The 1,153,433-nt window shown below is 35.1% G+C and overlaps 22 protein-coding genes and 1 non-coding gene across 31 annotated transcripts; 12 read left to right on the forward strand and 11 right to left on the reverse strand.

The window, feature by feature from the left end:
- Nucleotides 1-91,413: 91,413 nt before the first annotated feature.
- On the reverse strand, nt 91,414-123,312 carry LOC120629921. 2 transcript variants are annotated; one of them, XM_039899004.1, is made up of 11 exons: nt 123,173-123,312; nt 117,153-117,214; nt 98,108-98,195; nt 97,250-97,357; nt 95,594-95,736; nt 94,891-95,067; nt 94,122-94,409; nt 93,603-93,699; nt 92,554-92,678; nt 92,126-92,197; nt 91,414-91,599 (listed from the first exon to the last, which is right to left on the reverse strand). In XM_039899004.1, the coding sequence occupies exons 2-11, from the start codon at nt 117,207-117,209 to the stop codon at nt 91,477-91,479; spliced, it is 1,278 nt and encodes a 425-aa protein (XP_039754938.1). In that variant the 5' UTR covers nt 117,210-117,214; nt 123,173-123,312; the 3' UTR covers nt 91,414-91,476. The 2 variants fall into 2 exon arrangements, 1 of the variants encoding a protein (XP_039754938.1); XR_005659007.1 differs by lacking the exon at nt 91,414-91,599 and having other exon boundaries at nt 92,318-92,678.
- Nucleotides 123,313-236,064: 112,752 nt separating this feature from the next.
- LOC120629970 (juvenile hormone-binding protein-like) lies at nt 236,065-243,674 on the forward strand. Its single transcript, XM_039899066.1, has 5 exons — nt 236,065-236,240; nt 238,173-238,401; nt 242,196-242,320; nt 242,689-242,841; nt 243,210-243,674. Exons 1-5 carry the CDS (start codon nt 236,180-236,182, stop codon nt 243,365-243,367), a joined length of 726 nt encoding a protein of 241 aa, XP_039755000.1. The 5' UTR covers nt 236,065-236,179; the 3' UTR covers nt 243,368-243,674.
- Nucleotides 243,675-255,061: 11,387 nt separating this feature from the next.
- On the forward strand, nt 255,062-279,408 carry LOC120629980. Its single transcript, XM_039899091.1, has 5 exons — nt 255,062-255,164; nt 265,020-265,251; nt 268,569-268,693; nt 277,854-277,985; nt 279,218-279,408. Exons 1-5 carry the CDS (start codon nt 255,062-255,064, stop codon nt 279,406-279,408), a joined length of 783 nt encoding a protein of 260 aa, XP_039755025.1.
- Nucleotides 279,409-280,534: 1,126 nt separating this feature from the next.
- On the reverse strand, nt 280,535-281,774 carry LOC120630094 (replication factor C subunit 3). Its single transcript, XM_039899240.1, has one exon. It carries the CDS (start codon nt 281,711-281,713, stop codon nt 280,655-280,657), a length of 1,059 nt encoding a protein of 352 aa, XP_039755174.1. The 5' UTR covers nt 281,714-281,774; the 3' UTR covers nt 280,535-280,654.
- A 1,132-nt stretch (nt 281,775-282,906) lies between these two features.
- LOC120629786 (beta-secretase 1-like) lies at nt 282,907-294,683 on the forward strand. Its single transcript, XM_039898828.1, has 9 exons — nt 282,907-283,198; nt 283,992-284,111; nt 284,706-284,858; nt 285,402-285,576; nt 286,015-286,277; nt 287,209-287,283; nt 288,126-288,233; nt 291,563-291,697; nt 292,304-294,683. The coding sequence occupies exons 1-9, from the start codon at nt 283,067-283,069 to the stop codon at nt 292,613-292,615; spliced, it is 1,473 nt and encodes a 490-aa protein (XP_039754762.1). The 5' UTR covers nt 282,907-283,066; the 3' UTR covers nt 292,616-294,683.
- A 10,858-nt stretch (nt 294,684-305,541) lies between these two features.
- LOC120629745 (organic cation transporter protein-like) lies at nt 305,542-324,677 on the forward strand. Of its 4 annotated transcripts, none has more exons than XM_039898764.1 (5): nt 305,542-305,662; nt 320,418-320,796; nt 321,482-321,889; nt 322,686-322,926; nt 323,633-324,677. In XM_039898764.1, coding segments are annotated over exons 1-5 (1,458 nt in total). In that variant the 5' UTR covers nt 305,542-305,661; the 3' UTR covers nt 324,062-324,677. The 4 variants fall into 4 exon arrangements, with proteins under 4 accessions (XP_039754698.1, XP_039754696.1, XP_039754699.1 ...); XM_039898762.1 differs by lacking the exon at nt 305,542-305,662 and adding an exon at nt 314,872-314,980; XM_039898765.1 differs by lacking the exon at nt 305,542-305,662 and adding an exon at nt 315,667-316,030.
- Nucleotides 324,678-328,794: 4,117 nt separating this feature from the next.
- LOC120629930 (organic cation transporter protein-like) lies at nt 328,795-331,786 on the forward strand. Its single transcript, XM_039899018.1, has 3 exons — nt 328,795-329,141; nt 330,051-330,458; nt 331,040-331,786. The coding sequence occupies exons 1-3, from the start codon at nt 328,795-328,797 to the stop codon at nt 331,725-331,727; spliced, it is 1,443 nt and encodes a 480-aa protein (XP_039754952.1). The 3' UTR covers nt 331,728-331,786.
- A 536-nt stretch (nt 331,787-332,322) lies between these two features.
- LOC120630038 (solute carrier family 22 member 3-like) lies at nt 332,323-335,801 on the forward strand. 2 transcript variants are annotated; one of them, XM_039899162.1, is made up of 4 exons: nt 332,323-332,663; nt 333,933-334,291; nt 334,500-334,907; nt 334,986-335,801. In XM_039899162.1, the coding sequence occupies exons 2-4, from the start codon at nt 333,942-333,944 to the stop codon at nt 335,680-335,682; spliced, it is 1,455 nt and encodes a 484-aa protein (XP_039755096.1). In that variant the 5' UTR covers nt 332,323-332,663; nt 333,933-333,941; the 3' UTR covers nt 335,683-335,801. The 2 variants fall into 2 exon arrangements, with proteins under 2 accessions (XP_039755096.1, XP_039755097.1); XM_039899163.1 differs by having other exon boundaries at nt 332,323-332,526.
- Nucleotides 335,801-344,389, reverse strand: LOC120630039 (lysocardiolipin acyltransferase 1-like). 3 transcript variants are annotated; one of them, XM_039899164.1, is made up of 7 exons: nt 344,321-344,389; nt 343,853-343,959; nt 343,480-343,774; nt 341,910-342,106; nt 339,418-339,596; nt 336,529-336,632; nt 335,801-336,335 (listed from the first exon to the last, which is right to left on the reverse strand). In XM_039899164.1, the coding sequence occupies exons 1-7, from the start codon at nt 344,370-344,372 to the stop codon at nt 336,076-336,078; spliced, it is 1,194 nt and encodes a 397-aa protein (XP_039755098.1). In that variant the 5' UTR covers nt 344,373-344,389; the 3' UTR covers nt 335,801-336,075. The 3 variants fall into 3 exon arrangements, with proteins under 3 accessions (XP_039755098.1, XP_039755099.1, XP_039755101.1); XM_039899165.1 differs by having other exon boundaries at nt 344,287-344,347; XM_039899167.1 differs by lacking the exon at nt 344,321-344,389 and adding an exon at nt 344,040-344,128.
- Nucleotides 344,390-345,574: 1,185 nt separating this feature from the next.
- LOC120629950 (organic cation transporter protein-like) lies at nt 345,575-347,576 on the reverse strand. Its single transcript, XM_039899043.1, has 3 exons — nt 347,223-347,576; nt 346,746-347,153; nt 345,575-346,349 (listed from the first exon to the last, which is right to left on the reverse strand). The coding sequence occupies exons 1-3, from the start codon at nt 347,543-347,545 to the stop codon at nt 345,587-345,589; spliced, it is 1,494 nt and encodes a 497-aa protein (XP_039754977.1). The 5' UTR covers nt 347,546-347,576; the 3' UTR covers nt 345,575-345,586.
- A 4,106-nt stretch (nt 347,577-351,682) lies between these two features.
- LOC120629971 (organic cation transporter-like protein) lies at nt 351,683-356,219 on the reverse strand. Its single transcript, XM_039899067.1, has 4 exons — nt 355,988-356,219; nt 354,271-354,628; nt 352,930-353,337; nt 351,683-352,793 (listed from the first exon to the last, which is right to left on the reverse strand). Exons 1-4 carry the CDS (start codon nt 356,016-356,018, stop codon nt 352,085-352,087), a joined length of 1,506 nt encoding a protein of 501 aa, XP_039755001.1. The 5' UTR covers nt 356,019-356,219; the 3' UTR covers nt 351,683-352,084.
- An 8,025-nt stretch (nt 356,220-364,244) lies between these two features.
- Nucleotides 364,245-369,901, reverse strand: LOC120629905 (polycomb protein Scm). The gene is made up of 5 exons (XM_039898983.1): nt 368,665-369,901; nt 367,888-368,182; nt 367,193-367,411; nt 365,170-365,394; nt 364,245-364,558 (listed from the first exon to the last, which is right to left on the reverse strand). The coding sequence occupies exons 1-5, from the start codon at nt 369,714-369,716 to the stop codon at nt 364,424-364,426; spliced, it is 1,926 nt and encodes a 641-aa protein (XP_039754917.1). The 5' UTR covers nt 369,717-369,901; the 3' UTR covers nt 364,245-364,423.
- Nucleotides 369,902-371,203: 1,302 nt separating this feature from the next.
- LOC120630090 (aminoacyl tRNA synthase complex-interacting multifunctional protein 1) lies at nt 371,204-373,001 on the forward strand. The gene is made up of 3 exons (XM_039899233.1): nt 371,204-371,437; nt 371,798-372,307; nt 372,661-373,001. Exons 1-3 carry the CDS (start codon nt 371,333-371,335, stop codon nt 372,946-372,948), a joined length of 903 nt encoding a protein of 300 aa, XP_039755167.1. The 5' UTR covers nt 371,204-371,332; the 3' UTR covers nt 372,949-373,001.
- An 8,942-nt stretch (nt 373,002-381,943) lies between these two features.
- On the reverse strand, nt 381,944-397,294 carry LOC120630048 (ribosomal protein S6 kinase 2 beta). Its single transcript, XM_039899176.1, has 14 exons — nt 397,151-397,294; nt 396,386-396,670; nt 396,065-396,250; nt 395,704-395,985; nt 395,187-395,341; nt 395,014-395,101; nt 393,687-393,817; nt 388,463-388,615; nt 387,833-387,970; nt 386,829-387,035; nt 385,292-385,491; nt 384,218-384,315; nt 382,949-383,179; nt 381,944-382,390 (listed from the first exon to the last, which is right to left on the reverse strand). The coding sequence occupies exons 1-14, from the start codon at nt 397,202-397,204 to the stop codon at nt 382,280-382,282; spliced, it is 2,319 nt and encodes a 772-aa protein (XP_039755110.1). The 5' UTR covers nt 397,205-397,294; the 3' UTR covers nt 381,944-382,279.
- Nucleotides 397,295-397,490: 196 nt separating this feature from the next.
- On the forward strand, nt 397,491-403,151 carry LOC120630147 (organic cation transporter protein-like). The gene is made up of 9 exons (XM_039899297.1): nt 397,491-397,582; nt 398,353-398,585; nt 399,216-399,395; nt 399,644-399,874; nt 400,053-400,272; nt 400,583-400,718; nt 401,057-401,333; nt 402,019-402,287; nt 403,103-403,151. The coding sequence occupies exons 1-9, from the start codon at nt 397,504-397,506 to the stop codon at nt 403,149-403,151; spliced, it is 1,674 nt and encodes a 557-aa protein (XP_039755231.1). The 5' UTR covers nt 397,491-397,503.
- Nucleotides 403,152-403,328: 177 nt separating this feature from the next.
- On the reverse strand, nt 403,329-405,731 carry LOC120629931 (CAAX prenyl protease 1 homolog). The gene is made up of 2 exons (XM_039899019.1): nt 405,529-405,731; nt 403,329-405,127 (listed from the first exon to the last, which is right to left on the reverse strand). The coding sequence occupies exons 1-2, from the start codon at nt 405,616-405,618 to the stop codon at nt 403,889-403,891; spliced, it is 1,329 nt and encodes a 442-aa protein (XP_039754953.1). The 5' UTR covers nt 405,619-405,731; the 3' UTR covers nt 403,329-403,888.
- Nucleotides 405,732-407,647: 1,916 nt separating this feature from the next.
- On the forward strand, nt 407,648-409,143 carry LOC120629775 (partner of bursicon). Its single transcript, XM_039898811.1, has 3 exons — nt 407,648-407,765; nt 408,567-408,691; nt 408,973-409,143. Exons 1-3 carry the CDS (start codon nt 407,648-407,650, stop codon nt 409,141-409,143), a joined length of 414 nt encoding a protein of 137 aa, XP_039754745.1.
- A 4,927-nt stretch (nt 409,144-414,070) lies between these two features.
- LOC120629774 (bursicon) lies at nt 414,071-415,442 on the forward strand. The gene is made up of 4 exons (XM_039898810.1): nt 414,071-414,176; nt 414,499-414,608; nt 415,026-415,151; nt 415,308-415,442. The coding sequence occupies exons 1-4, from the start codon at nt 414,071-414,073 to the stop codon at nt 415,440-415,442; spliced, it is 477 nt and encodes a 158-aa protein (XP_039754744.1).
- Nucleotides 415,443-416,787: 1,345 nt separating this feature from the next.
- Nucleotides 416,788-881,061, forward strand: LOC120629772 (lysine-specific histone demethylase 1A). 2 transcript variants are annotated; one of them, XM_039898808.1, is made up of 16 exons: nt 416,788-416,887; nt 416,967-417,187; nt 417,951-418,140; nt 418,446-418,608; nt 418,932-419,060; nt 419,660-419,802; nt 420,772-420,921; nt 421,771-421,829; nt 422,240-422,464; nt 423,375-423,523; nt 864,984-865,136; nt 870,618-870,730; nt 872,465-872,588; nt 874,599-874,782; nt 878,072-878,199; nt 879,039-881,061. In XM_039898808.1, the coding sequence occupies exons 1-16, from the start codon at nt 416,864-416,866 to the stop codon at nt 879,191-879,193; spliced, it is 2,310 nt and encodes a 769-aa protein (XP_039754742.1). In that variant the 5' UTR covers nt 416,788-416,863; the 3' UTR covers nt 879,194-881,061. The 2 variants fall into 2 exon arrangements, with proteins under 2 accessions (XP_039754742.1, XP_039754743.1); XM_039898809.1 differs by having other exon boundaries at nt 418,455-418,608.
- On the reverse strand, nt 613,328-617,479 carry LOC120629771 (toll-like receptor Tollo). The gene has a single exon (XM_039898807.1). The coding sequence runs from the start codon at nt 617,477-617,479 to the stop codon at nt 613,643-613,645; it is 3,837 nt and encodes a 1,278-aa protein (XP_039754741.1). The 3' UTR covers nt 613,328-613,642.
- Nucleotides 719,019-719,091, forward strand: Trnak-cuu. Its single transcript has one exon. It is a non-coding gene; the product is annotated as a tRNA-Lys (tRNA).
- A 152,994-nt stretch (nt 881,062-1,034,055) lies between the features above and the next one.
- Nucleotides 1,034,056-1,036,589, reverse strand: LOC120629859. Its single transcript, XM_039898931.1, has 2 exons — nt 1,036,218-1,036,589; nt 1,034,056-1,036,115 (listed from the first exon to the last, which is right to left on the reverse strand). The coding sequence occupies exons 1-2, from the start codon at nt 1,036,267-1,036,269 to the stop codon at nt 1,034,164-1,034,166; spliced, it is 2,004 nt and encodes a 667-aa protein (XP_039754865.1). The 5' UTR covers nt 1,036,270-1,036,589; the 3' UTR covers nt 1,034,056-1,034,163.
- A 62,961-nt stretch (nt 1,036,590-1,099,550) lies between these two features.
- On the reverse strand, nt 1,099,551-1,100,129 carry LOC120630148. Its single transcript, XM_039899298.1, has one exon. The coding sequence runs from the start codon at nt 1,100,127-1,100,129 to the stop codon at nt 1,099,551-1,099,553; it is 579 nt and encodes a 192-aa protein (XP_039755232.1).
- Nucleotides 1,100,130-1,153,433: the final 53,304 nt, after the last annotated feature.

Here is a 1,153,433-nt window from a genome sequence, read left to right on the forward strand (position 1 = left end):
TGAGTTTATTGTTAAGGCCGTGGGTTAGATTCCAACTAGAAAGTGTTTGATGTGTGATGAACATGGATGTTTTTCAGTGTCAAGGTGTTTATCTGAATATTATAAGTATTTATGTGTATTATATTCAAACAAATATTCATTAGCTATCTTAGTGCCCATAAAACAAGCTTCGCTCACTTTGGGGCTAGATGGCGATGTGTGTATTGTCGTATTTATTTACTATCGGAGACGTAGGTTGGTAACATAGTGAACGCGGATAATGAATACGGGTGATATCACGGGCAGACATAGTTAGAAAATGAAAATATAAGTAATTGATCTAAAATATGTCATTGAAAATATTTTTAGTCCTAGGTACAAATAACGAACTAAGTAAAGTTTAATAACTATAAATTGTATAATCTCTTGATCTAAAGCCAATTTAACTTCGGTGCAGAACTGCAGTTTTCAACGACGGACTGTGAAAATATTCAATGAGATATTCGGCTATAAAATTGAGGATTTAATAGGACATGAAGCGGTAATTTTAAAATGAGTTCAACACTTTCGGATTGTTCGCACAAAATAAAAAATAAATGTGATCATAATTTTTTTAAGGCTCAAAATCAACTCTTATGTTAAAATAAGTTAATAAAACAAATAATACAAAAAAAAATATCGATAATTTATTATAAAAATTAGCGCTTTCAGAAAAATACTTGTTCTTTGATGAAATTATGTAATAAGTTTAATTATGATTTTATTAATCTAAGTATTCTGTTTTACACTGCCTTATCATCTGTGTGGTGAATCTCAAATAATTAATTTCAGGGTAGATAAATAATTAACAGACATTTGACGTCTTAAGTATCTTTTTATGTATATATTTTGGTAAAATATCTAAACATTAGGAAAATGTACACAAAGAGAAAGTCAAGAAATATTATTTTTAGCTTACTCCACGTTTGGGTCGTGTATCTGAGTCCACGATAGCACCTATTTCATAGAAACCTGGCATGTATTCAAAGCGAATAATCTATTGCGAAGGGTCACGTGTAAATTTGTGCGATCCGACAAGGGTAATTTTATTTATGCCAGAAATTTATGATCCGTGAGCCGGCACCGTCAATTAAGTTCAATAATTATCGTCAATGTTTACGATTCCGACATCGTTGATATTTCGAAAAACGCAATTTTCCCACAACATTTAGTATAATTATGAAATTTTTTTACATTTATTATTATCATTGTTGCATCGCAATCATAAGAAACCTTGGATTAAAATAAATAACTTTGGTTCTACGATTAGGTTGTTGGATTATAGGTAGACATTATAAATTAAGGTATAATGATTTGTCTTCTTTTTAAATTAATGTAATTAAAAACATTAAAACTATGAAGCCAACGACGGTGAAAAAGCGTTTCGTTGATACGGCTTTTTGTTTTCCTTTCTTCAATTCATCTTTTTATTTTATTTTCAGAACTGTGTTTTTATGATAACATATCATAATATTCAATTCTGATTGTAAACAGAAAACTATGATTTTTTGTTAATTGTAGCGTATTTTAAGAATATTATAGGCCTATATATTATATACATCAATGGTACTAAAATAAACTCAAAGAGTATTTCTACCAGTATGAGTAACAGTTCTCTAATAAAAGAGACTCAAAGTAAATTAACAGATTTTGTCTCTTTAATTGCAGGAAAACATAAAGTTTATTCAATTGAGTCGTGATCACCCACCCAAATTTTATTTACTTAGATATTGGCTTCTATTAAGAATCCTGTGATTTTGACTCTTGAATACATTATTTAAAAAATCAAACAGGTACAATATGCACATAATGTATTCAAAATAATGATAAACGGCAATAAAATAAACTTGAATGCCGTAACAAAGCCCTGCAGTGGCAAAATATTTAGCAGTGCAATTTGCAGACTAACAACTACATTGCGTTAATACCTAGAATTACGTTGTACGCGCGACAAGCGAAATACAGCCTGCCTCGACGTTCTAGTTTCACTATTCGGGAAAACTCGACCGTAAACATTTATCCTGCAGATACAGCCTGGTTCAGATTTGTGAGCAAATCAGACCGCGAAGTGCACGTATTCAGAAAGGTTCTCGCATAAGTAGACTCTTATATCATTGGAATCAGGTACGCGTCAGATAAATCCCTTTCTTGGAATAATTATAATTATGTTGTTAGGTATAACTTAAATATCCACAAACATTAGTTTAAGTTAAGATGAATAATTTGTCATAGTCCCCTATAGAACCTATGTTGAAATATGTAAATAGAAAAAATGGTCTTCTTTCTAAGCAGAAGTTTATTGCATCTAGCACATAAAAACTCCCGGACCACTTCCAACGATCTTAGTACCATTAAATACAGTTTAAGTGTACTGTAAATTAGAAGTTGACAGGTTTTGTCACGATACAGTACAAATAAATACAGTTCGAAAAAAAAACGAATAAAATATAGCAACCTAAGAAAACAAAATATTAAACGAGTACGAGAACGTATACTGCCAAACAGATACTGAAGTTTTGCCAAAATGAATTCTAAGAGTTTAAATAAATATTTTTATTTTCAATTTAACGAAGCCATTATTACAGGGAAACATTTGTATTCATCAAATACAACAAGTTTAATCTCAGTGCCTACATTTTATAGCCGTCACAAAATGCCGGATGAATAAGCGTATTTCAGATTTTCAGGTCATAAAAAAATAAAGCGGCAGAAGCGAAGAAAGGGGGCAAGAGACAGCCCATTCATCATAGCCTTGTTAATCTGACCGTACAGTCGAATGTCGCTTAACACCCTAAGGGAGACGTCGGATCTAGCAAAAGTAAATATCAGCGCTATTTTTTGGGCGCATTTATTGCAGCTGCTTATAACTATATAACGTCCATAGTTTTTGCATAATAACAAAAGAGGGCTAACGTAATATTTTCAATAGAGGTTTCCAACAAAAACTATTGTTTTTATTCTCTCTCGTAAAAACGGCTAACGTGTGACGCAGTATTTGTATCCGCTTTGACGAATATGGAGGTTTTAAAGTCACATACAATTGGCATTTTTCATTCAGAGTCAGACTGTACGAAGTTTACACAGCTTCATGAGAAAATAAAAACTCCTTCTTCCTTCCTTCCTAACTTCCTTACAGAAAATCGAATTGCGGGAAAATGACTATCGGTTGAGCCTAGGTTTTGTAAATGGATGGCGTATGTTTTTAAACTGCATGTATTGTAACATTTAGTTGTTTCAGCAATTAAAGTTATTGCGTTATCATGGAGCAATAATGGTGCAGATCTATTCAGAAGTCGAGGACTCTTCTCTCAGAAATATACCATCATTGTTCGAAGTTGTTCATCATAGTTATATTATACGTGCTACATTTTCTTATACCTACGTGAAAGCTCTCTCTACAGTTTCCCGAGACGTATAACTTGAGTACCTCTAAGGTGAGAGTGAAACGCCACACGCAAACGCGGGCTTAGACCTCATCATTGTGTTTTAATAGGTACGATTTCCGTCAAGCTGTGGCCTATCATCGTTAATAGAAAAATAAAATCTGTTCTATGGCAGAGCCGGCATTAATTCGTTATTTGATCTGAGTTCAGCCAACGCGCTTCTCAAAAATTGAGAATTTCCCCGACACCGAATAGTATTTTGCAATAAAGTAGACAAAATAAATAAAAATAACTAATTCTATCCCCCGATTGTATCCCCTGACAAGGGATGAAATTAACGTGTCCACCTGTCAAAGCGTGGCAACAGCGAATAGGAGAAGCTTACACCCGTTTATAATTTATTTTTCACATACTTGTATATTATTTGAATATTATACCCACCTGTGCACCAATGCTCGGAAAGTTGATAATGTCGTGGGAGAATACATTCCCCGGGGAGAAAAATGCCACCTGCCCATGTCATAGCAAATAATTAGCTAGCGGGAAGTCAAGCATAATGCACGAATCAACGGTAAGGCACGGATTTAGGCACAATTATCACAGGCGATCTAACTTTCTGTAGTCGTATTTAGAAAATGTTGTCAAGCAAGGCAGCAAGCGAAGAACTTGTTGTTAATTCTTTTGTGTGTAATAAACTAGCTATCCCTGCAGGGCTAGCATGGGCGGGGGACACTTCTCCACGGGGAAAGGATATAACGTTTATCCCCTCACGCATTTATATCCACCCCCCGAGCATGGGCACACGGGTGGACAATATATCCACGGTGGATATAATAGGGGAAAGACGAACCCCCGGTAAATGTCACAAATTAATTATTCTAATCTGTGCTCATGGTTTTGACAAATAAATTTTTCGTTTTCTGTTTTGTTTTAGTTGTCTAAGTTTTTTATTGTTTTTTTTATCTATAAATGTTCCTCGTCTGCGGCTGTTTGTTTATATTATTTATTCTGGATTTTTCAAAGTGGTATAAAACCTACCTTTCGAGAAAATAAAATGAGTGCTAAAAAGTAAGTCTTCTATTATAAAATGTTTGAAAAAGTGACTACCTATTGAGTTAGAAGCGTACCTAATGAATGAATGTTTTACAGTGAAAGTAAACAGAGACGTTAATCATCAGGATCCAATCCTGTTTACATATCAAATTATTGATCTTGTACTATTTTAATTAAAGTTGTGCTTGCCTTTTTCTATGGCCCATTAGTTGACAAATTTGTGTTTATTCAGATCAAGAAGTAATAAAATACAATTGCAAATGTTGGTAGATTTCATGCCAACCCACAACCACCTTGCCACTGGGGAATTCACAGGAACTCTTAGGAGCCAAAAGGGCAGACTCCCAGTGGCAAATCTTAGTCATTACTGAAGGAGCATGGGCCAGACGGGACGGTCAATCAGTGGAAACAGTTAAGTCAATTTTGCGGTAAAGTAAGCAAGTGCAAAAAATTTAAATTATTTATTAGTGTTGTTGGCATCAAACAAGTCTTGCATAATTTTTCTTTTATTTGCAGACGTGGCAGGACATTAAAAAAGCTGCAACAGCACGGGGACGCAGCACCACAGGCAACATATACATAGTATACATGTTGCTGTAAAGTCAACCAAGTGAAGAATTTATTTATTTTCCAGAGTAGGTATAGATGGAAGAATGCAGGATGCTCATTTATCACACAAAAATAAATTAAAAAGGATGAAAAGGTTAATTTAGAAATTTTATTAATTAAAATATGTATTTATAAATCTTTCTCTTTTTTGTCGAGCAACTGTTAACAATCTTGTTTGATCCATATTTGATGTCTGATATCGTTCTTCGCTCGTATTTACAAAATTTACTGTCATTTGCTCCATTAGAGTTCTGAAATATACAAATTATATTATGCTCAATACTGTTGACCCAAATTAGTAGGGCAAATTGTATGTGAAAATGCAGGATCAATGATTTATAAGGAACCATTATTATAAGATATAATTTTATAATATTACCAAACATTAATGTGCCCAATAATAATAAGTTATGGGAACTTAAATATTATTTAAAGCATATATTTACAATACACGCCTATAATGATGCATAATATTATAAAGTGTTATGCAGGCATATATAAGTGGAGATGCTTTTACGGGACTGTAAAGAAGCACCCAGTCAATCCCCAAGCTGCGAAATGTGTCTTTGAGGTACCTATTGGCCCTTTCCACACAGTTTCTTACTTGGCAGTGCCAGTTTGTGTACTTCTCTGCAGAACTATTTGGTGCAGCTTCTAAATCCGGAGTCATCATCCAAGGCTCTAGAGCATAGCCTGAGTCCCCAATAAAATTCTACTTTGTTATTTAAACATGTAAATTAATTCCTACTTGTTTTGCTTTTTCAGATTTTCTCCAAGATTTTAATAAAATGTTGAATAGAAATATATGCACAATCCTACATTGTAATTTGGACGTGATGATTAACCCATGCCCATGTTAAATAATTTATCAGACATTTTTTTTTGTATTTTCTTATATTTCATTACTAAATACAGTATCTACTGCCAAGTTTTTGTACTAATTCCTCAAATAAACAATTTTATTATAATGAGACATTGTTTTTTGTATATTCATATAAATAATTTACCAGACTAGTCGTATACAACATATGCAGCAGAATCCTAGGCATGTAATTTCTAGGTAATTATGAGGAGTATAATATAATGATATAGGTAGGTGTGTAACTTTTTTTGATTTGCATTGTTTCCCTTTTATACTAGTAAATGGCAACAATAAGTAAAGTTTTGAAAGTTTGCACATTTTATTTAAAACATACATAAGATGTAGTACTGTCCGATTCTACTTTCATACAGCTGTATCTTTTCATATTTTACTTTAGAGTTAATAAATATGAATTGGTCATGGACACACACCACAATCTGTAAAACATATTTTAAAATTATTAACTTACTTGATTGTTTAAGTTTTTGATAAACTCTAGATCTAAATAATTTGTCTTTACCAGTTGAACATCTATCGTGGATCTCCAGAGTCTGTTCCCGGGAATAATATCTACTTTGGCATTAGTCTAAAATGAAATGAAAAATAATTAAAGTACCTAGCATTGAATATCTTTGCTATGTACTTATACTGAAGTACTAAGTACTGACTAATAATTTTATTATTAAAGTAAGTATATCTATATTTGATGAGGGGATGTCTGCCATTGCCAGACGGGTGATCAGTCCTATGTAAGGACCATTCCACCCTATTCCCCATGTTTGAGACACAGGTTTTACTGGTGTCCCGGCAGGGTCCCCCCTGAAACCTACCAGTCTCTGTGGTGAACCTAACAATATCCCCTAAGGTGAGGTTTGCTAGGTCTTCTTCACTTATTCTATCCTTACCTTGTAGTTCCCATCTTACCAACACGTACAAGGGGCACTCGGCTATAAAGTGAAAACTAGTTATCACATCACTGCACTTTGAACAGGATGGGATTTATATTTACTAATGAGAATTATTAGGAAGTAAGTACCTATATATACTCACATACTGACAATAGCTCCAGTAATTTGGGTCAGTTATTTGCTGACTGTTGTTTGAGCAACAGCCATGGTCTTGACCTGTCCCCGCTGATAACTACCGTCCGCTAATAGCCTTAAAGATGTGAGAACCTAGACAAAAAGTGATTAGCCATGCTTTTTTTTAAACCTACGTTCATATATAGATGATGTCTTTGCACAAGGGATTTTAGGTACTTAATAACAACTTACTTTTATGTGCACTGGTAGTCCATCGACAGCATTTAGTGGTTAGTGCCTCTTTAAGGTCCTCGCACGAGTACAGCACACAATTTTTACCCATCCGAAACAAGTGTTGGAACTCTGCATCGGGAAATTCGAACGGATTACTGGCGTCACGTATAGATCGCCGGTGTAATTTTCGTTCAGATTTCTCCATTTCACTTGAATAATAAGAGCCCCAGAAAGCACGAGACATGTTTTTTTCGACTTTAATTCGTTAACAGAATTTTAAACCCACGTCTAAGGACGGGGATAAAATTGTCTCTTTCAAATGTCAAAAAAGGATAGTCTTTCCCCTTTCATTTCTTCCCATGCTATGGGCGGGGGATATATATCCACGAGAAATGTCAAACGGGGATAAATTTATCCTCTCCCCTGTTGCCGTGCTCTGGCAAGGGGAAAAGATAATTATATCCCTTGATAGAGGATATAATCGGGGGATATAATTTATATCTCCTGCCCGTGCTAGCCCTGCTGTAATAAATAACTATCTGAACCCTTACAAATTTAGATATTCAGATCACAGAAAGTTTTAACCTCTTTTTGTGACGGCAGAACAGAATACAGCTGTCACCACCCTTCATCTTCCCGCGGATGTCGTACGAAGTGCCTAAGGGAATATAACGGAGAGCGGGCAGCAGCGTACTCTGTGCTACTACTACAATATACTGCGATCACCAATCCGCCTGGTGATTATGGGCAAATCCTCCAGTTGGGAGAGGCCTTTAGTCCAGCAGTGGACTGTAATAGGCTGTTGATGATGATGATGATCTGATAATAAAACTTGTTGTGCCCGCGGCTGCGCCCGCGTAAATCTCAATACGTAGCCATACCGTTTATTCTTGAAACTACTCTGTTTAAAGTGTTCTTTGTCCGTATCCAGAATGCAAACTATCTTTGTACTAAATTACGTTAAGATTGACTCGGCAGTTTAACATTTGATAATAGTAAACGTAGTATACGAGTACTACAAAACTTAATTAAATATCGCGTAGCAAACTTTAAATTACTTGGGATAAACAGTATCTTTGGCAAGCATACCGTATGCAAAGTGTTGATGTTGGAGGGAAACTGTTTTGTTTACTTATATTTTGGCCAGGTATGCTTGCCAAAAAGTATACCCCTCCGAGAAAAATATGTATGTAAAAAGTGTTTATGTAGTAGGGAAACTGCTTACATATGTTTTGGCCCAGGCATACTTGCTAAATCCTACATCCGCCTCCGGGATGCGAGCTATCTTTATGCCATAATTCACAAAGATTGGTACAGCGATTGAGCCGAACATAGATATATAATATTAGTATCGTTATGGATGCATACATAATATCATAGTAAGATATACTTAGTCAATATTATAAATTTAAACTCTAATGTTAATGTAAAAATGCAAGATATGAAGTACGAATAAATTGGCTTTGTAACTAGTAAAACAACGAAAAAATCATAATTATCAACCAACGAGTACTGATGGGAGCAGGCCACCTGTCTCACAGGAAAGAGGGTTTTATAGATCAGCCCCACCACAATATTTTGCATATGTGAATCATAACTTTGGCAACGGCACTTTTTGGCAACTTACGGCCCATCTTGTTTATAAAAAACAATTGAAATTCAAACATTAAGTTGAAAGTAAAATAATCATGAATGGTAATGTTATCTTTTGTGTTTAAATCAAATTTAGTCACGAATTCATACAGTTTTGTTTTTAATTCAAATTAACAATATCATTAAAACGTTATATCTAATTTAACTTATTTTAGGAACAAGAGTGATTTATGAAACGATTGTCAATACTCGCAATTTTATAGCGCTCGCAATTTGCAAAGGTAACTAACAACCCTTACTGACATTATTTCATGGGTAGACGTTTCAAGTTGTTTAGAACTATTCGTACCAGTCTGGAACGTTGAAGCCTACACTTCAAAAACCGCGTCAACGTTTGAAATCTACATTAATGATGCCACGCTCAATGTGTGCAGTTCGCGTTTTTTTGTTTACGCCTTTAAAAAGACTGAGGTTGATGAACTGTAACATAAAGACCCGACATGTTTAAAAAAAATCTTGCGTTAATGTCTATTTCACCGCTAAAGATAAAAACATTATGATTGAAGGGTACACACATAAATTCATTTTGAAATTCAATTTTAAGATAAGAACCATGTTTAAAAATAACTCTTACCAAAGTAACCCCACGAAAGTTGTAGGAATAATCTTTATACTTTTCCCGATAACTAAAAACTAGTTTAACCGTAGAATAATTATTGAAACAATATTATTTAGCTTAACTCTAGTGAAATCATAAGCACAATCGGGTTTAATGTCATAAATAGATTAAAAATTTGTTTCAGCCGTAGCAGTTTCAACTTCAGAAGATTATGGTTTAATATAATCTGAACTTTGTAAACAACTTCAGTTTTCAGAATACTTTTAAGAGTAAATAGAATATTTTTCCTTATTAGGTCAACGTTAATTATAATTTTCTGAATATAAGTTACATATTCATCTTTTGAAAACTGTGATTTTAATTAATATTCACAATAAAAGATTCAGGTAACGCAGAAAAAACACTCCAAAATTTTAGTTTTACCCAAACAAGCACTCATACTGCCTCTGACTTCTCGGTAAATAAATAATTAGTAATATTACATTATACATCTTCTGAATAAATTTTCTTCCATTCTTTTATACTTTATTACAGAACGTAATATTATAGTCTTTTCACATAAATATTAATCAAGTGACATTCATGGCTGCCAAAATAAAAGTCGACTATTCTTTATACTTAAATGTGTCTGTGAAAGTTTATACCCATGCGATGTTAATACAGTGATTTTTTTAGTTTGGAACATCGTAAGCCCCTTTAATCTTTCTGATCTACAGTAACTTTAAGTCATATAAAAAATAATAATTGGAGTTTACTACACCATGGGGCACCGAAGAGATGTTAGCTTCCTTTATGTGTTCTATCGACTCTATAATAGAGAGTGTTCTGAAGAGTTGTTTACATTGATACCTCCTTCCCTGTTCTCTGACCGCACCCACGCCGTAGAAATAAATTCCACCCTCATCATCTGGATGTCTGGTATTCTTCTACTATTCGAAATACCACCAATAATCTCACATCTGATGTGTTTACTCCAAAATACAATCTAGGGTTATTCAAGGGGCGGATAAACAAATTCCATAAAAGCCGGCAACGCATCGGTGGCTCCTCTGGTGCTGCATATGTTTAACGGCGGCGGTGATCACTCAACATCAGGTGAGCCACTTGCTCGTTTGCCCGCTATTAATATATAAAAAAAACTATACGACAAAAATTAAAATAATGATTTCTGTATTTATAATTTTTTCCGCTGAATGAAATTGATTGAATTGATACCGCCGCTGTTATTCGATATAGGATGCTTCTTATTTTTTTTTACCAATGAATAGAAGACCATTGGCAGATATACCGTATATCATAAACGCAGTTATATTTTCTATTTGAAAGGTCAAGTTGCAAATAGCATTTGCGCGTAACTTCACTGGATTATGTAAGTACATTTTTATATATTTAGTAAGAATTACCTACGTCCAAAAGTGACACCAATTTAAATCATTTAGCTTATTTTAGGGCTTAAAAGTCTGTTGAGTTTTTGGTACTAGAACGAAATGTTGAATTATTGGCACGGTATGATCTGTTTTTTAATTTACGTGAAGACCAAGTATTGAGGTCATTAAGTAAACACGCATATATATTGGCTTTGCAAGTTAAAACCAGCAATAAACTACCGGAATGAGAGGATATAAAATATGAACCTTATAATCCAGTTTTGACAATGGTAGTAAGGGAGCGGGCTTATGAGAAAATAGTATTCGTGTGTAACCAAACTAATCATAAAAGTATACGAATAACAGGCATCTAATAAAAATATCTAATGTATTTTTGATAGTTCTTTTAGTATACGGATATCTGTTCCGAACATCTAATTTCTACACATTCCTTCTTGGCCCACTGCCAGTCGCTCAGTTTGTGATCAAAAGCATTTAAAATCTGAAATTTTTCATATATTGATAGCTTTTTAACTGATGAGCTACTAGTGGTTCGCCTTTGACTGCGACCTCGCTTTATAAGTATAGATGTCCAAAATAATCTGCTTTTAGAAACCTCATTTTAATAATTCCGTTGGTAGACCGATATACAATTTTTCTTTTTAGAAATTATAGTTCTGAGATATTAAAACGTGGTTCTTCATCTGGTGACAGAAAGTGGTTCTTATATTTGTGCAAAGGATCAGTCTGTCTGTTTAGCATGAAGATGCCACCAAGCACCATATTATGCAGAGATGATATAGGTTTTAAGTTATATTTTAAGTTTGTTTTATTATAAAATTTTCAATAAATAAAATAACTATGGTTTGATGAATATTACTTGCTGTTAAAGTGAATGCAGGTAATGACTATAATTATGCAGAAATTACAGATTATGATTTAGTCATAATGCCATAAGCCGTTTTTCAGATCGACTTCGGGATAAAATAACTTATTTTCATCACACTCGCTCGTAATGAGGAACTTATTACATCGGTATAAGGCTATTATGAGCCTTATACCGACGTATCATGTTTTATTTATGACGTTCCGATTAATTTAAGTTTGCACCTCAATGCAAGTATAGGTATGTATGAAGATAGTTATTTTCAATTGAACAGATTATTTTTCTAACCAACCAAAGAGATTTTATACGGCTTTACATTGTACCCGTGAATAATTATTTTGATACAAAAATAGTCTCACGACAAGTGTCCTTTATTTAGGTAAAGAAAATGGTTTGATCTTAACATGCAACAAGCAAAAAACGATTGAAGGAAAACAATGTTTATTTTTGGAGATTAGGTAACTTAATATGGACTCATAAATTATTATGAGTCAGTAAGTAGATGTATAGACGAATGTAATAATTCTAAAAATGATTGATTGTCAAAAATTTTAATGTCCAGTTTAACTTGGAAAGCAGAGCAATAGTAGATTAAACTCCGCCAGGAATAATTATCGAGGCACGGATCGGCCTACGTAACTTTCATGCAGTGGAAAACAGCAAAATGTTCATTACATCATTAACGTATTTTTTTAAAGTGTGATGGAAATCGTTGTATAAATCGCGTATGGTACATTGCTTATTACACTCTCGGCTATCTTATCGCTGATACCGCCTCGACTGTAAAATCAAATCTACGAAACTCGTTGTATAATATATCTACTATTAAAACATAAAATTTCATAGATAAAGAAACAATTATCGAAGTTAGTACATTAAATAAAAATATTTTTATGCTGAGCTTAAAAACGATACTGACACAGTGGTTCTGTAAAGTCGAATGATATTATTTGATTCTTCTCAGAAATTCGACCTTTAATAATGCGCAATCATGTTTGAGTATCTCCATTGCGAACAGCTGCTGGTAAGAACTTATTTCTGTTAATAACATTTGATCCTGTCCACCTTCATAAGCGGGTGTGCTTAAATGAAATAGGTTAACAGTAGTTTTTTCACATTGATCATTATTTTAATCATTCTTAGCCTATTAATATCCTACAGCCGAGCCAAGGCCTTCTGTTACATAGGAGAAAAATATTAAGAATTTTGACCCACCACGCATAACCAGTGCAGGTTGGCGGGTTTTTAACAATTATTATCACGTTTAATTAGCGTGCTTCTGAGGCTTTACTGAATAGTTTTAGCCCGACCAGGGAATTTAACACATGACCTTGATATCCGTGTCCCTAGTGTTACTCATCACGGAAACATACTTAATTTGGAGGAAAGTTAATCTGTTATTATATAATATATACGAATTGTAAAATTCGAATGTTTGCTCTTCTATACAAAATGGCGTATTTTCGCTAACCTGAAAGTGACCTTAGTTTACATGAAAAATTACCTAAAGCTATAGACAGAGTGTTCCATGGACGCAACGTAAAGCGGTAATGCTACCGCAGTCGAATTCGTTATTTACTAAACCAACAATTGATAGTGCAGAGAAATATGGAAACCTGTTGTGGCAAAAGCTGCCGTGTTTCTCAGCGAGGCGCACGGGTTCGGGGGGCAGCTATCCCTGGGATAAGCTTAACGTGAGTCGCAAAAGGGAGGTCGGACGGTGTGTTCTTAGGTTACAAAGGCTGAATATGTGCTGAGGGTGGTAACAAAGAAAATTTTAGTGGCTAAATATTTCGCACTGCTGGATCCCTACCTCCGAGAACTTACCACGAAATTGACTACTAAATTTTTCACTCGGTGATATAAATTTGAAAATATTTATCACATAAACTTACATAGTACTAGTGCACATAAATACTATATTATATCCATATTATTAACAATGGAATAGTCATATTCACAAGATATTTTATGAAGCCGTCTAGACAGAGGAATCTGGCGGTAAGTGCGGAGCGAGGAAAGGACCCATGCTGACCTAAATATCCTCTTAACTGGCCCGAATATGTGGGCATTTGCCAAGGGATCAAAGGACTCGTTCCTACTGTATCTCTTCTTTATACTGTGTTATGAATTAAATAATTAACTGTGCCAGTCTCAGCGACATAAATGGATATTTTGAAATTAATATTTCATCCAATTTCCAATTTTTATTTAACTAGCCGTCCCACGCGACTTTTTCCACCTACCCCATCTGATAAGTTTCCCAAATAAACTTTCTTCCGCTATTCTACACAATATACCCTGATCCATCGCATCAACTAGCCCGCCAGCACCATTACTGCATTTTTATAGCTTATTGTAGTCCTAGCTTTCTATTAAGTTCCCGTCCCATTAAAATAATAAAGATTAAAAAAGACATTAGTATAGGCTAGATGTATTCCGCGGTTGCTTTAAAACTTTCTCAATAAACGGGCCATGTAAATAAAGCAAGGCTTTTGTTTGGATAATAATGTAGACAGTTCGCTTTATTACAAGTATAAAACAAGCTCTATCAATAACTTTCCTAGATTATATCCTTTTCCCGTAAAAAATATCCCAGCCAGTAAATCTCAACCAAAAGAAAACTAGTAAGAAAAACTAGGATAAGATACACACAGATCGATCTCGAACTCAATAAATTACAGTAGTAAGTTAACAGGGTCAGGAACTATTGGCATTGGCCCAACGTCTTGACATATTCTGGTGCTGCCTTTATAACAGTGCTTGTGAGCTTTTTATCACGTGAAACCTTGTTTTTTTTCTACGCGTGTTTAATACATAAATTTGGTCTGATGTAAAAAAGGCACATAACTTCAATCAGCTGGAGCTTTGTGCCTTCCCTTTGGAAGGACTGAATTTAAACCCCGGCACAAAAACCCCCCCCCCCCCTGGTAAAGCCAAATTCCTTCCCACTAAATTAGGCTATCACTGCTTCTATATATCACACTTTCACATTATAATAACCACATAAAATTTCGCTTTATGACCTTAAATGTAAATACAGAAATGTTGTGGCTGTGTCACTGCGTATTTTTATAAAAAAATAATGTAAAAACATGATGAATACTGTAATACACAATCTCCAATGTCAATGTCAAGATCTGCAGTATTTTTTGTTTTAGATCAGTAGTATATTTTGCAGTTTATTTTATTAAATCGCAATAATGAATAAGGTAGGTACATACCTTGTTACTATAACGTTTCCGAAAAGTTCTTTTATAAAACGTCTGTAATACATAGCATTGACTCTATATATTTTAGTTGATCAGTCCATCGCCAGAAGAATGAACTGATCAAGTCAAATGCAATGTGGGCGGCCCATTGCATGAGAATACCAGTCTGTCTGTTAGTAGGGAGAAGAAGCGAAAGCTCGTGAGGCAAAAATCATCTGCTGCAAAAAGCGACACTTAAAGACCAACGCCAACTCAGAGAAAAGTGTAACGACCCAACAGATAATCTTAAATCTACGAACGAAGAAGAACCCGCTTTAAATCGAAAGGTGCAGTTATTTCACCAAGTAAAACATTTCCTATAACACATGACGTCAAACAGGCGGTTAATCTTAAAAAAATATCTAAACCTAAAAACAACAAATGTCTTCGAGTTTTAAGAAGATATTATATTATCTCGACCCCCATATAACTAAAGGTTAAGGACAAGAGATACAGGAAGAGTATTTTATGTTTTTACTATTGGACCAGGACCATCGTGCAGCCCGGTAAAGCAGTCCACCTACCGGGTCTCATTGTGATTTCAAACCAACCAGAAACCCATTGAAATATACACACAAAATTACATCAAAATCGGTCCAGCTGTTTAGTAGGAGTTTTGTGAGCAGAAGAGACGTGCAGAATATTATATATATTACTTTAATTTTTAGTATTTTTCTCACGTTTGAGCCTTCCCTAGACTTACGAGTATTTCAAAGTTAGCCAAATTAATCCAGCCGTTCTCGAGCCTTAGTCACACTAAAAAACAGCAATTCACTTTTATATCATTTCAACCTGTACGGAAATTAAAACACCTCGAATTGTACAGTTCAGTGATTTACAAGTTGTTGTTTTCTCAAGTCGTTGCGGTTGTCCGCACGTGATGGATAGCTTGAAGCTGGTGATGTAAGTGGTTTTGTTGGTGGTTTCGGTTACAGTAAAGTGCTTTCAAACAATGTAAGTACATAAATAACTATGGTATAATCTACCTTAAACACTGTCTACCTTAGTACTGTAACTAAGGTACTGAAAAGCGGTTAAGCTTTAAGGTACTCGTAGGCGTTATAAATCTACATATTGCTGAAATATCCACAATATGCCGATTCATTTAGGGTTATAGTGAGTCTGTTATAGATTTGGATAATCTTTTAACTCTGGCACCGCAATCCTAGCAATTTGTTATTTGCTACCAAAATATTATTGTAGAATATGTTGCAATCATAAAAAAAAAACAAATGCGCTATCAAACCAATAAATAATATTGTAGTATAAGCAAAAACTCTTATTTTAATAAAAGTATGCTTAGCAACCTGTTTCATAAATGGTTTTATGCATGCGTTTTATTCCAACCTGCATTTCCATTGTGGTCTCTTTACATTCACTGGAATTTTATTATTTGTTTTGAGCTTGGCAATCTCACCTGATCGAGATTTATGAAATCAAATTTATTCGCTGAATATGAGCATACATAGTCATGCAGCCAGTCTTATTACATTTTTAATAAGTGTACAAATACTAGTGATTTTTTTTGCTGAAAATGCTTGATTCTTATGTTAAGTGATTATGCAGCTTTAGGTGGAGCGTTCTTGTCTAGAAGATGCCAAATCATTCTTGTTTTGAAGGAAATCATGTAGTAGGTAATAGGGAAAATAGAAGATGGAAGAGCATTCCAAATCATAATCGAAGATGCAAAGCGTTTCGTACGCGTCCATGATATATCAACTAGGTAAAACAGGTTTTGAGCACACTCTCCGAAATATACCATATAGAATAGCGAAAGGCAAGCAACCTTGCGACGATGCTGCAAACTCTGAAGTTTTTATTGGCTAGGTCACCGATAAGTCTTCTAGCAGCGATTCACCAAATACAAGGCATCAAGGAACTTGGCAGAGCTATCACATAAATTGGAAACAGTACTCCAAGCACGATCGATCGAGCTAGGTATAAGGTGAGAAGCTGTTCAGGTGTGAAGTGCCACTTTACCTTACTGAGGATGCCAGGTTTCTTGCCATCTGTTTTTCCCTTATATTCCATTTACTGTCCGAAGTAAAGATTGGACGTTATACACTTCGGAAAGCCGGAGTCAGGGGGAATGGACTCCATTTGGCAGTGAATAAACACGCTCTCGTTTTGATAGCATTGAATTAACTAAACTATTAAAATGCTTTTTGGGTGGAAATTTATGACTTTGAAGACAAGCCAGTTAGAAGAAAAGCCAAGATTATTCCTACTATTAAAGCTAGTTACAAATTTAAGCATAATGAAATTTGCATGAGACATGAAGAGCTTTCATTATATCTTCGACTCTCTTTTGTTTGACGATAATGGACAATTTACAGAATAAAGTTATCACCACCACCTGTTGCCGTGGGTATCATACCAGGTGACTAAGGGAAAACAAAGAAAACGAGCATTGGTGTCCTCTTTCTTGCTAGCAATCTATTGATATCTTCAAACCGTCTGTCCAGCGTGTTGATTATGGGCAAATGCTACCCTTTGGAGAGGCCTTTAGACCAGCAGTGGACTCTATAGGCTATTATTGATAGTGACGATAAAAGGACAATGAGCTAGCTGATAAGAACTTTCAAGAGTTAATATTATTCCTATTTAAGCTATAAACATATGCAAAATTAAATTTGCATAAGATATGAAGATCCTTCTCAATCTAATTTAAAATTCACATTAAATCAAGAGGCTTACCCGTTTTATTTTGGGTTAGAGATAATTATCTCGTAGGAGGATCTTGCAAGATGTATTTTCTTAGCCAGAGGACCACTTGTATTGTGCAAGGTGTATTAATGACCACGCCACAATAAATGGCGACTTTAATAGCACTTTAATGTCCTTCTAGAAACTTTATTTAAAAAAACTGTTACATTTTTAGTACCTCCTTTACCGCTTGAAACTTTCACTTGAACATTCGGAGCTTACCAACAGTTATGAATTATCTACGTAAATTTTCCGCCAAGTTGAGAACACATTTTCTTGTTTTAAAGGCTAAAAGTATTTCTGCAACTTCCACTAAAAATATGCTAATACCCAAAAAACTGGCAGGTAAAAACGAAGAGCTCCTCGTACTCTTCTTGCATATAGTATAAATGCCAGCGTTATTTTATTATGAAGTGTTTTAAGTAGAGTAGGAGTTAATAATAATGATCTGAAATCAAAATATAAATGCAAAGAACCATTGAGGCTAAACTATGTCATATCCAGTGTCTTATATCATTACTAACAAGTAACATTTAGTTGTAATAATTTACAACCATTATGCAGTGCGACATAGGCTTAGTGCTAATTAAAAACTGTTAAAGCTGTCCACAGGATTCAACGAATAGCTAGCAGAAATGGTGCTTCTGTAAACGGAATACGTTAGCGTTTTTCATGCTTCAAAGTTGCATGCAAAAGAGCATTTGATGATTTATTTGATATTTCGTATTTCAGCTGTGTACATATTTTTTTTTTCTAAACTACTTGTCAGCGAGCTTATGCCATTATTTGGTAAAACAGGAAGTTTTAAATACGTACGGATATTAGTGTAAACCAACGTCATATCCAAATTCACGTTACCTCGAAGTTAAGATTGCCATGTAAATAGTGGCGTGCATACAGGGTATGCACAGCGTATGCAGATGATAAAAACTGAAGAAAATTGCCAGTAAGAGTTATAAAAAACTCAAGGATAGGCATTGTAAGAGTTATAAAAAGCCTACCATTAAGTATTCATAAATCGCACTAGAGATTTTCTTCATTTTATATCATCTGCATACCCTGTGCATACCTTCTCTGCACGCCACTGCATGTAAACGTAGTCTCAGCCACTAATAACGTGGCGTTGTGTTTATCGTTTACGCTTAAATTATAGTTCTTGATTATAAAGTTTTATTATATTGACTAGCTTACTTACCATTTTGTACTTTCACTGCTTTATTTTATTTTAATTACATTAAGTACATAAAAAAACCGTGATAGGTCGGGGCTTCGGCTCCATTTCGAGGGGACCGAGTTCGATCCCCAGCACGCACCTTTAACTCTTCAGAGTTATGGGCATTTTTAGTTTAAGCAATTCAATTACTTGCTGTAACCGTCAAGGAAAACATCGTGAGGAAACTGGCATGCCTGAGAGTTCCCTATAAAGTTTTCAAAGGGTGAGAAGACGTCCAATCCTTCTTTGGTCGGCTTGGTGGACTACGGCCTAAAGCATTCTTATTCTGAGAGAATACTCGTGCCCTGGAGTGGCCCGGTGATGATTTGGTAATAATGATAACGAATCAAATCCCAATAGGTAAAATAAAGTCCCTAACCTATACAAAACTTCTACATGTAAAAACAAAAAAACCTCATTTAAAGTTTATTTAGCCAATTTTTCTTTGGACGCGTTTAGCACTTTACGGGTGAAGGAACATCTTGGTACTCACGTCATCGCCACCAAAGGCTTGCCATGAGCTATATGTAGTAGTATAGGTACTTTGTATATCTGTGTACATTTTGGGTGAACAAAAAGCGTGAAACTCGCGTCATCATGATGGCACAAGCACTGTGTAAACTGTAAATATGTGTATATAAATGCATATGTTTAGTTTCAATTCTATTAGCTGTCTCCGAAGGCTGCTCCGCTATTTTTTTTCTTGTTGCCTCCATATTTAATCCATATTTTTAAATTTATATTGCTAATTTATAATTCTTAAACTGACGGCGTTCGAGCGCGGAAAAGTTTAAATTAAAGAAGCACTTTCTATACATTTATACAGCAGGAGACTAAAATGCAAGATAAATACTGCGATATTTTAAGTATTACTTCAGTAAAACCGTATAGTACGTAAGCGCTGAGAGCAAAAATCAATACGGATTTGTGTGAATTTAAAAACCTGTTGTTTCGCTGCAACTTTGCAATTAATTTGAATGCACGCCCTTAAGTAAAAACAAAACAATAAATCCGTCACAGTTCATATAACAGTCACAAGTAAAACAAAAATGAAAGTTCAAATATTTTTCCTTCGTTGATAATAATAATTTTAGTAGAACTGAATACTACAATAGGATTTCACCATTTTCTAAGGAACAAGACGACTCGTGTCTGCGGACGACTGCTTGTGGAATTCACTTCTCACGCTCCCAATTTATATTCGTTTTGTACAAGGAGTATATTTCATAGACTGCTTTAAATTTATTATCTCCTGGTTGGCAAAGCTTAAGAGTTCTAAATCTTATAGTTATTTACAAACTTTATCATCATTTAACACGTCTGGTTCCCCCTTTTCCTTGGCGCGGGCGCAACGGTGAGCGCTGCGAATTTAAGTAGGAGGTCCCAGGTTCGACAACGGCAGGGGAAATTTTGAATTTTCTTTGGTCTGGTCTGGTGGGAGGCCGTTGCTTGTTACCACCCTAGCAGAGGCGTGCATAGAGGGTATGCAAAGGGTATCTAGATGATATAAAATCAAGAAAATCTCCAGTACGAGTTATATAAAACTTAAGGATAGACTTTCTAAGAGTTATTAAAAGCCTACCCTTAAATATTTATAACTCGTACTGGAGGTTTTCTTCATTTTATATCATCTGCATACCCTGTGCATACCCTCTATGCACGCCACTGCACCCTACCGACAAAGACGTGTCGCTGAGCAATGTATTGTTCTGGTGCGATGTCGCGTAGGAACCGATTGATATGATACCAAAATCCCTAACAGGTTAGCCCGCTACCATCTTAGACTGCATCATCACTTACTACCAGGTGAGATTGCAGTCGAGGGCTAACTTGAATTGGAATTAAAAAAATACATATTAACAATGCGTTCAAAATGTACAAAAATATTTAAAATGTTTATACAGGACTGACTGACGGGACTAAGGAGGACTTGTTCATTGTTCAGACAAGTCATTGAATTTATGGACTTTTCACTATTTAATTATCTAGATAAAACCGAATCAGCGGTTATTCAATACGAAACTTAAAATGTTTGTTATTTTTTTTTATTATTATTAGTAAACAATTGAAAAAATTAAAGTCCGAGCCGAAAAATGTCACCATATTAAAATAGACTTTCTATTAAATATTCACTAAAATTGTAATATCTGGCTAAGATACAAGTGAATGCACATTACAATTTAAACCAGACTATTTAAAACAGACCAACTGATATTCTGTATCTGATAGCTACTGTTTCCAAGACACCGATCTTGCAAAATTACAAACCATAAGTAGTAGTCGGGCTCACGACATCGACTCTTAAAAACTAATCATTGAACAATACGATTAGTGGCTCAAAAGCTGGCTGTAAAATAGGTTTAGATTTAGCGTATTACTATATAAAGTTTAAACTGTAGTGTTTAGGATTCATTTATCTAAATATAAAAAATATTTTTGTGTTGGATTGTCCATTTATCGAGGAAGGACGGTATGACCAATACGAGCATCAATGAAAAATGTTGCCAACACGAGGTAAATTATTACTTTTGAGAGCGTTAACGGTTAAAGTCACGGCAAAACTGATATATGATGGAATTTTTTCTCTCTGAAGTTCTAAAAAAACTCTGTGACAGCCAATGCCTATGTATCAGGGCTTGTGGGGTCGCGGGGACCGCTAGTTATATATTAAAATAACCATATAGTCCAAAAACCAAACAATTACGGATATGCGCTAAATAATTGTCTACACAAATAAAAGTCTTTTAGAAGAATATTTTCTTTCCTCAGTTTTATAATGTGTTATTTTTTTATACTAATTTAAGATATCCATATATTGTTGTTTGTGATGCTTTTAATTGGTTTTTCCAGTTTTATTTAATTTAAGATTTTTAGAACGATTTATATCTTATTACAATACGAGTATGTTTAAAATACTAAATAAATCAATCTCTTAGACGGATAGATAGTTATGATTACCTTAGTTTTATACTCACTACAATAGTTAGGTACATCTAATCACGACAGTAAATATAGCTCCAGCATTCTATAATCTACGACAGTTTCAGTCAAGCGACTGACTACAATAAGCTCTGTAGGGTAACTTATACACTACTGGTAAGCGTACAAACAAAAGTTTGAATTAGAAGTTTACTTTGCACGCAACGATAGAGAATACCAACCCTCAAAATTTTCTAAGTATTTCGGCATACCAGTAGCTAACGAAATTATAACAAACCTATATATTAACCTATATTTTAAAAATTCGTCTCAACTAAAATGATCTTACAAATTATACATTAAGTATGTTATGTATCATTATACATTAAAGGTGCTCCTATATCTACTAAATGCGATTAATATTAATGTAAAAATTAAATTCACGTACAAAGCTATTCATAATTTGCTGTTCTCGTATATGTAGAAAGCAATGTTGCAGAAGCGAGTTTGAAGTAAAGTATTTCAAGTACAATCACGTACCCGTTTGATGTTAAACGCTATCGTTGGTGGTTTTCTTTAGCTCTATATCTGTAAGCAACATTTTATCCAACTTCGTATCAAATAACATTCAGTATCTGTAAGGAAGATTTTACCGAGCGCTGTATCGAACAACTTTCAGTCTTTGCCATAATTTAGTTACTTACAAACAATTTTAAGCATCTTCTTTCTAGGTTGTTCGTTACATCCCTTATTTTTAAATAAAATATTAATAATAATAAAATAGTACGCTTTTTTTGTTTGTTTATTTGAAGTCTTTATTGCAATATTAATATAATATTTGTATATATTAATATTGCAATATTATATATATTATAACTTTATTTTATACAAATTAAACATAAATGCAGAAGAAACTTATAAAATAAAATAGAGCGTGCAAAGGCAGTCTTATCACTAAAGCGATCTCTTCCAGACATCCTTTGACGTTAAGAAAAAAAAAAATAAGTTTAAAAAATATATATGTATATATATACAAAATAATTATAATAAACTACTTCTTTGATGATGATGATGATGTTCGTTTTTTTTGAAAGTCTAAGCCAGAAGAGTTTTTCTGTTTACCCAAAGATTTTCTATAGCTGAATTAACTTAATAAACGCTTCCTGTTGGAAATTATGAAATTGGTTTCTACTGTCAGATAGCAGAGATCTTGATAGTAAAAAAACACACAAATAGAGTTTTGTTCCTTTTCGGTGCTATAGAAACTCCAAGGTGAAGATAAAATACTGTCCGTTTTTGTATATAGTCATATAGAATTTCGAGAAGACATTCTGTAGAAGCATCTAAATGACAGAAGTTTAACACTTAACTTTAAACAATTACTTGAATATTTATTCCTTTCAAATGAACTACGTAAAGATTTATTGGTATAATTTGTCAGCATTGCGGGGGTGTTACAAATTTAAATGCGTAGTTGATTCGTTTTACTGATAAATGATGTCATTTAGGTCCAAGTTGAAATATCTTTGTAAATCATTTAACAGTCTATAACCCTGGCATGTTACGTAAGAGGGATCTTTAATGCAAAGAAGTACTAAGTGGAGAAAGCTGGCTGACTAAGAAAATATTATCATAAAGTATGCAAAAACTTTAGAGGCTTTAATAATAAAACTTTTTTTATAACTGTTTATCCACACATCCACATATACTTATACATGGTAAAAAGCAGCCATTCATGTGGATAGATAGTAGCCTTATTTAGGGGACCAAAAAAAAAAGTCATTATCATAGTGTTTAGAATATTTAATTTATTTTCAAAAGAAATAAATGAAAGCGACAAAAGGCATAAATGCATGCTTAATGAATTATCATTAAAAGATTTTTCGAGAGGGATTCGTATAACTTTTGATGCTAAAGTTATTTGGCTTTACGACTGAGTCGGCAAACTTAATATCTCCGTAGCGAGAGATCAAGATTGGCTAGATTAAGTTCACTGAAGTAGTTTAATATGTACATCGTACATAGTAAATATAATGAGTATTGAAGCCTTGAACTGGCTTCTGTTGGTGCGAATTATTGAACTACAGTCTCACTGCTAGTATATATTTAAATGCCCGTTGGTCTAGAGTTTGTTTTGTTGGTCACGGTCCTGAGTGCGACTACCAGATCGGGCTAGTCATTATTAGGTATTGAGTTTTTCTGACTGGAATGATTACTAGTCCAGAAATAGAAATGTGGCGCTGTCCACGTATCCTCCTTGCCTCAAAGGGCACGTTTAACCTTAGTGAACCGGTTCCGGTTATTATAACTAACATATGTCACTAATCGTTAAATTCACCGGAGCATAGTGGTGGAAAAAAAACTGTAATATCTTCTGACCTTTGAGACTGAAGTCCCAGAAAGTAGATATGGATTGGTTGATTATGGACATTAAATGTTTTGGTTTTAATAAATACGCGCATAAATAGTGATCTCTTCTTACCAGCCAACTACAGGGCACGGGTTTCCTCTCAGAATGACAGGGTTTAGGCCGTAATCTACCGCGCTGGCCAAGTGCGGATTGATAGACTGCACGCGCTCTTGAGAACGTTATGCAGAACTCTGAGGCATGCAGGTTTCCTGACGATGAACTCCTTTGTGGGGTTGAGTATACGCTTTTGCAACATGATTCCTAAGATAATTCTTGACCTACCAATACATACATTTAAAAATGAGTAAAAACACATCTAATACAGCGAGGTTACTATACATTTGGTGAATTCCTTAATGACAAGGTAGATTGGAAGCAGCCAGCCTCGCTCTCATCTCCCGCAAGATAGAAAAAGGAAAGCCGCTTATCTTCTTTACTTTTCGGAAAAGCGTTGTACAGTCCACCAAAACATTGTAACATCAGCGTAACATGAAACTTATTTTTGAACGGACTGTTTTACAAAGACTTTATCTATCCCCTTATCTTGTTGATAATGTTTTAAAACTCCAATTCATCCACACTTCTAAAGCAAGCGCTCTTGGCAAAAGGTTTGTTTAATATAAATGTAATAAAAATAGTAATGAATTCAAGACTTACAACGAGCAACATAAGGTCAACTTTACTTTGAATTTAGTGTTTCGATAATCGAAAACAACTCCTTGATTGCGAGCGTGCGAATCTTAAACTTTTTTTTTCTGATTATGTGTATGATGCATGACCTCAAATCTCGATCCATTCTGAGACGGAAGCGCACTTACTTAAGAGGGGTATGACAACTATAATATTCCTAATTAACTTCATTCAAATCGCACAAGGCATTGCACCGAAAACTAGGCGGTACGAATCTTATATTTTCTATTTCTATTTCTTACCGGAAGGAAACTTGGCATAGTAACTTTTATCATAGCCTTTTAACCTATGAAGTTCATGCGGGAAATAATTTTAATATCACCATTTAAATAAACAAGTAGTAAATAAACCTGTATAATAAATCACAGTGCATCCACGAGGCAATCTGTTCGCGACTGTCAAACTTTGCAGCAGTTTAAATTTTGAAACTAAAGTCGTTAATCATGATTTAAATACCTACATAAAATATACACGTTGTTGAATAGTCTCAAACAATAATTTTTGTCCAAGTCAAAAATAATTAATTTAACAATGATCCTATGCCGTTCTTAAAAGAATGCATAGAAAAATGAGGCGATTACGAATAGGCTACCAAAGCATTGTCAGGCCAATTTTAAAACGGCGCTGCCAAACTGCTACGACCACGGTAAGCTCTAACATCTTCTATTGTTAAGCCATCAATAAAAAGAAGAAAAAGAACATTTAACTGGCTGTCCCTATACAAATGTCAGCTTAACTTGTGCCCCCATTTGAAGCGCTAAATGTTTGACGAGTGTGTCTGGAACTTATATTGAAGGAGTTTTATTTGTTCACATTGTAGTACTTTGGACAATCGTTTTGCAGCTTCACGACCTCCAGCGCTAAAATATTCAATCAATTAAGAGACAAATACAAAGTGACAACAGATTGTCCCACGATAGTATTAGAGTTGGCCATTTAAGTCATTGCTACGGCACTCAACACTTGTACTATTTTGAAGGCCGATTCGTGTAGTGGGCAGCGACCCTGCTTTCTAAGTTATGAATGTTTTTTATTGTCCGGGTGTTTATTATGTATATTATATGTATTTATGTATATTATTCATAACAATATTCATCATTCATCTTAGAACTCTTAACACAAGCTACTTTGGGAGTAGATGGCGATTCGTGACTTGTCGTAGTATACTCGTATTTACTTATTTACGTTTATGCGAGTCTTGTGTATTGTTTTGTGTTTGTGCAAGCACAAATAATAAGTATAAAAATAAATACGTAAGTCCGCGCATTTAGTACAACTGAATTATCAGTTGATGTCCGACCAACCGAACAATTTTATGTTCCGTGTTGATACCCATGAATGTGCCAATTTGTCAAGCCCAATTTCAAATGGTACAAAAGTTTGTAGCATACATCTATTTTTCATTTGTCAAAAATACGCATAATGAAACAAAGGGCAGTAATTGAAAGACTTTATATTTTATTCACTCGATATTGCAACTTTGATTGATTATTGATCATGCATATATACTTATTACACACACACACATATATGTATATATATATATATAAGACAAACCAAGAATCTGGTCCTCCTGATGACATGTGTAAAACCACTGCCTATGAACAGAGCAATATTTGCAGGGCATGCAAGGAACACATCCTACAAACCTAATGTAATAACGCTAGCAACAACGCATATTTGACCGTATTACAGGAATGTTGCTTGGCGCTCAAAAAAAAGGGAAAGCGTCAGCATTTTCCCCGGACGAGCTCTGCAACAGGACGCTCGACAACTAATAACGTTGAATAGTTTTTATTCATTTCGAAATTTACTAAATGACCTACGCACTCGTTGAACGGAACCTTTATATAGTTTCTCGCGAAAAGCTTCGACCGACATCTTAAGAAGCTTGTATGTTTGATCAAAGGGTCGTATACAGAAGGCAGTAGTCCTAGAAAGGGCGCGTAATGTAAGGAGGTTCGTCACTCTGGAGCCCTGGCCACTTGCTTGTGAATTAAAAACGCAAGCGGAGAAGTGGATGTTTTTTTTTATAAATTTTTAATAGTTTTGTATGAAAAAAATTAAAAGCAATAAATGTTAGAAGAATAAAATTATATGATGACAACTTACGACTCTTTAATAATCCTTACTAATACTATAAATGCTAAGGTTTTTTTGGTTATTTGTCCTTCCTTAACTCCCTAACCCTAGAGTTAGTCAAATAGACGTGATTTTTGACACAGAGTAAGATGAAAGGAGAGTTGGAGAGTAACATAGGCTTTTTATCCCAGGGAAACTAACAATTCCCACGGGATTTTTAAAGAAACCGTAATAACCCCAGACGAAGTACGCGGGCAATAGCTAGTAAATTATAATTGGAAGTACTCTGCAACCGACTACCTTAACAAACTTTGCAGCGGCGTAAATTCAAAACTAAAGTCGTTCATCACATAAATAGTTTAGTAAATGCATTCTGATGAATATTAACTGCATGCTAAGTAAGTAGGTAGCATTAAGGTTTACATTCTTTACTTGTTACATGTGTACTTAAATTAAGCTAAGTATAACTAAAAGTTCTCACTACATTCCCAATAATAAATTAAAAACTTTATTAAAGTTATCTTTTCTTTTCGGAAATCTACTCCTTATAGGATTAAGTGAGGTTTATAAGATTATTATTATCAGACTCTTAGTTAGGGATAAAGATTCAGATGGTAAGTTATTCTAGGTTGTCGATATGAAAAAATTTCTTTAAAATCTATATAGATTTTAGGGGTGATTAAAGAATTTCTAGTGTTTATTGTTCGACAATTTAGGCCAAAGTTTTTTGAGTAGGTACTATAATATTTCTTTTCTGGCAATAATTCGCAAAAGGTACATAGTACTTAACCAAAGATATTTAATTGCATATTTTTTTTATGTTTATAGACGAGCGCTTGACTGCAATCACACCTGATGGTAAGCGATGATGCAGGTGGAGTACGCTTGCCTAGAAGATGCCTATTCACTCTTGATTTGAAGGTACTCATATTTTATGCACTAGGGAAAATGGAAGTTGGAAGGGCATTCCAGATCCAATCGGTGCGGATCAGAAACGAAGATGAAAAGCGCTTCGTATGCGTCCGCAGTATATCGACCACGTAGGGATGCAGATCCTTACGATGTCTCGCGGTTGGCGAGATCAAATAGTTCTTGAGCACACTCTCCGAAATATATCCTATAGAATACCGAAAGGCAGGCAACCGTGCGACGATGTTCCAAACTCTGAAGATTTTTATGGGCTAGGTCACCGATGAGCCTTCTACCACGGCGATCTACCGAATCCAAGGCATCAAGCTGATACTTGGCAGAGCCATCCGATAAATGGGAACAGTACTCCATGCACGATGCATTTGTTTAACCCTATGAGGTTGCGCGTGAAGCAGTCGATCCAGTTATAATTAACAGAGTTTTTATGATTGTTTTAAAAACCTCGGGGCGTGGTGGATATCCGCTGTAATACCTCTTTAGAGAGAGGACATTTAAATTCCGGGAATCTTGCTTGTAAGGCGAATCAATCCGACCGAAGCCGAGCTCAAGGCAGGCTAGTGGATGACATGCGATGATATTAAAGCTTGCAATAAAACACCTCCCCAACTGTACTAGGAAACAAGTTTACAATGTACGGAACGTTTGCACAGTAACTACATCTCAATTCGCGAATACAGTGGAGTATAGTGTGTTACTAAAGTAATTTGGATCTACGAGTAAGTGCATTGGTTATTCGGGTGTGAAGCGCTTTAATGTTAACCAAGTGCAATGAAAATAAACCCGTTTTGTGTTTGACTATCCAGTCTAGCTACACAAACATTGTTTGTTTGAGTTTCAGCGAAACATTTTCTGTGACAAAATAATAATGTTGACCTTTTAACCAGCCACATAAACATACCCATTGTTAGATTTTCTGAGTTCTACTTCTCGACTCTACAATGTGTATGGATAATAACTCTGAGGGAAATTCGGGTCTTAAAAACTCACTGCAAGTTCAGGTTTCTTACCTGATTTATTTTGAGATCTTTTTATGAAAAGGTTAAATTATTTTTGATGGTCATCATCATCATTTAACCAAATTTAACGTTTTGCACAAATTTTCATACTCTACGACTAATTGTCCCGCTTATGTCCTAATATCAAATGTTTTATTGCACTTTCTAATGCGAGGTTATCACTGCATTACCCTAGGATCAGTCCTTCGAGCTATTTACCCCACCCATCGTAATTGGACTACCTACCTACAATAATCATCATTTTACCCAGGTAAATGTTTTCAGGGGTTACCACATTCTTCAATTGTTCCGCTTATGCGCATCGACTCTTTGCAACTCGCTTGATTACATTTGTTCACCGATTGGAAAGTCTACTAATGCTGCATTGCTTTTTCTACTTTGAGGTCACCACTCCAACACGGCTATATGACAAAATGTTTAGCATCTCCCACAGATTTATCAACTCATAGGCGCACGAGTGGAAATAATATCCAAATAAAATACGGGGCCTAAACGGGGGAAAATTATCCCTATTCCCTTTTGCCGTGCTTTGGCAAGTGGACAATTAAATTTTATCACTTCTCAAGGGATATAATCAGGGGATATAATTTTTGTCTCCTGCATGGCCGTGCAACACCTTGGGATTCAAACGCCCATAGCAATTTTAGCTCGCTGTTACTTACTCGTAACTCGTTGAGCTTATACTAGATGTGAAATGTAAAAATGTCCTTTCAAATAGTACGTGCATTCAACGTTATATCTAACAGGTTTACTCGTACGGTAAGTTAAACTATGTAGGTAAACTGGAGCGTGTATTGTGTGGACCTGCACATGTTTACAACGTAGATACACGCTACGTCTGTTAATATTTATTGTACAAACAAATTAATATTTACTGAATTTTAATAAATGTAATATTTAGTTTTGAGTACTTTACCTACAATTACATGTAAGTGTGAATTAATTTTACTTAGAGTGTGAATACACATAAACCATAAAACGCTATTTTTTTTATAATTTTGGCACTTGTCATTCTGTTTTGCTATATCTTACTGTACAAGTCAAAATTCACAGAATTAATAAAACTCATACGTATTTGTCCTTAGTTCAATTTTATTATATTTTTTTGGTCTGTCAACTAGAAACGGGAAAATTTAATTTATTTTACCCTATTATACAAATACATAGCCTTTTAAATTTTTATTCGATCACGAGTAGACCCCGAGTTGCCCACTCAGCATACACTTCTAACCACTGAAAGCTCCCTCCCATTGACCACCCACACATTGACAACGCATTGCATACTCATTGACAGTGATCCGTAAGTTTGACTTTATTAATTTTTCTGCAAGTTAGCCCTTTACTGCAATCTCAACTGGTGCTAAGTAATGATAAAGGCTAAGATAGTAACGGACTACCCTGTTAGGGGATAATCTCAGTTAAATTAAACTCAGACACCTCGGTTTCTACGCAAAATCGTACCGGAACGATAAATCGCTTGGCCGCACGTCTTTACCCGTAGCGTGATAACTAGCCACGATCGAAGCCTCCTACGAGACCAAACCAGGAAAAAATCCAGAAATTGTAACGTTACCCTGCCGGACATCGAACTCGAGACCTCTGCTTATCAATGTCCTCAAAGTGTTGAACCAGCGTTGAAACTTGATAATAAGTAGCCTTATCTTTTTGCATAGTTTATCTAAGCAGATAATGCTGTTGAATGAACCGTAACCTACTGTTCGACTTGCTTTATCTAGAATAATATATATATTTATTTACCGAAATCCAGTCTTTTAATAATCTATTCTTGTAATTCTAGATAGGAGTCGACATTTTGTATTTCAACAACTGTAGAACAATGTTAATTTGTATGAAATAGAACCGCAAGCTGTGTGCTTATCTAAAATAGGTACTCAAAGCGCGTATAAAGCGCGGCTGTAACAAGAAACGGTCAAAGTTTAACAGTTAAAGTCGCGTTAACTGAGGGCATCCGAGTTATGACGTCATAAAAAGGGTTTCCTTTTGTTACTCCCTAAAATCTTGTAGAGTTGAAGGGGTACGAATAGCTTCATTTTGTTTGATTAAAACTACATTTAAACTTTTAAAAATAAGAAAATAAGATATAGTACTAACATCAAATATATTTTAAATAAGTGAAATAGTGTGAGAAATGGATAGCGAAAATAGTTCGCGTTCGCTTGTTATGCAACTATGTGAAAACGCCGATTGCTCAGGAATCTGTAACGATGGTATCAAAAATCATAAGCATAGAACTGGATGTAGAGAGGCATGCGTGCCAACTTCGAGTATTAATGGAGATGGTAATGAATTGGGACACGTCATGTGATAATGCAGATTATTCGGGAATGATTTTTTTTTCAAATGCTGCTCTAGGCTAAACGTAGCTGAATGCTAGCTAAAGCTATGCGTCGCATATCATAATATGCGACGCAAAGCTTCCTCACTCATGAGTGAAGAAGCTTCTGCGAGAGCAATACTGATCCAGAATAAAGAAGAAGAAGAAAAGTAAGCAGGTCTATGCTCAGCCAAAGTACATTAAATAGGTTTATATTTATAAGTGTTGTAATGTTAGTGTACCTAATTAATAAAGGATTTTTATGTTCCTAACCTGACCTATCTTAAACCTTTTTTATTACGAACTAAACTATAACGTATTGTAATACGCTACCATTATACAAAACTTTCGTCGCTATCGCCTGAAGCTGAGTAAGCGTTCGTTATAAGTTTCATTGAAAGTACTCGCTTGTTTTGCGCTGCATTTGCGTTTCCTATGTTATATCAAATTATATTATAGAATAAGGAAGTAATATGGAATCCGTGATTTTATCGAAGTCTAGGTGATCTCCTTGTTTTCCTTTGATATGAGGATCCAATAAATAATTCTACGACGGTACCTGGATTGAATTCTATTTACTCGTAATATTTATACAACTTCTATACCACAGATAGGACAGATATTCGCTTACAAGTAGCACACCTTTGATAATGTTGAAAACAGCTTTATACCTTACCTTATTATTGTGAGTCGGATGTAAATTGAACCTTAACAACGCTTTAATGTATAATATTTTTCGTTGCGTAGTTAACACACAAAACACGATGATCTGAGTGAGTGTTATGTAAGTAAGATATAACACTATTGTGAAGCCCCTATTGGGCCGATTTTAATAATTTGGGGTCGTTGGCTTCCTCTTATCGACCCAAAAGTTTGGTATCACATGAAAGATCCTTGAATTAGTGTAAATTTCAAAAGCACAAAATTAATTTTACTTTCGTCTGTGGTGAATCTTGAAATGCGTTTTTTTTGTGAGTTCGGATGTTACACTTTATTATCGCTCCTATTGCTTTAATTTTAATAAATGCGGTGTTAAATACTTTTCAGTTTTCCGAGTGCCTAAGAGTACGGGTTGGCACGCTTACAAATTTAAGATCCTTATTATGCCATCAGAATTTTAAACTGTTTATAGTTCTCTAGTTTTTACGTAGTTCAGATTCCTGTTAAAATGTTATGCTTTCGTAGTTTCAGCTTGTAAAACTCTTTCTTAATGTCAAAATTTGTTTTACGTAAGTTTTTGCACCACTAGTTTATATATATATATATATATATATATATATAAATCAACATCCCTAAGCTGTAGCTGTCTAATTCAAAGAAAAGTACTAACTAATTTTCGTAGTTATATCGCAGACGATCTGTCATGATCCATCATAGACGATCTATGAGATCGAGCCAACCTGAGAAGTGTTTTAGGCCTTTTAGTCGGGGCAACCGGGAAATAGTAGGTGTATTACTTACTATTTCCCGTTTGCCTGGGTGTTTCACAGTGACTTACTTTTAGTAGATCAACTCACTCATTTACTGCAAGAACGTTATATCACAAAACCAATTTCTTTTTTCCGAAAACGTGTCCAATGGTTACAAATGGGTGTGTTATCGTTGGTAATGAAAATAAAGTCTTCGAGTTTATTTCTCATTTGATATAATTTTAATAAAGCCAGAAGTGAACTGTATTTTAGACATATTGTTCAATGAAATGCGTTTTGATAAGAAGTAAGTTTAAAAATCATATTTTTTTTTACTTTTAGTAAATAAAATGTTGTTGCAGCAAATGAGCGAAATATATTTGCATTGGGAAATTCTATTCGTATTTTTTATACATTAAACATTTCTAGTACGTGTATACCCACATGTTCCCACAGTGTTGCTCCATGATTTGCCGACAGTAAAATAATGAGCGTGTACAACCCAGTGTGCTCTATGTTGTGGTTTTTCACTGTTGTGTTATTTATAACGAAACAGTCTTTCTTTTTGCCCTAAGGTGAGTTCGAGACAGTTAATTTAGTTGACGGCCGACTGGCGCAGTAGGCTATGACCCTGCTTTCTGAATCCATGGCCGTGGGTTCGATTCCCACAGCTGGAAGATGTTTGTGTGATGAACATGAATGTTTTTCAGTTTCTGGGTGTTTATCTGTATATTAAAAGTATTTATATATATTATTCATTAAAATATTCAACAGTACCCATAACACAAGCTACGCTTACTTTGGGGCTAGATGGCGATGTGTGTATTATCGTAGTATATTTATTCATATTTATTTATTTATATAGTTGCACGTTTAATAGCTCAATTAAATATAAAATATGTCTAACTATCTCGTTGTATCTGACTAGATACAACGAGGTTACGAGTTACCTCGTTGTATGTAGAGAGACTTCTCTACATACAACGAGGTAGTGGATCTCGAGTTCCTAGGTTCGATTTTCAGGCCAAGAATTGTCAGAAATAGTGATACTAGTCTGGTGAGAGGGGAGGAGTAAGCGACGACGAAATAACTTTCTATTTAATGTCTACACCTAAGTAAGTGATAGATGAAGATATTTGTATTTAGTGTTAAATTATCACTTGAGCCCGGAAATATAGATGTTGGCCACCTCAACATTAATGTCGATTTTCAAGTAACATTATCTACAGAATCCCACAAATGGTAGACGCAAATTAATTAAAAAGTTACTTAATATTTCCAGTAATAAAAAAGGGTAATAAAATGTTAAAATATACTTCAATGGAACTCATTGTACAAGGTATTTAAGAAGATTTCTTCTTTGGACAGATCAGTAAGCGTCTCTCAAATTGCTCCCCAAGGGGATGCCCGTGACTTGGACAAAAGGCTTTAATCTGGAGCGCGGCAAATTTTTAAACGCCCCCAGCAAATACTTTCTTTGTGCGGGTCAACAAAGATTAACCGTGGTTGTGTTGAGCTGAGAAATTGAATATTTTGTTAAAATATAAATGGCCGAATGGCAAAAACAAATAAATAATGTTTTACCATTTACAGATATTAGCTTCGCTTCGCTTATCCTATCTGATTCGATTTCCGGCTAAGGTAAATCTATTATTAATAATGTAAATACATAGTCAAAGACAAAGATATTTTTATTCAAGTAGGCCCGGCCCATAGGTGGCACTTTTGATGCGTACATAAGAATTACACGGTAGTGATATGATGGCGATAACCACATTCGTAAACTTTAAACTAAAGCTACGAGGGTTCCAAACGTAAGAAGAAGCCCTCAACAAACTTAGACGGGTGTTTTTTTTGTTATCACCATCTCACAATGTCATTTAAAATTATTAGAAGAGCATCCTGGTTACAGAAATAATTTACACGCAAGCTTTTTTATCGATTACGTAGTCCTTTATACTATAATAGGACTTTTCTATAAGCTTTACACTCATCATCATATCAACGGTCCACTACAAAGCACGGATCTTTCCGCTTCGAGAAAAGTTTAGGCCTTAGACCACAATATGCGCCAGCCAGTGTACATTTTTTAGACTGCACACGCGTTACAGAACATTATGGAGAACTCGTAAGGCATACAGGCTTTCAAACGACGTTTTTGTTCACCGTTAAAGCCTCCGTCCGTCTCCGTCCGTCTTACATAACTTAGAAATATTAGAGGTTCGAAACCGGCCCGATAATGTCATAAAAAACGAGGTAAAATTGTCTAAAAGCCTTCTTCTTACCCTGCATTTGCTGTCTCACAAGATCTCAGTATAGCGCTAAATAATGCCCTTGAGTAAATGATAATGACTGAGATAAGCTGAAGAAATTTGCTACATTTACAGAAAATTTATAAATTTTGTTAAATATTTTATATAGTACTCATCTGTAATGATAGTTTAATAATTTGGGGAATTTCTAGATAACTACTTTTTATTAACCGCTACTGACCTTCCGTGACTGTAAAATGGCAATTTTGATGAATCTTCACGTTTCCCAAATGAAAAAAAGAATAAGTACTTTTACAAGAAATTGAAAGGCAGGAAAAGGCATTAAATAAAAAATATAGATTCACAAATGTAGAAAATTACAATAAGCAAGTGACTATTTTACTTTTATTTATTATGAAATGTTTGTGATGCGCTAGTAAAATGTATACAAAAACTAAAAGTTCAGCACTTTTAAATGTAGTACCATCTTTGTCGGCAATTGTACTAGGTACCTACTTTAACCTAATAATACCTGATAAACATTCTATAGATGCAAACGAGGCAAAGCATCAGGATATATTTTTAACAAGTTAAAGATCTTAAATTGTATGTATGAATTACGTTGTCTAGGGTTTAAACACTTTAATTTCCATCATAAAAATAATTATTAAGAATTTATGAATGTTAGGATAAATCAAATTATTACTTTCTTCAATTTCTTAGAATACACATTACACAGTTCTCAGTAGTACAATTCTCGAAGGGTCTCGACCCAAGATAAGTAATTAAATACGAAACTTTTATCAAACATCTAACTTGGAAGTCGTATAAGTCTGTATTACGCATTTATAAATATAGGATACGTTTGTTTAATTTGGGTTTATTTTATACACTCAATGTTATTATTCGTTCAATATACCGAATTTACTTTAATTTGTATCTTACTTCAGAAATTCTTAATGTATACCTTGCTAAACGTCTGCACTTTATATTATTACTGCAAAATAATGTATTTCTATTTGTACCAATTTATGGTTAAGCACAGAATATAAATTGCTAATATTAATGATAGTATTCATCTTGACATAACTTTAAACATGACATGCTTTACCCGTGAGACAATATCTAAACGGACTTTTAACGAAGTTATCACCATCCCCTTACAATTTTGTTAACATATAATATATGATAATAATAAATAAATTTTGAATTTGAATTTGAATTTAGTTGCAAAATCCATGCAGACATGAATTCGGCTATTGCTCAAGCTAAAATCTTGATATAAATCTAGACTAAAGTAATAGTCGTTTTAACTTAACTATTCTATAATAATATTAGTAGTGCAACATTTACATGTTCCACCCAAATTTGTATTGTAACACACAAGAGAGCGAACGCCAGGCAAAGTTTAAAGCTGGCCAGCGCTTCCTCAAAGTTGTCACAAGGCAAATTAACATCAAAATGCAAATCATTTAAGAAATAACGCTTTAATAGCATCAAGATATCAAAATTGCAAGGAAACAAAGCTTGCATAAACCAAAAGAGATTGCATGAGATAACATCGTGAACTTTAATTCTTGCTAAGTGGCATGAATTAATGACTACGCTTGAATGCTTCTAGCGTGAGGCTATTGTTTGGTACTTGTTTTAAATAGGTTTAGTTGTGATTCATCATAGTGTTTGATTTTTTATTGATTCCATATTTTATAAACACTGAGTAAATAAGTTGTAACTTTAACCAGCTGCTGTCCGCGTTCTTCATCCGCGTTTGTCACGGTTTTTTTCAATTCCCATGCGAACCTTTTATTTTATGGGGATAAAAAGTAGCCAATGTTGCTCTCCGTCCTTTAAAACAACTCGATGCTAAAAATCAACTTGATTGGTGGCTTAGGGCATGAATGAAAGACAAACAAGCAAATACACTTTCACATTAATAATATTAGTAAAGAATTAAGGATTAATATTGGGAAGTTATAAAACAAAGTCTAAAGGTTTTGTCATTGTTACGGTAATCTCTCACGGAAATTGTGATTCACAATTGTGTCTCGCAAGTGATTTTGGGTACCAGATCTGGTTCTGGATTTCTAAGGAGGGTTGACAGTCAGGTCACCAAAAATATGCCAAAAAGAATAATTTTGTTTTCAAGTTTCAAGAAGACATTCATGTTGTGCCTCAAACTCAACCCAAAATAACATGGGATTAGGGCAAGAAGAAAAGACGACCTAGACTGAAAATATTCGATGTAATGGAAGAGTACCTACGACATGAAGAAAGAATATTGAATGAGTCGGGTACCTATTCAATATTCTTAAGAAAATTTAAAACCTTAGCCGTTGTACATATTTTGTTGAAGAATTTTAGTGTACCATTTGTTTAACAATTTGAATTCGTCAATTAATTCCTACGTAACTGTTTTAACCTTTCTGTTTTTTTTTAGTATGTTTGCAAAAAGGTTCATTATATACCTACTCTGAAATTGGTACATACAGAAAGTCAAATTGATATTAATAAAATTTAATAAATGAGAAAGTTGAATCGAATTATAAATATGAATTCTGAACAAATGAGAAAGTTGAATCGAATTATAAATATGAATTCTGAACAAATGAGAAAGTTGAATTGAATTATAAATATGAAAAAGTTTCGAAGACTGATCTAAAAATGTATCCTTATTCCATCTATAGAATAGTCTGCCTGCTCGTTTCATCCCATATTTTTAGCGCTTGTTTTATGGGGAAGTGAAAAATAGGTAAGTATACAAAAGCGGGAAACATATTGCCCTTCTCATACTTCTTATGTATAATAAATGAGAAGATTTTTACCATAGTTTGATTGATTATGTAATAAAACGTCTGTATTACATTTCAGCCAAATTGCACAGTAAAACCAACTTATCTCGCAGTTTACCACTCGGTTTGCCCTGACCCTAATCCAGGCGAACCACTCTCTGAGTCTCTGAGAAGGACATGATCCCGAATGTTATATTAATTTACTCAGCTGCATATTTACATTAATCAGTATTACTTAGCGAAAGCTAAGACCTGAGGTTACTTACCATCGGGTAAAGCAGTAACATATTAAAATTACATTGTAAGTGTCCTAAGTATAAAACTTATAACGCAGAAATAAAAAAGTTAAGTAGTACATTAAGTAATGGTAGCAAATGCCATGTATCTAATAACATATTTTATAATGTATACAGAGCTTGTATGGAGTCAGAGGAAGCACCAATACACGTAATGATCGAACACGAACAACGCAAATCATACCTTGGCTCCCCAGCATCACTGAAGCACTAGGCGACTTTGCAGCTTGCTACGCATCTGGCGAGAGCTCGGCTGGCTAGAATGACCCAGCGCGGAGCCGCATCAGAGGCTATACCTACAACGGATTCTTCCGGCCATCTATGCAAGGAGTCAAAAGTAAAATTCTTAAAAGAATTTTTTTTTATTAGTATTATAATCATTAAAAATGTCCTTTATTTTGTGTACAATAACTGCCTATTCCAGTGAGCTTATAAATACAACAAAAACACATAGAACACAGTGGCGTTCCTAGGGTTTTGAAGATGGGCAAGCTCTAAAAAAATATATTAAAGTGTGTCCGACGTACGACTTTCAGACACATTAACGGAGTTCTCTGTTGCTAACATCGGGAGTTACATCGATAATAACCGAAACAAATGATGTCAAATTAATTTAAAATCGACGCGAGACTTAATTACATCAGCTACGGAATGAGTAATATCATTTTGAATTTTATTAGATAAATAACTCGGCTCGGATTTGCCGCTTAGTTGATTTTGCATATGTTTTCTAAAATAAGATCCTATTTTGAAAGTAAAATTACAAGTTCTACGAAATTTCCTTTATTTAATGAACTATTGGACTCGTCATGACCTCTAAAAGGTAGTTCTTGCTATGCCAAATGACAAACAATATCAAATAATCTTTTAAAAACACTACGATTATGGTCAACACGCGAATTATGATTGGAAATTTCAATTGAAAATTGGTGGGATTTAGAAGTATCTATGCGCTGTTTGCCGAAAATAAAAAAATAAATAACAGCACTCAAATGTTTATGTGTAAATTTTTATAGCACCTGTAAACTTAAAGGTATTTCAATCTTTGTAACCAGCCGCGTTCCAAACGTTCTTTTCATTAGAAAAAAATATGCAATACCGACAATATAATTTACAACCCAACGAGTATTGTTTAACGATCTATTAAATTGCCTCTAACGATTTTTATTTACTTATTTATTTATTATTTATGTACCATAAATTGTGATTGTGAACACAAAAATTTGTTACAAATTTTTACTAGTTTTAAAAAGTTTCGGTGATGTTATTAGCTGTTTTTTTCTAAAAAAGTTAAATAATTTACCTTTTGTTCACCACTTAACGTTTGCGCACACCTGAGCCCGCCACAAGAAACAATTTCCACACAATTTGAACTCATTGTTAATAAAATTTACTTTAATTAATAATGGAAAAAAAACAATGAAATGCACTTTTTCGAACTCAAGCAAACACTAATAAACTTCAAACTATGAATCACAACACTCTATCGGAGAAGTGTGAAGTTTTTCAAATTTGACATCCTGACGAACTTCAACCCGTAATGTTGCTTTTTATGTCCATATAAATTATTAAATAATTTAGATTGTCTCTGCTAAAAACACTAACATTTCTATAGGTGAAAGCAGTAAAAAATAAGCCCCATGCAAGCCAACGAGAGTGAGTGAGACAAAGCGAGAGGTCTTCGTGCGCGACCTTGATATTTTGTCATTCCATCGCCGCCACTCGGAAGTTTGCTGCGTTCGGAAATTTCTGTACCGCTGCGTTCGGAAATCGCGCATTGTAATACACTATTGAGTCAAAGTTCATACTTTTTTATTTCCTCATTACTATCAAGTATGAATTATTATAGGAGATTTATTGTAAAGCAAGCCGGGCTTTTCGGCTTGTATGGTAGTACCGCCACTGATAGCACATAACCAAATGCGAGTTCTAAAGATGTAGCTTTGAAACAGACCACTACGCCAAAGTTAACTAACTACGTATTAAATCAATGTCCTATTCGAAATGTTAAAAATCCTGATGATACTACTTATATTTGAATTTAATTATATTAATTATAATTAAATTTAAAATTGCAACTGTGAGCTGCTTCTTAACAAACCCCATTATTATTAATTGGACCCTCGGGACAGTTTACTTCAGTTTTAAATACAGAATAAATAAGAAGCTATTTGTATTTTAATAAATTATAGGTGAGTGTTAAATACAACGAGGGCACAAAATACCCATATTATAATTAAACTAGTGGTTGCGTGCGATTTCGTCCGCGTTAATATTTCCATTCAAGCTTTTATCTCTCGTTCTACCCTTGAGGGTTGTTTAAAAAAACACTTCGACTTATTATTTTAAACTATGCAGATTTTATTAGCTGAACTTCAAAATAAATAGAACTTTCTATCTACCAACCCCCATTTTACCACTTAAGGTATTTAGAAGAACTCTTTCTTAGTGGATAGATATAAGTCCTTCTAATTGCGAAATGAAAAGCAGCTAATGCTACTCCTGTGTTATCCTCTACCTGCTTATAAAAGTCCTGCAAAATTGGGCTAGGTGCTACAGACAGACCAATATTACAAATATAGTTTTTGATAAAAATAGCGTATTTATATACTTTCATAACCATATGCTAAAAAGTTTAAATTAGGAGAAAAGACGTCCATAATTTTGGTAAAACAAAATATACAAATAAATAAAAGTATATTTTCTATTCTACATAAATGTGTAATTATAAACCGGAAGAAAAGGCTTATTTTGCAACAACAACAACTTTATTTAATGGTAAATATCAGTTAACACGAAACAAAGTTTCATACAAAAGGTGTCATGTCCCCGATACCCGTATAAGTGTCATTATAACTTATACACAATTTCACCGTCGTAAATATTGTAAACAAAGTTTATATAAAAAACAAATTTATATTAATAAAAAATGAAATTGTTGCGTTGCCAAAATGTATTTATTTTTTGAATGCTATTATTGTCTTCCTAAATCTACGATATGACTGGCTGACTGACTGGTCAATAAATAAAAACTCGTGTAATGTACCTAAGTATTTACGTAAACATACGTCAGTAGATAGTTATACCTCTTTGCCGACACTCACAACTTTTTTCTTGTATGCAAATAAAAATCGAATTTAAGTTTGAATTTCATTTAAACAGTTGGCGAACGTCAAATAATGCTAATAAAACTTTAAGTAACTATCAGTTATCATTTATAAAATTAATATAACTAAATCCAGTAAAATAATCATAATTCAAATAATTCTCATTGGAGACAAACTTAATACCGTGAAACATTTTTTCAAAGAGTTTCTATCGTAATAAATCACTTTCCTCTGATTCTCATGACGCTCCAAAAGAACTATAGCTTCAAAATCTACAAAAGCTTTGTACTAGTCGTTATTACAAAGAACAATTTCTCTACCGCTAGAGATCTAAATGGACGATGAGACTAAGCGCTAAGAAAAAGAACTCCAAGAGTTACCTCATTTAAAGTGGGAAAGTCCCGCGACTGTAGTTAGCGCAGCGAAGGCATTAAGCATAATTACTGCCAGTAAACCACTCGTTTGTAAGTTTCCTTGTATTCAATTTGGCGTCATTATTTAAATTTTTCCACTTGCTTGACTTTGTTTAGTAGATAGTTTACGGTATATTCAGACTGTAAGTAAGGCAAGTGTTAGTGTAAGGACTTCAATGTGTTTTACTTAAGCCGCACGATAATTTTCTCAATTCCTTCACTTACAATATTCAAAAAGTAATAACTACATTTGAAAATGGAACTCTTTGATTGTAAGATACAGTATGTTACATATATGTGTCAATTGCTTTTACCCTGTAGAATAATCTAAAAAAATAATTTTCTCATCACAATGGATTAAATCGTAAAAACTGAAATTTCATGAAGCATTCATTACTACGAATACATGAGTTACTACTTTTTCTCATTCATTCCAGAATCTTTCAGCGCACCCCACGTGCCTACAACGGTGGCACTTTAACAGACAGTTTAATACCAGCCCATTCTATTTCTTCGTATACCGTTGTTTACTAGGTCAGTCACAGGTTTGGCACAAAAACGCTGCAGTGTGTTTAGCAAAAACTTTATATTAAGAAAAAACCACTTCACCCACGTATTTTCTAGCTAGTGTGCGATTTCCAAAATATTATCAGTAAATTGCGTTGTAGAAGAAGTAAGTTTCACAATATCCTGTAGCGATATTGTTGCCTTAAGAATCTTAATTAAGAATCTCAAGAGGGAGAAATTTAGTGGGCTTTACTTAAGCTTTCATAAATCTTTTCAGTGTTATCTATATAATACATTTAAAAAAATAAAACTTAAATATAGAAGAAGATAATAGTATACATAAAGATACTATATTTTTTTATTTTAATAACTTCAAGTACACAGAACTTAATAATAAATTCTGAATAACTTGACACTCAGTCAGAATCAGTCAGTAGAGTTACCCGCTGTCTGTTTTCCGGCCAAATGTTCAATGATAAGTGCAGGCTATCGGTCACGATTACTTCCCTTAACGTGGGCTTTAACGATGTTATAACTAGCACATAAGAAGAACCGTTAAAGCCCACCAACCCTTATTGAAATAGCTCTCTCAATTTAAGCCCGTTTTTGTTTAAAAATTGATATGTGTCTTTTTGAAAAAATTACAGTATCTGCCTAGAGCTAGCAATTTGGCTCTCTCTACTCTCCACTCACTCCCTCGATCGTGGTTATTTTTGCTGACATGTTATGATAATATCTTAAAGCACGCCAACTCAATTTGGACCACTGTAGATGGTCTCTAAGCTTTTATTTCTTCTGTCGACTAGTTGAAGGACCATAATAAGTTAATTTTTTCTGATTAATGTGAACACAGATAACGGGTGGGTTTTAAGAAACCGACAACCAGAACAAAAAGAATCAATGACAAAAGAAATAATAACTTTAATATATTCTAAATATGAATTTAAAAAATGTATCCTAAGCTCAAACTGTAAAAGTGTGCGTTTTTAACTTTAAACAAATTTAAGTGGAAGTGTACCGTGATTGAAGCAGGAAATAATTTTATTCTTAAGTGTTTATTCAATCTATGTTAACTACATCTAATATAAATTATATATTACTATATTATATTCATTGGTATTAATTATCTCCGAGTCAGATCATTAAAATGCAGGTATGTAATTTAATGTAATTTAGTATTTTGTGCTTTTTTACATGTTTTAACATCATAGAATACAGATTCTGAAACTCTTCAGTTTTTGCTTAATAATAGTTTTATAGATTAGATTATGATTTGGCGCATATACAACCAAAATAACTCAAACTCAAGATGACGATTGAAGTCTTTAAGTGTGGACATACCTTAAAATTGGGATAAGAAATTATCAAGTTTTGTGTAACAAAACATAAAACGGAAATTATGAATAATAAAAACTTAAAATAATTTTCAAACGACATAACAATATTTTTTTCCGAAGCACACATTATATTAAATGGTTGGTCGAAAACGCTAAATTTATATTTTACTTTTAACCAATACCGCCTTTTCGAAGTGAGGTAGGATAAAAATGTCCGTAACGGAGCTTGTTACGGGGTACGGAATTTATAACATTTCCAGACGGTGAGGCAAAATATAAAAGGATTCCAGAGACCAATCTGCGAGGCGAAAGGGCTTGATAAAATATGATTCTCGAATGAGCAACATTTCTATTGAGCCAATTTTGTAAGCGTTCATAAAGTCAACCGATATAAACAAAACCTTGTTATTTACTTTACGTACCTACCCTTTAAAACAAAGACATTTAATAATTTAATATTTTAATATCGGGTATCATTTTAGCTTGTCATGTAGATATAACTGGCGGATAGTCAATGTTTGTTTAAAAAAAGGCCTGCCAATCTTTTAATGATTTAAACTTCTAACAGAATAGCGATATAACAAGCAAATTAAACTATAAGGTAATACCCCGCATTGATGTTAATTGACCTTTAAAATTTAGTTTATCTTAAAAAAATTATAAGATTTAGTAAAGTCTTCACATTTTTAACAACGGGCCACACATTATATAGGTCTCCTCTGTACGTAACCTTAAACTTAACAACTCGTTTACTTTCATTAACTTTGTAGTATTAAATTCGATTATTTTAAATTTAAATTTTCGCTTTTTTGTGAAACAAAACATTTTTGCTCTGAAATTAAACGCCGGTGATCAAAGTTGTGCTAACGCCTATAAGAGTTCTTGTAAGTAAATCTCTAAAATATACAGTTATAGAGGTTTCGTGAAATCTCTTTCCGACAAATCAGCAATCAATAAACAGTTACTTAATACATAAAAAAGGAGCATTGTGTAACTTTACTTTCTTAAAGTAAATCTATTATTTAACAAAACAATATGAGTTATTTTTATTAAATATCTATAACGCTATACTAACGATAATTACGATCAAAGTTCATCTGCTTGAGACAGATGAGACATGAGATCTATTAAAGTAGTTTTGATAACACAACTCCATGAACTGCACTATAACTCGACCGCTAACTCTTGTTAGTGGTTATCTGGTTATTCCCAGATCTTAGAACTGAAGTACATGTACTTATTGTAAATTCTCTTTGAATGATTCATTTATTTTTACTCGTTATTTATGTGACTTTTATATATTTTACATGTTATAAGGTTTTGTCTGGAACACCTGTCTATGTCTGCATCGTATAAAACGAATGCGTAAACGCCTAAAGCACGCGACGAATTTTGATGCGGTTTTCACCAACATTTAGATAATTCTTAATGGATAGTTTACAAATAAACATATGTATTTTACAATAACTATATGTATTTTTATTAGTAGAAAAATGTTGTTACAGGGTCGCCGTAAAAAAAAAAAAATACTTTGCTTATTGCACAGGAGACTTTTAGTTCTGCTATAACCCTAAAGAAAACCCCGCGATTGCATATCCCTATATGTTACGGTTGATTCTAGGTTTTTTGTTTCTTTCATTTCGAACATATGTAAGGTTTAGTCTGCCACGTCTATTTTCGTCTATTTCTACATTGTGTGTCTGTCTGTTTATGCAGTTTTTACGATCGTTTTAATAAAAGAATTTCACAAATTGTTTATAAATAAATTCTCAGAATATAAATTAACAAAAATTAAGTATCCTGGCTAAGTACAAAAAAAAATAAAGAGAAAAAAAATGTAACATTTAGCAACCAAGTTACAGAAAAATAAATTAACATGGCTTAAGTAGGCTAAACTTAAAAAGTTCTATATTTTCAGAACTTTTTGCTGCTGCAGGAGAAAACCCAAGATATTTGGCCCGACGCTGAAATCGAACCCACATACCTTGTAAATAGTTTTCGATCACGTTAAGCACTCGACCAACGAGGTAGTCATCTTTATGTTTTAATATTAGCTACTGGCATAAAAGAGCACCAGTTACAGCTAAGCCTACTTTTGCAGATTGTAAAAATAGATAGTTTCGGGACTGCAGTACATAAATAGTGATATAAATAGTCGGATCCCGCCCCTTGGCAGTTTAATAGTCTGTCGAATCGCTCTGAGTTACTATAGCTATCAATGGTAGGTATAGAAAAGATTTAGTGTTCTTACATGGAGCTTCCAAACTTTTGCATTGAAACTTTATTTTTATTTACTTAGTATATTATATACCTAATGCCGTATTTCAAGAACTGATTTAATAGTGAAGGCTTCTTTATGTACCAATTTCTAGCTGTTTACGCAACTTCGTAACACTTGTGTTATTATTCTGAAATCTATGCATCTATCTTCTATTTTTATAATAAAACTGTAACGGGTCGAATTCTGTACAGTGAAAATATAGATACTGATCTTGGGTTCAGTATCGGTTATAAAGTGCCTTTTTAATCATGTCTGTCTGTCTGTATCTGGCCAGCGCATCACGCTGAAACTGCTGAATTAATTCAAATGAAGTTGAAGTTCAGATTTTAGTTCATACTGCGAGGTAAGACATAGGATACTTTTTATCCCGAAATTCAGTTCAGATCCTTTGGGAGAGTGGGCGAAACTGTTTGACTATTTAACACCATAACTCCATCAAATGTTGACTTATTTAAATAACACTTTTTCTCCTGGATAGGTTATTCTATTAATTTAGTTAAGCTCAATCAAATCTCGCATAGATTGTTTTGATTTCGATCATAAATATGACTGGAGATAGAGGACAGAACCCCTCAGCGGACAGCAGCAAACCCCTAATTTAAGGCTTAACGATACAGTGTTGCCACATGTATTAAGGACTCAGTGCTAGGAGTCTACGACCAAATATAAAATGTTGAAAATTTTCTTGGTTTATCTTTAGCATACGGATTAACTAACAAGGCTTTTTCGATTCTTCTTTTAACGATTACTATTGTTTGTTAGTAATAGGAGCTGAGACTGGAATACCCAATTATTTCTCAGACTTCCACCGACGGGCACCCATCTTTTTACTGACCTAGGTCAACGTTGCTTACTCAGCGCTATCGAGCTATATGTAGTGCTGCTATTAAGATGGTAGCGAGCTAACTTGTCATGGGAATAGACTTTATATCCCATCCATACTACTATTCGGTTTCTACACGGTATCATTTCATAAAGCTAAAGTGCTTGAGGAACGAATTTAGAATAAATAGAAATTATTAATTTCCGAATTGCCCCCTCCGGGATCGAACCCAGGACCTCCACTCAAAGACAGCCACGCCCACCACTACACCAGAAAGGTCGTCATAGGTGAAAAAAAAGATATACAAGACCAGTAGAGAAGTTCTACGGAATACAAAAATGTGTGCACTTTTACATTTGCCGTATAAATAAAGTAGAGTTTAAGAATTCAGACCGCGTGAGACCTTCTCAAAGAAGCTAACGTGCTCTCCGTGAAAATTGTCGCTTGCCGAGAAAAATTGCTTTCGGTATCAAGACATGTTCACATTTTCCGGATATTTAACTTCTTATTTCATCCCATGTTTTGATCACCTACAAGGTTTACGATGTAGTTATGTCATCTTAAATTCGAAGCTTTATCACTAAATATAATGTTACATTTGATACTCGGTGTAATCTGATAACGGTCCATATAAAGTGACAGATTCATACATAAAAAAGGACTGCTTTTGGCGCAGAAATGAAAATAACTGATTGAAGTAGACTGCATCATCATTTACTTAGTCATTTTATACTAATGTTACGGATTCGCAAATAAAAACAATATTGGTACAACAAAATATTTTAATACTGTAAAAAAAAAGGCTTTGGCTAGCTTGACGTACCAAACCATAATGGGGGCATTATTGGCATGGCGGTGAGGTACGACAACGTGGTGGCTTGGCTTTGACAAATTGTCTATTTATAATCTGTGATCGGTGCAGAGGCTGACGTCTTATCCGTTACACTAATTTAAAAAAAATATAATAATTCACGCGGGTGTGTATGGCATCGGGATCTTGTATTTAAATATTTAGGTTGATTAATTTTATATATTGAAAAGGAAAGTCTGTTTGTTTGTTACCTATGTTTGTTTCAATGGGTGCAACAACCTTAATGCGATCTGGTGCAGTGATATCTGACATTTATCTCGAATAACTCCCGGGGACCGGACCCTGTTTAAATACTAAACTTTATTGCCTATAACTACGGCTTAACAGCTATACCGATCTTGACGGCTAAGTTTGTTCTTGACACCTTTAAAAAACGAAGTTATTGCCTTCATCACACTCCTATGTATATATTTTTATGTAATATACACATTAAAAGTACCATCTCTGTGCTTATTTGAATAAAGACATATTTGACTTCATTTGACGGAATTTTAAATAGAGAATACGCCCTGATTATGAACGCCGGAACTTAGTAAAAAACGAAAGAAACGCTGACGAAGTCGCGGGCAATAGCTAGTGAATTATACGAAAGCCTGTAATAGAGCTGTCGCAAGCATTCTGAACTCTCATTTGTAAGCACTGCCAAATGTGTCAGGGTGCAATTACATGTCGTATTGTATTCTAACAAACGAAATACTTCTAATCACGATGGAAGTGCAATTGCGCATCATACAGATGCAGATTGGAAATTTCAATGAGTACGCAATCTCAAAAATTGGTATGCTAAGTTTATCATTAACTAACCAAGTTCTTTTTATTTTTTTATTCCAGTACAAGTTAGCAATTGACTGTAATCTCACCTGGTGGTAAGGGATGATGCTGTCTAAGAAGGCTAACTTGTTAGTGTGTATGGTAGTCATATCCCTAATCGGTTACTTCGCAACATCGCACCGGAACACGAAATCGCTTATTAGCCACGGCCAAAGCCCCCAGAGACCAGAGAACATTCAGAAATTATAAATGCCCGAATTGCCCCTGCTGGGAACTAAACCGGGACCTCCTACTTATATTCACAGCTCTCAGCCAGGGGGTCGTCAAAGTAACAATGTAAATTTGAAATAACATTTATCAATCATAAAAAGCTAATAGGGAATAACGGCGGTGCGTAAACAGTATCAATTCAACCAATCAATTACGGTCATTTCATGCAGCAGAAAAAATATCCCATTCTTATCAGCTGCCTCAAAGTAACTAAATGCAGAACGCTTGGTAGAATATATGTTTTCATTTTTTATTCCATGTGTCATAATCATCATCAGCATAATTTCAACCACTTGACGTCAACGTGTATAAATGTATATATAATATATACATATATATAATATATATAATATATACATATATATAATATATATAATATATACATATATATAATATATATATTTATATAATATATACATTTATACACGTGGACGTCAGTCATTGGAAAATACTTGCATTGTCAGCAAAATGTTATTTGAATAAACTTTAGAAACAGTAAGTAACATACGAACCTAAGCTAACAAAGGGTGAAAATAGGATTGCTCCAGGGGACGCTCATTGCACAGTTCGAGCAGCAGTTGGCAGTTGACCGCTCCAGTTTCATAACTCGAATAAATATAGCGCACATATTAATGTCACGTGTACATTAAACCCGAATTTCGAATAACTTATATATATATATATATAACCAGTGACCCGCCCAGGCTTCGCACGGAGTGTAGTTACTTAAATGTTATTTTTCGGCGAATATGTAGCATAATATTCTTTTTTCAACTTCCAAAAAAAACTAAATAAGACTATATATATTATCAATCCTAATTAGGTTTTTTGTATGAACCATCAACGATTATGCAAAACCGTATAAAAAGCGGCTAAAACTTAAATGGAAAGCTATTTTTATACTATGTAGAGATGATGTTTTACACGTTTAAACAGAGTTCCCGATGACTTAACTATCTAGGGAAAAATGTTAGTAAAATAATCATTGCGGGGTCGGAAGGCTCAATAAAATACTCAATAAATAATATAGTATTTGCAAACAAATAAAAATAAAAGATTGAATAATTTAATCATGAAGATCTTATTCTATTAGGACCACCTGGCAGAATGAGATCTTCATGATTAAATTATTAGCCTACTTCCGTATTCCGGTAAAACTAACATTTTACTTCATTATTAAAACAGTATCTGTAAAACATAGATACTAATTTAACGAGCCAAAACTCCGGTCAAAGCTACCAATAGCGTTAATTTTTTGACCATTCTTTCTACCAAGGTTCAATATGAAATATTACATCATGTAATCTTTTACTAAGCATGTCTGTCTACGCGTATATCCTCCATTCCTATGTTTCTATCACGGGCTGTATTTCAGGAAACTTCAGACTTGAAATTACCACAGAGTTCTTATTTATTTCCGTTTATTCTATTGCCGAAAGTCCAACATGCAGTTATCTATAAGGCTTAGTGTATATCCATACAGGTATACATAACAAATTTTGTTATTAATAAGTCCATACTTTAATCACAGTTAATTGAGTCATGGTCATGATTAATTAATAAACTTTGCACTCACTTGCACGTAACTTTCTTACTCTTCGTAGTATACTTATACTTCGTGAAACTAAACTTTCCAGGTTACAAGAACTCCCGTTTCTGTAGTTTAAATGTTTATTTCTCAAGAGAACGCTCATCAGCAGCTCTAGCGTATAAAACTTGACCAATGTTATAAATTGAAAAATCGTATGTGCGAGTTATTTTTGTTACACTTTCCGATGAGAATATTTATATTTGAAGTGAAACTTCTTTATCGGGGTTGGAAAAAAATTTAGTGTAACATTTTTCAGTTACGCGTAACTTCATCGATAGATTTTTCTGTTCTTCTGTTGTGTATGGCTCAATGCCAAATGGAAAATAGGATGAATATTTTGATTGTTGCACTTTATATATCTCCAAATCAGAAGTTGGACGATATTATTAATTTTTTTTCTTCTTCTTCCCTCTTCGTGCCTCTTTACTCGGTTGCAATAATGATAAAAAACCGATCTGCATCAGAAAAATCTTTGAAGCTAGTTGAATTTTTGAAAGATTATTTGAATTTTATTAAAATATAAATATAATTATGAACTAATAAGCTACTATTAGTAGTACCTACTATAACATAACTTACAATCAGGTGAGATCGCAGCACCGAAGCGCCGAACTTAAAAAAAATAAAAATAAAAAACATTACTAATATTTATCGTAACTTCTATTAAAGGTTTTGCTCAAAAGTAAACACGTACAACTACACGGTTATCATCCTTCTAAAAACAATAAAACTCGGTTAACGATAAAACACAGCTTCTAAAGTCGGTAAGCATCCAGTATATATGTTGCTAATTTGTTTAGAGAGGCCAGAATAGTCATTTCGTCTGCTGAATTATCAAACCTGGTATGTCCTTGACAGCATTATTACGACGAACTACTTAAAAATGATTTTTCGAGTTTCGAGGTTGACTAACAAAATGGCGGTTTAAAAAAAATCACTAGGTATTTCTTCTTTAAATAGTCACAAATTTCATAATGTAGGTACCTAATAAATTGGCTTTTTTTAGACAGTGCTTATTTAAGAATTCTTAAATATCGTTTTAATGAAGTTTTCTAGTTTAGCCTTTACCACATCAAGCTGTCGCACACATTGACGAAAACGGCAAGTCATGTTACCGGCGATGTTGCACTTTGTAATTTAAGGGGATAGCTTTGCTTAGGAAATAGTGCGATAGGACCTGAGGTCTAGTCGAAAACTGAGTCGAGTTTAATTATTATTCATCATACAAGCTACGGCTTTATGCAGGAAACTACTCAAGTTTAGAAATTGAGCCTTATTTAATAATAATACCCTGTATTTTAGTGGTCAAACTTGCTGCTCTAAACCTATTTAGTTATTTAACAAGCTTTGTGTAAAGGAATAATATTATAATGATGCTCAGAGGGTTTATTTTGGATGGCTTTCTCATTTGCCAAACAGTTACTACACTACCTTTTTAAACAGAAGGTAATTCCAACAACAAAAACATTCCCAAGGGGGAGCTTAGGCTAGCTGTCCGTCAGTCTTCAATATTTAAGAAGACATGTTGAGATGAGCCCACGTAACGTGGGATTCGGCGAAGAGAAATTCACTATTAAAAAAAAAACCCTACTAAAACTAATTGGTAATGAAAAGGGTGCTTATTGAATAGTCCTTAAAACTCGCAACAATGTAGTGGCCTGACGTGATTTTGTTGATATAAAATAGTTAACGAGACAGAGTGTGACATAGGTTAATTTTAATCCCGGATAAATATATTAGATCTAAAGCACTATTCGATTATAGTCTTTTCACGCGTATCATCAACCACATTATCCTGAGCTTATTAACCTGTTGAGCATACACGTCCTCCAGCATAGGAGAATGTTTTATAGCAGACTTCCAGCACGCTGCATTAATCCATCAATGGCCTATAGCAGTTCACTGCTTGCCTCCTAACGGGAGGGTTTGCCCATAATCTTCATGCCGGGCAGACGGGATGATAATTGCAGTGGATGGTTGTAGTAGAACAAAGGACGTTGCTGCCTTGTCTCCGTTATATTCCCTCAGTCTGTTCAGTCGCCTCTTAAGACACCCGCGGGAAAAGGAAGGATGGTGACAACTATATTTTGGTCTACTGTCACCGCACGGCCCCATACCCAACAATCTGTACCCAAACTTGGAAGTCCAGCCCAGTACGAGACCAACGAGGCATTTCTTCAATGCTAATATGCTTTCTCGATCATAAAATTTGATGGAAAATAGGTACAGTACCATATGCAGATACAATTAAAAGTGGGTGAAGGCGCAGACATTTCTATCGCCCTTCCATTTCATATATTATAGTATGAATAATACAAGACAACTAAACAATGCAACTTCTACGAAACAAAACTATTTGAAACACGACCTTACCCAAGCAAGTAGTAAAAATTGAATCTCTCGGGGGAACGTTCCAGGCACTTGACCGCCTCGTACAGTTTCATAACTCGAATAAAACCTCAAGAGAAACGCGTCGAGCATCGTGAGCCTTTTTGTCCGGTATTTTCCGAACATACTGACACTTTTTGAAATATTGGCTTGGCTGATATTACTTTTTTCGAAAAGTTTGCTATCCGGATAAACTTTTTGGTCATAGTCAGTGGTACCGGATACTGTAAATAATGACGGAAGTCACACTAGGTATAGGCCATTGTCAAACCACATTGGTCTAATGCAGAGGTGTAGACTTTACATGCCTTTGAGAATATAATAGAGAACTTACTCAGCGAGTTCAGGTCAAGTAATAATAGACATAAAACTCGGACTTTTGGACGACGAGGTACTAAAATCAACTCAATCAAGTCTCAATCTCGGAAATATACCATTCTCTGGTTGACGAACCTACCCTACCTACTAAAGACATGCTTCAATAAAGCTTTGTATTTTTTATGGCACCCACATTTTTGAATTATATAATAACGATAAAAATTATATAATGATTATTTTGTATTTTGCCAAAATGAACCAAAAACAAATTATTGCGGTACAATATATTTTTAGTCACGTGCTGAGTAGGTATCCGTGTTCATGAATTTGTGGTGCACGATTTATAAAATAACGAACGTGCTTTAATTTTGCTTTCGATTAAAATTAAAATAACATTATTATTATAAATATATTTTACTTCAATTGTGTTAAAGTTGATAGAAAATAAAACGTAGAGCTTTTGTATAACTTTTGCCTGGTATATCGCTATATGCCCTTAAAATATTCCATTATAATTGATGTTAAAGGTACCTATATATTATTAACAGTTAGTGTCCTGAAACTGAGAAGTTGGCGCTTTACATCCCGTTATAATAGGAGAGGAAGCACTCATATCAATCATAGCACTGACCCACAACGCTACCCCAGTGCGGGTTGATGGGTCAACGTGCTCTTCGTTGCTACGCGGGTGCATATTTATACCTCAAATTTTTCCTAATTGGTAAAGGAACAGAGATTTTTTAACAGAATAATCCAAAACCCAACAATTATTCATGGTCCGATCCGGGATAAAACCGACGGCCTCGTTTTGGTTAAACTCCAAATCAACCAGGCAGTAACGAGTTGTCGCCATTATCATGTGATAATACTAGCTGCAAATGTGCTTCGGAGCAGGATGGAGGTTCCAAGCTACAGAATGAAGAACATACAAAACGCAAACGAACGTACACGACCAATATTGAAGCATCAAAAACCACTCCACTTTAGAAGGGTTTTTCGAACAGGTGGTTATTCATTTCATTCCATTTAGCAGTTGGCAGTAATTATTTTACCTCTAATGCTCCAAACGTTTACCATAAAATGGGGAAAATGGAAAAAAAATTGTGAATTAGCTACATTCCGCGGGTGTATATTAAGTTGTGCGCGGGGCGTTTTCACTGTTCATAATGCACTGAATGCAATAATGGCTGAATGACAGTTCTTTTTGTTCTTAATTCTGTGGTATAAGCTTAAATTCCCTCCCTGCTATGAATAAAAGGAATGTCCTTATTTTAGAACTTTATTGCAGAAGAACAAGATATATGTCATAATTCCTAATCATTTCAATACATCCTACACACAACAAAATTTTAGAGAAACATAAATCAAATAAAAAAATAAATGCCTTCTGGTATTTTAGCGGTGATTCGTATTTCTTTAGCCTATGAACTTTAGAGACCTAATTTATAGATAGGAAAGAAAACATAAATCCTTCGCTAGACACGTACATCCAATGCCCCCATAAAGCAAACAAAATAACTTGTCAACAACGGGTGCGGGGAATGGCACAGTTTGCAACTAATATTTTATTTCTGTTGTTCATTTTTCTCATCAGAGCTATAAAGGCGTTTACTTTGTTTATTTTTGCAATGCGTCACGTGTCTACTTTATATATTAATAAGAAATAATAATAAAAAAGAACAATCTTTACTAAGGAATCTCAGTACGAACAAATCTTGAGAATCCTGACTCATAAACTAAGAAAGCCCGTATCTTATGGGTGAGTTCCTTTCCAAACATTGACTAAATGTTACTTTTTATTATTAGGAAAAACTTTCAGTTTATATTTATTTTGCAGCTTGCCCTTATGTGCATATAATACAACGTGTAAATCAAAACCGGTATAATACTTCAGAGGCTTTAGAGGTACATTAGTTCCTGACTCCGAGACGAAACGCTGTGAAAACGAAATGCTAATATTTTTTGAGTAAACCATTGCTATAGTTTTTTCTAAAAGAAATAAGATACAGCCCTAACGCCACATGTAAAAGTAAAATCAAGTGATTCCTGTCACTTTATTAGGTGCGCGTCGCTTTATCTACAATAGGGTTGTCATAAGTAAACACTGAGAGTGTTTTGAATTAGTTTGTATGGAAAAATAAGTACGCTTCGTTTGATTAAATTTTTTTACAGGGTGACCTTATAAAATATCCTAACTTACTCGTATATCGTGGCGCAGCTAGGAGTTAGTGTTCGACTTTCGTCTATATTTTACCAACGTTTGCTTTCTTATTTCGGGCACATAATGCGGCGGGGGAATGATAGCCTAGAAAAAATTATAGTTACGGGCAACACCGAAGGCAAAAGACCTAGAGGCCGGTCCCCAACAAGATGGGCAGACCAGCTGAAAAAATCAAATTCAGACCGATTCTAACAAATCGCGAAAATGGCCTCCAACAGAAGTCGATGGAGACAGTTTACCAACGCGAAGTTGAGATCTCACCAGGACCACGATCTTCAGTGATGAAGGAACGACCATAGAGAGAGAGAGAGAGATGCACCCTTCAACAGTATTTCATAATTCCGTTACACGTTGTATTATATTTTATGGTAGCTCACGAAAAGTTTTTCATTATTATAGATGCTATAACCCCCCCATAGACTTTAAGCCCCTTTTCCAACTATAGCCTCGTAAACAGTGAAGTGCACAGGGTGTTCTGCCAGGGAAGGCATTAAGCTGATGGCATATGATATAAAATGGAAAAATACGAGTTATGAAAATCCGTAGGAAATTTTTATGCATGAATAATTGCACACCACTGATTATGTAACATTTATGTGCGTATAAAATGCACGTTGGTCTAGTCGTTAGCATATTTGATTATAGAACACGAGGGCATTTTGTAAAGAGCAACTTTTATCTGTTTCGCCAAACGATTAAGCGTTCCTGTACGATGTAGAAACCGTTTAGGGTTTAATATAACTGCTATAATTCTAACGGGTTAGCACGCTTCCATCTTATCGCTACCACCAGATAATATAGCAATCAAGAGCTAACTTCTAGTAAAATAAATAAATTATCGGTTCGATTCTCAGGCCAAGAAGTACTAGGTTTTATTGTTTTAACCCCCGACGCCAAACGACGGTGTGATATAAGTTTAACGTGTCTGTGTGTGCACGGTTAGTGTGTGCGTGTTTGTCTGTAGCATCGTATATCCCAAACGGATGAACTGATTTTGATTTTGTTTTTAATTTTTAAAAGGTGAATTAGTCCGGAGTGTTCTTAGGTGTCCGGATTGAACATATCAATACAAATCGGTCCAAGATGGCGGCCACCACAAAATGGTGGCTTGCATATTTTTTTACAACTCTCTCAATATGGTCATCAAATAAAAGGCTGGACTATTAAAAAACTATAAACTATGGTAAGTTTCAAATCCAAGATGGCCGCCACCGCAAAATGGCGTGTTATATTTTTTTCACAATTCCCTCAATATGGGAATCAAATAAAACGGTAAATGCATAATAAAGAAATTTTAACAATAGTTTGACGGTTCTTTTAAATTTTAAATTTAAATATTCTTTATCTTTTGAGATCTGTTATTAAGACATCATCACCAAGGTGAGATTACAGCCAAGGTCTAACTCATAGTTGAATAAAATAAAAAAACTAAGAAACTTTATTAGTCAAATGAACACACCATCTGTACACAAGAGTATAGTCGTTTTCCTTACTGTTACAAATTTCACTACAGTTTTCAGTAACCTTTTCAATTTCAGTACAATTTGTATCGAACTTATGCTGTAGACTGGTCACTTTAGCTTTTACTGGCGCTTACATTGGATGCCATTACTTTGTTAAAGTAAAACGTCCTTTCAAAGTATAGTCACTTTGCCTAAGTGCACCCAACTGAAACTGCACGTAGGTAAGTGGGAAGGTTCAACAAATCTTTATATATAAAACTGTTGCTCTCGATCTGAGTCCGCGATTACTACGGTTTTTTAACGGTCTTTAACCTATATTACTCTTACGTATTTTAAACAAACTCTATGCCTAAATATTAAAAAAATAAAATAAATATACTACGACAATACTACGTTATGGGTATACTAAGATAACTGATGAATATTTTTATGAATAATAAACATAAATACTTATTATATAAATATAAATATTATACATAAAAGCACCCAGACACTGAAAAACATGCATGTTAATCACACAAAAGTTTTCCAGTTGTGGGAATCGAATCCGCGGCGTTGGACACAGACAGCAGGGTCGCTGGCCACTGCGCCAATCGGCTGCCAAAAAATATCTTATCGACTCAAACCGAAAGGTGAACCTTTTAAACGGCTTGACCGATTTTGATGAGTATACCTTTTTATTTTACGCAGTATTCTTTCATTTTTAATTTCCACGTGACCGTTTTTCACGAAACACTTTTAGCCAAACATAAAATTGAAGGTTTGCTCGGAAAATCAGCAAAAAGTGGGAAATCTTATTTGTAGTGGGACAGGATAATATTTCCCGGCTTGTTTTTAACCCACTTCTGAGTCAGTTTTTTTTTCTATCTCACCTGGTGGTAAGTGATGATGCAGTCTGAGATGGTAGCGGACTAACTTGTTAGGGAGTATGATAGTCATAGCCCTAATCGGTTTCTACGCGACATCGCACCGGAACACTAAATTGCTTAGCGGCACGTCTTTCAGAAAAATTCAGAAAATATAAATTCCCAAATTGCACCTAATAGGAATCGAACCCGGGACCCCTGTTTAAATTCACAGCGCTCACCGTTGCGCCAGGGAGGAGGTCAGTTTCTTCGCGACATCGTACCAGAACGCTAAACCGCTTGGTGGCACGTCTTTGTCGGTAAGGTGTTAACCAGATAAGGCCGAAGCATCCTACCAGGCCATAATTATTATGATATTTATGTATTGCTTCCCATGAGGTTCTGGATACTACGGGTATGTGTGTTCTGTATACCTATGTTTATTTAAAATACACTGCAAAAGCGCCCTGGAAATGATGTTTCTGCTTTGAATAACAGCAGATATTTTTGTACTCTGCAAATAAATGGAGCTTGAAATAAACTACGGTAAATGCAACTTTGCGAACAAGAATTTAAGGTAGTTATTTCCTTAAACTTTATTGACTAAACGACAAATTGCACGCATATGCTTGAGATGGAATTTAGAATACAAATTGGAAGCAAAAGCCAATGCTTCGAATCAGGGACAAGTATTTTACCCTTATTTCTATCCTGAATATAATATTATATCAGTATATCGATAAGGCATATATAAGTACTTAGTAGTATATTGAATAACATACTCAAACAAACTCAGTCAACATATTATTATAACTATGTAAGAGACTAGCTTTTGCCCGCGGCTTCGTTCACGTTAAGTAAAATTATTGATTTGGTATATTATAACTACAAAGGTGTCTTGCTGCTAATAGAAAAATATGAACGTAAATACTTAAAAAAACAGAAACTTTTCGATACATTTTTTACCCCCATTTGTTGTTTTTAGGGCTGGAATTTTTAAAATTTGTGAAACACGTATTTCATTAGTTTTAATCGAAAACCTACAATCAAAGTTTTATATGTAAGTTCCTTGGAAGGTCACTTCTGTGGGATGCAACTTGTGTTGATACCCTAGCTGCATCACACATCCAGGCCACCTCGTCAATGGTAGGTGCGGCTGCTACCAGTGCCGAGCAGGCCAAGAGGCGTAAATATGAAAACCTGGATAGCAGCTTCATTTTTGTGCCTTTTGGAGTACAGACTTTGGGACCGTGGGGTCCGGAGGCAAGAGCCCTTTTCAAAGAATTATCGAAAAGGGTTATCGAGTCTACCGTTGATCCTAGAGCGGGCAGTTACCTTGGCCAACGAATTAGTTTGGCCATCCAAAGGGGCAATGCTGCCAGCATCTTAGGAACTGTGCCCCGCTGCGGTGGTTTCGAGGACGTTTCAGATTTTATTTAGTTTTAAATAGTTTATTTTAGGTTATATTTATAAAACAATTATTTTAAAGAATAAACATGAAATTTGAAATTTATTATGCTTAATAAATAATTTTACATTTAGGTATGTCATCAATATTAAAACGACACTTACTTGGAAAATAAATTCATAAATGTAGGATTTTATACAAACTTTCATCCCCCCATTTAATCCAACTTAAGTTAACTTAACTTAACTTTTTTTAACTTAATTTTCTTAAATTTAATTTACAAAAGGATTTTTGAAAATAAGCATGCCTAATAGCACTCTTGAAACATCAAGTCAAGTATGCCTAATAGCACTCTTGAAACATCAAGTCTGTCTGTTTGTAGTGACTATACCACCGGTTCGGAAGGCGGATTCTATCGAGAAGAAAACGGTTAGAAACTCAGCAGTTGCTCTTTTCCTACATGGTTATTTACATTTTACATTTTAACATTCATTTTTCTGTCTTGTGGGAAATGAAAGCGGAGCCGGATGCTTCCAAGAAACCTTGTTTTTATATATATAATAGATAAAAAAAAGTATAATGACTACAATGCGTATTATATCCTGAGGGTTTGATAGTTATCGCTATGACAGTGCGTAAGATAGCGGCATAAAAAAGTGGTCTATAAATTACCGGTATAAATCATGGCTATCAGATAGTTTGGAGTGTGAAGCTAGTTAGAGGGTATTAGTGGTGCCACAAATCCGACCCAGACGTCCGAACGTAGTAATTTACTTTTGTAACGAATCTAAATTGCTATCATTAGCCTTAGTGCATAAAAATGAATGAAAACATGTGTTTTATTTTTTATGTTTCTATTGTAGTGTTCCCCGGGCGTCTCACAAAGCCAACAAAAGGGACATATATTATTTATTATTTATTTTAATTCAATTAGTACGGTTAACACCAACTACACTAATTAAATACATAGCAGATTAAATTATGCAGATTAAAACGAGAACAAAAAAGAAAAATATAAACAAGAACATAATTATAATAATTGAAATAACTTTACAATAGTTTTAACTACTTACGCAATCATGTTAAGCCAAAAACATGGGGCTATTACATTTCTCACAGTACTGTAGGCAATGGTTAACAACGGTGTTCGAAGGATCCGCACATATCTCACAGTGAGGTGACTCCGACATGCCGTGGTGGTTTCCAGTTTGGGTAAGACCTTTAGAGGGGGGAGTCCCACACAGCCTCCGTCCTGACCAAGGGTAGCAATTAAGCTTCTCCAACACGCCAAAAAAAACGGTTCCCTTGTAGTAGTTGAGCTTCGTAACAAAGCTCGTTCGGGGAAGTACCTACTACCGTTGGTTATTTCTGCCTCAAAGCAGCATTGCTGTGTTCCTTTTACAATCTTAAGGTCGTCGTTTCCGGTATAATTAAAGGCACCTGCGATTTAACACCTATGCCTCTGATTGATGTACACCAGGCGGTACTTTGTAGGACGAGTCCCTCAGATACCCTGCGAAGTGTTGCTCTGTTCATAGGCAATGGATTTCCACTAATTTTCAAGTGGGTCACCTGCTTCGTCAGTTAGGTAATACTAAAAAAAAACTTATAGTTTCAAAATTTTGGATTCTCATTCATTAATATTTTTCAGGTCAAATTACATGACATACATACATATCGTACTTACAGTACGTGTTGAATTGCTTACCTTCTATTTTTTTAATCGGTCAAAATTAACAAAGCGTTAATAGAAGAAATTGCAACCAAAACCTACTTTTCAAACTCGCGCTAGGTTTTAGCCAAGGTTTTTTTTATTTTTTCACTACAAATTAGCATTTGACTTCTAGCTCACTTGGTGGTAAGATAGATGGTATGACAGTTATATGAAACCCATAACCCTAATCGGTTTCTACGCGACATCGTACCGGAACGCTAAATCGCTTTGCGGCACGTCTTCGTCGATAGAGTGGTGACGGGCCACGGCCGAAGCCTTCCACCACCCCACCGCCAGACCAGACCTGAGAAAATTTTGAAATTATATTTCCATATTCCCCAGCCAGGAATCGAACCCTGGACCTCTAATCAAATCACCACAGCGCTCACCGCTGCGCCAGGGATATAGTCAATCTTTTATCTATTTTATCCGTATTTTCTTTCATTGATTACCTATATCTTTTATCTGTGAATAATTGTTAATAAAAAAATATAATCTGATGCTAACAAGTAATTATTGAGACTTGTTACGTAGGCATACCCGCGGGATAGCTATAGTGTGCCTGCTAGCTTTGAATCGTGTTGCGATACCATTTTTACTACGCTTCCTTTGGTAATTAATTGTACGACCTAGGCTAGGAAGCTCGTGCCACAAATCGGCCGAGCATAGTTAATAAGTTTAGTTTTAAAATTATAATAACTAATAATGTAACTCAGACTAATAAACTTATATTAGTCTAAACATTTTTTTTATTCTGCACACTGCTGTGTCCCTAAATATCAGTGACTACAAGACAACAACAAAATTTAATTTAAAAATATTAGAGCTTCATTATAGTTAAAAGATTCATAAAATGCCCATTCTATTATCTAAGTTTCTCAAATTCTTATCTAAGACGCTGCACGACCTTTGTCAGAATGATAGGGGCAGTATCAGATCGTGCTTTGAATCAATTTAATTCAGTGATATAACCTGTTAGAAGCAGATTGTATAATCAGTGATAAATTAATTATTTAAAATATATGAAGTTTAATGCATATAAACCTAGTATATATATACATATAAATATATACTAGATATATATATGTTTATTTATATGCACCTCCTACCTCTCTTCTTGAGCTGTATTTTACGCCTTTGGTTGTTGCCTGAAAGAGATCACTATGTAGCGATAAGGCCGCGAAATTGTATACTTTTCGTTAAATTTTTAGTAAAAATATTTTTATATGTTTATGTTGTGTACAATAAAAGTGTATTAATTCAATGGGTTATTATCATATTGGAAAAAAACAGTCGTTTCTTCGCGGAATTCGATGATATATTATGAAAATTAAGCTTCATTTGCTATACTTCGCGAGAAGCACGAGAATCTGGTGGTTTTTAAAATTTCGTCATTCCTTATACTCCACACCAAACAGATCGTCGGCAATGTACCCTCTACGCACGTTTCGCTCCGAAACCACCACCGGAGCATCCTCAGGAGATGTTAACTTTACAACGAATAATTGTTAAGTCTTAACAATAAATAGCAAATTAAGCTTAATATTCATAATAGGTTATTTTACTCACCATCATCAACGTCGCTTAAACCGATTAACGACTGCTGCTGGACATAGGTCGTTTGTAAGGAGTTCCAAAATCCACGCTGCTGGGCCGCTTGTTTCCAGGGACTTCCAGCAACTCGCCTGATGTCGTCTCTAAACCTCTTTGGGGGCCGACCAATGCCGCGTTTACTGGTGCGGGGCGTACATTCTTGCAACCCCAACGTCCATCGGTTCTCCGAGCTATATGCCGCGCCCATTGCCACTTCAGCTTCACAACTCGATGAGCTATTTTGGTAACAGTATCCCCATTTCTTTGTGTGGCTTATTACAGGTAATTAAACGTGTTCTACGTTCAATCATTAATTTTTTTTTTTCACGTTACGAACGTGGACCTCATGAGAACAAAAAAAGGCTCATAATCCAAGATATTCGACACACGTGTTTTATTTAACATTAGCAGTGTGGTAATGTTTAATAAAACACGCTGTTTTATTCATGATGCCCCGATTACGTTAAGTTGAAGATGGACCATTTTTAATTGAAACGGGTAATACAGATTAATTTTTAATACCTAATTTTGTGTGGTGGAAGGCTTCGGCGAAAGATAGATAGATCCTATCGACAAAGAAGTGACTCTCGCTTGGTGTCACTTCTTTGTCAGGTTATTTAGTGTTACGGTACGATTTCGGCCAGAAATCATTAGGAGTATGGTTTAACATGAAGCGCCATGTAACAGGTTCGATAGCAGTCCAGAGCCAATTTGTTGTTCACGGAACTTATCAAGTTTTCCTTAATAAACACAAATAAAACTAAAATTAAACGAACAAATTGACTACGAATTAAAAATAATAATAATACCAAATGTGAATGAAAATTCTAGACCCAACCACCCTAAAAATATAAAGAAGAATGGACCCTTTTACCCATGGTCTAAGTGATTTCAGTTTTTTTACAATAATGATTGACGGAGCAAGCCGATAGTTCACCTGATGGTGGAAAGCCATGTATTATAAATAGAGCAACACTTCAAAGGTCATGCAAAGAACACGACACAGAGGCCTGTGTACATCAATGTGTTAAGCCTGTAATTGCACAGCCATCCACGCCTTTCAGACGGAAACACAACATGGAAGAAATGCTGCGTAGCAGCAGAAATAAACAGCAGGTACTTCGTCAAAATATATGTATGTGCAAAAGCGGCCTTCAAACAATAAGTTTGTTTTCTCTCTCTCTGGTCGTTCCTTCATCACTGAAAATCGTCCTGGTAAGATCTTAACTTCGCGTTGGTAAACTGTCTCCATAGGCTTCTGTTTGATTCCATTTTGGCGATAAGATAGAAGCGGCTTGTTTAAATACCAAAAAAACTCATTTAAATAAACAATTAATCTACCTAATCTATTTTAGATAAGCAGTTTTAAATTTTAATAAAAATACATTCTATAGAAAATACATTAAATATCACAACAATGATGTCTGGAAAGTTCTTAATTGGGCTTCTTTATTCGTAAATAGCGCTAATAAAAGATCTGAATATTTCCAAGATTAGTAGACATAATTTTTGACTTTTGATTTAAACCCGCATCTTATCTTATAGCAGATATTGCCCTGATGCTTTTCTCAGACAAGCTCATTTTGTTTTGCGCAGCACAGAGCGGGGAAATGGATGACCCCCATTACTGTTATTTGGGGGTATTTTTCATTTGATACAACGGCGTACGTGTCTATTTATACCTACGAGTTAGTAAGTGATGGGTTTATATCTTTTTCTGTTGGAGAATCATGATTCTGGGAAGGGTGATTATATATTGACCTGTAGAGAAATAATAATGACTAGATTTAGTTTATGCAGATGGTTTGCATTTAAACGGCACACCAACTGCAAAATTTGCTTGCAATTTGAATGCCGTTGTTGACACACCTAACTAACATCGATACATTACATTAAAAAAAAACTGGAGTTACCGACATAGCTCGACGAGCCGCGAAGCTGAAGTGGCAATGGGCGGGGCACATAACTCGGAGAACCGATGGACATAGCGGTCCCAAGACGTTAAAATGCAAAACCCGAAACTGTAAACGCAGCTTTGGTCAACCCCCCATCAGGTGGCCCGACAACATCAAACAACGCCCTACAAAAGACCTATGTCCGGCAGTGGACGTCAAACAGCTGAAGTGGAGATGATGAAGGTGACATAAAATAATTGTACATGCTAGTAAGCTGATGGCGATAACTACATTTATAAACTACTTCGTATACTGCCAAACCACTAAGCTCTACTTACAGTCGGATTACACACGACAAGAATTCCAGTAGCTAACACGTTCAAAGCGTATTGAAAGTTAAGCTTTCGTTAGATTTCGCATGTTCTTAAGTACTTTTATAACACGGATGTTCCTTTAATCTGCTCAATGTCATGACCGGCCCTGATCGTGCATGGTCCTGACCCGGTGTAACATGAATCAGCCTTTATATCAATTATATATTTTTATGGTCTCCTTCAAAAGTTACGCTCACTTCTACCTAATAATACCTTTTCTGTTAATCCACACAAAGGAAGCATTACAGGGCAATGTTTAAAAATTTTTCGTTTTCCAGATTAAAGTCCTTTGTCTTGTGACAAAGGAAACAAGATGCTCTTGACTTGTCGTGGCAGAGAGCTATTTGGGAGACGTTTACCGAACTGTCCAATGTGGAAATATTTTTGAATATTTAGCAAGGCCTTAGATATTATACTCTCTTACCCTCTTTTGGTATATTAATGGATACTAAACGTATTAATAAAATTTGTTGCTCGTGGTCGCCACAATACATTGACTCACTTAGTCTTTTAGTAATCCTTATTCAGTAATTAGTATACCTTTAATAATCATTCATATTCGCTCGTTTAAATACAAGTTACAACCCTATTAATATGTTTTAGTCCGTAAAAGATTACATGTTTGGTTATTTTGTTGTAAAATACTATATAATGTTGATTATTAAACATGTTTTGTTTTGTTGATAGAGTTTGTTTATCATTTGTTCATACTATTTCAAAATAGCATGTCTATTTTATTTACAGCCTATTTATAGCCTATACTAGTTAAACATTGCTGATAATTCTGGGGGACTCAGATACCCCACATGGTGTACGATGTATCTTTTATGGTCCACGAAATGCTAGAATGTTAACCATTTACCAGAATTTGCAGTAGTTTTAGACAAAAGGCTTTAACATATCTACAGTTTCACGAAAAATAACATTTCAAGTAAGATCTAAAAATATGTATGAAAAATAATGTCGAGCGAGAAACACTTGACCTTATTGGTCGGTCTGAGTTTCTTCAAGTAGCATTTAAGCTTCAGTGCTTTTGTAAGAAAATTTTGTTGATACTCGGAAATTTTATTTGGAAGCATTAGCGTGCATATTGTGTGTGCAATATGAAAGGCATTTTATTGTTTTGCTATTTCTTTTAACTTGTTCGATTCTCTGCTATGGCGAAACATTGTTAGATATTGGGTGTCAAGGAAAGTCATTGCCAAGCCAGTTTTAATATTATTAACTGATGGACCAGGTAGGTAGCCCACATTATGGTAAGTGGAAAACAACCGCCTAAAAACGGAGCAAAATGTGGCAGGCCATGAAAGGAACAGGCCCTAAAAATTGCCGCCCCGTTTTCGTCAACCTGAGGCGTAGGTGTATAGCCTTATATATTCCAGTCTGCCAGCTGTGACGGGCAACACTGGCAACTGGCAAACTGGAATACTGCAATAATGAGTGGCGGCAGAAATAAGCATGGCCATATAAATAAATAGGTGGAACTTTTTTGTCGCTTTTCAGTGGGTAGGCTTGCAATTATATCTGAGTTATAATATTTTATACCAATATCAATTGCTCCTTATCTTTTACAAAATATTGCTTTTCAAGAAGCTAGGCGTTAATTATGGCACCATCAGCTCCTTTATTGTGATGTGCATAGATTACTTTTTACCATAATCGTAGCGTAAATCGTGCAATACTTTATTATTGAACAGTTCCGGTGGCTTTCACTTGTCCAAATGGTGTTTTCCGAAAAAAAATTTTCAAGTGACATTAAAAAATACTCAAGTCGCTATAAGTGTATCTATCATATTTGAAAAGTTCACTCGATTTTTTCAGGGCTCTTTCATTAGATCTTCACCAAGTTATAATGGGACCACTTATGAGATATGGCATACCAAACAAGAAAAAAATCATCAAAATCGGTTTATATGTCGTTCCTCCTCCTTTTTTTAGGTCGGTTGAAAATAGGTTTTGTTCATCGCTGATTGTCAAAGACAATGTAAATAAATGCGGGTGCTTTAATTGTTGTCTTTTTTATGTGATAATATATGTTTCGCAGTAGGTAAATGTGGAAAGCGTACCTATGCCATAGAAAAATAAAAACTAACTCTATAATAATAAACACAAACTTATCGATAGTCGGTAACTTAAAATACAAGTTTCTTTGCCAGGTTTTAAGGAATACGAATCTTTTTTCCCTTTTGTTGCTTATGATTTCTTATAAGCAAAACTTAAATAAGACACCCCCGGAGAAAGAATAAAAATCTTGTTTGCAGGCTCTCGTGTTTCTTTATTTTCTTTTTAACTGCATCTCGCAGACATCTCTAAATTTATTATTCTGACCTTAAAATATTTTAAGACGTGGAAATTCAGTATTCGTAAAGCTTGCTGCGTTCATGCAACAGACAATTGTACGCTTCATAAAACTCCTCTAGAAAACTATTTTCATTTTCTGTTCTCGTACAATCACAATTGTATTAAAAATCAAAATGTTATTTGTATACATATGAAACGTGAATAATTTTTTAAGTTGTATGTATTATATATCTTGGTTTATCAAGAACTTATTAATAATTATGGGAGGGATATTGTTTTAGACTATCTTCTCTTTCTTGCCTCAGTAAAAACCTTAGGATGCACGGGTTTCCTATCAGAATAATAAAAATAATTTATTAACTTTGAACAAGAGCGTGATAACTGCATTAGTAAAAAATGTGTTTTGAATGAGAATGAGAAGGGTTCAGGCCGTAGTCCACCACGTACCATTACGGCAAGTTTTGTTATAATAATGAGTGTAACGTAATAAATGTCTATTTAATTTTATAAATTAATATTGTTGGAATTTGCGCGCGGGCAATCTTCCGAAATGTCGCGAAACTGGCATCCCGGCGCGAGGAGAGCGGTGCGCGGGGACCAACCGCGCTCGCGTCTTTCTCACTTCGCACGGCACGGCAGACGCCCAGAATTTCTACCAGAGACTGGACGCCGCGCGGCCGCTGTGCGGCCGCCGTATTTTTTTTTTCCTTACGACTCTCACCTGATTGCTGCTTTTGCCTTTGACCTTAAGGCTACTTACCCTCGAGCTATCTAAACCCCGTGTATCGGGTAAGTGTTGAACGTTTCCTTAAAATTTAGACGTTAGAATATCTTTTAATCAGGTACATTACGCATGCGAGTCGGCCATTACGCTCATTACCTTTGTTCTTTGTTCTCGCACATTGACCCATGCATCGATCATATTTTGGCTTAATCCTTGCATATTCTTTGTTAAAATTTCATCTGCAGCTTAATTCCTATTTTTTTCTTTATAATTAACTTTCCTATTTCGATAAATTCCCAGATTTTCATACTATAGTAGTTCTCTGTATTTTGCTAATAACCTCACGTACCTTTTGCTATTTGCTATCTTTTATTTAATATTAGTCTTAATGTCTTTTGTTTTATTTTAATGCTTCTCACTCTCTCATAATGTAAACTCCGTCTGATTGTGAACAACGCATCCGCCATCTTGTGCAGTGCTTACCGCTTAGCTGAGCCGCGTGTTTGCAATCAGACGAGTTGAAGCGGAATTATTTTTCACACGCTGGACGAAAATTCCAGGGTCCAAGTGACACTCTGTTGTTGTCGACGTCACCTCCGACGCCGATCACCAGCGTTGCATCGCCAACGTGCCGGCTCCTGGTGCAGCTGAAGACCACCTCGTGTCTCCGCCTGTTCTTCTGGGCCACGCAAGCAACGGCTACAAGCTAGGGCAGTACTCGCCCACTGCAGAATTTGGAAGCGAATTAATTGACGGACCGCTGACTTTTTTACCCTAAATAAAATCTGTGATGACGTGTTCCATCTTTTAATAGACCTGGCTAGAACATGCATGAGTGATCTACACTATTCGTAAAGATAAATAAATTTATTATTCTTTTCTCGCTTTATCTCGTACCAATTTGCTTTTTGATGTTGAACAGGACAGATGCGTTTCACAACCGAGCGCCTGCAGGGTGTGTTTAACTGTTTTACCTATTATACCTACTATACATTACACGTGCTTCTACGGTGAAGGAAAACACCGTGAGATAACCTACATGCCTGAAGGGTTCTCCATAATGTTCTCAAAGGTGTGCTGAGCCTACGGCCTTAACCCTTTCTCATTGTGGGAGGAGACCCGTGCCCTGCAGTGGGTCGGTAATGGGTGGATATGATGATAATGCTGATGATAGTGTAATAAGTTACGTAGATTTGTTATACTATCGTAGATAATTATCTAAAGCAAATTTAAATATAGATAGAATATAGATATAGAAAATATTTATTAGAAAAACTCAGTACAATAAGTCTTTGGAATCCTGACCCCCAAAACTAGGAAATCCCGTATCTTAGGGGCCAGTGTAATGAAATTTTACCTAAACAATGTAAGCTCACAAAAATTGTAGCGTAAAAGACCAAATGTACTTGTTTTCATTGGAATCGGATAAAATAAAGGCAGAGTGCACTCGAACAACCGATGCACTTTCACAGAATTACTACAAATACGTGAGAACTCTTACATTTTGTACAATGTAAGCCTTCTGTTTATTTTGTCTTTCCTGTAGAATTAACAAACAAAGGAAGAAACAAAGGCAATCGTAATTTATCGTGAGGTGGTGCGATCCTTTCATTTTGCGTCTTTCTTGATGTAGAACCAAGAAAGACGCATTTCCAATACAGGGAGCTATTATCTTTGAATCCGGAGACAAGGTGTAATTACTAGGTTTGCGAATATAACTTAGTGTAAGTTCTATTCGCAAAGTGTGTAGTATTTCCAATCTTATACTACGATGTGAAAACCTACATCCTAATGGATTTGATGCCTTAGATAGTTGATGCTAGATTAATGAAGGCTCGGGTAAAAGGAAAAATATCTCTCCTATATTAGGAGAGATCACATTCGTATTGCCACAGACATAATAAAAGCAGTTACACTAACAACAGGAGTTCTTGTTGAATGTAACTGCAAGAAGTAAAGAGATGTCGCGAATCAGAAGTGCGATCAAGAACTGTTGACCACTGACTGATGCTTCGTACATTTAGTTCATTCACTCAAATAGGTAACTCTCTTACGCGTTACTCGCGAAAGAAGCCAATAGTTTATACTGTAAAGAAGGCTACTTGAAAAGATTTGGCAGGTATTCTACATGCGCAGTGTACATTGGTCGTCGCCATTATTTGAGTGGATGAACTTGTACCTAGATTCTCTCAGTGAGTTATTTTTTTTAAATTCCTTATTTTGCACTCCTGAGTGCAAAATAAGGAATTGTGTACGTTCAATAAAGTGGAGATATTAGAAATAGAGGTGATGGAACTCGACGGAGAATAGCAAAATATTTGCAATGAATACAATAAAAACAGTATAATTTATAAAATAGATTAAAATCTGTTTTCTTTATATACATTTAATAACATTTATCAGAAGCTTTAATAGTTAAGGTTGTCCTATGAAATAACGTTACAACCTTGTAAACGTTAATCTGCCATTTTACATTGAAAACCAAACTCGATGCTACTTTTCACTTTACCTCAAATTCATTAATAAGTAGGTACCTACAAAGTTATAATAATAAGCTTTATTTCAGGCATCTAGGCTCATAGTTTTATTGGTTAGTTCAAAGATAATTAAAGAGTTTTAAGAGAATTAGTTCTGTTGCGGCGCGTCGGCGTATCATGCCGGAGTAACGCCAAGGGCGTGGAGTGACGAGGCGCGAAATAAGGCAGGTATAAGCACCCTGCCTTATGTTCTGAGACAGAGTTGGAGCTCTGTCTCTTGCGCTGGTCGGCGCCCGTCTGCTACGCACACCGGTCGTGTTCTTCTATCGTGTTCCCGGTAGTCGTAGCCCGTGGTGGGGGTAGCGACACCGTTCTTAAGGTTTCAGGATGTTATTCGCAATAAAAGACGACATGTTTCTTGATTCAATGCTCCGGGACGACTGACTGGCATTCGGTTTTTCATTTTTCGGAAGGACACTTGCCGATAACCACCTGAGGGGTTGCTACGGCGTCACCGGGGTAGTGGGGCGAGCGCGAAAGCTCGCCATGAGAAGAGCCCCAGGGCTCGACGACATCGGGGGGGAAGTGGGAGACGTCGACCCGAGGGTGCCTCCTGCGAGGACTCGGACCTCGGCTCGGTCCGACGTTAATCTGACTGTTGGTGGACTTTTGGACTAATCATTGTTTAGTCCGATCGCCCCCGTGACCGTGGTAAGGATCCACTTACCACGGTCACGGGGGCGTTTCTTGATTCAATGCTCCGGGACGACTGACTGGCATTCGGCCAGAGTAGCCTAGTTATGTCAAATTCTCGGTCCAGAACTCTGGGTGAGCTATCGAGCGTGAAAGTACTCGACCGCCAATGGAGACTCTTTATTTAATAATATTTCTTACACTATCTAACCGTATTACTAAATAATTGTCTAGTTAACATCTAAATAAAATCTATTCTACCTAAATATCTTAAATGTTAACTGCTTATAATAACTATTCAACTACTTTTACTTCTTATATTAATTATTATACTCTAAGGCAAAAGCTAGTCGCCGACAAGTTCTATATAACTAAAAGATAATTAAAGAAGTGAATAATTAGTATTTAAATCAACGAATCAGTGCCGTATATTATAAGTTAATTTGAGATCAGTAATTAACCAAATACATAAAATGATAACCATTTTATTTCACCCATAGGTTTGCTTTTAAAAAATGTTGTGTAAATGTTTTCTATTTATAAGTAAAGGATTGTTCTAGGTCGCCTATAAAATGTTACGAATATTATATACTATTTCTAGTCATGCTCTTTTTTTAATTTTGGACCTACTGTGTTTAATCTCAAAGGAATTTCAGAGATCAGATTGCGGCTTTGTGTAAAAGTTGGCATGCTGCCAAAAATGGTTTGGAAAATTCATTGGTTAAGAAAAATAAAAAGGCGCTATATCACGAAAGCGTTCCTATTACATATTTTTCACAGTTCTCATTTATATCTTGCGCACTTGAATTTAAAAATATAGAAAAAAATCATAAAGTTACAATAATGTAGCCAAATTTTATACGCTTAGTTGTCCTTGTTTTTCGGTATTGTGTACTTTTGTGCGGTTTGATTTTGTGATTCAATAATGAATCTCAGCTATACGAATTATTGAAATATATCTATGATTTGCTAATTTCTAAAGACCATAGAACTGTTATGACAATAGAGCTGAAGACAGCGAAAGAGAAGAAAATTTATAAATCTTTAGTAAAAAATTGCAACAAACACTAAAAGAATAACCCGATACAGCTAGGAAGACTTACTAGTTATGAAAGAAATCGTAAAAAAGAGAATGCTAGAACTTTTGTACAAGTATATATACCTTTTACGCGCCGCTGTATTTACTGGCAGCAATTCGACACGCTATTAAACTTGTATGGGGATGGAAGCTGGATGTTTGTATCACGATTTATGTGCTGCGGCCTCGAAAATGTCTGTTTTCGCGATCTGGCACGTACAGATCGTTGGCCGTGCTCACATTTATCAACACTAATTTCTGACCAGAGACTATACAACGATAATAGGATATAAAGGAATATTTTATTACATAAGGAACTTTGAGTGTTTTCATCATCATTTCAACAGATGAACCTCCATTTATGGTCTTCTCCAAAAAGAAAGCTACCGGCAAATTTCAAATTTCCCTTAGAGCAGTTCAGTAGTTTAAATGGTAAATGACTACAAACAGACAGAAAGACACACTTTGGCGTTTATAGTATATTGGTTTATTTCGAAATATTATTTATAAGTGAAGTTTCAAAGAATCCCTTTATTCCGAATGCTGCTGTCCTGATTCGACCACCTTATGTCATCGCTATCTTTTCTAGCCGGTTGTCTGGTGTAAAACTTGTCGTCTGTTGTATGTGCCCACTGACTTTTCCTGACATCCCATTCATTAATAATTAATAACCTAAATGCGGATTTTAGTTTTACTCCTTTAGGGGAAGATTTGTATAAAATATACTTATAAACTGCTGTATATCTTTAAAAGAAATATATATTATATGCCTATATTCTAAATTTCAGGTTTATATATAAAAAAATAGCGTAAAATTTCATTCCACCACCCTCAAGGGGGCATTTTCCATACTACTTTATTTATATTTTTATTATTTACAGCTAATAACCTTAATGCTGATTTCCACGTATCTAACTTTAAAAACATAGGACTTTGACCAACCCCTTTCAAATTTAAACTTTGTAGGCTTTGTAGTTCGTGAGATTTCGTGATGAAACAGTCGGTGACCACTCGTTTTTATCTAGATAGATAGATATTTTATGGGTATTCAATTCCCAGGTCATGCGGCACAATACCGTGCAATTTGGAGCAGCTCCATGCGATTCGTTTGTAGGCTTTTGTCCGCCCAATGTAGGGTTCAACAAAGCTGCGTTTTCCTTCGCAGGCCGACCGACATTCCAACGCATTGGGCGTCTATTAATTCTCCGAGCTATATTTATATGTATAATCAATACCAATTTGAAAATTTAGCTAAACGTAGCTGATTTCACATTCGATCACTTAAACATATACAACACAACAACAACAACAACACAACAACAACAGCTTAGTTTTGTCCACTAATCGCTAACAAAATCGTTTCTTATAAGAAATTTTAACATAATAATAGTATAATCTTACGATCGTATCGTTATCGTATTAAGTCGATATACGTAAAATACCTAAATGAGAATGCAAACAAGAGACAAGAGCAACAACTCGAATTCAAAATCTTACGCGGAAGGATGAATACAAAATGGACAGTAATTGAATACCTAATAATAAATATAATCAGAGGTATGTACTTAATTAAAATACAATAACAATAAGGTACATTCAATGATGATAATTGGAGCCTAAAATTCAATTATTCTATTATGAACGCGTTCCCTTGAGTGTATTAAACCTCGGCAAGCACTCTGAGAAAATTGAGCGCTACGCAAACATAACCTTTCCTCAATTTAAATAATCCGTGCATATTCCGACGGCTGAGCTATCGACTTTATAGATAATGTGACGTTTGCCACGTATACCTAATTTAGATTATTGGATTTGAAACTTCTGAAGAGGATAACATGAAAGTTTAAAAAAAGAAAACAAATTATAAAAACCAATAGCCACTGAGCCGTAGAAGAAAACTTGCTCAGAATATGTGAAATCAGATGAGGAAATATATTACAGAAAAATAATATTTACAGAACATTTTGATTACTCAACGTCTTCTAAACAGAAGTTACAATGGGTGGCACCTAGCTCTAAAGACCGATGTTACGACCGATATTACCGCTATGTAAACGACCCAACTCCGAAAAACAGTGACGTGATAATGTTAAGCAAAATAAAATGGCATGCAAAATAATTGCTCAGTTTTCATAAGTGCAGTAAAATAGTGAATTGTGAACGGAATTAAAATCTAAGTGTTAATTAATAATATAAATGATATAGTTAATTACTTCTTTTGAATTACTACTAGTTAAATATCATCAATTTAACATGGCGATAACGTGTAGTCGAAGGTGTTTACACTTACGACAAGTTATGAAAACTTAACAATTATTCATTGTAAAGTCTACATCTCCTGAGGATGCTCCGGATTCGGAGCGAAACGTGCGTAGAGGGTACATTGCCGAGGATCTGTTTGGTGTGGAGTATACAGATTGAAGAAATTATAAATTACACCATACAGATTGCTGTTCGCGGAGTATAGCAAATTAAGCTTAATTTTCATAATATATTATGGATTTCCGCAAAGTTACGCCTGCTTTTATCCAATACTTCAGACAAATTTGATTGACCACCGTTAGCAATAAACTATTTATATACTTAACACCGACACGCACGTACGTTATGTACTTCACAAAAATAATTACAAATTTCAAAGAAAATTATGTTCTTATAATTCTACTAATTAATCGTTATAATTCGTTAAACGTGGCGCCATTTAAAGTAATAAATCTGTCTGTATGACACATAACCTTACGAACGCACGTACACTTGGGGTTTGTATGACTGAGTGTAATATAATGAGTGCAATCATTCAGGCGCGTGTAAGCATAATACCTTCGAGTACTTTACCCGTGTAATGGTCGTGGTCATGAGAGTGAATGCGAAAACTTGTGATATCCATTTGTATACAACAGGATTAATAAATTGCAAGATCTCAACGGTCGGAATTGAGTTCTTCGTAATATAGGCATAGAGTTTTCTCGTTTACTAATTCACCTTTATAGTTAAATATATTTTATTTACTACACATAATGAAAAGTCTCAGGGAGACTGAATTAAATCCCCTTTATTAATAAAAAGCATATGAAAGAGCCTCTAATAATCTAATTATAATAATTTAAAATGACATTGTGAGATGGTGATAACAAAAAAAAAACACCTGGCTAAGTTTGTTGTGGGCTATTTCTTAGACCAGGACGCGTTTGGAACCCTCGTAGCTTTAGTTTTAAGTTTACGAATGTCGTTATCGCCATCATCTCACTACCGTGTAATTCTTATGTACGCATCAAAAGTGCCACCAACAATAAAGATATTTTTGACTTTGACTTTGAAGTTTTATGTGCGTTTTTAATTTACGTAAGTGATTAAATATACTTACTACTATATATGCTTACTTTTCTTAGTTCTGTGCGTTTTAAGCAATTAAATACAGGTGATATTTAACAGTGAAGGTGAACATCATTTGAAAATTTGCATGCAAGAAAATTTTGGAAATTTTCTCGAAGGCATGCCAATCCGCACTGGCCATCGTGGTAGAACTAAGGGCTAAACCGGGCCAGTAAAGGGTCGATAATGATGACATTTAATGAAAAAATAACCTCAGAGACAAAAATAAAAAACAACAAAATATAATGTAGTTATCCAACTTACGAAACTTATACAATTCAAGTCTGGGAAACGTCATTTTGATGTTGAAAAATATATTCAGTGCTAAGCCAACTGCCAATATAGCACGTAGTTTTTTCGCCTTCTCGCCGCATGCTACGACCGCCGTTTTGGATTTATAACAAGTAAGATATATTCTCTGCTATTACTTTATATAAGCTTTATTTGTTGCTACTATAAAAATAAATGCAATTTAAACAAACATCAGCAAAACGTTGTTCTTCAGTTTCCTATAATAACAAACAGAATATCGTTGATAATAAATAAATAAATATTAAATAATAATAAATATACAACGACAATCACACATCGCCATCTAGCCCGAAAGTAAACGTAGCTTGCGTTTTGGGTACTAAGATGACTGATGAATATTTTTATGAATAAAATACATAAATACTTATAATATACATAAAAACTGGGTGTTTATAACACTGAAAACATTTATGCTCATCACACAAACATTTTCCAGTAGTGGGAATCGAACCCACGGCCTTGAGCTCAGAAAGCCTGTTTGCTACAAACTGCGCCAATCGGCCGTCAAGTTGACCAATGTGGCCTCAAACTAAACTACAGTTAATCTTTTCTTACTTTCCCGTTTTATGAATTAACTGATTATCATTATGTCCCTTATGTACCCATCCAATCAGTTCCTACGAAAATTTTATCATCAGCGTTTCTGATATGAGCAGCCAAGGTATAAAATGCTTTTCAACCGTCTGTGTTTCTGATACGTTAAAGGTAGTTTGGATATTTACAAGGTAAGTGAGAATCTAAACCCCAGTACCAGGAAGTTCCTGCTTAACCATCTGCGCAGGTTAATTACACTTGAATAACCCTATGAGCCAGGGAAAATCACCTCTTCTATTACAAAGCAGTGCTGTATCTAGCTGTAGGATATTAATATCACCATCATCATATAAACCCATTACCGGCCCACTAAAAGGCACGGGTTTCCACCCACAATGAGAAGGGGTTAAGGTACGAGTAGTTCTCTAAGCTGGCCTAGTATGGATTAGTGGACTCCACACAACTTTGAGAACATTATGGAGAACTATCAGGCATGCAGGTTTCCTCACGATGTTTTCCTTCACCGTTGAAACAAGTGATATTTAATTTGCTTAAAACGCACGTAACTTAGAAAAGTTAGAGGTGTGTGCTGGAATTCGAATTCACCCTCTCTAAAATTAAGTCGAAGTCCTACCCACTGGACTACCACTCCTTCGGATATTAATAATCTGAGAATAATGTTGTAACAGACCCTTAATTTATTAGGATAGGCATATTTAATATAGCCTAGGATAGTATAGGATTTCTGTATAAAAAAACAAAAACAACAAACTATCCATTTAAAGTTGACTCAACCACATATGAAATACTCCCAAGCTACGTTTCACTCTATTTGAAACAGCAAACCTTGTATACATTGCCCTGACAAACAGAAGTCACATCTTATTTGATTTTACATTATGCCAGTTGCCACCGCATTTTGTCGGCAGGTATATTCACTTGGTGTATGGAAAGCTTTCCTCCAGAGAATATTCTGTATATTGGCGCACTTCCATATCAATAAAGGCAATTTATATTGGTATTTCAAACGTAGTTGCTAGTGGGAGATCAATCGGTTATGTACTTACATTTGTAAACTATTTTTAAAGTGTTTTCCTGAAGCTAGTTCGGCTGCTTCCTCGTGGAACTACTACGTTGGAATAAACAGTATGTTGGAAAGTACAGTTCTTCGTAAAGTGACGTCGTTTTTTGATAAAAAAATGAGAACTCCAACTAGTTAATATAATAAATGAGAAGGTATACGCTACTTTTGTTTTATACTTTGATTCAAATAATTACTATGGGCAGTTATTTCTAAATTACAGACAAAAATACTTCGATTCAATTTATTTGTACCGATTTTCTTATTATAAATACGTACCCTAATTGCAAACAATTTAGGGTTTTTATGTATGGAACAGTTTAGGTTTATTGTAGAATATGATAATGAACACGAAGTAATAGCCCAGTGGGTAGGACATCGACTTCTCTTTCGGGGGGGCGAGTTCGAATCACGCACCTATAAGTTATGTGCATTTTAAGAAAAATCCTATTATAATATTAAGGATTACTTAAACGATAAAAACTTGGGTGTGAATTGCTCTTGATTCATAGCTTAATATGAATTTACTGTGTGTACGGGAGCTATGGCGATACGCTCGACCGTAACAATAGGAAGATCTTCCTCCGAGCGGATGATCGTGCTCGGGGACCGAGGTCCGAATATTCATTTTTGGAAGTTGTATATATAGGCATTCTTCGTGAATACTTCGCTAGGATGCAGGATTTTTTGTGGCGCCATCTAGTTTTGTAAAGTGGAGACCGCTACACTATGAGATGGTGATAACAAAAAAAAATTGTCGGCTAAGTTTGTTGTGGGCTCTTCTTAGACCAGGGCGCGTTTGGAACCTTCGTAGCTTTAGGTTAAGGTTGGCGAACGAAGTTATCACCATCCCCTCACTATTATGTAAACATATATGTATCATAAGTGCCTGTGATGACTACCTGGCCTACATGAAAAGAAAATTTGAATTTGAATTTAAGGAATTAAAATATCACTTGCTTCAACGGTGAAGGAAAACATCGTGAAGAAACCTGCATACCTGAGAGTTCTCCATAACGTTCTCAAAGGCGTGTGAAGTCCACCAATCCACTTGGGCCTTCTCATTATGTGGTCCGGTAAAGAATGTCAAAATTCTTGAAGCTCATACTAAAATTACATAAAAACTAAGAAATGTAATAGAGAATTTATATTACTTTGTTCAACTTGGCACACAATGTGTCCTTTAAGTTTAAATAGCTGTTTACTTGTTTACTATTGTAATGCTATTTGTTTGCTAAGAAGCTTTGGCCAACTACAAATTTCAACGGGTAAAGCCAATCCAATGTATACATAAAGCTTAGGGTCGATTGGACACTTCGGTGGAAGAACTAACTGCACAATGTTCACATCGCTTATATAAATAAACAAACATTCTTGATACAATATAATACTTGTAGCTTAAATATCAAGTTAGAAGAAGTTACTTGAATTTTCGTCGAAGATTGTCCGACTAGTTAGGTTTCTCTACATAGTATAAAACAAAGTCACTTTCCGCGTCAGTCTGTTTATCCGCTAACTCCTCATCTAAGCAACTAACTTTAATGCAGCATCCACTATCATTTACTTCACATTTATATAAACATAAAAAATAATATATTGCAGCTTTAATAACTTAGTAAACCTACCAGCTAAAAAGGGTGAAATATTTTTTTTATTAAAAAGAACCGATTTCTTAAATCAACTAAAAAGCAAGAAATAAATATTTACTGCAACATTTTTAAGTCTGTGCCAAGCAAAATGTAAAAAAATATTAGGTACTTTCCTTACTACATTTTACTTAGCACAGACCAAAAAATTATGCAGATAATTTTATTTCTTGCTGTTTACAAAGTCGGTTCTTTTTTGTAAAACATTTTTTTCCAAATAAATTTCCTTAGCTATTCCAATGTGATGAGAGTTTCCGATGGAATACTGGAATATATAACTAGAAGCGAAAAACTATTGCAACCATATTTGCCGCATTCGTGGTTATTACGCATATATTGCCTTGAATTATTGCCGCCATTACATTACAGTAATTCAGGCCCAAGCAAATTTTGCATTAATTGTTTCATGTGTAACGTAACGGACAGATTTATTACCGTTCAAGCGTGACGAATGATTCCGTTTTATGAGTACGAAGAGATAAGAGTTCAAACACTATTAGATCAACATCTATAATCTATATACAGTACAGTATTACAAAATATACTTCAGTATTTTTGAAGTTATACTTCTTTTGGCGCGATGGAGAAAAATGATGAGAGTGAATTTTTACGATGCGCGCGCACACCGACACCCGAATTCTACATCGTAAAGTTAGTTCGTAAGTGAATAAATAAAAATTTATTACGTTAATAAAACCTTTTTTATGTAAATAAATCTTTTTAATTAATTTTAATATTTATCGTTAATCACTACTGCATTTTAGTTATTTTTTTCCATACGCCAAAGAAGTATAACTTCTAACGCGAGTACATAAGTACACACACTCTTTTTTTTATCACACTGCAAGTTAACCCTTGTCTGCAAACTCACCTGGTGGTATGTGATGATGGAGTCTAACATGGTAGCGTGCTTACCTGTTAGGGAGTATGGCAGTTATATCGCACCGACCGCTCGGTTTCTACGCGACATCATACTGTAACGCGGTATGTCTTTGTCGATAGGGTGGTAACTAGCCACGGTGAAAGCCTCCCACCAAACTACACGAGAGAATATTCAGAAATATATATTCGTTACGACGAGAGAATAATCGTTAATGATTGAGGAGTTCTTCCGACACTTAACCCTCAGCTCCTTTATTGTGACGTGTTTAAATTTCTCACCTATCCTTGGTCTTCATCACCAGTTTGACGTGACTAACTTTATCTGATTACTTTCAGTAAAAACTATGGCAGTTGTTTGCTTAGGTTTTCGGTTTCACAGATAAGTCTCAGAGACATTACATAATGTACCTCTAAAGCTTGCGAAGTGTTATTTCGGTTTTCATTTACACGTTGTATATCGGTATTCGAATTAACGTGAATTATGTTGTCAACCACGATAGCGGAAATAATAGAAGATCAAACTCTAGTCATTTTCGAATTAGAAGCGTGGTTTTGTTACGGTACGGTCGGTAGCAACTTTTCAACTCATTTCGGCTGGGGCCAATGAGCATTCGTGTACAACCGTAGGCTCGGGAAGCGAGCTCTGCCATTGGCTAGACCAGATTGCGAATGAGAAAGATATTATACGAATAGAGTGAAATTAATTTGAATGATTGATAAAATTTGAATATATACGCGGAGCATACAGAATTACTAGTATAAATACTAATAATACAATAACAGTATATATACAAATTATACTATCTATAATACTAATATTTGAATTTAATAATTACTAGTATTACTAGTAGTCTACCTAGAACTACATAGTAGTCTGTCAAACCATTTTTGTCCCCTTTTTTCGAAGTCATCGAAAAAGGTATCGTCGATAATTTAAGCTGGATCATAAAATTTCCATTCTAAATTCATTGCCGTTTTATTTCAAGGCTCAAGTTACATTAAAAATACTCAAATCGCTATAGAAGAGTTCCCTCCATTTTATCCAGAATGCCTCCATAAGATCTTCACCAAATTAAAATGGGACCACCAGGTCAAAAGAAAAAAGGATAATCAAAATCGGTATATAATTGGCGGAGTAATCGCGTGACAAATGTACAAAAAAAAAAAGAATACAGTCGAATTGAGAACCTCCACCTTTGTTTTTAAGTCGGTTGAAAATGGGAACCTTCAGCCAGTCAGTCAGTCTTTGTTTTTCTCCCTATTCGTCTTTATTTTCCTAACTGTGTAAAAATGTAGAAATAAAGAGTTTAAATTGAAAAAATAAAACCTTACTAAAACATTTTGTTTGCTCTCGTGTTTAGCATTATAACATTAAAAATACCTATACCCAGATGTACTGTATGACCAGATGACTCAGATTGACAGATTAATAAATTAGTTTATACTTAAGTGTTAAATTTAGTGGTCTTACGTTACCGATTCTGCAATATAGGAGCGCCCAACATATAAAGAGTATTACCTCGATTAATTTCTGAAAAGTTTCGGAAATAGTTGGGGGGGGGGGGGGGGTAATGCTTTCAGTAATCTATATATCTCTGCTAACGGACTCTGGCAAGTTAATGAACCGCATTCATAGAAGCGAAGAGCAACATTTGAATCTTAACATTCATGACATTACCTTCGGAAGCGGGATGTTATGTACTCGTATTTGCAGATACATTAGAACGGGGGGTTATTTTTTTTGTTTTTGTTAATATGGCGAAATACTCACACTTTTAACTATTCTATTAATCACGTTTCTACTATTAGATTCACTAGTATTTAATAATTCATTGAAAGAAATATCATAATAGGCACTAAAGAGATAAATCAACTATTTCTGTTCGCTTTCAGAAAAAAAACAGGGGCTAAGGAATGCATCTCTTGATCAATTTGTTTAATGTACTGTTTTTGGAAATCGCTTTATCGCTTAGCAAAAAGTCGAAGGGAAAGTGGAATGATCGTGGGAACAAAGGCACATGTTTCAGGGAGATTAAAACTGCTTATCTCGGATTACACGTTTTCACTTTTGCAAATATAAAAATGAAAGTATATGTACCTACTTAATATACGTCACCTTTGAATCGAGTTTTTTAAATATTTTATTAACAAATGGGTATTATACTTTTACAATATATAAAGTTACTGTTTTTAAATAAAATGAAGTCAACTTTACTATGAATATACTTTATTTCATAGAGATAAACCTGTCGGTCGCTTAATCGATCGATTGCACGTAGGTATTTAAAAGTTTATCAAACTCTATAATACGACAAAGTTTAACAAATGCGGATAGCATGTTCAAACTAAAGATCACGAGGCTTCGAAAAAGGATCATTTTTAAAAAAATTGGTATTGGATTTATCTGTTAAATATTCTCAGCCCCAGACAAATAGTCATTGCTTAGCGTCAGTCGAAAGTATTAATTCGCAAGGAACTTGTGACATACCTAAGCACTGTAAAGCACTGTCACTCGTCTAGACTTAAATAATCAGGCTTTGCTTAGCACAAACATAGTTCAAGTCAAAGTACACTTTTCCTTCAATTTTTGGATGCGTTTACAACATACTAAATTGCTAAACAACCTAAATAAACAGAAATTAATGTATTTCTTTGTTCATTTTAATTTTTAATGAATATTATTGAATCTCATGTTAAAATAATAACACTTATAGACATTGTTTTTTAAAAAATAATGTCGTTCAAAATTTTAACATTATATTAAAATGAAACGCTATCTATGATTTCGACTGGCGACTTCGAAATTTTACGTGTGTTAATGTTATTGAAGCTTTTTGTGCTGTCCGATCAATGAATGTGTGATTCTGACGTTGTCTGAGTTGACAATTATATAGGAAAGCAACCTGCAACGTGCCGCCCTGTGTCTACAAACCTGAGGCGTTGGTATTAACCCTCATGTACCTGTAATTACACTGGCATCCTCACCCTTCAGATCGGAACACAGCATTGTAAAGATGCTGCTAAGCGGCAGAAACAAACATGGCGGTAGTACTCCCCCGGACGAGCTACTCTACTACTACTAGAATTATTTATCTTTATATTATAAGTACCTATTTATGTATATTATTCATAAACTAATCATCAGCTATCATACTACCCATAACACAAGCTACGCTTACTTTGGGGCTGGATACCGATGTGTGTATTGTCGTTATTTATATTATATTATTTTTTATCATCTGTGTGGTTTTAGGAACTGTGCCTCGCTTCGGTGGTTTCGAGGACGTTTTAGATTTTATTTAGTTTTAAATAGTTTATTTTAGGTTATATTTATAAAACAATTATTTTATAATATTATATATATTATATTTATCTGGGCCTCAGTGTCAGATGGAGTTAGGAAATAATGAGCAACTATATAAATTAGAGGAAAGAGAAGACTTACTGAAACAGAGTTTATTTATCGTTTGTAAAAGACATTCATTTCTCAAAATTTCGAAAACGTAGGTCAGTCGTTCTTGGGAAAAATGAAATATGCATTCCTTAAGAATGTGAAAGAACTGGGTGGAAAGATAATGGATGTGGGAAGGTTTGCAGTTGCAATGCGGTGTAGAAGAGCAAATTTTCTCATTTTAACTAGGAAAAACTCTTAAAACTTTCAAGACAACTCTGCACAGCGTAGTTTTACTAGAACGGTAAGCTTTGAGAAAGAAATAGAAATTCCCTGAAGCATTTTTTACTTTTATTTTTTTATTAATTGTGCATAAATATAATAAAGGCGTTTTAATAAAGACAGAGTGTCTTTGATGTTAAGATGCCAGTTAAATTGCTTTATACCTCAGATTGATACAATTTCTGATTTTCTTTGACATAATTAAAATAAAATAAGTATGCGCGAAATGCAGTTTTTACAACTTCGTCATTGATTTAATATACTACTATCGTTACTTTGTTATTACCTGACTTGAAAAACTGAGAACGCTTCAAATTCGGTTATATTTTTTTTTTAATACTAGGTATAAAGCATGATTTACGCTAGCTCGTGGTGGGACCGAGCGGAGTATTGTTCGATGTCAGCAGGGCTAGCATGGGCGGGGGACATTTTCTCCACGGGGAAAGGATATAACGTTTATCCCCTCACGCATTTATATCCACCCCCCGAGCATGGGCACACGGGTGGACAATATATCCACGGTGGATATAATAGGGGAAAGACGAATCCCCGGTAAATGTCACAAATTAATTATTCTAATCTGTGCTCATGGTTTTGACAAATAAATTTTTCGTTTTCTGTTTTGTTTTAGTTGTCTAAGTTTTTTATTGTTTTTTTTATCTATAAATGTTCCTCGTCTGCGGTTGTTTGTTTATATTATTTATTCTGGATTTTTCAAAGTGGTATAAAACCTACCTTTCGAGAAAATAAAATGAGTGCTAAAAAGTAAGTCTTCTATTATAAAATGTTTGAAAAAGTGACTACCTATTTATTTAGAAGCGTACCTAATGATAGATGTTTTACAGTGAAAGTAAACAGACATTAATCATCAAGATCCAATCCTGTTTACATATCAAATTATTGATCTTGTACTATTTTATTTAAAGTTGTGCTTGCCTTTTTCTATGGCCCATTAGTTGACAAATTTGTGTTTATTCAGATCAAGAAGTAATAAAATACAATTGCAAATGTTGGTAGATTACATGCCAACCCACAACCACCTTGCCACTGGGGAATTCACAGGAACTCTTAGGAGCCAAAAGGGCAGACTCCCAGTGGCAAATCTTAGTCATTACTGAAGGAGCATGGGCCAGACGGGACGGTCAATCAGTGGAAACAGTTAAGTCAATTTTGCGGTAAAGTAAGCAAGTGCAAAAAATTTAAATTATTTATTAGTTTTGTTGGCATCAAACAAGTCTTGCATAATTTTTCTTTTATTTGCAGACGTGGCAGGACATTAAAAAAGCTGCAACAGCACGGGGACGCAGCACCACAGGCAACATATACATAGTATACATGTTGCTGTAAAGTCTGGTTGAGTGAAGAATTTATTTATTTTCCAGAGTAGGTATAGATGGAAGAATGCAGGATGCTCATTTATCGCACAAAAATAAATTAAAAAGGATGAAAAGGTTAATTTAGAAATTTTATTAATTAAAATATGTATTTATAAATCTTTCTCTTTTTTGTCGAGCAACTGTTAACAATCTTGTTTGATCCATATTTGATGTCTGATGTCGTTCTTCGCTCGTATTTACAAAATTTACTGTCATTTGCTCCATTAGAGTTCTGAAATATACAAATTATATTATGCTCAATACTGTTGACCCAAATTAGTAGGGCAAATTGTATGTGAAAATGCAGGATCAATGATTTATAAGGAACCATTATTATAAGATATAATTTTATAATATTACCAAACATTAATGTGCCCAATAATAATAAGTTATGGGAACTTAAATATTATTTAAAGTATATATTTACAATACACGCCTATAATGATGCATAATATTATAAAGTGTTATGCAGGCATATATAAGTGGAGATGCTTTTTCGGGACTGTAATGAAGCACCCAGTCAATCCCCAAGCTGCGAAATGTGTCTTTGAGGTACCTATTGGCCCTTTCCACACAGTTTCTTACTTGGCAGTGCCAGTTTGTGTACTTCTCTGCAGAACTATTTGGTGCAGCTTCTAAATCCGGAGTCATCATCCAAGGCTCTAGAGCATAGCCTGAGTCCCCAATAAAATTCTACTTTGTTATTTAAACATGTAAATTAATTCCTACTTGTTTTGCTTTTTCAGATTTTCTCCAAGATTTTAATAAAATGTTGAATAGAAATATATGCACAATCCTACATTGTAATTTGGACGTGATGATTAACCCATGCCCATGTTAAATAATTTATCAGACATTTTTTTTTGTATTTTCTTATATTTCATTACTAAATACAGTATCTACTGCCAAGTTTTTGTACTAATTCCTCAAATAAACAATTTTATTATAATGAGACATTGTTTTTTGTATATTCATATAAATAATTTACCAGACTAGTCGTATACAACATATGCAGCAGAATCCTAGGCATGTAATTTCTAGGTAATTATGAGGAGTATAATATAATGATATAGGTAGGTGTGTAACTTTTTTTGATTTGCATTGTTTCCCTTTTATACTAGTAAATGGCAACAATAAGTAAAGTTTTGAAAGTTTGCACATTTTATTTAAAACATACATAAGATGTAGTACTGTCCAATTCTACTTTCATACAGCTGTATCTTTTCATATTTTACTTTAGAGTTAATAAATATGAATTGGTCATGGACACACACCACAATCTGTAAAACATATTTTAAAATTATTAACTTACTTGATTGTTTAAGTTTTTGATAAACTCTAGATCTAAATAATTTGTCTTTACCAGTTGAACATCTATCGTGGATCTCCAGAGTCTGTTCCCGGGAATAATATCTACTTTGGTCTAAAATGAAATGAAAAATAATTAAAGTACCTAGCATTGAATATCTTTGCTATGTACTTATACTGAAGTACTAAGTACTGACTAATAATTTTATTATTAAAGTAAGTATATCTATATTTGATGAGGGGATGTCTGCCATTGCCAGACGGGTGATCAGTCCTATGTAAGGACCATTCCACCCTATTCCCCATGTTTGAGACACAGGTTTTACTGGTGTCCCGGCAGGGTCCCCCCTGTAACCTACCAGTCTCTGTGGTGAACCTAACAATATCCCCTAAGGTGAGGTTTGCTAGGTCTTCTTCACTTATTCTATCCTTACCTTGTAGTTCCCATCTTACCAACACGTACAAGGGGCACTCGGCTATAAAGTGAAAACTAGTTATCACATCACTGCACTTTGAACAGGATGGGATTTATATTTACTAATGAGAATTATTAGGAAGTAAGTACCTATATATACTCACATACTGACAATAGCTCCAGTAATTTGGGTCAGTTATTTGCTGACTGTTGTTTGAGCAACAGCCATGGTCTTGACCTGTCCCCGCTGATAACTACCGTCCGCTAATAGCCTTAAAGATGTGAGAACCTAGACAAAAAGTGATTAGCCATGCTTTTTTTTAAACCTACGTTCATATATAGATGATGTCTTTGCACAAGGTGATTTTAGGTACTTAATAACAACTTACTTTTATGTGCACTGGTAGTCCATCGACAGCATTTAGTGGTTTTAGTGCCTCATTAAGCTCCTCGCACAAGTACAGCACACAATTTTTACCCATCCGAAACAAGTGTTGGAACTCTGCATCGGGAAATTCGAACGGATTACTGGCGTCACGTAAAGATCGCCGGTGTAATTTTTGTTCAGATTTCTCCATTTCACTTGAATAATAAGAGCCCCAGAAAGCACGAGACATGTTTTTTTCGACTTTAATTCGTTAACAGAATTTTAAACCCACGTCTAAGGACGGGGATAAAATTGTCGCTTTCAAATGTCAAAAAAGGATAGTCTTTCCCCTTTCATTTCTTCCCATGCTATGGGCGGGGGATATATATCCACGAGAAATGTCAAACGGGGATAAATTTATCCTCTCCCCTGTTGCCGTGCTCTGGCAAGGGGAAAAGATAATTATGTCCCTTGATAGAGGATATAATCGGGGGATATAATTTATATCTCCTGCCCGTGCTAGCCCTGCTGGACGAGACACTGATCACCGCTATCTACAGTCTTCTTTTTACAAAATCATTATTGACTGGTTGATATTGAGCAACCACTATCTCATGATTTAGAAGAAGATAGACAAGTAAGAGCTAAGAGTGTTATTTTATTTTTTAATCATATTAGTTTAACTTAATTTAACTTAGCTATTTAAAATAAATAAGATCATACACGGGCATGTAAACTTAATCAAGTTAGAACAAAGTTTGCATTATGGTCGAACTTTGGGGAACTTTTAACAACTTTGATTGGGGAGAAATTAACTGCCCCAAAGGGCGAACCGATCTTTCATATTCGGCAATTTTCAAAAGGTAAATCAACTTCCATAAATTAAACTTATGAACTTGATATATAGTTTCCTTATCATCATCATCATCACATCAACTCATTTCCGGCCCACTACAAGGCATTACCTACACTGAGGAGGGGTGAAGGCCGTAGTCCACCACGGTGGCCCAGTGCGGATTGGTGGACTCCACACACCTTAGAGAACACAATATAGAACTAAGGCATGCAGGTTTCGTCGCGATGTTTTTCTTCACCGTTGAACCGAGTAATATTTTAATTACTTAATACGCTCATAATCGAGGTGCGAACTGGGATTCGAACTCAGCATTGTAAGAGTTATAAAAAGCCTACCCATAATTATTTATAACTCGTACTGGAGGTTTTCTTCATTTTATATGATCTGCATACCCTGTGCGTACCCTCTATGCGCGCCACTGTAGGCACCTACTAATTCTTTGGACGAGCTGTCACTTATAGCTTTAACGTTTACCACTAAATAATATAAGATAGTAAGATATCAGCCATGCCACACTCGATAACTGGACTCCACATTAAACTGGCTCGTAACGTTAGAGTTAATTGCCCCACACTGAAGTTGTTCCAAGTTCCCTTAGTTGGCTATCAGCAAACTTTGGTTACGCCGCGCTTAGCTTACATATCCGTAGGTAACTATTTTAATTGACATCAAACTTCTTTGGCGCTATCTTGTATCCATATAGCAAAATGAGATGAGAAGCTAATTTTTAACAAAATTAACTAATGGATTTAAGATCATCCAGGCGCAGCGGTGAGTGCTGTGTGATTTTAAGTAGAAGGAATTAATAATATCTGAATTTTCCCAGGTCAGACTCTCTAGTCTGACCTGGGAAAATTCAGATATTATTATATATCAGATAATTGGGAGTGGTGGTGGACTTCAGCCCTAGATAGTTTTTTTTTTTTTAATAGCTCCATTTTCCTGGAGCGCCGGTTTCCTCTGATGTGGTTGTCGGAGACCTTTTGTATCCATTTAACTTTCTATATTTTTATTTATTTATTTATGTATTATTATTAATAATTAATAAATTTATTTATTTATTTGTTACAAATTTTGGAGTAGAAGTAGAAAGAGATAGGACACTGCAATGTTACACATGTAATTCTTTATATTCTTATAATACAAATTTTATATTGCGTCTTTTACTACTGTGTACTATTTCATTCTATTGCTATTCGGGCTACTTTACTTACAGTTATTTAGGCAGGGGTCCCTTGCAGAAGCATTATTAAGGTTTTGAGTTACCACCGAACCGACAATCACGTGCCGCCGAGCGATTTAGTGTTCCTATATGATGTCGCGTAGAATCCAAGTAGGGGTATGGGTTTAAAATAACTGCCATACCCCTAACCGGTTAGCCCACTAGTTACCATTTTACACTGCATCATCACTAGCCAGCAGGCGAGATCACATTCAGGCATACTAGGCTTGAAGTGGAATAAAAAAAAAATAAGGTAATATTTCACATGTGGACTAATATCTAAATAATATACCTACGTGTAACCATTGAATTAAAAACAAACATAATCCTTATTCAGCCATTATTGTACGCATTGCACTGTGTCGGAATAATAATAATAAAATAATAAATATACTACGACAATACACACATCGCCATCTAGCCCCAAATTAAGCGTAGCTTGTGTTACGGGTACTAAGATGACTGATTAAAATTTCATGAATAATATAAATAAATACTTAGAATATTCATATAAACACTGAAAAATAATTATGATGAGTATAATTGTTATTTTCCCATTTTCCCATTATATGGTGAACGCTTAGAACATTAGAGGTAAAATAATTATTGTTAACTGCTAAATGGTGTGATGTGACTAACCGTTTTTTCGAGAAACCAATCTAAAGTGGAGTGGTTTTTGATGCTTCATTATTAGTCGTGTACACGGTTTCTGTATGTTCTAAATTCTACGGGATCGGGGATAAACTTGTCCCTATTGTATGTTGTCCTGCTATGGCAGGGGAAAACGTTAATTTTATACCTTGTCAGGGGATATAATTTTTGCTTTCTACCTACTCTAACCGTTCTGGGCCCAGACACATAGAGCTTGGTGCCATTTTCCAATGGGAAAATTCGTAAAAAGTTCGGTAGGCTAGCTTTTTAATTTTTGTATTGATTACGTATTTGTAAACTGTTTCTATTGGATAGATTAGAAGTGTTATAAATTAATTTTACTAAATTGGCTAGACAGATAAGTAATACAATTTGGTAAGGTATCTTAAGGTCTTGCTAAGCTGCATAATCACAATGCATATCGCTCGAGCGATAGTTGCATGAGAAACTTTTCGATCGCTAAAGAAATTAGCTTTTCGTGTTGCTTGACTAACCAAGTGGTTGCGTGCCTTTACGTTATTAGTTGATAAATGGAAAACCTATGGGCAGAGCTTAGCAAAAATATAATCCATAATTAATATTATCCACGTTTCTGATACGTGCCGCTAAGATGTGGAACGCCCTCCCGGCAACTGTGTTCCTACCACGTATAATTTAAGTACCTTCAAGGCTAGAGTGAATAGGCTTTTTCTAGGCAAGCGTGCTCCAACCTAGACCTCATCATTGCTTTCTAACGGGCATGATTGTCGTCAAGCGCTGGCCTATAGTTAAAAAAAGAAAAAAAAAATTGTATTAAAATGACTTCTGTTCCAGGTTAAGTATACCTGGTTCTTAAGAGCTTCGCTAAGCAGCAAATCTGAACAGAAAATCCAATCCAAGGCCTATCCGCACAAAGTTTAGGGACGTAGTACGTAAAGTTGTACATAACGGACACTTCTATTGCGAAAGTTAGCCAGTTTAGCATATCGTTTGCATAAACAAGTACAACTTACTATAGGCTCTTTTATGATATCTATAGTAATAGTTACTTGCTTAATGTTTGCTTTAATGTTTTTTTTTTGAGAAGAATGCGTTTCCATTAATTTTGGGTGATCTGCTTTTCAAATCCTCTGAATCTCTTATCCTCATCTTAATTTGCCCGAACTCCATAGGTCCTACATCCTGCTAAAAATAAAACTATCCACCTTTCAACACCAACATTAAAACCTTCAGGTTTGGATGATGGCGTTGAAAAGTGATGGTTGGACTAATTACAACGAATAGGAGTTTTGTTTATTTATATATTGAACTTTTAACTTTGCCTAAAGGAAACACGAGGCAATGAATACATTTGTCGTGGCACTCATATAAAAAATATTTACTTTTGGATATCTGTCTTGTCTTTGTGCATTCTTGTTTACGGATGCCGGATCTTTCCCTTTATTAAGACATTGCGCCTTACCAAATTTCATGATTGTAGGTCATATTCTAGGATGTAGGATACGATACAAACGGGTTTTTGGATTTATTCCTTTTCCTTAGAAGTTTACTTTTTCATAGCTCCTAGGTAGGTATAGCAGACCTATTTGATATTTATTTCAACTCGACTATTCGTTTTAATAGATGTAAAGTATGATGTGAAAAGTCCTCTAAGACTTCGACCAATCAAGTTATTATTAACTTTTTGGAATCTACAACATTTCAAAGCAACTTTCACTCGAGTTTTATTTTTTCTTACGGGGGCATACACGATTAATCTAAGACAAGATGTTTTAGATAATATTATAATCGATTTCGCACACTTTTAGAAGAATAGGTATGTTCGCCATTTGTTGTGTGACAAAAGTTTATAGATAGTAAACTTCCCGAAACTTTTGGTAACTTTGATTGGGGTGCAAAATTAATTTTCCCCTGGGACAACCCAATTTCATTTTGAAAGCAATTATCAAGCAGTTTAGAAACATTTGTGTTTACCACAATACCTCGCTAGCTAAATTATCATACATAGCATTGGTTGAACAATTTCGGGGATGAATTCACAAATGGTAAAATGCTTACCTATTTAAGTTCCTCTAATGAAAAGAAAGATTGCAATCTTAAATATAGTATTACCATTGACTCTTACATAATAGGCAACAAAATTAAAAACCTTCATTTAATGTAACATTCTGTCATAAATTATATCGATAGACCATCCTCCAGGGACTTCTTACCAATACTAAACCAATTTAATGTCACATACTTGTTTTGTAGCTATAATTTTCTCATTAAGTTTGATGTTATATCATGGGAATTCATAAAAAGAAAATATATTGTTATAAAAAAACTGTTTATTTGTACAAACCCAGGTACGTAAAAGAGGTATACAAATATATACTTATAGTTATATAATATATTATTGTTCTGTAACAGACTCTACAGGCGTTTCTTCTTTAACTATAACTACATGCTTGTTAGCTCGTCTTCTCGCAGGACCCAGTCTGACTCTTGAATGCTCGACGGTTCCGTCATCAGATACCTAAACATAAAAATGACAACCTACATTATTAAATATTTTTATCACAGTTTTTCAGTTTCCCTGTAGAGAGATATATCTTGATAATGGCAACATATTAATAATAACCATTTTAAAATTTTAAACAAAGTACATTAGACAACTGCATAGCTCAGTGTTCGGTTGTTCTGAACGCGACGCGGAGAGACGTCGGTCTTCGTTATTCTCACTAGCCATACCGTGAGTTAAATTATTTTTTGCCTTGGATTTAAAGGACGTATACTTTTTCATGTAAACATAACATGCCAATACTACAAAACAAATATAATTATGAATTTTAACCCTTTATATGTCCGGTATAAAGTGTCTTTCGGGATGAGAGCAAAATTTCATAAACATCGATACTGCGGTTGAGCAGATAACAAACAAACAAACAAATTGTTTCTCTCGGAAATATAATAATATGTAAGTACCTATAGATGTATATCAAATGTATGGCAATACGATTAAGAACGAAAGGTACACAAGTATTTTTTTTTGATGATATTACCTGAACAGATTTTCTTGCCGGCACATTGTTTTCTAAAAATGTATTAACAGCACTCAACGTGTTAATTGGTATCTAAAAAGAAAAAAAAGATGTTACCTTACTTTTCGGTTATTAAAACAGTATTTGATTCGGTGTCGTATGACCGATTTAGAGTAAAAATATTTCGATTTCCAAATATTTATGTTTACTTACGTGTTTTGGACACTAACCAAACCATAGCACTTTTCTTATCTAGACTTATATCAAACACAAATAACTGCAAAATATTAATTAGGAGACACTAAAAATTACATCTGAAAAAAATATTAATAAGCAAAAATCACACAAACACAAGAACCTTATGCTATTTTTTTTTTTAATAAAGAAAATGTGTTAGTAGTTTAGACGAATAAATAATAAGAAGCATCAACTGGTAGTGATAAACTTACAGCTAAAATGTCATCAATGAATTTTGAAGCGCTCGGTGTTTCTACCGATATGTGCGCTGATGAAGACGAAGATGAAGGTAATGATGATGATGATGGTTCATGCTTTGATGATATGGAGTCAGTTTCTGAAAAACATCATAGATCGTGTTACATGAATGATTAATTGTCTATCAATTTATTGAAAAAATTTCAACAGTTTCTGATATTACATTTGCTACAACTTATAGTTTGGCGCGTATCATTCGCTAAGAATATATGAAAATAGGTTATATGAAATAGTTTAATATGAAAATCCATCCCTTATAGTGTATAAAGGATTTGATAGATATATGAATTATGAATGTTTGTATTTGGACATAAAAAATAATATAATAAATTGCAAATAAAAAATATTTCTTTAAGATTTTTTGACAATTAGTGACCTTAAAAGAAGTACATTCTAACATTCCTAAACGAGACATTCAATAATACATTACAAAAATGCGCCTAAGTGGGTGTTTTAAATTCTATGCATATCCTTTTATTTTTGAAAGTTTTCATTCGTATTTTGGTTCTAACATTTTAATTATAAATTGATTTTAAAATTGGCATCATTTAGCAATAATACTCTTCAAGGTAATGTTATCACACAATAATCCACCGAGCCAAGCGTAAAGAAGTCTGGTAACATGTTTGGGACAGCCTGTCAATCCATCATAAAAATATTTATATCTTTTTTCTTAATAAAAGCGTCAGCTAAAGTTACAATAAAATAATATTGTCTCAGCTATAATTATGAGTATTTACAATACTTAATCATAAGTAAAAGTAAAGATTCGTAATAAGTAAATACCAATTATATATTACTAAAGCAATGAAAAAAATGTTGTTTGTTTCATTTATTAAAACCCCACCACTCCTTTATTCAGTTCAAAAAAATTCAGACACCAAAGCGACGACTTTTTGATCATGGTTTTTCAAAATCTATTTTCCTTTAACATATAAATAAATTACTCTTACATTACAGTAAATATTTGCATAATATGCTCAAAAGTTCTAATAGTAACCACCTGCTTGCACTTGTGCAGATTTTTGTACGGCCACGTGTGTATTTGCGGCCGTATTCCCAAGGAAGTTACCCACTGCTTTCAGTGTAGAAATGGGAATCTATAACAATAATGAAGGTTTTTCAAAAGGTCACATGTTAAATTATTTCTAAATATTAATGTTCAGCTATTGTTGCGTTGCTGACGCTGCTGCCTCTAGTTCTGGTTCTGGCTTTCTGCAATGGTCTAGTCTTTAGCATTTTTAATCACGAAGTCCTGGATTCAATTTCCGGGCCAGTCTAAAAGTTAATAGGTATTGGATTTTCTGTCAAAAATGTATCAGTAGCCCATCCTTGTCATCCCTTAGAAAGTACATAAATGTATAGCCGGTCTCGATTATTATTACGGATGTATTGATGTGATTTTGTCATTAAAGCAGCGTAGTGGGTTTATATACCCCTATCCCCCAGAAGAAATGAGACCTCTATCAACTGTCTGCGACCTGTTAAATTGCAAAGAATAATCATGATAATGAACACTCACGTTAAAAATGTCAGCGAAAAATGAGGGGTTTTTCTGAATTGTAACTTCTTTAGTATAAGTTGTGGCAATTCCACCATTAGCACTTCCTTGTGCTGCTACATCGGCATGAGCAGATGCGTCAACGTCAACATCAATCCTTTTTTGGATTTGTGGAGGTCCAACAATATCACCTTGTCCTCCTATATAACCACCGAGAAATGCTGTTTTACGGTGATGGTGTTTACGTGGTTTGTAATGTGTGTGAATAATTTCTTTTTCGACTACTTGAGTTTGAGGTACGCTGTAAACCTGTAATTTTGATGTTATCTATTAATGTTTTCAATATATGGAATGTCAGTATATACAAAGATGTTAGCACATATTTTAATATTCCACTTTGAAGTAGGTAGGAATGTTTTTTGGAATTTGATATAGAGTGCATACGTAGTAAATACGTATCATAGGTAGTTTGTGATTTATCATCGTAATTAATCATTGAAACACATTTGAAAAAACCGATAGATCATTGTCTTGCAAGAATCGGTACCTGAAAGAGTTATTTACTATTTTATGTTGCAAATACGAGTAGGTGGCTGCCTGCAAGCCCTTGGTGCTTTTATATGAAAACTTCAAAACAAACCTGGGAAAAAATGTAACTATGTTGGGGTTTTTGCCATGGTGGCTGATAGCTTGCTCCGAATGCTGTGTTAAATAAATAATTAAAAACGACTTGTAAATTAAGTTCTCCTTGTTTGAGTAGGTCAACGTTTGGCCTCCATAAATTACTCACTTCTTTCACGACGACTGGTTGTACAGATTCATGTATAACTCTCTTTTCTATTTCAACAGCTGGCTGTACTTCATTGACTGAGTCGATATTTATCTCAGTGTGTAATTTTTTATGTACTGGCGTGACTTTTTTCGAGAAGGATAATCCTGATGAGCCCTCTAAGGAAGTTGCACCTTCCTGAAATGTAGCATAAATAGGTCACAAAAGATTTTTTATATTTTACCTTAACCAAATACGCTGCAAACATTCTGAACACAAGCACCACACATGTGAAAATGTAAATAAGTGAAAACTAGAAGCATAATTATTCTAATGCATTCTGAAGTATTAACATGCTTTGCGTAATATACCATAAAATATATATACTTTGCCACACAAAACATTATATATGCATGCAAGTTGCACATATTGAAAATTTCCTTTACCTTTGTCAGTGGATTTTATAATCGGGGGTTAAATTCTGTTGATATATAGAGACAATTAATAATAATGGATTAAGTATCTTATAATCTTTATTGGTAAGGAAAACAGTACTTCATTAGTAACTAACTACTTGTAACACTAAGTATGTCATAGCTTAAATAAAGATGTTTCATAGTTTCTTTTGTTCAGCACGTAACGCTTTCTCCTGTGCCTTTAGTTCCTTTTTCTTTTGCTTCTCTTCTTTCCATTTTATTCTCATTCCACTAAAATTGTTACCTACCATTCCAGTTGCGGCATAATTATTTCCTGCTTGAGCCGATGCATATCCTTGTCCTGCAGCTGAATTATCACCATTCACTCCTCCAGCAAGACCTGCCTGTGCTTGAATACCATTGCCTGCAGTTGCTCCAGCAAATAATCCACCTGTGAAATTTAAAAGCACAAATCATTATATTATAATGTAGGTTGTAGCATATTTTATACTAGCTGTGATAACGATGGCTCGCAATGTAATGCTACATTGTCTAACACCCTATGGCTTAGGTCTTTTCAAACGAGTTGTCAGTTCCAGACATACAAATAACCAGCTTTAAAATATACAAAGCCCGGAAAGTAAAGATAGTAATGCAACTCCGTAATAGACTAAGTGCAAGAATAATATACCCAGGGGAACTTCAATCATAGATCATTTAAAAACTGCGAATAAACCACCAATGGCAGATGATCCTGAGCACCTATAAATTACAGTTTTACCTGATTTATTGTAGTTTCACTTCAAATTTTGAGAAGATTTGTTGTTCTGGGTAAGCAACGTGGATTTGACAGAGAATAAGGCATACGTCGGTCTCATATCCTACCAATAATTAATAGTAATCTCAAACTGAGAATTAAAATATATATTCTTTGTTGACTTTGATAAAGAAGATGAACTACTTTTTTAAGGTTTGCTGTTGTGGAAGCGGTAACACTCTCGGTTTTGCACGTTTGTATTGTCTTGACTGAGAGGTTTGCTGCTTTTGGCTGAGATCCTCCATCATAAGACCAGATCGTTCCGAAAATTAGATAACAACACAACTGATAATACAATGAAAAGATAATTGTTAAAAATGGTCTAGAATTTATAGAGTTTTGGTGCTCGACAAAAACGATTATGTCCTCTTAGATATTACATAAGATGTATCGCGCGACTGCCGCGATCAATACTTATAAAAAAAAATTCACTCTCATTACTTTTCTCCATCGCGTCAAAAAAAGTATAACTTCTAAAATTATAGGCAATAATCTTCTACTTATCTAACATCTTTCTTCTTATAGCAATTCTTGTGTATGTATATATATATATATATAATAAATAAAAGAATTGCTCGTATTTATATATACAGTAATTGGAATCTCGGAATCGGCTCCAACGATTTTGGTATACAGGGGGTTTCGGGAGCGATCGATCTAGATAGGATTCATTTTTAGAAAATGTCATTTTATTCGTGTTTTGTCGATAATCAACTTAAACATAAACTCACTTTTTTTATTGAAAGAAAAGTAACAAAAAGGTGGCGTTTGGGTAGTCCCAATTTAAACTGAAAAATATGACTCTTCCTGACTTGATGATGTAGTAAGTATATCTGAATTGTTGGAATTGTTGTTTCTTTAAAGTTCTATAAAACAGTCCGCGACAACATACGACTATTTTGATAAGCCGACTCATTCGCGGACGAAGTCGCGCGGGTCCGCTAGTAATTTTAATAAAAGACTAAGTTTGAACTGTTGTCACTTTTACTTGTAAAGTTTAACTATGTCCAGTGTGTATATTAAAATAGTAATGATTATATTTCTATCAATGTTGTGTATTGTCGTAGTATATTTATTTATTTAATGTTGTTTTAAAGTTAAGCTAAGTTCATTCATTGGGTATTGTCTATTTCTTTAATGATATTACCTGTTGATCCTCCATTTTGTCCTGCGACTGCACCTCCAAGGCCGGCTATTGCTGATTGACCATGAGGGGTACCGGCTTCAGCATACAAACCTCCTGCAGTATTTCCGCCTGTTAAAATGCAATTTGAGTCAATATATTTTGTCAACATATTTTAGCACAAACAAACTACTAAGATGGTACGTTATAATTTTTATCTAGTTTTTAATTAATCCAGATCATGTTAATGAATGTAGATGAAACATAATAGCTTGCATTGGCAGCTTAGTTAGTCATAGCAGATATTTTGCATAAATAATGCAATCATGCAAGGTAAGAATCATTCTACATTTAATGTACTTAAGAGCCTTGTAATATAGTTTCACTCATTAACTCCAACTTAACTATCTCTTTGTTGTTCAAATACAGACAATGAGATATCTAAAATTGGCCGGTTTTAGAATTTTCAGTCAAGTACCAGCACGGCTAGCATAGGCAGGACACAATTATCTCCCCGGGGAAAGTATAAAAATGCATCTTCTCCCACAGCTTTATCTACTTTCAGAGCACTGGCGAACAAGTGGAAATAATATCCAAATAATAAATGTGTAATAATAAACGGGGGAAAACTTCTCATATTCCATGTTCCCGACACGTTAATTAGATCTCTTGTCGGGGTATATAACCGTGGGATATAATTTTTGTCTCCTGAGTTAAAATAAAATAATGGTGTATATATATAGGCAGCCCATGCTTGGAGTCCGTTTACTATTATTATTAAGATTTTGGTATAATGATCGTGAAAAGATCGCCTATATGAGTGAGGCTGTGCTTAAAAGAATGTGTGCTGTATGCAAAAGAATGAGGATGATGATGACTTACCAAATAGTCCACCAAACCCAACGCCCGCGTGGTAGCCGCCAAAGTTGACTCCAATTTTCCCATCTTTGAACGTAATAAATTGGGGCGCCTGTAAACACATTATAAATTTAGTCAAACTATCGAGGGCGACAGTTGAGCGCTTAAATCCACGGACAATGAAGCAATAACGGCATTTCGCTTCATTGCTCGAGTATTCCCTTATAATATAGTGCTATAGTATAGAGCTATATTTTCGTATTTCTTTGCTTTATTCAGTATTGGTCAGATTCTGGACTCGTCGATTTATTATATATATTATAAGTTATGACGATAAGGGAAATACCACCCAAAATGAAGGCAGGCTGTTAACACAAAAGTGTTGCACTTTAAAAAAAGGCGGCGAATGAAACTCGTCGCTAAGCGCAGAGATAAATGTTTGAATTTTTAATGACTAGTGTACTAAACTTTAATTATTTTGAATATTGCTCAGAGGGATGTCGACGTTCGATGGTAAAAAAATTGCGGTGTATGTAAGTTTCCATCAATAGGTATAATTACTATGATACTCTATCGAAATTGTAAGCCCTTTTCAACCAGTCTTGTTTAATATAACAACATGCATTACAACATAACAACATTTATTTTATATCGTCAGTATAAAATAAAGTAAGTAAGTACCTACTTTAGGTACAGAATGTATGATTTCAAGTAGGTTTATATACCAGCTAACAAAAAAACGCACTTTGTACGCACTTAATATTATGTATGTACATTTTTATGCGATACCTACTCATCAAATAGCATAATAATTATAATTTAATGTTGGGATTTTCCGAGCGGTGAATAAATTTAATCGTACGTTTTACTGTCAAGTCATAATGGTGATATATGTTATAAATAATGCATTTTTTTATATTATACAGAGTTTTTTTCTTAGATAGGTTTGGATGCTTATGTGTTCCTAGGAGTTTCTATAAACAGATCTTCCTATTTTAAACGTTTTGGGCTGCTGTATTATGTTATCACAGTGAATTCTATTATTATTTGTTTGAGGGCCGATTAGCGCAGTGGGCAGCGACCCTGCTTTCTGAGTCCAATGCTGTGGTTTCGATTCCCGCAAATGGAAAATGTTTGTGTGATGACGTTTTGTCAGTGGCTGGGTATTTATATGTACTTATTTAAACATTCATTCAAGTCATCTTAGTACCCAAAACTCAAGCTACGCTTGCTTTGGGGCTAGATGGTATATTTAGTATTTATTTATTCTCTTATTTAATAAATAACTTTACACAGGAATTTATTTCATAAATCGTAACTTATTATTAGCTGGTATGTTATCTAACTATCTATTCATGAATGTGGTACATACCATAGATGTAGTTATTTGTTTTAATTTATCGTGATCACAGTTCAGCTAGACAGTTCGACAATTTAAGAAAACTGTATACGTCTTAAAAAATATTATATTTTATGATTTTAATCGTGGTTTTGTAATGAAATAACTAACTGTAGATTCTTTTTAATAACACTTAATTCAAAGAAGATTAATCTTTTTTTTAGTTAGCTACTTATGCCCAATTGGAGCGAGGGCTATAATATAACCTTTAACCTTTATAACCTATAACCATTTGCTTGTATTATTTTAAGACTTCTATTGTATCTTCAATAAAATTGTTTCTTTATAATAATAATTAATTGATTAATAAAAGTCAATATTATCAATCTGCGCAAGAGTCAATATTAAGATGTCTCATTAAAATAATGATTTTATAAATAAAGGTACATTTATTTAGTAGCGTCTTGCTGCTGAACTCGCTAGTAAAATAAATTCCGTGCTGTTTATTGGGAACATTTAAGCAGGAACTATGTTTGATTTGAAACATAATAGGTACTATATAGACTGTTTGTTAGGAAATTATGGGTATAAAATCACGCTATGGCCTTTTCGAAAGGATGAAACCACTTGCATTTTTAAAATAGTAGGGCCTTACAAATTAACGTGGAATAACGTCGGCATAGTTATTCAGTATTTTATCACACTTCAACTGAGCAGGTGACAATTATATCCCCCGGAAAAGAACAAAAATTGATCGTCTCCCACAGTTTTATCAACTTTCAGAGCACTGGCACACAAGTGGAAATAATATCCAAATAATATAGTTGTAATAATAAACGGGGGTAAACTTCTCCTATTCCATGTTCCCGTGCTTTATCCGGGGAACACGTTAATTATATCCCTTGTAAGGGGGTATAATCGGGGGATATAATTTTTATCTCCTATCTGTGCTGAATATCTCATCATGATCGATGATGTTATCATATATCAAATAACCGGCCCACTACAGGGCACGGGTCTCCTCCTATAACAAAGGAGGTTTTAGGGCGTAGTCCCTCACGCTGACGTACGGATTGGTGGACTTCACACACCTTCCCTCACGATGTTTTTCTTCACTGTGGAAGCAGGTGATATTTTAATTGCTTAAAAAGCACTTAGAATAGTTAGAGGTGCGTTCCGGGGTTCGAACTCCGCCACCCCGAAAGAGAAGTCCTAACCTAAAGGCTAGGCTATCCCTGCCACGTTATCCCACGTTACTAGTAAGGCCCAAAGTAACGGGTAACCAGTACACAACACTACACTAATGTGAAACCGGCTTTTGGCGCGTACACTGCCTCGGGTAATTTGGGCGTAAAACGTCTATCTGTGATGAATGAGACCCTCGTTATAACGCATCGCATGAACTGCCCGACATATGCCAGCTCTAGCGTGTTGCCTCCGAGCCGACGGAGGTTGCAACACCGCGCAAAACGCATTTAGGTGGAGCATAATTATTGCAATTGTATTGAGCTGAAATTATAAATAGGTGCTAGTTACGTGAATAACTAAATTACCTTTTTTTATTCTACTACCAGTTTACCGTTGACTGCAATATCCTGGTGGAAAGCCACGATGCAGCTTATCTTAATCTTAATAAGCTAATAAAGCTTAATCTTACCCGTTTGGGGTATGGCAAGTAGGTATTTTAAACGCACCCTTAATCTTTTTTTACGCGACATCGTACCGGAACACTTACACATGATACGTCTTTGACGGTAGGGTGGTAACTATCTATCCTCCCACCAGAGAAAACCTAACCATTAAGTGATTTCCAACATACAGGGAATCCTAGTGTCAAAATCACTGTTTACTTTTATATCACTATTTGAAACATTTTGTTTTGAACAAGATTGTTACAGTGCAAATGGTATGTAGAGTTTGCTTATAACGAAGATCGACACCAGCCAGTGTACCATCAGGAATTACAAAGCCCATTCAAAATTTTACTTAAAGCATACTCGTATAGTACAATACTCAGTAACCATGAATAATTGCGACGTGCGTATTGCATGTTTCATTACAAACAACTTTCTAAACCGCAATGGGGCACGAAATCGCGACCTTTACCAACGTGGTAAGTATTCGCAACCCTACGATCGATTAAATGAGTCATGACCATCATAATCAATGGACTTCTACTTCTTCTTCTTAAAATCTTTTGACCATATTGGCATAGGCTACCTACAACATCTTCCTCTTCTCGCGACATTGAGCTGTTTGTATCCTACCGGCTACCTTCTTCACGACGAATTTTCAGCGCACTTATGGGCTTTTTTGAGAATGTTTTTCTCTCCATGGCTTCCATTCGAGAAGATGTTTGCACCAAAACCTCTCTTTTCGGGCTATATGTCCGGCCCTCTTCAATTGATATCTGCACCTTTCCACCAGTTTCACCTACCAGTGTAACTTCCACCGGTATTCTCTCGTAGAGTACTGAGTATATTACTTTTTTCATCATCATCATCATTTCAACCAATTGCCGTTCACAGCTGGATATAGGTCTTTTGTAGGAAGTTCCACAATCCACGGTCCTGGGCCTCTTGTCTCCAGCGGCTCCCAGCGACTCGCCTGATGTCATCCGTCTACCTCGTCGGTGAGCTATGTCGGTAACTCTAGTTCTTCTACGGATCTCCTCATCTCTAATTTGATCACGTAGAGATACTCTTAGCTTAGCTCTCTCCCTCGCCCGCTGAGTGACTCTGAGCCTTACTTTCTTAGGTTGATATTTTAAGGTCTTGTACTGCCTGTATCAAGCACGACTGGGAGATAGAGTTGAACAATGCTTTTTATTTGTATTTAATATATAGTAAGAACTTCTTACAGTTTATAGCGGAAGCCAGAACCCGTTTATATTACAAGCTACTAGCTGTTATCAGCGTTGGGTTAAACCCGGGCAAGTAGCCTCTGTTACCCATGTTACTCTCCGTACTTTCAACTAACTGTATCCCAAGGTATGAGGTAACGGCAATCCAATAAACAAACACACTTTCGCAATTATAATATTGTTATTGATTATAATTTGCCGTGTTACTCCAGTAACTAACGTTGAATAATGAATCAATATTCTATTGCCTAAGAAATATAACCCTGTGTTTCACAAGTTACAGATGTAGTTTAGTTTTAGTGCCATACGATCATAAATTACACCACAATCACAATATGCAATGGGATATCCTATAGCCGGTTATGTTTGTACATCAGAACTAATTTCGTTGTATGACCCCACATTGTACAATTTACAATAGGAAACAGCGCAATACAACATTTCGCGAACAATTTAAATTATCATCGTTATAATACTGTTTAGTGCAGCCAAAAATATATTATTTCTACTTCTACTTTTATAAACATATTCATTGAAGATAATTGTATTAATTTTATTTATTTACATCAATATAACGGAACCTGGCAAAGTTTATAGTGGGCTTCTGTTTAAACCAGTAGGGCAATTACACGCGACCCGAGAGGCCCGATTTACAAAACGGATACCTATCGTTGATAGCAATATATTTTTTTTAATAATATATTATTTTAATGTAAGCTATTTATGATTATTAAACTATATCCGAACATATTTTTTAAAATCACGTATGCAAGCTACATTATTGACGCTATGAATGTCTTAAGCGCAGTTTAACAACTTAAACAGCTACAATTCACACTCATTAATAGGTAAGGTTTAATATAACGGCGTAGGGTATGTTAAAGGCTTGCGTTGTAGAGAGAGGAAGTAATTATTTTGAAAAATGCGCCTATTTTGACATGACTTCAACTCCTTACCTAAGTTTTACTTACTTGTTAGAACAAAGTAAGTGTTACTTTGAACTTGTATGTTATACATTAGCAAAACCACTTTTGTATCTATAAGCAAGTACAAAAAACATGTAGTTTGTTGTTTTTACCGAATTTAAATGTTTTTATTAAAGAAATAAATCTGGGAGGATGCTCTGTGGCACAGTGGCACATTGGGCTTATAAGTTATAGTTCGGGCCATATGCCCAGCACTCTTCAATTAAAGATGTCTCGTTACATCTTCACCTTTGCTTTGATCTTGAAGCCATTTTCTTCACTTATGGTCCTTCAGTGTAACTCCCACCAGTTTTCTCTCGAAGACTACTGGGCATATTACTTATATAGCGTGATATTTGCGGTCTTGTACTGCATGTGTCAAGCGAGACTGGGACATATAGTTGAACAATGCTTTTTATAGTATTTAATATGTAAGAACTTTTTGCAGTTTATAGCGGAAGCCAGAACCCGTTTAGATTACATGTATGTTATACATTAGCAAAACCACCCTTGAATCTTTAACCAAGTACAAAAATAAAACACGTATTTTGTTGTTTTATGCTTAAGCTGGGAGGATGCTCTGTGGCATAGTGGCCTTATAAGTTATAGTTTTAGGTTTCAGGCTGCAGACCGAAGTATCCATCCCAACTAATACTATAATTAATTCGAATTTGTATTAGTTTGTTTGTTACGCCTCTAAAACTCAACCGATCATCATGAAATTTTGTATATAAGTTGTCAGATGTACAAAGATGCACTTAAAATAAGTATCATTATTATTAAACAACCTGATGAAGTAATAGACTTCATCGATTGAGTCAGGTTTGGTTCGATGAGAAGCTTCAATCGATTTTTCTTTTCGGTTTTCTTTTTGGTTTGCGGTTTTCATGAAGATTTTGTCAATCAAATCAGGTGATATAATAATAATAATAAAATAAAATAATAATAATAATAATATAACAAATAATAGATTTTTCTTTACATTAAGATGCCATGTTATTTGGAGCCATCTAAGAACTAAGCCATCTACTATACATTTATTTTTATTATATTTATTATCAACTGGCACTATCTTCATTAAATCGAAAGTTTGGAACTATACGAAATATAGAAGCCTGCATTATTAAAGATATAAAATCCTAGTATATTTAACATTCACACTCTGGTGTAATTCACATCTGTGCAATTCAGCAACAAACCGTTATTATGAGATTTCGTAACTAATGTACATTTTTGTCATGGTCAAAGCCATGCGCTTGCGTTAGATACTTTATTTAGTCAAAGATAACACGAATAGCAAGATAAATTCCTGGCTTAGGATAACTACTGAATTCGATTACCTCTCCTTACTGTAAAACCCTAATGAAATCACGAAAAACGTCACTATGATATACGCGCAATATAATGAAACAATTATTTTTGAAGAAGTTTTAAACAATAAATTATCAAGAAAGCTGTGCGGCTTTGCTTTACTCTGCTTTTACTTACCAAATCAAACTATGTACGTGTATGTAAAACATTCCATTCTAAAAGCACTTCAAATGGTTTTTTTCGTCCTATCGAATATTCTTACTATAAGACTAACCGGGCAGTTTCTAACTTCTAGACTAAAGAGTAAATTTTAATAGTAGCAGTATTTATAGTCAAATAAATATGTGACTAAGAAGGAATTATTTTCACCATCTTTTATATGTACTCTATATTTTATAATAGTGACCAGTACCTAGAGCACAGTACATTATGATACTAGTGTGCAGTGCTATACTGGTTACTTTAAGAGTGCGATAAGAATCGAAAATATGAAAAACTAAATTTTTCAACACACCTATAACGAAAAAACAAATCTTGCAGCTAGGTACTTTCTCAGAAAATCAATAGACATTTTCTGGACTAGACTGGGCTTTTCTTTTGTATGAAAATTTCGTAAGCTGCTTGTTTATTTTTTCTAGATGTTTGTGACAACGCGTGATGCGGTAATGTACAATGAAAAAAACGGGCGCTAAATATGTTGGGTTATGAGCCTTAAAACGATGCAATAAGAGCCACGTTACGAGCAATTGTGATAAAATCATTTTGTTACGTAGCTACCTACTAAACTATTGTAGTATAATCATTTATCATAGATGTTTCCGTAACCTAAGTAACAATTACATCTTGTAATTATATCTTGCCACAACACTTCTGTAATGGAGTTATATTATTGACGCAAAAGATTACTGTCATATTCATCTTCACCTGTAGATTATATATATATATGTAATATGTATATAAAGATGTTTTTGTAAATACGATTACGGCATAGAGATTACGGCAATAGTATTACGAAGTACTACCTAATGGAAGTCGTCCCATACAGACCTAGATTATTTCCCTGCTACCTAAAAAGTCCCGTAAAATCGGTTTAGACGTTCCAAAGCTAATCTCAAACAGACTAGTCAGGACGAATATATATTTCCGATAAAACAAGCTGTGCTATTCTACGATGTGATTTATCTATCTAGCTAAGTACATTCGACTCCAATCAGCTGTGCTGCGTGATTCAGTAACTACTCAGATGGTGAACTCTGATGATCGCGAACATTTACATTTATAATCTTAACATTCTATCAAAGTGATTTGAATTCAAAATGTAGATACTTATAAAATAAGTAAGTATTTACACTGTCTGTACTTCCAAACTAGTTTTTTTCTCGTTAATTGAGCTGGTTCGAAGTTAATCGGCCACATATTGAGGAATAACGACACGATTTAGCGTTATTGGTGAATAATGAGGACGCGACGGTTGGAAAAATGGAACCTTATGGTAAAGTCGATGCAGTCTAAGGCCTGACTTCACTGCTCGGGCGGAAGGTAAGTAAAATAAAACCAGGTCTTGCTATATGTTCAAAAGTTTAAACTACGGCCTTAACCCAGATTAACGTAAAAATTTAGTTTACCTTACATAATCACGTTTAGTTTTAATGGTAAAGTCAAGCTTAAGAAACAAGCGTGCTATTCTGGAAGGGGCGTCTTAGTTTAATAAAACGCAAAACTTGGTCGGTTTTACTCGGTACCTGTACGGCTGTATAGGGATGTATACGTAGGTACCTCGTGAGACCAGATCAAACCTATGCCAATTTAGTAATTACTAAGTCTTGGTTAGACCCAGCTAAAAATTTAACCCACGATCTCATACTTATTAAACCACATCTTTATTTCAGAAAGACTGTTAAAGCATCAAGATTACGGGCAAGAGTTTTCAAATACGAAATATCAGGAATTTACTTAATACACGTATTATGATCTATGTGTTAGGTACACTAATATTATAATTATATTAGTGTAGGTAATTATGTACAGTCTTCTGCAAACAAAACCCTGGAGGAGATATGTTATGTATATAACGCCGCTACCCTTTAAATTCCAGAAAAAAAAATCCCCAAGGAAAATGGAGAAGATTGCTTTAGCAATAAAACCGCCTTTGCATACCAATGTTTGTTACCATTTGTGTGAATATTTAGCTGTGTTTGCGTTATTTGCAATCAAATTTTGTGCAAATATATCAATCTATCTATCTATAAATGCGAAAGCCTAAACGATCTTGACAATAGAGACGGGTAAGATAGGTACTGTTTATCACGGAAATTTGGGAATACCCTACACGCAATCTATCTTTCATGTCAATCGATGGATGACCAGCGATAATATTATTATGCTTCTCTGGGCAAACGCAAAATTTCTTATTCGTTTTATAATCTAGTATTTTCAAGAAGAATAATGTAGAACAGAAAAGGCAAAACATTTACGAGGAAATACGTTTACACTATGAAAATATTGCAGAAAACACATTAAACAGTAAAGTTAAAAGCTTCCATAAAAGCCTCTCTATTTTCCAACGTAGGGATTTTAATCCTTTTTACTCACTCCATTTATTCAGTCCATCTTCAGGCATAACATTTAACGGTTCTGGGGCATTCGATATAATCTCTGCAACAATGATGGCACAGACTCTTTGCTATAGTTCCTTCTGTTAGTTTTACGTGTAGCTCACATACCAACTATTTGAATAAATAAACTATGACAATATACACATCATCTAGCCCCAAAGTCAGCGTAGCTTGTGTTATGGGGGCTAAGATGACTGATGAATAATTTTATGAATAGTATACATAAATACTTATAATACACAAATTAACACTCACACAGAAAAACATTCATGTTCATCACAAATATTGCGCGCCAATCGGTCATCAAATTTAGTTCGACTAAAACGGTGTACAAACGATGACACTTTTTGTATGCTGACACAGGACACTGTCACCAGAAATTGCGATTTCTGTGGCTGGTAACACAGGTAAGTTTGACTAAGAATGATAATATGCAGAACAGCTAATCTGCTCAAATAGTTTGCAATACACCAAACACGCTACACTTGAAACTATTGTAATGGGTTGATATGATGCTGATGACACTACCGTACCAAAATATCAAACTCTACCTAGACCTAATTCCTTACTTTTTAAAGTTATTACGTAACGCTATAACAATTATTCAAAATTAAAATACAGCATTGTTCCATTTGTCTTTATAGTCAGACCAACGTCATAGACACGCGATCTTGCAATCAAACACAAGATATCCTTTTGTTAATGTTAAAGTAATTTTCTCTTTCATTTTGTAATTAAAGTTATATAACTTAAAAGTTATATACGATACTGGCTTGTTGGGTTACTGATTAGCTTTTGTTTCAACACATCACAAGATTTTCAGGACTGGCCAGTTTTTTTTGGATTTTCCAGTCAAGATATTATTAACACTAGAACATTTAAAGTCCACCATTTCGCATCTGTCCAGCGTGGTGTGTCCACGCATGAATTCCTCTCTTCTTAGATAGATGTCAACGCTGAACGCTGATAAAAATGATCATCATACGCAGCCTATTAACGTCCTACTGCTGAACACAGGCCGCCTCTCATAGGAGCGACGGTTTTCGGGCATAGACCCACTAAGGTGCTCCGATGCAGGTTGGTCGGCTATATAACGATGATAATGAATTCTAATTTGAAATTAATTTCAAGTAGGACTAATATAGGTAGTTTTGAAACGCTATGTATGCTTTTATTAAACTCTATCACCGGTTTGGAAGGTAGATTTAACGGGGCAGAAGCCAGCTAGAAACTTAGGAGTTGGTCTTTTCCAACGTCAGCTTCTTTACATTTATTATTATGTTTTGCGAGAGATGAAAGCGGAGGGGTGTGCTTTTTAGCAACCTTGTCATGCTGATATTCATCAATTGTAAAGTACCCTCGCTTTAATAAATGTGTTTGGACACAATATTTAACTTACACATTGGTAGGTCTAAAATTACCTTAATAATACATTGTACTCAATCCCACAAACGACTTCTGTGCCTTTCACGATATGCAGTTGTCACTAGTTTGTGACCATTTCTAGTCAGGCGTTAGTTTTTAACCACTTTTGTATTATATATTTTAATAACAATGATTTGACTTACAAATAATAAGTTTATGATTCTGCGAAACAAAGTATATAAATGAAGATAATTCGAGTTTGTTTGCCGGATCAGCCTAAAAAATATTGTCTAAAGAATTTGGCTTCCAAACATAATAATTATGGACATTTTCCTTCTTTGGGCTAATGATGTCGCAAGCGTGTAATTGAGTTTATTTTATAATTAAGTGCCTCGTTTATTTAGTGGCTAAAATGTTTGACTTATAATTATATATTTTTGTATTAGATAAGCTCTTTGTAACAAAGGTGGTCCGGCCACCACTATTATTTTTATATCCTACTACATACTACAAGTGTTTGTTGTTTTATTTTTGTTTTTCTGAACTTGATGTAGAGTACAAAAAAGAGTGTGGTCACCACAAAGCAACATTGATTTGTTCCGGTCTGAAGGGCGTTGTTGCCTTACTTACGAACAAAATTTTTCGACCCGCCTATGCCCAGCACTAATAACTTTTACTAACTCAATTTGTATAGTGTAGGAAATTCTCACGCCTTTTCGCAGTACGTTTTCATTCCGTATTTCCTGCCAGCATTGCCGAACAGTGTTTTAGAGTGTCCCCTGTGATGACAGGGCTCGACAGGGTCGACACAAAGTGGCCAAGCGCTTAAAAATATTTAAATACGTAGCTCGCGTTTTAATACTAGTGTTTTCGTATACCTACCGGGGAAAACATACTTTATGTCATCGAGCTAACAAGTATCATCTAATCTGTTTACAGAATTCGAGTTATCTTGTCGTAAATTTTGTCAATATGTTTTAATCCCTTAAGATCAGATTCCAGATACTTTCTAAGACTGAGAAGTGGCCTTAACCGCTATTCTTTGCCTGTCCACGAAGCGAGCTATATATGTGGCTAATTTCGTGAAGATTTTTGCAGTGCTTGAGCCTAAGACAGGTAGTCGGTAAAAAAACCGACATATTTTCTTATTTATAATATACATAAATATGTATTCACTTAAATTATTCGCAGGCACTGCCTAAGCCAATACTATTATCGTCAACCAACTAAAATAAACTACTTGTAATTCTCATAATTGACCGAATATTCGAACTCGATTTTCAACTGCTAAGCGGGTCTCTATTTTATTAGAAGAAGAAACCAACAGAAGTTGTTGCCTTTACAAAACTCCATTTGAATAAATACGCAACTTCATATTTTGAATTTCCGTTATTAACAACCGAAATATTGCATAATATCCGATATTTGAACCATTGTTTCCAAGATCATTTTAATATATGGTAAACTAAAATGATTACTAATTCTGAATTTTCTCCCACCAGTCCGAACATGGCTACGTTTGCTTGTTACTACCCTATCGACAAAAACATGCCGCTAAGCAATTTAGCGTTCCGGTACGATGCCGCGTAAATACTAAATATATATATTGCCATACTCTCTTATGGATTAGCCCGCTACCATATTTGACTGCATAATCACTTATCATCAGGCAAGATTGCAGTGAAGGGCGATTTTCTAGAGGAATAAAAAAAAATAACGGCAACAAGACACACGTTAACACGTTATAAAATCATAAAAGAAAAATCTACCCAGTGGGTAATTGTTATCATTACAATACTGATACAATCAAACAAACGGGCATGCGAGGGTCGTTATTCGCGCGATCGCAGCAACACCTGGCTTTTATTTCCCAGTTATATCTACGCCAGTGTCGATATTTTCATTTGCAACGACGCCATTTTTAATTTTTCCAGCCATAACAATTTTTTTGCTGCTTTTTAATGTTTCCGTACCAAAAGGAGAAAACGGGACTCTTAAAACTGAGACTGTCCATCCGTCTATCTGTCTGTTGTTAAAATTTTCACAGACTATGTATTTCTGTTGCTGCTATAACAATGAATACTAAATAACAGAATAAAACCAATATAAAAAAGGGCTCGCATACAACAATCATGATTTTTTGGCGTTTTTATAGATAAAAGTACGGAATGCTTTGTGCGCGAGTCCAACACGCACTTGGCCGGTTTTTTATGGATCTACGAAACAAACCGACTTTTTTGTTACACGATAATTTGTTCTCACACCTATGTATTATTTCACTTATGGAAAATTATCACATTTTTACGTGTCAGTTAGCGTAATCTTGTCATATAAGTTAATACAAAATAGCAGGATAGTAACATATTAGATGCAATAGTGTCCGCTTTAAACAAAGTACCAAATAAGGTAATACAGCAGGTATACAAGAGCCTACCTATTTCCTATTGATCACGTAAAAACAAACAAAAACTCTGCATAAATAAATAAGGTTAAAAAGGTTAAAAAGGTATTCGATGGATTGATTATAAAAAGTTTTACAGTACGTTTTATTTCTAAAAAAAAATGTACGTCTTTAAATCACTATGTATGTTTCCACGAAAACTGATCTTGTTTGCGAGAACCAGCGTTTGATATATATTTTTATTGTATCCCACTACGAGTTAATCCTGGACTGCAATATATGATTGGGTATGGCATACCCAATCGGTTTCTTCTTAATCGCTTGACGGCACGTCTTTGTCGGTAGGGTGGTAACTAGCCACGATCGAAGCTTCCTCGCTAGCGCTCCTAGTTCGCAATCGAGGAGTCGATTTCCAATATTTCACCATTGTCTTTTTGTATATTGTATTATTAAAGTGAAATGGGCCCAATGTTAGTTTCGTGTAATCCCTGCAATCGTGGACTTCTGATTTTTGTTTTACAAATGATCTGTCAAAAGCCAAAGCTACAGAATTGTAGGCAAATTTAAGCTTTAACATAATGAAAATAAGATCCATTTTACTCCGATGTTCACTCATGAAAAGGTCTTCTCGGTTGCGAGCGAAAACATCTTGTACTATGGTAGACCAGAAATAAATCAGAAATTATCAATTTAAATTTGGCATGTGGCCTCCTACATATTACATCGCTTACTGCTGCGACAAAAGGGTCGTCAAAAATACATCTGATGGTAAGTTATGATATAGCCAAATATCGAGCGTGCTTGACTTCTAAAATTTAAATTAAGGTACCCACGTATATAGGTACGGTATATAGGTAGCAAGTAAGAGGGGAAACGTAGGCCAGTGCCATTTCAGATCAATTGATATCAGACTGAGCAATAACTTAATTCGTTGCGTAGAGTTAGTTATTTATAAAACGTCAAACTACTCAATAAATAATGATATGCGATCCACTTATATAAATGGAACTGTGTCTTCATTAGTTGATATTAATATTCTATTTCGAACACTGAGGGGGAAAGATAAATTCAGAATGAGTCTTAAATAATCAAACACTTGTAGGTTGGGGACAATACCTATATAATATAAGTTAGTTTGAGATAATGGAATTTTAATGATATTATTTTGTAATACGAGTAGGAACATAATTTTTTTTTTAAATCTTAGAATTTTAACGCATTGGTTATTATATTTTTCAATTATATATTTTTCATTCCTCACAGTTTTTTTTACATGCTTTACTTTTTTGAGAAAGCAGTACGATACATTTTTTTTAGTAAAAAGTATAAATTTAATGTACTTTCAAGTATACATATATTTATTCTGATTCTAAAATAGTAACATAACATATATATAATTATTGAAACCAATCTTTAATCAATCAATGGTTTTTGGTTTGGTTATTCCTTTGAACTCATGTATAAGAAATCAAAGAGTTTTATTTACAAATTTTCTAAATAATCCATATTACTCCCAAGAACTACCCATCACCAATTTAAAACCGTTGGTAAAGAAATTAGAAGTCCCCAATTTACGTAACTATTTTGTCCCTTGGTTTTCATAATGAAATATTAACCTTACCGTCCTTTATCTGTAGGAGTAAGATTACCCCATCATAAATGATATACCACACACCCTGAAATATATTGAAAATATTTACAACCATACCTATATATATAGAGCAATAGAAATTATTTGGTCTAGGCCAAAGTACTTACACGAAATCAGCAAAATACGTTTAATAAAACCGGATATTCTTTATACCTAAATAAGAACTCCCTACATTCCATTGTTATAAGTAAAATATTGTCACCATAAAAGCATATAAATTATGTTCGTAAATAGTATATTGTAATGTATAGAGATTCTAGTTTGTACGCAAATAACTTATTCATGTACGTCATTTACAATTTGGACAGCAAATAGTAGTGAACAAACAGAGTTAGCAAAGTACTTGTTTAGTTGGACACCAAAGCGATTTCATTAATTTATAATATTTGAGTACGTTACCAAAAAATTTTATAGTTAATAAGTTTTTGCCTTATCTGTGATCTTACATGAGGATGAGACTTGATCTGAGATGTCTCAGTCTAAGACGGTAGTTTTTTCGAAGACATTTTCCGACACCGGGAAAGGATAAAAAGTTTATCTTCTACCAAAGCTTTATCCACTGTCTGAGTATGAGCGCACAGGTGGAAATAATATCCGTAATAATACATCGAACTAAATCCGGATAAATTATTGGCTGGAATGAGTGTGGCATCGATTTTAAAGCGGCATCTTACTGTAATGCTAAATCATTTTTCGGTATGGCTTTAATGGTAGGATGGCAAATAACGACCAAAGCCTGCCACAAACCACATAGATATAACAAATATAATGGAAATTTCATAATATTAAATCGACCCAAACAGAAATAGAACTCGGAATCCGGCCCTTAAGCCGCAGCAAATACCATAGCAAACCGCAACTCAAAAGGTCCATAACGTGTATCGTATGCATACCTATACATTTTGTTCGCTTGTGTTGTTTCTGAGAGCGTAGAGGTAAATAAGCTTACACTAATGTACTACTTTTTTTTTAAAATAGCATCAAACAATGAAACTTAACAAAATATTCCTCTACATTAAAACTTTGTTCACATAATCGTGGAATATTTTTATAAAAAGACCGTAAAAACAGAATTTTTGTCTTACAAAAAACTATTTAATCAATATACCAACCAAACACCTAATGGTGGAAGGCGTAAATAATAAAATAATTGCAATAATAAATTATGTTTTGCACGTACTCCCACATGTTTGTTTCATTTATATTCGAATATAAAACGTGATTTGAATATTTACGTATAATTAAATCAGACTCGTTTTAAACATAGCGTTACAATATTGAACCTATAGTAATTTTTTCCCTGGTGTGTGTGTGTGGTATGTGTTATATGAAATGTTGATAAAAATACTTAAGGTACGAAATATGTTTGTTTGGTGATTTTATGTAAATACGTATTAATAATAAGTATCTGTTTATCTTATTTAAAATTAATTTTGTAACATTATCTTATGTTACAATAACCGGAAGGTGGGCATTGTTGATACTAACTGGGTATTGTCAGCATTGCGAACCTTCAGTATGCAAAAAACGATCAATAGCAGATTGTGCCTGATTTATTATGGGCATTGTCAACATTGTTAAACCAGTGGTAAAACATATGGAATAGTTTTATTTATTCAGCGTATTTGCTTTACTTACGTTGTATTTTAAATAGTACTAAATTAACGTATGAATATTTTAAATTAAATTCTATTTATAAGCTTATAACGGGCTACATGTTTTGCACATTATATTTACCATATTTTGATAGGCCATATACGGAACGGCATCTAAAAAAAATGTTTATCATTAATTGACTGATTAGTTATTGATTGTTAAGAATAGTAAACCTTGAGAAGAAAAGTGAATGCGATTACAACAGTTAGACCAGTCGAACATAACTAATAAGAAAGGCTGGGCAATGTTAATAATAACCTATATTTGTATTATAAATCCATGAAGCATGTTATGTACACACTTATCTTAGGAAATCATAGGTTTGATTAATATTATTTTAAAATCTTTAGTTTAAATAAGTATATTCGATTGAAAGGAAATTTTAGGCATAAAGCGGAAAGCGTGTGAAGGATACTGCATTTTAACGATCTCTAACAAACAAGTTTTGATGCAATTAATTCTCTGTTGAATTTTTTGTGCCGTTCAGCTCCATGCAAAAACAATATAGCTAGTTGAATAAAAATAGTAAATATTACTTATTTAGCATGTACGTAGGTAGGCAAGGCCTAAAAAATTCAATTTATCATTTCAATGTTTTAATATATTCTAGAATAAGTTTTAATTATCAGTTTGTGAGTGGCATTATTAATCTAAATATATGCAATGGGACGCGGTATTTCTTTAATGCTTCAAATATATTATTTTATATAGTTTACAGCAATGTAAGATCCAATTTTCGGTATAGAGCCATATCTTATCTTAAACGTGGAGATGTGGATCCCAACATAACCGTATATTACTTGAACAATCTAGTTAAAGCGATATTTCCTTGAACTGATGCTATTTCTCTATTAAAGCATAATATTTGCAAAATCCCAAAGAGTAGACAGCTGTACCGCAACATTAATTTCTAGTGTGGAAAATGGAAATAATTAAACCAAAGCTCTTAGGTAAATTTGTGCTGCTTCTTAATTAAATGTAAACCTCTCAGGTTGTCATACGCTGTATTAATGAAAGATAATTAACTAAGATAATAATTTGAATTCGATAGTATTTTTTAAAGGGGTCGTTAAAGATAAACGTAATGGTTATAATTTATTAGATGTAGGTATTCCTTAAATTTTTCAATCTTACACCGAATTCACAAATAATTCAATTAAATCATTGATAAATGATATTTACACGTAATTATTTTACTCAAGTGTAATTACTTCTCACGTTTATAGTAATAGAACACAATGCCTTAAACCTATTGAACGTTTACCAACTATGGATAACGAAATATACTTGAATATGGTATTTCGCAAGGTAGTTTTTTAGATCCCTTATAGTTCATTTGATATGTAAGTGATCTCCTAGGCATGATTTTTATCTATAACAGAGTTTTTTTTGGTAAGAAATTAAATGGATAAAAATATATAACGAATTAAAATGTCTGAAATCGTTAAAACTGTGCAAACGCCAAAAATCCAAACTTTTTGCACAGCAACTTAGTTATAGATGCAATTAGGCCTAGGGATTCTCTCTCTAGATACCTGCACGTTGTCATACACTGTTTCATATTAGGTACACATAGAACTGCCATTTTGATGTTTAACGTAAAATGCGAAGAAGAACAGCGAGACCGTCTGCGAAATCCCTATGATACAAAAATACCTTTTCCATTTGATGATTAATAGAGTGCAAGATGCAAGCATAAAAATTAAGTTACTGTACCACATTCTGCCAATAAGAGCTTTCATATATTCTACATAAAAGTTCATTTATGCCTTTGTGTGTTCGAGTGAACTCGAAAATTCATTACTTCTCAACTTTGTTTCAAGCCTTCGATATTCGTTATAGCCAACTATTTTTTTTTTATTCATAATATTTAATTTATACGTAAAATACCATACTTGTAAATGTAATATAACGTGGGAATAGCTATGCAGTTTTTTGTCACACTATAACTGAGAGCAGATTTCAAACGTCAGAGCGTAATAAAATACGTAATTAATATTTTAACCCTATTCTACTTTCATTTGCAAGGCTTTTTATTGCTAAATTATATTATTCATGGATTTCATCATCATCATCATCAATCATGACTTCAAACGATTGACGTCCACTGATGGGCATAGGTATTTTGCAGGGAGTTCCCAAATACTGGGCCGCTTGTTTCCAGTGGCTCCCATCCACTCAGTTGATGTCGTCTTTCCGCCTCGTTGGGGGCGACCAACGCTGCGTTTTCTGGTGCGGGGTCGCCCTTCCAGTATCTCGGGATTCCAACGTCCATTAATTCTCCTAGTAATGTACCCCACCCATTACTACTTCAGGTTCGCAACTCGCTGAGCTACGTCAGTAACTCTTGTTCTTCCGAGGATCTCCTCATTTCTGATTTGATCACGTTGATATACTCCTAGCATAGCTCTCTCCACTTCCCGATGAGCGACTCTTAGTCTTCTTATGAGGCCCATAGTACAACGTTTCACAGGTATAAGTCATTACTGGCAACACGCACTGTTCGAAATCTTTGGTCTTCAGGCACTCCATGCATGTGGGTGCTACATACATAACTTAGCTTTTAAAAATACGGCAGAACTTTAGTTTCGCACTAACTACGCCGAACCACATTGCCTTTTGATAATTAATCAAACGGTATTGTTGTGTAAATGTTTCATACGGTTCATATTTAACTAAATCGCGAAGAAACCTCCTTATTACCTTAATGCTCAGACACTGTATAATAGACAATGATTAATTAGTTAAATAAATTGAGCATGATATACTACATAAAAAAATGTAAACGTAATTTCCCTCAGCGAGATACAATACTACGTAAAACACATTGTAAATCTATTTTGATATTCGCAAAACATTTACCAGGCTTTTGTGAAATAAAGCAAAAATGAAAATGTACTTACCGACTGTGTTTGCGAAATTAATACCGCCAGTAATATAACCGAAGTTGATGTTTTCATCTCGACTGGAACAAAAAATGAAATGATACATTTAGATATTTTATTTTATTTTTTGACTAAGTGATAGGTTATCACAGAGGACGCTTATTTTAAACACGTGTTTTTCTTAACTTTATTTCATATCTATATTTCTATGTATCTTTATTCTATGTACCTTTATTCTATGAATCTTTGAATGCGACTTTCAGCCACTTCAATCCGCTGAAATAAGTTGATATTTAAGGCTTCTTTTTATATTTATTCTTTAAAATAATTATTTTATAAATATAACCTAAAATAAACTATTTAAAACTAAATAAAATCTAAAACGTCCTCGAAACCACCGAAGCGAGGCACAGTTCTTAAGATGCTGGCAGCATTGCCCCTTAGGATGGCCAAACTAATTCGTTGGCCAAGGTAACTGCCCGCTCTAGGATTACCGGTAGACTCGATAACCCTTTTCGATAAACATAATAAAACAAAATTTAATAACTTTATTTCCCTATTTCAACGAGGATTTTCAGCGTCAATACAAAGCAAATGATAACCATGACATAAATGGTAAATATAATTCCAATTAGAAAACACAAAATAATAATTACACACTAACATTAATATTTACAAAAATATAAGCCGTCTTACTGTTCACTTATGGGCATGGTATCCAAAATGCTGGCGCTATTGCCCCTTTGAATTGGTAGACTAGCCGTTAGGTTAAATAAGCGCCAGCTCTTGGGTCACCAGACGTCAAGACTAAATATAGTAAATTATTATGTTAAATATTTCGATAACGAGATAATTCATACAAAGGAAAGTCCATTAATCACGTAAAACTTGAAAAGAGAAAAATCACAAGTGGTTAAAGGTTTAATACAGCACTCGCAATATTTCGTCTCAAAAAAATCCTCACGTGATGTACGCAAGAACGAATAACCTATTAAGCTTTGTATAATAAGGTGTCTCCATACATTTTGAAAGTAATCTAGAATCAAGTTATAGATTTACTTTACGTTAAGTTACATTTTACGTTATTATTAAGTTATTAATTATATTATAATAACATAGCATCAGTCTAGTATTGTAAAAAATACGGCTATGACAAACGGACCAAAAGTACCATAAGGGTTTCATAATTTGCCATTTTGGTACGAAACCATATTTGCACAGATTAAAGTCGAGATAAATATCATCAAGTATTAAATTCAAGATTAATATGTAATGACCATATTTTTCATTTTAACAATGTTATTATTTAATTTATAATTATATGTATTCAAATGATTTTAATGATCACTTTTTGCGTTTGCAAAACACATAAGTACCTAATATGACGTTTAATAAAACACGTATTTCAATAATGACGCTTAATAAAACTCGTTAAACAAGTTTAATAACATCATTTCAATTTGAAGTAATAATAAATGAATCATACCTATAGTACATTGCACATTTAATGTAATATTAAATTAAATTAAAGCGAGCCGTGTTATGTCAGTAGGTATGTGTACTATATATATACCTCACGTAATCTATGAAATACTTTCCATGAATGGACCAATCCAATATTTGTTACAGATTCTATGTAAATCCTATCAATATGATTGGGGAATTTAAAATATTCTTTCCAGAAAAAAAAAGAGTTAAGAGTTGGTTCTTTTCTAAGGAAGAAAACCTTGAACTGTACTACGGTAGGATGAAAAAATTCTCTCCATGGAACTTTCCTTAAATGTTGCCATTTGGATAAGCCATACTAAACATTGTTCTTAACGGAAGTTGGTATTTTTTAATAAAAATTAGCCCTTGACTGCAATCTCAACTGGTGGTGGCCATTTTCTTCCTAATTAGACACTCTTTTCAATCGACTTTAAATTTGGTAACCTCCTAATGACTCTGCAATAATATGGCAACCTTGACCGGATGCTGCAACCAGAGCAATATGCGTATTACCAAACACTCCAACAATGATGTAAGTTGTTGATGTGTTTGTGTACCGCAGATCATGAATAGGCTTTCTGGGGAAACCGTGGCAGTTTGTTTTTGACATAGGTTTCTTAGAGAACCATACATGTTATTTATAGTTTTTGCCCTCCGCTTAGCTCAAATGGTACACCGATCTTGAATATAGAACAGTTTGTGACAGTTTGTGATCAAAGACACCCAACAATGTTGGGTGTCTTTGATCTGTTGTAGTCTATGTTACTCTCCGTCCGTTCAACTAACTCTTTGCCAAAAATCAAGTACATTCGTTACTTAGTTTGGGCGTAAAGCATGGACAAACAAACAAACACATTTTGACATAATATTAGTTAGGATTGTTATCTTTGAACCTTTGAGCTTCGATACTTTTCGGTGTCGCTCTTTTTCACTATTAAATTTTAACTTTTTAAATTAGTCGGTAAACGTTTATAGAGAACATCTTAAGTGTAATGACGTAAGGTGCAAAAGTGAAAGTTAGACACCTTACGACACCTAACACGTAGGCATTTCAAATAAAGTTTCCTTTAAGAGGCTTCTGAGAAACGCGTCAAGCAAGTTTTTTTTTCTCCTTTTAGTTAGCCCTTGACTTGAGTCTAAGATGGTAGCGGGCTTACCGGCTAGAGTATAGAAGTTATATTAAGCAGATAGCCCTATCTGCTTCTATGTGGTAGCGTACCGGAACGCTACATCGCTTGGTGGCATGTTTATGTCGGTAGGGTGGTAACTAGCCACAGCCAAAGCTTCACACTGGAATTTGAAACGATTCTAGGTTATGATATTTCCATCTCCTAATATCTGTTGGCCTCTTCGTCCTCTTCGGCCGCGGCTAGATCCAACCGTACAGTGAAAAAACGTATCAACCAACACGGTTGTGCCATCTTGATTTAGCTTTCCGATATCTTCAATCTTGCAGATCGGATGAAGTATGTATCATAACTACCGAAAATAAAAAACGTGTGTGTTACTTATGTACACGCGTTAGAAGTTATACTTCTTTGGGGAAACAAGAAGAAAATTTTGTTATAACGCGTTACCTAGTTAAATATCGCAAAAAACATATTTCTACATAATTAAGGAAATGAACATAATTAAATTTGGAATACTAATAGACTAATTTTGACTCATTACAACGAAGTTTCGCTCGAAATTTGAGATTTTTGTACACTTAAATCACCGCAGACTCTAACAATTGAAAGTGTACACTGTCAAAGTTATAGCTAACTACAGGGTGTCGGTTTTTTGTGACGTTGTATGCGCGCATCGTAAAAATTTACTGTCATGATTTTTTCCTAGTGCGCCAAAAGAATTATGACTTCAAAAATATTCGTTTGGTATATAAGTTATTAGCGAAGAACATAGTTTAGTTTAGTTAGCAAAACAAACTTCCAACATTACATTTAAAACGAGTTAAGTTGGTTTTTTTTATATTCGGTTGTTATTTATTTTTTGTTTATATTGTTAAAATGGTTATGAAATATGTAGTTAAATCGTAATCACACATTCGTTATAACTTGAACACGGTACACGTAATTAATAGGTGACCATTAATTTTGTAACCGGTTGAAAAAATACATGTTGAAAAATATTATTTTAGCTACGAAAATAAAGTGTAATTATGATCCTCAAAAATCGCGTCGATTTATGTTCACAAATTGCTTTGTTGATTGCATGCTATAGCTACATCAGTTATTTACCGACGAGTATTTATGACTGCAAACAATTATAATCTCATCATTACGTTGAGATTTAATCTCGCAAGGAGGAACTGAGCTCTATATAACTCTCTATAAAAGTCAGCGGAAAAATTGGCTACCAAGAGTAAGTAGTACCTACTTATCGTTTTAAGTAATTCGGACTTCATAACACTTTCATAAGATCCAATTTTATTTTGAAGGTTGACTCGATGATATTGTGACTGAAACGATTGCACTATAGCTTGCACAGTTCGCGGAAGCTTCGATATAATTACTACTTCGCAATAAATTATTCAACGCTTATTTTTCCATCTGACTTATAAGATTAAAAGTGCGAATGTGTTAGTTGTTTTGCCCTTGCTTGACGCAGCAACGGATTAATTAAATTAATTTCACACAGCTGAAAATACATAATATCAAAGCAATGCAAAAACAAATGGTCCGTCCTTCACGCGGATTAACGTGTGCAAAAATCATAGAAAGTCATAATATACGTTAATTTTTTCCAGTTCAACAAATCAACTCGGACAAAATCTAGAAGGTTTTTAAAATGTTAATATTTTTATCTTTATTGTAACGCAGTTTACCACTGGTATTATTAGATATAATGAATTAAGTTTAGCACTGAACATTTGGTTGGGGGAATGACTCTGATGACACGAACTACCCGGAGAACTATTGAAGTCTGAAGGCAAACCGCCATGCGAAAGTTTACCACACTGATTCCACCCTTTAGCTTTGGGTAACTCCATTGTCCAACTTATAGTCTGACAACGTACAGTTGCGACTAGTAATGGATTGTCCTTTGATCTTAGTACCTCGGTACGCCCTGCTGCGATACGCTTGTATGACAACATGCGTTGAACATACTCCAATTTGGATTATATTCAAGTCCGCAGGGCATTCCACATCCCGTTGCGGAATCAATGGCGGACAATGATATTGTACTTGTCGCAAAGGTCGCGTCTCTTTTCTTTGTAAATATTTACATTCCACTTATGAAATTTGAAGTATTTAGTGTGTATGTAGTGATTAAAATTACTAAAAACTTAAATACGAATACCGATGATAAATAATTAGTTTAAAGTGACGGTAAGAAGCTGGTATATAAAGGAAACCCGGCTAAATTTGTGGGTTTTTTCTTAGACTAGGGTTCGTTAGAAACCCGGTAGCTTGAGTTTAAGTTAACTTAGTTACCACTTCACATTATAATGAGAAACATATGTAAGTATGCATCAAGAACTGATCGGAATATACATGTTTGAATAAAGAAGTACGAATTTGATTTGGATTTGATTAAAACCTAAAATAGTAAAGAGTTGCTATAATGCTTCCACACTTCATATAATGGTTGTAAAGTAGATAATATTGATTGAATATTTTTTTCGTATTTTGGCTAGGAAAAAACAAAAAATATATATTTTAATGAATACATTTGAAGGGTGTAGATATTAGTATAAATATAACTAATGTTAATTTAGAGCACTTTGCAGAAATATTAATTTTTGCCGCACCGACTTCATTGTTCTGTGTTTATCTGATGCCCATTGTGAGTCTGCTTCGGTAGCTGACTAGAATTCAAAATTAATCTATTGTTTTGCTAGATAGCCTTACAAAGCCTTTAACAATAGCAAGTGGGTACTTTTAATTGCTCGGATCAAAGGACTACGAGATTTGAATTACGTGTTTTAGAAGGAAAATCCACGATTGTCTTGAGTTAAAATAAAGTCTATTTCTTAATAATCTTTATTATAGCTATTAGTTATGACAAAGTTTCATACTATATGAAGTTTTGTTACATCGTAAAGAATAATAAATCGTTTTATGTAAGGATGGACAAAATAAATTTAAACTTATTTGTTATTATATGTATAGTTAGAGAATATAGTTCCAGTATTATTTGTTTTATTTTTTTGCTTCTCTTTCTTTGTTAAAGAGACAAGAAACTGAAGTCTAAAAAGTAAAGTGTATATCCTTACGACTTAACAATGAATCGTTGGTATAATCCGTTTGCTAATTAGAACAAAATTTAATATGGAGTTGAACATCAGTAAGCTTTTGGAAAGAACCAATAACCAAAAAATATTGTAAACACTACATTTAATTTAACATAATTTTAAACTACGATATATGGTACGATGATATGATGGCATAGTGCTTTCTAAAGGTACCATTTTTTAATAAAGCTTTAATTAAAGCGTTTAAAAATATTAAAAAAGTTTGGGTACGAATCGCTTTAACTAGATAAATTAAAATCATAAGTAGCACAGTGATATGCTGATAACAACAAGAAAAACCAACTAAGTTACCTACCTGATAAGTTATTAAAGCACTTGAATCAAATTTAACACATATATCGCGTCAGATAAAAGTATCAAAGTAATCACAGTCTGGTGTTATGTAAATAGCTCGCAATGCAACGCCGCGTGCGCAAGCGAAGGCTATGCGATACAAACTACGGTCATAGACACTGCCATTCTCCTGCTATATGACCAATCTCACCAGCACCGGCGAACGAAGCCTCATTCACACCGAACATAATAAAAGATTCGTTGATACTTGTTTATTGTTTTAAAGTTTATATATGAAATACGTTTGGAGATCTGCCTCTGATCTGATCAGGAAGTCCTGAATTTTTAAACTTTCGTTGATCTGTTCCGATCGGAGTTTTCGGGCGTTGCTAGTTACCAAGAAGACGTGCCGTGAAGCAACTAAGCCGGCTTTAATATTACTGCCATACCCATTAGTAAGCCCCGTAACATAAAATATAAGTAAGACTGTGCTTTATAAAAATAAAACATCATATGAGATTGCAGTCAAGAGAATTTATTTCTCTGTAGCATATTTATTTTATAAAGCCATTTGAGTTTCCATGCCTCGTAGAATACGTTAAGCTGTCGTCGGTTATTATTACTAACATGTGATAACAGTAATTGTCAAAGCTCGCAAATCCACATTGGAGCATCGTAAAGGGTCAAAGCTCTAATCCCTCTCTAGAGGTCTATCCTACAAATAGGACGGGCTTCTACTCTAAACTTATTAATATTGCATAACGAATAATAATGTGCAATAAAAGAAATACTAAAAGATGTAAACTACACACCATTTTATTGGAAATTATACAAAAAACTAAGTAGTATATAGAATTTCCAGTCTTTAAAAAGGAACGTCTCAGTATGAACATCAAAAATGCCGAACAAAAGCAAATAAATAAATTTTAATTATTCACGTAATCTTGTAAATACTATAATTATTCAACTATATAAATTGAACCTTCAATTCACAAAGTACTGTAGACTGTCTGACAGAAGATGGTATGCCCCACATCCATAATATAAAGATAAATCGATAGTATTGAATATATAAACAGCCTCTTATGCGGACTTTCGGGAAAATTAGTTTTTTTACACATAACAATTTGTAAAATTTATAAAAATTTAAATAATATAGTACAAGAACGATTTAAATACAATGGGAGATAAATATGCGTATTTCATTTACACGCATTATTGCTTGTGAGCAGTATGTTTCCAAAAGAGTAGGATTGGGGACGCGTTATAACGAGAATCCCATTTTTATCAATTTTACGCCCCACTATTGGGCATAGACCTCCTCTCTCATAGAAGGGAATAAACATTGTCCCACTACGCTGCTTCTATACTGCGAGTTTAACGATACTTATCTCATCATTTTATTGCCCAAAAATGGGAACTACGGTTTAATTTTCTCTCCAAGTTACGGATACCACTTATCACGTTCATAAAAACATTTCAAAATTTAAGAAAAAATGTGACTGGAATCATTTAAACATTAGATGTAAGAATAAACTTACAGTGCAATATACTTGGTTACATATAATTCATAATTCGTTTAAAGGAAATTGCATACAATTCTACATTAAAGTAGCCACTGACATCTTGGAGATGTGTCTTAAAAAGTTCAAAGTTTAAGTAAGCTTATAGAAAAGTCCTATTATAGTAACTACGTAATCGATAAAAAAGCTTGGGTGTGAATTATTGCTCTAACCAGGTTGCTCTTCTAATAATTTTAAATGTTAATGTGAGATGGTGATAACAAAAAAAAAACCCGCTAAGTTTTTTGTGGCCTTCTTCTTTGACCAGGACGCGTTTGGAACTCTCGTAGCATTAGTTTTAAGTTTACGAACGAACATAAATTTTGCACAGAAGAATCTGCAGGTAACTGAAAGTTAGTTGATCATAAATATCCCTCATTTAAATTCATCATCATCATCAATAGCCCAAAAGAGTCCACTGCTCGCCGAAAGGCCTTTCCCAACGGGTGTTTGCCCATAATCACCACGCTGGGCAGACGGGTTTTTGATCGCAGAAGATGATAGTAGAAGCACAGAGAATTCTGCTTTATATTCCCTTAGTCGTCTCGTACGACACCCGAGAGGAGAGTTATTAAAATTAGTTATAGGTATTTTGAGTATTATAATTTATGTGCATCTTCTTGTTAGTTATTTTACTAAAACACGCTAGTTCTCTGAAATAATTAAAATAGAGTCTAAAATAAAACTTCTCATTGCAAAATAAGGAAAATTTTAATTGCAATCGTTTATATCCACACGGATATCCTTACACGTTTCCATTAATTTTATTCGAACCTTGATATAAGCTTTAGCATTTTTATAGTAGGTATTACTTAAAAGAAAATAGAGTAAAGTAAGCACAGTTTTACATTACACAGCATAATTATAAAGCAGTCAATATATGTATCAGTATACCATAGAGTTCGGTCACCGGTACTCGCCTTAACTTTTCGGAGCTATGTGCGTTTTAACCGATTACATATTCCTTGACTGCAATCACACCTGATGGTAAGTGATGATGCAGCCTAAGATGAAGCGCGCTTGCCTAGAAGATGCCTGTTCACTCTTGATTTGAAGGTACCCAGATTATAGGTATCAGGGAAGACGGAAGATGGGAGGGCATTCCAGGCCTTTGCGGTGCGGATCAGAAAGGAAGAAGCAAAACGCTTCGTACGTGTTGATGGTATTTCAACCACTATTATTCAATCTAAGTTATGAATCAATTACTGGAGGTATAACCTTGACTAGTCTGGTGAGAACCAGGACTGTAGTTGTACTTAATCTGAAAAGGAACGCAGTAGCGCAGTAAAAGAAAAGAAGTAGTAGATTATAGAAAAGAAATGTTTTGTGGTAACCAAGCTTTTTGTGACAAAGCTCGGCCGTGGAAGTACTTTCTACGACAACGGTTAATTTTGCTCCCAAACAACATTGCTGTGTTCCGGTCTGAAGGAGTGGTTGACTTAAACGAGAATTATGAGCAATACAGCTACGAGTTAATGATGAACGAACGCTTCCGAATGACAATCGAAAGATAATCAAACCTGAGAACCTTTTAGCTAGGTCGATTATTAAAACGCTGCTGAGTCAGTTAAGGCAGTCGTTAAGACACTTTGGGTAACCCATGTACTAAAATGCTAATACTGTCGAAGTAATGTGAAAAACCCAAAGCTTGTTTTTGAATACTTAAATACCTGAATGGTTGAATAAAAAAAAGATACAAGCAAACAAACGTCAATACCGTAAGTAGGTACATACTCGACTTCTTGTTTATTTCGCGACACTGTAGGTATAAAAACTTAAAAAAATATATCAAATTCACTGTAGGTCGACATCTACTTAACTTGCTTAACGCTTGTCCTTCCTAGGATAAAATATTCCGTGTACAGAAAGTAGATCATACAAATGTGTTGAGTTATATTTAGTATGAACCATATTCACACTTACTCCATTAAAATACGGATGGTTTTCGAAGACCATGTTTTGTCTTACTTCTTTTGTACCCACTGTACATTTTATGTAGGTGCTATATATATAACAACACGTACTGGTTCTTATATTATTTCCTTTATTTAAATGATTCATTTATAAAGTATATTTTCTGGTTTTTACCACATCGATTAAACTTTCCACACCTAAGTGTTTGGTATAGTTGATTGAACTAGAAGTGTAGAAGTTGGTCTCTGATTAACCATAGTCAAACAATGATTTAGTTTAGACATTTGTGTGCAAGAATGGCACCAATAGACAGAGTTCAGTTAGATAAGTTATCAGATAAAGAAGCACTAATGGCTAAACTTTAAAAAAAAATAGCCATTGGTGCTTCAAAATTTAGCCATTTTCCGGTTAGAAGGGCGTTTTTGCCTTCATTTCTTTTTTTTTTAAATATATTAAGACAATACACACATCGCCATCTAGCCCCAAAGTAAGCGTAGCTTGTGTTATGGGTACTGAGACAGCTGATGAATATTTTTTTATGAATATAATACACATAAATACTTATAATATACAGATAAACACCACGAGATTGAAAAACATTCATGTTCATCACACAAACACTCTCCAATTGTGGGAATCGAACCCACGGCCTTGGACTCAGAAAGCAGGGTCGCTGCCCACTGCGCCACTCGGCCGTCAATTACAGGCACATGAGGCTTTAAACGTACGCCTCAGGTTGATGGAGGGCTGCACCTTGTAGGACGTGTTCCTTACATGCTCTCCGAAGTGTTGCTCTGTTTATAGGCTTACTATAAGGTGTATTAGCTACCGTTATACTAATAACTTATAATCATACTACAACTACTATTTTCTACCAACGGTCTGGTATCTACTGATAATTTCTTAAGAGAAAAACTTAAATCCTAAAAGTTCATCATATCAACCCATTACTGGCCCACTACAGGTCACGCGTCTTCTCCTGCTATCAGAATGGGTTAAGGCCATAGTCCAACACCCAAGTCGGTTTGCTGGCCCCAACCCATCTTTGAAAACATTATGGAGAACTCTCAGGCATGTAGGTTTCCTCACGATGTTTTCCTTCACCGTTTAAGCAAGTATTTTAATTGCTAAAAACGCATATAACTTGGAAAAGTTAGAGGTGCGTGCTGGGATTCGAACTCGCAAGAAGTTAAAGTCCTACCCACTTGGCTAAGTCGTGCCCACTGCGCTTTGAGTATTCTAATAAACCCCTGAAGAACTTTGAGTATCGGTTTTCCACCCGCCTGCAGGAGTTCTGCTGTTATTCCGTAGTCACCTGGCTCCGTACGGTTCTTAAGCTGTTTCAAAGCCGCACTTATCCCGCAAAGGCTGACGTCTGGAATAGCTTCGGTATAGTACGCACATAGCTATACTCTAAGTTCCGGCCTGGTGAAAGGACGTGTTTCTAAGCGCGAACTTTTGGCTTGACGGTATATTCTATCAACGCTTTGAGGAAGCGAGACCAAAAATCCCTTCTGAGGGTTTGTGTTTATGTAAAGCATCTTATGGTTGTTATTTATACAGTAGAATTGTTATCTTTTTTTAATTGTCTACCTATTTTATGTCTTTGTTATATGGGTCTAGCTGCCTGAATAGAAAAAAATAATGAATGAATGAATGAATACACTTTTATTGTACACCACATAAACATAACAAATTAACAGTAAAAATTTAACAAAAGGTACACAATTTGGCGGCCTTATCGCTACATTGCGATCTCTTCCAGGCAACCAAAGGCGCTAAAAACAGCTCAAGAAGAGAGGTAGGTGGTGCATTTAACTGTACTGTGTTGCAAATAAACATGCATAAACCTACATATACAAATAATATAAAATAGTGTCGGTTCAATTTGGCTTTAGGATCTTTGGCCAACTTCTCCATAGTACAAACAGTAACCGGAAATTAAAACAAAGACATCTTGATCTAGTAGTTACATGATAAGTACTAGATCAACAAGGTAGTTCCTTCGTTTGGAATAATTAATTATGTTAATATAAAGGAGTTAATACCTACCCAGCTAACAACACATAGCTTTACGATGAATAACTTGGCTCTGGATTGTTCTTCGATATCGCACACCGTACGAAGAACTTTCCAAATAAGCCTTTCTATTATATGCTAATAGCAAATGGCTTACGAGAACTTTGACAAATGGCAGTTTATATTTAACTATTTCTAGCTAGTGTGCGAACAATGCTAGTAATAAGTAAATACGAAGCTCTCCAAGTCGACAACACTCAAAGACCTCACTTCAAAATTCAATCTGATGAAATTAAATCTCTTGATGTATGAAATCGTGAATAAGTTCACTTAAGTCGACCTCACTGGTGCAGTAGTGAGCTATGGCTGTTGATCTATGAGAGGTTGGGCTCTGGTTCAATCAGGGCGATTTGAGCATTTATAATTTCTAAATTTTCTCTGGTCTAACGTGGCTAGTTCCCACCCAACAGATAAAGACGTGCCGACAAGCGAATTACCATTTTTTCCACTTTGCAATCTTATCTTATTACAAGGAATGATGCACTCTAAGATGGAATTGGGCATATATTTTAGGGGTATGGCAACTATATTAAACCTTTACCACTAATCAGTTTCTAAGCGAAATCTTACTGGAATGCTAAATCAGTTAGCATGTCTTGTAGGTCAGTTGGGAATTTCAAATTTCTGAATATCTCTGGTCTTGTCAGGTGGAAGACTTCGGCTGTGGCAAGTTACAACCAGACAAAGACCGTACCGCTCGGGTATAATGCTACGTAGAAACGGATTATGGGTTGCATATAATGCCCCCTGACAGGTTAACCCGATACCATTTTAGACTGCATTGACACTTACAAACAGTTATGATCAGTTTAAGGCTCACTTTTAGTGGTATTAAAAAAGTTGGATTTAATAAGAAATCATAATATCTTGTTGTGCTAGCTTACCTGTTACGCACAGAATCAGCCAAACTGTTAGCATTTCTGATCTAATTCGCAAGGACTTCATTAAAATATTTGAGGCTATTTTCAAAGTAACTATTAAAAGGTTTATGTTTTGTATTACGAGAAATGGAGTAGTAACTAAAATAAAACATTTTCAATCAATCAATTACTTAGACATTTTGTTCGGACCTATTTGTGTCGCAAGTGTGTTGGCGGACTGCCCACAGATAACGTTGGTAATTTTTCAGTATCCTTGCCCTTTAAAGTTCGTTGCTTCATACACTTTGCTTAGGATATATAATGTAGGTAGACAATCTGCAGACATAAAAAAAACAAGAAGTATACTATATTACATAGTCTTGTTTGTTGTACACACAGTCTGTTACTCCTATATGCAATTAGTTTATGTTTTTGTCTACGCTAAAAAAAAACCAGAATATGGCCCCGTCCAACTTTTTAAACGGCAACGAGTAATCGAGTTATAACTAGAATAAAACTTAATTAAATCGCATTTTACCTACCTAATTTCTATGAATCCTAATTAATTAAGACATTTTTATTCGGACCTATTTGCGCAGTATTGACGGCCGATTGGCAGCGACCCTGCTTTCTGAGTCCAAGTTCGTGGGTTCGATTCCTACAACTGGAAAATGCTTGTGTGATGAACATATATGTTTTTGTGTGTCTGGGTATTTATATATATTAAAAGTATTTATGTGTATTATTCGTTAAAATATTGATCAGTTGTAGTACTCATAACACAAGCTTACTTTGGGGCTAGATGGCGATCTTTGTACTGTCGTAGTATATTTATTTATTTATTTATTGCTAAGGGTACATAATCATGAAAAACAGCCAGCAGACATACAAAAAGAGCAAGAAAATACCTACATGTAGTCTTGGTTGTTTACAAACCGTCTTAACCTCCTATAGGCTTGCACTTTTCATGTCTGTGACTCCACTCATAAATCCAGCATATGTGCGATGTTTTACCAATATCTTTACCCAGCATAGAATAGGTTTACAGTTCAGTATCATCGTTACTAGGTTTAGTAGGTATTAGGCCACCACGCTGGCAAAATCGGATTGGAAGACTACACACTTTTGAGAACTTTATGAAGAATTTCCAGTCATGTAGATTGTCTCACGATGTTTTACTTTACCGCAAATGATATAGAATTATCATTGTTCATTATTGGTCCGTAAAATGATATGTCTATATGTTCGCCATTTCTGTACAAATTGATTGACTACAACATTAATACAGGGTTGTTAAGCACAAAGCTCATTCTAATAGCGTTGCCGTAGTCTTTCAAACGATATCAGTTCTTATCAAAGACACTTGCAAAGTTTTCCTTTCGAAGTTTGATCACTTCAAAGGGATTGATTACATTTACAAGTAACGTATATCTATAACAGTAATTACTACGGTGCCTAACATACCTACTTCTGAAACTCATCCAAAACCGACGCAAAAACAACGAGGTGCTATAAGTTTTCACGTGTCTGTTTGTATCATCGTATGGAATATACGATGATACAAACAGACACGTGAAAGGATAAATCGATTTTTATTTCGTTTTTTTTTTGTTGAAAGGGTTAATTAACAATTAGTCAGGAGTGTTCTTAGCTATGCGTGAAGAAAATCAGTCCAAGATGGCCACGCCCACAATTCGGCAATGTGGCCGTAACCGAATTACGAAATACTGTCGAAGGGTGCATTAGTATATTTAATAGGGAATCACCCTGTATAAATAATAAATCAAAAGAAGCACATTTATTTATTTATTTTTCCATACAAACGAATTCGAAACATACATTCCTTTTCTGATTAAAAAGTATCTTATGTTCGTGTCCAGGATGCGCTAAATTGCATCAAGATCGATGCAGTATTTGAGCAGAGAGTAAAAACCAACATACACAGTTTCGCATTTATAATATATGGAGGGAACATCATCCGCAGTCTTTTAACGTTTTTGAGCACAGACCCACCACGTGGCGCTCCGATGTGGGCTCTTGGGCTTTATTCAAATTAAAATTTTAATTTTCATATTTACGCCAAGAGGCGTAAATATGAAAACCTGGATAGCAGCTTCATTTTTGTGCCTTTTGGAGTAGAGACTTTGGGACCGTGGGGTCCGGAGGCAAGAGCCCTTTTCAAAGAATTATCGAAAAGGGTTATCGAGTCTACCGGTGATCCTAGAGCGGGCAGTTACCTTGGCCAACGAATTAGTTTGGCCATCCAGAGGGGCAATGCTGCCAGCATCTTAGGAACTGTGCCTCGCTGCGGTGGTTTCGAGGACGTTTTAGATTTTATTTAGTTTTTAAATAGTTTATTTTAGGTTATAGTTATGTATTAATAAAAATTATATTTTATACAAAAAAAAAATAAAAAAAAAAGAAATTCTAAATTAACTTATTTCAAGTAGGCCTAGTTTATAAGCACTATTGAAACGTCTAGTCCGTCTGTTTGTAGAGACTCTTCCGCTGGTTCGGAAGGCAGATTCTACCAAGAAGAGCCGGCAAGAAACTCAGTAGATTGTTCCTTATTAACATAAATTATACAGTTACAATATTAAGAATTTTGTGACAAATATGAACGGAGAGTCCTGCTTCCAAGCCACCTTGTGACAATATTCGTTCTTTAACGACGTGATGATAACTAGGACTGACGGTTTATCCTGCTCTCCGATGTAAAAGGGTTGACACCACCAAGTTCCTAACTCCGATCTGGTACTGAAAATGAAAGAAAGAAAGAAAAACTTTATTTGGATATACACACACTAGAATTAAAATACAACTTAATAGTCTACACAACAATTATAGGAACGGTGTGATCCCAAAATGATCTTTACTCAGCATGTTTGCAGTGCCTGTTAAGACACAGCGCTGATCTTTCGTGAAGCCAGACGTGACGTTTGGACGGTAGGCACTGTCAGAGCGACGCTTAAAAACTATGGGTACAATAATACAATTTAAAAGTATTATATAATTAAAAATAAGAAGTGTAATAATAAATAAAAAATAATATAAAAGATTTGTATACATATATAATATTTTGTTACGATCGAACCGATAAAAAAAAAATAAAAAATTAATAATAATAAAAAATAAAAATAATAAACACACTTTCAATTCATTTTCAGCATTTGAACAAGGGTGCCTAAGCACCCTTGTTCAAATGCTGAAAATGAACACAATACCTTGCAATTTTTGGCCCGACCCGGTATTCGAACGTCGTTAAACACGTCACCAAACCAATGAGGCAGTCATATATGTATATGTAGGGATAAGACTAAATAAATATTATAATGAAAGTGCCCCTTCCGGGACAAGAAGCTCACGGTGAAGCGTAAATAAACCATAAAAGCGATCCGGTAAAAGTAAGGGTTTTCTCTTGTTATAAATTAATATTTAAAAAACCTACGGTCTTTTATCGCAAATTATTATTTTTCGGATATAATGGGCCCGGTTTGTTACGCTTAATATCAATGACGTCTACAAACGAGATTTCATCAAAGAACCGAGCAGGGTTTTCCGTTTTCGGATCATTGAATTTGATCTCTTTGATATAATATTTTTATTTTATTACGGCTGAACATGGTTGTTGGTAAAGCCAGGCAGATCAGATTTATTCTTATTTGTTTTTTTTTTCACTAACATAGTCACATTAACAATTTTAAAATAGTATTTTTATAAAACTTGAATGAGTGTTGCAATTGATTGGTAGCTCTTGTTTTACTATATCATAAATAGACAGCTGGTTGGCGCAGTGGCAACTGACCCTGCTTTTTGCGTTCAAGACCGTGGGTTCGTTTCCCACAACTGAAAAAAAAAATTGTGTGATGAATATTAATGTTTTTCAGTGTCTGGGTGTTTATCTATATATTATAAGTATTTATGTGTTTTATATTCATAAAAATATTCATCAGATGTCTTATCACCCACACTAGCTACGCTGACTTTGGGGCTAGATGGCGATTTGTGTATTGTCGTAGTATATATATTTATTTATTTTACTTTGTAACAACATTAACTCTAAATCCTTTCCCCTCTAACAGTTATCATCTTACGATTTAAACTTAATAAGATCTTACTCATACTTAATTACTTTAATAGTAACCAAATTTTTTTTTATATAGATTTTTTTCCTTTTTTTTCTATTGCAATATTCTTTTATTTATTTTATGCCTGTCTTTTTGGTAATTCGAAAAGCTTTGCCGGGAGGATTATGACACTGAAAATGAGTATATGTTGTGTAAGCAAAATTGGATGTCTTTCCATTAACCGCTAAGGTATGTCGAGCATTGGGCACACGCGAACATACCACGTATAGCTGCTCATATGTGTACCTGTATACCTGTAAACCACCCTTGGGAGTTTCATGTGATGTTTGATATGTCTGAATTTCTTACCAGGATATTCATACAGCAGGAAAATTGCATAAAACGAGAAAAATCTTCCTCCTATACGAGTTATTTATAAATTTCAGGGAAGCCAGTGCTTTTGTGCATGTATGAAGTGCACGCCACTGCTTACTCTTCGTCTTTTCAACTATCTCTATGCCAAAATTTGGTCAATTAGTGGTTTAGCAACCCCAGCGAACTGCACGACACCTAAGAACGCCATCTAATAAACGTTATCCAAATTAGCAATTCCTTGATAGAACTACCGATTTAGATATGTTATGCTTCTATTTGCATTTTCCTTATGTTAATTTTTCCTAAGCCACCATGTTAATGTAAACAAAACAAAACAAGATCAACAACACAACTTCTAGCATAACAACTTGGTGCGAGAAAGACGCACGGCATTCGATTTGTGGTACATTTAATATAAACATACCTAAAATAATGGCATATGAATACCTTAATGAAAACGTTGCATCTATAATAGTGCTACTCGAATTTGAGAGCCGGTGACCGCAAGTTAAATCAACCGACCTCTAAAATAATATTCTACGCTACCTGAGCGTCTGCATGGGATGGAATCAAACCCTCAACCCCGTTGTTTAGCTTAAACATAAATTCTAGTTGCAGTCGTTAGCTTTTCCAGGGAAATTAGTTCCAGTACTTACACACAAGAGTAATATCGTTTTTTTATCTACATATATAGATAAAAATAAAAATATTTATATATATATAAATATATATACATATATAAAAGAAGTTTCCAAAACTTAGATATAATATGGTAACTTCGCAGCCAATTCACTGGGAATGTTTTTTTTTGCGTTAGAGATACCTACATGATTTATGTACGGAAACTTTAGTTTTGCAGAACAATTAACATCAATCTATGGATAATAAAAAAATACACAAAACTGCTTATTACTTTTCTAAATTACTAAAATATTTCTATGTTATGATTACTTTACAAAATTTAAGTACTTTACCCTATTTTACCTAGTACTAACTAATATTTAACCACTGGAGTAAATTAATTCTTTGATGAGGGTCGAAATTCTCGCTTCATAATATCCGCTTGCATAATATCAAAATTATAGGGGCACGCGGAATTACAGTGATTTTAGTATTGCATAATTGTATAAGAAACGATAATAAACAGACATTTTTACATCTTATCTTCGAACCCACATGTATTTTGGACTTTAATTATTAATGAATAATCATGGTGTTAATATTCTTAGGATTTTATAGAACAGGAATAGGTATTAACTTAATTTGCAGGAAATATGCATCTGTTATTTATTTTAATTCTACTGGAGCCGATGCAATGAATTAAATTTTATGATTTTCTGCCTACGCGTGTATTTATTTATTTATGAGTATAAATAAATAAATATTTTATTTGCATACTACAAATTGAAGAAACAAAAGAAGAATAGAAAAAAACACAAAAGCAGATTGCAAAAGGCGGCCTTATCGCTTAGTAGCGATCTCTGCCAAGCAACCTTAATATTCGGAAAATATGGATCATGTAGTAACGTAAACCTAGATATAAATCAAAATACTTTTACCAATATAATTTAAATTATTCGAATTCAAAACCTCTCTATTCATGCAAGCCTATGGCAGGGTTTATGAAGCGTACATACTTATATGTTTCTATTATTGTGAAGTGATATTACTGACCTAGTTTTTCACGCATTTCATAAGATTTATATACATATCTGTAAAGCCAACTTATGGCCGTTTTCACTAAACCTAGGATTCGCGATAATCGCATGCCTAATGATTTAAGCAATGACAATATAAAAGCTCTCGTCGTTAGTGCAATCGGGCATTATTCTCACATAAGCCCTAAGGAACTTATGTGTCCAACATGAATATGATTAGAGTAATGGTTAGCAGATTTGACTATGGAAACTAGTTCCTAGAATCAATTCCGACCCTACACAATGTCCTAGGTGAAGATAATGACCATTATTTATGTAATCGTTAAGACTTTAAGGTTCCAAATATTGTTTTGCGTTTCCTGCAGGTTGATTACTAATAAATATTTTAAAATGAATGTTTTCAAGCTTAGTTCAAAACTTGAAATGTTATAAAATTGTATTTTGTTGACGTTATTTAATCTCTTCTGATTTTAGAAAAAACTAATTAGTGAACTATCAAGGATTAAGGAAAATGAATTTGAATAGCTCTTAGACTCATGGATATCCTAGACTTTTTAATAATTAGGTAACAGAAAAAATAAAATATTTGTGTAATTTTTGTTTATGTATTCGTATATAGTTATTTGAATGTAGGTTTATAATAATTTTACACCACCTATTGGTTCTCGCTCTAGTGGTCCTAATCCTAAGGTTGCCTGGCAGAGATCGCTTCTAAGCGATTAGGCGGCCTTTTGTATTCTACTCCAGTCTTTGTGTTTGTCTCTATTCGTCCTTTATTTTCCTGTGTGTACAAATAAAGAGTTTAAATAAAATAGCAATTAATATTAAAATATTAATATATATTTAATGTTTATAATAAGTTTTTCTTCGAAGTTTACCAAAAACTGACTTGGGGCAGTCCAAGTCAGTTTTTGGATAAATACATACCTATATATAAAATAAAATACGACAGTGCAACCACGCCATCTAGCCCCAAAGTAAGAGTTGTGTTATTGGTACTAAGATTACTGATGAAGATTTTATGAGTAAGGTACATAAATACTTATGATAGACAGATAAACACCCAGACAATAAAAAACATTCTTGTTCTTCACACAAACTTTTTCAGTTGTGGTAATCAAACCCCCGGCCTTGCACTCGGAAAGCAGGGCCCACTGCGCCAATCAGCCGTCGAATTGTATGGCCACAGAGATGTGTCAAAGTTTATGGATTTTTTTATCTTATGCAAGTTGGTAAGCCCGTAAAATAACTTGTCTGTCAATATTATCACCTAGTACCTACTCATTTGTACTTATTACTACGATTAAGGAAAACATTCTGAGACTTCTCAAAGGAAGGAGTGTGAAGTCTACTAATCAGCACTTGGACAAATTGGTGAACAGGGCCTAAAGCCTCAACTCATTCCGAAACATCTCGTCAAGGGTCTCTCTCCATATGCTTAGTGAAGTGTTATTGATAATGATAAAATAAGGATGCATATTAAAATAATTCTTTAGTGGGGGGGTTAAATTCTATATTACCCATGCTCGCAGCAGTGTACTATAAATTATTAAGGGTAATGGTTTCTGCTAAAGGCAAATATTCGTAAAATAATTAACGTTCAATTATTGTTTTTTTTTTATGTGTAGACTTACTACAAACCTGAAAATTAGGAAATGGTAAATCCATGTACTAATTTTCAGGTTTTAAAGTATATACATCAGTTAAGAAAATGTTTTATTTAAAGGGACCCCTTTGAATTACAGGAATTGTAAGTCAAGAGACACCAAGATTGGCATTTAGGTAACTAATCTATACTTAATTATTATTAAATAAATATATAAATAAATATATAACGCAATACACACATCGCCATCTAGCCCCAAAGTAAGCGTAGCTTGTGTTATGGGTACTAAGGTGACTGATAAATATTTTTATGAATAACATACATAAATACTTATAATATACATATAAACACCCAGACACTGAAAAACATTCATGTTCATCACACAAACATTTTCCAGTAGTGGGAATCGAACCCACGGCCTTAGACTCAGAAAGCAGGGTCGCTGCCCTCTGCGCCAATCGGCCGTCAAACAGAATTACATTAACAGTATGACATTATCACAGTCGTTTAATTCGACAAATTTAGTTTGCCTGTCGTGGGTCTTCGCAACGAAGTTTCTGAATAAAGCTGACTGTTACTCGGTAATGCACAAAGCTTATACAGCAACTCTGTATACCTCAAAGCTGTGCCAATCTGGAGTTCAATGTTTCCACGTAGATATATCGTTGGTATGTGCTTAGAGATAAGTGGTTGTTAATGATCTAATAACGTTTCTTAAGTAAAGGCCTGATTAGAAGCTCAACATAACATTATTTTTAACTAGCTTTTTAACTACTTTGCGTCCGCGTTAATTTGGGTCAAATAAAAAGTAGTCATAGTTACTCTCCGTCGTTTTGACTAACTCTATGCTAAAACTCAAAGATTAGTTGCTTAATTGAAGTGTGAAAGAAGGACAAACAGACACACTTTCGGATTTATAATATTAGTAGGGAAAATAACTCATTATCAAAACTAATGGTATGATGATATTGTTATGTAATTTTTTAAATTAAATTCAACTTCTTAGATAGCACTTACTTACATATTCTTCATATCCTTTAGTTTTCCCAAATATTTTAATTGAATGTTTAATACAAATGAGTTAAACTCCACCTTGACTGTTGCAAGCAGAAAGTTTGAATATTCAGCGGTTAGCCGTGTAACAAACAGTTTCACATTTATAATAATCCGAATATAATTTATAACATGTGAATTATGCTAAGTTCCACATCGCAGTTGAGGCAGCTAGGCTATTTGAAATTCAGTTCGTCTCCCCGATTAGTGTTCAAGTTAGAAGTGAGTAGACAAGCTGTAATTTAATTCAGGTGAATCGTTACATTACATTACATACAACTTTACCTGCGCTATGTACTCCATGTAGATACTTTTTAAAATAAATGCATCTAGAACTTTAAATTATTTAAATAATTTTCAAATAATCTTAGAGCCAACGCACAGAATTAAGAACATACAGAAACCATGTACACGACTAATATTGAAGCATTAAAACCCACTCAACTTTAGAGTTATTTCTGGAACAGTTAGTCACTTCATACCATTTAGCACTGCCTCGTTGGTATAGCGGTTAGCATGTTTAACTACGGATCACGAGGTCCTGTTTTCGAATCCCGGGTCGGGCCAAAAATAAATAAAATAAATTGACCACGACAATACACACATCGCCATCTAGCCGCAAAGTAAGCGTAACTTGTGTTATGGGTATAGCTGATGAATTTTGTATACTTATAATACACAGATATACACACAGACACTGAAAAACATTGATGTTCATCACATAAGCATTTTCTAGGTGTGGGAATCGAACCCACGGCCTTGGAATCAAAAAGCAGGTTCGCTGCCCACTACGCCAAACGACAGACAAAAATGTTAAGGTATTGTGTTTATTCTGTAAAAGAATGATCACTACCTGCTTGGAGTTAGGAAATTGGCGGTGTGAGCCCCTATGCTCCGGAGAGCATATTAAGCCGTCGGTCACATCAACCCGCATTGGAGTAGCGTGGGTCTACGCTCTACAATGGGTGGTTTTTTCATTCCACTACAAGTTAGCTAATTCTTATTCTTGTATTATTGTTGAAAGTAGCGGGCTAACCTGTTAGGGAGTATGGTTGTCATACTCCTAATTGGTTTGTACGCGACATTGTACTGGAACACTAAATCGCTTAGCGGCACGTCTTTGTTGGTGATGATGTGATGATACGCTGTGGATAATGATGGTGAAATAGTCGTAGTAAACGAGTTGTATGCATTTAAATACAGCGGACCCTCGGCAGTCAGATAAACGTTTTGCAGGGCAGTGTCGAACTATCGAACTTGTCGGATTATAGAGTACTGCCTAAGACCCCTATAGTCCGGTTTTTTTTATAAAGGAGTCTCTTGTAATTTGACGAATTGCAATCCAATGATAAGATTCTATATGTTATAACATGTTCAATCATGCGTTATCTCAAAAAATATTCAATAATAGACATGTCGGATACAGAGGTCACCGGATGAGACAGTTGCCGGATTACCGGGGCTCCACTGTATAAATAAATACGACCTTCACAACAGTGAGTGCTAGGTGTTATATGTGCAAGGTCTAGGGTTCGATCCCTGACATGTGCCGCCAAGCGATAAAGCGTTACGGTACGATGCCACCTAACCGATTGGGATTCTATACCCGAAAAAAGTTAGCCCGCTACCATCTTAGACTGCATCATAACTTTCCACGGGAGAGATTGCAGTTAAGGGCTAACTTGTAGTGAAATACAAAAATAAAAAACTATATCTCTTACTCTATAATATAAAGTAACATTCCAACACACCTCTAACAATATAATATACGCAAAACAACTGTACTCACATTTAGAATGCTTTGTCGAATAAAGCCCACTTCCCATACGCGTATCTCATCTAAATGTCAAATGTCGTACCCATATCACGAATCCTGAGCTCCAGATGACGATCTTCATTTACGCGGCTTTATCACAATCTCAGAATACCTTATCTTGCCTTTGTATCAAGACAATACAGAACGTTTCCACTTTATAGTCACAGAGAGGGTTGAAAGAATTGTATTGGATCGAATAAATGAAAAGCTGGATTTTCATTAGCTTACGTGTATTGTGTTGAGGTCATCGGTTATACATTTTATATGCCAGAATACAATTGTCCACATCCCAGCTCTCCTCGCGGGTGTCGTACGAGGCGAGTAAGGGAATATAACGAAGATCGGGCAGCAGCATCCTTCGTGCTACTACTACTACTTCAATCTACTGCGATCATAAACCCATGGTGATTATGGGCAATCCACCCGTTGGTAAATACAAACCAATAAAATCATGTATATATACGTAAATATTATAAATGTCAATTTAAGTTTGCTACGCTACGCTTTCACGCGAAAACTACTAAACCGATCCTCATGAAACTTTGTACACATATTCTTGGAAGTGTTAGAAGTAATATAGTACACTTTTTATCCCAATATTAAGCTCGGTTCCTTTGGGAGAGGGGATGAGTGTTTGACGATTTTACACCATAACTCCGACAAATAATAACCGATTTAAATAATTATTTTTGTATTATAGATGTTATAATATATGTTTTATTTCGCCTTAACTGTGGTTGGAGGTAGAGGACAGAACTCCTCAGCGGACTGCAGCAAACCCCTAATAAAAGGCTTAGCGATACTAAATACTTTAATTTTTTTTAGATCTACAGCAAAATATAATGCCACATCAAAAAACATAATCAAACGCAGACGAAGTCGCGGGCAACAGCTAGTATACATATAATCGTGAGGAAATATCTAACATACTTAGTAGTCGTAGTCCAACATAGTTATTCCAATAGCAGCTTTAAGAGCTGGATGGCAGATGAAACCGCAGGCAGTGATAAACTAAGTATACCGCTAACAAAACAGGTTACACGTTTCTGAAAGCCAAAACGTTATGCAGGGCATAGCATATACATACAAATCCTAAATGCGTACAAATTAAAAAAAGTAATGTCCATATCTGGTGAATTCTTATTGCAATCATTTTGAATTTTTTTGTCAAAAAATCTTGTGTGTACTTATGTACACGAGTTAGAAGTTATACTATGGCGTAACAAGATAGATGATACATTTTGCCTTATTCTACATTTCTAGAAAAAAACGACACTAACAATAGATATTTCATACATTGAAGTTTGTTATAACGCACTATCTAGGTTAATAAAGTTTATTTAAATATCACAAAAATAATAGTCAATAGTTGTTCCCTTCTGTTTCATCTGCGTGCGCTAAAGATCATAAAGTAATGTTATATTGGCCATCTCTTAAAGCTGCTATTGGAATAACGATGATAGTTAGTTATATTTTCTCACGATTTTTGTAAGGTAATAATTAGAACTTCATGTTGTAGGTACTTCTTTTGTATGTAAAAAAAATGCTCTTTATTATGTTAATGTACTTTAACATCCACTACAGCACCTTTTGTTTGTAATAATCTTTACAATCCATAAGCTTAAAGCTTGCCCTTATAATATGATTTCACTCTTTCCTGAACTACCCATCTGAACTGACGGAAACTTCATTTCGCCTTTGAAATTATTATGAGCAAATGAAGCTATTGGAGTTGTAAACCCAAGATATTGAATATGGTTTCATTTTTATTATATTGCCATTGTTGTCCTGATTTTATAAGAAAACCGATAAATGTTATATACTACATAGCCAGCTTTAGCAGCAGTGTTGTCTACTTGTATTCTATCCCAGCTTCCCTGCTTATATTATATCTAAATGTGAAAGTTAATTTAAGGGGGACCAACCAAGTAGGCAATTATTTTATAATACAAAAATAGTAAAAATATTAGATATCGTTAGATACTTACTGTGCTCTGCGGTTCCTCCTAAGAGAACAGTGCTGTGATAAAAGTGAACTCATTTCGTACCAATTTTCTTATAATAACAAAATATTGTATGGTATTGGTGCTGGCGTGACACGCGGCCGTGATACAAACAGATAGAAGTGAAAAACATAGTATCGATTTATTTATTGTTATATTATTGAGTTGCCTCCAAAGAAAATTAACAATTTATCTTCAATATACAGCATTTAACCTATGACGGAAAATAGCGATTAATGTGACAGTTTATTTGTTGTCGAAACTTTGATTCCACTTGTATGGTCATCATTTGACTTGTAAATGAAAAAGTTTTAGTTTTATCTTTGATTTTTTCCATGTTTTACATTAAATTAAAGTTAACCATAATACTTTATTAATAAATATAATTAAATTTTTTATTTAATTTAATGTAAAACTATTAATGAATACTAATTTAGTGATTTTAGTATATATAATTAACACTTTAACTAAATGTAAAACGTAGATAAACTCAAATATAAAACTAAAACTTTTGCATTTACAAGCCAAATGATGGCCATTCGAGTGGAATCAAAGTTTCAACAACAAATAAACTATCATATTATTCTCTATTATCCGTGTGGTCGCGAAATACGCGCTTTGAACATCAAATAATAGGAATTCAACTTGCGCATTCAAATGGAGCAAATCGAATCAGTTGGAATCAAATATACGCAGATTGAATTCGTTCACAGCGTTATTGTTTAGATTTTTTTTTGTTTCTCTTGATTGTTTGTACTTTTATATCGGCACATACAAATTGTAAAAATAGGCAAAGTTTCAATACTTTAACTATACAAAAATAAATAAAATTTCGGCTACCAAGATGATGATGTCAGTTCCGTTTTTCTCGTTTATACACGAATTTTAATAGATGATTGACAAGGGTAGTCGAAAGTCTCAACGAGTAATAAACTATGAATTCAAGTTGTGAGCAATCAAATGGAGCAACAAATCGAATCAATGGGAATCAAATTTACGCTATTTCAATTTTATCGTTACGTTATTCTTTAGAGTTTTGTTTTTCGCCAACAGATTTTTTGTATTTCCAAGAGATTACGAAAAGTATTAAAATACTTAAAGTTTAACCTTTAAACATAGTTATAGGTAAACTGACGATTATTTGGGCCTCATCTTTAAAGCAGCGTTGCAGTATTCCTTAAAGCAACGTACTTTTTTAATTATTGTGAGGTTTTTCTTCTCTTAAAAAAGTTCAAAATAAAGTTAGTAGAAGTAAAGATAATGTTATCAGAATCAAAGTGTTAACAACAAACAAACTTTCATAGGATACGTTATTTTCAAAGAGATGTGCAGTCTAGTTTAAAAAAACCGCTTTGAACATCAAATATGAATTTAAATTGTTTGCATTCAAATGAAGTAGGAAATCGAATCAGTGGGAAATAAAAATACGCAGATTAAATTCGTCCACAGCGTTATTGATAATTCTTTGTTTTGTTGTACTAACTAATAATTGTTTGTTGTCGTATATATTCACTATTCTGAGTGCTTCTAAAAAATTTTTGGTATATATATGCACTCTACGTCCTGAAATTGACAATGAAATGTTATCTAAGTAACCGAAAAAGAACTCCTTGTGGATAGAAAATTGTGTGCCTCAAAATAAAGTTAATCGTCTTTCAAATTTCACGACATTAATTTGTTTTAATGTGTAACAGATTACATTCGAAAAAGTTGTAACAAAAAAAAATTATACACTAAGCCATGAATAAATAATTTAGCGATTTTAATATAAGAGCAACTCCTAACTTTGTTAAGTATATAATATGCTTTAAGAAAATTACAACTATTAATTAGGTGTAACATTCCTGACCACGTTATACATTTATACGTTTTAATCCACAAAAAGACTAAATATATAAAACGAAATATAAACATATATGTACGAATACACATTAGTTTAAAGCGGAATTCTGAAGCGACTAGGAACACATTTTACAAAATTCAATTTCTGATAGGTAAGCATACACTCTCCTACAAAGTGAATCTTCTATATTATTTATTTCGTAGCATATTTTGTAGTAATATTGAGGCATTTGGGAAAAGCTTTGCACAGGAATCGAGTATACATATTCTGAAATCGATTAAGGTACATGTGGACTGGACTTCACACTAGGTAGTTTTAAATTAAAAAAAAATTTCGGCGGGTAGTTGCTATGTATTCTTTAAACACAGCACTTCGAAGTTCCTCTATAATTGACGCTACGTACGTTTAAACTCAATACGAGAGGATAATCAAGAGATGTTAACTTAACAACGGAACAAACAAGCAAAGTGATGTGAAATATTAAAATACCTATGAAGAAACGCTATAGATTTAAAAATTATTAAAAGAATTAAAAATATGTTGATATAAATAAACTAACTAAAAGCACATCGTATGTCACCAAAGTTTAATTGTAACCGTAAATATAAATTTTTGAACACAGATTATTGTAAAATCATTGATTTAAAATTATTTGTGACATGTACATAGATTTTTGTAATTTCATTGATATAATGAGTTGCTAGTATTTGTAAGCTCACTGTTTTATAACACATGTTCGTAATACGAATACAAAATGACAAATTATTCAAACGTGTAAAAAGATTTGGTTTCAATAATTCATACAATCAAAGGTATATGATTTCATTCCTATATACCTTCAATTAGAGATCTAACTAATTAAAACGACACAAAATTTTTTGTGACGTTTGTGTAATGCCGAGAGTTTCCGGGTTCGATAATAACAGGGACAATTTATAAGTAAATAATTCACGAATTTTCTCCGGTTGGTCCGGTAAAAGGCTCTCAGGCCGTGGCTAATTACCATCCTATCGAAAAAGACGTACCGCCCAGCGATTTGCGTTCCAGTACGATGTCGCGTAGAAACTCTTATCTCATAACTGCTTTATCCGTTATAGGTTTGGCCGTTATTATTAAGACTGCATCATCACTAACCTAACTAATCCTAACCTAACTAACCTGTAGTGAAAAAAAAGTGCCTACTAAAGGTACTTTTAGGCAAAAATTGGTAATTTATACTACCGGGCAGACATCGCGTCGTGGAGATCTATTTCTTGTTAGACGGTGGATGTACATCGACGTGACACGAAATGCGCTTAATTTGTACCTGATGAGTGTCCTGAGAGACCCTTGTCAGTCGCTTCATAATCATATTTCCCCATTTTCCTTAGCGTTGTACTTATTTTTATCACATAATCAGCCTTATTGCAGGACAACACAGGCATTTTATCGTGTCAAACTAAAATATAAAAAGATATACCTACTTACTACACGGTCTCTGTATTCGAGACTAGGTGTTGCCCTCGCCGGCATTTGTTTATATTTTTTAAGAATATTTTTATTATTTAATTTATTATTTCTTGTAAAGAAAAATCAGGGTAACATTTAATAATAACTTTTTCCATTAATTTTTATTTAGGTGAAGTTATTAAATTGTTTTAACTTCTACACGAAATGTCTGATTCGAATAAATTAAAAAATATTTTACTGCTATATAAATACCCTTGATACTAAAACTTTTCTTTTTAATAGGAATTAGTACTGCGAAACTTATATAATTATCTGTATATTATAAGTATTTATGTATTTTATTCATAAATATATTCACCAGTCTTTTTAGTACCCATAACACATGCTACGCTTACTTTGGGGCTGGATAGCGATGTGTGTATTGTCGCAGTATAAAAATAACTTTTTATTACTGTGATTATGTATACTTTTATTAAACGTTTACTGAGTAAAACTTCCACACTGATGTGCATATTTAACGAATAAATCTATAGCGTTCGAAATAACGGTAGCTCTCAGAAAAGCCTGGTATATCTCGAACAGAATATCTCATCAAATATTAAATCTGCCCTCACAACCTCTTCTTTGTAAACACGAAAAGAGTCCTGTTAAAATATTTGCAAGAACCGTATTAAATTATTCCCATTTTTGTTAATAGTGCTTTCACTTGATGTTAAAGTTGATATAATTAATACTAAAGGTAAGAAGCGGTGATAGCCCAGTGGGTAGGACTTCGACTTCACTTTCGGAGGGCGAGTTCGAATCCCAACACGTACCTCTAATTTTTTTTAAGTTTTGTGTGTTATTCACAGACATACCTCATTCCTTTATAAAACAAATTTATGATAATTTACCTTTCATCATAATATTTCATCATTACCGGCCCGCTACAAAGCACAGGTATCCTCCCACTTTGAAAAGGGCCGTAGACCACCACGCTGGCCCAGTGCGGATTGGTGGACTCCACATGCCTTCAAGAATATTATAGAGATCTTACAGGCATTCAGGTTTCCTCACGATGTTTTCCTTCATCATTGAAGCAAGGGATATTTGAATTGCTTGAAACGAACATTACTTAGAAAAGATAGAAAGGCATGCTGGGATTCGAACACGGCATTCCGAAAGTGAAACAGAAGCCCTTGTCGCTAGGCTATCGTCGCTTCTGTTATACAGTGAACGTAAATGTATTTAATAATCGTGAGTTTATTATTATATCTTAATAAAATTATATCTGAATAAATTTTAATATTGTTTGCCTAGAAATCTAAAATTTAATTTATTCCAATGAATAAAGCTAACGTTACAAATAATCTAAAATACTAATAAAGAGTTTAATAAAAACGCATATTTAACATTTTTATTAATAAGGGAAAAAAATGTTTAGACGGGTAGCGCTGGTGAGAATTTCGTTTAAAGTATTCGACGATATGAAAGTCTTGAGCGGAATAAACATTTTACGAAAATATCATCTAAAGGAGCTTCTTCGAAAAATTTGCACAGAAATGAGGTAAGGGCTCAGAGCTGATTCAAGAAGATGTTTACGGTGAAAACACTGCGGCAGTAAAAATTTGAGGCACTACTCACAATATTTGACAGCTTGAAAATAAGGAAAAGTTTACTCAGAAACTGACATCATATTTTTATATCTGCGAACTATAATAAAACTTTTAAAGCATTTCCTCACTATGGATATGTTATTTATGATGGGTCAAAGAGTTGTCTCATTTAGTGTTGAAAATGTTTGAAGATTAATCCATTAATGAGAGTTGAAAATAAATAAATGGATGTTTAGCCTTTAATAAGTGTAGAAATTGAATAAAGGTTGACTGGAACATAACTATCGCTACGGCCGCCTTTTGTATTCTACTTCTATTTTTATGTTTCTTTTTTTTTCTTGTATAATTAATTCTTAATGTGGTGTACAAATAAAGTATATATATAATAATAATAACTAGGACAAAATAACATTATCGGCCCTCTGATAATTAATAATTAGGAGACCCATTTACGGCCCACTACAGTGCACGGGTTTCAGAATGAGAAGGGTTTTGGCCTTAGTCCATCACGTTGGTTAAGTCGCTGTGCGCTTTGAGGTTAAATAATCAGAAAGATATACTCGTAATACCTATTTCGTATCATCCTATTTCTTAATTTTTGACGACCTCCTTGGCGTAGTGTCAAATGCTGTGACCTTATAAGTGGAAAGTCCCGGGTTCAAACACAGGAGAAATTTGTGAATTTAGAATTTCATGGCTTGTTACCACCCTACGACTTTGAGGTTCCGCCAAGCGATTTACCGTATGGGTTATGACCGCCATACTCGTTACAGGTTAGCCCGCTACCATCGTAAGCTGCATCATCACTCACGTTAGTTCGCAGTCAAGGGCTAATTAGTAAAGAAATAAAAAATAGATACACACTGAACATACCTACTCCATAGAGTTTCTCCCAACGGGACGTTCTGCCCACCACTGGCTGGGCAGACGGTTTTGTGATCGCAGTCGATAGTAAGTAGTAGTAACACAAAGGATGCTGTCGTCACTAGAATATCATTGAGCACAATACATCGACAGAAATTTAAAAGTTTCTGTCGATATAGGTATTGTGTCAATATTCTTTCCGGTATTTCTAATAAATGAATCTGCTGGTGATATAAATCGATATTAATATCGTATTCTTATTAAACACTTTTCGTATTTTTCGTAATAAAATCACATCATGATATTTTCTTACAATGTAGAATCACCGAATAACCAATCAGATGAACAAAAGACCCGATAAACCTTATTCCGGAAGTGTATGAGATAGGATCAAAGCTCAATTCAAGCGATTTTGTTCAGCGACAAATCAAATTAGATTCCTTCTGAAGCCGACCATCTGAATGCGTTTTGTGAAATAATAGGCTCGCTTCTCAGAGACATGTGCTTACAAACGACTACGTGGAAATTGACTTCATTTCCGTTTTCCTTGCGCAGTCGTTCAACTTTGAAATCATAAACGTAGCAATATTGAAGTAAAAATAACTACCTACGAGTACGTCTATTTTCAAAATAAATTTGAACATGTGTCCCGAAACATGTTCAAATTTATTTTGAACATGTGTCGGAACACATGTTCAAATTTATATTTTTTACAACTGTATCGTAGGTATGTCTATGTATATCCGGCTCCAAAGAATATACCTAGATACCATTATGGGATTATATTGCAAAAACCGTGCTGTGTGGTAACGGCAGTTAAGAATAAAGTTATCCCTCTTCCTGGGATGTCGTACGAGGCGACTAAAGGAATATAACGCAGAACGGACAGCAGCGTCCTCTGTTCTATTACTACCATGTAACTTATTACACTTATAATGTTAAGGATTACTGAAACGATAAAAAAGCTTGGGTGTGAATTGCTCTAACTTCATAGCTTAATATTAATTAACTGTGAGATGGTGATAACAAAAAAATTACCCGGCTAAGTTTGTTATGGGCTCTTCTTAGACCAGTGCGCGTTTGGAACCCTCGTAGCTTTAGGTTCAAGTTGGCGAACGAAGTAATCACCATCCCCTTACAATTATGTAAACATATATGTATGAACGCTTCATAAGTGCCTGTGATAGGCCTACATGAATAAAGAAATTTTGAATTTAAATTTGAATTACCCGGCTTAGTTCGTTATGGGCTATTTGAATTTGTAATTCACTGCGATCACCAACCGGTCTGCCCAGTCACGTGATTAAGATTTTGGCAAAGCCTCTCGTTGGGAGTGGCCTTTGTAGTACAGTGGACTATTGATGATGGTTGTAAAAATAATCCTTATTTTCTTATAACTCTTCTTAGCTCTGTATTCCGAGCGTTGATTTCTCCATTGCTAAGTTACTAAACTTTGGAGCTGAAGATTATAACTGACAACACATGCAAACTTCAATGAATTTATTAAAGTACATTTTTATCGTAGGTATGTATGTAAAAGAAAATGTTGTCCGAATAAACAATTCTTTTTAATTATTTCACCGCTTCTGTTATCTATTTAATTCTCAAGGCTGCTTAATTATGAATTTTTGGTACGCGACAGCAAAATAAATTGTAATGCGAAGAACACTCCAGTGTACAAGAGAGTCCTAAAATCTCGTTGCAGTGGACAAAACTCTTTAAAACTTGTTTTTATCTTTTTGCATTTGGACAACGTAATTAACAACTTTTAAGAGTGTACTTTGCAATTTTAACCAAGAATTCTTTGCTTGTTCCTCTTTTAACGTGAAACCATTTTTAACCCTCTTAGCAAAAACGTCGAAGTGTTATGAGTTTGACGTGTCTGTTGTTTGTGTACCGTCCTATGTGTATGTGTGTGTGTTGGTGCGTGTGTGGCTGCCTCTGGCATCGTGGCGCCCGAAAAGGTGATCAGATTTTAATTTTCTTCCTTTTTTTTTAAAGATAAATCAGTCAGGAGTGTGTTAGCTATGCTTGATTATCGGTTCAAGATGGCCGCCGCCACAAAAGACGTAGGAAATATTTTTTCACAACTCCATTATAAGGGTATCAAATGAAACGGCTTGAATAATAGAATACTAAACACTATGACACATTTCAAATCCAAGATGGCAGCTGCCATCTGCTATATGGCAAATTTCTTTTTTTTAAAACATACCGTTTAATTGAAAATCTTCTTTTTTTTTTTAATATAAACGCTAATGATTTATTTTAATAAAACATAATTAACTATGTTGATTTTATACTTCAGTGTGACCCTATTAGAAAAGTTATGTTTCTGTACATTGTAGCGTCGCAAATTTCAACAGCAACATCGCTAAATGCCTAAGAAGATGCGATGTTGGAACCGATGTACCATTAACATTATTTTCCTAAGAGAATCACCCTGCTGGACTGAAAATACCTAATTAGCAACAGCTTCGCATTTGTTCAAAGAAACAATGGCAAAGTTAATATTTGTATTCTGTAAACTCCACTAAATATTAAGTTAGTTGGACAATGGGGGAATATTTACTGACTGCTTTAGAATAAACTATTTCTGCAAACAAACTAACTAACTGTTCCATTGAAAAAGTAAACTCACTGCATTTAAGACAGATATTTTATAATCATGATCTTATCATATATAACCCTATTACAATTTTTTTCTTTCTTTGGCTGACTACATTTTAAGATCCTACGAATTTCAAATTGTAATTTAGGCAACATCTGTCATTAAATACGATCAACGATGTTTCAAAGTTGATGAATAGTTAAACCTCTCTTGTACCAAATAGATCTTACAATTTTTTCTTATATTGCTTGAGTAGATTTCAGGATGGATGGAGGATGGATGGTAGGACAAAATTACAGTTTAAAAACCTTTTTTCCATGAATAGACAAATATTCACAAAAGATACTATAAACCCACAATTTCATATGATTTTTTTCTAGTAAAGGAACTATGTTGCAAATGACGTTCGGTAATGGCTGTCTACCCAAGTAGATACTAAATCTTCTAAATAGATTATTGGGAAAAAAAACTCGAATCTATGATCGTTGATGATGTTACCTTGCGTCGAATAGCGCCATTTCTAAATCAAACCTCCTAACTTAAATAACTAAAAAATCGGGAACAAGATTTATTGCTATTTTTCATCAATTTGAAAGTGCTGCCATCTCTGGAAAAGCGGTAAGAAATACCGATGTCGAAACAAACCATGTTGTGGATTAACACATAAGTTACTTTTTATCTCAAAAAAATATTGAAGTCCTACGGGAAAACAGAAATTCCACGCGGATGGAAACTAGCAATCTTTTTTACTATATACCTAGGGTAACCATTTTTATTTCCGCCACCATACTAGCTATTGATAACTCCATAGTAGGTATATCAAAAAAAACAAAAACATTTGAAGTTGAATTATAATAAGAATAAGTAAGAATAAGTAAGAATCTATCAAAGTGGATAAAGTTTACATTCCGCCTTACATTTATAACCGACCTGCGCATCTCAATAACTGGCAAAACAAGCGTCATTTTTTATTTTTATATTGGATAAATTTTATAATAATTTTATAGATATAGCTATTTACGTATAACATTTTTAGTAGAATAAATTACAAATTGTCATCTATCCTGCAGAAGCAATCATATTGACTAGTAACCCTGCGAAATAGATATTCTGTTTAAACTAAGCATTACAACTAGGGTTCCATTATTAGATACTTTACCCTAGGTATATACTGATTCATTTTACTCTTTAAAAATATATAGAGTATGAAACTCATATTTTTAAAAGCAATTTGAAAATTCGTTTTGAAAATCAAAAAGCTTTTCACGTGCGCTTCATTCACTTATAAAAACAGGGGCAGGTGCTGGCACGTTTATTTAATATTTCCCTTCATATCGAAGGTTTCCGCTGGCCTTTTGATTTTAATATCAACGTATTTCAGGTGAATTGAAAAGTTGAGCCACTTATTAAAACGGATGTAATAAATCCCGGAATTATTTAATTGATTGAATTTTAAGTAGTCGATTTTATGTTGCCCGCTTCTGTTTTTTTATTTTAGCACTATTTCTGCTTTTGCGTTTCAAATTCAAATTCTTTTTTCAAATAAGCCTCATATATTCGCTTTTATGTTGGAAGATGCCCGCGGCTTTCTGTTTTTGCAGTATTCCTGTTTTAAACTTTTATATTTATTGAAATAGGCCTTAAATATTTGAATTTATGTTAGCAGTCGCTCGAGATTTTCTATTTCAAAGAATAATTTTAAAAAAAACTTGTGTGTACATAAAATTGGCCTAGATTACTATCACCATCTCTTAAAGTTTTATCGAAATCGGTTCAGCTGGTCAGACAATTTACTAGATCAGTCCGAGACAAACAACTATAATATATTGAAACGTGTGTTTCGAGTAAACTGTTGTTCAGATATGTAAGTTGTTGTTGATAAGTTATAAGTGCATTCGTTCCACTCAAACTTTAATTTTACGACCTTTCTCTCACTCATATGGATCGCAGCGCGATGTTATTATTTATAGCTTTACTTCAATTTTTTCTTCTCCGACAAAATTTCGTATACCTTTGCACATAAAACAAACAGCAAATCATAAAGTTTAATACGACTAGTTTTGGAGGATAAATTTTCCCATTTAAATCATCCGCCGGTTTAAGGCTTACCCTAGTCGTGATCCTCTGTAACTCTAAATCCATTCTAAGCATACACGATAAAACATGCAAAGCTTGTCCGAGATTGACCAGTTTTTCAAAATCTCACGTGAAAAGTTCATTTCGGTAACGTATATATACTGTGTGGCTAAGTATCTCTACTCGATACTTTGTCAAAATCGTTTTAACTGTTAAATCAATATCTATACTTATAATAAAACCGTAACTGGAAGATTTCTGTACATTTGATATATTTTGAAATCGATACTAAAAACAGTTTTTTTTTTAATTATTAATCCTTATCCAAATAAATAGTTTTATAAATATTAATTTGGATTATATTCCTGCAAAATACTTTTTAAATTAAAACTATCATAAGTTGTATTCAAATTAAACCTATCCTTAGTTGCGACGGTTATAGAAACGGAAAAAGCAAGAAAAGTGCAGCGGGCCGCCCGGCCGCGAATAACATAGTTTGGAAATTAAACTGGAACTGGCGCTGCAAGTCGTTTCTAGGTTTTTTTAAGATATTAAAACCTCTGATAACCGATTCGATGCAGACGAAGTTGCGCGGGTCAGCTAGCCATATACGAGTATATTGGACAGCGTTTTTGAACCTACAATATCGTTACCGAGATAATAAGCCGTATTGAGCGTTATCTCTGTGCCTTTTATCAGGAATGGTGAAGTTGCTGAGCCGAAAGTAGCAAGCAAAAAATAACAGACACTCTAACGGCAATCTTTATAGTATTAGTATCGATAATCCCACGCCGTAGTAAACAACTGCGCTTGCGGAAATGAGCTTCCGCTTAAGGAATAAATATCTCAGTAGGACTACGAACGTATCCTGGCAAGCACAGGGCAAATTCTCAGTGGAAATACGGTAGCTACCTATAATTGAAACGAAGGAACAGAATTTACAGACTTTAAATACCTCTGCAATTATTTTTTTATTAAAGTTTTTTAACTGAGACATAGATTCTGTATGTTCTTAATTCTGTTTGTGTTTAGAAGATGCTCTTTAATGGGTCCAATAAAAATTGTGTCATTTAAATTCCTTCAATATAATAGGCGACTTCTTAGAACATATGATGTCAGAACTGAGAGCAAAAACCAAATAAAATATTATCGTATGTACCCGTTGAACTATATTTTTTAGTTTTTTTTTTTTGGGTCTTGAAGATGTCTTTTTATTAAAATATTTGGTTTTTGGTTTCAGTGCAGACATCATATTGCTCTAAAAAGTTTTGGAACCAGACAGTAAAATTGTTCTTAAAAGTCGCATATTATATTGAAGGTTTTTAAATAATTGACGATATTTTAATGTGACCCATTAGAGAACATCCTCTAAACAAATAATTAAGAACATACAGAATCCCTGTGCACGACATAATTTAAAGCGTCAAAAACATAAAACAACTCCATTTTAGTAGTGTTTCTCGAACAGGCAATTAGTCACTTAATTATTTTAGCAGTTGGCAGTAATTATTTTACCTCTAGTGTTCTAAAGATTTACCATAAAATTAGGAAAATGGGAAAGTTTATGAGCTAGCAACATGAGTCGGGTGTCAAGTGAGACGTGCTCGGGGCGTCTTCTCTAGTCTTGGACACAATGCACTGCATGCAATAATGGCTGAATTAGGATTCCGTATGTTCTTAGTTCTGTGCTTCTACTATATTATAATTTTAATTGAACTTATTAAATAGCATCTTCTAACTTATAAAAGCATTTTTGTACCGGCCAAGAAACTGCAAACGGAGAAATCGGTGTGCACTCAAAAAACTGTCATATTGGCTTCAAGCAGAGTTCTGTTCACATGTGCTGGTCATGGGGCCCGTAACGCGATCAGCACAGCGTCTATTAACTGACAAATGTATGGAAACATGCAGCAGAAAAGTGACAACTGCCGGTTACCCATACATTCATATAAAACGCGAAAAAATTATCGCGTCGCAATTTGCCCCGTAGCCAGCAAGTTAAAAGCTCATCACAATATTATAAATACGGCTAAAGTATAAATCATATTTTGAAAATTATTAGATTATTCAGTTTTGGCTTTGATAAAATTATGTTAAGCGTAGTTACCTACCTAGATATTTTTCTGGGTTCTCCATTTTAATACGCCATGAATAATTTGGGGTTCGTTGGCTGTAAACAAGAAATATGATTGAATACATTTTTAGTCAGAATATTGTCGTACATCGAATAACTCCTCGAATACTAATAAAGCAAGATTTACATTGTTTTTTTTAGTATAAAATATTATCATCAACAGCCTATTGATGTTCCAATGCTGAACACATACCTCCTATCACAAATGAGAGAGGGATTTCTAGCAAAAAGAAAGGAATTTCTTTCGACGACCAACTTGGCGCAGTATTGAACGCTGTGATCTCATTAGTGGAAGTCCTGGATTCCTGGCACCGAAAAAAATGAATTTTAACGGAAAATGAATTTTCACGGGTCTGGTCTAATTCCGCTGTAACTAGTTTTCACCCTACCGACAAAGACCTGCCACCAAGCGACTTAGCGTTCTAGTACGATGCTTCGTATGCTGCGTAGGAACCGATTAGGAGTAATAATATAATTCATAGTAATAAAAAAACATACTCCTAACAGTTCTGTAGTTCGTAGAAATCGTAGACTGGATGATACAGTAAGTATTACTTACTATCAAGGGCTAACTTATAGTGAAATAAAAAAAAAACCCTTCATTGGAGCAGCATTGCCACCGTTTGATTTAGTCGACATGCATTGCAGCAGCAAACGATAAATTAACACACGTGTTACCTTTGCCTAGTTTACATTGAGATTTTTTGGGCAGATAAACCCTACGTAACAAATTCTTCAGAATCTCCAACATTCGACTATAACAGAGGTACTCACATATTTACTTTTAATTAATTACCTATTTAAGTATGTGGGTGTCGGCACAATAAAAGGATTCCTTGCATTTCATCCACCGCTACAACGCAAAATTATTCCATTTCATGGTTATAATCCACCCATTACGTAATGGCCGCCTACAGGCATCAATAAATAAATATAAATAGCTCAATAACAGGAAAGAAAATACTTTTTAGCTTCCATCGTACCCATTTATTTTTCGTCTGCAATTTGAGTTATAATTAATAAATGAAGCCCCGTTATTAATAACATGTCTTATATAATTGACTTCCTTCAATAATACTTTCCCAAGTCAATTATTCTTAATTATCAAACTCCTACGTCTTGAACTCCTACAGAATCAGCGATCCAAGAAGCGTATACTAAAATAACTCCATATAAAGGAGCAAATTAAAGGGGAGTGACTTGACTATATAGCATTGCGATATTATACTTTTGCTATAAGTAATTTATTTTGGATAATTGTCTTGAGCATGGGCTTGGATTTTGCCGATTATTGCAAGAAGGATATGTTCTCAAGTGCTATGTCTGGTCTATTCTTTTATATGGATGCGAGGAAGGAAAGTTGTAGATGGTTGCCAGCGTTTGAGATGTGGTCAATACGAAAAATGTTTGAAATATCATGGAGACAATTCATCTCAAACGCTCAAGTATTACGAAGGGCCAAATGCCAACGGGAACTAATAACAACTGTCATATAAACGAAGGTTGCGTTTTTTGGTCACCTACAGAGAGGATCCCTTTTCGAGTTTCCAAGGTTGATCTTTGAAGGGAAAATTACCGGGAAAAGAGCACCTGGGAGACCGAGGAAGGAGTGGTTCGTTTTAACATTTTGCAGATTTTATTTCAACTCTTCTAAATTGTGTGCGTTTTAAGAAATCATTAATGACTTGCTTCAACGTTGAAGGAAAACATCGTGAGGGAACCTGCATGCCTGACAGTTCTCGATAATGTTCTCAAAGGTGTGTGGAGCCCGCCAATCCGCACTGAGCCAGCGTGGTGGTCTACACCCTTAACCCCTTCTCATTGTGGGAGGAGACCAGAGCCATGCAGTGGGCCAGTAATGGGTTGATATGACGAAACTTTGCTGCAAGAGGCTCACGTGCCTTAAGAGCCACAATATCTCGCTACGATCGACTATGTCCGAACCGAACAGAAAAAATATTATTCTATTGCCTGAGAACAAAGAAATGAGACGGTTAAAAAATTTAATATCGTTTTATTATATAACTCATTTTGTGTATATATCGTTTCACTTTCACTTTCCATTAACTGTATTGATTTCAGATTATTTACAAACTTCGGAATTAAGTTAGAGAGGGAATTAATTGTATATTTATTGTAATACGGTGGGGATAATAAACAAAAACCAATGTAAATATGTAAAAAAATAAGCTCTTTTGTAATATAATTTTGTCTATATACTGCGTTGGAGCAACGTAGAGAGTCTGAACTCTAAATCACTCTCTGTTACAAGAACAAAGGCCGGAGCTCAGCTGTAGGTATGTGGGTAATAGGTTTATGAAATAGTAAACTTCAGAGAGAAACTAACTGACGAAGTCGCTCAAAAGGATTCCAGCTTCTAAAGTGATAGCATAGAACCCTAAAAATGTTGCGATGGCTGCGTTGCGTCTACGTGCAATCAACTTTAAACAGGTAACTTCAGTAGTCTAAATCACAACAATCTATCACAAGAAGATGTAAAGAACATTTATCTGCAACATCGTTAATCTTACATGGCGTTTAATTCCAGCCACGTCGAGTTTTTTCCATAGCACTATACGACTGACGAAAACCAACGAGGTCGCATGTTAAGATTTATTAGAACAAAACTGCTCTTTAATGAAAAACTGGCTAAGCAAGAGTTGGCTTTGCCCACTAGGTGTGGAGCAATTCAATATTTTATTCACCTCACTACGCATGATACGAACTGATAGTATTTATCAGCCGATTCAAACTATTAAAGAAGAGAGTTAATACGTGTGGTGGCATGTCTGGATGGCCTTCGCCAGGTGGAGGTACTGGCCTTATAGCTGAACCTCCTTATCAAATCTAAATATTTAGGCAAGGGGCCTAAAGGTTAATACGTCGATGTCAAAGTTTCGTTACTACAAGAACGATTGTATAACAAAAAAGTAATGAACAGTGAATATATTTTTCACCTAATCCCCATTTGAATGTAGTGAAAAAACCAAGCCACATATTTTGACTAAGGTGTTTGTGGAGTTAGAACTTGTAGAGTTAGGGCAGGTTTAATTAAAAGCTTGACTCTACATGAGATCTGATAACTTTTCGTCTGTGCGAGTTATACATAAATATATTAAATATACAATGAATAGCTAGCGGTCTATCTATTCTCTTTTTATCCAATCGACGGCCGCAGTGGGCAGCGACCCTGTTTTCTGAGTCCAAGACCGTGGGTTCGATTCCCACATCTGGAAAATGTTTGTGTAATGAGCAGTAATAAGTGTTTTTCAGTGTCTGGGTGTTTATATGTATTTTCTAAGTATTTATGTATATATATGTACTTTATATACCTGGGTTCCAATATTAGTGCCACTGGTTCTTGTGAAACTGAAGTTCGAAGGCGAATCGGATTGGCCAAAAGCGCAATGTCACAGCTACATAGGACTTGGAAAGACAGGAATATCTCAATCAAGACAAAAGTGCGTCTGGTCCGCGCACTTATTTTTCCTATATTTACGTATGCAGCTGAGACATGGACCATTAAAGCAGCTGATAGACAACGTATTGACGCTTTTGAGATGTGGTGCTGGAGGAGAATGTTGCGAATCCCGTGGACGGCACGCAGGACCAACGCATCGATTTTGAGACAGCTTAAAATTACAAGAAGGCTATCAACCACCTGTCTTAAGAGGATTCTCGAGTACTTCGGTCACATTGCCAGAAGAGATGGAGACAATCTTGAAAAGATAGTGGTCACTGGCAAAGTGGAAGGAAAGAGACCTCGAGGACGTAGCCCGATTCGTTGGTCGGATCAAATCCGCACTGTTCTCGACACCAAAGTGCATACGGCTTTAAACGTTGCTCAAAGCCGAGTCAAATGGCACAAAATCGTCCAAAAAGTTGTTAGTGGAAGGGGTCACGACCCTCAGCAATGAGGAACACGACGTAGAGAGAGAGATGTATATATAATTCATAAAAATATTCATCAGTCATCTTAGTTCCCATAACACAAGCTACGCTTACTTTGGGGCTAGATGGCGATGTGTGTATTGTCGTAGTATATTTATTATTATTTATAATCTTTCTCTATTCTCATCTAAATTTCAAATTGATACGGTGAAGGGTTTACACTCTTTACCGCCCTAAGCCTCAGGCTTGAGTGCATTATATTACCTACAACATGACAATTACCGAAGCATAAAATATTTAAAAACAAAAATAACCTATGACTATAATATTAGACAATAATATTAGCCAATAAAATAACATTTCACTTATATGCATGCTACCTAAAACCTGTCAGCGTTTTTTTGAATTATTTCTTGTTATCATCAGTACCACCCTAGGCTCGGGCCTTAGGGCATCTAAGCCACTGAATTCCTGAAAATGCACTTTCAGTGTTTGCCATTTTATCAGTTTTTCCGAGAAACATTTCTAATTTTTCTGTCGATAAAATGCTTTTGACATTTAACAAACATTTAAACTATTCAAAAATAGCAAAATCGGCGCGTCCAGCATTTAGAAAGTAAAGTATTTTATTTAATAAAACTGTTTCATTTAATTTTCGTAAAACTCTCTTAAAATATGACTTCGTTTACAGTGCTATCTTTAGAAGCAATAAGTCTTTTATGAGAGTTGTTTATAGCGTATAAATGAAGCTGTAAACCTTTATTATATTTTGTTAAATGTGAGAAGGTACAGAATTCCCAAAAATTGTACAATACTTGAACTCTTTTAAATAACACAAAATAACTAAACATATACGGAGGTAATGCTGAAAAGTTTTTAATTGGTTTGTTAATTTGTACTCTATCACTGTAATTAATAATCGCATTAAAAAAATCTTTTATTGCATTTGATAGCCCAATTTGCAAACATTTTTATAGGCTAGGCTACGCAACTTTATAAAGTTTATGAAATAATTTGTATGAACTCTGTCTATTTACAAGTTAAACATCGATAGCAACAATCGCCAATCAAAATGGTAAAACATCTGTTAAAGGATTTTTCGAAATTCCATCCCAGGAGGGTTAAAATTGGATATGTAAGAACGCTTTTATCTCTGAAACTATAAGTAAAATTTATAAAATCTCTTTTTGTATTTGATAGCCTAGTTCTTGAAGAAGGTTTTTAAAGAACAGACATATAATACAATTTGTATGGGAAACTCATCGAAATTTATACGCGGGCGAAGTCGCAGGGAACCACTACCAGTATATAAAATGGCACCTTACTATTTTAGTCGAGGTCTACTCCCATGTAGTTTTGTAAATGAGATTTAAACTTCAGCACCCGCTAATTCAAGCATATAAGGCAAAATGTACATTAAAACGCACATTGCGGGACATGATAAATAAAAAAATTCCGGAAAAACATAATATTTGTTCCGTACACGGCAAATTGACACAAAAGTATTAGAAGTGATTTTCCCTGTTACGTGTCAACTTTGTGCGTTATTTTTTTTACAGTCCTCGACTTAATTAAACCAATGCAGTGGTTTTTCTGTAACATATTTTCAAAGCTCTCTTTATTTCATGTATGCCGTTTGGAAGAGGTAGTTATACATATTCATGTTACCTTTTGGGACGGGTCGAGAAACGATGTGTCAGATAATGTAAACAAGTTTAACCAAAACGTTTTATGTTTAAAATAATTATATTTATCAAGTGGGCAATGACCTGGAAAAAAAACCATACTGCGTAGTTTTATCTTTAGGTATTTGCATATATTAATTTTTAAACCACGCGGCAACTCACGGAGATCAACGAATGGGTATAGTTTTGTTTTTACACGGTAATTATTTTAGGAAATGGTTTAAAAACTTGATAAGAAATATACTATCTTTATGTGTATTCTATCTAGAGTTTTATCCTAAGGTGATTTTGGACCTGCCAATGCACAAGTTTAAAAAATTTGTTAAAACACATTTATTACAGCGAGGTTACTATACAATTGATGAATTTTTTAATGACAAGGTTGCTTGGAAGCATCTGGCTCCGCTTTCAGCTCTCACAAGATAGAAAAATGAATGTTAAAATGTAAATTGTTGATGTTGGAAAAGAGCAACTGCTGAGTTTCTTGCCGGCTTCTTCTCGGTACAATCTGCCTTCCGAACTGGTGCTAGAATCACTACAAACAGACAGACTTGACGTTTCAAAAGTGCATATATTAGGCCTACTTGAAATAAATGAATTTTGAATTTTGAATTTGAATTTATCCCTACCTAAGTTCCTTTTAGGTTTATAGCAAACTAGCAAACTAGCGACCGCGACTTCATCCACGTTTGATTTGGTTTTTAAAGCAGGGATGCTTCAAAAACCAAATCAAACGTGAAAGGAACACTTTTTAATTGCTATTGTGACTATAATTATGATAGTTGAATATATTTTTCCTTGACTTTTTTTAGGTTACAATAAGTAATTTAATTATGTAGTAGATTGTACGACCTAGTCTATTAAACTCTTAAAATCTCTTAAACTTATGATGATGATGATTATGTATTGATTACATTGAAAAAAGCTATAACTGTGCTAAATCGTTGCTTAACAGATCTTTTTAAAAAACTTTAGCGTAACTTCAAACCCTAACAATACTAAAATTATCTTGAATAAACTGTAACGTAACGCAACAATTATGGCCTGCATTTAAAAATTACGTTGCGAAATTTTTATAAAAGTTAAAAGGTAGCGAAGTAAATAATAATATAACAAAGCCGACATTCACTGCATACATTTAACTTAAGTGGAGGACGTAAAAAAAATTTACATGTAATTTTTTTTACGTCCGTAATTTTTTTGCAATGGTGGCTTGAAACGGTTAGCTGGCCTCTTTCATTTATGCCGGTCGAAAGAGGTAGTACAGGCAGGTTCAGTAATATAATATGATGTTAAAAGTGCCTATCCTTTTGGGTCGGGTTTGTGTAAAATAATATTAACACGTTCCGAATGCTTGTTAAATCGGTTTTTATTTTTTGTCAAGTCATCTTGCACTTTTTAAATGACCATCCAATTTTTAAACAGGAAAGGTTTATATTTTGTTAGACCAGGATGAAAATAGCTTATCTATATTTCCTTATCTACATTCTCCGTTATTTATGGAATAAGCAGATGGATGGATGGATGGTATGGTAAGTGTAAAGCCATCGCCTTAAACTAGAAAATCACTTCACTGGGCACGAAACACACGAACGAACACGTCCTGCCACGTGCCGCTCTGTGTCTTATCAACCTAACTCGTAGGTTTGAAGACTCATGTTTCTGTAATATCACACCGGAAATCGCGTCTTTCAGACCGGAAAAAAGCATTGCAACAACGCTTAGCGGCAGAAATAAGCATGGTGGTAGTACCTCCCCAGGCGAGATCTGTCGCAAAAAGCTCTACTACTGTTACTTTCTACTATTTTACTACATTTTTCTAGACAAAAGCCTTAATTGGTGTACAAGCTCTAATAAGGTAGACTTAAGGCGGCTTAGGGTGGTGGATAATAACTCCTTAACTAAACATTAGCTCCGTGGTTTGGATTTGTTTCAATAAAAAAGCTTAACTCCATAATATGTAATAAAACCGGCAACCACGTCTGTCAGACCTACTTTGTTCTTTGATTATTGGTATATATTTTATTTCACTTAACAATGGTGTAGAACCTAAAATTAAGTCATAGTTGTCCAATAAAGATTTACAGTATTAGGTTCAGCAATTTGCATTAGGGATCGTTGGATGTGTCTTTATAAACTATTAGATAGTGGACACAGGGTCTATTAAAAGCATTTTTTTTAAGTTTTAAACATAATAATATTTCTATTATAATAATATTTTTATCAGGAGGGCCCACCGCCCAACGACTGCGAAATCATCTGAAATTGTATAGAAATAGGAAATTTCAATATAAAATTTTGGAATATTACATAACGATAAATTTGGTAACACCTTTAATATGCAAAAATGACAACTTCCTTTAATAAGGACCCCCATTCACAGGCCGATAAATTTGGCATGTATGTACGAGTACGGCACTAACCGTGTAATTAGTTACGGTCTATCTAGAATTGTGAGGTATCTTAAGGTCCAGGCCAATGCCCGTCAATTTTGGCTTACAGATTTTACAACCTTTTTCATAATTTTCTTTCATGCAATTGGACATTCAGTTTTGTAGCGAACCCTCTGAAAGGCGCATGCTATATCAGCATCATCCGATATTTGGTACCACCCATTGACATCGTCGATATAAACTCTCAAAACTTATGCATACTTAGTTTAAATACATTATAAGTGTAACAACTATTAAAATTTCAAAACATTGAAGCCGATTTTTCCGGAAGTTGTGAATACATCTTTGACGAGTATAACGGTTTCGTTAGATTAATCCTGGTTCGGATGCAGTTGTCTGCTGGGTTCGGAAGCGTATAGTGAATGTCGCATTTAAATACAAAACATGAAAAATTTCGCTCGAAGCAAACGTTATAAAAGTTTTACGAGTGATTTCCCTTGTTACGTGCCAAAGTTATTTGTTGCGCAAAATTTTTCAGTGTCCTCGACATAATTGAATGAATGCAGTGGTTTGTTAGCGTAAATTCTTTAACGGGCCCTTTGTTATTTCATTTATGTAGGGTAAAACAGGCTGGGACATGAATAGCTATTTATGCGATCGTTTTGAGTAGGGTCGACGGTACGAAGTGTTGAATTAAAGATATTCTAGGCTTACCTTTTACATATGACACAAGATAGCTTATCATAACAAGTGCAGGTTTATAACGATAGAGTTACAGACTTTAAAACTATCATCAAGTAATTTTTTGGCAATAGATTGCTTAATTAATTTGACGGCCGGTTGGCGCAGTGGGCAGCGACCCTGCTTTCTGAGTCCAAGGCCGTGGGTTCGATTCCCACAACTGGAAAATGCTTGTGTGATGAACATGAATGTTTTTCAGTGTCTGGGTGTTTATCTGTATATTATAAGTATTTATGTGTATTATATTCATAAAAATATTAATCAGCTATCCTAGTACACATAACACAAGCTACGCTTACTTTTGGCTAGATGGCGGTGTGTGTATTGTCGTAGTATATTTATTTATTATTATTAATTTAATAAGTTATGTAATACTGCATTCAAGCCTCTATTAGATAATTGTATATATGCCCCGATTCCGAAAACTATGATATTATGTTTTCATGTTTATGACCATACCCATTTACTAGATAATCCAATCAGCTTTTATGGTCAGTATAAGCCATGTGTCTAAGTATATCAGGGGAAAGAGTGGACACATTTCATTTTATATCCTATGATAATTGTGTCCATTCCATTCGTTTTAGACGAAAAATGGTTGAAAATTGGCTAGTGACAATTCGTTATGTTATGTTAAAAATTGTATTATAGACTTTACTACAATTCTTAAAATAAAAAAATAAAAAAATACTTCGTTTGCTATTTTCGTAAATATCGGATAAGTACCAAATAGTTGGTAGGTATCAATGATCGTCGTCAATATTCAGATTATTTACTTATATTTCACATGCCAACATAACGAAATAAATAATTTTGTTTTGTGTTAAAGTTATAAAGGTAAACGTGGGGATTAAGCATTTATGGTTGTAAAGAGATCTTTTGCCCCTGAGGCGCAATTAGTTAAAATATTTAAAATGTAAGAAATATACGCGATGTGACCACTAAAAGTTCAGGGGAAATCAAGCGAGTCACGCCACAATTTATCACGTCGAGTTTATTCAATAAATCTACCCGTGTACGCTACATTACGCCGCAAAATGCAACATTATGTGAGTGGTTTAATATTTTAAGGATAATTGAAGGTTAAGTTGTATGGCTCGTATTTCTGTAACTACCCGATTTTTATAAAACTTGCTGTTGCTTGTGTCCTCATCTGAGTTTATTTCGGTTTTATTAAGAATCTTGAATTTTTCCTAGCTATAAATTATCCTATGTCAGTTTCCAGGATGCTTTGACCAATTTTGTCAAAATGAGTGCCAAAAGGAACAATACTTAACAAACAACCAACACACTTCGCACTTGTAATAGTATTTTAGATTATGGATTTAATAAAAAGGATTCTCAATCCAACATTTGTTTATGTCCAGCTTTCACTATTTTACCTAAACCGATTTATGTCAAGATACTTGCGTATTCCTATTGCGTGATTCTTTTTAATTCAGTAGGAAAATATTAAAATTTCGTTAACGTTAAATCTTGCTCGTATAAGTAATTCAAAGTTGAATGATCGTTTAATTGTGATACAGCAATAAAATCATATTCAGACATTTCTGAAACAGATCAGACAGACCAGACCAGAGAAAAGTTAGAAATTATAAAATTCCTAAATTGCCCCTGATAGGATCGAACCAGGGACCTCCTACTTATATTCACAGCGCTCACCGTTGCGCCGGGGAAGTCGTCGAGAAATATTCATAATTAGCAAGATTATAAATATCAATTAGTCAGCAGTTCAACCAAACCCGACTGACTAGTTTCGTATTCAATAATTCTGCTAATTAGGTATGCTCGTTATGCTGGGCACATAGATTTCCAGTTTCATTGAGTTATATATACTTGTATTGGTACGAGTATATCTAAATAGTAACTGATAGTCTTTATTGAAAACACTTGGCAGAGTTTCAAGTTGCCACGTTGTCGAATGGAATTGCTGCATCGAATGTCACTTGGACGTGTTATTATGTTGTAGATGGTTGCAGCCATTGCTTTTTTATTTTCGCGCCCAGAATTAATTTAGCCCGTGCAGGATTATTGTTACTTAAAATAAAAAACTATTTACATAAGAGATTCTTTTATAACATCTAGTAATATTTCGTATTTTTCCTAAATTCCAATAATTATTTAAACTAGCGGGGTGCCTATGACCTATATTTTACCACATAAACTTGCATCTCGTAATCTGAACCTTATTTTAAAAACTAGGTATTGATAATGTCCTAATAATTTAGGATATTAGAATCTGCTGAAAACGTGTGTTTCTTAATCTAAATCTTATTTCAAAAAACTCTTGATTCTACTGTCCTAATGATTTGGGTCATCGGAATCTGCTGAGAACTTGTATCTCTTAATCTAGACCTTATTTCAAAAAACTCTTGATTCTATTGTCTTAATGATTTTGGACATTAGAAACTGCTGAAAACTTGTATCTCTTAATCTAACCCTTATTTTAAAAACTCTTGATTCTAAAGTAAAAATTAATGATTTAGGGCATTAGAATCTGCTGAAAATGAAGGTTGCATGAGATTGCTATGACTCTCATACAATCTTCCAAACCCCGTTTTAAACATTTAAACATTTAAGATACTAATTATTTGCGGATTCAATTACCGTAGTGCAGCAGCAGTGTCACTTTTACTAACTAGATTGTATTAAATTATGGTTGGAGCCATACAATCACAGAAGAAAAGAGAGAAAATATTAAACAATTATGTATGTCGGTAGGTACTTACATACTGAAACGAACATGAAGTTTTGATTGATGGGCAAAGTTGCAGGATTAATTTATACTATTCTGGTAATGAAAGCCTACAAACAAGAAATGAGAACGACTCGGTTGGGTTACGTACAATCCTTAAGAGCCCCACGCACATGTGGCGTAGGGAAAAAGCAAGTTGGAAAAATACTAAAGGATTATGCATAGGGTGTATAATCTTCGCATGATTACAGCGCCGTACACGCCCAAAAATTATCGCCAACAATCCAAAAAAGGAGTTTTATACACAGTTTAAAATTTGTGTCCAAAGAGCGATGATATAGATTTATACGTGTATTTGTAACGATACAAATGATACATCGACACGTGAATTTGTTAATGTTTGCTAGGGTTATCTGCCACTGAATCTCTTTTAAAAGGAACATTCGTCGTATGCTCGTTTCCTGAGCGCAAAAAATGCACAATTTGTGTCTCTAATAATTTAAATATGGATCAATACATACATAAATTTAATATTCTATCCATGTCATAGCAGAAGTGATCGAAACTGATTTATCTATTCGGGGCGGATGTGAGGAGATCGAACAAATTCACTTCGAGAAAGATTAACGTGTCATGCATACGAAAGCTTCTATTTAGCGTACGTTCCTTCCTTAAATATTATGTTTACTTTTTTACTTTGACTCTGAAAGTCAGTCCATTACCTACTTTTACAAATATTTAGAAAAATACTTGATAAAGAAGTCTCTTTCTGTTGCAACTTGCAATTGATTAAGTCTAAGATGGTATCATGCTTACCTCTAAGGGGTATATGGCAGTTATTTTAAACCCATACCTAGCCCTTATCAGTACCTACCACATACCTACCAAAGTCTATCTTAGACTATTTCTACACGGAAAACACTGGCCGTATCAACGAGCCTTTTCAGTCGGGCATATAGATAGCGCTGAAGCGGTGATAGCCTAGTGGGTAAGGCTTCGGCTTTCCTTTAAGTGGAGACAGAAGTCGAGCCCCGACACGCATTACGCACCACTGACATTTCGGAGTTATGTTCGTATAATTTAAGCAATTTAAATATCGGTGAAGGAAATATCGCGAGGAAACCTACATGCCTGAGAGTTCTCTCCATAATGTTGTCAACGGCGTGTGAAGTCTATCAATACGCACTTGGCTAGCGTGGTAGACTACGGCCTGAAGCCTTCTCACTCTGAGAGGAGACCCGTGCCCTGTAGTGGGCTGGTAATGGGTTAGTGATGATGATGATGATGAGGATATAGATAGCGGTGTGCTCTATGCTACATTATACTGAGAAATAAGAGTAGAACAAAAAATTAGGTGCGACTGAAGTCCCGTGTCTAGTTTATAACATTAAATAACTAAATTGTAATCTTCAATCAGGGTTAAATAATGGATGAATTATTAAGACGATACAACTAAAAGCCTCATTATGTGGATTATTGTCATAAACAATTTATAAATAGACGGCGCACACACCATTGTATGTATTTTGTGGCCCAAAGTAAAGTTTAAAATTCTGTGCTACAAACAGCAGGCCTAAAATATTTTAAATGGGAAAACATTTGTATTACCATGATAAGCACACGGCCTAACAATCTGCTTACCACCTTACCTAAAATTGGAGATGAAGGTCGCTGCCCTTCAATTATTATCTCTCTGTTTCACGTAAATTCAATAGACAATAATTATGACACATAACTTTTTTATTGATTTATGTGCAGTATAAAATTGAGCATTTTCCCTTTCGTATCCGTTTATTGTGCAAAGCACATGTAGATAGGGGCACCAACTTTCACCTGCTTGAAGCTGATTTTTACGCTCAGTTTTCCAGGTTGTCTATCCCTTAAAAGCCGGGAACACATTGGCAATAATTACTCTCGTTCTGTTGTTCATTAATGAGAGTAATCACTAAACACCAGGTAAACCGCTGATATCTTGACAGTAGCGTATAGCCTCGACACTGGTCGGAATGCAACCGAGTATAATTCCGAGAGTTACCAATTTTAGAAAACCAATGTTCGCATACAGTAACGCATCTATTCTTATGAAGACATCTGAGCAACTACAAAATCGTTTATCATGAGCGCAAACGGCGTCGTACTCAATGATGTGGCGAAATGTATTGTGGAGGATCACTCGTACGTGCTAAGATAACTACACTACTAATAGTGATCAAGTGCGTGGTACACGCATAAGGCAGGGTTCCGCGGTTTCTCAATAAAAGGTTCCACAAATTTTACTTTTTATTATCATAAGTTGTCTTTGCCACACCCACAATCTTTTCTCGCTCGTCTGAGGTTACGCTTTTTGCCGTGTTTGGTTGTGCAATAAAGAGGGAAAAAAATCGGCAATCAAAATGACTTTCGCAGCTGTAGAACTTGCTCAAACCCTGTAGCGTCGTTAGTATTCGATTATTTTGTAGTAGTATTTGTGGCGTTTGCGTTGAGACTTTGAGACCTCTGTTACTGGATAATAAACATTTTCTTGATATAGTGACAAAAAAACTGCGTCTATAACCATCGTAATTTTGCGTGAGCTGTAATTCTTTACGTCACAAATGGTGGTTATTATGAAAATTACTATGAAAATTAAGCTTAATTTACTAAAAGCAGGAGAATCTGTATTATGTAATATATCATTTCTTCAATCCTTATACTCCACACCAAACAGATCTTCGGCAATGTTACCTCAATGTGTGGAGTATGAGGATTGAAGAAATTATAAATTACAACATACGAATTCTCCTGCTTTTCGCAGAGTATTACAAATTAAGCTTAATTTTCATAATATATCATGGATTTCCGCTAAGTAACGCCGCTTCTATCCAATATGGTGGTTATTAATTGGCTACAGCTCGAATGTTATTTTAGCCATTTCCTAGTGTAATCGTTCCTAAAAAAGTGCTATAAAGGCAGGCATATGTATCTATCTATCAGTCTTTTGGTCATTAGGAAGCTGTGCAGGATAGCACATATGATCTCTTGAACGTCGACATACTACGTGAAGCGTTCAAATATCGTTTACACTGAAGCGTATTACTTCTTTACGGAATGGTGCACTGGGAGCCCATTTGAGCCTTCTTGGCTAATTTTAAACCAAAACAACCAACCCTAAAAATCAGCCAACACAATACACTCATACTTTGAGGTAAAAAATGTATATATATATATATATATATATATAAATCTTATATCTTTAAACGAGCAATTCTTGTATATATATAATTGGAATCTCGGAATCGGCAACAACGATTTTCATGAATTTTTTTAGTATATGGGTTTCGGGGGCGATAAATCGATCTAGTTAGGATTCATTTTTAGAAAATGTCATTTTATTTGTGTTTTCCGGTAATAACCGATTTGGTGCAATGAAGTTCCACGGGTCAGCTAGTATATATATATATATTTATATATATATATATATATATATATATTATAAAGACTTCTTAACTTTATAAACAAAGAAATGTTATGTATGTCCACTGAGTAGATATCGGGCTAAGAACCTTGCGCTTGTAGTGCTAAGTAATCTTTCCAGCACAACAGGATTCTAGAATAAATCTATTGTCCATGCTATGAGCATATATATATTCCCATTTCAGCATCGCAACTGAAAGATGAAGTATATTTATTTCGACTTTTTATTGTTATTACGTCGCATTTCCAATTGTAATATTTTTAGGATTTCTATGATATTTTTAACCACTTTTATTTTAGTAGTAAGTAGTAGAACATTTGGCATAATGGTAACGGAATTATACTGACGTAGTTGCATAGTTGTTTGTCATTATGAGAAATCATGTAAATTAGCAGACTAGGAGCCCTGGTAAGCCATGTTGATTAAACTGGTTAAAGCCCCCGATCTCATTTCAGATTTGATCACGTAAGACGTAAGTACTTCTACGGGACGCTCTCCATCACCCACTGAGTAACTAAGTATACTTATCAGGCCCATAGGCACGAATCACGTAGATTTTAAAGTACCCCTCAATTTATTATCCCTGTGAAGAAAGTTTTTGCAATCTAAGAAGATGAATGAAGGAAGGAGCAAGTTCTAAATACCTAAATTTGAACCCTAATGTACTCAATTTAAAGATAGTATCAATAATGTATCATACGACTACAAGTTATTGTTCCCATTTTGACGAGGGTCCGATAACTTAGTAAAGCCCACAAATGTCAAGCTATCAAACTGAAACAACGGTATTATATAACATTCCTGCGGTAATAAATCTGGCCACAGCTATCCTCACTTGCCACTTATTTATGTGAGAATCTAGGTACACAATAGGGTGACAACATAACTCTGTAAACACGAGACTGATGGGTTAATTCATAGATAAGATTTTACCTTACCAATAAACCTATGAAGTGTCTGGGGATACTACCATACCTTAAAGCAGTATTATTTTAATATAATATTGTTGATGCTTTTGTTTCAGAATTATAATCTTTATTTTAGGGACGTAGGTATGCCATAAGAACTATGTATTGTTTACCCACTCAAATAAATTTTTCTTAAGACTTCAGAATTGTAGCTCTTATTTATAAATACCATAACATACAATATTATTTTATCACGTTAGCTAAGTTTATCTATTTGTCGTTTAAATTAAATAAGTGAGTAAGGTAAGTAGGTACCTAGTGTAAGAGTGGCAACCCTAATTGATCTGGTTTAGGGTGATATCCAAACTGATTTCATAATATCACTGTAATGTTACTATATTTACAGATATTTACAGACATTTCAGAGTAAAGTAATAAAATATGAAGCCAAAATATAAACTGAATTTCAGCTGGTAAACCAAATTTTGTTTTGCTGTATAATTTGATAGCAACCGTTGTATCAATTTGTAACTTATTTTTAAGGTTTCTTTTATTAATATTAGTTATGAGGGTAGAAGAGCAATTGATCCTTGAAGTCGGAAGTTGAATAAATCAAGATATATAAGATATTGGAGAACTAAAAATATAGAGTTATTTTTTTATATGTACTTGTACACTTACTTATGATGAATATCTATCTCGCTGACATGGTTTCTCAGAAGAAATCACGTCCATACCCATCTTCCGCAACATAGAAAAATGATAGTAAAATATTGATGTTGGAAAAGAGAAACTGCTGAGTTTCCTTCCGGCTTCTTCTCAGTGGAGTTTGCCTTCTGAACCTGTCTGTCTGTTTTTAGTGACCCCATCGGTCACTAAAAACAGACAGACTTGACTCAAATCTGCTTGAAATAAATGAATTATGAATTTTGAATTTTTCTTACTATTAATTAAACAAAAATAAAAAAAATTACTTCAATAATTTGTTCAGCCTTTTTTTTTACTCGCAACTGCGATGCTAATAGTCATATTAAACAGGTAGGTATGGTAAATTACTTACTACACTCTCTGCTTCTTTATCGCGCTCGCTAACAGCTCGCATCAACTTAACTTAAGATCAACTTAGAATGCAATGTAGCCGTACTTGTTAGACCACCCTGATCACGTACTAAAAATTAGTTTACGTCTTATTCTCAGACAAATAGAATAAACACTATTTCGGAGGAGTTTTGTTAAAAACACTGCGACATGATGATTTTCCATATTAGATAGGTACAATCGCATTTATAACAAAAAGTTTCTTGAATCCTGTTGGCAATAATTTTCTTACTTATTTTCATTTTCTAGACAAGGAAAATCCTGAAATAAATCACAAATACCGTTATCATATAAAGAGTTTGAACTAAAATTGCTTTTCAAAACTTATTTCGATGCCAACAGATAATATAACGCAACACTGGTTGAAAAGATAGATGCATAGTTAGTGCATGGAGTTAAAATTCAAAATATACTGTTAACGTACTCAACTGTTTTATAACCTAATTGGACAACACTTTATGCATGCGTTTCTATACTTTTTAATATTTAACTAAAACTTTACGTTAAATTGATATAGGGATGCATGAATATCATATTATGTTTATTTTACATTTGATAATTATTTTGTTTTGTAAATAAAGTAGAGTAATAAGTAGTATTGGCATAAATAATTATGAATTTAGAATTTCATTTTGATTTCTCGCCGAAAATGTTGTATACTAAAAATTTTATCTATTAATAAACGTCCGTTTTCTTCATTTTACCTTGTATTGTTGATAAATGGTTATTTTTTAAAAATTGTACATATATTTTTTGACAATAAAAACGTATCTAATTAATAAATCTATAGATTAGCGATATATTGTATATTGAAAATAGTTGGACTGAACAATGTTTCTTAGCCAAAAATCTCACTTAATTATTTTTCCTAATTAGCATTTCTTATTTAATGTAACGTGGGCCACGTTTAAAGATATTTAAATAATTTGTTTACTAAGATATCATCTGGTGCTGGTAATATTTGGAAAACTCATTCCAACAAAACAGCCTATCAAACTGTAGGCTGGTATTGCTATACCCGCTTACAAAATAGCAGCATTATTTGGTCTCCGAGCACAAAATTATTTTCAAAGGTGTTATAAAGGACAGTAATCGGAGTTAGAGACATGTACTAAACAATAATAGCCTTATTCAATTGAATTTATAATTTGACTTTAGCAATAACCATTTTGGGTAATGTGTTCGAAAATTAGTGTCTCCATTTTGTATTTCAATTACTTATTCGCATTAACTTTTATACTGAGAGGTAAACGATCTGGTTGGGTTTATAAACAAACAATATCAATGGTTTTAAATATTTTATATGAAAATATACTGATAAAACACTACTATAGCCCTGCCCCTGCCTGAATTTTTTTTATTCGCGATTATAGTTGCAAATTATGTTAAATAACTGTGGGTATATTATTGCATGTCGGCGATGCGTGAGACGTGTGCGAGTGTGTGTGTGTATTCGTGTGTCTGTATGCGTATGTGTATATGTGTGTTTGAATACGTGTGTGTGTGTGTTTCTAACGTCAACATCTACTGGAAATAGTATCGCAACTAAGCATACACAAAATATATTCCGGAATATCGATTTGATTTTGCTTTTAAAATTAATGAAATAATTAATAATGCCGTAAAGATTTTTTCGTTTGTTGCTGATTACAACTCTGATGTTCATTGAATAATAGTGAAGTTTTACATTTTGCTTCGTACTCGGATGTCTTTGCATTCATGGAATAGATTAAAGGCTTCTATACTTTCGCTGCGTTTTATCAAATTTAATTCGACATCTCAATTTCTTCAGTTTTCCTTCCAATATTTACCTACTATTCACTGCAGCGTTAAATGTCATATTTTAGTTGGTGAAATACTCGTCATTATATTTGTATATTGTGTTATGTGAGTTCCAGCAACTGTACTAAACACACAAGTCAACTGTACGATGTGTGCAAATAAACATCATTTGACCTCGCACTTTAATTTAGTTGTGAAATTCACCAGCACCGGATAGTACTAATTAAATAGGGAACATTAAGACGATGGGTTTTGTGGGAAAAATTTGTTACACTATTGTTTACTGATATACTCTTCGAGTCGAGTTCGAGTTGTTATTGAAAATACGCAGTGACAAGCAGTGCCTGGATAGGTACTAGAACAAAAATCAAACCGTTTGCGATCTTTAATCCTAGAAGCAGAATCATTTTGTCTATGGTTTCGGTTCCTTTCTTTTAATTGGATGAATTAATATACTTCTAGTTAAATTTTACTCAACTAATAAGAATTAACCGATTTATTCAACTTAAAATTCACTTTTTCGCACCGACAGCAGTGAAATTCTCTGGTGATGTCGTTATTACATAAGAAATTGACGGATCAACGGCCAACTACCCGACAGGTCCTTAGAGTCCTGATTGCGGTAATTTTCACAGCAATATCTAATTGTAGTGAGCTAATATACAAGCGTTTACAACCGACTTTGGCTTCTCAATAAATAAGGATTCCTTGTTTTATGTATGCATTTTTACCAAGGGTTTAAAACACATACGAGCAATTTGAACTTTTAAAACTCCATTATCAGTTTTACAAAAGTTATTTTTCATCAAATAAGACTTACAGGATGTTTCTAGAACTTTCTTTGAAGTTTTCAAAACTTATAGGAGCCAATTCCTCTTTTAAAGTTTACGGTATGAGAATGCTGCATTGGCTTCATAAAATATAATTTCGTTTTCTTCAAAGAAAATCTAAACAGATTTTCTTCTAGTTTTATTTTGAAAGTAAGTAAAGATTTCTGAACGTTTTGAAGTTCTAATAAAAAAACCAAGATCGAAAAGGTAGGTTAACAATTTAATATTGTATTTTCTTAACAAACTAATGTATTATGTCACCGATTGGTATAGTTTGCAGCTACCCTGCTTTTTGCGTCCAAGGCCGTGGGTTCGACTCCCACTAATGGAAATTGTTTGTATCATGAGCATGAATGTTTTTCAGTGTCTGAGTGTTAATCTGTATATTCTTAGTATTTATATACCTATATTATTCATAAAAATATCCATCTTAGCGCCCACAAGCTCTCAACACAAGCTATGCTTACTTTGACGCTAGATGGCGATGTATTGTCGTAGTATATTTATTTTGTTAAGATTAGAGCCTGCACTCACTCAGCTTTAATAAAATAGACTCATTTTGTGATAGTGATCACGCTATTTTTATCTCAAGGTAAGTTTTAAGGATTCCTACAAGTTCCTTTTTACTTCATCACTATACAACAGTTGACAATACACCTAATTTACTACTATTGTTGCTAGACTTGATTTATAATCTTAACATGACTTCCCTGAAGTTTGTATCTAACATAGATGTACAAGTATGTTATTGTTCAATGTAATACAGCTCGAAGTGTAAACAATAGTTACATAAAGCCACCGACCATAATATTAATTCACAGCTGTAACATGTACGAAGTAATTATTATGGAAGATGAATTTTACAATTGAAAACACAGGTTATTTTTGATAACTGTATTGTTATATGTCACATTTGCTCAATCTTCGATTTAAACTTTTTTCTTATTTATCCACTAAAACGCTTTTGACAACCTAGCATGTTCTCCTTTCAGCCTATCTATTCTAGCAATTGAATAATCGTAAGTCTACAGACAATAAAGGATTTTAGTACCACTTTGTCTACTTATATGGCTGTTGATGCTCCGGGCTTAAGCTATTTTTATACAGAATGGATTTCCCTCGGGATGGGATTTGAAAGTTTATATCGATTTTGAAACATAACCTTGTCATGTTTTTTTTAATTGGAATAATTGTACTATTAGTTTAGTCCATTATATCATTGGAGATAGAGGACAGAACTCCGTAGCAGACAGCGGTACTTACTTATTTAAGACTTTACCTTACTTAATATTATATACACATACGCCCACCATTTGATGTTAGTGATGGAAGCTAAAACCGACGTACGCAAAATTCACTTTCAATACCCATGCCTTTACTTACTTCAATAAGCGTTGCTTACCCAACATAATAGATATTGTTTTTGTTACATCTCATCCCTCGATTATTGGCAGTCAATTAAATTTAAATATGAACGATTAAAAGTATAAATAATAGGTGAAATGAAACCATAGAAGGTTAGTAGTTTTTAATCGCGAATAATCGTGTCGGAGTTATTTGCGACTAACTAATACTTATTGCGATAGTTTGTCTATTTTTTTGCTACGTGTTTATGCCATTTTTCATCAAAATCGAAAAAACCTGGCACAGACAGAAAAAACTTTGATGAAAAATGGCACAAACAGATAGTAAACAAATAGACAAACTATCGCAATAAGTATTGCTTTCATCTTGGAAGATATTTTGTAATATACTAGTAGTAATTTGTATCCCGAAAAAATGCTATTCCGCATAATTAAAAAAAGTACCTTTATACAGCTTAGCAGCAAAAACGATGTTGACAAAATGTTTAGAATATATCGATCTATCGAAGATTACTAGACTAGGCTTCAGGAGTGAACTTAAATGACTCATGTAGTAAATCCGCAAGATACTCCAAATACAACGGGCGGATAGATGTATGTAAGTTTGGTGAGAATATAGAGAAGGGATCCGGAGCTCGCCTCATCATAATATAAATGGCAAGGAATGAATCTACTTGCATTTTATGGTACCAAATTTTGTAAATAGGCGGAATTTATACCGAGTATGTTACTGATTATGTAATACTGAATTTGACGTACTGGGGTATTTATTGTTGTTCATTATTCTCACATATACAAAACAAAATCAGACACAATTATCAGCAAGCAGGGCTTCCAAACTGCCGTAGAAAGTACAGAGGTGCGCAGCGAGCCGTACTTCAAAGAAGTATTTTTCAATAGTCTTTGTGCAGCGATGTCAAATTTCAAATTCAACTTTAAATTCAATTTTTTTTATTCATGTAGGTCTAATACAGGCACTAATGAAGCGTTCACATATATAATATGTTTACATAATTAAAAGGGGATGGTGATAACTTCGATCGCCAACTTAAACCTTTAACCTACGATAAACGCTGGGCCAAGAAGAGCCCGCAACAAACTTAGCCGGGTAAATTTCGGCGGCTTGACCCCACAGTTTGAAAAATTGTGTGGAGATACCCAAGCTTAGCCATCTCATTGTTAGGATAGTTTTAGTTTTCTTAAATTTATGTTAATGTTTATTGTTTATTATTTTCATAACGAGGTTGTTTTACTTTTTGCACATATCTGCCTACATTACAAGTACCTAGCTAGATTAGGGCTCGGGCGCCGTGACAAATTTTTTAACTTGTAACTCGCTGGCTTTATAAGGTTGAGAACCGCTGATCTAAAGAGAGGCAGGATTTGAATTTCGCGGAGGTAATTAATTCAAATCAAATAATTGAGTTCACCTTAATAATTTTATTTTAATTATATTGACAAATGGACTCCGTATTTAAATAAGTCCTGAATGATTTGATAAAATCTTTTGGCTATTGAATTTTTAATCGTGAATATTTTATTTCACCGCTCTTACCTATATTATAAATTTAGAGAGAAAAAATGTAACCATAAAACCCACATCGATATCTGATCTTTGTATTTCAGATGGGTGCTCCCGATTGCAACAACTAGATGGATTGAAACGATTGGATTTGCTGACCTTAATTTGCTAGCTGCGTTCTGACAAATGCCTATCTATTGCTTTGTTGGCACTTATAATCGTCTGTGAAATCCGCTTAGTGATAGTTTAAGGATTTTCCAATGTGAATGGTAATGGTAATCTATATTGGATTTAAATTTTTACAACTCTCAAAAACTTTACAAGTTTAGACTGTACATTTCATATAAGGTGCACTGCATTTGAACTGCATATTACAGTTTAAATACTTCAAACGTCAATTTTAACAATTTCGATTTATTTATTAAGCAGTTTAACTTTTTCTTTGATTCAATGATAACACATTATATTGTCTCTTCTACCAGTTTCTTGAATTCTTGTTTCTGATGTTTCTATATATACAATAACAATGAACCAAAAGGCAATAGAAAAGGTGAAACCAGGAGGTTCGTAGTTTTTAATTGTAAAAAACCGTCCCGGGTTTATTGGCGACTAACAAATACTTATTGTAAAGAGAGTTTGTCTATTTGTTTGCTATCTATGTTTGACTCAACCTTCACTGATTTTAAACAGAGGTAGCTTGCATCTTAAAGACGGACATAGTATAATGTCTTTCGTGGAAAACTCTATTCCTATTTTTTCCTGTTTTGTTAGTAGACATCCCAGGCGACTTGTGATAATAATAGGAACTAAAGAAAGAAGAAGAAGAATTATTACTGTATTGCACACAAACATCAAAGTATACATAAAATAAATTAGTAGACAAATAAAGGAACACAAAAATAGTAACCATGCAAAGGCAGCCTTATTGCTGCAAGCAATATCTGACAGTAAGAAACAGCTGCAAAAGAGCGGGATAGTGCAAATTTGTACACTTTTATTCGAAAATATATAGAAATTCCCATAAATATAATTGCCATACATATAATTTTTAATAAAAATATATTTTTAAAAAAGATTAGAAACTAACTGTTTGACATGCTCTCCTAAGGTTTGGCAGCACCAATTGTGTAACACTGGCCACGCATTGGTTTGAAAGACAAATACAATACCTAATAATTAATGACCTGCCCTTGGAATCGAAGCCAGGACCTCGTGATCCGTAATTGAACTTGCTACTACTAGACTAACGAGTTTCAAGTATTAGTGGATTATATATCTGATATTAGGATTTAATCAGAATATACGTATTGCTGAACATATTTGGTATTAGTTATATTTATTCGAAATGTGTTAAGCTGTACAAAACGGCACAGCGCTTAGATTATAATTGTCCTAAATACACAGCTGGCTTTGTGGGAGATACGGGCTCAAACGTTATTTGTACTGCATCTGGAATGCACAAAGACTTTGCCGGAATGAAGACGACTGCACTTCTAGTGACAAAGCACTTCTGTAGGACATTTGCTGTTTACTACTTCTGAGATATCGAGCTAGGAAATAAACTGTAATCGCAGGAAGTAAATATGTAGAGAGTCTACTCTCTACATATCTACTTTTGAAGTGAAACTTCTAATGAGACTTCCAAAAAGGTTGTGTTAAACGTTGAACGTTACCATTGATGGATATTTATATTATTATCTGACTGATTGTCATATTCTGATTGTTTAATTCAATGCAGCTGTCGCCAACGTCCATACCATGTTGAAACACGGATCTCGTCCGATCACCGAAGTAACATCGGGCAAAGTCAGTACGAGGATGGGTAACCGCCTGGGTACACGGCGGGATGTTGGCTTTTTAAATTAATAACAAAAATTAAAGTCAACTTGGTGAATATTTTGGTGAATATTTTATGGTGAATATTTTGCCAGCAATTCTTGGCAAAAGCTTTAAAGCAGACAGAGTATGAGATTTTCTACTTATCACGTGAAAGTAAATTAGCTTACTACAAAAGGTACTTAAAGTAAGAAAACTATTAAAAGTAAAATCTAACACTATATATTAGGCACTCTGGTGGATTTTGCATTATTACATTTTTATCCAACGTACCAATGTTGATTTTGGTCTTCTATTTTAATGTAATTGATGTCAACGTCCATACAATGTCGAATACACCGGTTCTCGTCCGATCACCGAATTCAAACAACATCGGGCGCGGTCAGTTCTTGGAAGGGTGGGTGGGTTAAATTATTTTTATTAATTAATAAACAAAAATTAATAAAAATATTAAAATAAATAAAAATTATGACATAAAGAAGTTTCACTTCTTCTTCTTTGTGTACACTTATACACACACAAGCTTAATTAAGCTTAATTTTCATAACATACACACACACACACACTTTTGTTTCCTTCTCCTTCCTGAAATATTTTGCTTTAGAATAACATTTACCTATTGACTTTCAAGGCCTTAGCATAACGTTGTAATAGATACGAAGTGATTTTTCACGCACTGTGTGTGACAAAACATTAGGTACATTACTTACTATACCGACGTTATGTTACCGTTAATAAGGCCCAGATATAGATTTCACATACCTCATAATTACATGTAGAAAACGCAAATGAGTTCAATGTATTCTCTCGTTTTATAGACTTGGGTTGTATTTTCATGTAGAGTATACAAATGTTGACATTATTTATACAGCAACCGTTAATAGGAAATTGTATGATACAGAGTTTGTATTAATACGGATGAGATAAGTACATAAATTGTTTGAATTGTATTGCAGTTGATCTTTTTTTATGAGAAGTAATATAACATTTTGTTCGATTAATCAAACAGAAGCGTGCGATTGTTTTTGAATAGTTTATACTAAAAAGTTATTAAGTCAGATTTTTTTTAAACACTATAATTTGTTATTTTCGTCTGTTATTTTGTTTTAATTTCTTATTATCACGTATCATAGCAAGACTTTCGATTTAGACTGAAAAAAACTCGTCTATCTAAAGAAATCGTAAGGTTTATTTCGAAAACTTTTGATGTTTGTTTTTAGGAACAAAACTTTATCTTTCTGGAGATAAGAGTATCTCAGTTAACTTAAGTACTAGGCCAAATTACATCTTATTAAAGAAGATCGCCTTAAAATGCCGTTACGACCAGACTGAGCTCAATGCTTAGAAACTAGGTTTCAAGAAAAGAAAATAATTTTCTTAAAGTTAAGTCCTCCTTCGAATGGACCGTTTTACGCCGTTACGTACCGAACAACATTTCATTTATTAACTAATAATATAATACATTATCTTAGTTTTCAGTAGGACTCTTAGGTACCACCTACGTACCTACTATATTATATTTGAAAATAGAAATATTCGGAATCATCATCATACTAACTAATAGACGGCCTTCTGCTGAACAAACTTTAATTTCCAAATTCCACGGCCTTGTGCCGTTTGTGCCAATAGTCTAATCGCACTCTGCTTATTTCGTCTAACTTCGTAGTGGTGGGTACTAAAGCTACGTCAAAACCTGCACCCTGCACGCCAAGTTGCTCGGCTCTCTAACAAGCAAAGGCAGGAGACGAAAAATTATGTCCCCCGATTATATACCCTGACAGGGGATATAATTAACGTTTCCACCCGCTAAAGCACGGGAGCAGGGAATACGAGAAGTTATATATGAAGGATATTATTTCCACTTGTGCGCCAGTGCTCTTAGAGTTGATAAAGCTGTGGGGAAAAGATACATTTATATCCTTTCCCCTGGAAGATAATTGTCTCCTGCCCATACTAGCCTTGCAGCTACCCTTCTCGAGGAAATGCTGTCTGCTCATATCTGCTCTCTCCATCGCTAGCTGCGTAATCCTGAGCTTACTTATCAGGTCCATAGATAGTTATATTGGCTGCAGTTATCACATTGCAATACGAACGTTAAGAAGACTCTGTTCAAAAACTCAAAAGTTTCCCTAATGACTATCCAAGTTGGATTCTGCGGGTTACCAATTTAACTGGGCCCACTTAATCCTACCTGAGGTATATGTACTACTACTGAACTGAGTAGGAACGACTAGGTACTGACTTATTTTCACTCTTTCGTAAATATTGATTGTATGTTGAAGTATTTAAATTTTATAGTTATGAAAATATTAGTTTATTTTTATATTTATGATATTTTTGTCTAAATTAGTATGTAGGTATTCGCAGTTTTTATTTTGAAATTGTACCGCTGTCTGGTCTCCTCTTACTTTTTCTAATTCTAAGGTTGCCTGTTAGAGATCGCTATCAAGCGATAAGGCTGCCTTTTGTACTTCTTTTTATGTTTCTTTTTTGTATATATTAATGGTGGTGTGTAAATAAAGAGTAAAAACAATTGTAATATACTCGTCTACAATAACGAGTTTAATCTAAGATCTCTGCTAAGGTCAATGATTATTGTATTAGTGTCGTCCAGATTCCGCTTAAATAATATATTTGAAGTAGATAATTAAACATATTTGTTACATAGCCAGTCATCCATAGGAATTATTTTCAAAACCATACCAAAATATAATATTGTTTTACATATGTTATGGATATCAAACTATTCATCCAAACAAATCGTCCTAAACAAACAATATTATGTTTTAATATCAAACTAACGAAATATCAATATGAGTTGAGTGTCAATTATAACTTTAGTGAAACTTGTATTCAATAGTAGACAAGCAATTAAAATATTTAAGCACTTCTCACACATACGTGGGTCAAAACGTAGCTCGAATTTCGATTTATGATAAATTGTATCCGGCAGCTGAAATTATGCGTCGCTGACCTCTGTCATCCATGCTAATATTATAAATGCGAAAGTGTGTTTGCTTGTCTATACTTTACACCCTAACTGAGCAACCAATCGACTTGAGTTTTGGCAAAGAGTTAGTTGAGAGTACGGAGAGTAACATAGGCTAAAGGCTTTACCTCAGGGAACAAATGTATTTATATGAAACCGTAACTAGATTTGTATAAACCCGTAGAAAACGCGGACGAAGCACGCGGGCAACCGCTGTGGTCCTATAAGCAAAAACCAAATAGTTAACTTAACCTAGTTACAGCGCATTAAGAATTTAAATGAATAATGGGTTAAACAGATGATGAAAAAATATTAAGTTCTCATTTTATTAACCATGCGCAATATTATAAAAAAATTTGTGTTGTTAATATTGTTTTTAACATTAATTGGTAGGGCAAATAAACAAAAATATTATTTTCACTTCAAAGGTACCTACGTCGTTTTCGTAATACATACCTACCTGTGATTAAAGCATTCTGTCAACGGCCGAACCGGTATAGAACATGCGCCACAATATCGCACAAGACCACTGTGCGATATCTACGATGCCCGAAGTCAGGGCATCGTAGATATCAAGTCTTGCAACGCGGCAAGGTTAGTTTAATGTTATTTATTTAGAGCAAACGGAAGCAGAAAAAGAAAAAAATTCAATCTGTATTCGTTCGGAGGGGCTTTCTAGATTTCTCAAATATCAATGTTAATCAATGCTTTGATATTTGGGAACTCAAGAAAGCTAAATTTCCGTAAGTTTTTATTATGCTATTGACGTCGGTATAACTTTTGCTGAGGTTGGCAACATTGAAATGGTAAGTTATCATGGTACAGTAATGTGTCTAGAAACTTATGTCTATCTGTCACTAGCATTCGAGTAATTGTAGTCATAAAACTGTTATAGTCGTAAAAATTTAATAGGCCCGTTTTGACATTTGTGCAAGACCATAGAATGTAAACTTGGAACAAAACTGAAAGAAACAATAAAATAAAAATCAATTACATACAGTGTTTTAAAAAAATACGTAAATTTTTTTGGGACATTAAATAATATGAAAGAATATATCGCGAGTATTCTTTTTGCGCTTACTTTATAGTAGCATCCAAATTATAATTGTTGCGAAACGTTTTGAAAACAGTTACGTTCTGTCTTTTTTTTTTTTATTCTAGAGTTGTAACCATTTTTTTTACTGAATATCGAAATTAAATATCGCGTAGTAATCTTTACTGCAAAGAGTGAACTTAGTTCTCAAAGACGCAAATAAAATTTTGAATTGACGTGGGTTCTAAATAATGAGTCTGAGTTGATGTATCTGACCAAGCAGCACATGACCGCGCGCACTGCGCAGTTTTTCGTTCCCCATCTTGTAAAGTTAACTGTCCGCTCGTTTAAGTTTGATATATACTGTTTACTATTACGTTAACTTTGGCTCTTTTACTTTGGACATTGATTTAAACATAGTGATTTGACTCGATTTTTGTGTTTGTTGTTATATAGTACGAACTCTGTTTCAACATGTTGAAAAGTGGACGTATAATCAACAGCCAGGCGCGCGAATTGGTTGTGAAGTTAAAGGAATACTTTGAACGAACGAACACTTTACAATACATAATCATATCAATCAAGTACTGATACAAACTTGAATTGATTTATCGTGACTATCGAGTACCGAGTCTAATGGTTAAATAACTAGTTACGTCGCGATGACAAATGTCAAAACGGGCCTATTACTTTTTTACGACTATAGTTGTAATATAAATTTTGCAGTAATCAAACCGATGGTACAATGGTTATCAACTAAGTATGCCAATTTTAATGCCGTAATTTTGAAAAGCATAGGACTTTCGTAGTCTTTTATCACTGTTTCACATCTTTATATAAATCTGAAAAAAAAAAGTAGGTTACTCCCGTTACAATGCTCTACCTGTCAATAAAACTCAAACAATCCATCGAAATCGGCACAGCCGTCGTCGACATTAGCGGGACTAGTAATATAAAAATATACTTATATGAAATTTTTAGACGTGCCCGATAGATAGTGCTTGAAATAATTTCGCATGCATTTAGTAAAAAGCCATTTGTATATTTTTTATGTGTTTATTTGTAACCTCTAAAAAAATAAAGTTTTCTTATTAAGTATTAACATTTGAAAAGCTGTCTAGCTAGACTCAGTCTGTCACATTTGAGTTAGAATAATGCTCACATATACCGCAAATACTAAGCTGAAGATTAGCCTTCGAATCATATAATCGAAATTCGTTTAATATCAATTAGCCACAGATTCGGTTTTCATTCCGCAAAACGAATGAATGTGCAATTTATATCTGATCACGGTTTTAATTCGCGTAATTTATCCATGCTGGACGCAACCGCACTGACTGGGATACGGTGTTGGCAGTTTTACAAATTGAAACTCGTTAAGCACCGAACAGGCCGCTTACATCACATGCATCCTATTGTACCAACAGACGAATAAAGATTCTATGTAATGCAATGGACAGTTTAAATAGACATAACCATCAACCCATGACAGTCCTCCGTAGTACACCATATCATATTCTTATTGTCTTGCTGTATGTGGCGATTGTATAGTTACACGAGGCCATCAGCGTTATTTTTTAATGCAAAGGATCCAGAAAAACATTGTGAAAGAGAGTTTGTTAGTTCGTCATTAATTAATGCACCAATTTAAGCATTTATAACACTAGCCGCACGCACAACCAAGTATTATATAGTGTTGATAATATTCCGCCTAATAATTATTATTATGTACTTCATTAGCACAGTGTAATCAATAATCACATCATACGTAATATCTCATGCTAAATGACCCGAAGATTATTCGGCAATTGGAATCGAATTAACGCTGCGTCATGGATAATCTACACCTACAAATAAAATGAGTTGGTACATGGCGCAATGATGGATGAAGCCTTAATTGATATGACAACACCAAATGTCCTTTAATTTCTGCAGACGCACTCAGAGTAAATTATGTAAAGACAGTTACGCTTCACGAAAATATTTGGTATTTTGTACCCTACCTAAAGAGTGCCAACGGTGCCATTAGTATTAGTATAAATGATTTGTAATCATTCAGACTCTGCTGTCCGTCTGCCCGTCCGACTGTCTGTGTCTAAGCAGGCTTTACCTCATGAGCCGTCTCAAGATTGAAATTGTTAGAAAATCCAAAAGTGCAAGCCTCTTAATCTCATTCATTACAATAAAATTGAGATTATTAGTAAATAATAATTAAACAATATCTAATTATACCGTGAAAAGTAATTATAATATAAAGCTTCTATTACTCAAAATACTGAAGCCAAAAAAAAAACCAACTCGATAAGTGAAGTATTTCGCTCGTTGTCGTGACCACTACTACTTTTTAAACAATTTTTTAATTAGTTTAAATAATAAAAAGATTTAGTGATTTCCACGACACAGGGAACCCTAGTGTGGAAATCACAGACTTTATCTGTATTCTTTGGATTACTTTTTATATGTTTGTTTGAAATAAATAAGAGATTTAAAAATATCATGAGTGTTAAAAATAGTTTTTTCTCAACATTTGTCTATTTATATTCAATTATAAAAGCAATAAAGAATAAAAAAGAGAGAATGTGTTAGAGAATCACTCGGTGTGCGTAAACGGGCCGTAATACCCACATCGACGCATCGCTTATGACGCGTGCAAAAGGTTGTAAAAATTGACACTTGTTTAAGTATTTTACCGTACAGTTGATCACTGGCGAAAATGCTTAGTGTAAATATAAATATTCATTTTGAAATCGTACTTGGTACATTTAATAAGGTATCATAGGTGAGGCCGAAATGGCAGGTCATGGTATGGTATATTTAGTTGTTTACATGTAAATTACCGCTTGATATAATTCATCAAAACGGCAAAAGGCAATAGTTTTTAATAAAATTGACTTTTAAACAAATAAGTTCCTATAAATGCATTCTAAATTAAAGAGAGGTCCCCGTACGAGAAACGTGTTTTTTTTGTTATTTCTTGCTCGATCTTAACTATGTTAATTGTATATAAATAAACAACGTGTAACGGAATTACGAAATACTTTTGAAGGGTGCATGAGTATATTTCATAAGGAATAACGCTGTAAACTTTTAAATCAAAAGAACCATATTTATTTTTCCATACAAACTAATTCAAAACATACAAGTGCTTACTTACGACAACCCTATTGAAGATAAAAGACCGACACGTGCGTAGTACCTACGCTACACGACGCGTACCTACTAAAGCTACAAGAGTCACTCGATTTTACTTTTGCATGTGATGTTAGGAGTATATCAGATTTATTTCAGTAAAAACTACGGTATTGATTTACTCAAAAACTATGAGCGTTTCAGTTTCACAGATAAGTCTCAGGGTCAGTAAATAATGTATCTCTAAAGCCTCTGAAGTATATGCTTACATAGAGACATATCTAGTTTGTTACTTTGGTATGAGACCCTTCGCGTGCAAGTACAACTCGAACTTAGTTTAATATTTTAATGCGGTATTTTATTATTCTACCCACTTTTGCTGTTTTGACGGTTTTGTCTATTTTGACGGTTACGTTAGGATTTAATTTAGATTTTTGGTTTAACCTAATCAGAGGTAAAAAATGTTCGATTTTAATCATATTCCTAGAGAAGGTGGTGCAGTAATCTATTTGTTCTAACTTCAGCCGATGTTAATACACAAAGATCCAATAGCAAGATCTTTTAACAAGTGTCCCAATACTAAATTGTCTGTGACAAGCATACTCATTTCTAAATAAATAAATGCAATCCAGTTAAAATAAGGAATATTAGATAGAAGCAGGCGTTACATTGCGGAAATCGGAAACCAGGAGAATCTGTACGGTGTAATTTATAATTTCTTCAATCCTTATACTCCGCATCAAACAGATCTTCGGTACCCTATACGCACGTTTCGCTCCGAAACCGCAAGCAAGCATCCTCAGGGGCTGTTGAGTTTACAATGAATAATTGTTAAGTAAAAATCTGTCTTAACAATTATTCATTGTTAACTCCGGACTGTGGATTGTGATTGTGGATCCGATCTCGGGCCCCCCGAAAGTCAGATTACCCACTACCACTAGGCTATAACCGTTTCCCCTAAGCTGTCACCGTCCCAATAGCATTATCGGGCAGATCAGTAATAGGTATTAGTAATAACTAATAAAAAAATTAAAAAAATTAAATTCGGTGGGAAGCTTTGGCCTTCGTCTTGGTCGGTAGCCAAACCACCCTACTAACTAAGACGTGTAGCCAAAAGATTTATGTGCGTCTCGATACAAGTTTACCTAAGGTGTTTAAAAGGGGTGTAAGTTTATTTGACTTCCATACTCCTAACAAATAAATTAAATGAAAAAGAAGAGAAATGAATTAAAAAAGGGCAGCAGGTATTCTTTCGATGAATGAAAGTGACAGTTATTCTTTTTAATTAGAGAAAAAGAAATTTAAAAATATAGGCGGCATTTTGCGGCTCGGGAGTATTTTACGGTAAAAGCTACTGCTATCATTCGATTACAGCGAGTACGTCCGGAAAATTCGACTACAAATTACATTATCATGAAACAGGGGAAATCTCTCGTAAAAACTGCTCTGGATATCAGCAACTTATGCATAAATGGAAATTATACTTGCAATTTTAAACGGTAAATTTATTATTTGTACCACATTATCAGAAGTATAACGTAATATTCATAGTTAGTGTTCCATTGAAAGAGCTCTTGCGGTCGACATGTATATGAAACAATATAGTTCATGAATTGTTACTACAGTAATAGCACATAACTGGTTAAAGCCACTGCGAAAATCAGACAAAAATGGTTTCTACCAATGACCCAAAACGTTAATGTGATAATTATTAAAAATAACCAGCTATTAATCACATAGTCTTTTTGATTTAAGTAGACCACGTATAATTTCAGCAATAAAGTTTTTATGAATAATATGTCCTCACGTAGCACAATGCAAAATTAATAATAGTATTTTGTAATACAACTAGTTTGGTAGAACGATTCAATGAACCATTCTACCAAATAAAACGCGTTTAATATGGCGAATTGCGATGTAAAAATACGCACGTTACACAAGTTCTCAGGATTTATATTACAGGATATGGAATTTTTCCACTGTATGAAAGTTACCTAGACGAAAATATTAACAATAATATTAATTACAGAAAATGGCGCGATGCGTTTTTTCCTCGCGCGAAAGGAAACGCAACACGTATACAGCCTGTTAGATTAAAAATATAATAAAGGTACTATTTTCGTATCTAAAACAAGTTTAAAACATAGCTAGATGAATTGTGAATAATTTTATTTGTCTAATTAAATTTGTCCTAATGGGAGACCAGCCATGCGGGAGTTGGGTATATGAAATAGTGGCGATAACGGTTCGGAGATGGCTAGCCACAGATATGAATAGACACCAGTGGAACGCCTTGGAGGAGACTTTACCGTATACGCGAATAGGCGTTTTCACAAGTATTACCATTTAAAGTTATAATCTTCTTCTTTGTAGTAACACTCTAGCCAGAGTGGTCTTGGTCATCACGGTGGGACATTGTTTCTGGCAGTTGTTACTCGCCTCACAACCATTTGTCACTTCTCCCTATTTGCAGATAGTCTGGTACATGCAAGGGACCTCCGATTGAAGATCTGATCGGTCCATTGCCCTGCACAACAAGGCGTTCTATGCAGTTGTTGTCTCTCCGGGAGACGTGTCCGAAGAATCTCAATATGCGCGAGTTCTCGGATGATGGAAATATTGGTGGAAATAAATTCATTCCATGAGACTCCAAGCATACGTCTTCAACACCACATCTCTAAAGAATCAATTTTCCTCTTCTCGACCCCTCGTAAAGTCCACGTCTCCGCGGCGTATAAAAATATGGGTAAAACAAGTGTACTTACACAAGCCGGATCTTAATGGCCTTAGTTATGTTACGGTTCCTCCATATTTTCTTCAGCTATAATATAAGTATGTAACAATTTTATCTCATATCATAATTATTTTAAAGATTCTCATTAGTATTAGTATTAATGTTTAATATAAAAGTTAGATATTATTTATTTTTTTATCATATTAATTGAGAAAGTACCAAATATTTGTTTAATAATACAGTAGATCCTAGATCCTTAATCCCAGAGACTGTACTGTGGTTATATTATCGCACAATCTGTATAAAAAAATACTATCATATCCTATTGTACCCCCCCAAAAAAATGGGTTTATCCTTTCCTTTCCTTTTTTATCGACAGTTAACCGGGAATTTTAATCACAAATGACCGGGGGTCTTTGCCCAACAGGAGCAATTTGCGAATTTATATTTATTATTAGACCGCGTAGAACCATACCCTTAACAGATAAGCCCAATACCACCTCACTACATCATTATTTACCACCAAGCGGTGATTGTATTCAAGATCTAAATTGTGTTGTGTTTTAGAGTGAGAAAAAACTAGTTTATTAATACCTTAACATGATATATCTAGCAGTGGCGTGCATGGAGGGTATGCACAGGGTATACAGATGAAATAAAATGAAGAAAATCTCAAGTACGAGTCATAAAAAACTTAAGAACTGTAAGATTTATAAAAAGACTACCTTTATGTATTTATTGATCGTACTGGACATTTTCTTCATTTTATATTATCTGCATACCCTGTGCATACCCCCAATGCACGCCACTGATATCTAGGGCTTGTCCTCAAAACACTGACCTTTATATTCCCAACCAATTTGTTCACATGTTTGTTACACGTAAATAACGAATCCAAGTAAGCTATTCAGAAGCTTCGTGTCCAATATGCTGTATTTGGAAACGGACCCTGCGGTTGCAGTGGCTAGGCTTTATGGTTACCGTAGTCCAGAACATCGTGCGCACATTACAGTTTGGTGCCTACTGAGTCGTTAACGGTAGTCAGGTACTGAGCCCCAAGTCTGCTATTACATTGTGTGTCAGTGGTCGATCAATGACATCGTAGTATTAGAACTAGTTTACTTACTATATACCATCAAACTATTTTCTGTATTTGTTTTCTTCGCCATTGGTTGCCTGGAAGAAATCGCTATGAAGCGATAAGGCCGCCAAATTGTACACGTTGTTTTGTTATACTTTTCTTTTTGCCGTGACAATGTCTTATAATTCGATGGAGCCGGCTGCATGCACGAAAATTTCCGCGTTCGACATCTGTCTCTCTCCTACTTGAGTGAGCGATGCGTCCGCGCGGACAGCTTCTATACAATAATACATTTACATGTTTTCGGCAAGGATGAAGTGCAGTGAAAAGTGAATGTGGTGTCAATTGTTTATAGCAACGATAATATCTATCAAACAAATAAAATTAAAATTTTCTTTTGATAAATGCAACCATTCCATCGGTATTTTCTTACGGCGTTGTCACGTTCAACTATCGTCAGTAAGCCGACATTACAGACAACCAATTTTTTTTTATGTACTTTTTGTGGTGTGCAATAAAAGTATATTTATTCAGTCATTTATTATTAAAATTGTACTGGTTTAATAGTCGTAACAATTAAATGAGTACCTATATGCAATAATTAGCCTAGTGGTCATTGCGTTGGCCTTCCTTGGGGGGACCTAACTGTATCCCTGGCACATCTAACATTTCGAACTAATGTGCGTTTTTAATTTAAGCAATTAAATATCACTTGTTTTAACGGTAAATGAAATCGTGAGAATCGCTGAGAGTTCTTCGATTTTGTTCTCAAAGGCGTGTGAAGTCTAACAATCGGCACTTTGGTTCCCGTGGTTGACTACATCCTAAACCCATCTCATTCTGAGAGAAAACCGCGCTCTGTAGTGGGCCGGTTTCGATGATTTAGTTGAAGAAGTTAGTTTGTAATCAGTAGTTCATGTTTTTTTATAAAAAAAGAATGGTGAAAAACTTACGGTAACCGAGCAAAAAGAACGACTGTAGAGTAGAGAAGATTTTAATAAGCACCAACGATATAGGCTAGGCTATAGGAAATGTTGTTTAATCGTAATAAGCATTTTTTATTAGTCAGTAGTCTATAATTTCATTCAGCGACTACTGAGCCACAATAATTATATAAGCATACTTGGGATCTTATATGATAGCCGTTATTAAGTTCAGAGTTTTTTTAAATATAACTTCACTAAACTTGCTTCATCATCCTCAGCCTGTAAATTACCTACCTACCTAATAAGAGATTATAAACTTAGAAAATAAACTTAGAGTTTGTGGGCTATTGGTAAGTCTAACTTATGATAACGACTAAGGCACCTGGAGGTATATTTATGTAGTCTGAGTGTCAATACAAGACTGAAGTGTATAGAAAATTCATCCGTATTTATATAAAAAGTATCAGAATACAAATACCTAAATGGTATCATAATCCTACTATTTTTATTATTTCTTGAAATCTATTGAATTATTTTGTAGATAAGCATTACCTATGACCAAATTCGCTAAAATGCTAAAGAACAAAAGTTTAATTATTTACCTTTACAATTTAGTTAACACTTCATAGTAACATTTGCGTGCTTTCTAGTTACGAGAATTGCATGCATTTTACTATCAAAGTAAAAATTCGTTTTTTTTTTAAAACAGAAAACCTAATGAAACTTGGACAAACCTTAAGCCAAAGCTGGTTAATAATCAAATTCATGATCACCGATTCAAACAGTCCATATAACATTAATTAATTAATATTTTATTAAATTGTTAATCGAGTGATAACGATATCAATTCATTCATTAAAATTAATTTTCGTTAATTAGTAAAGTCATATCTGAAAAGAATTATACTAAGACTCTACCAATTAGTATAATATATACCAATTTATTTCTTTTATCGCGCATAACATAACTTTGATGTATAAAACAAATTAAGTTATCCCAAGAGAATATATGATTTACCTTAAGGCTGGCATGACTTACCTAATCTAATTCGGACATTTGCTTCAGAAGTTTTATAGTGTATACGCATATATGAGTTATTAGGTAATTTATATGAAAGTACATTACGTACTTTAATTATTTTATTCCGTACCTACCTGTATGTATAATAATAAATAAGGTCACTCCTGATCTTTTTTATCCGTCCGTCAAAGCCGGTTTTCTTCGAATCTACTTCAATTAACTAAACATATAGTAAAGATTTTTTTGTTTCGCTAACAAGTAAGCTTGAATGCCGCCTCATCTGACATCGATCGGAAAAGACATCGAAAGAGACTTGATGTTTCAAAAGTGCTTATAAAGAAGGCATACATGAAATAAATATTAATAATTTTGAATTTTGATTTTTATTTAAATTTTTATGCCGGTCTAAGATGGTAGGTTATATATATATATATGAATATTTTATTTTATGTTTTTATTTGTGTATATTTTGTTTATGTATCCGTATGTAGTTATTTGAATGTAGGTTTATAATAATTTTACACCACTTTTTGTTCTCGCTCTTGTTGTCTCCTAATCCTAAGGTGGCCTGGCAGAGATCGCTTTTAAGCGATAAGGCCGCCTTTTGTATTCTACTCCAGTTTTTTGTGTTTCTCTCTATTCGTCCTTTATTTTCCTAACTGTGTAGTGGTGTACAAATAAAGAGTTTAAATAAATAAATAAAATAAATAGGTGGCTAACCAACTATGATATGTAAATTATATTAAACTCATGCCCCCAAGACGTTTCTACGTTATATCTCACAAGCACGGCTAACATGGACAGGGGACACGCTGGGGACAAGCTTAAAAATTTATCTTCTCCCACAGCTTTATCAACTCTCAGAGCACTGGCGTACAAGTGGAAATATATAAGAAATAGGTAATTAAATATTATAATGTTAAGATTATTTTAAAAAAGAAAGCTACACTATCGCATTAGGTTTAACTATTCTGTAATGATAGTGTTAGAATAAGAATATAAATAAATATATATGTAATAATAAACGGGTAAACTTCCCCTATTCCATGTTCCCGTGCTTTGGCAGGTGGACACGTTAATTATATGCCTTGTCAGGGGATATAATCGGGGGATATAATTTTTGTCTCCTGTCTGTGCTAGCCCTGCAGAACTCTAAATGTAAGGCGTAAATAAATGATGAATTGAACAGGAAAATCTGTGTGCAATTTATTATTTATTTATTTATTTATAATTTCTTCAATCGTTATACTCAACACCAAACAGATCTTCCGCAATGTACTCGAACGCTTCCTACACCATGGCATCGTCAGGAGATGTTGTCTTTACAAAGATTTTTATGTCATTTATTTTTGTTTTTATTATACATGCATATTTTAAACGATACTCTCAGTAGATATATCTTATATTATCGACATAATCATTTGAAAAACGATACCAAAAACAGCCTTTCAAATCAAACGGAAATCAAATAAATAATCCACGAGAGTCTGACTAGCATCTACCTATTTTTATACATCTTTGGGTATGCTTACCTACCTCAAAAGCTCTAAGCAACCATGCTACTTTATTATGTACAAGTATCCTACATACAAACAACCTTATTAGTCTTCCGTGAAATATTTGAGAAGCTTTGGAGCAGTTTATGGCGGGCCATTATCGTAACAAATAACATAAGTTTTTGTATGGAATATGAAAATATACTGTATTATGACCTCGCTGGGTAGAAGCTTCTAAGGTATTCCTGGTTATAACTACTTGATTGAAAACAGAGTGACTTGGTTCAATTGTTGTTTATTACTCTCTCACTTGAGAAAAAGTAAAAAACTAAGTTTCTCTACGACAACGACAATATGATACGACAATTATCACGCATCATGCTATTTAGCCCCAAAGTAAACATAAATTGTGTTATGGGTACTTAGATGACTGATGAATATTTTAGTATAATTTACAGATAAACCTCAGATTCAGTGTCTGTTCCTCATACATACATTTTCCAGTTCTGGGAATCGAACTCACAGCCTTGGACTCAGAAAGCAGGGTCGCTGCTCACTTCACCAATCGGCCGTCTCGGTCTGATGGAGTGCGTGATACGTAATTAAATAGCACTTGCTTCAACGGTGAAGGAAACTATATCTTATAAGAAAACTGCATGCTTGGAAGTACTGCAAAATGAAAATTAAATTTTCAAGAGCGACTGGTGAAGTCTACCAAACCGCACTAGGCCAGCTTGGTGAACTATAACCTAAACTTTTTCTATTATAAGAAGAGACCCGTGGGCCATTAATGGTCTGATAGTTTCATATGACACATAAAAATCTTATTAGAATATAATGTTAACAATCTAATGTTTGTTTTAGTATATTAGTAAATTAAACAATCTAATCAAAATGTGCCAGCGTGGTGGACTACGGCCTTAACCCCTTCTCATTGTGGAAGGAGACCCGTGCCCTGTAGTGAGCCATTGCCCGGTAATGGGTTGATATGATAAAATAATAAATAATAAATATTCTACGACAATACACACATCACCATGTAGTTCCAAAGTAAGCGTAGCTTGTGTTATGGATACTAAGATAAGGGATTTTTATTTTTATGATAAACGTTTATATAGATAAAAACCCAGACACTGAAAATCTTTATGTTCTTCACGCTAACATTTTCCAGTTGTGGGAATCGAACCCACGGCCCTGGAATCAGAAAGCAGGGTCGCTGACCACTGCGCCAATCGGCCGTCAAATAATATCGGTGATGATGATGATGACGAAACAATCTAATTTTTAATTTAGTATATTTTAATAAGATTTATGCTAAATAACCTAAACTGACACCTCCTTATTAATAAATGCGGCGTACCGTCAGAATCTCACGTACAGTTTTGTTGTAGTTTTGTCTTAGTTTTTGTCATACTTTAAGGTGTAGTTAACCTTTCAAACTACAAAACGCGACAAAAACTTTTCAAATATACACCAAGTTTATTAAAAAGGGGGAAAGAGTATTGGTTAGTTATTATTTTATCTGACTGACACACCAAGCGTCACCGTACTGTAACACGTTCATTAAAATTCATTTAAACTTATATTAAAAATTGAGAAAGTGTGTCTGATTTTTTATTCATTATTTACATATATTGATTAGCTGCATATAATAATGAATTTGCACAAAATGTATGTCTGAATAAAATACTTTTCGTCGTAGAAAAGCACCCGAAACGTCTCCTTGGTTAAAAAAATTTACATTTGTAAACTTTATGAAATTTAAAAACGTTCCAAAGTAGTAGTCTACTGAAGTGCCTATGTAAGTTGGTTATTTAAAAAAAATATATATAAACGTATTGCTTACTCGCTATAAATAAAAATCAATAAAGTAAATATGAAGTAAAATAATAAACAAAGACAAGAATGGAGTTTCGTCAACATATATTTCAAAGTATAAGCGTGTAAACACAAAAGTGAGTCGAGATTGGTGGTTTAAGCGTAAGAGTGCGTTATGCCGTTTTCCATGACGGCATACGGGTTGAGTCTCACAAAGCAATCGCATGCCAAGCCGCGCGCACTTGTTATTCCACTATCAACAATAAGATTAATTCACAACATTTTTTTAAAGATTAATTCACAGCTGCAGCACCAGAGAAGCCACCAATGTGTTGCCGGCTTTTAACGAATTTAAATATCTGCCCCTTAAATAACCCCAAATTGTATTTTTTAGAAAACACATCAGATGGGAGATAGTTCAACAATAAGCACATGAGCATTTAGTTGGTATTTCAAATGGTACACGAATACCAGGCATCCAGAATCCACCATTTAATTTTTATACAAAAAAAAATATACGAAACTTAGTCGTAAGTAACATAAGCTTTAAATACTTATCGGAACCAAACCGTAAGGAAACGCCTAAGACAACTCGAATTAGATACGAGTAGGTATACAAATTTCAACCACACATATATACGATCGCACTTCAAGTTCGGGGTCCTGGTTCAATTAAAACTGCCAAACCTTGTTTGAATACATTACGTATTGTAACAAACGCGCTTCCCAAATCGCAATTGTTGACATACGGCCTTATCTTTTAGTTAATTCTACGCTGTGATTCTAGATATCCGAAATGAAATCCCGCTCGGTATTTCCCATGTTATTATAAAAGTTCGATGATTCGGAAAGTTTTAATATTCCCGTTTTGCCTATGCAGTCTTTTGGAACTAAGCTCTGAATAATCGATTTTTTGGATGAAATTATCCACGCATTTTTGAATCGGACATCCTTCCGCGCTTATATTATTGTAAAATAGGGTTTGGGGGTTAAATTATTGTTAAAAGTAAACACAACACACAGACATAATTTATTACATTTATTTATTTAGTACTAGCTGTTGCCCGCGACTTCGTCTGCGTTTGATTTTCTTTTTTGATGTGGCAATAAATTTAGTTATAGATCTAAAAAAAATTAAAATGTTCAGTATCGCTAAGCCTTAAATGAGGGGTTTGCTGCTGTCCGCTGAGGAGTTCTGTCCTCTATCTCCAACCACAGTTTGAGCAAAATTAAACACATATTGTAACCTCTATAGTACAAAAATAATCATTTAAATCGGTTATAATTTGTCGGAGTTATGGTGTAAAATCGTCAAACACTCATCCCCTCTCCCAAAGGAACCGAGCTTAACGTCGGGATAAAATCCTATATTACTTCTAACACTTCCAAGAATATGTCTACAAAGTTTGATGAGGATCGGTGAGGTAGTTTTTGCATGAAAGCGTAACAAACAAACTTACATTGACATTTATTATATTAGTAGGGATAGGGATATGGATGGATAATGTGCTCTAACGAGGCGGCAAAGAAATGTAATACCAAATATTTATAGCATAGTAGAGCGATGAAATCATAATTACAAATATACCTTAAATAGTCTAACTAAGGTATAATCCGTCGGTGTCAAATTAACACCTGAAGTGTGTATGATCGTTATAACGACATTAATTAATCAAATGTTATATAATGCAAGTATCGTAATTTGTTAAAAAAAAAAAAAAAAATTTAAATCTGTTTATTATAAATAAAAAATACATGGTTGTTTAGATCTCAATTACATTACGCTAATCTTCATTATGGAAGATTTTTGCGCTTGAGAGGGTTGCACAAATATATATTGATTAGTATATATTAGTTAATGTATAATGTAAAGAAAAAAAAAAACAAAAGAAACATTTCTATAGTGATAATTAATGGAATAAAACTTAAATGCTACTGTTTACATCAGCTGTCAAAGTCTTGGATTAGAACGAATTACGGTGATTGGTTTACGTAAGATTGATATTTCCATTGGTTTTGCGCTTTTTGCCCTAATAAAATTATTATTAATAAATGTTATTCTATGCAATTGCTATTATAATCATAAACATAATAGGTGCTAAAGGACTTTATTTTTGAATAACCGAACTTAGAAGTTCATGTACATTTTCTTGTACATTCTATTATTTATAATATATATATACATTATATATACAGATTAATACAGATTATGCAACATCTAAGCTCATAACATGACTTCACCTAAAAAGTAGCCTGCTACTAATCAAAATCGGTACAGCTACAAAGCACGCTTAAGGGTTTTTAAAGGCCTAGGAAAAAGTTTAGGCCTTATAAAAAAAGATACGGCCATTCAACAGATTTTAAAAACACGTGAATCGTTTTATAACGTAAAAAAAACATTATCTTCTCTTGGTGACAAGGTTTTTCAGAAATGGCAATTATTCCAAAAATACAGATAGTCAGACTTATTTATTAGTATAAAATATTAAATTGCGTATACGATACTTAATAAATCAAACCCTCGATTCGGAATTCGTTAAGAAATATACCTTCGATTTTATTTCAAATACCCATAAACATTGGCATATCCCATATAATAAATAAACAACACTGCGATGCATTTTTATTTAACCTTATAAATCCCTAAGCTTTAAAACACCGCCTCGTAACTTGTATATCAGAGTAGTAATTAAGATAATGTGGAGCTGGAATGGTAACAAGAATAAATAGCCGGAACGCTGTAAATAGTGCTCTTTACGGACCTGCCCTCAGCTTGTAAACTATTTATGTACCTGTTCTTTTTTTAGCTCTATTAAAATATTATTACTTTAATATTAAAGATTCTTAGAGTCACAACCAAATATTTCAAAAACTACTAATTATCTTCACTCGAAAATTTGGAATTGTATAAAAAAAGTCTTAGATAACGACTGACTACTAAAAATATCATTTCATTCAATTTCCTTCGAGACATTTCAGACATAGTTAATTAAAGCTTATATAGGTTTTAATAATTGAAAAAAGTACTTCTTTGAGTAGCGCAGCTTTTTAGAAATGACCAATAATAAATATTACTTTAGTAATACTTACAAGATAAAAGGGAGATAGTATATTTAACGGGGTTGAATGGTTTATTAAATAAATATAATCATAGCATGGTTAATCATAGTCAAATCATGCGCGATTTTATCTCGAACTAACTATTTTGTTACTATGTACAAGTACAAATATAGCATATAAATAGCACTGCAGCGTATCAAGAAATCATCGTGGGTAATAAATAGCTAAATAATTTGTCTGTAAGTTTATCCGATAGAAGCTTGGGTACTTCTTACTCTCAAAAGAACTATTATTATAAAGTATAATAATAATAAAGCCTTTATTCAGACACAGTTTTTTTTACAATTTACACTAATATTAACGAATATTAACTTAGTCTGTTTGCACAACGTTGGCAAAGGCCTCCATTCTTTTCTGTTTAAAGCTTTCCTAGTCCATGTTTGTCAAAACATGTCAAAATAACTTTAGTATAAACTAAAAAATGAAAATTACTTTTTCCACGAAGGCGATATTTTTGGCCATTCTTATACAGCATAATATTTATTGTGGTTACAAAGAACAAACAAGCAAACGCAATTAAAGGAAGTATGTAAAAGTACGTATTTTGGCAAGCTCGGCATAATTGCTTGCTTTTTGCTATCGGGCCTGGCCATATCCGGAAACAGTAGCTCGACATTTATAAAGGACTGACCAACAATTGCGACAATTATAGTACCCTGTACTCAATACCGTTCAATTATACTTTCTGAATGCTTCTCTCGGCAAAGACTGAACGGTCTACGGTTGCGAATGATATATTTCACTTGCTCACAGACTACAAAATCCGTCCGTATGAAATTCCGAACTGCGATAGCTATCGAGACTTGAATTTGAAACTTTGCCAAGCGAAATCAATGACGACTATTAGTTCTTGACATCGCATAAACTTTCCTATACACTGAATAATCAATATCCCCTTGAAACTTAGCGTAATTAGTATAGTGATTCAGCAAAATAACAATCAATGAACTCTTGGTGATTGTTATTTCTTGCTAATGTAATGTCTCAAGGACTCACATTACATCAAGGCTTCAAAAGTTCTCTAAGTACAGACGGACACAGTTAATTTAGCCCTCAATACCAATAGGTAATTTCCATGACGACCCAATTTTCAAAACCTTGATAAGAAATAAAATCCATTGAAGGAGAAATTCTCGTCTTCACATCCAATAATGAATGTAACGGCCTTAATTCGTACCTATGGAACTCATCTAGCCATACAAAGGTAATTATTATAACATTGGATTAGCGAAGCAATTTATTCAAATGTTAAAATATTATTGTTTTACTTAATTACGCTTTTGTCAGTGTAATCTTATCAACCGATGGATGACCACTGCTGGACTGGTATTTGAATTGGGTTCCAAAGTCTACGGTATTGTGTTGTTAGCATCCAGCGACTCACTGCGACTTGTCGTCTGTCCACCTAGTTAGGGATCCACCAACACTGCGGGGACCCCACTGTTCATCAGTTCTCCGAGCTATAAGCTCCGCCCATTGCCAGCTTAACTTCCCCATTGGTACCTCTGATTTTCCTACGAATCTCCTAATTTCTGGTTTCATTCTATGTTGGTAACACCGAGCACAGTTCCCTCTATCGCCCGCTGAAATACTCTGAGCCTTTTTATATGTCTCTACACAGTGTCAACACTACGATATGTATCAAGAAAATGCGTCATAGAAGTCCTATATTACGTTTTGTGACTTACCCTTTTAGTCTCCTAAGAGCTGAATTTCAAACAATGAATTTCTTAGTGGGTCATAAAACTAAACTGCTTTCTCTCTTTCATATTTAAAGCTATAACTAAGCGTTAAAGCTTAAACTATGAAGGACTACAGTCATGTCAGTTTAACTCTATGGATTAAGATTTGATTAGAGATATTTTATTTCTACGTTGCCTTAGCTTATTATACTTTACGCCCTGAAGACTGTGCATTTTTTTTATTTTCTTTTTAATTGAAGTATTAATGAGAGTTCTACGGGCCAGGATTTCATCGCCAGTGCCTGCGATCAATCCCTTTAGGAATGTTTTGGTGGTAACAATTAGTCACCGTACCCGCACTTTGGTAGGGACACGCCACTTGGATAAATGTAAACCATATTTTTTTTTGTTAGATTATTAACTACTTATGTAGTAAAAAACCGATCGAAGCTAAGATCAATGAAATCTGATATCTAAAATATATCGCTGACGTTAAGTACGATTTTATTACACATTTCAAAACCCTGTTTAGCTAACCCCTTACGAGATGAAATTAAAAAATCCTTTTTCCAAAAAGGATTTTTAGTAGCTGTACTATATACCTTTCAGCACAATCAAACCGTTCCGTGGATCATACTGTGCGTTGGTATGTCAGTTTTCATTTTAGCCTTTTCATTTTATGTAATACAGTCTTCAAGTTCCTATTATTAAATGTATTGGTGTCATTTTGCGTATGAGAATCATAGTGGTAGTTGAATGGGTAACTAGAAATTTTAAGCAAACTGAGTCCAGGAATCTACTAGAATCTATCATATTAAATATGACATCTATTATATTTATTATTATTATCTACTATTTATCTATCATCTATGTTAAATGTATTGAAAAAGGACTAACATAATTCTTCTGTTTTATGTCATAGAGTAATTTTAGTCAAATTCAATACAGTAACATTCGTAAATAGCATACCACATTCTTATGCAAGCTGCATAACAATGTCGTATTTGGAACTTCCTATAAAAGTTCTATTATAGTTATATGAAGTGATGATGACGATGATGAAAGAAAAATTCTCAACACATGTAAGAGCTTACTCTTAGAAAGGTACGTTACATACAGATATTACGTTCTTCCAATAACTGTATGTACGCGCTGTTAAATGCTAGTAGTTTTGTGAATAAATTGCGTAACATAATCCAATATTTCTTTATGTTCAGCAGCAGAAAATTCATTCAAGAGAGGTCGTCGCTTTTGAAAGCTTTTGATCCACGCTACTATCGTGTTATTAAACGGGGAGGAAGCATCTTTTATTAAATTTGCATACTTATAGCCTTAGCATGACCTTTATTTTTAAAGTATATTGATCATAGAAAGAAACTAAAAGTTAACTGATTTATCATCACTGAGCTGATTAGAGGTGATCGGAAGTCACGACTAAAAGTAGCTGAAGGGCCTGACAGGCATGCACGTTTCCTCACGTTTTTCTTTGACCGTTAAAATAAGGAAGTCAGAGGTGCGTGCCGGGAGTCGAACTCGGTTCCCCGCAAGGAAGGCTGAACTTTTAACCACCAAGCAATGACAGCTTAGTAAATATAATTGGTTAGATAATACAATACCACGTTTGTAAGCGCAATTAAAAAGCCAGGAAGGAAAATGAGTCATGGATAAAAATTAAACATTTATTATCTACAGTGTAACTAAACTTCTACTGTTTATTAATGAGATTTTCATAATACGGTTCGTTATTTCAATACGTTATAAAAACCTTTAAGTCATTACTGCTAACGAGGTTAGTACACGGTATAATGAAATTAAATCGGCGAAAACGTTTATCCCGCGAATAAATTACAAAGACTTATCAGTAAACGGGAATATTAAAAGTTTCCGATTGAAAAAACCTTTTATAGTGACATTGGAATATTGAGCAGGTTTCCAATCCGAAAATATTGAATATTCACTGGAAAATTAATTTAAAGAATCGGTAAGTCTTCCGTAATATTTATAACAATGAATGACTAGTACCTGCCTATTGGGGGAATATCATTTTATATTTTATTTTTAACTAGCGGTTGCCTGTTACTTCGTTCGCGTACAATTTCGAATTAATTCTATTTTTTTAATCCCAATTAGAACTGTCATCTCGTATTCTTTACCTTTTTAGTGGAATTGTAATTTACAATTACCATTAAACCAATAGCAGATTGCAATAACTTAAAATTATTCATACAAATATTCAACTCGTTATATTATATTATCCACTACTTAAGAAAATGAAAGCAATTTTCTCTTATTATTCCAATCTTTTACTCAACCACCTCTTTTAAAGATATTATAATCAATTGCTTAATGAACTACAACTAGAACCGAAGCATTAAAACTTCGTGTTTTGAGTAACTTACAGCTTCACCAATATTTATATTTTGTACTATCAACAGATATATCATGAAGGTGCTGTTACATTGACGCGCACGCATTATCGGACACTTCCGCAAGCTGGGTTGATAGTTATAATCGATAAGTTCGCTCAGTTGTGTGAAAGCTCTTCAGAGATATAGCCTCATAATATTCGTTAATATTCATTCCACAATTGTGATAACAAATAATGAAATTGAAGGGACCATTTCATGAAAAAAAATTAAATAAATTCTTATAACTTTTAAATCCAAGATATTTATTTTAGATAATTAAAGGCTGATAAAGCATCTATGCGCTCATATTTTCCAATGTTTATTTTTGGAAAATCAATGATGGTGATGAAACCCGTCCAACTAATTAAGCAACGAAAGCAATTTCTATGAAGAATGTATAAATCATATGAAAAGCTGTTCCTAAACTGCGGCCTTTAGCGACGACCCTATGTTACATAATTTGATCTTAGGAAGAAATTGTATATTTTTGCAAACCCCGCATTAATTCGGACGTGTTTTTTTATCTGTGATCGGCCTTGTAGCTATCTTTCAGTGCTAGTCATATCTCAGATTAAAAAAAAAAAAAAGGAAATCTGTAAAAAAAAATAACTTGGTATACACAGAGCATTTTCCGAAAATAAAATTAAAAACATGCACACAAAGCTGTTTTATCAGCCTATTATCTTGGACAGTTAAACTATTTAATTCTTTTTATGTCACTCCTTTCCTTAAATTTCATTATTTTTTATAAAAAAAAGTTCATTATGTTTGAAATAAACACCCCAGATGTTTTAATAGCAGATTGCAATAACTTAAAATTATTCATACAAATATTCAACTCGTTATATTATATTATCCACTACTTAAGAAAATGAAAGCAATTTTCTCTTATTATTCCAATCTTTTACTCAACCACCTCTTTTAAAGATATTATAATCAATTGCTTAATGAACTACAACTAGAACCGAAGCATTAAAACTTCGTGTTTTGAGTAACTTACAGCTTCACCAATATTTATATTTTGTACTATCAACAGATATATCATGAAGGTGCTGTTACATTGACGCGCACGCATTATCGGACACTTCCGCAAGCTGGGTTGATAGTTATAATCGATAAGTTCGCTCAGTTGTGTGAAAGCTCTTCAGAGATATAGCCTCATAATATTCGTTAATATTCATTCCACAATTGTGATAACAAATAATGAAATTGAAGGGACCATTTCATGAAAAAAAATTAAATAAATTCTTATAACTTTTAAATCCAAGATATTTATTTTAGATAATTAAAGGCTGATAAAGCATCTATGCGCTCATATTTTCCAATGTTTATTTTTGGAAAATCAATGATGGTGATGAAACCCGTCCAACTAATTAAGCAACGAAAGCAATTTCTATGAAGAATGTATAAATCATATGAAAAGCTGTTCCTAAACTGCGGCCTTTAGCGACGACCCTATGTTACATAATTTGATCTTAGGAAGAAATTGTATATTTTTGCAAACCCCGCATTAATTCGGACGTGTTTTTTTATCTGTGATCGGCCTTGTAGCTATCTTTCAGTGCTAGTCATATCTCAGATTAAAAAAAAAAAAAAGGAAATCTGTAAAAAAAAATAACTTGGTATACACAGAGCATTTTCCGAAAATAAAATTAAAAACATGCACACAAAGCTGTTTTATCAGCCTATTATCTTGGACAGTTAAACTATTTAATTCTTTTTATGTCACTCCTTTCCTTAAATTTCATTATTTTTTATAAAAAAAAGTTCATTATGTTTGAAATAAACACCTGGGGTTTCACTCTTGCATTCAAAATGCATCATTTGAACGATCAATACTGTAAACAGCGAAGGATTTTTTTTCTTATACTTTGAAACACTGTGCGCCGTCTATAAAATATGGGGCGCAGCTAAAATACAGTGTAACCGCAATAGTGGACAGGCACCTTTATACAACAACTTCATCAGCACACGCGCACATCTCAACTTTAAGCTTAATGCCTACCGGTTTATAGCCGATGGATTTCCACTTACTATCAGGTGGATCATTTGCTTCGTCCGAAAATTATTGTTATCCAAAAAAAGAGGACATGACCTTTCGACCAACTCTCAATTTTTTTTTATTGTTCCAACCAACTTTCCTTAAATATAATGGTTTCATACATTATTTTAACTCAATGAGCCTATCACTGGTACCTAAAAATTTATATAAACACACTAGCTGTTGCCCGCGACTTCGTCTGCGTTTGATTTTGTTTTTAAAGTATTCAGTATCGCTAAGCCTTAAATGAGTATAGTTGTATATACATATAACATGTGACTGTCAATTAATTATAGACAAATAATTTGCAATAAAATAAAATTGTGACTTTACTTAAAGATCTAAGCTATCCTATCTCTTAAGTGGGACCAGACTGCTTACGGTGTGCCAATTTAATTTAAAATCGGTTCAGTAGTTTAGGAGTCCATCGCGGACAAACATCGTGACAGGAGATTTATATATATTAAGATTTCTCATCACACTTTTATAAAGCTCTGTTCTGATAATTTTCAACGTTTTTGGGGTTGTATTACTCGTAGAATCTTCTGCCTCCACGCATTATCTAATATTTGAGAATAAGAGTGGAAATTTCTTATGCCCTTGGGAGCCCTTCTTACGTTGCGTAGGAGCGATAACTGAGAATAACGGGTAGCTGGCTGGCTGGCTGGTAGATACTGAGAATTAAGAATCAAAAATGAAAGGATTTAGGCCAGTGTTAAAGGTTAAAGAGATTCTATGCGTTTAAAAGTTACTATTATTCAACATAACAAAACATTAAGTAACATCATCAAAAAGGATGTTCTTCTGAATGTCAATAAACAAAAGAGATAACTTGACGCGATTCCTCGAGAAAAAGTTTTTAAATCTACCAGCTTACAGTGTTGCTAGTAAGTATTACAAAATTGGGATTTCCTTACAGTATGTTTTTGTATTTTTGTAGAGCGCAGGATATAACTCTGATTTTTATTCGCAGCGAACTGTAATGGTATTACTCCACAACCCCAAAACATACGTGTGAAAGACAATTTCTAAGCTGTACCTACATTTTCGCAAACAATAATCGTGAAGCAACTCGGGTTATGTAGGAAGATTCTATGTATGGTAAAATGGCAACGGGAAAAAAGATTTTGTTTACTTACCATTTTCGAATCGTACTTACATATAACGACAGGGAGAGGCTATATCTACCCAAATAACAAGACGAGTTTAAATTCGGAATCCCTAATATTATAAATGTCAATGTAAGTTTGTTTGTTACGCTTTCACGCAAAAACCACTTAACCGATCCTCATGAAACTTTGTACACATATTCTTTGAAGTGTAAGAAGTAATATAGGATGCTTTTTATCCCGAAATTAAGCTCAGTTCTTTTGGTAGAGGGGTAGAAGGTGTTTGGCGATTTTACACCATAACGCCGTAAAATGATAACCGTTTTAGATTATTACTTTTGTAGAGGTTTAGAGGTTATAATGTCTGTTTAATTTTGCCCAAATTTCGTGTAGATCTGATGAATATGACTGGATATAGAGGACACAACTCCTTAGCGGACTACAGCCAACCCGTCATTTAAGGCTTAGCTAAATACATAAAGTGCGTAGAATTACACTCAAATCGAATGACACATGTTTTTGGAAAAACAAAAACAAACGCAGACAATGTGGCGGGCAACAGCTAGTACTAAAATATGTTTCAAGTCATTTATTAATTGGTGAATTTCTTAAAGACAAGGTTGCTTAGAAACATTCGGCTCCGCTTTCTTCTCTCCCAAGAAAGAAAAACTAATGTTAAATTGCAAATTGTTAATGTTGGAAAGAGAAACTCCTGAGATTCTTGCCGGCTTCTTCTCGGTAGATTCTGCCTTTCGAACCGATGGTAGAGTAGAGACAGACGTGACGTAATAGTGCTCATAAAGTAAGTCAAGTTGACTTACTACAAATATATATATTTTTTTAATTTTTATTGCTCGCAACACTCTTAAATTAGTCCATGAGTTGACTTTAATTTTTAAACCATAATATTCTTTTATGCAAGAGTATTTCCTGATCACTGAGGTGCAACGAAGCAATGCCAGATTTAACAAGATTTAACAAGATTCCGAGATGAGAGGGTCTTCCCTCAACCGTTCATATAATCTACTAACAGATCGGATGAGTGTCTACGTCTTCTTAAACGTAGACACTAATCCGTTCTGTCGCAGGAGAGTCTGGTGTAGAGGCTAAGGATATTCGGGCGATGAAGACGGAAAATCGGTCGGATATAAGTCGAAGAACTTGTGGTTATCAAAGAGATTCTGCTTGGGACCGTTGGGTTTTAGTCGGTAAAAGTCCGACATGCCCACTACGCTTGCCGAGAATCCGGAGGTATTCATAAGGATTTATTTCCTGAAGAAAAACAAGAATTGTCATGACATGAGGTAACTTTGTAAAATTAATGTACCTCATCTGATTGGCGAGCTGCTTAACCGTAACATATAAAAGTTGTAGAAACTTTACACACTGTTTTATTTTCTTGCGATACTTTATAGTTTCTGCTGGGATTCCTTCATAATGTTACATTGTTGATCTTTCTTAATGTAATATTATGAAGAAAGTTCTATCCGTGATCTCTACAAAGTTGAAAACAGATTCGCTTACCGCGTCAGTCAGTCTTTTCGTATCCTTAACAACGCCACGGATTTTGATACGGTTGTCACCATCGTTGAAATAATGTTTCATATACGATCTATATTTATATTTATATAGACTGTTTATTTCTTAGTTTTTATATACTCATTGGTTCTATATTTTCTGGCATTCAAAGTGCAAAATTTTCATAAACATACCTTTCACTAAAAAGTAATAAAAGGATTGGTATTTCTTGCCTTTACTTTCAGCTTGAGTTATAGGTTCGCCTACAAAATCTTACTATTATTAACAGGCAATGGCTCCAAGTCATAAAAATCTCACGTAAACCAAATTTATTTGTATTTGTATAGATTTACTTACCTACTAATTGCATTATAAACAGACCTAGAATATGATCCCAATTTTTTACCGGAACCAGAAATTTATTGGTTGAAAAAATAACAAAAGATTACGTGCAGTAAAGTATTGTCATAATAAATCGACCTAAAAAAGACCTAGGTACCATATCGACTTCCGTTAAAGTCATTCCAGACGAGACGGTATCGAGGACCGTACGCTTAAAGGCTTCCTCTTAAATATGCGGGTCAGGAATCGGGTTAGAGGCTGATAACTACATGGAGTTTATTCCTAAGAATATCCCAAGCAAGTAGGTGCTTACGACTTACCTGTTCCATTTATTTCCTTCAGTTTACTTTTCTATTTGTGTTTGTTTTAAATACTATTAAGTATATAAGTACGAGTATCTAATAAGTATTAATAACCTTTATTAGAAAAAAACTAATGGGAGTTTAAAAACCGTTCCTCATCAATCAGTTCCTCATCATCGACAACATCTTATTATATATTGGCAAAGAAGGCTCTCTTATAAGAGAAGCGGGTTTTTTTTTTTATTTTTATTCCATTACAAGCTAGCCCTTGACTGCAATCTCACCTGGTAGTACGCGATGATGCAGTCTAAGATGGTAGCGGATTAACCTGTCAGGCAGTATGGCAGTCATACCCCTAATCGCAAAGTGTTCTCTGAAATATACCTATAAATAAAAATTTGTTTATACTAAATATGACGAAATAAAAATTCAGAGGGCAAAATAATTTTATAGTGTTGTCGGGGCCAGAAATAAATTGCTAGACGAGTAGATTTCAGTAAAACGAGTCGCTGAAAAAAATTACAGAATGAAAAAAAATATAAAAATTAAATTGTTCGTAAAATTACCCATTGCCAATTTGGCTTCTGCTCTTAAATTTCGCAGATTACCATACAATTTTGCAGATTACAATAAATATCCGCGTTCCTGTTCTCAATGGAACTATTTTTTTTAAACTGTTGGTTTTCCGGCCAATCCCGTTTATTTTGTTTGTCTGCCTTCATTCAGACAAAGATCTGAAAAGATTTTCACATAACAGTGGTGACGCTCTTTATGTTGGAGATTTAAACTAAACGACAATAACCACTGACGTCTATTTTTAATTATTCATTATCATTGGTATGGTGAATAAATTGGTTCTTAAAACAAAGTGTTGAAAGCCTTTCAACACTTTGTTTTAAGAACCAATTTATTCACGCCATTTTGTTCAGTTCTTCAGTTCTCCATTATTACTAATCGCGCGTACTTCTCCATTGTTATTAAAGGGGCTATTAATAATAGAGAAATTAATAAATTATTACTTTCTCCATTACTAAAAGCGCCACATCTGGAAAAGATTTCAGCTGATATGGAGCCAAAGACCCAGTCCATGATAATAGAGGTCTGTGACATTAATGGATTTTGTTAGTAATTTTTTGGTGACATGGATGCTTGAGAAAAACCATTAATGGGTACACGAGAATCGTGCTATTTTATTTCTTCTTTTCTAAAGAGAATGGCTTTATACGTCTACAAAGCAATAATATTTTGCCAATATTACGTTGAAGGAAACTACACTGCTGGAGCGTTATTATCTGGTGAACTTCTATAGCCTTTGTTAGCGAACGATCTGAGTTGGTATTTTACAACAAAACGAATATAAAAACCTGCATAACAAGGTACTGTAACGGACTCTGTTCCAACAGTCCTTAGTTCCTTATTTAAACTAGATGGCGCCACTCGCTCTTTGTCTCGCGCTATCGTTGTGTGCAACTCAAACTATATAGTGTGGAGTCAATATATCCATTTATATTATAATTATATTTATGTAACCCAATGTGACTGTGTACGTTTAATCGGAACTATCACCATTTATTGGTTGCTAACTCTGACAGTTTTTTTGTACAGGCAATAAGTGCTACTGAATAAATTATCAATAATTGTAACTGTAAAATAGTGTATGTTGTGGCAGGCGGACCCCCTTGTCGTGAACGGACCGTTAATAGAGATAAACAAGTACTAATATACTGTGTTATTACCCCTGGATTACGTGTTTCCTTTGACACTTGCTGTATTCCGCCTACCCACGACTACAGTGCTTATTAATTTACATATAGCAAGTTACCTGGACTCTATATTATACAAAACTAGCGACCCGCCCCGGTTTCGCACTGCAATGTACCTATATACCAATTTAATCGATCTCGTAAAGATCGGCTTTGCAATGCAAGCGAACAAAATATGTTTGTCTAGACATACATTGAATTTCTTTACTATAATATGCATGTTTACTGCTAACCTTCCATATTAATCACTCTATCTATTTCTGAAAACTGCATTAAAAGCGTACAAATAGCGAGAGTGATATTGTTTTATACTCTGTAAAGAAGAAAGTGTGCAAGGAGGGAGACTGGATTGGAAATTGTTGTTAGAAATAGGTAGTCAAACGTTGATATTAGGTATTCGACATTCACTTCATTTTATTCCATTTATTTGTCAAGTTTATTGCAATGCCTACCTTCAGTCATACGGGTATTATTTCTTTGTAAAATTGAACACGTCTCAAATGTTCGTAACACGCTCAGAGCTATCCGTAAGGCTCACGCCCAAACGCTATTGTCCGTACGTGGCCGTGATGCATAGTAGCTGTAAACTCATAACGATTTGGTGTTGAATCGATATACCAACGGTAGCATAACTATTTTTATAGTATATTGCTCTGATGCACTATTTGATCTGAATAAATAAATAAATATATAAATATACTACAGTTTACACATGTCCATCCAGCCCTAAAGTAAGCGTATTTTGTGTTATGAGTACTACGATGACTGATAAATATTTTTACAAATAATACACACAAATAGACACTCAGCCACTGAAAAACATTCATTGGTGTACATCGCACAAATATTTTTCAGTTGTGGAAATCGAAACCACAGCGTTGACTCAGAAAGTTGGGTCGCCTGTCGGCGTTCAAAATCCGAAATCCAAAAAAAAATACTTTTTTTACACTAATAATTGACGGACTCAGCATATAGTCAGTGCGTGCACAGGATTTTTGACCAGGGTATGCATAAAGGAGGAAAATGGCATAAAATGGAAAAATCCTTCCCCTTTATGAGTAATACAAAATTTTTAGGGTATGCAGTGCTTTTGTGCATGTATGAAGTGCACGCCACTGCATATAGTCCAACTGATGACAGGAGGAAAACCATCGCCTAACAACAGAGCAACACTTCACAGTGCATAAAAGGTACGTACGTACTGCAAAATGCCGCCCTGTGGCCATCGATTTGAGGCGTAGTCGTTAAGCCACATGTGCCTGTAATTACACGGGCAACCACGCCCTGAAGAACGGAACTCATCAATGCAACATTGCTGCTTAGTGGCAGAATAATTGGAATCTCGGAATCGGCTCCAACGATTTTCATGAAATTTAGTATACAGTGGGTTTCGGGGGTGATAAATCGATTTAGCTAGGATTCATTTTTAAAAAATGACATTTTATTTGTGTTTTCCGGTAATAACCGATTTGGTGCAGACGAAGTTGCACGGGTCAGCTCATTAAAGGCCACTAACCAGCATTGGAACATCGATATTGGTTTATACTTTAAAACTCTCTCTCCCATGAAAAAAGAGGCCCCCCAATAGGCTAATTACGATCATAAATATGTTATTTTGTTGTTATATTACATATAGTTTGCATTAAAACCCTACAGGGAGACCTAATCAAATAGACTAATATACCAATTATTCTACTTGCGTTAAATCTAAATGAGCTATGTGAGTTTGCTCTGAGAAAAACTGCAAGATTTATCTCGTTTAATACAGAAAAGACTTTATACTAGAAGCAACAGAGCGTAAAAATTAAATGTACTTAGTACCCGACTCTTGCATGAAAATCTCTTTACAAAATCGCTTTAGATACGCCGCTGAAGATAGAGAATACAGCATTGAGAGATCCGGTATAAACTAGCTTCGACCTGCGTTTATACCCGCAGTGAATTACAATAAAAACAGGTACTACAGGTAATTGCAATAAAAATATTACGTGTGGTACAGACTGATTCACAGTACAGACAACTTTGATATTTTTCCTGGACTAAAAGAAGCCTATATTACTGTCCGAACTCATATGCGGGATTGATTCATCGCTTAGATCGAAGGAAGACAAACACAAAAACATATTTTCGAAATTATAATATTACAGGACTGTACAATAAAGTTACTCACTTAAATTTAAAATTATTTGATTTAGGTTTATAGAGTTTATCTCAATTGTAATAATAAATTCGATTGACTTAAAAATTAAAAAAAACTTAGAAAACTTTTTTTTTTTAAATGCAACTAGTTTAATGTATAGGGCCCCATTTACGGGCGATCCATTCACGAAACGCCACGATCTATTGCTTCAGAGCTGTTACGTACACGAGCAATCGGTCGCTTCGATGAATTGCTATGCGTCGTTTGCAACGGGGCATCGTAGAAAAATCGTTTTATTTCAGGAATTCAGACGATATATATATCGACTATCTACGCCTTAAGATATGTCGACGAAATGCACGTTTTTGCATGACTTACAAGCGTTTACTTCCGGTTACACATGTCAGATTGCATACATAGATGGAAGAATAGAATAATGTAATTTTTTATTGCTGTGAACATTTTAGGTGTTGTACATGTGATGTGTCGCTTCTGTAATCGCTTGCAACGGGTTTCCCCGTGACTGGAGACTTTAAAAATACGAATACTGGACAAAAAAAACCCTACGTTTGGTACGTTGGGGGTTTTTTTGAATGAAACCAAATTGAATGTAAAACATCTTCGATACAGATGCATAGTAATAAAAATTCTAGCAGCATTACACCTTACAATGGCCAAACTAATTCTCGGCCCAACTTTCTTTGGTAACAGACTAGCTCCCCGGTAGACCGATAACACTTTCTGAAATTTATAAATTTAGCATCATCAGCCTTAATTAAAAATTATTTCATCTAAATTTTATCTATACTTATAATAAAAACTGTAACTGGAAGATTTTTTATACATTTAATATATTTTCAAAATTTTGATCGGGAGATGCTTTATAATCGATACTGAGTTCAACTTTTTTTTTGAAAGTGTATACTATTAAGCATGTATTGTCTAATTTTAATGAAGATCTGATAAATATTGTCGGAAACAAAGGACATAACTCTTCACAGCTCGTCGCAAGGCATATAGGACAACGATCGAATGCATGCGTACCATCCTGAAATAGCTCATAGGCTTCTTTTTATCCCGGAAAAGCAAACAGCTCCTACAGGATATCATTTTTCCCGCATTAGTCTTTCAAAATCCGCGCAACGGAGTTTTTGATTGACGTGGTTTTCTTTAGATAGGCATAGTTGAAATATTATCAAGCTTTTGAGTTTTTTGGTTGAACGCTGTGTCGGTCTCAGAAAATGATGTTACGATTTCGATTTTTTTTTTTGGAATGGTAGTATCAATTAAGGCTATATAACATCACGCTACGACCATCATTAATGAGAAATGTTGCAAAAAATATCCTTTTTGAAAGATTCCGATGCGTGCGATGCGTGAACGGTAAACGTTACGCACAAACGACGGCAATATGTAGTAAGTATATCGAAATTGTTTCTTTCAAGTTCTACAAAACAGTCCGCGACAACATACGACTCCTTTTTAAGTTGACTCATTGGCGGACGAAGTCGCGCGGGTCCGCTAGTTTACATTACCTATATAAAAGATTAGAAAAGAAATGAAATAAGCGTAGTTAGTATCGTTACTCTTCATTATTCTTACATAGATACACAGTTCTTATGCCGTGTTGTATGCTCTTGTGGATATGTCGGATATGTCGGAGAAAGTAGTCGGAACAGAGTTGATTGTTTATTGATTTACGCGAGATATTGGTTGTTAACAACAATTGTTAACAATTATTTTGTTAAATCTTAATTTAATTTAATTTATTACATTATAATATAAAGTTTAAATGTCATACATTCATTTAAAGTTACTACATTGAGTTAAAATTATAATCCAATCAGTGTTGAGGGTAGGCCTAGAGCGGGGTCGATCTTAAGTGTCGTTTGGATGGCTTTGGTTTGTGCAACATGCATTTTTAAATCGAGGTGGATAATTGCGGGTTCTTTATTAATTTTTATAATAGTGGAGTGTGGTTGGTTTCTCGAACCCGCTGCTCTGTATAGTAGTTCAATATTGAAACTGCAGAATGTAATTGTATGAATCGGTGTAGGTACATTGTTTAGTGCTTGGATTTAACCCCCAATGAAGACCATTAGAACCGTGAACGATAGCGGTAATTTGAGCAAGAATCGCTTTTCTCCGACATATATATGTATAAAAAATGATATTAATATATTCTTTGCTTAATCTAATTTAGATAATGATAATTGAGCTATGTGATGCAAACGGTTATTATGATTAGTTTGGATAATCGCGCAAAATAATTTCGCTACAAAATTAATAGACACCGATTTAATTCACAGTGTTTCCACTCATTAGAAATACATTAATATAAATCAGACCGAGGCAAAACTATTTTAAAATCAATTTATTGGTTATGGACTAATAATTTGATAGGAAACAGCCTTCCAATATTCCATTAGCTATAGAAGTTTTCGTTAATCTGCTGTGAAAATTATTGCTAGGGCACTTTCCGAGAGTAACATATTTTTCCATATGAAATAGGAATATCCGCAGAAATTTAATATTTAGTTGTGGTCCGGTGGTGTAATTATTTCTTGAAACTATTCAACTAATCAAAAAACAGTAGCTGCACAAATAATAAAAATGCTTATCAATTTAGAAAAGTATTTGGCACATTGCAAGTTATACTTATCAAAAGTTTAAGTATAATTTTGTTATGTGGGTACATAATACCCACGTTACAAAATTACTGTACAACATATCCTATTGTTCGACCTTATTAATACGCTATTATGCAATGCCTTGATACTACTTATTTATACTTACTTTCACTGTTTATAACAGATACTCCTTATAGATATTCATAATTACATTTCTCCAATAAAGTAAGCCCCTTTTTACAGCATTGTCTTGTGTAAAGTGTACAAAGAAAATAGTTTGAAAAGTAAGGATATTACTTTGAGCTAGAGTGGCAAGTTAGATTGAAATTGTTTTCAATTTTGCCCTTCAACAATCGCATTAACGAACTGCTGTTAGACATTCTGAAACTAATATCGAACAGTCTAAAGTCAACAATGTAAGGCGTCCAAACTACTGCCCAGTTAGAACGGCTAGCTTAAAGGGTTACCAAACGTCATGTTTGTTTCAGGATTAGGTCATTCTGACCAAGTTTATTTTATGTAATTATGTTAAAACCCCGTTTTATTTGAAGTTCGATTTCTATAGTTATAATATACTAGAGCATAACCCGTGACTTCGTCCGAGTTGTTTTTGTTTTCAAAGCATCCAGAAGGAACATTTTATTTAAGAGTATTGTGGCAGTGGCAGCAAAAAATAGTTGATCGCGCTGGGTAGGCAATGTTAACTGGAGTCAGTAAATGGATACTATTTTGAAGGAGAATTTACTGTAAAAAATAGCATTCGTTAAATTAAGAGACAACATCGTAGAAATGAATTTGTGTAAATTTAGATTTGCATGTCATAGATTTTGACTAAAAATGTATAACTACAATGTTTTATGCAAACAAAAGAATTGAATTGAATCTTTTATAGAGGAGCATGTCAGTAGATAAATGGAGTTACAATCTCTATAGTATTTCAGATAATCGACGCGAGCAACCCATCGGAAGTGGTAGAATCGTTGCACGTGAGCGACAAGCATATAATAAATAAAATAAATATACTAAGACAATACACACATCGCCACCTAGCCCCAAAGTAAGCGTAGCTTGTGTTATGGGTACTAAGATGACTGATGAATATTTTTAGGAATTATATATAAATAAATACTTAGAAAATACATATAAACACCCAGACACTGAAAAACACTTATGCTCATCACACAAACATTTTCCAGTTGTGGGAATCGAACCCACGGCCTTGGACTCAGAAAGCAGGGTCGCTGCCCACTGCGCCAGCCAGCCGTCAGTAAATGGATACTATTAATGTTTATCGCGTCGGTGCCGGGCGCTGATGGACGATGACGAGGACCTCCAAGTTGATTCATATAATGCTACGTTGGAAATTTTATTTCAATCAACTTGGAACTAAAATACGTATTTGGTAAAAAACCTTCAATTTAGGTGTATTTCTTAAGATACTTTAAAATTCGATTGTTGTAAAAATAATTGGATATAATGTTTAAAAATAACTTTTTCAATTAACGGTTCTCTAAAAAATAACGGTTTCGTTTAGGGTGTAGTCTTTAAATTTTATTTAAATTGTTTTTAAAGTCGTGATAACTTCTAAATTAATTGTCTGATTAGAATGAACTAATAAATATTTTACTGCTGCTTTAATAACCTTGATTATAAAATTATTTATTTAAATAAGAACTAATAGTGCGTACTAATGTAACCGACTTTTGTGTCTACTGGCGATCTAATAAAATTTTAGAACTCAAGAGCTGTTATTACGACTTAACTATGATATAGTTAGTTCTTTTTTTAGGTAATAAACTACTAATAAGTACTTTAATCGTGTAGTACATAATTTAATGTACAATCAAGAGTTTCCTCAGCACACACCACGTAATGAATTTTAAAGGCAAAATACTTATATAATACTTTGGGTTACATTCTTTTGCTCAATTTTCTTTGGCAATTTTCTTAATGCTCTCCAATTTTTTTTATATATAAATTTATAGCCTTTGTTTCTTCGTAATAGTTTATCATTATTTTAGCGACGGAAAGACTATAATCCGTCCAGTAATTTCAGAGTTTATTCGATACAAACAAACGTACAAACAACAAAAATAAAATCTTTCCTCATTATAATAGTATAAATAAATTGAATAATAAAAAACCCAGACTTTTAATAAAAATATATGTACATTATTCTACCACTTAGTCAGCCTTTTCATCTCTCATAATTTTTCCTTAACGCGCCAAAAGAAGTATAACTTCAAAATCTAAACCTGCTCATCCTTTCGGTAGCTACGATGCCACAAACAGACAAACACACTCAGACGCACACACACACACACACAACCATACACACACGCGCACACACCCTCGTCTCGTTTTTGCGTTGGGGGTTAAAACTTAATATCCCTAGAAAAGATCGCTTTTTTGCGAGATTTTCGTCTTTTTTATATGCTAAATTAAATTTATATAATAAAAAATGTTGTCAAACAATAATGAATGAATGAAATTCATTCATTCATTCATTATTGTTATAAATTCTGCAATTTATGGAAACCCTAGCTCAGTGACATTAATTGGATTGACGTGCCATATGTTATAACACAATGTACTCGTAATACTAAGTAAGTATATGCACTAAGTTCGAAAGATGCAATAATGGAAGCTAAATAGTTACATATAACATATTGATGTAATACTAGGTATTGGTTATATCAGAAATATATGCAATAACGCAAACTTCAAACCAATTATAATTTGATCCTTGATATTGTAGGTGTTTTCATGTAACAATCACTTTGTTTAAAAGAAATATAAAATTTATAAAGAACACTTTTATTAATTCGCATTCTTCTAGGCCCCGTTACAAGTATCAAACCACACTCAAATAAAACGACCACTACGCATCACCATGGTCATACAAAAACTCGATTTGTCTTACAACCGTCGTTGTGTAGTTTATCCATTAAAGTGTGTGAAATCTAAAATCACAAATTAGCTAAGTCCCATATATATATATTATTCACGATAAAAAATCTTTTCTATTTAAAAAAATAACCGGATAAAACAATCAGCCATTACATCACATTTCTTTCCGTTTGAATGCCTACCATAGAGTTGTTATTTGAACTGACTATAAACGACAGTACCATTGCATTAATTTGACGACTGACTGACGGAGTGGGCAGCGACCCTGCTCTCTGAATCCAAGGTTGCGGGTTGGTTCCCACAACTGGTAAATGTTTGTGTGATGAACATCAATGTTTTTCAGTGTCTGGGTTATGTCTGGGTATATTATAAGTATTTTTGTATATTATTCATAAAAATATTCATCAGTCATCTTAGTACCCATAACACAAGCTACGCTTACTTTGGGGTTAGATGGCGATGTATGTATTATTGTCGTAGCATAAATTCCTAATATCTTTGCTGTTAATCCAGCTAGTTTCTCAGACATTAGAAGTTGTAAGGCTATCGCTGCTTCAATACAACAATAACTAATTAACTCTATATAGGCTAAGGTAAACCAAGGGTGATTTATAAGATTGTCTGTACTCTCTATGCTATATTGTATTAAGTAAGGAAAAGCAAACTTCTAGGCCTAGATTCACACAAAAGGGGATTTAGATATTTTTCATAATTCCGCTCTGTGTTTTAAGCGCAAATTTAAAAAACTGTTTATCTGTATATTGTTATCCACTTTTATTTTTTATTTTATTTTTAATTTATAGTAGTATTTTTTAAATTTATTTCTTAAGTATTATAGAAGAACGTCTAAGTTTCGTGCATGCAGAGTTAGCCTGTAAGTGGGGTATACAATGTATAATTTATAGTATAACCTGTTTTTTAAACATTTAAGGCATTGTATATAACGTTGGCTTCCTATTAAATAAATAAATAAAATAAATAAATTCTATCTAACCTAAGGTAATAGCACAGAGTAGGGATGTAAAATAGAGTACTTACTTACCTACTAACGTGAATTACAATAAATTAATGCCAACTCGTGTTCCTATGTAAACTCAATACGCAGCAAGACACACTTGAGAATTCCTGCAAATTAGACAGGGTTATCCCTTGGGTGAATTAATTTTGCGCCCTAATCAAATTGGGCAGTTTCCGCAAAGTTTGTATTTGAGCGCTTAATTTTAATTCTTTTAACTGACTTAACAGCAAAGAAGTTCAGCTCGACACATACAAAATGAAAATAGTCTGTTTTAACGAAGATCTGATAATAATTTCGGAGATAAAGGACATAACTCTTCACAGATAACTCTTCAGCACGATCAACGATCGAATGCATGCGTACCATCCTGGAAAAGCTCATAGGCTTATTTTTATCCCGGAAAAGCAAACAGCTCCTATAGGATAGCATCGCTATTTCTTCGTATTTATCTTTCAAAATTCGCGCAACGGATTTTTAGATTGACGTGGTTTTTTAGATAACTCTGCCTATAGTTGAAATATTTTTTTGGATTGGTATTATCAATTAAGGCTGTACACGCTACGACAAAAAATATCCTTTTTGAGAGATTCCGATGCGTGCGATGCGTGAACGGTAAACGTTACGCCAAACGACGGAAGTATGTCGGAATTGTTTCTTCAAAGTTCTATAAAACAGTCCGTGACAACATACGACATTCGCGGACGAAGTCGCGCGGGTCCGCTAGTCTTATTCTAAATCTCTGATTGATTAAAAACCTCTTCTTAGTTATATATTATATTAAAAGCCATGAGGGATTACTTTTTTTATAAAGTATGTATATTGTGTTCTTTGCATGGTCTGCGAATTATAGCTCTCTTTATGGAAGATTAATTGCCCGTTAATATCTGTAATATATGTTTTATGTCTAAATATATATATAAACATAAAATATATTCGACAAAAAAAATATAAGCAACTCTTGGCCATTTTTTTTATTGAATCACTTGAATGGTATTTTGGTGAAGCTAAATAAACTGTGACTATATATATTTATATTTTCAATCTATTTCTTCCAACAGCAGAATAACAATTTCGAAATCCACTCAAAGGCAAATTTTGGGGATGAGCCCAATAACTCGATGATTTCAATTAATAGCGAGAAGCTCGAAAGCTTTAATAAGCCCGTAAATATTTTAGAATATTTGAACTAAAATTTAACCTATCAAAGATGGAAGTAATCTATAAATAAAATATTCAAATGAAGTTGGGCTGAAGTAATTAAACTCTTCATTAAAAATAACGGAACCAATATTTTTTTAAATCAAATTCGGGAAATTTTGTTCAATATTCTTGAAAAGGAATATTGTATCTAAACATTTAATTAAAGATAGTGATTAGAAAATTCTACTTCTGATCTTAAGGTACAATATTAATAATCCGTTACCGAAGCCTACCAATAGACCATTCCAAAAAAAGGAGAATCGATACCTTCCATCAATGGATCGAACCTGGTACCTTCAATTTGTAAGATAACAACTGCTCATCCCTACTTAGCGGCTTAAGCACTAAAAGCGTTTGTTCTTCGAGAGAAAAAGCATTGGCTGAGGGATTGTTACAATTTTTTCTTGTAGACATATATTTTATCAGATACATTATTCTGTACTAGCTGCTGCCCGCGACTTCGTCGGCGTTTGATTTTGTTTTTGATGTGGCATAAAATTTAGTTGTAGATCAAAATTAAAAATTAAAGTATTCAGTTTCACTTAGAATTAAATGAGGGGTTTGCTGCTGTCCGCTGAGGAGTTCGCTTTATCTCCAACCACAGTTTGGGCAAAATTAAACACATATTATAACCTCTTTAGTAAATAATTATTTAAATCGGTTATAATTTGTCGGAGTTATGGTGTAAAATCGTCAAACACTCATCCCCACTCCCAAAGGAACCGAGCTTAATGTCGGGATAAAAAGTATCTTATATTACTTCTAACACTTCCAAGAATATGTGTACGAAGTTTCATGAGGATCGGATAAGTAGTTTTTGCGTGAAAGCGTAACAAATAAACTTACATTGACATTTATAATATTAGTAGGGATGTATAAAACATGTACCAAGGAACAAGAAAATAGATATGTCTATTTTAATATGGGAGGCGAACACTATTAGTATACTGCATTCATTGATTCAATTTTAATGAAATCTAAATATGTTACTAGCTACAGAGTTGTAGATATATATTTTTAGACAGTAACCACCTTTCCTCATAAATACTTATACTACTCATAGATACTTTCTCGTTTGTTGTCCTTATCAAATCCAATTGCTTCAGACTTGATCACCATGTGGGTATAATAATTAATTTCCAATCATAGGGGTCGGTTTAATCATCTTGAGCCTTGATTAATACCCACTTGCTTCTGACGTGTTAAAACCATGTACGAGTACTTAGAGCTTCACGATGTTTAGACAGCTTTGGTCAAATAACAACCTATTACTTTCGTAGGTTGAACACAAGTCAATGTTGTTTGCTAATTCGTAGTATTAAACAATTGAGTTAAATTAAACTACTGTGTTCTGACTTGATCAGTTGCTTGCAAGCTCGTGAGCGCACGTTATCATTTGTTTGGAGTCTTTCTTCTTCTTCTTTTTCCTGGTTCCTGGGCCTGTCTCCGTACTTGGTTATCCGGAACCGTCCGTTCATAGCTCAACATTAATTAGACTGTGGATGGTTTGTTATAACAAAAAAACCTGGCTAAGTTTATTGTGGGCTCTTCTTAGTCTAGGGCGCGTTTGGAATCCTCCTAGCTTTAGTTTTAAGTTAACGGATGCAGTCATCACCATCACTAACATTACTGTAACATGTGACATGTATGAACGCTTCATAAGTGCTAGTAATATGGTCTACATGAATAAAACATTTTTGAATTTGAATTTGACAAGCTCACTCCAAAAGCTAAGCAGTCCGCGCAGGTCACCGAGTGCTTAAGGGGGTGATTCTGACTCCAAGGTTGTGTTTCTGCCAATTCATCGAAGCGTTACGTGTTTCATCCGTCCACTATATCCATGCACGTTATACACAGTAGACTGGAGTTTATAGCTATAATAGAAAGGTTGTTTAATGAACAGTGCCCTTTCATTATATCCACGATAGTCCTTACTTTAACCTAGTTTAGTTGTAGTAATTTGGTTGTTAGTCATGTGCTGAGGTCTCGTATGGCCTCATTCGTGTGTTTACATTCATTTGAATTAATCCATAGCTCTGAGTGAGTGGATTGCGATTGTTTATACCGCCATGTTTTGTATTCACTGAAGAGTGTGGGTATGAGCATTTCATACGACGGCTGCGTCATTACCTGTGTTTCCGTTGGGCGTTATCCCACCTTTAGGTTACTTTGTTTGATTTTGACAGGGTTTGTCTTTATGACAGTTAGCTTGAGCTCGTCTGTTTGGCTTATGCTTTCAGTACTGCTGAGCTATAGTGATTAAATTTTTTATGGCACACACACAATATTGGGTTGAAAAAACTATTTCGGTTTTTTATCACAAAAAATGTTATAATAATAGTTATAGACCTCCAACCTGTTTAAAGCAGCGTGAAAAGTCTAAATCTCTCTCTGCAATGACTCCTTAAAAAACATTTTATGCCACCCTAAATAGTTTTTATTTTTTTTTTGCTTCTGAGTCACTTTCCTTTGTGTTGTAGACTTGTACTTTGTTTGATATAATAATTGATATATATATTTATTTTTAATTTGTTAACTGCTCTGCTCTTGTGTACAACCTAACCCTTAAGTCTGTGTTTTTTTTTTCTTTCCTTGATTGGGTTGCCTGGCAGAGATCGCTGCGCTCAGTAGAGTTAAACGGCTGTAGATGATAATAAAATTAATATTCAATCAAATATAACATAGCAATACAAAACTTGGACCGATATACCAATAGATAGTCCTACTGTCAGGTTAAAGAAAAGCAAACACTGGTGTTAAACATCATTTTACCTAGGTGTGGTAAAGAGGTAATTATTTATTTATTTTATTTAAGTAAACGTTTATGTCTCCGGTTGCGTAGATAGACAGTCGGTCACTTAAATTGTTTCTGTAGTCACAAAGAGTAGCGTACATGTAGAAGTAAATTTTTATTCCGCAAACAAGCCCAAGTATGTACTATGTATGCACCTATAGCTGTGTCCGTTGCGGTGGAAAGCCACGTCTAGCCTACATGAGCCTACAGCTTACTAGCGTAATTACGGGGCTCCTAGGCTGCCATAAATGTGTATTTGACAAGCCGCCAAAGTAATAGTGGCATTCCTTCCAGATAACAATGTTAGAGGCTTGGGTTTTAGAGCTGGTATTTTTACACGTATTCTTGTTTCATAATTATCAACATATTAACCTACACTTTTTAGAGGGCACGGGTCTCCCCTCAGAATGATAAAGGGTAATTAAACCCTAGTCTGCTAAGCTGGCCAAATGCGGATTGGTGTTTGATTGGATCACAAACCTATGAAAACATTATGGCAATTTCCCTCACGATGTTTTCCTTCATCGTTAAGTCAAAAAGATATTTTAATTGTTTAAATTAAAAATGCACATAGCACTGATAAGTTAGAGGTGCGTTCCGGAAATCGAACTCGAAGGCCGACGCTCTAAACACTAGACTATAAAAACTTTATGTTTACTCCACGCCTTCCCTTCTTCTCTTTCCACCCGACTTGATTCTCTGCTGAATCGTCAATCTCAAAGCCGGTTTGTTTAAGTGTAACAAAGTCACATAGTACCCAATATAGTTCTTACAGTTTTATTTTGTTTTAAGTTTAGTTCTGTAACTCTAATACATTCTCTGACAGTCCTCGGAATTTTTTTTCTTATTCTATTCTATTATTTATAATTTAGTATCACGTAGCGTAGCGCGAAATCACTATATCCGTACATAAATGCCTAACCCCAGGCTTATCAAAAAATTTCGTTGCCTTAAGACTACAGGAAAATATAGAATAATAGATATACACATAAACACGTTTTAGAAATTAAACAACTTCAATTTAGAAAGATATTGACTTAAATCATTTTTTTTTCATTCAGAAAGGTTTCATAGCCAATTAGGTTACGTACGTCTTAACTTTACCTAACCTGCATGTTTTTGGCAGTGTTTGCACCAATATCTAAATTACTTGACCGTTATATGCGTTACACAGTATATTGGTAACCAGCCTAAGCTAATACTTGTCAGTGTATACTCACAGATGAGATATGTATATGATTACTCTCGGCCTCTACTTTTTGGTACCATGCAACAAAGGATATTAGATTTTACTTTTATTTTTTATTTTATTATACTTTTATATGAAATAACCAGTCTGAAATCTGATATATATGTCTACTAACACTAACTAGAATTCTAAAACAGAAATCGTGTATTTGTAATACTTATATAGTCAAACTGTTTCTTATTGCTACGCCCTGACAGGGCATGATGACTATATTAAGGCATGGATGCAAGTAAATAAATAAAGAGATATAATGCATATAACTTAAGAAAACGTACCGCGATATAAATACTTCTTAGTTTAGTTAGAATAACAAATTAAATTATAATTATAACAAAAAACGCATATTATATATATACTGCATTACAGATAAGTAATACATCTATACAATAGTAAAGCTAATAAGTTTTTTTTTATGAATGTGCTTATTTCTGGAGAAAAATAAAAACGCCTAGCGAATCCAAAGAGCATAGGCGGGCGGGCGTATAACAGCGGATGATTTTTTTATGGGAAATATTCGATCATCAGAAGTTACAAGTAAAACCCCAATACGCCTTCTTAACCGAAAATGTCGGCTATGAAAACAAGTTTAAGCTCATAGAGTGAGGCACGACTACACATTCTAACAGGCACTTAGCTTTAATGAGATGTGTTAATTTCTAACTTGCTACTATGTGTTCTGCGGTGAGTGAAGGCGTCAGGGGAGGCCACTTATTAGTATTCTAACCTCAAATTGCAGTGTAACAACTAAACACTGAGGGCCTTATTAATAAAGTTGGCATAACGTCTGAATAGTTATCACAACGTCGGCATAGGTATGAAGTGTTTTTTCGCGTTCTTACATTTCCAAGATGATGTCAGTTTAAGTGTAAACAAACACTGCAAAAGTATTCCGAGTATATCACGCTTATATTTTTAACCCACTTTTTTAGTTATTTAGATTATGGTTAGCTCTTGACTGCAATTTAACCTCTGTACGTCGTTATAAGAAGGAGATGCGTAAATATGTTTCACAGCGACAAAAAAAAGTTAATTCGTAGTTTTTTAATAAGGTATCTGGTTTCTGGTTTTCGTTATACGTAGTTTTATATGGCACTTCTCGTCCGAGGAAGAACTACTGATTTGCTTTTTTCTGCCGCAAAGCAGCATTGTTGCCGTTCTTTTCCTTGAATGCCCTGCGTAGGGTTGCTCTGGTTACAGGCGAATGTCTTCTAGTTACCATCTGCTTGGTCCGTCCATATCACCCCAGGGAACTTGCCGTTAAACAATCACCTGCTCTAGACTGTAAATTGTTATAATAGTTACAAAAGTTAAGTCATAATAGTTATAAGCAATATAAATCATTACATTCGACATTACTTAATGTTACTAAAATTTCACATAACCTCCTTTTACAAATACATACCTAAATAATTTTAATCTAACATTTGTTGAATTCCGTCGAAAGCGTGTTGGGTGTAAAGACTTAATCTCTCTCTTCTATGAGAATATTATAAGGAACAAGATACTTAGGAATTTCCACAAAAGAGTGTTTGTGTGAGTTAAATATAATTTATAATATATATTGCATTGCTTAACTCTTTGTTGCCTTATTAAATAAAAAAATATTAAAACGGAAATCTAATTTGTAATTTTTGATGCGAATTGTTATTGTAACTTTCAAAAGCAATTTATGTAATTGCCGATCCTGTCAACTCAACCGAAGAGAAAATTCACATATACATTTCACAATATTCACCGCCAATAATTTTCGAATGAGCAATCGACAACCGACGCGACGCTCCTATTTTGCTTAATTTAAATACTTTAATTTAACAGATTTCTATTTTTAAACGTGCAAGCAAAACTTAATTTCATTTCACTTGCATAAAGTGTTAGAAAAACATCGTGAGTAAACACTCATGGAGAGTCATTCTCTGTATGAAGGTTGTGGTCCATAGCACCAACTAACGCCTCTACTTACTTAAAATTATTTTAAGCCCCTTTAACTAACAACTGCCATTTTGCTTAACAGCAGCACCACATATTAGTCGATAGCGCTGGGTAAGCAACGTTGGCCCAATGCATGGGTGCCCAAATTTCGAAGTTTGAAGGAGAATTTGGTAGAAAAGTTATCATTAAAAGAAGAATCTTTATCGCAGTGTTAGATGATACGCATGCTGAAGGTTAACCAAGAAAATTTCTCATTTCTAATTTTAGGTTAACCTAGAAATATTTCTAATTTTCTATAATGTAATTCAATATTCTTAAGCCTTGAGGGAGGGGTTTGTTTCTGTCCGCTGAGGAGTTCTGTCCTCTATCCCCAATCATATGAATGAGATCAACTTGAAATTAGGGCAAACTTTAACTGATACATAACCAATACAAAAAAAAATTACAGACAGACAAAAATCATTTTTTTAATGTACAAATAGATTTATTGAGTTCTTTTTATGTTATCTTATTTACAGTAGTAAACATTGAATAATTCGATGGATTACCATTCCCATCTAAAAAAAGCCACCATATATAATAAGATCAAAATAACGTCCTTTAGCTGGAAGGTTGTTTTCTAATTTTCATGAAGGCGAAGTTAAATCCAGACAGAGCGAGGCAATTCTCAAATAATTATTAATAATGACATTCGTAAAAGAAAATGTGTTCTTCGCGACCATTTAATATTTGTTACTCGGAACATAACAATTTGAAAGAATGAGCCTTGGAAATTGGAATTTCTCATATTTCGTTCCCATCCCCTCACGAATGTGGCAGGAGGGTCGCTCGTCAACCTACTATGAATATTATGTAACATTAAACTTACTCGTACTTTAAAAGTGTATGTATTTTCAGCTTGTAAAATAACGGAATACCAGATAAATATGGATTATTAATGCGTTATTTCTCCAACTCAATCTAACCAATTTTTTTTATAGTTATAATTGACGGACCATGCTTATGGCGCACCTGATGGTAAGTGGAAAACCATTTAGCGTAGCTACGTACAAGCTACGCTTACTTTGGGGATAGATGGCGATGTGTGTATTGTCCTAGTATATTTATTACTTGCCGTTGGATCCAAGCGGCTCAGAATCGTGGAACTTGGAACTCCCTACAAAAGACCTATGTGCAGCAGTGGACGTCTATCGGTTGATGTGATGATGATGATTTATTACTTTATTTCTTTATTCAAATAGATGGCACTTTCGATGCGTACGTAACATGTAAAATATGACATAGGAGTGAGTTGATGGCGATAAATAAATTCATCAACTTAAAACTAAAGCTACGAGGGTTCCAAACGCGCCCTGGTCTAAGAAGAAGCCCACAACAAACTTAACCGGTTGTTATTTTCTTTTTTTGTTATCACCATCTCACATTGTAATTTAAAAACTATTAAAAAAGCAACCTGGTTAGAGCAATAATTTACACCCAAGCATTTTTTATCGTTGAGTAGTCCTTAATACTATAATAGGACATTTCTATAAGTTTACGTTTAATACAAACTTTGAACTTTTTCAGAGACATCTCCAATATATCAACTGGGAATTTATTGTAAAATTGTATACAATTTCCTTTATATGAATTACTTATTTTATGTAGTCTAGTATATTGCACTGCATGATGGTAGTACTTCACCGGATGAATCCTGTCACAAAACGCTCTTCTACTACTAAAATTATTTATTTAATTACTACGAGAAAAGTCCTCTGCGAACGATTAAGCGCTCAAGAAAACCAGCAAAATTTCAAATCAAGCCTCCATATTTAAAATTGATCGAATAAAACCTTTTGCGTCTTGCATGTTATCCGACTAAATAAAATAGTATTACGCTTCTGAAGGACCAATGTATAAAAAACAGACATTTCTTTTCGGTAGTTTTAAACCACGTCGTGCGTGTCGTGTGTCAGTGTTCGTCGTGTGTGTCTTTCGCCCGATGCTTGATTTATTGATGGTCTGTCAAATGTATGTCTTAAAACGTAAGTTGTGTGAACCTCCCTGTTTTTTTATGCCCCGTTGGCTGATGCTTTGTTGCAAGTTTATTGCAATTTGTCCAATCGAAATTTGCCCTTAGCCTTCAATAAGACAACAGTTTCTAAATTAATGTCAAGTTAAATGTCTGTTAAACATTTCAGTAAGCTGTGAATGTATCTTTATTGGCAATTAACGTTAATGGTTCAACAAACTGTAACAGATGCATCAGGGATCATTTCAACTACGTTTATAAACAAATGACTAGGTATACTGTACCCAAAGGGTAAGTTACTGCGATGTTTTGCTTTAATGATAATCTCGATCTGATGAAGAATAATGAAGGCCACTTGGCGCAACCCTGCTTTTTGAGTCCAAGGCCGTGGGTTCGATTCCCACAACTGGAAAATGTTTGTGTGGTGACACTGAATGGTTTTCAGAATGTACTTTTCATTAAAAAAAAATATTCGTCAGTCATGTAAGTTCCCATAACACAAGCTATGCTTACTTTAGGGCTAGGTGGCTGTGTGTATATTGTCGTAGTATATTATATATATATATATATATATATATATATACACATATATATATATATACTACGACAATATTTTTTTTTTAATGAAAGCAATCACATAGCACGAGATAATAGTGTAAAAACAATCAGGCACAAAACAGCTTCCCATAGGGATTTCGCCCACAGTAGTCAATGTCCGGAGATTAATGCGCGGGAGATATTTCAGTGCACAAGTTTTTGCAAATATACAGGAGCACTCTGTATACCTTAGTCTCATTATCTTATCATCTTAGTTCAATGCAACGGAAATTTAAACGCGGTCGGAAAAAACTGACCTTAAGATCGACACTTAATTTCCAAACTCCATGCTTACACTCGGAAAATTTCTTGATGGAAAAATATAAATACTTATTCATTGGCCGATGGAGTTCGGACCCAAGACTTCGTGATCTGCGCTCGAACATGCTCATGCGATATGGTAGAGCTAAAGATAAATTCAAATAAGCTATTAGGCACTCTTTAATTGACGAAGCGAATCTGTAGCTTTGATGGATTTGTATTTATAGTCTTTCCGTTTAAATGTCAGGTCATTTGTAACTAAATCTATAACAAAGAAATTAAGAAACGTAATAACAACTCTAACTACCTACATCAATGTGCAAAACCTTTATCTTTATCTTAAATTATTTATTAAGCGTTTATCTTAAATAATTTATATAAACATCTAATTGATATTATTTATCTTAAAGAACAAAGAAGTTGAGCACGTTCAAAGAAGAGGTGGTTGTATTGTGTGAAAGAAGATATGCTTTGTAAGAGGAGTGGATAGTAGTACGATACAGATTTAGATTCACCATATTCATGAACAAGCAAAGATAACGAAATTCTAGGGGTTTCTTTTTCGACCATGAAACCTTAAGAAAGGCATATTCGCTGGCTGCATATTCGCTAGACGGAACCAGTCAGTCAATAATTTGGTTCCATCTAATAATATTAACGAAAGATAACAATCCATCTTATCATATTACAGATAGTATCGTCATAGATTACAAAAAACCTTTGAATAACAAAGGTTTTGTGAAATCCATGACGAAACAACATTCCTGAGTTGGGTGGGTAATAATTAATTGGTTGATTTGTATAATAACGTCTTTTTTGTAATTTCCTATACGCCTCAGAGCATTTACTTATTACTTCGGTCTGATTTGCAAAGTATTTCCACTTTACATTTATCAATCCGTAGCAATTAGACAAGTAGTAGAATCACTAATAATATCCGAATCGTGCGTTTTTCGTGACCTCGGAATATTATACTCTGAATAAAACAGACTCATTTCTCTAGTGGTTGGCATCTTGAGATCCTGAATAAAATTTTTCTTAAACCTCTTGTCTGGAATTTCACCTGTTGGTAACTGATGAAGTCTAAGAGTAGTACCTATATACTGAGTTGTATATACCTAACCATACTATAGGTTTCCAAGCGGCATAAAGGATTCTGGGCACTTTTTTTGAGGTTCTGAATGACCTTCTCACACCCCTGTAGCTAAAGAGCAGATTGAAGTTGAAGGCTACAATTTGTGATCCCAGCCTGCGCTCGTTTAATAGTCTCCTACTGTCTGTGCCTGCCTAAACAAGTTGTTTTATGTCGGATACCTTCATAGCAACTCGGCTATTGAATGAGTTGCCGGAACCAACCAAGAGAGCTCTTTCCAGACCCTCGTTTAAAAGACAGCTCTAGCAGAATCTTCTTAAAAAGTGTGTGACATCCCTGCGATGTGTTTACATCGCATGTCACTGACACATAGCTCGGAGAACCGATGGACTTTGGGATCGCGAGGTGCTGGAATGGCGGCCCCGCACTGGTAAGCGCAGCGTTGGTCGACCGCCAACGAGGTGGCTATACGACATCAAGCACGTCGCGGGGAGCCGCTGGACACAAGCGGAACAATACCGTGGAATTTGTAACTCCCTTCAAAAGACGGTTGTCCAAAAGTCCAGCAGTGGACGTCTATCGGTTGATATGATCATGATGATGTTTATTTATATATGTATTTTTATCTTTACTTAATATATAACTATATATAGCATGAAATACTTTATAATTTCACAAGTATTGTTTTTGTCACACCCACACTGCTTTTTTTCGCACTTATCGCACGTTGGCTGGTAGAAAATGCTTTAGTAAGGTGAAAACCACCGACTATAAAAAGAGCAACACTTCACAGGGCATCCAAGGAGCACGTTCTGCAAAGTGCCGCGCAACTGGAACACAGCTTTGAAACAATGCTGCTTAGCGGCAAAAAGAAGCATGGCTATAGTACCTACTACCATGGCGAGCTCTGTCACAAAAAAGCTTTGTTTTAAATTTACTTACATATATATAAGTGAACTAACCGGAAAACATGGGGTATTATGAAGAATATTCAACTAAAACAGTTAGTTGAAAAAATCATATAACACGATTTAATAAAAAGTCGCTCGCGCAAAATATTAAATCTAAAGCAATGATCTTTGATCACTTTGAAGTATTCATAATAATTATTCCTAGCTTTCAGTTCTAAAACAGATATCGTAATGAAACTATTCCGTTCACTGTCTTATTCATTTATTCAAAACGTCGAGGCGTTGCTGTGACAGCAAATGTTAATGTATTTATAGTTGGTAATAATTTTAATATTTAATGTTGATATTCCATTCATAGAGGTCCGTTACCAGATTGGTTCCTGAACAGTTGGAACCCTCGTAGCTTTAGTTTTAAGTCTTAAAAGTTTCATCTATTGCCTTCGTCTGAATAAAGAAATAATTGGTTTATCTGTTGACTATGAATCCTTCAAAGTTTATAATAGCAATAAAGTATTCACGAAATCTGCCGGCGCCAAAACGTCAGGATCAACGGAAGTATCACTTGGTACGAAAATTTAAAAGATACCTACTGCATTAGTAAATAATTATTTATCGATAATTTATTTTGTTTGGTTATTATAAAGTTCGTTAGAGCTGACCACGTTGTTGGAGCGTTTGTGCTTTAATCTGTTGATACACCTAATATGTGCATGGTCACGAAATTCCCTAATAAAATAAACTATAGTACCTCACACTTTCCATAACAATATGCTACGGTTTAGGCTAACACTTTTGTAAGCTACTTATGCTTAGTGCACACGAATATTATAAATGCATAATGTATGTGGACCTCCTCATAGCACGAAGCGATTGTTACTACTTATTGCTTTACTTTCTTGTCGTAGCAAAGTAAGGCAATGGACTGCTGGACTTCTGGACTTAAATTGCCTTTATTTAATTAATTTTACATTTGAAGATAATATGAGTAATCATATTACAAGTAGGCTCAAGAAATGTCCTTGAAGTAGCACACAGACGATATCTATGTATCTGGCATACAAAAGAAAAACGGAATAATAAAAAACTTCAAACATCATAGGTCGCTATACCCTATTAACTATTGGAGTATTTTTATAGTAACTTGTACATTTTCGTTTAAACAAGGTCAGTATTTAATGTTTCTTGAATAAAAAACCAATTGTATCTGCAACATATCGGTTTAAGGGACTCATTCAAATCAAAGACAATTACAAAGCGACGTAGGTACTTTTAATACCACGACCAAGTTTTTAATACCCGTTAAAGCGAAAAAGACTGACTTTTCAAGAATTTCACTTTAAAGAGTAAAAATTTGAAAATAAATCACATTAATAGCAAACATCTAACATCCTAGTGCTTTTCATAGTCAAGTAAAACGTTATCAAGCCATATAACGACGTTTGAACGTCGTTATATGGCAGCCTTTTATATATTCAGGTCACAACCTCGCAAAGCAGGCTAGATGCTCTTAACTGAATCTATTACCGAAAACATCCTTATTGAAGGATCTGAATTTGATTTACCTCGGCAATATCTTTGCCTTAGATAAATTAATTAAGTCTTAAAGTACCTACCTAACTAGAGTTACCGATTTACTGAGTGAGTTATTTCATAGCTTTAATGGAACTTATATCATTATATCAATCATCATTATCTCAATTATATCCCGTTAGGTGCAGTCCTCCTCTCGCATACATAAATTATATATAAATTAAAAATATAATAACCCCCGACGTACAATATACTGAAGTACATAATTCTACTAGTCAAGCACTTTCATTCGATACCCATAATGAGGAAGTTGTGAAAAATATGTAATCCGCCTATTGTGGTGGCGGCCATCTAATTCACCTTTCAGGCAAAAAAAAACATAGAAATCGGTTAATATGATGCCAGAGACAGACAAATACACACACACACAAACACACACACACACACACACACACGTAAAGATATTTCAAACTTAGCACCCCGTCATTTTAGCGTCGGGGGTTAAAAAGAGGGAATAAGATTTTATTTATATTAATGGATTTTAGTAGAGTAAAAAACTTCGACTTGGAGTCTCGAGTGTGGAGTCCAACAATGTCCAAACCTTCACCAGCGTGGTTGACTACGGCCTTAACCCCTTCTCATTGTGGAAGGAGACCCGTGGCCCGTGGTAGTGGGTCGGTAATGGGTTGATATGATGATGATGTTTGCTTTATGAGACAGAGCTCGTCCGGGGAAGAACTGCCGCCTTGTTTATTTCTACCGCAAAGCAGCATTGTTGCAATGCTGTGTTCCAGTCTGAAAAGGTGGATGTCGGTCTCATTCCCTGAATGCCCTGCTTAGTGTTGCCCTGTTTATTGCCCTGCCCTGTCATTTATAACTATAACAAAAGATAGAAGAGCACTGACCCACCACGCTACTCCAATGCAGTTTGGTGAGTTAACTATTTAATTCTAAATATCAAGACATCTCTGGTTTAATAAGACGGCCGACTGGCGCAGTGGGCAGCGAACCTGCTTTCTGAGTCGTGGCCGTGGGTTCGATTCCCACAACTGGAAAATGTTTGTGTGATGCATATGAATGTTTTTCAGTGTCTGGGTGTTTATCTGTATATTATAAGTATTTATGTGTATTATTCATATAATTATTCATCAGTCATCTTAGTACTCATAACACAAGCTATGCTTACTTTGGGGCTAGGTGGCGATGTGTGTAATGTTGTAGTATATTTATTATTATTTATTATTTATTATTTTAATGGAAAGACTATTTTATATCTATATTATTTAGTACCCATCATTAGGGATAAGCTTCGCATTTAGTTGAAATGCAGATAATTTAACTAGGACATGTTAGATGACATGGCGCATCAAGCCCACGCTAAGTGCATTAGTTAACGCGTAAGCGTATTCAACTATGGCTTTTCAAGTCCTGGGTTCAATTCTCAGGTTGGGCGAAGAGTTGTTTTTTATTACGTTTTTCTGTTTAAAATTCGCAGCACAAGCATAAAGTAAGGAAATTTTCAGTGTCTACCCCTGTATATTATCACCGTTAAAGCCCACCAACACACAATGGAGCATCGTGGTGGTTCTAAAACTCTCTCCCCGCGGCCCAGTGGGTATGTTTTTTTTCGGAAAAACAAAATTATATCTACATAAAATATGATGTCAACCTATTGCTCTGTGGCTGTATAAAATGCAAACTAACATACCTATTTTTGCAGTTATAACATAAGATAATAGCACGATAACAGTGAAATGAAATGTGAAAATAATGATTTATTAAAGATACCTAGAAAAAGATATGAGAATCGTTTATTGCAGAACATTGAGTCGTAAAAATTTTATTTCTTTCTAAAATTGATCACGTCTCAAATGTCCATTACACTTTAACAGCCAGCCAGTATAACATAATATCTAGCCAAAAGCCGCTTTCTGCACACGTGGATATAATGTCAAGTAAATAGAAATTTATTTTTTATTTTTATAATTGAGGGACCAAGAAGATGTAGGCTGGTTTAGTGGAAAACCACATCCTGGAGACAGAACAACACTTGCAAAGAACACGTCCTGCAACGTGCTACTTTGTGTCCATAAGTTTGAGCCGCATGTGCCTTTAACTACGCCGGTAACCACGTCCTTCAAACCGGAACACAGCATTGCAAAAATGCAGAATATGTATGGCGTTAGTATATCTCCGGACGAGCAAAAAGTCCTTCAACAACTGGCATGCCGCATGTGAAGCCTACCAATCCACACTTGGCCAGCGTGGTGCACTACGGCCTTAACCGTTCTCATTCTGAGACCCGTGCCCTACTGAGTCAGTTTCCCGCCCCATTGCAACTTTAGCTTCGCAACTCCTGTTGCTATGTCGGCTCTCCTACAGTATATAGATCTCCTCATTTCTGCATAGCTCTCTTCATCGCTGAGTGATTTAGAGCTTTAGCAACTATGTTTCATAGTCATAAGTATCTAATCACTGTGAATCTTTTAAAGACTTTGGTCATAAGGCAATGAGGGATTTTAGACGCATAGATAGCTCTTACGCTACTCATCCGAGTTGGATAAGACATTTTATTCAAATTAGAGCTACCTAACTGGATCGTTAGTCGTGATATACTCGTACATCGTCTACAGTTTCGAGTACTGAGCTCACAAGGATTACTGGGTGGAGCGGAACATGGGCTTTAGATATGAACTCTAATCTTGATCGTGATCATATTATATAGGTATTATTTTAATTATTATAATCCTAATGTTTAATCCTAGCTGTTGTACGTTCTTATTAAGATTGTTTCAGTTTCTGTTTTTCAAAAGTTTTAGTTTGCTACGTAATATAAGAATACCGAATATTCAGTTCCTGGATAATAAATAGGTATATTTAAAAAATGCAATTTTCTCGGTTGACCGCTTTGTACAACATTATCTGAACAAGTGAAGTCAAAAGTTATCAACACAGCGCAGTGGCCGCAGATACGGACCAAATCATTCAATTGTCTTAATGATTTAATTTTTTGATGACTTCCTTTTGCAATTCTTTAAGACAACATATACAGTTACAGTTAAATAACTTTAAAATAGATATTGTTTGACTAAACTATACCTTGTCACTCAATAAAATTCACCGTTCCACCCAGAACTGCGATTGATTAAAAAACCGGTCAAGTGCGAGTGAGATTCCTGCACTGAGTATTCCGTATCTCTGTAGGAAATTAGATTTATATATAAATCGATTATAACACACATAGCTTTGACTATGAATTTTGATCTGCTTACCTACACATTATGTATTTAAGTGAGGAAATGACATCAAACTCTTCTAAAATAAACTCAATGGAAGGCTCAAAATTCTGAATCTCTGGAAAAATTGCCAAGGTTCGAAAAGCTAAACATAGAATAAATATAAAGGCACCATACGCAACATTTCCTAGAAATTAGGTTATACATTATTGTTATTTAATTTAGGTGCATGAAAAAATATTGCTCAAAAAATATATTAATAAAAAAAATTTTTTTTTGGCGCATGCATACAGCCATATATTCCAATCTTTTAATATAACCGTAATAAATACGGAGTACGAAAAAAATATAAATATAATTAACTAATTTTAACGTACTCGTATTACCAAGAATCAAGTACTCGACATGACCGGATTCCATTTCAGAACGTTGCAACCTAAAATGCGTGCTTACTACGGAGCTTTTGCAATTTTTAGTTGGCTCTGTACAATTAGACATTACCAAAATAATCAGTATTCGCTTGATATAGTATTTTTTATTTCATCTCAAAATTTTGATAAATAACTAGGAAAACCTTAATGCAAATTTGCGCTACAGGGAAATTTGTCTTATTTATTTGCAGACAAAATGTTGCTTGATCGTGTACAGCGGATAGTCATTCAGTACAATAATTGTCAAAATTAACATATATATTTTTCCCCTGTGAAGAACGTCATAGATTTAATGAAAGTACCTTTGTGTTGTTTTATTTTCATCTCATTTATAAATACTAAGCATCTTAAGCTAAGGTCATTAGGAATAATACTAATTAATTATATGTAATAAAGCCATTATCAAAATCATTTACTCCCATAGCCACAAATACGTACCCACCTTAATGATTTAATAAATCTTACGAATGTTTGTCCCTCTTATTTTAATTATATATTCTAATAGGTAATAATCTAATTATTAACAATATATCCAAGTTGTTTTTACTTAATCTTATCAAAATCGTTTACTTCCATAGCTACAAATATACCTACCTAATGATTAAAATACCGCTTACTAATGTTTGTCCCTCTTATTTACCGAGTCCCGTGCTAGTGATTCACTGATAATTTCTGACCTGTGTATCAGAGTAATTTTCTTTAGAGCGATATTTGCACTGGCATAATCTTCACGTATATAAAATTGTCGTGGCCGGAGAGTTATAGTTTTAGTTTGGCCTTAGATGTCTGAGACGACTGTTTGATTGGCTACAATATGGTTCGCTTGAGTGCTTTTTTATTACTTTTTTATTCTGCAAGTGTTCTTACTGATGGAGGCGAGTATATATTTTTTTTATATTTACTACTGGTTGTTGCCAGTTTTGTCTGCGTTTTTCGGCCGAGTTTAGTATTTTATGCTTATCTCCGGGATACAAACGATGTATATACAAAATTTCGTCAATATCTGTTTAGCTGGTAAGCCGTACATGGATAACACGATTAACCATGTTATTTTTTTAATCCTGCAAATTGTTTCCTGCTTGCCGTTCTGGAATAAATAATAATATACAACAAGTTATCTTTACGCCAAATCTCATCAAAATTGTTGTATCTATCTCGCAGAAGATAGTTTTGGAGTTGAGGAAATATTTGACTTATTTTTTGAACTATTTAAGATCAATACTTCAATTATCGCTACTGTAGTGATTCGCACGTGGTTTTTATGGATAACTAGAGTATATAATTTACAAAGTTTTTTTGCATTCGTTTGCCCAATTCTTGAGGAAGACTATAATAAATCACTCTATGACCCTAAGGAGTTGTGAAAAGGCGGGTGTGCAACAATGTAGGATCTTGAATTAAAGTTGTAATAGCTAGTATGTGCCTACTATAGTACTACTACTGTTATGAAGATCATATAAACAAAATGTATTCATCATTCTCAGATAACCAATTAAAACTACCTATACTAGAACTTTGTAAAGTGTGGAAAGTATGCTATTATAATTTGGTATAACGGTATTCTAAGTAATCGACTAGAAATCAAGATATCTTAGGAAAAATATCCTGGTCAGGTCTGCCAAAAATTGACAAATATTGGGGTTTTCTGTCCAAAATCTCTTAATATCCGCCCGGACGCCTCTTATTATTTTAATAGTTAAATGCACCAAAAAATGGAGTTAATGATAAAGAATCTACGTGCTATAATAAAAAAGTAAAGTTGCATGTATATACAGAGCTTTCCCTCTATTTATTCTCACTTGTCTTATCACGTTAATAGTTTTTCATTATTGGTGTACAATATAAATCAGAAAAAAAAACAATTGCGTTTTAATAGAAGAACAATTATTGCACAAGTGCATCAAACAACTAGTGACCTCAGCGAGCAAATATTCAAAATTATTAAACAATACAATGTTAGGTATGTGACTTACGAGAAAAATTGTTTGGAATGTTTTAATGATCACAATATTGATTTCATACAATAAGAATAATTCACAATAATAGGTAATTATGACTGCCATATTAAATGCGATATTCATAGTTTTAATAAAAAATGTCATAACAAAACATTTTTTGTACCTTGTAAAGTAGATCTTTTTAAACAAAGTTATACAATTAGTTACAGGATAGGTACACTACAATTTACTATTTTGACCTTAAAAATCTATCAATAGCTCCAAATTGCCGAATTAAGGAAAACATTCATAGAGGTTCCACGTAGGTAACTCCAATTATGGCCAAATTCTCTAGTGTTCCATCGAATTATGGTATGAAATAGACAAAAACTTCGATACTCTTTCCCGGAGGAACCCTATTGTTATCGGGACTATAACATCCTAATGTATATCCAGAGTGTCAGCTATAAGTTTACTAAATTCTATATACGTACTGGAATCGTCGCAACTATATTTTAAGTACTAAACTTAGTAAGATTTTTTTATATATAAATATACTACGACAATACACACATAGCCATCTAATCCCAAAGGAAGCGTAGTTTGGGTTATGGTACTTAGATAACTGATAAATAATTTTATATATATATTATATTATAGATAAACACTCGGACACTGAAAAACATACGTGTTCATCACGCAAACATCGTGCAGTTGTGGGAATCGAACCCACGGCCTTAGACTCAGAAAGCAGGGTCGCTGCCCACTGCGCCAATCGACCGTCAAATTTATTATAGCCAATATATAATATATATATTTATTAAAGCCAATTATAAAAATAAGGAATTAAATTATATCACAAACTTGCAGGTTCACTACTCACACCATGCAAAGTGGATGATACAGAGTGCCTAAGTAAAACAACTCAGCAATTTCTGGAGAAGACATGCCAAGGTATACCGGAATATGACATAAAACCAATTGATCCGCTGTTCATTCCTGACTTGGATATCGTAGTTGGTGACGATTTAGAAACAAAATTACACTACAAGAACCTAACAATAACCGGACTGAAGAACCAGCAGTTCTCGGATATGAAGTAAGTTTAAGACAATAAATAAAGAAATAAAATAAATATACTATGAAAATACACACATCGCCATCTAGTCCCAAAGTAAGCGTAGCTTGTGTTATGGGCACTAAGATGTACGACGTTTCTGAGTCGATGCACGGCCATCGACTCAGAAACGTCGACTCTGGTGCGGTGGGCACCAATCGACCGTCAATGTCAATGTCCTAAACTTTTTTTTTTGTTTTATTCCACCACAAGTTAGCCCCTGAATGCAATGTGATGCCGTATAAGATGGTAGCGGGCTAACCTGTTAGGGAATAAGATGGTCATTCCCCTAATCGGCTTCTACGCGACATCGCAACGGAACACTAAATCGCTTAGCGGCACGTCTTTGTCTGTAGGGTGGTAACCAGCCACGGCCATATCCTCCCACCAGGCCAGAACAGAGAAAATAAGGAAATAATAAAATCCTAAATTGATCCTGCCGGGAATCGAACCCGGGACCTCCTAATTAAATTCACAGCGCTTACCGTTGCGTCAGGGAGGTCGTCGAAACTAATTATATGTACCGGAATAAATTCATGTAGGCTTGTGATGAACACTTCCATGACCTGGTATGACCATTTCCAGGTATGTCCAGGCGTTCATAATTTACGTGAGTTTTTTAAAGGAGGAAGGGGGTCGAGTCAAACGTTGGAGAGGATCTCGGCAAATATCACGCAATTTTTTTTCTGATTTAAACAAAAAAAAATTATACTATTTTGGTCCATTTAATCTAGATTGTACATGCTTAAGATTTAATTTTAAATGCAATAGTAATACGATTAAGATAATTCACTAATTCGTTAGAAAGAAAATAATTTCATTTATACTTCGACGTTATACATTTAGTGAAAGTAAAACAACCATATTTGTTTTATACATTATGTTTTTTTTTTCTTTTTACAATAACAATCCCACGCGTTTAAGTAAGAAACCCACATTTTAAAAATCTCACGTGAGATTGGGGGATGGGGTTGAAAAAAATTTCACGACATCTCACCAGGGGGAGGGAGGGAGACACAGAAAATTTAAAAAAATACATCACGTAATTTATGGACGCTTCCTTTCCTGATGTAATGAAACCTTTCATTGGAATTGCCGTTATATTTTTATACTGTTTAATAGACGGTTGAAGTCAGGTAAATATTATTTTTAACAAAGGTACACCCCAGGTTTGTAAAAAATAATGCCGTGCCGCGTCGCGCGATCATGCTCATGACTAAACTTCGCCCCTAAACTAAACTTCGAAAGTCATAATTAATCTTCTAAGAAAATTCGTGTAAGTCGTCTATTAAAAAGTAAAAATCAACTTTACCCAAGATATTTTAAAACCTAAAACGCTGGAGCACGTCCAGTCTCTTCTAAAGATCGGAAGTCTCACGATGTAATTATAATAAAATGTTTTGTATACGTACGTGCCTCGTCCGTACCTCGTACCTACTTAGTTCGACGCGCGCCCGCTATTGCTTGCTATCAGTCATCCTTAAACCAGGAATTACTAATTTTATAAATGAAACATTAAAGGCTACGTCCGACGAAAAATGTACGATTCCTATTAGTTAGATCTGAAACGCGATTCAAATGGTTGAATGCACGTTGCAAAGATTTGATTAAAATTCGGTAGTGAGGTCTTGAACTAAAACATGATACCGAAAAACTTTCTAATACTATTAATGTGAAAGTGTGGTTGTTGGTTTATCTTGCTTTTGCATTTAAAATAACAAGTAGTGTGGGAGTACAGGGTGTCCTGCAGATACACGCGTTCACAGTAGATGCGGGCAGAAAAAGCTGAAGGGCAAGTTACAAATTTAAGTTGTTAATCCCTTCTTCCCTTCTAATCTAATCTTCTAATATTATAAATGTGAATGTAAGTTTGTTTGTTACGCTTTAACGCGAAAACTACTCAACCGATCTTCATGAAACTTTTTATACATATTCTTGGAGGTATTAGAATTAATATAGTATACTTTTCTTTGTAAAAAAAAAAAAACAAGTAAGATAAAAAAGTGTATGTGAAAAAATCTAAAAATCTCATATATGACTATAGGTGTACTGCCTCCCAAAATTACGCGGGCGAAGCCGCAGTGCACATCTAATAAGGTTATTTTTTCTCCCTCTGAATAAAATGTCGCTAGATATAGTCATCATCATCATCTTTAATCAATTACCGGATCACTACAAGCACGGGTCTTCTCTCAGAATAAGAAGGCTTTAAACCGTAGTCTACCACGCTGGCCAAGTGCGGATTGGGAGACTTCACACGCCGCGCCGTTGGGAACATTATGGAGAACTCTCAGGCATGCAGGTTTCCTCGCGATGTTTTCCTTCACCCTTTTAAGCAAGTGATATTTAAATTGCTTAAATTAAAAATCTATATTTCTTCGAAAAGTTAGTCGTGCGTGCCGGGGCTTCAATTCGGTCTTCACGAAAGGAAGCCAAAGCTTTATCCTCCAAAATAAAACACCTGTTTCCAGCAGTCCTTTCAGTTGAAATGATGTCGATGCTGATACATTTTGAAGTAAGTAGATCCTGTACATTCAACATTATACCTACTTATGTAATCTCTAGCGTATTGCAGAACAATTTATACCACAATTGTTGTATTAATGAATGTAAATTTCTTTGTTGAAATCAATAAACATCAATTTATGTGTGAAGCAAAAACTAATAGACAATCACACATAATAATTTTAAATTGAACGTACCTACTTGTTAAAGAAATCGCACAAGTCTCAGGCTGATTTCTATAAAACACAGTTGTACTTTGCTCAGTACAAGTTAATGATAATTTTTTTTTTTTTGACAAATGACTAAAAAACAACAAATAATTGGTGCCAAGTAAAATGTAGAAAGTTTCGTATTCCTTTTTATGAAGAAGCAAGGAAAATACCAGTAGTTTTCTAAAATTCTAAAAAAAAATCTAAAATCATTTATTTAAAGTAGGCCTAACTTGTAAACACTTATAAAACTTCAAGTATGTCTGTTTGTAGTGACTCTACCACCGGTTCGGAAAGCAGATTCTACCGAAGAGCCGGCAAGAAACTCAGTAGTTGCTCTTTTCCAACTTGCGGGAGATGAGAGCGAAGCTGGCTGCTTCCAATCTAACTTGTCTTCTACTGTATAAATTATTAATTAATTTAATTTAAAATTATTTATTTCACGCTTTTTAGTGGGTGTGTTAGCGATCATATCTAAGTTATAATATCCAAATGTCGAGTGCTCATAACTTTCTACAAAATATTCTCCCGGCACTTCACCATCAGCTCCTTTATTGTGACGAGTATAAATTGCTTACCTCCTATATACCATAATCGAAACGCAACTTATTATTGTGTAGTTCCGGTGGCCATCCGTTATTTTGAACATCAGTAGCTCAAATTTCTTAAAAAAATACTCAAATCGCTATAGGTGCCTTTAGCAGAACTTGACCTGATGAAAATAGGGGAATAAACCGATGGGAAGTAAACCGTCTCAAGCAATTAAATAATTCTTCAAATCGATTTTCAATGACAGAGTTCTGAGCTAACAAACAAAAAAAGTACAAGCGAATAGGGGACCTCCTCCTTCTTTGTAAATCGTTAAAATGGAGACAGGTTAATGTCACACTTGTCTTCGTTTTAACCAGTAACATATATAATCAACGGTTTTGACTGTTTGCCTAGTCAAAAAACACTCTTAGATATAAGCTTAAGACTTTAACAAATACTTTCTTTTTCATTATGTACATACTCATTTACATATTTGAAATTTATATAAACTGATACTAAAATTTTTGACAGGATGGACACTGAGGCTAAATCGGTTGTGTTGCAAACGAGAGCAGATCTTAATATAATCGGAACCGTTATAGTAGAGCTGAGCAAAATACACAAGTCAATCACAGGGTCCTATACTCTCAAGGGAAGTAAGTACCACCGTGAACACAAAGAGTATTATGAAAATATTAAATATGATAATTAAACTATTGTATTGATTAAGAACAATAAGCGGCAACATAATACCGTATGTATTTAACTCGTTAATTAAGAACCACAATGTCAACCGCGATTTCCAACTCACATGTATGCGATTAGTCTTTTGTCGAGTGCAAGGAATCCGAATTTCTCAGAGCTAATGCTATTAAGTTTAATTTTAATCTCTCAGAAACAAGAGTTTGCTTTTAGCGTATCGTATATCGTAGTTTTTTCTTTTGACCTAAAAAAACCTTTGGTTTTATTCACAATACCTATGAAAAGTTTAAAAATATAAACATCTTTATTTTTGTTCTTTAAGCTGCATTGGGGACGTCTCGTTATGGCTATGGTTTTAGGACTGATGATAAAGGAATTGAACATTATGAAGTTGGCCCAGAAACAATTTCCTGTCAAACTGTCAATGAGCCAGAGGTAACACTTGGACCAGAGTTAAGAGAAGCAATAGAACAAGGTAATTAATTCATTGTACAAAAGTAGGAATAAGATACTTTTTACTTAATATCAATATGGAAATATCATTTTAAAAAGTTCAACCAAAGATAAAACTGAGTTGATGGCAACTGTAGGAAATTTAAATTCTTCAAATGCTGCTTGCCTTTGTTAGTTAAAGTTCTGAAAGAGGGACAGTCTTTACCTAGGTGGAATAGGGAGACCATTAAACTTTCTAGTCTTTTGCTCTGGTGCAACACAGACTTGTTGAATACTTTTCGCCTTAAACTTTGGCTTTTATTTTACTATTTTAAACTAAATGCAAAAAGATCTAACCAGGCACTTCTTTTTATGATAATTTATTTAAATGTAAATTTATTTCTCTTACAGATGATAGCCTAAAGGAAAAGAAAGAAAATTTCAAAAAAAAAGAGCTACAAAAGTTAGTTTTCTGCAAGATGGTTGAGAAAGCCTACGTGACAGTCGTCCATAATATCAGAGCCGCCGCAAAAATTTTGCCAAAAAGTGCATTCTTGGATGGAGTTTAATTATTAACTTCTTATATGATTATGACCCACAGCCCCAAAAAAAACTTATTTCTAAGTGTCACACGAATGTATAACCAAAAATAAATTTAAGATGAGGTATATATCTACGTTTAAATAGCCCTGATATTTTATATTATATCGTGTATATTTATCTTTACAATCCCTTGATTGTTAAAGACCGAATAAGATGTAAGCCATTTTTATATGTTTTCCGTCACAACATGACGATTTACGAACCTGCTGCTGCTGCTGAAGGGATGGAGAGTTTGTTATATTTAAATGGCAATAATAAAAATTCACATTTTCATCAACTCTTTAACTACTGAATACAAACAGCAAATTTAGGTAAGAATGCATATGTTATGTAAATTAAACTCATAATGTGCTGGTGTAAGAAATAAGGTTGCATGGAATAAACTATGGACCATTAAGATTAGAATTCTGATATCACTATGCTCAAAATTAGTCCATTAGACTGAAGTAGGTACATCATTACAAACGTGTAATGCAGGACTTCGAAGATATGTACACCATTGCAGGTTGGATTTGTTTGAGTCAAATTGAAATTCCTTATTCTCTTACCAGTAAAAAAAGGCAATGGTCATTAAAGATAAAATTTAAGCCAGTTCAGCATATTTTCTTCGTTTAGAAATAACTTTTGATGGCCGATTAGCGCAGTGGGTTAACGACCCAACTTTCTGAGTCAAAGGCTGTGTGTTCGTTGTTCCCACAACTGGAAGATGATTGTGTGAAAAACATGAATGTTCTCAGCAGTTGCGTGCATAGAAGGTATGCACAGGGTATGCATATGATATAAAATGAAGAAAATCTCCAGTAAGAGTTATAAAAACCACCCCGAGAACCAGTGGCGTGCATAGAGGGTTCTATGCACGCCACTGGTTCTCAGGGTGTCTATATGTATATTATTCATAAAAAATTTCATCAGTCATCTTAATACCCATAACACAAGCTACGCCTATTTTGGGGCTAGATGGCTATGTGTGTATTGACGTTGTATATTTATTTTTATGTCAAGGGAACTGCAGGATGGATGGCGCAACCCTGGGTATGCAACAATGAACAACTAAAACTTCATATAAATTATGTTATGCCAATTAGGACACAAATACATTTTACAGCACGTAAATACCCATTTCATCACAATAAAAAATCGCAGCGTATTGGTCTTATGGCCGCTTGTCAATTAGGATTTAAAAGTTAACACACGCGAGGTAAGAGTATCTTAATATATTGCTTTCATACGTCATAATCATCATTTTCAACCTATTACCGGTCCACTATAGGGCAAGGTCTTGTATGAGAATGAGAAGAGACCAGATATAGAGCGTAGGCTACCACGCTGGCCAGGCGCGGATTGCTGGACTTCACACGCCTTTAAAAACATTACGGAAAAGTCTCACAGGTCTCGCAGACTGCAAGTTCCCGTACGATGTTTTCCTTCACCGTTGAAGGATATTCTTAATTTCTTAAAGCGCTCATAACTCTTTTGGAAAGTCGCAGGTGCTTACCGGGATCGAACTCGGTCCCCTCGAAAGAGAAGCCATACCCACTAGGCTGCTTGCGTACCTTTCAACCAAAGTTTAATATTTTACTTAAAACTAAGTTTATCTTTAAATAAAACTTAATCCTGACACAGCCGGAACAAATAATTTAAGTACCTTATTTTGGTCCCGTCCTTGTTGAATTTGAATAAAAAATTATGCAAACGGTTCAAATTTAAGGTAAACATTGTGTACAGGAATGTGGTTAGTAATGCATGCAAATAAGGGCCGTTTTTGTGCGATAACGGCTTTAAAGAATTTTTTATTTTCGGCCGGCACTCATATGTATATTTTACGGGGCGTATACTTGTACCCATTGTTTTTCGAGTATCCTGTTGGGGTCTACCTTAAATAAATTTACATTCTTGAATTTGCTGTACCCTCACCATTTACCTCTAAGACAGCTAACATAACTTTGAAGTAATATAATGTTGTAACAAATTAATTCCCCTCAGAAGGTATAGCGGACTCCAATAACATTCCAGTCAAGCTATCTAATCCAGCGCTTTATTGCTACTGGAGTACATTCCAAGTCAGTGTAAAAAAGTAACTTTTCTGCTACATTAGGATAATGTTAACTGGTATCTATATTAAAAATATGAAGCCAAAGTGATGAGGTTGTTTTTGAAATATATTTCATCGAAATGGTCTTCATGAAGAAGATCTGAATTAAAGTTTCACGTTTGAATGTACTTTTTATCTGTAAGTAATAGACTTACGGGTTAATTCAAAATTATTTTATAGGATAGGTAGAAGGAATTTACGTCATCATAACTACGTGTTTCATCATACACAAAAACATCGGGATGAAATAAACAGTGTTTTGTTTTCCGTCAACATTTATTTTACCGCTTTCAACTTGTATATGAAAAACATCCGTTGATTAATTAAGAAATAAAATAAGCGTCTTGCATTGTGATATTATTAAAATAATCAACGATTGTTGCTTCCAGGATAATAACAATTACAATAACTATTTTTTAACTATAATACAATGATTTTACAGCAAAATACCTTATGAAAAACGAAACAAGTAAAAGATACCTATAATATATGTACCTCTAATTATGAAATAATATAAAATAGTTCAGTTTTAATTGTAATTTAATTTTTTCTAATTTTAATTATTAATTTCTGATTTTAGGTAATTAATTATTGTTTTATTTATTTATATTTTAAACCTGACTATCTTTTAAAGTCATTTTATTTTAATCTCTTATGTATATGGGTCCTCGACCTGTTTTTTTTCTTTTTTTTATAATATTACAGAAGTGCGTCAATTTAAACTACAAAAAAGAGTAGCGTCATTTTTGTCAATACGTCCTTTTACAGATTTCGAAGGAACGATTCTTAACTAATGCATTCGAGTTTAATAAATTTACGTAACTTGTTATTTATCATGAAATATGTACCTAGGACTTGCATACATCAGATAGCAACAAATAACTAAAGATGAACTTCCTCCAAGCCTTAAATATTTCACATATAAGCTGATTAGCTTAAGTGAATCTTTCGGAAAAGGAATCTCTCCTCATTCAATCTTGTCACGTCAGGATGGTATCAGGCACATATATTTAAACCGCACGAAATTCAAAATATAAGTCACGATACCTACTGCAAACGGCAGTAATTAATCTGTCCAGATATCGAATAGCCGGTTTTTCTGTCAGGTCCGTTATTTATTATGTCCAGGAAATATGGTTATTACTCTCGGCAAGACTAATAACGTTAATCTTGCAGAGTATTTCATGAAATTTCATTTTTGGCAGCGCCGTTCACCACGTGAATAGCTTTTGAGCGATTACGGAAATAATTGCGGCCAATATTTTGACACCTAATTTTCATTGGATGCGGAGTTTGTTCTTTGGAATATTCGCAATAAGGTTAGGCTCCCATAAATTCGGCCGTTGAAAGAACGTGTTCCTGATGTCCGTCAGCAAGTCATATAAAACAATTGTAAATAGTTGACATAATCTTATGACAGTGCAGATAGAATTTAAAAAATTGTTTTCCTATAAATTTCACATACAAATTAGCGCAATTTAATAAATGTAAACGGCTGAATTCACGTTCTGTAAACGGCTGAATTTTTTACAGTCCCAATTTAAAAATACAACAGGCTTAAAATTAGTAAGTTGGAGAACGTTTTAAGCCTCCATCTTTTGCAACCCTAAAACGCTTTACACCTATCAAAACTCAGCAAAACTACTTATTTTTTGAAAGATATACTTCGTTTGCAGTGGTGAGCGCTGTGGTTTTCTTATAAATTGAAGGTCACCAGTTCGAACCCTGGCAGAGGCTAATGATTTCTGAATTTTATATTGGCAAGTTTCATTCGTTGCTAGCCCAGCGCCCTACCAACAAAGACGTGCCACCGATGTGATCTCCCCTAGAGAGGTATTAGGGGTTTAATAAAACTACCATGCTTCGATCTTGGGATACACTAACCACAAGGTGAGATCACAGTCAAGGACAAACTTGTAGTGGAGTACAAAAAACAATATGCTAAGTGGATCTTTCTGGAAGAGACCTTTGACCAGCATTAGAGACTGAATATCCTCTGGTTGAGCCCACATTGACGAATTCAGCTAATTTTATTGAAATAAAAAAACATTATATGACGACCCTGCTTTATGACTCCAAGAGGTTCGATTCCCATTACTGGAAAATGTTAACATGAATGTTTTTTCAGTGTCTGGATGCTCATCTGTATATTTTAATTATTTATGTATATTATTAATAACAATATTCATCAGTCATCTTAGTGCCCATAACACAAGCTACGCTTACTTAGGGGCTAGAAAGCGGTGTGTATTGTTGTAGTAAGTATACAAATATATAAACTTACTACGACAAGTCAATTAAAAGCTGGTGTTAACAAGTAGGCAGCTAACTAATGACTCCTTAAATTACTAAGGAAAAATCACTTTAAGTGCAATAAATTACACAATTAGTCATAAATCAGATGCAAGGTTATTTCGCAATCTTATTTTTATGTGATGATTTAGTTTGAAGGTTAAAAGCTCGTTCGGGTCGCACAAATTATTGCATTATGAAAAATCATCGATGATCGCTTACTTTTTAAAACTTGGTAGGCATGCGTTTGACCTCGATCTCACTCAATAAACGATGATAGTAAATATATCATGTTCCGAGGTCAAACACTAATTGATGGTACTCTAGGCGTGACTTTAAGAATCATTGGCTCTACCTTAATAGTAGAAAGGCTTTTTTCACAGATTTCGTCCGGGGATGTATCTACTACCACCATACTTTTTTCTGCCGCGAAGAAGCATTGTTGCAATGCTGTGTTCCGGTTTAAAGGGCTTGGACACCGGTGTAATTACAGGCAGAAGGGAATAGCACCTACGCCTCAGGTTGATGAACACAGGGCGGAGTGATGATCTGTTTATAGGCCATGGTTTTCCACTTACCATTAGGCGGGCCATATGCTTGATACGTCCGTCCGTTATATAACTATAACATAAAATAAAAAATCCTCCAAGCGATTATTTCTGCATCCGCAGCAAAAAAAACCTGAATTATTCGATCCTCAGGGTTTCCTATAATTCATTAGTTTGTCTTACTCTCCAGTCCATAAAAATATCAGAAACACTTGATGTCATAGGTCCGAATAGATAACGTTGCGGCTTGTCGGATGTGCGGCAACCATAAAAGTCTTAAGTGAAAGAACGTATTTCAACAAAATATCAAGGCCTTTAATCACGTTAAAGTTATTCCCATATTCAACAACAAAATTGATGCGCAAAATTATTATTATTAAAATGTTGTAACATAGTACGATTAAGGTTAGGAACGAAGAAGATTAAGTTATTAAACCGTTGCATAACATATTTCTATAAGAAAAAATATTGGATAGAAGCAGGCGTTACTTTGCGGAGTTCCATGATATATTATCGTCATACAGAGTACATTGCTGAAGATCTGTTTGGGATGGGGTATGATAAAGATTCAAGAAATTATAAATTTCACCATACCATCTCCTGCTTATTTCTTATAATATGAAAAATATTATTTATATCAAGCTCCTTTGGATTATTGTAAAGTTTTAACTCTCTTACTTAGATAAAGGACATATCCTTCCGTCCGTCATATCTAGTCGATGGAACTTTAATCAAATCCTAGATGTTACGGCAGTATCCTATAATTCGGAGATAATAATCTTATTACTTATATATTCTTTGTCCGAAAGATCAACCTATCTCACTCCTGAAGCCAAATTTTGATAGTTTTATTCGGATAGTCCATTCATTCCGCAATAATTTCTAAGTGCTAACCTTGCTCCCTATTGAAATATCAAGTTGTGAAAATGATATTTCACAGAATGAAAATGAGAGCACGAAAACGGGCGCAGTTCGGGCGTTTTTGCATCCGCTACTATATGCATGAGTGAGTTAATATAACACCCAGTATCGGTATCTATGACGGCATGAATTATTTATGACATTCAATAATATTAATACTGTGTACCTTTTGTAATAAAGTTATATTGGTATCGTTAGATTTTAATTAAAAATAATTCTGGAAATATAAATCTCAAATTCCGATCAATCACCTCCATAATTTCGGATCATGCCCACCACGTTTTTTCCTTTTTATATTCAAAAAGGTGGAGGATATTATTTTGACGAGAACTTATTTCGGCGACATAAGTTCTCGTCAAAATAATATCCTCTTTATATCAGTGAATTTTACACTGGTTTGGTTTTCTTTTTAACTGAGTTTCTTTTCTCTAACTTCGGAGGACCTCCGCTCGCAATCCATACATTAATTTACTAAACAGTATACTTTTAACTATTTTAGTAGCCTTTTCGTCATGAAAATTTTAAATGATCCCACACACACCACTACCTAAGAGGAGCAAAGAATATATGTTAAAAATAATTATGTTTAGAGGCTAAAAATCAAATAAAGTATCTTAAATGAAAATATTAAGTCATTAATAACTGTATGAGGCTTGAATGACTGACTGAGGGACAACCTACAGCCCAAGCAGCTGAACGTAGAAGAATTAATAGATAGAATATTTTTTGAGCGCTTTAGAGGAATTGAAACGATTTTTTTTTCGAAAGCTACCGAAGCAGAAGAAAGTTTGTATAGAGTCTGCAACTTTTCGAGTTATATCGATTTAACTTGATATCTGGACAATTTTTTTGAAAATATTATTTTTGAAAATACCAACCCAAAATGATTTGACTTGGCACTTAGCTATTAATCGACGGTCGATTGGCGCAGTTTGCAGCGATCCTGCTTTCTGATCCCAAGGCCGTGGGTTCGATTCCCACAACTGGAAAATGTTCGTGTGATGAGCATGAATGTTTTTCAGTGTCTGGGTGTTTATATGTATATTCTAAGTAAGTATTTATGTATTTTATTTATAAAAAATATTCAACAGCCATCTTAGTACCCATAACACAAGCTACGATGTGTGTATTGTCGTAATATATTTATTTATTATTATCAATATAACACCCACAGTATTTAAATTAATAATCGCTTATGAGTTACAATTAAACCAATTTAAGGTAAAACGCAGTTTACCGGGTCAGCTAGTTTATAATATAGAGCAGATACCACAAACATAATTAAAACGTAGAACATTCTCGTAATGTTCAGGAAGACTCAATTCGTCTATCGTCTGCATACTATCGATGATGAGTATGCAGGCTTTGCCTCATGCTCTAAACGGACGTTGGCTAAGCACCTCAATCGTACAAAAGCGCGATGTTGTATTGAGTTTATTGCATACACCTCGATGGGTTAATGGCTGCAACATGCCATTGGATTTTTAAGGCCACCCATGCAAAACCGCATCGGGTCGACTTGTTAGAGTACAATAAAAGGACTCTTAGCATACTTCAAGATAACGATGTAATTGTAGAAAATTAATTTCTGTAAAGTATTTTAATTACATTAAAGACACATTATTTCCTTGCAACATCATAGACATCCTATTTGCCTGTGCCCTTGGTATTTCAAGTATCCGTAGGCGGTAAAGATCGTTTAGGTGTCATCATACACCTACCTAATGCTTTATTACATCCATATTTCATTTATTTAAAAGAAACCAGCAAATATATAGCATTGAACATTTTTATTCTAATAATGATTACAATATGTAAACGAGCATGTGAATCATGTATATGGACCCTGAGTAACAGCGTGGTATGAGACCTACTCGCACGCAGAATTCTATCAAAGTCACTTTCTCAGTCATAATTTGACGCAAAAGGTTTCTACTGGAACGGCCTAACTAGCCACGGCCGATGCCTGCCACCGGACCACACCAGAGAAAATTCAGATATTATGATTTTCTTTATAACCCCCCCAGGGGGTCAAACCAAGAACTCCACTAGACATTTAGAGGTTACGTTCACTGTTATAGAGGATCAAATGGCAAATGCAAAATTAGTACTGATCCATGACGTGAGTACATGAGGCTTTATGCACTGAAGTGAAGGCAAAGCATTTTTCAGTTCTCATAGTCGTTCAAACGTTGGAAGTGCCTGCTGAACGTACTCGTAGTTCGAACGAACTTCTAAAAATTCTGAAGTTTTGAAACGTCTAGTCAGTCTTTAGTGAGAAGAGCCGGCGAGAAACAACAGATTGATCTTTTCAACATAATTTTATAGTCTACAATCTTTAGAATTTTACTACCTGGTGAGGGATGAGAGCGGAGCTGTCTGCTTGCAAGCAGCCTGGTTGCAACTTATGTTAATTTCGAGTAAGTAGGTTGTTTATATCCACAGTTCGTTTATAAAAAGCAATGATTTCTTTTACAAATACTATGTTGTTCTAAATATATTGTGAAGCTACAGTTGTGCTCGAAATTGTAGACGAGTAAATATACCTAGTACACCCGATCCAGTAAGGTAGGTCCAATTTCATGAAAGAGGTCAACCACCGAATCCAACTCGGATGGGCAGCATTCGGGAAACTTCGGGACATATTTTCGTCGAAAATCCCTCAGTGCCTGAAGACCAAAGTCTTCGAATAGTGCGTGCTGGCAACAGATGACATACGGATCTGAGACGCGGTCGCCAACTATGGGCCTCATATGCAGGCTCAGAGTAACTAAGCGAGAGCGAGCGAGTGAAAAGAGCTATGTTAGGAGTATATCTACGTGATCAAATCAGAAATAAGGAGATCCGTAGAAGTACTAGAGTTACCGACATAGTTCAACGAAGTGTCAATGAACGGGGCACATAGCTCAGAGAACCGATGGACATTGGGGTGCCAAGGTATTGCAGTCGACCCCCAACCAGGTGGACAGAGGGCATCACACGAGTCGCGGGGAGCCGCTGGATACAAGCGGTCCAGCTATATTATATATATATACTTATTAAGTATATATATATATAATATAGCTGGACCGCTAGCATCATCGTCAAATAAACCGATTAACGACCATTGCTGGACATAGGTCTTTTGATTCTGGGGATATGTTGTAATATAAGTATATATATATACATTTTTAGAGTTTTTGACGACTTGTGCAACGTGAGCACTGGTTTGAAGTGGAAGGTGTTAATAGGCTGTGGATGATGATTATAATTATGACTGTTAAAAAACATGACAAGAATAAAATTATGTTCGTTACATATTTTGAGAATGTTTTTTAAGTACGTACATAGCTTTGAACTTGGGCAGTGCTTTCCAATTCAACTATCTTTTCTGGCGCAACCACAGCCGTGTCCTTAACAATTTCAACATATTTTTTTACGAAAAGGAAATGAGTGTTCCATCTGTTGCATAGAAAATGGCAATATTTTTTATGCAACAGATGGAACACTTATTTCCTTTCCGTACTATTAAAAATATGTTGTATTATATACTATTTAAAAAGTAATATTTAAATAATTTATTATATACTATTTACTATTTAAATTTATTTACTATTTATTTTCTGCTCTTAGTCCCAGTATTTTGCCGGTTTCTTTTTCTTCACAGAGACAGTGGGACGACATTATTTGCAAAAAAAACTTTTGACACACTTTTAGACCAAATGCCATCTAAAAGAGACCGTGCTCGTCTTCTCGCTCTCTCTGCTAAGGAGGCTACTGGCTACATGCTCTCCCTTCAGCTAACCTGGGCACTATGTTAGACCACACCACTCTATCGGTGGTGATTGGTCTTAGGCTTGGCGCCTCTATAATTCAGCCTCATCGATGCCACTGCGGTGACAGCGTTGACACCTACGGTCACCATGGACTCTCCTGTTCAAGAAGCGCTGGTCGCTTCTCTCGCCATAGCACCATCAACGACATCATCCGACGTTCTCTAGCTACCGCTCACGTACCAGCTGTATTAGAACCTATTGGTTTGGCGCGGAGCGATGGCAAGAGACCTGATGGTATGACGCTCATACCTTGGAGGCTTGGAAGGTCACTTCTGTGGGATGCAACTTGTGTTGATACCCTAGCTGCATCACACATCCAGGCCACTTCGTCAATGGTAGGTGCGGCTGCTTCCAGTGCCGAGCAGGCTAAGAGGCGTAAATATGAAAACCTGGATAGCAGCTTCATTTTTGTGCCTTTTGGAGTAGAGACTTTGGGACCGTGGGGTCCGGAGGCAAGAGCCCTTTTCAAAGAATTATCGAAAAGGGTTATCGAGTCTACCGGTGATCCTAGAGCGGGCAGTTACCTTGGCCAACGAATTAGTTTGGCCATCCAAAGGGGCAATGCTGCCAGCATCTTAGGAACTGTGCCTCGCTGCGGTGGTTTCGAGGACGTTTTAGATTTTATTTAGTTTTTAAATAGTTTATTTTAGGTTATAGTTATGTATTAATAAAAATTATATTTTAGAGTTAAAAGAAATTTTCCTAATTATTTAAAAAGTATTTTTTTTTTTATATTTCACTACAAGTTAGCCAATCAATCAGGAATCAGGAATTCAATCTCACCTTCTAATGGACTAACCTTTTAGGGATATGGTAGTTACATAAAACCCATATCTAATTGATTTTTCCGCGGATTCTTACCAGCCATGGCCGAACCCTCCCACCGGACCAGACCAGAGAAAATAAATTCTGAAATTTGGAATCGAAACCAAATCTGACCCAGATTTGGTCTTCCCCCTGAAAACCAGAACGCTCAATGCTGCGCTATCGACTTCTTCAAAAAATATTAAACAAGTAGAGATAAAATAGAACAAATAAATAAATGGGAAAATGTGGATTTTTAATGTTTAATCGTTTCTCTCTCTATCTTGTCGCGTGATCCATTCATTTTAGAATCGAAGTGACCTATTTTGTAACTCTTCCGATAACTCTATTATCATTAAAGCTGATATTAGTGAATCGTGCAACACGCCCATACCTGAATTACAATTACTACGCTGATTAACTTGATCCGGTTTTCAGGGTTCGTGCGTAAATATCTACTGATATTAATTTGTTCACATCTTACACCTGTAACGCAGATAAGGTATGCAAGAGATCCCCAACAGAGGCCCTAGTGTAAAGTATGAAGTGAACAAACGTAACTCCAGAGTTACGTTTAACAGTAATTTGTATAGTAATGCCAAATCATCCACATAAAAAAACATTTTTACCTACACCAAATTAGTACGATTGTTTGCGCTCAAAATAGTATTCTTGATACAATATTGTAACAAAAAGGCAAACATAGCGCTATTACCAATTATATGACTCTTACGTTTCGATCATTATAATTCCTTTCTCCCGCGTAGCCGTGAACTGTGTATGATTTTGTATCGAAATAGGCAAGTAGGTATACCTGTTTATTAAGTACTGAGATTCTTAACCGGACGATATTGTACACTGGAGACTGGATTAATTTATAGAGAAAAAGCTTATCAAATTCTTTCTTAACTGTCTTATAATGATAACAATAATTTCTTATACAAAAAAATAAAAAGATATTTTTATTATCTAAATATTTGTTTTTCTTTGTAAAAAAAAGGTTATTTTTTTATTAGGACAAGTAAGAAGAATGTCTGATAAGTAAAACATCTCAGTTGCAACACAGTGCGGAACCCCGTACTTATAGTTCTGTCGAGTCTTTTTTTTTAACAAAAATAAAAGGTCAGTGTGTATAAAAGTGGTGCGAACAACCGGTGTTTTTTCTTGGTTCTTATTAGTATCGGCAAGATGTTACTCAATTGCATACGACTTTTTGTTTGTGTATTTTGTGTGAGTTATTACACAAAGTGTTGTGTCGGTCAGTTTATTAATTTTAGTAATTATGACACGAGTAAGTACATTTTATCTAATATAAAATATTTTTTTTTAATTTAAACATCAGCCCTTACATTTATTTCATTCAATTTTATTGTAGTTTTTAATAAATCTAATTTAAATAAATATAGATAATTTGTAATAATTACTGTTGTCTAAAATATTATTTTATTAAAAATTTATTTTACAATTCTTTCAATTTAAAAACATAGAAAATTTACTATATTACTCTAAATCTGTGTAATTATCTGGATCTGTTAATGCTTAAATTATAAAGTGTAATTTACTGTACATTAATTTAAATATTTAATTTTTAACGAACATAATATACATTCCATTCGTAATTATTTTTATTGGGTAGGTATAAACTTCCATCAATAGAAACAGTGTAAATTAATAACCTTTTTTCATTTATTTTGTGATTTCAGCAAATATGTTTAGGCTTTTTCTAAAAAGGCGTAAGTTTTATATTATATCTGAGTGTGTTTTGTGATGATAGTTGGTTTAATAGAATAAAACTTTTTACCTCGCTGTTATTATTTACTCTAATATAAATTTCATATCGCTTTGTTACCTTAATAAAACTAACTCTGTTTTTGTAGAGTAATTCACTTATAAAAAGCTGTGTTTGAAGCTTATTTTCAAAAGAAACTTTTCGCAGTCATTATTTCTAGGAAACCTTCGAATAATTTATTGAATCAACACTCACTATTAAAAGTTACTAACTAACCTATTTAACTTACATACACAATGATACAAAATACTAATTATATTATCAGATATAATTAATTAATTTAGTATGAAAATGATTAGGTATTATTTCCTAATCATTACTGGTAAAGCCTTATCAATTAATGTCGATCTACGCGGATCTAGAATTTAACTTTTTAAGATTCATTATGAAGTTAAGCACCTTAGTATATTGTATAGTACTTACTATAAGAATCAAGTAACACCATTAGATATATTTTCCTTTAGAATCAAAGTTATTTAGTTCATTTTAAGTATACGACAGAGTAAGAGTAAAGATTTATCCTGGCTCATTAAAATAATTTTATAATTGACCAATTATTTGTTCAAATTTATTTATTTCTAAATGTAACAAACATTTAAAAAAATATTGAATTTAGGTAAGTTGACTCCCATTTTTCATAAAAGGGAAAATATGTTTCATAATTAATCTAGACCACTCATATACGTAGGTACCGGTAGGAAAATTCGGCGCGATTCAGAATTTCACGAAGCGAGCTTTGTTCATTTTTCAGGTGTTATACAGAGTTCCTAGTTTTACTAGCTATGTTAGATAGGCCTACTATACAAAATACCATTTGGACTATAAGATAAATAAGTATTGCCCTCGCCAAGTCAAATCTAATTATACTTCCTATTGCCAAAGTTGAAAGTAAGAGCAAAAATGTTATCATTGACTCGTACATTCTTAGGGTTCTACCACACTTTCAATTAAAAGAGCCGGAAAACGAATGATATCTGAAATTCAAAATTTTTAAACATGCAATAATTATTTAATGAAACATTTTACTGTCTTCGGTGATTAATGCGTCCGTCTAAAATCTTGTACGATTCGAAACATTTAAAAAAAAATTCAAGAGTATACCTCTCTTGAATTTTTTTCATATGTTTCGAATCGTAAAATGTTTAGCGTGTGGTGACATCATAAATTCAGAACACAGTTGTCACCACCCCTACTCTTCCCGCAACTTTTATTCGAGGCGACTACGGGAATTTATAGGAGAACGAGCCGCAGCGTCTTCTATGCTACTGCCATATTTTGCGATCACCTACCATTGGGAGAAGCATTAGACTGTGATAGGCTGTTGATTGATTTCCAAGTGAATGGCTATTAAATTAATCATTTTCTTTATAATAGAGGGATAGTTAAAAAAGAGGGAAAGAAAAGCCATTGTTTAATATCATCGGTAAAAAGAGGTAAATGGCTGCATCAATCTCTTATTGATTAATAAGAGGGTGAATAAGAGGGCATGGAAAGCTGAATTTAAGAAAAAATAGATAGAAATTATCATTATACAAATAATACCAAAATAGATAATTCCAGCAAGTCAAACTATTTTCAGCCCCCAGATATAAAATTTGACTTAACTGGGTGGAATTAAATTCTGACTATTTTCGTTCCGAATGTGTGTGATGGAACCCTTACATGAATGCACTATTTATTGCGTACAAACAACGATCGTTTGCATAAATAAAAGGTTATGGCCATAGAGCATCAGTTAGAACACTTATTTCAAAATGGCGCAGAAATGAAGAATTTGGTTATGAAATTTTTTTATTGTTTTGTCTAAAAACTCTTTCTCTACGAGTAACTTAAACCTATTACTGTTCACCTCGAGTTAATCTTGGCGTTGTTATATTTCATGTGTTTTAAAAATAAACCAAAGGAACATAAATATATTTTTTATTAACTGTATTCAAAGCCAAACTTTTTTATTTTTATAGGCTAATTTACAAATACTTAAGAACTATAATTAACTTGTTATAGTAAAAAACTTTGAATGTCGGCTATTTGAAAAGAATTTTAGTTCTAGTATTTATTTATAACAATTATAACAATTTTATTTGATACCTATTGTTGCAATGAATTAGAATAATGAGCATCCCCTGCCAAATTAAAAAAATCAGAAAACGGTCAAGAACTAGAAGAAAACAAAATATAGGTGCTTTATTGATTTTTTCTTTTTCTAGTTGTGGTACTTAGATACTTGTATAAACAGAATTTTAAAACAACACACAGTAGTGAGTGTGTGTGTACTTATTTTAGAAATGGTTTAAAACAGTAAAATATGTGATTTATACAATTAAATGCGGGTAAGTGCGTCTCGCCTATTGTTTTATATGTATATTAAACTACTAGATATTACCTTAAAAAGTTAATGTATATTTACCGTAATAAACTTACTGTATGTACAGTAATTACTTTGCATATTCTTAAAATTATTCGCACTCATTCATAAGATTCGCCGGTTCACCTTTTTTTCGAAATTGAACCTACCTAACTGGGTCATGTGATAAATATAAAACTCGTCGACAATTTAGCGTGCAGAGATCTCAACGATTACTGAGTGGAGCGGAACATAAGCGTTAGACAATATAATCTTCGTCTTACTCATGCGTATTCGTAGGGTCACCTGACAAACTCTTCATTGAGTTGAGATCATTAAACATTAAAAAACGTCTTCCAGAATTCAGAGTCTCTCCGATCTTAGATGACCTTAACAGATGAAATATATTAATATCTAGGATTTAACCAACCTAGCGAAGCGGTTATAGTGCATTCCGCAGAAGCTCTACTTCCCTTTTGGGGGGCCGAGTTCGAATCCACCTCTGACTTTTGTAAGTTAAGTGCGTTTCAAGTAATTTAAATATCACTTGCTTCAACCGAAAACTGCATGCCTGAGAGTTCTACATAATGTTCTCAAAGGTGTGTGGAGTCCACCATTACGCACGAGGCCAGCGTGGTGGACTATGGCCTTAACCCCTTCTATTTGGGAGGAGAACCGTGCTCTGTAGTTGGCCGGTAATAGTTTGATGATGATGATGAAACAACCTAAATATTTAGAATTATTTAAAAAATAATGCATAAGTTAACATCTATCTATGGTATCTACTCTTTTACAAATTTCGTACTAGTAAATATCCAAAGTGCCGCTTATCCTTTTGCCGCTGTACCCAAGCGGTACAAGACTAGCCTGTGGTATTTGGAACTCCCTACAAAAGTTCTGTGTTCTGCTATGGACGTCCAATCAGTGGCGTGCACTTGGTTTCTTACCAGGGTATGCATACAGAGGGAAAATTGCATAAAACAGCAAAAATACGAGTTATATATAAATTTTAGGGTATGCAGTGCTTTCGCGCATGTATGAACTGCACGCCACTGCGTCCAATGGTTGAAATGATAATGGCGATGAAATATTCAAAATACCGGTATATTTAAAAAAGCCGTAAATACTCCGATATTTGTAATGACTACGTTTTTGCGGCGCTTGCTTTTAAGACTCTGGGCCCATGGTTTTCGGACACGAAAAATTTTATTAACATCGTGTCCCAAAAATTGGTGACCCAATAGCTGGCGCTTATTTAGCCCAACGGCTAAGTCTAGCAATTCAAAGGGGCAATAGCGCCAGCATTTTGGGTACCATGCCCATAAGTGAACAGTTAGACGGCTTATATTTATTGTAAATATTAATTTAAGTTTGTAATTATTATTTCTCTACAAAAATATATTTTTTGTTTTTTTATTAATTAGAATGAATTAGGCAACACGGAGTAAATACCGGTTAAATAAAATTTACTTTAATTATCACTAAACACATGTCCGTATGCATTATATGCATGTCCAATTTCTTAACAATTGATTAAATTTTTGAAGCGTGAATGTGGAACAAACAAGCGTTTATAATAACATGGACTACCTTTAAGGTAATAAATATGAAGTAGTAGTAATAGCAGCAAATTAAATGTTACTTTAAGTGGGTACGTGACAATTTTGTATATGTTAATAGTCATTAATTTATTGCACAAAAATGAAAGGCTTTAAAAATGAACCAATCACCTAATTAAAAAAAAATATCATTTTATAGGTACACTAATTGGCAATATATTGATCACCTAAGAATTTGTTCACAATGCTAGAATTATTCTAGAATTTTATCATGCTCCAGCAGAACGTTACATGGAGTGCACTTAGCCTTCTGGAATGAAAATATTTTCCGAAGCGCTCGTACGTTATTGCCATTGAATTACGAACATTCAGAATCCTCATTCAGCCATTACTGTATGCAGTGCATTGTGTCCAAGAACGGTGAAAACGCCTCGCGCACGTCTCACTTTACACACGCGGAATGTTACTAGCTCACAAACTTTTTTCTATTTTTACAATTTATGGTGAATGCTTAGAACATTAGGGGCAAAATAATTACAGTCATCTGTTTAATGGTATATATAAAGTGACAAGCCGTTTGTTCGAGAAACAATTCTAAATTGGAGTGATTTTTGATGCTTTAATATTAGTGTTGTACACGGTTCCTGTATGATCTTAATTCTATGCCTATCCCTTTTAATAAAAAAACGGTTTTACTGAAGATAGTTTATATTTCCTTTTTTTGAAAACTTGTGTTAGGTTTTGCGAGTGTTAGGTAATCTTTCTGTTTTATTTTATTGTGAATTTTTCAGTTATCAAGAAAACTAGTCATTTTTGCTTTCTTTATCATTTTAAGTTCTTATTTCACAGGTTTTTAAACTACACACTCCTAGATTAGGTAAAGTTTAAAGTTTAGGGCTTTGCGTTAGTTGGCACGGTGAATAATTTTCAAAAATTAATATGTTGAATAATCAATAGAAGACGAATGTGAAATGAGGATGGAACGCTTTTTCTAATTTCTCGTTTTTTATAAAAGTACCTATATAATCTTCATCCTAGCAAAAGGAAAAAAAACCGGTTTTACCAGAATTTTACATTATAACACATCCATCTTATCAACGAGATTAATTTCCTTATAAACATTTGTCGTACATTGACCTGTGTGAGCAAAAAGTTCAGCATTATAATGGGCGTGGGTACGTTACGGTCAAACATCAAAATAATAATGTAGGTACATTCGTTGAGAATAGGATCAAAAGGGTAAACCTACCTACCATGTCACTCGACGCCTATGGAAAAGTTAACACGATCCTTGTCATAATTTAAGCCGCATTTAATTAAAAAATCACTGAAACTCGCTGACAATTTATTGTATCATCAACACTTTTTATACAGTAGCAAAATGTAAAGGATCTCAAACATATTTCAAAGACCATATTTCTATATTGAGCTAATATTATTCTCGAAAATTGCCTCATTGATCTTCGGAACGGAATTCATAAATTTCATATTCAGATGAGTCCACCAATCCGCACTGGGCCAGCGTGGTGGACTACGGCCTTAACTCCTTCTCATTGTAATGGGTTGATATGATGATATTCAGATGGCATATTGAATTGATTTGTGCTATTTTTTTCAACTTTTTCCTACAGGAAAAAGTAGAAAAAGTAGTAAGGATAGTACTTCTAATACAAATCTGCCATCTGGAGTTTTTGGGTTACATTTATTATCATGCAGGTACATTTTATGATATCAACAATTTTTATACCTTTATGATATCAACAATGCAGTTCGCGAGAGTAATTATATTAATATCAAAAGATTTTTGGCGAATCCAAACCCGAGAATCGAAACTAAAACCCCCTTACGATAAGTACAATAACTAGGTTTAATTTCTAGTAATAGTTTGAGTATCATTTCCATAGCTAAAGCCGTGTCGATCTTATAAAACATAGCCCTGGATATTCTAGTGATGCTGCGTAAAACATTTTCTTGACCAAGTCGATTTTTTTGGGTAAAAAAAAATTACCACGCTATTTTGTGGCTAGGTTAACAATTATCTACGTTTTAATAGCCAGACGTCAACTGCTCATAAACTTTTACAAAATATTTCTGTTTCCGAACCATCGGCGTTAATCATTGAAGAGTTCTCCCTTTACTTCACCATCAGCAGATTTATTGCAATGAGCATTAATTGCTTACGATCCATAACCGTGCAATACTTATCATCAGTTTCACTCCAATCTCTATAGTTCCCATATTTCTCCAGGATCCCTTCAACAGATCTTGACTTAATGAAAACGAATGAATTGACTGAATTGATAACCTCACCTTTTTGTAAGTCGGTTAAAAAATGACTAGCGCAAGGAGGTCTCGGTTTTTTATCACTAACCAGTTCGTGTTAGTAGTAACATGTAATAATAATTAAACGAAACTTACAGATCATTATCACGTTGTATAATAATAAAACACATCACATAATCTTATATGATCAAAAATTAAATCCGTCTGGCACTAACTTAACACCTTTATTTCATTTTTATTGATCCGTGATAGCGGCGTGGTTAGGACTTCGACCTCACTTTCGGGGGGGGGCAAGTTCAAATCCCAACACACACCTCCAACTCCAAAGATAGGTGCGCTATAATATACCTAAAATATCTATAATAAATCTTTAATCTCACTTGTGTGTCACTCACTTCAACGGTGAAGGAAAACATCGTGAAGAAACGTTTTTACCAAATACAAATATCTTAATGTAATGGTTTTAATAATTTTTAAATTTATTGTACTCGTACAATCTCATAGCAATATATAAAGCTGAAGAGTTTCTTTGTATGTTTATTTCCTGAACGCGATGATTTCAGTAAATACTGGTCCGATTTGAAAACTTCTTTCAACGTTGGATAGCCTATTTATCCAGAAAGGCTATAGGCTATCATCGCGCTAAGATCCATAGGAGCATAGCACCAATGAAGCATGATTCAAAACCGTTATTTTTTCCTTTTCGGAGCTTCCACTGCGTGCGCTTCGTAAACGTTGTTCCCCTTTAAAAGTTCTAAAAAAAGCCCACGAAAGCATTCGTCTATCTTTCAAGGTTGACTTATACTTTAACGACAAGGCTGTTTGGAAGCAGGCTACTCCGCTCTCATCTCTCACAAAACAGAAAAATTCTAAAGATCGTTAAACTTTAAAATGATGTTGGAAAAGAGCAATCTGCTGAGTTTCTTGCCAGCTCTTCTCAGTGGAATCTGCCTTCCGAAACGGTGGTAGAATCACAACAAACAGACTGACTTGACGTTTTAAAAATGCTTATTAATTAGGCCAACTTGAAATAAATGAATTTTGAATTTTATACGCGGACGAAGTCGCGACGGACCGTCAGTAGTTATACATTATAATCAATTACAAAGTAGATAAATTTCATAAGTGTTATATGTATTTCGTCGCGATTACTGCTGTGCAACAGTAAAATATTTGGTGCTGACCCCTAACCGTATGAAATCATTACTGTCTATATCATCATTCATCATGAAATCAGATAAGTATGCAAATTACTATTGTTTGGCCTCCACTTGATATTTACGCACAAGTAAAATAAAATTTACAGAAATACATGAATTTATAATCCGAGGATGAACAAATAAAACTACCTTTGGAGCACTGGCGTGCATAGAGGGTATGCACTGGGTATGCAGATCATATAAAATGAAGAAAATCTCCAGTATGAGTTATAAACGCTTAAGGGAAGGCTTTTTATAACTCTTACAATGCCTATCCTTAAGTTTTTGTAACTCGTACTGGAGATTATCTTCACTTTAAAACATCTGCATACCGTCTATGCACTACTGCTCTGGAGCAGTAGAACTATAATAATATATGGTACCGGTGAATTCAGGCCAAATTGTTCAGGCTACGTCTTCGATTACATGCAAATTTGTATTATCTCTTCTACTTTCTTTCTCTACTTCTCCTTTTAAGATTTTAACACTAACCAGAGTGTTAGTTTTTGGATTATGATCCTTTAATGCTCTTGGTTTCTTTCTCCAGGTCTATAAGGTGGATTGCATGAATACTCAGTAGGAGTTATAAGTCCATCTTGTCGGGATCGAACTGAATGACATACCTTCTACTAAACCTTTAACCACTTGTTGCTCGATGATATTTTCCCATCCTGAGATGTGGCCAAAGTTTTTAATAAACGTGTCTGGTGTCTCTTATTCCTAACAGAAGTCTTCAGGATTACACCTACAAAGCCTAGATTTTGCCTAAACTTTGCCATACGTAGATTTGACACCTTGATTTGGCTTTATTTTGAGTAATGTGAAAAATTGTAAGAATACGGTCATTCTCAGGTAGGTTGGGAGCGTCTCAATGCGCTCTGCTTTAAGATACTGAGGAAAAGTATCTGACGGACATATTTTCAGTGAGATAAATATATTAGATCCATCCATAAAATAGCGACAGTGCAGTAACGGCTTCATACGGTCACGCCACGGTCGCCGTGCTTTGCGAAAGCTATAATAGTTATTAAGTTACTTTATTACACGACACGCACGGCTTATGTGAAAAGAGCCTAAATTTTTGTCCTCCCTTAATTACGATAATATTTGTAATCTCGCAATTGCTGAGCCATTTGGGAGCAACGGAAATTTATAATGTCAAAGAAAATGTATCTAATGTCACTTGCTTTAAAGTTACTAATTCCGCACTAATATTTTAATTTCACAAACCTTCCGCTTAGAGAGCTGGCTGTGGATGTATCGAGTAATTTGAGCTTTAAAAGAAGGTAGTAAGATTTCATTTTACTGTTTCTTGACATTGTTTTGGTGCACTAATAGTAGTTAGCTGACTTAAGATCTTAATAACGTGCTTACACTTTACGTCACACTTCATCATCTTCATCATTTCAACCAATTGAAGTCCACTGCTCACTGCTGGACATATATAGGTCTTTTGTAGGGAGTTCCACAATCCACAGTCCTGGGCCGCTTGCATTCAGCTGCTCCCAGGGACTCGCCTGATGTCATCTGTCCAACTCGTTGGGGGCCGACTAACACTGCGTTTACCGGTGCGTGGTCGCCATTCCAACACCTTAGGACCCCAACGTCCATTGGTTCTCCGAGCTATGTGCCCTGCCCATGCCACTGACAATGAATAAAATCGAAACAAAGTGTCCGTCAAGAATTTGTCTCCTTTTAAGAATAATTTTGACTAAGCCAAGTCAAAATACCTACGCTTTAAAGATGTGGCCGATTGGGAGCTTACAAATCTTAAAGGTACTTATATCAGGATAATGACCCATACCGTTAGGCGTGAACGTAGTAGTTTAATTATAATAATAAATTAGAGTTTTTGCTCGACTTGGCTAGTGTATTTGCATCATTGGAAATACATACCTAGAGTAAAAAAAATAATTGCTACACACAAAAACTATACCTACTCACACAGTACAATTTTTCTCCTTCCAACCAGCTACAAGCCCGCCCTTGCCATTCCCAGCTTGCCAAGCCGACGACCTCGAATGTCTCCGACGGGGACTACGGACGTTCTTCTTCCTCATGGAATCTGGACACATGGGGATGCAGTCTGTGGATCCTATGTTACTAAACAGCCTAACGGTCGCTCTGCCTGAAGAGCAACTGTCATTTTTAATGAGGCGCATCAACGTCACCGGAGCGAAATGGACTAAACTAGCTGAACGGAAGTAAGTTCAACGTATTGTAAAACTAAACCCGACATGCAGAAGTTGCTAGCTGAAAATATTATTAAGTTTGAATAAAATATTTCGAATGCTGGGTTATAAAATTGGGATTATGATTATAAACCATGTTTTTTATATGAGAAGTAGCTTTTGCTCGCGGCATCCTTTAAAACCTTTTTTTTTGTAATTTAGTTTTTTTTTGTTTTAATTTATAAACTATAATCCTTTTAAATAGTTAAATTTAATATGTTTTGATTTCATTCATGATAAAGACCAATTAATAATATAATATAAAAAATGAGCAAATTTTTCATCAAATAATAAAATTAGTTAGCCTAGTCTATAACCTCACCTGGTGGTAAGTCATGATGCAGTCTAAAACGGTGGCGGGCTAACACGTTAGGAGTGTGGCAGTTATACTAAACGCATATCCCAAATCGGTAACTACGTGGCTTCGTACCTATCTACCTACATACCTACCTATATTTAAACACAGATGAACAATCAGTCTTTAAATATAAAGGTAAATAAATAAAAAAGCCATTTAATCCCAAGTAACATATTAAACATCGATTAACAAAAAAAAATAAAGAAATAAACAAAATAAAGAAAATCTAAACAATATACATGCATTAAAGTTAGTTGGGTTTCCATCTGCGGGTAAAGCCCTCCTTCATCTTGCCCCACTGCATTCTATATAGTGCTATATAGTGGCGAGCCTCGTCCAATATATAGATAGTGGAAACTAAATAGAAGTATGGGTTTAATGTAACTGTTATATCTAACAGTTTAGCCAGCCCGCTACTATCTTAGACTGCACGACTGCACTCACCTAGGAGAGATTGCAGTCATGAAGTAGCAAGAAAAAATGGTAAAGGTAAACTTACCTACTCCCGACACGCTTAGCTAATGACAAACTTACTATACTTTGAAGCGGTGATAGCCCGGTGGGTAGGACTTTGTCTTTACTTTTTGGGGGGCTAGGTTCGAATCCCAGGCCGAACCTATAACTTATCTAAGTTATGTGCGTTTTTAATTAAAATATCACTTGCTTCAACGGTGAAGGAAAATATCGTGAGGCAACCTTGCCTGGGAGTTCTCCATAGTGTTCTAAATGGCGTGTGAAGTCCACCAATCCGCACAGAGCCAACGTGGTGGAATACGGCCTAAACACTTCTCATAGGGCGTAGATCCGTGCCCTGTAGTGGGCCGGTAATGGATTGATATGATGACGATGAACTATATTTGTCACTACCATAATCATCGTTTTAAACCTCACAATGTCCCATTCATCCTCTCTCATACAGGACAGGGAATAAGAAAATTGACACGCCAGTCACTAAGACGCTCTTAAACGCAATGGTGCGATGAGTTCTGTCATGTTTATGTCACTGATAAACTCATCACCATCGATTAATTACCGGCCCCTTCTCAGGAAGAAAAGTATATGGGCAGGAGTCTACCACTCTGGCCAAGTAAAGATTGCTTGAGCCCTTGAGAACATTATGAAGAACTCTGAGGCATGTAGGTAGTATTTGCCTTCACCGTTAAAGCAATTGATATTTCATTTCTTAAATTAAAAACTCAAGTACCTAGGTAACTCCGAAAATTTTGCATGCCGGGGCTCGAAATCGGTCCCAAAAAGGGAAGACGAAGCCTTACCCACTATAGGCTATCACAGCAATGTCCCTTTGCTCCTAGAGGAGACAGGATATAAGAGAATTGACCTACTAGTCACAACGCCCTTATTTATTTATGCTTTTTATTTGTACAGCACTCAGAAAAACGAGAAAAAAAAATGCCCTTATGCCGATTGGTGGGCTTTAACGATTATTACTTGAACCTGAAACGTGATCTAGAGTACATCATACATACTTACCACTGGACCAACGAGGTACCTCCTTAGTATTAGGTAAACCCACACAAAATTCTCGTGGTTTTAATTAATTTGCTATACTTCAAGGCATTCTACAAATTAATTCTTTCAAATTATAATTTAAAGTTCAAGCATCAATTACCAACAGATTACCTTAAAAGTTTCAACCGAATAACATTTTGCAACGAGATACGTAGGTAAATAGAATTGCTAGGTTACATCTTTGATTAGTATGCCTACCTACTAACCTATATGATGACAGCAAATTACTTTTAATAAGTTTAGATAACCACACGATGCTATTTAAATAAAAGCTATTTTATTACTTGCCTTCTTGTTTCTACCTCTTTATTTTCTATGCAATAGATATATATGACCTCAGCAATAGGTACTTGTGATAAACGCACTGCATAACTTAGGTACGAGTATATAGTAGTAAATGCTTATGAGAATGTTAATGGAACCCACCAACGAAACAGCCCCGGAAACTTTACTTTCAAGACTATCAAAGCGTAGTCGATATCTCATTGCCAACTCGTAGCACGAAGAGCTAAGAGAGCGTTTACGTTTCCAAAACGCTTAGGAAAAATCTGAAATGCCCAACCTAGGACGACCTCCCTGGTCCGTCGATGCGTGCTGGAATCTCATTAGTTGAGGTCCCAGGTACAATACACGGGGGAATTTATAATTTTAAAATTTTTCTGGTCCGGTCTGGTGGGAGCATCGGCCGTGGCTAGTCATCCTTACCGTTATAAACATGCCGCCAAGCGATTTAGCTATCGGCACCGGTTAGAGGTATTGGTTTATTATAACTGCTATACGTCTAACAGGTTAGTCCACTATCATCTTAGACTGCATCACTGATACTGCCATCAAAGGCGGCCGATTGGCGCAGTGGGCAGCGACCCTGCGTTCTGAGTCCAATGTTCCTGGTTCGATTCCCACTACTGGAAAATGTTTGTGTGATGAGCATGAATGTTTTTCAGTGTTTGGGTGTTTAATAATATTCTAAATATTTATGTATATTATTCATAAAATATTAATCAGTCATCTCAGTCCCATAACTCAAGCTAACGCTTACTTTGGGGCTAGATGGCGATGTGTGTATTGTCGTAGTATATTTATTTATTTTAAGGGTTACCTTTTAGTAAAATAAAAAATAAAAAAACTACGATATGTGGGTGTGTGTGTTTGTGTAATGTTTATAATTATATCTTATTAATTGCAACACCTACCACTTTTCTATGTTTTTCCTTTCACGCCTTTGGTTGCCTGCAAGAAATCGCTTTGCGATAAGGCCAACAAATTGTACTCTCTTGCTCTATGTTCATATCTCTGCTACTATATTTTTCTATAGTGTACAGTAAAAGTATATTCATTAATTCATAAAAAAGAAACTTCGTACACTGGAAAAATTATTAATATGTATTTTTTTATTCTCAAGGTTCAACTTACCAGGCGGTAAGAACGGAGTCCGCTTTATAAGCAACCTGCACGTCACTGGAGAAATTACTATGATGACGGCAGCAAGAATAGATCCTTTCTTCGCGCGAATTACAATGGATATACGTAAGTTATTAATCTAATCGACCCTCGCAAAGCCTAAAGGCGTATCTTAAATCATAAGTTTGCAGTCATTCCGGCAGATCTGCTCCACTCCGCGCTTTAGGTATAGCATAAAACACAACAGCCTAATGCCGTGGGTACAAGCAGTAGCAACTACTCATCACGACACGCGTGTCTCGAAATTTCGTATTCATTCATAAATATGTCTGCTGCTCGGCTGGCGAGCAACGGATATCGTAGTTCGCTCAATGACAGCACGGCTAGCATGAGCAGGAGACAATTATCTCCCCGGGGAAAGGATAAAAATGTATCTTCTCCCACAGCCATATCAACTCTCAGAGCATTGGCGCAAAAGTGGAAATAATATCCAAATAATATTTGTGTAATAATAAACGGGGGTAAACTTCCCTATTATATTTTCCCTGCAGATGGACACGTTAATTATATCCCCTCTCAAGGGATTTAAGTCCTGCAGGTACTTAGATACACCCTCTTAATAAGTTACAAAATTTATTATTAGAAATATATGTTTTACCATATGCACTTATCTGTTACAGAATCAAAGCTGGAAAACTTATAATTGTTTTGTTAAATATTTTAACCCAAAACACTTACTTATGTGTAGCAGATATAAAACTGTGAAAAGTGTTAATGTTTACAGATTAAGGCGAGTTGCCCTGTTAATTTGCTGACTAGATCTACCAGTAGCTATTAAGTATTGCTATTAATTATTGAGTTATAGCATTGAGAATGTTGCCGCACCGTGTAATCAGATACATAAAAACTTTATTATTGTCTAAAATATTTTAATAGTAACATTATTATTGATATTGATTCTATATCATAGTGTATGTTTCAGTTTTTTAATTTTTATATGTATTACATAAAAATCTATTTTTAAAATACAGTGTTAAGAGGAAAGTATAGGCGGTATTCTCCAGTTCCTCCCTGGATAATGCCTCTAGAGCAAATTCAAAGCGTAGACATGTCGCTATCATTTCATTTTTCAGAAAACTTCAGATAATCAGACTTACTATATACTTGCTCACACATTTTTACCTCTATGTTCAGAAGACTCATTGACAAATATAAATAGCCCGAAGGAAAGAAAGAGCCACCTAGATCTCATCTTTCCTAAAATTTTCATGCCAAAAATATTTGAATCGGCTCAGTTTCGGATGTTGCGAAAATCGGTGTGAGCTAAAGCTGACCTTATCGCACACTACTCTAAGCAGCATCTCTTGTGAGCCAACCCTAAACACAGCTGTTGCCAGTTTATCCATCCATCATTTAGCTAGTTTATTGTATATATAGTCTTTTGGTGTGGTGTTTTGGTATAATTTGTCTCACACTTATGTATTCTAGGTATACACCGTTATCCACGCCGAGCCTATCAATACATAGATGCGCTTTTAGAGTACCAATCTCATTAACAGTATTAATAAAGTAAATATTACACACTGTTAAATTACAAATAACACACAGAGATATACCGGTTCTTGCTCTCTCTTTCGCTCTATGTTTTTTTTTTTTTTTTTTTTTTTATCAATAGATGACAATGGTATAGCCACTAAAAGACTTCAAAAATACCCATCCAGTTACAGACTTGAGTTTACGTTGCTTATTCAGAGCCACTGACTGATTGGCAACTAGATCACACAATCTTCATAGTTATGTGCCTAACTAACTTTTAAAATACCCATCTATCTACTTTGTACGTCTCGTCACATAAGTCTCGTGTGATTTGAGACGACGTGACTTACCCAGTTGTCTTTAATGGTTTTACTCTAGTTGATCAATATTAAAATTTAAAAAATTACATGCCTAATAGGTAGGTACTTATATATTACCCACTCTAAACTTTTAGATTTTCTATGATAATTTTAAAGCAAAGCCATCGTAACATCGTCTTAGAATAGCGGGATTACGATTTCATCTCTGCTGATCCACTAGTTCCTAAAGTCGTCACAGATTAGCATAATATTACATTTAATAATTACCGTCACTGTCTGTTATATTAACCAGACCCAAGGGCTTAACGTGCTCGAAACACAGATACAGAAACACAGTAGGTACTTAGCTTTAAGAACACAGAGTAAAATTGCTAAACTTAACACCACGAAAAGTCAAGATCATTTATTATTAATGTTACTTATCGCAAGTTTAGCTTATTCTGTTATAATAACAGAAGCGGTATTTGCAAACAAAGTCAAAGGCAAGAGTTTATTTATCCAAGTATACTGTATTGTAATTTGTAGGCACTTTTGATGCGCACATACAAAGTTTGAAATTGTTAAGAAATAGTTCCCATTTTATAACGTAAGGAAGCTAATAGAAATACCTATAAGGGTCCCAACTTCCAAACGCACCCTGAAGAGAAGGCCGGCAACCAACTTAGCATTGGGTTTTATCTTTCTTCCGGTAGCACATAGTCAAATTAAATATAGTTTAAGTTCCGGTATAAGAAATTTACACCCTCATCTGATATTTATAAATGATAAGAATTAAGTACTTAATATATTGATACGATGAGGGTATAAATTTCTTATACCGGTTCTCCCACTAAAAGCTTTGTAACATTTTTCTATAAATATAAGTTTCATAAATGTTATCTGACATTTCTGACTTCCAAGATGCGTGTCTCCTAGTTTGGAATGCATGGCCCAAATAATTTAGTAATAAGCGTAAGCACGGAGCTTTGATTAAAATAATATATATTTCAGAACCTAGGACATCCGCAGTTTGAGAACATTCCTTGATATTTACTTTGCTAACATTATGTGGATACCAAGTAGGTACTTTGGTAATTTCATCCAAACTGTCGTACGGAAATTAATGAGAACGTGTTTCTAATACCTACTAATTTAATGTACGGATATGTAGATACCTAGGTATTTACTTAGAATATGTAAGTAACAATCCGCAACTTCGTCTTTAGATATAGTAAGAAAACTCGTAGCTATCATAGGTATACCTAAAGGCTGAAACCGGTTAAAAAGTGAACGATATTTATTAAGGTGGAACCAGTTTTGTCTCAGACTGCTTTTATTTGCACGTGTACGGGTTGAAGAAACTTAGATAGATCATGGGACGCTTGCTCACACGTTTCTGCTCGCTCCTTCTTTCCTCGACGCGCTGCTGAGTACGAGATCGAACGCGAGCGTTTAATCAACTGAGTTATCGCTTACACAAGAACTACTAACGGTAGGGTACTGCTTACCCTAATAAACCTGAAACCTAATCGGTAAAATTTAGCAGTTTTAACGATAGACATTCTATCAGAAATTCCGTTAAACTTAAGAACTCTCAGCTCGCCTTTGTTGCGCTTTGTTGAGTTGGGAGTTCCTAAACTTTAACTGAGAACTAAACTTTTGATTTTATTATAAGAATTTAAATATGTATGTTCAAAATAGCTTTTCAAAGTATCCGAGATAGATTTTCTTAGCAAGAGTTATAGGCAAAGTACGTTACTATACTTACATAACGATAACGTAAAGGAACCCGCAAGGCACAACATATCATAAATCGCGTGATAGTTTCTCGTTTCATTGAAATTACATTACAAATAAATACCTACTAAAGTAACCTACCTACCCTTATAATAAGTTGTAGATATTAATTAATTCATCATCATTATTATCTGTAGTCCACTGCTCCGCACAGGCCTCGTCGTTCTTAGGAGAGACGGTTTTAGAACAAAGACCCACCACACTGCTCCAACGCGTTTTAACGACGCTTCAATGACTATTGTGGTTATTAAGTTATGATAACAAGGACCGGCGGCTTTACGTGCTCTCCGAGGCACAGGGGTTAACACCGCCAATTTCCTAACTCCGGAATGTGGCTGAATGCTTTTTAATAGAAAATACCTTATATATTTTTTCCCCGACCCGGGATTCGAACCTAGTTCCTCGTGATCTGTAGTTGAACATGCTAACCTCTAGACCAACGCGGCAGAGCAATTAATTACCTTAATTAAAACCCGTACACTTGGTTCTTGTTTTAATAAGTGTATAATTGTTTAAACGCCTAGGTAAGCCCCACTACAGCGGGCGGGGTGTGTAAAAACATAAAAACCCGAAGGACCTAAATATAGGAATCAAGCTTCAATTGAACAGGTTTGACTTGTCATTGCAATGCGATTTCCTTATGGGATGTTTTGGTGCAAGGTCGTGAAGGTAATAACATGCGTAAATACCAACTAGTTACTTTTAAAATTTCATCTTGAAAAGTTGTTTTGTAAATACCTTACAACTAGAGTAAGTAAGACGACGCGCGACCTTTTAAGCAATAATGTCTATTGTACGGGAGCTGTGGTGATACGCTCGACCTTAACAATAGGAAGATCTTCCTCCGAGCGGGTGATCGTGCTCGGGACCGAGGTCCGAACATTCATCTTTGGAAGTTGTATATATAGTCATTTCGGTTTTCGCTAGCGCGATGCGGGATTTTTGTGGCGCCATCTAGTTCGCAAATGTGGAGACCGCTTCTAATTACCGTCGCTTATTATTGATATTTTGATCTGTTTCGTAAATCTATAGGCTTATTTCTCCGCCAATCGCCATTGCTTGCCTGCAAGAGATTGCTGTGTAGTGATAAGGCCACCAAATTGTATTGTTGTGTTGTTATTCAATATATTTTTTAATTTGGTTTGGTGTGCAATAAAAGTGTAATTCATTCATCCATTGTTGTTTCCGTTTGAAGGGCGAGATTGCGAGGACCATGGTCCATGAGGCCTAAAACCTACGCTTTAGGTTCATGTATACAGGGCGGCACTAGGTAAGACGTGTTTCGTGGCATTGACATGCCCTGCGAAGTGTTGCTGTGATTATAGTCGATGGTTTTCTTTTCTACTTACCATCTGCTTGGCCTATCAATTAAAACAAACTTCCAAGTTTATATAAATAACACTAATGTCCGTGACACACACGAAAAATAACTTACTACTTCCGGAGCAGTATGGTTTCAATAAGGGTCGTAGCGCTGCGGATGCCAGCGCTAAACTTTTACAACATTGCCGTCGGTGTTTTTTGTGCTTTGTCTAAAGCATTTGATTGTATTGATCATAAAACTAAAGTCAAAGGCACATATTTCATGCGTACATTACATGTAAAATATAACATAGAAGTGAGTTGATGGCGATAACTAAATTCGTCAACTTAAAACTAAAGATACGAGGGTTCCAAGCGCGCCCTGGTCTAAGAAGAAGCCCACAACAAACTTCTCACATTGTCACTTAAAACTATTAAAGAAGCAGCATATTTATCGTTTACGTAGTCCTTGATACTATAATATGATTTTTCTATAAGCTTACGTTTAACACAAACTTTGATTTTTCTATCTCCAAGATATCAACTGGTAATTTATTGTAAAATTGTATACTTTCCTTTAAATGAATTACTTATTTTTTTGTAGTGTAGTATATTGCACTACAAGTTTATTTCTGCTTCTAATGTTCAAATTATTGCAGTCACATTTTCTCTTTAATTTAGATATATTTTTGTGAACATACTCGTAGATTAAATTTTTAAATATGTATTGGCTAAAAATTGTCATCTGTCAATGTGTGTTATCTTAACATCTCTTAATTTCTCAATGACTCTCTCGGACCCATTTTATAGATCGCACGAACAGACCTTCTTCTGCAGCACGAAAATAGTGCCAGATCAGCAGCATTCCCCATAGTAAAATTCGATATAACATAATGCCGTGAAAGTAACTAAAATGGACTAGCCTACCAGTTTCTATGTCCGTCATGTGGCGTATCTTCTTCACTGCATAGGCGGCAGAACTAAGCCTGTTCGATAAATTGTTTACATGAGGATCCCATTAAAGTTTAGCATCTAAAACTATTGTATCTAAGTGACAAACAAAAAAGTAGTGGTTACTATACGCTTGATGAATTTCGTAACGACCAGGCTGCTTGGATTCAGGCTCCGCTCTCAAGACTAGACAATTAGTCACCAGATAGAAAATTCAAAATATTGTAAACTGTAAAATGATGTTGAAAAATAGCAATCCGCTGAGTTTCTTGCCGGCTCTTCTCGGTCTGCTTTCCGAACCGGTGGTAGAGTGACTTGACGTTTCAAAGATGCTTTTAAACTTGTAATAAATGAATTTTAAATTCCTAAACCGTAAATTTTCAAGCTAAATAAGCTTTGTTTACAAGATCTAAGGTTTTTGTGGTTGTGCAAAAGTAATCAGGAAGGGTATTTTAGATAAGTATTAGAGTCAGAAACTAATTGGAAACAAGGAAGCAAAGCGCTTTGCATGGTTCTATGGGGTTTCAATAAAGTAACAATGCATATCCGAAAGTGGAAGAAGTTAAATGTATTGCAACCTGGCTTAGTTTGTTGTGGGCTCTCCTTAGACCAGGGCGCGTTTTGAACCCTCCTAGCTTTAGTTTTAAGTTAACGAATCCAGTTATCACCATCACTAACATAAGTTTAACATGTTAAATGTATGAAAGCTTCAAGTACACAAATAAAACATTTTTGATTTTTGAATTTTTATTCTAAGTACATTGAAAATTTTAAAGTTAAAAAAGAACAAGATTTGTGTAATAAATAAAAAGATAAACATTAATTTATGTAGGTCTACGTAAAAATGTCGTGTGTTTAATTGGTAATTTTATAAAATAGTTTATCTCTAATTATTTTTTATGAGGATCATTCATTTTTTCGAGGAGTCTTTGCATATATTGTGGTTTATTAGTAGAAAGAAGGAATGAGTGTAAGTATACGGGAAAGTGGAGACCGCTGCAAGTATAAAATATTTTATAATAATGTATAAGCATAATATATTTTTAATTAAAAACGCATAGGCAGGTAGCTACAATAAATAGGTACAAGAGGCTAGTTCCTAATTGATAGTTTAGCTGATTATAATAATTTAATCAAATAACCTGATCTAGCCATGTACATTTACTTCCACTTTCCTAAAAATAGCATCAGGGTTATTAGGCAGGTACCTATTTTGGCATTACACGATTTATAAAGGTCCCTATACACGGGGCAATCCATCGCTTTATTGAATTATAATATTTTCCCTATCTTTCAGGAAGAGCAGGAAAAGGATTGTACTACGAAATTCAATCTGCCATCTGAGTATTTTGGGTTAGATTGATTTGTTAATTTCGGGCGATATCTAGCTAAATCGAAGGTGATTGCAGATTCATGCAATCTGGCACGTTTCCACCTGCAAGTACATTTTCGCAAGTCGTGCAAACTCGTGAACAGTTTGTTGATATACCCCCTGTACATATCGTATATATTACAATGCAATAAAAAATCATGGAAGACGCTAGCAGTTCATAGTATCGCATTTTATGGGGAGGGAGAGGAAACTCTATAATTTCACGTTGTTTTAATGAGTCCGAAGTATGGTTGTGACACTCGTAACCCAAGTTAGCTTAGTGAGAGTTTTCCTTTGTGCATAAATTAAGGAGTTTCTTGCTGCAAACCATTCTTAGAAATGAAATAAAAAAAATATTATGATATTTACTGTGTAAGGGTCTTGATGTCCTTGAACGGGGTCCATGTTTCTGTAACACATTTTATTGGACTTATTTTTTGTAAGTGTTCCTATAAAGAAAGGAGCGGTGATAGCCTTGTAGTTTACATATCAATCCCCGGGACGAGCCTCTATCTTTTCGGAGTTATGTGCGTTTTAAATTACTTGCTTTCACGATACCTAAAGGAAAACATCGTGAGGAAACCTGCATGTCTGAGAGTTCTATACTATGATTTCAAGGCGTCTGAGTCTGCAATCCGGAACTGGCCACCAAGCAGATAGCCCACCTGATGGTATGTGGAAAACCATCGCCTATAAACAGAGACACACTTCGCAGGGCAAGCAAGGAACAAGTCTTGCAACATACCGCCCTGCGCCCATCAACCGAAGATGTAAATGTTAAAACTTGAGCCTCCTTTAACCTTGTGCCTGTACCGGCAATCACGATGCCCTTCAGACCGTCGGCAGAAAAAATGCATGCCAAAATTAAATTAATTGTTTTAAAATCTTGGGATAATATCTTTTTATCAAAAACGCATTTAAAAAATCTGAAACTTCACCTGTGAATACATGACCACTTACGCAACATTATAATCATCTATGTTGGTTTCATTTTATAATTTATTAATTTTTTTAAAGTCTTTATATTAAAAAGACGTATCAACTGGCAAGATTGCTTAAGTTTTGATAATTACCCAAATGGACAGAGTAGGTTAAGCTATGGGACTGGCTATATGAAGGTTCTCTTCAAATTAATATAATTCATTGCACCTACAACAAAAGATTAAATCCACCTGTAACCTTGGTATCCAAAAGGAAGTGCGCAATACTCATTTTACGAAGAGCATTTTATTATTATTTTTTTAAGTGGGAAGTCCCTGGTTTAAGTCCAGTTTACTCCGGTTGGTTGCACCCTGAGAGACCCTCCCTCCAAGGCTTACTTGAAAGACTTATGTGAAAGAGATAAATATATGTAGAGCTTTGATTATATACGTCGGAGTATATAATAAATGAGTAAATATACTACGACAATACACACATCGCCATCCAGCCCCAAAGTAAGCGTAGCTTGTGTTATGGGTACTAAGATAACTGATATGTTTATGAATAATATACATTAATACTTATAAAATACAGATACACAACCAGACACCAAAGAACATTCATGTTCATAACACAAAAAACATTTTCCAGTTTTGGTAAACGAACCCACGGCCTTGGACTCGGAAAGCAAGGTCGCTGCCCACTGCATCAATCGGCCGTCAAATAGTCAAAGTTTGAACCGCTAATTTGCTCCAACGCGGGTTGGCAGACGATTATTACATATTGACTATAAAGTTAATCCGCAGAAACGCGGAAGACAGCTCCAAGATACGGGAACTAGGATGGTTGAACATAGACTAATCAGATAGTCTCCAGACTCCTCAAGACCACTTGGAAGAAAAGCTGAGTTGTATTTGAGTCCTACTTGGGATTAATTGTCGGTCATAATTTGATCGTCCTGGTCGAAACAGAGGTGTTTGGGGTGACGGTGTCTAATCCTCTCAGAACACCTTAAACACCTCACAGGTCGTTAAGGCAGTGTCTTGTCAAAAAACCTCAGTCTTTTAACACGGCCTTATAATACTGAAAAACTTAACATTTGTTTCAGAGGACGTGGAAAGTAACATTACTTATTCTTGGGCCGGACAGCGAGGCTTCGACAACGAAGATTACATCTTTATAGGACCCGAGAGGGTAGCTGTTAGGAACTCACGAACGCCATTTTTCTTTGTGCAGTCAAGTAAATCATTTTATCTATTAAGTAACCTAAAATCCTGACTAATATTATAAATGCGAAAGTGTGTTGGTTTATTCGTGTGTTTGTTTGTTTGTTTGTCCTTCACGCACTATCTAAGCAACTGATCAACTTGATTTATGGCATATAGCAAGTTAAAAGGACGGAAGGCACCTGAGATTATATTATTATTATATTAGTCACGGAAAATCCATGTTTTTGCACGATTTCTGAAAAAAGGTTTTCTTATCGATGAGCTATAACTTCCAAAAAATTTGATTTATACCAGATGCTACCCGCGGTGTTACTCGCGGCAAATTAGTCTGTAAACGCACCCATTTGAAATAAAAAAAATGTATATAGTATTTACTATATACACTATCAGACTTATTTAAGTCTGTACCTACTCTTATTTACTGAAGGTAACATAATATTATCGTAAGACAGACTTGAACGTAATGTATCCAAATAGTTTGTAGGATTCCTCTGTAGTAGAAAAATCGCATCGGCTTGGCCTTTTAATGCCCCACATGAGCACAGGTCTCCTCTCGAATAACTGAGTGATTCGAACTTAGACCTCTACTATGAGATCTTCTGGCCAGACTACACTATACTAACCCACAATCAGTATAAAGGTCTTGTCATAAGCCCACCATACTTCAATGACAGTTGGCAGGCTTTAGCGATTATTATCATGAGTTTAATTGATAGTTTAACCCCAACCAAGGCCAAAATTTCTTAGTTGGATTAAAGGATTCTCCCCACGAGAGGAATTTGCCTATCATCACCACGATGGCAGACGGGTCAGTGATCGCAGTGGATTGTAGTAGTAGCACAGAGGACGCTGCTGCCCGTTCTCCGTTATACTCCCTTAGTCGTCTCGTACGACACCTGCGGGAATAGCGGCGTGGTGACGATTACATTTTCATATGCCGTCACCACAAGCCACGTAAATCATATGAATTATCATTTTTTTTGAGTTTGATAAGATAATTGAATTATTACAAAATTCCAATTATTGGCTGGTACTAACAATTTACTGTCAGAAAATTCAACACCGATTACGATTGTTAACGATTTGATTTGCCCAGCGCGGGAATCGAGTTCGGACGTTGCGATCTATAGTCGATACTGCAAAGGACTAAACCAACAAGCCGGTTCAGAATCCGAAAGTAATGACACTACATGAATAAGATCCAGTATACACAAGCCCTCTTTTAAATCTTATTCATTTTCAGATAACCAAGAAGATACCACTAGAATGGAGCAAGTTCTGAAAGCAAGGCCTACGTTCCTCGAGCACTTATCCAACGAAATAACTATAGCTTTAATGCATTCCGTGGTAGATAATTTTAGACTGTTCGCTAGTAAGGTACCAGCTAAAAACTATTATGTTTATGCTGAAAATAATAATAATATTAGTAATTAAACAGTATTAGCTTAATGGTGGAGTTTCATTTATCTTAGTTTTAGCAGTAGAGCTTTTGTGACAGAGCTTGTTTGAGGAAGTACTAACGCCATGCTTATTTCTGCCGTCAAGCAGCATTGTTGTAATGCTGTGTTCTGGTCTTAAGGGTGTGGTTGCCGGTGTAATTACAGGCATATGAGGCTTAACACCTATGCCTCAAAATATTACAGGATGTGCTCCTCGCATGCCCTGTGTAGTGTTGATCTGTTAATAGGACATAGCTTTCCACTTACCATCAGGTGGGTCATATGCTTTGTCCATCAATTATTACAAATTTTTTTTTTATAGTAAGATAAAAAAAAAAAAAAAACAATTATCAGAATTATGTAAACTTTAATATAGACCAGTTATCAATAGCTTTGGATGAGTTGAACCCGAAACCTGAAAATAGACAGTTGAACTTATTTAAATGAAGTTCTCTGGTCTAGTCTAGTGTGAGACATTTTTCTGTGCCTGTTTACCACCCTGCTTCTGATTAGGAGTATGGCTTATTACTGACACAACCCTATCAGTTACGCCTGCTACCTAATCTGAATCATCACTTACAATCAAATACCATAAGTATCAAAGAATAGCTTGTAGTGGCATAAAATAATTAATTCAGGTAAGAGAACTCTCTGGATAACATAATAGCATTATTTTTTATAAATAAAGAATTAAATCACATTGTTGCCTTAAGGGAAGAGATCATTTTTTTGAAATAAGACAACCCTTCTGTATCTTTGTGTATTTAAGTTTGTTTGTAGTCTGTTATTTACAATTTTCTGTGGTGTACAATAAAGTAACTACATACATATATATACATACATTGTTGTAGACAAAGTCAAAAGATATTTCACTAGTTTGCAATCGCTTTAAGACCAACCCCGAAAACCTACTTGACTAAATATCTAATAAATATGATATTTTGCTCTGCTCTGATTATTGCTCTTATTCATATTCAAAACACAACAATAAACCCTTAAAGCAACTGTTGTTGTTTGTTTTAACTGAAAAAATAAATAGCTATTAAAACTTCTTAAATTCAACAATAATGTCTGAACAATCTTTATTTTATGGGTTTGGCTATATTGAAAGGCAACAATTAAACTATTTGTTTGGAAAAATAACTTTAATTTTTTTAGTATAAGTATCACTGATTACCATAATTATAACAAATTTCAATTGTCTCTCAAAATGTAATAAGATTTATTAAAATTAAAACACATCACATCAGCGATTCCTCAACAAACTTTTTATATATTGCCATGAACTTTGCAACAAAAGCTTCAATATGAAATATTGGTTTGTTTCCGAGCCTCATCCTGTGTTCATACTGTGCTGCATAACTCGCCACCTGACATTTCATAACCATATCACAGTTCTGCACCAACTCCCTTAACAATCCAGCAAAAATCATATCCGGGGGAACACCATGTATAATCAATTCATAGAGCTTCTGACGTACTTCACCAAGTTTCTTTGGAGACTGTTCAGATAAAATCAATGCTGCTGTGCTCCTTATAAAAGTCTGCCAATCAGGTTCAGGGACCTTCTGATCAGAGGTAAAAGGATATTGCTGAGCTTTACATGCCTCACACATTAATAGAGCGCGGCGCAAATTTCTATCAGCGCATTTTGCAATACGCGCGCCTAATTCAGAAGGCAAACTCAAACCTTCTTTCTTACACACTGCTTGTAATACATTGGTGATTTCGGTTTCCGTAGGTGCTGGGACTCTTATTGTCAAACAACGGGACCTGATTGCGGGAATGACTCGAGATATGGAGTTGGCTATAAGTATCAGGCGACAAGTGGTTACGTACTTTTCCATAGTGCGACGAAGCGCATGCTGAGCATCTTTAGTCAAGTCGTCGACTTCATTCAATATTACAACTTTAAATTCACGTTGACCAGAGGAGTCGATTTGATGGGTCTGGGCTACATTCTTTACTAAATCCATTATAACAACACGATCGTGTATACCGACATCGGTTGGGTTAACCTCGATGTGATAATTGCTACTCACAGTCATAATTTCTATTTTCTTATTAGAGGGTGTAGTAAAATGCATTGTTTCTTGTCGTAAACGTTCCGCACCGGAGCCATATAGTTCTCTCAGCAAACACATAATCCTTGTTTTTTTACCAGCACCTGAGGGACCGTAAACAAGGAGATGGGGAAAATCACTTTGTTGCACGAGACTTTTTAACCTTGTAGCTTGGTCTTTGTGATAATCTAACTTCATTAAGTCTTTTGGCCGGTGTTTATCAACCCAAAGACTCATTTTTAAAATGTATTGTAATAGTAATCAAGCTTAACAATATTTTTAAATTTTTTTGTTATTTTTAAGTTACAATGACGTAAAAAACGCGCTTAAAACGCTGTCAGTGTCACTGTCAGTGACTTTTTATGAACTATCAATAGTCTGTAAACAAGAATTAAATTGAATACCTACTACCGGTACCGTACCGGTAGGGTACCGGTTTTGCTTTTGTGTATGAGATACGCATTTAACGCTTGGACGACGGACTCGCCGAGTTACGCGTGACGAGCCGCGGCGAGAAGTAGCTCTCCACACATTCGTGTTACACAGTACAGTTGACAAACCGTCAAACATTATACACGGTTAAAGGCTGATAAAATATAACATTAACAATTAAATTTGTGTAGTTCTCCACAGCAAAAAAATATATGTTATTCTTAACTTATTTATTCGAGAAAACTTTACTGAATCGTGTTTAGCATACCCGATTCCGAAAAAAATCGCGATACATATCGCGCGCGCGTTAAATATTATAATATACCTTAGAAGTTTCAATGAGATCCTTTTAAGCATAATTCCTACATTTATGTGTGTGCCGAAACTATAACATAAGTGGTGGTGTTCGAGAAGAGAGGACTTTGTGAAGAATATTTGGATCAACGGATGACGTACTCCTTCCGGATACCCATGAAAAATAAGGTCAAGTAAGTGCTGTCTTCCTTGTGCTCTGATTCCTTTGCATCTTTCTTTTGTACACCAATTTACCGCAAAAAATACAGTCCACTCATTCGAAATAAAAATCTTAAATAACTTAATATAACTTGGCGCATACAACTCTATTACAAGGATTTCTGTCTTATTTGTCATTTTTGTTTATCTGGCTTTAGCCAATTTGTTCAATTTTGAGCCTGAGCCATAAAATCTTGGTTGGATACTCAAATAAAGGAGTATGGCTCAAGGTGACCTTATTTATTGGTCTGTACTTTTGAGCTCGCCTGTATTTATGCTCACCTGTGACACAACCACTGGAGGCCATTACTATTAACTTACAAGGTGTATGTAATATAAAAAAAATGGTCTCAAGCATTAATTATGCGACTGAATAGGCTGTATGGTCAATAATCATTGCCTTTTGTAGGGAACAAATTAAAAAACAACAACAATACGTTGACAGCTGCCAATGTCAGAATAATTAAAGAGATTCCAGTCAATAGAAGCCTGAAGCCACTCAAAATCTTAAAAATTCGACGTTTAAATGTAATAAAGCAGTTTCGCCTCAATGTAACGAATAGACCGTTACAAGTTTATTTATTCTATTCAAATCTGAAATTGTTAGCACAGCATACTGAGGCATGTTCTAATTGAAGAACTATAATGTTTGTAACAAGATTGATTTATTTTTTTGTGCTTTTTATAACGACAACATCTTGTGATCAATTTAATCTATATGGACAAGCAGGACAGGCATATGCACTGGAAATAAATGTTGGTCATCCAGTACAAAAGGTAGGTTTTTAAACTTTACTAAATAACCTGGATGCTAACTTAAATAAAAATTACAGTTCTCTTTGAAATCATTAATTCTAGTTCATTGTATTGTTATTGATAATTAGTGTGGTTCAGAGTAATTCCAAATTATTCAGTTAGGTGTCTGCTGAGTGGGCTAATATTGAATAAAAAAATACCATTATAATCAATCATACAGACATCTGTATGCTAAAATAATTAAACTGTGTTAATTTAATGAGCTCTTTAGTAATGATCAGTGATTGGAATTAAAGCTATTTTGTGCTATTTCATAATATGAATATTCCATTCAGACAAACTAAGTTGGAATTTATATCTTTAAATGTATTTTGTAATTAATAAAATCAGATTCAAACTTTGTGCATTTTGATGCACAGAGTTCTATATTCAGTATTAGTGGGATAGACAGTTGACTGTGCCTGTGCATAGCTATACTCGCAATATATAAAGTTCAGCAACAATATAAAGTTTGAAACAGATTGAAACTAGTTAAAGCTGTATGATAAGAAAATATTTATTAATGAGATTTCTATTACCTTTGTATAAATAGGGGTAAGAAGTGAGTGACATTTGCCACAAACAGTGTACCAACGTGATGACCACAGCCACTCTGGCAAGAGTGTTAAAAAAAAGAAGTAGATTACCTATATATTATATAACAGATGTTGTGCCATGAGATGATACTCATTAGCCAATAAGATTGCTTGTTTAACTTTTTTACAATATTTCCCTCTCCCCATATGTGCTCTTAAAATCATATTCAATTTTGCAGTTAAATGTGTTGGTGGATACTGGAAGCACTACATTGGCTATAGCTTCTTATGCCAGGATAGATAGTAATAAATATTTTCACGCTGACAACTCTGCAAGTCTTTTTAACATTGGAAAAGAGGTATAGTTTCTTAAAATAATTCTTAACTTAGAACATAATGTTATTATTTTTAAAGTTTATTAAATATTAGAATAAATGACATTTACTGCATTTTTACTAATTGGTTGAAAAATTTATATGACTTGATTTTTTTCTACCAAGATGATAGAAACTAGACTTTCTGTTAATCTTTGTTAATTCGTAATTTGCTTTAGGACTCCTTTATTAACTATTACCCTTGACTTTGTGTTCCTTTATTTGTTTTTCTATGTGCTGTTCCAAACTATAATCTAACTCTGTGCCAATTTTCATCCAGATCTGTCCAGCCATTCTGGTGTCATTGAGTAACAAACTTTTGCATTTACACTAGTTGTTATTTTCTTGAAACAAAGTGTTACTTAGTTTCTTGCAAAGATACATATACATAATATATTTTTTTATACTGGATTGAGATCGTGACAACTATTGTTATCCCTTATCATTATTCTAAAATTATAGCTTACATATTCATACAGTAATTAACAATAATGGTAATTTCATATTTGTAGTAAAATTCTCTCATTTCATCTGCTAGATAGGCATGCAAGGAAAGTTATTCTTCTATTGCTTTTTTAGGTGCAGGCAAAATACTCCCAAGGAACCTGGATTGGAAACTTAGTATCAGATTTTGTGAATATTTCTACATTACCAGAAGTTCCTGAAGTAAAATGCGACATTGCACTTATAACAAAAAGTCATAAATTTTTCATGAATGGCTCAGGTTGGCAGGTATGTTTTTATGAAAGTCTTGAGACCTAAGAACAATAGGATATTAGAAGTTGTTAAAAATTTAGCATCTAATGGCCACCATGCGATTTAGAATGCTGATACAACATCTTATTGAAACTAAATAGGGATTATTAACTTATTTTAAGATAAATTACATGCCCCAACAAGGCAGCAAGCTACCTATATTACTCAGCGTCATAACTTGCCACCAAATGAGATTACAGTCAACAGCAAACTTATAGTAGGATTGAAAAGAAAACCATATCTCTGTGTAACTAAGATATTCGCATGGTCAAAAAAAAGGGATTGAAATGTCACATAAAAAGAGTAACAAGCTTGACCATCTTGTAACCTGAACACTTGGGACATATTAACAATGAGCAAATATTCCCTTTCTGCTTATATAAGAAATGTTTTTGGTGCACTTATGCAGGAAAATGTCTGCACGTTAACACTGTAGCTTTCTCAGAAAATATTGACTACACAATACACAATCAAAGTAAATGCTAGAAAAAGTATTTAATTATTATTGAAACGTTTCAGGGACTCTTGGGCTTAGCATATTTGCCGGTTGGAGCATGGGGTGAAAATGTGGTTGTTGGTTCCTGGCTTGATTCAGTGGAAAAGGCTCTTAACAAGGCCATGTCTTTCCAACTCAAATTATGTGGAGTTAGAAGCTCGACAAATGCAACACACTATGGAAAACTTGAGATGCTTGGTAAAAACCTTTTCTTCAATCTTACCTATAATATCAATGTTTTAATGTTTTGTTATTTACAGTTATTTAATTTTTCCCGCAAATTCAATCACTGCAGATTCTGCCAGATTTACTATGTATAAAAAAAGTACTGTGAACTTTTTTGCTCAAATTTCATAAGGTAAAGGTTCCCTGGTAGAGGTCGCTACTTTATCCTACTACATTCTTGAGTTATGTTTGTTATTTTTTATTTGTTTTTCTGAACTTGACGTGGTGTACAAATAAAGAGTATAAATATATTTCTTTTTTTTTTTTAGTTTTCTTCAAACTCAAGTAAATTTTTTTTTTTTGTGTAAATCAGTTTTAATATCACAGCCATTGGTGCACTGTTTGAAATTATTTTATTCTTTATCGTTGTGACTATTTGAAAACATATTTTGATAGATATTTTTGTTTTAGATGATAATACAGTATCATTAAACCATAATGTTGAATTCCGCACACCAATACTACGTAAAAGGTGGTATGAAGTTGGGGTTCTATCAATTAGAGTCATCACCAATGGAAATAAATCAATGAACATTATTGAAAGTAATTTAACAAAGGATTCTGATGATTATCTTAATGCGTATAAGGAAACTTGTGTTAAGCTAAACGAGGAAAAAAGCATTGTTGATAGTGGGACAACAAATATAAGATTGCCTGATACTTTGTTTGGAGAGGTATGCTGTTTTTAATATTGTAAAATATAGACTTTTCCAGCAAGTAAGTATGACCCATAGAGCTACCCTTCTTACGAAATTCCTTTAACTCGGTTTAGGGCCTCACAGATCCAAAATCATCAAAATGAGTTCCAGGTTCTATCTCGAATCTGGTATTTTACTGGTACAAGGGCTGTATTTATGACGGCCGATTGGCGCAGTGGGCAGCAACTCTGCTTCTTCAGGGCAAGGCCGTGGGTTCCATTCCCACAACTGGAAAATGATTGTGTGATGAGCATGAATATGAATGGGTTTTCGGTGTCTGGGTGCTTATCTGTATATTATAAGTTTTTATGTATATTATTCATGCATATTCATTCACACAAGCTATGCTTACTTTGGGGCTAGATGACGATGTGTGTACTTTCGTAGTATATTTATTTACTATTTATTTATTTATGGGCTAATCCTCGACATTTTTAGTTGTCAGAAATTACCTACCTGCCTGTACTAGGTAGCTAGATAATTTCTGACAACTAAGAAAGGTCTGCTAAATTTGAGAACGGCAGAGATTTTGTGCGAGCTAGTTGAATTAGATTTCAGAGAAACATTTCAGACATGTGTGAAATGTTTTATTCCGAATATAAGTTATGTCGGCCATCTTCCGCTATTAGCTCCTGTGTGGCTAAGTTTGTTGTGGGCTTCTTCTTAGACCAGGACGCGTTTGGAACCCTCGTAGCTTTAGTTTTAAGTTTACGTATGTGGTTATCGCCATCATCTCACTACCGTGTAATTCTTATGTACGCATCAAAAGTGCCACCTATGGGCCTACTTGAATAAAGATATTTTTGACTTTGACTTTGTGTTTATTACCTACTAAATACTTTTATAAAAATTTGTATGACATAGTTTCACTTTTGTCGCACAGGTATATATATATTTTTATTTTTAGGTTGTCGAAGAACTCAAAAATGCAGCTGCAAGCGCGTACATACTTATTTTAGATGGATTCTGGTATCGTGGTGAGGTAATATTTTTTTTTTATATTACAAAATTACATAATGAAAAGATTTTGCCGTCATAAATATGATTTTGAGATAATTGATGGGTGTAGATTAAATATAACACCGAAAAATATTTTGGAAAACGGCTTGCTTAGTTATATTTAAAAAAATCCCAAGATAATAATGTTATTGTAGTAAAGTTAAAGCAAAAGTAAGTATGTTGGATTGTAGTTCAGATATACGTGATAATTGTTTGTTTAAAGGCTCCTTTTAATTTAGGAATAAAAATCTTGTTGAGTCAAGAATCGCAGTCATAGGTTAAAGCCGATGAATTAAATAAATTGAAACGGTGATAACCCAGTGGGTAAGAGCTCGACTTCACTTTCGGGGGGCTGAGTTCGAATCCCAGCACGCACCTCCAACTTTTGTAAGTAATGTGCATTTTTAGTGATTAAAATATCACTTGCTTTAACGGTGAAGGAAAACATCGTGAGGAAACCTGCATGCCTGAGAGTTCTTCATAATGTTCTCAAAGGTGTGTTGGAGTCCACCAATCCGCACTAAACCAGCGTGGTGGACTACGGCCTTAAAACCGTCTCATTGAGGGAGGAAACCAGCAGTGTGATTACTTATCTCGCGACAGGCTTGCGAGAGGCGTAAATCTTGCAATCGCTACTGTCTAACGTCACTTTTGTTTATTTATTGTATGGAAATGTGACGTTTGACAGCAGCGATTGCAAGATTTACGTGTTGCGACACAGCCTGTCGCGAGATACGTAACCACCCTGCCGTGCCCTGTAGTGGGCCGGCAATGGGTTGATATGATGATGGTGATAACATCAAATATTTCTAAAATCTTTTTCAGTCTGCCTGCTGGCCGGAGCCACAAGAATGGTCACTGCCATCAATAGCGGTTGATCTACTCAGCGCTGATGCGGATAATCAGTATTTTACGTTAGAAATACCACCACAGGTAATCCCTAAGGTTATCTTATACCCACATACCTAACTAGCTGTAACTTCCACTTATTCACAGCGGGTCAACCCACGTGGCGCAACTAGTATAAATCTGCCCTATGGTTCTCTTAAACCTACATACCTAACTATCTGCAACTTCTACTTACTAACCGTGGGTCGACCCACGTGGCGCAACTAGTATTAATCTGCCCTATGATTCTCTTATAGCTACATACCTAACTATCTGCAACTTCTACTTACTAACCGCGGGTCAACCCACGTGGCGCAACTAGTATAAATCTGCTCTATGGTTCTCTTAAACCTACATACCTAACTATCTGCAACTTCTACTTACTAACCGTGGGTCGACCCACGTGGCGCAACTAGTATTAATCTGCCCTATGATTCTCTTATAGCTACATACCTAACTATCTGCAACTTCTACTTACTAACCGCGGGTCAACCCACGTGGCGCAACTAGTATAAATCTGCTCTATGGTTCTCTTAAACCTACATACCTAACTATCTGCAACTTCTACTTACTAACCGTGGGTCGACCCACGTGGCGCAACTAGTATAAATCTGCCCTATGATTCTCTTATAGCTACATACCTAACTATCTGCAACTTCTACTTACTAACCGCGGGTCAACCCACGTGGCGCAACTAGTATAAATCTGCTCTATGGTTCTCTTAAACCTACATACCTAACTATCTGCAACTTCTACTTACTAACCGTGGGTCGACCCACGTGGCGCAACTAGTATTAATCTGCCCTATGATTCTCTTATAGCTACATACCTAACTATCTGCAACTTCTACTTACTAACCGCGGGTCAACCCACGTGGCGCAACTAGTATAAATCTGCTCTATGGTTCTCTTAAACCTACATACCTAACTATCTGCAACTTCTACTTACTAACCGTGGGTCGACCCACGTGGCGCAACTAGTATTAATCTGCCCTATGATTCTCTTATAGCTACATACCTAACTATCTGCAACTTCTACTTACTAACCGCGGGTCAACCCACGTGGCGCAACTAGTATAAATCTGCTCTATGGTTCCCTTAAACCTACATACCTAACTATCTGCAACTTCTACTTACTAACCGTGGGTCGACCCACGTGGCGCAACTAGTATAAATCTGTACTATGGTTCTCTTATAGCTACATACCTAACTATCTGCAACTTCTACTTACTAACCGCGGGTCAACCCACGTGGCGCAACTAGTATAAATCTGCTCTATGGTTCCCTTAAACCTACATACCTAACTATCTGCAACTTCTACTTACTAACCGTGGGTCGACCCACGTGGCGCAACTAGTATAAATCTGTACTATGGTTCTCTTATAGCTACATACCTAACTATCTGCAACTTCTACTTACTAACCGCGGGTCGACCCACGTGGCGCAACTAGTATAAATCTGTACTATGGTTCTCTTATACCTACATACCTAACTATCTGCAACTTCTACTTACTAACCGTGGGTCGACCCACGTGGCGCAACTAGTATAAATCTGTACTATGGTTCTCTTATAGCTACATACCTAACTATCTGCAACTTCTAATTATTAACCGCGGGTCGACTCTCGTGGCGCAACTAGTATAAATCTGTACTATGGTTCTCTTATAGCTACATACCTAACTATCTGCAACTTCTACTTACTAACCGTGGGTCGACCCACGTGGCGCAACTAGTATAAATCTGTACTATGGTTCTCTTATAGCTACATACCTAACTATCTGCAACTTCTAATTATTAACCGCGGGTCGACTCTCGTGGCGCAACTAGTATAAATCTGTACTATGGTTCTCTTATAGCTACATACCTAACTATCTGCAACTTCTACTTACTAACCGCGGGTCGACCCACGTGGCGCAACTAGTATAAATCTGTACTATGGTTCTCTTATACCTACATACCTAACTATCTGCAACTTCTACTTACTAACCGTGGGTCGACCCACGTGGCGCAACTAGTATAAATCTGTACTATGGTTCTCTTATAGCTACATACCTAACTATCTGCAACTTCTAATTATTAACCGCGGGTCGACTCTCGTGGCGCAACTAGTATAAATCTGTACTATGGTTCTCTTATAGCTACATACCTAACTATCTGCAACTTCTACTTACTAACCGTGGGTCGACCCACGTGGCGCAACTAGTATAAATCTGTACTATGGTTCTCTTATAGCTACATACCTAACTATCTGCAACTTCTAATTATTAACCGCGGGTCGACTCACGTGGCGCAACTAGTATAAATTTGCCCTACAGTTCTCTTATACCGACATACCTAACTAGCTATAATTTCCACTTGTTCACCGCGGGTGACCCCACGTGGCGCAACTAGTATAAGTACAATTTCGAGTAAGGAACTATTGACCATTTTGTCCATTGATGGTCCATCGCACCGCAAGACACCGGGCGGGTTTAACCTAATGCACCTAATCAACAATTACTATTTGTAACATAATTTACTGGAACGCTGTGGATTTAGTTTTACTAATAAATTCCAACGGACACATTTTCTTAGTCGCCAGGGTAAAGCGAATAAATAAATATACTACGACAATACATACAGCGCCATCTAGCCCCAAAGTAAGCTTAGCTTGTGTTATGAGTACTAACATAGCTAATAAATCCCTACTTCCCTACTTAATATTAGAAATGTCAATGTAAGTTTATTTGTTACGCTTTCACCCAAAAACTACTCAACCGATCCTCATGAAACTTTGTACACATATTCTTGGAAGTGTTAGAAGTAATATAGGGTATTTACCGAGTTTTATTCGAAATTAAGTTCGGTTCCTTTGGGAGAGGGGATGAAAATGTTTGACGACTTTACACCATAACTCCGACAAATAATAACCGATTTAAATAATTATTTTTGGACTATAGAGGTTATAATATGCGTTTAATTTTGCCAAAACTTTGTGCAGATCTAAGTAGTTGGAGATAGAGGACAGAACTCCTCAGTGGACAGCAGCAAACCCCACATTGAGGGCTTAGCGATACTGAATACTTGAATGCAAATTGAATGCCACATCAAAAAAACAAAATACACAAAATGAAAAAAAAAACAATATATAAATATAATACACATAAATACATATAATATACAGATAAACACCCAGACAGTGAAAAACCTTCATGTTCATCACACAAACATTTTCAGTTTGTGGCATTCGAACCCACGGCCTTGGACTCAGAAAGCAGGGTCGCTGCCCACTGCGCCAACCGGCTGTCAAATATGATTAAAAAGTTACTGTGTAAATGTTTTTTCTGATGCGATACAATAAATAAATACTAACTCGGTGAATAAATAATCTTTTAGAACTTCATGCGAGTCGTAACAGCAAAGAACAACAGTGGTGAGGGCGGCAGCGTTTCAGAGTTCTGCTACAAACTAGGTTTCGAAGCGGGCGGAAAAGAGACTATCCTTGGTTACACCGCTATGGAAGGACTGCAGGTACTGTACATATTCTCATCGCTATCTCATCACAAGAACTAAAATAAACGTTTCTTGGGTATTTCGAAACCCTAAAAATTATATTTTAGTCCTAAAGTTGTGTAGGTCTAAAGGCACTTTTGAAACGTCAAGTCAGTCTTTTTGTAGTGACTGTACCACTGGTTTGGAAGGCGGATTCTACCGAGATGAGCCGTTGAGATTACTCTTTTTGAACATTATTTTATAATTAACAATCTTTAGAATTTTTCTATTTTGTGAGAGATGATAGCGAATCGGCCTGTTTCCAAGCAGCCTTCGTATACATAGATCATCAATCGAATACATAGTACCATTTATTTAATGTGTTTTAACACATTGTTTTTACTTATGCATTTGTAGTTCCAAAATTACTTTAGGAAAAAAAGTTTATTAAGTATTAGTTTTAAAAGTGAATGTAATTTATTTTATAACTAATTATGCACCTGTTTCACTATCCCGTTTTCCCTAACTTCATTCTACCATAAAGGGTTGTCTGAAGGAGATTACTTAAAGCGATAAGACCGACTTTATATTGTTACTTTGGATATTATTTTGTACCTTAATAAAATAATTTGTTTCTATTCGAAGGTACTATTCAATAGATCCGCCGGTTGGATAGGCTGGTACCCATCTGACTGCGGACCGAAGGCCCGTGTCACCGGCCCTTATAACTTTTCCACGTCACTATTATCGCTTTGTCAACTTACGCAACCAGTACCGGACGTTGCGGTGTCCATTAAAGCAGCGCAATGGACACTATGTGCTGTATCTATAATCGCTGCGGCTGTTTTAATATATTTACTAGCGCCCTGTGTAAAGATCATGATTCAGACACCGCTGCCAATGTCGCAGCAAATATCTTTGTCGCAAGCCGCGTTGGTCGAACAAGAAGCGACGTAATAAACTTAACAACGCCTCGATAGACCTTAGTGGCTTGGCACTGTACTGACATCATGGAGGTAAATCGACGATATTCGTAAGTGTAAAAGAAACTCATCTAACGCAAATTAACAATATTCGCATCTTTGCAAAACCCGACAGACCTAAGTGGCTCTAAGACAAGATACTAGAACCATGAAAATACATCTATATTATTCGTTGGAGCAAAAAATAGTAGATAATCTAAAGCAAAGTAAAAACTATTGTAAACAAACATGCTCATCCTTGCAAAAAGTCACACATATATTTTACGCTACGGCTTGGCACAACACATTGTTAGTGAATTGGGAAATGTATTATTAATATTAACTTGACGAAACTAAAAAAATGATTAGAGATGCCACTCTTTTAAGTGTTTTAAATAGACTGAATGAATATAAATATTTTATTTGATACTCAATATTTAATAATCCATGTATCATCTCTCACTTTAAGTTTCAGGTCCTTTGAATGCAAAGGACCGATCGAAACTGCAATGTTAACTACTAGATGTCTCTGACACTTGTTTATATTTTATGGAATGTATGCGTAATTCGATTTAAAAAATAAAATTATATAAAATCGGAAAGCAGGGCTGCGTTGGGTCTAATTGAAATAGCCACGACAACCAGATAAATGTGGGTTTAAATCCCACGAGCTATGAAATTTAAGTTTTTTTTTTTAAATAAATATTTGACACGTATGTCACCAAGATGTGAAAATTATAATGATGTTGTTCCAAAGAGAGTACCAATGTATGGGTATTCTGTTTGGAATTTTAGCTCCAGTAGTATAAATGTTGTTTCTTAAAAAAAGTCTTTAAAAGACTTGTAATGAAAATGTGTGAGAATTATAGTTACTTATAAAGACAGGTTTAAGATGTCACGAGCGCTATGGCCCTACGCCAGCCATTAATAATTAATCTTAAACTTTAAATGACAGATTTAATTTAGTATTGCTATCCTTTTTCTACCTTTTCCTGTAGATAAGGACAGCACTACCTACTAGATTCAATTTGTCATCCGAAAACTTTGCATTCTAATATTGTAATTCTGTTAACTACGGCCATTAGAGGTGAAAGATCTTGGTATCGATTACCGGATAGGTAAATTTAGGTATTATAATTTCTACATTGGCATTCATACAAAAATGATCTGACATCGGCCGATTATATTTATTTCATAGTCAGAATAATGTTAGCCATAAAAAAACGTTTTTAATGTCACAAGTATGTGTCGAATATAACTTTTTATTTTGACTTTACGTGCCAAGATGTCTCTAGTTATGGCACTATATTTTTTAATTTATTACTCGTTTCACTATAAGTGTACTAAATAAGTAATCGTTGAAATGCGCTAATGACAAGTCAAATGGACTTTGTCTTGGTCAAAGTGAGTTTTTTTTTTTGCTATTAGAATAAGCAGATGTAGGTTATAAGAAGGCGCGAACTGATAATAAAAAAACGAGTCTACATCTTTTTGACGAAAAACACGTAAGGTTTTCTATTTATTTGATAGAAGAATATTACCTATGTCATAACGTGATAAGAATCCGTGCTAAGTACCTACTTCTTGTTTTTGATAATTTATGCAATATGTCAAATAATCGATATATTGGTATTAGATAATACTATTGGTACTATTGGTTGGGACAGGTTACGAATAATAATGCATATTCTTAAGAAAAAATTTAAAAATAGTTTAAATTAGTGAAAGAAAAAAGATAAATTGACCATGTTAATGTTTAATCGAGAGAAATATTTCTTAAGATAATAAGTATTTAACGTATTTAACGAAGTTTAGCCCGCCTTGAATTGAAAAATGACGTCTCAATATCCGATAATTGCTTCTAGAAAGTAATTAAAATTTTAATTATGGGTCTGGCATACCTACTAGCTACCCTTTAATTTTTTTTTTCAATATAGTGGCTACGCAAATAATCAATAGCTGGCAAATAAGTGTAAGACCAGTATCAGGGTTTACGACATATAAGCTATATATCATTAGTAGGGTGGCGCAAAAAAAACGACTATTTTTTTTTTTGAGTCTCGGATGAAAAAATGTTAGTTTTTGATGTTTTAAGAGCCCTCTCCAAAGGACAGCTCAAAAAAAAATTTTTAAGAGGTCACTCCAAATTTTTTTTAATTTCGAAAAACGTCGAAAATAGATTTTTTTTTTTTTTTTTATTTTTTTTCTCGTTACGGTATAATTTTATAGACCAAAAAAAAATAAGTTTCTGAAAGTTTCAGTTAAAAATTTTAATTTTGAAAGGTCGCTCATAATTTTTTTTAATTTATTAGTAAATGACTTTAGATTTTTTCGAGTGACCTTTTAATATTAAAATTAAAATTCCGGCCATTTTTTTTCCTTTATTTAGTACAATAATCTATAAAAATACACCACGAGATGAACTAAAAATCAAGGATAACAAAAAAAACACAATTTTTTTCTAATTTTATCATTTTATTTACTCAACTACAACATTTTAACAGTATTTTAATGAACTTTGTAATTATTTATATATATTTATATATATATATATATATATAATATATATATATATAAATAATAAATAATATATGATATCGATCTAAATAAAGTTAAATACGGTTATAATTTAAAATTTAGTTTCAGAATTAATAACAAAGTTCATTAAAATACTGTTAAAATGTTGTAGTTGATTAAATAAAATGATAAAATTAGAAAAAAATTGTGTTTTTTTTGTTATCCTTGATTTTTTAGTTCATCTCGTGGTGTATTTTTATAGATTATTGTACTAAATAAAGGAAAAAAAATGGCCGGAATTTTAATTTTAATATTAAAAGGTCACTCGAAAAAATCTAAAGTCATTTACTAATAAATTAAAAAAAATTATGAGCGACCTTTCAAAATTAAAATTTTTAACTGAAACTTTCAGAAACTTATTTTTTTTTTGGTCTATAAAATTATACCGTAACGAGAAAAAAAATTAAAAAAAAAAAAAATCGATATTCGACGATTTTCGAAATTTAAAAAAATTTGGAGTGACCTCTTAAAAATTTTTTTTTGAGCTGTACTTTGGAGAGGGCTCTTAAAACATCAAAAACTAACATTTTTTCATCCGAGACTCAAAAAAAAAAATAGTCGTTTTTTTTGCGCCACCCTAATCATTAGGCGTATTCTCGTGCCGATACGTAGCTAAGCCTAAACTAGTCTTTCAGTTCTTATGAGCCTTTAAAGTTATTTTTCTTAATTTGGTTATCCAAAAATCATGTTGAAGAATGGCGAAACGTTTCAAACAAACGGAAAACTTATTCTTATATGAAGTACAGTTTATTTTTTTTAATATTGTATGAATGTCTTAAGCAGAGAGTACGTATGCGGTTTTAAGAAGAAAAAAAAAACTGGGATTTGTCAACCTATTAAGGAACAACAAGTAATCCTGCTTTATGCTTATAGTAAAATAGTTGATACATAAATTATCATAATGATTTTAGTTAATGCATAGTTTTAATTAATTTTATTTATTGTTCTTATGATATTTTTTGTGATTGATCTGGGCATTTGATTCGAGTTTAAGTACTTCATGAGTCATATTGAGTTAATCTTGTGAATAATTTAAACTTTTAAGATAATATTTTTCACCACAATTTTTTGTAACTTAGTTTTATCAGCACAGGTTTTTGCAGCCAATTATAGTGTTTATTAAGTCGCACAAATTTAAAAAAAATTGGCAGAATGAAATTAAATTGTTAGATATGTGCAAGTGCACGTGTGCGAAATTCTAGAACATGTTTCGTAAACACCATTAGATTTTAATATTAAGAATATAAAAGAAAAAAAGTACTATAGTATCATAATGTTGAGACCTGAAGAATTGGACTACGGTTAGAAAAAAATAGGCCAAAAAATAGTAGTAGCGAGTAGCAAAGCTAGTTTGAATTTCGAATTAGGATTATTATTAAAAATTATTAGAAATTAGTATTAGTTAAGGTACATATATTTAAAATTCAAGAACAAAAGATTCTTGAATAATAAAAACTATGTACCGAAACATAATATTTTTATTATATAGCACAGTCTGGCACTTGTAAAATAATATTTTTTCTATCAACGGGCACTATTTTTTACTATTTAAATATTAATAAGATACTATAAAATAAGGGTAGTTAAACGAATTTTCATGTGTGTTTGCGTGTGTGTTATGTATAATAAAATGCTTACACCCTTGTGCACAAACATTACTGTGAGGTCTCACAGTGCATGGCATCAATAAACTAATTCGATTTCAAAGAAGTAATGAGATATATGGAATAGAAGTGGGCTTAGCGGAAGTCATACAAAGAACATAAAACTCTGTTTATACTGAGGCCAATCCAACTTGGGATGTGGGACTATTTTAACAGCAATTTGGCTTGGCCAACTTGCTGGCTTACGTCCTAGCCACGGGACATTTACAACGTGTCTTAAGCATGGTTTACACGAAGGCAGTGGGCTTGCGTCAGTATAACAGACAAGCCAACTCTGACCCTGACCTTGTTGTTTACATGTGGCCTGCATACTTTTGACATTATCAGAAAATTAATAAGAAGGAAGAAACGTCTACTCCTGCTCGGGCGGGGGCTGCAAGCACACGGCCGGTGGTACCTAACTTGATTATTAAGACTGTTATTAGCATGTGCCGTGGCCCGGTATTAACAGTCTTTTAAGCCAAGCCAGTGACCTCCCGCTTGCCCACCGCTCCACGCCTTTCGCTGACACGTAAACGTAGACTGTATTTGACAATGGCGTGCATAGAGGGTATGCACAGGGTAAGCAGATAATGAGCAGATAAAAAACTCCAGGACGAGTTATAAAAACTTAAGGGTAGGCTTTTTAAAACTCTTACCATGCCTATCCTTAAGTTTTTTTATCTTTATTTAATATTTGATATCATCGGCTCGCTTAGTGCATACCCTGTGCATACCTCTATGCACGACACTGGTATTTGAATTCATTTTCTGTTTATTTCAAACGCCTGAACAAGACTATAAAATGCAAGAGTGACTGGCCTCGTCTAAAAAACAAGGAGCGGTCCAGCTGTGGCTTCGTATAAAGTATAAACCATGTTTTCTAATGGTCCTCAATCGAGGAAATATTAATTTTAAAGACAAAGTATTTTTTTTGTTAGCTAAAGAAAAATCACACCATTTTAAGGGTTACCTGGTAGATACTATATACCCTGTGAGACCTTATCGTAATTATTGTGTGTTATGGGTGTTGAAGTTTATCTATACAAAAAGTAATACTGATGATGTGCTATACTTATGTGATCGTTAATTCATAAATATAAAACATTTTTACCAAAATGTTCTAGTGTAGGTTTCGATGTGTGTAAGGCATTTTGCATAAATAATGTATTTTTTGAGTGAACATAGGTGAAATTTAGTGATTAGAGTAGATAGGAGGTTTTAATGAATTACGTTCGTATTTGTATTCTCAGATTTTTTTGTACTTAAAAACTAATATTATTCGCGTGAAATCAGACAATAGGGGAAAATACTTTGCTCTAAGTATTTATTTATTTATTCACTTCATTTATACACGAAAAAATAAATAAAGGGCACGAACAGGCGACCTTATGGCTTAGTAGCGATCTTTTTCTGGCAACCGAAGGATTAGGCAAGCATTTATTGAAATTAATATCTATTACATGAAAGTAGGCAATCATGTGAATGTAACTCTTACTTAGATATGATATCTGCCTGCATAGTGATTTTTTTAACATTATTTGAATGAGAAAAGATTACCGACATATAGGCTCTAAAATATTAACACAGGCACTGGTTGATTTTTTTTTTGATTGTATATGAAAAACAGAGACAACACAAAATAGTTTGTGCGCGCAACGGATTACCAACGCCCGAAATAAATATTCAATCTAATCCAAAATCTTCAGATAAGAGATTGAATTGAGCATACTATCCTTTTCGTACTCTTTAAGCTAGAGAAGCAAAAACTACTACATTCAATCTGCCATCTTGATTTTTAACTTCGACCGATAATTACAGAAAAACTAGGTACCTTTATAAAAGTGGAATACCCCAACTTTTCATAATATAGATCCGAAGGGTAGGTCTGATTTTGCGTGAATGAATTATTACTAAGTTCTTATTTATTTTGTATGCATTTTATAAAAATATCTACAGTCCACATAAGAAGCTTGCCATACTAAAATGATGTTACTAGTATTATTAAAAATAGATTTAATTAGTATCTTAAATTAATTTTGGCTGATTATTGTAATTACCTTAGTAAATGGATAAGTATAATGGCTTTTTGATATTATTTCAGTAAGATTCCAGTCTAGTGAACTAACTTCACGTTTGTTAAATGGATTCGTTCAACTGTCATGATGTAAACTAGCTATTAAATTTCAATATTTATTTCAATAACATTGTTTTAAATTTTTAAAGCACATCATGTTAACATTTTACACGTGAAATTGTGAATTGAAATTTATTTGTACTGTGAATAATGTGACCAATTAGGCAAAAGGGTTAATAAGATACAATTTTGTCGAATATCAGATGAAATCTTATATTTGCAATAAATTATTCGGTATTGCTTGTTTTGTTTTTGTTGTAATCTTATGTAATATATTGATCGTAGGACTTCTGGCGGTCATCCGCGTGCATACAGGGTATGCATTAAGCGGGAAGACGATTTAAAATGAAAAAAATCTCAGTACGAGTTATGAAAAACTTAAGCATAGGCAATGAAAGAGTTAAATAAATAAATAATAAGTTTATTTCAATTAACAGTTATACTGTAAACCGAAAATTGTACAAAATAAGGCGAACATAAGGTAATGTATATCATGAAACCCAAATTCGATAATACTGTTATAGTGCAAGACTGAGTCGCAGTAATTATCGCCCATCTCTGGAGCGAGAACCATACAATTAAATTAAATCTAGTGAGATGAATAAAAATAGAAACCTAAAAACCTTTTGAATTAAATTCAATTGAAAGCATTGAAAAACTCTGATTTTTATATATATAAATCAAAGTGAGTTGTAAAAGTTAAGTTAAACAGCTCTTAGTGCAGATTATCTGCTGTATTTTATATCATGTTCATACCATTTGCATTACCTCTATGCACGCCACTGATGGTGGTAGATATCACAGTCAGACAGCTACGATTAAGTTGTGAAAGATTGTTGAACTAAGTGACAACATTGATCAGCAATTAGCACTTTCAAGAGCAAGTGAGCTAGCAATTTTTTTTTTTTTATAGTTTTAGTTGACGGACCAAGCAGGCCCATCTGATTCTAGAACCCCATCGCCTTTTAAACAAGCAACACTTCGCAGAGCATGCAAGGAACACATCCTGCAACGTGCCGCTCTGTGTCTATCAACCCAAAGCGTTCAAACGCCTCATGTTCCAGTAATTGCACCGGCAACCACTCCCTTGTGACAAGAACATAGCATTGCAACAATGCTTCTAAGCTAAATAATAAGCATGGTGTTAGAACTTATCCGGACGAGCTCTGTCACAAAAAGCTAGTACTACTAAAAATATCCAGGCAAAAACGTAAAGTACCTATGTTACTCGATACTGATCAGGATGACAACTAACCTATAAATACTTCACGATTGACAATTCTCATATTTAGTCGGCAACGCAGCCATCATCAAATGTAGCAGTCAAAACAATTCATACGAATCTAGGTCCGCATAAATGAAGTCCGCGCACCGGATGCTATAAGGTAAAATATAAGTTTTAGTTCTAGAAATATGACTCAGTATCGAATGTTTTAAGATGTTTGGCAAGCTATTCGTACAGTACGTAAGTGCAATGTATGTTAGCCGGATTGAAGTGTACGTTTTGCTATGTAATGGCAGAATGACACTGCGTTACGAGCCGTTTAAAATGTATTTTATTCGACCCAATATGCCAAAATGTATAGGGTTTATCTATATATATATATACGGCTGCTTTGCTTATATATATATAGATAAAGATGACTGGGTGACTGAACGACTGACTGATCTTTAAACGCACAGCTCTAACCACTTGAAGGATCGGGCTAAAGTTTGCACACATATAGGTATTACAACGTAGGCATCCGCTAAAAAAGGATTTCTGAAAATTCCAACCCCAAGAGGGTAAAAGGGGGGATGAATGTTTGTATAAAATCCGTTATTCCGCCTTTCTACCCGCCTGCCTGCCCACCTCTCTGCCCGCCTGTATGCAAGCTTCCTGCCCGCCTGTCTACCCGCCTGCCTGCCCACCTGTCTGCCTGCCTGTACGCGCCTGTCTGCACGCCGGCCTGCCCGTCTGTCTACCCGCCTGCCTGCACGCTTGTCTACCCGCCTGTCTACCTGCCTGTCCACCCGCCTGTCTACCGGACTGTCTACCCGCCTGCCCGCCCACTTGTCTGCGTGTGTGTGTGTGTGTGTGTATTTGAGTGTGTGTGTTCGTGTGTGTGTGACAGTACGACAGTAATCCACCACAGAGACCATATCACGTCTTTGTATCGCAAGAGCTGCCCGCCTTGTTTACCCTCACTAACCAGCAATTCGGAGTAAAATATGTCTTGAATGACAACAGGCTGACCTTTTAGGGGCACGGCAGATATATTAAGCCCATATAAACGCCTAAACAGTCTTTACGCGGCATCGTACCTGCACGACTTTACCACATCTTTGATACGTCTTTATGTAGTAGATGCGTAATATGTATGCATCCGGTTATGTAGGCTATATATACGATAGACTTGTAGAAAGGTTTTAATAAAACAGGTATCTTAATAGTAAATACCTTTTTAAATCATGTTTCCTATTGAAGTTTTACTGTTTACATTTATTAAAAAGAAGGTACATCCATATATTTATAAATAAATAAAAGTATTTTTCTAATAAATTATTATATGGATAATAAATTCTAATAAATTATTATACTTTTAGGTACTCACTCAATTAGATTTTCGGTCTTAATAACCGATATGAAACCTTTGCCTACAATAGACACTTATGCCTGCCAATAATCGAATAAAAAAACGATAAATAAAAAGAATATGTATACAAATGTATACATATATATATATATATATATATATATATAATCTTTATATATCTATCTTTATATTTCTTGTGCGCGTGTGTATGTCACTGAACTCCTCCTAGACGGCTGGACCGATTTGAATGAATTTTTTGGTATACGTTTGGGTGGCACCCTCGATGGTTTAGATTCACAAATTAGCCGGGCAGATGGCGCTGGGGTCCGCTAGTATATATATATATATATATATATATATATATATATATATATACTCCACACACAAATACGTGCGTGGAGTTACCACGCCAAAAATAAAATTGATTGGTACTTGGTTGAAAGGACGGAGAGTAATATAGGCTTCATTACAGGAAACCAAACCATTCCCACGGTATTTGTAAAACACCGTAATAAACGCGAACGAAGGTCGCGGGCAACAGCTAGTTCGTCTATATTTCCTTTATTCTTCTAAAACACAGGTACGCGTATCAGTTTTTTGGCACATGTCAAAGTAAACAAATACGAATATATAGTACTGTCATGAATCGCAAACATCACACTTATTTGGTATATTCGGTCGGTATATCAGCACGAATTATGGACGCAGTGTGAAAAGGCATATTTGTCGTTCGCTGTTCTTTGCGAGTACGGTGTAGTCGCTTATCAAATAGCGAATAACGTAGTGTGGATCCACCATTACATACTTAGCAAAATGAAAAATTAAATCGGGCAAACTTACATTTCTCTTATCTAAAGTAGGTATCTACTAGTATGTAGCGAGAACATGATAAAACATTCTGACAGTATTCCTAAATTTCCTAAACACTAAAACTGACATTAATTGTACCTGTGTTACCAGTGTGTAGGTTTTTTCAAATACGGTGATAATGACTCGGGGTTTTACACGCAGCACATTCCTGATTCGTTTAAATCTTTAACCATTAACTAATTAGTATTATACCTAATTAAAATCAATACCCCTAGTAATTACTGATTTATGTAAGTCACGGAATGCCAATAGACACATGAGGAAAATAGCATCCATAGGTTCTATAATCTATTGCATTTATTCTGGCGTAATCGGAAGGAAATTGGGATAAACCTACTAGCAGTTGTACCACGACTTCGGTAGCATTTCAGAATTTCTGATACGGAATTTCGAATATATAGTTTTATAACCTTACGGGTAAGAGGGTAATTTATTTAAAACCATAATAATTATAACAGCAGATGTCATGTATCTGACATGTGTCACATTTTGAGTTACAAAAAGAATGAAAATAATCAGTAATGTTGATCAAAATTCAAAATTTAAAAGATTTTATAACTGATTTATTATTGATACTAAGCCTTGATATGCACTTTGAAATGTCAAGTTCATCTGTTTGTTGTGACTCCACCGGTTTGACAGGCAGATTGTCAAAGAAGAAGCCAGCAAGAAATTCGACGGTTTTTCTTTTTTCAACATTAGTATTTTTAATTACTATTGTCTTCTGAGATGTAAAATCGGAACTGAACTTAAGTATTTCAACGTGTAGGTACGCATTTTTGCTCAACCTTGTGAAGCAGGAGTGTGTAAGAACATTTTTGGTTTTCCTCATTGACCCAGGCGGAAATTCTGTGCACGAGTCTAGGAGTCGAAAATAATTTAAAAAAATATATTATTTTATTAAGATGTCAAATGATATCGCGGTCGAGGCTAGGTGGGTCTAGGTTTTTAAAATACCTTATAAATTAAAACTATACGGTATAGAAGGTGCGATGATAGCCTAGTTGTTAAATCTTTGGCTTCTCTTATGGGGGGACCGAGTTCAATCCCAGACATGCATCCTTTTCGGAATTATGTGCGTTTAAAGCAATTAAATATGACTTGCTTTCACCTAATGATGAAAACATCGTGAGGAAACATGCAAGTTATTATGCATACGATTTATTATGATTTTAAAGTTGTGTAAAGTCAACCAAACCGCACTTGGTCGACGCGGTTGATTATGTACAGCCTATTCTAACGAGAGGCGCGTGCCTTGTAGAAGGCCGGGAAAAAGTTCATAATAAATGAAAATACTACGACACTCACACACACACACACCATCTAGCCCTTAAGTAAGCGTAGGGTAGTTATGGGTATACTAAGACGACTGATGAAAGGTTTTTATGAATAATATACATGAATACTTATAATATACAGATAAACACCCAGACACTGAAAAAACATTTACGTTGATCACACAAACATTCTCCAGTTGTGGCAATCGAACCGACAGCCTTGGGACTCAGAAAGCAGGGTCTGACAAGGAATATGATTAGCTGATTAGCGTGTCCACCTGCTTAAGCACTGGAACATGGAATAGGAGAAGTTACCACGGTTTATTATTACACATATATTATTTGGATATTATTACCACTTGTATGCTCTGAGAATTGATAAAGCTGTTTGAAGATAAACTTTATCCTCTCCCCGGGGAGATAGTTGTCTCCTGCCCATGCTAGCCTTGCTGAGTTTACACGTCGTCACTGATACAATAAAATAACTCATCTAGATAAAGATTTTATGTGACCTTAGGCATTATTAGGTAATTAATACATTATTCAATAGAGACCTTTACCTAGCTCTGATGATAGCGGATTGCGAAATGTGCCTGAGTATCAAACAAGTTTAACAGCTCCTTTAAAATTGCTCTACGTTTTTCGCAAAATTCCATGTTTGTCTATTATACCGCGAGTTATTCCAAATTTGAGGTTGGCAGTTATAAAGAAACGGTCTATCGACGATTTGAAATCAGTTTAAAAACATATTTGTACGTAATACTATATAAATATATTGCGAAATTTTGGGTGTACTTTTGTTAGGTACTCAATCATTTCAGAACGACTTAACGGATGTGGATGAAATTTAGCACAGAGATAGATTTCAGGCTGGAATAGCACAAAGGCTTGTTTTTGTTTTTCACAGAACAAGATCATATGATTGTATGTGTCGCCATGTTTTTTGCATAGTATTTCAGGGGTCAGAGAATGACATACTTAGACACACTCAGTAAGATCGAAATTTCGTCGCAAACGATGACGCGGTCAACAACTAGTGTAATATATTAAGTCTATTTTATATTACCCACTGTATCTACTTGCCTATCAGAAAATAACACTTATTTGTTAAGCAACTACTTACATACATAATTAGCGCCACGCCTTTTAAAACAGGTAGGTTTTCCCCTAACTTTAGCATGTAGTTAAACTCTTTCTAAAGATCGGTAGGTACTATTAGTTATACTAAAAATCTGCTGAAAGATATTTTCCACGTTCGGTGTAGGTATGTAAGTAGAGAGTTGCGATCGGTCTTCTTCATCGAATTTTATGAAACCATACAATCTAATTACAAATAACACAGATCACGCTCAGACAAAGATAACCTATATTTATGTATTTTTGCGAAACGTCGACATAGGAAGGTGCATCTTAGTTAGAATAGTTAAGCTAATAAAGGCTAAATTAATCTAAATCTAAATCATTATCTAGTACTAACTTAATAAGTAGGTAGGTATACCAACCACCAACCCAACCAACTTCTACAAAAAAAAGTTAATAAGAACTTATTTATATAAAGCTTAAGGAAAATCCCGCTACGCACGATGCGCGACGTAAGAAAATCTACCTGTGCGCTCAATACGTACTTAATTTTATTCATTAAATTTAATCGCAAATATTAATTTACCCAGTTAATATAGCTAAAGGTTTTCTATGTTTGTGGAGGTAAGTGTAATTATTGCTTGGGTTTTTGATCGTCATGGAGCTGAACACGAGCTTTGGATAGGTTTTCCTCTGTTTCGTCATCGAGGCTTGCCGGTGCCCGATGTCCGAGAACGTATATACGGCGCTTGAACTGAAACTGTCCAATACGTGTTTGAGCGCAGCGTTGATCGCTGCGGCACTCGTAGCATTTTTCTCGCCGTTCTGTGTGACAATAATATTTTGTGTTGCTCACAAATTATCCCAGGGGATCACACAAAAGTAAGTCCAAATAATAATTGATTTTTGTAACTAAGTATAACATTAATTAACAAGTGATTCTCCCCGGATTGACACCTCGCGCTTTTAAATAAATCACTGCGTGACTCTATATGATATAGACAAGGGTTCCCAATAAAAAAATAACGTGCCATTTTATATTTGTCATTAATAAACGACGTAGGTATGTTTATTTGTATTATTGGTTGTTTAAATCATACGAAAGTCACCAGTTTTTTTAGAAAAGTAAATCTTGGGACAAATGTATTTAGAAGCAGGTACTTTGATGTTCCAAATCCTCAAGTTAGCTTTAAAAGTTGAATGCTCACTTTAGATTTGATTTCCAACGATCCATCAAAAGCTTATTAAAGTTACCCCGTTTATTGGTATGGGAACCCCCTCAGATGTTTTTTTCAATACGTATAAATAAATATTTATATTAACCAAAACACTAATAACATTAACAATTGCATATGAGTTATTATGATTCAGTTGTCAGTCCAACAGTTTCTTGATTTGTGTTTCATGCAATTTCATGTAGTATGAGGTTCTGACATACAGACATACAGGCGGGTGAAATGCAATTTCATATATTTTAAACTGTCAATAAGATCTCGTTCCGCTTGTTCAACAAGCACATGATCCCGAAGCAAAAAATGGGTTGTTATACGTTTGACATTTCCGTGCGTAGTATGCGTGTTTGTGTGTGCATGTGAAAATAATGTTTTGTGTTGCTCTCAAGATACCAGGGGATTACACAAAAGTAAGTTTGCCAAAATAATAGATTTTTGTAACTAAGTTTAAGCTTAATTAACTAGTGATTCGCCCCGAACTAAGTCCTCGTGCTGTTAGATAACACACTGCGTCTCGTGACGTGTGTATGTATGTGTATCGTTGTTTGTGGCATCGTAGCGCCCGAACGGATGAACCGGGATTAATCTTAGCTAAATGAAACGGTGATAGCGCATTGCACAGTGCATTGGGTAGAAGCTCGACTTCACTATCGGGGGGCCGAGTTTGAATCCCAGCACGCACTTCTAACTTTTCGACGATGATGATTAAACTTAGCTATGGCCAAAAGTGGCCGCCGCCCCAAAATGCCGGTTTACATAATTTTTCACAACTCCTTCAATATGGGTATCAAATTAAAGTGCTTGACTAGTAGAATAATGAACACATATAAAAAGTCGGGGGTATATTAAATTTTATATTTTGTATATTATATTATTATATCTTATATATTTTTGTATATATATAATTGAAATCTCTGAATGGGCTCAAACGATTTTCGATATCGGGGGCGTTAAATCGATCTAGCTAGGATTCATTTTTAGAAAACGTCATTTTATTCGTGTTTTCTGGTAATAACCAATTTGGTGAGACGAAGTAGCACGGGTCAGCTAGTTTTAATATATTAGAGTATCTACTATGTCCTTAGCCTAAGCTTGCGTTTTTATACATAAGCACTAAATAGAGTAGGTACATACGTAGAGGTTTTTCGTTTGTACGTAGACACCCACTATAAAACTTACCTATAGGTGATTATAACTAAACAAAAAATTCTATATAATTTACAATAATTAGTTAAAAGTAATTATGCATTATGCTGAGTATGTGCTATCTATCCAACTATAAAGATGATATTATAGGAATTATTTAAAATATTAATGACCTACTTGAAATATTTAAAAATTCTATATAATTTGCAAGAATAAGTTGTTAGTAATAATTACTTAATATTGCACTATGGTAAGTGGGCTGTTAGATAGGTACCTATCTATCTAACTATAAAGATGACATCATAGGAATTATTTAAAATACTAATTACCTACTTGAAATCCATTTTGAAGCCCTTAAAAAATCTTCGCGTTACTTGTCTTTCTCTTCTGTACATAGTATAAAACAAGGTAGCTTTCTGCGCCTGCATGTTTATCCTCTAATTCCTCGTAAAACACTCAACGGATTTTGATGCGGTTTTCGCGATCGTTTCAATAATTTTACGCAGATAGTTTATAGGCAGTACGTCATTATCATCACATCAACCCATTACCGGGCCACTACAGAGCACGGGTCTCCTCCAACAATGAGTACGGGTTAAGACCGTAGTCCACCACGCTGGCCCAGTGTAGATCGGTCGTATACCTAGCCTAATTAAGTATTTTTCTAAAAATTAAAAATTACATAAATGTACTGCGTACTTTGATTTAATATATTAATATCGCCTAGGTATGGACTCCTACGTATCAATTAAGCCACCTTACATATCCAACTTAGCAGATAATTGTCGTTTATTTTGCGGAAGTATTTCCGCAATTAGCTTCCGTACACATTGAACTGAATGTCAACATCCTTCGCAAACATTATCGAGATACATTTTGTTCTATCCTAGGTAAGTAGTTAGGTTTTTAGTACCTACAATTTATTTTTACACTTTTACAACTATTCACTAATAAAATAAAATAATCTATACACATACAAATTCCATCCTTCCAGCAATTCGGGTCATTAAACTAGATTGTCTCAAGTACCCAAGTTATACGTCAATATGTCCCTTAAAAAACCTACCTAATGTGCGTTTAATTGCATTCTCAATTTAGGTACTTCATTTAATTCAGTTCAAGGCTTATGGTGTCTACTAGATAAGAATAAAACATACACTACAACCTAAAGCCATCACGTTTATGCATACTATGTATCAGTTCCATAAATCAACTTAACTCTAAAGCTATTCGAAAAAAGGTTAACGCGCCGTCCAAAAAAAGGTAAAGTTAGTTGATCGAAGGAATTACCACAGTAGCTGAAATGCATTTTAAATAATGAATTTCGTAACCTATACTACTAGGTTATCACTGGTATTATACAACGAGTAACAAGTTACAGTATTTCATCATCAGTCACCACCTTTTTTATCTATCCAAAGTAGATACATGTATGTATGTATAAATAACGTGCATAGTAAAGTGCAAACATCGTGTCGGCTGATTAGTTAACAGGTTCGACTGAGGATCACTTTCAGTATCACCCCAGCATGGCAAGCATGTTTAGGGACCATTTCCTACACGGAGAAAGAACAAAATGTGTATCGTCTCCCACCGTTTTGTAAACTCTACGGGCATGGGCACACGGTTAGAAATAAACAAAAACTAAATTTTTCCTATTTTCTGTTGCCGTGCTTTAGCAAGTGAAATAGTAAATTGTATTCCTTGTCAGCACCTATTTATCATAGGAGCATAAAAATCGTGCCTTGCAATATTTATGTAACTTGCGTATTTTATTTCCCATTTTTGTCACTTTTTTAAGAATATCAAAGTCCGAGTCAAATTCAAAAATATCTTTATTCAAGTGGCACTTTTGATGAGTACATTACAAGAGAACTACGTATCATAAAACCAGTGGCGTGCACTTCATACATGAACAAAAGCACTAATTTTTTTTTAAAGGAGTAATTTTCCTTCTGTATGCATACCCTGGTAAGAAACTCAGTGCACGCCACTGCATATAACCTAATCGTTAAATATCTCCCTTGGACCACATTTACATGCCTTAATATTTTATAATACTGGTTGGATTAGTCCTAGAGTTGGAATCTACAGTGAGCTAATTAAAAGTATTATACTGCTCTTGTTATTGCTACAATATAATAAGTGAAAAAATATAAAAAACCTACTTAGCTGAGTTTAGTAAATACTACGACTGTGACGGAAATTAATTTTGATGACAGAATGATAAATGGCACTCGCTTATTTGCTTTGAAGCGATTTGATGTTAGGTATAATTTTCAGAAGCAGCCGTTGCTGTTTTTATGATGTGCCTTTTTTACCATAGCTTTGACCCATTACGTTGTTTATTTCTTTAAAAAACAATATTACAGATAGGTAGGTAATATGTAGGTAAGCAACTTTATCCTTATCAAATAAAAACTTCTACCTTTTTATTTGCCATTTTGCTATAGTTAGTCTACCTTTCATGGGGACTGAGTTTGATCCCATTTTGGAGCTGTGTGTTTTTTTTCTTCATGTAAGCAATTTAATGTCACTTACTTTATTGGTAATGGAAAACATCGTGAGAAAAACTGCAACAGCTCGCTATAACGTTCTTTAAAACGTGTGAAGGCTACCAATTCCCTTGGCCAGTGTGGTAGACTACGGGTTCTACTGACTAAGGGTTTATCCTACTTATTTTGAGAGGAAACCAGTTAGTTCCCTGTAGTAGTTTTTTCTTCATTTTCATTCATTTATTGTTATTAGGTACACAAAATAGGTTATAAGTTATGACTATAGTTAGATCTAAATATAAATAATAACAAGTTTTGTTCTTAGCTAAAACCCCAAAGCGTGGGTACACAACTTGGAATTAAATTAAACAAACAGTAAAAATCAAATTAAATTGAAGTTAAAACAAAAAATAAACAATAAAAAAAATAAAAAAATCCCAAGAATTAGGTGGAACAGTGGTTAATGATTTGACTTTTAAAAATATTTATCTTTTTGTTAAAAATATTAATTGTTATGGTGATGAAGACAATAGGGTTTAATTTTTTGCTAGTCATCATCATCATCATCATCATACAATATGATTGAAGAACCGTAGAGCATCATTAGCCGCATTAAAGCATCTTATCGACTAATTATTTACGAAGCACCTCTATCTAGAAGTCTCCAAGGTACGGACCCTAGGTGTGCGTGCGTATTTTACTTGGCACCGATTTAAAAATGTTGTAGAGAATATTTAGAGATTATTTTTTCTTGCTTTTTAGTTGTATAACAACGTCGGTTTTGGTGTACATAAAAAGTGTATTCATTTATTAATTCACAAACGAAGCGATTATGCAGAACAATATTGTTATCATGAAGGTGTCTGTCGGAGGCTTGACATGGTCTCGTAGATAAGTTTGATTCTTCTGCTTGAACTTTGGGACCGTATTTTCTACTCTATAGATGCAGCCATTGTACACACACACGCACACATAGATACACACACACACAAGGGAACAAACGTGCGCGCACACACACACACACACACGCGCACACACATATACATTTTATTAGCTCACTATAGTAAATAGGTATTAGTAGTTTTATATTTTATTTTATTTTAAATGCTGTTTGTTTTTATTACAACCTATCGACTGCAATAGTGCAACTTTTGGCATCGATACCATTCATGAATATCAATGGTTGACTTCAGATTGCTGTACTATCGAAGTCTCGGTAATTAACATCCGCCATTCAAAACTATAGGTAGGTAAAAGGTAAATTATCGGTAATGCGTGAATTCGCGGTGATTATTTCACATATACCTAAGTAAGATTATTTAGTAACTTCACACCTATGTATAACTATTTACTAATAATAGGATTTAAACATACTAAACGAACTTTAATAGTTCAGTAGTTTATTTTTAACCATTCGTTTAAAACATATTTAACTACCTACCTACCTACGAGAAATTTTCCCGTGTCCATTTAGGATGTTTTTGTGTCATATCGAAATAAAAATTTACCAAGAAATTATATATAATTTCTAAGTTAATAGGCAATAGTTTTTTAACGCACAAATGCAATCAATATCACTCCTTTTGCTTAAGCATAAGTAAATACCTAATATGATTGGTGATGTGAAATGATTGGTGTCAGATAATTAAAAAAGAAAACAAAAAACTTCCTAATTCGTAGTCATAACAGATGATTAAAAGACCTAAATTATTATTTACTTGAGGTTATCAATTGATTCCTCCTATCGAGAAAGTGATAAACTATTGCGTGAAATTTTCTCTTGTCCGCTTAGGGATTACGTTTCCATTTCGAAATGAAAATGACCTTGAAACAAAACATATAATTATTCCACCACCTCAAACATAATTAATCACAATTAACACCCTTTTTGCTTATGCATATATGTATATATATATATATATATATTTATATATAATTGCCATATACTAAATATATATATTTATACATATGACTTGTGTCGGATAATAACAAAAACTAAAACACAAAACTCCCTAATTCGTAGTCATAACAGATACCTAATTAAAAACAGAAATTATAACTTGAGGTTATCGATTGAACTCATCGATGATTCAGCCTCTCAAACAAGTGTTATACTTATGTATACCCAGCCTGTCAAGTAACTATTGGCAAAAATTATAACAATTTGTAACTGAGATATGTCTAGCTAGTTGTTGCCCGCGACTTACTTAAATTTTATGTGTATGCCTGTATTATTTTCTGACCCTTGAAAACCACTGTGCAATCTCTTGATCGGTGAAAAATAAAAAAAAGCCTTTAGTGGGAAATATTAGAAGACAAATAGACATAAGGGAACAGCGCAACCGTATCCGGAATAAGAAAAAGTGTATGTGCCATTTCAGTCTTTAATCTACCTTTTAGCTAAGTGTCATCCGAATCCGATCACACCAGATAATGGTTCTAAAAAACACTTAATAAAACTTTCAAGAAAAAAAACACCAAGTAGAGAGTAGAGACCAAATAATGGCGGGTAAATTGGTAGGTATCTAGTTGGCTTCTATAGGTAAGAACGGCTCTATAGATAAAATATATATCTAGATAAAATATATAGAATATGTCATACAGTAAAATCTATTCCAGAAGATATTTATAGGCACTTATGTAGGTACGTTATAAAATACTAGTATATACCAAAGTAGTTTTAATTTAATTACTTATGACTTTCGTCTTCGCCTAATAAAACGAATTAGCAAACTTACAAAATAACATAATTGAAATCCAAACTGTGTAGGTTTAGATTAATCTGAAATCTAAGTAAAATTTAAGTTCCTATTTAAATAAAGATAATTGAACGCTACGTTTTGACTTTAGATACCTAATTTTGAAATATAACTTTCAATTGCCTCTTACCTCTAACTGGTAGGTCAAAGTAGCAAACTAAGTCCTGTCAAAATCGGTTTAACCAATCAGGTGATTAGTTTGACCAAACAGACGGAAGGATCATTCCAGAAAGTTTTGATTATGCCATATTGATCATCAATATGTATCAAATAATTGAAATTCGAAACATTCATGTCGGGTCGGGTACTGGCGTCCTATCGAATAAGAGAGTGAGGGAATAGATATTGCATCTGTATTTGTGAACAAACTAGTGCAGTATATTATCTCCCGCATACCGACTTGGATAATCTTCCTGGAGATAGACCATCGTGGCCGAAATTGACCAGGGAAACTGTGTGTAAATAGTTAGTACTATCTTTGCACAAATTGTCAAGTAATATACTTTACTCATAAATTAATAAATATACTACCACAATACACACATCCCCATCTAGGTAAGCGTAGCTTGTGTTATGGTGCTAAGATGACTGATGAATATTTTTATGAATAATTTACATAAATACTTATAAAATACAGATGAACGCCCACACACTGAAAAACATTAATATTCATCACACAAACATTTTCCAGTTGTGGGAATCGAACCCACGGCCTTGGGACTCAGAAAGCAGGGTCGCTGCCCACTGCGCCAATCGGCTGTCAATAGTCAAGCAGGTCTTAATGACAAAAGCAATAATGTATACGAAATAACACCAACGCCCTACAGTTAGATAAAAGCAAGTGTATATAATTTAATAATAATACATGTACACGTTCAGTGATCCCATATCTATGGGTCAGGGGTCAGTTTCCATCGTACTGCGAAAAACTGTAATCTCTCTGGAGAGACCAAAGAGCACCGTTTAATAAGATCAGCAATTACTACTACTTAAATTTTAAGCAAAACATAGAGATAAATGTGGCCAAAAATAAATTTGCGTTTGACTTTCTTTTAATTACTAAAGCAACTCTCCTCCTCTTATAGAAGAGGGAATTAAAGCATTGCACTCACCACGCTACGCCAATACGGTTTGGCGGGCTCTAAAGATTATTACCACCATGTTAGTGATAACTGCTGGCACCAGAGTTTTGAAGTACTCTCCGAAGCACGGGGTTACCCACAGCCAATTTCTTAACTCTAGAATCTTTAATTACTTACATTTTTAAGGATTCATAGAGTTTATTTGTCTGAACGCTCTAAATTCAGGACATCAAAAAAAACTTTTCTTGCCCATACTTGAGTATGGTCCAATACTTGAAGTAGGCGAGTCGACGCGGCAGGTCGGGAGTAATGTGTAGAATGGCGGAAGAAAGTTTGTATGGGAAACTAATCAAAAGACGGAGACGCGGGAGGCTAGTTTCTTTATAAATTCCGAATTGACAGCAACCGGAAATCGAACCTAGCGCTCTCTGTATCAGAGATGTCGTCAAACATTGAACAAGAAAGCAAAAAAATTATTTTTAGACGAAACGTGTAATACGGATTGTTTTTCATTAATTTCTATTGCTTTTAGATTAATATAAATATAAATATACTACGACAATACACACATCGCCATCTAGCCCCAAAGTAAGCGTAGCTTGTGTTAAGGGTGCTAAGATGCCTGATGAATATTTTTATGAATTATATACATAAATACTTAGAAAATGCATATAAACACCCAGACACTGCAAAACATTCATGCTCATCACACAAACATTTTCCAGTTGTGGGAATCGAACCCATGGCCTTTAGCTCAGAAAGCAGGGTCGCTGCAAACTGCGCCAATCGGCCGTCAAAGATTCCGACTATGTATTGTATTTCATGCCCTTGTGCATAATAGTGTTGTAAGGTACCGAAACCAAATAATCTGAGTGTAAGGAAAATATTTCAACAGTAGGTAACACGTTTGATAAAAAATGCATTAAAACATTGTTAAAGTGCCACTTACAGAAACTGATGTTGGTTCATTTTCTGGTATGTTAGTAGGTAAACAGCGAGTATAACTCGGTCATAAAGTCTTGTTTTATGATCTTGTTGAACCATTTACTAAGTTGATATTATTTATTAACCTGTCGACCAGCTGATCATCTCATGCGAAGCAAAGCGAGCGTAAATTGTTATTATTTTAATGTTATACGTAATCATTGTACGACATCATGATATTACGTCTATTTACTAACAGTTTATTCCGTAAAACCTATTTACTAATAACAAATCATCATACGTCCGATAAGCCAAAACATAAACATGAACTTTGACGTTCTATTAACTATACTAATTAATACGTAACTACTTGGCACTAATGTGAAAACGATAGCTTTAAGGTCCCTAACAAGAAATAATAATTAATTAAGAGTTCATCCGGGGAAATACTATCGCCATGCTTATTTTTTGCGGTGTTCCGGTCTGATGGGCGTAGTACAGACACATGTTGCACACTTCACTGGTGCGCCTCAGATTGATAGACGCAGTCAACACTTTGAGGGTAAGTAAGTTGTCGAGATGTCACGTAACCACGTAAGATATCAAATTATCTCGCGATCTTAAAGATCAAGCAAAGATCGCACTTTGCTTGATCTTTAAGATCGCGAGATTATATGATATCTGACAATTTACGCCTTTCGCAAGCCTTTCTCACGTGGTCACGTGAGATATAACCCAGGCTTGACGACAACTTACGACATTACAATATGAAGGATAACTTAAACGATAAAAAAGCTTGGGTGTGAATTGCGCTAGCTTCATACCTTAATATAAATTAACTGTGAGATGGTGATGACAAAAAAAATTACCCGGCTAAGTTTATTGTGGGCTCTTCTTAGACCAGGGCGTTTGGAACCCTCGGAGCTTTAGGTTTAAGTTGGCAAACGAAGTTATCACCATCCCCTTACAATTATGTGAACATAATATATTGGTTACCCTGTCGCGGTTGTGTGCGTAAGCGTTCCCGTGACCCTGCCACCAGGCGACTTGTTGGAACACCGTGGGGTTTTTCCGGTACGATTCCGACATAACCACTGTGCCTCCCCGTAGTGCGGTGGTATCGATGAGGATTTCCGCAAAAAAAAAATGGGTGGCTTCCCTGCAGGCACTAAACGAAGCTTCACTTTAATTAAAAATGAAGTTATTTAGTTTCAGTATTGTATGTATTCACTTGTTATGTTGCAGTTACAGTAGCTTTAAGCAATCTACTTACTACAACACTAAGATCAGATAATAGCCGGTTGATTGTATAGACCCTATTGCTGCAAATTGACGGGATGGTTATTATCTCCTGGTAACTCACCGCCAATTAAAATTGCGGCTATTCCAGTATCGTGTTTACTCAATAACTAGTAGCAATAGAATAACTTATGGCTATTTTGAGACATATTTTGACGACCTCCTATGCCCAGGGTTGAGCGCTGCCTTCTTTGAAAAGAACGGTCACGGGTTCGAAAGACCCTCCTCTTTCGAATAGACCCGCCAGAGGTCAAGAAACCGATAAGAGAAACCGATAAGGGGGTTTAATATAACTGCCATACCATCGAAAAAAGTCAGTATAAATTATAAGTAACAAAAAAAATAAAAAACAAAATACAATCCACATATTGTACAGTATTTTTATCTAATCCCAAAATTTTCCTATTTAATTTTTCTATTTTCCTAAGAGGTAACTTTGTATTTTTTTTCTATCGAGAAATTTATACTTAATCGTATAAAGCGGAAAAACCTTTAGTCAAAATATGATCAAGAATAACATAGCTCGCTTAGCAGTACACAGAATTTAAAATATAATTTACTTATACTTAAAATAGTGACATAATATAAGCTACAATGAACCCCAAACCATGCACGGTTATAATACTACAATGGCAAAATAAATTTTATTTGGAATTAGCTGGGTCCTACTTTTATACCTGTAAATTAAGGTTTAGAAATTTTATGTGCGACAAAACCAATGTAATATTTACTTAGATATGTAAAGTTCAACAACAATTATGCAACTACCGGGTTGCACTTTCAACAGTATGGTTTAAAGTTACCATAGTGCGGGCACACCATTAACACGCCACTCTAAGACCGCCACGCGTGTTGAGTAAAATCAAACTAATATTTTTCTATTACGCGCACGTCTAACTTTTTTAAGTTAAGTTCGTTTTAAGTAATTAAAATATCTCTTGCTTCGACGGTAAAGGAAAACATCGTGAGGAAACCTGCATGCCTGAGAGTTCTCCATAATCTTCTCAAAAGTGTGTGGAGTCGACCAATATGCACTTGGCCAGCGTGATGGACTACGGCCTTAACTCGTTCTCACTGTGGGAGGAGTCAGGAGACCCGTGCTCTGTAGTGAGCGTAACTGGGTTTATATGACGATGATGATGATGAGAATAAAAATAAAAAATAATATAAATATATTTTATTACTTTATTTTGGGTTTTTAATTTTTATAATTTTTATAATGCTTTATTTTTCCGGTATAAAATGTATCTCATAGCTAACTCCAGGATGCAAACCATTTGTATGCAAAATTTCACTAGCATGGGCGGTCATAGGTGACAAATGCATTTTTTTAAATCCTATAGGAAACTTTTAACTTCGTCTTTTCCGGGTTAATTATTTCCTATTTTCATCTCTAGGATGAAAGCTTCAAGCTTGCCAAACAAGCTCAACATAGGAAACAAGCAAACAAACAAACTGACACACTTTTGCATTTATAATATTACTTAGTATGAATTTGTTTTATGTTGCGCAGTTATTCTTAGCGCGAATAGTGCCTGAAGTCCTATATACTCGTATGTTACTTAGAACAACGCTTATAAATTTCTTACTGAAAGGACATTAGATATGGAATATTACGAGTGAGCTTCCAGCATTAGGTATGCCATCCTCAGGTTCTATGGTCGACGGTCGACCAAATCATTGTAACCAGTCGTGGGCCGACTGTTGAGAACAACAGCATTTTATTACGCTGCTTTTGCGAACCTGTTTATTAAAAATGTGCATAAATCCATTTACATAGCACAAGTTAGTTCTACCTATAAACACGAAGCATTGTGAATACAAAATTTATTTAATCAACAATATGTCTCATATTGAAGATTGTAATCACGAACCGGAGTTTACCGCTGAACACAAATTAGGTGAGAAATTTTATTTTTATTTGATGTGCAAAATCAAAATGTTTAATTATCCAAAACTTTACCAATTGAATCACCTCCTTAAGAAACCTTCGCTGGGAACCAACATGTATACACACTGATTAGACAAACTACTACCCGAAGGTACATATATATATATATATATATAGTATATACTTTGTATATGTTTGATTTGTGAAACAACTAATTCTGTTTGGAGATCATATATGCAGCAACAATACCAATGCGATATTAATTAATGAGGCTGAGGATGCTAATAAAAACTCTATCGACGTTATTTTATTATTAACATCACAGTGACATCTTAGAAAACTCTGTAGCGGAAAATATTACTTAGGTGATACCTAGCAGGGCACTCAAATGTGACAAAAATTATATCCCCCGATTATATCCCCTGACAAGGGATATAATTAAACTGTCCACCAGCTAAATCATGTTATTACACAGCTTATAAAGCTTATTATTTCACATATTATATATTATTTGGATATTATTTTCACCTGCCGATTGGCGCAGTTTGCAGCGACCCTGCTTTCTGAGTCCAAGGCGGTGGGTTCGATTCCTACAACTGGAAATGTTTGTGTGATGAGCATGAATGTTTTTCAGTGTCTGGGTGTTTATATGTATATTCTAAGTATTTATGTATATTATTCATAAAAATATTCATCAGTCATCTTAGTACCCCTAACACAAGCTACGCTTACTTTGGGGCTAGGTGGCGATGTGTGTATTGTCGTAATATATTTATTTATTTATTATTTATTTACCTGTGCGACAGTGCTCTGGGAGTTGACAAAGTTGTGGGAGAAGATACATTTTTATTAATTCCCCGGGGACATAACTGTCACCTGCCCATGCTAACCGTGCAGGGTGGGTATAAATTGTTATCCTATCCGGCTGGTTGTTATTGTTAAAAAAAAAAAATCCTAATTTTTTGAGATTCTAACAGTAGAGTAGAGGTTCTCATATATCTGAGATATGACTGCACTAATTATTAATAAAAAAATCATGAATGCACATATTTTAACATTTTATTGACAACAATATGCTATATTGTTTTCTAAGTTTTTTGAATTAAGAATTTATGTCGATAAACTTAAGTAGCCTGAATACAAAACCTAATTCAAATCATTCGAGCCGTTTCGTACAATACATGAAATTATTGAAATATAAAATTAATACTTAGATAACGATTGCTCGTTTAAATATATTATATTAGGTAGGTTTAGGAGGAAGGACGATATGGCGATATGACGACGGAGATGGCGATGTAATATTATATATATAAACGGCTTAGTACCCGGTGGGATAAAAAGAAAAGTATGTTACTCTCCGTCCTTTCAACTAGTTCTATGCTAGAAAAGGACAAACAAACAAAACCAACTTTCGCATTTATATTCTTCGCATTCATAAGAATCTGCAAAAAAAATACCTATGAACGAAGCCTACGAGCTTTTGATTAATCCGATGAAGAATGTTTGATTCGATTTTACTTCAATAATAGACTTATAGTGACGTCAAGAGACCTAATAAAAAACACTTTGGTATCTTTGGAAACTGGAATTACCTGCATACCTAGTTTATTTCTTCTTTTCCTGATGAAATGTTTTATATTAATTTATTGATTTGCTAGTACCATTCTTTTATGCATTTAAAGAATAGATAAAAAGGCACATAGAGGTTTTAATCACAAAACCCTTATACAAAAAATGATCATAATTAAAATTTATTAAACGTAGATAATAAGGTACTTACCTACTCATTATAATACTACTTACCTACATTAAAAAATTATGATTAAAGTACGCGGAAATGGCTAAAACGTAGATACCTTAATTATAAAAACAGTCAAAACAAAAACAAGTTCAACAAAGGCGAACTGCTATGAAGTGGGCATACTTAAAAAAAAAACTAGTACCAATGGTCTACTACCATTGGTACTAGTTTTTTTTATCTCCAAACCTAGGTACCTATATTATTATTATTATTGTTACATATACGTAAAATCATACACCAGCGTAGATATGTACTTACCTATAAGACGTCTATGTTTATGTTATATCCACCAAATAGAGCTTTAAATATTTTTTACATAAACTTTGCATTGTTATTCTTACTACAGTACAACTATTAATAAAAAAATAATGAATATCGACTTAGTGTCCCATTTATAATGTTCAGCAGATGAATTTAGTTAGTAAACGTTTTCTTAAATTATAATCATTCTTGATGCTAGCTGAAAGAGACTTGTACTTCATGTAATTACAGATTTATCGTTATAAATTTCGTAAGACAGAAAAAAATATTAAGCCCCTATTTTGCTCTGTATTGTTTCTTGGTAAAGGTACAATACAAAGCAAGCAAAGTATATATAGTGTGGGCTGTAGTGAAAGCAGCGTGAAAGTGTTACTTAACGTACCTTAAATATTGTATTCTTCTCTATTACTTGGAATTAATACTTACGTTTCTGCTTTATTTAGTTTTTATTCCATGCATAAATAATTGTGTTGTTAGTTTACATGGTGGAGAAGAGGCGCTGTTGGTAAAAACATAGTTGATTATTTATTTTATCAAGGTAAAATTCGATTGGTAAAAATAATTAATCTAAAATCTGATTTAAAAAAATAAATAGAGTAAATGAATTAAAAGAAAAGGTCGGAAGTGTGATATGGTGTTCAATATAACCATCGCAAAGAAGTAATAATTGTATAAATGTATTTTATTGTATATATTGTAATTGTATGTTTTGCGATATTAACTCTACCCTTTTTTTAATTACAGTGTTGGAGACAGAAATAAAAGACAACGAAAGTCCTAAAATAGTGGACCCGCTAACGAAGGCTATAGGGGAAATCGGAAAATGGCAAATATGGATATGCTTTGTGGTATTCCTCGTTAAATTTCCAGTCGCCTGGCATCAAATGAGTATTATCTTTCTAGCGCCTCCGATGAATTTCACTTGTTCAAATAATGAAACATACGATTCCAAATGCCTAGCTAATTGCACCGAATACACATATGACCACAGCGTCTTCGGCGAAACTATTATTTCGCAGTGGAACCTCGTTTGCGATAGGCAATGGCTCAAAAATTTTACTCAAACTATTTTCATGCTTGGAATTCTAGTTGGCAATATGGTCTTCGGACACCTTTCTGACAGGTTTGTATAGGCTCCCAATAATTTAATATGGCCTGCACTTTCATCAGGTTTAACTATGGGTCCCAGCATAGTGCTATAAAGCCTTCCTTCCTCATAAAACGGACAATGTAATGCAAAAATAGTTGTTCAAATTGGACTGGGACCGCCACAGACGAACTCTCTTGCTTAACAATGTTAAGTAATATATAAAGAAAGATGTCATTACTTGATCGGGGACTTCTTAGCTAAATTGACATATCCTGGACAGTCTCACAACTTACAAGTCTAAATCATGCAGGAGATCCGGATGAGAGTACTTTAGTTAATATCACTTTAAAGGACAACGTCCCAGTTGAAGACTACATATTGCAAACATATAGAATGTATTAAAGAAACATGATTCATATGTTAATGTAATAAAATAGATTAAGAGTTTATACATTATGGTTCTTTCCGATAAAACATTAGAACCACGTGCACATTTTGTTTACATTTGAGATGATCAAGTAGTTATTGACACTTTAATTTACCAATTTCAGTTGCAATAATAATAGTAATATTTAGTAAATAATGCGTTAAATGCTTAAATTGCCAAGTAATATTAATTACCTCAGGTCACAAAAAAATGAATGACAGTTAAGAATATAATTTTTGCTAATTTTAAGTTACGACTTAAGTTTTATTTATGTTAAGATTTTTTTTTCAGGTTTGGAAGAAGACTGCCTTTCTTGGCAGCAGTTTTCCTGCAACTAATAGCAGGTGTCACAACAGCTTACTCTGTAAACTGGTACATGTTCACAGCACTTCGGTTTATACTGGCCATAGCAACAGGAGGAACTATGGTCACAAGCTTCGTCCTTACTATGGAACTGATCGGCACAAGATATAGAGATACCGTTGGAATTATTTATCAAATTCCTTTTAATATTGGACATTTAACGCTACCTCTATTTGGTTACTACTTACGGGACTGGAACATGTTACAACTAGCGATTTCACTGCCATCCATCTTGTTTCTCAGCTATTATTATCTATTACCGGAATCGCCAAGATGGCTTTTAACTGCTGGAAGAATTGATGATGCCTTGAAAATTATAAAAGTAGCAGCAAAAAGGTAAAGTTTACACGACGTAGTTATCTAATCGTGCCAATTCTGTTTTACATAAATCTCTTAACAAAACTCAATAGATATGTTTAAAAATACTGCTATTCTTTTCCGGGGAATAATCTGTATAAAAGATGAGATACTTGGAGATCTGTCAATTTATTTTAGGGTTTGTATAACAGAATCGGTATCTATCCCTCCCAGGTTCTTAATTAATTTTTATTTTTAGCTTTTATTGAAAGATTAACCATCTTTAAATGTCATCATCATCATTACATTTAAACTCTTGTTTTATTAGAGCAATCGACTTTTATATTCAATTCTCTTAGATAATGTTTATTGTAGCTTCTTATTTAAAAAAATTAACGAACTGCCTCACCTATGTTATATTACGGATCCGGGATCACGAGGTCCAGATTGTGATTTCCGAGTCAGGCCCAAATTTGTAATAACCGTAAAGAAAAACATCGTGAAGAAACTTGCATGCCTAAGAGTTCTCCATAATGTTCTTAAAGGCGTGAAGTCCGCGTTCACTGGTCCAGCATAACGTACTACGGCCTGTACCCTTCTCATTATGGGAGGACCCGTACCCTGTAGTGGGTGATATGATGATTGCTCGTGATATGGAAAAAGCCAAAAGTATTATTATTGGCGATCCCCACTACCATGCCGCGAACATGGTAATAATAATCGTTTAAAGCCCGCCAACCCGGTTACAGATGGGTAAAAATGCCCTGAACCAGAGAAGAGGCACGTGAATTATAAGAGTAAAGACAATAGACTGATAATTAATAACCAATTACAGGAACGGTCGACCAACCGAAAATATAGAGTCATCAGTGCAGAAGATGGTGGTGGAAGTAACAAGCAATCAGGAACGAGCATCTCTTCTCGCGCTATTCCGAACTCCACGACTGCGCACGCGAACTCTTGCAATTTGCTATAATTGGTTCGTTTGTGGCTTCTGCTTCTTCGGAGTTTCGCAATATATCGGCCATGTGTCTGGGAACATATTTTCAAATGTTGCTATCTCTGCAGCTATTTTGGTAAGTTAGTAGTAGTAGTTAGTAAGTTAGTTTGGTAAGTCACAATTTATTTATTTTTCGTTTTTTACCTAACTTGCACGTCATGGAATATTCGAAAATGTTAGTGTTTTCGTAGAAAGTGGTTAGGAAATTGGTTTTTAATTAAGGTATTCTGTATTTCAGTTGACACCAAATTTAGCTAGACACTGTGGAAAGTTGCCATCAAATACGCCACACCATTATTATTCATTACGTATCTAATTGTATTTGCCAACCGAGTTGTGAAATAACTCAGTTCAACAACTGTGTCAACTAAGATACAGAATGCAGTTTGGCAGTTCTCTTAGCAGAAATTAGGCAGTTTGGAGAATCTTTATGGTCTGCATAAACGAACGGCATCCCATTTTGAGTGTCACTTTCAGTTTATTTTTGTCCTATAAACTATTGAATTTATCTGATACAAGGCTTTGGGGGTAAATGACGCTATTGTCATCAGCAAATTTGCGCCTTAAATATTAAGTAATTAAAATATCACAGGCGTATGATGGACTTCGGTTAAACACTTAGCATTCAGAGACATGATCAACAAATTACTCAGAATTAGTGCATTAGTTTAGTTACCACTTTTTATTATTATATAACACATCCGTATACACATACCCATATCCGTATCACATACTTTTTGTAATATTGCACTATTTTTTAAAACAAAACTTTCTATTTTCAGGTACCAGGCACGCTCATATCAATTTACGCCAACCGGGTTTTAGGCAGGAAGATAACTCTCATAAGTTCTAACTGTGTCACCGGCCTCAGTTGTCTACTCATCACGGTCGTCCCGAGCTCTACTGCAACTCATTTGACACTCGGCTGTACTGGCTTATGGGGCATGAGCATATCATTCGCTACCGTATATTTATATGCTGGAGAGTTGTTCCCGACTGTAGTGAGAAACTCTGGTGTGGGACTCTCGTCTACTGTTGCTAGAATTGGATCTATGCTAGCACCTTTTGTTGCTACTTTGGCTCATACAAGCGCTTGGTTACCACCACTAGCTTTTGGTATCGTTCCATTGATTGGCTCCGGTCTTTGTATTCTACTACCGGATACACGTGGAAAGAAACTTCCAGACACATTAGAGGAAGGGGAAGCGTGAAACGTTCTGACCATAAGTTATTAGAAACGGAAGTATTTACCTACATTTTTTAAAGATATGTTTGTCTAACATAATTTTACATATCACTGTGTATTAATTTAAGACTCGTAGATTCTTGTTTGTAAATGTTTAATGGGAATGTAATTGAATGATCTATAACCGAAATTGTTCGATCGCATTTCTTTCTTATTTGGCTGAATCGCAAGTGAGATAAGATTTAGCCATGAATAATAAAAAAAGTCAAAACCATATATATTTGTTTAAAAATATGATCAACCAAAAACCGACCGAATCGAACTTTATCTATTGAACTATCCACTAACTCCGGGAATGGGCCAACTCTGAAAATTATCTTCAGTCACATTTAAATCTATTATCTACCTTGTTACCCATAACTGGAAACCGGCCTTCTCTCCAAAGGGAAAAAGAGTTTTTTGGCTTAGACCTACCATGCTGTTCCAATATAGCACAGTCCTTACACTGTAAAATACAGTAGGTTAGGGGCTGGAAGTAAAGGAGACGCTATTATTTCAATGCAATGTAATATCCAAATTTTAAAAGGACATTTTGAATTTTTTTATGCTAAAACGCCTAATTAAAATGACATATGCACATATTTTTAAGTTTCATTTATTTTGAAGTTGGTCTTTTCGCATCTACTACAAATTAATGAAATATTTCGTTATATTTATGCCACCTATCGAATTATATCTTATTATAAAGAGTTTTATTAAATGCCACAAAATGTTGTAAGGTCTATTTAATAGGCTGTGATAATTTAGCTGTAATTATATTTATTTACTTTAATAAAAAAATTGATTTATTTTTTTGCAAGTTTCATTATACCTGGTGAACGAGGTAAGTTCAGACCACGTTGTCTGAGATTTTCTACCTTTGTCTTCCTACCTATTTGATCACGTGAAAGTTAACTACGATTTTTTCAGAATCAAAAGAGCAAAGCCATCTAGCGATAATACTGTTTCCCAGTATTGAAAAAGATTAGAAATGTAGAGCGCGGGTATTTGGGGTAATTTTGTACGCATATGACAACATGTTACCGCTTACAAATCTAATAAAGACCAATCACCTTTAGTGTACTCAGAATCGGTCGAACACCTGTTGGTTGAGGTATTATTTGGACATCTAAAATTGCTGTTGGAAATATTCTACTCTCTCTCTCTCCATGTTGACTATTTTGAGAAGTTCGAATTCGAGGTTACTTGAACAATTTTTATGGGAGACTTTTATATCTGTCTCCTTAAGGATGACTATCGTGCTAGGAACTTTAAAAATATAGTCACAAGCGGTATTTTAACTATTTTGCCTAATTCAAAAAAAAAATCCTTAACTGCACGCTCGGCCCTCACTTGACAGTGTCCTCACCTAATTATGTTGATAACCATTGTAAACCGTAGCCTTTTCCTATCACGACTTGATGTTCACATCTCCGAAATCTAAGGCAACTGTTGTTATGCAAAGACATAGATAGACATTTTAACAATTTAATATTTATACTTGTTTTAAACATAGTAGTTTTTCAATGGTCCACTAACGGAACTCCTTTGAGAGCTGTTAAATTAAAACATCTTTCGGCGCCGTGGTAACTGCCCGCCCTGAGATAAAAGCCCTCGTGAGCAAACGCAATACTGCCAAAAGTAAGTACAACCTGCCTCCGACAGAAGACAACCACATAAAATATAAACACCTTCGCAACCGGTGTAGTAAAATTTGTCGGTATGCTCAATGAAATTTTATGCATATTTTAAATACTTGAAAGGCCAACAATTCAACAATACCTAAAGAATTCAAAAATCTCTAGATTTTTGAATTCTTTAGGTATCTGTTTCTCTGACCTAGACCTCAATATCCTTAATCGGCACTTAACGAAAACTTCTACGTTGGATAGTCAGTTGAAGCTGCGCTGTCCTTGCATTACCCACTACTTATTCCCAACTTTTCAATTCAGCGAGGTGACATTGGACGAAACATCGTCTGCTTTAAGTCCTCTTTGGCATGATTTACTAATAAATAATCACCAAAATAAAGAAGTCAGCAGAGATGCAAGAAACAACTATTCAACAAGTAATGCCAACGTTACGGGAGGTTAGGATGCTGAATGTCAGAGGTAAACTAACTGGTTATGCTTTTCGGCTACGGCATAGTACAGTTCCGTCCAGCTAACATTAGAAACACGATGTATAGATAAGAAATTATTCGGTTGTAATCAGATTCAGCTATGATTATTACGTTAAAGTAGCATAAACATATCATGATTACGTTTCTGTAGGAGAAGACATCTTTTAAGGACATAAGAGGTCAATAATAAGAACAGAAGCTAAGGAAAAATGCTTCTATGAAATCATCACATTGAAAAATCATAAGTAAGTGGCTATTCGTATTTAATGATTTGCTTAAATGGAGAGTAGTATGGCCTAAAGCGATACCGATAGCTCGATTATTTTATTTACTTAAAAAAGTTTTACTAGGAGTGTAGACAAATACGATCATACAGCATTAGATGTCCGAATTTACCTGATTTTTCTCCGTGCCTTGCAGAGCATGTTAAGGTATCGAGCCTGTTCATTATCACTATCACTGGGTAGCAAGAGTTTCAAGTATCTTAGATAAGCCCACCATTCCGCATTTGAAATGTGTAATAGGTTTAAAAGCTCTTTCTTATGAATAGGATAATATAGTTAATAGTTCCGATCCCAGCAGTGCGATAGTGATGATAATTTCCTATTGAATCCACCTATCCTCATTGGAAAAAAGCTCTCTCTTGTAAATATGACTCAATAGTGATCACAGGTACATTAGTTTTATACGTTGATAATTATTAAATCTATTAACATATCTACGTCACCGCTATTCGATAGATAATTTTTCTGATAAATATGTAGAACCGTCTGACAGAATAGAAACAAAGGCAGACAATTACTCTATTATAGAAATATAGGAGAAAAATACTTATAAAGATAAGATTAGGGCTGATAAAGATCTGAAATAAGATTTGCCCTACTGAAAAAGTGAACCTGGTTACTTGTATATAATTTTTAATTATAATTCAAGTTTTCTTTGATGAAAATTATCTAGGTACCTACTGAATATTTTTTATGGAGTCTACACATCAAATCCACCTTTGGTTTTAGTTAATTTTGAGATAAGTCGGAACCTAGCCCGCGCACATGTGATCAAAATGTCGGAAACTTCTCCGATAAAGTTCTTCAACTCTGTCAAACTATTTAGCAAACAGCAACAGTACTTTACCGCATGCCAAATAAAATTAGGGCAGCATTGTGGGTATTTGGTCTAAAACTCTCTCCAATATTGAGTAAGAGACCACCAAATTTTGCCCACTTATAATATTATATAAGTTATACCCATCGCTCCTCTTCTCGCGGCTGTAATACGAAGTGACTAAGGGAATAAAACGGAGACCGATCTGCAGCGTCACTTGTGCTACTTTCAGGTTTCAATCCACTGGGATCGCAAACCCATCTGCCCAACGGGCAAACCCTTCCAATAGGAGAGGCCATTTGTCCAGCAGCAGACTGTTTGATGTAGGCTATTGATGATGACACTGGTTGAATTGATACATTGATACATAACATTAATCTAAGATTCATACAAACTTGGCCCAAAAAGTGAAAGTGACGGCCAAGAAAAAAATGTGCTGTATTTTGTTAAAACTAGTCCTCCTAAACATTTAGTATTTTGTTACAGTTTGTAAGATATGATTATGACATAATTGCTTAGTCCACATTTCCTTATAAATAAATGGCTGATACCTACAATATTATTATTCAAAAATATATTTCTTATTCAAAAATTTCTTAATGGCTATTATTTCTCTGGCCTGTATTTTTATTTTGTTTTACAAAAAAACATTAACCCCAATAAAAGTAAACAAACATTTCATTTCGTAGAAATAATTCCGATTTTACAACACAAATAAAACCAAGGATAAAAGTCCAGTTTCGGTGTCATAAAAGGTATAAGCTGACAAGTTCTAACTAAATACAGGATTTTGTTTTGCCTGGCACTTACAGATTTTGACCAACATGAATCTTCTGTTAATAATTTCAAGTTACTTCTTTTTAATGCCATTAATGTAAATAGTTACAAACAAAAAAAGTTTAATCAAAAACTTGGATAACTCATTCACGTGCCCAAGAGATTACATAGTGTACCTCTCTATCTTAAATGCTGTCTGGGTGTTTATCTATATATCATACGTATATAGATAATATTTTACATTATTCATGAAAATAGCCGTCAGTGTCACTCATAACAAAAGCTACGCTTACTTTGGGGCTTGAGGGTGATATTTGTATTGTCATAGCAATTTATTCTACTAATCACTTCATCTCTGATTTGATCAGGTAAAGATGTCCCGAATATTATTAGCTACTCATCGCACACTGGGTCACTCTGAGCTTTCCTATGAAGCCAACAGTATTTATTGTTAAATACTCCAAATTTTGTGGAGTGAGTCTTGCGGCATTTCGGTTGAAACATTTTAAGTTTATTGTCATTGTTTTGCTATTGTATTTAGTGATTTCTACTTTGACTTCACCATCTTTCTTCTATTTCGACCCATCTGTAACTTCACCATATATGGTATTAATATTTGCAATATTATCATTTGTCATTTTAAACTTTTAAGCCATTTTTTTTTCTTTGATTTTTCTTCTTTTTGTGGTAACTACATGTTTTAATGTTACAGGTAAATGATGTCACCTGACGATGCCATAGAAGATATCATAGGCCGTTTCGGAAAGTACCAAACATGGATTTGGTTTTTAATAACAGTCGGTAGAGCCCCTACCGATTATCAACTAACTAATGTTGTGTTCGTAATACCAAGCGTCCAATATGTCTGTATGGATGAAAATGCTACTAACTTAACTAATTATTGTCCTTGTGAAAATCCAATGTATGATCAAACTTTTACTGTGAATTCTGTGACGACTACATGGAACCTGATCTGTGAAAAGAGCTATTATGCAAGTTTGGCGCAATCAATGATGCAAATTGGTATTCTGGCAGGAAGTTTATTCTACGGTCATGTATCAGACAGGTTATCATCACTAGTTATCGTATTATCTTAGGTTCTTTTTGACAGTTGGCTCTTCTTTATACAGGATTTGACAACTGCGGTTAATAGTTATATTTGACGAAAAATGCCGATGCCCCATCTGATGGTGGAAAACCATCATCTATAAACATCTATATCATCATCTATATACGTGACTTATTTGAAACATCTTAAAAATATTTCCATGTGCGACTCTATATACCCCTTTGTGTATGGAAAAAGAAATCATCGTATCGTTCCTTCTTTTTTCTACCTTGGCGTCAAAGTTAATCCTACAAGGGTTATTAGTATTGCACTCTTAAATCTCGTCCAAAATAATTTCGAATCGAAGTTTAAAAAGTTTACCATAATATTAATCAAATCAAGTCAAATCAAATATTTTATTTCAAAGTAGGTACCTACTGTACACTTTCTGAATGTCATATAAATCTGTCATTATTAATTTATATTATTACATGAATTGGTTTAACCACATATAAATTAAGTTTTAAAAACAAAACATAGTTACGATGTTACAAAAATAATATATGACCCAAGTTTATAATTATTAATATAAATTACCGTGTAAATTATACAAAAATAATAATAATTTCAATCTAGCTATTAAAACATTTTTATAAATACTCACTATGTAGGTACTTTTCCATTTAGAAATGTGTTGAAATAGCAGCCATCCAAGCGTTACTGTTACATATATAATCCTCTACGGTGAAGTAACCTTTTTGAACATAGACCCTCCTTTACTGGAGATTCAAATCATATGATTTGAATCTCCCCTCTGCTAAATTTTGAGTTCATATTAAAACTTTTTATACAATCGTACGCCATTGCCCATAAATGACTCGCTAAAATTATGTAGAGTACCTAATTTTGTGAAAACATTTCTTCTAGGTACGGTCGCCGACTTGCTTGTTCACTGGCGCTTTTCTCAGAGGTTCTTTTTGCAGGATTATCTGCTGCAGCTTTTAAATTGTGGATGTTTATTACACTACGATTTTTTATCGGCACAGCGGTTGGAGGTACCATGCTGTGCTGCTTCGTAATTCTCGTAGAGCTCAGTGGAAAATCATTTAGGCCATACATAACATCCCTTAATGAAGTATCTTATATTATTGCATATTTCACACTACCTATAATAGCATACTTTTTACGAACCTGGAGACAACTACAAATGGCGACATCGATACCATGGATATTCGTAATATTTTATTATAGATTAATACCTGAATCGCCTAGATGGCTTATAACAAGAGGTAAAACAGAGGAAGCTATCGAAGTTTTAACAAAAATTGCGCGAAGGTACGTAAAGTGAAGAAGAGCTGCATATTCGGTTTTCCTATTCAACTCAAGATTATTTTTATGAGTATTAAACACTTTAATGTGTGTATGTCAACGGATAGATCGATAAAAATGCTGTTTAAAGTAACCATTACTTTCTCAGTTGTGTTTAATGACTATCTGATGTGCCGATTGCGATTTTAGAGACTCTGGTACAAATATTACTTCCACTGGTATTTTTGACTTGAACTTAAGAACAAGAGTAATCCTGATAAAACTAAAAAAACCTTAGTCAAATGCTGAAACCATTCAAATGGTTGCTCTAGCAAGTGTCTCGTTTTTAGACCAATTGACTTCATTATGTTAGGCACTAGCATGTTTTGAGATAGACCTGTTCTTTTCAGTAGCTGTTCTGGCTATGGGCTCTTTTTTTCAAACCTTATCATTGTTTATAGCTTTGAACATAAGCATATATTGAGAGCAATTCTTAAACAGTAGCTTAAATTGAAACACTCAGACCAAAAGAAAAGTTATTAGATTCTGCAGAAGTTTATAAGAGTTTATATTTTAATTTTATCCGAATTATTTTATCTTCTTTTCAGAAACGGGCGACCAACTGATAATATACGAGATATTGTAGGAAAAATACATGCAGAAGCCATTACTCACTGTGGGCCAGAGCAAGGGTCTTATTTAAGCCTGTTTAAAACACCAAAAATAAGATTATACACATTAGTATTAGCTCTCGTATGGTTGTGCTGTGCACACACATTTTTTGGGATTAATCAGTATATTGGTCGACTGCAGGGCAACCTTTATCTAAATATAATGCTTTCGGCGGCTAGTCTGGTACCTGGACTATTTCTTATCGTAGTTGGTTGTGTGTATCTTAAAAGGAGGGTAACCATCGTTACTAGTTTTGTCTTAGCAGGAGTAGCTCTACTAGTATTCATATTAATACCAAGCAGTATGAAATATCTAGAGTTAGCATTTGCCATAATTGGACAAATAGGTGCTTATACAGCTTTTTGTCAAATATTTCTGTACTCTACTGAAATATTTCCAACTGTGATCAGAAACTCTGCGATGGGATTCACTTCAGTATTTGCTAGGTTTGGAGGGTTTATTGCACCTTTCGTTGTCAATATTGGAGTTGAATGGATATCTTTAGTGATATTCAGCTCGTTAGCTCTTATGGCTGCTTCTTTATTTTTTTTCTTACCTGAAACTAAAGACGTAGTACTCCTAAATACAATCCAACAAACGGAAAAATCAAAACCCAAGAATTGAATTTTTTTTATGAGTTTAGTAGATTTTTAGTTGAACAAGATATTATAGGATAGTATACCTGTTACAAAATATACCTCATAACATAAGAAATACCTATGTATGTAATCGGTTTATGGGTAGGAACGCAGTTGCTGTGATAAATATATGATTGCTTTTATTTGGCAGGGAATCAGCTAACTAACAGTAATTAGTGGTTTAAGTAATCTAATAATTTGATTCTATCATTTAAAAAATGCATGCGGCACTTAAATAATACGTTTCAAGAATAAAGGCCTACCAACTTGCAATATCAACTCTGTAATAACCATTGCCATTGCCGAAGATACCTGCTATCCTTTTCCTACTCTTCCCTCTAAATAGAGGACGATAGAAAAACTAAATTTAATCTGACTACTAAAGATTGGATTAGATTGATTTATATTGTCTTCGAGCGCTAAGCAACGTATTAGGTCAACGCGGTTCTTTGATATGCGTACCTAAATTTTATGTTTTTGTTTTCAGATTGATAAGTTTATCTAATATTTTATTTCTATAATCTGGTATCTACCAGAGCATAATTTCATCATAAGCAGTACCTATAAAACAGTTACAAATGTTTACATTCACTAATTGTATAGGTGATAGAACCAGTAAATACTCGTGTCCAACCTATAAAATGTGAAACTGGAAATGATAAAACGAATATAGCACCTAGGTAGGTAGGTAGGTACCTATTGTTTACAAGTGATAACAGTGTGGGTTGGTGTGGTTGGTTGAGTTTAAATTAAAATACATTGTTCTAAAAATTCTATGAACCTAGGTAAGTAAATAATTTAATTGTTACTCATTTAACCATTTGCGAAGCTCAGAACATATGTCGTGGTATAATCTTAATTAGAAAAATATAGATCTAATTTTCAGTTCGTTGCCGATTGCGTTTTTAATCCTAATTCCCTGGTACGTATCGAAATCTTGGTTTCGTTATCTCGGCTACGTTTTCTCTATAACTGGGAAAGACTAGTGTCGGTCGGCTCAAAGAGGTACCTACCTACTTAGTTAGAAATAAGCGGTGCGATGTGCATATAAAACGAAAAACTCATATTTAAATATTATAGTAAGTTTAAATATTTATACATTTATTGTGCTTATTTTGTATGTGTAATCTAGTTTTTGTATTAATATGTAAATATTCGTAAGCAGAAATAGTAGGTAAGACTTAAATTATACCGCAAAATTCAGTTTTTTCTTGTTTTCCCTGTCCTTAAGTTACATTTAAAGACATTTATTCCCATAAAAGTTACTTGACAAAGATCGCTATTGATCGTTAAGACTGTCTTTTGAATTTCTGCTTTACCTGTTACCTAACCTGTACCTAAACTTTATTTTAAAAGAGGAGAGAAAATGAAAACATTAATAAAAACCAGTTACTATATAAATTGGTTAACGAGAGGTTACTTAAGAAGTATGCAAACTTACTCACTTAGACCAACCTAATCACAAACTCAGCTTAGCAATCTTGAAGTAAATAATTGCGCCAGCGTCTTTAGTCCATATTCTTAAGTTACAATTACTTCTATAAGCCCATGACTCGAAATCCTTCGAGGATCCTTCTAAACAATGAGTAAAATAGTTGAAACGGATGATGAAACAATAAGAATCTTCGAATGCGTTTTAGTCAAGGTAAAACTCAATGAATGATAGATACCTAATATGTATTTGATTATTGGTTAACCATACATTTGAGCGAAGTTTTAATTGTGGTTTTCGACTCGGTCATATTATATATATCTATCAGTTGAAATGAGACAGATAAATTAAAAACTGTAACTCTTGTAACCAACCACTTGAAAAAAAAAAAAAATATCAGACGCAAATAATATTGAGACAATAGTGATATAGTGAAGAAATTTGGAAACTTATGTGTGTAAATCAATAAAACAAGTAGCTATTTGTTTTTTGTGAAAATTTAAAGATATCGGTTATGCTTTATTTTTTTCCAACTAGTAGGTAACTATAGGGACTACTTATTGTACATAAAATAAATAAACATTATATTTAAACTGCGATAGAATACGCATTAAATTAGTTAAAAGTTTCTTCAATATTCACCAAGTAGATGCATCTCTCTTATATTTCCCGACTGAAGCTAAAAATGTTTGACTTTAGTATAGAAAAATGAAAATAAAGCGTTTCAATCGTAATTAGATACGTTTTTTATATTTTCAGGAAAAGACAATGCCAGAAACCGAAGATGCTATAGAAACTGTTATTGGCCGTTTTGGAAGATATCAGACATGGATTTTTTTTTTAATGACAATAGGGAGATTCCCAGCTGAATATCAACTGGTTAACGTAGTTTTCATATTACCAAATTCAGAATTTGTGTGTATGGATGAAGCAGCATTTAATATTAGTAATCATTGCCCATGTAAAAATCCGCAATATGATCAAACTTTTATCGAGAGTTCGGTGACAACTAATTGGGATCTGATATGTGAAAATCGTCAACTGGCTAGTTTAGCTCAATCAATGTTACATGCTGGAATTCTTGGAGGCAGCATATTCTATGGACACGTATCTGACAGGTAGGTACGTCCCCGAGAAACTAATTCATAAATCCTCATCTAAGTTAGTAGGTATGCATCGCATATTATTAAAATAATCATTTGTAGATATTATTTTATATCTCTAAGGTAATAAATATAAAAACATTTATCTAGAATGAATACTATAAATTTTTCTCATTTGAGTATTCTATCATTTTTTTTAATCGATTAATTTTCTCATTTACAGATATGGTCGTAAAACTGCCTGTTTACTTGCACTCTTTTGCGAAGTATTATTTACTGCATTGTCAGCTGCTGTGCCTAAGTTTTGGATGTTTGTGGTATTTCGATTCTTAATCGGTACGGCTCTAGGAGGAACAATGCTCTGTTGCTACGTATTTTTGATTGAACTTAGCGGAACATCTTTTAGGCCATATATAACAGCATTAGTTGAGATATCATATATTTCGTCTTACCTCTCTCTCCCCATCATAGCTTACTTCGTGCGAGAATGGAGATATCTCCAACTGGCTACATCCCTGCCCTGGTCATTTGTCCTTTTGTATTATTACCTAGTACCAGAATCTCCTAGATGGTTAATAACTACGGGAAAAAAAGAAAAAGCCATAGAAGTTTTGACTTACATAGCGAAAAAGTAAGTTTATACCTGTACGAAGATGTTTGTTGCATTAGAAAGTAACAAATCGAAAAATAAATAAAATTTTAATTCCAGGAATAAACGGCCAATCGAAAACATAAGGGCCGTTGTTGAAAAAGTTCAAGGAGAAGCTCAAAGTAACGATCGAGAACAATTTGGATCCTACTTAGACCTGTTCAGAACACCAAAAATTAGAACGTATGCACTGCTCACAGCATATGTGTGGACCTGCTGTGCCTTTACCTTTTTTGGTATTAATCAGTATATTGGTAAACTGCAAGGCAATCTTTTTCTTAACGTAATGCTTTCGGCAGTGAGCCTCGTTCCAGGATTGTTCCTCGTTGTAATAGCTTCCTTGTACTTAAAAAGAAAAGTAGGTGTCCTAACAAGTTTTATGGTGGCTAGCGGATCGCTGTTTGTATTCATATTTATACCAAAGAATATGGATACTGTTGAATTGGTATTTGCTATTATCGGTCAACTAGGAGCTTATACAGCATTCATGCAAATTTACCTATTTACTTCTGAAATATTCCCAACTATAATAAGAAATTCAGCAATGGGATTCGTTTCTGTTTTTGCTAGATTTGGAAGTTTCACAGCGCCTTTTGTAGTCAATATAGGAATAGAGTGGGTATCTATTACAATATTTTGTGTATTGGCTTTTATTGCAGCTTCTTTATGTTATTTCTTACCAGAAACTAAAGATTCTGTTCTACTTAATACTGTTCAACAAACAGAAAAGCTAAGAAGTAGAAAGATTAACACATGAGTAATAAATTAATTATTTTGTCACAAATCCTATCAATGTTTCACATAACTTGACCCATGCTCTGCACCTAAAGTTTACTATCTGAAATTATAAAGATATTTAAAATAAAACTCGCTTATCTTTTTTTTGTTTTATAGTAGGTACAGTTTACTGTTTATTATACTAGTATTTACGTATGAACTATTGTGTAGGCAATAAAATATAACGTAATAAATACTATTAAACCACACAATTTAAGTCATGAAAAACCTGCGTACCATATGCGTCTTAATATGAATAAAGTAATTTTACGAAAACTGTCTTTTTTATCTGCTGCATTAGAAATAAGTATAAAATTGGACGAGTTTTCTATAGTATTCTATGTATCTTCAGAACAGTATCTATTAAAAAGATTCAAAAAAGCTTTTCATAAAAATTTACCTTATCCAAGATTCTATATTGAATATTATGAAAGCCGCCAAAATATTTCGTTACAAAAAGGAAAAGCAAGGTATGATAAATAACCCAAAACTTAAATAAAACACTGAATAAAATAAAGTAAAGAAATGAAATATCAATAATTGTCCAGAAAATAAACGCTAATTTTGCCATATGCAGCGATTTGGATTCATTCTTCTTAGGAGGGTTCTTCGACACGAAATCAATGAAAGTACCTGAAATCAGACATTAGCAAAGACTTGTGCACCCACCGGCTTCACGCACCAGTGGGCGCAGTGGAGTAAGAATTAACAGTAAGTAAATATACTTAAATAAATCTTTTAATTTTTTGTTTTCTAAGCAAGTTTTTAAACTTTATAACAGGAAACTAAAAGACTTAAAGTTTTTTTTAAATAATAAAATAATAACCCTCTCTGTGAAATCTCTCAAGGCTAATATTTTTCTCCTTCCATCGATCTTGAAGCCAAATTCTTAATTCATCCTCTTCACAGGGTAAATCCTCGATAGGGTGTCTGTAACAATTTATGCTTAGGTTTTCAAATTTAAACTTCGAGATATGCAATTTAATTTGCATTATGAAGATTGTCGTTACTGGTATGGCACACGAACTCGCCTGTGAATAAGAACCTCAAATATAAAACTTATGAGCCTGCGACGAAAATCCACGCAAGCTCAGTCACTTATGCGTAAATCGTGTATAAAATTACAAAAATAATCACGATTGTCTAGAGTCAATTCAAACGAAACGACAGCATGTACCGAAACATGACGCAAACGTTAACGCCCATAACGATGCCGCAGTGAGCTTTTATTAAAATTGTACTGATATTTAGTTTAAACTCAACTTTAATTAATCCGCGAAAACACGGTACGCATGAGTTGTTGCCTTTACAATGGCGATTTTTCAGTTAGCAATTGTGCGTTGTGCGTATTTTTCGATGTCGGAACTGAAAAAGATCTATTTCAGTTGAAGAAATTATAAAATTTACTGTACCGATTTGCCTGGTTCTAGCGGATTGGGCTTGTCACGAAGTTTCTTTTTCATAAAAGAAACGGCTTAAGAGAATAAAAAAATTATAAAAATTACAAAAATATTATAGAAATACAAAGCTGCTCTGATGCGGGTATAGTTATTTTGTACCTCGAATGGTACTGAGAATAAAGACGATGGAACGTGGACGGTAAGTAAGGATCCAGTATTATTACCATTATGGAGAAAGATCTAAAAATACTTTACTGCATAGGAACAAATTCAAATATGCAAAAGCAAATAAAAAATTGTAGGCATGCAAAGGCAGTCTCATTGCTGCAAGCAATCTCCTCCAGGCAACCATTGATATTTAGCCTGAGGGCCCACGATGGTCACCTCAATATTTTATAAAAGCTAAGCCCCGATACAGGTAAAAACGACCAGGGACTAAAGAGTTTGGGTTGTTGGTATTTGGGCAGAAAACAGTTAGTATAGGTATGTAAAATAGTAGGTACCTCAAATCCGTGAAAGTTAAGTTAGCAAGGGATATCTTTAGAAATCTCGTATTCCTTTGCCAGACGCTTATAACAGTTGCTACCCCCTGCTAGACACCCGGCTGCTAAACTTTAATAAATTAAATTATACTTTCCCTAATTTATATGTTACTTGGTGAAATTTAACGTCAATAGCCGGACAGTTTTAATGGTTTTGACTTGTCAGACACATTGAAAGTCCGCAAACATCATGCAAAGACAGATTGTAGTCTTTCAAATAACACTTAAATATTGCCAAGCAAAGCATTGGAAGGGAATTAATTTTAAAAGGATAAGAACGCATCAAATATCTAATTCTACAATAACAAAGTGTTTGTCTTGTTTTCGGTTTTTATTATCAACTCAAGATGTGCGTAAATTATGCACTGACATTGAAATTTTTAGTTCATGCAACTGGTTTTATCACAATTGGTAGTACTTCACAAGGCTTCAACTAATTTTTAATATTTTTAAACTTTTACTAAATGCCGATTGATGCTACAATATGGTAGAGGTACCTTGCAATAAATGAAATTGAAAAAATGATATAGTAATGAGATAAAAACTATTGTGCTGTTAGAAAAAAGCAACTGCTGATTTCTTCCCTGTTTCTTCCCTGTAGAATCTGCTTTCCAAAGTAGTGGTAGAGTCAGTAAATAACTTGTTGTGTTTATATAAAGTAGGCCTTCTTGAAATGATTGAATTTAAATTAATTTTTCAACTACTTGAGTAAATTTAAAACCACCGGCTTCATTGTACAGAAAACTGACAATAACGCTTGGCACTACAATAAACTAACACAATCTGCAAGAAATTTAATTTATTTAAAATGTCTATTTCATATAATTCATATCGAGCTTTGCGATGAAGGAAAACAACTTTTATTATTACGTAGAAATCGTCGTACACCATATCAAAGGTCAGACATCGATTATATTTATAAGAGCAGTTTAATTACCATGGTTACATTAAAAGCCTTATAATAATAGTTTGTAGTTTAGCAGAAAAGGTTCCACGTTCAAAACTTCAGCTAAAAAGATCGAAGAATAAATCAAGGAAACATATTTCCTTACGGCTTGACCAAACTTTATTATCTATATTAGTATTATAAGAAGGTAAAGTTTGTGAGATTGTAGGGGGTAGGTAATCACTCTAACTAATGGATTAAGTTTTACAATTCTCTTACGAATAGAAAACTACAATATGTGTGACTGTCATAGGCTAAAATACACCCCACCAATCGGTTTCCCTTGGTTTTCCTAATCCTAAGGTTGCCTGGAAGAGATCGCTACTAAGCGATAAGGCTTTGTCTCCTTCTTTTTAAGTTTATTTTTGTTGTCTTAATAATCAAAATAAAATTTTCCAAAAGTAACTTCTGTTCAATTACGTGCTCATGCAATTTTTATTTTTTATATTTTTATAAATAGCGGGCACACTGTGCAAGTGGTCAACTGTTATAATGATATGTGATAAACCCGCCAATGAATAAGCACACCAGAGGAGCCACCAAACAGATTTATTCCCGGGAATTTCCTAACTCCGTCACCAGTAGAATAATCACGAACATACTACTAGAACCATTAGATGAAGCCACGGGGCATAGACACATATTGAGACATAAACTAACTTTTTAATCGTGGCATAACGTTGGAACGGCTGTGCAGCATTTTGACCCATTTCAACTGACAGCATCTATCAAATGTGAAATCGTAAAACACTGTATAACTATTCCGACGTGATGCCACATTTCTTCATAACGACCAAACTGGAAAATTTCAAAGAATTAGAACGTACCGTTTGAAATGGAAATGCACGTGTTTAGGCAAATTTCCTCTCAATAAGTCCAGTTCGGTTTGAGCTGGTGTGTCGTAAGCCACTGTGACATCATAAACCGAAACCAGGCCAGCACTCCTCATACGAGAACAAAGCACCGCCCACCCAGTTGTACGCGGATGCAGCACGTATTCGTAATTCTGCAAGTAGTAAAAAGCATCTACCTAAATGGTCCACAACTATCTATTATAAGCTTCGATGTTTTATTATCAATATCCAATAACAGTTTTTGTTATTTGGTTAACCTTCGCCCATAAACAGAGCAACATTTCGCAGGGATTTCAAGGAACACGTAAAAATAAATTGCAATCCTGTATCCATCAACCTACACCGTAGTTGTATAGCCTCACTGTTCTCTAATTACACTAGTAACTATGCCCTTGAGACCGGAACACAGCACTGCTTGGCGGCAGAAATAAGTATAACGTTAGTACTTCCCGGGATGTCACAAATAGCTCTAGTACTGTCCAATGCTGGACTAAAGGCGAGAAGACAACGGAATGGTTTTCCCTTATTCATCAGCCCTTAATCAAAGCACAGGAGAGGCTACTGCTCACTCTGTGTAATATTTCCTTCGTCACCTCGTACGACACCCGTGGGCAGACTAAGGGTAGTGACCACTGTTTTCAGATCTGCCGTCAACACACCGCTTACGATCACAATTAAGATTATCATTTTACAGTTCGAAGGTTCTTATAACGGCACGGTCCTTGATGTGGTGTAAGAAAGTTTTTTAATTACAAAGTTAAACGTTCACTGGAATCGCACTTGGTCGTAAATGGTCGCTTTTGACAAAGTTAACCATCGATTGTTACTCAACAAGCTCCATGCGCACGGTATCTCTGATTCGTTGTTAATGTGGAGTATGTCTTATCTTTCAAATAGAAAGTCAATGGTGGTTATTGAGGGATATCAATCGAATGAGTTTATAGCTCAGTCTGGAGTTCCTCAAGGATCAAATTTAGGACCTCTTTTTTTCAATATTTTTATTAATAATATTACCGATATATTTTTCAACAGCGATGCGAGCCTGTTGTAGGAAAATTGTCCCCTATACCTCGTATCTCGGATTGCTATAATAAGTGTGTGATTAAGCTTAATGACTTAGACATTTTTCATGACAGTTACATTGAATTTAGAGGAAAAGTTATTGATATTTGTTCTACTAATTAACCTGACTTACATTTTAGTTTGTTAAGTTTAAGTTTAATTTTATTTATTATTTTAAAGACATCAATATTAATTACTTTAATCCGATTTAATTCATTTTTGTTTTGTTTTGTCTCCTAATAATTGATTAAGTTAAATTTTTTATTGTAATTTAGCTTTAAATATTTATACTTTTAAAGGTTTATATTAACTGACTAATAATTAATAGTGAATAATTTATAAGAATGACTTTTTTAACATTTTAATGCATGCTGTGATAACCTGTAAATAGTTGAACATTAACATGTGACTCATTGCAAAAAAAAAAGCAAGTTTTAATGTATCTGCTGTACTGTAACGTATGTACTGGTTGTCCATTATAAATAAATAAATAAATAAATGATGATGCAATCTCAGATGGTAGCGGGCTAACTAACCTGTTACCCCTAACAGGTTAGTTAGCCCTCCCGGTGGCATTGGTAGACTTCTTCCGCCTTTAAGAACTTCAACATCATCATCATTATCAACTCATTACCTGCCCAATACAGGGCACGTGTATCCTCCCAGAATCAGAAGGATTTAGAACGTAATCCATCACGCTGGATTAGTAGACACTCGCCTTTAAGGACATTCATGTCCTAGGTTTCTGTAGGTTGCCTGGTAGAAATCGCTTTTAAGCGATAAGGCCGCCTATTGTATTATTATTATTCTTATTAAATTCTTTATTGCAAACACAAAAACAAAATACAAAGAGAAAAAAAATAATAAAATACTAGGTTAGGTGTGCAAAGGCGGTCTTATCGCTAAAGCGATCTCTCCCTTTGGCGAAAGTAGTTGTGATAAGGAACGGGTTGTTGCGGAAATAAAAAAATATACCTAAATAAAAATATTGCAAACGAATCTCCACGTTATACATTCTAATACTACACATATAATATATATTGTTCATACATACAACAATAATAAACGACATACATAAAAATATTTTTAAACGTACAAAATTGTACCTTTACTTTCTTTTGATTGTGTTTGTTATTGCTTTTTGTATGGTGAACAATAAAGTGTAATTGATTCATTTGCCATTATGGAGAACTCTCAGGCATGCAACGCATATATACAACTTCGATAAGGCAGAGGTGCATGTACTCCGTCGCACCCCGAAAGAGACCTAACCACTACGCTATCATCGCTATTATATTACCCGTACTATATCGGGCAAACACGCAGCGATATGGGTAGGCACTAGGTGTTTCTTTTACTAAGCCAGTAAGGTTTTAGTTATATAAAATAAGCCGGATACTAACCGGTAATTTTTTCGAAAGTGCATATTTCTGACTCTTCCGTTTATTGTCGTCACTTAAATCCGTGCCTTCAGGAAACAACACCACGCGCTGCTGGTATCGCAGCCTTTTGTAGTAATCCACGAACTGAGACATGTTCACTTGATCCTCTTGCCAGTTCCTCTTCACGTAGAGGAAGTAGTTTAATTGCATAATCCAACCTGAAAACATGTAACATATCCTTCAGGACATTGAGAACCAAGCCAATAGGGTATTATAGAATAAATATCAAAAAACGTGTGTGTACTTATGTACACACGTTAGAAGTTATACTTCTTTGGCGTAACAAGATAAAAATCTTTTCAAAAATTTTTTGAAAAGATATCCTTTCGCCTTATTCTACGTTTGTAGAAAAAACGAAACTATAAATATAAAAAAGGTATTGTTTGAATTATTGAAAGTAGACTGTCAAACCTTTTTTAGAAGAACTAAAATGTTGACTATTGCTAACTTCATGGTGTCGGTTTATGTGACAGAGCGGTTTTAGCAGAGCGTTCGTGTTCTTCACTTTAGTGTTGTGGCATGCTTCACATGCATGCATGCAAACCGTAGTCATGACAGAGAATTTTTACTAACCAATGAAAATACTGCTTTGAAATTCCTACTACGTACTTAAGCGCACCGATATAACGTAATGTTACTTATACAAGATTACGTGAAAATTTCCAGGTTCTAGAGAAATCAGTTTGCTTAATAGCATAATCTATATAATTATATACCGAGTAGCAAGACAACTCTCGCAATAAGTAATGTATAATCACTTAAATGACTAGGTAGTCAATTATATGAACATACTCTAGGAGAAACATAAGTACTTATATGATGCTCCTTTCCTCCTAGAAATTCACGTGACAACGTACAATTTATTTACAATGTTAACATTATTTTATTATACACTACTACTCTTTTTATATACCCTGGCGATAATATACCCTGGTGTTTACTTATTCTGTATTATTATTCGATGACAACCTGCGATTTCACCGCAGCGTTATCTTTGGAACTATTCGCGTAACATAAGTTTGCCGCTTTAAAACAGATTACGAAATAACGGATATTTATTTTGGTTGATCCGGTCTTTGCCCAAACAAAATAATTCTTAACCGGTTACACACAAAGTCATATCCAAAGATAACTACAAAAAACGCAAAATCCGGTCTGCGGTTCATTTTAACGGGATAAAGCGTTTTTTTTTTATTATGAATTACTAGTCCGCGGAACAAATGTAATGAAGCAAATGACAAGTCTTGAACATTTTAGATGAGATTAGGTTGGGTCATTTTAGTATTTTAGAGGTAAACAACATATTTTCGTTAAGTTTCACAGAAGTCTAAAATTAAAAATAATTTATTAAAATTCATTTTAATTTTAGCAGAAGACTAAAATATTGTCTAGTTTACTGTATATTGTCTGATATACAGTAAACTATTTAACTTTATACTAGTATACAGATTGATTCCCAAAAAATATGGTCATTTCTAGGATCGAACCCACGATCCCTTCCGAAAAATTCCTTATAATTTGTTCAACTCACCCATTCCTGGAATAGATTTGATTTCGTCTTTTAAAACAAATTTAATCTTTGATTTCCCTCTAGCCATTACGTCTAAAATGTCTGATTTAACATCTGGAGGTTTGTCAATAAATTTCCCTTTGCAGATGCACTCAACATTTTTATATGGCTTCTGTGTTGCATGATACAAAGCGATCCAAACATAATTCCAGTCCACTCTTGTACGATGATTCATAACAATGATTGTAGTTTCATTTGGGTCCACATAATCACCATAATGATGAAGTTCCGTGTTGCAGCACCACTGGAATAAGGCCTGAAGAAACACTTATCTATTTACTGTGAATTCGTAATGAGACTGATCATGGTATAAACGTAAACGTGAATACGTTACCACTGGAAACAGCTCCCATAATGCAAAAAGTACATCTACCACTTTTCTATAGCATATGTGATTGAGAAACATTAGATACATAACGGGACAATAGAGTATATAAAAACCTGAAATATAAGATTTTAAATAAACACTTTTAATCTATGTACCTACAATAAAAACCACGAAATGTTTATCAAGCCCATACTTTCAATGTTCACTTGTATACTTGTTTACATAAATTGAATATATTTTACCAATTGGCAACAGTACAAACAAGAGTATAAACTTTCACTTTTAAACATTTCACGTACGAAAATAAACATCCAAAAGTGTTGACAAAAGTTAAACAATTAAAACAAGATTGAAATACGTAATAATTTTATATTGGACTCGTTCAATCGATGAATTATTGATAGAGTTTCTGAATAAAAAAAGTTTTACAGAAATATTACATTTTTGTTTTTAAATTAAAACAGTTCACCATACCAGCTAAGATGGTGTAATACCAGGCAGCACAAACCAGCAAGCCTACCGCCATGGTGACCGGCTTACACTGACGAGGGGTTAAAAGAAGCCATAGAAATCCCTTTAGATTAGAACCCTTATAACCTGAGATCCATTACACACGTTTACTTTACATAACAAATGAGATGTAATGAAATACCTAAAAATAACTTACACTCACACTCATTCAAAAAGCCTGATGAATCGAACTATAAAAAAAAGTACTAATGGTGATATGGCTGCATATTTTTTCTCTTTCCATAAAGCTGAAGAGTTAATATGTTTGTATGTTTGACCCTACAATACAATCTAAGGATACTAAAACCGGTTTAAACATCATTTTTGCATTTTGATAGCCAGTTTATTGATATAAAATTAGATACTTACTTACAACATATTAACTTTAAAATACTGTTTTTATTTTGTTATCTCGCACACAACGGAATTTCGATATACTGTTGAAGGGTGCATAAATATATTTTATAAGGTATCTCCATGTACAAATATTAAATCAAAAGAAGCATATTTATTTTTCCTTACAAACTAATTCAAAACATCCTCAGTGTTTACTTATGACAAGTGACAACCCTATTGAAGATAAAATACCGACACGTGCATAGAGGGTACCTGCGCTACACGACGCGTACCTAATAGTGACAGGAGTCACTTGATTTTACTTTTGCATGTGATGTTAAGGCTGTATCTGATTTCTTTCAGTAAAAACTTAGGCAATAGATTACTCAAACAGAGTTTCGGTTTTACAGATAAGTCTCAGAGGCAGTAAACAATGTTCCGCTAAAGCCTTTGAAGTATTATTTCGGGTTTTCCTTTTCCTTTCCATTATTTTGTATTAATACTTATTACTTATACATTTAGTCCACTTAAAATAAATGAACAATTTTAAATAAACACCATACTTTCAAATATATAATGCAAGACTTTAAGCAATAAGGAAAAACATAATAAAATATGATCCATATTTTAAAGTTAAAAAATATAAACATGTCTCCTGTGGTTGTACGATTCAACATTCATCCGCGGTCAGCACACATACGGAATAAATCTATATAGGTACGCGACTCATACCGTTTGAGTTTATATTCTATTGTTTAATTTATGAGAGAATTATCTCCATATCTACATTGTCTTTGATATTAAAAACTCGTTTCAGACTCAGAAATTTACATACAAATTAAATTTGTACCGTTTGTAATTAAAATAAGCATATTTACATTTAAATTGCTGAAGTTATGTTTCTCTTGTTTTTGTTTTACTTGCTGATTGTTTTTCAGCGTGGTCTGTCAACTCTTCTGTACGTCTTTGCTGAATGCTATTTATTCCCATTTCTTCATCGTCTTCTATTGTCATTGGTAATTCAACACCTTTCGTCTCGGGCAGCAGTATACACACAAGTGCAGCAATCATCGGAAATACGCCAAATGCTATAGGAGCACACCATTTTCCGTGCGGCCTCAAACCAGCTACAAATGGAGCTACCATAGAACCAAGTCGTGCCATCATTGATGATATTCCAATTGCTGAATTCCGAACTACAGTTGGAAACATCTCCGTACAGTACAAATAAATAACGATAAATGATATGAAACTACATAAGATGCCCATGCAACCCATACTAATAGAGCCTGTACCTTCAGGGATTACTGCAATTATTACAAGGCAAATACTACAAGAGATGTTAAAGATGATAACTAATATTCTCCTTCCTGTGAACTTAATGAGCGGTATAGCTAAGAAACAGCCAACCATACAAACACCACTACTGGCTACAATGTTTATGAATATATTGCCTGCCAAGTGGCTGATGTACTGGGACATCCCGTAAAAGCAATAGCTCGACACGAAAGATATAAATGACACCACCAAAATATTCTTCCTCAAATAGGGTTTACGAAATAAGTCAAATGCAGTTCCTTTCTTTTGACCCAGTCTTATTGATAGCAATTGATATGTTTCAACTTGAGGCCGAATATCATCTTTGGGGAGATTATTTCTGTAACATGAATAAAAAGTTTTGAATTATCATTGCGGCTATAAATAAACCTTATCCCTAGATTAATCAAATAATTCAGTCATTTTAAATGTTATTTTTGTTTCTTAAAATTTATAAGAGTAAATACTAAACTGAAATTTAATTCATGCAAAAAATATGTTTGTTTTATTACACTTCAAGTTAGCCCTTGACTGCAATCTAAGTTGTTGCCTACGGTTGTGGTAGCGGGCTAACCTAAAGCAGCCCTTGATCCGTTTCTTCGCGACATCGTACCGGAACGCTCAATCGCTTAGCGGCACGTCTTTGTCGGGAGGTTGGAAGCCTCCCACCATTAGATTTGGATTAATTTTTTTTATGGAAATCTATATATTATCTTACGCTCGTACCAATACTTACATTATCGCAATATGCTCCATTAATGTTATCGCCTTAAATGTTTTGTTCTTAGCTATCAACCACCTCGGCGATTCGGGCAAGAAACATATATAAATCAGCATAAACAAATTCACAACTGATACGCTTAGTAAAAATATTACATAATCTCTTATGATATATCCGAAAAGCGCCACTGACATATGACCAATAGTGAATGGGACGTGAAATATAGTTGATATTTCATCTCTGTATATAACTCCAACATATTCAATGATCAAAACGAAACCAGTCACCATAACACCTCCAACAGACACTCCCAAAATGAATCGAATTATTGTGAAACTCCAATAGTCGGGCATAAAAGCAGTTAACACACCAGTAAACATTTCTAGTAATGACGATACTAGCAATGCCTTTTTTCTACCATATCTGAAACACCTCATCTGTCTTTATTTTGATTTTACAATTTACTTCATACATATCTGAATATTCTTATACCTGTCAGAAGCAATACCGATTAACAGACTTCCAATAAGAACACCGAACTGAAAAACAGTTTGGGTGAAATCCTTAAGCCACGACTTTTTGCATATTAAATTCCATTCCGTTACAATAGTTCGAGTGAAGATTGTTGTATCATAAACAGGATGTTCGCAACACGTATAGTTGCCTGGGCAAGTGTAAACTGCAGGGGGAGCCAGGACAATGATAGCCATCTGATGTAGCCCTACTCCGAATTTACCGCCGAATATCAAAAAACAAAGCCAGAAGTGATATTTGCCAAAGTTTCCTATGAGATCATTTATGGGTACTTGTACCATATTTGTAAGTTAATATAATAAAGGTGACAAGAGAAATAAATAGTTTGTTTGATAGCTTTAGATAATGTCTGAATTTTTCTGCCGTCAATTTAATGTACCTAATCGCGATGGCTTGGATGTAGATAAATAATCAGGTGAGCTTTTATATCCTTCATCCTAAGATCATTTCTTTTTCTTTTCCCCTTTTCCTTTCTTTTTACCCCGGGGAAAGGATAAAATTATATCTTCTCCCAGAGCTTGATCTACTCTCTGTGCTTTATTTGTGCTGTTTATATACGTGTAATATGAAACGCGGATAATTTCTCCTATTTCCTGTTGCCGTACTTTGGCACGTGGACACGTTAATTTTATCCCTTGTCAAGGGATATAATCTTTGTCACCTGCGTATGCTAGTTCTCCTCTCAGAATCACTTGGTATAGGGCGGTGTTCCATTACGCTGGCCAAGTGCTGATTGGTAGACTTCATATCCCTTTGAGAACATTATGGAGGAAAAAATTACTACGCTTCGAAGATACAAAATTACGAGGATATAGGAAGAACCAGCTATATTTGGTTCCTAACAATGTTTCAACCGTCAAAGCAAGTTATATTTACTTGCTTAAAAATCACATAACTGAAAAGATAGAAAGCCGGGGATCGAACTCGGTCTCCCAGAAAGTGAGGCTGAAGTTCTAACCACTAGGGTATCACCGCTTGACCTGATGTTACCTTTTTAATATTATCAATATTCCACTTGCTTGTGTTTGTGTGCTAGCCAATTGCCTTTCATATTTTATTATATAGGTAGTTGGCGAAATGTAAATAATAAATTCCTAATGAATCAAACAGCGCAGAAAACCGCACTTTTCTCACTTACTTATCTTTCAATGATATGATAAAAAAGCAGTTTAAAGTGAGATAAATCTATCCAATCTTATTTTAATCTGAATGACAAGTAACAAATAGATACAGATTACTATAAAACTGAGTCTTTAAAAAGTAGATCAGGGTACTATTGTTATTTACTATGGGGAAATGGCATGCACCATTATGCAGGTTTCTAATACCTAAAGGGCCTCATTCACAGGCATTTTGTCGTTTGCACGCAGATCGCATCGATTCACTGCTGTAAAACTGCCGTTAACGAACATGCTGCGATCTATCACTATAGACTCGTTTGCATCGAATCGTAGCGTCACAGAAAACTCCTGCAAGTAGAATTCCCCAGTCAGCGAAATTGTGCGTAACTTACTTGCACCAGCAATATGTGCATTTTTTTAACGTACACAATAAGCAAGAATCTCTGCAAAGACCACCTTAATTGAATTAAAGAATCTCGTGCCTGTTTTGGCAAATATTTAGGTATATTTTATTGACTCCAACAATCACACGACATTGTGTTTAAGGTCAATAATCTGGCATACATAAATACCTATTCTCTTTTTCAAAGTCACTTAAGTTTTAATTGGCCTCATTCAAATCAGCCAGTAGGTATAAACTAAAGATAATTAGGTATGTTTCTACTTTCCAGTAAACGCTTTGTTTACTGGAAAGTAGACATTAAAATTACGTTTTTTGCTTGATTTGTTTAGCTTAGTATACCTAGTCATATCGCTAACTTCAAAACTAACAGTAGACAAAAATCTGAGCTTCTAGCTCAGATAAAAAAAAAGAAACAAAGATGTTGCAAGACATGAAATGTATGAGAAGTCATAATAAAATCAGGTCTCTCAAGAACGCTAACTTTTCGAATTCAAAAAACTTACGAGGAGATAATACGTATAGAAAGACTACCCACCGATATAACTCAATGAGTCGCAACCTGATAGAACCGATGGACGCTGAGGTCCTGTAAACACAGCAATTGTAGATGCTTTTAATAGTGTTTTAGTAATATACCTGTCTTATCGGTTTCACACTGTATAAGGCAATTGTTACCTATCTGATCAATACTCAATAAGCGTGGTGAGAAAATTATCTAACTAGCTTTACAGAGATAAAGAAACTCAGTTTTGAAAGATTATATACCTATGTTGTTTAATTTAGTTTGTTTTAATTGTAGCTTGTTAATTTATTGTAATTATTATACGTTGGAACTTGATATCATAGCGTCTGGTTTCTGATGAATGTACAGAGTGAATATGGCGCGATTCATGGTGGGCTCTACAGTATCTAAACCGATTTGATAATATGCTGTATTTTTTTTAAATCTTTAGTAAAAGAATTTACTAAAGAAATATTTCATTTTTTTTTTCATTAATATACTTTACTGGATGTTATTGCTGTCCCGTCAATAAGATTTCCTAGTGCAGCAGCAACAATATTTTCATCCAAGGATTTTTTTTATATTTTTTATTTAGGTATTTAAATATTATTTTGTTTTTTTGATTATTTATTTAAATAAATAAGAATCGAAGCAAGGTGCCTACTATTGCGCTGTTATTATCGATTATTACAAAATATAACAAAATAAAAAAAATACATTAATAAGGTACCTACCCTAAGTTCCTATTTTAATAGAATTAGCAGGAGTTCATAACAATTGAGAATCTAAATCATTCCTATCTACATTTATTATCTTAAATAAAAATATGCGGAATCTTATAGAAATGTAAATATATTAAAAGATAAGAATATCACAGAGATTAACTCTTAACATCAAAATATTAAATTACAGATAACAAAAAGCAAGACAAACAGGGCGTTGTTTAGACCAACTGAGGTAAATTGTTTGACGTATTTTATCTGATTCCGCGGCTGAAGGCTAAAACTTAATTAATGCGAATTAATTCTGTTAAGTATTAAAATATTTAATCATATACTGCAGTAGTAGGAGAGCTTTTTGTGACAGAGCTCTCTCGGGGAAGTACCTAATACCGCCATGCTTATTTCTGTCACCAAGCAACATTGTTGAAATTCTGTGTTCTGTTCTGAGGGGTGTGGTTGTTAATATAATAACAGGCACACTTACGCCTCAGGTTGATGAGCCCAGAGCGGCAGGTTGCTGGACGTATTCCTTGTTATCTTCAAATTTAAAACAGTTTTTAAAAATTGGTTCATTGCTAATGCCTAATACTCTTTAACTGAATTTTTTGATGAGAATATACGTGAAGACTTATTCTGCTGACTCTGCTAGTCATCACTATGAAATTTTATATTAATAAAAATAAATAAGAATCTGTTTCGTTAAAATTTATTTGTTTTAAAATGATTTTTTATTTTATTGTCTCCATTACCATTTTAATTTGCAAATTTAATGTCAGAACGTAAAATAAATGTTATAGTGTAAAATGGACTTTGGCACTTCTATGGCGTACACATTTAGGTAATTGTTTTAAAAAAAACAATTAAAGCAACCATTTAGATCAAAGGCGAAAATCCACAGCCATTTTTAATTTAAAAGCAAGTACCTATAAGTAGTTAATTAAGTTCAAACCCCCCCCCCCCCCAATTTAACGTTCGACCACTAGGCAACCCACAGTACGTTACCCGACTATTTTTCTGTACTCTTTAAAAACATTTGTTGATTTATCAGATACGACGCAGTTGCGCGAACTACTACATAACAGAATCGTGTAATATCTCATTATTTAAAATGAAGTGTGTCCAATTTGCCAGAAACGGATGTAACCAATCGCCATTTAAATTATGTTGCTCATAAAACCATATGAGCAACATCAATAAGCGCTCTGTTTATCAATGAGGAGATCCTTGCTAATCGTAGTTAATATTAAAAAAGGAAAAGGATGTTTGTTTGTCCTTCCTTTGAGACTAATTACAAATTCAATAAACTTGTTCTTTGGCAAAGGGTTAGGTAAAAGGACCGAGAGTAGGTAACTTAGTAGTTTAGGCAGGTACTTTTTATCCCAGGAAAACAAACGGCTCTCGAAGGATTTGTAAATGCCTTAACAAACGCGGACGAAGATCGCGAGCAACAGAAACAATAATATAATTTATAAAGAATAAATTAAATTAAAAAAGTATATTGATATTATAAGTATAATATGTTAGTATTCCACAAGTAAGTATAAGAATTTACATTTTAATCTCATTATTGGCCTTCGATAAAATTAAAAATTATATAAATGCGTCTTCATGGTCTAATTATAATTAATTAGACCATGAAGACGAATAGAAACTTAAATGAAACACCGTAATTACTTAATCAGAAGTGTATTTACAAAGGAAATGTTGCTTTTCTACTTAAAATAATAATTGCATTTTGAAAACCTGTCCTCAAATTAACGCAAAACAGCGGGTGTGGCGATCCCTTTTTTCCTCTAGAACGCACCTATGCCAACATTGGTTTGTGAATCAGTTGAATTTTCTCTATCCTAAAGGGGATAACTAAATCGAAAAACCACATCTGAATATAAAGTTTCCATGGTTTTAAGTAATCATTTATTAATAACAATTACTTAAAAAATAATTCATCGGTATGTAGTTATGTTATTCTGCACATTGAAAGTCCCACATTAATTATTGTGAGGCGCGTAACAGTTTCACAAAATGGAGGACAGGTTATTCTACACCCGAGTCTTACAATAATTAGGTACCTACTAGTCTTTATTATCACTTGCTTTGCTCTTTTTACCGAATTGTTCTCCTTCTTCAATAGTTGTCATGAGCTCACATCCTTTAGTTTCAGGAAGGGCAAACGTAACAAACGCTGCTATAAGCGGAAATACGGCGAATGCCACGGGGGGCATCCATTCCGCGACATCTTTCATTTCTATAACAAAAGGCGCCAACATAGAACCCACTCGGGCCATCATTGAAGAGAATCCAATAGCAGCATTCCGTACTACTGTCGGGAACAATTCAGTGCAATATAAATAGACAACCACAAAATTGATAAAACTAGCTACTTCACCTATACTAGCAAGTATAACTGATCCTACATTCCCTTCTGGAATGAACGCTAAAATAAACAAACACAAGGCACATATGAAGTTAAATATTATCAAGATGGTTTTCCTACCGATAAGTTTCATCAAGGGAATGGACATAAGTGTGCCAAGTAACGTTACACTGGCGCCAGCTGCAACATTTGTGAAAACATTTCCACTTAACTGGCCAACGTACTGTGATACACCGTAAAAACAATAGCTGCAAGTTAACCAATTAAATGACATCGCAGCGATATTTTTTCTTAGATTGGGTGTTCTAAAAAGGTCCAGAATACTGCCTTTTTTGAGTTGATTCTTTTCTACGGATTCTTGATATAACTCGACATCCCTTCGGATATTTTCTGTTGGACGATTGTTTCTGTAAAAAAAATTTTTTTATGTAATTTCGCATATATATAAATAATTGTAGTTATTACTATTTCCTTTTCTTCACCCGTCTTAAATTACAATGAACGTTAGGTTAGGGTTAGCTAAGTTTTATTATTTTTACTTACATTTTAGCTACTCGTTCTAAAACAAGAACCGCCTCGTCTGTTCTTTTGACTGCTATCAGCCAACGCGCAGTTTCGGGCACCAAAAAGAAGTAGGACAGCAGAATGATTGTCGGCAACGAAATTGCGAATTGAAACTTTGTGTAGTCTCTGAAGTAGTATCCGAAAACCGGTAGCAACATATGGCCCAAATTGAAAGGTGTTTGGTACAATGCCGAAATAATGTCTCGATACTTTGTGCCAACGAACTCCATGACGATGACGAATCCCGTAACCATTGTGCCACCAACGGACATCCCCACCAAGAAGCGAATGAACGTAAATGTCCAAAATTCGGGAACATAGGCAGCAGTTATTCCCATAGAAACTTGTATTACCACTGCAAGCAATAAAGGTTTCTTTCGTCCAAACCTAAAACAAACATTAGGATTTTAACAATAAATAAATAGAGTGCGACATTACACGCATCGTTATCTAGCCCAAAAGAAAGCGTAGCTTGTGTGATGTGTAAAAAGGTGACTGATGAATATTTGGATGAATAGTTGTCATAAAAACTTATAATATACAGATAAATACGCAGACTCTAAAAAAACATTCGTGTTTATTACACAAACATTTGCCAGTAGTGGGAATCGAACCCACAGCCTTGGACTCAGAAAACAGGATCGCTGCCCACTGCACCAGTCAGCCGTCAAAGGCGTTCTTTTAGTGGATATAAGTGAGTATTCTTTTTCGAAGATTCCATAACTCAGTCCAACCACCGCAAATAAAAAATGTTATTCAATTGACACAATATTATATATCGCATTCTCGCTTAGTCGAGGAATTTCCTTGATCATATTAAGTGGTTAACTGTTTAACTAGAGGTAGGCATCTCCCCACGTATCTTCCTAATTCCTTCCTTCTTCCGTGAGGTTGACGTAATTTTAAATAACATATTCAAAGGTTTAATCCTTCTACACCTAGCGAACGAAAGAAACTCGTTCGTTGTCCAACTAAAAAGATCTCAAAAACTAAGTATAATTATAATGTTTATAATAAATATAGTTCTATCTCTCAATAAATCTAATCTAATTCAAAATGTTCAGATCAAATCAAAAATCATAAAGTCAGTGGAGAAATTTTTATCGAGAGGATAGAAAAAGCAGCGGTAGGAAAAACACTCCTAAATACATTCTTCCATCTGCAGATCTCCGATAAGATCGATTATCACTTTTGGGCATTACTGGCCAGTTCCAAGGTTCGGATTGGCCGTTGTATAGACGTGATGTGAGGAATAAGGAAGGTGTCAAATAAAGTAATTAAATATTCATAAGATAAAGAATAGTTTTGTTATTACCTTACCTATCGGAAGCCATTCCAAAGCACACACTGCCCAGTAACGTTCCCAATTGGAACAAAGTCTGTGTAAAACTAGTCAGCCATTTCCTGTCGCATATTAAATCCCACTCCATAATTATTGTATTCGTAAATATCGAGGTATTATATTCTGGCTCTGGGCAAGGACAAGTGGCATTACTGAAGGAATTCTTACAAGTATACTCCACTTTTGGCGACAGGAATATAATGGCCATCTGATGAAATGCCACCGGGAATTTGGTTAGAAATATCAGTAAACAAAGACATAGCTGATATTTGCCGAAAGAGCCTGTTGCCTTCTGAATTAGGTCCTGCGTCGGTGCTGTTTCATTCGTTGTACCCCCTGTAAAGAAACCCATCAATAAAGATGAAAACCAATATCCAATCCAATCAAAGTCGGGCATACGAATTCTATAGAAGGTACAATAGATAAACTAATAGCATTGTGCTTCCAATGCCAATGAGTTTATCTTAAGTAAATAGCTACTTAATAATCATACAATAAATATTCAAGCCGAGATATTCCGGGAGGATAAGAGCAATTAGGAAGTTTGTTACCTGGAGGAAACTTAACTTGACTCCTATTTGTGATTTAGGAAATTCAAATAGAAATACCTGTATCGCAGACGAATAAAATGACCTGGAATAATTGGCAAATCTCCAGGTAAAGTTATGCGTTTTGTAATTTTTACATGGACATTTTATGTAACAAGTTCTGCCAAGTTACCTAAAACTTTTATAATTTATTTTGCCTGTTGCCATGCCTGTCACCGAATAACTCTCGTCCTCCGTCACGGGAAACCTAGGGACTCAAACCCTATACGTACGTAGTACCTGTTTCTGTACGCAAGTTCGACTCGAAAATCGTGTTTTTTTTTAATACGAAGAAATACTGTACCTAAGTTGAAATGTCAAAACCTTCATGAAGACTTTAGTAATATGATGTATGAATAATAATGGACAATGGATCGAGTCTTAAGAGTCAAATTGTACTTTGTCTACCTGTCAGATCCTCAAAACTTCTGAGTGGAATAAGGAATTATAAAAATTCAAACTGATAAACATTACTGAGACAATTTCGGTATCTGATGGTTTAATGTCGTAAGCAATGTTAAAAGCTACGGATCACGATATCGTGACTTCCGATTTTCCCTGGGTTCCCAGGGATTTTATCATTATATTCCCAGGTCATAATAAGTACCTATGTTAGGTATTACTTAAGGTAGGTATTAATTGCTTATTATAATTCAATCCCAAATATTTTTATAATCCCGGGTTTTCGAGATTCTCTCAGATTCGGATTTTCACACTAGACTCAAAAATCAAGTAATAAACGTCAATGTTCATAAGTTACCTACGTATTTAGACAAGAAAAGGTACCTACCTAACGAAATCTCTATAAACAAACAACTTATGTCTATAATAATTATGAATAGGCCAGTTATTAATATTAAAGGCCTAGAAAAAAAAAGAATTAAAATAGAAGATGAAATCTTCTAGTCTCTATTTACTGAGAAGGCAACGACCTTAAACATCAACAATATTGAATAAAAATTCTTATCTACAAAATGTAAATATTCGAAGTGCTTGTGTTTATTTCCCTTGGTATCTGTATTGTCAAGGTCCAAAAACACAATATTCGCAATATCGAGGCCACGAGAGCCACGCGAATACTTTCACCGCAAAAAAATGACACTCTTACCATTTTCCTCCTTGTGATTTTGCATTTCCATGATGAGTCTGTTATCACTAGAAACTGGTCAGTTATCACACGCGCTTGTGGGCTGTACTTTACATTGGAGAACAAAGAATATGCTCCCACTCCCAGTGGCATACGGCAACAGACTGGTCTTTCACGTTTAGATAGTGCGCGCGCGCCTCCAAACCGCAACCGCTCTCGTGAATCGTCAAACGTGATGTCGCAGAACGTTAAAGGGCATTTCTGATCGAATTCCAACAAGTCAACAAGCAGGCGGCTCAAGTTGGTGCGACTTATTAAAATTAATTATTTACCTGTAGTAGGCATAGAAGTAAAGGCTATCGGAAAGCCACTACTAGTAAACTTTTTCTAAAAGCCCGGTCTTCACTATTTCTTGGCTGTACCTACCTATTGCGTGTTTTTTAAGCTTCTGAAAGCTTAACCTTAAGAGGCATAGCAGCAACTTTAAAAGATTACTTAAATAATTAGCTTGGGTTTTTTTGGGAAAAGCTTTATTGCTACCTCCGACCTTTGGGCAGGACAAAGGTTATGTCGGATTCCCCCCTCTAAATGGGGTATACCTAAACTAAAAACCACCACGGCATGTCCCTCTCGTTGGCTTTGTTGGACGCTCGAGGAACCCGTTGTATACCTCGCTAACAGGGGTGCAGGACAGTTTGAACCCCCCTCAGACCGTAGAGAAGCTTGTGTAGTGACGGGTAGCTAGCCCAGTAGCTACCCGCCGCGCCGCCTCCCAAGAGAAACTGTCGAGTGGCAAATTACCGCAGTCTTCTTCCCTCAGTCTACTTAAATAATTACCTACCAAATTGACATTTATCACAAAAATACGTAAATCATTAAAAGTTACTAAGTAATATTCGTAGAGGTAGTAAACACTGCGTAAATTTAATGCACTTTTAACAGATCCTGTCTTCGTTCAATAATAGGAATATAGTTAAAAAAAAATTGTAAGGAACTTCGCGCATTGTACGGCCACGGCCATAGAAACCTTGGTCGCATAGCATGGTCAGTAGTGTGCGAAACGGCCGGTTGGACATTGCAGCCAAATGCACACTTGTGTTGTGGAACAAACCTATATTATACTTGCCACAGAATAGGTACCTAATAAAGATTCTACTTTAAACTAATTAACATATTGTTATACTATTACTAATATTTTCCTACTTCTAATTTTACTTCTAATTAAGTACGAGTACATTTATTTGAACAATATAGTCTAAACCACCAGTCAAACCATATAAACATAATAAGAGGCAATTTTGAAATAACAATAAGAGGCAGTTATTTGAAATGCCTCTTATTATTTTAATCACACATATTTTTATTTATTTATTTATACATTTTATTGCACAGCCAAAAATAAAGGTTTACAAAAGGCGGACTTAATTCAAAAGCATTTCTACCAACCAACCTAAAAATTTTAGGAAGTAAAATATATTTATATATTTTATATATAAGTATTATCTAAAATTTTAATATATTTATATATTTTACTGTCATATTTATATTTTATATACATGTAAAAAATATAAATGTAAGTATAACATAATATAGGTAGGTACTAAAAATAAATTGAAGTGGGTATTACTTGAATTCATCTTTTTGTGCAAATTTGGGTTGCCACATTTATTGGTAAGACCCCATTCTACTTATATTTACTTCATAAGTAATAACTTTGATTGTGCTTATTTAAAAATGTTACACTGGTGATAGGGCATTAACCTGGTCATATAAGATAAGAATGTGTAGGGCCAACCTATTTGTGAATTTAATAATTCATTTGCTACCTACCCACAGAATTCAGATGAGTTGCTACCATTGCTATTTTACTCTCTTGATTATTAATTCGATCCTCGATCCAATATAGATACGTAAATAAAAAATTTTTTTGAAGTAAATTCTTAGTGGGTACCTATTTTATTTTTAAGTAGGTACCTAAGACCTACGGACCTTTTAATTTTTTTTACAACCGGTACTAATTGACGGTCCAAGAAGCCTATAAACAGAGCAAAACTTCGCAGGGTATGCGAGACATGTCCTGATAAGTGCCGCAAAGGGTTTATTAACCTGAGGCTTAGGTGTTAGGCTTCAGGCAATACAGACTGATACACATTGCAACAATGCCGCGGGAGATTTAGGCATGACGGTAGTACTTGCCCGAACGACCAAAAGCTCACACTCAAACCATAACATTGTCTGTTTACTTATAATTCATAGTGGGTACCTGATGACTGCGCAGGGGCTTTTGTAATCGATGTAGAGGTCAAGTGTGATAACGTCAGGAACTTACAGTAAATAAAATGACGTCAATAAAATTCACTCATTTTATACAAATAGATCACAGAACACTGTTCTGTTAATATAGACCAGTGTTCCGTATTTCAAACCTTTTGCTTTTGGCTCTTTTACCTCATTAGAGTGCATATTGAATTCGTTTATTCCCTGTGATCCCTACGCGAAATACAATGCTGCCGAATTAAAAATGTATAAGACGTAAGAGTTGTACTTAATGTATAATTTTCTATTCTGTCGTGTGCATGCGATATTTACCACTGGAGTTGGCTTGTCACTTTAAAAGCCTTCGCATACCGTATATCTTTGTGGCACATTGTCTTATAAGCGAAGGTCCCGGGTTTGATCCCCCGAGCAATTAGAAAATGTAAGTATGAAAAAAATTTGGAAAATCCAAAAGTGCACGACTCATAATGCTCATTTAATTAACAAATATTGAAAAAAAAAAAAAAAAACAAAAACGGCAAGACTGTATATCTATATATTATATCCATGTAAAATTAACATGGATAGTGATATATCTATATCTATAGATATTATGTACATTTTATTCCACCAGGGGCGCCTGTGCATCACTTTCCTAGTACAGCTGTTTTTTATTAATTGCAATTAAACTACACTGAATTAATTAATCATTCGCATTCAGTGACCTACAATCGTCGATTAGAATTTCTTTTTTTTAAATTAACTCAAATAATGGATTTTTTCACAAGTTAAGAGTGTTTTCGGGTTTCACACATGACGGACAGGAATTTTTTTTTACCTATTTTGGTGTTTTTTTCCAATTCTATTGCAGTAAATCAATTTTTTAAAAGTATGAAATTAATCTCCATTAAATTATCTCGACTATAGTATGCAAGGCTATAATAATAAAAATAGCCGCCGAAATAAGGCGAAAAAAATTTTTCGATCGTAAAGCACTTGCTTCGCATCATGAGTCGTGCAATTAAGCTTAATTTGCTATACTCCGCACTTTAAAATGAATAATTGCTAAGAAATTTTAAAGTCAACAAGATCTCCTGATGCTCCGGTCTCGGAGCGAAACGTACGTACAGGGCGCATTACCGAAGATCCGTATGCCGTATGGAGTATAAGGATTGAAGAAATAAAAAATTACACCATAAAGATTCTCCTGCTTTACGCCGAGTATAGCAAATTAAGCTTAATTTTCATAATATATCATGGAATTCCGCAAAGTAGCGCGTGCTTCTATACAAAATGTAAGTAATTAGGTCTTCGTAAGACATTCCTCGACAGACCACATTTGACACAACCACAAGACAGCCCAATCCAGTAAATACAATGAGACCCGAACCCAGGTACGGTCACTGCCCTCCAGAACGTACCTAAGTATAAAAATGAGCTTTTAAACCAGTCGAGGAACGCTCGGGTTATTAGGAAGCCCGTATCGACTTCGTTATTCCAAGAAGATTCCATTGATCAGTTTGTTCATGTATTTGGTGGGAGGCTTTTAGCGATTAAGCGTCCCGGTACGATGTCACGTAGAAACCGATAAGCCAGCTACAGTCTTAAATTGCATCCTTACTTAGAGATATTACAATCATCTTTTGCAATAAATCAGATAATAATAGCACCCAGGTAAAAACAATAAATAAAAGGAGCTTGTCTATTATATTCGAACTTTATTCCGTCATTTATACACATCTGTTTCAATTTATCAGCTATTTACATAAAATTATAAAATTCTACCGTAATAAAATAATAGCTTTGTAATATGATAACACTTCCACAATTCCTATATGTTATCTGTGTTACAGGTAATACACGTACATATTAACATTAGCGAATTAACTGGTTAGAATGCTTATTGACTTAGTGACTTTAGCTATTTTGTAGGTGAGAATAATAACCGTTGGTCCGGGTCGTACAAACATCGTCATAGATATAAAACCAAAAGAGCAAGCAAGAAATGCAAAAAAACAAATTTTACCTGGGCAAATCTGGTAAATTTGAGAATCGCGTTCTAACCGGTTGATTCCGGCAATACACTTTTATTACCTTATCACATGTATTAACTGTACAAAAATAATATGTACTATATACAGACCCATACAATTATAATAATGTGTACTCTAAAACATCGAATACGTTATACATCAGATATATTCAATTTTTTCAATCCTGTCTTATAATATAAACAATCTATTAATGTTTTAAATTTAAAAAAAAAAAAAAAAACGTATAAAAATTAATAAGTTTTTAAGAGATTTTCTTTATGTAAATATATGTCTTTATTACTTGTAAAACATAATTTTTATTTTGTTTACATTATAAAGGCAGATAAAAAAAAATGGAATATAAATAACGTGTTTATTGCTTCATACATTTCACGATATTTGATTTCAAAGGACACAAAATTCCGAACACAAAATAAACCAAGTTCATAACTACAATATGAAAAAGCTGAGAAAAATAAACTGAACCCATACTATTTCTATAAATCGCAAACACAATGGGCTAAAGGTGCAGCCGTACTAAAAGCAGGCGTTCTTAATATGACTAAAGGCTCTTGACATTATTTAGCAGTAACCATAAGGCTTTAGATAATGAGATTAAGTCTTCTATCAGTATGAATGCAGCCTAATTAAAAGCTAATAAACGGAACTGTTTTTTTTATAAAATTAAATTATAATCCAACCGCAGTATTATTTATATTTACAGCAACAATATTAATAATGGGCAACTCGCCAAAGTTTAAAGTTATAAATGTTCTACACCTTAGTAGTTATGTCATGTATAAACTTAAAATATCACTTAGCTACTTTTTATTATAATGCAACATAATTTTATTATATTTTTATAATTTATCACGTAACAGATAACAGTGAAATATCACATTATAAAATGTTTAAACATTATTATTAACCCTTCAAATGGCAAATTACAATAAAAATAGAATGAAAAAAGGAACATCACTAAAGTTACGTTTTGACTGCTTTCGACTGCAAAAAGGATTCAGATTTTCCGTATAAATTTGTGGGGGCACCTGCCTCCATCTATATTGTAAATGGCTAAAACGATTTTTTTTTCAAACTATGGCAAGCGTACAGCAAACCAACAGCCATAGACTTAAAAGTTAAAGTCGTGTCTACTTAACGGAGCGGAGACATGCAGGGAAGGTATAGATGTAGCAGATTATTGACACATGATCAAATTTCACTATAATTTTATGACGAATATCTGTCGATAATCTGTACCCCTATTATAAAACTTGAACTCTCGCAATCGAAGTGGTTTTCGAAAATCGAAACATTGGAGCGTCACAGTAAAAATTGACCTAATATTGTAGTGATTTTAAAGTCGAATAATGCAAAAATCTTAACTTTAACCTTTTCAGTATAGAAATAATGACCTTTTTTCTTTGACGCTGCTTCTTAAATCGAAAACGACTACAATTGCGGATATTCAAATCTTTAACTAAGGTTACCAGTAAGATTAATAAGATTAAGATAAGTGTGAATAGCATCTCTGTCGCCTACCTAAGTCGCGAGTCGATTAAACGATCCTTAAAATAATACACAGAAAGGTGCTTGCACAGGGTGTTAGGCCGCGGTATACATTAGGCAGGTATAAACATTAAGAAATACCGAGTTATAAATTATATAATAATAAATAAATAATAAAAATCATTTATTCACACGATTATTACAAAGTGACAGAAAATATCATAGCTTAATACTATGTTTCGTTGGAACACTGATACCTAAACTGAGTAAAAACTCGTACTATAGATGTCAGTGCTCTCCCCATATATATTTAGGGTAGGCAGTGCTTTTGTGCTTGTAAGAACTGGACGCCACTGGACTCGCGTAGCTACGCGTAGTAAGATTATTTTCGCAAGCAATGATCTTTCTATGATACCTGACAAATCTCTTTCTATCCAGTACAGGATGTGATGTTTATGATACAACGCAACTAGTCAGGTATGACTTGAATCGACTTTATCAGCGATTAGTATTTTTTTTAATATTTTTAGTAAATGTTTCAAGATAGCGAGGTAATAAGATTAAGATTATTATAAAATACGAATCTTTGAAATTTCAGTACCAGCGTAATTAAGGGTTTTTGTAAAGATACGTGTTTTATAAATGGAACCTTTAAAATATTCGCCCAAGTGTATGTAAAAGGAATTTTTCCTAGCTCCTAATGCCCACCCTGGTCAAACACCATGTGCCTTAACTCGTTACATCAAAACTAAATAATAAAGCAATACAATTGAAACTTATTTGTTGATTCTCTTATTATAATTTACTTTTCAACTATACTTTACGAAGTTCTTCTATTAAATATGTATATTATCATTGGAGTTTTAATAATGAGGTTAGATAGAGTGTTTACTCTATCGGGACCGGTATTTAAGTACAAACTAATTATTATTGGAAGGCACTAGACCCTAATCTACAATAGAATTTCTGTACACAGTATAAAATTTTATTTTGATTGATACAAATTTCAACGCAGAAAATAACAATAATCGAAATGAAAATCAATTATTCTTAACATTTATTATTATTATTCTGTGAAATAAAATTACAAATAATAAAAATAAATGAAGTACAGTTATATTCAATGTATTACATCACACAGACGCATTTTTTTTTTACCCTGCACAGACACTGCCACAAAATTTGTTACGCTACCTTTCTCTATAGCATGTGACAAAATAAACAGACTGTCCCCAAATAAAAGACACCATTAATGGAAAATCAGTGCCAAAAATAGTACAAATCTTTGTTTCTTTTTGTAGATTTTATAGAATAAAAACGAATAAGGTCACCAAATCTAAACGCATCATCCTACATTATTATCATAATATGGCCCATTACTGGGAAACACAGAATGAGAAAATTTTATTAAGCTAATTAAAAAGTCCACCACACTAAGCAATGAAAAACTCTCAAAAATATAGGTTTCTTCACGATGTTTTCCTTCACCGTTTATTGCTTAAGACGCACATAGCTCCGAAAAGTTATAGGTGCATGCCGTGGATGGAACTCGGTCCCTCCAAATGGGTGGCCGATATCCTAACCACTAGGCCATCAGCACTGTTATCTTTGTTTCCTATATATTTACTATTTTAACTCGATGCTCCTCTGAGCAAAATCACTACAAATTATTTCCGAACCGATTAATTGGCGTTTATATTCATCAACCACTTTTTCTCCAAGGTGGACCTGGTTTTCGTTAAGTTTTGTGACCAAGTTTCTTACACCAACCATCAAATAAAATTTTAGGGGCTAAATCCCTTTTTTAATTTAGATCAAACTTTTTTTTTTATTCCATTAAAATAAGTCATTGACTGCAATCTCACCTGGTGGTAAGAGGTGATGCAGTCTAAGATGGTAACGTGGGCTAAACAGTTCATAGTATTATCCGTAGGGTGGTAATGACTTATAGTACCGAAGCATGGTCATTAACTATGGTCCTCATAAGAAAGCTTTAAGAATGCTAACTCAGTGGAGTAAGGACAGCTAACATGCTAACTCAGTGGAGGAAGGACAACTAACATGCTGACCACTAGATCAACAATACAGTTTGCCGACAAACTATTTGAATAGTAAATATTCATTGCAAAATTAATGCAATATGATTTGGTGACATAATGAATCCAATTAATTTTCGATTATGCATACGACTAGCCAATTCTTTTATAGTACATACAATACAATAAAGCAAACAATGTATAACATATATACTAATAATAATACATAATATTATGTATATGCTGCTCAATGAGTACAAACTACATTAAATGCATGTTCGCTCAATGAAAAATACTTATTTACATGACTACTTTAAATTTATCTTATATGAAGTACAAAAAAATTTACACTTAAAAACTCGAAACAGTACTATTAATTTTTGATTTGAAATGACATTCTCCGGTTACTGTCTAGCTTTTATTTATTTCTGTACCTACTGTTTCTTTGTGACCAATTTCACCAGCAATCATTTTATCGGAGATTCAAATTTTGAAATCTTAAAGTTTTCCAAAGATGAAGATAAATTATTGTGAAATGCTCTAGAAATACTTGAAGCATATGCTTAAACACTATAAAAATAGAAACTTATAGTTTCAAACCTTCAAAGTGTGCGCTAATAGAACTAGGTGCTATAATGTCGACGATTTTTTATCTTCGATACCAAATTGCAAATTTTCAGTGCAGGTCCAAGTTTCAAGCCCATGTACTTCATCATCATATCTGAATTAAGCAATAACAATGCTTTTCCATCTATTTCCTGTAAAAAGAATAATTTATTTATATAAAGAATTTATTTAAATCTCCATTCTTTGTCCGCGTATATTACGGTTTTGCACAAATCCCTTGGGATCCATTTATTTTCCTGGGATAAACAAAAGCCTATGTACTCTACTCTCCCTCTTTTAAACTAACATGGCAAAAATTAAATTTATTGGTTGCTGAGAGTTTGAAGTACACAAACAAACATAGAAACACACTTTCGCATCAATAATATTATTTAGGAATTTTGCATTAGAATAGAAATGTTTGTCTAAAATAAATATTTATTATATTACTTTTATGTATTTTGTATATAATATAGTATCTTCAAATTTTAAATATTAGTATGTAGAATTTTGTTACTATTTAAATATTGCGTATCCTTAGTAGTTATTATATAGTATATTGTACCTTTATTTGACATATATATACAAAAATTAAATCATCTTACATCCTGGGGTAGCTGGTAGAGATCTCTTATATATCTTTTCTTATACGTTCACAATCACAATTTATGGTACATAAATAATAAATCAATATGCTAGCCGTGCGGGTCGCGAATACTACAAACTGTAGTCCGAATGGGCAATGTTAGTTCAAAAAGCTCACATGTTTCCTGAAGAGATCCGCATGTGCTGCCAACGCCTGGTCGGCAGCAGCTATGAACCCGATCACGTCCTCCACCGACCAGTCTGCGGGCGCAGTGGCGGGCGACGGTGGTGGCGGCGCGCCCGTAGTAGACGACGCGGGTTCAGGCCTTTCAGGCGACACGCGCGCCATCTTGATGCCGGATGTCTCCCCACCGCCGTTCACAGTGCTACGCGATGGAGATTCCTACAATATTTAAATATATAAATAAATACATTAAGACTATACTGCTGATACATAATAATCGACAATGAATGATTTTTTATTATTATCATTGAAATCTAGCACATTAGTTTAATGTAATCAGCGCATATCCTGGCCTCCTCCAGAGGTTTCCCAGCCATCGGCTTGATAAAATATCATCAACATCATATCAACCCATTACCGGCCCAGTACCCAGTCTCCTCCCACAATGAGAAGGGGCTAAGGCCGTAGTCCACCACGCTGGCCCAGTGCAGACTGGCGGACTTAACACACCTTTGAGAACAATACGGAGAACTCTCAGGTAGGTTTCCTCACGATGTTTGTTGTAGCGAGTGATATTATATTTGTTTAAAACGCACATAACTTTTTAATACGTTAATCAAAGTCAAAGTCAAATATTTCTTTATTCAAATAGGCACATAGATGGCACTTTTGATGCGTTATTATATACAAAATGTGTATCATAAGTTAGAGGTGCGTGCTGATATCATTTAAAGTACCTTATATTGAATAACTAGTAATAATGACGACTTTCGAAGACTTCCCTAGCGCAGCTGGGAGTTTTAATCACCGGCATGGAAAGATTGCGAATTTAAAATTTCTGATTTTTTTTCTGATCTGGTCGGTTGGGAGCAGTGGCGTGCACTTCATATATGTACAAAAGCACTGCCTACCCTAAAATGTATACATAGCTCGTATAAGAGGAGGATTTTTGCCATTTTAAGAAACCTAGTGCACGCCACTGGGTGGGGGGCATCAGCCGTATCTACCACCCTACCGACATAGACGTGCCGCTAAGCGATTAAGCGTTCCGATACAATGTCGCGTAGAAGCCGATTAGGGGTTGAATATAACTGCCATACCCCTAACAGGTTTTCCTGTTACCATCTTAGACTGCATCATCACTTACCTGCAGGTGTGGTTGCAGTAAGAGCTAACATGTAAAAAAAATAATTCGTGAGCAAATGATTTAAGTATAGCATATATTTTAGTTAAGTTTTAGTAGTAGAGCTTTTTGGGTCACAGTTCATCCAGGGGATCTTATTTCTGGCACCAAGTATGGCAGTAGTACTTCCCTGGATGAGTTCTGGTTTATAAATGGTTGGTAGTCGAATATAGATTAGTAGTTAAATATGTTGCATTAGACTATCCAGTGGTGTATTGTTTTTTTTTTAATAAATAATATGGGTCTTAAGGCAATCTACTTGCAAATTAACCAACTTGTCAACACACAATTACCTCATCAACCTAGAACATTGGTATGAAATAGGTTGTAACCTGTTAAATGTGACATGTGTAAGCTTGAATAACTAACTACCATATAGTCCAAAAGTAAGCGTAGCTTGTGTTATGGGTACTAAGATAACTGATGAATATTTTTACGAATAGTATATATAAATACTTATAATATACATATAAACACCCAGATACTGATAAACATTCATGTCCATCACACAAACATTTTCCAGTTGTGGGAATCAAACCCACTGCCTTGGACTCAGAAAGCAGGGTCGCTGCCCACTCCGCCAATCGGCCGTCATAACTATAAATCATAAGGTAAATTCCCTGGTAGGGTATTTGATAAATAGCTTTGAGTTCTTAGTATCAGCACAGGGTTTTAGCAGTAGTTCTACTTTATGCCATAGAGCAGCAGGGTGGGACAATACCAGATTACCTGTGCCCAATGCGGTGGGGGAGGTGGGGTGTTATTATGCTCTTTTCAGCTTGTGTATAGCCTTTTAGCTAAAACTCTGTAAAAAAAAAGTAAAAAACAACTTACACTTTTAGGCCTCTTAACTGCAAATGCTGATGTAACACTGTTGGATGTAGACTCGCCACAAAGAGTGCAAGGCCGACCAGCAGCCTCTCCTGTGTCTATCTCTATCATTCCAACACAACAACCAATGCCAGTACACACTAATTTTAGCCAATTTTTTAATTCCTCGGTAGATAACTCCACTGGTAACTTCACAGTCACATTTTTAGTCCCTGGTAAAACCTGAAAATAATATTATGCACATTACTAACAAAACTTTTCCTTTTCCATTGCTAATTCCTCTTCTATATCAAAAAACTACAACTACTACTAACTATAATTACCTCTATTCTAATTAGAGACGTTCTGCCCAGTCGAAAAAATAAATTCTTGTGTTGCAAAAGTTAAAATAAATATCAAGTTTTTTTTAGATTGTTGTCACCATCTACTATATCATTATAGTTAACCGCCTTAACCGCCGAAGCGTATCAAAAAATTTTGAAAATAATGTTTTTTGTATGTATATATATATATAGCTTCTTTTGGAATAAATTTTATTTGTTGGTTACGCAATTCAGTTGTATGGCTCAATGCGAGGTTGCAACAGTGAGATGGCATTAATATTTCCAAAATATCAGTGTCTAGCACAATTATTCGTCTTAGTTGAAGATGAAAGGGGGAGGATATTATAAAAATTCAAACAAGAGGATAAATCTTACCTGTATACAAGTAATATTTGTATAGTTAATTGATGCACTATGTACAGCTCTAGACAACTTCTGTGAGTCCAAGTCAGAATCAAATAGCTCAATAACAAGATTCTTAAGGACACCAGATGATCCCTTTCCTGTCACCGAAGGGGGCAAATCAGGACTGCCTCCGGAACAACTGCCACGGATCCGCAAAACAACATTTGCAGCTGGGGTGACAGTACTGGTTCCATTAGTATTCCCAGTACCAGTGGAGCCACCTTCAGGTAAAGCAGGATTTGGAATTCCACTTGGCCGTTTGAACCTGAAGTTATAAAATTTGTTAGTATATATGTTTGCCATAAATAAATTTAAGAATTTTTTTTCTAGTTTATTGTCTTCCTTAGTTATAAATATAGAAACTGACTACAATTAGAGGTTTTATATATAAACTTGCAATTCAAATAAGCTAAACAAAATGCAACCAATCAGTTTATGTGCTGGATTAGAATATAAGAAAAAAAAAACACATTTTCATTACTTTTAATAGTGTAAAAAGATGTTTAAGTTCTTAATGATAAGTTACTTTCATAAAACAGCAGTTGACTTTTTAATTAGAATTTACATTATGTGTGGCATAAAATTTATTGAAATCAAAATTCTCTAGCCCTATTATTAATGTTGTTTACTCATACATATGTTAGTTGTTTGTAGTAATTTTACATTGGCCTACCATAGGAATCTATAAATTTATCTTGATTCAATGTTTTTATATTTTTTCTTAAATACTATAACTGCTTCCCTTACCTAGATGGAGCTGTAGCACTCTTTTGTCCTGGTGGTTGTAAGGGATGTCCAGCCCTTGCACACCACCCTACAGGAAATATATCCCTAGAATCATATCTACACCAATAATCAAAAGCACCTCTCCATCCATCAAAAGTGACATGTATCTGATCATTTTTCACTGCACCTACAGTAGCACAACATATGAGTTGTGGGTTCTTTTTATCAACAGCCTCTAATTTCTGACCAACAACAAATAAATTAGATTTAGGTGTGATTGGCTCCGGTTGAAAGACTTTTGATGGTGCCATTTCAGCCCCATTCAATGTCTTTAACAAAAACATAGGCCAGCTACTAGCATTCATACGAAAACCGAGTGGTGGTTGCAACATTCCATCATTTTTCTCACAGTAGCCTATAGTGTGTATGTCTCCAGCATCAACTAGTCTCCAGAAATCATTTTTATTATCGCTGCCATCCAGCCTCAACCTTAATCTAGGACCTAAAACACCTACGACTGTAGCTATGCAAGTCGAAGTAAGATTTCTGGGATCTAAAGCTTCCAATTTCATGTTGACTTTAAAATCATTGACTGGAGGTGTTGGGGCCTGTTTAAAGCAATCCTGCGGCGCTGCAACACTATTTGTTTCTTTCATATAGTCATTCCAGTCGAAAGACTGATAAATTTCATAAAAAGATCCTGTGGAATTGTTGTTAGAATGATTTTCAGAACCATTAGCTCCATTCCCGGACTGAGGAGATGTCGTTCTTTTTTCATTCTTTTTCTGATATTTATTCAAACAATACGTTGAACAAAAGTTTTTGCTACTCGGAGGAGCGTTGCCGCGAATAACATTATCACAATGCAGGCAGGCGCCTTTACTATACGCCTGTCGAAATTCCGACAAACATGTTTCAGAACAAAACTCTTTCTTTCCATTTTCCGTTGGTAAAACATATTTTAAAGGAGTTTTGCTTTCAGCGCACCAAGTACAAGTACGTTTAGGGGGTCTTCCAGGTCCACGTATTTTGCCGGGAGCATGCCCCGACGAGCCGACAGTATTGTTTGACATTGTTTCGTTGCGTAGCTTCTAAAACATTATCCTAAGCATTCCACTTACACAATTAGTTCAATCATTACATCGTATTTAAAACTCACTGCTAATTAGAACTGTAAATAATGTACGATAGCGATAAATTAGTTTCTGCACAAATATAAACAACGTCAGAAAGTATTTATGACGCCATTCCATCAGCCATGTTGGATTTAGTTTTTTTTTCTAATGAAAATAGTTGTGCTGCCAGTCCTTAATGCGGGCCACGTATAATTTTCTGAATTATTTATATTTTAAAAGTTAATTTAAAAATCTTGCTGATTGAAGATTTAAAAACCATACTATGGGGAATTTTTAATGCCGCTATAACAACAAATTAAAAAAAGTCAAAATAATTCAAATTAAAAAAGTCAAAATTGCCGCAGTGCAAAAGAAAAAAAGGATTATGCTGGTATTCAGTCCCACTAATAACAATAACAAAAATAATTAGTATGCGACTAAACAGAATTAAATTTTTTCTATAATGCAATTAAATGTTGACCAATCCGCATTAGGCCTTTCCGTGGTGGCTTTCTTATTGTGGGAGAGACCCGTGCCCTGTAGTGGGCCGGAAATGGGTTGACATGATGATAATAAATGAAACAGTTTAAAATTTTATGTTGTTAAATATGTCTCCTGTCTTGTATTGTATTTTGTTACAATAATTAAAAAAAAAAGACTTTCTATCTTGAACGAAAATACTGAACCCATGTGTTAGAATCCAACTCGCACTTGACCGGTCGCACATCTGGCTACTTTTTTAGTATGGAGGGTAGAGGTAAGGAGAGTCATCTGTGTATATGAAAAAGTGTCGTCAAAATGTATTAAATTAGGATGGCGCCACATTTGCATCAGGGTAACTCTTAAAAGAAGCGCCAAATATAAATATTGTTAGAGTAGGCTTGAAAAATAAACAAGGAAGTATGGAGATACAAGGAAGTAAGGTTATATTTACCACAATATTTTGTACAACGTAAGTTGTTGAAATTCTCTATAATTAACTACTTTAGTCGATAACATTTAATTTAATTACATTAAATTTTTTAACTCGGCATACTTCAATTCATCTACGATTGCTACATTCATACCATACCCTGTGCATCCACCAGCGCCATTGTGGAGGATTTTTGAACTGTTATTTAGCGCATACACTGGACACTTTTTCAACTTTTCTCCCATATAAGATGACTCTCCTTACCTCTACCCTCCATATTTTTTTAGCGTTGGTGCCACAGATTAATATGATACTATATAGCGTAGAGCTCGCGATTAACTGAATAAGGGCCGCATTAACTTCTAACTAAAGTTCACGCTAACCCGGTATGCAGGACTGGACAGGATGTCGTGTAGTGTAAAAGGGGTCTAAAAATCCATGACTTTCGGCGTTCGGTGCTACAGTTTCACATCACTATTTGGCAGCAATTTGACATAAATGTCATGACATTAGTCGTGATGACGTTTAGCTAAATTAAATTTTTTATAATAGGTTGAAATCTTAAAATCGATTAGCGAGGTTATTTAAAATGTGTAAACTGTAAATGAACTATTGTTTAACTTAGTAATACTTAGTAAAAAACTTGTATAGTAATACTTTCATGTCCATTCGAATTTTTGTCAGAAAAATGTCTAAAAACGTTGCTATTAAATTGGTAAATAATGCCGATAAAGCTGAAAAACGTTTATCCGAACTCAAGAGTAAGGTAAGCATAACCATATTGTCGGTCATACTTAATGCATTCCTCCAGTATGTAGGTATTTTATTAAAGTTCACACACCAAATGCAATATTTTTATTAGGTTATAGAGTAAGGTAATCAAGGTAATCAAGAGTATCATGCATATCACCAGTGATGAAAGAAGACTACTCAGTCAAAGGTCAACAGCAAATCACTCAGAAATGAATAGTAAATAGTATAATTTGTGTTATTACAAAATTTAACATAAAATTCCGTTTTTTTTTTTTTTATTTGTTAATTTTTTGATTAATCAATTTCACTAGAATTTGAATTGATAATAATTTGTAATTTCATGCATTGTAATTCATATATTTTATTAATTTAGCTAGAGCAAGTAAAGAAGTATAAAGTAGAAGAGGGAATCAAAGAGCTAATACAAGAAAATGAATTCTTAAAGAAAAAAGTTCAAGAGGCAAAGATTGAGTTGATGAAATTGGAAACACTAAACGGCAAGAAACAGTATCCATTACCTGGAAAAACAGTTGTCACAATCAGTAATGCAGATGTCTCTAAATTAGAGCAACCTAATGTAGATGTCGATCAGATTCCTGCTGTCAAAACGGAAAAAAAAGAAAAAGGTGTTGCAAAGAAACCAAAAGATAAAGCAGCTGTACCAGTGACTAATGATCTTATTGATGTTAGGAAGTTAGACCTACGGATTGGTAAAATTGTTGATATTGACAAACATCCTGATGCTGACACCCTGTATGTGGAAAAGATCGATTGTGGTGAAGATAACCCTCGGACAGTTGTATCAGGTCTTGTCAACCATGTCCCCATTGATGAAATGAAGGACAGGATTGTTATGGTGTTATGCAATTTGAAACCCGTAAAGGTAAATATATCTAAGTCTTTAAAGTCAGATTCTATAAAAATGCAATACCAGCCAGAATGATTTATTTGTAAAAATAATCCAGAAAGATAGATACTCAGCTAGATATAAAAGCTAATGTTTAGTCTATTGCAAATAACTGCAGCAGCTTACCAATATGTAATTTGACAAATTTTATTGCTGTTCTCACAAGCATGTTAAATTTGTCATATGAAATTCAAAAATAAATAATGAATAAAATTTGTAAATGTAATTAATTTTATCTACATACAATTCTCAGAGGGTAGATAAGTAGTTACTGATATTCATAATAACAGTCGAACAAAACTGATATTTGTGTTTTATCTTTTGTTTAGATGCGTGGTGTCACCTCTGAAGCTATGGTAATGTGTGCCAGTTCACCTGATAAAGTTGAAGTACTCATTCCACCGAATGGAGCTATACCTGGGGATCTAGTCACATGCGAAGGGTATCCTCGGGAGCCAGAACCCCAACTCAACCCTAAGAAGAAGATATTTGAAACTTGCGCCCCAGACCTTAAAACTAATGATGATTGTGTTGCATGCTATAAAGGAAGTGCTCTAGTAATTCTTGGGAAAGGCCCAGTTAAAGCACCCACACTTAAAGGGGTGAATGTTAAATAATTTTAAGTGAAATGTTTTTAAAATTTAGGCAGTTTTTACAATAAATTATTGAAATTTAATTTTTTTTTACTGTCTGATACTGATTGAAGAGGTAATAGCCCAGTGCCCAGAACATCGTTTTCGTGGGGCTGAGTTCAAGTTCACTCACTCATCCACCAATCCACAATCCATCCAACTTATGCGAGTTTTAAGCAATTAAAATATCACTTGCTTCAATGGTGATGAAAACATTGCGACCTGTATGCCTGAGATTCTCCTTAATGTTCTCAAAGGCGTGTGTAGTTATCAAATCCGCACTGGGCTATAATTGTGGACTACAGCCTTGACCATTGTTTATTGTAAGAGTCGACCCATGCCTTATTGTGGGCTAGTAATGGATTGAGTCATCATGACTGATAATTAGCTGGATCATTTCACACAGCAGCTAATGGTGGGATCCCCTGAGCTTACAGTGTACAAATAATCTATTATTATTTTAGTCGACCTTCCTCGCACAGTGGGGAGTGCTGCGGTTTAATAAATCTAGCTCCCGGGTTCGATTCCTGGCAGTAATTCGCAAATTTATATAATTTAAAAATTTTCTCTGGTCTGATCTGGTGGAAGAATTAGGTCGTGCCTAGGTAACTTCAGGGCTAACCTTATAGGAATGTTGTAGCCATATTCCTAATCGGTTTCAATTACGTAATACCCAAGTTGTGCCATTTAGCCCTAAAGTAAGCGTTAGCTTGCTTTGGGGACTAAGATGACTGATGAATATTTTTTTACCGAAAAACGTACATAAATACTTAAACAGATAAACACGCAGACACTGAAAAACATTCATGTTCATCACAAACATTTTCCAGTTGGGTAAATTGCCAAAGAACTGTTTGGTGTGGAGTATAAGGATTGAAGAAATTATAAATTACACCATACGGATTCTTCTGATTTTCGCGGAGTATAAGCAAATTAATATTCATTTTCATAATGTTACAATATACAGGCAAACACCTCGATCTTGGAAAACGTTCATATTCATTACACAAACATTTTCCATGTTGAACCTCTGCCCCAGGTCTTGTGGTCGAAATGTTCGACTATAGGTCACGAGTTTCTAATTTTAATTCTGAAATTGTTAAATATTGTTAGATTGAAATAAAATAATATCTTAACCCGTGAAATAAAACAACAGTTTTAAGCAATATCAACAATATATTACATTTGTAATCATTATATATTAGGTGAGCCTACATTAACAAATTACTGTTAGTAAGTTGATTTATATTTAAAAGATAGAAAAATAGACAGATGTGATAAAATTAACGTTAACATTAACACCACAATGATCCTAGCTTATAGCATTCATGAATTATATTCTGTGGTCCTGTTTAATTTTAACTTTGTGTATAAAATTATTTTCATTTGTGAATAACAATTTGATTAAATAGTGTCATAGAAAAAAACTACATTTGTGTAGGTTAACTAGTAGGAAAATATTCATCTATTTATGTAATTATTTAACAATTATTTATAAGTGTGCAGGCAAGCATCATCCAACATGGACGTATAATTTTGATCACTTATATTATAACCGTGTCATTGAGATCTACTTTCTTGATCTTAAACAGTTATAGTAAAAGTCTGAATATTGTTAGTTTCAAGGTATTTTGTTGGCCACACTAGTATGCTCATCTCAATATTTTAACACGCAATAAACCATTGCCTGTGCCCAAACTTTAATCCATATTACATTTTATATATTATGCAAAAATATCTTTGTTTCTAGTTTTAATATGAAACAACATTTCGTTTTAACAAGTTTACTATAGATATATTATATCAGAATAGTTAAGTGTCAATTATTTCTATAAGACAATACCTATTTTCCTTGGGGTCTCACAAATAAACGGAATAGTTTCACGCTCTGTCATTTAAAAGGTCTGAATGTTAGTTGAAGTGTGATGACACACTGCAACTATTCCGACGTTACGCCACGTTTTGCTTGTAAGACCATTAATGATTAAACACATGACACGGTATTTAGTGTAGTTTTTAGAAACCAGGGAGATATTATTACGCTTGTATGTTGTCGCTTATAAATCAATCATAAAAACCTTAGGATTAAAACTAAAATAAATTTAAAAATAAACATTCTATCTTTTTACTCCAGCGTCATGATATAATGAAACCAGCTCCTACCTCCTTGTATGTGATGTCAGTCATCAAAGTCATAAGATCGTAAAATAAGATCTCACCCTCGATCTGGGAACCTATTTTCGTTTGTTTGCTAGTGAGATATCCAATGTGTCCTAAAGAGCTTAATTAACGAATTATAGTAGACGGAAACTAGCTCTAGTTTTAGGTTGACGAATATGGGTAGCGCCATCATGTCACTACCATGTAAACATTTTTCATAAAATATATATCATAAGTGCCATCTATGGGCCATACTTGAAAAAAGATATTTTTGACTTTGACCTTGATTTTATATTAAGTAAGAACCTTTATATTTTTAGTTATACATAAACACTTATTAGATAACTTGAAGTATAAAGATAGGAGTTTATCTCATAGATTTTGTATGGGGCTTCACATCTAGTGCATTATTGTTAGAATGGGTTATGAAAGGGGCGGACAAACAAATCCTTCAGTTGCCGTTAACGAATTGGTGGTTCCTTTCATGCTATAAATAATCCCGAAAAAATATCTCATCATCGCCATTCTCAGGATCAACCTTAAACTGTTTTGCCGTAGAGGAACTAACACAGGTTAGATAACCAAACATCTCTTCTTAACGTGAGCTCCTAACTTTATTTCAAACAGAATAATTCTAACACCATATTTTGTTAATCTAGAGATACCAACTAAGTATCTTTAGTTGTATTTAATAGCTCCTTGTGTTCATATTGTGTGCAGATAATACACATTAATATTATTTGAGCATATATATATTAATATTCGAATTAAATACTATGTATGCATAATATAATTGATGAAGGAATATGTAACTTTTACGTTATAGTCCATTAATTAAATATGCCTTTACAGCCTATAATGACTTTGCAGCTTGGCAGAATGTAGGTGTCACGTAAAAAGAGCCGTGTTGATCGATCGGCGCAGTGAGTAATTTATACTGACTGCAATTACATGCGAATGAGTGCTAGTATATTTGATACAGTCAAATAATTAAATACTATAAAAAGCTTTATGTTAACTCCTGATTACAGACTAAACCGCTGCACGTAGAAATTTGAAAAGATGAGGCTATTTTTTTTAAGCACCCTAGGTGGTGAACAAAAAGGATTCTTTAAATTCTACTCCTGAGGGGTTAAACAGGAAAATTCAGTTTCTAGGATTCAGTAATGGTTGAAGTTATATCCATAAAAGGTTTTTGGGCTTTTGTTTGTAAAATGTTTTAAGTTTTTGAAATAACCTTCGGGTGAAAGTTCGTGCAAAAGTTTTTATTTTCGCAAAATATATCTGCGTTTTTAAAATTCCCATCTCGAAAGGGTAAAAGTTTGTAGAAAATAATATTAAGAAATTTGGTATTCTTACTTTGCTTACAGCTTCGCCTGTAGTTAGCTTTCTGACTAAAAGTATAGGAACACTAGAAGAATTTTATAGGCTCCCCAATTTTAATGGCTTTTTGCAGTCAATATAATTGACTAGAATATTGTCTTTAATATTGCCATGTGTGTGGGCGTGTAGATCACAGGATATCAGAAATTCGACTCAGAAGCTGCTGGCATCCCTTTTCTTTTTACCAATGCCCGAATCGATCGTTGAACCCTATCTTGACGAGATAGAAAGCAATGTAAAGGCGGCCATAGAAAACCTTTAATGACGGTAATGAAATAAAATGCATTCCACGTGTATTTAGGTTATAAAGTGATCCCAACTTTATAACCTAAATACACGTGGATTATATAATTATAGAATAATTATGAAGGGCAATAGGCAAGACACAATCATTTACATGTAATTTTAATAATGCGACATAAAAACAGTCAGCTCTCTTTTTATGCGACATTAATTATACACAAGTGTGTACGAAAAAAAAACAAATAAAATATTTTACAAAAATTTTGTTTGAATTTGACAATGATCAATGTAATCACAGGCTTATGATAATGTAATGACAGGCTTATCACCAGATATGTACCAACATTATTTTTAGTAGTAGAACTATTTTTTTTTTTCATAGTAAGTAATAAAATGTACCTATTTTTGATTAAGCTTCTATTTTTCAATTTCAATTCCATAGGACGCTTGTATTTTAAGTTATATATATATTAATTAATTATTTCTAGGATGTTATGAACCTACCAATATATAATATAGACTGTTGTATTAGGAAATGAAATAAAGGTACAGAAAATCATTCACTCGAAAACGTAACGCATATTGAATTTATACTAAAAATAAACATGATTCAATTCGAACAATGAGAAGTTTAAAATCGCATCTATCGCTCAATGGCCTGATGCCTCTTACTAGACCAGACCAGAGAAAATCTGAAATTATAAATTACCAAATCGCCCCTGCCCTGCCATATAATAATTAATTCCCACATGTATATAAACCAACAAACCATGCATAAATTTTAAGAATGATTTTCTTTTCCCATCTCTGTACCTTTATTTACCATTCTTTGGAACAGATTACTTGTTTAAATTATAATAATTTAAACAAGTAATCTAGCAAATTAATATATTAAGCGATTTAATTTAAGTGTGCGTCGTATTAGTAGTTATATGTATACTAATATACAATGTTTTATAAAAAAAAGAAATAAAACAACACTAAAAATAATATTATGCTACTTTGATTTAAAATAATTATCAAAGGTCCTGTCAAAATGTCCATAGGAATATACTTTATACAGTGTATATCTCAGAATAAAATACATATGTATGTTAAAAAATGTTTCTAATAATATGACAGTATTTCTGTAATTTTTTTTCCGGGTCTTAACTTGTATTTAACTAATACATATATAACACTACATATCACTCCCTACTTTATTGGAGTACATATATCGAAAGCAATGTGTTAAATACATGTTAGAGGATATCAAAAATAAGAAAGACTAGTTGAGTTGTCTTTGTAAAAGGTTTACCTGCAACGCCAGCTGTTGGCAACTTGCAGTTACTTTTATGCAACAAACAGCCGTTTCATCTTATCATTTAATTGATTACGCTAAAGCGCTAGTCGATATAATGAAGCAATAAGTGATGGGGTAGTTTTTCATATTACCGACATAAGGCCATGCATGGTTGAAGATTACCATGCGTTGTATTGTTTGTGGAATGTTACGACTGACTAAAAACCGGGGAAGAGAAAACTGTCCTGTAATATGTTTTACGTTAACATATTCGCGTTATACCATTTGCAATTAGCATTAATCAGGAATTTATTCAACAATAATGTCTTTCATGGTGGACAAAGTCCACTAGGTCTTAAACGTAATTTAACTTCTGTGTAGTTATGACAGAACCTTTAAAATATGAACATGGTTGGTAAGAATTCGTATAAGTACGACTGCCAACGTTCTACTTAAGCGCAAGCTAAACTGATATTCGAAACCGGACTACCGTTTCGTTCAATCCGGCCACGGCTTAAACAACATTATTTTTAAATTTCTTATATAATATTATGTCATCGATATATTTGGGGCCTAAAATTTATATAAATCTTTGGTTAAGTAAATATACTTTGATTAAACACAAATATATAAATGTAAAAATTTAAGATTACAAATAATAACTTGTCCCTTTTAATCATCGTTTTCCATTGTCTATGGTACTATAAAAATATTTTAAAATGATTTCTGAGAATAAGAAGCGGGATGTGATTCAAAAAATCATAAGTCATAAGTCAGCATTAATGTTGTCTATTGAAACTCAGCGCTGATCTTCCAAGTAGACAGTGCAATGACGTATAAAAGGGACATCTTAAGTTATAAAGATGGTCGTTTCACTCGTTTGCAAATGGATACTATATGTTTACGTGACTTATACGCCCGAGAGACGAAAGAAAATTTACCAACCTTGTATTAAGCCTGACCTGAAAAAATAACCTTTTCTGAGGGCGCTTTGCATGGTATAATACATTTGTCTGTTAATGTATAAAAAAATTGTTCCATTTTTATAAACACTGCTTTCCTACTCAGGCTTTACATCACAAAAAGAATTTATTGCGAAGTTTATATAATTTTCACTGAAAATCATGACTCTACAGCCTGAGTGAATTTACATAAATGTGGGATTTTAAGTACATACATTTGTACATATACGTATTCTACACATTAAAAAAAAACTGAAATGTATTCCGTGGATCGAAAAGTCACCTCGAAGTCATATAACTCTTTAGGAAGTAAGTAAAAACACACTTTGTCTCACACTTACAAATGAGTGAATTTTACCAATCTATTTTTTCCAACTTGTCTCATGTATACAACCTTTTTATTACTTTGTAGTATAACATATTTAAAAAATAGAAAACATAAAAAGGTTAAATGCAAAAACAACTTATTTCTTATTTCTTTTTATGTATTAAGTATTGTTATTAAAATTTAAGAAAATACATTAAAACTAAAAGTTCTGTAAAGATTGTTTACACTAAAAGAGAGATAAGAAAAAATAGACTAGCATAGAAAATAACAATATAAATCGCTAAGAAATATAATAAATATACATCGAATGTCAAATACAGACCACCAACCGCAATATTATAGATACATAATTATATTTCTTAAAAGTAACGATAATATAACAACTGTGACAAAAAATACACTTTAAGTATATTTAAGAGCATAATATACTTCAAGGACTTCAATTACTAAGTTGTAAATTATAGAAAAAGAAGAACAGAACGGTGGTTGTGAGTTGTGACCATTATCAATATATGCTAATTATTTACTAACACTAATTAAAGCATACAACAAAATAGACATTGTTTACTTACAATCCTAATTGTATATAAAATTACTTATGTCCAAAGAACCGCAAACAAGAGTGGATGTCGTCATCATCATCCGCAGCTTCTTAACATCCCATAGCTGGGCTTAGGCCTGCCATAGGGGAGACGGTGTCACAGGATCGCCACACTACGCTGCCCCAATGCGGGTTGTTGGTCTTTAACGATTATTATCACAAGATAGTGATAATACCTTGCACCTACACCGATACCGCCAATTACCGTACCAGTCCGGAGTTAGGAACTCCGGACTGGTACTGTAAATTCTTTAACACAAAATACCTAACATTCATTGGCCCGACCCGGGATTCCAGCCGTGATTCGATAAAGGACTGAAAATAAAGCTGTTTGTGTTAATGTCTTATTGCAGATATTTTTCTAAAGATACTAGTAGGTAGTACTTCGGTGACTTTTGTGCAGTTATAACCTTGTGGTTAGGACTTCGGCTTAACTTTCGGAGGGGGGGAGTTCGAGCGCACTAAAGGAACTTTTCTTAGTTATGTGCGTTTAAAGAAATAATATATCACTTGCTATAACGGTGAAGAAAAATGTCGTGAGAAAACCGGCATGCCTGAAAGTTCTCCATAATGTTCTCAAAGGCGTATGAATTCCGCCAATCCGCACATAGCCAGCTTGGTGTACTTCGGCCTAAGCAGTTCAGATTATAAGATAAGACCCGTGCCCCGTAGTGGGCCGATATTGGGTTGGATATGATGATAATGATATTTTTTGCATACGGTTTATATACTCTGTGACAGTTATTAGTTCAAGTTGTTAAATGCAATACTATTTGAACCTATAAGTAATCCACTCTTGTTTTCGATGGTGAAACACGCAACATATACATTGTAAGCATGTTAGGCCATTTTGATGTATGACAATAGACTAAAGGAAATATAGAAATATAGAGCACAAATAAATGATACAAATATACGCTTCTTGCAAATCTTCTTTTAAAACTTACACATCTATCTTAAACTAAAGGATAATAATTAGTTCCTTACAAAAATATAAATTATAATTTGTCGTAAGAGTTTAGGAAGTAGTATAATAAAAGTTATGACGTCCAGTCAATATTAATACTGTATAAAATGACAAGTAGGTATATAAATAACATATAAATAGATAGTTTATAAGCAAGACGTAAAGTTATTGCACAATTAAAAAATTTATTCAGTGGGACTTCAGTTTTAAAATGGCACAGATAGACTAAAAAGAGGTGGGTAAGCAACGAGTGGCTTAAAAAAAATATAGTATCTCTCTTACAATTTAAATATTTTTAGGAAGACAACTTTGCCTATATTTATACACTCGTAATTTTTTTATTTAAATATATTTTTTATTATTGACTAACTAAACCGTAAATGGAAATTGATGGAATGTGTTCAAGAACTTTTACAAATTAAATGCATTTTATTTAGTCGGGGCATCGAATTAGTATATAATGAACGCACTTCGATTACATTATAATTGATGACAAATTCAATCTCATTAAAATTCTGAATTAATCTCAGTTTAATTTAATGATACAACCAGTAAACTTATTAAATTACTCGATTACGATAGACGCTTAGTAGATTTTAAATTCCAATTTTAAAGTTGACTTGTTGCATCACTAATTTGTTAATCTAAAAGCCAATTTTTCAATCACCAATTCAATTTTACGGAGGAAAAAATTAGACCTTTTGAAACGTTTTTATAGAATTTTATAATATTTATTTCTTAAGTTATTTAATCTAAAGATTGAAAAATCAACCCTATAAGTGATGTTTAAGTAAATAAGAATAAATAATTTTGTAATACTACTTGTAGCGAAGACGGTTCCAATACACGATGTAACCAAGAACATCGATTTCGTATACCTATTCTGAACAGTTTAACTACCGAGTTCAACATAAAATTGTTATAACTTGTACAGTCAGCCACCGCTCTAAGTTTACTTATGACATAAATATTATTATTTAATTTTATAATATGATGCAATTTATTATTTATCATACTTGTTTTGTAGTAAATTTTGCAAAATAAAATGTTTACGAAATATATTTCATTTCTCTGTGCAATTTGTACTTTCATTGTAGTATATTGCTGTGTAACAATTGATATTCTCTCAAGTTCATAAAAAACTTGTTTGTGCTTTCATTTATTTTTATAATTTATATAAATTTGCAGTCAATATTTATTTAACCAATATCGATTAATTATTTCATAGAAAACATCAACAATGTCTGCAAACTGACTGTACTCATAATCCACAGACCTTATTTATCTTTTTTAAAAAAACGTAAATAGTCAAAAAAGTAACATGGGTCAGATGTAATGATCGGCAATTCAACTGCAAGGGTCTCTACAATTTGTTAGTATACCTCTCTATTTATACTTGTGTAGGCGGGAATCGGCGTTGTGGTTTGATTCTTCGCTGGGCAAGAGTCGACTGCGTCACGGGGCCCAATATGTGTGGCGTCATTGGCGCCGACGTCATGGCCTAAAAGTTAACGATGAATATGAGTTTTTAAATAATAGATGAAGAAGTAGTCTTGAGAGGTATTTTGTCCGGATAGGTCTGATAGGCGAACGAGAAGTTCTTGTCTTTCTGGGGAGGTTCATCGTTGGACGGGTGTGGCACAAAAAAAAGTGGTTCTGAATTTTTTTTAAACGGTACAAACCAAGCCAGATAAGTTTGTTACCTGGAATGTAAGGTCCAAAGCTAGCAACAATTCTTTCTGTGGAGGCTTGTCATCGGGCAGTGTTATCAAAACGCCACGAAAAGTGGGTGGAAACCATCGCGACTGATCCAAAGTTCACGCAGTTATAAGTGACTTGGGTTAAAAAGTTATGGAAATAGTTAAGAGTAGTTTGTTACCTGGAATGTAAGGTCCACAGATCACTTCAAGTCTTGCTGGGGAAACACATCGTAGAACGGGTGTAACCGGGGTGCATCCGCATATAGGGGTCGAGATTATCGCAACTAGTCCAACTTTTGCGCAATAATAAGTAACCTTTGTTTACAAAATATTACCAATAATTTAGAATAGTAAGCTACCTGGAATGTAAGGTCCACAGCTCTCCTCAAGTCTTGCTGCGGGGGCTCATCATCGGTCGGGTTCGACCGGGGCGCTGAGGAAGGTGGGTCGGGATCATCGCGACTGATCCAGGGTTCACGCAATAACTCTTGAGCCCGCGGTCGCATCGCGGGTTCGAGTTGCAACATGCGTCGTACGCACGCTCGTGCTTCTGTTGATACGTGTCGCCAGGCACCGCCTGATGTTTCCACCTGTTTGTAAACGTACACTAATAGTTCGATCCTTTCTCATATAATAAGTTATATGATGTCGTATGTTATTTGCGGTTTTGAATCCAAACAATTTATTGTTTGCGTCTTTTTTACTCTTTAACGACGCAATAACTTAAACGGTGCGACGGTCATTTTGAATGTATACAGCTTAATACCCACCATAAACATGTAAATAAAACCTTTTACTCATAAATATACGAGCGGTTTTCTCGAGTTCGTGTATCGAACCTTCTTTAAAGTCACCAGTGATATTTACATTCATAAATGACATTTAAAAAGTTTAGTTCTAGTTTGTTTTACCAAGATATTATTTTATTTAAAGACCTTTAAATGCTTTTCATTATTATGAACATAATACAGGCTACATTTTATTCCGGTTTCTTTAAAAGTATCTGCAGAATTATCAATGCGTATGCGTATTTACGCAACAAATATTGTCCTCCCTCTCTATTCACGCCTAGTGGGAACGTTGAGCTTTTGAATTATTTCAGTATTGCTGAAGCCTTAAAGACCCTCCTCACCGAATGCAGTGAAAAATGCTGTAAATTAAGTATACTAAGCCAAAAGTTGTAGCTTTATGGTTTAACTCATCTGGGTTGAAGTCAATCCAAGCAGGCAACATTACATATTCTCTTGGGATCTACTTCTCATTTACACACAAAAGTGCACTTCGCTTGTCGTATTTTTTTTTTCTTCGACAATACACACATCGCCTTCTAGCCCCAAAGTAAGCGTAGCTTGTGTTATGGATACTAAGATGTCTGATGAATATTTTTATGATTAATAAACATATATACTTATAATAAACATATAAACACCAAATATACATAGTAACCAGTTATATCAATATTCAGCAGCGAAAATCGCACATTAATAATAACTATAAGTATTAGAATAGAAAATAAACATTTTGATATAGCTACAGTTATTATAAAGAAAAATCTTCTAAAAATGACATTATTAACAAATTAATAGTAAAAATAACAAAATCTAAGGACTGGTTAGTGGTTGACCTACCTTTCCGGACTCTATTCTTGCTAAAATTGCTTCAGGCGTATCGTCTCCCGTAGACGCAAAAGGCGTTCTACCGGAGAGCATGATATACGCCAACACACCTAGAACAAAATTCCATATTGGAGTTCTGTGGTATAAAAAAAAATACGACCGAATTGAGAACATCCTCCTTTTTGAAGTCAAAAGAAAAAGATAGATCGGAAGAAGGATAGTAAAATCAATGTATGGGCAGCGCATCAAGAGCGTTGGCACGACAGAATAATAGAGCGTCATGCCATTTGACTGCATACTGGTATATTTTACTGGCAAGGGGCGTGAGGGGTGAATAGATTGTTCACATCAAAATGCAATATAATATATATTAGACGTAGGAAGGCAACACCCTAACTTAAGTTTTTCTATCTTATTATTATTTTGCAATGTTTGGTCTCAAGTACTTCGCTTGGAATGGTTAATAACAAGATAACTTGTCTACCAATCCGCATTTGGCCAGCGTGGTAGACTACGGCCTGAACCCTTCTTATTCTGAGCTCTGGAGTGGGGCGGGAATGGGTCGATGATGATGATGATGATGATGATGATGATTCGTAACTCTTCGTGTCTCTATATTTTTTTTAGCTATTATTTTTATTTATTTGATATAATACCTCGTCAATGGTAGGTGCGGCTCTTACCAGTGCCGAGCAGGCCAAGAGGCGTAAATATGAAACCTAGCAGCTTAATTTTTGTGCCTTTTGAAGTAGAGACTTTGGGACCGTGGGGTCCGGAGGCAAGAGCCCTTTTCAAAGAATTATCGAAAAGGGTTATCGAGTCTTCCGGTGATCCTAGAGCGGTTAGAGGAGTTTGGCCATCCAAATTGGCAATGCTGCCAGCATCTTAGGAACTGTACCTCGCTGCGGTGGTTTCGAGGACTTATTAGATTTTATTTAGTTTTAAATAGTCTATTTTACTGAATAAGTATTTATAGATTATCATACATAATAGAAATGATTTTTAGTTGGCAAATTAAAAATAAATTCAGATTATTTTTGATATATTTAAAACTTACTAAGCTATCACAACAAGTTTAAAACTTACCTAGGCTCCAGATATCGCAAGCGGCATCGTACCCAGCTCGCTTGAGCACCTCTGGGGCAACGAAGTTAGCGGTATAGCACGGTGTCATTAGGAGACCGTTTTCGGCCCTCAGTTGTTTCGCTAGCCCAAAGTCCACCAGCCTTACGTCGGCCGCTCGACGATCCGCTGTCGCGAATAAGATGTTCGAGGGCTTTATGTCCCTGATAAAAGAAATATAAAATATAAACTACACAATAAAGACGGTGGTAGCCCAGTGGCGAGCTCGACTTCACTTTCGGGCTTTAACCTTTAGCTTTTCTAAGTTACGAGCGTTAAGCGTTTTAAGTAATTAAAATATAACTTGCTTCAACGGTGAAGGAAAACATCGTGAGGAAACCGGCATGCCTGAGAGTACTCGATAATGTACTCAAAGGTATGTATAGTCCACCAATCCGCACCGGGCCACCGTGTACTACGGCCTTAACCCCATCTCAATGTGGGAGGTGACCCGTACCCTTTAGTGCGTCGATTATGGGTTGATATAATCATGCTGATGATATAGATTATATAACATTAAATCAACCAATTTTTGCGTAAGGTGTGTATTTTTAAAATCGTTTGTTTCATACTGTATTTAATAATACATAATTATAATAACAATCATTTATACAGGCTAAAAATGATGGATACAATAATTACATGAATGTCCTAAACTCTGCGGAAGAAATTTAAAATTAGTAAATTTAGTAAAAATATAGTCACAAGATATCGACCGTAACAAAACTAACAGTCAATTCCCAGTACATTGTGTGGCGGTGTAAATAAGTTCGGATAAGTAGCCTCGGTGCGTGATGTCCTTATATATAATAGATATATATCTTTGACTACCTCGGCTCTATTGGAGAATTATGACATGCAAGATTTCGACCTAAAGAGTAAAATTACTATACATGTAAAGATGTGAAAGGTACAGAAATAATTTGTGGGATTGAGTATACGCTTTTATAATATTATTCCTAAGGTAATTTTGGACCTACCTATGCATAAGTTTAAAGAATGTGTTTAAACACATTTATTACAGCGATGTTACGATACAATTGATGAATTTCTTAATGACATGGTTGCATAGAAGCATTCGGCTCCGCTTTTATCTCTCACAAGATAGAAAAATGAATTTTAAAATGTAAATTGTTGATATTGGAAAAGAGCAACTGCTGAGTTTCTTGCCGGCTTCTTCTCGGTAGAATCTGCCTTCCGAACCGGTGGTAGAGTCACTACTCACAGACAGACTTGACGTTTCAAAAGTGCTTCTATTAAGCCTACTTGAAATAAATGAATTTTGAATTTTTTGTATTAAAGCGCATACTACTTTTCATAGTATCGTCGCGGCCTCCCGCTCGGAAAAGTTCTACGATCGTCATTTTACGACCACCTTCCACAAAAAGGAACAGCGGGTTATCATGATCTTGTGATCGAAATGTATCTAAAATTTTATTGCAAGATATATATTCAAATTCAAACACAAAAACATTTTATTCATAATAATAATTGTCAATACCTGTGCACAACTGTGTGGCGATGTAAATAATGCACAGCGTGTAGTACATTGCGTAGTATAGGCGCGGCTTCCCGCTCGGATAAGTAGCGTCGTTGCGTAATGTACTCCAATAGTTCACCACCTCTACAAAGCTCCGTCACAGCCAGTATCCGACCACCTTCCTCGTACACGCCACGAAGGGTTATTATGTGTGGGTGTTGGCTGTACCTGATTCAAAAATTAAGGTAATTTTTAATTTGATAAGAATAGATTATTTATTTTGACCGTGACGTGCGTGCACTTCATACATGCGCAAAAGCATTGCCTACCCTATTTTTTTTATATAACTCGTATAGTATTAGGATTTTTCCATATTATGCCATCTTCCTGCTTTATGCATACCCTGGTCAAAAGCTATATGCACGCCACTGATTTTGACGGCCGATTGGCGCAGTGGGCAGCGACCCTGCTTTCTGAGTCAAGGCCGTGGGTTCGATTCCCACAACTGGAAAATGTTTGTGTGATGAGCATGAATGTTTTTCAGTGTCTGGGTGTTTATCTGTATATTATAAATATTTATGTATATTATTCATAAAAAAATATTCATCAGTCATCTTAGTACCCATAAAAACAAGCTACGCTTACTTTGGGGTTAGATGGCGATGCACGTAGTAATATAATTATTTATTTATTTATTTGATTACTACAATGTTTACATAAGCCAGACAGTAGCCAAAATAAAAACAGTTTTATAAATAAAATAATATACCATCAAAATAAAATATTTCGATATTTGACGAAAAATAGTTTTCTACCGTGACGCAACCAGAAAACTGATGACTCCCGAGAACTGGTCACAAATGCGTTGCTAACTCACATGCGTCCAGTTCGTTTTTGGTCGATAATCAATATGCAACCTTCTCTGTAAAATTATCGGCTTATTCTGCTTAAACACGTGACGTAGGCGTCACTTATGTGTCGATTAGAAATGTAACTGTTATTTTTAAATATAATATCAGTAATACCTCAATAGAATTTCGATTTCTTCCCTTGGATCGTATTGCAACTTGTCCATGATCTTAACTGCGTATTGCGTGCGCGATGTTTTGTGCTCACACAGTCGGACCACTGAAAACGATCCCGTACCTAATTCACCCATTAATCTGAAATAATAGATTCATATAACTAAAAATTTGAAAACTTGTTTTTACAGTATTAAATATAACTTCTGCAGAGTTCAAAGTTTTCATGTATCTACTTTTGGTGTACTAAACATAAAAATTTGTTAATTTTTTTATTTTTTTTATTCTACTACAAGTTAGCCCTTGACTGCAATCTCACCTGGCAGTCTAAGATTGTAGCGGGCTAACCTGTGTTAGGAGTATGATAGTCATACCCCTAATCGGTTTCTACGCGTCATCGCTAGTACAAGTACGCGGAACACTAAAACACTTAGCGGCACGTCAAGTCGGTAGGTTTACTTATGGTGAGAAATCAAGAGCTATTGATGACATTGTCAAGAAGAATCTTCTCGAGTCGGATCTCCTTTAGTTTCTAAGTGTTCCCACTGTTATAAAGTAAAATTTGTATTGCCTAGACACACGTGGAAAACGTTTGCAGTTTGCATACGATTCTACTATAATAAAAACTTTTACCTGTACTCGTCGAAGAAATTGTTTCTATTCACGAATCCCGACCAAAATTCTTCGGTTGAAGTTTTCGTTGGAGCTACATGGTTTTGATTTTGATTTGTCACGGTTTTGTTATTGTCGTCGTTCAGTAGACAAGGTGCTACGAAACTAAATCCCCTGCAAAATAAGAAATATAATAAGAATATGCTATGATAAATATTGTAATATGTTTTAAATAGTTAGATTTGGCATGTTACTGTAAAAATTCATGTTTAAATCATCATGAATTACGCAGTGTCACTTGGTGTTGAGCTTTATGCTAGACAAGCCGGGTGGTCCAATGCTACACAATACAAGAATTGTAATATATGAATGTTGTGAATGTTTAAAAATATCTATTTGCATTAACATATTGGCAGATAAAGAAACACGATCTAATTCATACTCAATTTTTTCATGTACTCGTTTAACAGCTTGAGGCTTGAGGCTTCATGCAACTTGAACCATGTTCAACTTTCAACTTATGTCAAAACCACGAAATCAGATTGGGCCTCAGTCTTTATACTTTTTTTTTTTTTTTTTTTTTATAAATAAATAAATATACTACGACAATATACACACCCCCATCTAGCCCCAAAGTAAGCGTAACTTGTGTTATGGGTACTAAGACGACTGATGAATATTTTTATGAATAATATACATAAATACTTAGAATATACAGCTAAACACCCAGACACTGAAAAACTTTTATTTTCAACACAGATTGTTTGAAAATCGTGTTGAAATTTGATTGTTGTTGTCTCTATTGTTTTAGCTACACACTCAGGAATAATTCATAGCTACAGAAATTCTTACTCTTCTTTGTGTGTGTGAGTAGAGGAGTAGTGAAAAACTTGAGCCTCGCTTGGACACCGCGTTTTTCCCTTGTATAACTAATCACTTTATATATTTAAGAAAGCTTTCAAAAATCACTATAGTTTACATTAAAGACGACTTGTAATAGTATTTACTGTTATTAATGTATTTATGATATGTTAAAGTATATATTAGTTTATTATTATTATTATTTTATTATGTAGTGTTTTATTTGTGTAATCTAGTTCAAGTATTAGTATGTATTGTGCTTATCTATCTATATATTAAAAGTATTTATGTATATTATTCATCAAAATATTCATGCGTCATCTTAGTACACATAACACAAGCTACACTTACTTAGGAATTAAGAGCTGGATGGCGACGTGTGTATTGTGATAGTATATTTATTTATTTATTTGTATAAGCTACACTTCCATAGCGTACAAAGTCAAAGTCAAAGTCAAAAATATCTTTATTCAAGTAGGCCCATAGGTGACACTTTTGATGCGTACATAAGAATTACACGGTAGTGAGATGATGGCGATAACCGCATTCGTAAACTTAAAACTAAAGCTACGAGGGTTCCAAACGCGTCCTGGTCTAAGAAGAAGCCCACAAACAACTTAGCCGGGTGATTTTTTTTTTGTTATCACCATCTCTCAATGTCATTTTAAATTATTAGAAGAGCAACCTGGTTAGAGCAATAATTTACACCCAAGCTTTTTTATCGTTTACATAGTCCTTTATTCTATAATACGACTTTTCTATAAGCTTACGTTTAATACAAACTTTGAACTTTTTAAGAGACATCTCCAAGATGTCAATTGGTAGTTTATTGTAGAATTGTATGCAATTTCCTTTAAACGAATTATGAATTTTATGTAACCTAGTATGTATATTGTACTGTAAGTTTATTCTTACTTCTAATGTTTAAATTATTGCAGTCACATTTTTTCTTAAATTTAGAAATGTTTTTTATGAACGTACATTAAATTTTCAAATATGTACTGACTATACACTGTCATTATTTTAAAATCTTTAAATTTATCTCTCAATGACTCTCTCGGACCCATTTTGTAGATAGAACGAACAGCCCTCTTCTGCAGCACGAAAATAGTGCTAATATCAGCAGCATTACCCCAAAGTAAAATTCCATATGACATAATGCTGTGAAAGTAACTAAAATATACCAGTCTAGCAGTTTCTACGTCGGTCATATGGCGTATCTTCTTTACCGCATAGGCAGCAGAACTAAGCCTGTTCGATAAATTATTTACATGAGGGCCCCTTTGTAGTTTAGAATCTAACGTTATTCCTAGAAAAACTGTCGTATCCTCCAGTTTCAGTTTCTCATTATCAAGTACATTACACAAAAAAGGTGTTCAAAGTATTGAGATAGTACTCCCCTGGACGAGCTGTCACAAAAAAGTTCAAAAGCTGTCATAAATAACTAAAAAATATATAATTTTTTTAAAGATTTGACTTTAAATGTATGACTTTCATACATTTTTAGTTGAATCTCATATATTTCTAGTTACACTCATAATTTTGTGAAATGAAAATCATTTAGGCTTCCGAAATCCGGGAAAGTAAAGTCTAATTACTTCACACGGGAAATTACGAAAAATTTGGCAACACTCCCTTATTTCTGGACCATCTAGCAGCCCTAGCACTATTTACATCATAGGTACTAGATAAAAATATTAATAATAAAAAAAAAAAAATAATATACTAGGACAATACAGACCGATTAATATTTTGTTAAGGTATTATGTCGTAAGACTACAACACGCAAACTCAAATATGAATTAATTAGGCAGTTAAATGAGACAACGTTTGAAATACTTATTCACTCATTTAAACGAAACAAATACAGTTAAACAAATTCAATATGTAACAAAACTATCGACATTAAAAATAAAACACTGCGCTTGCGCCGGAATCTACCCCACAATAAACCTTTTAATTCGCGCCCGCGCCCTCTTGACTCCGGCGCCGCCGCCGTGGCGCCGCTTACGTCATCGGAGTTGCCTACAATTTTAATTATTAATATACATAGATACCTATTATACTCGTATACACATAAACACCCAGACACTGAAAAACATTCATGTTCATCACTCAAACATTTTGCAGCTGTGGGAATCGAACCCACGGCCTAGGAGCTGGGTCGCTGCCCACTGCGCCAATAGGCCGACAAAAGTAAGGCTAGTGGAATATAAGGAAATGTCAAGTAATCTTCATTTGCGGTGATAACACATTTTTACTACACTTTTACGACCCTGTCAGTATATATTATAGTTATATATATCTCATAAACTTCTACCCCATACATCTGTGACATCAGATCCTCTTACTGATAAGAAATACTTTACACTGCAATTTTATTTTCCGTTTAGTAAATTTCAGCGACAAAGATCTCATAATGAATACATATATAATATATAATTTTTGGTTGTAATAAACTACCGGTTGATATTCTGGGCATTTCTCTAAAATAGTTCAAAGTTTGTATTAAGCGTATAGAAAAGTCCTATTATAGTTTAAAGGATTACGTCAGTGTGAACTTTTGCTCTAACCAGGTTGCTTCTTAAATATTTTCTAATGACAATGTGAGATGGTGATAACAAAAAGAACACCAAACTAAGTTTGTTGTGGGCTTCTTCTTAAACCATTTTGAACTCTTGTAGGTTTAGTTTTAAGTTTACTTATGTAGTTATCGCCATCACTACTTACTATTATGTACAAACTTTGTATAAAGAAATTATTAAAAATAATATTTCGAATATATATATGTTATATATATGTTCAGTATAATTATATATGTTATAATTTATATATATGTTGTACCACCAACCAATCACTATAGTATTGTCTTCGCCGCCTTTGGTTGCCTGGAAGAGATAATATATAGCGGTAGGGCCGCCATATTGAACCTCTTACCTTAAGTTTTTTATATTTGTATTTTGTGAATTTTCTGTGTGCGGTGTACAATAGAAGTGTACACCGCACACAGAAAATTCACAAAATTCCACACCATAGAACCGTACAATAGAAGTGTATACCTTTATTAATGAAATTCAAATTCAGAATGCATTTTTTCATGTAGGTTATCTTTATTGTATTGTATTATTGTATTGTATTGCATTTATTTCAGACAACAAAGATCCATGTGTTAGTAATTCACAATAAACTTAAAAATCCATGTTAGTTAATATAATTAATGTTACTATATACTAAAGCTGACATCCAGTGCGCTTTAAATACACGATCCTGCCTGTCAGCTAAAACCTTCAGAACAATATTGGAGGGAGTACTCCAGTTTTTATGACAGTTTTAACCAATTTTACCTTTTCATCCCAATCATCAATATACAGTTGTCACCACCTCACCTCTTCCCGCGGGTGTCGACTGAGGGAAAATTACTACTACTCGCGTCTACTGCATCACAAACCCGTAAAACCACAACATCTCCTGAGGATGCTCCGGTGTCGGTGCGTAGAGGGTACATTGCCGAAGATCTGTTTGGTGTGGAGTATAAATATTTAAGAAATTATAAATTACACCATACAGTTTCTCCTGCTGTTCGATGAAATTTTTGACGACCGATTGGCGCAGTGGGTACCCTGCTATTTGAGTCAAAGGCCGATTCGATTTCCGCAAATGGACAATGTTTGTGCATGATGCACGGAATTTTTTATGTTTCAACACAATGTTAAGATCAAATTTGTTAACCAACAATCACGCAAATAAAGATTTGAATTTGAATTTGAATTTGATGAACATAAATATTCTTAGTGTGTGTGCAAATAAAGAGTATAAATAAATATTCTCTTCACGTACAAGCAATTTTTTTTTAATATTTATATATTTTTTTTTATTTTCAATCACCGCACTATAGATGGTGTTGGTGGTGGTTGGGTGCATGTCGTCGTTCGCGCTGTTACCGATGTTACATTACAGAGTAGAAACAAATATATAACTCTTACCAGAACGTGTCGCTTATACAATGAGTTTGTAAAATTTAATGGATGTTTTTGATTATAGTTACTTAAGTTTCTTTAAAAATGTTATTAAATTTGAAATTAAAACCGCTAAATGTACTAGTTCGTTTGGCATACTTAGCATAACTTTAGCATCATGCAATTATAAAAAAAAACTTTGTTCACGCTGTGCAGCTATAAAGACTTAAATATTTTATAAGAATTTAAATATAAGTTACAATTGTAAGTTGTAGTTGCGTAGTAAATAAATATATCAATAAATAGTGTATTTATGTAAAAAATTAAATATTGAATTTTTAACAAAGTATTGAGGTTAAAAACAGTCGCAGAACTAAACTTGTTAGTTGGAATGTAAAAAAATAAGCGCCTAGAGCATTAAAACTAACCTAAATAGCTCATGAGCATTGGCAGATGCTGGCACACCAGGCGAGTCCCTCGGCGTTCGGCACGTGAACTCCGAATCGAAGTAGAACGCGTCGTCTGCGCGTGATACCGCGGGCCGGAAAGGGGGCACAACCTGTATATTTACATAATACATATTTTAGGCCAAACTATCATCAGTGGCGTGCACTTCATACACGCATGCACGAAAGCACTGCCTACCCTAAAATTTATATATAACTCAGACTTTTGCAGTTCTATGCAATTTTCTTATTGTATGCATACCCTGGTAAGAAACCCAGTGCACGCCACTGACTATCATCATCATCATATCAAACCATTACCGGGTTACTACAGGGCACGTGTCTCTTCCACGCCACGCTGGCCCAATGCGGTTTGGTGGACTCCACACACCTTTGAGTACATTATGGAGAACTGGGAGTTCTCCCCAAGAGGCTTCCCAACGATGATTTTCTTCGCCGTTAAAGCATGTGATATCAATATGCCAAATTAAGCCATTCAATTAAGCGTTGCTGTGTTCTGGTCTGAAGGGCGTGGTTGCCAGCGTAATTAGAGGCACATGAGGCTTAACACCTACGCACCAGGTTGATGGACACAGCGGAAATTTTATTGCCATTTATGCAAGGTAATGTTTTAAACTAATTGTGGGTTGGCCATTTGCATAGACCTTCAATTATAACTATAAAAAAAACAACACGCATCAACCAGGATGGGCCAGATTAAATTGGTCATAAATTCGAACATAGGTTATAAATTGCTATCATTCTATTAATTTCTCACTGCTATACTGTAGCGTCCTCTATACCATACCATAGACCCATAGAATAACATGATCGCACTAGGCCTGAGGCCTTTAGAGGCAAATTGAAACATAAATAAGTAATAAATAAATACACTGCGACAATATTCACATCACTATCTAGCCCCAAAGTAAGCATAGCTTGTGTTATGGGTACTAAGATGACTGATGAATAATTATATGAATAATATACATAAATACTTATAATTTATAGATAAACACCCAGACACTGAAAAACATTCATGTTCATCACACAAACATTGTCCAGTTGTGGGAATCGAACCCACGGCCTTGGCTCAGAAAGCAGGGTCGCTGCCCATTGCGCCAATCGGCCGTCAAACATTAAACAACGTTAATTTCCTAACTTCGACCTTTCGATGCTCGACAAAAGACCTAAACAGACCTCAAGACTTTATGATCCATAGCTAGTTACGGTAAAGCTAGCTAATTATAGACTCATGTTTACAATTGCACAAACGAGGCAAGAAGAAGATAATAAAACATCACTTCACCTCTTTTTTTAACAAAGCATCCCAATCAATGTTTGAAAAGAACTCATGGTCCTTTATATCTTCAATGCCATTTTGTCCAGCGCCCAATCTAAAATTAAATTAAACTATCAAGCAAACCATTATCACATGAGTAATAAAAAGCCTTTGAATAAATATTTATAATAAAACCATACCTGTTATGTGGATTTCGTTTAAACAATGCTCGAAGCAGTGACTGTGCTTCCTCACTCAAATTAGAAGGCATACCAAGTTTTGCTTTAAGTATTTGTGTCATAGTTTCATGTCTAGTAGAGCCATGAAATGGTAGGTTTCCAGTCAACATCTCAAACTGTAAGGATAGAAATATCAAGAACATGATGATGCGGTACAAACAAATTAATTGTAATGCTTAAGTTGCTTAAGTTCTTTGTTTGTCTTACCTTAACGCACTAAACCAAGCACCTCATTAAACCTAACCTTTTTGGCAGGGTATCTTGAACGGATGGAGAGTAACACACAAGATTTGTGAAATACTAATATCATTTAATTTATAAATTTATAGAGATAACAAATAACAATATCCAAAATATATAAATTTAATTTATCCAATTTTGACATCCAATTTTAGAAGCAAAAAGTTACAAAAAATAATTGTTAGTTACAAAAAACATTTATATCAACATATAAATCAAACAACAAAATAAAACTTACCATAAGAACACCGAAAGACCACCAATCAGCAGCCATAGTATGCCCTTTTCTGTTAACAACCTCAGGAGCCATATATTCCACAGTGCCACAGAAACTGTAAGCTTTATCGCTAGGAGGCAATTTGGATAGACCAAAGTCAGTCAGAGCAATATGCCCGTCAGCATCTAATAAAATATTCTCTGGCTTGAGATCCCTGTATATAATTCCCAATTTATGCACATGTTCTAATGCTAATGCTAACTCAGCTAAGTAAAACTTAACATCTTCTTCTGTGAACATTACCTGAAAATAAAAATGAACAAAATCATGCACACTTCAGAAAACATGTTAATAATCAAGAAATGTTGCATTAAAATATTACCTCTTTACTTAAACGTGAGAATAGGTCACCTCCACGTAAGAAATCTAATATTAAATACAGTTTGCCAGCAGTTTGAAATGCATAATGTAGTTTAACAATGAATGGATGTCCCATTTCCACTAAAATATTTCTTTCCATTTTCGTACGTTCTCTATCTCTAACTTTTAGTGTTGCTTTCTTTAAAACCTGTTAAAAAAAGAATAAAGTTTTTTCAATTATATTGTAAACCTAGAAGTAGCCTGTTCAATTAACAAATTTATAATTAATGTTCTCAATTTGATGCTAATTCCATCCACCACCTAATTAATAACAATTATATACCTTCATAGCATATAGAGTACCAGTATCTGGACCACTGACTTTTCTAACTAGGAAAACTTTGCCAAAGGATCCTTCCCCAAGGACTTTGAGCAATTCAAACTGAGAAGGGTCTGCTTTTTCATGGCCTTCTTTGACAACATCCTGTAATTCCACTTCTCTTTCATAGTTTTGCTCACTTATGGATGCGTTGGACTCAAGACTTTCTGTTGTAGATGTTTGTCGAGACTCTGCAGCATTCTCAACTACTATTGGAAGACTGTTTGTGGCCTGTGATGTAATGCCACGCTGAAAATTTATATTAAGGTATATTTACCAAAATCTATTGTAAATAAAACTTCAGTTATTGTAAAAAAAATTGTAAAGACCGAGCTTAAAAGGTGTAAGAATCATAATTTAATCTGGATGGAACATTGAATTTTTGGTATTAAGATAAAAATATTAAGTGCCATATGTTTGATTGTAACTAACCTTGATATTTGATTGATTAGACACTTCTATAAACAAAATGAAATTTGTTTTACATTTTGGTATAGTTTGTGACGACTAACTAAGGACATTATTAAATGTCATCTCATTATTATTTGATTAGAAATTAATTTTTATTAAGGGCGTAACAACAAATCCCTTATTTTGTTATACACTGAATTCATGAGTACTATTTACTGTAAGTATACTGTTTATACAAAAGCAATAAGTAAGTGACTAATCTGAATGGGGAAAATATGTAATAACATACGCAAACAATAAGAAAAAATAATAACATACTGTAACATCTCCACCCTGCATTCGCCATGGATCCGTCGCATTGGCGAGAGGCATCGTTCCTAGCTTCCAGTAATACACATTCAGCAGAAATATAAACTAATACTAATAAAAAATTCTAAGTTTAAAATAAAAATTAATGTACTCAATTCGTAATTCTTCATTCATCAATAGACCAGAGACTACAGAAATTTGGAGATAAGGGAACACAGATCAATTACTGAAATTAAAATTTCAATAAACGTCAAAGTCAAAGTCGTTCAGATTCCAGAGAGATCCAGACCAGTTGACAGTAGCCCATCTCTATTGGTTAGGATTTGCCAATCTGCCAAGAGGAATCGATTTAGATTTATAAAATGAAGATTTCAAAAAACCATTTAGATATACCGGTGTGGCAGACGTATGACAAAAATGACTCCACAAAACCTACTAAAGGTACCAACGAAATAAAAATACTTTGTCAAGTAGGTAGATGCCGTGTGGTGACGGCAGATCAGAATTCAGGTATCACCATTCTTCTTCTTGCGGGTGTCGTATGAGGCGCCTAAGGGAATACTACGGAGAACGGGCAGCAGCGACCGCGGATTGGTGGACTCCATATTCAGAACAACGGCGCCCCGAAAATGAAGTCTACACACTGGGTACTGCAATATGTATTACATCGAAGTGGTGATAGCACCACTTCGATATAAATCATTTTATTCTAAGACATTTTTGTAGAAATCGATATTTCGATTTAATCTTGTCGTTGTGTGTAATTATTGCCTGCGACTCGCTAAATTTCTGTTTAGCTAATGTTCGGATATACCAGAGTTGCGTAGTCTGGAGCAGGACCTGCAGCAGTTTGGGACAATAATATCCATAGCCTCTCCGATCGATGTGCCCTACCAAGGAACCTCAGAAGGCCTTTGGAAGTTGGAGCTCCAATTTCCATCGGCCGACGGATTTGGGCTGTCTTTAGCTTCGCCACGCCTCCAGTTTTAATTTGTATCTAATATATTTTATTATTGGTTCTTTGACAGACTGGCTCTTCTACAGATCTCTTTAATTAATTGATTTTGATTTAATCAGTATTTCTATGGTCACTGATAAGGCGTACTTTACCGTAGACGTTACCATATTATTCCAGGCCTTTGGATTAATGTCTGCATCACAGCGATTTAACTTCCTTAATGAAATATGGAATTCAACTTCATGTTTTCCAGCAATTGTAAGCAATGCAGGAGACTGCAATGTCGATGATCTAACTTTTAAAATCGTCGGAAACTTTGGAAAGTGGCAGCTTTGGTTGAGTATTTATATGGCCATGTTAAAAATGCCACTCGCTTGGTACCAGCTAAATATTATATTTATGGCCCCGCCTCAGGACTACTGGTGTGCGAAACCAGAGTCATTCAACATGTACACAGAGCAAGAGTGGCGAGATATTTGCGCTCCGGTTAGTAAAGTTATCTTGTTAAACTATACACACACCACTTGAGTTACCTACTGCTTATGTTGACTAAAAAAATTATTTCACACATAACGTAGTAGTAACAAATAACCATGCACTATCGATTCACCTAATTGTATAATCTCTGGTTATTATTTTATAACATGGTCCTTAGTTGAATGCCTGGTTTTCCTTAGTGAAGTCTCATCATGCTCAAAAGTATCTCGGCTCCAATATTTCAGATTCCCGTACTCTTCTCTTAAAATACATCGTCTTGAAAGAAATTACGTGAACGTAGGGTAGTTGATCAAGAAAGCGCGATTGGCATCGCAAGTTAATGAGATGTACCGTTAATTTAACCATGTTATAGGAGTTTGGTATCGCTACGACGAAACGGGTTGTAAGGCGAGTTTCATAAGGAAGCACCTAATTTTTTTTACAAAAATAGTCTTGGGGGCTCTACCAGTAATTAAGAACTCAAAGAAAAAAGCTTCCACACCATATTGTGATCATAGACAAGGTTCTTAAATAAAAATTTAGAATAGGGTGTACCCCCACCAGTTCCAACTTGCAACTACACCCTAACGCTTAAGCAGCAAGAGCAATAATAATTAAACTAATTGAAGTCATTTACAGAAAATTGAAGAATATCCGTGCCTGATCTTTGATCCAGATATACTAATTATCGAGCCAACAATAAACAGAGCGTTGATTCCATTGGTGATTTGTCCGGAGTTTGTGTACGACACCACTGTATTTAGTCGGACTATTATATCTGATTGGAACCTTGTTTGCTCAAAGCATTGGTACATACATGTGCGTTATGCGTTGACAATCTTTTAAATACCATCTAACATATGCGGGAGTGTTTTGGCATGCCTTTTTCGATAATCAAGAATTTAAAGCTACATGTAAAATTATATCAGAAGCGGGATAAAGGAACATATATATTTTTTTGTTTTCATTTCTGAATTCATCGTTCATTCATCAGGGGAAACTGACTAATACGAATCAGCCAACGAATCGTTACGTACTAATACTATTTTAATGTTTTTTTATTATAGCTTACACAATGCATTATGATGTGGGGTGTTCTTCTTGGTGGTATAATATTTGGAATAATAGCCGATAAGTATGGAAGAAAAACTCCCCTTATGATCGGCATAACGACACAATGCATTATGAGCTACATAACTAGTATATTACCGTCTTATGGTCTATTTTTGATTTGCTGGTTCATCTTAGCTATTGCCTCCGGTGGTATAGGTATTATATCATTCGTTTTAAGTATGGAGGTAAAAAAAACTTTTTTGTATATCTTGCACCACACCACACCTTTGACATAGCACAAAATTAAAAACTTTTAACTTTAATAAAGTTACTTTAGGACCGAAGTAAGTAGCAATCAACGATTAAATTTTGTCAAGCGTTATTTTGTCGCTTGTGTTTACTGCCTACAAATCTAAATTTTAGGTTGTGGGAGGTAAATGGCGAACATTAATACCTATCGTGTACCACGTCCCCTTCGGACTGGGCAATACAGTGATGGCAGTCTTAGCTTACTGGCTCAGAGATTGGAGGAAGTTAGAGTTTGCCTTGGCATCGGTCTCATCCTTTTATATGTTTTACTGGATATTAATAACAGAATCACCGAAATGGCTTCTGGCTACGGCACAAACCGATAAAGCTCTAGGTTATTGAACATTTGCTATTTCTCATACTTATACATATTTTATTCAATAGAAGATCTTCTTAAAAATCCCGCGAATATTATAGTGATACCCTATAGGCAACGCCTTAGATTAATATCGATGGTTACATCGATACATCTTTGATGGTTTTCTTCAGGATGCCAGTTATCTCTGTTCCACGGTGCTTCTCTATAATTTTATCAAGATCGCTGCTGCACCGATCCTGCAGCAGTTTAGCCGAACTTTATGTTAATATGAAAATAATGGAAGCATATGAGATTATGATTTTCTTCAACTTATTGATTTTTCTAGATGTATTACGTATAGCTGCAAGGCAAAATAACAGGGAAAAATTCTTTGAAGATTTAAAAGATTCATTGACGATTTGTAAAACGCAAGTACGAAACGATCCAGGATTTATGGCCTTCATGAGATCCGATAGTATGAGGTTAAAAACGTTTCTATTATCGATCAATTGGTAACTATCAAAAATTTGAGCTCAAAAACTAATTACCATAAGTTCCATAATTGCATAGCTGCATTTCTAGAACCAGTGATTTGATTTTGGTAGAACGTTGGTAGAATAAAAATCTGTAGTACACAATTCGACTCTAAAAGCAAATGAGATTAGGTCTATTTTTTACCGTATTAACAAAGTAAAAGAAGGAGGATAGTAATTAACCAATCGTGGTGTGTCCACTATTGGTTTACTAGTGTATTAGTGGAGAGTAAGGGTATACTTTGTGGTACTGTTTAATTTGAATTATAGGGATCTTACGTTTTCAGGTTCTGTACTGGATTAGGTTTCTATACCTTCTCTCAATATCTCGGACTTATCGGTGGAAACATTTTCCTAACAGTAGCAATAAGTGGAGTAATTTCAGTTACGGGGGGTTTATTTTGTTTGTTCATTGTAACTAAAGTTGGCCGGAAGACGACAGTGTGGATATTTCAAATAGTAACTGCTCTCTGTTTCGTTTTTATATTAGTTATACGGAAAGATGCTTTTACCAATGATTGGCCAAGGCTACTGTTCGCTGGGTTGGGGTTTGCGGGCTTGTCGGTAAGGATTTCCTTTTTATGTTAATTGACCAAAAAAGGGTTTAATAAATTACCGAAACACAATGCTCCATCCTTACAAACGAAACAGTTTATGTAAGAAAAGCGAGTTCACAAATAGTAAGGACTTAACACTCAGTATTGTACGATTACAAATCAAATTGGATGCATATTTATAACCGGAATTTGAAACGGACTTTGCACGCGGACACTGCAGTTTGACTGGTATCATTGTACCTACTTAGTGGCGTGCACTTTATTAAAGCACAAAAGCACTGCCCACCCAAATATTTTTGTATTACTGGTATAGGAGCCTGGAGAATTTTATCCTTGTATGCCATTTTTTTGCCTGAATTGGTAAATTAAATACTTAGACAGAATTTTAGAAAATATTATGGGCCTTTTACCAGTACTTACTAATAATATTATTTATTGAGTTATTCAGGTATAATAATTTTGATAATTGCAGCATCTATAGACCCAGTGGGGTCTATAGATGCTGCAATCCCCTAATGACCCTACTGAGTGCAGTAGGGTCATTAGGTTTTGGTAGGTAATTGTATGGCCTTATTAATAAACGTGGCATAACATCGAAATAGAAATACAGGCAATAAAGGTTTAACTATCAAGAAAAATGAAAGTTATGCTATTGATTACCTACTAATAAAAATACGCATTATTGCCAACAGGGAACGGTTCCAGCTTTGTATTTATTTTCCGGCGAGCTTTTTCCAACTATAGGCCGCAACTCAGGCGTGGCCGGGGTGACTACGTTTGCTCGCATCTCCGCCATGGTAGCTCCAGCCATCGTGAGCTTGGACGGTGTAATGCATGACCTCCCACTCGTCCTACTGGCAATAATGTCATTTGGCCAATTAGCTCTCCTAGTGCCACTTCCTGAAACAAAAGGCCAACCCCTGCCAGACACTTTAGCGCAAGCGGAACAGTTTAATAAAAGGTTATTTTTTATGTCGATTCAATTCAATTAATAGAAAAGTCTATTCCAAACATAACAGCTATTTACCAAATGAAAGTATAAACGGTGCCTAGGTACCTACATACTTAGTAGTAGTTTAGTCACAATTTTTTTTGTCCGTCTGTTTTTTCCGGCTTATCTCCAAAACGGTTGGACCGATTCTGATCTTTAAGAATTTCCCAAGCATGTTTTTATTATTTCAAATTTTAGAGGAATAGAATAGAGAAAAATTTGCTTATAGAAGAATTTGCTCGGGGAAAAAATATTTACGTAGGCTTGTTTTTATTTAGGAAAGTACCCTCTCCTAAAGGGGTGTAATGGGGCTCAAATTAACAAAGTTAGACTTTAAAATTTAGAAGGTAGGTTCCTCACACATTTTTGAAATCTTAGCAGATACCAACAACCTAAAAGGCTGGAGCAGGATGTGGTGAAGCAGGGTTTAGAAGCTATAAGTTATAGAATATTGAAGTCAGGGCATTAAAACCCGCAGTTTGCTGTAAATACCTCTAAATCCGTTAATAATAAAAAGGTTGTCGAATAAAGGATAAAACTTTGTATAAGAAAAGTGAACGTAGGTAGATATATGCCTACCTATTGCATACTGTAAGGGGGTCGCAGTAAATAAAGTCGCTGGCATTTTCACATAGTAATCATATTTAGCTTCTTACGATTTTCCTACAGGGCTGAGTGTGATGGTTCTGTAGGTATATCTAATACCATGTTAAAACAAATATTTTATTGGTTGAAGTCCATGCGTAATATTAGTGGAATCCGTATACAAAGACTTTGTGTTTCAGACAATCTAAGCCAATGAATGCCATGAATGATGATGCAAACACAAAATAATAAAGGAGATGATACAAAAGTTTTATTCATATACAAGTGATTAACAACCAAATTGCATTTAAATTTGTGTAACTTACATTAGCTATCAAATTTAAATAGTATGTTGGTACTTGGTAGCTGTAACTAAAAAAAATAAAAAATCTTTCGGTATGAAATATTATCTTTTAAATATATTTTTAAGTTGACACTTGACAATTGAAATTTTATGGTAATAATACCATAAAATTTTATTTCAACTTAATCCAGTATGTACCAAGTTTACTCTAACTGTAACTTTTCTTATAGTAATATTTATGACACATTTGTGCAAATCACAAATATGTTACCTTTAAAAATACAAAAACAATTAACCCGATTACAAAAATAGTAATTTTAGGTATGCTGGCTTAAGATACCTCACAAAAATAAGCCTTTTTGTAATAGTAAATTTCATATATAATTTTAAAAATGACACATCTGAGAAAATGGAGAGGATAAACATTGATGCAGATTGCACACAAATATCTTAACAAAACTAAATTGTAACGTATTTTTTTGAAAAGCTCTATGTTTAGAAATTTTAGTTTAGTTTAGAGAATTTGCAACAACTAATAAGTATACCAAAAACATATCCCTGTAATCAGGTTAAAAATTTTACAATCTATATGCATTAAATGCATTACGCAGTGATCACTACAAAGATATTCACTTATTGTACTGTTTAAAATAAATGCATTACACTTATGGTAAGAAAATAATTAATCTTGTTTTGTGCTGGCAATTTGAGATTTTATATTTTCAATTCTATGCAACAGTGTTGGATGAGAATGATACCAGGCAGAATAGATCTTATCATAGATAGGATAATCCAAATTGTCTTTACCCAATTTGATTAGGGCTGACCTTAGCTCCATGGCATAGTTTAGGGAAACAGCAAAGTTGTCAGCCTCAAACTCAAATTTCCTTGACAACGCTGTAGCAAAAAATGATAGCAGGGAATTATATGGAGCAAGAATCAATTGTAGGACCACTATTAGACCTATAATGACAGGTTCCTGTCCTGGTGGGAAACCCAAAGATGTGTACAGTAAAGAATATTTGAAAAGGAATCCAAATGCGGAAAAAAGAAGTAGCAGGTTTACTTCAGTGAGAGCAATTGACTTGTATATATGACTACATTTCCAATGACCTAGTTCATGAGCCAAAACTCCCAAGATTTCACTTTCAGTGCAACCAGTGGTAATATTTTTTACTTCATCATGTTTATGTAGTAAAGTGTCAAACAAAACGATTCTCTTGGCACCAAACAATCCACTGAAGTATGCATTGCTGTGTGCTGATCGTTTAGAACCTTCTACAATGTAAATTTGGGATAATGGGAAATTAAGTTTTGAAGCTAGATTCTCTATACCTTGCCGAAGTGAACCATCTGATAGGGGCTGGAATTTATCAAACAATGGTGCAATCACTGATGGGTAGATAGTTAATAGTATCAAAGTTGCTACAGTTGTAAAAAGCCACAGCCACACAACAAACATATTTCCGCCAAGCATAATAATATATATTGCAATGGAAACAATAGGTAACGTTATAACTAGACTAAGGACTAGTGACTTCACCTGATCCTTTATAAAGAATCCAACAGTTTGCTTATTAAATCCATGTTTTTCTTCAAGTACAAATGTCCCATAGATAGTAAAAGGCATATTTACAACAAAATTGAATAGCGTTACAAATGTCATAAAGATACAACTCATTATGATTTCTTGGTTTGGATTTATGTTCATAGTGGCTGCAATGTTTTCTGATTTCTGCCATGCCACAGATATCCATTTATTATAAAGTATTATAGATGTTAATGATATACCATATAATTCTCTAACTATTTTGAATTGAGACTTATCAGTACCGTAAACTTGTGCTTTTTTAAAAGATTCTTTATTCAGCATGTCCTTCAAATCTTCTGGGATAGTGTTGTTGGTCTTGTATATCTTCAACTGAAAACAAAGATTATTAAATTAAGTAATAATAAAAATTATAACTGAATTCAGTATAGTATTCAGAGTTGGTGATCATGCACTGATGTTGATTTGATATGATCAATTCAACATGGCAACAAGCTATTTTAAACCTGGAAGACCGGTATTTTTAAAACTAAATTTAAAGTAAATAATAGTGCACGCTCAACGTTACAAAACGGCGGAAAAATAGATTGTGCAGAGTCAAATATAGGCTGAATCGGAATTAGATAAATAACATAAAACATTCCGTATAAAATTAAAATAAACAGAAGTAGTAATCTTTAAGGGCAATAAATACCAAAGTGAAGCTTTCAAAAACATACAAAATGATTTTAATTTTCCACTTTATGTTTTTTGTATGATAACAAGTACAGTACCTGCCGCAAGGAAAGATACAGTTCCCATAAATATTCCAACCAAGAGAATATTAATATCAAGAATAGCAATACATTTTCGTCGAGTATCATGATTTAAAGCACTATTTACTTTTTAATAAGTAATATTTAGAGAAACTGATTGAGCTGGGCCTAAATTATCGGCTTTCGGCAAACTTTGACAACTCAATGACGTTTACAATTATTGACAAATGACGTAAATAAGCGTGGACAACTGAGATAGAAAAGTAAACCCGCCGGCTGCAAGACCATAGAGTTTATGCAAAGTTCTATCATCACGGGTTAAAATCTTTTGAAAAGCTAGACGCAAGGAGAACATTGGCATATTGTTTCTATTAAGCTATTTTTATTTTGATCATTTCATATCGTAATATTTAATATAATAACTAGCTGTTGTCTATATATATTAGAAGATTTTGATATGCTAAATTTCTACAAAATTGGTTCAGTTATTCAGCCGAACATACATTTAACGAGTTTACTTCCTTGACGTGACCAAGCGACACAGCTGAATGTAAACATACTTTGTCATTCGCATTGCCAGTCATTTTACTCCGGACAAGCCATGGCTATTTAAGCACTTGCTGTGTGTATGAGGTATACCAAACGAATGTAAACGAACTGTTTAAATACATCTCATTATAATCATCTTCATAATTCTTTTTTTTCATAGTGCGGATAAACCTAACAGATGGTTCAGACAAACCTGACAGATGGTTCACTTGATGCTAAGTGAAAACCCATCGCTTATATACAAAGCAACACTTCCTGCAAAGTGCCGCCCTGTGACTCTCAATCTAAGGCGTTGGAATCTCATCAAGTCAACCGATTGACATCCACTTTGTAGGGAGTTCCAAAATCCATGGACCTAAGCCGCTTGTTTCCAGCTCCCAGCGACTTGCTTGATGTCGTCTGACCACGTTGTTGGGGGCCGACCTACGCTGCATTAACAGTGCGGAATAATCGTTCCAGCACATGTCCTTATGGTTTTTTCTGCTGGTGATCCTTATGTAGATATACCCTTCGTCAGTATTTCGTAATTCTGTTACACGTTATATACTTCTATAAGTACTAAGTAGCTGATCCGTGCAACTTCGTTGCACCAAATCGGTTATTACCGGAAAGCTCAAATAAAATGACATTTTCTAACAATGAATCCTAGCTAGCTCGATTTATCGCCCTCGAAACCCTCTGTATACTAAACTTCATGAAAATCGTTGGAGCCGATTCCGAGATTCCAATTATATACAAGAATTGCTCGTTTAAAGATATTATAAAGAGTTAATATTTTTTTTTTTTGATTGTATCCAACTGATTTCGAAACTACTAGACAACAACATGGCTAAAATCGTGAACCGATAGCTTTTTTTAAATAATAATATGAAAAATCTTTATTTGGCGTGCGCTAGAAAACTATTGTTGAGAAATAAAAGTTATGTACCACTATTAAAATAGGTAATCATTATCACCCAAACAACCCAAACCCGGGAAAATTGACGGTTCCCGCGGGATTTGTGGAATACCGAAGTTTACGCGCACGAAGTCGCGGGCTACAGCCCATTCTTAACTACATTGACATTAAGAGTTTACCATTTCACTTTCTGATAACTATGATAAACCTAGATTAGCCAGAATTTCTAAGAGACATAACGAAAATCTGTAGCAACGTTTAACTCTAATAGGTAGTTAGGTAAAAAGTCCAAATTAACTTTTAAATGTACAATTTTTCTCATAATTTATACGTATTAAGCCTTGGTAAAACAAGGTAACTATGATAAACCTAGATTAGCCAGAATTGCTAAGAGACATAACGATAATCTGTAGCAACGTTTAACTCTAATAGGTAGTTAGGTAAAAAGTCCAAATTAACTTTTAAATGTACAATTTTTCTCATAATTTATATGTATTAAGCCTTGGTAAAACAAGACATCTTACTTTATCCCAGAACTCCTGCTGATAAACACGGCGGCGTATCACAAACATAAATAGGTATATGGAACAATACAGTAAGCCTTTTCATATAAAAGAGAGGAATATGATCAAGAACGGCAGTATTCATTGCACTGTATCGTAGTGACTATTAAAATAAATAAATAAAAAGATGGCGATACTATACAAAAGTATATGTTTCTTATTAATATTGTCAGTAATGGCAATAACAATATGTCATTCTGATGAAAATTGTGAAACTCTACCAACAGAAATACATGTAACGAAAGGTATATATCTAATCTAAACTATATATTATTATTTTTTTTAATTTTTTGTAAAATTTGGGTTGTTTCAAAGCGCCACATGAAATTGTTGACAGGAGTTATTATGATTACTTACTCCGAAATAATATGGAATGACAGACACAAATAAGTGGCGTCCAAAAAGTGGACTTACTTAATTATATCACACAAGAACGCTATTTAGAACTCTTGATTACCTATTTCTGTAAGGAAGTGTTAAGAATCTTCTGAAGAGATTCCGCTTTCAACCCCGACAGCTAAACCTGTTAACATACAATGCAAGTCGGATCTGCCATCAGTGCGTGTTCCTTGTGCGTTGGAGTACCGAGGTGCTGTAGTTAGTGGCAAGGCCATGCTCCAGCATGACCTTGCTTCTTTTGTTGAATGAGTGTATCTGTGTTCTCCAGAACTCAAAGGCCCCTTATTCATTAAAGAAGCCGTAGGAAGGTGCGACACGTCAAAAGACAAGGTTTAAAGAAATCCCTACAATAGACTTAGATCCAAGTAAATATCACTCGGTCTATATCCATCGATTGATAATAATGATGATGTTAATAAAATTCGTTCTAAGTTACGTAATTCTTATTATATCCAGTCATTCATCATCTCATGTGTTCTATTTGTTTAAGATTTCCGTCAGAGCCACGTCTCATATATCCCATTATTTCAGCGATTGATTTACACTTCATGCGCATTAAGCAGTTGTTGAGGCAGAAACAACTCACTGTTTCTTATTATCATGTTGGTGATCTTTATATGCTACAAATATTATGTTTTTTGTTACAGAGGAGTTTGATGATATGGGAAGCTTAGTAAGAGCATGTAGCGGAGAAGTAACTGTTAATAAATGTGAAGGAATATGCAACAGCCAGGTTCAACCTTCGGTTGTTACTCCGACAGGCTTTTTGAAGGTAAACCATGATTACCTGTCAACAAAAACTCTTCGAAAGGAATGAACAGAGCCCCGTATGCAGTAATCTTTTTTACAGTTGCTAACTGGTGGAAATCTCCACACCTGTCATTTTCATACTTAACGATTGTTATAAAACACAAGGCGATGTCAATTTATCAATGCGTTGTTTAGGTTGGTGACCGGTTGGCATATTGTTTAAAAACTATTGAATGAGGTTGATGGGGAATTTGTGTTTTGACGTTTTTAACGCGAAATTTTTAGTATACTTTTCTTTCACAGGAGTGCTTTTGTTGCAAAGAAAACTACTTAAGAGAACGTCTGGTCACGTTAGTCCATTGCTATGATTCGGATGGCTTGAGACTTGAAGACGAAGAAAGAGCTATTATGGAGATTCGCTTAAGAGAACCTGCTGAATGCCGATGCTACAAATGTGGAGATTACAACCGATAATAAAACAAAAGGGATTCCTACAAACGACATACGTAATATTATATGTATTAAAATGTTGCTGAATTCTGGAATTCTGTAAATAAAGACACATTACATAAAAGTTGAATTGGTCAAGGTCTTTTGGTATTTTTATAAAACTAAGAGGAAATTTAGAATAAATTGTAAAACAGAATTATTTAGTTGTATTCATTTTATGATAGCTCTATCCTGCCCAGCGAATGAATGTTTCTTTCGTTCGCTGGTGTTACCTCTTTAACCCAACATTATGTTGGTTGCTACATTTGGACACTTTATTATTAATATCTAAGTAAAAAAATCCTTTTCTGTGAGTATTAAAGAGCAAAATTTTAATTTTAAAAGAACAGAATAAACGAAAGTAAAATACAATCTTTTCAGTTTAAATACTGAGAGACGCTATTCTGACTAGGGGTAGGTATGGTTTAATATCACTGCCATACCCTTAACAGTTGAGCCTGCTACCAGCTTAAATATCAGTCATCACTTACCAGTATTAATATCGCACTCGAGGGCTAAGAATAGAATAATTGAAGTATTCAATACACTATCTACTACATTTTTTTTATTCCACTGAATACTTGTCAGTATGTGTCTGTATTTCTACTAGCATGGTTAGCATGCGCAGGAGATAATTATATCCCCGGGGAAAGGATGTAGTTTATCTTCTGCCATAGCTTTATCGACTCTCAGAGCACTGGCGCACAAGTGGAAATAATATCCATATAACATATGTGTATTAATAAACATGATCAACTTCTCCTATTCCATGTTCCAGTGATTAGCAGGTGGGCACGTTCATTATATCCCTTGTCAGGGTATATAATCGGGGAATATAATTTTTACCTCCCGCCAATGGTAGCCCTGCCTGGTGGTATGTAATTATTACTTGTAAGCGACATCAAAAAATGTTTTTTTTTTAATGGTTATTACGCAATTACTCGCCAATTATAAACCGATTTTGATGATTTGTTTTGTCATATCTCAGTTGGAATTGGGTGAGCAGAAAATGGCTAAAATAAACGTTTCCACTTTGGTTATTTACATACTAGCGGTCCCGCGCGAATTCGTCCGCGTGCAATTCAACCATGAAAGATAGACAATGACTGCCGGGGACTTTTTTTTTCGTATTTGGGAACTTAACTTAACTTTACCCGTTTAGGTTCACGGCGCATTCAGCGGTAGCTCGGAAAAGGAAAAGATTTTATAATAAATAAATATACTACGACGATACACATCGCCATCTAGCCCAGGAGTAAGCGTAGATTGTTTTATGGGTACTGAGATGACTGATGAATATTTCTATGAATAATATACATAAATACTTATAATATACGGATAAACACCCAGCCACTGAAAAACACTCATGTTCATCACATAAATACATTTCAATTGTGGAAATCGAACCCATGGCTTTGGACTCAGAAAGCAGTGTCGCTGCCCACTGCGCCAGTCGGCCATCAAATTTGGAACATTCTTCATTGGTTCTATGCTCCTATTGGTTTTAGCGTGATGATAAATAGCCTTATTCGGATTATCCGACACTGAAAGATATTTTCGAATCGGACCAGTACCTAATTCCTAAGATTTAAAGAATGAAATTCTTAAATTTGTATGATAGAGTGCAAAAAAAATATACATATACATACACAATAAATATACACTCCTTTGCAAAAAAAAAACTTTCGATTTCTTTGAGTACTTTTAGTATTGACAGTTGTGAAAGGGATTTGATGCAGCAAATAAAACAAATTTTGCTGATGTAAAAACACTTCTGTTTGGTAATTAAATCAATCTTAATTTGTTTTTTTAAGATTATTAGGAAATTACTATAACAGCTAACGCTGTTTGTGCATGAGGATTTAGAAGTTCCATGATGTAGCGTTGTGCATTTGAAGTGCCATTTTCTACGAAAGCTAACTGTGTACGAACTTTAGAAGTTATGCCAGCCAATGACAGAGACTACACCGTACGGCGTAATTTCATCAAAATCCTTTGCATACCGCTCTTCTGGTCTTCTTGGTACTTTAAATTCAAATTCAAATTCAAAATTTCTTTATTCATGTAGGTCTATCACAGGCACTTATGAAGCGTTCATGCATACCTATATGTTTACATAATTGTAAGAGGGTGGTGATAACTTCTTTCGCCAACTTAAACCTAAAAATACGGAGGGTTCCAAACGCGCCCTGGTCTAATAAGAGCCCACAACAAACTTAGCCGGGTATTTTTTTTTTGTTACCACCATCTCACAGTAAATTATTATTAAGCTATGCAGTGAAGTTAGAGCAATTTACATCCAAGCTTTATTGTCGTTTAAGTAATCCTTAACATTGTAATAGGATTTATCTGTAAGCTTATGTAGGTATTATATAAACTTTGAACTTATTGAGAGACGTCTCAAAGATTTCATTCGGTAATTTGTTACAAAATAATATACAATTGCCCTTGAATGTATTATCAATTTTATGTAGCCTAGTAAACTGCACAAGGAGTTTGACTCTCTAGGCCCATTTTATATATTGCACGAACAGCCCTCTTCTGCAGCATTAGGTACCCCATAATAAAATGCCGTAGGTCATAATGCTGTGAAAATAACTAAAATACACAAGCCTAGCAATTTCAATATTTGTCATATGACGAATCTTTTTAACCGCGTATGCTGCAGAACTAAGTCTGGTCGCTTCTAAGAGGTCGGTCTTCCAAACCTCCACTTCCACCAAAAAAAGAGATACTGGTTTGATCTGAAAATAAAACCTTGCTCTCCACGTCCGGTCCACGTCGCACAATTTTGGGGCAATCTCAATCTTAATACGGTGCCCAACTTCTAGCTGGTCTTCGAATGCGTATCGCGACTTCTAGAAGTCTCTCCTGATAGTTTATACGCTAACACTCATATTTCTAACATCTTCAAGAGAGTTTTTGATGTTATTGTTCGTAGACTTCCGATTTCATAAAGCTTAGCTAACAATACATCGATCGTCTCTGGGCTCAGTACATCAGTCTTCTCCCTAATCTCGGTGTTCTTTTCAAAGGAGCAGTAAAACGACTGACACCAAACCGTTCCGATACATAACATTGAGTGCCTTCTTAGAGAAGATTCACTATATTACCAGCGATAATTATTTTTTCTGGTAAAAAAAATTTAAACAACTTTACATCAACAAAAATTCGTCGAAATTACAGAAAAAACCCTGTTTTATTTATTTATAGCGCAATATCTAAACGTCAACTGCGAACTGCTATGTAATTTTCAACCATGAGCGAACGTGCGAATATTTAAATTTAATTAATGAAGTATTTAAATTTGCGAAAATCGCAATACCTGCTGTGATAATCCCGAGTTACGCAATCAACCCACAGGCTAAACTATTATTTCGTAGTCTGTCTATAATAATGGGACATTTGATTTGATTTTCTGCCCTTGAAGGCCAAAAGATGCTGGCGTGCAAAGTCGGGTAAACTCCTCGTGGGGCTGAGTGCTGTGGGCCCTTTTGTTTCGTCCGGGGGGAAGAGCAGCATTCGGTCAGGCTAACATTTTCTCTTAGGAGATATTATTAGCCCGTGGCTAATGATCCGAGGAGGTAGGGGGGTACCTCCTCGTGTTCCTCCGATCCCCAGCGGACGGCGCAGTGGATGGACCCAGGGGATGCATGGTCCCGGGAGGTGGATGGCCCGGACAAGAATATGACTGAAAGGGTGGGGTGGGAGGCTAGGTACTCGCTGCTGGAGTGGGGAGTTGGGGAGTGGCACGTTGTTCGTCCCATTTGTGAGGTTTGTTGCTCGTTCGGGTATGGGACTGGCGGGTAGGGGTGGGTAGTGAAAGACATACAATTGTTCGCTGCCGGAGGTGGTTTGGAGTCAGTTGACGCGGCTGTGTGTCGCATCGCTTGTAGGCTGTCTTCAACTGTGGAGGTGTGGCCCAGCAAGGAATGGCTGCGGCGGGGACGCTTTAAATACATCCTGAACCAAGGACGGAGGAAGGTTCTTTACAGTTTTCAGGTTAATACATAGCCTTATAATTGCCAAATGTCAACTGCTCCTAACCTTCTACGAAATATTGCTTTTCCCGACGCTAATGTTTGGGGAGTTCTCCCGGAACTTCCAGCCCCTTTATTGTGACTGTGAAATTGACTGTGAAATTGCTAACCTTCAATATACAATAATCGAGGAGCAACTAGTGTGTAATTCTACAATAATAAGTATTGTAATAACTTATCATTAAATAATAAGTTAATAATACTTATCATTTTAAAGTTTCGAGTTGTTTCGCCATCCTTGGTCTTCATCATTGGTTTGAAGTGACTTAACGTAACTTTTCGAAAGAAAATGCTTAATTTACATTAAAAAATACTCAAATTACTATAGGTGTGCTCGTAATATTTAAAGAGGTCCCTCAATTTTTCCAGGATACTACCAATAGATCTTCATAAAATTCAAATGGTATTACCGTTAGGGTGTGACAAATCAATGAAAAAAATAAGAATCAAAATCGGTGTATATTTTACGAAATAATCGTTAAAACAATAAGCATTCGAATTGAGAACCTCCTCCTTTTTTTAAGTCGGTTATAAAAAAAAAAATTGCCGTGGATAGTTCAGTAAGTACGACCACCTAAAATATTATGACTGCATTCTTGAACGACCAAAGACTGTTTCACTGAGATGGATCGATGAAAAATCCATTAAGACCGTCGTGTCAACACTGCTTGAACTCCATGTATTTCTTCAGGAGGTATGTTTGTTAAAATGATTTCAATGTAACACATTAAGAAGTCTAAATATTATTTATATATAAAGATCTGTTATGATCCTTTATAAGCTGAGCTTTTTCGAGAAATACTTCACATCAGTTGCATCCCTTGTCTTGAAAACAATAACCGAAGTATTATTGTATTAAGTTTTTTATAACGATGTATAGTGGAAATTTTCTTGTTTTGGGTTTAGTGTTTCTAACTGCTTGTCATCTTCACAATAAACCTGTTAATGTTAATGGTCAAGAAATACAGCTGCCTCCAGGTAATTGTGTCATTCTTATTAATGTAACGTTTTTATTGAGAATCTTCACCAAAATACTTACTGCCAAACACTTTCCGAATTCCCACATTTATGATCAATACTGTAGCCAACACGATTTTTTTCAAAAAATTTAAGGGCAGAAGCCAAATTGGCTTTGGAAAATTAGTTACCTTTAAAGTCTAAGAATTTTTTGAGAAAAGTAGGTAGGTATGCCTGGCTTAGTAAGCAGGCCTGGGCGGATATTTTGTCAAGGGCGTATTTTTCCGTCCTTGACAAAAACGTACTACCTATTTATCAGTACAAATTTCCATATTGCTTTAAGGACATGAATGCCAGATGACTCCAGTGATTCACGTTCTTCAGCATCCGGGATGTGTGCCGAAGCCGATCCCATCTTATGCTTGTATCGGAAAGTGCACTAGTTACGTACAGGTATAAAATTTAGTTAAAAATAAAGTTCATTAAATTAAGCCGCGATGTAACTATGTAGGTATATGATTGTATGATTATCGTTGCAAGATTCAGCCTAAACCTATAGAGTTCATCGGGCCGCTCGAGTATAAAGTAACCTATTTTTCTCCTTGCAAATTCCTCCAGAGATAAGTTTTGACAAACAATACTACGTTTTTTGATGGTTAAATTATCGTTTAATTATTTCCATCCATAACCGGCCCACTTCGGGGCACGGGTCTCCTCCAACAATGAGAAGGGTTTATTTTATCATCAATGTTAGCCTCAGGGCAAAGAGTTCTCTCAGACTAAGGGCAAAGGGGTTACGAACTTAGGCGTAAGGTTTCACAGTTTTATTTATAGATATACATTAGGTACCTAATTTACGTTTTGTTTAAGGTTTCGGGTAGTAAAATTTGGCAAATGGAACGGTCATGCAACTGTTGTCAAGAATCTGGAGAACGTGAAGCAACGGTGGTTCTTTTCTGCCCTAAATCTAAAAGCGAAGAAAAGAGATTTCGAAAGGTGAGTAACTGTTTTCGTTAATGAAAGGGCTACTTCAAAACACGAGTACGAACTTTTGATTAGAAAGAGAAAGGTAAATTTACTTGACACAAGATAATTGACATTTCATAAAATAAAAAGCAAGTGTAGGTATTACTAACTTTTTTCTTTTTACAGGTGTCCACTAAAGCACCGTTAGAATGCATGTGTCGGCCTTGTGGCATCATAGAAGAAAATTCAATAATCCCGCAAGAAATTGCTGGCTACGCAGATGACGAATTTCTACAAAGCCAATTCAGGAAAAGCTTTTAAATATTGGGTTAGGATAAAGTCAGCGCAAACCAAGCGTCAAACTGCGGACATGCATGGTCGTGCAAATTTCATATCTTTGCTAGAGTTGTAAATAGTGCGCAATATAGAATTTGATTTATTTTTCGTTTATTATCTGGCATACTATTTTGTTTACTAGCGGGATAATGTACTACTATGCACGTGCAGTTTGGCGTTGGAATCGTACCTTGTACGCTTTTTATAAATAAACGATGACGTAGCAGTTTTAACTGAGCTGTAAATACACACATTATTATTTTTTAAGCAATAAAGAGCCTTGACCAAAGCAAACTAATGTTATTATTTTACTTGTGTGTGCGTTTGTTTGTTTGTCCATCCTTTACGCGACGAAGAACGCGGGAAAAAGCTAGTATTATAACAGCAAGCGTATATTTGTAACTAATCTACAAAGAACTTACAAGAAAGCATATAGCTAACCGATGATTGTTGGGGTCCTAAAGTGCTGGAATGGCGACCCCGCACCGTAGAGAAAATTCATCAAGCGAGTCGCTGGAAGACAAAGGAATCATCCGGCCCAGGATCATAGATTTTAGAACTCCCTACAACAGACTTTTGTCCAGTAGTGGACGTCAACTTGATTAATTGATGTTAATGAAGCGTACTAAGCTGTACTACTTAATAATGAGGAACTGAAACTGGAGGATACGACAGTTTTTCTAGGAATAACGTTAGATTCTATACTTCAATGGGGCTATCTTAACAAGCTCACTAATATTCAGATTGTCATATGTGTGCAGTTAAAAACAATGGTTAAAGTGGGGCGGGCTGCAGGCTGCTCACACACAGTCCACATCGTTTATTATAATAGAAATAATAATTCTTTATTTGTTAACTATGACCCATGTATACTATTATATGATAGAATAATTAAAAAAGTAATAATCAAAATCTAAAAAAAAAAAATTTAACATTAGGTATTAATATTAAATATACAAAGTAATTACAAATTAGAATTTCTGCCTCCAGGCAGCCCAACATGGAGTATAATATGGAGTATGTAAACTGGAGAGTGGTATCTTTTGCGGTTACTGCTTATCCACGATCCTTTCATCAAGGATTATTCATATTACTGTCAATATTCGGCATATTTTCGATAATATTGACTGTGTGAGCAGCTTTAGGATCGCACACTCCTTAATTTCCTTCATTTTTATGGTTGGTCAGTGCAATCATTGAAGATATAAACACTTTGTAGATTGTTTTTATAATCTGCTTCTACTGTACTCTTTACTCTATGAACGGTGCATAAGGCTATAAAATCTATGAAGATTAAAAAAATTGTTTGTTTTTAAATTAGTCTCTTGTGTCACAATAGTACCTAGCAAGTTTTGCACAACTTTATATAAATCTGTGATTTAAAACTAATAATTGTTTGATAAAAAATGAGTCGACGCAAGCGAACCAAGGTACATATTCCCAAGATAATTAAAACAACTTATTTGTTTATTTATTTGTTTGTCAAGGTTATGTATATTGATCTTAAAGGTTGAAAGCCGCGAATTAGAAGAGAAATTAAAACAAGATGATTCTGAATCTGATCAATCTGAGAAAAGTAAAGTTACTCCAAGCCCCATCTCCGCCGCTGGACGTCGGGAGTCTTCGTCTAGTCGTACCACCGACACAAAAAAGGAAGATAAACCCATAATAATCGAAGAGACCAAAAGCGAAGATATCGAAGAAATTAATTATAAAGAGATGTTAAACAGGTATATTATGAACTACTAACAATATCTCTGCTAAAAAATCTATGACTTCATATATATAAAAGATAAAAATTTAGAAATTTACGAATTAACGCAGATTGGCGCAGTTTGCAGCGCTCATGCTTTCTGAGCCCCAGGATGGGTTCGATTCCCACCAATTGAAAATGTTTGTGTGATGAGCATGAGTGTTTTTCAGCTGGGTGTTTATATGTATATTCTATGTGTTTATGTATATAATTCATCAAAATATTCATCAAAATTCAAAATTCAAAATTCAAAATTCATTTATTTCAAGTAGGCCTAATATAAGCACTTTTGAAACGTCAAGTCTGTCTGTTTGTAGTGATTCTACCACCGGTTCGGAAGGCAGACATCATCAGGCATCTTAGTACCCATAACCCAAGCTACGCTTACTTTGGAGCTAGATGGCGATGTGTGTACTGTACATTTATTTATTATTATTTATTTATGAAAGTTCCAATATTTAATTTGAAATTTATAATAAATTCGATTTAAGTTGAAATTGTGAGTTAACATTTTGCTACGGGGCAAAAACTACGTCCGCCTACCAGAAATACAGGTGGACCCTGAAATCCTCTGCATCACATTCATTTGATGCCCAGGATGACAAAATAAATTATTATTTATAATGCTCACCTCCAAAAAATTAATAAAACTATATTATATGATTAAGAGTGCTTAAAATTATTATTTTGCTATTTAATCCATACTTACAAATAACACTTTACTGTTTATTGTTCTCCAGCTTGGAAGGAGCAGCATTTCAATCCAGACTGCCATTTGATAAAATGTCTTCATTAGAAGCAGAGTGTTTCACCGACTTACAAGGTCCCTCCAGCCAGGCATTTGTACAAATCAGAAACAGAATATTGAAAATTTGGTTTGAGGATCCTAAAAAACAACTTACACAAGAAGCAGTAGTACAGAAAATGGAGGTGAGAATGCATGTTGTGTATTATATTTTTGCCTTTATATATAGTTTAACAATAATGTTTGTTTAAATAGTAATTTTTGTTTACCTATGTATTCAATTAGCATTGAACTTAATTACTTGCTATAACAGTAAAGCAAAAAAATTGAACATTCCTTCGGCACTCTCAGAGTTCTCCAAAATGTACAAGTGAAGGAAATCAATCCACACAGTCTACAACCTTCTCATTCTTACAGGAAATGGGTTGATAATGATGATGAGTTAATAGATATATGCTTATTCATGCTTGTAGAAAATTATATCTTAAAGTCTTTTCAGCCACCATATAACGGAGACCCTGCCCTTATTCTGAGGATTCACGCTTTTCTTGAAAGACATGGTTTCATTAACTATGGAATATATGAACGAGTTACCCCTATACCAACTCCAGCAAAAGGAAAACAGAGACCAAAAGTTATAATTATTGGTGCAGGTTAGCATTTTTTAGTTAATTTTTTATTTGAATACTACTTTTCTATAGATACAGATGTTGATTCATTGGTCATTGGCCATGCACATTTGTTTTATTTAATAAGTAATGTCAAAAACAAATTCCGAAACATTTGGTTTTTTTTTCCACAAATAGAACAATTGATAGTATGTATAAACTGGCTATTAATTGGCAAATTCGCAAATGTTCTTGTGTGATAATTTTGCAAACTGAATGCTCCCAGTAATACCTACCATTGTGAATCTTTCATGAGGATTGAAATATCTATCACTCTATTCAACCAAACTCATTTTATTGTTTTGCAGGAGTGTCGGGGCTTGCAGCTGCAAGGCAGCTTCAGTCATTTGGTTGTGAGGTTGTTATATTGGAAGGCAGAGACAGGGTTGGCGGTAGAGTTGTTACTTATAGAAAAGGACCTTACGTGGCTGATTTAGGTAACCAAACTATTTTTATATTGCAATAAGCACATCAATCTAAATTACTAAGAATCTTACACAAGTGAGACCAAGAGCTTTGCCTTCAACTTTCAGGTAAATCTATTTTGGGGCCTAGTGGATTAATTACGATTTATTTGATACAGTTGGATGAAGTAAAATTTAATTAGGCTTTCAAACTGTTTCATACTTGTTGTACATTGGTTTTATTCATGATAATAGAATTGCAGTTACTTACGACTTTGTTCACATACAAAATTTGTATAAGTTTCCCATACAAACTTACAGCCTCTATTTTGCACAAAAAACCCCATCACATTGTATCATGTCGCCCCCTTTGCTTCCCCTACTGCTTTGTGCTGATGAATAACAAAGTACCTTTTTAGTTTTAGTTTGCAAAGATGATTTTTAAGTCCAACTGGTAGTTTAAGATATTAGCATTTACAAACAAACAAAAAACAAACTGTGTTATTAATAATATAATTATTACTAAACTCTTCAGTGGGCCGATAATGTTGATAATGACGAAACTATTCAATTTAATAGTGTATTTAACTATTTAGACACCATGTGTCTATTTAAATCCATATAATTTTTAGGTGCTATGGTAGTAACCGGCTTAGGAGGCAATCCAGTAACTACATTGTCTGTTCAGATGAATATAGAATTACACAAAATAAAGCAGAAATGCCCATTATATGAAGCAACTGGGAATCAAGTGCCTAAACATAAGGATGAAATGGTAAGTGTGAAGGGCAAAAATATTTTGCCTATTGATTATTTATCACTTGAAATCTGCGGATAAACTTGACCTTATTTTTAAAGATTTTAAAGTTAGTCAATTTCTTATTATTCCGCTTTCATCCGCACCTTACCTATTACTGAATATTTGTAAGAGTTATAAAAAGCCTACCCTTAACTATTTATATCTCGTACTGGAGATTTTCTTCTTACTCTATGCACTCCACTGCTAAGTAGTCTTCATACATATACTTAGGCCCTCTCCGATGGGGCAATATGGGTTGACAGATTTGTGTTTATTAGTCTTACCTGGATTGACTTTTCATATCATCAATAACTGCCTTGTGGTCTAGTAGTAAGCAATCACTAGGTCCTGGGTTCGATTCCTGGGTTGGTTCAAAAATTATTAGATATTTGATTCTCTGAAGTTTAGCAGTGTCTACGCCTATGTCTAGGAGAGCATGTTAAGCCGTTGGTTCAGTAGGTAGTATAGCAGGTATGGCAGCACCGTTTTTAAATTAAACATATGAATCTCCTTAATCGAACACCTAGTGGTTTAGGTGAATACGTTTCACGAACTTTTATGTGATATCTAACGACGATAGGCACCGCCTAAAGTTACGAGACCGGTTCGGCGGATCGTGAAGTTTAGGGGACTTGACAGATGAAAAAAAATATAAATTCATACGAAAAATGAAAAAGATGATAATACAAACACAAAATAACCCACCTTGTGTCATGTCCCATAGACAAGTTAGGTTATACGAGTAAAATCGATTGTTGAAAGGTAAATGTATCTAGGAATCTTCTTTGATTAGGCGTTACTTACTTAGGCATTGCCTTGTCCATCGTTAGTGTAAACGGGCATAATGTTGCTAATAATCCGTGATAATGTTTGTAATGTGTGATAAAATGACAGATTTACTCTAACGCCGATGTGCTGTCGCTTATAGAATCTGTTGGTAAACAGGTGGAACGCGAATTCAACCGTTTGTTGGACGCTACGTCTTATCTGTCCCACCAAGTGGACTTCAACTATTATAACGACACACCCGTCTCTCTCGGGCAAGCCCTAGAGTGGGTGATCAAATTGCAGCAAAAGAATGTCAAACATAAACAGGTAAATTACTGTTTATCCTTACTAATATAACTAACTAATTAAGCAACCAATAAAGTAGATTTCTCGCAGTTAGCTAAAATGATGGAGAGTAACATACTTCTCGGCTATACTCAGGATCTGTAAAAAACTGCTATAAAGCAGACGAGCCTGCTAGTTTAATAGAAACATGCGAAAATGTATCTTATGATATACAGATCACTGATTGTACTTGCTGTTATTCTTATTCTTCGGACCAGGCCGTTTTCAAAAATTATATCCCCGGACAAAAGATGCAATTAACGTGTTCACCTGCTAAAGCACGGGTACATGGAATAGGAGAAGTTTACCCCCGTTTTTTTATTATTGGATTATTTGGATATTATTTCCACTTGTGCACCAATGGTCTGAGAGTTAATAAAGCTGTGGGTTTTATTAACTGTCAGACCATTGTATCCAAAACACATTTGTATCCTTTCCCCGGGTAGAAAATTGTCTCTCACCCTTGCTAGCCGTGCTGGGCCGATTTCAAAAATTATATAATATTGCATACTCTGTCTACGCACGCCACTGCGTTGATCTAAGTTTGGAAATGCTTCCTTGGTTTGTCGACAATCGGTAACATTTGCTCAAGATTGGGATTGTACTTGCTTTTATTCGTTGAGCAATTATTTATTTTTAATTAAAAAAAGGTAATTCTTAAAAATAGTTTAAATATCCTCTTTTTTTGAAAGTTATCTGTAAAGGTAAAGGAAGTCTCATTATAATTGTTATAACCCATAGAATATTACTATTTATATTACTTTATTTTGTTACAATTAACTCTCAAAGTTAACCAATATACGTATTATAAATCAATCAAATTTTTTTTAGATTCAGCACTTGAAAGCAGTCATAACTTTACAAGAGAAATTGAAGAATAATATAAACAAGTAAGTGTTTAATATTTTTTTATAAATTAATAATTTTATTATTGCTCATTTTTTTTGGCTTTTGACAAATATTTTCAAGAAAAGTTAACTATTATTGTTGAAGCTTTAATTTTAATTTTTAAATTATAATCTGCGAAAACCGGGCAACCGGTAAAAAACTGCAAGTTTTTTGTTATAAAGTCAAGATCTTCTGAGTATGCGTTATCGGAGAATCCGTGTGTTGTGTTGCTTATAAAAAACTGTAACTTCGTAAACAGACAATGTAATAGCATAAAAGGTTTATTGTTTACAATAGTTGTCCCATGGTTCGGTGAAACGGCAGGTAATACTTGGGTTTTTAAAAAAAATCCGCAAAGTACCTAACACCCGCTTCCAGCCTCGTAATTTCTTCATCAGTCGATATTTTTTAGGATGTCAGATATAAGAGAGCTGCTGAATTCAATGAAAGCTGAAAAGGACGCTTTGCTCGCTGACAGGGAGAAGGGTAATACAGGGGGTTGTAGCATCCTGCAAGAGTTTAACTTGCGAAGACTCAACAGAGAAATGACACATCTGTGCAACGAGTACGAGTCGCTCGTTACACAGAATAGCAATATGGAGGACAAAATGGCGCATATCGAGACGAATCCGCCAAGGTAATATAGTTAATTTTACCTTAATATATATATATATATGGCATATATAGGACACAGGTTTTTCAGGATAGCCAGCTAGTGACAAAATAGCACAATAGTAGGACAAAGTGACGTAAATCCAGTCAGAATCACCATATAAAATAAATAAATATACTACAATACACACAGCGCCATCTAGCCCCAAAGTAAGCGTAGCTTGTGTTATGGGTACTAAGATGACTTAAGAATAATTTTATGAATAATACTACTTAAATTATAAAACACAGATAAACCCCCAGACACTGAAAAACATTAATGTTCATCACAGAAACATTTTCCAGTTGTGGGAATCGAACCCACGGCCTAAGACTCAGAAAGGAGGGCTGCCCACTGCGCAAATCGGTCGTCAATGATGGATATGTTACGTTTTTAAAGTGCCTATAAAATATTTCCTTAGAATGCGCCCTACGTAGTCGTTAGCTTTTCATAGATGCACAAAAGCACTGCCTATCCTAATTTTTTTATAACTTTTATAGCACGATACCTTAACAGAACCACTTAAATCCAGTCAGAATCACCAAGTAAAGATGTGCTATGATTTCAAAAATCAAGGATTCATAAAACATTTCAAAACAATGAGCAGGCATTCGTGTGCTGTTCATACATGCACAAAAGTACTACATAGCCTAATACTTTCTAACTCGTATAGTAGGAGCATTTTTATTTCTTTTCCATTCTTGATGCTTTAAGCCTAACGTAATAATGAAAAAAAAACCCTTTGCACACTATTCAAAACTTTAGTCTTTTGAACAAAAAAAGGATATAAGCTAACTTACAAGAAATCATATAAGAGCGGTTCGATAAATCGTTCTTGAAACTCCTGAACGACCTGACATAAACGTGAGAAATTTACATTCTTTGAATTCCACAGTTCGGTTTACCTATCGGTCCGAGATCGACAGATACTGGACTGGCATTTTGCAAACTTGGAGTTCGCGAACGCCACTCCACTTGGAAACTTGTCGCTGAAGCACTGGGATCAAGACGACGACTTCGAATTCACCGGCAACCATCTGACAGGTATGATGCTTTTTATTTTTTTCTTATCCCACTGAACAGAGATATACATCATGAGTGTATTATATATGTAAAGAGTAGTGTTTCAATAGAAGTAGAGCTTTTTGCGACAGTTCGTTTTTGTGCCACCAAGTAGCACTGTTGTGTTGCGGTTTAGGACGTGGTACATTTGGCTTAACACTGTTCGAAGATTCTTCTTGTGCGTGTTGCCAGTGATGACCTATGGTTCTGTAACATTGTCGTTGACTATGGGCCTCATAAGAAGGCTCAGAGTCGCTCAGCGTGCGATGGAGAGAGCTATGCTCGGAGTATCTCTACGCGATCATATCAGAAATGTGAAGATTCGTACAAGAACCAGAGTTACCGACATAGTTCAACGAGTCGCGAAGTTGAAGTGGCAATGGGCCGGGCACATAGTTCGGAGAAAAGATGGACGTTGGGGTTCCAAGGTGCTGGAATGGCAGCCCCGAACTGGTAAACGCAGCGTTGGTCCACCCCCAACGAGGTGGACAGACGACATTAAGCGCGTCGCAGGCAGGCGCTGGATCCAAGCGGCTCAGAACCGTGGAATTTGGAACTCCCTACAAAAGACCTATGTCCAGCAGTGGACGTCTATCGGTTGATGATATGATGATGAGGCTTAACAACTACGCCTCAGGTTTATGGACACAAGGCGGCCCTTTGTAGGACTGAGCCGCTTGCTTGGTCCGTCAATTAAAACTATAAAAAAAGGAGTTTTTTGCTTTGTGGAGCTCTAGAGATAAATTACGCTATTTGAACTTGGATGTTAAGAGCTGAATCGAACTACCAGTCCCGTTAGTTTTGATGGCACGTACTTTTGTAACGTTCGTTTTAAATATAAAATCTTTGTTTACCTAACTTGGAAGTTAAATAAGTGCTTTGACGACAAACGTCATGCAAGTTCCAGGCTTCAGCTTTTTTTTTTAAATTATATTTTGTAATTAAAAATAAAATTGAATAATTTAAATTAATTTTATCGACAAAACTCAAATCTACTTATTAATTTTTAATCAATATCTCTTCTTCTTCTTCTCTGCTCTAAATAATGATTTGGTGCTCTTTTCCAACCATTGTCGTAGGTTTTTGAGCCATGATATTCTTCTACAGCCAGGCCTTCTTACCTGCCTGCCACTTTATCTTGTATGTTAAGTTGAAGATGTTCATAATTTTTGGTGTTCCGATGCGAACATGACCGAAAATCTAATTTTCATGAGTACCTCTGGAAGCTTACCCAGTCTCTGCAATACAGTGCTATGTACACTCAATATACGTTTTTCTATTAAATTGCAAAATTTGCAGTTTCTTCTAACTAATTAAGTAGAGAAAATTAGAAATATAAGATGTTATATCAGCGACAATCATTCGATACATGGGATACCGTATCGAATAACAACATTCGCATGTATCGAAATTAATTAATGTTTCAAAAATATAATTTTAATCCATTAAGAATAAAATATATATTCTACTAAAACTGCTTATACGAATTTGTTTTTATTGATACAGTTCGGTTTTGAAATTTTATAATAACTAGCCCATTTAGCCTACAACCTTTTGGTAAACCAAACTAACGAAAATAGTAGAAAATTATTAAATAAATAGTAGGAATATTCATTCGGCATGATTAGTGGGCGGTATTTGCCCAAGATGACTAGCTTTTACCACTTAACTATATAAGAAACTGAGTAATCTTATCGGTTGCAAAACCATATTTAGTTTTATTGTTTGCAATGTAGCGTCGTAACTAGAAAGAAGCAGTGATAGCGCATTCGGTGCGAGCTCGACCTTACTTTCACGGGGCCGAGTTCGAATCCCAGCACGCACTTCTAACTTTTCTAAGTTATGTGAAACCTGAATGCCTGAGAGTCCTACATAATGTACACCAATCCGTACTGTGGCTGCGTGGTGGACTACGGTCTAAACCCTTCACACTGTGGGAGACCCGTGCAATGTAGTGGGCCGGTAATGGGTTGATACAATGATGAATAGGAATAAAATACATTTTTAGTTAAATGGTAATATCGCGTTACAAACGACTTTAAAATGTTGCCACTTTATATCCGTACTCGATTTTAGGGATATAAATGTAAACCTCTTTAACTAAGTGGGTTAAAGGTTGCCGCATTACGTTCATAAATCATGGACCAATCTGTGTCGACATAGCTTGATCGATCGACTAGCAAAATAAACGAGTCATCGAACGAGGTTTAGCTCTAATCGAAGTCATTCGATACGACAACAGTTGAGAAAATGATTTCAGCACATAATATACTCGTAGTAGGATTTTGACGACCTCCCTGCGCAGTGCTGAGCGTTTATAATTAGAAGGTCCCGGTTTCAATCACCGGCGCGGCGGGGCAATTTGGGAATTTATATTTTTTGTTTTTTGTTTGATCTGGTCTGGTGGGAGGCTGCCACCCTACCGACAAAGACGTTCAGCGATTCAGCGTTCCGGTACGATGTCGCGTAAAATAAACCGATTAGGATTCTGGATTTTATATAACTGCCAAACCTATAACAGATTAGCCCGCTAGCATTTTCCCATCGGTGAGATTGCATTTATGGCCTATCTTGTAGTGGAATAAAAAAAAACAACACTGACTTTCAATCCATATCCTAAGGATGCTCCTGTGTCGGGGCGAAACGTGCGTAGAGAGTACATTGCAGTAGGTACATGTTTGGTGTGGATTTTAAAGATTGGTGAGATTACAAATTATAACGTACAGATTCTCCTGCTTTTCGCGGAGTACCTATAGCAAGTTAAGCTTAATTTTTGTACTGTATCATGGAATTCCGCAACGCCTGCTTCTATCCGAACATAGCTAATCATAGACGTTAAATATTATAACACAAAGAGTCCAGTTATGTACATTTTAGGAGAATGCCCATGTTGAGGAAGTGACACAAGTAACTTAAAGCAATAATTTCAATTAGCTGCACTCCCTTGTTAGCGTTCTGCGAACATTTTCCAGCAGCGTGCAATAGATGCGCCATTGTATCACATACAAAAGTCTCCTCCGAATAGAAATGGTTGTCCTTAAAAGGTCGTCCCGCTTCCATCCCATTTGTTACCACATGAGCGTTTCCTTGCCATATACGTTAGCGCTCTTAATGCATATTTTGTCGTTTGGACTTCGGATTTATCATGACTCGCGGACAATATTAGTTAATGGAAGTTTACGTGAAACACTACAATGGAATCTCAGTGTTTGAGATTCTTTGAATATAGTTATACTTCTTTTGGCGCGTTAGGGAAATATGATGAGAGTAAATTTTTACGATGCGCGCGCACACCGTCACAAATATCCGACACCCTGAAGTTAGCTATAAGGTTTGAAAGTGTACACCTTCAGTTGTTAAAGTCTGCGGGCTCATTCCGGTGATTTAATTGTACAAAAATCTAAAATTTTTATGTTGAGTGAAATTTTGTTGTCCTATAATGAGTCTATTAGTATTTCAAATTTAATTACGTTTATTATGTCAATTTCTTTAATAATGAATTTTTTTTTTTAAATAAACTTTATTCAACTAGACAATGCGTTAAAATAAAACTTTAAATATATAAAATACCTTTTTTTCTATTGTTAGTGTCGTTTTTTCTACAAACGTAGAATACAATAACAGTTTTTTATCTTGTTACGCCAAAGAAGTATAACTTCTAACGTGTGTACATAAGTACACACACCTTATTTTGGTTTAATGGATGTAGCTTGGTGATTTTGAGAACAGGATTTACGTAATAATGAAACCTGCGAACATTGTCCATCAGTCTCTAAAATGACGTCATTGGGCATTTAGAAGTAGTAAAGCTTTTGAAAAAAGCTCATGCGGGGAAGTAATGTCGCCATGCTTATTTACGAGCAGTATAAATTTAATATAGCTGCCTTACCCTTAACAGGTTAGACCGTTACCATCTCAGTCTGCATTATTACTTACCACCAGGCGAGGTTGCAGTCATGGGCATTGTAGGAGAATAAAAAATCGGTTAAATCTTGGTCGAATGTCACGGGAAGAATATTTAAAACGAAATTTAGTTATAACCTTTTATTAATCCCGAAAAATCTTCACTAATGTAATAAACATAATTTTTTTTAAGTTTATCGTTTTGACCTCTTTCACATCGCAATTATCGCATTTATAACATAAGTAGGGAAATAGGGATACAGTACGCACGTCTAGCACACTCGGGTGAAGCCGCAGGCAATGCTAGCCCATGTATAATATCGCAATGAATAGCTATTTGGATTCCCAAACGAGTTTAAAGCTGGTGTCCCGCCCCAAGGGCTCGCTCCGTTATGAATGTGGAATTTTCGAGTTAGTGCTTACTTGTGATCCCTTACAACTTACGCCGGGTGCTTCGAGCGATGGTTCGTGTCAATAATTACTATTATTTCCCGCCGCCAGTCTCCATCTTCCACCGTCTATAAATTACCCGCGGACTTCTGTGAATTGTCATAATGACCGTTGCGGAAAAATTGGATAATGTTTTAGCTACTTTACACACATGTATAAAGTACGCGTTCTTTGTCCATCTTTATAGCGATTTAACAAATATTTACAACTGTTTGGTTTGCTGGAAAAAAAAATAGCCTATGTTACTTTCCGCTCTTTCAACTAAACGGCAAAATAAAGATTGGTTGCTTAGGAAGGGCGTTAAGTAAGGAGATACAAACAAACACACTTTCGAATTTATAATATTCGTATGGATACACACTAATTGGGCTGCCTTGGTTATTTCACTCACCAAGTTGAATTCTAAAAGAGCACTTTCTCGTTAAAATTTAAATTCCAAATTAGGCAGACTTAACTGCTATTGTTAAAATGTATCTTATTCCCGCAACATCCGTCGGTTATCCATAAAGCATAGGAGGCTCAGAGTGAATCCGTAGCGAGTATTCAGCGAGGCGATATGTATCGCGACATTCACGGGACGCCTTTGCGGGCCGGTGCGTGCGTTGTCGGCCATATTTCTCACCGTTCGCTCGCTCCGGTGCGGTGTCCGCGGCGTGGGTAGTTGAAAAATGACATCTTGATTGTTGTGCGTTATCCTACGTATGAGAATGTCGACTCGGGCAGTAAGTCGCGTGCAGGGCCATTGTCGAGCCCCGAGCCACAGACCCTACAAATTGAACGATTGTTAACCGTTCCATGAAGCCGCTATCGTGACTTGTCGTAAAATTATTATATTTACCGGGATATCGTATTTTGTTAGGGCAGTAGTTTATGCATGAAAGGCTTATTTGGTTGCATGATCGTGTCTGCACATTATGTCCGGAGCAGGATTAACTTTACGATTGAATTCAGATTGGTTTCCCTATATAAGAACAGTAGTGACGGCTGCATATAATTTTATTACCGTGGGGTTCATTATTTATCTGTATTTAAACTACTATGTAATCTTAAATGTTTATTCAATAGGTTGTTTTAGTAACTCTATATTTAATTTCTGCCCTTTCACAAGAAAATATAGGGTATTCTCTTAATATTTGCAATTTTGACTACATTTATTTGAAGCAGTTTCCAAAATAACAAACTCTTGGCTTTTTTGATGCTTACGGTGAGTTAAAGGTTTAAAAATATTTGGAATTTGGAAATGCTTCTTATAATGCTAATGTTTTAGTATTAAGCCTCACTTTACATAATAAACGTAGAGAAGGAATTGATAACATCCGTTTTAATGAATGAGAACGTTAAAAAACATAAAGTGAAAGTGATTATCGTGTAGCTATAAATTATTGACTCAACAAGGTCACGGAATCTTAGAAACAAGATTTTATTTACAGTTTCTTTGGATAACTAACGCACACAGTCACCAAAAAGAGGTGATATTTTTGCATAACAAAACTGCAATTTTATATAAATAATATGCTTCATTACTATTTACCGATGAGAAATGGCATCTAAAACAAGTCCTCGAGGTGGCGGTCGCGCTCAAATGATAGTTTTATAGGCAGGCTCACGGCTGTAACAAGTTTCTGATAAGACCATGCGTGTGTTAGGGGCACCATATCATTTAGAAATTCGTCCTTTGTTTTAGTAGGCGGTGGTGGAACTTTTGCACATCAAATACCTTGTATACCCCATTTTTTTAGACAAATAAGAGCATAATATGCAAACGAACCTTTCTTTACTTTTGAGTATAAAAATTTAAGTGTCTTTACTTTGAAGTATGTTTTAAAAATAGAAATAAAAACAATTTTTTAATTAAAAAATAATTAAATTTATCTTATTGTACTTTTATAAAAAATAACAGTTTTTTTTTTTTTTTTACCAAATGGCCATCAAAAGATTGGTTACATTACTAGACAAGTATTCACGATTTTAGATAGTATCTTCCTTCCGATTTTGTGTTCTCTTTTTAATTGGGACCGTACAGCGTGTTTGTCTAGATGCCTTGTCTATATTGTCTAAAAAAAATACTTAAGTTATACGTGGTAAGAGCAACGCAAATAAATTCTGCGCATCAGCTTATAATAATCCTAAGCCAAGTAAATTTATACGCCGTTGGTATAATTTTTCCTTACATAAATATATAAATGTGAAGTTAATACGTTGAGTATTTTTGTAACAGTAAACACCACTATTAATAAATAATTCCGTCAGCTATGCTGACTGAGCGTTAAAACTAATATTGTATTCAGCAAATAAATTACATAATGAATCCGGTAAATACAATTTATCTGGTAACCCTCACCGAGAGGCGCAATAATGTATGAGATACAGCTGAGTCTTTCCTCATTTATCACGCGTTCTATGAATAAAATATCTGAACGCTATGCCTTTAGTTAAATAATAATTTTGAAGCTGTGTGCTAGCTTCGGTAGGATTATTAAACTGAGATTCACAAATTAGCATTAAAATACTTACACTATGATATATGACTTATAAAGTCATATATCTACTAAATTTTGCTCATGACGCTTATAAAATGTAGTTTTTTTTTTAAATAGATATTTAATGAACGCAATTTTATTTCTTACCAATTTTATTTGATTAGATTTGACCAAAGCGGATACCTTACTTATTCTTATTCGTGTACTTTACGTCATTGTTGTAATCTCTGACATGTACATACTTTTTTCTTTATCTTGTCGACAACGAAGCCGTCTAGAAGCGAACGCTGTAGTTAAAATCTACTTTCAAAGCGTTCATATTCCAAATAGAACTTTTCTACGAGGGATGACTTACAATTTATTTCGGTAATTGTTTTGGAATTTACCTACCTATAAAGTTGGTTAGGAGCCATAGTGGCTTGAACACATTTCAAAATTATGCAGGAATTTAAACTAAATCCGTTAAAGCTATTATGGTTGATAATTTTAAGGTGATGGGCTGGTTAAAACACGAGGACATCAATCGCGACGGTTGCTTACGAAGGCGTCGGGGGCGTGGATGAATAAGCGATGAGACGACGAATGGCTCTATTAAAACGCTATTGTTCCCCTGTGATCGCAGAGTTGCGCAAGGAATACGCATTGTTCTCATGGCTTTCATAAGTTTTGCTATAGTTCACTGACGTCACAACTTACGACCTAAATGCTTATCGTGTTACATGTAGTTTGCATTTGCCGAAAGCTATGTCGCAAATGAAAATGCAGTGGCAAACCATATCTGGCAAATTCAGTTGAGATACCAGCGTTTCCGTTACTTGCACTTGGATTAACCGTTGTATGCTTCATTTCTTATCCACCAGTCTGTATTGAGCTACTACCTATGTTCTAGTCAGTGGCGTGCATTAGGTTTCTTACCAGGGTATGCATACACCAGGAAAATTGCATAAAACGGCACAAACTCTCCTCCTATTCAAGTTATATATCAATGTTTGGGGTATGCAGTGCTTTTGAGCATGTATGGAATGCACGCCACTGGTTCTAGTAACCTGATCTATATTTTTACTTTCAAGATAGTTTTGTTAATAGTATTTTTTTAATAATTATGTTTAGTAAAAATAATACACTAGGCTTTTGACGGCGGAGTGGCGTAGTAGGCAGCGACCCTGATTTCTGAGTCCAAAGCCGCACAACTGGAAAATGTTTGTGTGATGAAAATGAATGTTTTTCAGTGTCTGGGTGTTTATCTTTATATTATAAGTGTTTATGTATATTATTCATAAAAACATTTAACAGTCATCTTAGTACCCATAACACAAACTACGATTACTTTCGGGCTAGGTAGCGACGTGTGCATTGTCGTAGTATATTTATTTATTTATATTTATTTTAAGAAAGACATTGTGGTTTGACGGTTGGAGTAGGTATTTGAGAAACATCGTCACAAAATTTCCTCATGCTGAAGGATCATGTTGTTTTTCGAGAACCGGCATAAAAAGTATCCTAAAAACTTCACCTGGAGTATTACTTATATAGACACCAAAATGCTTTTAAATCATTTCTTTACTTTCTAAATAAACAGAAAAAAAATGATTTTGGGTTCTATATAAAAATTTTAAATTTAGTAAAGAAGCTTTCCACGACAAAAAATTTAAACAATATATTAAATGTATCTAAGAAATAATCCAGTTTCAGTTTAAATTCAAGTATTGATTTTTATCTAGCCATAAAACGACTTTCTAAATTCAAGGACTAAAATCTTCGAGTTGTCAACACGCTGTAGGCATTGCCTTTTGTGGATATCTACGAAGCGAGCTGATAAATTACTTGGATGTCTCACGATGCCTTCGGAAACTGTTGTTAGTGAAGGGAAAGACATAAAAGTAACTAGTCCATCGCGATAAATCGGGTGCAATGCTTGTGAAGATGGCGAATTTGTGGTACCGGGCTTAGTTGGAGGGGCTCAGTGGTTCTAATTGACAGGCGTTGAGAAAATTCCATGTTACACCTGCACTGACTTTCTGTATTAGAAATTGACTGTTGTCTTATATGCCGCACGCGTAATTTCACAGATTGCACAATACCCATAGACTGTAGTTCCTGAACATACAGTTTTGTGAATGTGAAAGAGTTTTTTTTTTACACAAACTAATTCAGAAATAGAAATCTTTACATTCAGCCTTCATCTATATAACATTAATGCCTTTTCCATTATTTAATTTAAAACTCCTGTTATAGGGATGCGAACTGAGCACGAATTTAATTTTAACTTAATAATCGCACTCGTTCAAATTTTGATTATTCCATGGTAGTTTATTGGGCCTCCGCTAACTTTTCGTTCATTGTTAAAGTTGTAATCCTCTTTGTGAACCCTAATTGAATTCACTGTTATGCTAATACTCTGATTTCCCATCTTATTTCGTTAATAGAGGTCTGCGGTAAACCAATTAAAGGGAGCGTTTCTGGATTAGTTAACTTTTGGTATACGGATAGTTCGTGGACTTACTATGCTAACATGGGAAACTAACCATTTTAATGATATAATTAAAGGCAATTTTCAATCGTTAGATTTTATCTATTTATCAGTTAGTTAAGGAACGGGCAAGTGCAAAAACGGTTCAAAATGTGTTATCTACAAAGTTTATATTTGTATCAAGAGTAAATTTTATTGGAATGAGTTTTAAGGAGTAATAGGATTTAAATATCATCATCATCATCATCAGTAGAAATAATGTCACACTGCTAGGCTCCTATGCAGTTGGGAAGATTGTCACCCAACTAATGGCAGGCCTAAGAAGGTGGCGTGCCGTGTAGTGCACGCCTCTCTGGAGGATTCGGCAGCGATCAGGCCATTGACGATGGGACTCGCCATGCATTGGGGGGTCAAAACCTTGGCGAGAGTGCGGTGAATACGCAAGTGAATCCCGTGCTCTCACTTATAGGTTTATCGAGGGACACATAGAGTTTTTAGTGGGTGCAAGTCCCACGTAACTACTCCGTTTCCCCCAACGGAGTGGTATTCGTCAGGCATTTTATCTGTATAAAAAAAAGGCTCCTATGCAGTTGCAAATATGCAAATTCAAAAGGATTCCGAATGTGTTAACTAACTACAAATTTGTTTTTAATTGTATCAAGAATTAGTTTTGTTAGTAGTAGTATTTTTTATATATAATAATCAGCATCACCGGTTGAGTTATTGTCCAACTGCTAGGCTCCTGTGCAAGGATAGAAATTAATATCCACGTTTCTGTGTAGTTATGCGGTTTAGACTCGACTTATGCCAGAGGAGTGTTCGCGCCGGTGCATATATCGCTTTATTGCACATTTCAGAGGCTTACTATTCCTACTTCGGACTCTAATCGTAGCGTATTGCGGTTTTATAAACGCTGTTGGGACCTGTATTACATTCCACAAACATCTTACAGCGCCGTCTTCAACATGTTGCGATAAATTGGAATTTCAATGTAGATGGCAAGTGTTGACGTTCCAAAGCAATTTCAGTTTAGTGTCGGACGTTTGCAGTTCATTTTCACATGCCCCTATTTGATCCAGTTTTTGATCAAAGCACGAGTGTTTCGATAACTTTTTGAAAGATCTTTCTATCTTATAATACATTATGAATACTATTGTTCCTATTATATATTCCTTTCATTTTCTTTCGATGCATATTTATTTGTACATATAATATAAAAAATATATACATATAAAAATGCATCATATTTTTAGTAGGAATTTGTTTCTTGTTCTTATCATCGTCATCACAGTCTTCCGCTCTAACTTAAGTAAGGTCAGCACATCAAGTATTCCTTTTCCATTCACTTCCACACTTTTTAAACGCATATCGTCTTTCCCACAGTCAATCTAATTCAAATTCAATTAAATAGTCATCAACAGATGGGACCGGTGATAGCCCAGTGGGTAGGACTTCGACTTCACTTTTGGGGGGCGAGATCGAATCCCAGCACGTTCCTTTTAGTTTTCCAAGTTATGTGCGTTTTAAGCAATTTAAATATCAAATGTTTTAACGGTGAAGGAAAAAATCGTGAAAACCTGCATGCCTGAGATGTCATTATGTTCTCAAAGGTGTGTGTAGTCCAGCAATCCGCACTGGGCTACCGTAGTGGACTACGGCCTTAACCCCTGCTCATTGTAGGTGGATACTCGTGCCCTGTAGTGGGCCGGTAATCGGTTGATATGATGATGATGAAACATCAATAGCCTATGACAGTCCACTGCTGGACCGAAGGCCTATCCGAATGGGAGGGTTTGCCCATAATCACTACGCTGGGCGGACAGGTTGATGATCGCAGTAGATGGAAGTACTAGAACAGAAGACACTGCTGCCGGTTTACTGTTATATTCTAGTAGTCGCTTCGAACGACACCCGTGGGTTAGAGGAGGGGTGGTGACATCTGTTTTCTAATCTGCCGTCACCAGACGGCATAATTAAATTATCACACTTGTTCAAATTTTGATTATTTCATGGAAGTCTATTGGGCCTCTGCCAACATCTCCGCTGGAATCTCTCAATAGGAATGATAAAAGTAAAAGTGGTAAAAGGAGTGATTTATCCACACTTTAACTTTTATCATTCCTTTTCACTCAATCAATCCATTCAGTAGGTCTTCGTTGCATGATATAGTCTATTAGTAGCTAAACACGCTTTTCGCACATTTTTCTAGGCGTCATTCCGGATCCAATGAGCTATCGCATGATATAGTCTATTAGTAGCTAAACATGCTTTTCGCACATTTTTCTAGGCGTCATTCCGGATCCAATAAGCTATCGCACATAATTTTAAGAGCAGTATCTCTATTTTGTACCATTTTCAACTTGTCGACTAATACACGCATTGGATAAAACAAGAGAAGAAAACCGAAAGGAAGCTTTTAAAACACGTATTTTTTTTGTAAAACACGAGGATTTACCCCATGCTTTCAATATCTGTAAACTTACTAAGAGGCTTCACTTTAACGGGCGCTTTATGCAACTTTCATTTGTTTTATGGCTACAAAGGCTTTGTTTTCTCCGGCTCAACAATTCATCAGCCTTTTTAATTTTATATTCGGGTACCGTTTTAATAATAAACATAATGCGCGTGGTAAAATCAAATTTATTCGTAGATTTAAACTGATAGCTTCACAATTTGCTCATGCTGAAAACGGCCAGATGTTGCCCAGAGTGCAAAATGAAACACGTTAGCGCTTCGCTTGACGCCAGCTCCCTTTTTTGTCACGCCGCCTGTGGATGCCCATTTATCAACTTTTTATAGAAACACTTGTTTTAATTTATGCTCACTAACTTCCAAGCTATCTCCAACCTCATTTGCAGCCACAGCCTCGTTGCTGTTTATGTGCAGCATATATATAAATTTCTTATTGTATGATATAGAAAAAAAATTGCAACAATAGGTAAGGTCGGTCTCATCTGAGTCCTAAATTACCCTTGCGGGAGTTCTAAGCCTGGATTTTCCACTTCTGCGCAATGGAGGTCGTCAAAACAATCTGTTGTAGTATTTGTAATTTTGGAGGTCCTCGCAAACCTTTGTAGGTAAGTGATAAAGGAAATGTAAACTTAATTAACTAGCACTGCCAAAGGCTTGGTCCGCGTGTACCTACTATTCGCGTATACTGTATCCCTAATTCCCCAATAATTAATTATTCTACTAATATGTATCCGTACTAATGTATATATACTAATGTATATGTGTAAATACAAAAGTGTTTGATTGTTTGTCTATACTTTACGTCTTAACCATGTAACACTTATTTTTGGCCTTGAGTTACTTGAAAAGTGTCGTGAAAGTACCGAATTATAAAAGAATATATAAATATAAATTTCGATATATAGACGATATATCTTAATATCGAAGAAAAAATCAAACTAACAAACCACACTATTAATAAACTTAGTAACGATAAGATCAGTAAGCAAATATTTAGGTACTTAAATTTTTTACTGATTTTGTAAAAAGGAATAATGACTTCACTTTATCTCCTGCATAGCTTTGAATAATTACAGCGATTGAATTTTGGCCAAGTATTCCAGTTAAATTAGAGTACAGTTGTAAAATTAATTAAAGAAGCATTTGCCAGTTGACAGATGAGTAATGCGTTTATTTGGCGGTTCGCTTAAAAGCTCGGCCAATGTAATTACATTTGGTGTATGTCTGTACGAATATCTGATAAGGAAACAAAAAAACTGCTAGCGGCGGAACTTTAATTAAATTCAGAATTTTTAACCCCACACACTGAAAATTATCTGATCAACCTACAGGCTAATGTATTTTACGACCAACATAAATATATATCTATATGTCAAAACTATATATTTAATTTACGTTGCCATTACATGGTTCTGTAGGCTTGGAATTTTGGACGGTGGTATTTGGAACTTCCTTCAAAATACCTATATCCAGCAGTGGACGTCCATTGGTTCAAATGATGACTGACCCATGACCGGGCACAGGGCATCCTATCAGATTTAGAGATTTATGTCGTAGTACACTACGCTGGCCCAGTGCCGATTGGTAGGGTTCACACGCAAAGGCGTGCGTACGTAATTTAGTAGGTTTAACCTGCAATGCCTAAACGTAGATGGTATTAATAATAAGGAAAAAAACATTGTCAGGCAACTTGCATGCATAGGAGTTCTTCATAGCGTTCTCAAAGTCAAAGTCGTGTGAAGTCTCCCAATCCAGACATGGACTAGGCCGAGCGCCATGGACTAGGGCCTAGCCCCTTCTTATTCGGGCAGGAGACTAGTGCCCGGTAAAGGGATTATAATGATAATTACTATTAGTAAAATAGTAAGTTTTCTTTTAAACTAAAAAACTTGTATTGGACAAGTTTAAATACATAACTAGCGTGGCTAAGACATCAATGAGTAGAGTGAAGGAATTACAGGGTCTAAGTAAAATAAATACAATGTGTAACAGAATTATGAAATAATATAGAAGGTTGCATAAGTATATTTTATGAGGAATCAAATGTAAAAATATTAAATCAAAAGAAGCATATTTATTTGTCCATACAAACGAAATGAAAGGAATGTTTTCTTGTGGCAACCCTATTGAAAATAAAAGACCGACATAGTACTTACGCTACGCGACACGTACCTTATTAAGTGCCAGGAGTCACATGGTTTTAATACTGCATGTGATGTTAGGGCTGTATCTGATTTCTTTCATTAAAAAAAATTGGCAGTTGTCTACTTAAAAACTATTAGGTTTTCGGTTTCAAAGATAAGTCTCACAGACAGACACATACATAATTTTCCTCTAAAGGTTGTGAAGTATTATTTCGGTTTCCATTTACACGTTGTATATTAAGTCGTAGGGCAAATTTAAAAAAGTAAAAAATAAATAAAACCTATTTAAGAGTTTGTTCATCTTTTTGTCTACCGCTCACTTAAACGGCTCCAAAATATAGTGGACCAGTCATGTCTTAAAACACAGGTGCCCAACTGTCCTTGTTGAATTCCAAAGTTAGTTCCCAGGAAAGTTTCAACTTGGGTCAGCCCGCAAACCGCTTGCGAAAGTACAAATTTCGCTTATATTAACTTTTGTTCCGAGTAAATTTCACTCTAGCCATGCGGCCACTGCACTTTCAAGTGGCAAAGTTTTAATCTCGTTCACTTTCTATATATACCGTAACATAGACACCATTCATTTTCCTTAGATAAAGAAATACTTACAAAATTGCCAATTTAGCTTAGTGTCTGACGTTGAAGTTTATCGGGAACATTAAAATGTTCGTCCAAATGTACGAAAACTTTACCCAGAAAAGTATAAATATCGATACACTTACGTATGCAACGTCATCTACTGTAGGCTCCTAAAAGGGAGCACTTATCCACAACGTAATTCCGGTAAAAGGTTCGTCGGCTATGCCGTCGATTTTCTTCTTAATGTTTATTTAAGTGAAAAAATTCGCCGATCATTAACTCGATTGGTGGTTAATGAAATGTGCACGATTCAGAATATTATATCGTATACGTTCACTGTCATCATCATCCTCAGGCTGATATCTTACTGCTAGATATTTGCCTTTTAGAGCGCAGGCTTTAACAATTATAATAACAAATAATTTTGTCTGGTGGGCGCCAATGATCGTGGCTAGTAAATAGTGGCTGAAATAAAGAAATCTGTTGTGTTACAAACTAACAGAATACTGAGTAGGGTATTTGTGAATTGCTGACAGTTCGAAATGTTTTATTGGTCTAAAAAAGGATAGCACATAAATATAACCCGAGTTAACTGTTCATGTAAGATTGACCGTTCATTTGCAGATTAATGTTAACAGATCTTGTTGATTGATGGATAAGCAAGGTGAAATTCTGAAGCATGTACAGACTTCCAACTTTGGGATGATTATATATTTGACCAATTTATTAATGATTGATAAAATTTACTTTTTTAAGATGTACAGTTGTAGTTACTTGTTCAAGTTTTTTAATAACCTCAAATTCTACATTTAACGACTACGTTCTCTTCTTTTATGGCAAACAAATATTATATGTATACACTATACAACATATAGCTATGTCGTTCAATAAGAAATTAAACTCGTATTTGTGATTTATAACTAACTGAAATTGCTGTTAAATTAAAATAAAAAGTTAAAGGTTTGATTAAAATTAAAAAATCTTGTGTTAATACTTTACGCAAACATTCTTAACTAAACGTTCGAGCTTATATCCGTTTTAGGCTAATTATTTCGGGTTCGATAATAATAACCTTTTTTATAGCGTTGATGGACGAATTAAAACTCGCCTTAATGCCGCTTTACAAACCGTTCTTAACGTTAGTTTGTGAATGCTTCTCATGTTTACATTAATTAAAAACTCTTGATGTTACAAGAACAATATAAGTGCAAGTAGTTCTAGTGTTCCGTATTGATAAAAAATGCAAATAATATGTAACATAATTATCATAACACATACGAGTATTATAAATGCAAAAGTGTGTTTGTTTGTTTTTACTTTACGCCCAAAGTAAGCAACCAATCGACTTGATGTTTGGTATATAGTTAGTTAGAAAAACGGAGAGTACCATAGGCTACTTTTTGATTTTATCCCAGGAAAACAAATGATTGTTACAGGATTTGTAGAAAATCGTAATAAACGCGGACGAAGAACGCAGGCAACAGCTAGTAAAATATAATATATTAGTTGCTTATTAACTGGTTCGTTGATCGAGTAGTTACTTCGGTTATCTTCGGTTGGTCGGTCGGTCTTATTATTATTATTTTACTTATTTTTGTAATTTATGTTTATCAGGTATTACTTTGTGTACACCCTAACCCTTCTTAACTTCATGTACTCAATTTGATTTGGTAGGTAGCCTGGTAGAGATCGCTTTTAAGCGATAAGGCCGCCTATTGTACCTTTTCACCTTTATTTTAATTGTGTATTTTTTTTAATGCTTGTTTTTTTTTAATTTGGTGTACAATAAAGTGTATTTCATTCATTCATTTCTAAAGCTCGATTCAAGTGTAGAAGCAAACATTTTTGCAACCTCATATTATATATGTTTATACTATGTCGTTCAATAAGAAATTAAACTCGTATTTGTGATTTATAACTAACTGAAATTGCTGTTAAATTAAAATAAAAAGTTAAAGGTTTGATTAAAATTAAAAAATCTTGTGTTAATACTTTACGCAAACATTCTTAACTAAACGTTCGAGCTTATATCCGTTTTAGGCTAATTATTTCGGGTTCGATAATAATAACCTTTTTTATAGCGTTGATGGACGAATTAAAACTCGCCTTAATGCCGCTTTACAAACCGTTCTTAACGTTAGTTTGTGAATGCTTCTCATGTTTACATTAATTAAAAACTCTTGATGTTACAAGAACAATATAAGTGCAAGTAGTTCTAGTGTTCCGTATTGATAAAAAATGCAAATAATATGTAACATAATTATCATAACACATACGAGTATTATAAATGCAAAAGTGTGTTTGTTTGTTTTTACTTTACGCCCAAAGTAAGCAACCAATCGACTTGATGTTTGGTATATAGTTAGTTAGAAAAACGGAGAGTACCATAGGCTACTTTTTGATTTTATCCCAGGAAAACAAATGATTGTTACAGGATTTGTAGAAAATCGTAATAAACGCGGACGAAGAACGCAGGCAACAGCTAGTAAAATATAATATATTAGTTGCTTATTAACTGGTTCGTTGATCGAGTAGTTACTTCGGTTATCTTCGGTTGGTCGGTCGGTCTTATTATTATTATTTTACTTATTTTTGTAATTTATGTTTATCAGGTATTACTTTGTGTACACCCTAACCCTTCTTAACTTCATGTACTCAATTTGATTTGGTAGGTAGCCTGGTAGAGATCGCTTTTAAGCGATAAGGCCGCCTATTGTACCTTTTCACCTTTATTTTAATTGTGTATTTTTTTTAATGCTTGTTTTTTTTTAATTTGGTGTACAATAAAGTGTATTTCATTCATTCATTTCTAAAGCTCGATTCAAGTGTAGAAGCAAACATTTTTGCAACCTCATATTATATATGTTTATACTATGTCGTTCAATAAGAAATTAAACTCGTATTTGTGATTTATAACTAACTGAAATTGCTGTTAAATTAAAATAAAAAGTTAAAGGTTTGATTAAAATTAAAAAATCTTGTGTTAATACTTTACGCAAACATTCTTAACTAAACGTTCGAGCTTATATCCGTTTTAGGCTAATTATTTCGGGTTCGATAATAATAACCTTTTTTATAGCGTTGATGGACGAATTAAAACTCGCCTTAATGCCGCTTTACAAACCGTTCTTAACGTTAGTTTGTGAATGCTTCTCATGTTTACATTAATTAAAAACTCTTGATGTTACAAGAACAATATAAGTGCAAGTAGTTCTAGTGTTCCGTATTGATAAAAAATGCAAATAATATGTAACATAATTATCATAACACATACGAGTATTATAAATGCAAAAGTGTGTTTGTTTGTTTTTACTTTACGCCCAAAGTAAGCAACCAATCGACTTGATGTTTGGTATATAGTTAGTTAGAAAAACGGAGAGTACCATAGGCTACTTTTTGATTTTATCCCAGGAAAACAAATGATTGTTACAGGATTTGTAGAAAATCGTAATAAACGCGGACGAAGAACGCAGGCAACAGCTAGTAAAATATAATATATTAGTTGCTTATTAACTGGTTCGTTGATCGAGTAGTTACTTCGGTTATCTTCGGTTGGTCGGTCGGTCTTATTATTATTATTTTACTTATTTTTGTAATTTATGTTTATCAGGTATTACTTTGTGTACACCCTAACCCTTCTTAACTTCATGTACTCAATTTGATTTGGTAGGTAGCCTGGTAGAGATCGCTTTTAAGCGATAAGGCCGCCTATTGTACCTTTTCACCTTTATTTTAATTGTGTATTTTTTTTAATGCTTGTTTTTTTTTAATTTGGTGTACAATAAAGTGTATTTCATTCATTCATTTCTAAAGCTCGATTCAAGTGTAGAAGCAAACATTTTTGCAACCTCATATTATATATGTTTATACCATATACATTTAAATAAAACAAATTACAAATTAAACACAAACACACACGCACACACACGCATATAAACACGCACACACACACGCATACAAACACGCGCACACCCAAAAACAAATCAAATGTACCCACCTAAGCACCCGCCTCAAAAATTTACATAATTCTCTTTTTTTTTTTTTGCATTTATTAATTTCTTTTCTTTCCTTTATATAATTTTCCCCGTAAAATTGTCAAACGTTTGTTAATAAGACCATAGATATAGGGAAGACACTGTCTCCGGTAACACAGTTTTAACTACCGCAGGAGACAGGGCTTCACACTCATGAAATGTATACGTTTATTTTGATAAAATAAAGATATTATTAAAAAAAAAAAAAAAAAAAATATGCCCGTACCCGCGTTTAGTAGTAGTAAAGCTTTTTGTGACAGAGCTCGTCTGGAAAAGTACTACCGTTATGCTTATTTCTGCCGCCAAACAGTATCGCTGTGTTCTGGTCTGAAGGGCGTAGTTGCCGCTCTAATTACAGCCACATCAGGCATAACGCCCGATGACGATAACGATAGACACGCGGCGGCAGTGCGTAGGATGTGTTCCCTTCATGTCCTGCGAATAGGTTGGTCTTACAAATATTCATATAGATTTTTAAGACAACAAGTAGTATACAATAGTAATAGTAATACTATTCTTTATTACATCAAATAAAAATAAAATACAATACAGGAAACAAAAACTTATGAACTAATATAGGGCGTAAGGGCGGCCTTATCACTGGTAGTCATCTCTTCCAGGCAACCACTAAAGCTAAAAATACAACCACATTATACAAATGGAAAAGCTGATTGCGTAAAGTATTGATGATTCACTAATTTTCTGTTATTCCGAAATAGTAAGGCGACAAAGATTCTCGAATAAAACAAAGAGTTTGCCCGTCGTTTTAGTTTCGGATTCCCAAAAAATATTTTTAAAAACGTAAAATGTACTCTGATCGTCAAGATTATTTTAATTACGCACCTCTTAAATGCAATTCCTTTAATCGTGAACTGAGTGCGGGTTCTTAAAAATATTTTGTTATTTTACTCTTAATTAAATGAGACAATTTCAAATTTGTAACATCACAGATACAATTTTAAAACATCGTGTATGCAAGTATATTCTTGTTTTAATCAACACCGAAAACATACGTTTTATATACCCACGTGCTTACAGTTATAAAAGCCAATCGGTGTTGCCATTCATCTTAAAAGTCTTAAACCAACTCTCGGTTCGTACCAGTTGCCTCACTAAAATATGTAGCAATAAAGGCGGGTCGGACAATACCCGGACATGTTAAGATTCGTTTATTGTCCCGGCTGTACGTGTTGTGGCCGCTGTCTTACAAATCGCCTTCTCGACGTAGATTTTCATAAACATTTTGGCGTACAAATCTTGCGGACTTTTGAGTTTGTCTTAATTGGCTCCCCTTCTACACAAAGCGCTATTGGTTCTATCTTCCTTTTCATAATGGTTTTGGGGACAACCTACCTAACACAGTTTTCCAATAAACGTTGTTATTAATGAAGCACAGTTTTTAATCTCGAATCCCTTTATTCCCCATTATTGGGTAAAGAAATCTAACAATAAAAGTATGTATATTATAATTCAATATCGACTATCTCTCGCCAACGGTTTTGCAACGCTTTCTTATGCATTTTATAATCTTCTTAATATGTTCTGTATACGGGAAACATGTAACATATGTACTTTATTATATATTATGCTGTCTCAAATGTTACCTTGATAAAAACCCTTAACAAGTATTTATTGTAAGTTATTTTAGCTCTAATCCAATCTCGGAAGTTTCTATCTAATTGGTACCACATTTACAAAATGAGGTAGGAAGAGAATCCTTTGCCCCGCTGATAAAAGTAGTACAGGATTGCTTAAGACATTAAGGAAGAAATACAGGTACGACGGGGGTTATATAGAACGTGTAACCCATTTGTACTTGTTTATCAGGGCGATAAGTGTCTGTATGCGGCCCGTCGTCCCTACCCGACTCCGCTCATTAGTTCGTAGGAAAGATACCGCCGTTTATAGTTCCCTCTTAATTGCTAAAGTATCCGCACTGGGCACTGATTTACTGATGTCAGCTAACTAATAAAGAGATTATACTTTTTCATTCAGTCAACTTACTTCATACAGCCGACTGGCGCAGTGGGCAGCGAACCTGCTTTCTGAGTCGTGGCCGTGGGTTCGATTCCCACAACTGGAAAATGTTTGTGTGATGAACATGAATGTTTTTCAGTGTCTGGGTGTTTATCTGTATATTATAAGTAATTCTGTGTATTATATTCATAGAAATATTCATCAGTCATCTTAGTACCCATAACACAAGCTACGCTTACTTTGGGGCTAGGTGGCGATGTGTGTAATGTCGTAGTATATTTATTTATTATTTATTTATTTATTTATACAAGTTAAAGAAAAATGAACATTAAACATTCCGAAATAAAAGGAGTATAAGCAAAAGTTTATCAGCAAGATAACTACGTTTATTGCGATGATGATATGTATCACGAATATCTAAATATAAATGTAATATAATTTCTAGAAATAAATAATAAACCGACTGCAACGTAACATGTACAAACTTATACAAAAAATAAGTTTTTTAACGTTTTTTTTTTCATAAGAACGGGAACGAAAAAGGAATCACTCTGTAAAAATAAGGAATTAAAAGAAGCATATTTATTTCATACAAACTTATTCATAACATGCTAAGTGTTTACGTATGACGACCTTATATAAGATAAAAGACCGACATAGTACTTACGCTTCGCGGCGCGTACCTAATAAAGTGGCACGAGTCACTTGATTTTAATTTTGCTAGTGATTTTGGACTGTATCTGATTTCTCAGTAAAAACTATGGCAATGGTTTACTCAAAAAAATTGGTTGCCTGTAAAGTCGGTATACGGGCGAAAGTTTTACGTGACAACGACTTTGAGTGGTAAAATAATTTTAATGTGAATATTCATTCGTATAGTAGGAAGAAGGATGAAATTTAAAACATTTATTTATACAAAGAATTATATTTAAAACATTAATTTATACAAAGAATCTCGCACTGAATTTCATATTAACAAAATTTTATTTTTACCTTTACACATACATACGTATTTATATACAAATATACATACAATAACTTGCAATACATTTGCGTACAATGAAACAGCGTTTACTACAAAGGGACGCGTGCCTTTCACTTTTTATGTCTGTCTCTCTCGCTCTTAGGCGGGCTAACCATGCCCGAGTGGAAGGGACGCGTGCCTCTCACTCGCTCTCATTGTGAGCGCATAACGTGAGCTGAGCGTAACGCAGTTTCTTGAAGTGTCACCCGGCAAACCAATTTATAAGACGTTGTCACGTCAAAACTCTAAGCGTTTCGGTTTTACAGATTACTCTTAGAGACAGTATTTAACCTAAGGAATGTAAAGTTATATTTCGGTTTTCATTTACGAGTTGTATGTTTATGGTATACCAAACAAAAAATAATTAAATGAATAAATAAATATACTACGACAAAGCACACATCGCCATCTAGTCCCAAAGTAAGCGTAGCTTGTGTTATGGTTACTAAGGTGACTGTTGAACATGTTGAATATAATATACATAAATAGTTATAATATACAGATAAACACCCAGACACTGAAAAACATTCTTGTTCTTCACACAAACATTTTTCAGTTGTGGGAATCGAACCCTCGACCCTGGACTCAAATTGAGAACTATTTTAATAGACAGTTAAAAAGTTTTTCTAAAGCTTTGTTTGTAACGTTTGTTAAAATATCCAGTTGTTCGCAACTCCATATTTCAATAACAACTAACTAATCCTAGGGTTGCCTGACTGAGACTGCTACTAAGCGATAAGGCCACCTTTTGTATTCTAGTTCCATCTTTGTTTTTCTATTCTTCTTTTATTTCCCTAACTTCGTAGTCGTGTACTATACTAACGAGTTTAAATAAAATAAATATTAAATAAATGATATCGACTTAAATTTTGAATTTAAACGAAAACAGAGTTCCAGTTTTTAACTACATTCATTTAACTGAAGTAAAAATAAGTTTTATTTCAGACACAGCTTCCACAGCGGCATGAAAATATATATTTTTTTTAATTTTAGTGAACTGGAAGTCTGAAAGGGTTTCATAAAGTCGGGTGTTGGTAAAGGAATAAGAAAACCTCACAGTAATAAGTCTTTCACAAGCAACACGGGTTTCGACTTACCCAAGCCGCTATGTACCTCCAAAGAATGGTATTATAAGGGCGCTCAACCACTGAGTGCTTTAAGCGCATTATTGCAAGATGCTTCGTAGCTCCTGGCGTGGTACGCCTCCCGAATGTACAATGTCCATTATGCTCTCAAATGTATTTTCGGAATAAGTGCTCTTGCGATGACGGAATGAAAACTGATTTTCTTAATTTATTTATCTTATTCAGATACAATTTTTAGTAAAGTATAATTAAGCATTTTATTAATATGACATTACAAGTTTTTCTAAAGATGTTGACTATTTCGGTGATTTCTTTTTAAATTGTATATATTCTCCATTATTTTTAACATTTCTGGAGTAATTCAGGTTTCCATGTTTAATGTATTGGAGGACATTCGAAATTTTCCATTCAAATTGCTTTAGTTGAGTTTAGAAGTCCTTTCTAGAATACGAGCACAAACCAGACAATTTGGTTTTATATTTTTCTATACAGATACATTAAATATGTACTTATTCCTTTTTGAATATCTAAAAACGATTATACTTACCATATTATATTAGCGGTATCAATTCTGTCTGATTTTTTATTGAACGATTGAATCCCAAGCTAGCTTTATAGTTATATTATATTAAAGTTCCAATATTCTATCCGTTCCAAACTATCATTGTTCTCGCAGCCCAATTAAATATACGGCAATCGCTCCTTTGATTGTCTACTTATTTGATTATCTCATTAAAGAAGCGACAAAAACATAATAGAGAGAGAATCGGATTAGTTATGTGAATGTCCTGGTTGACAGTTAGGAACGCCCTGCTATGCAAATCGCATTGTCTCTAATGCCTGTCCCGACCGCGCCCTGGAGTGTGGTCGACCTACGCATCACGATCTCACAATGAATATTAAACCTGTGACATTATGCCTACCGAGATTCTGATCTATATCGCTCACATTGTCTGTTACCATCTCAATTATTGCGCTTTGGATTAAGGCGCTGAGTGCTGATAAATTAAAGAATTTAAACTATTAACAGTAATCTATGTATCTTCATAACGAAAAAACATTTAGAATAAATGTTTTTTCGTTATGAAGATATATCATATTAATAATAATAGTATAAAAATAAAATACCATGTATGTCTACTTTACTTTTTTTTATTAATATACATTGATAGTTCCTCCCAGTCTAAGTAAAGAAACACTTAAATAAAAATATAAAATTTAATTTATTATGCAATTGACGACTCCTAAAATGCATCAAAAATTCCGAAACTAAAATTATCATTATCAATTTCAATTAAAAGATAAAATATGTACTGTTAATATTATGTACTGTTAGTACATATTTTATCTGTAAAAATATAAAAAAGGAAACTTTTAAAACTTAGATTTTTTTGAGACGGTTACGTTAAGCAGCGGTTATCCTAATACTAAAAATCATACATATTGTAGGCTCCTAGACAGAATTTAAAATTCTGGCAAATCCATGTATATTTGTTTCTTCTTTGCCGTGTCAGTTGGGACAGTAAAATTAATTTAGTATCTAGCAGTATCGTAGAAGGAGGATGAGGTCTCAGGAGGAAATCTATGACTTTATTTATATAGTTGTAAGACGTACCTAATGTTATGTGAGATTAATAATATGGCTTACCCGTTACTGTCGCAGTATTCCGTTCGTATAACTTTCCCTCTTGTGCAAGTGATTGACGCTCTCACGTAATAGCATCCCATCAACAAATTCAATAGAGGCTTTCGTTGTAAAAAACGATCACGCGATTGAGACGTTGCCGTTTCACGAAATGCTTGTTGCATCATGATCAATTATTATCTCATATGGCACAGCTTTCTTCTGCGGCATATTGCTTTTTAATAACTTCATTAAACTATTTTGGGATTTCTTTTGTTTTAGTTCGCATCGTAATGTTATGTAGCCATTTGCTTTTGCTAACGTTTGCTTATTTTCGCGGTATTGCTTTGGTTCATATACCTTTTAGTAGTAGTAGCTTTCCTAACGGAGCTCATTGGGGGAAGTACTAACGCCATGCTCATTTCTGCCGCCTAGCAGCATTTATCTGTTCTGACCTGAGTTGCGTGGTCCCCGGTGTAATTACAGGGACATGAAGTTTAAAATCTAAGCCTCAGGTTGACGGACACAGTTTCTTGCATGCCCTGCGAAGATGTGATCCGTTTATCGGCGATGCCATCTGCCTACTCCGTGAAGTCTTAAGAACCTCAAAAATTTTTGACTACGACATTGTCGCCGTTTGATTATATTCTCGCGGTGCTAATTAAATTTTATTTTATAGCAATGATCCTCCAATTCAGACCGTTATCTATCCGTGTCATGTATGCATTTTTATTGTTGAGCTGTTTCAGTGTGATCGCGTGCTACAAGCTTTCACATTTATAATACTATTTGCTGTTGCTCGTGTTCTTCGTCTGCGTATATTATAGTTTTTTAAAAATCCCTTAGGGATTATCTGGGGATAAAAAGTATCCTTTGTTACTCTCCGTACTTTTAACTAGCTCTTTGCCAAATATCAAGTTGATTGGTTGTGAAAAAGGAAGGACAAACCAACACACTTTCACATTATGATTTGAAAAGAAGTGAGGTTTATTATTTTCCGTCCCCCGGAAAACTTAGTTATTCAATTATTGATAAATACTCTAATATAGAAGTACAAAAATGTGTTAAGATTTTGTATCAAGCTATCCGTCCATTTTCGAGTTTTACGAATACAAACGTAAATTAGCTGAATTTTTATGTACTGTTGACGTTTACAATCTTTCATGATTTGGGATACTGTCTTATTTTGGCGTAAGAAGACAATCCATTTTCTTGCAGTAATGTGTTTTTATTTGATGATATCCCATTATGCAATACCTACACCAAAATAAATTTCCATCTTTACAACACCGTATCTCCATTAACTAACTGTCTTTTATTGGTGTGAGGGACGGGCTTGTGATAAAAACAAAAGTATGCCGCGTTTTAAATTGAGTTGTAAAACGCCTTACCCTTCTGCTGAGGGTACGATCATAAATCGGATTTCTATTGGGGTCGTAAGTGTCGCCGGCCTCTCGGGCGGACATCACGGTGACATGTATACGGTTATTAGCGGACAAACTTGTAAATTTTCTTTCAAAACTACATCCGAGATTTTTATCTCGCCTCTGAAGATAAGGGAACAGATGAACGCGTCGCGCCGGCTCATCATTCTCGCTATTATTGTCAACGCACATATTTTTATGTCCACCTATTTGCCATTTACGACTGATTTAAGGCCGTGTTAGCATAATTTAACAAGGATTGTCGATTACCTTATATACATATATGGTCGATTGAATTTTAATATGGTTTTCGTCTGTTATGTGTTACGTAATGTTTCAATACGTTTGTTTAAATGTGTTTGCCGGGAGATATTCATCTAAATAATACTATTTAAGGTAAACTTTATAAATGTTCGGTGTTCTTGTTATTGTACGAAATGTGGAACGTGACTTCGACACCGTAAAATTTTTTTCATCTGTGAAGAGGGTAGCCTTAAAAATACTTCCACTTGCTGCTGCTGTGGGTCTGTGCCGAGATTTAAGAATACAACATGTGATATAATTCTTAAAGCCACTAATCCGCAATGGAGAGGAACGTGGTGGATATGAATGACAAAATCTACATTAAAGCTGTCGAAGTTGCGGATTATAGGTGCCACCTTTGACTTACATTATAACCGCAATGACATTTTAATGTTAGTATATACCCCGCATCTTGATAATAAACAGGCCATCAAATGCAACATTTATTTTAGCACGTTGTAACAGATAACTTATAACGTGTTTATAGTATATAGAATCAAATATCATAGAAATGATTTATAACAGTAATGAAAAATCATTTCTATGACATTTGCATAGAGTTGGAACTGCTCGTTTGTGTAGTATTTTTAAAGGCCTTTCGCGAAGATTATAAATACGTTTTATTTTTCATGTATATTTTAATTATGCTTTGAAGTCATCTAGTTTTTTATAAGTATAGATTGTTTAAACACCAAAACAAGTTTTAATCATCGGCAGTTTGGTGTTACATTACGACTCGACTGTTGGTGCACTTATGTCGGTCTTCGTATTCTGAATTAAGTGGTAGAATTTCAGTTTTCGGATTCATGAGAAATAATGCATTTCGGTCACCTGACTTGACTTCCAGCTATCTCTTCACAGCACCCTCCGAATATTAATAGCCCTTATATTTCACTCACTGCGATCGGACGACGCAAGGCTGCCTTGACGCTTGGATTAATATGTAAGTTTAAACTTATCTTCACTCAACGTATAAAGTTAGTTAAGTGACGTGTGGAACTTATATTATAGTGGTGTGCTACTTGGAACGTACCATTTTGGGCGTGGCGTTAAAAGCGAATTTCGTGGGCAGTAATACCTATGTCATTAGTATCTAGTATATAATTCATTTAGGATTGTAAAACAGAAGCTGACGATTGTTTGTATATTTACTCGTATTCTTAGTCAGAGAGCGCGTGACCGTAAATTCGAAAAATATGATGTTATTTCAAAGACACATTAACATTTTAAGTTATAATTAAAATAAAGTATATTATAATTGAATCTGCAATACCAATATGCTAGCAGCTATTTAAGCTATTAATATTTACCTAATTGCTTGAGTTAGAAATGCGTGCCGGAGATTGAACTAAGTCCCTCAAAAACGGAGGACGAAGTCTTACCCACTACTTGTTATAATGGTAAAGGAAAACATTGTGGGCAAACCTGAGTGCCTGAGAGTTTTCCATAATGCTTTCGAAGGCTTGTGAAGTCTACCAATACGCATTTGGCCAGAATAGTGGAATACGGCCTAAACCTTCTCTTTCTGAGAGAAGACTGATGGTTATGAATAGAGAGACTAATGGCGAAGACTTAAGATTTTGTAATAGCTTTATAATGATGATGATGATCTCGTGGTGAATTGGTGGACGTTTTAAAGATAACAGGGTTAAAATGTGCGGGCAAGTGGTAGTTGCGTCGGTGGTCCCAGGTATCCAGGCACCTGTGGTAGCACGCGCCCGATAATGAATACGAGTTAATTAAACAACATTAGCCCGACATCGCCTGCACACGACGGCAGATTCGAACGGCGATAGCCAACGAGCCCCTTCGTTAAATACGCCGTGTATCACGAATAGATTATCCCTTTAATGCCGATTCGTGTCAACTGATATTTAGGACGTACAAGATTCTCAACGATCTAACCGTCTACAGTCTAGACGATAGCGAGGTTATTCTTTTGTACTAGATAGTTTCCGCGGCTTCTCGTGAATATAGGTTTTGTCAATCAGATCAGTTCGTCGTTTTCTAAAAGATAATTTCTGTTAGAAATAGAAATAGAAAATCTTTATTAGTAAATTTCATATAGTACTGGGTGGTTAAAAAGTGGTAAACCAACAAATAAATAATGTCCTATTCCCGTTAATAATACTAATTAGAAATACTAGGTCCGAATCCTACTCGGGACTTCGTACTTGTTGATTTGTTTCCTACAATAATGAGCTGCCTTTGTTGCTCTCGAGCTCTACATATTTAAATGAAAAAAAAACCACGCTAATCCATTGCTTCATTGTAGAGTGAAAGAAAGACAAAACCATCATACCTCAGGTCAGATGATCTGTATTTTTTCGCATTTATATTAATATTCGCTTACATACTTATATGTAAATAAATACGTGTAGCAGGGCTATTGAACGTACGACTAGTAATCTAGATTTACCTAACCTTTACCTAACCTTACTGCACTGCTGATATATTACTGCATATTATATAAATTGCAAGATTTAAAGAAAAAAAAACATTCTTTCAGCTATTCACACTTTTAAAAATACTTCTTGATCACCGTCAGGCAAAGCTTTTAATGTGCCGAAAGGTAAACGTTACTTATAACTACGAGTTTAGTACTCGTATGTATTTTTGAATTTAACTTTTTGAAATCTAACAGCTAAATCAACATACCAACCAAATTTCCACCCGCGCACAGAGGCGTTCAGAGTTTATTATCCCAAATAAATACGATGGAAAGAGTTATTACCAATTACACTTAAAAGAACCTTGACAGCGTTTGAGGGAAGCAAATCCACCAACAGCGGTATTATTTATTTTAAATACTTACAAGTGCAAAAATCTATTATCAAATCCTTATTTTTTTACGACTTCACCATTCCAGCTTCTTGGGTCCCCAACGTCCATAGGTTTTCCCAGCTATTGCCACTGCCTATTGCCACTTCAGCTTCGTGACTCGTTGAACTATGTCCGCAACTCTGGTACTTCTACGGATCACCAAATCCTTATTTGATCACGTAGAGATACTCCTTTCATAGTTCTTTCCATCGCCCGCTGTGCTACTCTTACCCTCCTATGAGACCCATAGTCAGCGACGACGGTGCGATTGTATAAAGCAAAATCATAACCCCTGCATTCTAAAATGGGTTAAGCGGATTTTGATGTAATTGAGTATGAATTTAGTATCTTAATCTTAAATCCTTTATGATAATATCACATGCTACTTTCTATCCTAAAACTATCAAAAAATATTGTAATTGGGAAAGTAAGCGAGCTTCATAACATTAGTAGGAAAGTTCAAGCGCATTTAAAATGTGATTTAAAATGTGACGAAGCCAAGTACAAGTTTAAGCAGTATAAGTAGAGTACTTCGACGAAATTGTATCAATCTTTAATGCCATAATATTACCTTCTGCAAAGTGCTCTTCTTGTATTGAAAGACATTATATATCACAATTGAACTAGACAAACAGACAAAAATTTAAAAAACGTGTTTCTGGGTTATGCTTTCTTTCGAATAATGTCGTGAGCTATTACGAAAGACAGTTTAATTATATTTATTAGTACACGTGATATAGATTCATTAACATATTTATAAGCGACACTTGTTAAAATTTTTATGACCATAGTCATGAATATCGGCCATGGCAGCTGATGTCACTTTGAAATTTACCAAGTCGTGTCTTGAGAGAAACGATGTCAAATGCAGCTTTACAAATTATCAAATTATGTGGAATATATTTTATGTTATAAGCTAAAAAATTTAAAAGATACTACGTTGTTAACAGCTGCTTAAACTTGTACTAGCCCCGTAATAACGCTTGGCTTCGTCTACATTTTAAACTCGCTTGAACTTTCCTACTACTGTTACGAAGCTCCCTTACTTTCCCAATTACAATATTTATTGATAATTTTGGAATAAAAATTAGCTTTGCTATTGAACATTATATTTTAATTAACAATAAAGAATCAGGTATATTTTGGTACCCAAACCCTATCCATATTAAATTGTAGTGGTATTATAAAAGAAGTGATAGCGTAGTAGTGAATTTTGCTGCTTTTATCACTTTAGTGGAAATAATAACCTGTGCTTCACTTTATTTAATTTTCATGACAGTCGCAAAAACTCTGAAGTCGAAACAGATATTACTTTTTTTTACATTTGGTACATTTTAAAAACATATCTTCAATATTAAATTTTCTATTCTGATTATTCTGATGTTGCAAGAAATGTTTTAACCGTAGAATAGAATTCTGTGGTTAAAACATTTCTTGCCATTCATCGGCACCTTGAACATTGTCACAATAACTAAGTAACACACCGAGTTGGTACTCAATCCCCGAATATGCTAAATAACGCGAGTGTTTTTAAACCTAGATATTTAATAAATATAATATAATATATACAAACAATCTCACTTCTGAAAGTCCCGAGGTAACCTCACAGGTGTGCGTGCGCGACCCTTGCCCGCTTCCTGATAAAGCTGCTGCGAATACTAATGCTCTTAAATAAAACTTTATCAAAGCGGTGTGCGCGCTATCTGCCCGCCACCTCCTACTCCTACAAGCCGGGCAGAAACTGCGCCTTTTAAGGGTTTTTATACACGCTTTCGGAAACAAAGCGAAACATTGTATAGAAAAAGGTGTGAGGCGTCAATTTATATTTGTAACTAAGTATGAATTTTCTCACGCACCATCAACCATTTGGTTCAACCTTTAATATACGCTGTCTAACGCCGGATTTTCTTGCGATAGAAAAACAAACAACATTAAAAATTTTTAGGGAATCCAATCTACGATCCTTTGCTAGCACCTGGACTATATTAGGATTTATTTATTTTGTAACTGAAAAAAGGGAAGGAGTTCTGAATGTTTGGGTTAACATCACAGGTGTGCGTGCGAGATCTATGCCCACGTCCTGATAAGTGTGTGTAAAACTTTATCAAAGCGGTGTGCTCGCTATCAGCCAGCGAAAATTATATACCTATTGCATATTCGATAAATCATCTGCTAGATGTGTTTTCATCGTCATTAAAGAATAAATTTTCGCCAACGAATTGGCAACCTATTTTCCTTCTTTCACACAAGTTTGTTGCTGAAAGCCGTCGCCTGAAAAAGCGATAATAGTGACAATATAACTTATTTTAAGAAAGAACAGGTCTTATATTCTTTATATTTAAACACACAAATGGTAACTATAAAAATGAACCGGTAATGTTTCTATTATACTTTTTTATGGGACTGTACCTATATCTATTTCATTATTGATCAATAATGCGAGCAACGAGTCCGTACTGATGACCTATCTGCCACAGTTGCTACTTCATAAGTGAGCCGTTGCGGGTTTGATTCCCGTCTGGGCAGTGGCGTGCCTAGGGTTTTGAATTTGAGCAAGCCCAGTTACCTAAAGGAAAAATTTAACTCGTCATGATCTCTAAGTCACCATTCTTGTTGTGCTAAATGACAAACAATATCAACAAATCTTTGAAAAACACTAAGATTAAGGTCAGCATTCGAATTATGATAAAGAAGTTTCTTTGCAATGTTTGCCAAAATTAAAAAGTAATCATAGAAATTCCAAGTGTTTCTTTGAGATCTGCTCTCTTTAATTCTTATGATGCCTGGTAATTTATGTCGTAACCAGCCGCGTTCCAACCATTCTTTACATTAGAAAAAAAATATGCAAAGCCAACCAACAGTTTTAAATTAAAAAAAATTACCTGTTGTTCGCCAATTATTTTTTGATTTTGCCACAGAAACAATTTGCACACAATTTGAGCTCATATTTAACAATATTTACTATAATTTGTAAGAAAACAAACCAGTAAAATGCACTATTCAACTCAAAAAAAACAATAATAAACTCCTAACTAGTTACTAATCAATAATAATGAATCTGTCAAGTGTCAACTAGTTGTAACGCAAATAATAACACGCGTGAAGTTGTTTCAATTCGCTCGCTGGTCATCTTCACTAACTTCAACTCGCAATCTGGCATTTGATCTCCATACTAAATTATTAAATAATCTACCCATATAAGCAAATGAGTGTGAGCGAGACAAAGCGGGACCTCCGATCGCGTACGAAGACACGCGAAGAGCGCGATAGTGATAGTTCGCCGCGGCGCCGCGCCGTTCGGCTGGTTGCTACCACAGAGTCTACCTGCCAGAGTAGCGCAGTGCTTGCAGTAAAGAGTATATACATTATTGAGCAAAAGTTAAAACATTGTATTTATATCCTCATTGCTATGAAGTTTTAATTATTTTGTTAATTTCATTTTGGAATAGTCGAGAAAAATTCAAAAGAGATATTTATTGTAACGCAAGCCCGGCTTTTCGGCTTGTATGGTAGTACCGCCACTGCGTCTGGGTTGTTGACGAACTCAGTACATTTAAGACTACGAAAATGCAAGTTTATATCGGTATATTTTTTTTACCGATTGATATGTTAATTTTTGTTGACCTTTGATTCTATTGTAGGTAGGTACTGGTCATATTTAAGTCAGAGAAAAATGTATGTAGCATGCCTTATTCCTATATTATTCTGAGTCCGGAACTTACCTTCATACTGTCCCGTATTAACTGTACGTAGATACTTTATTTCACTGTATAAAAGCACTAATGGTTTTTATTATTTCCTGCTTTTACGCTAAATCAAAAAAGGCTTGCGATGTGCCATCGCGGTGGCAATCTAGAAGTTTCCCGTGGAATCCGGCCTAATTTAGTAATAACAGCATTCGAAGTTAATGGGCGCGCCGATAGATGATACCGATAGAGCGGCGGCGAATTATTTAATTATTATTGGAACTTTGCGTCTCGTTGGTTTCCAATACGGTAAAACTCCGCCATTACACACTACTAGAAAGAAAGAAAATACATTTATTCATGTTAGGTGTAACAAACAGTACATCTTATATTAATATATGCCTTGCCTTGCCTCTTGAAATCCGAGAGGCACAGTCTATTACCATTTTTAAAAAACTTGTCAAAGATCATTTTTTGTCTGCATCTGCGGATCTTTAACTTGCCTATTCCCTTCTGTTTTATTTGTGGTTTGACAATATTGTATATATTTATTTATTATTGATATTAATTATATAGGTATATATTAATTATTATCACTATCTATATATTTTATTGTAAGTTTGTTATATGTACATATTATATTTGTATATATAGGTTTATGCATGTTTATTTGCAACACAGTACAGTTAAATGCACCACCTACCTCTCTTCTTGAGCTGTTTTTAACGCCTTTGGTTGCCTGGAAGAGATCGCTATGTAGCGATAAGGCCGCCAAATTGTATACCTTTTGTTAAATTTTTACTGTTAATTTGTTATGTTTATGTGGTGTTCATTTCATTCATTCATATAGTAACAGAACGCCTGTGTAACACCAGACAGAAAGGGTGTACAGCTCAGCATTTGGCATGCATTTTAACACGCATGCCGCTGATTTTCAGCTCAGACCAGATTGACATTTCAGCAAATTAAAGAAATAAATAAAAAATTTAATTAAATAAAGTAAAGCACAGGTTATTACTACTAAAGTGATAAAAGCAGCAAAATTCAATACTACACTATCACTTCTTTTATAATACCACTACAATTTAACATGAATAGTATATCTGTAACTGGAAGATTTCTGTACATTTAATATACTTTGAAAATTTTGACCGGGGGATGCTTTACAATCGATACTAAGTCCAAAACAGATTTTTATTTATTTTATCTGTCTGCCTGTCTGTCTGTCCGGGCATCACGTGAAAACTACTGAAGGAATTTAAATAAAATTTGGTATAGTTGTAGCTGACATTCCGGGTCAACATATAGGAGACTTTTTATCCCGATAAACAGTAAGTTTTCTCCGGGAAATGGGAGGAAAATTTTGATTACAATTTTACTTCACACCTCCGTTAAAATTGAATCGTTTGTAATAATTATTTTTTTATTTGAAAGTGTATACTATTAAGCATGTATTGACTAATTTTAATGAAGATCTGATAAATATTGTCGGAGATAAAGGACATAACTCTTCACAGATAATAGCACGTCGCAAGGCATATGGGACAACGATCGAATGCATGCGTACCATCCTAGAATAGCTCATAGGCTCCTTTTTATTCCGGAAAAGCAAACTCTCTATTTTTTCACTATTTGTCTTTCAATATCCGCGCAACGGAGTTTTAGATAGACGTGGTTGTCTTAGATGGGCATATTTGAAATATTATCAAGCATTTGACTTTGGTTGAACGCGCTAATCTCAGGAAATAGTCCACGACAACATACCACTACTTTTGAAGTTGACTCATTCGCGGACAAAGTCGCGCGGGTCCTCTAGTAAGTATATATAATATGAATACCGGATTCGTTTTTGTTAATTAAAATATAACGTTCAATATTTTAATATAAAATATAGCTACGAAAGAGTTTCACAAAAATTCACATAAAAACCCTAATCAAATGGGGTGTGGAAAAGATTAGATGAAATTTGTATGTTTATGTCGTTAAGATACTTGTAAAAGTTAGAGGTGCGTGCTGAGGATAAGCTCGGTCCCCCGAATGTGTAGCTGAGGTCGTAAACTGGTGGTTAGGACTACAGTTCGATATCCACTCAATATACTTGTACCACCTACCTAAGCACGGCAACAGGGGAATGGAGAAGTTTGACATTATAAGTAGGGAAAGTATATTATTTAAATATGATATCCACCTGACTGCTCATACTGGTAATGTGGGAAACGCATTAAATTCCTTCTACATGGAGAAAATGTTTCTCATCCATGCCAGCCGTGCAAAAGGTAAATTTTTCCCATCAAGAATGATACGCAAAGGAAGCCGTGCCTAACATCTTATACGCATGTTCTTATGTGTTACGTGCTACGCAATCTTGGATCGTGTTAACATATTCAAATTGTATCATAATTGCATATGATCTTTAACACTTCGAATAGTGATATTGTAATGATGTATTGTTTCAGGTAAGTGGGAGGCGATGTGCTTAAGCAACCGATGCGATCGATACACTTTCGTGGCGAGGTGATGCAATCCCTTGAGTTATGCGATTTATGGCATTCTAATACATTGCAAAGGAATACCTGCCTGCCCTTTCGGTTCGTTAAAGGTTATTAAAACATGATACAGTTTTGTATTACTTTTATCACAAACATTTGGGTTTACAGTTGTGATAGATGATTTTGAACGCGGTCACAATACATAAAAGTGTTAATTTATCAGACCAAAAAAATAAAGTAATAAAATAATTTCAAGGAAGGTTTCTTTTCGTTATTGACTAACAACTTTACTTTTATTATACCTATTTAACATACCTACCGTATAATTCTGTTAGAAAGTTGATAGTCTTTTTAGCAATTTATTTTTAATTATTAGGTACTAATAATCTAAATCGTCGCTTTTTTAACAATATTAACACTTGCTTTAACGGTGAAGGAAAAATATCGCGATGAACCCTATATGCCTAAGAGTTGTCTATAGTGTTCTCAAATACGTGTGAAGTCTACTAATCCGCAGTTGGCCAGCGTGGTGGACTATGACCTAAACTCTTCTCATTGTGAGAGGAGACCCGTGCGCTACAGTGGGCCGGTGATGGGTTAGTTATAGAATACAATACCGCGTAAGTCAGAGAAGCATAGTAAAGGAGGTAGAATTAACATGTCTCTTAACATTAGGTGTACACCAAAAATGATAAACCTTATAAATTATCAAAATTAAGCTTTCACTTAACAATTATTCATTGTAAAGTCAACATCTCCTGATGATGCTCCGGTTTCGGAGCGAAACGTGCGTAGAGGGTGTATTGCCGAAGATCTGTTTGGTGTGGGGTATAAGGATTGAAGAAATTATAAATTACACCACACAGATTCTCCTGCTTTTCGCGGAGTATAGCAAATTAAGCTTAATTTTGATAATATATCATGGATTTCCGCAAAGTAACGCCTGCTTCTATCCAATAAACCTTATAAATATAAATGTTGAAAATTAAAGGTTTTCTTAGGTTTATTTATTACCTATTTGATTTTTGCATATTATGGTGTTTTTGGTGTGCTCCGTTGTCATCATCATCACATCAATCCATTACCGGCCTACTACAGAGTACGGGTCAATGAGATGGGGTTAAGGCCGTAGTCTACCTCGCAGCACTGGCCCAGTGCGGTGGTGGACTACGGCTATTGGTGGACTCCATTATGTAGGATTCTCAGGCATGCAGGCAGTGGCGTGCATAGAGGGTATGCACAGGGTATGCAGATGATATAAAATTTTGAAAATCTCCAGTACGAGTTATAAAAACCTTAATAGGCATCGTAAGACCCTTAATTATTTATAACTACGTACTGGAGATTTAATTCATTTTATATCGTCTGCATACCTTCTATGCACGCCACTGCATGCAGGTTATCTCACGATGTTTTCCTTTACCGTTGAAGCAAGTGATATTTTAATTACGCAAATAACTTCGAAAAGCTGGGATTCGAACTAGTCGAAGTCTAGTGAAGTCGAGCTCCAACCAAATGCGCGCTATCACCGCTTCGGACGGTGTGTTCCGTATATTGACGTAATTTACTTGGGCGGTATAGTTAGCTGGGCGACGAAATGCGAAATTTTCAGCATGCAAATAGCACATATAACTTAGTAGCTACGTGATTAAATAAACTCCTGTGTATTATTCCAAGACATAAATCCATCCAAAATAGTAATAAGTCTTATAAAAATCTATTCAGTAATTGTATTTAATGAGATAAATTATCATATTAACAGGGAAGATTAGTGATAGTGATGGTTACGTTTACTAGTAATATAAACAGTCCGGTATGTACCTATAGCGGAGTCATTGTTTGTCGTAATCTAGAGTATCGGAGGACTCGTGTCGGAATGCTGGTTTATTTTAATATTTAATAACTCCAGGCAAGCAGATATCGTCTGCTCGGAGGCGATTCGCTGCTCGTTTTCCCCCTTATCTTAGCTGGTTTTGTGTCACGCTCCTACTCTAGATACTTTTTACTTTTCGTTGGTTTTACTGTAGAAGTTACTGTGAGGCTAACTTAAAGTCTTTTATAGTATATAACGTACGACTCTGTCTATACTTTAATATCCTTACTAATATTATAAATGCGAAAGTCTGTCTGTTTCGTCTAAACCGCTGTACCGAAACTCCGATCTATACCTTCTAGTTGTTTTACGTCAAGTTTACAATTTTTTTTTGTATTTCACTACAAGTCAGCCTTTGACTGCAATCTCGGGCTGATCTTTTAGGTCTAGATCCCTTATATATTAACCCATACCGCTAACCGGTTTCTACGCGACATTATACGCTACTTCGCTTGTCGGTAGGATGGTAACTATCCACGGCCGATGCCTCCCACCGGACCAAACCAGTGAAAATTCAGATATTATAAATTCACAAATATTCCATGCCGGGTATTGAACCCGGGACCTCCTATTAATAACCACGGCGCTCACACCTGCGTCATGGAGGTCGTCAATTCCGGCGGAAGGTAAAGGGAAAGTAGGTACGGACATAATTCATCAATAGCCTTTAACAGTGCACTGCTGGACTGTAGGCCGCTCCCAACGGGAGGCTATGCCCATAATCACCAAGCTGGGCAGACGGGTTGTTGATCGCAGGAGATAGTAGAAGTTGCACTGAGGACGCTGTTGCCCGTTCTCCATATAGATATACTACGACAATACATACATCGCTATCCAGCCCCAAAGTAAGCGTAGCTTGTGTTATGGATACTAAGATGCCTGATGAATATTTTTATGAATTATATACATAAATACTTATAATATACATATAAAAACCCAGACACTGAAAAACTTTCATGCTCATCACACAAACATTTTCCAGTAGTGGGAGTCGAACCAGCGGCCTTGGGCTCAGAAAGCAGGGTCGCTGCAAACTGCGCCAATAGGCCGTCTTTGTACGGCGACCGCGGGAAGAGGAAAGAAAGTTCAATAAAATCTCATGTTGCTTAGTTAATTTAATAAGTAATTTACAATCTTCAATCCCATTGATGACTATAGACAAATATACGGACGTTATGGAGTAAAATATGTTTAAAGGATTTGTGTTACACGGGTCGCCGATACTGCATGCAATTTGACAACCCTATAAATAATGTGAATTTACCATAAGATGCTTACATTTTCTGAAAAAAGTATAAATAACTTTTATAAAAGCAAAAGATAGTACTTAGTGCATGAACGCATTAAATAAACGTATATTTCTTAACTGCTGTGCGTTTTATTCTTAATCAAGCTACTGATCGCAGCTAGTGGCTAGTAAGCAGATCGGTTATTTGTATTTACGGCAGTTTTATCGCTCAAGATTTACATAATGTCATTTGTTACACACTAACTAGAAGGAAAATATCAAACGTTGCTACCAATTTGTAACATACTTCTTCTTGCAGCGCCCTCTGCTATCGGAGGTTGGCAACCATTAAGGCTATCTGGAGTTTGGACGCAGCTGCACGGAACAACGATCGGGTACTTTTCGCGAACCACTGGCGCAAATTTTTCTTTTGTTGGCTATTTTTCCCTGATATTATACCTGATATCATATTTATAGTTTCTCATAATATGAAAAAAAAAAATCGCAACATTCAGTGTATTTTTTCGCTTTAGGTCAATGCTATGGAACTCTTAGATATAGACCGGAATTGATCCTTCGAAACACACGCATTTAAAGGCTTGCTAAATAGCATTGAAACATTCCGTTATCGTTATTTTCAGTCTATATTTATTAACGTTGGTAATAAATACATTAACGCATCCCGTCCCAAAATGACTGAATGAATAGAAAGTTCGGCTGTGGAAAGAGTTGCCGGAGTCGATAAAAATAACACCTTCTAGACCGTCGTTGAAGATACTGGTCAAGTAGTATCTCTTAGAAAGGTTTGAGTGACACCCTTCCTCGCGGCTTAAGCACTCTTGTCTCCATTATTTCCTCTTAACATTATTTTATTTATATAATTATATGATATATTTTTTTATGTAAATATAAAATATAAAAATTTTTTGTTACTCCCTAAAATTTTTGGCCAGTTCCTCACTCGTTTTCCTCGCATGTCCGAAGGTTAGCTGGTAGAAAATGCTTAAGAATTAATACCGCCTCTTGTAAACCGTTTTGGTTGTGCAATAAATTGAAAAAATAAATAAAATAAATGACACAAGCACCCACGTCATTTCAAGGCAAGGGTTGAAAATTTGGAAGCTGTTTTATGCGACTGGAATACCGACAAAAAAGACGAACGGAGAGTAGACTAACGGGGCTACCTACTTAGATTTTTATAAATGTCTTGTGCAGCTGTTATACAATAAATATCACAGCTAAACATACACACACACAAGTGACCAGCTAAAATTAAAATTTTATAAGTGAATGAACGTGAACCTTAATTTCTTATTATTCGCGAAAACTAGGCAAATCACGTAAAATTTAAATTTATTTCAATGCTTACACACCACCCCAAACCGATCTTCCAAAATTTACCCTATGAATGTTTTATCCAATGCACAATTGATAAGTGCGCAAGTAAAATTCCTAAGTTATTTATATATTAACTGGATATTAACTGACGCTATAATTAAAAACCACATCACAACATCTACCCGTACAATTTAGAAATTTAGTTTAACGACTGAAAAGATTTGTATTGCTACGAAGTCGCCGGACACTTTATAAAATAATATTTTATAAATCCGCATACTCTTATCGTGGATTACAGCGAATAAAAATATTTTTTAATCCCCCATCGCTGCTTCCATAAATTTTGTTTTTATGTACTTTCCCTTATCTGTATAAACAGGCAGACGTGAAGCTGATAGACGTAACAGATAAAAGGCGTGCCCGGGAACTCGCCCCGGCAATTTTCCTACTTTTTGAAACAATGCCAGCTATTTATTTCGCTTCTTTTCTACACGTATGTTTGATGCGAAAGTCTGCGAGCAGCTTTAATTCACGTTCTGCTGTCAAAGGATGTAACTAGATGTGATGAAACGTGTCGAAAATCTAAACTATATTTACTATTTAGTACATTTACTAACTATAGTTTATTATTTAGTACATGGGATTATTATATCTGTTATCTATTTAAATTTTAAATTTCCGTAGTTGAGTGACGTAATATATATATATAAATACATTGCATGTGGAAGTGTATGAACAATTTCAAATGATTACTGAGATGTATCTGTTTTTAAATTCATAAAACATATATTAGCGTAGGCGCTATTGAGCCGACGATAATCAGATTTTCATGGGTTTTGATACAATGTTCTCTCGTGTCTTTTGTACGTGTATGTTTGTTTTTAATCAAAATTCTGCGTTTTGGGAACTAGATGCGTCAAATATTATATGAAATTGATTATTTGTATATATCACCGCAAGGACTACGATTATGACGGCCTGTTTTTGTATAGTTTTTTAGCCCAATATGGGGCCAACTTTGATGAAATTAAAAAAATATATATATTTTTTAAGGTATAAAAAAAGTCCGTAGGTATATCTACTAATGGTAGAAAGATACCGAACCGATACTGAACCTTTTGAATTTGCCGGCTTTTTTTTTGTTCTATATTCTCGTTATCTTTTTTACTTTGCAAGAGAATTAATTAAACGCCAAGAATTTAATACGGCGCAGGCATAACAATGTTTGATCCAATTTCCTACAGTTACGCAATCGGATTGAAAAAACTCTACGTATCCGACAAATTAAAATAATTCGGTAAACCTTTTGATTGACTGGTTTGTTTTTTACTTTATTAAATTTTCAATTGTATAATTGATCAAAATTTATATTGGTAAAGTTGTAGAGGTAGTTTAACGTTGTAACAATTAAATATGAAAGAAAAAAAACGAATCGAATTTAGAAAGTTATTTTTTATCTTAGAAAATCTTGAATTGCGTTTGTCAGTATGTCCCTTTTTGCATACTTAGATATAATGGATTTTTGTCCTGCACGTTTCCAATAAGATTGATCCAATACATTTATTATATTATATTGAAGTATCGTTGTGGGTGGATGCTCTAAAACCCTGTCCCTGTCCATACCCTGAGGAGGTATGTGCCTAGCTGTTGGAAGAGGATGATCGAATTAATCCAAAAACAAACAAAGATTTTAAGTTAATAATTAAAAATACAAATGCGAGTACTATAAATGCTAATAGCTCACGAAAACAAAGCCACGTTTAAAGCTAGTTGATTGTCTTTTAACTGCTAAAATTTCTGATTTATATTCATAAACAACTAACGTATATAAAGGGCAAGGTTAGGATCGCCCTTATTTCTATCAAAATTTAGAGGCTCGTAAAAAAACAAGAGAATTTTTCCTTTTTGTTTCATAAAAATGTGGATAAATTATATGAAAGAGTGGTGCGTGACTTGGTTTCATTGTCATGTCGCGAAGGCGTCCCTGTTATGTCCGGTAATTTCTTTATATCCTTGGGAAATATATGACGTCTTTATATTTTCAGTTCAGCCTTTTAAACATATTAATTTGTTTTGTTATCTTGCTGGCAGATAAAGGCCGGTACGGTTGGTTATCTTTTGACTGACAGACAATGTAATTATTGCCTTGCAGTATGAATTATTTCTTATGTAGGATTTTTAAAAATTTAAGTACCTACTCGATTTAATGATTAAAAGCTTCACTTTCTACTTATGTATCTATAACTGTCAAAAATAATATTTCAAAGCAGATTGCTTTAGAGATTGGTGCGTGATGGTGCGTTGGTGGTGATTATATACTCTTCAGTTTTATAATATCACTAGCTTAACCATGCGGTAACTCCCGCGTTATCTATTGGTCATACCGTTATGTTATACCTACTGCCAGAAACCGGGTTATTGAGTACAGATTTGATGTTAGCGCGTATAATACAAGCTCAAAACGTCTATTTTCCTTAAGATTAGATTGACAAGTTGTACGTTAATAAAAACCCTTAAGCATAATTTCCAAAAAAACTAACCGTATTCAAGCAAAATGACCGACAGAGAGTTAGAGAGTTAACTAAGTATATCCGCATAGAATCGAGAGTCAAAACAGGACAAACAAGCTAATCCTTTCCACCACGCAAATTATGATCAATCAAGGACAATATTATTAAAGGTACATTTTACTTTGAAGCCGCGTTTACTTAACGTAACTTAAAAAAACGAGTCATCTTTATCTAAAAAAAATTTTAAAACCTTTCTGTTAGTTTCTTAGATAAAGCGCTTTTAAATAAACACACTTTTCTGCTTTATATTAATTATATACCTGGCCGTGACTAGTGATAGCCTAGTTGTGAGGACTTTGACTACACTTTGGAGCCGGGTTCGAATCCTAGCATGCATCTAACTTTTATAAGTTATGTGAGTTTTTAGCAATTAAAATATCACTTGCTTCGTGAAGGAAAAGATCGGTAGGATACCTGAATGCCTGTGAGTACTCCAAAATGTTCTTAGTCTTGTGGATTCCACAAATCCGCACTGGGCCAGCGTGGTGGACTACTACCTTTAACCCTTCTCATTGTGGGGAGAGATCCGTGCCCTGTAGTGGGCCGGTTATAGGTTGACATGATGACATAGATAATTTTAGTACTGTAATAAAATCGCGCCAATCGGGTTTTGTTAATTGGTAACAATTAATTAAGTTGACACCGGTCTATCGTCAACTATGTCCGTGTGAATTCGGAAGCCGGAAAGGGAAACACAAGTAAATGATCCTTCCATCAAGGACAATACTATTAAAGAAACATTTTCCTTTTCAATTTCCTCACGCGCCTCCCGTCAGCCGTCCGTGATCTTCGATCCGCTCGATCATGAAAATATATAGCTTCATTCGAGCGATCGCTATCGGGAAAGCTCCTTAATCGGTTTTCTTTTATATGAAAATGGACTTTTAGATTTATTACGCCGTTTTGGTTGCGTTTAGGTTGTGAAAAACGTGATATACGCCTGATCGGGTGCAAAATTGCAAACTAAACAAAAATCTAATCGCGAGTCGATCCATATTACAGTGCGGAAGTTTGGTTTGGGAACTAAAAATATCGGCTATGAAAAGAAATTGCTTTGTATAAATGCGGTCCTGTTGATTTCTTATTTCGTATTTATTGTGCGTTAGATGACTGCGGTAATAATTCTAATACAACTAGTGTATAGAGAACGGCTGAAACAGCATAGGTATCTCAAATAATGTATGTAAAAGAGATATATCAATTTACTGTATTCTGTTGTTAAGTAATTTAACGTATTTGGATATGTAATAAATATTTTTTATTACTTTTTTTGTTTCGTACATCTGTTACTCGTGTACAGTGCGTACATACATAAACAGTAAAGCTTGCGCAATATTTTTTCTTTAATTTGTAAATTAACGTCGCCATGTGTTACGCTTTTAACCCCTCTAGCTCTGGGATCTTGTTAAGCTAATATAACGCTGGGCTCGCGAACGCAGTAAAAAAGGTCTAACGCGCCAATTAATTTCTACACAGGCCTCATATTTTTATAAAATATTTCGCCGTTTTTAGAACAAATATTAATGCGCACGTCCCTATTTAAGCTACTTATAGTCGAGCGACTTAGCTGCTACCACGAGCGTCTAAATGATAGTTTAAAAATTTAACGGCTTCATATTACGTAATCCCATAAAATAAAAAATAGGGTATCTAACGTATATAACTACCTTATTAAGCAAAAAACTAGCTAACTAACTTAAATAACTTTTGAACGTATTATAAGAAATGTATTCATAAAGAAGTTGTGCCAGCGATTTGGAAAAAAATACTGGTAAAAAAAATAAGGAATGGTGCGTTTCTCGCCATATTAAAATATTAAGATGTGGATTTACAAAGATTTTTGATAAAAATAAACTACGTGTACATACATTGTGAGCCGTGCGCGCTGGACAGTCCGTATTCCGGCATTCGATGTGCACTTACTTAGTCAATATGACTTTGTAACCACGCTTAATAAATGGTCCTCTCGGGAAAAATGTTGTTCAGACAAAATTTTAACCAAAATTTTTCTTGGCAGTCCGTCTTAATCACATTAAAAAATAAAATTGGCAATGATCAAAAATCTTATCCGAATTAAATGTGTAAGAAGCTTTACGCCCCGGTGTTAGCAACGTGTTGATATTTTATTTACTTTATCGTCGGCCGAAGCCGCGCTCATTGTGCCCGTAATGAACCTCAACTCTTTCCGAGATTTTGTCAGCTCAGTAATTAAACACATCTGCTACACGTGCAATTTTGTCTCCCGGCGCCTGTTTCATATTTTCAGTAAAAGTTAATGGTGTTGTTTAGTCAAAACGTCGCGCGTTTAATTCTTTAATGACGTATGGTATATGTTTAATTTATACAACTGGGATTTCATTCTTCCACGGGTAATTTATAGTAGGTAGTAGGCACTTGTTTGTAGGAAAGAATTATGAGTGTGATCCCTTGATACAACCGAAAACAATAAATGTCCAGAAATCGTTTTGGAACGCGCTCTTCTTATGAAGATTTTTATATATTATGAAGATTTTTAACTTCAATTAAAAACTCTTGATGTTTGGGTGCCTAGTTTCAACTTTTTATTTAGTTTTATTAATATAAACTTAAATGTATTCTTTATTTATAAAACTACACTGCTTACATATTTATTGGCACTAAACGACCGGTTTGTATGAACGCAGACGCCATAAATAATAATTTCACATACCTCAGCAACACGACTACTAATAAGATCGCATTTAGATAATTAAAAGTGTGAATACCGAGCCTTGGGGTGGTTTATAAAGAAACCAGTTTAATTGGCCTCTTGCGCTATTAATCACTCTCATATTGAGCTTACGAGTATAAATAGTAAAATATAAGGTGCTGCATCTGATGTTTACTAAGGGGTTTCGAGTGCTGCTAAATGAGGTTGAAAGAACTTAATATTACATATTAATTATCTGTGTAGTTTTTCACAGCGAACAAAAATATTATTTAAAGGTTATTTTTGACCGAATAGTTATTCCGCTCCTACTTTACGTTATAGTAAAATTTTCTTGATTTCTTGAAAAGACAACGTTACTTTTAACGAAAAATTAAAAGACTTGTGATTAAGAAAAGTTTTGTGTTAAAATGAAAAATACTAAATAAATTGGATGATTTTGAGTATTCTGGTTGTTAAAAATTCTTTGATTTCTTATTTATACCGATATTTACTCCAAGAATTGTGAATAAACATTGAATTAAATTAAAAAAAAAAAATGTCACTACGTTAATGCTAATGCCATCTATGAATAAATCGCAAAACGTACAGCTATCGATAATACCTACTCGACAGTTAAAATTGCCTTTCTGTTTCATCGCCGCACAGTGAAAGCTCAAGTTCATTAAAAAGTTTCAATCAAGCTTGACGAACCCTTTTTTTGGTCCATTATAATGACCTCGCTTGTAACGAGCATATTGCTAACCCCTTATTAGGGTTCCAGTACCAAAAACTGACCCTTATGGTGCGAATTATTTTCTCTAGCATTAGCTTCACATTTCAGTAACTTCTAAATTATAACAACTGTAAAACACAAACTACATATGTAGTTTGTGTTTTCAACGATTAATGTTTCGACTCTGTAACGATCACTAATTTTTTACGTTATCTCAAAAAGTTAGTAAAAACATGGCGCCACTAAAGGTGTGGTTGGTAGCAGTTTTATTAGACCTAATAGTACCTTTAATCGGTTTCTAGAAAAAAAAATACCAGAACGCTACATCGCTTAGCGGAACGTCTTTGTTGTAAGGATGGTACCAGCCACGACCTAAGCCTACCACCAGACAAAAAGTTGAAAAACTTCTGAACTACTAAGTAAGTTGTAATGGGTGTCGAGTCTTTTATAAAGCTTTATTTCTAGAATAAGGCCTGGCTAGCTTTTAACACTGTAGCATTTCTGTCCTACATTAACAGACACATCTGTAAAGTGGTGGTGCGGTGGTCCCCCGATAGCTGGCAACTCTCCCAAGGGTCTAGCAAGGCTTCTAATAACAGTAATTAGTGCGCCCGTCCCCATCGGTCGGCCTGATTAGTGCTACCGTATTCGATGTCGATAAAACACTCGATACTCTCAATACAATTAGCTTACGGGTAAAAGTTCTGTCAAAGTTTTCTTTTATAAAACTTCTAATTATGAAGTGTTATGGTAACGTAAAATTTTTGAAGGTTCTTTACATATCAAAAGATCACGGCCAATGGGTTTCCCTACAATCAGTCACTACTCAAAACTAAGGGCGCGCGGGACATAAATATTGAATAGTAGAAATTGATTGATTGTATTTTTAACGCGCACTTGCAAATTGTCGAACAATCTCCCTTCTGAAATGTTCCTTCCAACAAATTCCTTAAAAACCGGTAACGCATAGCGCGCTATCAATATAAAGGAAAAAACATTAAAAATTCTTTAAGAAAATAATAAATGATCTGAACTTTAGATGCTGTGACCCCAAAATGAAATGGTCAGCCTAGGAGAAGTAAGGATAATGTATTGCGAGGAAGAGAATAAGTGTCATTAGTTTCTGGTGCATAACAGTCTTTAGTTCGTGTATCACTATTTCATGTGTAGTAAAAGATTATTACAAATAAACTTATTCTTCACAATTTAGATTATATTATCTTGATATTATAAAAGTAAATCTAACAACTGTTTTTTCCTAGTTGAAAACTAGATACCTATTCAAAAAAATTGTATATCGTGATGTAGATTCATAAAGTAATGTTATCGATATTTCTTTTAAAATCTTATCGATATAGTGAAACCTCTTTAGTTAAAGTCCGGTTGCGACGATCGAACCCAATCAACTTGTCGCTGTGGCGCGAACTGGTTAATCGCAATCTTACTTGTCAGCCATTATTATAGATGCAAATTTAACAATTATATAGATCTTCTTGCATGCAACCATGCCGACACATCTGCTAAAACATTAACAAGGTACTTGAATAACTCGGTTGGAAAATTATTGACTGTAAATGCCAAGGGCGTAGCCAGACTTCTGTTAAGGTAGGTCAGGCGAAAACAACCAAGTAGGTAGGTATATGTTATAGGTATTTGTGTGTGTTATAGGTATTTCCTGCCCAAGGCAATTAAATAAATAAAAACAGTTAATTTACTGACACTAAGGAAGCTTCACTTTAAACGAATGAACGATCAAATTTATTAGCAATTTCTATATAGTATACAGTACAATTAGGTCTATTAGATGTATGAAAAAAAAAATTGAAGGTCTGATATATCATTCAAACACATCACACCAAAAATTGGTTGCCTGTAAAGTCGGTATACGGGCAAAAGTTTTACGTGACAACGACTTTGAGTGGTAAAATAATTTTAATGTGAATATTCATTCGTATAGTAGGAAGAAGGATGAAATAATAGTAACAATTTAAAACATTTATTTATACAAAGAATTATATTTAAAACATTAATTTATACAAAGAATCTCGCACTGAATTTCATATTAACAAAATTTTATTTTTACCTTTACACATACATACGTATTTATATACAAATATACATACAATAACTTGCAATACATTTGCGTACAATGAAACAGCGTTTACTACAAAGGGACGCGTGCCTTTCACTTTTTATGTCTATCTCTCTCGCTCTTAGGCGGGCTAACCATGCCCGAGTGGAAGGGACGCGTGCCTCTCACTCGCTCTCATTGTGAGCGCATAACGTGAGCGGAGCGTAACGCAGTTTCTTGAAGTGTCACCCGGCAAACCAATTTATAAGACGTTGTCACGTCAAAATGACAGATTTTTTTCTCCTTGATGAGTGAACGTGTTTTATTTTTCGTTACAAATTCGATTTTCACGTTCACGGTGTAGGCCACTTTTACCACATATTATACATAGTTAAATATATATTTATATACTCTGGTTCGTGAGCGTAAGTAAATACTAATAGTGGTACTTTAACTCATACCTCTACTCCTTCCCCCTACCTGTATCACGCTCCGCCTTTGGTGAATACTGTGCTATTTATTTGTGTTGCTTCGACACGTAAGTTTCCATATTTGCATCAAGCTCCATATGCATATAAATGCTTTATTGACGATTGCCCACAGTAAATAATTAGTGTTAATTACGTATTCTGTTTTTATTACTACTTCATAATATAACGTTTCTCTCTATTATATTTCTTTACAAGCTGGCACGATGGTATTTTGGCATTGTGTCACAAACACAACGTTCGTTCATATATTTTAAGATAAGAATTGGTAAAGGTCTGATCTAAAAAAATATCTGGTTTGTACTGTTGTGTTTTTTTTTCTTTTTAATATACTACGAATAAACACACATCGCTTTCTAGCCCCAAACTACACAACATTTTTATGAATAAAACACATAAACAGTTATAAAATATATATATACACCCTAACCAAACCACCCACCACACAAACATTTTCCAGTTGTGGGAATCGAACCCACGGCCTTGGACTATGAAGGCAGGGTCGCTGAGCCAATCGGCCGTTTAGAATTAATGTTAAAGAAAAGTTGAGTGCGACCAAGGGAAGCAGTGAAACTTCTTTGATTTCTTTTCATGGGCTCGTTTGCTTGCATAGTATGACTAAGGGAGAGCCCACGTTTCTTCCGACTCAAGTTTACGTGTTACGCTTTATATTGCAGCGTTGTTCACAACAAAAAACTTAACTCTGTAAAATATGTTAATGTTTCGGTAGGTACTATGAAAGTGCCCATGAAATCCTAGAAGTTATTCTAGGATTTCATGGGCACTTTGCAATAGTTGTTATAGCTGTTTTGCTAGAAGACTTACATATGCCTAAAGTTACTTCACTCGGCTATGTTTAATTAGTCGCAAGCTCGCCTGTTCAGCCACGTGACGTCGTGGTCTGCTACGGTTTGTTTGTGCTATGTAACACACTCTACTAATGGAACTAAATCAACCTCCTGCCGTTTATCCAATCTTGTTAGTGAGCTAAATAATTGAGTCTCCCAAGTTATACCTACGACTATTATATACGATGTATTTTAGTCGTCGGCCGATTGGCGCAGTGGGCAGTGGCCCTGCTTTCTGAGTGGAAGGCTGTGGGTTCGACATCCGCAACTGGAAAACGGTTTGTGTGATGAATATGAATATTTTATATTGAAAGTATTTTATGTATAATAGTGATCAAAATTATTTATCAGTTATCCTAGTACCTATAACACAAGCTACGCTTACTTTGAAGATCATATTGTCTCTTGTCTCAATTTTATATTTATTTTTCCATTAATGTTATCCAATTATCTGTACAGATTTATAGCACCTAAAGTTTTTTTTTTAACTGCGACGAACTTCATAGATTTTAATAATAGTATCTATCATTAAAATAAATAAATTATTAATAAAAAAGAAAGCTAAGGCTTCAGTTTGTTTTTGGACTTATTAAACCATTATTGAACGAATGGCGCATAAATTTAAAACGCATATATAACTCCGAAAAGTTATAGCTTGTGTGCGTGCGTGCTTGTATGCATGCCGGGTGTCAAACTTGGGGCTCTGGTAAAGAAGGGCAAAGTGTTAACCACTAAACTATCACCGCTTTATTCTTTTATGTAACGATATTTCATCTAGCTTAGTATGCACTCACCACTAGCTAGTCTGTTTCGCCAGGTGACACTGCGGTCGGGTACGGCTGGTTTGTGCAGTGTCGCACGGACTTCTAATGGAACGCAATGAACTCCCGATGTTCTTCCAATCTCGTTAGCGAAACAAATTGGCTCTCTTAATATATACGCGCAGTTTCTCTATAAAGCCCTTAAAGTAGAGATACTAAACGCTTTAGTACTGCCCTTACTTCCTGATGAATTTATACTTAGGTTCTTAGTTACTCTATGGCATTTAAATAGGTACTTACACAATGTAATTTGATTCTAAGAGGCTATTTCGACATTAAAATGGTATTGTTTTTTATATGTTATTTGCGATTTCGATATTGAAATTAATTCTTATCTTCCTTCATTTAGACCTTGCTAAATTTGAACTTTGTTCGGCGGTGTTTCTTTTTGGGCGCAAATTTTAAGCACAATTAGTTATTATACATACTAAACATACAAACATATACATGTGTTTTAAAGTTATCAAAAGAGGATTAATTAGAACGTACATATACGTGCATATTACAAATGATACAAGTTTGTGCGCCCGTTGATTACATATAAACTTCAAAGCTCCAGTTGAACGGTAGAGCTCACTAAGGTACACATACGGAATGTGGTTTAATTAAATAAACTTCTTTATATACCTAAATTTATCTTTTATGTATTTAAATGTAGCGATGAAAGCCCAGTGGGTAAGACTTCGACTTCACTTTAGGGGGGCCGAGTTCAAATCCCAGCACGCACCTCGAACTTATAATAATAAAATTAAATAAGTTATGTGGGTTTTAAGCAATTAAAATATCACTTGTTTCAATGGTGCAAGGAAACATCGTGATAAAACTGCATACCTGAGAGTTCTCCATAATGTTCTCAAAGGTGTGTGAAGTTCACCAATCCGCTCTGGGCCAGCGTGGTGAATTACGGCCTTAACCCTTTCTCTCTATGGGAGGAGACTCATGCCCTGTAGAGGGCCGGTAATGGGTTGATTTGACGATGATATCACTGCTATATAGCTTAAGTTCCCGGAGAACTTTAGCATAACAAGTGGAACGCATTGATGATATGTTTTAAACTAACCGACTCATAAGAAAATATATGGTATATTAGTAGATAAATAGATATAAAAATAAAAAAGGGTTGAAAAATTAGCAAAGTAATTTATGTACAACAACACTACTAAATGGCAGTTAAAGTAACCACTTACTCATCCTAAGCGCTTTCTGGCAGCCGAGGGTTAAATATTATTCAACAAATTAGTCTCTCGCCCTTTTTATGTTCACTTCTTAGTGGGTACTAACGAGCGATGTGCTCGCAAATTGAAACCCACCGCAAGCTTATTTTATTCACCGTCACGCAATCTTTTCAGTTATCCTATTACCTTTGCCACTTTACGGGCCCGTACAGTTAAAATGATTATTTCCTGTTTTAGCATTAATTCATGACATTAGAACGATTGTACGTAATTGGTATGTTATTTTGGTTTGATTGATAACATACTTATTTATATTATTTGTACTTGCGATGTACAGTTACTAACACATTATGGAACAAATTGCTGTTTAGATAAAATATGCAAACTTATTACAATGCCTTCAGCTTCAAGATAACTTTTTATTATATGCCTTCCAAAATCAAGCGGGCAAACGAGCAAGTGGGTCACCTGATGTTAAGTGATCACCACTGCCCATAAACTTCAACACCAGAGGAGTCACCGATGCGTTGCCGGCTTTTAAGGAATTTTTTTATCCGCGATATCATAGTAATGTTTATGAACAATGATGTAATATATAGTAATATATACCTAATAAGGAATTAACTTAGTTTCTTCCATAATTCATAGTAAGTACTACTATACAAGCAGTTATATACTTGCTTAATTTCAAAACTATTTAAAGCTTATGATCCTTACCAATATTATAAATGCAAACGTGTGTTTGTTTGGCCTTCCCTTACGCCCTAACTTAGCAACCAATCAACTTGATTTTTGCCATTGAGTTAGTTGAAAGGACGGAGAGTAACATAGACTTCTTTTATGCCAGGAAAATAAACGTTTGCTTCGGGAACAATCTTTGATAAACGTGGAGTAAGAACGGGAGCAGCAGCTAGTATCTTTATAAAAATTGGCCCGGTATTTTCCGGGATAATAATACACACTCTTAAGCTGTATAATACAGCATAGAGTACAGATAGGTACCGTAGAGATAAATAATGACTATTCGTAACTTCAAATAATCATCATTATGAAGCTTTACGCTTGGTAAAATTTATTTTACGCGAGGCCGTAAGCATCTGTTATTCCGAGATAAAATTGACTAAGCGCACTAAGATTTGTTTTAGTGCTTCCTCGTTGCGGATAAGGTATTGGATGTCCCGTCCGATAGTCGCGGGAGGCATATTTGTGCGAATCGCTGAGTTATGTACACCGTAAGGGAGAGGGACTCCCGCTGGGACCACCCGCGAGTGTTTGAAGTACTGAACGCGCTAACTTCGGATGCCGCATCTTGTTGATATGTTTAACAGTGCTACAGGCACTGTAGTTTGTATTTTATCATTCATCGACAACGTTTCAGTTAGGCCGTTTGTCTTTGCAATGATTTAAGTCGAGTTGTAATACATTGCAACGCGAAAAGAATCTAGCTTAAAAGATCTGCTAATGGAATTACTCTATTACGCACTCAGACTCTTAAGATCATAAGATCTCCCGAAGAGAAGAAGTGTCTCCCATACTAAAATAATTTATAGCACATTGGTAAGCCATTGGACCAAATCTTAGAAGACAATTAATGTATAAATAAGTTAAGATTAAAGTCATACGTTTTTCTGTATAGTGAGTTTTACGTGATTGATTTACAGCGCAGTAGGCAGAAGGACGTTTAAAGCACCAGAGTGGGTCTGAGTCTAAATCCAAATTCTGCTCTGTTGAGAAAGCGAAGACCTGGATAAACCAGTGGTACAATATTGTCAGCTGATAATGAAGAAAATGAAATGATTCCTAGATTTCCAGTTTATTTTGAGACAAGAGTCGTGTTATGATACAGAACGATCAAAAGCTAAATATCGCTCACGAAAATGGTCCAAAATGATGAAGTATGAATGGAAATATACTTTTTTGAAATAAAACGAATTGAGTAGAAGTGAAAAGTCACGTGGAAGATCAGTTTTGTTTTGTTCGTGATATTGCCCCACATTGTACGCTTGGAGCAACGTACTCTTACAATAAACTTCTATTGATTAAATGCTATCTATTTTGAATGGGCATCTTTTTTACACGCAAAGTAATTTGAAAAGTTGACATGCCTATAAAGATATTAAAGTTTCGAATGTTATTTCAATGTCGGCAATTTCAATTCCTACTATTCATTTGCCTTCTGACGAATTTCGAGTTATTAAATTTTTTTTCGATAAAAAAAGCTAAAATAAACTCGATCAAGAGGGTGCGCTTGTTAGTGCCAAAAAAAATGTTCGAAAGCACGATACGGTATAAAAACGTATCATAGAAAGTTAACGGTTTCTTTAAGGGCCGATCCAAATAATTAAGCCTCCCTTCAAACCTGAAAGTCCTATTCAACTTATTTAATGACCACAGCATATGGTGTGTTCAATACCCAGATAATTTGGCCGCATTAACTTTGTAAAATTAATAATATCGATATGTCAGGTGTGAGCAGGGTAATGTTGTAAACCGAAAGCGCTTTTGCCAAAAGTTGAGGAATTTAATTTTAGGCATCAAGTGTTTCGTTTAAAGTCACAGTGTACTTTTTTTAAATGAATTAAGCTACTAATAGCTACACACACTTACTTTCTTATTTAGTGTATGTATTATACATTATAGCTTACATTTGGTATTTATACTACGTATATCTGTGCATGTCTATGTATTATATATGTGTATTCTATTCGTATAAATTATTTCTATAAGTACTTACTCAATTCTTCTCTTAAATTTTCTTCGAGATAAATTGTCCTTGCGCACGCCCCGTCCATTTTTTTGTTAAAATTCTTTTTAATTTTAGGTACCATTGCATTTTAATTTTAAGTACTGAATAAATACAAAATTCTCGGTGTTCCCTTATAGTATTTCTCTTTTTCATTTGCTGTTATTGATATCGAATTCAGATGTTGTTGTAGATTACGAAACGAAAGTCTTATTTTGCAAATGGGCAAAAATGGAAGCGTCGAAATTTTAAAGTAAGTAAGGAATATCATGTAAAATTACTTCATTTTCACGCATTAAAAAATACGAAATAAACATATTGCAGAATGTTTATTTCAAATTTTTTTCTGCTTTATCAAGAATATCGTAAAAAAAATAGTGAGGTCGTAAATAACTATGTTAGAACATCGATCAGAATGCACTATAGGGACACTGTTTTGACGTTATTTCAAGATTTAAATTAGATACAGGCCTCCGATATTTCATCAACATCATTCTGTATTATTGATGCGCAGTGATTGTAAATTGCCGCGGCATCTGGGCTCGTTAACGTTTTTGATAGATGACGCCCGGTTGTTTGTTGGATTTGCCGTAACATGCCGATCTTGTAAAAACACATCGACGGCCACGTACAAATGGCCACTCCCTACGGCGATCTAAACTAACGAACCATCATATAAATAACTTAAATATGTAGTAACCGTGCACCTGAGGGTTACAAAATAAATATGCCCTCCGATAAATAAAGCATCAATAAAGATCCGCAAGTAACCGGTTTTAGGGTCGTAGTGTCGCCATTTATGCATGTCCGTCTGCCTTTGAATAAAGCTAGCAAGAAAATATTACTGTCTTTTGTAAATGTATGTCAGACAGGGCCCGCATTTTTAATAAAAGCGTCTCGTTATCTACACGCTAGATTTTTCTGTGCGGGATCTCTCTTTCTTTTAATATATTTGTATTACCTAGCTATATTTTTTGTGGGCTCTTCTTAGACCATGGTTTAAGTTGGCGAACGAAGTTATCACCATATCCTTACAATTATGTATACATATATGTCTGAACTCTTTATAGGTTCCTGTGATAGGTATAAAGAATTTTTGAATTCGAATTTATAATCCAATCTTAAGTTTTCTACACCAATATTATAATTAAGGGCAAGTTTCATCTATGAACCTAATGCGTTGATATTAAATGTATTAAAACGAACTATGTTTTGTATGTCTATGCATTAAATTAATTATAGAAGCAAGAAATATTGAGGTTGTAGAAGTTTAATATACTGTCATTTAGTAAAATGACAGTAGACTTAATACCAGTAAAGAATATCTATTTTCTAGATTATTGTTACAAATATTGCTTATCCAATTGCGTTAACTTTCTCCACCTGTGATAAAGGATCGCATCAGCGAAACATTAATGAGGGCTGTAAGCGATAAATTATCCGCATTATTACTCCAAATTTACGAGTGCACATTAGATTATAATTTAAAGCGCGCAGACGCTAATTTGTAAAGTCATTATTCAATAATCGTGACGTCGGGCTTATAAATTTCACTGCAGCGTTTTACACTTTAGCACTTCGTCCGTGCGATGTAAAGTGCCGCCCAATAAGACAACGGCCAACTATTTTGACGAAGGCCAGTCACGTTTCGTCGATACTCGCGCCATGAGAATATTTGTTTTTTATTGTGTGCTCGCAGCCGAGTAAAAATCGGAGTGTAATTTTACGTTTTAACCGGTACCTGCCTCCTTTCGTTCCGCTTGCCTGAGTGATGGTTATCATAATTTGTGAGAGGGTTGCTCTGTACCGGCCTAGGATATCGGGAGGCGTGCGCACGCGTCTTTGTGACCAAGTCTTATCAATAATTTTTGAAAAAGTCTTAAGAATCTGCTAATTGATTGTGCATTATGTCATAATTATTGTCATTTCAACCGAATAACCGCAGCTTATTCAGAAGACTGAACAGTGACCACTATGCTTAACTTTTACGTTATGAGAAGGACTTCGATTCGATGGTAACTTGGATTGTGTCACACTGTGTTAGGTAACCGCAAACTACCGGTACATGCAAGTGCTGAAGTTTTTGTACGAAAACGTCACCATGCCATTCCGTATATCGGACTCGATAGCCCAATCCAATTGCGTCAAGAAGTGCAACAGGGAGATGTTATCCCCCCGAAACTTTTTACTTTACCGCTGCATTGAAATCGCCGGAATTTCCAAATTTTTATTAATAACGTAGAGCCACGGGCTCTGAGTTTCTTATCAGCCCCCTAGTTAGTACATGGCCCCAGTGGCGTGCATAGACGGTATACACAGGGTATGCAGATTATATAAAACGAAGAAAATCTCCAGTATGACTTATAAATATTTGAGGGTAGGCTGTTTTTAACTCTTACAATGCCTATCTTTAAGTTTTTTATAACTCGTATTGGAGATTTTCTACATTTTATATCATCTGCACACCCTCTGCATACCCTCTATGCACGCCACTGCATGGCCCACGTGGACCCAATAATCACTACATAGTCATGTTGTGATTATTACGGCCACGTATGAAGGAATATCTGTCTTCTGGTGCAGAACTACTCTCATGATTTGTAGCGTGCTATGTATTTCGGCACACAACTAGCTGGTTTTAGGGTATCCAAGTTCCCTCAGAGAAGGCTGTGCAAGGAATGATGTCGCTGGTTAAGCGACGGTTGTGAGGTTAGTGGATCTGCCACCCGGAGTGGATCCCAAGGGATAGACCATCGTGTGGTTTAAAGTTGCTAGAAGTCCAACATAACTCTATTTCTCTCCGGGATGCAGGTGGTACTCCTCACAAGCTAGCTAATTACAAGTCATACTCGTGAAGCGAGGGTTCCGAACTCCAGAAGAAATGTTAAGTTTAGTTCTCAAGTTCGTTTGGTTTCGTTGTAATATGCATTCGATTTCATTGAAAAAATAGCCTTTATTTAAGTAACCGCAAAAAATACTTCGTTTGTAGACGTTTATTCCTAATATCTAAGAAACTGGCCAAGTGCGAGTTGTACTTGTTTGCAATTTAATTCAGTAGTTAGTGAAATAATTGGGTGCGACGTACGGTAGACAAATAGTAAAGTCGCACCATAGACAAGACAAGTTTCATTATTACCATTTTGATACGTAACCCTAAAAAGTTATTCAATAACTCCCCGCTGCCACTTGTCTAATACATGTGTACCCGAGTGCAGATAAGCGATACAAGGTGTCCGCTAACCGTAATTGAAGTTATTGATAGCATCAATGAGTATTTCCATTACTGTTATCAGTGCGGGTATGTGCTGTGACACGGCCGCAGCTAATACAATGGTAAGATTAATAGCGCGGATGTATCGCCGTTATACAGAGACAGAGATCGCTGCAACAAGGGCGGATGAGATGGACTTGATAATAAAGCATCAGCTCCATGCGCTGTAACTCAAAACCCGTCGACGGTGAAATTGTTGCCTGCATTGCTAAGCTGCGCGCGGCACAATGGCCTTTAGTAGTTCACTAGTTAGTATTATGCCTTTTCACCCGCCTACGGTGGACTACGACTAGCGGTTACTTGCGACTTTGTCCTTGTGTACTTGTTGTCTTGGCTGCAAATCTTAATAAAAACTAAGTTATCTTTATATTCCATAGCGAAATAAAATAAAACTGTCTGTACTTAGTCTACTATAAGTAGGTACAATTATACGAAACACAAATTAAAATTCCACCCGCTTTAATAGTACCTACGGTAATTTAGGTACGAGAGTTTTCATACTTTGTACTTGAATCCTTCATAGACTTTTTACTGAGTAAGTAAAATCAAATAATGTAAAATCAAGTCGTCTCGATATGAACTTTTATCTACAACTAGCAGTTTTCGCGATTTCGCCCATGTAGTACGTATCTTTGTTTTCTCGTTTCTTCCTCCCAATAGGACTAGGATGACAGTACGAGAAAGTTATGTCTACCCATTATCTCGTTAATCTCTATAGAAAAAATACGAGTAACGCGTAGAGATAACTATCTCGTGGCGCGCATCGAAGCCCTATAGAAGCAGTCTTGTTGCTAATCGGTCTTTCGTTTTGGTTCTGCTATCATGCAAATAAATAATTATATGAGCTTGTTAAGAGGCAATTTCATAAAAACTCTAACTTATTTCTACATATAGGTTCTATCTTTCAGGATACCTTTATATCAGACTTATTTATCTGTTGGTAAGCATTTTGATTAAGGATAACGAGTTCCGGGTTCGATTCAACAGTATTCCATCCCATATTTGATTTTTCTATCAAGAAGTTCTCGGTTCCATCCTTGGGCAAGGCAATTGGCGCTATCCATATGCGTTAGAGAGCACGTTAAGTTTATCCGGATATTATCACTATAACATGTGTTATATACCGCCAACGCTTGAAGCAACGTGAAGGGTCCCTCTACAATGGGAAGAGAGACCCTTTCTCAGTCATTTGTATGTATTGATAATTTATAGTTCATCTATTCGTCATTAGGCCATGACCGGGAGTCATGCAGAGCAATTTCAACGCTATTTTACGACAAGCAAACAAATGATAATTAAGAAGTTTATTGTTTAATATCCGTACTTTATATTCAACGCTGTCAAGCGGCGCGTGCCACACTGAATGGCTATTATTGCGTGACAATAGCACGATTGTCGGCTGATGAATAACACATGCTTGATATTATGGAAACGTTAATATTAGAGGTCTGGGTAGTTTGCTTTTGTGTCTGAGGAGGCTTGAGTACATTAGATGTGCTTATATAATTTGGGTGATGAAGATTCGTGCAGCCGGTATGTTTATCTATACTCTACACTAATATCAAAAAAGGAAATATTTGTAAGTGTGCTCAGTTTATTTGTTGGTAATAAAGCTATTTAAAGACAGCTATTTTATCAAGAAGAAACAAAGGTTAAATTTTATTTATTATAAAATATAACACCTGGAAATAGAGGTATTCTTATACCGAGCCAGGAAAAACGTAAGTGATCTATTTTGTCCGCATGTGCTGTCTAAATGGCATACAGGAATACTATATTGTGCAAAAAATACTGCACTTAAGTAGATTTAAAATTAGAATAATAATCCTTACGTAGAGGAGACACTGCAGACTCCACTTCAGATTTTTATTACGACTTACTTATGTAGATAAACCTTACCTTAAGTTTAATTTAGCATGTTACTTGGACGCGTAGTTTAGATTTTTTTTTAATGAGTAACTAATATTACGTGACGTACGTTACGTCGTATGACAGATCTCGTTTTACGTAACGAGCTTTAGATAAAGCGAGTAAAACCGCGTGGATGAGCTATCAGCCTACTAATTCACTGAGAATTTACTTTTCCTCTGAATATTCTGTGGCCATAGTTGGGACATGAGTTGTGCTAACTCGTTCGGGTAAGTTTGTATCCTGTTAGGGTGTAAGATATTTTTTAGTTAGTATACCACCTAGTTCTTTACAACGAACTGTATTTGTTTACCTATAACAAAGTTATTCTATATGAAAACAGTAGGTACCTACATCAAATATCAATTAGATTCATCTCTTAAAGTTGCGTTTAAGTATTTTCCATTGTTGTCAAAACCGATTGTTTAGGCTAAGCTTAGCTTGCTAGCAGGAACTTTATAGTACGATACAAGTATTAATGTACGAGCCTATTGTGAGGAGAGTAACTGTTAATTGTTTGTATGGAGGGGGCGCGGCAATTAGCGGTACAGGTGGTGAAGGGGGACCTTCTGGCCTTCAGCCCGGTAGAGAATTCTACCAGTATTCGCATTTGCATATTTATTGTCAACATCTCTTCGTAACTGGAACAAAATATCTTAATAACTTATTTCAATTACCAGAAAATAAAAATTAAAACTTAAACGAAAAAGGTTTAAGTGGTAGAAGTGCCCAAGAAATGCCTCTGAAGAATGGAATATATATATATATTCCATTCTTCAGAGGATGACACGAACGTGATACTTTGTAAGGACGTCCTGTTATTTTTAAACATATATTCCCTGTTTCTTCTTGGAAGCTGTTTCTTCTTTATCATTAAAATTAAAAAAAATATGTGTTTCTTTAGGTTGTTTTGAATTAAACTTTTACTTCTGTATGTACTGCTTGTTATGTATGTTTTAGTAAGTATGTACACAACTTCTTGTAAAGGAAGTACAATTTATAGTTATCATAATAATATGTGGTGGCAACCAAACCATCTGTTATATTTACTTTTAAGATCGGGTGGTGTCAAGGATTACTTTGGCAACATAATGAAATCCTAGATACTTTTAAAATAATGTTTTACACGCATATACAATGTGTCAATGTGATGTCAGTTCTGTTAGTTATAGTCGCCAGTTTTTATTATGCGTGACTTTTATATGAACAGTGAAACATAAGTTACTTGGAATAATAATCATTTCCCTACATCGGGTATGATTGATAATTTGTAATCGTGGTCTCGTAGTTACTATTGCGGAATTCCCCCGTTTTGCTTTACATCATCAACCCGTTATCGGCCCACTACTCGGCTCTCGGCTCTACTCGGCTCTCCTCTCAGAATGAGAAGGGCTTAGGCCATAGTCTACCACGCTTGCCAAGTGCGGATTGGTAGACTTCAAACGCCCTTGAGAATGTCATGAAGAACTCTCAGGCATGCAGGCTTCCACACGATGATTTCCTTTACCGGTTACAGCTAGTGAGATAATTCTTTTAATTAAAAACGCACATAACTCCGATAAGCCAGTGGTGCGTGCCGGGGCTCGAACTCGTTCTCCACAAAAGGAAAGCCGAAGCGTTACCAGTGGCGTGCATAGAGAATATGCACAGGGTATGCAGATGATATAAAATGAAGAAAATCTCCAGTACGAGTTATAAATACTTAAGGGTATTCTTTTTATAACTCTTACAATGTCTATCCTTAAATTGTTTTATAACTTTTACTGGAGATTTTCTTCATTTTATATCATCTGCATACCCTGTGCATACCCTCTATGCAGGCCACTGAGCCTTACCCACTAGGCTATCACCGCGTTATGCTTTGCATTTACCTAATATTTGGGAAAGTTCTTGAACTATTTGTATCATCATTAAAGCTACCAGAGTTAATTAACTATTGCATGTTTGGGGCACATGCCTGCATATCGTTTTCCGACCATATTGTATGCGAGATATCATTTTTTCAAATTCCTTTCAGATTTTTTACCAGCCGCGTGCTACAGGCATGTGGCATACGGTAAACGGTAGCGAGCATAAGTACTTACTTCTAATCTAAAAAAATAAAGCAGCTGCCGTTCAACAGACAACCGGCAAGGTTTGTATATCGATGAAATTTAGAAATATCTGCAGTTTAGCAAAGTTAGTGGTAAGAGTTATGCTTAAAATAAGGTAAAGGTTATAAGTACCTAGTTAATAAATCATTTGATTGAGTAAGTCAACTTACTAAATGAGTACTTAAAATTTTGTTTCGAATGAGTATTTAATAGTGCTTTTTTAACATGGGTTGTATATAATAGGTATTTATAGTCAAAGTCAAAGTCAAAAATATCTTTATTCAAATAGGCCCTTTTGATGCGTACATATTTGTACATTAATTACACGGTAGTGAGTTGATGGCGATAACCACATTCGTAAACTTAAAACTAAAGCTACGAGGGTTCCAAACGCGTCCTGGTCTAAGAAGAAAGCCCACAACAAACTTAGCAGGGTGTTTTTTTTTGTTATTACTATCTCACAATGTCATTTAAAATTATTAGAAGAGCAACCTGGTTAGAGCAATAATTCACATCCAAGCTGTTTTATCGATTATTTAGTCCTTTATACTATATAGTCATTTATACTCATAATCATAGTAAACGTGCTATCTAGAACCTTAAATTAATAAAAGACATCCGACAGGTAGTTTCTTTACGACTTCCCTGGCGCAACGATGAGCGCTGTGAATTTAAGAAGGAGGTCCTGGGTATAATACCCGGCAGGGACATTTGGTCTGGTCTGGTGGGAGGCTTCAGCCGAGGCTAGTTACCACCCTACCGACAAAGTCGTGCCGCTAAGCGATTTATTGCTCCGGTGCTCGCGTAGAAACCGATTAGGGGTATGAGTACCATCCTCCCTAACAGGTTAGCCCGCTACCATCTTAGACTGCATCATAACTTACCACCAGGTGAGATTGCTGTCAAGGATAAGTGAAATTAAAAAAACGCGTACATATTATGAAGCTCAAACGTTATGTAAGCGGTATATAAGTATTTCAAACCAACCTACAAAAAAGCCATCAGCTTTATAATAGGTAGGTATACATATATAAATAAGTATAATAATTGTATTCTGACGTGCCTAGTCTAGAATCTTGAAGAGTCGTTAAATGTAAATGTAGCAATCGCAAAATTTAATATTTAAAATACAATTGCAAACAGTTTCAAACCTTGAGATTCATCTAAAATTCTAATTCACGTCGATAACACGCGGCAGGGTCGTACTATTTCAGCGATTATAGATGCGTGTAGTTCAGTCGACGCATAGCTATAACATTATTTCAGAACACGTATCGCTCGCGGATAATCTAATGCAGAAACGTTATAACGCATTTATTGTTTGAAATATGGTATACGGGCTGTGGCAGAGTACCAGTACGTGCGCAGTGTGATACTGCATCGCGATTGTTTCAAAATTATTCAATTTATACACGCGTTTTGTGGGGGAAAATGAACGTGTAAAAAGTATTGGTTGCGCGCAATATGATATGCCTTTTGCAGTAAGATCTAAAATTTTAGTAGGAACTTTATAAAAGACTAAAAAAAAGACTGAGTGCGAGTTACGTTCGCGTACGGAGGGTTTTGCAGCACGCTGCAATATGAAACACTAAACAATATTTGCATCATCTTCGCCCTCGTGTATCCTGAAATATAACCGTACTGCTATGTTAAGCGTTGATTTAGCGCGATCTAAATGTTATTGCGTAGAAACCTATGCAACTTGTTGCAATATGAGACACTACATTTTGAAAATATTATTAGGATCCAGCAACTACAAAAAGAAAACAAGTTTTATTGTGGTGTGAAAATTCAACTCTATCTTTTACGGTTTATGAACAGTGTAGGTTTGGTAACGATGCGCCGTCAGCACCTATCGAGAATAGAACGGAAAATGAGCTTCAAAGTCGCAAAGACATAACAAACAGTTGTTTAAAGTCCAAAGAGTCAAATGTCTTCCGGATGCAAACTATTTACTTGTTTGTTGAAAATGGATTCATTGGTCGAGTGAAGAATGTTAACAAATAAAGAACAAAAACAAATTAAATTAAATTAAGATACTAATATGCCTTATATGTGTTCTGCTCGGTCGTTATGATATTTATACTATGTAGTGTTTCATATTGCGTCCAATATGGCAATGCTTTTTCGCAATAACATTTAGATATCGCTGATATCAATGCTTAACATAGCGTACGGTTATATATATATTTCTTGAATAACGTGGGCGAAGCCGTAGGCATAGCAAGTTAGTATCACGTTCATTTGAGCAGACGTTTACTGTTTATAAAAAAAATACAAGCTGTTTCTTGCGACTTCGACCTCGTTGTTTTTGGTTTTTCATCATTCCACGGGAACGGTCTGTTTTCCCGCGCTAAAAGATAAAAATTATCCTTTGTCCTTTTATTTGCTATCCATTCATTCTTATGAGAAAATAAACTTCTTCAACCACATCCATGCAAACTTTTGTCAAATCTCTCTGCAATTTTATAAAGATGAATGCTCATGTCTATAACAAATTTGATCAAAATCTTCTCAGAAATATTATAATTTATAACGTTTTGTATCAATCCAAGATCCATTTGTGATCGAGATCCATCCTTTTTTAATCCAAGATATATTTGTGAAGAAAAGCGACTATATTCTTTATTATTAAATTGTGGAAAAATATCATTATCAACAGCCTTCTTGCGTCCACTGTTTAACATAGGCCTTTCAAAGAGCGCGCAAAACGATCCAACGCCTTTCTCATCCAGCCACTTCCAACCACCTTCTTAAGGGCATCTGACCTGCGGGTCGGAACCCGGAGGCCATCAGACTGCGTTTATTGATAAGCGAACTCTACTCCAGATCGCGTCTGCTGACATGGCCATCGGTCCTGCGACAGACATTTCACGCCCACTGCCTACTAAGCTTTGGAAGAAGAAAAAGGCTAGCAAATGATAAAAATAAAATATAATTTGTTTAAAATGCAGCTAAAGATAAGGAGGCGACTCGTTGCCTTGCTTACGCTACACCGGCTCTGCGTCAAGGGGGACACTTGAAAAATAAGGAATTTCATTGTCGAGCTTTGAATAAAGTAAATTTTCTTTTCAATGCGAAGGTTGTTTGTTGCCCGGGAACATTGTCGCCTCTCGTTGCCCGTCGCTGGGTGCCAGTACACGCCGGGACAGACCTATTCAAATGTCAGCGTGGAGGAGCCCCGCACGCCCCGCGACTCACCCCGCACACGTCCGTGCGGATACTGAAATGTCACTCGACACACGAAGCAATCAATTTCGTATTTGTACACTTGGTACGATAGTGGTGGCAATAGATTTATTGAAACGGCGTTTTGTAACTATTTTTTAATGCGTATTTTATTCATAGGTACGTATTCATGTGCAGATGTCTTTACTGCAGTTTCTGTTAGGACTCACGTCTATACGTCTATGCTCTACGTTTATTTTATTTTACAAAAAAATAAACCCTTGATTGCAATCTCATCTGGTGGTACTTAAATGAAGTAAGTAGTCTACTATGGCAGCGGGCTAACCTGTTTGGTATGTTGTCTATGGCGACCCGTTTTTGTTGGTTGGGTTGTAACAAGCCACGGCCGAAGTCTCTCACCTCACATGGTTTATTACTTTTCTAACAGTAATCATTAATACTTGAAACCAGGAATATCTGCACGGTGAAATTTGTCTTCAATCGTTAAACACCACACAGATCTTCCAAAATGCGCTCACTACATGCGCGTGTGGTGCATAAAGATTGAAGAAATTATAAATTGCACCGTGCAGTTTTGCCTGGTTTTCGCTGGTTGCAGCAAATTAAGCTTTTATGTTAACTGCATATCAGGCTTACGCAAAGTAAAGCCTGCTTCTATCTTATACTTACGTCTTGGTGCATATAATACGGCAGTCGTGTACGGCAGTTTAAGGGTGGTTTATTCTGGTTGTAACAGCGCAAACAAATTGGTTAAAAGTAAGTTGTTCAATCCCGATTGTATGATAGTAATTATTAATTTATTTGTATTTCTTTGACATGTGCCCATATAAACTTAATTGTAATTTATTTTTATTAATCGTATTGTATTATTATAAACATTGTAATTGCCAATATCTGAATTGTACCTAGTAGTAACAAATTAAAATTTTAAACACTACCCTACTACCTAACTACTGAAAACAATTTGCATGCCAATTTGGCGTGGTACAGTTAAGATCTGCATATATTTTTTTTCCTGTAACACCTATTTACCTGTATCAGCAAATAAATAAAATTGAATTGAATTGAGTTGATATTTTTTACGAGGTTCAAATGTTGCAGAGCAAGTTAAGCAAGTCCCGGTCATTATAACTTACATTTAATAAAAATATTTTTTGATATGCATTATGGTGGTGTGTGGTGGTGGGTGGTGGATTTTAGCTCTGTTGCGTTGGAGAGGTGTCCAGCAGTGGGATATATATCAGACGAAGACCGATAGATGAATAGCATAAATGTTTATTCAGTAAATTGTGACGTAAGAAAAATAATGGACGCTTATTATAATTCATCAACAAGCTCCAGTTTACAAGCCTAAGCAGCGACTGAATGTTAGGCAACACAGCGCATACGTAACCCTTGGCGCGCTGTCAACCGCCAAATGTCGATCTAATTGCCTTGCGCAACGGTGACGTTCACGACACGACCCGTCTGTTTGTTCAATGTTTATTACCAGGAAACTCGTGTAAGCGTCGAACCGACCGTCTAATTTCACTCATTTGTACACATCGCTTCATTAGACAGACTTGATTTAGTCGGGGAGGCCACGTTTTCTTACCGCCGGCGTCCAATTTAAATTTTCAATTCAATTCGCAGCAAAGTAGCACAATTCCTACAAAGTTGGGTTGCGATTAATCAACGTCTTAGTTCTCTTGAAATAGAACCTTAAAACGTCTTAAAGAAAAGGCAACCAATTGTCCCTTTAACCGGTCGGCCTCATTAGCATCGCCAGATAGCTTCGACTCCGACCTATCCTTTTGGATTGATACATTGACGGTAAAGGTCTTTTTAGCAATGCTTTGTAATTAGGTACAGGTGACTTGTTTGCTATTATCTCGAACTTTGTCAGTGTTAGTTTCGTCCTAAATTAAATAGGTGTGGGAATCTAAAAATGTCAAAAGTTTCGCGGTACATTTTTAGGAGTCACGAATTTTATTTCGACACATGTTGCTATAGTTACAAGAGGTTTGTAGACGTTATACCAAACAAATATTAATTTAATTTAAGTATATTATTATATATGGTGCTAGTAGTTTGAAGTCTATGCCGATATCTAACCAGTGTAGGGTAGTATAGGGTGCTTAATATTGTTTTTTTTTTTTATAATTTAAGCTGTGTGCATCACCTCAATGCGCTACATTTTTGCTTCGAAACTAAGCACTTAACGTAAACAATTGTTGTTGATAATTGTATTGAAGATTATGAATTAGCGCTAAAATAAATTTAACCCTAAGATAAGCAGTTCCCATTCAAGTAATCGGGAATCCAATAATGGAGTTTAACGAAGCACGATTGTTTTTCTCAGTTCTGAATAATATTGAACCTCAGTCCCCAGTATCTGATGGAGATATTTTCTTGTACTGTTAGCTGGTTACAAATGAACGCTGTGATTATGGATCGCGGATCTAACTCGCCGATAATTTAAATGTTCTCGCTGTGCCGAGGTACCCGTACGCTGTGATAGCCACGATTATATCCTTGTCTCTTGTTGTAAGCTAGCATATTAAATAAAGATTTCCAGAAACAAATTAAATGAAATAAGAAAAAGGCTAACAAAACTCTATGAAAGTATACTATATTAGTTCCTGTTATTTTTAATCTTCTAACATATAGTTAGGACTCAAAAAGAGAAGAAATGGCAAGAGAAACTTCAGAACAACACAATGTGTCCTAATATGTTAAAGCGCTCCGGAGGATTAATATTGTAATTATACATTCATATTATGTTTATTTGTTTATTAAGTTTAAGAAATATCCGAATTTTGCTTTTTGCGTTTTCTGTGAAGATCGTATCACATTATTGTGATCTCAAATACATTTATGCTTAAAAAATATAGGTAGGTACAAACCAAGTTTACTTTTTGATATAACTTCTATCTAAGTATCTAACTAGATCTGCTATGTAATAAATAATTGTTTACAGTTTCGTGCGGACGTATCTAGCCCGCCTGCCGGTTACGATTAAGGTTGCCAGATCTTTAGAAATTTCTGGATGCACGATGAGTTTCAAATTTTCTAATTTATCTCTTCCTTTTTCATACGTTCGTATAAAACAACTCCTTAATATTTTAAATTCACTAATTTATATGCATATAACTTGCATATAAATAAGAGAAGTGTTAAAGTCCTCTTTGTTGTTGGATCTATATTCTAGTATTATTTTATTGTTCTATTGTATTATTTCTTTAAAACTAGTGGGTGTTATTTCAACATCTGATGACTGCATTTCATATGGTAATGTTAATATTCATACTAATAAGCAAAAATATAAATGCTAGTATAAGGCCAATTTTCTTTATAAAGTTTCTACCATTACAAGTACTGTAATCAAGTAATGGCGGTTGGTTTGCACAGCCTTGGCACCTTATACTAGGGAGATTCTACTAAATGTTAGTATAATCAATTTTTTATAATAGTACCTTAATTGGAAGGTCAGAGTTACTGACATTCAAGAGAACAAGTCCGGTACGCCGTGGGTCTCGTTAATTTCGATACCATTAATTTCCTGTAAATGTGAGGATAATAAATATTGTGAAAATATCCTGTGAGCAGTAATTTTATCTGGGAACCCTAGGTACGATGCGCGCTTCAGCCTGCTGTGATATGGATCTCACGTTTACTGCTAAATACCGGATAAATTAGCCAACTCGGCTGGATTAGTGGGGCTAGTTGTTGAGCTTGTTGTGTCCCTTTTTGAGTAAAAGCTTTAATAAAATGCAATGAGACAGAGAAAGAGAGTATTTATATTTCTGTAGTTCTATTCACAGAAAATAGTTTTGTGCAGAATACTTGTCATGGTGTTTTGTGGGGAAAATGCTCTGCCTGAAAATTTAAATTTATTTTTGCAAAATAATAGTCCGACTAGAACTCCTCGACCGCTTTGCCATGTCCTGATCTTATCAAGAAGAACGTTGCTTCTATTATACAAGATGTTTATTCTTGCATCATAAAATTTTATTGTCTGTCACTGATAATGCATACAATATTGATTGGATACAACAATTCTAGAAATAGAACTATGTTCTAGTCATGACTTCAAATAGATAAGAGTTCGTGTACTTTTTAAATTGCCTACTAGGAAAACTTGGCAATCATTGTAGAAATTCCCCCTTGGATGCAATTCAAAATAACGATGGAATACTCCTGCTGTACTATTGCTATTAGTTTTTAAGCATTCAGCTAGCGACCGCTTTCTGTATAATAAATCAGGAAAGAGGACACCACCATTGTGTAATAACAATTCTGCAGCAGCTTCAGTAGTATTTTTTATAAGAGACAATGATTTGTTTTACTCCAAGAACCACTTTCCTATTTTCGTGCCGACTACTGCATCAAATTTTGATGAAATTTAGCAAATATTTGGATTGACCCTGAAGACAGATGTACATAGGATAATTTTTATCCCGGTTAAATAAAATGCTCTAACGCATCACATAAATATTTATTGCCTTTTTTCATATATTTTCGCCATAACCGCTTAACCGTTTGTAACGAAAATTGGCATTAGATTCTTTTTGATTGAGACTTGCATCCTGGAAACAGATATAATATACTTTTATATCGGAAAAGTTAACTGTTCCTTAAATTATTATATGTCAAAACTGGCAGAAAAGCTAATTGGTACCACTCATTTACCTACTGTAAATTAGTTGTACCAATTTTTTTAGCTTTTCTTTTTTTAATAACGGCGATTACAGTCAGCAGCGGAACAGCTGGTGGTGAAAAAAATCTCTTTGGTTTTGTAAAATCACCCTCTCAGTTAACAGAGTGCCAAGTCTGGGATTTTCTACCCACGTTTCAACTTATTTGATCGCGTTAACTACGATTTCCATTATAACGAAACAGCGCCATCTTGTTACAATACTGGGACAGAGGTGTGTCAATAGATGGCGCTCTTTAACATATAGGTATAAATTGAAGTTAACTTTACGAATAAGTAAACTTAGGTAGAAAATCTCACACTTGGCCGTCTGAACAAACCGTTTCTTGTCGCTAAACTATTTACGATCCTTGTCGCTAAAGTCTCCGGCTAATTTTAAATTCAGCGAGTGAATAAGAAAGAAGCTACTTAGATCCACGTTACAATGCCGTGTTTCGACGCCCTTTGTGCACTTGTCGTGCGTTTGACTGGTTTGGAATAGTAGCGGTTGCTCCTCGCGGAAGTGAGATCAATACCGGAGATTGCTTGGGACATGCCAGCTCTCGGTTCAATCGCATGTGAAATCGCCTTCATCCACACGAATCCATACTAATATTATAAATGTGCAAGTGTGTCTGTTTGTAGGTTTGTTCGTCGCCTATGTTGAGCTTCACCACTGCTACACATATGGTATGGCTTACGTCCGGTAGATGGACTTAGGATAGTCCCAAGGTAATTTCCCCGGGAGATATTAAAAAACCTTTGTTTCATACGCACGGTTCAACACAAATCTGTATCTACGAAATTTTGCAAGGATATAGCCACAGAATTAAGAACATACGGAAACCGTGTACACACTTTAGTAACAACAACAGTCAACAGTGTAAGTCTCGAACAGGTTACTTGGTTAGTCACTTCATTATTTTTGCAGTTGACAGTATTTATTTTTCAAATATTTAAAAAATCCGTTCAGTAGTGTTAAAGAGTAACAAACAACTATACAGGCAGATTATTTTTTTTAAACGAATAAATAAATCAATTATTAAAGAAGTAAAAAATTAAATCAATTCCATTAAGTGTCGGTGAATCATTCATCGGTGGGGATTATAATAACACGAGTTTTCTTCATTGGAAATTGATGATCGATCGTCGCAGAATCTATGATTGATTCGCGTTGTATTATTCGTAGCTTTTCTAAGAGTTCCTTCCGTCGGTTTACACACTGCCGGCTTTCCGTGCCCCTTCAGCAACCATGATTGATTGCTGGCGTGCAAACTTCATATGTTTGAGAGATAATTTTGTATTTCAGCCTTAGCAGATTATCCGTGAATAGAAACATCGTTCTCATTGCTTTTTCGCAGTACAATTTACCTGCAATGGTATTTTTTGTATATTTTATGTGATTATGTACTATTTACACCCATGCGTTAGCTCGAAGGCATGGATAAAATTTTTCATATTGAGCGATTACCGCCGAATTAGTATATAATAGGTAAAGCAGACATTAAATTCAACATTGAAGTTTACTTTTAAATATTTTATAAATTACAATGTAATTAAATGAAAATATTACCTTATCATTCAAAATTATTAGCTCGTTTATCTGCAAAAATATGAAGAAAAACTTGAGTAATATTTATTTTCTTTGTAAGTTACACTATGTGGGGGTTACCTAATTGCTCGATATATACATACGAGTTCATTAATATAGGTAACAATTCGAATACATTTCGGTACCAATATAACTTACTTCTTAAACTCAAGTAGATTTTGGCACATGCTTTTTTCAGTATGTTAGCGCCACCATCTCTGGCAAAATCTCATATCAATGTCGATACTGGAAATTTACAACTATTCTTAGAATTCAGTGAATAATAGACATTTTAAAGTAACTCACTATATTTACCAGTTTATATTCTTAGATTTAGAGGGCATGTTACCTTATAACTTTTGCGTTGCGGCTTGCTAGATTTAATTATTGAGTACTGTGGTATTAAATTATATCACTTTATTGGCTTATCAAAATTAAACTTTATAGGCTTTTACTTATTGTAGATTTATTGCCTTTGTACAGAATTATTATTAATTGAACAGTTTGTGGACAACAATAAAGATCGAGATACCATGCCAAATTACACAGTACACGCAATATTTGAAAGTTCTTAGTTGTGCATAGATTAACTTCTACTCTGGTTGATATAACGTTTTGATTATTTTATTTTTATTTCAGTAAACTAAGCTGTATGGAGATTAGTTTACTGAAATAATTATATTTTACTTTCCACTATTGGACTAAAGGAATCACCACGCTGGGCTGACGGGTAGAGGATCGCAATAGATGGTATAGTAGTAAGTATCACTACTGGCCGTCGCTACTGGCCGTCTTCCGTTATTTTCCCTCAGTTGCCTCGTACGACATGCGCGTTAAGAAATGGGGTGGTGACAACCGTATTCTGATCAACCGTCACCACACGGCGAACTATATTTATAATTACTTGCGAACTCCCTATGACGCTGACTCGTCTAAGGGACCCGGAAAATGTGACTTTTTGTTACCTACTGTAGCCCACAATGCGACTCCTGTTAATGGTCACTGGGCGACTAAACGCGCTCATGACTTAGATGGACATTATGAACTTGCTGCGGTTTGTGACTGCGTGACTCGCGCGCCCTGGAGTGTTCAGTTGCTGGAACTATTTGTAGCCGTATTGTCACGTATTAACAGTGAGCGCACTTCCTTACAACGTGTAACGGAATTACGAATCACTGTTGAAAGGTGCATAAGTATATTTCATAAGGAATCATCCTGAAAAATATAAAAAGCAGCATATTTATTTTTCCATCCGAACTAATAAAAACATTCTAAGTGTTTACTTTTGACAACTCTATTGTAGATTAAAGACCGACACGTGTTTAGTTCACTTACACACTACTAGTACACACTTTAGTCACTTGATTTTTCTTTTGCATGCGATGTAAGGGCTTTATCTGATTTCTTTCAGTAAAAACTATGGCAATGGTTTACTTTTAAATTATTAGGGTTTGGGTGTCACAGATAAGTTTCAGAGACAGTAAATAATGTACCTCTAAAGCCTCCGAAGTATTATTTTGTTTTTGCATTTACACGTTGTATATTATCTACCTAGCACTCCATTTGGCGACAATAAGTCACGGTGACAAAAAATCACTATGAGCGTCGGCCCTTAGATTTTTGCGAGAAAGTTCACTGAGACTATGAATCTGTTGAACGAATCATCAAAGAGTTACACATACAGAATACTTTCATTATTACGCCTTAAAATGATACACGTGCAATAAATTGAAAATGATAACGTATTTGTTGTTTAATTTATCAATGAAACGCATGACAATACCCAATAAACGAACAGATTTCTATACTTATTTCAGTAAAGCCGTTTGACACAAATTGCTTTAGTAAAAGCAACTATTAGCGGGTACGGCTGGACGGTTGCATGTAACAGATTGGCTATTGGATATCTGCTATATCGAGATCGCAAGCAAATTGATTTGCGCACGCGCCTCTGTGTACCTACCTACTTTCTAGAGGATATAGAGTTCTAATATTTTTTTTTAAGTTTTTGTTGTCTTAGCCCATGAATGGATATATTTCTTGAAGGGTATAGGTAGGAACCGGTGATCTAATGCCCCCTTGTGTCTTATGTCATTTGTTTCCGTATATATCCGTACTCTGTAGAGAGAAAGTGATCAGGAGAGATCACTTCTTTATCACCAAGAGGAAGAGGGAGTAAGCGGTAATTTTAATGCAAAAAAATAGGAAAACAATATTTTTTTAAATCTTTACCGCGCTGTTTAATTTTTTTATTATTATTTATATGACCAAGCGATAGACGTCAGGAAAGTATTTTTTCAGCGGCCAGACTTTAGTCAACTCTGGAGATTTAGCTTTGTGAATTAACCACTCACAACTTTTCAGTCAACGTGGTACTTTACTAATATTTATCCTTTGCGTTGTGAGGATATTGTTCCGTCACTGGTACTTGGCGAATTTTGTGCAAATTTATTTTATAATATTAATTGACGGAGCAAGTTTGAGACCACCTGATGGTAAGCGAAAAGCTTCGCCTTTAAACAAAGCAACATTTGACAGAGCATGCAACTTGAGGCGTAGGTGTTAAACTTCATATTCCTGTCTTACACCTTAATTTCCATTGGACCTGAACACAGGAATTCTGCTTCGTGGCGAATTAAGAAAGGCGTTAGTACTTCCCCGCTTGAGCTCAGACTACAAAAATCCCTAAGTACCTACTACTACTATAATCTCGCTTATTGTAAACCTAGTTTTGCAACTCCTTAAGCTTTGCCAGTGACACTGTTTTTCAAACAAATTTTAATATTATATACTAAAGTTATGAATTGCAATAAGTGGCCACTACGACGTCGCTCTTGCATTCATGTTTCCATAAAATTCCGTTACTTGCTGTACTCTAAAGAGGAGTGATTAAGGCTATTTGATGTCATAGAACGCGACATAGTAACGACTTCCCATGGTGTTGGCGAAACTGGAGCGGTGACAAATAGAGCACGCTCAGACCTAATGCGGGCAATTTAATATTAACGCACCAGTGTAACTTGACCCTCGACTACCTAACTTTATTTTCTGCGGTAAAGGTCGGAGTAGACAATGGCTGTTGTAATCTTGTTCAATCTTAATAGAAAGTGCTCATGAGTGAACAAGCTATATTTAGCGTGAGTATTTATATGGAAGTTCGATCTACCGTATTTTGGATTACCTACTAATATTTGCAAATAGAGTTGCATTATGTGATTTTAGTTATAACTAGCTAGTTTAGGGAGAAATTAGCTATTTATGTAGTACATTTAGTAGTACTTTTTCTGTTGATAAGTTTTTTTTTACATATAGTCGCATCTTTACATTGGAAGTGGCTTTTCTGTATGCAGATAGTTTCAAAACAATTTCTTTTTATTCTGCATGTTTTTGGCATTATTCAAATACGAAGCGTAGCTTTTAATTTTTTACTTTTGAATTTTTTATCCTATTGTAAAATAAGTTAATTAACACCGTTTGTCTCTTAATTAATTAAGAAGGCGCATTCGCCTTCTTAATAAATAACGTTTCATTAATCGTCCAACATAAAACTTCCAACTTTAAACTTTTACAACAAAATAATTTCTACAACAAAGCGTGCTGCGTTGTGTCACCTTTCCAATTAATGTTTTGCTGTTTTGTCACAAAAATACAAAAGCTGACACTTCTGTTTCATGTAATTTTCTCCTTATAATAATTCATGCTGTATGGAATTTACTTACCAAGTATTGTAGCGGTTACATGGGGACAATGTCTGCCCATAAGTAATTGTTTTGTAATCTTAAGTGCCTTGTCGAGGTCATATCTAGCCGCAAGGCGCAAAAGCAATTTAAAAGATTTTAATCTGCGCTGTATGTAAACCTCGTATAGGTATGTCGTTAGATATTTTAAAGTGCACCATTAAATACGACTGTGCGACTAAATTGTATTGATCTTTGAACAAGATAGTTTCAAATTTGGAAGTAGGTAATAAAATATTGGTTATAATCTCTAAGTTACCGTAAAACTGAAAATTACTATTTTGATAACACGTAAAGTAGTTAAGTGCTAAGTTAGGTACTAATTTTCTGAGGATGACTTAAGTTTAGTACTTTGTGTATTGTTTGCATTACTTATTTGCCGAGTGATGACGATAGATCAAAATACAGTGGTCGTCTGTCCTCCTCTTTCCGCGGGTGTCGTACGAGGCGACTAATGTAATATGACGGAGTCCGTCTAAGTCCGTCCCTAACCGTCTTAATTCTTTGTCGTCTTGAAGGCAAAGCTTCCCCTCGGGAGAGGCTTTTAGTACAGCAGTGCACTGTTATAGGCTATCGACTGATGATGACTTATTGAACTTGTTCTAACTGATGAATGTTAAGTTACTTTTGAAACTCATATCAGCTTATTGAAAGGCTTCCATTATGGTGGATGATATAGGTATACCTTCTTGAATGATTTGCTAACTCAGATAGGCTTCTGTTAAGGTGGGTGATGTTTACCTAAATTTACATGTATTTGGGAAAGCTCAGAGAGGCTCTGAATATCTCTCTCTTATAGGACATGACTTTCCTTGACCCAGTAGTGGGATACCAACGGATTCTGAATAGGTACTAATATTCTGAGAACAGGTTAAGTTTGGTGTTTTGTCGAGCACTACTCATTGAACAACTGCAACTACTTTTTTTTTAATTTATGAATGTGAATGAACCTACATTTTAAGGATTTACCAAGCTGATGGGCTTTCATCAAGGTGGATGATACTCAAAAATAGTACCTACCGAGTACCGTAACCTCATAGATATTTTTTGCGGTCCTTACGCAATAGTTTTTAGTTTCGCGTTATTCCATGTTATGATTTTACTTCAATAATATACGGAAACATTTTTTATTCCTTTGCACAGTCACCAGTAAATCTATTTATAATAGTTTTTCCAAATATTAAGGGTGCTTACCGTAAATTGCAGTATGATTACGCTGGTGTCATTGCGCGATAGAAATAATTGGCTCATTATTTGTTTCTACTGAGCACAGTTAGTGAGTCACTGCAAGACAGATGAAACCGAGTAAGTTAGGTTGAAGCGTGACTTGATTTGCATGTAGGACGGTCTGCTTGAGCTCGCAAATAGAGAGTTCTATATAACTACTAGGTTTAGCCCCTGACTTCGATTGCGTTGGCTTAGATTGTGTTGAATCACTCGGGAACCGTTTATTTTCCCAGACTTGAAAGTATTTAGTGTCCGTCTCCAAGTGGCAAGCTATCTTTATACCAAATTTCGTTAAGATCGGTTTTGCTTTGCAGTTGTGCATGGAATCAAAGGCTTCTTTAAGATCCCCGGAGAACGTTACTAAGATGCTGTTCAAGAATAATGATCTTATGTCCGTCTAAAAGATGCAAGCTTATTTCATCAAGGCTGGTGCAGTGGTTGAGCTGATCAAACAAACAGCCATACTTTCGTATTATTGTAAATAATATAAAAACGTATGAGTATACACTCATTGCTTTTAGTTTCATAGAGTTTAACGGTTCTGTATTTCCTAGCACTAGACCAACGAGGCGGTTATATTTAGACTATACAGTCTAAGTCAAAGGCCCATAGATGGCACTTTGGATGCGTACATTACATAAAAAACATGTACATGGTAGTGATATGATGGCGATAAGTACATTCGAAAATTTAAAACTAAGGCTACGAGGGTTCAAATCGCGTCCTGGTCCAAGAAAAAGCCCACAACAACCTTAGCCCGGTGAAGGATAAAATATTTGAATATAACATGTTATTGGAAGTGCTAAAGAGGCTTACATAATAGATTTCTCGCACAAAATGAGCAATTTATATTGCAAGGGGGATGTGTGACGCTTTTATTACAGATAGTGACTAAGCGAACTAAGCGATGGAAAGAGGCTGCGCCGGCTCACAGATGGTGCGAAGTGATTCCGTACGTCAAAATACTCGATTGACAGCAATACATTAGAAACTATCTAGAGATCGTAACGTCGCTGTGCTGCTGCCAGTTAAAGGCCTTCGCATACCATATCAACTAGACATCGACTCGACATCAACTCCACTCAAATTAGAGCATGGAAAAGTGTGATATACTCGTATGTCAAGCGGCATATTTTTGGTATAGAGGCTGTGAAAATAGTCAACGACGTCGTCACGTTGCCGACTTGAATGCGTTGACGGTGCGCAATAGTCCTAGAATAATCCTCGAATAATATAGAAGGTGCACTTATAATCAGATTCAAAGCTTGCAAACGTGGAGTCGATTTTGCGTATGGTAACACTATACCGTCCGTAAGTAAAATGGTCTTTATGTCATTGATTTTGAGTAGCAAATTCTGCAATTCTGATTTTAATTTTACAAACATTGCATTGAATCCTGAGTTTGGGCTTAAAGCGGCGTTGAAACGGTGTTGAGTCGATAAATGAGTGAAGGTGATTAAGAGGCTGTAATTGTTCGTAGACGACATGTAGTCGAGCGTCCACATCTGGACGACGATTTCACGGTGAACCCTAAGTTCGAGTTTACCCGGCGTTTAAGCGATGTTGAGTCGATTAATGAGTTAATGCCTTAAAGAGGTTGTAATTTTTCAGTGTCAGTCCAGATACTAAACGCAATCTAACGTCATGGCTTAGAATAGAATCTCGAATTTGCAATTCTCGTTTCGAATGCATTGTTATGTAATAACTTTTGTTCAACATCATGATGGTTGCTTTCATGCATATCTTTATTGGATCATATTCGGCAATAAATCGCAGCTTCGCAGCAATCTATTTGAGCTCTGTCTCTGTAAAACGTTTAAATCTGATTTACCTAGCGTGTTAATACCAATGATAAATAGTATTCCGATGGAAATGAGAAACCGGTTTGGGGTTTGTTCCTAGACCTAAGGTAGTTAATCTCAGCATTACAATACATACCGGTGGCGTGTACTTCATACATGCATATGGGCACTGCCTACCCTAAAGGTTTTGTATAACCTGTGTCAGAGAAGGATTTTTCCATTTTAACGTACGTTGATTTCCATCGATAATCCCCCGCACGCCACTTATACAACTGGGTTAAATTGTGTTTGTCATATTTAAAACTAGTTTTCGCCCTCGACTTTGTCTATGCCGCTTCTTATTTCCAATGGTAATACATAATTTTCCAAAAACAAATCGAAAGTGCCTCATTTAGATCGATTTAACATTTTTAGTCAGTTTAGTTACAAACCAAATTTTGCTTAAATATTGTTACACGATAGGTTAAATTTAAAGTTTAAGTAGGTACTACTACTTTGAACCTTCTCGAAGTGAAAACTATTTCGGGCTTTAAATTTTAGCGGCATTAATTATTACTTGTTGCAAAAATACATAATTTACGTTCCTTTATTTGTGCGTTCATGCCCCTATCTTTGCTCACCTACTAGCACCGATGCAATGCGATATTATTAAAATGGGCGTTACTTAGCAGTAAGTCGATCTGGTTTGCTCTGTTGTCCGTCATGACATAGGAATCCGTTCGGTATTGTAGGTCGGCGGCGTCGCAGTAAGGCTGCATATAATCGGGTTAGCCACGCTGTCGCTCACAGGCCTAACTACTAATTGCCACGGTATCTTATGTTAACCAGTTCTGTGAACGCTCAACTAATCTTTGCAATGTTTGCTCTTCTTTACAGTGTAATTTTTTTTTAATCGGTTTATTCGTAAAGTGGCTCCGGTTTCAATTCGTTATTGTAGACCATTGAAGTGCTGCAATAAATAGATCATAAATTGAGCTGCAGTCTTTTAGATTGGCAACAAAATCATTGTATTTTTCCTTTCTAGTTTATTTCAATTAAATTTGTCATTTAGTTGAGTTTGTTTTTATTATTTTTGAAAAATCATGCCTATTTGAAACGAACCAAATTTGCACACTACTACATTATTATATTTAGTAGAATGTGATGCCCTCTAAATTGACTGTATTGTTAACTAACAACTTGATATTGTTCAAATATTCTTGCAAATAAATGATTATTATTATTATTTCCGCCTTAGCAGCTTGTAGTAAGTAGTTCTATACTTTCGAGTAACCTTTATAAAAACAAAATACTACATAGATTTAATTCATTTCTCGCTTATGATTTGGGCTTGAAATTTTGAGCCTCTCTTTAATATACCAATGTTGTTTCACTTGTATCATACGTGTCAACAATCCGCTTAAAATGCCCGATGCTAGATTAGCTATGTAAAATTGATACCATGATAAGTAGAAAAATTTATTTAAATTATGAATTTACTTTTTGAATGAATTAATGAATACGCTTCTACTACTACACCACAAAAACCACATAAAACAGAAAAGCAATAAGAATCGAAAGCGATCTCATTGGATTCTCTTTCATTGTTTTCTTGAATTTTTTGAGAAAAGAACGTAAGCCTCTGCGTTTCTGGCATTTGCCTCATTCGTATTATCTTCAAAAGCTACTCGTCTAGCCATGACCTACTTATCCGGCCTCTAAAATAATGCACTATTACCATAAGAGTCATATCCATCGGGTCTAATTTATCAAAGATACTTATTAGGTACTTATTAGGCTGGTTCCGGTCTAATTTTACGTTTATTAATGTTCACTGTAAAAGTATTAATGTCTCCAGTTGCTAGACTCCTATCGATTTCAATATTTGTGCCAAGTTACGATCACAAGGGAAACAATGTGCACGAGCATTGTAACTCACGCGCATAAACCGATGTTGAAAATGAAATTGAATTCGGTTCGGGTTGACATTTACTTGCGCGCGCAACTTGTCACGTTGGTTTTCGTTCCCTTTCCTTCTTAGATACTATCGCTAGAAGCAATATCATGATGGAAAGAGACGTAATGAACTTTGCCGATTTCTACATCGACCCGGGTTCATTCGTGCTATGTAAATTTGAGACCTTTTATTTTCTTGCGGGGTAGAATGTTATAATGGGATTGTGGGGCGCTGTTTGTTTTGCAAATGCTTCTGCTGGCACGCGTACCGGCTTTGCGAATGCTGCGGAAATCGGTTAATATCGATTAATTTACAAAAAAACATTTAGGATTCGAAAGTTCAATTCTTACGTGAATGCTTGGTGTAAGTGACTCTTTTGTGAATAGGACAAATAGTTATTTCTGTTTCCGATTTAATTTTGTCATTGTCATCATCGTTATCTTACCCGATGGACATTCACGTTGGATAGATCTTCAATTGATAACATTTCACGGTCTTTTGACACTTTTATCCAGTATATCGTGGCGATTCTTCTGATGTCGTCTGACATTTGGGCATCTACACCAAATAAAGCTACTATTTCCAAGCTACCTTATATACCTTAAGCATCTTCGGACCCATAAGATCGTCGAGCTTCGGAGCGATTTGCCACTCGTATTGCGCTTCGCAAACGCCTCATCACTTTTGGGAAAGTAGTTCTTTTTCGGATATCCTTAATTCTGATTTAATCACTTAGGGTTTTACTTTATGGGGACCCTATAGTAAGCAACTTTTTCAACATTTCTAGGTCGTTAATAGTCAATCGCATTACTTTTTATTGTGTATTCGTTACAAAATGAAGTCTTCGACTACTGTAATGTTTAAAATATTGAAGAATCTATAACCTGTTCTCTTATGTGATAATGATCGTGTTACGTTTTTGGTTAATTTTCGTTCTCTATCTCCGAAAACTAACTAAAGAAAAAGTATTCGTTCAATTTCCTTCGAGTCAGTTTCGCAGCGAAACGCATAACTCCTAGACACCAAGAGGTTTATGTTTTTAAATGCAAGTATTTTATATTCGCTTATTATAAGCGAGTAGAAATAAAAATAAACGTTCAATCTGATACACAAATACAGTCTCCATTAAACGATTAAATGCTGTTCATTCATTTGCATGCAACGCAGTGTTCTTCAAAGTGCAACCAGCCGGATAAATTCGGATTTGTAGTTCTGCCGCAGCAAATGCGATTCGAAATCTGTGTGTGGTTAAATCCGTTTGGATATAAATCTTCATTTCCATCCTGAATTTTTCTTTAAATAAAGCCAAGGACGATTTTCACCTCATGAAAGTAACTCTTCCATAGCTTATATTTGGCCAGAAATGTCCAGAATTATCGTTAAAAAATGCCTGGGACAGCTAAATCTGAAGCGATCCTAGAAGCTTAATCCTCTTACCCCGATAAGGTAGGTATATATCTAGGGCAATATACGTCAAACGCGTATTGCCGGATAAGAAGGATTAAACCCGCATGTCTTTTTCCAATCCATGCATAAACGGGTGTCTAGGTTTTCCATAGGCTATCAAACCTTCTGGATCGTCATATATAAATAAAATTCTAACTTGAACTTTATTTCAAAACTTACATTCCAATTTCTATATTTTGCGTTTCGGTACGACGCCGTTTGGAAGCATCGTGGTATGGGTTTAATATAACTGCTATACGCCTAACCTCGGGTTTTCCCGCTACCATCTTAGATTGCATGAACAGTTTCCATCAGGTGAGATGGCTAAGTTAAAGTGGTATTATAAATATATATGCACATCTTTATTAATAGATCACAGGGACATATTTTTACAATTCAGCGTTAGCCCGGTTATATAAACTCAAATAAATAAATTCTAAGCGCACAAGTAACGGTGTATAGGGGGGTAAACTAAAATATTAGATTCCTAGGTAGGTATTAAGACCAAGTAGTAAGTATCAAATTGCGATATACTAAGATCGAGGAAATGAAGTCGAGACGCGTCTGTTGTCGAATGGCGAGGAGTCGAGGAGCGAGTGGGCACAATACACACAAGTGATTAAGGCGCATAATCAGGTCCGCAGTTTGGCAGAGCCTGCTCTTTGAATTTACGATGTGCCTGACCGACGCTTATCGCATGCGAATGATCTGCCCAAGGCGCACGGACTGCTCTGCACACATATTTTATTTTATTCGCGCTACTGTGATGTAATGAGCTGATAAATGGGAGAAAACCACCAATTAGTGTCGATGAATTTATTGTTTCTACTTAAAAACGTAGGAGGGCCGTGTTGGGCTTAATCTTGAATTGCGTTTTTAAATTTGTTGCCGTCAGATTTTAATCGACAATTAGATGGTAATTATATTAAATGACAATAATTAAATTATATTCGAAAGCTTCACGTACTCTTCTTAGCTAGAGGGAGGACAGAACCAATATGCTTACTCCGTGCGTGTTTATGAGCAGGTGTCACCTGCTTATAAAATTTAATGCCTAACAGTTTTTTGTCGTCCCGGAAACCGAACCCAGGGACGAAGGTCTAGTTCTCAGTTCGACTGTAGATCAGAATCTGGAGTCGAACTGAGAACTAAACCTTAGGCACTCTCTCTTATTTTTAACTTCATCATTATCAACTCATAACTGATCCAATATGGACTTCCACACGGAGAGGCCGAAACCTAACTGTTGTGATTAAAAATAAATTAAAACCCATCATTAAGCATTGAAAAATTATGATGTCTCTTGCTCTGAATTCTTTAAATAAGGGATACTGACCTGTGCCCAACAGTGGAAAATTAGTATGCTGAGGGCGAATGATAATATTGTAAAGGTATTCGCAAATCGTGTATATTGGTAGTAGAAGCGAGTACACAATATACATAACTATATCCAAAACAACGATGTAAGTTTCGTATCGACCCTACTTCGTGATGTATGTAAATCTGGTTTAGCCGAGTCGCTCAAATGTGTTTCGAGACAATAGTTCACAAGCGTCCGCCTTCCAATGCCCAACTAGTTAGTCTGGGGACATAATAGACCCCGGACATTCACCCATATGAATTAGGCCATTGTCTCGACGAGCCAAACATTTCAGTCACTAAATTAGTTCGGTTACGAATTTGACAACATTAGTCCTATAATATTACACATAGTATTTATGTATGACTTCCCACGTTATCAATCTTTCTTATGAAGGAGGAGACCTGTGCCCAACAGTGAGATTAATATGACCAGTGAGATAAATAAGTCTTTTTATATAGTCATTTTGATTATTATTATCATTATATGTTAAGGTCACATAACACTCGTGCTTCTTCTCGTGCATTTATTGTATTACTAAAAGGGTTATTGGATAGAAGCAGGTTTTACGTCGCGGAATTCCATGATATATTATGAAAGGTAAGCTTGATTTGCTATACTCCACGAAAAGCAGGAGAATCATGGTGTAATTTATATTTTCTTCAATCACTAAATATACTCCACACCAAACAAATCTTCGGCAATACTAATACTGCTTGCTTCGTCAGACCCCTGTGATTTTTTTACTCCGTGGTATTACATAGCTCTGACGGACGTGCAAAGATACCTAAGTAGAGTCAGGGACATCGCTGACTAGACTCATAATAACTGTAGTAAATAATTAATGTCCAGTCATCAGAATTGCAATGACAAGCGGCCGGTTAAGACGCCGGGTGCCGGCGCTGCTACGGATGGATGCGTGTGACTCCGTTGATTTATCTCGCTTCATTACACCATGCGCTCGCTTAATCGACGCCACGTCTGCGCCCGCGCATTATAAATACCTCATTTTGTGAATGAACGTATTGAAGTTTTAAAATTGTTTATTTACTGAGATTATCGTCATCGTAATCTATTTACGTCCCATTGCTGGGAACAGGCCTTCTCTCACATAGAATATATGGCTTTAGAGTATTATTAACACTGCTCTTTTGTAGATTTGTGGGCTTTAATCATTATTTTCCCATTTTAATCTTAGTGACAACCGTGACGCAAATGATTTACTTACTGAGAATTTTTAGCAGAAAATTCCGATACCAACAATTCTTGATCCAAAAACACAAGCAATTTCTTACAGAAAAGTTCTTAAACTTGGGCGAATATAAACAACTATATATACATCAACATATTAGTGATCCGTCCCAGAATTGATTTGAAGTAGGTAGGTTATAATATGTGAGCTATTTTTAAAAAACATAAACTAGGTGCGCTTAATTTAAGAAGCTTTTTAGTATTCGAATAATTGAGCTCTTGATTGGAATAAAAAAATTAAAACTACTATACACACATACACATGTGTTCAATGCGTCCGTACACCCAAGTGGACGTTTTTAAGATTAACTCTTCTTTAGCCAGAGTCACGCAACTGCGTACATTGATCAGAATCAACCATAATTAAATATCTCATGCACAGTTTTATATAGCAGTTTATTTATTCCCTGTCCCCACTTCTTGAATTAATTAAGATTGATACGAGGCGTTCCGCTTTAAAATATTTTTAAAAGAAGGTAGTCGTATGAGTCGTTCTCGCTAAGTTGCAGGCCCTGGCAGTTTTACTGCGTCCATATCGATTTTGTCGATCCATTTCAGTTTTTTGATTTGAATTTATACCGTGCGGCATCTTCTTGATACGAACTCTTAAGACAGTGGAATTAAGACTTTTTTTTATTCCACTACAAGTTTGCCCTTGATTGCAATCTCACCTTGGTATAAGTGATGATGCAGTCTAAGATGGTAGCGGTATAACATGTTAGAGTTAGTATAGCAGTTATATAAAACTCAGACCCCTAATCATCTGCTATGCGAAATAGTACCGGAACGCTTAATTTACCCCCTGCGATTTTTAGTTCTCTAAATGAAATTAGGCATAAGTTAAATAAATAGTAATGTATATACTTGTATATCCCTTCATATAAATTACTGTGCGTATTCTATCTGTCGAGAAAATTTTACTAAAATGTTTACTGCAAATAAATCTTTAGTTATAAATAAAGTCAAGAATAAGATATCTTTGTTTCGCTGTGAAGAACTCCATAGATTTAATAATAGCATAATTTATGTTGAGTGAACCTCATTTTGAATTACTCAGCGTCATAAGTACTATTTCCAGTTCTGCAGCGAACCCTACATTTTGCGTTTTCCGTCGCGCACTAGTAAAAATAATAGTTATAAAACAAAGTTGCATATAAAATAAATGATGCCGTATCAAGATATAATCGCAGTAGACTAATTTGATGTCTTACTCTATTAGAGTAGCACAGCCGGTATCGGGCTGGATCGCGTTAGCTCGCGATTATCCACGCTAAGTTACTTAGCGTCAGAGCGTCTGTGATCGCTTATAAATGACGCTGAATAAATAATTACATATCGGCGTGAATCATGCGACATTCTTATTAAGATTATAACTAAGCTTCAATTCATGGGAGGTGTAGTATAGCAGTTATATCGCTATCGACTGTATTAAAAATCTGGTTTAGTAAGTTTTAATCGAGTCTTCACAATGATATTTATTGTTTTGATCTAAACTCGAGGATACCACTACCAAATAATGTTTTGTCCATTTTTTCACGCAGCAACTTGGCACCAGAAGATTGCGTGAAGTGAAAGAGACGAACATAGGCTTTATCGGGTAACAGTTTAAGATTAACGGCATCAAAGTTGCTGGCATATGTAAAAGTTCCATATTTTTGTACCTACTTACGATAGTTATGTGCTTTATTAGCAAGTGATATAGTGCCTGTACCAGAATCTTCAGATGGCAGGTTGATTTTAAAAATAACATACTGTTATCATGTTAATTTTAAAATATGATTTTCATCTTTTTCAAGATAAAATAGACTCTATCTGATACGATCAATGTTAACTTGCGATTATCCACGGCAAGTTACTTCGCGATAGAATTTACGAGCCCGCTTTTAAATAACCCTGAATGAATATATCGGCGTGAAAAAAGCGACGTTTTCGTTAAGTTTAGAGTACCTGTATATATGTAAATTGTGTTATATACTTCTTACAGATTGTTATGTCACGCTATCTTTTGCTTTATTAAAGCGTATTAAATTAAATTGTTAGAATTACTAGTTTAATCAATACTCACATTATAATTGCGAGAGATTGGATGGAAGTTTTGCTACTTCGCGGATCTGGAAAAAGTTTAGGACAACGATATATTATAATGTGGAATAGCACATAGGTACTTTTATTCCCGGAAAAATATACGGTTCACGTGAGATAGTTATTGTTATTTTTACAGAGCAAGAGATCAACCTATTTTTTGCAAAGTAGTAGTTCAGGGGTCAGAGAATTATATATGCATACACATCGCAATTTCCACGCAAACAAAGTCGAGGGCAACAGCTAAAATATTATGAAGCTCACATCCCTAAGTAGGTGAAAGGAGTTATGTAACATTTTCTTGATATTGTTCTTTTGAACTTCTCTTCTGAACTTCTGTAACTTAAAAGTATGAAAATTATTCACATAATAAAACTAAACAATCTATATTTTATTTTATTTCTTTATTTAATTTTCGGCAATCAAACTTTGTGTAGTAAGTATTCTTAATACACACGATTTGACACTAAAGATTCATATGCAAGAATTGCAAAGTGCAAAGTTACTCTTTAAATATTGGAATAAAAATTGGTTGTTTGTTCTGTTAAACAGAAACATAGTTATGGAACAATTTAGTAATCGTGACATAGAGCTAGTTTATTCGTTAAGCTATAGGAACCTTGAATTTATAATTTTCTTGTCCTTGGTTATACTTTCAGATCTGACCTCCTTTCTTATGTTTCATATAAGAAACATATGGCTTTTATTCTTTCAAAGATATTATGTACTCTCGCATCTATGTGGTTTTGCGGAGGCTTTATTGGAAGAGATACAATACGAATCTTAAGTACATTCTCTGGAACATAAAGGAGCTCTTCCGAAATGAAGTACTTTTGATTGCTCCGTTGCATCTACACGGTAAATACACAATGGGGTCCAAGTGGCAATTATGGTAATTTTGTTCTTTAAATATTTAAAGTGCTGACTTCCGCAGATTGATAAAGGAGTGTAATTGTAACATCGGCGGCCATTTTGACCGCGGGTGGGGTCACAGCGACCCCGCCTCGCGCTTCCGCCACAGGATAATTAAATAGTACCCCACCATACGCCTTCCCCTCCAGTAATGCAGTCGCTGTACATCTGTTTTATTTTTTTCAATCCTTTTGTACTTTTCATCCATTCCATTGCAATGTAGATACCTAAACATATATAATTTGTGCCACTGATTATGCCTTACTACAATCGCTTTAAGCAGTACATTGTCATCAATAATATTGTTTACATTTACGTGATGACAAATAAATTTTAATATTAATATAATCTCTTTTAGTGTACTGTGGCATGCCCTTTTCATTTAAAATTGGAAGAGGTCGAACCAAAAATAACTAAACTAACCAAAAAAGGCAGCTTTGGCAGCATTTGACCTGTTTTGCTGCGTTGGGTAGAAATTTTTAGGAAGCCTGAAGTTAGGAAATTGGCTTTTTTCACTCCCTTGTCGTAGTAGAGAGCACGCTAACTCAGTGCCGGCTATTATCACTATCACGTGATAATTCGTTATAGCCCGCCAATCAGCATGAGAACAGCTTGGAAAGAACAAAACTTAAACCCTTATTGCCCAAGAAAATATAGTACAAGATGTTTCTAACAATTATTCTATATATTTGGAAAACTTAATTTGCACAAGCTGGGAAATAATATTATAAATGCGAAGTGTCTATCTGTATGTTACCTACCTATGTTCGGCAGAATCCCTGCACCGGTAACGTAGAATTTGGTACACAGATAGATTGCAGGGTAGAGAAGGAATATTTATATATATATTTTCTCGAGCATTTTTGGGCGCACATATACGTTAAAGCTATGGTTAGGCATAAAAATAAAACCGATGTTGACAAAATTGTTGACAGCACGCATCCACCGTATCCTGTCCTGTGTTGTATTAAACCTGAAGCAAATCAAAAACAAATTGAAACGTTATTACATTCAGGGTACGTACAAAAACTACTAGGCGGAAGTTCATCCAGACCATTCCTACAAATTCCATTAATTAACACTATAGAAATATTTATTTAGTTTTTTATTTCCTTACATTAAACATTAATTAATATGTAATAATTAATATATATTTGTGCAACCCTCTCGAGTGCAAAAATCTTCCATAATGAAGATTAGCGTAATGTAATTGAGATTTAAACAACAATGTATTTTTTATTCATAATAAACAGATTTAAAATTTTTTTTTTTTTTAATTTACCAACTCGCACGATTTCAAAAAATACCGAAAAACACGCGGTCGAAGTCGCGGGCAGCAACTAGTTTATAATACAAAATAAGAAAAAAACTATACAGTATTATAATATTTTACGATGCCGTCGGCATTCCCTAGTATTTAACAAGAAAGCTTTCACATTAAAGTTTTGACTTTGTGAACCGCAAGACTTAATTTCCCCGCAGTGCAAAAGCAACACTCGGCTAAGGGGCCGAGAGTAACGAAATTTAATTCTTGCCGCCTCCGCAACCGGCATTATGCTTTATTACTATCCAGGTTATTCATACTGTTCGCTTTCCAATTGTTATTTTATATTCATGCGTGCCCATTCAGGGCCTTATGAATTTCACTTGTCTGTCGTTCAACGCACATCAATATAATGCGCTTGTTACCTGATAGCATAGCGGTTTTGTATTATAATTTGCGTTTGTCCCCACACAGTTTAGTGGCATTTATAGATGCGTTATTCATAATACCTTATACATACTGGTTAAATTTCAAGATACACCGCCATACTTTGTTACACTCACGATGTGTTTATCAGATGGAATGTATACGGCGAAATAGATAGCGAAAAAGCGATAAAAAAAGAAAGATTACGAAAATAATGTAAATTTATTATTTCCTCAATACATACAATTTTAGATATTATAAATTGCAACGGACAGATTGTCCTGCTCCTTAGGAAATTAAGCTTACTGCTTATTGGGTCTCTAGTACATAAATCTCTAAGCCAAAACGCAGTTTAGTTAAAAGTTTTCCTTGCTATTTTCACTTTTTTCTTTGCGGATATATAAATACGTGATTAATTTAGTCAAGCAAGTTATATTTACTACACACTATCTCGAAAGTCTATTTTTTTTTTTGCAAAGTTACTTTATAGTGCAGTTTAGTTTAAATTGCTAAGAAAAGAATAAAAACAAACATTCATAAAGAAATGTGTTTTTTTTTTTTTTTTTTTAACACTTATTTTTTATATTTTTAAAACACAGCAAATACTAACAAGCAATAAAAATATTGTTTACCTTATAAGACAATTGTTAGAAAAAAAATTGTGTACGTATTGGTCATGTTTCATACATTGCCAGTGGCGTGCACTTCATACATGCACATAAGCTTCATACTACCCTAAAATTTATATAACTCGTATAGGAGGAGGATGTTTGCCATTTTATGCAATTTTCCTGCTGTATACCCTGGTATGAAACCCAGTGCACGCCACTGTACATTGCATACACAAACACTCTAAATAAGATTATTCTCCTGTGTTATTGAGTAGCTGCATTGGGTATTCAACATTAATATGCGGCGATACCTCAGACAATAGACAAAGTTGGTGCACAGACAATCGGAAGCGGCGCGAGGCGACAAATGAGATGTTGCCCGCGGGCCAATCGGGAGATTGAATCGCAGTTCAATTTGCGATAAGGTACGAGAACGCTTCCTAGCTACAAGGTGTCATTTCAGGTTCATTTAGTACAAAACCGGCTACGTGTGATTCGGACTTGCACATGTAGGTTTCAGTACCAACAAGGTGAAGTATGATACACTACATAGTGACAAAATTACTAAGCAAAAAATTCAACGAAAAATCCATTTTCAGAAATCAGTCTCGTATTTATTGATGGGTGTTTTATTTTCTGTTTTTTTTTTAAAGCGCCAATAGAAGTAGAGAGTCTGTGTGAGAATATCATCTCTAGCTATTTCGGTTCATGAAATATAAAGCGCAGCGTGGAAAGAATGCTGTCATTCTTAGTCTATTACTAAGTCGGAGGCTTAGTAATAGGATCTTGTTGGCACTATTCCGGTACGGAACCGTGTTTTTTTTTTTATATTAGTAAGTTTCCGATGCCGTGGAGTTGTATTTATTATAATTTTGTTTTTAATTTTGGTTCGTAGATCTCTAGGGCTGAGATGTGCGCCAAAAGATTATTATCTGGTATTATATAGTAGTATATGATCATAGTCCGATTTCTATGAGATGCAACGAAATAAAGACTAGATGTAATGTATGTATTTATCATCATCTCACGAGGATGTTTTTAATAATTCGTCCGTACCTTCGTATACTTACGAAAAAGACCATCATTGGCCGAATGGTAAGAAATATATATAACTTTGATTTTGAGTATATTTACTAAATAGTATTCCCTTAAGTCTTTTTCCACAACTGCAACGATCTTGTTTAAATTTGGGACAGACATAGCTTGCACTCTGAAGACATAATATTTTCTTAAATCCCAGGTAAACGAACTGTTCTCGCAGTATTTCTTAAAACCAAAACAAACGTAGAAAAAGTCGCGGGTGAGATTTTTATTGAGGGAAACTCAAAATGTAGTTTAGATTCTACTTAAAACTTATTAAAATTTTATCAATAAAGCAAAGCAGTTATTGTGACAGTTCTTAGTTAGTGTCGTAAGTTTAGGTAATTTGTAATAAAAACTCTAAATATGTAAGAAAATTGCACGCCAGATAGTCGCAAACTGTTGGAACTATTCCCAGCTACAACACCAAGAAAAATGTACACAGTTGAAGCAATAAAATTTATTATTTTCTATTCTATTCTATTCTATTCCGAGCAGAATCAATGGGAAATTACAAATTTACTTACTATTAAACAGAAACACTTAAACATTCAGTATATTTAAATAAATAATGCTAAAAAAATTATTACTGACTAATTAATGTGCGCGAATTAATTGTATGAATTAAACCTCTGTGTTGGATATGAAAAATGGAGGTATTATAATGTCGACACCATTTCGCTCGTAAATACGAGTAATGACATCGTTGCGGCTATCAAAGTGTCGCAACTCGAAATTATCAATTTTAATGCACTGATTTGTTAAAGTTCTGCTTTCCTTTTCTCGTCTTTAGTTTTTATAGTAATAATTGAGGGTCGAAGTAGGTGGCTCATGATAAGTGAAATTCCATCGCCTGTAAACAGACCAACACATCGTTGGGCATACAAGGAACCCGTCCTAAAAAGTGCCGCATTGTGTCCATCAAACTGATTCGTAGGTGTTAAGCCTCATGTGCCTGGAATAACACCGGCAACCACGCCTCTTAGACCGGAACACAGCAAAGCTGCTTGGCGGCATACACATTCATTGAGATAGTACCTCTACGGACGATCTGTCACAAAAAGCTCTTTGCCACATACACCACGTAAAGCCATCGGTTATCGTTATCACACAATCTGACGTGTCTCTGTCTAAAACCGTGACAAAGGAAGTGCTGAAAATGCGCTGTTTTTACTTCTTTGCTGAATACAACTGAGTCGATTTAGATTTGTTTTTTGTCGCATTAGTTATGCTCGTAGATTTGAGAAAGTGGTAGTTTCACATGAGGTAGTTTCTTTAATTTTAAAAACGTGTGTGTGGAATATTCTTAAAAAAATTTGTGATATTTTAAAAATCACTTGTTTTGAAGTTACGCCAGTCTTTCTTTCAATAACTGTGCGCATCATAGCTAGCAGATTATTTTGGTACTGTCTGTTAATTCGGTGACAGCACAATAGTTGGGTACGGTATGTTGACGTATATCGTTATTGCTTCATCCATTCATTGTGAAATAAATGATAGGTACGAACTCGTACGACCGAGGAGTAATTTTAAATTTTTTATTCTCAGTGCTACTGAAGGTAAGCCGTCATCTTGTTAAATAAAACCCTTTACCATTTATAGACGGCGATGAGGGCCCAGTGGTTAGGACTTCGATTTTACTTTCTGGCCGAGTTCGTATCCCATCACGCCATCTCTAACTTTATTCAAGTTATGTGCATTTTAAGTAATTAGAATGTCACTGGCTTTAACGTTGAGGTAAAACATCGTGAGGAAACCTGCATGCTACAGAGTTCTCCATATTTTTCTCAAAGGCGTGTGAAGTCCACCAATCCGCACTGGGCCAACGTGGTGGAATACGGCCTTAAAACATAAACATATCTTAAGAAGTGCCAAAGTGTCTTGTTGATATAATAAGCACAGTTTTTGTTAGCCTTTTTGCAGCTAACCGATTATCGTGAACTGTGACGAATGCTGTATTGACGCTGTCGACTGTTGAATCGAAACCTCGCAGTTTAATTGAATGTCAAGAAGTGGCGTGGCGAATGTGTGCTCGCGCCGACTATATAATTCGATCAATTCCTCAGTATGAGCAACTGGAGATAACTGTTTTGTTATGGATGCCTTAAAGTTTTTTTTTTAAATTTTATGCTACTATAAGTTAGCCCTTGACTTCAGTCTCACCTGGTGGTAGTTGATGATGCAGTCTAAGATGGTAGTAGGCTACTAGATGGTACTGTTTGAGTTACTCGTATGTAACAGTTTTGTTAAAACCATAACCCTTACCAGTTTTTATGCGCTATCCTTCAGGAACGCTAGATCGCTAGGCACGTCTTTTTTGGTAGGGCGGTAAAACGACCGAAGCCGAACCAGACAAAGCCAGAGCAACTTTGGAAATTCCTAAATTCCCCCTCCCTTGGATGTAATCTGGTACCTAGGACTTTTTAAATCACATCGTTTACCAGTAAGTGTGTCGAACCCACGAACACCCACAACCACAGCGCTTACCGCTGCGCCAAGAGGTCGTCGTATGAGTCTATTCCGTTTCTAAATACAGTTTTTTTTGGAGTTTAAAATATCTTGTACTTCTTAACAACACTAGGATGCATGGAGTAATATTTAATTGCATAATGTCTTGTAATCTAAGTATTTTATTGTATTTGATAATTATTAATTGAGTAGCATTCATCATCAACAGCCTATCACAGTCCACTGTTGGAGTAAAGGTTTCTCCTGACTGGAAGATTTGCCCATAATCACCAGGCGGATTGGTTATAGCAGTAGGTGGTAGTAGTAGCACAGAAGACGCTGCTGCCTGCTTTACGTTATATTCCCTTAGTCGCCTCGTACGACACCCGCGGGAAGAAGAGATCTGCTGTCACCACACGGCAGAGGAGTAGCATTCGTCTTTTCACAACTAGCATTCGCATTGGTATTGTATATTCGTAAATATATAAAAATAGTATTTCAAATTTCGATTCCGTATATGTTATATCTTTAAACGAGCAATTCTTGTGTATATATATATGTATATATATATTATATATATACACAAATGTAAATATATATGGAAATGTATATATATATACATATATTATATATTCCAGTTATAAATTTATACTTGGAATCTCGGAATCGGCTCCAACGATTTTTATGAAATCAGGTATTAGTATACAGGGTTTCTATATATTCTATATAGCTAGGATTCATCTTTAGAAAATGTCATTTTATTCGTGTTTTCCGGTAATAACCGATTTGGTGCAGACGAAGTTTCCCGGATGTGCTAGTATATTGTTATGTTAGCAAAACTAGATAAGTAGTCGAATGATTGACTTGTAATTTTTACACAACGTTGAATATATACAAGAGTTCTTCTATATCGTTTCGAATATTAGACTCACCTAATCTACAGCAAAACTTGCCTTTCATGTTTAACTTAAATACTTAATGTAAGAATTATTTAAAGTCAAACAACGTAATGCAATAACAATCTCAAATTTAAAATATAAGCGTTTATGAGTTAAAAAAAATAATAATCATAAACACAAACTGAATACATAATCTTTATACTTAAACCTATATCTTATATTGTTTCTTTTAAACTCTAACGGTGAAACAAAGTTACTTTTTTTATGCAATTATTAATTTTTCAACCATTTTAGGTATACAGTGTGAAATATAGCAATACTAAGAAAAAAGATTGTAAAGAATCCCTCAATTTCATTTCTTCACACGAATGCACTCCACCTTAGGATATATGTTTAAGCAATTTTTTCAAAACCCCTTTGGTGTGAACCTCTAAAAACTGTAATTATACACTTTTTAAAGAAAAAAGGAGAGCTTAAAACATTTCCACGCACTCGGTAGCTATTAAAAAGGTTTTTTCTGTGTATTATTATTGTCCACCTTTGTTGAAAGTCAGAAGTTAACAAGGACGTATCGACATCTAGTCACGGTTATTTTTTTGTTCGTACAAATTGCCAGCGTTAATTGATCGAAATAAGGATGACTTGTTGGTTTTGGTAGTAGTTTCTAAAATTGTTCAAAAAGTTGCTCTTAACGTTGCGAAGAGCTTTAGATAGTGGTTCTTTATAGTACTGTTTTACTAGTCTTGTAAACTGCGTTGACTAAATTGTCTATGAAATTTTTCGTAAGGATTTATTACAGCAACAAGTGGTTAAGCAATATCTATAGGTATATATGCTTAGAGCTAGTTGGCACACCGTAAATTCATTAATCAATTGAATTTATTTGTAAACAACTCTATCTTATTCGTTTTTTACCAGCTGTTTCCCTCGACTTCACCCGCGTTTGTTTCGGTTAAGTATTACAAAATCCAGCGGAATCTGTTTGTTTAGACGGGCTAGAAAGTATCCTATATCGTTAACTAAGATGTAAGCTATCTCTGTGATTTTGGTCAAGGTTTTACTCGACACGGTTCCTGAATGCTTTTCCGGACAAAAGTCTTATCCTACTTCGTCTCCAGGTTGCGTGCTATCTGTGTATTTCATCAACTGAAAACTTGAACTGAAAATAACTAACAATTAAACAGATACACTGTTGTATTTGTAATATTACTGATAATATGTATATATTCACATGTACGTATTTATAACTACCTAATCATCATATCAACATATTACCGGCCTACTACAGGGCACGGGTCTCCTCCCACAATGAGAAGGGGTTAAAGCCCTTGTCCGCCACGTTGGCCCAGTGCGGGTTGGTGGACAACTAATAATAACGTAATATTTTAAATGAAAAGCGTGTTTTTTAATTTGTCTTTACTTCACGAGGAGACGAAAAAAGGGTTGGACGTGGTTTTTGTGGAAATAAAAAAAAACTAAACGACATCTTATTTCGCCTGTGTTATTTCTTTTACATAAGTTATTAAAAAATACGTAGCATTATATAATGTAAGATAATACCAAACCTTTTGTGTGTGAGTCTGACGTTACCTGTTTTTTTTTAAATCACGAAAACAATTAGCAATTAATGCAATCGTTTGGGGAAAAACTTGTTATCATTGATTTCTAGCAAAGTTTTAGTGATTTATTAAAATGTCATAATAATTTTCGAATATAACTTTAACGAGGAATAGGAAAGGAATCCATTTGTAGAGAAATCGAATAAGTATGCGAACTGAATGAAGGGAAGACGTAATGATAAGTTTTCGTAATCGCTGTGCAGGAGTGCATCAGTGCTGAGTCAGCAGAGTTGAATGCAGTTGGCGCCTTCACGGTTACTATTCGAATGCTTTCTGTTGGATTATATTAATTCCGACACGAATTTATTGCTTGCTTGTGGCTTTTCAACACAGTGCAAAACGAATGTAAATATTACAATGTACCTACTTCTATTACCTACCTACCTGTAATAGTTGCCTTAGAGTTGCCGGTGGTAGAGTCACTACACACAGACAGACTTGACGTTTCAAAAGTGCTTATATTAGGCCTTCTTGAAATAAATAGATTTAGAATTTAGAATTTGAATTTTAGATTTAACATTCAAAATACCCAATGTGTAGCAATAGGTGACTATATGATATTATTATTTGATAAATGTTATTTATATAAAGCTATCTAAGATATATTTAAAAAACAAGGTTGATTTGAGTATTGTTCTTGTTAACGTTTTTATAACAATACAAAAAATTTAATAATATGTGAACGTATATACTACAGAGTTTTTTGTATTTCAAAATTGACAATATTGAAATCTACTAAAAGAATATTTACCAAACTTATCCGCGATCTACTAGGTCACATTTATATGTTTATTTTTAATTTAAAATAACTTTTGAATTTATAATGTTTTCGAGTAGAAATTTTATTTATCTAAAAATGCATGTATTTGATGCAATATAAAATACTCAGATGCAGAAATCACGTAGTCCGGAATTCGGCGACATGACGATAAGAGTTAAAAACCCCGTTTTAAATTCAGTGCATCTTGTTCGATCGTATTTTACTTAATCCCTCCGTTCCGCTGCTGCTCTATGGTAATTCATCGTCATTGTTTTATTCTGCTGACGTATCCGGTCCGCTCTCGTTTGCACCTTGTCAGCGCCACTGATCCCATCGGCGCGGGCCCTAATTGCTTATATTCCATTAAAATCATTAAAAGTAATATGCGATGTTACCGATGTTACATGTAAAGGAGAAAATAAATAAATACCTAGAAATATAAAGATACTATTATTCATTATTGAGATCAGAAAGAGATAGCAATAATATTGGCATACGCATTTTGCGCAACGATTTCGCTTATTACATTACTACACTATTTTTAAAAATTCGTAATTGCTTCTGTTTAAGGATAAATTATAGGAGTATAGTAAAAACCTATTTTTATCGTGTTTATTGATCTCAGCAAATTTAAAAACAACAAAAAATATATTCTATAAGTTAAAGCATGATTGCGCAATACGCGCTTAAGTATATATTGTTTTCAACACATGCATTTTAAACTTCTCTCGTCACAACATTTTAATCGGTAAAAAATTTAATAAAATAAATTATTATAATTATAATTATTTATGATTTATTTGCTGGAAGAGTGATAACTAGCCCTGATCTAAGCGTCTCAGTCTATTCAGAAAATTTGTTTTGGCACAAAATGTACCACTACGTAGCGTATCATATCTTGAGTCTTTAGTTCTTTAACTCTACATTTTTCAATTCAATGTTCCTCAATTCGTATCTATCATCCGGGCATTTGTGATATTGCTCTCTTTATTGCTTTTGTTCGTAACATAGACGCTCGTTCACACCTATATATTAGAACTTGATTACTACACTCCGTTGATTCTATTATTCTAAGCCTCTCAAGTTTTATGTGTGTTTTTTTAACTAACATATAATATAATCGAGTGTTTTCTATTTACTTTAGCTCTACAAATATTCACTTATACTTTATCAAAAAGTTATTTGTTTCTTTATTGTTTGGGTAAATTTTATTCGATATTATAAAAATTGACGGTTGAAGCAGTTTGCCCAAGCGTGGGAAAACCATCGACCTAAAAACCCAATCTAACCTGAGCAAGACTTCCCAGGGCATGCAAGGAACAGGTCCTATAAAGCACCGCTTTCTGTCCATCAACCTGAGCCGTGGGTGTTAAGCCTCACGTGCCTATAATTACACCGGCAACCACACTCTTCGGACCGAAACGCAACAATGCTGCTTGGCGACAGAAATGAGTATGGCGGTAGTTCTTTCTCGGACGAGATCTGTCGAAAAAAGCTGCACTAGTACTTTAAGCTTTTCTTTCTAGTTATATTTAATATCCCTGATGCTGGAAACTTCATTTACATATTGTCGAGATTAAACAGCAATGAACTCTGCGCCGAAATGAGGCATCGCGTATTTTCCTACTTTATGCGTAAGTTCTCACGCTACATCTGATTATAGATCTCGTGGGTAAGCAGTGATGTTGGTGTAAGTTATAAGAGTTAAGGGTTTCAAATTAATACAGTTTTTGGGTCGAAATTCGTCAATTAATGCCCAATCCTTGAACGTAGGTAGTAAAATATCTACGTTACGGTCAGAATATAAGACATGTTTTATGCAAATAAAATCATTGAATTCAAAACATACAAAAATGCTTTGAATAGAAACGGACACTGAAATAAAAAACACCGCGTTTAATCGTACATCTAAAATCTAGAAGTAGCCAATACAGTATTTCAGTCATGATCCAGAAATGTTACATGAATAATTCCTAAGTAATTTCTCACTCGGTGCCGTTCGGACTGTCGCAGAGAGTGGGTAGAGTACAGCAACGCCTTGGTCAAGAGTTATTACCAACGGAGGTGGCACGAGGGCGTTGGAACAACCACGTGGAATTGACAACTAAGACCAGCTAGCGATATTAACATAAAACAGAACCGCGTACTAACGTTATTCTCTAATTTGGTACAATGTTTACATTCTCATATTCCGAGTTGTTTGTCTTTAGTTATTTCCATTTCTGCGGACGACCATTTTTCTCAAAAGTTATTCGTTCTACTCAAAAGAGAAGCCGGAGGAGCATTTGTGATGGAATAAATTTAAATTTACGTTTAATATATTCCAAGGAAAGCAATTAAAATGGAATGCATTTATGGCGTGCCACAGCAAACTATGTGAAGTCGGCGGAGGCACTTAATGCGGGCTCCGTTTAAGTAAATAAGGTGCACGTCCGCGCGTAGGTTCCCCATGTTTTTATCTGTCTAAGTCTGCCGCTCCACGCTTGTTATCTTGTTATCCTATCTCCGCGAGATTGTACCTTTTTGTTCAGATGCACTCAATATATGCACTTTTGCGTCGGTGCAGTTTTGCACAAGTTTTTGCAATTTAAAGAGCAACTGAATTCGAGATTCATGCTTAATTCACGACATTCTTGGTAGATACATAATATAGTTAGCCACGGATGAAAGTGAATTCAATCTTAAGGCCACTGTATTAGAGTTTAGATTAAGAAATTTTTAGTTTAAAATCTTAATGTGGTTACTTGATATAAATTAGTAAGTACAATATACAAATGGATGTGGTTTATTTATAGCGGGAAAAAATTGCAAGCTAGTTCGATTACGAATGCAGATAAAAATTTGGTAATTTTAATTTCACACAAATGCTTCAACATTAATTTGAATTAGTCTTTCGTAATATATAAACTGTAACGTGTCGAATTCTGTACAATGAAGATATTATAATTTTTTTTTGTGGATTGTAGAGCAATCGATAAAAAGACGTTTATATATAAAATTAAAACTCATACTATTTACAGTATTATAATATTATTATGTATTCAGCAAAATATCAGTATTTAGTTCATCATTATAAAATTCAGTTCAATAGTTTCGTCACTTAATTTTAAATAAAAGATTGAGGTGGTATTAAACAGTGAGTTGAGTTAATGGCACGAAGAAAGTCACGTTCGGAAATGCCATTTGCAGCTAATGCTGTCAACGTTTATAGTGAAGCCAAAGGTCTCTGTGCCCGCGACCTCACAATCAACGTATTTTATAAATAGAATCAAATTGAAAGAGTTAAGTTATGTACAATATACATTTTCATTTTTTTTATAACTATACAAGTGCAAATAAAGAGTATAATTAAATAAATATTTTTTTGTATATAATTTTAGTTAGTGTACCTCTTGTTTCAAAACGTTCCGCTAATAACTGCCCAATTAAGATAGAGCTTTGTTGTAAATAATGTTATAAATATTAAAATAAAATAAAAACACACAAAGAAAACTCTTTTTATTTTTATCTATTGTAACGCAATTGTTTTTCCTATTTTTGAAACATTACCATAATCATAATCATATCAACCTGTTACAGGCCCACTCCCGCAATAAGGAGGGGTTAAAACATACTTTCACTAAATAGTAATAACAATTTCGTTTACATAGGTTACAAAAAATAGGTTATAGCCCAAAATGTGTTCTTCAAAAAATATACAACAAAATATATTTTTAAGAGTTAACTAAATTTTAAATTCATGTTAGCAACTTAAAGCTACGTAAATAAATTAAATATGAAAAAATAATTCATTTTAATATAACGAACACCCACTGGCTTTTCTCCTTTGTACATATATTTTAATTTTATGTTAATTTCAAACGTTGCCCATAATTTTCTTTGGACCACGTAACACTAGTTAGTATAAAGTTGCATTAAACTCGTTGCTATTTCGCGTTAAGTTTTGATTAAAGAGTAAGGCGACAACTTTGTGCCTGAAATCTTTTGTAAGAGCTCCCTTGAAACGTTATATTATTTCGGGTTAGTTCTGAAAATAATTTTCTTTACGCGACGTATTTTCTTCACCCTATTAGCCTAGCCGTCCGCTTTTCGCAAAGCTGAATTCTCATTACGTTGCATTAAAAATAGGTTACCTTTAAACCGCGTGCCGAGCGAGAAGAACTATTACAATGATGGCTTTTGACTGGGTGGGGTGTGCTTTGTATACTGGCCTGACCCTTTTAGACGGGTTCTTTTCTTTTCAAACAATTATAGCGCATTGCGGGACCCAGGCGATTGTGGACGGTTAATGATAAGGCAGATGGTGGCGGTGGCTTTGCCTCGGAAATCTCGCCTTGAGTCGACGCGAAAGCGTTGGCTTCTGCAATTAAATTAAATTTAATTGCGAAATTTATGACATGGGCTGCTGCACTGACTACTGTTTTAGCAAACACAAGCCGTCATTACGATTTTAAGACTTAACTGAGATTATAGTGCTGAACCCCGACTGAGGAATTTTTAGTGAAATATTATTTACTTTTCAACGGTACAAAATAATAGTTTTGTTTTTATATATGTATAAAAGTGTTACTTAGATCATAGTAAATATCTAATTTATATTTAAATCCTAGCTGCAAATGTCCCAGGCTTTTTGGCAATGGCCATAAAGTTGCGGGTTCGAAGAGCGTCAGTTGATAATAAATAGTACCTTAAATTTTAGGAAGTAATTAATAAGTATAGGAAAGATTCATGAAAAACAAAAATGTATACTACATTTTGCGCGTTTTTCTTTATCTTTTGTTTTAAGTTTTCACGGGTACCAAAATCGATATACTTAGAACTGATAAACGTAGATGAACGCAGCCGAAAACAATAATGCTTCTAATAAATAATATTATGAGAGCGAAGGTGAGTTTGTTGGTTTCTCCTTTAATCACGCCGCAAAATAGCAACGGGCAGAGCAAATAGATAGGGTATTTATTTTCAATTCAGAAATATGCACAATTCATATAGGATAAAGCGTAAATTTGTTTAACTTCATCACGATTCTATTATTTCAACGATTCGTAGCTAAACAGGATAAAGTTTATATATTTACGTATATAGATATAATAGATATTTATATTTTGTAGCTATGAGGGAAGTGAAAGAACAAGAACGCATATCTCGAATTAGGCGATGGTGATGTGTTGCTAAATCGTTCCAAAGTCTTATGTGGACACAAATAATTATCCTTCAAAGGTAATAGGATTTAAGATGTATTTATTCACACAACGTTTTATGGTCGTGAAAGACTTAGTCCCTTATAGGAACCCAGTGTTATGCGAACATGGCGTCGCGCCGCGTCGTGTTCGAAGCAGACGTCGATTGCTAGGCGTACGCCGAGTGCATAATGAACTAAATTATTGACAGGGTGTTGTGTAATTGGAATTGCTAAATTATTTAATTTTTAGTATCCTACCTTGCGAACACTGACCACTATTATTACAATTTATGTTTATGTCTCCAAAAGATGGACACCATTTTGGCAATGTGCGGTGTTATACTAAGGCCCTAGGAACTGCAACTGGAATTTATAAAAACTACTAGATTATTTCTGAGAACTATTAGTTCCAGAGTTACTTGTATGGCACATTTGGTGCTTCAAATGGGTGGGGACTAGGTCTTTTGTGAAAAATACAACCAGTCTACTGTTAGAGTTGTGTTTAGAGAGATCACTGCTTTGATGTCTGATCGTGTTAATATTTTGGTTCGTACCATTCAAAACGAGTTTTTTTCTCAAGACACATCATAAACACTTTTAAAACAACTAGCCTGTAAGGTCATAGTGAGTGTTAATTTATTGAAATCCGTTTTGATCCTATCGAATATAATTTATTAGTTTATGGAATATAATAGTTTAAATCCCTGAATATTCTGTTTTCAATTCCTGCGAAACGCGTTGTATTGACTCTGTATGTAAATCAAATATTGTAAATTCTAATAACGCTTGTTTCGGATTGCAACATAAAACCATTTGAATGTTTGAACCTTTCGCGTATTTCACATTTATATTGTACCGACAAGTCAAAATAACACTTTATAAGTTGTTAGCATAAAGTTTGAATACGTGCATAATCGTGTGAGTAGGTACTTGAGTGTTCAGTTATTTTATAAAAGTTTATTATACGTATCACTAAAATAAATTGTGGACTATAAAACTATCTTAACCGTAGTTTCGCTCTAGATTTAAATCCCACTAACTAAATTAGCTCAGAATTACTTCGAGGGCAATAGAGGGATCTATGCTCTGAGTACCTTTATTTTATCTAAAAATGGAGATCCGTAGAAGATTCTTACTACCCAACCTAAACTACTAATAGCTAAAATGACCAATGGACGTTGCGTTGGCGTTCCAAGGTGCTTTAAGGACACAATATCAATATAAACAGCTAATACGCAAGACCGTGGAATTTGGAAAATCTCTACAAGAGAATTACGAGTATGCGTATTTTTATTAGATTTTTCATTTTTAGCTAACAGATTACAGCCATATTATTATAAAGTCACTGAATAGCGTCTTAAGTTGACAGATGTTTTCTGCGACGATAAAAAAAAACGCATGAATTCGCATTCATTATGTTCCGTAGTTTCTGCGAAATTGGATCACTTTCTGTCTCTGAAACCCATTAACAAATGGCCTACTTGAAATTCGAAAAACGAAAATCACTGAAACGGTGAACCCGCCATCGACCTGTCACTAACAATAGCGATTTGGCTAACATCGCAACCGAGATTTGCATAGCGCATTCGCTAACAAGACACGTCCGAGTACAATTGCGTTCGCGAAAGAACCCTACTCAAATATCCCATTTCTATTTTAACCTCCAACGCCTGTACACTCAGAGACAGTCGTGAGATTTCCGGGACGAAATAAATTTGTGAATTTGCGACAAAAATTGTTCAATGTTTAAAGGTAAGATAGTCTTCTATAGGTATATAGAGGTCTTTATTTTGAACAGCCACCCAACAGTAGTTGATCTAATTGAAGATTTTAAAATTAAATTTTGGATTATCTTTGACTTTTTAAGTTTAAGGTAGGCTTTTATCATACTCAGCCTTTAAATTAATGTGCCACTATTTAATTAGACTGCGGCCTCCTTGTCGGGGTGTAGGTTTCTAACCTTTTCGTTTTTCTCTTTGGTTTTCCTAATCCTACGGTTGCCTGGCAGAGATCGCTACTTAGCCTTATCGCTAAGGATATCAGTAAGGATTTGTATCCTGCTTCATTCTTCATGTGTTAGTTCTTCTTTTATCGTTTTTCTGAGTACTGTACAAATAAAGAGTATAAATAATTAAATAAAGCTTTAGAGATTGTAAATACATAATAAATATACTCGTATATACCACTATAAGAGAGACAGAGCTCGTCCGGGGCAGTACTCGGGCTTGACCGCCTTGCTACAAGCACATGAGGCTTAACATGGATGTGGATATGGTGGATAAACACAGGTCGCACTTTGTATGACGCTGGGACTACTCAGTCCAACTGCCCTAAAAACTAGCAGGACCAAGGACTAGGTAGGAATTGCATGCCCTGCGAAGTGTTCCTCTGTTTATAGGCCATGGTTTTGCACTAACTTCAGGCGGGCCATCTGCTAGTCCGTCAGTTTTTAAAAAATCAAGATTAATACTGTGTTCAATGGATACCAAATACCAATAATATGAATAGGTTGATGAAGAAGTTATATATGTAGATAGGATACGATATTTTACTGCCTCTGAAAAAGTCGCGGCTGTCTCCCACTCTACTGTTAATGTTTGGCCCGTACAACCGCGTCGGCTACTTAACGCTTTTTGCATACGAAAACGTCCTACGTTCACCTCCAGTGTCTCTTGTTATTACACTACTCTATATTCTGACTGCGTCGAGGTGAAGGTCACCCTTCTAGTCCAGATAACGACTAACCGACTACAAAATCCTGTTATTACTGCATTCTTTTCCACAGCCTCGTTTAGAATTTTTAGTTTAGTTGCAATGTTTTGTAAGTAAAACAATTAATAGAGCAACTAATAAATTCATCAATTAAACGGTACCACTTGATTGAATTTAATTTAAATAAATAATTAAAAAAACCCAAGTAAGAACTACACGAATAATTCTCAGACATGCTAGTTTCTACACGATGTTTTCCTTCAACGTTAATGCAAGTTATATTTAAAAAGCACATAACTCCCGAAAATAAGAGGAGCGTGGATGCCCGAGATCCAACTCGGTCCCCACAGAAGGAAATCCGAAGCAGTACCTAGTAGATTATTACCGCTTTTTATACTGTCTAATAGTAATGCAGTTCTCTCAAGTTCTTTTAACATACGATCGAGTTCGAACTGATTAGATCGCCATCGTCAAGAATGAACACAAAAAGTAAATTTTATACAACACAAAGTGTTGACAAGCGTTGAAAACAATAAAGTAAACAAATCATACTGCATAAACGCCTCGTACTATTAATCTACTTCACGTTTGATGCACTTTCAACAAAGCCAGCTTTTAATCCGTGCTATGATAAAGCCAATCCCGTAAAACGTCTTACAAAGTTCAACGCACATAATGTCTGCGCCGTAGCACCGCACGTACTTGTATTCTTCTAAATACCGACTAATTATTCATAAATCCGAAGGAGTGTGATTTTATTTTATTTTATCTATATATTCACAATCAACAGCGTTACAATAAAAATAGAGATATGTAGATAAATCCTACTTATATTAAAATGCAAAAGTTTGTAAGGATGAATGGATGGATGGATGTTTGTTACTCTTTCACGGAAAAATTACTGACCCAATTTGACTGAATTTTGGAACGGAGATATATTTTACCCTGGATTAACTCATAGGCTGGAATTATGAAAAACTAAAAAACCGCATACGAAGCAACGGGCAACAGTTGGTAAATTATAAATGGATTCACAGCATAGCACAGCAGAAACAGATTGACGTACATGTTTGCATAGACATAGTTGGTTTATGAGCCGGAAACAGTAGAGATTTTTTTTTAAACTTAAAAACTGACGGTTTCTATGGCATAAAACTAAAGCACTATTGAGTAAACGGATTTTGATGAAATCTGGTGTTTAGAATTCTTTCTTGGTCTTCGAATACTAATTAGTGATACAATATACTTTAATATTACACGTTGTTAAAGCCGAAGGAATGTTTTCGTAGTCTTTTTTCACCTGTTGCCTAAATACCTACTGATAAGTGTATATTCAACATCTCGCATTATTTACGGTTAAGATGCTATTTATAAGTGGAATTTATACATTTTTTATTTTTGTCTATACGCAAATTTATAAAGTTATCGATCGGTATAAGATGCGTGCGGCGCATTCGGTCTAGGGAAATGCGCGATCAGCTTTATAGTGTGGGTTGTTTTTGAAGTGGGGAATCGTTCCGTTTCTTTTATCTTAATTTATTCGTTTCAAGCGGAGCCATCGCTAATGCTGCTGTGACCACTTGTCAGTTTCAATAACGAGGTGCGCGTGAATGTGATTGTGCACCTGTTGTTAATGATCGAACTGCTTTATTATAAAGGAGGTTGGTTGGTACAAGGTGTTACTAAATTAGATCGCCCGTCATAGCGATGGCGATTGTTTTTGATGATTTTTTTAATGACAACATTTCTCAGAAACAAGCCACACACAACATTGCTTTCATTCAGAAACCAATGGAATAAAACTAGTTATGTTTATTTGTTAAAAGCTTTTAAAAGTACGCCTTTGACCGGTGCATTACTGGGCACGGGCCACCTCTCATAGGAGAGACTGCTATCTAATTGCTCTAGGGTTTCACCGGTTATTTTCCACAACTGGCGTGTCATGACAACAACCCGGACCAATCGCTTACGGAAGTTCAACTCCATTTTCTAATATTTAGATAAATTTAAGAATAATATAATATTGTGTTCTTTCTATTATCTATTTTTATTTGTTATGTCAATTGAATAAAAGGTTTATTTGTTTCTAATATTTTGTGTATTTTTACAATACACTGGTTGCTTTCCATCGGGGCTTCAGGCGTCTGAACCAGTAACTTCATATAGATGTATTGAGACTTGACGTACAAAAATATACTCGATGTTTATATTAAAATAATATTTACGGATCAGAAAAGCTACTCGTATTAGATTTATTATTACATTTTATCCTTGATATTTATATCTAGGTACATACTGATATTTTATATCTGATATTTTATTCGCTTACCATAGTAGTTTCTTAATATATTTGATCCTTATTTTCCAGTAATATTTTCGTAATCTTTAAGTTTACGCGCATATTTGTTTATAATAGATGTCGACAAATAAATGCCAACTGCCAAGTTGGTACATAATTTTGAACATAAATTGAATAGCTAATACATATTAAATACGATTTGATCTCATGCCTTATATATTAGTATTAATATTTATATCTTAAGGTATTATTGTACCATTATGATCGCTGTCAGTTAAACAAAATGGTATCAATACGTGAAGGGTATTGTGCACTCGTTACTCTGTAACTAATGACTCAACTGCTGTATTTAAGGGCCTTCCTTAGAAACTTACTTTACTATACTAGTGGGAGAGGTTTTGAAAGCTCTTATGGAGAAGTAGTACAGCCATGCTTATTTCTGCCGACAAACAGCTTAGCTGATTTTCAGTCTGACCGTCTTGTCTGTTTGCTGTGGCTTTCCGGTCTAAAGGTCGTGGTTGCCGGTGTAATAAGAGGCACAGGCGGCTTAGCACCTAAGACTCAGGTTGATAGACACGGCGAGGCACTTGGACGTGTCTTGCTTGCCCTGCGAAGTTTGGCTCTATCGTTAGGCAATGATTTTCCACTTCAGTCAGATATTACTATACAAAAAAAAAATCGAAAAATAGGAGCTTGGCAAAAGGGTAATGAGAAATAATGCAGTTTCATTCCTCAGATATTGTTAACGTTTGAAAAAAATTCTGCTTTAAGCTATGTTATTAAGCCCCCTGAACCTTTTTATCATGAATTGTTATTTATTGTTAATAAAGTAAATGAAGAGAAATTAGTAATCAAATCTAATTCAAACTGAATAAGTAGTTTATCGGGAAATACTTTGGAATTTTACTCTTGTAGTAGAATTCTTTTTCAGTTATGTTTCTAGTTCTTAACATAAAGAAAGAAATATTATGTTTTAAATACAAAAAAGTTTATATGGTATCGAATTTTTAGCAGTTATTTTAATAGTCCTAACCCATTGGTAAGCAAAAGTTGCTTAGACTCGTTTCGACGGGCCCTTAAACTTACAGGTAGTATGCTCGCCTCATTTAGCGAAGGTTTGAGAGATTTAATTACAGATTAGACAAGAAAAAATTACGTTGTTAACAAAAACAAGGTGATTCTACGATGATTTGTATAGAGTGTAACGAAATACTTACGTAATGCGGTATTCTTTCCTGTGGTGAAAGCATGATTCCATTTGATGTTCTCAGCTTTTATATGTGAATGTAGAGCTTTTACTCGCTTGTATTGTGTATCTTTTACTATTGTAACTTAAAGAGGACTAAACGATTATTAGATTAGTAAAATTAATAAGTTAGCTCAAAATATGCTTTGTTTTCGTTTTAAACCATGGGTCACTTTGAGTTTTGTATTGATTAGACTCAAATTTCGTTTATTATAAGATGTTAAGATTCATATTTTTCATACCATAACAGTTAGATCTTGAATGCGTTCTCATCCATTGATAAGTGACGATGCAGTCTTAGATGTTATATTAAACAAATACTCCTATCGAAATCGCAACAGGGCGGCATGTCTGTCAGCAGGTTGGAAACCCGAAATTGTATAAAGTGACGATTCAAGGGCAAGATTACAGTAGCTCCTTGCTGACTCCGCGAGTTAGCGTTGCGATCCTTCGAAATAACCTTATTATCAGTAAACGTAAACCATGGATCACTTTTTTGGTTTTAATAGAACAGACAGTTTATTATAGAATGTGTAACAAATCTTAAAAAAATGTATAAATTAACGCCAGTAGAATTAACCAGAAGTACCATACAGAGCTATTGCGGTTTGTGCGTGTCAGAAATAGAATAGTGCGTGAGTGATACTTATGCGATCCTCCAAAATACCCTGTCATCAGTAAAAGGTCTCTTAAACCATGGATAACAGATGAAGGTCTTAATTAAATAGACAGTTAATTATTAAGTGCATGACAATTCATGAGAAGTTGTATAAATTAACGATCCATGGGCAAACTTACAGAAGCGCCCTTCAGAACCTTTGCGATTCGTGCGTGCGAGAATGAGAATAGTGCGTGGGTGGCACTTACGTGATCCTCCGAAAATATCCTATCACCAGTGAAAGTTCACAATTAACGTCAAATTGTCCCAGTTAGTGGGAAATAATTAGTGGTCCTGATCGCGTGACTAGCCTCCTGATGGATTGCGTGTGGAGATAACATCTCTGCTGCCGAATTTCTCGAATGTGTTCGTTTTTCGTCCGCCTGAATGTTGGCTGGTAAATTATCGAATTATACTTGTTGTTTATTTAATTTAAGAGCGTTTCATGTCGGTTACGAGGTGGTTGGTCAGAATTGGTTGTTTTGAAAGGCATTGGATAGAAGCAGGCGTTACTTTGCTTGGCAACATCTCTTGAGGATGCTCCGGTTTCGGAGCGAAAAGTGCGTAGAGGAAACATTGCCGAAGATCTGTATAGTGTATAAGGATTGATGAAATTATAAATTACACCATACAGATTATCCTACTTTTCGCGGAGTATAGCAAATTAAGCTTAATTTTCATAATAATTTTCATAAAGTTTTGAAAGGCGATGCAAAAAAAAAGTCCTTGTTCTATCTTCCTTATACTCATAATAAAGATGTAGAGTTTATTTTTTCAGTAGGGTCGTAACTTGCCAGGTTCCAAGCTACGATTTCCCTTCCAGGGATCGAGTCTGGGACCTCCTTTAACAAAATCCATAGCGCTCAGCACTCGACTGTCTTGAGACTTTGTTACTTATTTGTTATTTTAGTTCGAATGCGGTAATCTTGAGAGTATCAGCTCTACTGTGAGTTTAAATTGATCATGGTGATGATTTTGAAAATAATATGAAGGTGAAAATTATTATTTTTTTGTTTTGCGTAAATTGCTATTACTTTCTAATTTATATTAAGTTGGCATACGGAACACCCGAATTGTAATAGAGTACACATTACACCAACTTAATTGCATAACTAATTTGATATCGGTGCGTACGTCTTAAATGTATGATAACGACATTTGGTTGTTACCAAATTTCAGATAAGTTACACAATACGGGGGCAGACCAAGGCCTTGTATATGTCAGTAGTAGTTAGCTAAATGGAAATCCTTGTTGAGTCACGAGCTCCATATCAGATAACAGCGGCAATTTATCCGTTGTCATTATATCTACACTTGCTGACCTTGTCCAATAGTAAAATAAAAATAAGATCGCAATTTGAAACAACCGTTACATGTATTAACTTATAAGGCCTCGGACATTTTAAGCTTTTTAGGGTTCAATAGTCAAAAAGTTGTAATGGAAACATGTCGGGATCACTCAATTATCATGATGTTATTTTTATTCCACTCTTATTTATTCCTAGACTACCTTATTTTTATTTGTTTTAGTAATTTTATTTTTAATACCTTATTTTTATTAACTAAGGGAGTGTTAAAAGAGTTTTGAATTAGGTATGCGTATCCCGACGCAATCTCAATGAATGCGTCCCGATTGAACGACGCGACCTGTTTTGAACGACTTTGTGGCGAAAGCTTATTACAGCCACAGCCAATACATTAGGGTTAAGATTAAATTAAAAACGCTAGGTATTTCTACTATTCATACAAAAACTACTATACTAGGTTTTCTTAAGAATAAAATACAACTACGGTTTCTAAATTAGCTTTTTTACCGAGTGACCCATGCTACGGGACCATCATTACGCCAACCTAACTCAGGTTGACTGGTTTTTTAATTCAGGATTCATTCTCATAATACTTCACTGCCATGTAAGTTAAACAATGAGATTTGGGTCAAAATTTTTATAATAAAGTCTCTTTACAATAAAGGCTTTATCGGAGTCAACAATCGCCGCTCGTCGACGAATGTTCGTCTCTGTTGCCCAAACACTGACGTGTGAATCTTAAGGTTTGTGTACATTAGCCGGCTCCAATTTGTTGCAATGGGATACATTTTTCATATTGTATGTTGCGCTTCACTCCTGTACTACATCCTACTAAAGACGTTTTATAAACAACACTTGTAACATCATTTCAACGTTTTTTTTACAACCCTCACGTCGATAAATTGACCCTATTTTATTTGCTAAGCTTCATGAAATACCTGGAAATTTCAACGTTCCGTCAGGAAAGGATACGATTTGTATGTAATCGTTTACACTTGTTCGTATCATGGCATCCGGCCTCTTGGTTTCCAAACCTTGCCCTGATAGACGCTTTGCTGGGTCAGTGCAATTCGCTCTCATTAGTTGCCTTTTGCTCTTACATAAATGTTAAACAAACGGCACTAACGCCCTACTCACTAGTTTAATTTTTATTGTAACTTTTTTATGCAAGTTGGTCTCGAGCCTGCCACCCCGGACTGTGACCTCTGCAGTTTCGTGCATAGAGTGTATGCACAGGGTATGCAGATGATATAAAATTAAGAATATCTCCGGTACGAGTTAAAAAAAACTTAAGGATAGACATTGTCAGAGTAACAAAAAGCCTACCCTTAAGTATTTATAGCGCATTCTGGAGATTTTGTTAATTTTGTATCATCTGCAAACCCTGTGCATACCCTCTATGCACGCCACTGGACCTCTGTGATATCTGAATAGACCCTAACCCTGCATCAAGTTTCCATGGACTATCCGATAAGTTCTTAAAGAGTTATTGCAACTCTAAGCGCATCTTCTATTTCGCACGCCTCACATTGTTATTAAGTTCAGAGGTGGATTTGTTTACGAGTCGACGCTTTCGAAAGGTAACGACTAACGTGGCTTACCAACTCGAGTGAAAACATCGCTCCGCTATGCCGATGACATATAATTGATAGTGTAAATATTGCATTTGACCTGGACCTAGATATTCACGGATATTGGATTGATCACGAACTGGATACAATAGGTTTTGTATTATGTTCTTCGGGTTGATATATTTTGCTATTCGCTTTTTTGTGGTACGTTGTAATTATGTATAAGATTTGATGTCGTGTATGATTACAAATGTTCGCAATGTAAATAGCGGATAGATTATCAGTGTATATAAATACGATGTATTTATTCAATGATTGACGAATCACGAAATCTTTGGCACTATTAAGCCTACAAAGTGGATATTTGGAACGTTGGTTCCTTTTGCGGCTTAGATGTATCGTTCAAGACCAATGGCATTCTCGCTTTCAAACGTTATACTCATTGCAGTGACTTAGCAGGACACTTACTGCAGATTAAGTTGTGACTGTAAAATTGTTGTCATTCGGCTATAATTTTAATTTTTAATCCATTAGTGCACACAAGTGTAAGACCGAGTCTTATTGTGTAGTCTAACACTCCAGGAACCCATTGAAATATACACTGAATAATTTCATCCAAATCGATCCAGCCGTTTAGGAGGAGTGACGTGACAAGAAAGGTAGAGGAGAATTATATTTCGTTATGTATTGGTATGCAATAAATAAATTTTGATTCTGATTGTAGTGGTTGTTTAGCCTAACCTAACATTCAATAAATAATGTAAATTTCATTATATTGTAACATCGCGACTTTTCACGGTTTTATAGCTTTTGGAATTTGCAAAAGGTTAATACAAAATTATTCATGTGTCTTAATAGCATGTCGAAGTCCTCGTATATTTGCATGTACCCCGTATTCACAACAATAAAGGTCACGTATGCTTTCATAACGGGCGACTAGGTATGCCTTAGTACAAGATTTGCTCGCTCGCAATCGAGGAATCGTTTTCGCAAAGCAATCTTCAAAGTAAAATGAAACTAATGTGTTATGAAAATTAAGCTTCCTTTGCTATACTCTGCCCAAAGCACGAGAATCTGCATGGTGTAATTTATCATTTCTTCAATCCTTATACTCCACACCAAACATATCTTCGGCAATGTAACCTCACCGCTCTGAAACCGGAGCATCCTCAGTAGATGTTGACTTTACAATGAATAATTGATAAGTGACAACTTAACAATTATTCGGAGTATAGCAAATTAAGCTTAACTTTCATAATATATCCTGGATTTCCGCAAAGTAACGCCCGCTTCTATTTAATATTTGAAACTAATGTCACTTTAGAGTCCCAAAGTTATATCAAACTACCGTTCCTCATATCTAGCTATCTAGCTCATATCTAGTTGTTGTTGTATAAGCTTTAATAAAATGCTTATAGGATCATTTTATTCCGACTTAGAAGAATTTCCATACTCGAAAATGACTTCTCGATTGCGAGGAAGCAAATTTTGTACTAAGTCTACAGAACATTAGTCACGCGGCCATTCGCTCTTTGGGGTGGCATATCGGTCGCAATTCACTTTCGACAGCGGTCGTGCGCCTCGAAGCCTACGAGTGCACAAAGCCTGTCTTAAGGGGCTACTAGGCGAACTCTTTTGTATGATATCACAAGAGTTTATTAAGCACTCTTGATTGTTAATATGTGTTTGTGTCTTCATTAATTCTATGAGGGCTCCGCGAAAGTTTTCAAGTTCGGCGATCTATCACCATTAATACTAATATTATAAATGCGAAAGTATGTGTTTCTTTGTCGTTATTTATGCCCTAACTCAGCAACCAATTGACTTGATTTTTTGTATAGAGTTAGCATCAAACGGAAAAAAACCGTAATAAACGCGGACGAATAACATGTGCATCTGTAGTATGTAGATTTACGCGATTAACTATTAAGAAAATCGTACATTTACAAGCATTAATACCCGAATAGGCACGTGTAGGTTATTTTCTACGTAGTGCTAAAAATAGCCAAAATAGATAAAGCCGTTTCCTGTGTGGGAGGGAAAGTTTCCAACTGCCTCGATGCCTTTTGCATAAGTTTTCCAGTTAACGGACAGATTTACCGATGTGGCACCAGCGTAAATCTATCATTTTATATGGGCGAATAGACGTCATGATTTGTTACGTCTTTACCTACCTACGGCTATTTTTATCGCTTCATAGAAAATTGCCTACACGTAGCCATTACTTGTAGCAGCACCTTAAGCCGCTAACCAAGGTATCAGGATTATGATCTACGGTCGTAATTATGAAGTGGTTACTTACAACACCCTGAACCAGCAGTTTGCTTGTCTTGCGTAACTGTGTAGCCGGCCAGATGCTTATTTGTGCGATAGCAAATTATCATCTGGTTAACTTTACATTAAGCGCGGCGTATTGTAGTCTCCACTTCGTGCGTACTTAATTAGATATTCCTTTAGAGGCGAAGCTGAAATTGTTTCGTCGTTTTACAATTTACCTAATTATTTATTCATTTTAATAAACATTTGTCAGACTCATTTTATATTCGAAATATGTTTTTATCTTTTTGTCATTGTTACAGGTATGTAAGGATCTGTATTTAAAAAACATCTCAATTCGTCTGCCGGCATGTCGTCGATGACAAGTAAGTGTTAAACTGCAATGCTATCTCAGGTGGCGATGCCTTAAATTGAAGCCTACTTACGTAGAAGTCTATACATATCGCCAATCATTGCTAGAAACTGTCTCAGCCTATCAAATGAGACCCCTTTTTGCAGAAGGGAATCCGCATGAATACCGCGTCGCGATGGTTATGTTGGACTCTTACCGACTAAAACTACACGTGCTTTCAAATCGTAGTCTGGTTGTAGCTACAGAAACGCTATTGCACACATCCGCGACTATCCCAGATCAGACCCTGGCAAATTGAGAAAAGTAGTCCGTTACGGGGTATTCCATTAAAAAGCCAAAGCGCCAGGCAAAGTTGGTCAGGCTATGAGATGTGTAAACTTTCTATAAATTTTAGTTTTATAATTAAGCTGCCGTTTTCGGAGAAAAATATTTGTGTAGAAATGGCAAATAAACAAAAGCTTGTAGGGGCGATCGAAGACCGCTCGGCGGTGTATAAAAACTTCGGCACTGACTGTGTGGAATGCCGCGTAAGTTGATCCTTTAAATGAGTGAGGAGGAATCTCGACGGGCGTGCTCACGCGGCCCGCACCGCTGACACTATCCCTTTCTAATTTTCTACTTATTTATTATTCTTGGCTGTTTTCATTGTTTCTATCTCTGTCTCATTGGTCTGATTGCTAGAAGTATGTTGCATGTTCGAATATGGAACGCAAGACGGTATCGATTCTCGTTTTGGACTTAGAAGGTTTTGTATTACCTATTTAATCTTTACTAATTTTATTAATGTGAAACTGTGTTTGTTTATTTGTTTGTTTGGTAAGTCAAGGACCTTGACTCTTGGCATGGATTAAGTGGAAAGGACGGAAAATAACACAGGCTATGTTTAATGCATAGCCAGGAAAACAAAACTATTCTTACGGGTTTTGAAAAAAAAAACCGTAACAATCGCCGACGAAGAACGCAGACAGTAGCTTGATTTCTTTAAAGCAATGCTCAGTACCAGGCCAGAGTTAGGCTTTTAACCACCTTCCACCACCTATCCACCTTCATGTCTTTGAGATCACGATAAACTATACCTAGGTCTTGGTTATTATCACTTGTGCTATAAATCGTTAGAACTCTTATATCATCTCATCTATTATAATCTACATCTATTAATTTAAACTATGTAATTATGTTTCATTTTCGTTTAAATTAAATTATGGTAAATTTGTGACGAAAACTTTAATCAAATATTTAACGGAAGAAATTGTAACCACAGGTATTTTATCGTTGAAATGTTTGGTTAACCCAATATTCTTATACTAAAATGTACATTGCGTAAGTGGTTGTTTCCATTGAAACATACTTGTATTATGTAAGTTCAATTGCTTTTACTATAATATTATTATTTTTTTATCTTTTTAAGTTTAAAAATAAAACTTTATGTACGTTGAGGACTAGCACTCGTGAATCAGTCAAAAATTCTTTCAAGGCTTACATCGGGTACCTCTGTGAACCTTGACTGAATTTTCAGTGCCGAATTTTGGGCATGTTACTTTCTCTTAAATCTCATCGATTGCCAATCCAGTAGCGAAAGATTAAAAAAAAACAATTTACCTTTAATAAAAGTTCTGAAGCTCTTACGGGGACTTCGTATCACTCTTTTCTATGAGATTTCATATCATGCTTTTTATCCTTGAGTTTTTTTTGTTAAAGAATGTTTTGTAGATGAGTAAGCGCAACGCCCACTGTAATTTAATACGGCAATTTAGGTAGCACGTTGAAAACGGACTTTTGCGGTGAAGGCCGCCCGAAAAGGTTTCAGTGCGTATAAAAACTTTCGTTATTCGAATGCGTGAGATATTATGATAACCTTTAAGAATGTAAAACACAGCTTTAGCTATTTTCATCTTTTGCCTCATTTTTATTATGAACATACGAAGAAAATATTTTACGATTTTGCTGCGATATTCACTAGAACCCTCACGAGATTATTTATTATTTACGTGCTCAGAATTAGGTGGAAAAGTTTAAATATTGAGAGAATTTGACAAGCAATTTTTCGTATTATAAGTTTATTAACATTTATTTCGATATAAATTTTCTTAACAGTTTTATTAAGCGATTTTCGGTAAAATTTTTGAATCAAGAAAACGATGAAATCCTTAGATGGTAAGTTAATATCCATGCTTATATCATAAAGAGGTAAAGTTTGTGAGGTTGTAAGGGAGTATTCTCTGTACCTGCTGAACCGATTTTAAAACTTATTCTGGTGTTGAAGCTTTTCTCGATAAATGGACATTATCGAGAAAAGATTTATGCTCATTCATTTATCTTTGTGAATTAAGAACATACAGAAACCGTGTACACGACTAATTGAAACTTAAAAACCACTCCACTTTAGAGTTGTTTCTCGAACAAACGGTTAGTCACTTCATACAATTTAGCAATACAGTATAATATGTCTATCTCTTAAGGTTGACTCATACGCGGACAAAGTCCAGACGGGGACCACTAGTAAGCGATATAAAGGAAAAATTATCGTTTTTCAAATTATCATCATTTAAGACTGTTCCAATGATAAAAGGAAAGAGCTGATGTCTCCTACGTCTCGTACGTACTCTAAATATATCTACTTTGGTTTATTGCCTATACTGTCCCAGTTAAATGAAACGCGGCATACCCTCGGCTTAGTGGACTAACGGTAGCTTTCAATAAGATGTACCTTGTGTCTATACGAATTTCCATTCAGGTTCTCGTATATGTAGTTGAACCCGATGTCTATCCCACGCATTATGACCGTGTAGTTACGTGTACAACCGTTAGCTGTTGTAATTACCGCTTTTGTCTTTGCTGCCGAAAATGAGATACCCTTTGTGTTGGCTCTCTTGTTCAGATCGAAGCTTTATAAAGCGGGCGTTGTTAGCGTACACATAAAATACGGGTCAAAAGTCTCCGTTGCATTAACACTGCTGTGGTAAACTACGGGAATGGCCCATCTAATAAAGCCTGCAGTTAACAAATATACGGCTCCAATTTACGAAGAACCGTGTAATAAAAACGATATCCACAAATAAAACGTCATAATTCTAATTGTTGCATTGCTTCATTCTATTTGCATTGAGTATAAAAACTAGTACGATTCCATTCCGAAGTTGTTCTCGATCCAGACATAAAAATTGTTCGGCCAACATTTCAGAACAATCGATGAACAAATAAAAACTCAATGGGACCTACACGAGTCGATCCGAGAACCTTCTTTTAAAGTACGCAGTTAAAAATAATTGCATTGCTTCGCTTTAGTTTCTTGTCAAAAATGTAGAACTCTCCTTATAAAATCGGTGCATTTTATGATTTATTCTTAGTCGATCAGGCATAGATTATGCAGACAGAAATGGTATGATGTTAAAAAGACTACAATGAGTAAGGGGGCAAGTAAAACTCGAAAGCTATTTATCATAAACTTATCGGAACACCGCAGCGGCGTTTCGTATTCTCTCACGTCCATATATACTTGAGCTGTGTCGTTTTCTTTTTGTTTCGAAAACAATGATTACCGAGTTGTCTGGCATGCAATGAGCGAGTTGGAGGCTAAGATTGTTTTGCATCGAACGAGGTGAAACCATCAATTTGTATGGAGTTGCGCGGGAAACAAGGCCGCTCCTTGAACAACTCGATTGAGGGCTATATTTAAACTTTTAACACTTGAGCACTCGCGATAATTTATTGATCGAGCTGATCCGAGACCGTTTACCAAATGTGCACTGCAATCATTCTAATAAAAGCTTTTAAAGTTGGTAACTGCTATCAAACGAACAGTAGACCTATGTCTGATCAAATGTTGACGATTTATCAATGTGTCTTTGCCGATTGTGACGGTTTTGATGTAGTTCAAAATTACCGTCATGCAGTTCTGTCGGAGTCTTAATAGCGTCGATATAATCTGGATTTGCTTAAATTTAGCACAGTTATAATATTCATTACCTTATGATACGACAATATGACTCCGCAGTTTTCTCCCTGGGGGTCTGCCTTTACCTGTCGAAGCGGAATAAGAGAGATCTTTCATCGACGCTGCTTCGAAGTTGTATAATCCTTTTATGAAGCTTTATCACGACCATCGACTTCTTTGCAGTATCTAATGTGTACGTCGGTTTTAAGTACTTCATATTTTTCCAAGCCACGCAGCCCATGTATATAGAAGCTTTAATAAATCAATTTCGCTTGAAGAGAATATTCACACTTGAGGCTGTAATACATTCATCCCTCGTTTGTATCCTGCGGTTGCGAGTGCCGATGTAAACTTATGTTGCGTTTGCTGTACAGAGTCAGAGATTACATCTGATACGTTATACCGGTTTATATTATGTTTGCGTACGTAATATTAAGTACGTAAGTAGCTCTTCTAAGTCTCTGAAAAGCGAAGTCTAATGGTGGCAGTACCCAAGGTGTGTTTCGGTTGGTATAGGCCTAACTATTTGGTCTAGATTAAGTTTCTTTTGGGCCTCATCACGGTGGCGTGTTGAACTTGTCTAATATAAATTCAAAATTCATTCATTACCAATTTTTAAAAAGATGAGTATGTCTGTTTGTAGTGACTCTACCGCAGATTCTACCAAGAAGAAGCCGGCAAAATACTTAACTGATCGTCATCATCTTCATCCTCAGCGTATTTGAAATCACATAGCAGAGTGGCATTTAGAGCTTGGCCCCTCCAGGCTGCTCAAATGAGGACTCCCGGCCTGATACTGCGTATTTCCCCAACCACCCAAAATTTTACAAAACAATATTTAGTCCGACCCCGGGAATCGCCACCATGACTTACTAACGATGGTTGAACATACCTGCTAACGTCTAGACTAACGAGGTAGTAAATAGAAATGATTTGCATGAATTCAATTGTAAAAATACCATGCATGGTAACAGCTGCATTCTCGGGAATTCATAATAATTTGTTGAATTAACAAGCACTGGCGCCCTGCTGAAGGCTGTTGCACTGTTACAGACTACGAGGTCCCGCGTCGCCTTGTAATGATCAACATCTGTGAATCAATGAGATCCGTGCGCATTTTATTTAACGCCGCGATAAATTTGCATCATCAAATAGCGGCTGCGGCCGGCGCCGAGGCACGTTCAGCAAATAGAATAAATACGTCTCTCGAAACCCTCCCGCCCTCCCCACTGCCAATCCCCCCGTTGCCCTATTACAAACAAAATTAGCCTGCCTCTACATTGTGCTACCGACTTGAGCTGGTTTTAAAATTATGTGCAGGTTCGCGCGATTGAACGCACCATAAGTGGCGAAATGATACCCTTCGGAATCTAGTTCTTGTCAGACTGCTGCTTGACTTTTTTTTTTTAGCGGCAGTTAGCTCGGAGAGTTATAGCATTTGTTTGTAATTGGGCAATTGAAGTGGGCAACGCAACAATGTTTAGTTTATATTGGAACGCAAAAGGAGTGAGGATACTATTACTAGCGAATTTATTATGCTGCCATCAAATTCTACCTGTATAATGACAGATTTCGAAGGTAAAGCTGTCAATTCCTACGTAGTATTGTAAATACGAATGTATGTTTGCTGGTGTGTACCCCTTGGAATCTAGTTCTTGTCAGGCTGCTGCGGGGGTTTTTTTTTTATTAACGGCAGTTAGGTCTGAGAGTTATAGTATTTGTTTGTAATTGGGCAATTGTTTAGTTTAAATTGCTACGAAAAAGGACCAAGGGATACCTACTATTACTAGCGAATTTATTATGCTGCCATCAAATTCTACCTGTATTCTAATGACAGATTTCGAAGGTAAATCTGTCAATTCCTACTTAATATTGTAAATACGAATGTATGTTTGGTGGTGTGTACCCCTTGGAATCTAGGTCTGGTCAGGCTGCTGCTCGACTTGATTTTAATGACAGTTCGTCGAAGAATTATAGCATTTATTTGTAATTGGGTAATTGAAGTGGGCAACGCTGGTATGTTTAGTTTATATTATGATATTGAACCGCAAAAGGAGTTAGGTATACTATCTATACTACATTATTATGATGCTTTCAAATGCCACTTGATATGTTACAAATGTTCTTTGCATATATTATATAGTTTAGTAGTTGACATAGACTATTTTTTTATAGCAAGAGAATGTAAATTTAAACCAGACCAGAGAAAATTCAAAGTCATAAATTTAAATTTAACCTATGAAATCATAGCCCTCGCCACTACTCCAGGTTAATGGAACGCTAGTAAGAGTACTAAGGAAGTAGAGATGTAGCCTTTTCCCTTGTTATCTTAAGCAGACTCTGAAAAGTACACGCAGTAGAAGCCGCGGGTAAAGTTAGTAAGGTACAATTATAATTTCGTATACCTATTTATGGTTTGAACAGTTTTATCGAGCATTGAAGGCTGGGCATGGCAAGGCACTGTCATTTTGACACATCGTTAGAAACGAGCCCTGAATATTTCTGGACTGGCTGCGCCTAGTTTGACTTTGTAATATTGTAGATATTTATGATACATGAGACGAAGGAATGAACTAAAGAGTCTCTATATTTGTTATTCTTTCACCACCTTATCCGCGCAGGCTCGTACGGTGGTACCTATATGAAAGTCTAATGAACGGAATGCTGTCAGATTTAGAAAAGATAAGCATGTGAATAGTCAAGCGAGCGGGGCGACCGATGAACTCGGAACGAGTTTGTCGGATCCGAATCCGTTGAGGACCAATAAGCCGGGCTTAGCATCGATCTCCGATTCGGCGATTACCGACGGCGTTGACGGATGTCAGCTTAACTTGTCTGTCACTGGCCGCTGGAGACACCTACCACATTAATCTCTGTGCCCTATACGAGCAACACGTAGATTTACGCATCGACGAAAGTAATTTATATGCAAATCATTTCAACTTGACCAAATCGTGACTCTAATATGGTTGACGTACGGAGGTGGTTGGGATTATGATTATGTATTATAGGATTTAGATTGCTATTGTTTCACACTTCGTAACTAGCCTATTAACGTCCCACTGCTGGGCACAGGCCTCCTCTCAAGGCGTAGACCCACCGAGCTGCTCTAATGCGGGTTGTCAGGTTTCAGTGTTTTCATCTAATGTTAGTGGTAATAACCAGGACCGACGGCTTAACTTGCTCTCCGATCTACGCCGGTAGGCACTCCTAATATCCTGTATCTGGACTGGTACTAAGATTAATACAAATATTCTTAACTCTACCGGGGATTCAAACTCAGGACCACCGTTGTATGTTGTTGTTTAAGTACTAAATAAGTAGTAATGAACTCAATGGCAAGAAGCAACCGGTAAAATACTTTTTGGAATTTTATTATGTTTTGCCCTGCGTTAGACTTATAGAGTAATCCATACTAATATTATAAAATTTAAAGTGTGTATATTTGTTTTTTTACTTGTAACGTATGCACGGCTCAGCTACCAAAATTATGTAGCCTAAGTAAGACACATCTAGAGCTTGCATCCATGCTAATATTTATAGGATACTTTATATAGGTACTAGAAACCGGGGACCGTTCCCATGGTATTTAAAAACGAATCTTTGTAAAATGGCTTAACAGCTCAATCAAATTTAATGTAACTTTAAAAAGAGACAATCGCTCGCGGCTGGTAGCTAATAATTGTGCTGTGGTATTTTTCGAAAATTTTACTACTCTTACTTATTTTCCTATAACTTAACTTTGATAGTTCGCACAGTTCAAATTAATACGTTAGTAACCTTTGCCGTTGTTATGTCGCGAGATACAGCCGTCGGCGTTGTCCGATGTCGCCCAGCGCTTTGTACGCTCGGGAACAGTATTCGAGTCGCCCTTGTCATGATAAATAGGAGCAAGCGGCGCGCAACAATGCTGCGGGCCGACTGCCGCCCGACGCCCGTAAGGCGATACGATAGGCGCTATCGACCACTCGATTAATGACCGTCGCACCTAAAAGAATGGACAATAATATTTATAATCAGATAACCCGCCGCTACTGGGTAATTCGTGTGTCTCTGACCATTGTACGAACAACTCCCGCTGCCAGTGAGCCTGTGTATTACTCATCTCGCGGCCGACTGATAAACGATTCGAACTCGTACACTTTATATTTTATAGATCGTGTCGGTATTGTATTTCCTATGTTAAGAATCGGTACGTAGGTGTTCTTTGTTTGTATTGTTGGGACCCTATAAAAATAATACGTAACAATAGAATGGTATGCGTAGATACTATAAAAATGTCAGAATAAATACGTTTTTTTTATTCCATTACAAGCTAGCCCTTGACTGCAATCTCACTTGGTTGTAAGTGATGATTTAGTCTAAAATAGTTGCAGGCTACCCTGTTAGGGAGAATGGCAGTTATAATAAACCCATACCGCTAATCGGTTACTAAGCGACATCGTACCGGAAAGCTAAATCGCTTAGCTTCAAGCATATGTCGTTAGAGTGGTAACCGGCCACGGCCAAAATTATTAATTCCCAAATGGCCCCTGCCGGAAATCGAACCTGGGACCTCCAATTTGAAACCGTACTTATCACTGCGCCATGGAGGTCGTCTCAACCGTTTATAACACGGGGCTAGGCATTCAGGGAACTAATCAGTTCGGGCTGCTTTTATGTTATAATATTTAATGAAGCGTCCCGCCCACGAGACGAAAGCCCATTGATCTTACGGATTTAATAGCTGCGCGGAAAGATGTGTGCACCAGCGGCGCCTCCGCATGAGACCCGGCTCACCATCATCCGTGATTATAAACTTTAATACGCGATCAATATTTATTGATCACAAACTAGAAAAATGCATTGGAGTCTGTATTAATGTTTCTTAATTTTTTTTTTATTTCACTACAAAAATGCCCTTGATTGATGAATAACCATCAGATAAGATTGCAGGCAAGGGCTAATTTGCACACACACACACATAACATCTGCATGATGATGCAATCTAAGACGATAGTGGGCTAACCTGTAGAAACTGATTAGAAGTATGGATATAATGTATCTGCTATATTACCCATACTTCGAATCGGTTTCGTATCGTCACGCTAAATCGCTTAGCATCTTTGTCGATAAGTAGGTAAGTTACCACGGCCGAAGCCTCTTACAGATTAGACCAGGGAAAATTCAGAAATTATGAATTCCCAAATTGCCCCGAACGGAACCCGGGAACTCAAACTTAAAACCACTGCGCTCACTGCTGCGTCAGGGGAGACATCATTTTTTTTAAAACTAGCTGTGGTTTGGTCTCCGTTAAATAAAACCATTGTTAAGCTTGAATATGGATAGTATCACTTTTTAAATCGAATTAACAGTTCCATAGATTACTCCTATGTATAAACACCTTTTAGTAGTAGTTAACCCACCATATCGCATTGGATCAGCGTGGTGAGTGTATGCTCAAAAAACCCTCCCTCCTACGAGAGACGAGGCCTCTGCCCAGTGCAGATTAATGGGTGTTATCAACTCAACCCACTACCGGCCCACTTCACGGGTCTCTTCTTAGAAAGAGAATGAGAAGGATTTAAGTTGTAGCACGCTGGACATCTGCGGATTGTAAGACTTCATACGCCGATCATTATGGATAACTCTCGGGCTTACAGGTTTCCTCATGAAATTTTCCTTTACCATTAACCATGTGATATTATAAAACGCACGTAACCCCGAGAAGTAACAGGTTATTGCTGGTTTTCGAACTCGGTTCCCTCGGAGAGGAGGTTGAAGTATCCACGCTTTCGTGTGTTTTTAATAAAAATAGTGAATTTACTAATAATAAGTTACTAAACAAAATGTAGGTTTAATTTAAAAACTCAATTAGTGCTTGTTATAAAAAGTACTAAACTTGTTTTAAAATTACTCCCCAAGTTATCTAGGCTCTTGAAAATTTTATAAAAGATTTTCCATTTGGTCTGAAATAAAGTTCCCTTTGCAAAGAAAACTCCGACCGCCTTTGTATTATTTTACCCAATTAAGTCGTTAAGAATGAGAGGCATGAATTCTAAGTAGGCACCAATTTTTGTTAAGTAACCAAATTATCATATTTGTAAACTCAAATTCAATTAAAATCATAATTAATTAGCGCTAGAAAATTGAGCTCCTTATTTATAATGGAATTGCTCGAGGTTTTATATTTTATGTAGCTGTGCCCTGCGATTTTACCCGCTTTAGCTACGACAAGCTAGATAGTCAACAACCTTCGTAAATAAATCAGCTTAGGCAGTTGTAAAGATTTTTCAATCGTACCTACTTATTGGTTGTTCCACATATACACACACAAGAAAAAACTGTTCAGCTTAATGAGTTTAACGTGAGATAGTAAAAATAGCGATACAACTTCCTTCAACATATCCAGCACACGACTGTGAAGTGCTACTGATATATATTAGTATTCTTATATTCATTCTTGCTTTTGGAGCTTTAATCACCCAATATTTGAAAGCTTTAATCATTATAAACATTGCTAAATGCAAAGGATTCGAAACCAAGACCTCGCTATCCGTATTTGAACTTGCCAACCACTGGACGAGGGAGTTAAAATCCATATTTTTTTATCATTCAATAATAAGATGAGAAACGTCACATATGTTTGTCACCTTTAAGTAGTCGAAATCGGATATGTCTTCGCTGCACGCACTATCTGAAATATGATATATTATAGACAGTGTCAGTTACACTGCCATTTACATAATTGTATTCATCAAAAACAAACCTGCATGCCTGAGGCGTGTGGAGTCCACCAATCCTACTACAACTATTGCATAAACCTTCTCCCCGTGGAAGAAGACCCGTATTCTGTAGTTGGTCGGTAATGGGTTGATATAATGATGATGATGGTGAAATTTACTTACATAGCGCGATAGAAGACTGCCGATGGAATAGTCACCCGATCCTTGGAAGCCTTAACACACCAAATCACATCGAAGTATCCTGCGGTACTCTTTAATATGTAGACTTGGGACATAAACGCAGTATCTGACCTTAGTTTTCCACTGTTAATTTGAATCTATGACTCTTTTTCGTAATCACCACTTAATTGAAAGGATTTTTAGTAAATTTAGATAAGACTACGTTAAAAATAACAAGAAGGTGGAATGTTAAATTAGTCAGGATGTATAAATTATGCAGTTGCCATCACACTGAATATTCAAAGGCTTGTTATAAAGATGTCGATCAGAGAGAACGGGTTAGCTGATATTTAGCCTTGATCTCGTTCGATAAACGCGTCAACCTTTTTTTTTTTACTGTTGTTTCGATTCCTAATTACGATTTATGTTTGTCAATCAATTGGTGCAGAGAGCATTGACATTTTTGTTTAGCTAGCTTTGCCCCGTAATTTCATCTGCGTTTATAACAAGCTTTATTTACCTCGTGGTTTCAATTGCGTTTACATGATACGCATGATAATGGGTCGCAGTGTCATTATTATATCCTTCAATCTTCTCTTGCAGACTGGCTATCTAACTTAAATATTTTTACTTATCATATGAGTATTTTCTTAAAGCAGTGATTCAGCAGTGAATAAGAATTACAAAATAAGGTTGCCCACCATAAATTCTATAACCTTCTCTCCTAGTAGTGAGCAGTCCTGCAGTGCTCAGTAGCCGGACATAAACTAGCTTGTTGGTTATAAATTAAACTTACACAAAAGTAGTCCTTGTGCTGTTCAGGTTTAAGGTTACAGATAGTTCATCAAATAAGGATGCTTCATTGTCAATATAACCAGTAAAGAAGATAGAGAAGGGGAGTGTAATCACGAAGATTGTAGGTGTAACTTCTGCATACTTCTCTAATATAATATAGAGCAGGGCTGTATCCAGCAAAACAATATAAATGAGCTTGATACTTCCGAATGAAACATTTAAAGAACTAGTTCTTTTGTAGTTAATAATCAAAAGGAAGCGATGCATAAAGCAGGTTACACATGATTTATTTCGGCTTTCATCAATAAGGGCACTCCATCGTCACAATTAGCAGCGATTAGTCTCGGTACGCTTCGGATGCGCACGGCCGCTCTTCCCATAGCCCACTTGAAGCCACACAGCCACCTGCCGACTGCCGCACATTATACCCTGATTCAGATAATTGATAGAGTAAATTGACAAAACTGAAAATTCTAATAAAATCATATACAAAAATTATTTATTTATGTCGTTCTATCACTCGCACTTATTAAACGTCCATAAATATAAGCTTTCATTATTGTGAGACGACGATGCGACGGGTAAAACTACATTCATTACCTTATAACTAAAGCTAGGAGGTATCCAAAAGTCTGACATGATACCACAAGAAACTTAGCCGGTTTGGAACTCTTATTAATATTTATTCATAAAATATAGGTAGATACAAGAATATTTTTTACAAAATTGCATTATATTCCATAAAAAAGTAAAAATTGTTTAAAACACCACGTACGTACTTCCTTTTGTTTAACCTGATATGATAGTTCTAAGTTGTTATAACAGGTGGGTATTGCTTCACCTTCATATAATTATAGTGGACATTGTGGAATTAGCATTAAGCATTCTAAAAATGTACCTACCTATATCGAGTATAATTTATTGTAATTCACTGATAATAATTGAAAATTAATTATTTGAAATAATTATTATACATAGTTTAGATGTATACTGGACATTTCCTTTTTACAGTAGGACAAATACTGTCAAATCGTTGCATCGAATTGTTTAAGAGTATACGCACTATGATATTAATTGACTTAATTGATGACTGCCGATCGGTATCTGAGTGTGATTGTTCTCGAATTGGATTGGTGATTGTGTAATGATCGGATGTCTATATCGTTAATCAATATATTTGTCGATTGCGATTGATGATGAATTTAGAATTTAAACATGGTTATTAATTACCTGCAAAAAATAATTTATTCGACTACAATGAACGTGAAGCTTAATTTGCTACAATTCGCGAAAAGAAGAGAAATCTGTAAGTAAGTACTTGTATGGTACAATTCATAATATCTTCAATCTTTGTACTTCAAACAAATCTTCCAAAATTTACTTACTGTCTTCGCACGATTCGTTCCGACACTAGAGCATCCTCAGAAGATGTTGAATTAACAATTAATAACTTATTACATATATCTTAGTAATTATTAGTGTAAAGATTGAAAAATTAAAAACTGCACGATACAGACTTACCTGCTTTTCGCGGATTGTAGCAAATGAAGCTTAATGTTTATTTCAGATCATGCAAAGTAACGCCTGCTTCTATGCAATATCAGTGCGGTACGTTTGATTGTAGTAAGTACTTGTATTGTAGATGAAGTTTGATCTTTCAGAGGTTATAGCACTGAAACAACGACTTACTTAAACGGTGACATGTCGCGTAACTAGCATTGCAGTTTCGCTTCACTTTTCTAATCGTCTTAATAAGCAAATAAATTTTGTTATATCTACGGGAACCACCTCCCTGGCATGGCGGTGTGTTATTATAAGGAGGGAAGTTTCGGGGTTCGATCTCAAGCAGGGGCCTTAATAATTTATTATTTTAGAATTTTCTCCGTTTTGGTCGTGAAGGAGGCTTCAGGCTCACCTAGACCTAATCTTTGCTTTCCTTAAGGCATGATAGTCGTTAAATCTTACATAAAAAGAACCTTACCTACTGTTCTTTAGTTGACCTTGTCAAAAAAAACAAATAAAGCATATTAACGTAGCGTGGTATTCCGTATTACGTAACACCATTCATCGGATCATTGCGCTTGACCGTTCGCAAAAGTTCAAGTTTGACGTCTGAGAAATGCAACAACGTTCGCGCTAGTTGCGCAAACGCGTCCGGGCAGACGTTGTGTAGTTTAGCAATCACGCAGTAGGCCTTCGCGTTTGATATCGGAAGGATACTTGCGCTATATTAGTTTTAAATAATTCAAAGATGCTTGAGTATTGGCGCTATATTGGTTTTAAATATTTCAAAGATGCTTCGTATTTAGCGTTAAGGTTCGATGTCGTGTAGAAACCAATTAGGGGTAAGGGTTTAATAAAACTGCTATACCCCTATAACCCTAAAAGGTTGGAAAAGATAATGGTAACGTACCATCTAAGACTCATCATCACTTACCATAAGATAAGATTGCATTCAAGGGCCAACTTGTAATGGAATTTTAAAAAAGTATGGCCTATGAACTTAACTAAAGTTTAGCTTTACTTTGACCTTGCCTTTGCGGTCCTTGCTGAAAGTTACTCGTCTAGTGATTATTCGTAAAATTGTACGCCACGGAAAAAAGCAGGTAGGACGCCAAGGCTTAACCTTACTTTACAGAGTTTGTGGGACATACTCATAATACGCATAAAAGAATACCCCGCTAGCATCTTAGACGGCTGCACAACTTGCCACCAGGTGAGACATCAGTCACAACTATTCCTGCGTTATCTTACAACAGAAAAAAAATCGCGTGGCACAAAAATATAAGTAGCAAAATCCTACCAACTGAATATGGCTGATACATGTTGGTCCACAGAAAATGTGCATGATGTAAATATCAATTTGGCCTCGAGCTTCCAGCCGTTCTCCGTACATATTATCTGTAGTCCGCGGATCTATTTCACTTCAGGAGTTATGACCCAAACCGTTAAGTTGCGCAAGAAGGCTCGTTGTCCAACTGTAAGCTAGCTAAACCGTATAACTGGCGTCATGACTCATCAACCTTGTCAGCACGTCAATGCCTCGTTTAAATATAAATACGCATCTCGAGCACTGTTTATTTAAAGGCTCAACACGTGAAGTAGGTGAGAATTTCTATAGAAATCCTCCTATTCATTGATTAAGGGTTTCTGCACTCAACGTTCTTACGTTGGAAAAGTGATCATAGGTGTCTCAATCATATAACAAAGGTAAAGTAAGAAAATAGTATGAATACTGTAAAATTTTTAGACATTGTTTTTTTTAATTGACGGACCAAGCAGTTGGCTCACCATCCATCCACATACCCAAATAAATCGCCAATAAACAGACCAACACTTCGTAGGGCATGCCAGGAACGGGGTTCCCCTTTGCCCAACAACCTGAGGCGTAGACGATAAGCTTCATTTGCCTGCAATTACATCGGCAGTTGAGCAATGAAACACAGCATTGCAACAATGCTGTTTGTCGGCCAGAAATAAACATGGTGGTAGTACTAACGGTTGACGGCCAACTGGCGCAGTGGGAAGCGACCCTGCTTTCTGAGTCAAAGGCCGTGGGTTCGATTCCCACTACTGGAAAAATGTTTGAGTGATGAGCATGAATGATTTTTCAGTGTCTGGGTGTTTATATGTATAATCTAAGTATTTATGTATAATGTATATTATTCATAAAAATATTCATCAGTTATCTTAGTACTCATAACACGAGCTACGCTTACTTTGTGGCTAGATGGCGATGTGTGTATTGTCGTAGTGTATTTATTTATTTATTTTTTATTGATTTATTACTAACCAGTACAAACTCTGTCCAAAAAGTACTGTACTCTGTACTATAAGTAATAAAAAGTCTAAAATAGTTGACTAAGGTAAAATGAGTTGACCGTTTATGAGGATTTGACTGAAATCTATATGGACTTTATCCTTTGTTTGTTTGGATTAACTTAGTGATGTTCCGATTAGTTAATACATAGAGCTAAAAGAATGGATTTTCTCTGTACCAAAAAACTATAGCCAAATATCATAAGCGAGTCCACGTTCTAAACCTTATCGCTCAATAAGCGGGCTGGCAGGCTTGGGATTATTTTCAGTTGTTAGTGATAATAACCAGGACTGTTGTGATAATGTGCTCTCCGAGAAACGGAGAGAGAACAAAAGCATTCCAACTTTCAGAGTCGTTCACGCATTCAGCAATCGACTTGGATCACATACTACCCACAAAAACAATACAATATGCTGAAGAACTATTTGATTAGTTTCCTGTCTCTCCTTTTTACGATCGCATCTGCAAGCACCGTTATTTACTTGATATCCCACTGCACGTACGAACAGTGGACGCACTTGAAATTATCTTCTATCTGGATTTTCTCAAAAATTATTCGCAAAAAACAGGCAATCTTCTATGCAAGTAAACTTCACCTCAGGCTTCATCATCACTTGCCATCAGGTGTCATCATCATCATCTTTATATAAACGGACAGAAATCGAACTATGTGCCCCGCCCATTGCCCCTTCAGCTTCGCGATTCATTGAGCTACGTCCGTAACTCGTTCTTCCACGGATCTCCTTATTTCTTCTCGTCCGCTGCGTGAATCTGGGCATCCTTATGAGGTGCAATTGAAACCAAACCTTTTATATTAATGCATTTTGTGACAGAGCTCGTCCTTGCCTTGTATTGCCTGTTATTATTATATTAGGAAATTCTTGACCTACCAATGCATACATTTAAAAAATGTGTAAAAACGCATCTAGTACAGCGAGGTTACTATACATTTGATGAATTCCTCAATGACAACGTAGATTGGAAGCAGCCAGCCTCGCTCTCATCTCCCGCAAGATAGAAATGTTGATGTTGGAAAAGAGCAACTACTGAGTTTCTTGCCGGTTCTTCTCGGTAGAATCTGCTTTCCGAACCGGTGGTAGAGTCAAAACAAACAAACACTAAAGTAGGCCTACTTGAAATAAATGAATTTGAATTTGAATTTAAATTTTATTACCGCCTGTTTCTGCCCAAAGCAGCTTTCCTGCGTTCTGGTCTGAAGGGTGTCGTTTCCGGTTTAATAACAGGCAAAAGTCTTAACATCAACACCTCAAATTGATGGAAACAAGGTGGCATTCGGTTCTTGCAAGCTCTGTGAAGTGCTGCTCTGTTAAAAAATAGAATGATCAAACCTAATTTCAAGCTAGTGCAAGTAGCATTCGTAATGTGGTCGCATTATATCTAAGGATGGTATGCTGACTCAAATGGTGATTAGAAATACCACAGTTAGGAGAAAATCGAACATACCGCCCGACTAATATTCTTACTGTTACATTCTTATGCAAATGAGCGAGATTGGTTTGGAACAAAAAGAACGATTAATCGAAGTCAAAAGTAAATCGAGCATGCGGGGCGGTGCTTCGGGTTCGCGCGTCGCCTCTTTAATTGCTCCTTGATAACCGGTAATTGTTGTATAAATGCGTCCATTAAGGTTTGTTTCGTTTATTTGTGTTTGATGCATTTATTTATGAGTTCGGAAATAGTCCTTTACGGTTTTCCGTTTCGGTATGTTTTTATCAGACTGTGATAGCTACAGGAGCTGCTGTAAAATTGGTAGCCACGGACTACCCTTATTTCTAAACTTTAATCTTCAAAACTTTTTATAAGTACAAAAGAAATCCCATATTCATATCTCACAACGTGTAATCGTTTTGGTGTCCCAAGCTACAACAGCACATTATAAACTCAAACATCAATATATCTGAACTTATAGAATTAATTAACTACAAGGGGATAACTTCTTCAATCTCCCCTTGACAATTCTGTCTTTTCTCCTCTGTACCTCTATTTTTATATGACCTTCCTTTTTTCATCTGGGTTCCTGTCGTTTTGAATTCCTACTTTGACCGAACGAAGACACCTTTTCATCTTTAACCAAATGTACATACAAAGGCAGAATTGCTAACAGGTATTTAAAGGAAGAGTAAAGCTTTTCTGTCTTAGTTCAGTTTTCGTTTCATATTAAATTTCCCCGTATTTGGAAGAAGTTTTTGAAGATCTAATTTATTAACCGTTCTTGTTTAATTTAGAAGTAAAGTCCTTTAAATTAAAATGGCATATTTACAGGAGTAGCCATTGATATTCACCCTGAAATTCATTATTTTCAACTAAGTATCTCTATCATCAATTCAACTCTATAGACACCTAAATAATACTTTATTGTCATTGAGTTTGCCATATTTATAAACTACGTGCAAAAAATATTAGGCTATACCGAGAACGGGTACAAACTGGTTTTTAAGTTATTTGTATGATATCATCCCAAAATATTCAAATACAAATGATTTTAAATAATACTTTTGTTTATAAAACCGTGTAGCAGTAAAAGGAGATAATAAAAAACATTTCAAACGATTTGTAATGTAATGTTTGTTTATGCTTTGTGTCTACATAAGTGGCCCGTTACAAGCATCTACTATGAGGTGTGAGTGGCTTGTATTCTTCCGGTGTAACATCTTGTTACTAATTCGCGTTCACAACTAGGTACTTGTGATAAGTTGTTATACACTTGACCATACCAAATCTATTGTACTGTTATTAAGTATCTAATAATAGTATCAAAAAAGCGCGAACTTATATAATATTTATTTTGAGTTCTGTTTAAAAGGATTAATTGTATGCGTGCAGTAAAATATACTTAAGAATCTTTATTAATATACGCGCGCTTTGCTTACGCGTGTGATCAGAAATTGAAATTTTGGCAATATTTTTCCAGCTAAGAAACACTAGATTTAACGAGTACATTACACCGATAATTATATTGTTCTTCTGAATTTAGGCCTTTGATTTGAATTTACTGGCCCAATGCTATCTATGTATCTGTCATGTTCTATGTCTTGAAATCGGAGGTCTTTAGTTAGATCTCGGGAGTAAATTTGGAAACGAACGTAAGGCCGTTGAATTTCAGTATTGCTTTAATATCCACGTGTTTTTGAAATTAGATTTATCTATATGATGTAATTAAGTGCTTTATTTCTATTTTAATATTTCAACAAAAGTTTCCTCTAAGCGCAAATAGTTTCTGCGTAATATTAAACATATTTGCATCGAACATACATATTCCTAGAGTATGCAAATTAAAACTCGGGTCTCTGTAGCTGGGTAAAAATCCATTACATATACGGGTAAATATTTCAGCCGGTCTTCGATCTACTTGTAATGTGAGACAGCGTGGGCTTGAATTTAATCTCGAGCGATCGTCTTGTCATTGTTTGATAGCTTTACGATATGAAGTCGTCTTAGAAATTGCTTCTATTGTGTACGCATGTTGATGTTTATTTATTTTATCAAAACATATTTAACTTAATATAAAGTGATGTCTGCCTGTTTCTTGTTGCTAGTGAGAAAGTTTAATACAAAAAAAAAACACGAGCAAGTGTTAGGTACAATGGAATCATTCAATTTTTAATTTTATATCCGTTATATACTAAAGTTTATTTCACTCTTCGGCACACAAATTAAAACTATATAAAATGCAATGCTTTTTATATAAAGCGTAGGTACACTTTCTGACTCTATTTTCCCTTGCTTTGCCACTTCGATATATTCGTGGTATAGTCACCTAATACTCGTACTGTCTCGTCCGATACCGTCCGGACGAGACAATACGACGAGATAGTAGAGATGGATGATTGTTTGACAGGCTATTTACTTAAAAAACTAAGTAATCTAGTGTACATTTAATTATATCTTGTACATTATTTTTTATTGTCAATTTCTTAACTATTTTTGAAATGTATTTAAATTGGATTTATCGCAAGTTCAAACCTATCATTATTTATATTATATTAGTAAGAAAATTATTTTATATGTGAAATGAAAAACGCATTTGTGACTAAATTCACAATAAAAACATTATATTTTATTCTTAACCTATTTAATGATTTGTATTTTGTCTTGTTATGGTTTAGTGTAAAGAATTTAAGAAATCCTAGGAACATTCAAGCCAGACCGCCTTGGTAACGATACTTTCTCGAAATAATTAGCTCTTTTTAATACTAGAAACACGTAGGTTGTTATAATATATTTTACGATGCGTACGTGTGAGTTTTATCTCGGGCATGAGTGCTACATACACAATTTACACTCGTATCTTACACTGTATATTATTTTCCAAGGCGTGCTCATTTTAAGCCATTTCTTTTTAATGTTATGTCTTACTTCCTAGGAATATTAATTCCCCGTTTTCTTATGTTTAAATCCTCCAATTCGTAAAATGACGTTAAAAACTTAAGTATCTACCTAGGTAGGTGTTACGTAATACGAATTCACGAATGGAAGCCATCATCTTTTCTTAACTGATATTAGCATAAAAAGCAGTATTTAAATTAAAAATAATAAATACAATAAATGTCGTTTATTTCGCTTACACAATAAAAAGTGCATGTTGTGGCAAAATGTTAAGCGATTAAGTACTTATATATATATATATATATGCTTCTACTCTTTACAGTTTTACAAAGAAATGATATGTCAAGTTAGGCTGTAAGCATTGATTGGTCAATGCTTTTGTCTTGCCAGATACATATATATATTTTTTAATTACGTACCTCATAGTTTGCGATTAATTTATGAGAGTTATACTTCAGTTAAGTTAAATTAAGTGACATTTCGAGTAATTTAAATAAAGAACATTGTTACATGAAGTGATAAAGTTAATTAACGAATAGAAAGCCTACTTGAGATGGTCACCATTTCAGAGAAGTAGGCTTTCTATTTGTTTCGTATTGCAATCTTTAATTAATAAACCAACAGACTTTGGGATTTATTACAGACTAGTTATTAACGGCGACTCCATTCGCGAACTATCACTTTGCACTAAACATGTAGATCTTTTACTCTGAAACTCAAAAGAAAATCCGGGAACCGTACAATATCCGTAACAAAAAGTAGCATATGTACTATTGAGGACTATCTCTATGCTAAATTTCATCCAGTTCCGTTCAGCGGCTCTGGGGTGATTGTTAAGAAACACCTATCCAAACTCTCGTATATATACTTATAATAAAACTGAAACGGGTGAAATGGAAGAAAATATAACTTCTTTTTAGAGGGCACTCTATAATAGATACACTGAACCCAAAACTGTATTTTTTTTGTTCCTGAAACTACTGAATGAATATAAATGAAACTTCATACGATTTGAGGTCATACTACGAGGTAGGACATAGGATACTATTTATCCCGAAATTCCGTTTAGTTCCTTTAAGAGAGGGGATGAAAGTGTTTGACGATTTTACACCATAACACCATAACTAAACGTCAAATGCTAACCGATTTTAATAATTATTTGTGTACTGGTTAGGTTAGGATAGGATAGGTTAGGTGAATAGGTACTATCAAGTTAGTTTTTCTCAATTTTTGTGTAGATTTGAATAAATAAAAGTGGCGATAGAGGAAGGAACTTCTCATCGGACAGCATCAAACCCCTCATTTAAGGCTTAACGACACTGGATACATAAAGTGTTGCCACATTGAAGAATTCAATGCCAGGACTTAATAAAAAGTGTTTGGAATATTCGATACTGACTGACAGACTGATGGATACCAAATTATGTTTCAAACTTCCAAAGACGGGCATCCATCTATTTATTGACTTGGGTCAACGTTGCTTTCCCAGCGCAATCGACTTATATGCAGTGCTTCTGTTTTTTTCACACATTATCAATACAGTCAAATCAAAGTATTTTAAATAAGGAAAGACGGGCGTAGGTTCTCGGGGCGGGCATTTCCGATTGGCAATGTATACGTGATTAAAGGTTTTGAAATAGTAGGTGATGAAAGCTCCAAAAGCAAGAACAAGTATATTATTCATCCACACCTCAGCCGTTTGCTTAAATATCTGTAGGTCCTTAATATCATAGGTTTGTATATTTGGCACTTACAGTGCGATTGAAAAAACATTACGTTTGGATTTATTTAGGTAGGTACAGAGTAAGTAGTACGCGGGCGAAGCAGCAGGGCTCATCTAGTTTATAAGAATGAAAGTGTCGATACTTTTTCTAATGGTTTGCCTATCTGAAGGCGCAGTTAATACTTTTCTTGATTTTATTTGTTCCCTAATATATTCTTGATCTATTGTATGATAATGTACACCACAACTATTCTACGATTTCTCGGAAGCGATACATATATTCGTATCGATTAGGAACCCTTCAAACGTTGTTAACTAATGTAAATTTCAAAGTGTTTCATTAAACGATACGTTACGTAAGCATCGTCTCGTCGTGTAGTTCGTATGCGGCCTCGTTATCCTTCCTCTAAAAGACATAAACAGACGTGATTGCTTTCTCGAAACAGGTTTTTGATCGCACCAATCAGCCGGGCGTGTCTTTATTCGCACACTGTCTAGATCAGGGATAGGGAACCTTTGCATAGTGGTTAGTTCATTAGCAATTAATTATATATTTTCAATTCGAGCCGACAAGGAGATGATTGCACGTGTTCTTGCTACTAAAATGTCTAGGTCTTACGTATAAATGTGGTATGAAGAAGAAGAAACACTTTTTCACTTTTCACACAATTTCAATCTCCTGAGGATGCTCCGGTGTCAGAGCGAAATGTTCGAGAGCACATTTTCGAAGATCTATTTGGTATGGAATATAATAATTTAAAGTATAAATTACACAATACAGACTCTCCCGCTTCGCCAAGTATAGCAAATCAAGCTTAATTTTCATGGAAATCCGCAAAGTAACACATTTTTCTATCCAAGTTAAGACTATTAAGCTGTGCTTTGAAGTAGGCCTACTTGAAATAATTAAATTAGAATCTTCAGTCGGGTAAAACTAAGGTACCTAGATATTATATATAATTGGCATGCAAATGTTTACCAACCCTGGCCTAGGCAGAGTAGGCAGGTCGTTAACAAGCGATAGTAAGCTGCTCAGACGGATCAAATGGAATTGATCTTTGATTGGCTGTGCAGTAGGCGTAAAGTAATTTGTAAAGTAGCAGCTAACAAATATTGGATTTGAGCAATTAAAATTATAGAACAGGTATTTCTAGAGAGGATAAAATTTTGTGTAGGTATTTTTATGCAAGAGGGTTTTGGGAGTTGGAAAGAAACAGCTTCAGACCGCCTCAGAAATTTGCTTGAGCAAGCCAAGGCCCACCCAGGGCTGTAGAGCATTGGTGACGATGATCATTATGTATAAATGTATTGACTGCTTTGGTACTTCCAGCTGATATAATGGCATTAACGTGAATAACGAAAATAGGAAAAACTACCTTGTTAGTCTAGCATTAAGTTTTGTCGAGCGATAGCGAGATATGCATTGCCGGGTCGGGCCAAAAATTGTAAGGTATTGGGTTCATGACATTCTCGAAATCAGTTCGGTGCTAGGAGGTTGGCATAAAGCACTTCCATATATCAGACATCAAATTAACCATTGATTCTTTACAGAGATGTGATAATGAAATCCTAATGACGGCTGACTGGCGCAGTGGGCAGCGACCCTACTTTCTGCGTCCTAAGCCGTGAGTTCGATTCCCACAACTGGAAAATGTTTGTGATGAACATAATTGTTTTTCAGTGTCTGGGTGTTTATCTGTATATTATAAGTATTTATATGTATTATATTCATAACAATATTCAACAGCTATCTTAGTACCCGTAACACAAGCTACGCTTACTTTGGGGCTAGATGGCGATGTGTGTATTGTCGTAGTATATTTATTATTTATAATGCACATTGAAGCTCTGCACTTCTTATTAGAGAGAATGCGTTGGTATGCCAAGCCGCGGAATGCCGCGGAAGTGTATCAAAAGTTTAAGATATTAAATCGCTGCTACTTGTTATTTTTTCTTTTAGCCGTTTTTATATGACGGCCGATCGGCGCAGTGAGCAGCGACCCTGCTTTCTGAGTCCTTGGTCGTGGGTTCGATTCCCACAACTGGAAAATGTTTGTGTATTGAGCATGAATGTTTTTCAGTGTCTGGGTGTTTATATGTATATTCTATGTATATTATTCATAAAAATATTCATCAGTCATCTTAGTACCCATAACACAAGCTACGCTTACTTTGAGGCTAGATGGCGGTGTGTGTATTGTCGTAATATATTTATTATTATTATTTATTTATTATATAAAAAGGCCGCAATATGCCTTGTTTTTTTACTCTGCTTTTATTATTAACTCATGTCAAGTATTGATAAGGCTTTACTAGTCTGTTGCTATTGACATGTGCTGGTCACTCGGGTGATACATCGCCTCGCGACACTGATTCGTCTGGCTACTGTTCCCCACCTGTTGTGTTTTTATGGCAAATCTGTCTCGAGTGCCATCAGGAGTGCGACGCGCGCCTTGATGCGTCTCTTAACATATGCCGAGATAACAAGACTGAAAGCCGTTTGAAGGGCTTAGTGAGTGCTTTTTTGCGTTGGCATACGCTCACAAGAAGGTATGGCGCATTTAATATCGCGGCACACGCCGAATGGCTTGGCCTCGTTACGTCAGACATGAGGCACATCCCGCAACGTTTCCTTTACCCGTGCTCCCGCCAAGTTTGGAACTCGGTTAAGCTTCACGGAATAGCTATTCTGAAATTTCAGCGACGCATATGCAAATGTCAGCTCTCGACACTGATTGTACGAGTGGCACGGGGAAAATTCATGCATTTACATTAAATTTCACCGAAATTGGATCCGGGCGATGTAGTTTATATACGAGCATGCTGTGACACGTGCGCGCCGTATTTACGATTCTCAATCGCGTTTGTTACTTGTATTGGGTGTCGGACGTTTTGCGTGGATTACTCGTGTCTGCGATAGGCCTTCTTGTTTAAATTAAAACTTCCGTATTGGATAAAATCGGTCATAACTTAGCGGCAATGCGTGACATAAAATACATATCAGATGATAGAAAAGTCATTGTAAACTGTGAAATGACGTTGAAGAACGTCTGCTGTGGTATTACCAGAACACCATCGTCAGGTGAAGTTCATTTCATAACGCACATTGACAAAGATTGTTTCATACGAAGATTTCTATACGTCTATTTTTACCTTTTCGTGAGCGCGCCACTCCATACAATCTTTCGCGTTTTTCAAACAGCGCTTTCCCGCTACTTTCGGACGAATCTTGGGACTGGATTCCGTTTTAAGTTGCACTAACCGGTACGCGCTTTCCATGCAGTTGTAACAGACGCGTTATAGATATCCAGGTTTCTGTGTCTTGCGAACATGATTGTAAATTCAGTATCAAACTTCTTGAAATTGACTAAGCTTATGGTTTTAATATATGCTTATGGTTGAAGTAACAATAAACATTTTTTTTTTAATATTGAGATTGATATATTGACACATATTATTTATAAAAATTGTGTGTTGACACAGTGTGTTGTAAATATTTAATCGAATCGTTGATAGTTGTAGCTTCAATTATTCCCTTATTATACATATAACTCGCGCCACGCGATAATTATGTCTACTGTTTTGTATGACAATTGTCGCGTTACATTTTAGCAATGTAGCGGGCTAACTTGTCAAATGAAACCATTATCATACTCTTAATCGATTCGTGTGCAGTATCGTTCCGGAGTGCTAAGTACCTTGTCGGAACGTCTTTTTCGGTTGGCCAAAGCCTCCAGATTTTTTTTATGCATGATGATTAACATGCATCAAGAGCAAGATTATATGATTTGTTCATTATAGTCTTGATGCATGATTTAATAAAACACGATATAACTAGGAAAAAGAAAACTCTGTCTAGATATTACATCCTGTGTGTGTAACATGTCATGGTTGCTGAGAGTACAAAGCAATCGTATAATTGTTTACCGAGTCCAAGTATGCCACTGCGGTAGTTATAGCTTTGCATTAAATGGACCCTTAGTACATTAATTACTTTTTAATGCGACTTTTATAGTCGTACCTTTATCGGTACGTGTGATTACCTGTACAAGCTTATTACATTACGTTTTCCTGTGTCGATGACTTAATCGCATTTCTTTGTGTTTTTCACAATCAATTGTTTGTTATAAATGCTTAGTAAATTAAAGTGTGCGCACTGCACTATCTAAGATCAGTGCGTAGGACTTCGACTTCACTTTCGTAGAGCCGAGTTCGAATACCAGCTCGCACCTCTAACTAAGTTATGTGCGTTTAAATTAATTTCAATATCACTTGCTTCAAAGGTGAAGATAAACATCGTGAGGAAATCTGCATGCCTGAGGGTTCTCCATAATGTTCTTAAAAGGCGTGTGGAGGCCAAAAATCTTCACTGGGCCAGCGTGGTGGATTATGACCTTAACTCCTTCTCATTGTGAGAGGATTCCCGTGATTGGTTTATATGATGATGATGATGATGACTGCACTAATTACTGCAGTTAATACTGTTTACCAAATTGTTGAATTTCGAGGCAAATAGCGGCCATCGCTCTCATTTCTTGACTACATATGAGTGAATATGTTTTTTTTTAACTACTTTCACGCAGTAACAGAGTATTTACGAAGTATCATTGGAGTTAGTACATAACTTATGGGTAGGATAGCGACAGATGTTTTTTATTTGTTTTAATCACAGTTCCCAGAATTGCGCGATTCTGTTATTATCTACATATGAAAATGTCTAATATGTAGAGTATACATTTTGAAGCTATAAAGGAGATACTTATATTTTTATTAATCTACAGTTGTTATGGAATAGCTCTAGTTACATTAAGAAATGTTCAAACGTAATTTGATGAATTTGTATAGGTATTTAAAGTCTTGAGATAGTACCTGCATAAGATATCAGTAGTTTACTAAAAACTTCTAATTTTAATGTTAAAGTGAGTTTTTTTGTTTGTCCTTCTTGAACGCAGCAACTTTCGCATTTATAACATTCATATGGAAGTAGGCGCGTGTGTTCGTATAACGCTTCGCGTTGCTCAATGAGTCTATGCAATAAATCTTGACCAGTTCTAGCTCCATTATTGCCTGAAAAAAGACAAGCAAACATACTTTATCTAGAGTAAGTGATATCAATAAAGATGGCGGTTTGTAGTAGATATAGTAATAGCAGTAGTAGACCTTTTAGTGACAGAGCTCGTCCGGAGAACTACTACCGCCATTCTAATTTCTGCCGCAAAGCAGCTTATTTGCTGCAGGTATTCCAGTCACAACGGCGTTAACTGTCGTGTAGTCAGTTAGTGGAGCGAAATAATTGCACTTTTATTTGTGTGGGAATTTTTTTAATTTGTATTCGTATCTGCCCCGTTGGCAAAAATGTCTCCTTTGATAACACGAAAAATTTAGTGACAATAAATTCCGACTTTGTTAAACAACTAAAAAGCAAGAAATAAATATTTTATTGACGGCCGAGTGGCGGAGTGGGCAGCGACTCTGCTTTCTGAGTCCAAGGTCGTGGGTTCGATTCCCACAACTGGAAAATGTTTGTGCGATGAACATGAATGTTTTTCAGTGTCTGGGTGTTTATCTGTATATTATAAGTATTTATGTGTATTATATTCATGAAAAAATATTCACCAGCTATCTCAGTACCCATAACACAAGCTACGCTTACTTTGGGGCTAGATGGCGATGTATCGGCGATCCAGTAGGTATTCCATTTAGAACGGCGTTGTTAATGGTGTTATTACAGGCGCATGAGGCTTAACACCTACGACTCTGTTGGTCACAGGGCAGCACGTTGCATGCCCCCTGCTTACTGTTGCCCTAATTATAAGCGATGGTTTTCGACTCACCATCATGTAGACTATCCGCTTGGTAAGTTAATAAATAAATATACTACAACAATACACACATCGCCGTCTAGCCCCGAAGTAAGCGTAGCTTGTGTTATGGGTACTAAGATGACATTAAAATATTCACCAGTATACAGAAAAACACCCAGACACTGGTAAATATTTCTGTTCATAACACAAACATTTTTCAGTTGTGAGAATCGGACACACAGCCTTGAACTCAGAAAGCAGGGTTCTGCCCACTGCGCCAATCGGCTGTCTAATTATTACCTTAAAGAAAATATCTATAAATTATAAAACCATCGAGACAATGCATGAAAATAGTTTAAGTTCAATTGCTCTCTCACCGCCAGCGGATTCTGTGGCAAGTCGGCCGACCGTTCTAATTCACTGCCAGTCCTGTTATAGTCTAGAAAAGGCAATAAATTGAAGCTGTGGATCGATCGTGGCGCTCGCGCACAAATCAAGACACATCTAGCGATAGTTGTTGCCCACAACTGCGGGCGATACGGCCACCCGTCGATTATCGGCCGACTATAATCATATTGCATGTTAGTATGAAATTTACAGAAACACTGATGACATGCATTACGATACCCGGTTGTATTAGTAGACGGTGTGGCCTAGTTGCGATCAGTCGATTACGCTGGTCAAGCAAAGTTTATTGGTTGTATCTTAAGCTTCTACTGTTGTGCTCATTTGAAATCATGTTGGCAGTGCAGTAGACACTATTAATCTCTCTAGTTGACTACGTAGTTGACACTGCAAATACCTAAATAAAGCCTTTTTATCCATCGGGCTATTTGTTCACTTTTGCACTGTAACTTTTTTAATTTTCAATATGGATGGTTATTTTGAGCTTTAAGCACCTGAATGTTCACGAAAAATCATAATATTTGACCATATCACGTAACAGTAAGTGTCCCAACTCTCCTTGTTTTTAAACGCTTGAATTCTGTAATACAGATTTAACCAAAAATACTGACTACATGTGTAAGGTGGCGCTCGACATCGAGTTTTGCTTGCCGAACCAATAAACTCATGCTGCATATTTGATAGATGTCCGCGCAGCTAACATAGTTTTATATGCTTTTACGTTTTTATCATTGGTACCTAGGTATTTACTTTACTGAGAAATCTTATCAAACAGCGGCACGTTTCAACCGAGCGCTACAAAATTGTTCTAAGCGATAAGTTGTCCCACTTTCCTTCCATGACTCTGAGATCGCGTATCTCTTCACCGCATACATCATGCTACGATGTTTTGTTTTAGTCAGCCTACATCTCAATATGTTATCTTGTTCTCGGTACTATTATCTGTATCTGAATCTCATAACAATAAAAATGTTTTATTTCGATACTTTTATGTGCCTACTTATATACCTACATACTTATGGGCAAAGGTTATGTATTTAACAGTATATTTACGAGATGTATCTACTAAGCCTATGCATTTGTAGATGTTGGACCATCGTGGCTTTCGACATCTCGCTTACTTATTTTTAGCTTTCTGTCGGGAGTTCTAAAACAATAACAAACAGACATATTGTAGAAAACTGGCTATTTCTCTGTTCGCATTTGTTACGGATTTTTTTAAATTCTGTGTCGCAACTAAAATGGAAGGCATTTTAATAAACTATATGGTATATAAAATTCAGTCCTGATTGAGTGATAAACAACGCATCAACGCACAGCCTAAACCGCTTGAGTTTACGCTGTACGTTGTACGTTCCTACGTTCGTACGTTACAGGATACATGGTCTCCAAATTTTTTCACATGCCTGATCCTAAGCCAAGGTCTAAGGTCAATTTAGGGCATTGAAGAAAATGGTATCAACGTAGATAGTACCGCAGGCTTAATGGCTAGTTTAGTCATCGACAAGAAGGAGTATAAAAAAGTCATGTGTACGAAATATAGCGGAGTGGCCTGGGATCACGACGGATAGAAAACTAATCTGTTGAGACAGAAAAGTTGAAAAAAGTTTGTAATGGGGAGGTAAATGAAGAAGACTGAGCCTTATTAAAGATATCGGGTAACTGTCGTGTAGTCAGTCAGGTGGAGCGAAATAATTTCACTTCAATTTTTTAAAATTGTATTCGTATCTGCCCTATGTGGGATTTTTTTTTAATTTTTTCATATATGCCCCGTTGGCAAAAATGTCTCATTTGATAACACGAAAAATTTAGTGACAAAAAACCGATTTTTTTTTTTAAACTTAAAAGCTAGAAATGAATATTTTCTATATGTACTTTCCTTGTTAGATAAGTACCTACTATAAAAAAGGAAACCGTACACAAAGTATGTCTCTACTTAGTTAGGTTTACATGAATATACCTTCGTACCTGCCTCTTTGGTCTAGTGGTAACCACGTTCAATTACGGATCACGTAGTACCGGTTTCGAATTCGGGGTTGGAGAAATTATATAAGGTTCTGGGTATTTTCTTTTAAAGAATTTTATGTACCAGCTCGGACTACAGCAATTGGCGGTATCGTCCCGAATGCTCCGTTTAGCCATCGGTCCCGGTTACTGTCACTTATTTGTGGTAATAGTCATTAAAGCACACCAACCCACATTGGAGCAGATCAATCTGTCTGCCGTATGAGAGACGAAGCCTATCAGTGGGACGTTAATAGACTGCGGATGATGATGATGATAATATATAAATATAGTTTCGCCATTGCTATATGGTTACTAACGAAGTCAACCAAATTCGCGTGAGCAATATTTCCGCATTATAACTAATATTTATATACCGCTAATAAGCGAGAACATTGACATGATGTAATTGCTCTCGTCCAATGAGCCTTGTAATAGATATCGGGTACCTGTCCGCAGAGTCAGGTGGCGGTGGGAAAAAAAAAACATGACTGAATGCCTTTTTGTTGTGTTGTCGCTCCATTTCCGGCGTTGGCTGGTCGCACGGCAGAAGCGCGTGGAGAATCGCCGTACGCGTCGGACCGCGGTGTTGCGTCCTGGTGCACTTGATCCCTCATCTTGGGCCAGCAGTCATGCATCGCTGCCTAAACTATTAGACGAATAACAAAATAAACGATCGCTACAAAACTTCGAAACACCTGCTTATATGTTGAGTTTGAATTTCACTTTATTTGTAAATCATTGAGAAAATATCAAAAATTATGATACATTAGAGCAAGTTGGATATTATATATAATTTCGTGGCTGGAGCACGCAAAGCGATTGCGTGCTCTCTGAAGCACGGGTTTTAATAGCGCCAATTTCCTTATTCAGCGCCGGTACTGATAATTTCTTTAAGAGGGGTAGGTATTTTAGTACAAATATCAGCTCGGTGGTGACCGGGATTCGAAGTAATCTGGGTGTAACACCGTTTACTTTTTTAGGTTACAGCGGGGCAAAAATCTAACGTCCTGAGAAACAGTGGTTACATGTAGTTCTGACCCGCCAAAACACATTCGGAAAGGCATCTTTCCTAACGCTAAATTGGTCCAAAATTATTCTGATTAATCAATGCAGAAGTAACAGTTTATGGTGATCGATATTGAAAAAATCTTGCTAATAAATTAGGCGCTATTTTTTATCAATTTTTTTTCAATATGAACCATTAATAAAGAAAGCAGAACGATTGAATGTAGATCAAGAAACGTAGGTGTTATTTTTGCGGTTAGAAGTAACGTGTTTAACGCACATTGGTGCGTAAAGTTGGGATCAAATTTCTAATGAGATTGTTCAGTAGACGTAAAAAAACCTTTTATGGTGGACTGGAAATATTATCATACTTTTCAATTGCATTGGCAAACATTTTATGACGTCGAGTCTGAATCGAGAGTTTTTAACACACCGTAGAGAATGGAGGCAGAAGTTCTAAAATAAACTTTAATAGTAGGGTGATAAAGATCACAGTGATTTAAGGCTTTAAGGTAGGACTTGATCATTTGATCGCGCGTCGTATCTTCACGCACCAGTGACTGATGACCACAAAACGTACCAAAACAACCGATCATCGCGACCGTTTCAAAGAATATAACGTTGAATGGATATTATTTTAAGCTGACTTCAAAACTGAAGGAAGTTCATAATTTTACTTGTGTATATGTATTCAAATATATATTGGCGCGTAACTTTATTGAGGTAACCAATTTGGATTTATTTTTATTCGTTAGGTTATGCCTTCATGGTATTATCCATGATTTGATGATATTGTTACGTGCTAGGGTAATAAGAACCTCTGATGTCTCTTGTTAGACTTTCATCAGCTGTTCAGTTCAGGGCAATCCTAGTCCAAAATGGTAGCCGCAGTCACACTAAGTGTCACAAATGATCAACCAAACATTTCATTTATATGAATACTAGCTGTTGCCCGCGACTTTGTCTGCGTTTGATTTTGTTTTTTGATGTGGCATTAAATTTAGTTGTAGATCTAAAAAAAATTAAAAGTATTCAGTATCACTAAGCCTTAAATGAGGGGTTTGCTGCTGTCCGCTGATGAGTTCTGTCCTCTATCTCCAACAACCACAGTTTGGGTAACATTAAACACATATTATAACCTCTATAGTACAAAAATAATTATTTAAATCGGTTATAATTTGTCGGAGTTATGGTGTAAAATCGTCAAACACTCATCCCCTCTCCCAAAGGAGCCAAGCTTATGTCGGGATAAAAAGTATCCTATATTACTTCTAACACTTCCAAGAATATGTTTACAAAGTTCCATGAGGATCGGTTAAGTAGTTTTTGCGTGAAAGCGTAACAAAGAAACTTACATTGACATTTATAATATGATTAGGGATTGTCGGAACTACTTTGTTGTTTTGTAGGTATTAGATACACGTTAAATACCTACACTGCTGTCATGCGCGATTATGATCTTTAATCTCCAAGTAATAAGATTCCCTATTAGATTATGAAAATGCGTATATGAACTTTTTCTACAGAAATGAGGTGGCACTGAATATTTTACGTATCCATTGAATAAAATCTAAAGCTATATGGGGTCCAAACACGTCTTGTCCTGAAAACAAGCTGACAACAAACCGAATCGGGTATAGAAGTAGGTATGGGACGTAACTCTCGAATTTTCGAGTTTTATTTCCGTTCCGTTTTTAGTTTGCGCGATATAATGCTGGAGTTAACGCTCTTTTAAGCTTAATGCCAAACGTTCTTCGTGCCTTTGCCACGAAAGCATACGTGTGCAATATAATAATGGCATCAGAGTGCAGCGAATCACAGATTTGCAGATACTCACATTGATGATTTTTATGGCATAATGAGGACGAGAGCTGCATCTTTAGTGAGCTCTGAGGATAGGCAGCTGAAAAAACAATGCCTATTTTGCAAACACTTGCTAGAAAGCCAGATATCCCATTCTGGACGCACTGGGTGGGTTTGCATATATACACACAAGGAGCAAACATTTATTTTAATTTAATTTTGTATTTATTTTTATTCGTGGCTTTTATTTTAATTTAATTTATTTATATTAATTTATTTTGATTTTGGATTTGATATATATAATTGCCAGTATAATATTGTTAAAACATTTGAAATTTTTATGTAAATATGGGTTTGCCTGATGCCTGATTTGCTTAGCCTTTTATCTAAACTCAATTTTGTAGTTTTTTTTACTAAATGGCTTTTGTAGTTTTTTTCATAACAATGAACCTTCACATCTTGAACATTGTTGAATAACAATGTTCAAGATGTGAAGAATACAGCTCGCTCCACAAAAATGCCAAATGCGGTAGGTTTTATTGAAGTCCGCTCGTGTTACTCGACTTAATGTTGTGCCTAAATGGCAATAAATTTGCATTTATACACATAACAATCTTATAAAAATAAAAATTACTCGAATTGCACCCAATTGGTACTACCGGTAGTAGTAGTGTTTCCTTATGAAAATCCATCTTTTTTTATTTCAAATACCGATTTTGGTACATATTATTGAGGCGTATCCAACAAAATTATTTTGGTTGTACCAACTCAAATGTTATAATGTGACATACGAGAACATATGTACCGTAACTGTGGCACAATTACAAAGGTTAATTCAGCTTTCCTTGAGGGAAGTTACACTGCTTCCCACGTACGGTGCTCATCACCTGTCTGTCTAGGAGCTGGGAAAAAATAGTGAAGTGGCTCAACAGCCATACACGTTTGATAAGAAATGACCGCATTTGAGTCAGCTACTTGAACCGCAACACCTTCCTTTAAGGGGCTCAAATAATTTTTTTACAAATCTTTTCACGGTTTGAAGTCATAGTAAAGCGTATGTTACGCCAAATATTTAATCTGCGGTAAAGCTCGTCCAAATAGCAATAGCATAAAGTTGAAGACAGATTGCCTAGAGGGATATAAACAGCGCTCTCCGCGTGAAGTGCTCATCACCGCGAGTCTGGGAGCTGGGAAAAAATAGTAAAGCGACGCAACAGGTAGACGTCCAATTAGAAAGGGCCGTATTTGAGTCGGCGACGCGACGCGCGACTCCGCGCTTTGACGGGCTCCGAACAAAAACAGCAACTCGTTTCGCCTGCCGACACTAGCGGTTTTTGCATCGTAAACTTGACGAGCTCTTCACTTTAACTGCGACCTCCATGTAGCGTATGTCTCTATATCTATCTCTATCTAAAGAAATAAAATTGAAGTGTCTGTCTGTGACTTGGAAATAACTTCCTCTAATTATGTTCATATGTTGTTATTTAAACCGTCATCATCATCATACCAACCCATAACTGGTCCACTACAGGACTAGGGTGTCACACTGGCACCCTTGCCTTGTGCGGATTGGTGGACTTCACACACCTTTGAGAACATTATGGAGAACTCCGGAGTGAGGTTTCCTCACGATGCTTTCCTTCACCGTTGAAGCAAGTGATATTTGAAAGGGAAGTCGAGGTCCTGCCCACTGGGCTATCACCGCTTCCAACCAACTATATTCTCAATATAAAGCTAAAGATTTTGTACGTTAGAATGTGCTTATCATTGAAACTGCAGGTCAGACTTGTAAACTTTTTGCAAGGAACACCAAGATTTCGTACAGGTATATCCCGGCAATCAGAAAAATGCACGCACGCTGCCTTTAAGAACAATATTGTACCCACCACGCTACATAGACTATCTGAAATTACTTCTTATTTATTTTTACCAAAACGCAGAGGAAATCTTGCGTTTCTACTAGTTAAGAGAAAAGAAGCAGCAGTAATTATAATTAAAATTATAATTCGGGATGAAATAAAAACTTTTTGCTCGAAAGAATATTTGCAATTGAATAAATGCGGGAATTTTCCAGATATATAATTAATGTGAGACTTCATTCATCTGTCTAAGTATTGTATATATATATATATATATATATATATATTTTACATAAATGCAGGCGTATGTAACACTTTAAAACAATATATAAAACTTTATTGACGTGTATTTTGCAATAAATGATTATTATTATTATATTCCGTCGCGTTATTGCTATCGACATGAAAATGGTTATCTGGTTATAATACCTAATTCTAAGAAAATAAAAAACTCATTTCATGTGGTGAACGCTATAAAATCAATTGTTATGGCGACAAATATGATTTTACCATTTTATACTTAGAGTGTTCAGTAGTTTTGGATGTTTTTTATGTACGTGTTGCAAACCATAGTGAAAGAATTCTTGGTATCCTAAATAATTAAATTAGGGATAGCAGAGACGCTTTCCGTAATAAATATCGTTATTATTTAATTGTCATCACATTTCTATTGATTGATGGCAATTAATGAACAGATTTTTGAAGTAAAACTTCTTTAGGCGTGAATAGAAAGTGACTCAGATTTTTTCTGACGGAAGTAACGCTTACGTTAGACGTCTGTGTAGTTTCCGCTATTTAGATACCCCACGCTTCTTGACTTATACGCTAGCTAGTGGCAAATATCATAATCAATTAAGATTATTTATTTCCAATATCTTACAACAGATCAATTGTGAATAGCAAAGTTAATAACAATTCAACAGTTTTAAAAAAATATTTTAAATTGCATCGTTTTTAAAAAATTATACTTGTTTATTTATTTCAACTTTTGTATTAAATAAATTATTAATTAATTTTCTGACGATTGCGACATTCTATATTCAATGACAAGGTTATATTGACATGTGCTGATCTAACCTTAAATTTTCTACTCTCAATTATTCTATTTAACAAATGAAAATATTTACAAAATGTGAAAGTTATTTTAATAAATTTTAAATATAAAATGAAATGGCGGAGTTCCATTTTACATTTTGAACATTTTACTCTTTCATCAATAAATAATAATAAAAGTTTTACTTCAATCGCGCGTAAAGGTTATACGCACACACTTTTTTTTTTTTGTAGTTAAGTTATTGAAAGTATAGATGGAACCTGTGAACTTTAGGTTTAAGTCGGGGTTTTGAACCTATGAAGAATTTTTTACTTATGTTTGTATTGAATTTCGTAATGATGAACTGTTGATTATCGAGGATGATAAATGGTTGATAAAATGTTGTCTACAAGTCTCAACTTTATCGAATTAGAACAAAAATTGACTATCGAACGTTAAAAGTTAAAAAGATATAAGCCATGTGTCATCGGCCAAAAGAAGTCACACGCACGTTTTAAACAATAATTTAAAAGTGGTCGATAATTCTGCTGCCAGTGTGGTAACTTCACAATTTAGCTGGAAATATTACCCGAGGGCAATAAATCAGGAGTGTTTCGCGACTCTCTCGCGACAATTTCGTGTAAAGCTGAACTTTAATTCTTAATTATAGCCTTTTTTCTCGATTTATTTCTTTGATGCAGAGATTCATAAATAATTAAGTCGGTCGGGTGTCACTGCTGTGCCTTTATTTAAATATATACGAAAGTACATCAATTCACTGAATAATTATTGCATACGCTGTAATCGATGATATTAAAATCGTTAAGAAAGAAACGAAATCATCTTTGACGGCCGACTGGCGCAGTGGGCAGCGACCCTTCTTTCTGAGTCCAAGACCGTGGGTTCGATTCCCACTACTGGAAAAATGTTCGTGTGATGAGAATGAATGTTTTTCAGTGTCTGGGTATATTCTAAGTATTTATGTATATTATTCATAAAAAATATTCATCAGGCATCTTATTACCCACAACACAAGTTACGCTTACTTTGGGACTAGATGGCGATGTGCGTATTGTGGTAGTATATTTATTTGTTATTTATAAGAAAAAAAACACTGAATAATTATTGTGTACGCTATTATCGAATATATTAAAATCCTTTAGAAAGAAGCGAAACCAACTTTAGTTTTTTTATGTTGGTCAGAAAACACTACATAGATAAGACAGACAAAACGATGATCAGTTGCTGCCGTCGAGTAGTTTAGTACTGTATTTCCGAGGGTATTCATCAGATTCCCATACAATATCAATGAGTCAAACTAGACCGTAACTTCTTTTAAAATACGTGAACTTGTAAACTTTCCTACTTTTAGGAATAAGATCAGCATATATAAGATTAGAATAAGAAGAGTAAAAGTTTATTTTAAAAAGCACTTTCTTACTTTAGGTGGCGGTAAAATTACTCATTTTCATATAGCAAAAAGGAGATTTTTCGCTGCAAGGGTAACAAATTGAATCGGAATTAGGTGTTTTAGAACTGCTTATTATAACTTCTTTATGTTTATTGTTGGACTAACAAATAACCCGCTATCTTACCTACTACTTACTTACTGATTGTAAGTATATTTTATAGGTAGTAGACTCAATTTCGCTAGAGCCGCAAGATTTGCAAAAGCCGCGTCCCTTTTTCAATACTAAAAGTGTTATTCGTACTACTTATAATATCTTCGAGTCGACCGTATCGATCAAGTCAGGTAAATAAGGAGCTTCGAGCAGCTTTTGTGGCATTTGCAGCAGTCTGCGACCACCTTTATAAAGCGTTCATGATAATCCAAAATTGTCAAATGAAATGGCGCTCAACGGCCGCCAGTCTACACAGTTCAGTGGTTACTGACATTCCAAGGGTGGAATTTTAATTCACAATTTGTCTCTCAATTTTTCGAAATCCGAGCAACCAATGGGAAAAAATACCTTTAAACATTCGCACGCTGTCTTCGAGAATTAAAATAATTTAAATTTAATGTAAGAAATTCGTTGACCTAAGTTGTACTTGTTTAAATTGTTTTATAGGTACGTATGGTTGTTCCATTCGGGACCGATGGATTAGGTAAAAAGAGTGAACAGGGATACTCTTATAGATTGAGTTCTATGTCATGCCAGATCTGTTAACCTCCCACTAAATATTCCAGATCTGTTAACCTCCCATATTTAGTGGAAGGCTATGTAGTGAAAGTTTATCTAAATTAAGTAAATGTTTTGTATACACAAAATAACATGACCTGTCTGCTAGTCCTAATCTTTGCTTTCACTGCTTTAGAGTTATATATTGGCAATAATAGAGTTGGAAGATGAAGAAGATTATTGGACTGAGATTGGGACAGTCCCGTCGATCGCGTCCAGTAGGTACGGGCTAGCATGCGTGCCACGAGATAATTATTATCTTTTTCTGTTTCTCGTATAAATCTAAAGAGATAATGGATAAACATTATTTTCTCGCCATGTAATTTGGAGGGAAGAAAATCATGTTACCAGAAGTATGTTTAATATTTATGTAGAAGGAAGGACAAAGAAGTAGAGGAAGACCAAAGAGGGGATGGATGGATATTGCATTAACTAAACGCGTTAATCAGTACCTACCCTGCAGAACTAGGTCGCTACTACAGCACGATAGTCCCACCATAATAGTATATTAACGTGCCACTGCCGAGCACATCTGTTTGTGACCTATATAGCTAGCTCATAGATATACCACGGTTCATATATCACTCGCTTCAACGGTGAAGGAATGAAACGGTAAGAGTCCTGGATAATTCTCAAAAGTGTGTGGAACCAATCCGCACGGGGCCAGCATGGTCGACTACTGTCTTAACACTGTCTCATTGCGGGAGGAGACCCGTACCCTGTAGTGGGCCAGTAATGCGTTAGTATGACGGATGTTAATATTTACTTTCTGGGACCGATGGCTAAGCGTGCTGAGGCACTGTGGTAGAAACCGCCAATTTCCGAGCTGGTGTATAGTTTTCACAACCCTATTAATTTATTTTAATTTTATTTATTTCAGTAAAATCCGTTGACTGCAATCTTACCTCGTGGTAAGCTATGATGCAGTCTGAGATGGTAACGGGGCTTAACGGGCTAACCTGTTAAGAGTATGGTAGTCACACCCCTAATTGGTTTCTACGCGACATCGCACCGGAACACTAAATCCCTAGCATGTCCCGGCATGTCTTTTTCCGACCTGACCAGGCCAGAGAAAAATCAGAAATGATTAATTCCCGAATTGCTTCTGCCGGGAATCGAACCCGGGACCTCCTACTTAACTTCCCAACGCTCCGTTGCACCAGGTAGGTCAAATATATGCTATATATTAAGAGGCAATTACGCAAAGTCTAAGCTTTAAGAGAGCAATTTTACCGTACACGTTGACTTCCAAGTCCAGTTAGTGTAGCGGATGAGCGTGTGATGAAGTTTTAATGACAACGTCCAGATACCGCTGACTCGATTAACCTTGCTACCAGCGCATCTATCTTCACGTTGTGTTGCTTCCTTGATAAAGTAGCGACAGTCCAAAACCGAATGGAAATGTCCGTTCACGTCTTTTCCTTTTTTTTTTTTTTCTATGTTTAATTATTTCTTTATTAAGAGCACTAACAACATGCATATAAAACGTTTTTTAAATAACGAACACGAACAAAAACATGGACTGATAATTGATATGCACGTCACTTGCAAGTGCACATAGGCATTGATAAATGCGTCATGTAAAGTTAATTTGACAAACAATCAACTCACCGATTAGTGTTCGGTGAGTGTTTTTCCTAAACATATAACTTACTACACTTTATATAAAGTAAAATTTTGTTACATTAACTGCAAAAAAATATATTTTTTCTATTGACTCCATTGTCCACCTTTATACGAAATGAATTCAAAGGTGAGACCATAGGTATAGGTTTCACTCGGCTCCTTGAAGTTTCATTTTACCTGCGAACGTTGCCCTTGTTTCGAACACTAACTCAAAATACCTTCTATAAACAGTTTACAACTTGATATTGACGCATAAAATGGAACATGTGAGTGATTGAACCCTTACGAATATTGCATCCACCGGTGATTCAAACAGCAATCTTAGCACTTAAACAATTTAAAATAGTGTAAACGTCTGTACGTACTCGTAAGTTTTGACAAACTCCCTAGTACAGCGGTGATCAATGTGGTTTTAAGTTGGAGGTCCCGAGTTCGGTTACCGGCAGGCGCAGTATGGTAATTTTTAAGAACTGAATTTTCTCAGGTTTCTTCTGGTGGAAGGCTAGTTACCACCACAACTACGAAGTCGCTTAGCGATTAAGTGTTCCGTTACGATGTTGCGTAGAAACCGATTAGGGAAATGGGGTATGGGATAAATGCCATATTCCTTAACAGGTTAGCCCGCTACCATCTAGGCTGTAACATCACTTACAACCAGGTGAGAGTACATTCAGGGCTTAACTTGTAGTGGAATTAAGAAAAGAACGTGTTCAATGGTATGTTAACAACTTTCCTTTGCCTTACAATACTGTATTATTAATTTAAATTGATATATCTAATGGAACACCACTGTGCTCCTAAAGAATGTCATCGTGGGTTGGTAAGTGGCGTTTGATATATGACTCCACTTAAAGTTACTGTCGTTTCCTCCTTCAGTAGCCATAAAAGTAATAATATGTGTCAAATTAAAAGGCCCGGGCATGTATATGCTGGTAATAATTCCGACATTTTATTCCTGGAACAGCATTTATTGTTTGTAACAGGCAATTTAGTTCAAACTATATTTGCACAATTTGCATTTTTCGTCCATCAAGTCGCCTAGTGGAATCATATTTTCTTAAGTAACGAGTGCTGTATCGTGGTTTTATACACTTACTTTTTGCATAATAAAATGCTAGCATTTTTTCACCCGACCACAAAAGGATATTTGTGTTTAACAGTCCATGTGCCCACGAATATAAGTATAAAAGTATATATGTAGGTACACACATATCTTTCGGGCCGATATTAAAAATGCGGTATCTACGAATTCCGTTAAATGGCTATTTTGATAAACTAAGCAACATTAACCAATTAAACTAAACGAAGGATATTTTAGAAACATTTTTATTCGAAATCTAATTATCTTCCCTGGCAATCTAATTCAAAGTATAATATACCGTTTGGTTAGTCCCATCTGATTTTATTGAAGATATGATAAAGATCTTCGGAGATGTAGGACAGACCCTCATGTCCCATGCTAGTAACAGTAGAGCATTTTGTGACACGGTTCGTCCGGGGACGAAATATCGCTGTAACTATTTTGAAACACTTTGACGCCCTATAAAAGAGTGTAGTGTTTTCAGTATTCATGTATGCATGTCATTGTGAATTGGTATATGAGGTGATCGGTAGAAATCCTTAGAATCCTTATATAATCCTGAGTTGATTTTTTTTATTTTAAATATTCTATATTGCAACCAGTTTCAAATGTGATGATTCATTTATTAAGGCCCACACACAGAGCATGGGGCTCCTTCCACAATTAGAAGGAATTAAGGCCGTAGTCTTCCACGCTGGCTGTGCGGATCGGTGGACTCCACACACCTTTGAGAACATTATGTAGAACTCTCGAGCATGCAGGTTTCCTCACGATGTTTTCCTTTACCGTTGAAGCTGATATTTTAATTACTTCAAACGCACATACTCGTAGCTTACAAAAGTTTGGATTCGAACTTGGCCTCCCGAAAGTGAAGTCAAACTCCTACCCAATGTGTGTTATTCAGTTATTGAACTTGTGATTATTGTAGTTACTTGTTAGTATTAATGGATTATGGTTTATGGTTGTTTTAAAGTTGACAGGAACAGACGAGTTCTGGTGTTCATAAATTAAAGTACGGTACCTTAACGACGCTAGATTCTACTATGCTTGTACACTCATGTTCAATAAACGTTTAGTTATTAAGCGTTAACGTTCACGTGTGATGGAGCAGCGATGATTGAGTGGAACACCCATGAACTTGGGCCCGTGTACCAGTTTATTCAGAAGACTATTTTATTATAAAATATTTTTATTTTTATTATTTATGTACCAGAAATAGTTACAAACATAGATGGAATATGAGTTTTAAAAAGTTTGACCGAAATCAGACTGTTTGAAGAGGGTCAAAATCAAGTCCAAAGGAGTCGGTTAAAAACATACAAATAGGTGAAGCTAATATAAAGCGTGTTAAAAGGAAAACTAATGGCTATAAGACATCTCTTCCAGCCATCCTAAAGCTCACCCTAAGTTGTGAGAAAGATTAATTTAATGAAGTTCGTTCGTCACTTTCCATTTTCAAAGACTTCGTCTCCGTAATTTACCTATAGATTTTTAGGTTATTTTTACTTACTTTTTTGTGAGACGATCTAATATAGGTACACAAGGTGGAATTAATGCTAAAGCATTTCCTACTAGTCCACTTTTGGACATCTGAGAAGAAATACATTTCTCGACGTGATCCCCGTAGATCCACCACGCTGTTCCAGTGTGGATTGGTGGAGTCCATACACCTTTCAGAACGTTATGGAGAACACTCAGGCATGCATGCAGGTTTCCTCACGATGTTTTCCTTCACCGTTGAAGCAAGTGATATATTAATTACTTAAAACGCACATAACTAAGAAAAGTTAGAGGTGCGTGTTGGGATTCGAAAGTGAAGTCGAGCTCCTACCCTGCTACGGCTATGACCGCTACCACTGGACTATCACCGGGCTATCATAGTAGATTTAATTTATTATATATGTCTAGAAATGGATGGCTAGAAATGGATCTCCTTGTAGAAACCCTGTTTATTTATAGAAGTTGATATCGATGATTACCTTCAGAGACGCAACTCCCAAGGAACAGTAAACTCGCAAAAGCTTCAATAAACAAGAGCTAATTAAAGCATCAGCGGTACAATAAAACATTGATGATGATGTTTCCAGGTCGCGTTATTTATTTATTGTACTCTTATGTGAGAAACATGGTTTAATATGGTCCAGTTAGCTTTACTCATAAAAGATAAGGTCGATTCGTTCAAGATTGCAATTATTGCGTCTAAAGGTTTACGGAGAGTTTATAAGTCTTTCATAAATAGAGCGTGCTTAAAAAGCGTGGGTATATAATTGTACTAATTAATAATGATTGAATACATCCTAATTATGAGAAACTTTAATACTTTGATTTGCAGTTGAATTTTTATATAAAAAACGCCATCTGGTTTTTTAACCGGGTAACCAAACTAACTTGCTTGGGGATAGCCGTTTTTGTTTTTTTATTCTGAGGTTAAAATCTCATGAAGAGATACTCAACTTCTTTGGAGGAAAGCTTGAGTGGGATAGTGGTAAACACTTCGGACTCTCTTTTTGGAGTGGTTTCGTTTTAAGCAATTAAATATCAAAACATCACAAACAGAAACGTCTGGAAACCTGCATAACCTTTTTCGTTATTCTTTCAAAGGCGTGTGAAGTCTACCTAACCGCACTTGGCCAGCTTGTTGGACTACGGCCTAAACTATACTCTCTTCTTCTCTTTCGGAGTTGAACCGTGCGCTATAGCGGTTGATAATGATGACTGTTTACTTTGAAACCGTTAGCAGTTGAAGTGGTTTTTGTTCAATACTTACCTACATTGTTTCATAATAAGCTATCTTTCTGTTGAAATTGCAGGCACTCACTGGTTATTATAATGTGTGTTAATATGCCGTACACGCGATTAACGATAATTTGTGGCCCAGTATCGTATTTACCTCGTACATTCTGTGGTCGTAGTTAATTACTTTTAACCTATGGATTACATTGAATTATCTGATATCTGATCACTAACATTATTATACTATAATAACATTATTATGTTGCATTAACGTTAACGCGTTTTATTTCAGAACACGAGAATTTTCTGATACTTGCTATCAGAAAATTCTCGCGTTTATTTTGAACTCCATTATGCACCTACAGTGATCATAACGTGATCGATCGTTTATTGCGACTAGTTTTTCATACGGACAGGGCGCATATAGTGCTATAATAGTTTGCAAGCTTTGCTAAGCCGACACAAAACTGCCGCTTCATGCCGAAATACCGGGTCGGTTACTTCAAAGACTCGGCCCGTGCTACACCCGCAGTGCATATTGGTGCGACGCATTGAACTGACAGCGAAACTTATAATAATTTGAAGCATTATTATGCAGTGTGAATCGTCATAGTAATGTTTCGAAATATACGCGTGTGAGTCAATTGAATTAAACTGACATTTGAATTTAAATAAAAGCCTGTACGATAAAGTTATTTCCATTGAAATGCTATTCGTGATTACTTTAAATCGTGTACGTTTGTGTTAAAGTTTTTCAACGGACAAAGATCAAAAATGTTTAGACACAGTCACAACTTCATTGTTGAATAATGTATTTTTCGATTTGATATGTTCTAAGTGCATCACTGAACTGTATGTTTCTAATTTCAAAATATAAGACTAAATTTGTAGAAACCGATAGGGTAAGGGTTTTATATAGCTGTCGTACCTACACATAGGTAAGCTTGTTATCATCTCAGACTGTGTCATCAGTTGCCAATATATCAATACAAAACAACCCGCAAGTTGAACATAAAAGCTTAAGTAGGCAAAAAAAATTATTACAAATAAACGCGGGTGTCGTGAGTAACTGGTAGTTGAATAATTAGTATGATCTCTTTGCTTGTCTAAGTATAAATGGTAGTAGCAGATAACGTTTTGTACTCAAAAAGATGGAGAAGATCAAGCACTTACCACTCCAGGTCTGGTCCTTCTTATAGTTTACGTCAATAGATGATAGTGAAACAGGCGGTAATAGCCTAGTTGTTAACACTTTGGGCTCCCTTTCTGGTGGGATATAGTTGGATCCCCTGCACGCTCTTCTACTTTTAGCATTTCTTAACACAGAAACCCATACAATATTTCATGCCCGATTCTGGGATCGAACCATATTCAATACTAAACCTTGAACAAACGAGTCAATGAAGACTTGGAAGAAAGATTAAACCAACCCATAGTGTCTTCTTATAATGTACGTTAACTACGTGTGTCACTTCTTTTTTTGTAAGTCGAGGCGAGGCGATGAAACCGAAGGCTGCGAGCAATAAATCAACGCGGTACGACTGTATTTCTTTCGTAATCAGCTCATATCGGTGCTTGCGGTTGAGCCCGCCTAATTATTGTCGACTTTTACGATCGCCGTAACGAGATTTCACTTGGAGCCAATCACGATTTTACGGCACTGTTGTTGAGTTTTTAATTATTGTTTCCTTTACAAAAATAGCCCTTACCGCAAATAATCGTAGACGGTACAAAGGCTATTATTAGTTATCTATCGAGCCGATTAATGGTCATAGCTTTAGCTTTGAAATATCTTCATTGGTTATAAACTAGCACGAGGAGTTTACAATAACAGTAGGAATAAGGTCTATTTGTGCTGCATAACTACATAAATTCTAATATATTGGACATTGCACTAGATCCTCAGTGGCGTGCACGGCGTTTTTGTCCCGCGTAAGCATAAGCAGGAAGATGGCGTTAAATAGAAAAACCCTCCTTCTATACGAGTTATATGAAAAATTTAGGGTAGGCAGTGCTTTTGTGCCTGTATAAAATGCACACCACTGTCGCTGTCCTTTGTATTGCTTAAGTTAGGCCTCGACTGCAATCTCACCAGGTCGTAAGCGAAGTTTAGTGAAGGCGTGATATGACATACCCCTACTGACTTTTTTGTCTTAAGTCAGTAGTGAGTAGTCTACTGTGCTCTTATTCTGCTTGCTGTAGTCGTCTACACCCATCTTTATTGATAGTTGGTAAATTTTCTAACAAGGGCAGCAGTAGGTAGTGCTATTATGTTAACTGTTAAATAAGTCGGTTATTGGTTCAAAGGCAACAAATAAATGGTGATTAATGTTTCTATAAAAACTTGAGTTATAAAAAAGTTATCGTGTCTAATTGATATTTTTTAAAACAGAACCCGTAAAACCGTTTAAGTAGTAACGGTTCTCACAATTGGATATATTATATTTGAACTTGGATTTTAAATAGTATTATTTGCATAATAAAAACTTAAAATTGATAAAACTCATCAGACATTCACCATTTTGAACGAGACCCTGCCTTATTTACGATCGTATCAACCAAGAATGCTAGCTACTCTTGTTCCATGTCGGCGTCTGTATGGTTTATGTTTAGGAATCTGAATTTCTTATCTCTGATATTAACATATTGATTATGCTTCCCGTATTGATGTGCGATAGACAAGATGGTTTATAGTGGAACCGATACATGCCAACTACGTCTTCGTACAGCTAATGTCCACTTGACGTTTGGTGACATCGATCTGATATAATTTCCTGGAGAGAGCGGTTTGTATTGTTATGAAATCATTATACACAAAGCAAAGTCGCTGAGCTTATTTGGGTGACTTTTATGTTAGATAGAAGCAGAAGTTACTTTGCGGAATCCCATGATACTTGTTCAATGAAAATTAAGCTTAATTTGCATGTACTCTGCAAAAAGCAGGAAGTCAAATTGATAATTTCTTCAATCTTTACACTCCACACCAAACATATCTTCGGCAAGGTAAAACACAGACGGCCTAGACTTGGCCCGGTGCGGTTTGGTGGACTCCAGAAGGCTTTGAGAACATTATGAAGAACTCGGCATTATGCAGGTTTCATTACGATGTTAACAGTCGAAGCAAGTGATATTTTAATTTCTTAAAACGCACGTAACTTAGAAAAGTTAGGGACGCGTGCTAGGATCACAACTCGGCCCCTCGAAAGTGTAGCTGAAGTCCTAATTACTATAGTTATGCAATACCTACTTTCTCTCAATTTCTCATCAGTGGTTTGACACTAAAAATAGAAGAAGACGAAAACATTGTTTCACTATGCAACCGCTTTACAACGTTTATTAGAGAGGGGTTGTAAACCTTTAAATATTGGTTAAATTTAATTTTACTTTTCTGTATTTAAATTAGACATTCAGTGAATTATTTCATCAAAACGCTAAGAAGTTAAGTGAGTGTTGGATACACTAAACCGAAATCAGGAAGTTATATTGATCCTACAGTAATGTTATTAAGGCGAACTTATTGAAACATACTGTATCATTAAAACAAAAGGCCCGTAGCTTAATAGAAAAACCGGCATCCTCAAAAAAACAATTTAGAAAGTTTCACAGTTAATTTGTTCCAACACTACGCACCGTGTCTTTTGAGCCGATCGAGTTATCTCCGCATCTGGGCAGGAGATGTTAGAGATATCGTCATCCAATGTCGAGGCGTCTGGACATTAGGAGCGTAAGCAATTTGTCAAGTTCGATGTTCGTTTTGTTAACGGTACCGTGCTCACTCATACGTACACGGCGGCCGGGAGTTCACTCTTGTACGAACTACATACGTCGACTACACGAATGTACCCTACTGTGGTTATTAGTTGGAGGATACAGCTTTGCTTTGTTATTAATTGCTAGTTGCTCGCAAGTTCATCCGCGTTAGTTTAGGTTATTGTAATAATCCCACGGAACCATTGAATTGAACAGGACCGTGAATTTTGTAACTTATAGAAGACCTATGTCCAGCAGTTGACTTCAATCACTTTAAGTGATGATTATAATGATAACTTATACATATTAAGTATCGTATTTTCATCTCCAGTGTGCAAGCTATGTCTATGTAAAATTGTCTTAAGATTCATCATCACGTTGACCCAGTGCGGATTGATGGACTCCACACACCTTTGAGAAAATTATGGAGAACTCTCAGGCGTGCAGGTTTCCTCACGATGTTTCCCTTCATTATTAACGTTGATAACTTGAGATAATAAATAAATAAATATACTACGACAATACACACATCGCCATCTAGCACCAAAGTAAGCGTAGCTTGTGTTATGGGTACTAAGATGACTGATGAATATTTTTATGAATTATAAACATAAATACTTAGAATAAACATATAAACACCCAGACACTGAGAAACATTCATGCTCATCACACAAATATTTTTTAGTTGTAGGAATCGAACCCACGGCCTTGGACTCAGAAAGCAGGTTCGCTGCAAACTGCGCCAATCGGCCGTCATATTTTCATAACTTGAGATACGGAGATAATTAAGATTGGTTCATAATAATATGTAAGGTAGTGCATAGGCAACAATAAAGGTATGGTACTTTAAATCCCTCTGGAATTAAAAAGTGTGCCAAAATTTGGATATAGAGTTCACTCGGTGAGTCGATAAATAAACATTATCCCTGTGTAAATATATACAAACCTAGATAGTTACTATAAATATGAGTTGAAGTATATAAGACTGACAATAACGGCTAGTAAAATAATGAAAAAAATTGCATGAAGAACTTTTCTTTTTGTGTAATTTATTATATCGAAAAACCATACGAAAGGCAATACTCTGCCCATATGTCGAGTTAGCAGAACTGCGAAAGTTTTTCCAAATAATTGGTTTTCAAAGCTACCATATATTGGTTGTTTTCTTTTTTATTATTTTCAAAGATACAAGTGATTATAGACCTTAATTAAATTCTTATGTGTAATAATTGACATCGTTTTTATATTCTGAATAGAGATTATTTAATAACTTTGTTAATAACCTTTATGTCGAAGCAACGCTCGAAATGACTCTTGCTTCGTTTAATTCACATGCAGTGATACATTTATCTCAATTAGTTTCGAAAACGTAATTTATATTTGGCGGACATAATTTAAGATACTCTTTTATTTATTGACCAATTTGCCGAGCGTTATTCATATATTTCCGAGTTAAAACGACCTGCAAAACTCATCGGTACCGGGGTAACCTTTTGACAATTTATGAAGCAATCAGTGTTTCTTTTCTCATGTTTATTTGGGAAATTATTTATTTTATCTCGACGATGTTGTTCGAAATTGTTTTGGAGGTTGCTTAATATTCATTGATCTCATCTCACGATTTGTTTACGCCGATGAGCGTAGGCGCTGAAGCAGGGGCCAGAAATTAAAAGGCATCTTATGAACGCCTCTGCTGGTCGGATGGCTTCGGCAACCGGTCCGAGCACCCTGGGGCTTCACGAGGTGTGAATACGGTGTCTGCTATGTGTACCGTTGCTTGTACATTGACAATTAGGCACTTTAAAAATGTTCTCATCGACGATTAGTGACATAATATAGTTTGCTATGACGTCTTTATTATGGACGGTTATTTATTACGTGTGAACAACAAGCATTTAGCTTTATGAATAAACTAGCTGTTGCCCGCGACTTCGTCTGCGTTTGATTTTGTTTTTTTATGTGGCATTCAATTTAGTTGTAGTTCTAAAAAAATAAAAGTATTCGGTATCGCTAAGCCTTAAATAAGGTGTTTGCTGCTGTCTGCTGAGGAGTTCTGTCCTCTATCTCCAACCACATTCATCAGATCTACACAAAGTTTGGGCAAAATTAAATACATATTATAACCTCTATAGTACAAAAATAATTATTTAAATCGGTTTTAATTTGTCGGAGTTATGGTGTAAAATCGTCAAACACTTTCACCCAAAGAAACAGCTTAATGTCGGGATAAAAAGTATCCTATATTACTTCTAACACTTCCAAGAATATGTGTACAAAGTTTCATGAGGGTCAGTTGAGTAGTTTTTGCGTGAAAGCGTAACAAACAAACTTACATTGACATTTATAATATTAAGTAGGATTAAGTAGGAAGTAGGATAGTAATAAGTAAGATAGGATAGGATATACTTACGGTGAGAGTATGTTTGTTTAATCAGTTACTTTTGTTTTACACGTAATAATTTTACGAGGATTTGCATCTAATAAGTATGAGCAGTGGCGTGCATTGGGTTTCTTACCAGGGTATGCATAAGCAGGAAAATTGCATAAAACGGCAAGAATCCTCCTCCTATACGTGTTATATATCAATTTTAGGGTAGGCAGTGCTTTCGTGCATGTATGAAGTGCACGCCACTGAGTATGAGTGTGTTCGCTTAATTAGGTACCTATGTATTAAACTTTTATATACTAATGAAGTTCTAATAGCATTTTATTTTAATAAGTACTTATTAGCATATTTGTTTAGCGGTGTGGTTCGGTGTTCCTGTAAGCGATGATAGCCCAGTGGGTAGGAGCTCGACTTCTCTTTCGGGGGATGAGTTCGAATCCCAGCACACGCCTCTAACTTTTCTAAGTTATGTGAGTTTTAAGTTATTAAAATATAACTTGCTTCAACAGTAAAGGAAAACATCGTTAGGAAAGCGGCATGCCTTAGAATTCTCAAAGGCGTGTGGAGTCCACCAATCTGCACTGCACAGTGTGGTGGACTACGGCCTTAACCCCATCTCATTTTGGAGGAGACCCGTAATGGCTTGATATGATGAATCTACTACCACTTAAAACAAAAATATCTCTTGCTCACACACTCATCCTACCAATAATTGACTATGCTGATTCTTGTTACTCAGATTTGTCACAACGGTTACTTAACAAGCTTGAACGAATTCAAAACCTAATAATAAGATTTGTGTTTGGGCTTAGGAAGTTTGACCATATAACTCAACACCGAATTAAACTCCAATGGCTCACTATTAGACACCGACGAAACTATCATATTTTAAGTTTTCTTTACACTATTCTGTTTCATCCACATACTCCGACTTATCTTAAAGATCGCTTTACATTTCTTGGTGCTATTTCAATTCTTTCACTTACTCTCCGTTCTCAGAGTGACAATAAGCTGGAAGTGCCAATCAGGCGTACGCACTGTTACAATGAGTCATTTACTATCAAGGCAGTTAAGTTGTGGAATGATCTTCCACGTGACATTCGTTACGCTAAATCACACAGTATTTTTAAGACTCGTCTAAAGAATTATTATTTAACACTGTAAGTATGATTATTATATTCCACATTTACTTTCTGTCCCGATAACATTATTATATATAGTTTTAGTATTATTTATTTTACCATATAGTATTTTATTTTATTTTATATATGTACTGTTTTTGTAATTTTTGTAATTATTAATATGTATGTATATTCTTAGAGTTTTGCGCACCGCTATAAGGATTCATATGTGAGCCAATTCCTCATAATGGTTGCCTGGAAGAAATCACTATAAGTGAAAAGGCCGCCTTTGTTACACAAATTTAATTGTACCTTTGTTGTTTTTGTGTGTTTTTTTTTTCTTGTGTGCAATAAAGTATTTTTGATTGATTGATTGATGAAGATGCTGATGTTGATCTTTGTTTAATTAGATAGGTATTTATTTAATGCACGTTTTCAAACTTACTAAGTAATAATGGTATTACTTTAATAAGTACGTGTATATTTGTTTTATTGGGTATATCTCTTAAATGCACCTAGTAATTTTTACTAAGTTATAATATAATTTGCTTTTAATAACTATAAGTATGTCTGTTTAATAAGACCCTTATGAATTACACTTAAATATTCTTACCAAGTCATTGATAGCATTAATATCATTTGTTTTAATAACTATGAGTATGTTTGTTTTATAAGGTACCTACGTAATATGTCTAATTATATCTACATAATAAGTAATGATTTGTTAATAACATATAGATAAATTATTAGATTTGCTATGGGCTACCGCGTGAAATTTATAATTTCTAGAGACATTACCATTGCTGTAAAAGAAGACCAATTTACGAATTGTCGGTTCATCAAAAGAGAGTAAATCTCAAGTAATTTGACAATCTGTATCTAAGTTTTGATAGCCATTAATAATAAGGAATTTGAACAGTATTAATTTAAGATTGAAATGATTTCTCATGTGGAACTAAATTGTTATTGGCGGTTTATTATATGTAGGCACATTTACGATTATTGTGGTCTACTATACGAGTAACTAGTATAAAATGTGATGAACGTTAAAAATAAAACAGAGCGAAGCAGTCTAGCCTAAATTATATCAAATCATATGGACACAGTTTGTATACATAAAGCTCATGGAAAGCGTTCGGTGACGATGACGCGAATTTCATGATATTGTTCGCCCATAAAGTGCTCAATGTGCCTTAAGAAGTTTTTACTTTCAAAACAGACTTCTAACAAATAAACTCTCAAAAGTATCGTAAGATGGAGAAGAACTAATTAAAAGTTTCCTTCTGTACCCACTAATAATTCGTTTGACTGTCAGAGTTTCGCGTCGTTAATTTTAATTAAAGAAACGTGGCACTGAGTTTGTAATAATATTAAAGCATTGAAATTGGTGATCCGCTAAACTTCGACACTGCTCGCGGATGACCGTCCATTCGTTTTAATTAACCCTCCCGCCCTCTGTTGGTCTCATCTGGGCCGCTAGTAGAAAAGTTAACATTTTTGTTAAATGTGAGAACTGCGATGTATCAATTACGACTGTAAAATTTCTGCAGTTTCGTTAACTTAACAAACTAGATATAACGTTTGAATGGATCACTGCTTGATTTACAATGTATAGGTTATTTGATCTCTTAAAAACTACATATTACGTAGTAACTATCAAAAATAAAGTTGAAGATTTATTTTTACTTGTTTGAAAAACTGCTTATATCTAGTAACTTAATCAAGAAAATCTTGTACCCATGCTAGAGAGGAAAGTTAGGATTGTCAATTGGCAGCGGTGAGCACTGGCAGGGGAAATTTGGGAAATATAAATTTCGAATTTATGAAATGAAACGCCTACATCACGTTCTCTCGCTCGCTATCTCGATGCTATTGAATTGAAAGGTGGTCTAGTGGTTAGAGCTTCGGTTTCCCTTTTGGTGTGACCGAGTTCAATCCCTGGCACGCACAACTAACTTTTCAGAGTTATGTGCGTTTTAATTTAACGAATTTAAATACCACTTGCCTTAGTGTTCGTCATAATGTTCTTAAAGGCATGTAATCCCAATGTTTCCAATCCGCACTTGGCCAGCGAGGTGACCTATGGCCTCAACACTTCTCCGTACTAGCAATGGGTCGATAATGATGTCGACGATTGCATTGAATACAGGATACAGACAAGCATCTTACGTACAAAATGATTTACCAGATTCAGAAACATAAGAGTTTATGAAAAACATAAGTTGAAAAAAGCACAGTAATTTACCAGATTCTTTTTCCTGCTCACCTAAATCTTTAGCTCGTAGTTCTAATTCTGTCCTCGCCTTTCCCCCAGTCCACGCATTCATCTCGTTCGTCGCATCTTGATTAACACCCGCCGTGATGAATTTACGCCGTGCTGACGTAATGGAAATACATACATCAAGTGTCCACCTTATTGGTTACTGGATTGGTTCAATGGAGCATATAATCTTAATGATTCAACGGTAGAGAAAGAGTAGATGAAAAATCGAATAGTCAGCGCTTCCAAACTACTTCCGGTGGACTGTTGTCATAATATCTTTCCGGAAAGGGGAGGGGAAAATATTGGTTATATTTATAATTGCTTATCTTTACAAGTTTATTTCTATTTGTTATTTACCTTTTAAAACTTAATAGTAGATTATTAATTTTTGCCGAAAAAATTGTTTGCTTTTTTCTTCTATCCGTGACTTCCTGTACGTTTTTTTTTTTGTGTAACGCAGCATTATTTTCCCTGGATAAAATCTATCCAATAGACGAAAAGTTTTGTTAAGCGTTTACATTGTAACTTTTACGAGTAGCTTTTCTGGGAGATATTAGTGTTATCCTTTATCCTTCTCCTATACGTCTGAAATATTTTATCATTTTCGGTTCAACGGAACAGCCATAACGTAGGTAACAATCCAACGAATACATACTTACGTAGGCATACTTTCGCATTCGTTATATTAGTACAGAGTAATTTATTACTACCTTAAAGAAAATAAATCGCTAAGCATCGCCTGTTTCTTGTTATATGGGCTTAGGTATTTCTCTTTATCTATTTATGAGTATATATTATAATAGAAACATTTATATTTTGACTCTCGCTATCGCAATTTTATCAAATTACCGATAAAACATAATGAATAAACCACCTGCGAAAGCATTTCCAATTAAATTAAAAGATAGAATTGAATAACTCAGCCCAAATCATTTCTTATCTACAATGTAGGGCCATTTGCATGCAAATAATATTACTTAGCGTTAATTTATCGCTCCTTTGCTCCCGTCAGGGTCAAATATTTTAACTAGTTATCTCAAAAGCGAGCTTATTTAGGTTATTGTATAATTCTACTAGCTTAAATATTTATTACTTTAGTTAAGGTATAACGTTGCTATGGTGGTTTTGTTTTCGGTTCCCTAGTTTATGTGGATGTCATGGCATGCCTTATCGTCGATGATAATCATGACTATCAATCTCGTCATCATCGTAATCATATCAACCAATTTCCTGCCCACTAAGAAGGCTCAGAGTCACTCAGCGGGCGACGGAGAGACCTATGCTCGGAGCTACGTGATCAAATAAGAAATGAGGAGATTCTCAGAAGAACCAGAGTTACCGACATAGCTCAACGAGTCGCGAAGCTGAAGTGGTAATGGGCGGGGCACATAGCTCGGAGAAAAAATCGACGTTGGGGTTCCAAGGTGCTGGAATGGCAACCCCGCACTGGTAAGCTCGGTGTTGGTCGACCGCCAACCGCCGCTAGACCCAAGCGGCACAAAACTGTGGAATTTGGATCGGTTGATATGATGATGACGATGAATTGCCCACTCTGTAGTGGGCAAGTAAGGGTCTCCTTCCCCAATGAGAAGGGTTCAAGTCGTAGTCCACCACGTTGGCCAAGTGCAGATTGGTGGATCTCACACACCTTTGAGAACATTGTGGAAAACTCTCAGAGATGTAGGTTTTCCTCACGATGTTTTCCTTGACCGTTAAACCGTGTAAACACGCATAACTTAGCAAAGTTAGAGGTCCGTGCCGGAGTTCAAACTCGCCCCACTTGATTTTTCATCATCATCATCATTATGAACGTTTTAAATAGACATATTATTTTATTACATACAAACTAGGCCTTGACTGCAATCTCACCTAGTGGTAATTGATGATGCATTCTACGATGTTAACGGGCTAACCTGTTAGGGGGTATGGCTGTTATATTAAACCCACACCCCAAAATCAGTTTCTACGTGACATCGTACCGGAACGCTTATTCACTTGTCGGTCTTTGTCGTTGGTGTGGCATCTACCACGGCCGAAGCCACCCACCAGACAAGTTTGTCTTTACGTCACGTTTGTACTATAGGGTCGGTACGAAGGGCAACGTTGTGAGCGACTGCTATATAGGTCAAATGTATATAAAATTAAATTGAACCAATTGCGATGCGTTGTATATCGATTTGGGCATGATTTATGCTATATTAAATTAGGCTCCATTAATAATGACGCCATGTTCTAGTATCTGTGATCTTGATTAAATAAATGATGGCTTTTAGTGTAATTTACGAGCTAAATTAATGAACGTATCTAAAACATAACTTTTATTGTACCGTCCTCTTGAACTAATTAATTAATGAAAGAAAAGAATGACCTTGAAGTTATCGATTATTAACACTAAAGTTTATTGAACTTGGAAACGCAAAAAAACTAGATCAACTCCTTTTTGTTATTGTATTATTTGCATTGAGTTACACTGTTAGGCAAGAACATGTTGAATTGCCGTTCTGAGATGTGTGTGTCTAATCAAATACTTGTTTGAGAGGTAGAGACATAGCACGGGTAACAAGGGTAGACTTGAATGACTCCGCTCAGCAAGATTGATATGAAAAAGATACACTTACTGTACAAAAAAATATATATGACAATGATGCAAGAGGGCCCTGCAAAACAAAAGTACAATAATTTATCTTAATTATAGCGTATTTAAGTGTTTTTTTTTTAATTTACCATAATTTTGGATTAGTCGTAAATCGTAAAAGTTTCATTTGCTCCGATAAAATTATTATTATTAATATTTATATCAAAGCCTAAAATCCATCTTTTTGGATGTGAAATGAAAAAAGTCAAGTCGAGCAAGTCTATGAATTGTAATTTGAGTTAGAAGTTAGAAGGTCAGAATTTACGATTTATTGCCAGTAATCCAACATCCGTCCTGCTCGGTGTGAGTATTAGAAATTCCTCGATTGTTCTAATTGAAACTTTCAAATATATTTTAAAAATATTTAAAGACTTAAAAATGCTTATACTTAAATAATATTTGTATTTAAGCATCTCCAACTGTTTTTTATTATGCGCCTTTTTGGTGACAGGTACAGAATACAATGATTCAATCAATGATCATGATGAATGATTTGATTTCTTCCTGAATTATACCTTATAGGTAAATTTACACAGACTATAAATTTTTTTAAAACTGAATTTCACGATTTTTCCACCGAGGCGCTTCTGCCTCAATGGAAGTTTTTTTTTATTTTCATTACTGCTGTTGAGTGTTTCAATGTATGTGTTCCATTGTGGTACAGACAGCTTAACTTTATTTGACTGCTGCTCCAATGTGGCACTATCACTAAGTGTAGATTCACGGTAAAGTTTCTATTGTGAAAGAAATGCCGGTAGTTGCCGCGTTCATTATTTCGAATGAATTGCCGAAGCGCGTAATGGCGGCGCTCCTGCTTACATGGCAAATTATATACCGGACGATGTCATTGTGATAAATAATTCTCGCTCGCCCAACGCCGTAAATGGTGGGGAAGCCATTATTTGTGTATTTAAATAAAATTATTTTTAATACACAGAAATGGTCCCGCAAATTACCATTCCCAACTACGTTGTTTGGTATTACGTATTCGTTTGAACAGTTGGAATTTGCGTTGATACCTCGAATTCGGAATAATGAATTATTTTTATACAACAATACGGACCTATATATTCGGGGGTTTTGTTAATTTAATTAGTATTTAATGGTATTCTTTTATTTAGAGTAAAAGGGGTGGAACAATGAACTGTATTGAATCAAATTTGTATTTGTTTTACGATCTACCTTTAATTTCTAGTAATAACTGACGGAACCAGATATGACCCACCTGACGGTAAGCGGGAAACCATCGTCTTTACACAGAGCAACACTTCGCAGGGCATGGAAGGAATACGTCCTACAAAGTGCCACCTTGTATCCGAAACCCCTAAGCGTAGGTGTTAAGGTTTATGTTTGTATGTAATTACATTGTCAACCACGCCCATCAGACCGCAACCTAGCAATGCTGCTTGGTGTCAGAAATAAGAACTCTGTAAAAAAGCTATACCTACTACTCATATATATTTCTAATATATTGGTTTGTGGAAACGTAAGATAATCTGTAACGAAAGTGATATGACCACGACAAAAACCTTTACGAACACTTCTCTACCGTGCCCTGTAGTGGGCAGGTTGATATGATGATGATGAAGTTATAACACTGTGATATTTATTTGAATTATTGTGTTATACTTTATGGTTTGTATAATAAAACGACGTACCGTAGCATTGACTTTATGCATGTAACATCTGTACAAGAAAATCCCATTGGATAACGTAACTATGTATTGGGAGGGAAATAATAGTAGATTATTTAAACTGATCTACTAATACGATGTCTTACTTTATGGGCGCTGCCTGGAAAAAAACCCATGTGTATATCTTAGTGTAGCATCTGATTGTAGCGACGATGTTGTTTCTAGAATCCTGAGTGTGAGAGCTTTTACCTTTGAGAGCAGGATTGTTTATTATAAATCCTAGTTCGATATTATAACATATCGATAACATACAGCCGTGACAGTAGTGTGTAAGGACCCTTCTTATATTCTGAAAGATTAATGCTTATATCTAAAAAGGCTACAAGGTTAATTGCAAAATTATTGGCTCACTTAATTGCTGCTATTACATTTATTTTTATAAATTTACGTTAATTATATACAAGGCTCTATTTATCAGCCCAACCAATTCCGGACCACTTGCCATTTTTTACAAAGACCGATTGTGATCTGACCTTTGTAACCCGCCAAGAAAGCTAGTAACACATTACGATAGATTAAACAACCATCAGATGTTAATGATTAACACAGAACGACAACATCATGTATTATCTGGAGCACGTTTGATGATAATAAATGAGAAAAAAAAATGTTATTGTAATAATCTTAACATTAAATATAAAACCAAGCTACTACTAATGGACGCTTTATAATTAGTTATACATTAAAATATAACTGTTATACTATTTTTTAGCAATCCAGCGTTACCAAATGTTATTTCAGGGACGACTATCAATAAATTAACTGCAAGATTATAACAATTACTTTTTATTCTATGAAGAATTACTTATAAAGAGCTTTTAATTTTTTAAGAATTGTAAGAATGAAGCGGTGATAGCGCATTGGGTATGAGCTCGACTGCACTTTCGGGACACGCACCTCTGACTTTTCTAAGTTATGTGCGTTTTAAGTAATTAAAATAACACTTGTTTCAACGGTGAAGGAAAATCATCGTGAAGAAACCTGCATTCCTGAGAGTTGTACACATTTTCTCAAGGTGTTTGGAGACCACCAATCCGCACTGTGCCAGCGTACAGGACTACGGCCCTTCTCATTGTCGGAGGAGACCCGTGCTCTGTAGTGGGCCCGTTATGGGTTGATGTGATGATGATAATGCTGAATAAAGAGCTTGAGTATGAATTATGGTTAGAAATAGCTTATTCTTAAACACTTTGAGATGGTGAGATTAAATGGATACTGTGTACTGTGTTGAGGGATTCATCGCGTTTGGAATCCTCATAGCTGTAGTTTTAAGTTAACGAAAATGGTCATCACCATAAACCCACTAACTGCAGAGTAAAAGAATTTATGTAATATTAAAATTGGATATTCTAATCAGATGTAGATTTTTGTGCAGCTGCATTTGTAATAGTTGTTATACTTTTAATGCCGATGTCATCACCTCACGTCCGATTATGCCATTTTAAAATGGAGCTACCAAATTTAATTACAAACTTTATTGTCGGTAACATAACATTTCGGCATTACCGTCAAAATCAGCGCTTAGCATTTTTCATCTATGAATAGCACAAAGTCGAGTTTGCGGCCATTTTACATATTTTTAAGAAACTTTTTATTGAAACTTTTTTGCTTTGGACCTATCATAATTAATAGAGCATAGCAACAAAGTAATTTATTACTATTGTCATTATTATTACACTTAACGCGTCAGTGCTGCCACCTGTAGAGAAATTACAAGACATACCGATACCGATAACAGCTGAGAAGACGGACTGTTATCTTTGAAGTACTGACGGGATTCATTAAAACTAGGTGCCTAAAACGGAGACATTAGTTTTAATAGTGTAGATAAGAATTATTTCTGAAACCTGTTCGTTCGGAAGCGCTCGGTTATTTACTGGCTACGTGATTTGTAATGTAATTGTCTTTCGAGATGAGATATTTACATTGATCTCCACTTTAGATAAGTGCTTTATTAATTAGAAATCCATAAATTCGTGTAAAGAATTCTGATGAGAAAAATATCGGTCCGCAGAGTCGTGTTTTTTTTTTATTTTAGATTTTTTCCAACATTTCATGACAATAAAACTTTAAATAAACATGGATATTAAACAATTCAAAAGGTCTATATGCTCAGCTCCTTTTAGGGGTCAGTATTATTGCTGAATGATGCTTAAAATATCCATAATAAACACTTTTGAATAGTAAAGTGTCATGGAGTTCGTAATAATTTTATTTTGTTTTTATATATTGCCCAAAAAAAGAGGGATGGTATTAGTTTATACACTTTTTCAGTATGAGTCATGCTGCGCTTAGTGCTGTTTTTGTTTTAGGACGTTACAAATCACTTCTAGTATAACAAAACATATTCTATCACTAAAGACTTCAAGCTTAAGTTGTTTAATATATAGACATTGGAAAATTATCAGCATACCACTACTAAACTGTACTATTAAAATTTATTTTATTCAGACGCTGTTGTAAAATCAGATCACCAAATAAATTGGGATCGAAAAGAATGGATTCACAAATTTCCAATGACCTCGTTACAAAATACACTAGTAATGGATAAATAAACTTCTTCTCTAGTCTGTTAATAATTAAATGTGATGTGATATATCGCGCGTTGCGTGGCGTCCATCGTTACATGTGTGTTTCAAAAAGTCGCAATTTAATAAAAACAATTTTATTTTTATTTCAGGCATCAAGGCTCATATTTTTTGTTATTAAAAATGCATTATTTCTTTAAAACTAAAAGATAATTAAATTATAATAAACAGAAATGTATACATAATATTTAAATATGTGAATCACTGCCGCTCCAATACATTTGAAATAGCAGAGCAGTAACTCACATGCCTGCAGTCCAACCTGCCAGTAATCATCTTCAGGATGCTGTTGGTGCTTCCCCACAACCTTCCCACCAGGGAGCCACATCTTTTGCGCATTGTGATAGAAGCAGTCCACTCTAGCTTCCGCAAACATCCCTGATGCGCTACAAATATATGGTTTACATATTATGAAGTAACATTGTATAGGGAACTCGATCAACGACAACGACTTACACTTTACCGTAGTTTTTTCTGGCGCTTGTCTAATAAATAACTTTGAATTTAATTATAATAAAGATAAATTTATGTAAAGAAACGAAGAAAATAATTTAGGAAACAAAACCGACAAAACAAATCGTTTTTCTATACACCGATGAGATATGAACATTAATGCCTTTTAAGCAAGTGTGATTAACGCTAGGATCATCATCATGTTTTCTAAAATGAGCGGCCTTTTGCCCAAGACCATTTGGTGGTTCGTATCTACATCCTTTACTACACCGACTACCGGCTAGAACATGTAATACTTCAGAGTTCTATTACCCGATAAATACTTTTGTCAAAAAGCGTGTCTAGTTGGTTCTTCTTATACTAAATAAAGATCTTTGGAGATGGAGAATGGAACTTCCCTAAGGATGTAACTTCTATCACTGAAAAGCAAGAGAAAAAATTATAATTTAGCGGAATAGAAAAATGCCACGTGGCACACGGAAACTAGTATTAAAAAAACTGGTTAAGTGCTAGTTGGACTTGAATACGAAGGGATGTGCACAATTAAACACTACGTAGTATTTGCATTATTGAAGCACAAAAAACAAAAAAAAAACTTTCTTTAATCGTTTCCTTAACTTGATCTCTTTCATCTATTATCTGTTGCAATAGAAATTACATTTTGCAAAAATTTCAACTCTTCGTTTTACAACGATTCATGACATACATCCAGACAGACACTGATAGACGGACGGACAGACAGACGGTTCAGTTATAGGTTCTCGTTAGCATCCTTTGGGTGCGTAACCCGAAAAAAACTCAAGTTTTATTATAACTCTAGGTGTTGTGAACGATGAACTTTCATTGTTTTCTGTTACTGTTTCTAAATAAACTCAATCAATTGATAAAACAAACAATAAATTCCAAAAAACGCAGACTACGTTACATTTTGATGTGCGCGATACATCGATGTATTTTATTGTTACAGTGAGTATGCGTGAATAAAAAAATATATCTAACGTGTTTATATAGGATAGGGTCTGTACCGAGTCTCGATCGTAAATGTCATCTGAAAATTTATATTCATTACGATTAGATAGCATGCCACAATGGTATACTATTGTTGGGAGCGTGTACCGGGTGATCGATGCACGATATTGCGTTTTTATGGTTGACGCGGAGTTCGTCTTTCACGTTTTGATTTATGAGCGGAGTAGTAGAAACAGTAGGATATGAGTATTCTATTGCCACGTATTAATCTCTTACGGTTTAATTTATATACCTACCGCCCACTATATGACCACTATTGACTCTCTACTAGCTTCGTAACGGTATTTTATATGTAAATTTAAGATACAAATGTATTGAATTATAAGTAATAACATGACTACTTTAAGATACAATTTGTTTTTAATATATTTTGGAGCCTCAAAAAATGTACTGAATATTTTCTTTTTAGAGATTCGCATCTCATTATTGAAACATATAACCCTTAGAGGAACAGTAACGTGTCGTATTTCTTTCGTCACAGCTTATTTTCTTGGAATATAATTGACGGAAAAAGTATATTCGAAATCTGGTATAATAATAGTTTGAGTAAATTAGTGTTCTGAGTGAAATATGACATAAGTTTAGCGTTAATGAAGAAATTCTTGTTTAGAGGGAAACATTGGTAAGTTAAGTTATTCATGATGACTGACTGACTGTTGGGACTTATTCAGAAATAAAATACAGTTGTTCGCTATTTCACATTTTTTTAAAGAAAACTACATTATAAAATTATTTTCATAGGTCTATCAAATTATTCGTAAGCGATAATAGTGTGTGTAGTGTACAAACACTTTTATCGACACTGTTCGTTAAATATGTAAGGATCTATAATACTGTAAGAGTTAGTATGAAAGTCCTGATCAAGAAAACGAATGCACGCCCGCGTGCCGACTGCAATTTGCAATTCCTCTCAATACCTTGGATTTACGAGCCATTTTCAATTTTACGACCACCTGACGTGGCCACTTATATAGCGCCATGATTCTTTGACATGACTCCTTTAGCCTCGCACAAAGTAATAGTGCCAAGAAGACAGTGTAAAACAGATTAGTTGCATGTAATTACTGCTCTAAAAAAATGTGGTACCCGATTCGGTAATTTGGTAAGATATGAAATTACGTTGGAACTGGAAAATTGCTATCAATTAATCAGCATACCATTAATTTGCATTGTGTAACCTCATAAAACGCTTCATCAAAGAGGTTTTCGTAAATTCCCGAGTTCGAATCCCAGCGTGCCACGCACCACTGACTTTTCGAAGTTATGTGTGTTTTCAATTTAAGCAATTGAAATATCACTTGCTTTAAACGGTGAAGGAAAGCCTCGTGGGGAAACCTGCGTGCCTGTGTTCTCCATAATGTTCTCAAAGGCGTGTGAAGTCCACCAATCCGCACTTGGCCAGCGTGGTAGACTACCGCATAAACCCTTTTCATTCTGAGAGGAAACCCGTGCCCTGCAGCGGGCCGATAGATGGGTTGATCTCGATGAACCTCATAATGAGACGATGGGTAATTAATTTGGTTCCGAAACAGAGGTTACAAAAAGGTAAGTGCTTATAAGGCATTCAGTTTTTAGTGTTCAATGTTAAATTATGAATCGTTCATGTTGGCAAGGAGCAATTGCTGAGTTTTTTACCGGCTCCTCGGTAGAATCTGCCTTCCGAACCGGTAGTAGAGTCGTTACAAACAGACAAACTTGATACTGATGCAAATTATAGAACTTTTCAAAAGTGTTTATAAAGTAAGCTTACGTCAAATAAATAGATTTTTAAATTTAATAAATTGATAGCGAATTTCCTAAATTTAAACTTACCATTAGATGTGTGCTAGTTTAGTGTGCCTGTTTGGAAAGAATATTTGCTGAGTGATATAAATTTCTCGAATATACTACCAGTATAACGATGCAATGTAAACCAGATCATTACCTACCCGTAAACGCATATTATATAGGTATTAATAAAAAAGTAAAAGCTGTGTGAGCGCAGCTTAAAGAATCTCATCTGCGCAGTACATCGTGAGTGTCCAAGGTGCGCCAAGATGGTAGGCCTTGATAGGTTCCAACTTGCATATTGAGTCTAATTTGTTCTTACATCAGTTACGGACTCCTAGTTAAATTTAATACCACGGTAAAGTGGTAACGTAAAGGATTACGCCTTGAGGGTATGACGCTCGTTAGGAATTTGTATGCGGCTTTATGTCGAGCGTCTACATATTATACATAGTCGTAAGTCTTGCAATTTTGTGTACGCATATTGAGAATATAATAAAAGTGGTAAAAATTTTTATGTGTTTGAATATTTTATTAGTAGGTATAGACTTATTTATTTAACTGGCATGTTTGATTCTCGGTTTGAACCACCAATTTTTAGAATGATAAGGCTATCCCGGTTATTACCACTGACATAATAATCGTTAAAGCCCGCAAATCTGCATTGGAGCATCGTGAAAGACATCTATCCTTTGAGAGAAAGGACCAGGAGAAATATGTTAGATAGATATCCATAAATGCTAACTTTTACTTATTCGTAACATTCACCAAACCAAACCTCGTGTTACAACGGATTATGCAATCAAAATATTTGTTCAGCAACAAAGACTATATTACAGTATTACTTTTATTTCACGGTCTGTCTTCAAAGGCTAGCTACAAATACTGAAGACTGAAAGAAAATAAATAACCACACGTAATATGTTGCTTTCAGTGCGTAGTAGTGAAGGGTACTGTTAGTTTTATATAGAAACGTATTAAAAAATGGAGTGCCATATACGTTTAATTACATTCATTTTTATTTGATTTTTTGTTTTACCACAAGTAAGAGTTTGACCGCATTTTTACCTGGTGTGATGCTGCAGTCTTAGATAGTATCGGGCTAACCTGTTGGAGTCTGGCAGGTTAATTAAACCTATAACCCGGATCAGTTTTTACGCGACATCGTACATACCAGACAAAAACGGTTTAATTTTTGCACCTTAAACTTATAGCAGCTAACAACACTAATTGACCAATTAAGAGTAAGTATACAACTTCTAAGCATGCTGGCTGTACATTAGACTGCATCATTACTTATTATCAGGTTAGATTTCAATCAAAACCGTATTTTACTAAATATAAAAAAAACGAACACCCTTTGATTGGTTAGTTATCTAAAATGACAGAATTAAACAAGTATGAAATTTTAATTCATTTCATCCACCAACAGTGTTCAGCCAATGGTTACAAATTAATGTTTCGCGTGAATTCACTCATATCCGCATATTTGTGCAGTATTTAGTTAGTGTTAATAAATGCGGAACCGCACAGGGCGGTCGCGGCGCACTTTGTCTAACACACGGTGCCTCGCGGAAAGCTAGCGCTGCGGTTCGCGATGAATAATTGCGCTCGGAACCGATGCACAATGGCCAATGCGAGTGTTTAAATGCCCTATTAAATCTTACGGAGTGCGTAGGATTCTGTGGGATTCAATTACGTTTTGTGCGCGATGAAAGGTACCGGAGTTAAACGCGTAAACTGAGCCGCGAGTCGTGAACACATCCCGACACCTCGCTGAATGAGGCCGGCACAAAGGGTGAGAAAGAACACTGCGCACAATGGGTATCGCGCCAGGGGCAGATTGAATAAATGCTAAATTAAATAAGAGCAAATAAAACCCACCATTAATGAGCAAAAGCTGACGGATAATTCGTGTGTCAAACAAAGCGAGCTCGGTTGCTGTAGCTGGACGCTGGGTGAGACGGCGGGCGCGCCATTTTGAGAGGATTTGATTGCATTTCAAATCTCTTGTTTTTTCTGCATAAAACGAGTAATGCTATAGTCTGGGCCACCAGTTAAACTTAAAGCCTGTGTTCTAAGAAATGTGTAATTTAATACGAGCTGTGATTCTTTTTGTGGATTTTATTCAGTGAATTAAGATTCATTTGATTAAAATTAGACTAATGACAACAAATAAAATACTGGTTCATTTATTTATTCAACACATGTAATACAAATTAATTACCGCATTCTAGAGTCAATAAAAATCTAATATGCAAAATATGAAGGCGCCTCCTTCTTTTCTTACTCCTGTATAGATTATTATGGTTTTACATTTAGTATGTTAGATAATAGTATATCCATCCAAAACAGTATTTTGGTTGCAGACAATTCAATATAGAGTTTTTAAACCACAACGTATTTCGGGAAATGATAAAAGTAACACTACAATATTACCAGATTTATATAAATAATTTTGTTATCTGACCACACCTTCTGCTAATATAAGTACTGCCTGTAAACGTTGTTCAACGTCTTTTAGCCTCATAAACATCCATTTGTTATGAAATTGTTATTTAAGTGAACTTAAACTAACGTTAAACTAAAGTTAAGTGCACTGGACGTGAAATTGAAAATTTTCCACAACTATAATATGACCGATTACACCTCCTGTGCATTCGGAAATAGATCATTAAACGCTATCTAGACAGCCTTATAACATCATAAAAAGATTTTTTTTATCCACTTATTATTTACAAAGTCAGCAAATAAGAAAAAAAAAAAACACTAATATTATCGACGACTGCTCTTGTGCTAATGCATTCAAATACTGATAACTAAACGTTATCCCGATAGCCTTAAAGCTTCATATATCATAATCATAAATAAACCATTTTAGTTTTTACCCGACGGACGGCCAATTGCCGCAGTTTGCAGCGACCCTGTTTTCTGATTCCAAGGCCGTGGGTTCAATTCCCACAACTGGAAAATGTTTGTGTGATGAGCATGAATGTTTTTCAGTGTCTGGGTGTTTATATGTATACTATAAGTATTTATATATATTATTCATAAAAATATTCATCAGTCATCTACCCATAACACAAGCTACGCTTACTTTAGGACTAGATGGCGATGTGTGCGTTGTCGTAGTATATAAATTATTTATTTATTTATGACCTCTCCTACCCACTTACTCATATAGAGCGATGTAAAATTTGAGTTTCCTGACCATAATATGACCGACCAAACCTCCTGCCTTATGTATTGCATTGAAATACAGCTTCAACTTCGAAATATCATATTTGATTATGTCTGCTAAATTATCATAAAGGTGTCCGCAGGCACGTAAGTACCAAAACAAGAATGTACCGAATTGCCTTTGTAAAGATTTTATCTCGCCATTAAATGCTTCTAACCATCACATAATATCGAGCGCCTCACTCAAAAGTAACGGTCCTATTTGGCTTGTTACCATTTAGGATGAATTAATTTGTTCTCTCTTCAATACGTGTAGCGATGTTTGAAGTGTGCTATTACGGATACAAAATGTGTATGTAAGCACATTTAAATATTTTTGGTATGTTATTTAAGTCTTGTCTTTTGAGATTATTGTTTTGAGGTCAGTGCTTTTTGACCAGAAGATAGATAGATAAGTTCTCAATAATTTTAATACAATATTGAAAATTGATTTGTAATTTTTAATTTGGTTATATTTGATATTTTTGTAAATCATATTACTTCTTCTTGTGTACAACCTTACCCTAAGTTTTTTATTTTTCCCTTTCCTTTGTTGGGTTGCCTGGCAGCAGTGGCGTCCATAGAGGGTATGCACAGGGTATGCAGATGATAAAAAATGAAGAAAATCTCCAGTACGAGTAGTAAATATTTAAGGGAGGGCTTTTTATAACTCTTATAATGCCTATCCTTAAGTTTTTTATAACTTGTACTGGAGATTGTCTTCATTATATATACATACACCGTGCATCAACATGCTCTATGCACGCCACTGCCTGGCATATATCGCGTTTCAGCGATAAGGCCGCCCATTGTACCTGTGTATTATATTTAGTATTTTTTTTGTTTATAATATTATTCTTTTAGGTGTACTATATAGTGTATTTTCAGTTTCATTTCAAAATTTAAATAAATTCAAACTAGAATCATTCTAGCAATATTGTGCGAAGGCGGTCTTATCTCTTAAAGCCATCTCGTCTAGACAACCCCACCTCGAAGAATCGAGTTAATTAATGAAAAGTTTAGGGTAGATTAATCGACAAAATCTCTTCAGAGGTGCAACAGTTGGTTATCAAACCACACGGGTTCGAATTTGTTCTGCGGTTTGCGCGGCCGTCCGGATAAGGATGTCGTGTTAAAAAAAATTATATACAGTTCCTAGTACATTTTTCCTTTGCGAATTGTTTCGTGTGTCATTTATTAAAAGCTTTACTTGCTAGTAAAAATTAATATGTAGTCTCTTCTCAGAGTCAGGCTGGCCAAGTACGGGATTGGTTGACTTCACAAGCCATTATGTACTCTCAGTCATACAGGTTTCCTCACGTTGTTTTCCCTCACTTTTAAAGCAAGTGATGATTAGTTGGTTAAATTAAAGACGCAAAAAACTGTAAAGAATTAAAGATGCTTGCCGGGGATCCAATAAGCCGAAGCTCTACCCACTAGGCTACCGCCGATGTCTAGTTGAAATTTAAATTAATGAATACCTATTTTCTACTTTTTAGATGCAAAAGTAACAAATAACATGACTCAAACAAGCAAAGTGTTCTTGACATATTTAATTTCAAATCATTCACACAATGAGCTTAACAAATATAAACATTATACAGGTATTCAGTCGCTAGAGGATTTTTCTAATTCCAACACCGTTGATAAATTTAATAAGATAACTCTCAACGGTAAATATTGATAGCATTTGTATTCCCACATAGAGCCGGTGAGAGATTGATATCGTTCAAACAACGTAGCAACAAATAGCTCCGTCGAAATAATAACGCCCTGTTAATATAATTGAAATAAGAATCTGATAATCGAATTAATCTCGTGCAGGCAACTTAATTAAGGTAGATGTAACAGCGTATAATTTGGCTCGAAATTGTTTCGTCCAATCGGTATCGTTAGCGTGATGAGTCACCCACGTGATATTGTTTGGTTTCATAATAGCTAGGCTATAATTTGGATGTAATCGCTATTCGTAACTGGATAGAATAATAATAATCTTTCACCCATTTCGATACGTTAACAAGGTAGGTAGGTTTCAAAATACTTTGTGTTTGTTACGAACTCTTATTTTAGAGTTCACTGTTGTCATAAATGTTTTGACAACGATGTTCCTCCCTATTATACAAAGTTACTTATTATAAGAAGTTTATGTATATGTTAGTTGCCCAAAATGGAAATAAAATCTTTGTTTTTTGGAAAAGACCACGGAAAGTTTTTTATACCGTAAAACCTACACTGCGAAAGTGAGTTTGATGGTTCCTTCTTTCTTTACAAAGCAACGTTTGCATTTATGACATTAGTTGATAATTAGGTGTGTATACTACATCTGAATGGTAGTCCTAGAGAATAGCGCGTTTAAACAATGGAAAATAAAACAAACTCTTAAGCTTTATTATTATAAGATTATTGTCTTATGTACCTATCTACATAGAATACTTTAAATGTCAGACAGTCAAAATATTCCCACAGTATTTTTAAAATACCTTTGCATGAGTAATCTTAATCGCGAGCATTAGTTTATTTGCGATAAGTTTATTTAAACTTTTGTTAAAATAGGAATCAATTGTATACTATTCTAACTCTGGTGATTCTATTCTAACTCTATATGCACTAAGCAAACGTAAAAGTAGAGGTGTAATAAAAACTCACACATAAAATCTCTTTCCCCTAACGGAAGCAGAATATTTAGCCAAACATTACACCCGCTATATGAGGTGTCACTTCAATTCCATGTATGAGGTCCAGGAACAAGGGACCACACGACGGTAGCACCGGAATAAATATTTGTTCCAAGTATACAATCTTAACTAAGAGTGAAATCATAATAAAGTTACCATATCGAGCCAAAGTAAACAATGTGCTCAAATTAAGCTGATTGCACATTAACAGTTGCGCCTCACGCGGTGTCCGCTGCTCGCGCACTGCTATCAACGCATTTTAGTGTTAATTTTGTTCTGGTTGCTGGCTTACATACGAACAAAGGCATGCCGCTCAGCAATTTAGCGTATTGGTACGATGCCGCGTAGAAACTAATTAGGGGTTTTGATTGTATTTAACTGCCATACCACTAACGGGTTATCCTGCTATCATCTTAGACGGCATCATCTCTTACAGGGGATATTGCAGTCAGCGCTATTAATGATCCACTGCTGACCATAGGCTTTTTCCAATGCCACTAAACTTATGTTATCACGAAGATGAGTTAAAACGAAGGTTGGTGATAAAAACATTAGCCGCTGCAATGCACGGCACATGCAGGTGTATAATAAAGCGTGATTCTCATTTTCGGTATTGAGAAGGCGATGGTTGATTGTTGGACGTGCATCACGTTTTGTGCTCCCATGGTGTGCGATCAGCATTTGTAGTTAGAGTACAAACCAGTGTGTTCTTCGAAATCGGGCACTTTTAAGGATAATAAATATATTTAGGGCTATATTTAAATCGACAAATATAATGTTTTGACCGTTATCATATGAGAAATATTGCAGAATTAATCCTCAGTTAATTACTAACTTACCAAACAAATAAACACACTTTTGCAGTATAATATCCATTTAAGGTATATCAGTTAGTTCATGCATAGTTTTTACATTGTCGCAGCATGATTGTTATAATCAGGCAGTGTATGAATATTGAAGTCAGTACTAATAAAATATCGGCTGTCTCTACGTTATCTTATATGGCATAGGCTAAGCTTTGTGTAACAAAAAGTTTTGTATCGTTAAAAAATAGTAAGAAGGCGAAGATTTTTGCAACACATCTCTTTTAAGAACTGCCAAACGGTTGTAAATATTTACTACCGTTTATTATTATTACCAGATGTGCCCAGCGGCTTCGCCTGCGTAATTTTGGGAGGCAGCGTACTGCTACATAGTCTAAACCTATAGTGATATATGAGATTTTAAGTTTTTTTTTTCACAAACATTTGTTTATCTTTCGTATTATTTTTTTTCAATAAAAAGTATACTATTTTATTTCTAATACCTCCAAGAATATGTATAAAAAGTTTCATGAAGATCGGTTCAGTAGTTTTCCAGTGAAAGCGTAACAAACAAACTTACATTCACATTTATAATATCAAAGTAGGGATATGACACATATATTATTTGAAAATTATTTCCACTTGTGCGCCAGTCCTCTGAGAGTTGATAAAGCTGTGGGAGAAGATACTTTTTTCCTTTCCCCGGGGAGTTCATTGTCTCCTGCCCATGCTAGCCGTGATTTCAGGGTGGTTTCGCCATTATATCTAAACGATAATCAAAGTGAACGGCCACAGGACTATATCGAAACAGTTCATCGGGTTATAGCCACTGCTTTTATCTCTGCCTAATTGAAACCTTTTGGTTGGTTCAGTTATGACGTTTAACAAACAATACAGGATAACCTATAGTAGTAGTAGTATTATATAGTACCTTTAACGAGGCCTGCTTTGATGGGAGATAGGACCGTGTTTACCTTATGCAGCGTCTTACATACCAAATACTTACATAACAAAAACTAGACTCAAGAGCCAACGCTTATTCTTCCCAAGGGTTGAATCTAGCCATAGTAATCGTTTTGACTGCATTCCTTTTTTTTCTCGTTATTTTCTTTTGTATTATGAAGTCAAACATTAAGTTTCTGCCAAACATAAAGAAATACTTCTTGTGAACTAGAGAATCATTATTAACGTGTCTTGATGGGTAGATGTCTGTAGATATCAGCTAAAGTGATTATTACAGTCGCAAAAGCATGTTATGGAAGAAAAATACTAAACAATGGCCTAAACTAATTATTCAATTATCCGATACTTTTTGTTCCAGTTATTACTTGTTAAGCTTGTACAATTAAAATTTTATGAATTAATTTTAATTCCACAGTCACGGATGTGATACTGGTCAAACATAAATCTATCATCATCAGCCCACAATTCAACTACTGAACATAGGCCTCCCAAAGACCAATTGTTGTGGACTTTTTAACGACAATTTATTGCGTTCGGAGCTCTTTTACGCTTGGTGAATGGAATTTTACGTTTCACCAAATATTGGAATCAACTAATCATAGCTATTACGTACATATTTTTTAAATATCTTACCACTCCTTAAAATCCTAGAATTAATGCTCTACTGTGTACTGCCTTCTGGGTATATCTAAAAAAGTATCTAAAAAAGGCTTGGAATAATAAAATAACTGTAGGTAGTAAGGTAAGAGGGCTCGCTGAGAGGAACAGAATTGAACTACCATTATAGCCATTATGCCAATAATTATGAAAAATAATAATAGCGTTATTTATAAGCATACCACTAGTTTCACGATATGCCTTATTATCAGATAGCTAATGGTGTTTTATGAGATACCTACTTAAATTATTGTACGTATTTAAATCACTATCCACCAATCACGATCTTCAAAGCTAGTCCCTAGTATAAAAATATAAATATATAAGTAATAAGCATTCAATAAATCTGATATATCATTGCAAGGTTGCCAATAGTACAATGTTAATAATATTAAGATAAAAATAATTGTTCAACCATTCATCTGTAGACAGAGGTGTGACATGCGGCAGCGTTGAACTCTTCAGTATGGCGCGAACGCGATCGTCGGGTGCTGCCCTGTTTTTTACTCCGCTTCTAACGAGATCTCGAGTCCAAACATCGGGGTCGCTCGGCCCGTATATTAAACGCTCTAGGATATTAAAATGAGACAAATTTATAGCCGCTCTCCGATTATATGTTCGATAAACGCGCAGACCGGTGATTATGATATCTCGAGAGTTTAATCGTAGCATCGATACGGACTCGCGTTCCGTTCCACACTAAACCAGTACTAATAAAAAAGAAACTAGTTACTGGCATTCGTCGGTTTAGGTTGGAAAATCAACAAGACGGTGGGAGAGGAGTCGGAACCGCGGTGCGTTATCGGACCAATCGGCTCGAACAATGCCTCGAATGTTTCAATATAAACCCGACAGCATTTTTAACGTTTCATTGGTGCTGTAACAATCGTAAAATAAATTCTCTACGCCTTCTCAGAGCTCTGATTAATGTAGTACACAGCGCCGCGTCGCGTTTATTTTTTCACCTCTGTGTTCTCTAGCTGAATTTATGAGTCGAGAGGACCGGGACGCAAAGAGTGCGTTACTACTTGTATCTTCGAGTTCACATTTTATCATCTGTTATAAGAAACATTTGTGTTAATGTTCTTTCAAGTAATACTAAAAATAAACTGTTTCTTTAGTTTAGTATGAAACTGCGTTTGGAGTTTGTCTACCCAAAAATCTTGCTACTAAATAGACCAGTTCCAGTTTTGTGCAAAAGTATAGAGAAAAGAAATAAGTGTTTTTCTGTTTTCATCTACGCTTACCTGATATAAAACTAATCTAGAATTTATTCTTATAACTGTTACCTATAGGTGAAAGTATGAGTGTTTGCGAATATATGACGAATTGCTGGACGACTTGATTTAAAACTTTAAAGAATATCAGATTAACGAATCCGAAGCAATTACAAATTAGCAAATCTCATGAAGATTATCTCTTGAAGATTTTAGAAGTTAATAAACACGTAGTACAGCATTTAAAAATAAAATACCTCGACAAATAAATTGATATATTTTTGTGAAAGTTTAGATTTTTGACACCAAAACTGCGCCCGAACTCTTTGAAAAGAGTGTAACAGAGAGTGAGAATTTGTATCGAAGTTGTGTTGTTAAATAACCACAACGATGTTGGGAATTTTAACTTAATCTTATGAAACAGATATTAAAATACACATTAGAAATATTAAATGATTTTTTTGGAAAATAACTACAGTCATTGCAATTTTTTAAGTTTTACCCCATGAACATTCTTTATATACGATAAATCACTCATAGACGTAGTCAAAGTCGTGTCCCAGTTTATTATTTCAATATTAATACGTACCTTATAAGATTATATACAACTTATAAGAGGCGAATACTTAAAGTATTTTATAAAATGTCTGGATAATTAATTTCCTCTTTCGTTATCTTCTGAAAATGTATGAGTTATCACTTATGTGTTAACAGGTATACATGATAGATTACTCAGATAAAACTATTGATGGCTTATGTTTTGAGCACCTAGTGTAATATGTTATTTCAATGAGAAAATTTAAATAATGTCACGGGATTCGTTTTCGTTGCGGTTATGCCTCGTGGGAATCTCATGACTTCGGATAGCTTTGAATCTGTATTTCCTTTACCAGAAATAATAAGTTAAGGTATTAGGTGTTGTACAACTAATACCTTAAATTATTATTTCTGGTTAGTTATTTATAAGAGATACTATTTTTCAAAGTCGTAGTACTTTTTTGCTTATAAATGAGGGGTCATTGGTTTCGATTAAGTTGTCGGAGAGTCACTGGATTTGTGACATAATAACACGTTCACTACACATTGCAAATCAAGCAATTAATTCAAGCACAAACTAAAGTATTTTACATATCAGTTAAAGGAGAATGGTTAATTATTTGTCTCAGTTAAAGTCAATTTAAAAAAAGTTGCCGCCAAACTTTTTTTCAATTGATATGCTTTGACCGCGCACAACTTCTAATACGTAAGAATAACGAAATAAAAATTATTCTTTGTTACTCCATTTATAATCTTTTACTTCCTGTCTTACCTGTCTGTGAAAATCCCTGTTCTACTGCTCAGAAGACCATTAAAAAATTTAAAAACCATACACAGATTATATTTTGTATATATATTTTAGAAGTTGTGTAATCTTTTTCACTATGATACCTTTTGTAAATGGAAAGGACAAGATAACTTCAGTATTAGAGCTTTTTATGACAGTTGTTGTTCGAGGAAGTAGTAATGTTCGCCAAGCAGCAATGTTCTGGTCTGAAGGGCCTGGTGTAATCACAAACATATGAGCTTTCATTCCTCTTATGCAACAGCTTTATGGAAACAGAGTGGCACTCTGTAGGACATGTCCTGCCACTCTGTCACCTTGCATGCCCTGGGAACTGTTGCTTTGTTTATAGGCGATGGTTTTACAATAACCAATAGATAGACATTACTTGGTCCGCCAATTATTACTTTAAATAAAAAAACGACTTTAATTATTTGTCAATGTTTGTAAGTGCACATGTTTACCTATAAATGCTAAACGGGCGACCTATTCTTATAGGCATTTAGCCATAAGGCTAGCTAAGTATCCCGGCAATATGAATACAGGTTAGAAACTGACCCAGCCATGTCGTTTTTTGATGAAAAATAATTAGTCTTAAACTCTTATTTTTCATTCTATAACTAGTTGCTACCTAAGATTCAGTGCCCAGCCTCCGTTGACAACTGAGTTTACACAATGCAAATAGTTATTTTACAGTTATATCATTGTCGTCCTTGGTTTCTCAGGCTATTTGATATCCACAGATTTAAAGAATAGGTTTGTAAATCGCTCTTAATATGCTGTTCACCATTTTGAATTTGTATTCAACGCTTGTTTGTGTACTTGCTTGATTGACTGCGTCTGATCGGAGTCAATAAAAATACAGCCGCTGTATAACTACTACGGCTTTTTTAGATCGCATTTTGTCGCATGAGGGTAGGATTAATCACAGTAGGCTGAGAGGATTATGGTTTCAAATAATTTTCAGTCTTATTCGAAAATTGACACCCAAAATATCTATTAATAGGTTTTTTAAATTGGAAAAGTATGTTTATTAGTTTCATGGTGTGCCTTTTGAAGAAACAACATAATAAACCGAAGTGATTTATTATGGGCCAGAGAGTGACAAAGGATACTCTCCATCCCAAAAATTTATTTGTATATTATAAATGCAAAAGTGAGTTTGTTTGTCCGTATTTTGCGTTATAGATACTATAGTATCCCTAATTTAAGGCACGCACACGAAACCGCGAAAAGGGCTACAATAGCATTACTACATATAGCATTAAATAGGTAATAGGTAATAAACAGGTTCGGAGCCAGCAAAAACCACAATTTACAGAGTATGTATATATGTATATTCTGTATGAGGGAACCCAAAATCTAAAAGTTTCCAGAGCGGCTGATCCATTTGACTTGTTTCGCGGCGGTTTCTTAGGGTAACTCGGTACATCAGACACAAAAAAACATTTACAGTCTATCTCACTCTAAATTATATCCCTGCGAATAGTCTTTAACTGCGTAACTAAAATGGTAAAATACCGAAATCGGTCCATCAAACACACTGTCGCAGTTATACTATTAGTAATGATACTACATCTTACCATAATAACCTTGCACTCACCATATCCAACTACATTGTTGCGCGAATACCATAAATGCAATCTCGATACATAGAACCAAACGCTTTTGTTCCCGTCTCCAGTTGTTTCACACCTACTTAGGGCTGCGGAGCTAAGTCTCGTTAACTGAGATTGAAGGCCCGCGGTCGACGCCCGGCTCCTCACATAAAAACCTGATATGCAATATGCTCGCCTATGGAAGCTCGGTTAAATAACTCGGCCTTACTTCAATAGCTTCAGCCTAACCCATTATTTTACTGGAAATTTTATTACCGGATGTGAATTTAGTATAGAAATTGAGTTTTATCGAGTATGGTTTATAGCTACTTATGCAAATAATGAAAATACCATTTACTGGTTTTAGTTATGATTTGTATTTTTTTATTTTTTGTGTCTTTGTACCGTGTATAAATTAATAAAAACATTAGTATTTGAATGACTTTGAAAACATTTTAAAGTACAAACTGTAACGTGGTTTGTTTTTGTTTTAGTCCTTTATACTGATTAAAATTTATGTATGTTGTATGAATTCAAGAAATGTTTTCTGTAGCGACAAATGTTTATTTCAGATATGATATTTTCAATGTTCAAAATAGGTACAGCATATTTACCTAAATTTCCAAGAACAGATACTTAATTTTTAAACATTCGCATGTAAAAAATATTTGGTGAAATTAATTGTATGAACTATTTAAAAAAACATTTATATCTGCAGATTAGCTAGTATTTATTTGTTAAGCTATTTAAAATTTTAAAGAGATACAAATCTATTGAATCTAAAAATATTGTATTTTGTCTCAAGTTATTACAGGTATTAGTTAGTTATAATAGGTATGTAGGTATTCATTATACTTGTTATACTATTACCACTAGGACGAGCCTTTTAAACCGTACTAAAGTGTGGAAGGTGTTACGTCAAAATCCTTCACTCCTACTAGAGGGGTCTGAAACTAGCACTAACAACTAAATTGAATAGAACTTGAAAAAGGTTGAGAAGGATTTCAACTAGAATGATATGAGGTATAATATAAAATTGTTTGAAAATAAGTTTGTTTTCTTCTTCTAATTTCCATCATAATATTTATATTACGGCAATTTACGGGCTCTTATAAATCGTGAACTTAATCAGTTCCATTTCGGAAGTAGCGGTTTCGGAAGTATATTTTAATAGCAAAGAAGCGTGAAACATCCAATGTCAATCAATTTATTGAAATTGCTGCCAATTTTGTGCTAAAGTGTCTAAATTTACTAACTAACTAACTAAATGGGTCAGTACAAAGATAGTGCTGCCCTTGAAATGAAATGAAATAAAAGGAAAATACCGATACCTTTTCCGATATTCAACAGAATCTGCATTAAATCCACATTTGAACTTAAAATTTTGTGTTTGTTGATAAATTAGATTCACATGTGAGAAAAAAACAATGATTAGTTCCTACCTAATTAATAATTTTTATACGTACTTTTACAACGTAATTTTTTAAATTAGGAATAAAATTCAAGTCATTCATAACTAACTATCGATTAGTTACAATTATTTTGTGATTTTTGTATTTATAATAATATCCTTGAAGAAAATAAATAAAATACTATTTACCTATCTAACTAAAAATAATAAGTGCTCTAAGAATAGCATAAGGTGTTTTGTGTGCATATAACTTTGCTTTATTCAATAAATATAAATACTGAACTGTAAAAAAACTAAGTTTCATTTAAAATCATATTTAATTCTTTTTATCACTTTTTGACACAGTCCATTTTTGAATTTTTACAATAAATATGTTCTTTTGTCATGACTAAATTACATAATATACATCAATGATAAGAAAAATAACTATCTACAACTAATTTATCACAGATTTCGGCAACAACGCCCTGCCATTTCTAACTACTATTTAAGTATCGTATTAGTCGGCTAGTTTTGTCCAGCAAGCACAGCCTTATTAGGCCTAATACATGTTTTATACAGACAATATGCCAAACATTAATCATACATTGACCATGTTTCTGATTGACGTTAACTTAAAACGACAAATGCTTTTTGTAATCGGTAATCAAGCTATTTACAATCCTAATCTATGACTATTATAGAAGGTATATTTACAATACATACGATAACCGACTAGCCATCACATTAACACTTTAGTCACTAAACTTTAGTCACTGCACGTTAGCCCTAGACACTTCAGTCTGGCTACGTAAACTTGCACTACACATGGACGGAGAGATTGCGAGGCGAGCCTCGCGTTGGAATTTGATGTTGGGTATGGGATGGGTGTGGTGGCAACACGGGATGTGCTCCATGCACCGGTGGTGGTGGTAACGCACCCAAGTGGTTTCTGGGGTGGTGATGTCGATGCATTGGCACGGCACCCGCGCCTGGGCTTGGCATGCCATGACACCTCTGCTTGTCGGGAACATCGGGTAGCGCGAATCTTAACTTCTCCCAAAACAGTTTATCACCCCAATTGAAATGTGTATTAGTTTTTAAGTACAGTCTTATATCTGGATCGAGATCTTTTTGTGGCACTTCACCTAATATCACCACTATAAGTCTTTTTCGTCTGTCTCTTAACACTTGATGATGCGCGGATTTAAACTCAAAACGACACCATTCGGATTTTATAAAGTTCTCACTAAGCACCATTATAGTACGACGCGAGGATTCAACTGCTTGTATTATATTGTCGGCCACATAACCACCAACTGGAAAGTCACGATAGTGTAAGTACAGTTTGTAAGGAGGATCTCCGCGTTCTAAGACTGGTGCGAGTTTCTCAGTCACCCATGCTTCATCTTTGGAACTATAACTCACAAAAGCATCATATAGCTTTTCACGATCATCACGGTCCATGTCACTTGCCTTATAGAACAGGCGCACACCGAACTTGGAATGGAACCACACTCTCATTTGTTGTCTGTATTTAAAAACAATCGTAATTACAATTAATACTAATAGGACGGCTCCTAGGGCTACACAAAGAAGCGGAATGTAATCTTGTACTTCTTCATTAGTTATAATTGTTTTCGTTGCAGTCAAGTTGCCATTTATGCTGTTATTTATGCTTGGTAGGCCAGTACATATTGTACCATTTTCGTCAATGATTTTGAAACCAGCGTTTGTGTCTTCAAATATACTTGCATTGAACATAGCAATATCTGTGCTATTCGTTTTTGAATACACACATCTTATGCTTGATACATCGGTTATCGAACTTACACGCTTCGTCCATTCTCTAAACAGCTCTGTATATTCACAGTCACATGACCAAGGGTTATCCGATAGAGTGATTGAAGTAATGGCAGGATTTATTTGCCATACCGTTAAAGTTACTAATCTGTTATGGTGAAGATGTAGTATTTTTAATCGTGACATATGACTAAACATTTCTTTTCCAATAGTTTTGATTTTATTATTGTTTATGTATAATTCACGTAGATTATCAAGCCCGTCGAATTCTTGTCCTTCAACCACTGTCAAACTATTATAATCCAAATGGAGGACTTCCAGTTCTTTTAATCCATTAAATGTTCTATTGTGAATAGTCTCTATATGTGATGAATTTAGGTATAATATCTTTAATCTTTTTCTGCCAATGAATGCGTGACTGGGTAAAACTTTTATTTCATTTCCATCCAAGTACAGTTGCGTGGCCTCCATAGGTATTCTCTCAGGTAGTAAATTATTATATCCAGCATTAGAACATTCCACAACGTTTGCAGACCACGACTGATCATGGTAACAAGTACAATTATTTGGGCACGTCATTTCACAGTCGCATGCATCAAAATCACAACAGTGACAAAGAGCAAAGCAGTGGAAATCATATTTACATAAAAATTGGTGTGGCGCAGCCTCTACTAAAGGTACATATGCATTGCCACGGTTGTAGAGTAATTTACAGTAAATGCTGTCCAAGTCCATTAGCTTAGGTTGAGTTCGGGCTCTATTCCCAGTATTTATTTTTTGTAACCACTCCATCGTACAGTCGCACTCTAATGGGTTTCCTCCAATAAAAAACTCCGGTACTGACTTATCTTGTGGAACAGCAGATATTCTCAATGAGTTAGGGTCCAAACTTGTTATTTTGTTGCCGTACAAATCCACTCGAGTTAAATTAGGTTTTTTGAAGAACGTGTAGGACTGTACTTTGGATATTAAATTGTCATTTAAATACAACATCTCTACAGAGTTAGGTATTGCACTCCCAGTAATCTCCGTTAACCTATTAGAACTGGCGTCGAAAGTACTAAGCGATAGCTGCGATTCAATTTCAAAGTAATTCCCAAGTTCAGCAATTCTGTTAGCGTGAATGTCCAACCACTGCAATCCAGTTGGAATCATAGCGTAATCGAACCATTCTAGGCGATTATCGGAAATGTTCAACCATACCAAATTAGGTAACTTGGCAAAAAGTCCGCCTATGTCGGTCAAGTAATTTCCATCCAATCTTATTGCTTGTAAGTTAATATTTCCATCAAAAGCGCCAGCTTCAATTTTGTGAATTTTATTTCTCGAGAGGTTTAAAATTTTCAGTGATGTCATTTTGTCGAAGACGCCCTTGCTGATATTTCCAATATTGTTCTCAGTTAGTCTCAGTCCGTACATCTGTTGCATTGTCATGAACGAAGCGTTTTCAATGCTTACTATCAGATTTTCTCCGAGGTCTAGGGTTTTTAATTGAGGTATTTCTTTTAAGGCTATAGGAACTTCATCTAAGCGATTTCCATTTATATGTAAATCTTGTAAAGAAGTACAGTTGCGCAAGGCATTCGGATGTATTTTCGAAATGCGGTTGCTGTCAATGGATAAGACTGATAAAACTGGCAGACCAATGAATGAAAAGCTTTCAATGTTTGTTAGTCTATTATTTGATAATATTAGCGTATGTAAATTTCCAAGCGATGTAAAAACATTTTCAGATATATGCTCAATGAAATTATCTTGCATTTTCAGTATCTGTAGGTTATGTAAATCTCTAAAGAGGGCTATTTCCATTTTTGAAACCCTGTTATGTGAAAAGTCTAAAAATACGAGACGTTTTAATCCAGAAAATGTAGAAGTATTAATCCAATCTGAGGTTAGTTCGTTATATGATAAATCTAAAACTAGTAATTGAAAGAGATCGCTAAATAGACCAGGAGCTAGTACTGTAATTGTATTGTTATTTAAGTATATTTCTTTCAACTCCTTCGTATCACTAAATAGTTCTGGTGGCAAGCTAGTTAGCTGGTTATCAGAAAACCGAATAGTTGTTAACGATATAAGCCCTTCTAGGGCTCTATCGGCTACAGAGTTGAGGCCGTTTCCCTGCAAATATAATTTCTGTAATCTTCTTAACCCAGAGAGGAGACCCGGTGGCAGTGTATCTATAACATTCCTTGACAAGTCTAAGACTAATAAGTTGTCTCCGCATTTTTCGGTGGGATGACGATGGGCAGTTGAAAATTGAAAATGACTGACATCTCTCATTCTGTTACCAGTCACATTTAAATATTCGAGATTTCGTAATGAGCAAAGTGCTCCCTCAGGAAATGTCAACATATTATTTTCGCTGAAATCTAATCGTTCTAGGTTCTGTACATCTCTCGAGAATGCAGTGGGTGTAACTTCAAGTGACATTGTAGACCAATCTGTGTTGTGAGTTCTTATAGTCAAATTTCTTAGTTCACGGAGGCCAGTAAAAGCCCCATCAGAAAGATTGCCTATTTTGCAGTATTCAATTGTTAGTTCCCGCAACTCTATAAGCTGTCGAAAGCTTCCAGGTGAAAGAGAGCTTTGAAAGAAAAGCGCATCGCTGCATTCAAGCCGCAGTCGCACTGTGAGATGAGGTTGGATGGCACTGAAGTTAGTATTTTCTAATTCGCTATTTATCGTCCTCAGTCGGCATTGTAGCGCGACTCCGGAATCTTCGTCGTCAGTAGTCCAACGGCATTCATCTGGAGCTTGATAACGCGCTCCTGTCGTTGCCGACAAAGAAGCACTCCACGCGGGCAAAACAGCGCTAAGCGCCAATATAGCGCTCGTGAGCCACATCAGACACATTGTTTTCCTTTCACTGAACTTCACTTTAACTTTTGCATAGTTTTATTTGTTTTTCGTAGCACTTGTATTGCACATAATCCTATTACGTTTATTATCTCAACAAGCCGAAACAGCGCACACGTTTAACCGGCCACTCAACTCTTATTCCGCGTAAGCACTAATTGGACAAGATCGTGCTCGCCGCTCGATAACGAGGAACGTGGCGCGCACGTCCGCGCTGAAGTCTGGGGTGGAACTGACTCGGAGTAAAACCTGCGCTGCGCTCGCGCACAAGGCCGTGCCGGTTCACGCGTTCCAACAGGTAAATCAACGCCCGGGGCTAAAACGTTCTATCCGCCTCGTGTAATGCTTTACCTTTCGCTCTACTCATTTCACGAAAGAGCTTGTCAGAAAAATACACGGAACGCACACATTGACGTGTTACACACAACACTTAGTATGAAAACCGCTTTTTGTACGGCTCAGGCGTGCTTTTAGTAGAATGAGTGCGAGCGAGACGGACTAGTGGTTGCGGGGTAAGCTCGCAGAGTTTGGTGGGGATTTCGACAGCTGCCCAGGTAGTGCGCTGGCGCATTGCTGAGGTCGTCGCTTGTGAGCTCTGCGTTGGTAGGATTGTATTGCGAACGTTTGAAGAATGCTGCGATACTGTTTACTCATCATACTTAATGAAATGAAAAGTTATTTTGCCTCATTATTTTAATTTTCAGCAATAAACTAATAGCCATGACAGCGCATGTTTTTAGGTCTAAGTGCAAATTAAACTTTATTATGTCTGTCCAATTTGTTAAAGCAATTTCAAACAAAATTAAATTGTACCAACACTTAACGTATTGTTTATATTGAACTAGGTAGTAGTTTTTTTTATTTCTTTCCATTTAAAATTATTAAAGCTTCTATGTTAATAAGTAATTTCTGAGTAATTTTTTTTGGATTTTATTATAAATAAAAAAAAATCATTGTAGTGTAGTCTAATTAAAAAAAAAGTTTCTCTTTAACTCTAAAATCTCCACATGTACCTATATCAAATTGCTTTTACTAAATTGCAGTTTCTGAGAAAACAGGCCCTAATCGCCCTTTATTTAAGTTAAACGATTTTGATATTTATTTCTCGCCATTCCGCATGTAACCCGTAATCAAATTAAACATCTAAGCATTATGTGTTTTGGGAAGGCATTCATTTTAGGAATCCGTTTGATTAAACCAATTGTGGTTATAATTTTAATGCAAAACAAATTTTAAATGTTTCATATGACTTTTTATTAACAGAACATAGTATAAAGTAAAGCGAGTACATTTCCTTATTTTAAAAATGAAGGATGGATTTAATTCAAGTTTGCATCATTGGATAGACCTTATCTCTAAGGTTTGGGTATTTTTTGTTATGTCCATTCTATTTATTTATGGTTAATGGTTATAATATCATTATTTCATCTACTATTTTATTTATGTATGTACTTCTATCTTACATAATATATTAAGTACATAGTTTACAAACGCTTTGTTACTTCTGCACAACAGACTCATATAGTACCTAAAATATAATTCCAAAACCAAAACTGCTGTAGGTCATGAAATTGAGACAGATCTGGTTGCAGTGTCTGTAAGATATCTTAGTACCGAATTTCACTAATAGGTTATCTTTTTTATCAGTAAAACGCCTGAACTGAAATAACTGATAATAATCCTCGAACGGCCAAACAGATATTCGTTATTCATATAAAAATAACTATCCCTATATCCTAGAAGTAATTAAGCCTAATTGGAACGCTTTCTCCTCTTTTTGCGCCATTGCACTCATGCTATAGTGAAATGTTACCGTTTGTTTACCTAAATTCTCTTTAAACATACTGTAGCTCTGTTACTTGTCTAATCTTGAGGTATTATTCATTTGTATCCTTTGTTATCGTGCTGGAGATAATATTACATTATCTCCAGCACGTAAGAAAAAAATTAAGTAGCTGACCAACCGACGCGCCTCTGGCCTTCTCGGGCACAAATTACTTTACCTGGTTTTGGAGAATAATGCCAAATGCAATTGTTTGCGGTCGCTTGCAGCTGATGTAATAATATGACAGAAAACAAGCTTCTTGACAGCTGACATGTTGGTTTTTACCAAATTACTAAAATTAGATACACGTACTGAAATTTGAGTATTTTGCGTATGTATTTAAAATACTTGAGTTTTTGTCAATATTTCATCAGAATCATGCTGTCAATAAAATTGAACTTTTGATATTTGCATATTTTTAATGTTGTTCACAACTAATTGGTTAATTAGTAAAATTAATAGAGTTGGTAAAGGCTATCAACTGATTCAATTTCAACATATGAATTATTGATAAGGCTTATGTTGAGCAATGTTTGGGTTTAGTTTAACCAATTTCGACGTATAGCCAGTGGCGTGCATAGAGGGTATGCACAGGGTATGCAGATGATATAAAATTAAGAAATTCCCCAGTACGCGTTTTAAATACTTAAGGGTAGGCTTTTTATAACCCTTACAATGCCTATCCTTAAGTTTTTAAAAACTCGTACTGGAGATTTTCGTCATTTTATATCATCTGCATACCCTGTGCATACCCTCTATGCACGCCACTGCGTATAGCTACCTATAATTAAAATATTTTTTTTATCTTACTCTTATGCTCTACAAAACTGTTTCTGTTGTGCAATATTTAGCGCTGAAAGCCCAGTGGGTACGACTCCTTAACTATCGGAAGGCCAAATTCGAATCCCAGCACGCACCTCTGAATGGTCTAAGTTATGTGCCTTTTAAACAATTTAAATATCACTTCAACGGTGAAGGATGATGCAAGGCTGAAGCGAAGCCAGTTTTGTATTAAAAACTACTAAATATAATCCTAATAAAAAATACTCAGCAGATTTTGGATAAATTTTATATATAAGTTATGATAAAAACATAGAAAATTATAATAGAACTAGTCTAAGCAAGCTGTGTTGTATATATATACAGCTTCATTTATAACATTGGCTGTTCGACCTCAAGTTGTTATATGTTATACCCATTTCCAAGTAGACAATAAGTAGATCGGTGACACGTCATAAGCGATATCCCACCTTTTGTATAATAGGCGGGACCTTGACCACACGATTTGCACCTTTCCTTTACACGAATAGCGCAAATGGTTTTGTAATGGGAATCTCGTCCTTCGTTATAATATTGTATCAATATATCACACGGGGTCCAACGGGTCGTTTGTCCCGCGTCTTGATACCACAAAAGATCAGCGGGTGATCCTTTGACTTTTTGTCGTAAGTGGAGAGGCGTAGCGTGTATTTTATATAAGAAAAGATTGCCGGTAAATCGTGGGTTATTGTTGGCTGTTTAACGTATGTTAGATGGTTGTTATCCATAGCTCGTTATAACGAAGTGTCTGTATTCAATTTACGATGCTCCAAGTCGTCACGCAACTGTCGGGACTAGGGTTTCCAGGCCTTCGAGATGTCGGGGAGTGTATGGGTAACTTTATATATTCTTGTCTGAGCCTAAAAACTAATTAAAGTTTGTAACTTTAGATTTTATTGTATTGTTAGGTGTACAATTTTGGATAATAGCGAATTAGCTTTTAGCCCGCGTTTTTATCAGGTTTTTGATAATTCTGCAAGAGCTGTTAACTTTCAAGGGATAAAAATATCTTATACCTATCTCCAGGATGTAGCTATAATTATATCTACAAAATACCATGATTATCTGTAACATAGTTAAGGCGTGAAAAATAAACAGAAAAAAACTTACATAAGTAACTTAAGTTTATTTATTTATTTATTTACATAAGTACTAATACTATAAACTTAAGTTATATAGTTTTAGTGAGCTAATCCTACCAAATCGTTAATGGATTAAGCTAAATGTTTATTGTTTTTTTCATAGACTTGGTGGCGTATTAAATATGAGATTATTGAAGCAAATGTGTCATAATGTCTGATCTGCCGATGTTTATATTACATAAAATGTTGAGCAATTGATATTAAATAAATATAATTTCTAACGAACGTATTATGCAAGGAAATATCTTATAGGTACATGAACTTTAATTTAAATTTTTTCGATTGCGTATACATATCCCGGGAACGGTGACTGGCAACCTGGCGTTCCTAGCTGAGATGATAGTGCGTAGGTTCTGATGTGGGTCAGTCGCTTGCCTTCATGATTCATGGAAGACCTCTGCTCAACTGGTGTAATAATTTATTGTTTAGTTGAATGCAGAAAATTATACACTCAACTGCGTTACGTACTTTTAAATTGATTGTTAGAGTCGTTTTACTAGGTAAATACTGTACCAATTTGAAAATGTTTTTGAGGTCGTTTGACGAGGATAACAAGTTATTCTTGGAGCAACTGAATTTAAGCTTTCACCTTATGCTTTGACCTTTAGCTTAGCTTTCTGTAGATACGTATATAATATATGATTTTTGGTTGTAATGACATGTCCTCTTACTCGAATAGGATAAATTAGATCCAAAATTTATAATCAATCTAATACAAATTCTTCAGATAACAGAGTTAATTTAGTAGTGCTTCATTTTCGACTCCAAAGCCCCACTATGAGAGATATGGCATTTATCCAGCAGTGATTCAGGATACTTTGTTCCGTAGGTGAATAAGCCTAGAACGCCACGAACACTAACCAAACGAGGCAATCAGTATATAACATTAGTAAATGTAGATAATAATATGACTTAACATTTAAAATTATCTAATAACTGGCGCGTAATAATTTATCTTCCATATTTTGCGTTATCACGATGGTTCATCGCGCGTAAAACGATTCCCTGGTTGATTTCCATTATGTTATTAATTTTTGTAATTTCGGTGCCTAATCTCCGGCGACAGGGCCGATACCCGAGCGACACTTATCTCGACGTCGGCGGACACGTATAATCCATTAAGTCGTCATTTCCACGCCGCTGATCATTCCTCAACCACGCGTCAATCCCGCCCCCGAACGAGCCTCGCCGTATTGTTCGCTACTGCTTCATCACTCCTTTACAAACTAGACTTCCTTCGTAATTCCAAATAAGGCCGGTTAAATGCTACATGAAACGAGAATGGAGTAAGTAAATTTATTACTTACCGGTTATGAAGAATTTTTGCTTCGATTAATATTATACTAGGTGCATATGCAGTCCCATCCAACATTTATACGAAAAAGTGTCTGGTTTTTGTATATATTTTTACTTATGCTTAGCTGTTGACTCTGTTAACATATTGGGCCTTATAAATACGTGGCGTAACGTCGTAATAGATTTGCAGTATTTATAACACTTCAACTATCTTATATACTTCAATAGATTATATACTTCAATTCAAAAATTCAAACTCAAAATTCATTTATTTCAAGTAGGACCAGTTTATAAGCTCTTTTGAAACGTCAAGGCAGATTTCACCGAGAATAGCCGGAAAGAAACTCACCAGATTGCTCTTTTTCAACATCATTTTACAGTTTACAATCTTTTAAATTCGCTATCTTGTGAGAGATGAGAGCTGAGCCTGCTTCTAAGCAACCTTGTCGTTAAGAAATTCATCAATCGTATAGGCACCACGGTTTGTTAAATGTATTTAAACACAGTGTTTAAACTTATTACACAACTTTCGATAAATGCATAACTGTTCCGACGTTATGCCACATTTTTTAAGTTCCATTATTTATACATTTCATTTCGTTCCATTAAAACTTATTATAATATGTATCCCATTACTTTAGTACGATATTTCGTCTATCATATCTGCGTGAATCAGGAACACATAATTTTTTTCATTAGTGGACTAACGAAAATAGGCTAAGTGAATTATATATCAATATGTGAGTGAAAATTTTTTTCTCACACAGTGACAGCGCATACTTTCATATTATGATACTTCTCGTGTGCTTGACAAATAATTCTTGTAATAAGTGACTTAAGACATTCATTTGATTCAATAAAAGTTGTTGTGATGAAAATGTAGCGTATAATATTTTACATGAATGACACAAGATTGTATGGTCGATATCTCTTTTTAACGATGATGGCAAGAATTGTAAAGTGTTTCATTCATACATCAATCATTTAGAAAATCCAGAAAATCTTTATTCCTTGAATTCATCACTATGTAATTTATTGTTAACCCCGCGACTTCGACTGCGTTTATTTTTGTTTCATTAAATTAAGGTGTATTTTAAAAGTTGAATATTCTTTGAGCAAAAAATCGGGTGTAGTTTTTAAAAAACAAACAGTTTCATTTAAGTGTATCTCCAAAAATAACTGTTTTGTTCAGGTGTAGTCATTATCTGAAACTCGCTATAACTTCTATATAAAAAATGCGATTGGAATGAATTAAGAAGTATTTTACTACCTTGATTAAACTATTTATTTGAATAAGAAGATATTAATTTAAACCACTTTTGTTTCTACCGTAGACGGTAGATCTAATTAAATTTTAGAACACAAAAGCTCCTCTTGCTTAACTACCTTAACTCCCGGACTTTTTGTAGGTAATAATGAGTGCATAATTTTGATGTATCACCAATAGCATTTTAAAGGCCAATGTTTATTACCTATTTTAGGTAACATAATTGCAATATTCTAAAGCATCTCCATTTTTTTTTTTAAATAAATTATAGCCAATTTTAATTCGTGATAGCTAAGCTTTCTTTTCGTAAAGAAATGGTTTAAATCGGTCCAGTACTTTCGAAGCCTATTCAGTACAAACAAAAAAATATTTTCTCTTTATAATAATGGTATAGATATAGAGGGATTTAAATATTTTTTACGTCTTGTTATGTCGATGGTAAATTGTGAATCTTAAGAATTTTAAGTTAAAACAAGTAAATAAGTAAAGTTTTTTTAATATGCACTGCGTAGTTGTGGTAGCTTCTGTGTATCTTTAGTTTTATTCTATGCCTATAGCGTCTTAAGATCTCAACCCTAATACAAAAGTCACAACGCTTATATTTATGTAAGGTGGAATCTCCAACCCGAGCGGCTAATGAACTAGTTTGTTATCTAATCGGGTACACCGTCAACCTATTAATAAATTCCCACGTAATTTTCTAATTAACATCCTGCTTGAAAGCCTATGTAGAAGTAACAATTATAATTACTGTTCAACGATTTTGACTTTTACATAGTTAATACGCGATGAAAATAGGGAGGTGTTTTCAATTTAACTGCTTTGTGTGCCTGTTTGTATGTATTATACCATCGTACCATCGGACCTAATTGAATTCGTGTAATTTGATGGCGTATTCTCGGATATATTTTCCACTAGGCGCTAGTAGGGGGCATTATAAACCTGTTTTTTAATTATTTTTTTTTCTATATAATATAACCATATGATTGATGAATGATCTTCTGTGTGCTGATTGCGAGATTTTCCATCTATTCGCTCGCGTAAAAGTTAGCTATGATTTGTATGGCGTCGAAAGAGCGCCATCTCTGGTCCCTAAATGTCGTTCTTTCAACGCCATACAAATCATAGTTAACTTTTATGCGATCGAATTGATGAAAAATCTCTGCACATTGATTACGATGCGGTTTCTTGCATTTGAAATAGATTTTTTCATACGCTTTAAGTAATTGCGAAGTTCCAGTGGCGCATTGGATGTTTGTATTTGTAAATAGATTATTTTTATATGAGTGTTATTAGCCGTTTAATTTATATTTTGTTTTGTTACAGGTAATTTTGTAATCGAGAAGAAGTTCTAATGGGTAATGTAGCAAAAACAAATAGTTAGTTTCCTCTCTAATGAGTTATTGCATACATGTTTGATGGGTTCTGCTTAAAGCGATTTATACAACAACATATCAAAGGTATAATCGTTGCAGCTTTAATGCGTAATTTAACCATTAGAGTGTTTTGTTAGCGATTTACAAACTCCACCGGGGTTGTTGTGTAGCGTGTAAATTGGAGAGATTTTACACGTGAGCAGAGACCTTAGTAGTGCATTGTGGGGCAATTGTGATTCGACTCTCGGAATCGGCTGCACGGTCTCTATATTTTGTACCGCGCTTTTTCTTTGCAACTTTAAGACTGCCATAATAATTTTAAACTCCGAAATATTAGTTGTTTCTTTACTTGCTTAGATTACACAGTTGCGAGTAAATGTAATATTTTTTTTAAATCGATCACGATTAACCAATTGCAATAGCACCGTTGATCGCAACACGGGCAATTTGGCGCACGGACTTAGTCGAGCGTCCCGGCACCTGGCAAGCTATGGGGTGCCGATTGTACTAGTGATAAATGGAGTCGACATTTATTTAATAACATAAAATAAAAATACATATTTTATTTTATTTCGGGTTTTTAAATTTAAAAAAAATATTTTTCCTTCTGTTCTATCTTATGAACTCAACTACATAGTATTGAAGCTAGCGACCCTGCTATATACCTAGTCTGCATAAATATTAAAATATGAGAAACTTAATAACATCCTAAAAGGTAAGTAAATAGGTACGTACATTGTATTTGTGTAGCTACCTACCTGTAATGTAAACAATGTAGTATTTCAACTGAAAAGGTTAATAACGTAGAATGATGCTGCAACTACTGCAACGCTGGTTATTAATTTTGGTGGTGGTGTATGGAATTTTTTAGTACCTATTTAAAAAAATTATAAGCGTTATTTGTGGGCGTGTGGTCTACAGAGTGACGGCTTTAGAAGCTTCCAAAATCTACCGAATTTGAAGAAAAGTGTAGAAAAGTGTTAATTTTTTGCTATCGTTTTGTACTTGACAGCGCAAATTGTTAACGGGCTGAAAACTGGTAAAATTATGCAAATACTAGCTGTAACGTAACAAAGTAACGAAGAACCAGAGTTACGGACCACGTCTTTGTAAGTTTGTTTAGTTTATTTTTATTTTATTTAATCTTTACATGAGCTTTTTAAGTATCCTATGACTGTTTCCACAGTGTACTATCTCCACAGTGTACTATCTATCTCGGCCGAGCCGGCCCACCGGATAAACCGTTTCTTATGTCCACCATCAGTCAAGATCTTTGCTACGAATTTTTCGAGCATTGACCTTCCACGCTATTTCGATTTGTATTAGTGGGTTTATCATAAACCTATAAAAATCGAGACTGATGGTTTGTCGTACTCACCAAAGCAAAACGATGCCTCATCGCCAATACCCACCAGAAAACCAACAATAAATAGTTGCCAAGCCCAAAGATGATAAATTGGTTCTCATAATCAGTCTTATCTACTGAATGAGCGTACAAACAACGTAACCACAAATTATTTTCATAATTCGACTCTATTCCATTACCTGTTCTGTCGTGAGGTGTAACGTGGCTGCCAATGGGACCGGTTAGATTACGCATTGTCGCGGCACAATTAGAAACTGTCGCGGGCCCACTCGCTCACTTTGTTACCCGCGAACAATCGACTGCATCTGCGCCTCAACCAACAAATATGGCCATATCGTGTTATGTATAGATGGCACGATGAAGCGATAAAAAGAAACACTTTATTGGACACAGATTGGTCACAACGAGTCACGAAATTGAAGTGGTAATGTGGGGGGAACATAGGTTCCAAGGTGCTGGAATGGCGTCCGCACACAGCGAAACACAGCGTTGGTCAATCCCCTACTAGGTGGAATGACGACATAAAACGAGTCGCTGGGAGTCGTTGGAAACGAGCGGCCCTGAACCTTGGTTGAGGAACTCCCTACAAAATACCTATGTCCAGCAGTGGACGCCTATCGGTTGCTATGTTGATGATGACACAACCTGTAATAAAATATTTAAGGTAGTCCAAGTACCAATATGGGCATATATTTTGACTTACAGATCGCACGATAGAGGAACAGATAGATACACTTTATTGCACACGAATTTCAACCTTTGTAGCAATACAGCGTTAACAATAAAAATTTTTTTAGCTGACCCGAAGATACCTCTCTGAAAAATTTGTTAAATCCTTTAAAATAATACCTAATCAGCTGTATACACATATGTTTAAATAATCGTTTTTAAGAGGGGGCCATTGTTTCGATTTTGATTGAAGATTTTTTTGGTAACAGCCCGGATTCCATCATTTTGAGGGAATTGGAAAACCCCGAGCCACTGACAGCACGTTAAGCCGTCGGTCCTATTAAATATAACTAACTTAACATAGCGATTAGAACAATCGTGGAAGCCCGCCAATATAAATTTTTTTTCTATAACTATTGTGTTTGAGGCCTGTGCTATTTATTTTAATTGCCTTATCTAATTAATCTTTAAACAAATTATGTTCTTAATCTTTCTGTAGGACAAAAAACATGTCAATATTGTACTTCATAAGTAAGTCTAGCAATTTTGCTTGAGAAGTTGTCAGTAACTATTATTCCTATTGTCTATTGTATGAATCGATCGTACGTGCTGACTAATGGTACATGATTGATTGAACGACTCATTCACCGCGAGACGTCAAATAGTTACATGTAATAAAAAATGGTAGATTTTTTGGAGTGAAAACTTTTTCAGGCCCCTTGTGAAATTTTTGGCTTAACAAAAATCATGGAACTCGCGTCATCGTCACCGAACGTTTTCCATATTTGTTTTATCCACTTGTGTATATATGCTATTTATTTAGATACGAAAGCACTGTTTGCTTTTTAACGATGTTGAACGTTAAGATCAACGGAGACCGAACACATATTGCGATAGCGAGATTTGGCTTTTGGTATTTCTTGCTAATTTTGCTACTGTTCCTCTTCCTTCCTCTATAAAAGGGTCTATTCCAATAAATATGTTTTTAATCAGACTGATATTCTTAAGTTTTAAATGAGATTTACGCGTTCAAATATACAAACAAATAATCACTTTAAGTATCGATAGCCCTTTGAAGTACACCTTAAAATTAGGCATATACTTATGCTGTGGTCATGCAAACGACAGAAGTTTTCATTCACCTTAGGATTAAACAAAAACTGTTATCATTTTAATTCTCTGATAAGTTATTTAGTTTCAACTCAATATGATAAAGGCCTGTACACACAACTGCAGTTAATTACCGCATTGCATTACTCAGTGGCGATAAAACACAGATAATAAAAATTATGCTCGATTTGCGTATCGAATGAATTCAGTCGCACTTATCGGCTTTTACTTGCAAGTTTCAAACAAGGCAGAGACCCGCACAGATACATATGATTACGCTATAAAATAGGAATTCCTTGCACAATGCTGCTATCCCGCGTTATCGGGCATTCCGATTGTGCGTCACGTAGGGGCTCGTACAACATTTGCGCCACAATTATAAACGGAAGAACGTTATTGTGTAGAATTTCGTATAGAGGGCTGTCATCCCCCGCCGAGCGGTACGTGCTCCCACTAAGAAAAATGTAACAGGCATCTTAGAAATTTCAATTGCAACCTTTGTTGTATTCGAACACAATTCTTCCAATTTGTACGGTCTGCCGTCAATGAGAGTTTCTGGATGTTATTGGCATACCATTTGCTTTGCCTCCTTGATTAAATTCTTCTTTTCTATGTACCTACATGTTTATTACATATATAAACATATTATTTTATTTACATTTATTTAACTGTGATATTTATTTGATAAAAATCACCTATAAATATTCAAAGATAATATTTGCTCGAGCTTCCTTACAAGACGAAATTGTGAATATACAATCATGTGTATTTAAACAGATTTCCCACTTACAATTCGAGTCAAATCTCATCTAATCTTATATTCATACAAATATATTAATTTTATTCATTCTGCCTGCAAAAGATATCAGGAGTGGAAGGTTGACTTATAAATTGTCAAAAACTATACTATTTACAACCATTTATGTTGTGTGTGATATAACTTATCCTTGTCTAAGAAGGTACTCCTCCACTATAAATATCAGCTGCAGGTACAAAAGACAATAATGCACACCCCATGAAAGATTAATATAATACTTTTACGCTGTAACTACACAACCAGACCGTTGCGTTGGCCTAATGAAATATGGCAACGTGTTCTTTCCCTGATAAAATTTCCAGTGTCGGTGTTTTATTGCGAGTCGCGCCAGATAATTCAAGTCGGCCAGCGGAATAATTTACATGGTGGCCCTTTACGATTTTAGGCCCGGCTACCGCATTTTTACATTTCGTTCGTTATGTGGAACGCTTGTCTTTATATGTATCAAACTGGTCCTGTATTACCACGGAATATTGCATCTACAAACTAAGAAGTTTGTTCTATCAAGTTGTTAATAAGCCTTGGTACACAATTAATGCTTCGGTGGTCAGTGGTTAGTATAAGAGTTCTTAGGTGCGATAACTCGGTGTAGTCGAAAAATGTTAGGCTCAGCATTCTAATGGCTCGGTTTCACCATCTCCCCATAAGCTTTAACTGGTTAGTAAATTTGACGTTTTAATAGTTTTTGAATTAGGATTTTGTCAGGATGTCAAATGTATCAGTCAAAGTTTATTGCGTAAGTAAGGAAATTAGAGTTGTCCACCTCTGTGCGTCGAATCAACCGCCAAGCAGTCGTTCTCAGTTAAAAATAAAGTTATAATTTTTTTTATTCTGGATTGCTTCTCAAGTTGACTATCGGCATTGATAGGTCGAGACGTTAATAATCTATTTTCTTTGCTATGGATTAACTTCACTACCGCGATGAACGTAGTTTTTCAGCTAAATAATCATACGGAGTGCAACATCTAATATATCGATTTACATTGCAGTATCACATTTTACAACATGTTATTTAAATGAGAACTGGAACCAACGTTATTATTATAGGACTTTATTAAATATTTTCTGCGTAGCTGCGATCTATTGTTAAGTTTATAATAGAGCAATAAAAATATCAGTACAAAAAGTGCACGAGTACATTGAAAGGTGGCCAAAATTCACGGTGCTCGGATCACGTGTCAATCAGCCTTACTTCGCTACAAAATGTTTTAAGGTAGATACTGAATGAATAGGCGAAACGCACACTATACCATTCTTGAAAACCCAACGCCAGCGTCCAAATTACTTTTTTTCGTCTCTAGTAGGAATAGCTTCTTCTTTTCCCTTCAAGGTCCTTTCAGCGGTATTGATTTAAAAAATTCAAAATACATAAAAAAATTTAAATTACAGAGAAAATTATTTGCTCCTTTGTCTAGCCTTTCCATCTTGCTGAATACCAAGAATAACATTCTCATTTGTCAAGACGTTATTGAGGTTAATCCTTCTTTAATAATATTATGATGGAGTAGTTAATAGTACACTTAGGCGTAATCCAAAGGGTGTGAGATTGGTTCAGCGGTTTAGCTATGTAAAGGTTAGAAAGGTTAAAAAATGTAGAAGTATGTATGTGCAATACATACTTCGTAAAATTAGTATGGAATATATTCATAACCGTGTAAGGGGGCGTTCATAAAATACATGAGATGTTTAAGGGGGGGAGGGAGTCGAGTCAAATCTCATCTAATCTAACCTTATGTTGGAGAGGGGGGGGTCTAACAAAATTATTCTATTTTGGTCCATTGGTCTTTTTACAATAACAATCCAACGCGTTAACGTAAAAATCCCATATTTTGAAAAATCTCACGTGAGATTGGGGGATGTGAGGGGGTTGAATAAAATCTCACGACATCTCACCAGGGGGGGGGGGACGCTACAGAAAATTAAAAAAAACACCTCACGTAATTTATGGACTGCTCTTAAGGCATTGTTTAACGTTTTAATATATTAAATTGACTTAAAACAATGCTACGTAACTAAATGATTCAGGATAATTTGATTTGTGCGGTCGTACTTTTTGCGTCGGTGCTCCCAATGTAGAGTCTGCTTCGACCTTTATCCCATTCAATGTTATGCGTTATTCATGTCGTACGTAGCCAGTTTTGCGAATAACAATAGCTTGCAAACAAAAATGCTTAAATCCCCTACTGTATGAACATTTTGGTTTCTTGTGTATTCGGTGTCAAAAATTGCTATTTCTGAAACGGACTTGCTACGATACAATAACCAAAAGTGTGTTTTTATTTTTTTCCGATGTTATTAGTCTGGTCAATTTTAAACCGGAGCCTTGTAATTGTGAATGTAAGCCCGAACAATATTTGGTGTAGCTACTTTTAAAAATTGTGGTGAATGCATTTGGTAAATAGAGTTTGCCATAAAATCTGCTATATTTTGAACTTTCATTTGCGACTGTTCAGCCGTCATGTAATCGAAAAAATTTTAATGTATTTTATTCGAAGCGATCATTGTTCAAAGATGCTTTAGTTAAACGATTTATATAGTTCGAAGCCGCATGAATATTTTTATTCGAAGAAGGGGTGTGTACAAATCATTTTACACACCCCTCGAGATATTCGCCTAGGAAGTAGTTATAAAGGGTAAAAACTAGTTCAATGTCTTTAATTAGCCGTATTCAGGCGGTTCGATAGCTCCCATAGTGCAAGCCCTGCATTGTTACTTTTCGACATGCTTTGAAACCCGACCTGAGTGTTGGATTCCTTTGTTGGCGCATCATTTGAATAATACATTAAAATGATAGGTAGGTTGGTACTGCCTTTTGATATTTATGAAAAGTGGGTCGTTATGGGTAACGTGAGATGGGTTATTAATTTATTATGCAGTTGGGTGTTATTATTGAGTACTTTGCATGTGCACGCTCTTACAATAAAGTGGTTTCGTGTACTTAGTCGGAGTTTATTTTCTTAGTGTCCTACTTCTGGGCACATGCCTCCTCCCATAGGAGAGATGAAATTTAAACATTGACCCACCAAGCTGCTCTCAAGCGAGTTGACGGTGTTATATCTAAATAATAATAACTGCGACTGCCGGCTTAAGTGGACGAAATAAGTCTTCTTTTCTCTATAATCTTCCTCAGACACTGCTTAGCATCATCATATTTTAGGAGCTAGAAACTTCACACTTCAGGTTGGTGGTGGTGCGTTGATCATCATCAGATCAACCGTCAGATTGTATCATCCGTCAGCTTACCTTATCGGTCAGCGTTAGCCAAAAGGCTTCCCACTAATAATCTAATAATAAAAGTGTATTGATCTATCAGTGCCGAAAGTCAGCGTGAGAAGACACCAGTATTTAAATTACTATCACTTTATTTATGACTGAAAACGAATGCTTAAAGGTTTATTCGACACTCCGGACAAAGCAGTCGTCAAGTCTCGACTGACTTTTGACTGCTGAAGATGTTAAATGTATCAGTGAAATTGGGTAAGTAAGGAATTTCCTTACTTTAAACTTTGACTGACACATTTAAAATCTTAACAAATCTTGACGTCTAGTACAAAAACTTTCAAAACGTCAAATTTATTATTGACGTTTATGGGGAGGAAGTGAAAGCGATCCCGTAGAATACTGAGCCTAACATTTTTCGACACCGAGGTATCGCACCTAGGATTAGAGTGTTGGCAGCAACAATTTCCTTACTCCGGGATGGTACTGAAAGTTTGTAGACAGAATAATTGAATACCTAACAATTTATGGCGCAAACCTGTTTGAAACCCAGGAACTTGTGAGTTGAAGTCGAACATTCTAAACATTATATGGGCAAATAAAGAAGCAGTTAGATTCTTATTTATACGAATTAGAACAATCCTTAGAAAATAGCCTAAAAGAATAGAAAGTAAGTAAGTAAATAATTTATTGAACACCACAGAAACTTGTAACTACGAGAACGACATTAAACTTAAATATACTAAAAGCTCGTGGCAGATATTAATATTTTTAATATGAGAAGGTATGACGAGTGTCTGTGATTAGTTTAAATATTGTATCATTCTATATAGCTACTATGATCCTTGCACCATCTAGTATGGCGAACACGCTATGTCGTGTATCCTTTTATCATTATTAGTAGACGAAGTACCTCTATTGTAATTCTCTACATACATTTTATGGGTAAAGTTACATTTTGGTTAAAAAAAAAACAGAACAAAAATGAACTACCCATAGGATCAAATCTGAAGCATGAAGCAAACGTTGTATGAATGGAAATCTATTTTCAAATATATGAAGAATCTATTTTTATTGGCTGTCTAAAATAAAGCCTTCGCTTTTGCCAAAATAACTGTTTGCGTCGGACCGTAGAAAAACATCTGAAGCAACTTTTCATTCGTCACGTTGGCGGTGATACTACCTATAGTTTTTATTGTAACGTTTCAGAATCGTCGTGACTACAAAACCTTCAACTATACAATTTTTTTTTTAACTGTATATGTTTACCGATTTATTAATGGTTATTGTAGCGATATACCAATTGAATTGATTATGAAGCGAACCTTACATCGATAAATTAAAATGTCAATATTAATTATCACAAATACACTGCCACTGCTTTTTTATTTGATTCGGGCCTGTCCTACAATTTCCACGAAAGATCTGCACTTCAGCATTCCTTCGTCCATCAAACCTCTAAGCGATTCTTCCCCGCCTATTCACACTCCTTGTTACTGTGTGAACTATATCGTATCGCTAAAGAACTCTTTATTTCATTTTATTTAAACTCTTTATTTGTACAGCACTATGTATGAAGTAAGAAAAAAATTGGTTGCCTGTAAAGTCGGTATACGGGCGAAAGTTTTACGTGACAACGACTGTGAGTGGTAAAATAATTTTAATGTGAATATTCATTCGTATAGTAGGAAGAAGGATGAAATAATAGTAACAATTTAAAACATTTATTTATACAAAGAATTATATTTAAAACATTAATTTATACAAAGAATCTCGCACTGAATTTCATATTAACAAAATTTTATTTTTACCTTTACACATACATACGTATTTATATACAAATATACATACAATAACTTGCAATACATTTGCGTACAATGAAACAGCGTTTACTACAAAGGGACGCGTGCCTTTCACTTTTTATGTCTGTCTCTCTCGCTCTTAGGCGGGCGCGTGCCTCTCACTCGCTCTCATTGTGAGCGCATAACGTGAGCGGAGCGTAACGCAGTTTCTTGAAGTGTCACCCGGCAAACCAATTTATAAGACGTTGTCACGTCAATAAAACAGATTAAATAATGATCGAATTAGAACACAAAAGACCGACTTACCGCTAAGTAGTGATCCCTGCCAGGCAACCTTAGAATTAGGACAATACTTGGAATTTCATTTAATGGGTATTTCCAAAAAGAACCACGAAAGGGCGCTGAAATTGTGTATGAAATCTTAATTGTGATTATTTGCATTAATTTCCTCCATTTCACCTCGAAGTCGTTTTAAGATATGTTTCAAAGGCACTATAAGCCGCTGCGGAAGATTGTTTTCATCTTGATTTGGTTTTATGAATACGTTCCCGTATGTTCACAAATCATGTTTACAAAGAATCACAAATAATCGCTCACCGCGAAAGTGACACCAAAGTGTTTAAAGCATTCATAAATTTCGGACAACAAAGGAGTTGAAAAACCATTTAAGGAGGATACGCGGATTCGACCGTATTACGTTAGTGATATGGTAATGCGATTGTTTGCGATAAATTAACTGCAGAACCCGAGGCACACTGCGCGCAGCGGGACGCCGAACGCCCGCGCACTCCTCACGCCTCAGTTTTGCTAGAATACAGTATAGAAATGAACGTTAAGACTTGGCTTAAGGCTTTCATTTTTATAGGAGGGTCTGCCTTGATGTGCGTCGCTGGCTGGGCGGCGGTTGTTTGCCAAAGCGTTCTCGTGAAGACTACCCTCATGACAACTATGTCTAATAGTACTAGAGTACTAACTCGCCGTGGCATCACGCCGTGGTATCCTGGTATCGCCGATACCACGAATTTATACTTTACAGTTTTACATAACCTATTTTTTTTCTCGTGGGCAAATCCTCATGGATACCACCACACCAGGGGAAAGGTGCAGTGGTTATGCCGGACTCTTACCGACTAAAACTCCACGGTTTTAAATCTCGTCGCCTAGTGACTGGGTCGCGGAAACACTTTTGCACACAAACAAAGTCGTACCTAACCTAACGTAACTCTTAACTGGTTCTCGCGTTAATTTGTCAAAAAATCTCTCAAATAGGTTGCCTGTTCTGTGCCAATATTATGCCACAATATAATTACTGTTTACGTTCTTGCATAATATTGACATTTATCGTTAACTTCAGTGACAAAGTTTTTAATTGAATTCTGAGACGAGCGTTGCGCATGTAGTGGTAGTGCATGTAGCAATTGAGTAGTACTCTTGTGGCTACTATACACAGCCGTACTGTAGGGTATCTAAACAGTGTGCTAGTGAGATGGTAGAGGTGAAACACCTCGCACTTGTCAGGATATCCAACGGTTTATATGACATTATTTATGACAGTTTCACTAAATTTTGATTTGTTATGTAGTTGAGGCAGTTGGGTACTTATTTATTTCGGCATTGCTAGCTCACATTGCAAGTGATGTACTTACTTATCTAGATACTGAAATATAACAAACATATAATGTGCTGGATGAACTAATTTTAGTTTGCCTAGCACAATAGTTTTCATGAAATAAGCTGAGAACAAATTTTAGCACCGTCCGCTCTGAGGCTATTATAAATTAAGTGATTATTAAAGTCAATAGACCTAAAACAACTATTGATTAAAACCTAATCCTAGTTTAAATCTACCTAATTGCACAAAAACATCAAAATGGATACTTCCCACAGGAAAATAGTGGCAAGGTAAAGAAAAAAAAACCTCTACAAGTAATACGTACTTAATGCTAAAATCGAATTTAAATTCGGCCCAGTTCACTTTTTTATGAAAATGGTAACTAACAGGCTCTTAGGAATGCGGGATTTAGAGTTAAGGCTTTTACGCTACTATATTGGGGTTGGCGGGTTTTAACGAGAATCAAGAGTTAATAACCGAGACCGGAACTTGGGGCTGGTACATACTGCGAGTTGCTTGAAATATAGTCAATACAATCTTTTTACGAAATTACGACATATAACTAAAGGCCTAACCTTAACCTAAAATCTTATTTAATTTAATATCACGATCTTTAATCAAGTATGCTACTAGATAAAACAGGCAGTTTAAAAGTAATCACAAAAGTAATACGAAAGTAATAGCACGAAATTGTACATTTCTGGAGACTGCACAAGCGGCTGTGTCGGTTGACGTTTTAATTGGCGTTCCCATTGTCCCAGACCTTTTATGAAGCAGTCAATACAAAAGGCATTCTGAGAGTTCCTAGCTTGCTGACTCATTGAGCGTATAGCCTCATTTGACCCACTTGCGTCTATGACAAATTATGAGCATAAGTTATTTATTCTTTCATACCGACTGGCTCAAATTACAGGTAGGAAGTTCTTCAATGTATTATCTAAAATTAATATTTCTGTAACCAATGTTTATTCAAAATTTGGAGATTTACTTTGGAGTAGGTGACATCGAAGGAGATTTCTTCTTGTGGTATTGAGATGTACGTTCCAGCACGACAGGACACCAACATTAACGTACCGAAATATGTCCATTGTCACTAGCTTCGCAACTCGTTGAGCTATGTTGCTTACTGTATTGTCTCTTCTACTCATTTTCTTATTCCTGATTTTATCACGTACACACCCCACTCGCTACGGTTTTGTGCCGCTTGTATGTAGTGACTCCCTGCTACTCGTTTTATGACGTCTTTACACCTCATGGGCGGTCTACAAACACCGCGCGCTGTTCAGTGGGATGCGACGCAACTCCAGCATCTTGGGACGGATCAAAACGTCCATCGTTTTTCCGAGCTAGCGTCCGAGCAGTGGACGTTCTGTGTTTGTGATAATGACACCCTGAGCAAAGTTATCAACCATTTTCTGGAGCCGTAAGTCATCACTGGGTATATGCATAGGACGAACACGTTGGTATAAGGGATTTTGTATAAGATGTCACGAAGATTCTAAAACACAATATCGGAGTAAGTTTTAGCGATTAGGTGCTTCTTGAATTCGACCTACCTTATTCGAAACCTTATGGCTTACTTGAGTCCAGAAATAAACGAAATTGATTATGTATTCAGTTACTCTTCTTTGCAATATAGAACGTAAAGAAAGATACCTAATGTAAGGTGGAGGGTATGGGATAACTTGGATACCTCTTAACGTTTCCCGAATGTCTGTTACAGCCCTAAGGGAAGCGCGGTCGACAAAGTTTTTATTAGTTACGTCTCTATCAACGACCGAAGTTACTCTAGGTTTTCATTAAATTAGGTGAGAAGTGTCCGCACGCTTTGCATATCTCAGCAGAAGATCTGTTCATTGTCTTTGTAAGAGTTAATTCGGATTAGTGTCGCGGACCTTTGTCTTAGCCTAACGTATTGTGCCAAAGATAACTCATATTTTACAAAACCATAATTACAAAAAAAAAATTAAAACCTGTTCAATGATTGCGAATTTTTGAATCTTACATAACGAAAAAAGAAACCTGAAAATCGATGAAAAGGAAAGATAGGAAAAAATTACAAATACAAATGTAAAATCACCAACGCTTGGAATAAGAGCCTAGGTATATGCCTAATAAATTTTCTGATCAACCTTCCAGGTAGACCGTCTAATACTTTCGATTAGTTATTCTCGCGCTTGACGCTGTAATGAGAGAGACAGGCGTTACCACGACCTCATTCTGACTGACCGGGGTATAAACAGCCGCCATTACCTATTGTTCCATAGCATGATAATAAAATATTGGCGAAACGCACGCAGCCGACATTGAGCCGAGCGGGCGATTGTTTCTCACACAGATCGATTTACAGTTACTGCAAATCTTGGTGAGCTTGCGCTTTATTCACGATTTCCACCGATTTCTAATAGGGTCAGGTACATTAATTTACGTTTAAATATCAGATCTCAGATAATGCTTTGTTATTTTATTTTTAGTATGTTTATTTTAATGATAATCAAATCCTAGGATAGACGTACATAAGTCGAGTTCAGGGTCTAGTATTAGAAGGCTCTCTGTGACAAGCTTTATGTTGACGGTTCACGTAAGGGTCTACCATAATCTGCGTCTTCCGGTGCAGAGAGTGCCAATGCACAACCTCCGACGCTACCCGTAGCTCTATACTTTCCGCAATGTATATTTAATTATTTAGTTACCCACAGTGGTATTATGTTATACCTTTTTATGGACTTGAAACAAGCATATCATTACAGAACAATGATGTGTTTTTACACTAGGAAGTTAGATTTAAAATTATTTTCCATACATCGACAAAAAAAAGCCCGAATATAAAAGTATGGAATGTACGACTCGGGTAGTCGGGTTAACAAGAATAACTTTATATAGTTCAACTTAAATGAGCTAAATTAATTCACGCAATGTGATTGCGTGAATTAATTTAGCTTGTTTGGCTAGCGTGAAATCGGAAGCCTATTGAAAACACATTCTACAACGATTGAAATTTTTCAAATATAATTCATCAAAGGTCAATGAGCTGTGACATCGTCAAAACTTACAGCGTCTAGCCGTCTCATTTCGACTGGCGAATAATAAATTCAGAGAAAAACAAAAAAATTACGACTTACTCCGTTTGCTTATCGCCAAATTTGTGTCAACTGAAGCGTTCGTTTAATATTAATAAAAGTGCTGGCCTCACAACCCTCTGCGTGCTTTTACGGTCGGGTTGATGGTGACTTATTTGAATAAATATTTCGGAGAGAGACCGGGCCCGCGCGTCTTTTTAAATTTATTTATCTGTAATTTTGTTCCTTAGGACACCGGTTCACAATAAAATGCGTCGCTTTTACGCTAAAGGGTGACGCCCCGCTAGGAGATGCATTACTAACGTGGATGACGCGACACTATTACAGCCCATCCTTTATCTAATACAATATGTCCTTGAATATAAAAAGAAAATTAAATGTTCGGCATATTTCCAAGATATTTATGCGCCCCGGGTGTCCGTGACGCCAGTTTATTTTAACGTGAATCAGGTTTACAGCGTGTTATCTATATTAAGTTAAATATGTATAATAAGGCAGTACTTAGCAATAAGATAAAATTATAACTCAAGGTATTCTATTATTCTAAATACTTAGTTATTATAATTCAATTAATTCGTATAGGTAAAAGATACTTATAAAATAATCCCTAAAAAGGTTGGTTCAATTAAAATTTGTAGGATGTTAATCCTCTGAAAGCGAGTTTTGTCGTCTTTCCTTGACTTTATCATTAACACATTATAATATTTATCAACGAAGATAACCCTATTTTTCGAGAACTTGAAATAAAGTGGTTAAGGAGAAGAAAATAAGAAGATGATAGAACTTACTCCTCATAGGATAGAAAGGCTATGTAGCATTCCCACCCTTATGGGGAGTAATCTCTATCCCTTCTCTCTGGAAGACTGCAGGCGTGTGCCCTGTAAAAGGTCAGTTATAGGAATTATGATGGCAAAGTTATCTTGTCGTTTCACTATTTGAATGATGAAAATATAACGTAGTCTATTTATAGGCTGAATTGTCAAAATATTTCTAACTATTCACGTTTTGAGTCCAATGCCTAGCTAACGGAAAGAACACCTTGAACATCGTTTATATTCGTACTTTCTTTTTAAATGATGCAAAGTTCAGAACCCGCTAGGCACATACGGTACGCTATAGACCCATGTCAGCGAGCGAGGGTTAATATCGCCGGACAGTCGGCAAACGATGCGTGCCTCTGCTCGCAGGCTTATGTCCTCTACGATCATCGCAAGTCTTTTCGAAATTAATCGTTCATTAATCATACGGTAGCCATTTTAAAACGTGTAAAATTTATTTAAGCCCTTATGCGGTAATCTTTAGGGTTCCCTAGCCCAAGAGCTTATGAGCTTATGCTATATGCTTTAAGCCCTTGATATTTGTATTAGGTCCGTCTATCGTCCATTCGTCCGTCTGTTACCAATGATCTGTTGATCAGTTTCTACATCCAATAGTTACTCTAACATCAAAACGTATAATCAAAAAATATATTTGAGTTTTTTTTTACCTTTATCTTAAAACGGTATTAGATACTAACCGATTGCTGTATTTAAATGTACTCAGTCAGATTGCATGATGTAGATGTTGGATGATAAAAAAATAGGATGCTGTGCTTGCAGTGTGGTGAAAAGGTATTGAATCCTAAATCCTATAATCAGTATGAGTCGCACTTGGCCCTTTTTTAATTCCTTTTTCTGTACACATGATTAAATACGGATAATTTGAAGACATCAATATCGTATCGCAAATTGTCGTAACCGTTAAAAAGTAATTAATAAGTCTGGATTATAAATTGAGTGTCTGGACCTGCAACTTTACTGGCGCAACGATGTGCGATATGGATTTTAAGTGGTCCCACGGTTTTTTTAAGATTATAAATAGAACTTTTGAAAATGTCTCTGTTTTAATTTTATTTTTTATTTTATTTCTAAATTACTTCTACTGGTAAAGGGGTACAGTCAAAGCGTTTTTTTGTAGAAACTCTAAAAAACTGCTAAACTACTTCGAGGCTATCGCAATTCTAACAGAGACTGTGTCGTCACTTGAAAAAAATGGCATTGCAGCATAATAAAGAAAACTTAGTTCAAATTCATTTGACATGTTCAGTTTTAAAATATATTATATCCCCATATGTAATACAACTACAGCGGTTATTATTAAGAAGGCCGTGCAATCCTTATTGTAATACAAGAAAACGGTTGTTGCCAGCAGCCAGATATTGAAATACATTCTCGTATAAAAACGGGTAGCGATGTAATATTTTGCGAAACAAAGCGAATCTTTTCACATGTCGAGCAGCACAAGTACAAATGTTATGACAATGTATGCAATTCCGTGTACGAATTCATATTCCACTTTGAGTAAAAGAGTCGTCATACGGTAAATCTTTTATGGTAATACATTATTGTTCATCCGTAAGTTTGATCACGGGGTACGATCGTGAGCCTTGATTCGTGCTCGGACTATGTTCTGGGGAACAGGATATTTTTTTTTATAATCTTCGATAGGTTTGTACATGCTACGATCTCATCTTAGGGTAAGTAAGTACCTAATGATGTATTTTAACATGGCGCAGCTGATACATAAATTGATAGCTAAAGGAAACGTTACACTTTGGTTATTTAATTATTTTGCTAAGAAAACTACGATTATATATCACACACTTAAAATTAAATGTAAACTGGAATCCTTTCCTTACTGGGCTAGACTTGCTTGTTGAGGAAACTTTTTTTTAGATATCGTAGTAGATGTTTGGTTTGACTAGTACCATTTAAGTAATGCCCGAACATTGCTCAAACAAGTTCACCAATTATAGTTGTGTTATTAAAAATTTTATTTCTTTAAAGTTATTGAAAATGGCATTACTGCGCTTAATATGGTTACATTAATGTTTTTAGTAATTATAACTTGTTATGATATTAATTGCAACAGCATCCACAATAATTACTATATACTAAATATACATCCACAATATAAATAAAATTGCTACATGTTTAGTTTTAATTGATAAATAATTTCATATTTGAAGGCATAAAATGAGTTTGTGGCTTAATTTTAATGTTTAATCAACATCTATTAATTTAAAACTCTCATTAAATAATAAGTTTCGATGAAAGTGTTGTCCGTGGAACCAGCTACAAAAAAATGACATTACTTTACGGGCATTACTTACGAGTACCTAGGTATTTTGGCCGGCTAACTGGAAAGTATTCTTTGCCTTAATCATTTTCCTTAATCTGTATGTTAACGATCAATGCTTTGGCGAATGGCGCATAACATTCATGTTCCGATAATTGTTGGTGGTATTTTCACTTTGTTGTTCCAAAATAAAAAGAAGCAGCAGAAGTGGTGGCTGCCTGTTTGTTCTGAAAAAAATTGGCACACATTTTTTCGAATTCCCTGAGAACACTAGTCGCTTCTCAATTTCTGCAGATGCATGTATATAGGCTTCCGTGAATTGACCTAATTTTTCAGCTGCCCGATGAAAAATTCCAGATAGGGAAATAAAAACTCATTCGGAATGGTTTTTTTCCTTGATAAGCATCTGCTGTTTAATGTTATTCACAAAAATGCATATGCACGTTATCCCTTTGAGATTCACTCGCGGGGATGGGCTCAAAGGGGTAATAATAGTCTCCCAATGTTCTATATCTCAGGAACCCATCTCTTGTTTGATAAATAGATTTTTCTCAGTTCTGTATTGAATTGAGTTTTGGAGACGGCTCCGCTCTATTGTGATATAAAATCCATCTTATTTGTTAAACACGACAAATAATTCTTTAAGCTACCGATAGAGATGTCTTTGTCCGGGAAAATACCGGTATAATGGTTTTGTTGAGTACAATGCAAGCGATTATTGTTTGGTGATATTTTGGTTATGAAATTTTGGTGTTATGACAAATTGGGAGGTCCTAAAGCTTAAGGCTTTAGCTTTTGGCGATTTTGAACATTTTTCAGTTTGAAGAACAACTCAAGGTAACAATTAACTGCGTTGTCGTCAGCGTGTCAGTTGTTAGCATTTTCGACTACTTATCACAAGGTCCTGGGTTAAATTTCTGAGATGGGATGGGCAAAGAAACCCGGGCAAGTGTTCGGTTTATCTCAAGAAGTTGAATGGGAAATAGTAGTATTATATTTAAGTAATCAAACCTCCGAAAAGCTCAGAATCAACAGAAAAGTAAAATATAACAATAATACCAAAACATAACCATTAAAGAATTTGTTATTCTCTAGATAATGGAATAAAATTACTATTATGATTCCAAACTGCAAGTTGTTAGCAAAGGATGATCGCAACTTCCGCTGCTCGCACGGAAGCTTCATTGACCGGGGGGCACTTTTCCTACTTTGAAATTCGCAATAGAATGTCAGTCGCAGGGGAACGCCGCGGTCGAGCAAAGAGCGTTTTATAAATGTATTTTTAGAATAGCGAGTGAGACGAAGTCGGCAGCGGAACGCACGACGATGCACCAAGTTTAATGGAAAAGAATTGAAAAGTAGCGCGTCTATATGGTAATAGAAATTGCCCGGAAGAAAGGAACACAAACGACAGAGTGCAATGCTTTGAGTTATAGTTGTTTTCTCTAAAATTGAGCGTTATTGCGTGCATCCCCAGGGAGCGGGCGCGGTGAAAGATATCGGTGAATACGTTTTTGTTGTTAACGGAACATCTAGCAGCGCTGACGGAAATAACTTGCGCTGTTTATCTATGTTTACGTAGACAACTTTTATTTAGCTTTCAACTTAAATGCATACCTACTGGATAGCGTAATTCGGATTTTACTTTTTATTACTACATCTCGGGTCAGATATTGCTGTTTAAGAGTAGAGCGTTGGAGACGGACAAATCAAATTATTTTTTTAAGTAAAACTTCTTTAGGCGCGACTAGGGAGTAACTTCGATTTTTTTCTGACGGAAGTAACGCTTACGTCAGAAAACGTCTGTGTAGTTTCCGCTATTTAAAAATAATAATTTGGTTGAGTATATGTCATATACTCAACGTTTCTTGACATATAGGCCAGCTAGTGGCAAATATCATAATCGATTAGGATTATTTATGTCCAATATTTTCAAACGGATCAATTGTGAATAGCAAAGTAAATAAAAATCCAACAGTTTTTAAAAAAATATTTTAAATTACAAAGTTTTTTGAAAATCTCTTAATATACTTGTTTATTTATAACATTTGAAATAAATATATTACTAATAAATTTTCAGATCATTGCGACCATCAATGACAAGGTTAGATTGACATTTGCTTCAATTTTCTGATCTCAATTATTATATTTAACAATGAAATGAAAATATTTATAAAATGTGAAAGTGTAATGAATTTTAAATAGAATATAAGAAAATAGTGAATATTACATGAAATGGCGGAGTCCCAGGAACATTTTACTCTTTCATCAAAAAATAATAATTCAAGTTTTACTTCAATCGCGTGTAAGTTGATTAAGAATGTTTGTTTATACGAACCTAGTTGTTATTTTACTAACTAGTGCAACATTTATCTTACGCGTGAAGTTATTGATCTTTGGTTCCCACTGATTATATTTATTTTACATACCTAAAGCGGTGTTTGCCTGACATTTCTACAAATATTTACCGTCCAAACACAAGAGGGCACTTAGCGATATGTCATTGTTATGTTCAGAGAGTGTTAAAAATTTTGAAGCTCGCTTGCTAGCTTTAAGCTAACTTTTTCCAGTGTCCAGTAATGTCATGTCCCCATTTAGGTGGCATGTTGACATAGTTTTGTGTCCGTTATAATATGTTTCTATTCATTTTATTCTTGTATCAATTTAAAAGTTTTCTCGTTTCGCTTGTATTATTTATCTTATGTGATAAATTAATAAGTTGTGATGTTTTCCCGGGAACACATCGCAAATTGAAGCCCGCTCAATTTTGTTTACGGTTTTGTGTATTGGCATTATCTTATTAAGTTGATATAAATAAATAATCGTTGTCAGGTAAAAATTTTTGTATCTCCATTATATCAAAAAATCTAATTTCACGTTTTAAGAACCAAAAGTATTTATTTCTGTAAAAAAAGGCTAAGGTTATGATGCCATAGAGTTTGTGAATATACATTTAAGTTTAATAGGTGTCTTAGTTATAAAGTGATCATTAGCAATTTGAGAACTCCGATAAGACTTTTCGGTGGAACTTTTTTATTGACCTCGGACCGTTATTGGTCGATTCGGCGTGAAATTGTGAAGGTGCTTAGTTCGAGATGTTCAATATTCATGTTCAGATTAGGTGCGTATAATTACTACTTATAAATCTCAATACGTTGATGACATCTTAATTGCCTGTTTAATGAATCAAATTTAAAGTAGAGGCAAACAGGAAACATGTGACGCGCGGCGTATTTTGATTCACCGAGACATTTTTTTTTATAAATATGTATAGGATCAAAGATGTTCCGGCCGTTAAGACCAAGTATATTAAGGTGTATACTTAGTTTTCGTTACTTTTTTTTTTAAGAGTTTTTTGAGGAGCCGAGAGTTTGAGAGACATTGCTAGACTCCCGATTACTATTATTTCATGACTGCATTGCAACTGGGTAACCAGTTCGGAGTAAAGCATATATATTAAAATGATACCCCTAATCGTTTTCTACGCGACTAAATTGCTTAGCGGCACGTCTTTGTCGGTAGGGTACTGTACCGTACTGTACTGCCAGCAGCTTCCCAACAAGAAATTTTTCTATTAAAAAAATAAATATAAAAGAAATGCATGTACGTACGAGATAATCTTTGTTTCAATTTGAGTGCTGGTTTGCGTGTGATATGTGAGTGATATAGAGGAACCATATGGAGTTTGCAGTGTTGAAATAATTGCGCCTAATCACATTTCCTGTATGGTATCGTTGGTGTGCATAAAGTCCAAAGTCAGGGAGTAAAACACCAATAAAAAATAATTGCATGTATAAAACAATTTACACGTTTTTAAAATTAACTCATTAAAATTTATTAACTTTACATATTTTTTTTAATAACCTTGTATAATTCACCTATGGTAGGAATATACGCCACTGGTAGGTGCCCGTAATAAAAATCCTTATTATGTTTGAACTTGGTAGGGAACACTGACTGGCGTGGAGCCCGGATGAATAACTCTAACACATCTCACTCTCGATCCGGTATTTACCACTGTCATAAATCCCATACTGTTTACCGTATGCTCGTTATTTTGAATAATTACGTAATTTTAATGACGCCAGACAGCCGAGTCAAAACTTTAACTTAGGGTACGTTTTGATAGTGCGCCGCGCCGTGTTGGTTTCTTACCAGAAGTCTAGGAACAGTCCGAAGTCTAGACACAAGTTTCGTGGCTATGAGGCTACGTGACTGCTATGGAATATGTTTGACGCGCCATGTTGTAGCTATTGGTGTTGTACGCAAAAGTTGGACCAACAGAGAGCTATAAGTTTAAGCGCTACGCGGTATAGCGAATTCACGTAGTTTGCTTTACTTGAGTCAACTGTTACCGCCATTGCAATATTAATCTTCCTTGCATTCTGTTCAAAATTTATGAATTATTCGCATTTTAGGCTAATCATTGATAGGTCATCTTACTGATATGAATTTTTATCCGTGTGATTTGTTACATAGGAATTAAAAACATAATGAAGAAAATAATATTTTGATAATGGGAAAAAAATCTAATTTTAACATGAAACTGAAATATTTGCGCGGAAAATTCCATGCCGAGCACGCATCCCGACTGGTAAAGTTCATCTTATGATATAAAGCTAAATACACTTTTCAATTGAATACAACCAAAAACAAGAGCACTAAAAGTGAATAAAAAAAATCAAATCTACTTATTTTGCGTTTTACTACATTGTACAGATACACAAAAGTTTTTTTTTTACAGTAGTAAATGAAACACTTTAAGTAAAGTACTTTGGTTTATTTGTCATCTTGTTATTATCAAGCTATGGTTTGGATATGTAAAAATCCTTACACTCATATCGATTTCATAATTTTTAGTACATTACGGAATATTATCAATAGTACATAAAAGCCTCTTTCTATAGGAGGTGTTAAAATAATAGTAGTGTTAGTATAATAACTACGCTGGGCAGACAGGTTCATGATCGCGGTAAATGTTACTTACCTAGTAGTTATACAAAGCCCGTTCTCCGTAATTTTTCCTTAGTCACCTCGTACGACACCGTGACCACTATTCCGATCTGCCGTCACCACACGGCACGGCGTAACGAATACGCACCTTAATATTCGTCAAACAACAGTGTCTTGTGTCAAATCTAAACATAAGAAAAGTAGGTGTAAATGTAGTAGACGGCATGTATTTTATTTATGGGAGCACGCACCGGTCTTCGTGTGAGGTACTATCAGTTTATGAGTCATCAAAAACGTGAACATTCGATACTTTATGGTTTTAGATAAACACCTAATTATTTTTTTCCTACTGTCATTTTTATTCTTAATCCATTGGAAAAAGGGAGAGAAAAATACGAAAGCGATCGGACGATGCTACGTATAAACCGATTAGGAGTACAGTTCCAATAGATTATGCTGTTTAGCCTGCTACCATCTAAGATTGCGTTATCATTTATCATCAGGAGCGACTACAGTCAAGGAATAACTCATATATAAAACATATATCAAAGTATAATATACATATAACTAATATTATAATTGTCAGAATCTTCATCCTCACCCAATCACAGTTGAACATGTGCGTTGTTTTTCATAGGAGAGAGAGAGAGTTGTATGATTTGAAGCTGTTCTAACGCGAGCCCAAGCAATCATTGTTTTTACTGAGTTAGTGATAATATTATACTTAAACCCTCAGATAAATGCTGTTAAGGCTCATTATCTCGCTCAGTAAAGACGATTATAATTATTTATTTATCTACTCGAAACTCATATTTAAGTATTTATGGTATGTTAAAATATGTATTAGTATATTTGTTTTATTATATTTATCAATAGTATTTGTGTAGTCTGGATTATGTATTAGTATGTAGACATTCGTATGTATGTACTTAAAAGTACCTATTCTTTTTTCTTTTTAGTTTTCCTAATCCTAAGGTTGCCTGGCAGAGATCGCTTCCTAGCGATAAGGCTAGGCCGCCTTTGTATCCTGCTTCATTTTTCATGTGTTTGTACTTTCTTTTATTTCTCGTTTTTCTGGGTGGTGTACATAAAAATAGTATGAATAAATAAATAAATAATCAGACCTGAGCGACAGAAAAAATAATTGCTTGACAGACAAACTCAAAGCCTACCTAATAATAGTTTGCCTTATACAGGAGGTGGGGACAAGTCTTCGATTTTATGCCTCCCTACACCTGAGCGACTAAACCGTCGTGGCAGCAGACGAATCACCGTATTCTCCTTTACCAGTCCATTTTTATAAGTGCCAAAGTTTGTCTGTTTGTCCATTTGCTAGTTTGTTTGTTACTTGGGTTTGGTTCGACCACTTCACCGATCTTGAAGGAATTTGGACATATATAGCCGGCAGTCGGTCAAAGGATACTTTTTTGCCCGGAAAAGAGCTAGGAAAAAGATCGACTTGGATTAAAAAAAAAAAACTTAAAGGAATGCTGGTAAAGTCTGGCAACAGCTGGTACTTAAATATTTTGAACCTGATAAGTTTTTGTTGGGTAGCTAAATGTGTTGCTAAGTTAAAACAAGTAAGTAAAAATAGCGTAGCGACTATTACAACTCGAATGTGAGGTGTAGATTGGTCCTCCTTTCTAAGCTCATTTAGACCGAATTTCGAATTCTGTTTAAACTTACTCTAATATAAATAGTATCTTGCAATTTAAAATTACTCAAAAAACAAAACTTCTACTTGAAAAAATTGCGCTAGATAGCCCATTTATTAAGAAAGGTTTAGCAATATAACATGACGCTACGACTCACATAGCCCCATGTTAAGTCATTTACCCAAGGCAAAGCGTATGCCATACCATAACCGACAACAATAAGTATTAACACTGATAAAACAACTGTTTAGTTAGTAAATATAGCTGAGCCACTATACTGAATTCGGTTTATTAACCACAGTACTACTTCTGTTTTAACATGATATTCTAAACTTGATATATTTAATGATTTTACATTCAACAATTAGTAGCTTAAATGTTGCATGTGTGGGATGCACATTACATTATATTTGTCCTATACGTATGACGACCCCGCTGCACATAATTTTACTTCGTCACTTAGGTGTTATTGCTTAGTTTAATAGTTCAAACTCTTGGGGGCAACGTACCAGTAAAGCTTTGATATTTAGTAACGTAATGATTGCAAAATAGTTTGATAAACTAGAAGATACTTACATCTTTTAATAATATTTTATTTTACTTGTACCGGACTGATTTTGGCAATACCTTATTTCATTACAAAGGTTATTCCATCAGTTATGTTTTTTTTTAATTTGGTTAGGAAAACATAAATATAACGTATACCCGAGGAGTGAAGCCACAATTGATGTCTTCAACCTATCAAGACCGAAGAAAGAAAAAAATCTCAAAATTTACCGACAACTTACACTTTAATTACTCATGGCTACTACACGTTATAAAAGAAAGACACACTAGTTCGATGCTATTGATCTTTTGGTAGATGCTGATACCGTCGCGACAGTGTACAGATTAGTTGTAGTAGAGTATACTATTAATACATAATATAGCAGGACCCTTACTACTGAAGCTAATAAGGGACCTTCCACCTTTACCAATCTTCTGTATACGTAAACTATCTTTACTCTATAGCCACAACATACACTGATCAGTCAGAAAGGTCTACAGAAGTCTCTATCAACTTCTTGTTTCGAAAGATCTTGAACAGTAATTAGATTTCCACTAAAAAAGTCACATTGAACGTTACGAAATAAAAACGATAACACAAAATAACCTTAGATCTCCAATCGCGATATCAAGCTACCCGTCTATTCGTTTCTCACATTCTGACCTGACTCGTCTCATTAAAAGGTGTCGTTTTATTTTCAAAAGGGTCAGCTGCCCGTTTTATCGACTCTATAAAGGCGTCCCGATCTAAGAGTTGATATGATAATTGTAATCCAATACATCACTATCTGCACCATCTGTCTGAATCCGCCTATTACCCGTCTATAAAACTAGCTATTGCTAGCGACTTCGTCCGCGTTTCTTTTTGTTTCGGATTGGTTTCCCTGCTGATTCTCCGAATTAAAAAGCATCTGTTGCTCAATAACATATAACATAGAAATAAACAAAAAAGGCAGTATACTTAATTCATCTATATTCAACGTATACGATCTATCATTATTACCATAATGCCAATAAATGGACGTCCACTGCTGGACATAACTCTTGGTAGGGAGTTTCAAATAACACGGTCTTGTGCCGCTCGTGTCCAGTCCTGCCTGCGGCTCTTTTGATGCCACCCGTGCACCTTGCCGGGGGTCTTCCAACGTTGCGTTTACCGGGACCCCAACATCCATCGGTTCTCCGAGTTATGTTCCATTCCCCATCCATTGTTACTTCAGCTTCGTGACTCATTGCATTTCTTCATTTCTGACTCGATCCCGTAGAGATACTCCTAGCGTAGCTCCCTCCATCGCCTGCTGAGTGACCTTTGTATGAGACTCATAGTTAGCGTTCACTTTTCAAAGCCATCACTTGCATAACACACTGTTCGAATACTTTAGTCTTTAGGCACTGAGGTATTTATATTATCTATATAAGTGACAACAATTAACTCATCATTCCCGTAGCTGTGGTAAGTCGCATGTCGGCAACAAACAGACACATTTTCTCATTTCCAATGTAAGTAGGTAAAATAGAGTACTTTGGATAGTAAGATGGTGGAAAACGGAATAGCCAATGCCATAGGATTAGAGGCAACAAATCGCTCCGCCTACGCGCATCGTGCGAAATTACTACCTCCCACATTCCAATGTTGTTGTTGTCACGTATGGGAGTGAGAGGTTTCGTTTGAGGAAGTTGTGGGTCGTTAGCGGTGATGGATCAGCTTAGGCTGTTAAAACTGTACCTCGGGACGCGGGATTTGACGGGAATCGATTAAGTTTGACAGTGTTCCCTCCGATTGTGCCGAGAGATCCTCGCCTGGTAATTACTGAACGCGGATATTGAACTGAGCCTATCCCGCATGACATTCCAATAATGAATTCTGTCCGAACTGACGTGACGCGTACACCGCGGGAAAAATTAGTGCTTTTAATTTTAATTACTACAGACGAAGAGTGATTTGCCGAGCTTTGAAAAATGATTTGATGTTTTAAACGGGCGTTTATATATTGTTATTTTCCACATAATCTTTAATTTAAATAAAATATCTATTAGAACGACAGTCCGTTGTTTTATCTAAAGAGTTATTTTATTAGCCTATAGGACATTAATATTTATAACGCTACGATATTAAATAAGGAAAATACTGTATAAGTGTATTTTCACTTCCTTACTTTTCACTTAGGCCACACCTTCTTTTTTCTAGTTTTTATGCCACATCATGTGGAGTCGGCCAAACATATTTTATTTAACTTGAAGCCACACTTTTTTCTTACCCTTTTTCATAGGTAGTTTTACACCGGCTGACAGTATGAATTTAACCATCCTCAGGAATATTATACCACCAACTTTCGGTTCAAATGGGTATTATTGTAATCGAATTTGTTAGTGTCTTAATCAGTTATGTTCTAAGTCCCCGCGAATTATTGATGATGGCCCAGCGGGGGTGGGACAAAGGGTCTCATTTGAAATAAATCGCGCAAGCCTGAGTCGCGCCAAGAAATTAGGCGGAGAATCTCCCGCCGCGAAAACTCGTCGTAAATAAGTGTTGCGGGTTGCTTTTGGATGTCGTTACTAAAGGTGGAGTTTAGTCCTCGATGGGGCAAGAGGCAGTGACTAAAGTTTTTCAGTATAAAATCTGTAAGAGCCATAAATAGAGCCAAGTTACTAATAGCCAATTGGCATGTCATTAAAATATTACTACTAGCAAAGTGAAAAGTGAGGAAATAAAGTTTTTTTTTTTTAAATTGAAGTTAAATATGCTTATATAAACCAAGTCACGCTGATTCTTTGCCTTCGTAAAAGAAAGACCGCTTCATCGGCGTACGACTTCTGAAAAGTTTTTTTTTTTTATCAAAACTTCATCCGCACACCCGCTTTCTTCACAATATACACCAACCCACCGGGTGTCTTTACTCGACGCCTAATTAAATTTATTTTCTCGTCTCTTAAAAGTCATTAGCGTGATGTTAAATATCTTCAAGAATTGGAATATCAAAAACAAAAAGATTTTTCAAATCTGAATTTGAATTCCCGAGATTAGCTCGTTCTAACAATAAAAAAAACCCAAGCTCCTCAGCTTTGTTTTAGTACTAGTTAGCCATGACTTCGTTCTCTTTCAACTTCTTCTTATTTATATATTTGTTTCGAAATTTGGTACAAATTGATAGCTGGCATCCTACAGTCTGGAGACATGGGATACTTTTTATACCGTGAAAAGAAAAGCTTCCATTTGCTTTCATTAAAAAAAAACAGAAATGAACGCTGAAAAAGTTGCGGGCTACGATTACTGTGTTGAAAGGGCCAACGTTAAGCAACATATTATTTTAATTTTTTTAGAGTATTTATAATCGCTACTTTTTCAAATTTGCGCTACTAAACAATATACCTACTCAAGGAGAGATTTCGTTATTCACTAGTAAGCACAAAAGCGAATGTATTTGTGTCAACGCCTCTAGGCGTCTACAGTGACGACAAAGATCATAAAGCGACGCGGCTTTGATGAGAAATTTGTTTCAAAGATACAAAATCAACTGAAAGCGGAATTTCATACCTCGCTCCAAAGATTAAACAGGGTGATGGAGGAAATTGAGACAGGTTGCTTTTGTTTGAGCTCATATCTATTTTGTGTGGATTTATTAGAAGGAGTACAATAAGATTGCGTTCGTTTTGCAAAAGATGCGCTTATTCAACAATATATATCAATTTTTTGTTTGTTTTTAACAAGTTGCACGCTGCAATCCTTCAGTCAGTATTTATTTTACAAGTCGTCAAAGAGTGTCTGTGGAAATGATGTTCTCCAAAGGAATGCTTTTCTATTTTCGGTCGAATTCAGTAAGCGCTATATTTACAGTGTCAATTGTTTTAAATGAATGCAACACATGATAAAAGTAGGTCTAAATTGTGTAAATGTGTAAATGTAAATATCGGGTTAATTTATTATTAATTAAACCAAACCTAATTTATCACTCTCGTTTTTTCCATGTGCTCTGGTCTTATTCATAAAATAATACTTTATGCCCTGTTGCATGCAGCGTCGATGTTCAGAAACACACTCTCTTTATACACTCATTTAAAGATTTAATTACTTGTATCTAAATTGGCTCGCGCCTGTCATGTGATCGTAAATTCGCTCTCTTAATAAGCTCGACTTTATATCCCTGTGTATAGCGATGATACGGGTCGAATTATCAAGTATTTTACAAGCTTTTATTTAACTCCATTCTCGTTAGTACACTTTCTAATTGAAATTTTGTATTACATTTTTGTAACATACTCGTTGGCATCCAATTTAACTGAATTCTGGAATACCTACATGTGTCACTGTAGTGCCAACGAGATATCAATGAGCTGGTCTCATGATATAGGTTCAATATCGTCATTGGATCTTCGAAATAGTTTAACGTGGATCATACCAAGTTCAATTGGGCCATGAGTTCTAGGTTTCATTGATGGTGATCAGGTTCAAATAAGCATTAAAATATTGTTTTATTTTTAAATATTTTCTCAATTAATAATATTCTTATTAAACAAAATATTAAGAGTTTAAGAGGTACTTAATCCTCATTGTTAGAGAAGAAACCGACCGTAGGTCATAATTATTTTATATGTATTAACTTTTTGTTTATTTTTGATTTGCACGTAATTAATTTTCTTATAAGATTGAATAGATACTACAGCAGTATGTAATATTCTGCTGCTGTATAATTTTAATGAATAGATACGCACTATTTAGTCTGCATAGAGTTTTACGTCGTTCGCAGCGGAATTATATAGCCCCGAACATACTCGAGCCAAATTCTAACTTAATTGCAAAAGTTTCGTGGAAATCAATGCAGTCTTTAATGTTGTAAAAATGCTATGAAGATTAACCCGGACAAAGAGACCAATATCTAGACGAATGTATAAACATTTAGTTCGTTTGTGTGAATAGGAGTAAGTATATGTTAGTCTTGCTAGATCTGTACCTATTTCATTCACGCCTTTAAAGTTACAGCAGCCTTAGTACAATATTTGCTCGCTCGCAATCGAAGAGTCGTTTTCGAGTATGGAAATACTACACACACACTACTACACATTTGGAGTAAAATTACTCTAAAAAAAACAAAATTCTGAAGGATTTGATTTACAAAGTTCGATATGCGAAATCGAGTCCTCGATTACGTACGAGCCAATCTTGTACTAATGCTACAGGTCTCTGGTGACTTAATTCGATCGCGATTGTGTCTGTGTATCGAGATCCGACTGTCAGCAGAAGCTCTCATAGGATATCCTTGCTTAGTATTAGACTGGTATATACCTAGAGCTTAGTTCTAATGTTTAAACATTTAGTGAATTTTACAGTTTAATATGTAATTACTATGTCTCACTTCAAATTTGTCGTATCTCCTCCTCTGGTCTCGAAAGAGGGTTGCAGAGCACTAGACTTACCATGCTCCTCCAGTGCGGATTTGGAATGGGCTACCACAGAAATAAAGAAAAGCAGTCCATTCGTTTAACTCAAATCACCTTAATTTGAGTTAAACGAATGAATACGTATGTATGTGAGTTCAGTTCTCAGCTGCTGAGATGGTGCTATCATATAGATGAACGAACCCAGATGCTAGCGATGTTAATTATTTTGGTATAAATGCAGAAGAAAGCAGTTTTAGGAATTTGACCACAGATATAAAATTCACACATTTCAAATAAACTTTTGGCGCCTGCCTACCGCATCGTCGGTGATGAACTTTTAAACCTGATACTTCCGTTTATACATCATAATTGAAACCGTGCTTCTTGCACCATCCCATAGAATTTGTGCGTACCAATCACGCCCACAGTGCTAACACTTTAAAGGGATTGTCATTTACCTGCAGATCATTGCCAGCTTGAATGCGATATTAAGGTGTATTCAGACATATCATCAGGTGCAGACGGTCGGGGATCCGCGGCACTATGATTTTATATTATTAAGGAACACTGTATGATATTCTTAGATTTGTCGGAGTTTTCACAAGAATGGAGTTTGCAATGTCATCCGGGAACAACGAGTTGGTGTGCGTATGTCAGGGCGTTCCCTGACACACATGTTGAATGAGTTGTGTGAGCCTGTTAGCTTGTCTATTTCTAACCGAAGTCGGTAAGGGTTACATTTACTGAAACACTATTTTAGAAATAAACGTTATGATTAAACAACAAAACTAAGGAATGGTTTTTGTATATTATTAGGAATACCGCACTATTTAGTCACAGAGATAATAAAGTAGAATTTTCATAGTAGGTGATAATTCAACAAATCTGTGAACAAGTATAATGTTGGTATATTTCTTTTATTTCACACTACACATGAGATTTGTGATTTTGATAAAAGAATTGCTTTGTCTATTTAGATTTTCAATTGGCCAATTACTATACATTTTAAAAAATGGTACTTGCCGAAAAATTGTACATTAAGTATTTTTTTTCATACCCTCCGTGGCCGTGATATATCCAGATAGGCCCTTAACGTCTCTAGACGCGCAGAACAGGCGGTGTGCCTTGTAAACGCGATACTTCCGCCGGTATCCGTGTGTGATCGTGCCTTTTACTATAATCGAATCGCTGCGACAAAGGGTTGTATAGAAATCTCGATTTTGCACAAGTGATCGGTATTCGCCGTGCTTTTTCGCCTTTTGTGTCATGCCGCTGTTTTTTATTGCCGACAATGCCTTGAAATGGGAACAGTTTTTTATCAGTTTTGTTATCAACAACACCCCATCAAGTACTTTGATTTGCAAGAGCTATTTAATAGAAACAGTAGGTAGGAGAATCGACAAGTAAACTGAATAAAATTGACAGACTTATTATGCAGCCTAAGATAGGGCGAAGTTGCGTAGAAAATTCCTATTTACTCATGTTTATTAAACGATACTTGATTAATTAAGCCTTCTAAGGTAGGACCTAATCTGCAATTTCTTAAGAGAACCAAACGTGAGATTCGACTGCCAATTATTTTTTATTGTGAGGTTTTTTAATTTTCGTCAACTTCTCATAAACGTTTGGCAGCTGTTAGATATCTCTTTAACAATTAAATTGAGTCAATAAATATGTTGTTTGTGAATTTGCCCTTTTAATAAATATGGAAGAATCGTTAATTTCATGGATGCTTTTCAGGAACTACAAGAGTCTCCTATAAATAAAATCTAAGTATCCAATTATAATGTGCGTAGTAAGAAAACTATTAGGTATTTGATTTTAACTGTTCCAAAGTAATTACAGTTTTTTATTCAACTGCTCGTAATAATGGTGAGTTATTTATCTGAACCGTCTTCCCATATTTAACATTAGTTGAAATTGTGGCATTTAAATTGCTGTTTGTATTAGGATCATCGCGTCTGAGTGATTCATATTAAATTGTTCATGATTACATAATAAAGACTCTTTCATATTTTCATTTTTCGTTGTCCAAATAATTAATAATTGTTCTGTGAGCGACGTCAAAATGCGGTGATATTTTGTCAGTTTGATCGTATAACTTAAATTATGGCCCGATGTATTTACTCGATTGAGTGTTTATTTTTTTAATTATTGATCAGAAAAAGTTTGGTACATATACAAAAAACAATGTGCCATCATTAGGTTTCACGCATACAGTCAATATTATGAATGATAATATGGACATTGAATATATTTTTACCAATACTTAAATTCTTCAATACCCGCGCCCCGCACACAAGAAATTATACTGTCAATATGCAGAGTGTTGACAATAATATTGACGTGTATCTTGGTAGCCTTAAAAAGATTTTCTTTAGGATATTGACATTATTGCTCTGTAGCTATTAGCGACGGTTGATAAAATCAAAAAAAGTTAAATTTTCGTACTCGTCAGTACATAATTTAAACTTTTTTCTTGTCACAAATAACTTTTATCAAATTTTCAGTTTTACGATTTTATGTAGGTACTTCTTACAATAACTTTTATCAATCTGACTATGACCACCCAACAATAATACACGATTGAAAACAAAAAACACGTCAGGTTTCTGGAACATCATTTTCATGACAGTAGACATAGACAGATTAAAGAAAAACAGTTACCTTTTGTTTGAATATACATAATATATCCGTTAAGATTATTTATAAGCGCTTTTTAAACTTTTCGTCTTAAGTTTTTCAATTATACTAATTTGTTTATTTTAATATGAATTGCGATTCGCAGGGAGCCCCGCGACCGTAAAATAAGGAATTCTCTACAAAATACTTCATTAGACGTCCGTCGGTTGATATGATAAAGATAAATATGCATTTAACTTTTTATGATATATGCATTGCTGGCTTTTTCAGTATTTAACCCAAAAATAACATACCCTTTTAAATCACTTAAAAGTTTTTCTCCGCGATCAGTCGCATACGGTTCCACTCAATTTAAAAATAACAAAGCCTTTAAGTAATACGAATCGTTCTTCTCAGCGCGGCGGTACGGTTATTGAATAAAAACAGAATGATTCCCACTCACCCCTGCTGGCTAAAGGTTTTTATAACCCGTGAAATGCAGGTATAGAAATTATACACTTATGTTATTGTTAGTTTTTTCGGCTATATCTCGTTTGGGCGTTCTTTTAAAATTATATCGATAAAAGAACTTTGAACTGTTCACCTGTTGCTTTAATGGTAAATTAAATTTAACCAACAGATGACGTGGATTTCCAGTAAAATATTTTACTTTATGTAACTCTATTATGATCTTTTTTTCGCCGCGTTAAATTAAAAAGATAAATGTAAATCAGCAATCATCATCCTCCGCCTAGTAGAGTTCAACGTGTGAAAACAGACCACTCTTATATGGGAAAGGCAATGAGAGCCTGAACACACCACTCTGCTGCCATGCAGGTTTGCAGGCTATTATAAACTAGACGTCGACATTTTCGTCTGCGTATAATCTTTGATATCCCATGATATTAAGAAATTCTCCCACGGTGCCTATTCCCGTCTCCAAAAGTCCAGAAAGGAAGCAAAGTTAAAAACAACCGACTATCATATACTATTCTTCCCTTCTTTGAACTACTTAAGAGTAATTACTTATTTAAAAAAAAACATTTTTTATACCTCTAGTGTATTCAAGGCATATCCTTTCAAAGTTTGAAATTTTGAGAGTTTGCGTTGTAGGTTGTGTGTCAATGAGTCAGGAAAAAACCTATAATTATTATAAATATTAAATGAAGTTTTGTGATACATTTATAAAATATGTTAGATAGAGATAGACAGCTTAAAACAGATATTCTGAAGAGACTGTAAAAATAATTCAAATATACTGTTACTATTACTGTTACAGTACCGCACAAGTTGTGTTATATAAAAAGCTCGTGTTTAAACTTCATTTCTATATCACTTGTTATTACGCCTCATAATAGAGAAGTACAGTAATAAAATACTTAAATATAATGTATGCAGTATAGGCACGGGCTCACATAGACAATTTCACGCGCGCTTACCTAATGTTTGCCGAGCGATTTGCCGCCAGCCATAACTGCTATGGGTAGCCATTTTTTTCCGCCAGCGAGTCTTTCGCACACTCTAGAATTCTTCAAAGTCACTGTTAACTTTTATTTTATACATAAGTTGAATACTTACAAAAGCGGTCATGGGCTAGTGAGTTTGATCCCCGATATCCACATATAACTTTTCAGATGTATGTGCGTTTTAAGCGTGTGTTTTAAGCAATTATATATCACTTGCTTTACCCGTAAAGAAAAACGTAGAAAGGAAACCTGCATGCCTTTAATGTTTTAAATGGTGAGCGTTGTGGTTTTAAGCTGGAGGTTCCGGATTCGATTCCTGGCATTATAATTTCTTAATTTTCTCTCGTCTGGTCTGGTCGGAGGCTTTGGCCGTGGCTAGTTACCACCCTACCGACAAAGGCGTGCCGCTAAGCGATCTAGCGTTCGAGTACGAAACCGATTTTGGGCATGGTTTAAACATAACAGGCTAGCCCGCTAGCATCTGTGACTCCATCATCACTTACCATCAGGTGAGATTGATTGATTTACCATCAGATACTCGAGTGGATAGCTGTGCCTTGTAGAGGCTCTGTTATGGGTTGATAATGAGGACGATGATTCCTAACTGCCCTAAAAATATATTTTCATATTTTACATATTTATTTATCACTAGTTTGTTTAAACTGTGTGAAACTCAAAAAGTTAAACTTTATTTTAGTATAATAATCATAAATAATGTATTAATGTCCCATTGCTGAATAAAGGCTCTGTGCAGCATTTGTGGCAGTAGCAATTGTACTTATGAAATTGCTTCTGCGACTCGCTTTCTACGAAACGCAGTTGATGTGACGCGTAGCACACAATCTCATACGATACAATTATTTGCAGCCACGTACCTGCCATGTGCACGCATTTGGTCCAAACCAGTCACTGATCTAGTAAACGCCGTAGTTCGACCTAACTATTGCTAACGATAGATTGGCGCTCTCAAAACAAGGCCACAGGGGTGCTTCTTTAGTTTGATAGTCACAAATGAAGATAAGATTAAAATGAGACAATTCAATTTACAGCTATATTCTTGACTTTATGAGTTTGAAAGCCCAATTGAGGTTCTGAGCCAACAAAGTTATGCGTAAGAAAATTTGTACCTATTACTTTTGTATTAAATATATATCATGGTCAAATGCGAAGTGGGCTACTTCTGGACCATGCAGTTAGACAGTCAGAATTAAACCAATCTTGTCAGATGATGAATTTATTTATTGTTCAAGCTTTAAATATGTAAGAAGATCAGAGATATGAACGGTTATCGAGTTCCACGTAATTGTCTTATGTCAGTTATATGCAGCATTATTCTACCATTGTTTACATTATGAAACGAGCGTAACAATAATTACACCTGTAACCTATTTGATGTCTAATTTAAATGAAAAATAGATTAATCAAACGATACCAGCTTTCACTAACAATAAAACATTTAACAATGCCCGAGACTGTCTGTGTGTTACAAGTTACAAGAAATATTTTTTTTTTTTTTGGTTCGACGAGCACAAGGTGAGCTATTTGTACAGCGTAGCTTTAGGACCTTATCAGACGATCGATTTCTTAACCCTTCTACATACCTACCTACTATTTACATTTTGGGACCGTTACCAATAAACAATTTGGTTTATATTTATGCTTGCACACCATATGGAGATCCGTTTTCGATTAGATAACGAAATAAGGGTGATGTTTGTAAAAAATGCTACTGTTCCGAAAATACATTTCAACCGATAGACGATTGTGATGCCTATAATGCGCAAAGACCAGGCAAATCTGTATGGTGCATTCTCCCACAATGAGAAGGTGTTAAGGCCGAAAGTAACGTCTGCTTCTATATGATACAATATAATAATATAATACTAATGTGATAAATGCGAAAAGAAATGTCTGTTACTTTGTTACCTATATGTTTTACTCTTTGGATAAAAAAATATCTTTTGTTACTATGTACCGGCCTAACAGTAAAACTGATGCTGATGAGTCCTGCAGCTCCTATCGATTCGTTCGATATCGTTTAGGTAACTAGTTGGGGTATCTCGAAATTTCCGGCACAGGGCCGCCATTCCAGCACCTTGGGACCCAAACAGCGGCCACAGGTTTACCTTGATAAGTTTTTTCCCTGCCAATTGAATTTCCATACAATTGCCTCATTTCTTATTTGATCACATGAAAATTACGAGCACATGTCTCGCAATCGCGAAAATTAGATAAAGGTATAAAATATAACAGCATACACTGTTATATTTTAACCCAGTCAAGAACAATACTCTAGTATTTGTCTTCTTCGTAGTCGAGTAAAAAGGTTAAATATGTTAGCTACTAGGGTAATAAAATTATAATTCGGACATAAAACGTGACTCTAGAAGTCGAACACATGCCCCGTGCATGACTACAGCGAAATTTTTATATTCAACAGAAGATTCAGGCAATAAAATATGTAGGCTTACAGCGGGCTCCGCTTAGTAAGTCTGATACTTCTACTTTAGTTGTACATAAAATCTTGCTGAGAATATTTGCAGTTATATTTTCTACGGTAAGACCCTTAATGTTTAAAATTATGATACAGAATTAGTCCGTAACAAGAAGTGAGCGTAGTAAGATATCAGTAAACTTGTTAAATGGGCTGGCTACAATAATAATTGTAAAATACTGTTGTAGCGCACGCCATACGTGTTGAGCCAATAAATCATTGTATTTTCTATGACTATGATATACCCTGAAATCGCAAAACATAAAGCGACGCGTATTTATGACACATTTCTGAGAAAATTCAATATAACGACACTTACTAGTACTTATTTCCAATTTGGTCTAGTTTTTTAGTAGGTACCAAAAATATAATCTTATAGTTGAGCAGGGATTAAAAAGTAAAGGGTAAGGGTAACAAAATTAACATAGTTACACTAAAATATTCTTTTGTTTTACATGATCATCATCATTAACAACAAATGATTGGCCCATGGGCACGAGCCTCCTCTCAGAATAAGAAGGGCTTAGGCCATAGTCAACCACGCTCGCCAAGTGTGGATTGGCAGACATTACACAACCTTACAACACTATGGAGAAGTTGCATAAACTTTCCTTACGATGTTCCGTTCACCGTTAAAGCAAGTGATATTGGAAATTCCTTTTAATTATAGATAATTAAAACACGCACATTACTTCAAAAGGTCAGGGGATGCCGAGGATTCAACTAGGCATCTCCGAAAGGGATGCTGAAGCTCTAACCACTAAACTATAACCGCCTCTTTATATCCCTTACGAAGGACTCAAATTAAATTAAATTTTAACCCATATTCATCCAGAACTTAACACAATGTTACAGTTTAATTAACAGCTGTCAACTAACACATTAGTTGAACAACATAAGCACGATCAAAGTTCCCATCGTTATATTAGCTCAGTTAATTTGTTACATTCATCTCGGCCTGGAAGAATGTGATGGCAACAAAGGAGCAAGCACATTATGCTGTCGAGAGTCACAGGGCTGCGCGCAGGCGTCCACGTCCCAATTAACTGAGATTTATTTTTCCCTTCTCCAAATACATTATCAAAGATTTAACTCGGCAGGACAATTGTCCCCAATTTTCTAAACACCTTCACAATGCACAGATAATTCATTCTGTCCTTAAGATTACTCGCTATAAAATACAAAATGTATTTAACTGTTTATGATAATAACGCGTATGTTGGTTGTGGCTCCGAAAAGAAAGATTTGAGTCACTCTATTGACGATTGAAATAGTTATGGTTTGGGTAACTATCTATGAATACACACACACACACACACACACTCACACACACACGCACACACACAAATGCGTATGACTACATAATCTTTTATAATTATATTTTATTAATTAGGTCCTCTCGTTTCTTCTGGACCAACTTATGCTTTGCTGTTGTGTAAATTGAATGCTTTTTTCTTGAGGTTTTAATGATACGATACTCGAAATGAACCCTTGGATTGTGACCATGCGAATTTTTACTAGGATTACAGAACGAACTTACCATGCTTTGAGAGTTGCAAAGATTAAGCTGTAAAGGGTGGGGTATATACGTTGCAAAAACGACGAACGATAGGGTTTCCATGGTGGATAGGAACAGCAAGTTGCGAGGTTTTTTGACGATTGTATACTGAAGTAATAACCACAACAAATGTATTCCCAGTAGTGGTAGTGGTAGCATGTTATTAGTCTTTAGCAAACATTAAATAAGATATAAATATATTAATTTATTTATGTGCGCCTCCAGAGAATTACAGCCTTCAAATATTTTATTTCAACGCTACAACTGTCCGTAAATTTGTAAACAGTACCTCAATACTCAAGTAATTTGCTTCGAATTCTTAATTGTTTGTGTTAGGAAAACACTTCTCCCGCGCCTCGTGATGTATTTGTTCGCATTCAATATTAATTTATTTCTCTAAACATCTCTTAGTAAAGCAAATTAGATTTTGTGTTCTTGTTTTCAGTCAGCGAATCTTCAAATAATTCCTTTTACATTTTTTATTGTTACATAATTATTTTTAAATATTTGCCATTTTATTTTATTATAAGGTTCGTTCTGGCGATGCTTCGGCATTCCTAGTGTTTGTTTGCTAATATTTTTTTTCTTTGGTTTTTCAGTATTTAAATATTACACGATTATTTAAAAAAGTTCTGTTTAAATATTTTCTTCATTTTATTTTAGTTTTTCGGTCGACTTAATAATGTCAGAGAATATTTTCGTTACTTCAAAGCTTAATTAGCTTTCTCGAATGTAGCTCCGTTGCCAAACCGCATCGTAGTAACGTAGCGAAATAAGCTCCAGAATATTTTATAATCAGGCTTTGCTCTACTTATACTTAACTTATAGGGTATTGAACATAATAAGAAAATATTTGTATTTTTCTATTAAATTATAATAATTAAAAGGCTATTTGTAAAGAAGGTACTGAACCGATAATATATGACAGGATTCATAATAACCATAAAAAACTTTTTCGTTTTCTACAACTTTTTCTTGAGTGAAATAAAACTTTCGGTTAGTGTGGTCATAATTTAGCGCAAATCGCGTAGGTTTACAAATGATGATCGAAGTCGGTTTGCAGTTGGTCGTATTACATTAAAGGTTTGATTGAGGTATTTAAATTTACTCCGTGTATAGGAGAGCTGTCAGCTACCTATTCCTGATGATAGTCGTTCATTAAGGGTTGCTATCTAAGTCCGGCAAGCCACATCGAAGCAGCGTGTTTGGACTAAGTTTTATACCCCTCTTTCCTATAAAAGAGTATGCATCAAGTAGTGGTATCATCTGGTAGTGAGACATTAGTAAGACTGATGATAATGATAAGTTTATATAATTAAATTAAATTGATTTGTCTCAACTAGCTCTCTTGTCTTTGGCTAAATTTGTCCGACAGCTGCTCAGTAACCAGAACAAACTACCAGTGCTAGGTAAGGTGGAAGCTAATAAACCACGCGAACGATCACTTTGTCGCTGTTCTGACTAGGAAAAGTAGCTCACAGTCCTCCTTATTATAGTAACTATGGAATAAACTATGAATTCGGACACGACCTCCATCCCTAATGAAGAAAATGACAAAGAAGATTTAACTTTTGTATTCGAATCAAATACTCGTTCAACAAAGTAATATTGTGATCACATCGTTAGTGTGTATCGTCAATAGAGCTAATTTGTCAGCTATTTCAAAGCAGCATACCTCGAACTCAGTTCCCATTTATTCATTTAATAATATACCTAACTGGTTTTTTTAATTGAGCTACCGAATACCGCTTCCTTTGTTGCACACAAACCACACCCCGCATTTATCTAGCAGTAGCTTATTTAAAATGATAAACGAGCTCCCAATCGATTTGAATAACAAGCGGGCAGATGCTCTTAATCCTTTTGATTTCATTTAACGCATGCGCCCCTCGGCCCTTGTCGGAAATATCACTTGAGTACAGGTCTCGAATCACGATCCGACCATATTTTTCATTATAATATACTTAATTTACAAAGACCCTCAACTTAAGGAATTTGAACGCATTGTTCTTTTTTGTCTAAACCTGGATACCTTATCATTCCTTATAACGTGACCAAAAAGTCTTTTATAGGATTTGTGATTGCGCTGAATCGCTCCATGCTCCTTTATTAAGCAAAAAGAAAATTTCTTATTTTTTGCGATGACATCCTATTTGTCAGCCAGACAATATTGTGAAATCACGGCCATTCTTTTCCCGAAGAAATTCTAATGAATTCCCAGCAGACATTCGTCTGAGTGCTTACCAATCGCAGCGTCATTTGTTTGATCGTTTCGTTAGGAAGAAGCCAAGTGAAAAATCCGTCTACATTAATCACGTCGATACTGAAATACAATTTTGAGCGGTCGAAAAAATTTACATAAATAATTTATACCCGAGAGACGGCGCGGGCTTCGTTGCTTTTGATCCATATGGAACGTTGTTTCTCTTGTAAACATCTTGTCTTCATATTGTATTGCCATTAAATTATTTCCTATTAAATATTATTTCTTATTATATAGTATTAGAAATAATTTACCGTTTTAGTTTTCTATTTTATGTTTAAATATTATTTTTCTAAGATGCATCAAAATAATTTATGGTACATCATTTTGAATTTTATTTTTCTATCGTAATTACTAAAAATAGAATGAATGTTTTAATGCTAATCCTTACTAATATTCTAAACGAGTTAGTTTGTTTGTCCTTCCTTTAATATAATTTTGGCGGACGGACGGAGTGCAACAGTTTACTTTTCTTTACGCGATTTTAAAAAGACAATTATAAAATAAAACTTTCAATACTTACTTTATGGAAATTAAATTTTCCTTATTATCGTTTAAGCTTTTTAAGTTTTTGTAAGTATGTAGTTGTCCGTTTACAATAATGCAAAAATATAGTAAGATCTCTTAATACGAGCCTGTGATTTGTATTTCTAACTACTAAGACTAGTGGGTACAGTCAAGAAGTACAGATATGTATTATTCCAAGGCATAGTTTATTTATTTATTTATTAAACTCTTTATTTGTATACCACAACATTAACATATTTAAAATATAGCAAAAACAGAAACATATCGAAAGAAGTAGTAATACAAAAGGCGGCCTTATCGCTTAATAGCGATCTCTGCCAGGCAACCTTAGAATTAGAAAAAAAAAGAAGAGGAGAATAGACTGCTGGTGGTACAAATATTAAAATACATACATGCGAATAACTACATGCTAATACATAAACTAGTAGTAGTAGTTTAGGCAGTATTAGCCCAGTAAAATAAACACACATTTGTTATACACAGCATCATTTGTTCCGAAACTGGATGTTACTGGTTGGTATAACTGTTAAAAGTGTTATTTATAACAACAGTTCAGTTTTAACAGCACTACATCATCATCACTGAGGTATTTTCGACCCGCAAGTATTGGCCGCGTCACATAAAAATACCTCTGAAGATTGACCTGCGCAATAAATAAATAGTTTGATTATATTACTTTAACTAAACTTTTATTTGGTGTGATGAATCTTAAAGTTACGTATTATTTTTATTTATAAATGAGATTACTGTCATATTTATATATAACTATGACTAGCGAAAGAGTCAATTTCAAAAAGTAGTCGTATGTTGTCGCGGACTATTTTATAGAACTTTAAAGAAAAAATTCCGGTATACTAACTACACATTTCAGTCGTTTGGCGTAACGTTTAACGTTCACGCATCGCACGCATCGGAATCTCTCAAAAAGGATATTTTTGTCGTAGTGTGATGTTATACAGCCTTAATTGATACTACCAATCCAAAAAAAAATCGTAATCGAAACTGAAAATTCTGAGATTAGCGCGTTCAACTAAACAATCTCAAAAGCTTGATAATATTTCAACTATGCCTATCTAAAAAAGCCACGACAATCTAAAAATCGTTTGCGCTTATTTTGAAAGACAATGCGGAAAAAAAGCGTGTTTGCTTTTTCGGGATAAAAAGAAGCCTATGAGCTATTCCAGGATGGTACGCATTCGATCGTTGTCCCATTTGCCTTGCGCTGTGCTGTTATCTGTGAAGAGTTATGTCCTTTATCTCCGACAATATTTATTAGATCTTCATTAAAATTAGACAATACATGCTTGATAGTATACACTTTCAAATAAAAAAAGAATTATTAAAATCGATTCAAATTTAACGGAAGTATGAAGTAAAAATGATAAAAATTTTCACCCCATTTCCCGTAGGAAATTTACTGTTTATCGGGAAAAAAGTTATCCTAAATGTTGACCCGGAATATCAGCTTACTTTACCAAATTTTATTTGAATCCGTTCAGTAGTTTTCACGTGATGCCCGGCCAGACAGACTGACAGAAAGACAGATAGTAAGACAGACAGGCAGACAAAAATTATTTAAGCATCTGTTTTGGACTCAGTATCAATTATAAAGCATCACCCGGTCAAAATTTTCAAAATATATTAAATATACAGAAATCTTCTTGTTACAGATTTATTATAAGTATAGATATGTATGCTACTGCATCATGCCGCAATGACCGTATTATTAACTTCAGCCAAATGGCTGAAATTAATAATAGAGATAGATTTTGCTCAGTAATTAACATTTTTTTCCGGAAAATTCGAAAGTTAAAGCAGGAATAACATACGGAATTTTACGTAGATTCATAAAATAGCTGCATTCATGCCTCGCCAGTCTCACAGAAAGTTGGAATAGAGATAGGGTACATTTTACTTTATAATATATATTTTTATTTCTCTCTGGCCCCAATTCTTAAGGCTAGACAGCTTAGCCGCGGGTATTAATTTAAACATTAATTTATATACATAGCCCAGTGACAGCGTCGGAATTCTCTTTTTTCGTGACATGCTGTGTACCTATCCATACGCTCTGCGGTAACGCAAGTTGTCCGATGAGAGATTCGATCGAATCCATCACAGTCACATGCCTAAAATAATACTCCATCAGCGTTGTCGGTGAGATCGCGACCCGTCAAGTGGTCACCTCTTATGGAAATGTAAATAAAATAAAATAAAAAACTTACAGCAAACAAATTTTACTTGTAGCGCCATCTGGTGGGTTGTAACTGTAAAACTAATCTGTGACCCTCCTCTGAGGTCTTGATAACCCCACCCACTGGACTTGATACATTATACGACTACCATTAAATAGAAACAAACCTTAGCCCGGTTTTCAAAGTCAATGTAGCAGAGGCTACCTGTGATGAAAGCCCTGGAAGTACAACCTCGGCGCCCGTACCCCGATGTGTGCTCGAAGCAAAAAACTGTTTAAAAGGGTTCGTATCTGAATATCCCTACTAATATTATAAATGTGACAGTTTATTTGTATGTTTTTTGATTGGTTGTTTGTTGCAAGGAACCTTGACTTTCAGCATAGGGTTACTTCAAAGAACAGAGTGTAACATAAGCTATTTTTTAAAGAAAACGAACGTTCCCTACAAACGTAGAACGTGGGCAACAGTTAGTACATATAATTTTCTTTCTATCAGTGTTTTACTTCTCGTGCGCAATAATCTTCCATAATTAAGACTAGCGTAATGTAATCGAGATTTAAACATTAATGTATTTTTTAAGTTCAACGAGTCATGAAGCTTAACTGGCAATGCCCTCGACGTCAAAGGTATATTTCCAGCAGTGGACGCCCTTTTGGTGACATGATGATGATCATAAGAGCAGTTGGGTAGTCCGTTCTGGGTATGGCATCAGACCAAGGTAACCATATTATTGCAATTGAATTAGGATTACCTAATTCTAAGGACGAAGTAAGCCCACCACGATGCCATGTTTGGATTGGTAGACTCCACACGTCTTTGAGAACATTAAGAAGTAATCTCAGGCATGCAGGTTCTCCTCACATTTTCTTGCTCGTTAAAGTAAGTGTTGTGCTGCTTAGAACGCACATAACTGCCCGAAAAGATAGAGTTACTCGCTCTCCTGGCTGAGCACTAACCACTAGGCTATTACAGCCTCCTCATTTATTTTTATATAAAATAAATATATAAAACGTATATGACACAAACATATTATGAGTAACGTCTTAGTCTTAGGAGTGTCATTAATCAGTGTCTAATCGCTACTTTTTTACGAAGTAATTCTGTTTTTAATGAGTTTATTATTTTTTATTTAGTTATTCACATATACATACGAGATGCCGCATCAAAGTTGCTAAACATGTTATGCATATTTATTCGATAGATAGAATGGATAGGTACATTCGAATTTGACCGATTTTATCTTTGTCATTCAATTGTAGAAATAAAGATATCGGATGAGAAATTGGGACTTCAAATTTAGAATTTCATCTATAAAAACTTTACTTTTGCTATATGATTTGTTGAGGTACTTAAAGTCTATGTAGCAGTAGGTACACTGCGTCCCGTAATTTAAGCGGGCGAGACCGCACGTCATATCCAGTGTTTAATATTTTTGTGTTTTAATGATACATGAACTATCAAGTTTTAAGTCACGAGATGCAGTGGTCAAAATGTTATGATATAATGTACATACTAGGAAATCAAAACCTCAAAATAATCTTAAAGAAATTTCAGAGTAAAGATTCAAAATAACTTTAATTTACATAGTATATTCTCGGAGGAATGAGCGAGTTAAATGAGTTTACGATCGAAAATTGTAAAGTAAAATTCTAAGCTCGAAACAATATTTTTAAAGCAAATTCTACGTTAACAGAGTTGAATTTCTTTTATTTACTTGACGACGGTATTTTACTGTCGTTAGCATTCCTGAAACTGAGGATAGTGTTTTTTTTTACCGTAAAGGATGTCGTCTTTCCCATTGAAATCACCTAGGAATAGCTTCATCTCAGATCATCTTATTAGTCTTATTTATGGATAGGTAGTGCAGAAATATCTGATGATGATTTTCGGAGACCAAAATCAGAAGCTATAAGAAAAGACAGAATTATATGATGACCTCCCTGGCGTAACGGTGAGCCCTGTAAATTTGAACAAGAGGTCCTGGGTTCGATTCCCGGCTGGAGCAATTTGGGAATTAATAATTTCTGAATGTTCTCTGGACTGGTCTGATGGGAGAAGGGAAAAAACAGAAAAAATTAAACCTATCAGTGTAATTGTTTACAAAACCGAGTACTTTTGCCGTTTCCTACTTGTTGTTAACTGCACCGCTAGTTGTTGTTTGACTACGGATCACAAGGTCTCAGGTTCTTTCGATTCAGGCAAATTTAGAAGAGTTTGATAGACCGTAATACATTTGTCATAAAAATTTATAGTTTTGTCCTATTTCAGGCTTTAAAGAGCACGCTAAGTCATCAACCTCAGTTCTAACAGACATTGGATACTAATTTTTGAAACCCGCCAACCCGCATTGTAGCAGCGTGGTGGGTCTAAGCTGTGCCTCTGTGCGGATGATGATGACTAGAAACGTAATAAATTGAAGTCAGTTTTAATGCAATTAGTTCCTTAAACAGTCAACAGAAATAGCATTTGCAGCTTGCCTTATTCATTGTACACCCGACCAAATAATTAAGTTGAGTTATTCACCAATAAATAGCTAAGTTGCAAAACCGCTTTACGACCTGTTATTATTAACCGTCTGATGCAGTAGCAAGTGTAGCACTGCAACTAAACTATCTAAGCAATTAGCTTTTACGCTCGCCAAATCATTAATAAACCTAATGATATATGTAAATTGAATCCATTTTACAATATTGACTGTATAACCAACTGTGTAGATTTATTGAGTTTTCATAACTCGATGGCGCCGTTTAAAACAAAGGCTAGTGGGAGTTTTCTAGTAATCTATGTCAGAGTTGTAGCCTTTAGTAAATTTATGTTTTGACGATATGAGATGGTGTTAGCAAAAATATTACACGGCTGACTTTATGTTTTAAATCTCAAGACTTTATATATTAGCTGTGTATTAATATTTGTTATGGACTTCTTAGACGAGTAGGGTTAGCAAACGCACGATGGAATTATTATGTCTACCTACTTTCTTGTCTTTCGTCATAAAAATAGGACGAGAAAATGATAGACATAATTATCTCTTGGCGTGCTCTTTAACGTAACGTTTTTAGTAGCTTTTGTTTTTAGTTTTCGGATGTAGTTATCACTAGTTTTCTACCCGAGATGATTATTATTCATCACTTCACTACAAAACTTATTATTCGGTAAGCAGTTACGCATGAACAAAGTGGTCTTCAGATCAATTTGTGTAATGAAGAATTTTGAGTTTGAACTTTTACACGGGATACAGCAGTAATGATTTTTTTTAAAGTCTTTCTTTATTTAAAAAAAATATATATATTTAGGCTTCATAGATGGCCGTTTTGATGCGTAAATTACATAAAAAAAATTAACATAGTATTGAGATCAAGGCGATAACAAAATTTGTAAACTTAAAATCGAAGATTTGAAGGATCCAATCGCGAAGAAACCTTCATCAAACTTAGCAGGGTGATTTTGATAATCACTATCTCACATCGTCATTAAAAAACTAGAAGTTTACTTGATAGTTCTAAAAAGTCTTGACTAAACCTACGCATCCCTATCCCGTGATATGTTTTTGAATAGCTCCACAATATAACTCGTCTTTTATTTGTCAAAACAATCGTTCATACCGTTGTCAATATAATTGATGATATGCCCGAGATGCTGTTGATGGATATGGAACTGTACGTAGTATCGCCGCTGATATATAAAATTCGAGATATGCAGATAATCAAAAATGTTACTTTCCGTTTTTTCCCACTATAGGTTACATTACCTGCCCTACTAGACGGTGTTTTATTCTCAAAATGAACACTTGGCTAGCCTTAGACCCCCACGCTGGCCAAGTGCAGATTGATAAAATTCACACACCTTTAAGAACATTTTGGAGACCTTTTAGCCAGGCTGCTTTCCTTAGCGTTTAAGCAAGTATTGTTTAATTGTTCGAAACGCATATAACTCTGAAAAGTAAGAGGTGCCAGGGATTGAAGCTTAGTAGCTACAATAGGGAAACCGAAGTCTTATCCATAGGTTATCACCGCTTTATTTAAGCATACCGCAAGTAGATTAATTTTTCGTTATGTTTAAATGAATATCATTTATGCGAATCTCAAGTAATGCTGCTAGCACCTTACATCAAACGTTTTATTCGCCGCACGTGCCTTCTTGATACGCGTTTAGCTTTAATCGTCAATTAGCATTTAGTTAAAAGGTAAACAATCCCAAATTTATGTATTTAGGTAGAAACACGTTTGTGAAGCGTTTTGCATGACTCCTAAGGCTCTCTTATTTAGAATTTTAAATTAAGTAAAATAAGTAGCTAAGTTCTAGATCAATTAAAGACGTAATTCAACGTTCGATCTGTAATCCTATACTAAATACTAATATTATACTAAAATTAATTGTCTATACTTAGTAGGTACAAAAGAAAAAGGTGACTGGTCTATCAAAGAACTACTTAACGGATAGATAGACAATTAGATAGATAGATAGACAATAAGATAAATTTCATGACGTAGGCGTCCGCTTAGAAAGGATTGTTAAAATTTCTTCCATGGAATAGGCGTTTGACATTTTCAAAAACAAAATTTCGAAAATAGAATCGAAATTAAAGTGAGACGCTATAAAATATTTTCATAATTATTTAATTCAATAATTTGACCCGTCATTTCTCCGTTTCGCATATCTACGTTTTGTATATCAATGAAGACAGTCTGCTATCAGTACGAGGGATCAACGACTTGATCATTTCTTATGTTTCGATTGTAAGACAAATTATTCTCTGTAATCGCTAGGGCATTGTGCTGCGGCGTCGATTTAATAATTCCTCACGAATTAATAAGCCTAGACTCCGCCCCAAAGGCGTCAACTCTATGATTAATAGACACAGTGTTGCCGACTACTGGAACATTTTACTATCCATATTCTACGCTATACATTACTTAAAGATTGTACAATCAGCTTCATTTAAGGTTATATAGGTATATTAAAGGAAGGAGAATATAAAAGTGGATCCTACAGATAAAAAATGCGAGTGGATCGATTCGTAGTTTTTATTACTTGCAAATGAAGAAAATAATAAACCTTTCTCTACAATGAAATCTACATAACTTATCCCACACTGATTAAAAATAATATTTCTAATATTCGGTCAGTATTGAATGAAGCTCGACGACCTCACACCGGTAAACGTAGCATTGGTAGAACACCGAAGTAGTGGACCGATGACATCAAACGTCGCAACCTGAACCCATGCTTCAAAAGACCGTAGTATTTTAAACTCCCTAGAAAAGAACAGTCTATTGGTTGGCATGGTGACGATTATAATAATGATGAATTAATTGAGATTTCATAGTTTTAAATATTCATATTTTTTGGACATTATTTTTTACAGCCAACTGTACTAACAAACACACATATAAATAAAAATATCACTGACATCCAACTAGTAAGATATAAATCATTATTTATGTGATAACTGTTAATATAAGAAAAAATGTTCGATTACAAATTGATCAAATCTTTTCTTAGATATTTCAACGCTTGTTTATTATAAATGGCGTTCGGATGGCAAAGTCATGTTTAGTGACCTGTGAACGTTCGACTATAATAATAACATCTCCAATCTGATTGAAATATTGACATAAATAACACTTTTATTTAATAATTTATGTATAAAGTTTTAGATGTCAAATATCTCGCTATTTTGTGAATTTGTCAGTGCTGCTATCTGTCGGAAAATAATTGTTTATTTTTAAGTGCAAACATTGAGCGTGCATGAGCATCTTAAGAGTGTGACATGACCGGATTCTATTTCAGAAAGTTGCGAAATAAAACGCAATCTAAAAGAATTTCACCGAGTTTTAGTTGCGTTAAAATTAAACGTAAACAAAATAATCAGATGTCTCTAGATAAAATATAGTAATTTATTAAAAAAAAAAATTATTCATTACTAAGAACATATCGGTCGAGAAAATTTAATTTAATCTATATTGTTTAAACCTCCTTTTTGAATATTCAGCATCTTAATATATGATTGTGAAGATCTAAAATAAATAGGTTTTAATGAAATCACCGAAGCCTCGAATATTATTTAAAGTAAGGCCAATCTAAGAAAATCAGCAAAGTTTTTGATAGCTTTAGTCTAGACGTTTTAAGTCAGTTTTATTTTATTGCTTTGGGTGAGAGTAATCTCCGAAATAAATTAAAAAGGTAAATTGATTCTTAGACTACTCACTACTGCTAAATATTTTTCTATCTGGATCGCATTATAGGGATTCCGAATTAAATTATATTACTACATAATATTAAACGTAGTCCTTCGCGGAGTTTATCCGTCTGTTTTTACGAGGTTTAGGTGTATCTATATTCTATAAATATAAAAATGTTATGTTGGTTTGTGTACGCTTCAAAAATTAAAAAAGTTCTGTACCGATCGAGCTGAAATTTTAGCATAATATATAATCCGCATCAAGGATTGTTTTTATCAGTCACATATCCGCGACCGCGAAACTACAGTTTTTTTTAACGATCGATGTACCAGTGACCGCACCATCTGCCGAAAGCGAGAAAAACACTCGCTGACGTATGTAATGTATTCTTTGTTTTGTTTCTCATTTCTCAACCATGCCATAAAAATGTGCCACAGCGAAGCGTGGCAGGGTACAAATAGTTATTTATAAAGGTGTAAAATCTTGCGTATCGTCAGCTTTCGCCAGTATCTAATGCGCTCGGGGATCTGCGATAGGGTAGGTATTGACCTTCTACCAATCTTGGCCCCTATTCACCTATTTTACATTGTTTGCTATTATGGCAACTATGCTACTATAATTCAGTTACGAACCAAAATTTCGTTATCTACTAATTTCACAATGGGCGGTCAATGATCTCATCATTAATTAGATTATAATGGAATTATAGAAGAAATTAAATAAAAATACTACTACTTTAACAATGCTTCTTTAAGCAAATTCTGCGCTAAAACTACTCTTAATCATAATACATTGCATGTATATAACAGGTCATAACAGCGTTTTCTGCATTAAGAAAGTACAAAGTATAACATTTGACAAAAATATTTAAATCTCAATAAAACTATTTTTTTAACGACTTTAATATGTAAAAGGAATTTACATTAAATGTTTCAATATCATTTCGTGCTGGTAGGCGGGCAAATTTCTGCGCTGCTCGATAATTTTGAGAGCCAGTCAGATTTATAGTAGCTAGATGTATGGGACTAATATAACTCCCATACCCCTTTCAGGTTATCCTGCAACGATCCTTGCACAGCCGGTTGGCGCAGTGGGCAGCGACCCTGCTCTCTGCGTCCATGGCGATGGGCTCGATTCTCACAACTGGAAAAATGCTTGGGCGGTGAACATGAATGTTTTTCAGTGTCTGGGTGTTTATCTGTATCTGTATCTGTATAATATAAGTATTTATAAAATATTCATCAGCTATCTTAGTACCCATAACACAAGCTACGCTTTCTTTGGGGCTAGATGGTGATGTGTGTGTTGTCGTAGTATATTTATTATTTATTTATCCTGTACTCATCATCAACAGGTTTCAGTCAATAGCTAGGTTGTATTGCAAAAAAAAAATTAAAAAACGCCGATAATACTAATGTTAGTAAAGAACACATGAAAGCCCGTTTCATTTGGTTCTTTTTTTGTATGCAATTATTTAGCCAAACTAGTTATTGCTGTCGGCAACTTAATAAGTGATGTCGGCAAGATGTCTGCTATCCCGACGCACTAATTACTACGTTGCCTGTGATCAAAAACACTCTATTGACTTTGAGAATGCTTCTCCGAAACGAAAGTAACTATATTTAGATGTCAAAGGTCGGTGAACCGTTAAATTTAACACGACCATGAATTTTTATTGTTAGCAATAATTACGGCTGTAAAATAAATTAGGTTGTCGCAGATATTTTTGTTGCATTATTTAAGGATTTAAGGTGGTACCTTAAATTTGTATATTTATATTATTTCGTTCGTTCATGCCCTTCATTGGACACGAAGCAGTGAAAAGAGCCCTAAAAAAATTATATTCAAGATACATTTTCTAATGTAGCTCAGCATCGTTGGTGTAGTAGAATATTTAAAATTTGTATCTTTATATACATAACTAGCTTTTGCCCGCGACTTCGTCTGCGTTTGATTTTGTTATTTGATGTGGAATCAAATTTAGTTGCTAATCTAAAAAAAATTAAAGTATTCAAAGTATTCAGTATCGCTAAGCCTTAAATGAGGGGTTTGCTGCAGTCCACTGAGGAGTTCTGTCCTCTATCTCCAACCACAGTTTGGAAAAAATTTAACACATATTATAACCTCTATAGTACAAAAATAATTATTTAAATCGGTTATAATTTCTCGGATTTATGGTATAAAATCGTCAAACACTCATCCCCTCTCCCAAAGGAACCGAGCTTAATATCGGGATAAAAATTATCCTATATTACTTCTAACACTTCCAAAACTATGTGTACAATGTTTTATGAGGATCGGTTAAGTAGTTTTTGCGTGAAAGCGCAACAAACAAACTTACATTGACATTTATAATATTAGTAGTTAAGTAGTATATAGGCACAGCCTAAACCGCTGGGGTTAGAAACTTGAAATTTGACAGCAGGTTCCATTTAGATAAATACCCATTAAGGAAGGATCTTTTTAAATTCTACCCCGGAGAGGGTAGAATGGGGGGTAAAAGTTTGTTTGAAAGTCCATCATTTTTCAAGTTATATCATGAAATTTAGTATTTGGGCTCTCAGTTTGAAATAATAGTTGGAAAAAGAGTTACTTGGATGAAAATGGGTGTTTAAAATGACAATTATTTTGGTAAAATATGTGTTTCAGGATGGATGGAATAATGGTTTATTTTTTAGAATGCGCCAGACTCTGTAACAATCAGTGAGATTTTAAGTGTTTCTTTTGAATTTGATAGCTTTATTCTTGCGGAAGGTTTTAGCCTATTTAAGATCACGATTCTTAGGCATATAGTTTTTGAACAGACGGGCAATACAAAGCACTCACCGCTTTGTGTAGAATGAAAGTTTGTATGGGACTAACTTACCTAACAGAACTGCTAGTATAAAGTGAGTGTGCAATTTTATAAAAAAAAGAGTGCAATTACTACTTTTAATTGATAAGATGGAAGTATAAATATATGTATTGAACTTTACAGGTAGCGTATAAATTTATGTTATTTGTAGAGTTTTTAACTTTTTTTCCATAATAATAAAATCTTTGCGTTTTAAAAAAGCATCACAACCTTCAATCTGACCAATGTCATTATTGTCTATTGTTTGGTATTGTTTGTACGAACAAACACTATACCTTTCAAAGGATTTCATATTTGCAAAGAAAAGATTAAGTGAGATGAGACGCCGGCAATAACAAAGGTGTATTGAAGTGAATGCAACTGTACAATGTTTTTTTATGATTAAAAATAAAGGTTTTTTTAGATTTTTTCTATATTATGTAGCTAAAAGAGGATTTTAAAAAATTCGGTTAATATTCTCATCGTTGGTGGATGTAGTTAAGCGTCTTAAAGTTAGTAATCCTGCTTAGTGGACTCTTTCTTAGAAACAATCTCTGTAGAGTTTTATATTTTATACCTAAATGTTATTTCTATTTATAAATAGAGTTATGAGCGAAATATTATTACTTACTTTAATGAGAGGCGTTCGGTAAAATTATTTTAAAATTAATGTTAAATTACCCGTGTAACTTATATGTATAAGTTTTATATTAATTTATCGTTTCGACATATCTAGCAAAGGATAACAAGTATGCCACCCTTCAAGGATGCAAGCTATCTCTGTTTCTCTGTATTTGTCAAATATCCCCGATATCAGTTTATCAGAGTTTCAGTTAGACATTAAAGCTTAGTGAAGCGTAACTAAATACCTAACCTTGCGCAACGTATAATTTATTAAAATATTGTTAATTTTCCATTGAGATAGCTTGTATCCTGCAGAGGGATATTTGGTATTTCTTACTTCCGGGAATGCTAAAGTTACTTTTGTGCTGATAAAAAACCGCAAGCAAAGACGACTATTGAAAAATTGTTTATTTTTGTTCCACTACAACTTAGGCCTTGACTGCAATCCCACTTAGTGGTAGGCGATGATGCTGTCTTAGATGCTAACGAGCTTACTTTTAGGAGTACAACAGTTATAATAAACCTATACCCCTAATCGGTTGCTACGCGACATCTTGCAAGAACGCTAATGCCCGTTTTCACTAACAACCAAGGCAATGCCTATAGGAGTCCTTAGACCTAATCTAAGTTACTCCTAGGCATAAATCAACCCTTCACCAACGGTTAATACCTTAGAGTTGGTGAAATGTTTTTTTTTCTATATACATCGCAATTAAGAATTCTATTTAAGCGATGCCTAGGTTTATTGAAAACGCTCATAAATCTCTTAAAGGCAAGTTGCCTTTAGGGTGGTTACTAGCGTCGGTAAGAGCCTTCTAGAAAATTCAGAAATTTAAAATTGCAAATGCCCGGAATCCAACCCGGGACCTCTCGCTATAGGATCAAAAGACTCGCCACTGCGCCAGGGGGCGTTAAAAATATTTATTTGTAACAGATTCCAATAAACGAGTAAAAATTTATTTTATTGGACTGAAGATATTTCTGAATTCTGATAAGGGAATTTAGAGCTTTAGAGCTCCCCGCATTGTTTCGGTTTTTCGGCTGATAGCACGTGACCGACGCGACGGCACCTGTCGCCGGTCGGTCGTGCCGACACGCCTTGACAACTGCGGCTACGATCCGCCCTACATCGGCCAAATAGAAATTGAACGAATTTATATATTTTAAACTGACTGAAACAGAAATACCCCATTGGCAAAGTAGTTAGCATTTACGCCCGTGCCTTGGAGAGCACGTTAAAACGTCGGTCCCATATATTACGATTTTCGCTTACAAGTTGCAGGTTATAATAATCGTCAAAAACACATCGATCTATGTACTATACCTACCGATTTTATCGTATCGTTTCGTTAAATAAATTTGTTTAAAATCACTTGTATAAGCTTTGATAAGGAAGCTATCAAGTGTTTAACATCGAAAACCGTTTATCTCAGATACTGATGATCCCATGTAAAAGGTTTGATTTAGATTCGAAAAAGTAAAGCACAAATACGTTTAATTAATTTTATTGTTTTTTTTTTAAACAAATTTTGTCTGCGTATCGATCGCCAGGAGGAATTTTTTCGCGACCAAAACCTTCGTATATACAACTTGGTGATAAGGAAAATATCAAGTGCTTAGCATCAAAAATGGTTTATCTCTGTCTAAGATGATTTCATGTTAAATGATTGAGATTTGAAAAAGTAGAGAATTTTTTGCAGATCTTATTTATGATGACTGCAGGTGTCTTGCCGGTTTTGATTGAAGATTTTATTGTTATGTTTTTGCAACCTTATTTTGTCTAAGCTCAATTTAAGTTTGAAATGAGGTGGCTGCTAAAATGTTTTTTGAATTTTTGGCAACAAAAAGCTTGTTTAGCTTGGCTCGTAGATTGTGTGTAGGCATAGACAGCTATAAAGTATGTAAAAGTAGAATTATTTACCGGAAATTTTACATAGAAGCCAATGAGTACATTTAATCGATAAATATGTAGTTTGTCAGACTTTATAGCTCCTTTAATAAGTTTTTATACTCTGTCTTTGTCTTTGTTGTTACTCTGTCTGGATGCACTTTGGATAGTTCATTAGATCCCGGTTTTATTCAAAGAGCTTAATGCATAATATCTATGTTACTTACTAATTAATATCATAAATATAGCAGTGTGTCTCTCTGTTTATGTGATGGTGTTTTGGTTGAGCTAAACAAGAAGTATCGGGCTACATCTAGTTAGTTATTCATAAACCCTAATTTCTATAAAATTACATCATCGGGATTTAATTTGCTTCCATGATGCTATAAAATTCATTTATTACCCATTTAGATTGCAAATTATTAACCATATAACTGCTAAAAAGTTTTATATATGCAAATAATCACAAGTTTCAAACGCGACTACAGCAAAACCAATGTAGTATACGCGTTATTAGAACACGAGTTGAACTCTTCCGGTGTATTAAAATTATGCACATAAAAGCAGACTGTTACGCGCCTTAAATCTTGTTAATGCCAAAACACTATAACAAAATGTGACCGTTCGTCAATATTTATGATACACAATTCGACTTTTCATCAGTGCACGCTAGAGAACAGGTTAGACAAATGTCATCCGCGTAATGTAAGAACTTACTAACTGACTAAGTTCTAGTAGGAATATAAATGGAGAAGATTGTTAAATTAACCATTAAAGCAACTGTATCATAAATATATTATTTACGTCCAATGAAATAAATTAATATAAATATTAAATCAGTTTATTACATAAAAATCGGTTGTGTATCCTAATTAATAATCAAGCAAAATATGCATGCCTATATGATTAATATGAACATTTTCAATGGAACAATTATTGATGACAGGTGGAGTATTTTCCAATTTGATGTCGGATGAACGACGTCGAATTAAACATTTTGGTTTAATTACGTTTTAAAAAAATTGGGTATTCCAAATTTCATTATCATGAAATAGTGAGGCAATAAAAAGTATACAAATTTTTTTTGCTAAAATGGAGGAGATGAGCTTCCGAGAATGTACAAGGAATACATTTATTGCCTTTCCTTCCCTATCCTTAGTTTTTATAGATTCACATTTCGATACTGTTACCTGTATCAAAATAGCCCCCTTTTCGATATTACTGCCAAATTCATAATTCGAGAATTCGTACCGTAGTGTACCTACCAAAATACTTAGCTATTTTTAAACGTCACTTATTAAGTTCTCTTTCTAGGCCCACAATGTATGTTTATATTTCGAAAAGTATTTTACTTGTCACGTTTTTGCGGCGTCACTGTTAGACGTGGTGTGGGCGGCTACTCTGAGCCTTTATGGGCATTGGGCATGAACTAAATTTACAATGAAAGGATGACAAAGAACGTGTTTTAGACTTATATATATCAGTTTCACGGGTTCATCATATAGGGTTGATCATATGAAGTTAATGATTGCAAAAATGCAAGTCCAGGCGGTTATTTATAAAGCAGTTTTCACTTGGATTTTAATTATGTTTTAAGCAAGAGGTATAACTTATTAAACTTACAGTTTAGTTAATGGTCAATGTAATTATACCTATTATTGCAGGTAATTGTTACTACTTAACGAAACTAATAGAAATCTTAATAAGGTTACAAGTTCATCCTAAAATAATGCAAATATACGCAAATCGGCCAAGAAACGTCGGAGAATCGGTGTACATACCTGCATGTTAAATTCGCAACCGATTGAGAACATCTACCGGTCCTGTGGCCGGTTTAAAAGCGATCCTACTTAATGATTATATTAGCGGCCATGCTATTGGGACTTGTAGGTATTTCTAAATTCATTGGTTATTTCACGGTCTAGATTAAACGAAAACGTATCAATTGATTGGTTTGCATTATGCGCTTAGATAAAGTATCCTTTTTGCTATGAAATAAGTAAGCTAGATGGCAAGGTTTTTCTTAGTATAAATGACAATTTTCTTTCACTGTTATTGAAGAGTTCGTACTCATTCAAAGTTTTTATAGGAATTATGTTAAATACGTTGTTCAGTTAATTTCCTTAGTACCTAACGATTTTGAAGATCGAATGTATGGCATTTTTGTGGAAGTGTCGAAAGTATTAAATTTAATAGTAAAGTAATGACTGTTTGGCCGTTGATATTTTAGGAAAGTCTATTACATTAGTTGAGTATCGAAAAATTGTATGTTTTCTACTGTTCCGTTAAGACAACTTGCAAATTGTTAATGTTTGAAAAGAGCGTCCGTTGAGTTTCGTGCCAACTTCTTCTCGGTAAAGTCTGCCTTCCGAACTGGTGGTAGAGTTGCTACAGACGGACAGGCTTGCCGATTTGAAATGTACTTCCCAAAACTATATATATACTATTTGAGAGCAAAAGTACACGTTTGGCCATAAAAATTAACGTTATATTATGTCATATAGTTTTTCTTCTTTGTAAGCCTATTCCAGGTTCTCTAGTTTAAATCGTTGTATTATTGAAGAGATAATTAATAACCTACAATAGCACATATTTATGGAAGTGGATAGTTATAGCTAATCCTTATTCTATTGATTGTTATAATATATACTATATGCGATAATAAAATATTGAGAAATATTAAAAGTTGTTTGCAATGGAATTAACGCTGGCACACATTTCTGCACATCCTAAGTAAACGTGAAGTTGCATAAGGCACTATTCCTATAGAAATATGATATCTGACATGTATCGTTGTAAATGTTGACTTAGAATCTCTGCACCTGAGCCAACAAAGATCATTTTACGCTATGATCCGGTTATTGTACGAATTTTATTCTTCTTTTTATTGCTGCATGCAAGGTCATGATCATTTCTCATATTAATGATATGATATTATATTAAATCAATAGAGTTTTCAGTGCTGTTTTTTGGGGCTTCTCTCTCCTAGGAGAGAAAGATATATAACTGAAACCTCTATAAATGTGGTTGCTGTTTTAATGTTGGTTGGCGCGCTAGCTAGTTGAACATGTTGGTTATACGTTTGGTAAAATAAAAATTAAAATTTCTCACCGCACGCTGCAAAGACTAGTATTTCCAGAAAAAAAAAAACACAATTAGACATAGGCACCACAAAATTTAGTTATCAACTTTTTAATACTTTATGTACAATTTTTTAGTTTTATTTTATTACTTTGAAAACGAAATTTAACGTCTATGATTTCTTTACAATTTCTGCAATTTTTGTAATAATACCATATCTGAAGGACGCTTTGTCGAGGGAGCGTGGCAATCGATGAATTGAAGCTGGTTTTAATACAAAAAAATTAAATGTGATGTACGAACGAACTACTCCTACTCGTATTTTGTAATAACTCTACATGTGTGGTCTGCCTGACGATTCATTTGAAAATCCACCTCATCATCCTTACAAATCTGAGAAATTCAGACTATGATCGGCCAAGCACCAAATATCAACGTGTCCAAAGAAATATCGAAGAGGCAAAAAGTGTTTTCATAGAGCTGTCGAATGCTTATTCTCAAAACTCGGCGCGCTCGTTGTTTACTTTTGTATAACTTACCATTGTGCTTCATACGATTTATTATTGTCGGACATGATTTTTTTTGTATATAGTGTTATTGGTGATGATTTTTTAAATGTTTGCCTTTCTGCCCGATATGCATGCCGATGGCGTGGTGTGTAGGTAGAGCAATTGTGTGTGAAATCAGTCCGGTGGGCTGTCGGCCCTAATGCCTCGATGAGTTACCTTTGTGTGCTTTGTGATACCTCTACTGTTATATAAGTCTACCGTGCTATACGCGTGATCAGTCTTGATACTTGTAGGTTGAATAAATTAAGTTAACATATTTTGTTTACTCTAGAACATCATGTGATTGTTAGTACCAAAGCATAACCGGAGGTTAAGTCAGTAAGGTTAGGTCAGTTGATTGTGACAACATATTATTATCATCATCATGATAACAGCCCAATACCGGCCCACTACAGGGCACGCAACTTGTCTTCTTGGTTTTAATGTAAACGATAAATGATTGTCTGTTAGTAAAATAGTATATTAGCATAGTATAAAAGATATACAATCGTTCAATCCTTCGATCTACTGGCAAATGCTGTAATCGTCAATAATCTTCGAGATAGTATATATGTAGGCTATGTACGACCCTTTTTACTAAAGCCAGTAAGGGAACTTTCTCCGCCCGCACCACCCGCACAGATAGATAGATAGAGCTTTGTTAACATAATACATACGTTTACATAGATGCCCTTCAAATATCAATTACGAAGTCACAGCGTATTGTCATTAGCTTGTGTGCAATGATTAAAAAACCATTGATTGCAATGAAATAAAAATAAAACATAATAAATTAAAAAACAGATTGCACAGGTTTCCCTGGCTTTCATCGGATCTATATGTGACGAAGTAATATTAGTTATACCTATGTACAGATAATATTTACAAAGAGAAGGAAACTTTTTATCATATTACATAAAACAGTTTTTGTAAAATCAACTTTCAAGACTATTCATAACAAATGCAGGCTGAGCTTAGTTATAAAGCTTCCGCGCACAATTCTCGCAAAATAAATGTTGTTTCATCTTATTTTTTTAGTATTGAGGTTACAGTGTGACCGATTTATATCCCTTGCATTTTATTTTTTCACGTTTACGGTTGTACTGTTATATTCGACCTTTTATCTACAAAATGAGTTTTAAAAGACGGGTTGATTTCTACATTATTTATTTGGGCTTGATAGTGGACAAATTTACAAGTAAAATAGACTCGTTTTTGTTTTAAAGCTACGTGCTTTGAGCATCAGAATTCTATTTCATTCATTGTAATTTCGTACTTCTTCAAGTACCAAATAACAAAAATTCCTTTAAGGCAACCCTTAAAACACCTACTTGTTAATTAATTGAGACTAATATTAGTTTTTCTTAATAAAAAAACTGTAATTATCAAAATAAAAATATATAAAAATTTGCTCCAAAATTTTTTAACCTGTTGTGTATTGCGTTTTATTAAGTAAAGCTAAAAATAGTAGCATATAAAAGTATAATAAAGTAATTATTTTGTCAGTTATTGAAAGATATCTACTTCACGATTCGTTAAGCATTAATCCGTTTAGATAGGCATTTAACTAGCAGTTTTTATTTTCGCATGGAAATGCTGTCGTATGTTCATTATGATTTATTTGAGGAATTTCTGTTTATTTTTTATGATACTTGCGTTTTTATATATTTTTTCATAACCAACCACATTATGCCGCAATAATTCATATTTAATATTGAATTCGAACTTTATTTACAGCAACGCCGCTTTTTATAGCCGTTCATTAGCGCTTCAAATTTAATATTTAATAAATTATATCGAAATACACTTTTAAACTTTTATTAAAAATGTTGTTTATATGATCAAAAGGAAACAACGGTCGCTCATGGAATTAAATATATTATGCCCTCGATCGTAAAATATAGGATTTATAGGCGTCCTTTAGAGTTACCGTGGCTCGGTTTTATGAGTTCACGGGGCGTTTGCTCAGTACTGCGTGGTCGTGCACGCATTCCAGATAACGATACGCTTCCGTTGTCACAGGGCTTCAGTCATTTTAATAATGGATAATTTTATACCTATTTAATACGAGGGATGGCTGTCATGCGAATAATGGTCGGGTATGTACCTATTAATAATACCTAAAATTATAAATAACTATATACTATTTACTGGCCCAGGTGGCGATGTGTGTATTGTCGTAGTATATTTATTTATTTATTTATTTTATTAATAATACCTAAAATTATAAATAAATATATACTATTTACTGATATTTTGACGGCCGATTGGCGCAGTGGGCAGCGACCCTGCATTCTGAGTCAAGGCCGTGGGTTCGATTCCCACAACTGGAAAATGTTTGTGTGATGAGCATGAATGTTTTTCAGTGTCTGGGTGTTTATTTGTATATTATAAGTATTTATGTATATTATTCATAAAAATAATCATCAGTCATCTCAGTACCTATAACACAAGCTACGCTTACTTTGGGGCTAGATGGCGATGTGTGTATTGTCGTAGTATATTTATTTATTAATTGCATATAACTACTTATAAAAAAAAAACAAAAATACAAACCCGTCTTCCAATCCGCACTGGCCCCGCGCGGCGTGGTAGACTACAGCCTAAACGCCTTCTCCTTTTCGGAAACCCGTGCTCTTTAGTGGGTCGGTAATGGGTTGATTAAATGATGATGATGATGGTACCTGCAAAAATTTGTTTACTTATACAGAAATTTGAAAATGAAATTATAAAAATGAGAAATGTTATTCGTCCAACCTGGTAGTATGGAATTTGAGCTCTTTAAGATTGTTGCTATGTGCATAGGAATTGGCGCCTCGTCTTATGGTCGGCAAGCAAAGTTTATTGTCATTTGTCACACAGTTTCACACAAAAGAATATCCCCATAAGACCGGAACGACGGATATCGGAAGTTTGCGCGCGCATATGTACGAGTATTTCGCATCTAGCGTGTGCGACCATGAAGTAAACAGTAACACTTTAACGTTTTAATTGAAAATGTGTACGATATCTCCGTTTTCGTGCGGGTTTTTAAATGCACGTGTGAACGCACAGTGTACACAAAAACGGCCACCGTGACTAACAGTTTAACGTGTTTGTTCTCTCAACAAGTACGCGTGAAATTGTGATTATGAACACAATTAAAAGAGTTTTCAATCTTCCATGGCGCTTGTGATTACTACCCGATCATCGTTTAATGGATTATTTATATTGTCATTTTTTTCCATTCCACTACAAGTTAGCCCTTTGCTGCAATCTCACCTGATGGTATGTGATAATTAACCTGTTAGGGCTAAGGCAGTTATATTAAAGCCTTTAGCGATTTCTACACGACATCGTACTGGAATGCAAAATCGCATAGCACGTCATCGGCACGTCTTTGTCGGTAGGGTTGTATAAATAAAAAAAAAACAAATAAAATAAAAAAAATCCCAAATGGCTTCTTCCGGTATTCGAACCCGGAATCTCCAGCTTAAAACCACTGCGCCATGGAGGTCGTCTAAAACATAAACTTCAACACGCAATATAAAATCTTAAATTGATTTTGAGCCACTAATGATACGTAATCAAAGTTTCGATGAGTCGAAACTAAATTTTAGTTTAAATTGAAAATCTGTTGTCGTCATCTGTTCGTTCTGCTCGTAATTTACTACTATGTTATTAGTTATATTAATGTCAATATTTAAAGTTGAGTAGGAACTTCTGATCACATTTCATGTGATAGTTCCACTAAATGATTGTCATCAAAGACCCGGATCACAAAAGCGGTTACGAAATAGTGATATACGGTTTACGAGGTTTATTGAACCTTTGTTACATGTATTCTGAACTATAAACTGGTTTAACACGCAGTGTTAAGTGTTATAAAAATTTATTCCTTTGTATCTACGCTATTAACAGTCCAATCGCGTTGATTAACATAAAAATGAAATTAAAAATATCAAACACTTAATGTATGTAAGTGTAAAAGTCACATACCTCTAAGTATTTTTTTACCGTATGTACAGCAAGGATATATTTATAATTTTACCTACCATAAGTTCTCAGCTTTATGATTGTTTATTGACAACGGTCAGATATTACGAGTGTAATATAAACATGGTTATTGTTTTGAGATCATTAACGTCGGGATAGAATGCTGTGGCCGGTATTCTGGTCGATTCGCCGCGGTTTTTGTGCGCCGGCGCATAGTCGCTTACTAACATAACATAATAGCCGCCGTTGGGTTAGGTCATGTTAGCAAATAAGCCTTTTTGAATAACAAAAAACCCGTGCTATGAAATTGGAACGACCGTCAAATTACCTTCGAAAGTTTGATACAAAAAAGCGAGATAGTTATTTCTTTTGATTACTATTTCGTAACCGTTGCTAAATATACTATGAAATGAACTCTATTATTTTTCTATGTCATATCATGCATTGCTAATTTGGATTGAATTTTTTTTTCGAGAATTACTTTGTTATGCACGGTAAGTGGTAAGTACTTGGCCTCACTTTCGGGGGACCGAGCTAGATCCACCACGCCACTCGCCTATATACTTATTGAAGTGAAATGCGTTAATTAGCAATTAAATATGAAATACATTAAGGGAGATGGATACCATCCTGAAACCTGCATGTCTGAGAATTCACGAGAATGTTCTCAAAGGCGTATACAGTCCAAAAATCTCTGTAGTGGACTAAAGAAGAGTGGAAAGATATGGGAATATTGTATGTGAATATTTTGCTTTGTCTTTGTTTCAGCAATTTTTATAAGGGCAGTCATAAGGTCTAGCAAACTTTCCAAGAATTCTAAAGGCTATTTATTTACTGTCGGCTGATTATATAGATAGGTAGCGCACATAAGGGCTATCGCAAATGCTCATCAAGTTAAATCGAATGTTAGCCGCTGACTTAGTATGGAATTTGTTGTAATTTCAGATTTATTATCCACCCACTTTTGCGATAAGCGATTATTTTACGTGTTAAGGATTTTAAATATTATGATTGTTATCTCCACTTACTTACGATTACTAAATAGCAAGATATGATAAGTTTTTATATCCCGGTTTATGTGATTAACACGTGATGTGTTTGTGTGATTGTGTAGGTCCGCCATTTTGCATTGAAGTAGAATGGCGGGCTAAGATAAAATGCCTCTCCGCTATGACTGGATGACTGCGCTCAGTTGTGGGTAAAGGCCAAGGAAAAGATTACTTACTTTCGTTAACTCAACATTTTGTTGAACCTTCTGGGCAAGCGAACTCAACTTTAGGTTGCATCATTTACTATCATGTTGAGGGATTCTTGCAATTGATAATGATGGGCAAAGTTGCTGGTGAGAGGCACATCGGTCACAAGATGAAGGCTTGCAACATCAGGAAGTGGGTGCAAATGCCGTTCGGCTGTTCAGCCTAACGAGAGACAAAGTGGAATATCTAAATCTGACGTCCAACCTTCACTAGTTTGCTCAGGTCTAGTCTATTATAACACTCTCAACCTCACCTTACCAATCTAACGGTTACAATATACAATCAAGCTATTAAAAATACCGAGTACAATAAAATACGACTTCCAGGATAATGCGCTTACATCTCAAATGTCACTTCCCACTATTTCACTTACCTTGGTAAATCTGGTATTAATGGTTGATAATTTAATTTGTGTGTCCAACATGGATCTACCAAGTACGAATAATGTGATAGCAAAGAGTAAAAGAAGGCTTTTTAAAACATTTTTGAGTAAAAAATTCATAAGCTTTAGTTTCATAACCGAGTTTATTCAAGTAATTATAGCTAAAAGCGATAATGTTATTTCCATTAAAAAGTTCCTAGGTGTGTAAATGTCCTTATCACGAACCCTACTGTTTATTCCTCAAGTAAACGCAGCGCTGTCCATCGAACGTGACTCGCGGGCCTTATTATAATTACAGATCAGCGATTGTTGTGGCCATAAAATGTATAATTTATAAAAGCAGAACATAGAACAATCCTGGAGAAGCTTGCTACATTTTTTTTTCCGAGGAGTTGCCTCACGTAACACATACGTTTTTGCGGGCTAATGGAACAAATTCAATGTAACGGGCCGTAAATGGTTTTTGTTGGTGCAAACGTCACTTCTTTTATGATGGATGTTATCGATTTAAGTACTGCTATGCTTTATCTGATGCATAGTGACGACTCCGCCGAGCTGTGGTTGGGCGGTCGTTGTTTGACGACAGTTGGATACGTTCTGCTCAGTTTATGTCATTTCCTCTATCCCATATTGAATTCCGCTGAGCTCGTGCAGTCTGATTCAAATATAATAAATCGACGAGAGATACGTGGACACATTGTGGATAAATGTAGGTGCATGTTTTATTCAAATGCCGTGTAATAGAGGAAGCCTATTTCATATCATGAGAATTAGTAATTATATCTTTAGTAAAGGTTATTTCTAGTATATAATATCCCTTCCTCGTTTATATGATTACCTCACTTGTATACAAGAGAGATATACATTACTATGCCTACTTAGATAGATATACTATACTTGCTGTTTTTTATGGTGTCTCAGAAAAACGGGTATGATGTACGTGTAATTGTCGGCTTTAGAACTATAGCTAAGCATTTCTTATGCGTTATTATATCAACATTTAGTTTCTGATCCTCAGCTTAATTTCCCACGTGTCAATATTCTCTCACATCTTTAATAAGAGAAGCTTCGAGCCTTGACGCTGCTCCAATGCGATTACGTTTAAATATTATTTATTATTATCTCATCTTAGTGACTGTTCTATAACCAAGACTGACGTAATGTGTTCTCCAAAGTACAGAGGTGAAACTGGAATGCCAAAAAAAATAATATTTGTTAGTAGTATAGCTTTTTGTGATAGGGCTCGGCCAGCGAAGTACTACTGCCGTACTTTTGGCGGAAAGTAGCATTATTGCAATGCTGTGTTCCGATCAGAAGGTTGTGGTTGCTAGTGTTATTACAGACATATGAGACTTAAAAAACCTATGCCTCAGGTTGATGAATATACTGCGGCACGTTGCAGGACTTGTTCTGCTCATGCCCTGCTCAGTATTACCCTGTTTATGACGGTGACAGCTTTTCACTTTTCAACCACCCAGAGAGTTATCTTCATCATAACTACAAAAAAAAATTACATATAATCCAGAATGCCGTGATCCGTAGTTGGACATACGACTAGAAACCTTTCTCTTAGTAGATAGATATTAGAAACACGAAGCAGGTTTAAAACCTACCTAGGTATACCAGATAGAGTCAAATATATTAAAATCTACTATAGTGTAAAGGTAGTAGTGAATCACATTAATTTTAATATTAAACTATGGAAAATACAGCTTTAGCGAAATGTCACGTATCGTGCGGTTTTATTGTGAAGCTGAGAGTTGACTACTGCCATTAAATACTATTGTAATACAATTTTACGATCAGATATGTTTTGGTTTTATTGGCTGTTAATTTTAACACATTTGCAACCTACATGCCAAGTATCAAATTATTTTAACGTAAATTTTACATAATGATATCATTTTTCTTCGTCGCGATTTTAAATAATGTAAATATTAGCTCAGATAAAAAGGATTCATTTCTGGTATCGGCTGCCGATTGTCGAATGGAATCAGATTTCTTCTTTACGATCCTTAAGCTCGGGGCATAACTGATTCCCTTTCAGTATGCAACGTTGCAATATTTTTTTGCAATTTTTGATGCATCCTAGGTAGCCAACCCATTAGCTAAGTTCGGATATCACTTGGTTAATATATAGTTTGCGGGTTAAATATATCGCATACACAAAATCCCATGCAGACACGTACTTCCGCCATGAAATTGGTATGGCTTTATTAATAAACGTAGCATCCAGTGGCGTGCATAGAAAGTATGCAAAGGGTATGCAGATGATTTAAAATGGAGAAAATCTCCAGTACGAGTTATATAAAACTTAAGGATAGGCATTGTAAGAGTTATAAAAAGCCCACACTTAAGTATTTACAGCTCGTACAGGAGATTTTCTTCATTTTAAATCATCTGCATACCCTGTGCATACCCTGTATGCACGCTACTGGTAGCATCATAACGTCGGTATATTTATACAGTGTATTTTTGCGCTCTGAACTAGAATAAAGACTTGTTTGAATTGATACCTTCTTCCATGTTCTCTGACCGCACCTCACGCCGTAGAAATAAATTCCATCCCCGCCATTTGGATGCCTGGTTTTCTGCTACTATTCGTAATAAATTATTTCTACCTGCAAAAACTAGAAAAATCTTCCATCTGATGTGTTCCTTCCAAACCAAAATCTAGGGTTATTAAAAACTAATTCCTTAAAAGCCGGCAAAGCGTGGGTGTGTCATCCTCGGTGATCACACACAATAAAAAAAAAAAATTTAGTATGTTCAAGCGGGACAAAATACTGCATAACGGCGGATTAGTAGACACACATATACAGGACATAATATGAGAAGTAAAGGTAGACTAGGTGTGTATTCATCACAACATATTACAAATCCCAACTCAACGAAACGATTATAAGATTTTCGCGGAGGGACCGCAAGCCGTTGCACCACAGAAATTGTAAGTCTCCACGTAAAAGCTTGCTCTAATGCTGAGCAGGTTTTAAGTATTACACCTCTTATTTCTTTCAAAGTGATGGACCCTTCTTTCTCTTTTCCCTCTCTGCCGTTAGTGGTTTTAGTGTAAAGGGGTTGAATCTAAGGGGTTTCAATAAATATAACCAAATTTCATGTGTTTATGTTACATAGATAGAGTTATTCAGAAGGCAAAAGTGGCTCTAAATGGTTCGTGTAATATTACACACGGTAGGTGTGTCGTCAGTTCCTTATTCTTGGATGTTTTGTTTGCCTGGGATAAAACTTATGTTACGCTCCGTCATTTCTACTAACTGGTTGCTTAGTTAATGCGTAAAGGAAGGGCAAAAGAAACAAACAAATAAAAAACTGGTAAAAAAATTGGTATAGATTTTTAGAACGACAAACGCTTTAATATGGTAGTAAGTCCCCTGCTCCTGAGCCTATCTCCGTATTTTGTTGGTCAGAACCATAGAAATGTTAGACAAGTATAGAAAATAATTGTCGCCGAACGACGGCGCCCAGCGGCTGTACAACTACGGGTACGCGCACGCGCTGGGAGTCATACATTTATGTTTTTCACTACTGCATATACTAGTTGTTTTAGTGCGTAAGGGGCAACGTAGTTCAAAAATTACAATAAAGTCGTAAACTGTTAAAAATGTTTTGTTACTACTTATGTGACGATGACATAAAATTCCTTTTTATTAAGATTCTATACGTGTCGAAAATCCTTGTATCTTATTCAAATTCTAGCCTATTAGGTTAGGTCTCAAGGTAGGAAGCGGTGATAGTTCATTGGGTAATGATTTGGTTGTCTTTGCGGGGGGGGACCGAGTTCGATCTTTTCAGAGTTATGTGCGTTTTAATTCAAGGAATTAAATATCACATGCTTTAACGGTGAGGAAACTTGCATTCCTAAGAGTTCTCTATAATGTTCTCAAGTACGTGTGAAGTCTACAAATCCGAACCTAGCCAGCATAGGCTACGATACGCCTACGGCCTAAACCCTTTTCATTCAGAGGGAGTCTCATGACCTGTAGTGGGCTAATAATTGGTTTATGATGATGACTCGTAGGTCAAACTTCGAACTTCTAAAGATACTCAAATTACCTGGTAAAGGGAGCAACCGCCTAAATGTGAGAAATTCGAGTTGCAATTTGTAGTCCATTGTACGAGAACAAAAGCGTGTGATGCTTTAATAACAGGTGAATCGTTTCCAAACTTTAGGGAACATTCTACGGGATTCAAACGTGACCGGTTTTATTTCACGCTATTTTAGAATCGGATCGCGTCCATTTTTGGTAATAGTGGGTAAAATGAGGGTCAATGTGTTTTTATCTTATTCATTTATATTATGAACTAGCTTTCGCCAATGTCTTTGTCCCCTTTTGTTTCGGCTGAAACCAAAAATCTCGCTTTACTTAGCTTTTTTCTCCCGGGATAAAAAAGGTTATGTTTTTTTTTTTAAATAAATAAATATACTACGATGATACACACATCGCCACCTAGTATCGCCCCAAAGTTAGCGTATCTTTTGATATGGTTACTACCATGACTGATGAATATTTGTATAAATACTATACATAAGTTATTATTATTACAGTTATTCGGAGTTCTTTACAGTAAAAGCGGCAACGCTGTGGAATGCACTCCCTCATGACATTCGACGCTCTAAATCCCTTGCGATTTTTAAAAGTCGTGTAAGGAGGCACTATTTGTCACTATAAACATGTTAATATTATTTGTATATGTATATGTATTTATGCATATATATTAATATATATTATATTTATATAAATATTTATATAAATATTTATACATTTATTTTAATTATTTTATATTTCTTATTAAATATAATTTTTATTAATACATAACTATAACATACATATTACATATTACATTTATTATTTTATATATATATTATTACATTTATTATTTTATTTAATTATTTATGTTTATTATTTTTTTTATATAGAATTGCGATTTCTCTTCTCTCATTGCCTTATTCCAATAGTTAAGGTAGCCTGGAAGAGATCACATTTAGTGATAAGGCCGCCTTTTGCATGTTATTTATGTTAATGTAAGTGTTCCTGTGTGTATTATGTAATAAAGTTGTCTAAATAAAATAAATAAATGAATAGCAATATACACACAGACACTGAAATCATTCATAATAATCACACAAACATTTTTCAGTAGTGGGAATCTAATCCACGGCCTTGGACTCAGAAATCAGGGTCGCTGCAAACTGCGCCAATCCGCCGTCGTTTGCCTCCAGGATGTTAGATATGAAATGTAAGGATATAAAAATAGAAGTGGTTGGTGTTATTACAACTTCTTATACATAATTATCCCATACAAACTTTAATCCACAGTTTCTATACTATAACCTAAAGTGATTAAACGGGGGTTGAAAGATTTTAAGTTTTATTCGGTAAATAACAAATAAAAAAACTATTTTTAAATTAAGCTTTTTTTTTAAATAAATTTAAAATCATCCGCCTGTATTTAAAAAATAACTTATCAGTTTAAAGTTATCAGAATCCATCCTGTCTATGTCTATTACCCAGTGCTGTTTGTTGTATTGTGAAAGAAGAAAGTCAAGGGCAACTGCTAGTAGTAGATAAGAATACATTGGCAGATATTTCCTTATTGTCTTAAATTCAACATTGAGTTGCTATCCTCGCTTATCATCGCATTTTTGCTATCCTCGCTTATCGTCGCATTTTTCAGAGATAACGATTATGACATAAACAAGAAAGCACAGATAAGATTTAGTTTTTGAATATACAAAATTTAACATTCTCTTGATGTTGTTATTATGATAACTTTTGATGAGTCATGTTATATGCAAATGACTCACTTCACTTAATTTATCATGTAAATATAAAAAATCTGCTAATATTATTTAATGCGAAAGTTTGTATGCCCCGAAGGTTGATGTTTGTTACTCTTTCAAGCAAAAACTATTGAACGGATTTTGATAAAACTTTGCAGTTGAATAGGTTTTGCCTTAGAATCACACATCACTTCATAGTGCAAAACAAAGTTGCTTCCCGCTGTCTGTCTGTCTGTATATATGCTTGCATCTTTAAAACTACGCTACGGATTTTTTTAATAGATAGAGTGATTCAAGAGGAAGGTTTATATGTACATATATATGTATCATATATACATGCATAACATACTTAGAAGAGAAACACTGTAAATTTTAGAGGTTTATAATAAGATGTAAATTTAAAAAAAAATGTGCATACCTTGCAAACGCTGGCTGAACCCTAAGAGTTAGAACTAAACGATATACCTACTACAGTATTGTACACCCTAAAAAGGTCTACAGAAAAGTCCGCGATGGTATATGTTAAGGTTTTTTTTATTATTATTAAACTCTTTATTTGTATACAACAACATTAACATATTTAAAATATAACAAAAACAGAAACATATCGAAAGAAGTAGTAATACAAAAGGCGGCCTTATCGCTTAATAGCGATCTCTGCCAGGCAAGCTTAGAATTAGAAAAAAAAAAAGAAGAGGAGAATAGACTGCTGGTGGTACAAATATGAAAATACATACATGCGAATAACTACATGCTAATACATAAAGTAGTGTACACAAAAAGATAAAAATTAAATAAAATAATTAATAAATAAAAATAAACTAATATATATAATAACAACACTTACATATTTAAATACTATAACATACAATAAATGAGTAAGTATATACATACTATTAATAGTCGTTAACAATATAATGGGCCTTAACTGCTCTTTTAAATATCGCCAGTGATTTGGATCATCGTATGCTCAATGGAAGCGCATTCCACAGTTCCACAGCTCGTACGCTAAACGAACGCTTATAAAATTTTGTCCTATGATAAGGCATACACAGCGTCAGCGCACGGCACGATCTTAAATAAGATTGCTCACCAAGAAAAGTGAACTTCTCTTGTAAATACGAGGGAGATTTTAGATGAAATAACACACAGGTTTCACATTTTACAAAAAAAAAAAAGAGCTATTATCGAAATTATTATATACAATACAGCATTATTCATTATCCAATTAAATACATTAGATACTTTGTCCATTTCATGCGGATTTCAATTGCAGCGTGCCAGCAGCCGTTACAGCATGTCATAAAATTGAGTCCCCCCCAAAAGTGAACAGATAATATTAACCTAGTCTTAGAGAATCTCCGAACACACGCAACTCAAAAACGTGAAGTGTACAAATTCCTACCAAAGGCGTAAAGCCACGTGTACGTCCATCAGATTATGATATAATGATTGTGTCCATAATTGCCAACATATCACTAGGTTTTGTGACGTCAAAAGGATTCCATGGTTATTTTTATCTATATAGCTTTGTTTATGTTATTGCTGCAAAAATTTGGCATTCCATCGGTAGTCGGTGCGTGTTGTGTGAAAGCAATAAAAGAAAGTGTGAAACTAAAGGTAATAAAGAGCAGCCAAAGAGAATCATCCCGAGGCACGTACGGCAATTCGTTCTAATAGTCGCGGCCGACAAAGCTTGTTCTGTATGCCGACATTGTTTTGTTAGGACAGACTTTGGTCGATGCAAAATAGTGCCACCAAAACACGGTACGCCTCTTTTTATATTGGCGTGTTGCTAGACTAAATAGTATTCGGTTACACTTTATTGTAATTACTTGAATACGTGATTACTTAACCTTTTAAATGCCCCGTTGTATTGTACGCTAAAAGCACTGACAAATGTTAGTTTTTACTTATTTTAAATAAATACAGTATATAAATTAGTATAAAAAATTGAATTACCCGCATACAATGTTAAGATAGGATTTAATTACTTGATTCATATAGTTATTCGCGTGAAACTGAATTTCGGTGGTTAATCGTCGCCGCTGAAGTGACCTGTCATCCTATCTTGCCATTTTCCGAGCAGCTACCGACTTAATTTATAAACTGCAATGTCGGTATCATGACACTTCCACATTTCCGTCAATGTGTTTGTTCCGCCAGAAAAATCACAAGAAAATCCGATTTCGACAACATGGAGGCAAAGTATTTAACTTTACTAAATTATAACAAAGACTAATAGACATCTTAACGAAAAAGGATTTCATTAAAAAATAATTGGGTACACTTGGCAAACAAGTGACCTCAGAAGTATTTTCTACAGAAAATACGCGCAGTGTTATGCGTATTTTCTATACGGTAAGGAAATTAAGGCATAATAAAAAAAAATGGAAATGGTCATCAAAATAAAGTAACAAATAATTGATGCATTTTTTTAGGTAAATTTGTATAAGTTCAACTTCAATTGCTGCAGCACTACGATAACAATTATCTAAAACATGACATGATTAAAAATAGCACTTCACTATGATAGATAGTTAATATGTCACCGGTAAAGAGAGATAAATAAGACGTTTGAAATAATTATTAAGGATTAGACACACTCGAATGGCAACGAAGTTTAAAACCTTCACGCATGACGCATTGCACTGTGGCGCCCATTTTTTCTCCACAAAACGTGGGGGGTGCTTTCAAGTAGCTCCCGTAATAATTAATGACGGATCGCAGGCGGTTAGGTGGTTGTTTCACGTCACACTGTTTTGGTAACAATATACAAATTGTAATGAATCTCTCCCCTTGACCTCACACTTTGAATGTCAACTCGATGGCGTCATCACCGGTGATCCGTTTATTACCCACGATTTTGACGTCAAAAACATTTTGTTGCGAAAATTTAAAAGGTAATTTGTACTCATACAAAATCAACACCCTGTTAGATGTTTCATACAACATTTTATTTCATACACATTTATGTCCTATAATGTTGAAAGTTGAATTCATTTGTTTTTGAATATATATATTTCTATATATTATTAGGCTTACTGACTAAGACTGACAACTTACATCCCACATACAGGTAAAAATTTATATTATTGACACAATGACTAAAATCGTGATTTGAAAAGTAAATTATGGCTCCCGTCGTTTGCCTAGTAAAATGGCATAAGTACTAACCTTTTAACTAATATGCATCACAAAAAGCAACTGATAACAGCCTCGTCGGCATTGGCAATATCAATAATATAAATAATAATTAGCTTTAACGACAATATAAAAAAACCTAACATAACATACAAGTGAATGAAATAGTAAATACTTAATATATATGTATTTAGAAATTGTCAGGCATTTCCTGTCCCAAATGTTATGTATTAGGACATCGAACACTTGTTACCAACAAATTGTTAACGGACTCGAAGCGATTTGTAACTATCACTTTTTAATGGGACCATTAAAATAGTTTTGCGGTTTCAACTCAAGTATTTTGGCGCTCAATTGAAGTTCGTAAGATAACAAATGCGTTGCGGTCAAACAGATGATATTGGTGTAAGGTAAGAAATTGTCTTACATTAAATCCAATCCAGTAAGACATTGTAAGATATTGATTCTAAGTATAATTTTTTATATTATGATTCATTCTACAAGTAATCGCACCGACATTCCGACAAACTAATTGTTACGAATTCTGTATTTGGGATTCCTGCACTAAGACAAAAATGTGACATTGAGAATTTGTATAATAGAAAAATAGAATTTTTCTATTGCCTATTGTCTTAACAAGCCGGCGTCCTTTCACTCTCCTCCTCCTTTGTTTCGTTAACATTGCTCCAATATTGCGTTGGGATAATGTGGACTCTTTAAAATTTAAGCAATAGTTACCGAAACTATTATGTGCTGTCGTAACCGGTTAATGTAACCGAAGTACCTACCTGACCCACAGTTTTCTTAATATTTCTGTGATTGTCATGAAAGTGCCCATACCTAAGTATTTATGTTTTTAAAATTGAGAAAAAATATTCAAATTTCCATTATTTATATAAGAGCCAGTAATGAGTTGATATAATGTTGATGATGATATAAGAGGCTATTATTCACGTCTTCGGTTGCGTTTTAATGTTTGTATCGATGCCCGTCTCCAGGGAGCAAACTATAACATGTCTATGCAAAATTTCTTCAAGTCCGGTTCAGTGGTTAAGGCATGTATTTAAAAGTAATAAAAATATTTTTTTAAATCCAGCGGGATTCCGAAGTGGTTTACGCTGCCTAACGATTTTGTGTCCTGTGTAATATACTAAAAAGCAATATCGGCGTTATCCATTGCATAAAATTTATGCAATGAATTTTTTGTTACATATTTAATATGTAACAAAAAATTAATAAACGGTTTAGTATAAGTATACGTTTATTTTTCATTTCTAAATACGAAAAGACTTAAAATTTTAAAAGAAGAAGTATCCATATCGCTATTATTACTAGATCACAGAGTTGTACCAAAACTTGGCAAAGACATTAGTGTCATATTGCTTTTGTCACGTGTGGTATTTTTTGTCGACTCCACACTCGGAGCTAATGTGTCATCCATCTTAATTTTCTTTCAACTTTTAGGCGGCCATCATTTTGATAAAAAACGTCTTTAAAAGTTTGCAGTAGCGACACAAATTATATTATTAATTTTATAACTTTTGTAGGTTTAAGAGTAGGGTTCGTTTAGTTAGAGAGCTTTCCTCAACGATCGAACTTCTTTATATAGAAACTTCATCCATATTTACTAAAATGGATGTTGGTGCTTGCAAAACATTCAATTGAAGTAAGCTTACTTCCAAGTAATTAAACAAACAGTTGCGAATTTTTAATACGTACTTATCTACGCACTCAAATCTGCTAAGGAAAAGTGAAATAAATCGGTGTTACTGTCCTAAAAAAACAAGCCACGGAAATAACAATTTTGTAAATATTGTTGAAATTCGTCATGCTTTCTTTAAAACTTTGCTAATTTCTAGCACAGCCGACTTTTATATTACGAGCCAAATCTAGGCGGAATCTTAGAAGATCTTAGTGAAATACCAAGAAAATGAGAGAAGAAGTATACTGGCTTGAACAACAGCCGTAAATCGGCAAATAGCCAGTCCGCACGTGCAAATGTCTTTTGTTTGAAGGTGAGCAAACATTTGGCGGTTTACAAAAGGCTTTTGTGCGTTTGAATGAGCTTTGTATTGTTCTAGGTAAGCTAGTTGACGGACACTTCACACACTATTAAATCATTGTTCTTAATATTCTGTTAAGTTCAGAAACATACATGGGATGGGACCACAGAACAACCAGAGTAATTGTGATAATCTTTAACAAAAAAAAATATATACTTAAACGTATATTTAGATAGGGTACTTCTTTTGGCGCGATGTGATTAGCAGATGAGAGTGATTTTTCCAAATGAAACAAAAGTATAACGCAGACACAACAGCAACAGACCATGAAGATAGTTGCCGACGAATTATTATAATTTAGTTTTTTTTTTATTCTACCACAAGTTAGCCCTTGACTGCAATCTCACCTGGTGGTAAGTGATGATGCAGTCTAAGATGGTAGCGGGCTAACCTGTTAGGGGGTATGGCAGTAATACCCCTAATTGGTTTCTACGCGACATCGCACCGGAACGCTTAACGGCACGTTTTGGCGGTAGGGTGGTAACTAGCCACGGCCAAAGCCTCCCACCAGACCGATCAGAGAAAATATGAAATCCCGAATTGCCCCTGCCAGGAATCGAACCCGGGACCTCCTACTTAAATTCATAGCATTCACCGGTACGCCAGAGAGGTCGCCAAAATCAAACATATAAACTGTTGTTTATGGTTTAACTATCTCGGCCTAACTCTAACCTAACTAACTCGGACTAAATTTCAAACGTTCTGATTAATGCCAAAGAAGCGTACGCAAACAAGTTTTTATATCTACATTCAAAACAAATCAACTAACTAGGAAAAATTAAAATAAACAACGACATGGCCTAAAAACTTATGTTGCTTTAATAAAGTTTTTATTTATTTTTAATTGTAAAGTCTTTTGTTAAATATTAAATGTTAATTCCGCTATAAATCATTTAGAACAAAAGTTAATTGTTTGCGATTTAACTGTTACATTTCTTAACCTTTATCATACTACTGCTGTTTGTTATATGAAATAAAAGACTTACCATTTATATCAGTTTATCATACCATACATGGTGTGTGTATGGTTAAAAATATTGCAATTTGTTCTGCCTTATAGGATCTCGTATAGGTTTCCTTTTACATACTATTACTGATTATATCTTGTAAGTTGTCTGCAATGATTCATGGTAGGCATCCAAGGAACCACTGCGTTCCTTTTCATAGCTAAACGATGAGAAATTTAAAACAACTTATCGTACAGTTTTATTTGATAAGAGCGAATTGTAGGTAAAGAAGAGCAACATCATTCGGATATCATCTAAAAGAATCATGAACTCATTTGAATGGTCCTTTGATAAAGTTAAGAAATACACTTGCGAGCTCATGACTAAGGTGCTCTGTCGAGTTTAACACAACTCGTATTAAACTACGACATACCTATACTGACTAAAGCACGAGTAAGTGAATACGCCTAATTTATTAACTTTGTCATACTATAGAAACGACCAAAGGAGTGAGATGGCATCTTTACGCCATTTGAGTCTTTGTACAAGAAGTCAAGTGTAACTGGCTTGAATGTATGTGTTTCTGTGTATGCGAATGCGCCCATATGATACATATATCTGTATATTATAAGTATTTATTTGTATTATTTTCATAAAAAAATATTCTTCAGCTAGCTTAGTATAACTATGTGTGTTTTGTCGTAATATATTAATTTATTTATATATAGCTAGCAATTCACATAAATCAAGCGTAGCGTAAATAAGTATTAGAAATTATTTACCCACTTTACGAAACCCACTATAAAAAAAGAAACATACATAATTCCACCATTTCAAAAATGATATAACTCCATTGTTTAAAATGAAAGTACTTGCCGTCATTTATTGCGTTGACCAAACACGAAAAACGAGATTAAATACGTTTCGTTTTCTAGCTGTTTCACCTTAGTCTAATTTGGGCAATTACCTGGCAATTTACTACAGGCAGAGCAATGCGTAAATTTCACTTTTATTATTATAGAACAAAAGATAAGTAATAAACATTATATTGTCTTTCTTTAAACGTCGGTACTAACTTTTACTTTCGAGAATACAGAAGTGGAAAGATAACTTCTGTTTAAAAACCTAATCCTTCTTTTGTATAGAAACGAAAGTGCCGCCGACATTTAAGCTTCTATGCGACATTAAACAGGGTCTTTTGTGGCAATATAGCCGTTTCACTTATTTTATTGCTAGGCAGTAATTGTTCCAAGTTTTGTTTTTTTTTTGAACCGTCAATCTATTCGCTTTGGGTGTCCATCTACTCGTATAAAGTCGCCTCTCCACTTAAGCTTAGCGCGGAAGCGGTGCTTCGGATGTATTTTACATTCACCAATAGGATCACTTCATTTGCATTGCATAGTTCTTAGAGCCATTGCTACGGGTTCAACTGTAATTTTTTTTATTTTTAAAACAGTGTTTACTTGGTTAAATCTGCATATTGTCCGTCTAACAGCTCTTCGGTCAATCACAGGCTTATTTCACTTCTGAATTAATGGACGCAGTAACTTTGAATTCGCAAATCTTATATTAATCCTATGGTCGAAACCCAAAAAAGAAATAAGTATATAATAAGTAATAAAAGAAAGTCAGTGGGAGGCAGAATAAGTTTATTTTGTTTAACAACATAAGCCGATAGATGTTGTTACGCTTAAAAAATATGCTGTAGGCCTTCTAGTAACAACTTTCTAGCTGGAGCTTGAGATCAGTCACAGGTTAGCTATAGAACCCTTTCCCAGCTAAGCTGCATCATCATCGCCATTAACATTCATCAACAACAAAGCTTAGTTTAGATTGAATAAGTCACATAGTTTTACTGCTTAGTTTTGCATACTCGCATCGCTTGGCACCTGAAGCGGATAGGCAACCTTAGTTTTCTTATTTCTATGTAGTTAGTTTTTTGTTTCTTGCACTGTATAAACGCTAAGTTGTTTAGCGGAGTACACATACCCTGGCTCGCATCCCTCGCTTGAACCAGTTTACGCTAAGCTCAACTTTGTTGCATCCCTGTCCACCTAGAGCTATGTTAGGCTATGCTATAAAAACCAAGCGATCCTATTGGTTGGTTTGCCAGCTCTGTAGCTTAGTTACGTAGTGCATCACTGGTGGAAAGACAATATTACGGTTGTATCGTTCCGATCCTTTCGCTCACAATAAACTTTGCATAGCGCTACCGACAAAGTAGATAAATGTACGGACATACCTTTAATACAATGGTTGGTTGGGGCTGTTTGTGAGCTGATACGTAAACTATATTGCAGCGGACTCTACGGGATATGAGCTTTGTTTTCGTGTGAGTAATCGGGGTAATATGGGTAGAACAACATATTTAATATTATGTTTGAGTCCTATTGCCAAATAACATAAAATATGAAGGATGCCCACCGTAGAAAAAAAAACTCATATTTATTAACAATTACGACTATTTTGGACGATAAATTATATCTGAACAAAATAGGGTATCATGTTATTGCAATTGTAACTTAACGGTGATCTAACAAACCATCTTATAAATAGATGAGGATTGCTAGGCTTGGGCATTTTGTAGGGAGTTCTTAATTACTCAGTTTTTTTGCCATCTGTGTCCAAAGTTCTCTGCGATTCTCCAGAAGTCGTTTGTCCACCTAGGAGGGTCTACCAAAGCTGCACGACCACGGACTTAGGTACGGGGTCGCCATTCCAGTATTTTTAGGTTTGCTTTTCTTTCTTTTTCTTTAGATCTACTGATTTCTGATATAATTTTATATAAATATTCCGAGCGTAGATAGCTGGTCCCGTAATAAAACTAATAGTGCAGTGCTTTAATTTAGTGTCCTTAATAACCAACTTGCTTGTCTAGCATAGTTGATTTAGCAGTATTCACAGAGTAGCACGCCGTGTAGGTACAATGTTTGTGGACGGTTCAACCTAATTAATACACGCAGTAGCTGCGGTTCATAGCCAACCATGCCGTCTAGATTACTTGCACACTCTAGCTTTTCATAGTTAATTAATTTTCTCAACTAACAACTTTGTTTAACTTGTGCATACATTACCCACGTGCAACTCGCTAGGAAAGTTTACTCAAATGATAGGTTTCGAAAAACAATTAGTCGGGCGCCTTTGTTTAAGTTAAACTTTATCGGTTAGATTTATTATATTTGGGGAGGTTGTTATCTCTTCCACAGTTCGATCGAAGGGACCGTTCTTAACCGCATTAGCCGAAGGGTCCAGGTAGGATAGAACATTTATCAGCCGTTTTAGTTTTTTGTAGTCGCTTTTGTTATTATTTGAATCCCTCAGATGTATTAATCTCGTGCGAGGCTCTGAGAACCGGTCATTACCTCAAACTTTGGGGCGTATTGCGACCGGGTGCCTAGCTATTACGACCGTTCTATTAAAATAATCCTGTGTTATTTACAAAATTAGATGTATCGCTAAATATTTTATAATGATAGGATAAGATATTCGTTCAGTGAATAGTTGGCTGTTATTAGTTAAGCGAGCGATCCGCAACGATTTCGAAATAGCCCTTTAATGTCACTAATTACCTTTACTCAATAAACGGTAAGAATTTTTTATTTTTCCTATTTGCCATTGCTATCATAAGTTCGCGCCCATCTATTAGTACGGTCTTATTTTCCTGTTATACGTAAATCTAACGAAAGCTCAAAGCTGCATATACAATATTTTTATTTGATTCTCCTGTATTTTACTGTATTCACTGTACTTATTTTAGTGTATTCACGACTAATATTAAAGTTGCAAAATTTGCTTCGTGGAAGACACGAAAATGTAATTACTTTTACGCTAATTGTAATGCAAGATCGTTTTCAGATAATTCTGCGAACCCTTAAGCAGTATCTTATTATTCTGGATTAAAAGGAACGATTAACATAATGCATAAATATTGTTGTGTTAATTCCTTATTCTCTTGCTGCGGATAACCCAATAGAAACTTTAGTTTTTTAGTATAATTATCATTAGCCTATAGACTTGCCACTGCTGGCATTCTCTCTTTCAATATGACGAGGCCTGTGATCTATATCGACGGCTTTACTTGTACTCCGAGGCATGTGAATAAACACCAACACTAATAATAAGATCCAAGGATTCGACGGCTGATTGGCACCGTTGGCAGCGACCCTGCTTTTTGAGTCAAAGGCCGCCGGGTGCCAGGTTTTTATTTCCACAAGTGGAATGTTTGTATGATGAACATGATTGTTTTTCTGTGTCTGATTGTTTGTATGTACATTATCAGTATTTATGTATATTATTCATAAAAATATTCATCAATCTATCTAGTATCTAAGTACCCATAACACAAGCAATGCTTATTTTGGGGCTAGATGGCGATGTGTATCGTAGTAGAAATACAAAAAAAAATTGAATTACAAATTAGTGTTTTCCTTTTGGTGAGATTATCGCCTTGAATTGATATATTTTTCATAAATTTAACCGGACATAATGTTCTTGACATATTGTCATAGCTTCACAACATCCAATTTCTTTTTAATTCGGAGCCACGTCGCGGCCATTGTCGGCGTGCGAGGTTTCGTTTAGCAGCGGAAATGAGAAGGAATTTCCCAGGGAGCCTTTTCGAATACGAATATTATTTGTCAACCGACGTCCCTAGTTTCCACAATACCCATCTCGTCACCACGCCCCCGGAAAGAATCAATTATTCGGACTCCCGTCCGAAGAAGCGTCAAATGGGCGAATTGTTTGTTTAATAACATTTCGGCGTTACTATAAAAGTCACAATGAAATATTCATCGCCTTTATCCTTATATTCTTTAGTGTAGATAAATTGTTGTCTTTTTTTCCCTGCATTACTCACGAGATGGCAGTTTCGTCTCTATTGGGCAGCGGAAATGTTTGTTAGTTTTTGTTAGCTTCCTGCCTTCGAAACTTTTTAACAGCTCTATCGTGTTTTTTAAACTCGGATCGTAAATTTTGGATTAGGTATAGGCGGCGATATTTTATACTTATCTAACTTCGAATAAATTACTTATCCAATCTTTGCTGTCATCAAATATTGTACTTCCAGCTTGTCACAAAAATATTTTAGTAATTTGTTATGACTAACTCAAATGAAACTTTGAAAACCTTCTTAACTTTATCCTTCTTAAAGTTATTTTTAACACCGGCAAAATATTTAATAAAGCCAGTTCGTTATATTTTGAAATAGGTATCCGATTATATTCTTATTATTGTTTCGTACTGCAAAATGTTTGTAGTCTTAATTTAAAAGAACACGGAATTTGTATGACGAGGTCTTGGTTTCGAATTCCGGGTTGGGCCTTTGTTAGATTTTCACTTTTTCTATTCAATATATCATACATAATTCCCTACTAATATTATAAATGTCAATGTAAGTTTGTTTGTTGCGCTTTCACGCAAAATCTTTTTAGAAGATTCTTGGAAGTGTTAGAAGTAATATAAGATACTTTTTATCCCGACATTAAGCTGGGTTCCTTTGAGAGAGGGGATGAAAGTGTTTGACGATTTTACACCAAAACTCCGACAGATTATAACCGATTTAAATAATTATTTTTGTACTATAGAAGTTATAATATGTGTTTAATTTTGCCCAAACTGTGTAGATCTGATGAATGTGGTTGGAGATAGAGGATAGAACTCCTCATTGGACAGCAGCAACCCTCTCATTTAAGGCTTAGCAATACTGAATAGTTTAATTTTTTTTTAGAACTACAACTAAATTGAATGCCATATCAGGAAAACAAAATCAAACGCAGACGAAGTCGCAGTCAACAGCTATTATATAATAATTCTCAGTATCAGACGGGAGTTAGTAAGACGGCGGTTCCAACCCCCGTGCTGATAAGTTTTATGTCCAGGTTATTATAACTTATGATACGAACGCGCATCGAAGCAGCTTGGTATGTCTATGCTCAGTACGTGGTATGTGCCCAGCAGTGGGACTTATGGTGATTGATTATGATTGTTTAGTTAGGCTCTATGTATGAGTACCTATTTACTGATTAGAATTTATTTTACCGCCCTAAAGCTACTTTTATTGTTATTTATACAAAAATACTAATAAAATGTTTACAACATAAATTATAATCGTTATTCTAGTATGTTAAATAATAAATTCAAAGTCCATCAAAAACACTTGTTACCTCACAGAACGTTAGATCCGTGATGTTTTTATGAATATTTCTCGTCGCACGGTAGCCGTGAGCGCCCATCGTCACCCATTTCTATGCTGATGCTATAACGCCAAATGTGCTTTGAATAACCCCATCGTATTAATATTGCTTTAAAATTTCTTTCCTGTTACAAAATAAACAAATACAAGATCGCTTAAAACGACGTTACTTCGTGCGTGCTTCGTGCTTCGTGTTTACTAAGTGCCTACTTTTAAATTTACTATTAGGTGAGAATTATTCACACACAGTCTCCTGTGTATTTAAATGTTTTTTTTTTGGAATTAGTTTATTTTATAATTTGACTATCTTTTGCCCTAACACCGTCTGCGTTTTCTAGCACTAAATAATACTTTCTGACTAAAATATACTTTCTGGGATAGAACTTGTACCTTGTGTTCGTACAGAATTTGCTCTATTGGTTGGGAGAGATAGGAAAGGGTATTCCGATTTCAGTATTTCTAAACGATGCGGTGAATAAGACAATAGACAATAAGACAATAAGACAATTAGGAATCAAGTATTTTAGGAAAAATCATTTATCAGAAGGTTAAATAGATTTTTTTATGAATTTCCTGTTTTTACAATCAGAAACCATAAAATTTGGAGATAAGTTTTTAATGTCATATTTCCTGAAAATTCGTGTTCAGGGCATAATTTTGTACTTAAGGAAAGTTCGTTATTCCCAGCTAAACAGAAGTTCTAGTTTTGCGACAGCAATTAGTTTTATACATCCCTAGCAATATAAAGTATACGTACGAAATGACATTTGCGGTATGGCAGAGCAAGCGGGGAGGTTTCCGGCTAGACATGATGAACAAGGCGGTTACAGGTATGTCCCGTGCAGTCCCCACCGCAACGACAGTGTAATTGTACTAAGGAGTGTATAAATAATGAGTAATCTACACACACCGCTTTTACCTTGAAAATAATGCTTGAATGGGCTTTTAATACTTACGTCGTATACTCATAGTTCCGAAACGCGATATTGATAAGTACAAAGAATTGGTTCGTATTGATGTTTGCGATAAAATGGATTTATAGCAAGTGGGTGAGCGTCACTGACATAGCTCAAACTATAAGCAAGTTGAAATGGCAATAGGCAGGCCATGCTTTTTATAGGTGCGATGGTAAGCATGCAAGCATTGTGTGGGATGCCCTCCAGTACGATGGACCGACGATATAAAAAGTGTGTCTGGTGAGGATGAGGGATGAAGAAGGTTGAGGACTGGTTGTGGAGGTGCTTCTTGGGAAAGGCCTATGTTCAGTAGACGTTCGCAGGATGAAATGAAGATGATGATGATGAAGTCGGTAAATTTCCGGCTGGTCATTATGTACTATACGGTTAAAGGTATGTCCCGTGCATTCCCCACCGCAATGACATTGTAACTGTACCAAGGAGTGTATACATAATGAGCACTATACATACCTCGGTTTTGCGTCGAACTAAGCTTCACAGGGGCTGTGATACTTACATTCTTATATACAAGAACTCATTCTATATAAACCTACGACTACAAAGTTTAGGAACGAAATGGCATTTGTGGTAAAGTAAAGTAGTTGCAAGTGGGGAGGTAGCAGTGAGACATGATGTACAAGGCGGTTAGAAGAGGGTTGTCCAGTGCAGTCCCTACCGCAAAGACAGTGTAATTTTGTACAAGGGAGTGTAAAAATAATGAATAATCCACACGCCCCGGTTTTACTTTTAACAATATAAGCATTTTTTTTGTTTCCGACGCGTCGGTAAAATTTTGGAGTTACTGATATTATCTGCATCCAGGAAAATTGCTCCGCAAGTCCAGCAGTACGCATGTCTGACTTTTGATATCAGGGACATCAACGGAAAAATATTCAAAGCGCAATTTCATGCATAACATGCCGAACTTCTACAGTTATCACGAGTCTAGTAAGATATGCATCCAAACAAATTCATAGTATAACTATCTAATTAAATAAATGTAACGTGCATTTTGTTAAATAAAATCTCACGCCGTTATGTAGCTAACTACGAGTAAGTATACGTAACTAAAGTTTCCCAGAATTATTTCGTCTTAAACAATTTTCAACACGTGGTTAATTTTTTTCGCAGAATATGAAATTTTTAACGGAAACAACAGTTGGCCAGACCGCACAATTGTTTACTCGGTGCAAAATATCACACCTTTTGTTTAGTTCAAATATTTTACATAATTAGGGTTTAAATTTATCCTCTTAATGTTTAATTACGGGAATTTAAAAAAATCCCAAATAGGATTTTTTTTAATAATTCGCAGAATTGTTAGGCATATTATAATGTCGTCCCTCATTATGATAAGGTATAGACTTAGAGCACATACCAAGTATGCTGCTAGATTGCGGATTGGTGGACTTAATGATTTATGTTACATATAACTTATAGTACCTAATGGTGTTGACTAAACATTTTTCCCGGTGCACGGCGGTAAACTGCCAAATTTCAAAATCAAAGCTGGCACTCTTGCCAGAAAGATTTACTGATCCGGAAACAGCTTTGTACTAGACAGCCACGCTAACCGTGGCGGATAGCCATTCCACCTCCTTGGGACCCAAGCCCTTTATCCATCAGCTCTCCGAGCCGTTGTCACTTCTGTATCACGACCCGTTGAGCGATGTCACTCCAATTCTTTTCTAGTACGGATCTCCTCATTTTTTATTGATCTCTCGACTCAATCGCCAGCTGAGTAACTCTGAGCCATAGATCATTATTATTCGTTGCGGTACACTAGGAGGGCTTTATTGTATTTCTTAATAGCGCCCAATAAACCTATTTTTATTACTATATCCTCCCTCGCTTCGTTGGCATTCATCCCTAGAACTACCAAATGATCAGAGCTTATGTTTGTTGATCTTTACACTATTGTTTGCTTTATGATAATGGGTGTTCGTTTCGTCGCCCGAAACGCAGGAGCGACGCAGTGTGAAAAATAACGCCTTCATTCACGCGCCTTTTTATTGAGCTATTCAGTTTAGCGAACCGATGTCGTTTTTTTAATAGCAAACGATAAAAAAGTGTTTCTAACAACCAACTAAGTCCCTTCGTAGATTTAATTTTTAGAATCATGCTAATAAAAATGGAACGTTGTTTCGTAAAGCAAGTTTTCAAGTTAAGAATGTATTTACTCGTAGTTCAATTTGGCTATCGATATTAAAGTAATGGTTAGTGGTTGTTTTAATGTATAGTTTACCTAGCGCTTGGCTGCAACCACACTAATTGTAATGAAACATACATAAATACATATATACTACGACGATACACACATCGCCATCTAGCCCCAAAGTAAGCGTAGCTTGTGTTATGGGTGCTAAGATGAATGATGAATATTTTTATAAATAATATACATAAATACTTAGAATATACATATAAACACCCAGACACTGAAAAACATTCATGCTCATCATACAAACTTTTTCCAGTAGTGGAAATCGAACCCACGGCCTAGGACTAGGACTCAGGAAGTAGGGTCGCTGCAAACTGCGCAGTTTGCAGCGACCCTATGCGCGATTCAATCGGCCGTCAATGTTAGATGCAGTCTGAGATGTCAAAAGTTTAAATTAAACTTGTACTGATTTAAAATTAATTTTTCTATTTTAAAAAGTTGTTAGAATTGTAAATCTTTTATTAAATGGATAGTTTGCGTCGCCTACTTAATTTCACAAGTTATTACCGGAAAAGCTTTGAAAGAGGACTAAAGCAGCACTCATTAAAAGTTACTCGGGATGTAAGAGCTCTCTTTTCTTCCACACCGCCACCACGGGTCCAGCCAAGTCAAAAGTGCTCCAAAGAGAAGTCTGCTCGGACCATTATCCCCCATTGTCCCCGACAATAAGATTTAACTAGCGGCCGATAGATATCGCCAGCCTTCTGACCAATTCGCGGGCGAACTGCTCACGTAATAGTTTTGTTGTTATCGGTCGTAACCACTCTTCAGTTGCGTCTGGGACGATATTAAAAAGATTTGGCAGCGAGCCATCGAGATATTGATCTTTATGCTTGGCCAGACGGCTATAGGAGTTTCCTAAGTGCCATGCCAGTTGGTTTAATGACTTCCCATGTTTGTAACTTTGGGTACGATATTTTATGTACTTGGCGATAGCTTTGGACAGTTACTGCTGTTGATTTCGTCGCTTGGAATTACACACATTCATTTTATGTTCTTACCTGTTAGTAACGAATGAATTATATCTTTATTGATGAACGACCCTGTCTTTTATCACTGGGCTTAATTTAATTTCCTTGTAGGTACATCCAACAAAAATTTTATTATCTGCCCTCAATGTCATGAGTCCATTGAAATTGATACGACGGATGGTGGTCCCGGGGATAAAAAAATGTATTAGATAACAAATTGACGCTTTTGAAAGGTAATTTCGCGCAGCTGCGATTTTATCGCGTGCACAAATATGAATCTACGTTTCTAATGTACATTGTTAACAAAAACGTTTTAATTAAGTTCGAAACGTGTGAAAAGCGACACCTGCGTTCGTATCAGAAGATCGCCCCGTCACGGTTTATGGGGCGGTTCCCAAAAACAATGGAAATGGCAAAAAGTAGAATGCGGGCCAAGGGCCAGGTACCAGGGGTGCAGAGCGGGAGGCGTGCGGGTCGCGGCGGGGTTCCACAATTTATGATTGCACCGTGTCAAAGTGTTAATGAGCGCAGCCTGTTGCTCTTTATTGAGATAACGCAAGCAATCGATGGCTACGCCGCGCCAAGCCCATTACTTATTGCGCCGGCCGATCTTGCGTGTCTCTTTATATCTACTTATTTTTTTGCTCGACGCCTTCGTGCCAAGTAACTATTATTAATACTGTAAGCAAGAGATAAGGCAATTCATAAAGATGTTAAGCCTTGTCATCTTATTAGAATTTTTTATAGAGATTATAATTTGCATTTATTACGTGATACTAATTATGATTCGGAAATGCTTTAAGAAATGCTAATGTATGAGAGTTTCATTTGCCGTCATTAATAACATATAGAAACTGTTCCTTTGATTTAGTGTTGAGGTAGTTAATGTTGGACTATTGACCAAGTATTGTGCCTTAAATTGTTTGAGTTTTCGTATCAAGAACATCCAAGTGCCGGCCCGTAGTAAGTAAACTTTGCCCCACCGCCTTGTTTTAAAGAGCATGTTGCCGTTGCGTCGCGTTTAACTTATTTTTGTTTTATAAATAATAATCATAATATTAAATCAGCATTGGCAGGTCTTAGCTCTAAATCCTTCTTTCCTATGAAAGAAGAGAGAATGCCCGACAACGTAACACTAAAAGGCTGAGCAAGGATGATCGATCACATATTGTGTATGGACTCGTAACACCTTTGCCTTCGTAAAGGTTATTTCAAATAATCATTATTTATTTAAATTATTATAAAAAGATAACCAAATTATCCTTAATAAATTACATGCCATTCTGTTATCAACATCGTCGACGTATGACATATTATTGGTTGGAATTTTATATGTAATGCCTTCCATGAAGACGCATAATATCCGCGAATCTGACCGCTTTGTATCATGACGATGCGATCGAACGATAGTACGTTCTCAATGATATCATTATAGAAACTGTCCAAGTATACCTACGTTTGGCACGCACTTCGATGCACAGCTCAGTAGTCACGCTTAACTTTTTATACCTTCCTTTTTTCTTAATATTATAAATGTTATAGTATGCAAAGGATTCTCGCGAATTGAGTTATATAGAGTATATAGATAGTTATATACATAGTGGAGTATATAAATAGTTTATGGGACGGAAAGTGATAAATATATAACTTTATCAAGGAAATATGAAAGTTTTATATACCTTTTTCTTATTAGGTACCTCTCTCATAGCTATAACTAAAAAAGGATTTTGATGAAAAGCGGACGCGAAACCGCTGTGCAAATTTACTAACATATTCTTGTCTTGTTCTTAATCCGAAAGTGTGTCTACTTATTTGTTATTTATTTTCGTTGGTAAATAGCCAGAGCTGAAACCTCCCACCAGACCAATAGATATTCCAATATATTTGTCGATTGATGACCAGAACAGTGACTAATTAAGTCGCCGAAACCTTCGCAATCGCTTTAGGGTGTTATTATGCATACAATTTTTATGCTACAAGGTCATTGTTGAATTAGAAAATCACAGTGTATAATAATGAATGACGAAAGATTCTTACTCAATTATTATTTACAATTATTATTATGCTTATTCTCATAAGGCTAAATGTATATTCTAATGGGAATTACAACAGTGATAAAGTAGCTTATAGTAGGTCACGCGTTTTGATTATACGTACCAAGATACTTTATGTGCATATTCACATACGTTTGATATTGTCACGGTAGCGGTCCGAGTCGCCGGCGCGGTCATAAGTCAATTTGAATTCCCACGAAGTGGCATAACAAGTTGAGAAAAGGAAATCTGCTTGAAGAATAACTACTAGTTGTAGTTGTGTGACTCCATTAAGTTGTGCTTTACAGTTTTACAATAAATTTACCACTATTATTCAGAGCGGAGCAAACGCTTGGACAGTTTAATAATAGGATTGTGGCTGCAGTCATCTCTCCTTTATCTTTTACATAAACGGAAAGAACCGAGCGTTCTTCAGTAGTCAGTTGTTCACTTATCAAAGATCTCTCAATCGGCCGCCATTGTTTATGCCCCAGGAACATTTAAATGTTTAAAACTTTTGCACACATCTTGATGCATCGTTCGCTGATAGTTACTTTATCTGAGGAATGTCTCGGGCAGTAATCTGATGTTTTGCTTTGTTACAGGTATGCGAAAGTCATTTCTCCGAAGAAATTGCAATTTCAAAGATCATAGATTTGTTCTGACGTTCTAACATTTTTCATTTCTACCTACTCTCTTTAGAAATGCTCCTCAACTACTCATTAGTTTATGAATTAATGTACTTGTATATATTGTATTAAAGTTTAAAGATGGGTGTGTTTAAAAATAAAAAGAAACAAGCTCTACTCTCTGTCGTAGTGACTCTACCACCTCCGGGTCGAAAGGTAGATTCTAACGAGACGGAGCCTACAAGTAATTCAGAAATTACTTATACGTTACGATCGATTTATTCCATTACTGATGTTTTTCCAGTCCGATAATGCTTTCCCCTGAGTAGCTCCCATTCCACAAGAAGTGGATTTTCATCAGCTCTTTGTTTAAATTACCAACCTTACTAAATCATCAAAATAGATAAATATATGATATAGTAAATGCACCATCCATTTTCCACTTTTTTATCGGCTTCGTTCACTTAGGTTGCCTTTAAAAGATAATTTTTAGTCATAAGGCCGCCGTTGCACCCTAGCACTAAGTACTATTAATGTTTTCCTTATATGTTTTTCTTTGTGTTGTGTTACAATTAAGTTTTTCTTTTCTATTCTTTTATATAAATAGAGTAATTCGCCAAAAACATTAAATGAAAAAATACGTGTGTAACACATAAACAGACCAACCAATCCATATTAATAACAGGAACAGTGTAAGAGATTCTTTTCATCCGAAAGATGATAGTGTGCTAAGCTATAGTTAGTCTAAGAATTTCTTCGAACCCAATTGTAATAATTGCAGCAATTATTGTTTTATATTGTTAGTCGTCTAGGGACCTACTTAACCTTTAATAAGCGGAACGAAAGAGTGAATTCAACAAAAACCCGAGTCTCGGTTATATAGTTCAGTGATGTGTGCGCGAAGAAGTCTCGAGTGACAATTTTTATTGAATCATATACCTATTAGGTTATTCCCACTGACACTCGACTCCGCTTCCATTTCGTGCACACAGTGTAATTAAAAACGATTAAGAACAAATATTAAAAAGATGTCTAACGTTCGGTTACGCACCCTCCTCGTCTCTGCAGTTTCGGTGAATACCAGTCTAAAAAAAATCATAACTTCAAACTACTAAATTCCACATTTCATTTTATTATTTTCATCTTAATTCCATTTATATGCCAGCAACTTCTTCTCATCTTCCGCGGTGCCTGCGCCTGTCTCCAGAAACCACGCTGCAGGAAAAGCTAAAACAAATAAAAGTTTAAATATGAAACAAATTTATTGATAGGTATATGTTGCAAAACTACTGCCTTCCATTCAAACTTTCTTCCCCTGGTTTACGTGGAATTTCAGAAAAAACCTACCTTACACTTTTAGGATGATCCAAGATTTTATAGTCAAATTTCTATGTTGATCTCTTTGGTCTATAGGTTCTTTATTAGTCAGTCTTTAAAAAGTATTTTATAGTTAAAGAAGATAGCTATAATTCAATTTAAACCACCTTAGGCGTATAATTTGAAAATATCCTTCTCTACACTTCTAGGATGATCCAAGATTTAAGTCAAAATTTTAAATTTATACGTTCTTCCGTTTGGTCTGTATGTTGTAAATTATTGAGTCTGTAAAACGCCTTTGAAAGTTAAAGAAGATAGACAAAATTTCCATATAAATGCTTGCATAATATAATAACCAGGCACCTACAACTTAAACCTCAGCACGTGAAAAATATAAGCAACAAGTGATTTGTGGCGCGGTCCATTACAACTCAGCGGCTTAAGTTGTCAACTTAAAGTCCAATAAGATAGACTCGTTCGTTCTTGGCTCACTCCATTCAAATCGGATATCGCAATAATTTTCCGTGTTCTAAAGAGACTTCGCAACATTACAACGACATTTTGTGATGTATACAGGACGTTTCAAAGGACCTGGATGGAGTATTCAAAGAAAACAAAGTCCTGTTTTTGTTCCATTGCAAAGGAACTATGTTATATGTGGAATGGAATTCTGGAATAATGCGCAATGGACGTGAGACATAAATCGCGTGTATAACTTTTATTGTTTTGAAGTGTATCTGAATATAGCATAACGGGAGTAAGTATATTAGATAACATAAATCGGTAGGAGGCAATACGCTTAAATAACATGGAATAGATCTGACAGGTATTGTAGGAGGATTATAGGATTACATGAATGTACATAATATTATTAGTAACTATAATATATTAACACATTCTAATCACCGCGGTATGAATTTATACGCTAACTTTGGAATACCTAAGTTTCTTTGTTATTCTAGCTTAATGAATGTTAAATTATCATGCCAAGAAAATGATTTATTTTCACGTGTATTCCACTTATGAAAATTCCTGTTTTTTTTTTATATCCATTAATTGAAAAACCGTAAGTTTTGCGGAGCTGAAAATAACCCTATGTCCAAATATTAGATGGATTAACTTAATTGGATAGTAAAGTCAGCATTACCTAAGGATGCTCCAGATTTGGAGCGAAACGTGCATAGAGGGTACATTGCCGAGAACTCTTTGGTGTGGAGTATATTAAAAATTATAAATTACACCGTACAAATTCTCTTGCTTTTCGCGGACTATAGAAAATTAAGCTTAATTTTCATAATATACCCTATCTCCGTCTCAAAGGGATATTTTTATGCAAAATTTCGTCAAAACTGGTTAACAGATGACAACGTAGTTAGATATTTTTTATCTGGCGTGAACGGTTACTGAATGCTTTTCCTTAATAAAAGTAATCTCCAGGATTAGCTATCCCTGTACTAAGTTTCGATAATCTTCGTAATTTCGGAATTTTAGACACGTGATTGAGCTGGAAACAAACATATTATACGTTTCGCTTTTACAATATTAGGTACAAGCGGTACCCTGCGACTTTGTATACGTGAGACTTGTGATACTAATAAGTAAATTTTTCCAATAAGAAATATTATACGCTACACACTCCTGTCCACCGCGTCGCATTGGCTGCCTGCGCTTAAGTTAAAGAGTAATAAGAAGTGTCACTGCCAAAATAGCCTTATAACCTTTCTCAAACATTGTGCCATCAAATAAGATTTTTCAAATATGACCGCTACTGCAGAGATAAGCGCATTCAAACAAAAACAAGTACTAGCTTTATTGTTGGTATGTAACTATGCAGTATGCAGTTAGTATTTTTATTTTTATTCTACTACAAGTAAGCCTTTGACAGCAATCGCACCTGATGGTCAGAAATTATACAGTCTAAGATGGAAACGGGCTAACGTGTTAGGTATACGGCAGTAATATTAAACCCATGGCCTTGACCGGATTCTACGCGATATCTTACCGGAACGCTAAATCGCTTGGCGGTACGTTTTTGTTGGTAGGGCCAAGGCTATAGCATATCACCAGATCATTCCAGATACCTTTATAAAAAAACGAATTCCAAATTGCCTCTGTCCGGAATTGAACCCGGGACTTCCCAGATATAAAATCAAAGCGCTCACTGCTGCGCAACGGAGGTCATCATATTATTATCCAATATTGATCCATACGACATCAAAGGACAAAGGACCGAACAAGCATCAAGTCTAGAGCAAATTCAACTGTCATCATACTCTAAAGTTTAGATTCGAAATTGGAATATCTAGATGCAAGTCCATTTGTAGAGCGCTGCCGGCGTTGGCGAGTTGCTGAAACAATAATAGCAGCTGTAGTAACAGCTAGGTTTTCACCCAGTTTCGCACGGCGTGCCCGTGGGCTAACTGCAATTATCGGGATATAACGGGCCGGTCTAGCCAATTTATGCTCTAGAGACCAAGTTTGCTTGAGTAATAGTTCCTTGACATGTCGAACAGTGTTCTGTGAAATACATGATTCTAACAGACAATTTGGCTTTGTGGTATGACAGTCGCCCTTGTTGAAAAATGCTGATTTAGTATACGATGTCACGCTTTTGGCTGGAATAGCGCTACTTAGATGGTGTTTTGTAACTGTTTGCGAAGGAACATATTACAAAAAAGGCATGGAAGAGCTAGCATTAACATGACGCAATCTGACCCCACAGTTTATATGGCCTGAGAAGCGTTGGTATTATTGAGGTGATGTTTGAAAAGTACTTTGGGTTTTTAAGGCTTCCTTAATGTGTCAAACTACTCCTGCGAACCGGGTCAGTTTTGGACATGAGTGATTTAAAGTTTTTGAACTGCCAATAAACTTTATTTAATTAATTATTGACGGCCGTGGGTTCGATTTCCACAACTGGAAAATGTTTGTGTGATGAGCATGAATGTTTTTCAGTGTATGGGTGTTTATACGTATATTCTAAGTATTTATGTATATTTTTCTTAAAAATATTATTCATCAGTCATCTTAGTACCTATAACACAAGCAACGCTTACTTTGGGGCTAGGTGGCGATGTGTGTATGGTCTTAGTATATTTATTTATTTATTTACTAGCTTATCTCCAAACACTCCCTTACTACATACCCTGTCAATAACTTTTTCATCATCATCGTCATCATCAGCCTTCTTCAGGCCACTGCTGGACTAAGGCCTCTTCGTTTACACGCCATCTTTGTCTATTGCCTTTTGCTGGTAAGCTGCATCCAAGTCTTCCCTGCTGCCTTTGCTATATCATCCCGCCATCGAGCTGGTGGTCGACCGATGCTTCTGTGTTCAATGCGCGGTTGCCAATCCAGAATGACTCGGCACCACCGCCCGTCCCCAGTGGCGTGCAGATTTGATTTCGAGATTAGATTTCATAAAGAATTATCTTATAAGAAATAAATATCTGTTGAAATTTACCATTCAAGTGCTTTACAAAGCAGCGCACATTTGACGTAACGAAGTGAATAGCAAGCTTGAGAGTGTTTGCGGAACGCCCCTAGACCTCTCGGAAAATTTCAGCTTAGAAAATAGCCTGGCTGCTTCCGAAGAGCACACGAATTTGTATGTAGTTTAACGATACATGGTTTACTTTATTTAATTGCATTTTAACAGCGTTTCAACATTATAGTGTTGCTTGCTTAGTGTACATGCGGATAATAAATGTGTACATGAATTAGTTTGTCATTCTTGCTTTTTCTTAAAGGGTGTTCTCCTCCTTATCCCGGAGCGGAGACATTATGCTGTCGGACCCAAATATTTAAGATTATCATATTCTAAACCTGCCAGCATTCTAGTAGCACTGTGGGTTTAAACTCTGTATGTACTCTAGTATAAAAGGAGATCCTTGCTCAGCAGTGATACATGGTTGGAGAGAATATTAAATGTTTACAGGAAAGTGATAAAGTTAGGTTTGTAGTACTTAAACTGCCTTTACTTTAAGACTACCTAAGAGTCAACATAAAATTGCCTTGAATGCAAAGTTGCCTACGGTAATGTATCAGAAAACAGCGTTGATGTGACCTAACGAGCAAATTACACTGCCCGGGAGAGTTTGCGGAACGCCCACCTTCGTTCGACTTCCCTTCGTAATATAGTGAAAATACTCGATGTTGAAAAATACATTACAGCTCTCATGCTTTTGTATTTATTTAAAAAAAATCTTTCCATTGACTTTTTACATTTCAAGTGAGGTTAAATAAGAGCATTATATTCTGAATTCGTTGTTTGAATTTAAGAAAACAATACGTACTATAGATTTGAAGATAGCCTTGTCAGCCTGGCTAGCTCAGTCGGTAGAGCATGAGACTCTTAATCTCAGGGTCGTGGGTTCGAGCCCCACGTTGGGCGAAGTTTTGTCCATGTTTAAAATTTAACACTTATTTTTGTTGTATTTTAAAATCCCATTATGTTTTTGTATGGAAAATTATTTGTGGAATATTATTTAGTTGTGGTATTTCTACAGTGAGCAACTGGCGAGGTCAGTATTTATTGTATCTGTGGTTCCGTTGTTTCCAATCGGGAGGTTTTATCGGCTTGTTTAGTCGCAATAACCAATCAAGCAGTTTGCGCAATCGCCTGTACCGTTGGAGGGTCACGGGACGTACTTACACACACGAGTATTTCCCACGACTCGTAGTCACATACTTGAGTCAGACGTTACTGACGCTTAGGGCCGGTTCCCACTGTGTTCCCTTATGACGATCCGACGAAAACCTGTGCCAGATTTACACATATTCAGACATTACTGTGAAGGCTCGCAGTGAATTCCAATGCACGTTATAGATTACCAAATCTTAAGACCCACTGAATGATTCAATTGTTTTAAGTCAGCTAGACTATTGAGAGGTCCGATAAGATGCTGTGTAGAAACCAGTATACTTAGGGCATGAGTTTAATATACTTAACTGCCATATATATCCTTATTGACTGTCATCTTAGACTACTTATTGCTTACCACCAGATGCGATTGCAGAACCCTTGTCAACTAACTTGTAGTGGAATAAAAAAGCTGAACAGGTAATTGGAGTATAGAGGTTTTTATAAAATTCCTATGTTTAACAGTATACGGCTATAGGTTGAAAGATGATGATGATGAAAGTGTAGGGTTTATTGGGACGGCACGGGATACTAGACGTCCCAGCATAGTGGAAACTTACTCCTATGTCGTCGGATTTGAGCGGTAAGTTGCCACTGAATGGCTCTCGCGGTACTTCAAACTCCTCGTAACCGTGAGATTAGTATCAAAATGTTGAGGGTTTTAGTAATTTTTGCCTTATCTAACACGCACTTTGTATACAAACAGTGTAGTTTAACGTGTGATATTTCGCTTTATCGATATAAAAATTGTATAAACTGTTTTGAATTTTAATATTTTTATCTTTACTCTTTTTTTTAACGTAGACGTGTTTTATGGGATAAAACTACTTACTAGTGTTGAAATATAACCGCCCGAATTATTTACATTAACATTAAGAAGTCTCAAAATGCATTGGAATACATTGTGGACCTAAAGTTTTATACGATCAGAATGTTGAAATATTATATAATATTATATTTTGCCGCGCTAATGAAAAAGGTAACCTTTTAACCTTTTTTATAAATTTATTTTCAGTTCAGTTTCATACATGGCAAAAACGAGTAAAATACGTAGATAGTTAGAGCTTTTAGCAGTTGAATTACAAGTCTAGAAAACAGTTAAGCAAAATGTTAAAAAGTCGCCTTTTTCAATATCACGCCAGGATTGCACACGTGGGAAGCTCTATCTACTGGTCCATCAAAATTATTAGCCTATTAAAAACTCACAAATAGGCATAGTCCTCTACTCTCAGAGAACAGAGGATTTTAAAGCTATGTCCATAATGCTCCAATGTGGGATGATGAGATTTGAAGACTACCTTTACACATCAAAATATTAAATTTTAAAATACGTGCATTAATTACACTACACAAAACCTAAGAGAATAAAATTATAACAAATTAAAATAATTGTTCTTTGTATAATTTTGGGAGTTTCAAAGCAATATATCTAACCATAAAGTTCCACTAACGTGTAACAAAATAGGCCAATTATTACTAAATAGGCAAACAAAAAAACTAGTTTTCCCATAAAACTTTACTTTAATCTCCAGGCCATCCGGAACGATCGCCGCATAACCGTTAAGACGGTAGTTCGCAGAACCGTTTGCATTACTTGACTGTACTTAGTATCTCTCGAATTATCCCGATCATGTAAGAGCCGCATCACACTAGCTGGGCATAAGCGTATGATGAAATATTCTTCTTCTTCTTCGTAACTAAACTATTGTCAGAGTGATCCACGAGGCTATAATTTTGTGACACTGTTTGTGACAGATATTACACAATAATTCGCCAGTTCACCCTGCCAGCTTGCAAGCAACCTGATATACATACTGGACCAACCACCTGACAACATTTTTTTAAAAACTAATATTAGATGTTTTCCACAAGAAACGAATCAAGCGTTCTATATCCAAGCACAAGATCTTACTCTGGGATAATAAACGTTACACTCAGTCATTAAAGCTTCCAAAATCGTCCACGTAATTTTTATTAAAAGAATGCAAAAGCATTTTACACTTTTCTCATTAAATATCACTTACTTTAAAGGTGAAGGACATTATCATGTACGTCTAAGAGTTCTCCATAACATCTTAGCGGAGTGTGGAGTCCACAAATCGGCACTTGGCCAGTCTTTTAAATTTGAGGGAATACATACATATAACTCCGAAATTGTCCGGAAGTTTTCGATATGGTTAAAATATTACCAGCCCACTACATGGCACAGGTATTCTCTGAAAATCTCTGCTCTTTTCCGTGTACTCTCATGTCATAGAGCCCTAAGCGAATAATCTTGATCGCATGGAAGCTATCTTAGCTATTTCTCGTTTCGACACTGCTTGGCAAAATGTATACGAACTCGTTCCTATTATAATATAATTGTTTTTATCTCGCAAAAATATTTGAGGAGAATCAATTCTGTCCGAATAAATGCCATAGAAATAGGACGACTAATTTAATTAAACGGTTCAAGGTATACTTCAATTTTTAGTTTCTGGCGGCCGACTGGCGCCGTGGGCAGCGATCCTGCTTTCGGAGTCCAAGGCTTCAAGGCGTCCAAGGTTCGATTCCCACAACTGGAAAATGTTTTTATGATGAAACAGCTTCGCGACGCGTACCTAATAAAGTGACAGGAGTCACTTGATTTTACTATTGATGCTAGGTCTGTATCTGATTTTTTTCAGTAAAAACCATGGCAATGGTTTACTCAAACACTATTAGCGTTTCGGTTTCACAGATAAGTCTCAGAGACAGTACATAATGTACCTTTAAAATCTGTGTTTAAACATACATTTATTTTTTATGCCTCCTTTATAATAGATACATTTAACATTAATCTTAAAACACTAGCTCGTATAATTCTTTTAACTCTTTCCGCATCCTTATTGAAATTTGTGTAGGCTGGCGTATAAATAGCTGAGATAAGCTCACTGTGATTCGAATAAAATATCCAGCGGTTTTCAATTACAAGTGGCGGTTAAACCAGGTTTCCTTCGCTTAGCTTATTAACTATTAGATTCCGATATTGCTTTATTGTTGATGTTGGAAAGTAAATAATACTTTCTATGAGTCGTAATCTGTAATCAAACACGCATATCCAATTGCGCAGATTATGCGGTTTGTAATATGATGCCACATTATATAGGCTATTAAACCGTATAAAAAATATATTTAAAAAATGGACGGAATAAAGAAATCTCAGCGGAATCATCAAGCGACCCAATCACTTCACTCGCAGGGAACCTCCCAAAGTAAGCATCATAACAAGCGTAAGATTGAAATGAGATGATAAGAAACGAATCAGAAATCTTGCCGAAAATACGCAGGTACATATTATAAGGCGGTAATTTTTACAAGGGATTCCTTGGTTCGATATGGCAGCAATCATTACTGGGCCGAAGCATGTGCATCGGGTCGGCTTTTTGCCAGATCTACGCAGATATCCGCGGAATTAAATATGCGTTGGGGGCTGTAAACGGATCAATGGGCGCGCAGGTATTTGGAAATCCATTTCATTTCGCTTTATTTTTCTCTTGATTGACCATCGACGCCGCAACGTGTTAACGAGTGGCCCTTTAGAAATGTATTATCAAGAGCTTGTTCTCTATTTTCGAATTAATATGTAAATTTCTTCACAGTCGAGCCGGATAAGGCAATTTTGTACCTTGCATTGTAATCTATTTTTACTTTGAGAGAAAGTATTGGGTAATGTTTGACTAAGCGCGTAGGACTTTTGGTGGAGCGTAAAAATTTGTTGAAAATGAACAAATATTCCCAGCGAGTCAGCCTCGTAATCAGCTTTGCGCGTGACAAAGATATTATCTTGCTATCCTCACTTCCCCGCGAATATTATAAATGCAAAAGTTGGTTTGTTTATGTCCCTCGTTCACGCAGCGACCGAGTTACGGATTTATGTTTTTTTACATGGATATAGTTGAAGAGGAGTATAAGAATGACTGAAGCTTTATTTTATCCCGAAGAAATGAGCAGTGCAAACTCAACAGTTGGTAGAGTTTTAAAAACATGTCTGCACAGCACGCTTGAAATAGATAATAAGCTCTCCTCGTAAACCTAGAAGAACTAACCTAAATAAAGCCTGTGGGTCCAACCTACATACAAACTAACCTTTCGATGAAAAATAAACCTGCGAGGGCGGGCTCCATGCACTTAGATAATGTTATCATGAGACCAAAGAGTAAGTTTTAAGTACAAACTCAACCTATCGATCAATACGTAAATATTTACAATCACTAGAGATTTGTTTAATAAAAACACGCAGCAGCCACTACGAGTACACGCTCTTAGAATTCTCCGCATTCTCGACTGAAGTGCAAACGTACGTCGAGTCGCGATTGTTAAAGAGAGAACAATTCAGGCGATACAAGATAAAAGCAAAGGCGTGAAATAAATTTATTTGTAACTGGCAACCAATTGCTATTTAATTGGCGTGTCAGAGAAGCGCTGGCCTCCCCGCTGTTGAGAATGAAAATTATGTTGATTTCTTTGAGATGATTTTGCCTTTTCTCTTTCGCGTTTGTTGTTTGGATTGTGAAAAATAATGTAAATTTTTTGGGTGACGCTGCCCCTAATTTCGCATCAAACTTGATGAAATATTTTTGTTTCCATTTTTCTTTTTTTTTTTACGAGAAAACAATATGGTGATTGAAATTAAAATTCTGCAGCGAAATTGTTCAAAATTAACTAAGTTTGGAACTCTTTCTCTTCCAAATTGGTGAAAGTTTGGTTTTGTGTATGATTCTCTCTGCTAAAATTACCTGGCATGTCTGCATAATAATAGTAAGTGAAAACATAAGTTTCCCTTACCGACTTTTACCAGAGAGGTATTCAAACTACGCGGGAGATATCAAACACAGGTGCATTCTCTATTCCCTCACTCACAAAGTCTGACGGGACGGTAGCACCGACAAGACCTCAAAAAGATCAGTTGCAGGACTGGCGGCTTAACGTGCTCCCCGAGGCACCTGAATCACCGCCAGTATACAAAATCAGGGTTGGTACCAAGAATTAGTTGCCAGAAATACCCACTATTATTCGCTGGCAAACCCCGGGGATCGAAATCAGGGCTTCGTCATTTGCAGTCGATCATGCTAACCGCGAAACCCACGGAACCCGTAGCTTTAGTTTAAAGTTGCCAAATTTAGTTATCGCCACCAACTCACTTCTACGTCATATTTCGCATGTAATGTCAAAAGTGCCATATATGTGCCTATTTGAATAAAGAAATATTTGACTTTGACTTTGACTAAGACTGGCGTAAGAGAGTCGAACCTTTGTAAAAGAGTATAAGACCATCAAATAAATATTTCGGCTTAACGTAAATTCATTCAGCAATATTGTTTTTCAACTTGTAACTGATTTATTACACACCTCACAACAGTGGAATGAAATACTTAGACAATCACGCGAAGCCTAGCGTGTGAGCCTCTTAAGAGTTGGGCTCGTACAGCACTTGATGCCCATTTAATAACATTGATGCTAACTAGCCTTTTGTCTGCGGCTGTGCGTGCTCAGTTTAGGGCCAATATTTACACTTATTCACCATTCATCCATTCATAATTAAAATTAACTTTAGATCGGTGAATATCGGAATATCGTTATCCTAACCGATATGATATGGATTTAATTTTACATCTACGATCTGGAGATTAAATATAAAATAAATAAATAACTAGCGTAGCTTGTGTTATGGGTATTAAAATGACTGATGAATATTTTAATGAATAATATATATAAAATACTTATAATAACCCAAACACCCAAACACTGAAAACATTCACGTTCATCACATAAACATTTTCCAGTTGTGGGAATTGAAACCACGGCCTTGTACTCAGAACGAAATCAGTGTCGCTGCCCACTGTGCCAATCGACCGTCATATCGGGTTGTGTATACGATGGATAATTGATTTCAAGCGTTAAACATATACGTTAGAAATTAATATTAAAAAATAGATTAGTCCAAAATTTGCAGATGACAGATAGAGTTTTGTAGTGCTATCCTTTTCTAACTCTCAATATCCTTATTAAGAGTTAGAAAAGTTTTACTAAATTCAGTCTGCCTTAGGTTGATTTTAGATAAGTTTGATTATTTACATCGCTGCTTGACTGACAGCTTAATACGCACGTTAATATTGTACTAACTACTAATAGAACACTATATTTTTCCCCAATGTCGTCGCCGTGAGTTGAACTCACGGCCCAGGGGTTCAACTCACGGCGAGCTTTTACGCTCGTCCCCATCCCCCAGTAATGATATTAGAACTCTTATGGTGGTTAACAGCTACGATCTTTCCGAAATGTCATTTATAAACACTTACGAACAAACAATATACAAATTATGAAGGAATAAATATACACAAAAGATCATAAAATTAAATAATATAAAAACCGTCACAGGTTCTAACATTTTCCAGTTGTGGGAATCGAACCCACGGCCTTGTACTCAGAACGAAATCAGTGTCACTGCTCACTGCGCCAATCGACCGTCATATCGGGTTGTGTATACGATGGATAATTGATTTCAAGCGTTAAACATATACGTTAGAAATTAATATTAAAAAATAGATTAGTCCAAAATTTGCAGATGACAGATAGAGTTTTGTAGTGCTATCCTTTTCTAACTCTCAATATCCTTATTGAGAGTTAGAAAAGTTTTACTAAATTCAGTCTGTCTTCGGTTGATTTTAGATAAGTTTGATTATTTACATCGCTGCTTGACTGACAGCTTAAAACGCACGTTAATATTGTACTAACTAGTACAATATTTTACTTACTACTTCACCAGCTTACTGTTAGTTTAATTTGAAATGGTGTTGCGACTTTTCACAGTCGAATTCCCGCTGCGCAAGAACCGCCCATGTAGGCCAGCACTTAATAAATCAATAAGTACGCCATGGTTTTTTGGTTTTGTTAGTTTAGCTGTTGTCCGGTTAAGCGTATAACTGTAAGGGATTCAGAAAACGTCACACTTCAATTGCATTCGACAAGGACAAGCTAAGTTTTAGTCGTAGAGCAGTTTGTGGCAGTGCTCGTCCGGGGAGAACTAACGCCACGCTTATTTCTGCCGCTATGCAGCATTGTTGCAGTACTGTGTTTCAGTCTGAAGGCATGTTGCTGGATGTGTTCCTTACAGGCCCTGTGAAATGGCGATGGTTTTCCACTTGCCATCAGGTGGTCCATATGCTGGACCCGTCAATAACTACTATGAAAAAAAAAGGCAAAGATAATCGAAATACATTATTCTCTATGGATTTAATGTTTTGTTTATAGTATTGCTAAACACTAAACAGTCTTTTTTTTGTCATTATTCTAATTTAAAAATTAATTAATTTTCAGAAGGCTTACTCTATAAGCACTTTTGGAACGTCAAATCTGTCTGTTTATATCGGCTCTACCACCGATGTCTGACGGCGTTGTATTAGAAAAGTTTTGTTATAGTATCCACCAAATTCAGTTCAACACTATTATAGCTGTATAGTGCTATAGGTATATTATGTAGTGACCATAGCGGTATATACCAGCTGCATATGTAATTTCTCAGTCCCAGCTGTGGGCAATAAATTGATCTAGAATGACGATTGATGACGATGAAAAATGGATTTAGTTCTAGCGTCTAGAAATCATATGTAACTAACGCGTTCTTCAACGGGCCGACTATACGGAATAACTTAGTTATACCTAGTCACGTGTGGTACGTACGCACTTCAACATTTGATATACGAGCTTCTTAATCATGCCCTCGTTCGTACAAGATTTATTCACACCTGTTGCGCCAATTATTTACCTTCCGAAGTCTTTCTTGGTTTTATTAATGAGGCGGATTATACAAACCGCGACGATGTCCGTCGTTTGCATAAGTATAAGGGGACCGAAATTTTCCCCGACCGAAAACGTCTTTGGACTTTCAATTCACAAACTTTCGGAACTTACGAAATTGGCCTTTTGACGAAACCCTACGGATAGGGCTACATTTCTCACGAGAATTCGTAACTACATGGAAACATTGGGAGTTAATATTTTAGTATTAATCAAGACATCGTAAATCTAATAAAATGCTCACTAATGAATGTGATAAATGAAAATGTAATTTAAATATGATTTATTAGGAATCTCTTAAATGCCCGCTGTGTTTGTGAGGTGTAAAAGTGTGTGATCTTGTAAATTAACAGGTTTGAAAGACAAAATTGTATGGAGATGTCGGGGTAATGACTTTAAATGACATCGCATGCAGTCGATAATTAATTATATTTTAGAATAGAAATGCCGAAACGATAAAAAATTGTTGATCAGCAACAATATAATTTTCACTGTCTATAATATAAAAAAAGAATAGAAAATAGTTAGCTAACACAAAGTACGTTATACTTCAGTGTACAGTGTGCCCGTGACGTTGACTGCGTTTGTTTCTGTTCTTTCGCCCTTCTCCTTTTTCGACACAGTGTTAAACGATGTGGTGTTATACGTATCATCCACACAGGACTCCGGGGCTACATCCCCGATAGCGGCAGTTCAGGAATGTATTAGGGAGAGTACGAATTTAACATAACTGCATCATCCCTAACTGTCCAGCTCGCTACAACCTTGGACTGCATCGTCCCACCACCAGGGGAACATGCTGTCAAAGCTGACTTGTAGTGGAAATATAATAGTCGCATTCCAATGTTTTAATATCAGCCGAGTCAGTGTTTAGTTGGATATGGTGCGCGAATACCATAACACTCGATGACAATAAGAAGCACTTATGAACACTAAAAAAGTGTTTCTCGAAAACTTACCTACGGTAATCTAGTTCTACTATAATAATCTTTCTTCTAGTTAACAAGGATTTCATAACAATTATCATCACGTAAAATATTTATGTTATAATGAATTAATATTAAAACCAATTAGAAATGTCACAGCAGTGTCAGTAAATAAATTCTTCCACCGGTCCGGCTTTAATAAACATAATTTGTGATGAATAAAATATTGGAACGTTTTAATAATAAATTTACGCTGCGTGTTTTTTGCATGCTAACCTGTCAGTGGCAATTATATGTCCTACAATTATATTCCAGTAGGCAATAATATTATGAATCAAGCGCAACGGACCCTAGCACCGGTATGTGTTTCTATTTAGGCTCACCGCGAACATGGCGTTTGTCATTGCCTTAAACCATATCCACATAACGCATTTCCCAAAACTTAAACGAGATTGAGCAAGCGTTAGTTTTCTTAAAATCCCGCAGAAAATGTTCGTGTTTCCAAAATAAAAAAAATATTCTTTATCCTCCAGGCTGCAAGATATCTCCGTGCAACGATGGGTGTAAAATTTGGGACAATGTGTCTCGGGTGCTTCTCAGGGATAAAAAGTAGTAAAGTCTCGAGAATGATATATACATATATATATACCAAATATTGTTTAAATCAGTGCAGAAGTTGAGTCGCCAACAGACGCACTTCCATTGTATTCTTTTCTAAAAATAATCTAGATAGGTCACTTTTATTGCAAGCAAAACTAGCGGTTCAGGCGGTAATTATAAAATACTTATAAAAATTCGCCGGAAAAATGTCATACTTCTCCAGCATGTTTAAGTTGTGATCGTCACTATCATCATTATTAGTCTCGTTGGCAAAAATGTTTAATATATTTAAAAAAAGAATCGTCTTCTTCTTCTTCTTAATGGCCCACAGAGGTATACATTCTCTACGTCCCTCTCTTAGAGCAATTAGACCTTGGGCCTACTTCAACGGGTTAGTGGCCGTAGAAACTCTGCTAGAAAATAATAATTATTGGATGTTAGTGGTAATAACTGAGGGCTGACGCGACGGTTTCATGTCCGAGGAGGAAATGGCAAAGGTCAAAGTAGACACAACTACACAAGCCGGTCATCCATCCAATTACTGACTTGGGACAATCCAATTAGCGCACTGACCTTTGTAAATGATATTAGTTATAGTAACTATATATTCAGCGTTGTGCAATTCTCGTCAAGTCGACCGGCATATTGTAAGCCAACCGGCGCGTTTACGGACAATCTTATAGTTGTTCGGTGGAATAATTAAATATAGCTGCTATTTTTTACGTTCGCAGTAAGCGCGAAACCGGCCATTAAAGTATCAAGTTCCCGATGAGGTTAACTCGATGATTGGAACTGTCTTAGTCTATGTCGGCACCTGCTGTTAAAATAAAATGTTGAGGATCGCACGCTCGCGTTAATATACCGGGCGTTCTTTATTATTCAGTTTGGAACTTGTTTATTATTGCTGTCTTGTAAACGGACGATGGGTTTTCTATAAAAACTTATGTAGCAACCTAATATATGTTAAAAAAATATTTTAGTACATATCATGTTGATAAGATTTAGACGGATCGACTATATTATTATTAATAAAATAATTTTGGTGAATTTGATATGTTATAATGAGTAGAGTATTGTCTAATTTAACACAGATAAATAAGACCATAATTAAATCCACCTAAATGGAATTATTTTTAACGTAACCCAATCGCATACTAAACGTGCTGCTTACGACCCAATTTCTCCGTGCCGTTATGTAGGCACCGCCCACCAATTTAAGGACGGCGAGGAAAAAAAATTTACTCCCCATGGAAAAATAACAGCCAATTTCCTTTAAAAGCCTTTTTAGTGTTCGGTCGTAGGTCCTGGGCCTTAAGGCTTAATTCGAGAAGAAATTTGCCGGGCCTTGATATTTCGGATCATTATCGCCGGCTGCAAGTGAGCCGTGTGATTTTAAATTTCAACTCCAGGCTTCGTACTTGGTGGGTTTTATTCGACAGTTTATTGGTTTCGAAGATTTTGTCAAGCTATAATTAAATGGGTGCCACACGTACTTATGCTTAAAATTAAGATTTGGCTTTTTAAAATTTTCGTATGATTAATAATATCAGATATACGTATTATGAGTCGACAAGAAGTATCGAAGGGACGATATTCGAGGTTGCTGGTAAAAAGTGTGTGTGGAAAACCAATTAAAGTGATTGAATGTCTTGCGTAAAAACATATATATTATTTAGTCATATTCGGTATTTTTAACACATAACAGATAACTGTAAGAATTAACTACAACCAGATAGATCTTTTTTCATATTAGACGATCGAGAGTCGTAAGACGTAATGATGACAATTAACAAATGTTATAAAATGATAAAATGTCTTAACTAACTCGTAGTAATAGTTTGTAGCACTTTGTTATTGCGATTATTAAATCTCGATCGGAAGTAACCGTTTATTCAAAGGTTAAATGTAGATATCGGACTGGTGATAATTGCTAGGTGTCGAAAGCCACTCGACGTTGTTAACACCTTTGGCAGTATGTTTGACTGCTTAATTTGCTTATCCTGTTTGCAATAACGAGGTTATGTTGATGCAAACACTTTGGTTTACTGAATAAAGACAGGTGGTTGTTTCTTTGTTTTCAGATAATAATATGTTCGCGCTGTACAAATGTGTACCTTCCTACCTATCTATCAAGAGATAACCTAATAAGCTTAAAACTACTTCTACTTTTTTTAGTAGAAGTAGCTTAGCGGTTAGTTTCATAACTTATCGTTTTTGTGCACATCTAATTTCCTTTGCATTATGTTGACAGCTTGCCGCCATTCATCTCCTTATATGATGCACTTTTATGTTGTAGAAAACATCCGAAATAAGAGTTTTTTTTTTAATTAACTGGCTTTACAGCTGTGCCTTCTTGCGCTTTTCAGCCTTCTTACCTACACGGGAGATAAAGACTTTTAGCACAATTTGTTTATTATTATATTATTCCACTACAAGCCAGCCGCAATCTTACCTGGTCGTTAATGATTATGCAGTCTTAGATATTAATGGGCTAATTAGTTATTGTATGGGTGTTTTATTTTATCGGTAGGTTGATAATTAACAAAGAATTATCTTTAATTCAAATATTAATGTAGTTATATTTCTACATAAAAGTGCCCTGTAATACCATAACTGCCTCGTTGGCATAATGGTTAGCATGTTCAACTCACAACGACCTTGGTTCGATTCCCGGGCTGGTTTAAAACAGTTAGCTATTAGGATTAATTAAAAAACATTTTAAGGTATGAAAGTAGTGTATCTACTCTCATAGATTAAGGATGATAATAACAATACCCAAAACTCTTTTTTGTACTTCAATGCAGCCTACGGGTCAATGGTCCAACTATGGAGTATAGACAGGCCATCAGATCGCCCATTCCTATTACTCACACTATTACAAAGGCGGACAGTCGGCCGTGATTTATCTGCCTGCATCGCGACCCGCGAACAGGCTCGTTATTGCCCGCTCGTTATTTATAATTTATTTTTAACGGTCACCGATTTGTAGCGTGCTATATCTGCCGCCGTGAATGTAAGAAAAAGTTACTGTTGCACATCCAATCTATATATTTAGGCCTATTGCAGACAAATTATTTAAAATGTTTAAGTACAAATATATATAAATATAACTATGTGTGGTTAAAAATTAAATATTCGATGGTTTTATTGTTTTTTTTTTTTTGCAGAAGAAACTTCTCACCATAATAATATATTACGTTTTTATGGTATGGCCTTACATTTGCATTAAAACTGAATTGTTTTTGTTTTATGACCCTTGGCATATACTATGTACTATGATATGTATTATGGCAGCTAATTCTGCCAACTGCGATATTTGTGGTACAATAAATGATGTCCAGCATGTACTGGTGGAATGTAGCAGATACAATTTGGAGCAACTAGATGTTATGCGGAAGTATAACATCAAGAGATTTGACGTAGCGGCTCTTACGAGTATTCTCTCTCAACCGACAACAGAAGGTTTCAGGTCTCTTGTTAAGATATTTTTGCGTAGGCAGCAATAACTGATTGTATCTGTTACATTTCTCTCTCATATGTATTATTTTAATAATTAAATTTTTTGGTATGGTATGATGGGGCTGGCATATCCGTGTTGAACAAGAGTCCCAAATAAAAAAATAAGATAAGTGTCGATTAAAAAAAAAAGTGTTGTTGTTTTTTACTTTTAGGTCTACATAATTCTAGAGTAACTAAATTAATTATAACTATAGTGTCTTGTATAATTAGTAATTATTGAATTATCGTTTATTGATTGGTTTTGTAGGGAAGCTTCACACTATTAACTTACAATGAATAATTGTTAAGTCAACATCTCCTGATGATGCTCCGGTTTCGGAGCGAAACGTGCGTAGAGGGTATATTGCCGAAGATCTGTTTGGTGTGGGGTATAAGGATTGAAGAAATTATAAATTACACCACACAGATTCTCCTGCTTTTCGCGGAGTATAGCAAATTAAGCTTAATTTTGATAATTGCTTAAAATTATTATTTCTTATTGGATTTTTAGTGTCTTCTTTACCAAATCTTCTCCAATCCATTCTTTATAAAATATGATGCTTAATTGGATTGCCCTATTTGATAGATTGCTTAATTACCTTGGCGACTAGTGCTCTCAGCGTAATTTCAGTGCGCTCTTTAAGTCCAGTCTACGTACTATCAACACAGCTGACAGATCATAAATTACAATTGATCAACTGATTAATTAATTGTAAATTAATGCAAATTGTATCATAAAGCCTGCTTTATCTTAAATCAAATCTAATTAAAACTAGGCAAGCATACGTTGGACACGATTATGTTCGTATATTACCGAGTTTACAAGTCTCTAGCACGGATATCAGCACCAGTATTGGATGAGCTTGATTTATGTTCCCCAACAACATTAAATTACATCTAGATCGAACATCGCTATAAATTTCTGGTCGCACTGTAAATCTGCCGTGTGTATCGACGGTCAAATCATGTAGCCAAACTATATCATTCATTGACATCGCCCGCGGTCGGACTGATGTGCAGCGTGTGTGTACAACGCTTAAGCGGAAATCTATGACTGTTTATTCATTTTGATATTCCATGCGAAAGTCAAACTTCGATCAAATCACTGGCGGGTGTAGACTGTTCTCGTTTCGTTTAGGTTGCCTATTAAAAGTTTAGAACTTACATGCTGTGAGTTGTTTTCATTTAACATAACTTTTTATATTCTAAATAGTTGTAAAATTCAAATCGATTGCAGGCTATTTACTTTTGTTCGTTGAAGTCTTCGGTTCTGTACATTCGTAGATGCTCTTCGACCTTTAAGATAGAGAAAAATCACAATTTCATCTTAAAATCCCAAACATTCAGATTATAAAATACAGACAAATAATTAAACCTACAACCCTCATACCTACAGTATGCAGGGAGTAAAATTAAGCAAAACCTACGGTTTTAGAGCGACCTTTGTTTCATCTTCATATTTGCGCTCTGCTAATTCATTTACTCAATGTCTTGTAACCTTTGCAAATATTTAATAGATAACAATCTTCCATGAGACATGTCCTGTACCGGAAAGGCCGCCATTACAATCTCATGCCGCTAAATGTCCTGCGCCGTTATGACAATGTTTGACAACTGAGGAATGTATGTTACATGGCTTCACGTTGTCGTAGAGTCTGAGATATTTTATCTTACGAGTTGTCCCGTGAAAAGTATGCGAGACACGGAAAGACTTACGGACTTTAAATTTTAATCTTAAGGCTATTGTCATTAAAATCTAACGACCATAGACAGATATATTTCGGATCTGTGTCCGGAAACTGTTTGATCTATTTCACCTTATCTTTTGGCTATCAAATTTTTATGTTATAGCAAAGGCTTTGCAATTCTTAAGTGTGTATCGTCTACACTAGCACGTTCCACCTAAGGCTGCAAAACCACATATACTTTGTCTATTATTTGCGATTTGAATGCAATTTCGAATAACAACAGTCGCGTGGAAAACATGGACGCAAAATTTTACTGATTGATTCAATGTTTTGCCATTTTCAGCCTAAAAACCTTTTACCTACACCACTGAATAATGGGCTTGTCAAAATACTGTTAAGTATCGTTTTTCCTCATAATGTAAGCTTCTGATATATATACCCATATAAATAACACTGGCGCTAAATAGGAGGACGACTATAAACTTGCTTCAGTATTTTATATGATAAATAAGTGACGTTGTCATTTCCTCTGCGATGTCCATATATTGCACAAAAAGGTGAGTTATAATCTGGTTTAAGTCTGTATAAGGGACAATAATTTTATAGTATAACGGCTCAACAATTAATAAAGTTCCCTTTACTCAATTGGACGTCTATAACGACGTATACTTATGACTAGGCTAAACTATGTATGGTAGACATCCGGCCTAATAGTTATAAAACTAATTCATAACTTGTTCCTTCCTTTTTAGACAATCCTACGTTATGATTTCTTTACCTGGTCTTTAACATACGTTACAGTAATTCTATGCAGTGGGTAAATAACCAAACTTTCGATAAAATAAATTCATATTTGCCAGATATTTTATTAAATTGATTAGGATTTTACAAATACCCTAATCAGTTTAATAATAAATTAGTTAATAGATTGTTTTCAACAAACAATTGTTAGGATTTTAATTTAATTAGCTTTGTAATTTCCACTTATTTGTTTGTTTTTTTTTTTTGTTTATTATATTTGATTTGATTAATAACCAATGTTCATGACATTGAGTTGGTGGGTATTTTGATATAAATACGACTGCATTATCGATACACTTCAGTCCTACATGGACTCAAACGATGCAAAGATACCTCCCGGTGTCTCAGTCGTTTATCACGTACTTACCGAGTTAAATTAAATTAGAGGTTTTTAAGTTTAACTTTGTATTTTTTTTGGTTTGTGAGTCTACGAGTATGTCACCTGAGTGCTCAAACGGATGGGTCGATTTTGATGCGGGTTTTTTATTAGAAGGTGCATTTTAGTCACAAAGGTTTTAAGTATCCAGATTAGGGTACACTCCACCTTTTTTATTATTCTGCTGGTTCGAGGTAGAATACTTTTAAATGCTTGTGCTGCTACTGAGTTCGTTGTATGAAAAACGTTTTTTTCAATTGGGAATAATGTTTCAATAACAATTCGTCACCGGTGAAATTCTTTTACTTTAATAAAAGCCGACTTACAAGATGTATCATTCAACCGGCAATTTTATGTTCTCTCCAATGAAACCCTTTCTTGTTTTTTGTTCACGCTCTTTCTTTGGTAACCTCGACACAACAGAGGCCATGCGATGATTTTTAAGAAGAAAACAATATATGTAATAATACATTTATAACACACTAGCTTTTCTCGTGATTTTGGTTGTGTACCTTTTTTTCGTCAAATAAAAACAGCCCTAATCACTCTTTCTCTCTTTAATAATCTACACGCGAAAAAAACATCAAGAAGAAGAACAAGCAAACAAACTTACTACTTTGATAATTACCAGAAGAAACTGTGTAGTAATTCTACTTTTTTGAGTAGTTTATTCAGGAATAAACTACTAAACATGCCCTTGCGGCAGACGTGTTCTGGAGTTGAGACCATATACCGGTAAGCCGGCGAAGTGTAGACCGACTGCCTTTAAAGGTGGCGGGAAGTGGCTGGATAAGGAAGTTGAAGGATCAGGAATGACTATGGAAAGGCATATGCAAAGCAGAAGACTCAGATAATCTATTGATTGATTCAGACATAGATTCGTCATGAAATTTGTGTTTTTCACTATACACATTTTTGAAAGGTGGTAGGGAACCTAGGGGTGTTTTAGATTTGTTTTAATTTTTTTTTTGTTAAAATAAATTGTTGTTGGCAAAGAAGAAATTTATTGGTCTCTGAATACTCGTGGACTTATTTATTCAAATATGAGGCAGCTGACCAAATCGTGTGCTTCTTGCTAATACTTTCATTTGATCCTTGAATTTATCTGTTTATTCACCTTAACTCGTAAATGTTCTAGCATGGACATAATAGGTGTATTTAACCCGCTAAGAATAGCTGATCGCATAGTTTTTGCGGCCATTCTTGTATCGTTCCTTCGTTAACCGACGTCGCTATAAAGTTGACGAGGATGTTTTCCATATTTGTGGTATTAACCGGTGCTGCCAACCACTTTTACTGCCTAAGAATAATTATAGATCTGAACGGGCGCGTGAGACCGCGATCCCGGTGTTTTTATATGTGACTTTGACATTGTAGGCGTTGAGCTAGTGGCAAAAATTAAGTTGGTTTGCGACTTGAGCTGTGTTTGATCTCAACGACAGAACGTCTAGTGCTGGGCTTACGTTTTTTTTTAAGATTTGCACTCGCTATAATTTTGTGCCGATTGTCTCTAGTGCGTTAGTGCGACTTGTTTTATGCCATATATCCACCTCAATGATCAGCGTATCGCCTTAGGAAAGTGCAGTAAAACTTTGTGAGGCTGAGTTTATGCTTTTATAACATATTAGATTATTATCGAATATATGTAATATTATTGTATATAATACTAGCCGTTTCCAGCCCGCTTCGCTGGGCGAATTGAAAAAGGAAATAAATTACATTTGAAGGAACAAATATTTATTTGATTATCTCTAAAATATAATTTTTATTAATACATAACTATAACCTAAAATAAACTATTTAAAAACTAAATAAAATCTAAAACGTCCTCGAAACCACCGCAGCGAGGCACAGTTCCTAAGATGCTGGCAGCATTGCCCCTCTGGATGGCCAAACTAATTCGTTGGCCAAGGTAACTGCCCGCTCTAGGATCACCGGTAGACTCGATAACCCTTTTCGATACATTACATTTTATGTTTCATTTTTATTTATTTTTTTCATATTTTTATTATTCTCCTTTTTTTATTTTTGTATGAACATAAATAGGCCCCGCGGATAGAACTGTAAGCATCGATATTGTTTAGACTTACTCAAATTCCAAATTCCATCGATTTAGCCTGTATCTTTCATCCAGGTGATTTTTCTCACTAATATTCATTGTAACTTTCAATTATAACATTTCCGTGCCTTTCTTCCAAAAATTAATAATAATTGACATGAAGAAAAAAATTTGAAATGAGCATTGAAAGTTTAAGTTAAAGTCATTGCAAGTCTCATATGTGAAGTTGAAATCTGTCTAGGTTCAAGTGCGACGAATTTTCTGTTAACTAAAATTTTCTCCGTGACATCAATTTTTTATAGAAAATTAATTGTGCATGTTTTTTATGAATTCTATTGGAATAAGTAACTAAATTTCTTTTCCACATCTCATGTGCTTGGAAAATGCATTCATTTTAATCTGTTACATTTCCGCGATCCCGCAATAAAAGAATTCGTCGGTTATCTAGTCTGCAAAAGTAAAATGAATGTAAAATTCTTAGTCCGTTGATTGGATAGCTACATGTAAAGTTAAGTTTTTGAAACCTCTCAATGAGGTTTTTCTCCGCTGCCAAAAAGACGATTGTTGTAAGGAAATACACGAATATCCCTACATACACGAAGATCCCCACCAAATTTGGAGTCTGTAGAAGTTACAGGTTAGAAATAAAAATTTTAGATTTTAACACCCACCCCCGCAATTCCTGTCGGAAGTAGACTTTATTGAAATCCATTTTGAGATGTTCTTTATGTGAATAATAAAAGATTCCTACCATATTTAGAATTTTTAGAAGCTATATTTCGAAATTGAAATTTTTTATTGTTAACACCCACCCCCACGAACCTTATTGGAGGTGATTCATTGTAAAATCCGCTCGAAGATCATTTTTATATTACATATAGAATACTCTGACTAAATTTGGAGTCTATAGGAGCTATCGCTTGGAAATTGAAAATTTTCATTGTTAACGCCCCCGCAATCTTCTTTGGGCTGGGATATCGTAAAATTTGTTCATAAATCATTTTTACATCACTTATAGAAAATTCCTACAAAATTTGGAGCTTGTAGGAGCTTTAGCTGGAAAATTAAAAATATTAATTGTTAATACCCACCCCCGCAACCCCCTGTGGGGTGAGCTATCGTAAAATTCGTTCATAGCCTATTTCTACACCTCTTACAGAAGATTCCTACCAAATTTGAAGTCTATAGGAGCTATAGTTTAAAAACGGGAATTGTTCATTGTTAACGCCCCCGCAATCCCCTTTGGGGAATGAATTTCTTAAAATCTATTTATAGCTGACCTCTACATAGCAAAAGTCTAAGTCTTATGGTTCCCGAAATTTCGTGGTGAGTGACTATATAGATGGGAATTCTTCGATTATCATCGAAATTTTTAACTTTTTATCGGGCTTTTTAAAAAATTTCTTACATACAAAACTTTCTCCTGCCAATTCTGAAGATAAAAAAAAAGCCCAATTGGTCCAGCCGTTCTCCACTACCGTGAGTAGATTCTTAGCTGAATGTAAAAAACCATAATCCGTTTAATATACTCTGTTGAAATCCATGAAAACAAAAGAATCAAGAGAAAATGCTTATATTTTGTTTTTATTATCGGGATAAATGTTCATAAAAGTAAAACAGCAATAAAAAAAAGAAGGAATGTTGGAATTCAAAAAATAGATAGCCATAAACCATCTAGGAAAAATTTCGCATCGAATGGTGGTAGTTTCATGTCGATACGATCAGTGGTTTAGGCGTGATTGAGCCTCAAACGAAGACCATTTTCATTATATATATATAGATTAGATTAACTATGACATAAGTCAAAAGAAGGGATTTACCAACACTGCGTTTTCGAGTGCGACCTCAACGTCCATCAGTGACCCGAGCTATGTACCCTGCCCATTGCCACTTCAACTAGTACCTATGCCTTTCAATATTTTAATAACTTATACCTGCTAGTCAAATTAGTGGCTAACTTGCTCAGTATTTTGGATCCTTATTTTCACTCCATTACACAAAAACATAATGAGTTAATGAATATATTTTGACTGTAGGTACCTAATTTTTATTGTACCTACCATGTACCATACAAAAGAAAACTATTAATTTTATTATTAGTAAAGAACTTACGTGTAAAGGTGTAAACCTACGCCATCGATTGAAAATCGATGCTATGCACTATTTCGGCTAGGTAGCTGTTACTCAGGACGACAATTGCATTTTGTAAAACAATTCAAACGACAGTAAATAACCTTGTGATAGTTTAACGATCGATCAATCATTTAATGCTCCATATAGGTCAACCGCCATAAGTAATGATTGACATCGAGTCAGGTCTAACTTAATAAAGATAGCTCAAATAGATCGATTATTAGTCAATAGCACATTTGTTAGAAGATTACTGTGATAACTACCAAAATTTTAACTTATAAGAAGTAGCATAAAAATATTGCCACTAGCTCTTTAACTTGTGCATCCGTATTTTCATGGGACTTTTGTTTATTACTCTATCACACCTGCTCGTGACAATTGATGTCGTGAGAACACTTGCATATTCAGTTGGTTCTGTGAATTAAAAATGTAACGATCATTACAGATGTAAATCAAACCATGTAATCACCAGTTAATTCACTTAGTAAAAACCTACACATCTAGTCCATAGCTATTGTGATCATAAAAAGTAGATGAAAATTCTACACATTCTATTGTACAACAGTTTAAATAATATTCCACTTCTGGCTAAAAACGTAATATAGGCGAGAGGATACATAAAACCACTACGCCACGCAGAGTCGAGTTGCTGGTTTACATAACTCTCCCTCTCTCTGCATGAAGGTCGGAAAGGCCAAATTCAGACTGAAATGGTTGGTCATCTTTCTAGTCGATAACTGGCTTATATCAACGTTACTTAAGCAATGCAATCCAATGATTTGCGCTGGCACAAGAAAAACACACTTAATTCTTAGAATAAACCTGTGACACCCCAAACAAATTCTTAGCGACGCAGACGATAAAATAACGAAAGACAGTCTCGGCAACGACGCTTTCAATGGTTTGATTACTAGCGTCATCCAGATGTCAGTGTCATCAGCGGTCAGGAGGCGGACAGACTAATCCCTATGTTAACAACAACAGATTGCTGAACGTTACCTTTAGTCGAGATCCAAGCCTCACAAGAGTTGTCCTTGGTCTGAAGTTCTATGTACGTATAGGGCGGGCTCCTATGTCCGCGAATTTTAGGGCTCAACCACTGGTCAAGCGTCGCGCACGCACCGTGTTGCTATTATAATCAATATGGTTCTTAGCTACTAGAGACGACCCTAAACATCCACTTCACCCTCTGTTCAACTTTGATTTGAATGGGTACTTCATTATTAAGTACAACTTGACTTTTCACCATATCACATTATATTTTGCATGTTCTATTAATTAGTACAAATTGGCTCTTGGTAGGCTTCTGGGACTAAATGGAATGTACTAACTAAATAAAAATGCAATAATAAAAATTAAACGTTAAAATCTACAAAAACAACAAACAACATTTTCGAGGTTAGTTTAAAGAGTGTGATGCATTAAACCATTATTATTTTTCCGTATATGGAACACAGCATGCCATGTGGTTATAGCCTTATGTGAGGAAGACTGTTTTTGTAAGTGCCGTTCACTAATAACACCGGTCAAAGTTGTTCTGAATGCATAAATGGCTTAACTAGTTTTTGTTCCACAAACTATTGTTGTTTTACTCAATCGCCTTGAGAGCTTAATTTGTTTATATTGCTAGACAAATATACTGTTGCAGTTAATAAACAGTATAACATATTATCATTAAACCAACGTTATATTTATCAAATTTAATGGAATTGAAGAACTTAGTTTACTTTGTTAGTGTCCATTTTAGACAAAAACATCACATCATTACCTAATAAGGATAAGAGCACCTGGGAGACCGAGGAGTGGTTCGACTATGTAAGAGAGTGGACCGGACATACCTATTCGGAAATAAAAAAGATGGCACATCATGGAACGATTTTCCACTGGCCGAAGTTCAATATGAAGATGGCACCTAATGATGATGATCACATCATTATAAGATTTTTCTGGTAGAATTCTGGTAATACGGCTTCAATCGTCTTATCATCGAGGAAGAGCTCATGACTATCATCAGTATCGCTATCAACAAAGCTGTACCATAATAGGTATTTGTGTTTGCTCTACAAAATATTTTAAACATACATCCATCAAAATATGTCTTCCAGGTCTTTCAGGTCAGGTCTTCAATTTGAGATCTCTCCAATCAAAAAGCATATAATGTTTTTGAAATGCTATTCTTCAGATTATGTAAAGTATTGTTACAGGTGAAGAATCACAAAGTCGGTATTAAATTAATATCAAATTAAAATGGATAATATCAAGTTGCAAAAAGCATCGCGAAAATATTATCGGGTGCAACCCGCCAATTTTTATTTTTCCCGGTAAGAGATAGATCGCTTAAGCGATTTTACGGAAAATTAATTTTGGCAGTGAGCGACAGGGCGCGGTCCCGTGCGATGATTTGTTGCGAAGCGAACGTGCTCCCTACACATTCACTTTATGACGTGCAATATTTGCTAAAAAATTGCTGCTTTTTATTATAAGACATGCTGCCATGGTGCCGTGTGGTGTCACCACTACAGATCAGAATACACAGCAGCATAACCGGGAATGGGCAGCAGCGCCCTCTATGCTACTACTAACATCTACTGCGATCACCAACGCGCCTGTCCAGTGTGGTGATTATGTGGGCAAACCCTTCCGTTGGTAAAGCCCATTAGTACAGCAGAGGACTGCTATATAATTTTGATGGATGGTGGATTATGAGACTGGCATTATCCTGCTTAATTTGCTGACAAATATAGCCAATATTATGTTTTTTTTTTAATATCCAAACACTCATTCTGTACCAATCTATAGAATGAGTATATGGATATTAAAAAAAAAACAAATATTGTAAATGCGATTGTGTGTTTCATTTCTTTCCATCCATCTCTCTCTCTCTCTTTAATCATGGAGACGTTTAGCATAGTGTTAATTGAAATGGCGGAGAGTAACATAAGCATCTTTTTATCCCTGAAAAACGGTTCCCACAGGATTCGTAATAAACGCGGATGAAGAATGCGAAAGTGTGTTCGTTTTTTTGTTTGTTACCGACGGTCAGCTCAACCGTGCAACTGATTTTGTTTACATTTGGCAAACATGTAGTTCGCATCCTTGTTTGACGGCCGACTGGCGCAGTGGGCAGCGACCCTGCTTTCTGAGTCCAAGAAAGTGGGTTCGATTCCCACAACTGGAAAATGTTTGTGTGATGAACATGAGTGTTTTTTAGTGTCTGGGTGTTTATCTGTATATTATAAGTATTTATGTATATTATTCATAAAAATATTCATCAGTCATCTTAGTACCCATAACACAAGCTACGTTTACTTTGGGGCTAGATGGCGATGTGTTTATTGTCGTAGTATATTTATTTATTATTTATCCTGGAGATGGACATAGGATTATATTTATCCAGCACAAGCTGCTGGTAAAAGTTACCCACGAGATTTAAAAAAAAGCATTTCTTAGTGTGATTTAGCAAACATAGTTTGCATTCTGGAAAAAGCCATGGGATACATTTTACCACTAGAAAAAAAAATGCTTCCTGTGGGATTTTTGTAATCCCAAAATAAATGCAGATGCAGACGCGGGAAACGGCTAGTGATACCTATAAAACAGTGACTGTGATAAAGCCTACTGTGATAAAGATTAATTGGCAGATGCAAGACGCCTCCGCTGGGATATATTCCAAAGCAATCTTCCTGAGAAAATATCCTAGCAATGTGCTGAGAGAGCATTTTTAGAAAATCGTTCCTTAGTAGGTGCATCGGAGGATGAAAGCATGATGCTGTCTATGATGGTAGCGGGTTTACCTGTTACGAAGTATGGCAATTATATTAAACCCATACCCCGTTCTACGTGCATAGTACCGCAACGCTAAATCGCTTGACACTGGCACGTATTTGTAGGTATTAAATTGCTTTAAAGCATTGAGATATTATAGTTCAAAAGATCACCAGACACTTTAGTAGCCATGAACATCGTTAAAAGAGCATAACTGAATGTTGAACGATACGAACTCTACATCCCTGACCTCTTTTATTCTCCTCTCCGGTAGAGGAGAGGAGAATAAAAGAGGCCAGGTCTTCGGAGTAGAAAAAACAAGAGAGAGAAACAACATCTGAGAAAAAATGAAAATAAATATACTACGACAATACACATACCGCCATCTAGTCCCAAAGTAAGCGTAGCTTGTGTTATTAGGTTACTAGGATGACTGATGATTTTTTTTATGAATATAATGCACATAAATACTTAGAATATATATATAAACATGTTGGCATTATGGCTAAGATAACTGATGAATATTTTTATGAATAATATACATAAATACTTTTAATATACATATAAACACCCAGAACTGAAAAACATTCATGTTCTTCACACAAACATTTCCAGTTGTGGGAATCGAACCCACGGCCTTGGACTCAGAAAGCAGGGTCGCTGCCCACTGCGCCAATCGGCCGTCAAAATTGTATTTACAAATTTCAAATAATCTTGCTCATTCATAACCAGATAGAAGGATTTCCTTATCACATATTCCAGACAATCATTGCATGGTAGAGCTTTAACAAAATTAAATCCGACTCGCGAATAAAACGCCATGTACATAACTCGTAAAAAAAGGTTAATGTTTATTTGAATATACGTAATAAAGTCCACTCATAAACCTTCACCTGGGTGGTGTGGCCGTAAAGCCCAAAAATATTAAATTATATGGCAGCAAAAAATGCGGATTATCTGTTGGGCTATAATACAACCTTAGCTTGACTTAATTGTATAGTCCAATTAAATCATTCGCACTTATAACTTTCCAAGAAGACGATAAGATTGCCAATGGTCCCATTTGGTTCTGTCAACTGACAAAATGTTGATTATGTTTATTGTGATATCGTTGTCTATATCCCTTCCATTTGAATGACTTTAGCTTACAAAGCGTAATAGGAGAATAATGTTTGATAGTTTTAGGGTAATGTAGATATTAGTCTTCCTTAGTACTTCCTTTAGTCTTTCTTAGGTATGACTAATAAGTCATATTTAGGTATTTCACTCGAAACATCTTTCTAAAAAATGCGATTCAGAAGCGCCTTTGACTCTTTACATACCCACATTTTATCATTTTGACATGATTGAGAGGGGATACAAAACCCCTTATCGATTACAAGTAATTATAAAAAAGGAATTTTTGTTTTACTTAGAAAAACAGTACGTTATATCATATAACATTGAGTATTCATAACACACAGCACACTGTGTTTTGCTTAGAAGGTAAAGGTTATTTGCCTTATAGGGCGAAACTTTATGGAACGAGCGAAATGTTAGGGACGAACTACTTCTAATATTATTCTAAAATGAGTTCCCTTAGAAATATTTAAATTAAAAATTATTGTAAAATTTTGCAACCATAGGATTTGAACCTGAACCACTCCAGCAATAACTGCTTGAGTGCTTTTCCACGGTTCTCGTACCGCCGACACAATGCTGAAATTAAACCTGGATTAAAAATTGCAGCTTTTTTAATTTTTGCACTAATAAAAATTATTTTAAATTTGCGCTCAAAGGCCCAAACACCAAAAACAAAAGAATCACGTTCTTATTTTACGTTAACTGCAAATCAATTTATTTCCATCTCGATTATTTAGTTATCTATCGCCACCTAGCCTGAAAATAAGCGTCGCCTGTGTTTTTGGTACTAAAGTAACTGATGGATATTTTTGTGAATAATATCCATTAATACTTATAATATATTAATAAACAACCAGATTCATGATCATTGAAAACCATTCATGTTCATCACACAAAACATTTTCCAGTTGTGGGGACCCACAGCCTTGAACTCAGGTAAATGCCCACTGCGCCAATCGGCCGTCAAAAGGTCTATATCGGTAAAGAACACATAACATAGTTGGTATGCGTAGACACATCTCACAAACAGTGCTAGTAGTTATACCTCTGCAATTAATCGGGTGAAATGCGATACCAGCCTCCGGTCTGTCGTCAGAAGCGTAATGCACCGTGATTTACGTTCTACCAGCACGCCGTTCATCTTATTACCACGTTCAATAACTTTATCATCGGCTTCGAAAAGAGAGGCAAAAACGCCAAACGAAAATGATCTTTACGATACAACATAAATGCGTGCGCCATAATCTCTGAGAAAAATTGTTTTAGAAGATGATCATTATTAACACGTTAACCAGTTTTTGAAGAGACATGTAGATAAATAGTTGCTCTTATGTATTGAATTTTGTTAAATTTATGTTTTAATTGTATTTTCTATAATCTGGTATCTTCTTCGAATGGCCCAAAACATAGTATAAAATCATAAAATCGGCAAGCTCTAAAGTACAAACCAACGGTTCTAATAATTAACAAGTTCATCGGCATCCTGAAATAGTTAATTTAGTTTTGTTATAAAGTTAAATATTAAATTTAACAGCGGATAGCCTGTCATATAAAACGTCTAAAAGGAAAAATATATTTTGTATTCAGTTTACAGTTTCAAAATTATAAGCGGGGCGTATTAAAACTAAGTAGAGTTATATTTCGAATCGTGTACGTATAAATTATTTTTGTAGAAAGGTTTTCTATTAGTACGAGATTTCTCAAACTGGAAGCGACAACAACGGTTCTCAGGTACGATAAACTTTAACTCCAGTGTAAAATATACCTAGCTGTCGTTTTCTTAAAGCTCAAAATCCTTTGAACAACATCTTGTTTTTTACCGAAATAGTTGATGGACCAAGCAGTTAGCACACCTGTAGTGAGTGGAAAACCATCGCCTCTAAATAGACATGCAAGGAAAACATCCTGCAAAGTGTTGCCCTGAGTCCATCAACCTGAGGCGTAGATGTGAAGCCTCATGCGCCTGTAACTACACCGGCAACCACGTCCTGCAGACCGGAACAGAACATTGCAACAATGCTGCTTAGCGGAAGATATAAGCATGTCGAGTTATAAAGATAGCTTTAAAATTAAATAAATAAATAAATAGTTTATTTTTTCCAAATTTTTAGAGGTTTAACAAGATTGCAAGTTTGGAACCTTCTTTTAGATGTAGTAGTACTACACCTGTATCAGAAGACTCCGCTCTTCCATAACAATATCCGTTGTATGCGTAAAAGAAGTAAGTTGCGTTTTAAAATATTAAAATATTATATATTTAAGCAAATTAACGTTGTGCGTGTGTGCGCGTGTGTATGTGATATGTGGGTGAGTGACACACCCACTCACTCACACACACACAGTGTGTGAGTGAGTGTGTGGGTGTGTTTGTGTGTGTGTGTGTGTGTGTGTGTAATGAGTGAGAGTGTAAATGTGTATAATACGAATAATAGATGTGCTTCAAGTGATTATATAATCCGCTTTAAAAGGTTTTCCACATCTTCGTAACTAAGAGATGAGAGGTACTCAACAAGAATTTTTCTGCAGGCATGTACGTTTAAGGGATTTATATTGAGTTTCTTATTAATCAAATTATACAAATAATGAGATTGCCGTTGGAATTGATTACGGGCAAATTTAGTCCTGGCAGGATGTGTTTTGGCTACAATGTCTTTACGACGTTTACAAAGACTGTCAATTGAGTGTGGCAGGGACAAATTATGGACTACTTCAAAACAAGGCGCTTTCTTTATTTTATTTTTAAAAATTACAAACTTCCTTTCATTTATATATTACTAGATGTGCCCTGCGGCTTTGCCTACGTAACTTTGAGAGGCAGTGTACTGCTACATAGTCTACATCTATAGTCATATATGAGATTTAGTCATTTTTTTTTTCTCAAACATTTTTTTATCTCACTTAATGTTTTTTTTTCAATGAAAAGTGTACTCAGTGGCGTGCATAGAGGGTATGCACAGGGTATGCAGATGATATAAAATGGACAAAAACTCCAGTACGAGATATAAAAAACTTAAGGATAGGCATTGTTAGAGTTATAAAAAGTCTATCCTTAAGTTTTTATAACTCGTACAAAAGATTTTCTTCATTTTGTATCATCTGCATGCCCTGTGCATACCCTCTATGCACGCCACTGAGTGTACTATATTATTTCTAATACCATCAAGAATTTGTATAACAAGTTTCATGAAGATCGGTTCAGAAGTTTTCGCGTGAAAGGGTAACAAACAAACTTACATTCACATTTATAATATTAGGGATTGATAAATAAATATACTACGACAATACACACATCGCATCTAGCCCCAAAGTAAACATAGCTTGTGTTATTAGGTTACTAGGATGACTGATGTTTTTTTTTTTTATGAATATAATGCACATAAATACTTAGAATATACATATAACACACCCATACACTGAAAAACATTCATGCTCATTACACAAAAAAAATTCCAACCTTTTCAAATATGTATGATAAAACAGTACATTACATTCGATAAATTGAAAAAAAATCTTATCAGGGGAAATAATAAAATCGATTAAGAATACAATACAGCATTTAACAAGAAAACGGCACGACAGAAACTCAAAATTTTAATGCCCTAATAACTGATATAATGTACCAAATTACATTCTAAACCCAGAGTGGTTTAAGATTAGGGATAAAAAAAGAGTTCCTTCCAGATAACTATGTTTCTGTCAATTTTACAGCATACTTGTACACTATTTATGTATAAAGTGAACCGATTTTTTATAGATAAACCGATTTTATTATTTTTTCACTAGTAAGTTTGTATCATTATCTTGGTTAGGCCCAATTTTTGATGAAAATGTTGTGAATATTATTGTACATAAAGGACATGACTCCCTAGCTAACACAAGCAAACCCATTACTTGAGACTTAAATATATTCATATCGAATGTTTAACTTTAAGAGTTTTATTTGACGAAATACTGGTAAGATACTTTCATATTCGAAAACATCGGGCGAGTTATACAGTCTCATACTCAGAGTATTGATGTCGTGTGAAATTGATTCATATTCAACCCGCAACGCCTCCAGGCGGTGGTTAACACGATTGAAATTCGACATGTTATCCACTGAAACGCACCAGTAATGAGATGCAAATGAGTCCAGTGGAACAAAAACTTGATACATTGAGTAAGGGTGAATTCTCATGGCCCTGAATACAACGAACAGTGACGTTCCCAATTCAAACTGAAACTTAATAGAATCATCATGAAATGATGGAGGATATTAGTCTTAAAGCTCATTCAGAACTACCGCGCTGCGATAACAAATTGTTACGGGTTTACGTAAAATGACACACTGAGACACTTTATCTATAAAACATTTAATTACAGAGACATTACAAGTTAACTACAGCTAGTTACTGCAAGCTAAAACGAATTCTACGTTATGCCTATATACTAAAAGCCTAATTAGTTTGGACGCCAGGAGAGTTTTTTGATGAAGGATCGGAACTCTGCCAAAAACCAGTGGACCTCGGCTAGCTGATCTCAGGGGTTTAGTAATTTTGTAGTGCCAGGGTGGAAAAGGGCATTTCTTCAGGCTACGACAATAGAAAGAATATTTTAAGCATAAAACTATGCAAAGCTAAGCAAATAGTTTAATCTACAAAACAATTTGTGCAGCTTACCCCTTTTTGGAACACAAATCTCACTCACTTAATTATCGACCGCACATTGCAAATCGATTATAAGATTTCTTGATAAAATCAAAATAGCTCAAATAACGTAATTATATCCACCGAATATGGTTCTGTCCCATTAGACAGCTGACCGCTAAATGGCCGTGACCGCACATCGTCTCCGCGATATGTGAAAACAAATTATAAAACATAAAAAGTAGAAAAAGTACAACTTTTAGACTAGGATTCGAACTCGGATGCGGCGTTATACGTCTGGCCATTCGACCACTGCGCTGTCGGCTATCGCAACGACCGGCGTGAAAATAAGAAACCAGTACTACTAAGCTAATACCTACATAATAAAATTCTTGATAGTCTGCTTGAAATTTCAATTTCGTATCTATAAACTTATCTGCTCTCGAACTTATTCTGTGCAGACACCGCGGAGAAGTTCACTTTGTTACCTCGTTCCTAATACGCACTGTGGAGGTTTATAATTTCGATTTGGCTTTTGATTTTCCCGGTACAAATTAATATGGACAACCTTCCTAAATAAAAAAATTCCCTTATTATGAAGTCAAGCTAGTTTTTAGTTCATTATGTAGAAGTTCGTATTTTCATGCCTAGTGAGAAGGCATCATTAAGGGTTGCATCCACTGAGAGTGTAATTTCCATATATTTTGGTAATAAGAACTTCCGTTTTCGCCGGCGGACGTGTCACGCCGACACGGTAGCGAATGTTGGGCTCGAGTTTTGTGATTTCGAGAACTTCTCGAACTGTAAACTTGCGCATATTGGCAAGAAATTGTTGTTGTGTTCGGCAATCTTAACATTAACTGTGTTTAAACTACTCTGTATTATAATGAATGAAAATACTGACCTTTACTATTTTGGTCGCGGAAGATGCATCAAGAGTTTTTTGTATTCTTACCACCTGTCCTGTTCTCTGTGCGGTCAAAGAACAGGACGCTCACGCTGTAGAAACATAGTCCATTTTCAGCATCCTAATGTCAGATATTCTTCTACTACTACTAATATCAATACCAGATCACTTTTACACCACCCTTGCAAATTTTGCAACAATTTTAAGGTTATTCAAGGGACAGATAAATTTATTCCTTAAAAGCTGGCAACGGACTTGGTGGCTCCTCTGGTGCTGCAGATGTTCAGGGGCGGCGCTGATCTCTTAACATATTGACACCCATTCACCCGTTGGCCCGCTATCCTCAATAATTCGTCAAAAGTCGTCTATCGTCAAAACAAAATTAACAACCTCCTTGGCGAAACGGTAAGCGCCGTGAATTTAAGTAGGAGGTCCCGTGCCATGTCGCGTACAGACCGATTAGGGTTACGACTACCATGCTCCGTAACAGGTTAGCCCGCTACATCTTAGACTGCATCATCGCTTACTACCAGGTGAGATTGCAGTCAAGGGCTAACTTGTAGTGGAATAAATAATAAAAAAAACTAATATTATAAATGCGAAAGGGTAGGTTTGTTCTTACTAACTAAGACACCTTTTAGCATAGAGTTAGATGAAAGAACGGAGACAGAAGCTTATTGTTATCGCAGGAAAGCAAACGGTTCCCACGGGATTTAAAAAAAAAACAATTATTAACGCGATCGGAGAACTCGGCTAACAGCTTGTAAATACGAGAAACCAATGAAAATATTATTATCCAAGAAAGTGTACCTGATAAAACTACTTGAACTATCAAATTCGATCACTGATGGTGATACCGCACACCAAAGCGGTTTAATAAAAATGAAATGTATGGTTACGAAAAAGTGAATTAGGCACTGTTTATACCTATAAATCCCTATTCCTAATCACATAATGTATAATCATTATTGCTTATGATATTAACGCTCGCCGTATCGATATCAACAGATAATCTTACACTATCAAATCATCTTACCGAGTCGTAAATATGCAGCGATAATGTATGTTCGCCCGTTTTCATAACGCCTCGTAATAAGCCGCAGCGGTTAATACTTCATCAATAATTCATATGTAAGTGTTATTAGTAAGGTTTTAAAACGACAGAGCCGCGATCGGGTTTTTCTTATGCTTTATTTACACGTTGCGTCGGACAAATATAAGCGACCATGTATTGGTAAAGATAGGCATTTATACTTCCGGTGGGCTAGCTCTCTGCAATGTTTAATGTTTATTTTTGATCTAAAATTATTTTATGGCGCAAATAGCCGAATTGCGAGACGCTTTTTTGTGTCACCGCCGTACAAGTGCCTGGACTGAATCATATTAAATTGGCTTGTTTATTGAAGATGCGAAGTGACATTTGGGTAAACAATAGTTGATAAATTTATTAAAATGATTGAATCTTTACTGGGTCGTTTTCCACACATTATTTAATTTTTTTATCATTCCTTAAATTTCTTCCCACAAAAGACTAGTAGGCTGCTAAGACTGTTGGAAATTACGTTTGTTCGAAAATTTTATATTCGTATTACCTTATCTTATTATTTCAAAGTTTATACCTATAGAACAACCATGATACGAATACAGATGATGATACGATACAGTCCTTATACAAATAGTATTGAGATCGGCTTATTACGTGAATCTATTCAAGTCATGTTTTGTACCGTGTAGAGAAAACATTAGAAAATGTTGTTTGGAGTCGGCTTATTTATTTTTTAATTTTTTACCGGATTCTCTCTAATCTGCATATCATACTATTATCTAAAACTGTTCAGAGAAATCTTCTTTTTGTTAGTTAATAACCAAAAAATATCTCTCGTCAAGCAGCTTATAACCGGAATTACTTATTGTGGATAAGCTAGCATAATATTGAGATGGAGAAATTCGACACGAGTGGCGTCACCTATTAGGGATGAAGTTTAATTAATGTGAAGAGGGCCTTTTTTTTTTAAGATCACGTCACCGTGCCAAAATAGCTTTGAAAACAGTAACATTGAAGACTCACAATATCACTACCAATAGATTATTAATTAAATAAATAAATAAATAATAATAAATATACTACGACAATACACACATCGCCACCTAGCCCCAAAGTAAGCGTAGCTTGTGTTATGGGTACTAAAGATGACCGATGCATATTTTTATGAATGTATATATAATACATAAATACTTAAAAAATACATATAAACACCCAAACACTGAAAACCCTTATGCTCATCACACAAACATTTTCCAGTTGTGGGAATCGAACCCACGGCCTTGGACTCAGAAAGCAGGGTCGCTGCCCACTGCGCCAGTCGGCCGTCAATTAAATAGCAAAGTTAAATAAAAATGTCGTATTCTTCTTAAAAAGTGTTTAGCAACGTTATCTCAAAATGTCTGAATTAAAAATAAACTAGTTGAGTTTTAACAGCGGCCTCTATAATTTTTTTTGTTGCTTTGGATTTTAGACTTTTACTAGTACAATTTATCCTATACAAATAGTTAGGTATGTTATATGCACCATCTAACAATTTTTATAACACTCTTTCTCATATTGGTTGAGTGGACGAGATAGCTTTCTATGAAGTGCCGCCAAATTTTACTTGTAGACTGTTTATTATTTCTTTCTTCGGTTTTTTATAATCGCTGTGCTGTAAGATAAAATAATATTGATTCATTTATTCATACAATGTTATCATGCAGCATGGCTAGCACGAGATAAAAATGCAGGAGGCAGGAGATAAAAATGATATCCCCCGATTATACCACTAATAGAGTTAACGTGTCCACCTCCTAAAGCCCGTTAACATGGAATAGGAGAAGTTTACCTCCGTTTATTATTACACATATATTATTTGCCTGATAGCACGGGCAGGAGATAAAATGTTTATTATTATTTATTAAATAGAGATTATTTATTCAATCCTACTTTTTTAGGCAGTCCTGAAACAATTTAAAGTTGTAGATACGGCGGTAACATTGGCCTGGCCGCTTTCAGCAAATTTCACACTTCCCGATGAAAGTTTTAACACAATTACCTAGTCCACTGCCATTTCCCCCGGTCCTCGAAGCCTGAACGGGAAAAAACTTGGCAAAGAACAAACTAACCAACGGTCCAATTTAGCAACATTCGTATAAAGTTTAATGTACCAAATCTGAAATGTAACCGCGTATTCGCATTTTAACTAAGTATACAACCGGCTACTGACATATAAACTTTTTCATACACTTTTTTATTTAGTTTTCATCCATAATGAATGAGTGTATGTTAGTTTATTTCGAGTTGTTGTTCGTTCCACTTTTATCTGAGAATTACATAGGCATAATACTTTTATTTGAGCTATTTTCACTAGTACCTATAACATTAAAAGTTAGTATTATTTTATCAAACTAGAATATTTGAAAAACTCTCTGTCGCAGTGTTGAGAGATGCTGCGTGTATGAATAAGCATGGGGTCCCTGGTTCGATCCCCGTCAGGGGCAATTTGGGATTTTGTAATTTGTGAATTTTTATTTTTTTATTTTACTAGTAGTAAAATAAAAAAATTAAAAGTTAGCCCCTGACAATCTCACGTGATAGTAATTGATTAGTCTTAGCCTAATAACTTTTAACAGCTGTTATTATTAAATCACTTTAGAATTCTTCTGTGGAAATTTATTATAAAAAATTCTCAACTCTCTTATATAGAGGTTTTAGTAGTAGAAAAAATAACTTTTATTTTTATAACAATGAAAGTTATATAAATTTGAATTGAGAAACAAAATGATTTTTGTTACCACTGCACGCTTATTTAGTGACAATATCGTAGTAATTTATACAAACGTATTTTAAAAATGAAAACTTTTCGTACCCTGAATAGATATATTCTTTAATCTTCTCAATGTTCTAATATACAGTACGTACAGTATATTGTCATTAATTATAATTTAATTGTTTATTTACAGACCATTTAAATTGTTCCATGTAGGGTAGCTATGTTAAATTGCGTTCCATAATTTCCGGTTACATGATCTATAAAAGCTTTATACGACTGTATATCAAAATGGCTGTCGGAATTCGGTAATTTAACGCTTATTCGCGTAAGCCCATTCTATACGGCGTATGGACACAAAATTACGCTGGGAATCTCCCTACAATCCAATGTAAAATAAATTAAGTCTGCGTACACAAAATAACTGAGAACAGATTAGATTTGCGGGTACGAGATACCGCTGAAATCAAATTTTGTTTACACGAAAAACATGTCCGTGCAAAGTGAGGATCATTTTATCAGTGAGGGAGTCGCACGGAGAGACATCAAAAGATGTATAATATGACGCGTATGGAGCACTTTTTACGTGTTGTGAATACACTGCGTGATGTATGTAAACAAATTTACCAACTTTTGATTAGATCAAGAGAGTATACGCGACCGAAATAAAAGACTGCTCTAGCTTGGCACAATGGCTGGCTCATTTTTGTCACATCCGACCGTTGTCGGTTCCGCTTGTGTGATTTAGTGGTGATCTCTCAAAGATTGGAGAGGAGATCTTAGATACTCTTTGCGTCGTTGGAAAATGTCTACGAACTTGAAACAAACAAATAAAGTTTGTTTTTGATTTTTTACTTCCCTTGACTGCAATCTCAACTTGATAGTAGCGGGCTTACTAGTATTAAAACCCTTATCCGTTTCAAACGCTTAATCGCTTGAATCACCAGATACATCTCTTTGACGACCTACCTGGAGGTTCCATGTTCGATTCCCTGGAAGGGCAATTTAGGAATTTTTGATTTCTGAATTTTCTTTTGTGTAACTAGCCACGGTCAAAGCCTCCAACCAGACCGTCACCCTACCGACAAAGACGTACCGCTAAACGACTGAGCGTCCAGGTATGAAGTCGCGTAGAAACCGGTTAGGGGTGCCTATAAATATAAATAAATATAACTGCCATACTCCCTAACAGGTTAGCCCACTAGTCTAAGATGGTCTAAGACCAACTTATAATGACTTCTGAGTAATGTAGAGTTGTGTAATTTTGTAATATTACAGTAGACCTTTTCTTCTTCTTCTTGAAGTGCCAGTTCCTCTTGGAGGTTGGCAAATATTAAGGCTGTCTAGACTTTGGACGCAGTTGCACGGAACAATGATCGGGTACTTTCCCTAAACCATTGGTGTCAATTTTTCAGCCACGATGCTCTTCATCGGCCAGGTGGTATTTTCCCCTGAATAATGAATTGAAGGAGGTCATATATATTTTTTTCTCATAATATGACCAAAATACTCTAACTTTCGCTTTTTAAAATATATAATAAATTATTCAAAGCCAAAAAAGACTACCTTTTTTGTCTAGTTTCCAGGGCAGGCCAGGAATTGTGAGGTATTGGATTTGAGCCGTGATAAATTCTTAATAAAACCGGGTTTTATTAAGAATTTAATTGAAAAAAATGGAACTTTCAGCCCCCGCGCCTTAGTGAGTACGTTTAACTCTCAGCCCCCGTTATTGTATCTAACATGTGATTTTAATCCTTAATGCCCACCCGCATTGAGGCGTTGTGGATCCTTTGCTCTAAAATCCAATCTACTATAAGAAAGGAGGCCTGTTCCCAGCTGTTGATGAAAACAGGCTGTGGTATACATAACTTTTTTTTTAACTACAAAATTCGAGTCTGTAATAACTATGTTACGATGAAATCAATACCTTACCAGCGGCTTATGACGTTGATGAAGATACTAAATCCATCTACGCCAGAACTCCGTTGTATATGACACGTCGTAACTTCAGCGTGCAGGGGCCATGACTAATAACTAACACTACGCAGAATTGAAACTGAAGTCTCCGGCTTCAACATAGGTCAGGCAGCCCAGTCATGAACAAGACTGAGCTATCGAAATAAATTAGCCGTGGTGTTGTATCGCTGAAACAATACCGCTGTCACGGTGGCCGTCGTATCGGTTGTCTCCGCTTGTCCACTTCGCACTTAACCGTCACAGGCCAATTATAAACTCTATTGTACTGTGATAAATCCCAAATTTCCTTGTCGTCTTCTCGTTAGTTCACGAAGCAGCTAGTGTTGCAACTGGCAGGTGACACGAGCCTCTATAAATCTGCCCCGCATAGCCCCCGTCGTAAACACAGGCGGAGCAACAATCCTTTGATCTAAACGACCAAGAACTCAATAATTTGCTATTACTTCACCATTATCCCCGAAGAAAGTGTGGTTCCAAGTAAATAATACCTTATTGTGTACGGAATTTTATTGGCCATAAATGTATAAGATGCAGTTTGGATACATTGTAGCGACTTCCGTTAGGTTATATTATAATATTCTAATTTTTCTTGAATTACTGATGTTTTAAGAGTTTCAGAAGCTTATTAAAAGCAAATAAGGCCAAATAGAACATCTAGTGTAAATTTTTCGGTAAATTAATTATTTCCAAATACTGTGTTTCTTAGTTGTGCAGTTTTTCTTCCTACATGTGTTGTAGGAAGAAAAACTGCACATAAAACGAAAATATGGTTATTTAATATAAGCGCACTCATATCTTATCGCTGTATTCAAAATAGATTATATTGGTGCACTCTGGAAAAAAAAGGAGTAATAAAAGATTAACAAATAAATGTTAATTGAACTATACAAAATATATATATATATATTGTTACAGACAGACTCTGTATTTGAAACATCTATCTTAGTTTCAGGTATAAAAAAGAAAATTGTGTAGAAAAATCAATTAAATTCAGAAATCGTTTTTTTTTTTCACTTTATTTCAATTTTTTATCTTTATCAACCCTCAATGCGATTTTATTAAGCTTGCAACAAGCACGTGCGGATTGTTTTGCAATAGGACAAAATTCATAAAAGCCTAGTTTCTATACGCCCCTTTAAAACCTGAAGATTTACATTTGATTACGAGGAAGCGCTCTTGGCTGCGACCTCACCTAAAAGTGACTGATGATAGAGTCAGGGATGGAAGCCCGTTCCTAAACATGTCCTGTGTAATATCAAGAGGCCGTCGAAATATCGAGTTAAATCACTTGCCACCTCTATAATCGGAACCTTGCGTATTTAGAAGGTTTGGCTAGAGAACTCGTCGAAAAATCGAGTTAAGATTGTATCATACTTGCCACCTAAGGTGATCATTTAGCCAGTGTGCGTTCAATCGACGAGTAACTTCGCACCTTAGTGAACCAAGGCAGGTTCAAGCCCCCGGCTGGCTAGATTTACGAGGCGGCAATCACATGCCTCCTACCTGTTACCGATCGCCTTTCGAGATAAAATTTAAGGTATATCGTGGAGACTGAACCCGTACCCATTCTTGTCAATTAAAAAAGTAAAGGAAAACCCTTTACTTTTTATCGGAGTTTTTTCTTTGTGAGTAATGATGATAACTGTCATCTGCTATTTTCTCTTGAACTATGGAATGAAACTGGTTTTGTTGGTTTTGTAGTTTGCATTTTGGAAAGCGGATCATGCGATCCTAAGTTCGAATTTGGAAAATATTGTTTAGTTATTGGATAGTTAATAATAATCGCACAGGCCCAGCATGGTATAATATACAATGGGTACTATGGTACCCTTAATCCCTTGTCATTGTGGGAGGATACTTGTACCCTGTAGTGGGCCGGTGTTTGGTTCGATATGATTATGATGATGGGTTAATTCTGTAAAGAATCAGGCCGAAGATAAGAAAACGTCTATATCCATTTTGTTCCCGTGCCTCGGATGTGTAGGTACATACAGGTTAAAAGATTCTGCGTTCGATTGTTAGTCAGGTTTTCCAGTCATCATTATCATGTTTCTCAATCAACTACCTTTCCACTACAGGGCTCTCAAAATGAGAAGGGTTCAGGCTGCATCAGTGCAGCACGCTGGCCAAGTGCGGATTGGTAGACTTCAAACTCCGTTGAGAACATTATTAAAATCTCTCAGGCTCGCAGGTTTCCTCACGGCGCTTTCCTTCCCCGTTAAGATAATATTAAATTTCTGAAAATAAAAAATATACGTTGCCTAACAGAAAATACAAATACCGAATACATATCCTAAAAGTGCAATGGGAAACCCGTTACCACAGATTTCGCTATAAAGAAAGCTACAGTTATAAAAGTGCATCCGTTGCACGAAGTTCAATCCCATATTTCAACCCTCCCATTGTAACTGCCCATGGTTAGTTATGTGCGCGTCGAGCGGGTCTCATTGTTTCCATCGCACCTCAAAGATAATACGATTCCGTTTCATTGATAAATATAACTTGACGGGCTTCGTAATTTAGTTTAAACACGGCGAGATAGCGGGATCTTTTTCGTTATAATTTTTTTTATAAATGTTGAGATTTTAGGACTGTCATTCTGTGTTACGACCACCCAAACAGTTATAGATTTTCTCTAAAAATGTATTTTTAATACCATATTACAAAAAAAAAAACATTATTTCAGCCCAAAATCAACAAAACGTACAAACGCCTGTTTTTATCGGAATCCGATACTGACACTTGTAAGGAATAAAATACATACGACTATGTACTATAAAGAAAAATAAGGCATCGTGAGACAGCTATCCTTAATTACCGTTAAAAATAGGACGGTTGATGATTTTTTTTCTTTTTCCTCTACAAGTTAGCTACCCTTGACAGCAATCTGACATGGTGGTAAGTTATTACGCAGTCTAAGGTGGTAGCGGGCTAACCTGCTAGGGAGTATGGTAGTCATATCTGTAACAGGTACCTACGCGAAATCGCACCGGAACACTAAATCGCGGAGCGGCACGTCTTGGTCAAAGCCTCCAACCAGACCAGACCAGAGAAAAATCTGAATTAATAAAAGCCCAAATAGCCTCTGCCGGGAATCCAACCCGTTACCTCCCGTTAATTCATAGCGTTCACCTTTGCGCACCGTTGGGTCGACTTGTTGAATGAGAAGCTTGCTTGGACACTGTCAGCTCCGTTCTCATGTCTCCTATGTGAAAGCAGGCCAGAGCCCAGAAGTGGGTCATTAATATGCTGGGTGATGATGATAATGTATCCTTATTTCTGTATCCTTATTTCCCTACTTAATTTTTCAAATGCGATAGTTGCTGCGTGAAAGAAGGACATCTATTTAAACTTGTTCTTTTAGATATAAAATGTCATGTATATATTTGCAAGTCATGAACACAAATATTATCAAAATCCGTTTAGTCACTTCAGCTTAAAGAGGTAATAGCAACATTTATTTGGGTCTATCGTTTACCAAGCGTTCCTTTTCTTTGATATTCAGGTTTCCTCCGGCACAAAAACTATTTGCAGTATTTCGCGAACGTCACCCCGTTACTCTATTGCAAACTAAATTTAAAAAGAAACCAAGAAAGAATCTATCGCATTTATAATATTGGTAAGGATATAAGTACAGTTACCTTAAGGTGAGTGGGCAAAATGACAAAGCGGTCGAATCTAATTAAAGGGAACATTCTCATCTCGCCCGCGACAATTTTATGTCCAGATTTAAGACTTTGCACAGTAAAACGTAGGGATTTACGAGCAGGCACTCCCCGGGCGACGGATAATTTTCGCGATTGTACCTTTTAATGACTCCAGGACGTGCGTCCGACGTTATTATGGATCAATATATTACGCGTGTCCGCGAATGTCACGATCTTGTATAAGATCGCTATCGAAATACCAATTGCAAATGTGAACAGGCTAATAATTCAACGTAATATATTGTTATTTTATTACATAGAACTTTTAGTGCCTCGGATAGAGTATTTACATGAGCTCGTTGTTCCCGGACTGTGAGCTGCAGTCATCTAGGTGATAATAATCTGTAATCCCATGTAAAAGATTGCTCGGACCCGGCTGCGCTATCGCAAAGAAGACTTGTTATTTATATTTAACTGGATTTTTTAATTATTTTTATTTACTGTTTCTATTTTAAAACGACTTAGAAAAGGCCTTTTCTGTATATAATTTCGTATGTCGGTACCTACATTTCTTCTTTATTCAGATAGTTAAAGTAGTGGACACCACTCGTCTGAAATGATGATGATTTAATCAATGACTCTCTGCAGAGTACCGGCTTCTTTATAATAGAAAATACTTATGAACGAGTATCCTCATTGGGCTGTAAAATTGAATTGGCGAGCTTAAGTAAACTAGTGCAAATTTAAATATGACATACGAGAAAGTGTTACAGAGGTTTGACGAAGCCGTCCATACAAAGAAACTTGCGGAACCTGCACTAGCCTCAGTAGTAAGGATCTGATGACCTCCCTGGCGCAGCGGTGAGCGGTGTGAATTTAAGTAAGACGTCCCAGGTTCCATTCCCGGCAGGGGAAGTTGGGAAAATTATAATTTCTGAATTTTCTCTAGTCTTGTCTGATGGGAGGCTTAAGCCGTGGCTAATTACCGACAAAGACGTGCCGCTAAGCGACTTAGTGTTCCAGTGTGATGTCGCGTAGAAACCGATTAGGGGTATGACTACCACACTCCCTAACTGGTTAGCCCTCTACCATCATAGACTGCATCATCACTTACCAGGTGAGATTGCAGTCAAAGGCTTAAGGTTAACTTGTAGTGAATAAAAAAAAAGGAACCAACATAGCTTTACAATGGCAGTGTGGTCGGTTATCATTTACCACGTTATCAAATGCGTCTGTATCCCTTCATTATACTTAGTGCAAGCCCATTGATGTAATCGAAAACAAAACCTAAAAATATTCGTAGACTTACCTAGCCCAAAAAATAGCTATGTTATAGATAAACGCGGTTGAGCCTGCCCGCGCAATATTATCCAATTACCGGTCTATATTGCGTATCGCTAAACCGTGTAAAATCCGCGCGGCGCCGCGGTACAACGCAACATTATTGTTTACGAATCACTTAACACTTCCACCGTCCGGGCCCGTGTTTACCGGCTTCTCTAATAAATTATTTTATGCAGGTGCTAGTGTCCTACTAGAATTATCACTACAAATTATTTTATGTAATAGAAAATAGTCTTACACATCGTCAAAAAGCCCCCCTGGCAAGACTGACTAAGATACTAAGACTGGCAGCATTACCGTACTGTATAGCGATGGACAACCTTTTGGCCAGGTAATCCCCAGAGCGAGGATCACACCCCGGTTTCCCGCAAACGGCGCCCAATCTTCCGGATGAAACTCTTAGTTCTTCCTCCCCAGCAACCATTTGTCTCCACCGCGAACCGGACGATGAGGTTTGGTTGAAATTTGGGCATATTTTTGATGTTTTCTGCAGCGGCGCCGACCTCCTCGCGGTCTAGCCGATATGGCTGGGCACAAACGTGCTGACGCACGTCTCGTCCCGTAACTGGCATTTGCCGTTTTGCCAAGGGTCAGGCCATCATGGCGCTTACCGTCTGTGCGGCTCAGGCCCGACTTAAGTACACAGGGAACGTTTACAGAGATGTTCGTTACGTAAGAAAAAAATTGTATTGTTGAACGTACCACTAATGTCGGTATATTATAGGACAACTCTTTTGTACCAATTTCTATAAAGAGAAAGATTATTTTCTTTGTTTATTTGTACCGAATAGGCTCTGTTACTAATGAACGATACTAACTATTTTTTTTACCAATAAAGTTCATGTTCATCACACAGAAAAAAACCAGTTGTGGGAATCGAAAGCAGGGTCGCTGCCCACTGTGCCAATCGGGCGTCAAATTTGTTTAGTTTGTCTTTTTGTTACTATACATCTTTATATATATTTCTAGTGTGTGTGTGTGTGTGTGCGTGTATGTCACTGAACTCCTCCTAAACGGCTGGACCGATTTGAATGAATTTTTTGGATTTTCTGGATGGTTTAGATTCACAAATCAGCCCGACAGATGTCCGCTAGTATTATTATATAAATGCGAAAGTGTATATGTTTTATTTAATGTAATGTGGCATGAGACTTGAGAGATATTTATCCTAGAGACGAGTATGGAAAACTTTTTATCTCAGAAAATCCTCCGTGGACCGTTTCTACGAAATTTAATAAACAATCTAAGTTCAATGTACGGTTTAACAGCAAAACCGATCAGTAACTCTAAAGAAACGCGTAAAACGTAACGTAAACGTAATCGCCGGCAGCAGCTATTTTGATTTTTTTTTAATGTGAAGATTATTGTAACCGTGAACACAGTAACAGCAGTAACTCTGTTCACGTTTTCATTAAGGGAAAAATAATAGAACACAGAAAAAATTGTGTTAGCGGTTTTATCTTAGATCAATTTAGCTAAAACACTTGGCGGCGGTGCAGATTTTTTGATAGGGCGGTTACACGCCGTGGTCGGAACATTTTATGATGAGAGATACCAAACGAGAACTAATTTTAATATAATATAATAATTATAAAAACAACAATGTTAAAATGCGAAACTTGATATTACTTTGAGATTAACGCAATCGATTATCGTTTCTTTGGCTTTGCTTATTGAACTCTCTCCCAAATTGTTGTATCTAATGGGTACTTTTTTTTTATTCAACTTGACTGCAGTTTCACCTGGTGGTAAGGGAAAGTCTGAGATAGTAGCTAGTTAACCTGTCCCCATACTATACATACTGCATCGTACCACAACGTTAAATCCCTTGGCGGCACGTCTTTGTCGGTAAACTAGTAAATAGCTACGTCTGAAACCTCCCACTAGAGCAGACAAAAGAAAATTCAAAAATTAATAAAGTCCTTAGTGTCTCTGCCGATAGCCCCCTCTTATATATGACCGCGCCAGGAGGGTCGTCAATGAGTGTTCTTAAGAGTTACTGGAACTGATACCTTCTTATGCATTCTCTAATCGTATCACGCGTTGCAAAAAAAAAATTACCCTCACGACCTGGATTGTTGGTGCCCTTCGATTGCGCGTTATACTAGATCATGTTGTCCACGCACACAGTTTCCATCTGCGGTATTTCCACAAAGTATTAACATTAGATTATTTAAAGGGTGGTTAATACGATATTCCAAAAGCCACTAACACATTAGCAGTTGCTCTTTTACTGTAGATGTTTATAGAATGCATTGATGTGCATTTAACAAAAATAAGCTTATTTAGCCAAAAGGTGGAATACTCTCAGCTAATAAGAAAGAGGTTGGCTAGCGGGAAAAGTGGGGCTCGATTTTTTTTTGTTAAATATTCCAGTACCATTGTCTTTCTTTTCTGAGCACTTTAAGCCATCCCCGTTATCACTTAAATATAATAAAAAGTGTTATAACCCGCCTACCTGCATAGTAACAGCATCGTGGTCCTTGGTTCAAATGATAGAGGGGGCCGTTGACCAGCAGAAGGACGTTAAAAGCATTGCGATCACAGAAAACTCATACAGCCCTCAAAAGACTCTCATGTTCATTGTCAGTATAAATTGGTAAGTATGTAATAGTCCATTCAATAAGAGCACTAGCGTCGATGGATCTAGTTATTGTTTAAGTCCCTCGGGAGTCAATCGCAGCTAAAAGCTCATAGCCAAACATCAAAGGCCGTATAAAACGCACTTTGTTTTATAGCTCCATAACAAAACTTCGGCGGCTAAGAGACCATATTACCTAGAGCTGTAGTTGTTCCCTACAATACCCCTCTCTTGATAGATTGTTACACATCTGGAAAGGGTAAGGCAGGTCTTTGGATGTTGGTGAAATGTATGACCGCGGCCAAACGCGGTATCGACACGTTTCCCATCTAAATACAGAGTAGCTCACGAACTACCCGCAGCTATTGTAAACAAGTAACGTTTTCTATTCAGACTATCGTTGCGCCTTCCATTCGCAATGGCCTCTAAAAAAAAGTGATGTTAGTAATTTGGGTAAGAGAGTAACTGCAATGCACGAAAATTCTGATTCTAGATTTCGGAGGCTAGAAACGGCCTTCTATACATTCTTTATTTAAAGACTTGTTCATTTCTATGTTTCTTATACAGTTATGATTATACAATTTAAAATCAAAATTTCAATTTAATATTTTTTTTTATTGCCGTAATTGACTTGTGCGCATTATTACCTAATCGTAAGTGATGATGCAGATTTAAGAAAGTAGCGGGTCTTATCTTAAGGAAATTTAAGATTAATTAAATAACTACCGTATTACCATTTATATGTTTTCTCTTTGCTATGATTTTATTTAGAGTTTTTCTCTTAAGACTAAAAATGTCTTAGATGAATGATAAACAAAAATAATGTTTTCTTTAGTCTAGCTTAAATGATAACTTAACAGATACTTGGCTGCCTCTGATCAAGGGACAGTACGACATACGTATGGAATTGTATTCTTTCAATTCATTATATAACTGTCGCATCGTCTTGAAATCTTTAAATTTGTCAACTAACCGGTGCATTGTGTAAAACTATATAAAATTGAAATCTTTTAAACTATTTTCTTATAGAAACTGGACAATAATAGGTCCCGTGAATAAAACAATGAAAATGCAACGCGGCTGAGCGCGAATGTTTGCCGCGATGAATTGTGACAAGGTAAAAGCTTTGTTCGTTTGCTAAATTAAATTCTAAACGAACGCTGTTACTAGTGAAAATGAATAAAGGTGTTCGTCCACAGCACAGGAGACCCGTTCCTAAATTGGAATATAAACAAAACGGATTTATATCGAAGTGAATGAACGCGACAATTTTTTAGACATCTTTATTGAATTAAGTACGCACTGTAACAATGTTGATTGGCTTTAACAATAATTGTTAAGAATTTGACGGCCGATTGGCGCAGTTTGTAGCGACCCTGCTTTCTGAGTCCAAGGCCGTATTCGATTCCCACTACTGGAAAATGTTTGTGTGATGAGCATGAATGTTTTTCAGTGTCTGGGTATTTATATGTATATTGTAAGTATTAATTTATATTATTCATAAAAATATTCAACAGTCATCTTAGTACCCATAATACGAGCTACAGTTACTTTGGGGCTAGATGGCACTTATGTACCTATTGTCGTAATATATTCATTTATTTATTTATTTAATTGTCAGAACTATCGTACTATCGTGCTCCGTCATGTGAGACAGTTAAAGCCAATTTGCTACAACATCATCATCATCATTATGTCAAGCAATAGACGTCCACTGCTAGACAAAGCTCTTTTTTAGAGAGTTCTAAATACGCTTGCACCTTGGGATCACTAAGTCGATCGGCTCTCGGAGCTATGTGCCCTGCCCGCTCTAGAACATTTTAACTAATATTTGGGGAAGAAGTTGGTCGTAGTCAAACAAACTTCATTCTTGCCCAACAATCAATATTTTAGCTTAATTTACCTCAACTCCTTCAATAGTTTTGCAATTATCAAACAAAATTGTTCTAGTTACCGTGTAATCCAACTCTACATTCTCATTCTTAGAGTTCGCCAGTTAGTAAACTAAGTGCATATAAATTTAAAAGTAGTACGGAAGTATGAACGTCTTCTCTTTAACGTTTTATGAAAGATATTTCATATTATAAAACAATTTTGGAAAATATTGGAGTTGCAAGTCAGACATGCTTTGTTATTTTCTGCGAATATAATGAGATATGCGACTGCAACTTCGCAGAGTGCTTCTTTGCCTTTTTGCATTCTACTCATGAAATATATTATTTTCATACCTAGCTTTTATGTGTGTTTATTAGATTTTTAATAAGAAAGCACTTGTATATATGGCATATGAAAAAACTTCTTGCTTTTCGTGAAAGTCTTATAAAGAGTTATATTTTTATAGGGGGATAGGGGGTATCCATTAAAAGGATTATCCTTTCTGTTCCTTCTGCTCTGACCCTTCAAGGGGGTAAAGGTACAAGTAAGCATTGTAACTGCGACATACTTAGTACTCAATGCTTAAAAAGTAAAGTTTTTCCCCAATGTGTGGAAACTGTGTTCCTACTTAGGGTCGATGAAAGAGATATAAAAGATTCCAAACGAAGAAATTTTAAGAATATCTACTAAGAGCAAATTAAAATGGCAATGTTTGTCAATAACCGATGGTTCGAAAAATTCAAAATTCAAAGAATCATGTCATTAGAAAAGAGACAAAAAGTGGATGAATGTGGAGTGATGAGGGCCATATGTGATTGCACTCTTTAGCAAAGGCCTATGTTTTGCTTTGGACGTAATAAAAAAAATTAAGTTTGGTAATAATGAATCTGTCATTCATCCGATTCCACCTAGGTCTAACTTCCTCAACCAACTCAATTGAGTGATTTATGCCATTGCAACTAGGCCACAACGTCGTTAGCATATAAATATTACAAAGCAATACGGGTATTCATAATTTACTTGTAAGCCAAACGTACACCGAATGTTTAAGATAACCTCTCGAAAGTGTACGAGGAGTTATAAGATTTTTACCACAATGTTTCTTTTTGAAAAATGTTAACGGGTAGTATGGGTATTTGTGGGCAGATTTATATGCTATATCACGGAGCTCACGAACTAGCTATCGACGCGTGGATCCACGCGACTGGGGCGTGCCCGAGTCGTAAGAGTTCGCGCATTTTTACGCCATAATAAGCGTAAGATCACACTGTGGATTTTTGACTCGAAATTTCATGCCAAGATGCTTTTGCCTCCGTAAATTTGATCACGCAAGCACGATCAGATGATTTCTGGTCAGATTAGGTCGTTAACTACACCAACTCTCTTATACTCTATTCAGGATTGTTTGTTTTGATTCATTTGACAGGCCCTTCTCTCCCTATGAAAATGCGAACAACAATCATCAATAGCCTATGACAGTAGCTGGACAATTTGACCATAACCACCAAAGCAGGCAAATGGATTGGTAATCGTAGTAGACGGTAGAATACGTAGTAGTACAGAAGACGCTGCTGCCCTTACTCCATTATATTCCCTTAGTCACCTCGTTAGGCTCCCGTGGGAAAAGCAGCTTCTGTATTCTGATCTTCTAAGTCTGCATAAAAATGGTTCCTTTATGTTTTGGAAACATAAAAAAAATTTATTGCGTACCCTTAATGCCATTTTGTATCTTATTATTAATGTAATAATATCCCGTTCTCTCGCTGTAGGTCCTTTCAACGAAGCCATTGCTTGCAGACTATTGCCACTTGTCGTGTGCCTATAATTTTAATTTTTTACATTTCCACGAGTTTGAAATATTTTAATTTCACTATAACTTAGCCCTTGCCTGCAATCCAAGCGGAAAGTGATCATGCAGTCTAAAATAGTGGGCTAATCTTTTAGGGATCATCATCGTCATCATCATCAGTTCAACCGATTGACGTCCACTGCTGGACATAGGTTCGTAAATCCACTGTCCTGGGCCACCTTGGGCAGTGGCCGCTTGTTTCCATCTCATTGGGGGCCGTTTACCAGTGTGCGGTCACCATTCCAGCATCTTAGGACCCCCAACGTCCATCGGTTCTCCGAGCTATGTGACCCGCCCATTAATACTTCAGCTTCGCGACTTGAGATATGTCGGTAACTCTAGTTTTCTTTTACGGATCTCCTCATTTTTAATTTGATCACGTACATATACCTTCCCCTAGCATAGTTCTCTCCATCGCTTCATTGCTCTGCCGGCAATTGAACCTCGGAACTTCCAGATAAATGACCATAGCGCTTACCACAGCGGTAGATATCGATATGATATATATCTATATGTTTTGTCTGTTAAGTTGTTTTTTTTTGTTTTGCGTTGGTACAAAAAAGGATTTCTTCTTTTAATAATACTTTACACGCGTATAACTTGTATTCCGTTGTTTTTTTTCATGTCCCTAGTGTGATCTTATGCTAAGAATTCGCGCATTTTTAATTACCCCATAATAAAAATCGTAAATAATATCGAGTGAGACTCAGTCGGGTCACGATACGCCCGGGGACCTGCGCCGACGATTTGTGAATTTACGATTGACCCGGGTATCGGACTCGGATCGTGCGAGCACCGATATGAATATGATTAGCTGTTGATCCGTTTATGACGTACTATTAAAATTATGCAAACTTCATTCTAATAACAATATTATTAATAAAAATAGGAAATAATGACCGCAACAACTATTGCCGTAGTAAAGAGCCTTGGCCCAGCAGTGGGATACTATTAAGCTGAGGATAATAACGATGACTGTAAGCCTTTATCTTTATTGTTATACTCAACTTTACTGGCGTATAAAAAGTTAGAACTACTTCGCCATTCAACCCATACATAGCTTCGGTCTTCTCTCAGAAGGAGAAGGGTGTAGGCCGTAGTCCACCACGCTGGCCAAGTGCCGATTGGCGGATAGGTCGAAACTCGTCCGACCTAGGCCAGAGCTTTTCCCACCGGGGCGCGACGCGGTCCTGAGGCGCCGTAGAAAGTACAGAGGTCACTTAAAAAAAAAATCAAGAAAAATATTTTTTTGTTAGTTTTTTGGTGCACCGGTCACCGTTTATCCCACTGGAATATTGTTTAGCGATCATCAAGCTCATCCCATTGCTGGGATTAAAATTTATTATTTTTAAAGGTTTTGTTATTTTCATAATGAGGATGTTTTATTTGTAAGCCTATACCAAACCAAAAGATACCCAACTAAGAAGTACTAACTAACTTGCTATTTTAACTACCTGGGTTAGAGTTCCGTGACAAATTTCTGGTAAGTACGCAAGTTTAAGCTGAGACATCCCTGCAATAGTTATTGTTTTAAAAACTATTTAATTATACAATTTTAATTGAATTTCATATAGTTTCAACTTCCATTTATGATGGAATATCATTAGCAAAGTTCAAAAGGCTCAAATAGCGGGAATAATAAGTATGCGTATCTATGCAGAACGGTGGTAATTCCGGGGCAATAGAGCGTACCAACTTAATTTTCAGGCTCACCGCAGACTCCTTTGTACGTAACCTCGACGGATTAACGAACTTCGGTTTAGTTAAAACGAAATCTGTACGGGGTTGATGAGCAATAATCATGTATGGCTACACCTTTGGGGCATCGCTTGTTTTATTGGAATAGTTAATGTGGGTTGATGTAATTTACAATTGTATATTTTTCCTTGTTTCAGGTATGCATGAAAGGTATCATCCTTCTTACTAATACTACGAGGAATTCCAACGGAAATAGACTTTGCGTTGTATGGGTAAGGTTTTTGTGTATATCGCATTTTCAGCACAAAGACGGAATTTTCCCTTAAATTCAAAAAGTTATAACCTAAAATAGTCTTACAAAAATATTAAAAATAATTGCATTTACTGTTTGGGCCGTATAGTTTGTGTCTACAGTAATTATTCATGGATAAAAACCTTGATATGCAGGTATTGCAAGGAGCACGTCTTACAAAGTCCCCCATGTGTTCATCGATCTGAAGTGCAGGTGTTAAGCCTCAGGTGCCTTGACTAATATCGGCAACCAGGCCCTTAAGACCGCAACACAGCAATGCTGCTTGGCGTCAATAATTTGTATGGTGTCATTACATCCAATACTAAAAGATATCTATCTATATATATAAAAGAGAAAGTGTGTGGGTATGTTCCGTATAGCCTCCGAAACGGCTGGACCGATTTCAATGAAACTTTTAGGGAATCTCCGGATTGACCTGGCGAGTAATCCTGCAAAGTTTGGTGACGATCGGAGCACTACTATTTTTGAACTGTCAAACTGTCAAATACAGCTTTTATTTACTATGATGATATTCTATTGTTGGGTGTACATGGATTTAGATAATGATCTTCACCCGCTCGAGAAGTGAATAGAAGAGAAGGAATACGGAGAGAAATAAATGATTTAATATATTATGAGACTTAAATTAAAAATTTAATGATGTAAGTTTATTGTTTAAATAAAATAAAGCGAAATCTAGCCCGGCGAAGCGGGCTTTGTACGCTAGTACATTATATTTTTGAATGTTCACATACAGAAGTTATAATGCTTTGGCACAGATAATTTGGTTTTATAATACAATTTTGTTTACATACTAAGAAGATTATTATTTTATAATCGATACTTATTCTTCATGAAGATACTCGTACTACGTAAGAGTTTAGGCTTTAAACGTTTTAATCTTCCGAAAATTTAGGCACCTCACTCAGTCTCACTACAGCCATTTTTAATCCTGATTAATGGGTTAGTCTCACCTATCGGGGTCTGTTTTTCGTGCGACAGACCTCGTTTTTGATTTTTCCAAACACGATAGACCACTTAGCGGGCCGTGTCGCAGCCGATCGTAACTTAGGTCCTCGATACGCCATACAGGTTCGCTCTTTTTCGGTGCAATTTACTGCGCGTCGCCGCTGGGGGCCTACCGCCAGCGTCCGCCTGAAAAGATATACTTCCCGATTTATTCGTCGGCGTGCCTAGTGTTGTGTAGGACTGACAAGAGACAGTTCATTTGTCCCGTACACGATAGGTAGATTTTCATCATAGATCGACTATAAAATTGCATTATTTTAGAACACTTAAAAGGGTTTAATTTTAATTTGTGTTAGCAGTAACCTATATTTTTTCACACGATCTATTAACAGTTAGAAGAAGCCAGAAAACCATATGTATGCTTCATGCGCTACTTTTAAAGGCTTTAAATTAACCTTTTTATCCTCCAGAGCCAAGCCTAAGTAGATATTATTTTTATTTTTATTTATTTATTAAGGACACTAACAATATACATATTTACCATATACAGAATAAACTTGTACAATATTTAACACATTTAACACATTCCCTTATATTTACATCTATAACAAGTGACCATGACATGCTCAAAAATTAATAATAATAATGGCATGTAAACACAGCAAAAATAAAAATAATCATAAATATACGAAGGAATCATAGACATTTGATCTTATTACGTGCAACTATTATTTTTACTGCTATATTAAAGTACATGCTATGAATATATCATGGCCCTAATACGCGGTGTATATAACAGGATTATACAATGAACATTAAGCTTATTTTCTTTTATATATATTTCTCTTCAATCTGTATGTATACTCATCACCAAACAAATCTTCGTGAATGTATTTTTCAACAGAACATGGAATTCCGCAAAAAAGTAACGCCTAATATTTGAAACAGGGTTAAAAGGAGCTAGATCTACACCAAGAATAGACGCGCAACCTTTTTAGATTTTGAGCTGTCGAATGCACGCACCACCTATTTGCCTCACACTTTAAAAAGGGGAAACATTGTACTGGCTCATTAAAGTGATGCGCCTCTTAGAACCTCGTTTTGAAATCGCGTACGCAACACTATTGGCAATTTCGTTCGGGAGCGTGCACAGAGCCCACTGCGCTCAGTATTTATGTTATGTGCTGGCCTGCCACACGAAGAACTAACAATGCGCAAATACATTTTAAGTAACGCCTCCGAGGCCGTGGTTGTCTCGTATTTTTCGCGAAATTCCATTTTAATCTGACTGATATATTGTGTGCATGAGATTTATAAGCGGCGTTTGGAGGCTGGACGCGACGTTTTGCGCCTCGGCTTCTTTATACGATCCCTTTTGTACGTATTTTTTTATGTTTGGCAAGGTGAAATAGTTTATACAATATACATATATAATAAAATGGTTTACTCAAGACTGACGATTTAAAATGTGTAAAGATTCCTTGAAACGCACAGCGATAGCGGGATTTATTTTACCACTAACGCCATCTGTTAGCAGTATTCATGTTTGCCTAAGATGGGCCGATAGGTATATTACTAGTCTAAATTATATCAATAATTATGTGACGCGCACTTTTATAAACAGGGGCGGTAGTTGCAAATTTAAGAAAGATAGGGTTAAGATATCAAAATTCGTGCATCAAAAAAGAAATTATGATAATTTAAGTTACTTGTAGCATCTCTTCGCGTATCTTTCTTTGCGTGAATAAAACAGTACATTTTGTTTTGTTTTCGGAGTTCAATACAAATACTTGTATTAAAGGGATCTACCATTAATTTAGGTTCACCTCGTTTGCCGTTTATCGTCTAGTGACCAGCATGTTCAACTACGAATCACGAGTTCCTGGTTTCTAGATCGAGCAAAAAATGTGTGATGGAGTTTTCTGTTAAAAAAATCTAAGCAACAGCCTGTAAAAACTGGCACTGTCCAGTGTCCACTACCATCCCTCGGAGAGCACGTTAAGTTAAGTAATATAACTGCCATGTGATTAACACTTTTAAAGCCCGTCAAATCTCATTAGGGCAGCGTGGTGGGTCTATGCTCTAAATCCCTCTCCTACAATATGAGAGCATGAGGCATATGCCCAGCAGTGATGATGATGATGATTATATATTTTTATTGTTATTAACATGGAGTGACGTCTTTAAGATAAAGTATATTAAAATTAGATAAATTTAAGCTATTATTTCATGAGAAATAATGATTTCTTTATACACAGTAAAAATCAGTAGCATTTCTATATCTGATCTGGAATTGGGGCCATTAACAGTCTATCAAAGCTTGGCACCTTCTGTCGAGCTATAGCTACTGATAAGATACGCTCTAATAAATAGGGTCCGAACGATTTCAGATTTAAATATCTTAAAAGAAAATACTTCACCCTGATAACGCCCACATTTATTACTCCTAATATGCTGTCAGACCGGTTAATGTCGGTAATCCTTTACCCGCGGTATTGACAATATATTAAATTGGATCTTTGAGTTAATTGTGCAGATAAATGTACTTTAGATACTCGTTACCTACATGAAACGACAAACGATCATGTTTAATGTCATTACGATAGCAAATCGTTGCTATTTAATTTAACATTTGACATTTATTATAAAAGGACGTTCCCATTTATAACTTGTGCAATAAATTCTGCAGAGTTGATACATGTGAGGCAATGGTGCCAATTATGTTGTAAAAAACAATATATACTTTCATTCAATATATAATTGGTATATCCTAAATGTTGTCATCTCAATCCATTTCAATGCACGGCTCTCCTCCCACAATGAGAAGGGGTTAAGGTCGTAGTACACCACGCTGGCCCAGTGCGAATTGGTGGACTTGAGAAAATTACGTAGAACTCTCGGGCATTCAGGTTTCTTCACGATAACTCTCAGGGAAGATAAACAGTTTGACAACTTAGTTCCGAAGTTAAACTTTTTATCTTCTCTAAAAAGGTTTTAGTCTGAAAACGGGCTTTATTTCCTTTTTATATTAATAATAAACGGTGATGACAAGTGTGATTACACCGGCCCCCACGTCCTTTATACCAGTCGAGAGTAACTAAGTAAGTACTATTTAGCGGCAGAAATAAGCAAGACTATAGTACTTCTACTATTAAATCTAGTTACATTATAAAATAAAGCCTGGTTTGAGGAAGCGAATTGTCTACTTTACTTGAACAGTTTAAAATACCAACTTAAATACCAGCTCAAAGCGGCTTAAATAGTTTTGTTTGTTTAGAACTCTCTCAGATAGAAACAATAAATAGAAAATATTCTACTTCAATGCTCTCAGTTAAAAATAAAATTGGCTAGGATTGGATCGGAAGACGTATGTTTCACTTAAGTCGGTGACCGGAGAGGAAACACGTAAATCGGATATAAAAGTTCTACAATGAGAGGAGTGCACTCTTTATTCTCACAAAGCAAAGTTTGAACCTTTAGAAGTGTTCAGATTTCGAGATTAGTTCAGCTTGTTGGCCGCTTGTTGAACAGAAAGTATTTTTAGGGTTCCGTACCTACCCGAAAGGTGCTTAAGGGACCGTTCTACTAAACCCCCGCTGTTTGTCTGTCCGTCCGTCGGTCTGTCCGATAGGCTGTGTCTCGTAAACTGTTAGTATCGCGGAAAATGTTTTTCTGATACAGTGCTAAGCAAATAAAACCCTTCGTGTGCAGCAAGTCCAACACGCAATTAGTCGGTTTTTTTTTCTTGGCGATATCGTTTCACGTACAATAGCTTAACTGTAGATACTTCTTTTCTCTTTGTTTGTTTTGAAGTACCATTTAAAATCAACTAAATGATCTAATAGCTAAAAATTATTTAACAATTGGCAGTAGTTTTACTTTGTAGGTCATATTTCTAGATATACCACAAAGATAGTTACCACATTTATTACAAAACTAGCCGTTGTATGCGACTTTGCGTTTGTTGCGTTGTTAAAAATCGCCCTTACACTATAGTCTTTATCTGAGCTTAATTTTATCCAGATGCGTTCAGCTGTTCTGGTGAGACAGAGCTACAAAACATCCATCCCAACTTTCGCATAATATTAGTATAATGAATTCATGTTAAATGCTTTCATGTTAAAAGTTAACAAAAAAATCAGCAGGCACACCGATAACATTTCTTACTAAACGTTACTATTATAACCCTTCCACATCCAACCAAGCGTAAAAATTGTGGTATAAGTATGTGATTATAACACTTCAGCAGGTGGGATTTAAAACTACGAATTTTCGGGATTTCAGTTCGCCACTCTAAATTGTTAAGCTATAGAAGGCTTTTAAAAACAACACTATAGAGCTTAGTAACAAGTTTCCTATGAGTCATTCCGGTCGTTTTTCGTTAAAAGCGCTTCCGGCAGTTTGTTTTACAGTTTAACATTGTTTCTTTTCGATCAGTTCGAGTAAAAGTCTGCTATGGGTCGTCTGGCACCGTGGGCTTTCGACTTGCTTTTATGCTTTGTTGTACGGTCTACCAAGACTAAAAATGTAAGGACTTTTATTAGATTAAACTTTTACTGTATACTCTTGGAATCTGGAAATTCAATCTTGGAACCCCAATATTAAGAGTTGATTTGTTAAAAAGCAATATTTACAGGTTAATAGAAAAGTGGTTATTATTGTTAAAAGTACAAAAGCTTTGAAGTGAACAGATCTTTAAATATCGTTATGATAGGATGTAGTTTTAGGTCGCTGGGTTTTAATGTAAATACTGTCCAACCTTCGTCGAATTCACTTGTACGTGTAGATAATATAATGTAATATTACTAAGACTTACCGAAAAGAGACAGTTCAGCACTATACCACACGAGCGCACCAATGGTTTTAATCTATGAATTAATAGTTCACAAAGCCAGCCCCCATACCTTTTCTTGGTTAATAAAAACAAGAATATTAAACAATCGAAACTTGTGAGAAGATATTCCCATCACACCGTAGTTCTTGTATCCAGTCACTTAATCTTCTAATGACCGCGGTAACAGTTCGGGCGCACTTTTCTCTCTCCCGATTGGCTGTTGTTATGTTGGTATGATAAAGATTAAACAGGGACTAATTCAAGCTAAAATAGTTTTACTAATTTGGAGCGGGTATTGAAATATTGATACAATGGAATTATTTTCTGATCTCAATAAATAAAAATAAAAGACTTACTATCTCGAGCACTTTTTATCGCGAGACATGGACTGATATTATTAATGCGAAAGCGATTTTGTGTGTTTGTATTTCTTGCAGCAAGTTTTCAATATTTCCAAAATATCAGATAGTATGAACCTAGATAGTAGTAGAGCTATCCTTATTAAAAGGGAAAATTAAAAAAAATATAGCATGATATATATTTGAATGTTCATATTAATATTTCTTTTCTTGTTTAAAGATAAAGATACTTGGTACATAAAAAATGTGTACATTTCAGTGAGATGATGGTGATAACTACATTCGTACACTTAACACTGCTGCGAGGGTTTGAATCGCGCCCGAGTCTAAGAAGAAGCCCACACGTTGCTTGAAACACAAACGTTGCTGGTACTTCGAACACAAGATTTTGAAAGCATTACCTACCGGTTTTTAGTGAAAGGAAAAAACATTTTTAGCAATCACTAGGATTGCTAAAAATGTTTTTTTTGCGTTTCCTCCCACATACCTCAGCATAATGTGTGTCCATTCCCATATCCTTGCATGTCTACCCCCACGTATCTGCGCTACTGTGCAAAACGCTCGCTCTCAATGACTCGCCGGAATCCTTGTTCGTTGTAATTGGATTGGCTGGCAGTCGGACTTGTTGGCATTTTAATTGTGCTGTTGTGACGGCGAACACACCAGCGCTCCTCGCAACGACACCGCGCACGATGGAATAACACTTTTTATTTCCTATCGCAGAACTCTTAATGGATTAGCGAGCTATTAAGTAATCGCTGTACGAATCTCGCTTGCTGTAATGCGTTTATCTGATAGAGTTTTGCTTGGGACGAAATTCATTTAAACCATTAGCGTTAACAGCTTCCTTTCATTATTCCCATCTCATCGATTCTAAATCATGATTGCTTCGCGTTGAGAATAGAAGTAAACTATTAAAGTTACCTGGTTTCGAATTAATCATAGCAATAAATACACTAGTAAGGATTTTACTTCGAATCGTTGCAGGGAAAAAAGCACCTTTATATGTTATTTTATTTTATTTATTTAACTCGGGTTAAGTAATATAACAAATTTTTAAAAGTCTTAATACTGAACGAATCTGTAAAGTTTTTGTTGTATCAGAATACATATACATACATAGCATTAGTGTAAGTTTGCACGAATATTAATTTTATATCCGTTTTAAGCGCAAACCTATCATGCCAATTTAAATTTAGACTTCTTGATACCCTTCATAGAAAGACACAAATTAATTTTACCATTTCATAATATAAGCAGATTTAGTTCCCATGCTGAGTATAAAATAAAACAAAACACGTGAGAAAACAACTCCGACGCTGCGGTGTCAAATATTTCTTCAAAGGATAGCGGTGTTTCAAGAAATTTGAACATAAATGGAATGACTGACACGTATCACCGATCCTCGTTCGAAGAATCGAAGCCGTGTCTTTGAATTTAAAGAATTTTTAAAAACGATGATTCTAAGAGCATTCGCTAATTCCTACCTAAATTTAAGCGAAAACCATCTTCAATTATGATAAAATTAATATTTTCATTTAGATATATGTAGTCCCAAAAGTATACGATGTCCATGATGATAAAATGTTCCGTTTTTTGTTCTATATTTTTTACGCAACCAAATCCCTTTCTGGCGCGACACCGTTCAGAATATATTATACAAATTTTGGAAATAAAAACAAGGCCGCTGTGACAGGTACACTTATTCGTTCTGCTTATTTTTGCTTAGAGTAGTTTTATCGGATAGCAATCGCGGCTTGGCGTGTATAAGGATGAATAAAATATACAATTCTGCGTTTACCACGCTCGCTCGATCGCCCCCGAATGGCAAGTTTAGACGTAGCTTTAATGGAGTTCTGTAAAGTTTGGCATTCATTTCTATTATGGCCGGTGGACTGTTTGCAGTCATTAATTAAAACTCTATGCCCCAGTTTACTGCTATTAAATCTTATTTGTTTGCTAGCTGCCTTTGAATACATGCTTAGCTATTATTAATCTTTATCTCCTTCCTTTGATTTTGTTGTGTAATTTTTAAGTGCATAATCCTAACGAATACTTAATAAGCAATTTTTTGCATATGGTTATTAAATAATTTGATGGTTTTATATTAAAAAAATATCTTAAATGATCAAATCTTGTTACAACTGAATAAATGTCCTTATATTCAAGTATTTATTTACGTAAATTGTCAAGAAAAGTACACCCATAAAATATTACGACATGTAAAGCAAATAAAATAATGTTATGTTCAAGAAAGAGCCGATAAAAGGTTTTCCTTGCTTAACCTCGTGTTATTCTCAATTTCGTTGTTAACATGGCCGGATCGTCCGCCATCCGTGTCCTTTGTCCTTCTTTTTTGGATTTTAGAATTTTTCGCGGCCTTTTAAATTTGAATTCTTTCCTCCTCTTCTACGAAAAGGTATCGAATGCTTCGCCTTTGTATCACTTTTTGCGACAACTTATATTTTGTTCCGAATGCGACATTATTTACGAGCTGCGTCTTCGCTTTCTCAAGAATCGGTAAATCTTTGCACCTTAATGACAAGCGTTGTTGGTACGAATATTAAAACGCATGTCCTAACAATATGATAACTGGAGAAGTTTAATTAACAGCATGCTGTCTATTACAGTATTAGTAGAATTAGTGGTATTGCTCTAAAAACAAATTGTTTTTTTTTTAATTGTGCATTGTACTTTTTCTTAAACATAATTTTTTGAATATTTTTATGCAGTAAGAACTTCTCGATCGTTATGAAAAAGCACATTACATACAAGTTTTTACAAGAAAAACCTGTTACGATGAGAGTTCTCCATAATGTTATGAAGTCCAAAAACTGGGCCAGTGTGGTGGATTACGGTTTAAGCCCTCATTGTGGGAGGAGACCCGGGCCCTGTAGTAGTCTGGTAATGATAGCTTCCCCTAGCTAGCTAATTTATTTTAAGTGCCACTGTGTAATGGAGATTATAAAAGGAATACCCGACTATGTTGTATGTGCAGAGTGCGATTGTAGCCTTCACAGCACAGTGGTGTGAGCCAAGGGGGTTTAATTTCTCCTTAAGTCTTAAAACGTATGAATGAATTAATTAATAGGTACACTATTTACGACTACGACCCTGATTACTTATAATTTACTGAACAAATTAAGATTATTGTCTAGCGATCGCTTATTGTCGCTTGGCGGCCCTTCTAATATATCGATAGCCACGGCCACGACGTCCCACCAGACCAAATTATAAATTCCCAAATTGCCAACGCTCGGGATCCAAACTAAGACTTACAAACCACATTGACTATCGCTAGAGAGGTAGATTAGTTTAGTTACTTTGGGGCTAGTAAATGCCCATGTAAGACGATATAAAATGATCATGTACTTTCTAACTTACGAGTGCGAAATACAGCAGTACGAAATAAATGTAAAATCATTTCGAATTATTACTACTCGTACTTTCAATTGACCAATAGAATCGAATATTTGAACAACATCATAATAAAATTGCCTTTTTATTGTTTAGCGGTCGGGGACGTGATTGCGAATTCCGACCGTGTTTATTGTTCCATAAAATAACTTTCTAAAACAAATATAAAAGTACAAGTTTCCGAATCACACCATAGGGAAATTTAGTACGTTGAATACTCACTTGTGGCGAAAATTGTTTAACAATAACAAACAACTGCCGCTTAGAGCGGGAAACTAAATCACTAATAGGTTTAGAAAGTGATTCTATATCGATATCTCGGGTCGCTCATGGCTTTTTTTGTGGCTGGCCAATTGAAACCGTCGGAGATCATTACACATAGATGGCGGTCAAATTACATCGACATATTCTGTATAAATAACGCTACGGGCAATCATAGTGGCACTAATCTTTAACTCGGTCTGTGTGCGTATGTTTATTTTCTTTCTTTATTTCGGTTCCGTACAGCGGGAGCTCAAATCTGGTATTGCTTGCGTTGTGTCAAGTAATAATAAGGGAAAAATTTAAATTTTTACACCTTTATTATTATTAAAGATTGTGTTCCAAAAAATATTTAAAGGAGTTTATTTGCAAAATGTTTCTGATCAGCAGTGTTTATTTTTTTCTTAAATTTAGAAAATAATACGCTAAGCTATAAGTTAATACAACTTGAATATGCACTAAGTGACTTACGATACAGGCTTGTCTAGTTTGGGTACCAATGGAAATCTAATTTATTGTAAAAAAAACAGCGTCAATTGAGAAACTTTTTTTTTTTTCGTTAGTTCTTTTTGTCATTGATTGGGCATACATTATTGTAACTTTGGGTTCTGGTCTGTTCCTTTTCGTTCAGGTTTTGAGATTCGTGTATCTACAACAAAGCTGGCTCCAATAGTTAATTATAATCAATAATAACTAAATTCCAGGATGTTTAAAATTCGATTGGAATAGGTATAATTTATTATATGAGATAGCACTCGCATAAAATTTGCTCTCTCCCAAAAAAGGCAATGCCTAAGTAACTAATGCCTAATCAAGGAGGTTCCAAGGCATCCATTTACTTTTCACCAATCAATTTTTACTAGGTAACTCATATAATATAACGTTTAAACTCATTGTATTATCACTTTTTTATTTTCGTAAGGCTATTAAAGAAAACCTTAAATTTTTTTTACATCTGTCAAGTGTCAGTTTACGAGCTCCATAAAGATTAAGCACCGCCGAATCGGTGTCGTAGCTTTCGCCGAAAGTCGATAGTGATCATCTGAGAGTGGTGAAGCGTTTTTTTTTTCTCTTAGCATCACCCAAAACTAAAGGCATCCAATTTAAGTGTTTCCTATGTTTGGTGAAAACGGGCATAATAAGTGTTAAAATATTATCTCATCAAAAATTTAAAAAATGAAATGAAATTTAATTGTACGTAGTTAGAGGTTTTCATATAACAGTTTTGTATGAGGAACCCTCTGGTCGCACATCCGCTACGCACTCTCCCCGTGTTATTTTACCTACTCGTATGACAGATTTACCGTTAGGTGTAATTTGGTTGATATTCTTTTGTCATTACGTTTTTAATTTTTTTTTTAAATAAATAAATATACTTCCACAATACACACATCGCGATCTAGCCCCAAAGCGTAGCTTGTATTATGGGTACTAAGATGACTGATGAATATTTTTTATGAATAATATACATAAATGCTTCTAACATAAACACACAGACACTGAAAAACACTCATGTTCATCACACAAACATTTGCTGTTGTGGGAATCGAACCCACAGCCTTGGACTCAGCAAGCAGGGTCGCTTCCTATTGCGCCAGTCGGCCGTCAATTATCTAAAGAATTCGTCTACTGTATAAACTTGAGGTGACCAAACGTGAGTCAAGTGAGTTTTTCTCAGCTTGTTAATGTCAAATAACTGGACACAGGCCTAGTCTGTTATAAGAGAGACGTTTTAATTGACCCACCACTGTAGTCGTTGATACATATTTACCAGCTAACCGACAATACCAGCCGTTAAGAGAGTTAACATTTCAGTTAACATGATGCCTCTTAGAAATCTATTAGTTGTGTATGGGTTCTATAAAACTTATGCTACCCCTAAAAAGTTGACCCACTACAGTCTTGGGCTGTATCATAACTTACCACCAGGTGAGATAACAGCAACGGGCTAACCTGTAGTAGATAAAAACCGCTGTTCAGTGCAGGTTGGCGGACTTAACAATCACTTCACTTACTTAAGTATACGGTAAAGGAAAATATCGTGAGGAAACCTGCATGACTTAGAGCTCTCTATGATGTTTCGAAAGGCGTGTGAAGCCCACCAATACACTTCGCCAACGTGATGGAGTAGCGCCTAAGCCCGTGGAGACCACAGGGCATTGTAGTGGTTAATACTGATGAAGATAACCGGTAATACCATCATCTAGGAGAATAGAGGCCTGAAACTCGCAGGGGACATAAATAGGTTGAAGATGATGATGACGTTTCTATAAATTGCAATTTAGCTTAAAAGTAACGTAATCAAAATTAAAAACGCAGCAGAAAAAAAAATTAAAACCTTATCACATGTAAACGAAATGAACGATTCCGTTGAGATACTTGCTTGACAAATTTGTATCTAAATCGTTGGTATGCGAAAACAGAGTGACATTACCCCGATCATATCAGTGTTGGTCACCGAAAATGGTGAAAGATCTCGCCGCCAAAGCTTAATGCTGCGCCGTAAAAGTGCATCGGTTTTGAACGTTCAATTAATTTAATCAGTAAATTGATAAAATGTCAGTAACCCAATTAAATTATCTACTTGCACGGGAGTTATAAAGTTCTTCGCGCAGTCGAGTATCAACCTCTCAGATTGGCATATATAGTTGGGTTTGCGAGATCTTAAGTTTTAATCGGATATTCAAAAGGTTACAGATACTGTTACAGCTCAACGTGTCCTGCGTTTGTTTTTACTCCTTTACGCTGCAATTACTGGACAAAACAAACTGCAATTTTGAACTCCTGCACGATTTGTTAAGGTAAACTTTTCTTATAATTTGTAGACTTTTGTGGTAAAAACGAATCTATTCGCATGCAAAGCTGTTTTTGCCTCATACTTGTATCCTTCCGTATATGGCTTAAAACTAGCTTGAATGCGACATCTTTTTTGGCTTACTCAACTGTAACACACACTCAATGGCATAGTCCAACTTGCCGATTCGTTAACAAGGCGTTAAGTGCGCGACCACCCGAGGTCTCCTCAAGTCGCCCACGGGCAACACTTCGCACTTTGCTTGCACGTCTCGTTCCATTCCGATTGCTGTGCCAGCATCTGACTCTCTATACATAAATAATGTACCCGCAGATTAAACTTCAGCATTATCGCGGTTTATGCGATTATTAAGGCTACACGGCGGGCGGAATATTGTATTAACTCCATGCCTGAATGGCATTGCGATTTCTTTTTGAATTTCATACTTAGCTAGATGTGTTTTGTTTATTGGTATAGTTATATTTTTTTAAATGCAATTATAATACAATAAGAATTATTGATTAGTTTTATTAAAGGTATTATATATTTAAGATATATTTTGATATAATCAACATAAATATTAGGAATAAAAATATGTACTTATTTGTATGTGTCTCCTTTTTTATGCCGCAGCGAAGAAACGTTTTAAAGTTTTTTTTTTCATAAAGATAGTCAAACTCCAGACTGACATATCTACATTTTTATATGGAGACATCAAAACCACATCGAACCCTTCTCTTCTCGCTTGGTGTAAGTCCAACTTTCTTTTGCTGAACTCGCTACTCCAGAAAGTTAATTCCGGAAACCTGCTAGCAGGAAAAAAACGTGGGATAAGAATAATGATACACCGGCAACCTGTCTGTAAGTAGCAAAAAACTAACGTTTATTGCTTCTGGATTATTATATTTTTTTTATTTAATTGTTTGTTACCTAATTTCGGGTCAACCAAATCATCTATCTTGATGAAACATTTAGCTAACATATAGCTGACAGCCTCGAGATGATCATAATATTTTTTATTTTATTGAAATTGAATGTTCGAATTTTTTATTAGAAGATACTTTTTATCCCGAGAAAATAAATGGCTCCGGCGAGATTAAATTAAATTCACTACAAGTTAGCCCTTGACTGCAATCTCAGCTGTTGGTAATTTTGCATTCTAAGATTTTAGTGGACTAACCTGTTAGAAGTTTGGCGGTTATAATAAACCTATACTTCTAATCGGTTGGACCGTAATTACCAGGTGTCACTTCATTGCTGGTAGGCTGGTAGAAACGGCTCAAGGCTCCCATTAGGACCAGACCTGAGCAAAGGGATTCGAAGCCGGGACCTCAAACTTATAGAAGTCAATATAATAAGTCAAACAGAAGTCGTAAGTGATGATGCAGTCTAGGATGGTAGCGGGCTAACCTTTTAGGTGTATGGCAGACATAGTCAACCTTTTATGTAATTAGGGATGTTTATGCTATCGAAACCAGTCGAACAAAGAACATCAACAGCTAGTAGGATACATATGCAAATGTAGTGATTTTATTCAGTTCTAAATCATGGCTACTTTAAAAATAAACACATCCATTTGTGAAACCAACGAAACCCATTACCGTGTAAGTATCGTATAAACCTGAAGTATGATAATTATGCTATTTGATTGTTCAGTGAAGTACACTTTAGTCGCTGAGCGCTCGCCCCCGAAATACCTCGGAATTAGTTTTATAGTTTAGCTTATACGGTTGGGATATCATGCTGCGAGTAGTTTATACTTTCGATAAAGTTGGCTTTAAACATTAAAAGTACCTATTTGTAAAGGACAAATTGTTTTATTTTTGTTTTGGTATCCAATAGAAGTGTCATCTAAGGACAGAGCTAAAGGATTTGGGGTATTCATTTTGACACAAAATCTAACCTCCTCCCTCCCACACGTCATCGTTGGCGCAGTGTGCTGTTTTCTTTTAAGTGTGAAGTCCGGGTTTCAATCCCCGGCCGGGGAAGTTTGGCAATTTATGTTTTCAGAATTTTCTCTCTTGTCTTGTCTGGTCTGGTCTGGTGAGCTTAAACTATTAATGAGAAACCCATTAGTGGTATGGGCTAAATTAATTACCGTGCCTCGAACCACCTTTTTTTTTTTTCGTGGGGATATCCTCATGGATACCACTACACCACGGGGAGGTGCAGTGGTTATGCCGGACTCTTACCGACTAAAACCCCACGGTGTTCCAACTCTTCGCCTGTCGACTGGGTCATGGGAACGCTTTCGCACACAACCACAACCCAGTCAGCGGTGCCTACTGAGTGCCTCGAACCACCTAACCTAACTACCTAACTCGCTTAGTTCGCCCGCTACCATCTTAAACTGCATCGACACTAGTTAAGATTGCTTCAAGAGCAATTTTGGAGTAAAATTAAAAAAAAAACAGATAATCATTCTCTTGACATTACTAGTCTAGTATTGAAGGTTCGTAGGTTTTGTAGGGATTTTCAAATGCCACCTATGTTCAGTGGGAGAGTCAGTTGTTCGATGTTGTCTGTCAACCCTTGTAAAGGTAATATCGCTGAGAATTCTGCGTATTCCGAAGAGGGCGCTATTCCAGTAGCAAAGGAACCAAGTGTACCCGAGGCAAACAAATCGCAATTGTTACACAAATCAATAAAATAATCAACTGACTTGTAATATACTATTTGCCGTAGAGACATCGAAATTAGTTAGTTCTCTCCATATTTAAAAATAGTTCAGAACAGTTAGTTCAGTAAACCGTTGATATCACCACGTCATAACACAATAAAGGTTGTTTCATTTTTAACAAAAAAAATATGAAAAAAATTTCAGATGTATTTCTCTTTTTAGTTACGAAACGTATTCCTGTAAGAGTTCACACCGCATTAAGTATCATTTAGGGTTTCCATTATACACACGTGCCATTCACAAAGTATTTGTGCCGTTGCCAATCATAATGGAAACTTATATTACAATTTTCGCTTTTTCGCATTTCGAGCAACAATGGCTATTGTGTGTGAGTATAATTTGCAGCTTTGTAATGTAGCGACGAATAGGTGACATTTCATAAAGCATTCATATTGAACATTAAAATAAAATGGTGGACAGTGACCAATTTTGGTAAGGTCCATTATCTTAATAATTCAATTCGGCTCTTTTCAATGAACCGATTCTTAATTCCACAAAAAAGTAACAAAATAATGTATTATTATTGTATTAGTATGATGTGTGTATTGTTGTAGTATATTAAAGAAAAAAAAAATTATAATATTTTCTTACGTATATGGAAGTGCCTATTAAATATTTATTAATTTATTTGAGGAAGGTACCCGGAAACACATTTTAGTTTCCCAATTCGTCTACCAGGACTACAGAATTGCAACTATAAATTACTAACAAGTACTATACCTACAGCTAACGATTTATAAAGAGTCATAAAAAATATGTATTACTGAAATAATACTAATTAATACAAAAAAACAACAGTACCTACTTTATTGTTCAAAAGCACTAAATCAATAAAACGGAATGTTTTTTTTCTTTACTCCACTACGAGTTTGACCTTGACTGCATTTCCATCTGCTATCATGTGAGTGATAATGCAGTACCTAATATGGCAGCGGGCTAACCTGTTTGGATTATGGCAGTTCGATTTCTATGCGGACTCGTACCGGAACGTACAATCGCTAAGCCACGACCGCAGCCTCCCACCAGTTATCACTAATTAGACATTTATTATTAGGTAGGTATAGTCTACCTATCTAATATTTGTAAATGTTAAATTCATATTATATATTTAAACTACTCTCAGCGTTTAACGTAGGTACTTAAAGCTGGTTTTATGTCAATTGAAAATCCCGGTGTTGAAATGTTCAACACGTCTTGCACAATAAACATTTTAAGCTAATTATTGACGTACCAATTGCCTACTGGCATATATTTTTCTCTTAGCAAAAAGTTATTACCACAGCATAAAACAAATTATACCCGAACAGTCACCAAAAGACGTCGGTGTATAATTACAATAATAACCCATACTTTAAGAGTTGCAGTCGTAAAAAACGAAGTTCGACAATCAAATATGAAAAACGGATGAGAATAATTGTCCTGACGCACAAAACAATTAGTGTGCAATAAATATTAAATTGGAAGTTAAAAATACCTGAACAAACGCTGAAATGCATGCTGGCGTATATACGTAGTAGGTAGTAGTATATACATATTATAGGTAGGTATATACTAAAATTAAAAAAAACGGTTGCTGGATCAGTACTCTAAATAATCTCCAAGCTACTTCCTGGCCCCAAGCCACTTTCTGATCCCGAGTCACCTCCTGTTCCAGAGCCGCCTCGTGTTCCTAAGCCACCTCCAGTTCCAGATACGTATCCATCTCCTGACCCGTAGCCGCCCCCTGAGCCACCTCCTGTTCCAGAGCCGCCTCCAGTTCCTGAGCCGCCTACTGTGCCAGAGCCATATCCGTATCCGTGGCCCGTGCCAAGCTGTGCAATATTAATAAACTGTTGATGATAATGAGATAATGATAGGCAAATAGTACACGCAGCCGAACCTGCGGGCATAGCTGGTTAATAATAACGGCGATTCATCATAACCCTGTTAGCATTACAAGCGGAGGTGTTATCTGGACATTCCAACAATAGAATATCTCTCGTCACGTCGGATATGCCGACAAAAAATAAATACACACCAACATCCCACCTTACAAGTCGATAAACTAATAAAGTAAATTTAATTCGCCAGAGGCGTCTTGTTCTCATTTATTTTAAACAAAACATAATCAATAAACCAATCAAACACTCGCACCGTCGACCTCAAGTTCGGTTATTCAAATATCGTTTCCGAACAAACGCCGGGAGAATTATTGTGATGATAAACAAGATACAAGGCGGGACAGGGGAGCCAATCACCATACATCACCGGGAAGCATCCAAACAAAAACCAGTAAAACAAAAGGACCCCAGGTTTTTGTGCCAAAGGAAAACAAATTGTAACAAGTGGAGATTATATCACACTAGGCGCCTTCAAAGACCTGAAAACTAATTAAGATCGGACGCTTTTCTACGGCGATAACTCGCTTCAGACGGACGGCGGGCGCGCCTGTTTGTGTACTGGCAATCAAAACAATTAACTTTTTATTAGGTTTACTGTTCGTCATTATAAACAAACCGATGTAAGTTCGGTTTCTTTTTTTTTTCAAACATTTTTATTATTCCGTATACCTAATGCCGTAATACACGATCCTTTCTTAGAGGCTGTCCGATTTCTTTGCAGTAACAAGTTCAGTAAAAGCTTTATTGAGGGAGTGATTCATCATCATCATCACATCAACCCATTACCGGTCCACTAAAGAGCACGGGTCTCCTCCTACAATTAGAAGGGGTTAAGGCCGTAGTCCACCGGGCTGGCCCAGTGCGGATTGATGGACTCCACACACCTTTGAGATGTTCTCAAAGGTGTGTGGATGTAGAACTCTCAGACGTGCAGGTTTCCTCACGATGTTTTCCTTCAGCGTTGAAGCAAGTGATATTTTAATTATTTAAAACGCACATTACTTAGAAAAGTTAGAGGTGCGTGCTGGGATTCAAACTCGGCCCCCGAAAGTGAAGTCGAGCTCCTACCCAATGCGCGCAGTCACCGCTTCAATATGGTAGAAATAGGGAGTGATTGTATCACACTAATAAAGAAATTTGCAGTTAACGATCATACAACTCTAAGCATGAGGTTTTAAGTAGGGTTGGTTAAATTTTTATAATTTTGTACAGTGCGTCACACATGTTCCTCTGTGCAAGGGTGTCAGATTTTACGCAGTAATATATTGCAATAATTGCTTTATTCGAGCATGAATGTCACTAATAATTAATGTTTCGCGTAGGTATATTTAGAGTTCATCTTCTTCCGGCATTGGTTTACTACATCACAATGGGAATCTAAAAAAATCATTGGTAGAAGTATCTACCGGTATTTTTTTTGTAATGTGGGAAGAGTTCATAGTGTGATTTTATGTTGCTTTTTCCTTCCTCAATATAAGGGTTGGCAATACAAAATATCGTTAAACAATAAAATTAACAGTTTAATAACTTTACAATTAGCCGTGTCCCCCGTTATCAACCATGGAACAGTTTACTAACGTAAAGTGAAACAAATAACCCTTGTTCCTCAATCTACTAATAAAATTAAAACTCAACTAAAAAAATAATAATTCTACATTAATACAATACAAATACAATACCGAGTTACAGATTTGCGCATTGGAACATACAAACTCTTCATCTCCATAGGGTAATAAGTACAGATAAAGAAACTGTCTACTTTTACGAAATTCTTTAAACCGGCTAGGATATCCATCATCAACATTAAGCTCGGCAAAAGCTCGGAAATGTTTCACCGTTAAACATTTCGACACAAAACAAAACCATCGAATGAGCGCATTATAACCGAAACAAAAATAAAAGCACTAACTAAACGCCGCGCGGCGATCGGAGCGTGAAATAAATAAAATGGAAGCGCCGCGCAAACGAGTAAAGAATAAAAAGAGGTAATAAAAAACCGTGGCGTTAATTTTCCAGCGAGATTTCCCAACAGTCTCCGTGCAGAGGGAAAGGCGCGTGCATTGGACACATGAATTAAAAACGTTAACAATGGCACTGCTGGCTCCTTAATGAACGCCGCCCGGGGCCATCGCCGCACAGCCTGCCTTGCGGTTGAGATTGCATACGCACAAATAAATAAAGACGCTTGAAATTTCTAAATTAAAATATCCGGATTTTTAATTGCAACGACACAGACGCGGACGGTGTTTAAAAAAATGTAATAAAAAATAAGTATATTTTTATTTAAAACGTTAGCATAAAACTTAAAATATTTAAAATAAACTAATTAACATGTCATCTCTGTGTCTGCCAAGTTTCACCTGAGATTCAGGTGATTATTGAAGAAAAAAAAATCTCTTTCCTTAGAGGCAATTAAAAGGGTGAGCTATATTTATTTGTAACTAGCGGTCCCTCGCGACTACGTCCACTTCAACCATAAAAAATAATATGCTTTTAAAGCGGAACAACGATTTTATCGAAACTTTAACCGTTAACGCAACGCACGCAGCGGAAGCTCTCAAAAGGGAAAAAAACCGATTTTGAAACATACTTCATTGGTGCTATGCTCCTGTTGGTCTTAGCGTGATGATATATATATATATACTATATTATATCCTTAATATATATTATATAGGGCCTATAGCCCTTCTCGATAAGTTAGTTTTACAACACAATTTTTTTTTCAAATCGGCAAGAACTAGATCCGTAGAACATCGCGTTGAAGTCAACAAACTTCACTTTTGTATATTAGTATAAGATTTAAAAAATACAAATTTAATTTAGAAATTGCTTTTCATAGAATGTTCATAGAATATTTCTGAAATAATGCATTTCAAATAAGTGCAAGTAATATAATTCATCTCTCAAAGTAAAAAAGTTGATTGTCACATTACCGAAAAATTTAAGAAAAGAGCATCCAAAAACCATCATAAAAGAGCAAATTTCTGCTGCAAGAGGGGAAATGTGTTATTGAAAAAGAGTCGAGTTGATATATAAATAAAATACGGGTTCAGCTATCGACGGCTTGTTATCGCATGCCTCGATCGGCCATTACGGCAAAGTATCGGTTATTCGCGCGGCCGTGGGCACACTTTGCTTTGCGGTGCCGACGCGCCGCCTCGTTATAATAATGTGAACTTCGGGAATTAGGCCGGCTGTGGAGTAGGGTTTTTGAATATTTCTGTTTTTTTTTTGTGGGATCATTCATAACACTTCTTTTCAATTGTTTCACATAAAAATATTATTCAACTCCTAATGAGTTGAATAATATTTTTATGTTTATGTTTTATGCGTCTAATAAACTATGAGGAGAGCGTCGATAACCGATAATTTTGACGGCCGACTGGCGCAGTGGGCAACGACCCTGCTTTCTGAGTCCTAGGCCGTGGGTTCGATTCCCACAACTGGAAAATGTTTGTGTGATGAACATGATTGTTTTTCATTGTCTGGGTGTTTATCTGTATATTGTAAGTATTTATATGTATTATATTCATAAAAATATTCAACAGCTATCTTAGTACCCATAACAAAAGCTACGCTTACTTTGGGGCTAGATGGTGATGTGTGTATGTCTGTAATGTCGTAGTATATATATATATATATATATATATATATATAACCTAGATGGTAAGGGTAAGCAATTAAATATCACTTGCTTTAACGCTTAAGAAAAACATCATAAGGAAATTTGCATGGCTGAGAGTTTTCCAAAATTATTTTAAAAGCTTTTGAATTCTACCAACTCGCACTTTAACTGCAAAAACCCTTCTTATCCTAGGACTGGTACCCTGTAATAATGGGTTGAATTTTGAACTAAGAAAAGGAAGTAATCAGGAAAGGACGTGAGTGTATATCCATTTAACTATAACTTTCAAAATAACTACACCAAAACAAATAAGCATGCTATAAAAGAATGTAACATTTATAATATTATTTTTGAACATGTAAAGGAAATAACAATAACGACGCAAAATAATATCCCCATTTGCCATTAAGGTACTGAAAGTTGTATAAATGTGGAGAAAAAGATGCGAAGAATTTTGTAAACTGAAGTAGTTACTATGGTTGCGATCTACTATTCCAGCGAAGTATCGGTTATTCGCGTTGCCGCATCGTCAGGATACTTATTAGCCTTGCAGTACCGACGCGCCAGTTTGTTATAATAACTTTTGAAATTAGGTCAGCTTTGAAGAAGTAGTTATAATATATTTTGTATTTTTCCTTTAAGCATTACGCTTAAGTTTTTTAGCGCATGTTCAGTAGTTTTTTATTAATCTCTAGATGTAACCCTCTTCTTTAACCGCGTGAAATATCTGTTAGATGAGTTATATTTTTCTATATAATCTTTCCTACTCAATTTATGAACTTCAAAATGTGTTAGACTTCATTTAGAGATACATGAAAAAATTACAAACAAGTGTTGTGCTATTTGTTCAAATAATCATATTATGAATTTAACTACAGACAATGATTCGAAATTAACGATGAAATTCTCAAAACAAAGCTAGACTAAAGAGGCCTCTATCAATGGGAGGGTTTTCCCAAAAAAATCACGTGCGCTGGGCATACAGGTCTGTGATCGCAGTATATGGTACTAGTGCGCAAGGAGCGCTGCTGCCCGTTACCGTTATATTTGATTAGTAGCCTCGTACGACACTTGCGTTAAGAGGAGGTGTGACAGCAGTTTTCTGATCTCTCTCTGGTCTCCAAATGTTAAAATGTGTTATGATTATTATCATTATATTTAACTTTTGTAGTGATAAATCCATTGCACGTATTCAACTGTTCCAACATCAGAAAGAATTTCTTTTACATACATAATAATTGCGAGTTGTCTCGAGGCGTCACGATCCTGATGCATAATGACAAAGTGCATACTGACGTGAAAATTGCTCTGCACTTCTTTATACGGCGTATACTTTACGCCTTAGTCCGGTGTGGTGTGTGTGATATAAACTCCTAAATGCAATTATTAAACGCTAACGGTTGCAAATGACTTCCTTCGCTCATTATGCAATTGTCTTGAAAAACATAGGAGTCGTTAAAAATAAACTTTTCATTTAAACGTTTAATATTTTAAATCTATTATGATAAATTTTCTTGCGTTTGTTATTAAAATTAGCAGTGTATTTCTAGTGATGCCTTAAGGCTCCGAACTGTTAGTCTGACACTGATAGTCGGATTTAATCCTTTTTTTTTGTATAGTGCTTGTAGATATTTCAGTATTATAGTAAACATACAGTTTTCGCGGAGTTTTCGCGACTCAATTTAGCTTCTTCATTTAGCTTAACTAGCAAGTTGAGCTAAATGAAGTTGCTAACTATGGAAGTCCTAGTACTAAAGAAGAATAAAAATAAGTACTAAAGTACTAAAGAAGAATAAAAAAAGTTTAGGCCCATAGACAGCTAGCGATGCTCCCAATCGAGCGAGAAAATCCCATCGTGACCACATCAGAAATGAGGTTGTCCATAAAAGAACCAAAGATAGCATATTAATTTCAACAAGTCGTGAAGCTGATCTGGCATTACACATAGCTTCGGTAATCGATGGCGTTTCAAAGTATTGGGATGGCAACCCCGCACCGCTGTAGTGATAGAGTCACAACTAAGTAAGGTAAGGTTACCTGGCAGAGATCACTTTTAGTGATAAGGTCGCCTTTTGCTTTTAATTTTTTGTTTAACTATATTTGTAATTTCTCCTTTATTACGCAATAAAGATGTTTAAATAAAATAAAATAAAATAAGTACAATCTCGAGTCGTAGGGAGCCAGTCGGTGGACAAGTCTGTAAAACTGGGTCCTTAGACTTTGATAGGCCATCAGTTGATGATGATCATGATGATGAAGTAAGTCAAATGTTTTTGCTTATCATGAGACTTCTAAAAGCAACGTCTCTTTTTGGCCAACGTTGTAACTTTAAAAGTAAACTGATCATTAACTATGTTTTATTTGTGGCGAATAATAAAACAGCGATGATTAAACTCCGATTAAAATATCGAGCCAAAGAAAACATTTTTGAAATAAAATTTGCACACAAAAGCTGCGGGCCAAAGGGAAAAAATATTGCAAGTGTCAAGACAGTTAAATCACGGGGTCGTAACGAGGTTCCTTGAAAAGCACTCGGATTGCCTCACCGTTCAAACGCAATTTGCCCCAACATCAAGAGTGCTATAATGCGAAATGTTTTAAGCCCTACAACTTTTAACGACAATTTGCTTTAGAAAATGTTCGAAAAGTTTATAATTTCTTTTAGTTCAGTGGAAAATGTAGAAGTTCTATTGCAGTGGGTGGTAATTGAATCAAAAAAAAATTAAAATCGCTAGACTGCCTCTCTTTTAAAGTAGGAGTATTATTGAGATATTTATAAAGGTTTTCATCAAGGCAAATAAATATATGACTTTATCTAACGGTGAAGGAAAACATCGTGATGAAATCTGCACGTCTGCGAGTTTTCCATAATGTTGTAACACTTGGCCAGTGTGATGGACTACTACTTCTCTCTCTCTTCTCATTTTAAGAAGAGACCCGTGTCCTTTAGTGAGCCGGTAATAGGTTGATACTGATGATGATGGTGAAACATAATTAGCAATGGTCTGGTGAAAATTGTACGGATTATTTGCTAAGTCTTGTATGGAAAGATCTGATTACGTATGCACCAGTGAAATGAAGGATGATTAGACATTTGCTTCATATAATAATATTATAATATACTAATATGTGGAAGCGAGTTTGTTTGTTAGTCCTTTCTTTAACGTCCTAAGTAACCAATCGATTTGATTTTTGCATGCCTTGAAAGGGCGAGGAATAGGCAATTTTTTATTTCCTGAAAACTAACAGTAATAAATGCGGTCGAAGGACGTAGGCAAAAGCTTGTTAAAGATATTTCAGGAAAAAAAAAACACTAGCGTAGTGTGGTCTGCAGCAAGTAGAACAATAAGAAGTGAAAACAAAACAAACCTATTATCTATAGCTACTGAAAATGCTTTGGTCAAACGTCCCAACAAGCATCATCCGTAGAAAATTGAAATTCGACCGAGTGTAAAATGATTTCCGCATACGTGTCACTGGCACTACATCGTGATTGGTAATCGTATTTTATATTTGGTCAGATTATTCTTAACCGTAGTATCAATTCAATTGATTGAGCAAGGGACATATTATTTTGTCATTTTACCGAAAAAATACGTGGAAAAGACAATACGAGTCGCTTGTTAAGTTGTTCTTTCTTAATTTATTTGTATTGAACTGCGATCTTTTGACGTTCCTTTGTTTTATATTAATTTCATTTTATCAGACCTAGCAACAGAATAACGTGTTATTGGTTTGGCAATGGACCTTTTGTATTTAAGTTATTTCACATTTTATTCTTCGGCATTTTGTTATGGGGTAATGGCTGCTGATACAGATTCTATTTTCGTCCTGGAGAAAGCTGTTTGTGCAATATATAAAATGGGCCCAAGAGAGTTGGGCCCATTTATTGAAGGAAAAATCTAAAGAAATTGAAATTATTACGGTGCATAGTCAGTAAATATTTGAAAATTTAACTTATGTCCATAAAAATATAACAAAATATGAAAAGAAAATGATCTGTAACAGTATAAATAATAAAAGCAAAAATAAACTCGTTGTGCAGTTTACTAGTCTACATGAAATTTCTAATTCATTCATGAATTTAATGAAATTTGAATGAATTATTTTATAACAAATTACCAAATTAAATCTTTGAGATTTCTCTCAATAAGTTCAAAATTTGTAAGAAAAGCTTAAAGAAAAATCCTATTATAATATTAAGAATTATTATGAACTTAAACGATGAAAAAGCTTTAGTGTAAATTGCAAAAAAATACCCGGCTTAGTTTATTTTGGGCTTTTCTCAGACGCGGAAGGGCGCGTTTGGAACCTTTATAGCTATAGGTTTAAGTTAGCGAACGAGGTTATAACCAATCCCCTTACAATTATGTAAACATGTATGTATGAACGCTTCATACTCGTAAGTGCCTGGATAGGCCTACATGAATACAGAAATTCTGAATTTGAATTTTAACTGCTATTGCTTTACTTATATGTGGAGACTGATGCTTTAGTTTTTAGTGAGTGGGCATCAATTGAACAGCATAAGAGTAGGCAAAAAATGTACGAACTTTATGCAGAACGTCAATACAATACTGATGCTGAGTTTAGAGATTGTGTTAAATTGTGTTCCAGTAGTTTTAAACGCGATTGCTTCTTAGAAAAGTCCCGATACATACAGAATAAAATAAAAAATAGCAATAACGTAATCAAAACTACTTGGAAAATAATTAATGAGGAGACGGGAAGAGTACCACCGCGGCATAATAACTTAAAACTTAATGTAGATAATAAAGACTTAACATCTGATTTCGAGGTGGCTACTGCTTTTGAAATCTTTTTTACTAACATTCCTATCTCCACCACTAAATCATTGAACTCTTCACCAGATATTGCTCTCTCTCTATTGAAGAATAACGTGCCCGAGTGTAAAAACGCTTTTAAATTCAGCCATGTTAGTGGCTCTGACGTTATTAAAGCCTTTAAATTATTAAATAATAAAAAAACAAGTGACTTGTGAGGCATTTCCGTTGAAGTTCTCAAATCACTAATTGATATCGTTGCACCCGATTTAGCATTAATATTTAATAACTGTATACATTGTGGTGTGTTTCCTGACTTAATGAAACATAGTAAAATAGTTCCTTTGTTTAAATCGGGTAGTACTTCTGACCCCACTAACTTCAGACCAATATCAGTACTGCCCACTTTCAGTAAAATTTTTGAAAAACTTATTTTAAATCAGTTACTTTCCTATTTTCATAAGTATGATTTACTCCACGTTAAACAATTTGGTTTTACACGGGGTCGCTCAACTATCGACGCTGGTGTTGAGCTAATACATAATATATTTGAAGCTTGGGAGGAGTCACATGATGCACTTGGTGTGTTCTGTGATTTGTCTAAGGCGTTTGATTGTGTTGTACATGAAACGTTAGTCAGAAAACTACACCACTATGGAATTCAGGGTGTAGCTCTCGACTTGATTAGTTACTACTTGCGTTATAGGGTGCAAATGGTAGACGTTAATGGAAAGCGGTCTAATGGGTCATTTGTGAAAATTGGTGTTCCACAGGGTTCTATATTAGGACCTTTTCTATTCCTTATTTACATTAATGACCTGCCTTACCTTGTTAAGGACAATCACGGGATAGTATTGTTTGCTGATGATACATCACTTATGTTCAAAATTAAGAGACGTGAATTAGCTTTAGACGATGTAAACAACTATCTCGCTAAAGTAGTACAATGGTTTGAAGCTAATAATTTGGTTTTAAATGAAAATAAAACTAAGTGCATAAAATTCACATTACCAAATGTTAAACATGTAAAAACCACTATACTACTTAATAATGAGGAATTGAATCCGGTGGATACAACAGTATTTCTAGGAATAACGTTAGATGCTAAACTTCAATGGGGCCCTCATGTAAATAATTTATCGAACAGGCTTAGTTCTGCTGCCTATGCAGTAAAGAAGATACGCCACCTGACAGACATAGAAACTGCTAGGCTAGTCTATTTTAGTTACTTTCACAGCATTATGTCATATGGAATATTACTATGGGGTAATGCTGCTGATATTGGCACTATTTTCGTGCTGCAGAAGAAGGCTGTTCGTGCGATCTATAAAATGGGTCCGAGAGAGTCATTGAAAGATAAATTTAAAGATGTTAAAATAATGACACTCTATAGCCAATACATATTTGAAAATTTAATGTATGTTCACAAAAATATATCAAAATTTAAAAGAAAATGTGACTGCATTAATTTGAACGTTAGAAGCAAAAATAAACTTGCAGTGCAGTACACTAGACTACACAAAATAAGCAATTCATTTAAAGGAAATTGTATACAATTTTACAATAAATTACCGTTGGATATCTTGGGGATGTCACTAAAGAAGTTCAAAGTTTGTATTAAGCGAAAGCTTATAGAAAAGTCCTATTATAGTATAAAGGATTACGTAAACGATAAAAAAGCTTGGGTGTAAACAATTGCTCTAACCAGGTTGCTTCTTAAATATTTTCTAATGACAATGTGAGATGGTGATAACAAAAAGAACACCCGGCTAAGTTTGTTGTGGGCTTCTTCTTAGACCAGGGCGCGATTGGAACCCTCGTAGCTTTAGGTTTAAGTTTACGATTGTAGTTATCGCCATCACTACTCACTGCTATGTACACATTTTGTATACAATAACGCATCAAAAGTGCCATCTATGTGCCTATTTGAATAAAGGAATATTTGACTTGACTTTGACTTTGACTATAACTCTTTTACGTGTTTTACTTAGTAGAAAAATATCTCGGTTAGTAAAAAATATCTCTAGCACATATTATTAGCTTTAACTACTTTCAAACGGTCATTATGCATGACTGAAGCATTTAATTTCTATACAATGCACTGAACTTAGGAGCGGTGGACGGGATTAGTTGTTTAGATTTCGTGGTTCATAGTTTGATTCCCTGAAGGTATCTAAGGCGGTTTAAGGGTAATTTCTGGTTACATGGATCATAATCATAATCATGGATCATACTGAATTATTTATCAACATGTATTAGCTTGTTAAACATAGTATTATATTATTTTACTTTACATTCCTCCAATATTTTTTGGTATAAATGAATAAACATTACATTGTTATATTTAGTAGTTGCTGTAAAACATGTTATTTTCCTTTTTTGTTCAGTAAACTTTGTTTATAGTTTTTGGAGTTAAACTTCTTACGTCGCTTTTGGCCAGCAATTCAATAATTGGCTTTTAGTGCTCTCGAAGGCATGGAGCTAGCCAACATCTATTCCCTAACTCCGTTTTGGTACTGAGAATTTCGTAATATATAACGAATTATGACCCGAATCGGGAATCTATCCAAAGACCTCGTGAGCATGTTTTACTAAAGGTCACGTACCTTTAGTAAAACATGCTTAGAACTAAAACACGATAAAACACACATATTACAGGAAGCTAGACTGTTTAACATGTTATCCTTCACTTTGGCGTAACCGAGTAAAATAGTATCTACTAAACCTCTATTAAAAGCTTGAACAGTTTGCAAGTAAAACGCCCTTTCCTATCCCGCAGTAGAACACTCCAACTCAACAGCCATTGTAGCGTCAAGGAGCCTCTGATATCGGGGTGTCGCGCTAATTATTCCCAGTAACGCTTCTCTGGATGGGAGCTTTCGTTTCACTTTGAACTCCCCTCTTGGCGCACGTCAGTTTACGGTCGAATAAGGTTGCCACTACCAGCTAGCCCCTGTAAAATGCGCAGGGTCATCAAAAACGATGCTTTATCATAAAATGATAACCAACTCGTTGTAGGTACATAATAAAATTAAAGTTTTATTTAAGCAATTTAATATCACTTGCTTTAACGTTAAAAGAAATCATCGTGAAGAAACTTGCAGCATTAAATATCATATATCTGATAAATGTTATCAGGTCCACTAATCCGTCCTTGGTAGCCTAAACAATTTATAATTAACCGAAATAATTTGTAACGCTGTTGGATTACTAATAAATAAATAAATAAACTTTATATATTCGTTTCTGTAGTAAGGTGATGTCCCCACTGGCGCAACGGTGAGCTTAATTGCGTAGCGTGAATTTAAGTTGGAGGTCACGGGTTCGATTTCCGGCAGGGGGCAATTTGGGAATTTATAATTTCTGAATTTTCTCTAGTCTGGTCTGGTGGGAGGCTTTGGCCTTGGCTAGTTATCACTGACAAAGACGTGCCGCTAAGCGATTTCGTGTTCCAGTGCGATGTCGCGTAGACACCAGCTAGGGTATACTCCCTAACAGGTTAGCCCGCTACCATGTTAGACTGCATCATCACTTACCACGAGGTGAGATTGCAGTCCAATGCTAACTTTTGGTGCAATAAAAAAAATGTTATGATGATAATGAGGTACATAATAAAAATTTTAATCTTAATATTGCCATGGCTGAAGACATGACGCTAGAGTGTATATGTATTATGTATGAATTTACATCCCTCCTATTTAAATACAAGGTAGTGTGGGACGCTTTCCAAAACAGAGGACTGACGGGAAGTGGTTCAATCAAGAAGGTGGAAAACTTGGTATATCGGTGCCTATTGGAAAAGGCTCGTGTTCTGGAGGCTAAAATGTGTGATGGATTATGATGATGCCCACATGATGTATATAACACAGCATCCCTATGACTTATGTCCCAATTAGACAGTTATGTTCAGAAGTCTTCCTACCGTAAATGATCATTTAGTGCAACTTGTTGATTATAATTTCCATACTAGCTGCCGCTTATACTACGTCAGAGTTTTATTATGTTTATGTGTGTATAATTTAAGAGTCGTTTCTTATCCTGAGATAAAAATAGCCTATGTTACTCGCAGTCATTTTATTGCCTCAATGCATGGAATTATTTTTTTTTTGCTTGCTAAGTTATGGAGTGATGAAGGATAAACAAACAAACAAACACTCCTCTCGCAGTTATAATATTAGAAAAGATTATAGGTTAAATTCATTTACTACTTGTTTGACTTGTTTAAATTGTAAATAATGTACCTCCAAGCAGACTTTAAGGTGCTGGTATTTTTAATTTACCGAGAGTACATTATTAAAATAATAATTGTATTATTATTTAAAATCCTGGTCCGAACATAATAATTTAATTCAGAAGAAGATATAATATGTTACTTACTTTATTTAGAGAACATTTATAAAATCACGCAACGCCCTGGCAACCTTAGTTACGTTACCTCACTAGGTAGGTAATTGTTTCCATAAAAAATGGTGTCGTAATTTAGATAAAAATTACGGACCAGTTAGTGGTTAGTTTGGTTTTACGTCTTAATTTTCGGGTTGATGGATAACGTTTCCATTAGCGGTGGTTTTGTTAATGTTCTTCTACTTGAACTTATAATAGGCGGAGAGCAGGCGGCGAAACTTTAGGTGCCACCAATTTAATGCAACGTGAAATTATTGTATGAAACTTGAAAAGGTGTAGTTCATGGCAGATATTTTCCACACGGCTAGGCACATGCATATCCGCGTAGCAGTGATGTATTTTCAAGTTTTTTATGTTTACAGTATGATTCTGACAATAATAAAATCACGCAAATGCTGGGTTTCTTGCCGGTTTCTTTTCGGTAGAATCTGCCTTCCGAACCGGTGGTAGAGTCACTACACACAGACAGACTTGGAGTTTCAAAAGTGGTTATATTAGGCCTACTTGAAATAAATGAATTTTAATTTTGAATTTAATATGCAAGTTAGCCCTTGACTGCAATCTAAACTGGTGTTACCTATTAGTGCTGTTGCAGGAACTATTGCTTCGCGAGCTGTTTGAGGCTCGGGATTGAACTACGATAGTTTCCTACATCCGGGCTATTACTGAAAATTTCTTGACAGAAAACTTTTTACGGATTTTAAATTAAACCAAAAAACTCATGATATTTAGTCCAACATGCCGGCCTAACCTGAAGCAGCTTGGTGGCTCTAAGGTATATATCTCTCTCTCTCCTATCGGAGATTGTGTCTGTGTCCAGAATGATGATGATCAAAAAATGTCAATAAATTCGATTAAAAAGAATAGAGAAACAGGGGTCAGCTCTTAGACAATTAAGTTTTTCTAGTAGAACTCATAAGCGGGTGATGACATCAATCACAGACGGTCGGCGGCGCGGCGATCGCTGGCGGACGGCCGACGCGTTATCGCGAGGAGTGGCGTCGATTGATCGTGTCGTGTCCGGCACCTTTTATCGTGGTAATTACGTCGAGATTGAGTCCGTGTGCGGGTTGAAATATGTCTTTATTGTCTTTGACAGAAGTCGATGGCGGTATCTAAACTGTTCGACTGTATCCATAAAGCATTTGAGTGTGCTTACAATATACGTCTTAAACAGTAATTTGAAATTTAACTTCTTCAACGTTATCGTGTTGTGGGGTCTATTTTCTTGCATAGATTATATCACCATCGTCATTATTAACCTATTGCGATCCCACTACGGGGCACATATCTCCTCTCAGAATGTAAAGGACTCAGGCAGTAGTACATCGGGCTAAATTAGAATTGGTGGTCTATACATACCTTTAAGAACATTATGCACAACTCTCAGGCATGCCGGTGTCGTCACGACGTGGCACGTAGGCACCATAAACCATGGGTTCCGGTCATTATCACTTTATAAGCCTCACTTCAGTTTCGCTTGCTGTTGTTAGTAGCTGATAATGACCACAAGGGTTTAAACAGCGTCACCGGAGGGTGGGGCAAGCGTGAAATTTCGCCAGGTGGTGAGTTCCAGGGCTCCCCGACATCAGGAGAATGACAACCAATGGTCACCTCCTGTGAGGCTCGGAAATCGGCTTCACACCGTTAGATGAGTCTCATTTTGAAAATTCCTGAAGTAAATTACCCAAATTTAGTTGCGAGTGGTGACTACAGATCAGCTGCAATTGTCACCTGTCTCTGAGTGTCACGAGGCGATTAAGGGAATATAACTAAGGCACAAGTCACTTATACTGATTTCTTCCAGGCAACCATTATAAGGAATTGACTAACATATGAATTCCTATAGCGGTGCGCAAAGCTCTAAGAATATACATACATATTAAAAATTACAAAAACCGTACATATATAAAATAAACTAATACACATTTCTTTGTCACTTATAAGGGAGGAAGTTTGAGATCAGCATCTCAGATCAGTTGTACATAAGCTAGGCTGATGATGATGATGACGACTTTGCTTGATCTAAGTTATCTTACTTCTGCAGTCACATTATAAGTTTGGCACATTATTTAACGGTAACGAGATCTCTAGCTCTACGTTGGAAATAATTATATTATTTTAAAAAGCCATAAACAGAGTACGAAGAAAAACATAATAATGTTTTTAATTTGTTCAGTATCCAATAAACACAAATCGATAAATGAAATAATTGAAAACGGTATTGTGATGGTAATTTACATATTAGAACACTTTATACACACTCCCAGTTACAGTGTTATTACAGTGTTTTACTTAAAGATTAATTACGGGTAACGACACATAAACAGGAACCCGTATGCTGTTAAATTATAAAAGTAATAGGCTCATGTAAGACTATTGTCATATAGTACGTGGTAGCGAACGGTATGCTCTTAGATTTTTTAAATTTAATTTTAAGAGTAGTACAGCTTTTTGTGAGATAACTTGTTCGTGGATGCACTACTGTCCTGCTTATTTCTGACGCTTAGCATCAATTCTGTGTTACGGCCTGAAAGGTATGTTTACCGGTGTAGTTACAGCAACATGAGGCTCTTCATCAACATCACATCAACATCACATCAGGCCTGCCTAGGTAGGCATCAAGTTGATGGACATTGCGCGATTTGTTGTAGGATGTGTTCCTTGCACGCCCGGCGAAGTGTTGCCCTGTTTAAAGACGACGGTTTTTTTTACTAACTAACAGGCTGACCATATGTTTTGTCAATCAATTATTGACGGACTATCGCCTAATTTGAAAGATGCATACTAGTAAGTATATTTCATAAGGACACCCTGTAAAAATATTGAGTCAAAAGAAACATATTTATTTTTCTATATAAATGAATTCAAGTGTTTACTTATGACAACCCTATTCAGAGTAAAAGACCGACACGTGCATAGTACTTACGCTACGCAATGCATTCCTATTAAAGCAACAGGAGTCAAATTTTGCATGTGATGGCTGTATCTGATTTCTTTACTCAAAAACTATTAGGATTTCGGATTCAGAGACAATATATAACGTACCTCTAAGACCTTTGATTCATTGCGCATCGTTAAAGTGACCTGTCGAGTTATATTTTTAGATCGACCAAGTGATGTCGTAGAGAGTACTAGGGTGCTTTTATTTATTTTAATTGCATTTTAGATGCTATAAATCCATGTTTTTGGTCCAATCAAAGATCAGGTCCAAGTAGGAGTAAAAATAAAGATCGGAGACTCTTCAAATCTACTATATTCCTTATTTCTACTAGTGAAACCTTGTAGAAATTCATATATAATTTATTTTAGCATGTGTTATAAAATGCAAGTATTTCGTAATAAAAAAAATCGTATACGTCTTAGAAAACATGCCGAAACTAAAACTACTAGTCAAAAATATCTGAGTGAGTACGTGTAGTCGGTACACATGTTGTCTCGTCATGTGGAATAAGGACAAGAAGAATGATAATCACGTCCATACAAAAAGCATTTTATTTACTTTTTAAGATATTAAAAAAATCGACGATATGGGTGGGCTGTTTGTAGAGGTAAAAACAAACCATAAATTACGTTTAGATTTGACGTAGATATAATTTGCAAACTGAGGTACGTTAAAGTAAGAGAGTCACAACGCAAATAAAAATTAATACTCACGTCGGAATGATAACCACCTCATTTTGAAAATACCATAAGCGCTATAATTCAGACACACATATACTCTTAACTCAGTATATGTCTCGTCGTAAAAATGTAATTCCTTTTGACATTGCTCACCATGCCCCCCCGCTACGTTGTCTACCTTAATCACTCATATTTATGTATGTTTTATGATATACGCTAATGAAAGTATCCTTTAAAAATTTTCACCCGATCTCTGAACAACGCATAAAGAGTTATATCCATGAATTAAAAAAAAAGTTACAAACCTTAAATGGAACATCTACTTTATGTTCAGGACATAATTAACTTTTTATGCGCAATTCACTGCGAGTTTTTCGAAATGTATATTTTTGTCATAACTACCTCGTAAGTTCCTTGTGATTGTTATTTGCACCTCTCATCATACTTTGTATTATTCTTAGAGCTACAGATATAGCATGATTTTTATTAAGTGCTGCAATAGTTAAATACTATACTTTACTTCAAAATCTATCTTGCAAAATAACATAGTAAAACCTAAACAGTAGAAAAAGATATCTTTTACTTATGACAACCCTATTCAGAGTAAAAGACCGACACGTGCATAGTACTTACGCTACGCAATGCATTCTCGCATTTAAACTCGCAGTGAATTGCGCATAAAAAGTTAATTATGTCCTGAACATAAAGTAGATGTTCCATTTAAGGTTTATAACTTTTTTTTTAATTCATGGATATAACTCTTTATGCGTTGTTCAGAGGTCGGGTGAAAATTTTTAAAGGATACTTTCATTAGATATGTGTGCTCTGTGGTAGAGTCACACAAACATGCATACTTGACGTTTCAAAAGTGCTTATAAAGTAGGCCTACTTGAAATAAATGAATTTGAATTTGAATTTGATATTAGTTCATATATCCATTTACTCTTGGATAGATACCAATTAGACTCACTGTATGTTAACCAAAGCTATCGTTTGATTGTTTATTGCGATAGTCTCGTTAGCGCAATAAATCAAGCTGTTGTGAAGATACTTTCCCGCGGCCTTTATGTCCGAATAGAATAATATTGAGGCGTAAAATTGTAGGGTAGACAGGATGATTTTCGCGTCATCCGAGATATAAAAGCAGTAATTGTTACGCATTCAGTGGAACTAATACGGGCGAAATGAAACGAGATTGGAGCTAAGAACGATCGAAGGAAAATAATTTATCCGCGACCGTAGAACAAAGGGCGGGCCACAATGGAACAAAAGATTCCCCGAGCCCGGTTTGTTTTCTAACGGAAGCCTAATATAGGGAATCGATTGGTCGTAAGGCCGTCGAGGGTACGCTTGTTTCCGTTGGATTATAAAAAATCAATTGGTATCGGTAAAGAGTTTTATGGTCCGATTAAAAGTTCCCGGCAAGCGGGTCATCAAAATTTTTTGTGGAGAAGGTATTATAAAGACGAATTTTCAAGCTCAGCTTATCGATTATAAAAGCAACTCTGTTTATTGGTTTCATATAAAGCAGATAATTTATTTATATATGTTATTTTTTTAGGGCTCTTTTTTTAAATTTGGCATAACGTTGGAATAGTTATATAGTGTTTTTCGCATTCGAAATTTGACGTGATAGTTTGATTTGCGTGACTTTAATAAATTATCAATCTAATTCAAAATCTTTTGATAGCAGTTAAAATTTAATAGTGTATCCTATCCTCATATACAGGGAAGAGTAGGAAAAAGATATATACGCATATATCTTTTTCCTGCTCAATTTAATCAGCCATAAGAAGATTTTTGATTTTTTAGATTGATTATTTTAATTTCATTCATTAGTACTCTATTCAGATCTATCGGGAAAAGAACTCACATAGCCACACAACCGCTATCTGTGTGCTTATGGGAAATAGTACTTATTATAAGTGTAGATTCAGTGTCAACTACTTAGTAACTCAGATCGTGTGGCAGCATGAAAGAGTAAGAGGAGAGAAGAGGAGTTGCGTGGCAGATTCTACAAGGCCCTGTCTGGACCGGACGTAGATCAAATCGTATCTGTATCCTGTTTAAACAAATCTCCATCCTGGTCACAAAACCGTAAGCTGTGTGTTTTATGGGAGTTAGCACTTATTATATGTTTAGATTCAGTGTATCCCGAATGTTATTATTGTTACAAGTAGAGTAGAGTGATTTAACTTGGTTGGTTTAGTAGGACACAGTTAGGTATAATATATTAGAATCTTGATATGTCTGGATAGACCCTTATGAAGCGTCTTTAACTGGTGAAATTAAATTTTACCAGTCTCATAAAAATAGATGGAGTATGCTAGTGTTCAGTAGGGCACTGTTAGCCATGTAGGAATAAGGAGAACTCAGATATGTCTGGATAGACCCTAATGAAGCGACTATAACTAGTGAAACTAAATTCTGCCAGTTGAATAAAAATAGATAGAGTATTATCGATAGAGTTGAGATCTTTGTCGGTGTGTGAAACGTCAATTTTCAGTAAATCGGTGGGTAGCTGACAGCGAGTGGCGACGTGGTTGCATAAGGACACGGCGTTCTGCGGGCGGAAACGCTGCTTTTTATTATTAAGTTCTATAGACAACACTTTTCCGCTCTACAAAGATCTCGACAAAAGTTTTATTCATCAGTCACTTCCTTAATTATTACTGCGAAGAATCGAATCCGTTAGTATTTTGAAATAGAATATTAATTATAATTTTTTATGGTGTATATTATTAGTAAAAATCAAATTATTTAATGAAGTTAGTCAACGAGAAGGAGAGTTTTAGACTAGAAAATTACGTCTTAGTCTCTTTTATCTATAATTTAGTAGTAAACAAACCACACGGACAATTCGATATCACAAAAAATCACAAAGAATCAGTAGCTTTTTGATTGACACATTGAAGGAATGATGTGGTGAATTGGGTTATAGCGAAGATCTTGCCTTAAATTAAATACTTACATTAATTCCCCACAATTTTCACAAAATAATTACATGCATTTTGTCTGCTGTGTTCCGCCATGTTTTTGCACTAAACTGCATTATTATAGTAGATACGTGAGAGTCAGCTGTTTTTTTGTCTCACTCGTGTCAGATAACAGACGCACCGAGCAGTATATTATAGTATGTTACTATAAAGGTTTACACGCAATTTGCAAACCGCTCTTACTACCACCAGACCCTTATATCCGGTATCCGCAGTCACCCCTTCACTTGCACACATCGCCCCTTGAATTTTTATATTCAGACGCTGAATTTACGTTTTCGAATTTCAAACTAAAATACGTGATCGGGGCGTAAAAGTTGTATCCTTCGAAATACTTCATGTCACATTTAACCGCACAGGGCGGTTTCTTCATGTCCACTCTTACGAATCAAAGAAACTGTTCTTATTTTTTTTTCGCCCTCGCGTTCGTTATTATTTGAGGGATATTCGGACGATACTTCAACGATGCTTCCCACTGAAATATTCATAGAACTCTTCGAATTTATTTATAATCAAGTCAAAAAATCTGCTCTTTTTCAGTTCTTAAAGTTTTTTTTTAAATCAGGATCTTTTGACTATACTTGTAAATGCTTCAACGCTGATGAACACTCACTACAAAATTATTCTACTTAGGTACTAATCCAATCTAACTACAATTAAATAAAAAATTCTCTGGTATATAATATTCAAATTTTCTGTTAAAAATTATAAATACTAGCAGTTACCATTAACAACAAAAATACTGTGATTACTTAATTACTGTTATTTTTTATATGCACATATTGCGACTGAACTTTATCAATGACACCATGTGTACCTACACAGATATACTATTATGATCTCGATAAACACATTGTATACTTATGTGCTTCGTACTTGGCAAATTGCTTGTTTATAAGACGAAATTCCTAGACAACACAAAACTGTCACTTTAAATTAATATATAATAATGTTTAGGAAGACACTTATTGTGCTCATAACTTCTTTCGAACAAGGTGTATACTTGTTACATACGTTAACAATTAATGTCCCACTACTGGATACAGGCCTAATCGCTCCTAAGAAAGAAGGACCTCCCTGGCGCAACCGTAAGCGCTGTGAATTTAAGTAGGAGGTCCCGGGTCCGATTCCGGGCAATAGCAATTTGAGAATTTATAATATCTGAATTTTCTCTGGTCTGGTGTCGTGGGAGGCTTTTGCCGTGGCTAGTTACCACCCTACGGACAAAGACGTGCCGCTAAGTAAGCGATTTAGTATTCCGGTGCGATGTCACTTAGAAACGGTTTAAGGGTTTGACTACCATACTCCCTAACATGTGATGAACGACTAAGACACCGGGAGGTATCTTTGCATCGTTTGAGTCCATGTAGGAGTGCGGTGCATCGATAATGCAGTCGAATTTATATCAAAATACCCAACAACTCAATGTCATGAACATAAATATCTGGCAAATATGAATTTATCAAAGTTTATCAAAAGTTTAATTATATGCCCACTTTATAATTTTATTGTAACACTTGTTTGCCCGCTACCATCTTAGACTGCATCATCACTTACCCCCAAAGTATCGAACGTCACTTTGCTTGCTTAAATAAATAAAAAAAGTCATAGGTGTCAAATAATCAAACATACATAATTTCGCAATTTTTAATATCAGTATGGATTATAAGTCGACGTAGTTATAACATAGGAAGTAAATTTCCAACATTCCAACAGCATAATAAAGTGGAATATCTATAAATTAGGAAAACATTCCATTACGTATTGCAACTCGTTTGAATTATTCGCTACTGCGGCGTTTTTATGGCACGCTCATAGATTTCTGATTACACCCGACTCTTGGATTATTGTGAATTTCTTCACAATACCCGAGGGAACTATCGAGTTTTACGATAAATTCTAGCGGACAACGCGTGACGCCAAGGCCAAATTATGCCTCGCGATAAAACTCTCGTGCCCCCAGTTGTTCTAAGAACTCTCAACTGGAGCATGGTCTTACTATTTTCTATTCATTATTATCGGATTACAGGCGAGTCGATACGCCCGCTTCGCTCGGTTCGCACGAACTCGCCGATATGCTGCCTGCTATATGGAGCCCGTTTCTAAATCTCACGTGCGGTACAGATTATTCTTCTTCGCTTTTGTTACTTATAATGGTTCCTTACCGTTCGGAAACTCGCAATACCGATACATTGTTTCTCTTATCGCGCAGGCCGCAGCAATAATGAATCTAAGTTATTATCGTTACTTACCCAATAGCTATCGGTAATGTAAAGTAAAAAATTTAAATCATTAGTTTTTACTACCTTCGACAATACCTTCAGATCCCCATGACCCCCATGACCTGCAAATTGTACATTTAAATTAATTGAAATGAAGTGACCAAACAGAAAGCTCTCCCGATAGTATACTGGTTCATACCGTCGCCTATAAACAGAACGACGTTTTGCATGGCATACAAGAATAACATAGGTAGGTACTACAACGTGCTGCCCTGTGTTCATCAACCTGAGGCGTAGAAGGGTCTTTTATTACACCAGCAACTATAGCGCACTTCAGACCGAATCACAGCAGTGCTACTTGGCGGCGAAATAATTACAGTGATATTTTTATAATTTTTATTAGTGTTTTTACCTACACTTGGAGGAATTGGTGAAAGCTCAGGCCGCGATTGCCCGAGAGTCGCAGGTTCAAATCCTGTCGGTTCCGAAAATTTTTATATGCATTTTAAATTTATAAAATTGATAATTCCTCCATGTGTAGGTAAAAACACTTATAAAAATTATAAAAATATAAAGAAGCAATGTGTCATCTCTTGTTTCAAACGTGTCTCATTGTAATATAGACCTTTAAAAAAATAGCTCGAAACTGCAACGTTTCCTACTAGATGACGCTACAGTCACTATAAGACTGATGTGAAAAGCATATACTAATTTCGGCATCGACGGTAGGAGAGCCGTAGCTTAATTGGTGAAAGCGCTCAGGCCGCGATTGCCCGAGAGTCGCAGGTTCAAATCTTGTCGGTTCCGAAATTTTTTATATGCATTTTAAATTTATAAAGTTACAGTGATAGTACTTCCCCGGACGAGCTCTGTCACAAAAAGCTACTAAAAATACATATACTAAATAAATAAATATTCTACGACAATACACACATCGCCATCTAGCCCTAAAGTAAGCGTAGCTTGTGTTATGGGTACTGAGATAGCTGATGAATATTTTCTTATGAATATAGTACACATAAATAAATTATGGAACGCCTTGCCGTTAGATATCCGTGAGGCACAATCGATTGTGACCTTCAAGAAACTAGTGAAGGATCATTATTTGTCTCTTTCAGCCGAACAACGCTGAAGCGAATCATTTTAAGTGTGTAATTTGAATTATTTATGTATTTCATACTAATTGGGGATGTTATATGTAATATATTTATATAGATATTAATGTTATATATTTTATTTGTATTTATATATAATATATTTATATATATATTATAGTTATATTTATATATATATATATATATATATATTTTATTTATATTTCTATATTTGTATAATTTTTAAATCTTATTTATTGCACCACCTACCTCTTTTCTACGTTTTTTCCTTTTACGCCGTTGGTTGCCTGGAAGAAATCGCTATGTAGCGATAAGGCCACCAAATTGTACTCTCTTGATTGTATTTATATCTTTGTAACTACTTTTTGTTTCTTTGGTGTACAATAAAAGTGTATTCATTCATTCATTCATTCATAAATACTTATAATATACAGACAAACACCCAGACACTGAAAAACATTCATGTTCATCACACAAACATTTTCCAGTTGTGGGAATCGAACCCACGACCTTGGACTCAGAAAGCAGGGTCGCTGCCCACTGCGCCACTCGGCCGTCATATACTGAGGTATTGAGCTCATAATTATACATATTTAGAATCAAAAGCTGATTAAAGTGCAAAAGGTATGGACCTATCACCTTGCGATTCCAAGATACGCTACAAGTGAATAAAATATAAAAAACTGTCGAAGAAAATATGCTAAACAGTATTAGAAAGAGTTAAATGCTTTTGCTATAATAACAAAATAGAGAAACATCAATTGCAAAGCGCTCTGATAGACTATAACCGTGAAAAGTGTCCAAGAACCAACTTAAAAGTCATAATAATCATCGTTATATCAACCCATTACCGGCCCACAATGAGAAGAGTGTAGGCCGTAGTCCACCATGCTGTCTTAGTGCGGATTGGTGGACAAGAAGTAGAACCGTTTGTTATTCTAAGTATAAGCTAGTTTTTATAACAAAGTTACGCAAAAAACTTAAACAAGCTCTTAGCCCAAACACCCATTACCCGTATCTGTTTGGACGTGTGTAAGAATGGTAATTATGGAAATACCCGTAAGTATTTGTAACGCTTATAAAGATATTGATATTTTTTCCCCATAAGGTGCAGGCTATCTTCCAAATCTGACCATAGTAAATAAGACGTTCCCAGCACGGTATCGTCGCCGTCTATGTTTCATCTATAAATCTCGTTAATGAGCACTTGATCGTGGCCGGGATTAGATCGGAGTCTGGGGCGTTGATATAGCGACCTAGTGCAGTTTAACAAATTACACATACCTAAAACTTAAGAGAGATAAACTGGAAACAAAAATGCATTGCACATTAAGTTTAATTTGCTATAATCCGCGAACAACAGGCAAACCTGCACAGTGCAGTTTATAATTTCTTCAATATTTATACACCGCATAACACAAGTCTTCCAAAGCATACTTCGCGCATTCTCGCTTGACAGTAACGAAGAATCGCTTAAGTATTAGTTTATTCTAATGATAAATGATTCATGTATTCATTACCATCATGATCATCATCATCAGCCTGTAAGCATCCACAGTTGGACACAGGCCTTTCCGAGTTTTTGGATATAGTTTCCGAACATCATCGGTTTTGTATCAGTGTCATAGTGCATTAAGTCAACCTTCCGTTTGCCGTATAGTGTGACCGCCCCTCCTCCTCCTTCCGAGGTTGTCATACGAGGCGATATTACTTCTATCTACTATGATAAACAATTTATTTGCCTGACGCCGTGGGCAACACAATTAGTAAATAAAAATAAAAACTTTTGAGTATAACGATTAAAAGAAATAAAGATTTCGTGATGCGGACTGATATATTTATATATGATTTGAATCATTGTTTAACTGATTTCATATCAAGCGGTCGTTAGTAGTGATTTCCATTCCACTTCACAGTCTATGTTCATAGGCAGGCAGCCGAGTGGCGCAGTGGGCAGTGACCCTGCTTTCCGCGTCCAAGGCCGTGGGTTCGATTCCCACAACTGGAAAAATGTTTGTGTGATGAACATGAATGTTTTTCAGTGTCTGGGTGTTTATCTGTATATTATAAGTATTAATGTGTATTATATTCATAAAAATATTCATCAGCTATCTTAGTACCCATAACACAAGCTACGCTTACTTTGGGGCTATATAGCGATGTGTGTCTTGTCGTAGTATATTTATTTTATAGGCGGTAATATGCCGCACATATTCATAGATTGCCTGCAATTCGTTTGATGTCATCCGTTCACCTAAAACTAAAATAATTGCTTAACGTAAGTAACAAAACATTAAAGTTCACAAGTGAAAAATAATTCTCAAAAAGAATTTGAAAAGGGAAAAACCAGCAATAGAAGTAAATAATCTAGCAGTATTCGCGCCCGTAGTTGGGTTCATTAAAAATGTATCGTTTTGTGAAATAATGAGCGCGCGGTGCAGTTCACGTGCCTCGCTAAAATAATGCATTTAATACGAGAGCATGTAGGTACGGATAGAAGCGCTCACACTGAATTTCAATATTTTAATTAAAGGCGCGTTAATGCTATAATTAATTGTAATTCTGGCCTGTAATTTACCTTGCATTTATTTCACAATAGAAGTGGGACAGCGCTCTCTGTTTAATTAACCTAATTGTTGGCCATCCAAATTACATACGTATCCACCTACTATTGTGGAATAGGGATGTTGACACATAAAAATGCAGACTTACTTTTTTTTATAGTTACATATACTATAATAATATACATAACAAAAATACACACGTCGCCATCTAGCCCCAAAGTAAGCGTAGCTTGTGTTATGGGTACTAAGATGACTGATGAATATTTTTATGAATAATGTACATAAATACTTATAATATACAAATATACACCCAGTCACAATATTCATGTTTATCATACAAACATATTTCAGTTGTTCTCTATTAGATGACATGAAATTTCTAGTTATATTTGGTTATGTTTTTTTTATTAAAGGTAGTTGTTCAAAACTTATTTTGAACAACTACCTTTAATAAAAAAAATAAAAAAAAATAGGTTAATAATATACCAAAACTAAAACAGAAATAAATAAAAAAAACAAAGGTACAAGTACTTGTAGTTTAATTTTGTGTAATAAAGGCGGTTTTATCACTTATAGTCTCACATATGAATCGTTATAGCGGCACGCAAAGTACTAAAAATATACAAACATATTAATAATTTCAAAAATAGTACATACATAAATACATATTTTATAACTGTAAAATAAACTAATATATAATATTAACGGTAGAGAACAAACATGTGGAATATAATAAATAATCATACTTACAGGGTTACATAATAATTCTTTAGACAACTCTTAAAAAATATTATGTGATTTAGCGTAACGAAAGCCACTTGTATGATTCGTCATCAACATCAGCCAAATAATGTTCCACTGCTGGGATAGACCTCCTCGCTCTTGGGAGAGAGGTTATTGTTAGGTTGAGGTTGTTATTAGATATTTGACTCGACCCGTGGGACGACCTGTGAAGCGCGTGTGTGTGTGTGCGTTTGTGTGTGTACGTTTGTGTGTGTGTGTGTGTGTGGGTGTGTGTGTGTGTGTGTATGTGTATGTGTGTGTGACATCGTATTTCCATCGTATTTGTTTTTGTTAGTATGATTAGTCTAATATGGCAGCCGCCAGAGAATATCACAACTCCCTCAATATGGGTATCAAATGAAAGGGCTTGACTAGAAAAATAATGTACAGTATATTGAAAGCCGGGGTTTTTTTTTCCCTAATAACTAGTAATAAATGACGGACCAAGCAGTTTGTCCGATTTATGGTTAGTGTAAAACCGTCGCTCATAAATAGAGCAACACTTTGCAGGACATGCATGGATGGCCCACCAAAGTGCTGCCCTGTCCATCAATCAATCTTAGTCGTAGATGTCAGGCCTAATCTGCTGCTTTGCGGCAGAAAGTTTGGCGGTAGTACTTTGACGAGCCCTGCCAATAAAAGCTCCGCTGCTATTAAAAATCCATGCGGTTTGAAGAACTTTAACGATTTATTATCACAAGCTTATGGTGCTTTCCGAGGCACTGGGTCTGTCAGTTTCAATGTCCTAACTCTGGGCGAGCTGATAACGAGCAAGATTGCTAGCGTTCAAATCAAAGTCAGTCGTAGTCTTGTTTCTATAACTAAAATAAAATAATAACAATTCATTTGAACAATTGAGGTCTAATTTCGCATTAATATAGTCGTGAATCTACCATTCGGTTTATAAAGCCTACAAATGCAACGTCAGAATATGAACTGAAGGCGCTTAAGGTAGGCCAACGATGGTAATCCAACTGAAGGGATAGGATTACACGTGAAAGCGTAATGCGTCTTAACCACCGGTATCTGATCCCCGGCGCGTCTTAAGGTGCTTAGGAGCTTCGTTTGCAAATTATTGTTCATACTACAATAGGCAACTTAAGTGTTTAAATATAGCTACTAAGTTGCGTTTCCACCAGGAATAAATAAATGTGAGGTTGCTAACGGAATGACCAACGTTATAAATATAAGCTCACTGTAATATTTTTTGTACATCCAAAACCATTACCGGCCAACCACAGGGTACGGGTCTCCTCCCACTGTGAGAAGATGTTAAGACCGTTGTCCCCCACGCTGGCCCAGTGGAAGTTGGTGGACTCCACACACCTTTGAGAACATTATGGAGAACTCTCAGGCATTCAGGTTTCCTCACGATGTTTTCTTTCGCCGTTGAAGTGATATGGAAAAGTTAGAGGTGCGTGCTGGGATTCGAACTCTGCCCCCAAAGTGTTGTCGAAGCCCTACCCACTGGGCGATATCACTTGACTAATGCTTTTGTACGCATTGTTGGCAACAGCTAGTAAAGTATAGATTCTATCTATACTTTACTAGCTGTTGCCTGCGTCCTTCGTTCGCGTTTATTACGGTTTTTTACAAATCGCGTGGGAATGTTTTGGTTTCCTGTAATGAAGCCTATGTTACTCTCCGTCTTTTCAACTAACTCCACGCCAAAAATCAACTTGATTGGTTTCTTATTAAGGACTGCGTAAAGGAAGGACAAACTGCGGACTTAAATTCGATTTATTGTCCGATGTTGAGGTTGGACGATATATTGACACCGTCCTTTTACATAGACGAAATCGAGCAATAAAATGAAGCGAACCCACTGCAGGAATTCACTCACATTCTACACGCACGCTCCAGCCAGCTTAAAGTGTATGTTTGTATAGACTTTACCATATCCAGCGAAAGGCAGACTCCAACGAGAAGAAGCCGCAAGAACTCAACAGTACTGTTTCAACATCTTCATTCTATCATGTGAGATATGAAGATGGTTCGAAGAAGGAAGGCAGATGATTCGAAATATATGTTTCTCTATGAAATCTAATTTTTAACTTGCTCGCGAAATGCATTTTGTGGCGTAAATTTTGACACCTCTTTATTCTAATATTTCTGATGATTTCAAAATCACAAAACAGTATATAAAATCACAAATCATTATTAGTCACAACTAATAATGATTTGTGATTTTATATACTGTGGTGTATTAAGATTTGATTGCAGGTACAATGAATCCCTGAAATTTTAGTAAGGAACCCAAGTAACAACAGTTCATTGTTAAAAGTTTCAACTATAGTAACGCAAAGCGTTGCGTAGAGCCCTACCTTCGTGAGCGCTCGCCTTTATACTCGGTTCTTTACAGTAAACGATACTATACGTAACTTGAAGGAAGTTCTAGTATAATTAAACTTTACGATATTTCTGTATCGTTATGAAGGGTAATAATGCCTACTTCCTAGATATTATGCAGAATATGTAATATTTTGTACGTGACTACAAAATTTATTTTGTCAATCTTTGTTAGCAAGGTACCCGTACTCGTATTACAATTATTATGTCCTATTACCTAGGTATTTGAAAGCTGATTCTAGCGGTAACTTCGAGAATAACATAGTTACTGTCGGGCTTTATGGTGTAGGAATGCATCGACATCATAATTTTGTTTGCTGGGTCGTAAGATATAGTGCAGTTAGATCAACTAACAACTTTGTGGTACCCTTGGGATTCTACCGGCATTATTTCGTACTCACTTTCTTTCTCTTTATTTTAAATCGTTGAAATAGGTACGGTTTTTTTAAAGTGTTTTACTATTGAACTAGGTACACTTTTTATCTGTGCAAAATAAAACAAAATTTGTATATATTTTATGTGTTATGTTTAAGTACTTTTGATTCTGTTTTGTTTTTCTTTATGACAATAAAGCATTTTTTTCATTGAATTAAAAACATACAGTATCCTCATTCAGCAATTATTGTATGCAGTGCATTGTGTACCAAAACAGTAGAAACGTCCCGCGCAAGTCTCACTTTACACCCTTGTTGCTAGGTTACAAGTTTTTTCCCATTTTATGGTGAATGCTTAGAACATTAGAGATAAAATTATTACTGTCAATTGCTAAATGGTAAGAAGTGACTAACCGTTTGTTCGAGAAACTAATCTAAAGTGGAGTGGTTTTTGATCGTTCAATTTTAGTCGCGTGCACGGTTTCTGTATGTTCTTAATTCTGTGTGTTTTACTTATAATAAAATGTTATATATAATTTAATCTGTAGTTATCTTAACTTACATAAAACTTATATTTGTTTGAATGTAGTGAACCTACTTAGAATACCTACCCGATTTTGTCTTCTCATTATTTAAAGGACTTTTAATTTTTTAAGAATTTAGAGTAAATATTTTTTTTTGGCTTTTTTATTCTGGTAACAAAATATGTAACATAATAAATAAATGTTCACTGACTATGGAAACGAAACTCCGTCTTTCCCTTTGAACAACTTCCGTTCTAGAAGAAAATGACAATTCCTGTGTAATTATTTCCATGTACCATTTGTCGTGTAGACAAAACCCATTACGAGCCATTGAGCATGAGTTTTACCTACTAGGTAGCAATAAACCACTTTGAGCGAGTGCTTTAACAAATTTTCTAGACAGCTGAACTTGCTGAGACACGACAAGGGACTTGACTGTCTGATCTACTTTGGTCATCGGAGAGAACTCGATTGTCTGTATAATTATTTCCATGACCCCTTTGTTCTGGTAACGAAACGGATCAAAAGCCAGTCGGATTACAATATTGGACCCGTGCTTTGATCAATACGTACTAGAGATGCAGTCCCATACAGTATCTAAGAGAATACTATCGGATTTTCCATACATTTAAAGTTATCTGCTTTAATATATTAAAAAAATAAAAGGAATAAAAATGTAAGTTTGAATTTATAATAAGGGTATTACTTTCGGAGTATCTCTACGTGATAAAATCAGAAATGTGGAGATCCGTAGAAGAACCAGAGTTACCGACATAGTTCAACGACATAGTTCAAGGGATGGACGTTGGGGTCCCAAGGTGCTGGAATGACAGCCGCACTGGTAAACGCAGCGTTGGTCGACCCCCGACGAGGTGGACGGACGACATTAGGCGCGTCGCAGGTAGCCGCTGGATTCAAGCTGCACAAAACCGTGGAATATGGAACTCCCTACAAAAGACCTATGTCCAGCAGTGGACGTCTATCGGTTGATATGATCATGATAACTTTTGCAGATGTTAAGCAAACTAACATTTGTTTTCTCACTAACATGCAGCCCATAGTATTCATAACCTAAAAAATAACAGCTGCCTTCCTGATGCAGTAATCACTATAATACCGAGGAGTCAAAAGTGAAGAATGGGAGATTTTAAAAAGTCCGTAGGTCACTAAATAACAGCCATAGTAAAGTTGGGCATGCCAGCCGATGGTATCCCTCAGGATTTTCCTCCTCCAAATTTTTATTGCCATAAAAATCCTATAGAATTGGTTTCCAAATGGTGGGTGAGACCATAAAAGCCAAAAGCTCAATCAAGTCTGAAACGTCAAGCCAAATCGAGGTGGCACCCTAAAGTCGACGTTCCCCTTCCCGCGATGCCGTCGAGCCCTGGGGCTTTCCTAATCGAGCTTTCACCCTTGCCACATCTCCCCAGTGACGCTGTTATAACCTTTGAGGTGATATCCAGCTAAGGTCCTTCCGAAAAATGGAAAATGAATAAAATATGGGTGAGATCTTAGTAGTGCACGTACTCTACGTGAAAAATAAGTACGTCGGCTGATAAGCATATCTATTATATTGTGAATCAAAGGAACCGTGTTTAATTTGACGCCATATATTTGGCATTTTGGGTATGTGGGGACAGCTACACGGCGGCAGCCAACAAGCTATTGTTTGCAAATCCTGACACGTTTTATACACTTATCCCGTCCGAAACTATACACGAAATATGAATAATATCTTTGATTCTTTAACCTTAGTGATAAAATGAAGGTAACATTGTGTATGTTAGTTCTTAATGTTTTAATATAACAACTGAGCAAAGCGTTAACACTACATTATGCATAGAGATAGTTTATGGCCTGCAGAGTTATTAATATACCCTACTTTTTATTCCGCAAAAACGCACGGTTTTGATCAAAAAGATCTAAACAATTCTTGTTTATTTTATTATTACCTCAGTATGCTAAGATAGCAAACAATTTTTGATGAGTATTGGCATCAAGGCAGTAAAGATAACCTGTATCACGTCACGACGCTCTTTCTTATGCCGTCATGTCTCCCTTGTGTGTGTGCGCATATCCTACACAATCCTAAGAAAAAAAATTGATGCAAGGCACACAAAGCAAAGCCCAGCAGTTTAATAAGCTTAGAATATTTATTTGCAATATGCTTAACTATATGTATATATATGAATATACTATTTCTGGGCCAAGTCTAAGTTGTTTGAGCATTGGAACATTGTTTCAATGCTCAAACAACTTAGACTCGGCCTACGCTCTAAATCAAAATATTATAAAGGAAACCTGTGCCCAAGTAGTGGGACACTTACACTTTTTTTTTAAATTTTATTTTAACAACTTAAAATTGTAACTCAGTCCTAATCTTTATAAAACATAAAATTTCTATTGCAATTATAAGGCTCTATAGCTGCACAGCGTGAACAAGTTTGATGATGATGAAGTAAATGCATGATTTTAATTACTTTAATTTTCGAATACCACTTAACTAGTCTAAACTAGTTTTTAAAACGTCCGGGGCGTCGTTCTGCGCCGCAGTGAAAAAGGGGGAATCTTCTGAATAATAAATAAGGACCATTCGTCGCGAGTTGGATGCGTGAGATGCATTAGTTTTTGCGAATCTTCACAAGGAGGCTGGCGGGCGACGTGCGAGCGTCTTTTATTTGGCAACACGCTGCGAGACCAAGTGAATATTTTTAGAGGGTTATTTTTAACCCATTGATTTAAAACTGCTCAGATACACAAGTCTTTGTTTCAACTCATAATATACTTACCAAAATCGCAGTTCGATACATCATAATCTTTAATGAAAAGTGTCTCAGTATTTAAAAATATTGAATGAATTAATGATTAAAATTTTATTGTACGCCACAGAGAAAATTCAATATAGCTTTAAGATAGTAAGTGCAATTTGGCGGCTCTATAGCGACCTCTTCCAGGCAAAAAGAAGCCTATGTGCTATTCCATCTGGTATCTGTGCAAAATTTCATGTAGATCCGTTCTCCGTCATAAGGAGTCACTAGACACATGCACCCTAAGACTATAGAGTGTGAAAGACTTGTCCAGAAATGGATGTCTATTGGTTGAAATCATTAGATATGAGTACCCTCTGGTTTTTTATACTATTTTCGTGGTCGTCTCTACTAAGTTAGATTATTTTGGAAATCATTAAAGAATAGACGAACGTTTATTATATTGACGGACAAACATCACGACTAGACTTCCAGAAACATAACTTCTTTGGTCGACCGCAGAGCATCTTTCGTTTTCCCTTTTGTAAGTAACATATCTACGAATTTTACATCAATGTCAGACTAAAGAGCCTTATAAAATAACATGGCGTATAAAGCCACGAATCGCATCTAATAAGAAATGAAGTTATGGATGTTATTAGTACAAAATCTGGATATCTTGCCATCTTTCAGATTTCTGATTACCGCCCAGTCTCTTTCACTTTAGGTACAAAATTATACCTACCGTGATAGCAATTGATAATAACGGTAAGGTGCCATTTAACTTTGCTCTGTCAAAGTTAGTAATATAACGAGACATCTGATTTTAAAAGTCACACACCTAACTTTTTCTCTTTTAATTGTAAGTCTTAAGTCTCAGCAAAGTCAAAGTACACACTAGTGTACTTTGACTTTGCTGAAGTAAGTAAGTAAGTGACTATTTTGCGCTATGTAACTATGTTTATGACAAATCGACTTGTGCGAGGTAAATCAAGACGCCAGATCTACAATCACGAAGACAACAAATACATACTCCTGCATTAAAAGATAATCTCTTTCTAACAATGACTAGCCATATCGGAAAAGATAAAAGATTCTGTGCGGAGCGAACTTGTTTTCCTCAATTTTAAAAGAAATAATTTCAGCTTCGATACAAAAGATGTCAGCTGGTGTACGGGATAAACGCGGAGATCTCTGGCGTCCATTGTCCCAGCAAATCAGCGAGGACAATCTTCCCGGGATCGGGAGTATCGGGATCTTATACCGCATTGCGATTGTGATTCGACAGTCGAAATCGGTTGCAAACTTCGTGCTTGCTTTAAAACAACAAATGATCTACGATTGTCTACGAGCATGAGCAGCTCGATGACGCGGCGGGAAAAGGAGGTTAGGGCAATATAACGGAGAACGGGCAGTATTTTCTGTGCTACCACTACTATATACCACCCGTCTGCCATGTGTGGTGATTAAGGGCAAACTCTCCCGTTAGGAAGGCCTTTAGTCCAGAAGTGGTATGCTATGTAATGTGGCTTTTTGATTATAAGTAGTTCATAGCACGGTTGCAATGGAAGACTGTGTTTCTTTCTTCCAGATCTACGACCGTAAATATGTAACTGAAAAGATTGCGACTAATGAGGTTTAGTTGAAATCCTCACATCATCAACATTAAACTTCATGTTGTACGTTTTACTGATTTTAATTTAATAATATTAATAAATTGAAATCGGCAAAAACGTGTGGACGAACTTGTCCTTCAAAATATTTCATCATGATCATCATCATCATACGTACGTACTTACCGCACTATTGCTCTGTAGAGGCCAATTCGTCAGGCCTCTATATAACTACTTTTTATTATCCTTGAAAAATCACCATGAATTACTATTATACATTTAGCTTTTGTATTGTCTATAGAGAGTTAATTCTCAGCAATACAATCAGCAGTAGCCGGTAAATAAAAAAATCAAGTATTTTCAGTACTTGTCCATTTAATCACCAATGGGTTTCGTTTAATCGAATTACTGTAACTCATTTATATTGCAATCGATTTGGAAACGGATCGGGAAATACGACACATTTTTTTTCACAAAGGACATGCCCAGCGCAATTCAAAATACCTTTTAATATGTCACTGCAAGCCAGGCTATTGATTTGTAAAGTTTAAAAATACACGTTTAATTGAGTGGGCCGGAAAACGTAAATGTATGCGTATTAAATTTTAGCTCTTTATTAAAGAAAATAGAAATGACTACTGCTATGCCAATAATACTCATTGAAAGTTATACAGCACTTTGTGTTATGGTTCCCAAAACTTACATATTTTAATCGATTTCAATTTTTGTTTAGTAATAAATATAGGACCAAGTAGATGGCCCACCTAAAAAACCATCGCCTATAAAAAGAGCAATATGGACCTACTAGACACTACAAAGTGCCGCCTTGAATCCATCAACCTGAGGCGAAGGTGTTAAACTTCATGTGCTAGTAATTACACTGGCTACTACGCCGTTCAGTTTGGAATATAGCAATGCAAAAATAAGCATTGCGGTGTTAAAACCGCCCAGCAATTGTGACTTTACAATGAATAAACAAGTCAACATCTCCTGAGGATGCTCCGGTTTCGGAGTGAAACGTGCGTACATTATTACATTTGCTACGGTACATTGCCGAGGTTCTGTTTGGTGTGGAGTATACGGATTGAAGTAATTATAAATGACACCATACAGATTCTCCTGCTGTTCGCGGAGTATAGCAAATTAAGCTAAATTTTCATAATATATTATGAATTGCCGCAAAGTAATGCCTGCTTCTATCTAAAGTTTAAGGTAGTATTAGAATAAGATACATATAGAAAAAATTTTGCGTACGACCTGGACTCTAAGCCTAATTCAGTTCAGGAATCTTAGACACCGAAGTAAGAGTATTCCGGTGTCTAAGAGTCCGATTTGAAGACGATTTACCTTTTTATTACTATAGGTGTCAAAGATAAGTATGATTCCGATCCCGATTGCTGAATTGCAATCGACTGGAATAACCAGTCCGGACCGGCGCGCCGGCCTGCGGATATCCTGCGACGTCTGCCAGGATTATCAACTCGTATCCACCTATCGCTATTTTTCCTTGTTTGCTATTAACTCGGAAAAGAAAATGGAAGGGATCTTATTGTGTGTTGAAAATCTTTTCGGCTTGCTGAGGTTTGATTCTATTATATACGTCTGTGTCAGTTAGTTTTGATATCAAGACATAATTATTGATGAAAGTTGTAATTTTTTCTTACTGATTTTTTTGTTTTTGTTGCCTCGTCCACTATGTGATCTCATACTATTTAATGTATACAATGGAACTTATTGTGATGCTGAGATTTCATTCATACTTTCGACGCGTTCTTATACTATTTAGCCGAATACAATGTAACTATCGTAATTTTTTGTGTAACCCACGAAAGTTTCTATAATATAATTATACCAACTCATTCTGCATGCATACAGAAATAAACAAGAAAATCGAAATTTTAAAAAAAATTCCGCATTTTTCATCTACATGCCAAGCTAGTAGTTGTTATTCATTCAGAACGGTCCATTAAGTGAACAATTCACCCCGATTCTACGTTAACAAACGTATACCTTTTAGCGTGGATCAAACTGTTTGGTTTGCAGAGTACCGTGACGCCAACCTTTCTACGTGCGACGGTGCGGTCTCTTTGACACTTAGTAGAGCGTCTAGCATCTTGTTAGTTTATTTTTCTAATGCCTTTGGTTTAACTAACGATGCTTGAGCTTTACCTTTAGTGCCTTTAGTCTCTAGTTTTATTTACACAGATTTGATTATTTTAAGCAAGTTTAAGGCTGGCTTTAATCTTTAATGCTTTTCGCTAATTTAAAACCGTGGCGTTCAAAATAATATATAATAGTCGATTATGTTTTTAACAAATGTCTTGACACAACTATATTGACAGAGTCCAATAGTGGTGCTGTCATTCTCACACTATAGTCCCAGGAAAAGCATTGCACTATTTTTAGAAATGTCAATTATCCAAAACCACATTATCCTTAAAAATAACTGAGTACGTATTAATTATATATGTAGTGTAAGTAGTTTTTCATGTTACTTGGCTTTTTAGGTATACCAAAGGTCACCTTTTACCTAAGTCGGTTCTTTTTTTACTTTTTTTTTGTAATTATGTTCGCTTTTCATATGGGTAGTATTGCAATTTATAAAAATATATTAAGGAATGTTTTAAATAAAATATTACGTAATACATCTCAAAGTAATCTACCAAAATCAATTCCCGCAATAAAATACCTGCACGCGTAAGCTGATAGAATTAAGCGATACGTAAGACAAAATTTTCATAAATCGAAAGAAATTTTAAGGGGCGGTTTATAAATAAATCACCCCGTATCTGTCCCGTGATCACGTCCTCAGTCTAGAAGTTGTTGGACGAAAGGCGAGCGGTCCGCGGAAATTAGCGAGTGCGCGATGTGATAGCGCTGTGTATAATTAGCGTTGGTCCAAGGCATAAGCGATGTGTCGATATCCTGATTTACATTATTACTTAGTCAAAATATTTTATTTTATTAAACTATGGAACTAATAATTACAAACTAAAATTAACATTTATAATAAATATAAGCCGTCTAACTGTTCACTTATGGGCATGGTACCCAAAATGTAGGACCAATTTTTGTGACACTATGTTAATAAAATTAATAAACGCCTGGAAATCAGAACTGCAAAGCCGTGATACAAGACCGAAGTAATGTGTACCGTATACAAGTTTATTTTTTATCGGGTCTAAATTAATAAACGTGTGGGAAATAGAATACATCTCAGCATTCGAAAACGACTAAAATAGAAATGTAAGGATGATGAGGATTTTCGTAATTATGACATGACATTATCTATACAAAACCTATTTTCTAAGCATTTTTACGAACGGAAAACGCTTAGTTAGTCGATGTGCTGTAACACTTTTCGATAAGGATTGCAACCAGCTTTAATGTAATATCTAAAACCTCACTATACTTTAATGAAGTAGTAAATCAGATCGAACCTTAGACGGTTTGTAGTGGTTTTTTTATAAATCGCAATTGAATGTAGCGAAAGTGAACTAATCGTACCTTTAAAATTCGTTTTGACGTTAACTAATCATTTCAGAATTTCGTTATTAGGAAAAGCAAAAGTTAGAAAATTTAGGTTCATTAAATATTACGTTCTGTCCCCACAAATCGCTTTTCAATTGAGCCCAAGGGTTGATTATCGCTCAAGACGCGTGGTCTTGCATTTCTCTTCCTAATTATAAGCAACCGTTGAGAATGTCCCTGACTCGTGATTATTGTTGATTTTTTAATTACTTTATTACGTAAAGTAAATCATTTAATGAATCCTTTTTGTATATAAAAAAATACACGGGAGCTTGGATTCTTTGAATTTTATATAAAAAGGGATCCTTGATACGCTTCTGAAGAAGATAAACATAAAATATTTTTTTATGGTATTTAATAACTTTCACAATATTGAGAAAGTTATTACCTTCATTTTTAGAGTACAGGATTTCCCTAGACAGGAATATAGAACTTACTTTCTGCACGCTTCTCCAATGGGTTGGCTTTGTCGCTTTATAATCACGGGAACCGACAGCTAAACGGACTCTTGGATCTAACAGTTTATGGTTTTACCTCGTCATATGTCATAAACGCTGAACAATACACCAACAAGGTAGAATGAGGTATCTAGTTACTACTAAGTTACTTTAACAGATAGTAAAATGCATAATATCAATTTTGAATGCGGTAACAAGGGGATGCACTGTGACTAATAAGCTCTTACAATAGGCTAAAAGCGCACCTACAAGTAATCAGCCGCTTTCATTCTGACCATTCGGGCATATTGCCACAGTTTCACGCTATCGTTTCCTGCCATTATCGGTTAGTTACGCAGTAGGAGACTTTCCTAACTAGGTGTGGCTTACTAGGTAAGTGGATTTTAATCTGTGATATAAAATAATTTGTCTAAGAGCTTTGTAGGGTTAACTGTATGTTTGGTTTAGGTCTTATCAGTAAAGAGCATTAAAAATTCATTTCATAGTGTAGTTATTTATTGGAAGTTTACAGTTGTCTTGTAGTGTACTTGTACTAAAACTAATATTTATCAGTAATAAATAATAATAACGTTACCGTAGTAACATTAAATAAATAAATACATAAAAAAATATACTACGACAATACACACATCGCCATATAGCTCCAAAGTAAGCGTAGCTTGTGTTATGGGTACTAAGATGCCTAATGAATAATTTTACGAATAATATACATATATATATTAAATACTAATATAATAACATATATATTAAATACTTAAAAAATACAGATAAACACCCAGACACTGAAAAACATTAATGTTCATCACAGAAACATTTACCAGTTGTGGGAATCTAACCCACGGCCGTGGTCTCAGAAAGCAGGGTCGCTGCCCACTGCGCCATTCAGCCATCCACATTGTTCTTATTAGACCTGGTAAGACTAAATAATAATGTAATCACATGTAGGTTCCCTTTGACTACTAAAATAAATTACTTCAACATCTGTATCATGCATGTCGCCATTTTCTTCGATGCGTCAGTGATGCCATATCTGGAAATATCATAAAAAAATTTGGAAAATCCAAAAGTGCACGACTCATTAATAAAATAGCTATCCAATTATTTGTCACTAAATAACGAAAAAAAAAACACATGAGACGTGCAAAATAAAAAGAAAAAAAAAATTAAAACAGCTGTACTAGGAAAATGATGCACTGGTGGAATAAAATGTACATAATATCTATAGATATAGATATATCACCATCCATGTTAATTTTACATGGATATATATATAGATATACAGTCTTGCAGTTTTCGTTTTTTATTAATTGCAATTAAACTACACTGAATTAATTAATCATTCGCATTCAGTAAGCTACAATCGTCGATTAGAATTTTTTTTTTTAAATTTAACTCAAATAATGGATTTTTTCACAAGTTAGAGTGTTTTCGGGTTTCACACATGACGGACAAGAAAATTTTTTGACCTATTTTGGTGTTTTTTTCCAATTCTATTGCAGTAAATCAATTTTTTAAAAGTATGGAGTTAATCTCCATTAAATTATCTCGACAATAGTATGCAAAATATCTTGATTCCGTGAACTAACAAGGCTATAATAATAAAAATAGCCGCCGAAATGAGGCGAAAAAAATTTTTCGATCGTAAAGCACTCTCTGATGCTTCGCATCATGAGTCGTGCAAAAACAAAAGATGTCTATAACGCAATAAAAACCCGCGAGTTCCTACGATCACTCTCAACAGCGTAGCTCGGCAACGTTCAGGAGGCAACGATAAAGATGCGGTAAGTCATACTGCTCATATCATCGATGAGGGTTAATCTAAGGGATTTCCACGGTAGGAGATAGATAATTTATTGGGGGCACGGGTCGTGCCGATATTTGTTTAGGATTAAGAGATTCTGCGCGTCGAGTTGAACGATAAACAAGAGCCGCGTCAACGCAAACTGTTGTTTGCTCTATTGTACCTGCATGATAACGGCGATGACTCGGGCGTGTGTGAGGATAGGGTGCAAAATTGTCGGCTTTGCAAAAGTATCAATGGACGCGGTATTGTTTTCATTAATTATTGTCTACTTTAGCGTATAAACAAGAGATATACTGTTGTAGGTATAAACACGCGATCGAAGTTGGTATTACTGAAATAACACTAACTGTTTTTACCATGCTGGTCAGGAGGCATTTTCTTCACCGGGAAAGGAACACATTAATATTTTCTCTCATAGTTCTATTCTCTCTTACAGTATGGGCCATATCTAAATTATGTACGTGAAGTATAAAACAGGGATAAATTTTTCCTTTTCCCTGTTGCCGTTGCCGTTTTGGCTGATGGACATGTAAAACTGTATCCCTTGTCATTGTATAAGATGCGTGCCACGAGATAATTATGTCTACGCGCATTTTCACGTCTTATCTTATACACTTAAGACGAGAGACCGGTAAAAAGTTTGTCGGTAAATTTATGAGGTTTGAAATTTTAACCGATCGATTTGAATATTTACTCGAAAATTATTAATTTTCCGAATAGGTAATATGTTTTGTTCAGCATGACTACTTTTTTACATCAAGTTATAAGGCACGCAAATTAAAATTTCTTTTATGAATTCTATCCTAAGTTTTTTTGAATAAAAGCCAACTTTGTTATTACCAGGCGATACTTCGAGTGCATATTATCATTTTAATAGCGAAGGTATTTTCATTAAAATGAGAAATCCTTATTTACACATCTCAATGTTTGCGTCATTCAGTTTACTTATACCGAAAGTAAAATATATCCTCAATACATTTAGTCCCGAAAGGGTTAGTGTACCTACGGTAAATATTGTAACATGTGGACCAAAGTGGTATTTGAGCGACCCTAGGGCGCATTTTATCGACTTATACACTTTCTTGTTTACTTTCAGAAATATATCTAGTAAATGCAAACTTCACCTACCTATTGATATATAAATATATTAGATGAATTACGGCAGCTGGGAGGAAAGGAAACGATGATTACAGTAATTTATAGCTAAAAATTGCATTTTAACTATTATTATTATTGATTATTATTTTATTGGGAGCGGTTATAGCTCAGTGGGTAGGACGTCGTCTTTACTTTCGGGGAGGAAAATTCGAATCCCTGGACCTCACCTCTAAAAAGTTTAAACTATCACTTGCTTCAACGTCGAAGAAAAACATCGTAAGAAATATCTGAGAGTTCTACATAATGTTCTCAAAGGTGTATGAAGTCCACCAATCCGCACTGGGCCCGCGTGGTTGAATACGGCCTTAACCCCTTTCATCGTGGGAGGAAACCCGTACCCTGTAGTGGGCCTTTAATGGGTTGATGTGATTATGATGATGATTATTTTATTTATTTATTTTATCTACATTACTTTATTTTTAGACTGCGTCACAGTGTGACTACAGAATGCCCTCTTAATATCTAGCTTAACTCTCGGAAGCGCCGACGTCAGGGAATCTTGCTAATTGGCTAGTTCTACTAAGTTGCTACGACTTAGACTTTGAAAATAGTTAAAATAATAGGTGAGTTTAGGTGCGTACACTATAGTATTGGGATTTGATTTTGCGCAAATCATATTTCCAATTAAATCAGAAAGAACTAAATCATTGTATTGAATAACACAGGTCTAAATCTATTTGTTCTATATTAGCAAAGCATATTGCTTTTAACCTTCTTAATGGTCGGCCTCTTCTGCGCTTAGAGTCTCGTGGGTACCAATTTGTAACTATGTATGACCACCGCTCGTCTTTGACTCTTTGTATATGTCCTGCCCATTTCCATTTCGAAACGAGTACATGTTTTATGGCAAGGTGGTCTGATGATATAACACAGATAGCAGGAAAAACATGGGCAAGAGCAGCTATGGACAGAAAGTCCTGGCTACTCATGGAGGAGGCTTTCACCGCCAAATAAGGTCCTTACAACAAATATTAAATCTAGTTTTAAGAAAAATTACTAACCTAAACATTTGTTGTATTTAGAATTTAATTATGTAAATTTAGAATCCATTTAAAATAATATATCAACCTTTGTAAGGAATAATAAAGCTCTTATTATTATTATTGCTTTTTACAGCAGTTACTAATAACTGAAATTTTTTTATGGTTTTAAAAAAATATCAACTGTTTCAGTTTATCATGATCAACAAATTACCGGCCCACAACCAGGATATGGGTCTCATCTCAGAATAAGAAGGGTTAAGGCCTCAGTCCACCGAACTGGCGATGTGCGGAATGATTGACTTCACACGCCTGAGAAGTATATTTTAATGAAAACTGTTTTAGTTATTTGCCATAAATTAGCTACAACTTTTACAAAAATTTGTTTACATTCGAGGATTAATCTTACTAGATTTGAGTATCAGCCTATTAGCATCACGTGTGTAAGGAGAAAGGGATTTAATAGATAGACCCACCACGCTTGCTGCTACGAAAGCCAAAATGTGACTTTGCGGGATGTGAGCATAAAAAAAAAACAGTTAAATAAAAACACAATATGTTATTTATTTTGACGGCCGATTGGCGCAATTTGCAGCGACCCTGCTTTCTGAGTCCAAGGCCGTGGGCTCGATTCCCACTACTGGAAAACGAACTGGTTTGCGTGATGAGCATGAATGTTATATGTATATTCTAATTATTTATGTATATTATTCATAGAAATATTCATCCCATAACACAAGCTACGCATACTTTGGGGCTAGATGGCGATGTGTGTATTGTCGTAGTAGGTATATTTGTTTATTTATTTTATGTGACATTATGCCAAACCCCTGGAGAGCGATAAGGGTAAAATACACTATCAGATATGCATACGAATAAAATAAGATAGCATGTCCATTCGTTAGTTTATTAAACGCGATACGCTTGTCGATCGGTCCCGATTAATGACTTCAATTAACCTAATCAGTTGCAGATTTACGTGCGTCCTCGTCGCTACATGAGACGTGACCTACTACCGATTAAATTGATATTTAATGCATCACACCACCTTAAATACTTAATTGAGATAACGTTTTAAGCGTTTCCTTCGCTACTTCGATATGATTAGTTTTGTCCGCATTTTCATTAAGTCATAGTGATATCGTGCATGTTTTTTCCACTACGGGTTAGCCCGTAACTACACTAACTGGTAAATGATGAAGCAGTTTATGATGGTAGCGGGCTAACCTTTAAGGGGTATAGAATTTAAAATATTAAACCCATAACCTAATCGGAATATAATATGCAGTATCTTACCGGAACGCTAAATTGTTTGGCGCTACGCCTTCGCCGGCAGTGTGGTAACTTACTTGCTACAGGCTAAGCCTCCGCCAGGACCAGACCAGAAAAGTTTCAGAAATTATTAATTTACAAGTTGCCTTGCCTGTGGTCGAATTCGGGACTCCCTCTTAAATGACCAACGACAAGGAGGTCCTCGGGAACCTCCCTGGTGCAGTCGTTGGTCATATGCATATGCATGGTGAGGAAAGTCGATAGAATAGTTGGTATTTGGGGCCAAAATCTTTCCCAGACGATAATAGGGTCATCCTCATCATTCTCAGCCTATTAACGCCCAACTATTAAGCATAGATCTCCTTTTTTCTTATGCCCGTTTTCACTAAACTAGGCATCGCCTTAATCGAATGCCTATTGGTTTAGGCGATGTCTATAGAAAAAAAAACGTCTCACCAACTCTTAGGTAATAAGTATTGGTTAACAGTTGATGTATTCCTAGGAATCTCCTTAGATTAGGCGTTTCTTATGTTGGCATTACCTAGTTCGTCGTTAGTAAAAATGGGCATTACTCTTCTTATTTTTTTAAGGAGCCGGCTATAGGTCATCGACTCACTACTGCATCAATGGTGGGATCAACACTTATGTAGACGATGTAAATTTTTATACCTATTGTCACACATTAATTATAACGGCTTAATGTGTCCGGCTTCAAACGGAATTCCTGATATTAATTTTCTACCTAGAAATTGAGCCAATGACGTCGCGATCTGTAGTTGAATATGCTAACCACTAGACCGACTAGTTTATTTTAATAGAAACATATGAAGAAAATCATTGGCAATAATCGCCTTATGCAACGGTAACGTGGCATTAACGTAATTCAGGTTGCAGTTGCACAAAGATCGTTTAACCTTAAAATCGACGATAAACGAACACTAAATAATCTCTCAATACATAAAGTAGGTACTTTATAGCGTTAGTTCGTTCAGCGCGCTGCTTGTTCGAACTCTAATTCCGTCCATTGAATTCAAATTGAAGACTAAAACGTACCAGTCGCGCCGGAGCTTGTAACGGAACTAAGCGCCTAGCTAATAACTTAATGCCTATGGGAGTGGGCATCTGCGCTAGATTCTACGGTTCATACATTAAAAATCACCCATCGTCCCATTCCACGTTACGACTTGTCTATGTCGAACTTCCCTAAGCTCTGATTACTTTATGGGCACTCTCTAACGCGGTGAGCTCGGCATTTCACTGATACGTAGCTCGATTTCCCTGACATAAGAATTCTAGATATTCAACTTTATATACACACGCATTCGATTTTAATCGTGTTGGTTTCATTTTATTCCATTTAGCTGTTTAAAGCTACGCAATTCAGTGCGAATTGAAACGTGTAAATGACCATTGTAGGCAATTCGTCTAAATGCGCTTATTTGCATCGAAACGTGCTCGATTACATAGCGTTCCTGAGCTCTATTGGATTGGGAATGTTACCGACTATACTATCAAATTAAATTGCGACGTTTCAAATTTACACTTCCATTTGATAATTTTACATTTTAAAGGCACCGTAATCAGCGTTATGACGAATGTGTCTGATTCCCAAAGAGTTTAAACCCAACAAAGCAACAAACACTTTTTGTATTCTGCTATCATTCACGATATTCCAGCTTAGCTTGTGTTCATCCCTTTTATCTTTAGACGTCTGAGTGCCTTCATAATATCTTTACCAAGTAGTAATGGTTTGATCAACTTGTCGTTGAATGCTCAAAGGGACCTGTCAGAATTTGACACCAGACAAGAAAGATCTTCATTTTCTGTATTCACAAGAATTTAATAAGAGCATTGTTTGATGTGCCGCGGCTCTGGTTTGATTGGTACTTTATATCGAGCAGTTCAAGCTCATCGCGGTCGACAGAGATTAATGGACTGCCGCCTCCGAAGGCCGTATTAGCTTTAACGGCATCCGGAAAATTGTGCGATTTTTCCACTCACACTCGTTCCGTGTCTACGTAACGTTGACAATATGAAACTGAATGAACGATGGTCTCGTAACAAACAATGATCATTTGTTTAAGGGTTCTTTCGGATTTACTCAGAAACGAATTTAGGTAATTGTATGCCGTTCGTATTCTAACTGTTTCTTACGTATTAAGGTATGGTAAGCCCAATCAGAACCCGGGTTTTTTTTTTTGTTAGATCAGAGAGAGAAGTCAGAGTTATGTTCAGGGCACGTCTTCTAATAAAGTAGGTAGTGTTCAGTACGTGATCGAAACCGGATTACTCAGCGTAGTTCCTGCTACATTTTACGATGACACTTGTTTAAATTTCATGCTCGGACATTTATAGAGTAATGAAAATTGGGTCCACCACTTTTGTAAAGGCCTTTTATTGCTGCAATTACGTCAGGAGCAGATTGTGAAGTATAGGCGATTAAATACTTTATTTACTGGACTGCAGAAATTGTATGGCTGCTGGCCGGCTCAATAATCACCTTCACTAAGAAATGAAACTGAATTGCGTCTAAGCTTATTATATTTCTCTCAATACGTCGCCGTTCCGCGCGACGTTTATGTGCTATTACAGAAAATTATTCCGTTGAACTAGAGTAAAACGATTGCGTAAATATGAAATAATAGTTTTCGAGTTGTAAAAAGTTTTGTATTGGATTGGGATTAAAGCATTCGTAAGCTTAAAAATATATCCATTTGCAAACTAAAGTACGAAATATTGCCTTCACGGTATTTACGAAAGCGTAATTGCGATTTACAGCTGCAAAGTGATACTTGAATTTTCTAGTGTTATGAATTCAAGTTGCGTGCCGGATTTAAATACTGAATTATTGTTCTCTCGATGTTTATTGTATTGATAAAGTTATTCTGGTGAATGTTTTGCGCATATAGCTTTTTGTTTTATTATAAGCACTAATTGTTTATCCATGTAACTAGAAGCTGTCGATTAAAATGTAATGATATACAATTCAGAACAAAGCCTCATGATCGGGGTTGCGAGTTCCACGCAGGATGCACGTGATTTGTAATTCTTGTATTATAAGTGGAAGTACTGTTGGAAGTGTTTTTGTTTTTAAACAGTCAACTAGTTTATGCGTTCAAGAGCTAACTTGGATGTAAGGTAAGCTACCTACCTCAGATGCAGCACTACAGCTGCACCTGGATGGAGCACATAGCACATAGTGATGAGTGATGTAGATGGCTGTTTAGGGCCACCGTATGTATCCCTACATAATTTTGTAAATGCGGAAATTGCTGCATAAAATTAAACAAATAAAGAAACTCACTTTAGTTTTTTAAGATAACAATAATCCTGATTTTTAACGAATTTGATTAACTCTGGTTTCACAGATACCATATTACATTTTGTCATGAAAACTGACTCATACTGTACTATCTCTATGAAAAAAAATACGTTCATTCTCTTTTTGTGCGTGAAAGGACATAACAATAAATAAATTTTAGCGATTACGAGTATCTATTAGTAGATATTTATATACTACTATTGCCATATTATTTATAAATGTACTTTTAAATGTTTTGAACGTCGAAAAGAGGGTAGATCTAAGCCAATAGCTGCTGTGATGCATTTACGACACACCACTTGTTACCAATCAGAGCATTATTATTCACTCAACGTCGCTTTTGTGTCCCTGAAGATATCAATTTGGAATCTTTTAGAGTTCTAGTGTACTCGGGAGCACTGATGAATCCCATTGGTGCAATATCCGCTAAGTTATTGACGCGATTCGTTTTGAAGTTCCTTTGCTATAATTTGTGACTTTCTTTTTGATCTACTGTAATTATTCTTTTGAACGAATTTTTTAAAATTTCTCTATTTATCTCACACATCTTCGTTTCGGAAAGGATACATTTTTATGATGCGGCTTTTTCGCAATATGGACGATACAGTTTTATATTGAACACGCGGTGTGAAGGATCTTTACCCCTGTCACCCTTAATGCCGACGTATGGCATGTCTTTTTTGTGGCCTTTTATGTTAGATATAAGTTGTACATTTGTCGTATTTTCGAAGTTTTGAAGTTTATTTATCATATCAAACCTTTAACGGCCCACTAAAGGGCACGGGTCTCCTCCCACAATGAAGAGTATAGGCCATAATCCACCACGCTAGCTCAGCGTAAAATGTTAGAGTCCACACACCTTTGCGAATATATGGAGAACTCTTAGGCATGCAGGTTTCCTCACGATGGTCGTTCGATGTTCGAAATTTTGAGGTGCGTTGTGTCATGGGTTTCGAACTCCCGGAGAAAGAAATCGAAGTATCACTGACTGGGCTAACACCGCTTAGGTTAAGGTTAAGGTTGGTTGAAAATAGGGTTTTTTTTTTGTGTTAACAACGAAGATGGACAGCGAGTAGCGAGTCGGTTAGAGGCGCTGAAAACAAGCGGACTGGAACCATGAATTTTCGAACAGCTCTCTACAAAATACCTATGTCCAGCAGTGAACGCCAATCCGTTGATGATGAGCAGATGCATAAGTAAAACTACAGAAATACTCGGAAATAATAAAAATGTCCGAACCCAACTAACTAACTGACTAACAACTAACCCAACGACGTAGTTAAATAAAACAGATATTTATAAACATATTTCGAGCATTGCAATAATGATTATTAAGTACCAATTTCGTGAGATCAGAGTATTAAAGCACTCGGCCGAGGGTCAGATACCAAGAGCATGACGTATCGATGGCGATTGCATATAAAACAGTGACACACATTTGCATACAAAACAGAGCGTATGCTCGCGACTTTAGATATTATAGCATATCTATGGAGCTCCGACGTCTGTCCATCAAACGGTTGACGGCATGCAGTACTGCTTTATTGACTGCTTGATTTCGGTATCGATTAAGGTTCCTAAAGATTAAAAGGTGGTACTTTAGAATTTTATTGCCATGTTGCAGATTAGTGGGTTAAACAAGACAGAAACTTCTATTTATAACAAAACTTCTGTATATCTAAACAAAACAACTGGCGTGTGTCAGAGAGTAAATCAGGAAATTTTGTTTACTCTTGCTTATCTACATCTAGATATGTGGTTAAAGTGATGTCAAAACGAATGAAATCTTTTGTATTATAAAAACGCTATTTTTCGTTTTCCGGAAATATGAACTTTCCTTATATTATTTCTGGAAATCTCTCCCCGCTCCGTTATTTGCAGCGTGATAGATTCCGCTACATGACTCTTGGGAATATCGAGTGTTCTATCAGTGCGGATAACTGCGCGATATTGTTTGACTAATGGCTGCCAGTGAACCCTCGCCACACCATATTGGCCGGTACATTTGATTGCGATTGAACAGTTTTGCAGATAGATCCATTTTTATGTATCCACGCGAGAGTGTATGTGCCTTAGTTGGACCTGGGGGCTTACTATCATCGTTTAAGGCAGTATATATTTTTTTAATAATGTTGATGCTCGTGTTCTAGGATCATAATTCTTATTTGATTTATTTACACAGTATTTCAAATACTATAAACTGATTTTATTAACTGTTAACACATATTATAAGCTGTCATTTTAAAAGAATACTTTCTGCTAAGCTTTAGTAGTAACACGTCTTATCTAGACAGCATTCACTAAACGACAATAGGACATAATATATGGGAGAAATAAAGTTTTTTTTTTCTAATTATTATTGTATGTTATTTCTATTTTTAATTTTGATAGCTTCCTAAATTGAGCAACTGTTACATCTAGCCGCTTAATCTTCTTGAATAAATAAACTGTATCCGTGTTACTATTATTGGCATACAGTATTGCTATGACGTTGATTAAATCAAACTTCATAATGCATAAAATGTGTCGTCAATATTTTTAATTTATTGGATCAAGTTAGTGTATAACAGTTTTTTTCTTAATTACTTATCCGATAGCGACTATGATGACTATGAAAGCGGGCTAACCTTGAAGCAAGTTAATATTAATAACAACAATAATAATATATTTTATTTAAATTGTTTTTAATTTTACTTATTTTTTTTTGTTTTCTTGTGTGTTTCTTGTATTGTTTCTAAGTTGGTGCAATAAAGTATTCTAAATAAATAAAATAAATAATATACTACGACACTACACACATCGCCATCAAGCCCAAAAGTAAGCGTAGCTTTTGTTATGAGTATTAAGATGACTAATGAATATTTTTAAGAATAATGTACATAAATACTTATCATATACAAATAAACACCCAGACACTGATAATTATTCATGTTCATCACACATACATGTTCCAGTTGTGGGAATGGAACCCTTGACTCAGAAAGCAGGATCGCTGCCCAATCGGACGTCAATATTATGCTGTAGATACTTACATCTTTCCCGGTAAAAAAGCAATTCCTAGAAGAAAAGACAAGATGGGTTATCTTGTCTTCCTGAAAATTTGACAATTCTGCGTACAATTATTAGCTGTCAAAAATGTATCATTTAAAAATATTGTTTTGACTGTGAAGTTGAACAAAAGATTTATCCACATTGCATTTGATACACGCTACTGGATGAACATAGGAAAATATCAAAAAGAACGTGAAACGGTGACGCATACAGATTTACAGCAGTCCAACAATTTGTCGAGCTGGCCCTACCGGAGCATAACTCTTGGCGGTTATTACGCAAGCTATAAATATTCACAAATACGTATTCGAATGATGCTATAAACCTTGAATAAAATTTTATAAGTAAGTATCGGTCTTTGTATAAAACTTTATTGGTCTTTTATTAGTTTCAATTTCCAACAATGATTTACTGTCAGTTTTTATTTCTTTTGTTTATTTTGATTATTGTTGTTTTTAATAACTGCTACTCGTAATGTATTAAGCATTTCAGCCAAAAGACACTGTTTTTATTTGTTTGAGAATAAATAACTGTATTTTAAATAAAGACAGTAATTAAATAATTCACAAATGGTTAAAAACACGTGTAATATTAAATAAGGAACATTAATAACCAATTGCAAAAATAGACTACAGGAATAGACTTGGTAATTTGTTATCTTTTATTCACTCTTAATATTAGATAGGTATTTTAGCTCAACTGTTTATAAATATGGTGTTAGATAAAGAGTACTAAACATATAATTTTATTAATTAGTCAAGGTTACAATGTATTATTTGAATAAATAAAGTATAAAAGGCGCTTGAAATTACTTATCTATATAACGTGACATAAACACGTAACAGATACAGATCAGTATTAAAACAATACAATATGAACATGTCTTACGAACTGCTGAGAGAACTAAGCAAAATAACAAAATTACGGGCTCCTTAGAAGTAGTTGACTATATAGCGATATCAGGATTACATTTGAATATAAAAATGTCTGATAAAGATATCAACGCAAAATGGTATGCAAAGTACATTAAAAAAGTAATGCAACAATTAATAAAACTTAAAATAAAACCATATGTAATTAATTCACAAGAAATAACTCCGCAATACAACGGGGTACACAAATAAAGAAGTCAACTGCAACAATCTGCGATACAAGATGCAAATCGGGATGTTTACATCAATACAATTGCGTTTCGCATGCGAAATATGCGATAAGCATGTGCCATGTATTGTCTCTCGGTTTGCGAATACGGTCCCCGGTTGCATATTTCGCGGACGGAGCGCGACATCCACGTAAACCGATAAGCTCTCTGATTTACGACTTATAAAGGCGACACTTCCGCAGGCTTAGCTGGCAGATTTACACGAAAATGCCCCACATCGGGTCCATACGACACGAAATAATAACGGGTTACATGGCAATTTCCTTCTTGGCCTAGTTATGATACACAACGGTTGACTGTATTTTCTTCATGGCGGTGGTCTTTTGTTCCCCTTCTAGTGTTTATTGAGTGTGGACACATAATCGAGAGCTGGATTATGATTAACAAGCTTCCAATACTTGTTAAGGCGACACTTGCGCAGGTTTCCGTACCACGAAATAATAACGGGTTATATGCAAGGCAATTTTCTTCTTAGCGTAGTTATATACAGAAGAAATTATATAATAATCAAATAATTTTGTTTGACAATTAACACATTTATTACAGCGCGGTTATTATTCAATTGATAAATTTCTTAATAACAAGGGTCAACTCTGTCAACGCTGTTAACTCAACTCCCACTTCCCGCATCATCGAAAAATGTTAGTAAATTACTGATTTTGAAAAAAAAAAAACTGGTGAGTTTCTCGGTAAATTTTGCTTTCCCAACCGGTGGTAGATTATATACAGACTGACTTAACTTTTCAAAAGTGCGTATAGAGTAAGCCTAGTCGTAACAACTTAAATTGAAATTTACTAGGTTTCCAAATGCTTTCTGATCTAAGAAGAATTATTTTCAGAAACTTGTTCAGCTGTATTTTGAACTATTTAGATTCAATCATACGTTAACCCATATCTAATTCTCAGTGTAAAATATATACGGAATTAGTACTTAAAACTGAAAATAATTACCTGTCTATAGCAGCTTTAAATGAATTGTCGGCACCTGTTTAATTTTTGTACAAGAAATATGACTTTGATTAAAATACTCATCTGTTTAAACATCAATAAATAGATTGTTATAAATTTAAACGCTTAATAAACGATTGTGGATAATGATCTCATCGTCTTGCATAAACGAAGAACAAATTATGGACACGGGAACGCATTTTAGAGCGCTCCGTAAATATTCAGAGAGGCGTAAAGGTTTCTTATACAAAATCGAGGCTTTAATGAGAAAAGCAGTATAATGCGTTTATCATTCCGGATTTATGGTCAATAAATGTTATATAGCAACCTTCCGCCTGAGGTGATTGTCTTGGTCTGTTATAGTTATTCGGGGAAAACGTGTAATCTTCATTTAAACTCAGAGGGCAGACCGAATTTGATCTCTTAAATAAATCCTGTCACTTAATAATCCCTATAAATTATAATAATTTTGTTTGCGAAAGCACTTCGGCTATGGAATTTATACATTAAACTTCTTTGGAATTAAGAACTCGAAATTCTTTTCTTATTATTATTAATTTAAAAACTATTGAATATTGTCGTATAAAGCAAACGGAAAAAAACTTTCGCTGCATTTTCATTTAAAAATACGGCCGATGAAAGAATGGGTAAGCCTTAAGTCTGTCAGTAGATCATATAAAACTATTTATAAACAGTTGCAATAATTTCCAACTCAGTAAACATTACAAAAAATTATTATTGTTTTGTCATTTATTTGTGTTTGTACAAGAAATATAACTTTTAATATTCAATTAAAAAAGTTGATAAAGATCATTCGTAATAGGGAAAATAAACAATAAAATATTTTATTATGGTATCCTGTCAAGAAAGCATTTTTGGAAAGAAGATATGTGACATCATAATTTTCGTCATATGAATGTACTAGTTATCTATTACCTACTATTTACAGACCTTCTTCCTCATAAGTGCAAGGGCTTCCACGTTGTTTTTGCTTTGGAAGTGTGCGGACATTTTAACGATTAGGTATTATCGGATGTTAGTGGTAAATTGCTAATAATTTATTGACTAAGAAACTCACCCATACAATTTTTAGAACAATTCGGGCACAAGACAAAGCAAAAACCACCCGATCCATAATCATTAGTCAATTCTGTACACAACAGAAAGATAAGACTTGTTGATTCATAAAAATGTTGCCATTGGAATCTTAAAAAGAACCGATGGAAGGAATCTGGTAGATGCGAGATATACTCGTACTGAGTAGATACTCAAGAAGTATGTATGGGTGTCGTATCCTTTTAGCAATACCGAGAACCATATAATATGTGGATTTTATAATATTAGCCCATCGTGGCATCGCCTGCATAAACCCGCTGACAGATATCACGTCAAAAGACAAATTAAACGCAGCGACGCGGAGGTTTCGCTTACTCATTTTAAAGGGGAAGATTTTAATATTTAGATTAGGCAAGATCGGTAGCTATTATATTTATATCTTAGGAATCTTAGGGTGACTTCTCACGGTGCGTTATAACCTCTCAATTTGATGAAGTGGCATTAAATATCATAAGCTGGTAATTACGTTCAGTTGTCACCATCGCACTTTTTTATTTAATAACAATTTAAAGGTTGACTGCTGTCTTCCTGGTGAACATAAGATTGCAGATGCAGTCCCGAAATACGAACGGAACATAGCCGTGGAATTTGAAATATTAATAAATGATTACCACGTGATAAGGTTGTATTTTCCATGCCTAGAATTAATACCTGATACTACACTGAAGCAGACGTTGGCTCGACAAAGAAAATTGTAATTAAATGTGGCTTAACACGTGACGCGCGGCGCATTACCTATTGGTAAATGTGGCTCCGGCCTTACCAGTTCTACTGTAAGAAGACACCGTTATACATATTACTTTGTCTTCAACAAATAAGGATTCTTGTATTAATGCCGTCGGCTATTTGATCCAAGTTGTTATCTGTTTGGGTAAATCGACAGTAATGATAATGTGTTCGCATTCAGAGCTGTATTCCGTGGGTCCTGGGTATCATTATGGAAGATAATAATTACTGTGAAACCCTCGGTGCGTGTTAATTAATCCAAATTGTTATAAGCTCTCACTTCCACATTGCTTTCTATACTATAACTACAATGGGTTATAATAAATATTCATTATAACAAAATTTATTGGTATTGAAATTGAGACATATTTAATTATAAGTTCGGATCACTATCATTATGAACGTTCGTAAAAATTTATACAGTTCAACAACTCAACTTCAACAACTTTTGTTAGATAAATTTATTATCTGTTGTTCCTGTGAAACTATTTGTGAGGTGGCAATGCGAAGGTATAGTATGTGGAATGTGATACTATTTTAAAGAACTGGAAATCAGGACCTTGCTCTAGTTTTTATTAACCACGCTAAGCTTTACTAATTCAAACTTTCATCCCTTAACCTACATTTTAAAGAATTACTTAAAAAAGAAAGAAAAGGTTTTGCCGAGGAGATGTAGACTTTACTATGAAAATTGTTAACAATTAACAATTATTCATAGTTAATCAGTAAATTGTTAATAGTCAATTGTTAACAATTATTCGTTGTAAGTCAACATCTCCTGAGGATGCTCCGGTTTCGGAGCGAAACGTGCGTAGAGGGTACATTGCCGAGGATCTGTTTGGTGTAGTAGAGTATACGGATTGAAGTAATAAATAAATTACACCATACAGATTCTCAAGCTGTTCGCGGAGTATAGAAAATAAAGCTTAATTTTCATAATATATTATGGATTTCCGCAAAGTAACGCCTGCTTCTATCCAATATTTTTGACCTGAAATAACAACATGAGCTCAATTTTAATGTATTTATTTGTATAAATCTCTAAAATTTCATTGAGATGGTTTCCTCTTTAGTTTCTCAATCTACTTATCTATCTTCTCTAATATCGCTATTTGAAACAAATTTCTTGAAAATTTCTCAAAGTAGAATATTTATTGAATGTATCAGACGTTGTGTTGTTAGTAATTTTATATTCAGTGTGTACTTACCCTTAATCCTCACGACTTTATTGCTCCGGTACCTATATCTGATTTGCCTGCAGTCCGGCCCGACATCCAACTGACGTGCTGATTTACAAGGCGAACCCTTTTTGTCCTGACGTCTGTCACTCGATGGAGTCGTCCGTGCTGAGATCTGATTTCGGCATCTTTAAGGCTCTGCGTTCTTCTTTTGTGAGTCAGGGGCACGGGAGCGGTAAATTCATGAGAAGTTTCTTCCAATAGACGCTACTCATCAAGATCAGCGTGTAGGGGGTATTAATGTCATCGCCAATATTAATCATATAATAGGTTTAGAATTCATATTTAAGTGAGAATTTCTTTGTGTAAACTGGGATGTGATTAATTATTTTTTATTGCTATCAAATATTTAGCTTATAAAAATAAATATATTTATTTCTAATCTTGTTTTTTTTAATACATCATGTTATTTTGCTAGTAGTAGTAGCTATTTTTCATTCAGTGCCCAGGCTTTTTTATTTTGTAAAATATTGGATTACTTTTATAAAACAATTTGTTAAAGAAAACTCTACCTACATAACGTACATTGAATATCTTTTCATAGAGTTTTTAGTTTCTTCAAAATCGATAAGTTGGTTCCGCCTATCAAATTGTCTGTGCCGCAATGCTTACGAGTCGCATCGTGATCGTCGTAGTGGATCCTATATTATACAATAGTACAAAAGAAAAATATTCAAATAAGTTCAAGAACAAGCGGTGATAGACTAGGAAACGGTGATAGCTTGTGCGGTGGTAAGGGCAGCGGTTGCACTTCCGGGAGGCCGAGTTTGAGTCCCAGCACGCACCTAAAACTCTTTTAAGTTATGTGCGTTTGAAGCAAATAAAATATAACTTGCATTAACGGTGAAGGAAAACATCGTGAGGATAATGTTCTCAAAGGTGTGCAGTCCACTATTCCGCACTGGGTCAGCGTGGTCACTACGGCCTGAACCCTTCATTGTGGTAGGAGACCCGTACCCAGTAGTGGGCCAGTAATTGGACGATGATGAAGTTAAAATTCTTAAGATATTAAAGTTATATGGACGGACGAAATCTCAGAGCTTGCGATTTAGTTATAGAAAGATTCTTTGGGAATGTTTGTGTTTAGTAAATAAGTTTTAAATGCAAGTCTCGGTAGAAGAGAATAGCTAAGATGTGTAATACAAAGCGGACTAAAACACCATTGCTTATTAATCAACGTACTTAGCAAACACGCTTGTATCAATATTTGTAATTAGCATCCATCAACTCATGGCGGAATTTGTAATCACATATCAATTATCACTGCATCGCATAATATATTGTATATATAATCGGTTTACCCACTTGGCGGTAAACTAATTAGCTAAAGCGCTAAGCTAAGAGGTTTCCTATACAGGTGGAGTGTTGTGTGGAAACTTGATTACCGTACGGGAAGTGAAGAAGCCGAAGCGTATAGGTAACAATTTGATAGTTTGTCGAGTATGTTCTTAAGCAACATTGCTCGACGCTATTATAAGCGAAGAGTTATATATTTGGTTATTTATCCAACTAGCATGGTAATGATATTATTAGTAGTATATAATTTGTGTGTACCTATAAGGTAAATTAAAAAGGAACGAGGTACCTACTAAGCCGATTTGATATAAGAGTATTCATACATTAAAAAAAAACATTTGTTACACAAGAGCGATTAGTTATATTTTACTTCGTCGTAAGTGTTTCAGTTCATTGCGAGCGTACAAATCTGTGCAATTTGTGGGCGTATACAATAACGGTTTATAAGAATATCGTTCGTATTTCTCTATAGGTTATAATAAATGAGGTTTTTTGACTTTTTTTTTGATTATCCTGCAAGTTAGGCCTTGACTGCAATCTCACCCGGTGGTAAGTGATGAGGCTGTCTTACGATGGTAGCGGGCTTACCTGTTGGCAGTATGGCATTTATATTTAACCCGTACCCCTAATAGGTTTTTACGGGATATCATACCGGAACGGTAATCGCTTAGCGGCACGTTTTTGCCAGTAGGGTTTGATAACTAGCCACAGCCAAAGGCCACCTCCAGACCAGACCAGAGAAAATTCGGAAAAAATGAAATTCCCAAATCTCCCCTGCCGGGAATCAACCCGGAACCTCAAATTTAAAACCACAGCGGTCACCGCTGCGCCAGAGAGGTCGACAGACTGACTGGCTTCGTTAAACGACTTCGTTCGTTATGGCATTAAAGTAAAGTTCATTTGATAAAGGCGTTCTCTCAAAATGAATATTAATGTACACTGCGAAACTGCGAAGAAAACTGAATCAACCTTATAAACACGACTAGAAAAATGTTTGTTATCACTTGAGTTTAAATTATGGAACTTCGGAAATAGGAACGTGTATCTAGAACTCCTCTTAGATGAAACACAAAGGCTTTTGAGCTTAGCATTAAATTACAAAGTCATCTCCGAAAAGGATATGACGCTCTTCTCGCAGTTAAGTAGGTATATAAATGTCATTAGCGATTAAATCGCTTTTAAGCTCTTTTGGTGCGGTCGTTTCGATCCAGTGTCATTAGTTATTTAATTCATAAAGTGCAATGGTACTTTAGAGAAAAATACGTTGTCAATATCGACTCAATTGACGGTTTTTTTACTAATTTTATTTGTACAGACATACTATTTATTTGAACACTACAGAAAGTCAAGGATATGGGTAATAAAAGCAAAAGCTGATCGACGGCTTTATCTCTAAGTAGCGATCGCTGCCAGGCAAATTTAGGATTAGAGGCACAGCAAGGAGACAGAATGCACCTGCATATTTAATTATTGCACAAATAACATAAACGGTTTTATCTATATATATATATATATAAAAGGCAAAGGTGACTGACGGACTGACTGACTGACTGATCTATCAACGCCCAGCTTTAAGCACTTGCCGGATAGGGCTGAAATTTTACACATATATAGTTATTACAACCTAGGCATCCGCTAAGAAAGGCTTTTTGAAAATTCTAACCCTAAGAGGCTTAAATGGGGGATGAAAGTTTGTATAAAATCCTTCATTTTATTTTTCAGTTTACATCCATGAAACTTTGATTGTAGGTTTTCGATTAAAAATAAATAAATAATTGTCTCACAAATTTTAAAAATTCCTACTCCAAAGGCATCAAATAGGGGATGAAAATTTTAACCAAAACAAAAATTAAACTTATCGTGAGCGAAGCCGCGGGCAAAAGCTTGATTTGATTTGATTTTGACTCCTGCATACGTTTCAGGTAACAACATGTTTAGTGTCCGACATGTTTTAATTCGGACTGCACTGATTAATAAGTCGAAATTTCTGTTTTAGATCAGAGGGCAATTAACACTGTTTATTGTTTCTGATATTTCTTTTCTTGAAAACTTCACCATCTGGCCCCTTTAAAACTATTCTACCAAAGAGCGGTAGTTTTTTTTATGTCGTTGACATCGCGCACGCAACGTGTTTCATTAATGTGTCTGGTACGAACCAACAAGGTAATAGTTTAACGGCCGATTGGCGCAGTGGGCAGCGACCCTGCTTTCTGAGGCCAAGGCCGTGGGTTCGATTCCCACAACTGGACAATATTTGTGTGATGAACATGAATATTTTTCAGTGCCCGGGTGTTTATCTATATATTATAAGTATTTATGTATATTATTCATAAAAATTATTCATCAGCTATCTTAGCACCCATAACACAAGCTACGCTTACTTTGGGACTAGATGGCGATGTGTTTATTGACGTAGTATATTTATTTATTTATTTAGTAATGGTAAAAAAACATTTTAATGTATATTTTTTATAGTGATAATTGCTTTCACTACGCAGGACATATCCTACATATTGCCACCCTTTGTCCATCAACCAGAGACATGGGTGTTAATCCTCACGTGCCTGTGATTACACTGGCAACCATGTCCTTCAGACCGGAACACCGAAATAATTCTTGGCGGCAGAAATAACCATAGTACTTCCGCGGACGAACTCTGCAACATAAAGCTCCAAAACTATTTAAATACATTAATTCATTGATTTAAATTTCTTTATTGCATAGTAAAGGATAAACTAAGAATACTTAAAAATATTATAGACGACGACCTTATCACTGAAAGCGATCTCTTCCAGGTTACCTAAACGAAATTAATAGGTACACATAAGAGACTGGAAATCGCAGTTACAACAAAACAATACATAAATCTACAAAATAATTTACTAAGAGAAAGAAACATACATAATACATTATAACTATAAATATTTATATATACAATAGATTTATACATGCATTTATACAAACAACATATTTACAATGACAAATAGTGCTTTGACATAATACGGCTTCTAAAAATAGCTAGGATTAGAGCTACGAATATTATCAGGGAGTGCATTCCACAGCGTTGCAGCTTTTATAGTGAAGGATTCCGAATAATAATCACAATGATACACATTAAAGATAATAATTATTTTTATTATTATCATCATCATCACCGTCACCACCACCACCATAATCATCATAATCATCATCATCAATTCAACCGCTTGACGTCACTTGCTGGACATAGGTATTTTGTAGGGAGTTCCAAAATCTACGATCCTGGGACTCGCTTGATGTCGTCTGTCCGCCTCGTTGGGGGCCGACCAACGTTTAACGGTGCGAAGTCGCCATTCGAGCACCTTAGTATCCAAACGTCCATCGGCTCTCCGAGCTATATGTCCCGCCCATTGCCAACTCAGCTTCGCTACTCGCCGAGCTCTAACGGTAACTCTAGTTCTTCTACGGTCGGTTCGGAGCCTTCGTAAGAGACCCATAGTAAGCAATCACGTTTCAGAATAATGTGAAATATTTAAAAATACAGTACATCTATTTAAATACTTGCCATATAAACAGTCAAAAACAGAATTACAGTGGTAATATTTATCGTACCTTGAAGATTGGCATGATCGGAAAAGCTGCATTGGACCTGTAGAGCTAGTGTTGAAGGTGGCTTTACCAGTCGTACAAAGCCAGGTGCGGTTCATCTTGTTGACTACAAAGCGCTTTGAGGATTGGTTATCTTACGAGATTAGCATTCCAACAATGTGCAGGAGCGCTCTGTTTCCCCGTTTCATTTGTGTACTACACGTTTGGCCACGACACCAGGGAATCATCAACGCACCACGTCACCGTTTCACTCAAAATATACATGGAAGTATGATTTTTTCAAGGAAATAATATGGCAAAATCAGATACTGTGACAAAATAAAAAATAAAAAAAATATATAGCAAATACACTCTCAAACTTAGGATGTGTGTTTCACCCTTCTTTTCATAGGGGTAGAGATATTAGGAACCATCACGGTGCTCTAATGAGGGTTGGAGGTTATCATCGCATGTTAGGGATAACAACCGGGGACGACGGCGTAGCATATGGAAAATATGTTTGTGACGCAAGAGGGTGGAAAACGCCAATTTTCTACATCCAGGCCGGTACTTAGATTTTATTTTGACCGGAAACCAGTAGGTATAATAATGGAAGAATGCTAAATTATATTTTCTTTTACTCAGTCGGATAGCTTACCAATTAAATACGGACGCGGCCACTATACTATAAATGGCATCAAGATGTGTGTTCGTTATATTATCTTATATCTTTTAAGCTGTGTCACGTTCAATAAGTTCATTGGTGTGTGATGTTGCCGCGGGGCGAGATGAGTGATCTTATAAATGGCTACTTAGTGGCGAATGCGAACGAAATGCGCTAGGGGGAATAAGTCAGTGCTACCGGGACGCGCAACTAGGTCTAACTTGGTAGGGTTGCTACAAAAACTACCTTTATGAATAATCTTTACATAATATACAATGTCTAACAGAATTACGAAGTAATACTGAAGGATGCTTAAAATATATTTCATAGGGAATCACCTTGTAATTTTACCAAAGAAAGCATATTTATTTTGCCATACAAACGAATTTAAAACATTATAAGTGTTTACTTATCACAACCCTATTGAAGGTAAAAGACCGACACGCGCATAGTACGCTACGTGACGGGTACTTAATAAAGTGACAGGAGTCACATGATTTTAATTTTGCATGTGATGTTACGGATGTATCTGATTTCTTTCAGTAAAAACTATGGCAGTGATTTACTCAAAACTATTTGGTTTTTGATTTCACAGATACAGTACATAATGTAACTTTAAAGCCTTTGAAGTATTATTTTGGTTTTCATTTACACGGTGTTCATGCCTACTTGTTCAATAGGTGGTGTTATTTACTCCTTTCTTATAAAAAAGCTAACAGCCTAGTGGTTAGGACTTTGGCCATCTTTTTGGCGAAGGAGTTCAATCTCCGGCTAGCAGCGAGAAGCGTAAATCTTGCAATCTTTGCTGCCAAACGTCTCGTTCACTTTTTTTGTATGCAAAAGTGACGTTTGTCAGTAATGATCGCCAGATTTACGCCTGTCGCAAGCCTGTTGTGTGATACGAAGTCACCCAGCCGATATGAAGGGCGTGGTTTCTGTTGTGGCTCATGAGGCTTAACGCTTACGCCTTAGGTTGTTGTACAAGGGGCGGGTCTTCGTGGTATGCGCTCCTTATATGCCCCGCAATGTATTGCTCTGTATTAAGGCAATGGTTTTCCATTTACTATCAGGTGGGACTTGCTTCGTCAGTTCTTACTAAAAAAAAAGTATTAACATGTAATTTAAATTTATTTTTAAATTTGAGTATCAAAAATTACACTTAACAATTTTGCTCAAAGGCCTTTTTAACTTTCTAACTCGAATTTACGCACGAAAAGACAAAGTAAACGAGAGCTCATCGAATCAAAATATTTTTGCCAAGTATTCATCGGCTGATTCCCAAAAGCAAGTAGCTTGAGCTACGTTTAAAAATATTATTATATGTAATACAATCTAAGAAACTTTTTCATTTTAAATCGCTTTATATTTTGCGCACATCAAAGAATGCTACGCGAGCATCCGAGCGGAATCTCGTCGAGTTTTTGCTTAGTAGCGATTACATGCGGCTCGACTCCCTTAGAGCTGCCACAAACTGGCGACCAGAACTCTTTCGAAATCTCTTTGAAACATAGTCAGTCTTATTTAATACCCTACTGATTTCATTGGCGTGTGTAACTTGTTCTTCCAGAGTAAGCAGATTACATAACAAAAATGGAAAAACGTCTTCTCCGATAAAAAAAATTACATCTTTATTTTCCACTGAATTACTGGTTTGATTGTTTTGCTAATTTGTTTTGTGAATTTGAGGTGTTTTTAGGATCAATGTTACTTTTCGTCCTTTAAACTAATCGATTGGTTAATTAATTAATGGCATTTATTATATTAGTATGCATTTACAATTTGTGTCACTATTGCAGGTACACGTATTGCAGTTAACATAAACTTCAAAATACATAGTGGTAAATAATCTTTAGTAACGTACGATTAGCTATGTACGAGTATGTTTGTATGATTTTTATATTATATGTTAAAATCATGTATTATTTGATGGTAATTTGTATGTTTTACTTTTTATATCTTTGTGAAAGGACCGCTTTAGGTTGTGAAAGGCTCTTCTCACAAGTTTCTCAATCTAGCTAACAGCTGCTCTTTTGATAATGTGCCTCAAAGTGATGTGATATCATCACTCAAACGTGTATGCCTTCTCGGTCTGCCTGGTCTACGTTTTATGTTAATATTTCGCAAATACAGATGGGAGAATAAAGGATTATTATTGATTATTATAACATGCGGTTCCGCTCCTGACAACTAGTCACATATTCACTTTAAATCATTCATCTCCCGAGTATAATTTTTTTATTGCTTTTCCAGCATAATAGTATACTTTGTCCACCTATGGATATTAAGCTTCATAATTAACTGCAATTTTTTAAAGATATGTTTAGTGATAGTGCTTATGTATGTAACCAACATACATTCACACTGTCGCATTACAAAATTAGAATGGACTCGTCGCAAGTGTGCGATGCGATCTTCCACGTGTCTCGGGTTACGACTAGGTTTTATTACTATTCGCACTGCCGCCAAAGCCTCTGTGGACATTTTAAAATATCACCAGCAATTGCTCCTTCGTCTCGATAGACAATTAACAAGACAATGAACTTTATGACGTCCTCAGAACTATCGATTTCAACTGTGGGTGTTTTATAACTGGAATTATTTTTACCCCGTTCCGACGAAGCTATAGTAGGGTACTGTATTTAACATGGATAGAAGCAGGCGTGAATTTGCAGAATTCCATGATATATTATGAAAATTATGCTTCATTTGCTATACTCCTCGAAAAGCAGGAGAATCTGAATGGGGTAATTTATAATTTCTTCACTCTTTATGATGTTAACTTCACAATGAATATTGTGAAGATTCTAAACAATTAACTATTGTTAAGTCAGCAACTCCTAAGAATGCTCCGGTATCGGAGCGAAACTTGCGTAGAGGGTAGTCGAAGATCTTTGTCGAAGATCTTTACGGTATGGAGTATAAAAAAAATGGAGAAATTATAAATTACAGCATACAGATTCTCCTGCTTTTCGCGGAGTACCTATAGCAAATGAAGATTAAGTTTCATAATGTATGTTTATTTTTCATAAAACATGTGTTTTTTCAGGAGTATGGCGTGTATATATTTTATATTATAGCGTCATTCCTACTGGGTTGATTTGGAAAAAAGAGGTCGCATGGGCTTATGTTATAGTAAATCAACGAATGTGACTAAAGAAAAACCATCTTCTATAAAGTTATATAGAGTTTAATAATTGAGATCTTATATAAATCTTAATTTAACTCTTTCAAATTAATTACTTTATTTACATCAACTCACTTAAAGACAAAGTTACGTCGCTAAAAAAACCTTTTCCTCGAATTAATAGGTAAACCCCTTGGGCACTTAAAGCGGTCGACCCCAGACATGTGATAATAATCATCAAATCACCCACCAGCTCACATCGAAGCAGAGTGGTTAAATTCGAACCTGTGCCTAAAGTCGAGGTATTAATCGTCTGAGGATGGTAATGATGATGATGATAATATTCCCCCCTCTTAGAACATAATTCGGAATATACGAAGACAAGAACAAGACAAGACGAGAGGGTTGAGTTTTAATTGTGAGGTGCAGATCAATCAACTGCTTGATCTGAAATGTCTAAGCCACGTTGAGCCAAAACATTCATCCATACAGTAACGGACATTTTGAAAGACGGGGGGGTTATTAAAGCAGTATAAAAAAGAAATACAGAGGTTGGCGCCTTTGTGGAAAATACCGATATCGTTCTGAATAGCATCGCCACAGCATGCAGGATTCTTACTACCGAGAACAGCACTGGGTCCCGAACTTTTAGCAAGATGCCTTTGCCTTTGTCGGACTATCCTTTTTATGTAGCTTGTTTAAGCTGAAAATTACAACAATGAGTATTTGTATGTCAATTAGTAATAAGATTAATCCGGGTATTTTAGTCAGAAGAGATTTGAATTTAAGTCGTAACTGTTCTCACCACATATTATACTGTATTTAAAGCAAATGCTATTTTGATCAACAATTAAGATTCTATCCAGCCGGTTGTGTACAGCCATGACATAAGAATTATCTTATAAAGTATCTGTTATTATCAATACATCCGATACCTAATCAAAATTTTCAATTTCATATAATCGAACTTTCGTTTGTAACACGGAACTTATTTGTGAAGTTATACAACTGTTTATTATGATTCGCCTTTAAAAGCGTTCACCTATCTGGTTTGATTTTAATCTGCCGTGATCCAGTTACCAGTTTATTTATTGCCAGATTAAAAACTCGCAGTGTCCAATTTACTCACATTGTAACGGAGTTCGAGCCTAAAGCCATAATTAAGCCTACAATGTAAGGCTGGGTTTATAATACAACGCCAACCAACTGCCTGATAATACAGTGGAGCTATAAATGTCACTAAACGCGTAGTTCTCACTTTATCTGCAACTGTCGATATATTTGGTTGTGCCTAATATGGATAAGTTGATATGTTTAATTTGCATATTTGTCATATTGTATGATTTATCTCGACTGGTTGGTTATTTATATGATATTTGACGCAAATATATCATGGATATAACATTAAGATCGTGTTATGCTTCAGCTTTTTTATATCAGCCCAAATTTGGTTCGATGTAGTAGGCATGGGTTGCCACGATATCTAACGGTTAAAATGTAAATATTATATTAACCGATTTCTTAAAATTAACGTTCTTTGTCTATGTTTTACAATTTTTGATAAGTTTTAACAAAATAGGGGCAGTCGCCATGCAATGAGTAAAACTATGTACACCTGGCTTTACCTTATTAAATTGAAAACGCACAAGGAAAAATAAGTCGCGGACACCCAGTCGTCGAGCCAGATTGATCCTCACCCTTAAATCGTGTCTTTTATCTCGGCATCGCGTGCAATCGCAATAAAACTGTCAAACGATATATTCTTGATATGACAGATGCGATATCTCCATTAGCCCGAACACCGTCGTCACGGCGCAAACGAGCTGGTACAAAAAGATCAAATAAAACGCGTATCACGAATTTGAACGACTCGTCTGTTGGCGATGTACTGAACTAGTTGGCTTGCTCACGGATATGCCTATTTTAGGTTGTTATTTGTTGACATCTTTACGGCTACTTCTAAAATGAAGAATATGAATATGCTAAAACTGACCGCCACTTTTTATGTATTTTTTAAATTAAAGTAACTGTCAGCACACCAACCCGAATTGATGAAGTTCAGTTTATTGTGTAAAATGAGGCCACGACTCGGCAATGAAATATCGATTGCGTAAAATTAGCATCTTTAAGAAGTTAAGATTCGTAGCTGTGTACTTAATAGGTTCGTATTTGGTGCTTGTTGTTAAAAGATTAAAGAGTTTACCATATACTCTTCCAAGCCAAGAGCCCAGATGCTCTTTAAGAGTTTTTTTTTTTCGAATCTTCCATAAAGTCATGAATCACTATGTTTTAAATACTTTTAACGAACAGACACTTCGTTACGATTTTATTATACATTGCGCCATCGGTTGATCAGAGCTCAACGGACGCGCTCATAAATTAAATGCCATCATATTTGTTTTTCGAACGACCGAGTAAATAAAATTCCGATTGACGGAGCGTAACTCTGGGCGGTACGTAATCAACAGTTTTATTCGGCAATTCCGCTGGCTTGACTCGTGAGTTCTGACTGATTCGGAGCCTCCATCCTTGCACGGTATCTTTGTTTAAGTATTTCTCGAATCGCTATCTTGTTTGATGGTAATTAAATTCGACGTGGCTGGATATCAGAGCCCAATTCCAGATTTTTTTGCTCTTTGAACTTATTTTGTGTTCATTAAATTATTTATTTCGTTATCGATGCCGTGTTGTGTCGGGATGAAAATGTATACATATTTTGTTCCATAGTCAATAACCAAAATTACGTCTGTAATTCACAATCTGAAGTTAAAACTAGTTTCAGATATATCTTTTATAATCTTGGTTTTGAGTTGCATATTTATCGTATTAATTTCGGGTGCGAATTATATATAACCCAGAAGACTCATTAGGACAACGTTTTGCAATTGCTAGGAATTGGCTGTAAATATTGTAACCTCAAAAAAGGTCTGATTTAATGTGTCCTTAACTTGCAGATTCACCTAACTATAAAAATTTCTTCTCTAATCTCGTTCATCATTACGGCCCAGCAATTAACTGACGAAATCAACCATCCACGCTAATGGGGCGTTTTGACGTCAAAGGGCTAAAGGGCGTCTAAGCGTGGCTGTCCGATTTACCGCATTTACTTGCACTAGCGTCATGTCACTCCACAAAAAGTTGCTTAACTTTCGTGATGAATAAATACAAAATACTTATGAGTGCACTGGCGGCGTACCTATCAAAATGTCAAAAAGTGAACTGTCTTCAGACAGGGTAAATTGCCAGGATCAGACACATTGCCTGTTTACAAATAGAACTAGTGTCTGTAAGCGACACGATACTTGATGACATAATATTGTCCATACTACGTCTCGTTGGTACTGAAAACATACGATAATTAGGGGCATGGTGCAAAACGTACAGTAAATTAATGTCGAGTTGAATATGGTATCTATGCTTTTATACATTAATCTCGAATATATTTTTTGGCTTGAAGCACGAGATTAGGGGCATGTTGCACCATCTTCGGATAAGTCATTCTCCTACTTTATGTCACGTGTCAGAAACAATATTTGTTAATAAGATATCTAACACTTATCAGAAAGTGGTAAAACAGGTGACAAAGATCGGCTCATAGCCAGAAAACATATTATTTTTCATAGAGCAACTGAGAGGTTTGTTTTAGCCAGTCACTACAAATAGCCGTTTCTAAAGGTTTTTTAGGCTAGATCTAGGCTTGATAAACAAGTTGTTTGGTGTAGTATTTGTGCTACAGTTTGAGTTATAGTTTGTTGCGAGACAGGACGTATCATCAATAGGGAGTGGTTTGCCTAGAGTAGCTCGTGTAATCACTTACAAATGCTAGTATTTTGGTACGGCTCGTTATGTTTACCGGAAGACAAAAGGACAAAAAGTTTCGAAACTAAAATTCCCCAGTGTGATCTTACGGTAATGGACCAACTTGAGCCCTCCTCTGCTGCACGCAGCGACCTCCCGACCCTCGTCAAGTACCACTCGATTAGCTTAACGCGCTCACTAATTAGATCTATGCAGAGTATGTTATCGGTGTGTTAAATCGTTATTTGATGGTAGGTGTTTTAAATTCTAAGTGCCTTATTTATTAAAATTAAATTATTGTTTTAAAAACAAGTCGTGTTCACTGCGTTCATCTCATGCCATTTATTAATGAACATCCGTCTTATATCTGCGATAAAGTGTTTAAGTTATCGACCAAATCTTTTGAAATATAAAAAATGGCAAATAAGCTTTTTACAATATACAAATCACTAAATCCTGTGTTTCTTATAATTATTTTTTACAGCAACACATAGCTTCTCAAAAATCTTCATCTTAAAGTAATGCCTGCATCTAAGTAAAACAGAAAGTATTTTGTGCTGAGATACTTCTTTCATGTCATGACTTCGATCACAGGAATTAATACCTCGAGGCGATACCTATGCAGCATCATCGTACCAAAACGCTGACTTGCTTGGTGGCACGTTTTGACCGTTATACTTCAATATCATGGAAAGCCAGAGATAGGCAAGAATTTACTTTGTCGTTAAACGAACGGATGCAGTTGCCAATTATATTTTTTAAACTAGGCTTTTAATATTAGAATTATTACTATAGACGACTTTACTGCTTAGTTAGTTAGTGCGAGAAAGCTCATCCTACTAAATGTAAAAAAACTAAATTACAAGATCGAAAAAAAAAATCTTGAATATCTATTGTCTTGTATAGGGCATAATAATATGTTCTATATCTGTAGTATCAAAAGGTTACACGCGGGCAAAACGGTGGGTACAGATAGTAAATAATAATCGATTCCATAAAACTTAATTAATGCACATAATAATTTAATAGCATTTTTACTGCAGTCCCCAAGCGAGCTTTTCCAATAACCCATTATGACAGTGATTCTACTCACCATTCGCAAGCAAGTTATGAAGCTTTAATAATAATTTATTGACGGATAGTTAACACTTCGTTTAATTTATTAATAAAATATATTATAGTCTTAAAAAGTGTAGTAAACATTAGAATATACAAATAATTTCTATTATGTGTGGCGGTTTATTTTGGTCGTTTTAAATACGTAAATATATTTTTTATATATCATTAACCTTTCTTAACATGTCGCCATAAATTGAGATGGACAATGTAAAAAACTATAAAAACGTGAATTTGTGTAAAGTAAGAATTATATTGCGTTACTTTTCCGGTTTTTCAATGTTGTTATTTGATAGAGCTGACGATAAACTCTAACAATAAAGTCATAGACCTAGTTCGTTTTTGTAAAATAAAAATTTATTGTTAACTGTCTCGTAAACCTTTTTCTTTTTAATTGACAAATTGTAGAAAATATATATGTGTAACAACATCCTTAACATCCAAGTGATGGTCAAATTATAAAACTTGAAAGAAACGATTGCTCAACTTTGTATTTGAAAAAGTCAAACATTGTAGCCCTGTTTAGACTTAGAAACCTTCCTATAAACTTTCTCAATGTATTAAATATTCTCTTTCTAGTAGCTAACTATGAACTTAACAGTAACAACTTTTATTAATAAGATGACCTGATATCCCAGTTCGCAATACGTCACCGTGTACTGCATTTTTTATGTCGCAAATTTTACATTCATTAAAAACAGTAACCGTTGACTTATAAAAACTTCAATAATTTAGAATATTTATAATTTACGTTTTCTTCTTCGCAAAGACTTGAACATTATATGCGTACAATTTCAAGACACTATCTGCCCACAATTTGTTTTAATATCAATATCAAAAGTTGTTAGTCAATACCAACAACTTTTGATATTGAATGAATATTTTGTGAGTGAAAATTCAAATAATTAGCTCTTTTTTTAAATATCGTTAGCCATCAAGGTTTCAAACATGATTCAGTATTTTTAAAATTAGTATACTTATGGTGTTTAGTATGTTAAAACCTACCAGCTCTACACCTGGTATTCGAGTCGTGATATTTGTTACTTTATTTGTATTTATTTAACCTTACGTTCATGTAAGTACAAGTGCTTCCTGCGCATTAATCAACTGGTCAACTGGTCAACTGGTCTACGGGTCTCTAACAGATATATACCATAGTATAATAAGCACATAAAACATTAAATTAGATTAACTGATTAAAAGTGAGAACGCTTTAATCATGAGAGTTATTGATGATCGAGAGCGTCATTGATCAATTGACACACGCAGTCGGATGACATGAAAAATCTGCCGATCGAAAAATGGATGATTGAAGTTTTAATATTTAAACAGTAAATTACTGGCTGTTTGAATAATTAGCAAACGAATGGACGCTGAGCGGAATTCAATTGTTTCGCTTATTAATTTAGAGTCACTACACACTAGCGTTTTTTGTAAAGAAAAGTATTTTAAATTAAACCCCTTTTAAACCCTTAAAACAACATACGGACTTAATGTACTTGAAGGAAACAAATTTTTAGTACTAGCAGTTTTGCAATAGCAATTTAACATCTAAATTCCTATTTAGGAATATATTCAGGAAAAGTACCTACATTTTTATAAATTTAAATGCATATAAAATATTTCGGAACCGACAGGATCTCTCGGGCAATCGCGGCCTGAGGGCTTTCACCAATTATGCTACGGCTCTCCTACCATCGATGCCGAAATTAGTATATGCCTTTCACATTAGTCTTATAGCGACTGTAGCGTCGTCTAGTAGGAAACGTTGCAGTTTCGATCTACTTTTTCAAAGGTCCATATTACAATGAGACACGTTTGAAACAAGAGATGACACATTGCTTTTTTATATTTTCATAATTTTTATTAGTGTTTTTACCTACACTTGGAAGAATTATCAATTTTATAAATTTAAATGCATATAAAAAAAATTCGGAACCGACAGGATTTTAACCTGCGACTCTCGGGCAATCGCGGCCTGAGCGCTTTCACCAATTAAGCTACGGCTCTCCTACCATCGATGCCGAATGTAGTATATGCCTTTCACATCCGTCTTATAGCGACTATATTTTAATATGCATTTAAATTTATAAAATTGACAATTCCTCCAAGTGTAGGTAAAAACACTAATAAAAATTATGAAAGTACCTACATTTTTATTAGTAAAACAAAGTAAACTATTCCTCTCTCCGGCCCATATGCTATGCAAAAAGTAAGAAGAAGAAAGAGCAGGATACACAAAAGGGAAATAGGGATACGGAAAAATAATATCGACCTAAATAAGTTACATAGATACAACTGCTAGTGTGTCCCATTTCGACGTTGGTAATACTTAACCGGGCTATCCTTCATCGTTTTTTTGTTCCATTTTAAGAGTTAAATCAGTGCGATTAATTATATTATTTAGTTGTATTAGCTTTTAGTCGAATAAATTTATATGCATTAATTTGTGTGTTAACGCATTCAGTTCATTTGGCTCATTAGTCATTACCATCCGAGTCGTGTTTGCTCTAATGCTCCCAATATGTTAATTGGTGCTTACAGTCCGCAATTTAGTTGTAGTTGAATAGGTATCATTGAAGGACGTTCGATAATGCAATTTTAATCAATTTTCACTAAAACTCAAATTTATTTCTAATGTCATTTTGACAACGAGGCGTGAAACGTCTAACTTTTGAAAACTGAGTTAAAACTCAGCAAGCCATATTTTTTATATAACTACCTAATTTCAATGTTTATTCTTACACTTGGTACGAGTAATTTCAAACAAAATGGTATAAATAACAAGCGTGCGAGCCAATTAGGTAATCTATGAACGAGGTTTGTTTATGCGACCAAATCTTAAGAATTCAGTTCTGCACGATGGACGTTTAAGTGCTTTTATTTTTTTAACCCCCACCAATTGCACCCATTAAAGTTTTAATTTGTATAATGCCGTTTACAGACGCACCTTTAATTACGGCGATTACGCATCGCAACGCAAAATTATTCAAATTAAGCTTAATTTAATGTTGTTCAAGCAAACGAATTGTGCGTATTTTTTTCCGCGGGTCGTGCTAATGGGCGATTCCTGAATAAAATTCGGCAATCGTAAATTCCGCTGTACCACGTAGCATAAACAACACTTATCTACACAGGTAGCGCGCCTATCTTGGATTAAAATTTGCTGCTGAATTTATTTTTGACTGTATAAAATATTTTTGTAACGCGCGCTGGTGTTTTAGCTTGCCTTTTTATTCGGTGATTGGACGATGATAGTTACTTTTAAACGGAAACGGTAAATCAACGAGTGAACATGGAATGAACGGTCGAACTGGATGCAGTTCACTTTTTGTCGCTGTAGATAGGACTTTAAAGCGTTAAAAACAATATAAACTTTCATATTTTATAAGGTGGTCAAAAATAAAATAGATTCATGCAAACGTCGATTACGAAAATATCACGATTCATATGGTGACCTCCCTGGCACAGTAGGGAGTTCTCAGGTTCGATCCCAGGCGGAAGCAATTTAGGAATTTAGTTTCTTAATTTTCTATGGTCTAGTCTGGTCGAAGGCTTCGGCTGAACCGACCTAACGACAAAGCAAGCAAGCATTTCGTTACGGTACGAACCACGTAGAAACTGATGAGAAATGTCGGCTTAATATAACTGCCATACCCTAACTGCTACTTTCTAAGACTGCATTATCACCTTACCAACAGCTTTTATGGGCTTACTTGTAAGGGAATAAATAAAAAAAAAACATTGTAATTGAAACCTCATTGCTCCCTGTGTGTAATCAGAATTCTTTTTGATACTTAATAATGGGACAAAGAAATACTAGTGTGGTAATGATATACGCATATTAGAATATGTTATTAAAAAAATATATATTTCAGGGGAAAGTTCTAAGGGAACAATGAAGTATCTGATCGGAACTCCCGCGTTTGTTCTGGCAAATTCAAAAGCGTGGCAATATCGCGGGGTTAGATCATAAAGCAAAAATTCCATACAACGCCACAAAGCCGAAATTGCTAAAGCGGTTCTAAAACTACCCGACAATGAGAAGTTCCGTGGGTGCATGAACTATGCTAACGTGCAGAGGATGTTCGGGGTAGCTTTATACGGATTTATAATCTACTGGAAACGACACGTTAGTTACCCTTTGGTCGTCTGGCTTGTATTCTCCAGCAAGATCGTATGTGCGTTTTATACTACAATCATCATCAACCGGGTGATAATTACAGTAATTATATTTTACATAATAAGATAATAAGTAATTAATATCTCATTGTGTAAAAAATATATCAATTCTTATTAGTGTAAAAGTACTTTAGTACTTTTTGAAAATAATAAAAACATACTTAATATATAAATAAAATCTGTTTTTATATTATGTTCGAACACAATCTTTATTTCCATTTTTAATGATAAGATGCTTTATATACCTAATGAAGCAAGTAAGAAAGGTAAGGTAATTATGTATTGGGGTGTATAAAGTGGTGTATAAAGATGTATATCTAACCAATTTTGACCTTAAAATAAAAGGCGTTAAAATGCGTTACAGAAGCAACAGAAAAAGTAGTTTGGGTTGATTGAGGCAATTTTGATTGGCAGAACTCTCTCAATTAAGTAGGTACTCGTAACTATAAAATATGTGCTCATAACACACAAAATATTATTTACAGCTTGCGTAAAAGTGCGAACATTGGACTAATTGAGTTCACGACTCAGGAAGTAATTCTGAAGTTGATTAAGTAACCGTATCAAGATTTTTATAAAGAAAATAATATCACACAGCTTTATACAATGTATCAAAACATAAATTGCGAATAAATATTAATGGGCACTTCCAGATTGTAATATATATTTCAAACGAATTCGCAGCAGGCTTGTAACAATTTTCAGAATATTTCACCTCAAACTCGTGCTTCGTAGAGAACCTATGATGGAATATCAAAACGGTTATAATGTAAGGTTTCAAATGGCAATTCATTCTTATACACGTAGCCGATTACTTACGAATTCCCTAAAAAGTGGTCTGATAATAAAGTTAAGTGTCACTCACCGGGCGATGGAGAGAGCGAAGCTCCGAGTATCATATTTACTGTATACTAACTACTAGATATTCAAATCTGGTTTTGTTTTTGGCAAAACTAAAATGGCAATAGAGGCACATAACTCGGAAGACCGATGAGCTTTGGGGTCCCCAAGTACTCTGTACTAGTAGGTATTGGAAAGTGTAGCCTTGACATACGTCCTCCCTAGATGCGCAGACGACATCAAAATAATCATAGAAAGCGGCTTAATTCAAGTGGACTCTGATTAGTGGAAATCTCTGCAAGATATCTATTTTCATTAATATTCTTCTACAAGTTACTCCTTGACTGCAATATCATTTAGGAGTAAGTGATGATGCATTCTAAGATATTACCGAGTGAACCTGCTTGGGGTATGGAAGTTATTCTACCGTACCGGAACGCTGAATTGCTTGATAGCATCTTCTTCATTTTGGGCCTGTCTCAGTACTTGGTTGGCCTGAACCGTCCGTTCATCGTGTGGCTGCTGATGCGGCTGCCCGCTTGATCACTCGAGCCAGCCGAGCTCACTCCAGAAGCTTAGCAGGCCGCCCAGGTGGCCGAAAGCTTCATGGACTTTTCCTGAGGAGCCAAGGAGGTCCCAGTTTCGATCCCAGTCGGAAGCAATTTAGGAATTTATAATTTCCTAACTTTTTAGTCTAGTCTGGTCGAAGGTTTCGGCTGAGGCTAGTCACCACCTTATCGACAAAGCAAGCAAGCATTTCGTTACGGTAGAAACCGCGTAGAAACTGACAAGAAGTATGGGCTTTACGTAATACGTGGTATAATTGCCATACTCTAATCGCTACTTTCTAAGACTGCATTATCACCTCACCAACAGCTTTAATGGGCTTACTTGTAAGTGTGTATCGGTGTTTCATCTGTCTCCACGCATGCTCTGTCTGTACAGAGACTGACCGTTATACCTAAAATGGAAAGATGTTTGTTTACTTCGCAGTGCCCTCTTGTATTGGCAGTACAGTAAGAATTCCCCCTGCGCTAAACTTCTCTTCTTTAAGGACCATAGCGCATGCGACTACGGTCGACAAAATGTCTGACAAAGGACGCCTCTGTTAAAAGTTGAGGGGACAGCGATACGCAGCCTAAAACTTACCACGTAATAAATCCACATTAGGCCGAGAACACACAATAAATTCTGCAATATCCCAGCCAGTTTGTCTGCGTCGTATTCGCGGTCACCTTTTATGGCACTTAGGGTTGCCATTCATTAGGATTGTGTATGCGTATTCGTAAGATATGGCTGCAGTAATGTCGTGCAGATTTTGACTGTCCTAAAATTGTTTGTGTCTTTCTGCTGTTGTAGGAAATGACACTATTTTTACGGCTATCTAAGTTTGATACAATTAAAAATATTGATAGCATTGTTTAAACTATTACTTTCAATGTCACTCAGTGCTACGGAGAAAGCTATGCTCGGATTCTCCTTGTTGATCAAATCAGGAATGAGGAGATAGAAGAATCAGAGTTACCGAAAAGGCTCAACAAGTCGCGAAGCTGAAATGGCAATGGGCGGGTCATGTTTGTCGTAGGACCGGTGGCCGTTTAGGCGTGACGTGTTCTGGAGTGAAGAAATAGCTAAATTCAGTGATGGATGATCTCTAGCCCGCTGGATAACCTTTAGAAGGTGGCTGGATGTCGCGGGATGATAAAAGACCGTGCGTGGTGCACTCTTGGAAAGGCCTATGTTTCGCATTGGACGCTTGTGTATGACCATTATGGTGTTTCTCGCAATAGTTTGTCAATGTTTTGTGAAAGAGCTTGATATACCACTGCATAGTTATTCCGACGTTATGCAACAATTAGTAATAAAGCCCCTAGTATAAAGAATCTTATCAATGTTCTCATATGCAAATATTAGTTGAGTCTGGCCGTGCCGCAAAGCCATTAGCGTTCTGGTACGATGCCGCGTAGTAACCATCATCGCGGTGTCAAGTATTGCGATTCTTTTATGCCATATAAATCGTACTTAACTTCGACGCGATCGAATAAGTAAACATAGAAATAGAAAATCACACACTCGGGTATGGGTTTAATATAACTGACATTTCCCCTAACACTTATCACTAGGTATGATTGCAATCAAGGGCTAACTCGTAGTGTGTAAAAAAAAAAGTTTCGTCACATTTTAGTGTATCGCTCTAAACATTGGAATAAAGAAGTGACACTGATAAAAAGGTTACATAGCATAACTAAATAAACGTAACATGTACGCATTCGACAAACGTATTTATTTTCAAGATAAGTAAAAAAATGTATGAATAAAATAACAATTGACAATGGAATATAAAGTTACACCCACTTCGTACACCCGAGAGGCATCGTGTTTGTTTATGTGTGGGTGAGACATTAGTCAAAGTAATGATATTCACCTTTACGTCAATAAGCAATAGGTTATTCAAGTAGTACCAGTAGATTTTGTGGGCTCGAACGTGCTCTCCGGGGCAAGGGATTGGTTAACACTAATTACCAACTAGACCAATGAGGCAGTATACTGGTATAATAAATAATAGTTTTATCAACGTAACTATTATATTGATTGCAGTTTTGCTTTGAAAAAAGTATCATCGTTTCTTCACAAAGTGTAGCGGCTTGCTGTCGTCAGCGGTTTCGCCGTAAGGCTTGTACGAACTTTTGTTATTGTCGTCGTCCGCCGTTTGTACGTCTACTAGTCTACCACTTGTACTTCTTGTACACTTGTACGTCTTGTAAATTGGTTTAATTATATAGTCACTGAAATATTTAAACTCACTGTGTGAGCTCTCTTTTAATCTCCAGGAACCTTGGTGGAGGAACCTTAAAATCAGCTCTACACAAAGTTTAGTTATTTTGATCAATTAAACAGTACACCAGTGATATCGGGATTCATTTCATGAAGACATGGAATAATATCTTAGATAAAAGGTATAAAAGAATGGCTAACACGCACGTTTATACGCAAACTCATACGCACTATAAATAAAACCCCTTTAAACGTGTATGTATTCTTTCAAAGTGGTTTTTATTGATTTATTTTAAACTTGTTTTGTAAATGAATGGATTAGATTACTCTTTTTAAAGTTGTCCACCTAGCCGCACTGAGTCAGCGTGGTGGACTTCGGCCTTAACCCCATCTCATTGTGTGAGGAGGCTCGTTACAGTGGTGGTAATGGGTTCATATGGTGATTAAAGTTGATTTCATTTCATTTTTTTAAATCTTAAAATCCAAAAAGAAACGTATTAAGGTAGGTACTACCTTCTGAAAAATGTGTATTCCTTTTTTCCCTGGCGACTATAATATAACTTTGTGCACGGATGGTAGGTAAGTGAACTTTGTGTAACGTTTTAGATACACAAGAGTGCACTCCAACTGCAAGCCAGCGTAATACTGGTACAATTTAACTGTATTACCTTAGCTTGTCGTCGCAACTAGCCATTCGGACAAACTGACCGAAACTGGACTGCGATTAGTGTTTAGATATTTACTTTAAATTAGTTGGACTGCTCTGTAGTATAAACGTTTTCTGGTAACTGCAAATTTGTATTTTCAGACAACTTGATCCTTCAGGTCAGTTATTAGTTTTTCGACAAGGATATGTCTTTAACTCCCTGGCACATTGGTGAGCGCTGAAGTCTTATGAGCGGAGTTCCGGGGTACGATCACCGCCTAGGCAATTTTCTGATTTTTTTTCCCTATCTGGTCTGGTGGGAGGCTTTGGCTGTGGCTGGTTATCGACTTACTGCCAAAGGCTTGTAGCTAAGCGATTTAGCGTTTCAGTACGATGTTACATAAAAACCGGGTACGGGCTTACTTTACCTAACAGGTTAGCCCGGTGCCATCTTAGACTGCATCATCGCTTACCACCAGGTGAGATTGAAGGGCATATTGTGACTTGTTAGGTCCGTACCAAGGTGCAATATGAAACACTATAGTATTAACATTGCTAAGATCGATCCAAATATGCGAAAAAAAACCTATTGTACGAAATATTATAATGTTGACTCATCGCTGTTCCAATTTATCGATGTATCATTGTAAAAAGTTTGATTAGAAACTTACACGTTAGCGCTACAATAAATTGATGAGTGAATAAATTTTATCTATGTATCACTACAACTGGCCTTGACGATGACTTAGAGGTCAGATGGCTATCTTGCTATGTAAAAACTGGTATCTTGTCAAATCTAGTTTAAATTAACAAGCGTGGTCTTAATACATACAGTGGAAAAAAATCTCAAATCAACAAGTAATTATGTTGCTTGCAAAAATAGTGTGAGGTCTATAGCTAGATAAATATATGCAATAGATATAGCTTGGTAGATATAGAGAACATGACTTGGAATTGCTCATTTATTACTCCTATATACCTACTTATACGTTCCCACGCCATTAGGTTTACATTGATACTTCAGGTACGTATCTAAATAGATTCGTATAATATAACGTTTCTTAAAAACTAAATAAAACAATTTTTTTATCCATTTACAAAACCCAAAATTCTTCATTATCGCTAAGAGAATGGTGGATATTAAAAACTGTACTGCACTGCACTGAACATTCTTACCTATAATATATCTATTTCAAATTATAGCCCGCCATAACAATCTCAGATTGCATCAGCAGTCATGGGCTAACTTGTATTGGAATAAAAAAACAAAAATGAATGTTCTCACTACATACCCTGATCAGTTTTAACAGAGCAACGTTCTGGAACACTAAATATTTTGGGGGTTACAGCTTCGTTCAGTTTCATAACTAGTAATGGCTAAAGTAAAATATGGGTGGGGCATAATACCATCAGTCTAGGTAGGAAAAAAAAATTTCCCCGCCCGTAACTGACGAATTTACCTATAGAACTTTCTTCAAATTATTATTTATTTTTATTTTAAAAATGATATGATAACCTTATTTTTCGTAGTCCCATGACATTTTGCAGTGCACTAGAAAAGGAATCCACTTTAGTTATTAAAGCACAATAGGGAGCCCGTGCCGTGACGCTATCAACGTAATTGAAAACAGCATTGTTGTTGAACGCTACTGCCTGCTCGCACCAAACGTTCGTTTAAAGCTCTTTATTTCTTTACTATAACGCTTGTTCGCGACTTCGTCTGCGGAATTCTGACATCACATTATTAATGAATGAATTACACTTTTATTGCACACCTAAGAAAAAAGATACTTAAAGAGATATGAACAAATAAAGCAATATAGAGGGTATAATTTGCGCTACATTATAGCGATCTCTTCCAGACAACCAAAGGCGTAAAAGGAAATAACCATAGATGATGAGGTTATGAAATGTCTCTAGTTTTATATCTGGGACTTACATATCATTTTCCAACCTTACTGTCCTATTAGGGGAGGTTTATCGTAAAACCCTTTCTTAATAGAAATGTTTGCCTCTATCCACAAATACAAATAACATATATATAACTATCCATCCGCCTTTTTTGGTTATTGTAGGGGTGGTTCTCTGGTGTAAAAAGAGTTCTTAAAGGTCCGATCCGATCGGACTTGAGCTTGGATCTTGAGCTATTTCGCAGATTACCTCGGGTAAACAGACGACTTTTAAAAAATAGAAAAATGTGTGTTTCAGTAAAGGATCGGCTATATTTGAATTACATATAATATATCATTTAAGTTTGATATTAAAAAAACAGTCTAGGTAGGATGTGATAGTCAAGTCTATGCGTTATAGTACTTTCTCGTGGGGCTTAATAACAGCTGGGCGGCACTCGCACACGCACAGCGCAAAGAGGAATCTTGCCACCGATGCTCTAATCCCCAGCAACTTTTCTCATCGTTTTAAGTTGCTAAAACCATCATATATCCAGACAAGTCTTTTTTTTATTTTTGGCGATTACTCAAAGCTCGTTGCCAACAAGTACGTCCCACGACTACCTCACCTTTTCTGTCCAGCTGTATTAAACTTATAATTCATTTCTTTATTTGTTTCAGTTCGCAATGGCTATTCATGCGTACCAGTGGCACTATCTGACGGCCTCGACATAAGGCTCGGCACTGCTGTAACGGATATATCTTATGAAGGACCAGGCGTCACTGTCAAAGCTGTGAACCCACGTGCTCCGGGTCAACCGCAAACTTTTAAAGGTCGGTATGCAAATTTATTCCATACTTCCAAAGTAATAGTATAAACTCGGTGTCTTTTTGTTTGTTTGTTACCTATGTGCAGATTTATCTATGAAATAAAATAATGGAAATAGCGAGCTAATTCTTCTGGGAATTTCATATCTCTTTTTTAAAATAACATCAAAATTAGTTAGCGGAGCAATTAAGGTTTACAGAATATTCTTAACTATTAAAATATAAAGAATAATACAATCTAGTTTAATAAGTCTATCGAATTAATATAACGAAAACAAATTATTCTAAACTGTAATTGCCGTGTACAATGTAAAACTATAGATTAAACTTGCCCTTTGAGATAGCAAATTAATGCATAACACTATATCATTTAATCTCAAAGATAGATATAAAATATACTCATAAATTAATGCCTTATATTCCGTACGAGTAAATTATGCATTGATGACAGTTATGTATGAAGGCGATATGTAAAGCGCTCACCGGGCACAACACAAGAATTCTCCACCTTTTAATTCCCATGCTGTTTAAGAATTCCGGTTCAAATTTAGAAGAAATGATTTCCTCCAAAAAATATTGTTTCAATATTCGCTTACATAAACACGGAAAGATATAAAAAGCTAGCTGTTTATTTTGGTCGAAACATGCGTCGTTGTAATAAGGCTCTGGCGTATCCCATCTTAAAAGCATAAAATTTGATTCATGTTTAGTAAACGGTTTTACCTAATATTGAAGAACAGTAGAAGTCTTTTCTTTAAACACAGATTAATGGAAAAAGGTAGACAGTGGATTGGCCATCAATAAATTGAATAGAATAGCCCTTTCACGGCGACTGTGAGTTAGATTGCACTGAATGGATAACACAATACGATTAGGTCCCTTAGTCTAGTACTATTAGATTTTTGTTATTACCATCGATAGCGTAGTACTATCGTATTCCGTTTGTAGCACGGGGTCAATCTTATTCGCTTATTTTTGTTGACGATGACGAGCTTCGATCTATAATTTTTCTATATAAACAATAAACTAACACCTTACACCAAATTATTTCTGGTATCTTGAAGTCGTTATAATTTTTTCTTTATTCTTATCCCGTTTTAAAACTAAAATATAATTCAAGGTAACGTAAAACGGTCATAATATTGAAGAAGTCGTCTGAAATAGATAAACAAAGTGGCAGACGCCTTAATGGGTGTTATGAGAAAAATCTACAACGCCGTCGGCGGCACCTTGTCGTTTCTTTGTCCAGGAGTGATTTGCAATTCTAACGCGTTAATTTTACTTTGACGAGGCGCAAAAATGCGGCCGGCCTCTGTTGACCCGGCGGTTTGCCTCTCGGCCCTCGCCTCGAGCCAGACATTTGCATACAGGCGGAGTCTATTATGGAAGAGGCAGTTAGGCGATAGGAGGCGGTGCCGCTCATCAACCTACACTATGAGAAAAAAATTCAAAGCTATCTTAACAATATCGGACTTGTAAAGAGTATCATGGCTAGTTCCAATTTTAATCTCAAAGAACTACTTCCTAAAAAGGCTAATTTCTGAAATTCTGTAAATCGATGATTTGTTATATTTCAAAAAAAGAATACAAGTTCATTCCGATAAATTTTTACCGACTTAAGAAAATTCGACCCACGTATTCAAACAAAACCCTACACTCTTCATCATCATATTTTATCAACCTCTATAGGGCACGGGTCTCTTAGAATGAGAAGAGCCCAAGCCATAGTACACAACGCTGACCAACTACGGATCGGTGGACATCACACATCTTTGAGAATATTATGGAGAACTATCAGGCATGCAGGTTGCCTGGCCGTTTTTTGCATCACCGTTAAAGCATTTTGATTGCTTTAAACGCACATATGAAAAGTTAATTATTCCTGAGTCCTTACCTTAAACACTTAATATTCCTGACAATCAAAAATATTGTACAGTGTACCTTTTGTTTTGCAAAAAAAACGCATCCTGCTATTATCGTGCGCCAATATAATTTGGTGCGAATCGGTGATAGCGCTGTTGGTCGGAGCTCGACTTTACTTTCGGGGGGCCGAGTTCGAATCCCAGCACGCACCCCTAACTTTTCTAAGTTATGTGCGTTTTAAGTAATAAATATATCACTTGTTTCCACGGTGAAGGAAAATGTCGTAAGGAAACCTGCATGCCTGAGAGTTTTACACAATGTTCTCAAAGGTATGTGAAGTCCACCAATCCACAAGGGCCAGCGTGGTGACTCCAGCCTTAAACCCTTCTCATTGTGGGAGGAGGCCCGTGCCTTGTAGAGGGCCGGTAATGGGTCGTTATGTTGAATATAATTCGTATGGTTTTTTGTATCACAAAATTTGCGTATACGTGTCTGCATTTGCTACAAAGAACGCGCAACCTATCCAGAATATAAAAGTTGTTGTAGGTTTATTAGTTAAGGTCAGGGCTTTTACGGTGATTGCTCTTAGCCCGAGGCCTTTTCATTTGACGGCCGGCCCTATAGATTCGTTAGTTACTCATAAGGCTGCATCCACATATACGCGATTCGATAATACTATCGAAATGAAATTATTCACGGGTACATTTTCTGTGCATTAAATAAGTGAGAATTTATGTTATTGGTCGTTCCGAAACCATGTTCCATTATGCAAATAAAATAAATGGGGTAGTTTATTTGGTTTTTCAGAATAATCACAGCATTGTAAAATTTGATTGCTATTAAACTCGAATAATAGGCAAAGACAAAACAGACAACGCGCGTTAACGCTTATTAAACAATAAACAGTAAGAAAAGAGTAAACGTTTTCCAACGCCAACAAATTGAGATGCGTGTTTGTATAGATTTTTTTGTGATTCTACAAATTAGCCCTTGAATCACCTGTTAATGGTAATGCAGTTAGCAGACTAACTTGTTAGGGAGTATGACAGTTATATTAAACAGCGGCACAGCTTTGTCGGATGGTAACTAGCCGCTACCAAAGCTTCCCGCCTTTCTGAAATTTTCTTTCAAAGAAAATTCAGATTTGCTAATCGAATCCGGGACCTCCCGACCTAAAACCAAAGCGCGCATCGCTGCGCTAGGGAGTTCGTCAGTCAACACCGCAAGACAGACGCACTGTGTGTCACGTATTTGTGTTGACACAATACAGACTCGCTCAATCACTTCGCACGCTCATCTGCACCGTATATCGATACAAATACGGCAATTTGCACTAGGAGTCAACAGTGCCGTAAGCACTCTTTCGTAAAACGCACATCAGGTCGTAGACAAAATGTTTTTAAGCCAGGAAGATAAAATACAACCAAAGTGTGTACCTTCCGTAGGTAGCTTTAAATGCAAGGTATGATTGAGTTTTTAAATCTAACATATGCTTGCGTTGGAGAACATTGATGAAATCGCGGTGCATTAGCAAGTAGATACCTTTCCACTTAGTATTGCTATATTGCTCTAAAGATATTCAAGTTACCTACCTATGTATCAGGAAAAGGAAATAACACATTTTGTTAGTGGTTCGTCAGAAACGTATAAAAAAAATCGTTTCACTCTATATTATGAAAATTAGGCTTAATTTGCTATACTCCGCGATAGTTAACAATTATTCTTTCGAAAGTTAACATCTCATGAGTATGCTCCGGTTTCCGAGCGAAACGTGCGTAGAGGGTACATTGCCGAAGATCTGTTCGGTGTGGAGTATAAGGATTGAGGACATTATCAAATACACCATACAGATTCTCCTGCTTTTCGCGGAGTTAAGCAAATTAAGCTTAATTTCCACTATACATCATAGATTTCCGCAAAGTAACGCCTGCCTATATCCAATATGCAACGAGAAATAAAATTGTGAAGTTTACGTTTAACAGTTTTCTTTAGAAAGGAAGTGACTAGCCGTTTGTTCGAGAAACCATTCTAAAGTGGAGTGGTTTTCGATGCTTCAATGTTATTCGTGTACACGGTTTCTGTATGATCTTAGTTCTGTGGAGCCAGTGCTGTTTACTCCACTTTAGGCGAGATTTTTAGTGCGGTCATCCATAGAGTTTATTTGAGCTGGTTTATTGCAGAGTCATTTAAAAGGTGACTGCAGTCTAGCTAGCTGTCTTACCGTGGTACTCTAGTTTTTATTAGTTGGTCAGGAACTGAATATAAATATAAAAGTTGCGGAATTAAACTGATTTGTATGAGCAGACCCTTACAATTGCTACATGGTAGCTCCCTCACAAAAATATCTGCACTTGCGTCGGCGAGCGCAATAATCAATTATGGTCCGTACTTGTTAGTAGATAAAATCGTATACAAGTACATAAAAGACTGCAGTTTCGTTACATTAATAGTTTCAAAAGCAATTCCAATTTACCACAAACTGTACAGAGCTACGGGCTCCGTAAGTTATCATTTATAATGTTATAAGCGGAAATTGTTGAAGTGCTTTTCTTAACAAGTACAATTCTCTCGGCCAAAGTTTACGAATAAATGGAATTACAAAAGTTTCTATACTTACTCCGAATAAGTAATCAGTATTTATAATAAAACCACCCCAAGTGTTTATTATTGCTGGTTTCACGCATTTAATGGCAATAAAATGCAACAATGAACAAACTCTCTGCAATAAATAAACAGCTATACTTACCTACTCTTTCCATTCTCTCCCTTTCATTTGATATTTAGGTAACTAACAAATAGTAAAGAACCAGGACGTGTCTTTGACTGTAACTCAAGGTTCCATAAAAATTTCAACAATAGTGTGGCCTTAGTACTTATTTCCTAATCTTTTAAGAATATATAAACAATAGGCAGAATTATTTATATATTCTTAAAAGATTAGACTCGATTGCTATTGCACATCTTTGAATAATATCCAATTCGAAAACCAAAACAAACTGAAATTCATGATGCAGGTTTAGAATTTATTTGAAAATATCATCATACTGTTTAACATATATTAAATATCAAAGTTGCCAGTCTACTTCACACAGGCGGCTTCACATCAGCAGCTCGGATTTTCACCATAACTAGTGTTAATTAAAAGTTTTTATTTTTGAATGCGGTTATCTCAAAAACTATCGAATCGTTTTGAAGGTGTGATCTTTGCGTTTGATAGACCGTTTGTAAATTTTGATACAAATCGAGTGTAGTCATGTACCTAGTGAAATATGTTGCTTTATTTTGTTTTCCTATACTTGCCGACCTATAAATTGTCTATTTTTGACGACTTAGAAACCGACTAGGGGTAAGACTAGGACAGGCCGTCCAGACCTAGAAACCAACTAGGGGTACCATACTCCCACTGCAAATAGGGAATGATAGGTTTGTTTAGAATCTTCTATCGATTTAGTTTATATGCGTGTTGTGCTTATACCTTAGGCTATCTTCTTTTTAATGTAAGAATACCTAGTGCATTTTATAATTGAAAGTGAGATTGCAGTCAAGGGCTAACTAGTAATGAAATAGAAAAACTAAAAAAAAAAACTTATAACGAGGCTTGGCTCACGGCATGCTTGTTTCCAGGAGACGTGATTCTTTGCACTCTGCCCCTGGGAGTGCTGAAAGTGGCGGTTGCGAACAACGGGACGAATCAGCAGAACTTCGTTAAGTTCGATCCGCCGCTGCCTGATTGGAAAGTAAGTACGAGTAGATACACCTATAAACACAGAATAATGGCTCCCGTCTAGACTTTAAAGCTAATTTAGAGCTGTTCTACTTTATAGTTACGTGATGTTACGCTGGTGAGATTAAATCGGCGAGATTTTAATTGAAGTCATAATGCTAACATTTTTTTTAATAGTTATTTAAATCGAAATTTGCATTAATAAGGTAAGCTTAATTGCTCTAAATAAGGTTCTACCATTTTATTCACATCTCATTTATAGTATAAATATGAATGTCTATTTGTTGGTTTGCCCCTCCTTCTTTTTTGTGACGGGTTGATTTTATTTTTACAAAACAGACAGTTCACGGGCTGGAAATATTTATATCGCAAAAAAATGCTCGCCTTTCATGGGTTATATCTAAACTGCAATTATGTTTCGATCCAAACCTTTATTGCAGTTTAGATATAACCCAATAGATTTATGAAATGTATGATGTATGTATTAGGACATTCATGTCTTGGTCACCAAAAAACATACTTATTTTATAAACTAGAAATCTTTTCATTTTTTTAGTTTGCCCTTCTTGCAAAGCTATGAATTTAAAAAAAGAATAGGGATACGGTAGACGCAAATTTAAACGTGCAAAGCCACCGACGGATTTCCTTGTATTCATAAAATTTTTGAGAGCCAACTTCAGGCCGGACATCTTACAATTTGTAGTTCCTATTGTATCCTACCGCAATAATCGATTTTGTATAGTATTATTAGCCTAAAACTTTTTTTTTATATACTTCGACAAATAAATTCCCTCTCACTGAAAATATTAAATTAATTCAAAAACTAAAAAACTACTTTTGTTACCTAAGTATTAAAGTTATATGTATATATATACCGTCGCGGACTTTTTTATATGCATTATCAAGCAGCGTTCATAATAAACGTTTTCGTTCGATCGTTTTTTCTCCGACTTTCTTTGCAAACTTTACCCGTGTACTATGAAGAGTTCTTTTCAGTTTTTAGGTTAATATATAGCCTACACTCAAAAATATTGTGGCTTTATATTGGTAAAAGAATTCCAAAATAAGTTCAGTAGATCCAGAGATTACCCCCGACAGTGTCAAAACTCACAAACTTTACCTCTTTATTATATTTATATATTATGTATGTTATGTATTTTTTTATATAACGTATATTTATTTACATTAGTTATGTATTTGTATCCATGCATAGATACAAATACACATATAATTTTGGTATTTAGGTATATATTACAAAGTTCTTGGCACTATCCCGTTCTCTTGCTGTAAGTTCTGTCTACAAAGGTTGCCTGTAAGCGATTGCTTGCAGCAATAAGGCCGCCTTTGCATGTCTACATTGTGTTTTACTCTTAACTTCTTAGTGTTTGTTTTCCTGTATATGTTATACGTGCAATAAAGTGTTTCTTCTTCTTCTTCAAAATGTTTTATTTATGTAGACCTATCTAATATCCTATATTAATGATGTAGAATGTAGTTACCACCATTCCCATTATTATGTGATCATTTTGTTACCCACATGCATAAACTAAAACTAAAGCTTATTATACTATGTACTTAAAAACTGTTTTCATATATTTAGTATATTGTTAACAGTCCAAGCCGGATGCCCTGACATGTTTGAACCAACTGCTTTGGGTATCTGCATAACGATTCTTAAATTCTAAGCAGTCTCTTTTATATTATCCTGTAACCAAATATAAGTCTAATTATCCCTTTTCTGTTTTAGATCGCAGCCATTAAACGTCTTGGATATGGAAACTTAAATAAGGTTGTGCTGTGTTTCGAGAGAACCTTTTGGGACCCGAGCGCCAATCTCTTTGGACATGTTGGCACGACTACAGCCAGCAGGGGTATGTTGGCTTCGTGAAATTAAAATGCATATTTCTTTTTTTTTTAATAAAACAAATACACGACCCTTGATTTGATTTGCATATTGGATGTTGTAGTTTTGATGAATTTTTCGATTGGATGAATATCCGAACCGTGTTGACAATGTGAACAACGTTGACAAGATTTTTTTTTTATTTCCCGTCTATAATCCTGGCTGTAATGTGTTTTCATTTTGTACTTTATTCCTTCTATAAAATTAAACTTAAGCTATAACAATTCAATCCGATTGTATTTACCATTCATCCTTGTCATCATCCGCAGTCTATAAACGTCCAGCCTTATCTACCTATAACAAGTAAGAAATAATAGTCGAGATTAGCGGCTTAACGTGCTCTCGAGGCACGGGGGCTGACGGCGGAATTCTTTAACAGAAGCACAATACATAACAATTTTTGACCTGACCCGATATTCGAAGCAAGGACCTCGTGATTCTTAGTTGGACATACTAACCACTAGACTAACGACGTAGTTAGTTAGTTTTTTTCCATTATGTATCAAAATACATAATTTTAAGTAGGAATTGCTTACTGAACTTTTTTTATTGTCACTTAACATGGAATTCGATGTTTCAGAATACAAACAATTCAATTACACCTGTTTAAAATATAATATTCTATATTTTTATTCCTAAGAGTATCAACGCCAAACGGCCGTAAAAGTCTATAAAGAACTATTATTAATTATGTCTAGACAGAAAATTAATCGCTAGGCTGATCAGAATAATATTTAAAGCATTGTTGTCTCAGCCTTGACCTATATTAGCTATAAACAATCTCGGCATAAAGTTATTATTTAAGCGAGAACACGCGTAGTATATCAATATTAGCGCTCTCAAAATCCCGCAAATTAACCGTGGCACACTCCCCAAGGATGATACTCGTAAATTATTTCCCGTTGTAAATAGTGTAAAATGTAGAAACAGCGGTGGTCGACGCGATAACGAATTAAAACCTGAATAATTTAACGCCACTGAGCAACCCTAAGGGGGGGAGCCTTGGGCAATAAATCACGGGAACGAGTCAAGACAAGCTATTTTTTACGTTATGCTTTAGTACACCTCCTTAGTTCTTCGTTGTGTACTCTGCTAACTTCATTAAGTTCCCGCGTCCACGCTGGGAATGCCGGAACAATGTGCCGGTTTTTTACATGCCCAATTTAGTATTTTCGGCTTGAAACTTATCTGATATTGTATCATGTACAACGTCCCAAACTTACGTGGGAACACCCACGGGGGTTGTCTTCTTAAATATCGGCCGTGGATCTTCAGAGTCATTTAGTATAGCGTCGTGGTGCTCATTATGACCTTATTAGGTGTAGACTTGCATCCATAAAGTTGTCAAGTTATCTGCTCTAGATTAAACACTCTATTGGAACAGCGTCACCTTATCTTACTTAATTGTGTACAAATATCTGCTTAATTGCACGCTACAGGGTATAACTTGTGCATACTAATGCAAATAGGGAATGATAGGTTTGTTTAGAATCTTTTATCGATTTGGTTTATATGCGCGTTATGCGCTTTATCTTAGGCTATCTTCTTTTTAATGTAAGAATTCCTAGTGAGTTTAATAATTGAAACAGTCTTAGCTTTAGGTTTAGACGACCTCCCCGGTGAGCGGAGGAAAGCAGGAGGTCCCGGGTTAGATTCCCAGCAGGGCAATTTGGGAATTTGGCTAGTTACCACCCTACCGACAAAGACGTGCCGCTAAGCGATTTAGGGTTCCGGTGCGATGTCACGTGGAAACCGATATATGACTACCATACTCCCTAACAGGTTAGCCCGCTGTGAGATTGCAGTCAAAGGCTAACTTGTAATGGAATTAAAAAAAGTTAACGAACGTTGCTATCACCGTCACCTCACAATAATGCGAAGTGACGTATGAACGCTTAATAATTAGTGCCTGTGAAACGCCTACATGAAGGATGAATTTTTTGAATTTGTATTTACCTATCGTGTTTATTTACTTTAGGTGAGCTGTTCCTATTTTGGAACTTGTACAGCGCGCCAGTTCTTCTTGCGCTGGTGGCAGGCGAAGCTGCTGCCGTGATGGAAAATGTGACTGACGACGTGATTGTAGGACGATGTATCGCAGTTCTGAAGAGCATCTTCGGACACGCTGCCGTCCCTCAACCTAAAGAATGCGTAGTTACGAGGTAATAAAACATATATCTATATAAATAAAAAAAATTAAAAACCCCCGACACAAAATAATAAAGATAGTTTCTAGTATTCTACAAATCCATCCGTTTCATTATGTTCAGCGAGTTGTGCAAAAAAAATTAAATCCGCCATTTTGTAATGCTACAGATGCGAAATAGCTAAGTAAACTCCCGTCTAATTTACCTTTCAAACACAAAAAAAAAAACAAAATCCGACAGACACACACGCACACTACGCGTCAAACTTATAACAACCCGTCGTTTTTGCGTCACGGGTAGTTAAAAATAAAATCAAAATATCAATTTACTTAACTCACAATGACTACCTAAACTATAGATTTATATGTTTGGTTGAGTCACTGATACCTAAACTGAGTATCGTAAGATAGGTATCAAGTGCTCTCACCTGAATAATTGAATTAATATTATTAAGCCAGTATCAACCTTTTTGTTTATTGGTATAATCGTTCTGTCTTATTTTTACACGCTTTATTTCAGCTTCACTTGTATGTTTGTAGCTCATAGCTATAAATTAAAAGTAGTGTAAATAAAAAAAAAAAAAATTAAAATAGCGTGGGTTGCTTTTTAAGATATTATCAAAATGATAATCACTCTACTCAATCAGGCAATAAAATATTTATAACTATTGACACCATGCACCCCACGCTTTTTTTACAATAAAATATATAATTTTTTATGCACACTATTATTAATTTATATTTATTGAAATTTTTTACACTATCCTTAATTTAAATTTATTAAAATTTATTTTCTATTTTTATAGTTCGATTTTCTATAAAAAGTGTGTTTTTTAGTTTTTTTTAACTATTATTTATTTAAAGTCAATTCTGATATTAGTGCCATTGATTTGTTTTTCAATCCTTATTTTTATATTCCTTATCTAATATATATTTGATTAACCACATAACTAAATTACTAGATATACCTGTTACATTTCGTGACGTAGATAGCTTATTTTAGCGTTCTAAAACATCGATCCAGCTGCAGCACTGGACTAACAAAGGTGGCGGGACACTTGTCACGTTAACAAATTCCATTATTCCTTGACGCAGACTTGCCTCTCAACGTAGTATTTACGACACTACGCACTTTGTATGCAGGCCGCAGAGCTGGTTTGTTGTCTGCTCGACATAAACTAGACCGATGTAAATTTGCGTCGCCACAATTGTGTGTTAATCGCCCTTTGGCCCTTTGCCTTTAGTGTCTGAAAATAATCTGACTTTCTAAACCTGCGCTTTGTGCGCACAAATTGACAGCCCAGTTACGTCCTGCAGGTTGATTCTCTAAGAAAAATTATATATACCTCGGTTGTAACATCGAGTGTTTCCATAGCAGCGACTGCTTCCTAAAGCAACATGCGATGTTGCAACCGATGTACATATTATTTTCCTTAAAGAATCAACCAGCTGTGCAGCATTCCAAATACAATAGGTAGCGATCACAAAATTTGCTCACGAAACGTTTCATTTATGCATACAATGCCCTCTATTTGTATTGTTTTGTCGTTGAATATGACATTGTGGTCGTTATTTGGGTTATTAAAATGTTTGCGGTATTGTTTACCTTTGCATTATTGAAAAGCCTCACCGTTGAATTGTTGGGCTGAGTTTTATGTATCTTCTTACGTCTCCTTAGGGCTTATAAGATGTTACTTGTATGTATCTTATCTCTCGTTATTGCTCCTAAGGGGTTCGTATAATGTGGTCGTTCGTTCGCAAGGTCTTGAGTACAAGTTAAGTAAATATCCTGTATACGTCAGAACGTTTCAAGTATCAAGTAAAATGTACAAAATGTTCCGAAGCGTATCTACTAGGGAGATATAAAAATGTCTAACATTTTCTTCTTTTCATCGAATGAAAAGTGTACCTACACTTAATTCAGACCGCTAAATGCTAATATTCGATGGCGTCCCAAGGTGTTAGAATGTCTATTTCACCAGGATTGTGCAGATGAGTTTCAGGAAGTCATTCGACACACGCAGCACTGTTCATGGATCGTAGAAAGAAATATACAAGAAACCTATGTTAAAAAGTCAGTCCTCGTCTTATCGTACCTATTTACAGTCATGATTGTCAAAAGCCTATTAATGTCTGATTGCTCAAAAGAGAGTGGAATTCTGAACTTTGAAGCAGAATGAAATGCTCAAATACAGGCCAACCAAGGCTTTAACGATAATTTTTAAAGTTATTGATTATGATGGAGATTTAACATGCTCTCCGAGGCGCCAACGTGGACTATTTCCCCCACATGAAATCAAATGCTTGTCTCCGGGCTAGTACTAAAATTTTATGTCATATAATCCAATACCTAACTATTTTGACTCATCCCGGAAATTTAACTCTTTTGATCTGTGGTCAAACATGCTGATATTAGATCAAGGAGATACTTTGCATCTTGAGAGTCATCATAATCATCACCCACTACCGGTATTCACACAGAATGAGAAGGGCTTAGACTGTAGTCCACCAAGCTGGGCTGTCTGGTGGGAGGCTTTGGCCGTGGCTAGTTACCACCCTACCGACAAAGACGTGCCGCTAAGCGATTTAGTGTTCCGGTGCGATGTCGCTTAGCAACTGGTTAGGGCTATGACTACAATACTCCCTAACACGTTAGCCTGCTTCTATCTTAGACTGCATCATCACTTACCATCAGGTGAGATTGCTGTCAAGTGCTAGTCATCATCATCATAATCATCACCTCAACCAATCGACGTCCACTGCTGGACATAGGTCTTTTGTAGGGAGTTCCACAATACACGGTCCTGGGCTGCTTGTGGCCGAGCGATCGCCTGATATAATCTGTGTAGGGCTGACTAGTAGTGGAATAGAAAAAAAGGCATGAAGGTTTCCTTACGATGTTTTCTCCATCGTTTAAGTTTTTTTTTTTTTTTTTTTAATTTTTTAATTTATTGTTCAAAATAAAAAGTTACAAATATTTTTCCAACATAATTATCCATCCCCTTAGAAACTATGCGTTTATGGTGGGGATGGCAGGTTCGCAAGTGTATATCTAAAAAAAAAAAGAAAAAATTTATTCAACTACTTAATCTTAATGTAAAAATATTTAAACAATCTTAATCAAACAGTGGCATTTTTGAACTATAAGTAAACACACAACTCGATTTTCGTCTCGGTCTCTGTCCCCTCGAATGAGAAAGCTGAACTGAAAACCACCAGGCTGTCATAACTCTACATAGCTTTATCGTTACCTAGAGAATGGGTACATAGTAGTTTTTTAAGCTAATGTTCTTTCAACAAATTAGATGGCGCGCTGATCCCTTCGCCCGCGGTTCATACAGCTTTGTAGCCGTGGGGTCTTCGGGAACTGACTACGATCTCTTAGCAGCACCCGTTCCTGACACGTCTGGAGAAAACCGATTGTTCTTTGCAGGTATGTTGGCTTTATGTAGGTTTCTAATCAACGGCACCCTCGCCATTAACCTAATTAATATCTCGGGGCAGGCAACAACAGTCGTCCTCTAGAGAAAATATAAGGATTTAACAGATGGGTTAGTTTTGTTTTTAGAATATTTTTTTGTATTCTTTTATAGTAAATAATATAAATTTTCTTTTATTGATAACATTGTAATTTTTATTATATAATCAATATATAAAAATGATTTTTGATAGCAGTAGTATCGTTTTTACATATTTTGTTTAAAAAAGTCACATAAATAAACACAATATTCAGAGAAAACATATACATATAACACTCCGTGCTATTTAGATAGACACCATTTTGTATTCTTCATCATCATCATCATTATATCAATCCATATTTGCCCACTAAGAGGCACGGTTCGCCCCTACAATGGGGCTAAGTCCACCACGCTGGCCCGGTGCAGATTGGTGGCCCGCACACAAATTTGAGAACTTTATGGAGAACTCTCAGGAATGCAGGTTTGCTCACGATGTTTTCCTTCACCGTTGAAGCAAGTAATATTTTTAATTACATAAAAAACGCACATAACTAAGGAAAGTTAGAGGTGCGTGCTGGGATTCGAACTCGGCTCCCCGAAAATGAAGTCGAGCTCCTACCCACTGGGCTATCACCGCTTCTCGCCATTTAGTATTAGTCAGAATAAAATTTTACTATTCTTCTTTTCACACGTGATTTAGTGTTTCTATTGTGATCCTATGATTATATCATATGATTCTACTATTTCATTCAACACAACTTTTCGACTTGCTTTTGACTATTGCGTAAATATAACACACTCGTGTTTACAGGTGAGCACACAATGCGCAACTATCCAGCAACGGTCCACGGTGCATTCCTGTCTGGTCTTCGTGAAGCTGGTCGTCTGGCAGACATGCTGATGCCTCTCCCGCCCATCACGAGTGCCACTGTCGCGAACGTCATGGCCGCTGTCAACCATGCATGACCTGAGGGCAAGCAAAGAAAAGATTCGAAGAAAACGAGATGATAACGTGATGGAGTCGAGTTAGTAAACTATACGCATGGACATCGGAGTGTGAGTTTAATAAACTGCCATTTTCGCCTTAGAGTTTAGCGTGCTAATCATCGTGACATTGCAGTCAAGTGCTAATATTAGGAATAATAATTAGTAAAATAAAAAAGTTAAAAATCAATACCTACTAAATAAGTACAGTGTTGTGAAAGTAACTCTTGATGAGTTACTTTCACAACACTAATAAAAATAAAGGTTTTCCGCACTTTGAAAACAGCTTTTTAGACGCTTTGAGGCGACTTTTAAGACGCTCTTATTTGTGCGGATTACCGGACTAATCCGCACAAAATATAGGCTGATTTTGCAAACGCCAATGACCGCATAAAGCGTCGCGGAAGACCAACGATCGTTGGGTATCAAACGCACTAATTTTGGCTTTCGTTAGCTGCTAGTTTTAGCCTTAAACAAACACGTACAATTGTAATGTAAAATTTGTGTTGAATTCAAATCATTTTCAATTAATATTAATTATAAGTGTCTTAAAACTCATGGTGTAAACAATTATATTTTAAGTTAAAAAGATACTCGTAACTAAGGGGCCCAGATAGGTATTTTAAGTTCTTTGCTAGTTGCAAACGGCGTTTTAATTAATGTTTGCTTAGTGTTTGTACCTTTGCATTCTCGTGCACTAGACAGAAGGTAATGTTGACGAGGGGACTGGGGCGGATGATCTTTAAAGGATCTTTAAATTTTAATTAAAACTTGTGCTTTCGCTTACATTGAATCAAATTTGTGTGAATGTTTATCGTATCTTAACGTTAGTCTTGGATATATCCTGACGATTTGTATTGAAGCAATAGCCTATAAATAACACTCACTTTACACATAATTATCATGCGTCGCAGAATCGAAATGATATTATAGTATGTAATAATATGTTGAAAATAGAGCAATGTACCACAAGAGTTCTTTTTACTAAGAACTTACTTTTACTTAGAAGAGGTTGTAAAGTATTTAATTTTTACAAAATCAATTTTGGAACAACTAATCAAACCTCTGTTGAACCGCGGTTTCTCGCTATGGTTCAAAGAAACTTAGGCCCGTATTAGTAAACCGACATCAGCCCAGATTACGTTCTCAAGTATAGGTCATTCTATGCTTAATACCGAACTTGAAGTTACTTAATACGAGCCATTATATTATGATTTGTTGATTGATTGAGTTGATGTATGAGAGATTTGTTTGCCCTCTCCCACTTCCTTAACGCGCTTCTAAGTCTGAGATGAGCTAGGTATTTTAACTTTGCTCAGTCTTCTAAATTAAAATTAGACTAAATTACGTCAGACATAAATCTGTCTTTCATCTTGAGAGCTATATCAAACCAGTCAACTCCTACGCCGCCGCTCTAAGGTAACCGTTCATCAATTGGATAAATATTTTATGCCCTGCTTACTTAATAATAGTTTATTAAAGCTACCTTTTCACTGTCTAACCCGCTTTTGTTAGATTGTATTAAAATTATTATCGTATCCGAAATTAAAAATCATCCGGGTTTCTTTCAAGCTTGGATAGCAGTATATAAAACGTATAGTATTAGGACAACTTCAGTATGTATTTGTTTATTTACTTTTGTTAAGAATTGACCTACAAATTGATGTAATGAATGTCTCAGGCTCAAAAAACGCGCGTACCGCAATGGCTTATAAATCGTTCTGCGTCCTACGCGACCGTTTGAACTGAGCCTTATTTTATTAATTTTGTGTTTTAACAGTGTGGTTTTATTTTAAGTTGTGTTTTTGATTATTACCTAGCAAGTAAGCATTTTTGTACCTTATTGAGAAGCAATAAATAGAATCCTTCAATAACGTGTTTTATTGGTACAAACCATCTTATTTTAAATAATTAATTGGGGTAAATATCATAGTAACATTTAACATTAGTTACATGCTACATGCAGGTATGAAGCATCTTCGACATTGAAGTCCTTGTTATACAACGATTAAAAAAAAATTATACAAATCTTGACTGCTTCATCGTCCAGCTCCTAAAGCACAGGAAAGATATATTATATACTTAGATAGACGATTAATATAATTACGATAATATTATGTCGACCTCCCTGGCACAGTGGTGAGCTCTGTAATCTTATGGGAGGGACGTCCCAGGGTCAATCATATAATTAGTTTAATTTGGGAATTTGTATAAAGATCTCTGGTCCGGGCTACTTCGGCCGTCGCTGGTTACCTCAACACCGCTAAGGATGTTCCGCGAAGCGATTTAGCGTTCCAGCACGATGCCATGTGGAAATCAATAAGGGGTATGGATTTAATTTCCCACAACCTCCTTTAGGTTAGCTTACTACCATTTACGACAGCAGCATCACTGAATGAGATTACAGTCAAAGGTGGTGGATCTCAAACGCATATATTAATTAATTTGAGGGTAGATAAATAATTAACAGACATTTGACGTCTGGCGTGTCTGCTTTGTGAATCTTTTTCTCTCAAATAAGCATTCGCTCCTTTTCACTCCTTTATGTTTATTTTTATTGTGTCCATTGTTTTTTTTTTTTTTTACTATTTGTGGTTTACAAATAAAGTGTATAAATAAAATATGTTCTATCATACATAGTACCTCATTCCCTCATTCTCTTCCACGCAACACATTTTGCTAACCTATTTCATTCAAAACCCACGCAAGGCGACCCTGTGTTTGTTCCTTCTAAGTGAAAACGTTTTGCATCTTGAACGCGTGCATTCGAAATATCGAAGTGTAATCAGAACTTATCATTCGTCAATAAACTGTAAAATAGACCCCGGGCGATTTCCTAGTTATTGTGAGTGAAGTTTAAAGGTGATATTTTGTGTCTCGCATTGGGGTAAAGAAACTGTGTCATAGAAGAACTTTTGTGAACAGGTGGGTCCTTTCTCCATATTCCTTTTTATCTTATCCTGAACAGAATGCTCATTCGCTTTTTGGATGTTAAATAACTACGAGAAAATAAAGTCCACACCGCGTACCTAATAAAGTGACAGGAGTCACATGATTTTAATTTTGCATGTGATGTTACGGCTGTATCTGATTTCTTTCAGTAAAAACTATGGCAGTGGTTTACTCAAAAACGATTAGTTTTCGATTTCACAAATAAGTCTCAGAGAGAGTAAATTATGTACGTCTAGAGCCTGTGAAATATAATTTCGATTTTCATTTACACGTTGTAAGGTTTATATGATGGTATTCATAACGAACTGCATAGATTGCAGTGATGCCGAACAGACAGTAGGTATAATAAGTTAAGCAAACAGTAGGTAGCTTTCTCTGCGGTAGTTAAAAGTATAGAATTCGAGTAATAAAATAAATTGCTACCTCGAACGGTTAAGATAAAGGCGAACGCTAATAAAATAGGGGTCTCAATTCCTTAGGAAATTATAAATTGGGCAATTTAATGATAAACAAACACACCTGCTGCGGCACCTGTATAGAATGAGAATTGTTAAAAGGTGCACAGTTTTTTGGCAGAAAAAAACAGTTTTTAAATTCTTATTTCCCCATACTTACGAGTTAAGTAAGTACTTCAAAAAAGCTTTGATAGCCTAGTTACGGCTTCAGCTTCACTTCCGGTGGGGCCAAGTTCGAACCACGGCACGCAATTCTATCTTTTCGAAGTTATATGCGTTTTAAGTAGCAATTAAATATCACTTACTTTAACGGTGCAGGTAAACATCGTGAGGATACCTACATGCCTATGAGTTCTCCATAATGTTCTCATAAGGCGTGTGATGTCCACCAATCCGCACTTGACCAGCATGGTGATACATATACTTATTTAAATATTATGTACATATAAACGGTTATGATACTATCTATTGCTCGCGTTCTTCGTCCTTCCACCGCACCGTTTTTTTTTGCATGTTGTATTTATATACAACGTCATTATAAGGATATCTACATAAAATGAATACAGTTTTCACTCGCACGTTGTATATGAGGATATCTACATAAAATGAAAAACCGGTAAACGGTTATCATATCGTTACCTAATTTGAAAAGTCATTTAAAAATAATAACCAACTAAATTCAGAAGCACCGAAATACAATTACAGTAAAAACAATAATATTTATTTATATTCATAGTATAAGTAATGTTTACGCATTGGGCGTGGTACGGAAGGATTTATGTGGACTTTTTAATTGCATTTATAATTATTTTTCAACAACTGCGCTGCCGGCAAATTGAATACGACCGACGTAAATTGTTGAGACCTTATCTGATGAAAGTAGTTCAACAAAGTGTCAATTTTAAAATGTTTACGTTGACATGCTATTTTAGCGTGAGGATTTTTTATTTTCATACGTTAATGAAACCTGTGGGCCGATTTGGACACTTGTTGCACAGAATTAAGAATATTTAGTATTTATGTATATTTTTAATAATAATATTCATCAGTCATCTTGGTACCCATAACACAAGCTACGCTTACTTTGGGGCTAGATGGCGATGTGTGTTTTGTCGTAGTATATTTATTTAGTTTTGTACGTTGTGTACGAAATAATAAAAACAATTGGGTGCATGGAATGAATTATTGCTAACAATTTCGTGTGCCAGTCACGGCCTCCGGAATTCGTCCAATCCAAGGAATAAACCACAAGAATAAAAATAATAAAAAAATGCTAAACCAATATCAAGAGGAGTTTTTTCATTGTAACTCGTTCAAATGATCACTGTCTGTTAACAATGGGAAAAAATTCTACGTATAAAAATACTTCATTAAGCCAAGTTTTATCTATCGCGTTAATCAATGGGCGGGGACTAGGCAAGTCTATAATGTCCAGAAAAAAAGGATAAGCGACCCCTGGAAAAATATCACTATTAACCGTATGAGCTATCAAATAAAGCATAATTTTGATTGCGCGAGAATTGTGTGAACGTTATTTTTATAATGGACAGTTGTCTAAGCAAACTAGAGACTTCTAATGACTTTAGATTTATTGGTACATCCTAATACAATTAATTCGGAATTAAGTCGTTGAAATACTTAGAAGTTCCATTGCCTAACAATTCACTAAATATTCTATGGCATAGGTATTGGAAACTCCTAGTTTGATACAGTGGCGCAACTTTCTAGTTACCTGGCCAGGTCCCTGGGGCCCTAAAAAATTAATCTCTCAGCACCCAGCCTTATAGGAGAGTTTTCTTTTCCAAAAGTTACGGATTACTTAAACGATAAAAAAGCTTGGGTGTGAATTGCTCTAACTTCATAGTTAGCTATGAATTTACTGTGAGATGGTGATAAAAAAAAAATCACCCCGCCAAGTTTGTTGTGGGCTCATCTTAGAAAACGGCGCGTTTGGAACCCTCGTAGCTTTAGGTTTCAGTTGGCAAACGAAGTTATCACCATACCCTTACAATTATGTAAACATATATGTATGAACGCTTCATAAGTAACTGTGATAGGTATACATGAATAAAGAAATTTTTTAGGATAGTTTAGTTAGAATAGTTTAGGTACTTCATTGTACTCGTTGAATTTGTTTGCCAGTATTTCTCGACTCGTCAATAAGCCTGCAAAAGGCATCTAACTTTCCAATTATATTACGGCAGATAAAGTACGTAAGACATCCCGTACCATAGAAAAAATATTATAGAGCCGGTCTACTCCAAATTTAAAGTACCTACCTATTTATAAGAAACAGTAGAAAATTTGTTTCTATTCAATTTTCATTCATAAGTTAAAGGCTAGACATAGGAAACGATAAAATAAGGTACTCAAACCCACGCTTGCCTTTAATACACTTGTACGGTATATGTATAGTACTATATAAACATACGGGGCCTCCAACTTCAAACTGCCTTACCTCTAAACTTACGGAGAATAATCTGGCCTTGTTTGGAATTTGATGAAAGACTTCTTGAGGTTTTAAGGCCCCGGGGACCCGAGGCCTGAGACTATTAATACCTACTAAGATTTTGGAGGTATGTAGGTTAAAACAAAAATCCTTGGTCATTGGCGCATTTCTTCTGCGTTTTAGATTAGATACAACCTATTTAGTCTGTGGCAGCATCAAAGAAAGTGTTTTTTTCATACTCTTTGATAGTTTCCATAGGTCTTGATGACGCACATACAGATCGTACAAACAGCCTGACTTCAGTGCTCTATTTTCTAAGTAACGTTCTGATTATGCTTAACTTGGTCAGTAGATCATCATCACAGCAACCCATTACCGGCCCAGTACAGGGCACGGCTCTCCTCCCACAATAATAAGGAGTTAAGGCCGCAGTCCACCACGCTGCCCTTAGCAGATAAAACGAGCAAAAGACCTAGCTAGACTTCAGGAGTATAAAAAATACACATACATACCTACATTTTATTAGATATGTTCGGCGTAAAACTTCCATTCCCAACTTCCAACACATCCACTTCCATTTTCTACGCTGTATTTGGTCAAGGATAGAGTTTTCATTAGCAAGGGCCCAGAGATCTGAATTGGAAATGTTTGAGGCCAAAAGACACCAAAAATGTAATGGTGTCCAACAAGAAGCATTTCAATGGCAGCCTGGGGGAGGCAAACGAAGTCGTGGAAGGCCAAAGGCAACATGGAAGCGGTCTCTGGAAGCGGAAATGAAGACTTCAAACTTATCTTGGAACACGATTAAGTATGCAGCTCGGGATAGGTCTGGATGGAAAAAAGTAGTCTTGACCCCAGTTGTTGAAGGACTCAAAGAAGAAGAAGATATTTTAATATACAGCCCCGCAAAATAAATAAACCTTGGGGTATTTGGTTATTTCAATCGCAAACCAGTTCTAAGAAGTAAAAGTAGAGATTTGCCACCGAATTTGCGTCTGCACTTAAATTTTTTTTTTTTTAATCGATTGATCAGATACAGATAGCCCACCTGAAGGTATAAAGCAAAGTTCCCAGGCCATGCAAGGAACACCTTCTGCAAAGTGTTGCCCTGTGTCCATAAAACCTGAGGCGTACGTGTTAAGCCTCGTATGCCGCCCTTCAGACCGAAACCAGATAATAATAATTAAATAAATAAATAAATATATATACTACGACAATACACACATCGCCATCTAGCCCCAAAGTAAGCGTAGCTTGTGTTATGGGTACTAAGATAGCTGATGAATATTTTTATGAATATAATACACATAAATACTTATAAAATACATGTAATCACCCAGACACTGAGAAACAATCATGTTCATCACACAAACATTTTACAGTTGTGGGAATCGAACCCACGCCCTAGGACTCAGAAAGCAGGGTCGCTGCCCACTGCGCCAGTCGGCCATCAAAATAATAAATAATAATAAATATACTACGACAATACACAAATTACAAGTTTATGTCATTTAACAGTTACACAGTAACCAAGTATCCAGAAATACGATAATACTGCTATAGTGCAAGACAGAGACGCACTTATTATCGCCTGTCTCAGAAGTGAGACCCATACACGCTTTGGATGCAATGGATCGCCGAGCCAGGAGACTCAACACTTTTGGCTAAACTCCAAAGTCTTGATCATCGCCGTAAGGTAGCCAGTCTGTCGGTGTTTTATAGGATATACTTTGGAGTGTGTGTTCAGGATCTATTCGATATCTTCCCCTCCGATATCGTCCACTGCAAGGCACCGGGCGGGTTTTCACACCTATGTTGTTAATATCCCAAAAACTCGCACGAAGCGATTTGCATCTTCTTATACGCATGACCGGGGTTTGGAAAACCCTTCCGAGTTCTGTGCTTCCTAATTCATACAACCTGGGTATCTCTAAACAAGAGTGAATAGGCATCTTCTAGGCATGCGCGTCCCATCTTAGGCCACATCTACACTTTCCATCAGGTGAGATTGTGGTCAAGCGCTAGTCTATTATAGTTAGAAAAAAAAAACACATTTTTAAATCTAGTGAGATGAATAAAACAAAACCTAGAAACCTTTCGAATTCAATTCAATTGAATGCTCTGATATACTCTAATTTTTCATTATTTATTTACATCATATAAATACACATACATCTATAAAAAAATATTTAAATATCATATATGACATATACCGGTGTGTGTAGGATGGATAGATAGATAGATAGATAAAGTCTTTATTGCACAAATTAAAAGCGAAAACAAGAAATTACAAAAAATAAATATATATATATATACATATATATAAGATATAGTTGATTGTACTTAAAAGCTTACATATCGACTCGATCGATCTGACTTCGAATTAAAAATGATATTATTTTGACATTATTATGATAACATTGATATTACCTGTATAATTTAATAAATAACTTTTCAATGCTTGCTCAACAAGATTATGCAGACATGTGTAATGATTGTTCTTGTTGTGCATTTTACATTTCGCACGCTTAATAGTAGAATATGGAGGAATGTTATATTATAATAAGACCCTATGTAAGCTCATATTCAGCGAATAAATTTCATTTCATTTCATTTCATTTATGAGTGTGCGCGCGCGTTTGCGTATTTTGCCGCTAATCAGCATTGCGACAATGCTCAATGCTGCTTGGCGGCAGGAATAAAAATCTATGAATGATTTAATTCTCCGAGCAGCGAGTTTTTATTAACAAGGAATTAATATCGGGTACCCCGCCATTTATATCCCACTTTCCAGTTAGGTAGATATCTACTACTTACTTCACCGGCGGCCCTTCCGCCCGCCCGGTAATTATGCATCAAGATAAAAACTTTGTTTGCATAGGACTTTGTTCAAATTAGCTGCTGGTTTAATACAACCTTTTTGAAACATGTTTCTCTAATTAGGTGAATAATTGTATTGTATTTTTAACAGCTAAAACACCTACTGATAGCTACTGAATAATGTATACGAGTTGAAATGTAAATTTTTTCCATTGTTATTTTGTGTAGGTAAGGATGTAAATTAATTGTCTGTTACAAACTTATGAAAATAACGGGAAAATAAATAGATAGGTGTAGTCTTTTGTAATTCTATATTACTACTAGCGGACCCGACATAGGTATATCGTCGCAAAAAAATTTTAATTCTTTTATTTCAAGTTTATAAACGTCAAATCAGACTGTTTGTATTGACTCTATCACCGGTTCGGAAGGCAGATTCCACCGAGAAGAGCCGGCAAGAAACTCAGTAGATTTCCCTTTTTCAACATAATTTTACAGTTTACAATCTTGAAAATTAAAGATTACAATAGTACCTATGTCTTCCCGGATTTTGACATTTTAATAATATCTATGTTTTCATCTTTGTATAGATACCGACTGCAGTGCCACCTACCAAGTCCAATGGAGTTACAGGTCATTATATATTATTTGATGCCAAATAAAATAAAATACAAAATAAAGTCTTCAAATTAGAAAAAAATCTGGAATGGGACATCCTAATCATATAGCGGTATAAAATATACCTACCTACTTTTTGATCTATTTTTTATCGTTGTGGCTTCTACCTATTCTTGGCAACAAACTTTTCATTCACATAAGTACTTTGAGTGGAAAGAATAAAGTACTAGGCAGTGATCCGTATACCTAGTTAGGTTGTTAACAAATCCATAAACAAAATGCATAAACAACACTCATTCCCACTATTATTTTACAAGTTAAGAGATAAGCCCCGTTATCCGTAGTTACAAAATAAATTGTGGCGTATACCTGTTAAAAACATACAACCTAACTGATACAATATTTTGTATTCTTAAATGAATTATAACAATATTATTAAGGAAAACGATTTACTAACGACATCTATACAAATAACCTCGCATTATATCGAGAAGCTTCGGTTTTATCAAGAAGTTCGTTACTTACAACAAAGGTGTCGCTACTGAAACGCACATACTCTTGCGCACGCTTCATTTAAATATTGTGAAATTTTTTTAATCAGCGTGTTTAAAACCATTATTTAGAAATTTGTTTTTCACTAAAGTTTTTATAATAGTGTTTCCCGAAACGATCAAAGTTGATATGTTCTGAAACTGCTCGATAGATGGCGTAATTTACCACAGTACTACTATAAAAGTTCCAACTCAAAATAATAGGTGCCGCTTTTAAATTATAATCTTAAAATTTTGCATGTTTTGTAGATGAGCGCAAAAGAGCAACGTGACACTTAGTAAAATTAATAAAATAACTACACGACCCGGTGAACTTCGTACCACCTAAAGCACTCTATGTGCAGAAAGTTATTAGTTATAGGTATCTAGTATAAACCAATTTCGATTTTTTTTTATATTTGGCTGTTGAAAAAAACATTTTACAAACACCTTTACTTATTATGAAAAGGAATAACTCAAAGCAGACCGAATTGAACTAGGAGAACATAAGTTTCGAAATCATTTCAATCGAAGAATAAACCCATTGAGTAGGTAATTTACGACAAAGTATTATGTAATACCGCAGGGTGATTACGTATCTCGCGACAGCAATGCGACATGCGTAAATTTTGCAATCACTGCTGTCAAACGTCACTTTTGTTTATTTATTGTATGGAAAAGTGACATTTGACAGCAGTGATTGCAAGATTTACGCCTGTCAACGTAAGGTTATACAAAAGTAAACGATAAAAAAGCTTGAGTGTGAATAATTGCTCTAGAATGGTTAATGAAGCATAATCTAAGAGGAGACTCGTGCCCTGTAGTGGGCTGGGAATGGGTTGACAATGATTTTGATGCTGACAATTATTAATATCCGCTGTTATTTCGAGCTAGTCTTCAAAATGGCTTAATAGAGTTTGATAGAAATTTCACTACTTTAATAATAGTTGGATTTTAATGCTTATTTTAATTGAAATTTAATTTATTTTAGAATTTTTAATTCTAGATTTTAATTAATTACTGTTTTTGTTTTTTTTTCTTTATTTATTTATTTTTAAAATCTGTCTTTTATATTTATTTTGTGTTAAATTTTGTATATGGGTCCCGGACCTGAAATAAAATGATTTTATTTTATTTATTTATTTATTTATAATTACGTTGCAAGTAGTGCGAGGAAAGAAGAAAACGGAAAAAACTAAAATTCTGCGAGCAAAGACTAATAACATTCTAACAGGTTTTAGTGACAGACAGCCCACTCGGCAAGAAAACCCACGACCGTTTTAGGTGCAATATACTATGTGTATTAATTTAGTTTTATGACTCGTAAACCGTTAAACGAAATGAAAATTATGTCATGCGACACGAACTGCAATTACAGAAAGTAAATGGGAATTGGGGCGGATGGAATTACTACTCTTTATTATTGTGGTCTTATAACCGAGTGGCGTTGAGCTCAGAGTAGATATCTTATCTAGGTATATTTCTAAATAGATACCTATTTTTCCCGGTTCTTGTTGGGGGATATTTATACCCTTAGGGTCTTAGACGTGGTGTAACGTTGGAATAGTTTGATTTAGGGATACGTACCTACATTGTTTTGTCATTTTTTAACTAACAGCATGTTTTAAATGTTTAAAAAAACACAGCACAACTATCACGTATTATATCACGTTTATTATTAAGGCACCTAGTGCCTATGAGATTGCATTATAAGTCTATGAAAGCTATACTGACAGACAAGCACACGCCTTTCTCATAATTAGGAGATAAGGTTGTAGGGCATGGACCCACCACGCTGCTCCAAACCACGTTTTAACGATTATTTTCTCAATATCCCATTTATCAGGACCGATGGCTTATACTACGAAGTAAAACTACTGAAGAATATCTATAAAGTAAAATGCGATACCGAACTAACTCTGAACCCCAACTAAAAAAGCAAAGCGAGGCCGTATAAGATTTGTATGCTCATAATCATAGAGTCAAAAATTAGGTATGTATTCAACAAAAACAGTAAAATGATATATGCCTTTGTAACCTTCCTCATTTAAAGAAATAATTGACACAAAAAAGAAAATAATCCATCTGGTCCGCGTCGAAGTGAAAATAGCACAATTTACTTTAGTTTCTGAATGATCAGCTAAAATGTGGAATGCTTTTGCCATCTGATTTCTGCGCCGTACCTGCAACTTATGTACCTTCCAGGCAAGAGTGAATAGACATTAGGCCTCTTAGGCAAGTGAGCTCCAGCCGAAACTTCATCATTGCCTTCCATCAGGACAAAAAGTTATCAGATAAGGAAACTCTATGGATAACACAAATCGCAACGCAAATAACTAAAAAAGTACACTCCAAACGTCCTTTTGATTGTGGGAATATTTATACAAGTCATAAATAGATAAATTATCTGGAGACAGGTCATGCTCGTTAAACACCTTTCCAACGAGAGCTGAACTTGTAAAACATAAGTTTCAATAAAACAAATTGTATTAATGAAGATTATTTTTATATAACTTTTTAGTTAAATAGGAATTCTTCTTAGTGAAAGTCCGCTTCTTTTCTTCCAACTTGTTGTTCCATTTTTCAGAAGATCTCGAGTCTAATCTCTTAGCTTCAACAACAGGTGTGGGTAATCTTGTCCTAGCAAAGAATCCTTGTAGAGCTTGAAATAAGAAGGATATGAGTGACATAGATACTACAATGTTTATAGGGTCGAAACCAATAGAATGATGGTGGTACGTAGAAACACCATAACTATTAGCACTGCCACTCGCTCCGTATCCAGTGCTCACGTAGTGATTACTGAAACTTCTTGCATTATCAAATTTAGTTGAGACATCAGCAATTCTTGTATCTTCTGAAATAGGCGATTCTATTTGATTGTCTGCATCATCAGTCGGTTTCATCGCTTCATAAGTTTTTTTACCCATATGAGGTTTTTGGTTTTGATTCATAAGCTTTATTTTTGTCAAGACCATTTGAGCGTTGTACTGAATTTTTCGCAGCAGCGTCTGTATTTTAGAACTTTGGTCTTTGATCACTTTTGTCATGTACTCTTTTATATTTTGCACTGAGGCCGATACATTCACAGGCTTTTCATGCTGTACTTCTGAATTTATGGAATTCAACAGGATTATAATAACGAACACAAAAACTGAGAAGAGTGACATGGTAACAGTCACTGATTTCTTAAATTGTTTATTGTTCTTAATAAACATTAAACTAGTTTGATGGCAAAGCTCAAATGAATAGGAATTCTTGAATTCACATTTATATGTAGTACCTTTAAGCTAAGGTTCGTTAGATATGATAATAGCTCCAGAGGAAACAATGCTCTGGTTTGATGTCACCTTGACATTTGACCTAGCTAATCATACGCAATTTCACTGGATACAATGTGACAGATGGTTATTAGGGAGTGTGTTAAAAGTGGCATGGAGAAAGGTTTGGTAAACAGACTTAAGTTTTATTATTGAGTGATACGTTTTTGAAGCGTCTAATGTAAAATTTATTTAAGTGGTCTGTTGGACGCCACCCAGAAGGATGTTTCTACCTTATCTAAATATCTATCTCAAATGGATGAAATATTATGTGAATTTTATGGATTTTAATTTCAAATTGGAACTGGCACCTGTGAGTAGTCTCGCAGTTATGTACGATAGCGTTGCCCAGCCGGTTTAGCCAGACAGATTCGGGCCTCCCGGGTTTGAAAAAGGCCTGGAAACGTACTAAGTTCACATGACAAAGCGTGGCAGGCATGATCTATTAATTTATTATACGCGACGGCGATGAGCTGAAATGCGTAGCTTACAGTGAGGTAACACGAGATTTGGAAGAAATGTTTTTGATTTTGATGAGCAAGCCAAACCAGCTGTTAAAGGCTATAACTTTAAGAGTACATTTATAGAAAAAGAAAATGTTTGGTATGTGTGGGACGGTGAGGAAACATAGATATTTTACGGAAAACCTAAGACGGATTGCAAAGAAGCAGATGTAAAGAAACCTAACTTTAGAATTGCTAAATATTTCTCAGTTTTACGTTACTTATCCATTCCATTGCAATCGATGTAAGTTTTTTGCATTGACTCAATTTCCTCAATTCTCAAAAGCATGAGCCATAAGCTATGAGCTTTGCAGCCGAATTTTATTCCCACTATATTCAGCATCGTTCCTATCTCTTAAACTTCTTATTTCATTAAGCGCTGAGTGTTCGCTTTAAGCGGCGTTATAGTAAAAATCTCCGTATTATCCGACGGAGAGTGAAGAGCCCGCCTGAACCGCAGTAATCCATCTCTTGTAGTATCCACGGCCCGTTTAGCCATTCAAAAAATGAGCGATTTGTTTTTAATCTGCTCGTGGTAGCTACTTAAGTTTTACCGCGTTTAATTAAACGGATGAAGTTGATGCAGGCAACTATTACTGAATATTTAAATATCTTTTAATTGGAAAGGAGTCACTCAGCGGGCGTTAGTTATTTGACTAAAAGTATCGATTCCAGGGAATAGTTGTCGTAATAGCCCTTTTACAACTAAGATTGCTTACTGTAGGTGGGTAACCTATAGCCACATAAACATTTTAGAACTAAAATAGCTCGTTAATTCAATAAGGTTCATTGTCCCCGACCTAGGAAGTACGGTATTACTACCGTAGGTACTTTCAGGTCTGCTGAGTTTCTTGCCGGCTTCTTCTCGGTGGAATCTGCCTTCCGAACAGGTGGTAGAGTCACTACAAAAAGACATACTTGATGTTTCAAAAGTGCTTATATTAGGCCTACATGAAAGAAATGAACTTTGAATTTCGGTCTCCACCATATCTACCAAAACTTTAGTATTGTACCTACTGGATCAATAGCTTTTAATTTTCCGAAGTTGGACTTAAGATCCCTCCCAATAGGGTTTTGCTCATAATCACCACGCTGAGAAGACTGGTTGGTGGTCGCTGGCGTTGGTAGAAATAGCGCAGAGGATGCTTCTGGCCGTTCTCCGTTATCTTCCCCAAGACGTCTCGTACGACACCCGCGGAAAAAGACGGGTGGTGAAAACTGTATTCTAATCTGCATTATGTATTATTTAGGCAAAATCTAAAATACGTACTGATCGTATTTAATAATACTGTTATACCAAAACCGTATTAAATAACATCAAAATCCCGGAATCGCACACAAGCTCGTTAATCCCAGTGACGTAAGTTAATGCATCACACGATGGCGCGGATTTCGCCCCGCATAAACTATTCACAGATGAGAGCGCTGGGAATTTTAGTTATATTTCCATACAGAAAAGAGGTCGAGTTGCATTTCCTCGAAAATATTTCGGAAGTCATGAAATTGTAGGTATCTAATCTAATTAGTGTAAAGTGAATTTCATGACGATTTTGTGCTTTAATCAATAATATCGTAAGTAGGTTCTATATTTGTTTAAAGTAACAATTGACGAACAAAGCTTGTGGTAAATCCATCGCCAAAAAACAGAGCAAAACTTCGCAGCGCATGTAAGGAATTCCATGTCCTGTTTCCATTAACCTGAGGCGTAGGTGGCCTTATTTGCTTGTAATTACATCGGCGACAAACGAAGGTCGTTAGTGATTATAGAACAGTTGCAGTCCGTTTACTTAAGCTTGCCAACCTACAAGAGTTTTAGGTCGATATCTCTCACTCATATGAGAGCGGTGTGCTATGCTGGAACATTAAATTAAAAAAACATTCGTTTAAAAATGTAGGTTTACTACGGTAATATTATGAGTTTTATCGGACGTTTATTGGACACCTTGCAGACAATAGGTCCCGTTTCTTGTGGAACTTGAAGTGGTCAATTGAGGAAACGATTTAATTTCCTAACTGGGCTTAAGATTTGGCGTTTCTTGTCAGCGTTTATTTATTTTTTTACAAATCCTGTTGGAACAGTAGGTTTTCCTGGGATGAACAATAGCCTTTTTGACTCTCTGTACTTTCAACTAACTCTATGATAAAAATCTAGTTTATTGATTGCTTAGTTAGGGCGTGAAGCAAGGACAAACAGACCTATAGTTAGGATTAGGAGTGTTTTCATAAACAACGTCTCTCAGCGCGCCTGCTGAAAAGTTTGAAGCAATTGGTTGTTATAAAGTTTTGCTGTAACGTTTATTGTTTGATTATGGCGGCCGATTGGCGCAGCGAGCAGCAATCCTGCTTTCTGAGTTCCGTGGACGTGGGTTCGATTCCCACAACTGGACAATGTTTGTGTAATGAACATGTTATAAGTTTTTAAGTTTATATATATGTTATAAATATTTACGAAGGTATATTATTATTCATCAGTTATCTTAGTACCTATAACCTACACTACACAAGCTACACTTACTTTGGGACTAGATGGCGATGCGTGTATTGTCGTAGTATATTTATTTATTATATAGTATCCAACAAGAAAATATACGGGGTTATAAAGGTAGCAGTAGGTATCATTAACATTACATAACAGGCCTTCTGTCCAAAAATATATTATGGCAACTTGTATACTTACATTCGACTGCTTGAGGACAGGTTTGTGGGCTAAGGTAATAAATTCCCATACCTACTTAGGTAACCATAAACGTACCTATTCTCTAAGCGATTGATCAAAGTCTATTCCCTTATATAAGTATGAGCTTAGATTTTATTATAGATGTTAAAGTGTATCTGTTTTTGTTTGTTTATTAGCTATGTTCGATTTAACCACGTCCGTTTTATAAGTAACCTACTTTTTACCCCAGAAGAGTATCCGAGGACTGATCATGCGGAATCTAAAATTAACACATTAAAATCTATACTAGGTAAGGTTTAGCAGCAAATTCGATTACGACAAAGTTTTGCGTGTGAGATTCTGTAGGCGCAGTTTGCAGCGACCTTACTCTCTTGAGTCCAAGGCGGTGGGTTCGATTCCCACTGCTGGAAAATGTTTGTGTGATGAGCATGAATGTTTTTCAGTATCTGGGTGGTTATATGTATATTCTAAGTATTTATGTATATTATTCATACACATATTCATCAGTCGTCCTAGGACACATAGCACAAGCTACGCTTACTTTAGGGCTAGATGGCGATGTGTTTATTGTCGTAGTTTATAAAAAAAAAAAAATCGCTTTTACTTCGAAAAATTAATAACACCCAGGGATTTTATTTAAAACAAAAGAATCGCGCACTATATTGAAGGCCACAGCTAGTATAATACCTATAATATAACATAAAATAATACTTGACGCTTCAAAAATCACTTAAAGATAATAATGCTTTAAAATTACTTAAATAAAATCGCTCTTTCGTTGTCGCTGAAATGCAACAAAAACGTGTCAACCCTTCCGATGCAGAGCAAAAAAAATACAATAAATGACAGCATTGTGATTCTTTCAACTTGTGCCGAGCCAGACGCTTTTAAATTTAAAATTTACACATTCACAAAGGGATTGTCAAAAAAGAATCAACACCGCAAACTGAACCCCATTTACCCTTTTACATGCGATTTCTCAATTTAACATTCAGCTGTTCTCTCTTCCGATGCATCCGTTTGATAATTTGACAGTTAGTTGACAGGTCGGAAAAAATCCATTTATGAAATTGTTATCATAATCCTTTGAATGTTCAACTAAACTGGATTAAGGGATTTTTTTCTCAGGTAAGGACGACTCCCAACGACGACGGATGAAGCGAAGATTCAGTAAAAGGTGGGCCACGTGTTGAAAATATATCGATTCAGTCAAATATTTTTTTGTCGATAATGTTTTTAATTAATGGACAGCTGCTGGACGAGGTACCTAGACCTTTAGGTATCAAGCAGACCTAGACCTTTGGTTAACACGATGATGATGATGATGATGAATGATGAAAGGTCGATATATTAATTCTATAAATCTATAGGTAAATATTACGTTAAAATGCACATTGCGGGAACGGAACAATATAAGTATTGTATACCTATTTAATTTTATATTAATATAATCTCAGTGTGTTTCTGGTATTTTTAAAGTCATTAAAAACTTGACACAGTATAAAATTTACCGTCCTGTCGATTTGAGATATTAAGAACCTGGTAGACAAACATTATTGTTGGTCGTTATGTAAGTATATAAAAATATGAATCGATCATGTTAGTTAATTAGCTTTTGATGTTGTGGACAACTCTCCCGCTAAACTGATACAATAATTTGGTTCTTAACGGAAAAAAAATCGACTGAAAATATACACATTTTCTATTTTTACTACGACTCTCACATTTTTCCAGGAAAAAAAATATAAATGCGCTAATATCGGACATTGTCCACTTTTGTGCAAAGGATTCTTTGTGATAGTCATTTTAAATATTTTATCGATGATCTTTTTAATATACGTTAAGTTGCGAACCTAGTTTCGTATTATTCGATCTCTAACTTGCGTGACATGTCGTCTCAGTGGGTGGTATTGATATTTATTAGAATAATTAATTATTAATTAAAAAAATAAATTATTAAAAAGGCAAGTTTGTTATTTATTAAAAGGCAAACCTGCAGGCATTGCGAACACCACGGGGTACCTATCAATCGTAGATTTTGTTAAGAAACCTACGTTACTTATTTGCTGGTTTTACCCTTTTTTAATTCACACTTATATTATAAATGGGAACGTGTGTTTGTCAGTGTCTTTTACTCTAGTTTAGTAAGTCTCGTATAGAGGAAGCAAGTGTCGTTTATGCAAGTTTAGAACGTCTTGTATGCAGGAAGCAAATGTCGTTTATGCTATAAATGACATAACCGACACTTGCGATCTGTACACTACTTGCAACCTTTATACGAGACGTAATCGACTTGTATAATCGTCACTTGCTACCTGTTTACGAGACTTACTTAACGACACTTGCGACCTATATATGAGGCACACTAAACTTGTATGTAAAACACCTGCGACTTATACACGAGACGTACTAAATTAGCATAAAATAAACTTGCGACCTATGTAAGAGACGTATTAAACTTGCATAAAACACACCTACGACCGGTATATGTGATATACTAAACTTTCATAAAAGACACTTGCAACCTATATACAAGACGCACTGTATTTGCATAAAAGACACTTACGCTCCATAAGTTACATATTAAATGAATAAAAGACACTTGCAACCTTCATACGAAATGTACGCAACTTGCTTACAAGACATTTGCTACGTGTATACGAGACGTACTAAACCTGCATCAAATGCAGTTGCAACCAGTGTACGTGACGTACTATACTTGCATAAAAGACAGTTGTTGCCTGTGAACGAGGCGTACTAAACTTGCATAAACGACATCTGCATCCTGTATAAGAACGTCATAAACTTGCACAAACGAAACTTGCTTCCTGTAAACGAGAGAAAAAGAGACTTGCAACCTGCATACGAAATGTGTGCAACCTGCTTACAAGAGATTTACTACCTGTATCCGAGACGTTTGCAACTTGCTTAGAAGAGACTTGCAACCTGGATACGGGAGTTACTAAACTAGCGTTAAAGACTCTAGCGACCTATGTATGAGACGCGCTATACTTGTATAAAGGACACTTGCTTCTTGTATACGAGACGTACTGAACTTGCATAAATCACACTTGCTTCTTGTATATGAGATGTTCTATACTTGCATTTACACACTTGAGAGTGACCGCTCGGTCGCAGCCTGGGTTGCCGTGCCTCTATAAACCTATTTGTGCCGGGGTTGTCGTGCCTCTTTAAACTTGTTTGTGTCGTGTCTCTGCTATGTGAAAACCTAAACCAAGTAAGTCAGCCGAGTACTCTGTTAGGCGACAATTAAAACCCGGAAAATTCTGTACTTGGTTACTCGGCGAAACATGTATTTACTCGGTACAGCTCTCATAAATAACAAAGTTTGACCGGTATTTTTACTTTGTATTTACGCACATAATACTAATCCCTTTTGATCTTGCGCTGCTTATAAAGAAAGTATTATGGAAGCAATTCAACGACTAATAATGTGCCTCGGCGAGTGGGGGATGAAAAGTTCCTTTATTTGGACACATGTCACTAAAGAGGTATGTGAAATGCATATTTAGGGACCCCATACACAATCTAAATTCAAATACAAAGAGATGAAATTTGTATTTCCAATCTAAACATTCATTAGGAAAAATTTTGAATTCCATTCATCGCTCCCTATTTAAAACGCTTAAGCTAATTACATAAAACATTGCTGTAGGAACACAAAGCTTGGATATTGCGTTGAGTCCCCTCTATAACTCTATTGCATGCATATAGGTGCTGCGGATGGCGAGATGTTCCCCTTTGCATATATTTCGTTTGATCTCTGAAGCAAGTCCTACTAAGCCGATGGCGTGGAATATATATTCAAACGACATTATATGTTTACTCAATTGGATTAAAAATACTGCATAACAGGTCCCGATACGTAGACGTGTATAGAATCCCATGAAAGTATAAAAAAATTAAAGAGTGTTTTCGTAAATGTTCGTATTTCGTATTTGATTTACTATACTATACTATACCGTCGATATACTCAGGTAAATGGGCGCAATAGTCGTAATACTTGATCAACCTGAGGCGTAGGTGATAAAGTAACTGCACCGACATTACGTTTGAGGTCTGTCTGAAGAAGCTACCATAATCTGAGTGGGCTGGACTGTCATACGCGCCTCGCTACCTTTTATCGCCTTTTTTATTAGCGTCGTGGAAAAGCTTCATGGCTACTCTCTTGGTCTCTCTCGTTGGCACTACACTACACGCCCGGGGAATCCATTGTATACTATCCGTTGCAACGTTGCATACCCCGAATACTACGGATAATTTTAGTAGGAGGTACCAGGCTCGATTACCGGCAAAGGCAATTTGGGAATTGATGATTTCTGAATTTTCTCTGGTCTGATCTGGTGGGAGGCTTTGGCCGCGGCTAGTTACCCTACCGACAAAGACGTGCTGCTAAGCGATTTAGTGTTCCGGTGCGATGTCGCGTGGAAACCGATTAGTCGCGTTAGACCGCTACCGTTTAAGACTGCATCATCACTTACTACCAGGTGAGATTGCAGTCAAGGGCTCACTTGTAGTGGAATAAAGTAGAAATACTTCCCGCCGAATGCCAGGGCTCCCACGCTAAAGAGAAGGGGATCGGAACTGCCTCACCTTTTTCCGCTTGATATTTCGGCAGAAATCAGCAGTCATGTAACATGAAACACTACGGTGAACAAGGATTCTTTTTGCTCCGTATTTTGTTTTGTTTTATGAATTAAATTATTTTTATAGCTAGGAATGTTGGTTTTTAGTGAAATAGCTTTTTGTTTTAATACATCTCGGCAAAACATTACTCGATTTCAAGTTCGTGCTGAGAAATCCCCGGGACTTGAAGACTTCTCAGAATGTTTTATCGTGGGTAATTTAGTGTCCCAGGTTTTTGAGAACGTTGAGACTTTATTACAGTAAGTACTAAATGCTGAATGATAAATCAAATAAGTCTCATCAAGACTCAAACGGCATCAGATCTATTCATTATCTACTTGCTAATTTGTCGCTCTGGCACTTAGTTGATAAGGACGCCTAATAAATTCTCTTAAACCGTGGAGATGTCAAACGCGCTACTTGAGACGCGCTTGTCTATTTTGTAATTGAATATGAAAATCTTTCAAGCTACACGAGGGCTTAAATCAGCTATAGATATATATTATCACTGGAAGGGACAGGGGATTCAAACGTAAAGCTAAAAACTGTCATTTAAACTTCTTGTGCCGTGAACCGGTGATAGCCCAGTGGGTAGGACTTGAACTATACATTCGTTTGGCAATTTATTATTGTATTTGGACGGCCGATTGGCGCAGTGGGCAGCGACCCTGTTTTCTGAGCCAAGGCCGTGGGTTCGATTCCCACAACTGGACAATGTTTGTGTGATGAGCATGAATGTTTTTCAGTGTCTGGGTGTTTATCTATATATTATAAGTATTTATGTATATTATTCATATGATTATTCATCAGTCATCTTAGTACCCATAACACAAGCTACGCTTACTTTGGGGCTAGATGACGAGGTGTGTATTGTCGTAGTATATTTATTATTATTTATATATTATTCGGGGGGCCTAGTTCGAATCCCAGGACGCACCTATAACTTTTCTAAGTTATGTGCGTTTTAAGCAATCAAAATATCACTATCACGTGAGGAAACCTGCATGCCTGAGAGTTAATAATGTTCTCAAAGGTGTGTGAAGTCCACCACACCGCACTGTGCCAGCGTGGTGGACTATGGCTTAAACTCCTAATCAACTAAGGGAGTAATGCAGAGCGGACAGTAACAGTTCTCTGTGCTACTACTACCATTTACTGCGACCATCAACTCGTCTGCCTAGCAAGGTGATTTGTGACTATTAGCAAACTCTTGACAGAGCAGTGGACTGTTATAGGTTATTGACGATTACAGTTAGCTTGTTACACTTGCTTATACTTACTCGTCTTCGCGAGAGCCTCGAAGCCAGGAGTTTTTTCTACAGCCCCTGCTTCTTTGTTAGTTTAGCTTATGAACAACATGCATTTCAATGACATCTTCTATTAATAAGTTTCTATAAGTTTTTAGAGATCTTCTTTAATACTCTAAATCTAACATCCTTATTGCAGTATGGATGAGGCGTAACGACGCAGAGTATTTTTTTATTTCGTTCTTCAAGCTATTTCGATTCGAGGATTAATTTCCTGATCGCCCGTCCTTGCTTCGTGAAGCCACGAAACTAATTTATTTCGTGCATTTCCGCACTTTTCAACTTAAAAGTTAAAATTGTTATAGTTTTCAACTTTAATGAAAATTGTACCACAAGGGTTAGTTAAGAGAATAAATTACTATTTTGATTTGCATTTATACGCTATTTCCAAAATGAGTCGGCCCTTCCGGAACCAGCATATAATATAACAATCGTGGTGTTAGTAGTTTCATAGAGCTATTTATTTTTAATATAATAAAATATATAAATAAACAATTTTACTAACAAACGCATTTAGAGACCTCGAATATTTTTGATAGATAAGTATTTTTATTATAATTACATAATATTTGTATTTTTACTAAGAAACAGTATAGTAATGTATGCAGTTTTCTTAGTACATTATAAAATACTAATAATTCTTATCTAATTTTTGAGTAGGTATAGCGGGTTACATATAATAAATATATTTATCATTATTATAGAAACACTTTGATCATAGCTGGACGATTCCTAAAATCGCTGAAATTATTATTAAAAAATACAGTTATATAATATGATGTACTTCAACGTTTCTAATAAAGAGGATATATTTATTTATTAGCGATTGTAGAAAGCCCATAGATCTGTGCCTGGCTGTCAAATCTTATACTTCATCGTAACACTTTTGTCAGCGTGGTTGCTACTTGCCTGACAATCATTTGTTACCTATTCCTATTTGTAGATGATGATTCAATTAATTGCATAACTTGCCATTTTAGTGCCTTTTACTTTACCCTGCACAGTAATAAACTTTTAGAAGTCATTTTCACCGGGAGAAGTGTACGAAGAAATTCAGTGTGCAGTTGTGCACAAACGTCAAATATCACGCCATTAAAACTGTTTGAGTCGTTGCCACTTCTAGTACAACACGATAAGTACATCCGCAGCTCTTATGTTAGGGGAATTCTTGCAGTGAGCATCGGCACTCGTTCACGTCTAGAGAGGCAGGCGAACGATGAATAAAATGTAAGGTGCTTTTTAGTGGAATTAAATTTTATAATTCGCGAGCGCCGGATTTCGGAAAAGATTTTTAACAAGTGCAGTCAATTGTAGCACAGCCTGTCAATTCGTTTACTTTGGCATTTCTTATCTATTGTTCTTTTAATATTAAAATAAAGGATATTACAATTTTATATTATTAATATTAATACAGGCGCGTACAACAGTATTACTATACAAGCCTCCTGGTTCAGTGGTGGGTCCTATGGCCTTGTAAATGTAAAGTGGAAGGTCTCGGTTCAAGTCCCAGCGGCAAAAATTTGGGATTTTTTTGAAGACAAAGACGGCCCGCCAAACGTTTCGGTACGATGGCCCGTAGAAATCGATGAGGGATATGAGTGTTACCCGCTGCCATCTTATACTATATCATCCCTTACCGCGGTGAATCGCAGTCATGTGCTTACTTGTGCAGGCATAGGATAAAAAAATGCCAGATAAGCTAGATGACCTGGACATCCTAAAAGAATAATAGTCTCTGTGTAGTATTTTTGATTCGAATTCGTTACCGAATAACATTAACTTAATAAAACGTAACTTCTTTGTTCCTTCTTTTCTTTCACGTGATAATGCGTAGGTACTTTATTTAGCGTATATTATGTAGCGATATTTATTTAGTAAGGGCACAAACAGTTAACATATTTATACGGTAATAATAGTTTATTACAATATTCTACACATTCACTTATATGTACATCGATAACAAGTGACCATGGCATTCATAGCGTACCTTATATTTATCCAATACTTATACAATATATTTTTAGGAATCTTTCTTCTGCGTAAAGCCCTCGGGGTATAAATTTTATTATTATATAAGACGCCAATTTTTAAACCATATATATTATACCTACTGACCTACTGGTAAATAAAGAAATCGTGTTTTCGTAGTATTTAGACACTGCCTGATATATCGTTCGAATGACTATTACGAACGATTTTGTAAGGTATTATGTTATAAGGTGAAATAGAAAAAATATTTACAACTTGAAGAAAGAAGTTCCACATAAAAAGGGGGCTATGTGAAAGCTTAATTTGGCTAAACCCAATAATAGGAGGAATTGTTATCAACCCATGACCGGCCGACTACAGGGGACCGGTGAATGAGAAGGGTTTAGTAGCCCACCAACTGGCTAAGTAAATACCAGCTGGTATACTTTACATACATTTGTTAAAATTACTAGGCGAAATATAACTTTTAATTTTAACGTGATGTGACGGCAGATCAGAATACCGCGGGTGTCGTACGAGGCGACTAAGGAATATAACAGAGAACCATTATCCCAGCAGTGGACTTCTTTAGGCTGTTGATGATGATGATAATATAATTTCAATGGTTCTGTATAGAGTTTATTAGGGTTCATTACGTATTATGAAATTTTAGAAACAAAAAAATGTTTCAGTCAACGTATCAGAGGCTGAAACTCAATTACGCCGTTCAGATTGTAACGTTTCGAGAGAGCGCGAAATCTACATCTTTGAAGTCTGCCGTTACTTAGTGATTTTCTACTTGACTTGCTCATGTTTTTATTAGAGGAAAAAAAAAACAAAATCGAATTAAAACATGAAAGATCCAAGGTCGGTACGAAGCTTGCTCGAGCACTTTGATCCTTTATTTAATTAGACGCTAAGTTGCAAAGCTTAAATTCCTACGATTTATTTTGGATCTGGCAAATTCTATTGTAGACGATAACGGATGAACGTTCGCTGCTGGATTGAGAGCTTTCGGAATGATGTCCAGACAACATTTTCAGTTAGAGGGAACACTAACCCAGTTACTTTAGGTGCCGGGTGGCCTGGCGAGCACCATCCGACCCTAAAGTCCTCAAGTTAGTTAGTTAGCCAGGGCACTTATTGCCAATTCAACCACATTACTACTTATCAGGGCACTTATTGCCAATTCAACCACATTACCACATACTCTTTTGATTCTTCGAGTTCCACTTTCCGCTGAATTATTCTGAGCTATTGTAATGGTAACCATTTTAATATATAAAAAAATAAAATTACCTATGTACTAAAATAAATCTAAATAGGTATAATCTACGACACTATAGTGCCTAAGATGAATACTTTACACTTTGAATAGCCAAACTAATTCTTTGGCCAAGATAACTGCTTATCCAAGCTTTAGACCGATGTTGGATGTTTCATGTTTGAATCTGATTTTATTTTTATTTCTCTAATAAAAACATGAGCACATCCCTAAGTAACATAATATTTAATAACATTTATTTAATAGAAAAAAGCGTATACCATTTTTCGCGTCTGGGGAAACAGCCAAAAAGATAAGTAGGTATCTACGCGGTATTATTTATATAAAGTCGCCTCCAGTTTATTGGACGATTTTCGGCCTTACTAAAAGACCAATAATTGTTATCTCAGCAATCCACCCGTACAATAGACCCCGTGAGTCCCAACCGACCAGTGACTTTATTTATTTTCAACCGATTCCCAGGTTTATATCTTTTTCGGTTGAGCCTCGAATAAATGCGGTACAATAACAATAAAGTAGGATTTTGCCACAGATTGCTGACATTTCCCCGAGAAGAAGGAAAGATATAAACCTCGAATTCTTATTAAAAAAGCTTTGCATATATCCAACAAAGTGAACGGTTCATAATACACTGAAAATAAATATATATAAATTGCCGTCACCTTAGTACAAAATTGTACACTTTGAAAGTTCGATGGTTTTCGAGTATGAAAAAATTAAAATGTATTTCTTTTTATTCCACTACAGGATATCCCTTTAACAATCTCACCTGGTGGGAAGTGATAATGCAGTTTAAAATGGTAGCGGACTTACCTTCCTACGAGGCTTCGTACCGGAACGCTAAATCGTAGTGTCAGTAGGGTGGTATTTAACATCGGCTAGAGCAGAGAAAATACAGAAAATCAGTTATCCACAAACGGTCCCGCCGATGGTAGAACCCGTCATTCAAAGCATATCTTTAAAATTTAAAAAAACATTTCATTTCGTTCAAACTGCTACGTTATCAGAGCCTCTTGATGCCGATGGCTGATCATGTTAAAATGTACCAAGAAACTATTGTAATGCAAATATAGAAGTCTTGTTGGTAATGTAGTTGATAATGTAAAATGCTGTACTTTAAGCTTTATAAAAATACAACTATATGTACAACAATATACCAATTTGGCAAATAACCTCACATAGATAAGATTAACTTATATCTCTAACTCTTAGATGATTAACTAAGTAAGAGAAATGATAATTTACATAGCTAAACCTGATCCGGGATCGATTTGTAATAATTACTGTAAAGAGCTAAGGAAATTGTAGAGTGACATATTACAATTTAAGGAGCTTAATGTATCACTTGCTTTAACGACGAAGGAAAACATCGTGAAGAAACTTACATGCCGGAGACTTCCCCACAAAGTTCTCACAGGCCTGTGAAGTTTACTGATCCCCACTTGTTCTGCGTGGTGGACTATTTACTAAACCCTCCACATTCTGCGAGGACACCTGTGCCTTGAAGTAGACTGGTAATAGGTTGATAATCCTGAAGCTTCAATTTAAAAAAAAAAAGTTTTATAACGTCATTTTGATTCAGGCGATATTCGATACTCAAAACCGACTCGACTATCGCGAGCGTGCGTATCTTGAACTAAGGGTAAAGAGCCCGGTGAAAGTGAAAAGTAGGTCGTAGCTATGTTGTACACACGTGACAACCAATCAGAACACATACATATTCAGGTACTTATATTTATCTATACCTCAAACCTCAGCTTAGTTGTAGAAATTATCAAGTACTTATTTCTAATGCTTCAAAGCTCCTTAGAAATACCTTATTGGTTTAGTGGTAGGTAAGTGTGGGTCCTTAGAAGGCTTATGAGGATGATTTCAATAAACAGGTTTATAATCTTATGATCGCAGTAGATGTTAGCAGTAGTACAGAGGACGCTGTTTCGCGTTCTTTGTTATAACTCTTTAGTTACCTCGTACGACACCCGCGGGAAAAGGAGGGTTGGTGACAAATGTGTTCTGATCTGCTGCCATCACACGGCACGACACGGTAAAAAGTATCAAATACTTTTATCCGATACGTAAAAGCCCCTGTAAATTAGCTTAATGATTTAGTTGCAAGTGCATTGTAAGAGTACCTTATAAGGATTTGGTTTCTATTCGATTTATTACTATGCAATATACAATTTAAAAGATACATCGCGATTTGTCAGACAAAGCACGATTCAGTAAGCAGAAATTCAATAGGAACTTAAACCTCATGCTCCGTCCACTCAGAGTCGATTATCGTAGCCCAGTTCTATAACGCTTTAATAATATACGATACTTAGCCGTAGGTTAATACAGGCGAAGTTATCAAAGTGGTCTTGGCACAATATTAGTACGTCGGCAGGCCGCAAGTTACGTGTTTAGTTCAAAACTTCGCAGACGCTGGATCAATTGTTACCGAATTTAAACAACCACAATTCCCCAATGCATCCCGTCTAAATTTCCACCAATTGTATAATTTATTGCCAATGAACCGCACACGGTCTTAATACGTTCAGTGCGGCACCGGGAGCCGTGCAGGAGGAATAATATCCGGTGATTTAAAGTGAAACGTCAGCGTTTAAAGACGGCTCCACGCTGCGGTGCGATCGTGTCGTACTGGAAAATTACAATGAATGCAATATGATTATATTGTTACTAAAGAGCGCTAGGCGTAACTCCGTCTGCGTATAATTTCTGAAGAGTAAAAAGATTAAAAACAATGAAAATATATACATTTTTACAGTACGTATTTTCAAAAACTGTGAAACTTGTTTTTCTATTTTTTAACCATATGCCTATATATATATATATATATTATTCTGTGATACGCCTCTAGAGTGTTTAAATAACATTCTGTCCAAAGTACAAATTTCTAAGTTTAGGTTGTAGGAGATATATAATTAATTTTATCTGAAATATTTTTGATTAAGTGATACTCTTTTTGTATTCACGGGATAGATACCGACGTTAAATTCCTTCCTTTAAAGCTTACCTACTGGGAAAAAAGGGTCCAACACGTAGGTGTTTCGTAAGACAGATAATTTAAGATGTGGGATGGACTCAACACTCGGATTTGATCCTTCAGTATATCAATAATTTGCACTAAAACTTTTAATTAGACTATTGGGGTGAAGCTCTGGACTGAGTAGTTGGGCGGGATCACTCAATAACTTTATTAATGATTATGACTCTTCCGGACAATATCTAATAAACAATAACAAACAAACTCATAAAAAGTAAGCCAAAGAATACAGATAATGTCTGTGATTTCCACACTTACATTCCGTCATTATCATAAGTGATACATAATCAGTGGCGTGCATAGAGGGTATGTAGGTACAGGCAGTGGCGTGCACTCCATACATGCACAAAATCACTGCATACCCTAACATTGATATAAAACTCGTATAGGTGGAGAATTTGTGCCGTTTTATGCAATTTTACTGGTGTATGCATACCCTGGAAAGAAACCCAGTGCACGCCACTGGGTACAGGGTATGCAGATGATACAAAATGAAGAAAATCTTGAGTACGAGTTATAAATACTTAAGTGAGGGCTTTTTATAACTCTTACAATGCCTATCCTTAAGTTAAGGAGATTTTCTTCATTTTATATTATCCACATACCCCGTGCATACCCTCTATGCACGCCACTGTACATAATATACCACATTGCTGACTGTGTCTGTGTATAAAAACTAAGCTGCAATTATATTCTAGACCGCGTTAAAGTATCACTCGTTAATGGCTTATTTTTTATTACAAATCTTTCGGTGTGACAGAATAATAACAGAGTCGTACGCGCCTTATTGAGAGCGGATTCACGAGTGTACCCTGCGGGTATTATAGACCTTGTAAGCTCTGTGTTGGTTTAAGCTTCTACTAGGAGCTAGTATTCCTGCAATAATCTGTTGGGATGAAAAAATATTTTGTAGCATTTGTTTTAATATTAGCTGTTGCTCGGGACTTCGTTCACGCGATTCTCAGACTTCATAACTACAACGATGCAAAGTAACGTGTCGTAACAATATATCTCACGAAAACGTACGATTTTCCGGAATAAAATGTACCCTATGTTATTTCAGACTCTGAAATCATATCCTGTGCTGAATTTCATCCGGATCAGTCAAGCCGTACCTACTCACGTTTTGTTTTCAAAGCATATTTTTAAGATGTGTATTTTTGACAAAATATCGGGTTTAAAAAAAAAAAAACTTTTCAATTCACTTTTGTTTAGATGTTGTCTTTTATTTTTTGTTAACACGCGGTAACTTCTACATTGATGTCCGATTGGAAGAAATTAAAAAGTATTTTATTGCTTTATAAATAACCTTGATGAATAAGAATTACTTTTCATTTGAATAAGAATTAATACTGCGATATTAATTTAACCCACTTTTGTAGAAGAACTGCTATTGCGCTTTAATTATGAAAGATAAGAATATTCTACACATTGAGTTATAAGTACATCGATAACAAGTGACCATCACCAAGCACAAAAAAAAATACATGGAAACAGCAAAACTAGATAATATATCTTCGACTTTTTTGTAGGTTATAATAATGAGCACCTCAATAATGTAATACATAATTTTTTGTTATCATCAAAAGTTTTTTTGGTTTTCCTTATTGCAATTTTCTTAATTGGTCGATTAGCGCAGTGGGCAGCGACCCTGCTTTCTGATTCGAAGGCCGTGGGTTCGATTTCCACAACCGAAAAATGTTTGTGTGATGAACACGAATGTTTTTCAGTGTCTGTATTTTCTAAGTATTTATATATATTATTCGTCAAATTTATTTAGCAATCATCTTAGTACCCATAACACAAGCTACGCTTACTTTAAAACTAGATGGCGATGTGTGTATTGTTGTAGTATATTAATTTATTTTAAAAAAATTCTTAAGGATCTCCAATTATTTTGAATTAAATTATAGCTTATGTTACTTTTTGATAGTTTAGCATTTTTAGCCCTTAAAATCGGTCCAGTACTTTCGTAGCCTATTGGGTACAAACAAACAAACAAATATGGTATAAATAGTTCCCATTTATACCTATAATCTTATTATGTAGTGACTAGAGAAGCATTGCCGATAATTTTTACACCGCATGCGTTTCTCCTTAAGTGCCGGCTCTAACATAAAACGTGAAGATATAATTACTTTTAAGTAATTCCGCTAATAAGTCTTCAACGTCAAATGTATTGACTGACGGCGGGCATTTTGTATACTAGCAATTAATACAAGAGTGCTGGCTCATCGCACCTTCGATAAATCTGATGGATGTTAGATGTTAATGAGTCATTAAGATTTTAATGTATTATACTTCAAATACCTAAGAGTCAGAATCATCATATCAACCCATTACCGGTCCACTACAGGGCGCGGGTCTCCTCCCAGAATGAAAAGGGGTTAAGGTTAGTCCACCTCGGACCGATGGATCACTCAGGCGCTCAGTGGCCACGGGGTGTTCAACACCTACCTTTTCGCAATTGGGAAAGCTCCAAGAGAGGAATACTACTTTTGTGGAGAGGAAGACACCCCAAGACATGCTATTTTTGAATGTCCTGCTTGCACAGACTTGAGATCCGTAGCACAGGGAGCGAGCAGTTATGTAGACTCCCAGAGTCTGATAGCGCGCATGCTCTCCAGTGAAGGGGAATGGCAAAAATATGCACAAATGCTAAGAAGCATTATGGTAAGGAGAGAGGAACGAGAAAGAGATGAGAAGGAAAAGAGAGAAAACACTTAAGAAGGTCGGCATGAAGTAATGCCCAGCGGTTCCGTGCAGACCTGGCAGATAGAGGGGGGGGGTTGTTTTAGTCCGTGCAAGTCCGAAGGAATTTTTTCCTCCTCGTTTAAAAAAAAAAAAAAATCCACCTCGGTGGCGCAGTGCGGATTCGTGGACCTTACACACCTTTGAGAACATTGCGAAGAACTTTTAACTTGCACTTGGAGCTATGCTGATTTCCTCACGATGTTTTCCTTAATCATAAAAAAGCTCTTTAACTTTTGATATTGATCTGACCCGCGAATCGGCCCCCTGAATCTTAATCAAACACGTTGACCACTGGAAAAAAAACAGAGATAGTTCTTTAATTATTTATTTACTATTCAGTGAAGGCAATGCTTATAAATCATTTGCAAACAACTCCTTGGCATACTTCAACAGGTCGCCAGGATATACATAATTCACAAGCACTGAAGCGCGGTGCTGTGGTTATAGCATAAATGATCATAAATCACCAACTGGTATGAACTCTTGTAGGTAGCTATTCAAATCCAAAATAAACTAATTTGCATCCCTTACGGGTAGCTTTGATGACATCGGTGGTGGGTTTTGAATGCTCCTAGTTAACATAGTAAATTGTACCGATAGGCTATAAGGGGTCGTAAAAACGAATAATTCAATACAAAAATTTGACCGCCGATTGGATTCCCACAAATGGAAAATGTTTGTGTGATGAGCATGAATGTTTTTCAGTGTCTGGGTGTTTATAGGTATATTGTAAGTATTTATGTATATTATTCATAAAAATATTCAGTAGTCATAGTATCCATAACACAAGCTACGCTTACTTTGGGGCTAGATGGCGATGTGTGTATTGTCGTAGTATATTTATTTATTTATTTATAAAAAAATATTATATGAACTCGAGGACCCTGCAAACGTCGCAAGGCTTCCTGCCCGACAAAACAGCATAAGTTTCACCTAAATTCGTTCAGCCGTTTATGAGGATTTATGAGATAAACCTACGTTCCTACCGAAGAGTTGTATGTATATTATTACTAAGAAGCGTATGTGAAGCGGTGATAGCCACTGGGGTAGGAGCTTGAAAGTTAGCCCATTAGGTTCGAGTTCGAATCCCAGCACGCACCTCTAACTTTTCTAAGTTATGTACGTTTTAAGTACTTAAAATATCACTCGGTGAAGGAAAACATCGTGAGGAAACCTTCATACCTGAGAGTTCTACACAATGTTCTCAAAAGTGTGTGGGGTCCACCAACTCGCACTGGGCCAGCGCGGTGGCCTACGGCCTTTACCCCTTCTTATTGTGAGCGGAGACTCGTGTTCTGCAGTGGGCGGGTAATGTGTTGATGTTATGAAGATATACTAGCACTCCACCAATCTGCACTGGGCCGGCGTGGTGGACTACGTCCTTACCCCTACTTATTGTGGGAGGAAACCCGTGCCCTGTAGTGGGCCGGTATGTTGATGATGATCATGATTAAAGTGAATCTCATTTCTTGTGGCACATATAGGGTTCTACGAGTTCTATAGTCATTTAGTTCTTCACACCCTCAATTCCTTGAAGTCAGTCTACACGTTTAAGGACCGTTAGTTATGCGTTTATGGTATACAAATAAATTAAGTGCAAATAAACTGTATAGGTACACAATTTATTTGCGTGTGTCTACGCAGAACATAAATCAGAATGCGCAGGTACGTACTTCGCAATTAAGAGACGATCTTTAAGCGCACCAATAAGTTCCTTACGCGGGGAATAATAACATTTTATCTTGCATCTTACAACATTTATAATAATTACATCATACTATTGACAAGCCCATTAATATCTGATCAGTGTTCTGTTAGAATTGAGAAAGGTATGGAGTAGCTTCTACGAAAATATTTATTCGTATAAAATGTCGAATTCTGTACATTGAAGATATATTGTAAATTTTTTGAAGGGCACTCTAAGATCAGTAATTTTTTCCTTTTTTTTTATTTTTTACGAGTATACGTAATTAAAGCTTGCTAACAGTGGGTGATTTAAGCTCCAACAGCTAAACAGATATATTAATAGCAAACACACCAGTAATTTCTTTAAAAATTATGTTAAAAGAAGTTGCATTGCTATCTTCTATATCTGTACTTAATATCATATATTTGGCACTACCAGCACGTTGGAAAAAATCTTTACGTAATAAATAGGTATCTAATTTACTGAGGAACGTTGTAGACTATGTAGCAGTACCTACGCTGCATCCCGTTATTGCTGCAGGTGAAGTCACAGGCCACGGCTAGTAAATAATAAATTAAAAAATAATATAAATAAATACTTGATGTCAAATAGTTCCAGTTTTCAAATAACATATACAAAAGTTTAAAAAGAACCATAAATATTCCACTACATATGTTACTTCTACAGCGCTTTTTGCTAGCTCTATCACATCACATAATAAGTTGTGTTTCTTTAGAACACAAGAAGTTAGGCGTTGATAGCAATTTCATCTGCTGGTAAATATTGATGCAAGTCTTAGATGTCTACTACATTCTAAGTTTTTACGGATAATGTTTAAGGTTGTTTAAAATTCGGCGTCAGCAGTTATAAATTAAGTCTTCAATATCGTTATACATTTTTAAAAGCTCGCATTCTGGACCAAATCCCCCAAACGACTTCAGTCAAATCTGTCCCATCAGACATGGCTTAAAAAAAGCCGTCAGTAAAATGTAACTGCATAGAGCGGCTATAAAATGCGTCGGCGAGAATCCCTAGGGATAAAAATTGGCTAGCGTTTTTTTTTATTACACAGCATTTATATCAAAATAAATATCAAAACTTTGCCATACTAATTGTATACAACGTATATCTTTGTTTGCTAAAGACGAAAAAAAGTAAATTGAGTGAAAAGAAATAGATTAAGGAGGAATATTTTTTCATACCTAGTCCACCTTAAGCTTCCGAACCGTATTGGACTAAACGGCCGAAACATGAACTTACCAGATAGCGGAAAAGACTACGTACCAGATGGAGAAAAATAGTTCTATAATTACACTAAGATTAAAAAACATTCATTTAGGAAATTTGTGTTGTTTTTTTATACTTAGCTCATGTAATACAAATAACAAAGATTAAAACCACGACAGTAGAATGTTCAATATTCTATGAAACTAGGCATATAGATCTTATTTAAGTAAGAGAGATGTAAAATTAATAACAAAAGTGTAGAACAAAATTGGGCATTTATGTTTAAATGTTATATTGCCACCAAAAAAACGATGGTGTCCAATTGTTGGGGTTATTTCTTTAAAACTGGAATGGATCCCTTATGGGGAGTTTCATACATATAATGTAAGGTTGAAGCGGTGATACGCACAGGGGGTAGGACTTCGACCTCAGTTTCTGGGGCCTATTTCGAATCCCAACACACACCTGTAACTTTTCTAAGTTATGTGCGTTTTTTAAACAATTAAAATACCAACATTGCTTCAACGGTGCAGGAAATCATCGTGAGGAAACCTGCATGCCTGAGAGTTTTTCATAACAGCCTCAAAGGTGTGTGTAGTCCACCAGTCCGCACTGGGCCAGCGTGGTTAGGCGAAGACCCGTAGTAGACAGGTAATGGGTTGATATGATGATGATGATGAATGTGAGGTTATAAGCCACCAAGGCGCAGCAAAAGTTTGTTTCCGACGTTAGTAAAAAAATAACTTTATATCTCGTCGTTACAATACAGTTCATATAAATTTCGGATATTCAACGAGTTTATTCAAAGCTGTTCTATCGGACATGACTTTAAAGAGCCGTTTCTAAAATGTAGCTGCATAGAGCGACTATAAAACACGTCCACGACAATCCCCGAGGATAAAAATTGGCTGCTATCCCGTTTTTTAGGAGTTGTTTATGACATTCAGACATCTAAATATGAAAGCGGGTGTGATTTAAAAAATATTTACTAAGCTTAACCATGAGTTAAGTTATGTTATGATACAAGTAAATAACGTAAGCTTAAAATTAAATTAAGCTCGAGTTGTTATGGAAAATCAGAATATTTTTGATTTAAAAAATACTAATCTGAGCGATATGTTACTGAGATCCAAATAAAAATTATTTTTAGATTTTGAAGAGAACTCTTTAATGAATCTTAAGATATTTCAGACAAATCTATCCCCTCAGAAATGGCTTAAAAATATCCTAATCCCTTAAGGATTAAGTTGCCTAACTAAACTTTTTTAGAAAAGGGCAAAGCATCAATATTCTCATTTCTCTGCTAGCCATAAATTGTTATTTGCATTTCGATAGATCATTTAAAAAAAAATAAAAAACTATATTGCATGAAACACCGTTGTGGTTAATTAACAGTAAAAGTAAGAACCTTAAAATTTATTAGTAAGAGTATAACTACACTCGAAAATATAAAATCAGAATGTTTCATAAGACTCTCATTGTTATCTTTCCTACGATACTTTTTGTGTAGGATTGTCGATGTTTGTTATTCAGTTGAACATAAAATAAAAAAAAATAAAAATATGGAAAAATAAAAAATTACAATTCAATGGATGAACAAAATTAAGCGGTTTAAAGATTTTAGAATCAGTTAAAAAAAATTATGTAAATAATACTCCGTGTCGCTTCTGTTCTCAGAATACAGCAGTAATCGCGATGCTCTTTAATTAATGTTCAAGTACTTTCTTTGCGGCACAGTCCTCTCAGAATTACTGCACCCCTCTTTGTGTCCACTTTTCTTATGCTTTATTTTTTAAGCGCTAGTGAGTTAGCAATACTCTGTCATTGTAAAGATCCCACTGATGTTATAATCATTTAAGTTAGTAAAATAAAATAGACTTCTCGGGTAGCGTACTCTACTTTATCTTCTCTTGAGAGCTCGTGTATTATAGGAAAGAGAGAAATTACCATGCTTTCTCTTCTCTCTGCCTTCCACGATGCTACTCGTGTGGGTTGATCGTTAATGATAGAGTTGATAATTGTGGCTTAATTGCGACCACGCAACCACGCAAACAGAAGCTGCGATAGCGCATTGGGGACTAGCTCGAATTCACTTTCAAGGGGCCGAGTTCGAATCCCAGCTCGTGCCTCTAACTTTTCTAAGTTATGTGCTTTTTAAGTAATTAAAATATTACTTGCTTCAGCGGTGAAGGAAAACATCATGAGGAAACCTGCATGCTTGCAGTTCTACATAATGTTCCCATTGGACTACGGCCTTAACACCTTCTCATTGTGGGAGGAGGCCCGTGCCCCGTAGTGGGCCGGTAATGAGTTGATATGATGGTGATGGTGATGATGATGATGAAACAAGTCAATTACGCTAACTAATATAACGCAAAGCTTATGTTAAGCTAGATAGATTGAAGACTCTTAAAATATGGGATTTGAGTTCTAGAGGATTTGAGATCATAATGAAAATCGAATCGCAAAAAACTTTAGTGAGTGACTGCAATAAATTAATAAAGAGTTTCTTACTTTTATTTTTAAAGTAAAAACAGATTCCTATCCTTGGAAACGTTTGGGTATTAAAGAACAGAATCAATTAAAGACTTAACTGTTACTAAGCGTAAGCACTGTAGACTCGATGTTCATTAGCCATGGTGGAAGAAAATGGCGTACGCTCAATATTAAACTCAATTCTACAAAGCCTTAAAGATTAAAATCCCTTGCAATAATAGGGAATTCAATTATTCAGTACATTGTTCAAACCTTTGCCTTTAGTAAGATTTGCGATAATACATGTATGTGAATCACAATGGCATCGCATCTCTTTTTACCGACTTTAATTGCCCACTTACAACACGGCCGTGTTATTGTTTCATTAATTTAAAATTAATACAGCGCTATCGGTGTTTTAGCTACGTCGTAAACGCTCCGGTCTGGTTCAGAATGCTGATAGCTACTGACTGAATCGCTTATCTACCCTCTTAGTAAGGACCTCAAAAATAATTTAAAGTTTAATAACAATTTGTTGTAAATTATGTATTTATTAAAAACAACAAACCATAACTTTAATGTCACCTTTTAATGATAACTTATAAATAGATCTCACTTCATTAAGTTTATTTATGAGTATGGTATTATTTGCATGTTCCTCGCTCGATTTTGGTTATTCCATTTCCATATGGTATGCTTGCGAACTCTTCAAAATATGGTTGAGTATTTTTATCTACTTGTCTACTAATCAAACGAAATAAATAAATAAGCCCTTAATAAATAATTAATAATTATCCAAAAATTAAAAGGGTAAAAAACCATGGGTAATTCCTACTTTTCTCTTTTTCGATTTTTTACTTATTCTTAGCCTACACCAAACCTAACTAACTGTCTATAAATTTTCATTGTTTATGACTATGAATAGCATACTTAGGTATAACCTAGTAGGTCAGACAGGTTAGGTATAATTTTCCAAGGGGTTTCTTGAGGATGGATTTTTGAAATAAAAAATTGTTTAAAACAGAAAAAAATCTAAAAGAGTGTTCCTAACGAAACCATTTGATCAGAAACGATACATAGACGAACTCATGGACTGCTAACTAAGTAAACGGTTTACAACCGTGAACGGAGTGTATGCGGCCACGTTTATGGGTAAAAGAAGTCCAGCAGCGGGGGTCCCATATTTGCGTGTATGCTTGCTCCTGTTTGCTTATTAAATTTAATAAAACGTCCATGTTGTTTCGCTGTTCGTTCAATATTTATTTTAATTGCTTGTGTTGTTATGAATAACATGCAACGTGCCGACGCAGGTTCGGCCCCACGGAGATTTAAAGCCTGAAAGTCTACGCATATATGATAAAATATATTGTTTGAATTTATTGGAACATGCATAGAATATGACTCTTAGGGACGATATTAAAATCGTCTTTTTCCATCGTAATCATCCTCTGCGTATTGCCGTTCGACAACTGGGCACTGTCCTCGTCTCTTTTGAGATTGGTTTTGAGCGCATAGACCACGGCTAAGGTTGATGGTCTATATTGTGGAGAATCTATTGCTAACTATTATGAATTTCGTTTCTTTTTTATATCATTATTATTAATTGATGGACCAAGCAGATTTGCTACCTTATGGTCAGAGGAAACCATCGCCAATTAACTGAGCAACACTTCTCATGCAAGGAATACAGGATGTATTGCTTGCATGCTTGCTTGCAAATTGTTGCTCTGTGACCATCAACGGTGGCGTAGGTGTTAAACCTTATGTGCCTGTAAATATACCGGCAACCAAGCTTTTCAGACCGGAACACAGTATTGCGATAATGAATGAATGATTGAATGAATGATTTTTGAATGAATGCACTTTTTTGTACACCAAAGAAAAAAAATAGTTACAGAGTTATAAATACAGAGCAAGAGAGTACAATTTGGTGGCCTTATCGCTAAATAGCGATTTCTTACAGGAAACCAAAAGCGTGAAAGGAAAAAAACATAGAAACATAGGTGGTGCAATCAATAAGATTTAAAAATTATACAAATAAAATATATAACTATAATATATATATAAATAAATTACATATAAATACAAATAAGATATAAACATACATTCAATTACGCATAATTAATGTAAACTACTAAAAATCATATACAACATATATAAATATGTTAATATATAACATAAATACTTATATCAATATATAACATGTGACATCCTCAATTTATAGCTGTTTAGTAGCAGCAATGAGCATGGTAGTAGCATGTACTTCTCCGGACGACGTCTGTCACAAAAAGCTATTAATTAATAAACAAACAAACTAATAATAATAGCAAAATACTAATAATTTCTATTACTTCTCATTTCTTTGCTATTAGTTTTTTTATTTTTATGTAATAATAAAAAAAATCTGCAAATCACTTTTAGCATGATAAAGGTAACTTTCAAGCCACGTTTAAGTAAAACATTGTGAGTGCTGTTTTCTTTCACTGCACTGTACTGAAGATTATGTAAATGATTGCCTCATAGAGCTTAACTGAATCGTTACTGAAAAGAACCCATGCGATAAATTGGTTGTTTTCAGTGGAAATCTGACATGCTTCGTCCGATTCCAATTATATTTCTCAATTAAACGCTATAATAAAAATAAAGTATATAATACAGCAATATTTTTTCTTAATATTTTTTTAATATGTTTATATAACTACATAACTGTATTAATGACCATTTTAATTTCCGACTAAGCAATTATACATTTGTTTATACTTATATATTTATATTAAACTTTTGTTTTACACAATAAATGTGACCTTACAGCGAATTTATTTACACACATAGTTTAGCAATCTAATTTGCAAATTGCGATCATTACGATGAAATATTTTTAATTTTACTACAATGCTTAGTTGGTAAAGATCACTCGGAGAGATGTATTTTAAAATATATTTTAAGAAAGTAGGTAGTTATTAAGTCGTACCGGTCACAAGTCTCATGGGTACATGAACGAATGCAGAATGCCAGCTCACAGTGTAGCGTATAGATTTAAAGGCAATTACCGTGCAGTATACCTACCAATGCAAACAAAAACAATCGAAGCTCAGTTATTACTTTAACCGGTGGGTAATCGCCTACATGGTTACTAGCTGCGGTTTTTGCCGGCGGCTCGTCTTTTAAACGCAATTTCCCTTCATCAACTGCTATTTTTAAGGTGTGATGGAATTCTTTATATCTTATGGGTGTATGTACTCGTACGTACATCAATGTACGTTCGTGGTTGAACGGAGGTTGAATGGCCTCTGACAGAAAACATTATCAGTTTTTGATTAACTGATTATTAGATTTAGTAAAATTGAATGTCAAAATATGGCTTTATACTTGCAAAAGTTTATGGTTACGAGAATTAAAATCCCGTTTTAGTGTGTATGTGTCAGTAAATGGTTATTATAACATGTTTGTAATAATTACCGAGTCTGACGACTTCACTTTCTTCCAGACAACAACGCTGTTTTCCTAACTCCTGATTGACCTTCCTTTACGTAAGTAAAGTAACCGACAAACTTGATTTTTTGCATTGAGTTAGTTGAAAAGACGGAGGGTAACATAGACTCCTTTTGGTTCCAGAAAAACCAACGGTTTCCACAGGATTTGTAAAAACTCGCAATAGGTAAATGCGGACAATGAACACGATGAACAGATAGTATCAAATAAACAGTCTAATTATAAAGTGTATAGGTAAACATGAACTGTTTCTAATATCAAATGTCCGACTAAAACTTCACAAAATCCGACAAAAAATTGATGAAATCCGACTAAAATTTCACCAAATTCGACTGAGTACCTATCTAAAGTACTCGTAGAAGTTTAAGTCGGATTGTAGTTTAAGAATAATATCTAAAATATTATACACAATCATCGGTCGTAACAGTAAACTGAACTATACTGAAGATTATTTTTCTTTTCTGGAGCAACGTTTGCGAATTTTAACCGCAAACAAAGTGGTTGCCTCCATCGCACTGCGTACGCAAACCTTTCCGGTCAAATTTCCCCTGAGATACCTACCGTGACCGGCCCTTTTCATTTCATACTTACTTCTTAACATATCTTGTTTTAAATCCATACTTGTTTCTCAGTGTTATATTTACTTATGCTACGTTTTTTTATATATTAAATTTTATAACTCTTTAAGAAAAGTTATAAAATGATCATTGATTTTAAAATTTTCGTCCATTCCGTGACTTCTATTTCTTTTTTAAATGCTAAGCTCTCTCTCATTAGGTTTTTTTTTGCAAACCCAAAATTTGTACAGATTTTACCAAATATTGTATCAGATCTAATGTTTCACTTAAATGTTGATGTCTGTTTGATTTAATACAAGCTGTTGAATTGCAGCCCATGAATTTGTCCCAGTCTTCGTTCTTCGTCGTTGCTTTTGAATTTTTAAATTATTTTGGGATGCTAAATCCTAAAAAAAAGGATTGCGTCCCCGAGACTATAACACGAGAGTTTTATATATTGGATTGACAATCTACTAGAAAATTTATGGTTCATAAATATTTAGCTTAACAGTTACTTAAATCCAAAACATTAATTATGCATTTGCGAATATTTGGACCTGACCATTAAACCTTATCTGTGGCATCATATGTAAACTTTACTCTCTCACAGGGTCTTGCCCTAAAAAATGTTAGGTTCATAATTACATCTACAAATAGCTTGAAGAGTATAGCTTTTTTAGTACCCTTCCCACAACCCATATCTTGTATAGAATTTAAAATTTTAAAAGGTTCTGTACTGACTATATATTTGTAATGACTAGAATTAACAGACAGTTAAAAAGTAAGGGTAGTAAAATTGTAAAAATGTAATAATAAGACATATCCACATATTTGGTATCCTAACTTTTTTTGCTTTTAGCTTAATTTAAGCTTGGAAACACGAGAAATTTCTTAATCTCACAGGATATCGCACATTCTACGCAGACGAAGTTGCTGAAACATATACCTATATAGACTAATGTCTATGACGACATTAGTCTATCTAGGTACATTGACAACCTTAAAGAATTGTGCTTACGAGTATATAGAGTACCGTAATCGGTATTCTACATTCTACATAGGCATAACGTAGGTACAAGTATATGGTTACCAGCAAATGTCCGACAAAGCACTAATTGCTCAGACTGTGGTCAGTTCAATCAGCATACCGACAGCGCGGCGCACAAAAAACATTCCAATCAATATAATCACCCGGTTCGATATTAACGTAAATGCTTCCGTGGGATAGACTGAGTAGATATAAGTATTTAATTCATTAGAATTCAGGTACGGGTACATACCTACTGATTATGTTCAAAATGCGTAAGCTTTTATTGGTACAAACCAACCACGTCAGTCGTCAGATCGATGTGATTTTTCGAAAACAGATGCAGGTTTATAGGCAGACTGACTGCATTTTTTTTTACCCGAAAAATAAATCCACCTAAGTAAAATAGGCCTAAGAACGTCTCGGAATAAACGGAAAACTTATATTATCCAGAAAATTCTATAAAGTGTAATTTAAATTTCAAAATGCTTATGTCGGTTTGTCCTTTTTGTATTGGGAAAATATGGAGAGAGAATAAATATCAACACGTCGGAGAAGCCGCGGACAGATCTAGACACTAATAATCTATCTTATAATAAAACTGTTACTGGAAGATTTCTGTACATAAGATATATTTAAAAAAAATTGAACGGAGGATGCTTTATAATCGTTACTGAGTCCAAAACTGATTTTTGTTTAATTTTTGTCTGTTTGTCTGTCCGTCCGGGCATCACGTGAAAACTACTGAACGGATTTTAATAAAATTTGGTATAGTGGTAGCTAATATTCCGGTCAACATATAGGATAAAATAGGATTTTTTTTTTATCAACTTTGCTTCATAGCTTCGTTAAATTTGAACCAATTTTAATAATTCTTTTTTTATTTGAAAGTGTATATAGGCATGTATTGTTTTATTTCAATAAGGATCTAATAAATATTGTCGGAGATAAAGAACATAACTCTTCACTAATAACAGCAAGTCGCAAGGCATATGTAACAACGACCGAATGCATGCTTACCATCTAACTAATATTATAAATGCGAAAGTTTGTCAGGATGGTTCTATGGATGTATGTATGTATATAGTAGTAGTAGTTAAATAAAGTAACAAAAAAGTCAATTCCACAATCGAAAATATCAATATATTGTGAATAATTTAGGAAAGAGTGAATATTTTGTCGTGGTTCTATAAGTATTAGGATTATTGTTAATCCAAAAAAGACGCATTTAAACTCTATAGTACTCTATGATTGGGCTGTCAAAAGCTAAAAATATTTTTTGTTTTACTAAAAGCCCCTAGTGTTCGTATTAAGAATAATAATTATGGTTTTTAATAATGATTCTAAGAGCAATAAAATTATAAAACGCAAGTCTTAACGCTTGTTTCAAATGATTCAAAGATCAGTCTGTTTTATAGCTTTGTTTCAATTTCTTGTACATAAACTTAGAGGAGATTTATAATGCCAATTTTTTTTTTTAAATGCATAATTTGCACCTTCGAATTTCAAATTTGAGTGTTTAAATTTATTTTTTTAATTACCTTATTTATTATTAGTCTGGTTTTGCTTTTCAGACATCCTTTTCAGAAATTACTCCTTGAGATTGAAATCAATAAATACGTAACAGTAGCTTTTTATGTAAACCTTTTATTTACTACCTATAGGTATTTCGATATTTGAGTTTAAATAAAACACAAAGTGCCTTGCAGACCGGAAAATTCAGTTGCTTTGATTGCATGCGGGCATGGCAAATTTGTGTATAACAGCGGGTGTATCATACAAGTATATAATATTGACCGTGTTTGATCCACACATCTCAACCTTACGTAGGTACGTTATATATTGTTTGCATATTATTTGTGCTACTAGTAGTTAGTCTTTGACTGTAGCGTTATCTTGTGGTAAGTGATAATGCAGTCTAAGATGGTATTGGCTAACTGGAAATATAAACCATATTAAGCCCTAATACCCTTATCCGTTTTTATACAACATTGCACTGGAGCGCCTAAGCGCTTGGTAGCATGTCTTTGGCGGTAAAGTGGTAAATAGCAACGGCCGAAGGTTTACCACCAGTCTAGAGTAGAGAACATTCGGAAAACATAAATGTTATTTTGGCCCCTGCTGGAGAGAACCCGGAACCTCCTGCTTTTCAGATCACAGCGCTTACCACTGCGCTAGGTAAGTCGAATCTACAGCTTCCGGAAATTTACTTAACTTTCACTATCTTACTATAATTCTACTGTTGAACATTTGTCTCCTCTCTCATCAGAGCACGATAAGGAGAGCGTTAAAGCATCATTATGCTCTTAAAGATACTGTCACATGATAGTTACTGAAAATACAGAACTAACTTTCTAACACGAAGCTGGGACTGTAATTCTTAAAGAAAAAAACATAAAATCACATTGTATGTTGACCAATCCGGCAGGGGTGTGACAGGCGTAAATCACGCGCACTTTGCTCATAACGTCACTTTTAGATAAAAAATAACCAAAGTGTCGATTGACAGCAAATATTGCAAGATTGTGTTGTGAGATACGTAATCATCCTGCCGGATTCGATTTCATACATACTTGCGAGAGAGCTTTCAATACAATTAATTTAAAATTAAATATTCTTACTACTTAACTCTAGTGATTTAAAACCTACACGCCCCAATTTAAATTGTTTTCGCATTTAACTGATATTTAGTCTGTATAGTCTGAGTCTGAGAGAAGGTTAAGGCCGTAGTTCACCACGCTGGCCCAGTGAGGATTGGTGGACTTCATACGCCTTTGAGAACATTATGAAGAGCTCTCAGGTGTGCAGTGCCTCATGATGTTTTCCTTCACAGCTTAAGCAGGTGATAATTAAATATGTAAATAACTTCTTTATAAGATCAAACATTTGTTAAGTGGTTTTAAGATTTCAACTCTGGAATCCAAATCAAATGCAACATCTAGCAACCATTCTCGTGAACTATTCATTAAAAATTCATATAAAGGTTATTAGAAAGTAGTAATCTTTAATGGATAATTAGGAACATCTAATCTCTTAGGTTGGTTTAAGGAGCAATATTAAATGTTTTCTTTCTTTAATCTTTTTTTTCTGTACTCTCTACCTGATTATAACTAAAAAAATAAATAAAAAAAATAGTTTATTTCGGTAAGAAACAAAGTTATATCAATACATCGTTGAAACCTTATTTTAAGAGTAGTATTTCTACCCCTGTGTCAGAAGACTCAATTTGATCTTTATCGTTCGATTGGTTGTAGTTGTCACTGTCGTTGAGCTCGTTCAATGTTCAATTCAATTCTCTTAAAAAATTGTAGTCTCTTAAAAATCGGATACACATGCGATAAAAATTATAGTGGTCAAAAAGAACACCACTCTTACATGGCCACCAGATATAGCCCCTGTGAAATAAATCATTAATTGTTTGAACAGTAATCTTCCCGTTGCTAATAATAATCAATTTAATCCAAAATTTTCAGATCGCAGCTTATTTAGTAGTGCTAACCTTTCCTGCTCTTCCTTGTCGTTTTGCTAAGAAAAAACCAACGGCATGTAAGGGATTACGAACAAAAGTGGGATTAAACTTTTAAGTAGCATACTAAACCTTTTATTGAAAGGGTTTTCAAGCTAATGCGATTTTGTCTCGATGTTTTTTTGCTTTGATGTGTTATTCTTTCGCAAACATGAAAAGTGTTAGAATTTTAAAATATTATATAAAATAGCATACATACAACGTGTAAATGAAAACCGAAATAATTCTTCAGAGGCTTTAGAGGTACATTGTGTACTGAAAGAAATAAGATACAGCCCTAACAACACATGCAAAATGTTTATTAGGTACGTGTTAGGTAGCGTAGGTACTTTGCGCGTGTCAGTCTTTTATCTTCAATAGGGTTGTCATAAGTGAACACTAAGAATGTTTAGAATTCATTTGTATGGAAAAATAAATAATATGGTTCTTTTGATTTAATATTGTTACAGGGATTGATTCCTTATGAAATATATTTATGCACTCTTCAACATTATTTCGTAATTTGGTTACACGTTCTATATTGTATATATATCATATAATGTATGAACAGAAATTTTCTTTTATTTTTCGTCTTTTTTATACTTTAGAATCTATATGTATGTCATTTAATTTCTTGTTCTTATAATATGTTTGTTCGGGGATTAAATAGAATCTACAATCGAATTACTAAAATTTTAGTTGTACCTACCTATCTTGCGTGTGAAACCAGGTTAGAAGCTAGTTCTCTAAATTGAAATTTATTTATTGATTGACCAATTCCGCAATTAGCCGGCGGAATACAATTTACACTACATTTTCTCGCTTTAAATAAACGGATTTTCAATTTGGAAGCTATAAAATGAAAATTGACACTAATTTTGTCTCCCCCAAAACACGAAACGTCAACATTTGCCAAAGGCGCCTAATGAACCTTCCATAATTAGTTATGATCAAATTGAAAATTTATATTTGATACTGAAATATTGGGCCATAAATAAAATGTAGGTAGCAATAAATTTCCGAATAATAATTCCGCTATCAAGCACGTAATTACTAAGGTGTGATAAGAATGATTTATTTTAGGCGTTTGAACGAAAATTTTAATGTGAATCTAAAAGTAAATATTGCTTTATCTTCCAGTGTTTACTTAACGTCTGATTCTCTTGGTCAATAAAATACATTTTGCTGTACCTAGATTAGGTACTTCAACCTAATTGCAGAGGCCATGTCACTCATTTGCACTAGATTTCTGAGAAGATCACTTTGTACTCTTAGGTCTGCCGAATACAACTAAATCAGAGCGTCGAGTAGCATCTTACCCCAATTTTCTCAAACCTCTCTATAATGTTTTCAAAGGCGTGTGAAGTTCACCAATCCGCTTAGACTACGGCCTAAACCTTTCTTACTCTGGGGGAGCCATGCTCTGTAGTGGGTTGTAATAATGAATTATGAATAGAAAAATATATTTATTGAAAAAGCGACATATACGATATATGTAATTAGAGGTCTTTCTTGTAAGCTGTATCTTAATCAAATATATCTATCCAAAGTGTCTGTTTAATAATTTTGTGTTCTGACTTACGAGTAAATAATTTGTAGGCCAAAGTTTTTTATGTTGTAAGAGACAATTTGGGGCAATACTATTATTTTGTTTTTCTTTTACAGAAATAATAACAGTATCGTCTTAAGGGTGCTTCGAATTTTGTTTTCGAACTGGTGATAGATTGATTAGTTAAATGAATATTTAAATATTCAGTACACGGTACATAACAGTTACAAAGATAAATCCATTTATGTTACGTTGTAGAGGAAACTAGAATATTTGTAATATATATTTGAGAATGTAGTTATCAGATTCTCAAATTCCCGGACTATCATAATAGATTTTTGACTTACCAGATTAACATAATATTACTGAGCAGTTTGGATACTAAATTATTTTATTCTTTTTTATTTATTTTTCATCTAATAAACCAAGGACTTTTTTCAGGCTAGCTGCTTGCTTGTGCTTTTCTTTTCCTCGGGCTTTTTCCTTCCCCAGAATTCTTACAAAATATAATAATAATAATAGTTTTATGCATGATAATGTTACAGACAAATTGGGTTAGTTTTGAATTTATAATATTAAAGTTTGTACTGTTAGTGCATACTTTAACATTCTCGTTTTAAAGTTAAGATTTAAGTGGCTCTGTCCGTTAACTTTGTAATTATTGATGCATTTTTACACGCTCTACTCTGTTTTACGTACAAATGAATCCCGTTCCATTTTAATTAAATACGACAAATTGACTAAGAATAGACTTCATTTGCATTCGAATTTGTTTGGCTGTAAAATAATTTGTAAACTCGCTGTCTCTTCGAGAACAAATTCTTCGTTACTTTTAACTATTGACAGTAATATTAAGAAATACAGTTGTCTGTTTACATTGATACTTGTACACTTAATACTTTAGCGTATAGGTTCTTTACTAACTTAACGTTTTGTGGTCTACTATTTTCATGAGACGGCAATTGAAAACGCATAAAAAATAGACGAAATCGCTTGATAAGTATTTCTAAAATTGTTCTGATTAAAGTCATATTATATTAGTTCATTCGTATACCTATTAAGAAAGTATTTGTGGGTTGTTGTTCTACTTATTTATTAGTTCTTTCTCCTAAACATATTTTTCTTACTAAGTTGGTGTATCTTTTTTTCTTTAACATTTACGTGGTACGCAATTATAGTGCGAACATAAATAAATGGCCAAAGTCCTATGTTTTTAGCTACTCCTTTGGGGGGCTTGAGTTCAGAAGTGCTTCATTAGGAAGTTGTGGATGATAACGATGATGGCGATGAAATCTGCACATTCCACCATAAATCACCGATCATCAGCCTATAATGATCCAAAAATTGAGTCCCTCTCCAAACGGGAGGGTTTGCCCAAAATCAACGTACTTTTAGTACAGAAGACTGCTGCTGCTGCGTTCACCGTTTTATTCCCTAAGTCAAAGTCAAAGTCAAAAATATCTTTATTCAATAAGTTAATGCGTAAACTACATGAGGAACGTGTACATGGTATTGAGATGATGGTGATAACCATATTAATAAACTTAAAACTAAAGCTATGAGGGTTCCAAACACGCCCTGTTTTAAGACGAAGCGCACAATAAGCCGGATGTCCTTTTTTTAATTACAATCTCACATTGCCATTTGCAACCTGGTTAGGGCAATAATTCACACACAAGCTTTTTTATCGATTACTTAGTCCTTTATAATAGGACTTTTCTATTAACTTACATTTAATGCAAACTTTGAACTTTTTAAGAGACATCTCCAAGATGATAATGGGTAGTTTATTGGAAAATTTTATAGAATAGACTTCATTTGCATTCGAATTTGTTTGGCTGTTAAATAATTTGTAAACTCGCTGTCTTTATGAAAGCAAATTCTTCGTTACTCTTAACTATCGGCAGTAATATTAAGTAATACAGTTGTCTGTTTACATTGATACTTGTACACTTGATACTTTGAAAGAATTAAGAAATTTAGAAAATTTTCCTTTTGAAGAATTAAGTTTAGTCGCCTAGAAAGACACCCGTATTCTGACCTACTCTGTCCACATCGATCGCTAGAATTATGAATCTTATAACAGCCCTAAGTGAAGTTGTTATATCTTAGGAACATGTTATAGCAAACAGGAAACACTTGCACGTGCATATTTTCGATAACAAGTCGTGCAAACACAATATACGTGTTCACATGTTTGCATCGTCGGCATTATACAGTCAAGGCGGACCCCACTTGGTACGCCGTCGAGTAACCAAAGCAAATATTGATGATAGAGGCAATAATGGAGGATACCAAATCTTATAAGCAAACTAAGTCTATCTTGTAATCAACTTGTAATGTAAAATAGGATTTAAAGATTAAATTTCATCGTTGTTTATATCAAATACGGGATTTTTATTACAAATATTAAAAAGTAAAACCCGTCGTTACACATGTGAAAAACATTTATGTTCATTACACAAACAGTTACACATTTCGTCGACTCAGAAAGCAGGTTCGCACTGTGCCAAACGGCTGTTATGAAGATGGCGTTTTTCATACCCAGGCCTCGAGCATCTTAAGCCATCGGTCCAGGTTTTGGTATACTAAAATGTAACAATTATTATTTAAGCCCAACAGCCTGGATTAGTGAGGCGTGGCGTGCAACTCTAAGATCTAATTTTCTGTCTTTAATAAGAGAAGAGAGGTACTAAAGAATTAGTTTTTTGATGAAAGTTTCTAGTTTTAACTATTACTCTCCGTCTTTTCAATTAAATCTATGCCAAAAATTTAATTAATTTGCTGCTTGGTTAGGGCCTGAAGGAAGAACACCAAATAAACAAACACACCTTCGCATATTAATAATATTAAATACAGAACGAAGCGTTGATAGCCCAGCTAGCCCAGCCAGACTTCACTTTCGGGGACTTCACTTTTTTCTAAGTCATGTGCGTTTTAAGTCATTGAAATATCACATGCTTACACGGTAAAGGAAACCATTGTGAGGATACCTGCATGCCTGAGATTTCTACATAATGTTCACAAAGGTGTGTAGAGTCCACCAATCCGCACTGGGCCAGCGTCGTGGAATACGGCCTTAACCCCTTTCTCATTGTGGGAGGAGACCCGTGCCCTGTAGTGGGCCGATTATGGGTTGATATGGTGATGATATTATGAAATAAAGATTAAACCATACATTATATATAGTAAGTTAAAGTACCGTTAAAGATATTAGCTTTCAGTTAACAATTTCTAATTTTTGTTTGACCACCGAGATCCCGGGAATCTGGTAGTTAAATTGGAGGTAACCCTTATGTAAAATTCATTACAATTTCAAAAGGTCGCCCATACAACCGCGGGCGCTTTCATGGTTTTGTAATTGAATTAAAATGGATACCTATAGCCGAAATTCTCCACTTTAATTAATTTGGTTACAGTTCTAAGACACTGTTAAAACAAAATTCCCTCTAGAGATGTCTATTATTTTATATTTACGTCAACGTAAAAAGCTAAATTTTTTTGCTGTAAGTGGACTAAGTCACTTCTTTTATAAAACCATTAGTATCGATACCTATGTTATTCCATATCAACATGCGTAAGCATATTTAATGTAGGCAGATAAAATATTATAAAAATGACTAGAAAATCATTTTAGTAGTTGAGCTTTGTGTCTTTTCCAAACCAAAACCAAAACATGCCAAAGGGATAAGGGATTCAGAATATCTTAAGCATGAAGCGCGCTTAGTGCGGAGTTATTTAATTAACACGCAATAGAATTATAGTGACATAATAATATTTTAAAGTCCTACAACATCTGTCTTTCTTTTTTCCTAATTCAAAGGTAACGCTATTAAGCCTTTGTATTCTACTTCTATTTACATGTTTTTGTTTTCTTGTTTATATTTTCTATTCAATGGTGTACAAATAAAGAGCAAGTAATAATATGATAAACGACTAAGACACCGGGAGGTATCTTTGCATCGTTCGAGTCCATGTAGAACTGCGGTGCAACGATAATGTAGTCGTATTTATGTCAAAATACCCACAACTCAATGTCATGAACATTTCTAAATCAAATATAATTTAAATTGTTTCTTGAAAACTATCTATTAACTATATATTTAATTTAATATCTGGCAAATATGAATTTATAGGTATCAAAAGTTTAATTATTTACCCACTTTATAAATTTACTGTAACAAATAATAATAAAATATTAAAGCAGCCGAAGTTATAGCGAAATCTCAGGCGTACCGTTAGAGGGTAGGAAATATCTTTATTCCGTACGTGTTTGCCGAGTAGCTACATTCTACTTTAACTCGGAAGAGACTTGAGATTTCACGTAGCCTAGTCGTGTATATCATTAGATAATTTCAAACTTGAGAGCTTAGAATTATAAAGTTGTGGGGCACGGCGAAATGCGGTCGAGAGCTTATGTCGATGTCACTTTATAGAACGCAGGGTTTGCTCAAGCCTACTAGTTCATTTAATAAACCATTTTTTACTACCCGTAGCACAATGACGGATTTAAAATAAGGAATAGATGTCTTATCTGTGTGTCTGTGCATCTATGTCATCGTTGCGTCAAAGGAACTAAAAAAGTTAACTGATTTAAATGCGGTTTTTTGCATTACCTGTTCACTAATACTACTGGGTGGATACTTAATTATTTATTTACACGAGTGCCTAAGAAATTATTATTTTTAGGGTTCACGTATGTATGTATATACATATGTTGGTATGTGAGTTTTATCATTCCATCATAAACACCTAATAGCTGGGACGAAATATAGTCATAGATGTAGGTTACTGAAGTTAAACATAGTTCACATATTCTGGACGCATACTTCAGGAGAAATAGAAAAATTAATAGTGTAATACGTACGGGATTGAAGTTTACGTATATTAGTAAGGTATCCACGTGGCCAATATTAAGAGTAATAAAATTGCTTTAAGACTCGGTGAAACTGCGAAGGACCGCTACCATTCATAATATAGTAGAATATATATATTATATAAAATAAGGTAGAAACGAGACGAAGTGGAATCAGTAAAATGTGGCCTAGAACTAAAAATAACGGACTAATACTCCGATCAAGCAATTTGCAAGAAAAGAGTATCGAGGTTTATAACTGGGACGTTATATTTTTGTAATAAAGGCACGTAAACCTTTCTTCAGTATTTTTCCTTATAAATAATATATAAACACAAAAGGAAAGAAAATATGAACTACCAGGACTTAATAAAAGTGTAGATATGGGTAGGTGTGATGTGATCTTCTATGTAAGATTTCATATATGTGATGCAGTACACAAGGGATGGTCAACGCGTGACGAGCATGATAAATGAGGAGTTCGGGATCAGGCCCCAGGGGACCACCTTTGAGGGACGAAAGAAACCTATCACAGAAAAGTGAATTCACTTAAAACAAAGCTCTGTGGCATATAACTTAAGGTTGAATCTGTTTAAGCGGATTTGAGGATTGTATAAAAATGCGAGCGGCCAAGAATTAGTATAGTAAAAAGCACACTATTTTGTATAAATTGAATGTAAGTCTTTTGCTGCTGAGTCAAGGTTTTAAATTGCACACTGGCTCTATTGCAGTTTGCGCAAAATGTTACCGGTCCTCGGAGACCGAAAAGTAACTTAGATGTAGAATTCAAAACAGTCAAGTCGGAAGTCAAGTGGACTTAAGCACGGAATATATTCAGCAGCCATCTCTTAGTGTAATAGTGGAATAAATCAAGCGATTTTTCTTCTCTTCCACTGTACTTACTTGTCACCTCAATATTTATAACAAATTTGTCTTTGATGTTATATAATTCTTAGGTTAAAAACGTATATTCATCAATATACTATAAAGTAGGTATGGTATGGTCAGGCATGCAAGTTTTCTCATAATGTTTACCTTCACCATTGAAGCAAGTGATATTTTAATTACCTAAAACGTACATAACTTAGGAAAGATAGTGGTGGGTTCTGGGATTCGAACTCGGCCCCCCGAAAGCGAAGTCTAGCTCCTACCCACTGGGCTATCACCGCGCAATTATAATAAGTGATAGTAAAATGTTCATGTAAAGCGATATTGAAGACATAGTGACTTGCAGAATTGGATATTTTTCGATTTCATGTCCATTATAGCAGCACAAATTTTTCTTTATTATTTAACCAAAAAAGAATGAACATAAGTTGCTGTAGTAAAAATATCCGTGAACCATTAACTTGAATTTTATGTGATATCCTGAATCCGTTCGTGGAATGAAAATAAACGAAGAGATCGAACAGTTCGCTTCACAGCGCTGTGTTTGCTTAGGTGTGTAATGTTTGAATACAAACCTATAAACTGCGCTCAGGACTGGATTTGCCCGGAGCAAGGGAGTTTTGCTGGTCTCAATGCGTTCGATACGATTTTGATGAGACATTTTGTATCAACGCTTGATAATATGCTGTCCTTGGACTCTGAATGTCCCTTTTGAGTTATTTAATCTACTTACTGTTAAAGTCTATGTTTGTGAAAAGTTCTTCTCGGGAACCATTCCGACTAATATAACGCAATTGGTTTTGTTGCCTATGTTAGGATAGCTCTAGACAGTAAACACCTTCCGCAGGTTTTTTAAAAAACGGAACGCAGTTCCTGGAGACAACTAGTCATTGCTTTATACAATAATATAGTATCAGATTCATTTTTTTTTATGATTATAGTGCTTGAATGTAATCACACGTGATGGTAAGCGATGATGCAGCCTAAGGTGGAGCGCGCTTGCCTGGAAGATGCCTATTCACTGTTGATTTGAAGGGTTACTTTACTGAAACTTTATTTCAATTTTAATATTTTATTTAATTGCTTACATATTCAGTGTAATTTTTAAGTAAATTGCCGTTAGCGTAAACCTGTAATTTTATTATACGGATTGTAGTTTGACCGATTAGCGAAAAGCTAGTCTAAAGAAAGAGAGAGAGACAGTGTAGTATGAATATGGGCAAAGATTCTGGCGATATTATCTCTTCGGATTACCAGATTTAATCGTTGGGCTAGTTAGCAAGCGTAAGTATTTGTGTTACTAGAAGTGTAGATAAATTTTAGTTGATACGATATTTCTGAGATACCGATAGATATCTGATCGGATACGATAGTAAAGTTTCATATTGTTTTTAGAACTTGTGAATTTCGATTCCATGAAAGTATTTAACAGCATTATTTTGAGTTTTATATATTAAATTCATTTTGGCTAAGTAGCTTAGGTAAGTTTTGCATTTCGAATTAAATCCGTTCCATAAACTACGAGTACCTAAACCTTGACTACTATTTGTCATAGTATATTTCGGTAAGCTTAGGAAAATTATTACGACATCGATTTATTACTCTCATTTTTCCTTAGAATAGATAAACATACTGATTTTGAACCTCATGTCATGTCTCGTGGATTGCTAATCTTAATAATTATGATTTTTTTTTTAAGTTTTAGCAAATCCGGTTGGTACATTTAGTCCTACCAATGACATCAGTAGCAAATTTAACTTATCTAGATTAAGACTTTAGCGCCACCTATCGTCTGTTGTTATAGCTTAGAATAATTGCATAAAAAAACTCATATAAAGAATTGTCTTAGTCAAATTGGAGGACTTACAACCGGCAGACGCACACCTAAATGTTGTATCAGTACTAATGAAAAAGCTGAATATTTAGTTTGTATGAATGAATGAATGAATATACTTTTATTGCACACCACAAAAGTACATAAAAAAAGAAAAGTATAACAAAACAACACATACAATTTGGCGGCCTTATCGCTTCATAGCGATTTCTAGTATTCTATTTCTTTGTATGTATTTTCTTTGAACGTGCGATGCGTTTGATTTAGGTTTACGGCGGATGAACGCAAAATGTCGGTATGAGATAAAATATCTGATCAGAAGTTAAACACCGATAGAGTCGCGAAGAGTCTTTAGCATATTATGTTACACTAAAATCAAAGGACTGTACTGTTTTAGCCCCTAATAGTGTGGGTATTTCTCGGTAAGCCCTTTGCGTCCATAGATCATACATCGTGTATACGTCTCAATAAGAAAGTTCAACGTCATTTAGCTAAAACAAAATTAAATAAAACCATATCAAAGCGACATCTATCACAAAGGGAAACCGTGACAGCGAAAAGCAAAAATAATTTCACTTTAATTGCGGTCTGACTCGCCGGTACCGGTAATCGAAAAGGGACTTTTCATCCCCATAAGAGAAACCCCTTTGAAAACGATTCGCATTTCGGCAGAAAAATATCTTTGCATTCAAAGGCGCGTGTCCGGTGTCCCTCCATCCAACGTCCGGTTGATGACCCGGGTGTATAAAGCCTACTTTGCTCCCAATAAAACTTTCCCTCCTTTCCCAGATTATTGGAAACAATGATTTTGATTCATTGACGTATAAACACCAAGACATGGTGAGGCGTATTCAATTTTTTTATTGCTTTTGGTTACCGATATTTTTTATTAATACATGCGACACTGATCTGTTTCGTTAGTAACAGTTCTTTGACAAAATAACAAACAATTAATATAATTAATACTTTAAAATTATTTGAGATCTGATGAGAATCGTTCGTTACACATATTGCACGATAACAAGCTTGATGTCTGTGTTCCTGACACAACCTGAATAGTGGGTATCTTTAAAAGAAGAGATATATGGTATCACTAATGAAAGCACGTCTCATCTTCAGATATATCCTCACTTTCACATCTAACTAGATTGTGGTTAGCTTACATAAAAAAAAAACAATATTGTAGCGAACACAGCCAAACCACACAGCAAATAATATATTGACATTATTAAGTTTTATTTTAGAATTGAATATAAATTGAAATTATCTAGATAAATCAATTCGATGTATAAAACATGTAGGCATGTAGTAGGTAGGTAGTAGGTATAAAACATCTTTGATTTTTATTATATCAATACCATAATACTCAGATATTTTTCACCCCGAGATATCCCGGAAATGGTGCGGATTATTTTTGTCCTTTTGATTTAGAATGCGATCTTCTTGCGAGTTCGGAATTATGCTTTGTCAATACAAATTTTCTGATTGTGAAATCAACACTTCAAGGCTTTGAAACATAATATCCGGGTTTGGTCGAATCAATTATTTCGGTTTCCATTAAAATATTTCCTCTAAATATTGTATTTTTTGTATACTTCATTATTGAATTACCTCAGTGGTTTTTTGGTGGGTGGTTTAATCTGCGGCTTTTAGATTCGACCACCAATTAATTTTGTAATGCTTGAGCTTTGAGGGACGAAGAATGTTCTTCCATCAGGATTATCAGCAGCTGTCGAGTGTTAGCTATTCTTAGAACGAATTCCTCATTCTCAGCCTATTAGAATCCTATTACTGGACACAGGTATCTTATGTTGGAAGGAACGTAGCTGACAACCACCTTTAAGGCTGTAACAGCTTCACTCGGGGATGTGGGCGAGCGCTAAAGCTCGTGAAGGCCTCTTATACGATGCTCTATGCAGAGCCAGTATTCACGTTTAATCCCAAAAGTTAGTGATAATAACCGTGACCAAGGACTTAACCGGGATTAAACAAAATTTCAAGCTTATTTTTTGTTTCAGAAAAACGCAAGACTGGTGTTATAGTTGGTGAGTAGATGAGTTTTAAACCTATGGTAATTTGTGAGTTTTTTGTGTAAGTATTATATCTCAGGGAGACGTGTGGCACAGAACTGGGGAGAGCAGGAGTCCTGATCTTCTGCATGCTATCATTCCTTTCAGATAAGTTCCTCTTCTCATCAGACTCATTGTATATAAGGCCTTATACGAAAATAAATAACATGTCTAATAAAATAATATATCTATATAGACGAACTTAATGACTAGTGGCATTCTCCTTCAGTTTATTTAGATTGATTACTTACTTACTTTAATCCAAACAGTTAGATAAGAATAACAAGACTCTAATATTCCAAGCGAATCTTCCAGACGCACAAACTTCCTTCTTAAACTAATTACAAACAACACAATTCCGACGTAAGTACGCTAGTGACTAAATGAAAAAGATAGACGGTAAGTAGGACGCTAGAATAAATTATACTTGTTCATACACATACTTGATATATTTTATCACAAATTTTTTCACGATTTTTTTAACCATATTCTCAATTTACTCTATTTACTCTATTTGAATTTACATTGGAATCCAATATGCATCAGCGTGTACTATGATCACTAAATAAATAAATAATAATTATTGATCACAGTAAATACATTTATTTACGAGTAGCTAAGTCAGCGTAGCTCAAGTGTGTTGTGTTTTCAGTAGGTATAGAACTTTTCAATGGAATTAGAAATGTGACATAGAAAATAATTCATATTTCTAATTTCTAGTGTCTTATGATTTGATCATCTATACAAACAAATAAATTGATTAATTTTTATTCCACCTTCGGTGTTGAGTTTGTTTATTTGAAAACTAGCACTTTTCCACCAGGAGGCAGCTAGTTTTCTAGTAGTTTAGGAACTGTACCAATTTCATCTTATTTCTAATCAGTTACGCGTGTTCATGCGGTACGATCTATATTTTTACCTTAGTCTAAGCTTTAAGTATGGAAAATATTATCATTATACCCCTAAGCCGCTCGCTTTTATCTCGAGATCATCTCGGGTAATTTCATAGCAGGGTAACGCAAAACGCTGTGTGCGCCTTAATTTTTAAATGCCTCAGTTGATATAGCGTTTATTTACATAGATACGTATGTATCGTATGTTATTCTAGCGGATGACCGCGACTTCGCTCTTATACTATTTGAATACGCGAAAATATTCTATACAACAATTTATGTTGATTTTTTTTTATTTAACAATATGCAACTAGTTAATTTTAAAAACAAATGACTTTCATACAATCTTCGCCCAAAACACACCAATGCAACTTTTGCTATCCGTCGATAATTTTATAAGTATTAAGTAAAAAGCCGTTATTTTGATATAGTTTACTATACTAAATGTTCAACTACGGACCACGAGGTCGTGGGTTCTAATTGTAGGAACAGGTAGCGTTCTAATGAAAAAACTAGCCGAAGCACAGGCCTTTAATATTATTGAGTATGTAAACTGTTTTTTTAAAACCAAAACCATCTTATGTGATGCGAATAGCTTCTAAGATGGTAGTTTATTTATGTGACGGTGCATAGTTAGTACGAAATTGAAGATTTAATTTATACCCATAAAAATATAAAAAAAATTAAAAAGTAAATGGACTGAATGCAATTTAAATATTACAAGCAAAAATAAACTCGTTGTACAGTTTACTAGGCTACATAAAATTGCTAATTCATTCAAGGGCAATTGTATATTATTTTATAATAAATTACCGAATACTGAGATGTCTCTTGAAAAGTTTACAGTTTATATAAAACGTAAGCTTACAGAAAAATCCTATTATAATGTTAAGGATTACTTAAACGATAAAAAATCTTGGGTGTGAATTGATCTAACTTCATAGCTTAATATTAATTTACTGTGAGATGGTGATAACAAAATAAATAATTACCCGGCTGAGTTTGTTGTGGGCTCTTCTTAGACCAGGGCGAGTATGAAACCCTCGTAGCTTTAGGTTTATGTTGGCAAACGAAGTTATCAACATCCCCTTATATATAAATTTTGTGTGCTTTCAGATTTCATTATTCAGTTTACATAGAGGCATATTGTATTCTTTTCTTATATAATGGTACGCCTCTCACGTTATCAAATTCTAAAACAACCATCAGGTCTATCGATAGCTTAATATCAATTATCATTATATTAACATTAAAATAATCGCGCCACGATGCGTCCCCGTGAGATTTACCCATAACGTATTCAAATAATACGAATTACCAATTTCCATTAGCATAAGAGCGTTAATTCAATTCTTTATGATTTAAAGTTTTTATTAAAGTAACATTTATCAATTTAATATTTATCAACGCTAAATAGGTATTTTATTTATGAAAGATTATCGCCCGATTCACGTGTTTCGAAATGTAAAGAAATCTTTGGAATGCGACGTTTTTTTATTCGATATTCATTATTTAATAAGACGAAAATAAATTTACCGAAGTGGTAGCCCGTATATTCGTCTTCATATGACATCTTATTTAAAGATATAATTAGCCTATAAGAACATGTAAAACTTATATTGTTTTGCAAAAAAAAACGCAATTTTCAGGGGTACAGGAAACTGGATTTAAGTACCTCTGACACGTCTAACGATTTGTTTCAGGTTTTTTATTTAGATTTGGTTTTGTTTCTAATTCTTAGGTATATGATTATATCTATGTAGTCTGATCCGAAAGAACCCGTAGATGGATATAAATTTTCAACATTAAAAATAAAACAAGCTGAGCTCGGTCGCCCAAATACCTTGATTTTATAAAGTAAAGAAATTTGGAGACACCGGCAAAATGGAGTATATTTATAGACTCCAGATTATTGTAATCTATGGTGCACTAACTCATTTGCTTCCATCAATATCAAAACATCGATTCGTATGCAAAGCTTGCCAACAATGTTCCGAGAATATTTTTTCCCTTGCACAGTATAGCATAACTAGTTTAAATCACCCCCATGATTGGCCAGGGGTAATGATTACTGCAATCTAACGGACGCATCGGATTTCGCGTCACGTCGTGTTGATTGTCGGACGACAAACCGGCCGGCCGCCGGCGTTCCAATTAGTAGCGACACAGACACCACCCTGCGATACTCATGCCAATGATTATGTAAAATACGTAAGACGGTGATACTGAATGAGGTAATGCCTACGTTGGTAGCGTACTCTGTAATACAACCCACTCGTCATTGCCAACCATGTGATATGTACACACTGCATTCAAATTGTCCTCGTAATGAGCAAATATAAATGCAAATCATCTTTATTTTTAAGAAGGTTTACTTTACAGGCTCTTTGGAATAGAAAAGTCTGTCTACCAGAGGTCCAAAAGCTAATTCTAGCGAGAAAAAGCTCTTAAGTGTATCAGCAGTGGCTCTTTTTAATAATGGTCCGTGCTTAACAATTTAATTTAAAATTAATGATATGTGCAAAAGAAAGTGCAATGCAGTTTATTTCTTGCAGAGTTATCATTTATAAATCAACAGTAACCTTGCCTTAAAAATGTTGGACATTTTTTGAACTGCGATTTCCTTCGTTTCTAAACTTAGTTTAGGGTTTTGGACGTACCGTGATGCCATATAATTTGATAAGAGGCCTCTTAGATATTAGACTATTGAAAAATACTGTAAGTACGACCTGTACCCAGTAGTTGGAATTAATAAGACTAATTATAGTGGTTAATTTCAGCCAATTGTATTGGTGTTGAAAATCCAATAGCTGTAAAATGTTGATTAACTCGTTCTGTCGAATTTGTAAATTCCCTTTTCACCACGTCAGCTTTAAGTGAAGCTTACTTTGTCTATCTTTGCAATAACAATTTTGAAAAGTAAGCAGGTACTAATCATTTAGATAACATAAAGTTACATTAATCAACTAAACTAATAATTTAAAGTTATACGTTATGGGTTTTAAAAACAAAAGTGGCAAAACGGTGGAATAGTTATACAGTGAGTTCTCACGCACTTACATTCCAAAGTGTTCAGTTGGGTTGTGAAATAACACTACGTCAATATTCACAACACTGCCAACGTTTTGGTCAGTCTGTAGAATAGTTAATCTTTATCTCTACCCACAAACCCCCAGCTCTCACTTATCAGGACTTACGGGCTAATACCACCCTGAAGGGCGCCACCCAATCTGCTGTGGCGCTTATCTCAATTTAATGGCTTCCGTATTAATACCGCCTTTGTCTAATTTGAGGATACTTCGCTCTACTATTGTTTAATCGTCCGGTAAAAATTGATGGCTTCTGGAATTTAGATAAGGCTAGCTTACTTCTTTGTTTTAGATACACATCTTAAAGATTTGGGGGACAAAAGAACATATTTTTGACCTTCTTTTTTACTTCTTGAGTTTAGTAGAGCAGTTTTGATTAATATGATGGGTATTTGCATTATTCTTTTAATTAATATAGACAGTGGAAAAAGGTGATTAAAAATAACAAATAAGTAAATGCAATTAATGTTCTGTGTGTGGTACCCAAAATGCTGCTATTTTTTTGCCATTGGGTCATCAGATGATTTAACTGTCAACTTTTATTTTTAAAACTACCACATCGCAAAATTATAAAACAAAACCATTGCTTAACTAATCTCAAAGAGTTCTGTTCTGTGATTCTAGGTTTCTTTGCAGTAAACATGGTCAATGCGTAGGCATCTACCCATTTCCGCTAAGTAAGGCTCTTTGTATTTTATTTAAACGAACCTCCAGCACGATTCTACAATTTTGTCAGCATCAAGCTATTGGACAGTTTTAGGAGCTATACTAGAGACTATATACCGACTGGCATCTTTTTTGCACTAGATGTTATGTATGCAATCTCACCTGTTGTGTTAAAACCATGTGTTAACACAATATTAAAACCATAATACCTCTAATCGTTTCTATACACGCTTCCACGCGAACGCTTAATCGATTGGCGGCATGTGTATGCCGGTTACTAGATACAACCGAGTCCCTGACCAGAGAATATTCAGAAATTATTAATACTTATTTATTTATTTATACACTTTATTTGTACACCACAAATAGGAAAAAAAACAATGGACACAACAAAAATACACATAAAAATAAGGATACAAAGGGCGGTCTTATTGCTTAGTAGCGATCACTTCCAGGCAACCCTAGGATTAGGAAAACCAAGGGAAACCGGACTATTTACTATTTACTATTTACTATCTACTTATTAAGTGGCGATGCCTGAGAGTTCCCCATATCGTTCTCAAAGGTGTGTGAAATCCACCAATCCACACTGGGCCAGCGTGGTGGACTACGACTTTAAGCCCTTCTCACTGTGGGAGGAGACCCGTGCCCTGTAGTGGGCCGGTAATGAGTTGATTTGATTATGATGCCGATTTCAAATCCAAGCGTGCACCTTTAACTTTTCTAAGTTATGCTTCAACGGTGAAAGAAAACGTCGTGAGGAAACCTGCATGCCTGAGAGTTCTCCACAATGTTCTCAAAAGAGTGTGGAGTCCACCAAACCGCACTGTGCCAGCGTAGTGACAACGGCCCTTCTCATTTTTAAATGTCTGGAGTATTTAAGAAAGTTGTCGTTATTCATGCCCGTGTTCGTACAGCACGTTAGGCTGACATTTTCAGTTTGGTCAATTTTTATTTGATTTAATTTAAATTCTTAATGCAACTAGCTACTCAAATTTATATAAGTTTTCTCATTATCGTTACGAAACCACATTTCTGTTATAAACAATGCTTCAGATTCAAACGAAACAAAGCGTATAATTCCAACAGTAGGTACATATAGAATTTACATCCGCAGGTAATGCGGGCCCTCAATAATAAAAAAGCGTGGAAGGGAAAACTCGGCGGGAAATGGGCACAGTTTATCGAGAAACAAAACAAGTGAGGCATGCAATATGCATAATGATTGTACTAAATTAGGACTACAACAGCCTCTTTATGCTGACTCAAATTGCTTATTGTAAGCCGTTTTGAACTCGTAATATTAAAGGGAAAGTATTATTGCAGTTCGGTTCGGCTGACGATAAATATGTCTTCTCTTCCGAGAGTTTCTTTACCATTCTAAGCCTATAAAGCAGCCTTGTCCTGCTGCTTAACACAGACCACCTCTTCTGTGCAAGAGAGAGTTTTAGCCCTCATGCTGCTTTAATTTGGTTCAGCGTGCATTACCACGTAATGATAATCGTTAAAACCACGATAATAAATAATTGGTTAAACAGAAATGTAGTTGAATGCCGAAGTTCATCGACTTTCTTTAAGAAAAAAAAAAAATATAATCTTTTATTTGACTATAAATATAGTTTCAATTAAATACTATCGATAAAAGAGTCCTTGTTGCCGGATCTGAAACTCTTTCATCTAGCTTAGTTAACTTACCACTGAAATACAATCGGTATCAATCCATGACTGGCCTGCTACATAGCACGGGTCACCTCTTTAAGTAACATGGGTTTAAGGTGTAGTACACCACGCTGGTTAAGTGCAGATTTTTAAACTTCACACACGTCTGAGAAAATTTGGAGAGCTTGCAGGTTTCCTGACAATGTTTTCCTTCACAGTTTAAGCCAGTGATATTTTTACCCCAGGAGCCGAAGCCTTAACCACTAGGCAGTCACTACTTTATAACCTACTAACAAAAACACTAAGACATTCTATAAAAGCCAATAATTTACAATTATGACACTTTGCCTTCCGACCGTTTTTGGTCTTCTTAATCTTAACTTAGTATGTTTTACTTCGCCGCCAAAGTCTCCTTGCTTGTATGCAACATAAAGAAGTTTGACTTCATCTATTGCATAGAAGCAGGCGTTATTTTGCGGAAATCCATCATATATTAATTTAATAAGCTTAATTTGCTATACTCCGCGAAAAGCAGGAGATAGTATGGTGTTATTTATAATTTCTTCAATCCTTATACTCCACACCAAACAGATCTTCGGCAATGTACCATCTACGCACGTTTCGCTAAGAAACCCGAGTATCCTTAGGAGATGTTGACTTTACAATGATAAATTGTTAAGACACTTCACATTTATTTTTTGTAAAGTCAACACTCATGCAGTCAATTAAGCTTAATTTTCGTAATATTCGACTTCATGTGTATGTAAATTACATCTCATGTACTGGTTTTGTGGTCGCAAATTAGAATAATTTTTATTGTGTTTAAATAGTAAAATATATAGTCGCCCTATTTTCTAGTGAAAAAAATTTTACTTGTTTCTCCTAGTCTTGGCAAAGTGGTCGTGATCGTCACTTGGGTTTTATAGCCCACTTGACAATCCGTCTCAACTCCTTCTTGAGGGTTTCCTTTCAAACGCATTCATGTAGCTTCAACAGCAGTTGACATTTGATCCGTTCTTGTTAAGGTAACCTATAAACATAGCCTAAGCATGTATAAGCTTAGTATCAGAAATTAACACAACATTTAAATTTGTTTTTCGCATCTGGAACCGCTTAGCTTCATCGCTGATCTTTGGTGGAAAATCAGCCTTACGCTTGCAATAAAGGCTTTAATTACCAGGACACTGTCAATTCAGTGCAGTTTACAAAGGCTTTCTGTGTTTCAACAAACATACATATACCATGAAATTAATAACTTCGCTCACAGTAAATGTTACATGCATGTTTGCTTTTGTAGCATGAGACTATTGTTTTCAAAATAATAAAAAGCCATTATTGTTCTTTAGAGAATTTATACATTGGTTTTTTTTCATTTTACAGGAGTGACCCAGTTAATCTGTCCAATATCTACTGTTCATTGGTAGAAAATAAAAATAGAAATATGTAAAGAAAATTAAATGATTACTTCGGTGTAAAATAAGCATCCTATATCGAGAGAAAGCGGCGCGGCAACAGTAAATTAATTTTCTTTTATTTTTTTTCATCTTTAAACTTTATTATAGTAATATTGTTTCTTTAAAATATAAATATAACCTAAAATAAACTATTTATAACTAAATAAAATCTAAAACGTCCTCGAAACCACCGCAGCGAGGCACAGTTCCTAAGATGCTGGCAGCATTGCCCCTTTGGATGGCCAAACTAATTCGTTGGCCAAGGTAACTGCCCGCTCTAGGATCACCGGTAGACTCGATAACCTTTTTCGATGATTCTTTGAAAAGGGCTCTTGCCTACGGACCCCACGGTCCCAAAGTCTCTACTCCAAAAGGCATTTTCTTTTAAGGTTATGTAAAACAAGATATTAATAAAGTATATCATTACGAATATTTTTATGAATATTGGTACCTATGTGTGTTTTTGTTTACTGCCAAGATGTACATCATCATCATCATAAAACTTCATTTCTGCGTACAAACTTCCTGTTTTATAGTGGACAGAGTCTTTAAATATATAAACACAACATAGATCCACCATACTGTTCCAATACGGGTTGGTGGGCTGTAACGATTATTCATCAATAAGCCAGTAATATTAAAACTGCTACACTTGAGGCCTCTTCTCACGGGAGGACCTGCTCATAATCACCACGCTGGGCAGTCGGGTTAGTGATCGCAGTCGATGGTAGTAACGATTATTATCACCTGGTGATAACATTAGCCGGAACCGACGTGAGGCAAAGGGAAAAAACACCGCCAATTTTACAACCCCGAGGTAGTAGGTGTCTACTGAGAACAGAAGAACTAGGCTTGACGCCGCATTTGACCAACCAGGCATTTAAATTGTTTTGTATTTAAAAAAAAATAACTTCCTCTCCTATATGCTATGTATGTATATTAGTGCACTATAGTTTAGTTTCGGTAATAATACCTTATAACTAATATAATACTATAATAAACTAGTATCTATTTGTCCCAGTGCTGTCCCACGCTACGTTTTAATAGGTTTTAGAGCAAGAACCCACCGATGTGGGTTAACAATAACAATAAATCACATTTTATTGAAATATTCGACTGTTTAACGTGCTCTCCAAAGCACAGGGGTGGACATTACCAATTTCCTTCCTTAAAGCACAGAATCATTCAAAGATCAAAATTTAAATTCAAAATTCTTTTATTTCAAGTAGGCTTAGTTTATAAGCACATTTGATACGACACTTCAGTCTGTTTGTTGTGACTCTGCTACCGTTTAGGAAGATAGATTCTACCGAGAAGAGCCGGCAAAAAACTCAGCAGATTGCTCTTCCACGACATCATTTAATAGTTTACAATTTTATGCGTAGAACATATTATGGCCATTAAAAATAAAATTATCGGTTAAACCAGTCAATCAGTACGACACATGAGACATAGTCTTACGTCGTGAGAGTTATCCCTATCTCTATCAGTCCTAAAAATTACAGATGTACCATAGATCAATTTCACAAGTTTCACTGTCATGGTGTGGTAGATTGTTAATATACACGAAAAATAGAAATGGACCCAAAATTAAACCTTGTAGGACACCCAATCCTAATTACTCTCGCGTGATTCGTATTTAAACGCGATAACCACTAGACCAACCAGGCAATTACTGTGGCAACTAGGAGACTAGTACCAATAATTACATGTCACATAATACGTGAATGATATCTGTTAACATTTGTCAACCGTGCTATTGTTCCTTATTCCCTTAGGCTTATTGTTTCCGGCTCTGTGTGTTCTGTGTTTACTTTGCACAGATACAACCAAGTAGCCGGGACTATTCATCTGCATGTTTTTCAAATTTGCTGAGTTACAATATATTTCTCTTGCCCTGGTGATACAGGTATAGCTTGTTTTTAGCTCAAAGGATCAGCCTGGCTATCCAGCGCGGAAATGCAGCCAATTCCACGCGGGCATGACTTGAGTAACTAGTTAAATTAAAAGTTTACATGTAACTTTAAAAAAAAGTTACAACTTAGTATACTTAGTGTACTTATATTTCTTTATTGTCATGTTTTGTTCTATTAGGAGCAGTTATTTCATAATATTTAGTATTTTTATTTTTAAGCTTAGTGCTTATTAAATGGAGAGTTTAATACTTTACCTGTATCGATTTATGAGAAAATGTATTAATTTTAGATCAATGAGCGCAGTGGTAAATGTAACACGTTATTCATTAATCGAATTACTCGCTCCGTGGTATCTACTAAATTTTGCGATGAATTATATGTCGCATTATTATTATTAATTGTAATTATCGCATAGTATTCTCCCCGTTATGGACAGATACTAAAGCATTAATTACTAGGACACCATCGGTTTAATGGGCGGTGAATGCAGAGGACGCCGCGCATAGCCCAGGTAAATTCCGATAACCGGCACTTGATAATCACACGGCGAACTATTAAAGCGATTCCTTTGTGACATGGTCGTGGAACATCAGTAGGTTTTATATATATAATTTATTTATTTATAATCTTTATTTAAGTATTAATCAATAAGCCAGTATTAAATAAAGATTATAAATAAATAAATATTTAAGTTAAGAGCATGACAAGAAAAGAGAAAATTAAAGTGGTAGCATACAAAAAGCAAATTCACATTTAGGAAAACTAAAAAAGGAACAGAAAAAGGGGATGCCTATTGTTGTCAAGACTACTAAAGATTCTTATATTGTGCAAGATAATGAGCCATAACATCATTTTTAAATAAACAATATGACAATATTATCAATGAACACATAGTACTGCTAAAGTCTGGTCTAAATCGTCCAAGAGGGTCAAACGATATACAAAATTAAGGCTAGGTTTATTTTGTGTTACCTTATTGTCTCAAACCAAACCTGCAAGAAATTCCGTTAGAGATTTAGAACTTGTACTGGCATTAAAATGGAGATAAAAAAAGAAAAACAGTTTATTGGAGAATCAATAACCCAAAAAACATCTATTATAACAAAAGAATTAACTGTTTAATCACCTATGTATAAAAATTGCCTAGTGCTAGCCAAAATGGTCCTCACTCAGCATTTACTACGTCTGAGGAAGGACCAAAAGTAAAGCGTGAAGCCTTAAGAAGAGCTGAATTACAAAGTTAAATTTAAACTACCTCTTAAAATGTTGTAGTTAAGTTTTTTTGACCAGATGCACAGTAACCACATAGTTCTCATAGCAAAATTGTTGGAATAAGTAAAAAGGACTGTATAACTCTTTGAATACAAGGTCTCATCATCGTTATCAACTCATAACCGCCTACAGAAACGAATTTGTTCAGAATGAGAAGGTCTTGGGCCGTTACATAGTCTACAAAACTGCAAAGTGGTAGACTTCCTCAGGATGTTTTCCTTCACCAATACGTCCATAAAAACTACCTAAATAAATTCAAAATTCATTTATTTCAAGTAGGTCAAGTCTGTTTGTGTGTAGTGACTCTACCACCGGTTCGGAAGGCAGATTTTACCGAGAAGAATTGGCAAGAAACTCAGCAGTTGCTCTTTACTTAATAAGATACATAAACTAATTCGTTTTATATTAATCTCCTTATTGGAGAAGTTTAAAAACTTTTCTTTAATAGTGCACTTCCATTATATAAGCTTAAAATGAACAGAAAAATATTTCAGTTAATATCAGCACACTAACGACTCGACTTCCATTGAAAACACATTTCCATCTAAAAGTGGTCCCGTCCCAGCTTTGGCGATATTCACCTCTTTACAAATGCGCTCCGAAATTTCAAACACCTACCTAGTGCACATACGTGTGAAAACTTTTTTCAATAAAAATATTTAACTTTGTAGAAAAAGAGAATAATCCAATTTGAATCTAACAGTATTGCTAATAAGACACAAAACTGTAGTACTCGAAGGATTTTAAAATTTATTCGCGCTTGGACTTAAAAAAAGGAATTCGCCACCAATACAAGCGAGTAAAAGTGGACCATTCTAGAGTTTGTTTGACGTTGCTATCAGGTTTCCGGTATTTTTTTAGAATCTCTTTTTACCGTTCAGCGGTTCCCTGAGCTACACTTAGTAGCTCTTTATTGCCATTTGTTTAAACAGTGAATAATTAAAGCTTAAAATGAATGACTCGACGTTTTTAATCCGGCAATTCTTTCTATTTTATTTTCCTTTTTTGCGTGAACCATTTTATGAAGACAATGGGCTTCCCTTGTTAAATACTAAGGATCTTATTAATCAACTCTGTCGTTTAATTTGCAACAGAAGGCTTGACTCTCAAAGAAAAGAAAGAAATAAAAGCTGTGATGCATTGAAAAGAATTTAAATTGCTTTTAGTGGAAACCTGTTACAGCGTAGGATAAAAGCAGGCGTAACTTTGCGGAAGACCATGATGAACAAAGAAATAAGAAAAGGCTCAATTCGTGAATATGCACAGACTGCATAATATATGATTAAACTATCACTTGTTTATAATGCAAGGTCATTTAACTGTCGAAAAAGGCTTTTAATAAACATATGGCATTTAAACTCACCTCTTCTTCGGCAGTGCCGTCTGCTATTGGAGGTGGGCAACCAATAAAGCTATCTGTATTTGAGCAGCTGCACGTTACAACGATCAGGCTCTTTTTTTTATATTAAAAGCGGGCGGGCAAACGAGCCAGTGGGTCACCTGATGATAAGTGATCACCGCCGCCCATAAACATCTGCAGCACCAGAGGAGCCATCGATGCGTTGCCGGCTTTTAAGGATTTTGTTTATCCGACCCTTGAACACCATAGATTGTATTTTTGAGGAAACACATCAGATGGGAGATTGTTCCATAATTAACAAGTGCGTGGTAGAAATGAGCTGGTATTTCGAACAGTAGAAGAAAGCTCTTCCGAACCGAACCATTGGGGTAATTTTTCTGCCAAGAAGTTCTTCTTCTACCAGCTATTTTATCCTGGGCTGGTCGTATTCATCATTTCTGATAAGCTGACCAAAGTAAGCAGACAATTAAAAAAAATACGGTTGAGAAGATGAACAATTCCGCTACACATTGTGGCCATTTACGCGGCGCACGTCCTTAAAGTTTTTAGTCAACATAATTTTTTCGACATCTTCAAAAACAAAAGTTATCGTCGTATTTCAGCCAACTTATAAAAAAACGTAACGTATTATTTACTTTATTCTTATTCACGTAAAAAGTACCCATTATCTTTAAAATCGGTTAAAAAGGAGTTCATTCGTTTACAAACCTAAACACAAATACTCATCTATTATGTATTATATACATTGTATATCTAAACAACAGAAAGAGAAACAAAACCGCCCAACTCCCGGCAGAAAGTCAGGTAACAGGGAAAAACCTTATAAATTATTTAGTATTGAGCAAAGAACTAAAGTATTTAGTGGTAATAGAATAACACGTCGGCTTTCTTGTGAACTACGTTTATATTTTCTTGCCAAAGTAGTAAATGGATTGATGGCTTATATTTCCAATGTAATTTATTGCATTGAATCATGACGATTTTATTATAGTATATGGAACTAGAAAGTATATTTGATGATTTCTACTTACCTAAGAATCAATATCATCCGTCATCACAGCAACCCATTACTGGCCCGCTACAGGGCACGGGTCTTCTCCCACAATGAGAAAGGGTTAAGGCCGTAGTTCACCACGCTGGCGGTTTGGTGGACTCCACACACCTTTGAGAATATTATCGAGAACTGTCGAGCATTGTCGATGTTGACTTACGATGTTATCCTTCACCGTAGAAGCAAGTAATATTTTAATTACTTAATACGCACACTTAGAAAAGTTACAGTTGCGTACTGGAATTCTAACTCGGTCCCCCGAAAGTGAAGTCGAGCTCCTACCTAATGCGCTATCACCGCTTCACCTAAGAATAATATTTTACAAAATATAAGAAAGTGTAGAATTTATACCTAAGAATATTTCCAACAAATGTGGGGGGAGTTTTTGTGATGATTAGATACTTATTGGATCGTCATTATTAAACCATGGGCTGTTAAGCCCAATGCAGAGCACAGCTCTCCTCTCAGAATGAGATTGGTTTAAGCATTAGTCCTCCACGCTGGCCAAGTGCTGATTGGTGGAATTCGCATGCCTTTGAAGAACTCTGAGGCAAGCCGGTTACTTCCTGCTTTCCTTCACTATCAAAAAAAGTACGAGTAACTTAAAAAGTACGTACCTTCAAAAAGTTTAAGGTTAACTGAGGATCCAACCTGGCCCACCGTAAAATGAGGCTGAAGTCCTATCGACTATTGGCTAACACCGCTCACATTTAAAGATTGTGAAAGAAAGGCATGTTTCTTAAAACTTCGAATAAACTGCATGCAACGTACATACATACGGTTTAATCTCTGAGCAAATCTTAGTCCAGCTGAGTCAGATTGTGCGAACTGTAGCTAGAGTGTCAAAGTGTTATACTGCACGTCTTGGAACACGTGCGTTCGCAGGGCGTCAGAATTTGCTGTCGAAAACACCAATGGACTGAGAAATGCATTGGTCTCGAGCAGTCCAGGAACTCGTCCACCGTCGCGGTTTGAATCCATTTTCTTAAAGAATAAGAGTTAAGTCACACATTATGTACCTACTGTACAGTATGTAACAATTATTTTTATCGAAAACAAAATTCATACATAAAAATAGATATAATATATGAATTTAAAATTTGAAAATTAAAAACCCTTGATAGTAACCCTTAGTATTGTACTTTTATTCAATACCCATAATGGATTTGTATTAAAACATCTAATTCGCAATTTTGTAATGGCAGCCGGCTTGGATTTGAAATTGGTTATAGTTTATAATAGTCTACAAGTCAAGCCCTTTTATTTAATACCCATACTGAGGGAGTTTTGAAAAATTATGTAAACCATAATTTTGTGGTGGCTGCCGTCTGGTGGTGGACCTATTTTTATAAAACATAGTCTTAGCTATGCACTCTGGAGAAATCACTTTTCAAACAAAAAAAAAACAAAATCACACACTACTGTGGTCTATTGGCCATGTATGCTAAGAAATACTACAAGTTAAATTTTCACTGGGGACTAAAATTATTGTAAATTATTAATTCATCAAAATCGTTGAATCGTAGGTAGATCCAAGCATGTCGAACATGCAACAGTAATAATCGTTTTCATATTCCTTTTCAAATCTTTTCATGAATTTAAGTTGGGATTATTTTATTATTTTTCTGTGTCGCGTGCAGTTTTTCCTGTACGCAAATATGATTCTTTTAATCTCCTATGGTTTTCATCTTGTCATGCCTTTGGGGTAAGGGAGATTGATATCGCAATATCACACAGGGAGATTTTATGAGATGCACATCGAATGATAATTTTCACCTTGTTATAATAACCGGATGGTTTTCTAATGTCATAGATTTTTTTAGCTTATTACCGATTTGATTCATATAATTCTTAAAACGATACTAGTGAATTGTATTGACACCGTTTTCTATTTCAAGTTGGATTTAATGAAAACTTGTTAATAAAAAAGAAACAGATACATATAAAGTTGTTGGTAACAAACTTGCTAAACCTGCAATTTATGCGAATCCTGAGCGAATCAACTTGTATTTTAGCGATACAAGTAATATATTGATTTAACAATAGCCTTTTATTTTTTTGTTAAACCACTGTGGTGCCATTAAAAGCAATTTAGTCAGAAAGGAATCCCGAAATTAGCTGCCGGCTTGGAATTCTAATTTTCCCACCCGCCGCAATAAAGTACTTGAGGTAGGCATTTTGTTCTATAATCAAAGTTTTAATCGCATAATATTATAATTCCAGAGAACCTTGCCTTTCTAATATAAATGTGAGAATTTGGAAGTTTGTTACGGCTTCATGTTAAAAAAAATTACGGTATATGTAGTACGGTGGAAAAATCCTTGTATAATAATTAGAGACTGGGATTGTTTTTATGCGCATTTTTTAGTCTTTACTTCAGGTCAAATGTGTTGAAGTGAGTAAAAAACTTAAATGGAGATATATGGTATATATTATATGACGCTATATAAATATTAATCCCAAAACGATATTTTTACAAAACCTTGCATTCAGAACACCGAGTCAATCTCTTTGTCGTGACTCTACCGTTCTGCTAAGGTGGTTTCATTAAAAAATCAATAGAGTCACTTTAAAATATAGTTCGGTACATTTAATATTAATACGTAATTATATGCATATCAATGTAATTAAACAGTGAGTTTTAAAATCTTAAGCCCTAATTTTCACTCACGTAATAAATCATCAAACAAAATATGTCGTTATTATAACTACTTAATTGTATCTATATAATCTTTTTTAAAGACTAAATGTTGTAGACATTAAATATAAATGAGGGTATATATAATTATATATATGTATCCAAAATAGCAAGTGGCTAATGGGATGCATTGGGATGGAAATATAGTTTCCGTTTTTCTTGTCAAGTTTATCTAAATAATTGTCATCTCCAAAATATAAAATTACAAAAACAATATTGCCGATTTAAAGTTGCGAGGATACTTTATAGAACTTTATAATAATATACTTATAGGGTTTCTTGTGAAATCCAAGCATACAATAACAATAAATAACACTAGACTATGAAAATAAATTAATGGCGAGTCAAGATATCGAATCGACACCTGCTGGGAGTAACACGAAGTTGGAAACTCAGAGGCACAGATTTGCATAATAACACAATATTAAGTTGAATGTTACATGTTATTGACGACTAGTCGTTCGATAACTGGTTGCTTTACCCCTGTTTTTATGAAACAATTGCATGCGAATTAACTTTGAGTAAAAGCTGCGAAAACTGTTATTTTTATATGTTATTATGTAAGCAATATTTATTCAAAATTTTGGAAAGGTTTAGCCATACTTTTGTAACAAAGGCTGCAACACTAGAATGGCTAGAATTTTCAGGCATGCAAATGTTTTGATTTGCTATAAGAGCAAGTGATATTTAAATGCTTCAAATTCAAATAAGAGTAAGCCGGCTACGGCTAAGCTACCCGGCTAAGTTTGTTGTGGGCTCTTCTTAGACCAGGGCGCGTTTGGAACCCTCGTAGCTTTAGATTTAAGTTGGTGAACGAAGTTATCACCATCCCGTTACAATTATGTAACGGGATGGTGATAACTTGTGATCAAAAGTCGTTTAAAAGAATATTATTTATCTACGGAGTCATAAACTAATATATTTGCTCTGTATGTATTTGTGTATATTTATATTTATTTATATATATATATATATATATATATATTTATATATATGTTTATATGTGTATGTATTTATTTCTGTATTATTTGTATTTGTATTAGCTGTTTATGTATTATTGTTATATATAGTAGATGTAGTTTATGTTATATATTTTTAAAATTGCACTATCCCGTTTCCATACTCCTGTTCTTCTTTCATTAAGGGTTGTCTGGAGGAGATCGCTTAAAGCGATAAGGCCGCCTTTGCGCATTGTTATTCTTCTTATATTTATGTTTTCAATTTATATTATAAATTGTGTGCAATAAAGAATTTATCTATCTATCTATCTTTGTAAACAAATACTCGTATGTATGAAAGCTTCATAAGTGCCTGGCCAGGCACTTATGAAGCTATTATATGAAGCGTTCATACACATTTTTTTTATTTTTTGTAATTCGATGTTTAATATGTTACTTGGAATTAAATGGCTTATTTATTAATTTATTTATTTTATTTTAAGAGTTAGAGGTTCCTGAGGAGGGTAGAACTCAATCCGAAGTGCTAACCGCTAAGCTTTCATAAACCATACTTTAATACTTTTATTGAATTTGTTGATCCCGAGGAATATAATATTGAACATAAAGTTACTCTTACTTAAATTTAAATATTACCGAATAACTGTAATTATAACATTACTTAAACTATATTATATTCATCCTTGTATATTTTATCCTGGGGAAAGGGCCTGGTGACTTGAGACACAGGTTGTTCAGTTAGTTTCCTAGTTCAAGCATCAGTCCCCACATTATAACTGTGTAACACAATAGCCCGTAAGCAACATTATATTGTACTTATACTTATAATTAATGTGGAGAAATCATTCATTCAAATTATTCATTCATTCATTTATTTCAAAATTTGCTAATAATCACACACTGCTGGATTAAATATCAAAATGCACTATTTTGTATTAATATTTTGAATTTCGATTTCCGATTTCTCTGAGCAATTAAGTTTTACTTCCTATTTTCCAAGCCTAACACAAATATGTTTTAGAAATACTTCTTGCTAGTCATGTCTTGGTATACCGTAAATACACCACCAGCCGTCTGATTGGTAACGTTTAGAAGCAATTCTAACCAATAAAGGAGCGAGCGTGGGTGTCAATACGACCAAGCACCGTTGGTCCCCGATTGTCTACCAGCACTATATTTTCATTCCAATTCTTAGTAACAAAAGGATAAGGATGGATCAATGTTATCTGGCACGAGTAATATCAGAGGCGATACAGCCGCAAACAGAATAGAACGTGGGAGTTATTATGTAAAGTAAATAAATTTTAAATCACTTCTGCTTTCTATTGTCTTTTATGCAAATATTTGTCTATGATAATCATTCATACCCAACGTGTTTACTCATTGTTTCTTATAATATATCATTTTCTTCTAAATTATCTTTCTTCTTTGACAGACAAACTACAGCTTGAACGGCCGACCGTGAAAATTTGAAATTTTGAGACAAAATTCTTAGTACCTACTACTAGGAAAGATCTTTTTTATTTCGTCCGTCATTTTCCCAGTTATATCCATAAATTGGTTTTAATATGGGACAATAATTTAAAAATAGCCTTTTTTATTCCTTGGTTGACAAGTAGAGACAAAAACAAAAACGATATAATAATATAAGTTTTTACAAATTTGTTTTTAAATGGAATTATGCAACCAAGGACCTTCTTCTAAACCTTTCTTCTTGCGGGTCAAAGGCCATCTCCATTTTCTGCCACTCAGCTACACACAATACATTATATAAGGACAATTATATACCGTTAGTGTCTCTAACTACACTACAAAACAGCTATCTAAACAGCTGTAAGTAAGAAGTATTCTTTCGAAACTTCATTAGAATAGCTCTGTCACTGTATGCCCTCTCTACAGGTATAATGTATAGTGCCAAAATCTAGTCATACACATTGGGTTAACGTGTTAAGCCAACTTGTGGGGTCATCGTTTACAGTTCAGCTTATCTTGTTTTGGTTGTTAGTCGCTAATATTGGCTAGCCAAACGTCAAGATCGGATATAAAAGTAAATAATATAATTTATTACTTAATTATAATGAACGCAGTTAAAAATTGCAAATACAGTAGAAAACGAAGAGGGCGGCCACGTAGTATTTTAGTTCACGCTTTAGTTTGCAACGTTCTGAAATTTAAATCCGTTTCTATCATCTTAGTGTAATAGAGAGGTGCAGGAGGAGACATGTAGAACACAAAAAAGAAGCCACTGTTATCATTATTTTCGTAAATCTCATGAGAGGTTTGACATTTAACAGGAAACACATGGCAGAACAAAACAAACATAATAAAAAATTTTGCCCAAATGATAACCCATTACTGGTCGGGTAAAAACCAAGCTAATCCATTAACAGTTGAAATTGCGCCAATTATCGGCGCGTTGGAAGTTGGCAGCCATGTTTTTTGTGGAAGCTTAATTTTCACGACAGGGCTATTCGATGTCGATGTGTCGGGCCTGATGGAGCGTGACATGCGGCTACGCTCTTTGATGGTACACCACCCACAATGAAGGGTGTTAGGTCACATTTTTGATAAAAATATCAATATTTCGTTGTGGACATTTTTTTCCAAAGTGCTTATACGTAACGCTTTTAAAATAATCTATGTATACTATGTATCAATGTTAAACAATAAACGAATATTTATATACTAAAAATAGTAAAATTGTATTACTTCGTCTATGTTTTTGAGAGAGCAACACAAAAAATACTGAACTGATTTAGATGCAACTCACACAGTCTCGTAATCCATAACACCTTGTACATAAGAAACAGTGTAAACGAGACCGTTTTGTTGCCAATATAAAATAGAGAGTAGAGAAGACATTCTCTACTCTCCATACAATCTCAGTCTCGAAGTCGGACTCACTGACTTCTTCAAAATCCAAAATCCAAGATACAGTGTAAATTGAATTTCTCAATCTTTCTGATGATACTACATACAATTTGAATCTAACTATTTTGCCACTATAGTCCTAAGTGTTAAAGAAGTTTAAAGGAGTGATGCTTCGCTTTCGCCCTGAAACCTGATATATTAATAATTATTCTACTTTTATTTTTTATCAGCTTTCATTCTAAATTTAATTTCATTTTATTGAGTTTATACTAGCCATTTATTATTAGTTTATCTTTAATGTATTTTTGATTTAATTTTGTCACATTTAACAAACACAAAACAATATTTAAGGCCAAATACCCATTTGTCCTTAAATAAAAAAAAAATACTAGGGTACCCTGTGGGTAGTACTTCGACTTAACTTATGGGGGGCCAAATTCGAATCCCAGCACGCACTTATAACCTTTCAAAGTTACGTGCGTTTTAAGCAATTAAAATATATCTTTCGTCAACCGTGACGGAAAACATCGTTAGGAATCCTGCATGCCTATGAGTTCTCAATAATGTTATCTATGGTGTGTGGAGACCAATCTGCAGCCTTAACCCCTTCTCATCGTGGGACGATACCCGCGCCCTGCTGTGGGCCGGCAATGTGTTATGATGATGATATTAATAATAATAATTATTATTATAGTCATGGCTGAAGCATGTTTTAGACCATATAGTAATATAAACGGCCGGCTGGCGCAGTTTCTAAGTCCAATGCCCACAGCTGGAAAATGTTTGTGTGATGAGCATGAATGTTTTTCAGCGTCTGGGTGTTTAGATAAACATAATACTTATAATATACAGATTATATTATAAGTATTTATGTGTATTATATGTATAAAAAAAATCATCAGCTATCTTAGTATCCATAACACAAGCTACGCTTACTATGGGGCTAGATGGCGATGTGTGTATTGTCGTAGTATATTTATTTATTTATTTTTATTTATATAGTAAATAATGTTTCACCCAATTAAATTTTCCCTGAACCAGATATTCTGACTTATGCCCCTTCGTTTGGGACCTTACAAAGTATTCCATATGTTTCAACTGTAAAATAGATTTTATTCAATGGACATACGGCTAAGAACATATTGAAGTAGATATGTTATTTTGCTGCTCGCATGCGGTTAACTCGTTATTAAGGAATTCGCTTTCAGAAAATGGGCCCCCACCTGCCTTTGGGCGCAATGCTTAATGAAGGGAAAAAGTGAATATTGTATTTAATTAGAGGAAAAAGTGGCTAAAATATTAGTTAATGATAGTTAACTCTAACAGTTAAGGGTTCTTTTCCACTAAGGATTTAAGAGAAATGTAAGTTAAACCCAAAAATAAAATCGCCTGGTTTTGAAAGCTTAGCTTAACTTAGAAACTGAAGATAGTTGGTGATAAAAAAATTAAGTTAATAGGTTACTTAGTTACAGCGTGAAGGAATAACAAACAAACAAATTTACTTTCGCATTCATAATATTAGTATAGATTAGCTGTTTCCATACCTGTACTATGTCCGCGTTTACAACGATTTTTTTTTAAATCTCATGGTAACCCTTTTTTTTTCCTGAAATAGAAAGTAACGTAAGTCACTCTCCGTCCTTTCAACTAACTCTATGCCAAAAATCAAGTTGATTGGTTGCACAGTTACAGCGTGAAGGAAAGACAAACAGACAAACACACTTCCGCATATTTAGTATTCGTTACGAAGTATGGATTATAGGAACAGCCCACTTCAAATTCAATATAAGAGAGTGAAGTTGCTCCTTTATACTTTTAACCTTTCGGTAGTATCCCGTATTAGAATTACAATACCCAAACCATCGATTGGAGCAGTGCATAAACTCTTAGTCTCCCACAAACGGGTCAATGGAGCCCTTTGATCAATGCCCTCACCTGTATTCCTCGAGGGCTCTCGTTCGCGGACTAGACACTTAGCCGGCACTCAAGCCGACCTTTAGATGTTTACTTTCGAGAGTGACTTGATGTACAGCCAATAAGCTTTGGCAGCGAAATTTGAAACTTTGTACACTTAATATACTAAAGTATGACGCAGTTCCTGACAAAAAGGTCAGTCTTTGCGTCAGGAATTGCGGACCTATTTTTAGAAAGACCGTGTTATTGTTGACTTATCTACATAGGATGACTTAGGGTATAGAATTAAGAACGGGCAGCCGAGTCCTCTGTGCTACCTCTATAACCCAGATAAGCCTACTGTCCTATATTTAGGACAGTAGAAATAAAAAAAAATATCAGAATACCCTCTTTATCTAAGATTATTTAGTCTTATGATTTGCAGTAAGAAACGTGTCAGCTTTATTAGAAAAAATAAAAAGACAGTTATTTTAACAGTTTTTACCTTATATTTTACCTTATAAGTGTGTAATAAAAGTGCGTTGCAGACATGGCAAATGACAGGTATGTATAAAAAGTTATATTTTACTCGTGAGTTGTTTTTTCTGTGTTAATATCTAGTTGATAACCTTAACTTTTGTACTAAATAAATATTCTAGCAAAATAATATAAATAAATTACGTATAACTTGTTACAAATACTAGCGTACTATATATAGGACAGTAGGATAATATACATGATTTTAGTACAATAATACAACTTTTTCTTTACAGACCGTTAGCTGCGCATGAAATTTTAGATGCTTTAGAAAATGTTTCTGATAATGAAGAAGATTATAGAGAACGACTGATATGTATTCTACCTCCTCCTGTTGTTCCTGACTGTCTCACTGACGAAGATTCGGGTGAAGAAGATAATGTAACTTTGAATAATTTGCCACGAAACATTCTGCTTCAACCGGCTGAAGTAATGATTCAAGGGCAGATTATGGTGAGTGATACAGAAGAAGAACCTTCTGATTCTACAGGTCGAACTAAACGTAGGCGTACCTACGCATGGAGAACACGGGACTTGGCAAAAAATCCCGTGAATTGGCCAGATGTTCAAGGCGCTTGCCAAGATAAGCGCCCAATTGAGTGGTTTGAAAACTTCTTAGATGAAGATGTTATTTCGTTGTTGGTGTTGTCAGAGAGCAATAAATATGCTGTCAAAAAGAATTTGCCTGGAGACATAACCACTGAAGAAAGAATAGAAGAACCACAAAAAGAATAGAAGAACCACATATGGTGTCCATCTATAACAAATATATGGGAGGAGTGGATCGGTCTGATGAAAATATTTCACATTACCGAATTGGTATACGAGGTAAGAAATGGTACATGCCGTTGCTCACACACATGATTGATCTTGCCGAACATAATGCATGGCAGTTATATAAAATAAATCATGGAAAACTGGATCATCTTGGCTTTCGCAGAAGGGTAGCAATTGCTTTGATTGAATCAAACAGAAAAAATGCCAAAAGAGGGCCTAGCCGACCCTCCCATCATGAACATGCTGATAGTCGTAAAGACCAAATGAATCATCTGGTTATTCCTCAATCGAAGCAAACACACTGTCGTCAATGTCACAAAAAATGTTTTACACGTTGCAAGAAATGTGATGTTGGAGTGTGTTTCAAGTGTTTTGAAACATATCATTCATAAATAGTGTTAATCTAGTAAATTACATATAACAATGGGTAATATAATCAATAGTTATCTAATAAACTACACTTTTTGATTACATTCTGTTTTGTCATAAATGGTCTTTTATTTCCTCTTATTATCCTACTGTCCTACATATAGGACGGCTGTTTCCCTGAAAGCCTTACACTTAATTTTTTTTTCATAATTTTTTTTATGTTGCATAAGATCGAATAAACTAAATAATGTAACTTTTTTCAAAATTTTCAGAAAATTTTAGTTTCAGGCTTATCTGGGATAATCTAATATTGTCACCAAGCCGTCTGCACAGTGTAGTCCAGCAGTTGAATGACATACGCTTTTGATGATGATGATGAGAATTGGTTGCCCGCCACTTAGCCCGGTAGAATCTTTATGGGTTAAAGTTTTAATTTAACAGATTTCCTATTCAAGAATTGTAAAAATGTCAAGTTGACTTCTCAGAATAGATATAATATTAAGAATACAGCTATGCTTTATATTTGCCAACTAAGCTAATAAAAAGCCCTAAAATTATTAATCTCACTGTAGACTTTGAGATCTCTGTCTTCCAAAACATTGTTCTTCCTGTAAAATTATCGACAACTCAAGAAACACAAGTCGATTTTACTAAATGTAACTTTGAAAATCATAAAACACTCTCACAATATTTGAACAACTTTATTGAATGGATTTCCGGAATAGATACGAGGTATAAGTTACCTACCTACCTACATATACGATAATAATCTGCTATCTGCATGTGAAGGTCATTTCAAAATTGATTCCTCAGTTCCAAAATTAGCTCGGTTATTCGGACAGACAGACAATCTAAAGCTCAATCGCGCTAAGCGATAAGGCCGCCTTTGCGCATATCTTTGTAATATCGTATGTTTTGTTAACCTGCTTTCTATTTGCATGTGCAATAAATACTTCTTCTTCTTTCTAAAGCTAAAATTGGCACTTGGCAATTGCTTGTAAATAAGACAGATTACAGGTCTTGAGTAACCTTAATGTAATCATAATTCAACTCTAACTAGCCCTAAGAGGTGACTATAAAGAGTTAAGAGTTAGAGATTTGTAGGGCCAGTTATAGCTATAATTCTATCCTTAAAACTCTTACTGTCAGACCAGCTGAAAAGTAACTCTAAATATTATGTATAAACTCTTCACTAAATAAGGCCCATGGCAAAAGTACAAATTTTATCTGAGATTGCTTTTGTCTTATTAAAAACAGAAATTTCCTCTTGACCTTTATCCCCATGAGTCGTAACGTACCACTTCAGCTCAAGAATCATCTGATCCTATTATATAAAGAATAATTAACGAAGGGCGTTAAAATGTATGTACTAAAATGGTAGACTCAAACGTGCCTGTACATAACACCGAGTATAATAAACAGGGGAAATATAATTTTTTTTTCCTTCAAATGTAAGAGGACATGTTTTTGTAAAAATATTTTGTGAATCTTTTGAATGAGCGCTGATAAAAAGGGTGTTTGTATTTTGTGGGTCCGGTCCCGATTTGAATCATAATAGTGTTTGAAATTTATTTGGTCGTAAAACGAGAGAGTGTTGCCGGGTTGGCTTATATGACAAAGGTTTTTTATCGCGCCCGGTGAGCGGTCGTAAATTGTACTTCGCTTGTCAAAGCAGAGTGGCGGTGCAGGCCAATCTGTTTATTTTCATAACACACTACTCGTATGTTGTGAACGGCTGGATGAATGACATTAGGCTCTTTACGATGTCTGTGTTATACTAATAGTGAAGCTTATAATATTTCTCGGTAATTTGAATGAAAACGTCTAAAATTAAGAACTATTCGCTATAACTAGAAATTTTAAAGAGTTCATACGCCATGCTGACGTCGCGTACTACTTTATCTTCTATATTTTTCCCAAACAAACATTTATTCTACGACCTATCGCATTACATCTCCCGCACTCTGACTTTTTCTTTAAACTAACAATTTTCTAATCTTCTTTCTCCGAGCCGATAGATATTAAGCTGACCTTGGAATTGACAGCACGACTTGTTAACCTATAGTTGAACATGCTAACCACTAGTTCAATGAAAAAGCTTACTTTTAATTACTCATCAAATATCCATATTTTAGGTGTGGCAATCATGGAAAGTAAATTACGCCAATGCAATTACGGCAGTCAAGCCAGTCCTAACATCACTATTTCCGTCTTCGTTTAGTTAACTTAACATTAGTAGTTAAACTGTCATAACTCGAACGTAACATTCCATTCTTTAAATTGTAATAATAGTTCACATAAGAGTGTTTCTTACTTTTTACAACAAGTATGGAGTCATGGCCACCTTCTTTTCGAAACATCATGCTGTGAATATAAATCATTATTTATGATTGACCATCCATAACCGTTATTAGATTCCGTATCAAATTATCTATAGGCTTGTAAGAGTTAAAATTAAGGGAAATTTTATTTCTAAGTTATTGTATTGAAAGATTAACACACCCCGCTGAGCCATCGATGTTTTATCGCCAATTTTTGCAAATGCGAAAATTTACTGCCAATTTATAACGCGTAAAATTTTATCACCGCTGTTCGTATCCTCATGATTGTTTTGACAAATCAATAGTATAATATCGTTTTTCTGCGGTAGAACATAGGCAGTTGGCTATCTGACACCATTAAAAACATCGCGTGGGTGGGTGATAAACGATAGTTTCTAAAATTTTTATTAGGCGGTGAAACGATATATTTTTGGATGCACAATTCACAGAAAAATTTCAAGGTCACCTTTAAACACATATTGTTCCCAGGGGTAAAAAAGCTAAAACTTAGAAATAGGGATAAATATGTATATTTTATAATTCATATTTATCAATACTGCTATCATGGAAGATATTGCAAGTTTTACTTTTAATAAGCATGTGCAACAGTTTTGAAGTGAAAACTTCTTCTGCATCCTTGAGCAATTTTTGGCAGCTGCGGCGAAAATGATGGGCTCGCGTCACCGATTATCTCGACATGCTCGAGACGTATTGCGCCAGACTTGCAAATCTAAGTGGTCTGTGTACATGTAATGATGTACATATACAGTAATATTTTGTATAGACTCAACTAGTCTATTCAACATCATCAATAGACTCCCAACAGTCCACTTCTGGACTAAAGGCTTCTCTCCCTGAAAGAGTTTGCCCATTATCGCCATGCTTAGCAGTCGGGTTGCTGATCGCAGTAGATGAGCAATTAAAGCACACTCATTGTTATATTCCCTTAGTCTGGAAGAAGGGGATGGTGGCAACTATGTTCCAATCTGCCGTCGACACACGGCACTCCACTGATCTTGTGATTTCTGACGACTGATTTTATTTTTAGTTTTTGCATTGTTTTCAGTTTCAGCCCTTTTTTCGGCAGTCCTTATGACTGCCTCTTTATTTTTGTAATGAGTGACTAAAATTAATCGGTGAACGTAACTGTAGGTGTGATTAACTCTGGGTTCCAGAAACAGTTCGAGACACGCAGCAAGCAATGTAGTATATATACTATAGGAAGTTAGGAGAACTAGAACAACGGACATGGTATCGGGATACGCAGCTAGAGTGGCTATGGTCGGAGCACATGACCTTAATAAGTTTAGAATAATTATTAAAAAAGTGTTTCCGGAAAAGAGACTTTTCTGTCATTGGCCAAACCGAACTTCAAAAATACTTCTCCCTTTTATATTACGAGTTAAAAACTTAAAATAAGCAATTTGAGTCAGCGGAAAGAGTCTGTTGTAGTCCAAATTTACAATTTACAGTTGTACAATAATTATGCATGCTTCACTTGTTTTGATTCTCGATAAACTGTGCTTATTTTCCACCGAGTTTTCCCTATTTTGCTTTTTTACTATTAAGGGACCGCATTACCTACCAGCGAATTGAAATTCTCTATATACAGTTAAAATGATATACTTTGATTTTTTTTAATGTATAACAATATATGAAATGTGACACGTGGGTTTGTAACGATTATGTCGTACCATTTACATATAAATTAAATATTTCACTTCTGATAAATATTAACAATACATAAGACAGATCCAATTTTAATTTTATAATACCATGATTTAATTTTATAATAAATTTAATATTATAATACCAGGCTTTTTATAATAATTATTAGTACACTGCTGCACTGATTTTGAGTAGTTTACTGTTGTTTTAAAAAGAATGAATTTCATAACTTACTTTTAAAAATTGTACGAGGATGATGAACAAAAGTGCATACCAATCTTAGATTAACCCGTACTTAAAATAATACCTTATACATCATATAGAAGGTCCATATAGAAGATAGTTGTATAAAGCTTTAATATGAGAAGAAGCCGATAACAGATTGTATGTATACCAGAGAGTGTAATTTTTTACTCCATACAAATGACAAGTACAATACATGCAAGACTTGAGGTTAAAGAAAACTAAATTATTATCATTTGCAATATTGTCTTAGCAATATGGCAGCGTTATCCCGAATCCCGCCGAAATAAAATTACTCTTAGGATAATAAATTCGGATCACGGCGCACCGTAATTTTATTCTCCTTTTCACCACAAGATTCGCATAACCTTAATTTGGTTACAATCCGTTTTTGTAGTTAATGTGAATGTTATTTTACATCGCTTAGAATTACATTCTCCTCTGTATTCTGATGCAATATTTGACCCAGAAAAACGAGATTAATTATCATTTTCAACCAATGTAAAACGATGTAAAACAAGTTTACTACTTAGGGTGAAACGTCTGTCTTACGTTCTGCTTGCGGCTCAGGTTAGCCTGGTCCTTGGTGTCGCTTCGACCGGTTACGATCTATTGTGACGCAAAACTCTTTCTCTCTCTCTAACGTTATGAATGAATTTAATGACAAGAGCGTTTGGAAAAAGTCAACTTCATTCTTAACTCTGGCAACATAGAAAAAGGATTATTAAATGTGTTTCATGTTTCAAAAAGCAAGCCGTTTTCTTCTCGGTAGAATCTAGCTTCCGAACCGGTGGTAGTCACAAAAACAGACTTGACGGTTCAAAAGTACCTAAGTACTTATAAAGTATTTATTAAGTAATTAATTGTTATTAATTAATTAATTGTAAATAATTTATAAGAATGACTTTTTTACATTTTAATAAAAAAAAGCAAGTTTTAATGTATCTACTGTTGGTTGTCCTTTATAAATAAATAAATAAATAAAGTAGTCCTTTAAAAAAAATCTGATTATATTTCGTCTGCCAGGTTTGATGTTCTTAAAAGAGACGATGTGTGAATTTATAATTTCTGAATTTTCCGCTAAGCGATTTAGTGTTCCGGTGCGATGTCGCGTAGAAACTTATTAGGAGTATAACTACCATACTCCCTAATAGGCAAGGCCACTACGATTTTAGCATCATCACTTAAAATCAGGTGAGATTTCAGTCAAGGGCTAAATTGTAGTGGAATAAACAAAAGCACTTATAAACAAAAATGGCTTATTGTGGGTTTCGCGGTACTAGTGGCTCCGGGAACTTTATCTGCTATTGTAGTCTACGATAAACTTAAGAGTGAGAGACCCAAAATTTTCGTGAATTATTTATTAGAAACCATAGAAGTTAGATCAGTTTTGTGTGTACACAAGGGCTGCTTTCGTTTGGCAAAATTCTGACATTTGTTTATACGTATTGGATAATGATGTATTTTTAAGACCTATACATAAAAGAGCGTATTAAAATTTACCAGGGGACGTTTTAAAGGAAGCATAAACAAACAAAAAGGGGATGTTAATCTAAACTATTTTGATGCTCTTGTGCTTTGAACTGATAATAAAGTATTTGTTTATCAGACTAAAGTTCTTTAGTAAGATCTTGTGTATGAGAGCTTGTGGCGATGTAAGACCGTGTTTACATAATCTAGCGTATTCATTTATTACGTTCTTCGTATGTTTTCACCGCGGAGTGTGGAAATCCTTACAAAAATACCATGTTCAGAAGTTATTGAAGTGTAGAGGGTTCAAAGCGAAAATACCTACGCATTAGTTGCTCATTTTTTTTTTGATTTCACTTGAAGTAAGCCCTTGACTACAATCTCACTTGCTAGTAAGTGATGTACAATCTTATATTTTCAACGCCCAACGTTTTAGGGATATGACAGTTATAATATACCCTCAGTCGGTTTCTAAGCAACATTATCATAGTATGCTTGAAAGACGGCATGTCTTTTTCGGTAGGCTTGTAACTAACTAAGCAAGCTTCCCACCAGATCAGACAAGAGAAAATCAGAATCGAAGCCGGAGATCGAAGCTGGGATACTATAGATATAGCGCTCAATGCTCACCGAGCGTCATTCACATACCCTGGTCAGCATTAAACGCCACTATCTCTTACTGACTTATCCCGATCGGATTTTGTTTTTTTGTATTCAGTTAGTCTACGACTGAGGTTCAAAGTAGATGGTTTGACAAAATCTGCAGCTTTGTTTCAAAATATTAAATAAATCTTTTTTTTTATCTCTACAGCTAAGCTAAGCTGCAGTAAGGCTTTATATGCGTCATATTAAAATTTTGGGAATAAAAATCTATTTATATGTTGTGATAACTTATTAATTTGTTACCTTTAATTTTATTTGCACAATTAAAAATTATAAAGATAAGTGGGAATGGAATAGTGGGTGGAGTGACCACGTAACATTTTAGTTCGCGTTTTGATTCCCAACTTTCTGAAATCATATCCGATCATGTCACGCTCCCAACAATATATCTTCAAAGTACCCCAACTCTGTTATACTTTCAAGTTCTTCGAAAAAATATTTTCAGACATCATCTGTCAAAACTCGCGCGTCATGCTGTAATGGATTATTGAATGCGCCTCTTTTGAATCGGACGCGGATTTTTTGCGGCGAAATATGTCAAATTGTTTTCTATAGTTTCGAATTGATGGAACAACACTAATGCGTGGGTGTACTCCGCTTAGTTAGTAACGTGATCGACGCCTGAACTAATGCTATGGGCCCGATTGAGGGCGTTTAGCATGCAATCAAACTAGCAAGGCGTGCCTTAAAACGTGCTAGTGAAATAACGGTGTTTGAAAATAGAGAGATATAATTTAACGGTATCTAATAATCTTCCTATCTTATGCGAGAACTCTTTTTTTTTTCAATATCTTTATTAGAGTAGATATAAATAAATATACTATGACAATACATGCACATCGCCAACTAGCCCCAAAGTAAGCGTTGCTTGTGTTATGGGTACTAAGATAGCTGATGAATATAATATACATAAATACTTATAAATACAATAGATAAACACCCAGACAATAAAAAAAACAATCATGTTCATCACACAAACATTTTTGAGTTGTGAGAATCAAGCCTTGGACGGCTATGGCCTTGTACTCAGACAGCAGTTTCGCTGCCCACTGCGCTAGTCGGCTGTCAATAAAATAATCCGTCTTCCAGGTGTTTTTTTTTTGACTTAGTAAGCTTGGAAAATATTGAACTAGTAATCTTAAGTTTGCGGATACATGTTGCTGCTATTTACCTTATTTTATCCACCTGCACCATTCATACAGTCTTAACACTTACCGTGTCTTCTATTTTTATTTTCTTTAATGTGAATGAACCCATGAAACTGATAACAAAACAGCTTGGACCGCTTGGAAAATGTTTATGTCAGATCTGCTTTGGTGGGTGGCTTCCAGTGGCGTGCATTTGATGTATGCACAAAAGCAATGTCTAAATGAAATGAAAATACACTTTATTGTACACCAAATAAAATAAAATAAAAAAAAAAAAAGCATTAGAAAAAAAAGGAGGAAGGTACAATAGGCGGCCTTATCGCTTAAAAGCGATCTCTACCAGGCAACCTACGAAATCAAATTGAATACATGAAGTTGTGAAGATGGGTTAAGGTGTACACAAAGTAATACTTGAATAATAAACATAAATTACAAAAGTATACATACTTCATAAAAATAAAAAGAAATATCTACATATAATAGAATATTAATAAACAATAAATATAATATAATATAAACAATATATACCCTTAAATTTTAATAGAAGATGTTAGATAGAGGAGGGTTTATCCATTTTATGCCATTTCCTTGTTTTATACCTTCACGTGCACAAACCCTGTGCACGTCACTTCATTGATGGCTTCAGCTGTGTCCAGTTATCATGCTGGCAAAAAGTAGATGCATAGAAGATAGTTATCTATGAGCATTTAAAAATCCAGACATTTTATATCCAGGTAACCATATCGTCGCGTAAATCAAACGTGAATATAATAAATAACCATGTAGATTGTAGAAAGCTTTTTTAAACGCTATCTTCAACCCGTGCTGGTCAACCACATTGGCCAGTATTCTATATAGGTAAAGCTATACATTCCGACGTTATCTCACGACCATGCCGGTGACATCCAACGACGTATGAATACACGGATGTTACACGTTCAACAGCCGTTTGCATATAAATCAATGGTCGAGTGTGAAATATATCTGTATTGAGTGCGATTGAGTTTGTCGGCAGTGAATCGCGACGTTGAAAGATTTAGGGTATATAAACGTGTTTTCTGCATATTTACAGACAAGCACTTTAATATACATGTTGTATATATTTTCCGAGTGAGCAAGCAAGCAGTGGTAACCAAGTGGATGAGATTTCAGCCTCACTTTCGTGGAGACCGAGTTAGTACCCAGGCACGCAACTCTAACTTTTCACCTTAATTGTTAACGTAGATAGGCGTTAACAATTTAAGCAATTCACATAAATATATAATAAAAAATTAATCTATGTATGTAGCCTTTGTAACCTATGCACGTAGAGATCAAATCTAGATAAACAAAGTATTCTCCACATTAAAAAAAAACCGACTAAAACTTCAATCGCGTCGCGGTCAATAGTAAGATCATATAATTTTCTTAATTTATCTTCGTGTCTTGTCCGTAATAATAAAAAATGCATTTATTACAAGTATGCCTGAAATGTAAACTTCAAAAAATCAATAAATTTATTCATATAAATCTATCACAGGTTAAGCGTTTCTGATGAAGCGTTCATTTGAGAGATCGGTATAGAAAGTAAATGTCCTTTTCCATAGCATAGGTGACATGCATACCAAATTTCAAAGCTGTCTGCCCGCGGCTTAGGAAGAAGGAATCGGGATGAAGGGTAGCCTATGTTCTTTTCTTCAAAAAGGCTTCATGCTTGCCAAATTTCATCCAAATCCGTTCAGCCGTTTTTGCGTGATTTAGTAACAAACATACACACTTTCACATTTATAATATTATATAGTGGGATATATTAGTCCTGGCGATGTTCTCCTCCACCGTAGAAGCCAGTGATGATGATGTGCGTGCCGGATATCGAATTCGGTCCCGCGGAAAGTGAAGCCAAATTACTAACCACCAGGCAATCACCACTATGGCCTAGGCAGGTATTAATTATTATACAATTGTTTATCCTACAAACAAAACGGTTAAATGAGCAGATTCGTACTGATCTTTGACTTATATTGAATCGGTCCTGCCCTTTTCATGTCGCGATCAATTTGCAGTGACATGATTGTTCCGTAAATTGTATCGATATTTTATTGTGGATTGAATTATTTTATTTCGACGAGTATTTGACTTAAAAGGGCCTATTTTATATATTGAAATGTCGCGTATACAACGATCTTTGAGGATAATGTCGAGACTGTTTATATATTGTGCCTGAAAAGATAAATCCTATGGCTTTTTGATGATATCTTTGGCTATCGAAATAAATGTGAGACTTTGGTTCTACCTAGCCAAAAGATCTTGAGTGCTTATTGTCTTATTGTCTAACATAGGGTAACGTATCTTTATATTATGCAATTGGTAACCGCTTATTTTTTTCATAAATAATCATGCAGAGCTTAATTTTAAATTGACCATATTCATTATTATCTTCATCTTCAACATATTACCGGTCCACTACAGGACACCGGTCTCCTCTCAGAATGAGAAGGGTTTAGTCTACCACCCTGGCGAAGCGCGGCCAAGAATATTATGCAGAACTCTCAGGCATGCAGGTTTCTCCACGATGTTTTCCTTCACCGTTTAAAGCAAGTGATATTTAATTTGCTTCAATCAAAACGCCCATAACTCTGAAAAGTTAGTTGTGCGTGCCGTGCTCGAACTCGGCTAGGCTATCACAACGTCACCGCTTCACCACTTTGACCATATTATAGGATAGTTTTTTATTGGGAGGCTCATAAGGGATTTAAAAAAAAAAAAATCAAAATTCATTTATTTCAAGTAGGCCTAACTAATAAGCACTTATGAAACGTCAAGTCTGTTTGTAGTGACTCTACCACCGGTTCGGAGGGCAGATTCCACTGAGAAGAGTCGGCAAGAAACTCAGCAGATTGCTCTTTTCCAACATCATTTTAAAGTTTATCAATCTTTAGAATTTTTCTGTTTTGTGAGAGATGAGAGCGGAGTGGCCTGCTTCCAAGCAGCCTTGTCGTTTAGGAATTCATCAATCGTGTAGTAACCACGATTTATTAAATGTGTTTTAATATATTGTTTAAACTTAGGTAAAGGTAGATCTAATGTTACCTTTGGTCTCATGTTATAAAAGCATATACCCATATCGTCTGAGAAAAGTACACAAAGGATTTCAGTACTTTTCTCAGACGATATGCAGATATCACTAATTTATGTCCGTTTTATGTTTTGCGAGTACGAAGTTAAGTTGTGTAGGTACAAGACGCCTGGTGAGTCGTTAGATGCGCTGTTGTCAAAATAATGTTCTATTGCCTATCTCACCTTTCGGTTAAATTGTATACAAAAATTTTTTTACTTTCGTTTGATTAGGCTTCCTCCCTGACGACTTCCTGGCGCTGTGATGTTATAAATAGGAGCTCCCTGTTTTAATCCCCAGTGGGTTCATTTAGGAATTTATAAATTCCTTTTATTTACTGGTGTCTTCGTCTGCGGCTAGTTACCACCCTTCTAACGAGGACGTACGCCAAGCGATTTCAGGTTCCAGTATTATGTTGCGTATAAACCGGTAAGTGGTCTGGTTTTAATATAGCTAGCCTACAATCTTGGACTGCATGATCTCTTACCACCAACTGAGGTTACAGTGAAGAGCTAACTTGTAGTTGAAAAAAATAAAAATCATTTTAGTTTTATTAATATCCGACTAGATACATGATATACCTCTTCTGCAGACGGCTGGACGGGTGGACAATAAATACCATATTCTACTTTGGTATTTCAGGGTTGGGCAGATGTACAGAATTTACACAGGGTTTTTCCAACAAACATCCATCGGTTCTATAACGATATGTAATGTAATTCGATACCGAAACGGCCCAACCCGATCGATGTTAGAGCGATCGAGTTACAACGAGGTGACTAAACATGTACGCCGTTTTTACATACAATGCTTGTGGGTGTTACATGACTTGGATGAGATTGTAGAACAGTTGACTAGATTTAGATTTGTATAAGTCTGTGTGAGTTGAAGATGCCACTAGTAAAGTTTATTATTGAAATGGCGTTCGACGGGTCACATGTTAAAAGAGCCAGTAGAAAAATTAAAAAGGTATTTTTGTGGTTTAGCACTGCTAAAGATAGAAAGAATGAAGGAAGTCAGTCTATGTTTCTGGAGGGTATACTAAATTAACAAATCAGTAATAAAGGTTTATTATTATTATAAGTCTGTTAACATATCATATATAACATTTTTAGTCAGCAAAAAAGTGCACCTTTGCCGAAAAAACAACGTTTATAATTAATGAATTTAATTAACAGATAAAAAATCAAATAAATCTGTGACCTGGATTAGATTGATGATGCAATGTGAATCGAGTTTTAATGAGTAAATATTCAGGAAATGCTTTTGAATTTCGGTGACAGATTGTTCATTTACTACCTAAACGTATTGATGGATTTTTACCCGTTACCCACATAGAAGGGGTAAGGTTTTTATATATTGCGTACTTTTTATGCTAGCTGTTAGCTTATCGGGTTGAGGATCTTGTGGTCTAATAAATAATCAATTCCTAAAATATAAGCTTTTTGGTTTTTCTCTTTTTGAAAATCTCATTATGGCATCTACTTGCCCAAAGTAAGGTTAATTTATTTTTTCTTCTTAAAATTACATAGAAAAGATGATTGAAGAAGAGATCTGTGACGAGAAAAGTTATCACGTTGAGGATGATAATGTTTTAAAACGCTAAGTTACTGATGTGGCTTTATTATTTAATGAGAATCGTTTACTCAGTGCGTAAAATTGTCAAAAATGACTGGCTGAATTCAAAATATAGTCACACGCTTTATTTGCTATTTGAAGAGGTACGAGCCACTTTTTATTCCAAGAACGGGCTGAGATTTGAAACTGATGCGATATTTATAAGCAAAGTTGAGAAGCATGTGAAGTTCTCTCGAAATAAAAGACGAATTTGGCAGTCGTGCGTGGAATAAGATAACTTTTCATTTATTTTCTACGACGGCAAATAGTTCGTTGTTGCCATCTGATCAAAATGTGAATAGATTTCGTAGTTTGTGATATAAATATATTAAATTTCGCAGGCAGCAATGCGGCAGGGTGCTCTGAGATTTGATCGAAAAAGGCGGCGTGTACTCGATACCTACATGCATAAAAGTACTTCCTCATATTCTTTTTTACCTTATGTAAGGGAGACAGATTTTTCCGTCTATATCTTCTGAATATCCGTCTATAACCAGCTCACCAACCCACAGTGGAGTAGCGTGATGGGTCAGTGCTCTAATTTCTATTTCCCATTTAAGAGGGGGCCTATGCCCAGCTGGGGGACAAAGACCGATGATCTATGTAGGTACGCCCCAAAATTACATCCCAAAAAGTCTAGAGACATTTTATCACCACTGACCACTCGACTATGAGATGAATATATTAAATATAAATATACTACGACCATACACACATCGCCATCTAGTCCCTAAAGATAACTGATAAATAATTTTATGAATTATATACATAAATACTTATAATATACATATAAACACCCAGACACTAAAAATATTCATGTTCATCACAAAAACATTTTCCAGTTGTGGGAATCGAACCCACGGCCAGAAAGCAGGGTCGCTGCTATATAATAAGTAGTATATAATAAGTAATTTTGTCCCTATTTTTTGTAAACGGATACACTAATGGACCATCCTATTTAGTTTTTAACTGTGCTTTTTTAGTGACTAGTGTTACTGTCTACCTATTTGTTATATTTGTTAGTAGGTACTTCGCAAACGTATGGTATGCGTGGGTTAACTGTATTGTAATTATAATAACATATTATTAACAAAATGCAAATTTCTCAATCCACGCGTATAGTCTCGGGGGTAAATTCAAATTGAGTGTAAACACAGCCAGCTGCGTGTAGTTCTGTTTTAATTTCAATAATAAAAGTACTGTACGGAATAAATTGAATTAATCGAAGCCTTATTTAATTATTTATTTTCGAATACATTTCATATTACATACACAAGGGTTTTTTGCATTCGTTAATTATTGAAATGCGATAAACTGTGTTTTTTATACACCTATGAATCATGCGATGCACAATTAATACTTCATGCTTGGGGATTACACCTGTATTTATAAATATTAGGCATACCGTTACATCGTTTGTTTGTTTACATGAACGCGATGATCTCAGGAACTACTGGTTAGATTTGAAAATTTATTTCACTGTTGGATAGCACATTTATCGACGAAGGCTATAGATTATATATTATCACGCTTTTTAATCAGCAATAGGCGCATAGCACCAATGAAGAATGATTAAAAATCGGGGCTTTGTTTTCCATTTCAGAGCTTCCGCTGCGTGCTGCGTAAACAGTTAAAGCTTCGATAAAATTATTCATGACAAAGTTCTATACATAAGTCCGCGACAGCATATGTCTATCTTTAAGGCGGATGAAGTCGCGAGGGAGCGCTAGCCATCATATATAAATCATCTAATGTCTGATTTTCTGTGACCTCAGTCGTTCACTCTTGACAGAGTGGTGGAGGTTGACGACGATGCATTTTCTCGGGCTCATGCAGCCCTCGCGATGTACCTTTAGATATTTATTGCGGTCTTGAGCGTTTAGTGAAAATGTCTGTAACATTGAGTGACAAATCAGGGGTAAGCGGGGAAAAACTGAAGATTTTCTTACAACCTACAACACTAATTATCATCATAATTTAAATCTGGTTTCTTTTCATTTTAAATCATCAATATATATTTATTTATTTATTAAGAGCACTAACAACATGCATATTACACTTTTTTTAAACACAGCACACACACAAAAACATGGACTGATATGCACGACATTGAAAAGTGCACATAGCATTGACAAAGCGTCATGTAAACTTAATTTGACAAAAAAATTAACACAAAATTTAACTCACCGATAAGTGTTCGGTGAGTTTTTTCTAAAAGCTGTGGGTGAGTCTTGGAAGATATCGATGCCAGGTATCTTTTTAGATAACTCGTTGTATTTCGCACAAATACGTATAATAGTATATAATATATATAACAGTCCACTGCAAGAATATAAGCCTCTCCCAGCGTGAGGGAATTCCCATAATCATTACGCTGGGCAGAATGGTTTCTTATCGCAGTAGATGGTAGTAGTACCACAGACGGTGCTGCCTGTTCTTCTCTAATACTCTCTTAGTCTTCTCGTACGCCATCCGCGTGTATAGGAGGGGGGTGACCATTGTGCGGCATAACTTCCCTATAAAACATATAGGGAATTTGAATTCACGTCCTCAACCTACACAGTCAAAAAACGTAGGTATCTACTAGGCGTAAGAGCTTTTACACACGTTTTCACTTACGACGAACAAGGTAATGCCTAACTAAGTAAAGCTAATCTAAGAGGATTACATTTAATACATCAACCTTGGACCAATAGTTATCACCTAAGAGTAAAATGTTTTTTTTATAGACCTCGCCTCAATCATTAGGCATTTGATTTAGGCGATGCCTAGTTTTGGTGAAAACGGGCATAAATGTTTTTAACCTCGAGCTTACAAAAATATCGCATCAACCCGCTAAGGCAGGTCCTTAAACTTTAATCACGGAACACAATAGAAGCCGGTTGCAGTACAAATCAGTATTCTATAGAAGGATATACAAGGCGTCGTTTTGCGCATCGAATATGTATGCGATGTGATTTATTTCGTGATTATTTCGCCTCCGAATGCAATGTGCCGACAATGGTGCTATCAGTATCAGGTGGCAATGAATGAGTACATTCGAATACGTAATTAGTGCGGAGTTGTTTATATTTATGTTGCTTTATGACCGTAATTATTTATTCTTTTGCGAGAGCTTAGTGACAGCTTTTATAAGTAAACTGCGCTTGGTGCACCATTGACCCAAGTTGGTAAACAAATGAGACTGAGTTTTGGCATTTAATTTCCAGCTCCGACTTCCCTAAGGTACGAAATTACGTTAATTAGGTACCTACCCACATTTTTTAACCGACCCGTATTTTCCTAGAAGTCTTCGGCGACGGACGGTAGCGACGAGCTAAGGATACAGGCTCAGAAACAGAAGAAGAAGCGGTCTCCCCACGGCTTATTCTGCTAACAACTTCCCGTAATATTTTGCTATATAAACTTTCCTTTTAAAAGGTCTTCCCGTATTGATTTGTCCTGTATTAATTTGATAATGATAATGTTGATGATCTGTTAAAAACACGGTCATAGTTTTTTGCTAAATCTGTAAACCTCCCGCGATTTTATGCTTATTTCCATTCTATTTTGTTTTTGGTGTCGAGTGTACATGTTAACATTATTTGTTGGGATGTAAAGTGAACAAAATAAATATCCCAAGCCGTTTATGGTAAAGGATTAAGGTTTATTCAATACGACCGAGTGGTGCGACATCTTCTCAACAAACCGTGTTTGTATTGTATATTAATTGCTCATTGAAAACATTCTAGACTAGCCATTGGTGCTATGTATGGTCTGACGTAACTCTTGTTAATTTCTATGAGTGTTCCTGCAAGTACGGCTGAGTATGATTTAGTTTATTCATTATGCTTCTAGGGAAAAAGCGGTTATAGCCTAGTGGGTAAGGCTACGGCTTCCCTTTTGGGTGAACCGAGTTCGATCCCCGGCCTGCACCTCTAACTTTTCGCAGTAGTGTGCATTTTTAATTTAAGTAAGTAAATTTTTAGAGAAAACCTGCGAACCTGAGAGTTCTCCAATTCTCAAGGGCGTTTATAGTCTTACAATCCACACGTCATGGCAAATTGGCCAGCGCGGTGATAGCAAATTAAAAAAAAACAACTGGCTAAGTTTGTTGTGGGCTTTATCTTAAACATTTTTTTGTATATGTTGTTTTTTATGACATTAGTTATGTTGATGACTGTGCTCTCATTAGCCTTATCCTATATTTGTACTACAACTGGGTATAGATCTCACGTCTCACAGGAGAAACGGAATTAGAGCGATAACCCATCATCCTCCGCTAATGCGGGTTGGCAGACTCTCTGGGGGAAATCTGCTTAAACGGCACTAAAATCAATGTTGTCTACACTAAACAGCATGATATACTTTCTGAGCGTTTACTAGGTGCTTAACTTACTTATGTAAATTGTCCAATAAAACTCGAACGCTATTAGATACAAAATTAACGATGTAAATAAAATTGGAATTTATTCGTTTCACTTACAAGGTAATACCGGTAAAGAGCTCCATTGAAACGTCTCACAATCAGTAGTCACTTAAACTCTCATAAAATATCCTACAAACGATCTGTAGGCGTATTTCTTTGGGATATAAAAAGTGGATTAGCCTCTTATAAGACGTAATCCGAGTGCATAAGAAAGATTTGCGGTAACTTACTGTCATGGAAACGGGTATTAGAATTATTTCATCCGTTTTCGAATAACGTTATCCTAAAAATATAACTCAAACGGTGTATTTAAATATTTACGATTTAATTTCCCCATGAAACATTTTTGTTTGTATTTTTAAATCGACGAACTAACTTATGAAGTACTAGCTGTTGCCCGCGACTTCGTCTGCGTTTGATTTTGTTTTTTGATGTGACATTAAATTTAGTTGTAGTTCTTAAAAAATGTATATAGTATTCAGTATCGCTAAGCCTTCAATGAGGGGTTTGCTCCCGTCCGTTGAGGAGTTATGTCCTCTATCTCCAACCACATTCATCAGATCTACACAAAGTTTGAGCAAAATTAAATATGTATTATAATCTCTATAGTAGAAAAATAATTATTTAAATCGGTTATAATTTGTCGGAGTTAAGGTGTAAAATGGTCAAAAACTTTCATCCCCCCTTCCAAAGGAACCGAGCTTAATGTCGGGATAAAAAGTATCCCATATTACTTCTAACACATCCAAGAATATGTGTACAAAGTTTCATGAGGATCGGTTAAGTGGTTTTTGCGTGAAAGCGTAACAAACAAACTTACATTCACGTTTATAATATTAGTAGGGATAGGGATTAAGTATGACACGCCTGCTTTACACTTTTATTTATCGATGCAAGATTGTCTCATGTTATGATAATGAATTTTAAGATTAATATACAGGCACTTGTAATAGTTAGTCTATTTCAGAACATCGTCTTGGATAGTTCCATTCTGTATAACTGAGATTGTTAAATACCGCTTAACTACTATTTTGCTAATTTCACGGAAGGGCCCAAAAACTAATTACCTTTTAAATTAATCAGTCAAATTTTGAACAAACTTTTCCTTGGGACCAATTTGTTGTAGTTTAATTAAATTGAATAAACTAATTTTAAAGTTAATATTAACGGTTGTTTGTTCACAATATTAACGGTGTATGATATGTGAGTAAAATACAAAACAGGCGAGGTATAGTTTCAAACGGATCTGACGGAACGGATTATTATCAGTTATTATTCAACAATGTTAGTTAACCTGTTTGAACGAGGAACAAAACGCAAATGAAACAAAGTCCAGAAGCAAATCCAGAAAAGTTGTGGTACTAATAAGACCACACTCAGTATACACACTCAACATTTGTAATTGTAATTTATATTTTATTTTTTATTTACATAAACATTTGCACACTGTCTGTGACAGTCGATTATGAAGGGTCTGTTTAATGAAATGCGTACTTGTTATGTACCCACAATTTGGTAAATAAATAAATAATATTATTATTTTTATATATTGCCATTATTAGTTCTTAGAAGTAGTATTAGAGCTCGTCCAGGCTACCGCAATGCTTATTTCTGTAATTTTTTCCAGTGTAAACGGCTTCCTTGCCTCTGTAATTATAGGCATATGAGGTTTGATGGACACAGAGCAAGACTCTTTAGGAAATTTTCATTGCATGTCCTGCAAAATGTTGCTTTGTTTTAGGAGATGGTTTTCACCCGGTGAGCTATCTGGATAGTCAGTCAATTACTTATAGCTATAAAAAAACTAGGAAATAAAATGCTTTGGAAGTTTCTGAAGCATTGTAACAAATCACTTATTAAAACGAGATTTAAGCCATTATGTACCCATATTTTGGTTTGCAATGTGGCTTAGAGTCGATGTGCCTGATATATAAAATTATTAAGAACTAGCGACCCGACCCGACTTCACACGGGTGCAATGTAGACGCTAATGTGGGGTAGGTTGGAGTTATTAAAAATAAAATTTCGTAGAACATTATTATAATTTATCTGGTAAGGTTTACCAGATCCAGCTTGTTTGATGAAACCAAAAAAATATGTTCGTTACGTATCAATTAATCTTTGATATTCTACTAAAACATGCGCGTTTATCCCATATTAACCTCTCGATGTTCTCTTGATTTAATATATGCAGAAAACTGTATTAAAATCCGTTGCGATGTTTAAAAGATCTAAGCTTGCAAACAGAAGGAGAGCCTTTGTTTTAAACTATGTAAATAAGATGTAGCAAGAATTTACAGGTACATTAGTGGTCATTAAACGGAAATTAACATATCATATGCATTGTCTTAACTGGTTTCCATTTTTGAATTTCCTATTAGTGTTTACAAAGGCTATATCAATACGATGCGGTGGCAGGAATTTTTAATATCGACTGCCCCGTGTTTTAATTTTCAACCTTATTTATGGATAGCTCAAAGTTGAAATTCGGTAAAATCTTTCAGATTGTGAAACATAAATCCACTTGTCTATTGTTGAGATTTGTTTACAAAATGTTGGACTTATTGACTTTGGCGTGAGAATTGGTTTCTAACGTCCGTAACTCAGGAGGTCTGTCTGATCAAATAGATGACTAACTACTGTTTAAATTCATCAATGTGGTTATGTTAATTTAATAGCATATTATCATACGGACTGCTACAAAAGTTGCCTAACCATTAAAACTATAGGTTGACATCTTGACTCGCTATTTTAATACTAATGCACAAAAAGTAAATTGGTCTCTTGTTTTGCATAGTTGATTCTGTGTTGTTTTCGCTTGGGAGTATATATTCTAGCAAAGCTGATCTGCTAAGTGATTTAGTTTTCCGGTACAATATCACAGTGACAGCGGCTTCTGGCATTTCTATTTTAACATAATTAAAAAAAAATATACATCCTGTTAGCTATTTCAAATATGATTAGTGTCTGTCAATGTACCTATGAAATAATAAGTGTAACCATGTCAATATACCCTTGTTGCATACGTTTCATGACGTGCATTGACAGTTAGCAATTTCAAATATGATTAATGTCTGTCAATGTACCTCATGAAATAATAAGTGTAGCCATGTCAATATACCCTTGTTGCATACGTTTCATGACGTACATTGACAGGTAGTGATACCGATTTATGTATAGGTACATACTGATGAGACTTGTTGGCATTGAATGATTGTGGTGGACGGCAGTCTATTCTCGGCTGTGATCACGTTCGGACGTGGACATAAAATATATTACTGTGAATAATTAATGTGATTAATGTGTGATAAATAGGAGATAAATAATAAAATGATTTAATGAGATTTTATCAGAGTATTATTCCAAATTACCCTTCTGAGCTTTCAGCTCAGAAGTGGGATTGCCGGGAAGATACGTTTATCGTCATCCTGGTTAAGGACTACGCCCAAATAACAGGTGAAGTATTATTCTTATTTAAATATTACTATTGTGTTTTATATTTGCTATTAGCGCTTTAATGTTTAATTCTTTTACTTATTTATTTTTCTGTGAAAATAAAGTCTAGTTCAATTTTTATTTTATTTATCTTTTAAAACAATGTTCAGAGCAAAATAAATTTATTATAGTCAAACTAAGAACTGTGAATAAGAATGTATACTGTGTATTTTTTTTTTTAATTTTTAGTGAAATATGGAAAACAAGTCAAGGTCTCGCAAACGCCTGGTCATCCCCGAGACCAGTTCAGAGTCTTCGCGCTCGCGTAGCAGATCGAGCAGCCGGTCGAGGCGTCACAGGAGAGCAACGCCGCGTAAGCGATCGCGACGGAGCGGAAGATTTCAAGAGAATAGTTGCCGCCGAAGGGTTCGGGGTGGCACACACACATTGAACGCAAGTCTGACGCCGTCGCCGTCAATTAGTCGCTCCAATGACGGTACTTCTGGTACAGCAGGTACGTCAGAGAATGCAATTATTTCTACACTTCTTGAGTTTATGCAAAGTCTAAAAAGGGACAATAATAGTGAACGCTTTCCCGTGATGAATGTGATTCCTGAGTTTGATCCATCCAAACGAAATCAAACAATACACACGTGGATCTCAAAAGTTAACGAATGCGCTTCCATTTATGGATGGACAGACAAACAAATAGCTTACTATGCGTTACCCAAGTTAGTAGGATTGGCTCAACGATGGTATCAAGGGTTACCAAGTGTAAAATTTTCATGGTCAGAATGGGAAAATAAATTAGCTTTAGCATTCCCAAGTGAAGAAAACTTCGGACAGTTGTTAACGGAAATGCTTGCTTGCAAGGCACGTTTTAATGATTCATTAGAAGAATATTTTTACGATAAAATGGTTCTATTAAATAGATGTAAAATAAGTGGAAAAGATGCAATTGACTGTATCTTATTTGGAATTGAAGACAGGTCCGTCCGAACTAGCGCAGAAGCAGCTCAGTTCAGAGAACCTGATAAATTGTTAGTATATTTAAGAAATGTCAAAGCTAATAAACGACTAGAAAAATCAAACATAACCTTGCAAGCGAGTACTTCAGATAAACGTGTTAAGCAAATAGGTCAGAGTAGTGTTCCTAGGTGTTATAATTGTGGGGAGGAAGGCCATCCATATTTTAGATGTAAACAACCCATTAAAAAGTGTGAAATTTGTCACAGGATAGGTCATGTAGGTAGCAACTGTGCTATCAAAACTAAGGGTAGTTCAACTCGCTCTGATACCACGAATAATAAATCTGTTTCGTGTGTATATCAAAATCAAAACAGTGACGAAAAGTACTATAAAAACGCTGTTGTTGAGGGTCGTGATTTAAATTGCTTTATTGACTTTGGAAGCCAGTGTACGATGCTCAAAGAATCCGTTGCTAAATGTTTAGGTACAACTTGGTCGACTAATGATTTGCCAGTTTTGAGAGGGTTCGGTAACTCTCTAGTAAATTGTTTAGGTAAATGCTCACTTTCTATAAAAGTAGATTCTGTTAGTGCTCAAGTAGATGTGCTCATCGTACCTGACAGTTATTTGCGCGAATCCTTATTAATCGGACAAACATTTACGGAACAAGATCACGTCGTAGTATACAAAACTAAAAATGAATTGAAATTGTTAGATAAATGTACACAACTAAAAGATAAAATTCTGGTATTTGTTTCCGAATTGGTGACAGTCAAAGATCTTACAGAGATTAATGTTCATTCTGTACCTGTGCATGATGGGGACATATTGGTGGAGTCAAGCGTTAATCAGCAAAAAAAATATCAATTAATAGAGTGCATTACTAAACTGCAAAACGGTAAGGGTAAATTGATTGTAAAGAGCCTTGACCAATCAGGCGTTGAGTTACAAAAAAACACCTTATTGGTTCGAGCTCAACCATGTAAAGAAATTAAAACTTTACTAATAAATAGAATCGGAACTGACACTAAATCTCCCCCAGCTATTATTACAAAGAAAATGATTAATACCAGTGAAAGTTTTGATAAGACAGAAGAATTAGCTAGTCTGTTAAATCAATATAGGGATTGTTTCGCTTTCCAAGTTAAAGAACTAGGTTGTGTAGCAGGGGTGGAAATGAACATTAATCTAAAAGACTTTACACCAGTAGTATACCGACCTTACCGCCTATCTTATTCGGAGCGAGAAGTAGTCCGGGATATGGTTAATGATCTAAAAGAGTCTGGAATCATAAGAGACTCTAAATCAGAATATGCTTCCCCTATTTTATTAGTTAAAAAGAAAACTGGAGATTATCGGCTATGCGTTGATTTTAGGAATTTAAATAAGAAAACCATTAAAGAGCATTATCCTTTACCGCGAATAGACGATCAATTAGACAATTTGTCCGGTTATAAGTACTATACTACATTAGATCTTGCCTCTGGTTATTATCAGATCCCTATGTCCGAAACCTCAAAGTATCTTACCGCTTTCATTACGCCTGATGGGCATTTTGAATTTAACAGAATGCCATTCGGTTTAGCCAATGCGCCGTCTACCTTTCAAAGAGCAATTAATAACATTTTAGGAAACGCTAGGTTTAAAGAAGCCTTCGCATATATGGATGATGTTATTATTCCATCAAAAACTATAGAGGAAGGTTTTCAGCGTTTAATTAGTACATTAGAACTATTTCGTAAAGCTGGGTTAACACTCAAACTTTCAAAATGTAATTTCTTTAAAGAGTCCATAGATTACTTAGGTTTTGAAGTTTGTGAAAATGGTATTAGACCAGGCAAAAATAAAATTGCAGCCGTAGAGAATTTCCCTGTACCAACCGATCAACATAAACTAAGACAGTTTCTCGGGCTTGCTAGCTTTTTCAGGAGGTTTATCAGAGGGTTTTCAATGATTGCCCAACCTTTAACTAGACTTCTAAAAAAAGATGTTAAGTGGCAATGGGGTGATAGTGAATCAAACGCGTTTCAAACATTAAAACGAGAATTAGTTCAACGACCGGTACTAACATTCTACAATCCTGAATATGAAACCCAATTGCATACGGATGCATCAAAGAATGGAATAGCGGGTATATTACTTCAGAGACCAAATAAAGAGTCCCCTTTCAGTGCTGTCGCTTATTATAGCAGACAGACATCCCCAGAAGAGAGTCGCTTCACTTCCTATGATTTGGAAACGTTAGCTGTGGTAGCTTCGATGCAACGCTTTAGGGTGTATTTGTTAGGGGTACCATTCACGGTTGTTACAGACTGCAATTCTCTCCGCGCTACGTTTGAGAAAAAGGATATGTTACCTAGGGTTGCTAGATGGTGGGGAACAATGCAAGAATATGATTTTAATATTATTTACAAACCAGGTGCTACTATGGGTCACGTCGATGCTCTCAGTCGGAATCCCATAGCAGATAAAGAAGTTTTGGATATTTTGAACATAGATTCAAATTGGATAGTAACAGTGCAGCAAAGTGATCCGGAATTACAGCGTATCGTAAATATTTTAAATGACCCCGAAACTAAAAATCTTGCAGAACTGAAAAATAACTTTATCGTAAAACGTGGGTTACTATATAGGAACACTAGCGACGGAGAACGTTGGGTAGTTCCCAAAGGGGTTCGCTGGCAAATCCTTAAAGCCAACCATGACAACATAGGGCATTTCGGTTTTGATAAAACGTTTGATAAAATTCGGAGACAGTATTGGTTTGCTAAAATGAGACGGTTTATAAAAAAATACATAGACTCGTGCTTAGAATGCGCGCACCATAAAATACCGTCCGGTAAAAAGGCTGGCGAATTACATCCAATACAAAAGGTTGAGTGTCCTTTCCATACTGTACACGTTGACCACTTAGGTCCATTTGTACGTAGTAAAAAAAGAAATTCTTATTTACTACTAATCATTGATGCTTACACCAAATTTATTATGTTATTTCCCGTTAAAAGTACTAAGTCAGTTCATTCCATTAGGGCCATCAAAACTTATTTCCACACTTTTGGTGTTCCAAAACGATTAATATCAGATCGAGGTACTTCTTTCACATCTAAACGTTTTCAAGAATTCTTGAGACAGCTTGGTGTAAAACACATTTTAAATGCAATTGCGACACCTCGTGCCAATGGCCAGGTTGAGCGGTATAACAGGACAGTGTTAGCGGCTCTCTCAGCTAGCAATCACGGTAAATCTGAATCTCTGTGGGATGAATGCGTGTCTGAAATACAATGGGGCCTAAATAATACGCTTAACAAAGGTATAGGGAAAACGCCAGCTCAAGCACTTTTTGGAACAAACCTTGTAGGAACTTCTGACTCTTTGCTAAATATTCTTGATGAGGGCACGATTAGCGTGGATGAAATACATAACAATAACGATCGAATCGATGGTTTGGGAAATGTACGAACCGATAGTTTAAAAACCGTTAGGGACGAGATATCTGAATATGTCACTAAAAATCAATGTAAGCAAAAGGAACGTTATGACAAGAAAAGAACTAAAGCTCAGTTTAATTTAGGTGATTTAGTAAGAGTCGAAAGGGATGTTCCATCAACTGGTGGAAGTAGAAAGTTAATTTCTAAAATCCGTGGTCCTTATCGAATAACTGAAGTCCTCCCAAACGATAGGTATATAGTAGAAGACACACCGCTATCTCGAAAAGGTAACAGGAGTTTTAAAGGCACATTCCCTGTGGATAAAATTCACACTTGGTTAGTTTTTAATAGAAACAGTGAAGATTCTACTGATCACTCGAATATGTCTGATAATTGAGTCTTTATACAAAAAAAAAAAAAAAAAAAAACATCTTTGAATGTCTTCCCTCCCTACGATTAAGATTATACATTATTACTCTTTATATTGTTGTTAGGTTAATAATTGTTAGTTAAGGCGATTGAATTTAGTGGTGTTGTAATTAATCAAATAGTATGATTATGTAAAGACTGTGTATTATGAATTATATAATTATCAGATTATAGATGTAAGCAATGTCTGTTTAATCTACTTTGATTGTAAACTTGTGACTTATGAGTTAAGAACTAATAATGAGTTACTGATTATAAAGGTTTTGATTGATAGTATCATATCAACGAGGTTGGTTTCCATTAGAATATAATGGTTATCCATTAAGTGGTATAATATAATTTGAGATAAGTGATTGATTATCCTGGAATAACTTATTTATTAATTATACCTCAAGTTTCATTTTACTTGTTGTGAACATGAAGGGGTCACTCAAGTAATTGTGTAGCTGATGTGAACATGAAGGGGTCACTCAAGTAATGATGTTGTTGATGTGAACATGAAGGGGTCACTCAAGTAATGATGTCCTTGATGTGAACATGAAGGGGTCACTCAAGTAATGATGTCCTTGATGTGAACATGAAGGGGTCACTCAAGTAATTGTGTAGCTGATGTGAACATGAAGGGGTCACTCAAGTAATAATGCAGTTGATGTGAACATGAAGGGGTCACTAAACTGATTTACTGGAAATATGAAAAGACCAGTTGAATAATTTAAATGTAATGAAATCTAGTTAGAGTAGAAGTTATTTTAAATTGTAAATGTGATACCTACCCGGTTGTTTCACGAGACGTGAATACGGTCAGGAAAGGCCGACTGTTAGCTATTTCAAATATGATTAGTGTCTGTCAATGTACCTATGAAATAATAAGTGTAACCATGTCAATATACCCTTGTTGCATACGTTTCATGACGTGCATTGACAGTTAGCAATTTCAAATATGATTAATGTCTGTCAATGTACCTCATGAAATAATAAGTGTAGCCATGTCAATATACCCTTGTTGCATACGTTTCATGACGTACATTGACAGGTAGTGATACCGATTTATGTATAGGTACATACTGATGAGACTTGTTGGCATTGAATGATTGTGGTGGACGGCAGTCTATTCTCGGCTGTGATCACGTTCGGACGTGGACATAAAATATATTACTGTGAATAATTAATGTGATTAATGTGTGATAAATAGGAGATAAATAATAAAATGATTTAATGAGATTTTATCAGAGTATTATTCCAAATTACCCTTCTGAGCTTTCAATCCTAACAAAATAGTACAAAGTTAGAATAGCATATTCAAGAGCTCATCACATTAAAAACTATTGCTTTTTGGTATACAGAGGATATTGTTGAGGAGTTCTCCCGGTACTTCACCATCAGCTCCTCTTACCTGTGTGCTTTGTGTAACCAATATTATTAAGTTGTTTTGGTGGCAATTGGGTATCTAAATCCTTAGTTCCGTTTAACCAAATAGTGATCCCAGCAAATGGACGAGTTGTTCTAATAAATACCGCTATATATTTGCCTATAATATATATTTTGACAGTGACAGATGTCGTCAGAGGATATACAATTCTTATTTTGTGCCGCACAGAAGCATCATGGCAAACGCTGTTTTCCGGTCTATAGGGCGTGGTTGCTGGTGCATCTACAGGCACACGAGCCTTAACACTTACGTCTACGGTTGATGGACAAGACAGAGCGTTGCAGGACGTGTTCCTTGCCCTGCGAAGTATTGCTCTGTTTGAAAGCGATGTTTTACCTTTTACGATCAGGTGGGTCATCTGCATGGCCCATCAATATTTTATACAAAATAAAACTTTTTGAGACAGAAGAAGAAGAAACACTTTATTGCAAGTAAACATACATATAGGAAAAGAAACATTAATGAAACAGTAAACAATGTATACATGCAAAGGCGGCCTTACTCGCCTTACAAGCAATCTCTTACAGGCAACCTTTGTAGAAAGGACTTAGAGCAAGGGATAGTGCCAAGAGTGTTGTAATATATACATAAATACTAAAATGTATAGATACTAATACATAGATAATTTAAATAAATAAACGTAATATATAAGTATAAAATAAACATAATATATATAAATATATACTATACATAATATATAAAAGTAGATAGTCTATCTAAAAAAATAACTTACATAATTGAACACGCCATCATATCGACCCATTACCGGCCACTACAGGGCTAGGGTCTTGTCCCACAATGTGAAGGGGTTAAGGCCGTAGTCCACCACGCTAGCCCAGAGCAGATTGGTGGACTTCATACACCTTTGAGAACTTTATGGAGAAGTATCATGTATGCAGGTTTCCTAACGATGTTTTCTTTCACCGTTGAAGCAAGTGATATTTTAATGCTTAAAACGCACAAAACTTAGAAAAGTTAGGGGTGGGTGCTAGGACTAGAACTTATTAAACACATATTGCAATAAATATCTAGTTCCAACTCAAAGGATGTTGCAAGTTATAGAATTAAGATGCTCACTGTCTAGATAACGATGCAATTATTGTACGACATCGATTGGGGACTCCAAACACAATTTGAATTAGCTTTTTGATTAATGAAACCACGCGTTGATCTGTTAAATGAATAAGATTTCTAACTTAATCACATCTTTGATTAGGCTGTTTCCGTCTTAGAATACATCCTCTCTTAAATTAGGAGAAATTGTGTACTAAAAATCTACGTGTATATTCTCCCTAAGGCTCAATTAATATGCCTATTAAGTGGTTTCTTATCGGAACGGAAGTAAAGTTAATGGGCACGTCATGGTGCTTTAATTAGTTCCCAACTGGGGATGATTATGTTAAGTAACTATCGATTATTCGACGAGCTTCACGAATTTTAAGTTCGCGTCATGTTGACTTTGCTTGAATAAATTCGTGTTTTACTAAACTTCATTTTATGTTACTTAACTGCGCCATATTTTTGTGTTCTTCAATCTATTTATTTTGGAAGTATTGTGAGATATAAGTATTCATTTTGAAATAACACTAATAATCAGGTTTGAGAAAAGTATTTACTGTACTAGTTTTACTAGGCGACATAATTTTAAATATACGAGTACGTGTTTTCTTGTATGCATATTGAAATTTTTACTTATATGTTTCTCAATGATTTTTTATGTGCGATTAGCAGAAACTTAACTGATGATATAGAAATTATGAACATAACTTTCCACGTTGATGAGCTTGTTATTATATCTTTATTTATAATAAAACTGTAACAGGTTCAATTCTGTACATTGAAGTATTTTTCCCCATAATGGTTTACGTACTGCGTGATATTGGATAGAAGCCGGCGTTACTTTGCGGAAATCCATGATATGTTATCAAAATTAAGCTTAATTTGCTATACTCCGCTAAAAACAGTAGAAACTGTATGGTGTAACTTATTATTTCTATATTACTTAACAATTATTCATTGTAAAGTCAACATATACTGAGGATGCTCCGGTTTCGGAGCGAAACGTGCGTAGATATACCCATATTGCCAAAGATTTGTTTGGAGTGTAAGGATTGAAGAAATTATAAATTACACCATACAGATTGTCCTGTTTACGCGGAGTCTAGAAAATTGAGTATAAGTTTTTTGGGATAAACTTTATCAGCTCCAGATTGCAAGCAGTCTTTATCCATGCAAATCACCAAAATCGATTTTTGGCATTGATCCTGGTGCTGTTCTAGGATACAAACCATCTCCAGGATAAAAACTACGTACCAAGAGTGTGTTTGTTTGTCCTTGCTTAAAGCACGTGTTAGGAAATAGGGAATTACAGCACTTTATCTATAATAAACCCGATGATTATATTAAATGTATCAACAAATCATAGTTTGTATACTCATTGATAATGTATTGAAAATAGAATAATGGACTTTAGTAGACTGTCAAAGAAAAGTATAGGATCTATGGCGGGAGACGCGAGTTTGACAAGTTAGATTGGCGGCAAAGAAAAAAGTTAGGACGGATTTAAAATGAATGAATTGAGAAAAGGAGATTAAGTAAAGTATTGTGGATAGAACGTTACAAATTGGGTTGAGATGATTTATAATGGAAACGATACACTTAACGAAATATTGTTGTGGCGAAACAAGTCGTATGTACTGGTGATGGAGTTGTTAAAAGTTGTTGGTACTATGGTTGTACCTGATGTTGCATTAGATAAGTATATCTCATCCTTTGGTTTATTTAGGTATCATATATGGAGCCCTAGCATAACTTTATACCGACAGTTTATGTAGCAGAGGTTGCTCTATACAAACAACTTGTTCCAAAAGTCCTGATGTTATAAGTGATAATAGTGGTTATGTTTTACCTGTCTTAAAATATGTCTTGTATCAAAGGGCCTAGCGTTATTACATATGACAATGTTGTAATTGTGTTTATAAGTTGTTTTAATTGATTGAATGAAAGAGCAACGGTAGAGTTTCTTGCCAGTGGTCTTCTCTGCCGAAGACAGCATTCCGAACTGGTAGTAGAGTCATTTGAAGGTAACAAGTAATATGAATTATAGAGAAGCCTAATATACAGTATTAGAGTCAGTCCAGTTGTTTTATTTCACTCCTTGGGAAGTCAGGTTTATAGAGTACAGACCCACAACACTGCTCTAAAGCAGGTTGGTGGGCTTTAAAGATTTCTTTTATAAAATGAATACTTTAATAGGAAGGAAGAATAATAGTCATGAGAATAAATGATTACTGCTAAGAAACTAGGTATTTAGCTTCAATAGTACTGTTAATTAATGAAAGATTAAGTGCCATCCTGAACATTGTGGGTATTATAGTGAAAATCTGAATACCTGGGCCTTCCATTCTTTCTATATTTTTTTAGCACACGCATAGAGTAAGTTGAAAGGGCGGAGAGTAACATACGCTATTTTTAATAACCGTAATTAAATAACGCGGGTTAACAGCATGTTATGTTATAAAAACCAATCCTTTACCGTCGTTATATCCTTATCAAACTTTCTATTTTTAATCACCCTTAGGATTGCCTAAGGGCAAGCAAACACAGTACAGTACATTGGTACTGTAGGAATCAAAGCATGTAGAGTGTAAGCATAAACAAAGACGATTTAGTAAATTATTTGCTCACGTTACTACATTCCTCTCCAACAAATATGAATGGGAACTCCAATTTGTTAGTACTCTGAAAACACTATTTAGATAGCACTCCACGATTAACACCTGGAAAACGGTTGTTCAAACAAGAGCCGAACATCAATGTTACCGGCGAACTTCCGACTGCAATCGAATAACTCAAACTCAGGTGCAACTTTTCAATACGCTTCGTGACCGTGACGCTTACGAATGGAAAGTGTTATGCAAAGGTGACAAGGTTTCAGTTTGTGCAAATTAGCTTGTGATCTTTGGAAAGTTGGTTGGTTGTGTTGCTTGGAAAGATCTTTGCTAAATAATTACGTTATAATCATTATTTCAATAAAGGCTTGTTTTAAAATTTATGTCATCTGCAAGTACCTATGCAAATTGTTAAGTACTGTAAAAAACTAAATTGCAACAGGAATTAAATGAATTTAAATCGCCAGTTGAAATAACAGCATGGCTATCGATAAACAAAACATGAATGGTACTTCTGTCAAGTGTGGCACTTTATAAATATATAAATTTGGTTAGCATGTCATGTATATTTCTTTTTTTAACAAGCACTCAATTTATTTAACGACACGACTTTGCCAGTAAAATAGATCGGGGGGGTGTTAAATGGCGACTTTCAGATGCTCCAAAATTTTAAATTCTGCTACTTTGTTTCGTTAGTTGCATGAAGCGATCCAATGTGCTCAAATCAAAGCTTCTGTAATACGAGACACGTTCAGTAATTCGTTCCAAACTTGCGCCTTCTATGGCGGTACACAAAAAGTTTTCGTGTTCCAATTAGTGATACGGACGGATCGCGGCAGATTGTGTTTAACACAACAAAAAGCCCTTCTCAGTTCGAGGGACGTCGCAATAAAGTGGCACGATGCTACTTAGCTGGAAAACGTCCCTTTACGAAACTTGTTAAACCGGCAAAGATTAATGAGATTTGTTTTATACCTAAAGCAAACACAACTTGCAAACTTAGTTACCTTCTCAAATTAGAAGCATACATTTAACTATATTAGATTAGAGGTTGAAACTTTATTCTCAAAATATCAATGCTAATTCTATTAGAAACAAATTAGAAACATTTTTGTACAAAACTAAATTCATACTTACTATAAAGTTGTCAATATTTTATATGTAAATGCTCAACAGAATTTTAATAAAATTCCTGTAGGGTATAAATAATAAAAATTGTCTTTTATTAATGTGACTTTATTGAAAATTATACAAAATACTTGATGAGTAACGCGTTTTTCAAATCATTTAATATAAATGATAATGTGAAATGTGGAAATAACTTTTATATAATATTATTATATTGTTAATGCATTCATAACCCCGACATTATTTACAAGATGTACATTATAAACACGACAATATTGAACGGACAAATTTATGATATCGAGTCAATAATTTTACAATAATAAAAGGTAGAGTTTTATTGGCTTCCAAATGATACATGACTATCTATTTTAATACTATTATTTATATTACTGACTATATGTGGACGATTTTTTTGATTATGAGTAACTTCGACGATAATAATGAGTATTTTTTTTATTTACTTATATTTAGGATGTTTTGTCGTGTTTTTTAGTTTAGAAACATTTTGACGATAATAATATTAGAAGTAAGATCTTATCGCCGTGCACTCAGAGATATATCGGTAGTTTATGGCAAGAAGCAAGAATGTTTTTGCTGTTCTCCGAGTGAATGCAAATGGTAGGTAATAATTAGGAATAACATTCTTAATGTAATAGATCTACACAAGTAGGATACGAAAATAATTTAAATTACGTAGGTATATATTTTATAAATAACAAAACTATAACAAGCAGATTTCACCGTTGATAATCCTATACCACTTACCAAGGTACACTATTGCTAAGTATACAGCATAGCCGGAAAATTCATTTTCTTAAAATGTTATACACACTATACACACATCGCGATCTAGCCCTAAAGTATGCGTAGCTTGTGTTATGGGTACTAAGATGGCTGATGAATATTTTTATGAATTAAATACTTAAAATATACAGATAAACACCCAGACACTGAAAAACATTCATGTACATCGCACAAACATTTTTCAGATGTGGGAATCGAACCCACGGCCTTTGACTCAGAAAGCAGGGTCGCTACCTACTGCGCCAATCGGCCGTCAGCAAAATTATAAACGATATCCTCCATCTTTGATTAATAATAACTAATGCATTATTTTTTTGGTTAATCATACTGTTTAATATATCAGTTGTTATTTCAAACAGTTTTTAATCAGTACTTTGTGAAATAGGACCATCAACGTTGATATAATAACTCTTAATCGCTCTTACATCAAAAATTTTACAGTCTCCAACAATTTAATTTCCAGAGTTTATCTAACATAAAACGATATGCTTCTTAATAAATATTTATTTCACATTTCTACGGTCACATTAATTCTTGATGAATAAATGAAGATACTAGAACGCTATTTGAGATTTTTTACGAATTTGAAATGCATATAAAAATTAATTTAAATTTATAAAATTAATAATTCCTCAAAGTTTAGGTAAAAATACTAATAAAATTATCAGAAAAAAGCAATGTGTCATCTCTTGTTTCAAACGTGTCTCATTGTAATATGGCCCTTTAAAAAAGTAGATCGAAAATGATATGGTTCCTACTAGATGCGCTACAATCGCTATAAGACTGATGGAAAGGCAAATATTAATTTCAGCATCGACGGTAGGAGAGCGGTAGCTTAATTTGTTAAAGCGCTCAGGCCGCGATTGCCAGAGCGTCGCAGGTTCAAATCCTGTTGTTTTCGAAAAAGTTTTACATGCATTTTAAATTTATAAAATTGATAATTCCTCCAAGTGTAGGTAAAAAAAACTCCTCACTGTCATATACGTAACTGTTTTTCCACTTTGTAGCGACTGCACTAAAATGAGTAAAACTGTTAATCTTTTATTCAAAATATTATGAATAAGCATATCATTGTAAGTTAGCAGACTCTACCATCTTTATTCGTATATCATAACAGGCCATAAAATTATTATTTATAAATAAATAGTTACTTATAAGTAATATATACATAATTTTATATACAATCTACGCTATTAGGGATCGTGTGTCTTGAAACCTGAGTACTACATTATAAAAATAAATCTTAAATTACATATTTATAACATTACATTTACATCATTTATTTTAGTTATACATTAAAGTTTAAGTATACAAGAGAAGAGATCACTAACGGAGGTAAGAGATAATATGCAACGAGGAATAAGTGTGCAATCCTCGAAAAAACATGTTGACGTAAAGTAAGCTTACTTCTGTTAAATAACAATAGAGCTATCTATAATATGTAACTTAGACCCAGCACAATGCTTTATAATAAAATAATGTATTAGAGCTTGTTCGGGCAATTACCACCATGCTTATAAAGGTGTACTTGTCTGAAGGCTTAACAGCTACGCGTTAGGTGGAAGGGCACAAGGGGGCCCCTTGGGGGGGTACGTGATCCTTGTAATATGCCCTGCAACGTTGGCAATGGCAATGGTTTACAACATACCATTGGGTAGGTCATTGCTTGCATTGGCTTGGGCTATCAATTATTATTATTAAAAAATATCTACGCCCGAAGTTAATAATCAATCCAATCCAAAATTTTCAGAAGGCAGATTGAATTTAATAGTGCTATACTTATCTACAGAGAAGAGTAGAAAATCTGTAGTTCATGAATCATATAGACAGTGGCGTTCATATAGGGTATGCACAGGGTATGCAGATGATATAAAATGAAGAAAATCTTGAGTACGAATTTAAGTATTTATAATTCGTACTGAAGATTATCTTCATTTTATATTATCTGCATACCCTGTGCATACCCTCTATGAACGCCACTGCATATAGGTTATAATTAATTTCAGTATTTGTTATTAATAAGTACACATAGACACAGATGATTATTATCAGGCGTAGTGATAGTGACCGGAACTAACGGATTAGCGTACCGAAGCACGGAATTTCAAATTTGGATCTTCAGAGTCAGCCAGCCATCCAGTTACCGAGTAGGTATGCGCTGTTTCAAGTTACAAGTCGCTGTCTCAATTAATTCTCTTAAAATCAGGTTAAAAAAAAATGGACATTGATTTGATATCTCATTGAATACTTTATAGCCAGATGCTATGATAATAAAGCGATCCTATTGGGGGGTTTTTACACCAATTCCTCGCTTTGCATTTTTGTAGTTTGGCGGAAACCGTTTCACAATGCAAGAAGAACACAGACACTGATTATTAAAAAATTACCCATTCTTTTAAGCGCCTCCTTCTGTTTTGAAGTTGGTTAAAAATCACAGTGAATTTTATCAATCTACCTAATTTATATTACATTATGATATAAGAAGAACTAGGAAGTAAAGTTTAAGAATTTTATAATTATAATTACTATCAACAAATTGTGGTGTTGCCTTACTTTTCTTATTTTAGCATATTGTTCGAGCCAAAGCAATAATTACCTACGAGTTAATAACCTGTTTTTAATGGTTTTTCTACATGAATTATTACAAATTGTATGAAATTATCAATTTTGTAGTTACGACAAATAATAATAGTACTTAATTGCTTTGGCTATAAAATATTTATATTTAATCCTATAACTGTAACAGTTTCATGAAAATTCGTATTTAATAGACTGGGAATAATTTATAAAGGTATTTATCTACCTAATAATATATTATATTATTGAATAATGGGTTAAATTAAATAGTCCTTCATAATGCAGATGATTCGTGAAGGATTTTGGGTATTATGAAATTAAAATTTTTGTTGTTTTTTTCAAATAAAATATTGTTACGTCATAATATTACAGTAAGATAGTCTAAAATTACCTAAAAGTGTTGTATTGATGATGACGCTTTTCAGATTGATGATGTATATGATGATATGGATTAGGTAATTATTTTAAAATATTATTTGAATGGAGCTAATAATCCATATATACATTAAAACATGTTTCAAGTAAGTGTTGCGGGATTTAACGTAGGTATGTAGATGTGAATAAAGGCACCAAATTCGCCTTTTCATACTATAATTCGAATCTCGGAACCTTATATATCTTAACTGCATAACATATTGACTAAATACAGCAGCTTACACAGGTTGTCAGACAAATACAGATTGTCACAGTCTCGTATGAAAAATTGTAAAAGTTTACGCCTTAAAATAATCATAGAGAATTGGAGCTCAGCGCAGTAAACTTTTTATAAAGCTAGCATCCAGTCGTTTTTAGGCAAAACGTATGATTTGATAACTTAAATTCATTCAGTAATCAAATCATGCGTTTGGCATTTTAAATTTTTCAGAAAGCTTAACTTTAAGGATTCCTTGTTGACTGCGAAACCCTAGATTCTATATCTCAGCCGATATAAACTCAACAAATACTGAATATTAACCATATGTGATAATTATTTTTCTAAATAATGAATTAGTTCACCAGTGTAATCATATACATTGATGTCATGCAGTTTCGTAATATATAGTATTAGAGCCAAGCTATAGACAAGATTCATAGACAAGATATTTAAATTATTATTATTATATTGTAGTAGTAGCAGAGCTTTTTGTAATACAGCTGCAAAGAAATACCGCCGTGCTTATTTCTGCAGCCTATTAGCAGCACTGTGTTCTGTTCTGAAGGGTGTGGTTGCTAGCAGTGGCGTGCACATGGTTTTTAACCAGGGTATGCATAAGAAGGAAAAATGGAAAAATCCTTCCCCTTTATGAGTAATACAATATTTTTATGCAGTGCTTTTGTGCATGTATGAAGTGCACGCCACTGGTTGCTAGTGTAATTACAGTTACATGATTTTGAGCACCTACACCACAGGTTGACACAGGGTGGCACTTTTCAGGACGTGTTCCTTGAATGCCATGAGGAGTGTACTCTGTTTATAGACCCATTGTCACTTACCATCAGGTGTGCAAACAGCTTGGTCCGTCAATTATTGCTATAAAAAAAAACTTATCACAAATTGTGTATGGCAAGGCAGTAGCCACTAGTTAGTACCTGCCAGAAAAGTATAGGTGCCACAACGCACAGGTCTGCTAACGACCAGGCTTTCATTTTTATTTTGCGCCAAGAAAATTAGTACCTAAAACATTCTAAATTTGTCTATAAATGGCGTAACTCACTGTACGTCATAAATATTCATTTTCGGTAACCAAGAAGAAGTTCTACGCTTCGTCTCGGCGAAGTAAATGCGGGAATATTAGTGAATTTATGGGAAAAGATGTTCTGAAGATTCCAACACCGACAAGATGAATTCGGTACTTATATTTTTAAGAATTTACCGGGTTCGTGTTATATAAAAGTTTTCAAAATGCATAATTTATAAGCCGTGTTGCCGTGAAAGTTAACTAAGAATTTGAAATATATAATAATGAAAACCTTTAGTCTTAATTTAACATAATTAAAGTACCATGGTTCTTAAAACAAAATAAAGCAATTACTACTAACAAAATAAACCCCCGATAAGGCCAAAGCGAGGTAAGCATTGCTTTCCAGGATATGAAAACTAATTACTGCCCATGGAATTCCATGAGACTCGAATTATAAAGTCAGTGTCCTCTTCAGAAAGCACCAAAAGTTAACTTAGTCGTATTAATTTAGACGCTTTCTAGCTTTTTCAAAATTCAAAATTCATTTATTTCAAGTAGGCCTAATATAAGCACTTTTGAAATGTCAAGTCTGTCTGTTTGTAGTGATTCTACCACCGGTTCGGAAGGCAGATTCTACTGAGAAGAAGCCGGCAAGAAACTCAGCAGTTGCTCTTTTCCAACATTAACAATTTACATTTTGCATTTTAACATTCATTTTTCTATCTTGTGAGAGCTGAAAGCGGAGCCGGATGCTTCCAAGCAACCTTGTTGTTGTTTTGTTACTAATAGCTGCACGGCTAGCATGGAAAGGACAAAAATTGATCTTCTCTCACAGTTTTATCAACTCCTAGAGCGCTGGCGCACAAATATGGATATAATTTCCAAATAATATATTTGTAATAATAAACGGGGTTAAACTTCTCCTTTTCCATATTCCCGTGATTAAGCAGGTGGACAAGTTAATTATATCCCCTGTCAGGGGATATAATTTTTGTCTCCTGCCCGTGCTAGCCCTGCTGTAGGGAAAACTTATCTAATATATTAAACGCAAGTCATTGGACGTAGTACATCGATACTTAACATAATTTACCTGAAGAGTGTGTACGCTTAGGTGAATTATGTTCGAACGCACTAATTTCAGTAAATACGAGTCTGATTTAAAATCATATTATATTCTTGTTTCATCTACATATCTATAACATGGAAGCACGGGTAACCACATGATAGGCAATGCTAGACAATGTAGTGTACCTATAAATCGCAAACAGACTTGTCAATAACAATTTATTTTACTGACATAAGCCTTGAACACCGGCGCAAGGTTGCTTGTCTGGCTGTTTTCTACAAGATACATTTCGGAGAGTGTGCTCAGGAGCTATTCGATTTGGTCAAACCATCTCCTTTCTACCATCGAACTGCGAGGCACCGAAAGAATCTGCACCGTTACGTGGTTGAAATACCATCAACACGTACGAAGCGTTTTGCTTCTTCCTTTCTGATCCGCACCGCAAAGGCCTGGAATGCCCTCCCATCTTCCGTCTTCCCTGATACCTATAATCTGGGTACCTTCAAATCAAGAGTGAATAGGCATCTTCTAGGCAAGCGCGCTTCATCTTAGGCTGCATCATCATTTACCATCAGGTGTGATTGCAGTCAAGCACTTGTCTATATACTTAAAAAAAAAAAAAAAAAAAACATGTATAAAAATATCATTTGTAGTTGAGTTTAAGTCGGCTGAGAAATAAAAAATATAATAATACGCAGTTTTCAGTGTTCCGTACTCAAACTTAGTGCAATTTTTAAAATAACACTAAGTCCGTCCGTGTATCTACGGCATAGCTCAGAATTAGTTCTACAAAGATTATATTAACAAACCTATACAAAAAGCTGATAAAGATGTAACTCAAATCATTTTTTTTTGACGCCTATCTCAGGGTGTGAGGTGTCGTTGAATAGGTCATTTTTTGAGTCTAGGATCCGTTAGAGTCAAGTGAGTGTGTTAGCGCGTGTATATGTGTGTGTGTGTGTGTATGCTTCAGTTGTGTGTGGTGTGTGCCCCACAGACTAAATGATTGCTACCCGGATTGCTAAATCTATATAGTAGTATAGGTACATGAATATGAAGAAGTTAAAAGGTAAACTCACGGTTCAGTAAGCTTTACAAGGTAATTGATTATATAATTACTCCTTACCCTGTGAAGCGTACTTGACCAAATATAAATTGTACTTTGAATCGGTACAGGTGTCTCTTATAAACATTGTGACAGACAAAGGGGAACTACAGAACCCTATATTGCACTTGGTCTATCACGCACTGTACCGGTTTTTACACCGGTTTCTGTAGACAACTTCAATACAAAAGTAACATAATATAAGCGCTTAGTTTATATTTAAAATAATAGTCATATTTTATTACCATGAAGGGATAAACTCCATATATAATTACACGTCAGACTACCAAATGATTACAAAGATTTCAACTTAGGACTTTTAAAATCTTTTCAAGAAAACCTATATCTATCTCTTTTACTCAAGTTCAATTACCATAAGAGTTACTTTATTTGATAACACCCCTTATTATTCAAGCTTGCGTCTCAGCGATGCATTCTGACGGGTGATGATCTGAGATTCTCATTTAAGCAAAGGAGAGAAAATGTGGACTCTAAAATTAATTATATCTCACTGTCAATAGGAGCGGAGTGCTCCGAGTTCTACGATTGACGAGTAACGATTTCAGAAAAAGTATTTAGTATATACAAGATAAACCAATTCAGACGTCTCAGGAATTTTGATTCCATTGAATGAGACAATATATTCTTATCGGACTAATTTGTTAACTATAAAACTATAAAATGTATGACTAGTGTTTGAAATTCTTGTTTTATTATGTTAAGGGATCACCCATAAATTACGTATTACGAATTTCATGTATTTACCCCTCCTACCCTCTCTGCATGAAGTAGTCACATATTTTGTAGGATCCGCTGGTGTGAGGTAACATATAAAAATTTAGAATTCAAAGAGCACAAATAATCTATATATGAAACATAATGGTTCATTTCGTGAGAGACGAAGTTGTAGGTCTACATATGAGGGCTCAAAGCGTAAGAATCACCCCCTTTCTTGAGACACAGCATAAAAAAAATATAAAAATTGTGGCAAGAATGCTCCTTTCCCCCTAACATGTGTTGTAATTTATGTATGAACCCTTATAAGTCATACATCAAGCTATGTACAGTAAGAAGACAATAAACACGAATTAATACCGATGTTCGAGTTGCACTCACAAAAGTCATTAAATGTCCAAATATCAAAGTAACGCTTCTTCGAGCTGGTCGAAGGTTTCGCACCATCAGTCACTCTCGTAGACGGTAGAGTTGGAACTCTTCCGGCGACTGTACGGAGAGCTGAACTCGATCCTGGTGTCTGGCAGCCAGGTGTACGCAGTGCGTTCTGATGATGCACTGAAAGTAGAAAATATACATTTTTAAATATCAAAATCATAATTGTCAGCCTATTTTAAATTAATTTACTTCTATTTTTTCCAAATCAACACAAAGCACACAAAAATCTAACTTATACATTAAAGAAAAGAAAGTTGGAGTTTCTGGGTCACATTTATCGCTCCAGAGCATAATACAATTCCCTTATCATACACACATACATAGTAATATGATCTTCCTTCTACAACTGATATTATTCCTTGGAAAGATACAAAGCAATCAAAGATACGAATCCTGGTCGAAGAACTTGCACGAGTGTTCACTTTCCAGAGCTGCTATGTCAATATTTTTGGAAAACCACAATGATCGTTATTTTATTCAGAGTAGGTTCTATGGGGGCTTAAAACACAGCATTCGAACAAATTCTAACATCAAAATTTTATAATTTAACAATAATTTTGACATCGTGAACATCGTGCTTTCAAGCAAATTTATAATTAGAAACCTCATTGCTATAAAATAACCTTATTTACTATAGACCTTCACTCTCAGAGACGAGAGAGATTTCGAGAATATACAATAGAGTTACATTAACCTACAATAACGGGGACCGACGGCTAAACTTACTCTCCCAGGCTCAAGGGCAGATATAACGCCGACTTCCTGATAATGTAATATTATTAGAAAAACCCGACACCCGAAGATTTTTGTCCGTAGCCTTAGTTGAACATGTTTGTGACGTAAACAATGAGGCACATACAAAATTACAACGATATATGCTATATCTACGTATACTTACTCATAGATACCTATCATGAACTATAACTTGATTAAATTATCTATAACGGAGATTGTTGTCCTAAAAAATATTTCAATGTATTTTTATACAGATAAATGTCTAATCTGTAGATTAGTGAAAAAGTAAAAATCGTCTATAATACGTCTTAACAACTTTATCGAAAGCATTGTGCCAAACGTAATTAAGGTACTTATAACAAGATGAGAAAAAGTTTGGATTAACGAAACGAAGACTGGTTTTTATTATGTAATATTATTCAAAGGAGTTAAGTTTTTTTCATTCTATTTGTTTGCAAGTAGCATAAAATGTATTCTGACTTGCTATACTAAAATACCTCGAATACCTAGCTTTTATTAATTGTGTGTTCAATCTGATCTTGTTTTAACCATTAACTTGTAATTATATTTGACTGTAATAAAATAAAGTTGCTAGATTAAGAGTCCTATTTTGATTGCTTAAACTTCTATCCATAGATATGGTTATAATTCTATTGTTAAACTTCAGCCAAAGGGCTGAAATATAATACTAAGATTTTGGTAGAGCACTATTATAATTTGAATTGGAAACCTGTGTACTTAACTACTTTAAATCAGTATAAATAAATGGATAAATAAATTTACTACGACAATAAACACATCCAATCAATATACACACCTAGATAAGCGTAGCTTGTTTTGTGGGTGCTAACTGATGAATATTTTTATGAATAACTAGCGGACCCCAGGGCCATCTGTGCTCAGAGCTGATCTGTGAATCTAAACCTGGATGGTTTATCCAAACGCATACCAAAAAATTCATTCAAATCGGTCCAGCCGTTTAGGAGGAGTTCAGTGACATACACACGCACACCAGAAATTTATTTGTAAGATATACATTATACATACAAACTTAATATACATATAAACACCCATCTGTCGACTTAGTAAAAGCGACGCTTACTTTGGGGATAGTAGGAAATGTGTGTATTGTCGTAGTATATTTATTTATTTAATTATTTATAAATAAATAAATAAATACTAAAATAGTTATTTGAGTTAGTATTTCTGCATTGTTATTGCATCTCAATAGGAACTAAAGATTTATGTTACAAGGCGGCTAGGAGCGTAATAATACATCATTGTTTCGCATCCAATTAAAGTTCATCATAGCATATTCGCTGTTCAAATATTAACCAAGCTTTTATATATCTCTTAGCATTGCCACACACGCGCCAGTCTGAATATTCCGTTTTTACACTATACTATTGACACGTATAGTGTAAAAACGTAATACGTTAACGTGATAGATGTTTTGGACACTTTTTACTGCCTCGTCGGTGTAGCAGTGAGCATTTTCTACTGCAGATCACGGGTAGGTCCTAGCTTTGATTTCTGGGGTCGCCCCAGTTAATAATAATAATAACCGATTTTGTTGTAATTATGGTAAGAGATAGCTTGAAACACGGTGCATGAATACATTTTATAAATACAAAACAAAACTGGATAAAAGTATAAACAAAATATATATTAGCCAAAAGCTGTGTACGTGTAAACCGGACGCGACATTACACTAAAAATTTAAAATTTGTTTTTGTTACAATAAAAATTGATACTCCGATAATCTATTAACTATACTCACGTATTATACCTAATTCAGATCTCTGAAAAAACGAAAGATTTAAATTTATTTGACCAAAACAAAATGATATGAAAGATGTGGGCGTGTTCTTCATTTAAAAAATATTAAGTATTTTAGGTAACATACAATTTTTAAAATTTGTGTAAACTATTTTAAAAATTGTATGTTACCTAAAATACTTAATATTTCTTATAATGCGACTTACTTGACCACGCTATGTATATTGATGTCTCTTAATCGCCAGTTACCGGACTGGTGCGTATAAAGCGTGCTTAACTGAGCTTTAGTAACATCGCTTTTAATGGTAATCAGGAACATTTACATTGATACGGTTACAATTGGAACATGTTTTGTGGACAAAACAAAGGCATTTCTCGGCGGTGACATTGTAATATATTAGTTACCATGAGCTTGTAACAGCAAAGTTTGTTACTGTTTGACTTCTTATTTAACATATCCTAAACATAATAGTTTTTTCTTACTACATAAGTAAAAATGTTACTTTGTTTGTATTCTGTACACATACATATTTATATATATTGTATATGATTGTTAATAGTTTACATTAATTATGGGTAATTTCATGTATGTTTATATTTTATTTGTATTTATAAGTAATACATTTATATATATATATATTATGGTTATATTTTATTTATATATTTGTATAACTTTAAATCTTATTTATTGCACCACCAACCTCTTTTGTATGTTTTTTCCTTTTACGCCATTAAGAAATACGTTGCCTGGAAGAAATCGCTATGCCATAAGGCCACCAAATTGTACTCTCTTGATATGTATGTATATCTCTGTAACTACTTTTTTTCTTTGGTGTACAATAAAAGTGTATTCATTCATTCATTGTATTTAGCATAATCTTTAGCTTATTGACTACAAACTATGCTCTAGGCTGCGCTTGCGCATATCGTTGTATCACCATGCTCATTTCTACCGCTAAACAGCATTTTACTAATGTTTGTCCCGGTCTGAAGGGCGTGGTTTCCGGTGCAATTACAGGCATATGAGGCTTAACACCTACGTTTCAAATTGACGGACACAGAGCGGCATGTTGCAGGACGTACTTCTTGCATGCTCTGCGAAGTTTTGATCTGTTTATAGGTGTTTGTTATCCACTTACCATCAGGTGGGCAATCTGCTTGGCCCAATAATTATTACTATATATAAAAAAAAGTATAACTTATAATTTATTTTTTCATTTCATATATTTAAATTACGTTTATTTTGGATCAGCGGAAGAGCTTTATATGGGTAGTATATACTACGAAACGTATGTTTGTATGAATTCCGTAGTGTTTCTTTTCCCGAGTAAAATGTCTTTTGTCCGTCTCCGGGATGCGAACTCATCATCAAAAGCGTTGCAGCGGTGTAGTCGAACATAGTAATAAATAAACAAACATACACACTTAACCATTTGGGATGGGAAAACCCATTGCTTCTCAAATTTCTATACGAGAGTGGCAATCAGAGTTATGATCCTACGGTCTTCTCCAATGTGGAGCACGCTTCATAGTTAAGGCTCGGCATATTTCTACTGGCAAAAGTAGGAAAAATTCATTTAATTACAGATATATTTTCTCGTACCTCACGGTTGCCTCGTGTCCTGCGTTATGTAACCTATAGCCTGTTTATTAAAATAATGGTGCGACAAATCAAAAGCTTATATGACTTTTGACAGCGAGGGTCGCTGTCAAAAGTTTATTATTTATAACACCCTAATTATCATTATTTCTATTATAACTCTTTATTTGTACACCACACCAAGTTAAGGACATAATATACAAGAAAAACAGAAACATGCAGAAATAAGTAGTAGCAAACAAAACAAAAAGCGGCCTTATCGCTTTCGCTATCGCATTCTCTGAATTAGGAAAAGAGTAGGAGAACAGACTGCAGGTGCTACAAACATTTAAAATTCAGACGAGTAAATGCGAATAGCTACAAACTAATACATAAACTAACACACATAAACTTTATTACTTTCTAGCATTATTTCCTAATTCCTATAAATAACCCGGCAAATTCTCCAACTCAACAAAACTACCAGCAATTTTCTAAAGTTAAACCATACTTACAATAATCGTTTCTATTTCTAACAACGCTACCCGTTTTAACATGCACGGAGGTAAAAAATAATAGGTAAGCAATGCTTTGTGCCTCTTAATACCACCTACGTGCATTTGTGTAAACATAGGATATTTAACTTTGCTTTGAGTTGTAATAGAAGGAGCTCTAACAATGGGGGTCAACAATATTGACATAGTTAAGAGTTTGTAGGAGAGTGCTGGAAGGAAAATGTAGTTAGTAGAAATTGAAAACAACTTGTTGTTTTAAGGGGTATCGGTAACTATTTTGCTCATAAAATAATATTGTTGAACATTTAATTTTACAAAATCGATCACAAAATTGTAGGTATATTATAGAAGACTTTACCTGTATATAAAGTAAACGTAGGAACTAATATAAACTTTGGCATATAATTTTGTTATTGATTTAACTAACGTAATAACTACTAAATAACAACTTAAATATTAAAACTAACACACATATTCAGTCATTGACTACACAATCACCTAACTATAGATAAAGAAAGCTTTCTTCCTTTATTATACTTTCTTTGGGTTTAAATTACAAATGCTGGTGCTTGTTTAAATAATGATACTTGTGATTTGAAACTATGGATGTCTTTTGCTGACTCCAGCCGACCTCACTGGCGCAAAAGTGAGCGCTGTTGTCTTAAATATTGGTGGTAAAGGGTTCGATCTCCTAAAGGTATAATTTGGATTGTCATCTTGGAGATGTCTCTTAAAAAGTTCAAAGTTTGTATTAAACGTAAGCTTATAGAATAGTCCTATTATAGTATAAAGGACTACGTAAACGATAAAAAAGCTTGGGTGTAAATTATTGCTCTAACCAGGTTGCTCTTCTAATGATTTAAAATGACATTGTGAGATGGTGATAACAAAAAAAAAAAACACCCGGCTAAGTTTGTTGTGGGCTTCTTCTTAGACCAGGACGCGTTTGGAACCCTCATAGCTTTAGTTTTAAGTTTACGAATGTGGTTATTGCCATCATCTCACTACCGTGTAATTCTTATGTACGCATCAAAAGTGCCACCTATGTGCCTACTTGAATAAAGATATTTTTGACTTTGACTTTGACTTTGACTTTGGAATTTTTGGCCGTGGCTAATTGTCACCCTACCGACAACAAAGTCACAAACAACAAAGCTGCTGACATTTCGTGTTATAAAGCGTTCCGGTACGATTTCGCGTAGTACCTAAACAATTATAGGGGTTAAATATAATGGCCAACCCATAATAGGTTAACCCGTAACCATTTTAATCCGTAAGTCTAAAGTCAAGGGCTATAGTAGAAAAAATAACCTGTCAGCGATTGTCCAAGTGCTTTTCTGTGGTTTTTATCACCGCATCTTGGAACCCCGACATCAATCGGTCATCGATGCTATATGCCCCGCTTTACTTTAACTTTGCAACTTGAAAAGAATCATCGATGGTGGACAAATAGAGAGAATAAGTCGAACACTATTAATAGGAAATAAGAGCGACTCGGCAGTCAGCACCCAAGTCGCGACTCGAGTCGAAATCCAATTTGAAATAAGTGCCTTCTGAATTAATCCGGCCACTTTGGACCGACCGGATGAAATTTCTGGTATTTTTCACGTCTAGCAATAAAAACGACGCGGGAAAAAGATGAGTAATAGCTCGCCCTGAGCTCGCAGGGACTGTGAAGAATAATAATATTATGCTCATACGATGGAAACCGTTTTAATCCAGGCCAGTGGTGTATTCAAAGTTGGGAACGTGTTGAGGTATTTCTTTGAGCGTGAATAAGAGTTTCTTGTGCAATATTTTTGCTTTCGGATTAACTGCCTGTATACTTTTATGGTGCCGTACGAGGCAACTAAGGGAATATGATGAAGAACCGGTAGTAGCGTGCACTGTGCTACTACTACCATTAACTGCGATCACCAACTCTTCTTGTGGTTAGCGTGTTGATTATGGGCAAACCTTCCCGTTGGGTTCGTTGATAATACTTTTAGTCAAGTGCCTCTTTGGTTTAATAATCAATGCATCTTTGAGCGAGGTCTCGGGTTCGATTTTACTGTGAGATGGTGATAACAAAAAAAATTTACTCGGCTAATTTTGTTGTGGGTTCTTCTTAAACCGACAGCAAAATTAGCCGAGTAAATAGAGATCTAGAGATTAGAACGAACGAACGAAGTTATCACCATCCCCTTACAATTATGTAAACATATAAGACGGCCGAGTGGCGCAGTGGGCAGCGACCCTGCTTTCTGAGTCCAAGGTCGTAGGTTCGATTCCCACATGATGGAAAATGTTTGTGTGATGATCATGTATGTTTTTCAGTGTCTGGGTGTTCATCTGTATATTATAAGTATTTATGTGTATTATATTCATAAAAAAATATTCATCAGCCATCTTAGTGCCCATAACACAAGCTACGCTTACTTTGGTGCTAGATGGCGATGTTTGTATGATCGTAGTATATTTATTAGTATATTTATATTATGAATGAATAAAGAAGTTTGAATTTGAATTTAACAATGACTAGCTAATCAACCTATTATTCTTAGGAAATGTGTTTTCGGTCACGAAACTTCCAATACCTAGCGTTACGATATTTGCAACGATGAACCTGTCGTTTATAATCGCTTGCATATGATAATCATCGTTAGTGCTCACCAATTTGAATCGGAACACCTCAGAAGGTCTCATTAATCTCCTTCTCTAATAAGAGAGAAGAAGGTGAAAGAAAGAAGTGAAAGTGAAAGTGGAACATTACAAGGTTGATGATAATGATACTTTCCTTCCTTTTCTTAGGTTGAAATATGTCTTTATAAGGAAGTATTTCAAACGAATATTAATTTTGTGAGGGCAGGGCTAGGCTTAATAATTAAGGGTGCCTATTATCCCTTTGTGTGTAATTAACGGTGTATTGTGGTTCAAAGGAAAGTAGAAGGTACCAGAGCACGCGGTAGGTCACCGATGAGATGGACGGACCAAGTGAAGGCCACAATCGAGTCTCCTCTACATGAATGAGCAAGTATGACATCCGTTAGAGAAGAGTGGCGAAGGATTGTCAAGCGAGCCACAACACCCAAATGACGACCACGTCCAGTCTGTCAAGACTGTAACGACTAAGAAGAAGAAGATTATCCCTTTACCCCATCAACTAAACCTTAAGATTATGCTTGACTTAGGCACAACAATGGTCCACTGCGATAAATTTACCGTCAAGATTCCAGGTTGTTAATGGTAGCTTTAACAGCAAATATGAGCACACAATATTAACAACAAAGTTGGCAAGCATATCAATCGTCTTACTTAGATTACTTACCAAAGTAGTCAAGCAGTCAATAATCAGCATTACAAACTTTATTAGGTCTTAACGTTCAATGTAATTATGTGTTCGGCAAAACGGAGAAGCTTTGTAAATTAGAAATACACGTCATCATACATTTCAGCTCGGAAAGTTATCAAAAGCAATTAAATGTTAATGTCTATGCAGTGCCCTGTAATTTAAGGATTAAGTAATTCAGCTTCCAGAAGTTTTGTAATTAACATTCAGTTGAAAATTGTTGCCAAGTTGTCAGGCTATTAATTGAATAACTTCAGTGTGGCTGTCTTTAATACTTTATGGTTGATCGAATATAGGGATACGACAACTGTATGAGGAGAAAGTTTAGGCTTGATGGTTTTGTCGCACTTCTAAGCTCCAAGAAACCGATAATATTGAACCTAGAATAATCAATTTATAAAACAAATTGTTATTGATTTTTGATGTAAATAAATGTATTTCAAAAATACTCACACATCTAGCTAATTTATAAATGAACACCCAGACACTGAAAAACATTCATGTTAATTACACAAAAATTTCTCCAGGTGTGGAAATCGAACCAACAGCTTAGACTGAGAAAGCAGGGTAACTGTCCACTGCGCTAACCGGCCGTCAAAATGTACATAATCTTATTATTAAAGTACACAGGAAGAACAGGCACTTCCTATAACAAAAAATCGTTATTGACTTTAAATTTATATATTGAAATGTAACCATTATTATCGAAACAACTACTCACTAACTAGTTCACAATAACTAATTGGCAATTTGAACTAAAAGTTAAGTGACACAGGCAAACAGCAGTATTGGTTATGCCAACAAGTTTGTTGTACCTGCCTTACTTGAAGTTCAAACTGGATCAGTTAGCGCCATCTTAACGCCTCTCTGAACATTTATAGACAGGGATTATTGAGTTATATTCCCTTTGAAGATAAAAGGATCATGTCACATTATCCTCTGATGAATGTGTATTAGTAATATTAACAACGAAATCGGTATATGTATAAAATTAAAAGTATTTCTATTGAATTGTTATTTATTGAATAATTGCTATTATTTGCCTTTAAAGATATGGAGGGAGTCAGAGGTTCTTAGGTCGTGAAATTGTAAGCTAGCAACGTAAGGTGCGGTGACTGTTATAGATAAATAAATAAACATACTACGACAATACACACATCGCCATCTAGCCCCTAAGTAAGCGTAGCGTGTGTTATGGGTACTAAGATAAATGCTAATATGCTCGCCACACAAATATTTTAACCGTTGTGGGATCGCTGCCCACTGCGCTAATAACCGGCTGTCTGATGGATAAATTATGACATATAGGTAGCGCATCGTTGTGTTATAACAAACCTACCTGAAACGAATTGTCAAGTAGAGTAATTCCCTACAAGAGTTCTATGTCCAGCAGTGGACATCCAATGTATTCGAAATCGTATACGTAATGTTTTAATAAACAGACTGTTTTTCCAAACGCTTTTGATAGGCGTGGTGAGAAAACAAACAATCAAAAAGTGATGTGTGCACTTTATGCTAAGAATACACTTGAATAGTGTATTCTTAGCATAAAGTGCAACCTACGCCCAATCTATTTTTACCCACCAATCGATTGTCAGTTAATAACTCGAATACAAACTTGAACGATAAGCGTAGTTAGGAGTGTATGTACACCAGTCATTAGTATAAGAACACACGTAGGACTTTCCGTTTTACAACATTGTGTCCTTTTGTCTTCTCATAGCCCGCTCTCTAGAATGGACAAAAAATATAATAAGGCAAATGTTTGTCATCTGCTAACTTTTTTATCTTGTAATATGGTATCTTATGTCTGTGTCCTTTATCAATTTTATATGAAAATTCTTATTTTTACGGAAACTAACCGATGACAAAAAAATCTGTTTATAGCCCTAGCCGATACGCGACAATGTAATTTTAAGGAGTCTATACACCCAAGCCGCCAACTTGCCGACACGTACCGCGGGCTTTGTCGTCAGCGAGTTTGCATTCTCCCTTGGGCCGTTTCCCGCGCATAAGTACCTACTACGTTTTGTTGCACGATGAACGCATCTTGTAAAAATTTGGGAAACTTTTGTCGGGAAGAAAACGGTAATTTTCAAAATCACCTAGCAAATGAGTGTCTACATGTTAGCGGTAAATTGCGGACATTTTCCCGACATGTTGGCAACATGTCGCCGGTAAGCTAAGCAAAAAGGTGCGAAGACTCCAGAAGATGCTGGATTCCGAATCGACGTCGTATCCGAACGCTAAGTCACTTATCGGTACTGTCAGTAGAGTCGCTAGTATGATTGGCTTCTAAAACTACCAGGCGGCCATAAAACGTAAAAAGTAACCATGCCTACTGCGGTGGCATTATCCGGTGTAGCGAGAATTGTCTGTGCAAACAACAGAGCGGTCAAAATGGAAGCCCTATTGTGTTAGAATGTATTCATTTGTATGGCAAACCTAATATTGACGATACGAAACTTGTTTCATCCGTAAATATTGAGGTGGCTAGGGACGGAGCCATCCTATCATTATGAGTCACGGCATATTTCAGAGCCTTAGTAACGCAACGCCTAGCTTACAACTCTGTCGCAGCAATGAAATTATACATAATTGATCCTGAGATGGCAAATGTGTTTCTGGGGTGAACTCAACGAAAACTCCTAGATAAATAAATATGTCTTGTGTGAACGTGGCCTTGCCCTAAACTTTTAACTTTTACAAAATCAAATTATATACAGATGGTTATTTATTAAGGGAAAATATGTTTTAACGAAAAATAGGATCTCATCTAAAATACACAATAAAATATCTAAATAATAACAAGATTTTGCCTATTAATATATAAATAATTTGAAAACAAATAACATATATTATAAACGTAAAACCAACGCTGCATGCAGTAATAAATATGAATATATAAGTAACATATAAACAACTAACTAGTTATAAATATACTATGACAACTCAATACAATACATTTGTTCATAAAATAGTTCATAAGCCTTCTATGACTTTTCGGTAAAAGTACTGCATTCATATTCTGCTTTTAGTAATTATTGTGTGTTTTTATTTCTGTAGCACCTACTTGAGCTAACCACCATATATTTTACTTCATAATTTCATGCATATTGGAGATAATAAATATTTTATAGTACCGGACGAATTATTTTGTAAAAGATTTAATTGGTCGTGCATGACAAAATGATAATTACCTACATACAGTGTAGGATTTCGATGTAGGATGGTGAAGGTACATAAATAAAATCATTAAGTGTCTATAAAATTTACGATGTCGGCGCTTATCTATATTGCCTTCGATATTTTATATGCATCGCCCTTTCATTTAATTAGTTCGTTTTTTTGTTTTTAATTCGAGGTCTAGTTAATTAGTTTCAAAGAGATGTTAGAATTTTCGTTTTGTTCCGCCTCTCTGTCTTTGTGTTTTTGACCAATTCAACAAACATATCTACTACGTAACAGGAGATATATGTGCACCTAGTGCAGGAATGGCAAATCTTTTTACAGGTACGAGCCATTTTTTTTTTATGTTTGTGTGATGAACATCGATGTTTTTCAGTATCTGGGTGTTTATCTATTCATCAGCTATCTTAGTACCCATAACACAAGCTACGCTTACTTTGAGGCTAGTTAGCGATATGTGTATTGTTGTAGTATATTTATTTATTTATTTATTTTTAATTTCGCCAGCTTAGCCATTGTGACTTAATTCTAAGACAAATTCTGTCAAGATCGGTTTTGCTATTTAGCCGTTCTCTCACGTTGAGTCAAATTAAAATAACAATGACTGATTTGCTCGTCGACAATACATCATAAAAGTCTCCACTCTTAATAATAAAATTAATAAAAAATAGCTTTATACCAACACACACACACACACACACACACACACACACACACACACACACACACACACACACACACACACACACACACACACACACGCACACACACACACACACACACACACACACACATAATGAATATTTATAGGTATTTTGATGCTTACTAGGAGGTCTCCACAACATATATTATTTACTGTGTAAAAACTAAATAAACGATTTTTATTTATTAATTTAATTTCAATACAGGTACAGGTACAGTTGCATCTTTACCAGCGGTATTTTGTGATATACCGTGGGTGAAGACGTGAAACGTGATTTTTCGAATACTAAACTTTGTAAACAAAATTTAAATTTTCATAATCGTCGTCCCATCCTACGCATGGTTTATGAATTAATTTGTCTTACAACTCCGGATTTCCGTTGTTTGACACGTTTTTGCTAATAAAGACTTTGGAACAAAACGATAACTACTTTGGTGGTCTCTAATTATCATACAACGTACATGTATCATGTTGAAAGCATAGCTATAAAACTGGTCTCGGCGTCTTTTATGGGATAAAAACTTTTATCTGCACTTTTAGTTTTATCATTACATTAAATTTAAACCCCGTGATATTTCAACTCTGCAAATTAATTAGATAAGTCATTTCGGTAACCTGTTCGTTTTAATTATTATTTATAAATGTGTAACAGAGCGTGATTTACAATGTATCTTTTGAATTCTTAACTAAAACAGCGTTTCGTTAACGTTCGTTAAAATAACATTAACCTTCTTCTATTCTACTTTATCCGTCCAATCGATAATCTTTTTTTTGAAGGTTTTTGTGGTTTGATTCACTTAGTTATTTGAGGCTACTGTATACATTGGGTAAGGTTTTGAATTCCTCTTGGTCTCCAAATATGTAAATATTAGAAAGTTAACCTCCAATGTGAAATTTATTTATTTATTTATTTAATAATGATTCAGAAATATTAAAAACAATTATTTACAAACAAGTTATTTAGTGATATGTGTATATGTGTGTACGTGTGTATATGTGTACGTGTGTATGTGTGTATAAGTTATTGGAAATCTATATACAATATATGGAATATTATATTAGTTATTGTGTATCTATAAATTATGTAAAATTTGTAAAATTGAACTTACACGCTACGGAGCTTAGAAACTTAATAAGTACTATAGAAACGTAACCTCATACTTTTTTATTAAACAACATGCGTGTTTCTGAAAACACACCGCGCGAAGCAAAACCAACATCAAATAAGTATAATATATCACGCATTCATAGTGAGGGATCGAATATATACCCTCAATAATGATAGTAGTCTGGGAACAAAACTTTAAACAATTCCCGAAATCTGTGTAACAACCAATTTGTGCGATAAACGCATTGTAAAACCCACGTTGCCGGCCAATCAACCCTCGCATAATATGGAAGAATGTGCACAGGCTGATATAGGGTTGATAATATCATTGTTTGGGCGCAACGGATCTCTATGGTTACTGTTTAATGTGGGAGTACGGACGGTTACTATAGTCAGTTTTATAAATTGTTTCACTATTAATTGTCGTGTGCGTCATCATCAAAATTATTTATGTCTAAAGCTGGGCACAGGCCTCTGCTCTTACACAGAGAGAGGGATATATAGAGCTTATTCGCACCATTCTGATCTAATCCAGCTAGGCGGGCTTTAACGATGATAATGGCATGTTCATGACAGGCTAAAGATTAAAATTTTCTTTCACTGAGCAAGTACTTAGATATCTTTGACGGAAACACGGAATACCAAATAATTTCTGGAAACCAAACTCGTTCTAGGTCTATTAATCTTTGCCTCATTTCGTTCTCATGATCCTTAGTTAAATATAAAAAGAAAGTAAACTTCAATGTATATGTCAAATATATACAAAAATGTAAATAGGTAAAAAATGTAAAGGTACAACTATAAATTACCTTAAAACTTAACAGCGTACTCTACATAGACAAACTAGCAGAAGACAAGGGCTATATAAAAGGTAGTAAGTATGCACACAAAAAATTACTAATAAATAATAATTACGCGCTAATCATTTTTAATACAGAATTATCCTAAAGATAGTTAAGAGGCCTATATATATAATTAAGATTCTATAGCACATAGAGCATGAAAAATTACCTTTTAAATATGAAACATCTACAATGGTGTATGGTGAACCGTACCGTCCATGTCACGGCAAACGGTACGACGCTTTCTTTTGCCATCACGACACCGTTTTCTACTCCCTTGTATGGAGCATGTAGGTAATAAGAAAATAATTATATTGAGTACCTACCTAATATAAGTATTTTTTTTCTATTTAATATTATAAATTATAATAAAGACTTGAAATATGTTCTACGTATGCCAGACAATTCGTAATAGCAAACTCTTTTTTGGGACGGTAGGTTATTTGTAGATACACCGTTTATTTAAATTAAGTGTTTCCCTATATATGCCGTAACCGCTAAATTAAGACATACACCGTGGTAAAAACTTAATAGTTAGTTGTTTGGAAACCACAGACAAAATTACTTTAATTTAAAGTAAATTACAATAGACTATACCTGTTTGTTTAACAAGTTCGGTTGAAAAGAGGTTTAACTTCTAACTGTACTTATAGTTCTAAGTAAATAGCGTTTACGTGCCTGATTGTATTTGTGCAGTATAATGAAGTACGGATGTAGGTGGCTTTGTTTATTTAATCGTAGTTCTTACAGTAATTTTGAAATAATCTATGAAGTCATTAAATTAAAAAAAGTTAAACGCTTTAAGAGAATTAATATCAGTACATAGCTAACAGAGCGACATAGTCACATTATGTGACTAAGCTCTTTAGATAAAGAGAAAAAAAACGCTATTTCCCCATACAGATCCGCTATGGTCCAGCATGGAGAGTATATGTTAATAAAAAAAAATTCGTATGAGAGAGAATTCCTGCGCCTAGCAGTAAGAAAATAGTGGTAGTTTATTCCTTGCCTACTACAGGGCACGGGTCTCCCCCCACAATGAGAAAGGTTTATGCCGAAGTTCACCACGCTGGCCCAGTATCGATTGATGGAACTCGTAGTAAGTGATGATGCAGTCCTAAGATATTGAATGACAAGGTTGCTTGGAAGCATCCGGCTCCGCTTTCATCTCTCACAAGATAGAAAAATGAATTTTAAAATGTAAAATGTGAATTGTTGATATTGGAAAAGAGCAACTGCTGAGTTTCTTGCCGGCTTCTTCTCGGTAGAATCTGCCTTCCGCACCGGTGGTAGAGTCACTACACACTGACAGACTTGACGTTTCAAAAATGCTAATATTATATAGACCTACTTGAAATAAATGAATTTTGAATTTGATTTTTTTTTTTGATAACCTTAAGGTAATAATAATAAATAAATAAATATACTACAACAATACACACATCGCCATCTAGACCCAAAGTAAGCATAGCCTGTGTTATGGGTACTAAGATGACTGATGAATAATTATAATATGAATAATATACATAAATACTTATTATATATAGATAAACACCCTGAAAAACATTCATGTTCATCACACAAACATAGTTCAGTTGTGGGAATCGAACCCACGGCCTTGGCTCAGAAAGCAGGGTCGCTGCCCACTGCGCCAATCGGCCGTCAAATTGTAATAGCAGTTACATTAAACCCATACCTCTAAGCGATACCCTAACGGAATAAACAGCAGCTTTGTAACACTTCTTTGTCGGTTGGGTGGCAACTAGCCAGAGCCGAAGCCTCCCACCAGACAAATGCTGAACATGAATATAATTATCATAAATTCACACGGGTATGTATGTGAGAGTAGTGAGTAGGTATGTATGTTATTTTGTCTTTTTATTAATATTAGCGGACTCGCGAGACTTCGTCCGCGAATGAGTCAACTTAAAAAATAGTCGTTTCTCCAATATAAATGATTCCGAGATTCCAATATAAATGAATCCTAGCTAGATTGATTTATCGCCCCCGAAACCCCTTGTATACTAAATTTCATTAAAATCGTTGGAGCCGATTCCGAGATTCCAATTATATGTATATATAGATATACAAGAATTGCTCGTTTAAAGATATAAGGTTAAAAAATATAAATATAATATGATAAATGGATTTCACACGTTTGACATTAATGCTTGTTAACCAGTCTTGTAAAGGCAATCTTATGCAAGTTATTGTAATAGTAAACATTAGAATTAAGTAAATTTCAAATCACATTATTAGAGTATACATAGTTTTGGAATACCTATATCCTCTAGTATTTTATGTATTAATTCGCAATAAAAAATCATGTACCCACTAAATACTCTGCTTTTAATTAAATCAGCCTAAAAGTGACGTGCTCTGCAAATCCATTTACCCTTAATCGACGTTTAATTTCCATCAAAGCTAGATTTATTACTGGGAACGAGTTATTCCGTTGGTAAACAAATGTTTTTAAGCCGATAATATTACCATTCTGTGGATTTGATTGAATCCGCAAATAGCTTCCCATGGTAACAAAGTAGCGACGTGTTTATTTTATGATAGTGAAATATCGATATATTTATATTTTAAATGTTTAAAAAAAAATTTAATCAAATTGATTGTTAAAGAATTGGTGGTATTTGTACCCGTATGTAAGGTTTACTAGGCAAAATCATTTTCAAGATAGTCTCGAAGTAAACATTATAAAAAAATATTAACTAAAGTTAAAAAATAATGTTAACAATAATTATCATTTCGCTCGAAATTTCAGAGGAATATATTATTTTAAAATGTTTAGTATATGCCGAATTGTAATTTTTATCTTGGTACTAGGTGCGTTTTGCTACTCCTATAATGACCACCAGTCTTAAAAAATCAAAAAAACTAAAGAAAAATGTAAATAAAATCTGCACACATAAATTCTTTGTAATTGAAGAACTAAGTACCAGAAAGGCATCCGTCAGATAAGATTGAACAAGGATTGTCCAGCAAGGCACAGCACCTAAGTGGCGACCAAGACCAGTCTAACAGATTTAAACCACTCAGAAGAAGAAAACACTTATTACCGGCATCGATATTCTTTTTCTTCGAGCACATCACTACAGAGGAAATGACATAGTGCGTGATATGCGGAAACGTATTTAATGAAACGCGAGGGAGAACGGGCGTTCGTGGGGCAGCACTAGCACGCACACATCCACAGCACCCCATCATTACACGGGCATAACTAGACATGTGTTTGTTTTTAAATAGGTTGGGGTGCACACATATACAAATAACTTCATTTGTGTGCAGCTCTGAGTGAGTATAGCACGAATGTGTGAATGCGGTGAAACGATACGAAGCGATTAATAAAGATAAAGCACGTTAATTTAACAGTTAATGTTTTTTGATTTATACAGTTTATTTGTCGAAACATTTTGTTGCTGGAGAATATAAATTAATTTTCGTGTTGAGTGCTACTTAATTATTGTTTCCTATTTTCAGTTCGAAATGAAAAACGTCTTCTAGAATGGAAAAGACGTGATTGAATTAGGTACGTCCCTTGAAGGAACGCCTATCAAAAATATTGCTTAACTGGTAAATCAGAGTAAAGCAGGTTGAGTCTAGGAAAATTAAATTCTTTTCGTCGCATCAGTATTTCTTATAGTAATAATTGTCACTGATGTTAAGTCCTACAAAATGTCAATCTGTTTCCATCAACCTGAGGTGTTAAGACTATAATTACACCGGCAACCACGCCTTACAGACAGGAACACATCATGATGGCGGGAAATAAGAATGGCGGTAGTACCTACTGCAATTTTTACTTTAATTATATGTGTATTTGTATCTTTACATTTTGGTATTTATGTTTCAACACTCTTGGCACTATACCGTTCTCTTGCTGTAAGTCCTATCTACAAAGGTTGTCTGTAAGGGATTGCTTGCAGCAATAATGCCGCCTTTGCATGTCTACATTGTGTAATGTATACTCCTTACTGTTTCTTTTCCTGTATGTTATACGTGCAATAAAATAAAGTGTTCATTCTTCTTCTTCTTCTACTTCCCCGGACGAGCTTGGTTACAAAAATACTGTACTACAACAATTCATATTTTGGAATATGGGGATCTTGCTATGGAAATGTATGTGGTATCCTAAATGAAATCGGTACTAGCTAATATTGTTACATATGAAATACAGTTTACTAACCATGCAATTACGTGAATAGTAAATTGCCAGCGGGCGTACCAGAAACCACACGGTACAATAAAAATGTCAATTCCTTACAAACGCCACCATGCTCACCATATGGCGAAAATGTTTTCAAAAGCATAATTATTATATTGGACAAAGGTTAACGGAGCTTATTAAGGAATATAGTTACATTTTGCGAGATCGCCCCGAGCTAAACCGATAATTTGGGGCTAGCCCCGGGAGACGAACAATCTCCATCGATTTCCATGCTGTGATTTACACTTGAATTGTATTTAGACTTATAATTCGAATGCCAATTATGTATTTTATTAGGCAGCTGGGATCAAAATGGTTCACAATAATGGGTAGAAAATATGACTTGAATGTATGTTTTGTATTATATCTCATTGTAAAACGTTAATTTCTCGTGGAAACCATTTTCCGCTCATTATCGTTTTTTAGTCGGAAGCATTAAGTGCAGTTACCAACAATACTCTTAAAAACTCTAAATAAATTGACGTAGTAGTAGTATTTAAGTAGACATCGCCATAATACTTCACAGTCCTTAGACTGAGTAGACAGGTATATTTTGCACTGTCTGTGAGACTGATCTGTAAAAGCAAAATCCTTATAGTTTTTGAGTAAACCACTGCCATAGTTTTTCAGGTGCGTAGAATGATGTCAAAAAACCCAAGCTTTTTAATACAATTTACCCAGGTACAGAGATATCAGGAAGATTTAATACATGTGGTTTGTGGGTTATAGTATAGTAACAAGTTAATCATTGGGAATTCGATTAAAGCGATGCCTAGGTTACGTGAAAACGGGCCTCATTCATTCACATTCACTCACAAACGTGATTATCATAATAACATTCCCACTGCTGGGAACATGCCACCTATCTCTCATAGAGAGTGGGATATAGAGCTTACACTTAATTTAGGTTGGACGGGCTTAAATAAGTTAGGTTTACTAAAACACCTGGTAATAGACGTTCACTATGGTGAATAATCAACATCATGTTAGTGGCATGCCTTATGGGAATAATGACCAATAGTATGGCGTGCTTAATGTAAAGGACCAATTATAGAACGTTAGAAAACAATATTTAATCCTTTATTTAAATAACTATATTGCTAAAGATCGGATAGAAAGTACAGGACAAAATAATCATAATTTTCAAGCAAAAGGTGACCTTATCAGTGATCTCTTACAGGCTATCTTTGTGAACGGAGCAAGTGAGAGACTTGAGAGGTGGTTACACTCTAATAACTAGCATGCTAGATAATATATATAAAATAGTAAAGATTGATTTTATTACAAACGAAGATAATTGTGTTTGAATTTGTCGAACCAAGATCCATGTTACTGGGTTCGATTTACTAATGATTTACTAAAAATTACACGGATCGTGGTCACGACGGGATTTTAATGAAAAACGTTGATTAACCACGAAATGTACCTAAGCTTAAAATAGGAAAGCCAAATCTAGAAGTTCTTTTCCATTTTAAATTATCGACATTGAATAACTTTACTGGATCAACGCAATCGATTGATTTACGCTGCCGCAAAAGGCATGCCTCTCACTCGTAAACTTTATAATATACTTAATCATCATAACTTCATCAATAAAATGTTGTTTTTTAAATAAACATAAATAAACATCGTTACTAATATTATAAATGCGAAAGTGTGTTTGTTTATTTGTGTGTCCTTCACGCCCTTACTAGGCAACCGATCATCTTGATTTTGGGCGTAGAGTTAGTTTTAAGGACGGAAAGTAACCGGCTCCTTGCTATCTCAGAAATACAAGCGGTTCCCGTTTCCCGATTTTTAATCAACCGTAATTTACGATGAAGAGCAACGCGGGCAACATCCAGTGTTAATATAAATAGAACATTTTTATTAAGAGGTAAACGTAGCATATATGTTCGACTTTAAGGCATTGTAGATATGGATAAAAAAAATAGTAGTTAAGTAACCACGACATACAACATTTGAGTCTAGCTGTTATAACCCTTGGGGGCGTAAAAGTGACATTGCATTTATTACAAAATGAAATTCTAACTCGAACATAAAAGCAAGGCCGTGAGAAACATAAACAAATGTAATGAATTCCAACCCCCTTGAATGCGATATAATGATGCGTTTTGGCCGTTAATAAAATATAATTCGTAAAAAGCTCGCAATAAACCGACGGCCTGCTACAAAATATTATACTGCAATAAATAATGGTACACCCCGAATTTGGCGATCGCTGCACGCTCAACTAAATATCTGCACAACCCTACATTTAAATTTGATTCAATTCATTGTATGACATATTATTAGGTTGGGAGCTGGCGGAAATATTTTCACCCATTATTATAATTCTTGTCATTGTAGGACCAAAATTGTACGTAGTCAAATAATAAAATATAAGTCAGTCTTTCTAAAAATAAATATCCATTGCTGTGGGAATGAATGATCATCACTTGAGAATTTAAACGAAATGTATACACATATTAACACCATAAAGTAATGCGTATAGTAATACTTATTCCAAAAAAAGGAATTTTCACCCATCTAGCTATATAACTATGACATAAAGTAATATAATAGTTTTGTTGTAGGCTAAATAGATAAGAACAAGAAATATAAGATACGCCTGGAAATATACCTCTTATAAGAAAGAGCTGTATGTAAAGCTATGCTCCTGCAGTACGCATCGGTAGGCTTAACGTAAATTATCTTATTATCCAGTGAAAATAAGTAGATACGACTACTTAACGTGAACTTCAAGACATGAGGACAGATACCAGATACTAACCGGAAATAATTTTTATGAAAAACTTTAACAACCGTTGGCCTGAACTCCGTTTTGCGATTAGAAGTTTACCATGCTATCTAAGCATTAAACCGAGAAGTTAAAATGCCCATTTTTTTTTTTAAATAATCGTATACTTAACTTACCACCAGCTCCCTTGCTATAAAATGCCCAACGCGGACTTATTATTTATTATGACCCCGCATGTGTCTCTCAAAAAACACAAAGAGACATTCGAGATTATTACATCTTGCCACGTTTAATTGTGCACAATGGGTAAACAACAAAAGCCGAATTTTACATTCGTAACAGTTGCTAGCAATTCATAAATGCGATGGGTAGATTCGATAAAAGAGCGCGTTAGTTGCGGCTTCGGTTTTGTATTAAATTTGAATGATAAAGCTTGATAAGTTCAGCCCGTTCACAGCACGTGAGTACATGAAGATATATTAATCTAGTTGGGGTTAAATTGTTATTAAAACTATGATTAATGATGCCCGTTAATGGCCCCTAGATTAAGGAGCGGTCTACACGCAACGTTTAAAATCTACGTAGTCCCTTGACGTTGTGGATGAATTTATCTTCATCATGAGAGCGTTAGCTTCGATTATGAGACTATAAATGGGTAGGACGTGGTCCTTGATTCGGTGTAGTAAATTGAGGAATTCCGGCCCTACAAAAATATAATTGACGACTGCGTCATCCGCAACAGAGACGTTGGGTAGACTTATCGGTCATTCGCATGATAAAAATACTAACATACGACCATTTAAAACTATAGCAGCACAGTGCAGAACTAATACTATATTTAAAGACTAGCTGTTACTAGCGACTTCGTCTGCTTTATTTTGGGTTTTAAATATCCCGCGGGAATCTTTAATTTTCCCAAGACATTAGAAGCTTTACCGTTTAATTTATTTTACTAAGATAAATAAAACGGTAAAGCCATGTATAGAAAACAAATGCTACTTTTTAATCCCATTTTGGTAAATTTTACCAGCAGCTTTCCCGGGATAAATATTATCCTATATCCATCTCCAAAATGCAAGCTCAGGCATTCGGTTCAATCTTTGAAAGGTTCAATTTCAAGATTGAGCCGAAAATAGATAGGTAACAAACAAACAGACACCTTTCGCATATAACTATGGATCTTGATTGGTTGTTAGCAAGTTCAACTATGGATAAGAAACGAAGGTTCCAAAAGTAAAATTTTTATTGAAATGAGAACTTAATGAATATAGTGAAAAGTCCATCGTTACGCAATAGCGTAGCGTGGTGGGTCAAAATACTAAAATTATCTTTCCTATTTATGGGAGATTAGGCCTGTGCCGCAGTTGAAAATAAATAAAGTTGCCCATGAAGATAATGATGAAACAGCGCTATTTAATAAATTTAATCTGCCGTATACACAGCATCGAAATTAAAATGTACGTTCTGATACATAACAACAGAAAAAGTAGCGAAATTTAGATTTGATGCTGAATTTCCTGTATAACTTATATGTACCGTAGTAAAATTTACGACCGTGTTTACCTTAAGCCGATATATATTAGTTCATGAGCCTACCGAAAAAAATCCCTTCGTATTAGATAGATGTCTTAGTCACAACTTTCTTTATTATCTATCCCATATGTGGGGTCGTTGGGTCTCGACATTAAATAACAAGACAAGACTTAAGCATTGAAGAAATACTTGTTGTTTTGGTGTCCTGGACTGTACTGTTTGCCTGACGTTAATACTGGGATTTTTTTTGTTGCGTGAATTTCTGCCATTGACGGATCAATGGCAGAAATGTTCTGGTAAGATTATAATCCCAAAGTTAGTAAGTCAATAAAATATCATTCCAAATCCTCTCGGAGAAGTTCCGCTACGCATGAGAGAATTTAGAAGGTCTACGCTTTATCCACTTTGGAATTACGTGATCTATAAGTTTTCATACAGCATTGGTAGACTCGGCGAGGTGGACGGATGACATCAAACAAGCCGCAGGAACTCCGTACGAAATACCAGTGGAAATCTATTGCTTGAAATGATAGTGATGATGATGACGAAATTTTCATTTTCAATTATTGTTGCTGTTCTGGTTACTGAATGTAGCGCGATTAGTGGTTGTATTTTGACGTGGACTCCTAGTGTACGCGTTTGTTTATCATATGAAATCGAATGGAACAGACTCCTCGCGTCTTAGAGGATAATAATTTCTGTTTATAAACCATCAGGCGGTTAACTTTAACGCTACACAACATTTTCTTTGCTCATTACGAGTTAATAAACGTGTGGATCAAAATATTTTGTATATAATGAACATGAAAACCGAAGGTTTGTTTAACTGTTATGATCGTTGGTAGAGAAACATTTTGCTTCTTAGCGCTCCTCATTTAGCGTTCTTTATAATTCTCTGTACTAAATCTCGGTGACTTTTCTTCGGTATTTATCTTCTATAAATAACAATCTGGTTTATAATCTGTCAATCGTCAAGTCTGTCTGTTGTAGTGACTCTACCACCGGTTCGGAAGGCAGATTCTACCGAGAAGAAGCCGGCAAGAAACTTAGCAGTTGCTCTTTTCCAATATCAACAATTTACATTTTACATTTTAAAATTCATTTTTCTATCTTGTGAGAGATAAAAGCGGAGCCGGATGCTTCCAAGCAACCTTGTCATTAAGAAATTCATCAATTGTATAATAACCTCGCTGTAATAAATGTGTTTTAACACATTCTCTAAACTTATGCATTGGTAGGTCCAAAATTACCTTAGCGTAGCTTGTGTTATGGGTACTAAGATGCCTGATGAATATTTTTATGAATTATATACATAAATACTTAGACATACATATAAACACCCAGACACACAAACATTCATGCTCATCATACAAACATTTTCCAGTAGTGGGAATGGAACCCACGGCCCAAGCTCAGAAAGCAGGGTCGCTGCAAACTGCGCCAATCGGGCGTCAATTAAAATTACCGACCTTAGTAAATAACGTTGCAAAGCGAGTATAGTTACAGAACGCTATTTCTATTACTGTCATCAGTGAGTTGAACTTTCCAAGAAGAAGACAAAATATTGTTGTATTACTATAATCATCATCATCATCATATCAACCCATACCGGTCCACTACAGGGCACGGGTCTAATTCTGCAATGAGAAAGGCCGAAGCCCACCACGCCAGTCAAGTGCGGATTGGTGGACTTCACACACCTTTGAGAACATTATGGAAAAATCTCAGGCATGCAGATATCCTCACGATGTTTTCTAGAACCATTAAAGTGATAATTTTATTGCTTAAAATACACATATTCAGGTGCGTGATGGTATTTGAACTCGGCCCCCCAAACGTGAAGCCAGAGTCCTAACCACTAGGCTATCACCGCATATATTACTGTGCTGTTCTATACATAACAGCAAAGATACAAAGTTTTAGGTGAGGGGGTTAATAAAGAACACGGTGCGGTTCGGTGACAAAATAATGTGCAAATTGATACCGCTACAAACGACCCGGACGAAATCAATCGAACGGGTTTTATTGGCGTACGGTATGTTAATATTGCATGTTGTTGCCATTGATATAATATTCAACCGAAGATATTCAGTTTTAACAATTAACTCATACTAAGAGTGTCACTTTTCTAGGTTGCAAAATGTAATCATGAAATTTCACATTTATTTATTTTTGTTTCTGGTCTGGTCTGGTGGGATGAGGCCTTTCGAGGTTATGGCGATTCGACCTTAGACTAACCATAACTTATTGAATAAAAAAAAATCTTAGTGATTAATCAATACACCTATATTTTTAATTAAGGCACCTTTTCGTTGCCATAGGAGCTAAATTACTAGCTTACTTTACATATTGTGTTCTCGTTAAAATTATGTATTCAAATCGTAATAATTAGGATCGATAAAAATTAATTTTCTATAGTGCGTGTTTATTTTTATTGTAAACAAAACCATTACTTATAGATTCGTTTGAACGTTTTATTCCCTCTTGGGTATTCTATATCTATGTGCTACGAAAAAAACGTAACGCCGGGTACTGTAGCGAAAGAGAATTTGATAATAAAATTAGCATAATCAATACCGAAGGCATTGATGCACCCCGCGGCCTGTAATAGTGTATTAAAGTTTATTGGCAAACTTCCATCAGTTTACATGTGTACTTTATGTGCACGGAATTGAAATTAAAGCATTATTTCATGCAAACGACTGCCTATAACGACATTATTTTGATTTAATCAAATGTAAAGTTTAGCTAGTTTAACTCCCAGTTTCTAAAAGGTTGATTTGGTGATCAACCTAATAAAAATAACCTAATAAATACCTGTCAATGTTTTACTAAATTGTAATTGGATTAAAATCTATGCTCATATTATAAATGCGAAAGTGTATTTTTTTATTTGGTTTTTTGTACGTCCTTCCTTAATGCCCCGTAATAACAACCAATCTAATTGATTTTTGGCATATAGTTAGTCGAAAGTATGGAGAGTAACATAGTTTACTGATGATCCTGAAAAACATCACATTACCAAGGACGGTTCAGGATTTTTTTTACAGAAAGTATCGTCCTTCCCTCACGTCCTAAAAATGCAACTAAACGATATATTCACCGCGGGTTACGCCGCTAGTGCTATAATAAATCGCACTTTAATCTATTTTAGTATACTTTGCACGTTATTAATATATTAAAAAGTTAGTTTTTTAGCACCAATACTCATTCACTGCTGTTTATATAACTCGATGTTTAGAAACTGGGGATAGACTTGATTATTGTTACGACCTCGTTTGTTTGCATGTAAACAAGGTGCATAATTGATGCAGCTTTTTTAAAATAAGTTTTATGGATACCATAAAATGTTATGTGCTATGTTATAGGGTTTACCTAACTTTGGACTACCATTTTTAAACATATTCATGTAATTTTACTTCAGTGTTACACATTAAGACCTCCTTTCTTATATAAGAGCAAAAACCCTCTGCATGATTCTCCAATGCGGGTTAGCGGGCTTTAACGATAATTTGCACAATATGTTCGGGATAAAAAGTGGGACCAATAGTTTAACATAAGGATGGATGTCTATCGCCATTTTACTATATTTCTTCAGAGAATAATCACATAAAAATGTTCTCTCGTCATTCGTTGTCGAAAGTGCAACGAGGCAGATACATAGCACGTACTTATTACAACCTAATTAATAACGATGATATTAGTAGTGTAACAAACACTCTATTGTCAAAGAAAAATATAATATATTTTTAATTATTTCCTTCAGGGAGTTAATCGTTTGTTTGAAGGTCTGCCATTTTTCGTGCTATATGAAAGCAACGTGTACGTAAGAAATACCGGTTTCACAGTTCTTGAAAATACTCCCCAAATCGGTGAAACAGGGGTGGAAAATTGTAATGAAAGTATTTAGTTTTTTAACTTAACTTGCATCTGCTTTTATCTTTGACTGTAGCGTGTTTTCTGGGGATTGGCATAGGCGGAGAATTTTGTGATCTGACGGGATATCAGTAATTCTACGCAGATAATGTGCTAATGCTGGTCAATACGTACATATATTATTCGTATAAGGGACCTAAGTATGAGTATAACTCGAAGTAAATAATATTATTGAAAGATACTTGTACAATAGTAGATTGACATACTACACCCTAGCAACTCTAATCTAGGCCAGTGTATGTCTGATACGACTGTACTCTACAGGATGCACACAATACAATTACTTACTATACACATTTATATTTAACAGGGTATGCAGCCGACTGAGCTTTAGACGATATTGCATAGATACAACCTGTAGTCCGCGAAAATCCATTATAAGCATGTTACTTATTATTAATAGGTATATGCGACTTGTGACTATATACTCTACTGATATTATAAACGTCAAAGTTTGCATGGATGTTTGTTACTCAATCCCGGCAAAATGTAGTGGTAGTAGTTTAAAGATGTAGGTACTAGAAATAAGAAATTCTTAGTTCACTGAAAGACCATGACCTGGATTTAAATGAAGGATCCCTTTTAAAAACAAAGGCTAAGTAAAAATGGATATAATAACCCATATTTCACGGTCAGTAGGTATATACTAGTACTACATAGCTCAATTTAATTAAGAAAGAGTAATTTAAACACCATGTGTAGTAGCAGAAATTTCGTAAATGTCTCAGCTTTAATTAATAGCAAAGTTGGATGTTGAGGCATTTACATTTCAAAATATTTTGCAAGATCACGAAATTCATTTAACCTTGAGATAAGGATATTACTAATGCCCGAGTCTCGACGATTTTGCAAGTCATCTCTTTAACCTGGAGAGGTATGAACGTTTTTTTGCCCACTGAATTTAATCCCTGAATCTTAATATTTTACACTGTCATGATTTACATTATCGCATGCCATATTACTACGATAATCCTAAAATTACAGAATAATAGTTTTCACATACACATGTTATTATATTATTCTAAATGACCCTTAAGATATTATAATATTATAAATAAAATGTATATGTTAAGCAATTTTATCTACAGATCACGAGCTGTACCAGTCCACAGTTATGTAATTGGTGGTTCTAATTCCCGTGCCTTGTAGAGCGGTTAAGCCTTCGATGCCTGTTGTTATTACTAACATGCGATTGTTATGGTTAGAGCCCACCAACCTGTATAAGAGTGGTGTGGTGGGTCTATGCTTTTAAACCTGAGAAGTGGTGGTATGTTCATGATATTTACGATGATGATGATTCTAAGATCCTGATCCTTAGATTTCACATTTACTAATTAAAACGTCAATACTATTGGTAGGAATAGTCAATTGATGAATGACGGCCGACTGGTGCAACGGGCAGCGACCCTGCTTTCTGAGTCCAAGGCCGTGAGTTCGATTCCTACAACTGGAAAATGTTTGTGTGATGAACATGAATGTTTTTCAGTGTCTGGGTGTTTGTCTGTATATTATAAGTATTTATGTATATTATTCATAAAAATATTCATCAGTCAGTACCCATTACACAAGCTACGCTTACTTTGGGACTAGATGGCGATGTGTGTATTGTAGTATATTTATTTATTTATATTCATTTACTGATTTGACTCTACTTTCTCCTCCGTAAGGATTAAAATTAAGTCGACAATATGCATAAATTATAATTGTAGTTCACAATACGTATGTAGATGCTTAGAGATTCAATCAAGGGTAACAGGAAATGGGAGGATCATCCCTTTAAAATATGGGTAAGCTTACGTAAATTCTCTTAAGACTAGTTAATAATTCATATTGTAATCGAATGAAGTGCTGTAGAACATGTAAATAATTAATTCATGCACCACCTTAGTGGATTAGATCTGATTTCAATATTCACATAGAAAATCAGGCATGTATTTTTAATATTTTCGGAAGTGATCAAGTATGATGGTACTAATATTAACTGATTTTAATCTTTTGCACATAGTGTGTAGGTATTAAAAAAAAAAATGATTTTTTCTCAGAGTACACAATCAAATACTATGTTTATTACATTTAAATGGAATGTATCTAAAAAGGTCTATGGAATTGGGTGTTTGTCGAACCCTGTTTTTACTCACGTTACATCTAAGAAGGCCCAAAACTTCACTATATCTTTAAACTATAATAGAATAGAATAGAAAAACGTTATCGCAACCCAACACAATAGGAAAAATATAAGTTATGAAAGCTAGGCAGTAGTGAAGTAAATTAATGTAGCTCCGATGAAGGAGGTATGGATCTGAACAAACCCTCAATAGTAAAGAAACGCAAAAATAGGTAAAAAAAAAAAAAAAAACTTAACCTTAAATTACATTAATAAGCATTTTTGTTTATTTCACCAAAATTCCAACTATCAATCTCGAGGGGATATTTACAAGATAAAACTAAAGCACGACCATGACCTTGTTATAACAGTGTTATTTAGTTTTTATATATTACGCATACAAACATAGACATCTAGCCCTAAAGTAAGCCTAGCGTGTGTATGGGTGCTACAATGACTGATAAATATTGGAATATATGAATAATATACAAAAATACTTTTTCTATACAGATAAACACACGGACACTGAAAAACGTTTCGTGTTCACTACACAAACATTTTTCAGTTGTGGGAATCGAATCTATAGCCTAGGACTCAGAGAGCAGGGTAACTGCCCACTGCGCCAATCGGACGTCTATTGATCATTTTAAACTTAAAAAAAATTATATGTAGCTTAATAGAATTGTTTTGCCGTTTCATAAAATAAATAAAAGAAGTTTAATAGTAGTAGGCCCGAATTATACTCGTAGACCGGCAATGTATCTAGAGTTACTCCTTAAAAGTAATCAATCTCGTACAGAGCAAAATAACTTGTAAGGAACTCGGAGTCGAAACAACATTCATATTAATTTGGCGGAGCCAGTCCATTCTCATCTGCACTACAAACTTAGACAATTACGTCATAGTGCACGTAATACCACAAATTCAAGTTTACTGACCTAATAAATTTATTGTGCCATAACTAGCTGTATTAGTGAGTTATGCTTCGCTTCAGCTCACTGTTTCATTCGCTGAGAACTTTATGAACGGTTTTGATGATAAATGAGTAATTGGGTTATATTTCTCTGTATTTGTCTGTATTTTAATTTTGGTCCTTTTTGGTACACTACTGTTACACCACGAGTTACAGATATATGTCGAACTTCCTGGTGTAGGTTGTGGTGTCATATGTCTCGGGTACAATCTATATAAAGATAATAACGTAGGTTCTTATATACACTGTATAGAAGTTGTCTAAATAAAGTATAGAATAGATATAATAATAACGGGTGCTGCATCAGAAGGACGTGATAGTTTCTATATATCCAGCCGTTTACTATAGCTTTCAAAAAGATTCGTTTTCTCGGACTACCCTTCCAAAATAATTATTTCCAATTGATTAAAATTGTATCTCTACCGTAGAGTAGGTAAGTATAGGTAGGTATGTAAGTTAGGTAGTATAGGTATTAAGTGTTTAAGTAGGTACAATGTGGCTTAAGTGGCTTGAATTGTAACAGGTTGTATATTGTAACAATGGCAATTTTGGAATTTATCATTTCTGTTTTTTTTTGTCTGGTTGATGGGAGGCTTCGGCCTTGGCGACCTTGACGACCTTCACGACCCTACCCACAAAGACATGTCACAATGTTATTCACCATTCCAGCTCTGTTATGAGAATAGAAGTTCTCGTAACAGAGCTGGAATGGTGAATAACATTGTGACATGGCAATTTTGGAATTTATCATTTCTGTTTTTTTTTGTCTGGTTGATGGGAGGCTTCGGCCTTGGCGACCTTGACGACCTTCACGACCCTACCCACAAAGACATGTCACAATGTTATTCACCATTCCAGCTCTGTTATGAGAATAGAAGTTCTCGTAAAAACTAAAACTGTTTTCACAATATTTTTGTGCTACTTTTCGATTATAAATCTGACTTCCATTTATTTTTTATCATTTAATTTGTAAACATAAAATCATTCGTTGTAGATTAAGCGTGCTACAATTATTCTTGTAAATGAAAAACAATATATTAGCTGTCATACAGCCGAACCATGTCGAGCGGCTGTATGACGGCTGATATATGTCTTATAAGAATGTTACCACAATAGAAAACTTCCTTTTATGATCAACCCCATGTAATAAGCCTCTGTTAATAAAAACTTCGCACAGTAAACAATAACAAAGAACTTCATAACAATAAGTTATGGCGCTGTCCGACTACACATAGCATTTTTTTACGAAGATAAATACGTAAGGAAAGAGAACAACCGAAAAATAGCCATTCCAATGTTTTCGGGGTCTGTGGCCAATGATAAGGTAATTAAACACTATAATATAATACAAATCATCATCACCATCATATCAACCCATCACCGAATCACTACAGAGCACGGGTCTTCTACCATAATGAGAAGCGGTTAAGGCCGTAGTCCACTACGCTAGCCCAGTATGGATTGGGGGTCTCCACACGTCTTGGATAATATTAGGAATCTCAGGCACGCAGGTTTCCTCACGATGTTTTCCTTCACCGTTGTAGCAAGTGATATTTTAATTACTTAAAACGCTCATAACGGATTCGGAGTCAGCCTCATGGAAGTGAAGTCGAGCTCCTGCCGTGACCGAATGCGCTACCACGGCTTTATAATACAAATAAATACTATTAAATATATAATGCTTTAGGTACCAGAAGCGGTGATAGCCCAGTGGTTAGGACTTCGGCTTCACTTTTTTTTTTTTATACAGAGAAAATGCCTGACCACTCCGTTGGGGAAACGGAGTAGTTATGTGGGACTTGCACCCACTAAAAACTGTGTTTCCCTCGATAGCCCTATAAGTGAGAGCACGGGGTTCACTTGCGTATTCACCGCACTCTCGCCAAGGTTTTGACCCCCCAGTGCGTGGCGGGTCCTATCATCACTGGCCTGATCGCTGCCAAATCCTCCAGAGAGGCCTGCACTACACGGCACGCGGCTTCACTTTAAAGGGTCAACTTCGAATGAAAAGGTGCGTGCTGGGGCACCTAAACTTTTGGGAGTTATGTGTGTTTTAAGCAACTAAATATCACTTGCTTCAACGGTCAAGGAAAACATCGTGTAGAAACGTGCGTGCCGGAATGTTCTACATAATGTTGTGTGAAGTTAACCAATATGCACTTGGCCAGGGTGGCAGACTACGCCCTCAACCCTTCATTCTAAGAGGAGACCCGCACTGCTGTAGTGGGCCTGAAATAGATTGATTGATAGGTACCAGTGTGGAACTTCTAGAAGTAGTTTAGCGTTTTGGAAAGTTGAATCAATACAAGTAAGAGTTATTACAGCATTTCAAGTTATTATAAGCAAAAATATTGTAAAATAACATATTATGTACCAAAAAAAGATGACTAAAAAACCACCGCATCATTAAATCTATAAAGCAACTAAGACAATATTTTGATATGTATGCGTTGCGTAGCTTTAACACTTCTTTTATTTTAATTAAAATGCTTATAGACCCTAACAAAAATATTTTATGCTTAAATCGGTTTGATGTGAAACCACAAAGAGACACGTCACTAGCAAGTATCTCAGAAAATACTGCTAGCCTAGGTAGTATTTTGTCCTTTATAGATATAAAGCATTCTCTATCTCACAACAAACTCTTAAAGATACTATTTCGTAAGAATCTCCTTGATGTGCAAAAGGTCTCATAAGGGAGAGACATGGTGAATCACACATTATTCAAAACATGGCCACGCTTCGTATACTTTCTATTTCCGTGTAATAAATTGTAACAGTCTTCTCAGCAACTTCGCAGTGTAAAGTTTCTGAAAACTGTTGACAGCGGCAGTTATTTTCGGCAACCAACTAACTAGCTGAAAGAATAACATCTATGCCCATCAAAAACTAATTTTGTGAAAGTAATTCCAACTCGAGTTTCCAGTTCAGAAATGCGAGCTTCGTTAGTTTAAACTAATTTGGAACCTTTTATTAATTTGTGGTTTGTTTTGACTTTTGATTTAAATAACATTCTCACAAGTTTAATTATTTTTTCTATAAATTAGTTTGGATAATTATTTTATTTAATAATAATAGCAAGAATAATATAATGCTGATATTCAAAATTATTTATGAACTCTTGTGTAATTCAGTAATGTTACTGCCAAGTCGTAAATGGTTATGCTACATCGTAATTATTAGTAGAATTTGAGCTTTTTGTTACACAGCTCGTCCAGGGAAGTACTACTGATTGCTTATGCTAAGTAGCATTGCTATGTCTGAAGGGCTTGCTAGCGGGTGTAATAACCTTACGCCTCAGGTTAATGATTAAAGCGCGTCACTTTGTGTGTTCTTTGCACGCACTGCGAGTGACGCTCTGTTTATAGGCGATGGGCCTATACGTGGGCATATTCGTATGAAGACCATCTGCTTGGCCGTCAGTTATCACTACAAAAACAATTAAGGTGTCTAAAAAATGTTATAAAACATTATTAAAGATTTATTAACATCTTGTCCAAACTAAATATTGTTGAGAGTTCTTAAATGGTTTCAATGCTCCCAGGCAATGCTTATGAAAACTTGCTTAACATTGTTTTATAACATGTTATAAGTAATTGGATCCTAGGACATTTTACCTAATGTTATATGGCGAATGTAAAGTTTTGTAATATTACTTAGTTTGATATCAGAGATATTAAATATCTAAAAATTTGGTTGCGTTTTCTACAATTTTTGACAAATTTGTCAAAATCACTGTGTTAATCAACAAAATCACTGTTCACTCAAATAACGAACAGCTAATAATGTCGATGTGGTAAGAGAAGGGTAGGGGACTATGGCTTAGATTCGGAACCAAAACACCCCAATCATTAAATAGTGCCAGTATAAATAAATACACAGAGGAAAAATAAATACTTGGGGATCTTTTAGTCACAGTCATGGTTCATCTCGCAGTTAGTTTTGCTGGGAGCATATACGCGAATTTATGATAGACGAACTGGCAACAGTATTTCCTGTGTATTACTACTACATACAAACACATCGGCCCAACATGATGAGTATAGGCAAATCCTTCAGTTGGAAGAAGCTTTTAGCCCAGCAGTGGACTGTTATAGGCTATTGAAGAATGAAAAAGTCGTATTATAGTATTAAGGAATACGTTCGCGATAAAAATGCTTGGTTGTAAATTATTGTTCTAACCAGATTGCTTCTGTAATAGTTTTAAGTGACAATGTGATATGGTGATAAAAACAACTGGCTAAGTTTGTTGTGGGCTTCTTCATAGACCAGGGCGCGTTTGGATCCCTCGTAGCTTTAATATTAAGTTGACGAATTTAGTCATCGCCATCATTTCACTTCTATGTTTTATTTTACAAGTAATGTACGCATCAAAAGTGCCATATATGTGCCTATTTGTATAAAGAAATATTTGACTTTGACTTTGAAATAAATATTTTGCTTTCATAGTCACGTAAAACACTCTTATATCTTTCTAAATTGTGATCAGTAAAGTTACAATGACCACATGGCGTATCGTTAAAATTAAATCTTTAATGACACAATGAATTACCAGCGTTATCACCGCTAAGGAAAATATACTAACGTTACGTCCCCATAATGGGACTTATTACAGCTTTTTTATTTATTAACTTTGATACTGACCGTAAAAGTATCACATTAAGTATATTATTTGGCACCCTAAAAAGCATTATGGAGGTTCGTAACTAAATGGGTTGTTATTAAAGAGTAAAATTTACCCAATTTGAATTTAGTATAATGTATACAGTTTTGAAGTGTAATACACAGATTTCAGAACATATAGAATCCTCATACATTGCGTCTAAAAACAGTGAAAATGTCTCACTTTACATCTGCGGAATTTTGCTAGCTCACAAGCTTTACCCATTTTATAGTAAAGGTTTAGAACATTAGATGTAAAATTATTACTGCCAACTGCTAAATGGAATGACGTGACTAACCGCCTAGCCTGTTCGAGAAACACTACAAAAGTGATGTTTTAATGTTTTAATATTAGTTGTGTACACGGTTCACGGTCTATATGTTCCTAATTCTGTGGTTGAATTTTACGCTATATCAAGGTTTGTTTACAAATAATGTTTTTAAGGTTCATTTCAGGTAATTAACTCCAGTCATAAGTAGTTATTTAATTTAATTAATTGTCAATTTATCGCTTCACTTGCAATCTTACCTGATGGTCAGTGAGGCCATACTGCGGTGTCTTACTTACTAAATTTTCGTCTTACATGCGACCACTCACAAACATCTTGCATTGAACAAACAAACAGACGGTCTTGTCATTGGCAGCATGGGCACAAATTATATCACCACCTTGTCGCAATTCGGACGCTGCATTGGCCTTGATTTTAAGGGGTGTCTTCACGACTTCGTATTTGAACGCTTGATAGTGTTTATGCACGTAGCATATTTATTTTTTATTTATTTATAAAACTTTATTGCATAATATATGAAATACACACAAGAACACTTAGATTAAGATAATTATGTGCAAAAGACGGCCTTATCACTAAAAGTGATCTCTTCCAGGCTACATTAACTAATGACATAAGGCAATGAGAGACGGGAAATCGCAATTGTAATCATATAATTACATAGATTTACACACAAAAACACAAAAAAATACAAAAACAGTGCAATAAAATAATAAATGTAATAATATATATAAATATATATACATAAATACACATACATACACATATAGTATTAACATATCTACTAGCATAATTCTCACACCAGGCTATTTCTAAGCCAATTGAGATATTCTTTATTCTCAAGGTACTAAGCCAGGAACGGTCATAAAATGGGTCATATAAAAATGTAATACCGTAAGACATTAAAGCACTAAATTATTATCATGATAAATGAGGCCATGAGAGCCAGAGTGGCCTAACTACTTAAACAATAGTTTTCAGTAGTAAGGAAAAAAGAGAAGCCCATATTTCAAATAATTGTAACTTTAGAAAATATTTATATTTTATTGTTTTTTATTGCCTAAGTCTCTTCATATGTTATATTCTTTGTTTTTTAGGACCTATGTCAATCCTAGGTACCATTATTATTATTATTTTTTATAGATAGGCCACTCTGGCATTTGGGGTTTAAGATTAATTTAAAAAAATAAGCAGTTAGTCCAAAGTATTTATTATAATAAAAGTATCCTTACATTAATAAACCTTCCTTATAAGCATCAATCACTATCTATTACTTCATCTTCCACATGCAAATCATTACCTACCGAAGCACTATCCTTAATATTATTATAAAAATCATGAAGTACCGGGGGAATGTATTGAAGAAGTTCCACCAAATCCTTTTTTTTCTCCACACTTATTTGTCTACCCAATGGATACAAAAGATCAAGCTGTAAATTAGCTATGGCAATAGAATTTCTTTTTTTCAAGTCCACACTTTCAAACAGGACCTCTTCATTATTTGAATATTTAAAAAATATTGTGAATGGGTAGTTCTTGTGGTACAGGAGCCACTGAATATTTAGCCACTTTACTTTTGATTTCTCTGCAGTGACTTTTCGATTGGTTATATTATTCTCCAATTTTTTGGTTGAATAGAAATCTTCTTTGGCCATTTTTATAATTTGAAAGGGTTTTTTCTTTCTTGCAGTCTTTATTACTTCAATCCAATCATCAGGTACGAAAATATTCTGAAAATATTTTTTCTTTTTTTCTATTAAGCCAAAGTCCTGATCACACGCCAAATAAGAATGACCGCTTACAAAAAATTTATGGTCAATATTTTCCACAACATAGTCTGGATGACTAATAATATATTGACAAAGAGTGGCCATTTTTATATTGCGATTTTGGCCACCACATTGGTCAGAATATAAAATTAACCTTTTGGTCTTAACATTTTCTTTAATGTATCGCAATAAACAAGAGCCTATCTCCTGTGGTCCTCTAGAGGCTACAGTCTCATCCCATACACACATTGTTGCGTTGTCATTTGCAGCATCATGTATACCTAGTACATACGTCCACAGCTGCCTTTTATAATAACACACTCCCGTTGACACTACTGGAGTAGGCAATGTTTTCATTAGGTCGAATACAATGACAGTGACATCTAAGTCTTCTTTAGCAAGGTTTTTATCTTTCTTGTAATTATCTTTCGCACTGTCAGCTTTTGAGAGGTGTAACTTTTTTTGTAACTCAAGCTGGTACTTTTCTTCTAGTGAATGAGCTGCATCTATCTTAATCTTCAAATTGTCACATTTCTTGCATGAATCGGATACAGGTGCATGGAATGATAAATTAAATTGTTCATTAAATATTTTCCGGAACATAAAATCGGATACCTTTTCTGACTCAGAAATATTATCACAGTACATGGAATACATTTTTGGTAAACTTAGATCTGGAGCTAAGAACCTTCTGTTCATACTCTTGTGTAGTGTGTAGTGTGATTCATACTTAGGAAATTTATCAATAAATGTTTTTACTTTTTGAACTTTTTCTTCAGATGTCTTATTGACAGGAACATGCTTTCCTCTTCTATCAATAGGTGGTGTAGGAATGGACAATTTTGTTTTTAAAACTCTGGATATTCTTCCATCAGATACTGCAAAAACTTTTTTAAAGAATTCTTTACATACCGTAGTATACAAACCATCGGAATTTGGAATAGTATATACTCGGGTATTGGAGCGTCTAGACTCAGTTTGTCGGCGATCAGTGAGAAAAGAGCATCTTTTTTTAGGTAACACTTTTACCAATGAAAATAAGTAAGATGACTGCAAAGTAAAACTTTCCATGGCATAAAACCTATCGAAGAGTGCTTTTTGCTGTGCAGCACCAACTTTATCGTGGCATTTTAGTCCACATCTACATGGTATATCTGTGTTTATATTTTTCGAAGGTACAGTTTTGCCTTTTGCATTCACATATTCCTCACCTCTCGCGCGTTTTGCCTTGCGTATATTCTTTTTCCACTTATGTGGCTGTCGAACTCGCTTTCTTGGCTTCCGTTGCTCTTGGTCGTTTTGAGGGTCTTGGTTGTTTTGAGAGTGGTTATCTTCTAAAATATCAATTAGATCCAAGGGAGTTGGCGATGGCGATCTGGATGGTAAATACTCAGAGCCTGAATCTTGATATGGGTCTTCCTCATCCACTCCGAAGATATCTGAAAGTAAAGTAATTTGCTTACGAAATAGTAGACTGACAAAATTAGTTACAACACTCAATTGACTGACAATTTTTCTTATCAAAATCATGTTTTGCTTACCTTGCATTGTGTTTTCTATGTTACTAGAGGTTCCAGCTTCCATGTTATCCATTTTAAGCCATTAATTGCAAGAAAAACCTTCGTTCAACATTAAAAACAATCACGCGGCAAACTATGACAGTTTGGCCTAACGTCAAAGAAATGTCAATTTAATTAGTATTGCCATAGTGCAAAAATGGCCTAACTCATTTAGGCCACTATAGCGCTACCAAACTTTTAAAATTTCTGATAGGCTGTGGTAGTAATACTAATTCCATCTATGAAAACAATATTGAACTAATTTTAGGCCACTGTGGCGCTATGACTTTTGCCGTTTAGAGCAGTTTTTTGAATTAAAATCAGTATTGAAAAAATGACAGTTAGGCCACTCTGGCTCTCATGGCCTCAAATATAAAAACGAGGGATTCAGATTATTAAAAATTCATTTTGTAGCCGTAGTCACGTGGTTATCCCGCGAGTTTGTAGCTAGTGAATCTATTTGTACGAAATGTTGATATAGTGAGCGGGGTTGCAAACTTTTGATCCCCTGACATAAATCTCCATCAGAAAATAGGGTGGGACGTAACCGGCTTAAGCTTAGCTGTTACTAGCACCGTACCTTGCTTATAAACGCCACTAGATGATACACTCGACTTTGTTTGTATAAAACAGTTTGTTTAGCTGTTTGTCTAGATGAATATGCCTAATAAACAAGTTGATTTTAAACTTATTTTATAAACGCATAACAATTGAGCTAAGTTGTAAACCCTTTGAATTGATATTTTTTATTAGTAACTAGCTCCAAATTCAGTACAGTTGATTAGTTATTATTAGTTTTGAGGTTATATATATCAGCATTGAAAACTGCATAGGTACTTTTTTTTTTATTTTTCCATATTTCACCCTCCGGAAATAAGTATCTCTATGATAAAGAATCCTACGACTTCAGGATCTAGTATATTTGAGTGCCAAATTTTATTAAAATTCGTTCAATTGTGTGAGTATATTTTCGTATACAACTGAGTAACAAACATCCAAATTCTTTCAGAATATCTGGGTCTCTAAGCCTCAGTGGCACCAGGTTTTATTTCCAAAAACTGATTGACCAAAATACTAAGCAAAAGGGGTGTGGGTTTGAGAAGAACATCCGGGCCGAAGAACCAGCGACAATGGTTTAATCAAAGCACCCATTCATTAAAGTAATTAAAATATCACTTGCTTCAACGGTGAAGGAAAACATCGTCAGGAAACCTGCATGCCTGAGAGTTCTACATAATGTTCTCAATGGTGTATGGAGTACACCAATCTGCACTGGGCCAACATGGTGGACTACGGCCTTAACCCCATCTCGTTGTGGGAGGGGACCCGTGCTCTGTAATGGGCCGTTAATGGGTTGATGTGAAGATGACCCGTTCATTTTTCAGAGCTGTCCAAGGTTCAGGTTGCCAGATTGCGCCGCCTAACAGAGTCACTTAAAGAAGAAGAAGAGTTTCTTGCACATATTTAAATACAATACTGTGATTTAAACTAAGATTTTCGTGGTTTATCAACTTTTCTTAAATATGGTTCAATGGGTACATACCACTTTCGCGTTTTTTGCGTATTGAAAGTGGGAAGTCGAATTCTGCTCGTGACATCCAACTTGACTTCTCGTATCTCCGCAGTCCTGTCGTGACCACGATCCATGCAACTGGGTCGAAATGTCGACAAATCTCAAAATATTATTTTTGTATGCAGCCGTTGAACTATTTTAAGAAATTATGATATGAGTTTGTTACGAGCTCACGCAATACAATCTATGAGAATATAATAAGATCGGTTGTTTACTATAAAAAGTAATATTTTTAATAATATATTATTTGTATTATGCTATGAATGTCCGTTATACCTCACTGGATGAGCTGCGAGAGATCTCAGTCATCTGCTGAGAATCTATAATATTACTTCATATTAATCGAGACATAAGTAGTTACTCTAAAATAGAAGTTTTGAGAGAATTATCGGCGAATCGGCTGGTTTCAAATAGCGGCAGGATAAAAGTAGGATTATAATAGATTTAACTCTAATACTGTCCCCTATTTATATACCAGTACTAATGTTTTGTAATAATAATGGAACTGGCTATTTATTTTCGAAATTCTGACGCAAATATTGTTTCATATTTCGTCCCCTATATCGGGTAAACAGATTTGTATCATCGCTAGTAATCTTATTCCTTTAGTCAGCTAATCTGAGCTAAGTATTTTGTATTGTATTTACTGTGGGAGAAAAATAACAGTTTTACTTTATAGTAATATTATTTTACCGAGGGAGAGCTTTATCCACGTACATTTTCATAGTTGTAAAGAATAATATTGCTTGGAAATTCTGACTTCGGTTGATTCAATGACAACATTCTGGTTTCCTGAATATGTTATAAAAGTTAGCTTGTCTCCCTCAATTCGACGGCCGATTGGCGCAGTTTGCAGCGACCCTGCTTTCTGAGCCCAAGGCCGTGGGTTCGATTCCCACTACTGGAAAATGGTTGTGTTATGAGCATGAATGTGTTTCAGTGTCTGAGTGTTTATGTATATAATTCATAAAAATATTCATCAGGCATCTTAGTACCTATAACACAAGCTATGCTTACTTTGGGGCTAGATGGCGATGTGTGTATTGTCGTAGAATATAAAAAAAATGTTGGCACTATTCTTGTATGTACCTAGCATATACGTAAGTATATAGTAAAAAATATTTTTCTTTATAATAAAAACCTACATATTAGCGCCCGCGTTCTTCTTTCGCGTTTATAACGTTAATTCCTTAGGAACTTGTTGTTTTCCTGAATAAATTGAAACTTACATTACCCTCCGTCGTTTCAACTAACATTATGCCAAAATTCAATTTGATTGGTCGCTTACTTAGGGCATGAAGGAAGGACAAACAAACAAGCGCACTTTGGCATTATTAGTATTACATTTATTATATTAAGTAAGGATTATAGAAAACTTATATTCAAAAGAAAACAATATTATAATACATACAAATTTAGTGATCACTATAATTTTAAAATTACTTTACTAAGTTAATACGTAAGCAGCACGAATCAAGAAAAACAGTTCGCGAAATAAATTGTATCCACAGGGATGCATATCACAAATAACCAAATTACTACACAAAATGAAGATTTATTATAATGTCTCAATAAGAGCTTGTCCATGTACGAATCGTATATTTTCGATAATGCCCGTATCCATAACCGACAATTTACGTTAATCATGTCATATTACCGCTTTTATATTTTTATGACTCTACCAAATGTTTGTGTGATGCATTTGTTTAATATGGTGTGAGGAAACCTCGAGTGGGTTAGTCGAATATGTAAAACGAATTATGTGTATTTTTTAATTATTTATCGTTTTTGAAAATTATATTTATATAGGGAAATTAATGGATTTACATCGGTTGTTAAGTTGATCCTTGACCTGAGCAAAGCTGAATTGGTGGTAATACAAATTGAATTAAGAACATGCTTTTTTACTACGGCGAACATTTTAAAATTTTACTAGTTTTAACTTTACATTAACTAAAAAGCGTTTTGTGTTAAGTTAATATCTTCTTATCTGTCTTATAAAGTCAACAATATTTTTGTTACTTTACTAACTTTATTTTACGTGAGAAAATCTCTTTTTATTTATTTTCTCAGTTATTTTTTAAATATAGACTTTAATAACGGTTTTATTTTGATAGCCAAAAAAAAAATTATCATTAATCAGGATTATAAATTACCATCATCATAAGAATTATAAACCCTATACGGGCTTACTACAGAGCACGGGTCACTAATAATGAGAAAAGTTTAGACCGTAGCTTCCGCTGGCCAAGTGCGGATTGGTAGACTTCACACGCCTATGGTGAACTCTCAGGCATGCAGGTTTTCTTATAATGTTTCCTTCACCGTTAAAGCACGTGATATTTTAATTACTTTAATAAAAACGCACATAACTTCGAAAATAATTGGACCTATTTCCTAAATTCAGGTATATACTAAAGATTACAGTGGTTGTGATATGTCTATCAATGTGATACACACTAATCTTTTGCACTCTCGGATTCCCAGCGGCTTATTACTGGTTAATGGTATCATTTGCCACTCTTCAATTCTCTATAGGTTTGCGGGTTCTACGCGTGATGTTTTTGTTAAGGTTCCCTCGAGCAAAATTCTAAACCGCGAATGGAATGGCGTCACCAATAATAAGAAATTATTTATGACGATATTTTTTTGCCTACACAATACACACTTTGTTTACGATTTTGTGCCCTGTGTATTGTACACATTTGCTAGACTACATTTCACTCTTATATCTTCATACATTTACGTAATTTCATAATTATTCTTAATTTCAAGTAAGTAAACTTAAAAATACAATAATAATTAAATAAAAACTCCGTTATTAAGTACATTTCACTTACGACACATTATTTATTTTTCTAAAGGGACTGAAGATATATATATATATATAAACTCTTTATTTGTATACCACAACATTAACATATTTAAAATATAACAAAAACAGAAACATCGAAAGAAGTAGTAATACAAAAGGCGGCCTTATCGCTTAATAGCGATCTCTGCCAGGCAACCTTAGAATTAGGAAAAAAAAAAGAAGAGGAGAATAGACTGCTGGTGGTACAAATATTAAAATACATACATGCAAATAACTACATGCTAATACATAAACTAGTGTGCACAAATAGATAAAAAGTAAATAATATAATAAATAAATAAATACAAAAATAAACTAATATATATAATAACAACACTTACATAATTAAATACTTTAACATACAATAAATGAGTAAGTATATACATACTATTAAAAGTCGTTAACAATATAATGGGCCTTAACTGCTCTTTTAAATATCGCCAGTGATTTGGATCGTCGTATGCTCAATGGAAGCGCATTCCACAATTCCACAGCTACTATAGTGCTTAAGTGTTTTCGCAATCAATTTTGTCTGGTGGCTTTGGCTGTGGCTAGTTACCACCTTACCGACAAAGACGTACCGCTAAGCGTTTTAGTGTTTCGGTGTGATGACATGTAGCAACCGATTAGGGGTATCACTACCATACTCCCTAACAGGTTAGCCCGCTAGCATCTTAGACGACCGTATCATCAATTACTACTAGGTGAGATTGCAGTCAAGGGCTTACTTGTAGTGAAATAAAAATAAAACATTATTCCCTCATTCTTATGGTCAGTTGGAACAGCTAATACAACTGAACTTGAAGTTGCTAGTACTTTTGAAAACTTTTTTCAGAATGTTCCTATTTTGTTAACAGATTCACTAAATTCCTCACCTACTGCAGCTCAGAATTTATTAAGAGGCAACATTAATGAGTGCAAAGTTTTATTTCATTTCAAACATATAGATGCATCGGATATCAGTAAAAACTTCAAGTTGTTAAAATTAAAGAAAACAGGTGATATATGGGGAATGTCGGTAAAGGTAATATCTCAAATTATTGACGTCATTGCTCCTCTTTTAGCCATAATTTTCAATGAATGTGTTGATTTAGGTACTTTCCCGAACCTAATGAAACATAGTAAACTCATTCCTCTATTTAAATCTGGTAATAAAAATGATATAAACAATTACAGACCTATCTCAATCTTACCAGCTCTTAGTAAGATATTTGAAAAAATTATATTAAATCAACTCCTATATCATTTTAATGTAAATAACTTACTACACCCTGAGCAGTATGGCTTCACTAAAGGTCGTAGCACAACGGACGCAGGCGCTAAACTTATAAAACATGTTTATGATGCCTGGGAATGTTCACAGAACGCCATGGGTGTTTTTTGTGATCTATCTAAAGCTTTCGATTGTGTTGATCATAAAACCTTGCTTCTTAAGCTAAGCCACTATGGTATCCAAAACGTTGCACTAAATTTGGTTGCCTCTTATCTCAGCAATAGAACCCAAAGAGTTTGCATAAATGATGCAAAGTCTCAGGGTTCAAATACCTCAATGGGTGTCCCACAAGGCTCGATTTTGGGTCCTTTTCTATTTTTAGTGTATATAAATGATCTACCGTACCATGTCAGTGGAACATGCGACATTGTATTGTTTGCAGATGATACATCTCAAATTTTTAAGACTGATAGGAGTAAAGATAACTCTGACGAAGTAAACCGTGTTATGTCGCATGTGTCGCACTGGTTTACAGTTAACAACTTACTTTTAAATGCAAAAAAAACAAAGTGTGTCGAATTTATCTTACCAAATGTAAAGAAAATTGATAAAAATATAATGATAAATGGTGAATCACTAAGAATAGAGACTTCCACAGTTTTTCTGGGCGTGACCTTGGATAATAAGCTACAGTGGGGTGCCCATATAGATTCACTAGCGGGTAAACTAAGCTCGGCTGCCTGCGCAGTCAGAAAAATTAGACAGATTACTGACGTTGAAATAGCTAGGCTAGTTTATTTTGCGTACTTTCATAGTGTTATGTCCTATGGAATCTTGTTATGGGGTAAAGCAGCTGATATCGAAACTATATTTATATTGCAGAAAAGAGCTGTACGGTCAATATATAAACTTAAATAACGCGAATCCCTCCGTGAGAAGTTTAAAGAAATAGGCATACTTACTGTAGCTTCACAATATATTTATAACAATATAGTATTTGTAAGACAACATATTAGTCTTTATAAACAAAAAGTGGACATAAACAGTCGACTTACAAGAAATGGTCATAAATTAGTGTCATCTGCATATCGTCTGCGTAAGGTACAGGGATCATTTGTGGGATTGAGTATACGCTTTTATAATATGATTCCTAAGGTGATTTTGGACCTGCCAATGCACAAGTTTAAAGAATTTGTTAAAACACATTTATTACAGCGAGGTTACTATACAATTGATGAATTTTTTAATGACAAGGTTGCTTGGAAGCATCCGGCTCCGCTTTCAGCTCTCACAAGATAGAAAAATGAATGTTAAAATGCAAAATGTAAATTGTTGATGTTGGAAAAGAGCAACTGCTGAGTTTCTTGCCGGCTTCTTCTCGGTAGAATCTGCCTTCCGAACCGGTGGTAGAATCACTACAAACAGACAGACTTGACGTTTCAAAAGTGCTTATATTAGGCCTACTTGAAATAAATGAATTTTGAATTTGAATTTGAATTTGAACTGGAAAAGATCAGGCTCCGGACAAGCTTTACGTTCTTTTCCAAGTTGCGGGGGTGAATTACCACCAATTTCCAAACTCCAGGCTGGTAAAAAATTGTTGATAAAAAAACCAATACTATTTATAGGAACAACCCGGGGATCGAATCCAAGATATTTTGACCTGCAGTCGAGTAAGATCACTCGAGCAACGAGGCAGTTAAAATAAATGAAGACATATCTTTAAAGCAAATCGTTAATAAAAATACTTTCTGCTGATACTATTATATCTAAATATCTTTACAAACTTTCATTTAAATTATTAGTGTGATTAAAATACCCCTAACAAAATAAATCCTCTACAGAAACCTCTACTCTCGCATCGCAATTGATCATTGCTTTTTCCTTTGACGTTTATACATGCGACCCAAATGTCAGAAACCAATACGACAGGTCGGGTAGAGCAACGTAAAATGGTTTCAATGTTTCACTCGAGTGGGGTGATTTTTTTCTCTCTTTGACCACAATGCATTAGTAATCGATGTACACTGTACGTACATGTAGTGAAACAGATTCCTAAAACACGAATTCGGATTCCTATTGGTCGATGTTTTAAGATGAAAAAGTTCGAAATTCAAATTGTAATCAATTTGGTCAGAGTAAGAATATTTATCATCGTACATCGTACTTAAATCGTTTTTAAGTAAATTTGTGCACTCGTATTTCGCAAAATCTGTTCGCAAATTTGCAAATACGAGTAGTCAATTAAAATGTTACGGTTACAGTTTCTCCTTAAAAACGATTAGCGGGTTTTTTTTCAAATTCAATCTATGATTACAATATTGGTTAATTGTTATTATTCTCATAACGGAAAGAGGCGATTGGCTAGTGGTTAAGATGTCAGCCTTACTTTCCATGTGGACAGATCAATTCCCTGCATTCAGCTCTAAGTTTTCGGATTAATGTGCGTTATAAGCAATTAAATAACTTGCTATAACTGTGACGAAAAAGATAATCAGGAAACCTTTTAACCTGAGAGTTTTCCATAATATTCTTAAAGGCGTGTGAAGGCAACCAATCCGCCGCGCCAGCGCTGTAGACTACGGTTTAACCCTTCTCATTCTAAGAGGCGACCCGTTCCTCTAGTGGGCTGGCAATCGTATTGTGATGATGATGGTGATACATCATTGTAATGTATAAAAACAAATAGGTATCAGGTATCATTAATTAGTGTAAGTAAGATATCAAGAATAGGTGGTGGTATATAGGCTCGAGTTTGACACCAATCCTGTCTAATGGCAATCAATAATGTTTAGTTGAGAGCACACTTGCATCGACAATCTATTAATTCTTGCCTTGAGGTAACTGAGAGTGAAAAGGAACCTCTTCCAGAATCCTGATTTCCTATTACATTCTAACCGTAATAGACTCTTTATATTTTTTCTGACGTAACAATTTACGTACGAAGGTATGTCAACATTTACGTCACAAAATGCATTTCGTGTTCACTCAAGAATAAATTTTAATTTTACATAATCTGATGAAAGTATACATACAAATAAGGGTCAATTTCCATTGATGAATGTATTTTACACATGTCAACCAACTCTGGCATATAAATTAGGGGTTGGTGGATTGTAATTATGCCTACAACAAAAGAGACACTGAACCGCATGACTCTACGGTTCGCATTGAATATGTGAGCACCATGTCAAAGATAAAGTAAAGTTAATTTTTCCGATTTTTCAACAATAGTTTCTAGTTTATGCTTTACCTATTTTTAGATATGATAACCCCTTTGTATAGACTGACGCGTACAATTTTTTTGTAATATACAACAAGTTAGGGGTTGCTTGCAGTCTCATTTGGTGGTAAGTAAAGAAGGAGTTTTAGATAGCGGCCTAAGCTTTTAGAGACATGGACGATTTATAAAATAAATAAATAAATAAATATACTGCGACAATACACACATCGCCGTCTAGCCCCAAAGTAAGCATAGCTTGGGTTATGGGTACTAATATGCCTGATGACAATTTTAATTATATACATAAATACTTAGAATACATAAACACTCAAACACTGAAAAACATTCATGCTCATTACACAAACACTTTCCAGTCATGGGAATCAAACCGACGGCCTTGGGCTCAAAAAACAGTGTCGCTGCAAACTGCGCCAATCGGCCGTCAAACTTTATATTAAACCTTTACCCCTAATCGGTTTCTACAAGACAGCGTACCGCAACGCTAAATTGCTTAGCGGCACGTCTTTGTCTTCAGAATGATAACTAACTACGCCGCGCGGAATGCCTCCCACCTTACTAAAATAATTTCAGTGGGGCGATAACTATACAACAACTTGATTATGTTTATTTTTATTATCTATATGTTCATAAGTATTTATGCTTGATTGAGTATATATTAGTTTATTATTTTATATTTATTTATTATATTTTTCTTAATTGTGCAATTTTGTTTATGTATTTGTATTTAGCTATTTGAATGTACGTTTATAATAATTTTACACCACCTATCCGCTCTCTCTCATCTTGTCCTAATCCAAAGATTGCCTGGCAGAGATCGCTACTAAGCGATAAGGCCGCCTTTTGTATTCTACTTTTGTCTTTGTATTTCTATTGTTTTTTTTTTCCTTATTTCATTGTGGTGTACAAATAAAGAGTTAAATAAATATACAACTCCCGAATTGTCCCAGCCGATAATCAAAGCTTTTCTCGGAGATAAATTAATTAAGAACATATTACTGTTACAATAACGTCTTAATCTAAATAACAGGAATGGGTAGATACGAATCCACAATACATTCAATGTCAATATAAACATATGTATGGGTATATAAATAATATTAAATGAAGCAATACGAAGGCAGCCTTTAAAGTGTAATTCGCTAGGTTTGGGTCGATTTGGGAGTTTATAATTTCTAATATAGGTTTATGTCTGGAAGGCTTCATCCACTCACAACCCTCCTGGTAAAGGATTTCCACCAAGCCATTCCACTTTTCATTACAATGCTGCCTAGAAACCGAATAGAGGCGGAGAATTTTTCACGACCTCCCTGGCGCAACGGTGAGCGCTGTGAATTTAAGTAGACGGTCCCGGGCTCGAAACCCGGCAGGGGCTATTTGGGAATTCATAATTTCTGAATTTTTTCTGGTCTGGTCTGGTGGGAGGCTGTGGCCGTGGCTAGTTACCAACCTACAGTTAAAGACGTGCCGTTAACTGATTTAGTGTTCCGGTGCGTTGAAACCGATTAGGGGTATGACTACCATACTCCCTAACAGGTTAGCCCGCTACCATCGTAGACTGCATCATCACTTACCACCAGGAGCGATTGCAGTCAAGGGCCAACTTCTATAGGAATAAAAAAAAGCAAACAAAAGGCGTATCTTCGTCAGCTTACTACTCTATGAAAACGTTATTCAGACGTGGTTTATAGTATACGGGTGAAAATTTAATAATGGTGATCATATTGCACAAGTCAATGGTTTTATTTAAATTGTATTAATGCACCATTAAATTAACGTTGACGATGTTCGTACATGTATTAGGTTATTTATAAATGGCCCACGCTGTAAAAGCTAGGAGATTATTAAAGGTACTTAAAGTATTATTTTGAAATATTTTGGTAAGTGCCTTCTTGCTCTCGGGAAATGGTCATACGCGTTACAGTACCTACCTATACAAAGTTTCTAAATCTCATTGGGAAATCGGATACACGAAGTGAAGCGGTGATAGCCTAGTGGTTAGAGCTTCGGCATACCTCTCGGAGTCACAGAGTTCGAATCTCGTCACGCACGTTTGACTTTTTCCAATTATGTGCATTTTAAGGAATTTAAAATAGTACCTGCTTTAACGGAGAAGGAAAAGATCGTGAGGAAACCTGTATGCCTGAGATTGCTCTTGCTGTTCTCGATGGTGTGTGAAGTCCACCAATCCGCACTTAGACAGAGTGGTGGACTACGGCCTAAACCCTTCTCATTCTGGGACGAGACTCACCTGGCAGTGGGCTAGTAATTGGTTGATAATGGTGATGATGAAGCGCGAAGTTATAATGAATGAATGAATGGACGAATTTTATTGTACTCCATAAAATAACTCTCATATAATTGCATTACTAATTATTAATATACTACGACAACACAAACATCGCCATCTAGCCGTAGCTGTATTTTTATGAATAATTAACATAAATACTATAAGTATACACCCAGATATTGACGAAATTTCAATTTCATCACACAAACATTTTCCAGTTGTGGGATTCGTACCCACAGCCTTAGAGTCAGACAGTAGGATCGCTGCCCACTGCGCAAATTTGCCGTCAAAAATATTCGAACGCAAACTTTAAAGTTTATAACGCATTTTGATGCTGGTAAAATATATCGCTAGTTAACTGTCACTGTACAAAAATTAAACCTAAATCTGATCAAGTATAAACAATATCGACATTTAGAAAAAAACTTGTACTATTACTTATATTTAGATCTGCCTTTAGTTATTATCTGTTTTGTGTATATACAATAAATAAATATTATACCGGTAACAATTAAAAGCTGATTCATAATTCAATGGTTTCATTAAAATTTTATTACGTACACCCTAAAATTACTGTTGTCGAAGAGTTTAAACATGTGGGTCCCTTAATGTTGGTACTTCCAAAATAACCCAGACCGCAAATGTTAGTGAAGTATTTAGGTACACATTTAACGGTTAATTGTTTTAGCCGCAAACTAGACGCATTTCTCGTAACTACGAAACTATTCTGGAATATAAATACTTACATAATCAGTACAATCTACGGTTTGTTTGTTTGAAAACACTTGGGTATCTTTTTAATATGATTGAACATCCTTACTTATTTTATACAGTGTGTTTGTTTGTTTGCCCTTCTTTACACTCTAACTAAGCTCGACCGACTTGATTTTTGGCATAGAGTATTTGGAAGGACGGAATGAAAAAAATCTACTTTTTATACCAGGATTACCAGGCAAACTGGATTTGTAAAAAACCGTAATAAACGCAGACGACGTACGACGACGAACGCGAGCAACAGTAAGTAAAAAATAATTTCAGAAAGTGCCTGTGGCTCTCAAAGCAAAAAATATTTTTGTTTTTTTTCAAGCGGAGGTAGCCTAGTGGGTAAGACTTCGATTTTCCTTTCGTCGAGACCGACTTCGAGCCGTCGGTCCGTATCCCGGGTCGGGCCAAAAGTAGTTAAGTATTGGGTTTTTCTGTTGAAGAATTCTCAGCACAAACTTGCCTGGTAGAGCAGGTTAAGCACTAATGAATGTAATTGTTAATGAAATATATATATTTTTTTATTATTTGTGAATTATCACAATAATCCTTAAGTCCACTAACCCGCAATGGAGCAGCGTGGTGGGTCTCTGCTTTAACACCCCTTCAGCTATGATAGTGGAGGTCTGTCAGCGAGACTTTATAGGCTGAGGGTGATACAATTGCAATTATGGGTGTTTTTATGCATCCAAGCATATAGCTCTCTTTCCCATGATCTAAATCATCTGAAACGAAACAAATAGGCAGTAAATTCTTTCAAATGACAACAGTCATCTAATAGGTCCATCGTCCGATTTGATATAGACATAATAAAATCGAGTAACATAAACAATTTTTACCTCTGCCTTTTTCGTATATATTGACACATAATTATAATTGATCCGATGTTTGCGATTCTTTGGTATGCAACAAGCTTTTCATCGAAAGCTTTACATTACAACAAAAGCCTATTCGGGAAAACATCGGATGCTTAGTAGGAACAAAATGTGGGAAATTCAAAGTGGCATTCGCTCAAACCTGTTCAGAATCCCTTTTGCGCAAACATTTCGCCACTCAAGATATCGGTGGAGGGGTACAAATTCACGTTTACACAAGAACTAGATGGGGTGAGTCGAAATCGCATTTAAATTTTGCTATCCGAGATAAGCAAAATCATGAGTTAGGTCGGGGGTCGGAAGGGGTAAAGAAAACCGCGTGCCACCGCATAATTTCGTTTACCGAGTCTGCGTTTATGCAGATATTTACGTAGTGGGTAGAGCGGCTATTTATACACATTACTTCATTAGATATTTGATTTGACAACTTATCTTGTTACATAGGTTGCGAAAGATGTACTGGCTGTACTATTATTATTTTTAGTTTCCCATTGCTAGGATTATTGTTATAAACCCTAAAGGATTATTATTATTAACCCATTACCAACCCAGTACTATAAGAAGGGTTTAGGCCGTTATAGTCCGTTAAGGTCTCCTCAAGTTGTTTTTCTTCACCGTTAAATTTAGTTAATTATTGAAAAACGCACGTAATGTCGTAGAGTTTAACATGAGGGCCGGGGATCTAACTCAGTACCCCGAGAGAGAGTGTTAAAGTTAAGTAAGTAATACCTACTGAAATTGAAACAGGGGTATTCGAAATTAATTTATAACTAACCAAGTAACCTTAGGTACCTACTAAATAAAGTTGCAGTAGTGCCACAGACGCGGCTCGCACCAGCCTTTGATTGTCGATATGATTTTGATGCGATGGTACTTCGAAAATACCCACTTACAATTGACAATTTATTTACTGTGCGCTTGAAAATGCAATTTTATATAATAACCTACTTTTTTGTAAATTAGCCTGTAAGTTCCATTTAAGTGGAAATTCCTTATCGAATAATAAATATCTTAAACCAGAACTGACATAAAACAAAAAATAAAAAAACTTTGTTCTATACTTGCAATATCTGATACTAGAGCGGCAACTGGTCAATCACCCCTTTCATTAACTTATTAATTCTGGCGTAATATCCGATCTGTCACCACACAACGTTCAAATATCTGAGTTTAAGATATTGGTTTACTTCGAACCTTCACATGCAAATACGCTTAAATTCTCAGAGATTATGGAACCTGAGAATCGTTATGGCTTCGCAAATTTTACAAGAAGGATGGTAAACTGCCTCTTTGGTCGAATGGTTATCATTTGTTACTAGGATTCACAGGGTTCAAATCCGGGGTATTGCAAAAGAAATTTAGGTATTGGGTTTATATAATCATGAGATTTTTAGCATTAGTCTTGTCCATTAATCGTCGAGGGCAAATAAAATCTCGGTCTCCAAGTTCATCCATGGCCTTTAGTCCACTGCTAAAATAAACGCCTCCCCTTAGTCGCCTCGTACAGCATCCGCAGGAAGAAGAGGTATGGTGACAATTGTATTCTGATATGCCATCATCACACTCGTCTTCTGGTCTGCCGGTAATATCACTAAAATGGTTCAAGCCCGCCTAGTCTTAATCGAGCAGCTTTATGGTTCTACGCTCTTAAATACCTCTGACCTATAATGAAGAAGGCTGGTTCCAAGCAGTGGGATGAGATGCTGAGGATATTGACCTATTACAGAGGTTTGTATCTGATAGTTTGTCATAAATACGCCGAGGTGGATGATGTTGATCTGTAATACCTACCACATACGTATAAATTTAATTTATTAGCGCCCAATGTGGCTATGAGTTACGTTTCCGTGCTGTAAACGGTATCATCCCTATGGGGCCACATAATTTAATTATGCAAACATTCTGTAACGTGTCACATTTTATTTTACAAACCCGCTTTTACCCGAGGTTCGCCCATAATTTAGGCACCCTAATCCCCACTTCAGAAAGGGTGAAAGAGGGGAAAAAAGGGTGATTAAAGATAAACAACGGTCCAATGTTGAATCCTGGATAATTTGCAATTGTATCATTATCTGCAGCGGTAAATTAAGCTTGACTTTTATGTCTTTCGAAGGCGGTCAGTAAGATTTATTGGAAGGATTAGTTAGGAGCTAGAGCTATTTGGTGATTTTTGAACTGTTGTACGCAATTAAATAAATTATTGTCTTAGTTAAATAGCTTTGTATTTTTTAATTTTTATTTTGTACAAAGGAAACAATTTATTTTTGAAATTTCTTGCTTAGTCATACTCAGTAAACCTTTTGTTACACCTTGATTGTAAACGACTTAACGTAAAAAGAATAACTTTAGATGCGACAAAAAAAACTCCGTTAAGGAATCGTTTGTTTTAAATGTACGTTGACGACCTCAAAAGGAAGGGGCAGTTTGGAAATTTATGTTTTCTGAATTTTCTCTGGTTTGGCCTGGCGAGAGGCTTCTGCTGTGGCTGGTTACCACCCAGCTGACAAAGAGCCACCGAGCTTTTAAGCGACGTTGCGTAGAAAATAACAGATGATTCTGCATCATTCTTATAATCCATGTTTTGAGTAATCGGTGTCATTTTAATTATAGAACGAGATATGTACATGTACAATATAATATTTTGATTCTAATCTTTCCCCATATTTTTGTTAGTCTTACCAAGACTCCTTTAATAGTTTATTTGAAAGGAGTTAACAGCTGATGGTATTAGTTTATTAATTTATGGCAGCCATTTGTTAAGAAAAGCGCAAGTGTTCTCCCTCCGACAGATACTAACGTTACACGTACGAGCCGTTAGCTTATAGAAGAATAATTGCTAAGAGCGTCTTAAGGAATGATAATCTAGAGTATCTTTAGTGCTCGCGAAGCAGACATAATATATCTTAAAACTATTTAAGGGTACGTCTTTGTTTACTACGCTTCTACGTACTAACTATACCTTTAGTTTACATGCAAAGATAACTTAGAACAGTTAGAGGTGCGTACAGGGATACAAACTCGGCGCTCCGTGAAAGTGAATTTGAAATCCTACCCACTGATCTATCACCGCTGCATAATCTTATAGTATTTCATATGTGTGAACGTTTGATCGTTTTTGTAAAAAATATTTTTTGTCAATTTTATTCAATTTGGAACATAACAGAAACTATTAATTCCCAAATTGCTCCTGTCGGAAATCGGAGACGGGACCTCCCACTTAGAAAAACCGCAGTGCTATTGGGTTATTTTATTTTATAACTTTACTACCTATTACGCAGTGATATTATGGAATTGTTATATTTTCTTGTGCGAATATATTGTAAATTATAATGAACAACGAAAGAAAAAATCATTGCGACTTCGCACGACAGAAATACACCAAAAAATATTCATAGAGCTTATTCTCTCGGGGACTTGCCGTGACTTGATGAAATGTACACGCATTTATTTAAAGCAATGTTTGTTTCTTTTATTTTTTGTATTACAATAAAGCGATGATAGCCCAGTGGGCAGGACTTCGACTTTACTTTCGGGGGGCCAAGTTCGAATCCCAGCACGCACCATACGCAAGATTCTCCATAATGTTCTCAAAAGTGTGTAGAGTCCACCAATCCGCACTGGGCCAGCGTGGTAGCTTATGGCATTAACCCCCCTTCTTATTGTGGGAGAAGATTGGTGTGGCCCTGGTAATGGGCCGGTAATGGGTTATATCAACCCATTAATGGCGGAATACAATAATGATAATTACGAGCTCTTAGTTTAAAGTGTTTTGTTTATTCAGGACGGGAAACACTTACATATTCTTTAAGCTTATGTGATGGTGATGAAGACGGAATACCAGGTAGAGTTAGCTGTAGGCTTCATATTAGACCAGCAAAAACATTATATTAATTTATAGGTATATATAAATTCTTAGTTAACGATAAGTTTAACTCTCTTAATATTACACGTACATTATTTCCACCCGTGCGTTGCTCTGAGAGTGGATGAAACTGTGCGATAAACATTTTATCCTCTCACCGTGGAGAATATCACGTCAATCCAATCCTCCTTCGCTGCGTGAAAGAAGGACAAAGATTTTTTCCAATTTGATTAACAGATTAGATAATCTCATTGTTTTCGTCAGCATTCATATGTGTTTTAATGTAACCTATATTATGGAATAAAAAAAAAAAGATTTATTACGAGCGGGATAGGTAGTCTATTTACCCGTTGAGGCATATTTGCATTATTCGATATGACTGAGTATGTAGGTCAAAATATACGTTAGTTTATCTGCATTATGAAAATTATACAAAACGACTATAATAAATTAGTTTACATTGCGAAAACTGACACAGCGGCTGGTATTATACGTTGCTAAATACTATCGATAAACATCACGTACTAAGTTCACAGAGTTTATTGGGTTGTATTTATACTTATTAAAGAAATCATTTATATATCGAATATTAATCTCTATATTCTTATCCTAGTGGACAGAGCTTCGGCTTACCTTTAGGAGGGGGCAAGTTCGTCACTATAATCTCTAGGTGCGTTTTTAATTTCATACATTTAAAATTAGGCTCGCTTTAACGTTGAAGATATACATCACAAGGAGCCTGACTTCACTACAATGTTCTTAAGGGCGTGTGAAGTCTACCTATCGGAACGCAGGCAGTATGCCAGTTAAATTAAAACAATGTCCCTTATCGCTTTCGGCGACATCGGAACGGAACGTTGAATCTCTTGGCGGCACGTCTTCGTTGTCAGGGTTGTGACTAGCCATGGCCGAAGCCTGCCACCATACTAGACAAGAGAAAATTCAGAAATTATAATTTTCCAAATTTCCCCCGCCGCCTAACGAGCCCGGAAGGGGCTGCAGTGCGCCAGCGAAGTCGGGTCGTCAAAAAATTTGGATAGAAGCAGGCGTTACTTAGCGGAAATGGATTTCCGAAACCGGAGAATCCAGGAGATGTTGACCTTACAATGAACAATTACAATGCTTAACATAAAGACTTACTTAATTTAAATTAATAATTGTTAAAGGCTTAACAATTATTCATTGTAAAGTCAACATCTCCCGAGGATGCTCCGGTTTCTGAGCGAAACGTGCGTAGAGGGTACATTGCCAAAAATCTGTTTGGTGTGAGGTATAAGGATTAAAGAAATTATGAATTACACCGCACAGATTCGCCTGAAGCAAAGAAGTATAGCAAAATAAGCTTAATTTTCATAATATGCCAAAATATTTTTTAATTTCATATCTGTTTTTTAAAGCAAAGCGATAAGTAATTCCTGAAATTTTAAATCTTACGCTCCGAGGGCTTTGTCGTAGTCGTGACAACATGATTTTGTCGGGATTTGTCTTGAAACAAAAAGAGTAATTTTAGAATGAAAAAATTGATGCTATAAAAACGTTTCTTCTATAAAAGAGTGGATTTTCGGTCAAAGGACTCGCGATGCTTCTGATATTGGAAAAGCAAATATGCATAATTTACGCTGTGAACGGCAATGAATATTGAGGGCTTCTTTTATTTTTTCCGGCCTTCCAGGTGAGTGGGAATATTTAAGAGATGTTTTCTTTGAATTGTTATGACAATTTGGTTTACTTTAGAAATAATGTGACTGTTTCTATACAATAGTCTTATCATTGTTAGCTTTATAAAGATCGTGTGATCGAGGTATTAAGACATTATACCTTCCATGCTGCTCCAAAGCAGACTTTGGTGTGATTTAACGAAGGCTTTTAGGCCGATGTACTCTCGGAGGGACAAGAATCGGGGACTTCCTAAGTCCGAGATGGGAATTCCTTGCCATATAAAATCTAATGGGTAACTAAATCTAAGTAACTACACCTTGATATCCGTACCGAGTGGAACTAGATCAAGAAGAGAATTAGATTGGCTGGTTGAAGGCACTATGAATTCATAATTTGATTTATCTTCGATTAATTTGTTTGCCCCCAATATTTAACTCCTTCACATTCACCTTTTATTCTTAACATTATGTTAAGGGCGAATGTTAGAGATTCATTGTACAGCGAACAAACGGTTCTATCTTGTCAAAACTAGGGGTATACTAGAGAGAGAGAGAGAGAGAGAAATTATTTGCAAATGCACTACAATATTTTAGGAAGCAAACTATTTTTTCCAAACTGCATCTATTAATTTACCTAATTGAGGTGTATGTTAAACAATTCCAAAAACACATAAAAAGTGACAGTAGGTTTAACAATGTTACGCTTAAATTGTGGCACGCAATTTAAGCTTAAGATTGTGAGTAAGTACACATAGAAAAGTGGTTTTTTAAAAGTATGTCCTACGAAGCCCTAAAATCAATCTACTTAAACTCTGCTATATTAATAAGAGAAGTTTAAATTTTCCCCTAAAAGGATTTAAATGGCTAAAGTACAATTAAATTCCCACACACAGCCTCGTTAGTTCAGTTTTAATAAATAGCGATTCATTATCCGACTAAGTCGTGGTTTTTATTAAAACAGAGTAAGAAGAGAAATGAGAAATCTCTCACAAAAGATATTTCTTATAATAACCGACGCAATATTATCGATATTGCGTCTGTGTCGGGCATGTTTAATGAAAAGGCATTTGAGGAAAACTTATAACTATTCCTTCCTTATACTTCATATTACTAAAGTTTGTGACGACATTTTGAATGTATGGTGGGAACTCAATCAAAAATGCCTACACAACAAAACAGGATTGAATGAAATTTGAAACACATAGTTTTAGAGTATTTTCTTTAAAATAATGTTTGCATTAATGTGGTATTGATATAAAATTAGGATTCAGTAGGTAATATGTGTTTAAAGACTGTTTAATTAAGCATAAAAGTAATGATACAAACTAGCATCTTGCTTAATTAACTGCTGAACTATTTAATTGATAAGTTTGAGGAGGCTTACCACCAGGTAAGATTGCAGTCAAGGGCTAACTTGTAAAGAGCTATCTCAGTGCAAACTTCCTTCACAGCGTTTAGCCTTAAATTTGTAAAAAATAAACATACAAGCACGCTTTGGCATTTATGTTATTATTAACGACGCCATATGTTAGCCAATATTATCCCGTGTACAAAAGCAACGAGTAAATTCTTTAGCCAAAACAAGATACAATGTGCGAAAGTGTTAAAAGGCAAACGTGTAAATTATTAGCCAAATTGGAGAGCCGTGACTTTACACACCTTGTTACCTCTGGGGCTAAAATAAGAAGAAGTGTTGAAATTTGTAGAAGATACTTTCCATAAGCAATTTTCTGATGTATTATAGGTACTTATTTTACCCGTATGTCTTCAATCATATAATCAAGATAGTCGTTTCTCTCGTGTCGTGATCGAGTCAAAGTGACGATGAGTTAGGTTCTTAACCTCAAGTATCCGATCATCAATAGCCTAAGAATAGGTTTTAAAGGTAGGTTTAAATCGAAAATAACGTAGGTTTGAGTATTGGCATAGTCTAGGTGTGGGCGCAGTACAAGCGTTACGCTTATTAAGCCGGGAAAGGTAACATTAGCATGTAATTTAAATAGGCATAAATAATAAACCCTTTTTTATATACTACAACAATCCAAACATCGCGACCTAGCCCCAAAGTTTGCGTAGCTTGTGTTATGGGTACTAAGTTTAATGGAATAGTTCCTAAAACAGTCATTCAGTAATTCTTAAAAATAGTCTTATTTTGACTCATACGCGGACGATTTCGCGGGGGACTGCTATTGAACTATAAAATGAATAGCATCATCATACATTATGTAAAATGTTTTAAAAATTTGTATAGATCAATAATAAGAGTGATAAGAATAACATATCTGATAACTGGCCAAATCAGTTTGCAAAACTCATAGTAGCAACAGCCTATGGGATTTTTTTGAGTTGCTACCAAAAAAAAAATCCCATAGTCTCAAGTCGAATAATTCTTATTAGAGCCAAATCAAATCCAATTCTGTTTTCAAAGCGCCCTTCAAACATTTTTTTCCTAAATTGGTGAAGAAAAATTCTCTAAGTTATTAACTTCCTGATGTAATACGAGGTATAAGTACATACCCTACTGCGCTATATTATGAGTCACAAGTGCGTACATCTTCTTAAAAAGCTTTTGTTCTGGACTAACTGTTGTGAGTAAGGCTCGTCTTTGTCAAAATGCGTTTATTATTACGCCGACATATGGCCCCAAAGTTTCAGTTTTTTATACAAAATGTATGGAAGTAATAACGCAAAATTGCCACCAAAACAAGGGCACAAATTATCATCCAATAGACAAGGGTGGACGTGATAAAAACATATCTCCTAACACGTAATTACATAATTGCGCGCCCTCGACGCCGCGCCTCGGGTAACGATGCTTCACGAATATGGGTTAAGCAGAAACTAAAAAATAAAATTGTTAATGTTAACTTTAGTGTGGACATGGGCAATATGATTAATGATCAAAAGATATAAATTATTACCTAAATAAATTTGTAATACTATAATAGACTTAATATCTAGTCAGAAATGTATGGGTCTACTGGAAACCTCGCAGAAAATGTATGGCCGCCAAGATACAGACAGTCAAACAGACAGACAGACGGACAAAAATTAAAAAAATACAGTGTTGGCCTCAGTATTGATAATAGAGGGCCCTCTAAATACCTACCTACAAAACTCCTACTTGCCCCCCCAGGCCAGAAGCTGGGTACGGCCATGGATACCCGTCTTGTTAATGTTCTAACCTAACCTAAACTTAAATTAATTTGGATTCCTTTAGACTTTAGATTCCAGTTAATGGGAATATTTGCATAGTTCCCCGAAAATAATATAACACGCTTGTGTGTTAAAAATTATCTTTTCAAAATACAAACGAGTACTTGAGTAGTGCAGCTTTTTGTGACAGGGTTCTTCCGGGGAAGTACTACGGCTCATTTCTTCCACAAAGCAGCATTTTTACAACCAGTCTGAAGGGCGTGGTTACCGGTGTAATTACATGAGCTTAACACCTCCGCCTCAGGTTGATAGGCACATGGCGGCACTTTGCAGGACAGTTTCCTTGCCTTGTGTTGTTCTGTTGGTTGTTTATGGTTGTCCACGTGGACCACTGCTTAGTCCGTCAATTATTACTACAAAAAACGACTTTAGTAGGTACCGTAACTTTAAGTTAACAGCAATTATTATATACTGCATTTAATAATTTTATACAAAACTCCCGATTTGCTCTCTAGTCGGAAGGGATTGCAATGATCAAAGAAATTCAAATCGGTCTATTCTTTTAAAAGTTGACCGTCACAAAGCATGCAACGAACCTGTCCTGCAACCACGTCCTACAGACCGGAACAAGCAATGATGATGATGATTCTTGGCTGCAGAAATAAGTATAGTACCTAGTTCACCGGACGACCTCTGTCACAAAACGCTCTACTACAAAAACGCAAAGTTAAATAAAAATCGCCATCATTTATTTGAATAAATGGACCCATCTAACAATAATTCTCATAACCTTATCCATGTTATTACCGCAGCGATGCGTAAAGATAGAACAGAAAAGCCGAAACAAGTTTAATAAGAAGGTGGAAGTAAAATATTTTCTGTACCGGAATTGTTAATAACTGTTCGTTGCGGTCGGACGGCTAGCTGGGCGCCGATTCCCTTTTAATTTAAAGCCTGAGCAGGAAAGGGAATGTTAACAAGACATCTAATAACAGCTCCGTGGAAGAACAAATAAGATTGAAGGCGATTTCGGTCTGTTATGACGCCATATGGCATGTGTTCGTTATTTTGCATCGCTATTAAAATCGGTATAAAAGGATTATGACCTTGTTTAGATTACGGATTGCGCTCGCAAGATTTGTACGCGCAGATTATAGTCATTTATTCGCTTTTCGGTGTTTGTTTCACAGCGTCAAATTGGATCGTTCGAAGCACGTTCGGTGTTATTTTGTTTGGGGTTGGATAAAAAATATCGATGTTATTTTTCATGTAGTGTTTACGGACTATAATTATGTAATAGTAGCTCATTAATGTTAAATTATAAGTGTCTCATGAGTCTAGTAGTTAGCGTGTTGATTACGGATATCGAGATTCTGAATCCGATTCCTGTCAAGTTTTCCATTGAGTAATTCTCAGTACCTACTAGCTAGTCATTAGGATATTAGCTTTGTGCTCCTATATTATGTCTCAGATAGCATAGGCAAGCGTTGGTCAATAATATAATCCCGCCAAATCGCATTGGTGCCGTGTGGAGAGTCAAAGCTCTAAATCACTTTTATCATTATATGTAAACAAACATTTATAGGTTGAGCAAGCTGATCATTCATTATGCTTTCATACTATTTAGTACAAGCTGTTATTAGAGCTGTATTATACCTTCTCCACAAATCCAACTTTTATACACGTGTATGAAATTGGGTATTTTAAGAACTTCACTTATATGAAGTTAAAGCGGTTTACTAATATGTTGACTACTTATATATTAAGAACTAATCAGTTGCTTTGTTGTTAGACTTACATGTTTAGAATTACAACGTTCAAGCCTTAAACACGGGCCCGCGAGGTCTTTCTGAACTCTTTATTTAAAGAAAAATCGTGATATGTACCGGACATGTAAATTAATAAATTTTCAATGAATTACCCCGTGAGTTAGATTTGCGCGTTTCAATCGCAAGATTCGTATTGCTGATATTAGGTTACTTGGACTGATTGTTTTAATGTTAGCAGTAACTTTTCAGAATCTTTTATAGAGGATTTACGTTGTGGGTGTTGATAAAGTCTTTTATGCAACTGTTGAAACTTAGGTATTATACAAAAGTTGAATAAATAACTGATATGTATGCGAAACAGATGTTTAAATAAATATCTTTGTTTGTTAGATTGGCGCGTTTTAATCGTAAGACCATAGAAATTTCACTGGTAAGTTATTTTCTATATGAAATAAGAAGATATCGGCGAAGTAAATAAATTTTATCGATTTTAGTTAGATTCACGTCTTATTATTAATACAGAAAAGTGGCATAGGCATCATAAACTTTAATGAATTTCTATTTCAAGTATATTAGCTAGTGTATGGCAGATATAAATAAAAAATCCTTAATTTTTGTGAAGCGCATTAAGACACGATTGGCCAACAATTAGAAATTATTTATTTGATTGTATAGCTCATATTCCATTGAATTATCATATTTATGATATTCTTAGTTTTTAAATACTATTTAAAATTAAGAACTATTTTCAAAGACCTCCATAGCGCAGCGGTGAGCGTTGTAGTCTTATAAGAGAGAGGTCCCGCGTTCGATCCATGTGGCAATATGGAATATATGATTTGTGAATTTTCTCAGGTCTCACTTACGGGGGGGCTTCGGCTGTGTCTAGTTCTCCTTTTACCCCCTGGTTGGTGTGATGTCATGTTAGAACCATTAAGGTTATGGTTGAAATGTAGCAACCCCTAACAGGTAAGCCAGTTACCACGTTAAACTGTATCATAACTTACCAGCTGGTCAGATTGTAGTCAGGGTTAACTTGTAATGGAATTAAAAAATAAAAGATTTAGCTGTATTTACACGATTACTTAATATTATTATTCCCTTAAAAGGGCTGATCATGTAATAAAGATTAACCGCTATTAGATAGTATTTGCTATTCATTATACAAACATTATTCGCAACAACATTAACGCACATCTCGTATACCGTATAAATTACCACCAAATACCATATTCCGATCTTAGATTTTAAATTAGTTACGAAGTTCGTCTAAAATTACCCTCCTCCGATAGCGAACAACCATTCTAGCGTTATGCATATTAATGAGCCAGCATGTTATTAGTAGGTTGTATATGATCCACTGAATATGCCTTTTACAGTGATCCTTGGTCTACTGAGCCTGCATGATAAGTTATTAGTCGATAAATATTCATGTAGACTGGGATGCCGGGTCTCAGAGTTGTTATAGGTAATTTATCGAATAAAATTCCCGCTTTGTATGAGTTATGAAACACTTTGACGGGCTCATATTAAAGATGTCTTTAATACCTACGCTGTTATTTTCGGATCACTGATTTATCACGTTAAACTTATACAATAATATAGGCACCTAATGATTTGTTAAATTATACAAATTATGTTGAGTATTCTGTAGGTCCTTTCCATACACAATGAAAGTATCGTAATGCTTTTCACGTTTTACCATGACGTAGTTTTATGATTTTCGTATAACTATAGAAAGGGTAAGTATGTTACTTAATACTCGGTATTTTTTTCTTAATAAATATTTGATGCTTAGGCAATGGTATAAAAATTAATTATACCCCCATTAAATATTTTGGTATCTTTATTGCCCGAAGATGGGATCACATTATCTAGCGGATGGGAATCAAAGTCCCACACGTACCAGTGTTTTTACGAAATAAATAACAATTATGATAATTATCACGCCATCACCAGTTTAATCTCTAAAACGGCTATAACAATAATTAAGACTATGAAGTGTTATCGGCACGAAACCAGTAAGGCTCAAACAAAAACACTGTCACCATCAAGTTCTTGATTTCGATTTACGACATTCAACGGAAGTTTTTTATGTATTTTTAAGTGGTCACAGTTCTATCAAAAATAACTTGTAAGGTTTCTGAAATAGAATACATATTTGTATGAGATTGTATTAGAATAAACGGCAACATTACGTTGGTCAGAAGGGCTTGAATTAAAAGAGATAAAGTATCAAGTTCTCACAGTCCCCATTAAAGTATCAAAACGTAGTTGCGGCAGAGCTTCTTTCCAAATTTAAATGAATTATAATTATAAACAATTACGGGTTGATTTAATGAATAAACGTAAACGGTAGACTGTACGAAAGAGATAGATTGTTTGCTGTACGGTACAGAGTGAAAAGGAAGTGTTATAGAGAACGCCTACGAGGTATCATCGGATATATGATTCGGCGAGCGATAAAAATCGCCGGTCTTATTCGTCAGCCTTTTTTTAATTAGTGAGGGTCTGCCATGTGAACCGAGGTGGCAACGGCCATTGTATAAATATAAATACGACATTTATAAATGATCAAGCTTCCGACATAGACATTGAGAAGGACGTAAGATAAAACAAGATTCGGAAGGGACGGGCTTTATTCTATTCAAATGAGCATACAAAATTCGTAGGTTCATTTCTCAACTCGTCGCTCCTCGATTTGGGTTCTGTGTTTTGAGATCCGTTCACATATTGTTTTCTAAATAAACAAAATAATATAAATTCACACAACTCACAATTATTGGAATCCTAAAATCTTTTGAACTGTTCGAAGGTTTTATAGAAGTACCGGTCTATAATCACGTTAATTTGTAGCCTCATTATTACGGTGGAACACGTATACATGTAGAAGATGCCTATTAATTCTTGATTTAAAGGAACCCATATCAAAAGTGACTATACGGTTATATCCTGGCGGGCAAGGCTTCGGCTTGTCAGTTGTGTTTTTTACTTTATGTATGGTGTATGAAGAAATAAAAATGATCCATAAAAGAGCACAGATCCATGCTCTGTTTTTTTAAATATTAATATTGGGCAAACGAGCAAGTAGGTCCTGATGTTAAGTGATCACCACCGCCATGAACATCTGCAGCACCGGAGGAGCCACTGATGCATTGTCAGCTTTTAAGGAATTTGTTTATCACCCGCTTGAATAACCCTTGTCTTATCAGCATGTTCCACAATTTGCAAGTGCGCGGTAGAAATTATCTGGTATTGCGAATAGTATTGATAGAATTTATTTCGCCGGGAGGAGCAGTCAGAGAAAAGGAAAGGAGGTCTTAATGCAAACTACTCTTCAGAAAACTCTCCATTATAAGTCGATAGAACACACAAAGGGATCCCGTCAGTGCTAGTGGGCTGGTAATGAGTTGATAATGGTAAAATTATTGTATTCGGGAAAGACGTAAGACGGAAAGGCATTCCGTATCTCGCTGCGAAAAGCGAGTCCATGGGATATAAAGTACCTAACGGTTCTGGTCCTTTTCATGTCTCGCAGTGCCATGGTAGAATGGTCTGGATGAAACCACAGTGTACAGCTCCTGAGCATACTCTCCGAAATAAAGATATCCTGTGGCATAACGAAAGATAGGACAATTTGTGACGTTGCTCCAAACTGAGTTTTGAGGCCAAAAAGACCAAATTATATTTTTTTTACAATCAGCAGTGATAAAATACATTGATAAAATATTGTGGGAAACAATCATACTACCTATACATCAGATACAAGAATATATATTACTATGTGAAAGAACCCTAGAGCGCTTTATAATTAAAGTAGGATTAGCATTTATAATGGTTCAGTATATGACTGAACATCAGACGGAGAAATGATACGTTACCTAAACTAATTTATGTAGATAAGACAGCGAAATTATATCTTTGCATCTCCGCCGTTAGCTGTATAATGGGGATCTAAATATTGGGTAGAGTAAGGTTTGAATATTAGTATTTCGGCAAAGGGTTCTTATATTTAATCTAAAAATAGTACTTGACGTTTCAATAATAAATTTTTTGTTGCATCGACTGTAATTCATAATAACCTTAAAGACGGCCAAATGTACTTCATAGTCAAAATAGTTTATAGAAAAATGTATTCATTCAATTGAATTATGACGAAACTAAATTGCGAAACTTAATCGTCCACTGCAAGGCTTCTTCTTACGGGAGGGTTTGATTTATTTGATTTGAGATAATGACCAACAGCACAGCGTGTTAAAAACTCAGTTTTTCTTGTAAGATGAAAAATAATAAAAAGAAGTAAGGGCACACCCAACAACATTTCACTCTCGGATGGGAAAATATATCATATATGTATAGTTATAGTATCTATATATGATAATCACAAAATGATCGAGTCTAGTGGTTAGAACTTCGGCTTCCAATCTTTTGGGACGGAGTTCAATCCCCGGCGCGCAATATTTCAAATGAATGTGCGTGTTAAGCAATTGAATATCACTTTGTTTAACAGTGTGAGAAATGAATACCGATAGAATTTCCACTATTTTCTCAAAAGCGTGTGGAGTCCATAGTTAGCCACAGATTACGTCTGTCTGAATCTTTTCAAATTTTAACAATAGTTTTTTTTTTAATGTTACAGAAACATAGAATATTCACTATTACTCTATTCACTAGTATATTAGTACAAAAATTACGTAATTATAAATTACACCATACAGATTCTGCTGCTGTTCGCGGAGTATAGCAAATTAAGCGTAATTTTCATAATATAGTACAAAAATGTAATGTAAAATTGTCTCTAGTTCTTTAGAATAGCGTTCAACGTCTATAGTCGAGGTTTGATGTGAAAACGTTTGTGCAAACAGACTACATAATCAGCTTTGAGGCTATATCATTTGGGAGTTAAAGCTTGTCGGTGGATGGCTTTGATCTCAACTAGATTTACCATATTATTACACTTTGAATTCCCACGTAGTTTAGTGTAATGCAATTTCCAAAACAAATTATTGGATGATACTTACTTGTTTTGTTTATATCTAGATTGTATGGAAAAGTTATTAAATAAACATTAAGACTATAAATAACGTAAATAAATGGAATGTAATTCAACATAACACCACAAAAATAAAAAGCAAAGCTGTTTTAAGCTTATTGGACTCGGTTTTTAGAAAATTCAAGTTTAGCGCCAGAGTTAAGTTATCCAAGCATTACTTTCAAATATATATAATCTGTACCTTAAATATATATATAAATATATATGTTATATGCTATAGCTCTGTTTGGGACAAACAACACCACGGACATGTTAACATAGTACATATTATGTCTGCCAACATAGAATTATATTTACTTGTTTTTAGTTAATTACATTTTATTTAGTTACCTAATTTTAAGATCTTTGCTTTTTTTATTGTTTTTGTTCTCAATGATATGTTTTTGTATAGCGTGTACTCTATACGAGATTTACTCTCACGCCCGTATACAAAATAAGTATAAATAGTGAGCCAAAACAACATTAAAATATTTACTTAGATAAATAAAGATTAATACACTTAAATATACATTACATAAATTTAATTATATTGCAAAAATTTATATTGAACTGCTGCAATGCTACCTATATATATTCAATATGATCCGGAATAATTAAAACTCTAACTTCCATACGTAGAATAAAAGCAGGTGTATAAAAACTAAAAAATGAACTAAAAACCAATAGAGGCATTGAAGTTAAAATTACAATGGAGACGACATATGACAATCTAAAGGACCAGCACAATGGTTTTTGAACATCACAATGACCTTTATTTTTTCTCTATCCAAACGGAATAAGGTTCGATATGGTGTAGCAGGAAATCGGCACTTTGAGTGACATGTTCAAAAATGTCTCCGGTTTTTTTGGACAATACCCGGTAATTGGTGGGTTGGGTACCTGGATATGGTTTTGTAGTTGACAATAGTGTTGGTTTAATCACAAAGGGTCGCACGGTATTGGGGTAATTCGCTGAATCAAATAATATGGAATTGAAATGATCAAAGGCTTTGATTGATTTAATATTGTGATTATATAATATACTTACGCTGGCTGACTAATTATACAAAATTAAGCTAACCCCATAATCGTTTAGGGTTATTCAATATACCTGCATATATTATATTAAATTAATGCTGTATTGGTTACTAAACTGGTTTGTAAAAGGCAACACTAAAGTTTTATTTCATGTGGTTTGGTGGTGAGCAATGAAAATTTTCACACCCTCACTAAGCAATGCTTCTTGACTTGATTTTAAAGCCAACTAATTCTTACGACATTAAATTATTCATGAATGCGGAAAAAACAGGTATTCGAGGTGGGTATACTGTAACAGTTTTCTCATCTTCTTAATAATAAGATATAAAACACTGCCGACATTTCATGAATAACCCCTTGTTATAAAAAGGGAAGCAAAAGTGGCGTGCTCCGTGAAAAGAAAAATATTTCCACTCACAGGAAGCGCGAAATAGCGGGGGATAGGTATTTTTTTAAACCTGTTTTCCATAGCGCATCCAGGAAAGAAATGAAAGAAATAGCATGAAACAAATAATTAAGCTGAATGAGGGTAGAATTAATAGGAACAAAGTAGCGGTCGTGATGTGCATGAGATTTTCTATAGAAGCACTGTCCGCTGTGTTTGGAATTTTGAGCAGATACAGGTTTAATATAAATCTGTAGGTATACGGTTTTCTTAGCATTTATATTCTGTCAGTAGATACATTTTATCAAACTAGGTATGTATTTTTAGCATAAAATCCTTCAAATTAATCGATTTTGTATGAATATTAATAATTGAGGGAATAAAAAGATAAGTGCAAAACCATCGTCTCAAAACAGAACTCCATGCATGAAACACGTCCTACAAAGTGCCGCCCTTAGTCGATCAACCTGAGGCGTGGGTGTTAAGCCTAGTATGCCATAATTATAGCGGCAACTACGCCGTTCAGACCGAAACGAACACTGCTGTTTGGCGGCAGAATAAGCCCTACTAATTTCTTATGTGTTTTTCGATTATTACCATGCGATTTTATAAATTGAAAATGCATATAAAAATTTTCGGAACCGACAGGATTTGAACCTGCGACAATCGCGACCTGAGAGCTTAAAAACACTAATAAAAATTGTAAAAAATACCATGCTAGTTTTCACTGGGTACCTATAGATACTACATACCCTGCGATAGACTAAAAAGGGTTGCAGTCATGCTAACGGCGAAAGATTTTGATGTGATGCAGATGATAATTCAGCGCGTGCACACTATGACAGTATAATTACTGTCATAGTGTGCACGCGCCTTGTTCACGAGTGCGGTTTATTTGAAGGTATGTTATTATTTTCGTAATGCTTAAGACAACGATTGCTAAAACTAGCTATGAAATATACAGTTAATTTAATAATCTTTTTCTTTATTTGTTCGTATGGTTTATTAAATTAAATCCGGCAAACATACCTATAGCTTTTATACGTGAGACAAACTTAGTATAGGTAATCTTTATACCGAAAAACGAACTATTACCACGGAACTGGGAAAAAAAAACGTAAAACAGCGCATCAAGTCGCAGGCAAAAGCTAGTATTAAAAAAATTTAACCGGAATTATTTGAAGTGCTTCTATGAAACTAAACTTAAGTGAAACCACATAATTGAAACCCTCCAAATGAGTACATACATCCAAAATCTAAACATATGAACAATTTAGTTAGTATATTTAACCAAACGACCCTTAACTCCAAACAGGAGCTTTTAGTTAGGTACGCCGAAATTCGTAAACCGCAACAGCTGGTACACCTACTATCATTGTATGTACAATCCTACACAGATTGCATTTTATAATAAGCTGAGTTATTCGTAGAAATTTAGGCTTTATGTTTTACATAGTAAAGGTTTATTTTTATTTGAGCACGAGTGTCGTACTTATATGTCGCTTAGGACATGTTGATAATGAAAGTGGCTTCAATCTGTTGTCTCTACTGTCGGTACTATCGAGCCGTTCCACACAGATGCGAATTGCGAGATGAAAAGGCACAAATTCGATTTACCCGCAGGCGAAAATGAAAACCTGGAAAACTTCGAGATACGTATTATGTAATAGAAATACTTTTGAATTCACATTAGCTTCACGTAAACCGTACGAGGGTTGAAGCACTTGCGTAATACTAAAATCTGCATTTGTGTAGTGCCGAGCAAACGCGGGGAGTAATTTTAAGTTAGTTTCTAGACTGTATCACAGGGGATTGTGTTTAATAAACGCTTGATGGTGCAATGCTTGCAATGCTGGTATTTTATTGCGTTTGTTAAATACTTTTATTAACTTTGTGCAATATTATAATCAGTATAATATTATTCTGAAACTTAATACAAATTGAATTATTCCGTGCTAGTTATTGTGGAGTAACGTATTATATTATGTTTTGGATAAATACCTATTTCACATATCGTGCCTTTAACAACTAGGAAGCACAGTATATCTTGATGCAACCGTGTTTATAGGTAGAGCAAAATCTGATTGGCAATAGATAAAATAATGTTATTCTCTTCAACAAACACTGTCAATATGCTAGAAATATATTACTCAACCCATACAAAATCATTCAAACATTACTAAAAATTTAATTAAAGTATTTACTTTTAATATCGCTGTTTCATATCTTTTCAATCTCAAAATATTTATTTTTAGAAAAATCCATCGTTTTATTTAAAAATTAGTAAATAAAAAGCAAATATAAATCCTTAGCAACTAATAAATTAAACTTCATAAGAGCGCTTTAATGATAGTAGAAATAAATGAATATCAAATAACTTTCGGTATCTCTGTAATAAATATAACGTAATAACCCTGAAGGAGGCCACTAGATCGAATAAAAAATGTTTCTGTGAACTATTCCATCCATTTCTTTGTTCATCACTAAGTAAGTTTCTTGAAAATGGTAATATTAAAGAAAGTTAGCAGTAGAATTGCGCAGAGAGATCAAATAACCAACTTTTAATATTTTCCCTCTTTCATGTATTTCGCTTCTCATTTGTAGCATCCTCTACATTAAGAGAATGTGAAATTTTCTCGACGAAAACAGTTTATTGTATTTCCTGTATGTATAAATGTTTTATTAACATTTTTCTGCAGATGCTTTCAGCGTTGGTTTGTGTTATATTTTTATTTTATATTCTCATGAAATTATTGTTTTAATTTACATGATATTTCAGGTTTATAATATTAATAGGATTTACTTATGCGACCCAGAATCGATTTCCATCCGTTTGGTAATGAACGGTAAGCACCTTATTGGCCTAATTAACCTATCTTGTCTAAAGGATGACAATTTCTAACAGGTTACTATTACCTATGCGAAAATTTAAGCGGTTTGAAGCTATGCTATTTGCGTAAGTAATGTGCGTTTTTAGCAATTAAAATATCACTTGCGCCAACGGTGAAGAAAAACATCGTGAGGAAACCTGCATTCCTGAGAGTTCTCCATAATGTTCTCAAAGGAGAGTCAGCCAATCAGCACTGGGCCAGCGCGGTAGACTATGGCCTTAACGCCTTCTCATTTTGGGAGGAGACCTGTGCCCTGTTGTTGGCCGGTATCGGTATTATATGATGATAATGATGATTAAAATAAGCATTGAAAGCTTGGAAATAACAATGAAATCTAGCTCACAGGTACCTACAATTTTTTCACTCTCACTTCTAAGTGACATTTGAAGAAGTTTTCTTAAAGCACACTTATTGTTATCTACATCAAAAACGACTCTAATCGAGATGTAGACACTATATGACTCTAAATCATCGCGATGCATTTATTAGACGTGTTCTATTTTAGATGATGATTCACAGGGCATTAATTTCATGTTTATTTTGTCACTTAGCGGCGCACGGCGGTTGTGATGAGTGACCATTCTTGACTAATGTCGTCCATATCGTATTAGTTTTTTTATGAAACGTAATTACACCATCTTCCAACATTCCAGATGATGTGACATATTTTATGTATTCTAAGCGCCATCGTACCAGAACGCTAAATCGTTTTACGACATGTCTTTGTCGGCTGGGTGGTAACTAACCACGGCCGAAAGCTCCCACTAGATGAACAACATGCGATAATAATCGTAAAAGCGTGTCAAACTACGTTATCTATATTTCTTTATCATAAAAAGAGGGAAGATTTTGTTTGTACCGAATAAGCTCAATAAAATATTTTCCAAAAATTTGGATCCTTAAGAAAATTGCAATAATGTAGCAAAATTTTGACTATAAAATTCATTATTTGGCGTGCTCTGAGAAAACTATTGATGATAAACAAACAAAATGTATTACATGATTAAATAACTTATTATTACGTTTAAAAAAGTCCCAAACGGTGTATATCTAACTATTATAGTTGAGTCACAGTAGCAGTTTTTGTGTTTTTAAATTTTATATTTTATGTATATTAATTTATTTTTATATTTTTTGACGGCCGATTGGCGCAGTAGGCAGCGACCCTGTTTTCTGAGTGATAGGCCCTGCGTTCGATTCCGACAACTGGACAATATTTGTGTGATGAACATTAATGTTTTTCAGTGTCTGGGTGTTTATCTATTCATCAGTTATCTTAGTACCCATAACACAAGCTAAGCTTACTTTGGGGCTAGATGGCGATGTGTGTATTGTCGCTGTATTGTTAATGTATGTTAAATAAAAATAATAATAATGGAGATAAAAAGGCCAGCTATTATTTCTAGATACGTGCCACTAATCGGTGGTATATCCAGTTACCGACTTCCAGATATCCGATTCATTGATCAAATGACATTTGATAATTTTTCATCAACGAATCAATACACTCTATATCAAAAACAATACATCACACACCAATTTTGAACCGGTTAAGCGATACAAATCTCGAATTTCCGAGCATCGTTTAATAAATCAAACACATTATACCTACCAAAGGATTGTTCGATTCATTATTGTCTCTTCCAGTATTATTTACACAATCGAATGGTGGGCTTACCGGCCCCGCACTTACTCGTACAGTGTGCAAATAACTATTTTATTATAAACTTGCTTAATCTATCTTGAACCATATCAAAATAGGATACGGGCTCTTTTTGTATGATTTTAGTGATGAAATTTTACAACGTAATGGAGACCCGTATACGGGAGCTGAAGAAATACCAAGAACGAAATGTCTTGGCACGCTCGAAAACACTTCAATTTCTCAGTCCTAAACAAATATGTTACCGGTGTAGTAATTGCTGTCTGTATTTACAGTCTTTTATTGTATATTGCAAGGCAAATATTGATTTTGGATGCATCAGTTGTCTTACCTACAGCTGCATTGCGTTGCCCAGTTTTTTGGTAGTTAACGTAAACTTAATTTAGAGTTAATTTGATTTGTATTGTATTTGCACTGTCAAAATTAAACACAAACGTAACACGGTGAAATTTTATTTCGGAAATGCAAACAACACAACGTTGTTCGCAACGCTCGGATATAAATTCTAATATTAAATTATGGAAACGTTGAAAAACAAAAGAATAAGTTAGTTGGCTTATTCTTTACTTTTGTATGTGAATATTATGTTTTTCTTTTTTCGACTAAATCTCAAAACTTGACTTAATCCGCCCATTGCACCACCTACTGGTTATAAATAGCGATATAACAGCATTGAAAAAGCCGTTTTGTAAGAAGAACTTGTAAAGATACTAGCCAAAAGATGCTACCGTGTAATTTGAGAAAGGTAAACTTTAGGCGACAGTCTGGGACATTAAAAGAAATAACCAAATCGAGCGAAAAGAAATTCAATATGGTTTTGCAACGAGGATTAAATTTTGTGCAATCTAGAGGCACAATCGGCAGCTGTTACCAAAATTTAGCCACCGCACCGATGCGATGATATTCGTGAAATGGTTTTGGATTAACTTGAACGCAGAGTTTGTTAAGATACAAGTTAAATTGGCAAGGCACTTTATTCACGCTGACGAGGTTTTGTAATTTCATCATCATCACATTAACTTATTAACGGCCTACTACAGGGTACGGTTCTCCTCTCATACTAAGAAGGGTTCTTAGTCTACCATGCTGGCCCAGTCCGGATTGGTGGACTTCACACGCCTTTGAAAACATTATGGAGAACTTAGTGTTTCCTCACGATGTTTTCCTTCACCGTTGAAGCAAGTGATATTTTAATTACTTAAAACGTACATAACTAAGAAAAGTTAAAGGTGCGTGCTGGAATTCGAATGTGTAATATATCTACGACTAATGCAATTACTCCTAGGCGCCATTTAATACAAGAGAGGGAATTTGAAATCGTTCCTTTAAAGGGTTAAAATGTGATGTCTTAAAAACATAGAGACTTAGGTATTGGACTTATATATATATTTAAAAACGTTGTTAAAGAGTAGAGATCTATAAAATTCATTACACCTAAAATTCGTGATCGAATGTTTCCTATTTATCTATAAAGCCTTTTGTGGACATAAATTTTATTATACCTATAACATCGGCTTTTCAATAAAATCTTGGTGTGATATTGGTATCGGGGAAAAAAAACAAAACAGGAGTAGAATGTTATGACATGACCATAATAAATATAAAAGCAATTTATCGTGGAGTAAAATTGAAATACATCGCATTTTACGACATACCTACTCAATAAATCTTAATGGACCAAATGTACATAAAATCGTTATTATAGACTTTAAGATATAAATAACGATGGTACCTCCTCATTAATACAATGAGGAGGTATGGGGCGAAAGTTCTATAAACTCCACTGTATCTACCTGGTCCATTATCAGATAACTGAACCAGGGAATGCAAGAACTTATGGGAAATAAATATATATATATACGTTAAATCTAAGTTGACAATTATTGGTAAAGCAGAAAATGTTCACCAATCTAAAGTGACCTTGTAAGAAAATACTGGAAAAGGGGGTTATGTTTGGCTTTTTCTTAGAGTAGGTGTTAGAAACATCATAGTCCTATTTTCAAGTTAACAAATGTAGTTGTGCAGTAATAATTATAGTTAGGACCATCACCTCGCAAAAGGTTTATAATTTTCAACAGTTTTTAGTTTAATACTTATTATAGGTTTTTTTTGACCGGAGATAATAGCTCTAGACAGAATTTGGGATCCTAAACTCAAACTTTTTATTAAAATTAATTACTACCGAATGACGCACCGTCTTATGAATAAATAAATAAATAACAAGTATTCGAAGATTCTGAAGCGCTTTCGCTAGACTTATTGGATAAATGAGTGATAATTTTAGCCAATGTCAAGTTATCGCTTGGCTGTTAGATAGAGGAGTTCTAATCTGGATCAGTTGTAGTAGTTTAAAAAAGCAAACTCTTAATCTGTTTATAATATGTGCCATAGTAGCCGAACGCCAAACAGTTAAACTGTGAGGTGGTGCCTCACGTCGCATCATGTATATAAAAAAAATAGTAAGTGGATTCAGTTAACATTTAATATGTCATAAATAGAGTTCTACTTATGAGAACAATAACATCTTTGTTACAAAAATATGAATTATTGATTGTAAAGAAACTCGAGAGCAAGTTCAACAAAGTGGATTGATTGCCGAGTTTGCTTATGCTCAGCATTCGAAAGATATATTTCTTTGCCAAGATGTCGCAAGCAGTAACTCGAGATTCTCCACAAACCACTAAAGGGGAAAACATTAGTCCGAGTGTGTAAACAAGTAGAGAGGCGGTACGACAAACAATCAAGGAGTATCTACCATCTTCGGACGTGTAATCGGATCCAAATTGTCTGGATGCTTCTTAAGAGCTGCCTCAACCAACAAAGTGTGTCGAAGGAAAATTACGTAGTTATAGTTTCCTATTTTCTCTGAGTAAAGTAAAGTTAAGCAGGTCTGTAAACAAAAAGAAAATTCTTACAAGATTTATTTAGTATGAATGTCGGGTAACTTAATTTTTTTATGTACGAAAAACGTTTGTTTAACTAAACTACAATCACGCTTTTATGGCAGCTGATAGAAAAATTGAAATACAAAAAAATTCGTGGGAGATTTTCAAAATTTGAAAAATGAATTTTTAAATATCCAAATATTTTTTAGCTACACTGTGCAACGTGCTTTGTTCGACATCAAAGAGCTTACTCCTTTTAATAAGGAATATAAAAAGCTAGTAGAGACCCTGGTGACATATCGAAGATCTTATCCGAGCTAAAGCTTTTCACAATACCTCGTAATAATGGCCATACAAAAAGTGATTCATATCAAAAAAACACCAGCAAGGGGACAAAATGGTATCCAGGAATACACATGTACAAGCAACGGGTGACAAAAAACTATTGTGTTTTCTTGTGTGCGTGTTGTGAACCAAAGGGTTTCGAGTCAGTCCATAGATCTTTATTGACTGAATCAAACCAGTAAAAAATAGCCTATTTATTTAAAATGTTTAATAACAGAGCGGCTCATAAAACTAGCAGTGTTGTATGGCACCTATTTTTCTTTACTTTTTGTCAATCCGATCTTTCGATTTGATATCGCCCTTTGCTGTCGGGTACTCTCGTTAATGGGGTACCTATGAGGCGAGCCCGCATTTATGTGTACTGAGTATACACTTTTACGGGCGACCCTACGTGACAAAACTTTGTCCCTCCCTACATTCAAATTTCTGAAGGAGCAATTGAAATCGGAGATCGTAAAGAGAATTAGAGCAGGGTCTTTTTCGAGCGCCCGTTTTGTTTTGTGCGTGCTCAAAGGGGCTTCTTTAGAATCTCGAACAGGCATCGAAGTGGAAGTGGGGGGAGCGTTTATTGGGATTCCCTATGGCCTACCAATCGGTCCTGTTGACATCGCGTAATCTAATAGCTTATTAATGAGGGGAAGCCTTCAATCGGCCCCTATTTTTCTATCCTAGCGCACTTGAAAATTATAGACTCTATCTCGCTCGTTCGTTTTTTTTTAGTTTGCCGGTTCGATGCGCGTATTGCCGTCTTGTTCCTGCGAACGTTTACGCAACTCGTTGTGGGAAGGTCGGTGGCGCGGGCGATAGCTCCTCCCACTAAATTTATAATACGATAAATGAGTCAAGTCGCGGCTCGGACTTGGAACCGGCTGCGAAGATACCACTTTATGCCAAGTTATTGCGTGAAAACAAACGGCAAAAACTTGCACTTTGTACGTATAAAAGATATACTGTTCCAAAGCACTGCCTTCGAGATCCGATCTGGCTAATAAACGGCCTATTGGATAGACATCCTTACTCGAGTAAAGGGTATAATTCAAAATATCACCCGTACAATGTTGTAACATTATTAATGCGTAATTGGCTGGCGTCAGAATAAAGTTCCTTTGGCGCTAAGACTGATGATAGGATCATTAGCCTTTAGCCGTTCCTTTAAAATTTTATAGGCTTATAGAAACTTTACTAATTAGATTTTAGCTTTATTTTAAATTATGTTTTAGCTTTATAACATCACTAGCTGTTGTCCGCGTTCTTTACGGCCCACATTTATTACGGTTTTTTTAATCCTGAAATAAAAAGTAGGATCTATTTCTCTCCGTACATTCAATCTAGTTGATTGGTTTCTTAGTTACGGTGTAAAGTATTGACTAACAAACTTGCATATTTGTTATATTAGTATGGATATTAAACATGACTTATATTAATATAGGATAGTAAAAAAAATATATTTGGACCGCAATCAAGGAATGTAGCACTCTAAATTATGTTTACCTATCTATGTACGGACAAAAGCTGACATAAGTTAAATTAGTTAACTCAATATCGTTTGATATACTTTGTTGGATCTTAGCCGCATCTTAAAGCTCGCTATTAAAACTTAACTTTAAAGATACCACACTCATTAAGAAACACTTAAAAGGTATCGATAAGGGACAGGTAAAGGGAATAAAAAATTAAGGGCGGCTCTTTAATCGGATTATAATAATATGTGACCATATCACAACGCCGCTTAGTAAAATATATTAAGGTACAAAAAAGTACAGATTTTAATAATTCACAAATTAGTGATGGTTACCAATAGGTTGAAAGGAGGAAATGACTTTGTTATATCGATAAAGCGTGAACAGTAGCCAAGGCGTGTAATTGTGAGTAAATCCCGTGTTGTTTTGAGGTTAGAAAAACTAAGCACTAATACAGCATTTAATTGGTAAGACCACCCTTTTGAAAGTCCGTATTAAATTGTGGAGAAATTAAATTACTTTAATATTGTACATAGATAGGCTGACATAACCACGATGATTCTGTAATATTATAATTCACAAACGGTGAAAAGCGCTAATTTTTTAATGGTTAGACCGCCTAAAGAGAGGCCGAACCTACCTTTATTAAGCGAGTTTTATTCCCATCACGCATATACAGGGTTATGTAAGTTTTTAATTTAAGCAATTAGAATATCATTTGCTTTAATGGTATAGGAAAACACCGTGAGGAAAATGCACGAGGACTGCATTAACTGAGAGTTTTTCATCATGTTCAAAGTTGTGTAAAGTCTACCAACTTGCCAGAGCAGAGTCGTGGACTGCGGTCTAACTATTCTGACCCTGAGAGGTGACCCTCGGGGTCACGGGTCTCGTCCCGGGCTTCAAGCCTCACAATTTCTTATATATTTAAAACAAACTGTTGCCCGCGGATTCATTCCGAAAAAAATTTAATCCGATTGCCCTAGATGAAAGTTTTTACTAACAATTTCTTTACGTTTAACTTTATATCTAATTTTTACTAATTTTCTACCTCATAGTTGCAATAGACGACATAAATAACGATTCCCAGCTTTGCCCTACGCCCTACATGTGTCCAGCGGTTAATGGAGTTGTCTTGTATATGGTAATAAGTAACTACTAGTTATGTCATATATCACTTTTAGACATGAGCATAGGCTCGGAGCCGGTAATCAATGGACCGAATGTATTTACCAAAATAAAAACCCATTGCTGTACGTCAGAGGTTTTGATTACATCAACTAAAACATTATATACCTAACTTTAAAACTTTATATCTGGCCACGCGTCGTTATGGCGTGGTATTAATTCTCGTTCCCTAAGGAACTTAGTGATACCAAGTATACAAACACTCGGATAAAATGCAACGTTGTGTAAAAATTTGAATTCCATTTATCAATTACTTCTTGAGATGTGGCAAAAGTAACTTATGGAAGCTATTTTTATAACTTAAAGAAACTACCTACAGATATGTATAAATTATATTTCAGTATAAAAATACTTTTAAAGAAAAGATTTTACCTACAAAGTAAAAAAAATGGTCACGTATTACAATGGTAAGATTGACTTACCATTGTAATACGTGACCACATATCATAAATTTGACTTACTTTGTACAATTTAGGAGTGTTATTTAACTAATTATTCGATTCGATTCGATTACTTAAGGTTAAGAGTCAGAATTTGTAACCTAAGCCAGTGAACCTACATTGAATCTAATGGTGAGCTTAAGCAAAGTCAAAGTCAAAGTCAAATATTTCTTTATTCAAATAGGCACATAGATTGCACTTTTGATGCGTACATTACATGTAAAATATGACATAGAAGTGAGTTGATGGTGAAGCATTATATCAGAGCTGGGCCTGTATACAGCAAACATCATCTCGTATTCTCTAAAAGCTGCCTGGTGGGTATTGTGATTAGCTTGTTTGACTACGATTCGTAAGGTCCTGGATTTGATTCCCGGGTCAGGCAAAAGTTTTTAAAACTCAAATCGCTTTGATGCTTGCTCGTAGATCTAATCCTTGATATCTGCTGTGAGAAAGGAGTTTTGTGTCCAATTATTTGTCATAATAATGCAAGGGTTATGATAACATGATAATAATTGTAACCTAAGAATCGGACTTCGTAACTTAAGTATAATGATGTCAACATTGACTACGAGTTCAGTTGATGATGGTTTCAGAATGCTGTTGGGCTTACCCGTTATTGTAGTGCATCAGAAATGTTCGCGAGGGCCCATACTGATGACTTTTTTGCCATCAGAAACGAATAGCATCCTTGATGAAAAGAACGTGGGTAAGTATTACCAGCGTTCTGAAAGCATTAATAAATCGATACGACTCTCCGATTTACAAGCTGTATATAAAACTCCACGTAGGGCTGCCTGAACGCAGAAATTTTAATTTTTAACTTTTTGTATATTGCATATTAATAAATAATGTAAGTTTTTTTTTTATTTAGTTTAGTTTTTTCAATAATTCTGTTATGTTATAGTGTAGATGGGTCATAGTTATCTAATAAATAAATAAAAATAAATTGAGCCTGCCGAACCATATTGAAACACCATGGTAGGCTTTAGCTCTAAATTAGAACTCTGCCTGCAGAGGTAGTTTCCTGAATGTCAGTAAGTTTTTTTTCAGTCGTCTACTGTACAGATTGCGTTCTCATCCCGATCACCAGCTCTTTTCCTATATATTACGGCGTATCAGAACCGCCAAGAATGCTTAATTCCAGTAACTTCTTATCTTCAAGCCGAAATTTTTGATTTATGTCCGACCCCATATATACTAGGGTAACAGATACGGGCGTCCGATCCGAGTTAAGATTATAGAGAAAAATAACGTGCTTCGAAGTACGAGTATGTAGGTACGTGATATATTTTATCAAAGAATAGCAACACCACTATAAAATTACTCCTAAACGAAATAAATATATGTTATCAATATATCAATGGTGTTAATGACCTGAAATTTGAGCTTATCAGATCAGCTTTGACAATAAATAGGTCACTTTTATTGTTCCGACGACAAAAATATGGTGTTGGAGTGTAATTTCTGGCGCAACGAACTTGTCACTGAGTGATAAACTAACACGTTTTCTCGTAATGATATGGAATTACTTGAAGATATTTTAAGAGTTAAATATAATATTGAAAAAAAACTAAACAATAAGGAGAGGTGACAGCCTAGTGGTTAGAGGTTTGGCTTTTGATTTTTTAACTTTTGAGCCAAATGTGAGCTTTCGGAGGGACCGAGTTCGATCCCCGGCACGCATAACTAACTTTTTGTGTGCGTTTTTTAATTCAAAGTAATAAAAATATCACTTCGATTTCTCACGTTAAAGGAAGACAACGTTAGGAAACCTACATGCCGAGACCCTAATGATCTTTAGGCGTGTGTTTTTTTTATTGTTATAATTGACGGACCAAGCAGATGTTTTTAGGTTTATAGACTACGGTTTTCGACTTACCATAAGGTGGCCCACCTTATGGTAAGTGGAAAACCATCGTCTATAAATAGAAAAACACTTCACTGGGCATGCATGCCTCATGTGCCTATAATTGCATTGGCAACCACCCTTCAGGCCGCAACACAGCATTGCAACAATGCTGATTAGCAGCAGACATAGTACTTCACTGGACAAGCTCTGTCACAGAAAGCTCGTTACTACAAACACGTGTCTACCATTTCGCACATGGCCAGGTAGCGTGGTGGACTACAGCCAACCCCCTTTTCACTTTGGGAGGAAACCCATGCCTTGCAGTGAACTGGTAATGGGTTGGTAATGGTAATTAGGTTAAATCTGTTAAAATTGCATTTATAACACAGATATAGGATGAGGAAAACACTTAAATTGTTATCCAACTTATATATTATAAAAATTAAAACTCTTTTAACTAGTGCTGATTAAATACGACATAGCTCAACGAGCCGCGAAACTGAAGTGGCAATGGGCCGGGCACATAGTTCGGAGAAAGGATGGACGTTGGGGTCCCAAGGTGCTGGAATGGCAGCCCCAAACTGGTGCAAGCGCAGCGTTGGTCGACCCCCAACGAGGTGGACAAACGACGTTAAGCGCGTCGCAGGTAGCTGCTGGATCCAAGCGGCACAGAACCGTGGAATTCGGAACTCACTATAAAAGACCTATATCCAGCAGTGGACGTCTGTCGGTTGATATGATGATAATGATGATGATGATGATGATTAAAAATAAATAGATTTTACGGATAGACTTCGTAGATATATTGTCTGAGTTTACGGGTGATAAATTGTTAACATTTACATAATGCAATGTGTAGATGCCCTTCATACCATTGTACACGGTCGTTTTCAAACGTGAGCACATATTTCTTTTGAATATGAATGTAAATTGGATAAACAAAGCCAGTACCTACCTGTGTTAGTGACCAACTCGCGTCAAACAAAAATGTATTGTCTCTATTACAATACGTATGAGTAAGGCAACTTTTTAAAATGTTCACGTTCCTGCTTGCCTTGCATGCCTTTATTAATATACAATACTCGTACACCATAGTATTTAGGAAGGTTCTCGTAATTTTTATTTCTTAAGATCGTTACCTACTTGCATTTTTGCATACATAAACGTAAGCATTTCATCAGGGTAATTAATAAAACAATTTATCTCATTGCTTAAATAAGGTTTTTAGACATAAAAATGAAAACCCAAATATTACTTCAGAGACTTTAGAGGCATATTATTTACTGACTCTGAGACTTATCTGCCCTAACATCACATGCAAAATTAAAATCAAGTGACTCTTATCACTTTATCAGGTAGGCGTCGCGTAGCGTAAGTACTATGCACATGTCGGGCTTCTATCTTTAATAGGGTTGTCTAAGTAAAAACATAGAACAATATTATGAATTAGTTTTTACGTTTTGTAGTTGAAAAATAAATATGCTTCTTTCGATTTAATATATTTACAGGGTGATTCCATATTAAATCTACTTACGTACCCATCAACAATTTTTCATAATTTGGTTACACGTTGTATAATATGACATGTTTTTAAAGGTTTAATATTATGTGCATAGGATACAATGATTATATACAGGTATTTCAATATATTCAATTATTAAATTAATTGCTATTTTTGGATTATTGATATTTTATTAAGGTACTCACAATTTTTATGACACGATTTGATGACTATATTATGTGACATTTAAATATTTTGATCAACATCATTATCCTTATTAACCCATGACCGACCCACTAAAGGGTACGTAGATATTGATTATATACGGATGGAGCCTGCAGGATGAATTTCGTAAAAATGGTGGGGTGGGCACATTGTCCAAACTGGATACATAAATGGTACGAAACACGAATGATCTAAAATGTCGATTTATATAAAACAAGATTAAAGTGAAAGTCTTTAATTCAATGCCCCAATTCAGTAAGGGTAAAGTATAATAAAGCCCAAAGTGTAATCAGACGTAAAGCGATCAATGTAGATCTAGCTAAAGACGCGATGAAAAGATTTCAGACTTTAGAAACATTTAATGATCGGACTTTAATGTCTAGCTTTTAGGCTGATAGACATTCTATTATGCTTAGGTACTACTTTTATATTTGGAATAAAATTTATTTGCCAATCAAGTACAAAGCGTGACTTTAAACACATAATTTCTGTTTTTAGCGTCATTCAAATTCTTTTAAACTCTCTTTTTAATTAACTGAGACTATGTCATCGGTTCATCTTTCCACCAAATAAATTGTCTAGGTGACTTCTGTTTAGAATACCCCCGAAAAATAAACAAACAATTTAAACGATTATCTATATAGGTCATGATGTCGGCATAATCCAATTTCTGTATTGAGTAGGAGAATAATTGCGTAATCATGTTATTATTTTGAGCTGAATAAGAATTTTGGGTAGTAAGATAATCCAGCATGCTTCCACATAGCAACATAACACAGTCATATAAAGTCATATACATACAGCTGTTGAATAAACAACAGTTCATACTGTTCTTTGTGCTCCTAACTTTTATCAGTAACAAATATTTCTATGCAAAGTAATTGAGGTTTTCATGACTTGGTAAAAGATATAATGTATGGCACAAAATAGACAATTGACGAGGGTACTCAAAGAAACTTTGATGTGTTCCATTGATGTAGACGAAATTCGCGAATCGTGAGATGAATTCTACTTAGTTTGATCCGTGATAGATATCGCCTTGGAGGTACTTTGAGATATTTCGGGTAATGTAATTCAGCAGTATTATACCATCTGTCAATACCTAATCATTTTGAATGAATATTTCAGGTTGTTTTCTACGACTTCTTCGAAGAAAGTTTTGTGGACTTCCCACTGAGTGATATGCGATTTATATTTTCCGTACACTATTTCTGGAGTATTTATTTTTATCTGTAACGATAACTAACTATTGAATTTTTGTACACGACAAATTATATCGCATACGCATCCGTCACTAAGAGAACTCAATAAATGTGTTGGCAATAATTGTTTACAGGTAGGTTTATCTTTCTAGAAAGGTCCATTAATATTTTGTGAAAGTGGTAAAATAGTCAGTCCTGTTGATATAAATATTTACAGATGTCATATCAGCCTTAGGAATACTGAGGATATATTCAGGCAGTAAGCTTATTCATTCATAGTAGGTACGCTTGTATCGGAAGATAAATTGTCCCAGTACACAAATAAACGCGGTCGAGAGAGAAGAAAAGGGAACAAAAACCTCACGTATATAAGTACCTACCTACGTATCTTAAAAGATAGGCATAGTAATTTATTATATTCCGTTCGCTGCGATCCATTGACTTTTGTGGTCGTCCGAGGAACATCTTTTGTCATTGCGTCAAGAGGCCTAAGCGACCGTGTAATATGAATTAATAAGCACAAAGAACGATTATAATGCGTTTATTTGTCGCAGGAATTCTTCGGATTTTCAATTTTTATTGTAAGAAATACCGGTATTGTAGAGGTCCGGAACAAATTCACGTGGATCGCGTGCGCGCGCGTTGTGTTATATCATCGGTATCAAAGAATATAAAAAATATAACGAACTCCCATTTCTCAGAAGAGGTTAACACATAATCTTTACTTAAATTATGTAATCAGTTTTAGAATAAAACATAATAACGGGGTTCGTAAATCTTAATCCACGGACTAATTTATGTCTCACAGCTGGTCACCAACCTTTTCTCATAGGAAAGAGGCATAAAGAGGTTAGACTCGCCATTGCTCCGATATAGGTAACTTACTGCAATTTTTAATTAACCCTGTTAATGTTGATACCAGTTACTGAATGTGGTTATTTACTTTGCTTAACCAAAAAATTTGATTATTTCGTAAAAAGTGCACACCACCCTCTAATATAGGGCTAATATTACTTCATAGTAAGTAATAAAAAAATAATAGTCAATGCTTGCGATTTTGTATCAAAATTAATACAAAAGTCAGACTAACACAACATATCGCTTTCTTTACGGCGTAATTTATTAAAGCAATATAAAATAACGCAACCAAATACAATTCTAGATACCTATAAAATATTTTAATGTTTTAGTTTTTCAAAAAGTACATATATTCCTACACTTTCATATACTTATTTAATTAAGCGATAAGTTACACCCAATAAGGCTTGCCTTGACTACACTCTACAGCTATGTAACAAAAATTTAATATGGGCTCCAAAATTGTCAACTATTCGCGAAAGTACAAAAAAAAACATGTTATCACATTTTGTATTGAGTCACGTGACCTCATTGCTTGACTCCCAGAGGACAAACGGCATTTTATAGAGGGCATACGCTTGTAAGAGCATCGGTTCTGCGGTCTTATACTGAGGTAATCTAATGACTCCCTGGTTAGAGATGAAAGGGTCGCCGATGACTCGCTCGTACCCGTAGTTGTGTAGAATGGTGTAGAGGTTATCGAACTAATGCCTTATCGACATTGAAGCTAATTTGTGTTGTTCAAAGAATATTTCCTGCCCAACGGTTTTATTGGTACTAGTTGTAGGACGACGCGTTTTTTGTAGTTCTATCTATTTAAGCGTGTGTCTGTGTCTATGTAAAAGTTGTCTAGTGTAAGACTTGGCCTTTGGCTAGTGCCCACCCAACCGATAAAGACGTGCCGCCAAACTATTTAGCATTCCGGTAAGATGCCACGTAGATGCCATGCTAAGAGTATGGGTCTAATATAACTGCCATACCTCCTCTAGCAGATTTACCCGCTACCATCTTAGACTGCATCGATATTTTATGTTTATAGACTGGATTGGAATCTAAATATCATTAACATTAATGGAGAGAGCCTTCTTTAACACATTGTAGCCCATACAGCTCTTTTATGAAGTTTTTCTTATTTGAACCCCACAACCCGTTATAAGGACTACGGAGTATCGATGTTATAGTCGCACAAATACAAACTTAACCAATCTTAAATATTACTAAACTATAGAACATTTATTTAACTTCGTTTTTATCAGAAATTTAGCCAGACGGAGGTTACAGTATACTTAACTTCACACGTGGTACGTAAAAAAGGAAGTGTCATTATTAGTAACAGATTAGTATCCTGTCAGCTGTTTTTTGTTTATCTATTATGGAAAGTTACGTATATAGAGAAGGGGCATAGAGTTTTTGTTCAAGTTTCAAGATCACTGTCGTTAAGCTTACTGAATGATATGAGGTATAATGGGTAGGTACTTAAGAATGTGTACCATTAGGGTGGGTTCTTCTTATGTTAGAGCATAGAAAACTGATTTCTAAGTACTTACACACTTACAACTATAAAAGTTTGTTTCATACTTGTTTATAATTGATGAACCATCGCCTAAAAACAGAGAAGGGCATGCAAGGAACAAGTCCTGCAACGAGCTGCCTCATGTCGATCAATTTGTAACGTAGGTCTTAAACCTCATGTGTGATCACAGCAGTTCAACAATGCTTTTGGCGGCAGAAACAAACATGGCGCTGGTAGTTTCCCGGGCAAGCATTGACACAAAAAGATCTTATACTACTTCTAAATGCTTGATGGTCTTATTGCTGAAATGGCTTTGAAAGATTTGGTATTACGGTAGTTTCATAGGTCTTAGAATACATGAATGATTAAAATCTCGCTTAGTATAAATATACGAATGTGATTTTTTTTGTTGACGACGTAATTTATATTGATCATAAATTCGGACTCTCGTCACTTTACATTGCAAAATCTACGTAGTTACTTAAAAAGGTTAAGTAAATACAGTAAAATAAAGGATTTCAACAATTAGTTTGAAAAACGAAATAAATAATCCTTTTTTTTATAATAAGCTGTAAGAAAAATACACCGTATGGCTAAGCTTATTGCTGTGTTTTATTTTTATTTTTTGGTGCAAAGTCGTTTATTCAGATAGTTAGACCTGCCAACAAACTATTCAACTTGGCAGACTCACGCAATAAATACACATGAAGTCATACTATTAAAAATTGAAATGAGCATACAAAATATACACACACACAAATGTTGACCTTGGCTTTCATAATAATCTAAAACTTATAAATTTCAATATTCTGAAATAGGCATAAACATCTCTATGTATATGCGGATTAACATTCGCACCTCAGTTTTAGAGTACGCTCCTTACTAGTTCTAATATCATTGGGATTCCTAACATCAATATCGAACGAAGTCTAATTCCTCACACATTTAAAAGTGAAAGGTAAACTATCTTATAAAAAGCTTGGAGTAATAATCAGAGCCCAGCTCTACTTGACGCTTAAGCACAACCTCCAGCTCTGCAAAGGAAATAAGAAATTTCTTTGAGTTTTGTCCACCTGTTCAACTTGCTGACAATCCCAAATTGATTTGCACCAAAGAATTTTATCACACAGTTTTATTAAACCTATTACCAATCCTACCTAATCGGTTTCTGTGTGGAATCGTAACGGAACGTTAAATGGTGTCTTTATCACTTAGGTGGTAACTTGCTTCGGCGAAAGGCTCCAGCAACGGAACCAGCCAATATGTTTTTACCCCATAGGTGTGAAACTAACACCTATGGCGTAAAATCTATTTGATATTTTATCCGTGAATTACATAATATTCATCAGACTCAAACAGCATACTGAAAACGGGTGTAGGTAACCTACTTTTAGTGGGAACTTCCAATCAGGACTCCACACGGACTTAGCGGGCATCGGCTATAAAAGCTAGTTGATGCTAACTTCAAGAACGTACTTAAGATATCTGAATACCTACGTTCTTGTTCTTAGTCGGTTTTGTCTTGATAGTCTGATCGTGGTCGTCACTTAGGCGTTGTGGTTCCACTTTTCCCTGACAAATGCCTTTCTAGTGCATAGATATGCTTCGATCGCAGCCTATATTTGAACCACACATCTCAACGGTGACCTTGAACTACTACAAGCCGTATTACAAATACGTGAGAAAACAAAAAAAAAATTAGGGCGAGAGTTGAACGACAAATTTAATAGTCTTTAGAAACAAAATATACGCTTGTGTTATATTTTACACCACATAAATCCAATGATGTTAGAACACTTTAAGGCTATTTTCAAACAAAATCACTGGCAACATAAAAAAGGGTTTCGGTAAACGAAACCCCTATCGCAATATTACAGACCGATCACGTAATATAAAAACACTACTAGACTCCGAAAATAATATTTACAGAAACCGGTAAACTGGGGGAAGCTATAAATATTACCGGATTTTACGTCCGTTTATCCTTAACAATGGCCAAAATTGAGTGTTTCCTATCTCATTACAGTAGAGCGCACTTCATAAAATGTTTCCCATATTTTGTGGTAAATTTCGATACGAGGCTTCCTTATCGGCGTGAGAAGTGGGTAGGCTTTACGCTACTCGACTATAAATGTTGGAAGGCAAATGTTTGCCGAAGGATACATATTATTTAGCTATGTACAATATTTAGACGTATTATTTCCTTTAGAATCGATACTTGAGTACGACTTTGTAAGGACGTGGTAATGCTGTACAAATTCAAACAGAACTGCTAACTTAACTAATCAAAGTGTTGTTCGAGATAGTTATAGTTTACCAATATTACTTATATAACAAGTATTTACTCTAATGGAGATCGTACATTATAGCGGTGCCAATCGCTTTGGCCTCGCCACCGCAAGAACCGCAAGCGTTGAAGTTTCATATAGGTGTGGTTTCTGGTTTAAGAACTTTATTTCATCAAAAAAAAAACAATAAATTTGCTACTATGAGAATAACTATAATTTCTTAATACTAACATGTTCGCGAGTGATTTAGTTTTGTCCTTTTAGGAGTTGTATGGTTTTTCCACAAAGCTCCATATCACATTTTTTTTATTCCACTACAAGTTAGCCCTTGACTGCAATCTCACCTGGTGGTAAGTTATAATGCAGTCTAAGATGTTAGTGGGCTAACCTGTTAGGGTAGTCATACCCCTAATCAGTTTCTACGCGACATCGTATGGGAACACTAAATCGCTTAGCGGTACGTCTTTGTCGGTAGGTTGGTGACTAGCCGCGGCCATAGCCTCCCACCAGATTCGACCAGAAAAAATCAGAAATTATTATTTCCAAATTGCCCCTGTCGGGAATAGAATCCGGGGCCTCCTACTTAAATTCACAGGACTCACCGTTGCGCCAGGGTAGTCGTCATGCACTAATACAATAAGAGGGTCATCTCAAGCGATAGTCGTATAACTATGTCCCGCAGTTATATAAGTTAGCATATTATGTCGTTGTCCGTGGTATGTGTAAATCTTAACAAGCATTTCTATACACCAAATTCTTAACTCCCTTATTCTAAATAGTTGGTGTATGTTTTTAAACGAAACAAAAAAGATTTAATTGATTAATATTTGATGGAAATGTAGAATTAAATCACTTAAAGAATTAAAATAATACACGCCAAATTTATAACTACAATCTAGTTAGGATTTGTTTTTAGTGCGGCGCATACGTGGTAATGTACGAATAGCATAAAAACTACGAGTACATCCGCGGGATTTTATACCTACCTATTATAAAGTTACTGCTTAAGGTGGCCATCTTATAAACGGCGCTGTAAATAGCTAACAGGTGAACATCTTAATTGATCACCATCCAGTTATATAACCACTTATAATATGTATCCCATCAGCTAAATGACAATCACTCGACACTTGACGCGGTTGATATTAAATAGCAGATGCCTTGCACCTGAGTAATGTATCTCCCTTTTTGATTTATTAATCCCGTATGAATCAAATTTAATTGGAACCATTTGGACTAAATAGATTTCTAAATTAAAACTTTCTTTATTCCACTTTAAGTTAGCCCTTGACTGCAATCTCACCTGATGATCCAGTCTAATATGGTAGCAGGGTAAACTTAAGGATATTGGTTTCAACGCGGCGTCGTATCGGGACGCTAAATCGCTGGCACGTCTTTGTCGCTAGGATGGCAACTAGGCAGGGTAAAAGCCTCCTACTAGACAAACTTAGACGACATTCCTAAGTACGGGATGAAATTTGCGCTAAGCTGAATGAAATAAAACAAAAATCATTAAATAAATTATGTTGTAGCATCTTACTGTAAACTTGTTAAAATTTATTATATTAATAATGTAGTATGTAAAGTTATGTACAAAGATACACAGGAGTTACGTATGTATATATTATGAAGCAATCACTAAAAATAAATTTTCTGACATTAAAGTTTCTAACGAACCAAGAATTAATTAAAAACATATTATCCGATACTAAACGAACATAACAAGAATATTTACGACGCCGCTAAAACAGAGCTCAATAATTTAACTCACGTCTAATAACAAAATTATGTTAAACAGTACGATTATAATTAATAATTTAGTTCAAAAAGATGTACGGTGCAAGAGATATGTGTATTTTATTTTAAAGTAACTTATACCTTATTGGCCTTTTTATAAGAGTAAAGTATTTGTATCATTCGACCGAGTTGATATAAGAGCCAGTGAATAAAAATAGAACATGATTAAAAAAATCATGTTTCTGGCCCTCAGAGTCCATACCTACCTAAAGACGCTGTTACGCTATAACCACATGTACTTAGTGATATCTATGTCTATACTAATATTATGAAGAGTACAGTTTTTTGATTTTGACAAAAGGCTCCGTACTGGACCGATTTAAACCATTTCTTGAAATAAAAAATGAGCTTTCGCTAAACTATCACGAAGTAACATAGTCTATAATTTATTTAAAAAAAAATCCTAAATTGAAGATCCTTAAGAAAAGTAGAAAAATTTTACCTATAAAATTCATTACTTGGCGTGCGCTGCAAAAACTCTTGATGATACTTAAAAATAATGTACTACATGATTAAAGTATGTATAAAAATAATAATATTAACCCACAAAAATGTTCAGAGGAAATACATCTGACTATCATAGTTAAGCCGCAATAGCAGCTTTCGTGTTCTAAAATTGTATTAAATCACCGGTAGAAAAAAAAATGTATACTGCGATACTAATGTATTAGTATCACGGTATAAATATTTATTCAAATAAATAGTTTTATCATCAAAGGGTATTTAGAGTATAAAACTGTAAAATACTTTTTAATAAATTCCAACCAGACATTTTTTTTTTTTTTTTAAATTAAAACAGTTATTTTTAGAGCAAAACCTAATTGAAAAAGTTCTTTTAAAAACTACACCTGATTATTTTTCACACAACTTAATAAATATGCTTTAAAAATAAAAACAAATGCGAACGAAGTCGTGGGCAACAGCTAGTTGAAAAAAAAGCAGTAAATATCAAATAAGACTAATCTTACAAATAAAATATCTCAGATTAATAATGCCTGACTTGCCTTTAAATTTCCAGCAAGTATAACACTACAATTACAGCTGCGATGTGTTATTACGTGCTTCATCTTAACAACTCATACTACGAGACTGTTATAATTAAAATAGCCACATTAAAAAAAAATATGCTTCTAATTCGTTTAAAATTACCTCTTGTCCTTCGGTAAAGCGTCGTGTGATTTAATTTTATTAAGTACTACATTGCATTCGTCGTTATATAAATTAAAGACATATTATTCTGTACGCAATAGTCTTTGAGTTTAATTTACTGCGTACTAGGGCGTGAAGGTAAAGGTTGTTGCTATGCTTTGTGTTGACAAGTGTACATATTGATTTGATATGTTATAGTGTGGGTATCAGATAGTCTTTGACGCTTGGTCAATACACATCCCTATGTCGCTATGTTGTCAAAAAACCGACTTTGTTAAAGAACTAAAAAACAAGATATTGTTAAAAAAAAAAGTGTATGATGGTGCCAAGTAAAATGTAAATTTACTAAGTATAGATATATACCTATGCTATGTATACGGTTAACTTTTTTATACTGTCTAATAAGGGAAGTACCTAGTAATTTTCTACATTTTACTTGGCTCCGGCTTAAAAATGTTGTAGAAAATATTTATTTCTTGCTTTTTAGTTGTTTAACAAAGTCGGTTTTTTATTTGTCAGAAAAATGATAAGATTACATTAGTAAGTAGTAAATACTTACTAAGGTAATCGAAATAATACATAACTATGATGACACACAAATGGGAATATTTACTAACATTAATCCAACAAAAAAAATTAAGAGTGATTAAAAGCAGTTCATTTTTATATATTAGCTCTTTGTTTACTTTTATTAATTTTAAATGTCTATCGAATGATTATGCGGTCTTTTAAATGAAACGTTAAATGGACGTAATACAATAAAGATTGGTTAATTTACGGTTTATTGTACGACAAAGGAGTAAGATGCAAGAAAATGAAATTAATAACTAGAGAGGTATCTACTTCTATTTCTACTGTATGTATTTGTAGATACTTAAGCACTTATCTGAAATTGATTTATAATACTTAAGGACCTGGTAGTTTTTCAAGCTGACAATTATCTGACCTTAAAAAAAAAATAAGTAATTAATTTAAACTAATAAATAAAATATCAATGCCTGTCTACGATTTCAAATTTGGTAACTCTTTTTAAGCTCATACATTTTATGATTATTTATATGTACGCGTTGCGAAATTCTTCAATTTTAATCGGTCAGACTGTCCAGGTTCATCTTTTAAACGGTTGAACCATTTCTGATAAATCTTTTTCAGTAAGTAAATAAACTATGTGATGAGAAAACAAAACGTCTGCGCATACAAAATAATAATTATATATTATACTTTCCTATATAAACTTGATTAATGTAGAATACAAAACCGTTTCACTCCATCATTGTAAATAACAAAAGAAGATTCATTAGTGCTCTCAATAATTACTGGTACTATAACAATACGTTACACAAAGTCGCCATCTTGAATCAGCAACCGTTACGCGTTTGTTTGCGTCCAGGTGTTGTGCTGACAAAACAATCGGCACTCGAGTGAGAAGGGGCGGAGAGGCCATTCATAAAAATTTATAAAATTCACCAAAAAATAAAGCGCACAAAAAAGATGAAAGCGCTGATCGACGGCGATCCGATAGTCGGCTAATATTTCATGATATAACTACTTAGGGCTGTGAAGAATGGGTGTGTTATAAAAATTTGTAATTGATTACAAAGCATTCCTTTCTTTTTCGTAGTGATGACCACCTTCTTTATTTTCGATGATTGATTCTTTCGTCGTATCACCGGTTAACAGATTCTATACAGTGTTGTAGTTGTAAAACCTTAAAATAATGTTTCCGAAATTTTAGTTTGTTATTTAGTAAATTGGTACAAAGTCAGGATCTGTTAACTAAATTATTGAACTAATTTATGCATTTTGCCCGTTGAAGAAATGTCTTCAACTGATTTATATAAAGGTCTAGTAAAAACTCAAAAAAAAATAGTCAGATCTTAATCTTAATCTTTTACTTTTAAAAACTCGGTTGAGAAAAGGCTTATGTATTACTTAACTCCATATAACAGGATATAACTACGTAAAGATAATATGTACTGATATTTTTTTTTTATTTTATCTTTACGTCTATTTAATGTTACCTATTACGTAAGATTTACATAACCTTCTCAAAGGAAAATCATACAAAATTAGCGTGAAGCTTGCTAAAATTATAGACACCTATCACAATATCAAGAACGCCACTCTGGGTATTGCATTGCAACATGTTTTCATAAGCCTCAAGTACCGCCTTCTATACCCTCGGGATCAAAAACCTTTACACTTGGCCACACTTGAATGAAATAATTAGATGTATATTTTACAATTTGCCAAAGATCTCCTTTGTACTCTTTGTACTATAAGTGGATTTCGCTTTCCACAAAAGGCCTTTGCTCCACACCGCTACTATAAAATCTTGCAACGTGTATGTCTAATGGTATTATTCAGTTCAACATCTGTCAAAAGCCGCTGCGTCAGTAATTTTACAGTTTAATCAGCGTTAAATGCACGCAGAGCCACCGCGAGGCGCAAAAAATTTTTAAGGGTCCCCCGAAGACATTTGTCTCTGGAATCTTAGCCCATAAATCATCCAGTTTTCGATGACATCTGCAATAAAATAAAGGGAGTACCTTCAAAAGAAAGTCTCAGTCCTATAAAGTCTTCGGTCGGAATATTGAATGAATTTCGCTCGGGGCTACGTTTTGATACAGTTAGGAACGCTTTGCGTGAATCTAAATAAAGTTCAAGGTTGATACCTAAAGAAAAGGGCTCAATTTATCTTCGACGTTTGTGTAAAGTATCTCCATAAAGGTTTTTATTTGTGGTAGCTTAGGTCGTCAGAAAAAGATCAAAGTCAATATATTTGCACTTTTTATAGAATAGCAATTCAAATATCCTTTGAATAAATATAGTTTTATTTTCATTTCGAAGAATGAATTCGGTTTTAAAGAGCTTCTTCTGAAACAACTACCTGTCTTAGTAACTTTACTTGAAATACATTCTCATGGTTAATATAATACACTTTGATCTTTAATTCACATTATTTATTACTTTTCGTTCTTCAATATCCACAAATGGAAGTTTGTTTGAACCAATTAAGGATTCAATATTTTAGTTAAAAAGCTAACGCTCAGGCATTTAAATATCTTTGGTCGCTTTATTACTAGATAACCGCCAGAAGTTTGTCTTGTAATCTTGAGTCCTGTTGTTTTGGGAGAAGGACTTTTAAATATTAGTTTCCAGTTTTTCATCAAGGTACGTTGTTTTATGACTCGGCATAATTTCTGCTTCTATCTATCCGTAAGTCAGTCAGTTAAATTTATAAACGACATTTTAACAAAAAGTATATAACTGTGACAACCCATTAATATAAATCATTTTATTAAACCCAAAACGAATCAATTGAAATACTTATAGCAAATAATGTATAGCTTTGGTTATATCAAAGAAATTTTGTTTAGACATCAGAGTAGAGTGCGATTATTATGATGGAATATACTTTGAAGTTCAAAGGAACGGAGGCATGTGTAAGATAAAGATTTAGTTTAGATTATTCAATTGGAATAAGGGCTATGTTTTATTGTCAATAAGAATATGAGTGTAGGTTTAGTTAAATATCAGTATTGGCCAGAGCAGTAAAGCTTTATTCATCTCAACACAAAGACATATTATGTCATCTATTATGTCTCATTGTGCACTGACCACGTAGTATGAGAGGAAATAATTTATTCAAAGCGCACTACGGTCTATGTTCGGTTCATTGGACCACTTAGGGACAAAACGACCATTTTATTTAATTTTTAAGTATTCAAGTCACATACGTAGAAAATACAATTTTACAGTTTCCTTGATTGACCTTGGAAATATCTACTTCCCTATTTTTGAAAACCGATAAAGGCTTGTCCATCCAAACCTTATCTACCTCGTCATTATAGAGTGTAGTACAAAATTTTGGGCGATATTATAACTAAAATTACTTAAATACACAGAAATAAATGAACTGAAGTGTCTGTCTACGTGCCTCTTTTGAGTTCATAATAAGCATAAATTTAAAGTCATAAATTTTTGTCTACCTTCTTTGTGGGCTAATCCATTCTGAGTAATCTGATAAGCCGATTTGGATAAGAATTTTAGTAGGGTAATGTATACCACGAAATTGGTTAATGGTGGTGAATTAAACAGAACTTTTTGTGATATGTAGGACTGCACAATCCCAATGAGCGTACCTATATTTTTAATATAATTCCATAAATCAGAAGAATTTTCTTTTGTAAATAAAACCTACACAGACCGACAACTACTGATAAATTTAGCTGCCCTAAAAACGCAACATTCAATAAATATTTGCAGATTTTCTGAGATTTTCAGCGATCTATTGTGAAAAAGGCTTAATTGAACACAACAAACGTTACGGGATCGGTATTTAAGTAAAAAAAAGTTGGTACCAGAAATATTTTCCTATCAAATAGACTAAAGACAAGATCAAGACAGATCGTACTTTAAGTTGCATCACAAACGCTGAAAACATGTTATTTTTCAAGAATTCTAGTCATAAATTTGTGACGAATTACAAATCCGTTTGCAGACGTTTCTCATAAGCTTCACAAATTACTGTGGAGCATCAATTAACGGCACATTGTATGGTAGCTAAAGTTAATTAGTCTCTGGACTGGTTCACAAAAACTACAGATGCGAGGTCGAGTCGGTCCATACAAGCTGCATTATTAGTAGCTCAGTAATGTTTTTGTTCTTTCTCTCTTTTGCTAACGGGCCGTAGTGAGGCACCATCTGCGTTCAGCTACGGTTCGATGTCTGATACATACGGACGCTTTGTTAGTACAATATAATACTTTAATTTAGATTTTAAGAAGGCTCAAGCGAAAAAGGATTTTGGTTTGCGATATAGGTAAGAAAGAAACAAAAGTGATTGTAGAATATTTTTTTAAAATACAGTGTACTTCAATTTAAACCACTAAGAATGCACATGCTTTTACGATTTTATACCCCAAGCTAAAATTGATAATCAGTGCATCAGTCACAGCGTGATGTAAAAAGCTTTTCTCAAGAATGATGCTGTCGAATTAAAAAAAGATGTTTCAAAGTCCACTGGTAGTCTATATATGAGACTCTGGGAAAAATAAACTTATTATAAATGTGCGAACGCGCTCGAAAATCTGTATTTAAGTTGAAACAAATCAACAACAATAAAAAACTTCAGAGTTTGGAGCGTCGGCGCAAGGTCGTTATTCTATAAGACATATTTCAAAAAAAGTGCTCAAGATCTAGTTCCCCCCCTCACCTTTTTACCATCGAATCGCGAGGCGGTGCCTGCCCTAAGGATCTGCATCTCATCTCTGGCTGATATACCGCGGACGCGTACGAAGCGCTTTACATCTTCGTTTCTGAATTGCACCGCAAGGATCTGGAATGCCCTTCCAGCTTCCATTTTCCCCAGATGGTACCTACAATATGAGTACCTTCAAATCAATAGTGAATAGGCATCTTCTAGGCAAGCGCGCCTCACCTTAGGCTGCATCATCACTTACCATTAGTACTGACATATTTATGGCTCAGTTTAGTACTTTATGAGTAACAATATTCAATCACTATCTCTGAGGTTATTATTCTAGCGCGTCGTTTTTTAAAGCACTATGTAACTATGTGTCAGAATTTAACTTAATTATAACACTTGTCTATAGGGACTGTACGTGATTGTATGACTGGTAGGGGAAGATTTATTGCAACCTTACCGTGTCGGTTAGTAAGTGTGGATGACTTTTTGTTGTGTTGTGCTTAATCACTGAAAGATATTAGGGCAATGTTATTTTAGCTCGGACAATGGAGTGGTAATTTCGTCTTTTAGAATCTTTTACGTAATACAAGAAGTTTATATAATTTTAAGATCACAACCAACAGTTAATTTTGAAATAATAATTATTGTAGAATTTTATCATCTCTTATCTATCTGGGGTATAAGTCTGCTATTGGAATTTGTATTTCAGTAGTCAACCAATAACAAAAAGCTCGAATGACAAACAGCATTTATGGTAAAACGTTTGTTATTATCAAAATACTATGTGCAACAAATAGTCAAAAAGTGTATTTGTAGCATATTTTTAATCAACAGTAGTCGTTTATTCTTCTTAATAATTAATTGAGAACAAAATTGAGGAAAAAAACTAACAATAACTTTGAATAAAAACCCAGAATACAGGCTTGCCTAGTATTGGTACCAACGGAAATTAATTTTTTGGTAATTTAATATTGGTAAACGTTTTAAATACTACTTTTACTTTTTCTCATTGATCTACCATTGACACATTGTAATAATATTCAAGAGCTGTTTAAATCCCCCACGTAATTGCTCTTAGTAGGTACGTTCTGCGCTATAATTCAATAGCATTGCGATTAGAAACAAAATCTTTCATTTAAGTTATAAAATTGACAAAAAGTAGTATTGTGTTAAACCATAAATAGGCGAGTACTTATTTCATATAGAAAAGATATTTCACCTTACAAATTGATTACCGCAATTATCACCGATGACTTGTGTTAAACGGTATTTGAAAGTCTTGATAAATGATATACGAAAGTTAACTCTTAATTAAATGTTTTAATAAGCTTCAACACTATGGTTTATCAGTGTCTTGTGAGAGCTCAGACAATATTGATCATCTATTTTTATTTAGCGGAAGCATAAACAACATCGCGTATAATCTAAGGCGTCATAAAAATCTGTAAATAGCCATCATATTTCTTCTCTTTAAGACGAGTCCATAAATTACTAAAGTTGACAAACTGATTTTTAATGTCCTTTCATTCTTCTACGCGTGAGAGTTGCGTTGTTTTCCTAAAGTAATTTGGAACCAAATGGCCGAGGCGTTAATCCTTAATTTTAAGGACAGCTTTTTTCGTCACACGTCCATCATAAATACGTTCGACGTAGCCACGACTTATTTCCTTGTTATGTTTTTCGTTCTGCCCTTAAAGATGTCCAAAGTAACAAATAAAGAATGTATTATCTATTTAGTCCTTACCATGACAATAATTAATGACTGGATTTAAACGCTTCCTCACGCCCGTGACATTAACATAAATAGAATGATCTCCGTTTCAGCCCCTTTGATTCTGTTATTTTTAGCTTAGTGGGCTTAACTTTTGTAATATAATTTGTTGGCCGTACATGTTCTGTTGGTATCCATGACTTTGATGTTTTGTGTTAAGAGGTGTCTGGTGATTTTCAACTTAACAGACGCTGTGCAGGTTATTGGACAGTGAAACTGTGTCAGTTTAATTTGTGACGATAGAATTTTTCAAGCGATACTTATTCGCACAGAAGCCATATCAGTTTTAGCAGTCACCTTTTTTTAAATAATGTTAATTGATGTCCGTATAAGTATTTAAAAAAAAATGCGCTTAATAATTATCTGATTTTATTTCAGATTAATTCCTTGGCATTTACAACAATGATGAATATAATTGACAGAAACGCCTTCTACAGCTACAAGAACAAAGGCAATGTCGAGACAAATTCATTGGTGTCAACGACGATCATAAAGCACGCGATTAATGCAAATAGCTCCCGACAGTCGCGTAACAAAGAAACAATAGCGTTCTGAAGTTATGAACCAGACACGTGCTAACTATTGCACATAAAATACTGGTGATGTCAGATATAACACTGACGTTATGCTTAATGTTCTTGTTTGCTCTCTTGTTATAGACCTAAGCCTTGATTATTTAAACGCTCACAGGAATAATTTGTTTCTGCATATTTTTATATTAAATTTTAACGAGTTTGTTTGGTAGTAAGACAATTCTGCGGTGCAAGAAGTTTTACCAAAATTCAATTTGATTGTGTAAAATTGTTATTTTAGTTTAACTTATTTGATTATAATATGCCATACTTTTAAGTATTAATTAACTAAAAGGTGATGTCAATAATACTAGTAAAAAAACAAGGCATGTAGTAATGTTAGCATAAAACATTTGATCAACGTGAAAGTTGGCAAGCAAAATTTAATTTGGGACATTGATACCGTTTCTCCATCCATCTGATAAGCTGATAGTTCCGTAAGAATCATTTGCTGCATCCTAGAAACCATTTACGAACGCAAGAGTTGCAAAAGTTGGCCGGGCGTGCAATAATGTTTATTTCTTTACAGAACACGGCTTGGTAATTGGGGATAAGTCTAGGCACTCCGTGATTGCTCAGACGTGCAAGTATGGAGTGACGTATCTATGTAGCTAGATAATTTGCTTGAGACGAGGTAACTTTCTAGTGTTAATATATCTCTCTTCTATTAAAGATCTCTCTGGGAGAGTTTTTCGCATGTACTAGCGATTCGTCTGTAAGTTTGAAATAATTCAAACAGTGATATCCAAAGATTTATGATACCCGAGAAGCCTTTGCAAGCTAAAACAAACCTGGTCTTACAAACAACAACCGTCTTTAAAAAAAAAATTAGATCAATTGCAATAATAGCCAACTAAAGTACAAGACCCTGCTTCTGTTGTAATGTAATGTAATCAGATATATATAATGTGTCAAATATAGGACGACATTTTAAATGATCTCAAAACACGGTTGTACTTCATAGACGGCCAGATAAGACCTATCGAGATTTTACTAAGAGTCATCTTCACAGTTCACAGTGATATTTAAGGCGCTTGTTAGTTTTACTATTTAAGTTGCAGATACAAATCTCAATTGTCATACGTGCAGTCAGGTTTTGTTAATTAACGTTTACTCGGAAATGTATCACTGTTTGCATAACTCGTTTGTTTATCTCAGAATGCTAGTCCCAAATGCAAGGTGTTTGATTCAACGTAGTTGAATTACGTTCGTAAACAAATATTCCTGTAGCCTAGATTCTGTCAAAAGGTCCGGAAATTCCTTCTAAAGTGTGAATTTTGAATAGACTAGAAAAATAGCTTTTTTTTATCAAAATAATCACTTACCTTTCATTATTAAATATCTTCGTCATGATCAGCATAATGTCATTCAGTGGACGTTCACTGGAGGCCCATAACTTTTAACGCTTATTATCCTCTGAAGCATAAGGAATAACATAGCCAGTTTCATAACTCCGGGTACTGCGATTTCTTTAGAAGCAAAATCAATACCTGTTATACCTGCCTGACCGTGATTTCAACAAAGAGCCTTCATATCCAAACCATAAGACGAACGAGGCATCTTATTTTCTTACAAAAGATGCAGAAGTTTAATCCATATTAGTCATTTAGTAACCTTTTAGCCCGAGGGAAGCAAAACTCCGGGTACTGCGATTTCTTTAGTAGCAAAATCAATACCTGTTTGCCTGACCGTGATTTCAACCAAGAGTCTTCATATCCAAACCATTAGACGAACGAGGCATCTTATTTTCTTACAAAAGATGCAGAAGTTTAATCCATATTAGTCATTTAGTAACCTTTTATCCCGAGGGAAGCAATCACAATTCTTATTCGTTTTTGTTTGCCTCCGGGCAGATTCACGATTATCGAATTCTTCACAGATAATGTTTTTTTTGTTTATATTTTATTTATTAGGTAAAGTATGCAGTAAAGTGTGTATGCGTGCGAAATTTGGAAGAATGCCTTTTCTGTAAACTTTAGTTACAGAGTTTTAGCGATAAACGGGTCGAAACATTATAATTGTTATTATGACTTGATAGATAAAATTTAATTAGTTGACTTTCTATTAAATTGCTATTTTCGTAAATAATATAGTTTTTATGTGTAGGGCAATAATTCGTTATATAAAACATCGGTTTTTTAATATATATTTTTCAATATACTGTAGTCTTCCTCGTACTTTAGAAATTGGCGGGGTGGAAGTGCCCGTGCCTAGGGGAGTACGTTAAAAGGTACAAGTATAGATATCCGGTACTTGCGTACGAGGGTGGGAGTGGGAGGGGGAGGGGGGGAGTTAGGGGAAGCCCCCCCACCTTTCCCCTTTGTCGGAAAAGTATAGTTTTCGAGTAATGTTTTTTTTTATAAATCATAACCTCACTTCTTTTACATAGGAATATTGACCTATATATTAAATATCCTATGTTAAATATACCTTTTTAGTGTCAGATTCTAGGAAACGTCTCGCTCCGCTCTGCTTCGCTCGGCTCCCAATGGTCTTTTATGTTCTAACCTAACCTAACCTAGCTTCTTAAAATAGATTTTGACCTATACCTAACCTAACCTTTTTTTTTTTTTTTTTCGCTGGGAAATGCGTTTAGGCATCCCTGCCGGAGGCTGCGCAGACCGAACTGCGCAGCCTCTAGCAGGGTATGTGGGCCTCACTGGCTGGTGAAACATCAGCCAGAATACCCACTAAAACCCAGCGGAGCCGCCTGCGCCCAAGTTGGGGCGTCAAAGGATCGCGGTCGCATGCAACTTTGACGCCCCGGCGTGCTCGCCGAAGGTACACGATGGTGTCTACGGGGGCGGCATAAGATGCGCATATCTGCGCCTCCTGCCGCCTGTTCTCCTTCTGCGGAGGGGAAGAGCATCAGCCGCCTGCTCTCTCTCCCTCTCCGAGGCCTCCTTTAAAGCCATTACGGCTTCGCAGAAGGAGGCAACGATAGACCAGCCCTCCTCGCTGCCGAGCATCAGATTGATAACGCTCGACAGCGAGAGGTCACCGTCCAGATGTGACACCATCGCGTGTCTTTGCGGCGCCCATGACGCGCATAATGCCATAGTGTGGAGCGCCGTATCTTCAGGCGCCCCACACTCATGGCAGATCGGTGAGACCTCCCTCCTCGCGATCCCGTGCAAGTACTTACAGCAGCAGAAGCAGCCGTGTCCGGTAAGCACCTGCACAAGGCGATATGACAGCGCGCCATGGCGTCGCTTCAGCCACCGCTCTAAGTGGGGCCGGATGCCCTCCACCGTCCAGATGCCCGCTACTGGGGACTCGAGGTCTTCTCTCCATCTCTGGACCAGGACCTCCCTCCCGAGGGTACGGAGTCTCCCAATCTCCTCAAGTCCTGGTCTTTCCCCTCGAGTCCTCATGTTTGACCGGTAGCGATGCACCTGTGCGAGCACCTCAGCCTGTAGGTCCCACGGCGGGTCACCAGCGAGGAGCGTGGATGCAGTCAAAGACACCGTACGGTAGCCCCGGATCGCACGCACCGCGATTACGCGTTGTGGTCTCCGCAGGAGTGTCGCATACCTAACCTAACCTAACCTAACCTAACCTAGCTTCTTAAAATAGATTTTGACCTATGTATTAAATATCCTATGTTAAATATCCTTTTTAGTGTCAGATTCTAGGGGACGCCTCGCTCCGCTCCGCTTCGCTCGGCTCTCAATGGTCTTTTATGTTCTAACCTAACCTAACCTAGCTTTTTAAAATATATTTTGACCTATAAATATATTAATTATCCTGTGTTAAATTTTTCCTTTTTTCTATGATAGTGGTAAATGAAACAATGGAAGTTTTATTTTAATTATTTAATTAATTTTATATACATGTTTTATACCTTGCATTACTTCAAGGAATGGATCCTTTTTATATTTCTCAATATTTCGCCTCCACAAATATTCAACTATGACGTCTGCAAAATTTTGTGCGTTATACGCAATTTTTAGTGAAATTTATTTTTATCATAATTAATTCAAAATGCATTTCCGAAATCCAAAAACAGTGTATATGGACCAAGTTTAACCCAGACAAAGCTCCTAAGCAAAAAACATATGTAAAATCAAGTACCGGATATCTATACCCAACCCCGTTAAAATATCACAATCACATTTTATATCACTATCACATCATATATCCGCAGCCTATTAACATCCCACTGCTGGGCACACGTCTCCACTCTGTTAAGAGGGACGGTTTTAGAGCATATACCTGCCACACTGCTCTGCTGTGGTTAGGTTGGCTTTAACAACTACTAACATAACGAGTGTCTACCGCCGAATTAATTTTATTTATCGGTTACGTTAATTTGGTGGTAAAGGCTCGATAAATTAGTGATCATAATGGGGACCGAAGGCTTCACGTGCTCTCCAAGGCACGAGGGCTGACACTGCCACTGCCAATTTCCTAACTAAGCTACTTAAAATTCTTTAACAGATTATACACAATCCCTACAAATTTTGGGGCGAAACGGGACCCCGTAATTATACATTCTAATTACTGAACCAACGAGGAAGACAGACTAGATATATTGTGATAATAAACGTTAAATCGTTATCGGAACGTTAATAGACTAATAATGATTTTTATTTTACAAGAAATACACCTCGTACTCTCCGGTATCAGTTTAAAATATTCATGAGTACCATAATGCACGAAACTTCGAAATTAAAGTATGCTAATTCAAATTGCAAATAATGACATGACAGCCAAATTTGATTCGGTTATGAATAAAATCGCCCCAAACGTGGAAACATTTGATTGAATTTGCATAATGCGCCTCAAAATATTCCAATTACATATTTGAATATTATACCCGCATTTTTGACCGACACGTATCATTTCGTATTGTTTGATCCTAACATGGTATTCAGTTTAGCAATTGTGAAAGTTTGCAGAAAATATTAAAGCTAATTTCTTTTTGGTTTAATATTTCCTGTACGGTAGGACGTCTCCAAAAAAAAAAAAAATTCGTCTATTTAATCTTGTTTAATCAAAAACTTGCGCTTATTAACCTAATGACTAATGCCCATTTTCTCCAATCGATATATTTATAACATAGCAACGTTGCTATTGTCAGAAAATAAACATAATTTTATTAACAAATAAAAACTTTGCTTAGCAACTTATCAACAGATTACAGATAGATTGGATATAGACAGCAGACGTTAATCTAGCAGTTCAAATAGACAAAAGCGATAGTACTTTGGATACCATACCCATAAATGACAATGATGATGTTACGACAGGGTTTGAAATAGTTTTAAATTGAAATTGACCGAGTCGCAGGGGTTCACGGAAGTACCATAAGACCTTGAAAAGACAACCCTCGATGACTTTGATGAGGATATTCTTAATAACGAGAAAATTTTATGAAATATTTTATCTAAATTCATGTTATATGCATCAAACAAACTGGGGAATCAATTAGGTCTAAAGTATTATAAATCTGTATCACCTATAATGCTACCACACAAGAAATAAATGAAATAAATAAAAAATTAACAATATAAAGTAGTCAGAAAAAAAGGTCGACACACTTGATGATCCTCAAACATTCTGACACAGCAAACTTTTGTTAGGGGCATTCAATACGATGATATATTGCTTAAATATAATCTGCCTGACCGGAACTGCAAAAACCATTCAACAATGCTAACCTCACAAAGCAAGCCACTTCTGATAGTAACACAAATTCTGTTACAACCTCGAATCGTAAAAATGTCAGGGGACAATAAGAGATCAATCACCCCAGAGAACTAGTAGTGGTGTGACGTGAAAAATAATATCAACAGTGCTGACCTGATTCTCGAGATTTGCATTCAGGCGGGTAATGGCGTAATTTATCATACTTCCCGTTGAGGAAAATACGTGTATGCTTATAACTACGAGTAGAAGAGTATTGGGAGCGAGCCTGTTGTAGACTACCCGGACTAGACTGACTATTTAAATATTTACAACGGGTTCAACTTGATTTTACTAATGTTTGTTTGCGATCACATGTACAGTATATGTGAATATGGGGCTGGCTGAAAACCAGTGCTGCGCGTTTTAGTTTGTAGCTATACTGAGCCAGCTCCTTTGTCACACATTTTTTTTTTAATTTTTATACTTTAACAATTATTTTACTTCACAAATATAACATTTTACACAAATGTGTGACAATAAATACGATTTTTCTTTCTTTCTTTCTTTTGAATATAAGATCACTCTAGATTAAAAAATTAAGAATTTCATATGGTTGATAGAATACTCAAAGTCGAAAAGTAGTTCCTTAGATTGAGTTCGTATGTCTGTTTGTGTTTTTAGAAGGTATCTGTTTGCTCCTATGGTGCTCGAATGAATTCAGTCAATTCAGTTCCTGGACAGGTTTATAAATATATTACACGAATAGGCAGCAAGGAGTCTTCCTATCGTGTTTTAATTTTTCATAATATGCAATTATTTTCAATAAAGTAAGTTAAAACTAGTTAAGTGTTTATACAACCTTTGCCATTACATATTATATCATCTCAGAAGATAGACCATCTGAGAATGCTTTCCGGGAAGTTTGCTTTCGTTAAAATTTTATAACTTTAAGCTAAAAGTGCATGAGACTCATAGTAAGGACCAGCTGGAGGTATTGCGAATATCGTATTCGCTTTAGAAGTTTCTTATAGTGATGCAAGTCTTGCGAAGTTTTCAATTCGCTATCGTGTTCCACTGCCACCTAACTATAAATGCAAAAGGGTGTTGGTTTTTTACTCCTTTCTTTACGTATTAACTAAATAACCAATCAATTTCAGTTAGTTGAGAAGGCGTAAAGTTACGTAGACTAGTTTTCATCCCAGAAAAACTCACGGTTCTCATAGTGAATTGTGAATAATCTTAATAAATGCGATCAAATAGTGCAGGCGACAGCTAGTTAGTAAATATTAATTGCAACGCACGCGTGTCTTAAGCGTCTCTTAAACTTGAAAAAGACACGACCGTTTTTTTGAGTTGTTTACAAAATAAGAATTTAGGAGAAACATAACTACAGCCGGAAAGTCTAAAAATCCGATTATTTTTAACAAATTGTATTATTTAGGCGGTACGAAGTTCCCCGGGTCATATAGTATGACAGATCCTCCTCCCTAAAATAAAGATTATAATTCTAAAGCGTTAAAAATATTAAAATAGTATCAACTACTTTAAGCTATGCAAGTAAGGCCCCAAGGCAGTAAATTCTATATGTAAAATTAAGAGAGAGTAAACAACCTCTAATTTCACGAATTAGAACGTTAAATTATTTAAAGAGACACCCCATAAATTATATTTCACAGCAAGTAATAAGCCTTATTATCTTAACACACCTAGGTATGTAGGTAGGCACAAACTCGATTGTACTCAATGTGGCCCTAAGAAAGGCCGCTACCATGTTATAAAAAATAAACAGCCACTGATTAACATGGGCCGTTCATCTTTTGTTTTTTGCGTACAAGGGATAACCCTTTGCTATTATGCTGTTAACATTGCCGCCTCTACACAACGCAAATATTCATTTCAGTTTTTAGTTATCATAAAAAAGGTTATATAGCCTAGTGGTAGCCTGTAGAATTTCTTCCGAAGGGACCTAGTTCGATCCCCGGCAGGCATCTGTAACTTTTCGGAGTTTCTGCATTTTAAGAATTTATCTCGACTTATATGGTAAACTATAATATCATGAGGAAACCTGCATTCTTGAGAGTTCACTAAAATTTCAACGACTTGTGAAGTCTATTGCTTAGCACTGGGCCTATGTTGTGGACTACGGGCTACAGACAGAAAAGCCTTTAAAACTTTTTTCGAAAAGCTTTGTCTGCTTTCTGTTTGTTGCAAATATTCTCCGAAAGAGCTGGACTGATTCTGAAGAGATTTTTCTGGCAGATAGCTGATGTTATAAGGAGAAACTGTCTTAATTTTTTTTTTAAATTAGTGTCACACAATAAAGTACTGTTGCGGTTTACCTATTGGTAGTAGGTTAATGATAAGCACGTAGGTGCTCAAGTACTTAAGAGTACCTACGTAAGAAAACATTTAAAAAAATCGTATTGGGTTTGACCCAAAAAATATAATCTTAAATAATGAATCCGATTGTTATAAAATATAAGAAATATGATACGTAGTATTTAGAAACAAAATCTACAATCTAAGCTGTAAGCGAATAACTCATTCATTAAAATTGTCTTAATTGTAGCATAAAGAAGGTTTTATTTTGGCTTTATTTCGTAAAGACGTTATAGGTTGCTTTTAATACATAACGTGTATCGAAAAAGCTTGATCCTTGTGCCATTAAATCAAAAGTGTAAAAAATATCAAAATCAGGTCGACGACGCGAGCAATCAATCATTGCTCAGTTTAAAATAGCTATACACGAGTTAAATTTACGAATTTGAGGGTTCTTCACAGTTACTTAGCAATTCTTCATTGTAAAGTCAACATCTCCTGAGGATACGAAAAAGGAGGAGCGAAACGTGCATAGAGAGCACATTTTGGAAGATTTGTTTGCTCCACACCAAATATAAAGATTGGGGAAATTATAAATGTCACCGTAAAGATTTTCCTGCATTTCGGCGAGTGTAACAAAGTGTTCATTGTTCGGCACAGTGACCTTTTCGTACAAAAAAGGCTATAGAATCAGTAAGATAAAACGTAGATTTAATTATTTGTTCACATCAATATGTCGTGATACTATTTTAAATAATATACTAATGCATTCTTGTGAGCTTACTCAGGGGCTATGGCCTTGGGTTTAATTGCTCGGTTCTAGTAGAAAATTTCTAACGTCATAGTTACTAATTATTTATTATTAACTATGACGTTAGATAACGTAGACGTTTATGCAAACTACAATCAACCGCGTTGTATTTGTAATTAATAAAGTAAAACAAAAATAACCGTTTTATCACCTAACGAGACAAAAATAACACACAGCTACCTGACTCTATCACCTTACTTTTTCTTAAGTAACTATAATAATACTTATTCATAAAGACAAACTGACATTTATCTTGACAAGGAAGTCCATTTTCTTCCCATTTGGCCCAAAATAAGCACGTAAATAATAAAGTTTCCCGTTCCTAAAATACTAAAATATTATATTATTTCTATCATTTATTATTTTTCTTTTTTTTTTTTTAAATTATTAACAATGCTTAAGAATGAATTAAAAAACACTATTAAAAATTTATAAAAAAAAAAAACTTTCACTTCTTTTAAATATTATATCATTATTATACTATGTACTTATAGTTTACCTACTAACTTACATAAATTTCTGTTTATAACTTTATCAAGAATAATTGTTTAATTAGGCAATAACACTACAGCAACTGTCTCGTTGGAGTTATGGTTTGCAAGTCCCAAGGTTCAGTGTTTGATTTCCGGGATGGGTAGTTTTTAGGTCCCGGTTATTGCCACTATCTAATAATGAACAAAATAGCCCGCTCATCCGTTTAGGAGCAGTGTGGTGGGAAGCTCTAAACTCTAGCTTCTAAAGAGTGAAGGCTTGTGCCCAGCCGTGAACTTTGTAAAACTGAACCTTTTTTAGAACGTAAAAAATATTTCTATTGATTTTGTGTTAGGACTACGGAACTCCAATTTGCACATCATCCAATAAGCACTTGAAAGGTTTTTTAACCCGATAATATTCCCTTACGAATCTTTTAATTTAATGCTGATGATGCTATTACAAAATAATAAGAGTATGATTTTTTTTTTCGTAGGTTATTATCAATTTCAAACCCTTTACTTTATATTGTATATTATAATTTGACTTATGAAGTTACAAATCACTGAGTCAATAAAATGATCTTTATACAATAACTTCCGTTTGTGCGTTATCATTGTTTTACTCCCCTTTTCATCACGCGAATGGTTTTGATGATTTCGTTGATAATTTTGACGAACTCGCTGGCCCAGTATTTTTTTTTTCTTAAATCATTATTTTATTTGAAATCTTCGACCTTGATGACAGACAGCTCAATCGTAAACTACAAAGTCAGATGCTTAGATTAAAAAAAAAATATGAAAATGAAATTTAAAATTAAAATGCGAATGACGAAACCGATTTTGTTATGGGTTCAAAATAACTGCCATGTAGTGGAATAAAGGAAAAGGACTGTTTAACGCCTGCCGGGTTATACAGTCAGTCATAACGGGTCTGCCAGTTATTTATTTTGGAGGTCATCGGAGAATATAAATTCCAGCAAACGTATTTAGTAAGGCTTCATTCCCATTGGCTGGTATAATGGTTGAACCAAATTAGGGCCGTGTTCGACCAGAAGCAACCGAATCAACAACCGTCAGCAATGATCATTACTCCCATCCCATCAAACTTGAAGATGCTTTATTGTCTCGATTCGGCTCGTTGTCGACTTGTTATGAGTGTTACTACGGTATAAAAATAAAAAGACGTCATCAAACTTGTATTATAAAACCTCACGCGATCGTTTGGTATAGTTGGGAAATCGTACAGTTGGGTAATTCATTTGAACACAAAATACTGACACTTCATTAATTCACCGATTATTTGTTTCCAAAATGTACATGTATATACACAGTTTATTTCCAACTTAAATTCAAGTTTTAGGCCTTTTGTTTTGTAATTCAATTAATTGATTAATTAATTCAATTAATAATAAGTCGTAGTAATTTCCACAGACAATAATAATTGGTCTCCATATTAATATTATAAACCCGAAAGTGTCTCTCTTTGTTTTTGTTACCAATGTATGTCTGCATCACAAAACCAATCTACAAATGAAATGCATTATGAGACGGGCATAGTTTATTTTAATCACAGCGTGTTGATTATAAACTTACTTTCATTGTCTGCCCAAAGATATGTTAATGTGCCAACAATTGAGATGGTACAACCCATGGTACGACGGGCAAAGCTTGCACACAGTAACAAAGCGTACAGGTCTAGTCAGCGCAGGCAAATAAACCTATGCCGACCACTTTTATAACTTACATGCCGTTTGCTGCAGTTTGTAGAACGTAGATGAACGTGAACATGTGATGTCCTTTTTTCCGGATGTTCACCCAAATAACTGCTCTGTGTTAACTGTATAGTTGCTAAACTGTGGTTTGGCCAGGAAAAAAGTTTGATAATTTCTCCGAACCATTCGAATGAGTTCCGTTGATGTTCTGTACCTTGTTTGTATGATTTAGATAGATTAGCTCATTTATTGATGTAACAAGAATTTTTGTAATCAAGTTTTGTCTTCTTTAATGATTGAAGACTATTATTAGAATGAGATTTTTATGAATATTACACAATACCAAATTGATTTTGGGAATTATCTTACTAGCAAACTCACTTAATATAAATAACATTACCGGATAAAATAACGTTGTTTTGTGTTGAGATATTCTGATTTAAATTGTTTGCAATTGCTTCGGTTCAGCAGTAGGTAAGGATGTTTGATGATGTTTGATGATTGAGACCACGAGGTGAACGGTTGAATTCCCTCGCCATGTTTAAATTGGATTTATGTTAATATATTGTCAGGGTTCCGTAATTCACCCGGAGTTGCAGTTCAACTAAGTCTCAGATAGCACGTCAAGCCATTAGCGAAGGACTACGTCCTTAATACTGCTGTCCTTTATGAGCCTGTAGCCAGAAGTGGAACGGTAAGAAGCTAACGATATAATGATGATGAAGGTCAACTTTTAGATGTTTTTTTTCTGTGTCTTCATTAGTTAGGTATATTTAAGATTTAAAGTTATTATTTAACTACGAGTTTATTAAAATCCAATACCTTAAACGTAAACAAAATTAGAACAGCTTCATTAATTTTGACGGCCGATTGGCGCAGTTTGCAGCGATCCTGCTTTCTGAGCCTAAGGCCGTGGGTTCGATTCCCACAACTGGAAAATGTTTGTGTGATGAGCATGAATGTTTTTCAGTGTCTGGGTGTTTATATGTATATTCTAAGTATTTATGTATAATATTATTAATAACAGTCATCTTAGTACCCATAACACAAGCTACGCTTACTTTGGGGCTAGATGGCGATGTGTATATTGTCGTAATATATTTATTATTATTATATTATAATTTATTATTATTAATGTCATCATGTAAGGTCATATTTAAAAACAGAATTGAATAAAATAGAAACAAGTTTCTTTAGTGTTATGAAGGCCCAGATCTCCACGGACAAAACGGGTGCCAGATAAAGTCAACTGGAAGTTTATTTTCCCTTGAAACAGACCATAACTTTTTAGGGCACCATGAAAATAAGTTTTACGATTGTTACGAATTAATATCTGAAAAACGGGTTCGGCCCAGCTCGTATTTTAACGATAAGCTCTTTGGAATTGGGATTTCTTTATAATTTTCGATTCCCTATAAAGCGTACACGATTCCAAGAATTAAAAGTTTTGTTTTCATTTGATTCGTCTGCGTAGTCGAATGATTTTAACGTTTTGTTATATTGGTCACCTCTTAAACCACCCTTAGGCCACTATTGCTATTGCTATTGTGGCTTAACTACGATAGTTAGATATCTTTCTTCGGGGATGTTTACGTAGGTAATATATGATCATCAATAGTTGTCGCAACTCACGCCCAATTTTCTTAAGACTCTCTAGCTTTTTTGAAAATATATGACGGCCTATGTTATTTCGTGTTAATTTAATATTCAATTGGCAAGGACATTATTAAAGTCGGTACGGTAGTTTTAAAGCCTGTTCAGCTTAATAGCTTTATGGGAAAATAAATAAATATATATTTAATATAAATATCTGCTCTGGTCTGATGCAAGGCTTTGGCCATGGTTATCTAGCATTGGTTAGACAAAGACGTGCAAGAATGACTTGAAAAAACCGATTAGGGGTTTGTCTTTAATGTACCTAACTGTAATCACAGATTTGCGAATAAATAATTTTTTGGAATCATTAGATGTTTGTGTTTTCCATAAGGTAAGGAAAAGGAAGAGGTGAACTATAACGAGAAGGTACTTACGAAGCAAAACCACGATCTTAAGTTAAGTCGGGGCCAGAAAAAAAGAAAACTTTTTACATTTAATATTAGTCGGGGATGTTGAGAGATTTCCGATGATGTTATTTTTATAGAAACCCGTTTAACTTCCAAGTTGGAAAGTTGATCCATTGAGTTTTCACCGAACTCAAATGATCATGCCAATAACAAACAATCATTTATATCTTAGCCGCCGAAATAATACGTTAACAGTCGCAAACGTGAAATGTTGAATTAAAAAGTTTATTTTAATCATGGCCGCCCATAAATAACTCCCCTAAATAAACCGCTTAAGCGACGCGGAAAAGCCACGAAAAACATTTTGTTTTTAAATACTCGCCTGGAAAGGGTCTTGTAATTTGTCGACCCGAATTTGACATCATTTCGTTCCGCCATTGTTTGTGCTGCGATTACGGGGCTAAATAGCGTTTATATTCGACTTTTTCGTTTTTATTCGACTTCACTTTAAGTGAATGAACTTAAAGGGTTAACCTCGCAAACCTAAACTGAAATACCTTTTAAGAAAATACAGAGCGGGGTCGAAAAATCGTTACGATAAAGATCTTATAAAAACAACTGGGAAACAATTTATTTTTACCGGCACCGAGTCGATTTCTTTTGAAGACTGAATTTTGTTTTATATACATTTTTATGCGCTTGTTTTTCGTAAGAAAATAATATCACTCCCTTTTCATCTTTATCAACCCAATACCGACCGGTGCAACAGAGCACAGGTGTTCATTTAGAACTAGAAGAGTTTAAGGCTGTGATCAACCACCTTGGCCAAGTATGAATTGGTTCACACGCCCTTAAAAATGTTATGGAAAACTGTTAGGAGTGCAGGTTTCGTAAGAAAACTTGCACGCCTGAGAGTTCTCCATTAACGACATGTTTTCGTTCACCGTCAGAGAAAGTGATATTTATTTGCATAAATTATAAACGCACATGCCTAAGATAAAACTCGGTCCCATAGAAAGCCTAGCCGAACAGCGTTTATCACTCTTTTGATGCAATACAAATATGGATATTATTATTAAAATCCTCTTGTCAGTCTTATTCATTTTGTAGCTTATTGTATTAATCTTTAGAATTTTTTATATTTTATCATGAAAATATGTAAATTAAAAAAAAAATGGTCATGTGCGTGTTGAATTACAATCACTATAGGATACAGTAAATATTTATAGTTTCTAGGACTAAAAGCTTCCGAGATCAAAACTCTGAGTTAAGGGTTCCTTGGAAGTAATAAAATAAAATATACTATGACAATACACACATCGCCATCTAGCCCCAAAGTAAGCGTAGCTTGTGTTATGGGTACTGAGATAGCTGATGAATATTTTTTTTATGAATATAATACACATAAATACTTATAATATACAGATATACACCCAGACACTGAAGAACATTCATGTTCATCACACAAACATTTTCCAGTTGTGGGAATCGAACCCACGACCTTGGACTCAGAAAGCAGGGTCGCTGCCCACTGCGCCACTCGGCCGTCAATTGACTATAGAAGTATAAAAATTATAAGTTATAGAAATACGATATCGTTGAAAATTCATAACGAAAAACAAACGCCGTCAGTACTTCATAAAGAATAAGCAATTGTTGATACCCTTGTGTAATTTAATAATATTACAATGGTCTTTCTTTGGCTTATACAAGCTTTGACCTAAGTACCTGAAAGCTTCATGCTATTTCAAATAATACCTTTGTGTATGAAGAACACTCCTACAATTATGAATCTATTTTGATTTGAAACGTAAGTGTACCTTCTTACTTAGAGTATCACGCGGTATTACTTTTTCATTAAACACACGGAGTAGATCGACACTTCAAGATTTCAATATTTTGGCTTACTCGCTCGTCTTTATCTTTTATTATTTTTCAAAATAGCGACCACTATCTTAGTTAACACTATGAGTACTGCTTTACAAATCTTGTCGAAATCTTCTCGCAATGATAACTAACTTGCATCCTAATGGATAAACTTATTCCGCAGGACATTATATATCTACTGTATTCAAAAATAATTATGTACAAATTATTATGTAACATTATCTAGGCTAGTTCTACTCTAGAGAACATACTCAACCACTACCTGAGTTCATAAACAACTATCACTCATCCTGACATGCATTCGTTTAGGCAATGCATGAAAATTCTAATGCATTTCTGTAATCTGTATTTTAGTATGCAACGAAAGTGCAGCATGCACCCATACCTATTTATACGTTGACGTCACTAATGCCTAGCCTATCTCCGCTTGGATGTAAATTACGTGAACTACTATAAATACAAACTTACGATACAGTTTGAAAATCTCAAAATTTCTACATAATAATAATAGTGATGTCGAAGTATGTCTTAATTCTTTAGTAAATTTAATTTATATTGTATAAATTAAAATGGCATTACATTGTTGCGTACAGGTAAGATCATTAGACTACTTACTGAAAATATTAATAAAGTGTCTTCAAGATAATAAAGTTTTACTACACGATACAGGCAAAAAAAATTGCAGAAAAATGTATGCATTCAAGGACACCCTTAACATTAGCAAGCCCTTAAATGCGATCTGAGTTGTAAAGGCTAGTGCCAAAAGATCAGTATAGTGCTTGATAAATATTTCTTTGATACATATATTTCTATTCATCATCATCGTCATCGTCATCACTGAGCCCGGGTCTCCTCCCACAATGAGAAGTAGTTAAGGCCGTAGTCCCCCTACGCTGGCCCACATTGGTGGATTGGTGGCCTTTGAAAACATTAAGTAGAACTCTCAGGCATGCAGGTGTCGTCATTATGTTTTCCTTCACCGTTGATGCAAGTGATATTTTATTACTTAAAACGCACATAACTCAGAAAAGCTAGAAGTGCGTGCTGGGACTCGAACTCAGCCCCCCGAAAGTGAAGACGAGCTCCTACCCAATGCACTATCACCGCCTAATATTTCTAATAAATAATCTATTTACCCTTAACAATATAGAAGATGGCATAACTTCCAAGAAGTAATAAGATGTATCAAAACAGAACTTACTAGATGATATGGATCAAAGAGATAGAAAACCTAATTAAGAAGATAAATGCCAAAGTGTGTTTGTTTGTTAGTTACAACTGCCGCAATCTTAATGATAAAGCTTGCGTCGTGAAGATGAACATGCCTCATTATAAAATTGAAACAAACGTGAACTAAGTAGCAGGTATTGTAGCTAGTCGTGACAATAGAAGAAGAAGAAGAAAAAGTCTTTATTGCACATACAAAAAACAAACAATAATTTAATTATATCAATCCGTTACCAGCCCATTACATTAACCCGGACTTAACCACTCTGGCCCAGTACAATAATTTATTATAGAGAAATTATTTCATGGTGACAGCAATCACATACTCCACAGAGGCAGGTTCAAAGTTGTCGCAGGCAGACCATTTTGCGGTACATCAACGGAGGCGCTTAGAGAGAGAGCTCTTATTACCGGCTCTACGATTTAATTGAGTGCTCCGTTCGGGTTTGTGCGATGTAATTAATGAGATTTTCTTGTATAAACATACAACTTGGCGCACTATATCTGTGTTGTCCTACAAACAGGTGTAAACTTCTGGGCATAGATCTGTGTAGGAATTTCCATACTCCATGGTTTCTACCGTTGTTCCTGCATTTCTAAGGTTACTTTTTTTTTATTGTGATCATTAAAAAAAAAGTAACCTTCTCACTAAACTAAAATTAATGTAATAACAATAAATACGTAAATAATAATACACAATAATATTACCAATTTTTGCATGTAAATGGGTATAGCCTAGTAGTTAGGACTTTGGCTTCACTTTGGTGGGGGGAGGGGGGGAGGTGCCTAAGTGTTCTCATAGGCATGGGAAGTCCACCACTGCGCACTTAGACCAGCACGGTGGCCAACCTAAGGGTTTCAAATTGTGCGATAAAATGATGTCGATGAAAAACTATAAGTACGTGCTTTTTAAATCGGTGGCCTAGTACACAAAACTTTTTCGCAATAAGACCACCGATTGTTATACTGAATAATATTGTATTTTTTTCTTATTTTTTTTTTTAAATTAAAAAAAATATTGTTAATTTTATTTCTTATTTTATTACTTTGATATGTGCCTTGTTTATAATAAAGTGTATTGATTACACAAACAATTCCCCATCTCTTGTTGTATGACTATGCACCGAGTAAAGGTAGAAATTCGTATACATAATACTAACATCAAGCGTATATTACAAAGGCTAATCCATTGGGTGGCCCCGAGAGGATAATATTAAGAATTACTCTCGATTGGTAGCACTGGTATTTATAAATTCCACTAAGCATCCGTTTTTTGGATCCCTTTAACCTGCGACGCAAAAAGAGTGGTTTTATAATAATAACGTTTAATTTAGATAAAAAGCCATAGCTACAACAATAACAATTATCTTATTTACTATATTCTAAACTAAAATTGGTCAAACATATAAATGATAAAAAATTAGGAATCTCCAAGCTTGGAATCTCTTTATAATACCTGTAATAGCTGTGATAGCTGTAGTAGCCGTTGCCGCGTTATTTTCGGTTTTTTAAAAACTGCGGCAGTCGATCGAGTATCCTATGTTCTTATCCAGGATTCAAGCCATCAATCCATATGCAAAATTGAACTATGAAAGGTTTAGCACTGTTGCCGAACTTAGGTAAAAAATAATTCTTTTAAATCCCCTGGGAATGTTACGTTATGTTGTTATGTTGGGATAAAAATTATTTAAAATTAACCTACGCCTAGCAAATCCTCAAATGTATGCCAATGATCATAAATATCTAGACACTAATTACGTATTAGGGTGCTAATAAGATCATCGAAAGTAGTTTAAATCTGTTCAAATTATTGCTACCTAGTACCGACGACTATTGACCTACCTGGCCCAGCGGTTAACGCTGTGGGTTTAAGCTGGGGGTTCCAGGCTCGATTCCCGGCAGAGACAATTTGGAAATTAATAATTCCTGAATTTTCTCTGGTCTTGTCTAGTGGGAGGCTGAGGCTGTGACTACTTAGCACCCTACCGACAAAGACTAAGCGTTTTATCGTTCCGGTACGATGTCGCGTAGAAACCGTTTAGTATGGTTTAAATATAACTGGCATACTTCCCACCAGGTTAGCCCGCTACCATCTTAGACTGCATCATTACTTACCATAAGGTGAGATTGCAGTCCAGAGCTAACTTTAGTCAAATCTACTCTCGGACTTTGGGCATGTTACCTAAACAGTTCGTTTCTAATATCACTCAGTCAGATGTTAAGGATTAGAATATATGGCACATAATTTTCCAATTGATCAAAATTGGTTTGACATTGGCTGCAGCGTGGCTTATGATAGAGATATGTCGTTCCATCCCTTTCATGCTTCATCTAACACCAAGTTGTTGCAGCATGCCATCTCTATCGCACGCTATTCAGTGTTTTACTCCATTTATCTAGGTTAACATTGTAACATGAGAGTAGATGGAAATTGAAAACGATGTTCCTTCGAAGCACCTTCTAAGTTTGCATTATCTATCGATTCTGCACTTTCGTTCAACTTTTGAACCACTATGAATTCTAACAAGAGAGAAACGACGTTTTGTACAGTTGAGATCAGATGTGTATAGTTCAAAACTTTTCACATTACACCGCTCAACTATCGGTTTAAGCTTGGAACCGATATTTTGAATTTGCACTTTTAACGACTTTTCATAAATGTACCTAAATAATATACGTATTAAGTTAACATATTATTATAGCCTTATATATTAACTGTATTATATATTAACTGTGTCGCTACTAAGCTATAAGGTTGCCTTCTGTATTCTACTTCTATTACGTTTCTGTTTTCTTTATTTTATTGTAGCGTACAATTAAAGAATTATAATATAATTATTACTCTTTATATTTGTACACCACATTGTCCTTCATCTAATAATAATAATCAGAATACTTTATATATTGTGTACAGTTAAGTGTATTTTCATTTCATTTCATTACTTGTGAGACAAAGAAAAGCTATTAGAATCTCCCATAATCATCACCATTATAAATCTGGACTATCCGAGGCACGAGACTCCTTTCAGAATAAGAAGGATTTCAAAAAGAAGGGAAGAATACCTACTTATGTTATCCGAAAAACCTACTGATACTTTAAATTTCTGTTGGTTTATTCTTTGACCTTCGCATTTAGCGAGACTTCTTTTTTTAGACAACATTCTCTTCTTTACGCTAAATATGTTGTCAATTCTATTGTAACCAAATCTCTAAAATAAATGGACAGGTTTGAAAATAGTGAAGCCTAAAATGTTTCTAGTTAAAAGGATACGGCACTATTTTGAGATTTGGCATTTTTTTTTTTTGCTGAGGCATTTGTGCACAACATAATTAGCCCCATTGTTCTATCTCAGAATTTCGTATAATATCTATGTACCAACTTTTATTCAAATCTATAATACGATTAGACGAAAAAAAAACAGTCAGTTTTGAATTTATTATATTTTGTAGGGCTAAGTGATGTAAGTGAGGCCAGTGCTAGGTAATTAAATACATGTCGAAAAATTATTCGAAAATGTTAAGACTTGTGAATTACTATTGCTTACATCATAAAACATTATAATTCCACGCGGACAAAGTACGCGTGCAAATTTGCAGGGGGAAATGGGAAAGAAAAACGTGCTGGAAATATAAATCTCAGAATATATCGATACATCTGAAAAAAAATTGCTATGAAGCGATAAGGCAGCCAAATTGTACATGTTGTTTCGTTATACTTTTCTTTTTAAATGTACTTTTATAAAAGTTTTGTAGTCGAGTGTACTTGATTAAAATACTTAACGAGCTTGGTGAACATGGATTTTCGCATAAGCTGTGATAGCGTAAGTTAGCCTTAATAAGGTGTGAAGTAAACTCCGTCTTAACTCGGTTGCATCTCCACTGAAGCTCTTTGATAGCTACGCGGTTATCAACGATCGCTCCTCTTAATTGTTGCTTGGTGCATGTCCAGGCTTAATTAGTGAAAATGGCCGTCCTTTATCTACAGCCATCTTTGATTTCAATGCAATTACCGTTCTTTTGATAAAATGAATGCATTCAAGACAAGGGTGCAAAGTTATTGGTCTGTGGATATAATTGGCTGATTTTCTGAGAAATTGCGAGCTTTAATTTTTATTTATTTTTGCCTCATTAAGATAGCTTTTGCTTAAAACTAGCGACTCGCTTTCAATTCACCGAGGCAGCATCGTAGTTTCCAAGTAAAGCTAAAATGCTTTTATTATTATTCGCCTTATAATGTCCTCCTGCACTGCGACTGGCACAGGCCGTCTCCATCATAGTAACTTAATATACTCGTACTATCAATTGATTTTTATAATTTTTTTTTTTATTATTATTTATAGGAGAGAGGGTCTTAGAGCATGTACCCACGATTCTGATATGCGAATTACTAAGTGTTCATTAAAGTAAATACACGGACTACATTGGTCATAAACCGAATCAAAATTCTATATTGAGCCCAATCATCACGTTCCTCTTACATAAAAAAAGGTGGCATATTATAAAGCTTAGATTCAAGACGTTGCAATGCAAGTTGTTGCGCTGAAGTTATAAATTCAAAGGTAACAAATATTAGCAGTTTTTGTAATAGGAATAGCAATAGGCATCTTTACGTACTCTCCATAGCACTAGGTAGGTATTTAAATTTAACGACTCAATTTATCACGATTTCATTAATGTCTTAAAAATACAGTTAATGCATTTCACACTGACCGTAAACGCCGAGGATTCGAGTTAAAACACCCATTTGCCGAAGAAAATTCATTCCCACATTAAAGAGGATTCCAATCGGCGAATCGCGAACCCATAAAAGAGCTTTATAAGTACCTACAAATCCATACTTATATTATAAGTGCAAATTGTGTACATTAAAGACAGACATAGGATAGGTAATCTTAATACAAAGACAATAATGGGTCCCTACAGAATTTATGAAAGAATTTGGTGTAAAAAATATTTTTTTAAACAGAGTTGAGCAAGTTTGTTCGTGAGTGAATGAACTCAGTCAGTGAGTGAACAAGTGAGTTCGGTCTTATTTATTAATACTTTATGTTTATTCCGGTCTGAAAAAATCCCGTGGGAACCATTGGTTTTTCTTGGATAAAAAGTATGATACTCTCCATCCTTTCTACTAACTTTGTGCCAAACAAACAAACACCCATCGCATTTATAACGTAAGTAAGGAAGTAAGGATTCAATAAAATTGATTACAAAAGAGTTAGTTACATAAGGGAAAATTTGCGTGCGGAGCCGTAATTATGTCTTTTCATAATCACTGAGAGATTAAGTATTAGATTTGAGTAGTTAGTGAATCTATGAGAGAGTTAGTAAGTGAGTGAGGTGAGTGCTTTTTCGGTTTTATATAACTATTACCTATTTAATATACAGTTTCTTACATACGGGCAAATTCGCGGCTACAGCTTTATATAACTTAGTTCACAATCACTGTACGATCGCGACTAAGACTGTATTAATTAGCATGTTGATCCATTTTAATTATGTTAGCTGTAGACACTCGTAATTGGATGACGTGTATTTGTTGACATTGTTTACCGTTGCTTAGTAATTTCCTTTGTCGCGTTTCCGGGATGTTAACAATTGGGGTCCCGATCTGCCCACCTACCGCAGAACGTAGCAAGGGTCGTTCATAAATTATATCTAAACCAGCTTTTCATAGTACAAAAGCTATTGTATGCATCGTTTTTGAACGCGTATTTTTTATAAGAGTTAATTTAATATTTTTTTAATCGAATTAATTCACTATTGTGTGTAGGTACTTAAATATAATAAATTTGTATAATTTACCAACAATATACCTACCGATAATATTATAGGGGGGTATCATAGGGGGATAGCTAATGATATAGCGAAACGCAGCGTTGGTATGACCCCGACCAGGTGGACGGATGACACTAAACGTGTCGCAGGGAGCCGCTGAGTCCAAGCCACACAAGACCGCGGCACTCACTTGGAATTCACTAAAAAGACTTATGTCCCACAGTGGACGTCCATTGGTTATCATAATTATGATTATGTACTTAGTTATTTATTTATACTGAGTACTTGAATTGACTCTACAGAGTAACTATAGACTCTATGGTGAGTGGAAAATTATCAGCTGAAATAGACCATCACATCGCAGAGCATACAAGGAACAGCTCCTAAAAAGTATCGTCCAGAGTCCATTAACCTGAGGCGTAGGTGTCAACGCATGTATCTTTAATAACACTGGCAACCACACTCTACACACCGGTACGCAGCTATACTTCTTGGCGGTAGAAATAAGCATGGCCTTATTACCTTCCCTGATGATATAATTTACGAAAACCTCCTACTATTTTGGATAGAAGCAGGCGTTACTTTGCGGAAATCCATGATACATTATGAAAATTAAGCTTAATTTCCTAAACTCCGCGAAAAGCAGGAGAATCTGTGTGGTGAAATTTATAATTTTTTGAGGACCCTCGACGCACGTTTCGCTCGTTTTTACAATGTATAACAATTCTTAACAATACTTAACAATTATTCATTGTAAAGTCAACATTTCCTGAGGATGCTCCGGTTTCGGAGCGTGCGTAGAGGGTACATTGCTGAAGATCGTTTTGGTGTGGAGTATAAGGATTGATGAAATTGTTAATTACGCTACACAGATTCTCCTGCTTTTCGCGGAGTAAAGAAAATGAAGCTTAATTTTCATAACCTCCGACTAATGAGGTTTAAAATAAATTGCGTGTAGGTTTACCAGAGTGGATAGCTTAAAAGTGTATGTATATTGATGATGGCTCATAAAAATCAGATGCCCGATCTCTGCTATAGACATCCTTAATGTAAACTTAAGTGAAACCTCTCAAAAATTGATTTAAATAAAATCAAACTCTAATACAATCTAATAAACTTTGCATTAGAGTTGGAGTCCATCAATGAGCACTGGGCGAGCGTAGTGGACTTAACCCCTACTCTTGTTGGAGTAGACCCGTGCCCTGTAGTGGGGCGGTAATGGGTTGATATGATGATGACTTAGTTTCTTGCCGGCTCTTCTCGGTAGAATCTGCTTTCCGAACCGGTGGTAGAGGCACTAAAAACATACATACTTGACGTTTCAAAAGTGCTTATAAAGTAGGCCTACTTTAATTTAAATTTGAATTTGAATTTGAATTTGAAATTTGAATTTGAATTTGATGATGATGTTACACGCATAGCCCTTTCCGAACATTATCCATTTAGTACCTACACACTCTATTCAAGGGTGCGGATCTCTGAGGTCTTCCAATTCATTTGCTTATCTATTTAAAAAAGAGCAGGTTGGCGCCGATGTATGGAGTATTGAAAACCAATGGAGCCTGATATCACAAAATGTCGGTGGTGGCTCATTTATTCCGAACATGTCAGCATCGATGAATTGAGAAAAATGTAAATATGCTTTATCATGCGTATTTAGGAATATTTAGGTATAACACGTGTATGTTATTTGATAACTCGGTATTGTAGAAATATTCGGTATGGCAAAACGGTTTTAATGCGGTTTTTTTATTCCTGTACAATTACCCCTTAACTACAATCTCACCTGATGGTGAGCTATGATGCATTCTAAGAGGGCAGTGGGTGGTGGCAATACTAGGGGTGTGAAAGATAAATACCACTACCCCTAATCAGCTTCTACGAGACATCATACCGGAACGCTAAATCGATTAGCGACAGGTCTTTTTGGCTGGGTAGCGATTCCCATTAATTAGTCGAAATCTAAAATGGTCATATCCAAAATCAACTCTGACATTCATCTGACAATGAATGTCAGAGTGACAAAAAAACTTATCAATGAATGAGAGAATTTTAAATTTGAATGTCTGCACGGCCTACTATTCAATTAAAAGGGTCAAATACTTTAGAAGTTTAAAACCCTTGCGCGTAACTGATAAAAATAAACATATATGTTCACTATGTAAAAGTTATAAGCCGAAACTCTGTAAAATCCATGCATTATGAAGTAAAGGAAAAATGAACAAGGGGCAAAATTCGAGTAACTCTCAGAATAGCTAAGCCGTTTCAATTCGATTCAAAGTTCCGACCACCCTTATGCCATTTATATAAAATTTTATTTTCATTCCCATTTCAGTTCTGCATCATACTTTTGTATGGAAAAAAAGAAGTTTCAAATATTTAGTTGCGCGTCCCTGGGCGCCTGCGATTCTTGCCAAATGGTGTGCTTAATATCGGCATTGAGTACTGAACCATTGGCAACGTTAATATGGAAAGCCTATAAACGTATAAACGAGGTACTTGTGCATGTATACTTGAAGATGGAGTCCTCTCAAGTAAGTTGCATACTGTGTAAATGATTCTCATCCATTCGGAAGCAGAATAGGCTCGCAGTAAAATAGCTTCTTCTTACTATCTAAATTATCCGATGTTTCGTATTATAGAGAAGATTACGTTGGTATTCAAATAGATTGTATGGGATAGATTTAAATACATACCTACTACTCGTAGCTTCCGCACAATACAGCCCGCGTATACATTTAATCCCGTTGGAATCCTATGTTTTCCAGGTCTTGAACATTTTTAACATGGTTAGAGGATAACCACTGCTAATAAACAGAGCAAAACTTCGCAAATCGTTCAAGGAAAATGTTCTATAATGTCCTATGCCGATTTGTGTCCAACCTGAGCTGCTTTGCGGAATGACTAAACATGGTATTAGTAGTTTCCCGGAAGAATCCTGTCACAAACACCCTACAACTTCTGTAATCTCACCTAGTGGTAAGTGATGATGCAACCTAAGATGGGAGCTGGCTTACCTGTGGGAGTATGGTAGTAAAACCCCAATCGTTTCTACGCTTGATCGTCTACGTAAACGCTAAGCTGCAAGTCTTTGTCGGTAGGGTTGTAACTAGCCACGGTCAAAGCCTCCCAGACCAGAGAAAATTCAGAAATATTAAATTTCCAAATTGCCCTGCCGGGAGTCGAACCCGAGAGCACCTACTTAAATTCACAGCGCTCACCGTTGCGCCAGGGAGGTCGTCAAAATATAATATGATATTAAACTATCATAAGCTTCGAGATATGATAACACAAAAACTGACTAAGTATTTATACGAAGAATACCTACTTATTCAAATAAAATGTTTGATTTATTTAAATTGATCTTAAATTACTTGTAGAAATAAATATTATGATCTTATCTAATGATGACCTTTTCAACACTTCTGCTAGTATGAAATTCCATTATGATGGTTGATAATTTAATATTATGAATGTTATGTAGTCGTGTCGAAAATGATACAGAAAAATTGGAAACCGCTATTGAACTTAGCATAGCTAATCTATATATATAAAAATCAGTGCCACTTTTCGTTGTGATTTTATAACTTGACAACGGGCTCACGTACCCAAACCAAATTTTTAAGCTTTGTTCGGACTATTAAATTGATGTTTTATGTGAAGTTTGCACAAAATCGGTTGAGCGGTTCTTCATTTATCGCATTTTTTGTAACTAATAAATTCAATAAATGGCGGATCATTTTGTTAATGGGGACAAATTGACTAATTGAAATTTCAGATGGGGACTGTGCTGTCAAATTGAAACTTTGACTCATTCGCGGACAAAGTAGCGGGTCCGCTAGTCATATATAAATATTTCTTGTGTGCGTGTGTATGTCACTGAACCCCTCCTAAACGGCTAAACCGATTTGAATAATTTTTTTGGTATGCGCTTGGGTGGCACCCAGGAAGGTTTAGAATCACAAATCAGCCCGACAGATGGCGTTGGGGTCCGCTAGTAAACTTATAAAATTTTAGGTCGTTGTCTCAGTTTTCACTTCTTTATAGTAACAATTGACAGTCCAAACAATGAAATTATGGTCTGTAAACAGATCAACACTTTGCAGGGCATAATGTAAGTAACATGTCCTAAAAAGTCCCGCCCTGTGTCCATATACCTAAGGCATAGGTGGTAAGGTGCCTGTAATTCCACCTGCAACTGACCCCTTCAGACTGAAACACAGCAATACTGCTTGGTAGCAGAAGGTGGCATAGCGGTAGTTCTTCCCCGGGATTACTCTATCACAAAAAGTTCTACTACTGCTCCTACTTTTATTGTTTTAGTATCAAAGAGAATGACATAATTCAATACTGGATAATAAGACGCTTAAATGACAATCTACTTAACTAAACAATGAAGAATGCGTAAATGTAGATTTGTTTATCTCAATGCAATTACCTTATGCAAATAAAGTAACCGCATAGATATGTGAACTAATACAGTACAAGAAGCGATAACCAGTAGCCGTTCCAAGTGTGAAATGACGGCCTATCGGTACCGACAGGCGAGATACGAACCGACTACTGTAAGACGACCCCTCATTGAATACTATCGCAGTAATGCTTTTGGAACGCTGCCTAAAGTGTGTCAGGAAATAAAACTGAAATGAAATGCTTAATAAGTATAACTTTTGAACGTTGGCGATTTTTTATAGGTCAGACTGTACTGTTTTGATATTCGAGCTGTCCTACTCTTCACAGTATTTACCAACAGTTTTACTTTTATGTAGCATCAGTGATCGTGATGATAATGACTGCATCTAAGTAAGTGAGTCACGGGGTCAAACCAAACGCAGTAACAATAGCCCTTTCTCTACTAATGTCTTTGGGGGTTTATGCAACAATAGAGTCAAGAATTAACATCTTCAAAAAATTAAAAACCAAAATTTTCGTGGTTAATTAACATTTCTTAAATATAGTTCAACGGGTACATACCACGATAACATTTTTCCATTTGTCGAAAAAAACTTGCAATTTTCCGTAATAAACACAGGGCTGTAGGCTTTCCCGCCCACTACTTATTTGCAAAACTATGTTAACTTTTCTTGAATATAGTTCAACGGGTACATTCCACGATAATATTGAACTATGAACTATATTTAAGAAAAGTTAACATACTTTTGCAAATAAATAGTGGGCGGGAAAGCCCACAGCCCTGTGTTTATTACGGAAAATTGCACGTTTCCTTTGGGATTGATCTCTTGTTTAATATTATAATTTCCAGATTCATGATGATCCACCATTAGGTGTGATTAAAAAACAATCTCTTTCTCCTCCTCCCTCTCTCTCAATCTCCTGGAACACGCCCTACAAAACACCACCCTGTGTCCTTCAACCTGTAGCGTAGGAGTTAAGTCTCGTGAGCCTGTAATGAACATGAGCAACCACGGCCTTCATACTGGAACACAGCAAGGATGTTTGGCGGCAGAAATAAGCTTGGCATCAAAAGAGTGACTCTCTTATATCTGCAAAATGCTAAAGCGAATAAAAAAGATGTATCTATCTACTTTGAATCCCGTAAAACATCCCAACATTAGTTTATCATTTTTTCAAGTACCTGTTTTAATGTCAAGTCAAGTCGAAAATATCTTTATTCAAGTAGGCCCACAGGTAGCACTTTTGATGCGTACATCAGAATTACACGGTAGTGAGATGATGGCGATAACCACATTCGTGAACTTAAAAACATTCGTAAAGAAGAAGCCCACCACAAACTTGGCCGGGTGTTTTTTTTTGTTATCACCATCTCACAATGATCTCTCTATAAGCTTACGTTTAATACAAACTTTGAAATTTTTAAGAGACATCTCCAAGATGTCAACGGGTAGTGTATTGTAGAATTGTATGCAATTTCCTTTAAACGAATTATGAATTTCATGTAACCTTGTATATTGCACTGTAAGTTTATTCTTACTCTTAATGCTATGGTATACATCTGTATAACCAAAGTAGCGTAGCTGTTACCATTTACCGTAGTTCCTCTTGACAATCGAAAACTTTTGCATCGGTTGCCCGCAACTGGGAACTTTACGATGAAAACGCGAACCTTGGAGTAAATTTTAGCGTATGTAAACTAGTTGGCGAGTAGTTTATGTGGCTCTGGTATTAATCATTAATATTACTAAACTGGTCATTGTTATCTACAGATAGGCTCTTGGCATGACGACGCAGAGTTTGCGTAAAATCGAGCAAATTCTAAATAAGTTTTTATTTTTCATGTTACTAGTGATATATCTTGTCAAGTAAAATTTATTTCTGTTATATCAACCACCGTTTTTACGTTCAATTTATTTTGGGCAAAGTGGCAAATTATTATATTTTTTTTGTTGCACATTTGATCACCTGACTTTGCCTATTGGAACACTTGCCACTATATGAATATAAAATCTCTATAACGTATCATACACCAAAGCTAATAGCTTACCCACCAATATTCTTTGGCTATTATACCAATAAAAACATTCAAGAATGATAGAACTAAACGTTGTGCGTCGATCGAGCCGCGTAGAGACATTACTCACGTGGGAGGTAAGGTACATTAGAAAAGGAATCAAGATCGTTGTTGTAACGGAAGCCAGGTGATCCATTGGCCCCATACGAGCTCAATCGAACGTCGAGATTAAATCGGGCTGGCTTTCTACGCAAACCATTTTAGCGTAAGGCTTTCTTAAGATAGTTACAGAAATAAATAAATTCGTTGGCATTTGTTTTACTTGTTTCACTATAATATGATAAAATAATATATAATAATAATATATATATAATAGCATAAAAAACGGTTATGTTTGTTGTGGGCTTTTTCTTATTCGTGGTTGGAATGTTGGCAGTTGGAAACTAGTTTTTAGTTTACGAATGCAGTTATTGGTGATAACTGCATTCGTAAACTAGGTACATTATAATATTGGCAAACCTTTTTATGAACGTAGTTATCACGTGTCATCGCTTACAAAATTTTGGTGTGGTACGAAGTTCACCGGTTCATCTAGTGTACAATTGATTAACGACATAACGTGTAAGTTCTATATTGTAAAAACTACACTCGTTAGCTTTAAAATCTTGTCTATTAGTCGTATTTCAAAGCTAATAGAAGAAATTAAGTTTAGTTAAGAACTGTCCGATTTATTTAACTTTTACTCGTAGCAGTTTATTATTGCAGTGTTCCGAGTAATTTAAAGAGTAAAAGCCAACAATAAAACTGCAAGCTTAATTAATTTAGTACCTACTGGACTAATGAAAACGTTATGCAATAAAGTATTTACTTATGTATTTACTTGTATTATGCATTCATACAAATGGCACAAAATATATATTATAAATATTATTCAAGAGGTGAACCATCGAATCCAACTCGGATGGGTATTGCCAGTTATGACTTATAGCTTTAAAATGATGTTACTAACTATGGGTCTCAAAAGAATGCAGGGCGATGGAGAAATCTATGCTTGAAGTATTTCTGTGATCAAAATAGACATGAGAAGATCCGTAGAAGGACCTTATCTACCGACATAGCTCAACAAGTCGCGAAGCTAAAGTGGCAATGGGCGGAGTACATAGCTCGAAGAACCGGAAATTTGGTAGCCAAGGAGCTACAATAGCGACCCTGTACTGATAAACGCAGCGTTAGTAGATACGCACGAGGTGGATAGACAGTAGCAGGTAGTCGTTGGGGCAAGGGGCACTAAACCATGGAATATGGAAGTCGCTCCAAAATACCTAAGTCCAGGAGTTGACTTCTGTCGCTTGATATAACGATAATGATGTATACATATATTATATTAACTTTAGTCATCATCTTGCCATAATTATATTAGTGCTCAATATTATTGTTGATCTAGTAGCCTATGTTATATGAGAAGATAATAAAGCTCAGACCCATTATTTTGCATCGTGGGTGGTCGAGTTTAGGTAAATAATATCCATGGTAATTTAGAATATTCTTGGTAGCTACAATAGATAGTCAACATATTATTGTAAAATTTTCTTGTATAGTTAGGAACCGAACTAAAAACTTACTCTATGCAAGTTCAGCACGTATGCAACAGAGCTGTTTTAATTCCTGTTTGTACATAGCAAATTGAATTTGTACCCTACAAACTTTGCTGAACTGTCGCATATTCGTAGTAGCATTTATTAAAAACATTTGAAAACAACATTTTTTATATCTTTTTTCGCATAACAAATTCAATCTGTACGGTGCAGGCTCTACAAACAGTATCAAAATGTATCGAAACAACGTACTGTGTGGTGTTGAAATATAAGAATGAATCTCTAATAATCTTCTATGACACCTATCATTTGGGTAGTCGTTTGAAACAGTTTTGTTTTTGTTTTAATTAGTAGTTCGTCGCGCTGTAAAGCGTTGAATAAGTTGTTTGTTTTTAATTTCACTGAAAGTTGGTCATTGATTTTTAAGAACCTCCGCTGCAGTGGTGGGCTATTTGGTAAAGCTACAAGCGGAGATCACGGGTTCGCGTCTGTTGCAGTTACGGGCAGTTTGGCAATTTATAATTTCTGAATTTTCCAATACCGATTTCTTACATGCCGCCAAGCGATGAAATGTTCCAGTAAGGAGTTCTTGTAGAAACAGATCAGAGCTACTACTGCCTTAATAAAACTGCCGAAAAAGCCCAAAAGGTTAGCCCGCAAACATTTTAGATTGCATCATCATCATCATTTACTACAAGATTGCAGCCAAGGGCTAACTTGTACAGGAATATTTAAAAAAACTACCCGCAGCGATGGAATCAAAGACCTACGCAGCTGGTTACCTACTACCTAACTTTTTGCTTTTTGGCGTGGTGGAAAAGCTTTATTGCTACCTCCGACCCTTGGGTTAGGTTATGTGGCCCCTCTGAAGGGGGTATACCCAAACTAAAAACCACCACGGCATTCCCTCTTATTGGCTTTGTTAGACGCGCGGGAAACCCGTTGTTAACCTCCCGGATGACCTACCTACGAAAAAAACCTACAAATGGAAACCTATATGGAAAATTAAGAACCTACCTTCTGACGAACAAGTATCAGATGAATCATCACTTAGCAGCAGGTTGCAAGTTGCAACCATGGTTAAAGGATGGTTGAATGGAAATTACGGTCAAAGGCTAACATATACCTAGAGGTATATACAAATTGCAACGTCCATAACACATAATCTCGCTATTTGAATCAATGTGCCAGTGGCGCCATCTTTGCAAAAATCACAAGGCATACCGATGTCGATAACAAACATTATTGTTAGACGTACCTACACCTGACTCGCTGCTAGCCATTCCCAGCCAGCGCCCGGTAGCTTGTAGATACAATCTTGATATGACCCATTGTGATAACGACGGATCCATGCTGAACGCTAAGTGGCAACTAGTATTCTGGCTTTGGAAACCAATCAGCGGTAATGAGTATCAATATTTCCTGCTAATTGTTACCACACAAATTGAATGGACAGTAGACAGCTGGTTGGCGCAGTGGGTAGCGACCCTGCTTTCTGCGTCCAAGGAAACATCAAGCAAGTCAGCAAGTGTGGGAATCGTACCGACGGGGTACAATTCCCACACTGGCATAATGTTTGTGTGATAAACATTATGCCAGTGTGGCATAATGTCTACCACACAAATGTTTTTCAGTGCCACATTAATGTTCAGTGTCTAGGTGTTTATCTGTGTATTGTTGTGTATTATATTCATAAAATTATTTATCTGCTATCTTAGTACCCATAAAATAAGTTACGCTACGCTTACTTTAGGGCTAGATAATGTATTTTAGAAGTTATTAGTTTAAAAAATGCCTTATTAGTTGTTAAACTACGTGTCACCATCTAACAATGGGAAGATTATTGGAAACTTTTAGGCCTTCTGCCTGTTTGTCGGTCAGCTATAGGTAATAGGTAACCGGTCTTCATAGGCCAGTACAACCGAATTAGCGTAACCGACAAATAAAATTTATTCCAAAAGAAGCTATATTTGTTTTACAAATAAACCTTCTTTTCTAAATTTTTTGATTATATGAATTTGGAGGTAATGGCTTGAGTTTTTTTCGCGCAGTAGCAATCGAATCGAACTGGTATTAACCATTACGTTTTGAGCGTTTATGTTATCGACTAACAATCAAATTAATTATTGATATAATAATTAATTATTAATATTACGGCTAAATAGGTGACCTGGTTAGGAGAATAGGTCTGGCTATGAGCTAGTAAACAAGCTTGAAAGTTTTCAGTATATATGAACCACATTTATATTTGGCTTATATATATTTGACCATGTCAGCGAATACCGTGCTCATTTCAGGTGGCCTTCTATGAGACGACGTAAAAAAATCCATGTTTTATTTAAGCGTATATGGTGTATATACGCTAAAATAAAGCATGGAATTTTTACTTTAATCTTCCATTAAGATCGTTACTCATTTTCTGGGCGATTTGGAAATTCGCATACCATTGCATTCTTGTTTGGATAACAAGCCCGAAAGGCTCGAAGTCACCCAAACATTTTTGGAAAGTCCTTTACATTTAAAACTGCGCTGAACTGGAAAACTAACTAAATATGTGTGGTGACGACAGATCATGATACATACTCTACCCTCGGGATTCTTACGAGATAAATAAGGAAATATAACGGAGAAAGGACAACAACGTCCTCTGTACTACTAGTACCATCCACTGCGATCACCAAACTATCAGCCCAGCAAGGTCATGATGAGCAGCCTTCCTATTGGGAGAAGCCTTTAGTAAGGCAGGGGTCAGTTACAGGCTATTGATGATGATGACGATGATGACGATGATGACGATGATGACGATGATGATGATGATGATGATGATGATGATGATGATGATGTTTCGGTAGATCTATTACTAAATTACAGACCTTGAAAAATTCAAAGAGCATTCTATATTATAATTAAGACTACGTACAAATTTTTTGACGACTTCCTTTTTTGGCGTAACAGTGAGCGCTGTCTGTGGATTTAAGTGGGAGGTCCCGGGTTTGATTCCTAGTCGGGGCAATTAGGGAATTTATAATTTCTGAATTTTCTCTGGTCTGATCTCGTGGGAGGCTTTGGCCGTCGCAAAGACATTTAGCGATTTAATGTTCCGGTGCGGTATTATAATTATAATAATTAACGACAGTGAGGTAGGACTGCTGGTGGTTTTTAGTGGGTAGTCTGGGTATTTCCATAGCCCAGGAGTCCTACATACCTGGGCTGGAACTACGGTTCGGTACCGGAACGTAGTTCCAGAACAGGATGCGTAAATGCATTTCCCACCATATATAAAAAAAAAACAGGTTAGCCCGCTACCATCTTAGGCTGCATCATCACTTACCACCAGGTGAGATTGCAGTCATGGGCTAACTTGGGAATGGGAAATTTTTTGTACCTTTACAAACTTTGAGAACGCATACTCAAATACACTAAGCTTTGCATCGATTTAGGAAATATATCTGACTTTTGTTCCAATAATATCGGAAATTGTTACTGACTATCTTTATTACATCACTAGCGAGTATATACTCATGCTTTCATTATAGAAAACAAGACAGCTCATCACGATCGAAGGCACTAGCGCATGCTGTTTGTAATTGAAAACGTTTCATGTCACATCGGTGACGTTGATGGATTAGTTTAAAAACATGCCTGTTCTCGACCACGTGGTGTTTGTAATAATCACTCAGAACTATCTAGGTTCCTTTATGGTAATAAAGTCAAGATGAGGCAAGTCGGTTTCTAGTAATAACTTATGGCTTCGAAACATGGTTGCCACTTTTTGCTCTGGTAAGAGAGCCACTTAGAGAGCAATGGAGAGAGCTATGCACAAAGTATCTCTTCGTGACCAAAAATGAATAGATTTGTAGAAGAATCTTGTAGCCTGTGTAGATCAACGAGTCCAGAAGGTAACGTGGACATGGGCGTAACATATATCAACATATATCTTGGGGGGCGATGGACGCGAAGGCCCTAACTCTTAAGGTTCTGGAATGGCTGCCCCAACTGGGAAACGCAGCGTTAACAAACGATAAACTTGGAGGACACAATCCCTACAAAAGACTAACTGCCGCAGTAAACGTACACTGTTTGATATGATGATGACTGATGAGTGTCTATGTCAACCACAATAAAGCACTCGACAAGATTTTACGTGACTGTTTGTTGTTTTATTCGTGTGTGACGAAAACGTATTGTTGTATTTAAATATTTTTTTGAGTGCGAGAGTTACTACAAACTCACGGAGACAAAATTTCTACTCAAATAATTAAGGTGACAATAAAGGACCGAATAAATCTATTTCAATATTAATGCGCGAAAGACAAATTTATAATTGGCGATAAAATAATTAACTAATTAAGGTATAATCGTCTTTCATACCCACGCATTTCATGGACTTCAAAGGATCTAAGAAATCCTTCAAAGAGCAAGAAATCAACTTTCTGTTTAGAGGCAAACGTTCAGAACTCAATCACAAAGTACTTTATAATCGGCTAAACTCCGTTTGACCTTTAGCAACTTAGCTCCGGTATCTTTCACAGTAACCGGAGATAAATCTTCGGTTTAAACTTCGTCCATCGCGTACATAAATTGCGAATTCTAAAACGTTATTCCTATGTGCGTTAACATTCCTGTTTTAACTCCATACGGGCATGTCGCGATAACAAAATAATGTTCCCATACACAGAATGTGAGGGGATTTTTTAACGTAACGCGCGGCGTGTAAAATAAAAAAGTAATCTGAGATTCTATTTTTTATAACATTTTTGGTCTCCTGTCGGAAAAAGCGTTGGCTTTGCAATCTGTTATCTACTATCATCATCATCATCATCATCATATAAACCCATTACTCCTCCGGGTCTCCTCCCACAATGAGGAGGGGTTGAGGCCTTAGTCCACTACGCTAGCTCAGTGCGGATTGGTGGACTCCAGACACGTTTAAGAGTTTTTTATTACCAGGTTTCCTCGCGATGTGTTCCTTCACCGTTTAAGCAAGCAATATTTTGAATTGCTTAAAATGTGAACTTAGAAATGTTAGAGGTGGGTGCTGGGATTCAAACTGGGCCCCCGAAATTGAAGTTGGAGTCCCACCCACTAGGCTATTATCGCTTCAATACTATGCAAACATTGATTTATTTGGTAGATTTTATCTCTCCAAGAGATTCAGCAAAGCAGTCTATGTATTTCACGGACTTATGTTTAATTGTTTGTGGTTTCCATTTTGTCGCTATTAGAACTCTTCTTTTCAAACTTAACTAAGTGATTAAACAATTAAGATTCTTATCAGAAAATATTTTTACCTATCAACCACTAACTAACAATTTCAGTAACTACTGTTTTTTGGCTACTTTGTGGCAACGACGTTATGGCACTAGAATCGTCTATTTGCCTTAAGACTGCTGTCCGGAGTTACTTGGAAATAAACGATATCCTATGATTAATGCTTTTATTTATTTATATATACACTTTATTTGTACGTGACAAAAAGAAAAAAAATTGGACACCTAACCTAAAAAGGCGACCTTATCGCTTAGTAGCGATCTCTTCCAGGCAACCTTAGGATTAGGAAAACCAAAGGAAACCTTAACTTCCTATGATATGATATTAACCTATATACTATTTTATCAGAATATTTACAGACATTTAGAGGACTTCGCAATGAGTGATATAAACTACTTTCATCACGAAAATTTGTTTAGTCAATGTATTAAAATCTAAAAAGGAAAAGGTTTCATCATGAATATACATTTTTGACATGCTGAGCTTTTAAATGGAAGGTTCTGGGTTCGAACCATGACCAGGGCAGGGAATTTATAATTTCGGAATTTTCTCTAATCTGTCTTGTGAGAGGTTTTAGCCGTGGATTATTACCGACAAAGACGGGCTGCTAAGCGATCTATTCTATTGTTTCTGATTTGATTTCGGGCCGAAACCTATTAGTGTAGTATTTTACCGTATATTACCGGTACAGTCTTCACGCAACACCGTAGACAAACGCTGTAGATAAAATATAATAATGATATACTTAAAAAACCCTCCAGACTAGTGAGACTCTTTCATTTGTTGCCCATATTGAGGGAGTTATGACGAACAAAATGTGATTCGCCTTTAAGTAGTAGCCATTTTGGATTTTAAATTAATCGTAGTCTATAGTATTCAACTAGTCAAGCCCTTCCATTTGATACCCATATTTTAGGAGTGGTGACTTGAAATTCAAATTCAAAATTCATTTATTTCAAGTAGGCCTTGTTGAATTTGGCCAAAGTTGCCAAGTGGCTAAGTTTGAAACGTCAAGTATGCATGTTTGTAGTGACTCTACCACAAAAAATATATACATAATCCGTTATTTTGCGATGGCGTTCATTTATCGGTTCATTCGTTCGTAAGCTACGATGCGACAGACAGACATGCACAAAGACACGAATAAGTCTAAATTATAACACCCCGTCGTTTTTGCGTCGGGGTATAATAAAACTGCGTTAGCGCAAAATGCGAAATAATATAGTTAAACGAGGCAGTTATTAATGTTCTCGACGCAAGCGCATCCATACTCATTATCTTTTAACGCAAAACTTATGCTCCTCCTACGGTGCGCACTATCTGCGTTTAAACTGCGCTTTCCCGGCTAGCGTCCAGTCAGATCAGATACTATACCTCTGCACGAACACCACGCATTTATTTATTTACCATGCTAAGGCGATTATTTACGACGCATACTGTGTAATAGCTACCAATATATATACAGATATTATTATAGATGAGAGTCTGTTAGTCCTCAACGGATTATAATGTGATTTTTTGCAAAAGGATACTTTATGTACCGTATAGTCATACGGGTTCGTTCGAGATCTAGAGCCATTTCTGTGGTTTCTTCAGGCTAAAATACCTAAACACATGAAATTTGGTATGATCATAAAATTATATTGAATATTGAATATTTTATATCCTTATATTTTTTTACAATTGTTATTACTGACGGACATACCGACTCGCCTATTACCAGCGCAACAGTTCGCGGGGCATGCGTGGAACACGTCTTCCAAAGTGCGCCACCATGTACATCAACTCGAGACGCCTCGGTGATAAGCCTCATGTGTCTATAATTATATCCGCAAGCATGCCCTTCGATCCGGAATACGTCTGATTGGCGGCAATAATGAATGGCTCTGTCAAAAAAACTATACTACTACCACGACAAATAATATAAATGAGAAAGTTCATTTTTTGCACGCAACTATCGCAAATACGGAACACAAAAAAACAGGGGTACATGGTAAGAAGGCAGCGGACGGTCTGGTATTGATACATATAAGCTAGATAAACATTAACGCGTAAAATATTATTGTACTTTACCTGAATATTGTTGTGACCCAATGATTAAAATAAACAGCTTCTTTGCTAATATGAGCTGTTTATTATTCGATTAAAGAGTTCAGATTCGAGCTACTTGGAAACAAAACTCAAGAATGCCCCTTATTATCGTATATAACAACATATTAAAGTCCTTTCGTGTCTACAAAATATTAAAGATTACACGGGAAACGAGTTCTGTTATGATTGTTTATGAAAATTATAATATTAAAGGTCTATTTGCGGACAATTATTCTATCTAAATGTTATCAATAAATGCTGGTTATAACAGCAGCAGCTTTGGACGGCAGTTTAGTTTTGGAGAAAAACATCTCTTATGACGTGTAAATGTAATTGTGTGTATACTTTGGAGCAAATATATTTTGTAGAAGTAATTCCTTCCTATTTCCTTTGTAGAACTCAGGCTAAGGCACAGTTAATATATTAAAGCTTATATATTTACTACGACTTCGAAATTCGTTACATCGTGGGTTTGGGATATCAATGTTCCTATATCATGTTATGCTGCGTAAATCCAACAAGGTAGTAAGGTTATGTTTGAGCATACATCATTTCAACGTTCCACGATCTCGAAATACCAACATTTCTTCTTTTTTCTTAGGGAATATATTCGCAACACGGCCCGGATTAGCATAAGAAAGTAATTTAAACAAATTGTCTAAACGATTTTTGTGAGGAGCGCAACGTAATTTATTTAGATGAAGTGTGCCGATACCAGCGTGTGGTAGCATTATAATATTGAGAATTTCACCTTTATGTTTGCCACATTTTCGAGTTTATTGAGTTTATGTAATTTCAAGGCCCTCACATTGAAATTTGCAACGAAATTGCCTAGTATTCTTAAACGCAACATACTGATATCAATTGTCTTACTTAAAGGCATTAAGGAAATGCGAAATTAATAACGTATCGATAGTCTAATATTTGAAATAATCGTAGTAATGTATGTATTGCATTTTCAATACAGATAAAGATTATTAAGTATTTAATAAAATATGATTTAAAATATGATTTGACCCAAGCGGCACAAGGCCGTTATATCTGGAACTCCTTAAAAAAGTTGAAATGTCAAGATTGGCGTTCCAACTTACAAACTAAAGTATGTAATGATTTGAATTTGGATGAAACCGCTAGCTCATTCTTAAGCAGGTACGCCTAGGTGGGTACCATCCATTAAATTGTACCATCGGATAAATCGAAATTGTTGGTTTTAACTTTATATCATTTATTTATTTTTATAACAAATTACCAAATGAAATCTTTGAGATGTCTCTCAATAAGTTCAAAGTTTATATAAAACGTAAGCTTACTGAAAAATCCTATTATAATATTAAGGATTATTTAAACGATAAAAAAGCTTGGGTGTGAATTGCTCTAGATTCATAGCTTAATTTAAGTTAACTGGAAGATGGTGATAACAAAAAAATAAATTTACCCGGCTAAGTTTGTTGTGGGCTCTTCTTAGACCAGGGCGCGTTTGGAACCCTCGTAGCCTTAGATTTAAGTTGGCGAACGAAGTTATCACCATCCCGTTACAATTATGTAAACAAATATGTATGAACGCTTCATAAGTGCCTGTGATAGGCCTACATGAATAAATAAATTTTGAATTTGAATTTGAATTTATCTTAAAGAGAGTAATAATGATGAAAAGAGTCATTTCTAACCAACCTGAGACTGCAAGCTATTGTTTACTTTTTTAAGATCAGCTACAACTATCGCCTCTAAGCGATGCTCTCTCTCTCTGGTCGTTTTTTCATTACTGAAGGTCGTGATCCTGGTGAGATCTCAACTTCGAGTGGGTAAACTGTCTCCATCAACTTCCGTTGGAGGCCATTTTGGCGATTTGATAAAAGCGGCACGAATTTGATTCTTTCAACTGGTCAGGTTATTCTCAACATGCGCCTCCAGCGACACATCTCGAACGCGTCTAAGCAATGCATCTGCAATAAATTCAGTATTAGAACTTCAAAAATAAAGTCCTGATCCATATCCATACGGATATTCAATGTTATAAGAACGAAATAGTTGGTATAATTTTTTTGTATTACTAAAATTAATTTAAATGACTAACCTATTCTGTAAATGAGTGCATAATTTTATATCAGAAGCTCGGACATTTTAAGCACTCAAATGTTCACATTATAAAAGTTTTTATTGTTTAATATTTCTTGTACATGACTGCTTTAATAATTCAACTAAATTACTTTATAGGTACACTGTGGGGTAATAATGGAGGACATTAAAGGCCGTTTTGGCACTAACTGATAACGATTTGCAGCAAAACACGTAAAACTTTACCTAAAGATAAGTCATTTTAAGAGAAAATTTACTCAGTAACTTTTCTTTAATGCGAAAACGATTTTCTGATAATAGCCTGTTATTAGTCGAGGTGATCCTTCGTTATCTATATTATCGCCTTGAACTAAAATGGGCTTATCTTCCAAGTTACATTTCAAATATTTTATTTCCCGTGGATTACGGATTGAGTGAAGATCAATTACTTGTTTTGGGTATGGGTAAATAAATTAATTAAATGCAGTTAAGTAATTTTGTTCAAAAACTGATTATTAAGTAATTAATTTTTAAATGTTTATTTATAAGACATAAGTTATATGTTAACCCCTAAATTTAATTTATAATCATACACACCTAGGTAAGTGGTAACAGGTTTCTACTTTAATATCGCTGTAAATACCATACTCGTTTATATTAAACTTCATAAAATTCGGCAGTTTAATATTTATATCATCGCTGAAACATCGTTAATACGCCGTAAAAGAACGCTTCGTCCAAAATAATTACATCCAAAAATACCTACATATTAAAATAATTTTACGACATTGGACCGCTGATCACTAATTACAGATTCATTTTAAACGACTGTACATGGATGCTTTGTATCAACTAATAATAAAACGTAAAATCGGCGCCTAGTAGATCCAAACGTCGCTCGTAAACTTTCGTATTTTAAGGGTTGACACTCAGATATTTTCACGGGAGTGATATATAATCTACTACAATAATATTATTACATAAAATAATTTATAAGTACTGGCGATAGCCCAGTGAAGCTCGACTTCACGTTCGGGGGGCCGAGTTAGTATCCGAGCATGCACTACTAACTTTTCTAAGTTATGTGCGTTTAAGGCAATCAAAAAACCATTTGCTTCTACGGTGAAGGAAAACAACGTGAGGAATCCTGCAGGCCTAGCAGTTCTCCATAATGTTCTCATAATTGTGTTGATCCACCAATCTGCACTGGGCCAGCGTGGTGGACTACGGCCTTAACCCCTTTCTCACAGTGAGAGTTAGTGGGCCGGTAATAGGTTTATATGATTTTGATGAGTACATTTTATTTGATAACCCAACAAAATAATTATCCTCTGTCTTTCTATATAATAATATTCACAAAAATTTAAAAATACATTACCTACTATGTTTCCTTCAGAACTTTCTTCTTTAATTCAAGTACAGCTAGATTTTTACAGTAAACAACAGTAAGAGGTTTTAATTACTGCTTTCTCAAAGTTATCAAGAAATAACCTATTAAGAAATTAACTGATTATAAGGTCTTATCATTATTTAGGTGACATCAAAAATCCAAACTAACAGCCTTTTAATTTCAAATGTAAGATTTTTATATTATGATTTATTTTACTTTATGATTAAGCTTTACGACACTTAAAAGAGCTACTGCTGAGTATCTTGCCCACTTCTTTTCGGTAGAATTTGCCTTCCAATCCGGTATAGTACAAACAGACCTAGTTGACGTTTCAAAAATATCGGCTTATATTAAGTCTATTTGAAATAAATGAATTTTTAATTTCTAATATCTTTTTTTAATGCAAATTCATTGTTAAATTAACAACAATCGGCTAACGAATGCTGACAGCCCTATACTTTACATGGTATTTAACGGGTGGCCAACATAAAACTATTTATAACTTCGTAAGGAAAGTGTTTCCTTCGTACACGTAGAAAGCAATAAATATTAATATAAGACGAAACTTTCGTTTATGATCAGCAACCTTTGTATCGGTAAATGTAAACGAGGAAAAATAAAAGACAAATATTATCCTTTCTAATACTTTGTATGAAAATTGGGATGGCATGTCTAACTGTCTTGTTTGTTTGTTAAAATATAATCAACAGGCGTCCACAGCTAAACAGAGGACTTCTCAATGGATTGGAGTGTCGGGTCGTGTACATCGCAGGATTGATGACCGTTGGGGTAGACGTGTTCTAAAGTGGACACCACATACTAGTAAGCGTAAACGATAAAAAAGCTTGGGTGTAAATTATTGCTCTAACCAGGTTGCTCTTCTAATAATTTAAAATGACATTGTGAGATGGTGATAACAAAAAAAAAAAAAAAACACCCGGCTAAGTTTGTTGTGGGCTTCTTCTTAGACCAGGACGCGTTTGGAACCCTCGTAGCTTTAGTTTTAAGTTTACGAATGTGGTTATCGCCATCATCTCACTACCGTGTGGTTCTTATGTACGCATCAAAAGTGCCACCTGTGGGCCTACTTGAATAAAGATATTTTTGACTTTTGACTTTGACTTTGCGAAGTGTAGGACGACTTGTGGGCCTAAAACGAAGGTCAAAACGGGTTGATAAGAACAAATACGGGCCACTTTAGTGTTTGGTAAAGCTCTCAGAAATTTACAATAGGTACACTTTCTATTACAAGAGATGTCTTTTAAAAAGTTTAAAGTTTTTACTAAATGTGAGCTTATAGAAATTCTATAAGCTCACATTTAGTAAATTCCTAGGGGCACCGTTAACGATATAAAAGCTAAGGTGTAAATTATTTGTCATACCAGATTGTTTCTTAAACAGTTTTAAATAACAATGTGAGATGTTGGCAACTAAACAAAAACTAAGTTCGTGGTGGGCTTCTTCGTAGACCAGGGTGCGTTTGAAACCCTTGTAGCTTTAGTTTTAAGTTGACGAATTTAGTTATCGCCATCAACTCACTGCTATGTCATATTTTACATGTAATGTAACTGATTATTAATAGCAAATCATTTTGTTGCAGTTGCAGTTATTTATACGTTATCTATACCCAAGATTAGTAACTTCTAATTAGTAGTGGTTTTAATGTTTGTCGCGATTTTATGGACTCGAATTTTTCGAATCTTGATTTATTTCGACGTCTTTAATTTAAAAAGTTTAAATAGTATGGCCCAAATTAATTTCAAGAGTAGGGTAAGAAAAGTCAGTCGCAACTTGGGCTAGTAGTATCTAGTCATTTTCTCCTCTTTACCCTTAGATATAGGACGAGAAAATGGTAGATATAATAATTTTGTCGAGGCGCGCAAGGCAGCCCCTACCTACTAGGCATAAAAATAAGAATTTAAGTTTTAATTTATCGCTATAAAATATTTCAAAGTGGATGAAACTAGCTATTATAACGTGATAACTAGAATTAAAACGTATTAAAATAAGTATCATTCAACAGAAACAAAAAGTAATGAGTTAATTATTTCGGGAAGTTGTAAACTAAATTGACAGTCATAAATCTAATGACTGCTCCGCACTTTCGTTTTCTGTTGTTTCCATCCCTTGTATGCAAATCGGTCCAATCTCGCCTTTCGTTTACTGTCAAAAACGTCATAAATAACTGGGAAAAATTATTTGCAGACCTTCTCGGAAGACATCGCAATATCCAACGCTTGTCCGAAAGAGCGAAAGTTTACTCCTGTTTTTATAATTGTTCAAATAATGTCATGTTCATTTTCTTGAGCAATAATGACGAACTGATTTATTCTTATTCATATATTTTGTATGTTATTAAGTATTTATATTAGTTTATTTTTTTTATATTTATTATTAATTTATTTTATGTGTATTAGTGTATTATTTGTAAGTATGAATGTATATAATAATACACCTCACCGTTCGGTTTCTTTTGATTTCGTAATCCTTAGGTTGTCTGGAGAGAGATTGCTAGTAAGCGATAAGGCCGCCTTTTGTATCCTAATTTTTAAGTGTCTTCTTTTCCTGTCCATATCTTAAAATAAAGTGTATAAATAAATAAAATAAAATAGGGAGAGTAACATACTTTTATCCTTAGGAAAATAAACGGGATTTGTAAAAACCGCGGAAAAACGCGGTCAACTGTTAGTTACTTATATATTTAAGCTGTAAGCATATCAGAGCTACCTTTTTCTACAGTGAAACCGAGTTGTAAAATGAAAGCAAACACTTGCAACTTCCCGTTACAAAAATATTTTTCTTTGATGCTATCAGAATCAGATAGTTTTAATTCTCAGGTATTTTTAAAGTTAGCATCTAAATTAAATAATAAAAGTGGGAACAAAGTTAACAGCGCATTGAATACAAGGCACAAAGAATACCGACATAAAAATGATGCACTCAAGATATTGTGGGAACTCTTTTAAATCGCGATTTATAAATAGTTTTACGAACTGTTCAGGAACATCCATAATGACAATAAACATTAGCTGTGAAGCTTTCTGAGTAATAAAATTACCTATATTCCGCTACATAGTTAATTTGAGCTACGTTTACATCACGACCAAATTTACTACAAAAACTACCGTATTTTCCTATCATAATTACTTTTTGTCATTTTTGTAATTGTACATAGAATAGATACGTAAGTTTACTACTTAGAATATTTTCTGTAATTAATAATCCGCAGACAGACTATGTTGACAGCTTAAAATATAAAAAAAACCATTACCTATTTGGAATATTTAATGTTAATTTTCGATAAAAGCACGACTTGTTCTAGTTTATTTTTAACACGTTTATGTATGATTTTAAATATTTTATTGTTGATATTAGTAATTCCGTGTGTAGGGTCGAACGAATGCCTATGAGAAGCATGAAGACTTGTCCCCAACAGTAGAGCATTAAAAAGCCCTAAAATTAGGGTAATATAATATGGGTAATTAGAAATATGTATATATCTATTATTATTGTTTGACAGTGTGTTTTTCATTTGATATTGCTTTCAAAGAATTTTGACAAAATCTGTATAATAAAAAATGACAATGAAATAAATAGACAGAATTATAGCCAAACATTGTCAGCTGGACTGCAGAAACCAGCTTAATTGATGTTTTTGGAAATGAATACCATTTCATGCACATAACTTTTTTCGGAAACAAAATATTACGTCCCAAGTATTAATGCCACATAAACATACTACGATAATACAAACATCGCTTCTAGCCCCAAAGTAAGCGTAGCTTGTGTTTATGGGTACTAAGATAAATATTTTTATGAATAAAATACATAAATACTTTGAATATACACATAAACACCCACCCACCCAACACTGAAAAACATTCATGTTCATCACACAAACCTTCATACGCGTCGTTTTCGTATGTAAACCTGGTGTAAAGAATGTGGGCTACGAATAAATGCCATTAGTCCTACTAATGGCTGATCTTCTTAGCAAGATACAATAAAACAAAGTTGATTAGAAGCAGTGTGTTTCGGTTGTAACCCGACAGTTCCTTTTTAGTATAGAGATACATCTCGGTATGTGACCAATAAAAGTTTTATGTACGCACTCCCTGTTGTCTGTGTGTACCTACGTAATCTGATTGTCACCACGCTGGCGTAAATTAACGCGTGATTTAGGACCGAGAAAAAGATTAAAGCGGGAAATTAATGTTATCCAAATTTCTGATCAGGTGGTATTATAAAAATTGCACTATAAGCAGGTAGTTTAGTTTCGTAAGGCCAAAGATTTAAAACGATATCTTATTTTAGATAAGATTCTAAAATCGTTTTAAAAATCTAACTAGAAATACTCCTAGTAGTTGGGCCTCTAGGGTTGATAGATTTTAGAGAGTTAGTAGTTTTTAGAGGTTGAAGATTTAAGCGAAATAGTTCGCTTAAATCTTATTTGGGTTAACTTGGACCTATTTTATGGCTATAATTAGATGGTACTTATAAGTATTATGCCTAACATGTCCATTATTTTATGGCATGCCTCCTTATATGTTTTTGTGTATGGAAGATTTTGATTAAGGATAATTTTTAGCTAATTTGAGTTTTTTTCGTTCGAAGGCATCTAATAGTTTTGTTAGGTTGGTAGAGTACTTTTTTAACTACGCTTTGATGTAATGTCAATGAAAAATAATAAATTGTTTTAATTATTGTCAAAGTTTTATGTACGCACTCCCTGTTGCATTGATTTAATATTTCATTTTTTCTGTACGTTATAGGCGTTCTGTTATAGGTGCTGTGCAAAAAAAAAAAAAAACTTAATACCGCGCGATCGTTTATTCTGTCATTTATAATAGCTGAACTACAAATTTGTTTATAATTATTTCCTTAATTTTGTATGTTTTATGTATTACAAAATAGTTAAAGCGTGTTTTGTTCAACTTACTTATAAAAAGTATTTCGGCCACGTTCCTTATCACATAGTAGGTACATGAAATACACGGCACATTGCGAACCTTATTTCAATTCACGGAAAAAATAATATTATAAGAATCTAGTAGGGATATACAAACGAAATTTCATTAAGAGTTCTGACTGCAAACATTTCGTTTCGTAAGAGAGGGCTTTACACAATGTGTGGTAGAGGAAACAATTCCGATTTTCCCCATCTTCCCCTTTAAGCAAATCCGAGAGAATTCCTAATCCTTATACTCTGGAAGTCCCAAAGGATCAAAGTGGCGATATAAAATAACTAGATACTGCTATGGCTTACGAAGTTTCTTGTTAGTGAAATATTTGTATGTTTAGTTTCATGGTTATTTCTACTGGTAGATAGATAGGTTGTTTTGTTGATTTCACCGTAAAGGATCACTGCGACAGAGTTTAGTTTTATTCAGTGTCAAGTGGTGGTAAGTAATAATGCAGTCTGAGATGTTAACAAGCTAACCTGTTAGTTGTATGGCAGTAATATTAAACATAACCCTACTCGATTCTACGCAATATCGTACCGGAATTCTAAATAAGTATGGATTTTTGGACCGGGAATAATTATGCCTTAGATGTTTTAACTACAACAAAATGTTCATAGAACTCCGTTATAAACATCTTAAGCTATTATTACCTGAAGATTTTATCAATTTGAGCAATTAATAATAAAACTTTTTATGCCACACGATCCTGTTTTTTTAGGGATACAAAAACTGTTGAACGCACGGTTGGGAAGTTGGAAATGACCTTATAATGTTAAAACTATATTATAGTGAAATTGTTTATTGGATATGAACCAATTGATGAATGACTTAATTTTTACGCATATCATGCAGATACGTGTGAGAAGGGTGTCAGTAATGCGTGACCAAAGCCCGTTCCTATATGCCTAGGTATCTGCGCGTTTGTATCGACTACACTAACGCGTCTGGAACTGGTGTAAACGCGTGTAGAAAATTCGCAATGTATGTACGCATCAAGAAACTACCAGTTTATTAAAGATGAGTGTAAATTACCGCATCGCACCCATCTGCACTTATTACTGCCATGCTTTCTAACACTTAAAAATGATTAATAATTAGTACACTAAGTAGAAAAAATAGTGCAAAAAGAAATCAATAGCTATTACTTCGGCAAGAGTTCAAATTTGGCAGTTATGAGTCAAGTCACTTTCTTAATTACGAATACGTATCAGTCATAACATTGGATCATTAATTAAAGATATTACAATGGCCGCACAAAAACTAAATGCGTATTAATTTGAAGACGATTGTACAATAAAAGCACGAATGTTAACGAGGTCTGGGCCATCAAGTTGGAGCCAAACGTTGATACATTATAACCGCCACTTAGATACACATACATATAAGTTGCGGGCGCGTTTTGGATAGTATGCCTATGCCGTGTAGTAAAATTTAGTACTAAAAATTGTATACTCTGGAACTACTTTTTTCTTTGGAGAACAATAAAAGTGAATTCATTCACAATTTGGAGGCGACATGCTATAATATAAGTGGCATTATAACATCAGATATAAATATCGTATGCCAATGTATTTTTTTGCCTTAGTTAACAATGTTTTAAAAAACTGAATCACAAATGGTAACGGATCACGTCATGTTTCATAACAGAATTTAAAAAACTTGCAGTTTAGTATTGCGATCTCAGTTAAAAGCACGAGGTAAAGTTAAAATATGTACAGTAGGTAAACATTTATTAGAAATTGGAACAATCTCTGCGGCCACAGGCCGGGCTTATTTTATTTGTTTTTACTAAGGATACCGCGTTTCTTAGTCAAAGAAGCACTAATGGACCTGGAAAAATGGAAATGATAATGACCATCCTATCTAGTTTTAGAATATCGATGGTAGTGACCATAATCGTGACGAATACGCGCCGAGCTTGAAAAATATATTATATTTACGTCATCGCTATCGAGTTCACTGACCTTAACATTTTTGGCACAAAAAAAACAGTTTACATTATATTACACATTAAAGTTCTATTTCTTAGAACTATGTGTCAAAGTTAAATATTCGGGACGTGTTTAAGGCGAGACCTCATTTAAATGTTTCCTTAATTTGCTTTGTTTGTAAAAAAACACTTTAACTTAATTGAACTTGAAAATTAATTTAAAAAGAGTTAACTTAGTTCTCATGCAATTTTTTGACAATAATTCCGATAAATTCGTTTTTATTTTATACTAGCTGTTGCCCGCGACTTCGTCTTGCGTTTGATTTTGTTTTTAAAGTATTGAGTATCGCTAAGCCTTAAATGAGTATAGTAGTATTTATATATAACATGTGAGTTGTGACTGTCAATTAATCATAGACAAATATTTTGCAATAAAATAAAATTGCGACTTTTAAGTGCTTATATTAGGCCTACTTAAAATAAATGAATTTTGAATTTTATAATTAAAAACCTAAGCTATCCTATCTCTTAAGTTGGACCAGACTGCTCACGGTGTGCCAATTTAATTTAAAATCGGTTAAGTAGTTTAGGAGTCCATCGCAGACAAACGTCGTGACAGGAGATTTATATATATTAAGATTATTTTTGTATGAGACGATAACTTATTTTTTAGCCGCGATTAGGCCGCCTTTTTGAACTTACGTCTCTTTCTGTAGTATGAAGGTATTACATTTCTATATATATATATATACTTCTTGATTGGCTTGATCTTAAATAAAAATATAATAACGATTAATTTGTCGGAGTGCACGCTAAAGCCTTAGGGGTCACGTTGTTGATGGGACTAATAGCATTTCCTCTTAATTACCATAGCTCGGTAAAATAAAAAAAGTTAAAGTGGAATAGTTCCTTTCTTTTGTGGGCCTTTGAAACAAAGTAACTAAGTCAGATACTTTTTTTATATTTATTGTACGCTGGAAGCTCGTTGAATTAAATGTGAACTTCGTTCCCCCTTTATAGCTCTTTCATTAACTTAGCTGTTTACTAAAAATAACTTCTTTATTACTGACCTATTTTTAGTACTCTGTTCTTATCTAGTACGTAGAAAAATAATAATGAGGTAGAAAGTATTGTTTACCCATAGTCCTAGCTAGAACTAGATATCAGTTAGCTGAGACACCTACAATCCATTTTTTTTTAACTTTTCTTACAATCTTTTCATTACTTTTTAGTTTATAATATATTTTAAAAATAAATAAAAACGAACAAATTATAAATAATATAAATGTGTTTTAATTATTTTATTATCAACAAAACACTAAATTTTATTAATTGCCCTAGATTATAACTCCTAGTATCTATATTTATTTTTTATTTTAAATACCTAAATATTACGACAATACACACATCGCCATCTATCCCCAAAGTAAGCGTAGCTTGTGTTATGGGTACTAAGATGCCTAATGAATATTTTTATGAATTATATACATAAATACTTAGAAAATACATATAAACACCCAGATACTGCATTCATGCTCATGCACAAACATTTTCCAGTAGTGGGAATCGAACCCACGGCCTTGGGCTCAGAAAGCAGGGTCGCTGCAAACTGCGCCAAACGGCCGTCAAATTTTGTTTCTTGCAATTAAAAGATAAGTTCATAAGGTTACTTGATGTTCTGCAACTCTAATGAGTTTGTATGGACATTGCACAATTATCCCTCTCATGCGAAACACAATTATGAAATTTAAGTGGGTAGGTCAATAAATACACCATACAATGCAGTCCCACCACCAGCTAACCGGCAGTGACGAGGCATAAACCGGTTGTTCCGAGAATTCAATACTTTTTTCATTTAAAAAATAAAGTGGTAAAGGCAGGCTATTTATTGGTCTTTTACAACATAGTTGTTCGATTTTTTTCCGTAATAGTTATTTGCTCTTTGCAACTAGACAATTGAAGTCCCACTGCTGGACAATGATGATGACAAAACTGATGAAATGTGACCAAACAAAAACGTACATCAAGCGTATCCGACTTTCAAACAGATCGCTAGACCGTTTCACCATTTGACATACCTAATACATTAGCGTGAAACTAATTCATACAAATGACTAAAGTTGAACATCTCGCTGAGGCCGAACGGATTGATATATCGCGGTCACACATCATATTATGTGTATCAGAAGAGAAAGGCTAGAGAAAATAGCCTAAGTTTCTTTGGGCAATGTGTTGAACGATAGTGTTAATAATAACACTTTGGAGTGAGGCTTTCGTCGCCGATAGATCAATGCGCAAGTGAAAATAGGATGAAAGCAAAAGTGACTATTTTCTATCTTCTGAGACTCCATTATAAGTCGGTAGGCATCGGCCGCGGCTAGTTACCACCTCAAAAGTGATAAATTAAGTGATAAAGTAAGTTTGAGTAAATTACCTATTATTTTATTATTAAGTGAACTCAACGTAGTGTAAACACACACGGACACATTTTTTTGCGCTAGTTAAGTCAATTAAGTAAATTTAATACTAAACAAACAACTGGAAATATTAAATTTATATCTTGAACATCATTTTATCAATCATATCAAGAGTTAGCTCTTAATTTGGCTTATAATGACAATACCAACCCGCAATGGAGCCGTGTGGCTGGTCTATGCTCTAAAATCATCTTTCTCATGAGAGAGGGCCCTGTTGCCAGCAGTGGAAGGTTAATAGGCAAAAGTAATGTAAAATTTGAATTTAAAATGTTAATTTTAATTACTTCTCAGTCTCTATTGTAGAGACAGAGAAATTGAAAGAGAGAGAAATTGTAGAGTTTTACTGGACTATTTGGACGGGGAAAGTTATTTAATTCGTTGTAATGCTAATTATTTAAAGACAGATCAAAATATCATTCCAGCTAAGTGATATATCGAAATCAAAAACATTTAATTAAAACGCATTTCATATTCAAACCAATTTACGTTCTTATTTGTCTGTAACAAACGAGCTGTCATCTAAATCACTCGTAATAGTGGAGTCTAATTTTGTGCAATGATTTATTTGAAACGATTTCAAATAATTATTTTTGAGCATCGACACCATTATAACTATTGTTTAAGCTGCCTAAAATATGAGCTGACAGAGCCGAATAGATCACTGATTTATATGTGACTGTGGGCGTTTGTAGTAGTGTTTCCATTTTTCTCGATTTTTCTCGGATACATCTTTTTATATCGGTAGAATGAAGGACATTAAAAACGAGAGAAGAATCAGAGTCATTTATATATCTCAGAATCACTTAGCGGGCAATAGAGAGGGTTAAGTTTGGAGTATCTCTATGTGGTCAAATAAGATATTATTAAATCTGTAACAGGACCGAACTACCGACATATTTCTCAGCCAGTTTCAAAGTTGTAATGGCAATGGCGCGAATGATGGAGTGGGGAATGGAGCACTAGACCAATATAAGCAGTGCGAGATAAAAATGATCCGCAGGGAGTCACAAAATCCAGCAGTGGGTACGACCTTTAGGTATTATGATATGCCTTAATATAACAAATAGTTAGCAATTAGAAATAACACATAACACATACAATAACACCCTTTCATAAGAAAAACGTTAAAACGTACAAACATTTTAAGGACATTATCTAATATAGCAATACATAAGCATTCTAGGCGAAAAAAAAAATCATCTAAAATAAGACCTTTTCAGTTATTTTCTGATCGATTTAATTTTGCATAAAAAATTCGTCATTACCGGTACTCAAAGAATTCCGGTACTCAAAGACCGCAGCTAACCGCAAACCTGTCATCGATTAAATGAACTGAAATTGACATAATTATTATCGAATCAAAACTTAAAATCATCTGTTTATTTCCCACGGATAAAAGAGTTACTCGGTAAGCAGCTTATTTAGATTGCTTAGTACGAAAAAATCAGAAAAGGGTCTGTTATTCCAACTTAAATCCTTTTATATCCTGTATAAAATAAACGAGACTTAAGGTTACAACATATAAAAATATAAGAATATAGTAATATAAAATGCTAAGCGGTGATAGGCCAGTGGGTAGAACTTCGACTTCACTTTCGGGGGGCTTAGTTTGAATGGTGAAGGAAAACATTGTAAGGAAACCTGCATGACTGAGAGTTCTCCATATTGTTATCAATGATGCGAGAAATCCAACAAACCGCACTGGGCCAGTGGACTTCCTTAACCCGGCCGGTAATGGGTTTATATGTTGATGATGATGGACATAAAAAGCGGCAATAGTCTAGTGAATAGGCGTTAGGCGACAGCGGCAATGAACCTGCGGCTAATAAGCCGCATTTGAGTTTGCGTTCGAACAATCACAAAAAGCTATTCATGCACGAGTCTTATTTTTTTTGTGACCTGATGGTAAGTGGTAAAGCCAAAGGCCACCACGCCCTTCCGACTGGAATACAGCATTGCACAAATGCTGCTTAACGGCAGAAATTAGCATGGTGCTAGGACTTCCCGGGCGAGCTGTCACAAAAAGCCTCTTCCTACTTCAACTACTTCTTCTTATGATTGGTTTCTCGCGAAAAGTAGGTATAGGTAGGTAGGCAATAAGCATTACCTTCCACTAAAAAAATATGTTAAGTTTGCTTTAAGTTTAGCCGCCTATGTACCTACCCTAATTTTATTTTGTATTCTTGTATTATATATTTGTCCCGCGTCATCAATTTAGTGTGGTGACCATACTGTGGATACAGTACACACTCGTCGTCTACATGATAATTAAATTTGACCCCCGGCGTAAGAGGAAATGCTATAGGTATTTATTATCACACCGAAATATACTTGACACATTAAAATACCAGGTGTGCGGCATTGATATATGAAACCAAGAAAAACTAAATGAGAAGTGAAATATAGGACTAGCTCTTACTTTATGGAGTATTATATTTAAGGGACATTTATTTATTGTTGGTCCGCTCAGGTCCAGCGGCTCATTGCGACTCGTTTAATGTCATATTTCCACCTCGTCCTTACGTGTGTTTGTAAGGATTAATATAATATACTAAGCTACTACTAAAATATACTAAAATCTCATTTGTTTTAATCGATATCAAATGCATTATTACGATTTATTTATTAGCTAAAAAATATATAGATAATTGATATGTTGATGAATTTTCGATACCTACAATTCTTGCAGCTAATTCCATACCAACGGTTATATGTATATATTTTAATATTTAATATTTAGTCTTAGTAAGTATGTTCCTACTATGTTATTTTTTATTCCTATATATATATAACGCGAATGACGAACTCGCCATCATCACCAAAACGTGTAATTTCTAAGTTTATGGCCAAATCAGATCGACTAATCATCAATATGTTTGTCGTACATAGTATTTACGTATGACGGAAAAATAGCTATCTAATAATAAAATGATTATTAAAATCGGTAAAATCAGAAGTTACAGAGCTTGGCGAATAGAAATAAACAAACAAATTTTTCCTCTTTAAGAAAATAGAATGGTATACTGTAATTCTTAGTTTCATGTCTAAATAACTATATGTCTTTGGTTTTTACAGGTATATCAATGGTTTATTTTCTTGATTTCAGCTAAAGCTGTAAATATAGTTAACGCTGCATAAAAGTTGTGGCAGGAAAAGGCATTATTCAATTATTATTACGGTGTTACCTAAATGTTTAAGATTCAGGCTTAGAGTATGGGGTGTTCGCCAGCATTACCTTGCCGTGAACAAGGTTTATACAAAATCTTATCGTATTTCCTTATGTTTAACGTTCAAAATGTATTGATTGGGTCTTCCAATATGGCACTCACGTATTACGAAATCCATTGATCTTAAGAGAATGAATCTTTCCCGTAGGGTATTAGCTTTATGATGGGGTTAGAATTTGACTATGTACCCATTTTCCTTTTTTGTGTGTTTAAAGGGTAGGTTTTGAGAATTATAAATATACTCAAGTAATAAAGGTAAAAAGTGAAAATATATGAGTTTGTATACAGTATATATGTATTAACAGACATACGGCACTCTAGCAATAACATGTCCAACTGTTACCTTGGATAAACCCGATGGCAGTTCGTCCATTTAACAGCAAGAACGTTAAAATGAATCTAGAGGTGTTTTGTGCTACTTTCTAATGTCTTATGACAGTATTGCGCTATTGTAGTAATAACATAAATGATATGGTTACAAACATAAAAAATACAAACGAATTTAGAGTATCCTCTTTATTTGGAGTCGGTTAAAAATTGTTATTCCGATTTATTATGGGGATTACATTTTTTATATTCTACTAAAAATTAGCCCGTAACTGCGATAAAAACTCATGGTAAGAAACAATGTAGTCTAAGCCGGTAACGGGCTAACCTGTTAAGGGTACGGCAGTTATGTTAAACCCATAACAGTAAACGGTTTCTACGCATAATTGTATCGGAACACGTTACGATTTTGCTGTAAGTTGGTAACCAGCCACGACCGAAGCCTACATTTAGACCACACCTGAGGGATTTTGAAATTATAACTTCGAAATTGCTCCTGTTGGATATCGAAGTGATGTCTGATGCCGAACTGAGCCCAATATCCTAAATAAATTAATATTACGTCTCTGACGAAATCAAGGATCCTATTTTTGGAACCATAGTATGCATCATAAATACGAAGGAAAATATTATAATATTTTATAAAGAAATAAAAGTTTATTACACGTTTAAATGTATAGCAAAACACGCGTATGTCCTAACGTAAATGCATTTCTGATTTTAAAAAGGCCACAAAGACTACAAGCGCTTTGTTATCAACTTTTTAAACTTAGTTTTTACGTAACAAGATCTTGAACTCAGCAGTTTAGCTTGGTGGCAGAAAAAAGCACTTTTCACAGACGAGCTCTGACAGAAAATACATCACTTATTATTTAATTTTAGTAAATTTTATAATATTTTTTGTATTCTTCACGGAACCTTCAATGCGCGACTTTGACTTGCACTCGGTCGGATTTTATTAAAGAGTTCAAATTAAAAAATCATTAATTAAATACAACTTAGTTTAACCCAATTACTCAATGCTTGTCTACTAAAATTGTATTATTTTTAATTTTAGATTTAATTAAAAAATATATATTTATATTTATATTAATTTCCAATAAAAACAGTTTGATTAAAAACGTATAAATAGTCTTGGTTGATATAATATTGTTAAAATCGTTTGTGTAATACGTTTTCGTTATAAACATATAATACCAAAAACGTTTATATAAAAATTTATTGCAAAAGAAAAGCTTATTTATTAAAACCCGTCCAAGTTGTGCTAAAGTATTAACTATCAGACAATCTGTAGTGTCCTCATCACGAATACCATTTGAAATAAAATACTATAATAGAAAGAACTCTACGCATTAAATTGGCAGTAAAATATATCGAGTATCATTAACTCTATAATAAATAAGTTAGTAATGTTTAATTAATTATGGCTTTAAAAAAATAAAAGCCATATAAATACAAGAGACCACACTGGTGTCGTCGTACTATAAATAAAAAATAAACGATATAACGCCGTTCTGATGAGTTCTTCCAACGGTTATTGCTTTTAACTGACGTAAATACGTCCGCGGGTTCTACGACTAAGTAAAAAAAAAACTTGAAGGGATTTAATATTTCGGTGATACACTGCCGGAAACTTTGTCATTAGTGGGCTGGTGTAAATTTTACAAATTAGTGGTGTATGACAAAATAAAATTAATGACGTTTTGTCGGTTAAATGGATTTTTTTTCATATCTAAATGTCTCTTCAATACCAAAAAACGGAAGCAGATGTATCTGAGTTCATCCTAAGCGTATAAATACACCCTCGGACACAAGCCTTTTCTCTCATAGGGAAGAAGGGGTAGCATAGACCCATAACACTACTATTATGCAGCTTAACATGCTCTGCAAGGCATGGGGGTGGACACCGTCAATTTTCTAAAAACTGGTATTAAGAATTCTTAACACTAAAACACCCACTTAACCAACGAGGTAGTGAGGGGTCCTCTCGGAGGAAAGGGTAATTAGGGTTTAGACAACTCTACTCCAGCATGGGATAGTGGGCATGAAAGGTTATTGTTATGAAATGATAGTGATCATAGCCGAGAGATCCTGAGCAGAAACCCCAATGAATAGTCATTTTAGGTCGACTCGAATCGAATCCACGGCGCCTACGTCCTACAGATGGAATTTATTTTATCGGTTAAACGAATTCAGAATAATCTGCTACTGGTGTCAGACTGGTGTACAGTGTATCATACCAGAAGAAGATCCTAAATTCGTTTACAATTAAAAGTTTTATTTACAAAACAGTTTTACCTAATATTATGTTCAGATCAACGACCCATATTGATGAAATCTTGCATAGAGATAGCTTGAGACTGCTTGCATCCTGCAAAGGGACATTTTATATCGGGGAAAACGAACGGTAACTAATGAGTTTTTTAATAAAACCGAATGAAATGCCAACTGGTTGTAATAAACAACTATTAAAATAGGTTAGATTTGCGTCTTTGAATTAATAGTATTTCACTTTCTATTTAATCAGCTGTAGGTTATCTCCTGCCTAAAAGGTCGAACGCTACTAACGGTCGTGATTTCTGATTCTATATGCAAGAAAAATTATAGTTTCAATTATTTATTGAAGTAGAAACCTACTATCAGCTTTTGGCGCATTATGAAAGTCAAAAAAGTCTAATAATGCAGGCATATACTTCAAAAGTAAAACAAAAACTTTGTTAGCGCAATGTAATTCAAAAACTGTTAGATTATTTTGAGTTATCATTTTTTATTTATAAAGAAAAACATATGTCTGAGGTATGGAACTTATATTTGGTCAACATAAACCACAATATGAGGATACTTGAAGTCATTAAAACTGAACAGAGAGGTAGTTGTACAAGTTAACTTACTAAACAGAAAGGTGCTCTGCTCACAATAGTAAAATGTAGAAAAAATCATATATATTTTTATTAAAACAACTTTTACTCTACCACACCATCTTCATGTTTGCCAACTTCTGTTGGCAGAAGAAGACAGTTTAGTCTCTATAAAAAGATGGCAAACATGAAGACGTGTAATTAACCTTTTTAACTTGTTTTTAA

This window comes from Pararge aegeria, chromosome 15, assembly GCF_905163445.1.
Source record: "Pararge aegeria chromosome 15, ilParAegt1.1, whole genome shotgun sequence".
Classification (NCBI taxonomy): Eukaryota; Metazoa; Arthropoda; class Insecta; order Lepidoptera; family Nymphalidae; genus Pararge; species Pararge aegeria.

Bases quoted from the DNA above. Each gene is read 5' to 3' on its own strand.
- LOC120630048 (XM_039899176.1), bottom strand. From the start codon at position 397,204: ATGCCTCTCGCCAATGCGACGGATCCATGGCGAATGCAGGGTGGAGAT. The intron at 385,492-386,828 runs GTATTGACAATT...TTCTTTTATCAG, and splicing joins CGCCACACAGTTGTGCACAG to GGACATAAAGCCCTCGAACA. The intron at 382,391-382,948 runs GTAGCTTACTAT...GTTAACTTTTAG, and splicing joins CTGTGGACCTTACATTCCAG to GCCATGACGTCGGCGCCAAT.
- LOC120629921 (XM_039899004.1), bottom strand. From the start codon at position 117,209: ATGAAAACATCAACTTCGGTTATATTACTGGCGGTATTAATTTCGCAA. The intron at 98,196-117,152 runs GTAAGTACATTT...ATGTGTTTACAG, and splicing joins TAATTTCGCAAACACAGTCG to GCGCCCCAATTTATTACGTT. The intron at 97,358-98,107 runs GTAAGTCATCAT...GCATTTTAACAG, and splicing joins TGGGTTTGGTGGACTATTTG to GCGGAAATACTGCAGGAGGT.
- LOC120629771 (XM_039898807.1), bottom strand. From the start codon at position 617,479: ATGTGTCTGATGTGGCTCACGAGCGCTATATTGGCGCTTAGCGCTGTT.
- LOC120630039 (XM_039899164.1), bottom strand. From the start codon at position 344,372: ATGGCGGTAGGCTTGCTGGTTTGTGCTGCCTGGTATTACACCATCTTA. The intron at 343,775-343,852 runs GTAACGTATTCA...GTGTTTCTTCAG, and splicing joins TATGGGAGCTGTTTCCAGTG to GCCTTATTCCAGTGGTGCTG. The intron at 342,107-343,479 runs GTGAGTTGAACA...ACATGTTTTCAG, and splicing joins CAAATCTATTCCAGGAATGG to GTTGGATTATGCAATTAAAC.
- LOC120629930 (XM_039899018.1), top strand. From the start codon at position 328,795: ATGTCACCTGACGATGCCATAGAAGATATCATAGGCCGTTTCGGAAAG. The intron at 329,142-330,050 runs GTTATCATCACT...CATTTCTTCTAG, and splicing joins TACGGTCATGTATCAGACAG to GTACGGTCGCCGACTTGCTT. The intron at 330,459-331,039 runs GTACGTAAAGTG...TCTTCTTTTCAG, and splicing joins TTAACAAAAATTGCGCGAAG to AAACGGGCGACCAACTGATA.
- LOC120630094 (XM_039899240.1), bottom strand. From the start codon at position 281,713: ATGAGTCTTTGGGTTGATAAACACCGGCCAAAAGACTTAATGAAGTTA.
- LOC120630148 (XM_039899298.1), bottom strand. From the start codon at position 1,100,129: ATGAGGACTCGAGGGGAAAGACCAGGACTTGAGGAGATTGGGAGACTC.
- LOC120629745 (XM_039898762.1), top strand. From the start codon at position 314,905: ATGGGCGTAGTACAGACACATGTTGCACACTTCACTGGTGCGCCTCAG. The intron at 321,890-322,685 runs GTAAAGTTTACA...AACCAATTACAG, and splicing joins ATAAAAGTAGCAGCAAAAAG to GAACGGTCGACCAACCGAAA. The intron at 322,927-323,632 runs GTAAGTTAGTAG...TTCTATTTTCAG, and splicing joins CTATCTCTGCAGCTATTTTG to GTACCAGGCACGCTCATATC.
- LOC120629775 (XM_039898811.1), top strand. From the start codon at position 407,648: ATGGCGATACTATACAAAAGTATATGTTTCTTATTAATATTGTCAGTA. The intron at 407,766-408,566 runs GTATATATCTAA...TTTTTGTTACAG, and splicing joins AGAAATACATGTAACGAAAG to AGGAGTTTGATGATATGGGA. The intron at 408,692-408,972 runs GTAAACCATGAT...TTTCTTTCACAG, and splicing joins CTCCGACAGGCTTTTTGAAG to GAGTGCTTTTGTTGCAAAGA.
- LOC120629980 (XM_039899091.1), top strand. From the start codon at position 255,062: ATGTTACTCAATTGCATACGACTTTTTGTTTGTGTATTTTGTGTGAGT. The intron at 255,165-265,019 runs GTAAGTACATTT...CCTTCCAACCAG, and splicing joins TTTTAGTAATTATGACACGA to CTACAAGCCCGCCCTTGCCA. The intron at 268,694-277,853 runs GTAAGTTATTAA...CATTTGTTTCAG, and splicing joins GCGAATTACAATGGATATAC to AGGACGTGGAAAGTAACATT.
- LOC120629859 (XM_039898931.1), bottom strand. From the start codon at position 1,036,269: ATGGATAACATGGAAGCTGGAACCTCTAGTAACATAGAAAACACAATG. The intron at 1,036,116-1,036,217 runs GTAAGCAAAACA...CTTTACTTTCAG, and splicing joins CATAGAAAACACAATGCAAG to ATATCTTCGGAGTGGATGAG.
- LOC120629931 (XM_039899019.1), bottom strand. From the start codon at position 405,618: ATGATACTCGACGAAAATGTATTGCTATTCTTGATATTAATATTCTCT. The intron at 405,128-405,528 runs GTACTGTACTTG...CTTTGTTTTCAG, and splicing joins TGTATCTTTCCTTGCGGCAG to TTGAAGATATACAAGACCAA.
- LOC120629772 (XM_039898808.1), top strand. From the start codon at position 416,864: ATGAGTCGACGCAAGCGAACCAAG. The intron at 418,141-418,445 runs GTGAGAATGCAT...TATATCTTAAAG, and splicing joins CAGTAGTACAGAAAATGGAG to TCTTTTCAGCCACCATATAA. The intron at 872,589-874,598 runs GTATGTTGGCTT...TATTTACTTTAG, and splicing joins CACGACTACAGCCAGCAGGG to GTGAGCTGTTCCTATTTTGG.
- LOC120629774 (XM_039898810.1), top strand. From the start codon at position 414,071: ATGTATAGTGGAAATTTTCTTGTTTTGGGTTTAGTGTTTCTAACTGCT. The intron at 414,177-414,498 runs GTAATTGTGTCA...TATTGCTTTAAG, and splicing joins AGAAATACAGCTGCCTCCAG to GACATGAATGCCAGATGACT. The intron at 415,152-415,307 runs GTGAGTAACTGT...TTCTTTTTACAG, and splicing joins AAGAAAAGAGATTTCGAAAG to GTGTCCACTAAAGCACCGTT.
- LOC120630090 (XM_039899233.1), top strand. From the start codon at position 371,333: ATGTCCATTCGAATTTTTGTCAGAAAAATGTCTAAAAACGTTGCTATT. The intron at 371,438-371,797 runs GTAAGCATAACC...TTATTAATTTAG, and splicing joins TATCCGAACTCAAGAGTAAG to CTAGAGCAAGTAAAGAAGTA. The intron at 372,308-372,660 runs GTAAATATATCT...TCTTTTGTTTAG, and splicing joins GCAATTTGAAACCCGTAAAG to ATGCGTGGTGTCACCTCTGA.
- LOC120629971 (XM_039899067.1), bottom strand. From the start codon at position 356,018: ATGGAAATGCAAAATCACAAGGAGGAAAATG. The intron at 354,629-355,987 runs GTAAGAGTGTCA...GTTTCTTTACAG, and splicing joins AAATCACAAGGAGGAAAATG to GGGGTACAACGAATGAAACA. The intron at 353,338-354,270 runs GTAAGGTAATAA...TGTTTGTTTTAG, and splicing joins TTTGGAATGGCTTCCGATAG to GTTTGGACGAAAGAAACCTT.
- LOC120629970 (XM_039899066.1), top strand. From the start codon at position 236,180: ATGGTTCGCTTGAGTGCTTTTTTATTACTTTTTTATTCTGCAAGTGTT. The intron at 238,402-242,195 runs GTAAGTTTAAGA...AATTTTTGACAG, and splicing joins CAGCAGTTCTCGGATATGAA to GATGGACACTGAGGCTAAAT. The intron at 242,842-243,209 runs GTAATTAATTCA...TTTCTCTTACAG, and splicing joins AAGAGAAGCAATAGAACAAG to ATGATAGCCTAAAGGAAAAG.
- LOC120630038 (XM_039899162.1), top strand. From the start codon at position 333,942: ATGCCAGAAACCGAAGATGCTATAGAAACTGTTATTGGCCGTTTTGGA. The intron at 334,292-334,499 runs GTAGGTACGTCC...TCTCATTTACAG, and splicing joins TATGGACACGTATCTGACAG to ATATGGTCGTAAAACTGCCT. The intron at 334,908-334,985 runs GTAAGTTTATAC...TTTTAATTCCAG, and splicing joins TTGACTTACATAGCGAAAAA to GAATAAACGGCCAATCGAAA.
- LOC120629950 (XM_039899043.1), bottom strand. From the start codon at position 347,545: ATGGTACAAGTACCCATAAATGATCTCATAGGAAACTTTGGCAAATAT. The intron at 347,154-347,222 runs GTATAAGAATAT...GAGGTGTTTCAG, and splicing joins ATCGGTATTGCTTCTGACAG to ATATGGTAGAAAAAAGGCAT. The intron at 346,350-346,745 runs GTAAGTATTGGT...TTCATGTTACAG, and splicing joins ATGGAGCATATTGCGATAAT to AAATAATCTCCCCAAAGATG.
- LOC120629905 (XM_039898983.1), bottom strand. From the start codon at position 369,716: ATGTCAAACAATACTGTCGGCTCGTCGGGGCATGCTCCCGGCAAAATA. The intron at 367,412-367,887 runs GTAAGATTTATC...TATTATTTTCAG, and splicing joins CAAATATTACTTGTATACAG to GTTTTACCAGGGACTAAAAA. The intron at 364,559-365,169 runs GTGAGCTTTTTG...TTCTTTTTACAG, and splicing joins CGGATCTCTTCAGGAAACAT to GAAATAGATGGAAAAGCATT.
- LOC120630147 (XM_039899297.1), top strand. From the start codon at position 397,504: ATGAAGATTTCAAAAAACCATTTAGATATACCGGTGTGGCAGACGTAT. The intron at 397,583-398,352 runs GTACCAACGAAA...CATGTTTTCCAG, and splicing joins CTCCACAAAACCTACTAAAG to CAATTGTAAGCAATGCAGGA. The intron at 399,396-399,643 runs GTGCGTTATGCG...TTTTTATTATAG, and splicing joins CAAAGCATTGGTACATACAT to CTTACACAATGCATTATGAT.
- LOC120629786 (XM_039898828.1), top strand. From the start codon at position 283,067: ATGTTTGTAACAAGATTGATTTATTTTTTTGTGCTTTTTATAACGACA. The intron at 284,112-284,705 runs GTATAGTTTCTT...TTGCTTTTTTAG, and splicing joins TTTTTAACATTGGAAAAGAG to GTGCAGGCAAAATACTCCCA. The intron at 288,234-291,562 runs GTAATCCCTAAG...ATAATCTTTTAG, and splicing joins CGTTAGAAATACCACCACAG to AACTTCATGCGAGTCGTAAC.